This window comes from Loxodonta africana, chromosome X (assembly GCF_030014295.1).
Source record: "Loxodonta africana isolate mLoxAfr1 chromosome X, mLoxAfr1.hap2, whole genome shotgun sequence".
In the NCBI taxonomy this organism is placed as follows: domain Eukaryota; kingdom Metazoa; phylum Chordata; class Mammalia; order Proboscidea; family Elephantidae; genus Loxodonta; species Loxodonta africana.
Window position 1 is genome coordinate 115,948,515 of NC_087369.1, and position 1,153,433 is coordinate 117,101,947.

A 1,153,433-nucleotide genomic window follows, 5' to 3' on the forward strand; every position below is an offset into this window, starting at 1 on the left:
TTCTAATAACAGCTATATATTTATTATCATAGGGCCACATACAGGACTTATGCCTGCAATGGAAAAGCTTTACTCTGTGGATTTGCGCTCAAGCTCAGCCTTGGTGCCTCTGAATTTGGCCACTATTCAAGCCAAGGCTTTGAGGCTTTTTGGTGTGAAACAACAACATGATGAGCGAATAACGGATGAAAATTTTGATATAAATCAGGGTTGGTTCATAGGGTTTAGAGGCAGGTCTGCCCTTGCATAAAATCAGGGTGTGAGTTGAAGCGGCTAGTGCTGGTCAGATGGCATCTCAAATTAGCCTTTCTGTTTTGAAGACAGCAGAAGGACATGTTACCAATTTGCGAAGATAATAAATAAAATAAAAACAGCAGCAAAATAGACATCCTTGCATTCGCTTCTCAGGAAATCATCCTGTGATCAAGTCTCTCCCCCAATTTTCTTAAAAATTCCTGTGTAGATCTCTTCAAAGAAAGCTATCTGAATGAATCCGATGCCAATGTAGATGTACTTTTTAGCATCTAATTTTCTGGAATAAAAGACTTAAAAATAAGCAAGCTAAGACCTACGAATTCTCTGCTACTGAATTAGGTTAAATACAATTTAATGTAATTAGTTTTGGGGTTGCCCTGTTGAAACAATTTATATAAACTCCTAAGAACTGTACTGGCACATGATGTGTAGTTGATTAAATATGGTATTTGTGGTCATTTCTATAAAACATCAGACATCAGGCACTGGGTCAGAAAGAAGTTCTTCTATTATATCATTGTTTCCATAGGAAAACCGAACCCAACATTTTCTGCCTTTCCCAGGAGAGGAGATGTGAGACTGGTGTTTATATGAGACTATTATTCTTGTGGAATTGTAAGTAGGTATGTTTGTCAGTGTGCATGTGTGCATGGCAGCAGAGGTGGCTTAAACACTCGACTTGTACTTGTGTGCAAGAAACAAATGGGTAACAATGAACAAATAAAAATTGGTGTGCAGTAGATGAACCTTAAAAAATTATACTAAGTGAAGGAAGCCAGTCACAAAAGATGGCATATTTTATGATTCCATTTATATGAAATATAAAGGCAGAAAGTAGGTTAGTGGTTACCTAGGGTGAGAAGGGTGAGGGAGGTAGGAATTGGGAATGACTTCTAATAGATACGGGGTTTCTTTTTGGGGTAATGAAAACATTCTGGAATTAGTGGCGATGGTTGTACAACTCTGTGAATATAGTAAAAACCACTGAGTTGTACACTTTTAAGGGGTGAGTTATCTCCATGTGAAATACATCTCAATAAAGCTGTTAAAAATTGATGTGGAAGAATATTTAAAACAAAAATAAACCTATTTTGAATACTTGCCAGATTATTGATGCCCTGGTATGAAAACATGATTTTTTTACAGATGTCAAGCATGTGTTCCTTTATTTTCACATAATTAATTAGATTTTTAAAGGTCAGAAAATAAATACAAATCACCAAATAAAATAAATAGGAGATTTTAATTGCATAATTTTTGTCCTGCTTTGGAACTATATGCTTCATCAAGACAGTGTTCATACTGATTTTTTGAAAAGTCTAAGCTTCATAAAATAAATAGCATTCCTATGAATACTATTGTATATCTCTCCGATCCATATAATTTAGCAAGCAAGCTGTTTAAGTTTTTCTTTCTCTGTTTATTACTACACCTATGTCTTAGTAATTTACAGATCAGAAAATTACAAATCACTATCTGTTAAGCTACTCTCAAAATCAATTTGGAGCTTTGGTTAATGTAGAACAGGGAGATCCGTTCATCGTTGGATGTGTATTTTCAAGATAAAATTCAAAAGGTTGGTTTTCAGTGTACTATATAAAACCATGGAGGCATGAATCTAGGGTATCTCAGTCTATTAGCCTGAACACTTTCTTCAGAAGGAGAAATTGGCACTGTGCTATTGTCTCTTTTTATTTTTTATTGTACTTTAGGTGAAGGTTTACAGAACTAGTTTCTTATCAAAGGGTTAGTATACACATTGTTGTATAACATTGGTTAACAACCCCAAGACGTGTCAACACTCTCCCTTCTCAACCCTGAGTTCCCCAACACCAGTTTTCCTGTTCCCTCCTTCCTTCCAGTCCCTGCCCCAGAGCTGATGCACCCCTTTAGTCTTGTTTTCTTCCATGGGCCTGTTCAATCTTTGGCTGAAGGGTGAACCTCAGGAGGTACCTCATTACTGAGCTGAAAGGGTGTCCGAGAGGCATATTCTCAGAGTTTTTCCAGTCTCTGTAGGTCAGCAGGTCTGGTATTTCTTTTTGAGTTAGAATTTTGTTCTATATTTTTCTCCATCTCTGTCCAGGACCCTCTATTGTGATCCCTGTCAGAGCAGTCAGTGGTGGTAGCTGGGCATCATCTAGTTGTTCTGGACTCAGTCTGGTGGAGGCCGTGGTAGATGTGGTCCATTAGTCCCTTGGACTAATCTTTCCCTTGTACCTTTAGTTTTCTTCATTGCTCCTGAAGGGGTGAGACCAATGGAGTATCCTAGATGGCTGCTCACAGGCTTTTAAGACCTGAGATGTTACTCACCAAAGTAGAACATATTCTTTTTTTTTTTTTTTAGTTTTTATTGTTCTTTAAGTGAAAGTTTACAAATCCAGTCAGTCTCTCACATAAAAACTTATATACACCTTGGTACACACTCCCAATTGTTCTCCCCCTAATGAGACAACCCACTCCCTCCCTCCACTCTCTCTTTTCGTGTCCATTTCTCCAGCTTCTAACCCCCTCCACCCTCTCATCTACCCTCCAGGCAGGAGATGCCAACATAGTGTCAAGTGTCCACCTGATCCAAGAAGCTCACTCCTCACCAGCATCCCTCTCCAACCCATTGTCCAGTCCAATCCCTGTCTGAAGAGTTGGCTTTGGGAATGGTTCCTGTCCTGGGCCAATAGAAGGTCTGGGGGCCATGACCATCGGGGTCCTTCTAGTCTCAATCAGACCATTAAGTCTGGTCTTTTTATGAGAATTTGGGGTCTGCATCCCACTGCTCTCCTGCTCCCTCAGGGGTTCTCTGTTGCGTTCCCTGTCAGGGAGGTCATGGTTTGTAGCCGGGCACCATCCAGCTCTTCTGGTCTCAGGCTCATGTAGTCTCTGGTTTATGTGGCCCTTTCCGTCTCTTGGGCTCATAATTACCTTGTGTCCTTGGTGTTCTTCATTCTCCTTTGATCCAGGTGGGTTGAGACCAGTTGATGCATCTTAGATGGCTGCTTGCTAGCGTTTAAGACCCCAGACGCCTCTCTCCAAGGTGGGATGCAGAATGTTTTCTTAATAGATTTTATTAAGAACGCATTCTTTATAAATTATGTCAGTGGAGCTAGATATTCCCCGAGATCATGGTTCCCACAGCCCTCAGCCCATGTGCTACCGTCTCTTGGTCTAATTTTTGTGGGGCTGTATTTTAGCTGCCTTGCTCCCTGATCCTCAAACTCTGTAATCATCAAACCTGAAGTCATTAGCCTTTAACTCCAGGCTCAGCCTTGCAACATTATTTGTCATATTGTTTCCAGGCCATTTCTTAGGCTGTCCTTTTTTTTCCTCACCTGGGACCAATCCAGTTCCTAGTCAGAGATGATGTAAGGAGCAGTATTTCAGTAGCTAAAGGAGCCCTGGTGGCACGCAGTGGTTAAAGCTCTTGGCTGCTAACCAAAAGGACTGCGGTTGGAACCCACTAGTTGCTCTGTAGGAGAAAGATGTGGCAGTCTGCTTCCGTAAAGATTTACAGCCTTGGAAACCCTATACGGCTGTTCTACTCTGTCCGATAGGGTCACTATGAGTCGGAATCCACTTGATAGCAATGGGTTTTGGGTTTATTTCAACAGCTAGAGGAGCCCTGGTGGTGCAGTTTACTTCAATAGCTTGGTGGCTTAGCATCAAGTAGACATACTGCTGCTGGTCCAAATCTAAGCTCACTGATCAGTTGAAGTATCTGGGTGTTGGGTACCAGTTTTATTCTCCTGTGTCTGCCTCTCTTTCACGGGCTTCATCTCATATGCTGGTGCCCTGCCTGCTCAGAACTGTCTTGCCAGGACTTCTTAAAAGATTTATCACTTGTTTCTTAATCCTAATCCTCATGGCTGAATTCCTGCTACATACTGCTTGCTTCAACCTCTGTCTATTGCCTGCCACCAGATTTTCTGGATTCTGTTCTCTGTCTGCCTGCCAGGACATATACTGCTGAACTTCCAGAGTCTGTGTTCTTGCTTGCTTATTCCCACTGTTACACTCTCCTCTGGTTTACCAGCCTGTCCACACTCTTCTTATTACTGGCTACAGGAACCTTCTTAGTTTTCCTGTTCTACCCCACTTAGTCTCTTAAATTTCTGGGTACCAGGGCCCTTGGTTTGACTGATCCTACGTAGGCATCTATTGAGACAATATCTCCTAGTTAATCATCAGTCTTTTACTTCCTTGGGTCAACATCTTGGTAATCTTTTTTACTCTTATTTTATTCCCTGTATGTAATCTGCAGGAAGGGACAGTTTGTTCCCTTGAATCATCTCTTAGGTTCATTATTTTCTCTTCATTTCCTCTGGGGCCACTCTAGTTGGGGTTGGAGTAGACTCCAAGGCCACGGGTTTGGTTTTGGTTATGTAGCAGGAAGTTCAGCAGAGGTGCCTCAAAGGGTTGCCTCAGGGTATGAGATAAACCAAGAGAGCAGAAGGAGAGCTACAGCCTCCATTCCTACACCAGCTTCAAACAGGTTAGCTAGATTTAGATCTGGTTTATATATTGGGTTTCTGTGAAGGATTTTGTTTGGGGGGAAATACTCTGTATGAAAGGGAAAAAAAAGTTTGAAAATCAGGGTTCAAGTTATCCTGCATACCACTGCCAGAACCAGTTCCTTAAAATGCTTCTTTCATTAAAACTTCCTTGCTACAGATCCTTATCAGTTACTACTCCCATGTCTTGCATTCAAACCTGTTTACATACTGGGAAAACATTATGCAGGCAACAACGTTTCCTACTATTATTCGACATCTTTGTTCTCACCGTTTTAGTCAGGCCTCACCAGCCCTTTAAACATTATTAGTCATTATTATTTCCAGGCTAAGCTTTATGTCATCCTCTTTTGCTTGATTGCCTTTCTTTGCTTTTCCTATTCAAGTCTGATCTCTGCTTCACAGCTCATCAGCTAAAGTCTTACCTTCTCCTTAAAAAACTTCATTCATTCTAGGCCCAACTGATCACCATACTATGTTGAATTTAGAATCAATACCTCTGAATTAGGCAGCTAATTTTATGTCAGTTTTCTTGAGTAGATTTTACGTGCATTGATGGCAGAGGTTTTACCTTTTATAGTTCGTTCCTTTACAAGAGTTTGTGCACCACAAATAGCTTAATAATAATAAAAAAATTTTTTTTTCAATTGGTAAATAGGAATATGATGTCAGAATAATGTGGAAGTCTGTAATGGTCTGACAGAGACTGGAGGAACCCCCGAAACTATGGCCCCAGGATGCTCTGTTAACCCAGAACTGAAACCTTCCTGAAGCCCACTCTTCAGCCAAAGATTAGACAGGTGTAGAGAACAAAGAATAATACCTGTGAGGAGTGTGCTTCTTAGTTCAATCAGATACAGGAGACCAAATGGGCAGCTCCTGTCCAGGCAGGATGAGAAGGCAGTAAGGGACAGGAACTAGTTGGTCAAATGGACACAGGGAACCCAAGGTGGAAAGAGGGAGTGTGCTGTCACATTGTGGGGATTGCAACTAATGTCACAAAATAATCTGTGTATAAATTTTTTTATGAGAAATTAACTTGAGCTGTAAACTTTCACCTAAAGCACAATTAAAAAAAAAAAAGAATAATGTGAAATTCTAGTTAGTTCACATGTGATTTTTCTTAGCAGTTTAAGTTTTAAAGTAAACGGGAGCAAGCTTTTTCACAATTAAAGAGAAGCCTTAGCAGTATATGAAGACTTCAAGCAAAAGTGAAGAATCCTGCACAAGACTGCCTTTACTGTAATTTTTTAGTGGCTGGTTTAGTTGCTTCAACAACTTCTAAGTTTTCTGAACATTAAACTATCTGGTGAAGCTGAGAGTATTGATAATGAAGTTGTGAAGACATTTCATCAGGTGTATTAAAAAAATGATTAAGAAGACTACTCCCTAGATTAGATTTTTAAATATGATAAAAATGGCATCTATTAAAAGTGAATTCCCTTGAGGACCCACATGGTGAAGTGGGAAGCAAAAAGGCTACTAAGAACTGATGGCTGTGATTCTGGGTGCAAATGCCAGTGGAGACTTAACTGTGTGAGTATTTTCTATTAGGATGGTTATTGTTTTAGTTAGTGCTCTGATTACAAAGTTGTATCAGATTTGAATTTCCTTTCCTAACCATGTTTTTTTCCATAAGCCTTGTTATCTTCAGTGTGCAATTTTGCAGGACAGAGAATTCTACATATATGGCTTTCTTGAAGAAATGTCTGGTAGTTTTTTATCAGCACAAAATCTAGATAGATGTTAGCTGCATAATATATGCTTAATAAATACTTGTTTATATGCAAAACCAACAGTCAACATCATTCTCAATGGAGAGAGACTGAGAGCCTTCCCCTTGAGAATGGGAACGAGACAAGGATGCCCATTATCACCGATCTTATTCAGTGTTTGCACGGGAAGTCCTAGCCAGAGCAATAAGGCAGGAAAGGGCAAATCCAAATCAGATAAACAGAAGTAAAACTATGCATCTCTATTCACAGATGACATGATCTTACACATAGAAAATGCCAGAGAGTCCACAAGAAAGCTACTGGATCTAACAGAAGAATTCAGCAAAGTTGCAGAGTACAAGACCAACACACAAAAATCAGTGGGGTTTCTCTACACCAAGGAGAACTCTGAAAAGGAAATCATGAAAACAGTATCATTTATAATAGCCCCTGAAATGATAAAATACCTAGGACTAAATGGAATCAACTCAACGGCAATGGGTTTAAACCTTACCAGGGATGTAAAAGACCTATACAACGGAAACTAAAACACTACAAGAGACTAAAAGAGACCTACATAAATGGAAGAACATTCCGTGCTCATGGACTGGTGGACTTAACACTGTGAAAATGTCAATACTTCCCAAAGTGATCTACGGATATAATTCTATCCTGATCCAAATTCCAACAGCCTTCTTTATTGAAATGGAAAAACCAATCACCAACTTTAAACAAAAAGGTAAGAGGCCTTCAATAGCCAAAGCAATATTGGAGAAGAAGAAGAATGTAGGAGGCCTCTCATTCCCTGACCTCAAGACGTATGATACAGCCACAGCAATCGAAATGACCTGGTACTGGTTCATTGATAGACACACAGACCAGTGGAATAGAACTGAGAACCCAGAAATAAATTCATTGATCTATGGACAACTGATTTTAGACAAGGGATCAAAGTCCATTTAATGGGGAATAAACAGTCTGTTTAACAAATGGCACTGTCAAAACTGGATACCATTTGCATAAAAATGAAACAGGATTCATACCTCATACCATACACAAAAACTAACTCAAAATAGATCAAGAACCTAAATGTTAAACCTAAAACTATACAGTTCCTGGAAGATAACATAAGGACAAAACTATGGGACCTAAAAATAGATTATGAAACACAAGTACAAATGCACAAACAACAGAAGACAAATTAGAAACTGGGGCCTCTTAAAAATTAAATACTTACGCTCATCAAAAGACTTACTAAAAGAGTAAAAAGACAACGTACAGACTGGGAAAAAATCTTTGGGAATGACATAGCTGATTAGGGTCTAATCTCTAAAACACATAGAAAACTTTAACAACTCAATAACAAAAAGACAAACAACCCAATTAAAAAAATGGGCAAAAGACGCGAACAGACACTTCACTAAAGAGCACAGTCGAGCAGCCAACAAACACATGAAAGAAATGCTTGTGATCATTAACCATTAAAAAAAAAGAGAGAGATGCAAATTAAAACTACAGTGAGATACCACTTCACTCCTGCTAAAACAGCACTATTAAAAAAACAGAGAACAACACATACTGGTAAGGATGTGGGGAGACTGGAACCCTAATCTACTGCTGGTAGGATTGTAAAATGGTAAAACTATGATGGAAAATGGTATGGTTCTTCCTCTAAAAACTATAAATAGAAATACCTTAGGATCCAGTAATCCCTCTCTTAGGTATATACCACAGAGGTTTAATAAAAGAGACATGAGCAGACAAATGCACTCCTATGTTCACTGCAGCACTATTCACAATAGCAGAAAGATGGAAACAACCTTAGTGCCCATCGATGGATGAATGGATAAACAAAATGTGGTACATATATACAATGAAATATTACACAGCCAAAAAGAATAATGATGAGTTCCCAAAACATATTATAACATGGATGAATCTGGAGGATGTTATGCTGAGTACAAAAAGGCAAATGTACGATTGCACTTACATAAAAATACAAGAATAGGTATACATACAGAGATCAACGTTCACCGATGGTTACCAGGGATGGGGTGGGGGAGAGGGGGAATTACTACTAGGTATTTTTTTTTTTATTAGACACTTAGTTTGAGTGATGGGAAAAGTAGCGCCGAATGTGGATGAAGTGTGCACAGCTTGACCAAGATAAATGATGCCACTAAGAAATACACAGGAGAAAACGACATTTTTGGTAAAAGTTAAGACATATGTAATTTTGCAACATCAACAACAACCAAAAAAAAATGTTTGTGGCTACATATGTATATATAAACCAAACCAAACCTGTTGCCATCGAGTTGATTTCGACTCATAGCGACACTACAGGACAGAGTACAACTGCCCCATGGGGTTTCCGAGGAGTGGCTGGTGGATTTGAATTGCTGACCTTTTGGTTAGCGGGCAAGGTCTTAACCACTATGCCACTGGGGCTCCATATATATGTATGTACATATGTATACACATACAGATATATCTGTATTTATATGCAGGTATGTGCATATATGTATATATTCATATATATAATAAACTACATGGGGGCACAGTTATGAATGCTTCTTAGACATAACCAAATATCTTGCAAATTTGGTTTTCTGAGTTTGAAGGCTTAGGACCACAGTCTCATGGGATAACTCAGTCAACTGGCATAATATAATTCATAAAGTTTATGTTCTACATCCTGGTTTGGTGAGTGGTGTCTGGAATCTTAAAAGCTTGCGAGTGGTCATTTAAGATATCACTACTGGTCTGGTAAGAAGCAAAAGAGAAAGAAGGAAACCAAAGACTCAGAGAAGAAACTAGTCTATAGACTAATAGTTTATATGAACCATGGCCTCATTTCCCCTGAGACTAGAAGAATTAGATGGTGCTTGGCTACCACCATCAACCATTCTGATTAGAGCCAAAATAGATGGATCTGGACAGAATGGGATAAAAACGTAGAACAGAACTCAAATTCTTTTTTTTTTTTCTTATTGTACTTTAGATGAAGGTTTATAGAATAAATTAGTTTCTCAATAAACAACACACATATTGTTTTATGCCATTGGTTGCTAACCCCACAACATGTCAACACTCTCCGCTTCTTGATCTGGGGTTCCCCATTACCAGCTTGCCTGTCACCTCCTGCCTTTTCATCCTTGCCCCTTTAGTCTCGTTTTGTTTTAATGGGCCTGCGTAATCTTTGGCTGAAAGGTAAACCTCAGGAGAGACCTCAGAACTGAGTCAAAAGGGTGTCTGGGGGCCATATTCTCAGGGTTTCTTCAGTCTATGTCAGACCAGTAAGCCTGTTTTTTTGTTTTGTTTTGTTTTGTTTTTGAGTTAGAATTTTGTTCTACATTTTTCTCCAGCTCTGTCCAGGACCCTCTATTCAAATCCACCAGCCACTCCTTGGAAACCCCATGGGGCAGTTGTACTCTGTCCTATAGTCAGAGCTGTCAATGGTGGTACCCGGGCATCATCTAGTTGTACTGGACTCAGTCTGGTAGAGGCTGTGGTAGTCGTGGTCCATTAGTCCTTTGTGCTAATCTTTCCCTTCTGTTTTTGGTTTTCTTCGTTCTCCCTTGCTCCAGACGGGGTGAGACCAATAGAGATGGCTGCTCACAAGCTTTTAAGATCCCAGATGCTACTCAACCAAAGTCGGATGTACAACATCTTCTTTTTCATTTTTTTTATTGTGCTTTAAGTGAAAGTTTACAGTTCAAGTTAGTTTCTCATACAAAAATTTATACACACTTTGTTATGTGACCCTAGTTGCTCTTCCTATAGTGTGACAGCACACTCCTCCTTTCCACCCTGTATTTCTCATGTCCATTCAGTCAGCTCCTATTTCTTTCTGCCTTCTCACCTCGCATCCGGACAGGAGCTGCCCATTTAGTCTCACGTTATCTACTTGAGCTAAGATGCACACTCTTTACAAGTATCATTTTATGTCTTATAAGAATTCAAATTCTTAAGAAGTCCGGACTTACTGGACCAGTTGAGATTAGAGGACTCCTGAGACTATCACCCTGAGATACCCTTTAAACCTTGAGTGGAAACTATCCCCTGAGGTTACTTTTTAGCTAAACAACAGAGTGGCTCATAAAATGAAGAATATAACCCATGAGTAATGTGTTCCGTTTAAAAATCACCTATATGGGACTAATGATCGACAATCACTCTAAAGCAGATGAGAAAGAAGGTAAGGGGGCAGGGAAACTAGACCACTGGAAATAGAACAATCAGAATGGAACTAATGAGAATGTTGACACATCGTGACAAATGTAGTCAACTGAATAATGTGTGTGAAAAAAAAATGTGTGTAGAAATTGTTAAATGGGAACCTAATTTGCTGTGTAAACTCCCCCAAAACACAATAAAACATTATTAAAATAAATAAATATTTATTCTTAGGCAAACTTTAATTCATAAATATTTGTCTGTAACCCTGGAGCTGATTATTTCTCATTTTTGTCTAATCCATGTTTCCTTTATTAATGACCCAGATTATTTAGATGAGAACACACAGTAAAAAGGGAGACACAGAAAACCAGAGGGAGTGTAAGTGGATAATACAAGGATCATCAGAAACCTCTAGGGTAACAGATTGTTCTAAGATCAGTCTGAAGAAAGATAGAGCCTAGCAACCTTTTATCCTTCTTCTCTCCCAGGGCTGGCTTTTTAATGCTGACTGGATGCTAAACTCATGAAAGGCTGGGAGGAGAGATTGCAAGGGCAATGGTTCTAACATACAACTTTCTTATACAACCTGATCATGGTAGGCTTCTTTCTTCAGCTTCAGGGAAAAGATGTGCCTCCATTCCCCAACCTATTTGTGTGTCCCAGGAAGGTAAAAATAAAGGAATGAGGGTGCAGTCAGATCAGCCTAGGGCTGCAGTTGGCAAGGTGCCTGGTTTGTAATCAGTGGACAGTGTCCTTGTGGCTCCTGTGGCATGTTCACTTCCAAGAGAGGCCAATGACCCTAATGCCTGAAGGCAAGCTTTTTTTTTTCTTTTAATTTTAATTACTGTGTACATGAACTGGAGCAAAACATTGAAAAACCAACACCAAGAATTAAGGCAGGGGCAGAGATAACCACAATAAAGCCAATGTAAGCCTTATCAGGGACAGACTTTTTCACTTTTGGCACTACGGATTATGGCTCTTTTACAAATACCTCTAATTTCAAATGTAGTTAAAAAACCCAGTGCCATCGAGTCAATTCTGACTCATAACGGCTTAGCCGTGACTAACTTTCAAAATAACGCCAATCCATTTTCAGGTCTATATATACATACTTGAAACAGAAGTCAATAATATCACAGCACCCCCCCTTCCCCCCGCTTTAAAACAACTCTAATGAAATCTACAAGTAGGGGTTTTCATGATATGGAACTTTCTTATCTGTTCTGCTTCTTCTCTTGCCAACAGTCCCTCTCCCACCACCAATTTCTCAACCACTGGGTCTTTGCATATGCAATTGTCATTTCCTTTACCTGGAATGCTCTTCACTCTCCTTCTCTGCCTTGTAATTGCTCAATACATTTTTGTTCAATATCTTTCCTAATAGCCTGAAAGCTCCATAAGAGTGGATGTCTGTCTTGTTCACCACTGTACCCACAATGCCTAGCACAATACCTAACGCTTAGTAGGTTCTCAACAAATGTTTACTGACTTTAATTAAACCCTTAAGACTCAGCTCTAACATCATTTCCTTTGGGAATGTTTCCCTGAGCCTCTGACACTCCATTAGTTACCTCTCTCATGTGCTCCATGGGTTCCTTCTCTGTCAGACAACGGTGCTGTTCTTTAATCATCTGACTATGAGGTTCTAAAGGGCAGAAACTGTGTAATCTTCATCCTTCTATTCCACAGTGCTCCGTATAGCACCTGGTATACTCTAGAAGCTCAATGTCTGCTGAGTAGATTATTGAGCAATGTTTGAGCTTGGAGGACCCTCAGCTATGGCTCGCAACCACATTTCTCAAACAGGAATTACCTGAAAGCACAAGGTAAACAGGTTACATCTTTCTGCAGTATCCATTTATAATATACATGAAATTTTAAATCAAACAGGAACTTTAACAGAGCAAAATTTACCTTAAAGTTTCTTGTGCACCCTGTCTGGGAGCACGCATTTCCTCTCCTCTGCTGTCCTCCAGTAGTTTACCACCATCAGAGTAGAGAAGCTACATCTGCATCGTTACAAAGAAAGTTAATGACAATGATAAAGCTGGGATTAAAACTGGTTTCAGATATCTAATGTTCTTTTCACTCTACTGTTGAATTTAATTGCCTCATCACACCTATATCATGGTCAAATTCATCCTAATGCACTCTCAATAAATATGTTTAGATATAAATTAGATTCAGCATAGCATTTTTTATCCAATCGAGGACATATAGGTTGAAGGGGAGAAGGGCAAAAGGAGTCATAGCCTGAAGATATCTGAGTAACTGGCATAGGCATATAGACATGTTTATAAATTTACCTAAATTTACATTCCAAATGTTTTTACTAGGAAATGTACTCTTATTCTGAGGTGGTGGTGAATTCAAATCCCACCCTGCCCCTCTGATGTTCTCAGCATGTGCCTTTATTTTTAAAGGACCCTGTTTAAAGGGGATGGAAAAAATATAGCGCGGGCCTTGAGGTATGACTTCGGGACTAAAGACTAACAATACACCCACTGCCCTGTCGCTGCTGAACAAAAACACCTAGTGTTTGTCTAGGGATTTTTATTTTTAAGCTAAACTTGAACACACATGATCTTAATCAGTTCTCACAACCCTAAACTTAGTTCGGAAAGCTGCAATTCAATTGTTAGTTCTATATAGGTACTTTGGTTAAAGAGCCTAACACTCCTTGGGGATTAAGTGTTGAGTGTCTGCTGCTTAAACAATCTGTCAGCATAGGAATAAAGGAACGCCTGTATTTCTTTAGCCTCAACACAATCATGGCAACAGAAAACACCCACTCTTTCCACTTTGACCTATACAGTCTGTCTAGGCAATTAATCAGCGCTCCCCGTGGTTTATCTTATAGAATGCCAGTTGCCTTGCCAATCAAACTCTCCCACAGAGCATAGCAAGACCACACCCTCAGCAAGGCCTCTGGGAGGGAAGGTGCTTTGGCTTGCCCTGGCGGAAGCTGATACTATGGGAGAGCCGCCAGGGAAGCTCACACGTGAATCCTCCAAGGTCTCAGTTTCCCCATCTCTAAAATGGGCTACACCTCCTTACTCTTAACTAGTTCCCTCCCATTTCACGCCAGGCCACTGGGAAGTGAAATCAGTGCTTAATCACAGCTTAAAGTCCTCTCACTAAGCTCCAGTTGCTGCGCCGGGCATGCTCAGTAGCTGGGGCCGGCTCGGCACCGGGAGTAGGAAGCAGCTTTCGGCGCCCGGGCGGTTGACTGCGGGCACTTTGATGAATCACGTGTGTTGAGGCCCTCTTAAAGAGATAGGCACCTACTTTCCCTCCACCCTAAACACCGCCCTGAGGGCGGTGGCGACCGTGGTAATTGCAGCTGCTCAGGGGCAGGGCTTGCCCCAGCACTGAATAGTGGCAACGGCGTGTTACGTCCGGGGTTCCTTGGAGCTAGGAGCCCCGGGGGCCTGATATCAGCAGCTCCGGAGGCAAACACTCCCTCACACAGGAAGAAGTGCTGCCGAATCAGCGCGGGGCAGCGTGAACGCTCCGAGGGGCTTCCTCAGTTGAGGAGAGGTGGGGTTACAGGGCACAGGTGATAGGGCCGGAGAAAGATGGAGCAACCCGGGGCGGCGGCGTCGGGAGCGGGAGGCGGCAGCGAGGAACCCGGTGGGGGCCGGAGCAACAAGCGGAGCACGGGGAATCGGGCCGCCAACGAAGAGGAAACGAAAAACAAACCCAAATTGGTGAGTGCTCCCGCAGCCCTCGCCGGCCTTGGGGACAGGGAGAGCCCCGGGATTCTCCTGCCGTTTAACACGGGGGGACCCGGGGCCCTCTCCCAAGAGTGACCGCGACCTCGCTGTGCAACTCCGGGAGCCGCTAAAGGAGCGGCCACGCCGAGGCGCGGAGACGGCGTGGGGGCGGAAGAGCACCCCCTTCTTCACTTAACCCCTTTCTCACTATTGTCAGTCGGAGAGGTAGTACGGGAAGGAGGAAGGCCCCGCCTCAACTTTAGGGGGACCCCGAGTACTGGGTAGAGTCTGTTGTTTGTCTAACTTGTGGACACGAACCTTCTTTGCGCGATTCCATTCCTTTCCCACCCCTTGTCAGTTGCTGTTTTGCCTATTAATGCTTAGGGTCCAGAGCAGGAGATCCTCTAGCCTTTTCTGTCCAAATACTTGGGAGCCCACCCACAGCCTTGCAAATCAAGAACGACACAACGTAGGCCCCCAGTCTTTCTACTTTACCAGAAATCTAAGGAAGAGGCGCCTACGTGCGTTTTGTCGCTTGCCTCTCCATGTGCTCTCTCAAGAAACATTTCTTTGCAAGGGAGGGGGAGCGTGGGAGTTGGAGGCTTGGTGAGGTACCACCAACTGTCGAGTGTGTAACAGGCATAGTCATACAGTACTGTTACTCAGTTGATTAAGAACGCTCAAAAGCAGTAGACAGGCTGTGCAAGTCTCAACGTTCTGATAGTGTGAACCAGTGGTAGCAGTCCATTTCCTGCCACCGACTTAATGTGCAGAGGAATGAAATCTATGGGGCCTGGTATTAGATTGGGAAATATTGGAGTTTCCGCAACTCATCAGTAAAAAAGTTCCTCTTTTTGTAAACTTTCTAATTCGGGTGGCATGAAAGGAAAGGGCTCTCCTGCACAAATTCAGCAAATACTCCTTATATCTGAGGATTCCTAGTCAAGATCTGAAGCACAAGCCACATGTTGCACGACTAGTTTTCAGTTTTAGCCAGCAATTCGATTATAGTAGAGAAGGGTATGGTGACATATAACTTAAAATGCGTTTTTCGGCATTTGACCATTTGGTGTGTACCTGTTGTACTTCTCTCTCTCTTGCCTCCCGTTTGCCTTTCAGTTATGAACTGTCCATATTGGAAAACAGTGGTCAAAGAGTTATCATTTCCGGAAAGAATTCAGTCTTCCATTATGTGGGAAGGGACATGGTGGGGTAGATTAAAATGACAAAAAATTTTAAGTCTCATTAATTCTGTCCTAACTTGAGGCAAATAGGGAATTTGTTTAAGTGATGAGTACTGTTATGCAGTAATTTACAAGTGAAGAAATCAAGTCACAGGGTTTTTGTTACTTGTCTTTGCTGGCAGAGGTTTAATGAGTGCTTCATTACTACTTCTAAACTCTGCATCCCACGATCATGAAACTTAGAAAAGTTTCGATAGTGTTTCACCAAAGTTAATGTATTTAAAAATTTTGATGTGATTTTGAAATGTGTCAGCTTGCCATAAGAGAGTGAGCATCTTTCCTTTTTTTTTTTTGGTGTGGGGGAGGTCCAGTACAAAACTGTGGTTTCATCAGCAATTACAAGTTTTAAAAAGAAAAAGTCAACTGATAGTTTCCACAAATAGTTTGGTACATCCAGCAGGAACTTAAGAAGCATGCTCTCAAGAAAAAGCACTTATCCGTGTCTGTTAGTAATAACACCTAGATTATATTATTCTCTTCCCTTTAGCCATTTGTCCTGTTTTATCTTTTATGTTTGACTTGCTTGGACAAGGTAACTAGATAGGAAATGGTATCACTTTCAATTCCTAACTAGCTTCACTGTTCGGTGTTGAACATGGCTTGATATATTAGAACAGGTATTTGAATCCAAGAGTTTATTGATTTCAATGTTAGCTTTCTTTTGCTCAAACTAAATTTTGAGCTTTACATGAATTTACAAGCAAATGGGTCAGAGATAATAAAAACAAATTTAGGACGACATTACAGCACATTGTAAGGCAAGCAAATTGACCAAACAACAAGACTTGGTAAATGTTTTTATAAGTGTCCTATTCCTTTTTTTTTTTTTTTGAGTTGTTTGGGTCCCAGTCTTTAGTGTTAGCACTAAAGTTCTCAACATGTTCTTCTGAGGTCTTTTAGGGAAGAGTTCATCTGGAATTCTTAACTTAAAATATTGCTGGTAAGATAAAGGTTTTTTTGTTTGTTGTCTGTCCTCAAGTTGATTCCGACTCATAGGACCCTATAGGACAAAGTAGAACTGCCCGCTACGGTTTCCAGTCCTTCTGGAAGATGATTGCCACATCTTTCTCCCTCAGAGTGGCTGGTGAGTTTGAACCATCCACTTTTCGGTTAGCAGTCGAGCACTTAACCAGTGCACCACCAGGGCTCCCATAAAGATTACAGCATTGGAAACCCTATGAGGTAGTTCTACCCCGTCCTATAGCGTTGCTATGAGTCTGAATCCACTCAGCGGCAACAGGAGAATCTTTATGGAAACAAATTGCTGTATCTTTTCTTCTGCAGAGCCACTGGTGAGTTTGAAGCACTGACCTTTTGGTTAGCAGCTGAAAGCTTTACCTAAATTTTATTTTTTTGAGTACTACTATGTTAACCCTATTGGCTGCTGACAAAAAGATTGAGTCTACTCAGAGGTGTTTCAGAAGAAAGGCCTAGTGATTTGCTTCTGAAAAATCAGCCTTTGAAATCCCTATTAAGCACAGGTCTACTCTGATGCACATGGGATTGCCATGAGTCTGTGTTGATTCAGTGACAACTGGTGGTAATAGTCTTTAACTGTGTGTGTGTGTGTAAAGGAGTTGTGGTGTTGGGTTACAAAAAACCATATGGTAACATAAGTTATTTGTGTATGAGGATAGGGGTTCTTAAGCTCCTGAAATTGTATGAAAAAAAATTGAGTATATGTAGATACATTCATTGTTCTGGACTTCATAACTTCCCTCAGTTTCTCCAAAGCATCCGTCATGCATAGAAGAATAAGAACTGTTGGGTTACAAAGGAGTGAGAGTAAAGGAAATGACTCAGTTTATTCCACTCCACGTTACTGAGGAGGGTGTGGGTGCAGGGGCGGCGGGGGGTGGTAGTGAAGTTGGGAAAAGGGAAATTAGCACTGACCACATGGGTGATAGATATTGATGAAAATTTGTCTGGAGGTAAAAAGGGGTTGACTACATAATGACTACATAGTATTAGCTAAGGTTAAGTTTCCACTACATAGAGTAATTAACTCAGTAACTTATATATAGTGAATTCATAAAGCGTAAGGCTTGTGATTGAGTGGTTTTCATTTAGTTCCTTGTGGTTCTGGAAAACTGGAGGAGGGCATGTTTTCTGTAGAGAGGAACTACTTTCATTTATACTCTCAACTTTTTGATAGGTTTCTGTGACAGTTTTTTCAGGGTAGCATTTCAGGACTTTAACGACTTCTGTTTAGGATTAATGAAACCAAAGTGTAAAGAAATTCACTTCAGTTTTCTTCATATATGCATCATCATAATGACCCTTTTATTTTTATTCTTTTTAAAGTTGGCACCACTGTCTTGCACTCATCACGTTTTGAAAAATGCGTTAGTAGTAGAGCTTTGGATTTCATGTAACTAGTTAGTTAGGCCCAGATTGTAGCACGTCATTAAACATCATGAGTCTTAGAATAATTAGTAATTTGATGTCAACTTTGATATGTATTTTCTCAAGTTGAGTAGGGGAGTGAGCTCTAGAAATGATATGAAGAAGCTGCATCTTGAATCCCACATATTTAAGGTATAACTTTAGTAGTGAGAGAGGCTAGTGTTGATGAAGAACACCCTTCTCCTCCCCTACACAATGGAGTAAGTGGCTTAACACTATTTGATGTTGTTCTTTATTTTGATTTTGTGTTTCTGTATAATTTTGGAAGCCTTTGGTTCTTTAGATTTTAGAGTCAAAATGGTAACTTAAAGTAAGAGAAATTAATTTTCTGGTTATTGTATAACTTCCTGAGTAGTTATTTGTTTTCAATTATATAAATCATGTTTTGATTTTTTTAATGATAAGTTCTGAGTAGAATGATTTCATGTATGCTCCACAGGTTTTCTGAGCACCGACTATGTACTAGGTGCTATTCTAGGAGTTGGTGATATAAAGATGCTCATAGTCAAGTAACGGAGATAGACAAGTTTATTAATGATTAAAAAGCAGTGTTATAAAGCTATAACAGGAATATACACGGGAGGGTGCTATAAAAACGTCATGGAAAAGCATCTAAATCTGATCGAATGCTCAAGTGTGGTAAGCAAAGGTTTGCCAGAATAGGTGACAGTTTTACCAAGGCTTGAAGAATATAAGGGATTAATTGAAGAAAAGGAAAGAAAGACATTACAGAATGAAAGAACAACATACACAAAGGTACAGAGATATGAGAGCATGCCCATTGAGGGAAGTGTGGGTCAATATGTATGGCTGAAACAAAGTATATATGGTGGGTCTGCCAGAAAAAGGCAGGATCCAGATCATGATGAATCCTTGTATGCCATGTTAGTTTCAGCTTCTTTTTGAAAGGCAGAGTGAGCCATTGAAGGAATTTAAACAGGAGAGTGACAGGATCAGATTTATGTTTCAGAAAGAAACAATACTATGGAGCATTACTTGGAGGAGCACAGTGGTATAAAAGAGCTTGGTGTTTAGAGTTAGAGACCTGGATTCCAATGCCCGCTCATCAACTTATCCATGTACTAGCTGATCCACTTACTAGATATATCTCTCTGCACCTCAGTTTCTTTGGGCCTTCTCTGTTGGTTCTTCCTGTCACTCACCATGAATATCCTCACCAAATCTGAAATGTCCACACTGTTTCTCCTTTATAAATCTCACCTACCTTTCATAACCCAGCTCATGCCTCACAGTTCTCCCATTCTTTCGTTAATACTTCACTGATTATTTCAGCTTACTGAGGGCTCTTCCTTATTCTGAACTCTTATAACAACGTTGTTGTTAGGTGCCGTCAAGTTGCTTCTGACTCATAGTGACTCTGTGCACAACAGAACGAAACACTGCCTGGTCCTGTGCCATCCTCACAGTTGTTGCTATGCTTGAACCCATTGTTACAGCCACTGTGTCAGTCCATCTCATTGAGGGTCTTCCTCTTTTTCACTGACCCTCCACCAAGGATGATGTCATTCTTCAGGGACTCATCCCTCCTAACAACATGTCCAAAGTATGTGAGATGTAGTCTCACCATCTTTGCTTCTAAGGAACATTCTGGTTGTACTTCTTTCTTCCAAGACAGATTCGTCCATTCTTTTGGCAGTCCATGGTGTATTCAATATTCTTCGCCAACACAGCTGTTCAAAAGCAGCAATTCTTCTTTGGTGTTTCTTATTCCTTGTCCAAAGGTAGGTGAGATTTATAAAGGAGAAACAGTGTGGACATTTCAGATTTGGTGAGGATATTCATGGTGAGTGACAGGAAGAACCAACAGAGAAGGCCCAAAGAAACTGAGGTGCAGAGAGATATATCTAGTAAGTGGATCAGCTAGTACATGGATAAGTTGATGAGCGGGCATTGGAATCCATATGAGGTGATTGAAAACACCATTGCTTGAATCAGGCACACATTAGTCCTCAAGGTGACATCATTGCTTTTCAGCACTTTTAAGGAGACCTTTTGCAGCTGATTTGCCCAATGTAGTACGTCTTTTGATTTCTTGACTGCTGCTTCCATGGCTGTTGATTGTGGATCCAAGTAAAATGAAGTCCTCAACAACTTCATTCTACTGTGTTTATCATGATGTTACTTATTGGTCCAGTTGTGAGGATTTTTGTTTTCTTTATGTTGAGGTCTAATCTGTACTGAAGGCTGTGGTCCCTAATCTTTTATCAGTAAGTGCTTCAAGTCTTCTTTGCTTTCAGCAAGCAAGGTTGTGTCATCTGCATAACGCAGGTTGTTAATGAGTCTTCCTCCAACCTTGATGCCCCATTTTTCTTCATATAGTCCAGCTTCTCGGATTATTTGCTCAGCATAGAGATTGAATAGGTGTGGTGAAAGGATACAGTGAATCTAAATGTTATAAGCCAATCTTTTTTCTATAAAGAGAATACCTTGCTTTTGGACAAGGGTTCCATTTTATGCCTATTCTTGAATACCTCACATGCCAGACATTTTGGGAGTATTAATTTGTTGAAAAGAGGCTTTTTAAAAAACAAATGTTTTCTTTTAGGTGCCATTTTTTTCGTACTATATATATTCCATCAAATGAACATATCCGTGCATTCTTCTGTGTCCTTTCTCTTATTTTGAAATTAAGGTAACTGGTTTCTTTCTGCAGGGCTAAGAGAACTTATTGTTTGTTTGGATTCTTGTTACATAATCTGAATTTCTATGTGGAGGAACAGTATCAAAACCACTAAGCCAAGTAACATATTGCTGTTACTAGAGGAAGTTTCAGGGTATTGGTACAAGAGCCCGGAATAGAGAGCCAAAAGACCTGGGTTCCGTGTTGATTTTGTTGTTTGCTAGTGATCTATGATGATCCATTTAACACAAGAATTTGGGGCTTTTTGATTAACATCTGCCAGTAGGCGATAACTCTGCCTGCCTGATTGGTTTCTGAAGGTGGCTTATATAAAATTCTATGTTGCTGTACAAATATAAAGTATTATTATTAACCCGTTATACTACCTGAGGAAACCCTGGTGGTATAGTGGTTAAGAGCTATGGCTGCTAACCAAGAGGTGGGCAGTTTGAATCCACCAGGCACTCCTTGGAAACCCTATGGGGCAGTTCTGCTCTGTCCTATAGGGTTGCTATGAGTCGGAATCGACTTGACGGCAACGGGCTTATATTACCTGAAGGAGCCCTGGAAGTGCAGTGATTAAGCACTTGGCTATTAACCAGAAGGTCAGGGTTTGAATCCACCAGCTGCTCCCTGGGAGATAGATGTGGCAGTCTGCTTCCGTAAAGATTTACAGCCTTGGAAACCTTATGGGGCAGTTCTACTCTGACCTATAAGGTCATACTATGAGTCAGAATCTGTTCGCTGGCAATGGGTTTGGGTTTTTTGTAGTTGTGGTTGGATAGTTAATTGGCTTCTTGCTGTTTGATAGCTCTAACATTATTATTGTATACCCATTGCCGTGGAGTTGATTCCAACTCATGGTGAGCCCATGTGTTACAGAGTAGAACTACTGCACAGGGTTTTCTTGGCTGTAATCTTTTTTTTTTTTTTAATAATTTTTATTGTGCTTTAAGTGAGAGTTTACGAATCAAGTCAGTCTCTCACACAAAAACCCATATACACCTTGCTACACACTCCCAATTACTCTCCCTGTAATGATACAGCCCACCCGCTCCCTCCACTCTCTCTTTTCGTGCCCATTTCACCAGCTTCTAACCCCCTCCACCCTCTCATCTACCCTCCAGGCAGGAGATGCCAACACAGTGTCAAGTGTCCACCTGATCCAAGAAGCTCACTCCTCACCAGCATCCCTCTCCAACCCATTGTCCAGTCCAATCCCTGTCTGAAGAGTTGGCTTCGGGAATAGTTCCTGTCCTGGGCCAACAGAAGGTCTGGGGGCCATGACCACCAGGGTCCTTCTAGTCTCAGTCAGACCATTAAGTCTGGTCTTTTTATGAGAATTTGGGGTCTGCATCCCACTGCTCTCCTGCTCCCTCAGGGGTTCTCTGTTGTGTTCCCTGTCAGGGAGGTCATCGGTTGTAGCCAGGCACCATCTAGTTCTTCTGGTCTCAGGATGATGTAGTCTCTGGTTCATGAGGCCCTTTCTGTCTCTTGGGCTCGTAATCGCCTTGTGTCCTTGGTGTTCTTCATTCTCCTTTGATCCAGGTGGGTTGAGGCCAATTGATGCATCTTAGATGGCTGCTTGCTAGCATTTAAGACCCCAGATGCCACGCTTCAAAGTGGGATGCAGAATGTTTTCTTAATAGATTTTATTGTTTGGCTGTAATCTTTATGGAAGCAGATTTCCAGGCCTTTCTTCTGTTGCACCGCTGAGTGGATTCAAACTGCCAACTTTTGAGTTGGTAGCCAAGTGCAAACCATTCATACCACCTAGGAACCATGTGCTATAATATGATTTTAAGTTGATTGATTCCTATTCTATTTTCCCAATTCCATTTGTCCATTTGGTGGATTATACATTCTGTCCTTTTACTAATAATTGTTCTCTTCAAAGAACATAAAATGCAGGTTTAACTTTTCTTTCCACTGTAATTTTGTAAGAATCAAAAAGAATATCTTTTTCTTTGAATTTATCAATTGGAGGCATTTAAATTTTTGTTATAAAACTTTAATTAGATTCCCCTGGTATTCTACTTTGTCAGGCAGCCTATTGCTGATATACAGATAAGAAAACTGAGTCATTGAAGTGTTAATGGACTGACTTAGAAATTTAAAGCTACCACCTCTGTTGTAAAAGTTAGCTATGTCACTGAGTCATTATGCTTCAAGGACTCTGAAAATGAAAAACTATTCAATCTTTTATTTCTTTTATGAACAATTATAATTGATCCACCTAAATTTTACTCCCAAGTATCAAGAGCTCTGGCAGGAGTGACACTTTTGAAATGAAATCATATCCTTTTCTAACTTGGTTTCAACGAACAGGATGCTCTGAAAACAGTACACAAACAGTATGTGCTAATTTCCATGAATTGGCACATCTGGGTATCACAAGCACCACGGGGATTATTATTGAAGACCTGTCTTTCCCCTATGCCTATATTCAATTGGCCATGTGGAAAAGACAAATTTCTTCCACCAGATTTGGGGCGTATGATGCTTCATTTTTTTTTAAAAACTGAAGAAAGCAAGATGGTGACTATGTGAATTGTAATATGGCTAATACTTGATATCTAAATGGACTTTTTGGAAAACAGCTGTTGTGGAAGATGAGACAACTTAACAGGAGTGGATTAACCAGTAAGCAAGGTATGCACAGGCTTAATTGTGTTTATTTACTAATCTGTAGTGCATAATTTCAGATGGGTTTCAAAAATGTGCTGAAAAACAGGAGAAATAGTGTATTACAGATTAGTAAGTAAGCACAAGTAAGCCCGTGCGTACCTTGCTTATTGGGTAATCCACTCTTGCAGCTTAAAATTGATGTATGTAAAGGAAGATTGAAATACTGTTTCAAATATATATTTATTATGAATATTAGTAATAGAAAAATTAACTCATAGTATATTTAAAACTTATTTAACTGATCAGGCTAAATCTGTTTCAGTCCAAATGATGTACCCTGGCTGTAGCTTAAACAAACACTTAACTAAATCCTGACATGCTTTGTGTGAGGGGAGCTCGGGAAAAGAGTCTTGGTGCCTTTCTTATGAAAGAATGTAGAAAATAAAATTCTTACTAATCACCATTTATAGGGGGGTTGGTTTAATGAGGGTGTTACCGTATTGATTTAGGGAGAGTAAGCTACATTACTGGGGACATTAGTGGCTGACTGGTAGAATTCTCGCCTTCCATGGGGGAGACCTGGGTTCAATTCCCAGCCAATGCACTTCATGTACAGCCATCCCTCTTCTATCAGTGGTGGTTTGTGTGTTGCTATGATGCTGAACACGTTTCAGTAGAGCTTCCAGATTAAGATGGACTAGGAAGAAAGACCTGGTGATCTACTTCTGAACAATCTGCTAGTGAAAACCCTGTGGACCACAATGGTCTGACCCACAATCAATGATGGGGATGGCACAGGACTAGGCAGCATTCTGCCCTGTTGTGCATGGGTAGCTATCAGTCAGGGCCAACTCAAGGACAGCTAACGGCAACAAAAAGCTATGTTGCTACTGAATACAGACTAGCAAATTGGCCACCAGTTTCTCCTTGTGTCTACTTTAAGAGAGAAGTTTCTAGGAGGTTCTTCAGGCATGCCTAGGTAGGAATACAAGACTTCATTAGGAATGAATTATTCCCAAATGGCAATTGACTCAATCACTGCCAATTCTGATATTTACCTAAGAGAAAAGATTTCGGATAAAAACCTTTTTAAAATTCGATTTGTTGTTCTGTGGTAGATATCCACATGTGTTAGTAAAGATCCAGTCAAAACTATAAGGAGTTTTTATCTACCTTTAACTTGCTGTTTTGTCATCAAGCTAAAAATCAAAGACATCAAGTTTTTACTTTATTTATAATATGGGATAGTTAATAAGACCCTCATAAAACTTAATGAAAACTTGGAAACATACTAAAAAGTAGAATAGTAAAATGAGCCTCCATATATCCATTACTCAGATACAACAGTTACCTAGATTTTGCTATAGTTGCGTCATCTATCCTTGAGTTTTCCTTGCTGAAGTATTTTAAAGCAAATCCCAGATAGTGTGACATTTTACTCCTACATCCGTGTGTATCTCTAAAAATCTTTTATTTAACATGTCCACTATGCCATTGGAGCCCTGGTGATGCAGTGGTTAAGAGCTATGGCTGCTAATGAAAAGGCTGGCAGTTCGAATCCACTAGCCACTCCTTGGAAACCCTATGGGGCAGTTCTACTCTATCCTATATGGTTGCTATGGGTTGAATCGATTAGACGGCAACGGGTTTGGTTTGGACATTGTTGCATCTTTAAAAAAAAAAACAACATAATATGTCTCCAATTGCCTCAAAAATAATTAGATTTTTAATCTAATGTGTGCCTAATTAATTTATATGTCACTGAACTCCTTAAACAAATACAGCTTTAAACTAATGGTAAAATGTTGTTAAAATTTACTCTGCGTAAAGTGCTATCATAAAGCATTGGCCCAAATTATGTTCACTTTTCTCTTTAATTTTGTGGAAGTGTCTGGGAAGGTTGAGTATACAAGTGTGGGTAGACTCCTTGGAATAGGTGTTATGAACTGTAGAAAATAGACCAAATTAAGACTTGTGGCTCTATTGCCTGGGTGGGTGATGAGTCATTCTTCATTTTGCAATTTATGAAGTGGGGTTGGATTTATTTGTAAGGATTTTCCTTCCAGGGAAATGTTGTAGATAGCTGGGCAAAGGAAAAGTGTTCTTGAATTCTCTAGATAAAGGGTTCATATAACTCTTTGATACAGAACACACACACACAAGCATACATGCACACGCACACACAAAAATACCTAGGTTTGTATTACTAGCTTTAGTGGTTTTTTTAAATCAAAATCAGTATCAATATGGTGCTTGAAGTGTCTATTTGTGTTTTGAAACCACTTTAATACAGTCTAGGTTGCTGAATCTAGATAATTGTTAAGCAAACATTTGCAAAGAACTCTGAACTATTATGTTGCCTTATTTAGATGTTTGTGGGGTTAAAATTGAAAACCAGGCTACACTAATGAGGTGACGGAATTGGGGATGGGTGGAGTGGGTAAGTATGAGAAATCTACTTGGGCAAATGGCCTAGACTCCACACAGATTTACTGAAGAAATTGTGTAACCGCTACTTTCCAGACAGCAATTTAGTGCTGTGACTGTGCTGGGAGGCAGTAGGCATATAATTTCTCTTAATTTTGTTAACTCAAGAGATTTAGACTAGTAATCCATCTCTACTCTACAATTGGCTGGCTAGGCTGGCCATTTTCTTACCCAATCAGGTGGATAATTTTCCTCAAAACAGGTAGATGAGTGATAATTGTTGTGGCTGGACAGGTGTTTTCTTCTTTGTTTTGCCCAGGGAAGGGAAAGCTGTAGAGGTATTGTTTTATGTGCTTTGAAATCAATCTCTGATAAAATCTTAAATGCTTAATAGCATATTATGGTGGCTAGAGCTGTTTAGGAAGTGTCTACATGTAGATAACAAGACCTTGTACAGGCTATACACTTACATTTTGAACTTTAATAAAATGTATATGTAATAGACACCAGGGCCACCATGTATAGTTAAGGGTGTGAGGCCATGGAGGTTGCACTGTTCACCAAATCGTGTGTCCAGACACAGGCTGTGTCTTCGGAGGGCTACTTTGTCTGATTCACACAAAGATGCCATATGGGATAGCTGCAGCATTTTAAACCGGATGAATTTTATTCTCATACCTCATAGAAAATTCAGCAAGGCACTAGACATAGTTTAATGTCTCATTTAGGATGAAGATTTTTCATTTCTCACTCACTCTGAAATAAGAATATAAGGTGTCTATCTATGTAATATATTGCCCTAAACCTGGCTACATTTGCTTTTGGATTTTTGAAATCCTTAAATGTACATAGATGGCTGTACATAGATGTGTCCTTGAAAGCTTGAACATGGCTATAGGTCAGTATGTTCACTACCATCTCTAACTTAAGGGGCCTCCTTTTCTTCACCCCTCCTGGTAATTTCCTTGATACGTTGTTCTACAGTGTTTTACATGTTTACAGATTTTACTGATAAGACTGCATTCTTTTTGAAGTTTGTCATGATTTCATATACATTGCCCGTGATATAAGACGAGAACCTACAGAAAGTTAAACCCCCAAACCCAGTTAAGATAGGTAAAAATAAATCTGGCAGAAGCATTTGCTCTAATAATATGCTCATGCTCTCTAGTCTAGTACCTCAAATTACAAAATCAATGCGTTCCCGAAGAGCCAGTGTGTGCATAAAATATTTGTGAGTGGAAATAATCTTTTCTTAGGCTGATCTCATAGCTTGTTTTTCATTGGCAGTGAATTAGCTTGCATCCTCCCCCTTCGGTTAAGTAGCTAATGGTCTTTATACAGCCTACAAAAGGGAAGAATAATTTTATCAATGCAAAACAAATAAAAATGCTCTGGATTTTATCCATGTTGGTGGCTTGGATTTTCCTGCACTTGTTTTACTAAAGCAGGGCTTACCCATGTTCTCTAATTTCTAGGTTCTTAGACTTCTTTGGTAGAGCCTGTACTTGCTTGATCAAACTGTGATGATTTTTCTTGTGAATTCTCAGAGATAGAATTCTCCATTTTTATATGAGTAAGCCTAACTCCAAATACTAAAATTTATTGTGCTTTAGGTGAAAGTTTACCGAGCAAATTAGTTTCTCATTCAACAATTCATACACATATTGTTTTGTGACACTGGGGGCCAACCCTGTGGCATGTCAACACTTTCCCCTTTTTGACCTCAGGTTCCCCATTTCCATTTCCCCAGCTTTCCTGTCTGCCCCTGCCTTCTTGTCCTTGCCCCTGAGCTGGTGTGCCCATTTAGTCTTGAATGCATGGCTCAACTACGTATGTTATTGCTTGTTTTATAGGCCTGTCTAGTCTTTGGCTGAAGGGTGAACCTCAGGAATGACTTCAGTACTGAGTTAAAGAAGTATCTGGGGGCCATACACTTGGGGTTTCTCCAGTCTCTGTCAGACCAGTACGTCTGGTCTTTTTTTGTGAGTTAGAATTTTGTTCTACATTTTTCTCCAGCTCTGTCCGGGACCCTCTGTTGTGATCCCTGTCAGAACAATTGGTGGTGGTAACCAGGCACCATCTAGTTGTGCTGGACTCAGTCTGGTGGAGGTGGTGGTTGTTGTGGTCCACTAGTCCTTTGGGCTAATCTTTCCCTTATCTTTGGTTTTCTTCATTCTCCCTTGCTTTAGATGGGGTGGGACAAATACAAAATTTTATGTGACTATATCTCTCTATAACATGAAATTGAGGTAATAGTTATACTTTAAAATAGAGATTGTACAGGACTCTGGGCTCAATTTTCCACACTTCCGCCACCAGTTCTTTTGTAGCTAATTGTGGAACAAGATATGTTACTGTTAAAAGTCCCTGTTTTCCAAGCTCCCTCACCCCCTTTTTAATCATCTATTATCAATGCATGTTTCTAAGTGAAGGTCATCATATTCCTTGTTGTTTTTACTGGTTTCTCTGAATATTATAGTGGGGTATCCTATTGCCTGAACATGGAAATAACATGCAGAAGGAGGGCCACTGGATGTTAAATCAATTACTGAATGTGACAAAGATTTATTTAAAAGCATTTCCTACCCACCCCCGTCACCAACCATTTTACCATGAACTTGTAGAAACAGCACTTTGATCTTAGCAGCACCACTTCATGTTTTTCAAGGTCCCACATTTTCTTTTATAGAATCCAAAATTGGTTTTTATATGCTTATAAGAGTTGATCCTATTATTATTGTTTTGAAGAGTTTCTGGCAATTTAAAGAGGTTATACAGAAAATAAATTGACTTTTTAAATTTTTTATTGTGCTAAAGATGTATACAGCCGATCCTCCATATCCGCAGGTTCTGCATTTGCAGATGCACTCAACTGTGGATCAAAAATATTCAAAGGAAAAAAAAAAGTTCCTAAAAAGAAAAATTTGAATTTATCATGAGCGGAGCACTATGCTGAATCCAAGCGAATGAAGTGATGTGAGGTCATAGCCTCCCACTATTTTATAGTCTCAGTTTCTCAAAGCACTCATTGCATTGTTTGGACCTTGTCCTCCTCGCGTCTCGTTCATTTGCTACTTGTGTTGTGTGCACCCTTTGTTTCTGTGAAAAAATTACTCCTAAAAAGCAATGAAGTGGTCAAAGCAATCCCTCAAAGGCTAAGTGTGAGGGGGTTGAGGAGAGCGAGAGGAAGGAGTTTCAGGCTAATAAAGGATGGCTGGTATCTTAGTCATCTAGTTCTGCTATAACAGAAATACCACAAGTGGATAGCTTCAACAAAGAGGAATTTATTCTGTCACAATTGAGTAGGCTAGAAGTCCAAATTCAGGGCGTCAGCTCCAGGGGAAGGCTTTCTCTCTCTGTCAGCTCTTTAGAAAGGTCCTTGTCATCAGTCTTCCCCTGGATTATTGAAACTTCTCTGCGCAGGAACCCTGGGTCTAAAGGACATGCTCTGCTCCCCCAGCGCTGCTTTCTTGGAGGTGTGGTATAAGGTTCCCACTGCGTTTGCTTCCCTTTCCTTTTATCTCTTGTAAGAGGTGGTACCGGCCACACTCCAGGGAAGCTCCCTTTACAATGGGTCAGGGAAGTGACCTTAGTAAGAGTGTTACATTCCCAGCCTAATCCTCTTTAACATAAAATTACAATCACAAAATGAAGGACAACCGCACAATCCTGGGAACTATGGCCTAACCAATTGACACGTGTTTTGGGGGCATGCAGCAATTCAACCCATGACAGCCGGCCAGCGCTGGAAAGCACTATAGCCTCGAGAACTTCAAGATCACAGGCAAATCAGCATTGGCTGATGGCCAGGCAGCATCAGCGTTCTCAGAAGAGCCTAAGAAACTCATAGAAGAGAAAAGCCACCTTTCAGAGCAAGTGTTCAATATTGAGGAAACAACTATTTACACAGCATTGACATTGTGTTAGTTATTATAAGTCATCTAAACCTGATTTACAGTATACTGAGGATGTGCATCGGTTTTACGCAAATACTATGCCATTTTATATAAGGGACTTGAGTGTCTGCAGATTGGGGTATCTGTGAGAGTCCTGGAACCAATCCCCTGCAGATGCTGAGGGACGACTGTATATAACAAAAAATGTGACATTTTGACCATTTTTAAGTGAGCAATTCAGTGACATTAATTATATTTACCATGTTGTGCAACCATCACCTCTATTTCTATAGGTTTTCATCACCCCAAATAGAAACTCAGTACCCCTTAAGCAATAATTCCCTATTGTCCTCACCCACCACCCCCTAATAAACTTTGGTATCTATGCATTTGCTCATTCTAGATATTTCATATAAGTGAGATTATACAATTATAATTATACAATTATACAATATTTGTTCTTTTGTGACTGACTTATTTCATTCAGCATAATGTTTTCTGGAGCCCTGGTGGTCCAGTGGTTAGAGCTCGGCTGCTACCCAAAAGGTCGGCAGTTTAAATCCACCAGCAGCTCCGTGGAAATCCTGTGGGGCAGCTCTGCTCTGTCCTATGGGGTCCTTATGAGTTGGAATTGACTCCAAAGCAACAGGTTGTTGGTGGTTTGTTTTTAAGGTTCAACCATGTTATAGAACTTCATTTCTCTTTATGGCTTTATATACCATGTTTTGTTTAACCGTTAATTTGTTGACGGGCACTTGGGTTGTTTCCACCTTTTTGCTACAGTGAACATTGGTGTACAAGTATCTGTTTGTGGCCCTGCTTTCAGATCTCTGGGGTATATATCTAGGAGTGGAATTGCTGGTTCACATGGGAATTTTATGTTTGGTTTTTTGAGGAGTTGCCCAACTGTTTTCCACAGTGGCTGTACCATTTTACACTCAAGCTGACTATTTTCTAAAATGTAACTCTGGGCAAATCATTTATTTATCTTCTTTCTAAGTGTCAGTTTATTCTGTAAAATAAAGGAGTTGAGATAGATGGTCTACAAGGTTCCATTTAGCTCTGATATATTGGGAGTCAAAGGTTATTGAAAACTGTAATGAATCTGCCCTAACATAAATACATGGCATTTGGGATTTAGTTAGACAAAAAGTTGATAGCCATGAAAGATGACTGTTAAGGTCGAATGCCAAAGAATGAATGTCTCAGTTATTTTCCTATTTTTGGAGTCTGTGTTAACTGAGTCCAGTGCAGGCGACATCAACATTTTTGTAACCATGGATTGTATGTAGGGCAATGTACTGAGCCCTAAGGAGAGCCAGCCTAGCTTTAGTCACCCTAATCATTGGGTGGTTGCCTTGGTTCAGTGAACAAATATAGCACTCAAGCCTGCCCAGACTTGATTCTCAATAATAAACAATATTGATGGCTTCTGTGTTTTGAGCACTTAGAGCACATCAGTTGCTACTTGAAGTGATTTACATGTTTTTGCTAAGAACTGTGCAGGGTCTTGGATTTTTCCTACCTTTACAAGCTAAACCTGTTACTCTTTCGTGAATGACTGCAGAAGACTCAAGACCTCCTGGGTCAGAGACAAAAGATAGTTTATTACTCATTGCAAAAGCAGTAGCCAGAATGTCAGCATGACTCGCCAGCTTGCCATGGGCCCTGAAGATCTGACTCTTTGAAACCTAGGAGGATATGGCCCCACCCTTTGAAGCCCCAGAGGCCATGGCTCCACCCTTTGAGATTCCAGCGGTCAGGGCCCTACTCTATGAGACTGAGGGAGCTCTGTTTCCTGTGTTCCTTGTCTCTTCAGCTTCCGCTTCTTTGTTCCTTGGCGTCTTGGCCCCTCTGGCCTCACTCACTGCATCTGCCCTGCTGGGGTCCCAAAGGGTGGAGCCATGGACTCTGGGGTTTCAAGGGGTGGGGCTGCAGCCACCTTGGTTTCAAAGAGTCAGATCTTGGTTCCAGAGTGTGGAGCTGCCTTTCACGAGTACTGGTGGGATGGGGCCAGATCTGCTGCCCAAAGCTGAGGGGCAAGGCTGCCATGCCCAAGGGGCAGAAGAACAGGGTCTGTTGGGGCCGAGGGGGTGGAGTTGGCACTCAGGTGGACTAGAAGGATGGGACTGCTCAAATATGAGGGAGCAGAGTTGCCATTCCAATGGGCCTGGAAAGCAGAGCTGAAGCCCAGGGCCGATGGGCCTCTGCCCATAATGCAGAGTGTGTGGCCAGCACCCAAAGTCTAGAGGTCAGGGCCATTGCCTAAATGGTCTCAGAGAACAGAGGATTATTTTCAAGCCTTGTGAGCTAATGTAATATATTCTGCTGTCTTGTTTGGTGCTTGTTATCCCTTCTTTCCCTTCAGTTTCTCCCGTTTGTAATGGAAATGCCTACCTTGTGCCTTTTCCACCATTGTACTTTGGAAGCAGATAGCTCGTTATCCTAGATCTCACAGATGAAGAGGAATTTTGCCCCGGATGTAATTTGAACTTGGAGTTGATTTAAAACTTTTGCTGTGATATGATGGGGTGAATGTGTTTTACGTGTGGCAAGGACGTACATTTTGGGGGCCAAAGGGTGGGATGTTATGGATTAAATAGTGTCCCCCCCAAAATGTGTCTCAACTTGACTAGGCCATGATTCCCTGTATTGAGTGGTTGTCTACCATATTGTGATCTGATATGATTATCCTGTTGTTGTTGTTAGGTGCCACTGAGTTGGTTCTGACTCATAGCGACCCTATGCACAACAGAACGAAACACTGCGTGGTCCTGCGCCATCCTTACAGTTGTTGTTATGCTTGAGCTCATTGTTGCAGCCACTGTGTCAGTCCACCTTGTTGAGGGTCTTACTCTTTTCTGCAGACCCTGTACTTTGCCAAGCATGATGTCCTTCTCCAGGGAGTGATCCCTCCTGACAACATATCTAAAGTATGTGAGACGCAGTCTCGCCATTCTTGCTTCTAAGGAGCATTCTGGCTGTACTTCTTCCAAGACAGATTTGTTCGTTCCTTTGTCAACACCACAGTTCAAAGGCGTCAGTTCTTCTTTGGTCTTCCTTATACATTGTCCAGCTTTCACATATATATGATGCAATTGAAAATACCTTGGCTTGGGTCAGGCGCATCTTAGTCTTCAAGGTGACATCTTTGCTTTTTAACACTTTAAAGAGGTCCTTTGCAGCAGATTTACCCACTGCAATGTGTCATTTGATTTCTTGACTGCTGGTTCCATGGCTGTTGATTGTGGATCCAAGTAAAATGAAATCCTTGACAGTTTCAATCTTATCTCCGTTTATCATGAGGCTGCTCATTGGTCCAGTTGTGAGGATTTTTGTTTTCGTTATGTTGAGGTTCAATCCATATTGAAGGCTGTGGTCTTTGATCTCCATTAGTAAGTGCTTCAAGTCCCCTTTCATTTCAGCAAGGAAGGTTGTGTCATCTGCATAACGCAGGTTTTTAATTAGTCTTTCTCCAATCCTCATGTCCTATTCTTCATATAGTCCAGCTTCTCGGATTATTTGCTCGGCATACAGATTGAATAGGTATGGTGAAAGGATACAACCCTCATGCACACCTTTCCTGACCCTAAACCAATCAGTATCCCCTTGTTCTGTCCAAACAACTGCCTCCTGATCCATGTAAAGGTTCCTCAGGAGCACAATTAAGTGTTCTGGAATTCCCATTTTTCTCAATGTTATCCATAATTTGTTATGATCCACACAGTCGAATGCCTTTGCATGGTCAGTAAAACACAGTTAAACATCTTATGATTATCCTATGTGTTCTAAATCTTCTATGATATTAATGAGGCAGTTATGCTAATGACACAGGAATCAATCTACAGGATTAGGTTGTGTCTTAAGTCAGTCTCTTTTAAGATATAAAAGAAGTGAGCAGGGAGGAGAGGGACTTCATGCCACCAAGAATGAAGGAACTAGGAAGATAGCATGTCCTTTGGACCTGGGGTCCTTGTACTGAGAAATTCCTAGACCCAAGGGAAGATTGATGACAAGGACTTTCCCCCAGAGTAAACAGAGAGAGAAAGCCTTCCCCTGGAGCTTGCACCCTGAATTTGGACTTCTAAGCTCCTAGGATGTAAGAGAATAAATTTCTCTTTGTTAAAGCCACCCACCTGGGTATTTTTGTTACAGCAGCACTAGATAACTAAGACAGAAGTAAGTCCTACAGAGTGGACTGGGATGAATGCCTGTACAGGTGATGCGTTGAGTTACAGGAGAGGAATACTGAGCTTGGGGGATTTACCACTGTTATAGTAAGATAAAACAAGCTTGCTGTTTATATGGGAGGCAGATTTTACCTCATCTTCACAGTTGTCTCCTGCGAACACAACTGTGAGAAATGGCCTGGATAAAATGCTGTCAGGTCATTTCAGTCTTGGCATAAATGTGCAGCATAAATGTGCAGGGATGCTCAGGGCCCATGGCGGATTGACTCTTCAATCAGCATTAACTTATGTGATCCTCGTAACAATCATTTTGTAAGTGAGGAAAAAGGCTCAGAGCAGATAAATAACTTGCGCAAGGGTATGCAGTGGTCAGTTGGGAATTCAAGACCAGTCTGACTATAACATCTATGTTTTTAACGATGATTTTCTGTGTAAGACCTAGTTGTCCTCCAGACTGGTGATAGTTGGACCTGGCCTAGATTTGCACTATACTTACATATAATTTTAGAAGATAGAGTTCAGGGGCTATTCATTTTAGTGACACTGATAATCATATGTTAAAATTCTTTGAATCACTGCCATGAAGTAATGGATCAGATATCTGACCACTTGCTAGAAAAGAGCCATGAGGGTGAAAGAGATATGGCTCGGAATTTTAAGGATACATGAACATAGTTCTAAAAAATACTACTCTGGCGCTCTGGCCTTTAATTAAATAATTTTTTGGTCAGCACAAGCCTGCTGTGCTTTACTACCATTGCATATTGCGTGTGATTCTCTTTTTTTGTCTTCGCTATGTAGAGAGTAACTCTTGAACAGGTTATATTATAAATTATACTGCCTGTTTCATCTTTTCGTTTCTTTCTATCTCGTCCTCCTCCACATTCTCCTTCTGTTTGTTTGTGAACTTTTGCGTGAAGTAAAACTGCTTTGGAAAAACACATGCTATCTCCCATTACATGAGTACACGATATGCATTGTTTTTTGTTTAGGGGAGTGCCAAGAACCACCTACCTTCTCCTGCTGCTTCCTGTGTTTGCTTTGCCCGAAGATTGGCTGCTGTAAAAGTGTGGCATGTTCATCCAAGTGCTATCTTTTTTAATTAGTCTGCAGAAGTGTTGTGACAAACTATTTTTGTATTGACGTGTGATAATAGAGCCCTAAACTCTGAGCTTAAGTGCCAAATAATACGGAAGTGTACATAATGTAGATTGAGTTTTAGTTCTCTCAGACTTAAACATCATCCTTCCCAAAATGATTTTCAGTTATAAAAAATGTGATGGATAAAATAGATCATGAATAAATACATCAGTATGTGCCTAGAATCAGGCTATTTCACAGTTATGATCCCCCTTTTTTAGTGAGTTCAAATTTCTATGTTGCTTATGTTCGTAGGGAAACCCTGGTGGTGTAGTGGTTAAGTGCTACGGCTGCTAACCAAAAGGTCAGCAGTTTGAATCTGCAAGGCGATCCTTGGACACTCTGTGGGATGGCTCTCCTCTGCCCTGTAGGGTCGCTATGAGTTGTAATTGACTCGAAGGCAGTTGGTTTGGTTTTGATTGGTATGTTCGTAGAACTAAGAGGTAAAGGACATCTTTGTTTTTATTGAAGTAAGATTCACTTAACATAAAATTAGCCATTAACTATTTAAAAGTATACAATTTAGTGGCATTTAGTATATGCAGTGTTTGGCAACTACCACCTCTATCTAGTTCCAAGACATTTATTTCATCACCCCAAAAGTAAACCATGGTCCATTAAGCAGTTACTACTCACCTCCCCTCCCCTTAGCCTCTGGCAACCACTAATCTACTTTATGTCTCTGAATTTGTTTTTTCTGGACGTTACATGTACATGGACTCATACAATATGTAGTCTTTTCTGTCTGGCTCCTTTCACTTAGCATAATGTTTCTAGAGTTTCATCCATGTTGTAGTATGTATCAGTACTTCATTCCCTTTTATTAATGAATAATTTCCATTGTATGGACATACCATAATTTCTTTATCCATTCATCAGTTGATGGACATTTGGCTCATTTCCACATTTTTCTATTATAAATAATGATGCTATGAATATTCATGTACAAATATTTGAGTAGATTATATGTTTTCAGTTCTCTCGAGTATATGGTTAGGTATGGATTTGCTGCGTCATATGGTAACTCTAAGTTCATGAGAAACGGCCAAACTGTTTTTCAAGATGCCTGCAAGATTTTTCAGTCCTCAGAAATGCATGAGGGTTCCAATTTCTCCACATCCTCACCAACACTTGTTCTTTTTTTTTTTAAAATGGCCATCCAAGTGGGTGTGAAGTAGATTCTCATTGTGGTTTTGATTTGCATTTCCATAATGACTCATGACATTGAGAATTTTTTCATATGCTCGGCCATTTGTATATCTTCTTTGGAGAAATGCCTATTCATGTCCTTTGCCCATTTTTTAATGGGGTTGTTTGTATCTTGTTTGAGTTGTAAGAGTTGGTAAAGGATACTTTAAGCTCTCATAATGATGTAGACGTAACACGGAAAGCTGATAATTATATAGCCCAAGCCAAGCCCAGTGCCATCGAGTTGATTCCGACTCATAGCGACCCTATAGGACAGAGTAGAACTTCCCCATAGAGTTTCCAAGGAGCACCTGGTAGATTCGAACTGCCAACCCTTTGGTTGGCAGCTGTAGCACTTAACCACTACGCCACCAGGGTTTCCAACTATATAGACTTAAGTTTTTTTTTTTTTTTAATTTCTATTTTTCAAGAGTTCCTCTTACAAATTCATTCTCCTTCCAAAAGTTATTCAGGTTGTTGATGTTCTTTTGTTTTTTACCTCATCTAATCCAAACTATGGGCAAACATATGAGGAAGGGCGTAGCATTCTTCTCACCCCAAAAGTGTATTGTTCTTTTTCTTCAAACCAGTGGTTCTCCGTAGTGGGAGATTTTGTTTGCCAGGGGTCATTTGGTAATGTCCGGAGGCATTTTTGATCATCGCAAATGGGGGAGGGTGCTAGTGGTATCTAGTAAGTAGAGATTGGGGAGGCTATTAAACATTCTACAATGCATAGGATGGCCAACTGCCCTCCACCCCGCCAAAGAATTATTCAATCCAAAATGTCAATAGTGCCAAGATTGGGAAACCCTGCTTGAGACCTTATGGTTTTTTTTTAGTATGAAAAATTCTTGTGACCCCTTAACCATTCTCCACTCTCCATTCTGTCTGTTCCTCTGTATTGAGACAGGGCCAGATAGATCAACCTTGTCTTCAGGGCAGCATTGTTTATTTTATTGACTCCCACCAGTCATATTTTTATTTTCTTTCTATCAGTGAAAATCTGCTGGACTGGACCGTTTACAACTTAGTAGTTGTAAACTATAACTCTTGTCACTTATCTCATGCCTGACCTTTAAGGAAAATATTCGTTATCATCTTACGAGTTTAAAAGGCTCTTTTTCCATCTGCCGATTCTTTGATATCTCACCAATTTTTGATGCTATCAGAATCGACTCCACAGCAACGGGTTTTTTTGGTTTAGTCACTTTTAACTTATCATCTGTAAGGATTTTAGATTCTATGGTAATTTTCTCTGGCAGCTTTTGCTTCTTGATTTATTGACTGCCAAAGTACAAGCTTTCCTTGCCTCCCATCTAAAAATATTCTCACTGTTTATCTGCTCTTGTTTACATACGGTTGTGGGCAATCATATGCCTCTTCACATACTACCTGAATACAAAGGATGCCAAACCTTTCTGTCTATTCTAATTAGCTAGTTTGATCCTTTATCTTTGATTGCTGAAAGGCATCTCCCAATTGTGGTGCATTTCTAGTAAAAACAGTAAAATGTCCTTAATTTCTGTCTCTATAAAAGAATCTTCTCAAACCTGAAATCTTTTACGGTGGCGGTGGTTTTAATATTTCCAAGCTTGTCAGGGCAAGTGAAAATCAATTTGATTCTCCCACAAATACACACAAACACACACATGTGGTATTTGTCCTGTTTACTTTTTCAAGCTAAGGTTTACCCTTGCCATGCTTATCATCAGACTGTATTAATATAATATTAGTCACTGACCTTTATGATTTCTGGTTCAGTAGAGTCAAGGTTAGCTTCTCTGTCTGACCAGTGAAAGTCAGTGACTACTTCTCTCCCAGCTCATCAGGACCAAGTTAATTGTTATATTTAGAGTTATTATTAAACTGCCTCATCCTACCTTCTTATGGTCCATTTTTTATTTGCTGCTTAATTTATTTATGTGAGCCTATTTTCTGCATTCCCCTGTCTGCCTCAAATACTCTTTTATCCCTTTTTCTCTTAGTGAATTCTAAGTACTTTCCATTTCCTCATAGAACTCTTAAAACCTTTATTGCTTGATTGAAAATGACACTATCAATTCATTCTCCTTCAGCCTTCAATGTCCTGTAGAGAGCCAGCTTATTCTGCAGCATGCGTGGCCATATTAACAGTTGTCTTATTAAATATGTGCTCTAGTGTAGAGTCATTCCATCAAATCCCCATTATGTATGAGGCATCTTGCTAGAGGTATGAACACAAGTATGCCTAGGTTTTACTCTTAAGGAGCTCATAGTCTATTGAGAAAACTCTTGAGAATGCCACATACTGTGCTTAATAAGGAGAGAAGAGAATTCACAAAGGTTAACATTTGATCTGGGTTTTGAGAATGAAGAATAGTTTGTGGTTAAAAGGGCAGACATTCTCATTAGAGAGAGCCTCATGTACACAAATTCAGAGTTCAGTAAAGGCAGGTTTTTTTTTTTTTAGTACCATTGATTTAAAATGTTAAGATCTTAGAGGGCAGACAGTGATTGAACTTGCTTTGTAACTGTATATACGTGACCATATGAAGCATTTTTCTCCAACTCAGAAGTGGGATGGAAGGAGGGAATGTGCTCCGTAGGGTTTTCCATGGCTGATATTTCGGAAGTAGACCAGCGAGGTCTTTCTTCTGAGGCATTCTGGGTGGACGTGAACCTCCAACCTTTCGGTTAGGAGCCAAGCGTATTAACTATTTGCATCACCCAGGGACTCCTCACCAGCATCTAATTTGAATATGTGGTTAGTTTTACTACTGAGAGGATCTGGTCAAGCTATTCAGTTTGAAAAGTTCTAGCTCTGAAATTCTTCTTGTTTAACAATCTAATAAAAATTTTGGAGAAACCCACCCCAGCATTATGAGGATGTTCAAGTAAACAGCCCCAGCCTTCTTGGTACATAGAGTTGGAAAATCTGATGTGTACAAATATACAGAACAAGGTTGTTGTTATTAGGTGCCGTTGAGTTGATTCTGACTCATTGCAACCCTATGTGCTAAGTGTTACTATAGAGGTAAAAGGTACTATGGGAGTACCAATGGCATTAATCTCAAGTGGGAGTATTAGGGATAACATTGTGGAATGATTAACAATAGAGGAGAGTCTTAAAGAACAGGGATTTTTTTTTTCTTAACAGCTACTGATAGTGGAGAAAGGACATTCTCTGTAGTGAGGGCAGTGTGCACAACTGTAAGGAGGAAAGGAGTTAGAGCAAGTTGGAGGAACTATGAATAGCCCACTGAAATCAAATATATGTATGGAAGTGATGGCAAATCAGTCTGGACAGGGGGATTAGAGTGCCATCACAGTGGGCATTGAATGCTTAGCTAAAAAGTTTGGAGTTCGTTCTGTAATCCGTGTGAAGTATTTGAGCCAGGGTAGTGATGTGATCAGACCTTACGGTCCTAACTTTTTAAAACTTTTTTTATAATTAGAAATATCATGAAGTCTAAAATCTTTTGTCAAAACTTCACAGTAATTAGACTGCTTGTAGTGTAAATACAGTAGGCATTATTCATCCTGATACCTTTTGGCATGTTTTAATTTGACAGGTTTGAACCTGTGAAATTAAACGTCTACTGTAAATTGTGTGCACTTTGGTAACTTACAGTTTTGTAGCTACTTAATTGGCCCTTGCTCCCAACATACCATTCTGTAGATCTGTGCCTCTAACTCATAAAGTCCTCTTACAAATAGATATTACTCAAAAGGTCAGGTAGCTTAGCATAGAAGGCAGCTGCTGCCAAACCGAATGTGTTGTGTCCAGGCTGAATTACAGTCCCTGGGATATTCTAAGTAATGGTGCAAGATTTATGACATATAAAATGAGATAAAATTACCCTCACTAAAGTATTGTCATGATTTGGTATTTTTGTTTCATTTTGTGGTTTTTCCATTTTTGTGTATGAATTTCCTATTTTAAAAGAGGAAGAGGTACTTTGCTCTCAACCATGACCAAGTAATCTTAGGGCTATGCCTTGAATTCAAATGCCATTTGTATTACGAGAAACTGTCAAATCAGTTTTATTACTATAACTTAAAAGATGGGGTAGTTAAGAACAGGAGTTCAAATGAATTCACGATAAGAGCCAGAGAAATGAAAATTTTATATACTTTGGATATCAAAGTATGTGATATCTGTGTTCATATCTAATTCTTTCACCAAGGCTCATCTCTAGTATGCGAATGAAATAACATCTATTAAATTATTATTAATGATTATGTTGATTTCAACATTAAACTTTTCAAATACATGTAGGCTTTTAGGATTTAGCTTCTCCCTTAAAAGTAAAGGTAACCTCCCTTTCTGTATAGTACCTAATTGTTATGCATAGTTTTAGTTTAGTTGAGTGCAGAGATTCTTGGGCCAAAGTGGTATATTTTGTCTACTCATGTTTAGTGATATCACCTATCATGTCTTTACTGCAACTGAATGATGACTTTTTTTGTGTAGTGGTTTGTAGCTATAGAAATGGGACGTTATTTTACGGGGTATAAAAAATCCATTGCTGTCAAGTCAATTCTGACTCATAGCGATCTTATAGGACGAAGTAGAAATGCCCCATAGGGTTTCTAAGGCTGTGATCTTTATGGGAGCAGACTGCCACATCTTTCTCCCATGGAGTGGCTGGTGGGTTAGAACCTCTGACCTTTCAGTTAGCAGCCGAGCACTTAACCACTGCACCTGCAGGGTATATATAGGTTGGGAAAAATTTCAAGCCCCTTGTTGGATTACCAAATTATTCTAACAAGACATAAATCTTTAGGACACAAATCATCCCTTGCTAGACACCTTTCTCATGAGAGATTTTTGGTTTTTTGCAAAAACCCTTTTGAGCCCTCGAAACACAAAGATTATTACTACGAAAGCAGAGGATAGCAACTTCCTGAGTTATAAATGTATGCCCTTACAAAAGGCCCTTGTGCAGGGACTCTCCTTGGTAATTGCTGGAGCCAAAAATATTGCCTGACCTTTTTTTTTTATCCCCCTTTCCGCTGATCTTGCCTTAGGACTTGGCGACCCAATCATGTGTAGCAATAGTCTGTTTTGCTTCTTTTCTCAGTGACCTCCATAAGTGTGGTGGTACCAGAAAATCTAGTTCACAAGCATCTCTCTCACCTGCCCTATCATATGACTATTGCCAAAATGCTGGGGCTTTTGATAAGCATGAGCTTTCCTCTGCTACCAGCCCCTGTCCCCCTTTTTTTGCATAGTAGTATGGGACACATTTTCACATAGACATTATTCCTTTATTCCATGTATATTGCAGTGCAGTTCAGTTTCCTAACATTTTATTTAGTTCTGAAGGATATATAGTTATGAGATATAAAACCTGGTGCCATTGAGTCGATTCCTACTCATAGCGACCCTATAAGGACAAAGTAGAACTGCCCCATAGGGTTTCCAAGGAGCACCTGGTGGATTCGAACTGCTGACCTTTTGGTTAGCAGCTGTAGCTCTTAACCACTGTGCCACGAGGGCTGCTTATTATCAAAGAGTTTATAATTTTATAAGGAGAATAGAATTTGTATACATATCAGTATTTTTTTTTTATGAGACAGGAGAGATTAATAATTTAGATTAAAATAAGCTAGGAATCGAGTCACTAGATACCCCCCCATATACCCCATGGGGAAAATATATTCGGAATTCTAAACAGAAGACTTAAATATAATTAATGGATTACATACAGCACAGTCAGTTTCAGGATTTTAATATAAGAAAAAAAAAGTTTTTTTTTTTTTTTTTAAAGTTTAAGACATGGTGGGTCTACTTTGGTTAAGAAAATATACCAGCAGGAGATTTGAATTTACAAAGGAGACAAATTAGGGGGCAATGATTGCTTTTATAGGAAAGTCAGTGCAGACTTATTGTAACCAATTCCTTTTCTTCTTCTAAAAATTTGCCAAAATAAACAAGTAGTACTTGTTTAAGCACTATGTTTTAGTATACAAAATGTTGCCAACTATTTAGATGACACCTTGTATTTTTAATGCTTAGAACAATTGCCACACTATTGATGTGAAATGTCCAGTACATTCACATTGAAGAAAAAGTAATTTCTTCATAAATCTCACAGAACTTATGTTATAAAAATACATTTATGAACGAGCTCTATTGTTAAAAATTGAAACAAATATGAAATTAAGTTGTACTTTACTGGGAGAGAGTTGAAATAAGATCATTTAAAATATTTTAAATGACATTAGAAACATAGTTCCTGTTTTTTCCACTCTTTTAATTTCTGATAATGCACTAGATGCCCTTTCTCACATATGCTAGTACAGATTTGTTAAAAAGTGGATTTAGGACCATTTGCATAAAAAACCTGAGTCCCTGGGTGGTGCAAACAGTTAAGCACTCAAATATTAACTGAAAGGTTGGTGGGAGCCCACCTAGAGGCACATGAGAAGAAGGGCCTGGTGTTCTACTTTTGAAAGGTCGCATTCTTTTTTTTTTAATTTTTATTGAGCTTCAAGTGAACGTTTACAAATCAAGTCAGTCTGTCAACATATAAGTTTATATACACCTTACTCCATACTCCCACTTACTCTCCCCCTAATGAGTCAGCCCTTCCAGTCTCTCCTTTCGTGACAATTTTGCCAGTTTCTAACCCTCTCTACCCTCCCATCCCCCCTCCAGACAGGAGATGCCAACACAGTCTCAAGTGTCCACCTGATACAAATAGCTCACTCTTCATCAGCATCTCTCTCCTACCCACTGTCCAGTCCCTTCTATGTCTGATGAGTTGTCTTCGGGAATGGTTCCTGTCCTGTGCCAACAGAAGGTTTGGGGACCATGACCGCCGGGATTCCTCTAGTCTGAGTCAGACCATTAAGTCTGGTCTTTTTATGAGAATTTGGGGTCTGCATCCCACTGATCTCCTGCTCCCTCAGGGGTTCTCTGTTGTGCTCCCTGTGAGGGCAGTCATCGATTGTGGCCGGACACCAACTAGTTCTTCTGGTCTCAGGATGATGTAGGTCTCTGGTTCATGTGGCCCTTTCTGTCTCTTGGGCTCTTAGTTATCGTGTGACCTTGGTGTTCTTCATTCTCCTTTGCTCCAGGTGGGTTGAGACCAATTGATGCATCTTAGATGGCTGCTTGTTAGCATTTAAGACCCCAGACGCCACATTTCAAAGTGGGATGCAGAATGTTTTCATAATAGAATGATGTTGCCAATTGACTTAGAAGTCTCCTTAAACCATGGTCCCCAAACCCCCGCCCTTGCTCCCCTGACCTTTGAAGCATTCAGTTTATCCCGGAAACTTCTTTGCTTTTGGTCCAGTCCAGTTGAGCTGACCTTCCATATTTTGAGTATTGTCCTTCCCTTCACCTAAAGTAGTTCTTATCTACTAACTAATCAGTAAAAAACCCTCTCCCACCCTGCCTCCCTCCCCTCCTCGTAACCACAAAAGTATGTGTTCTTCTCGGTTTGAAAGGTCGCATTCTTGAAAACCATAAAACCCCATGGAACACAGTTCTACTCTGAAACACGTGGGGTTACCATGAGTTGGAATACACTCAAAGTCAACTGTTTTTTTTTTTTTTTTGGCATCAAAACCATGAGGAAAACTTGCTAAAAATGTACATTCTGGAGCCCCACCATGGACTTAATCAGAATCCTTCAGGTTGGGGGCTCTGGAAGCTGCATCTTTAATAAGGTACCTAGATGATCCTGTACTCTAAATTTGGAGAAATCTTAATCTTGTGCTTAGTTTGCAAAATGGCAGCCCTCAAGTCATATCCAGCCCACAGATGTGTTTTGTTGGCTTGCAGTGTTGGCAGTATGGTTTTTAAAAATTGACTTGGTTGCCTGCTCTTAAAAATTGGGAGTTTACACACAGAAGTCAAAACTTTTGGCTTCTCTTGAAACATCACAGTAATTTTGCAGTACCGGGCCCATGTTCCCACATGGCTAGTAGCTGTGATGGTTAATGTTATGTGTCAACTTGGCTTCACTGTGATTCTCAGTGGTTTGACAGACATTGGACTGATTGTTCTTCCATAATGTAATATAATGATATCGCCTCCATAATGTGATTTGATGTGATCAGCCAATCAGTCAAAACTGGAGTTTCCCTGGGGGTGTGGCCTGCATCCAATATATATGGACGTTCTGGAAAAGGTCTCTCTCTCTCTCAGTAGTACATCCAACTCGTCATCGCCTGACCTCTGATTCTTGGGACGTGAGCCAGCAGCCTGCTGTCTGACCTGCCAGTTTTAGGTTTGTCAGCCACTGCAACAACGTGAGTCAGGAGAAGTCTCCAGCCTCACGCCTGACCCATGGATTTGGGACTTGTCAGTCTCCACAACTATGTGAGCCATGTCCTTGATATACATCTCTCCGTATATATATATTTATATATATACACTTCTCTGGTTTTGCTCCTATAGAGAACCCAGCCTAAGATGGCAGCAATCCACTGTACCTGAATAAGGTCTGCCTCATTTAAATGGACTGTGTGCTCCTGGATTTGCTACAGTCTATCTCGGTTGTATTTCACCCCAGGTCAAGTGTTAGCTGGCATGTATTATCCTACCGCAGGCCTGTATCACTCAATTATATCGCCTGCCTGGAATCCATGTGTATTTGAGTTTTGACTGATTCAGAGGTTAAAACCAGTGAGGAGAAACGGTTGGAAAGAGGTGAGCTTGGAGGCTAGGAGACCAAAGAAGTTACTTCAATAGTATAGGTAAGAAATGAACTGCTGGACTAGGTCAGTGGTACTAGGGATAGAGAAGAGGAGAAAGATTAGTATTTAGAGGCTACCAACTACAGGGTTGCAATGGGTAACCTTGGTGATTGACTGAATTCATGGGTAGGGTCTGGATGGGAGAAGAAAGAACAGGCATGGTAGAGTGGGGAGAAAGATGGAAGTAGGTGGAAAGATGGGTTTGTTTTTTGGACACATTGACTTGAGGTGATTGCGGGACATTGTTGCTTGGTATTGAGGTATAGCTTGCTATGGAGTGGAAACTCCCTACTTTGTTGGAGGAGAGGTTAAGTCTTAGGGGAGCTTATATCATTCTCCTGGGTATGTATGTTTATTTTGAAAAAATTGTTTTTCCTAATGCAAGCTAAAAAAGAAAGTGCTACAAAACCATGGCTAGCAGGAATAGGTAGAAAATAGCATATCGTCAACCTTAATCTAACTGGAGCAGAAGGGCACACACAATCCCTGAGTGAGAGCGAATCAGAATCACTGAAGTCAAAGGACCAAAGGAGTCAAAGGTTAGCAAAGGTTGAGACGTTTCTGTAAGATATGATGACACAGCGATTTAATGACAGCCACTTCTTTCTTGCAAATTGTCACATTGGATTCTTTCTCCCTTCGTGTCTTCTGCATTTTGAATTTTGTTCTGTGAGTATTCTTAAATTATGTGGATACTAGAAACATGCTGTATCTCAAAAAGTGTGCAAGGCATTTTATTTTTCTTTCTTTTTTAGATCTCCAAGAATACTACTTTGGAAAATGTTATGAATGGAGATTAGGTTCCCAGGGTTGCTCTCTCTTTTCAAATCCTACTTAATCCACATTGCAGATGAGCTGTTTTATTAATATCATGGATGTGAGCTCTGGGAGCAGACATGTATCATATGGTATAGGAACAATGAAGATGCAGGGCTGACCCTAGGCAATATTTTGAAATTGGTAAATTTTGGGGATTCCCTAAATCCCTTTCTGTACTCCTTTTCCATATAATGGTGCCTCTCCCTTCAGATGACACTACTCCTGTGATCTCTCTCCTGGGCCTTCCTTGTTCCTCAGTATTCCAAAATTACCTCCCCCTTTTTCTTCCAAAACTCCTCATTTCTGTCATGCAACTTAATCTCTGCTAAGTATCAGAATGAACTAAGTCATGTTAAAATCATTCATGGAGGTGCCATTATTATTATTTAAGGTGATTATTAACATAAGTGAATTGTTTGGTAAAATGTTCAATAGGATAGCACAGCGAAGTGAATAAATTCAGGCAGTGAAGGAGAATGTTTGGGGGAAGAGCATTTATGTAAGCAGCCCTTATTAAGGTTCTCTGTTGCAGGTAATTGTCTCTAAGTTTCTAGTTTTCAATTCTTGCCTTTTCCTTTTTTTTTCCCCACTTATGAGTTCATTTCTCTCAGAGCTTCTGCTTTTTTATGATTGCTTTCATGAGAGCAGCAGAGATACCTTGGGAGTGAGGGTAGGCCAATAGAGCAAGAAAAGTGGTTCTTTTAAGTCTGGCACTGCCTGTATAACCTTTTGAGTGAAAGTATATTCCACAATGGCTTAATTTAATCAGTAATCAATGAATAAAATCATTTCATGTGCCTTACAACAAATAGTGACATAGCAGTTTCTTAGAAAATTTCATTATTGAGGCAAATGACAAATATTATTAAAAGCATACATCTCATTGGCTTCTAATAACTTATTAACTACACTCTGTTCCAAGCTGTGAATTGTATGCTTACCAAAGAAGAGTCAGTTACATTTGCTTCCAAAACTGTATATCCCTATGCGCTGGATGTTTAATTAATAGTTGTAATTGCTATTGTAATTATGTGATCTAATTAAACATGTAAATTGATGAAATGTGAGTGTGAGAAGAGCTGTTTCTTTGAAAATTAAATAGAAGTCTTTTGCATGAGTTGATAAAGTAGCTAAAAAGGTTTCTATTAAAAGTCAAGGCGGCTGAAAGTCAAGGAAAAATAAAAGTCTAGAAGGATTCATATGGCTTCACAGGTTATCTTTAAATTCTCTATTTTAAGAAAACGAAACTGTAAATAATAAAGATATACTAAAGGTGTGGTTTATGCAAGGAAGAGTGCTCTGAACTCAGGCTAACAAACCTATATTGAAAGTAAAGGCCTTAGCTCTACTTGAAAAGATTGATAAATGGATGTATATTTCTATGGTGTAGGTTACAGTAAAAATGTTGATGATAATTTTTACTTTTAATAATTCCTCACCTTAATCAACTTAAAAAAAATTAACCATTGCTGGACTTACCATGTGTTAAAGTACTGTAGAGTAAAAGCTTATTTTCCATGCTATGAAATGGAATTCTAGTTAGCACTTCCCTCCTTTCCATTTCTAGGCATAGTGAGGAACCAGCATGTCTTTGAATCAAAGTTTATTGATTGATCACGGTAGCCAAGCTAAATTTTTTATAATGCCTTGAAATTTACTAATCACAAATTGTTGCTTTGTTATGACATCCTTGCAATGATAGGAGAAGGCCTTTACTGAACATGGAAATTAAAATTTGGGGAAACGATAAAGCAAGGAATGATTTCATTATGTAGTGACTGCAACCTTATAATTACAGATTGTTTTTCAAGTACTTATTCAGAGATGTACTTTCTGGGACATTTGTTGTTCCTCTTAAGTAATCTTGAGGGTTTCTATATATTTGTACCTTGCACATTTCAGTCTTACTTAGTGTTCCTTATTTTTAGTTAGATTTTTGTTTGGAAGGTTAAAGAGTATCATTTACAAGTGAAGTCTGATGGGGGGTTCTAGAACCATTGACATATCACAATAGTTTTTTTCTAATGCAGATAAACTGTCATTTAACTAAACTTATTTTGTTTTGGCCCAGCCTTCAAGGTACAATGAAGGCAATATATTCCCAAGGAATTTGCTGGATTCAGTTTTTGTCCATGCTGTATTGGGGGAAAAAAAATAACATACTTCTTAGCCACTGACTATGTCTTTTTAATGACTGTATATATAGTAGTCAAATGGTTAGAATTTAGATGCAGAGGGGTATAGTGTATCGCAGTTTCCGTTGTTAATTGCTGCTTCACTCTCCTGTCTGCCACATTCTCTCTGGTGATTTTAAGTTTGAGTTGATTACTTTTGATGGGCAATAAAGGTATTTGTTTTTCTCTTGTTCCCTTGCAAGGATTAGCCTTCTAAATTTGAAGAGCTAATGCTAATCTATCTTTGAATCACATATGAGACCCTTCACCCCACCCCAGCCATAGGATGTTGGGGAAAAATAAGCAAACGGTTAGGGTAATAAGTTTGGAACTTGTGTGTTTTGTAAATATTTTGGTGATACACAATGATTGGATGTCTACATGCTGGATATTTCATCAAATGGATGAACAGAGAAAGTATATGAGGTAGAAGAAAATGTATCTCATGTTTTTAAAATTCTCATTTTTTTTCACTTTCAGAAATGACTTTTTCTTTGCATTCTACTAATGCTGTGTCTACCTATATTAGTTTTAGATGCAAAAGTCTATTCAAATGTCATCGTAATATTTGCTAGCTTTTTCTGTTCTTGCACATAATCAAGATGGACATTCTATAGAAAACAGGTCTAGCAAAAACCAAACAAAACAAAATAAATCACCCAAAACTTCCAGTGGGTGACATCTTTGACAAACTAAAGTAGTTATCTGGCTAGATATTGAATTCTTAAAATGTTGAACTCAGCAAAATAAGCAGGCTTATAAAGAGGTTGTAAAGGGGCAGAGTCGGGTTCTAATCTTGATGCTGTGACTTTAGCCACTTTTCACTACTTTGGCTTTCCTTTGTTTTCTGTTTCTGTCATCTTCTTCATAATCATTATATGTTTTTCTTTGCCATTTTGTTTCATTTGGCTTCCTCAAGTCTACCCACTATTTCTCTGTTTTTCAGATGTTTTAGTCTCTTTGTTGCTGTTGCTTCTTTTGTTGATTTTATTTATAATTTCTCATCCTTTCTTTCCAGATCTCTGCCAGGTTTGTTTTTACTTCCTTCTTTTCTTTTTTTATGTTCTTTCAAAGAGCCTTATTGTTATCAAAGTACTCTATAAAACCGACTCATGGAGAGCCTATGTGTGCACGTAATTAAAGTGGTATAGAAAGACTTATAATAAAAAAGCAACAATCTTATGCCCCACCCTTTCCTTTCCCTGGTTTTGCTCACTAGCTAAAAGGCAACCCTTTTTTAACTCTTTCGTCTGATAAAAAAAGAAAGTCTGATAGTTTTCTCTAAATAATATGCTTAAGCTGCTATGTTTTACCTTATCTGTCTTAGACATTATCTATTGACTTCCTACTATGATAGAAGAGGACTAAGCTTATTCCACCTCTCACCACCCCATCCTTAAATCATAGAACAGTTATCACTGTTTTTAGTTTCTCTGGTCTAAGGGGATACCTTCTTTGATCTCTTTTTACAAAATCACATGTAATGTATTTGCAATGGTTAAGCGCTACAGAAAGGTTGGAGAAAAACCTGGTGATCTGTTCCCGTAAAGATTATAGCCTAGAAAACCTATGGGGCAATTCTGCTCTGTTGCATGGGGTTGCTATGAGTCAAAATCGACTCAGCAACATCTAACAACAGCAACAACATGAAGAACAACATCTAAAGTCTATCTAGAGTTTTTGCAATTTTTATGTATAGGTTTTCGACCCCTTTCTGATCATTTATCCTTGAATTGGTCTGGCTGCCTGCTGTGAAGAGTGGATACATGCACAAATGCAGGATGCATTCAAGTGCATATGTCCAAACTCATGTATGTGAGAGAACATGATAGAGGGGAGCTAGAGTTAATTGACAACCTGAACTTGAGTTTGTTTTCTTGAACACCTTCTCTCCTATTTTGCTTCTATTTCCTTTACCCTGAGAATATGCCATCCTCAGCTTTTTTGTAATCAGTGTTCTTCGCAGCAGTGTCAAGCTTGCTCCTGCCTCAAGGATTTTGCTTAGGCCATTCCTGTGGTCCCCAGCTTTTTTCTAATTAACCTCTACTCTTCGTTAAGACCTCAACTCAGTTCTCTCACATTTCTCATTGATTCAGTCATTTCGTTGCATTACGCGCTTTCATAGTGCGTATACCTCTCCTTCAGTGGTTAAGAGCTCGGCTGCTAACCAAAAGGTTGGCATCTCAAATCCACCAGCCGCTCCTTGGAAACCCTATGGGCCAGTTCGTCCCTATCCTATAGGGTCGCTGTGAGTCAGAATTGACTTGATGGCAACGGGTATGGTTTTTGGTTTTCAGAGCACTTATTATAATTATAAGTTTGTGTGCATGATATTTTAATGCCTGTCTCCCCCGCTAATTCATAAGCTCTATGAAAGCGGGAACCATTTTTCTTTTTTGCTCACTACTTTGTCTTTTTTTTTGTCTCTAGTACCTAACAGTGCCTGGCATTCTAGCAAGTGTTTATCAAATATATATTGAATGAATGACACCAATTCTTTCTTTTTCCTTGATGATTGATAATTATGTTTTGATTTGGCAAGTTTACTTTGCTTAAAGAATTTTACCTAGAAGACTGAAGAAAAAATTTTACCTAGAAGACTGAAGAAAAGCTGGGCAAAGCCATTTGAAAGTTCATATCAGAAGGGACTGACTTAGCAACAAAAGTTCTCTAAACCCAAACTCTCTGTATGCCTGTTTGTATACATGTGCTTGTGTATGTTATGTTTAAGTTTTAAAATAGAGTGTTTTCAAGTGAATTACTCAATTTGTGAAGTATTAGGTAACTTTTTGAGAAGTGTGGTCTGTTAAACAAGAGACATGCCTGCCTTTTCTAAAGTGGTATGAGTTGCTAAATAGTGAAGTGGAAAGTTCTTTTTTTTTTCAAATTTTTTAACTCACCCAACTAAAATTTTGCTTGCATTCTTTTATGATAAATACATGTTGAACAATAAAAATACTTATTTATAACTTAGGTCTAGATGAAGACTTCTATGCAGTTTTTAATCACTTGATAACTGTTCATCCTGAAGGAAAAAAATCTAGGGAGGAAGGCATTCATTCAGGTCATTCATTTTTGTGTAACACAGTGGCCTTGCAGATGAAGATGAGTTTCAGAACAAAAAATCTCAACTCAGGGCAACAATTATTGACTAATGATGCAAGCTGTTAATGGAGTCAAATCTCATTGAAAGTAATTGATGACACTGCAGTAATTCCCTTGTTATGACTGGATTATATATGCTTTTACATGGAAATATTGATTAAACAGTGAAGATTTATTTTCTGTCATCATCCTAGTTGAATAAGAGTTTCAGAACAAAGATACCTGGCATATTTAGGGTGGCTGGACTAGAAGCAGGCCCAACTCCCGTTTTGTTATAAGCTCTTGTTTCTGCGTTCCAGAGAATATAACCTTGACTTCTTCCCATTCACATACATATGGACTCGGGGGTCTCTTTCTGGGTAGAACCAACAGACCCTAGCAATTATCTTGTTTAACCTGCCTGGCCTTTGTCCCAAAGCCACTTTTAGCAAATAAGGATGGGGGTCAGGAATGTGATTCTAGAACAACTTTACCCCAGAGATTATGTTCAGGAGCCCTAAACTCAAGGCACTTGACCAAAGTAGAGTGCTGGTTTAAAGTCAGGGGGAGACTCCATTTTGTCCCAGGCTCTGCTTCTGTTCTTGAAAAGGTACCCCTGTTGGTGGGTGAATGAGGGGCATCTCACCCTCAAGAAGAATGTGGTTAAAAGTAGATTAACAAGTATACAGAAAGTGTTTACTTAGGGAACTTGCCTGGGCATGTCCTTAATGATTTACCGAAAATAACCAATCAGAAGAACTTATATTAGCTAGCTAATTAGAATAGTTTTTAATGGTAGTGCCTCAGTCTGGCCTATATCTCCTCAGGAAACAGCCGCCCCTTGGATTCCTGGGTTTCACTGGCTGAGATCTCACGTCTTCCCATTTGAATGTTTTTGAGCTTTCAATAAATCCTTTTGTTTTATTCTAGCAGAGTCTGAGAGTTATACTCTAGGACAGAGTTAAGCAGTCATATAGTTAAGTTAAAGGGGGGCACAAACAGGATGTAATGTGATGCTTTTCCTCATGGTTATTTCTTTTTTAAACTTTGATGACCTAAACTAGAATATTTTGCAAGAAATTTTACACATAATTTAGAATGAGACTCTTCACATCTAATTATTACTGAGAAAGGGCTGGAGTTTGAGTGACTACTCTCCAGTGGAATTTCTTGGTGCAGCTATAACAGGGATACCACAAGTGGGTGGCTTTAATGAACAAAAACTTATTTTCTCACAGTTTGGGAGGCTAGGAGTCTAAATTCAAGGCACCGACTTTAGGGGAAGGTTCTCTCACTGTTGGCTCTGGGGGAAGTTCCTTGACTCCTTTCAACTTCTGTTTCCTTGGTTCCTTGGCAATCTTCATGTGGCCTGGCATCTGTCTTCCTCTATTTTGCTTGCTTGTTTCTGTGCCTAATCTGCTTCTTTTGTATCTCAAAAGTGATTGTCTTAAAACACACCCTACTTGGATATATAGCCTCATTGACATAACAAAGGAAACCCTATTACCAGATGAGATTATATCCACATGTATAGGGGTTAAGATTTACAACAGGTATTTTGGGGGGACAAAATTTAATCCGTGACAGTCCAATTTATCTATTTTGTTGGTTGTGCTTTTGGTGTTCTACAAAAGCAAGGTACTGAAATTTTACCCCTATGTTTTCTTCTAAGAATTTTATGGTTTTAATTTTTATATTTAGGTCATTGATCCATTTTGAGATGATTTTTATATATGTGAGTTACGGGTCCAACTTCATTTTTTTTTTCATGTGGAGATACATTTTTCCCAGCATCATTTGTTGAAGAGTCAGCTTTTTTTTTTTTTAAAAAAAATGTCTGCCATATCACTACTTTTTAAACATAATGGAGTTGAGTTAAAATCACTGTTTTAATGTTCCTGCCTGCTAATTTTAACATCTATATCAGTTCTGGGTAAGTTTTGATTGATTGAATTTCTTTTTGTCTTCATTATGGGTCATATATTCCTGCTTTTTTGCGTGCCTGGTAATCTTGGATTGAATGCTGGATTTTGTGAATTCTACCTTGTTGGGTGCTAAAAGCCCTGGTGACACAATGGTTAAGTGATTGGCTACTAACTGAACCCACCAGCAGCTCTGCAGGAGAAAGACCTGGCGATCTGCTCCCATAAAGATTATACCAAAAAAACTGGACTAATGGAATCAGGGAAACCCTGGTGGCGTAGTGGTTAAGTGCTACAGCTGCTAACCAAAGGGTTGGCAGTTCAAATCCGCCAGGTGCTCCTTGGAAACTCTATGGGGCAGTTCTACTTTGTCCCGTAGGGTCCCTAAGAGTCGGGATCGACTCGAGGGCACTGGGTTTGCTTTTTGGTTTTTTAATGGACACAGATAACCCAGGGTGGAAAGGGAAATGGGGAGAGTGCTGATACATTGCGGGGATTGCAACTAAAGTCACAAAACAATTTGTGTATAAATTTTTGAATGAAAAACTAATTTGGTGTGTAAACTTTCACCTAAAACATAATAAAAATAAAAAAAATTACAGCTAAAAAAACCCTATGGGGGCAGTTCTACTCTGTTACATGAGGTGGCTGTGAATCAAAATAGACTCAACAGCACATAATAACAACAATGAGTTATTTTGTAACTTTGTCCTGGGATGCGTGAAGCTACTTGGATTGATCCTATTGGGTCTTGCTTTTAAGCTGTGTTTTGGCAAGGCCAGAGCAATGTTTAGACTAGGACTACTTATTCCATGCTGCTTAGGCAATACAATAGCCTTCTGAGCGCTCTACCCAATGCCTCATTAATTATGAGGTTTTCTAGTCTGGTTGGTAGGAACAGGTTCTGTTCTTGTGTGAGCGCCAGGCAGTGTTCTCTCTCTCATTCTCTTGGATGGTTCTTTCCTATCCTTCATTAGTTTCCTTGCATGCAGGTGCCAGTCAATAGCAGTCAGTACTCAAGGGGAATTCTTCACAGGTTTCCTGAGTTCTTCTTCTGTGCAGCTCTCTCCTTTCTGGCACTCTGTCTTGTGAACTCCAGCACTCTTGTCTCTCTGAACTCTCAGCTCCTCAGCTCAGGGGGTTTTCCAGGCTCTGCCTGGGTTTTCCTTTTCTTAACCATGGCCGGGAAGCGCTCTCAGGACAGTAAACTGGAGCAGTCTCTCTCTTAGGGACCAGTGTCCTTTATTGCTTGAAATCCAGTGTCCTGAAAGTGCTGTTTCAAATACTTTTTTTTTTTTTTCTTTTGGTCGCTTCAGATAGGACGGTGAATTAGATCAGAAGTGGAAGTCCTAGATTCCTTAAAAAAATACAAAACAAGCAAGCAAAAAACTACAGTGTGACATAGCTAATTAAATTGATGGGGAATTTTATGATTCTCTTTCACTACCCTTCCCCTCCCCCCAAGCACTTGGTCAATCTTGGGTGAATGTTAACCAACCCCTTCCAACCTTCTTGCTTAGTCTTTAGATCAAAATTGCCTATTCAACAGTTATTTTAAAGCCTGGCAGTCTCGCTTTGTTCTGTTCAATAGTTACTTGGCAATTATTTCCTTTATTGAACTTGTTTAAACCAAAAACCAACCAAGCCCGTTGCCACTGAGTCAATTCCGACTCATAGTGAGGCTATAGGGCAGACTAGAACTGCCCTGTAGTGTTTCTAAGGAGTGTCTGGTGGATTTGAACTGACATTTTGTTAAGAAAAATTCTGTACATGTAGCTATCCCAGTTTCTAAGGATTTTTCCTTCTACCTGTTCTCCCCTGGTCATTTGGTGTATCTATTCCTTTCTAGTTTATTAGAACACCTTCTCCAGCCTTGGTTAAAATTCCATCTTTCTGGGTTCACATATCAAAGTCTCCAGCTCAAACACATATTGTGTTTTTACTAGAAATATAGCAGAGAAATATAATTTTAGAGTTAAAGAGAACCTTACAGTTTATTACTTGCACATGAAGAAATCGAGAGCAGCATACATTTCAGTCTTTCTCTAGTAAGCAACCGTCTAGATTTTGCCTTGTCACACAATTAATGTTCAAGATGTTTTCATTTTTGATTATTATAAAAATTCAGACAAAATCTTGTTAGAATAAACACATAATATAGTTTGAGGATTATTATTGTAACCTCATATATTCTTTAAGCTGAAACATTCGCATAGGTCATGCTGGCAGGAAGAGAAGGTATGAGAAAATCGAAGTTACTTTCAGTAAGAACAGATGTTACCTTGGTGTACAGTATAGTCACATTGACGTGGATTTTGTCAGAAAAGTTCCCATCAATTTGACAGATTTTGGTCGTGCTAAATGTACTAGAGGATTTAACAGCAAACCAGTCAGTTATAAATGGTTATTTCTGAAATAATCCTTTTTGATTGGCTTTCAGTTTCAGGGTTCCCCCCCCCGAAACTACACCTAAAAATCATGTCATGTAAGCAAATTGAATATACAAAAAAACCCCAAACCTGTTGCCATCGAGTTGAGTCTGACTCATAGCGACCCTATAGGACAAAGTAGAACTGCCCCATAGAGTTTCCAAGGAGCACCTGGTAGATTTGAACTGCCGACCTTTTGGTTAGCAGCCATAGCACTTAACCACTATGACACCAAGTTTTCCAAATTGAATATAGAGACTAGGAAACTTTTTTTTAGTAGCATATCATATACAAGGCTACATTTTATGCTGGTTTTCTCCCTCCTGATTCCATTTAATAAAAGGTTGTTAAGTTATCTGAGTTTTCCTTCTTGCTGAAATTCAAAGAAAGCTTATGTTTGACAAAGCTAAGTCAAAGAGATAAATTCTTCATTGTTGGCTGTCTCTAAAGCTTTTGTTGAAATAGTCAAGTTTTTGAGGGATTAGGTTAATATACTCAATTTTGTATGTTACTAGAACTAAACTTAGGTATGTAAAAGCAGAAACTGGGAAGGTTTTTGTTTTTCTTTTTTAGGATTTATTTAAGATGGGAATACCTAGTTTTTTGTCATGTAATTAAAAAAAATGGAATAGCCATTTTTAATCCAAACCCAAACTTAGAATTCATTTTACAGAGATCATTAGCATTTATGGCATTTTTCTTGTATATTTTTAATGCTGATTCCATGAGAAGGTCTCTAGTAAATGCTCACGGGAGTGCATTTGTTGCTGACTATTTTATATTTTAAAGTTGGCTGGTCAAGTGCTAACTAATGAATGCCTGAAAAGGTCTGTGTGTTTTTGGTGTCAGAAAATAAATCCAGTAGGTTTTATATACAAGCTAACTTCCTGTGATCTTGGAGGCACGTGAGCTTTTGCTCTGTAGCTCTCACTGGCATTCTGAAAGTAAACTATGTACATGATCTAAGACTTCAGGCCAAAAACTTTCATTGGTTTTCAACCAAGGGAGCTATTGAATGAGCTGAGGTGCTTCAGTCTGTACTATTGGTATGGTATGTATGGTGAGTCACACTGTACCATAGTACTAGATTCGCTCTTTAGTTTTTGAAGGTATATTATTGATTAACACAGTCTTCCTGCATGTAAGTTAGAGAACATTTTAAATGGTTTTGTTTAACCTTTGTGTGCCTCAGTTTCTTAACCATTAAAATGGGGCTAATAATAGTACCTACAATACAGGTTTCTTGGGGGGTTGAATCATTTCAGTCAAAGCACATAGAACAATGTTTGGCACGTAATAGGCACTCAGTGAATCTTAGTAGTCCTAATAGTAGTGATGTTCTTCCATAAAGTTGTTAGAAATCATAGAGCTAGGGAATATTAAAGAAATAAACTTTAGTTCTAGTTTTTCTTCATTTTGTTTGTTTTACGTACAAATTGTAAATTAGGACCAGACTACAAATTATAAATTGAAGCCATTTTGTGGCTGGTACCCAACTCTACAATTTGGCAATTAAAGAGATTTATGCTTGCTCATGCACCTTTTCTCTCTCTTTCTCTTCACTCTTGCCCTTGACTTACTCTCCTGCTGGAGCAGTGGTAGGCTCGACATGTAAATGTTCCTCTGTGAACCCTTTTAGTGTCACTAAGAGGGAGGATTTGGAGCCATATATCCCAGAAGAAAAGAGACCCAGATATCTCTTCTTTATGGTTACTGATTTTTTTAAATTAAAATTAGAGTTTCTAGTTTAAATGTATTAAAAAACTGATTTTAAAAATAAACGTATTTTATCACGCTGCCTAACAAACAGTCATCACCTGGAGGGAGAGTTACCGTCCATAAAAACCACCATGACCTCTGAATATTTAGACTCCAGAAGTGTGTATGTGTAATAATTCTTTTTTGAAAGACTTCACCCCCCCCCCGCCATGCACCCACACTTTTTGTGGGCCCGGTAGGTAGTAGACCTAATCAGTTAGCTGCATTGTCAGTGGAAACCATAAACCAAAAAACAAGCAAAAAAAAACCCAAAAAACCATTGCCATTGAGTCCATTCTGACTCATAGCAACCCTATAGGATAGAGTAGAGCTGCCACATAATGTTTCCAAGGAGCGGTTGGTGCATTCAAACTGCCAGTCTTTTGGTTAGCAGCTGAGCTCGTAACCACTGTGCCACCAGGGCTCTCCACCAGGGCTACAGTGGGAACCATAGAGATTACAAATATGTCTGAAGGTTAACGGTTTTGAAGGTTAAATGTTATCCCACTTTCTTAGGGTGCTGTTAAATTGTTTGCTAATCTTGATTCTTCTCTGTAGATTTATTTTCTTGGTTTTAAAATTCTTCTCTATTTTTTTCTTTTATTACTAACCCCCCTCCCCTGTCACATTGCCTTTCAGCTGAATTGACTCTGGTCTCCCTAAATAAATGCCTAGTATACGTTCTCTGTCCTAAGGTCAGTCTCCTTTTTCTTTGGCTACTAATATTTCCTGAGCTTTGACTGAGTTTGTAGTTACTCTTTGGGCATTGACTTTGGAGACCAACAAACCTGAGTTTCAACCTTGGTTCCATATTTTACTAGTTATGTGCCTTGATTAAGTAACATTATCTCTATGAACCTCACGTTCCACATCTGTAAAATGGGGATAAATAATGGAATCTACATTATAGAGTTTTTATGCAAATTAGGTCTCATAATAAATGTAAAACGTTTAGTATGGTGCCTGGAATAGAGTGCCTGGGTGGTATAAATGATAAGCACTCGACTACTAACTGAAACCAAACCCAAACTTGGGTTTTTACTAACTGAAAGGTTGGCTGTTCAGACTCACCCAGAGATACCTCAGAAGACAGGCCCAGCACTCTGCTTTTGAAAGGTCACAGCCTTGAAAACCGGATGTCCTTGTTGTTAGGTGCCGTCTAGTCAGTTCTGACTCATAGCGACCTTACGAAGAACAGAACAAAATGCTGCCTGGCCCAGCGCCATCCTCTGGTATGTTTGAACCCATTGCTGCAGCCATTGTGTCAATCTGTGCCATCAGGTGTCTTCCTCTTTTTCACTGACCTTCTACTTTAGCAAGCATGATGTCCTTCTTCCAGGGACTGGTCCCTCCTGATAGCATGTCCAAAGTACATGAGACTAAGATTCGCCAACCTCGCTTCTAAGGAGCATTCTGGCTGTACTTCTTCCAAGACAGATTTTGTTCTTCTGGCTCTCCATGGTATAATCAATATTCTTCACCAACACTGTACTTCAAAGGCATCAATTCTTCTTCCGGTCTTCCTTATTCATTGTCCAGCTTTTTCATGCATATGAGGCAGTTGAAAATACCATGGCTTGGGTCAGGTACACCTTAGTCCTCAAGGTGACATCTTTGCTTTTTAACTCTTTAAAGAGGTCTTTATTCCACTATTATAAAAACTCATGAAAAGATTTACACAAAGATAGAAACAGTCTTTGATGGTTACAAGGGAGGGGAGGAATGGGGAGGGAAAACACTAAATAGACAATAGATAAGTAGTAACTTTAATGAGGAGCCCTGGTGGCATAGTGGTTAAGAACTGGGCTGCTAAGCAAAAGGTCGGCAGTTCAAATCCACCAGGCACTCCTTGGAAACCCTATGGGGCAGTTCTCCTCTGTCCTATAGGGTCACTATGAGTCGGAATCAACTTGAGGGGAGTGGGTTTGGTTTAGTTCAACCTTGGTGAAGGGTAAGACAGTACACAATAGTGGGGAAGTCCGCACAACTTGACCAAGGTAAGGTCATGGAAGCTCCACGGTTAACGTCTAAACTCCTGAGGGACTGAATTACTGGGCTGAGGGCTGGGGAGCATGGTCTTAGGGATCATTTAGCTCAACTGGAATAACATAGTTTATAAAGAAAATGTTTTACATTTTTTTTGTTTTTTTTCTACATCCTACTTTGGTGAGTTGCATCTGGGGTTTTAAAAGCTTGAGAATGGCCATCTAAGATACTCCACTGGTCTCACTCTATCTGGAGCCAGAGAGAATGAAGAAAACCAAAGACACAAGGAAAAGATTGGTCCAAAGGACTAATGGACCACAACTACCACAGTCTCCACCAGACTGAGTCCAGCAACAAGGTGATGCCTGGCTACCACCACCGACTGCTCTGATAGGGATCATAATAGAGAATCCCGGACAGAGCTGGAGAAAAATGTAGGACAAAATTCTAACACACACACACACACACACACCCAGACTTACTGGTTTGACAAAGACTGGAGAAGCCCTGAGAGTATGGCACCCGGATTCCCTTTTAACTCAACACCGAAGTCACTCCTGAGGTTCACTCTTCAGCTAAAGATGAGACAGCCCCGTAAAACAAAATGATACTAAATGGGCACAGCAGCCCAGGGGCAGAGACAAGAAGGCAGTGGGGACAGGAAAGCTGGTAAAGGGGAAACCAAGGTCAAGAAGGGGAGAATGTTGACATGTTGTGGGGTTGGCAGCCAATGTCACAAAACAGGATGTGTATTGTTTACTGACAAACTAATTTGCTCTGTAAACCTTCATCTAAAATACAATAAAAAAAGGAAGAAAAGAAATAAAGAGGTCTTTATTGAAACCTTTTGGAACAGTTCTACTCAGGACGCATGAGGTCGCCATGAGTCGGAATCAACATGATAGCGCCTAACAGCAGCATGGTGCCTGAAACATAGTTAACAAAACAAAAACCAAACTAGTTGCCATCGAATCTATTCTGACTCATGGCAACATGATGTGTACAGAGTAGAGCTGTGTCCCATAGAGTTTTCATGGCTGGTACTTTTCAGGAGCAGATTGCCAGGCCTGTCTTCCGAGGCATCTCTGGGTGGCTTCAGGCCATTAATCTTTCAGTTAGCCACACATTTAAACATTTGTGCCACCCAGGGACTCTGGAACATAGATAACACTCAATAAGTGATAATTATAATTATGCTTTTGTTGTTGACATCCATATTATGGCTACCTAGCTCTTCTCTTTCACCATTTTAACTTTATGTCTGCCAGTGTTCTGACTCTGAGATTCCTTATATGGTGGACTCCAGTGGTAGGAAGCACTCCTTGCCAACCTGAGAGACACTCTGTTTAAGTTACGAGATTTCCAACTTCCAGTAATTTATTCAATGAATGTGTGCCAGCCCCAAGGGCCATATATGCTAGGCATCTAGAAATACATGAGACCCAGTCCCTGCCTCAAGAAGCTCACACTATCTTGTGGGAAATCAAATACCCTGGTAAGTGCTAAAAAATCAAAGTTTGAACTAAGACCTCAAGAAAGATACTCTCCAGGATTTAAAAAAGAAGAAAACAAACAAACAAAACAAAACACCAGTTTTGTGGTGTTTCCAGGTTCATTAAAACATTCTCTAGCTCAGGAAAACTCTTTATGTTGTAGCCAACTGGTCACTGAAACCATATTTCATAACTTTTAGAGTTTTCATTTTTTTTTTCCAATAACTGGATTTAGGTAACCATCTCTAATGTTGATGTACACATAGTCTCATTTCTGTATTTCATGTGAAAGAAAATGCCTCTCTTAGCCTATTATGAAAGGGAAGCCTATTATTACAGAAAGGGAAGAAGTCATTCTAGTACTTTCCTAAAATAAATGCTGTTGTGATTAGCTGCCATCGAGCCAGCACCCGACTCACGGTGACCTCATTTACAACAGAATGAAATGCTGCTTAGTTCTGTGCCATCTCCATGGTTGGTTGCTAACTGGATCATTGTGATCCATAGGATTTTCATAGGTTAATTTTTTTTTAACATTTTATTGTGCTTTAGATGAAAAGTTCAGAGCATATTAGTTTCCCATTCAAAAATTTATACACAAATTGTTTCATGACATTGGTTGCAGTCCCTGTAATGTGTCAGCACTCTCCCCATCCACTCCCCCTTCTCTGTTTCCAATTGTCTGGTTTCCTGTCTCTCCGTGGCTTCCTTTGCCTTAGTCAAGTTGTGCAGACTTCCCCTATATTGTGTATTGCCTTTCCCTTCACCAAAGTTAAAATGTGTCTACTATCTAGTTAGTGGTTTCCCTTCCCCAACCCTCCCCTCTCTGGTGACCTTCAGAGATTGTTTCTTTCTACATGTAAACCTTTACTTGAGTTTTTATAGTAGTGGTCTCATACAATATTTGTCCTTTGTGATTGACTTATTTCACTCAGCATAATGCCCTCCGGCTGCATCCGTGTTGTGAGATGTTTTGGAGATTCGGTATTATTCTTTATCCTTGCACAGTATTCCGTTGTGTGTGTGTACCATAATTTGTTTATCCATTCATCTGTTGATGGGTACTTAGGTTGTTTCCATCTTTTTGCTATTGTGAATAATGCTGCAGTGAACATGAATGTGCATATGTCTATTTGTTTGATGGCTCTTATTTTTCTGGGATATATTCCTAGGAGTGGGGTTGCATGGTGACCCCATGTGTAACAGAATCAAATGCTGCCCAGTCCTGTGCCATCTCCATGATTGCTTGCGGATTGGGCCATTGCGATCCATAGGGTTTTCGTTGGCTGATTTTTGGAAGTAGATTGTCAGACCTTTCTTCCTAGCCTATCTTAGTCTGGAAGCTCTGCTGAAACCTGTTTGGCATCAGTACAACATGGAAGCCCCTACTGACAGAGGGGTGGTGGCCGCACATGTTGTAATGGCCAGGAATTGAACTTGGGTCTCCGACATGGAGTGCAGGAATTCTACAACTGAACCATCAATGACCACATATTAAAAACTCAGCTAGGAGGATGTGTATGTATATTTTATGATTTTGAGGTATTCAGACAGAGCTCAATGGATATCGGAAAATGGACAGACCTTTCAATTTGATTGATCAAGTTTGTACTTAAGCTCTTATCACTTTAAGTACTTTAGAGGCAGTTTTCATAAAGGGATTTAGATCCCAGGACACTTTTTCTATGGAAGGGGGAAATTGCTCTCTGTTTCCTAGTTAAGACACCTAAGGATCTTGATCTAGCGTGTTGTCTCCTCCTGTATTAACTCTCAGCACCCTTATACTGAAGTAAGTGGCCAGTTCTCTCTCTCGTCTCCGTATGTAGCATTGCTATTGTAGCGAGTTCCACCTACCCAAAAAAAACCCACTGCCATCTAGTCGACTCCGACTCATAGCGACCCTACAGGACAGAGTAGAACTGCCCCGTAGAGTTTCCAAGGAGCGCCTGGTGGATTTGAACTGCCGACCTGTTGGTTAGCAGCCGTAGCACTTAACCACTACACCACCAGGGTTTCCAGAAAGGGAAAATCAGGTTTTTGACATTTTGAGTTACAATAGGTATTTTCTACAAAAAGTGTTGCAAGAGGCTGGATTTGGGATACTACTAGCGTTAATCTGAAGGTGTACTATAGATTAAATAAGATTTTGTAAACTGGCTTGGAATTTCAACCATCATTGAGAACTTTGTTTCTGTAGAAATCAGAGTGGCAGAACTAAGTCTGTGTATGGTGTCAGGGCTATAAAGGTCCCATGTGAATTGTAAACTTCAGTAGTATTGATTATGGCCATTAAATATGTAATTTCATTTATGATAAATATAACATGATTAGCAAATGAAATGGTACTTGAAAAGAATTCAAGATTTTCATTAAAAAAATCTGGCCATGATTCTGTGCTAGCACACATTAATTTGGAGCTAGTTTTTTTTTTTTTTTAGAGCTGGTGACAACACAGTAAGAGAAATTCTACGTATGTTTACCTGTTGCCATGGAGCAGATTCCGACTCATGGCAACCTCAGGTATTACAGAATAGAACTCTGCTCCATAGGGTTTTCTTGGCTGTGCTCTAAGGGAGCAAATTGTCAGACCTTTCTTCTGCAGCACTGCTAGGTAGGTTCAAACCTCTAGCTTTTTGGCTAGTAGTCAAGTGTAAACTGTTTGTGCCACTCAGGGACCTTCTGTATTTGTTTTTCGGTGATCTCCTGATATGAAATCATTCTGTCAGTCACATAGTAACATTGAAGTTCAAGCTTCCTCATCCCTAATTGGCTAAGATGTTACAAAACCAAATTACTGGAAGTGAGGAAACTAGAAACAAGAACACACATTATTAAATTAAGTTCAGAACATCTCATATCTAGCCATCATAATTCAGACTTGCTCTGTTTTATCAAAGATCACCCTCTCATATTCTGAAGGTTATGGGCAAGTTTAACATGCCTGGAGTATTATGTACAGAGATATCTCTCATTGGTTTTTTTGAAACCCCTGTGAAAAGGCTTGATTTTGTGCTGGTTAGAATCCTTTTTTGTATTAGCAAAGTCAAAGATATATAGAAGACGTTAATAGCTCTTTCATATTTTCTGACTTTTTGGATACTATGCTCCATTGTTCATGCATAAGGTACACTGTTGCTGTCTTAAGATCTAGGCAAAAAAGAAACAAAAAGTATATTTTCTATATCAAAAATCTTTTGACTGAAAAATTTCTGTGATACCAAAAAAAAAAAGAAAAAAGTTTTGAATCATATGCCTTGGCCTGTATGTGTATGAGTGCCATTGTGTTAGTTCTTGGGTTACCTGTAATTTTTCAGGCAAAGGGACATACAGTTCATTGTTTTTCATGTTGTAACTGATATAGTGATTACATACTACGTATGAGGCTTGAAAGAATAAGTATAGTTGCTGATTTATTTGCATTTCCCACTCCAACTCAGATAATTCAAATACATGAAAAACCCATTGTGAATACATAGTGGTGTATAAATTGGCATAGAAGAAATTTGAGACCTATCAGAATTAACACTAATATGACTGCTGTTAGGCTAAAATCATTTAAAAGTTAAAAACTTAAAACTACCTCTGAATTGGTTATGATAAAAAATAGTATTTGTGAAACATGGTGGCATTAAGTGAAATTTTTTCTGCAGTGTGTTCTTTATATTGTTTTGACACGATTTCTGTCACTATCTTCAGAAAAAATCCTTTATCCAAATTAAAACTAAGTTAAAAACTATTTAAGGAACACTGGGGGACAAAGAACCCTGGTGGCCCAGTGGCTAAGTGCTTTCGAATCCACCAGCCACTCCTTGTAAACCCTATGGGACAGTTCTACTCTGTCCTATAGGGTCACTAGGAGTTGGAATTGACTTGACAGCAATGGGTTTAGTTTTTGGTTTATGGGACAAAAGCTATTAATGGAGTTATTACTATAGAATTTGAAGCCCCTGGGGAAAAAAAGGAGTTTAAGAAATTTAATGATTTTTTTTTTTTTTGGTTAATACTGAATCATTTCAAAGACCCTTTTAAAGTTTTCTGACAACTTAAAAACATTTTTTGCCTAGGATACAATCATGTTTTGGTTAAGTTTTTAATATCTGTTTTAAGAAAGAATGATATTTAGTTACTTTAAAACTTCTACCTTGCAAGTTCAAATAAGCTGGTTTTGTATTCCCTGGATGAGAGTTGTCAACTTTCACTTTGCAAACCATTTTTACTGGTTGCACCTTTGGAAACAAATGTTGTACGAGCTAAACAGGTGTCATACAAATGAACATTTAGATCACATCCCACTTCTGAATTGAGGATTGTTTGCAAATTCAGAATACCAAACTGAACCAAACCCATTGTGGTTGAGTCAGTTCCACCTTATAAGTGACTCTATTAAAAACAGAGTAAAACCTACCACGTAGGGTTTCCAAGGAGTGGCTGGTAGATTCAAACTGCTGACCTTTTTTGTTAGCAGCCGAACTCTTAACCACTGTGGCACCATGGCTCCACATTCAGAATAGCAGTTAAAATTAGTAATATTAATATTAACTTTAATCATTAGTTGACTTTTATGTATTTTTTCTCTATAAAAAGTATATTATAATAATACCTTATTCATAACTCAGGTTTAATTTTAATTTTTAGGAGATTTATACTCTTAACTTTTTAAAGGAATGAGTCATTTTGTTTTGTCAGATTAGCTTTGCAGCTACATCAGAGAACTAAATGATGTGGTTATTTATAAAAGCTATTTGAAGTAGATACATGACAAATCATGGTGAGGTGAAGTATCTCCAGAGTGATAATCATAGCCATTTAGAGGTTATTTGTGTGTTATAAAGATGGTAATCACAACAACAGATATTTAAATTACCTTATTTAATACAAACAACAATCACATGTCTGGGTACATTGCGTCAATAACAAGCATAATTTTAAACAGAATTATATATAGTAACCGCCTTCTCCATTCCTATTGCTACCATCCTAGCCTAGGCCCTTGTCACCTCACAACTGGATCTGTATCCGTTTTAATTCTGTCATCAAAGTTCGAGTGCTTTCTGTGTGCTAGAAACAGTGCAAAAACCTGAGGACACAGTGGGAACCAAAAGAGACCTAGTCTGTACTACATTGAGTTTACAGTCTTGCAGGGAAGACCAATACTGATAGGTAATTGCATTTTGATAATTGGGATGTGTTACAAAAGGGAAAGGTCAGCAACCAAGGGGGACCTATCCTTAGCTGAGGCAAGAAAGGATGAGCTAATTGAAGAAGTAGGGGAGAGAGTGCTCTAAGCAAGCGAAGAAAACCTGGGAGGGCCAAGACTGAAACAGCTTTTGCCCTTAACCAGGATTGTTATACTGATGGAGACTCTCATAGATTTCAGAAGGTAGATAGAGGTTTTAAAGGGTTGGTTGTAGTTAGATCTAAATATTAATCCCAACTATGTGATTTACTATCTTTGTGACTTTAACACAAATGCCTTCATGACTATAAACCTTGATTTCCTAATTTATAAAATAGAATAGTAAATCTTTATCTCATGAGATTAGTGTGAGGATTCAAGTGAGGCAATGCATGTATGGTTTATAGCATGGTGCCTGGCACATAATAAATGCTCAATAAATGGTAGCTATTTTTTTATTATTTAGATAGACTAGACCAAACTTGCTGATTCCTGCAAGCCTTCTTTTTAGTTGTTCTTCCTGCCTCTGATGCTTCTCCAGTCTGTCCTGAATGTTACAGGTCTACAATCATTCTCTGAAATTCTAAAATTCCAAAGCCCAGAAAACAGAATTTTATCATTTGGCTACAAAACCTGACCTGACTTGAGGCTGTATGTAGTCTTCATTTTGTGCAGTATTCATGTTTCACTGCTAAACCTGAATGCATTTGGGCACAGGATGCTATCCCAGATCCTGCTGGGGGTATTTTTTAATATCTGTTACATATACTCTATTCCTTTCTAAAACACGAAACAGTATGAATTCCAAAACACATCTGGCTTTAAGTGTTTTAGATAAGAGATTGTGGTCCTGTACCACAGGAGGTCATCTTTCTAAAATATCACATTCTCCATGTCTCTCTCTGAAACAGGAAATTGTAATGGTTCCCAACGGCTGTCAAACCTAATTTAGGCTACTCCTCCTGGTTTTCAAGACTGTCTCTAATCTGACCTCACCCTACACATCCAAAATTTAATACCCTTCAACTTGAGCCCTTTGTTTTATAAGGCTGCTCTTCTCACCTCTCCTAAAGGAATATATTAACTCTGCTTCTTCTGTCTGGGTTTTTCTCTTCCCTTCTTTCTGGCTATGCAAATCCTACCCAACCATTAGGACACAGTTCTTTATTGTTTCTTAATGAAGCTATATTTATCTATTTCTTCTCTGAAATCCAAGTGTACTTACATTTATTTATTCATCAAATATTTGAGCAGTTCTTATGTGCCAGCTACTGTTCTAAGTGTCAGAGATCCAGAGTGAATAAGACAGTTAAGATCCCTACTCTTAAAGAATTTATATTCTAGAAACCAAAACACAAATGAATAAATAAATCAGTGAACAAGATAATTTCTGATAGTAGTTAATGCTGTGAAGATAATAAGACAGGGTGATGTGATAGTGTTTAGGGAGGAAGACAAATTACATATCTCAAAATCTTAGAGTTTAGCATTTAATTTTCTATTTGTTCTATGTGTTTAGTTTTCACGCTTAAGGGCAGAATCATCCCTTAAACTTCTGTGTGCCATAAATTGATGGGCATAGAGTAGGTACTTGATTGATGTTTGATTGAGACATTTGTCTTTTATAAAAACCAAAACCTGTTGCTGTTGAGTCGGTTCAGTCCCATAGCGACCCCGAGGTAAAAATTCATCTATTAAATATTGAGCCCTGCTTGGCTAAGGTACTGGGCTAGGTTCTGAATCATCTTTTTATGTAAAGGTAGTGGAACGTTCATATCCAAATAATTTTTCCATTTAAAAATTGTTTACTACAAAGCAAACAAACATTCTTCTTCTACCTGCAGAAGAAGCTGCTACTGTTAAGAAGTAAGCTTATTCCTGCAATTGTTGCTGATTAATTCAGGTACCTAAGTGACTTCCTCCAATTCATTAGTGTGAACTTTTTTAAAGACCTAAGCTGCAAGCATACATTTCCTGAATGTTTCACCCTCAGTCCTGAAAGTGATCATACTTGCTGTATGGAAGCAACTACAGGATTCTATTTCGTAGTCACCCCGCTTGGTAGTTAAAGATTACCTTTTGTGGCAAGACAGTTGTCTTAGTGATCTAGTGCTGCTGTAACAGAAATACAGCAAATGGATGGCTTCAACAAAGAGAAATTTATTCTCTCACAGTCTAGTGGGCTACAAGTCCAAATTCAGGGCATCACCTCCAGGGGAAGGCTTTCTCTCTCTGTCGACTCTGGTAGGAAGGTCCTTGTCATCGGTATGCCCTTGGTCAGATGTATAAAATTTAAAAAATTTAACCAGTGAAGGAACATGGCCTTTTGCTTCATGAAGAAAACCAAAACCCTGTGTTATGATGGCATGTTTGAGTTTCACTAGAACTTGAATTAAATAATTTTGTCTTGTAAATAAACTTTTTGTTCTTTATCAATTGAAAGAACATCTTGAGAAGAAAATTTCAAAAGGAATTTTCTCTTGTCATAACAATGATGGGAAGAATATTTGTAATAGCGACGAACTGTGGTGGGTTAAAATGTGAGGGCTTTGATTTGACAGTACTTCTGAGATGGTGTCCTTATTGTTACAAAAATGTAAAAGTATTTCTCCTTTAAAATGATGCCATGGACAGTTTGAGATGGTACAATAGCAAAGTAAGATGGAGAATTGGAGCTTAATATCTAAATTCTTTTCAACCCTAGTTTTGCCGATCCAGGCCAGGGGCGTGTCTCTTCAAATCTCTAAAAAAACCCCTAGTGCCTGGCAATTGATCTGTCATCTCTTCATAAGTGCTAATGGTGACAGAGGACTACAGTGCCTAAGATTCTGACATGTGAGTGTCTAAAAATGATCCATACTGTTAGAAAGGAGATGAAAGAACGTTTGAGTAATTTAAACTCAGGCAGTGAGCCGTTTGATTTTGAAAGCCAAAATGTAGTTTCCCCCTCTCGTCTTAGAATCAAACCCCTACATTGATATAGTTTCTGAAACTCAGATTAGGTTTAGCTTTCTTGATGAAATAAATACAACTGAGAGGCACTCAACTAAGAAACAAATATGTTTATAATAAAATACTGGAACTTCTGAACAGAATGTTCAGCTTGATTACCAGATAAGTAAATGGCCTTGAATTGTCTTGTTTGGTTTTAAGTTTGGAGTGAGGACAAAATCTGAGAAGTTGGAAGACAGACCTTTTAATAGTAACTACTTCCTTCTGTGACTGCTGCTGATCTGAATAGGTATTGGGCAGGAATGGAGTCCAGGGAATTCAAACCCTGGGTGGGTGGTTGACGGATGGCCTTACTCAAGGCTCCTTCTAACCTGGAGAGTATATGGAGGTTACCACAGAGCTCTACTCAGAGCTCTCAGAATTCCTCTATCATGATCGTTCCTTTATTCTCTGATCTCAACTAGACTGTAATCTTCATAAAGGAAAAGAGCATGCTTACTTTGTCCAGCACTGAACAGGTGCATAGTAGATGCTCAAATATTTATCCAGTTGAATTGAACAGACTTTTCTGTGTCATATTGTCCCCGCCCTTCTTGGAGAGCAAGAAACATAAAGCTGGATAAATTACAGACCCTTCCTTTTAATTGTTATTGCCAACGTATTTTTTTATGAGAGTAGTCAGATGGTGTGTCTAAGATTTTGAGTTGGTGGTGAGACTTTTGAATTACATACAATTTAGTTGGCCAATTTCTGTACTAGAGTGATTGCAGTGATGTTTATAAAACATTGTATTCCCATGGAACATTAGCCATAAGAGAGTTGAATCTTTGCATCTTGCTGTTTTTGTTAATTTTGGCCTGATTGAGAAAATTAAAACTTAATTTTCTTGTAATAAAGACTCTTACAGTGCCATCAGAACTTCAACATTAGAGTTTATAAGTAAATCAGCTATTTCTCTTATTCTTAAGGCGTTGAGACTCTGGAGTGATACTTTTATAATTATATAATATTCATATATACTGTACTAAGTTATATTTACTATAGAAGTTTAATAAACTCTGCTTGACTAATGTACAGTCTTATTGCTTTTCCAGAGTTGACTTTAATGAAAATATGTGGTCACTATACTTATTGGTACAATATGCCCTTACTGTAATTACCATTATCATTAGAAAAAAACTCACTAAAATGACTTAATCAGTGCTTTTAATTCAGGAGTGTGACTTTAATAAAAGTTTTTTGTGTCATTTTTTAAAATTACATTGTAGCTCTATAGTTTATATTCAGGGGTACAATCCGTGTCTGCTTGTATGTGATGTGAGAGACATACACAGCTATATAAATTGCATTCAGATATAATTTGAGAGCTTGTCCTTGTAGAATGTCATTATAAATGAGATTGTATTTTAATACAACTATTTACAAATATTTTTTAAAGGTCAGTTCACATAAAAGTGACGACTGTATTTTTATGTATGGGAACCCTGGTGGCATAATAAGTAGTTAAGTGGTATGGCTGCTACCCAAAGGGTCGGCAGTCCGAATCCACCAGGTGCTCCTTGGAAACTCTATGGGGCAGTTCTACTCTGTCCTGTAGGGTCGCTATGAGTCGAATCGACTCAACGGCTCTGGGTTTGGTTGGTTTTTTGGTTCTGCTTTTCTTTGGCTGCTGTGCCCTGTACAGCCAGAGACCCCCTTATAAGCACCGCCATGCCAATCCTCTTCCACATTTTGCTGTAAAAAAAAAAATACCATAGCGCCCTTAAGGAAGAATACCTGGAGGGAGGGCGTGGTCAGCAAACAAATGCAGAAGGCTTCCATTATTTGTGTAAAAACATGGTAGTGTAATTTACTCTTGTCAAAACAAATCAACTACAACAACAACGCCCCAGCTTTTTGAAGCTCTCTAAACTTTTTGGCCTGGGTTTTGTTTTTGTTATTATTCTCAACTTCTTTTGCACCTTTAATTTTTAGCTAATGTACAAAGGTAATTGCGTGGTAGAAAGGATTTATTTTCTTCTACAGCAGATCATTTAATTGTAATTTATACAATAATCTCAATGCATTTGAATGTACAGTGGCCAAAAATAACCTCTTATGAAACTCAGCCTCTTTATATCTGTTTAAATAATTTCCTTTTCAGTAGACTAAATTTGTTTCTTTCTTCCGAACAGTTGTAAAGTAAGGTTTTTGAGAAGGTATTTGTAAAAGCAGATTTTTATATCACAGAAACCTTTGAGAAAATACATTAGATCAGATGTGCAGTTTACGCAGGATATGTACCGTAGTTGAATAAAACTTATAAATTAAGAAATCAGAATGTTTTTCTTTATGGTTTTCCATCACAAGTAATTGGGATAATTTTTTACGTGATTATAATTTCCTATGTGCCTTGGGGTACTCAATCATTCTTGAAGATAGCTGTTCGGAAAAAAAAAATTTCTTTCAGAAAAAATAAACAAAACGCAGTTCTTTTCCAGTATTATTTTTGACTAAGGACCCACATTTGGTTTATCAATAACTAAACTTTAAACTCAAGGGAAGCTCTAGAAATAGAAATGCATGTGGTTAGATGGGCATTCCAGGTAGAGGGAGCCGTGGGTGCACAAATGGGATATAATGGGGGCATACATTGGGAAAAGTATTTCAATTTTTGTATTTTACAGCACATTGGTCATAAGGAAGGAAGTAGAAGGTGGCGTAGGGATGAATCATGTTGGACCTTGAATGCCATGTTAAGGATATTAACCTTTATTCTGTAGATCATAAGGAGGCATTGAATATTTATGAACAAGTGTGTGACATTCATTGATCACTTTATTGAGCTTCTACTACGTACCAAGCCATACTCTAGGCCTTAGGGGTCCATCTGAACCAAACAGACAACAGTCCCTGCCTTCATGAAATTCCATGTTCAGTGGAGTAAACAGATAAAAACATTATAATAAAATAAATTATAGACTATGTTAGAAAGTGGTATGTTCTACTGAAAAAAAAAGGACAAGTAGAGCAGGGTAAAGCAGGAGTGCATGGAGGAAGTTGATGTTTTAGTTTTAGGTAGGATGGGCAGAATAGGCCTCACTCACATGATTATTCATTCCAAAGCTTTGAAAAAATCTTGAAAGCATTTATGACTTTGCTGTGTACCTTTTTTTTTTTTTTTTTTTGCTTTACAATACTATGATAGTGATATCTGATCTAGATCTGGCTTTGGGACATTGGAAGTCAGATTTAAAACCAACTTGAGGGAGTGAATCATAAGGGTATTTAAAGAGTATTCCAGGCAAAAGAGCCAATGCATGTGGTTTATTGCCTTATTGAGGAGCAGTGAGGTGGTCACTGTGACTGGAACAGTGTGAATGAAGGTGGAGTGTAGTACGAGATGAGGTCAGAGGAATATGGTGAATGAGCAGAATAATAAGGCCTTGTAGGCCATTGTAAGGACTTTGACTTGTGCTAGGAAAGTTTTGAGCAGAGGAGTGACAGAATCTAACTTTTGCTTGCTATGTTAAAAATTAGCTGTAGCAGAGAAAAGGTGGAAGCAGGGAGACAGGCTAGGAAGTTATTAAAGGAATCTAAGCAAGAGGCGATGATGGCTAGAACCAGAGCTTTGCTTTAAGAAAATGACTTTGGCAATAGGGAGAGAATGGAAGCCATGATATTCATTAGAAGGCTGATGACAGTGATTAGAACCTAAACTGGCATGGTTTTTGAGGGAAGTGCAGAAAGATTATCATGGAAGTTGACCACTGCTTGTCAAGAAGCAGGAGAAGACTAAGGTGACATGGAAGTCTTGAGCCTAGACAAATGGAATGTGGCTGGTACCATTAACATACATGTTACTCTCTTTTTTCAAGTCTTTCCTGACCCTCTGAGCCAACGGTTTGCCCCCTTTGTGCTCATGTAGTGTTTCCATTGAGTTATTAATTGTGTACCCATTTTTCCCCTCCTACCACTTTTTTTTTTTTTTTTTAACCACTATAGGGTCATTATGAGTCGGAATTGACTCCACGGCACTGGGTTTTTGGTTTTTGGACCACACACGGAGAGCTGAGAGAAGGGGCTCTAACTCTTAGAATTCTGGCATTATTAAGACAGAATTAGGAAGACTGAATAATCTCATTATGAAAGACTGAATAATCTAAATTTGTATGTAGTTTGTTTTTGGTAAATACCTAATTAATTAGCCACTCAAAGAGCATAAGTATTTTAGTCTAAGTGAATTCCGTACATGGGTAAGATGCATTGGGGAAGGACTATGGGTACCAGAGGAATGGTGTTTTGGATGATACGGTCTTGACCCCCTGTGCAGTGGGACAAAAGATAGTTACCCAAGGGGAAATGCAATTTATGGGAGTGGGGAGTTATTTGTGATTTTGAGATTATCATGGACTGTTTCATTTTATTAAGTCATTTTAATGTCCTATGGCTTGACCGTACCAACTGTAAAAGCCATGTTTTGACTAAGAGTTAGTCTATTGATAACCAGATCTAGGTTCTTTGGGCAAGTCCCTTAGCCTCTTTAGGCTCCAGTTTCTTATTTGTAACGTGAGAGGTTTTGACCAGAGAATTTCAAATTCTATCCTGCTCTAATAGTATATAACTCCATACTGTGTGATTTAATTTGGACCAAAAGTATATTAATTCTCAAAAAAGAGGCGTGGGGAGAGAAAGAGAAGAGGACTCAATCTCTTCCCATAAAACAAGTTGGAAATATTGGTAACAATATTTTTTTTCTTGTGCCTATCTCCAGTGATTAAACTGTCAGGGTATATTCAATTGCAATACAGATTTGAAGCATTCCAGGCACATGTGCATCTGAAGTTAAAAAATTTCACTAAAGCAAATCATATTTTCTCCTAATCTGCATTCTTGCTTTAGAGATAAAGTTGTGTTTCCAATCTTGAGTTTTAACCCCAAAGGGTGGGAAGAAGGGGAAGGAGTTACTTGAAAAACTGCATGATCTTGCTCAAATCATAACACAGGCGAGGCAGGTATATTTCTGGATGATAGCAGGGTTAGTTGAGGCATTTTGGTATTTTGCCATTGTTTATTCTGATTTTACATTACAGGAAATCATGAAGCTTGTCACTGTGCATATGACAGTCTTCTGTAACCCACTGGGAAAATTAAAGAGAATATACCTGGCAGAAAGGGTCCTAGGGTGAATTGATCTCTCTTAAAATGGCTTCAGTTCTGATATAAATAATCCCCCCTCCTGTTTCTTTTTTTTGGGCAGTAAAGATCGATTGGGCTTTGTGTTAGCAGGGTGTAATGAAGACATAGTACAAAGATAAAGAAGTTTAGATCACTGAGGGAATCAATGGATTAAAAGTAGAAAAAGAGCTGTATATATAATTGTATGTTTGCCCCAGGTGACCCAGGTGGCAATGATCTTGAACAGCAATTGGTCGGTAGTATTCAAAAACAATTTCCTGAGATTCTGGGACCAAGTAATTCTCATTTCCTTAAAATTCATAATGGCGCTCTCCACACCAGTGAGATGACCATATTTTTCTTAGTATTTTTTAGCATGCATGAAAATACAAAGCATTATTAAGCTTCTGTTATAAGAAATAAATGTATGGAATGTGGCAGAAGGGTTAAATTCAATTCCTAGTAACCAGTATTTTAAAATCTGATTCTTTCCTAATTATATCTCTTAATTGACACTTCAACATATTTGTAATATAAATAATAACTGCTCTTCATGCTGCTATTATGTTATTGTAGGATCTTAAAATAACTTCTGAATCATGGAAGATTACTAAATTGTGAGGTATTTAGCTTTGTTGTGTTCTAATTCATTAAATAAGGATCACTATATATGGTATGTATTAGTTTTTATTAGCCACTGTATTTCATTAACTAGAACATACCATTTCCAGTGATTCTTGGTAGTAGAAGTAGAAAACTGTATGCAAAAATTGTGTTGGAGTTTTTGAGAAATGGGCATATATTAACAGAATTAGAAAGTTGATTTTATTTAGAATACTGGAAAAGGTGTCATTTAAATACCCATCAGGTGTAACACTGACTTCTTAGACCTAGTTGTTTCATTATACTGTTAAATGTGAGTTTTCTTGTTGTTCATGTCTTTTTTTTTTAATTTAGGTGTCTTAAAAACATTATTTATTACAATGCTTTGAAAAAAAATTGAGTTTATGACTTTGCTATATCTTTTTTCACTTTTTGACCTTTCAAGTTTTTTTTCTTTTATAAAGAATGTGTATGTTTCTATATTCAAACTTTTTAATTCTCCTATTTATAGTTGATAATATAAAAAAATGAGGATCAATTATTATTTTCTTGTTTGAGCTATGAATTATTTTTCTTATCTGACAGGTGTTTCTTTTTTTTGTTTCCTTTTGGTTTTAATAGAACATTCAAATAAAAACTTTGGCAGATGATGTGGTAAGGTGGTCTTAGCAGCATGTTATTGCATTACTCATGCATGTTGTCTTTTTATTAAAGTAGGTGGACATTAAAGCATTGATATATGTAAGATATAAGATGTCTGAATGTTTACAAAGTATAGTGAAATGGAAGATTGTCTTTAGAGTGAATTCTCTTCTTGAATATCAGTATAAACAATTATATGGAATCTCAGCAAAATTTTGATACCATCCTGATATGTATGCTAAACAATTAAAAAAAAAACCTCTACCTAAATCTAACTCTGGGAAACACAGACCTGTCCTTTATTGATAGTCAATTGACTGAATATGTTAAGCATAATATTGGAGGAAATTAATTGCAAATAGAAAGGGAATTACGTTTCCTTCCTATCAGATATGTGCTATTACATTTAAAAACCTTAAATATTTTCAAGCTGAGTCTCTCGTAGTAAAACTTATTAAAAGTTGTGGACTCAAAATTTAAGTGCACCATTTTATTGCTAGAAAAATTTAAATGGTGTTTTAAGCTATGTCAGTTTTTTCTTTGTGAAGTTACCTATCCACAAATAATGTTAATATTGCCTGTGCTTTAAGGAGGTCAAGGTATGTGGCTTAACTTCATTTTCTTATCAAGATATAGCTGAAGGCAAAAGCCAATTTTCTAGACAGAAATGAAGGACACAGCAAAAGATCAAATATATATGTAAATAATCCTACTCAGTAAAATGGCCAGAACTGCGAAAGGAAACAGTAAATGATATGAAGGGAAAGGAAAGAGATATGTTGATTTTTATGGTTGATTGCATATTTAAATGCTTTTATGTCCACCATATCTTTCAGTGAAATTTAACTGTTTGATATCTGCTCAGCTTATTTGGGATTACTTAATTTTTTTCTTGAGTTGTTTAAAGATAGTCTGCATCTCTAAAGCACCTTAATTTCCCTCAAAAAGTTAAAAGAAAATTTGAAAAAAAAAATAGTTCAAGATGATTTGAAGTACTGAATCTTAATGTGAACACTGGACTAGAAACTGGGGGCTCGTGACTTTAGGTGTCACTTTTTCTTTGAATTAAGAGAGTTGCTCTAGATGATTTCTCAAGTTTGTTCCCAGGTCTAAAATGTTATGGTTTATATAATCTCTTTGTGAGCAACCGTGTACTCAAATCATTTTTGTCATCCTAAATAAGCTGCTTACGACTGCTTGTATTTCTTTCAAAGTATACCTTTCAATTAAAAAAAAGTGTTTTTTGAATCAATAAAGTATAAGGTATATTCTTTTAATGAGAGTCAACGTAATTTTATATAAGCTGTGGTAATCATTTCTGTGATGCTTTGTGTAACATTAAGGTAATTTGTGAAATTTCTGGTACCCGCGGCAGTGAAGATGCGTTGTCTTCATATTTAACACGTCTGCTTGTTTAATGTGAGCTGAAGGTGTGCATGTGCTTCTTAACAGAAACCAGAATAAAACTGAGTTGTGTTCAGTTTTATGTACGTTACTAATTTTTTACGTCTATTATTTTGTGGTTTAAAAAAGAATGCCTTGTTTACGTGCAGACGAAATCATTAACGTACTTTATGTGCAATAGCACGCTAATCATTAAGAGATTGTACATGCAATCAATGGCTCCAAGTCAATATCCATAAAATAACTAGTTCTTCATAATAATATTTGTAGGAATTATATCTATTTATTTTTCCAGTTAATGGAAAGGTGATGTTTTATTTTTGTTTTTCTTCCTTGTTGGTCTCTTTTTTTAGGGGAGAAAAACTTGGGGGCAAAGGAAAATAATAATAACAGTAGTAACAATAAATAGCAGCTAGGCACACTAAGCATATTAATTTATTTAAACCTTTCAATAACCCTATGGTGTAAGTAGTACCATTTTCCGCATTTTAAAGATGAGGATACAGGTATGGTGAGACTAACTTGCAGAGGGTTACTCTGTTCCTAAATGGCAAAAAAACAAACAAAAACGTTACTGTGGAGTCCGACTCATAGTGACCCTATAGGGCAGAGTAGAACTGTCCCATAGGATTTCCAAGGTTGTAATCTTTACGGAAGCAGACTGCCATGTCTTACTCCCGCATAGTGGCTGGTGGGTTCAAACTGCCAACCTTTTGGTTAGCAGCCGAGTGGTTTAACCACTGCGCCACCAAGGATTCTTGTAAATGGAAAAGCCTAGATTCAAATCCAGGTAGTCTGGCTTCAGAGTTCACACTCTTAACCACCATACTGTACTGCTACACTGAGAAATTATTCCTACATATTTGTCCCAGTGTTTGCCACTTTGGAGAAGAGAAACATTCACATAATTTCCCCTTAGAATTGGGTATCAGAAGCTCCACTCATTTCATTTCTCTGTTTCTCATATTTCTGAAGTTGCCATCAAAGATACATTTACCTTAAACAACCACGGGACTTTGATCTAAGACTTTTTTCACCTACCTATTATGGAAAATAAGAATGACAAGGGACTAAGTTTTACTTTTGAAGAATACTTTTCTCCCCCTCCACTTCTGAGGCTGAAGAATTACTTCAAGGTTTCAAAATAGTACAATCTCTAACTGGAGCTTGCTGCTTAAAATCACATTTTGTCAAAAGACAGTAATCATATATTGTACTAAGTGCCATTTTGTTGTTTCGATTCTTCATGTTCGTGGTTCTTGATCTCTTTCTTAGGGCTTATTTTTTTCTGTTTGCAGCGTGACCGAATTACAAGTTTTAGAAAATCTACTGTCAGAAAAGAAAAACCTCTTATTCAACATCCTATTGATTCTCAAGTTGCGATGAGTGAGTTTCCAGCAGCTCAGCCATTATATGATGAGCGATCTTTGAATTTGTCAGAAAAGGAAGTACTGGATCTCTTTGAAAAAATGATGGTAAGTTACACCGCTAATTTTGTTGTAATTTAAAAATGTGCGTGCCCTGAATAGCAATAGGTTTTTAGCAGGTGCATTAGTATGGACTGTGTTTATATCACCTAAAGGAGAGACCAGAAACTTGTTGATCCAACGGAACTATTTTCTTAAGTATCTGTTTTTAGAGCTAAAGCATCTTACCTGTCTTTCTCTTCTACTGTGTGCTCCTAGAAGCAGGGGCTGACTTATTTATCTTTGCTCTCCAGCATTTATTAGTCTCTGGCACATTAAATCAGTTGTTCAATTAACTAATTTGTGTGTCTGTTTGTATATAGCAAACCAGACCTAATTCCACTTTGCTGAAAACAGCACAAGGTGTCTTGTTGGGTGTGTGAAATAGAGCTGGGAGGGCATATGTAAGAAGTAGTAGAAAGGACAAAGAAATGAATTCATCCAAGTTTGTTCTATTGGCAGCAGTCATACAACTTACATTTTCTAGCATGTTTCCTATATTTTATAGCTTGTGGTCTGGGTTATTTCTTAGATTAGATAATAAATATGATATTTTGAGCATTCTGCAGTTTGTGTTAGGAGAGAGTTGACATGAGGCATTGGATCATATTACATTGGCACGCTTGACTAGAGAATAACTGGGGAACCTGATTCAGGATTCATTTGTTTAAAACTCTATCCCGCTTATCATTGTAAAATTTTTTATGGCTGTCTTTTTATCTGGAGGAAACCCTGGTGGCATAGTGGGTAAGAGCTGTGGCTACTAACCAAAAGGTCGGCAGTTCTAATCCACCAGGCTCTCCTTGGAAACTCTACGAGGCAGTTCTACTCTGTCCTGTAGGGTTGCTGAGTCAGAATCAACTCGAAGGCACTGGGTTTGGTTTTTGATTTTTTATTTATCTGGACTTAGAGTCCCCAGGGGCTTCAATGACCCTTCACTCATGCCAAAAGAGTAAGTTAAGAATTACTGAAATCTTAGGCCTTCTTACGCTGCCCACTATGGAACCATCTTATCACTACACCTACCACCACCCCCACTGTCTCCCTCCGGTGCCAAGAAGAGTTACTAGGCCTTCAGTGAATATTCCTGGCAAGTTTTTGAATGAATACTAACAAATTCCTTTTGTCTTTCAACTTGTCTACCAGTCCTTCTATCTAGCTACAACCCTTCCTTCCCGGTCCTGTGGTATACTCTTTTTCCCACTGCTCTTTCCATGGCATTTTCTTTGAACCATCATTTAGCCAACTTTTCTCCTGTTATCTGCTGACCTTTCTTGATGATAATAGCACCTGCTTAAATTTTTCTTTTCACCTTTTCTCTTGTTACTCATTTTGGTGATTTAAACTGTTGGTAACCTCTTCAATGCTTTTTTGCTCTTAGTTTCTGAATTTGCTAAACTCTGACCTGTGTATCTATTTTAAGATAGGCACAGAGATAGTTTTTTTTATATAGACACAGAGGCTGATATAATAAAGTATCACAAAATGGGTGACTTAAAACGACAGAAGTGTATTGTTTCACAGGTCTGTAGGCCAGAAGCTCAAATTCAGGGTTTAAGCAGAGCTATGTTCTCTCCGAAGGCTCTAGAGGAAGATCTTTTCTTGTCTCTCCCAGCTTGTGGTAGTCGAAGGTGTTCCTTGGCTTGCAGCTGCAGCATTACTCCATCTTCACATAGCTGCCTTCCCCTTTTGTGTGTGTGTCTGTGTCTTCTTTTATAAGGTTGCCACTCATATTGGATTAGGACCCACCCTGCTCCAGTATGACCTGATGTTAACTGATAACATCTTCCAAGACCCCATTTCCAAACAAGGTAACACTGACACAAGTACTAAGGGCTAGGACTTTAACATATCTTTTTGGAGGACACAATTCCATCCATAATAATTACTTACAGGTGTGACTGCACGTTGGCCTGTGTCATCAACGGAAATGATTCACCCTCTAAGACGCTTAAATCTGAAATTCTCCTTGGAAGCTAAACCACCTATTTTACCTCTCTCAGACTCTTAATTCTACTGAACATATATTATGTATTGGTGGGCGGGTTTGACTTCTGGCTCTGCCATTAATCACATCACTTTGAGGAGGTTATATAACCTCTCTAAACTTTATTTTCCTTAACGTGGCAAAGGTATTAGTGTATCTACCTCATATGGTTATTTTTAGGATTAAGGGAGTTAAATATTCCTAGAACAGTATCTGGCATATAAGCTTTCTGTATAAACATTTTTATAAATGTTTGTTCCATTTCTTTCACTTTATCAAAGAAATCCCTGTTCTTTCTTTCATTGCCAGTATTTCCTGATCACCCCTTACCTGGCAGCAGCTCTGTTGTCCTCTCTTAGCTTAACCCCGCAAAACAGTGCCAACAACAATAGAAGCATTCTTTGACATTATTAACACTTTTTATCACCATATTTTTTCTTCGCTGAAAAATTATACTGACAGTTTTAATCTGATGACCAATTCAGTTGCTACTTCTCATAGCATAAGTAGTTTCTCTGAGCTCATCAGTGGCATTGCCACACTCCAGTTTGCTTGAGCTCAACCCTTCAGGGCTGTCTTCCACTCCATTCATTTTCTCCCTCACTTCTTTATCTAATTGCTTGCCAAATCCCATTTGTTCTGCTTTTGCAATGACTCTTGCATCTGTGTCCTCAGTTGTCCTCCAACTGCTCTTGCCCTAATTTAGACAATATCCCTCTCTAGTTGTTTCTCGTAGACTATTAAAACAGTCTGCAAACTAGTCTTCCTCCCATCCTCCTGGTCTTGCTCCAACCTCTAAATTTTGGAGTAGCCCAGCGATCAGTCCTTGGACATCTGTTTTCTGTCTACACTACTTTTTTTGGTAATTGCATCCAGTCCTATGGCTTTAAAATCCATTTATATGCTCACAGTTCTCACATTTATCTCCAGTTTCATCCTCACACCTGAACTCCAGGCTTATAATATCCAGCTCTCTAATCGACCTCTTTCCTTGAATGTCTAATTAAAAAACCAAAACCGTTGCCACTGAGTTGATTGTAACTCATGGTGATCCCATGTGTTACAGAGTAGGACTGAGCACCATAGGATTTTCTTGGCTGTAATCTTTACAGAAGCAGATTGCCAGGCCTTTCTTTTGCGGTGCTGCTGGGTGGGATCAAGCTGCCAACCTTTTGGCTAGTAGACAAGTGCAAACTGTTTGCTTCACCCAGGGATCTTTAGACGTTTAATATACCGCTTAAAAGTAGCATATGCAAAACTAATTATAGTCCCCTACAAGTCCACCCAAAGTCTTCCCCTTCTAAGTTGTTGGCATCTTCATCTTACCAGTTACTCAGACCAAACACCTTAGAATTGCTCTTGACTAGTCTCTCTCACTTCCCCACATTTGATCCATTATTAAATTCCACTAACACTACCTGCATTGGTGCCACATTGGTTGAAATCTCACCCACTACCACAGTAGCCTCCTAAGTGGTCTCACTATATCCACCCTTGACCTTCTACAGTATATTCTCAACACAGAAGAAAACTTGAGCAATATCATGTCACTGATCTTCTCAGATTCCTACAATGGCTTCCCAGTTCACTCAGTGAAAAAGTTGATATACCCCTGTCTTCTACCTTTTCCCCTTGCTCCTTCTGCTTCAACTTCACGAGTGTGTTTTATGTAAATGTAGCCCTAAGCAAAAATTATTCTTAGTAATTTTTTCTTTTCAATTTGTGTACAATGTTTTCAATTTTTGTACATTTCTATTTTGTGGTTTGAATATTATTTTAATGTTTCATCAGAAAATTACTATTTTCCTCTCTAAATTTGTTACAGTTTTAAAAGATTTGCTTGTTGGACTAATAAATATGATTTTAATATATATATATATACACACACACACAACTTGATGCCACGTTTTCCTTAATGGGAATCTTTCCTTCTATGGGAATTTTGGAATAGGAAATCGGAGAGAAATATGAGTTCATTAAAAGTAACAAACAAAAGATTAAAAAAAGAAATGTTTTGAAAAAGGGACAATGCCTTCTTTGAGAGAAGTCTACTTTTACCTTGAACATTATGTATTTTCTGTATCATTATCTTTGGTTTGACTGTAATCAGCTTACGGCGAACAGTTTATTTTTGTTAATAAGCATAGCTTTTCGCTTACCGTGCACTTATTAGCCATGCATACCACTAAACAAGCTATGTGTATTATTTCAGCCGATTCTTATGACAATGCCACAAAGTAGGCAACATATTATGACCCATTTTACAGATAAGGAAATTGAGGCTTAGAAGGAGGTTAAGTAACTTAGCTCAGTAATTTGGCATTTTGGTAGCATGTATAATAATGTTTCCTTTAAGGTAAATGCAAAATTAATAAGCTTTCCTTGCACTTACACTGACTGGAAGTAAAAGGCAACTTGGGGGGGTATGTGCTGTAGCAGGTAAAGCCAGCCAAGGATTGATTATTTCCCGCTGATGATGGAAAATTGTCCGTAATAGCTTTTTCTAGATCGTAAATTGAAAAGAAAGAGGCTAACAGTTTAGTAATGGCAAACTGTTAAAATGTCATTATTACAGTTGATTGGGAGAAGGCACTTAAGTCATTCTGTTTCTAAAACACAGAAGTAGATTTTCAGGTATGAATCCCTTTTTTATTTCACTCCTGTGAGCATCCTTCCTTGTACAAATAATGTAAAATATGTTCTTGTCCTACTGGATGGTTGTTATGACAATCTTGTTTCCCTTGATGTTACCCTTTATTGTGGTGTTCCTGTTGATTGGCTTTTTTCGATTTTAAATAACTGCTAAATGTTTAGACCGTTCCGCCTAAATACTATGTATGTGTTTTAGGATAACACCCTGAGGAATAGAATGTTTTAAATAATTGCATAAAATAGTACATCATTATTCACAGTGGCTGCAACAGTGGGCTCCAGCATAGCAACGATTGTGAGCATGGCGCAGGAGCAGGCAGTGTTTTGTTCTGCTGTGCGTAGGGGTCGCTATGAGTCGGAACCGACTTGATGGCACCTAACGACAGAACGATACATAGTAATAGCAAGTAAGATATTTGACAAGAAGCAAATTACCTTGAGATTGCTAATACAGTTTCTTTTTTGGAATTTCTGGGTAATGATATATTTTGGTGAAATTTTGGTGAAAAACTTAAAGACAGTGTTCAACATAATCCTTACTCTCTTAGTCCGATAATCGAAACTCTTGTTACACCTGAGGATCACATCTTTCAACAGCAGTTATTTTATAGGGTTGTAGATGTAGATAATAGGGTACACTGGGCTAAATCTAAAATTATCCCAGGATATGTTTTTTAAGTATTAGCTGTTTTATTTAATTGCTAATAACTCATTCTAAAAATCACTTGACTCTTTATGAAAAAAACCCAAAACCCATTGCAGCTGAGTCGATTCCAACTCATAGCAACTCCATCCAACTCATGGCGACCCCATAGGTCAGAATAGAACTGCCCCATAGAGTTTCCAAGGAGTGCCTGGTGGATTTGAACTGCTGACATTTGGCACCAGGATTTCCTGACTCTTTATGGGTAAGTAAAATCCTGAAACAAGTCCAGTTAATTGAAAGATTTGAGTGGTTAAGTTTTGCTTACTAGTGTATTAAAAAAAAAAAATAGCAGGTTACTAATGTTCCATTGACTGACATCTGTTCTATGCATTGGTACATCACTTTTCATATTGTAGATAATCAGTGAAATTATTATAGATGGATCTTCTGGGTAATGGTATCAGTGGTTATTGCTGATAGATTTAAAGCTCCAGATTTGAAGTTTTTAGATGATTGTTTATTTTATAGAGCACAAGCTCTTTATTATCAGTGTGTCTTCCATAGTTTGTAAAACTGAATTCTGTATAGTCACAAACCAGTAATTGAAAATTGGAAAGTGATTCTTTCATTAAAACTTTGAAGATCTAAAAATACCTTGTTTTTTTCTATAATTTTTATAATTAACTGCATGGGGTAAATTATCATTGCTCTTCAAGACTCCTGCTCCTCCCCTCTGCCCAGAGTCATGTTTTCAAATCTTCCACTAGTAGGGAAAGGTAGTAGGACCACAACAGTACGGCTTCCTTTTTTTTTTTTTTGGCAACTTTAGAATTGACTGAATTATAGTGGTATTAACCATCATCTTTAACGCCTAATTCAAATTTAAAGGTTTATATCCATAACCTTTCTCTAATCGTATGTGTTAACCAGAGACATTTTGTATTGTCTCTCTTTAGCATTGGATGAAATGTCTCCTTTTTTCTACTTTAAACATAGGGAAATCAGTAATGCTTCAGTTGAATAACGTTTCAGTTGAATTCAACATTGTAAATTAGCATCGCCTTTGAGCTAACTGAAAATAACTGAACTGCTGTTTGTACACTGAATATACTGCTTAAAAAAATTTAGGGACTATTAAATGTTTAACAGTGATAACTTCTTTTTTACCCAAACAGAGTTAATGTAATTGGAGCAAGGAGTGAAATGCATATGGACTATTGCATTTCCTTTTGAACCTTATTGCTCTTTAGTATGCAATTGTTCTCTCTCTCTTTTTGAAAGGGAATAAGGGAGTTTCCATTTTAAGCTTAAAAGAATAAACACGGAAACTTCTTGGAAGTTCAAGTTGGATTTTGATTTATATTAGCTTTGAGTCAGAATCGACTCAATGGCAATGGGTTTGGGTTTTTTTTTTTTTCCTGTTAGCACAAGTATCTATTGAATCCAGGTCCAGTTTACCAATTGGTGACATTGGATTCATATAGATATGTCAATAAGGAATGTGTTCTAATACAGATATTTAAATAGTTTTGTCTTATGCAAAGGATGAGTCTAGTGATTTATAATGAATTTCTAGGCACACTTCATTTCAATCTCATTTATTAAAGGCAACTTCTGATACATGATTATATGTGCAAATGTGATGTTTTACACTTTGCTTTTATTCAGCAAATTTATATATTTCACATTTTTGACATAATTTAATCATAGTATAGATATATGTGGAGAAAGATGTGGTGGTCTCCTTCTGTAAAGATTACAGCCTTGGGGAACCCTCTTTGTCAGTTCTACCCTGTCCCATATGGTTTCTATGAGTCGGAATAGACTCGATGGCAATGGGTTTGGTTTTCTTGGGTTTATGGTTATATGCAATAAATACTAAATTATCTATCCCATATTCCCTCTGTTAGAAGTCTCATAAATAATCTCAAAGCTTTTAATTTTTATTCTCTCACTTTTGCCTTTCACCAATTTAGTAGAATGTTAGACCTTACACATCAGGTGTTGTACACTAACCCAAGCATACTTGTTCTCCTCAGACTGCTATTATGAGTTTTCTGTCTCATCCAACCCCAGCCTTTCAGAAGCAGGTTAGCTTGGATGAGAACTGTTTAGTGCTCTTAGCATAAATAATTTTAATTAATTGTTGTTACCATAAAATAAATTTTCAGTAGAAGAGGTCTTAAAATCTATAATAAGCCATGAAATAATTTTCAGAAATGATTAGATTTTCAGATATTGTCTGTTGTTGTTAGGTACCATCAATTTTGACTCACAACAAAATTAGTTAGCAACTGAGCACTTAACTGTTGCATAATAAAAGATACCAGGGCTCCTAGAATTGTCTAGAGAGCATAATTTCTATTGGTTACATTTACATTTTCAATATCCCTATTCTGTATCATTAGACTAGCATCATTCCTATACAATATATTTTGTTTTCTTACACAAACTTCTAAAAGTTTATATAAGATGAGCAAATATTACCCAATAACTTCTAAAAGTTTATAAAAGATGAGCAAATATTACCCAATAAATAGGTCTAAATGGTACTAAGTCTGGGTCAGTTTTTGATTTCCTTAACCAAAAAACCAAACCTATTGCCGTCGAGTCGATTCCAGCTCATAGCGACCCTATAGGACAGAGTAGAAGTGCCCCATAGAGTTTCCAAGGAGTGCCTGGTGGGTTTGAACTGCCGACCCTTTGGTTAGCGGCTGTAGCACTTAACCACTACGCCACCAGGGTTTCCCTTTAATTTCCTTACCGTCTATAATTCTCACCTAAGGCTGACAATTGAAGGGGCAGGACAGGAGTTCCAGGAAAGGAATGAAGGGAACTAGGTTCTCAAATTTACTCAAATTGTAGCTGGTAAACTTAATAATTCACTGTCTCTATTCTTGGATTAGAGGAGTCCTGGTAGTGCAATGGTTAAAATGCTCAGCTGCTAATTGAAAAGTCAGCTGTTTGAACCCACCAGCCACTCCATGGGACAAAGATGTGGCAGTCTCCTTCAATAGAGATTTACAGCCTTGGAAACCCTATGGGGTTGCTGTCGTATAGGGTCGCTATGAGTCAGAATTGACTTGACAGCAGTGGGGTTTGGGTATTCTTGGATTATACCTAGAAATATTTTCAAAAATGTATTTTTTCCGATATAAAATATTCTAGTATTTATAGCCATGAATGCATTTCAGCAACCATTTATTGACTGCATACAATGTGCTGGGTAGTATGCTGGGTGCTAAGGGTGCAAAGATGAATTCAACACATCTCCTGCCCTCATAGAGCCCAGAGTTTAATCAGGGAGACAAGCAAGTAAATGAATTATTTGCATAGTACTAGGATAGCTGTAGGAGCTCTGGTGGCACTACAGTTAAGCATTCAGCTGTTAACCAAAAGGTCTGCAGTTCAAACCCACCCAGTGGCTCCGTGAAAGAAAAGACTTGGCAAGCTGCCCCCATAAAGATTACAGCCTAGAAAACCTCATGGCGCAGTTCTGCTCTGTCACATGAGATCACTATGATTCAAAATTGACTCGATGGCCCCTAATAACAATAATAGGATAGCTGTAAGGAACCCTGGTGGTGCAACAGTTAGATGCTCGGCTGCTAACCAAAAGGTTGGGAGTTTAAACTCACACAGCAGCTCCACAGGTGAAAGACCTAGCAATTTGCTCCCATAGTGATTGCTTCTTAGAAAATCCTATGGGGCAGTTTTACTCTGTCACATGGGGTCTCTGAGTCGAAATCGACTTGACAGCACCCAGTAAATACAACAGCAGGATAGCCGTAAAAGGCTACTGTGGGTACTTAGCCCAACCTAGGGGCTCAGGGAGGAAGCAGGGAAGATCTAAATATGCTATAAAACCTACTGTCCCTTCTGGAATTTCAGTATTTATTGTTTGGCATTTAAAATGTTCTGAAAGTCTGAACAATTCAGCTCATCAAGGTTCAGTGCCTTCTATGTGCCAGTTACTGTTCTAAGCTCTGAGGAGAGAACAGTGAACAACTCAGAGAAAATCCCTACCATCAAGGAGCTTATGTTCTCATGGGGGTGCTACATTAGAGCATAAAGTGTAATTGTAGAAACATAAAAGAAAAGACAATTGCTGTGCCAAGGGGAACTTTATTTGACAACTCTCTGCTGAATACTAGCTGCTTTGTATGGTGCAGGGGACGTAAAGATGCCAGAGACACTATCCTTGCCTCAGGGGATTTATAGTCCAAACTAGAGGTTTGCAAACTACGGTAGCCTGTTTTTGCACAGCCTACAAAAGCAGACTGTTTCCTAGCACGTGAAAATCGTATGAATTTTAGTGTTCATAAATAAAATTTTATTGGACACGACCCCACTCATTTGTTTATGGATTGTCTATTACTGTGTTTGTGCTACAACTGCGGAGTGGAATAGTTCAGACAGAGACTGTGTGACCAGCAAAGCCTAAAGTATTTACTGTCTGGCTGGTTTTTGAACCTTTACAGAAAAAAGTTTGCTAACCCCTGGCCCACTTGCAGTAGCCTCTATAAACTTTTTGATTTTCCACCCCATTGGAGAAAAAAAAAAGATTAGCGCAAGTAATGCCAATATATTTTATTGAAAAATTATATACATGTTTATATGTACTAATATTATATAATTATAAAATACAACATAGTAAGTAAAAGATGAGAAAAACATTGAGATGAACAATATTTTAAATGATTTAAAATAATTTTGTTTATTAATGGTACAGAAGTCTTTACTGTCATAATTAGTAACTCTTCAGTGAGAGCAGTGTCAATGTTTAAATGCTTAATTTTAAATTTAAATGTTTAAATGTATCTTGTTTAAAAACAGACAGTAATTAGAAGGTTTACTTCCAAGTTCATTTTATTTTGATATTTGGGTTAATGTCTGTCATAGTTGAAACATAAATTGGACAAAGATAACCAAACAAAAAAACCAAACCCACTGCCCTCGAGTCGATTCCGACTCATAGCGACCCTAGAGGACCGAGTAGAACTGCCCCATAGAGTTTCCAAGGAGCGCCTGGCGGATTGGAACTGCCGACTTCTTGGTTAGCAGCCGTAGCATTTAACCACTACGCCACCAGGGTGATAAAAAAAAAAATTTTTTTTACACATAGGTCCAAATGGAACATTCTTAGCATCACTTATTAAATCATAGTATCAATACTTTTCTCAGTTCAATCCATGAATCAAGCAGAGGTTTCTTGCTCAGCCATGGCTAGTAAATTTCCGTCTTCCTCGATGACAGTAAGTTGTTCTTGCAACTAATCTGGAATGTTGCTTTTTTTAAAAAAAAAAAAAAATTAAATACATGGGTTCAAAATGGGCTTTAATAAATGAGTCTTCATGATATCAGGGACACAGGCTCTCCCTATTTTTACTTTCACATCCTTAGCGTGTTGACCGTCATCATCCTGTTTGTTTATTTACATCCACTCCAGCCATTGCTATCCAATACTAGAAAAGAGGAGGAAGAGGTAATTCAAACAAGGGTGAAGGGGCTTGACTGGGAAGTTGGGTCTGCCAGTGTATGTCTTTTTCAATAAAGTTCATTGGAAAAGCAGTTATTTTCTTACTAACTGTTAAAATGTCAAGAGGTTACTTGCCTTTTTTGTAAATGAAAAAGTCATGCTATATTTGAACAGTTTTTAAATTGTCTTGAGATAACCAGAGCTAACTCTTAAGTTATGTTTCCAGTCACTTCCTCTCTCACTTAAAAATATTGTAAATATTTGACTGTATTTAAAATATCTTGCTTTTATTTAAAAATAGTACATTTTTAACTTTCTATAATACTGTGTATTTCAGTTTAAACTTCCTTTTTGCAATGGCTGGATTTCACATGTGGGGTTACCTTATTCAAGAATCCTTCGCACTTAGAGTTTATGCATAACATTTTTTTTTTTGGAAGTACACATCATTTATTTTTGGTATCTTCTCTGTTAGATCTTTTCTTTAGTGATTCAAAGAAAAGTAGTTTATATATTTCATTGTTGAAACAATCTTGCACATACTATAAGCTTAGATGTTTTTAAAGGCTGTATTTTCATCCAACTCTAGTAAACCTCCCACACTGCGTAATTTTTCTAATATCTGTTCAGCAAATTTTCACCAATGATTTCTATGTGTCTTCTGACAGTATTTGCTGACAAGGGAATGTGTTTCAGTTACTGCCATGTTTTACATGTATTATTTCAGCTGCTTTTACCAAGGGTTTCCCCAGCGTCATGGAACCTTTTGTCTTTTGCTATTAAAGAAAGAAAATAATTAAAAAAAAGGTTTCTAAGCAGTTGTCATTAAGTTTACAAAACTTCACTAACGTACTAGATTGAGTATCACATGATTGTAATTATTGCTGAGAAAACTGGAGAAGCCTTTCTTCATGATCTGGATACTTGGCTTTTAAATAGCTAATTTGAGGTAGCCTTTAAAGCGCTTGGCCGCTAACCAGAAGGTCAGCAATTCGAACCCATCAGACACTCTGCAGGAGAAAGATGTGGCAGTCAGCTTCCAGAAAAATTTACAGCCCTGGAAACCCTGTGGGCTTGCTATGGGTCGAAATTGGTTCTACGACAGTGGGTAGGTTATACTATCCTTATCTAGTATTTCAAGGTACATTATACACTTAGATTGAGGGTCATAATTGATGATGGATATACATCCATATTTAAAATAAGGAATTATTTTGGTAATTTCAATCTTGTGGGGTCAGTTTCTTATTAGTGCTAGATTTTAATTATTTCTACCATTTAACGTGACTGATGAGGCTCGTAAGTATGAATTGGAGGTATAACAGCTTAGAATCTTCTTATTCTCTTGTTCTTGCACTGTTAGTATTATCTTATTATCCCAATCTGTTGTATTTGCAGGAATCTTTTTAAAACCACCTTTCCATATTATGAGCGTTGATTTAATTAAAACTGGATAAAATAATCTGTAAATCCGCTTAACGTATATAGTATGTTGCAATACTCAGAAAGTGAACAAACATGCATTATGAATGCCCCACTCTTCCTCTAAGATACCTCTTGTATCATATGAGTCTGTGGATCCAATGAAGGCTGCATTGTTTATTTACATGTTAAATATTAGTAAAGATTATTATTTTTATTTTTTCATTAAAAATAAATATTTCCTTTCTAAGCCCTAATGGATCCTTTGTGTAATCTCTGGATTTATGTAATCTGTGGAAACCCCCGGTCCAGTGTTGAGCTCAAGATTAAAGATTATAGGAAAATAAAAATATCTGTTTTCTAATATCTAAATATGTGTTCTGTATTTCCACTCTTGATGACAGAGAGGTATATGTAGGTTTTCAAAGTAGAATCCCTCCAACAGGACCTGAAAGTAGAAGTAGATAAAGTTTTGTGCCATACTCAGTAACATTCACTTTTTTTTCTGCTTTGCCTCTATACTATTTTTAGAGATAACGTACTTAGACATTTTTTTCCTTCAATTTGGTTTTCCATCTAAGCTTCTCTATGTTATGTGGTTAGAATCTATAGGTAGGTAAAGCTAACTGTACCTTTTGAAAACACAAGGTGGTTAATTAATTCTAGATAGAATTGGCCAGTTATTTAATTATGTAAAAAAATCTCTGGTACTTTCATTGGAATTTTAAAAAGTAGAGAACATATCTTCAGAAAAAAATTAACAAATACGGAAAAATTTATGATCTTAAAGTAATTAAACATAACTATAATCACTGTTCATGCTAGGGTATATTTTTGGTACAGCGTATCATTGGTTCATTCTCTTCAGGGTTACAGGTCCTCTCAGCACAGGAGTTGGAGGATATTTGAATAATTACTATTGAGAAGGAGAGGGAAGAGGGCAAACAATTGATGGTGAAGTCAAGTTAAGATTTAAAACTAGCAAGTAGAAAATCTAGCTTTAAACTGGGCTCAAGATGTGGTAGAAAGAAATAACACTTAATAAAAGAGCACATTTATAAAAAGAAGGAGTAAGTGTTATCTCTGTCTTATAGTGAAAGAAGAGATGTAAAAATGTAAACGTTTGACTATTCCTTCTCAAAAAGCAAATAATAATTAAAATAAAAAAATAAACACAGTAGAAGAGATAGGAAAATAGAAAATGATGTTAGAAGACCAGGGGAGAGTTTTAAAAATTGTACTGTCATCTGTTAAAAAATTTATGGAGAGAGAATGAGAGTGAAAATATGAATTATAATACAAATGAATAAATAGGTAGCTAATTCAACTTTTAACCATCTCATTTCACTCTAAGGTTACTCCTGAGTAATAATTTTAAGAATATAGTATTTATTTTCTGAAGAAGTAAAGGAATTTGTGTATAATGAAAAAATTGCATCATGGTATATGTAGAAGGAGAAAAATGGCTATTTACAAAAGTGACTTTAAAAATATTACAAGTGGCCAATTAATTATTTTTTAAAAACTACAAAATGCTACATTCCTCTCATGCATTGTGGAAATTATTAAGTAAATGTTAAACATAGTAAAAGCTTGCTTTTGTATTTTGAGTACTATAAAAATTCATTGTATTTAAAAGTAGTTTCATACTCAATTTCATTATTTAGAATTATAATTGAATTACGAATATTGCTCTATTTGCTTTCATTATTGTATCATAAAGCTAGAGTTACATGATTTGGAAGTATTAGCTGCCTAATTAGTGGGAAGTATTAGCTGCCTAATATCTTATTTCTATAAGAATAAAATGAGTCATTGTGGTTGCTTCTCTTTATGTGAATTGTACGCATTCCCGATCAACTTACGCAGCAGATTTATAGGTATAAAAAATGCTGGTGAATGTAAAGCAAATAAAAATATTTAGAGGAAAAAAGTCCTGAATATCACTTTGGTTCAACGAATATTTATTAAATGCTTACTACATTCCAGGCACTATGTGCTAGGAGTACAAAGATAAGTAAGACCTTGTTCCTGCCCTCAGCTTATATAGTTCAGGGGACAAAGATTTATCAGATAGTTTCAATATAACTGCTACAATATAGGAATTTATGTGGAAGAATGGGATGTAGATAGTCATTTCCAAGTGAGGTGTTTTGGAGAAACTCTTCCTGAAAAAATTAGTGGCTTACTGAAGTTCTTAATTAAGAGTTAGCCAGATACGGGTTTGGCAAGGTAAGGTAGCAGGAGAGGTTGGTGAAGACAATGTTCCAGGCAGATAGAACAGCATCAGGAGCAAAGTAATGGAAGTGTGTAACCGCATAGTGTATGTAGGAAAACTACAAACAACCTGTTGCTCTTAGTTGCTGTCAAGTCGATTCCATCTGATGGTGACCCCATGTGTGCAGAGTAGAACTACTCCATAGGGTTTTCAAGGCTGCGACCTTTCAGAAGCAGATTGCTAGGACTTTCTTCTGAGGCGCCTCTGGGTGGGTTCGAACCACCAACCTTTCAGTTAGTGATTGAGCGCCTAATTGTTTGTGCTACCCAGGGACTCCTACAAACAACCTAGGACTATTAAAATATAAAAGGTAAGATGAAAAATGATAAAAATAATGAGGCTGGGAGGTGATAATATCAATAACTAGTATCCTTGAAGGCTAGTTAATATACACCAGGGCTTCATATGTGTGGTCACATCTAATCTTGACAGCATCTCTCTGATCTGTCTGAGGTATATACTCTTACATTCTCCTCACTGTCCTGGCTACCTCCCTACAAAGTAATTCTACTTTGATGTCGTGATCTCAGCAGTGTCTGCCATTAACAATCGAATGGAGGTACATAGTAATAGAGAAGTGTCACTGGAAGGAGAGGGAGTAAGCTCTCTACCTAGAAACTGCAAAAAGTGGCTCTATTACACTCTTAGTTCTGGCTGTGAACTATACAAATACAGAAACTCAACCTTAGGGTGTTTCAGAGTTGATTCCATTTGGGGGAGCAGAGTCATGCTAACTACATTTGCAGGAGACTGAAATTTAACCAGAATGTTTGGAGGCAGTAGATAAATAGCTTAGCATGTCTGTGAGCAGATTTTAGGAGTTTTAATGGAAATGAACAATATGAGTCAGTAGAATGGTGTGATTGCCAATAAGGTTATAAAGTCAGGGGCTGAAGTAATAGAGATACAGTATTTCAAGATGAAGGAGGTGGAAGCCCTTTCCTTCCTTGCATTTTTCAAACCACAGTTTTTGAGAGAGATAAACATGGATGTTAAGCCATCTCACATGAGAATAATTTGAAGGTCATAGGTCTACTTTAGCTTGAGAATGGTACCTTTAAATAACTTCTACATGGTTCTTCATTTTATTCCCTTTTCTCCAATCTGATTACCATCTCTCTTAGTTCAGGCTCTTATCACTTGTCCCCTGAATTACTTTAATAGCTCAAATTATTGCATATAAGAGAATCCACTCTGGCTAGTTTAAATTAAAAAAAAATGTATATATATTATTAAAGGATATTAAGTAGCTCTTGAATCAGGAGGGATTGCAGAAATAAGCTCTAGTTAACCTTACAGGAATAATTTTCAGAACAGCTTGGTGAAACTGTCTTGATGAAAAAGATGTGTCTGCTGCCATCAATTTCAGAACCCTGTCACCTCCGTTGTTACCCCGACCAGCCAAATGATGGTCTAATCCTGGTCTGCTTCCTTACATAGTTGATTTCCGAATCGACACCTCTCCTAAATGTAATGCTTTGGCGGAAACTAAGACACATGCCTGTACTTCAGCTATAAGGGAGATTGAGAAATGTAATTTTTATGGATTCTGCCTTGATTTGGTGGTACTGACAATGTGAGGATGTATTAAAATGTAGAGGGGTTGTACAAATGATGTTAGGCAGTCAGAAATGACAGATGACCACTCTAGTCTCCTGGCTAGTCACTTTGCCTTCAGTGAGACTTTTATTATCCTTCAAGACCCAAAGCCTGGTGAAGACTTCTCTGACCTTTCCATCTGCCCGCTGTGTTTCCAAATCATCCTATATATGCCTCTATTATAATTATTTGTTTGCATATTGGTCTTTCCTACTAGACTGTGGATTATTTGTTTATATTTATTTAACAAAAAGATGAAGACTATAAAGTATTGGGCATTGTTCCAAATGCTTTATAAATAGTAACTCACTTAATTTGAGGATAGAAGCAGTATCCCTAATTTGTATTCCCCTAGCCAGCCTAGCGTTGTCTCTGGTGTATAGTACATAACCACTAAATAAGTGATTCAAAATATAGAAAATGGGGAAGGAAAAAAAAAGATATCACCCTACCACCTTAACACACTATTAGTATTTTGTATATGTTTTATGTCCAACTCTTCAAGGATAAACGTGGCAAAAATTAAAGAGCCCTAAGATGGGATGGGTTACCACCAGAGATAGTGTGTTCCCCATGAGTTGAAATAGACACAGAACATAGCTGAGCATCTGCGGACTGCATTAACAGTGTTTTCCAGCCTCTTTTCTGTGATTTTGCTGTGATTCAGTGCTTGAGAGAGAGAGGAAAAAGAAGTCTACTTCCTAATAATAGTCATTAACAAGTAATACATACAAATGAAAAATAAGATGGATGAGGTAAAGGTAGAGAGAGCGATAGAGGTGATTAGGAAGAGGGTTCACGTGCGCATGAGTGGAATCCCTTTGTAAGTCAGGGACTACATGTACTCACTACAAATATAGATCATGAGACTCTTGCTTTCAATGTAGCTGCTATTCAATAGATAGACACAGGTTGATTACTTTTAGTAGATTTCCACCCATTCTCACATGAATCAGTTAATTTCAGATTTGTTCCTTGTTTGCCCATTAGTTTACTTAATAAAACCAAAACAATATAAAACAAAACAAAAATACCAGGAGTGGCTAGAATTATTGAAAAAGTAAAGGGATAAAAATATTGATTTTTTAAAAATTAAGATATAATTCACATACCATACAGTTACACCATTTTAAAGTATATAATTCTGTGATTTTTAGTGTAGTCACAAAGTTGTACAACCATCACCTCTTTCTAAAGCTAGGACATTTTCATCACCCATAAAAGAAACCTCGTATCCATTAGTAGTCACTCCTCACCCCCCAACACCCCCATGCCCAGACAACCGCCAATCTAATTTCTATCTCTATAGAGTTGCCTATTCTGAATATTTTATAGAAACGAAATCATACAATATATGGTCTTTTGTGACTGGCTTCTTCATTTAGCATAATATTTTGAGGTTCATCCACGTTGTGGTATGTGTCAGTACACGTGAAGAATTCTTTCTTACGGCTGAAAAATATTACATTGTATAGATACACCACATTTTGTTTATCCATTCATCTGTCAACGAACATTAAGGTTGTTTGCATCTTTTGGCTATTGTGAATAGTGGTGCGGTGAACATTGGTGTACAGGTATCTGTTTGACTTCCTGCTTTCAATTCTTTTGGGTATATACCTAGGAATGGAATTGCTGGCTCATATAGTAACTCTATGTGTAACTTTTTGAGGAACTGCCAGACTGTTTTCCAAAGTGGCTGTACCATTTTACATTCCCACCAGCAATGGATGAGCTTCCAATTTCTCCACATTCTTGCCAACACCCCGTTATTTGATTTCTAGCCATCCTAGTGGGCGTTAAGTGGTATCTCATTGGGCCCTGGTGGCAAAATGGTTAAGCGCTTGGCTGCTAACCAAAAGGTCGAAGGCTCAAACCGACCAGCTTGCTCCATAGGAGAAAAGACCTGGCAATCTGTTTCCATAAGGATTACAGACTTGGAAACCATATGAGGCAGTTCTACCCTGTCCTTTGGGTCATTGTGAGTCAGAATCAACTTGATGGTAATGGGTGTGGTTTGGGTTTTTAATGACCAATGATGTTGAGCATCTTTTCAAGTGCTTGTTGGCTATATGTATATCTTTGGAGAAATTTCTGTTTAAATCCTTTGCCCATTTTTAGAATTGGGCTCTTTGTCTTTTTACTTGTTGAATTGTTAAGAGTTCTTTATGTATTGTGTATACACTTCCGTTACCAGACATGATTTGTAAACATTTTCACCCATTCTATGGATTGTCTTCACTTGATGTTGTTCTTTGAAGCAAGGTCATTTCTAACTTGGTTTTGTGACCCCTTAAGGGTGTCTTCACATTTTGCAAGGGTTAGTATGAGTTTTAAAAGGTAGAAAAATAATTTGTCTAATGAAAATATTATATGTGTGTATATGACAAAATAAAGGAAAATTCCCGACAAAATTAGAGCTTATCGTAGCTCAAAAAATGTATACTTTTAACTAAATATTTTTCTCTCATAAATGATTTTTGTTATCCCAACTCAGATAACTATATTTCTGATTTCCTTTTTTTTCCTTTCCAAATCCAGCAACTGCTGGTGAATTTTTTTTCAGTCACACGTTATAGTTGTATGTTGTTGTTAGGTGCCCTCGAGTCGGTTCCAACTCATAGCGACCCTATGCACAACAAAACGAAATACTGCCCAGTCCTGAGCTATCCTTACAATCGTTGTTATGCTTGAGCTCATTGTTGCAGCCACTGTGTCAATCCACCTCTTTGAGGGTCTTCCTCTTTTCCACTGACCCTGTACTCTGCCAAGCTTGATGTCCTTTCTCCGGGGACTGATCTCTCCTTACAACATGTCCAAAGTTTGGAAGACGTAGTCTCTCTATCCTTGTTTCTGAGGAGCATTCTGGTTGTACTTCTTCCAAGACAGATTTGTTCGTTCCTTTGGCATTCAATATTCTTTGCCAAAACCACAATTCAAAGGCAATATTTTTTTTTCAGAATAGATAAATAGCTTAAGTAAGACTGTATGATGTATACGTATGTTGTAAACTGCCAGTTCCTTGGTGGAATAGTTAAACAATTTTTCTTTTTCTTTCTGCTCATTAGTTGACTAGGTAGAGGTATGAACTGTGGATATATGGTGAAATTTACGTACGATTATGATGTAAAAAGTTAAAATAATAGTAAAGTGTCCATTAAAATGACTATTGTTATTAGTCATAGCGTGACTTATTATTTTAAGATATTACCACCCTCAGGAACCCTGGTGACACAGTGGTTAAGCTCTTGGCTGCTAACCAGAAGTCAGCAGTTCAAACCCACCAGCCCGCTCCTTGGGACAAAGCGGTGGCAGTTTGCTTCTATAAAGATCTATATATAGCCTTCGAAACACTGTGGGGCAGCTCTACTCAGTCCTACAGGGTCACTTTGAGTTGAAATTCCACTCGATGGCAATGGGTTTTTTACCATCACCAGGAGCACTGGTGGCACAGTGGTTAAGAGCTCAGCTACCAACGAAAAGGTCAGCAGTCTGAATCCACCAGTTGCTCCTTGGAAACACTGTGGGGCAGTTCTACTTTATCCTATAGGGTCGTTATGAGTCAGAATTAACTCAACAGCAACAAGTTTACTTGCCTCGGAGTCACCTCTGACTCATGGCAACCCCATGTGAACCAGAGTAGAACTGTACTCCATAGGGTCCTCAACGGCTAACTTTTAAGAAGTAGATCACCAGGCGTTTCTTCTGAGGCACCTTGGTGGACTTAAACCTCCATTCTTTGGATTAGCAGCTGAGCACGCTCCATTTTAAGATATAGAGAATATTCATATTAAACACTTTTGAAACTCTGAAGCAGAAATTTTTCATTGCTCACAGTATGTGTTCTTTCTAACAGGAGGATATGAACCTTAATGAAGAACGAAAAGCTCCTTTGCGAAATAAAGATTTTACCACCAAACGTGAGATGGTTGTCCAGTATATTTCTGCCACTGCCAAATCTGTAAGTAGTGAGACTTTCCCAGCACCAACATAATGAGCTTAGCATTATATGCTTAAAAAAAAGGGCTTTAAATCTTCACATTCTTGCCTCAATGTACTCATCTAGACTATTCAGAAAACAGTTTATACATGTATTTTTATACTTTTACTATGTATTTCAAAACTGTTCATAATTAGAAAGAAGACAACTCCATTATTATGAATAAGAAAGACTAAGGAGTGAAGGCTCTGAGTTAATCAAGTGAGCTTCGGAGCACAGGTTCGTGCACTTACTAAAAATTGATAGCAATTTGCAGGAATTCCGCTTAATATACGGTTTGTTTGATGGAAATTGTAGATTTTGAGGTAGGAGACAAACATAGCCTAGCCACAAGCTTTAACTAAATTTGCATTAAACCTACATGTCTGGTGTCTGCTTGTATGCTATTCTGGCAATTTTTAAAAATATGCAGCTTTGTTCATTTTTTAATCATTTTATGTGATGCCAGTTATGTAAACTGCCTCATAACTGTTGTCGTTTAGCTGTATTAATCCAGTCTGTTTTTGTGAGTTTCAAAAGATTTGATAGTAGGGTTTGTTGAAAGGAGTTGTTATCAACAGGAAAAAACTTAGTGCTTTAATGGAATGTTTTCCTTCATTCACTTCCTAACATGATTCCAAAAATAGTCTTCATATTTGATTTTGTTTTGTAATAAAATGTAATTTTGAAATGGTGAAATGTATTTTTTACATTTCTGTAAAGAAACCTGTTCATATCTATAACCAAAAAAACCAAACCCAATGCCGCCAAGTCTATACCGTGTAGGACAGAGTAGAACTGTCTGTCCCATAGGGTTTCTAAGGCTGTAATCTTTATGGAAGCCAATTGCCAGGTCTTTTCTCCTACAGAGCCACCTGGTGGGTTTGAACTGCCAACCTTTCATTTAGCAGCTGAGCACTTAACCATTCTGCCACCGGGGCTCCTTCCTTCCATAAAAATCACTTTGTGTATGTGTGTGTGTATATACATACACAATGGGTTTTGTCTGTGTGTGTGTGTGTGTATGTATGTATGTATGTGTATACATAGAAACTCTGGTGGCGTAGTGGTTAAGTGCTACGGCTGCTAACCAAAGGGCTGGCAGTTCGAATCTGCCCAGGCGTTCCTTGGAAACTATGGGGCAGTTCTACTCTATCCTATAGGGTCGCTATGAGTCGGAATTGACTCGAGGGCACTGGGTTTTTTGGGTTATATATATGGTTTTGGGGGGTATATATACACACACAGACAAAACCCGTTGCCATGGAGCTGATTCCGACTCATAATAATTCTATAGGACAGAGAAGAACTGCCCCATAGGGTTTCCAAGGAGCGGCTGATGGATTCGAGCTGCCGAGCTTTTGGTTAGCAGCCGAGCTCTTAGCCACTGCACAACCAGGGCTCCACAGAGATATGTATCATACGTATTTTAAATTTAAAAGTTGATCAGTGAAGAAAATGTTCTTCATTGCCAAAAAACTATTTTAAAATTATTTGGATACCCTATTCTATTTCAGTACAGTAATTCCGGTGGCAATTGCTAATGCATTTTGTCCTGAATTCTGCGACTATATTGATTCTATATTGTACTTTCAGCCAAGCTAAATCTGAATGCTGAAGTATTTAAACATAATGCATTGCAGCTCTGCCAGAGCAGAGCAACAGCATGTTTTTTAATTTGCTTCTGGTATCCAAGGGCAGAAATATGTTTCAAGTGATAAGTGAAATTTGCCGTGAGCGTCGTTTTCAATAGAATTAGGTGATGCATAGGGTTTTACTTTGAAATTCTGATGAATCTCTTCTCATTTTTGCACTCAAGTTATTGTTCACAGAAAAGTGCTTTAGGAAATGCAGGGTGTACATTCAGTGTTATTTTTCAAATACCTAAAGGCAAATGTGCTAGTAAATCAATATAGCTAAATCTGAGTGCAAAGTACAGATAACAATATATGAATAATCATGTGGTGTTTTTAATGATAAGATTTTTAGTGCCATTGGCTCATTTGTTGTTGTATGTATGGAAGTGGGACTGAATATAATGAAGATTATATGAAGCTCTTATTTCTTACCCTTTTGATTTTTACTCTCCATCTCTCTACAAAGAACTAGTTTTCATTTTTTCCTATATTGTTTCCTTTTCAACTGACCAAAATAAATGCACATTTTAGGTTATATAGTCATTTATCAGATTAAAATGCTACAATTTTGGTAAATATTTGATGAGCTCTCTTGAATTGCCTTATTCAGAAGTTAGAAACTGAATATTTCTCAAAAGACATGAAAATTCCATGCTTAAAGTATTAGCCTCGTAATCAGTACTGTAGCTATTATGACTCTTATTTGTTCATTCAGCATGTATCTGAACACTTAATACATGCATGGTACTTTTGATAGAGTTCAAGCATTATACATTTTATTTGCTAATATTTTTTATGGAATGAATATTAGGAGAGTCCACTGACAAGATATTTTAAAACTTTCTCACTTTGGGTAGATATTGCTGTGTTCTCTGTCATTAAAACAAAGAAAATTGCTTACGTAATTTCCTTCTGAAGGTGAGAGGGATACTATTCAGTGACAAACAACACTCACTCTTTTCTTCTCTTCATGATCATGACACTGATTAAGTTTAAATAAGTTTACCTATGGGCTTATGTGTAGTTAAGGTTTCTGTCCTGCTGTCTTTCTGTGTGCTTTTGATATGTCTAGCATGTTTCGTACTTTTTTTTACACTTACTTTTTCATCTTATTGATAACACTGATTAAGAATATTTCCTTGTTTAAAGTAAATGATTGTAACCACTTGTTTATGGAAATGCTTTATAAGTAGTCAAAACTTCCATCATGAAGGAAAAACAAAGTTAAGGGCTAGAGTCTCTGCTGGAAAAATGTTTTGTAGTCACATGTTAAACATGTAAGTGAGGAATACGGTTAAATTTATACATGAATTGTACACTTCCCCCTTTAAGTTTTGCATTAGTCATTTTGTATGGAATCTAAAAACAAAACAAAACATGAGCTCAATAAGAAATGCCCATCATTCTCCTGCATTCTAAGTAACTACATTAAAGTAAGGTGAAACTATGCACAGATATATGGTCAAATTCAGTTTCTAAAGCATACAAGTCTTTTGCTGTGTAATTACTTTGCTAAAATTAGTGTGGAATAAGAATACATAAAGGAAATTACAATGATAATGATGAAAATATTGCTTAGGTTTTTTCCCCTCTTAATTGAAAGTCACGTGGTAGAGAATGTTAAGTTGTGTGAATGTTTACGGGCAAAAAAATGGCTTGGCTAACTGTATCAGTGATGAATGAACTTTTAATAGGGGGATGGGGTGGGTGGAGAAGAGCCTCTTCTCTGCATGTTATTTCCCATCAACTGAACTCACTGTAGGAAGTGTGGTTATGGACCTGACCTAGGGTGATTTGTACATGTGATAATTTGGCCACAAATAATCTGGAAGAGCCTGTATTTCAGAAGAGCAGCATATGTTTTCAGATATGGAAAATTGAGCTTTGTTGATAATGAAAAAGTTGTCATGCCTATCCATAATACTAAAACAGGCACAATATGTCAGGGATTTAGAGGAACTACACTTACCAGTATGTACATGTAGACATTTATGAGAAAAGTTTATTGACTGAAATCCTAACAGTCATTTGCCAGATGTCAATATCCTTATTAGAACATTAAGAATCTAATTTATTTCTAACTTAAATCACAATCTTTGAAGTTGAGATTTAAAAATATGTAAAATTATATATCTTTGAGGACGCTTGAGCCGTTCAGAATTATCATGTTTTTAATCTCAGTAGGCAATAATTTACAACGGTAATACAAAATACATCTACAGACATGATATCTTAATAACAAGCTGTTAAAATGTTGTAGTATCTCTCTCTGTGTGTGTGTATGCACGTATTAGTTTTGCTTTGCTATTGTCAGATAATTTCTTTCTCAGGTCTTCTTTTCTGGGTATGGTGCAACAGTTGTACTTAAATATAACCAAACTCCACTTTCTTTTTAGTTTCTTTTAGCTTCCCTTGGCTAGTCCAATCTACTAGTAGTGTGTGCTTGAGCTAAATGCAACAGTTTTGCAACCCGAGTGAATTATTAAATTGGCCGTATCCTGGTTGTTTCACAGAGTATATAGACCTGCTTTCATTGTTAGGACAGACTCACATTCTTTTTTTTTTTTTTTAGTTTCAGGCCTGCCTGTGTTAAATAAAGGGAAAACATAAGACTTTGGTGAGAGGAAATACTTTAGGCCTAGATATATCTTCTAATACAGAAGTCTGTTAATGGCAGCAAAGCGGCTTTTATTCACCTAAATAATCACTGTCTGTAAATAGTCTGTTGAATGAATATTTAAGAAAGCTGCTTTTCTTGTTGGAGATTCATGGGTCCCTCTGAAATAATTTACTAGAAGCTATCGTCTTTTTGTGTCTTATGGTATCTTGTTCAACTTATGATTCTTACTGGGGTTTCAGTTAAATTTTATTTTTAAAGCACTAGCTGAAAAATATAACACATTATTGGTAGTAATGGCTGTCAGATTAATGGGTTTAAATTGTGATTAGCTCTTTTTGGAAATTTCTTGATATTCAAGTGTGGGAGTCTGATGACAACGATTTGACCTGTATTTGGATTTTGGCATATAATTCTGTTTGGGACCATGGTGTTACTTCTTGCTTTCTTAAACACTATTCTGCCTCTTGGAAATTCTCTTATCTCTTATCTGTTAGGAAAGCTCAATCAGAGTTGCAATTTTTGAACTGTTTCCTCTTTATGAATATGTGCAAGTTTGGATATAATACGCTTCTTTGCCTTCATATTATATAGAGAACTCTTGTAAAAGAAATGCTAGAATAACCTAGAAAACAAGAATAAAAGGCAATCTATCATCTTTGTAATTTTCAGTTTCCAAACATAAAACAATATTATAGACCTTAAATTTAGGGAAATATAAAAGATTCCAGTTTGTAACCTAAAGTTCACTTCCTAACTTGATGCATGAATTTAAATGCAGCATTTATATTCTGATATACCTTATTTCAACCTTAACAGTATTTCTGTCATAACACGGAAAGAGAAAAAAATAAATTTTCTATCCATACTTAGTTTTGAGGGGCTGTGAGCTGGTCAGATACCTAATACCTGATTACATTTAATCATGCATTACTTGATGTTTAGATTGCACTATATGAGAAGCCAATTATAGTACATAAAAAAAAACCCTCGAATACTAATTATCTTTTATTTGGGAATCCTTCTTTCACAGACTTCATATATTTTTGAAATACGGTAGAAAATAGTACTGATATATTTGTTTTAGCCTCTAGATCTAAAGTTTTAACAGCGTAGGGTTAGCTATTTACTAATTTACTAAACACTAAACTCCTGTGAGAAGCTTCTGATTACTAATATTGTTGCTGTTTGTTCTTTTTTTTTCACACCATAACCACTCTCCGTTGACCACTGCATGCAGATAGTTGGAAGTAAAGTTACGGTGAGTACAAAAGATGTGTTTTACCCTTAGATATACATTTATGCTTTGGGGAATTGAGTGATTTTCACTTAAAATATTTTATGTGTTTGGTTCTTCTTTTGGTGTATATTTTGATCAAAGTTGTGTGAGACGAATATTAAGTTCAGGTGATTAGGATTTAGCTGTGGTAAGTATTTTTTTCTTCTGTGGTTTTGGGAAGTGCTTTTAGAACTACAATATGCTTGTATATTTTGTGTTGGAAATGTTTTGTTTGTTTTTGGAATTATGCCTGTGTTAGACTTTGATTCTGATGAAATTGTGTGTTTTCAAATAGTACTTTGCCTTTGTTTCTCACGATGGCAGGGACAGACCTATAACGTGTTGGTTTAGGCTAACAGAAGTTATTAAAATACCTCACTTTGATTTTAGTTTCATTGACCGTGTACTGTAAGAAAACAACCCTTGATGTGCAGTGAGGAGGCCTAGGTGCTTGCCTTTATTGGGTGCTACTAATTGGCTCAGTAACTTTGGGCAAGTCATATAATTTCTCTGAATTTCAGTTATTAAATGGGTAAATTGAGGTGCTTGGCTTGAATTATCTCTTAAGGTTCTTTTCCTTGCTGTCATTTAAAGGTTTTATACTCAAGGCATTGTATTTCGTTGCTATATTTACATGATACATTATTACATAAGACACCGAAAGTGGCCCGTATTGTGATTGAAAACTATTTGTGATTACCATGCTTTCATGACTAAGAATTCTATATTTAGAGGACAAGGCATAGAACATTATTGTTGATATCATCAAATACAGCAGTGTCTATAATAGTGAATGTCTTTTAATGCTTGTTTTGCTTGTAAAAGTTGATTTCTTCTTGGTTTTCTTTTTATTCATGTGTTATCTAGGGGTAAAAACATCTCCCTTTCATGATAATTTGAAAAATCAACTAATATTTATGTATTGTTTAATATATGCCAAGAACTGTGATAGGCTCACTGATGACTGGAAAATAAGAATGAGATAAGACCTTATGGTTTTAATGATATATGTTGAAATAATTAAATCTTAAATTGTGTGTGCTGATTATAAGCGTAATGGGAATTCACATGTAGGAGAGAGAAGTGAGATTGGAGTAATTGCAAGTTTCTGGATTTAAGCTGGGATTTCAAGAATAGTTGTTATGGCTGGAATTGACTAGGGAAAGGAAGCTATGGTGAGGCTCCCAGGTTCTGTCAGTAATGTCAAACACAAAGATTTGGAGAGACAACCAAGCTGTGTGTGTGTGGAAGCCTGGAAGGGGGAAGTAAGAGATGAGGTTGGTTGACCTTGTTGGACTAAAAAATGTATATTGAAAAGATTAGAAAATCAAGTTGAAAGGGGACCTTGAAGTCCAGGCAGAAGATTAGAAACTAGTTTGAGCAAGGAAGTGACATGATAAATCCAGGGTTTTAAAAAAAAAATTTGATAGCAGTAGGTAGCCTAGATTAGGCTAATGGTTCTCAAACTGGAAAGTGCATCAAAATGCACATTTTATTCTCCTCTCCCAGGATTGTGATTCATGAGGTTTGTGGTAAGGCCAAGAAATTTGCCTTTTTTTTCTCCAAGTTCACAAGTGATTCTGAAGGAGGTAGTTTGAGGAGGCCCTTTGAAAAACTCTGGATCAATACAGGGAGAGACTTCTGTGGGAAGTTACCCCAGAGGCTTTCTTGTGGTAGTTGAGGACCTGTATTAAACTGGAGACCAGGTGTAGGAAGGGTGGAATTAAATAACGAAGTTTTGGGAAGTAAAGGCATCTTGAGTTTGTTTCTATATGGGATGGAGCCAGCCTTTGTTTCTGGACTTGGCACCATAAGCAGCTTTGTTTCTGGACTTGGCACCATAAGCAATCCAATGACTTATGCTAAAAGCCGGAGAAATATTACTGATTCCTCCACATCCAATCAATAACCAAGTTCTGCTAATTATTTCTCCTAAATAACTCTCAACCCTCTCCTGTAATTACCCACAGTTACTTCCTTAGTTTAGACTCTCATTATTTAACATGCCTGTGATTGCTGTGGAAACCCTGGTGGCGTAGTGGTTAACTGCTACGGCTGTTAACTAAGAGGACGGCAGTTCGAATCCGCCAGGTGCTCCTTGGAAACTATTGGGCAGTTCTACTCTGTCCTATAGGGTCGGTAGGAGTCGGAATCGACTCCACGGCAGTGGGTGTGGTTTGGGTTCGGTGATTGCTGTAGCCTCCTAAGCAGTCTCCTTGTCTTCAATCTCTTATCCTGCCCATGCATGCTCTACACTGTTACCAGAGATCATGCTGTATTTCCTTTCTTAAAACCTTCAAATGACTCCCTATTGTCCTTTGTGATCTTATCCCTGCCTTCTTTTCTCATTTCATTTCCAGGGCATTCTGACATGTGCCTCTCCCTAAAGAAACACTTGGCAATTCCTTAACACCCTATTTTTTAATACCTCTAAAACAAGCACATTCTGTTTCTTGGAACTGGACTGCCCTTTTCTTCTTTAGTGTGCCCAGCAAGCTCCTAAACATCCATCAAGATTAAGTTTCATGTTACCTTTGAGAAGATGATGTCCCAGATAACTCCTTCCTTCCCACAGTACTGTGTATATAGCTCTGTTGTCATATTTAACCTATTATAATTAATCATTTACGTGTCTCTCTTCCCCAATCAATACAACTCCTACCCTCAAGAAGTTCAGTCTAATGGGGATGAGAGACAGATAAACAAGACTGAAGATAGAACCTGAAATGCAATAAAGTAGAGGCTGCAAAATGGCAGGCCAGCAGGCTGTATGTGGTTCATGGAAAAGTTTTGTTTTGTTCTGCTTTGTCCAGTGTTTTAAAGACATACATGTTGTCATTGATCAGTAGTATAAACCATTTCATACCTATTGTTTTATCTATAACCTGCCCCTCATATTTGAGTTTGCAAAGCTGCTCTAAAGGAAGGAAACTATAGGAACCAGATTTTAGAGGAACTGATGAGAGATGAATTCTAGAGTTTAGGTGATAGAGTTTCCTTAAGGAGGAAGATTTTTTGTTGTTCACCTGAGACTGGAGGAGGAACGAGACAACAATATATAAAATCACTGTGTGAAAATAAAGTACAGAAGGGCTCACACTGCATGGGCTCATCAGTCTTCAAAAGATGGGCAGTGTTTGTTCATTGATAAAATAGGCAGGTGAGACTTGCATAGAGGTTCTCGAATAACCACCTTAAATTTTATTACATAAGTTGGCCAAAAAAATGAGTGATGCAGAAGCCAGATGGAAATTGGAAAGATGAAATAAGCTAGGTTTACATGGCCCTGTTTTTCTTTTGTCTATCTGATGCTGATTAGAAGCAGAAATAGAGTTTGAAACCCTCTTGATCTAGAACTACCATCAGCCTTACTTTTTATTATTCTCTCATAGATTTTACTTTAAAATCAAGCTGGAAAACTGCCTGTTTCTGAACACAACCACCCTGCCAGCCTCATGCAGCCCTGCTTCTGACTTTGCTTGTGGTATTCCTTTTGCATAGAATGTTTTCCTTCATTTGTCAGCATTCTGCCCTTCCTCCACAGCTCTTCTAATAAAGCCTCTCCTCACTCACAGCCTCCTGATTCCTACCTAGTCATTTCTCTGAACTCTTACAGCACTTTATTTTTAATTCTCTTATGGTATCACTCTTCTACTTTATCATATAGTTTCTATTACAGTATATGTTTCTTAAAGGCTTTTCTTATAATACGTCTACTTTACTTTCATTTATAGTAATTTATATCATTGAATAATACTGTTACCTTTTGAGTCTGTCTTTTTAATTTCGAAGGATAGACTTTATAAAGGAATGCAATTTTTAATAGAAGTCACGGGTTTAGAGACAAATAGATCCGGTATCAGATTCTGACTCTGCTGTATACTAGCTATGTGACTTAATCTCTCTGAGCCTTCTTGCAGAGCAACCCCACGTATTACAGAGTAGAAGTGCTCCATAGGGTTTTCTTGGCTCTAATTTTTTTTTAATCTTATTCGGGAGGGGCCCTGGTGGCAAAGTGGTTAAAGTGCTCAGCTGCTTAACCGAAAGGCTGGCAGTTCGAACCCACCAGCTGATCTGTGGGAGAAAGATGTGGCAGTCTGCTTCTGTAAAGATTACAGCCTTGGAAACTCTATGGGGCAGTTCTACTCTGTCCTATAGGGACGCTATGATTTGGAATTGACTCCACGGCAGTGGGTTTGGGTTTTGGTTTGGAATCTTAATCAAAGCAGCTGGCCAGGCCTTTTCTTCTGTGGTACTGCTGGGTGAGTTTGAAATGCCAGCCTTTAGATAAGCAGTGGAGTGCAAATCATTTGTACCACCTAGGGACCTCTCTGAACCTTAGTCTCCCATAATTCAGATTGGGATAACAATATTAAATTCATGGTAGTTTTTTTTTTTAATCAAGCAAAGCTGAGTTTATCGTTTATCATAATAAGGTGCTTTTTTTTTTTTTAGTTTTCTAAGGCTGCCGTAACAACAGAGTGAGTTGTTTTAAAGAACAGAAATTTATTTCATCATAGTTTTGGAGCCTAGAAGTTCATGTCAGGGTCTTTCTTAGCCAGGTCGATGCCTTCTGAAAGTTGCCTCTCTCCTCATTTCTGGTAGCTGCCAGCAATCCTTAGCATTCCTTTGCCTTTCCTGTGTGTGTGACTATTTCCATGTCTGTTCTTCCCTTTTGTAAGATACCACTGTGGAGGGATTAGGACTTTGACCCACCCTATATCCTACCAGTGTGATTTAACTGATAATATCTTCAAAGAAAGATCCTAAATTCATAATAGTTTTGAAGCTTATTGTTCATATTTAATATATTTAACATACGAGTCTTGTTAATAGTAGGCCCAAATTATTTCTTAAATGTATCGAATTCTATTAAAATCTTTAGTATCAAAAGATATAAAACATGAAGAGCACATGGGGAAATAGGATTTAATCTGGGTCAAGAATGGTGGGAAGGATTCAGCTGAATGGAAACAGGCAAATGCTCCACCTATTTATTGGAAGCTGTGTGTTATGTGGTATGGGTTATTGCTGGGCTTTGAGAAAAAAACCAACGATCCCTGTGTGGCCCCAAGGTAATATTGACTAAGTTATTTTAAAGATTTAGTAAAATAGTTTAGGATTTGGTATACTGTAGATACTGTTTATGAAGGGAAAGGTAAAATACCTTCCTGTGGATATTTAAAGTAGCAGAGAGAATTTTGAGTAGGGTAGAGATAGCCACTTTTCGGTGACCTCTAGCTCTAAGTTATTGTTACATAACTTTTCAAACCAAAATAAGTTGCTTTTGTTGCTAACAGATTACGTAAAGCAAATTTTGAAAACGACTATAGTGATTTATTTGATTTGATTGTAACCCAGGGATAATGGATCTGCAGGTGGAAAAAAAAAAGCATACTTCTGTGGAAAAAGAGTAAGAGTTGACATGATTACATCTGATTATTGGAAAATAGCATGAAAGGCAACCAGACACTGAACTGCTAAATATAAGGTAGTTTAATGGCGTAAATAGTTGAGTGCCTAGAGCAGCAACAGATTTTTGAAAAAGTGTTCTGAGATCAAATAGACCTGTGTTTGAATCCCTGATTCACCACTCATTTATTCCTTGGGACTTTGTTAATCTCTTTAGCCACAGTTTCATTCATTCCCTGAACAAAGAATTACTGGGCATCCATTATGTGCCAGGCATTCTTCTAGGTGCTAGAATGATGAAGAATACAGGTAAATCCTCATGGAGCTTACATTCTATTCAGGGAGACAGATGATAAGACACATCAAATATAATGGCAGGTAGTGGTAAAAGTGCTATGGAGGAAGACAAAATAGGCAAAATGAGAAGGCAGAGTGATGGCGACGTGCTTTCAGATAGGTAGGCTGTCTGAGGAAATGGCATTTCACCAGAGACCTGAGTGAAATTAGGGAGAGCCATGCAGAGAGAACAGCAAGGGCAAAAGTCTTGAGGCAGGATTGTGCCTGGAATATTTGAAGAATAGCAAGGAGGCCACTATTGCCAGAATAGTATTAACAAAGGAAAGTATGGGGGTATTTAATAAACAGGGCTTCGAACCGGCTCTTCCCAGTTCAGTCATGGCTGAGGAAGCAACACTGGAACAGACCCAAATTTTTTAAAATACTGGGTGAACTGGAACCATAACGGGAAAAATTATGGGTTGAAGCCCTGATAGAAACTTAATCTCCCTCATAGAAAAGAAGAGCAGCTACGTGTCGCATAGCAACCAAGCGTCTTGCCCATTGGATTTTGTACAGAGTTGGAAACAGCAGTTTCCCACTCAAAAATGGTGGCTGACCACACCGCTTTGAATGTGTGTCGCTCTCCTAAGCCCTGGCAATAATTCAGTCTCACACATCAGGTTCCTGAAAGGGCTCGCCATGCCCTTTCTGAGCCTCCCGTTCCAGGGCTTCGACTCATAATTTTTCCCATTCCAGTTATGGTTCTGAATCACTCAAATTTAAAAAATTCCAAGTCTGTTCTGACTTGACTTCATTGGCTATGACTGAACTGGTTTGAACGGTTTTGAAGCCCTGTTAATAACCAATCCCAAGAGCTAGTTAAGGGGGTTAGAAACATATTAAACAGTTGTTCTGTGCTGTGGAGTAGATTCTGACTCTTAGAGGTTCCATATGACAGAGTAGAACTGCCCCATGGTGTTCCCTAGGCTATAATCTTTATGGAGCAGATTGCCAGGTCTTTCTCCCACTGAACCACTGGTGGGTTCCAACCACCAACCTTTTGGCTAGCAGCCAAGCACTTAACCATTGCGTTACCAGTGCTCCTGTAGTGTGTGGTAAATTTGGCAAGTTAGGTTGAGGTCATTTTAGGAGGGATAGGTAGAGCACTTAGTACTTTAATAGTGAGAAACCCTGGAAGGTTTTGAGCAATGAAGTGACAAAATCTGAGCTGTGTTTGGAAAAGATTAATGTGGCAGTGGAGATTGGAGAGGTTAGAGACCAAGGCAGGGAGATCAAGCTGGAGCTGTTGTAATACTGTAAGTAATGAGACGCTGAACTGGAGTGTGGTTAGTAAACTAAATGGAGGGTGTAGATGAGAGAGATTGTGGAAGTAGACTATATCAGCCTTAGCAAATGATTAAAAAGGGCAGAGGGGATGTGTGAATCAGTAATGACTGAAATTTCAAGCATGAGTGACTAGAATGATGGTGACTTGAGCATTCTTAGAGAAGTCAGGAGCAAGACCAACTTTGGAGCAGAAGATGATGCGTTCATTTAGACATGTTAATCAAGGAGAAATTACTAAAATCACAAAAAGCAGAGATAAAATTATCACCACGCAAGAACGTTTCTTTAGCTCTTGTAGTATTAGCAGTATAATCTTATAATTTTGGTTCCTCTGTTTCAAACTTTTCAACTCATAGCAACCCTATAGGACTGAGTAGAACTGCCCCATAGGGTTTCCAAGGAGCGGCTGGTAGATTCGAACTGCTGACCTTTTGGTTAGCTCCCTTCACCACCGGGGCTCCGTTTAAAATATACTCTGTGTAAATTGGTGCTGAGATTATATTGATTATTCTTATAACTTCACCTGTTTATAAACTGAAGCCTAAATATCTTTAATAGGCAGTAAAGGACAGGTGTGCTTTTAAGTGATTCAGTGGACCGGGATAGAGAAGAGCTAATCATTTTGGTTGCCTGTAGTATTGCTTGCCAGCTATATAGCATCTTACATAATTCAGATGTCAAATATTTCCAAAGACTGTCGTATTTGCAGTGTTTCTAAATAATCTCAGTCAAAAGGACATCCCCATCGTAGGTGAAGGTTAGATACAAAGGTATGTTTCTTTGCCCTAATTGGGGCACAGGAATCATGGACCTTGATTAAATATTGCAGGAGTTTTTTTTCTCAAAATAGAGCCAAATGAATTTGTTCCTCCAGGTTGTCAAAGAAGGTCATAGCGAGAGTAAGTTCCTGTTGAAAGCGTGAACTTACAGCCAGGCTCAAACTAATAAATTGAAAGTGTTATTGATGTGTTACTTATTATAAGACCAAAACCAAACCCAGTGCCGTCAGGTCGATTCCGACTCACAGCGACCCTATAGAACAGAGTAGAACTGCCCCATAGAGTTTCCAGGGAGCGCCTGGTGGATTCAAACTGCTGACCCTTTGGTTAGCAGCTGTAGCACTTAACCACTATGCCACCAGGGTTTCCTTACTTACTATTAAAAAAAAATTTTTTTTAGTAGTAATATCTATAAAATACCTCTAAGCGTGGCAGTATGTTTTTGTAGGCTGTTATACTACTATTGCATTATTAAATTGAAGTTTTATTAGTTTACTTGACAGAATAGTATCTTAATGCTTACTTCATGTAAAGTTACATTGTGTCAGGCCAATTATTTGAATCTGTCTTGTGAAAAAAGCTGCAAAGAAGATGAAATCTTACTTGGCTATTTTTTTTCTTTTAGTAATTGTGTAGTCCAGAAGGGGGAGACAAAACATTGATTATTGGAGTTTGAGGTAGCTGGTTCATGACAATAAAACTTTGCTTTCTTGTACTCCAATTTGGTTTTTTTTTCTTATGGATTTAGAAATTGTAGGATAGTTGTTATTGTAAAATATTTAGCTTTATGGTAGTGATAATTTTGCTAAAAATCTAAATTCAATCAGAATAAAAATAATCAATGTCATTATTCTTAACTAGGAAATATAAAGTGGAAAAACTCATTTGGTAATCAGATGAAAATAAGACCCGAAACTGTTTAATGATGGTACCTTATAAGTGATCTTTTAAAAGTAGCACAAACACTATTAAAGTACCAATTTTGGTCTTCTCTAATTTCACATTCATTATGTGCAATGACTAGCTACTTTCCCGTTTCCTAATGTTTTAATACTGCAAGCCAGTTTGTGTATTATACCTGTTTTGGATAGGGGTATCTGAGGCTTTGTTATTTAAATATTCATTTTTAGAACAATTTCTTATCCGTCCCTTCTCTTCTAGTGCAGTGTCATAAGTTGCATTGATTTATTACGCCAGATTATATTCATTGTTTAAGGAATAATAAGATAATGTAGATTATGAAATATTAACAAATCATCTTACGCTGGGCATTTGCAAGTGACTAAATGACAGTATGAATATTGGCATTAAGTTTAGACTTAAATTCTGTAAATTGATTACATTAATATTTATGAGTAAAGGGGTAGTTATATTTTATATCTCCTGATATTGGAAACAAAAGATGTATTTTTCATGCAGGATTCTGTATTGCAAGTTTATTAGTTGCGCATTTCCATTGTGTTGTGTTAGAGGTTTCTGTTGAGGCTATTTCTCTGTGTACGTAAATAGGCCAAAGAGTAGATTTAAAATCTTATGCATGAGATAAGGTACTCAAAGCTAGTATTACTATTTCATGTTGGGTTGATTTTTTTTTATTTTCCAAGTATGGCAAAAATTTTGATTGGCTATATAGATGAGATAATTATGATATGCCATATAATAATTGATTCTTTGTTTTTGCTTTATTAAATATATCCTCTATAACAGTAATCCCTTAAAAACTCTGTGTAAAATTTGCTATTGCCATTTTAAAACTTAAAGTGTTGTGACACAGGGATATTTTTCACGAAGCAATGCTTTTTTTGATCCAAGTTGCTAGCCTTGTCAGCAGGGGAAAATAATCATATGTGATCAATATTAAAAAATTTTGGGTCTTTTCTCACATACTTGATTTAATTTCCTATTTTTGTTAATTTTCTTTTATCTGTTTATGTATCAGGAAAGGACTATTTAGTTGAACCAATATTAGCTTATTTGAGTGGAAGAAGGGCAAAATGCTGTTCTGTGCCGTCAAGTTGATTCTGACTCACAGCGACCCTATAGGACAGAAAAGAATTGCCCCACAGGGTTTCTTAGGCTGTAATCTCCACGGGAGCAGATCACCAGGTTTTTTTCTACTGTGGAGTGGCCGGTGGGTTTGAATCGCTGACCGTTCAGTTAGCAGCTGAGCACTTAAGCATTGTGCCACTAGGGCTGAAGGGCAAAATAGGATGATCTTAATAATGCTACTTGAAAATTAGAAACTGCTTTAGCATTTTCAAAGCCCTTTCACATAATTTCTCATTTGAAGTTCATGTATATGTATTTCTGTAGGTTTGTGATCAATTTTTCAGGAAGACAATGCCTCTGCTCCCAAATTCCTGAAGGCTACTTAGAGTGTGGCCTAGTCTCATGATTTTTTTTTGGTAGACAGCTATGGATGCATGCAGTCTTTTGGGTAGTATATAGTGGCCAAGTTATTTCCTGTCAGTGGTCAACCTATATTCATAACTTGAATTAGTACCTAGTTTATATGCTTGTATAAAATGCTTTGTGGCTCTGCATTTCTGAATAATGGTTACGTGACTGTTGACATTTAAGGTATTTTTTTTTCTTACTGTGGTCACCATAATTCAGATACCATGATTACTGCATTAATTGCATGTGCTATTATATTTGTAACCACAATTACCTATCAAAACAGCATAGAAAATAAAAATGAATTTTAAGAGCATCAATCAAAGATATAAAAAGCTCTCTGGGTTCAGTTTTTTGCTGATCTCTTTGTAAATGTTTACTAACCTCTCATGGTTCCATTCTTCAAAGAACTTGTGATCTAAGGAGAAAATAACTGCTTGTGTAATGTAATTCCTGTGCTTTGAGAATAGTGACTACCTTGTATACTTTAGGGAAATCATTTGTATTGATAATGATGCTTTTTAGGGGTGGGGAGAGAGTCTTTGATTTGGAGGGCAGTTCTACAAAAGGTCATTGACAACAGTATTCCAGAGAGAGTGTGTGTCTGTCTGTCTGTCTCTATCTATTCATCTATCTCTTTATACCCCCCAAAGGTAAGTAAGCTTAAATAGATTCACCCCATATTAGAAAGAAGTATGATAAGAGATGTGAAGCTTTTCCTAAAAATTATTTCAGATTTTCTTATTTATGTGGAATTTTTTTTTAAATAAGAGAAGGTGTATAAAATTCATTTTGTTATGTTTAATACTTAATAACACTAGAGAGTCCCTGGGTAGTGTAAACGGTTAATGTGCTCGGCTACTAACCAAAAGGTTGGAGGTTTGAGTCCACCCAGAGGCACCTCAAAGGAAAAGCCTGAGATCTACTTCCAAAAAATTAGGCATCGAAAACCTTAGGGGGCACAGTTTTACTCTGATACACAAGGGGTCGCCATGAGTCAGAATTGACTGGATGGCAACTGGCTTCATTGCCAGGAACTGTGCTAAGCATGTCCGTGTAAAAACTAATCTTCACAATTACCACCCCCCTTTTAAAAAGGAATGTGAGGCTTAGAAAAGCAAGTATATTATCTAAGGTTATACAGTAAGTAATTGGAAGAGCCAGAACTTGAACATAGAATGATTTCAGAGCTTGACCTCTTAACCAAAGTAAGAATTTGGTGGATGTCACGCAGTTGTGGATAATGATCAACACCATGGGTGTGTACCCTCTGCAACACTGTTAACATTTAATCCTCTTTATGCTAATAGACAATTTGTATCTTCTGCCAGCTGGAGTACATTATAGTACATTATGGTCATACCTACCACACACAGAGAGCCCTGCCCCGTGGAAAGGTAACCGTATCCCAGAGAATTAAATACATCTCTTAGAAGAGGTATATGCAAATGTTGCTCTATGGGCCCAAAATGACTGTGCCAACATGGTCTCTTTGCTTTCATAGCAGATGTTCGGAAACATCAATGCAGAGAAAAAGAGAACATACTAAGCAACTTTAATGTGAGGAAAGAGATGCTGCTACTTTAGGAATTAAACAAATATTAGAAATAATCCCATTTTTAGCAATGGCCTTTAATGTTTTAAAGCCATTTTCCCCTTGTGTCTAAAGTAGATTAAACACTGTGTCTCTTCTATTTTTATATCATCAGTATTCACCTTTCTTATGTACTCCTGCCTTTTATAATTAATTTCAATTAAACATTAGCTTTGTTTAATTAATACTGTGTAATTAAGTTGCTTATAAGCTCTCAGAGGGCAAGGACCATGTCGTTATGCACCTTAGACATTTTAAGTACACTACATTATAACAGTGATAAAATAATTCAATATCCTTTTCTTCAGTCTCTGTATATTCACAACTCTTCAGACACTGAACTGTATATAAACTGAAATGAGATACTTGCTAGTTATTTTACAATGCTTCTCGAAAGTGGAAGTTTTCCTCCATTGCAAATGCAGCCCAACATCTTAAAATCTTATTTTTTTGCCTAGAGTAAAACTAAATTTATCCTGTTGCAATTTAGATCCCTTCCCCTTTGATAAGTTTTCTGCTTCAACTGAGGACAATTGTTCATCATCGCTCATGCAGTCTGTCTTAAGGTACTTGTAGGTATAAGTGGCCCCTTGGCTTCCTCTTTTCCCACTTCCTTTATCTTTCCATATAGTGCCACTTTCTTTTTAGTTTCATTTGAACTGTCTGTAGTTTGGGGCCTCAGAACTATAAGTGCTGCTTGATAACACAACCAATCTAAACGCTCTCATTCTCATTTTATTAAGCGCGTGCGCTTGTAGTTCCTCAGTTTTAGCAGTGACACTTCTTTTGAAGGTGACTGTGATTTTTGTATACAAATTCAACTAAAAAATATTAACAGCCTCCACCTCCCATTATTGAAGAAATTCCAAAAATAACTCTTCATTGTCTTAACTAGAAACATCCTGTATGTTCACCTGGATTTTTTGCCCAATTGTTTTTGCTCACAGGTTGATATACAAAGTGACTGATACCCATAGGAAAACCACTACACAGAGTAGATGCTTAGAGAATAAATTATAACATAGTGAAAATTATAATGTTTAGACTCAGAAGACCTTGGTTTGGGTCCTGGCTCTCTTAGTTATTTGGGGTGAAACACTCAACTTTTCTTATGCCTGAGTCTCTTTGTACCTGCCCTGCCATCCTAATAGAGTTATGAGACACTTTGTAAACTGTAAAACACGCTACAAATTGAAGTCATTGTTAGAGTAATAATCAAAGTAATGATTCTTGTGGTTGTGCCTAATATGCATTTTTGGAAGACTGTGCTAAACTAGGAAACCCTGGTGGCACAGTGGTTAAGTGCTACAGCTGCTAACCAAAGGGTGGGCAGTTTGAATCCGCCAGGCGCTCCTTGGGAACTCTGGGGGGCAGTTCTACTCTGTCCTATAGGGTCGCTATGAGTCGGAATCTACTCGACGGCACTGGATTGGGTTTGGGTGCTAAGCTACAACTAATGCCAGCTTAAAAAGATACAGGCATTTATGCATTCATTCCTGCGTTACTCTGTGTCAGTTTAGAAACCAGTGATTGCCATCCAACCTGCTGCCCTCGAGTTGATCCCGACTCACAGCGACCCTATAGGACAGAGTAGAACTGCCCCATAGAGTTTCTAAGGAGTGCCTAGTAGATTTGAACTGTTAACCTTTTGGTGAGCAGCCATAGCTCTAACCGCTATGCAACCAGGGTTTCCCTTATAGCTATAACCTTTGTAAAAGCTCAGGTCTTCTAAGAAGGCCTTTAGGCCACGGACTGCGTTTAAATTCACCCTGTTGTGAAAAGGCTTAGGTAGTCGGAAAGATTCTCTCTAATCTTTCATCTAAATCTTAAAATATCTGCATTTTTAAGTTGCTCAGCCATGGTAGCTGTCATAGATTGAATTGTGTCCCCCCCCCCAACAAATATCTGTCAACTTGGCTATGCCGTGATTCCCAGTATTGTGTGATTGTCCACCATTTTGTCATCTGATATGATTTTCCTATGCGTTGTAAATCCTATTACTATGAAGTTAATGAGATGGGTTAGCTGCAGTTATATTGGTGAGATCTACAAGATTAGTTTGTGTTGTAAGCCAATCTCTTTTGAGATATGGAAGAGAGAAGTGAGCAGAGAGACAGGGGGACCTCATACCACCAAGAAACAAGAGCCAGGAGAATAGCGTATTATTTGGGTCCAGAGTCCCTATGCTGAGAAGCTCCTCAATCAGGGGAAGACTGATGACAAGGACCTTCTTTCAGAGCCCTTTCCCTGGAGCTGATGCCCTGAATTTGGACTTTTAGCCTCCTAGTCTGAGAAAATGAATCTCTCTTTGTTAAAGCTACCTACTTGTATTTCTGTTATAGCAGCACTAGATAACCAAGACAGTAGCCTTTTGCCATTTCTTTAAAGTTCTTTTCTCCCCAGAATATTGTATACAAACCCAAAAAAACCCACTCATAGTGACCCCATAGAATTTCCAAGGCTATGAATCTCCGGGGAAGCAGACTGCCACATCTTTCTCCAGAGGAGCCGCTAATGGTTTTGAACTGCTCACCTTTCCATTAGCAGTTGATAGCTTTACCACTGCAAGGTCACAGGAACCCAGTCAGAAGTGTGAGAGTTTCTAGGGTAGTATTTTGAGATTCATGATAGTAAGTAAGCATTTGTTTTTGTCTTAGTAGTTCTAAATGTTTAAATAGAATATGCTGTGTTTGCTTTAAATATATGATTTAAATCATTGGTTTTTTAAAACAAATCTTTTTCCAGTTTATTCTTTTTATTTTAAAAGTCATATACTTTTCAAAGTTGGATAGCGTAAAGAGAGGGAATTAAGAAAAAGTCACCCACACTCCCATAATTATAACATAATCATTGTTTAGTACTTTTGGTACATTTATATCCAGTCGTTTCTCCACTTCATAGGTGCTTTTTTTTAAAATATGGTTTCTACCAGTTTTTGTAGCTATACTTTCCCTTCAGAAATACGTCCCTGTTTTTTTTTTTATGATGAGGTAAACTGATACTGATAATTTTTGATAGATGATAGCTCCTGATAGTAAAGTACTATTTTTTTAAATTGTGCATTTAAAAAAAAAAATTACTGCGTTTTAGGTGAAATTTTACAGCAGAAATTTGTTTTTCATTTATAAATTTTATATACAAGTTGTTTTGTGACATTAGTTGTAATATTCACGATGTGTCTGCACTCTCCCCCTTTCCCTTTCTGCCCTGGGTTCTCCGAGTTCGTTAGTCCGGTTTTCCTGTCCCTTCCTATATTATTGTCTTTGCGTTTGGGCAGGTGTTGCTCATTTGGTCCAGTATACTTGATTGAACTAAGAAGCATGTTCCTCACTCATGTGTGTTATTGTTTGTTTTCTAGGCCTGTCTAATTCTTGGGTGAGAGGTGACTTTGAGAGTGGCTTCACTTCTGAGTTAGCAGGGTATCCAGGGTACATAGTCTCAGGGGGTTCATCCAGTCACTGTGAGGCCAGTAAGTCTGGTCTTGTGAATTTGAATTTTGTTCTACATTTTTCTCCTGCTCTGCCCGGAACCCCCTTTTGTGATCCCTGTCAGAGCAGTTGGTGGTGGTAGCCCAGCACCATCTAGTTCTTCTCGGCTCAGGATGTGGTTCATGTTGTCCATTAGCCTCTTGGACTAGTGTTTTCTTTGCACCCTTGGTTTTCTTCATCGTCCTTTGCTCCGGACATGCTTGTACCAATAGATGTATCTTCGATGGCTGCTCTCAAGCTTTTTGGACCCCAGATGCTACTCACCAAAGTAGGATGTAGAACATTTTCTTTATAAACTATGTTATGCCAATTGACTTAGATGTCCCTTGAGACCACGGTCCCCAGCCCTTAGCTCCAGTAACTCAGTCCCTCAAGGTGTTTGGATGTGTCTAGGAAGCTTCTATGACTTTTCCTTGGTCAAATTGTGCTGACTTCCCCTATATTGAGTCTTGTCTTTACCTTCACCAAAGTTAACACTTGTCTACTATCTAGTTAGTGATTTCCTCTCATCACCCCGCCCTTCCCTTGTAACTATCAAAGATTGTTTTTTTTTCTGTTTGTAAACCTTTGAGTTTTTATAGTAGTGGCCTCATGATATTTGTCCTTTTGTGATTGACTTATTTCACTCAGCATAATGCCTTCCACGTTCACCCATGTTGTGAGATGTTTCAAAGATTCATCATGGTTCTTTATCGTTGCATGGTATACCATTGTGTGTATGTGCCATAATTTGTTTATCCATTCATTTGTTGATGGGCACTTAGGTTGTTTACATCTTTTTGCTATTGTGAATAATGCTGCAGTGAACAGAGGTGTGCATATGTCTGTTCTTGTGATAGCTCTTATATTCCTAGGAATGGGATTACTGGATCATATGGTATTTCTATTTCTAGCTTTTTAAGGAGGCGCCATATCATTTTCCACAGTGGTTGTACCATTTTTCATTCCTACCAGCAGTGCATAAGAGGTCCAATTCCCTGCAACTTTCTAACATTTTTTATTTTCTGTATTTTGATTAGTGCCAGTAATGTGGGGGTGAGGTGATATTTCATTGTAGTTTTGATTTCATTTCTCTGATTGCTAGTCACCTTGAGCATTTCCTCATGTGTCTGTTAGCTGTCTGAATGTCTTCTTTGGTGGAGTATCTGTTCATATCCTTTGCCCATTTTTTAATTGGATTATTTGTCTTTTTGTTGTTGAACCGTTGAGGTATTCTATAGATTTTAGCGATTAGACCCTTGTCAGATATCTTGTAGCCCCAGGTTTTTTCCTGGTCTGTAGGTTATCCTTTTATGGTGAAGTCTTTTGATGAGTGTGTTTGATTTTTAGGAGCTCCCAGTTATCTAGTTTATCTTCTGATGTTTGTGCATTGTTAGTTATGGTTTGTATTCTATTTATGCCATGTATTCGGGCCCCTAGTGTTGTCCCTACTTTTTATATAAAGTACTATTTTAATAAACATTGGCACTCTCATTTCATTTAGTTACAGTCTGGTTACCATATTCTCAGTATCTAGAAGCATTTGATGCCTTGCAGTGTTGTAGCATGATTTTATCTTTAGCATTGTTTGAGTATATATTTACATTTATGTATATTTGAGTATATTATAGCTTTAAAAATCTAAAGAAAAATGCCCATGATCTATTCCATTATTGGATAAAAATAATACACAAATTGTTACCAACATATGAAATAACACTAAATCTTGATTATCTCGGATTGATAACCATGTATTATGATATATTTTCCTTATTTATGAGATAGGAATAATTTAGAGAAAAATCTAGGGATGTTGAATGCATAAATACTGGCTGAAAAAATGCATCAATAAGGTTCATGAAATTTTGTAAACCTCTATTTTCATTACTTTGGATGGTGCTGTTGAATTAGCCTTACAAATGAAGCTAGATCTTCATTTGGAAAAATTACTTGTATTAAACAGATGACTAGGCTGAAATAGCTGCTAATTTATCTACTTTGAGTAAATAGGATAAAACATTTCTGAAGTTTCATTCTATAAGCATTAGTTGATGCCTCTAAGGACAAAGATATTTTTTCAGTCACATTTTTTCAGTCTTACTCTGATACATGTGTGCTAAACAGCAACTGGTGGCTAGTAACTGACTTGAAAAGCCTAGTATTGTTGGACAGAAGCTAAAAGGGAAACTAGGAGACTGAGAAGAGAGAGGAGAGTTGATGTGATCAGTAACAGCATGAGTATCAATGGCTTGCAGATATTAACACCATCAGTGGCAGGTGAAAAGAGGAGATGGTGGAAACAATTTTCCAGTGGACTTTAGAAGTAGTGATTGAGGTGTTTGAATTGAGAGAAATGTACTAAAGACATAGATAGAAGAGCTCTGTGCATCAGCAGGTCAAGTAGCAAAGTCACAAGACATCTCCTTTGTGGTGGTTCTGAACTTCAGGTGAGGAATATCAACAATTTGAGAAGCCCACCCCCTCTTCCCATTCTTGATTTAATTCTTCGGCAAATATTTGTAACTGGAGTCACCCCCCCCACCCCAACCTCTTCCCCCTGTGGGAACCATCCCTCTAACTCTGTATGTTTTATGCCAGTAGGAAAAAAAAATCTGGTGGTACCTTAAGAGATTCTAAGGATATTGTGTGAATACAGAATCTGTAGCACACACTGGTCAGTCGTTTGACCCTATGTGCCTTCCATCTGCACCTGAATACCCCATTAAATCTATAGCATATTGTAACGTGTTCAGAGTACTGGGAAGCATAATAGGACATTGTACACAAACAGAGACATGTTTCAACCAAAAAACATAAAATAGACTGGGTGGAACGGAAATTTTAATTTCCTTGAAAATTTTTTCCCTAGAATGTCTCATTCCCTAGTGATTCTAGGTAAGGAAATATTTCGCTTTATTGATCAGCTTTCAGGCTGTTTGGGGTTTCAGTATTCCACATAGGTAAAAGTTATCTTTGTGAAAAACTGCACAGCCAAATTATGTAATCATAGATATAAAATTTTCACATGTTGCTAAAAATAATATCACAGTAGGATGAGTGTGTGTATTATCTTTAAGAATAAGCCATTATTTTTATTAAGTTGTTAACATCCATATTAAAACCTTATTTAAATTTATTAAGACCTCACTGGTTTGTCTCAAGAAACATATTGTGGATTTTGATTTCTTGTAGTTATAAAAACCCAAAACCCACTGCCGTTGAGTCGATTCCGACTCACAGTGATCCTGTAGGAGTGAGCAGAACTGCCCCATAGGGTTTCTAAGGAGTGGCTGGTGGATTCGAACTGCCAACCTTTTGGTCAGCAGCCGAGCTCTTAACCACTGCATCACCAGGACTCTTGTAGTTATAAACCAAATAGAGGTATGGAATTGGCAGAAAATGTTTATTAACATATAAATCCAATCCTTTAGAATTTTGGCATATTCAGAGGAGATTCCTCTATATGCGCAGCCATTTTTCAAATCCGTGTTTTGTGTAAATCTAAGCAGCAACAGTTAGTGAGATGGAAGTCATTTGTTTGACTTAGGATTTTAAAAAGATGTGCAGGATGAAAAAATTAATGTGGAGCTGGTCATGCAGCCAGAAGCCTAAAAGAAGCATGTCTCTCCTGATTTCCCTGCGTTATATATAATCACTACACAGTGGCTGCAAGAAGGAGCTCAAGGATAGCAACGATTGTAAGGATGGTGCAGGACCAGGCAGTGTTTCGTTCTGTTGTGCATAGGGTCGCTATGAGTCGGAACTGACTTGTCGGCACCTAACAACAACCACAACATATATAATCACTACACAGCCAGATGTTGTCAAGTCAGCTCTGATTCATGGAGACAGCATGTGTGTCAGAGTGGAATTATGCTCCATAAGGTTTTCAATGGCTGATTTCTTGGAAGTAGGTCACCAGGCTTTTCTTCTGACATACCTTTGAATGGACTCCAGCCTTTCAGTTAGCAGTCAAGCACCTTAACCATTGTACCACCCAGGGAATCCTGCACTATATATGAAACCAAAGCAAACCCATTGCCATCGAGTAGATTCTGACTTATGGTGACCCCATGTGTTAGAGTAGAACTGCTCCATAGGGTTTTCTTGCCCGTAACTGGAACTGACTCGATGGCACATAGCAACAACACAGTAGTCTTTACAGAGAAGATTGCTGGGCCTTTCTCCTGCGGTGCAACTGGCTGGGTTCGAGCTACCAATCTTTAGGTTAGTAGTTGAACACAAACTGTTTGCATCACCCAGGGACCACGCTATATATTGTTGTTAGGTGCCGTCGAGTCCATTCCGACTCATAGCAACCCTGTGTACAACAGAACAAAACACTGCCTGGTCTTGAGCCGTCCCCACAATCGTTGCTATGTTTGAGCCCATTGTTGCAGCAACTGTCAGTCCGTCTCATTGAGGGCCTTCCTCTTTTTCGCTGACCCTCTACTTTACCAAGCATGATGCCCTTCTCCAAGGACTGGTCCCTCCTGGTAACATGTCCAAAGTACATGAGAGGAAGTCTCACCATCCTGTCTTCTAAGGAGCGTTCTGGCTGTACTTCTTCTAAGGCAGATTTGTTCGTTCTTTTGGCAAGTTCATGGTATAGTCCATATTCTTCATCAACCCTATAATCCAAAGGCGTCAGTTCTTCTTCATTCTTCCTTATTCATCATCTAGCTTTTGCATGCATATGAGGCAATTGAAAACACCATGGCTTGGGTCAGGTACATCTTAGTCCTTACCTTGACAATTTCAATCTTTTCTCTTTTTATCACAACGTTGCTTATTGGTCCAGTTGTTGAGGATTTTTGTTTTCTGTTGACGTGTAATCCACATTGAAGCCTGTAGCCTTTGATCTTCATCAGTAAGTGCTCTTCATTTTCAGCAAGCAAGGTTGTGCCATCTGAATAACGCAGGTTGTTAATGGGTCTTCCTCCAATCCTGATGTCCTGTTCTTCTTCATATAGTCCAGCTTCTCAGATTGCTCAGCATACAGACTGAATAAGTATGGTGAAAGGATATAACCCTGACACACACCATTCCTGACTTTAAACCACGCAGTAGCCCCTTGTTCTAGTCGAACGACTGCCTTCTTGGTCTATGTACAGGTTCCTCATGAGCACAATTAAGTGTTCTGGAATTATGGATCTTCACAATGTTATCCATAATTTGTTATGATCCAGACAGTCGAATGCCTTTGCATAGTCAATAAAACACAGGTATACATCTTTCTGGTATTCTCTGCTTTCAGCCAAGATCCATTGGCAATGATATCCCTTGTTCCATGTCCTCTTCTGAATCCGGCTTGAATTTCTGGCAGCGGTGTACTGCTGCAACAGTTTTTAAATGATCTTCAGCAAAATTTCACTTGCATGTGATATTAATGTTATTGTTCAATAATTTCTGCATTCTTTTGGATCACCTGTCTTTGAAATAGGCAGAAATACGGGTCTCTTCCAGTCAGGTTTCCAAATTTTTTGTCATTTACGAGTGAGCCCTTCCAGCGTTGCATTTGTTTATTGAAACATCTCGATTGCTATTCCGTCAATTCCTGGAACTTTATTTTTTGCCAGTGCCTTCAGTGCAGCTTGGAATTCTTCCTACAGTACCATTGGTTCTTGTCATATGCTACATCCTGAAATAGTTGAATGTCGACCAGTTCTTTTTGGTACAGTGACTCTGTGTATTCCTTCCATCTTTTTTTTGATGTGTCTTTTATCTTTCAATATTTTGCCTGTAGAATCCTTCAGTATTGCAACTTGAGGCTTAAATTTTTTTTTTCTTCAGTTCTTTTACCTTGAGAAATGCTGGAGCATGTTTTTCCCTTTTGTTTTTTCATCTCCAGGTCTTTCCACATTTTATTTTGATACTTTGTCTTCTTGAGCCATCCTTTGAAATGTTCTGTTCGGCTCTTTCACTCCATCATTTCTTCTGTTTATTTTTAGCCACTCTATGTTCAAGAGCAAGTGTCAGAGTCTCTCCTGACATCTACTTTTGTTTTTTCTGTCTTTTCAATGACCTCTTGGTTTCTTCACGTATGGTGTCCTTGATGTCATCCCACAACTCGTTTGGTCTTCCATCATTAGTGTTCAGTGTGTCAGATCTATTCTTCAGATGGTCTCTAAATTCAGGTGGGATATACTTAAGGTTGTACTTTGGCTCTCGTGGATTTATTTTAATTTTCTTTAGTTTCAACTTGAGCTTGCGTATGAGGAGTTGATGGTCTGTTCTGCGTTCGGCCCTTGACTTTTTCCTGACAGATGATATTGAGTCTCTGCATCACCTATCTTCACTGATGTAGTTGATTTGATTCCTGTGTGTTCCATTTGGCGGGGTCCATGTGTATAGTTGTCATTTATGTTGTTGAAACAGGTATTTGCAGTGGATAAGTTGTTGGCCTTGCAAAATTCTATCATGCGATCTCCGGCATAGTTTCTAACCAAGGTCATGTTTTTCAACTTCTGATCCTTCTTCTTTGTTTCCAACTTCACATTCCAAAAACCTGTAATTACCAATGCATCTTGATTGCATGTTTGATCAATTTCAGACTACAGAAGTTGGTAAAAAATTTTCAATTTTCTTTATCTTTGGCCTTAGTGGTTGGTGCATAAATTAGAATAATAGTGGTATTAACTGGTCTTCCTTTTAGGCCTACAGATATCATCCTGTCACTGACAGCGTTGTACTTCAGGATAGATTTTGACCATGAATGCAACACCATTCTCCTTCAGCTTGTCATTCCCGGCATAGTAGGCAGTATGCTTGCCTGGTTCAAAATGGCTAATACCCATCTGTTTCCACTCAGTAATGCATAGGATATCGATGTTTATGTGTTCCATTTCATTTTTAACGATGTCCAGTTTTCCTAGATTCATACTTTGTACATTGCACGTTCCTATTATTAATGGATATGTGCAGCTGTTTCTTCTCATTTTGAGTCATGCCACATCAGCAAATGAAGGTCCCAAAAAAGCTTGACTCCATCCGCATCGTTAAGGTCAACTCTATTTTCAGGAGGCAGCTCTTCGCCAGATATTTTGTGTGCCTTCCAACCTGAGGATCTCATCTTCTGGCAGTATATCAGACAGTGTTTTGCTGCTACCCGTAAGGTTATCACTGGCTAATACATTTTTCAGAAGTAGACTGCCAGGTCCTTCTTCCTAGTCTCCCTTAGTGTGGAAGCTCTGCTTGGTCTAGGTGACCCTGCTGGTATTTGAATACCAGTGACATAGCTTCCAGCATCACAGCAACATGTTCTGATTATTAAATGGATGTTTTTAGCCACATCAGCAAATGAAGGTCCACTATATATATATGACTTGCTTAATTAGAAAGAGGATGATGTGACAGATTGGTCTTTGATTTTGTATAACAGTGAGGGACATCAGCACTAGATGATAAAGCTGCACATAAAGTGGATTCTATCTTAACTGTCTTAGTATTGAATTATTGTAGAGGAAATCATCAGTGCAGAATGGAGACCTCGGTATTGCTGGCTGGTCGTTGATTGCAATGGGAGAGTAGCCCTTTATTTAAGCCTGGCTAAATTATGAGATAATTTCAAGTATGATGAGCTGCAGTGGTTAAGAGGGCAACGTCGGAGTCAGACTAGTTGAGTTGCCAATCCCGGCAAGCCGTGTAATCATGTTTTCCTCATCTGTAAAATGGGATGACAAAAACAGTACCTACTTCAGAGGAATGTTGTGAGGATTAAGTGTCAGCCACTACTGTTGTTATTAGGGGAGTGAAATGGATTTGGTTTTGGACGCAAAAATGGATTTCATTTGTTCAAGTAGTTAAGTATAAGTAAAAATATCTGATAAGCCGTTGGAGAAGCTGAATAAGATTACATAAAAGGGGAGAGCTAGAGATGTTATTCTGGGAGTCGTCACATAGGAACCAGAGTCCAAATCTTAGAAAAAATTAGGATCCCTCAGGGGAGAGAGTCTAGACAGAAAAGAGTAGAGGGACAAAGTTCCTTATAGAGGAGGGCTCATATTTAGAGGGCAGTTGGATGACCTGGAGCTAATGGAGCAAATACAGGAGCAGAGGAAAATGTCCTTGGGGAATGAATGACAGAACGGGGAGGTGAGCCGAGTCAAGTGAAGGCTTTCACAAGGTTAAGGAAACCTGCTTACGTTTGAAGATGGAGCTGAAACTAAGGGATTTAATCCAAAATATGATTGTACCTGCAGGCCCTTTTCCACAGAAAAGGGCTAAAAGTCCCCTGTTGCCATCAGTGAAACTTTATACTATTACATAGTATAAAAGTTATTTAGTGCAATAGTAATCAAGAATTTGGCAGCTGAAATGAACTCAGTGGCCCCTTGATAACCTCTGAAGAAGTTAGTATCCTACTGTAAGTGTTCACCTGATTATTAGGGAGCAATTAAAGTACTGTGGTGAATGGGGCTTCCGGTAATTAGAACTTAGAATGAGTCATGTCTGTTGTGAATAGCTGTGATTGTAAGCAGATTTTGTTAGATTATTAAAACTGGTAACAAATATAATTTAATTATTCTAAATGTCATTCTTACTCCTGAAAAGATAACAGATGTATTTAGATCAGCTTATGTTCGTGTTAAAAAAAGAAAAAAACAGTTAAACTATTGATTCCAATTTGATGAGCACTAGCAATGGTATTTGCATAGTTATTTAACAGAGGAAATAAATACTTACAGAAGATAAATGAGAGAGTCCCAAATGGAAATACCTCATTGTGCTTTTCTAAAAGTGATGACAACACTAATCCTTTTACTTTACTTCAGAACTAATTTAATGTTTTGTTTTGAGGACTAGACTCCTTACAGTATTGGTAAACATGAAAAAGGTAAAGGAGAACTCTGGTCGATACTGCATATGTTATTGCTAGGAAATTTCCTTTTCATATAGCCTGTGCCAGATTTTAGAAAGTGTAATAATTGAAGCTAGTATGAAAGCCGTAGCTTCTGGAATAAAATAATTTTTTATTATGTACCATGATGTAAACCTTATTGCTTGCTTTGATTTATATGCAAATATCTTTTTCTTTTAGTTTACCCTGCTTTCAGCTGCTATCTTAGTTTTTGTGCTCTAGACTATCTCTATTTTTTCTATGATTTACTGTAATAAAATAAGCAAGCAGGAAAAATTATGGCTACTTCCTGTCTCGTTTTGTATATTTGTTTTAGTAGCAGTCCCAATCTTTTAGGCAACCAGTGTTGTCGGTGTCATGAATTTACAGTAAACCTGTGGAATTTACATATATAAAACATAGATGTCATGCTGGTGAATTCAACTTACAAGCCATGGAATAGAACTCATGCAGTGAGGCTGTTAGTTTCAGGTAATTTAAATCTCAGTGGGAACCAAGAAATGGATTTTGAACTAATATATTTTTGAAGTCTTCAAAGATAGGAGATTGTAATATTCTGTGTAAAGAAAAAAGAGTTGGTAATTTTTTTAAGGTAAAGAGGTTTAAATTTAATGAAGTGATTAAAAGTAATTTCAAGATTTATTTCCTCCTTATAAAAATGTTTTTGTTGGTTTAAAGAGAGCTGGTTAAAAAAATTAGGCTCCTTTTCAACATACTGCCAAATAGAACTAAACATATCTTCCAATGATGGGAACTTTTTGTAATGGAAGGAATGCAGAATTGTATTTTTTGAGGGCCTATACTGGTTCTGGAAACCCTGGTGGTGTAGTAGTTAAGAGACTGGCTACTAACCAAAAGATCAGCAGTTCAAATCCACTAGGCGCTCCTTGGAAACCCTATGGGGCAGTTGTGCTCTGTCTTATAGGGTCACTATGAGTCGGAATCGACTCGACAGCAGTGGATTTGGTTTGGTTTTGGTATACTGGGTCTAATGCATTTTACTCACCAATATCATTATTGATTAGAATGCTAGGCATCACTCTTAAGTGATATTTTAGACTATTGAAAAGCATTTTAAAAAAAAGTTACTGTTGAGTAGATTCCAATTCATAGCGACCCTATAGGACAGAGTACAGCTGCCCCATAGGGTTTCCGAGGAGTAGCTGGTAGATTTGAACTGCCAACCTTTTGGTTAGAAACCACTGCGTTACCAGGGCTATGTTGCAAAGTATAAGTAGTGGTAATAATCTTACAGTTAACTTTAAGAATCTGTCACCCAGGTGTTGTAATTGTTAGCACCTTCTTACACATTAGTTTTCTAACAATAGTGGTGTCTAATGGTAGAGCTTGTCAGTTACATGTTCCTTATCTGCATTCTCTTGTCACTTCCTACATACTTCTCACACCTGTAGCCTGGAATGATAACGATTTATTTACTTCTCTGACTCTTTTAGGAGAGTGTGAGATCTTTGTAGGTTGGAATATGGTTTCTGTTTCTAGTCCAAGCAATTCTTTCACAGTGCTTGATACTTAGTTGATAACCGACAAATTCTTGGACTGCTCATTCAACAAACATCTACAAGGTCTGGCAAGGATCTGTCACCCTCCCCCTTTAAAATATTTTGAGAAAATTTAACACCCCTATTATTACCCAAGGAAGCATGTAAACTGTACAAGTCAAATTATAGGTCAGAGAAAATTAGAATGTCCATGATGGAATAGCTAACATATTTTTGTTTCTAGTATTTCAGGCAATGCCATTTCCAAAGGAGCTATTAATTATAGCATATAAGTTCTATTAGTGCTGTAAACTCCTTTATACAAAGGCCGAATTTACTTTTCACATTCCCATTATGTCTATTACCTAATGTTGCCAGGAATACAATAGATGCTCAGTAAAACTTTTGAATAAATGATGAGTGTTTACTGGTTTGTTGCCAGAACACTCTTCCCAATACTCCCACTACATAACCAATTTGAGGGTAGTTGTTGTGTGCCGTCGAGTCAATTTTTGATTCATAGTGACCCCATGTGACAGAGTAGAACTGCCCCATAGAGTTTCCTATGTTGTAATCTTTGGGAAGCAGATTGCCATGTCTTTCTCCTACGGAGCTACTGGGTGGGTTCTAACAGCAGACCTTTAGGTTAGCAGCCGAGAGGTTAACCATTGTACCATTAAAAAAAAATTATGGCATTGTACCATTAGGGCTTCTTAATTTGAGGGTAGGACCCAAGTATCAATTATTTTAAAATTCTTCTGTCTTCCACATTCAGTACAGTGCCACAAGTATAGTAGGCATGTATGTTGGGGGTTTCCAAGACTACCCCCACATTCGGAGATTTGTTAGAAGGACTCATGAGACTCAGAATGCAGTTTTACTCACAGCTAAGATTTATTACAGCAACATTGTAAGGATACACAGCTAGATCATAAGGGGAAAAGACACAAGTAGAGTCTGGAGGAATTCTTGGGCAGGCTTCCTTATGCTCTCTCCCTTCCATGAAGGGTCACATAGAGCACTGTCATACCCCACCAATGAAAATGCAGCAATATTTTATGGGATGTTTCTGTCCAGGGAAGTCCGTTAGAGACTCATTGCCCAAGGATTTTATTGGAGGCTGGTCATGTAGGTACCCTCTACCTAACATGTAACAAAATTTCATATTCCTAGAAGGAAAACAGGTATTCCATATAAGCCACATTGTTTGTGTAGTCGAGACACAATAAACCATCCTTATCAGTTAGGAAGCGGTGAGAACACCCCCAAAATCCAAGTTCCCATATACTCAGCCAAGGGCCAGCCTTGTAAGGCAGCCTTTCTAAGGAGAGCAGTCTTAGGCCTACTGTATTAAATCTTTTCTACACGGTATGGCTTAGTATGAATACTACAAAAGAAACTGGGATTTCTTTTAGTATTTCAAACAGGCCTTATACTTACTTAATTCATTTGACAGGTAGATTAGAGCTTCTGTTCTTTATTATGGTTGCTTCCAACACCTTGGTGATTTAAGTGCCTCTTCCTCAACTTGCGTTGTTGCTAAATTCCCTTCTTGAGTTTTCTGTATGTATCAAACATACCTGTCCCTCACCCCCACAACAGAGATGGAAAGCATGCTAAACGTACAGTTTCTTGAACTCCATGTTCTCCTGGAAAAAAAGGTGAACTAGGCATAAAGTGGTACTCTGTGTTAATTCCTGGTTACAGATAGTTGTGGATAACTATAATACCTTATTGGTTTTTATTCATAGTGGGTTTCTTTTTTTTCTTTCTTTTTGCTTAATGGTTTGGGCAATTGTTCATAGGGTAGTACTTAAGAAAACAATAAAGCAAAGAAAAAAGTGAAGATTCCAGAAAATCTGGGCATGTCATTGTAGTATCACATGTCCTAAAATGTTCAAAGTTTAATTTCTGAGCTATTTAGACAAATCCCTGATAGATGGCATCTTCATGGGGATTGATAGAAAATCACCTTTGATTACTGCTTTATGTAGTTTTCTGTGATAACACATCTGATTATAAAGGTTTCTATAAATTGGGATTTACCTTCTGCTTTTTGGAATAAAATTATGGCAGTTTTGTATTCAGCAACAGCCCCACTTATCAGTAACTCAGTATTCTGACTGATCTCAACTATTTGAAGTATTGCCCGCATTTTTGCAAATTAAGGGGAAAAAAGACTCTTTCCTGTCTTAGAGAGTCGTAAGTGTCAACTCAGGCTCTCACCTAGTTAATCTTGTGTTTCAAAAAGAAAAAAAATAAAGGTGCTGTTGACAGTGAGATGTGACAGCTAACAGCAGAAGGAGGAACTATAAAAATATAGTAGTTTTCCGTGGTTTCACAGAGAGAAAAACAGCCCTGTGTTCTTCAGTGGTTTCGGAGGGCATCTCTGTATTATTGCACAGAATAGAAATTGATCTTGATGAGGAGTCATCAAAGGTAGATTCACTGAACTCTTCATTAGTGCAGCCTAAGTGCAATATATTTTCAAAAAGTTTCCATTAGGAATGGTTAACTTTTTAATTTTCCTTATGTTACTTAAAGACATAGCTTTCAAGTACACAGGACATATTCATGGATCACTGATTATGCAGGAGGAAAAAATCATTGTATTTAGCTCTCCTTATGAAAGCTCATGGGAAAGAAATATATATGTATGATTTATTCAACATTGAATACAACCGAAAATGTTGTGGGCACAACTACAGAAGAACTGCAAGAAATGAAAAGGAAGTTTCCAGAAAGACGTGGTCAAATTTGGAATGTGTGTTGTGTTTTCTCCCGTTATTACTGTTGTTAGCTGACTGTGAGTTGATTCTGACTCCTGGCGACTCCATATGTGCAGAGTATAACTGCTCCATAGGGTTTTCAAGGCTGCGACCTTGGAAGCAGATCCCCAGGCCTGTCTACCGAGGAGTCTCTGGGTTGGTTGATACCACCAACCTTTTGGTTAGTAATTGAGTGCTTAACTGTATGTGCCACCCGGGCACTCCTTTTCCCCCATTGCCTCATGTTAATATTTGAGATTAATTTCCAAAGAAAATATTTGGTCATAAATAAAATATGTTGTTTATTTAAAATGCCTCTTTTGGACGAGGCAAAAAAGTCTTAATATTTTGTGGCCAGAGAAAAAGTAATTTAGCATAGAAATAGGATAAAAGATTCTTGAACCCTCGTGCCATCCCCTAGGGAAGAAAAAAACAAAACAATTTTTTAGATTTCAGGAATGTAGCTCTTTGACAAACTGGCAGTTTTACTTATCAAGTGGGAGAAGAATTATGCCAATTTTGGGTATATAAAAGGCCCACTCCTGTTCCAGCGTCTCTGCTGGGTAACTATCCAATAACAACACTACTCACTGTGTGTGCCAGGTAATCTGATAAATGTTTTTTTGTGGATGACCTCATTTGGTTCTCAATATAACCCAATGAGGTGACCATTATTATTTTCTCCAGTTCAAGAGGAGGCTGAGGTTTGGAGAAGTTGACTTATTTGCCCAGTGTTAGTTGTGCCTGATGCTAAATCCTGATTTCTTAATTGCCATGTTGTGCTGCTTCCTATCCAAATGCACACACTGGGTGCCACAATATGATCTCCAATTGGTTTTTCTCAGTCACTGTTGAGAAACAGGGATAATTATAGAGATAAAAAATGAAACAAATGCAAAAAGCCTCCTTATTACTCTAGGATTTTTATAGGGTAGTTTTTTTAAATCTACCTAGAGTGAATGAAATGCAGACTTATCATGCCTTACTTTTAAATTCATAACTGTGAAGCAACACTTTGCTTCATGGTATTTACTCATCTCAGTGTGGTTTTGTCAGTCAACTCCATGGCAATTGGTTATTGGTTGTGTGGTTTTATACAGTTATTCTTCCTGTGTTGCTTTGATGCTTTATTGCAGGTAGTCCTTGATTGCTCATTTTACAGACAATTTATTTGTTTTGCTGAATATGGTTGCTGGTACCACATAATGCTAGAACTTTCCTTAGTTGCTGTTGGTCTTCTACTGCTACCATAGTTGAGGCAGTGCTGCCTCCTTCTCTAACAAGCAACTCAGTTATTTAGGCTTCCTCTTGATTCCATCCCTCCCTGTCTCCAGTTGCAAGGATCATCAGGGCTTAGGACTTCTTTTGTTATCATAATATTCTCTATTACGGGTTAAGTATGCTTTTGCAGGATAGCCTTGGCACTTAAGCATCTTATTTAAACTTCTTTTTCTATGTCCCAGAGTTTTCTTCCCAAGTGATTTACAAAACGACTGTAGAATAAAACCCACTTGTAAATTGGAAGTTGCTTATATAACATATAGGTTTTGGGGATACTTTTTCCATCAGATTAGATGGAATATTCTTATTAATTTGAATCTTGTGATGTATATGAAATTGTGTATGCTGCAGTTAGTTTAACACTTCAGTTGCTATAAAAGCATAATTTCAGTAGTATGTAAATTTAATGTAACTTTGGAGACTTAGAGTTGGTTTGTTCATTTCAATGTTAATTTATTTGAATTTTAGATATTTTGAATAAGTTTGTGTAGGACTGGTAATGTTTTTTTATTTCAGTATCATTACATTTTGAAATAAAAGTTACTTTAAAATAGGCTCAAAGGAGGTGTTAGTTAAATTATTAGTAATGAGTTCTGATGCTTTGAAAAAAATGTACTTGTCAATGAATAGACATACTGGAACAGCAGTAGAATTTCTTTATAATGCTGTGGTTACAAGGCAAACTACCTGTTATAAGGACTAATTTGCCATATTAATGATTTTATTATGTAGAATGATAGTTTCAGGAGCAGTAGGACTTACCTAGGATATTCAAATCTGTTTGTTGAGTTATTGCATGTTAGGGTTCTACCATATTAGAAAGGAGCTCTCACCGCACAGTGGTTAAGCACTCGGCTGCAAACCCAAAGGTTGGCTGTTTGAACCCACTAGCCACTTCACAGGAGGGTGTGGCAGTCTGCTTCCATGAAGATTAAAGTCTTGGAAACCCTATGGGGCAGTTCTACTCTGTCCTATAGGGCCGCTATGAGTTGGAATCAACTCAATGGCAGTAGAATGTTTTTTTGTTGTTGGTTTTTTTTTTTTTTTAAACGTATTAGAATTTGTGTTTGAGGAAAGCATATTTGGAAACCTAGTCTATAATCTTTTAGGACCATTGGGGATTGTTGGAAGAGGTCACTTTAGTTTATAATCCATTTTGCTTTTGTTCCCAGATGTACACTTTATTACTGATCGTGCTTGTATCATTCTTTCCTTTGTATTCTGGTCCACCAGTTAAAAAACAAAACCGTACAGAAGTAGGTCAACCTTACTGTAAAAAAAATTAGGAAAACAAACACCGCAGCCCCCCCCAAAAAACCCTTAAATCTCACTATGCTGAGAAAACCAGTGTTAACATATTGTTGACTATCTTCCAGACGTACATGGATGTATTTTGTATTTTTAGTCAACAATGTAGTATGATTGTTCTTCCAAGTGAAAAAATATAAAGCTTTGTAATGGCTGCTTATTATTCCCTTATGTGGGGATTTGGTGATTTCCTCCTCTTCTATACTTCCCCTCTTTTTTTAATTGTAGCCAAACAAGAACAGAAATAGACAAATGGTGATCAAAATGTTATATTTATTATTATTATTTGGTAAAAGTATACATAGCAAAACATATGCCAGTTCAACAATTCCTACATATACAATTTGGTGACATTGATTATATTATTAAAATTATACAGCCATTCTCACTATTCTTTTCCAAATTATTCTATTACTGTTAACATAAATTCACTGCTCTCTAAGCATCTCATCTAACCTTCAATTTGATCACATACAAATAGTTACTTAAAAGAGTATAATCCTCAAGGAAACATTCTTTACTAATTAAGCTAAACTATTTATTTTTTTATAGTTTAAAGATGACTTTAGTGGGATAGTTTTGGTTTAAGGCTTAAGGTTTAAAGATTACCTCAGGGCAATAGTTTCGGGGGCCGTCCAGGCTCAGTGGCTCTAGAAATTCTACATTGCAGGAAAATTTGAAATTCTGTTCCAGAGTTTCCCCCCCTTTTGACCAGGATTCTTGCATATAATCTTTGATCAAAATGTTCAGTAATGGTAGTCAGGCACCATCCATTTCTTCTGGTCTCGTAGCAAAGTATGCATTTTTTCATGGAGGCAGTTAGACACACATTCCAGTTCTTCCTTCAATTCCTGACTCTTCTTCTTTCTCTGCTGCTCCAGGATAATAGAGACCCATTGTTGTACCTTGGATGGCCTCTTGGAAACTTTTAAGATCCTAGGTACTACACAGTGAACTAGGAGATAGAACAGATGCAGTAAAAACAATATGAGGCTATTTGATTGGACTGTCCCACAAAACCATGACACTAAACCTCTGGACTAAGAAAACAAATCCCATGAGGTGTTTGCTTGTACTTAACCAGCATCAGCAGCTGCTCTCTCTGTCTCTCTTTTTTGTAAAAATATATAACACAACATTTGCCAACTCAGCCTTTTTCAGGTGTACAACTTAGTGATAGCAATTACATTAATCATGTTTTAGAACCATTACACTTAGCTGATGCCAAATTTTCTATCACCATAAAGAGAAACTCACTACTTTCCAAACAGTGACTCCTCACCCTCTCTCCTGCCCCGTAACCACTAATAAATCTTGGTCTGTATATATTTGCCTGTTCTTGGAAACCCTGGTCACATAGTGGTTAAGCGCTATGGCTGTTAAACAAGAGGCCAGCAGTTTGAATCCGCCAGGTGCTCCTTGGAAACTCTATGGGGCAGTTCTACTCTGTCCTATAGGGTCGCTATGAGTCAGAATCGACTTGACGGCAGCGGGTTTTTTTTTTGTGGGTCATTTCATATAAGTGAGATTATTCAATGCATGTCCTTTTGTGATTAACTTAGTTCACTCGGCATAATGTTTTCAAGCTTCATCCACGTCATAGCATGTGTCAGAATTTAGTTTTTCTTTATCGCTGAGTAGTATTCCATTGTATATATGCACGACATTTTCTTTATTTATCCTTTGATGAATATTCAGGTTGTTTCCATATTTTGGCTGTTGTGAATAGTGCTGCAGTGGACATTGGTGTACATATGTCTGTTTGTGTCACTGCTTTTAAGTCCTTTGGGTATATACCTAGGAGTAAGATTCCTGGGTCATATGGTTGTTAACTATTTTTAATTTTTTGAGGAACTACCACACTGTTTTCTGCAATGGCTGTACCATTTGGCATTCCAACCAGCGATGGATAAGGTTCCAATTTCCTCACATCTTCACTGACATTTCTCATTTCTTTTTATCTTAGCTATTCTATTGGGAATGAAGTAGTATCTCATTGTGGTGTTGATTTGCATCTCTCTGATGACAAAAGACATTGGGTATATTTTTGTGTATTTGTTGGCCAGCTTGCAAGCCCTTTGTCTTTTTTTTTTATGTTTTTGTTAAGTTTTATGTATAGTTTTGTTTGTTTTTTATATAATTTTATTTTATTGTTGTTGAGAATATACACAGCAAAACATACACCAGCTCAACAGTTTCTACATGTATTATTCAGTGGCATTGATTTTATTCTTCAAGTTGTGCAGTCAATCTGACTTTCCTTTATTGAGTTGATACTACCTCATTGCCACAAACTCACTGCCTCCTAAGGTTCTTATCTAATCTTTCAAGTTGCTGTTGTCAATTTGATCTCACATACATAGTTCTTAAAAGAGCATAATGCTCAAGGCAGATCATTTTTATTAGTTGAGCTAAACAATTGTTTGGTTTTAAGATGACTTCACGGGATATTTTTTGTTCACTGTTTAAAGATTATCTCAGGGCAATAGTTTCAGGGGTTCATCCACCCTCCATGTCTCCAGAAAGTCTAGAGTCAATGAAAATTTTAAATTATGTTCTGCATTTTCTCCCTTTTTCTCAGGGTTACTCTATGGGATCTTTGATCAAAATGTTCAGTAATGGTGGCGGGGCACCATCCAGTTCTTCTGGTCTCATGGCAAAGAAGGCAGTTGTTCATGGAAGCAGTTAGCCACACATTCCATATCTTCCTCATATCCCTTACTGTTTTTCTTTCTTTGTTGCTCCAGGTGAATAGAGACCAATTGTTGTGCCTTGGATGACTGCTTGTAAGCTTTTAAGACCCCAGGCACTACATAGTGAACTAGGAGGTAGGATAGAAGCATTAAACTTGTTATTAGGCCAATTAACTGGGATGTCGCATGAAACCATGACCCTAAAACTCAAAACAAAGGAACCAAACCCCATGAGGTGTTTGGTTGTGAATAAGCAGCCTCAGCAGCTACTCTTTTTTTTTTATAGTCATTGTTACAAATATATCTATCGCACAGCTTTTGCCAATTCAACTTTTTACAGGTGTATCACTTATTGACAGCAATTACAGTAATAGAGTGTGCAACACTATCTTAATCAATGCAATTTTTCAGTCACTGTTTACTCCCTTTTCCCCCCTCCTTCCTGCTCCTGGTAACCACTAATAAACTTTGGTCTCTGTACATTTGCCCTTTCTTGTCTTTTTATATGAATGAGGTCATAGAATATTTGTCCTTTTGTGATTGGCTTATTCCACTCATCATAATGTCCTGAAGCTCCATCCACAGTGTAGCATGTATGAAGACTTCATTTATCTTACTTGCTGAGTAGTAGTCCATTGTATGTATGTACTACATTTTGTATATCCATTCATCTGTTGAGGGGCATTTAGGTTGTTTCCAAAGTTTGGCTATTGTGAATAGTACTGCAGTGAACATTGTTATATAAGCCTTAGAATCTCTCCTTTCAGGTCTTTTGGGCGTATGCCTAGGAGTGAAATTTCTAGGTTACACGGTAGATCTGTTTTTAGTTTTTTAAGGAACCGCCACACTGTTTTCTACAAAGGCTGTACCATTTTGCATTCCCACCAGCAATAAATAAGGGCTCTGATTTCTCCATTTCCTTACCAATATTTGTTATTTTCCGTGGGTTTTTTTTTTTTTTTAATCTTAGCCATTCTAATGGGAGTGAAATGATATATCTCATTGTGGATTTGATTTGCATTTTTCTGATGGTTAAAAGGCTCTGAGCATCTTTTCTTGTGTTTGGTAGCCATTTGAATGTCCTCTTTGGTAAAATGTGTACTCAAGTCCTTTGTCCATTATATGATTAGGTTATTTGTCTTTTTGTTATTAAGTTGTCAAAGTTTTGTATATATTTTGGTTATTAAGTTCTCATCAGATATATGGTTTCCAAAAATATTCTCCCAGTTGGTAGCTTGTATTTCACTTTCTTGGTGAAGACTTTTTATCAGCAAATTTTTAATTTTTATGAGGGTCTATTTATTTATGTTGTCCTTTGTTGTTTGTGTTCCTGTTATTATGTTGCATAATCCAGTGGCTAGGCCTGACAGCATTGCCTCTGCTTGTTCTTCTAAGAATTTTATGATTTTAGTTTACTTATTTAGGTCCTTAATCCATTTTTAATTTGTTTTTGTGTATGGTGTGAAGCATGGATTCTGTTTTCATTTTGCTGCATATGGAAATCCAATTTTCCTGGCACCAGTTATTGAAGAGACTCAACTTTCCCTGTGGAATAGACCTAGGACCTTGTCAAAAATCAGTTGACTCAAAAAAAAAAAATTAGTTGACCGTAGATATGGGGTTTATTTCTGGACTCTTAATTCTATTCCAGTGGTCTGTGTGACTGTTGTTATACCAGTAACAGGCTGTTTTGATTACTATAGCTACAGAGAGCTGTGGCTGCTAAACAAAAGGTCGGCAATTCGAATCCACCAGCTGTTCCTTGGAAACCCTGTGGCGTAGTTCTACTCTGTCCTGTAGGGTTGCTATGAATTGAAATCAGCTTGACAGCAGTGGGTTTCAGTTCCAGGTTTATGTTCTAATTTGCTGATTCTTTCTTCTGCCTGATTAAATTTGTTGGTAGCTCCTTCTATTATGCTTTTTCATTTCAGTTATTGTCCTTTTCTGTTGCACTGTCTCCTTTTTTAGTTTCTCATTTTGTTCTTGCATTGTTTTCCTTATTTCTTTTATCTTTTTGACTATGTTTTCCCTTAGTTATTTATGTTTGGTGTTGCATTCTATTTTTTCATTATTTTGTCATTCCTAGATACAGTTTCACTCCCTTTGTCATGTTCATTTGTATAGGCCGTTATTTCTCTGTTCTTTGTGTGTCTTGTGATTTTTTTTTTTTTGGTTGGGACATTGGAATTTTCAAGAGTGTTAACTTTCTCAGTTCTCCCCAGTATTTGGTGGTTTTGCCTACACTATTTTCTGCCCAAAACTCTTAGGTAGGCAGTATCTTCAGCCTTCACTTACCATTTCCTGTGGAGGCTGTTTCTATCTGACCTGACTTTTAGGAGAAGCACATGTATGTAGCTTATCTCTGTTTTAGGAGGAAGAAGGGCTGACATCCCCCAGAGGATCCTCCAAGAGATCTGTCTTGTTGGTTTTAGCACCCCAGCAGCCCTGTGCTGGTTGTGGGGAGGGGGGCAGTCTTCCCATAGGTGACTGTCATGGATTGAATTGTGCCCCCCAAAAATATGTCTCAACTTGGTTAGGGTATGATTCCCAGTATTGTGTGATCTTCCATCATTTTGTCATTTGATGATATTTTCCTGTGTGTTGTAGATCGTATCACTATGATGTTAATCAAATGGATTAGTGGCAGTTAGATTGATGAGATTTACAAGATCAGTGTTTAAGCCAATCTCTTTTGAGATATAAAGAGAAAAGCGAGCAGAGAGACATGGGGGACCTCATACCACCAAGAAAGCAGTGCTGGGAGTAGAGCACATCCTTTGGACCTGAGGTTCCTGTGCTAAGATGCTCCTAGACCAAGGGAAGATTGATGACAAGGACCTTCCTCCAGAGCCGACAGAGAAAGCCTTCCCCAGGAGATGATGCCCTGAATTTGGACATGTAGTGTACTGAACTGTGAGAGAATACATTTCTCTTTGTTGAAGCCATCCACTTATGGCATTTCTGTTACAGCAGCACTAGATGACTAAGACAGTGATCCTCCTCCTGGCTCCACTGTAGGGGACCTTCTGTAGGAGTTTGTATCAGTCTGGAAGCTGACAGGTACTGGGTGGGAGAGGGATTGTCATGCTTCAGATGGGCCCCCAAGGAGGTCTGCCTTGTTGCTATCAGAGTCTGCCCTGTAGTATATTGACTGTGGGCATAGCCTCCACTCAAGATGCCTGCTTCCTAGCACACAGCAGCCTTAGTCAGCAGTCCTCAGTGCCGACCAGAAGGGGGAAGCAGACAGAACCAAGTTAATTCCCAGGGAGGTCTATCCTGTTAGTTTCAGAGGCCTAAACTAGGGGGTGCACAGGGATGCAGGTAGAGTGCTGGCTATGGGAACACACTCCACTGAAGCAGCCTTCTGTAGTTCCAACATCCTGGCAATAAACAATTACCAGGTGGGGGAGGTGGTGTCATGCTCCAGTTGGATACACACGGAGATCTGCCCTTTGCTATCAGTATCCCCCTCCACCCCATAGATTATTCGCTGTGAATGCAGCCTGCACTTAAGATGCCTACTTCCTAGCACACAGCAGCTTCAGACAGCAGTCCTCAGAGCCAGTCGGAAGTGGGGGTAGACTAACCCAAAATGACACCGAAGGAGGTTAATCCTGTTGGTTTTTAGAGGCCTGAATTATGGAGTGCCCAAAGAGGCAGGTAGAATGCTGACTATGACAGCAGACTCCACTGTAGGGGGCCTTCTGTAGCTGTTCACTGCAGACTTGTAGATGACAGCGTCTGGATGGGGGAGGGGTTGCCGTGCTTCTAATGGATGCCCAGGGAAGTTTGTCTTGTTGCTATCAGGTCTCCCTCATAGTATGCTGGTTGTGGGTATAGCCCCCACTCAAGGTGCCTGCTTCCTAGTACACAGCAGCCTCAGTCAGCATTCCTCAGTGCAGACCAGGAGGGGCAGCAGATAAACCCAAACTGGCTCCCCAGGAGGGGCAGCAGATAAACCCAAACTGGCTCCCCAGGAGGTCTGTCTGGTTGGTTTCAAAGGCCTGAGCTATGGCATGGGCAGGGAGGCAGGTAGAGTGTTGAATATGAGAGCAGTCTCCACTGCAGGGGACCTTCTGTAGCTTGCTGCTGACAGTGTCCAGATGGGGATGGTGCTGGCACACTCCAAATGAACCCCTGAGAAGGTCTGCCTTGTTGATTTTAGAGTGAAAGCTTGGTATCCTGTCTCTTTGTACAGGCAGAGGGTTTGGTGATTATGGAAACATGTGCCTTTCTGTTGCTACTTCCCCGGTTCACAGCAGCCAGCAGCCCTTGTGGCTGGATGGAGGGACAGGGACAGTGGGAGAAGCGGTTTTCCTACCACATACAACTTGCTGATTCATTGATTCTTACCTGTCTTCAGTTTCCCGCTGCTTTCCTCTGCTCCCCAATTCAGAGTCCCTCAAGTTGAATGATGTTTCCTTGTTATATTTCTTGTGTTTGTGTGGGAGGGTCAGAACAATGGTCTTTTTACACCGTCATCTTCCCAGAATGCCACTTCAACTTTTTTTTTTTTTTACAGGTATACAGCTTAATGATAGCAATTACAACGATCAGCTGTTCAATAGGACCCTTAATCTAAATGATATTCCCATCACTTTTGACCCCTCCTTCCCCCCTCCATTCCACCCCTGGTAACCACTAATGAACTTTGTTCTCTATACATTTGTCTTCGCTTGCCTTTTTATTTAAGTGAAGCTATATAATATTTGTCCTTTTGTGATTGATTTATTTTGCTCGGCATAATGACTTACAGTTCCATCCATATTTTAGCATGTATCAAGACTTTAGTTCTGCTACCAGCTGAGTAGTAGTCCATTGTATGTATGTACCACATTTCGTATATCTACTTATCTGTTGATGGACATTTAGGTTGTTTCTACCTTTTGGTTATTGTGAATAGTGCTGCAGTGAACACTGGTGTTCAAGTCTCTGTTTGAGGCTCTGCTTTCAAGTCTTTTGGGTACGTATCTAGAAGTGGTATTGTTGGGTCTTATGGTAGTTCTCTCTTTAGTTTTTTTGAGGAACTAGCGTAGCGGTTAAGTGCTACAGCTGCTAACCAAACAGCTGGCAGTTCAAATCCACCAGGCACTCCTTGGAAACTCTATGGGGCAGTTCTACTCTGTCCTATAGGGTCACTATGAGTCGGAAGCGACTCGACGGCACTGGGTTTGGTTTTTTTGGTTTGGAGGAACTGCCACACTGTTTTCCACAACAGCTATACCGGTTTGCATTCCCATCAGCAATGGATAAGGGTTCCAATTTCTCTACATCCTTGCAAACATTTCTTATTTTTTGTTATTTATTTATTTTTTATCTAGCCATTCTAGTGGGAGTAAAGTGGTATCTTATTGTGGTTTTGATATTCATCTCTCTGATGGCTAAAGATGTTGAGTATCTTTTCATGTGTTTCTTGGCCATTTGAATATCCTATTTGGTAAAATGTCTATTCAAGCCCTTTGTGCATTTTTTGATTGGGTTATTTGACTTTTTACTATTACGTTTGTAAAAGTTTTATATGTATTTTGGATATTATTAAACTCTTGTCGGATAAATGGTTCCTCAAAATTTTCTCCCGATCTGTAGGTTGTCTTTTCGCTTTTTTATAAGGCCCTTTGATGAACAGAATTATTTGATTTTTCTGAGATCCCATTTATCTATTTTGTCTTTTGCTGTTCTTTCTTTTGTTATTATATCAGATAATTCATCGTTAAAAACTGAGCCTGACAGCCAGTGCTCCCCTATATTTTTTTCTAAGAATTTTATGGTTTTAGTTTTCACATTTAGGTTCTTAATCCATTTTGAATTGGTGTGAGCCATGGATCCTGATTCATTCTTCTGCATGTGGAAATTCAATTTTCCAAGCACCATTCATTGAAGGGACTCTTCCTTTTCCATTAAATGGTCTCAGCGCCCGTGTCAAAAATCAGTTGGCCACAGATGTATGTGTTTATTTCTGTACTCTCAATTCTATTCCATTGATCTATGTTTATATTATTATACCAAGTACCACATTTATTATTGGTAAAGTTTAATTGGAGAATATGATGGGACCTTCTCCTACCCAGTGACAAATACAGAAGTTGAAGAACAGCAGACCATGTTTAGAGTGGAGTGGAATTACCTTAGGGACATAAAGCAGGTATGGAGGGTATAAACATTATTCTGGGGCATGTAGGTCCAAGTGAAAAGGAGAAATAAATAAGATATGGGTCAGTGCATAAGCAGTGATCTTTAATAAAATAAGCCTCTTCAGTATAGAATGGGGCCTTAATGAGTAACTGAGTTCCATCAGTTGCATTAATCAGATAAATCTCTCCTTCCATGGGAAGAAGAAAGTGAAGGGGTGGGGAGAAGGACTAAAGTCTTCTTACCAGTATTGTTCCCTACTTGAAAACAGTGAATGTCTCCTTCCTTCTAATGGGAATGTAGTGCATTTCTCTAGTATATTTTATGAATATGTGATAATTTATTTAATCATTTTACCAGTGAAAGACATTTGGATTATTTTCAGTTTTTTTGCTATAGTAATTCTAAAATGAACACCATTATTTAGACAACTTCGAGTGCTTGTCTAATTTTTACCTTTAAATAGGAGAAATAGAATTTCTGGGTCAAAGAGTATACTTATTTGAAGACTTTTGATAGCTATTACCAAATTGGCAACCCACACTCATATTTTATGTTCTGTTTTTATTAGGGAAGGAGAAAATAATTATTTGTTGAGCCCTTACTGTTCACCAGGGATTTATCTGTGTTTTCTCATTTAATATTTACAGCAATTCTGTGAGGTAGATGGTATTCTTGCTCTCTTATAGATGAAGAAATTAAAGCTCAAAGAGATAAAGTAACTTGCCTAAAGTCACACAATTCCTGAACTGGAATTAGGAGTTGAATCCATATGTGATACCAAAGTCCCTGGTCTTTTCATTGCAGCAGGTTGTGTCTCTCTTATTCTTCTTCTCATCACCAAGCTGTGCTTTGCCAAAAGAGGAGTTATTGGAAATGAGAGCATATAGCAATTTAAATCAATATCCCAGGATTTTATTTTTCTCTACCTCCATCCCATCGCCAACATAAACCAGTTAATAACTTACTTGGATCATCTCTTTTCTTTGACCAGAAACTGCAGTCTTCTCCTTCACCAGCCATGCCATTAGTTATCTTCTGTATCAGAAAGGGAAATAATGCAAGAAAGTAGATAATTCAGAGAACTCCCCAAGAAGGGGAGTATAGCTTTATGCCAACAAAAATCTGTTGGATGGGTGATTTTGTGCATTTGACTAATTTCAGAAGATTTATTGAACTTTCACATGAAAAACACTAGGCTAAAAAAAAATCGTATGATAGAAATGGAATCCCATTCGTACAAAATTTACAGTCCAGTTCAGAGAAAAAATATACATGCATAGATATACATATGTGTGTGTGCATGTGTGTATATGGTATTTTCATAAGAATTTAAATAAATAATGTAAAACAATACATCAAAAATAGTATAGTGTACCAGACATATTTAAGTATCATGGGAATATAGAGTAGAGGAAAACTGACAAGCTGGCAAGATAAATTAGAAAGACAGAAGGGCAATATGTTATTTATATATGTATCCTTAATGCTGATCATAGTGCCTAACACAAGGTAGACGCTCAGTAAAGATGTGTTGAATAGATGAATGAAAAGTCATAGAAATAATAGAGTTGGAGGGAGCTTTTAGAAGTTAGGTAGTTCAGCTCATTATTTTATAGATAACGGTTGCCCAGACCAGTTCAAAACCCCTTAGAACACTAAAGTAACAGAATCCCATTTCACATGCATTAAATTGGCCAAAAAACAAAAAGTCTGGCAATATCAGGCACTGTAAGTTCTCATTTTCTGTTCATGGGAGTGTAAATATGTACAATCACTTTGGAAAAGCAAGTTGGCAGCATCGATTCAAGCTGAAGATATGTAAATCCTATGATATAAGAAATCTTTTAATATAGAAAAATTCTTGCATATGTGTTTGTATAGTTTCCTAGGGCCTCAGTAACAAATTACCACAAACTCGGTGGTTTAAAACAACAGGACTTTATTCTCTCACTGTTTTGGAGGCCAGAAGTCCAAAATCAAAGTGTTGGCAAGGCTGTGCTCCTTTCTCTGAAAGGTCTAGAGGAGAATACTTTCTTGCTTCTTTCAGCTTCTGGTGGTTCCAGGCATTCTTTGGCTTTTGGCAGGATAGCTTCCATCTCTGCTTCTGTCAAATTGCCTTTTCCTCTTCTGTCTCTGTGTAATCTCAGTCTGCTTCTCTATTTTAAGGACCCTTGCCATTGGATTTAGGGTTTATGTGGATCATCTAGGATGATCTCATCTTGAAATCCTCAATTTAATTACATCCCCAAACACCCTTTATCTAAATAAGGTCATATTCACAGGTTCTGGGAGTCAGGATGTGGACATATCTTTTCTGGGGGTACCATTCAACCCATTACAATGTTCAACAAGTGTTCATTGCAGCAGTTCTTATGCTAAAACTAACCCTGACCTCCATGGTGTTTGCTCTGGTCTTTTAAAACTTTCTGGTAAGTAGCAGGTTATTTATTCCCCACCTCAACATTGAAGATTTGAAAGAAGATTGATTATAGCTTTATTTCATTACTTTTAATTCTATTGAAGCTAGTTTTATGGTCTAGTGTATAATCAGTTTTGTTGATCGTTCCTTGTGTACTTGGAAAATGAAGTATATGATATTCTGTAACTGTTCTATTAAATCAATTAGATCTATTATCTATCAGATCAAGTTGGTGGATAGTATTGTTCAAGTATTCTGTCTTCTTAATGATTTTCTGCCTACTTAATTGATCAATTATTGAGAGATGCATGTTTAAATCACTAAAATTATGGATTTGTCTATTGCTCCTTTAGTTCTGTCAGTTTTTGTTTCATGTGTCTTAAAAACAGCTTTATGAGTTATATATACATTTAGGATAGTGTCCTCTTGATTCATTGACCTTTTTTTAATTATGACATGTCCCTCTTTATATTTGGTAATATTCCTTGTCCAAAAGTCTGCTTTGTGTGATATTTATTTATCCACTCCAACTTTCTTATGACTAGTATTTGTATGACGTATGTTTTTCCATCTTTCTTGTATTTTACAACCTGTACCTTTATATTTAAAGTTAGTTTCTAGTAGACTGTATATATTTGGGTCTTTTTTAAAAAATCCATTTGAGTAATCTCTGCCTTTTAATTGGTATGTTTAATCCATTCATATGTAATGTAATTATTAATATGGCTGTGTTTATACCTACCAACTTGTTATTTGTTGTCTATCTGCTCCATCTGTCCTTTGTTCCTTTTCTCTTTTTCTGCTTTCTTTTGGATTAAGTATATATATTTTTTCCTATTCCATTTTATCTCATCTATTAAAAAAAATTTTTTTTATTGGCTTATTGGAAACCCTGGTGGTGTAGTGGTTAAGTTCTACGGCTGCTAACCAAAAGGTCGGCGGTTCGAATCCACCAGGCAGTCCTTGAAAACTTTATGGGGCAGATCTACCCTGTCCTATGAGGTTGCTATGAGTTGGAATTGATTTGTCGGCAGTGGGTTTGGTTTTTGGTTTACTGGCATATTAAATATACCTCTTTATTTTGGTTTTCAGTACCTTCAAATAATATTATTCCAGTTTTTATAAAATGTAAGAACCTTATGATAGTACACTTAAAATCCTCCCTCCCATCCTTTAAGATATTATTGGTATACATTTTGCTTCTATATATGTCAACAGATCTGGCAATACATTGTATTTTTCTTCGATGAATCAATTATATTTTAAGAAAAATAAATTGAAAAAATGTCCTATGTATTTTCTCACTTATTTGGCATTTCTGGCACTCTTCATTCCTTTATGGTATCATTTTCCTGCAGCCTATAAATGTTTTTTATTTCATCTTCCTTTTGAAGCGTATTTGCACAGGATGCAGAATTCTAAGATGGCAGTTTTTTCTTCTGGCTTGTATTGTTTATGGTGAGAAGTCAGCCATCATTGTAAACCCTGCTGTTTTATATTTAACATGTCTTTTTCTCCTGACTGATATTAAGATATTTTTGTTATCATTGATTTTCAAGAATATAATGATGGTGTTATCTCAGAGGGATTATCTTTATGTTTACCGTGCTTGGGTTTCATTGAGATTCTAATATTTGAGGGTTGTTTTTCAATAAAGCTGGAAAATTGTAGACCACTGTTTCTTCAAATATTTCTTCTAGACTCTCTCCTCCCCCTTTTTGAAACCTTTTGTTCTATGTTAGATCACTTTATATTGTCCCATAGGTCAATGAGGCTCTGATAGGTTTTTTTTGAACTCTTTTTGTTTGTTTTTTCTCTTAGTACTTCCAGATTGGTATTTTCTATTGCCTTATTTCAAGTTCAGTAATCTTTTCTATTGCTATGTCTAATGTTCGATTTAGCTGATACAATGAATTTTTCATTTCAGATATAGTATTTTTCAGCTCTAGGAGTTCCATTTGGTTCTTTATTATAGCCCTATTTCTCTTCTTATTGTTTATGTTTTTGTTTAAGTCTTGAATATATTAATAATAGCTTTGAGAAAATATTTGCCTGCTGTTCTCAACATCTCTGTCATTTCTGGACTTGTTTCTATTAACTGATTTTTTTCCTGGCTGTGAGACATAATTTTCTGCTTCTTTTATTATCTAGTGATTTTTGGCTGGATGCTAGATGTTGTGACCATGACATTGTTGAATGTTGGATTTGGTTCTCTTAGAGGGTGTTAGATTTTGTTCTGGCAGGAATTTATATGTAGATCAACTTGATCATTTCAAACTTGTTTTTAAGCTTGGCTTAGGTCAACCTAAAGTGGCATTTACTCTAGGGCTAGTTTAGTCCCACTTTTAACATGTGTCTTTTCCCTGGTCTCTGAATGCTCAATGATGTCTCTCCACTCTAGAGGTTAGAACTCAAATGTCTCCCAGTCCTGTAGGTTCTCCAGTAGATACTCAGTTTATTCTTCTCTAGTAGTCATTCCTTCTCTGATAGCTTCTTTGCCTATCCTTGTGGAGTCTTCCCTACACATACATAGATTGATATGAAGCCAGAGACTCAAGGAGACTGCTCTGCGAATGGATAGAGCTATTTTTCTGTGTGACTCCCTCTTCTCTGATACCACACCCCAGAAATTCAAACTGCCTCAGCCTCCCTGAGCCCCAGTTTCTCTCCTCAGCCCTGTAAGATCGCAGTGCTTTAATTTGTTTACTCCTCCCTGCACCATGATATGTAAAGTGCCTCCCAACACCAAGCTGGGGTGACCAAAATACTCACTTCATTTGTTTTCTTTCTCTCAGGGATTACAGTCCTGCGCTGCCTGTTGTTCAGTGTCTGAAAACAGTTGTTCCATATGTATTTTTCTTTTTTTTTTTTCTGTTTGTTAACAGATGGAGGGTTAGTCTAATACCAGTTACTCCCTTATGGCCAGAAGCAGAAATCCCTAATGTAGCTTTTATAGATGGATGACATTGTGTTTGGTTGCTTTTCTTAAGTTAATAGATTCTTGAGAGTATGTTCATTTTTTTCTTAGGTATTGCATTTTAAAAGTAACCTTTCTTAATGTAAGGACAAAAACAACCATGAGTTAATCCTATGACTTTAATCAGACAGACTTCCTTGAGTTTTTTTTTTGTCTTTTTTTTTATTCGCATATGTATGAGAAATATTTACATGCTGAATTTATATGTAGTATGTTTCAACTAAAAAAAAATCATTAAAATTGTGACCTACTTTTTTTTATTGGATTTTATTCACTAATAGCCAAGTGTTTTCATAGAGTGTAAAGCAACATTTTATTAGTTTCTTAAATCCGTTGCTATGCTTTTTCGCAGAATGAAATTTTTCACTACTTATGTCACAGTGCAGGATATAGAATATGAAAATATAATGTCCACTTCTCTTAACTGCAATAATAATTTGAATAGTCTCAAAAGATACATTTCTTTTCCCCCAGACATAAGTGAAGCTTCTTTTGAGTTCAGAGCCAAAATTAAGGACCATTTTAGATTGAGTCCCCAGGACACTCAGTTTTTCATCCTAGGTAGCACTATCTCATTTTTACATTTCCTGTGTTGTCTCTGTAGATGGTTAGAAAAGCAATACTTCATCAGAACGATGGATTACTGCCAGCACCCCTCTGTGAGATAGTTATTAAAAGCATGTCCTTTCCTCTCCAATTCAGAGTACAAGGTTTTCACTGATGTTATATACTTGAGCTCTTCTGACACAAGGGAGAAGAGGGCTAAAGCAGCTTTCAAAACTGGGTTTACAGCCTTTGGTATCGTTCGTTGTTTCAGTGAACTAGGTGAGGTGGTTCTTAATCTTTTTCTACCTCTTTGTTGTTAAGGTGGTTGATTGTCAGTGAGAGCTGCAGTCAAACAAAAATGGAAACTTTGTAATTTATGTATAGCTTTAAAAAGGCAAAGAAACGAAGGATTATTGCAGTTGGTCCAGTCTCCGGTACAATTAATATCAAATGCATATAAATCCTATTAGAGTTCTGTCATGGGTGAAAAAGGAATATGAAAAATGCGTGACCTATCTTTATTAGATTCAGTTAGAGAGAGACCATTCAGAGCTAAGGAGCTTTATGAACTGCATATTAATCATAACCAGTCTTCTGAGATAAACCTATTTCTTGTAACTTATCAAAGCTGTACAGAAGATTAGTCATTCCCTTTGGTAAAGGAATGTTTTACATATTGTTCTGAGTTTTGAACATTGCAGCTTAAAAAAACTGATTAACAGATATTTTAATACTAAAATATATCTCATTGAATTATATAGCTTAGGCAGCTATTATCCTGTAATGCCACCTCAATAGGGAGATGGGCTCTTTGTCAAAACCTCTACATCACTGTTTTGTTGCATATTGAACAAGACACTCTCAGGAGTTGTATTAGAGACCAGACAAAAGAACTTTGCTACAGCAAGCAATCATTAAATCATGCAGAAATATTTCTTTCTTAAATCTTTACTTTTAGCAACAATTGGAAGATGCCAGCACCATTTTTTTAAAGTGTCACTTTCAATTCCTGAAGTCTTTTATCTCTTTGAGAAGGAGGAGAATTAGCTTAAGGGGACTGTTAAGACCATTATGTTAACACACAGTATTACTAAAGATAGGGGATGAGTAACAGCTAAAATCTGACAAAGATAATTAAGATCCTATTTTAAAAACATGTGAGAAGGTTTCATAAGATTATGAAACTTGTAGGTAAAACATAAAGAACCCAAAACAACATAAAGAAGTAGGTATAAAATATGTTTTGCATTGTTGGTTCACAAAACTCAGAGACGTTGAGTGATTTAATTGTTTAGTTTCTGACCGTCTATTGTCACTTGAGTACCCACAGTGTATTAGGTCCTGTTGATTAAAATATAGGATGATTTCATTATGAAGATTTCTGTAGTTAATAACATACTGTTTATAGCTTTGTTTTCATACTTCTAAAATAATAGGCTTGTCTATAAAGCTCAAAAATATAGAAGTATATATATTAGAAATAAAATCTTCCCTCATTCTCCTTAGCCTACTCTCTAGGGGTAACCACTGTTAGTAATTTGATGTATGGTCCTCCTAAATATTATTAAAAACTCATTTACTGAAGGAATGTACATGCAGAAAAGTGCACAAATCATAAACAGACAGCTCATTGAATTATCACAAAGTGAATGTGCCCATGTAATCAACACCCAAGTCAAGAAATAGAACATCGCCAGCTTTTCCCAATTCCTACAGCTTTCCTCTTCCCCAGAGACAACCTCTGACTTGAGTTGGAACGCTATAGTTAGTATTGCCTATTTTTGAACTTTATATATGTTGAATCAAGGAGCATGTTTTTTTTTCTGTGTGTGGCTTCTTCCACACAACCCTATGTTTGTGAGAATCATCCACATTTGAGTATAACTGTAGTTTGTCCTTTTATTGTTCTACAGTGGAGGTCAGTGAACTTTTACTGTAACCGGCCAGACAGTAAATATTTTATGCTTTGTGGGTCATATGGGCTCTGCCAGAACTGTTGAACTTGGCTGCTGTAATGCAAAAGTAGCCATAGGTAATATGTAAATGAATGAGTGTGGCTGTATTCCAATAAAACTTTATTTACAAAAATAGGCTGTGGGCCACATTTGGCTATAGTTTGCCAAGCCTTGCTCTATAGTATTTGGTTGTATGAATGTATCAGAGAATTTACTTGCCTTCTTGAGTGTTAACAGACATTTGAATTTTTCCTCTGAACATTCTTGTTACATGTGTTTTTGTATACATATGCACACATTTCTGTTCAGCATACCTAGGAATAGAATTGCTACATTAGAAGGTACATGTATGTTCGTCTTAAGTAGTAATGCCAAATAACAATTGTGATGGCTGGGTGGCACAGATGGTTAAGTGCTCGACTACTAGCCAAAAGGTTGGTGGTTTGAACCTGCCCTGAGGTTCCTTGGAGGACAGGACTGGAAGTCTGCTTCCAAAACGTCACAGCCTTGAAATTCCTCTGGAGCAATTCTACTGTGCACACATGGGGTCAACATAAGTCAGGATCAACTTGATGGTGACTAAAAACAACAAACCAGCGATTATATTCATCATCACTTGTAATTGTCAGTCTTTTTAAAAGATTTCTTTATTAATTTAAGCTACACATAATACATGATATTCTTATTTTTTAAAATTGAAATCTCAGTATTTACCTAATCATAAAACTCCTTATAGAAAAGCTGATATAATATGTTAAAAAAAAAAAAACCCACTGCCATCGAGTTGATTCCAACTCATAGTGACCCTGTAGGAGAGAGTAGAACTGCCCCATAGGGTTTCCAGGGAGCGGCTGGTGGATTTGAACTGCCGGCCTTTTGGTTAGGAGCCGAACTCTTAACCACTAATATGTTAGCTTCTAATTTAACCAATTAAGTATTTTCCTTAATCCTAATATACTAAAGGTTCTCACAGTACATGTTATATATTTTATATATTCAACAGAACTTTATTCTCAACAAATGTCTAATAGTAGCATTAGTGTAGCCATGTAAGAAAAAGGAGAATACGTAAATTCTAGGTAACATAGTTTCTGCACAAGTACTCCAATAATAGCCTTTTCCAAGATTTTCTATGACCTTTATTTTAGAATCGAAATTCAAAGTCCTTTTCTAAAATGTCACCTTTTTCAAACTGTTTTTGTATCTTTTTCAAACCCCACTACCCATTCTTTCTTGAAACCCCTGTGCTTTCTACTTATCTGTACCATCTTATTTCCTAACTTTTCATCTTCTTGCACAAGTAAGTGTACCTAACTCCTGATTTTTTGTTCAAGACTCTCAGTTCTTCTCCGGCTATAATTTGCCTGCCGTGATGGGTTCATATTATCAGTCTTACGTGGATGCTCCCAAGTTGTTTACATCTCTGATCCAGATTTTTCACCTGTCTTCTGGTCTTATATTTCTGATAACTGAGAAGGTATCATCATTTCATCTCATCTCAAATTTAAATATCAAAAGTAAAACTTAAAATTCATTCTTTTTCTTTCACTCTCTTACTCTCTCACTTTCCTCCATCCCTCAAAAGTACCAACGTCCACTTTAGCTCATTTAGCAAATACTGATAGTAGAAATATATGTTTTATTAAGCTTTGATAAATAGCTAGGTATAGAATAATTTCTCTTTTCAGTTAAGTGATAGGGGAGAGGAAGGAAGGAATGACACATTTTATAAAACTCATACTAAGAAAGAAATTTGTAGCCATGTTCTAAATACTGTAAAATGTTATTTTTAAGATTTGTTCATTAATTGTAAATCATTTTGCAGCTATATTTTGAAATAGGCAAGTTAACTTTGGAAAATATTGCAAAAGAAATGCTAGATCATTCTAATTGAACAGTGAATGATTGTAGTTCAGTACTTTTTAGTGTTCTAAAAATAAACAGCTATAAATATACACTAAATTTTAAAAATAATTTATTCAGTATAAATAAGTGAAAATTATCATCTTGAAAAAATAATTGCTTCTGGGTAGTAAGAAAAAGCATGTCTTTCCATTGAGCCACTAATATCCTCTGAATCTAAATGGAGTTAGTTTAAAACTTTTGAGAAAAGCATATAATTTATCAGAGTGTCATTTCCAAATGTAGAAGCCCTTAATCTCGTAACAAATGAAGAGTTGCTGAAATTTTTTAATATTCCCTGACATACTGTCAAGAAGCAGGGTAGCACTGAGGTGAATTCCCCGAATGATAACCATAGTAACCTATTAGGGCTTATTATAAGTGAAATGACAACGAATAAATATTTGTGTGCCTACTGTGTTCCAGGCATTGTGCTATCAGCTTAGGAAGTACATTCAGGTGGGGGCAGGGAGAATATATCTCTGTGTTTGTGTGTGTGCGTGTGCATACGCACACGTACACACTACATACACATATACATAAACGTGTTGTTATTGATAGTTGTTGTCAAGTTGGCCCCTGACTCATGGTAACCCCATGCACAGTGGAACCAAATGCTGACTGGTCATGCACCATTCCCATGTTTGGTAGCAGATCAGACCGTTGTGATCCATACGGTTTTCAGTGACTGATTTTCTGAAGCAGATCGCCAGGCCTTACTTCCGAGTCCATCTTAGCCTGGAAGCTCTGCTGAAACCTGTTCAGTGTCAAAGCAACACACAAGCCTTCACTGACAGATGGGTGGCGGCTGTGTGGGGGCAAAAATTGAATGTGGGTCTCCTGCATGGAAGGCAAGAATTCTACCACTGAACCACCAATGCCACACGCACACACGTACATACGTATATACCCATGTGTATATGTGTGCACGCACACACACACAATCACAGTAGGAGTGTCTTATGAAGAAGAGAAATAGAGGAGGGTAAAGACTATCAGGAGTGGAGGTTGCTACCTTAAATAGAATGGTTGGGGTAGACCTCATAGAGAAAGTGATATTTGAACAAACAGATGAACAAGGTAAGAGAATAAACCAAGGGGATATCTGGTATGGTATTTATTTAGTAGGTTTTTATTTATTTCTCACGTCATTCCTGAGGAAACCCTGGTGGCGTACTGGTTAAGTGCTACGGCTGCTATCCAAAGGGTCGGCAGTTCGAATCCACCAGGCGCTCCTTGGAAACTCTATGGGGCAGTTCTACTCTGTCCTATAGGGTCGCTATGAGTTGGAATTGACTCGATGGCACTGGATTTGGTTTGGTTTTGGTTTTCATTCCTGGAAGGATTTGGTACCTAAATTAAAGAAATTTTGAAGAATTTAGGCCATAACTAAAGAAAAAATGGAAATATTAACATTTTCTGTTTTTCGTAATATGATGGGATCATACTAGGGAGAACTTAGTCCACCCTGGGGAAATGTTTTGCCTTGACTTTTGTTTTACCGTCACTGTCTTCCCTGGGGTAACGTGCTGCCCACAATCACTCAGGGTAGAGCATTTTACTGTAATGTTTCCACACCTTATAAAAATTGACTTAGATTGAAAATATTCCATCACATCAAACCCTGAATCTAGTTTTTCTAATCTAAATATCAAATGAGAGGGAACTTGAGAAGGTTTACTGGAGAATATAACATACAACCATCGTAACAGTGGTTCTTTGGAAATCTCTTTTGATATCATTATGTATTCAATGGAATAATGGTGGTTTTTTTTTTTTATTTTGGGCCAGGTAAAGAGGAAAGTAAATAAGACCTTAGGGTACCCCTTAAATCACACCATATAGGAAATTACCTATTCCAATTATGCATAATCTGCCCTTATTGCTGACTTTCCCCATTATTCACCATTACTATAGTTGGAGAGCCTGAAAAGCTTTTAGGAAAATAAGAATAATGAGTTATTAGTTTTTTTTATGTGCTGTTAAGGTGTGGTATTGCAGGATGTTTAGTGATTATTCTACACAGAAACGTAATGCTTGTGTCATGAATTTCTACCTGGATATTCAGAATTCTATAATTGAATATGACAATTTTCCTTTCACTTTTTTTGAATTTTACAGATAAATCCTCAGTTTGCAAATATGGCAGTGTATCACTTATATTCAAGTGAAAACACCCAGGTTTTGTAATTTGAGAAAACAATGGGAATTGCATTTTATTTTACACGTTATATAAGATCTAGCACACTTTTACTTAGTTGTCTGACTTCTGGTTTCTCTCAGACTGTTCAAACTGGACATGCCACTTTAATATGAAACTCGTACATATTTTCTGGTTAGCTAACTGTGTTTTTTACTCTTGCAACAGGAAAGATAAGTGTAGACATCCTAGACTCATTGGTGAAGGAGGAGCCAAAAAAACAAAACAAAACAAATAAAAAAACAAACCTGTTGTCGGCAAGTTGATTCTGGCTCATAGTGACCCTATAGAACAGAGTAGAACTGCCCCATAGGTTTCCAGGCAGCGCCTGGAGTATTGGAACTGCCAACCTTTTGGTTAGTAGCTCTTAACCACTACGCCATGAGGGTTTCCAAAGGAGGAGCCAGGTCAATAATAATCTAGCTGGACCAGTGAACAACTTTAAGTAAGGCAGAGCATGTAGGTAGATATCATAGACCCACATACCAGGTTTCAGTGTTGAAAAAGAATAATTAATAGTCTGAGAATTTGGAAGACAGAGTCTGCGACCTCTGGGCTAAGAAAAGGTTCTAAACAGAAGTCATAGATGCTAGGCAGAGGAAAATGTATGTGTATGTATATGGAATTCACAAAAAATTGATAGGAAACCAAAGGTTTTATGAACCAGGGGGTTTCCTGCTGAGGATCATATTAGCACTGGAAGGACAATTTGAGGGCATGTGATCTATGAGGAAATGGAGGCTCAGATTGGGGAACGGAGTCTTTCCACATTTACTGTCCACCACAAATTTAGATTTAGAGTTGTAGAAATGCCAAAAGTAAACCTCATGGACCAAAAAAATATTGGAGCCCTTCTTGGGGTCAATTTTTTAAAATAAATTTAAAAAACAATAATTCTGTCTCAAAGGACAATGGATGTAAAAACTGTTTATCATTTGGCCTATTCTTAAATGGGAGGATATAGTTTCATGATCATTTTATTACATATCATTCTAGTTTCTAGATGCTGTAATAAATATGCTATCCTTCCCATTCCTTTACATCTCCATAATGGTGCTGACTTGACAAATACTAAAGAAATATTAAAAAAAAAGAGAAAACCTTGCATTAACTGTAAATTCAAATGAGGCATACATGTGGAATAAATAAGATGTTGACTAATAGATTGTAATTGTAAAATTTTACAAAATACCATCAATACGACCAGTACCTATATCACTCAAAGACTAATCATTACTCTAAAGTTATAGTGGTGAAAAGTTTTCTGCTATGCAGAAGTAAAATTTTTGTGGATTCTTTCCCCATTCTACCTTCTATTTTGAGTATATCTGCAAAGCTGGGTTAAATCTTGCTTAAAATTTTACATTAAAAATGTATGCAGTACACATAGGTGTGGTAATGCTTAATTGTCCATTGAGAACACATTTCACATTTTCAACATGATTGGTTTCCTACTCTAAACATTTTTATTAAGGCATTTATTCAACAAAGGAAGGCCTGCACAGAAAGCAACAGTGTAGATGTTTTTCAACTACTCCCCTGTCAGGAATTTAGGTAAAAATACATTTGAAATACCATATTGAAGAAAAGAGAATCTTTAATGGAAATCAAGTTAAACATCAAAAATGATCATTGCCTTTGGACTGTAAGATTAGTCTAGAGTTTGATTTTATGACTATTTAAGGATATCACCTATAGGTTCATATTGCCATTTCTACCATTTTCCCTATTTTGATGGTTGATTGTGTGTATGTATATTTTTCTTACTAAAAAAAAAAAAAAAAACCAAACTCACTGCTGTTGAGTCGATTCCGACTCATAGCAACCCTGTAGGACAGGGTAGGACTGCCTGATAGAGTTTCCAAGGAGCGCCTGGCAGATTTGAACTGCCGACCTCTTGGTTAGCAGCTGTAGCACCTAACCACCATGACACCAGGGTTTCCATTTTTCTTATTATGGCAAGTATATATATATAATAAAACAATCGCCATTTCAACATTTTTTACATGTACAGTTTAGTGACATTATGTTCATCATGTTGTGTAACCATCACCACTACCCGTTTCCAGATTTTTCCATCACCTGTAACAGAAGCTCAGTGTCCCCTAAGCAATGGTTCCTTCTTTCCCCTACCTCCCATCCCTGGTAACCACCAATAAACTTTGGTCTCTATACATTTGCCTATTCTAAATGTTTCATATCAGTAGGGATCTTATTTTTATCCTCTTCTTCTACTCAAAAATGGCTTCTTAGATTGCTTTAAATAATATATATTTTAAAAGTGTTTAAAGACCTTATGATAATGATGTTTGTTATACATTGAATTGTGTCCCCCAAAAATATATGTTGTAAATCCTACTACCCTCTATGCCTATGGTATGGGTTATGCCTATGGTTGTAATCCCATTTGGGAATGGATTGTCTTTTTTGTGTTAATGAGACGAGATTAATGTAGGGTGTTTTCTGAGTCAGTCACTTTTGAGATATAAAAGAGATTAAACAAGCAAGTGGAAAAAAAAGCAGAAATGGGGGAAGAGAGATGTCAAGCCATATGGAGATTTCCCAGGAGCAGAAGTTCAGGAGAGACAAGGACCTTCCTCCAGAGCTTACAGAGAGAAAGCCTTTCCCTCGAGCCAGCACCCTGAATTTGGACTACTACCCTCCTAAGCTGTGAGAAAATAAATTTCTGCTTGTTAAAGCCACTCACTTGTGGTATTTCTGTTATAGTACCTCGAGAGACCTAAGACAACATTATGTTTTCTGTATATTTTATTTATTAGCATATAAAATAAAATAATAAATTTTTAAAATTTTGGGCACCCAGCCACAAATTTTGTTTCCAGATGTCCAACTTTGCCACCGCTTCAGTAAGTATTTGATTGAAACAAAATACAAGATAAGTCTCTCTTTCTCACTCTCCGTTGCTGTCCATTCTGTCTCTTCATTCTATCTTTTTTAAAGACTTAAATATGATTTCTATTTTCCTCTCTAGTCCAATACTGGCTGGAAGGGTATTATTATTTCCCTATTCCAAAGTAGGAATAAGTTAGCATGTTTGTAGAACTGGGCTCTGGTCTTTATGGCTATCTTTTACATCAGTGTGTACAGCGAGAGCAAATTAATTGAAGAAGGAGAAAGACGGTCGTATCAGGACCCGTGGTTGTAAACCTCCCAATAACCCAGTGGGTGCGCTATATTTAAATGCAAGGGCCTTTGCATCAACTTTTGATATATCGGGTCTATGTTTGTAACAAAACGAAGTCACATACTGTGTTGCCCTCTTCGGAAATCAGGGAAGTGTGCTAACCTGCTAAAAGCTTAAGAAGTCCTTGGTTTAATTTTCTTTAAACCAGAGTTTCCCAAAGTTATGTGGTCAAGGGACCCCTTTTTGGGTGACGGGAATGATACTCACTAACCTCTTGAGACACCAGTTTTCTATAGCCCACAGTTAGGTAAATGCTCAGTGGTGTACGTGTAAAATAGTCATGTGGTACCTGTGGCTGTTGAAAAAATGTGAATGACTTAAAATTAAATAAAATTAAATATTCAGCTCCTCAGGTGCACTAGCCACACTTTAAGTGCTTAATAGCCACCAGGGGCTAATGACTCCTATTATTGGACAGCACAGATTATGGAATAGAGCATTCCCATCATCACAGAAATGTTTATTGGACAGTACTGATACAAATCAAGCTTATTAAAGCTTAATACTTAATACTAATTTAAAAGGATGTCAGCCCTGCTATTTGCTTACTTACCCTTTAAGATATGGACTTGTTCTTAATCAATAGCCAAGAAAATATGAACCACAGGCCCTGGAAAGAGGGTGTAAACTCAATCTGCCTAGTATTCAAATTTCATCAAAAGCCTCATCAAGAGAAATTACATTTATGGGGAACGATTTGAAGGAATAGTAGTCCAGACATCATTCTAGATCAGAAATTGGCAAACTACAGCCTATGGGCCAAATCTGACATGCTACCTGTTTTTTTTTTTATTTAATATTTTGTTTTATTTTTGGTGAAATTATACATATCAGAACCTGCTCCCATTCCACAGTTTCTAAACATAGTGATCAATAACACTGGTTACATTCAGCACCTGTGTCAACATTTTAGGTATTTATGTCCTAATTGTTTCACTCCCATTTAACTTAAAATTACCACCCTCCTTCTCTATAATTTAAAATAGCTGTTGACTCTTTGGTCTTATATAGAATCTTTTTTTTAATGCAATACTCAATCTTTACTTTTTGAGCTAAACTATTACGTAGATTAAAGATGACATCAGGGGATATGTAGTTCCAACTCAAGCTTTGAAGAGTAACTCAAGGCCATAGTTTTGGATACTCCTCCAAACTCAATAGGTTCAGTAAGTTTGGGTTCTTTAAGAATTTCAGCTTCTGTTCCACATTTTTATCCCTTTCTGTTAGGATCCATCTATTTTGTTGCTGATTAGAGTGTTCAGTGGCGGTGGTCAGGCACCATCTAGTTCTTCTGGTCTCAAGATAGAGGAGGTCGTGGTTCATGGAGACAATTACCCCTATAGTCGGAACCTTCTCTGATTCTTGGGTTTCCTTCTTTCTCTTTTGTTCCAGATAGAGACCAATTGTTGTATCTTAGATGGCCGGCCACTCATAAGCATTTTTTAAAAAATTTAATTTTTTATTGTTCTTTAAATGAAAGTTTACAATTCACGTCAGTTACTCATGCAAAAACATAGACACACATTGTTGTGACCCTAGTTGCACTCCCTATAATGTGACAGCACATTCCTCCTCTCGACCCCGTATTTCCCATGTCCATTCAAGAGGCTCCTGTCCCCCTCAGCCTTCTCATCTCACCTCTGGATAGGAGCTGCCCACTTAGTCTCATGTGACTACATGAGCTAAGAAACACACTCCTCACCAGTATAATTTTATGTTTTTTTTTTTTTTTATTAACTTTTATTGAGCTTCAAGTGAACGTTTACAAATCAAGTCAGACTGTCACATATAAGTTTATATACACCTTACTCCGTACTCCCACTTGCTCTCCCCCTAATGAGTCAGCCCTTCCAGTCTCTCCTTTCGTGACAATTTTGCCAGCTTCCAACTCTCTCTATCCTCCCATCCCCCCTCCAGACAGGAGATGCCAACACAGTCTCAAGTGACCACTTGATATAATTAGCTCACTCTTCATCAGCATCTCTCACCTACCCACTGTCCAGTCCCTTTCATGTCTGATGAGTTGTCTTTGGGGATAGTTCCTGTCCTGGGCCAACAGAAGGTTTGGGGACCATGACCGCCAGGATTCCTCTAGTCTCAGTCAGACCATTAAGTATGGTCTTTTTATGTGAATTTGGGGCCTGCATCCCACTGCTCTCCTGCTCCCTCAGGGGTTCTCTGTTGTGCTCCCTGTCAGGGCAGTCGTCGATTGTGGCCGGGCACCAACTAGTTCTTCTGGTCTCAGGATGATGTAGGTCTCTGGTTCATGTGGCCCTTTCTGTCTCTTGGGCTCTTAGTTGTCATGTGACCTTGGTGTTCTTCATTCTCCTTTGCTCCAGGTGGGTTGAGACCAATTGATGCATCTTAAGATGGCCGCTTGTTAGCATTTAAGACCCCAGACGCCACATTTCAAAGTGGGATGCAGAATGTTTTCATAATACAATTATGTTGCCAATTGACTTAGAAGTCCCCTTAAACCATGGTCCCCAAACCCCGGCCCTTGCTCCGCTGACCTTTGAAGCGTTCATTTTATCCCGGAAACTTCTTTGCTTTTGGTCCAGTCCAGTTGAGCTGACCTTCCATGTATTGAGTGTTGTCCTTCCCTTCATCTAAAGCAGTTCTTATCTACTAATTAATCAGTAAAAAAACCCTCTCCCACCCTCCCTCCCTCCCCCTCTCGTAACCACAAAAGTATGTGTTCTTCTCAGTTTATACTATTTCTCAAGATCTTATAATAGTGGTCTTATACAATATTTGTCCTTTTGCCTCTGACTAATTTCACTCAGCATAATGTCTTCCAGGTTCCTCCATGTTATGAAATGTTTCATAGATTCGTCACTGTTCTTTATCGTTGCGTAGTATTCCATTGTGTGAATATACCACAATTTATTTACCCATTCATCCGTTGATGGACACCTTGGTTGCTTCCAGCTTTTTGCTATTGTAAACAGAGCTGCAATAAACATGGGTGTGCATAAAGGCTCTTATTTCTCTAGGGTATATTCCGAGGAGTGGGATTTCTGGGTTGTATGGTAGTTCTATTTCTAACTGTTTAAGATATCGCCAGATAGAATTCCAAAGTGGTTGTACCATTTTACATTCCCACCATCAGTGTATAAGAGTTCCAATCTCTCCGCAGCCTCTCCAACATTTATTATTTTGTGTTTTTTGGATTAATGCCAGCCTTGTTGGAATGAGATGGAATCTCATTGTAGTTTTAATTTGCATTTCTCGATTGGCTAATGATCGAGAGCATTTTCTCATGTATCTGTTAGCTGCCTGAATATCTTCTTTAGTGAAGTGCGTGTTCATATCCTTTGCCCACTTCTTGATTGGGTTGTTTGTCTTTTTGTGGTTGAGTTTTGACAGAATCATATAGATTTTAGAGATCAGGCGCTGGTTGGAGCTGTCATAGCTGAAAAGTCTGTAGGTGGTCTTTTTACTCTTTTGGTGAAGTCTTTAGATGAGCATAGGTGTTTGATTTTTAGGAGCTCCCAGTTATCTGGTTTCTCTTCGTCATTTTTGGTAATGTTTTGTATTCTGTTTATGCCTTGTATTCGGGCTCCTAACGCTGTCCCTATTTTTTCTTCCATGATCTTTATCGTTTTAGTCTTTATGTTTAGGTCTTTGATCCACTTGGAGTTAGTTTTTGTGCATGGTGTGCGGTATGGGTCCTGTTTCATTTTTTTGCAAATGGATATCCAGTTATGCCAGCACCATTTGTTAAAAAGACTATCTTTTCCCCAATTAACTAACTCTGAGCCTTTGTCAAATATCAGCTGCACGTGTGTGGGTGGATTTATATCTGGGTTCTCAATTCTGTTCCACTGGTCTACGTGCCTGTTGTTGTACCAATAGCAGGCTGTTTTGACTGCTGTGGCTGTATAATAGGTTCTGAAATCAGGTAGAGTGAGGCCTCGCACTTTCTTCTTCTTTTTCAGTAATGCTTTGCTTATCTGAGGCTTCTTTCCCTTCCATATGAAGTTGGTGATTTGTTTCTCTATCACCTTAAAAAATGACATTGGAATTTGGATCGGAAGTGCATTGTATGTATAGATGGCTTTTGGTAGAATAGACATTTTTACTATGTTAAGTCTTCCTATCCATGAGCAAGGTATGTTTTTCCACTTAAGTATGTCCTTTTGAATTTCTTGTAGTAGAGCTTTGTAGTTTTCTTTGTATAGGTCTTTTACATCCTTGGTAAGATTTATTCCTAAGTATTTTATCTTCTTGGGGGCTACTGTGAATGGTATTGATTTGGTGATTTCCTCTTTGATGTTCTTTTTGTTGATGTAGAGGAATCAAAGTGATTTTTGTATGTTTATTTTATAACCTGAGACTCTGTCAAACTCTTCTATTAGTTTCAGTAGTTTTCTGGTGGATTCGTTGGGGTTTTCTGTGTACAAGATCATGTCATCTGCAAATAGAGATAATTTTATTTCCTCCTTGCCAGTCCGGATGCCCTTTATTTCTTTGTCTAGCCTAATTGCTCTGGCTAGGACTTCTAGCACAATGTTGAGTAAGAGCGGTGATAAAGGGCATCCTTGTCTGGTTCCTGTTCTCAAGGAAATGCTTTCAGGTTCTCTCCATTTAGAGTGATGTTGGCAGTTGGCTTTGCATAGATGCCCTTTATTATGTTGAGGAATTTCCCTTCAATTCCTATTTTGGTGACAGTTTTTATCATAAATGGGTGTTGGACTTTGTCAAATGCCTTTTCTGCATCAATTGATAAGATCATGTGGTTCTTGTCTTTTGTTTTATTTATGTGATGGATTTCATTGATTTTCTAATTTTGAACCAACTTTGCATACCTGGTATGAATCCCATTTGGTTATGGCAATTTTTTTTTAATATTTTGTTGAATTCTATTGGCTAAAATTTTGTTGAGGATTTTTGTATCTATGTTTATGAGGGATATAGGTGTGTAATTTCTTTTTTTGTGGTGTCTTTTTTTTTTTTTTTTTTTACCTGGTTTTGGTGGCAGGGTTATGCTCGCTTCATAGAATGAGTTTGGGAGTATACTATCCTTTTCTACGTTCTGAAATACCTTTAGTAGTAGTGGTGTTATCTGCTCTCTGAAAGTTTGGTAGAATTCTCCAGAGGAGGCGTCAGGGCCATGGCTTTTTTTTTTTTTTTTTTGCTGGGAGTTTTTAAATTACCTTTTCAATCTCTTCTTTTGTTATGGTTTATTTAGTTGTTCTACCTCTGTTTGTATTAGTTTAGGTAGGTAGTGTATTTGTCGAAATGTGTCCATTTCCTCTAGGGTTTCAAATTTGTTAGAGTACAATTTTTCATAGTATTCTGTTGTGATTCTTTTAATTTCAGTTGAGTCCATTGTGATATTGCCCATCTAATTTTTTATTCAGGTAATTTTCTTCCTCTGCTATTTTTATTTTGTCAGTTTCGGCAGTGGTTTACCGATTTTGTTGATTTTCTCAAAGAACCAGTTTTTAGTCTTGTTAACAGTTTCAATTGTTTTTCTCTTCTCTATTTCATTTAACCCTGCTCAAATTTTTATCATTTGCTGTCTTCTGGTGCCTGAGGACTTCTTTTGCTGTTCTTTTTCTATTTGTTTGGGTTGTATGGTTAATTCTTTGATTTTGGCCCATTCTTCCTTTTGGGTGGGTGCCTTTATTGCTATAAATTGATCTGTGAGCACTGCTTTTGCTGTGTCCCAAAGGTTCTGGTAGGATGTGTTTTCATTCTCATTATATAAATTTCTTTATTCTATCCTTAATATCTTCTATAACCCAGTAGTTTTTGAGCAAGGTGTTGTTCAGTTTCCATGTGTTTAATTTTTTTTCCTTTTCTTTTTCTGTTATTGATTTCTACTTTTATGACTTTATGGTCAGAAAAGATGCTTTGTAACATTTTGATGTTTTCAATTTTGTTAAGGCTTGCTTTATGGCCTAATATGTGGTCTATTTTAGAGAATATTCCATGTGCATTAGAACAGAAAGTATACTTGGCTACTCTTGGGTAGAGTGTTCTGTATATGTCTATGAGGTCAAGTGTTTGATTGTGGCATTTAGGTCTTCCATGTCTTTGTTGAGCTTCTTTCTGGATGGTCTGTCCTTCACCGAAAGTGGTCTTTTGAAGTCTTCTACTATTATTGTGGAGACTTTTCAGTGCTGTTAGAGTTTGTTTTATGTATTTTGGAGCCCTGTCTTTTGGGTGCGTGAATATTTTATTATGGTTATGTCCTACTGGTGTATGGACTGATTAATCATTATATAGTGTCTTTCCTTATCCTTTGTGGTGGATTTTACTTTAAAGTGTATTTTGTCAGAAATTAACATTGCCACTTCTGCTCCTTTTTGATTGTTGTTCGCTTGATGTATTTTTTCTATCCTTTGAGTTTTAGTTTGTGTCTTTAAGTCTAAGGTGTGTCTTTTGTAGGTGGCATATAGATGGATTGTGTTTTTTTAATCTACTGTGCCATTCTTTGTCTCTTTTTAATTGTATTTTGTCCATTTACATTTAGCATTATTATTGATAGGTATGAGTTTAGTGCTGTCATTTTGATGTCTTTTTTTTTGGTCTGTGTGTTGTTGACAGTTTGTTCCGCGTAATTTTCTGTGCTGAGTTCTTTTTCTTTATCTATTTTCTTTTCCTCTTTTTATTGTTGTTGATTTTGTACCTGCTGAGTCTTTGTTTGTTTTTTTGATGCATAGGATTGTTAGTTTCTTTTGTGGTTACCTTAATATTTACCCCTAGTTTTCTAAGTTTAAACCAATCTTTTATTTGTTTATATCACCTTGACTTCCGGTTCATATGAAAGATCTGTGACAACCTTTTTTTTTATTTCCGTTTGTTTTATTGTGCTTTAAGTGAAAGTTTAAAGATCAAGTCAGTCTCTCATACAAATTTTTTTTTGTTTTGTTTTAATGTAGTCAGCTTTTACATAATAACATCTCCGTTTCCCTGTTGGAAACCCTGGTGGCATAGTGGTTCAGTGCTACGGCTGCTAACCAGAGGATTGGCAGTTCGAATTTGCCAGGCGCTCCTTGGAAACTCTATGGGGCAGTTCTACTCTGACCTATAGGGTTGCTATGAGTTGGAATCGACTCGACGGCACTCGGTTGGGTTGTTTGTTTCCCTGTTTTGAGCATTTTAGCCTTGATTTATTTTTGTGATTTTCTTATCTGGGTTGATATCTGGTTGCTCTTTCCTGTGTTCTAGTCTTGGTTTGTTATCGGATGTCATCGATTTTCTAACCGGAGGACTCCCTTTAATATTTCCTGTAAGTTTGATTTGGTTTTTGCAAATTCCCTAACCTTCTATTTATCTGGTAATGTCCTGATTTCACCTTCATATTTGAGAAACAGTTTTCCTGGATATATAATTCTTGATTGGTAATTTTTTTTTTCCTTCAAGGCTTTATATGTTTCACCCCACCGCCTTCTTGCCTGCACGGTTTCTACTGAGTAGTCCAAGCTTAGTCTTACTGACTGTCCTTTGTAGGTGACTTTTCATTTATCCCTAGCTGCTCTTAAAATTCTCTCTTTATCTTTGGTTTTGGCAAGTTTGATTATAATATATCTTGGTGACTTTCTTTTGGGATCTACCTTGTGTGAGGTTCGATGAACATTTTGGATAGATATCTTGTCACCTCTTATGGTATCAGGGAAATTTTCTGCCAACAAATCATCAGCAATTCTCTCTGTATTTTCCCTTGTCTCCTCCGTTCTGGTACTCTAGTCACTCGTAGGTAATTCCTCTTGATAGAATCCCACATAGTTCTTAGGGTATCTTCATTTTTTAAAATTCCTGGTTTTTCATTCTTGGTAATATGAAGGCTTCCTCCTCTCTACTTGATTCTCCCTCTTATATCTCAGAAGAGATTGACTAAAGATGCAAAACGTAATCCTGTAGATTGGTACAGAATTCCTGAGAAATAGGAATATAAAATCTAACTGTAGTCTGTGTTTCTCTATATGGTTTCAGATTGAAGCTTTAGCTTCAATGTCACTAATTCTGACTTCTGTTTCTTCACTTCTGCTCTTATAACTCTATTGAGTTGTCTGATTCTGAGATTTTATTGTTCATCTTCTGGATTTCTATTTGCTGTCTCTATGGATTTTTGCAGTGTATTTAATTTGTCATTATGCTCTTCTCTAATCTTAAGTTCCTCTTTTGCTTTGTGTGTTGCTTGGCTTGTTTTGCGTTTCGCCTGATTTCTTGGAGTTCTGTATATTAATCTTTTGTATTCTACCTCTAGGGATTCCGGGAAGTTCTCTTCATCCTGATAATTTCTTGAATCTTTGTTTTGGGAACTTGCTGAAGCCATAATGTTCTGCTTCTTTACGTGATTTGCTATTAACTGTTATTTCCCATGGAAGCCCTGGCTCACAGTGGTTAAGAGCTACAGCTGCTAACCAAAAGGTTGGCAGTTCAGACCCACCAGATGTTGTTTGGAAACTTTATGGGGGCAGCTGTAGTCTGTTCTATAAGGTTGCTATGAGTCAGAATCGACTGGACGGCAACAGGTTTTTTTTTTTGGGGGGGGGTCTCCCAGCCATGAATAAGTTATTGTATTTATTTAATGTTTGGTTACTATGTCTTAGCTTCTTGTTTGGTTTTGTTCTGATATGCCTAAATAGGCTGCTTGTGTGATGTGGTTTGATTATTGGTGCTTTTGAAGCTCTAACGTCCTGTCACCAGGTGGTTAGTCATGCTACTAAGTACATGAGCCCAGGAATCCGCTCACTTTTCTCGTATGGATTCATCTCAGGTGTCCAGGTAGTCGGTCACCGAGAGTCTGGTGCCTCCTCTCACCTACGGCCCTAGATGAGCAGGGGTGCTTGGTGTAGGCATAGGTATCTGGCTGCAGTAGGGAGTCACACGCTGACCAAGGCAGGGGTTTGATAGCTGTCCCTGAGTGTTTGTGAGAAAAGTGTGTCCTTGTTCCCTAGCGTGTGCAGGTGGGTGAGTTTTGCATCCAGACTATGGTCACCTAATGTTGTTGGATGTAAGAACTGGGAGGTATCACTTATTCTTGGAGCCCTGTGGCAGGTGGCTAGGAGTCATGGGTGGATCCACCTTCCACAAGCCCCTGATGTGGGTATGTGGGGTTCTTCTCCACCATGTAGCTAAAACAGTTGAAGTTAGACTTCAGGTATATACCCTGTTGTAATGTGCTAATGAGGGCCCACACTGATGTAATGGCTCCACACAGGTCTATGGAGGGGTGAAAGGCATTCAAATTCAAAGTCCATTGGCCCCCTTATGCCTGTGCTTAGGGAAAGGAGCTGTTTATACCCTGATTTCCTGGCTTAGGGCAGCAGGCAGATTATTTTTTCCCTGTTTGTTAGTTTGCTCCCGCCCCATGCCTGGGAAGGTGGCTCCAGTCATGCGATGGGTCCTGCTTCAGGTCCAGGGAATGCAGCCATTTGGGACCCAGTGCAAAGCAGGAGGGGAGCATGTAAATAGGAGAGATGTTTTTCCAAAAGAGATGTTTTTTGGTTTGTTTGGTAGGTTAGACGTGAGTATTTTTCTTTTGCCCATTTAGCACCGCTTTTTGCTAATTCTGAAGGTGTGAGTAGACTCTCTGCCACTCCTGATGTGGAGAGTACGTCTGGAATGCCACTGCTTGTCTCACTGCGCTCACGCCAGCTGATCCGGCCTGTGAGGTGCCGGTTCCCACTGGGTCAGGCCTGGCAACTCCTTGCTGCTTCTGAACCATCTCTCCCTCCCACTGCTGCTGAAGCTGATTCCTCAACGTTGCCTTTGATTTTCAGGACCCTTAGATTGTCATATATAACCGACTCACTTGTTTTATCAGGTCTTTGTTGTAAGAGGGACCACAGGAAGCGTCTGAGTACTCTGCCATCTTTCCCTGCTTCCGCCATCTGTTTTTTTTTTAAATGAAACTTTATCGAAACGTAGCCATGCCCATTTGTTTATGTATTGTCTATGGCTGCTTTCACACAGAATGACGGAGTTGAATAGTTCCTACAGAGACTGTATGGCCTATAAATCTCAAAATTACTATTATTATTATCCTTTATAACAGAACACTACATGCAATTTACCATGACTGACATTCATTATAAATCAATCTGATGCAAGACAAAACCAATTAGCTGTGTACTGTATATACTCCTGTATCAAAGCAAACTCAAATGGGTGTTATATATTCGGGTCTATTTTCTTACCTATCCCTTATATCCCAGAAGAGTTGTTTTTACTGATTTGTCGCTTGTTATTGTGGTTTTAGGTTACACCAGGGAATGTTACAAGAACCAGCCTTAAAAAAATCTGTTACTACTTTTAATATAGAAATGTTGTAAAGGACATTGTCCACTATATCACTCTGTTCTTTGTATGAAATCTCACATGAGCTATTTTTTTTTCCAGCTATAAAAGTGGAAAAACTTTTGCTTCCTTGAAAAATGGATTTTATTCCTATGTACAATTTTAAATATGTCACTGATTGTATTTTTGTATCTTTTTGTTTAGGTCACCAGAAAATCCAGTTAAATCTTTTTCTAACATTCTTCTTGATCTAGACCTATTCTGATTTACGTTTTCACTCTTCCTGTTTTCTATTTATATTGGTTTTCATTGTCTTGCAAGTCACTTCACATTATAAAGAACATGGCAAGGTATAAGTAAGCATTAGTGATTAACAGCCTTTCCATTTTTTCACATGATTCATGTAAGTGATTGTCTTAGTTATCTAGTGCAGTTTTAACAGAAATATCACAAGTAGAGCAGCCATCTAAGATACTTCACTGCTCCCACTCTGTCTGGAACAAGGGAGAATGAAGAAAACCAAAGACACAAGGGAAAGATTTGTCCACAGGACTAATGGACCACAAGTACCATAGCTTCCATCAGACTGAGTCCAGCACAACTAGATGGTGCCTGGCTACTACCACTGACTGCTCTGACAGGGATCGCAATAGAGGGTCCTGGACAGAGCTGGAGAAATATGTAGAATAAAATTCTAACTCAAAAAAAAAAAAAAAGACCAGACTTATTGGCCTGACAGAGACTGGAGAAACCCTGAGAGTATGGCTCCTGGAAACCTTTTTAACTCAGTACTGAAGTTACTCTGGAGATTTAACCTTCAGCCAAAGAGTAGTCAGGTTCATAAAAAAAAGTAACGAGAGTAAATGGACACACCACTTCACATGCAAGGATGAGAAGGCAGGCGGGGACAGGAAAGCTATAATGGGGAACTCAAGGTCGAGAAGGGGAGAGTGTTGACACATTGTGGCATTGGCAACCAGTATCACAAACAATACGTGTATTAATTGTTTAATGAGATACTAATTTGCTCTGTGAACCTTCATCTAAAAAAAGGAAATACCACAAGTGATACTTATTCTTTCACGGTCTAGTAGGTTAGAAGTTCGAATTCAGGATGCCAGCTCCAGCGGAAGGTTTCCTCATTCTGTCAGCTCTGGAGGAAAGGCCTTGTCATCAATAGGTGCTTCTCAGTGCAGAAACCCCAGATCCAAAGGACATGATTCCCTCCTGGTTTTTCATTCTTGGTGACATGAAGTCCTCCTCCTCTCTACTTGATTCTCCCTCTTATATCTCAAAAGAGATTGACTAAAGATGCAAAACATAATCCTGTAGATTGAGTCCTGCCTCAATAACATAACTGCCTCTAATCCTAGGTCTTTAACATCATAGAGGTTAGTGTTTAAAACACATAAGAAAATCACATCAGATCACAGAATGGTGGAGAACCAGCCAATACTGGGAATTATGGTCTAGCCAAGTTGATGTACGTTTTGGGGGGACACAATTCAATCCACAACAGTGATCAATATCCTTGGATGTCCATTTTTATAGGACATTTGATGTTTGAGTCATTTTACCATTAAGAACATTTCTAGTTTTAGTAATAAGCCTTCTAAACTGTCTATAAGTTTTTTCTTGGTCAGGTACCTTATGATTAATAGTACATTGTATAGAATTCCTGAGGAGTAGGAATATAATTGCAGTCTGTGTTTCTCTATATGGGTTCAGAAGTAGATCAAATCTGTCTTCTGTGCAAATAAAGATGTTTGTTTCTAACTTAGTATTTGCAATTTAGTGTATATTCATTCTTTTACTCTTCCATTCATTGATTTATTTAACAAATGTTTATTGAATATCTGCTGTGCACTGAGTACTATACTAGGTGCTGGAGATACAGCAGTAATCAAAACAGACAAAAACATCTCTCCCTTTAAGGAACTTACATTTCAATGAGATTAAACTTCAGTGCCTGCTCATTGAACTCTTAATTATTGAGATGATTAAAAGGAAAGATTGGCTACTATTGCCACCTCTTCCCTACATACCCACCCCTGAAATTGCTTCATTTCTTGGTTGAGAATCATGGCCTTGTTTGCTGTGACAGTATGAGAGGCAGATAGACTTGATCCAAGTGGGAATCAAGAGCACGAACTCTTGTTCAGCTTTCACTGTATACAAGAGTATGTGTAAGAGAAAGCTGACTAGAAATATAGTTACGTTATCCTAAAATGTTCTTGGAGCAGATGTATGTTCCAAATGAGACATAGTTGCAGATATACTGAGACCTAATCTGATCTTAACAGTAATCAGAATCATTCATATGTGATTGTTTTTAAAACAAAAAATGAAGACCATTACATGCATTCATTTGAAAAAAAAAATGTTTATATTGCACACATCCAAAAAAAAAAAAAAAAAAAAAAGAAAGAAAAGAAACCCAAACATGTTGCTGTTGAGTCGATTCTGACTTATAGTAACCCTACAGGACAGAGTAGAACTGCCCCATAGGGTTTCCATGGAGGGGCTGGTAGATTTGAACTGCTGACCTTTTGGTTCACTGCCAAGCTCTTAACCACTGCATCACCAGGGCTCCTCTGAACACATACCAAAAAAAAAAAAAAAAAAACAAACCCAGTGCCGTCGAGTCTGTTCCAACTCATAGCAACCCTATAGGACAGAGTAGAACTTCTGCACAGAGTTTCCAAGGAGCACCTGGTGGATTCGAACTGCCGACCCTTTGGTTAGCAGCCGTAGCACTTAACCACTACATCACCAGGGTTTCCATTTAGTGTATTCCAAATGTTCTAGGTGCTGGAACTTGTAGTGAAGTGTAGAAAATGAGTGAACAAGTAATTTACCATGAAAAGAAGGCAGTGGTAAGTGCTATGGAGAGAATTAAAATGGATAGATATGGTAGTGACTGGGTGACTCCTTTTTAAATTGATAGTCTGAGAAGGCTTTTTGGAAATGGTGATTTTTAACCTGAAACCTGAATAATATGAAGAAGCCAGTCATGAAAAGATCAGGAGGAAGACCCCTGCAGCAGAGGGAACAGCTAACACAAAAGTCTTAGTGTTAGAAAGAACTTAGAATGGAAAAACAGGAAGGAAACAAGTTTGGATGCTAAGTAGTGTAAGGGGCCACGGAAAAGCAGTTTAAATTAGAGAGCAAGGCAGGGTCCAGATCTGTTTGTGTATATCAATGGCACTAAAACGGCTATCCTTATTTAAAATGGAACACTTTGTGAGTAGCCCTGAGTATTTTCCAGCTGCACATAAACCAGTAGAAAATCTTAATAGTTTAGGTTGACTTCCGTAGTGAACATAGGCAATCTCATGTTCTAGTGTTTCATTTTAAGTTATTTGCTTTTATAGTCTCCCTCACTCTTTCTTTTCCAGTCCAACAGTAGAACCCACTGACATTTTGCTTTATTCTGTATTTCAGTCTCTTACTTCCTTGCACATGTGCACACATATAGATCTGTGATAGTTCTTGAGCCCAGAGAGGTAGGGGAAGCAGGAGTCTAGAGGTTTCTAATTTGCTGGATGAATATGTAATCAGTGCTGGCCACATCCTCGTCCCACAGATGATTGAATCAATCATTTAACCTTTTTGAAGTTATAAAAAGCAATTGTAATTAAATTCTTCAAAGACTATTCTAGTAGCTTTTAAAATATTTTTTTTTTGTTCTTTTAAGTTACCTTTTGTCTAAAATGTAGTTTTTCAGTCTTAAATCTAGCATCACTCACCCTCCCATAATTTAAGACTGGAGTATTTCTTTGTTTTTATATAGCTTTTATCACCTTCGAAATTGAGAGACTGAACGAACTTGGATAGTTTGCTGTCACTAACACTGGTATTGGGTCTGACTTTTAGCTCTTAAGTTATTCTCACTTTGGAAACACTTTACAGATGGATTGAATTTTTTCTCTAAAACTACAATCCATTTATATACATAAGACATAGTGTCATAAGTCTCCCACATACAAGGCTCACAACAGGCAAAATTCTATATGCCTGCTTTAGATTTTCCTGTAGGAGACACTGTGTTGGTTATTTCTAAAACATCAAAGACATAGCTGCTAAGTTGTGATTTTTTTTTTGTCTTTTGGAAAGTTTCTATACTACTCATTCTTAGATTACATATAAATTATAAAGTGCAGTTAAATCCTGTGAAGGACATAGCTCCTGTAGACTTTCTGAATATATGAAATTGTCAAATTTGCCTCAAACTCTACTTCCCTATGTTGTCTATTTATCTTACTAATATCAAAGTAATCGTTAGGTAATGATATAAATTAGAACAAAGGAATATTGGAATACTGTGTTCTCCTTTTCCCTACCTTCCCAATACCCACTGCCTTGCAAGTTTGCGTTTCCATGAAATTAAAGGAGCTTGAGTACAGAAACGGTGTTCTGGTATTGATTGAATAAAAACGAGTGTGCTAACTCAAGGGTGGCTTTGATGGCCTCAAGCATATATTGGAAAGTTTTTAAACAAATAGATGGCTAGTACTCACAACTGCTGCCACTGGTGTATTTGTGACAATGAAATATACCAGAAATAGAGGAAAAGTTATGGCAAAAGAGTTTTTCTAATATTAGAAATTGTGTTAGAGACATTTCAAATCAATATAGAAAAGTATTGGTGGAACAACTGGCAGATTATTTGGGGGAATATATAATTCAATTCCGTACCTCACAGTCTACATCTGAATAAATTTCAGAATAATTAAAGAGTTAAGTGTAAAGAAAAACAAACTATAGGTGAATATATTTAATATTTACTTGATCTTGAAGTATCTATAGCTTTAGTAATTATTAAAGGAAAAAATAGAAGACGTAAAGGAAAATAAAAAGACTTTAGATAAATTAGGAGCTTTTGTTAATTGAAAACCATATACATTATTAAAATAGAAATGAATTTGGAACAGTTTTGGAAATTCTATTAATAGATTAATACCTTTATATATGTTAGCAGTCTTATACAGCAATAAGAAAAATAGCTGTCCTCAGAAATATGAAAAATAATGAACATAATATTCACAAAGTAATGATCATCATACTCAGTGTTATGAACATAATATAAATATAATAATATAATTAATAAATTTTTAGTTTTGGTGTAGTATGTATATTATGTACAGGTGGGCTTGTATGGGTGTATATGAGCATGCCCGTGTGTGTATTGGTGTGTTTGGGCATGTATGGGTGTGTGCAGGCACACGTGAGTATGCATCTGTTCAACCTCATTAGTAAAAAAGGAAATGCATGTTAAAAGAATGGTGCAATTAATAGAAATAAAGAGCTAAAATAATTATATGGGTGGTGAGAGTGCAGAGAAGTATGCACGCTCTCTTTTTTTTAAATTGTGCTTTAGTGAAGATTTACAGAACAAATTAGTTTCCCATCCAATAGTTGACAAACAAATTGTTGTGTGACATTGATTGCAATCCCCAAAATGGGTCAGGACATCTCCCCATTACCACCCTGAGTTCCCCGTTTACATTTGTCAGATTTTCCTGCCCCTTCCTACCTTCTCATCTTTGCTTTTAGGCAAATGTTGCTCTTTGGGTCTCATATAGATGATTTTTCTAAGGAGCACTTTCTTCATGGGTATTATTGTTTATTTTATAGGCCTGTTTATAATATGGCTGAAAAGTGGTCTCTGGGAATGGCGTTAATTCCAAGTTAGAAGGGTGTCTAAGGGCCATATAGTCTTGGGAGTTCCTCCAGTCTCTCTCAGACCAGCAAATCTGTTCTTTGTTATGAATTTGAATTTTGTTCTACATTTTTTTCCCACTCTACATGGGACCTTCTGTTGTGGCCATGGTCAGAGTACTCGGTAGTGGTAGCTGGGCACCATCTAATTCTTCTGGTCTCAGGGTAGTGGAGGCTGTTTCGTGTGGTCCATTAGTCCTTTGGCCTAATTGTTTCCTTGAGTCTTTGGTTTTCTTCACTCTCCTTTGGTTTGGATGGAAGGAGACCTATAGTTGTACCTTAGATGACCTCTCACAAGCTTTTAAGAGTCCAGACACTACTCATCAAAGTAGGATATAGAACGTTGTCTTTATGGTCTATGCTGTACCAATTGACCTAGATGTCCCCCGAGACTATGGTCCTTAGCCTTCAAGCCCAGTAACTCAGTCTTGCAAGGTGTTTGGTTATGTCTAAGATGTTTCCATGACTATGTTCCCTGTGTGTACTATTATATATATGACTATACATGTTGTATATATACTTATGTATGTAGAAATATCCACAGCTAAACCTTTATATGCTCTGGGTGTACTCCCATGCGCCCTCCCTCACCTATTCAGTGTACATATCTACCTATGTATCCACTCATAAATTATTATTACTGTTGTTTACCATCGTTGCCTTTTGTTCTTGCATACCTCTCAGTGTCCTCCCTTGCCTTGGTTACACTGTGCCGACTTCTCCCATATTGTGTACTGCGTTTCCGTTCACCAAAGTTGACACACGTCTAATCTAGTTAGTGATTTTCCCTCCCTCCCACTGGTAAACATCAAAAAATGTTTCTTTCTTTGTGTAAAGCTTTTCTTGACTATTTATACTAGTGGTGTCATACAATATTTGTCCTTTTGACACTGACTTATTTCACTAAGCATAATGTCCTCCAGGGAAACCCTGGTTGCGTAGTGGTTAAGTGCTATGGCTGCTGACCAAAAGGTCAGCAGTTCGAATCCGCCAGGCGCTCCTAGGAAACTGTATGGGGCAGTTCTACTCTGTCCTTTAGGGCCACTATGAGTCAAAATTGACTCGACAGCAGCGGGTTTGGGTTTTAATGTCCTCCAGATTTATGCATGTTGTGAGATATTTCGTGGATTCATCATTGTGCCTTATTGTTGCATAGTATTCCATTGCGTGTATGTACCACAGTTTGTTTACCCATTTATCTGTTGATGGGGGCTTAGATTGTTTCCATCTTTTTTTGTTGTGAATAATGCTGCAGTGAACATGGGTGTGCACATACCTAGTCTTGTCAGAAATCTTATTTCTCTAGAATATATACCTAGGAGTGGGATTGCTGGGTCATATGGTATTTCTGACTTTTTAAGGAAGCACCATACCATTTTCCACAGTGGTTGCACCATTTTGCATTCCCACCAGCAGTGTGTAAGAGTTCCACTCTCCCCATAACCTCACCAGCATTTTTTGTTTTTGTTTTTTTGATCATTGCCATTATTGCTGGGGTGAGATGGTATCTCATTGTAGTTTTGATTTACATCTCTTAATGGCTAATGATCTCGAGCATCTCTTCCTTTGTTTTTTACCTGCCTGAATGTCTTCTGTGGTAAAGTGTCTGTTCATGTCCTTTGCCCATTTTTTGTTGTTGAGGTGTTGAAGTTTTCTACAAATTTTAGTGATTAGACTCTTGTTGGGTATGTCATAGCCCCAAATGTTTTCCCAGTCTATAGGTTCTCTTTTTACTCTTGGTGAAGTCTTTTGATGAGCATAAGTGTTTAATTTTTAGGAATATTCTCATTTCTTTAAGTTTGATTTGTAAAATGGTAAAATCTTTCTGGAAGGCCTTTTAGCAGAATGGAATAAAAGCAATCCAAATTTTATACTGACACCTAGGAATTCCATTTCTGGAAAAATTTTCTACTGAAATAGATGTATAAAAAGATATGTGTATAAGGAAGTTCAATGCAGTATTAATTCTAATAGTGAAATATCAGAAGGATCACAGATGCCCAATAATAAGAGATTTGTTAAATAATTACTGCATGGTAATTAAAGATAATATTCTATGGATTTAATATATGGAAGATGTCTACGATATGTTAAGTGATAAAAGGAGGTTATAAAGTATATATACAACATGTAGTATACCCTCAGTTTTTCAAAGAATGTATATGTGCTTACACTTACGAAAAAGGACTGTAAGCAGAAATATTAACACAAGTTTGCCCTACATGGAGACATTTTGGTAATTTTAATTTTCTTCTTTTGTGTTAACTGTATTTTCCAAATTCACAATGATGAACTTTTATTAGTTTTGTAATGAGACAAAAGCAAATAATGATAAAGATGAGTGGGGTTAGGTTACGTTATCTTTATTCCTTCTTCGTGCTCAAAGTCTTGGATTCATTGATAGAATTAATAAACTATTTCTGCTTTGTTTACCAACTTTGAGTTTGTAAGATAAGTCACTTAAATTCAATTTTGTTTATAATTAATGGAAATACGATCTTTCTTGCGGGGTATAGGAGCAGGTGGTGAAGGAAGTCATAGCATTTCCTTTACTTATTATTTCTTTTAGATATTAAAAAAGAGACATGTATATCCTGCTGATTTGACTAAGGGAAAACAAGAAAATGGATATAGAAATACTACCAACTTTTCCCTACACCCTGATCCTTCTGACTACATCATGTTTTCAACTTCCGTCAGGCATATTATTAGCAGTTTATTTTGACCACGTTTGGGGAGGTTCTTATATATGGGGAGACTATAATGCTACTGAATTAACTTGCGTTAACATTTATAAATAAATTTATAGCCAGGTTTTGCATTTTGTTAATAGAATGGGAAGCTAAAAATAACGCCTTGTAAGGGAAAAAATTCTGAACAGATGAAATTTAACTGAGTACCAGACATTTAAAGTTGAAGAACACATATGGGGAAAATTGTGTGTCCTTAAACTTTCAACTTATTTGAACTGAAATGCTTTGGTACAGATGTGCAGTATAAAACATAAACAAGTCTGATAGTTGGTAACATCTTCCCATCTGCTCTTTGTATTACAAGTAGGAGACCCATTGTCCAAGCACATGGCAATAAACTCTTTAAAAATAAACAAATACATGGTTCACAATTTCAGTTTTAGATTATGTACTCAGAAAGAGATGATGACATCTTGCATAGTTGTAAGGGACAGATACACTAGTTTAATTTACCTACAGGTGTTCATCAGGATGCTTTTCTCTCACAGTGTTTTGATTTCCTCAAAAGATTAATTTTATGAGCTATTTAAGAAAATGTCAATTGATTTGCATATGTAAACAAATGTGATTTTAATCCCCTAATTATTTATATAAGGGTATAAATTGAACATACGCCACACATCACAAACCTATATGCTACGTATCAGCAAATGCATATTAGCAAAGACAACTGCTTTGCTTAGGTATATCTCTTAAAGTAAGACATTGAATGCTGTGGTAAGTAGTTGTTTATATGTAACTAAAATAAACTTTTCTCTCTCTCACCAGTATTTATGTTTTTGTAAAATTAAGATGGATGTTTTGTCCATAGGGGCGATTTATATTCATATATTTCAATTTCTAAGTGCAAATTGTTTAGTTATTTCCTAATCCTAAAAACCTATTGAATGTGGCAGAGTATTTTTTCAATAAATATATAGGGTAATAATATCTTTTTTCCCCACTTAAAATGGTTTCTGCACTTAAGCCATGGCTCCCTTATTGCACGTGGCCCATTCTAAATGCTAGCCTATGAAATCTACCTTGCCACAAACATTGTGATATACAAATGAATTGTTTTTGATGAAAATACCTTGTTCCAGATGTTGGAGTTTGACTTTGTGTTTGGTAGAGTGTTCATTGAGAATGCAAGATTCTGACATCCCCTGTTTTAAGAACAAAGTAATGTATGGTATGTCCTCAGTAATTGTGAATTAGTAAAATGAGTACTCAGGAGAAGGAGTTCCAATATCCTCTGTTATTGTCACCTACAGAGGCAGATGGATGCCCACCCAAAATTTGGGTCTGAGGTTGAGACTGATGATGCCCCCCCCCCCACACTAAGAGAGTATGAGAAGTGTTATGCCTTACATAGTTGAGACTTCTGGGGAGAGCAGGGCAAGCTTGTCAAGCAAATCCACAGTGGCTTTAGAGAATTAGGAAAGGAGATGTGCCTGAAATTTTATTGTGATTAGGCGGTGAGGCCAGAGTGAGACTTCTGCATGTGGGCAGGGGTTTATATGATTTGAATCCCTTCCACTTCATGCCAAAGAAGGGAATACTCAGGTTGATCAGCTTACCCAGATGAGACACAAGGGAAAGAAAGAGGGTGATGCTTGAAAGCTGTCAGCAATCAGTTATCAAAAATGGAGTCAGACTCTTTATTAAGCACCCTTCTTTTACAGATGGGAAGGGAAGTGACTTGCTGGGGATTATGTTGTTGTGGTTGTTAGTTGCCATGGAGTGGATTCTGACTCATGATGACAATGTGTGTGTCAGAGTAAAACTGCTCCATAGAGTTTTCAAGGTGACCTTTTGGACTTGTAGAGCTACATAGCTAGTAATAAAAAATAGAGTAGTTCAATTTATTATGTGAAAGAGTTAATGTCTGGATTGTTTGGGGAAATAATCATTAGCTAAACATTTGAAATAGAATTATTTAATGAAGTAACAAACGTACATTATATTATGAAGTTGAAAATATTTTGTCAAAGATATTCTTTTATTTGAACATAGTTTTTGGTTACATATTAGTAAAAACATAGAATAACCATTAAAATGGAACATTTTTAGAAGATAAATTTAACCAGGTAACAGTTAATCTATATCAATAATTGAAGCCTGGATTAGATCATAAATTTAGTTAATTTCTTTAATAGTCCAAGCTCCACGTATCTTATTGTAAGTAAAAAAAAAAAAAAAAAAAAGCAAGGGGAAATTATTAGCTAAGGACTTAAACGGAAGAAGCAAACCAAGGGCTTGAAAAGGATTTCTTGAATGGCAAATTGGCAGTCAGGAGGGTATTGCAAGAAAATAATTATTGTGTCTGTTATATCCCTGTTAAATCATAGTCTAGTAGAAGAGAGTATGTTAGGTTAAAAACAGAATTAAAACCCCAAAAGATTTTGGAGAGGTACCTTTTAAGGGCTAGAATAAAAAAAATTGTGTTAGAGGAATAAAACCCACTTAGGCCAAGAATTTTAACCCCTTTTAAGCTTATTGGTCTCAGAGCCCCTTTATACTCTTGGAATTATTGAGTACCTCAAATAACTTTTTAAATGTGGGTTATATGTGTTGGTGGAACCCTGGTGGCACAGTGGTTAAGAGCTCAAATGCTAACCAAAAGGTCAGTGGTTCAAATCCACCAGCTTCTCCTTGGAAACCCTATGGTACAGTTCTTCTGTGTCCTGTAGGGTTGCTGTGAGTTGGAATTGACTAAATGGCAATGGGTATTTTGGGTTATATATACTGATATTTTCTTATTTGAACTTAAAAACAAATTTTTAAAATGCAAGGGTAAGAATATACAGGCACGTATTCCATTTGCCACGAGAGCGTGGTTTCATTCCAGGTCATGTAGCCTCTGGAAAATTCCACTGTACACTTGTTAGAGAATGGGAGTGAGAAAGCAAATAACATCTTAGAATTATTACGAGAATAATTTTGACTCTGCATACCAGCCTGAAAGGGTAGCAGGGACACACAGAAATCCTTTGATTACACTTTGAAAACTGCTGCTCTTCCTAACGTTAGTCTGTTTATGTGGAAACAGCAAGGACAGAAGCGAAGCTTAAGACAACTAGGGACGAGAATGTCACTAGGATTTTGTCCTTTTCTCATCTCTGCTTCTCCCAGTGGATCAACCTCATCCTCTCCTGCTGCAGAGAGGCTTCTTGATCTGGCAGAGGTCTTGGTGGTCAGCAGCAGTAAGAGCGATAACAGCTGTAAATTGGCTGGAGAGCTTTCCCAGTTTTGGTGTATTTCAGTTGATTGTCAGTGCCCAGTGTGATAGTACTTGTTTGTATATGGATGTGGGATGTATCTTTGCCAAATAAATTTGAGAAATTGTGCATGTTGTACAGTTTCACTCCCTTTGAAAAGTCACAGTGCACATTAACATACTAAGTACTCTGAAATGTCCTATATAGTACAGAAACTAACTTAGCTCACCATTTCCAAATCTTGGGTGAATCCAGGGCATTTATTATCATCTCATGGTAAACTAGTGTCCCATAAAAGAGTTTGGGAAATCTTGTTTTTAGATGATATAAAATTTTGATTCCATTTTTATGTTATAGAATTTTCTACTCCCATTTTCCATACCAGGGAAGTGAGTGTGGATTATGTTAATAAGGAAGCAAATCACAGAAATTTATACAATTGTTCATCATTTGGTAGAAAGACAGGACTTTTTTTGCGAGGGTAAATTGTGCCTAAATATAATGTTTAAATTCTTTTTGACTATAAATAGGCAGATAAATGGAATCCAGTAGATGTATTCTACTTAGACTTTTAAAATACCACAAAGAGAAGAAACAAAAGGCATTATCTCAATATGTACAGAAAGGTCTTTGATAAAATCCAGCATGCTTCCTGATTTAAAAAAAAAAAAAACTTAATAGAGTTATTTATTTCCTTTACATGATAAAAGTATATATCTCAAACCAAATGTCACTGTTATGTTTAGTGGTAAAACACTTCAAGAATTCTCGTTAAAGTCAGGAACAAGACAAGGATGTTCAAAATCACATGTATTTTTAAACTTTTTTTCCCTCCATTTTTGGGGGGCAGTGTGTCTTAGGCTTTGCAATGAAACCAAACCAAACCCACTGCCATTGAGTCGATTCTGAATCATAGCAACCCTATGGGACAGAGTAGAATTGCCCTGTAGGGTTTCCAAGGCTGTAAGTCTTCACCTAAGCAGACTGCCACATCTTTCTCCCATAGAGCAGCTGGTAGGTTCAAACCACTGACCTTTTGGTTAGCAGCTGAGCACTAACCATTGTACCACCAGGGCTCCAAATGCTACATTACAGACTGAAAAAAATATTTACAACACATGTGAGAAAGTGTTTATGCTTTTAATGTACAAAATTTTTTTACAAAATAAGTTTAAGAAAACTAAAATCACAATTTAAAAACTGTCAAAGACTCTGAAAAGGCAATTCACAGCTAAAGAAATACAAAAAAGCAATAAACATATTCAAAGGTACTTAACTTCAGAGTTAAATAAATGTAGATTAAATGAGAATGGTATGGAAAAAAAAAAAACCAAACCCGTTGCCATCCTATGGATTCGGACTCATTGCGACCCTATAGGACAGAGTAGAACTGCCCCATAGAGTTTCCAAGGAGCGCCTGGTGGATTTGAGCCGCCAACCTTTTGGTTAGCAGACACAGCACTTAACCACTATGCCACCAGGGTTTCCGAATGGTATAATGATAATTTTTAATTAAAAAAAAACTTCAGCAGTTTGGCAAAGGTTAAAATATTTCATAATAGAGTAAGAGAAAGTATGGGCAATAAGCACTCTCTTTTACTATTGGATAGTTCCCTGTGTGGTGCAAATGGTTAAGTGCTCAACTTCTAACTGAAAGGTTGGTAGTTCGAATGTACTCAGAGGCACTTAGGAAAAAAGACCTGATGGTCTGCCTCCAAAACCCTATGGAGCACAGTTACACTCTGCACGCATGGGGTCACCATGAATCACAGTCTACTCAATGTCAACTGTTTTTTTTTTTTTTTGGTCTCATTTTCTACCGTTGGTACCAGTTTTATCTCCTACTATCTTTTTGGAGGGAAACTTCATGACATCTACCAAAATTTGGCCCAGTTCTTAGGATTTATTCTACACTTAATTCCAAAGATTTTTCATGTCAACCATATTTGTTACAGAATAGAACTGAGCTGCATATGGTTTTCTTGGATGTAATCTTTACAGAAGCATATCACCAGACCTTTCTTCTGCAGTGCCACTGGGTGCATTCAAACCACCAACCTGTAAGTTAGTAGTCTGACCCAATGGCAGTGGGTTTGGTTTGGTTTGATTTGAATTCTAAAGAAGGAGGAAAAGATGTAAAATAAATCTACCGTCAGTAACCCTGGCTCAGTGTGCTTCAGCCACATTAGCCTTCTTTCTGTTTCTTGAATATTCCATGTCATTCCCACCTTACAGCCTTAGGTTGGAATGCTTTTTACCACATTTTTTACAGGACTGCCTCTTTCTTGTCATTTTGTTTTCAAGAAGTCTTTCTTAACTACCTACCATAAAGTAGCTGTCACTCGCCATCAATTTACTCTGTTTTATTTTCATCATACTAATTATTATTTTTTAAAATATTTTCTTGCATGTTATTGTCTGTTTCCTCATAATATGGAAAAGCAGCGTAACTTAGTCGTTAAAAGCATTGACTCTGGAGCAAGAGCTGGCTTCATATCCCAGTTCTGTCATTTACTATCTGTGAGAACTTGGGGACAATTTTGACTTAATCTCTTTGCATATCACTTTCTTTATATGCAAAGCTGTGCATGAGAGTGGAAACTAGCTTTTGGGCTAATTGTGAGAATTGCATGACCTCGAACATCTAAAGGACATAAAGCAGCACTTAGGATATGGTAAAACCAGTTTCTGTGGAGTCGATTCCAACTCATGGTGACCCCTTGTGTGTCAGAGTAGAACTGTGCTCCCTAAGATTTTCAATCACTGATTTTTTGGAAGTAGATAAGCAGGCCATTCTTCTAACGCATCTCTGGGTAAGCTCAAACCTCCAACCTTTGTGTTAGCAGATGAGTGTGTTAACGGTTAGCACCACCCAGGGACTTGGACATGGTAGGCACTCACAAAATACTTATTGAACAAGTGAATTAAATTATTATTCAGTCATGCAATAGACTATCATGAAGCCATTTCAGTAAATGAAGTATATCTATATGTGTTGATATGAATCTATTTCCAGATGTGTAATATTATTAGTCAGAGTAGGCCAGGAAATACTGCTGGTGGTATAGTGGTTAAGAGCCACAGCTACTAACAAAAAAGCTGGCAGTTCAAATCCACCACGCTCTCCTTGGGAACCCTATGGGGCAGTTCTGCTCTGTCCTATACGGTTGCTATGAGTCGGAATCGACTCAGTGGTAGCGGGGTTGGATTGGTTTGGTTTTATACTGCAATGGTAACCCAAGAATCTCAGTATCTTTAAAAAACAAAGGCTTATTTCATGCTCATACTACTTGTCCATCACATGTTAGTCAGGGTCTGTGCTCCATGTTATCCTCACTGAGAGTCCTGGGCTTCACCATGTGGCAAAAGTGAGTGGAAATGGAGAACGGCACACTGGCTCTTAGATGCTTCCATCTTGAAGTGCTATCCTTCATTCTTCATTCTACTCACATTGCATTGGCCAAAATAAATCCCATAACCACACCTAAATTTTATGTTTGAGAAAGTGCAATTCTACCATTTGTCCCAAAGGAAGAGAACCAGATATATTAAAAAAAAAAAAAAAAACAAACTTTTTTTTTATTAGTTAGCAGTAATTATTATTTGAGAATATAGTAATTGAAAACAAAACAAAAAAGTACAAATGCATAGATATGGTAATAGCTTATTTTTTAAAGATGAAATTAAAAGTATTTGGATTTATGTTATAAAAGTGTATGGAATGGGCTACAAAAAAACTCTTAATAGTAGTCAGTTCTGGGAAGTAGTATGTTTACCTTTCACAGTATGTCTTCATGTACTGTTTGATTTATTTTTCATTGTGCACATGCATTACTTTCATAATTAAAAAAAAATTCTACCAACTGCTCTTCACATATACTTTGACAAAGTGCCATGGTAAATACTATTAAACTTGAGTCAATATGGGATGGCTTATATTGTACATAACATGGAGAAGAAAATTGATTTAGAGATGAGAAAAACAGGGTGGGAATAAATAGGTTATTTCTGGATAGAAAGATATAGAGTGAAGTTCCTCAAGGACCAGTGGCAATACTTAAGTATTTTAAAATGTAAGGTTTGGTTTTTTGGTTTTGAAAGATTAGGGCCATAGCCTCGTGGAACATTGAGACTACAGCATAATACAGTTTAAAAAGTTACGTTCTACATCCTAGTTTGGTGAGTAGCGTCTGGGGTCTTAAAAGTCCACGAGCAGCCATGTAAGGTAGAACTGTTTGTCTCTACTGATTCGGAGCAATAGAGAAAGAAGGAAATCAAAGACTCAAAGGAGAAACTAGCCTACAGGACAAATAGTCACATGAACCACAACCACATCTACCCTGAGACCAGAAGAACTAGATGGTGCATGGCTGCCATTACCGATGGTTCTAATCAGGGCAGTAGTAGTTGGACCCTGATAACAAAACCAAACCCACTACTGTCGAGTCAGTTCCGACTCATTGTGACCATATAGGACAGAGTAGAACTGCCCCATAGGATTTCCAAGGCTGTAGATCTTCACAGAAGCAGAATGTCACATCTTTCTCCCGCAGAATGGCTGGTGAGTTCAAATTGCCATCCTTTTGGTTAGCAGTGAAACGCTTCAACCACTGTGCCACCAGGGCTCCTTGGATCCTGATAGAATGGGAGAAAAATGTGGAACAGAACCTTAAATTCCTCAATAAAATTTTTTTTACTAGACTGGTTGAGAGTAGAGGACTCCCGAGATTATTGCTCTGAGAACTCTTCAAACACTGAACTGAAACTAACCCCTGAATTTACCTTGTAGCTAAGTAACATATTGGCCCACAAAATAATGAATATACCTGTAAGTACTGTGCTCCTTTAAAAAATTACCAATATGAGACCAAATGGTCAACAATTATTTTAAAACAAAGATGAGAATATAAGGAAGCAGGGAAACTAGACTAAAGGAAACAGAACAACCAGAACAAAAATAATGAGAATGTTTATGTATTGTGAAGAATGTAACCAACGTTGCTGAACAACTTGTGTAGAAATTGTTGAATGGGAACCTAAACTGCTGTGTAAACCTTCACTGAAAACAATAAAATACTATTAAAAAAAATCTTTATAACTATCTGGTGGGGGAGCACATGGCAAAATATCCAAGCTTACTAGTAACAAGTAAGTCCCAAACCAATAGGGGCAGACCAGTAAAAAAATTTTTATATCATTTTGCATCTGGATAGAAATGTGACATATGTAATATATTTCTAAGTAAATATTAGGGAAAAGTTGGAAGACTCCGAACTATGGCTTAAGAACCAGGAAAAACCCCTGAAGCTAACAGGATTTGGTTAAGATCACTGAATACTTAGTATGTGAAGGAATGTTTAATGTGAATATCGTTTATGAAAATCAGCTGCAGTTAGCCGTGTCATTCACCGTATACTTCTTAGCTGGTGATCTGCATCAGCTAATGAGAGAGTAATCCCGCTGAACAAATTGAGATGCTCTTGGAGAATATTTTGAAGCAGGTGCTATCAGTTCTCTTTCCAAAAATTTTTAGTAGTTCTAAGATTTGCCACTGAGTAGTCACTTTCACACAATTAATGAGTAAGAAAATTACCAGTTACGGTACTCTTTGTCTATCAAAATATGGTGAAAAATAAGAATGTAACAATAAACAAGCTTGCTGATTCTTTCCATATTTAATAAAAATAAAAGCCTTTATTTAAACTTCAGTAGTATGCTAAATTAGGAAAGAGGATATATTTGGTAAACTTTGCTTTTACTTTTTCATCGTATTTGCAAAAAAAAAAAGACTTTTTTAATAGAAACTAAAATTGAAAATGTTAGATCATGATCAGTTAACATTGATAGGATACTCTATTAGAGCATGCTTGGAAGAAACAAAGAAGAGAAGCCTACTAGTCAATCAACAGTTATTTATTAAGTTCCAGTTATTTATTCAACACTACAGTAAGGTGTAGTGAATACAGAAAAAGTATGAGACATCTTAATTGCAAGGAAGTTAAAATTTTATTGTTTCATTTGCTGAGAGATGTTAATTTGTCTAAGAGCATATAAATAGTGATAGAGCTGAGAGAGATCTCAGAGGCACATTTTTTTAAATGTAAATACTTTTTTGTGTGTGAAAATATATATACAGCAAAAGATAAATTATTTCAACAATTTCTACATGTACAATTTATTGACATTGATTACATTTAAGTTGTGCAACTTTCTCACTGTGGTTTTCCAAATTATTGCACTGTCGTAAACATAAACTTATTGTCCCTTAAGCATCTCATGTAACCTTTCTGGTTGCTGTTGTTAATTCAACCTCACATGGATAATTCTTTTAAAGGGCACAATGCTCAAGGCAGACATGATTACTAGTTAAGCTAAACTATCTTTCTGTTCAAAGAAGAATTCAGGGGAAAGTTTGGGTTTAAGGTTTAAAGATTATCTCAGGGTAATAGTTTTGGGGGCTCCCTCAGCCTCAGTGGCTCCAGAAAGTTCCAAAGATACTTTTTTTTTTTGGTTCTAACAAACAGAAATTTATTTTCTCACAGTTTAGGAGGCTAGAAGTCTGAATTCAGAGTGCTAGCTGGAAGGGAAGGCTTTCTCTGTAGCTCTAGAGGGAGGTCCTTCCTTGTCTCTTCAGCTTCTGCTTCCTGGTTCCTTGGAGATCTCCATGTGTCTTGGCATCTATCTTACCCCATCTCTGCTTGCTTGTTTAACCTCTTTTATATCTCAGAAGAGATTGACTCAAGGCACACCCTACAATAATCTTGCCTCATTAACATAACAAAGACACCCCATTCCCAAATGGGATTATAACCACAGGTATAGAGGTTAAGATTTTTTTTTTTAACTTTTATTGAGCTTCAAGTGAACGTTTACAAATCAAGTCAGACTGTCACCAAAGATACTTTTAATGACTATGTTATACTTCTCCTCAACAGCAGGAAATAACTTCGTGGAATAGATGAGAGTTGAGTTGGATTTTAAAGGACGTTATGGGGAGAGGAACAACAAAAATAGATTCAGAGAAGTGGGGTTTTCAAAGGGAAATTAGGAAATGGGTCCAAGCCAAACAGAAGGTGTATGCTAGTAAGTAATGGCATAACAATAACAATAATAATAGCAGATAACATGAATTGAACCCTTATTATCAGTGGGGCACTGCTCTAAATGTTTTCAATATGTGAACTGATCTCATCCTCACATCAACCCCACGAGGTAGGCGATAATATTATTCCCATTTTACAAATGGGGAAAACGACATTCAGAAATGTCAAGTAACTTGATAAGGATTCCACATTCCATAAGTGGTGGAGCTGCGGCTTGACCTAGGTAGCCTAGCTTTGGAGATTATGGTCTTAACCTTTATGCTGTGTTGCCTCTGTATAGATTGGTAAGGAGTAGTAAAACCAAGCCAGTGTAGCCAGATAAATCCATTGGCTGTTAAGTGCTTATGAGTTGATGCTTTTAATAGTATTGATTGCAGTCTCTATGGTTCTTGTGCTTATTGAGTAAGTTTGCCACAAATGATTGCCAGAATTGTGCCAGTCGTACTGCTTATGTGGTGTGTATGAGGCCGGCATGAATGGTGATCTCTCCCTGGCATCCTGGTAGAAGCAAGAGCTGGGGCAGGCTCTAGCTAGATCCCTAAGTTTCTACTATTATAATATAGTCAAAGCATCAGCCCTACTTTCTGTATCCTACCCACCTTGTCTCAAGTAGAGAGGAAAGGGATCTTTCAACCCCCCTCCCCCACAACCATGGGCACCTTGATCCCAGGAAGTCATTAAAAGTGACTAAAGATTCTTGCTATTCATAAGGACTTCACAGCTTATACACAGAATCATTATACCAAAAAGAATTAGCCAGTGATCAGCCATTTCAAGAGGTGGCATATGATCAGGAACCGATGGTACCGAAGGAAGAAGTCCAAGCTGCACTGAAGGCATTGGCGAAAAACAAGGCTCCAGGAATTGATGGAATATCAATTGAGATGTTTCAACAAATGAATGCAGTGCTGGAGGTGCTCACTCATCTATGCCAGGAAATATGGAAGACAGATTCCTGGCCAACTAACTAGAAGAGATCCATATTTATGCCTATTCCCAAGGAAGGTAATCCAAAGGAATGCGGAAATTATAGAACGAAATCATTAATATCACATGCAAGCAAAATTTTGCTGAAGAGCATTCAAAAGTGGCTGCAGCAGTATATTGACAGGGAACTTCCAGAAATTCAGGCTGCTTTCAGAAGAGGAGGTGGAACTAGGGATATCATTGCTGATGCCAGATGGATGCTGGCTGAAAGCAGAGAATACCAGAAGGATGTTTACCTGTGTTTTATTAACTATGCAAAGGCATTCGACTGTGTGGATCATAACAAATTATGGATAGCATTGAGAAAAATGGGACTTCCAGAATACTTAATTGTGCTCATGAGGAACCTGTATGAAGATCAAGAGGCGGTTATTCAGACAGAACAAGGGCATACTGATTGGTTAAAGTCAGGAGAGGTGTGCATCAGGGTTGTATTCTTTCACCATACCTATTCAATCTGTATGCTGAGCAAATAATCTGAGAAGCTGGACTATATGAAGATGAACAGAGCATCAGGATTGGAGGAAGACTCATTAACAACCTGCATTATGCAGATGACACAACCTTGCTTGCTGAAAGTGAAGAGGACTTGAAGCACTTCCTAATGAAGATGAAAGACCACAGCCTTCAGTATGGATTACACCTCAACATAAAGAAAACAAAAATCCTCACAACTGGACCAATGAGCAACATCATAATCAACAGAGAAAAGATTGAAATTGTCAAGGATTTCATTTTACTTGGATCCACAATAAACGCTCATGGAAGCAGCAGTCAAGAAATCAAATGATGCGTTGCATTGGGTAAATCTGCTGCAAAGGACCTCTTTAAAGTGTTGAAAAGCAAAGATGTCACCTTGAAGACTAAGGTGCCCCTGACCCAAGCCATGGTATTTTCAATCACATCACATGCATGTGAAAGGTGGACAGTGAATAAGGATGACTGAAGAAGAATTGATGGCTTTGCATTGTGGTGTTGGCGAAGAATACTGAATATACTGTGGACTGCTAAAAGAACGATCAGATCTGTCTTGGGAGAAGTACAGCGAGAATGCTCCTTAGATGCAGGGATGGTGAGACTGCGTCTTACATACTTTGGACATGTTGTCAGGAGGGATCAGTCCCTGGCGAAGGACATCATGCTTGTCAAAGCACAGAGTCAGTGGAAAAGAGGAAGACCCTCAACAAAATGGATTGACAAAGTGGCTGCAACAATCAGCTCAAGCGTAATAATGATCTAAGGATGATGGCACTGGGGTTTCTGGTTAAGGATGGTGCAGTGCTTCGTCCTGTCGTGCATAGGGTTGCAATAAGTCAGAGGCGACTTGACGGCACCAAACAACAGCAACAACAAAACAAAGATTCTTGGTTTAGATGAAGAAGCAACATTTGGTGATTTTTAAAGACTTTTCCAGAGTAGATGCAGTCAGGCGCATCTTCTAATGACTGTTCACCTTTCCTGTACTTCATGAGGCCTAATATTAAATCAGAAGGAAGAACTTTATATTTCATAAATTTTAAATATTTGTTACCTTGAAGAGTGTATTGTCTTATTAGGATTTGTTTTAGATTTTATGTTTAAACGTGTTTTAAGAACATAGTAGATGCTTGTTTTTATAAAAAAAAAAAAAAAGATATTATTAATAGAGTTATGTACTTGTTATTCGGAGTTGATTCTGACTCATGGCGACCCCATGTCAGCAGTGTAGAACTGCTCCATAGGGTTTTCGAGGCCGTGACCTTTCAAAAGCAGATTACCAGGCCTGTCTTCCAAGGCGTTTTTGGGTGGGTTCGAACTGCCAACGTTTTGGCTCGTAGTCGAGTGCTTAAACCTATGATAAAATAGCTTCTTTGTGTTGTACAAGGGGTGAGGGGAATGGTGATGTCCGATTATCAGAGTTGACATCAGCCTGATTTTTACAGTTTTACACTGTTGTTAAAGATGGAATCTAACAACAATGGTGTTAAGGATCTTGAAAGCTAGGCAGAAATTTATGCCCAAAGTCCTTGTTTTATAGAATTATTTAATAAAAGAAAAATGATATAGAGAACTTTTATTATCTAGAGTTTAAGGTACTCATAAAATGCCATTTGGTTATGGAATGAATTCTCTCTTGATAAATGAGTGTTCTCAAAGGCATATTGATTTCCATATAATTATATAGCTAGTTATACTCTAGTTTATTAGCAAAACAGCCTTGGATTTTACATAATTCATTGAGTATAATTAATGAGTAACTATTCTCCTTTCCTCTGATAGGCTAAAGTAAGCAGGCTGACCTAGACCAATTATTTATAATCATTACAGAGCAGAAAAAAAGGGTACAAAATATTATTTTGCATGATGGCTCTATTTTTCTCAGCCTCCAGTCTGAGGCACTTGATTAATTTTATTTTAAAACAATACAGGTATATTTAGTACAAGGAATAGAGACATTGTAGCCAAAAGAGTGGTAAATAAAATTTACATGTAAAGTATCCCTTTCCTCATATACTTCAAAGTAAAATGATGTCACTAGGAAGATAGGTACTGACATTTTAGCTATTATTTATTTTATCATTTAATTATGAAATAAAGTTATTTTGTTTAATGAAATATAGATATGAAGATTCTGAACTATAAGTCATATTAGCTAATGACCAGTTTCCAAAGGAGTTTTATAAATAACTTACAGATGGACATATTTACATTTTTTCAGTGTTTTATTGTATAAGAGAGAGAGTGTTTGCGTCTGTGTGTGCGCACGCAAGTGTGTGTGTGTGTAGCTGAGGGAGCAGCCAAGGAGCTTCAAGGTGAGGTGGCGCAAAGCCTTCTGGTTGATCAACTCAAAGTAAAGCAACTATTCAGTCAGCTCAACTTGACCTCAAAGGCAGAAAATTTTTTAAAATTTCTCCTTCAGTGCCTAGTATGGTTCCTTAATATACTAGGTGCTCAAAAATGTTGATTGTATGATTGTAAGTCTAAACGCGACTTCAATTTCATTTATGAAAAAATAATGCGTACGTAACTTTTCAGGAGAGTATATATTGAATCAAATGCGATAATACTGTAATTAAAATGGAGCGAGACTTAGTTTTGTATCTATAGTGGGTTGATACAAAAAAAAAAAATCATGTCTACCCAGAAACTCAGAATGTGACCTTATGTGGAAATAAGGTCATTGTAGACATAATTAAGGTAAAGATGGAGGTAAGATCATACTGGATTAGGATGGGTCCTAAATCCAGGGAGAGTGTCCTCATGAGAGACAGAAAAGGATACACAGACACACAGAGGAGAAGGCCACGGGAAAACAGAGGCAGAGATCACAGTTATGCTACCACAAACTGGGGGAACATCTAGTGCCACCAGCAGCTGGAGGAGGCAGGAAAGGGTTTCTCCCCTAGAAATTTTGCAAAGAGCATGGCCCTGTTGACAACTTGATTTCAGCCCAGTGACACTGCTATCAGACTTCTGGCTTCCAGAACTGTGAAATAATCAATTTCTGTTGTTTTAAGCCACAAGTTTTGTGCTAATAGTTTGTGATAACTCTAGGAAATGAATACCGTATCGTTGTCAGCACATCAGGACTATTTTACTGTACTTAGATTTTTCATGTGTAGCTTCTAGAATGTATTTACCAAAGTGTCAATATGGTGTCTTTGTCTATTGATCCCTTACTTCCCATACCATGCTAGATACTCTTACAGATGTCATCTCATTTACCACATGTTCTCATTATTAATCTCCATTTTTTAAGTTGGGAGAAATGAAGATTATAATATCTCAGGATTTAAGTAAACTGCTCAATTAGTTGCTTGGTATATGTGCTGGGGCTTCGATTTGCACTCATATGGGGCTGCTTTTGAATATCCTTAATGGTAGTAAGTTTTCATCCTCTGAGAGGAGAAATAATCTTTGGAATTACCCAAAATTTTCTGCCTTAAACATGATGAATAAGATGGGGTGACTAAGTTGACCAAGTCCTGGCCCTAAAATATAAAGCAATGAGACATGTTTTATCATCTAGATGGTAAACTATCCCTGAAGGTATTCCAAAAAAGGATGTTCAGAAATGTTTTCAGTAGTGCCAGCATAATTATAGTAAGTATATAGCCCCAGAGATAACTCTGATAGACAATGCACGTTTGAAAGATTAAGTTCTGTTTGTTTAAAAAAAAAAAAAAAAGATAGTTATTTTACAGTCACGTTTTGTGATGCCAAAGAACGTAAATCACTTTGATGTCATTATCTAATTGTATACATTGTTTTAAGAGATGTAAAGAAATATTATATTAGAGTATAAAATCACACCATTTATGTTAGTGTGGAACATTTCATTATTTCTAAAGGAAAATTACAAAACTATTTAGCTCACCTCAGTTTCTATAGTGCAGGCTCTAAAGTCTCATTTCTTTAACAAGGCCTTGTGGGTGTTCTAAAGGAATGATTGAAACGAAAAGAAATGAGAGAGTCAAACAGTGTACTGTAATAGATGAAATGGAAAGTAATTATCTTAATGTTGACTCGTTATGAAGCTCTAACCATTTTTACCTGCTCATTTCTGTGTGGAAACTTGTGCAGCTGAGATGCTGAATAAGAAATTCTTGTACAAATGAGCCTAGAGGCATGTTTCTAATATTGGAGCTAAGCCTATGCAGAATTGTAATGAATTTCCCTAAGTCAGTATTTAAATGTGCTATCAGGGAAGATGGTTTTCCTGCCAGAAAATTTGGATCCTAATGTTTATCAAATTTTCAGCTATATATTTGAATCTTCATAGCTGCATATAATTCTTGTTAATCAGGGGGAAAATGTCTAAATTCCGTATTACACCTACTTTTATAACTCTAGTGTCAGATTTTACAAGATAATAGGTGCAACATTTTAGATAAATTGTAAGGAAGAGATTTATAAAGAAAGCAAAATGTAAACAGAGCAAAATGATCTAGATGAATAAATATATCATGGCAAATATGTGCTCCGGAATACTTGGTAAGGAAGGAGTGGTAAGTTACTCATTCAAGAAATTTGGCTAAAGGGTGAAGATTGTGTGTATGTGTGTGTTTATATATAAATACATAATCATATATGTGTATGGGAATAGATGAACATGCTTCAGAACATGGCATTTAGAGCCAGGCAGATTAGATTTAAACCAAATTTGTCTGACTCCAAAACGGAAGCTTTTGTTCATGGTCAGATAATTTGAAAAGTGTCATTTACCTTTTTTTTTTTTACCCCCCCCCCCCGCCCTTAAATGTCTCTCTTTGGCTATATCCTGTTTTCTAAATCACTCATCTTTCAGTCAGTGTGTAATAAAGTTAAATGCTAATACCTCTTATAACTAAAATGTCCTGCCTATATTCTGGAAATTAAATATTGTAGAATAGATCTCTGACTATGTTAAATTGCCAACTATGGTTTAATTACTTCTTAGAGAAATGGTACATTGTCATTTTTAATTTAAAGAGACTTAATATTTTCTATGCAAATGAGTGGTTTCTAAAACAATTAAGCATCTAATTTTTGTCAAATTATGTTAAACATTAAGAGTTTAATTGAAGCTAAAGAATATTTTACATTGGGCATGAACTTTTCTTTTCCACTGTCAGAGTGAATTCTTCTAAGGGCTGTTTTCATTAGGTGCTGTTGGAAAGAAATATTACCTCATCCTGCACCATCCTCACAATCGTTGATAGGTTTGAACTCATTGTTACAGCCACTGTGTCCATTCATATCGTTGAGGATTTTCCTCTTTTTCGCAGACCTACTACTTCACCAAGCATGATGTCCTTCCTCAGGGACTGGTCCCTCCTGATAATATGTCCAAAGTTTGTGAAAAAAAGTCTTACCCTTCTTGCTTCTGAGGAACATTCTGCCTGTATTTCTTCCAAGACAAATTTGTCCGTTTCTCTGGCAGTTCATGGTATATTTAATATTCTTCACCAACATCGTAATTCAAAGGCATTGGTTCTTCTTTAGTCTTCCTTATGCGTTGTCCAGCTTTTGCATGCATATGAGGTGATTGAAAATACCATAGCTTGGATCAGGAGCGCCTTAGTCCTCAAAGTGACATCTTTGCTTTTTAACACTTTAAAAGAGCTCTTTTGCAGCAGATTTGCCCAATAGAATGCATCATTTAGTTTTTTTTTAACTGTTGCTTCCGTGAGCATTGATTGTGGATCCAAGGAAAATGAAATCCTTGATAACTTTAATCTTTTCTCCATTTGTCATGCTGTTGCTCATTGGTCCAGTTGTAGGGATTTTTGTTTTCTTTTTGTTGAGGTGTAATCCATACTGAAAGCTATAGTCTTTGATCTTCATCAGTAAGTGCTTCAAGTCCTCTTCACTTTCAGCAAGCAAGGTTGTGTCATCTGCATAACGCAGGTTGTTAACTAGTCTTCTTCCAATCCTGATGCCCCGTTCTTCATATAGTCCAGCTTCTCATATTATTTGTTCAGCATACATATTAAATAGGTATGGTGAAAGGATACAACCCTGACATGCCTTTCCTGATTTTAAACCACACAGTATCCCCTTGTTCTGCTTGAACGGCTGTCTCTTGGTCTATGTACAGGTTCCTCATGAGCACATTTATGTGTTCTGGAATTCCCATTCTTTGCATTGTTAGCCATAATTTTTATGATCCACACAGTTGATGCCTTTGTATAGTCAGTAAAACACAGGTAAACATCCTGCTGGTATTTTTGGATTTCTGCCACGATCCATCTGATATGAGCAATGGTATCCCTCATTCCACGTCGTCTTCAGAATCCGGCTTCACTTTCTGGCAATTCCATGTTGATGTAGTTGTGCAATCGCTTTTGAATGATCTTCAGCAAAATTCTACTTGGTGTGATATTGATGATATTGTTCAATAATTTCCCCATTCTGTTGGATCACCTTTCTTTGGAATGGGCAGAAACATGAATCTCTTTCAGTTGTTTGGTCAGAGAGCTGTCTTCCAAATTTCTTGGCATAGATGAGCGAGCATTTCCAATGTTGCGTCCACTTGTTGACACATCTCAATTGGTATTTTGTCAATTTCTGGAGCCTCGTTTTTCGCCAATGCCTTCAGTTCAGCTTAGACTTCTTCCTTCAGTACTGTTGGTTCTTGATCGCATGCTACCTCCTGAAATGGCTGAACATTGACCAGTTCTTGGGGTACAATGACTCTGTGTATTCCTTCCATTTTCTTTTGATGCTTCCCGTGTCTTTCAATATTTTGCCCATAGAATCTTTCAGTATTGCAGCTCAAGGCTTGAATTTTTTCTTCAGTTCTTTCAGCTTGAGAAATGCCAAGCGTATTCTTCCCTTTTGGTTTTCTAACTCTGTGTCTTTGTACATTTCCTTATAACGCTTTACCTTGTCTTCTTGAGCTGCCCTTTGAAATCATCTGTTCAGCTCTTTTAGTCCATCATTTTGTCCATTTAGCTTTAGCTGCTCTACATTCAAAAGCAAGTTTTAGAGTCGCTACTGACATTCATTTTTGGTCTTTTCTTTCTTTCCTGTCTTTTTAACGACCTTTTGCTTTCTTTATGTTGTCCTTGATGTTATCCTACAACTCATCTGGTCTTCAGTCCTTAGTGTTCAGCCCTTCAAATCTATTCCTCAGAGGGTCTCTAAATTTAGGTTCAATATACTTGAGGTTGTATTTTGGCTATTGTGGACTTGTTTTAATTTTCTTTAGCTTCAGCTTGAATTTACACATGGAGAATTGATGACCTATTCTTCAGTTGGCCCCTGGCCTTGTTCTGAATGGTGATATTGAGCTTCTCCATCATCTCTTTCCACAGATGTAGTCATTTGATTCCTGTATATCATCTGACAAAGTCAACGTGTATAATTGCCATTTATGTTGTTGAAAAAGTTATTTCCAATGAATAGGTTGTTGGTCTTGCAAAATTCTATCATGTAATCTCCGTTGTCATTTCTAGCACCAAAAATCACTATTGATTTTTCTTGTTGCCAATTTTTGCATTTAAACCACCCGTAATTATCAATGCACCTTGATTGTATGTTTTATCAATTTCAGACTGCAGAAGGTGGTAAGAATATTCAATTTCCTCATCTTTGGTGGTAGTGGTTGGTGTGTAAATTTTAATAATAGTCCTATTAACTAGTCTTCCTTGTAGGTGTGTGAACATTATCCTATCACCGACGGTGTTGTACTTCAGGATAGATCTTGAAATGTTCTTTTTGACAATGAATGTGATGCCGTTTCTCTTCAATTTGTCAATCTCGGCATTGTAGACCATATGCTTGTCTGATTTAAAATGGCCAATACCAGTCCATTGTACTTTTTCTTTTTAAAATTAGGGTCATGATAGACTAAAATTATTGAACATTAACACCAGAAGGAATGTAAAAAATTCATCTAGAGCAGAATTATACAGAAGAAATATATTCTGAGCCACGTAGGTAATTTTAAATTTTCTGTTAGTCATAATAAATAGTAAAAGGAAACAGGGAAAATTGATTTTTAATGATAAATTTTATGCAATCCAGTATATTCAGAATGTTATTTTATTATATAATCAGTATAAAATTATTATTGAGATATAGTACATCCTTTTTTGGTACTAAATCTTACAAATCTGGTGTATATTTTATACTTAAACCGTATTTCAGTTCTGACTAGCTGCATTTCAAGTGGTCATTAGCCAAATGTGACTGGTGTATTGAACAGCACGCATTTAGAATCTTGATTCATTTTCTGTCCCAATCTTCCTGATGACGTGGCTGAAAATCATTGCTAGTGGATCACCAAGTGAGGTGTACATCCCAGATGAAAGAAGCTTTTTTTCATAGATTTTTTTTTTTTTTGGTGGGGTGAGTGCAGGGGAATACATTCTCCATGATTCTGGTAGATTAGATAGGCTTATCTTCTTCACTGAGAATCACTGCATTTACTTGACCCACTTATTTTACCTAGGAGGGATCTGAGGCCCAGATGCATTCCAGAGCCTGTGTTCTAGAGTAAATTGTTTGGGTCAGATTTCTTTGTATCCTAACTTGCCTTTTCTCCCTATGCTATTTGTTCATTTTTTGGTATAAGTCAGTTTTTCTTCTCCGGTGTGAATATCTATGAGGAGCCCTGGTAGTACAGTGGTTAAATACTTGGCTGCTAAGTAGAAATTTGGCCGTTAGAACCCACCAGCTGCTCTGTGGGAGAAAAATGCTGGCAGTTTGTCTCTGTACAGATTATAGCCTTGGAAACCCTATGGGCAGTTCTACTTTGTCGTATAGGGTCACTATGTGTCGAAATCGACTCAGTACAACAATAACAACACGGGTATTTATTGGAATGGGGACATCACAAATTATTAATGATGGTTCTGTTGATGCTGTTTCTTACTTAAACATCCATTGCCTCTATTCTCTTTGAATCTCACTCCTCCCAGTCATTTAAACCATATTCTGTTGTAGCTTTGCATTTTGAAATGAATTGCCAGTGTAGTCTCTGGTTGCAAAACATGTTTTTCCCTTCTTATTAATTAGCACGAAGTCCCTGGATGGTACAGATGGTAAAGCACTTGACTAATAACTAAAAGGTTGGTGGTTTGAACCTACCCAGAGGCACTTTAGAAGAAAGGCCTGGCAATCTGTTTCCCAAAGGTCACAGCCTTGAAAACTCTAGGGAGTGCAGTTCTACTTTGAAACACATGGGGTCTCCATGAGTTGGAATCAGCTCAGAAGCAACTAGTTTGGTTTTGGTTATTAATTAGTAATGTCCTTATTTTTCCCTTTGAACATGTATTTCTACTATACTACTACCACTAAAAAAAAAAAGATAATAGTTATTCAGCTCTGACTGTGTGGTGGGTGCTCTTCTAAGCCCTTTGCCTGAATTATCTCACATAATCTTTTATAGCTGCCCAGTGAGATGGGTTCTGTTGTCTTCTCTGTTTTCAAAATAAGAAACTGAAGCTCAGAGAGTTTAAATGACTTGCACAAATTCACGCAGCCACTGAGTGGTTAACTAAGACTTCAGGCCCAGGGAATCAGACTCCAGAGCCACACTTCACCATCATTCTTTGTTCTTCATTCTTTCCCCTGCTTTGCTTGATCTCTGGTAGGGTTAGACCTATATATATATGTGGACTTGTATTGAGTACCCTACTTAATACTCTCCATGCTTTTCTTCTATATCAGAGGGAAGTGAATTAACTATTTGCCTGGTTCTTTGGTCTCTTTTAAACATTTGTAGAGTCTTCCTCTGTTCACCTTCATGGTTATCATATTATTAAATAAGGTATTATAAATCCCCTCCTGTGAGTGCTTATTGGGAATTGAGATATTTAGAATTGAGAAAAGGAGAACAAACATAGGAAAAACTCAGGAGGTGAATTAAACTGGCTCACTGTTCAATTCATCCATATTTCAAACTCTTACCAGTGAAATACCTCTCAAAATAATTGCCTACTCCTCTCATTCCCTTCCTACTTCTATATTCTAGGCCAGGACTTTTAGAAGAGCCTTCTATATTGTACCTTCCATCCCTTGAAAGTGCCTCCAGAGTTATCATTCTAAAAATAAATCTAATCATGTTGTTCCTTGTCTAGCAGTAGTCCATCACAGTGTAATACACAGGTTCCTTAGCAACCTGGAGTCAAAACCTACCTGTCATTCCTTTCCCCTCTGGCCCCCATTCTCTGCAAAACTGAATATTTGGTACTCTAGCCTAACTCTGGAAACCCTGGTGGTGTAGTGGTTAAGTGCTACGGCTGCTAACCAAGAGGTTGGCAGTTCAAATCCGCCAGGTACTTCTTGGAAACCCTGTGGGGCAGTTTTACTTTGTCCTGTAGGGTCGCTATGAGTTGGAATCGACTCGATGGCAGTGGGTTTGGTTTCTTTTTTTTTGTTGTTTTAGCCTAAATCTGTTATCCATAATTTCCCCATGCCTCTGTCCATGATGTTCCTCCTTCCTGGAATGCCCGTCTTCCTCAAGCCACCCTAAAGGTCCTACTAGGTGTTTTATATACATTATTTCATTTAGTATTGGCAATAATCCCATCTAGTAGATGGAGTATCATCATTTTAATGAGGAGGAAATTAGAACTAAGTGAAGTCAACTAATTTACCCAAATCACCCAACTAATAAATGGCAGGGTTGGGATTTGAATCCAGTTGTGTCTGAAGAATGCCTCCTTAGATTTAAAAGTACAGGCTTAGAGTAAAAAAAACAAAAACCCTTTGGTTGGAGGACTGAGGTGACAGTCTTAACTAGATCAACTGATTCAAGTGTGTCAATGTATATTATGATGCAGGTATTTTGACCTGATAACTCTTACTTCCCCCAAGGAAACTGGCTTAATCCCGTCGCTTATATTTTCTTGTTCCTGTTTTGGTGTATACTAAACATTGGAAAAGATGTTACGGGTAGCATATTTGTGTGAAATTTAAGTTAACAAAATATGACTGTTAAAGGGAAGACTCTTCTAAGTTAGCAAAATTCTAAATTACAGGATTTTTCCTCAAATGAAATGCAATTTTTGGGAGTAGGCAAACAGCATTGGCTAGTAGAGGACCATAAGAAACCTGTTTCATTGTTGTTATTGTTGCTAGGTGCCATCAAGTCGGATCCGACTCATAGTGACCCTATGTACTACAGAATGAAACTGCATGGTCCTGCACCATCCCCACAGTCGTTGATATGCTTGACCCCATTTTTGTAGCCATCTCCTTGAAGGTCTTCTTCCTTTTTGATGACCCTCTACCAAGCATGATGTCCTTCTCCAGGGACTGGTCCCTCCTGATAATATGTCCAAAGTATGTGAGACGTAGCCTTGCCATCTGAGCTTCTAAGGAGCATTCTGGCTGTACTTCTTCCAAGACAGATTTGTTTATTCTTTTGGCAGCCGGTGGTATATTCAATATTCTTCACTAACACCATAATTCAAAGGCATCGATTCTTCTTCGGCATTCCTTATTCATTGCCCAGCTTTTGCATGCATATGAGGCTATTGAAAATACCATGGCTTGGGTCAGGTGACCTTAGTCTTCAATGTAACATCTCTTTTGAAGCAGATTTGCCCAATGCAGTTCATTGTTTGATTTTTTTTTCACTGCTGCTTCCACAGGCATTGATAGTGGATCTAAGTAAGGTGAAATTATTGACAACTTCAATATTTTCTCTGTTTATCATGATGTTACTTATTGGTCCAGTTGTGAGGATCTTTGTTTTCTTTATGTTGAAGTGTAATCCATACCGAAGGCTGTAGTCTTTGATCTACACCAGTAAGTGCTGCAAGTCCTCTTCACTTTAAGCAAGCAAGTTGTGTCTTCTGCATATTACAAGTTGTAGCTGAGTCTTCCTCCAGTCCTGATACCAAGTGCTTCTTCATATAGTTCTTGATATTCTTCTTATAGGTTCTTGAATTAGTTGCTCAGCATACAGAATGAATAAGTACGGTGGAAAGATACAACCCTGATGCACACTTTTCCTGATTTTAAACCACTCAGTATTCCCTCATTCTGTTTGAACGTCTGCCCCTTGGTCTATGTACAAGTTCTGCCTGAGCATAATGAGGGATCTGGAATTCCCATTCTTGGCCATTTTATCCACAATTAGTTATGATCCACACAGTGGAATGCCTGTTTCATTAGCTTACAGTTATTAGTGTATCAATTATAAGTAAATAAGAAAGGGCTTTGAAGGTATTCAAATATTTGAAAAGGAGTAGAAAACTAGTATGAATTGAACAACATAATGTGTGCAATCCTCATATAACCCTATGAGGTAAGTTACCAGAGATTTGTAAAATGAGGCTTGAAGAGGGTAAATCATTTGCTTAATTATAAATAAGTAATTGATGAAATAGTATTCAAATACATGTTTCTCTGACTGCCCCAAGCAAATTTGCTTTCAGATATACAGATAGGTAATTGCAATATTCTTTCTGTAATATTTGTCACTCCATTAATTTTGTTAGCAAACACATTTCATAAGTAGTACAAAGATGAATTTCAAAATTGCTCCATCAATAGTCACCCAAAATCTACATTCATAATTCTTGACTGTATATGCTAAATGAAAACATATTGTAACCATTTAAACTGTCATCAATTAATTCCTTTTTTTTCCAGTTATGGTAAGGTTTAAGTAGGTGAAGTGGCTAATTTTCCCTAAACAAACTTGCTTAAACGCACAACTTAAAGGTAATAGTCATTCTGTCACAGCTTTTAAATGATTTTATTACTCTCCACTAAGGCGGTTCGCTTTTCCTTTAGTTTTAAGAAAGTCAAATTTTTTATTCAGTTTGAGCCAAAGGGAGATAAATAAAAAGAAATCTCTTTTTTTAAATATAAATAGTAAAATCTCATTGATTTATATATAAACTCTGAAGATCTAAATGTTTATATATTTTTGGTTAGATTTCCTAACCTACTGTAGTAGATGGTGATAGCTTGGTTTCATGTGATTCTGTGGGTAGCAGTAAACCTGAATGATTCTAGAAAATGTATGTTGACACACAGATTTTTTTAAGGGATATTTAGCATGTTGAGAGGAAATACTATTTCACATCAATATACTAAGCCTCTCTGAAGTCCCTATTCATTGAAAGCACCCAGTATACCATTTCTTACACAAGCTAGAGCTCTTAAAAGCTAGCAAGTGTTAACATTCTCTTTATAATTCAGTTATGGTTATGCAATATGAAAAATAATAGTTTAAAATTTATTTAAAAACACTTTGGTAAGGAAAACACATTTCTTCTTAACTCATCATTAATTTGGGTTTACAAATTATATATGGGCTGGTCCCACTTATGCTGGAGGCAGTTAATCATTTAACATTTTTAGTGGTTAAAACCTCTCCTTATGAAAAGGTGGTTTTTGTCTTCCTGTCATAAATTCCTCATTTTTCTTCCTGGATTTTTTAAAAATAGAAAGTGCAGTAATTATCTTAAGGTAGCATTCCAGTTTTTCTGCCAGATTTAGATGATAGCTATTAACTGTTGTTTGTCCTTGTTTACCGGTTGATGACTTGTCTTTTCAGAGATATTTTGGCACAATTCTATGCAAATATACACCAACTACTTTTCACACTAGGTTTACTACCTGATTAAAATACCATTAATCCTACTAGCCAAAACCAGTGCTAACTGTTGCTAGTGGAAAGAATAAGCTATCAATAAATTCAAGAATATTAACATCTGGTGGGCTTTTCCTTTAAGTATATAGAGAGTCAACTTACTGATGAGACACCATTTCCATGTTCAAAAGTGTGTTACTCTTTTATTTAATGAGATGATTAATAATTTTATCCTGTTTCTTTTGAGCCTGACTAACAAATAGCTATTCCATGTAGAGAAGCAAGGAAAATGTGTATTTGCAGTAATTATTTGGGGTGAATTTGATTCAGTGGAGTTCTTGACACAGATCTGAATATGGCAAGAATATTTTTCTATTTCAACTTTAATCTTTCTTATTTCATTTTATGTGCAGTATAAATTCAAGTGGAGCCCTGGTTGCGTAGTGGTTAAGCATTCGGCTGCTAACCAAAATTTGGGCAGTTTGAACCCACCAGCCGCTCCTTGGAAACTATATGGGGCAGTTCTGCTCTGTCATGGAGAGTTGCTATGAGTTGTAATCGACTCAAAAGGTGATTTACTTCAAGCGGTGTATTTCCTTGGATCTCTACAATAGTGCTGTGCTTTATATATATTTATTAGAGAAGCTTCAATTTTGAAACCTAGAATATCAACCAGAGTTAACCTTTGAACTAAAGCATATGTATAAGTTTATTCAATTATATTCATATTCACTTATTCCAATTTCTTGTTTCACACATTGAACAAAGCAGGCAGAGATAAAATTTATGCATATCTTGAGTATTATAATTTGCATTTGAAACTGCAGAATCTTTGGGCTGAATGAATCAATAGTGTATTTGCTCTAATTATAATGGTTAGTGTTCTTCAGTAGTATTTTGTATGTTTTAAAGTGTTAATGTAAAAGGTAATTTTTTTTAAGGAACCTTGCAGAGATTTTGGTCTTCTTAAGTTTCAAAGTATAGTACATTATGTGTTCTGGTTGTGCAGTGATTCAGAGCTCAGCTGCTAACCAAAAGGTCGGCAGTTCGAATCCACCAGCTGCTCCTTGGAAACCCTGTGGGGCAGTTCTCCTCTGTCCTATAGGATCACTATGAGTCAGAATCAACTCGACAGCAATGGGTTATTTTATTATTGTGGTTAAGCTATATGACAGTTTAAGTAGTTTTCTTGAGTCCACTATGAACTTGAGTCTATTATTTAATGTCCTGATTCTAATGAAAAAAAAAAAAAAGCTATCGATAAATTCAAGAACATTAACATCTTGGTGGGCTTTCCCTTTAATTTCAATATGATTTGCAAATGTACTTTTGACTCATGGCTCACTCATGAGATGGCAATTGTATGCAATAAGAATAACCGTTTGGGTGTTTATAATGTTGTAAAAAACACAAATTTGGTCTTCGAGATTTTTAAGTTATTTTTTGTTTTTATGAAAGTAAAACATTCTCATTGTAAGATATTCAGGCAATACACAAAAGCTTGAAGAAGAAAGCAGAAAGTACTCATAATTAATACCCAGAGATAATAGTTATTAGCATTTTGATGGATATTGGTCTTATCTAGACTTTAATATTCCAAAACCTAATCTATTAAGAATATCCCTGATAATTGGATAATAATACAAAATAATGATCTTTGAGCAGCCAAAAATGCATATCTCAAAGGCCATAGAGATGCCTCTCAGGGCATATTTCATTGTTTTGTCAAGACATGCTAGGTTGTGCTGCAGTATCAAACAGCCCCCCAAATGGTAGTGACGTAACACACAACAAAAGTACTTCTTGTTCAAACTATGTGTTCATTACAAGTCTCTCAAGTGCTTTTTCGGTTTTTCTGTTTTACTGATTGAGCAGTTTCTTCTTCTACCTACAGTTCTTTGAATGTCTGAACTGTATCCCCTTTCATTCTTGCCTGCAAACTGGCCAATTATTTTCTGAGTTCATTTCTTTTTTGTAGTAGCTTGCTGATTGCAGACAGCAGCAACCAATATATACAACTAACATTTTGTTTTCCAGTCTCTTCCTCTAGGGCTGTAAGTTCATTAAGTACATACTCATCTGCCTTCCAAGTTCTGGCAAACTACACATTTATCAAATGTTCTAACACTGTGTAATATGGATCACCAGCCTTCCAAGCTCTGATAACAATTTTCTTACCATCTACTACCTTGTCTCTGAGCTAATATCATGTATCTTAATTTATAATAACAGCACCCCACTTCTAAGTATCAATTTTTATCATTTGGGATAGTCTCGATTTTGGCGGGGTAACCATCAACCCCCATATCTCAGTGGTTTGAACAATGAAAAGTTCATTTCTCATTCATGGTATAGTCCAGTGTGGATCAGCAGGGAGGCTTTACTCATCACAGTCATCAGAGAACTAGAATGAGGGAGACTGCATCTTGATGATACTACCATGATCACTATGGCAAGAGCAAAGGTTTGAGATAAGCTCTTAAACTTTCCACCCAGAAAAGATATACCTCACTTCTGTTTACATTTGTTTGTCCAAAGCAAGCCACACGGTCAAGCCTAACTTCAAATGGAATAGGGAAGGGTAATCCTACCCCATGTCTGGAAGCAGTGAACAGCTAGAGTATTTGTGACCCGCTCTGATGTCCCATTCTTGATATGAAGAAAATGAGGCTTAGTGTGACATTTTCTTGCCAAGTTTGGTACATAGCTGGAATTCCAACTCAAGTGGTTTGAGTATCATTGTACAACTTCCCGCCTTCTCTCCCTTAGAAAACTGGAATATGTAAAATGACTCATTTTTTTAATGTTTGGGGATACCTGAAGTATATGCCTAAAAAATGTAACATAGAATACAATTAAGAACACAGGTACTGGAGCCTACCTAATCGCTTTTGGAAAGTTACTTAACTTCTCAATCCCTACTTTCCCATGTATAATGGGGATTATAAGTACCTACTCATTAGGTTACTTTTGTTTTAAATGAGATAATTCATGTAAAGCACTTAACACAGTATCTGGCACACAGTATAATCAATCTATAAATGTCAGCATCTTTATTATTTGTCAACATCATCTTTATCCACTTCAAAGTAGTCACCTGGAGTAACTTTCTAAACGTTCTATGCTTTTGTTACTGCTATCAGGGTTTGAGTTTCTTCTTCAATAATGGCCTTTCACCAAGCATAGCACATTCTCCTGGATAATTTTAAATAATTCCAAATTTTTCTCAGATGAGGGTTTATTTACTGTTTCGAACCACCCCAGAGTCATTCAGAGCCATGTGTAGCTAACTAAGGAGCTGATCCAAAGTAAGTGTTTTAGTGGAAGATTAGGTCAGCAGCCAAAGTAAAGGAATTGATCTTTTCATAGGGCTTGATGATTAATTCTAAGTATGGTTTTATAAACGAAATTCTGGCAACACTGTTGGGATGAGTTTATAGTAGTCTTTAGTGACTGCTTTTGTGGACAGCAGCCATTTAGGAGTGCATATTCTGTTTTTTTTCTTTTTCTTCATTGTGAAGTCCCATTATTTGGTAATCGTACCTTGTAAATGGTTTAGATGAATGTGAAATAGTAATTAACAATGATCTTTCAATTTGACCAACTAATTGCATGCAGCAGACTGTATGGAAGCATGCAGAAGACCATGGCCAAGATGGAAAGCTTCTTGAAATGAACATCAGCATTATTGAATATGGGCTTTTGCTACAGACTGAGACTCAACTTTTTTCCCCCTCTATCAGGAATTGTGTTTAAAGCCAATTGAGAAAATTCTAAGCATGAATATTTTCTTTTCACACAACGAGTTTCAGGATTCAGGTAATGTGCAAAGTAAGTTCAGGCCATTCTTCTGTTCTGAGTTTATACTGTGAATGCTATGAATATGAATGTTTCAGTTTACTATTTTGGTATTTAAAATATAGAAATGTATCTAAATGTACTCAGTTTATGGAAGAGAATTACCAAAAAAAAAAAATATATATATATGTAATTTGAGGATCCCCAGTTGCTTTTGCTTTTCAAGTGTAGTGCCTAGAAAGACAAGATATAAGGACAACCTAGTAGAGGGGGCATTATAGCTAATTTGAAAAATCTCAAGGAAAGTGGTATAGAGGAAGAATTAGACTTGTTCTACGTAGGCCCAAAAGAAATAAGTAGAGCAGAGGAATAAGTCACTGTGAGGCATATTTTACATCAATCAAAAAAGAATAACTCAAGGTGCCTAGAATTTTAACAGCTGCCTTTAAAGGTACCGAGTGGAACGGTGAGGAGGCAATGGATATTACGGAAAGAATGTGTGAGCTTTGGAACTAGGCAGCTCTGTATTCCAAATTTGACTTTACCTCTTAATATCTGTGATCCATGAGCAAGTCACTAAGAGTGACAGAACTTCAGTTTCTTTATCTCTAAAGTAGGAGGGAGACAATGCCTACCTTGTGAGTTGGAGTAAGGGTTAAGAGCTGATGTACTTAAAGCACCTTAGCACAGTGCCCGGCATGTCATAGTCACTCAATGCATGGTAATTGCTACAGTCATTGTTTTATTCATTTTATGAGTGATCAAAGGCCACCCTTTAGAATAATGCTGAAGGACTGCACAAGGTAGTGAACTAAATTAGGTAATATTTATTGGCCTTTCTGTCTTGCTGATATAATCCTATATTGCTCTTAAATATATATGGTTGACTGGTAATGAGGATTATCCCCTTCTCTCTTCATGGTAGGTGAGCTAGGTCAGTAATTCATGTAGAGAAAACAGGATTGATGCCTTGCTTTCCAGACACTCATAGGCATTTTAAAGGAATATGCGATTTGTCATGTAGGAATTTTTAAAAATTATTTTATTATTTTTTTGGCTGTGTCAACCACTTCTCTCTTGTTTCTTCCTCCAATAATCTAAGGTATTAGACCTGAAGCTATATAATAGCTCATGTAGCATTTTGAGGACATATTCCAAATCTTTATTTTCACAATGTGTAGCAATGTGCATGTTCCACAGAAAGCAATGGTGAATGTTTTTGTTGAATAATGGATGCAGAGGTTGAGTTATTTGGCAATTTGGTGCATTTTCAGCTTATTGTAAGTGAATTGACCATTTGCTCAAAATCAGTTAACATTAAACTATTAAAGTAATTTTCGTGTCTGTGTTGCTGACAATTTTTTTTGGAAAAAGCATAAAATTGGGGGAGTCAGGATAAAATACATATACCTTTATTCTGCTTTTTCAAAGAGAATCTTAAAGGGCACAAGCCTCTTGGCTGAGAAATTCATAAGTGATAAATGATAGTGAGTGACGGGAGTGGCAACTTTTTTTCCCATCAGTTTTGGGGATCAAGGTATGTCAGAGAGTAGGATATCCTAAATCTTAGCTTTATTAAATGCCAACAAAACTGTCCTTTTTTCTGTTCTTTGACTACCAGAAGTATTATCTTGAACATTATCCATAATGACTATAACTTTGAGATAATGGGTTTCTGGTTTTATGTAATGTATTTCTCCAGCCTTTTTTTTATAGCTTTGATTCTTTGAAGCTAGTATGTGAAGTATGAACATTATTTTCAATGTTTGCTCGCCGTGAGGTGCTTCTTTTTTTCCCAAGGGTTCCCACTATTTGTATATGTCCAAGGCTTAATGATATCAAATTTTTTTTTCATGATTGCTATAAAAGATACTCTTACTATTTCTCACCTACCCTAATGACACCCCGGCAGCTCAATAGTTAAAACTGCTTGGCTGCTAACAGAAAGGTCGGCAGTTCGAACCCACCAGCTACTACACAGGAGAAAGATGTGACAGTTTGTTTCCATAAAGATTACAGCCTTGGAAACCCGTGGGTCAGTTCTACTCGGTCCTATAGGGTTGCTATGCATCAGGACCAATTCGATGGCAATGGAATTGGGTTTTTTTGGTTCCTTTTACTCACCTACCATTTGTCATTAGGAGAAGATACCTAATAAAATTAAAATCTCTCCTCATGAATGATGAAGTTGTCAGAGATTTGGAACACTTTTGAATTAGAAACAATAGCATGGTAAAATATTGTAAATATTATCTGTGAATAATAATAATAATGTACCACTAATATTTATATTTACTGGAAACATACATAATAAAAGTTGTGCAAAGAGTGCAGTAACCTTTATATTGCTTAACAGCTCAGTAACCTTTTATTTCCTCTACAAATACAGAGTACTTCCAGAGGAAATGTGGCAGAATAATCAAAAAAAAGCTCTATTATGTTTTTAATGTAGCACCAAAATGAGTCATATATGGCATTTTCCCCATTTTTTAATTTAATTCCCCTCTCTCAGTACAAAACCTAGAAAAAATTATTCCTAGTGACACTTTACTTCTTTAGGGTTAATGCTGCAGTTATATCAATAAGGTCCTCCTGGTATAGGCAGTGGTATACCTGCATTGGATCAGATCTTTATAGCACTGATTCTCAATAAAATACGATATATTTCCATAAAATTAATCTCATATCTAAAAAGGTATTTATCTTCATATTTAGTGTAGATGCAATCCAGAGACAGATTACTTGATTAAATAGCAATAATAACAATGCTTGATTTTTATTGAGCACTTACTATGTGCCAAACAATGTTCTAGGTGTCTTACATGTCTTAACTCACTTGTCACAACTCCTAATGAAGTAAGTAATGTTTTCTTTCCCATTTTTTAGAGGCATAAACTGAAACAAAGAGGTTAAATAACTTTCCCAAGATTATGTAGCTAGCTGATTAAATTCAAACTCAGGTAATTTGGCTGGAGAGTCCATTCTCTTAACCATTATGTTATACTTTTTCTAGATAATTTTAGGTTCTACGATGGCAGTGGGTTACTATGCTTCCTGCTTTTGTACCACTTGAATATTTCACTTTCCATTGCCCCTCATTCACAAAAAAAGCATAGAAAGGGAAAAAGTAGAAGCTCTTTCATTTCATCTGCTTATTCCAGATTTTCATTCCATAGTTTTTTACTCTGTATGAACCATCTAAAGCTAAGAATTATTATTATGTCTTTAATGTTTCTAATCATAGTAATTGCTTCATGTTCTGAGGCATACAACAGTTGAAAACCTATTGATTTTCTATATTTACAAATGCTATTTTTTAATTTTAAATAGCAATTGAAATATAAACTTTAATAAAGCAAATAATATTTAGTTTGCATGGTATCTCAATTCCAAGATTAGGTAATAGGAAAAGTAAAGATTTTGCCCAGATCTTGTCTTTTTTTTTTTTATTTTTTATTCTGCAGTTAGGTACAGTGATAATTTCTATTTGTAATGATGACCCTGAGAAGGCATCAAGATCTTCTGATCCCTAGAAAGTGCATATTTTTTACACAAATAATACGTGCCTTCTACTTTTGTTTGCCAACCATGCCCTCCCCCTTGAGATATTTTCGTAAGTGCCAGTTATGCCAATTTTTTTTACATGTTGCTTTAAAAAAAATAGTATAGTGTGCTTATGAAAATACTTGGCCGCGGGGGCAGTTGGCAAACAAACAGATGGCGCGCATTATTTGTGTAAAATAAGGTACTTATAAACAGGAATGTGAATGTTTTCGAAGTATTTTTCCTAATACGGGTTTAAACAAAAACTAACCAAAGAAAGATAGTGTAGCCATGAAAAACTTAAAGTGAAACTTAAATTTACTAGAACATAGCATAACTCACACCAAACAGTCATTCCTGTTAATCATTGTTTGAATATTTTAAGTGAAGTAATTGTACGTATGCACTAAGAATTCTACTGTAGATGAGTCACGGAACAGATCGATGATCATATTTTTTGTCATAGTAGTTAAAACTGGTATTTAGATTTTTATTTAGTAGTAAATGAGTTAAAAATGTGTATTACCTATCTGTAAAAACCCTTCTTATTTTAGCATGTGACCTATTTAGTCCATTCCATATTTTAAATCTGAAATGTTCATTTATTTTAATTGAAATTTAACGCATTAAGTAAAATAGACAGTAAGTTTCTCTTTAATTCATTTTAATTTAGCCGAACATCTTTTGAATTCTTACAGTGTGCTAGACACTGAATGTTTCAAAAACCTTTAAGAAATGGTTCCTATGCTTATAAGCTATTTCAAGTGGCCAGTTGGTAAAATTGATCGTATTTACCAACTTATCAAAACTTTGTTTTAGGAAACATCTACCTTGAAATTATTAAATACTGTATTCTTTGGAATCCATTCATGTCAAGTTTATAGCAGTTTTATTGAATGCAGTGCTTTGTAGGTGCTCATGGTTTCCGTGAGGTTTTAGGTGGCTGGTCTTCATGTTTTCTTTATACTAGTATTTAAAAAAATATTTGTTTTTTACCCAGCTCCCTGGTATTATAGCTGGAGTGAGCTAGGGTACAAATGGGACTCTGTGTTGGGGGAAGGATGGAGAAGAGAGTTAATATGGGCTTGGGTTATTGATCCCAAAGAAGGGGAAATATGAGGGCCAGAGTGAGATAGGAAGGATAGAGCCTGAAGTGTCCAAAAGCCTAGAGTCCTGGCTTTCTGCAGTTCTCTTTGGCTCTGCCAATTCATCCAATATGACTCACTTGAAATTTTAAAAATAATTAAGAAAAGCAATTTTATATAACTTGTAAATTCTTGTAATTGATTTTTTAGTGAATTTACCATTTGGCAGCAGGCTTTTCTGTGACTTGATCTAGAGCCCCAGCTATTGAAGGGATTCCAGTGCAAACGAAAGATGCTAAATTACCTATAGCAAGTTTCAGGTCAGAAATCACCTTAATTAAGTCGGAATCTCAAAATAACCTATTGAGGAGTGCAGGGATTATTATCCCTATTTAGTATCCCTACTTAACACCTCAAAGTTCAGAGAGGTTAAGTGACTTGCCCTACGTCAAAAGATGATGAAAAGGAGGGAATCAAGACTGGACTCAAGTGCTTTGGCTATAAGGCCAGACAGTGTTTTCCTATTAAACCATTCTGAAGACGCACACTGTACAAATAATTTTATTTTTCAAATTTTTGAGGGCTGAGGCATAGGAGATGAACAAATACTAGAGTTTGCTTAATTTATGACCTATCTATTTATAAATTTCTCATGCTTATTAGTAATTTTATAAGAAATTGTTGCAAGAGTTTTAAACACTTATAGACACAAATTAACCTGTATAGTATTAGTTTGGAAACCCTGGTGGCATAGTGGTTAAGTGCTACGGCTGCTAACCAAGAGGTCGGCAATTCGAATCTGCCAGGCGCACCTTGGAAACTCTATGGGGCAGTTCTCCTCTGTCCTGTAGGGTCACCATGAGTCGGAATCGACTCGACTGCAGTGGGTTTTAGTATTAGTTTATAAAAATACCCCTAACACATTATTAGGATATTTGTTACTTTTGTAAATGGTAGTAATAGAGGTAATATTAAGTTCTAAATAATCCTTTGATTATTCTGGCTCATATCCCTGTTCTAGATGTCCTTTTCAAGTTTTCAAACTTAGGAGGACCACAGAGCATTTTCCTTTTTAGGCTTCTAGAATAGTTATCTTAGGAGAAAAAGATCAACCTAGATTCTGTTGGTTCTCACATTAAAGGGAAATTCCCATTTCCTGTTAATGTATTGAAATACATTCACTTTGAAGATATCGATACTGCTAAGTAGATTCACTTCTGTGTGTTTTTATTCCCTATTTTAGGACTTTACTTTTCAGAAATAACTAAAATTTCTTCAGCATTATGAATATAATATTTCTGAGCCCATCTTCATTTACCATTTACTATTTGTGTTGTTAGGTATAGCTTCTAAAATTGTTTAATTGCAATTTGAGATTATAGCATTTTATTGATGCTCTTTTTTGAAAGCTGCTTTGTATTTTGTACTGTTTAATGGAAGATAAGTTACCAGTTAGATATGATAGTGTGCATATACTAGATTTAAACGTTTATTGCCTACTTTTAACAACTAAATAAAGAAGAAATAAAGAAGATCTATACACTCACTCTAGATTTATTTTCAAAATTGAAAAATTATGGTTTTAAAATTATTATAGGTAGCTTCAATTACACGAGCACTAATACATTAACTAGTGTCACCTTACATAATGTATGAAACTATTAGGTACTGCAGTATTGGCAAAACTCTTGTTTCCCCTTCTGTTCTTATTCTTTTTAGTCCAAAGCTAAGTCTTTCTACTGGTACTGGATATTTTCTTTGTATCACAATGGGAGAGTCTAAGAATATTGCATTGAAGTTTGTATTGAAAATAAGAAAAATACAAATGGCCTCATTCATCTTTTCAGCAGTTAAAGAAAACAAACTAAAATGTACATAGTAATGACATGCAGGATTAAAACATCAAAACCTTATTTTCCTTCCCTAGCCTAGCTTGTTCTATTATTGGTTTTATATGAGTATCCTTTGAAATGAAATGCTATTAATTGAAAAACAAAACCCCCAATTTCTTAAACAACAAAGTGGCAGGCTTAAAACACAATCTTTGGTTTTTTTAGGTAAACCTTACATGCATCTGAATTAAAAATTGAGCTGCTGAGTCAATGTGTTATAGCAGCTATCTTTTCTTTGGAAACACTGGTGGCGTAAATCTAGGCTTTCTTATTACACTAAAAATGTGATTCTAATTTGGACTGTCTTACATTTTTAATTTCTTAATTTTTATTTTATATTTTATTATTGGTTCATCTTTCTCTTGTTTAGACTCTCATTCTCAGGTAATTAGGAATTTATATCTTCCTAGATTTTCTCTGAAAGGTTGGTGCAGTGTTACAGTCCTTCTTCATTTATTCAGTTAGTCTATGTTGTTGTTAGGTGCCATTGAGTCGATTTTGACTCATAGTGACCCTATGTACAGCAGAAAAAAAACACTGCCTGGTCCTGTGCCATCACAGTCATTGCTATGTTTGACCCCATTGTTGCAGCCACTGTGTCAGTCCATCTCATTGAAGGTCGTCTTCTTTTTTGCTGACCCTCTACTTTACCAAGCATGATGTCCTTCTCCAGGGACTGGTCCCTCCTGATAACACGTCCAAAGCATGTGAGACAAAGTCTCGTGATCCTTTTTTCTAAGGAGTGTTCTGGCTGTACTTCTTCCAAGACAGATTTGTTCGTTCTTCTGGTAGTCCAGAATATATCCAATATTTTTTCATCAACACCATAATTCAGAGGCTTCAATTCTTCTTTGACCTTCCTTATTCATTGTCCAGCTTTCGCATGGATATAAGGTGATTAAAAATACCATGGCTTGGGTCAGGCACATCTTAGTACTCAAGATGACATCTTTGCTTTTTTTTTTTTTTTTTTTGGTTAAAGAGCAAAAGAAACTTTGAAATCAAACCCACTGCCGTTGATTCGATGCCTACTCATAGCGACCCTATAGGACAGAGTAAAACTACCCCATAGGGGTTCCAAGGCGTAATCTTTACGGAAGCAGATAGCCACATCTTTCTCCTGCAGGGTGGCTGGTGGGTTTGAACTGTGGACCTCTTTATTGGTTAGCAGCTTAGCGCTGTAACCACTGCTCCAAGAGGGCTCCTGAAAAGAAAAACTGTAGTATAATTAAGTTAAGGATTGAACAGATTTTATCCAAATTAGAACTGAGAGCTTAGGTTCTAGCTTTGGCATTAAAACCTCTAACATTTCTAACCCTTCTTATTGTAATACCCTTCAAGTTAGAATTGGGTTTGTTACATAGTTTACGAGAATAAGAGCTATGTGGTCTTCTTGTTTGTAAACAAATATGAAAAATATTAAAAACATAATATGCTTCATTGTATATTCATTTATTAAATATACATTTCTCTGTTGAATATTTGGCATGCATAAAACCCGAACCTTTTGCTGTCAAGTCAATTCCGACTCATAGTGATCCTGTAAGACAGAGTAGAACTGTCCCCACAGATAGACTTTCCAAGGAGTGGCTGGTAGATTCGAATTGTTGGTGTATGCAACAATAAATAAGTATGGCATTGTCTCTGTTCTCATGAAGACAGGGAGACATATAAAAGCAGTATTGCATTTAATTATCCCAAATGCCTCAAGGAGACATCCAGGAGATCAGTGGTACTTAGTTTGGGAGGACAGGGAAGGCTTCCCTGAGGAAGCGATGTTGAAGCTGAATTTTGTGCCATGAATAAGGAGTAGATAGACAAAGAGAATAAGTAGAACACTTTTCAATGTGGGTAAGTTAGAGTCTAATACTTTAAAAAAGTACATGAATAGAATCTGAGATGTAGGATAATCAAAGTTAACTCAAGTTGTTTAAATACCGTGAGCACAAGAACAGCACGGGAATAACAAAAAGCTGCATTAGAACCTTAAAAACAAAAACCAAACCGGTTGCCATTGAGTCGGTTCTGACTCACAGCAACCTTTTGGTCAGAGTAGAACTGCCTCATAGTGTTTCCAAAGAGCGGCTGGTGGATTCGAACTGCCGACCTTTTGATTAGCAGCCTGAACTCTTAAGCACTGTGCCACCACCCAGGGCTTCTTACTGAAATTTAATTTTAATGAATATAAGTTTTATTTTCGATGAGGCTTTGGAACACACATTGGTTCAATTGGCTGTAAACGGAGTATTGGAAGGAAAGATGGCAGCCAGCCAAATGTCAGTGGCCTATTTGATTAAGAACAGAATGTGGAAAAACAAATACTTAACAAGTAATCCAGGAAGTTATTTGTGTAGGGGGAAAGGGGAACAGACCAAAACATGAAAGATGTTAATAAGGAGCCTCTGTGATATCTAACTCTCCATATCATTTAATAAGCAGACTAACCATGGTTGGGTATCTCACCTGTGGATTCTGGTAACTCATAGTAAAAGTTTATGAGAGATAATTTTCATCCAACAACAAATTTCAGTGTCTTTTCTTTCTAGGTAACTCTATGCCTGGGCCCTCTAGGTGATAAAAGGTATCTTATTAGCTGCTTTCAGATGCCCTAGTTCTTACAAGGTATAAAAAAGTTATATGACCGCTAAATGAGATAGCATAAGATTTAAAAATATTATTCAATTTCTTGTTTTCTTTCTCTAGTACTCTTACTGAGGTAACACTGTTTTTAAAGCTTATGCTGTTTTACTAGTGCCACAGGTCTTCATTAGTTGGATTCATATACTTCAGAAGAGTTGAGTATTTATTTGTACTAATATATTTAAAAAAAAAGTTTTTCAGAAACAGAGAAGGAGGAGAGGGAAATACAACAATGTTTCTGATAATTTAAAGCTGCCTGGATATACTCATTTGCTTTTTCAGAAAATATTTATTGAGTACCTCTGGTTTGTGGTGTTGAAAGAAGATCCTTAAGAAGTATAAAACTCAGTCTCTAAACTCAAGAAAGGAATCCTGGTGGCTCAATTTTCCAGTGTGTATTATTTTTATTTTTATAGGAAAAAGTGAATAAATTCACTCAAAAATAATAGTTACTTATTTACAAAAATATTCAGAAATTGCAAGTTATTATTTTACCAAAAATTTAGACTAGGTTTTCCATGGTGGTGAAAATTCCAGAATGCTATTTCTAGAGATGTTATCTATTTTCAAAAAAGAAACACATAAAAATCTACTAAAATATAAATATATATTAATATATATTTTCAAAATACTTCCTACAATGTATGTCAAATATACATAGAAAAATGCAGTATCTTTCAAGGGTATTGAATGAAGTAATCTTAAGAGTGTTTCAATTATGGAAAGTCATGCAGGTTTTATTATGTAGTTGGAAATTTTTTCTTGTTGGAATAACCAGGTTCTTCTCAAAAGGTCTGTGCCATGATATAGAAAACAACACAGCCAAGAGCAGCCAAGACACCTGGGTTCTATTGCATCCCGCATGAGATTTGCTAGTGCACTCAACTTACATGGACCTTATTTCCTTTGCACTGTTTTATCTGCCCTGTATATCACACATGATTATTATGTGACTGAAAGGACATAAAATATGTGAAGAAGTTTGTAAATTATAGTTTACTATATAATTTAAGGTACACCTATTATTAAAGAAGCTTAGCTATCAGTATTTTATGCAGCAGAGGGAGTCAACTATATACATATTATAAAAATCGAATATAAATTCCTCCTACTGTTAAAATAATTTATTATAATCTTAAATATTTGAGGCAAAGAGTATGCATGTAATAATTTTTTTTGTTGATGTAACAATTTTTAACAATGATAAAATCTTTGATGAATGCAAAGGCATTTAAGTATATATTAAGTAAAATGGCAAAAATCATTTGATTCCCTTAAAGCACATATCTAAATAGTTTTAATTTTATATTCTAGAGCACTATAGAAAGTGATTCATAGTGGTCACTGGTGTTTTTCTCCTATATATTGATCTGTTTCAGCCTTAAAGCTTACTGTGACCACTAATGTAATGGCCAGTGGGGAAAAGAGAGTAAATTGACAACCAGCGAGTCAGGAGTTTGGAACTAGGTTGATTCCTCCATGTGGGGTGACCATAGGTGAAATCAGGGTTTGAAGGGGTACGGCAAAATGACACTTCATCTGGCCTATTGACAATACCCAGGGCATTGATCTTATAATTAGGATGCCCCTATGTGATCTTCTAGGTAGGCCTTAGCAAGCATTGTGGTTCCAAGTGAGAAGTCAGGTTTGGTTTGGAACAAAACCCTCGCTAGGCTTTGAGAATCATTGAGCAGGAAGCTGTATTCAATCATTAGGGGAAAAGGCTAGCAGGATACCAAGTTAGCTAGGGTTTAGGGTATATTCCTGTCCTGGAGAGGAAGTTTATCTTAAGCGTACTGGACCCTAGACTTAGAACAGCAAAGCTAAATGTAGACACTCTTTACAGTCATGATGCGGATCCTAAATATTTTGAGTTCCCTAGTCATAACTGAACCTGCAGATTGCAGGCATCAGTTCTTGGAAGCAGCCATTTGTAAACCTAATAGAACACACTAAAAACATGAAACTTGCATCTGAAATGTGACAGATATTCCACTTCTGTCTCTTTTTGTTGACTCATCTGAGGACTGATACAACCAAGAAACTCTTGAAAAATGCTTCTAAAGGCAGCAAAACTCTGGACTAGAAATCAAAGAACCTAGGGTCACATATGTTATTTTTGTCTTATCTTCCAGTTGAGGGTTAGAATTTTGAAAGAGACAGGGATAAAAAAAAGTCAGTGGCTGAATGTGTACCTAAGTTTAAATGTTCAATTTTAATTGACTGTTAAGTGATCTGGTATCAATAGCATTTCTTCATAACAATAACAACCAGCTAGAAACATAATGAAAGTGACCACGTTCATAATAGCAGCAAAGTATGAGATAATTTGAGTAAATTTAATAGGAGCTGCATAACAAAACAAAACAAACCAAACCCACTGCTGTCGAGTCGATTCTGACTCATAGGAGCTGTATATAACCTATAAAAAGAAATCTAATAGGTTCACTGTGAGTTGGAATTGACTCAATGGCAAGGTTTTTTTTTTGTTGCTTTTATAGCACTTAGAGAGCAAAAATAAAAAAAGATTAGAATAAATGCAAACAAAGTATAATTCTAGAAGGGATGAATAAAGATAACAAAAATAGAAAATTTCTCTTTGCCAATGTATATACATTTAACATAATTATAATAAAAAGAGGCATTTTAATTGAATTTTTGAATTTAACAAGTATTATTAAATATATGGAAAGGAAACCAAAAGAATATAAAAGACTATTTTGAGAGAACCAGGGTAACATTTTGGTGGTAAAAAACTAACCTCATAATAAGTTAAAGTGTTAAAAAATTTTTAAAAAGAGAAATATTCTATTTACACCAACATTCATGTAGATGAGTGGGAATAAAAAGAAAGTTAAACAATAGATCACATTTTTGAATATATATATAGTATAAGTATTTTGAAAGGATAATGCTGGAGGAGATGGTCACCCGAACACCATTTATTAAATTACCTGAGTAGTAATCTGGGGGAAAAAATAGGTTCATAACTCATATTGTATACCAAAATCATAAAGTAAATATCAAAGTGAAAACTTTGTAAGCTGTGAAATAAAGTCAAAAAAAGAAAGATTTACTTGTTTGAAGAAATAAAAGGTAAACTGCACAAATATCAAATTAAAATTGCAGAAAAAAATAATTACAAGTTTGTCATATAAGGACTTAGTATTGTTAGCATATAAACACTGCATACAGCAGGATGGAAACATTTATGTTTAAAGTGAACAAAAACAGACAATACACAGAAGAGAAAATAAAATCAATAAAATGGAAAATTTAATATACCGATTGAGAAATACAAAACTTGAGAATCAGCTTATCATTTTACATCTCTTCAATTTGAATTTATAAAAGTGACATTTCCTAATACCATGAAATTTGTACTTTAACATGCTGGTAATACCAAATGCATTATACAAGCAATTCGACAGAATTTAGAAATATCGATACCCTTTTACCTCTGTGTGTACTTCAGAGAGTTTATCCTCAGGAAATTATCCAAAAGAGGGAAAAAGCGATTCCTTTGTGGATTGTTTATTCCAATAAAAATTGGGGTGGGCAGAAACCTTAATTTCAAGAACAGAATGCTTAAGTTATGGACCATGCACTCAGTAGAATATCAGGTAGACACTAAAATGACTTATGTAGGCTGTGTAGAAAAATGAAAAATATGTTCTCATAAAAAAAAAAGTGGCTAAAAGAAATTACCCATGTGGTATTTTATATGCTTTCAATTATGTGAATTGTAAGAAAAATTAGATGATGATATACAAAGCTAGTTTCTGGGATAGTGAGACTTTTAGTGACTTTAAAAAAATATATATATTCTGCAAACTATTTTTTTTAAGCGGTATAGGGAATGTGAGAAAGGCACAGACTTCTAATAATAGTGTCAAGGATGCTGAAGCTTAGTATGCTGAGGATGTTTGAAACCTGCTAATTTATATTGATAACAGGTTTCATTGAATCCCGTTCTATGATCAAGGTCAGTTTAAGGGTTTTGTATGTATTCTCTCATGCTGAAATATTTGAAAGCTGGAAAAGGAGGTTTAGGCAGGATATACATATATCCAAATATTTGAAGGCTGTGATATGAAAGTATAATTAGAATAGTCCTTTTTGATTACTTGGGTGTGTGTATTGGGGGGACTAGAATCAACAAGGTAAAAAATTTTAAAGTAACAGATCTTGACTTACTGCTAACAACATTCCTGATCCCCTGTAGACATTACCCATCCAGGCCCACCATCCATTTTGATGCCTAAACCAGGCTTTCATTCTTGATTCCTTTCATTTCTTCATTCCCTTCTTCCAATCAGTTAACTTAATTCTATTGATTTGCTAAAATATTTCTGAAATTCACCCTCTCCTCCCCATTCCGACTGTCACTTTCCCGGTTTAGGCCACTATCCTCTTTACCTATACCACAATGACAGCCTCCTAATTGGTTTCCTTTTTTCTAACTCTGCCCCTCCTTTCTTCCAGTTTCCACACAAATCTAAACATGCTACTCTCTTGTTTAAAACTCCTCAGTGATTTCATCTTGCTGGATAAAGTCGGAATCCCTTAATGGCGTTTTCAAGGTTCTTCTTGCCTTAGTCTTTGTTTACTTGACCAGTCTTTGTTTCTCAGCAAATAAATTCACACACCACACCTACTCACACACCTATAGCCATACTGAGTGGTTTCCATTTCCATGACTCTATTTTATTCTTCCCCACCATTAAGATTTCGCAGGTGCTAGGCCCCACTTACCTGACAAACTTTTACCTGGCTTTTTCCTACTTTCTCTAGCTCCTGCTTATCATTCAGGTTTCATCTTAGACATTTCTTCTTCTAGGAAGACTTTTGCGACATCTGGGTTGTATCCTTTTATGTGTTGCCATACCAACATATGCCATCCTTTTTCTACTTATATTAGAAAATAAGGACCACCTGAGTAAAGACCATTGTCTACTTGGTTGGCAAATATATCCTCAGTGCTGGCAGAGTGTCTTGCACATAGTAGATGGCTCAATATGTATTTGTTAAGGGAAATGGTATGGTTTTGGCTTATAGTGAACATTGTAAACTCCTTAAAATGTATGTTTTCAATGCCTAAAAACTGAGCATTATCTTCTTAATCATCATATCATTAACAAAAAGCATGATGCTACACACAATACAAGTTCAGTAATGGATAGAAGTGAATGAATAACTCAATAAGTGTTTGAATGAATTAGTCCTTGTAATGGTGACACCTCACTGAGGTTGATGGGCAGTCCGCCTAGAGACTATCTCACCTGTCTCCGTTTTACCAACAACAGTACCTAACAGAGTGACTTAATATGTAGTAGACACTCAATGAATAATTGAATTCCTAAGACTGAACACTAGCTAGGGAGTTGCAGCTAATGCTAATTTTGACTCAGTGATCTTGACCATATTTGGAGTTTGGGCTTTAGCTGGTATTTCTCTGTATACTTATGTGTGCATGCACGCATATGCATGTCAACACACGTTATTTAAAAGAAGTAGACTGCTTTATTACTCATTCATACTAATGAGTGACCATTATTACTCATTCATACTAATGAGTGACCATTATTACTCATTCATACTAATGAGTGACCATTAAAAAGATGCATCACCCGACAACTATTCGAAGTTCTAATCTCATTTTTAGGTTTTTGACTTGTTTTAAACCTTTTTTTTTTTAAATGTTGATCTTCCAAATAATCCTTAGTTGTTCTGTAAACCTGTGAGGCAAATGTCTAAGGCTTGTCGTAATCATTCACTGTGTGATCAATGAAGAGGGTATTAAGAGTTGAGGGGAAAAAAAAATTACTACAGGAAATATTTGTGAGACTCTCTCTATGGGAAAGATTATTTTTCTTTTTATCTTTTCTGCTTAAGTATAGAAGTTCAGGTGATGTTTTAATCTATATTCTTTCTACTCCTCCTCCCTTAATCAATATGTTTTACTTATAAGTGTATGCCTATAAAGATGTGTCTTGAAGCCTATTTTAACACATAGAAAGAAGGTGGTACATACTTTAATAAACAATTTCCCTCTGGGATTAAGAGTGAAAGTCTTTTTTGGTTGAAACAGGTGCGATTTTATCTGCTTTGTTGTGGGGAAAATGCTTTCTTTTGTTGCTTTCATTAATCTTTCATTTCTACACTTTTTTGGGGGTACCTTTTTGTGGCTCTCCTTTTATTATTATTTATAGTATCCCTTCATCCCATAAATCTTTCATTCTCACCTTTTGTTTTCCTTGTCCAAGCCTTATTCTTACATGTACGAGTAAATTTGACCAAAGCAGATGGTAGAGCTATCTTTTTAAAATAATACTTAATGTATTTTAATTAAAAAAAATAATATTTCATTTAGAAAATCTGGAAACATAGCAAGTTTGAAAGAGGAAAATAAATATCTCAAATCCTGTTGCTAAGGATAATTATCATTAACATTGTCATAGAGTTCCCTTTAGGTGATAAAAACATTTTTGCATAGATGAAATCATACTGTACATACAGTTTTGTATCTCATTTCACATACCATTGACTCAAAGATGTATTTCCATATTATTAAAAATTTTTAATGACTGCATAATATTCCATTTTAAATAGTTACCGTAGTTTACCTCTATTTCCCTACACTTTTTTATTTTCCCTACACTGGGATTTCTGAAAGTGTTTACCAATTTCCCTATTATAAAAATGATGTCACAGACAAAGCATAAAAGATATGTCTGTTATTGAAATTGCTTTTTATGATAGATTCCTAGAAGTAGCATTATTAAGTCAAAGAGAATGCATGCTTTTTGAGGCTCTTGGTTCCTTTTATCAGATGCCTTTCCTGAAAGGTAACGTTAACTGCGTGTTGCTACCAGTATTGTAAAAGAATACCAATATCACCACATGGACAGAGCTTTTTAGTTTTTTTAAACTTTCTTCTGCATCAGTAAGTGGATAATTTCTGGATTATGTGTACTGCATTATCAAATTTTAAATCCTTAAAATATTTTATATACATATTTGAATCTTGTGCTTACATTCTCTCAAGGCAGTTGGTATATGGTCTGTTTTTCTACATTTGTATTGATTGTGCTGGGTTATTACTCTGTGATATTGCATTACTCTGTTAAACTCCCAAACTAATTAATTTTTTTCTAAATTCTATAACTTTGTGGCCTTGACAACTGAGCGAGCCCTGTATTGCATGCTAAGACAATGAAAAGTGCCAAAGGTATGAGAGAGAAGACTAATGGGTAGGAAACTGGACTAGAAGTCAGATGCCCTAGGATCTGTTCCCAGCTCCATTTGTCACTGTGTGTCATGGCCAAATTTGATGAAGGAACTTGCCCAATCTGTAAAATGGGGGTAATATGTCTCACCTTTCAGGGATCCTAGAGGGATCAATGAAATACTTTTTTCTAATAATTTTATGTTCTTCCAAAATAGTTCCAATATTAGAGACCAAATACTAAAGTCAATCTAAAATTTGAATGGTAGAAATTAATTTTTATACTCTCAAACTTCTTACTCCCAGTTTAGCTTATTACTTAAAATATTTATTGGCTACTCACACAAAGTATAGACTGACCACTGGTGTTCTCCAAATGTAGCAAAAACTTGATACTGGATTTATGGGAAGTTATTTTCTGCTTTGTAACATAATTTACATATATTCTTTCATATTTACCATATATAAAAATTAAAAAAGGAAATCAATTATTTTAAAGGAAACACCATGAGTTATCACGGTGAGTCTAAAAATAACGTAAAATTGTTTTGCTTTCCTAATTTGTGATATTTTAAGAAACGATCAATGAAGTAGTAGAATGAAAAATAATTTAACCTCATTACTGGAATCAGTTTTTTTTCCTGAATTTGGCAAAGTTTTGTCTATAGATCTACTTTTTCTAATCTAGAAAGAGTGTTATGGTTAAAAAAAATGGATATCTTTCGGATGAGCGTAAGAGTTAGGTAACGAATTTAGTAATAACTGAGCCTCATTTAGAAATTTTCATTAAATGATCCCCTGGTAAAGAAACTGTTATTCTCATCCTCTTCAACCAGACTTTGAGGCTCCTTGAGGGAAGGGCCTATTTGAGGCTCCTTGAAGGCAGGGCCTGTGTCTTAGACATCTTTGTATATCCAGTGTCTAGCACATAGTAGATGCTTAGTAAATGTTTACTGAATGAATTAAATCTGCTGGTTCAGACAAAAAATAAAAGGAATAAATGAAAGTCATCTGCTTCCAAGATAACTAATACACTGTAGGAGCTACAAGGTTCTTTGAAAGAATTAATGCCTTAGGTAAAATAATGGTACTTTGCGTGGACACTGTATTTTTGTAAGAACTCAAAGCATATCACCACTCTTCTTATCCTCAAATTTCACATTTCTGGTGTAGAGGCTATACTGTGTGCGGATATTTTAGATTGATACTATTTTGATCACCAAGAGTTTATGCTTCATGTAAAGTCATACCATTAATTATTTTCTGATACAGGATTTTGGCCTTTAGTTTTTGGTTTATTTTTGCTTTCAGGGACTAAGCCACTTTGATAATAGCTTTGTAAGAATTTTTTATCATTTCAAGAAAACCGCTTTTTTGGGAATGCTTTGGAATGTCAGTAATGTTGCAAATTACTTTTAAAGTGTTTTTTTTTTTGCCATATTTAGTGCTAATGACACCTTCTGTTTTGTTTGAATTGTTATAAATTAGGTGTGAGCTCTACATTTATAAATTTACTAATGTATGTGATATTTTTGATGAAAGTGCTTTCTGGTACTTCATGCAGATTTTTGTGCTTCAATAGGAATAATATGTGGAAGAAAGGAGCTCCGCTCCCAACCCTAGGATTTTCTAAAACTCTAGTTATACAAGTGTATTTGACATTGTGTGTGTGGTCTAATCGAATAAAGCAACCTGGTGACTGAGCAAGGCTTAAAACCTAAGTGCCATAATTTCTACTCCAGCGATTTTCCCCATTCAGCATACTACTTCCTTAGTATTACTGGTATTGTTTTAGTTTGCAACCTACTCTAGTAAAATCTGTTCATTTAAAATGATGGATATGGGACGTTGACTGGTCCAAGGACCAGAGAGAGATCGTATGGAATGATTTATGGGTCCAAAGTGATTAAGAAGGGAGGGTTCATCGACAGGTTTGTGTAAGGTCAGGACTCTAGAGATGTATTTCCACGATGGACAGAGAGTATCAATTTACCTAAAAATAAGGGGATCTGACTCAAGGTGAGAAGTTTGTTCCTATTGTAGGCCAAAGAGTATATTTGGTGTACTATTCAGTGTGTTTCAGGGTAACATATCACAAATTCTTTCTACCAAGATTATTTGCGTCTCTTAAAAATCACCTGTAACTCATCTGCTTTCAGTATGTTTTGTGTGTGTGTATTTTAATAACTGAGTTAAAAACTCAGGTTGTGTATATATCCACCTGCTCGCTCGCTCACTCACTCGCTCATTCATTCATCTAACGAACAAATATTATAGGAGTATCTCTTGTGTTCCATGCACTATGCCACGGGCTGGCAATGCAGCTCTTAAGAAAATGGATAAAACCCCTGCTGTCATGGAACTTATATCTTAGTGAAGCAGGTAAACAAAGAAAATACCTAATAGTAATAAGATCCCCCCCCAAACTAAAACAGAGTGATACTTTTTTTGTTGCTGTTGTTTTTAATATGGTGCCTTAATGGTGGGCTACATAGATAGAAAGATCAAGGAGGAGGTGGTATTTGAATGATGGGAAGGAGACAGCATGCACAAAATCAGGAACAGAGCCTTCCAAGCCGTGGGAAGAACACATGCAAAGGCCCTATTATGGAATAGACTTGGGGTGTTTGGGTGCCAGATAATAGACCACTGTGCCTGGGGGGTAGTGAATGGGAGTTGGAGATGGAATCAGATGAGGCTGTAGAGGTAGTGGGGGCAAGATTACACAGGGCCTTGCAGGCAGCAGAAAGGAGTTCACATAGTCCTGAGTTTGGATCTCTACTACTTATTACCTGTGTAACTTCAGATAAGTTGCTTAACTTTTGTGAGCTTCAGTTTTCTTATTTGTAAAACGCGGATAATTATTACTTCGCTAGGTTGTGTTTATAAGGACTGGGATAATAAATATAAAGTGAGTAGTACTGTGACAGGTATATAGTATACTCAATAAGTGGATTCCAAATCAAATTTCCCTGACTCTAGAGGCAGTTTCCTCCCACTATATCAAGGGAATAAAGCAATTATAATGTGTTGGTTGATTTTGTGTATAATTTAAAGTAGCGACTATACAAACTTTAGAGATGCAATAAATCTTTGGTATTGCATGAACAACAGCTCTTGCCAGGCAAGGAACTTTAATGCATGTTCCCGTTCTTCTCAGTGCCTCCTAGAAATTCTTATTATATTCATTGACTAAGTGGATCTGCATATCAACGTTACTACTTGCCAGCAACATGCCAAAGGTTTTGAAGTAACCTCAGGAATAGTCAGGTTTTTCCCAAAGGTGCACATCATTATAGCAGCCTCTTCTTTTGCAAATGTTTTCGCTTAATTGTACAAGTTGGAAATGTCAGAATAGTACGTTCATCGACTGAGCTCCAGATGGTAGGTTTTGTTTTTGTTTTGTTAAAAGGAGTGTGGAATGGCAGCAGAGTCCTCTGACTGAAGTCGGATTTGGGTCGTGTAAATTGTTGTGTTTAACATTGAGTAAACACGCACTGAAAAAAGTCACGAGTTATATATTTTTTTCTTTGGTGTACAAAACCCTTGCTGAATGTATTTGATAAGTCGAAAGCCTCATTCATTTTGGGAAGATGTTTATAGAGACATTACCTGTTATCGTAACTATTGATGGTATTTAACATCTGCAGTCTGCTTTAGGTGGTAGAAGAAAGAAATGAAGACTTTTAGAGATGTGTGCATGTATTTTGAATTGCTAGCTTATATTAATTTTCTCTGTGAGCTGTAATGACATGCTAAAATAATAACTCATAGAACATGGACCGTAAAGAAATGTTTCTAAAATTATTTTGTGGAACCAGAAATGTGTATTCTCTTATGTTCAAAATTCACAACTTAGGTCTTTAGAGGTAAGAATGCTACCAGCAGAAACAGATGGTTAGTAATCTATAAAAGTAATGCCATCATGCTGGCTAATATTACACTGCTGTTTCTATAGGTATAACCTCTAACTATAACATGATATACAGCACTTACGGGCCAGAACACTGTTTGCATTTTTTAAAATGCCACGTAAAGGCTACATATTCAAGTACTAGCTTAGTATTCTTGTCAAGTCGTCCTTTCAGGTTAGACTAGGGCTTTGGGTAAGCTGTATTTTGTGATATTCATTGTATAGTATTTGGGAACTAAAATTGGTTCTCATGCAGCATAGATGAATTATTTAACACAGAGAAGCTTGAATAACTGTAAATCCATCACTCTTGTAGAAAATAAAAGCAAATGTTTGGGTTCATTAGGTAAAATCAGTTTATTGAAGTGAAACAAATAAATAAATAAAATTCAACTTACATGCATTCTTAGAGTTTACATATACTAACCTAAATAAATCATTTCTATTTTAAACACTAACCAGAAGAATATCATACTAAAATACTATTTTATTACAAAGATGTCAGTTTCTGTAATTAAACTGAAAATTTATAGACCAGCTGATTTTTTATTGTGAATTAGTGGTCACTGAAAATGTTGCAATTATTTCTTAGAGGCCATATCACATAAAGTGAAAATTGAGCATTCATTTGCATATATACAAATTAAAACGCCCTCTCCCTCTTGTTCATTCTCACCTATCTGTAAGATATTCTATCTTGTATTTCTTCCTGTTTGCTTCTAAATGTAAGCACTGCTTAGAGTTTCTTACTTGGCCTTCTATTCTCACTTTCCGTATTCTCCTTGGAAATCTTGAACACAGATTTATTAGTACTAACACGTTGGCAGTGTTGCCAAGTGGTTCAGCATACAGTCCCTTGAGTCAGACAGACCTGGGATCAAATTCAGGCTCTACCACTTACCAGCACTGTGACCTCACTCAAGCTTTCTAAGTAAGTCTCAGTTTCTTGGTCTGTAAAAACACTGTTGTTAGCTGTGTCACGGATACCATGCACAGTGGAGCAAAACAGTGTCTGGTCCTCATTGACTGCAGATTGGACCTTTGTGATCCATAGGGTTTTCACTGCCTGATTTTTAGAAGTATATCGCCAGACCTTTCTTCTAAGTCCACCTTAGTTGGCAAGATCCACCGAAACCTGTTTAGCATCATAACAACGAGCAAGTCTCCACTGACAGATGGTTGGTAGCTGTGTATGAGAGGTGCACTGGCTGGGAATCCAAGCTGGGTCTTCTGCATGAAAGGCAAAAATTCTACTACTGTACCAATACCTCAGCTGTAAAAACCAAAATACTACTTATCACTTACCTTAGAGGGGCTGCTAAAACCTGGGAAGCATCTTAGTTCCTCTATCCTAACTGCCACACCATCCTCATTCCAATTTACTTACCAAGTGTATGTCCTAAAACACTTTCTGATCCAGTCTTTTATTTCTGACAGCGATGTTAATGTTAGTTCCTCATCAAATTCGCCCTTGGGGTGGTTTTAATAGACTTCAAGCATGTTTATTACTTCCATTCTCTCCCCAGTAGCTTCTACATACTTCTTTGCCCAAGCCATCATTTAAAACCCTGTGGAGCACAGTTCTCTACTCTGACACACATGGGATCACCATGAGTGAGTCCATTCCATGGCAACTGATTAGATTGCATTTGGAAATGGCACTGTTCAAGAGCCTTCCAGGCTTTTGTTATCCTACTCCTTCCTCCTTTGTTAACCTTATCTTCATTTAAAATTTATTTTACCAGTTTCCATTCTTCAAGAACCAGATGTTCTGCCTGACCTCTGATAGTTCCACTCACCAATAGATAACTGTCTTAGTTATCTAGTGCTGCTAAAACAGAAATACCACAAGTATATGGCTTTAACAAACAGAAATTTATTCTTTCACAGTTTAGATGGCTAGACGTCTGAATTCAGAGTGCCAGCTCTAGGGGAAGGCTTTCTTTCTCTGTCAGCTCTGGAAGAAGGTCCTTGTGTCCTTTCAATATCTGTGGGTCCAGGCATTCCTTGTCTCCTCCTTTGAACATCTGTGGGCCTGGCGTTCCTTGTAGATCTCCATGTGTCTTGCCATCAGTCTTCCCCTGGGTCTAAGAGGTTCTCAGCACAGGGAACCTGGGCCAAAGGATATGCTCCACTCCCTGCTCTTCTTTTTTGGTGGTAGGACGTCCATTTCTCTCTGCTTGCTTGCTTCTCTCTCCTTCTCTCTTGTCATGCTCTAAGGAAACCTACTGCAGAGACAGGTTATTTTAGAAATCAACGCGTCATTAAAAAAAAACTAGAAATGATCTAATAAAGTGATAAATATTTAAAATGGGACTTTATTAAAGTGGCAGTGTGCCCGCAATCAATAGTTCTACAAAAGAGAGAAACAAAAAAACACAGATATGTTTTTTATTTATTCCATAACCTGAACCCATTCAGCACCTTCCTAGTAACTACAGCAGTTTCTCAAATTTGAGCAAAATGTAGCCCCCTTTTAAAGGAGAAGCCTTCTCAAAGATCCTAGGTGTTGACATAATTTTTTTTATTATACTGTTTAATTATGTGCCAACACAAAATAAAACATAAAGCATGCCAATAGCTCTTATATAACTTATAAAACAAAAAACAAACATACATATTAAACAAAAATGAAAAACCAATAAAATTTAAATCAACAACATTATTTTAAGCGATGAAGGATGTTTTGCTGAACTCAAATTGCGTCTCATAATGTGAATACACTACAGTGCAGGCACTTTTGAGTTCTCTGTGCCTAGAATGCTCTAACCAAACCAGTTGCCAAGGAGTCAATTCTGACTCATGCCAACAATATGTGTAGGCTGACCTGATTCTACCACAAGTTTTCTTTATTGGATCTATGGTGAAATTTCTATTAGTACAGCATACTACATTGTCATTTGGTCTTTATTTAGTATCAATGTATTGTTTTCATACTAACATTATCTGTATCCTCAATAGCTTGAGAAAGTAGTGCTTGCTGCTAACATTGCTAAATGCAAATGTGGATGCTGAGTTTAGGTGGCAGTACTTGTTATAAGGTTATAAGGTGGTTATCCAGGTGATCCAGCTTATGATTAATTTTATAACACCTATTTTAGAAATGAAACTGCGGAGTTTAAAATTATCTTGTAGAGCTCAGGGACAATTAAGAATATTTTTGAGGTTCCCAGTGCTAAAAACATTAGCCCAGATTAAAATTTAAGTTCCTACACGGACTGGTCTTAATCTTATTTCCTAAAACCACCCTACACGCGCACACGCGCGTGCACACGCACACACACACACCCCACCCTGTACACACACACACACACACACATACACACACATACATTTTGAGCTCCAGGCTTGTTGACCTACTAGCAAATCCCAAACATGGCATGTTCTGTTATTCCCCAATATACACTGTATCTATTGATTAAAATTACCTCTCTCTGTCCTGGGAGAATACCTACTCATCTTTTGCCAGAACTTCTTCTCCTAAATAGAATTTGGTCGTGTATCCTTCACATTCCCATAGCACCCCATATTTACTTCTATTATGGCACCTACCACATTGTTTCGTACAGGTCTGCTTATTTTTCCTCACTCAACTCCAAAAAATATAACCTCTTCGATGGCAGGGGTTATGTCCTGGTTTATCTCTGTTCTCCCAGCTCCAGGAACCTCATGGGAACTCAATATATGTTGAATGAATATATTCTATTATGAAAAGGACACCATAGATGCCTGACTCTCTGTAGTGTTTTTCTATTCTTTTTTTTTTTTTTAAGGAAATGTAAACCTGGATAATCAACATGTGTTCAGAGAATATGGCGGCCAATTAAAATTTTATACTTTACAAAAGAAAAGCTTCCGCTTTAGAATGTACATGGTGCCATACTCTGAATCATAGATTCAAAAGGACAAGCCCTTAGAGATCATCTAGCTTACTGGGTTTAAAACATTATTTAACATCGTATGCAAAGGAAATCATTTGTGGAAGGAATATGAATATATAAAACAAATAAGCGTGTAAATAACCTCATTATAGGGGTAGGAGAGGACTTGGCACCCCCGCACCATGAGCCTTCGCTTGTACACATCCCCTCCTCAGCCCCCAAGGCAACTGCTAAAGGAACCCCGTGGCCCCTCAGGACACAGCTGGAAAACAATGGCATCATCTCCTACTTAAAATAGGAATTCTTTCTGAAAGTCTCTGACAGATGAACATCCCACTTCTGCCTGAATAATTTAGCTAATGAGAAACTGATAATTTCATAACACCAGTAATTCTTTCACTAGGCAATTTTTTTAAAGGAAAAAAACCCCACCAAATCCATTGCTGTCAAGTCGATTCCGACTTGTAGCGACCCTATAGGACAGAGTAGAACTGCCCCTTAGAGTTTCCAAGGAGCTCTTTGTGGATTCAAACTGCCAACCTTTTGGTTAGCACCTGCAGCACTTAACCCCTGAGCCACCAGGGTTTCCTTTTTAACGAAAGTGCTTATTAAATTAACAATAAAATAAGATGTAATAATAGGAAATGTTAACTGAGTGCTTATTGTATGCCAAGCACTGTGCTAAGTATTTTACCTGGATTCTTATTTCTTCCTTAAAACTACCCTGAAGGTAGATACTATATTATTCCCATTTTGTAGATAAGGAATTTGGAGTCCAGGAAGTAAAAAAAAATAGTGACTAAGCCCCTACATTGACACAGCTATTAAGGGTCAGAAATCAAACAACTTATTGCATTGGGCAAATCTGCTGTGAAAGATCTCTTCGAAGTGTTGAAAGGCAAAGATATCACCTTGAGGACTAAGGTGCCCATGACCCAAGCCATGGTATTTTCGATCATCTCATATGCATCTGAAAAGTGGACAATGAATAAGGAAGACTGACGGAGAACTGATACCTTTGAATTATGGTGTTGGTGAAGCATATTGAATATACTGTGGACTGCCAGAAGAATGAACAAATCTGTGTTGGAAGAAGTATAGCCAGAATACTCCTTAGAAGCGAGGATGGTGAGACTTTGTCTCACGTACTTTGGACGTGCTATAAGGAGGGACCAGTCCCTGGAGAAAGACACCATGCTTGGTAAAATAGGTCAGAAAAAAAGAGGAAGACCCTCCCCGAGATAGGTTAACACAGTGGCTGCAACATTGGGCTCAAACACAGCTACAGTTGTGAGGATGGTGCAGGACTGGGCAGTGTTTCATTCTGTTATGCATAGGAACGCTATGAGTCAGAACTGACTCAGTGGCACCTAATAACAACATTACAAGCAAGGAATATTCTTGAAACATATGTCCACTTTTTCTTTTTGTTATAACCATCCACTGAGAGCAAATTGTGCTCCCCTGAGTATGGTTTCATACTATGTAAAGAATTTAGACGAAATGGAACTCTAGAGTTTGAGTTGTTCTAGCCTTACTTCTGCCAGTTGTTTGCTTTTTATACAATTTCACAAAGTCATGATTTCTCTGTGGCTCAACTTTCAAAATTGCAACAATAACAACAAAAAAAGTTTTTAGTAAATCTTGCCCTATTGTTGGACTCAGATGAAATTGTATAACATGGAAAGTATTGATAAATGTTCATGGTATAGAAATGTAAGGTATTGTTTATATCTAAATTTATGAATCCCATTCAGTGTCAAAGATGCACATTCATTTATTAACATGCCAGTTATTCTCAGATTTTTTACTTTGTTTTCCCATTCCATTTTGGATATTTTAGTATTGATGCACCTCCCATCAGCAGGTAGGCAAGGGATTGAATAAAATCAGATTGTTCATCTTGGATGATAGGACTTATAAAATATTTGGCAGGTTAGGAGGTTGAAAATAATGGAGTGATTTTTTGTTTTGTTTTGTGGAAAGAATTTTTATTTCATTTACAATTTATAGCTTGATTATCTACTTAAAATGTAGTTTCTATCTAGGTTGTAGGAAATACTATATAACCTGCAAAAGTATTAAACTGGCTTTCTTACAGTGTCTTAAAGTTACTTTTGGAATTGGATCTATAAAGTAGTAAAGCAGGGAGAGAAAATGTTGTCATTAAGTATCTTCATAGTCTTTGCCCCAACATAACAAATCCTGATAAAATTTTCACTATTGATCTCTTCCTTCAGTGGTATGTTAAAGAAGCTGGCTGTACCAAATACAGTTAGTATCCCATAATCCTTGATCAAATCCTACCTAATATTTTAAGATGTTACTTAAACTTTATTTATAATGATTGCATGCTTTCTCTCCCTTCCTGAGGCAGAGTATAAATATAGTGTAATTACAAAATAGAGGAAACATGTTACCATGGGGGTTATTAACTTAATTTGTGCCATGGAGCCTTTTTGCAGTCTGGTGAGCCTATTGTATACCTTCTCAGAATCATATTTTTTAAATGTAAAGCATAAATTATATAGGATTATAAAGAAAAGCAATTATTTTAGAATATACTTATTAATGTTTTAAAATTGTGATACATTACAGAGAAATGGAAACTTAATGCTTACAAAAAAACCTGTACATGAATGTTCATAGCAGTTTTATAATAGCCAGGACCTGGAAACAACCCAAATGTCCTTCAAGGTGTGAATGGTGAAACAAACTGTGGTATATCCTATATCCATGGCATGGAGTACTACTCAGCAATAAATAGAAACCAACTCAAATGAATCCTCCGGCATTATACTGAGTGGAAAAAGCCCATGCCAACAGACTAAATACTGTATGATTTCATTTATATGACATTCTTGAAAACATGAAATTATAGAAATGGTGAACAGATTAGTGGTTGCCAGTGGTGGTTAAGAAAGGGCAAAAAGAGAGGTATTTGTATTGACGGAACTGTTCTGTTTCTTGATTGTTTTGGTAGATACATGAATCTGCACATGTGATAAGATTACTTAGAGCTAAATACACACAAGTACAAGTAAGTGTGAGGAAGTATGAATAACATAGGTAAATTTTTTCAACATCAGTATCCCAGTTGTGATATTGTTATATTGTTTTGCAAGATGATACCATTGAGGGAGACCAGGGATCTCTCTGCATTATTTCTTACAACTGCATGCATATTTATAATTATCTCAAAATAGAAAGTTTAATTTAAAAAATTGAGGCACAGCAATATTTACAATATGTGTTAAATAAGGGGTAAAGTAGTCTGTTATATAACTGGTAATTTCGAAGAAGTGATGGGCATAAACAATATTCAGAGTTATAGGCCCACAAGTGTAGTGTCTGGTGGGATATGGAAATAATTGTGATTTGTATTGGAGAGCAAGTCACAGGTGCTGCTAATACCACTGTGGTCTATTGCCTTCATTCATAATTGAACAAAATCCTAAATTTCCCTTAGAGGTTACTAAAAATAAAGATGTATTTTTTTCTTCTTCCATGGTCAATACCCCACTGAATTGGTATGCCAGATTAAGAACCCTTGGGTTTCTACCTAAATATCTATTTACATTTCTTTATCTGATACATCTAAGGGGCCTTTGTCAAATAAAAGATAAACATAATGCTCATACTATCCTTACCAAGTACTGTGGATTAGGCATTGCAGATTTACTCGGTGTCATTCACTCACATGCACATTATCTACCATAATTGCTTAATGCTAGTTTTGAAAGGCAAATATGGGTAGATTCTTAGTATAGAGTTGTTGTTATTAGGTGTCATTGAGTTGGTTCTAACTCATAGTGATCCTGTGTACAACAGAATGCAGCACAGCCCAGTCCTGGGCCATCCTCACAATCGTTGCCATGTTTGAGCATATTGTTGCAGCCACTGTATCTATCAGTCCATCTCATTGAGAGTCTGCCTCTTTTTTGCTGACCCTTTACTAAGCATGAGTAGACCACACGTATTAAGTCTGATATGAAAGAGAAACCTGTCAGACTGATTGCTTATTATACACATTACCTAATTTGAAATACCAATTGTTGTTGTTGTTAGGTGCTGTTGAGTCGGTTATGGCAAATAGTGACCCTGTGTATAACAGAATGAAACACCACCTGGTCCTAAATGTCAATAAATGTTTTAATTTGCTTTCACTAGCAAATCATTTAGTGGTGGTTTAGCCTGTCATTAGGGAGCCCTGGTTGTGCAATGGTTAAGTACACAGCTGCTAAACAAGAAGTCATTGGCGGTTCGAACCTACCAGCTGCTCTGTGGGAGACAGATGTGACAGTTGGCTTCAGTAAATGTTATAGTCTTGGAAACCCTATGAGGCAGTTCTGCTCTGTCCTATAGGGTTGCTAGGAGTCGAAATAGACTTGATGGCAGTGGGGTTTTGGGTTAGCCTTTCAGACCAAATGAAGTTGTGTTTTACAATAATGAAGTTCAGTGTTTTGGGATAAACATTCTGCTTTAAAATATCACCCTTTTGCTTCAGTTATTTTTAAAACTTCTTGTGTATTTAACTGAGAAATTATTTCAAGTATTCTCTCTAAACTCTCTAAATACGTGTTTTACAACAAAAGAAATAACAATCGAGTCATAGAATTTAAATGTGTATTTAGAGTTTCTTTGTGTTCTTGGCATTTCTAAGAATACATATGCTGAAGGAATGATTTAAGCATTTGTTTTGTGATGGTCTTATTTTTCTAATTTGGGAGTGAGATGCTTAATCTGATATTTAATATATTAGAAGCTTCAATAAGTACACAATAAACAATTTCGATATAGGAAACCTTATACTTCAATTAAACATTTTGGCTAATCATACTTAAGTTCAGTTAATCAAAGCCTTTTGGGATAAATGGCATGTATAATCAGAATTACGACGGTTCTAAATTACTGTTTAAAAGCATTTTTTTCTCTCCTAGAGTTTGGAATATGTTCTCTTATTTTGAGTATTACTTTCAGCTTCTGAACATGCCTTAATTCATCACAGTGTGTCCTGCAAAGGGAAATGACAGTATATGAAGTTATCTCATGACAGTGATTTTCTGCATAGGTCTTTTCTTTAAGTCCTTGAATTGATAACATGTTAATTTTTAGTATCTTTTACCCTACATTTCTTTTATGCAATTATATGAATTCTCACTGCAAACTGCATATGAAATAATTTGAAATGTTTTAATGTAATAAATTCATTTTAAAATACCTTTTGCGTGTTTTGGTAAATGAGCTACTTAACTCTAATAGTCTCCCTTTAAGAGATGTTTTTCTTATGTAAATGGAGAGAAGCCATCTAAAGATTCAGCAACATTTTTGGAATTACATAGCCCACTAATATGCTACTGTCAGAATAAATAGGTAGATTGACATGGATCGGGCACTTATTTTGTGTTTCCTTTCCCTACTCGAAGTCAAGGAACTGATGATGAGGAAAATTACTTTTCGATTTCTTATGCTTTTAAAGTGATAGAAGCTTCTCAAAGAACAGCACTCTGAACTTTTGTAGATATAATTCCAAATTTTTTAATCTATAACATCGCATCTTCAGAGACCTGCAGTGGTAGATAAGAAGCTGTCTTGATTGAAGTAGCCGAAGAAACATGACTGTCTTAGGGTTTATAAATCATGGTCGATAATAGTGACGATATTACTGTTTTCATGACAATTATATTGTCCTTCCTGTTTGAAAATAGACCACTGATTGTAATTGCTATCTGTGTGCACTCTGTTGCTGAAAAGAACTGTGTACAATCCGTAGTTCCCATCTGCAGCAAGATACCTTTACAGCTTAGAACTGTCACGTCTTTCCTCAAATTATAAGTAAATCTGTATTTACATTAAATAATGACAGATCATGTTCAGAATGTCAGTCTGAAATCTGAAGTGGTATGTCCATTGCAAACTTAAAGTTTATACTGCTCACCTGGTTTTGATATTAACCAGAATATCAGAGTAGAGGAAACATGTGATAATTAAACTGACCCAAAGTACCTTTTGGTTCTTTGTGTACTGTCTTAGAATAATGCAGGCATAGTCAACACTGACAAGTATCTCCATCCCAATGATTTTCAAATTAAAGAATGACTTCAAATTAGGAAAGCTTTTTGTTCACCTAGCTTTGCAATAGCATGATGTACTCTTAATTGCTAACTTTGTCTGCATTATTTTTTAAAGATCAAATGGGCACAGTGGTAATTTTCATTAATCTCCTACAGAGCAGCTAATTAAAATTTCCATTATTATCCATCCATTATCTAGTTGTTTCCTTTGTTCAGTATCAGGACAGGATGTTAATAATAAGCCATTCTTGTATTACAACCCTATTAAATATAGTGAGAATTAGTTTAATCTATTGCACTGTTTTGTTTTTAGATGATTGATATTATGTTGCACCATATTGATTATGCTGAAGATACTTTGACATTTTATAATGGAGATTTCACAATTAAATACTTGTTGAGTTTTTTTGCTCCACATTGGAAAAAGTGAAGTATAGTGGAAAAAGGAGGACCAGAATATTTATGTTTTAGTCCCGCAACCTCAGTAATTATATGAACTTGGGCGGTCACCTTGATTCTCTATCTCTGTAATGAGGATATTGGACAGACTGATTTTCGAGGGCCAGTCAAGCCTTAACGTTCTATTTACGTTTTCATAATGTTCACGTATGAGCTTATGTTGAAACCCCAAAGTCATTCTAAGCTTGGTAAAAGGTATTTGTTTTATAAGATGATGTGTTTTGACTTGTTCCATTAGATTGTTTGCTTCCATTCTCCTTACTCACAGATTATCCCAAATTACATAATTTAAACTCGTTTCTAAGACTTGGAGGCATGATCCCCAAGACTATAGACAGGGAAACTGTTTCGTAGGCCTGATTAGACTAACCCTGTAGAAGACGAGTTGGAAGAAGAGAATTAAATTTGCTGAGCAGTTTATCTGTGTCTACAACACAACATATAATAAATGCCTGTTTTAGACGCTTTAAGTGTAATGTCTTATTTAATTGTCAAAACAAACATGAAAGGTAGGAGGAGTTTATTGCCCCCTGTATCATGGATGAGCAAACACGTTTATAGAAATTAGTTAAAGAGCCTACCCACAGATTACCTACCAGGTAAGTAATGGGGCCATGATTCAAGCCCAGGTGGCAAAGTCTGAGCAGTTCTCAATATCCCATACACTTGCTCTATTTTCCTGCTCTGTACTCAGCATCCCAGAATATATTGTAACTGGAAGACTCAGATCTATAATATCGTGAAGTAAAGCTTAAGCTGAGCTTAGAAGTTTTAGCATGTTGAAACTCACTAGTTGTTCACCTCCTTGTTTCTTCATTCATCCATCCAAGAAATAAGTACTGAGTGCTTATTGTGTGTCAGGCGTTGTGTTAAGATATGGGAATATGAGAATGAACAAGGCAGGCAAGATTCTTGTCTCATGTTGTAGTGAGGAAGACACAGGAAACAAGTAAATTACTAAAGATAAATTTAGATAGGGCTAGTACTATGAACGAAATTTTAAACGGTGTTGTGATAATATCTGGAGTGTGCCAGGGAGTGAGATGAGACTTGAGTGATGCGGAGCCAGCAATGGAGAGGTCTGGGTAAGAGTCTTCCAGGCAGAGAAAAAGGCAAATAACAAAGGTCATTGGACAGGAATAAACTCTATTTACAAGCCTACAGGGGAGAATCAGTAGGGGCTTTTTATCCTTTAATTAAGAAAATCAGTTAAGGATTGTAAGAAAGTGATATGTGATTATAGCTAAATTTTAATTTTTTGTAATGGTCTTTTTTAGCATAATTTTATTTTGTTATTAATATACATAGCAAAACATACACTAATTCAACAGTTTCTTCTTGTACCATTTAGTAACATTGATTACACTCTTCGAGTTGTATAAACATTCTCACCCTTCTTTTCTGAATTGTTCCTCCCCTATTAACATAAACTCACTGCCCCCTAAGGTTTCTACCTAATCTCTTGAGTTGTCATTTTGATCCCATATAGATAGTTCTTGAGAGAGCATAATTCTTAAGGCAGAGATTTTTTACTAGTTAAGCTAGAGTGTTTTTTACTTTTAATAAGACTTCAGGAGATATTTTGGTTTAAAGTTTAAAGATTACCTCAGGGCAACAGTTTTGGGGTTCATCCAACCTTCCTAGTTCCAGGAAGTCTGGGGTCCATGAGAATTTGAAATTCTATTCTGCATTTTGATCAGGATACTTCTATGAAATATTTGATCAAAATGTTCAGTAACAGTAACCAGGCACCGTACAGTTCTTCTGGTCTCATGGCCAAATTGTTCATGGAGGCAATTAGCCACACATTCCATATCCTCTTCCTATTCCTGACTTTCTTTCTTTGTCGGTCTAGTTGAATAAAAAAAAAAAAAAAAATTTTTTTTTAATAGAGACCTATTATTGTGCTTTGGATGGCTGCATGCAAGCTTTTAAGACCCTAGGCACCACTCACTGAACTAGGAGGTAGAACAGGGGCACTAAACATATTATTAGGCCAATTAACTGGGATGGCCCATGAAACCATGACCCTAAACCTCCAAACCAAGAAACCAAATCCCATGAGGTTTTTGATTGTGCCTAATCAGCCTCAGCAATTACTCTTTCTTTTTTGTTGCTGTTGTAAATATATTTATCACACAACTTTTGCCACTTGAGCTTTTTACAACTTATTGACAGCAATTATAACAGTAGACTGTGCAGCCCTACCCTTAATCAACGCGATACTTCCGTGACTGCTAACCCCACTTTTCCTCCTCCCTCCCGCCCTTGGTAACTACTAATAAACTTTGTTAACTATACATTTGTCTTTTCTTGTCTTTTTATATAAGCAAAGTCATACAACACTTGTCCTTATGTGACTGACTTAGTTCCCTCAGCATAATGTCTTCCAGCTCCATCCATATTGTAGCATGTTTCAAGACTTCATTTCTCCTACTGGCTGAATAGTATTCCATTGTGTGTACATACCACGTTTTGTTTATCCATTCATCTGTTGATGGGCTTTTAGATTGTTTCAACCTTTTGGCTATTGTGAATATGCTACAGTGAACACTGGTGTACAAGTCTCTGACTTTCTGCTTTCAAGTCTTTTGGGTGTATACCTACGAGTGGAAGTGCTGGATCATATGGTAGTTCTATTTTTTGTTTTTTGAGGCAGTGCCACACCGTTTTCCACAAAAGCTGTGCCATTTTGCATTCCCAACAGCAGTGCATAAGGGTTCTAATTTCCCCACATACTCATCAACATTTGTTGTTTTCTGATTTTTTTTTTTTTTAATCTTAGTGGGAGTGAAATTGTACTAGTAGTTTTTGGGGATATTTGGTGCATGTGGTAAATAGATCCATTCATTGTGACTGATAGACTTTCTATTGATGTAGAAAGTGAGTTGATTCAGCAAAAATAAAAGTATAATTTTAAAATTTCAAAATTTATGCTATAAATGTTTTCCTTGCTGTTATTTCTTGTGTATCTGTAGCCTGAAGAGATGGGTAATTAAGTTATGTTGTGTGCTGCCGAGTCGATTCCAACTCATAGCGACCTTGTTGGACAGAGCAGAACTGCCCCATAGGGTTCCCTAGGCTTTAATCTGTCTGGGAGCAGATTGCCAGGTCTTTTCTCCTGTGGAGCAGCTAGTGGGTTTGAACTACAAACCTTTCAGTTAGAAGCTAAGAGCTTAACTGTTGCGTCGCCCACCCATTGTCCATTGCCGTTGAGTTGATTCTGCCTCATACATTTGATTCTGACTCATACAGACCTTATAGGACAGAGTAGAACTGCCCCACAGGGTTTCCAAGGATGGAAATCTTTACCGAAGCAGATGGCCACATCTTTCTCCTGTGGAGTGGCCGATGGGTTCAAAAAGTTGCTTTCACTACTGTCACTACCCAACTTACACTGTGTCACTAAAAACACAGTCACTAAAAAAAAAAACACAGTCACTAGGGCTCCTTAAATAAGTTATAGGAATGTGGAAATGATTTCATGGAAATGTTTTTACTTACTGTGCCATGTATGGAGCGCTGGTGGCGCAGTGGTTAAGAGCTCGGCTGCCAACCAAAAGGTCAGGAGTTTGAATCCACCAGCCATTCCTTGAAAACCCTATGAGGCAGTTCTACTCTGTCCTATAGAATCACTATAGGATTGCTATGAGTCAGAATTAACTGGACAGCAATGGGTTTGTTTGGTATTGTTCCATCTATATGGTGACTCATGAAGTATAGTTCATGAACTTGTACTATTTATCCTAACGAAGTATGAAAACGATTTTCAAGTCAGTGGCCAATACACAAAATACGCATTGCCATCGAGTTGATTCCGACTCATAGGGACCCTACAGAACAGGGTAGAATTACCCCATAGAGTTTCCAAGGAGCAACTGGTGGATTCAAACTGGTGACCTTTTGGTTAGCAGTGGAGCTCTTAACCGCTTCGCCACCAGGGCTCCATAGATGAAATATGGGAACTAAAAGGACGAAATTGTATTCTTTGTTCTGTACTTGTTAGGGACAAATTCAGCAATAGCACACATTTATTGAAGGCTCACTAAATTCAGGCGCTGTGTTAGGCACTTGGCATACATGGAGTTCGCATCTAGGAGAGACTCTACCACAGTGTTTTAAGTGCTATCATAGTTATATTGCTATAGCGCTGTATGATAATAGAGTTCCCTACATGTTATAAGGATTTATCAGGCTTTAAGCATTTATTATTTAATGGATTTTTTAATTCAGAAAATTAAGTATGATCAACAATTTCTATATTGAGAAATCATTCCCAATAAAAAGTCAAATAGTATGAAACCCTAGGGAATCCATTTCTCATTATCAGCACATTTTTTTTTCTTTTTTAAAAATTTGCTATTCTTTAATGGTATGATTTCTACCAAATGGAAAAAAATGCCTTCCTTAATATAACAGAATATAACAGAAAGTGAGTGTAATTTTTATGAACTTGGAAAATGGGACTCGAGCGAGAGTCAGGGGAATACATTTATAATCCAGGAAAGGGGCAGTTATGGTGATATATGTCTAGAATATGAAACTGTGAGTTATTAGTACAATGAATGTGTTGATATTTTCCTCTCAGCCTTTTCCCCAAACTATTCATATAGTTATATCAAGGTGATGACGCTTAAGGAGCTGTGATGAGATAATGAGTTCTAGAAGTAATCCCAGGTATATTGGCAATAAAAACTAGTTGCTGCCCTGGTTTCATAGTGGTTAAGTGCTTGGCTGCCAACCTGAAGACTGGTGGTTTGTACCCACCATCACCTCTGTGGGAGAAAGATGTGGCAGGCTGCTTCCAGAAAGATTACAGCTTTGGAAACCGTATGGGGCAATTTTGCTGTGCCCTATAGGGTCACTATGAGTCGGATTCAACTCGATGGCAACGAGTGGGTTATCAAATAAATGCCTTTAATGACTTTTTAAGATTAATCTATAACATAGAAGTAACAGGAAGGGATAGTTGGGAATTGGTGAATGCCTTAGACTGATTTGATTAACTAACATGCTAACTGGAGAGTGTATTGTTTGGTATTTTAATTACCCTTTTCACTTTTTTTTTTTGAGATAGAGTGATACTATATTTCAGTAGAGTTGGGTTTTACATAATGTTTTATACTCATCTTCTTTATACTTTCCAATTCTCTCTACTGTCTTTTGTAGAATGTAGACATCTTAACTAGGAACATGAATTAGATGATTCTTAAATGTGCATCCTGTGGGCTAAAGTTAATCCTGATGCCTGGATTATAAATTTAAGCACCCCTGTCATTGAGACTTTATACAATTAAAGTCCATATTCTGTGAGTCCCAGGACATAAGCACCAGCAGTGTATTTTTCTTTTAAACGAGGGTGAGGAGCGTGTTGTGATATATGCAATTTAACACGGTTATTTCTCTGATCAAGAATTGTTAAGTGCCTAGCACTTTGTACACTTTCTCAGATAGTAAATATTCAATGTGTTCTTATTCTTCAATCTTTTTACAAAACTGTTGTCTTTAATGGTATCATTTATTCTTTTATAGGGAGGGCTGAAAAACAGCAAACATGAATGTACCCTGTCTTCACAAGAGTATGTTCATGAATTACGATCTGGTATTTCAGATGAGAAACTTCTTAATTGCCTAGAATCCTTGAGAGTTTCTTTAACCAGCAATCCTGTCAGGTAAGTAGTTCTTATCATTTTGGTATGATTAATATAATTTGTACTGTATGTAATTATTTGGAAATATAATCAGTTTCGTCATTTTAATCCCCAAATTTTGAGACTAGAAGCCTGATATTATTTAATAAGATTGTAAACATTTAAAAAATATAGTCACTATGACCTCCAATAATGTGCAACTTTAAGAATATAAACATTACTTGGATATTTAATTCCTCCTCAGTTATATAAAGTATAGCATCAGAAGTTAAATATCTATGTATTACAAGGAAACCTATTTCTGTACTCAGATGACTGTTACATGTTTACTTGTAAAACAAGTTAAGTATATTGGCTTTATGATTTTATTCCTTTTAAACCTGAGAAGTACATATAATTCTATATTTTTCTACCAGTTTTAGATACACTGTTCATGCATTTCTGTAATTTTGGGATAGCAAAAACTAAATTTTTTAACCAATAAAAAGAAATAAGAAAGAAAACACAACTAAACTTCTAAGATCTCTACACATGTAGACTATTGACTAACTACAAATGATTATTAAGGAAGAAGTCACTTGCCAATGGTGGATTCCGATAACTATTGTTCCTTTTTTAAGCGTAAAAAAAAAAACTTTCCATTAATAACACAAAATAAAATGATGTTTTATAAGGAAAAACAGTTTTTCAATGTAATAAATATTCTGGGGTCTGGTTACAAAAAATTGTTACAATCATAAGTTTAGAAATTAGTGGATGAGATGTATATAGGAACCTTATTGTGTTAATATTTTTCCTAATTTATAAAAATAGGACCATGTGTTGTACTTCTGAAATGTCTACAGAGCTCTGAAAATTAATTTAGGTATCAGCCATTCAGTTTAGATTTATATATAAATTGAAAAATATTATACTACAGTAAAACCTGCAAAAGCTGGAATCTGTAAAGCAGAAACCTGTTAGAGAAGGAGAACACAAATATTTTCCACTAACGGAGTGATAGAAAAGTGGTAAGACCGCACCCTATCAAACACGGAAAATTTGCGAGACTGAGGTCAACAAGGCAGTCCTGTCCAGTTCTGGCTTTCACAGTCTTTCATTTGTTTACAGTGACTACACACTTGGCAGAATAACTGGAAGATTATTACTCTTCAGTAAAAAAAAAAAAAAAAAAAAGCAGTGGTGAGATGTGACTTACCTTTGAACATTATAGTTATTCAGAGGTAATTTCTCTCTCCATTTATTCCAGAACACTTCTGATTTTAATGATTTGAACAAGGAATGTGAGTTCTTTGAGAACAGTAACTGTGCTGGTGGTGATTTTTCTTTTTTCCGTCCTGCGTATAGCCCACAGCACCCTACCTAGTGCCTAGCTTCAAAAATCTCAGTTCAGTGGTTGGCTGATTGAATGAGTGAATAAGTCTTATCTTTTAAACAGTGACTATAGAAGAAGTTGTGGCATTCAAGAATTAAGAGAAAAAAAAAAAGATGCACTTTTTTTAAAGATGGCAGGAAAGGGTTGAAGTTGCACGTGGAACTTTTCAAAAGTAGCTGTGCAACTGCACACTCAAAGGAGTCATGAGAGCGGGTGAGAACCTGCCAGGTCCCAATTGGCCGAAGGCAGCTGCATTCTTGCAGCTGATTGGCTCTGGGGAAAGCGTGAGCCAATTGTGCTGCCAAGATCCAGGCAATCTGTTGTAGCCCTCAGTAGAGCTTGGAGCTGGCTTGGGGAACTCACTGTGGAGATCAGAGCCAAACCTCCTCACCTGCCAGAACTGTCGTTAAAGTGAGTAAGGGTGGATATGGGAGTTATAGAAGCTTGTCTGCTGTGGGTGGAGCCAGTGGGGGTAATGGCCAACCCTCTAGGGGAGGTGCAACTCCTCCTGCTAAGCCCGGAAGATCCAAATCTGGAATCCAGACCGTTATACATTGTTGTGTAAACCAGCTGCTCACCTCTACTCTCGTTGATAATGATTAGGGGAATTGAGATTTCCCAAGTCTCTATTGTGGGGTTAATCAGGCAGGCTGAGAGGGCACCACAGTATATATATTCTTTACAAAATTGATGATATGACCTCGAAGCCTATCAAGGCGGGACAGTGGTTTGACAGAGATGATTCCGCTTCCAGTCAGAATATATGCCAAAGTGTTTGGCATCCTCAAATGTGCTGCTGAAGCAAAAAGCCTTGAGGTACTGAAAATTCATGTCGTGGAAGACATGAACAAGTTCACCACACGTGTTCTAGAAACTGTCAATGCGCACGTGATGCTGGATAAAGCCCACCAAGCCACCCCTGGGGAAAGTGTGCCTGTTGCCCCATCAGAAATGTATGACACCATCTATTACAGTGAGCACCACCTCAACTGCATCCGGTAGGAGGCGCTACGTTTTATTCACCAGTGTCCTCGACTTGAGGGAAAGAGCGCTCGGGCGCTCCAGATCGAGCTTCCCAGCGCGAGCATCAGAGCCATCAAGGAAGTGATTCCCTGACCATGGAGGGCCATGTCTGTTCTACTGTGGATAGGGAGCATTTTAAATCTGCTGACTGAGGCATCTAAAACACTCTTAATTTTTGGAAGACCCTTGTCTCCAGCTGTGAGTAATTTTGACCTGTTGACTTTTAGGAAGTAGGGTTTTTCAAGAAAAATATTAGCTGGCACCCTTTTGAAACTTTCTGCTTTTCCAACTGCTTTGAACTTTTCTGTTTTTCTAACTGTGTTTGAAGCTCAGAAGGAGATAGTGATGGATAAATTGACTGAACGTTTTGAGGAATTACCAGCAAGCTAGTGAAAATGTTACAATGTAGATAAATTTGGTAGAGAAAAGGTACAGAAAGAGCTGAAAATTATTATTTAATTGTGTGGGAGCTTCTTTTTCTGAAATATCTATATATTAGAAGAAGTATACATAGAAAGAGAACCAGCTAAGAGACCAAAAAAAAAAAAAAAAGTTTTCACACTAGACTTATTGTACACGTTTGGATTTAGCCTATTATGTTTTATCTCTTGATAAATATAATAACTGATTAGTTCCAATGTGTGCTAAAGATAGTGATTAATTCAAATGTTGAAGCGTTTATTGAGTGATTTTCTCTTATTACCATGGGTTTTTGTTTTTTAATATAAGACTATATGTCTAAATAATTACTTCACTTTTTGTAGGGTCATCTTTTAATATTTTTTCCCTTAAGGTGTGATGAAGTTTAACGATTATTTCAAATTCAATGTGATTATGTTTGGATGAAATTACTCTATTGTAGTTGCATGGTACATGGTTGCCAGACTTTTTTGAAATTTTGATGTTCTGGTATATTATCTATGGTGCTAAATGCTCTGTTTTATGTACAACAGAGTCTTATTCTTATAGTTCAGGCAAACAAATAAAAACCATTATTTTAGGAATATTAAGGTTACTAAGTTTAACAGAAATTTGTATTAAAATAGTTTTGCAAAATCTTGTTTGATTTTTTTGTAAATACATTAAAAAAGCTTTTCTTGTATGTTCTTGAGTTTTAATAGTTTTACTTGTCCAGAAGAAATTTTTCTTTTCTATGTATGTTTTAATGATATATTTTAATGTAGCTTATATTAACTTTGTGAGATTTTAAAATAACTGACCTTTAAGTAAGCTCTCAGTTATATATTCACTAAAGATGGTGTTTTTCAATGTATTTGGTTTGTTTTTTTTTTTTTTTAAAAGTTACCATTGAGTCAGTCTGACTTATAGTGACCCAATAGGATAGAGTAGAACTGACCCATAGGGTTTCCAAGGAGCATCTGGCAAATTTCAACTGCCTACCTGGTTAGCGGCTGAACTCTTAACCACTGTGCCACCATAATATATATGTGTGTGTGTGTATATATATATATATGTACACATACATACACACACACATAAATACATATAGTTGGCCCCCCATATCTGCGGGTCATCCACAGGTTCTGCACCTGCAGATTCTACCAACTACAGATTGAAAATATTTTGAAAAAAAAAAAAAGGAAAGTTCCGAAAAGCAAAACTTGAATTTGCCACAAGCTGAGCACTTCGCTGGATCCATGTGAATGAAATGATGCATAGGCATATTCTGCCTCCCACAATTTCACAGATGGCTCAGTCTCTCTCCAGCTCTCGTTGTTTGAGCGTTCTTCTCCTTGTGTCTTGTCATTGTTCCCTAAACAACACAGTGTAGTATAATAACTATTTATATAGTATTTATATTGTGTTAGGTGTTAGAAGTAATCTAGAGATGATTTAAAGCATACAGGAGGGTGTGTATAGGTTATATGAAAATACCACACCATTTTATATAAGGGACTCGAACAACCTCGGATTTTGGTATCTGCAGGGGGTTCTGGAACCAACCCCCTGTGGATATCGAGGGATTGTGTGTGTCTGTGTATATATGTATGTATATGTATGTGTGTGTGTGTTTACATATATATATATCAGATAGATAAAACAGAAAAACTTAACTAGTTTTAATTGGATCATTAAAAGGGGGATGCAAAAACAGAAAATTCCTTAAATACACCATTGTCAGTATTCCATACTGTCAGGAAAACTATAAGTGCTTGCCATACCATGGGTCAGGTGGCTGTCCCAAATCCAGTCAGCTTTGTCTTTGGGGAAGGACAGTGAGGCAAGATTGTATGGTCCAGAATTTGTGCACATAGGGCTAATCCTTCACAAGGTGACTGTGTGGAGAACTCTCCCTAAGAAGGGGTTATGAACTTGTCAGGCACTAGCCAGTATAGTAACTTCAATAAAACGAGAAGAAAAGTTATTGCATAGAGAACCCCTTGAAGTCAAGGATTATGTTTTATTCATTGTATATATTCCGATTTAGCATTATTCCTTGTGGCATTCAAAGTTTAGTAAATGAGAAAAAGTAACACACTGCTACCATGAAGTGCCTCAAGTGTGTCTGTGTGTGTACATGTACATTTTGTAGAGAGGAGTAAAAAAACAAGCAACACAAGTGTCCTTACTTTTCCTTTGAGTGTCCTGAGAATTCTTACCATAGCCTGGTAAACTACCTCCAAGCAGTGGTCTCTCCTCGACCTTTTATATATCATTTGTCTCACTCTCTGTAAACTTTTTTTCTTCCTCCTCTCTGATAAGGGGATACACTCTCCAATCCACCCCTGCAAAAAAAAAAAATAAAGAAGAAGTGGTGGTAGTGGTGGGATGTGTGCCTGTATCACGTATTTAAGTAAGTTCTGGAAGTCTTGTGTAATATTTTTTCCTCTTGGGTACTCACAGTGAATATTAGCATAGTTAAAAAAAACTTTTAGAAGTTCTGCAGGAAAGAACTTGTTTAACTTTGTCAACCCAGAGTTTCCATTTTTTTTTGAATATATAAATAAAATCTCTTTTTATTCCTTGGAAATACCTGTGACCATTACCTAATATGGACTGTCATTCTATTTTCACCAGATTTAAACCCAACTAACAGCCATAAGATTTTGCTGTCTATCCACCCTCTTCTTTGAAAGTCCCAATCTGCCTCACGGAAAACAACAAATAAACAACTAAACCAATATAGCAAACAACAGTGAACACTTGGCTACTAACCGAAAGGTTACCAATTAGAACCTACCACCCAGCAGCTCCACATGAGAAAGACCTGGCGATCTGCTCCTGTAAAGATAACAGCCCAGAAAACTCCATGAGGCAGTTCTACTCTGTCACATAGGGTTGCTATGAGTCAGAATGACTTGATGGCACCTAACAAGAACAACAGTAAACTTGGACCCAAACAAATAAAAGGAATTAAACAAGAGCTACCAAAAAAAAAAAATCAGAAAAGGAGCTAACCAGTTTAAGAATAAACCCCCAAATGAGAGTAATTTATATAACAAGAAGGAAATTACACAGAAAATAAAAGCAAAATAGTCTGTAGAAGGATAAATCACCTTAAATGCACAGGGTCTTATATAAAGATAAAAAATTCCTGAAATTAAACAGGAATCGTCAGTTATTATACAAAGAAATATTTTCCTTAAGATCATTCAAATTAGAAAACTAAGGTAAATTTCATCTGGATAAAAAACATTAACTAGGATATATGAGGAAACCTTGGTGGTGTGATGGTTAAGAGCTATGGCTACTAACCAGAAGGTCTGCAGCTCAAATCGACCAGGCGCTTCTTGGAAACCCTATGGGACGGTTCTACTCTGTCCTGCAGGGTTGCAATGAGTTAGAATTGGATATGAGAAAAAGTAGAATTCTAGGTTTGAAGGAGCCCTGGTGGCGGAGTGACTAAGCGCTTGATTGCTAACCCAAAGTTCTGTGGTTCAAACCCACCAGGCACTCTGTAGGAGAAAGATGTGTAGTCTGCTTCCTTAAAGATTACAGACTTGGAAACCCTATGGGGCAGTTGTACTCTGTCCTGTAGGGTTGTTATGAGTAGGAATTGACTCAGCGGCAATGGGATTTTTTTTTTAATGTAGGTTTATCATCCCTTAAATTTTGTTGGCCTTGCTCCCATTATAGAGGAAAAATATTCCCTAACACTAAATTCTGAAAGACAATATGTTGTATGATAGAGTCACACTGGACGGCGGGCCATGAGATCTGAGTTCTAGTACTTGATAGCTCACCCTGTTACCTCAGTCCTTCAGTGGACGTTTTTGGGGCTCGGTTTCTTCATATGTAAATAAGATTGGAGTTTTCAAGCTCTAAAATTCCATGGTTTTATGTTTCCATTTGCTTAGTTCCAATCCAGTTACCTTTGCTATTGGAACCAGATTAGTGTTTAGAAATATTTTAAAAAGTTAGAAAAATGATGATCCATAAAACTTAAAGATTTCCCAGCATTCTGTTATTTTCTTGCATTTAAAAATATTTAACTGATTCCAGACAGATATTTATAATTTCCTTTAAGATGTTAGAGACCTGGTGTCTGAATGGTTAAGCACTGGGCTGCTAACCCAAAGGTTGGTGGTTTAAACTCGCCAGCTGTTCCAAGGGAGAAAGACCTGGCAATCTGCTCCCATAAAGACTTAAAAAAGATTACAGCCTAGGAAACCCTATGGGGCAGTTATACTCTGTCTCAGTTGGAATCAACTGGATGGCAATGAATTTTTGGGGAGGGGGGGAGGGCAGTTTAAGATCAAGAAGAAAGCAATTTCTAAGTCTCTGTTACATACTGTTTTTAGAACCTGATGTTCATTAGAACATGGGCATTAGCCCCTCATGGCTGATTTTCTTCCTTACCACATTTTAACTAGTTTCTTTTCGTTCAGCCCCAGTAAAAAAAGGAAGTCAGCCCATAAATAAATAAATGTGTGTGTTTATATATGTGTGGGTGTGTATGTGTGTATAAAATATAGCTTTGTTAAACATACTCAAAGCACAGTCATTTCAGAATATGATATGAAGTCATGAGTTCCAGATTCTTAGGGCATTTAATCAGATGGTACAAGGCTCTGAGAAAGTCATTCATTATAGTACTTTCTGCTAAAGGCAAATATTTTTTTTTAATTCCTGCTAACAGCGGTTGTTAACTGGTGACATCCCAAATCACTCCCTTAGTATACGTCTCCTCAGTATTTTTACTGTGTGTGTGTGTATATATATATATATATATATAAATAACTGTATATATTCACCTGCACCTTCTTAAGCTCTATAATAGTTTCATGCATGCAGTCTGTTTTTCTCATTTAAATTTTAGACTCCTCTGCTAAGGGACCCTTTCCCCCTCTTGTTTGTTTCATTATGACTGGTACTGTGTGATACAATAATGTGTGATTTGATGTGGCTGTTGACCCACCATCAGTAACAACCTGTGCTTCCAACCTCTCCAGTACAGAAGATGAATTTGCATTAATCTGGCACTACCTTGTGGCCATGCATTTTTAGATGTCATCAGAAAAACAGAATGACGCTAACTTCCTCCTCACAGGAATGAAACCTATTGGTTAGATTCAAACCGTATTCATAAGCTACAGACAACTTAGCATGCTTTACACAACAGTCTTTTTATGGTTACATGGTGAATTAATGAAATTGAATGTTTACAAGTCTATTTAACACTCTAAAAATCCATGTGGTTTGACTGTAAAATAAATCCCAATCTGCCATCACAAATTGCATTAGACTTTGCACATACCATGATCTGTGTGTGATTTAGAATGTGGACTATGTTGTTTACAGATTTTTGCTCATATGCCTTTATTAAGGAAAGGAAGCAATGCCTCCTGAGAAATGACCACTGAGTTTGGACAATTTTAATCCCAGCCAACCCATTATAGGATATGTAGGTAGTTGGTAATATGTTTTATGAAGATTCAAAGAAATAGGTAGCAAGAAATCTTTGTCACTAAGGTTTCTCACATATGACAGAAAAACAGCAAATGCTGGTTTGAAGAATAGTATCACAGAGTTGTGATCGTGTTGGATTCTCTTCAGCGTTGTTGCTGAAATTGCCTCACAGTTTGAGGGGTATTTTACCCCACTAGGAAACTGTTTTTTTCTGTTTTGTTTGGAATGTAGTTATCTGCTAAATTCATGGTAGAGTGTCTCTGTTCACTTTCTGTGATGATAGCTTCCTCAGCCGATGTTGCCAAGCAGGTGAAAACATATCCTTTAGAGTTTATAAATGTGCAGATATTTCCATTACTTCTGGAATACTTGTTTTTACTTGATATTTTCATTCCCTTTGGATTTAAACATATTCTAGCATATTAACAAATACACATTTTATTATAATCATTGTAATGAAAATAGCTGACTCTTGACAGAAATACAAATTAGGAATGGAAAGCACTTTCTGAATTATGGGTGTTAGTAAGCATTTAAGCAGCCTATATTAAACTTATTAAAAGCTTCGCAAAGCAGCCACTACTTTCACTGCTTAGAGAGTTAATTTAAAGGTAGGTGCAGATTCATAATCTTAGAACGTTTTGCAGGGGACTACCTATAAAAAACTGAATAATGAAAATAATTTTTTACGATACAGAAGTGTGAACAGAGCTTAAAATTGTGAGCACATCTCATAAGAGCATTATCAGCAGTACTACTAAAGCAGGGCTGTCTGTTGTTGGTATTTTAAATTTGTTTGCTTTAGCTTTCAAGTGCATAAATCATTTTAGTAGACCACTAGTACATTTATCCCTAGAATAGAAAAATAGTGAATTCATTGCAGCTATGTCAATTTATATGCTTCTTTTTAAATCTTGGGCAACAATTTGAATTAACATCGGCCATATCCAACCTCATTTGAGTAAGTTGGCACTATAAATATTAAGTAACTTCAAATTTTTCATGATACATTATTAACTTCAAAATACAATTTTGACTTCAGGAAGATGCAGTTTATACCTCGGAATAAAAGCAAACTATATCTGTGTGTCCTATATTAGCCTTAAAGAATTAGAAACAGCAGATACTCATCCCAATTTCTGAAGTATTGTTTTAGTAGGAGAAAATATTAAGACGTTTAATGTAAGTGGTAGCAGAGGTGAGGCAAAGATGGCAGAGTAGTCAGATGCTTCCTGTCGTCCCTCTTATAACAAAGACCTGAAAAAACGAGTGAATCGATTATATATGACAATCCAGGAGTACTAGACATCAAAGAGAAAGTTAAGGAGTCGGACTGAGCGGCAGAGGGAGGGAAGGATAGTTTAGAAGCAGCGAGAATTTGCCAGACCTGATCTGGCCGACACGCTGCAGGCTGGATTGGCTGGTGTGCACAAGCTGAGACAAGCAGTAACGCTTGGGTCAAATTTTCCACACTGGGAGAAACCGAGTGGCAAAGAGTCTGCACAATCCTACGGAATCAGGGGAAAGCTGTGCTAGATCTGAAAAAATTAAGTGTAACTGTATAACCTATGGCACAGGATCAAAAAAAACCCTTGCCGCTCTGGGAAGTACCTCTCTCCCATTCACCTGCCCCCACCCTGCTCTGCTCTGGCTTCAGTGATAGCTGAATGGTGCTGGCATAACTGGATACCCATCTGCAAAAAAGTGAAACAAGGCCCATACCTCACAGCATATAAAAAAGTAACTCAAAATGGATCAATGACCTAAGTAGGAATCTAAAACGATGAAGATTATGGAAGAAAAATAGGGACAATGTTAGGAGCCCTAATATAAGGCATAAACAGAATATAAAATATAGCTAACAATGCACAAATACCAGAAGAGAAACTAGGTAACTGGGAGCTCCTAAAAATCAAACACTTAAGCTCATCAAAAGACTTAACCAAAATGGTAAAAAGACAACCTACAGACTGGGAAAAATTTTTGGCTACTACATATCAGATCAAGGTCTAATCTCTAAAATCTATAAGACACTGGAAAACCTCAACAACAAAATGACAAATAACCCAATTAAAAAATGAGGAAACGATATGAACAAGCAGTTCACCAAAGAAGACATTCAGGTGGCTAATAGATAATATGAGGAAATGCTCATGATCATTAGCCATTAGAGAAATGCAAATCAAAACAATGAGATACCATCTCACCCCAACAAGGCTAGCATCAATCAAAAAACACAAAATAATAAATGTTGGAGAGGTTGTGGAGATACTGGAATGCATATTCACTGCTGATGGGAATGTAAAATGGTACAACCACTTTGGAAGTTGAATTGGTGCTTTCTTAAAAAGCTAGAAATAGAACTACCATACAATCCAACAATCCCACTCCTTGGAATATATCCTAGAGAAATCAGAGCTGTCACACCAGTAGATATATGCACACCCATGTTCATTGCAGCACCGTTCACAATAGCAAAAAGATGGCAGCAACCTAGGTGTCCATCAACCAACGAACGAATAAGCAAATTATGGTATATACACACAATGGAATACTCTGCAGCAATAAGGAACAGTGAGGAATCTGGGAAACATCTCACAGCATGGATGAATCTGGAAGGCATGCTGAGTGAAATTAGTCACAAAAGGGCAAATATTGTATGAAACCACTATTATAAGAACTCAAGAAAAGGTTTAAACACAGAAGAAAACATTCTTTGATGGCTCTGAGGGTGAGGAGGGAGGGAGAAGGGAATTCACTTACTAGACAGTAGGTAAGAATTATTTTAGATGAAGGAAGGACAACACACAATACAAGAGAAGTCAGCACAACTGAATTAAGCCAACAGCTAAGAAGTTTCCTGAACGCAACAAAACACTTTGAGGGACAGAGTAGCAGGGGCAGGGATCTGAGGACCATGGTTTCAGGGGACATCTAGGTCAATGGGCATAACAAAGTTTATTAAGAAAATATTCTGCATCCCACTCTCGTGAGTGGCGTCTAGGGTCTTCACAGCTTGCAAGCGGCCACCTAAGATGCATCAATTGGTCTCAACCTATCTGGAGCAAAGGAGAATGAATAACACAAGACACAAGGAAAATATTAGCCCAGGAGACAAAGGGTCAAATAAACCGGAGACTCCTTCAGACTGAGGCAAGAAGAATTTGATGGTGCCTGGCTATCACCAGTGATGGCCCTGACAGAGAACACAACAGAGAATCCCTGATGGAGCAGGAGAAAAGTGTGATGCAGAACTCAAATTCTAGTAAAAAGACCAGACTTAATGGTTTGACTGAGACTAGAGTAACTCCAGAAAACATGGCCCCTGCACTCTTCTGTTAACCCAGAACTAAACCATTCCCCAAGCCAACTCTTCAGACAAAGATTAGAATGGAGTATAAAACATAAAATCATACTTGTGAAGAGTGTGTTTCTTAGTTTAAGTAGATACAGCAGACTAAATGGGCAGCTCCTGTCCAGAGGCGAGATGAGAAGGCAGAAAAGGATAGGAGCTGGTCGAATGGACACAGGAAACCTGGAGTGGAAAGGGGGAGTTTTCCTATCACATTATAGGGATTGCAACTAGGGTCAGATAATAATACGTGTATAAATTTTTGTATGAGAAATTAACTTGAGCTATAAACTTTCACCTAAGGCACAATAAATTAAAATAAATAAATAAATGGTGGCTCAGCTTTTGTGATGGCATTTTATTTTATTATTATATGACATTTATAAGCTCTACCAAGGCAATACATTTTCTCATGTAAATGATATGTTTTATGTTAGAAAGCCAATTTATATATTCAAAATCAGCTAAAATAATTAGAAACTTTTAACTGGACATGTGGTTATAAAGGTATATAAAATGTAGCAGCAGAGTCTAGGCGTACTATTTAAATGGATTTCTTAATGGAAGACTAACTTTCCTCTGTTTAAAAACATTTTACATGTGTTCTATTTTATATTCTATAATTAGTCAAAGTCAATCTTTGGAAGGACATGCTTATAAGTAATTGTCACTTCAAATATTTACATTTCCTGAACTATATAAATTAATTTTAATAAAGTCTTGGACAAAAGGACTAATGGACCACAAGTACCATAGCCTCCACCAGGCTGAGTCCAGCACAACTAGATGGTGCCCGGCTACCACCACCTACTGCTCTGACAGGGACCACGCTAGAGAGTCCGGGACAGAGCTGGAGGAAAATGTAGAACAAAATTCTAACTCACAAAAGAGACCAGACTTACTGGCCTTTGAGAGACTGGAGAAACTCTGAGAGTATGGCCCCTGGACAGACTTTTAGCTCAGTAATGAAGTCACTCCTAAGGTTTACCCTTCAGCCAAAGATTAGACAGGACCATAAAACAAAATGAAAGTAAACGGACACATTAGCCGAGGTGCAAGGATGAGAAGTCAGGAGGGGACAGGAAAGGTGGTAATGGGGAACCAAGGGTCGAGAAGGGAAGAGTGTTGACATGTCATGGGGGTTGGCAACCAGTGTCACAAAGCAGTATTTATATTAATTGTTTAACAAGAAGCCAGTTTGCTCTGAAAACCTTCATCTAAAGTATATGTATTAAAAAAAGGTCTTTGACACACAGAGTTTGTATATTTCTCCTTTCCTTTTGGGGTTCTCACCATCAAGTGATCACTTGATATGCACTGCTACTAACTTATAATAGGAAATGTAGATCTCTGTCTTAGTCATCTAGTGCTGCTCTAACAGAAATACCACAAGTGGATGGCTTTAACAAAGAAAAATGTATTTTCTCTTGGTCTAGTAGGCTAGAAGTCTAAATTCAGGGCACTGGCACCAGAGGAAGGCTTTTTTTCTTTGTCAGCTCTGGAGGAAGGTACTTGTCATCAGTCTTCCCTTGGTATGGGAGGATCTCAGTGCAGAAACCTCAGGTCCAAAGGATGTGCTCTGCTCCTGGTGCTACTTTCTTGGTGCTATAGGATCCCTGTTCTCTGCTAGCTTCCCTTTCATCTCTTGAGAGATAAAAGGTTGTGCAGGCCACACCCCAGGGTAACTCCCTTTACATTGGATCAGGGATATGACCTTGTAAGGGTGTTAAAATCCCACCCTGATCTTCTTTAAGATAAAATTACAATCGCAAAATGGAGGACAGCCCCAGAATACTGGGATTCATGGCCTAACCAAGTTGATACACACATTTTTGGGGGACATAATTCAGTGCATGACGATATCCTACTACCATTAAGGCAGGGGTACAATTAAAAACTCCAAGTAAGCAAGAAGAGAGGGTGGTATTAAAACACAAACAAAAGAAAACCATAGGTCAGTGCCCAGTAATGATCTCAGTATAAAATAGTTGGAAGTTTCTTTGCAGCCAAAGGTAGGTTGGGGAAGGCAGAATAATGAGAGACATCGCCGTTGTCTGATGCATGACCGTGCATCAGTCTGTTTCAGGAGACACAGTCTTCCTAATGCTGAACTCAGAGAATTTTATTTTGTGGTTCTTTAAATGAGGGATGTTGAACAACACAGTAGAGTGAGTTCTTCACAGTTTTGAATAGTGTACAGAGATTTTCTATGAGTGTCCATTTCCTCTATGGGGCTTTGATTTAAAAAAAAAAAAAGGTCATGGTGTTTTGACAAAGACCCAGAGTAACAGTACTGTTCTGCAGCTTTCTAGTAATGTATCCTGCCACCAAGGTGTGCTTGAGAAATATCCCTTTGGCTCTCTCCCTGGAACATCTGTCATCTTAGCTGGACTTTTGATAGGAGCTAGATAGCTGACAATTCACAATTAAGATGCCAGAAAGCACCTGGAGTGCAGGTATTCTTGTGAGGTAGATTGAAAGGAGATCCATGTGTATTAGATAACAGTGTTCGCTCTGTGACCCCAGCAGTTCGATTGGTGTTAGATAATGGACAGCTAATTTTGGGAGATTTCCCACCTGGTCAGCAAAGCTATATAGGTGCATCGCGTCTCACATTAGGCAGTTTAAACCTGAAAATCTTTTGTTGAAATTGAATGCATGATGTCAGAATAGAGAAGGCGGCATAACATTATAGTGTACTTTTTAAAAGTAAATCAGTGTTAAGTGATGTAGCTTACTGGCCTGACATATGAATATGAATCTAAACCTTGAAACACTCAGAATCATGTCACTCCTATTTGTTAGCTCTGTTAAACAACATTCAGTGTTACTGAAAATATGCAGATTGGTTCTACTTCTGTCTATTTTGGGGAATACTACGTGAGTACCGAGTACTGTTCTCGGTAAGGCTATGTGCCTAACCATACCTCCTTTAATACTTGATCCCAAGAGAGTTTCCTGGAGAGAATTTCTTAAAATGACATGTTCAACATTTATTTATCCAGAAGTATTTAAGACTAGAATGCTATAGTTAAACAGAATTAAAAAAAAATTTATCATAAATTTCTGTTTGTAAATTAGCAATTGTCAAAGAATAATAATACCCTGATATGGATCCAGCATTAAAACTATATTAAACATTAATGAATTTTTCTTCAATGTAGAAAATGCTTATGAATTTTATAGTGACTTTAAGGTCTGTATTCTCAATGTTAATTAAAATGGCATAATACTTTAAATGTAAGTGGTATGGGACAGTGAACTGGGAGTATTCTGTAACCTTATGGCGTACTTTGTGCCTTAAAAATCTGTCAGTTTATTTTTTCATCATTACTTCTGGGAATAGAATGCAGAATGTGTTGTGGTGAGTTGTTATTTCGTGGGCTTTCCATTAATTTTATTTTCTGTTTTTTTATATTATTCGCATATGATAGTTATGATTTTAAATGTTGAAATCATGTCTTAATATTGCTGATGACAGTAGTTTGACTCCAGTGTTCCACCTTAATACATTTCCCAATCCTTTCTAAGTATCTTGAAAAGTTGGAGTACTAGAAGTTAATAATAGACTGCTTTAGAATGATTAATTTTGATGAGCAAGAGAAAATTCAGTATATAGATTGATTTTTCTAACATGTGACTGAAAATTTCTGAAGCATCTCAACATGAGAAATACTAGATAGCACAGTGGAGAAATAAGCACCATACTGGACACCTACTCTGAAGCTATATATAAGCATGTTGCTGGACTTTTTTTAGTTTGTGGGCTCACAACAGGACATCATGCTTGGTAAAGTAGAGGGTCAGCAAAAAAAGAAGACGACCCTCAATGAGATGGATTAAAGCAGTGGCTGTAACAATGGGCTCAAACATAACAATGATTGTGAGGATGGCACAGGATGGGGCTGTTTTGTTCTGTCATACATAGGGTCGCTGTGGGTTGGAACCAACCTGACAGCACCTAACAACAGTAAGAACAATAGTATTAAGGAATGTTTTTTTTTTTTTTTTAAATAATCTCCTCTTTTATGTTCTTTGTCTTAGAGAGCTCATCCATCCATTCAGGGTTTGGCTCTGATCTCTGTGTATATGATTTGGAGTCTCCACTGACATTTGCTGTTCATCATATTTGCCCATCTTTTCATTTGCAGTATCTCTTGCGTTGTTTTTACATTTCTATTGCCAGTAGTCTAATTCAGGCCTCACTCCGTTCAGAGACTTGAATTGATAAAAGACTCTTATTTTTCCAGCTAAAAGAGGCCATTAAACAAACAAACAAAAAACCCAAACCTGTTGACGTTGAGTCGATCCTGACTCATAGCAACCCCAGTGGACAGAGTAAATCCGCCCCATATGATTTCCAAGGAGCACCTGGTGTATTCAAACTGCCGACCTTTATGGTTAGCAGCCTTAGCTCTTAATCACTATGCCACTAGGGTTTCCAAAAGAGGTCATTGGGTTTATTAGTCAAAGTGAGTAAGGGAAAGCACAAGGCAATCAGAGAAGTCTAGAAAGTCAGGAGGAAGGAACCTTAAAATGGCTGACTGTGTTGTTCCTGCTGGTAATGATGCAAATAAGGCTAAGCAAGGATTTTTATTCCCAAATTAATAATAAGTGGCTCTATTTTTTCCAGGTGATTCCTAATTCTTGTATTTCGTGTCAGGGAAAATATCAATTAACAGTTAAGTAGAAGTTTACAGATATGTTTTTCAATGGCATGGCTAGATCTCATAAGAACAAATTGCAGCATGATAAGGCTCTGCTGTCAATGCTGAACAATTAAATATTTTATCACTACATGGGAAACAAGAAGTATTTTTGGCCATTCTTAATGTTTCTATTATCTTACTAAAGTTTCCCTTGTCTTGATGACGAAACCCAGAATAAATCATTAAAAAACAAACAAACAAAAAAACTCACTGGTATTGCTTTCATTTCACAATATACCCACTGATGATATTTTTATGAATTCTAGGTTTTTTCCCATGTACAATCACAAATGGAAAATAACCAAAATACTTGAAACCATTAATTGACAATTTTTACATTAGTTGTTGATAATATAGTTGAATGAAAGGCCTGTAAAAGTTGAGGAGTGCTGGATTCTAATTATGCCATTGCCATTAACAAGCCCTGTGACCTAAGACAAGTCACTAAACTTTTTTAGTTTCCTCATATGTAAAATGAAGGACTCAATATGGGATAATTTAGTTTGATTTCACACCAATAAGTCTACTCTTATCAGTGTGTGTTCTTTCATGGAGGTTTGTTCATTCATTAATGGTAAATGAGGATAAAACCATGTTGTTAATTTAAATTGTTTGTGTTCATTTTGGCTTTCAACTGTTCCAGTTGAAAAAAAAGAGTGTCCTTGTCATTTTGAAGAAGGTCAAAGTTATTTCAGCAATCAAAACATTCTTTCTTCAAAAAGCATTTATTTGTTCTGAAAGATTTATCAAGTATGAATGGATACCTTTTATACATAGCTGTGTCTCTAGATTTTTTCTGAAAATAAGTGCAAGCCTGGTTGAAAATTATAGAAGGCTAATATTTCTTTCTTAGGTATTTTATACTGCAGCTAGTCCTATAAAGATTTTGTCTATATCTTATGAACATGTTTGTTATTATTGTTGTTATTCCTTTAAACCAAAACCAAGCCAGTTGCCATGGAGTTGATTTTAACTCATGGCTATCCCATGTGTATCAGAGTAGAACTGTGCTCCATAGATTTTCAGTGGCTGATTTTTCAGGAGTAGATTGCCAGGCCTTTCTTCTGAGGCACCTCTTGGTGGACTCATACCACCAACTTTTTGGTTAGCTGGCTACCACTTTAACTATTTGCAGCACCCAGGGATTCCCCGATGGTATATATCACTGTGGTAGAGAAAAATAATTAGTACATTTGGTTTAATTTGTCTTAGATAAGCTTTAACAATTCACAACTTGTCTAATGATGGACTATTAAATATTTTGAATGTTCATTGTTCAATAAGTATATTTTGAAAAAAATTTATTAATGTTGGCTGCATTAAGGCATTTAACCGTGGCTAAAAGTGCCTGTGAATGTCTCTGGGTGGTGCAAACTGTTTGCACTTGACTACTAATTGAAAAGGTGGCATTCCCTCCCACTGAGCAACACTGGCGATCTGCTTCCCTAAAGATTAAAAAAAAAATTACAGCCCAGAAAAATCCTGTGGAGCTCAGTTCTACTTTGTAACACTTGTGGTCGCCATGAATTGGAATTGACTTCTTGGCAACGGGGTTTTTTTTTTTTTTTAAGAGTGCACGTACGTGTGCATAAAAGACACATACAAAATATCCATGCTTTCTTTCCCAGGTCTGGGTGGAAGAGGTTTTAAAATATTACATAAAAATAAAGCAGAAAAGACTAAAACAATTACCATTACAGATCGTTTCAGCAAGAAGAAAACATTTAGATTTGTTAAGATATATCCACAATGAGGAATTATAGAAATGGTTCTTTTTAGATTTGGTTGCAGTTATCCTGAATAAAAATATTCATGAGTGTTAACTTTCTTTGATCTTTGTCCATGTAGCTATCACACTCTATAATGAGTCTTTAATTACATGTTTTTGAAACTGCACCTGGCAAGTAAAAAGGCCTGTTGCATTTCTCTTGTTCAGTCATCAAATAGCAATTACCCATCAACTCTCCTTACCCCTGTCACAGTGAAAGAAAATTCATTTAACTTCTCTGCTGCCCACCAGAATCAGACGGTATAACGTACAAATTAGTTTAGGGAAAAAAAAGGGAAACGTGCGGGTGGTATATGCTGATGCCTCTGTTTTCCGCCTTGCATTCAAAGAACGTTTTACTTACCTTATTCACAAAAGATAAACTGGGTGTCAGCTCTATTTAGTAATTTCCAGGGTTTATAGATTAGAATGTGATTTATTGGAGTAACTTCATTTTAACAAAATTTCACTAAAGTAAAAGAAATTAGATGTCCTGTGGAGTGCGTGGTGGAGTTTTCACTGTATTGCTTAAGGTAGGGAAGTAAAGCAGTACATTTTCCTTGTGTAGTTAAAATTTTAAGTTTGCCTAGTTGTATGAAGACACCTTTAGTAAGTGCCCTAACATAATTATGTTTATATTTCAAACATATGAAGGAAGTTTAAAATATGCCTTTAGCTTTTGCTTGAATATTTGGGATGCTCTTTTCCCACTTGTTTTCCCTCTATTAACTGCAGATTGAAGACTATTTTCATTTTCATTCACATTTTTTATAGATATTTTTGCATTATGAGGGAAGACAGTCTCTTATACTGTTCTAACAATAATTTTGAAGGGTGGTGGGGAGGAAAATAGTCTTTATTGCGTGACTTGTTAGACATTTTAACAGATTTGATCTTAAACCATTTCTTTGACTATATCCAAAGTAATTTAGACAGCTTAAGAAACTAATTTTAATGCTTAAGGAAATTTTATCCTTTCAGAGGGAATATTTTTTTATTAACTTTTATTGAGCTTCAAGTGAATGTTTACAAATCAAGTCAGACTGTCACATATAAGTTTATATACATCTTACTCCGTACTCCCACTTGTTCTCCCCCTAATGAGTCAGCCCTTCCAGTCTCTCCTTTCGTGACAATTTTGCCAGCTTCCAACTCTCTCTATCCTCCCATCCCCCCTCCAGACAGGAGATGCCAACATAGTCTCAAGTGTCCACCTGATATAATTAGCTCACTCTTCATCAGCATCTCTCTCCTACCCACTGTCCAGTCCCTTCCATGTCTGATGAGTTGTCTTCGGGAATGGTTCCTGTCCTGGGCCAACAGAAGGTTTGGGGACCATGACCGCCGGGATTCCTCTACTCTCAGTCAGACCATTAAGTCTGGTCTTTTTATGAGAATTTGGGGTCTGCATCCCACTGATCTCCTGCTCCCTCAGGGGTTCTCTGTTGTGCTCCCTGTGAGGGCAGTCATCGATTGTGGCCGAGCACCAACTAGTTCTTCTGGTCTCAGGATGATGTAGGTCTCTGGTTCATGTGGCCCTTTCTGTTCAGAGGGAATATTTTACTTAAAATATTGCCCTCAAGAGATTTTTGCATGTACCTTAGGCATTTATAATTTGTTGGGAATGTGTAAGAGGAAGTTGCTTTTGTATAATATACGCAACTAGAAAGAGCATACATCCTCCGTTGGAAGGAAGTCTTAAAAATGTGTGAGTAGCATGAAACAGAGCAGAATGTTTCCAATGAGACCTGATGGGGAAAATAAATGCAGCAAGGTGAAACCCTTTTAAGTGAGTAACAAAGATTAAAGAGAAAGATGCAATGTCTTTTTTGGTGTTTTTTGAGGAGAGTGAGATCTATCTCAGAATTAAGTCAAAACCATGAGAGAAGTAGCTGGACAATTGATGTATCCAACACTTCCATGAATCAGGTGAAAGAAAAGGGTCAGTGCACATCATGTTTCAAAGGTATATCTGCACATATATCTAGAAATGGCAATTTTGCATCTAATAATTGATCAGAGATAGTTCATGCACTAGTCTACCATAGCGAATAGTTTCCAAGGTCATTGAAGTACCCAAAATTATTGTACTTACTTTCATGTAGACGAACCTGAATGGAAATACATGGTTTTGTTGAACTAAGATCAAGTCAGTTGAAAATAAAACTGAAAAAATAGCATATGCAAATTCATGTTGCTGTTTTATTTTTTAATGGATGCATATATTGACAGTTGAATTATCTGTGAAGCTCATTCATTTGAACTGAAAGAAGCTGAAAAACTAAGTTTTCCTTAGCTATTTTTGGGGCTATTAACCTTGAGCTGAATGCATAATAGTGCCTGCATTGAGTTATGCATTGGTTTTAATCACCCAGGTCTCATCTTCTTCCTGTAAGTGCATATAACTAGGCTAAGTTTTAAGTACATTCAAAAACATTGCATTTGCAACATTGGTATTAAAATTAGATGTTTTCTTGTAAAAACAGAAAATACACCCACCATTTACCGTAATTTGTACAGCCTCCTCAACCCTTTGAATTAGTTTCATGTGTTACAATTTTACCAACTTTCTGAATTCCCCCAAGAAATTCTGAACTATCATTTATTTTATTTGATGTTCCAGTGGTTTGGGTTGTAGTATGAGATTACACATGGGAATAGAACACCATTAGAGAGAAATACAGTCCTTTGTACAGAACACATAACCCTCTTTACTAGCCTTTAACACTGCACAAACAGTGATAAAGGGATGACATGACTAATATTGGGCTCCTTCACATGAGACCAATTGCCTTTACAGCTTAGGGGACTCAGTATAGAACTTTCTAATTTTAGCTTTAATCCTTTTGAAAGATATAAGTCAATGGAACAGTTTAATCATAAATGGGTATGCAAACAGTATTTGCTTTTATGGTTGTATTGTGTATAGTGTAATGAACTCATTTGTCCACTAAATCTTTGAATTTAAACTATATTTATATGAACAGTAACTAAGTAATTCAGTGTCTGAATCTCCAAATTATGGATGAAAGGTTGAGGTTTTGGAAAACCGTGAAGGGTTTTCTTTTACGTGTATCTGTGAAGGAGCAGAACCTCATTCTCTCCTCCAGTAGGTACATTTATAGAATTTCCCCCACTTCGTTTTGCCCTGGAGAGCTAGAAAGGGAGAGAACCTTGCTTTCTTTTGGATTTCTAGCTAAATGAATCCTCTGATATACTTTTATTAAATAAGATTTTCTTTCCTGATCAGTGTAAGTGAGCCTTTTAAAGATAGTGGCCTCAGAAGTTCTGAAGTCTTGGGATAGATTTGTTTTAAAACCTTAATGTTCATATATTTTGATAGGATACTTTCTCTCGGCATTAGTCTTGAACTATAAATTCATTCTTTTTTCCTTTCTCTCTCTACCATTGTAATTTCCATGACTATCGTAATGTGAGTTGACCAGCACCAAATAGTTAGAATTAAATATACACAAAATTGAATAAACAAAAACCCATTGCCGCCAAGTCAATTCTGAGCCATAGCAACCCTATAGGACAGAGTAGAACTGCCCCATAGGGTTTCCAAGGAGCAGCTGGTGGATTTGAACTGCTGACCTTTTGGTTAGTAGTTGTAGCACTTAACCACTACACCACCAGGGCTTCCCCAAAATTGAATAGTAACAGCGAATTAAAGAAAACACATGAGCTAATATGAGTACTGCATATTTAAAATATTTGTAGTCTTATTTTTAAAATAAATCAGTAGGGATCTACTATATGTTTAGATTCTTTTGTATATTTCATATTAATTAAATTAATTAAAGTACATTTTACTAAATGAATGGTGAAAAGCGTTTGTGTTAATATTATTGAAAATAATTCTTTAACGTAGGTCTAAAATTCAGGATGTATTTTAGACTAGAAAATTCAAAGAGCATTCAAATTTTTGGTTTTTAACATTCTTAAAAATATCTTAATACTGGCTTCACTGTGCTGTTTCATATGCCTTGTTTTATTTAGTCCTCACAGAGACCTGCCGAGGTGTAGATACTATCCTTATCATCCCTACTTTGAAGATAAGAAAGTAAGCTTAGAGAAGTTAAGTAACTGATCAAAAGTCATACAGCTAGAAGATTGTAAAGATAGGATCAAAATATAAAATCATCTTTCTCTACAGTTTATGCGTTTAATCATGCCAGTGTATGGTTTCCTAGCATATTCCATTGTTGGATGGTGGCATGCTTCCCTAATCTTTGAGTAAACTTGGGTGAGGGTCTTTAATTTTGAACTTCTTGAGCAGTGTACCAGATGTTGTGCTCCCTGATATATATATAGCCAAGCCTTTTATATGTATGTTTGGAAAATTCTGTCTCATTATGTGTCATTCCTCTTGCCTGCTATATAATCTCTCTGGCTTCTTTTTCAGTCTACAAACCTAAGCCTGATCTCTTGTCCACTCATATATTAATCCTCCTGATTGATTTTTCCATTGTTTTTGCTTGGGTGGTTCATTTTTTCTGAAACTTACATGTGAATGTTTATGACAGCTTTATTACTAATTGTCAAAACCTTGAAACAACCGAAGTGTTCACCAGCTGTTGAATGGATAAACAAATTGTGGTACATCCGTAGAAGAAAAAGGAATGGACTACTGAAATGTACAACAATGTGTTTGGCTCTCAAGAATTATACTAAGTGAAAGAAATCAGACACAAAAACCTGTATATTGTATGATTCCATTTACTCAGGAAACAGGGATAGGAATCAGAGAAGTGATTGTCAGGGACCAAGAGGCAGGGAAAAGGGATTGACTTCAAAGGGGAATGAGGGAATGTTTTGGGGTGATGGAAATGTTCTATATCTTGTTTGTTTTGGTGGTTACATCACTATATATGTTTATCAGAATGACAGATTTTATGATATGTAAATCATACCTTATAAGAGGAAAGTAAAAAAAAGTTTTTCGGGTGGTTATAGAAATTATGAAAGATCATTCTCCTCCACTTATTTCTTGTTTAGTTCTTCTTAATTCTCTTCTATTTGTCTCATATATTTGAAGTCCATGTAGAACTGTGATTTCTTATTTCAGGGCTGATATGCTACTTTTTTTATGCTACAGGAAATTTACCTATCTTTGCCTGAAATCCTTGAGTGCAGATTTTAAGTTGAGTCATTAGCTGTGCTTTTATAGTTCTAGATGTTCCAATTAGTACTGAATAACTGAGGTGAAATTTGCATTCTCTGTAAAATTATACCAAATATTCCTGCCTCAACTGGGTACCTGATCTGTATTCTGTGACAGTGGGCGTACACAGTATGGCTGGGACAGTTTATAAAGCAGTCTTGAGTTCTGAGCCTGAGTCCTGCCTCAGAAAGACTTCAGCCACTTCTCAGCCAACCATTGTTCTATACTACTGGCTCTCAGATTGGATTGAACATCAGACTCTCCTGGAAGAACAGTTAATAATATACAGATTTCTGAGCCCTACCCCCAGAATTATTGATTCTGTAGGTATGGGGTACCAAACCAAATCCGTTGCCGTCAAGTCTATTCCAACTCATAGCGACACTGTAGGGCAGAGTAGAACTGCCCCTAGGGTTTCCAAGGAACAGCTGATGGATTTGAACTGCTGGCCTTTTGGTTAAGAGCCAAGTTCTTAACCGTTGTGCCACCAGGGCTCTGAAGCGTAAATCAGTGGCTTTGGAAGTAAGCTCATCACCCGGGTAATTTTTAGAAATTTAGGTCTTGAGTGGGGGCCTAAGAATTTGTATTTTTAACAACAATTAACCCAGGTGATGCTGATGGTTTTGTTTTGGGGAGCTTACTTTCAAAACCAGTGATTTATGCTTGCTTCTGCTGTTGCAATATCAACTCCTGCCCTCATATAGGTGCCAGCATTTTGCTTTTAAACTGTTTCATCATTTCATGGCTACTCTTGTATAATATTCATTTGTTCATTCACAAATATTTGATTCCTGAAAAACACAGTGTTGCTGGCAAGAGAAAAAGGGGGGAAAAAAACGAATGTCTGCTGTTCGTTACCCTCCCCCCTACCTTTCTTCTAACATCTAGTGGCATCATGCTTACACCATAATTATTTTGTCTCTCTAACAACAGGCTCCTTTTGGGGTCCCTTTTCTCTGTGTTAAAATTTTAATGACTCCTACTAGGTCTCCTCTGCCCATTGGCCAAAAATATTCTTCAGTTAAGACTTTTCATTCCTTCGTTTGTAATAAATAAGCCCTGCCTCTTCACACTTAAGTTTCATGATTGTATCCTATTTTTTTTCAAAGCAATAGTAATTTTTACTGAATGAAGCCAAAGTACCACAAACTGTACAATTTAAAGCAGTTTGGGATGTGTGAGTGACTGATTTCAAGAGAACACATATAAATCATGCTCTTGTGTCAAATGCTTCCCTAAACCACAGAAGAAATAACCGTAGTAATTTTAATAGTGTTAGTTATAAAAAGAACTTGAGTCCAATTTTGAATTAAAAAAACTATTTGCGAGTGCTAAATTCAAAGAAATCATAGATTATCTTTCCAAATGCCATAGCAGATATCGAGGCCCATATATATAAATTTGTTCAGGATTCCTATTATTTTAAGGTTGCTATAAAGTATTTTTATAAAAATATATTTTTATAAAAAAAACATATCGCGCTGTAACGGCATCTGCTGATTTTTCCCCGGGATAGATTAAATACAGTATATTATTCTTAGAGCTGATGTCTTCTTATCCTTTTACTGCCACCCCGCTGATTATCAAGAGTCTTTAGAGAGAATAGCTCATTGCACTGGATTATTACATGCCTCAATTGAATAGTAACTTGCTGCCAATTATCGTTACAATGCCATATTGATTTTTGCTTATTTCCACAATGGAAATTAAAGGAGAATTTGTTTAAAATGAGTTTTTATATATCTTGTAGATGTGATTGGTTCTGAATATTTGAGGTATTTTTTGAATCTGTTTTCCTCAGTGGTCTGTTGTCTTTTACTGATATTCTCTTAGAAATTTAAGTCTTTGCTTTGTTGATAAGCTTTACTTTGTCAGATATGAAGTCATTGGTTTGAAAACTGTGGAATGAAATGAAGTTCTGGCTTAAATATTTAGAGTATAGAGTTTAACTACTGCTTCACAGGAGTCTTGGGTTGGTTTGGGTTCACAGGAGTCTGCTGTATATTAATGAAGCTCTTGGACAGTATGAGACTCACTGACTAAATGCACATTATTATTACCAGTGTTAGTCCAAATTTTCTTAGCCACACAAACCAACGAATGTAATTAAGTTTAATTTACCTATTTTTGACTATATGTACACCACTCTGCTAAGCACTGTGAGAGGTAGAAAGATGAATAAGATATAACTGTCTTCAGAGAATTTATAATCCAGAAAGGTTGATAAGACATGTGTTGCAAAAATCATAATATTAAGTGTAAGGAGATAAATAAAGATACATGGGAGTTCAAAAGAGAGAAAAAACAAGTACATTTGGTTGGAGGACCTATGGGGGAAAAACATTATTGGAGGAGTTGACAGTGAAATTCCACCTTGAAGGGTTTGGAGAGGTGTAATTGGGGTTACCTTCTGGAAAGAATAAATGAGCCAAAGCAGGGAAGTGGAAGGGGGACTTCAGGAAAGAAAATGTGTCTCATTTTATTGGGATATGTGGTATAAGGCCCGAGGCTGGAATCGTAGGTTGAAGCTAGTTCAGAATGTCAGGCCAAAGAATTTGAAATGTATTAGGTAGTCCAGTGGAAATTTTTGGACAGCTGACTGTAATTAAGTGCAACTTAATCTGGCATTTTGTAAAATGAATAAAAGAAGAGATAGAAGATGTAGAGACACTAGTTGGGAGTCTCCTGGCATATTAAAGGAGAGGTAACTAGGATAAACTAGGATTTTTAGCAGAAGCAATGAAAAGGAGGGAGGAGGCATGTATGGGAGTTATTCTAGAAAGTCAAACCAAACTCTACATGATCGGTCATCCAGCCTTCTGCCACACTCAGAACATCATCCCCTGCCACTCTCCCAAGCCTGCTTATTCAGCTCACTCCACACTGGTCTTCTGGAAATTCCTGAAACGTGCCAAACACTAGCTACCTCCTCAGGAACCAATATTCTGTTACTTTAACTACCGTTAAAGCCCTCACTTCCTTCAGGGCTCTGTTCAAATACCACCTTATCAAAGAATCATTCCCTGGCAACACATTAAAAATTAGCATCCTGGTACTCCTTATTCCATCTACCAAGTTTTATTTTTAAGCCTAGCACCATTGCACTGATAACTGTATGTTTTTTTTTTTAATCGTATGTCTCCTTCTTGTATCCTTGGCATCTGAAACATACCTGATACTTAGTAGGTACTCAATAAATAATTTGTTGAATGAATGAACAGAATAAATGCAAAGAGGAAAGAGATAGGGGACCAAAAAATATGCCAATAGTTCAAGTAAAAACAATTCAGAGGGTAGTGATGTTATTTATACCACTGGAGGAGTTCATTTGGGGGGTGAAGGCAGGGTGAGAAATTTTTGATTTATAAATATATGATGCTGGCAACACAACCAAGACAGTACTGTCTAATGGGCGATCTGAAATGTGACAAGAGATCCGGGATTGAGGTAATGAACTCCAAGTCATCCTCATAGAGTTAATTCTTGATGCCATGAGAGTAGAAGAAAGAATGCAGGCAATACTGTCAGGATTATGAGATTTGTAATTCAAAATTTCATTTGGATATTTGGCGATTTAAATGTACAAACTTATACATATGTTTTTTGTTTATTTTTTAGCTGGGTTAACAACTTTGGCCATGAAGGTCTTGGACTCTTATTGGATGTGCTTGAAAAGCTTCTCGAGAAGAAACAGTAAGAATAAACACTTGATAAAATAGTCACCAAAGGGGAAACTTTTAAGCACAACATCATCTTTTTTTTTCGCTTCTATTTAGGCAAGAACATATTGACAAGAAGAATCAGTATAAACTTATTCAGTGCCTCAAAGCATTTATGAATAATAAGGTAAGTATGTAATGTTTATTTCTGCCTCTACCACAAAAGGTGAGAATTTGCCTGACAGTATGAAAGTATAAAACAGACAAACTAAAAAAAAACTAGTGGGTGCTTATTTGGTTCACAAAAGGGTGTTTCTCTTTATGATGCAAATCATCTTTAGTTTCATTTAAATATTATTTAAAATATACTTTGCTTCACAAAATATCTATTGGTAGGTTTTTGCAATCATGCAAACATATCATTCTTGTTCCCAAATTAGATAGCACTTTTTATTTCTTTTATCTTAGTAGGAAAATTTAAAGGTTGTATTTTGAGTACTGTTTCCTGATACAGAGTTTTATTTTAGTGTAAAGGAATATCCAAAGTTCTGATTTGACTTATTTGCTAAGAACATTGTAAGGGTAAGACTTCTCTTTTTATGTTCAGTTAATGACAGTGAGTTAACAGACATAAAAGACATGTCTAGAAAATAGTTTTTTTTTTTCTTTTATATATGTTAAACAACAGTTACACTTGACGGGGTCTATGAATTTTAAATAAATGTTTTTCTTCTAAAAATAGTCTGTTCAGGCTGTGAAGTCATTTTTTCTGTAAACTTATTTTGTTACTATCTTGAAAATGATTTGCTCTGTATGCCTGCAGGTAGCATACTGTTGACTATTTCATTTAATTACTTGAGTTCCCTTCAGATGGTGTTTTAAAATACTTAATAATTATAACAATAACCAGGAACTTGTCAGTTGTGAAATATAGCTATTAAATAACCAATGCAAATAAGATTGTCTTTTTAACTAATCTGTAAATAGTCTTAAGCATATGGGATTATATGTAAGTATGTATTTATTACACACATGTATATTTTTTATATTAATAGAGAATGTTATTGGGAGGTAGAATGGGTGCTTGCTAGTTGGCGTGACACTCTATCGTAGGATACACCAACTGTGTTGTCCTTGTAAGTTTCTTCCAGAAAGGTTCATGTCATAGACTTTCTCTAGTTCTGTGCTTTTAGCCTTTGGCTACAAAGTTATGCAGAATGTGATGCTTAACAAGAAAAGACTTAATGAATATTGCTCCTTCCAAGATCAGGATGGATCTGTTTCTTCAGCTGAGGGAAACAATGAAATAATGGAAAGAGAACACAATACTATAGATCAGGAAATAAGAGTTGTAGTTGAAGTTTTGCCACTAATGAGCTGAGTGACCTTTGGAAAATCACTTGACCTCTCTGGCTATTAGTCCCTTCATCTACGAAATTAGCTATGCAACCCTTTGTCTTAAATTCTTGCTGACTTGTGTTATTAACTGTCATAGTTTTCCATGATACCAAGTGGCTGAAATCAGAATAGTCACTATAGAAAGTCATATTAATGGGATTTCCTGTGGGAGCTTTTCCTTATAGGACGTAAGTTGATATGTCAACACGTACTTTCTTATCTCTTGTAAGTTTGGCAGTTTTGAAGAAACATGATGATTTGACTTAGATTATTTTAAACTAAAGCTAAGTTTTAGTTAGAACGTGTTAACATCTTGCACGTAAGTTTCTTAGAACATGAATAAATGGATCTTTTAAATTGTAGACATGAAACAATGGGCATAAAGCGTGCATTCAAAATTAAAAGCACAACAATGAGATATCCATTTCATCTTGGAATAAATTGTCCAGCTCAAATAATAAAACTTTCATCTGAAATGACATAAACATTAATTTGTAGGCCCCGTGGAGTTTAGATTACCTATTTCAAAAATTATTTTCCCCTATCCAATGCATGTAAAAATAGAATCATAAAATCAACCCATTGTTGCTTAACATATATTGCTATGATAATTGCTCTGATGTTTGGACTGATGGTTTTTCAGATATATTTCTCATCTCTTCATTTTACTCTTCAGTGTTATTTTTATCTTCGTATTAGAAAATGCTTATTAAAAGGGCACGATAAATGGAAAATGCAAATGATTTCTCTCTCAGTCCAAATGATTTTTAAAGCTGTTGTTTTAAGTTTGGTAATTGCATAGTAATCATCCATCTTTTAGTTTCACACAGATTTATCACTTCTATTCCTTAGTGTTATCTACTGGCCAACTTTACACATATTTACTGTATTTTTACACAAATAACACACGCCTTCTGTTTGTTTGCCAACTGTGTCCCACCTCCCCCGTAAGCTTCCTATGCTCATTTTTTTTTTACAGCAACAAGTAAAAAAAAATGGCGTAGCAGCATTTAGGGTCAGAGGGCAAACAAACATAGAAGACTCGCGTTGCTTGCGTAAAATAGGTTATCCCTTTTGTTTTCTTTGTTCCATTTTACTCTAGTGTCTTCCATTTCCTTTTTCATCCTTTATTTATTTATTTTATCTCCATAAATTTCCTTATTTTTTATGATCTCTGATAAGGTCGTGTTTTAGAGCTTTAGCTATGTTTTCCTGAGTTCTTTTAGAAGTTAAAAGCCATGAAAATATTCATGTTTTTGGTTATTAACTAAAGCTTAGACTGAAATGGTAATTGTGTTCCAATGAAATGGTGTAAGATTTCACCATTAGACTTTAGAAAGAAGCGAACATATTTCATAATAAATCTGAGAAATATTTTGTGGGACATATATCAAAGAAAATATTATATCCTTTATGTAGTGAAAACCCAAGGTTTGGGCTTTTTTTTTTAACCTAGTATAATGCACACACAGACACACATGCATGCAAACACACGTGTATTAATGAATGAAATGAGAATAAATGACAAGGGTATCTCTTATGCCATAGTTGACCGTGACAGGCACCATTTCTTTGGGTTCATAGCTTTTGTAGTGCATCCAAGTGGCGTGAAAAGAGTGTAGGATAAGAAAGTTGTGGAAAAATCCAGACAGAGGTTTATTGCATCTTTGGCTGGCATATAGTATACAAAAGAATTTCTCAATGTTTTACTTTTTTTGTTGAACATAATTTTACACACTAGGATGTTGGAGAATTTATCCGTGAACTCCAGACATCTCCATGGAGATCCAATGACATAAGTAGATTTACTTTAAAAAATCATATCAGTATGTGCTTTACATGCTCTTCTTTGTTGCAGAACTACTGATTATTCCCATATTTCTCCCAAATCGTTATGGAATTCTTAGAGCAGACTAATGGAGAGCATATCTGATCAAGGGGCGAAAACTCAAAGATGCAGTCATTTCAAAACAAAAACGAAGAACTTTCATACAATTAGGTAGAAAGTCATTGTGGGGGTATAGGTTTTCAGAAAATCATTGTAAGTTGCTTTCTTTAATTAAAGATAAATTCCATAGACATTTTGAGTGAAGGTTTTTTTTTTCTAGTTTGGACTACAAAGGATTCTAGGAGATGAAAGAAGTCTCTTACTATTGGCAAGAGCAATTGACCCCAAACAACCCAACATGATGACTGAAATAGTAAAAATACTTTCTGCTATTTGCATTGTTGCAGAAGAGAACATGTAAGTATTCCTATATTATTATATTAACTGCATGAAAAAATGAGACTTGAGAAATTAATGTCTTATTTTTCTTCTGTTACTTTTTATAACCTGCATGAAAGTGTGACATTTTTACTTTGTTTTAGCATTTTTGTTTATTTAAAAAAAAAGACTTAAGCAGATAGAATCCTAATGGGGAATTCTTCAAAGTTGGTTTTAAAGGGTATGAATAGTGATTTTGTGTACCTGAAGGTAAAGCAATCAGTATAAAATTTGAAAAATTTTAGAGTGTTATTTTGGCCAAATGCACACATACACACCCCACATGTACTCACACAACTTGACTTCTTTAAATAACTGAATTGCCTAGATACTTTTATTTTAGAACAGTAGTTTACTTATGTGCCTAGGGTAACTGAAAATATGAAGCAATTATTCATACTGTGAAATAAACTAAGCCTTTTAAAAAAAGGTTGTTGATAATTATTCAAATTGTATGCATGTGCCAAATTCAACAAGTTGTTGCTGAATATGCGTTAGATAATATCTTCTTATGGAAATAATATTGAATCAGAAGGAAATTTTCAGATTTGATGTCATTGATAGGCCCAGTTTGAAAGAAAGTATTGTGATAAAAAATGAAATATCAGTTGAGAACCTAAACTGAAATATGTTTTTCTGAACACTTTGTGTATCAGTAAGAATTTTGTACCTGTTAGAATAAAGTGAGATGTTGTTTAGTGCTTTCTAATGTCCTTAGAAAGTAAATGAGAAACACTACAGAAAAATATTATTGTATAGCATCAAGTCTTATCTCAATGAGATCAAACTGAAAATGAAATAACATATGCATAAGTAAGGTTTCCTTAGGTTTTTTAGAAAAAAAGTAGTTCATATATGAGTAAGAAAGATTTTTCTTGTCAATTAGATTTTCAATACTTAATTCATAAAATATGACCTACCTGGTGAAATTGTTAAGGAGCCCCAGTAGCACAGTGGTTAAGCACTCAGCTGCCAACCTAGAGGTCGATGATTCAAACCCACCAGCTACTCCATGGGAGAAAGATGTGGCAGTCTGCTTCCATAAAGATTGTAGCTTTGGAAACCCTATGGGGCAGTTGTACTCTGTCCTTTAGGGTTGGTATGAGTCAGAATTGACTCGACCCTAATGGATTTTTTGTTTTTTGGTGTAATTGTTATGATACAATTTTAATTTCAGATATCTCATGGTAAGAGGTATATACTAAAAAAAAAAAATTATTTATTTATTTATTTTTATTTTAGTACATAAGGTTAATTTGATTCAGACACTTTATGGTGATGGTTACCAATATTTTTCTTCAGGTAAATAATTTCTTATGCTAGGTAATTATAGACATGTCTTTATTTACTTGGGTTTTCTCTGATTATGGATATTGTATTATGAGGAAGTGGTATTAATATTTATTTTAATATACAAAATACCAAATCTAAAAACATTTCAGCATTTATCAGCCAAGCATACTTTAAAAAGTATCGCTCAGAAAATTCATTTTCTTCAAATGTTTTTAATTGTATTTTTATGTGCTAAAATAATTTTAAACAATAGTTGACTCATAGAAATAAGTGGACAGGAACACAGTTCTTAAATTGTAATGGTCTATGAAAGATTACAGCCTAGGAAACCCTATGGGGTAATTCTATTCTGTCACATGGGATCGATATGAGTCAGAATTGACTTGACAGCATTCAACAACAACAATATATAAACACCAAGCACCAGAAATTAAACGGGGAAGACTGAAAGAGATAACTCATACTTATATTGTGCATGTAAGATATATTTCTTATTTATGTTCCTTTTTTTTTCTCTACAGTCTAGAAAAACTGTTAGGGGCTATAACTACAGCAGCAGAAAGAAATAACAGGGAACGATTTTCACCAATTGTGGAAGGATTAAAAAATCATGAAGCCTTGCAATTACAGGTGAGTTAGTTTTGTCTAAAATTGGTTTCTAGGGTTTTATTTAAAGTACTCATTTTGTATGGCATCAACACCATTTTATCTGATATTTAGATAGAATGGAATTCAAAAATAAAATTCTTGCTGTTGCTTTGAGGATTTATAGAAGCTAGAAGTTTGTGAGAATAATAATTTGTTTAAAATTAGGAAAAAATACTTCTGGGATATTATAACTGGCATTTATGCTTATCATTAATATTTGGATAGAAATTCAGTAATGAATGTAATACACCAGGGGAAACTGAAGCCCTAGCAATAATCAGAACAAGAGATCAAGCAGCTTATGGAATGCCATTATCTTAACAAGTGTCAATGAAGTCAGAGGGTTTGTTGATGAAATTTAAGGTAACTAAACACATTTCTTTTGTTACATTCACACAACTTTCAAAGGTCCAATTCACCAAGATTGAGTGAGTTGCATAAACACATTTCTTTTGTTACATTCACACAACTTTCAAAGGTCCAATTCACCAAGATTGAGTGAGTTGAATCGCAACTGTTAGGTCAGGGTGTATATGATAGCCTTTTGTAGACCCAGCTTAAATGCCTTCTTTATAAGACAAAATCATCTTTTCTTAAATGGTTTCAGGAAATTAACCATTTTTATGAACAATAACTTTGTTTTTCAAAGGTGGGAGCTCATATTTATCGACCACATTTATGATGTGCGTTCCTGGGCTAAACATTTTAATTTACATATATATTCTGATTTAATCCTCACAACAATCCAACTATAGACGCTCTTATTTCCAGTTTACCTCTGAGGTAATAAAGTTTGTTGTTGTTAGTTGCCACTGAGTTGATTCTGACGCATGTCACCCCATATGTGCAGAGTAGAACTGCTCTGTGGGGTTTCCAAGGCTGTGACCTTTTAGAAGCAGATTGCCAGGTATATGTCTTCCAAGCCACCTCTGGAACCTCCTACCTTTCAGCTGGTAGTCAGGCAGGTAAACAAATGCATAACCCAGGGACCCTTGAGGTAATTAGCCTAAGTGATATTAAATAACGTGTCTAAAGTAACACAGCTTATAAGTAGCAGAGGCTGAAGTTGACCCTAGGTTTTTTAGTCTCTGATGCACATCTCTTTATTTTAGACAGTTTTCCATTTAATATACCACAGAAAACCGTCTCTGGAATATTTTTATGTCATAATGTGTATGCAATATTATATTAAATATTTATATTTTATCTTTTAAACCTCTTGTAGTGTTGTTCAACAAAGAAAAGATGGTTCATTTAATTTTATGAAATTATTTAGTAGTGAGTGTTTAAATATTAAAATTCCTTAACTGGTGTAAAAGAAATACTATTGGTTTTCTTCTATTTTATCATATTAATAAGTATTGGTATCTCACCCCCTCCCCCGAATTTCAAACTACACCAGAGAGATGAATTGGCTTTTCGAAAGATAATTTGTAATGTTATAAAAATATAATCCCTTTCCAAATATTTAAAGATCTTTGTTAATCATACTTCTCCTATTCCAAGTATGATGAGCATTTTTGAAAAACTTTTATGATGTGCATTTTATGTCAGTTTATTACATTTTTTTTAAAAAGTTGAGGTATGTCTTTCCATTGCTTTGATTTTTATAATATACTTGTTATAAAATTTTCTCAATGAAATATAATGTCTGTGCTTAAAGGTTTTAGAACTGTCTTTTTAGATGCTTCTTGAATGTTTTGTTCTTGTTCCTGCGATTGAGCTTACCTAGCTTAATTTCGTTGACATTCGGACATAGGCACAAGTTTGTGACGTTTGTTTAGGAAGAATTAAAAATTTTGATTGTAGTAAGAGGATTCATCATATTTTATACATGGTTTGCCATACTTGGACCAAGCACTTTTACATATTTTAAAATTCTTATTTAAATTGATTTTTAAGCACAGCTCTGTGAGTTCGATATTACTATCTCCAGTTTACAGATCAGGGAATTGAGGAGCTGGGAGGCTGAATAACTCAGTATCCCACCAGTATTAAGCAATAGAGGTGTGATTTGAACTCAGATCTTTGTGATGCCGTCATTTGTGTACTACACTGCCAGATTTTTAAATGTGAAACCACCTTCAAAGAGCAGTTCACCCCCAATTAGATGGGATTGACAATGTGCTAGCCTTCAAGAAGCTAGACTAAATGGAATGATTATGTGGCAAGTTGTTAACAAGTAACATATGGAGTATTCATAGACATCTTGCTAGGTATTCAAGAAATTGTTGGATACTGATTATAGATGCATGCATATGCAAACCACAATATGAAATTTCTTATTTTAATGAGTACAAAAATTACTAATTTGTTATATACGGCGCCTATTACTCTCACAAGAATTGTGGAGTGGGCCTGTTTATTTGGACTACCTAATGTGAATGAAAAAATATCATCTAAAACATATTCAGAATACAGAAATGAAAAACAAAAGTTTAAATCTGTTGTTTAAAAAATATAATTAGTGCCGTATTTTAACAGAATTACTTTTCCTATTTCTGTAGTACCTTGAGACTTCTCAAAATGTTTTTAGAGTCTCAGAAAGTAATTCTGTTAAAATACAGCACTAATTATATTTTTAAATAACAACTATATACCTATTCTTTCTTTTTTCTTTGGATCTCAAAGCAGATCATTAACTTCTTACAGATTTTTTTTCTAGTTCATCTTTAAAGTGAAATTTTGTTTCTGTGATAAGATTTTCATTATCTTTAGTAGTTCAAGAAATAGGTAGAAACTAAATCATATGTCTTCATATGATCTCTCTTCATTGACTTCCTTTCAGCTTAGTATCATCCTCAAGTCTGCTTTATACTATAGTATCTTCTGATCCTGTTTATACCTCAAACTAGCCTCTCATCTCCCTCTTTTACTTAATAGTCCAAGTCTCTAAAAGAATCAACTGTACTTACTTTCTCTGCTTTCTAAATTGCCTTTCACAACTCCACTTTTTTACAGTTCTCAAAAAGGTCGACAGTGATCCTTTAAATTCAAAATCATACTGCTTCTATCCAGTCCTGATCATTTGGCCCTGTTGATCACCTCCCACCTTGAAAATTTTATATACCTTAGATTTCTAGGCACTCTTCTCTACATGCTCTCCGACTACCTCTGTTTCTTTTCTGTCTTTTTAATGTGTTTCTCTTCTTCTTACTCCTTGGGTATTTTGTTCCTTAGGTTCTATCCTTGGTCCTCTTTTATTGCCGTTTTTACATATATACATGCATATGTATATATGCATACACATATATGTATTCATATGTATATATATATAATCATGTGTATGTACATACGAATATATATATTTTCCCTCATGAATATACTTAATTGCTTCTCTGGCTTCAACATCCAAGTATGTTCTAGTGATTCCCCAGATTTATAAGTCCAGATTATACAGCTCTCTCTATTCACACGTGCATTTCCAAATGCCTGACTAGATGTCTAAGGAGCCCTGGTTGCAAAGTGGTTAAGTGCTCGGCTGCCAGCCGCAAGGGTTTTGAACCCACCACTTGCTCTGCAGGAGAAAGATGTGGCAGTCTACTTTCATAAAGATCACAGCCTTGGAAATCCTATGGGGCAGCAGCTCTATAGGTTTGCTATGAGTCGGAATCAACTTGACGGCAATGGGTTTGGTATTTTGGTTTTAACTGCATGTCTTATAGGCATTTTAAAAAATAAGAAATTAAAAATAGCATTTATAAGCCATGCACTGAGCAATGTTCTAAATACTTTACATATGTTATCTTATTTACACCCCATAGCAATTGTATGAGGGATAGAGTAGTAATATTCCCATTTTATAGATGAGTAAACTGAAGCTCAGAAAGTTTTAAATGAGTTTCTTAGACTCACAAAGCAAATGGGAGGCCAAGCCTAGATTTAATAACAGGCAATCTGGCTCCAAAGCACATGCTCTTAACCACTATACTGTACCTCTTCTTATATTAAAACTGAGCTTGTTATCTCTTCCCCTTAACCTGATTCCCCCAAAATAAATGTACTTTCTTTCTGTGTTTCCCATTTTAGATCATCTTATTAATGGTATCATGTTTTACCCAATCTCCAATTTTCCTTATGACTTCATTCTTTGTCCCCTGAATCCAATCAATCATCAAGTCTTATTGATTAGTTTTAATCTGTCTTATTTTCTCTAGTGCCACTGCGTTTATCTTCTCCCACCGATATTATTACAAGTTTTTTTTATTAGTACTCCATACTAACACATTCTCCCTCTTCAGACAAATGTTCTATCCTATTGTCAGTTATCCTTAAGAAATAAATATGATTCTAACATATTGACATTAGTAAAATCCTCTGCTCATGACCCATTACTAGTGTGATAAAGGTGAAAAGCCTGATCATGGAAGATGACCTTTTTCAGTGTGGCCCCATTCTTACATGCTGACCTTTGGACATATCACTCTTACGAATGTACCATAGGTTTCAGCCATACCAAATCTTGTGTTTCCCAAATATGCTGTAGATTTTTATACATTTGATAGTGCAGATTCCTTTGCCTGAAATTCCTGTCTTTCCCCACCCATATCCCTTTTCTCCTGGTAAGGTTTAAAAAGAGCAAAAAGGAATGACTTAGCCAAGTCTTGCGTAAGTCCGGGAAAGCTTGAGTGATGAAGTGACACTTAAACTGGGCCTCGAAGGATAGGTAGTAATTTTCCAGGAAATAGCCTTTTCTTGGAGAGAAGCAGTATTATGGTAGAGTGGGAGTCAAGGAGAAAGGCTTCCAGTGGGTAAAAATAGAGGCCAGAGTAGTCTGCAAGTTACTTCAGAAAAGAGAACAGAGTGAGATTACCTATACGTAGTTGTTGAAACTGATTTCTTCATAGCTCAGCAGGAAAAGATATTGAATACTGAGCATTAATAATAATTGTTTATGGAATGAGAAAGTAGTGACTTTATCAGAAAATGATGTATTATAAAAATTTATAATTTTTAAATTGCCATGTCTTAAAGTACATCAGGAGCACAAGTGTGTTTAGCATGATTTAATGCATTTTAAAAATGTTTTCTAACATGCTAAAAATAAATAAAAAAAATTAGTGCAGGTCGTGATTAGATATGGTACGTGAAAATGACAATATACTCTTTACTGATAATGTAATCGGCTCATTTATCCAGAGCTCTCACTTAGTTAATAGATTTATCATTTTGGAATAGAACTGAGAACCAAAAAAGAAATAAAATAAAACACCCTGAGCAGCCTACAACAATGTCCCCAAGTCCATCAAATAAGGCTCACGTCGAGAAAAAACCTTTTGGCCTTTCAATCAGGGCTTTTTACTCTTTTTTCTTATGCTGTTTAATGAGCCTGATTGTCTCTTTTCCAGACACATGAGACTAGAAGCCCAAGTTGGAAGGCTGGGAGAGGGTTTATTCCAGACTGGTGCACGGAGATCATCAAGAAGTGATAACTAGCACACTAAAAGTAAGGGAGGAGGTAGAAACACAATGAAAGGCTGAAACTAGAATGCAAAAAATTCTAACATTTTATTTCATTTCGTGTCAGGGCAAATAGTCCTACATACCTCAATAGCTCCTAAGAGCATCTCTGTAGTACAGCATAGCTCATTAACTCACATATTTAATGATGCCCAGAGTCAGCAAGAAAATGTTAAATCCTACCTAGTATATTTTGTTTAAGGAGATGGAGCAAAAAACAAAACAAAACAAATCTGACCCTATAGGACAGAGTAGAACTGCCCAATAGGGTTTCCACGGAGCAGCTGGTGGATTCGAAGTGCCAGCCTTTTGATTAGCAGCTCTTAACCACTGCACCACCAGGGCTCCTCAGGAGGTGAGAATTATGTAATTCATTTCAAATAGAGTTCTGTGCAAAAATCAGTGTCTCTAATGCATGGACTCTTTCTCTGTAGTGGTTCACAGAGAGTAGAGATTTTACTCTCAGTATATTTGTTAAATTAGGTGTTAGTATACTCTTATCACCAGTGAAGTAGTGGCTTGGGATATATCATTTGTCAGTAGAGGTGGGTTAACAAGAAAATTACTCATTGAAGCTTATGAGTTAGGTGAAAAGTTGTGGAAAAGTAAAGGACATATTAAATATTAAGTGTTGCATGGATGTCTGGTAATTCTTAGGAAACGTGTTCTATTTATTGATGGTTTTTATGTTACTACCATTTTTAATGTAGAAATACTACAGTGGAGGGTTTTATAGAGATATTTGTACAGTGTTATCATTGGTGCAGTAGCCAAGTGCTTGGCTGCTAACTCAAAGGTTGGCAGTTCCAACCCACCAGTCACTCCTCAGAAGAAAGATGTGATCGTCTGCTTCCCTAAAGATTTCAGCCTTGAAAACCCTATGGGGCAGTTCTACTCTGTCCTATACGGTCACTGTGAGCCATAATCCACTCAACAGAAGTTTTTTTTAAGTCATTTTTCAGTGTTTAAAAAGAATAGTTTCTAACTTAAAGAAAAGATGCCTTTTAACTATTCCAAGTTAATTATCAAATCAAAATATCAGCTTTAGTAATAGAGAGCTACCGGTGACTTCCATAATATAAAAAGCAGTTGACATTTTTGAAGTCATCATATTGGTTTCTTCAGGAGCATTTGACACTGTTGATCACTCCTTTATAAAAGCTTTCCCCCTGCCCCAGCTTTCTGATTTCCCTGATACTAAGCTCTCCTGGTTTTCTCTTACCAGTTTGTTTTCACCATATCCTATCAATTCTATTTCTTTAGTGTTATACTTCCAAGCTTCCTTAGTATAGTATCCCTTCCTCCCTACCACTGCCTCTTCTTTATTTCAGGGTGGGCTCACTTCTTACCATTTAATCATTTCACTGGACTGTTAAATGTCTTCTACCCTCCATTCCATTCTAGCTCCCTTTAAATTATCCTCCATTAAGTTATCTTTCTGAGATGTAATTCTTGTCATATCACTACTTAAATCATACAATGGCTTCCCATAGCCTGTAGGACTGAAGTCTGTTCCTAGCCCACACAAAATACTTCCTAATTTGGCTCCTGCTTTTGTCTCTAGCCTCATGTTCCACCTCTCTATGTACTTTTTGGTTTAGTCATACTGCATTTTTGTTTCCTGAACATGTTATGCTGTTTCATTCCTCCACCTCCATACTTTTGCACAGGTCTTCCTTTTGCCTGGAATCCTTCTCCATTTCTTGACTTAATTAACTTGTTCTGTACATTTATCTTTCTTGGTTGGTACTTTTTTGACTTAAACCATCTTTTTTTCTAAATCCTGCTGGGCTAGAATAAAGACAGACCTTGTTAATGTCAACAAAGTACTTAATAAGGTCAAGTATGTGACAGTGTCAATAAAATTTTAAAAGTACATTTTGTCACAGTTAATGGCAATATGGATAATCTATATGGTAATGCCCTAGAGTTGGAATTATTATACTCCATAGCTCTATGAATTGTGATCAAACAGATAGATGTTTGTTTAGTTTTCAAAGCTGTTAAGTTAAAATAAATAAAAGGTTCTGGCATTTTTCCAGTAATTTTGTGAACATGTATCCTGTTTAAACATTTCACCCTCTCTACCACTTAGCAAGTAATGGAGCATATTTTTTTTTTGATGATGACATATCTCATGCCAATAAATTGTGAAATATTTAAATGCTCTTCACTCAACTGTATTTTAACCATTTTAATGGGGGCTATTCTTGAGAAGAAAATCTTAAATACAGATAAGACTTGGAAAGTTTACAATCTAATCAACACCCCCCCCACACACAAATGGAGACAGTAACATCCTGTAAATAAGGAATGCAGATGAGTATTGAGAAACAGAATATATTATTTTAGTAAAGGAAGGCTCATAATGTGAAAAAGCAGTAGTAATTCAGTTTAATATATGGCACAGATTATTGGATGTATTATCACATGGGCAAAATTGGTGTATTTTTAATCTATATATGTTTATGCATTTTCTCAATACTTTATTTAGATATCGTTAGAAATGTCCTGATTACATAAGGAGAACATTGAATAAAAATGCAAATAAAGAAACTGGTTATTTTTAATAGTTAAAAATCAGAATTGTGGGCCTACCTAGCATGCCTAGTTATTTATAATGGTGAAAATTCACTGATGTCTAGTGATTTTTAAATTTGAATTTGCATGGAAGCAATATTTAAAAACTGAAATAGATAGGACAGACCATTTTGAAATTTAAAGCTATTATAGAGAAAGTAAGCCACAGTGTAAGGAGAAATGCTATTCAGTAGTCGCAGCTTCTGCATTATAGTGTGATAGAATCCAATGCTAAAAGTTGTGAGGCCTGAGTTCTAGAACCATCTTTGTGGTTCGCAAGCTGTGTGATCTTGGGCAAATCATCTAATCTTTCTAGGTTTTCAGTTTCTTTACCTTTAAATGGGTAGGTATGACCAGAGTATTCATGTTCTCTCAAGCTTTTAAATCCCATGATTCTTTATTTTCTATCTCTGGAGTTTTTTTTTTTTTTTCTTTCTGGAAAGGAGATTGGTTTTACCTTTTAAGGGGGCAACACAGTTCAATCATGCTCTTGAGGATTTATATTCTTGGAAGTTTAGCATACCAATTTTGAAACTTTCATTATTCAGAAATGAATTTTGTACTTTTTGGAGTTTAGGATTAGACCAGAAGCCTTTTTTTTTTTTTTTTTAAAGTCTTCAGTGTAATGCTGTCAAGTAGAACTTTCTGAGATGATGGAAATGTAATATGCTATATCCATGCTGTCCAATATGGTAGCTCCTAGCCACACCTGTGGCTTTCGAGCACTTGACTGTGACTAGTGTGACTATTAGTAGGGGTCGTTAGGGAACTGGGGAACTGAATTTTAAATTTTATTGAATTATAATTAAAGCTTAAATTGTGACTAGTAACTCTTGCATTAAACAGTGCAGCTGTAGTGTGTGTGCAAGTGTGAGTGCACACCCATGCTGAGTTGGGAATGGGTAACAGAAAGTAGAGAAAGAGGGAAGAGATCGTTATTTTGGATGATGGGATACTGCCATGTTTCACTATTCAGGATGTGTTTAAAGTGGAATGTAATCCATTCCTGAAACTATTTTCTACTTTTCCTTTAGTTCGTCTGTTTTTTTTTTTTTCCATTGTGTATTATAGCAACCAAAACCCACTGCTGTTGAGTCGATTCTGACTCATAGTGACCCTATAGGACAGAGTAGAACTGCCCCATAGTTTTTCAAGGCTGTAATCTTTATGGAAGTAGACTTCTACATCTTTCTCTTACACAGCGGTTTGTGGGCTCAAACTTCCAACCTTTCAGCTAGCAGCCGAGCACTAAACTGCTGTGCCAGAAGGGCTCCTTATGTAATATGATAATCATTATTATTATTTTTTATAGTTTTTATAGTTAAAATAACCTATGTTTTTCTAATTAATCTAGAGTTTCAAAGCTAGATATTTGGAGTGTATTAAGCATGATGCACAAGTTAAATTTTATTATCTAACACGTCCTTAAACCTTCTGTTGTATGAATCCATAAATGGAGCTTATGAGACAGCTGGAATGTGCTGGTAATTAATCAGTATTTGGAGTAACAATATACAGTATAGAGTCCTGAGTTTCCTCCTTGCTGTGTGGCCTTTTGTAAGTTATTTAGCTGCTTTTAACCTCAGTTTCATCGCCTGTGAAATAAGGATAACACCTTATGTGGTTTTTATGTGGGTGAGATTAAGGGTGAGTTACGTAAAGCACCTAATATATTATCAGACAACTAAGTAATTAAAAAAAATAATTACGATAACATTTTGGGGTCCTGTATTCAGCTATGAATTCACAATCTACCCAATAGGTGTTTCATTTTTATAATTAAATAATAATATTTTCTACCCTTTAAGCTAATTATATTTTTTATAATTTTGTAATAATAAATAGTAACACTTATTTCAATTTTTGATTGATTTTGTTTCTGTTCTCTGAAAAGGGCAGTAATAGTGTAGTAGCACAGAGAAATAGAAATAATTGAAATGACTTTTTTGCTCCCCACATTCATACTATATAAATATTTCTATAAAAGAATATTGCTTAGAAGATTATGGTGGAAATGACATGGTGGCATGACTGTTCATCTAATGTTATTTGTTATTAATTAAATATCTATTAGTGTTTGATAAACCAGTGCCACTACCTCTTGAAAATACTGACTTCAATGTGTTTGCTAATCATTTTACATTCTAGTCAAAAAATGAAACCTCATTGTTCTGATATTCAGTTATATGTACATTTACTGTATGTAAAATTAGTACTTAATAGCACTGAAACATTTATCTGATTAAATGTAAAGTTATTTTGATGTTGATACAGACATTCATTTTATGGACTTTTACTATTTTTATTATCTTCTGATCCAAATACTTTCATTAATGTAAAGGTACATTTGCAAGATTCATTAACTTCTTAACAGAAATGTTCTCTTTACTTGTAGGGTATTAATACAAGTCATTAAGCTAGAATTTCTTCTGGCAAAAACAATCCCAGCAGATGGCAACTTTTCTCTCTATTAATTTTGGATTAAGCATGTATTTTGACTTGTTTGGTCATGTTACAGTTGTATTGGTGTCAAGCAATACAGTGATAATATAGTAAAGCATGCAGACTTACGTCCCAGCCTATCAACAATATAAAGACTTAACACAGTTTTCTTACTGTAAATATGAAGTTTAAGTTATCCATTAAGGCTTCAGTTTCATAGTAACTTACTTGGCGTGTCTTTTAAGATAATGCCAAGTGTACGGGAAATAGTCAATTGTTTAAGTGTTTTTATCTTAATAATTGGGCATTTGTATAAGTTGGACTACTTTGTTAAAATATCATTTAGATATCTAGTATTGTTGGAAACAACCTGAATCATCCCCTTTAAAATAATCATCAACTTTTGATTTTTGAACCTGGATGTGAGGTAGATGGGCTAATCTACCAAAAAGCAGCTTGAATGTACATGGTAAAGATATAAAATTTAAAAAAAAAAATGGAGTAGAACCTACAAAAGCTGGAACTTGTGTAAGGCAGAAACTTGGCAGAGAAGGAAAACCCACTATGTGTTTATGAGGTAGGATTCAGCACCCTGTCAAAGGCGGAAAACTTGCGAGACCCAGAAAAACAAGGCAGTGCCTTTGGATTTTGGCTCTTATAGGTTTCACTGTATGTTTTTATGTTATATCTGTACCTTGAAAGAATAACTATCATATTAATAGGCCTGGGTATATCTAGTCAAAATAACGTTTGAAATATTTCACGTTTGGCGATACGTTTTTTCCTTAGTAACTACTGATTTAATTTGTGTCCTCTTCTATGTATACTTAACATCTTCACTAAATCTGGTATTTTCCAGGCGTTGTCTTACAGTCTACTCTTTGAGCACTCTAGTACTACTTGCCTACATGAGCAGCTCTTCAATTAAGTTACTAGTTGCCTTAGACTTGAGCAGCATTTTCCAAAAAATGCTACTCAGTAATAACGGATGGAACACTGGGCAATTAGAATTTTGTTGATTCCCTTCTAGCTTGCAATTTCCAGAAAGTAAGTTCTGGTAATAGGGAACTTCAAAATAAAAAGGTAAGAAAAGCCAAACTCATTTTCCAGTATTAATACAATTAATGAAACGCTTTCACTTGAAAATAAGCCCTTATATTTTTTATTGTGAAATGCACATTAGTATTGGTGTCACAGTGGCTTCTAGTTGATCTTAATTTACTTGCATTCATTTTTTTCATACATAGTAAGTTAATTCATCTTAATTATATATTTAACGCTCTCTACGTATCTTGTGCAAATCCATCTGAAGAAGATGGAGAGAGTGTAAATCAGTTTAATTTCTGCAAGTTATCACTATTCCCTGTTTAAGATCATGATATTTTTTCTTTTTGATAACTATATTTGATTTATTTTAGAAAAAATTTTTATCATCATGTAGAATTGAGGCCAAGTGTACTCTGAGGACAGCTGCATATAAAAGATACATCATGATCTTTTTAAAGGGCTCTATATGCACCCTTTTGGAACGTTAGGTTTCTCAGAGGGAGGTTAATTTCCTTTATATTGTTTAGCAAAACATAATAGTACTTGACCAGCCATCAAATCTTCCTTGGAATTATTTCAGACATTAGAAAAGTTTGTTAATTTTGCTGTTTATACTCTAAAGTCATAATCATCATTATACTTGTGGAAATATTTGCAATTCTTCTTACATTATGTATGTTTATAGGCCTTTACTGTGGGAAAATGAATACTTTTCTGAATGCATAATGTAAATATTTCCTAAATTATTTAAATGTCTCTTTTTTAAAATAAAATTTCCTTTCTAATTGCAGGTGGCCTGCATGCAGTTTATAAATGCCCTTGTAACTTCTCCTTATGAGCTTGATTTTCGAATACATTTAAGGAATGAATTTCTTCGTTCTGGACTAAAAACAATGTTACCAGTAAGTTGCATGTGTACATTTACTATATTGATGACCCTTACTACTTTTTCTCTTTAGACAGAGTACTTGAAGAAGAGTTAATAAATTGTTCCTTGTTATTTTCTTTTGTAAAGCATTAGGCATTTCATAAGCTTTTTGTGTTAGAGTAATACCAGTCACTATAGAGAACTGATGATTCAGAATTCAACAAATGACGTGTCCAGAAGTGATGCGGTTTTTAATTTGTTTTGTCACCTTGAAGTCAAAAGGGCCCCTCTTTTCTTTAAATATTGAATTTTGAGACCATAAAAGATTAAGATTTTTTATAGTTTCAATTTCCATTTGAAAATTTTTTGCTTTCCTGTTTGATAAGTTAGATTAATTTATGCTTAACATAACTGCATAGAATTTTGACTAGTGTATTCTATCTATACACATCGCTTAAGAATGGTACCTTTGTTACAGTGGTTTAGAAACTTTTTTAAAGAAAAATAATTTTATTTCTTAAGTTGAATGTGAACATTTTCTTCAACTATGCTAATGTTAAAAAATCTTTGAAGTAACTTTATAGGCTTGATCTGAGATAAATGAGCACACTAATTTTAAAAATATATGTACAAGTCTTTTGGCTTTATATTTTGCTAAGTAAGTAGACTTAGTAAAGCAACATTGTTCAAGATCATGGCTTTGTTAATAGAAATCAGTAGAATCTCACTAGTCCATTTAGCTATTCAAGACACATCTGAGAAACAAGAAGTAAAAGTGAGGGAGAAAAAAAATGACTGAGGAAAGGAAAAAGATGTCAGTAAGCATGTATATAAGACTTAGGTTGCTAGAAATACCAAAATCAGAGACATTTCTAGGTGAGGAACTAGTATGATGCTTCTGTAACTCATGATTTGTTAGTTATAGCTGGAAGTTGTTGAAACCCATTGTAATAAGATTTATGATTAAGTGTATTGAAATCCATTTATTTTAATAAGATATATGATTGGGTATGTCTGATTTCAGAAATTTCTGACCCACCTTGAGTGGCTTTTTAATTCTTGACTTTAATTACCAAAGAATTGGTTACAGGGAATCAAAGGAACATGTTAGGTGACTCATATAGAGGTTCAGTATGCAGTTAACTTAGGCTCATTTGACAGTTATAGTGTGTGCGATACGTACGTATTGATAAAATTTCTTTTTACAAAAAGATTGGTAAAGACTAAGGCTGTAAAGAACTAGAAATAATGTTGTAGTCTTGATTCTAGTTTGCTCTGAGTTGCTTTCTTGTTGGTTTCTATGTTTGGCCTCAGGAGGCTGGTAAAGTAATGTCTTTAAAGCTTCCTGACTGCCAGAGATCCTTGTATCCTCTGTTCATTTACTAATACAAAGTTTTCTGCCTAGTTGTTGCTATTATTATTCCATCTTTCATTTCTCTGTGTATTTGTAGTTGAACATTTTCTGCTTTGTACTATTGAAATGTGACTCTTGTATTAATTTATTTTACTCATCAACTTTTCAGAAAAAAATATGGGGTAGTAGCTCTCGTTCTTACCTTCTACACTTTGATGAGTGTATTAATCTCTTCTGGACTTAGTGGTCTCATGGTACATTATTCATTTGGCTACAACCATAGCTGAGATTTTTGCATCAATATTTCCAAGCTATACTTTTCCATTGGCCATCTGGCTCTATGTAGAACTTTTTGTGGCACCATGTACTTCTTAATTTATTTGTTATTAATATATGCTTCAATCAAATTTTTCTTAACTGTCACGTATCTTCAATATGCCCTACTTCTCAGATATTACTGATGTCTCAGCAAAAGTGGGAAGTGCCTGTTTCTGCACCTAAAAATTTTTAATAGAAGAAGACCCTAAAGGGATTCTCAAAGAATTTTTTGTCCATAAGACAGTGGACCTATGGCTTCCCCTTTCATCAATAATAATAGCTTAATTATGGCTTTGATTCTGAATAAAGAGGTGGGACATGTCTCCCTAAAGAGAGACTGGCAAAATCTTTATGAGTATCGCCAGAGATGTTTGGTTTGGAAAAAAAATACCCTCCCCAGGTAAATCTGACAGAAAGATGAGAATCAGAGTCTAGGCAGATAGTCCCTGAGAAGATTGGAGATCATCCCTTTAATACCATAGATTCCACTACTGGTGTTTTTGTTGTCGTAGTTTTATTATCATGGTTTTGAGCAAAGGACAGAATGATCATGCGTTAAAATATGCTAGTTGTACCTAACATGCCTCCTATGCCTGCCATCCATAATTAACTAACTAACCAACTAGATATTTAAATTAAATATTTAGAATTTATTGCAACATTAAGTGTCTTTTACACATACACTAAAGCTTAATAATACATTCATAGATGAGCCCTTAAAAGACTTTTTTCAATTTAGTCTTACTTTACATACAATTCTAACAGGAGGTACTCCCAAATTTTCTAGAATATAACATATTCAAAGTAGCAGATTTGAAGTGGTTAGGGCTAATATTAACATTAAACAAAATGGATGTAAGACCTAAATATTAAATCTAAAATGATAAAGATCATGGAAGGAAAAATAGGGACAATGCTAGGAGCCCTAATATATTGCAGACAAACACTGGAAGAAAACTAGATAACTGGGAGCTCCTAAAAATCAAGCACTTATGCTTATCAAAAGAATAAGACAACAACCTACAGGCTAGCTATGACATATCTGATCAGGGTCTAATCTCTAAAATATACAAGATACTTCAACACCTCAACAACAAAAAGACAAATAACCCAATTAAAAATGGGCAAAGGATATGAACAGGCACTTTACCAGAGAAGACATTCAGGCTGCTAACAGATACATGAGGAAATGCTCACGATCATTAGCCATTAGAGAAATGCAAATCCAAACTACGATGGGATACCATCTCACCCCAACAAAGCTTGCATTAATCCAAAACACACACCAAAAAATAAATGTTGGAGAGGTTGTAGAGAGACTGGAACGCTTATGCACTGCTGGTGGGAATGTAAAATGGTACAGCCACTTTGGAATTTGATTTGGTTCTTCCTTAACAAGCTAGAAATAGAAATACCATACAATCCAGCAGTCTCACTTCTTGGAATATATTCTAGAGAAATAAGAGTCGTCACACTAATAGGTATATGCACACCCATGTTCTTTGCAGTACAGTTCACAGTAGCAAAAAGATGGCAACAACCTAGGTGCCCATCAACAGAAGAATGGATAAAAAAAATGATATATACACACAATGGAATACTATGCAGCGATAAAGGACAATGAGGAATCCACGAAACATCTTACACCATGGATGAATCTGGAAGGCATTATGCTGAGTGAAATTAGTCACAAAAGGACAAATATTGTATGAAACCACTATTATAAGAACTCAAGGAAAGGTTTAAACATAGAAGAAAACATTATTTGATGCTTATGAGGGTGGGGAGGGAGGAAGAGGGGAATTCACTAACTAGATAGTAGATAAGAATTATCTTTGGTGAAAGGAAGTGCAATACACAATACAAGGGAAGTCAGCACAACTGAACTAAACCAAAAGCTAAGAAGTTTCCTGAACACAAACACTTCGAGGGATAGAGTAGCAGGGGCAGGGGTCTGAGGACCCTGGTTTTGGGGGACATGTAGGTCAATGGGCACAACAAGGTTTATTAAGAAAATGTTTTGCATCCCACTTTGGTGAGTGGTGTCTAGAGTCTTAAAAGCTCACTAGTGGCTGCCTAAGATGCATCAGTTGGTCTCAACCCATCTGGAGCAAAGGAGAATGAAAAACACAAGACACAAGGAAAATATTAGCCCAGGAGACAAAAGGACCACATAAACCAGAGACTCCATTAGCCTGAGACAAGAACTAGATGGTGCCAGGCTACCACCAATGACAGTTCTGACAGGGAACACAAGAGTCCCTGATGGAGCAGGATAAAAGTGTGGTGCAGAACTCAAATTCTAGTAAAAACACCAGACTTAATGGTCTCACTGAGACTAGAGGAACCCCAGATAACGTGGCCCCCAGACTCTTTGTAACCCAGAACTAAAAAAATTCCCGAAGCCAACTCTTCAAAGATTAGGCTGAACTGTAAAACATAAAATAATACTCGTGAAGAGTGTGTTTCTTAGTTCAAGTAGATACAGCAGACTAAATGGGCAGCTCCTGTCTGGAGGCAGGATGAAAACCACTGCCGTCGAGTCGATTCCAACTCATAGTGACCCTATAGGACAGAGTAGAACTGCTTCATAGAGTTTCCAAGGAGCGCCTGGTGGATTTGAGGCAGGATGAGAAGGTAGAAAAGGCTAGGAGCTGGTTGAATGGACATGAAAAACCCAGGGTGGAAAGGGGTAGTGTGCTGTCATATTATAGGGATTACAGCTAGAAAAAAAGGGTCACATAATAATATGAGAATAAATTTTCATATGAGGAATTAACGTGAGCTGTAAACTTTCACCTAAAGTACAATAAAAAAAATAATAATATTAAGGTGTCCTGATGGCACAATATTAAGTGCTTTTCTGCTAACCAAAAAGTCGGCAGTTGGAACCCACAAGCCACTCAGCTGGACAAAAGACCTACTTTTGTAAAGATTACAGACCAAGAAGCTTTATGGGACGGTTCTACTCTACCCTGTAGGGTTACTATGAGTCAGAAACAACTCAGGGACACACAACAACAGGGCTAGTATTAGTACTTGGTACATGGATCAAAAATTATACCTCTCTGGAACTGTTAATGTTACAGAAGACTAGTTCTTAGTATTTCTTTAGCCCGAGACCATCATAATATAATTAAAAACAAACTGTTGCCTTTGAGTCGATTCCAACTCATAACGACCCCATAGGATAGTGTAGAACTGCTCCATAGGTTTTCCAAGGACCGACTGGTGGATTCAAACTGCCGACCTTTTTGATTAGCAGCCAAACTCTTAACCATTATGCCACCAGGGTTCCACATCATAATGTAATAAACTAAACCAAACCCATTGCCATGGAGTCGATTCCGACTTACAGCGACCATATAGGACAGAGTAGAACTGCCCCATAGAGTTTCTAAGGAGCTCTTAACCACTACGCCACCAGGGTTTCCATTGTATAGCAGAGTGGGTGTTCTTTCTAAGCAGTTTTGTCCAGTGGATGGCTTTCTCTGTTGGCTCTGGAGGAAGTCCTTGTCGTCAGTCTTTGATCTTAATAGTAGAAATTACTGTATAACTAATTAAAAAACCAAATCCACTGCCATTGAGTTGATTCCGACTCACAGTGACCCTATTGGACAGAGTACAACTGCCCCATAGAATTTCTAAGGAGTGACTGGTGCATTTGAACTGCTTACCTTTTGGTTAGCTGCCGTAGATCTTAACCACTACGTCACCAGAGTTAGAGTGAAACGTTTTTCCTAGTAATTATCTGGATCCTGGAGACAAGGACAATTGTTTTAAATATATTCTGTAACATAATTATTTTCAAGGTCTTTCCCTTGTCCCCCATGGTTAAATTTGGTGTTTAAATGGAGTTTATACTTCATCTGGAAAATTCACTGTTGATAATTTTGCTTTAATCATTTTAAATAAAAGAGTTGTTACGTAGATTTGTAAACTAAATATTTGCTCTGTACTTAACTTACATGGACTTCTTGTGAAGTTTTTAACTTTTACCTCTTATTTAGTTAAAGAAATTACGTAAATATTATGTTAGTGAGATATGTGAAGGAACAAGATAGTAAGAGGCTGTGTCTGTGGCAATTTAAGAGACTGACAGTGCCTGCTGATCAGTAGTGTGCTGGTAATAGACTTTGATATCCTTTGAAGTACAGTACACTATAGAAACTTAATTATATTTGCAGGGAATTAGCAAAAATAGTTCAGTATCTATGTATACAGCACCAAAACCAAACCAAATCCATTGCCTTTGAGTAGATCCCGACTCACAGTGACCCTATTCGACAGGGTAGAACTATGCCATAGGGTTTCCAAGGAGCAGCTGGTGGCTTTGAACTGCTGACCTTTTGGTTAGCAGCTGAGCTCTTAACCACTGTACTATCAGGGCTCCATCTATACAACAGATCTCTTTAAAGAATTCCTGAAATATATTTACAGTATTTCACATAAAATAGTGTAATTCAATCATTTTGATATTCTACCTTCTAAAATATAAAACTTTACTCATACATTTCCATTTTCTTTTGTTGACTCATATTGTTTTTGCTATACATAAATATTAGTAATTTATTAAAATGTTATTTTTAATAAAGAATTTATAGATGTATCTTTAAAGGTTTGACATTTGACCAAAAGGAAGTATATATATGTATGCATACATATATATTTATTTTAATAAGCTGGGAGCATTGTTAATCAACAGTATTTATAATATATTACTTTTGAACATGCCTGTGCTTTATTTTGTGTTATATGTGTTCACATGTTATATATGTTGCATAAATGTCAGATCCTAATTGAAAGCCAAATTAAACATTTGACCAGTTATTTTTACAGAAAGTATTTTAATCTCGCAGACTGATTTCCACCTTTTATAAAGTTCTGATGCCAATTAAGTGAAAATATTTAACTTAGATTTTCCTGTTTTTCAAAAAATTGAATGTATTCAAGTTTTATGATGAGTGTGTAAGAGAACATATTGTGACATAAAAATAAGAAAAATCCATTCTCAAAGATACTTGAAAGGTTCTTTCTTCAGTGATCAGTGTATTGATTGCATCTGGTTTCAGTTATTTTCTAAGTAAAGTTAAGAAATCACCTGATAATATGACCCACCAATTATGGAATTCTGCATTCCAGTAACTTCCTTCATTCACTTTCACAGTGGATAAGTAGACCTAAAAGCAGGTTATTACTAAACAGAGAACAGTGTAAATATAATTATTTGTTATATGTTTTATGTAAAATTATGTAGAAACCTATTATTATTTGCATATGCTTTGGAGGCAAATCTGTAGTAAATTATTGTGTATGTGAATATTAGGAAAGAACATCTAGAATTTGCTTAAATTTGTTTGGCTTTAGTAATAGCGATTTATAATTGTCCTGTTGAATGAAAATAGAAACAAGCAATGCATCCCATTTTGTTTATCTACCTAATTTGAAGTACGCCATGCTTGCATTTCCTTTTAGAGTTCAAGCTCAGCTCTGAACATCCTAGTCCCACTTTTCGGTATCACCCTTGAGCATCCACAGTTGTGATTATCGATTTGGGTTTTGAAAGCTGCAACTTAATGGACACATATTAAAAGATCTTCCAGGTGATATATATTAAGCCCAACAATCTCTAGTGTGGCATGCTTCCAAAGTTTTTTTTTTTTTTGAATTATTATTTTGAAAATTAACAGGGGTTTGTAATGCATGTGCTTCTAATGTATTACAAAAACAAATCTTCGATGCCCAAGTTGGTATTTTGTGATTAGACTAAGCAAAAATGAAAGCTGGGGGAGAAGACTAGACATGTAGCTTGATAATAAGTTCTAATGTCTTTTTGCTTTAAAATCACAAAATATCATTTAAAAATAAATTTGTTTATACAACTTTTTACGCCATACTTGGGACTGTTGTGCTTGAATATATCCTTGCATTTGTTCTTCATTAATACAATTGATCTATATTTGCATATTTTGCCAGAGGCTTATGTGAATGTTCTAACTGCATGAGTTCTTTTGAGATCTTTGATTAGTGTGTTTAGTCAAAATGACAGCATTTAATTTGAGTTGTTAGCAATTAGTTTTTTTTTCCCATTTTAAAAGTGATAGTTAATTTTTTTTTATGTGAATAATCAAAATCTGGGGCATGGACAGAAAATGCAATGAATGCAAGGAGATCCTTTAATTTGAAAGAGAAACAAATTTAGCTACATTTATTTTCTTTCAGGAAACCAAGTGCCTAGGTCAATATTTGAAATTGCTTCTCTGCGTGCAAATGAATAATAATATTCTGGCCTTTATTATCAAAGTATGCTGTTGTCAAACTGTTATTTGTCTGTTAAGTTTTGTGTTTATGTATTAGGATCTAAAAGAAAAAGAGAACGATGAGCTTGATATTCAGTTGAAAGTATTTGATGAGAACAAAGAGGATGACCTAACTGAATTATCACACCGCCTCAATGACATTCGAGCAGAAATGGAATATCCTTTGACAAACAACAAAATAATTTTGCATGTCTTGTGAAAGAGGGATATGTGGGAAATTTTGTGAACATTATTAGAGTTTTTGTTGCCAAGCCAATTTATATCCATTCTTTTACATTAGAACCTCACTATGATACTGTTCTTGAGATTCATGCTGAGGACTTGTCAGACTGTCCTGATGATTTACTACACAGACTGTACTGAAATCTTGCACAATGGCTTGCTCTATTAGAGATATACTCTGCTCAATGGTCTTGAATAGACAAGAGCCTAAGGCAGTTTACCTTATGTATTAGGATTTTTTTGGGAAAAGTTCACTGAGTTCATGTGAATCTATAGGCAATATACTTTTTCAGCTTATTAAATGTGTATCAATGCTTTAGAGATAGAATTCAATTCAAATAAATGACTTATTCCTTATCCAAATATTTTATATTCTTTAACAACAACAACAAAATGTTCAAGTAAAGTGGTATCTGACTATAACATGGTTGTATGGTAAAAGCATCCAAGTCACATACAGCTGGCATACAATCTTCCTATGGCAATGATTTTATATGAAATAATTTTAGATCTAAGAGATGGTCGTCATAGCATTGCTGGTCATTTGTTTTACACCCATTAAATTTCTTGTCTGTAAATTCTGGGAAAGTTGAGAAATACCTCAAAACCAAAGTGACATTTGAGCAGAACTTTTCTGTATGAAGTCGTCTTTTCATCCCCACTCCACAATCTAGAAGTAATCACTCCCTCCTTGAAACATCCGCAGTACTTTCTTTGTATCTTATTTATGTACACTTCTCTGCCCTTGTGAGAGTGAGAATAGAATTATTGTGGTTCATCTTTTTCCTCCAGTGCTCCTATCAAAGTGTCTTACACATAGGTATTGTGTATACAATGAATAACTGAATGTTGTTATTATGTGGAATAATTTCTAGTAATTTCTTATCCATCATTGATGATACCAGTCTAATGTTAAATGTATTTCTATTAATTAATATATGTCTTGCCTTTTTGCTTTGTGTAGACTTCTTTTATAGTTGAACTTCACCATAAAATTACTTTTGGATTCATAATTGAACTTCACTGTAAAGTTACTTTTGGATCCATTCTGTAGCTAGTTAAAAGACTTTATGAGACTTTTACCTCAACATTCTTACACGGGGCCTAAGAAGTAATCCATCATATAATTAATTCTACTTTGGAGAAAATGTTGATATTTCAACTTATTTTTATGATGTTGGATTACATTTCAGATTTAATAAGTATTTCATCTGGACAAAATAAAACTGCTTTTGTGATTTTGTAGTATTCCACAAAGTTCGAGAAGGTTCGCTTGCCCTCTATCTTATGTGACAGCGAAGATAGAGGAGTATTGGCTTGCATGAATAACATAGTCCTCTAGCATAACCACATCAGTTGTTGGGTGGCACGAACTCTTAAGTGCTGAACTACTAGCTGAAAGGTTGGCAGTTCTGACCTACCCAGAGTTTGCCTGGGAAGACAGGCCTGGTGATGGGCTTCTGAAAGATCGCAGCAGGTCTACTCTGCACACAAGGGGTCTGGGACCGCCATGAGTCAGAATTGGCTCAACGGCAACCAACAACAACAACATAACACTCACAGAGAGATTAAGAAGAAATCATTTTCATTGATGGCATTGCTGTTCCAATGGTACCAGGTATAATCTGTATTTTAAACTGCAAAGAATAGCTTATCATTTAAGGCTATGAAAAATAGTCTCGGAAATATGTTTAGGTCTATTTTTCTACTTAAAGGATTAAAATGATCCTATAGATTAAATTTGTTTATGTAAATGCTTAAATATTGGATCTTGGAGTTAAAGGTTTAGAAGCAGCATTGGAAAGAAAATGATAAATCTGTATTTTTAAGAAAAATTAAGCAACTTTTCATCAAGAATCTTTGGGTTTTTTTTCCTTTACTTACTTTCCACTGACATGAATGAGGTGTACCATCTTCTGTATAATATGTTGAAGGACACTGATGCAGAAAATTACTTATTATCCATTCTACAGCATTTTTTGCTCATCAGAAATGATTATTATGTCAGGTAAGAGGCAGTTCTGAAAGTCATATATTTGTAATTTGAATTGGATATTAAAGGGTAATGAACAATGTACTGGGGCCTAGGTAGTATATGAATAGATACATAAGGAAAGTATAAGAGTTTGACTGTTTTAGGTCTATATTTTTAAAGGTATTAATTTATTTTTAATTGGACCAGAAGAGAGAACCTACTTATAAAATTGGGGTATCCCAATGATAGAACTTTTAGTAGCAATGAATCCAACAGATTTTGTTGTCCCCATGATGAATTTTCTTTGGTAAATAATGGTAGCACAGAAGAAGTACTGAAGATTTTATGGCAGAATTTTTAAATTCTTATCTTGTATATTTTAGTAAGTAAAGGTTTACTATTACTTTTCTTGTATTTATCTCATAATAGATGTGATCTTAGCTTCTAAGAAAATAATAAGTCTAGTATTTCAGTTTTATGTCCAGTAATGTAATTTTTTAAAAATGAGTATGGTAATGACCTGTAAAGTTAGAAGTTTTAGAGTCTAGTAAGTAGGAATATATCTGAAAAATAAAGCATTAGAAAAAAGGTCTCTGAGTAACTGAAATTACCCATAAATTGGTGACCACAATCTTATATTTAACTGTTCAAGCGACTTTTTGTTGTGCTTCATTGATTCTTAATTTGCATGAAATTCTGACAACCTGAGTTCTCTGATCTCTCAAATTCTGTTTGGTTACTGTATTTTTATGCAGCTAACACACACCTTACATGTTTATTTGCCAACCATGCCCACCTCCCTGTGAGTATTTTCATAAGCACTGCTATGCCAATTTTTTTACATGTTAATGTAAAACAATTAGCATAGTGAGCTTATGAAAATACCTCCAGGGGGAGAGCATGGTGAGCAAACAGTCATAAAAAGCACATGTTATTTGCGTAAAAATACAATAACGGGAAAAGGAAGGGCACCATGAAATCAGGTATGGTCTAAACAAGAAGGACAGCTAAAAGGAAGATAAAGAATTATAGCTCAGAACAGTACAGTAACTGATGGGCATGGTAATGTTATAGATTCATAGAAAAATGTTAAAAATATCAAATTATATGTTATTTAATGCAGGAAAGATGGTATGCATTTAAAATGATGTTTTCTAATTTAAATTCTGGCAATTAAAGGGGTACTAAGGAGCCCTGGTGACAGTGATTAAGTGCTTGGCTGCTAACTGAAAGGTCGGCGGTTTGAACTCACCAGTTGCTCCATGGGAAAAAGATGTGGCAGTCTGCTTCTGTAAAGTTTACAGCCTAGGAAACCCTGTGGGACAGTTCTGCTCTGTTCTATAGGTTTGCTATGAGGTGAATTCTATTTGACAGCAACAGGTTTATGCCCATGAGTACTTAGTTACCTGCGGAAATCATTTGTGTGACACTGTACATTTCTCAGTAACTTTGAAGAAATGAAAAAGTTATTCTGTTATCATATTCTTTTCATCCTGAGAACATCCATGGAGGTAGAGGTATGACAAGCACTTTTATTCCATCAGTGGTTAAGAAAACATTTCTGTTTTCCTTATATACCCAAAGAGTTGAAGAGACTGAGATTATAATCCAGTATTATCTACTCTAGACCTGATGATGACTTGAAATTGATCCAAAGGTGTAATATATATTACGATCTCTTTTTGGTTTGGGGATCGACTCCATGACTAAAGATATTGCTGCTAACTAACCAACCTACTAAAAGTTTGAAAATGAAGCCTAAAGGATTCTAATTGCTCTTTTATATCTTTAGTCATGGAGCAATTAGAATCCTTTAGGCTTCATTTTCAAACTTTTAGTAGGTTGGTTAGTTATCAGCACAGTGTTATATAGGGATGTTTATGCCATAATTTGTCTACAGTAGTGGTTCTTATTGATTTTTTCCCTCTTTTGAATTTATTAGCCACTGACAAAATACTAAAATTTCCCCAAATTTTAATTTAAGAAATACTTTTAATTTTTTTATTTTGTAGTATGTGAGTGGTCATGTTTTAAGGCCAGAATTGCCTTGATAGATGACAGAATTAGGATATGTTTTAAAACCTTTGACACTTTTTAAACAAATTGAGCCTGTAGCCATGCATATTAAGTGTGTATACTTCTATAAAATGGACCTTTTAAAATATGCACATAAATAGATCTTTGGAATCATCTCTAACATAAGTGGATCGATCGGTCCAGTTTTGTAAGCTGTTATAGCTATATTGAGTAAAAATGCTGCAGTAAATTCAGTATGTCATTTTCCACCTCATCCCTTACTGAAACTGGGAACTTGGGGAAGCCTAGAACCATTTTTGTACCCACAGACATAGGGCTAACAGGTCATTTTCATTAACTTTGGGAAAAATACCTTAAGTAAGTAAATAATGTAGGTAAGTATCTTTGAATACAGGCATGAATGTCAGCAAACTCGATTATTAAGTCACTAAGTGTTCACTGTCGATTACATCACAATGGGTTTTACACTATAAAGTTCAGACCAGTTTTAGGCTTAGGCATTTTTTTTTTTAAGACCTAGAAAAAATACTCAGTTCTTTTACTGTGCTGACTCTGTTCTTAAGAAAATTGATTTGTGTATGTAGAAAAGGCATTCAAGAATACTCTCATCCTGTTTTTAGGCCACAATATTACAAAATAATTGAGGAGTGTGTTTCACAGATAGTGCTACACTGCAGTGGTATGGACCCGGACTTCAAGTACAGGCAAAGATTAGACATTGATCTCACACATCTGATAGGTATGTAATATAATCCTCAGTGTTCCTTTAATTGTGTTTTCTCCCTTTTCTGTATAATAGATATTTTTTAAAGGTAATTCTCCCACTGAACCTCCTCTATTAGTATCTGGTAAGTCATTGTGTCCATGGGTGGGTGCCCAATAGCTGTAATTGTTAATTATGATGATCATGAGAGTTTTGCTTGTGTGATTGGAAATATTAGTCTATTTGATAAGTTTCGATACCCCTGAATCCGTTAAAACTCAATGCTCCATAAAAGATCATTATGTTATTATAGCTGAATGTGAAGCATGGTTTTCTGAAATCTTTTAATTCAGTTTCTGCTGGCACCTTGGTGCTTTTGTAGAAATTTAGCCAAAGAAATACAGGCTTATTTCAGTAACTTGAGAACTTTTAAGGCTAAGAAAGTAGATCAGTTTATATTTTCATGAACTTTAGAGCTAGGAAAGAATTGGAGGTGATAAAGTTCATCTCTCTGTATTGCTGAGGAAATGATTTTATATCATCCCAGGCTAGCAGTTGGCTGTACTTTCTAAAACAATTTCTGAAGGATGATGTGAAACTTGCCTTGTGAAATGTACTATGTTATATGGCCTAATACTTAAGCAGTTTTATTTCTATCAAATTGAAATCACTATTATTAAAGTTCAAACATGAACTCATTTGTCTTGTCTTTAAAGAAACAAGACAACAGCTGTTGAATGCCAATTATGTATTATTCTTTTATTCCGTAGTTTTTTACAGGGAAGACTCACAGTAGTAGTCAAAGATGAAGACCTTTTTTTATTATTTATCTTTTATTTTCTGATTTATTAAGTAATACATACTTATTGTAGGTGATTTAGAAACCTATATAAGGGATAAAATAAACGACCAAGCACATCACCCAAGAATTACATGCTTTTAAGCTTGGTACATTCATCTGTCTGTCTGTCTGTCTGTCTGTCTCTGTCTATGTCTTTCTGTCTATCTGCTGATTTTTCATGGAGTATTATGAGACTTTTCTCATGTTAACCATCAAAATGTGAATATTATAATCGGCTTAAGTAGTCCTTTCTTGTTATATATCTAAATTGTTTTCAGGTTTTTCTTATAAATAAATCTGCAGTGCACATCCTTATGTTAAATTTTTGGGTTTTTGTTGTTATTTAATTAAAATTGAAGTGAGGGTGTGAACTTTCAAAGGCCAAATGCTTTTTCAGAAAGGTTGTGTTAACTTACTTTGCCCCGGCAATGAATGTGAATGGTAGTCTCATTGTATATTTTTTACGCAGCGTGATAACCTCAGTTGTTTATTTCAAATTTTATTGAAGGGAGTCCCTTATTTCCAAATATTTTCATTGGCCTATCATCTATTATTGATCATAGTTGGCACATATACTCCACTGTTGATTTTGGCTAGCTTGTTCGGTGTTCAACATTTCTTTTTATGATGTGTGCCAAGTACTTATGATTGTGTACTTTTAATCAAAAGCATTGGGGTGAGGAGAGATGAAGGGACCAGGTGAGAGAGGATAGCCACCATCATGAACCCATTATGACCTCATCTACGTGTCATCTCTGTGATTGTGAACAAATCATTTAACTTCTCTAGGTTTCAATTTCCTCTGCTTTCAAATCGGATAAGTAAAATGTATGAGTGCCTCTTAATATTTAATGGTCAGAGGCTTTTTTGAGAATCTGATGAATGCTGTGGAACTTTCATTAAAGCCACACACATAAATATGAACACACACGCAAAAATTCGCAGGTGCTTTTGGAACTTCTAGGACATATGTGGGTCTCAGTTTTACAATCACCTGGACTCAAGGAACTCAGTCACTCCTGATTTTATAATACTATGATTGTATTATCTTTCATAAATCAGATCATATCAGACCCCTGTATAAAATACTCAACTACTTCCCAGTGAAATTTAAATCAAAATCTCATTTCCTGCCATGGCCAGCAAAGCACAAGATCTGGCCTCTTTCTCTCTCTCTCTTTTTTTTTTTTTAACTGTGCTTTATGTGATCGTTTACAGCTCAAGTTAGTTTCTCATACAAAAACTTACACACGCATTGTTATATGACCCTGTTCGCTATCTGTATAATGTGACAGGACATTCCTCCTTTCTACTCTGGATTTCCTGTGTCCGTTTAACCAGTACGTATCCCTTTCTGCCTTCTCATCTTGCCTCCGGACAGGAGCTGCCCATTTAGTCTCGTGTATCTTCACAAGTATCATTTTATTTCTTAGAGTCCAGTCTATTCTTTGTCTGAAGAGTTGGCTTTGGGAATGGTTCCGGTTCTGGTTTAACAAAGAGTCCAGGGGCCATGTCCTCCGGGCTCCTCCAGTCTCACTGAGACCGTTAAGACTGGTCTTTTTACTAGAATTGAGTTCTGCACCCCACTTTTGTGTTGTTCCATCAGGGTTTCTCTGTTGTGTTCCCTGTCACGGCAGTCACTGGTGGTAGCCGGGCACCATTCTGGCCTCTCTTTAACCTCATCACTTACTGCTTTCCTCCTTAGTTGATTCGCTCTAGTCACACAGGTCTTTTTTATAGCTATATTGAGATATACTTGATGTAAGGTAAACTACCCACATTTAAACTATACAATTCGATGAACTTTGATATTTGTGTATATCTCTAATACCATTATCACAATCAAGTTTATGAACATATCTATCACCCCCTGAAGTTTTTGCCTTCTCTTTGTAGTCCATTTCACCTTCCCACCTCTCCTCATCCCCAATCACTGATTTGTTTTTTCTTAGTATAGATTCGTTTTCATTGTCATATATATATCTATATCTATATCTATATATAGATATATATGTATATAAAGAAACAGCATATACTCTTTTTGGTCTGGATTCTTTCATGCAGTATAATTATTTTGAAATCCATTTATGTTGTTGTGTTGCATGTATCAATATTCCATTCCTTTTTATTGCTGTAGTAGTATTCCATTATATAGATTTACTACAATTTGTCCATTCACTTCTTGATGGATATTTGGGTTATTTCCAGTTTTTGCCTGTTTAAATAAAGCTGCTATAAATATTCATGTATAAGTCCTGGTATAGACATATACTTTCATTTCTGTACGGTAAATAGGAGCCCTGGTGGCGTAGCAGTTAAGCGCTCGGTTGCTAGCCACAAGGTCAGAGGTTTGAATCCACCAGCTGCTCTGCAGGAGAAGGATGTGGCGGTTTGCTTCTGTAAAGATTTATGGCCTTGGAAACTCTATTGGGCCATTCTACTCTGTCATATAGGGTCACTATGAGTCAGGATTAGCTCAGTGGCAATGGTTTTATGGTAAATAGGAGTAAAATGGGTAGATACAGAATAGACTGTATATGTAGTAATGAGAAATGTAATATTGCTCAAAAGATGTTCTTTAGTTATTTGTTTTATGAATCAATAGAAATAATTTATTAGGAAAATATACATACATGCATGTATACATTCTTCTAGAATGCTTGTATCTGAAATTTTGAAGTTCGTTTTCTTACGTACATGATATGATTTGCCCCGGATTAAAAATTAGTAAAATAAAATATTTCACTTGAAAACCTAAATTAATGAGTGATTTTTTTATCTTCTCCTTTAGGTTTTTTTAAGGGGCATTTTGAGATTTGATAATTTTAAACATGGAGTTCTTTTATACCTCTCTACCCACAATAAAGTATGAAAAACATTTAAAAGAAGTCTATAATTGTCAAAGTTGAAAACTAATTGAATTCTTCTAAAATATTAATGATTTGATCAAATAGATTCAGGGATGTTTGGTTTTGTGCCTGAACAAGCTTGAGATGGAGTTCAGTGAATATGCTAAAGAAAGAAAATGTGGTAGTTTGTTTTATGTGTAATATAGGTCAATTTCTCTTTAATATCAATTGACATAAAAATGATAGTATACGTAGGAGAATTATTGGCTGGCAGCAGTCCTTTGCCTAGAGATCCAATGTGATAATGTCTAATCATTTTTGGTCAATAGATTCGTGTGTGAACAAAGCAAAAGTTGAAGAAAGTGAACAAAAAGCAGTGGAGTTTTCAAAGAAGGTAAGGCTTACGAAATACGAGTCATAATCGTTAATTTTCTCACAACACATATTCTATCTTTTTTTCTCTATGTGAGGCCTTATAAATGTTGCTCCATTTACATGCCTAGTACTTGATATTTCTGGAACTAAAACATAACCACAGAATATGATTTGTTTCCTAATAAGGTTCTCTCCTCATCACGTTTAATCCTTAATGGAAGAAAAACACTAGCCATGTTATGCTAAAGTGATAAATGAACAAAAATTAGGTTGCCGAAAGAAAATACTTAGATGCAGTCAACCAAAATTATTTCCCCCCATTGCTTCCCATAGCTTTCACTTAAAATAGGTAGCTCTTGGGAGAACTGTGAGATGTTTAGCTAGTCATATCTGTTCTGGTTTTTAAAGTCAGTCCTATTGGCAGCAACAGAATGATGCAATGATCTCTCTCTGTGTGTCTCTGTGTCTAAAATTAGCATCTTTGAATTTTCTAATTAGCATTTTAAAAATGATGCTGCTAGTTCATGTACCCTTCGTGGAATTTTTGTTAACTTTCCATGTTAATGCCTTATGTAAAGGCCTTTGAGCAAATGCCAGTGCTACGAATCTCTTAATTTTATTTAGATCCAAGATTGTCTTTTCTTTGCGTCATGAAAGCATAGCTGCAGTTATATTAGCTTCTCCCAAAAGTTTCACTTCTTTTTGTTCTAGATCCTAAGAAGCTTTAGTGTAGTATTTCTCTCCTGTTGGTGGCAGGGAAAAGGATTGAAGCACAAGTCTAAAAGCTCTCTAGTTTTCAGCCTTCTGACAGCAAGATAAAGTGCTTACATATTGCTGTCTCTTCAAAGTTATGACTTATCTTGAGATTAGATAATCACTTTTGCTCTCACTGTAGAAATTATAGAGTATTACTGATGTTACTTCAGGGCATCTGAAGAAATGTGTTTGCTCTTTCAGTTGCTAGAATAGATTCTAAGAGCTGGAGCATAAAATGTTTGTGTGAAACTGTCATTTTTATTGGTGAAAGAAAATGCATGCTTTTTGATTAATAAAAAATAGACCTTTATATTTCTAATGTTCCTGTTTTAAGTAGCATATTTAAAATTCCCTTTGAAAATCTTAGAATCTCCTTAATGCTTGACTGGCACTGTGATTATATACCGCAAGACTAGAGCAAATTGTGATTATCTATCTGGTAAAAGTTTTCCTTAAGCATATATTATGGGAAATGGAATACTGAAAATAGTAATAACAAAGAAAATTTTCAGTGTTTGATGCTTTATCGTCATCACCACATTTAGAATGAAAACATGTATGATCTCCTATGTTTTATCTGCCTTTCTTCTTTTGTTTTGGGCCATTTTATAAGGCAGTATAAATCAGTGTAAAAAAAATAAAGAAAGAAAGATCTAGAATGACAGATAGCTGAAAGATCAGCTTTGCCACTGATTAGCTGTGACTTTAAGTAAGTCAGATATTCTCCTTGGATCTTAGTTTATTCATCATTAAAGGAGAGGATAAGATTAGCAGACTTCTAAGAAGGCCTCTTCCAGCTCACATATTTCAGGCTTCTGTGATTCTGCTTTTATGTGTTTACAAATTGTTAAGATAATTTTAAATTATGGGCAGAAAGATTGTGTTCCTCTCTTCAAATGTACCAATAATCCATTTATAGAAGGAAATTGTGGACAGTGTGCTTGCATGTGTATTATGCTCGAATAGCACATATGGAGCAGCTGGCTTTGGGAAGAGGGGTGGCAATGGATTCAGGTAAACATTACCATGGAGAGTAAGTGAAGTCAGATAAGCTCACATTGGAGGGCCTCCATCTTCTCAGTCAACTATGAAACAAGGTCATTTACTGACCATTGAGGATCTGGGTTTGTTCTGAAATTTCAAGAGCTAGAAAAGATTTAGATTAGCCTCTCTGGGACATTTTCCAGGGGCTCAGGTAGGATGAATAAAATAATTACTAAGTAGTGTTTTAGGTTTGATCTTTGGTCAGAGTTATATCTGAATAACGGTATATTAGAATTTGCAAAGGTCAAATCCACTCTGAGAGAGAATATTTTATTAACAATGAATGCACTTTTTATTGTTCCACAAACTCTAAAGACAATTCTAGACAACAAGATAGATAATTTTTCAAAACAGAAATAGAATCGTTGGAATAATATACAGATTTCTACAATGACTTGAGGCAGCATTGGCAAAAATGAGCCAATAAAATGGAAATAATATCTTTGTATAGCTGGACATACACATTGTTCACTTTTAAGAATTCAATTTTGTTTGAACCTGTTAAGAGGCTTGACTGAGGTGAGGGCTGAGACTGGGACTCAGTAGATGAGTTCAGAGACCATTCAGATGGTCTCTGACTTAGTATACTGTACTTTAATATCTCACGTTATACAAGTGTTTTGGTTAGCCATCTGAAGGAGAATGCCTTGACAGCATATATTATTATTCCACCATGAGATTTCATGAAACATTTATTTTGGGATGGTAGACAATTAAGATTGTAATAGAAATACTCTAATTTGTATAAATGTACATCTATTTGAGCATTCTAAAAGTGCAATCTCTTGTTAAGGTTAAATATATTTAAGTTGAACTTCTCGACAACTCGTTTTTAGTTTTCATTTTCTAATTCATTAAACTTAAATACATGGTATGAAACGTTAATAATCAGTATTCTGAGATCTAATTTTCAACCAATAATTGCCCATTATATGTGAAGAGAAACTTCTCAGTTCACCCATCTTTTAGTTTGTGTCTTCTTTTCAGAATTGAAAATGGGTTTGTCTTCCTTGGATCAGGGCGTATTTCTTCATTACTACCACTACTAGCATTCACCCCACCCTGACATGGGTACTTAGTTGTCATGAAAATAATCAAGAACTTTTGATTTTCCTTGTAGTCTAGGCAATCAAAAAGCAAACAAACAAAAAAACCAGGGTATTATATAAATTTATTTAAAACTTGTTTTGAAATTATGTTATTAAGTGTACATTTATGGTGGTGATCATTGCAGTTTGATGAAGAATTCACAGCTCGGCAGCAAGCTCAAGCTGAGCTTCAAAAAAAAGAAGAAAAAATCAAAGAGCTCGAAGCAGAAATCCAGCAACTTCGAACCCAGGTAATGAAACAAGATATAGACTTTGTGTCATGTCACAGTGAGTTCTACAGTAGAAAATTATCTTTTTAGATGGAAGGTAAAAATGTGACCAGAAGCAGACTTTTTTGGCAGTTTCACATTTTAGTTTAAATAACTCTACAAATTTGATTTCCCAGGACAATAAATCATTTTAATGCTTGGGAAAATAAGGCATTAGTTATTTAAACTGCCCAGAATATTTTCTAACAGAATATATTACACAAGCAAAAACTGTTTTTGAGATGAAATTTTCATGATGATTTAAAAAATCGAGTACACAGTATTTTCTTTCAAAAAGAATATAGAAGTGCTCATTAATTTTAATTGTCCCGAAAGCTTTTTGAGACCTCTTTAAATGTCGACTATCATAATTTCAAAACCTATAAGCTTTGCATTTCTACTTACATTCCCTATGATGAAAAGTTCCTATATACATGTAAAATCTAAAATAGGGTGTCTCACTTTAGAGCTCATTAAGTACTATCTTCAGCACAGTTTAAGTCTTGAATGAATATTAAGAAATTACAGTTTAAGTCTTGAATGAATATTAAGAAATTGAAGTTTACCTCTTAACATAGTGGATTCTCAGTAGGTGTTTGTTGATTGAATTGGTCTGTTACCATCAGTCTATTGAAAAAGTTATTTAATAGTTGCTTGTCAGCTTCAAATTGCACGTTAACAGTGGCCTTTTCCTATCCTTAGCCTATTTCACTTATATTTAATCATTTCTTTTTGCTATATAACTCTCTTTCTCTCTTTCACTCTCTATTTGGCATTATCTTCCATTTTTACAGCAGTTTATCTACTCAGTTTCTCTGTTTTTTCACCCCCCAATTGGAAAAATTTCCCATTGTACTGTCCTCTGCTCTTTCCTTTTCTCTGTGTGTCTTTGTTCTGATATCCCATTATCATGAAGTCAAATGTCACCTTTTAGAAAGTTTCCAGTCTTTTGAGCTTATCTTATGTTTTCAACTCTTACTTAGCTATCCCATGGGAAGGTCCTGCTGCATGTTGAAATTAAATCCATTATTTGTGATTTCTTATCTTTCCTCAGGTCTCTGGTTCAAAACCGGGTGAAAACAACAACTTGGTCTTTAGGAGCCCTGGTGGCGCAGTGCTTAAGCATTTAGTTGCTGACCAAAAGGTCAGCAGTTTGAGTCCACTAGCCACTTCTTGGAACTTACAGAGCAGTTCTATTCTGTCTTACTGGGTTGCTATGAGTCGCAATGGATTTGACGGCAATGCATTTTTTTTTTTTTTTTTGCTTATTTTTCCTCAAACCAGCTTGGTCTCCATTCATATTTGTTTAAATTTTACCACCATTCTTTTAAATGAATGAGACTGAAATTTTCTATTTCTTTTCTCTGTCTCACCCCCTGACAAATTCAGCTAGTCACTGTTTTATGTCAATTCTTTCTCTTTCTGACTTATTTTTCCCTGTTACATCAAAACCCACTACCAACCACCCAGGTCCACTCTGTCGTTACATCTTGCCTGGAATATTACAATTGTTTACTAACTTTTTGTTCTTGCCTATAATCTCTTTCTCCTCAAACCCATCCTTTGTGTCAGTGGCAAATTAATCTTGCGAAAACACTGCCCTGATTATTGTCACTCCAGGCTCTAATATGTTCAGTGTTGTCTGTTAAATAAAAATGATTAAATAAAAATCTCCTTACTAGGACTTCTAAGGCCTTCCATCATAGCCTCCCTTATCTTCCCTTTCCAGTTTAGCCTGTGACTGCTTCCCTAACTTCAGCTGGTGTTGGAGCTAAGTTACCATTCCTCCCTTCACATTTGAACTTTGCTGCCTACACACTTTTCCTTCTGCCCGCATTTCCTAGACATTAGTTACGGAGATGCTAATAGGTCTTCTGTGAGGAACTCATTCATAGTCTAAGAAATGTGGTAAACGCAGAATTCTCCCCTTGGAGATTTTGCTGTACTCATTAGCATATCCAAGAGTCCTAGATGTCCTACGTGGAAAAACCTGTCTAACCTTCTCTCCTGCAACTTTCCTAAACTCACTTCACAGAACAGAACGCTTTATCTCAGAACAGCTGTTAACATCTACTGGAAACAGTGTTTCTTGGAACTTAGTTTGAGAAACGCTGGCTTATATTGTTCTCCGTTACAAGTGTCCTTCATTGCTCATCTGTGCACGGGAAACATATCCTTTAAGGTTAAGCTCAATATAGGATATCCTTTGGAAATCTTCACCAAAGGCCTCATTAGGCAATTTCTGTACTACTTTTTCAGACCACTTGTATTTATTTCTGGGCCTGCTTTATTTCTTCCACTTGAATGTAAAGAGTTCTGAGGGTAGTGTCTTTATTTCTGCTTCCTACTTGTATTTGTATTCTTACTTTTGTTCTTATCAAGACCCTTCTGCACTAAGGTAGGCCTTGCAATTTCTTCAGTAGTTGCTTATTTATTATTAAATTAACTGGTCTCTAAAGGTGCAGAATCATACAGCACATTCTAGTGCACTAAGATTGTCAAATACAGAATTATTCATTTGTCATATTCAATTCGCAATACTATGTTGTGGCCTAATTTAGTCACGCCATTCTTATTTTTTCATGGGAGGGAAGAAAAAAGATGCAGTGACTTGATTTCTGAAGGTCTGTGACATTTAATATAAGCATTGGAGATTCTGTATTAAATCTGTAAAATATGTGTTTAGCTTGAGTAAAATTCTGTTTTAAAGTAATAACATTTTTGTGGTGGTACCAGTTTAATAACATAAAAAATATCTAATAGAGACAAAAGTTGACCGATGTTTACAAAGTTTATGACTTTAATTTTGCTATCCATTGATTAAAAAAAGGGGACACACATTTTGTCTTTCAAATTATTCAAAAAATCTATTTATACAAAAACTTGTAGGATGAATTACTAGTTTCCTGAAATGTTTCAGAAAAAAATATTGCAATTTTTCCCAAAATTTCCTTGATTCCCAGTCAAATTTTTTTTGTGTGTAATTTTGCTACATTACAAGTAAAATGAAAACAGCTTCACATATTTTAATCCTACCATTAATTTCTTCCTAACCTCAGGAGAGGACTGTCATTGGTTAAGTATACAAGCACTTTAGTTGTGTATATGCATATTTACACATTAACATTCACGTATATGAATAAAACATTTGGTCAGTGCTCTGCAACTATTATGGAAATATTTCCATGATAACTTCCAATGATTGTTAACTTTTAATATTTTTGGGCATAGGTAAACCCTTTAAATTGATTGTTCCAAAAATGTGCTTCAAAAAAATGTACTTCAATTTATTTATTTTGTAATTGTTAGTACAATTAAATAATCCAAGTAGAAAATTCACATTAATAAAAATAAGGGTATTTTCTTTCCCCCCAAAATAACACTATGTCAAGAAATTTTCATTAGTTTTCAACCTTTCTTTCAATCAATACAATGTCTTTTCTTATTTACAAAAAATGCCTATTCATTCATAGGGGTTTCTTAGGAATATTCGTAATGAATTATTCCACTTTTACATTCGTTTATTTTGGAAAGCGAACCATTGTTAATAGAAACACGTATGGATTAATCATCACAATAGATGACTATATACAATGCAATGCTCTCCATCTGCCATCCATTATCATTAGAGAATGAACTTGAAGTTGCTTTCTGGTAGTAGAAGTACATTGTTGTTTTTAGGTGCTGTTGAGTATATTCTGATGCAGAGCTACCCCGTGTACAACAGAATGAAACACTGCCTGGTCCTGCGCCATTCTCACAATTGTTGCTATGCTTGAGCCCATTGTTGCAGCCACTGTGTCACTCCATCTCATTAAGGGTCTTCCTCTCTTTCACTGACCCTCTACCAGCATGATGTCCTTCTCTAGGGACTTGTCCCTCCAGATAACGTGTCCAGAGTACATGAGACAAGGTCTCGCCATCCTCGTTTTTAAGGAGCATTCTGGGTGTACTTCTTCCAAGACATATTTTTTCGTTCTTCTGGCAGTCCATAGTATAGTCAATATTCTTCACCAACGCCATAATTCAAAGGCATCGATTCTTCTTCGGTCTTCCTTGTGCATTATGCAGCTTTCACATATGTATGTATATGAGACGATTAAAAATACCATGGCTTGGGTCAGGTGCATCTGAGTCCTCTAGATGACATCTTTGCTTTTTAACAATTGAAAGAGGTCTTTTGCAGCAGATTTGCCCAATGCAATATGTTGTTTTATTTCTTGACTGTTGCTTCCCTGGGCATTGATTGTGGAACCAAGAAATACATTGTACTCTATAATTCAGTCTGTGTGAGTTAATTATCTTCATGGCAAATGATATGCATTCATAAGGAGGTAGTCTGCTGTAGATGGAGTCCTTGGGAGGCACTAATGGTTAAATGTTAGACTAGTAGCTGAAAGGTTGATGGTTCTAACATACCCAGAGGCACCTCTGAAGGCAGGCCTGGTGATACGTTTCTGAAAGGTCACACACAGCCATGGAAAACAGTTCTACTCTGCACACACGGGGTCACCATGAGTCAGAATCAACTTGATGGCAAATAACAACAACAAGAAGTCTGCTTTAGAGGAAAGAGTACTGCCTTAAGCGTGAGAATTGCATTCAAGTCCTCATCACGTTTCAAACCGTGACCTTTGGTTAGTCTCTTAACCTTTTGCAGTTTATGTTTCTTCCTTTATAAGCAGTGAAATAAAACTACTTTCACTAAGTACATTAAAAAAAAACGAAAATAAAACCCATTGCTATGTTTGTTAATCCAACTCATGGTGACCCCATGTGTGGCAGAGTAGAACTGTGCTCCATAGGATTTTCAGTGAATGTAATCTTTCAGAAGTAGATCGCTAGGCCTCTCTTCTGAGGCACCTCTGGCTTAATGTAAACTGTGAGGTTTTTTTTTTGTACTGGAGCACTTAACCATTTGTGCCACTGAGGGCCTCCTCTACCATATAATATGCATCAAGAGAAATAATAGATATAAAAATGTTGATAAGCTTACATTATAATACAAATGAATGTTACTTAGTATTAATTATTGGTATTAGAAAACAGCTAAGTCACTGGAAATGAGAGACAGACTCTTTGTGTAAAGCTAATTGGCTGCCAAGGGGATCAAATCTATGACCTTGTATTAATTATTCTGTATTCTACCCAACTAGTCTAATAGGCCCAAGCCATATAGAGTACTTCTTCTTTGTGTGTGTTTATAATAAAAGATGATTTTTTAAAATGATTTTTGGAAGAATATTTCACAAAATCTTTGAGAATGCCAACTTTGCTGGCATTAGTATGTTGGGAAAAGTCATTGTCCAGAGTTTATAATTCTTATCAAAGGTCTACACAAATTTATTTCATGTGAGTTCCTGTTTAGTACTTAGATGTTGCTAAATTAAATAAAGAACATACTGTCTTAAAAAAAAAACACAAAAAAACTATAAATGTCCGTTATACGTATTCTTGGTTGCTAAATTATATTACAAGCATTTAAATATTGAATTATTTATATTTCAGGGGCATGCACTCTCCGGTTCTACAGGAGTTGTGGTCCCTCCTCCACCACCTCCATTGCCAAGTACTGGGCCACCCCCACCACCACCTCCACCACCACCACCTCTACCAGGAGGAAATCCTCCTCTGCCTCCACCTCCACCTCTTTCAACGGGAATGAGTGGCATACCACCACCACCTCCTTTGTGTGCAGGACCTCCTCTGCCACCACCCCTTGGAGGAATTCCTCCTCCTCCTGGGGCACCACTTGATCTACCTTTTGGAATGAAGCAGAAAAAACTATATAAACCTGAAGTGTCCATGAAAAGAATCAACTGGTCAAAGGTAATGCTATAACTAGAGAGTTTGTTTTTTTGTTTTTGTTTTATGGCTTTTTTTAGCCATTGGGGATCTTTAATCTGTGGATAACTGTATTGTTATGTACAAGTTTTGTATAATGTTTGAGAATGTAACTGTTGACTCTTTTGCTTTCCTTTGTGAGTTCACTATCTCATGCTTATCTTTCAGTATAGTATCTAGATAACTGAAAACTTCACAGAGAATTTAAAACTAATGTGGAATACAAAATAAATCAATAAAATGGTATAATGAATAATATTACAAAATATATCCCCAAATAAAAAGCAATGTTGATTCTTTTACCATCATTAACTTTTAAGTAGTATAAAACCAGAAAAACCAAACCCAGTGCCGTCGAGTTGATTCCGACTCATAGCGACCCTACTGGACAGAGTAGAACTGCCCCATAGAGTTTCTAAGGAGCGCCTGGTGGATTCAAACTGCCAACCCTTTGGTTAGCAGCCGTAACACTTAACCACTATGCCACCTGGGTTTCCCTTAAGTAGTATATCATTCTTAAATATAATCTTTTTTTTAAATTGAGCCTTCTTATTTTAGTTGTTCTTGCTCTTAGAGAGTGCTTTCTCTATTGAGTTTTAAACTTTGAGATAATATGGAATAGGTGACAATATCCAGTGGGGACATAACCTTATTGGTTTTTGATAATGTATGGAGAATGTGTTTTTCTCTTGAATCTTCTTTTTGCTTTGTCATTAAAATGTGTTTTAAAAATATGTTTATTAAAAAGCTTATAAAAGTTGATAAAGTTCCCATTAACTAGGAATGAACTGATCTTCTAATGAAAACTTAATTCCCAGACCACCATTTGGGAGAAGTAACTCATCTAAGGGCAAACTTCTAATAATATCTGACAGTGTGTATGTGGTAAATTGATTGTACTAGAATGATAGCAAAATCAGTTTTAAAAGCTAAGTATCCGTGTATGCTTTGTTCATGAAAGTAAATGAGGAATTAATTGTTCTGGAATGTGTTTTTTTATAAGGCAAAATTCACCAAAATATAGGTTCTAGAAGCTGTTGGTGTGATTATGTGTGTGTGTGTCAATGTAATGATATGTTTGTTAATTTAGCAGTTTAGCATGCAGCCATATTACGGACCATCATGATATACTGTAAGGAGTACCATTCAAATTTTGGGTTTCAGTGTAGTGGTTAAGAGCACAATTCTCAGGAGCTAGACTGCCTTAGTGTATATCCCAGCTCCACCTCTTACAAGCTATGTGACCTTGGGCAGGAACTTAAACTTTCTGACCCTCAGTTTCAACATCTTCACTTCGGAGAGAATAATAGGACCTGTTTCAGAGGATTATTGTAAAGTCTAGATAAATTAATATATGTAAATTGTTTAATATATTACCTGGCACATGCAAGAATTATGTATCAGGTATTATTATGGTTATTGCCTTCAACCTAGTCCATGAATTCTCAGTTCTGAGTCTCAGCTTTGCCTTTTTTTTTTTTTAATCTGGGAACAAGAAGAATGTATGTGATTTGGAGGAGGGATTTACTAAATTATTTTCAGACTTCTTCCAATAGAAGATTTTTTAAAATATAACTTGCTATATGGCCTATTGCTATATGACTATTATAAGATTGATTTAGTGGATAGCTGAATAAAGGAGCTGTCATTCAACCTTGGTGAAAGTGAAAGTTAAAAAAATTAAATATGAAATAATAATTTAGAAACATACTTTAATATTGTTGTTTCAGATTGAGCCCAGAGAATTATCTGAGAACTGTGTTTGGTTAAAAGTTAAAGAAGACAAGTTTGAAAATCCAGATCTCTTTGCAAAATTGGCGCTGAACTTTGCTACCCAGATGAAAGGTACTTTTTATTTTTTAAATGTAAATTCCTGATTCTGATATATTGAGATTCAGTGCTTTGCTAAAAGTTCCCAGTAATGTGTGTAGGTGTAATTTTTTCCCACTGGACAGAGTCAAACATACATAGATTAGCATATTAGCATTATCTATATTTTACCTGGAAACTAAAGAAGAATAGCTGTTTCCTGTGAAAATTTATTTTGCGTAAATGTTATTGTTCATTTGAAAATATGTCATTTCTGTTGTTGAATGTGTGTGTTACTTCTTTATAATGAAATTTCCATTTTTACTGATAAGCAGAGGAGGGGAAGTTGATTCACCATAGAAGAGAGAATAATGTAACTGAATACTTAGTAATGGGTCAGAAGTTTGAATGAAATTGGAATTAGATCAATGTCATGGTGCTAAAATAGTCCTTCTTCTTACATGTGTACTACTTACCAGTTTGGTTTCCTAGGAAATTTTCCATTTTCCTTTGTAAACAAATAATGTCAATATCTAGTATCCGTCTAATAATTATAGTTTAGTGATTTGATAGTAGAGTGCCTTGTTTATAAGTAGATCCTTAACATCTTGTCAATTTCACCCATATTTTTGGTACTATATAGGTAATTCTCAATCTCAGAATTAATCGTGATGGATCATGAGTTTTTTGTTTTTTATTTTAGCATTGCAATTTTACTCAGTGATAGTCCAGGCAAGCATAGAATTTTTTTTTTCTGTATGAATGAGTCAATACGACTAATAAATTGATACGCTCCACACTGTCATGCACTTAGAATTAGCACCTATGCCATTTATTTTGTCTGATTTGTCACAACATGGCCTAGAATGTGAGAATATGAATTTTGGAAGACTCAAGAGAGCAAAGGAAGGATGAAAATTATTCCCTTTCAACCCTTCTTGAAACCTAGGGGTGATTGTGCTCTGTTTGTTATCCCTCATAGACTGAAGTTCCCCCCTCCACAGACATCTGAGGTGATTAGAATACGCTGAAGAATTTTGACTTTTTCTTTTTTCATTCCTGCCATTAGGTCTATTTTTTTCTTATTTGATATGTATCTCACTTTTAAAGAGATCTTCAGTGACTCCAAAAAAAAAAAAAGCATCGCCGTCAAGTGTATTCCGTCTCATTGTTACCCTATAGGACAGAGTAGAACTGCTGCACAGGGTTTCCAAGGAGCACCTGGTGGATTCAAACGGCCGGCCTTTTGGTGACCAGCCGTAGCACTTAACCGCTTCACCAGCAGGGTTTCCTCAGTGACCTCAGAGATTACTATTTATTATAATCCCTTTTTAAATTTGAAAATGTAATACTGACGGCACTGGGTTTACTGGGAATACATGCTTTTAGAATAGTACTTATGTATTGAAAAAAATAAAAAGATACGTAGGTAAAAAAGTAAATTGTTCAATCCCAAACATGAAGTTTCTTCCCTAGAGAATACTATGATTACTAATTTCTTGAGTTACCTCCTAGAAATTGTCTATGCTTCTTGAAGCTTATGTGTATTATTCATTCATTCATCTATCCCTCCGTTTATTTTTCTGTAGTAGCATGTATTTATCTACTGTGTTCTCTTTACATGCTGCATACAATTCTGTTTTATATGCACGTCTTAATTTATTCAAGCAGTCCCCTAGTAATGGACATTTTGGATATTTCCAGTCTTTTTTTTTTTTCCAAACAAACAGCTGTGAATATGTTTCTATATATGCCCTTAGGAGTCTATGTGTAGGATAAATTCTAAAAGTGATGTTGCTGGATTAACTACTGCGTGCATTTAAAATTTTGTTAGATATTGCAAAATTGCCTTCCAAAGAGTTTGCGTCAGTTTGTAGTCCTACAAAGAATGTATATGAGTATCTTTCCTGACAATTTTTGCCAATCTAAGAGGGGAAAATGTAAATCATTGGTGCTTGAAATTGTACTTCTAAAATTATAGGTGAGGTTGAGCAGCTTTTCATCCATTCATAATCCATTTGTATTTTTATTTTCTGTGGACTTGCTTCTCATGTTCTTTGCACATATCTTATTGAGCAGTTACTGTCATACTTATTGATTTGTTGTGATTACCGAAAGAATCAGATTCATAAAATTTTAGAGTTAATCTGGAACTTAGAAGTAGCTAAACCCAGCCTCTGTATTTTAGAAATGAAGAAACTGAAATCTGAGACATAAAGGTCATAAAATCCATTAGTATGTTTCTAAAGGTAGTGTGATATAGTTAGTGGGAAAAGTCAGACAAAATGAAGTCACACGTATTTGCATTCCAACTATGATACTTCTAACCTCTGAGACTGTATTTTCTTATCCATAAAATGAATATACCAATGTTAACCTAGTAGTATTGTGAGAATTAAATGAGATTGTATTTTTAAAGCACTCAACACAGTGCTTGATGTCTAGCAGGCACTTGATAAATATCCCCTCTCCTTTTCCTTTAACTTGATACTTTTTTTTAAAGGATAATTATCATTTTATTAACTTTTTTTCTAAATTTTGTTACGTTATTGTTATTGAGAATAAACAGAAGAACATATGCCAATTCTAGTTTCTACATGTACCATTTAGTGATATTGATTCCATTCTTTGACTTGTGCGAATATTCTTACCCATCTTTTCTGAATTGTTATTCCCTCATTAACATAAGCTCACTGCCCTCTGTGCTTCATATCTAATCTTTCACACTGCTATTGTCAACTTGATCCCATATAGATAGTTCTTAAAAGAGCATAATGCTCAAGGCAGATCTTTTTTACTAGTTAAGCTAAACTATTGTTGGGTGCATATTATATTTACGATTGTTAAATCTTCTTGATTAATTGACCCTTTTATCGCTATATAATGTCCACTTTTATCTTTTCTAACAGATTTTGTCTTAAGGTCTACATTGTCTGATATTAATATTGCCACTTCATCTCTCCTTTGGTTATTATTTGCATGGAATACTTATTTCCATCCTTTCACTTTCAACTTATTTGTACCTTTGGGTCTAAGGTGCATCTCTTGTAAACTGCTTAAAGTTGGAGCATGCTTTTCTTTCCATTTTGCCACTCTGTGCCTTTTTGATTGAAGTGTTTAATCCATTTACATTCACTGTAATTACTGGCAAGAATTGACTTACTTCTGCTGTTTTTTTTTCTTTGTATCTTACGCCTTCTTTTGTCTTTGTACTTTACTGCTGCTTGCTTTTGTTTTGTTGGTTTATTGTAGCGAGCCATTTTGGTTCCCGTCTCCTTTCCTTTTGTGCATTTTTTTTTTATATATTTTCTTAGTGGTTACCATGAATATTATATTTAACAAGCTTATTTTTTTTAACATTCTAGGATAAGTTGGTGCCAACTTAATTAACTTCAATGACATAAAGGAAGTTTTATATATATACCATTTTGTTATTATTATCACTAATTACATGTGTATTTCATATGGCCTGCAAGATAATGTTATCCTTGTTTTTTTATATACTTGTTATTAAGAAATATGAAGTACAATACAATTAGTATTATCAAGCATGGATACCTAATTACTACCCATTATACTTGTCCATGCATTTTCCTTTATTCAGGATCTATCTTTTTATGTATTGCTTTGCATTTCTTTCTAGTGTGTTAATTCCCCTCCATCTACAGGACTCCGATTAGTATTTTTTGTAGGGCCAGGGTGGTAGAGATGAACTCTTGTAGCTTCTGTTTACCTGGGAATATGTTAATTTCACCCTCATTTTTTCGAAGGATAGTTTTGCTGGGTATGTTACTCTTCATTGGAAGTTTTATTCTTTCAGTATTTTAAATATATCATTCCATTGCCTTCTTTCCTCCAATGTTTTGGATGATAAATCGGTGCTTAATTTTGTTGGGGATCCTTTGGGAATGTTTGCTTCCCTCTCACTGGTTTCTCACCCTGATTCTCTTTTTATCTTTAATTTTTAAGAGCTTTGATTTGCCTTGATTTAGATCTCTTTGGGTTTATCCTGCTTGGGGGTCTTTGCGCTTCTTGGATTTGCAGATTCATGTCCTTCATTAGATTGGGGGAAATTTCTATCATTATGTCAACAAATATATTTTTTCCTGTTACCTTCTCTCTCTCATCTCCTGGAATTCCACAATGCACATGTTAAGTCCCTTACTGTTGTCTGGAAGCTATGGTGGTGCAGTAGTTAAGAGCTACAGCTGCTAACCAAAAGGTCGGCAGTTTGAATCCACCATCCGCTCCTTGGAAACTCTATGGGGCAGTTCTCCTCTGTCCTATAAGGCCTCCATGAGTCAGAATCAACTCGACAGCAATGGGTTTGGTTGTTGTCCCATAATTCCATTAAACTGTGCTCAGCCTTCTTGGTCCTCCGTTCTCATTGCTGTTTAGCCTATGTAATTTTAGCTATTTTATCTTCTAATTCAGAAACCCTGGTGGCATAGTGGTTAAGTACTACGGCTGCTAACCAAAGAGTCCACCAGGTGCTCTTTAGAAACTGTATGGGGCAGTTCTACTCTGTCCTATAGTGTCCATATGAGTCAGAATCGACTTGATTGCACTGGGTTTGGTTTTTGGTTTGGATCTTCTAATTCACTGATTCTTCTGCCTGACAATCTGTTGGGAAGTCCTTCTAGTGTGTGTCTAATTTCAGTTAATGTCCTTTTCAGTTGTAGTATCTCTTTTTTTAGATCCTCGTTTTGTTCTTGCATTGTTTTCCTTATTTCTTTTAGCTGTTTGTCTGTTTTCCCTTAGGTTTTTAGTTATGTTTAACATTGTTGTATTTTATTCTTCTATTTTTTTCATTTTTTGATCATCCCTAGGTGCACTTTCATTCCCTTTGTCATGTTCATTTGGATGGGTCATTGTTTCTCTGTTCTTTGTGTGTCTTGTGATTTTCTGTTGGGGCAGTGGAATTTTTCTCAGTTCTCCCCAGTGTTTAGTGATTTAGCCCACACTACTCCCTGCAAAAAACTCTTACGTAGGTAGAGCCTTCAGCCTTTATTTATAGTTTCCTCTCCTTTTTTGTGATAGCTCCTTTTTACTCCTTGGTTTAATTAGGATCCAAAAATTTCAGATCTCAGTTTTCAACTTTCAGCCTCTCTCGGTCACACCAGAAAACATGCTGTGATCAATTCATTCACCAGCTGACATTTCCACTCAGGCTAAATATTGTATAGTAATCAATTTGACCTCCAGAGGGCTCAGTCCTCTCTCTTCGGTTGTTGCACCCTTCCCTTCTCTGTTTCTGCAACCACATTTTTCAGTCAGAGAACCCACACCCAGCGAGCCCCTTTTGGGGCTGGTTATTCCCTCTGGTTTTGTCTGAGGCTTCCTTCCCTGTGCTTTCGGGGATGCTGGCTTTCCGGGGAAACACAGGTAGACTTTCCTCTATTTTAGGAGAAGGAAGGGCTTGCACTCCCTAGTAGAACTTCCAAGAGATATATCATGTTGGTATCAGAGCCGCAGTGGCCCAGTGGTTGTTGGAGTGGCGGGGGTAGTCGTCTTAGGTGACTCTCCTCCTGGCTCCACTGTATTGGACCTTCTGTAGGAGTTGTTATCAGTCCAGCAGTCAACAGTTACCGGGTTGGGGAGGGATTGTCACTCTCTGAATGGACCACCAGGGAGTTCTACCTTGTTGGTATCAGAGCCTGCTCTGTAGTGTGTTGACTGCGGGTATAGCCTCCACTGAAGATGCCTGCTTCCTAGCATATGGCAGCCTTTTTCAGCTGTCCTTAGTGCCGACTAGAAGAGGAAGCAGACAGATCAAAGTTGATCTCCAGGGATGTCTGTCTCATTAGTTTCAGAGGCCTGAGCTATGGGGTGCATAGGGAGGCAGGTAGAGTGCTGACTATGGGAATAGATGCTACTGAAGTAGCTTTCTGTAGCAGTTTGCAACACCCTAATAATGAACAGTTACTAGGTGGAGGAGAGGGCCTCACGTTTCGGTTAGATCCCCTTGGAGATCTGCCCTGTTGCTATCAGTACCCCGACCCCTGGAAGATTATTGGCTGTGAATGCAGCCTCCACTTAAGGTGCCTGCTTCCTAGCACAAAACATCCTCAGACAGCAGTCCTTAGTGCCAACTGGAAATAAGTTCAAACTAACCCAATCTGACCCCTAGGGAGGTTTGCCCTATTGGTTGCAAAGTACTGAGCTATTGCATGGGCAGGGAGGCAGGTAGAGTGTTGAATATGAGAACAGACTCCACTGTAGGGGGCCTCTTGTAGCAATTTGCAGTAGGCTTGCAGCTGATAATGTCTAGGTGGGGGGTGGTGCTGGCACACTCCAAATGGACCCCCCAGGAAGGTCTACCTTCATGATTTTAGAGCAGAAGTATGGGATCCTGTTTCTTTGTACAGGCAGTGGGTGTGGTGGTTAGGGAGAGAGGTTCTTTTTCAGGTACCACTTCTCTAGTTTACAGCAGCCAGTGGCCCATGTGGCTGTGGGGAGGGGTCGGGACAGTGGAAAAAGCGATTTTACTACCATATGTCATTCGTTGATTCTTGCCTGTTTTCAGTTCCCTGCTGCATTCCTCTGCTCCCCAATTCAGAGTCCCTCAAAGCTGAACACTGTTTCCTAGTTGTATTTGTGGGGGAGAGTCAGAACAATGGTCCGTTTACACTACCATCTTTCCAGAATCCCCTCGATGCTGTTTTGGTGTATTAATTTCCTAGGGATATTATAACAAAGTACCACAAACTGGGTAGCTTAAACCAACAGAAATTTTTGTCTCACAGTTCTGGATACTGGAAGTTCAAATTCAGGGCATCAGCAGGATCAGATTCTAGGGGAAATCCTTCTTTGTCTCTTACAGCTTCTGGTGGTTTCAGCGGCTCCTGGGCTTATAGCACTATCACTTTAATCTCTACCTCCATTATCATATGACATTCACCCCATCTGTTTGTATATATGTCTCTTTCCCTCTTTTGATAAAAAAACATAACTCATAATGGATTAAGGCCCACCCTTGTCCAGTATGGCTTCATGTAAACTTAACTAATCACATTCACAAAGAGGATATGTCCAAATAAAGTCATACTCACAGGCACTGTTGGTTAAGTCTTAAGCATACCTTTTTGGGGGACATGAACCAACCCATCACAGTGTGTTGATTTTTTTTCTCCTTCCTTAGGTTTTTGTTGTTGTTTTGCTGCTGCTGTTGTTTTATTTTAGGTATTGACACTTAATATAACTGTTAGTTCAGCAAAAGAGTTTCCTGCTCTTCAGTGCAGCAGCTAGTAGAGCCAATCATTTACAGTGGAAGCAATTCTCACTGCTGCTGCCTACATCAATGAATTCAAAGTAAAACCCAACAAAAATAATGTAAAGATTCTTAGGTACTCACTGCTTACAATGCTGGATTTCCTTTACTCTTAACTCTGATTCTGTCAATTTTCTGTGTTACTACTTCTACCTTCCTAACGAATCAGGACCTAAGCATCTTTTCATATTAAGCATTGTAGCATACTACAGGCATGTACAGTGTAGCCAAACCAAATTTTAGTGATAAACAGCTGCCATTTTTTAAACATAACACTCAATACATGGCAGGATTAGTAAGAAATCAGTGTGAGGTTCTGTCACCGTGAGCGTAAACCACACTGCCCTAACCTTCCTAGCCTCAGGGTAACACTTTTATCCCCAGTCTGCTGCTCATCTCTACACACTCAGCTGCATTCTGGAAAGAGCAAACACATCCACTGTTTCTAAAACCCATTTCTAGAGCCCTTAGACCCTGTTTTCTAAAACCTCTGAGGACTTCCCTTACTGCAAGGGAGTTTGGTAAAGCTCACGTCTTTGTTCTCACTAAATGCATTGCCAAAACTTCATTAGTCTGTTTTCCAGAAAGCATTCAGCTTAAGAGTCTAAAGTGGCTTAGGAGTACTAAATAGAAATAATCTTTTAGAATACAATAATTTCAATACCTATAATATTTCAACAGGTAAATTATTTAAAATGTAAAAAGTACCATGATATTATGCTTTTGGGTTGGTGGTGGATTGGAATTACTCTTTGAGTTTTAGAGAAATTTACTTTTTTGTGGGATAAATATATATGTAACAAAACATTTGGCATTTGAACATTTTTTACATGTACAATTCAGTGACATTAATTACGTTTATCATGTTGTTTAACCGTCACCATTATCTGTTTCCAGTTTTTTTTTTCCATAACCCTTAACAGAAGCTCAGTGTCTCCTAAGCAATAAGTTCCGCTTTCCCCGTGTCTCCTGCTCACCCCTGGCAAGCACTAACAAACTTTGGCTTCTATACGTTTGCCTATTCTAAATATTTCATATCTGTGAGATCATACAGGAAACCCTGGTGGCTTAGTGGTTAAGTGCTACAGCTGCTAACCAAAAGGATTAATGAGAAGATGTATAGATGTTAGAGGCAGTTGGAGAAAATCCTATTAGTACTTTTGAATATGCATTGTATGTGCAACTGTCGAGATTTGTATGTGTTTTAGTTTCTTTTATTATTCAATTTGAAGATATTTGGGTAAGTATAATCATCAAGGCTATAAATACAGTGTCACTTCCTTAAAAAAAAAACAAAAAACTACAGTAATTATAGATAATAAAACCCAGAACCCATATTGTAGATAACAGTGATATTATATAAGAATTAAAGTAATGATGGTTAATAGTAACTAAACATGAAATAATAATAAAACATGTAAGTTATAACTGCTAATTCTAATGAGAATTTCTAGGGTTCTCTAGAGGGTTCGGGAAAAACATAGATAGTGTGTGTGATTCTTGTAAGCAGTTTCTTTTGTTTTAATGTTGCTTGGAGGAAATGTAAGAAATAAGCATGAGAGGTTAATAAAATTTAGCTTCTTCAATAACATATTTCTGTAGTGTAATTTAGTTTTAATAATAACAAAATTCAGGTGTTATAAATATTTCACATGCATATAAATGTCATTCTGCAATTGCTTGAAATATTGGGCATAGCTTCAAATTATGGTAGAACTGAGTTTGAAGATGTATTTATGTAAAAGCACTTTTCTTCTAGCATTATAAGTTGTGTTGTTTAGTCTTTGAATCAGCTGGCTTCTTTTGAAAATACCCATCTTTGCTTGATTGCTGAATACAGTCTTCTATATTTTGTGAAGCAATGAAAAGACAAGAGTAGTAAAATCTAATTCATCTCTGTCTTGATAATATAGAAATTCTTGGAATTGGCTCAAAAATAATGAGATGTCAATCTCAGAGTGCACACCTCCTATAAAATGGTGCTAAAGTGTCCTGAAAGACCTGGTGTCTTAACAAATAATTTGTCATTTTAGTGATTCAGCAGGCATGATTCTTTAGTGTAAACCTTTATACATAAGGGAACAAAGCAAGAATGCTGAATTTTTCAGGTAGTGAACTAGAAACCAATGTACTGGTTCTACCTATATATAATTTCATCATTTGTATTATATCTGAAGTTCTTTGGGTTTCTGTATATTAACTGATTATCTTTATGCCTATCACTTTACCATTTTTCATTTATGATTATTTTAAATGTTTCACATAAGGACGGATATAGTTTCCAATTGGTATTTTCTAGCATCCAAAAATCATTTCCTTTATGTATGAGAGGGAGCCAGGAATTTGTGATTGCCATTTTTTTTTCATTATAGGAATCACCAATTAGAGAGAGATGTTGAGGACAGGGTTTCTTCAACTTTCTAAGTGAGTAGGGTTCAAAATACCTCGATATAGATAAGGGGATACAACCATTTCCGCTACCACCGTCACTACTATCACTACTAGTAATAGTAATAACAGCAATCATCATAATAAAAAAAGCACATTTATTAAGCACTTTATGTGTCCCAAGAGCTATGACAAGCATTTTAAACCCATATCTCATTTAGTCCTAACACAACCCTGGGTAATATTATTATTTTTTAAGTGAGGAAACTGAGGCTAAGGGAGATTAAGCAACATGTCTTGGCTACATAACTAGTAAGTGACAGAGCTGGGATTTGAACCCAGATTTGTTATTAGTCACTCCCCTATAATGTTACAATGACTTTTGATGGCTTTTATGGCCCTAGGAATTTTTACGTTCAGCTGCATAACTAACATCCATTTTTTTCATACAGTTATAATATAGTTACACATGTATTATCTTGCAAAATGTATAATATAATTATCATGGCACTGAAGACAGTTCTTCAGAGCTCAAAATAAAGCTAAGAAGTTGTATGTTCTCCACTTAAGGAGGTAAGGTTATTCTTTTTATGACTATTTATGTACACCCTGTGTTCTTTTAAGATGATACTTTTAGCTATGAGTTAGTGAGTCTGACTGTCCTCATTTCAGTGATTTCCGCTGATAAACATTGTATATATTAAGCACCGTAATGAGGTATTTTGTTGATAGCATTTACAGATCACACATATTCTCATTTATATTTGTTATAACTATTCTTGCTAGTTTTATATTGGAAAATACAAATTATTTACATTGAAACCCAAAGGGAATTTTTAACACCAAAAATCCATTGCTGTTGAGTCGATTGCAACTCATAGTAACCCTACAGGACAGAGTAGACTGCCCCATAGTGTTTTCAAGACTGTAATCTTTATGGAAGCAGACTGCCACATCTTTCTCCCATGGAGTGGCTGGTGAGTTCAAACCGACTACCTTTCAGGTAGCAGACAAGCTCATTAACCACTGCCCTACCAGGGTTCCATTTTTAGCACAGCTATATAAAATGACCAAGGGGTGTCTTTTGTTCCCATTGGATATTAATGGCAGGTAAAAGCAGCCCCCGGCTATATCATGTATGGCCTAAGAATTCAGCACAAGAGATTTCTCTGACTCCATAAAAATGCATTTAATTTAGAGAAGTTCAAGTCTGCTGGCTTTTCTGAGGAATTATATATAAGTAATCCCTTTAGTCAATTAGTCATCTTATTGATTGAGAATACATTTAACTGTCTTTTTATAGTTTATTTAGTAATATATGCCTTCACTTAGTTTTTCCTCATTTTAAACTATGCTTATTTATATTATTATCATTATGTTGAAACAATATTTAAAGTCTTGTAAGATGGGTGTATAGATTGTGTGAACAAAATTTTGTTATTAGGTGCCCTTCAGATTCTGTATGTGAGATGACCCAACAAATCCAGAATTATAGTTCAGAAATATTGCTTCCATATTAATGGCTGCTTCTTGGAATATAATTGTACATCGGAACCTGTTTCCAGTCAGAAACCCTATGGGGCAGTTCTTCTCTGTCCTGTAGAGTCACCATGATTCTGAATCGAATCAACGGCAACAGGATTATGTTGAAAGAATTTTAACTTTTTTAATTTTATTATTTAAAAAGAGCCCTGGTGGTGCAGTGGGTTAAGCACTCAGCTGCTAACTGATCGGTTCGAACCTACCAGCCTCTCTGTGGGAGAAAGATGTGGCAGTCTATTTCTGTAAACATTTACAGCCTTGGAAACCCTATGGGGCAGTTCTACTCTGTCCTATAGGGTCTTTATGAGTCAGAATAGAATAAATGGCAATGGGTTTATTTTATTGTGGGTATTATTATTATTATTTTTTTATTATTTAGCTATCTATAAAAAAATGTATAGCTAGGTAGCAAATTACCCCTAAACTTAGGAATTTAAAAGAACACCCATTTATTATCTTACGGTTTCAGGACCCTGGCTACAATTCAGTTAAGTCCTCAGTTTCAGTGTTCTTCACAAGGATATATGGAAGGTAGCAAATTACCCCTAAACTTAGGAATTTAAAAGAACACCCATTTATTATCTTATGGTTTCAGGACCCTGGCTACAATTCAGTTAAGTCCTCAGTTTCAGTGTTCTTCACGAGGATATATGGAAGGTAGCAAATTACCCCTAAACTTAGGAATTTAAAAGAACACCCATTTATTATCTTATGGTTTCAGGACCCTGGCTACAATTCAGTTAAGTCCTCAGTTTCAGTGTTCTTCACGAGGATATATGGAAGGTATTAGCCCAGATGTGGTCTCAACTGAAGGTGCAACTGGGGAGTCATTTGTTCCTAAGTTCACACATGTGTTGGTTGACAGGATTCAGATACTTGGACTGAGAGTCTGTATCATGTGCTGATTGTTGTCCAGAGGCTGCTGTCAGTTCCTTGCCACTGGGGTGTCTCCATAGGGCATTTCACACCATGGCAACTTGTTGGCCTCATCAAAGAGAACAAGCCAAGAAGAAGAGTGAATGAAAACAGTTGAAAGTCAGAGTCTTTTATAGACTAATCACAAAAGTGATATTCCATCACTTTTGCTGATTGTATTCATCAGAAGAACATAAATAGGTCCAGCCCCTCACACACAGAAGGGAAGGGGATTACTCATGATCATGAATACCAGGAGACAAGGATTATCGGAAGCCATTTCAGAAGCTGCCTACCACATCTTGGTAATTACAATTGCTATGACATCTCTCTCCTTGTTGCCTTCAAAAGCATCCTAATTGGTCTCTCTGCCTTCTTTCCTATTTCCCTCTGATCTGTTTTCTACAACCTAGGCAGAATTATCTTTCTAAAATGTAAATTATCATGGCACTTCTATGCTTAGTACATTTTACTGACTATCCATTATCTGCAGGAAGATATCTAAAGTCTTCATGCCTTACAAGGCCACATCTTTAAAACAAACAAACAAACAAACAAAAACAAACCTGTTGCTGTTGAGTTAGTTACAACTCATAGCGACCCTATAGGACAGAGAAGAACTGCCCCCATAGGATTTCCAAGGAGCAACTGGTGGATTTGAACTGCCGACCTTTTGGCTTGCAACCGTAGCTCTTAACCACTATGCCGCTTAACTCTTTACTCACCCTGAACTGTACTTAGACTGAACTATTTTATCCCCGGAAGAGAGTTGCTTTCAAGCCTTTGCAGTTTCTCTCTGAGCATACTTTCACTGATTCTTCATTTGGTCACCATTTAGATGCAGAATGCGATATTCACAATATATTATAATTTTGTTTACTCATTTGTGCCCCCCATTAGACCCTGAACTTCTTGCAAGCAGGAAGAAATATTTCCATTTTGTTTACTATTGTTTTCTTAGGATCTACCACAGCTTCTGACAAGCTTAAGTTTGTTCAGTGAACTACAGTTATGTATATTTAGTTGTGTAGTACCAAGGCAAATCAAATAAAATAGTCTTACAAATAACTAGCCCAGTATTTAGGCACATATTAAGAATTCAAACCAAACCCATCAAGTTGATTCCAACACATAGCGACCCTATAGTGCAGAGTAGAACTGTCCCGTAGGGTTTCGAAGGAGCAGCTGGTGGATTCGAACTGCTGACCTTTTGGTTACAGCCCTAGGTCTTAACCACTGCAACACTTGGGCCCCTAGTGGAAACTCAGTGTGTGTTTAGTCATTCACTCAGTGAGGTACATAACTAACCCTAGCTCTTGAAAACTCTTATTACTGATTAGTACCAGAAACTACATCTTTAAATCTGGCTGTAGTAGCGTAGTAGTCTGCTAATGTTAATTTGCACATTTAAGTTCACATGGCTTAGTAATTCGCTTCATTTCTTTTTCTTTAATATTTTATTCTTCCAGATATTTTCTTTAAAAATTTCAAATGTGAAAGCTAGATTTTTTCAAAAGTGGCCTATAGTTGATTTAGTCAATAACATTTTTAAAAAGTTGATTCACTTAGGTAGTACTTTATACTTATTGCCATTGAGTTGATTCCGAATCATAGCGACCCTATAGGACAGAGCAGAACTGCCCCATAGGGTTTCCAAGGAACGGCCGGTGGATTCGAACTGCCAACTTTTTGGTTTGCAGCTGAGCTGTTAACCATTGTGCCAGCAGGGCTCCAGAGAGTAGTACGCTAAAATAAATGTCTATTTCTTGATTTGTTGTTTGTCCATGAAGAAACCATTTGATTTCTTATTGTCTCTATTTAGCCAACTGTAAAATAGAATAATGATCAGGAAAAAACAATAACTAACAATGAGATTTTGTAAAAATGAACATATATCACAGACTAATAAGACTGACAATTTCAGCAACTGTAATTGTTAATATTTGTTGTACACTTACTTTGTTAAGGCACTTCGTTAAGTGCTTTACTTGGATTATGTCATTTAATTTTGTCATCTAGCCCATGTCGTAGGTACTGTTACTCTCACCATTTTGCATATGAGCAATGTGAAAAAAAAAAAAAAAGCTGGATGTAAAGCCCAAGCATGCTTTCTCCAAAGACAACGCACTTCACCTCTTTGCTGTACTTCCTAACATGAGCAAAGACATGGTAGCGGGGTTCGGTAGAACAAGCTTGAATCCATTGTCCTTGCTTTTAAACATTATACTGTACTCTCTCTTCCTGCAGTGTCATTGTGCGTGTTAAAGCTCTGTTATCAAAAATCTTAATTCAACCCCCCCCATCTCATAGGACGAGTATAGGCCTTTTATATGTGAATTCTTGCCCTTTAAAGTTCCTTATTTTTGCCTACCCCATCTTGCCTAGCTTATAAAAAAAAATGTAGAGTATTAATGTGTTTCTATTAAACGGACCCGATAAAAATGTATCATAAACAAATGAATTAATCAATTTGCCTAGTAAAATAATAGTTGTTTGCAGTGTTTTGAGCACATCTCTCACTATAAAACCAGTCTAAAAAGTGAAAGTATGGTTAAGTTTTCCACTTGTATGTGGTCTGCCTTTGGTTTATCCATGGCCATACTAGAAATCAAACGTACTAGTCTGCTTTCTCCCTGCCTCCCAGCATTACATATTTCCTGTTGTTGATACTGGCTTAAGGATCGTAATTTTTAATTTAAATTAATTTTATAGGTGCCTAAGCAAAATATGTGATGAATTCAAGTGGCAAATAAAACTATTGTGACTTAACAATATCCCATCCATTAGAATGGCTTACTAAGAGTTGACTATGTCTTGCTTAATGTGATAAGAATAGATAACATGCTTCTGGCAATGTGTGAGGAATGTGTTGTTTCCTTGCATGTAATTGCTTTTAATAGAAGGCAATAAAAGTAACTACTTTGTGACATGTGATGCTATTAGGATATTTGTAATTTTCTTTGAAAAGAGAGGCTGGTGTGATTAGGTACCTTTTGTTCCTTTAACAGCAATAATAAAGATGCTATCACTCCTTTCCTAGGTTTTACTTACTATTTGCTCTTGCAGTATCAGATCACATCCCTGTTAACTATTGGCATTTTGATTCTGTTTTCGCATGCTTTTGTTTTCTTAGTGCTGACAACTTAGGTGTTTTAATAATTGATTGTATTATAAAATGTAAGTAGCTAAATGATGGCTCAGAATATGGTTCTAAAATCCTTGTGTCATTGTTCATAGACATGCATTTTATCAATCATATTATGACTTGGCATTATACAGTTTCTTAATCCATGTTAGGGCATAAAGTAAATGTATGCAAAGATAAAATCATAGGAAATCAATTTCTTAAGATTTGAGACAGGATTTGGGGACATGAGTCCACTTTTTTGAATATTTTAGACTAAGACATAATTTAGCTAAAGGATTCCTTTAGAATTCTCTGCCCTTTCCTGAGAAGACATCCAATCAGACTTTTTTTTTTCCATGTTCACTCATGTCTAACCTATGAAAGCACTAGAATTTTTTTGTTGTGTTTTTGCTTGAATGTTACTTGGTCTGCTAATGTTATCATTGTTATATAAAGATATTGCTACCCATTGTAATTAGTAGGGCATGATGTTATTTTGATTTCCAGTAGTGGCATTTTTTTGAACTGATTGATATATTTTTGCCTAATGTTTCTTGTGATCAGTGACACTCATTTGTGATGACAGTGGACTAAGGATATCGTTTGTACCCTTGGTGCAGAACAAACTTAACTGACTCAGTAAGCATTGAACCCATGACCTTGGTGTTATTAGTGTGATGTTTTAACTGATTGGCTGGCTACAGGTAGGTATCCTGAGTAGCAGCCAGCTCATGCGAGAGTTATAGATCTACTCTCTCTTTTTGGCGATCTTGATTGTAGTGCTGGGGGTTTGTTCTCTTGCTGGGTCTGTAGTGCTCTAGATCTTGACATGGAGGGAGAGACTTCAGGTTGTGGAAGAGTCTGTCACGTCGTGTATCTGTAAAGTGAGTCAAGTACCCCTGCCACAGAATACAAATATTGTTTAATAGAGAATTAGCTTTGTGCATGTCTCTAGCCTCCAAGGCATCCTCAGGACCCAGAGTAATGAGGCCCTCCCACATGTTATGGAGGAGGGGACGCCTATACATAAGCTCAAAAAGGCTTACCTTAAGTTTGGTTTGAGGTACAACCCTAGTCTTGAACAGAGCCAAGGGAAGGGTCTTAGCCTATGCTAATTAGGTTTTTTGGGGTAAGGCTTGGCCTGGTAGGCTTCAATAGTTCAGTTTACCTTTTTCTTACAATCTTTTTCCGGAATATATTCCTGGTGCTTAGTCTTTTATTACGCTGCCAAGATCTTTTTGTCTCTCTTTTTTTTACGTAGTGGTCTTTAATATTGAGAGGGACCATACAGAATGACAAGTGGTGCAGAGCTAGCTGTTCACAAGACTCTAAAACCTGATTTAGTAGCAGAATAAATCAATATATTTACATTTAGGTTTTTCTGGGAAACCCAGGACAGTCCAGTTGGGAACCATCCCTCCTTTTCTTCTCTACCTTTCTTTTCCTTTCTCACATTTTGGTTTTCTCTTCACTCTTCTTACTCTCTACCCTTTTATTCTTTTAAGCCTCATCAGTTTTTTTCTTTGTTGTCCGGCCCCTATTTTTATAACTATAAAGGTCTTTTGTAGCTTATGGAAATCTAGAATCAGTCACTATTATTGGGGTCACCGTTCTCACTGCTCCTTTGGCCTATAAGTCGGCCCTTTAGTGGACTTGGGCCACTACTGTATCTTCCTGTTGATGTCCTTTGCAGTATACCACAGCCAGATGGGCAGGGAGTGACACTGCCTCGAGGAGTTGTAAAATCTGTTGGCTGTGTTTGATTTCTTTACTGACTCAATTTAAAAGGTCTCTTTGCTTCTACAAAGTCTCATATACGTGTAAAACTGACAACACGTACTCTGAATCTATATAAAGGGTCACTCACTTGGACTTGGCCAGCCACAAGGCCTGGATCACCGTGAGCAGCTCCGCTTATTGGGCTGAGGTTCTATTTGGGAGAGCGTTTGTCTTGAGGACCTCAGTGTGGCTGACAATTGTATAACCCACTTTCCTTTGGCCACCCTCAATGAAGCTATTTCCACCTCTGAAGATCTCTAAACTGGCATCTCTTAGAGGTTGATTTTGTGGGTCTGGACAGCTGGTATGGACCAGGCCCACTGTCCAGACATAGTCTTGGTGGACAGAGTTTCCCAGGGACAGAGTGGGGAGAGGGGTGGCTGAATCTGGAGCGGTAACAGATTGGACCGATGTGCTGGGATTACTGACTAGAGAGGTCTGGCATTGAGTTACTTGGTACTCACTCTCTCGGGACACTCTCTTTTTCAGTGGCCATCATGCTTACATTATGCACACTGGTTCTCTCCCAGCGGGGGTCAGGGCCGGGCCTCCCTAGAGCCTGTGGGTCTTTCCCTCTTAGGCGGCCTGTACCGTTTCTGTACTGTTGTTGCTGTTGCCAGTAGGGTAACCTGGCACTTCCTGTCTTTTTTCTTCTTCTCTGTTGATATAGGCCTTGAATGTCAACTCAACTAAATGTTCGACATTCATAATTACTCCTCTCTCTATTTTGTGAACTTGGTTCCCAATATCCAGGGCACACTGTATTATAAAAATATTATTGACCATGTGAGCATTTGTTAGGTCTTTTGGATCTTGATCAGTACATTATCTAAAGGCTCTATAACTCTTTTGAGGAAGGTTGCAGTGTCCTCATTTTTACACTGGTTAATTTCATATACTTTGTTCTAACCTAAGAGCTTAGGCACTGCACATCTAAGGCCCACCAAAAGGCAGTCCTGATATCGGGTGAGCCTACCTTATTCCACTGTGCAATTGTGGTCCCAGTGGGGTCTTGAAGGGGGAGGATGCCATTGACTGCATCTCTGGTCCATCGAGAATAATGTCTCCTCTGGGATTCCTCTCTGGCCCTGTCTAGGACCATCTTTTTCTCTTCCAGTGGGGAGGAAGGTGATTAAGAGAGATTGACAGCCTGCCTAGGTGGAATCAAAAGAGTTAAAGATGGCAGTAAACAGTTCATACAATTTCTTTGGTGTCTCTCGACATCTTGAGGTGTTATTCTTCCTGTTAATCAGGTCTGCTGTACTAAAGGGAACCGGCCCCTCCCTATTTGCCACAGAAGTTGTTTGGTGGAGGGGATATTGGCCAGGGGTTAGCCCTCCCTGTTGGTTCTGTACTGGTTTGAGGCACCCAGGGCCACATTTGTCCCTCTATAGGGCATCCCCCTGCCTTGTATGGGGCGATGGTAAGTGAAAATTCCCAGAATATTTAAACTGCCTTCCCTGGTTAATTCTTCACCCTTTCTCCATGCCTGGCACAGGTCCAGGAGGGAGCTGTGCACACTGCTGGAGTTGTAAGGGCTGTTCATCACTAACCATGGCGGCGGCAAGGTGGACTTTTTTTTTTTACAATTACAACTGAATTTATCTCAGTTCTCTGAAGTACACCTTAAGGGTGAATGCTTTGGAATGTTTTTTAGGATTATCCCTGTTCCTACACCTACATACCCACATGAAGACACACAGACAGACAAAGAACACCAGTTTTAAATGCATTCAGACAGACGGATGCCCCCCCCCCCCCACAATCTAGAGGAGAGCCCATCAGACAGACAAAGAATAACAATGCAAAAAGGATGTCCCCTAAACCAAAAACCAAAACCAGGACTTAACCAGAAATCAGTGACCATAAACTAAATTACCTGTTTTCTGCTGTAGGAGAGCAGAGAGAGAGAGAAAGAAAGGGAAAGAGGAAAAGAGTGTTCCGAAAGAAAGATTGTCACAATGTCAGGGTGACTGCCGAGGGACTTTTTTTTATCAACTACCGATTAACCTTGAGTGATCACAGATGGACAAAGATTGTCACCGATGGCAGAGTGACCTGATACCCTTGGTTTCAGATGGGGCGAGGGACCCCAGCTAGGCAGAGGATGGGTCCCAGGGGCCACAACACCCACTTCCCTCATTTTACATCCCTTGGTGTCGGGTCTTAGGACTGTGCTGTTGCCACCCTCTTCTTTGCCTAGCTCTCCGGGGGGACTGTAACCCCCCTCAGGTGGATCAGTGGAACAACCTGGTCCCACGCGTGCTTACCTTAATTCAGAGGCTTTTCCCATCCAGTTTCCAGTTTCTGTTTCGGAGCTGAGGTGGGGACCCGGTGGACCTCGTCCCAGGGCAGGGATCACGGTGGCCTCGCAAAACTCCTTACTGACCAAACAGGGTTGGGGTGCGCCTTAAGGGGTTGCGGGGGTGCGCCTTAAGGGGTTGCGGGGGTCCGGAGGCTCACCGCCCTGGTTTCGGAGTCCACAGCTCCCGCCAGAGTCACCAAAATCTGTAACCGAATGAGGGTTCTTGTCCTGTCCTATTTAAAAAAAAAAAAAAAAAAAAAAAATTTTTTTTTTTGTCCTATTACCCGATCGAAATAAGATGGACGCCAAACCACCAGTTGCAAGGGAAATAAAGTGGAAATTTATTGTCTCTGCAGACAAGGAGCAGCGTAGGGACTAGTGACCATAAGGCCACGTGTTCACGGTCTAAGGGGGCTGGGGAGCTGGAACCCGGAACTCTCCACGCTTAGCCCTCCCATGCCCATACTTGGAGGTCCGGATATTAAATCATCTTCTGTCGGATGTACGTGTAGTGGGACCCGTTGCCTATAAAATGGAATCGGGTGAAATCGTGGGCTGGGAAATATCGTTCTGTCCAGTGACAGTCGTGTCCGGGATGGGTTGAAGGACGGGATCTCTTCAATCTGCGCATGTTGAGCAAGCTTCAAGGTGTAGCTTGGGGCTGGTTCAGTAGATGGAGCCACTGCCTGCTGCAACTTCCTGAAAAATGTTGCTCAAAACAAGCTTGTGTTTAGCAAGACAAAGAAAGGGTGGCGGGGGAGGGGTATTGATTGAGGTTTTCATGATCGCAAAAATAACTGTTTTAAGCAGCCATTTTTTGTAGTAGACATGAACTTGGTGTTATTTGCTTTCACCAATAGCAACGTCTGAGAAAAACTTCATAGTATAAGAAGCCCTTTGAACATGTTTTCTAATTAATACCTTACTGGATCAGGATATAACAGTATGTAATTGATCTTATGGTGTAGTGGTTAAGAGCTTGGCTGCTAACCAAAATGTCAGCAGTTCAAATTCACCAGCCACTCACTGGAAACCCTGTGGGGCAGTTGTACGTTGTCCTGTAGGGTCACTGTGAGTCAGAATTGATTCGATGGCAATGGCTTTAGTTTTAGTTTAATTGATCTTATAAAACAAAACGAAAAAATGCAAGTCAACAAATTCTTAATTATTTTTTTCAGGGGCGTAGCTGAATACATTTTACTTAAGTTATATTGAAACGATTGTCTGTACAAAGCTTTTTTGGCATTATCCTAATATTGTATAATTTTTGCTTTATTTCAGTAATAGTCTATGTTTCCTCTTATTCTCAGACATATTGAGACAATTATTTATCATTTTCGGCTCTCAGATTTAATAATGTTTTTGAAAATATCGTTATCAGTTTCCTTGGCATGGCGATTACATTTATGCCTCAACGTTTATATATTACATAATATTATTTAATATTTGAGAATGAGTGCCAATAAATATGTTTAATTAATTACCGTTGCACCCCAATTAGAACCTAATAAAGTAGCAGTCTTAAGAATTTTCTGTGATTTTTATGAATACCGATGCAGGAGTTTTAATCTCCCTAAAATCCACATTTCTGGCTTCCATGGAAGTTGGGGTAACCCACACAGGTCATTGTCCTTCTGTGTCCTTTGGAACCTTAAGCCTTGAAAAAACTGTTTCCTAAAAGCCAATTTTGAGTCAAACAATGGTCCAGATAAACTTGAAAGACCATTTGGTTTTGGGCTTTGGGCTCTTTTGAAGAATTCAGTCTGTTTAGGGAAAACAGACTACGAGGATCAGACCGAGAGCTATGTTTAGGGTAAATGGCTAATTATTTTAACTGTTCTTCAAGACGGTGCTGTGTGAAAATCCGTTCTGTTCCCACCCTTTTTTCATGGCGATACCAGTAAGATTTGGTATAAGAATTTTGGAAGTTCTTTTCATCTTGGGAACATTTCTGACACTGTAGTCGAAATGTTACCCCAGTTTGCAAATCGTATTTAAATAAACTTCAGTCAATTTCTGTTATTGACTTAATATGATTTTTGTTTTAATAATATTAAAAGTGATTATAAATGGGTTATTTTTTATAATTTAGTATTTATGTGATATATGTAGCTGCTCTCAATTATCTTAGAGGTGAATAAATACATGGAACTTTGGAGGTACACATAGATGAGAAAGGCAGTTAAATATTTTGATAGTAGTCTTTTTCTTGAGTCTCAGTATTTTTAGCCTAGGCTTGTTTGTGTCATCCTAGACTAGGAGTGGAAACCCTGGTGGCGTAGTGGTTAGGTGCTATAGCTACTAACTAAAATGTCGGCAGTTCAAATCCACCAGGCACTCTTTGGAAACTCCATGGGCAGTTCTACTCTGTCCTATAGGGTCGCTATGAACCGGAATCCACCCGATGGCAATGGGTTTGCTTTTTTGTTTTAGACTAGGAGTAAGAAGTAAAAGAGGTGGGAGAAATCATTATATGTTCAGATCTTCCAATAGGGATTATTTAAAGATTGTTCAAAGATAATCTGAAACCTTCGTTATCAGAGAGAAAAGGTACTCTTGGCCTTTAGGAAACATGCTTTATGAGCCTTCTCCTAGGGCATAAGTTTTTCTTGGGCCATGTATTGCATAAAATTACTGTTGAATTCTTCCATGGTTGTAAGAGTTACAATGGATCTACATGTTTTAGATTTTAAGTTGTAAAAAAACTCTGTTTTTGGAGATTATCTTAATTCCCCCACCTTGATTATTTCTTTTTTGCAGCAACAATGATATTGTTGTTCAGAATCCAGAACCTGAGGATTAATATAATTAATTAGAGTTGTAATGTATGTAAAATGAATTAATTTGTGAACTGTGCTAGGTTGAGTTTATGAGTTTTCTATTGACTGGATGTTGAGGGTACTCTACATCCTTAGCCACGGGGCAATTGCAAACCCGGAATGTGCATATGAACTAGAAATTCAGCTATTAATTTAATAGGAGAAAGATAAATAATTAGTCCATCAAGCATTTGTTATATACCACACATTTTTCTAAAAAACTTTACATATATAATTTAATTAATCCTCACCAAAGAACATCTGTGAGATAATGTTAGTATGTTTAGTTCTATTGAAAAAGTAATTGGGTAACAGGAAGATTAAGTTACTTGCCTGAAGGTCCCAAAGATAGCAAAGCTGGGTTTGAACCCAGTGCCCTTAAAACTATGCAAACTGCAGCCTCCAGTTTATTCACAGAATGTCAATTATATAACTTGCAATCTAGGTTCCTTTTATGTAAAAGGAGCCCTGGTGGTGCAACAGTTAAGCACTCAGCTGCTAACTGACAGGTTGGTGGTTCAAACCCACCCAGAGGCTCCACAGGAGAACGAGCTGGCGATCTGCTTCCATAAAGATTATAGCCTAGAAAACCCTATTGTGGGGCAGTTTTTCTCTGTCACAAGGGGTTGCTATGAGTTGAAAATCTACTCAAGGGCATCTACCAACAACAACCTGAAGTACATAGTATATAAAGTGCAGTCCTATTCCACCTGCCAGATATGTGCGCAAGCAGGTTTGGGGTTTATCCTGAAGCAGGAATGGGCGTGACATCAAGGAAGAGGGCCTAGAGAGGGGATAGAAACTAGCTGTGGGCTGTGGGAGAAATTCTGTACTATCTGCGTTTCTGTATCTGAGTTGTTTCTATGTCTAACCAGTATCATTCATTCTTTGCATCTAAGTGTGTTAATTCTATCATCAAAGCTTGGAGATGACATTTGCTATTTGGGAGGGACTGAGCACTTTAACAGAAGTTGCTATTGATTTAGTTCCTCTAACTGTATATTAATTCTTATCAAAAATAGTCTTTCTTATTGAAATTACTCTATAGGAATTAGGAAGTCAAAAACATTTTAGAATTCCTTCATAAGGAATTCCTGTGTTTTGCAAATTTATTTCCCTGTTATGTTAATAGAGTGAGAATTCTAAGCCATAATCGATATGTCTTACTTTTGAAATAGATATTGATCATTATTCCTTTACCATCCATCCTTACTAAAAGAAGGGGTCCTATGGTGTTAGATATGCTTAACCTTACTGTAAGCCTCCTGCTCATGTGACTCCTAGAAATGCTAATCTAAGTACCTAAATTATATTATCATGCCTGCAATATAACTATTCATACTTTACTAATAGGCTTTTGAAGGGTGTGGAATTTTGAGTTCCAAGGTCATATCCAAATGTCAACTAAGCGGTGACTGTGTATAGCAGTTGTAGGCATGACAGCATGCCTTTTTGACTGGTTGAAAGGAATCGATATGTCAAGTTATTAAAATATGTTTTTTATACTGTTTTGAATAGATTGCTTTAAAAAAAGTCATTGAAAAAGTATAAATCATGTTATAGGCTTTGGAAAGTATAATTCTATAATTCTTTTATCAAATTTATTATTTCAATTGAAATTGTGCTATGTCACTTTTTGTGTGTTTATGAAATGCAGTGATCATTTATAAGAATCATTGTATGTAATGCTCATCAGTACTGTCTCACTAAAATGCTTGGTGAACATAAGCATCCGTTTCCAATTTTCTATACTTTTCAATTTTGAATTAGAAACAGATTAAAGGGCTTGTAAGAAATACTTTAAATTTGAATTATCAAAATATAAAGGGGTTATATAAATGGGCATTGATGCCTGGTGACATTAATAACATGTGCATTTACATATATATTAATAGTTGTGCATTATGAATAATTAAAAGTATCAATAATTACCTAGAATCAGGTTGCTTTGAATACTTTGGAACAAACTTCTGCCCTAACACTGCCATTAATGAAATTCACCTTGGAACCAAGCAACTTTGTATGTAGAGAATAACAGAGTTGCTAAGACATGGGAGCCTGTGGAATGGTTGCTTATAGAGCATCAGTATGTTACTTATATTGAAATCCATCATTGCGCTCTTTGAAGGGGGAATGAAAATATGGTCTGCTTTATTTGCATAATTAAGTACAAAACTTAAAGAATGGATGTTTTAAATGCTTTACTCTTAAAAAAAAAAACTGCTGTGGAGTTGATTCTGACTCACAGCTACATAGTATAACTCAGAAGACACAGTAGAACTGCCGCATAGAGTTACCAAGGCTATAAATATTTACGGAAATAGACTGCCACTTCTTTCTCCAGAGGAGTGGCTGGTGGGTTCAAACCCACTATCTTTTGCTTAGCAGCCAAGTGCTTTAACCACTGTGCCACCTAAAAAAAATCCTTAATTCATTCTTAAGGACATGTAATTTATAGAATTAAAGCAACCTATTTCCCGTACCATATAGAGGTGGGCAACTGTTGAACATGTAATATTAGACAGATCTTTGCCAGTCATAGTAGACAATATTTTGATGTACTAATAAATTTTAATTAAGGCACTAGCTATGAGTTAGATAAACCGTCCAGTAGACTTAATATATCAATATGCTAACCACGGTGCAGAATTTGCTTGTTTTGGGCAGTAGATATTTCCCAAGGGACACTCTGTGCTAATCTTTGTTGCCAAGCAGCAACTGCAATTTTTTTAGACTAAATTTTCACAAAAGATAACTTTTATAAGCCTTGCAGATAATATCATAAGCCTACATTCAGTGTAACTAAACTTCGTAAAATAGTTTTCCTTCCATCTATTTTCCTCAGACATCTCCCTTCTCTCACTGTACTCAGATACCTGTATATCGGCACAGTTAAAAATTTACTTCGTTTCATGTGTATTGGATCAACTGATGTTCAAGTGTTGGTAGCTACATTTTGTGCATGGATATTAATAGCTAATAATGTCCTACATAGAGACTAATTCAGTGTAGAAATGGGGTAACGGCGTTATTCTAGCGAGTCTTCTAAGCTGCCATTGAGGCTGTCCTCCTTGTTTTATTTTCTCATTCAACAAATAATGCATTGAATTTCTGTCATATATCATACACTGCTAGTTTTCACAAAATGCTTATTGCACCATTAGGCCTGTGACCCACAGAGTGAGTTACTCTGAATTCTCAGTGGCGGAAATGGATTTTTCTTACCTTGTGTTGTTATGCCACCATCTCTGTATTTCTGCATTTTAGGTCCTGCCTGATTAACTAAACTCAAGATAACTATTTCTTCCTAGTATCTTTACAAATGTCCTGAAATCCAAATTATTATTATTATTGTTGTTTTTACGTGCTTAAACTTTTGGGTGTTAACTGACCCATTATGAGTTATGATGGACAGTATTTTCCAGAGACCTTCTGCTTAGTTATTCTCTTATTCCTGGCCTATTTTGAACTGAGTCTTCTTGTTGTCTCCTGAAATGCAATATGATAAAAATGCAAACATGGTCAAACACTGGACTTTGGGGTGGAGCTGTATTTTGAGGAGTCCTGGTGACCCAGTGGTTAAGAACTTGGCTGTTAAATCAAAAGGTTGGCAGTTCGAATCTACCAGCCGCTCATTGGAAACTCTGTTGGGCAGTTCTGCTCTGTCCTCTAGGGTTGCTATGAGTCAGAATTGACTCGATGGCAACAGGTTTCTGTATTTTAAAGTTTAGAAATAGGAGTGGAGAGGCAGCAGGTAGCCCGTTCAGTAAAAGGAAAACTAAGATTGTGGTAAAGATTGTTAGGGGTGGAATAAATAAAATGCTTTCTGCCTCCGTAGGCATTTGGCTTATAGAATTAGTAACTGAATTTTTGTTTGAGAGAACTGCTCATGTTTTCTCAGAATTTTTTTTTATTTTAATGTTCAAGATGTAGTGAACAATCTTTTGTAGAAATGATGGGTCTCTTAATAGTAATCAGTAAATTTACTCACCTGTGCATTCTTATATTCACTCCTACTAAAAAGGTGTGAATACACACACACACACACACACACATTCAGAAAACCAAAACCAAACCAAACCCATTGCCATCAAGTCAATTCCAACTCATAGCAACCCTATAAGACAGAGTAGAACTGCCCCATAGTATTTTCAAGGAGTGGCTGGTGCCCTTTTGGTTAGTAGCCGAGCTCTTAAACCAGTGTGTCACCAGGGCTCTCTCTCTGTATGTATATATATATGTATATACATACATATAAAACACTGTGCCAGATGCTAATGTAGGCCTTGATTAAGGCAGATGTAATTTTGACTCTTCGAATTTACAGTCTAAAATATATATATATAATAATAAATACATAAATTAATAAGCATTTCAAATAGCGTTAAGTATTCTAAAGGAGATAAAATACAATAATAAGATAATTACTTAGGTGGGGCCTTAAATAGGATAGTTAAGGAAAGTAGTTGTAAAAGTATATGAATCAAGAATATCTTTAGAAGCAGACGCCAACAGGAGTTGTCGATAGATTGAATGCAGGGCATAAGAATAAAGCAAAGACTCAAGGATCACTCCTAGGTTTAGGTCTCAAGTCAAAAAGAAAAAAAAAAAAGTACCATTTGGTAAATATAGTATTCGAGCCACTACATCAGAAAAGTCTGGGGAGGATACTGTTGATAGGAAAAGTGATCAGAGGCTTAAAACGATGTGCTAATTAAAATAAAACTCCCTTTGGATGTGGTATACTAATAGTTTCAAAGTTAGGAAATACAGTACAGCTTGAGCTAGTCCAGTGTTGATACAGAGAAGTAAAATGTATTGCTTTAGCATTAACCTTGGCCTCAGCTCTGCGGGTTTGTGCTTCTTTTGATTTGACTGTAAAGAGAACCCTTCCTTTTATTCTCTGTGCTTAACTGTTTGGTCAAATGAACATTGCACCTCTAAGTCTTCCTTTTGATTTATTCTAGGCTGAGGTCATACTGTGTACTAGGCATGAATTAATTACAAATTGAGCAGTTTTGCTCTAGAGAATTTTATCCTCATTCCAACTAAATCTGTGATCTAAGAAAGATCTTTACATTCTTTGTGTGCCTGAGGGGCACTGAAAGTGTACTGATAAAAACCCTGTGGAATTCAGAAGGAAATGTAGGTCATTTCTTTTGGTTCTTCCACTGAATGCCTTGAAGCATCATATTCCAAAGTCCTCTTTCCAAATTAAAGTAAAACTCCTTATTGAGGAATTTTTAAAATGTTTTGCATTACCTTGTTGTAGGAGTTGAGAACAAATTTAATATTTATTAATTAATTATTGGAGAAATTACCAAAATGGAGTATAGATATATGACAAATAATGTTTCATGTAAATTTTGAAGTATTCTAACTGTAGCTGTATTATTATTTACAGTACATAAGAAAGGACCCTCTCATTCATTTCTTAATGTTCCATGCTTAGTCCTACAGAATGCGTAGAATTATATAAAGCAACTGTGATCTTCAATTCCAAAAACCAAACTAAACCTTTTGCCCTCAAGTTGATTCCAACTCATAGTAATGCTATAGGACAGACTAGAACTGCCCCACAGGGTTTCCAAGAGTATAATTTTCACAGAAGTAGACTGCCACATCTTTTTCTTGCTGACTGGCTGATCTTTTAGTTAATAGCTGAGCTCTTAACCACTGCACCATCTGGAAAGCCCTACAACCATATCTGAAGCCTCAAGAGGGATTTAAGGTGGTTTTGCTGAGCTTTCCAACTTTATCCAGGACATTGATGTGTCTTCAACTGTAATTCACTTCATTTCAGTTTGGCAAGGATATATTTTAGCACCATTATTCAGTAAAAGGAGCCCGGGTAGTGCAGTGATTAAGAGCTTGGCTACTAATCAGAAGTTCAGCAGTTCAGATCTGCCAGGCACTCCTTCGAAACCGTATGGAGCAGTTCTGCTCTGTCCTATAGGTTCACTATGAGTAGGAATCAACTCGATGGCAACGGGTTTAGTTTCTGGTTTTATACAGTAAAACCTGTGAAAGCTAGAACCTGTTCAGGCAGAAACCTGTCAGAGAAGAGAAACTGAAATACTTTTCACTGAAGTGAGCAATAGAAAAGTGGTAAGACTGTACCCTGTCAAAGGTGGAAAACGTGCAAGGTCCGGAAAAACAAGGCAGTCCATCAAGTTCTAGCTCTCACAGGTTTCACTGTAATACCTTCATTTATGAAAGAAAGTATTGGAGAATTGCATTCAAGGAGATAATGCAAGTTCTTTGTGTGATAATCTTTTCAATCAGCATTCTAGTACATATTGATAGTATATTGCAACTCAGATTTGCTAGCCTGCATCTGAGATGGCTTAGTTTATTTGATTTGTGAACGCCAAAGAAATCATTTTGGAAGACTTCTGTGAAGTACATAAGGAAGTTTAAAACCAATTATTTTAGGCATATGACGTGATTGAAAATACCATGGCTTGGGTCAGGCACACCTTAGTCTTCAAGGTGTCATCTTTGCTCTTCAACACTTTAAAGAGGTCCTTTGCAGCAGATTTACCCAACACAACGCATCTTTTGATTTCTTGACTGCTGCTTCCATGGGTGCTGATTGTGGATCAAGTAAAATGAAATCCTTGACAACTTCAGTCTTTTCTCCCTTTATCATGATGTTGCTTATTGGTCCAGTTGTGAGGGTTTTTGTTTTCTTTATGTTGACGTGTAATCCATACTGAAGGCTGTGGTCTTTGATCTTCATTAGTAAGTGCTTCAAGTCCTCTTCACTTTCAGCAAGCAAGGTTGTGTCATCTGCATAATGCAGGTTGTTAATGAGTCTTCCTCCAATCCTGATGCCCCGTTCTTCTTCACATAGTCCAGCTTCTCGTATTATTTGCTCAGCATACAGATTGAATAGGTATGGTGAAAGAATACAACCCTGACGCACACCTTTCCTGACTTTAAACGAATCAGTATCCCCTTTTTCTGTCTGAACAACTGCTTCTTGATCTTTGTAAAGGTTCCTCATGAGCACAGTTAAGTGTTCTGGAGTTCCCATTCTTCGCAATGTTATCCATAATTTGTTATCCACGCAGTCAAATTCCTTTGCATAGTCAGTAAAACACAGGTAAACATTTTTCTGATATTCTCTGCTTCTAGCCAAGATTCATCTGACATCAGTAATGATATCCCTGGTTCCACATACTCTTTGGAATCTAGCTTGAAATTCTGACAGCTCCCTGTCAGTGTACTGCTGCAACCATTTTTGAATGATCTTCAGCAAAATTTTGCTGGCATATGATATTAATGATATTGTTCAATTATTTCCACATTCTATTACCTTTGTTTGGGCTAATCTTCCATGTCTGTATTCTCAGCAGGCTTCTTCTAGGGGCATGCTACTAAAGGTCCAGAGATGCTTTTTATGTTTGCTCACTGTACAAGGGTGACCAGATGAGACTCTGGCTAGAGGCTGAAATTTGGCAAGAGCTCTACTTGCAGAGCTGTGTACGCATAGGCGTACATCCACCCAGAGGAACTGCCCATTTGTAAATTGCACAATAGTGCCGTACAGCTTGGAGACAGCCCATGCAGGCTGTAAGCCAGGCAGCTGCTGAACATGATTCTCCGGGCCTTCAATCCCTGTACTCCCCTCAAAGAGCTTTCTCTTCTGTGCTTTGTTTTTTCCTCTTCTTTGTTTTTCCCTTACCAGCAGGAAGCCAATTCCACTAAAGGTGATTAATTATTTCTCTTTGTTGGGAATAAGGCAAGTGTTTCCCTGAAGAGTTATATTTGCTGTAATTACTATGCCAATATCATTAGAGTCTGGAATATATCTCAGCATTTTGTCTCTTTTCTCAGCTCCTTCTTCCTTTACAATGCAGAATCTTTAACTACAATTTGTTTACCCTCTGACCTTGGGGTGAGTGATTATTGTCTTCTACATTTAAAAAAATCCAATTTAAATAAATAAACTTAATAAATTGAAGCTTAGAAAGAAATGATAGTATTAATAGTTCACACAACTCTTTTATCTTCTCAATAACCCTGGAGGTTATTATTATTAGTCCCATTTAATAGATGAGGAAAATGAGGTGCAGAAAATTTTTGTAATTTGCCCAAGATATCATACAGAATAAATTGTGGAATCGCAGTTCTAACCGAGGCATTCTGTTTCATAGCCTTTTTTTTTTTTTTACTGTGTTATAATTTATGGATTTGCTAATTGCCTCTCTTTAACTTTTCATCAAGCTCTGCAATAAATCAGCAGTTATTTTTTTTCCTCGTATTCAGAGGGGATAAAATAGCAGCATATCAGTAGCTATAAAAGTGTGTCCTTTTAGTCAATGCAGTGCCTTTAAAAGTTACTAACGTTATAAAAGCTCCATTTCCTTAATGGATGACTAGAAACACCATCTATATATACATATATGTTGGTTATATACCCATTACTGTCGAGTCGATTCCGACTCAAAGCGACACTCTAGGAACAGAGTAGAACCGCCCCATAGGGTTTCCACGGAGTGGCTGGTGGATTTGAACTGATGACCTCTTGGTTAGCAGCCATAGCACTTAACAGACTTATATAACCAATAGAGACCTGATGGCATCCTGGTTAAGAGCCCAGGTTGCTAGCCAAGAGGTCGGCAGCTCAAACCCACCAGCCACTCCTTGGAAACCCTATGGGGCCGTTCTACTCTGTCATGTAGGGTCATTGTGAGTTAGAATCAACTTAGCTGCTCACAACAACAGACCACTTTGTAGCCTGAAATGTTATTAACTGATGAGTATAGGGAGGTTTCATCCATTTGGACCCTTTAAAGAGGGAAGACGATTGACAATGGTATTTGGAATTATTGTTTGACTTTAAACCTCAATAGAACTTTCCAAGGGACATTGGATACAGGGAAGTGATAAGCAAGATAACAGAAGGGTACAGCAAACAAGGATCTACACTTTGTCTTTTTAATGCAAGCCCTGTTACCTCCCATATTTCTTTTGATACTTTACCACTTTCTCCTAGTTGAAAGGATGCTGGAAAGGAGATCTAGAGCAGATCTTTTCTTTACAAAATGCAGATAATAAATTATGTTCACATCATGACTGCTTTCATTGTCGTAGACAAGGTGTTATGCATTTGTCCCTGTGCTGGCAGTAACTCTATCATTTTTGTCTCTCAAAAGACATTTTAGAGTGCAGGCAAGTTAGAATATCTTTCTTATAGGGAAAACATGAAATCTACTTTGTTGCTTTGTTAAAAAGTGAATGATTAACAAATTCCATTAAAATATGCACAAAAATGTAAAAAATTTTTCTGTCTTACCTCAGAACTGATGATTTCACAACAGTGAGGCAAGACATTCTGGTTTTGGTCCACTAGGGGGCGTTCAGTGCTAATGAAGAGAGAGAACTTTCTACCGTGTATTTATTGGTGAAGAGGCCAATAAGGCAACTACTTTGACTCGTTAGGAGAGAATATATTACCTCATATCACTATGTTTTCAGCAGTTAGGGATATCAAGATGAATAATATACAGTTTGTGTCCTCAGTGAGCATTAATTATTAAAAGTGAGGCAGATACATAAAATAATTGCTATAATACAATGTGGTTACTGCTGTAAAGAGGCATGAAAGAATTAATATTCATATCATTGAAGAATAAAGATGGATTCAGAAGTTTTCAGACAAAAAGTAACATTTGAATTGGGACTTAAGGTCTATGTAGATTTTTTTCCCCCTCCAAAAAGAAAAGGGCATTCAGGACAAAGGAAAATACGTGAACAAGTGTAGGTATGATAAAGCATGACATATTTGGGGAGTAATGCATAAAGTATGTGGTTGGAACATTGGTGATGTGACGGTCAGGAGGACGATCACTTGAAAGGCAGGTTGGAGTCTATTGACAAAGGACTTTTTTACTGTGGCCTTTAGGTAGCCTTTACTGGATTTTTAATTAGGGTTGTGAAGGTGTGATCATATTGCGTTTTAGAAAGATCATATTAGGTAGGAAAGTGAACGATTGATGGGAGACCATTTAGGAGGCTTTTTATTGTATTCTAAGTGAGAGAACAAGGCAATGGCAGTGGAGATGTAAAGGAGGGAACTATATATTTAGAAAGTGAAATTAGCCATTATTAGTGGCATATTGAACTTGGGAAGGTGAGAGACAGGAAGGAAAGGGGAAAGAGAAGTCTACGATGATTCCCATGTATCTGGCTTATACAGCCAGGTAGATTATGGTGCTACTTACTGTGATAGGGAAAAACAGAAAGAACAAAACATAAGTTTCAGATATTCTAAGTTTGAGATATAAGACAGTTTAGTGGTTATGTTCTGTAGGCAGATGGATGTCGAAAATTGGAGCTCAGAAGAATATCTGGGTTTGAGAGAGAGAAATTGGGAGTTCATCCACAAAGCCATGAGAAGGGATGAGATCATCTAAAGAGGAATTGTAGAGGAAGAAAAAAGAGTCCAGGATTAATCCCTGAGGAATGTCAACATTTCAAGGACAGTGGAGTAGACAGTGAAAAGAAATGCCAACAAAGAATGAGCAAAACCAAGAAAATGTGTCACAGAAGCCAAAAAAGGGAATATTTCAGGAAGAAGGAAGCTGCTGGTTCAACCATATTCAACATTGCTAAGAAGTCAAGTCAGGTGAGGACAGAGGAAAAAAAAAAAACATCTTTTAGGTTTCGATTTGGCAATAAGGCGAATGGTAGTGATCTTAACGTAAGTATCTTTTAAGGGTTGGTATGAATGGAAACGAGACTGGAGTTCTTTGTAGTCAGGGCCATTGTAGGTATTGATGGTGGAGTTGTTGGGATAATATCGAAGGAGTAAAGGTTTTATTGGGTTAAGAAAGAATGGACGATGAGTCCTGTTGTGTGTTATACTCAGCTGGGGGTGTTCAGCAAGGATGAAGACATGATCAGAAGCTCATGAGAGCACTCTGGCCTGAACGTAGGGTTTTGGGAGGTTATTCAGCAGTTAAAGCTTCATGGATATCCTCAGAAACATTTTGACATAAAATTGCATCCAATAAATTATGGAAGATTGGCTAGTTTTAATAATGTATAATATATTATACAAATACATACATCACAGTTTACAAAGGAGACAGTTGTCAAATTAATGAAGTGTGTTAGCTTAGCCTTCTCCGAAGACTAATTATCTGAATTATTTAAATATCGGTTATAGCACCCAACACCTGAAGAGTGTTTTCTGAGTCTAGGATCGTAGTTAATTAGAAAAAAAAAAAAAAGTGAAAATCAGGCATCCATATAAAATCCAAGCGTAATCAGACAGTTCCATTTAAATGGCTAGGCTTGGACCTCCCCCCCCCCCAAAAAAAAAAACACAACTAATGGCTTAAAAAGCACAAATCATTAATTGTTTCAGTTGCACCTACACCCTAGATTTCCATGAAGTGTCACATTAAGTTATATACTTATTTTCTCTAATATTCACGTAGAAGGAGCCCTGGTGGTACAATGATTAAGTGCTCGGCTCCTAAGCAAAAGGTTTGCAGTTGGAAACCCAGTGGCTCTGTGTGAGAAAGACATGACGATCTGCTCCCTGGAAGAAAATGCTGGGGCAGTTCTACTCTGTCATGTGGGATGGTTATGAGTAGGAATCTACCCCAAGGCACCCATCGACAACAACATTTTAACCCAGAAGTAAAGTACCATCAGACAAATTGCTGAAATCCTCTGAAATTCAGAAAAGTTCTTTTAGAAGTTATTCACTAGTAATAAGTAGAGAACCATTTTTTATTTAAATTATTTTTATCACATAGTTTTTGATACTAGTAAAGAAAACATTGAATATGATTGACCTTATTAATTTTAATTTTATACAATTTAATGAGTTGTGTTAGTGATTTTACAGAATGAAACCTTTATCCATTTATGCTTTTGAAAAATGACCTTGTAAAATGTCAAAATTGCTATTGTATGCTTTTATTTAATGATTTGCGCTTGATGCTTTTAAACTCTTTATTGAAGGTCAAGGATTCTATTAAGGCATTTTTGTCAGTAAAATGTTGACAGAAATTAACTTGGTGGTTGAACTCTCACTGACAATACTGTCACATTTTTAAAGAAATTGTCTACTGATAAGGCCAGAGTTTGCTCATTATTTTTCTTAGTAACAACTACTAGTTCATTAAATATTGCCTTAATTAGTGTGTGTGTTAAGTGTCAAAACTTAGTGGTCACAGTTAAATTCTTACTTAATAGATATTTAGTTTAATTTCTAAAGTTACGTTATCCTTAGTGACTATGTATATAGGCCAGATATTTGTATGAGATGAAGCTGGGTGGATTAATTTCAAAAGCATTTATAATTATGTTTACCTTAATGTATTTTTGATATTTGATATTGATTTTAGACATTCATAATATGTTCTATAAAGTCACACTCTAAACCTGTAGAGCCACACAACAAAAGCAGTAAAGAAAAGCTGAAACATTGTCTTATTTTCTTACTCAGAACTTTTTCCTGTTCCCTGTTCAGTGCAGTATGTTTCAGGGTCAATCAGATTTGTTACTTACCACCTAAACAAGATTTGGTTATGATATGTGGTGATCACTTTTTCTGCCAGGCCGCCTTTAAGGACATGGCTATAGTTAACACAGTGTTTCAAAAGGCCGAATGTTGAAACATAATGAGTATATGGAAATGTGAGCGTAGTGTTAACATATCACAGGATTACCACTTTTGCTGTTGTCAATAAATACTTGAATGGAAAACTCTTAAATTAATCTGTACAAAGGTTATTTTCTCTCCCTCTGTGGATGTTTGTCTACCCATACTTGAAGAATGCACACACATATATGTCATGTTGGTATAATATATGGAGAATTATCTCACACTTATGGTTTCTTGAAGATGTCATATTTATGGTGTCTAGGAGTTATGGAAACCCTGGTGGCGTGGTGGTTAAGTGCTATGGCTGCTATCCAAAGGGTTGGCAGTTCGAATCCACCAGGCGCTCCTTGGAAACTCTATGGGGCAGCTCTACTCTGTTCTGTAGGGTTGCTGTGAGTCGGAATCGACTCGACGGCACTGGGTTTGGTTTTTGGTCTTTTTTTAGGAGTTATGTAAATTGTGAAATTATCCTTCAGAATTCTTTTGCCTTAGTGTGTGAGAGAGGCTTGGGTGGTATATGCACCATCATATTCACCATAAGTGCTGTCCCATGATGTAAGTGACCTTTTAATTCACATTTAGCAAATTGAAACGTAGGGTATGGCTCTCCAAGACCTTGGAATTTTAAAAAATATCTTCATTGAAATATTCAATCCTATTAAATTTTGCGTGGCATACAGGAATCGTGACCTTTCGGTCACTGATGATTGCAGATGTACAATTCAGAGTCTCAAAGCTCTGAATACAACTGATCTTCGTTTCCTCAGAGTTTGTGAGATTTCTTCTACATCAAAATCTCATAGGTGTTGAAAAGACCTTGAGTCATCCTTGCCCTTTCTCTAGGCAGGGCTGTATTCACGCTCCCACTTTGATAGTCATCTCCATTTTGTTAACAATCTTCAGTGTCTTATGTACTTTGTTGCATTTTCTCACTTCATCTGATGATTGTGATCATTTTGATTATATTAAATGTCATACTTTTTATATTTTTGCTTTGAAAAGCTATCTCAATGGACAGTATAAACTTTAAAGGTAAGATGGTGAATTTACCGCTAAAACGACTAAGGTAGGCAACCAGCTCATCATTTGCGCAGTTCATGCCTTTATATGTTAAAAATGTCAGTGTCCAGTAAAGCTGGCTTAGTTTTTATGAGATTATATTGTAGGACGCTGTACTCATCATTAAATGATAGTTGTTTTAGGAAAAGCAAATGCTTTTTTTTCTTAAAGGGCAACCTTAACTTCTAGTTCCTATGATTGGAGTTGTACGTTTTGTCAGTAAAGAAAGATGGTTGTACTCTGATGAAATTTTTGTACTGTGCCTCAATAAAAATAGTAAATAATATATATTAGCCTTTAACCTTTGTGATATTTCTGTTTAGAATATGTGTATAGGCTCATGTGACTTATCACAAAATAAGAAGAAAAGGAAAACCCTAAAATCTATTTCACCCACAGGTTTTCTGGCATGATTTGTTGAGTATATTTTTTTACTTTGGGGAAAAAATGTTAGCTGTATTAAATTAGAGAGAACCAACTCATTTTAATGATTTTCCTCCATAAGGAGAAAAAAATGATTATTCTCTGTTTTTGGAGGACACAGTAATTATTTTAAGTGTGAAACTGTATTCCTTCAAAATTAGATAATAATTTTGTTGTTATTGTTGAGTGAAGCCAAATTCATATATTTTCTGATTGCCTTTGATAGTAGACATGAAAGATTGTTTAATATGCATTTCTCCACTAAAGAGATCTTTATGATAGAGTAAAAACAGTGAATTTTCACTTGCTTTATTTGGACCTTATGCCCATCAGCAGGGATTCATGGTAAAAAGTAAAACAAAGATCTACTATGAAATAAACAAACCAAACCCATTGCTGTCAAGTTGATTCCAACTCATGGTTACCCCATTTATTACAGAGTAGAACTGTTCCATAGGGTTTTCTTGACTGTAACCTTTTCGGAAACAGATTTCCAGGCCTTTCTTCTGTGGCTCTGCTGGGTGCATTTGAACCCCCAGCCTTTAGGTTAGTGGTTGATTGCAAACCATTTGTGCCACCAGGGACCTTTCCTATCAAATAAAAAAAAAAAAAAAAAAAAAAAAAATCAAATAGCGCTGGATTATTTAGAGAAGCAGGCCTCTGGATAGCAGAAGTGGTTTGTGATTGGCTACTAACCAAAAGGCTGGCAGTTTTAATCCACTCAGCGCAGCCACCGGGAAGAAAGGCCTGGTGATCATGGAAAACACTATGGAGTGCAGTTTTACTCTGAAACACGTGGGGTCGTAGTGAGTCAGAATCAACTGAATGGCATCGGGTTTGGTTTAGTCAGAGAAACAGATGTAGAAATGTAGGCTCTAGAGTCAGACTGCTTAGGTTCAAAATCTACTTCTACCACTTCCTAACTAGTATGATCTAGGGGGCCAAACCAAAAACCAAACCCATTGCCTTAGAGTAGAGTCCAACTCATAGCACCCTGTAGGACAGAGTAGAACTGCCCCTTGGATTTCTAAGGCTGTAAATCTTTATGAAGGCAGGCTGCCACATCTTTCTCCCATGGAAATGCTGGTGGGTTTGAACCTCCCACCTTTTGGTTAGCAGCTGAGCTCTTAACCATGTCGCCATCAGGGCTCCTTGATGGTGGGGAAGATACTTACTATCTAAGTCTCCTCATCTGTAAAATGGGAGTAATAGTAGCTACTTCTTAAGTTTATTTTGAAAATTGAGTTAATAAACATAATGCATTTGAAATAGTACCTATGCACGGTAGATATAGGAGTTATTGTGATCATTTTGTCACTATCAATAATGATCACTTATTATAGCAGCAGGCATTTTTTTAGCTCAGGGGTATAGTCAATTCTTTGTCATCTGTTTACAGTAAATATGGTCAACACCTTTGACAATGTTATTACCTGTTCAATGTTCCTGTAGAGTCCTGTGAAGATGAAAAAACTGCAGGCCAGAAATGCATTTGCTTGAGGTTATAGAGCTGGTAATTACGAGTGTGATTTTGAATACAGCTCTTCTGACAGCCTGTTGGATACCACTTGTTTTTCATGCTTGTTTATCTATGGGGTTTTCTTCTATTTTTGAATAATGAACTCCTTTGGGTAAAGGTCCATGTAGTAAATGTTTAAAACAATAGGTATTGGTTTTTTGTTTTCCCAGAAAAAATGTGAACTCTGAAATACCATTTTTGGAATTATCTTTCAGTTGATGACCATTATGAAACTGTATATATGTGCACCTAAGATTTGATAAAAGACACACTTAAGAGTACAGGGGGATAAAGTTAATGCAAAATAGAAAAAAAAAGAAACAGGGATTGCCTTTAGTCAGTATGAGTAGAAGATGTAGGCCGAAAAAAGAAATCAATGATAGGAATGCAGTACAGTATTTGGCCACTTCCAAAGTAAAGAACTGAGAACTGTTGGTGGAATATTTCTATATCTTTGTTGAACAGAGAAGGCTGAAAGTTTCAAGATGCATTTTATTCCTACAGCTTTTAGCTGGAAAGTGTTGATATTTTCTCTCTCAATTCTTAATGTAGAGATTCATGTTTTCATAAACATGAGTTTCTGTAAAACATTTAACATATATGCCTACTTCATGAGTTCTGTAGAATTGTTGTTGTTGTTGTTAGGTGCTATCAAGTTGGTTTTGACTCACAGCGACCCTTATGTATGATAGAACAAAACACTGCCCAGTCCCGCACCATCTTCATGATCATTGTTATGCTTGAGCCCATTTTTGCAGTCACTGTGTCAATCCATCTTGTCTCAAATGAAAAATACGTATAGCACTATTGACTATAACAATAACAATAATTCCTTATATGTTCCTGCCATTGTTACATACCAGTTCACCATTTAACCTCATGGTTATCAAACTCAGTGTTCAGTACGTTTGAACCATACTCTTGCTTCAGCCCGGCCAATCTGGTTGTCATCACTTGTGCATATGAGTTACATAGATGTGCCTGTCACATACCACTTCCCCAAATGACATGTACCTCTGACTCCACTAACCAGGGCACCTACTTTCTTTACAATCTTGTTCACTTCTAATTATTCTTGATACCAGCTTTGAGAATACTGCGGAGAGCTAACTATGCCCAGCTGGAGCCTTTCATTTTCTTAATATGCATTCTATTAACAAGTGTAGTTTGCTTTCTAAACACCTTTGAGTTCCTTTTAAATGTTCTCTTTGGTGTACTCCACCTGTTTCTAGCATCCTGAGGGCAGGAAGCAGGGCATCTATTTGTTTTGTTCCCTTTAGGAAACCAGCGGGTGTTTAGTTCAAGCTATTTCCTAACTAACTTCCTCAGTGGGGAAATGCTCAGAGTAAGCAAATTTATTTAAAATTACCTTAATTAACACAAAACTAGGTAAATGCAGGGGTTGTGGAGATTTATGATCTCTTTAAAAACTCCAAGCCAAAGGTATTTATTAGTGGTATGGAGTGTATTAATGTTGATCTCTCCCTTTGTGTATTCCTTATTTTTCACCCTTAATAACGGTGGCAGATTCTAAACTTTAGGCATTGAAGGTTGTACCTGTAGCTTTGAATTTTTTCACCTTGCTTGGCAAAGGTGATCCTATTTGGTGACGTGTTTAAGTGGGTCTCTATTTGGAAGAACGGTTATTTACCAAATTTGGTTTAGTTCAGTATTTTATGTAGGCTTAGTTTTTTTTCTTACAATGAAAGCAAACTTTCTAAGATCATACAGAGACATATATCATAGATATGTAATTAGCTTTTCTGGGAAAAAAAATACTCATGAACAGATACTGTCTTGATAATTCAAGTCTTTAATCCATGAATGTGTATTAGTCTCACTGGCTGAGAGTCTGTTTTCACTCAGTAGGTCAAACCTAATCCATGTATCTATAGTCTTAACTACTCATTTGCACATTGGCTTAACTGTGTGTATTTAAGCATTACATGTTTTTATATATCTAAGCTTGAGTACGTTATTAAAAGTTTTATCCATTATCTTTACTGTCCAATGAAATCTGACAACTTATAATGAGTATATATACTTTTGTATCAGTGCCATGTGGCCCACCCCGTTACAGAGTGTAGCAAATACGATGAGTGTATCTGAGTACAAAAGCCTCAGTTTCATTCACACTTGTTGAAACACCTAATCCTAATAAAGCAAACAGATAAAATTGACATTTTCTTAAAAGCAATGGTGGATTGACTCCATAGAAGATTTTAATTGTTAATTGTTAGTTTGAAATTTAAATACACTCCTTTTTTTTCTTATTTTTTTTTTTCACTCATCATATCAGTGTGAGCACTTCCCAATACATAATTATCAAATGGGACAAATAAATTATGTTCTCATTCCCATTTTATTTGCTCCAAAATCACCAAGAACTGGAAGAGGGAAATGACAGATAATGATTTTCTCAAAGAAAAAATGTTATGTGGAGTTTTAGGGAATTATTTTCATTGTCACGAAGTAAATTTAGTACTTTTGAAAATTGTCACATGGATCAGTTCTTAGATCTAAGCTGGGTGGGTAACTTTATGGTGCAATTTAAGATGACAAATAGATCTTTCCTATTCTAGTTTTCTAATACAAACCACACCTCTTTCCTGTATTTACCTGCGTCTCTGTATTTTTCTTCTCCCTCCCTTCCCGTTTTCAACTTTCTGCCTATCTTCCCAGTCATTGCTTTGCTCTTCTCTATGCAAATAAATGTATATACTAAGAGGAAAACTTTAACCTGCACTCAAGGAGGAAGGAATTTAAGTCTTTATCTCTCTTTTCATAACCTACTCCCATATAATATTATTTACAATTATGCTGAAATTTTCAAATGGTTCTGCTTTATAAACAAGACAAGAAGAAAAATCTTATTTGCCCTAACTCCAAATATCTACCCACTTACGTATGGTTCCTGTTATCCTTCAAACTTAAATAGCCCATGAATATGTGAATTCTTCTCTAAATATCCTTCTTTAATAATTATAATAGTCAAAACAATTCATAAATTGTGACTTGAAGTCTAGTTACTTCATAATACTTTAAACGCCACTTACGATGTCCATTATACATTGTTTAGCCCTTGCTTGCCTTATTTATTCATCAGTCATTCATCCAAACAAATAGTTCTTGAGTATCTTTTATATGTTATATTCTGCTTTCGCTAGAGCTTAAACAATAAATAAAACAGGATTTCTCACATGGAAGAGTTCATAGTCCAGATAGAGAGATAGGCATGCAGATGGACAGATAAATTATGCTAAAGTATTATAAGCACTATAGTTGAGGTGTGAACAAATTGTTCTGGGAATCTTCACTTTGCCCAAGACAATTGAGAAGGCCTCACGTTGGAAGGGAAAATTTTGTTTATGAAGAAAGAATAGGAGTTTGTAGGCAGAGAAGACAGTAAAGGGTATTCCAGGCAGATGAATTGATTCATGCGTGTAGGTACTCTTAGATGATGATGTTACAAAATCGAGTAAGATGGTCTGTATTGAATGAATACTCCATACAGTGTGGGAGATGGATGCTAAAGCAGATTACCCCCCCCCCCCCATTTGATAAGTGCTGCAATAGTGAAGCTTAAGATGGAATAAGAGAACAGGGGGAGGTATTTCTAACTGCCTCTTATGGTAACGCTTTGCAGGGCAGATAACCATAGCACTGAAAGAAGTAGTTGCTGAGATGAGTAACCTCAAAAAATCACAATAGAAATATTCACTAACATTTATTGAAAGGTTATTCTGTCTTAGAAAGTCTGGTAAAAACTTTACATGCATTCTCTCATCTGATGCTCACAATGAAGTAGGTACTATTATTAAACTCTAATTAAGAAAAGAAAAAGGTGAAGTTCTAGGAGATTACCTAACACCCCCACGCTCTCATGGATGTAGCAGAACCAGGGTTCCAGCCCAGACAGTCTGACTCTAGATGTTGCATTCAGTGTTGAAAATCTTCTGTCCACATGCAAATTCCATGCAATGAGCCATCTCATACATTATAGTGGCGAAGTACAACTATTAAATAAGACACAACTTCCGTTCTTGAAGATTTCACAATCTAAGACATAGGTAAGACAGCTCTTATAAATAAGTGTAGAGTAAAATGAGATGTGGTATTCTAGGGATATGCGTCCCTGGATTGTGGAAATGGTTAAGTATTCAGTTGCTAACCGAAAGATTGGCAGTTTGAATCTACCCAGAGGCACCTTGGAAGAAAGGTCTGGCAATTTGCTTCTGATATATCAGTGATTGAAAACCCTATGAATCACAGTTCTATTCTGACACAAATGGGGTCGCCTTGAGTCAGAGTTCACTCAGTAGCAAATGGTTTTGATGCTAGGGATATTTTAGAGTGATGGGGACAGCTGTGGAAGAGAAAGGAACCACTGGATTTAGTGCAAAAGATATGGGCTTAAACCCTGTTTTTGCTATTTATTGCCTGTATAACTTCAACAAGTTAGCTAGCTTCTTTGATGCTCAGTTTCCTACTTTGTGTATTGAGTTTAATAATACCTGCCCTACTAGGCTGTAATAAATAGCAAATGAGATAAACTACCTGGCCTGAAGCATCTCACAACCTGAATGAATCTGAAGGGCATTATGCTGAGTGAAATAAGTCGATCACAAAAGGACAAATATTGTAAGAGACTGCTACTATAGAAACTTGTGAAAAGGATTACACACAAGAAGAAACAATCTTTGAGGGTTAGGAGGGAGGGGATAGGTGGATGGAAAAACACTAAATAGACAATAGATAAGTGGTAACTCTGGTGAAGAGTAATACAGTACACAATAGTGGGGAAGCCAGCACAGCTTGTCCAGGGCAAGGTCATGGAAGCTCCATAGACACATTCAAACTCCCTGAGGGACTGAACTGCTGGGCTGAAGGCGTGGAGACCATGGTCTCGGGGAACACCTAGCTCAGTTGGCATAACATAGTTTATAAAGAAAATGTTCTACATTCTACTTTGGTGAGTAGTGTCTGGGGTCTTAAAAGCTTGTGTGCAGTCATCTAAGATACTCCATTGGTCTCACCCCTTTGGGAGCAAGGGAGAATGAAGAAAACTAAAGATACAAGAGAAAGATTAGTCCAAAGGACTAATGGACCAAACTACCTCAGCCTCCACCAGATTGAGTCCAGTACAAATGGATGGTGCCTGGCTACCGCCACCTACTGCTCTGACAGGGATCACAATAGAGGGTCCCAGACAGAGCTACAGAAAAATGTAAAACAAAATTCCAACTCAGAAAAAAAGACAAGACTTACTGGCCTGACAGAGCCTGGAGAAACTCCGAGAGTATAGCCCCTGGACATTCTTTTAGCTCAGTAATGAAGTCACTCCTGAGGTTCACCCTTCAGCTAAAGATTAGACAGATTCATAAAACAAAATGAGACTAAAGGAGCACAGTAGCCCAGGGGCAAGGACTAGAAAGCAGGAGGGACTGGGAAAGCTGGTAGTAGGGAACTCAAGGTTCAGAAGGGAGAGTGTTGACATGTTGGGTTGGTAACCAATGTCACAAAACAATATGTGTACTAATTGTTTAATGGGAAGCTAGTTTGTTTTGCAAGCCTTCATCTAAAGTTCAATAAAAAAAAAGATTGAAGATTTCTTGACCATCCATTAACTGGGATATCCCATGAAACCATGATCCTAATCCTCCAAACCAAGAAACCAAATTCCATGAGGTTTTGGTTGTACATAAACCACCTCTGAAGTAAAAAATAAATAAATAAACAAACTGCATGTCCTGTAGGAAACACTCAGTGACTGTTGGATCTGAATGTCTACACATAATAACAGAAGTTCTTGAGAAAGCATAGTATTGTTGGAAAAAACAAGGCCTTTTAAGTAAAACAAAACTTAGTAGATCCATGACCTTGGTAACCTGGAATTAGAGTTCCCTCAGGTATGAAAAACAGGGATAATACCAGTAACCTCAAGTGGCAGTTGTGCATTTTCTTATACATGTGTCCCAGATGTTTAGGGAAAAAATCAGAAAGGAATAGATGTGGACCTTGGAGAATAAGTTTATTGCAGAAAAAAGTAGTTTAAAGGAACAAGGTGATGCTTTAAGTATTCTCCGTAGGCAACCATTTGTAATTGGTCAGCAAAGTTGCAGAGATTTGCCTTGGTCTGTTATATGGACATCTTTAGAGGGAAAGAGAGTCATGGACTAGACAGAGAAAACTGAAGAGACTGGAGAAATAACCCCTCCTCTGTGCTTCCTTCATGTGTTCATTGAGCAGAAAATAGTCATGGAGAAAAGGGGTGGACAGCTTCTCTGTTCTTGCTTGTCAGTTTTCAGTTGGAGAGGAATGCATAGAGAGAATACCAGGAGAGGCTTGTGGTCCCTGTCTGCTGTCATTTAATAGTTTTTTGTGTCTGCTTTTTATAGGTATTTTGTCTTCTCTCGCTGTCAGCTGTCATTTCATACAGTTATCAGTGTGTCTGCCATACATCAGTAGTGGGGGCCCAACTGCTAGGATTAAAGAAGTTAAAGGCCGTAACACCTTTGTTTCTAAGTTATGGAATTAGCTTGGTTGCCTGAAGTTTCCAGCACCAATAGGCAAGCAGCAGCAGAAGCAGCAGCAAGAAGAGACTATCTGAGTACAGAGGGGGAGTAAGGGGAGTAAGATTACCTGTGGCTTCCAATTTTCTTGAGAGAGGGAGCAAGCAAAGAAAAGGGATAGAAGTAATGCAACGTAAACTTTGGACTTAGGTTCTACCGTATGACCTTGGACAAATAGTTTAACCTCACCACTTTTCCTTAACTATAAAATTGTTTAAAAATTTCTGCTTTGCAGTATTGTGATACTCACCCAGCACAATTCCTTTTCCAGGTTATCCATAAAATAAATGTTAATTTTTCATGACCACATATGCCAATAAAGAAGTAGATGCAGTTAACTATTCAAAATACCCAGAGTCTTGATATTTTAAATTGTTTACTTTTAAAGGCATAGAGAGAACATATGAGATGAAGTGCACGTGGGATGGGAGTATACAATTGAGTCAGTGTCACTGGGTTAGGAAACGCATATTTAGGAATGGTGAGAAATGCATTTAATAAGGAAGTGGCAAGGGGAAAGGAGGGTAGGGGAATTTGTCAAATGGTTCTTTGAAAACAAATTCTGGACGTTAGGTTGAAGTTGAATGTGATTGGCATTAGGAAGGCATGATTTTTCTTCCCCAGGGATGTTGAAGATGAACTGATCTGGCAGCTGGACATGGAGTGTGAAGAAACTTTGGTCAGGGACATGAGCTATGTGACTCTTTTAGCAACTGAGATGTAAGGTAATGAAAGCTTAGAAGAGATGCTGTGTTAATAGCAGTGGAGATAGAAAGGAAGAGACACATCTTAAAAGAAGTAGGATTAGTTAGCATTGACTATGGCACCAAAGAATCACTGGCTGAGAAGGTAGGGAAGTACAGAATGATTCTGATAATGGAGAAATAGAAAAGAGCCTTTTAACGATTGGAAACCCTGGTGGCGTAGTGGTTAAGTGCTACGGCTGCTAACCAAACAGTTGGCAGTTCGAATCTGCCAGGCACTCCTTGGAAACTCTGTGGGGCTGTTCTACAAATGATACAGTGTATTATTTCCACTTTTACCATGTTTACTTTTATAACACTCAACTACTCCTGTCAAGTCGATTCCAACTCAGCGACCCATAGGGTTTCCAAAGTTGTAAATCTGTACGGAAGCGGACTGCCACATTTTTTTCCTGCTGAGCTGTTGGTGGTTTCAAGCTGCCAGTCTCTCGGTTTGCAGTCGATCTCTTTAATCACTGTGCCACCGTGGGATATATACAGTAAAACTTGTGAAAGTCAGAACCTGTGTTAGGTGGAAACCTGTTGGAGAAGGAAAACTCAAATATTTTCCACTAAAATAGATGATAAAAAGTGGTAATACTGCACCCTGAGAAAGGCAGAAAACTTGTAAGCATTGGAAAAACAGGACAGTTTCTGCTGAGTTCTGACTCCCACCGGTTTCACTGTAATTAGAGATGAGTTTTCGGAAACTAAAAATATACCCATAGAAAGGCGAGCTTTCTAAGATGGTCAGTGAGGAGAGAGGAACCAGAGACAGTATTGAACCATGGGGAGTAGCCATGGTTAATGGCAAAAGGAAGAAAAGTGGGAATCATGATCAGTGTTTATGGTTAGATAATTGTTCAGGGAGAATGAAAATGAAAAAGAATTCAGGGGGAATTTATGGGCAAAACTAGTAGTTTCAGTCACATGGTGAATCGGAGAACCACATTGTTGGAACTTAGAGATGGAGTGGCATTTGTTTCTTGGCCTTGCTACTTAGAGTCATTTTTTCTTTTTATAAAATTTACTTTTTGTTTCAGATTTCTTGAGTTATTACTTTTGTCGTGTACTTTGCCTCTATTTTTCCCCACACTTATTTCCTACTGTTCCTCATGAAACATCCTATTTTTTCTAATCCTGTCATAAATCCTAAGCATCCACCTTTTCAACAGCTTGAACCAGATCAATTCCACAGTCCCTACTCCTCTGAGAGGTGGTTACAGACATTTGTCAGTTAAGAAACAACTGTGAGATACCATCAGCTTTTTTCACAGTGGGTAGGTGATTCTGAAACTCCAGTGTAGTGCTTAAAAGGAATGAACATTGGAGGTGAGGATGCTTGGTTTGGAACCTGGCACTGGCACTTAACTGCCTGTAAATGACCTGAGGTAAGTTACCTAAACTCTTGTGCCTCAATAGGAGAGGCAGTAGCATTACCTCATAGGGTTTGCGAGAGGATTAAAATGGTTAGAATACTGACTGGCCCATAGTAAATGTTATAGAAGTGGTGGCTGTTATTGTTGTTTCGATTTACTGTTACATAGACTTGAAGTATGGCCATGAGTTCAGATCATCCAACATTAAGACCTGATTTAAATTTTTTTTTTTTGTATATTGGAGACATTTAGCTTCAAAATATTTTTTTTTTATTTTTCAAATAAGATACTTAATTCAGTCTCTTAAAGATTAGAGTGATCACATTAAGAATATTTTTGAAAGGATGGGGTAACTAGCACTTTTATTTATTTGAAGAGTACATAAGTAATATGAAAGTTGTACCAAAAAGAAATAGGTTATGTGTAATGTCATTGGCCATCAAAAGGTACCATATTTTGTTTAAAATATTCTCTAATCGTAACTCTTATGTGAGAATCAATAAGTATTTTTAATGAACATTGTATTTTAAAAAAGGCATTCTTTGATTATATGCCATTTCTTATTATGTAAATGAACTGCCCTCAGTAAATACTCTGGTGTTTCATGTTGGAGAAGGTCTCATTTTTATTTCCATGAATGCACAATAAAAAGTGACTCAGTTTAATAATTTCCATTCAGTTTTTCCTATCTGCATTCACTCTTCATTTTTTCAATATTTGACTTCTGACAAGCCTTCCAAGCTGCACATTAGTAACAAATGTTGTCCAATATGTTGGTCTTATGCGAAACTCACTTTTTTTCTTTCTGTTTTTTTTTTTTTTTTAATTTATTATCTATGCTTAAGGACACATACAAATGTGAGTCTGCGCAATGCTAACATGGCATTTTTTATATGAGGTCACTTTGTAACACATCTTCAATTAAAACAACTCCTGTCAGAAAATCTCTCTTAAAAAAGAAAAAAAGCCTTTTCATCTAGCAGCTCACAGCAGATGATCTGTGTAAGAGAAAAATTAATAGTTGTGCCTGGAGTTTTCTACCTTCAGATTTATATACTGAAACTATGAAAAAACAAACAAACAAACAAAAAACAAAAGCAGTGCCCGACTCATAGCGACCCCTACAGAACATAGTGGAACTACCCCCCATAGAGTTTTCAAGGAGCGCCTGGAGGATTTGAACTGCCAACCCTTTGGTTAGCAGCGGTAGCACTTAACCATTATGCCACCAGGGTTTCCACTGAAACTATAGGATGGTTAATTCGTGTGTGCTTTCTTTAGTTCTGAGCAAATTATATTTACACAGTCCTTTTTGTAGCTAGGAAGGAAACCCTGGTGGCGTACTGGTTAAGTGCTATGGCTGCTAACCAAAAGGTCAGCAATTTGAATCCACCAGGTGCTCCTTGGAAACTCTACAGGCAGTTCTACTCTGCCCTATAGAGTTGCTATGAGTCGGAATTGACTTGATGGCAATGGGTTTGTTTTTGTTTTTGTCGGGAGTAGTTGGGAATGTCTTAAAAGACACTCAGTCAGCCCTTTTGTTCGAAGTAAGTAAAACAATAATGTCAGGACCTAGTATTAACTTTATGTATACTAATATATTATCTTCAAACTAGAATACTGGTAAAGAAATAAAAGGTGTGTCTTGAAACAAATCACAAGCTGCCAATAAATTGGTGATGGATTTTGTCTGTTTTCATTTGGATCAGTAGGTGGGGCAGCTCACCAAGTGCGAAATTGATATTTAATCTTTCTTTCTATGAAATGCAAACCCACCAGTGGCTAATTCAAGAAAAATTGATGCTGGTCTTTTCTTAAGGCTAAGTTGTTCTCATTTGTCTTGGTGAACATCTCACTTAGCCCGTAAGTTTATACAATTTGGCAGACAGTGAGAACATATTTGGCAGTATTAAGATGAACTCATTCTTGACCTTTTGTTTTGGAAAACTGAGTTTTTATTTTCCTTGTATACTGTTAATGATGTATCATCAGAGAGTCTTTATGAAAAAAAAAATCAAAATTAGGAAAAACAGATAATCAGCTTTCGCTATCTATTTTAGGATACACATCTTCACTATTTCAGGAATTGATCTTGTTTGTGGAGTTTATTCTTTATTTAGGTATAGTCTTAAATATGGCATATGGCAGTCATTTGTTTTTCTGACTAATTTGAAGCTCTCACCACTGTTTATAGGATGTGAAGCTAGTGATACCTCTGATAAGCTGGTTCAGTCTCTTCTCAAAGAAAATTGTTCAAAAGGAGCCTCTCGATTCTTAATTGCTGTGTATTTAACTGTGGTTACCGCTTCTATTGTTTCCAAGCTGTCCACCACAATGCACTTAGCTTTATTCTCTTAAAGTATATTTTAAAATCATTGTTTCCATCTGCTGTGTTTGTAATTGCATAAGGTCAGGATAGGGCTCTTCAAGGTCTTGTGGTGAGCAGGAGAAAATAGATCAGTTTATAACAAACTTGGTGATCTCATCTTGCTTTGGTAATGTTAAATGTGACATTTTTATGCTTGGCACAACTGGGAATCTGTGGAGTCTGTCACAGGTTCCCATTGTGAGGCTATATATGAAGGTGTGCAGCACTTCTGTTTTTAAGACCTTTCTTGGAGCTGCTTGAAGTAAATTTCAGGAACTTTTTGGGTATATCAATTGGAACATGCTTATTTAAAACACACACACACACACACACACACATACACACATATATATATAATAATTTCCTAGAAAATCTTAACATTGAGATATGTCTGTGAATACAAAGTTGAGAATCACTAAGTCTTTTTAATATAGTTCATTAAAGAAAGGATTATGGTTACCATTAATCATTTTCCTGTTTGAATTTTACTGTGTATCAGTAGCTCTTTAAAAACAGAATTTGTTCTTTTATTGTTTGCTTGGTTTTATTGATGGAGGTGAGGGTAGGACACTTAATTGTCAGATATTATAAATAGTACATTAACTCTAAGGTCATAAATACAGGAAAGCCTTGGTGTAAAGCACTGTATAATGACATGAATTCAGATACAATCTGAATGAGGAGGAAAGGGTTAGGAAGTGACTCACTCAGGATCATTTGGGACCTTCTTAGTTCCTTTTACAGCCATTTGTGTTTAGTATTAGCTTCCCTGTCTATGTTTTAATGCCTTTTTGTGACAGTGTAGATGAATTGGATGATGTTCTTTCTAATTAAACTCATGATGACATGACCTTCCATTTTATGCAGTTGATTTTTTTTTTAACCCACACAAAGATGCCTTAGAAGAAAAGCCTGGTGATCTGCTTGCAAAAGGTCACAGCTATAAAAAGCCTATGGAGAAGTTCTACTCTGTAACACATGGGGTCGCTATGAGTCAGGATCATCTCGACAGCAAAGGTTTTTTTTTTTTATAGTCTTGTGGTGCAGCTTGATGGTAATTGGAAGTTAAGTTGTTGTGTGCCATTGACTTGATTCGGACTCATAGGGACTCTATATGACAGGGTAGACTTGCCCCATAGGGTTTCCTAGGCTTTACTGGTGATGCTGAACGCTATGCCACCAGAATTTCTCAAATACCGGCAGGGTCTCATGTGCTGGTCAGGTTTCAGGGGAGCTTCCAGACTAAGATAGCCTAGGAAGAAGGATCTGGTGATCTACTTCTGAAAAAACTGGCCAGTGAAAACCTTATGAATAGCGGGAAACATTGCAATGATTTTAAGGATGGTGCAGGACTGGGCAGGGTTTCATTCTGTTGTATATAGGGTCACTATGAGTCAGAACGAACTCGATGGCACCTAACAACAACAGTCTTTACAGGAGCAGATTGCCAGGTCCTTTCTCCCATGGAGCTGCTGGTGGGTTAGAATTGCTGACCTTTCCGTTAGCAGCCCACCGCTTAACTATTGCACCACTAGGGCTATTTGGAGGTGCAAGTATTTTCTATTAATGAGTTCCTTTAGCACTTTTTAAATGTATCAATGATGATGAGATAAAACAAACAAATAGAAAGTTACAGTGTGTGACAAAAAAAAAAAAAAAGGGGGACTTGGCTGCCTCTTCCCTAGATTACAGCAGTCTTCCCTTATCTGTGGGAGATATGTTCCAAGACCCCGTGGATGCCTAAAACTGCAGATATACTGAGCCCTTATATATACTACATTTTCTCCTATACTTATGATAAAGTTTAATTTATCAATTAGGTACGGTAAGAGATTAACAATAATAATAATAGAACAATTATAACAATATATTGTAACAAAAGGTTATGTGAATATGATCCCCAGTCAGGATCCAGTGGGAGGGTGCGAGATTTCATCACACTACACGTTTTACATTTTGGGACCGTGTTTGACCTTAGGTAACTGAAAGTGCAGAAAGCGAAACCGCAGATAAGGGGTGACTATGGTACTGGAAAAATCTTCATGAAACCCTAAAAAAACTTTAATAGAAGGAGGAAAATTCATGTAAGTGGAGCTGACCTGTTGCAAATTAATTGTACTTAGTACTTTGTGCCATGATGACAGGGTGGAGAGCCAGGATCTACCAGAAGCACATAAATATAGCAGAAGCTTGGTTTCCTAGGTGAGCAAGGAAATCGATGCATGTCAAACCTGTTGGAAGTTATTACTTAGCAGAAGACATTGTACCATTTGCATTTATAAATCTGACTTTTTCATTTATAATATATTACTGTGTTTTAAACATCAGACCAGATCTAGAGGAAGCTAAATTCCCCCCAAGTTTCCCTTAACACCAGCATCATATTGTCATCTATCTTCAGTTGACTGATTAATCATTTTAAATAAATTGCTGCTGTCTTGTCATATGAACAAACATGTAATTGTATTTGCCTGTTCATATGTGAGACAGGAAAGGCTAGCATCTCAGAAAACTAAGTATAAAAGTTTGTATATACATGTTTATTTTATAAATTTGTGAGGTGACTTTTTTTAAGTATCCTTCATCAATTGAAAAGTGGTAGAACAAAATTTAATTAGTTATTAGTTTTTATTTTTATGACAAGTATTGTATTTACTTTGGTATGATTGTGACATTACCAATATACCAACATATTCCATCTACACTTACTCTTCTCTTACTGACATGGTTAGGTTCCAAAGACCAGGTTGTTATGCGAAAATCAGCATTATGCAAGTGTTGGCGTCACGCCCTGTCTTCAGCGCCAGTGCCCCCGCCCTATCGCTCACCACACATGGGACACCCCTGGTGCGTTTGGGGATGTACATGGCACGATGGGCCCCCCGTCCGCACCACCACAGAGCCCGCTGGAGGTTAGGGGTGGTGGCTGGGGTTGTTTCCCGCCTCCTCTGGAGCAGGAGGGGCCCCGCATTACCTGGCCATGGTCCTCCACACTGACCCCCACACCTCGTCTCTCCACCTTTCCACTCTGCCAGTCCCAGAAACGATGGAGGCTGGGGAGGTAGCAAAGAGGCCTTTTTGGAAGAAAAGATTTCTGAGCCTCCCCACCTGATTCCTGTTGCCCAGGCTCCCAATGCCTACTGCTTGCCACCTGGCTCACAGTCACCAGGGCCAGCCTAATTTCTCCGCCTGAGCCAGGTAATAGGAGCAGCTAACCTTGCTCCTTCTCCTAGGCCTCGCCCTTCTCGCCCCGCAACCTCAGCTCCTCCTTAATGTACAAAACAGTCACGTAGTAGATGTTTTATTATTGTCGTAAATGTGAACTGTCAGGTAATTAGGTAGTTGATAAGTGAGGAGTAGATGTCTTATACTTTTGTTTTTAAATCATGCTTTGTGCATTGACTTTAATAGAGAGAAATTAGTCATATATTATAAAGCCACGTTGTTAACTAAAGAAAACCAAAACAAACCCGTTGCCATGGAGTCCCCGACCCTATGGGACAGAGTAGAATTACCCCGTAGGGTTTCCAAGTAGTGGCTGGTGGAATTGAACTGCTGACCTTTCAGTTAAACTGAGCTAAGTAGGCATTGATAAATGGCTTGTTGTTGTGTTGTTAGGTGCTGTTGACTGGGTTCTGACTCACAGCGACCCTATGTACGACAGAGGCAAACACTGCCTCCCTCTTGTGCAATCCTGGTTGGTGCTATTTTGTCTGTTCTCTTCCTTTTTTTTTTATTTTTGGACCTCAGTTGCACGGATTTGGACTAATCACATCTTCTTAGTTCATAATCCATTTTTATCATTGGTTCACTTTTTATTATTTATCATTCAATAAGTTATTTAACTAGTTATTTTTGATAATGTTGTAAGTACCTCTGACCTCACCACCCAAAACAAATGCTAGGGCCTTGATGCTAATTTATAGCTTAAACATGTAGAACCTTTTATGAGCCATTCCTTTATTTCCCCCAACTTGGGACCAGTGCTATTTCAATTCTAGGTTTAATAATGGTTCCAGATGTATGTTTATGGTTTAAAAGTTAATTATTTAGGACATGCTTCCCAGAAATAGTCATCCAGATAATTTCAAACAATGTTATCCTTCCAAATGTGTAATAGGCATTAATAAATTTTACTTGAACTGTCTAATGTTAGTTTTATCCATTTTGAGCTGTTCCAAATATTAATTTTATGTTTTCCATTGGCAAAATAAAAAGAAAGAGTCTTCTGCTAAAAAACTGAGACTGTTAGTGAAGGTATAAAAATCAGAAAAGATTGGGATTGTCACATGATTATGTGAAACAAATCCTTGGGGAAATACGTCAAATTGTTAATGCCAATATGCCTGTATTTTAAATCTACCTGTACCCTAAAGCTAATGGAATAATGCCAGCTCACCTCAAACATCAACTGGGTTAAAAGAAATCCTGAAGAAGAAGGAAAGTTTAAGCTCTTGGCTATGTGGTGCTGTGGTTGGCTCATTCTCTTCTCAGTTCAGGTAATCTAGTTACTACCAGCTTCTGTATCAATAAATTTTAATAAAGGATAGTTAATGTTATCGTATGAAACATTCTCTAGTGAGAATGAACCTGAAGCATACTATAAGTAAACCCCTGAGGTCTCAGGAACACAATTTCTGACTTACTCAGTACTCTCTGAATAATTCTTTGTGTGTGTATGCCCAAACCCAGTGCCGTCGAGTCGTGTATAGCTATGTATATTCCGGGTCTTCTTTCTAATTAACAATAATTAACATTTAGACTTTTGTTTGTAATAGCAAGGTGATTTTGTAGTTACACCTGTTATCGCTCACTGAAAAATGTTATTGTACATAAGGAAGATTATTTGAGCTGTCACAAAGGAAGTTGCAGTCAAGATGAGTACAACTGTTTTTCCCCCTAGAAAGTGAGATCTTGATGAGTAGTGATCATTGTCTATTTCTCTTAGTGTCCTTAGGGACTTCTGCAGAGAAAGTTTAAAAATTAGTTTTTTGCAAGGCTATTGAGAGACTTGAGTAATGTATTTATAGTAAATATTACAAAGGAATCTTACAAAGACCAAAGAATATAATGTGAACAGTGGTAAGGTCTAGAAATGAAATTAATGGTCAGTAATATTGAAATGTAAGAAGTGATTATTAAGTAGAATGTGAATTGGTTAGGGAAAATAGTTAATAGTTAATTAGTTGTTAATATGTCAATATGTTTGATTAAAAAAAAAAGCAGGCTGAAACTGGATAAGTAGAATATACTGTATGCATTTAAATTGCAGTTTATTTGTTCAGAAAACATTGAATAAGCACTTCTTTTTTGCACAGTACTTTCTCTTTTGTTTGATATGATTAATGTCATCAGGGAGATTATAATGTAGAGGGGAGAGGTTTATGAAGAAAGAATTATGTTATACAGTTAGATTGTTGTTGTAATGGAAGTAGGCACTGCATTTAAGACTAGTGGAAAAAATAGGTAAAGAAAATTTAAGTCTGTCTGACTGGATTTAAGAGGTTGCAAGTACATTTTAGAAGGCAGTGGACTATAGGGACATGAACAGAGTAGTATCACTTATAGACTGAGAATTAGAAGATCTAGGTTCTAATCCCAGTTCTGTAATTTTCTCGTCCTGACATCAAGCAAGTCACTTTACCTGTTTGAGCCTTTTTTCTCAATTGTAAAGTAAGGATAACAATACTAGATCTGCCTAGTTGTAGGTTTATTTTAAGGGTAAGGATAAAGTGTGAAAATTATTAACCTAAAAATGCTATATACATTTTCACATACATTGTTCCCACTGTTGATAATATCCAGTGTTGTCTGTCCTGAACACCTTTGTTTGAAGTGCTGTAAAATACTGTTTTTCTTCTGTTAGGTGAAATAGGAAAAGTTCAGCAAGGTGCTTGTTATGATGAACTTTGGTGGAAGAAGACCTGTATGTAATCTCTAGGTAGATGTCTTCACGGAAATATGAATTTTCTATACAATATAATATTGCTTACACTGTTAGTTTTTTCTCAGATAAGGGTTTAATATCCAGTATATATGAAGAACTCTTACAATTTAACAAGAAAAGGACGAATAACCCAATCAAAAAATGGGCAAGGGGCTTAAATAGACATTTCACCAAAGAAGAAATTCAAATGGCCAACAAGCATATAGAAAGATATTCAACCTTGTTAGTCATTAAGGAAATGCTAATCAAAACCACAATGAGATACCACATGACACTCACTAGGATGGCTCTTACTGAACAAAAAGAAAAGGGAAAACAACAGGAATTGGCAAGAATGTGGAGATATTTGTACCCTCATCCATTCTGTGTGGGAATGTAAAACCGTGCAGCTGCTGTGGAGAACAGTTTGGTGGTTCCTCAAAAACTGAAACATAAAATTACCATCTGATCCAGCAATTCCATTCTTAGGAATATAGTCAAAAGAATTAAAAGCAGGAATGCAAATAGATACTTGTCCATCAATGTTCTTTGCAGCCCAATTCACAGTAGCTCAAAGGTAGAAACAGCCTAAATGTATATCAACAGATGAATGGATAAAGAAAATTGGGTATGTACATTCAGTGGAATATTATGCAAACATAAAGGGAAATGAAGTTTGGATACATTCTACAGCATGGATGAACTCTGAAAACTTTACGCAGAGCGAAATAAGTCAGTCAAAAAAGGACAAATATTGTATGATCACAATCATATGAAATATCTGGAAGAGACAAGCGTATAGAGATCAAAACTTCATTAGCTGTTACCAGGGGTGGACAGAGGGAGGGGGAAAGGAAGACACAATGCTTAGGGAACACTGAGCTCCTATTAAGGCTGATTGGAAAATTCAGGAATGACTAATGGTAACGATTGAACATGATGAATGTTATTAATGTCACTGAACTATGCAAGTGAAAATTGTAAAAATGCCATGTGTTCTGTTACCTATACACTTTGTAAATTTAAAAAAGATATTGAAGAACAATTCTTTTTTAGTAATATTTTTATAAAATTAGTACTTGGGCGGTGTTTCGTTCTGTGGTACATAGGGTTGCTATGAGTCGAAACCGACTTGATGGCACCTAACAACAACATATAAAATCTAGAAAAATCATTTTGAAACTTGGAAAAAATATTGCATAAAGATATAAAAATAGTTTCTTTTGGAATGTAGCCATCATAAGATAGTGATTTTTAACTTTTAAAAACATTCTTAAAAACCAACTTTGCAGACAGATGTATGTGAAAGACTTAGTATGTTCCTTAAAATGTTACATATATGTATTGATACATAGGGATGCATTAGGTATTTGGCAATTACAAACATTCATATTCATAGTTTTTATTATTTGCTCTTCTTGGCTTGTGATTCACACTTACTAGTAGTTTTAAATAACTGATGAGAACTGTTAACATGTCTTTCACTAATGCCATTGGGAATGATGCAGATTTTATTTTTACATTTTCATTGCTTTATGTTGGTTATTAGACCTACTTTTTTTGCTTCTTTCATTCTTTCTAACATTTTCTTTTCTCTTTCACTTTATTGAAAATTCCCTAGTTTTAGAGTCTTTCTGTAATGTCTATTAATTAGATTATTTGAAAGGTTATAGTAAAAATAACAATAACAATAGCCAATACGTATCTAGTACATAGTATGTGCTAGATTTCATTTTGTTTTGCACGTATTGACACATTTAATTCTCACAATAATCTTATGACAACTGATACTATCCACATTTACATGAGAAAAGTGCAGCACAACGAAGCTAAGTATGTTGCCCAAGGTCACACAGCTAGTAAGGGACTGAGCTAGAGTTTGAATCCAAGCAGCCTGGCCCTGTAGCTTATACTCTAACCTCCGTCATTATACTGCTCCTCTTGACTTACTGAATATTTGATCAAGTGAAAAGAATTATCAATGCAGGAATTTCTCATTTTATGTTTTCTATAGTAAGTACCGGAAACCCTGGTGGCGTAGTGGTTAAGTGCTATGGCTGCTAACCAAAGGGTCGGCAGTTCGAATCCGCCAGGCACTCCTTGGAAACTCTGTGGGGCAATTCTACTCTGTCCTATAGGGTCGCTGTGAGTCGGAATCGACTCGACGGCACTGGGTTTGGGTTTGGTTTGGATAGTAATTACCCACCATGTGTCTGTTAGTTTGTTGTACTCTTGTGGTTTGTGTGTTACTGTGATACTGAAGCTTTGCCAGCGGTATTTAAAATACCAGCAGGGCCACCCTTAATGGACAAGTTTCAGCAGAGCTTCCAGACTAAGACAGACTAGGAAGAAGTTCCTGGCAGTCTGCTTCTGAAATATTGGCCAGTGAAAACCATATGAATATCACTAGAACACTGTCTGATATAGTGCTGGAAGATGAGCCCCATCACGTTGGAAGGCATTCAAAATACTACTGTTGAAGAGCAGCCTTCTCAATGCCTAGATTCAACCATAATGATGTGGGTAGAGTCAAGCTTTCAGGACCTTCACTTGCTGATGTGGCACGACTCAAAATGAGAAGAAACTGCTGCAAACATCCATTAATAATAGAAATGTGGAATGTATGAAACATGAATCTAGGAAAATTGGAAGTCGTCAAAAAGGAAATGAAATGCATAAACATCGATATCCTAGGTGTTAATGAGCTGAAATGGACTGGTATAGGCCATTTTGAATTAGACTTTTTTTTATATGCTGGGAATGCAAAATTGAAAAGGAATCAATGAAAATTGAAGCAGAAGCATTCATCATCGAAAAGTACATTTCAGGATCTATCCTGAAGTACAGTGCTGTTAGGGATAGGGTAATATCCATATGCCTACAAGGAAAACCAGTTAATACGGCTATTACCGAAATTTATGTACTAAACATTAAGGCCAAAAATGAAGAAATTGAAGATTGTTACCAACTTCTACCTTCTGAAATTGATCAAACTTGCAACGAAGATGCATTGATAATTACTGGTGATTGGAATGCACAAGTTGGAAATGGAGAAGGATCTGAAGTTGGAAAATATGGCCTTGGTAATAGAAACTATGCTGGAGATCGCATGATAGAATTTTGCAGGACCAATGACTTCTTCATTGCAAATACCTTTTTTCAACAACATAAATGGTGATTATACACATGGACCTCACTGGATGGAAAACACAGGAATGAAATCGACTATACGTGTGGAAAGAAATGATGGAAAGGCTCAATATCAGTAAGAATAAGGCCAGGGGCTGACTGTGTAACAGACTGTCAGTTGTTCCTATGAAAGTTCAAGTTGAAGCAGAAGAAAATTAAATCACATCCATGAGGACTAAAATATGACTTTGAGTATGTCTCAACTGAATTTGGAGACCATCTCAAGAATTAATTTGTAACAGTGTCAGAGGATTTCATTTTACTTGAATCCACAGTCAATGCACATGGAATCAGAAATCTTGAAATCAAACAATGTGTTGCATAGGGCATATCTGCTGCAAAAGACCTCTTTAAAGTATTAAAAAGCAAAGATGTCACCTTGAGGACTAAGGTACACCTGAACCCAAGTGATGATATTTTCCATTGCCTCCTATGCGTATGAAAGCTGGACAGTGAATCAGGAAGAGCAAAGAAGAATTGACGCCTTTGAATTGTGGTGTTGATGAAGAACATTGAATATACCATGGACTGCCAGAAGAACAAACAAATCTGTCTTGGAAGAAGTACAACCAGAATGCTCCTTAGAAGCAGGGATGGCGAGACTGGTCTAACATTCTTTGGACATGTTATCAAGAGGGATTACTCCCTGGAGAAGGACATCATGCTTGGTAAAGGAGAAGGTCAGTGAAAAAAAGGAAGACCCTCAATGAGGTGGATTGACACAGTGGCTGCAGCAATGGGCTGAAGCATAACAACGATTGTTAGGATGGCACAGGACCGGGCAGTGTTTTGTTCTGTTGTGCATAGGGTCGCTATGAGTTGGAATCTTAACAACAAGAGCAACATGATGTAGTAATAACAGACTTGAATAGTTTTACTTATACTTTTATTTAATTCTCCTGAGTATGATCTGACAAGAAGAGGTAAAGAAATGTAGCAATTGGCAATATGAAAGGATAAGTATTGGTTTTTGAATAAAATCTGATTTTTTTTTAATTTGCATCTGAAAATAGCTGCTCTCTCAAGTTCAGGATGATCCGAGCTGTTAGACAGGTCAGCTCATCAGCTGTTACCCTTCATTCTGTAAAAAGTCATTAGGCTCATAATTGATTTGCCAATCCTCCCCATATTTCATTTTTCTAACATTTTGTGTAGGGGAGATATTGTTACTCCTGGGAAAGTTGGCATATGACTGTATGCAGAACGTTTGCTTGTGGTGGTAGCAGTCTTGGTGTTCTGTCTTGTTAGGTTTTAACAGCTACTGATAGATTCAAGGAAACCCTGGTGGTGTAGTGGTTAAATGCTATAGTTGCTAACTAAAAGGCCGGTTTTTCAAATCTACCAGGCGCTCCTTGGAAACTCTGCTCTCTCCTATTCGTTATGAGTTGGAATTGACTTGATGGAAATGGGTTTGGCTTTTGGTTGATAGATTCAACTCTGGACTTTGTTACCTATGCAGAGGTCAACTGAGAATGCAATAATCTGTAAAACAAAACTTTGATTTGCAACAGTCTTCTATAGGTTTTTTAAAATATTTCTTATAAGCAGTAATACAGACTTTTAAGTCATTGATGTTAGTTTTCTACTAAATCTCAGGTGAAAGATTTTTCCCCATTGTGAAAGCTGAGGATGGGAAATATTGTAGAATCATTGTCATGCAAACCTGAAAACAGAAACTTCACAAAATATAGTATAATTCTATACTTTGATAGTACTCAAAACAGTTGAAAATTGCTCTTAGCAAGATATTATATAATATGGTTACATAGATGTTTGAAAGAAAATATAATTTATAATACAAATCCAGCTGCCATTTGGTTAGGGAAAAAATAACCAATGTATTAGGTGTTCAACAAATTTGTTTTGATTAATTGTTGAGTGCATTAATGTACAATTATTTAAAAAAAAAAACCTCAGATTGAAAGGATCATAGAATTCAAAAGGCAAATAATTACTTTTATAATACGTCTGAGTTATATCATGATGTGTTTTCCTAACCAAATCTGACTTAATCCGGGCCTCTAGGAAACTCATCCTTAGAAGCAATGCTTTTAAATAAAGGGTCAGGGGAATTTTCATATTTCTGGATTTCAGACTGCAGGTGGCTCTCTCAATCTTTCAGTTCTAGCTTTAGGTTTAAAACTATTGCACTACCTTCTTATCCACTAACTGCTTGAGAAAATATTTTCTTTCAGATTACCAGACCTCCTCTTGGAACATCTGATAAGTGTATTATTTGTTTGTAAGCAACATAACTTGGTTTTCTCACATATAGAAGATATTTTTTTTAAAAAACATATTGCTTAGCCTTCCTTTAAAATGTCTCTGTTTTTCCTTTGGCTATGAGGATTTCTTAAATACCAACTATAGTGTTGGTAATGTTTCTGTAAGTCCATACCAATATTCTAGCATCATTTAAAATGTATGTTTCAGTTAATTCTCCTTCCTCTCATTGTCAGAGTAGCTTTGCCTTTTTAGTCCATAATTTATTTTGGACACAGTTGGCACTACAGGAATTTCAGTAGTACCAAAATAAATTAAGATGAAAACCTGTTGATAAAATTTCAGATGGAGACCTAAATCTCATCTGTATCTTTTATTCATTCCAGTGGTTATTTTAAAGAAACTACCGGAGACCATGATAGTGTAGAGATAGAAACACTTAAGCAAATTATTTGCAGAAGTAAATTAGAGATACATAGCCCTTAGTGTGGATTCTGGAATTGTCATCAACAGTAATATTACTTTACATTTTTATAAGCTGCAAATCTAATTCTTCCTTTTCCAAAGTAAGTAAAATATATGCACTGCTACTTTTCAAAATAATAGATTAGCCTAAAATATGATGGATGATAGAGAAAGTGCTATAAAGATATTTCTTGCCAATATTTAATTGTGTTAAAGTTGTAAGCACCGACAGCCAAAAGGATGTTTGCAATAAAGGTCTTATACTAAGACATTTATCAAGTAATGAAATATAACACCAAATGTTGAATTCTATGTGATGTGTGTCTTATAAATACACTTGTAGTAGTGCCATAAAAAAGGCACCGATACCAGACTGACCTTAAGGATGACACATGTGGCATTACTGCAGCTGGGCTATTGTCTAGGAAATTCACAGAGGAGGCCTCCCAGGAACTATTTATATGTTCCTTTTATGTAAAGTTTTTGTCTGCAAAGTCGGTGTGCAAACAGTAGCTGTTTGATAGCACCTGCTTCTGTTGAGGGAGAGTGAGTCTTTTATTTAGAGAGCATCAGCAGCCATTTCATTCATCACTGCACAATGGACCTACATAGAGCAGCATTCCAATGACGCTAAAAGAAACCAGAGCTTCCAACTATCAGGGGCACTTGTAAACACTGAGTCTGCCTATGTTCCTTTGTTTACTATTCATGCAATTACATCTAGGTCTTCATTTTGAGGGAAAAATAGTTGATTCAGAACAATAATGGGAAAAGTTTTAAACTGCGATTTTTAATTTAAAAAGCTATATTACGTAAACTAAGTGACAGTGTGATATATAAGCTTGGTCATTTGAATAAATGTTACTTTAATCTTCTTAAGGTATTAGGAAATTAATTGCATTATGGAAGTAATGATGCCAAAATATCCCATAGAATGCCTTTTTAAAATGTTCATGGAATTGCCTTCCACCTGCCTATAGTCCTTACATCTAAATGGTTTTGATTTTATATTCCCATTATGGTGGCTAGATCCATTGCCTCTACTTCTTCCTACGTCTTTCATTGACTCCTGGCCCTGTGATGCCCATGCTTGTCACTCTGTCAAAACTACCCTGGCAGCCCCTGATCTACTTTCATCACTATGGATGTGCGTATTCTACACATTTCATAGCAATGGAATCATCCAATATATGATCTTTTGTGCCTGGCTCTTTTCACTTAGCATAATATTTTAAAGGTTTATCCATGTTGTAACACACATCAACATTTCATTCCTTTTTATGGCCTAATCCTATTCCACTGTATTCATATGCCACAATTTGTTTATCCCTTCATCACTTGATGGGCATATGGGTTGTTTCCACCTTTTGGCTATTGTAAATAGTGCTGCTATAAACATCTCCGTTACATGCTTTTGTTTGAACACCTCCTTTCCTTTTTTGGGGGGGGGGTAGATGCTTAGGAGTATAATTCCTGGGTCATATGGTAATTGTTTCTTTATTAGGAACTGCCGACTATTTTCCACAGCAGTTGCACTATTTTAAATTCCTACTAGCATCCTGGACAACACTCATTATTTTCCATTTCTTTGATAATAGCCATCCTAGTGGTATCTCACTGTGGTTTTGATTTGCATTTCCCTAGTGCCTAATGATGTTGAGCATCTTTGCATTTGCTTATTGACAATTTATATATCATCTTTGGATAATTGTTCAGATCTTTTGCCTGTTTTTTAAATCGGGCTATTTGTCTTTTTATTCTAGAGTTGTTGCAAACATCATTTCACATTCTGTGGGCTGTCTCAACACTTGCCTGATTATGTCTGTTAAAGTGCAAAAGTTGTTAATTTTGATGAAGTCCAATTGATCAAGTTTTTTTTTAATTGGTTGTACTTTAGGTGTCATATGTAAGAAACCATTGTCTAATTCAAGGTCATAAAGATTTGCTTCTGTGTTTTCTTCTAAGAGTTTTATAGATTTAGCTCTTTATGTCTTTGATTTACTTTGAATTAATTTTATATATGCTGTGAGGAAGGGATCCAATGTAATTCATTTATATGTGGATATCCAGTTTTCCCAACATCATTGGTTGATAAGCCTATTATTTCCATGGTTGTCTTGGTACCCTATACTACAATGTCTTGATTACTAAAACTATGTTGTAAGTTTAAAAATTGAGAAATATGAATCCTTTTTTTTTCTTTCTTTGATATACTCTCTCTTAACTTTGCTCTTTGCTCCTTTTTCCACCTGTTTATGACTACTCATTTTTCAGGCTACTTGTCAACACTCTTTTCTGTTCTGCCATCCCACCAAACTCCCACTATCTTTACTTTTTCTCTCGGTTTAATATAATCTCATTTTTTTCTCTGAGAAAGAAAATTACAGATTTAACAATCCTGCTTATTTTCTGTGAGCTGAGGAGTAGCAGATGAAGGAGAAAGACAAATAGTGTTTTGCCACCTCTGTATTGCCCAGTTAGTAGTAACTGAAATGTGAAGTGAGATCATAGAGGAGGAGGCAAAGATTGTGGGGATGGAGAGAATAATTTGCAAGATCCTTAAAAGGTAGAATGAACAAGACTATTCTTAAAAAATAAATAAGTGAGTACTTGAGAGAAAACTGAAAAAATTTTAAGTTTTGCTATATTTTGGCAAAAATCATAACTACCACCAGTTTCTCTCCAATCAGTTATGTTTAAGAGCAGTATGACAAAATATTATTTCAGTTCACAGTGCTAATACATGATGCAAATATTTTTGATGGTTTTGTTATACTTACTAGTAATTTAATATGATAAGGTTGTACCTGTGTATACCATGATGCTCATAGGATATAAACTATATCTGGCAACAAAGGTAAATATACAAATCACAAGAATAAAAAGCTCATGTTTTTACAGCTTCATTTTCAAAATGGCTTAGTGTTTCCCCTCATGTTTTCCAGATGTGTTGGATTTGCCATACTGGGATGTAATGTAGTATGTACATAATTTGTCATCAATTTCATTTCAAAGTAGAAAATCACATTAACCCTTTTGGATTCTTAGTGAAATGTTTTTCACGGTAGCATGAAAATATAACGGTGCCAATTGTACCGTGATGATATAATTAATTATTTTGAATTTACACATGACTTTAATGCTTTTTTAATGCTAATTAGTAGAGACATATGCTTAAAATAATTTTAATACAAGAGAAGAAGGTGCTCCATATTTTTATGCAAATAACGTGGCCCTTTGTCGTTCATTGGCCAACCTTGCCCTCCCCCATGAGATATTTTCATAAGCACACTATGGTAATTTTTTTTTTTACAGTAACGTAAAAAAAAAAAATGGCACAGCGGCACTTATGAAAATACCTCCTAGCCAGGAGGGCACAGTTGGCAAACTAAGGTAGAAGGTGCACATTACTTGTGTAAAAATATGATAGTCACAGTTATTCTTAAAAATACAATAAAGTACACTTTACAGATCTCTTGTCTTTATTTTCCGTATTTTTGAGCATTGAGTTTATTTCCTGCTTAGTTTAGCCAAGCCCTTTATTCAGTACTTTTAAAATACCTGTCTAGCTCAATAGTTGGTACTTCTTTCACATTCTCTTTAAATATCCATCTTGACTTGCTTTGGCTTCCCAAGGTCCACTGATGAACCATTCTTTGCAGCATTTTTAAGCCCTACAGTGTGATTTCAAGGAACACTACTTAGGGGGAGATTAGTTATTTGCTGTCATCAGTGTCCTTAGGTCACCTCAAGGGAACCATTAGCTTCCAGAGTACCCCACAAGAGGTCTCTGTAACTAGCTTTCATCAGAATGTGAAATGATGAAATTTTTAGGACTGACCTTATGATGTTTCTTTCATTACTTCCTAAAGAGGTGGGGTGAGGGAAACTCTGATAATAGTATTACCGAAAGTAGGGGAGATAATGAAAAAATCCCTAATTCCATTAAACTTGCTCCCATACCCTAAAGGGATTTATTTTTTTTTATAAGCATAAATATCTCCATCTTTTTGTTCATGGATTTGTAAATGGGTGTATAACAAAAACTGCCTTTCAAGCATCATTCTGTGTGAGGGTCCCTACCTGGTCTGTCCAATCTTGTTAATGTAGTCTTAGCCGTAAATGTTAGTTGTGCTTTTCTGATTTCTTAATCAATACACATTTATTGAGTGCCTTCCTTATTCTTCGCATTGTGCTGAGCGTTGAGGTTACAGAAATAAGATTCTGTATCCTTTGGGAGTTCATGTGTAGTGGGGGAGATAGGCAAGTAAATAGATTATTATGATAATCTGTGATAAATGCCTGAATAGAGATAAGAGTACCTAAGAGTAGGGTATAAGCAGGTCACAGAGGAAGGAGAGCCACTGAATTCAGAGGAAGCGGAGTAAATAAAAATTCCCTGTGAAATGTTGATGCCAGGTCTGAGTTTCAAAGTCTTAATAGGGATTAAAAAAATTAGCCAAGTGAAAAAAGGAGGTTGCAGTAACCCTGGTTACACAATGATTAAACTCTTGGCTACTAATCAGAAGGTGGGTGACCTGGACTCACCAGCCACTCTACAAGAGAAAGACTTGGCAATCTCCTCCCATAGAGATTGCAGCCTAGAAAACCTTATGAGGTTTTGTAACATGGCATCACTGTGAGTCAAAAATTGAGTGGATGGCACCTAACAACAGCAACAAGGAATTCTAGGTAGAGTAGAAGTATATTTTGAGGCATATGTTAAGGTATGAGAAATCATGGTGTATTTAGGTATACTTTTGGGGAAAGTATTAAGAAATGAGTATGTAGGGGCAAGAAGGGGCCAGCTCATTAATGGCCTAGCATGCAGTATTGAGAAGTTTGGATTGTTAATCTAAATGCAACATGGAATATGAATTTTAAGCAGAGAAGTGACATTTTCAGATTAAAATATTAAAAGGATCATTCTGATTATTGTATGACAGGTGATTGAGAACTAGTTGGGGGTGTAGAGGAGGTATTTAGAATTGAGGCAGAGAGATCTGTCTGGAGCTTATTGCAGTGTAAATCTAGGCAAGACATTGCAGGGGTCCAAACTAAAGTAGTGAGAATAAGAGGCTGATACATATGTATAGATGTAAAAAATATAAAATTTAGTTCCTGGAATGTGGTAAGTGTTGTTATAGTATTCAATGTACTAAATTATAGTTCTGTTTCCTGAGGTTATCCCTGCAAGCATGGTTGGAATTATTGAGTGTTGACAAACAATTCAGTGCCCAAGTCTTTGAACTAACGTCTAGTTTTGTGTCACTATGTAACTAATAATCATCATTATGCGTAGGCTTTTACTAGCCTTACTTCTTTAATTTTTAAACTTTTGGAGGCTAGTGTAGCACCTTACTCTTGTCCTCTTTTTTTATCTCCTACTACTGGCATGTTCCACATAAAAAAGCACTATAAATCTTAACGTAAAAGAGATAATTTTCAAGAGATTATCCCAGTTACAAAAGGACTTGCATAAATTTCCTAAAATAGCTTTAAAAGAGTATATTATGATAATGGTTTTGTTTGCACCATTTCAGTTTTGCCTGAAGGATGGATCTCCTTTATTTAGGAGAGTTTGACTTAACATGACTAACTACTTTGGGTTTTTTAATGTTTTTTCTCAAGTGGTCTTTCAATATAATTCAGTACACCTATTTTTGGTCAAAAAGATTTGATTTTCTTTGCTAGCATCTCTATTGAAATCATTAATTGTTCATTTCAAACAACCATTTACCAAAAAAAGGGATACAATGCTAACTAGACACCTTGATGCCCTTAAGGAATACGTGTAAAACTGACATGTGGTATCCTTTCCAAAAGTTCTAGATTCTGTATTTTGAGAGTTTCAAACCTACTATCACCCAGGCACATAGACTTTTCTTCTTTTATCTGCCACAAAACAATTCCTAATATGGTATTAAAAATTTTTGAGAATGTTTGAACTTCGATATAGTTGTTTCCATAGATACATCTAGATTATATATCCATTCTATGTCAAGAAATGAAAATGTGAGAATTTTATGAGCAAGATTAGAAAACAATTACAACCAGGTAGCAACTTTAAATATTTGGGATCTTCATTTTTTAAAATGTATTTATTTTTTAAAGTAAGATAATAGTATTGGAGACCAGAAAGACTGCAGATGTAATACAGAGGAGAACTGCCCCTGTCGGATTTCCAAGTCTGTAATCTTTATGGAAGCAGACTGCCACATCTTTTTCTTGCAGAGTGGCTGCTGGGTTCATACTCCTGCCCTTTGGGTCAGCAGCCGAGCACTGAACCACAGCACCGCGAGGCCTCCTTAATAAACTGAGTCGGTTGCACTAGAGTGCTAATAAATGTCTTTTTCAAAGTTCATCTGCATTGGTTCCTCTGTTGCTATCCTTGTGGAGCTCAGTCGGTTTCTCTTTCCTTCTGTCTCTCTTTTAAAATGATCACTATTGTACCATAAATTACTTTCAACCAAATACAGAACTTTATGAATTATTTAAAACCCCTTTAGTTAAGCAAGATAAACCCATAGGTTATGTCCAAGTAGTGTGACAATATGAGTAAATGTATACTTTCTTTAAAGATGATTGCCAGAAAAGAGCTGAAAACTATTTCCTGTCACACAAATTAGTAAATTCCCTCAGGGTCAGTTACTTTATAATACATCTGAGCCTTTTTTCTTTTTTTTTTTTGAGAGTGGATGGGTCAAGGGGACTTTTTTCAAACTCAAAAAAAAAAAATAAAAGAAAACCTATAAATGTTGTATAAGTCCATACCTTGATGATCATAAAGTTATGAGTAGATAAAAAAAAAATACACATAGGTTTGAAGGGCCAAAGTTGTTTAAACTTGCCTTTTTGGTGACAACTCCTTATATTGTATGCCTAGGTTGTTCTAGTAATTAGCATGAAGTGACCTGCCCTATCAGCTGGAAATATCTCATACCTGGGAATGTCTTAAAGTGAGCCTCTTACTACCTTATTCTATTAGAGGTTATTGATAATTGAATGTTGTTGTAGTTGCCATCCAGTGGATTCCGACTCATGGTGACCCCATGTGTGCAGAGCAGAACTGTTCCATAGCATCTTCAAGGCTGTAACCTTTTGGAAGCAGGTTGCCAGGTTTAGGTTTGTCTTCTAAGATGCCTCCCAATATTTCTGTTAGTAAACAAACAAACAAAAAGACAAACCTCTTGCCTTCGAGTCGATTTAGACTCATAATGACCTTATAGGACAGAGTAGAACTGCCCCATAGGGTTTCTAAGGATCACCTGGTGGATTCGAACTGCCGACCTTTTGATTAGCAGCCGAACTCTTAACCACTACACCACCAGAGTTTCCTTCCATTAATAGTTTAGCACTTACACATTTCTGCCACCCAGGGACTGCATTGATAACTTTATAAGAATTTTAAATTTAAATGATGCAAATTCTTTTGATTGTTTTGTTAATTTTTATAGTCATTCTTAGTCTATGCTTTTCCTTGAATGGGATACTGTTTTATGAATTAAACTTAATAATGGCAAATATATTTATTATAGAAATGTAAAATAAAAGGTCACAGATAATATCAAATAGCATTTGTTCACAAATCATTGTACATAGAAATTAGGATTAAAAATGTCAATGAGAAGTATAATGTAGTTATCGCAATAAGCATTGCAGTCTATTTTTATTTTTGTTATGTAGATAATGAACAGTTTCAAACATTCTGAGTAGAAACACATGCATGATATAGATTGGTCTTTAAAACTGTCTATAGGGTATATATGAGAGAGGATTTTTTTTAATGTTGTTAGCCTAAGGTTCCAGAAATAGGAAAGTGAAAATCAATGTGGAGTTGTCAAGTCTACAGAATATCTTACCTTGGGATTGTACAGAACTGGTTCTGAAAGGAAAGTAAAAAACTTCATCCTCCAGTAATGCTCTTTCATAACATAGGACTAGAAACAGGGTAGAAATCAAACTACTGCCATGTAACAATTTGAAAATTAATCCATACTTGAGAGCCCTGTACCACTGTGTTATTTTAACATAACCTCCTCCACTTATAAAGAACTGGATTGAGAACATTATAGTTCAGGCAGGAATACATTACCATTGTAACTACTGAACTCTCTCTGCTACTTAATTTTAAAAGAAAAAAAAAGTGTACCTGTCTGTGTGTGTGTATGTGTGTTTGAGAGAAAGAGAAAGAGGCCTGAGTATACAGTAATCTAGGAAAAGTCTCTGTGTAACAGTGAGCATGGTATTTTTCTCGACATTGTTGGTCTCAGAGGCCCCCATTAAAAAGAATAAGGATTGCAACGTCTCAAACCTTGTCAGATACTGGGCATATTACCTGCATGCACAATGGAGGCATTGATGGTACTGGTCTACCTTTGTGGTAACCTTGTTTATACATTTACAGAACACATCGACTGCTGTATGCATTATTTCTCCAACACTACCAGAGCTTTGCTTGTAAAGATTTTGTAAGAAATACACAAGAGGAAGGAATCATAGGCTTTGGATTCTGAAATGTCTGATTCAGTCACTGTGGTGCAGTGTTCAAATGAACTATAGCAGAGTTAATGAGCAATCTAGGACAGAGACACATGTACTGGACACACTAGGGAAAGAGATTATGTGTACAGGGACTAATTAGCATGAAATATGAATACATTCATATAAGTAGTCTTGATCTATGGGACTCCTCCATTATTGGGAATGATTTTTACATGAAGTTAATGAAGAGAAATTCAGAAGTTATGCTGTATAAAGAATTTTTAAAAAGTATTTTTAACTTTTTGATTCTGCAAAATCTCAATTTCTGGAGCAAAAAAGAAATTGCATACTATAAAATGGTACGATCAACTGAATACGGACTTATTTTCTACGAAGTCTCAGATAAACAAGGTGGAAAATAGTAGCCATCTTTCATATAACCAGTTAACAGAATTAGAGTAGTTTTCCTTCAGTCTCTTGGATTAGAGGTATACTAGATATTGAGTATCACTTTGCTGTTTTAAAGAAGGTCATGTGGGGCACATTGTATTCCAGAATTATGTACTTCTAGGTGGAGAGGTGAGAAGCTTGGCTTCAGTTCTGTGGGGATTCTAAGAAGCCTTTACTAAGGAATTGAATCTGGAAAGGATTTACAGACAGAGTGGAATTAGCTTGTAATTTGTTCAAGATTCATGGGAAGAGGAAGAAGTGTTAGGAACAGTATTTAAGAATAGATTTAATTCCAATTGAAGAAAAATCCAGGAATGTAATATCAATTTTAATATTAGACATTTTATTCAATTTAAATCGTATTTTATTTTTAATTCAATGTATGAAATTTAAAATATGAACACCAGGAATTTAAAACTACTTCTGATAAATAAACCGAAAAAACTAAGCATGTTGCCGATGAGTCGATTCTGACTAAAAGATTTAAACTTATTTCACCATTTCCACTCCACTTAAAAAAAAATTCAACAGTAGATTGATTGCTTAAATAATGTAACTAGATTTTATGTAGAATACACAATTAATGTTAATATTTTCTTTTGTATCTGACTCAACATTTTTCATGTGTTCATTTCCAAACATCTCAAAAAGTGCTACAGAAACCAGCATTCTTGAAGAATAAAGTATTTTGAGATGTGAGATCTTAACAAAAACAACTAAAATATTCTATAAATTTATTTCATAGAACAATTCTAAAAAAATTAATTCTATTTCGTAGAATTATAAGGGTATGGAACATCTAGCAAAATAATAGGCTGTACAGTGCTTATCAGTGTTCAGTGCGCCCATGGTTGCCTAAATATCAGACTCATACCTTTATATTCGTAAAGCAGGGGGTTAGCAGGATTGCCGGTAAAAATAGAACACGACTAGGCTATGAATGGCTATCATTCTGTCTCCTACCTTTGAACCAGTAAAAAAGGTTTTTGTTTTTGTAACTTTCACTGGTAGGGCATCTTTTGAGGAAAGTGTTGACTGACCAAAAGTAAAGCATGAGTCAGACTAATTCTTTGTTTTACTGTTTTTGTATTTTATGGGAACATAGTTACCTTTAGGGAGGTTAACTTTAGGGAACTGCAGTAGGGACATGATGATCACTCAGATGGAGGTGCCCTGGTGGGGAAATAGTTAAAACGTTCGGTTGCTAACCGAAAGGTCTACAGTATCCCACCAGCTGCTCCATGGAAGATGTGGCAGCCTGCTTCCAGAAGCATTTAAAGCCTTGGAAACCTTATGGAGCAGCTCTACTCTGTCCTTACACAGTCACTGAATCAGAGTTGACTTGATGGCAGTGGGTTTGGTTTTTTGGTGACACACTGCTACATGAGTTTACCTAAGTCTTTTCATTTAATGCTAGCAGATTCCTTGTGAGGTATAAACGAAAAAAACCAAACCCATTGCTGTCAAGTCGATTCCGATTCATAGCGACCCCATAGGGTTTCCGAGGCCGTAAATCTCTATGGAAGCAGACTGCCACATTTTTCTCTCGTGGAGCCGCTGGTGGTTTTGAACAACCAATCTTATGACTAGCAGTCAATCATTTTAACCACTGAACCACGAGGGATCTCAAGTTTGTTGTTCAAGACAGAGAAGTTTGAAGTGCTAAGTATTTTGTTTCAAATCACACAACTTCAAGTGGAAGATCGAGAATTAAAACCTAAGCCGTTCATACAATTTAATGTATACCTCATTTTTATTTGTAATATAATCTAGTATAATTAAACATTGAGATGAACAAAAGTTTCTCTTGAACCAACTGGCTCTGATATGTATACCCTGCTGCCTCTCCATGTACCTTTTGCTTTCACAAATGCTTGGGATTTGGGCAGTTTGTCCTTTTACACTATAGTTGCTACAACCTAGGTCCTCTTTTCACCAAGGGTTGCCTTGAAGAATGTTTTCATGTTCCTCTTCACATCCACTTCTGGTACATATTTCATTTTATACCATTTAAGAAGACTAACCAGTAAAAAACAAAACCAAAACTAAAACCATTTGCATTCCTACTGATTGCAACTCCATGTGTATCAGAGTAGAACTGTTTCCATAGTGTTTTCAGTGGTCGATTTTTCAGAAGTAGGTCTCCAGGCCTTTACTCCAAAGCACTTTTGGGTAGACGCGAATCGCCATCTTTTCAGTTAGGAGCCGAGTGAATTAACAGTTGGCACTACTCAGGGACTCCTTAGAAAGAGCAGAAGAGGCTTAAAAAAAAAATCTTTTGAATTTGTATCCCCCAGTGTGATGGCCAGCGTTGTCATTTTGTTACATATTCTTTCAGTGGTGGTAGTTTCTCTGTGTTTTTTCTTGCTATATGTGTGTGTATCCTTATTTAAGTGTTTTTATAAAACAGTATCCTATTGTGTATATCGTATATACTATACCCTGTTTATGGACCTAATAATATTATTTTGGGACACAAACACTATTGCTCTGTAAATACATGATCTTAATCTTAGATGATAAAACTCCCTTGTAAGGGTATACCATGATTAATTTATTAACTATTCCTCTATTATTCAATATTTAGATCGTTTCCAATTATTCGATCTTATGATGCCACCTGGAATAGTCTTATATATAAACCTTTGTGTAAATTTCTGAAATTACTGATGAAAGAGTATGAGTTATTTTAAACTTTTTAAAATTTTTTTTAATGTATTGCCAAACTGTTTCTAGAAAAGTCGTTCAGATATGTATTCCCATCAGGGGCAATGCTGTAGAACCATTACCAGTATAATTTTAAAAACCTGCCAAATAAATGGATAAAGGTGATATTTCATTGTTTTTATTTGTATTAATTTGATTACTATTTTAAACAGTTGTCCTTTATTCATAGTTTCTTACTCATTTTTATATTACAAGCTTAGTATTTTCTTATTTTTTTGAAGATCTTGTTAAAAATGTTTATATTAACCAGCTGTCACCTTTGTTGCAGTATTTCCCAAGGTTTTCATTTGCCTTTTAGTTTTGTTTTGAGATAAGTTAAGATGAACTGAAGTTTTCAATTTCAGCGAAAAGTTGGTAGAAACAATTTAAATGAGAATGTCCCTTTTAAATAGAAAAAGTTTTACTTTAGTTACTGCAGGGAAACAGAGAAGAGTATAATAATTGTATTATGGACTGAAGAGAAATTACACAAGTAATGCTATTTATTATCCCTGGATTCCATTCAAATGGAACTAGATTTGTTATTTTCATATTCTCCTTTCTGAGGCTCCATCTGTGACAATCTCTTGGCAGAATTTCAATCCACTTCTATCTTTTATACTTTGGGTTGGAACTGAGCCAGCTTTTCTCGCTTTCTGGGAGGAGTTCCCTATCATTGTGTATCTAGTGGCTTGGAGATCTTGTGATGGTGGAGCAATAGATGCAAACTTGTAGGGTAGTCAAATCTCCTAAGATTCAAGTGGATCTTATCTGTGTCATAAAATCAAAGCATATTAAATCTGAAAGGGACCTCAAAGCTCGTGGTCCAAAAATCTCACTGTGTAGATAAATCAAATTCAGAGAAACTGCCTTTGCTTTCTCTCTCAGGTACACAGACACTTCTACAGGAAAGTGAACTTGGTTGATTCCTTGACAGCCAGGTTGTATTGTTGAGACTTTGTTATTATTGATCACCTTTGCATATTTAATTTCTACTGATCTAGTAAAACTGTATTGCATGATTCTTCATTGTCATGAACTTTCTAGGATGAGGCATGGCAAATAACCTAGTCATTTGAGCTTTTTCAGAATGTGGTGTCTGCAGTGGTATTCTGTCTATGGCATTATTACAAAAAGCATTTATTAAATATATTTGCATGCTTGTTAACATAGTGAGATAAAAGAAACTGTTTTTCACAGTTTACGTAACTTAAAAAAAAATCCCAGCCAATTTGAGTGCTATTTAACATACAGGTCTCACAACAATTTTGACTAGCCATCATTTCCCAGCTTGGGATATTGTAAGCTAGAAATATGTTGGGCCCTCAGATGAAATATATTATTCCTTTCTGACCTGACAGAAGTGTAGCTCACATCATCAGATGTTAGAGCTTTGAACAAGCCTGGTTTTTGGGTGTTTTATCTTTTCTAGTGATTTGAGATTTTCTTTACATTGAGCATACTTTGATATTTCATGTCTATCTCAGCTTTATTTGTCTGTATTTGGGTTGTTTGGGAGCATTTTCATTTTAATATGTAGATTGACATGTTTTTAGACACGCTGATGGAGGTCTTTTGTACTGCTGTTTTTTAGAAATCACAATAATAATACATATGGTGTTCCTTGTTTTTCTCTTCACTTTTGACGACTGTTCCCTTCCATTGGAAGTGTTAGGAAGATTTCCTCTTCCACCTTTTTTTTTCTTTTTACTGTTTTTAAAATAATAGTAATTTAAAAAAAAAGATTAGATTTTCAGTCAGGCCTGGCATTTCTTAATTTGAAAATATACTGTTCATTTTAACCAATGTACTTTACTAACTTAGAAAGTGACACTAAATGACACATATTTAAGATTATGTCCTCTTGGAATCAAAAAGGAAGGAGTCATTTATAGAAAGGCTTATGTGCCTGTGTACACAGATGTGTGTATATGCACCCATTCATACGTACATGAATGTAACCAATTAGAGGTTAGCATTGTATTAGTCATTTGATGTTGTAGTGTATAATTTTTGTATGTTGCAAAAAGTTTTTTTTGTTTGTTTTTTTTGGGAGGGGAGGAGACTTCAAACATTCCTTTATAGAAAGTCTAATTGTTGTGATTAGATTGACAGGCCTTAGTTTTAATGCAACTTATATATTCTGAAAAACTAAAAAAAAAAAAAAAAAAGGCATCTATAATAATACCTTAACATTTTCCTTTTTTTTTTTTTTTTATTATTATGGAGCAGCTAAATAATTTGTTACATGGATTAGGTTGGTAAAAAGTATATGTCTATAGAAGGCTATAATTATGCCCTTTTTTTTTTTTTAGCATTTGCACTTTGTCCTTTAACTATTCTCATGCAAACATAGAACTGGGAAAGAAATAAGATAATTGGTCTAGTTTCATAATATAAATAAGGAAATTAAAAAAATGATTTATTTTTACTTACGTTTCACTCTTTGGACCAGTGTTCTGTAATGCTCTGAATGAATTTGTGTCGGTATGTATAGGTCAGAGAAGTGCTAAACATCAATCCTTTAGCCGTTTGAGAAATTCAGAACATACACACTAGGTAAAAGGTATTTTATTGAGCTGTAAGAAGTGTTACAGGGAAAGGTCAGAGTTGCTCAGGCAAGATTCAAGCTTGTTGACCTGGCCTCCTGTTAAAAACTGGCCGTATTCATTTCCTGGACCCAGTATCAAGTACTGTTATGTTCAGTTGTATATACCAGGAAATCTAAGATGACAGAGTTTTTTTTTTTTTTTTTACAATAAAAATTTCATACAATAAATATATGGCAGGATAGACAATCCAGATTCAGTTTGGTAGCTCCACAAAGTTAAAGGACTCAGGCTTTTGTAACTTCCTTTCATCCTTGGTATATGCCTTCCATTCTCAAGGTTACTTCATTGTCCAGGATCACCAGTAGAGCGGCAGTCATCCTGTCTGTCTTCAAGGCAGTAGGAAGAAAGAAGGGAAGAGGGACACTAAGGATACTTTTATCCTCCCTCCCTCTTTTAAGTACACTTTCTGGAAGTCATTTCCAACTCCTTTTGCTTACATCTCATTGATCAGAACTTAGGCATGTAGCCACATCTGGGTATAAGGAAGGCTGAGGAATGTAGTATTTTTGTTAGGCACACTGCCACCCCCCAAAATGTTGAGGTTATATTAAAAAAAATTTATTTATTTATATTTAGTAAGGAAAAAATGGAGAATGGATTTTTGTAGTCAACTAGCAGTCCGCACCATTCTCATGCCATTTACACACACACGTATTTGTTGTTCTTAGGTGCCGTTGAGTCAGTTCTGACTCATAGCGACCCTATGCACAAAAGAATGAAACACTGCCAAGTCCTTCATCATCCTTACAATCATTATGCTTGAGCTCATTGTTGCAACCACTGTGTCAATCTGCCTCATTGAGGGTCTTCTTCTTTTCCGCTGACGCTGTACTTTGCCAAGCAAGATGTCCTTCTCCAGGGACTGATCCCTCCTAACAGCATATCCAAAGCATGTAAGACACAGTTTCGCCATCCTTGCTTCTAAGGAACATTGTGGTTGCACTTCTTCCAAGACAGATTTTTTCGTTCTTTTGGCAGTCCATGGTATATTCAATATTCTTCGCCAACACCACAATTCAAAGGCATCAACTCTTCTTCGGTCTTCCTTATTCATTGTCCAGCTTTCACATGCATATGATGCGATTGAAAATACCATGGCTTCAGTCAGGTGTACCTTAGTCTTCAAGGTGACATCTTTGCTTTTCAACACTTTGAAGAGGTCCTTTGCAGCAGATTTGCCCAATGCAATGCGTCTTTTGATTTCTCGACGGCTATTTCCATGGGCCTTGATTGTGGATTCAAGTAAAATGAAATCCTTGACAACTTCAATCTTTTCTCTGTTTATCTTGATGTTTCACATTGGTCCAGTTGTGAAGATTTTTGTTTTCTTTATGTTGAGGTGCAATCCATACTGAAGGCTGTGGTCTTTGATCTTCATTAGCAAGTGCTTCAAGTCCTCCTCAACTTTCAGCAAGCAAGGTTGTGTCACCTGCATAACGCAGGTTGTTTATGAGTCTTGCTCCAATTCTGATGCCCCGTTCTTTTCATATAGTCCAGCAAATTATTTTCGTTACTGAAACAATAATGCCACATAAATAAATAAATATCCACATAAATAAGGAATATAAATATAGACTTTATATAGTTCATTCATCTTCTTTTCTGATTGTATCATTCCCTTTCTCCTTACTTGTAATATTATACATTGACTAGCTCATAGTGATGCCTCTAAGGTAGACACTTGCACAATTTCTTGGTAGGTTCTAATAGAATTTGCTAGATATTTCTTTTGCAGAAGCTGGTTATTATTGTTCTTACAAAGTTTGAGGAAATATGATTTGAAGTCAGAATATCTGAGTTTAAATCTTCACTGCTATGCAAGCAGGATCAAGTATCTTAGCCTCTCTGAATCTCACTTTCTTCTGAGAGTCATGATAGTAATACTTTTCTCATATTGATGTTACTATGATTAAATAGAATAACATATGTGAAAAAGGAGCCCTGGTGGTGCAGTGGTTAAGTGCTTGGCTGCTAACTAAAAGGTCGACAAACCCACCAGATGTGTCAGTCTGCGTCCTTAAAGATTACAGCCTTGGAAAACTATGGGGAAGTCCTCCTCTGTCCTGTAGGGTTGCTGTGACTCACAGTCCACTTAATGGCAATGGGTTTGATCTTGGTACAAGAAAAACTTTGCCATTTAGCATTTGTTGTGATGATAATTGTTATTATATTGCAGTTGACCAAGGTAGAGTTCTTGATCCATGAGTACATTTCTTATGTTTCTTAGAAGTATTTATTTATTCTTGGAGAACTTTCTTTTCATGACTAACGACTGCTTTTGAGAAATTTCGTGTTAAATATAGAGCTACAGACCTCTTTTTGTGTGAAATGGGAAGTTGGTACTTTATTTTCTCTCTCTCAGGCTTCTGATCTTTAAGACATCCTAATATGTATGTTTCATTGAGTGAATATCGGACCATTGGTAATATCATAAGAAAATAAATTCCAGAGGAAGTTGAGTCAGTCATCGAAAATAAAGCCTGGTCAAAATTTCTTCAACCGTATTTTATTTTAATATAAGGAATGCTTGGTCTTTGAGTTTTACTATTTTAATACCAACTTTTTCATGTGGGCATGTTAACCTAAACAGTTGAAATACCATGTCTGCTCATTTCTGTTTTGTGAGGGCAATTTAACTTTGATAGTCCTTTAAGAGTAAAAGAAATGAAACAATTATTATCACTAAACTGGAGAAGCTATTGCTCTTTTTCATCTTGTTTGTTGTGTTTGGTATTTAAATTGGTGTTAAGGAAAAAAGAATGTGTATGCTGAAAAACATTGCTGAAATTTAGAATTCATCATAACTAGTTAAAACATATCCAGAGAAATCCGTCTTCCAAGCAGCTGCTTCTAAGTAGGTAAAACACAAAATCTATTAAAGATGCTTTTTAAAAAAAAAAAAAAAAAAAAAAACAACTGTATAGTTTGATTTTTTTGAGCCTTCTTGTCTGCCAGTATTTATACTTTAAAATATAAAATACCTGGACATTAACTCTGGTAGTTTAAATTTACTTCTTTAAACCAATAAAATAGTAAAGTGGACATTGTTTTTTGGCAATAAAGTTCCTCAATTTATGGTTGCAAGTGTTACTGGGTTTAGAATTGTTTTCCATACTTGTAGCTTCTCAAATGAGTGAAGTGCCTTTTGGTGAATGTGAGTGAACTTCACCAGCTTTGGCATTTCAATTTTTGAGAACCTATAGCTTGAGGTGTTTTAAATTTCATGATGTATTTTATATTTACATACTGGGAAGAGGTTTAGATTCTGATATTATTCATTTTTGTATGTTGGGGAAGTCAGTTGATAAGAATATCAGTTTGCTTCTTTATACGAAAATAGTAACATTTTGATTCTGGAAGATAATTTTAATGGTACGTCTCAGAGATTTAGTAGAGATGATTGCAGGCATGCTTTAATATTTATAAAGTATTTTGAGGAGCATGCATGAAGGCTGTATGTAAATATACAACCAATAAAATAACACCACTAATACAATTGAGATATTAAAAAAGGGAAAAAAAATCTTACCATCTAGTGAACAGACTTCCTTTCTAATTTGCATTTAGAAAGCTCTAAATTAAAATGCTAAAAGGGCAAACAATTTCAGCCACTGCTGCTGGTGTTGTAAATACAACTTGCTTACTTGATATAATTTTAAATAAATACTCTTGATTTTAAGACATCAGGCTTTCTGATCATGTAACGGTAAACCACAGAATAATAGAAACGTGTTTGAAATGGGCATAGTTTTTACCACAGTGCAACATTAATTCTGTGTTTCTACATCTCCAAATTAATTTATGACATCTCTATTCAGAAATATACTTGTACAAAGAAAAATGAATAACTTGTTATGAGTTACAAGAGTACAGAAGTGTCATTTCATTTGTAAATTATTACAACAGAGTTTTATGTTTGAGCATATGACAAACAAAATATGTAATGTTTTATCTTTCAACACTATTTTATTGTATAATAAGAAGAAGTAGTGATTTTGCACCAAAAGAAAATAAAAATCCGGTAAACCAGTAGATAAGTGAGTTTTTTGGGTCAAACCCTACAAATGACCAAATAAGTTCTGAATACTTTATTGAAACTTTCCTGGTTTCTTTTTTTTTTTTTTTTTTCCTGCTCTTTAACAAAGCTATTTCATACATTTTCTCTTCTTCAACTTTCCATTCCCTATTCCTAAGTCTCCAAAACCCACACCATGCAAACACAGAGAGCCATAAACGTATATACATAATCCTGGTTACCTGCCTCCTAACTCATTAAGAAATCTAAATACAATTAAGAGCCCCCTTCATCTTCTTGCACTAAATCTACCAAACTGTCCTGCATCTATATCCATACTATTTACTATTACTATAGATACAAAGAGTCTCTGTGCCTATGAAAGCGCAATCCGTCCACTCGTGTACTGGTTCCCAGTCCCCAGTAATTTAGCTCCTTTCCCCGTGCCTTATTTATTTTTTCTACTCAACTAGATCATGTCCAGCAGCATACTAATATGCTCTAATATCTCCTCTCTTGAAAAAAAAAAAAAAGAACCACTCATGACCCCATATTCCTATCCAGCTTCCTTGATACATTTCACTTAGCCTATCAGTCACTGTCTTTGCGTTCTCATCTTATACTTTCTTCAGTCCTCTTGAATTAGGTTTCTGTCCTCATCACTCTACAGAGTCTATTGTTCTGAAGATCTCCAGTGGCCTCCAGTGTTTGCTTGTCAATTCTTATTTTATCCTCTCAGCAGCTTTTGATAGAGTTGAGCACTCCCAGTTTCTTAGAGCAAATTTTTATATTGTCTCTTGACTCCACACTTCCTTGGGTTTCTTTCTTCTTCACCAGCTCACTCTTTCTCGGTTTGCTCTGTTTATTGCTTTGGTTGCTTTTGAGATATATTTTGGGGATAGAGACAACAAGACTTGGTGATGAATTGGAAGTGTGAAATAAAAGACAAAAAGGAATAAAAAAAGGCTCCCAGCTGTTTGGTCTGAGCAACTGGATGATGATGCCATTTATCGAAAAGGGGAAGACTTGAGGAATAGGACGCTCAGGGATCAGGCGTAAAGATTTCTGCTTTGACTGTGGTAAGTTTGAGATACCTTTTAAACAAAAATCAAAGTGGAGGTATCAGATAAACAAATGGATTTGAGCCTGGAATTCCAGGGATTACTCATGATCACAGATAACAATTCGAGATCATTAGCACATGTTGTTGTTAGGTGCTATTGAGTTGGTTCGAACTCATAGCGACCCTGTGTACAACAGAACGAAACACTACTCGGTCCTGTCCCATCCTCACAACCGTTGTTATGCTTAATAGCATTGTTGCAGCCACTTTGTCAATCTGTATCATTGTAGGTCTTCCTATTTTTTGCTTACACTCTCCTTTTCCACGTTGGCGAAAAACGATGTTAACCTAATGTGTCTGGATGAAATCACTCTGTGGAGAAGAGAAGAAAGCACAGCATCAAGCCCTGGTATATTCTATCAATTAGAGATTGAAGAAAAGAAGATCTGTCAAAGCATATTAACGAAAGAATAGCCAGAAAAAGTAAAAACAGAATGGCATAGTGGAACCCAGATAAGAGAATTTCTCAAGAATGGAAGTAAAATCAAATGAGTCAAAAGCTACTGAGAGATTAGGTTAGAGAAGGACTGGTGTCCATTAAATAGACAACAGCGGGGTTCGTAGTGGCCTTAGGATAGTTTTTGCAGAGAGTTTGACCTACATACCGTGTTAGAGTGAGTTAAAAGTGAAATAGAAAGTGTGGGAGTGAAAACAGTGGCTAGACAAGCCTCAAGAAGTTTGGCTCGGGAGGAGAGCAGATAAACTGGTATCTGAAGGGGGGTATGGTATTAAGGGATTTTATTTTTATTGTTAAGATGGGAAATACTAAAGTACCTTTGTATGCTGATGGGAATAATATAGTTAGGAAGGAAGGACTGAAGATGTAGGGGAGAGATAAGAAAACAAACAAACAAAAAAGAAAATGAGTTGAAAAAGGAGGAGTTCTAGATTCTCATGTGTAAGGAGTGGCTTTTGATAGGAGGATCCTTTTCTGCTTTGTAATAAGAGAGAAGGACATGTTGGAAATGCAGGCCTATTTTGTCGATTATATAATTAGGGTGTTACCATTTGATGTTTTCTCTTTTCTCATGAGTCGTGCAGCAGGGTCATCACCTAACAGTTTAGTAAAAATTTGACTTAAGTTGCTGAGGAGTGGACTATTTGGATAAATATGAAATAACTATCAGTATAATGTTGGCATCATTACTGGGCAATATTGAGTTCTCATTTGAATTTAATGATTATTAAGTTAGAGTGACAACACTCTTCCCAGTTATGTTATTTTCTCAGGAATACTCAGCTGTATAAATCTAGTCCTAGAAAGGGCGATAGAAACATAAGAGGGAAAGATCACTGAGTGTGGTTGTTAGACAGTGATTTCTAATATCAAGAAATGATTATTGGGGCATAGAATTTAAACTAGTTGGAGAGGGAAGTGGGGACAAGAGAGGAAAAATGCATGGTGGCTCAAAGGGCTGCTGGTTTCAGTGATACCCAAGAATTCTTTTAGCATTATTACTTGATAAATTAAACTGGAACTATATAAGAAGAGGCCATCAGATATTTTGATTAAATTAAGGTTTGAGAAATTGTGTTATTCATGATGACAAGGGTGGGACCATGGGACTGAATGGTGGAGGCTGAATTCAGGAAAAGATAGATATAAAGATCAAGAAGCTAAGAGGCTAGATAGGCCCAGAATGTGGATGATGAAATCACAGCGAACAATGGAAGTTAGAGTGGACAAAAAGACTGAGTCAGTTTCTGCAGTCTTTAATAAATGAAGGGGAGTGACTAAGAAATGTGAAAATGAGATTGAAAAGGTGGTATAGCTGGATTATGCTAGCTAGTACCTATTTCTTTCACAAGAATAGTATGAAAATTAAATATTAGGAAACCAATTACCTTATAAACCGATGACTGAATGAAAATGACTTCATGCATTGTTAGAAGTAGCCCAGTGAAAATGGATTCCATTGTGTTTATCTAGTTCAGATGGTGCATTTAATGAGAGTGGTTTAAGTGGAACGATAGTAATGATGGCTAGCAATGATTATACTGAATTTTTAAAGCTTAGATTAAACAATTATGTTTACATAGTACTCTATATAAAAAAGCATGTTGTAAAGAAAAAAAAGTATAAACTATTTGAAAATATAAATACATCATATATGTAACAGTTTATGGGATAAAATATGATTTCTGCTCTGTTTCAAAGGAACAGTATATAAAAAATTTATTTGAATCATTTCAGATGGTCCAAGTTAGTCAAGCAGATACTTTGAAAAGTAGACTCAAGACGAGGTTTGGTGTTTTAGCCTTGGTTCTCTGTGACTTTGTGACCTCAGTTCTTTAATATGAAAAACAGGGGAGTTGTTTTAGATATTTTCAGGGAATCCTCTGACTCTGATTCTAGAATCCTCTGTTCTATGATTCAAAGAAAACAAATTTGAAACACTGCTATGGAAATTATATCTGGGCTTTTATTGTAGACAAATAAAAACAGTATATGCTAGATATATTTGTATTCCCTTGATATAGGATGCCAAGCTGTTAGTGATGTTGTGATTTAATGTTTCTGGTTTTCCTTTTATCTTGTAGTATTATTCAAATAGGTTTCTTTAAAGCAACACCAGTAAAATAGCATAATATAGTAAACTAAGAGTCAATAAGAAACACAAGGTGTATATTAACTTCTCATTTGAAAATCATTTCAAACTTACAGAAAGTTGCACAGATAAGAATAATATAAGGAACAGTTGTATCTATCGTTTACTCAGATTTTCCCACCATTAACATCTTTCTCCCTTCCCCTTCTCATTCACTCTCTTCTTCTTCTCCCTTCCTCTCCCCCTCATTCTCTTTCTCTTCCTCCCCTCCGTGTGCGTTTTTTCTTCCAGCTTCCTTTAATCTGGAACATTTCCACAGCCATTCTTTGTCTTTTGTGACATTGACATTTTTGAACAATATAGTTCTCATTTTTTAAAAGAATATTCCTCATTTTGGGTGTGTCTAATGTTTCCACATAATTTAATTTAGGATGTGAATTCTTAGCCAGAATACTGCAGAGGTGATGCTGTACTGGGTATCACATCAGGAGCCCACAATATCTGTCCCTTTTTGGTGATGACAATCTTGATCACTTGGTTAAGTTATTACACAGTTTCTCCAGTGTGTATTTACTGTTTTTCCCTTTTATCCTAATAAGCAGTCTGTGAGGAGACACTTCAAGACTATGCAGATATCCTGTTCCTTATCAAAATTTTGCCCCAGGTTATCCAATATTTACCATAATGGTTGCAAAATTATGATTTTCCAACTCGGGCACTGTTTCCACACGTTCCAGTTGGTGTTCTAACTGAAAACAAGGCCTTTCCTTTCTCGTTTGTCCGTCTATCTCTCTCTACTTACTGATTGATTTGTTACCAGTATAAGCTTAATGAATTCATATTTTTCAATGGTTTATAATTTGTTACTATGCTGAATTGTTTTGGTGTTCAAATTTTCCCAATTTGCCCAGCGAGAGCTCCTTCAATCTAGCTCCTGTGTCCTCATGACATCCCCCATTTTTTTTTTTTTTTTTAGCATTGCGTTACTTTCTGACGTAAAAATATATTCTCATTTCATCTTGTGCCTACCCTTCCGCAGCCATAGAACCAGCAGTTTCTCCGGGGAACCTGGCTCTTTTTAGTGGAGAGTGGTACGAGACCAGTATCTAGCTGTATGCTTATTGCTACTGCAATGCAAGAAAAGACAAGTTAGTTTTAAAATAATTATTTTAAGTATTTTAAAATAAAATAAAATAAAATATAAAGGATTAAAAATGTAATTAGGACACTATTTTTTAGCCAAATCATGGACTTTTACTTTTATATATATTCCATTGATATGATCCAGTTGTGAGATGATTTCAAACGCATCTGTGGTATACTAATTTTAGTTAATAAGTTTAATTAAAAAAAAAATCTGTATGGTGAAGAAGTAACAGATATCTGTTTTCCCTACAGTAAACAAAGTACTGCCACCTTAACTTAAAAAAAAAAAGTTGCAAATTGATTCCAATTCATGATGACCCCATGTGTGTCAGTGTAGAACAGTGCTCCATAGGGTTTTCAATGGCTGATTTTTCAGAAATAGATCACCAGGCCTTTCTTCTAGATGCCTCTGGGTGAACTCAAACTGCCAATTTTTTGGTTAGCAGCTGAGCATGTTAACCATCTACACTACTTAGGTACTGTACTGTATTACCTAATGTCCATATATTCATACTCTAGTTATATTCTGTCAGTGACTCAATAAAATCTTAAACAGAATTAGACAAGGATTTTTAGTGAAAAATACTCTATTTTTAACTGAAAAAATGTTACAGATAAATAATAGCTTTAACGATACATTCTGGAGTGCTGTCTTGTTTTTCTATGTCATAAAGTCAATTGCAACTCATAGCAACCCTATATGACGGAATACAACTTCCCCATACGGTTTTCTAGGTTCTGATCTTTATGGACGTATAACAACCCGGTAGGTCAGTGAGTAGAACTGCCTCATGGGGTTTCCACGGAGCAGCTGATGGATTTATACTGCCGACCTTTTGATTAGCAGCCGTAGCTCTTAACCCCTTCTCTACCTGTTCTCCTACATAGGGTCACTATGCGTCAGACTTGACTCGACGGCAGTGAGTTTGGTTTTTGTTTTTTAATCTGTATGGAAGCAGATCTCCAGGTCTTTTCTGTCACGGAGCAGCTGATGGGTTCAATCCACCAACCTTTCAGTTAGCAGCTGACCATTTAACTTTGTGCCACCAGGGCTCTTTATGGAATCCTATAGATGGACACAATTCTTGAATTTATTTGTATTTTCGGTTTTAAAAATTATAGGGTTCCGTAGAGTTTACTGCTATGAGTTGGAATCGACTCGAAGACACTGGGTTTGGTTTTTTTTGGTTATAGAGTTTACCCTATGTGTAAGCAGTACTTTCACTGAAAAAAAAATTGTATTTGGGAAATTATATTTGATGACACAGGCCCTACATAGTCAATATTTTTTTTGTTGCTCTATTTTCTAAAATCATTCATGTGTAATACCTTTCCTCCTCCTAAGCATGTGAATTTCTTCTCTTCCCTCTTGAATTGCCTGATAATTGACCTTTATAGAAATAGCATACTCTGAGCCACAGGAACAGAAACTTAGTTCACACTCTTAGATATTTTTTGTTATGCTGAGGATATTAATTGAGCACTTAATATATGCAAGGCACTGTGCAGGGAGGCCTGTTTCTTTAAAAGTTGTTTGAATTGCTGATGTTTCCAATGCAGCTGATAGTAGAGTCCTCTTCCTCCCCACCGGCCTGTGGTAGACCACCTTGTCAGCTGCATTACTCGTTTGGTCTCTGAGGCATGAAGTCAGAACTTGAAGTTCATAGCAAAGTGACATTTGACTTTTTTCTTCTATGCATCATCAGTGCCATACGTGATAATGAAAATAGATATACTTTTTATCTATCTCTTTCAAAATACATTATTCTAAAATCTCATATTTTTAATTCTCAAGTTTTCTCTAAAACAGATCTTCAAATTGATGGCATATATTTTACCCCTTTATTATGACAGTGATGATCAAATGCTTACTTTTTGAAACATTTTCTTGACATGTCCAAGTGGGTTTTTTTTTTGTTGTTGTTGTTAACGAGCACATCCTTTTGATTCAGCTTTTCCTTTTATTGCTTCTTCCTGTGTAAATAATTGTGTATTCTCACTTGGTTCATTAAGTAGCAGTAACATAATTCTGAGAGCATATTAAAAGAGTTTCTTTTAGATTGACCCTATCTATAGGAGACATCAACAATTTACATATAATTGAACCCTGTTGTTTTATTTTTTGTTTTTTCCTCTGAAAAGGAAATGCTCTTATTACTAACATTGAAACTGAAGTCATCTTTGGACTTTATTCAAGTGTGTCAGTTTTGTGAAACCATGGAAAGATGTTTGCTTAGCTTAAGGGTACAGAAGAGCTTTGTTATGCTCTTTGAGTGTTACATTAAACTAGATCATTGCCTAAGGATCCTATTTAATATGTCCATCTAATTTAGATTTTTCGTAGTCCCTTTTCTTTTGATTTGTTTCCTTAGGAAACTTGGCATTTATTTCTATTTTATTTTTTATACTGTCTCAATGATTATCTGTATATAAATTATTTTCCATAATATTACTTGGTGAATTTAGAACAAATTATGTGGAATATTATGTTTTGAGTTTTCAATCATGTGGAGTAGAGAGAGCATGATTTGTAGGTTTACAGAATGAATTATATTCTTTTTAAGTATGGAAGTTCCATAAATTCCTGAGACACTTGAGCAGTACGGATGAGCATGAATCTAATCCTCAGGGTATCCTCACATTTTTCCACTTCTCCATCCTCATCACCAGCTGCCTCTGCAACACTCTCTCTGGCCCTATCCACCTGGAGCTAGGTCAGAGCTCACAAGTTAAAAGGACACTGTCCTTCAGACTTCCAAATAGGCACACGCCAGGTGCAAATTTGGGGAGCCCACACAACACCCCAAGCTAGCGACCTGCTGGCCACCAATTTGGTGCTGTTTTCTCGCTACTCTTTCAGGAGGCCAGCTGCAAGTTTAAGAGTCCACACAACACCCTTGTTGGTTTCTACTACCCATTTGTGTTTGATAATTTGTTGGAATGACTCTCGACTCACAGAGAGCATAATACTTAGGACTACAGATTTAATAAAATGAAAAAGATAACAAATGAAGAAATGCATAGGGTGAGGTCAGGGAAGGTTCCCAACATGGAACTTTAATGTCCCAAGGCATGTGCTGCCCTCCCAGAGCAGGTGTTCTTGTCAACCGGGAAGCTCTGAGCCTCTGCTGATTTATTTATTTTTTTTTATATAAATCAGACCTCCTGAGGCTACTTGATATTGACCGCCCAGGTGAGTCTTTTCTGGTCTGGCCAGGCCCCCTCACTAGCACAAATTCTCAGGTGTGGCCTGGAAGTCCTAGACCAAGTTACCCCAATTACTCTCAGGGTTATTTCTCTGGAACTAAGGACAAGGTCCACCTTACTTAGGATAAAACTAGGTCCTTTACCCCACACACTGTATTTCATTTTGGTCTTATATAATACCTAGAACAGTATCAATGTTAAATATAATTTTATGTATATTTTTATTATTGATTTAAAGAGACTTTAAATTTCAAAAGCAAAGCATATATCTCCCTTCCTGGCCATTTATCATATAATTAAAGTGATACCAAAAACGGATTAGAATATTTAAGTCATTAAAATTTTAATTCTTAATTGTTCAATCTTCCTTGCCAGGTCTGTTAACTTTTATAGTACAGAGAGGGTAGAAATTCAGCAGAGACTTTTTTATAAGAACAGGGCTGTACAATTTCTTTACATTTTTTTTTCCTAGGTGGTAGTGGAAATGTGTGGATAGATCACACAGCTTCTGGCTTGGTGGGAATGGGATCGTGGTGTAAGTTTAGCAGGTGTTTATGGAATCTGGAATTTGAAGTATTCTCAGATATATCTAGGGAAACATATTTATTCCGTGGTTTTTATGATATTTCAGATGTTGTCTATTTCTTTGGCGTTTTGGTGGCAAATAACTGTCTTGTTTTGTTTTCTGTTTTTCCCCCAGCAGACATTTTAATAGTTTAGAGGACATGTGTACACACACACACACACCATAACCTTTGAATTAGGTGGGCATTTCTGTTAAGTAACGGAATATATTTTTAAGGATTATTTGGGATTTCAAGAATTAACTAGAGAGTTTAAGTACCTACAAGAAGGAAAATGAAAATTTCAACCAGCCTCAGTTTCATGGCTCATTTCAGCAGTAGAATCACATAACTGAGCTAAAGAAATTTTTGCAATTGATCTAAGACAACCTGTTAAGAACTTGGGTCAACCTGATTGTTTTTAGCAATAGTTCTTTTGGTTAAAAATAAAAGCTGACGGATGAAAGATGTGCGATGTTCATTACTCAGTTTATAGGGCCTTCAGTATGGTAGTTACTGAATACAGGTGCTTGTTAGTTCCAATTTATGTGTTAAGTCAGGGATATTTTGAGCACCTATTACATGAAAGTTACTTTGCAAAATATTGTGAGGTCTACAGACATGATGAAATTAGACTCACATTTTTACATCTAGGAACTTAATGTTTAAGAATAAGACATGTATGTAACTAATAAGAATATAGTAACACATAAAAGTCCTATAAGTGAGATAGAGATGAAGTGCTGCTGGTTTTGAGGGGATGAAGGAAAGAGAGACAAAGTGAAGGCATCATGGGGGAGAAAGTAGTTTAATAGAGCCTTTTAAGAATGTGTGTGATTTAGGCATTTAATAATGTGGCCAAGGGAAGAAAGATGTTTTCAGTAGAATATATTGTATGTTGAAAAACAATGGAGCTTATAATGCCATTTCTCCCCAGTTAACAGAAGGTATATAATATATGGTTGGACTATAGGGTTCATGTTGGAGATGGAGAGGTGGTAACTTCCGGGAAAATGGAAGAAAATGGTGTTAGAATGGTATATTTGGGCTGGAATATGAGGACCCTTAAATCCTAGACTAAGAAACATAGAATTTAGTTGATAAGAGATTTGGGATCATTAAGAGAGTTTAGAAGACTGACATGAACAGATCTATATTTAGGAAGTTTAATTGAGTTTTGTAAGGTAAGAGGGAGTGAGTGCCTAGATCAGGATGGTGCCACTGGGGATGAAGAGAAGAAGAAGAAGAACACAATTGCTGAATTAGCATCCTCAGGGCTAGGGGATTGGCTGTTGTGCAACAGAGTATTGGAAGGAGTTAAACATAACTCTGGAATTTCAAGATTATATGACTAGGAAAAAGTGATACTTTTAATACAACTAGAGAAGGAAAAGTAAGAGGAAAAACAAGTTCAAAGGAACACGATGAATGGCTTTAGAAACCATGATCCAAAAGAAAATTTCCGGTAGACTTGAAAGTGCCAATCTGGTCTTGTGTAAGAATTCTTTTAAAGTATACACCTGAGAGTGAATTGCTGGGTTATAGGGTATGCATGTCATCAACATAACTTGTGTTGTTATTGTTGTAATTGTTTTGTGAAGTCAGATTTGCCCACGTATTTGCTGATTTCTTTGCTGAACATGCCTTCATATATTTTATAACTTTCTTTTGAGACCATTTTCCTTCATTGAAATGGATCCTTTAAATTTCCTTTAGTGAGGATCTATTGATGCGTACTTTCAGGTTTTGTTTTTCTAGAGATTCCCTTTTTTTTTTTTTTTTAATCTCTTTGAAAAATATTTTCCCTGGATATTCAGTTCTAGGTCACTGTATTATATTCTCTCAGCACATTCCTCACTTTGTTGCTTTCATTGTTGCTGTTAAGTTAGCTCTCAATCTATATTTTTATACTTTTAAAGTATTTTTTTTCTTTGTATTTGCTTTTAAGATCATCTTTTTACCTTTGGTGTTAAACACTTTTGCTTCACAGTATTTAGGTGTGAATTTCTTATTTTTCCTACTTGGAATTCTTTTAGCTTTGTGGGTGGTTGTGTTTTTCTTCAATATTGGAAAATTCTCGGCCATTATCTCCTCAAATATTGCCTCTGTCCTATTCTTCCTTTTCTGATCTTATGGAATTCTGATTATATGGAAATTGCACCTTCTTATTCTGTGCTCTATATGTCTTAATCTCTGTTTCATATTTTTCACCCATTTATCTCTTAGTGATACAATTTAGAAAATTTCTTTAGCTATGTCTTTTATTTCATGAACGTCCCTTAAGCTCTGTCTAATTTGTTGGTAAACTTAGTTTTTTTTTTTTTAATTATTACCTTTTTAAAATTTCTATAAATTCTGTTCGGTTCTTTTCAGATCTGCTTATTCATTTTAATAGTATCTGGTACTTTAGTCATATTTTCAGTACTTTCTATTTCTTTGAACATGTTAAACAGTCGTACTGTTTGTTATACATTTATCTACAGGAATATTTTAAGGCCCGTTGTGATGGGTGATATCCTTTAGAGGATATACACTTTCTTTTTTTCTTTTTATAAAGACTATTAAGGTATCATGGGTTCAGGTGTATCAGGAGAACTTTTGGGTAGTAATTTTCAGAAAAAATTTTTACCTTCTCCATTGAGTACCAAGGTTTGATACGGGCAGTTTTCTTCTCAGGCCTTCTGTGAGGTGAACAGGCTCATTATTATTATTATTGTGCTTTAAGTGAAAGTTTACAAATCACGTCAGTCTCTCACACAAAAACCCATATACACCTTGATACACACTCCCAGTTACTCCCCCCTCTAATGAGACAGCCCACTGTTTCCCTCCACTCTCTCTTTTCGTGTCCATTTCACCAGCTTCTAACCCCCTCTGCCCTCTCATCTCCCCTCCAGGCAGGAGATGTCAACATAGTCTCAAATGTCCACCTGATCCAAGAAGCTCACTCCTCACTCCAACCCATTGTCCAGTCCAATCCATGTCTGAAGAGTCAGCTTCAGGAATGGTTCCTGTCCTGGGCCAACAGAAGGTCTGGGGGCCATGACCACCAGGGTCCTTCTAGTCTCAGTCAGACAACAGGCTTATTTTTAATTTACTCTTAAACTGGGATGTGGTCCTCTGGGGTTTATAGGTCCGTTTCATATTACTCTTTCCACTTTGTTCAGGCCCTGGGCTTGTTTTGCATCCGTTCATATCTGAGGACTTGAAAACTGAAACTCAGGTTTATCTGGGTTTAGTAAATTCACTCAAGCTCAAAGCTGGCTCTAATGATGTTTACCTCTCTGAGTTCCTCTTTCACTTAGTTTTTGGCCTCCAGGTATTCCTCACTTTCTTACTAGATTATCTTATACATTTTGAACAAGTTTTTTTAAGTATTCATCATTTTTAGTTTTTTCCAGTTGTAGGGTATATATTCTACCATACTTTCACATATGAAAGTTCAGATGACCCACTTTTATGTGGACGTGTGTCATTCTTAAAATGACTGTATTCCTATGTTACGGTTTCTAAAATGTGAGATATTGATTGGTACTTGAACACAGAGATAATGGTTCTCAGTGTTTTTTGATCCAGTTTTGCTACTTACTGCTAATCATTTTTTTTTTTCTTTTAGAATTGAGAAAGACATTCTTAAACACACCTGTTGAGGAATGAGAGTGATTCAGGTGATTTTGTAGACAAGAGCTATGTTCTGCAATTTGTTGTAGTTTCTATTCCCTTTCTCTCACACTTTTCTGCCTTCCAATTCACAAAATAAGTTTGAAAAAGGAAAAGGCGAAGAAAAAATCAATACACTATACACCGGGCATTATCTTATAAATGGATCCTTAATAATGAATGCATGTGTGCTTCTGTGTGTTTGTGTGTGGTTTATGACTTTTCAGTTCAGAACTGGAGGGCACAGAGCGAGAGCTTTCTGCACGCAATTGCTTCAGGCTTTAGGAGTGCTCACAGAGATTCTGCTTATCATGTAGAGTGACTTGACATTGAAGAATTTTGCCATCAGAAAATTTGTCCTAGTTGTTATCTGCTTGCAATAATGGGTTTTACCAGGGAAACACTTGTGCCAGCTGTGAAGTTTCATGCCAGTGATGGGAACAGAAAACATAAATAAATCATGGGATAATCATTATCAAATTTAGAATGCTACAATAAATGCAATTTAATTACACATATAAGGGTTGATATTCAATAACCATAGAAACACTATCTTTGAATATGTTATATTAGAATGCATTCTAACTTCTAAATTATAAAATTTAAGAATCTTTACAGCGTGGCAATGTCGTACTTTCATTTAATTCAACACTCATTTTTTTCAATGGCTGTTATTTGCCAAATCGCTAGTCGTGTCTGGAGATGCAAAGATGGTTGATGGCTTTAAGGAGCTCACACTTAGAGAAGCCGGATAGTATAAACTAATAATAAGGCAGTATATTAAGCGCTACATTCATGATAGGAGCAAAAGGCAGTAGAGACTCAGAGGGTGGAATAATTAATTGTGTTTAGAAGAATCCAGGAAGACATCTCAGAGAGAATCATATTTTAGCCTGGCCAGATTTTTCCAGCTTGAGAAGGAGTGGGATGTAAAGAACTTTCAGCAGAGGCTTAGAGATCGGGGATTTCCTGAACATGTCCCGGACTGGTGAGTATTGTGGTGTGGCTGAAGCACTGGGGTACCTGGGGGCTATTATGTGAATTTGGAGCCAGATTATGAAAGGTCCTGGGTGCCCTGCTTATTGCTTAAGCTTCATTCTTTAGATATTGAGGGAAAAAAATAAGGATAAGTACTAACATCATAACATTTCTAAAAGTTAACCCCATTAACAAACGTGTAGAAGAAATTGGAGTAGTTAGGGCGAAGGGGAGAAAAAAAATGCGAAACAAAAAAATCCAGGAGACTGCTCTGAGTTCCTGGCCCTTCTGTCTACCTTAATACATCGTCGCAGCTGTTCTTTTGCTTCTTGAGACCGAGATTGTGCTTTAATCATTCTTGCGTTCGCATTGCCTCCCATAGTGCACGTTACGTTTGTGGAATCAATGAACTAATGAGTGAATGAAGGAATGGTCTAAGCAAGAAATGTTGAGGGCTTTAAACAAGGCAGTGGGAATGGAGGCAGAATTTGTGTGGGGCAAGAGTTAAGCGTATGGGTGGCTTAGGGAGAACAGGAGTCAAAGATTCCTTAGAGGTCTCTTATTTGTATGATGTATATTATATATTATATGCCTTTAGGGAACAGACAAAATAATTTTCAGGTATTGGAGGTTGCGTTTGCGTTGGATCGTCTTTGTCGGAAGGGCCTCTGGAAGCGGTAAACCATTGGGTTCATGGGTCTGCGGCTCAGGAAAAAGGCGTGGGCTGGAAATACAGATTTAAGAATCATAAACCCCCAGATTAACGATCTAAGTCATGAGAGTGGACCACGCAGGGCAAGAATATAAAGCAAAAAGACTAGTGTGTTGGAACTTAGAGGTCACAAAGATTTATCAGGTAGGTAAAAGAAGAGAATGTAATTAAAATACTAAAAGACCAATCGAAAACATAGGACTGAGTATCAGGGAAGTAAGTGCCCAGTCTTTGAAGTCATTGAGGAGAAAGTTTCAAGAAAAAGCTGTGTTGATAATGTAACATATTCTGTACTTTCCAGTATGGATGTGTATGTATATATATATAGGTATATATTTAACACATACGTTACTGTAGATTTGAAAGATACCAAGATCACCCCTATCTGGTATAAAATAATTTCAGACCTCAAACCAAAAGGACAGTTTCTAGGAAGGAGTGATAAGAACAAAGAGTAAACAGTTCTTGATTTGTTTCTCATCTAATAGAACTGCACTCTCATTTTTCAAGTGATCCACTTGAAGTGTTTTTTTTTTTCTTCTTCTTCTTCATTCTGTGTGTTTATGCATTTCAGTTTCATGGATTAAATGCTTTAAAAGGTTTTAACGTGGCCAAGTATTGAGAATGCAGCTGTAAGAGCCTTTATGTGATGGTAAACTCTAGCATTTAATAACTGCTGAAAATGCAGTGACTTCTCCCTTATTGTATTTGACAGGTTTTTTGTTATTATTTTGATACTCTTTATTTTTGCCAAGAGGAAACTCATTCCCAAAGGTACTTTATGACAGGGAAATTTCATTCCTCTTTGTGTAGAAGACTAGGTTTTATATTATCTTTGGAGTGTGCATTTTTACTGTGGATTATTCATTAGTGGAATCACTTAAACAAAATTCATACAGAGATTCTTTACTTTAAAACTGGTAATGACCATATGCATTAAAAGTCTAGCCCAGAAAACTGCCAGTGAATAATTATCCTTGCCTTTGGGAAACAGTAAAGTCATCACATCATGCTTGAATTACCATCAAACTTATCAGTGGATATACTCATTGATTTCTGCTCTCTTTGTTAAACCAAATTTTTTTTCATTATTTAGTAATGAAATTTGATATGTCTGGTATGCTTATCTGTATATTTACAGAACTCAATTTCTTTGTATAGCCCCCTATGGTAGACTGCACATAGTACAGTATTTGGATAATAACTATTAGGGGGCATTGAGTGGGATTTGCTATTGACGGAGGTGCCTATTAAGTACCAGTCACTCTGATCTGTGTTTTGTACATGTTAGTTCATTTAATGAAATGATATGTAAACACGCTAAGAGAGGCAGCTTGCTGTGGTGGAACGAATATGAATTTGAAGGCTATATTGATCTGGATTTGAATCCCTCATTTATTACTCATTAGGTGGACAGAGTTACTTCACTGCTCTCATCTGACGTTTTTGTACAATGAAAAAGGGGTACTAACCTTAAAGAGATAATTGGGGGATGATGATATATAATAAAGGGTACTCATTAAATAGGAGGCAATATAATAACATAATGTTGGTACGAAAAAGGGAATTGTTTACTTTTTTTTTTTTTGGGTGCTATTACTAAATAGTTCATGCATGGCATACAGAGACATGGGAAGGTATAGACATTCCCCTTTTAGATAAAACTTAAAAATTTAATTGAAATGTTTATTTGGCAATCATGTTGGATATTGTAGCCTTCTTAAGGTCGGTGACTGTTTCTTGGAACTCTTTCACTTCCTAGGGTAACACCTTGACCCTGCTAGGGACTTAACTATTTCTTTAATTTTATAGCATTAAAATGGTTTGAACCAGCATGCGTCTGTTACTAACTTGACCCAGAAAGTTTTATTCTTTCATTAGAATATTTTCTCTTAATAAGACTACAAATGCTGTAAGTAAGTTTAGAAAGCCACCTATTGGCTAGTTGGCAGACCAGCTAGCTGCCCTGTCTGTACTTGGTGTGGAGGGAAACTTTATTAACTGCCATTAGGTCTCCATACTGTCAGATTTCACATATTTGTGACGCCATAGGTAATTGGGTAGCAGCTAGTTTATTTCCTTCAGCTAATATTGTAGATAAATACTTCATATTTTATCTTAGTCCTGTTTGGACATACTTAAAAAGTGTTCTAATTTTCATCAGTAGTTTGTTATCCATTAACTTTTTGTATTCCAATCAAAATGGTCTAGGCTTTTGCTCTGTGATATTCACCAATGAATATACCAGTTTTGTTCATTTGTTGACTCATAGATCGAGTTGTCACGTTTCTTTGTCAGAGGTGTTTACAGGGTTTTTTCGCCTGTGCTTGTTGTATAAAAACGTTTGGTTCTCTAAACAATAATTTCCAGCCTAGTTCTGTTGGTACTGCTACATGCTACTTTTCTTTTGCTATGACATTGGAAAATTCTACATTGTCATCAGTAAAGAGAAGGTGTTGTATTTATTTATTGTCAATATGGACTCTATTTTCCTGGTTGATTTTGTTAAAGAGGAATTCTAGGGAGCTTTGGGCCCTTGTATCACCTTGTCTCATTCCACTGTAGATATCGATGCAACATGGATCGCTGAACAGTATAATCTCCTTTGCACAGTTTCTATTGATCTTTTCCAGTAAATCATTGTATGCTGGGTTTGGTCTGAAATCAGTTTGGGCATAAAATCTCTTCTTGAATTTGACAATCAGGTTTCTTGTAACAGGCAATCTTATACAAAACTGGGATTCAGTCATGTTGTTAATGTCTTCTTTGCTCTATAAATATAGTTATTTTTCCTACTAAACTCGAATAATCTCACTGTTTCCATTCACTTCTACCTCACTTCCTGTAACATGGCTTTTGTCATCATTGCTCTCTTGCAATTGCTTTCTAAGGTCTGAAATGGCCTGTTCTTTTGGTCTTTTTTTTTCAGGACTATGCTTGATTTTCCTGCTACAGTTGACACTGTTGATCACATTCCCTTATTAAAACATTTTCTTTCCTCACTTTTGGGACCGTGTACTCGATCCTGTTTTTCACACCTTTCTGATTATTCTTTTTGTCCTTGTAATTGGCTGTTTTTTCATCTGTAGTCCCAAGACTTGGAGCATCCTCCAGGATCTAACCTTCTGTCTTTGTTGCTTTCTCACTAGCCATGCTTAGAATTTAGTGAAATCTTTTTTTTTTAATAATATTTTATTGTGTTTAAAGTGAAAATTTACACAGCAGATTACATCCCCATTTAACAATTTCTACTCTAATTATTCAGTGATACCGGTTATTTGTTTCACAATGTGTCATCATTCTCATTTATTCCATTCTGAGTGTATCATCTCCAGTACTCTTGTTTCCCTGACCTCTTACCTTCTCATCTTTGCTTTTGAGTAATTATTGACTGTTTGGTCTCGTATTCATAATTTTTTAAAGGAGCTCATAACTCACAGGTGATATTGAATGTATGAGCCAATCTGTTACTTAGCTAAAAGTTGACCTCAAGGGATAATTTCCATTTAAGGTTTGGAGAATATGTCGGGGCAATTGTCAGTTGTCTCAGGGAATCTTCTTGTCTCAACTGGTCCAGTAAGTCTGGACTTTTTTTTTTTTTTTAAGGATTTGAGTTCTTTTCTACCTTTTTCTCCCGTTCTATAAGGATCCATCTATTGTGGCCCTGATTAGAACATTGCCCAGTGGTGCAATGGTTAAGAGTTTTGGCTGGAAACCAAAAGGTCAGTAGTTCAAACCCACCAGGGGCTCCTCGGGAGAAAGATGTGGTAGTCTGCTTCTGTAAACATTTACAGCCTTGGAAACCTTATGGGGCAGTTCTGTAGGGTGGCCTAGAATCGTAACTGACTCAGTGGCAGTGGATATATATTATGGAGGCAGGACTAATGTATATGTATTGTATTTCATATGCTTTGTATTTTTTTTATATTATTGTTTTTCTTAGGTGCCTTCGAGTTGGTTTTTTAATAGTGCGCCAAATATCATATGCCATCCCCACCCTTTTAAATGTCTTATCAGACTTAGTTCCATGAGATCTAAGTGAAAAATTCAATACATTAGTGCTTCTTTAGTTCTTCATGGATTGTCACACCAAACTTCAGAGTTTATATTTTCTAACTGATATTTTAGTACAGTTTTCCAGGATGGAGTATGAATCCATCATTTCTTATTAGCCAGTATGAAGCTTTTAATTTGTTTGTATTTCTTTATTACACCTCTGTTCCAAGTTTTACATATTGATTTCAGGCTTTGTGTAGTAATAACCTGTACTTGAGTTCAGATTCAAAGCCTTCTAGGAGAAAAGCAGAGCCACGCTTCTGGAGGCAGCCATGATGGGAGTCACAATGAGTCCCTACAGTGATGGGACTGAAGTGGCTGGGGTGAAGTAAAGGCTAGCCTATTGTTGAGCATAGCAGGTTTGAAATAGATTGCTAGGAAAAAGAATCAGTAGGTTGCTGTCCCGATCCAATCAAATTTATTTACTGTCTTTTTTTTAGTATTAGCAACTGCTTCTTAGTTGGGCTATTACTTTCTCTTTAATCATCGGTAAATTTCAGCTAAAACTTTCAATTACGGGGATTTCCGATTTTTTTTTTAAACAGGATTCAAGTTTCATTCGTATCTTTCTGAAAATGTTTTACTGTTTACAGTAATAGTTCCATCTGCCTTATGCCTATTTCAGAAAATTAAGAAGAATTTTGGGGCAGTACAATGGGGATACAGGATATATTTGAATTTTACTTTGCCCCGAGATTATTGTTTAATCTTAAACAATACATGCATCTTATATATGACTTTTTAGTCAATGTAGGAAGGCTCTATCTTCTAGTGCTCGGCCTCAAAAATTAATAAAAGGTAAATATTAGGCAATTACCAATTGTTCTATAATAAATTTTGAGCTTATGTTCGTGTATTATATCTTTTGCAGTTATGCTAAAAATGCTCTGTAGCACTGTATAGAATATATTAAAAGGTGGCTCTCACAGGAGACAGAATCCCTCAAAGCTGGGCCCTCATGCAATACATTTTTTTAAGTTCTTAAAAGCTTACAAACAAAACTGTTTCACAGAAGTCGATTCCATTTACTTTAGTAAATAGTTTACATGTTGAACTCACGTTATCATTATTCTCATTGTTTACAAGTCGTATCAATAAGCTGCTAGGTAGCAATATAACAGAAAGTGACTTTCACAGAAAATAGACTGTAGGCATAAGTTGAAGATATCGTGGGTTTGGTTCCAGACCACCAAATAAAACGAATATTGGATAGAGCAAGTCACATGAATTTTTTTGTTTCCCAGTATACATAAAAGTAATGTTTAAACTATCCTGTAGTCTATTAAGTGCACATTAGAATTATGTCTAAAAAACAAGGTATATACCTTAAATAAAAATACTTTATTTAAAAAAAAATTTTAACCATCATATGAGCCTTCAGTGAGCCGTAATCTTTTTGCTGGTGGAGGGTCCTGCCTCGATGTCGATGGCTGCTGACTGATTAGGGTGGTGGTTGCTGAAGTTTGGGGTGGCTGTGGCAATTTCTTAAAATAAGACGACAGTGAAATTTGCCGCATCGATTAACTCTTCTTTCACGAAATATTTCTCTGTAGCATGTAATGCTTTGATAGCATTTTACCCACAGTAGAACTTCCTTCAGAATTGGAGTCAATCCTCCCTTACCCTGCTGCTGCTTTATCAACTAAGTTTATGTAATAAAATAAATCTTTTGCTGTCATCTCAATAATGTTCACAGCATCTTCACCAGGAGTAGATTCCATCTCACAAAATCACTTTCTTTGCTCATACATATGAAGCAACTCCTCATCTGTTTAAGTTTTATAATGAGATTGCAGCAATTCAGTCAGATCGTCAGGCTTCGCTTCTTGTTCTCTTGCTATTTCCACCACATCTGCATTTACTTCCTCCAATGAAATCTTGAACCCTTCAAAGTCATCCGTGAGAGTTGGAATCAACTTTTTCCAAACTCTTGGCAATGCCGATATTTTGACCTCCTCCCATGAATCACAGATGTTCTTCATGACATCTAGAGTGGTGAATCCCTTCCAGAAGGTTTTCAGTTTACTTTGCTCGGATGCATTAGAGGAATCACTATCTATGGCAGCTTTAGCCATACAAAATGTTATTTCTTAAATAATGACTTGAAAGTCAAAATTACTCCTTGATCCATGGGTTGCAAAATGGATGTTGTGTCTGCAGTCTTGAAAAGAACATTAATCTCCTTATATATCTCCATCAGAGCTCTTGGCTTAACAGGTGCATTGTCAGTGAGCAGTAATATGTTGAAAGGAATCTTTTTTTTTTCTGAGCAGTTGGTCTCAACAGTGGGCTTAATATATTCAGTAAACCATGTCGTTAATATATGTGCTGTCATCCTGGCTTTATTGCTCCATTTATAGAGAGCAGGCAGAGCATATTTAGCATAATTCTTAAGGGCCCTAGGATTTTGGGAATGGTAAATGAGCACTGGCTGCAAGTTAAAGTCACCAGGTACATTAGTCCCTAACAAGAGAGTCAACCTGCCCTCTGAAGCTTTGAAGTTTTGATGCCAGGCTTTGACTCCTCTCTGCCTATGAAAGTCCTAAATGGCATCTTCTTCCAATATAAGGCCGTTCCATCTACATTGAAAATCTGTTGTTTAGTGTAGTCATTTTCATCAATTAGCTCAATCTTCTTGGATTTAGTTGGCAGCAGCTTCTACATCAGCACTTACTGCTTCACCTTGCACTTTTATGTTACGGGGATGGCTTCTTTCTTTAAACCTCATGAGCCAACCTCTGCTGGCTTCAAACTTTTCTTCTGCAGCTTCTGCACCTCTCTCAGCCTTCATAGAACTGAAGAGAGTCAGTGCCTTGCTCTGCATTACACTTTCTTTGGCTTAAGGGAATGTTGCGGCTGGGTTGATCTTCTATCCGGGCCACTGAAACTTTTTGCCTGTCTACAGTAAGGCTGTTTCATTTTCTTATCATTCATGTATTCACTGAAGCAGCCCTTTTAATTTCCTTCATGAACTTTTCCTTTGCATTCACAACTAGGCTAACTCTTTGACTCAAGAGGCCTTGTTTTAGCCTATCTCGGCTTTCTACATGCCTTTCTTATTAAGCTTTAGTAATTATTAAGCTTTACTCATTTCTAGCCTTTGATTTAAAGTGAGAAACGTGCAACTCTTCCTTTCACTTGAACACCTAGCGGCCGTTGTAGGGGTATTAATGGGCCTAATTTCAATATTGTGGTGAGTCAGGGAATAGGGAGGCCCAAGAAAAGGGAGAGAGATGGGGGAATGGTCTATCGGTGGAGCAGTCAGAATTCACACATTTATTGATTAAATTTGCTGTCTTAAAAGGATGTGGTTTGTGGTGATCTAAAACAATTACAATAATAACATCAAAGATCACTGATCATAGATCACCATAACTGACATAACATTAACGAGAAAATTTGAGATATTGCGAGAATTACAAAAATGTGACACAGAGACCGGAAGTGAGCGCATGCTATTGGAAAAATGGTGCTGATAGACTTGCTTGACACGTGGTTGCCAGAAACCTTCAATTTGTTAAAAAAAAAAAAATTGTGAAGTGCAATGAAATAAAACATAATAAAATTAGGTATGCTTGTATTCTATTTAAATTTAGGAATGTGTATATTCACTAGAATTTGGTTCTTGATTGAGATCTATTGGTCTAAAGATCAAAACCTTTAAAATGGTTACATGGTGTGCAAAAGCAACGAAACCAAGCTATGGTGTGTTTGCTTGGCATTTGTCTAGCTGAACTGTGGGTTTTCATTAGGCTGAATTATCCTTTTTTTTTTTTTTTGGAAGACTCTAGTTCCCACAAAATAAAAGATTTTGTCTCATCCTATTTTGCATGGTCTATGTGCTTACTATCCCTGGTTGTTTTTAGTGACCTGGCCAAATAGGAGTATATTTATTTCATGAAAAAGTAAATCTGTTCTTCAACTATATTTCTCTTCTTTTTCTGATAACAAATCATTGGCTTGTCTTTTCCTTGTCTTCAAGCTTTGTGATAGCTGCACCTATAAAAAGGGGGAAAGATGATGATATGTAATATTTGTTTTAACATTTATAATGTGCATATATAGTTTTAATTAATGTATGAATTACATTCTTCTTTATTCCCCAAATGTCTATGTACTTCGCAGAGTGACAGATTGTAGGACTATATGACAATATCCTTGCCCTCAAGATGTTTGTAATTGATTTAAAAATAAACAGTGTTCCTTGAGGGTCCTTTGATTTCTCTTAAAATATCATTACTTGTCACTATTATGAGACCTGTGGTTCACCAAATATTGCCTTCAGTGTTAGATTCTGAAATTTTGAAGAAATCACAGAGAGGATTTTGATGAGTTATTGTTGCTAGTGTTTGAGCTTTCCAAATTGACAACTATTTATTGATCTATTAAAGAGTATATAGAAGAGTTGTTTTAAAACTTGTATCCAGAACTACCTGGGGACTTTTAAGATATAATGGTCGAGGCCCTGGTTGTAGAGATTTTGGTGTTCTGATTCAGTGGGTATGGGTATGTTAGAATCCATGTAACAAGTATATGAGAGAATAGAAGGAAAAGAGAAGGCATTGGTGTCAAGTATTCTTCTAAGAAGTATTCATATAAGAGATGATGGTAGATTGAGAAAGGAAGAGAGGGTAACTAACAAATTTCTTTGTCCTAAGAACAAGAAAACATTGAGTATGTACGACTGATGGTCTTATCATGTTTTTTCACATTTCCGAAGTAGGCTCGAATATTGGTTTTCTGTTTTGAAATAGAAAGTCACTAGCAGACTAAACTTGACGTTAAAACAAAGAAAGAAATGAAAAATTCAGGTACACCCTATCCTACCTTCTCAAATTGTTTCTAATGCTTCCATTGCCTTCAACAAGATAAGCTGATGTGGTTTCTGAACTAAAGAAAATTACTGCTGAAAGACAAAACTGAAACCAGTTGGAATCCGAATGGGGAAAACAGAGACAATGTAACTTTGGTTGTCCCCCCATTGAGCTCAGCCAGCAACAAACTAAATTGAGATAGTCAGTATTATTTTTACGTGCATAAAGAGAACTGTCTTAGATGAAATTCAGAGGCCTAATTTATGTATGTGTTTTATAAAACTCAGTTTTTCATTTTATCATAAGCCAGAGTATCCCAAGTGAAGCGTTACCAAACATTGTAGCTCCTTACGAGCTCTCATTCTACCCAGATATTGATGGGATGGTAGAAACTACTTTTATAATTTTATTAACGCTGATTTTCCTTTATGGCCATTTTACATGCAGACATATGATAAAGTCATTTGAGAATAATATGTGGAGAATAAAAGAAGGGACAGTTACACATTGGGAAAAGTGACATGTTACCTCATTTAAAAAGGAGGATAAATATGTTTCATTATGTGAACAGTATTTGAAAAACAAAATTATCCATCAACAGTGATAGCAACACACATCTAAATGCTCTTTAGCAAAATATCTTTTGAACATCCACTCACATTTCCAAAGGTTAAAGAAAGAGTAAATTGACCTCACTTATAAGGGAAGGTGTAAGGGATTAGACAATTCAGCGCTTACTTTGTGAGGGGTTGGAAAACTATGGCAGGTCACCTATTTTGTCACTAAAGTACACAGCCATGCCCGTTCATTTACTTATTATTTATGGCTGATTTCATACTGTGATGGTAGAGTTGAGTAGTTGCAACAGAGACTATATGAGCCACAAAGCCTAAAACTTTTAATCTCTAGCCATATGCAGCAAAAGCTTGCCCACTTCTGTATTGCGTTACTAGAATGTTACATGTGTGCTCCATTTATTTCTCACAGCAACCCTATGAAACAGATGTTTTTGCCCTTGTGGTCCCAAGTAATTTACATTTCCTATGTCTCAAAGCTTTTAAATGCTGTCCTGTTAATACATTTCCACAGTCCTGAACCCCCACTTACACAATTCTTAGCATTTGTTTCAACTGACTTTCAAAGGCTCTCCTAGTTTACTCTGGGAGTTCATGAGGGTGGAAGTGATGAGTAACTAGTCAGCTAATGTTCTTTGGCTTGGACTTCCTCGTCAAGCCTATGCTTTCTATGAGCATACTGCTCCACTCTGGATGACCATGTCATCTGGTAACTTCTCTGAACCCTCGGGTCTTTGAATAAATGTCCAAGCCACTCACTGTAGCCCTTCCTTCATTGGATACACAAAAATTAGTTTACCAGCATGAACTAGATAGTTATAGAGCATGGACTCCAAGCCATTGTTCCATCTGTAGTTATCTTCTTCATATTCCCATGTCAACTATTTAAAAAATCAGTCACGCCCAGTAGCTCCTGCAAGAATCACTGACCACCAAATTCAGAATTCCAGTTTGGGAATGTAAGGACACCCTGACATTTATTGAAAAAGAAATCATGGCTTTGGTCTTCTACTCAAGAAGGAACAGCAGTACACATTTTAGTTAGACCACAAGAAAGAACTCTACGCGAGATATTAAAACCATGGGTTATTTTTAACATTTCTAACGAATCCTCTTATCTCGAGTTATTTAGTAATAAATATGCGGGAGACAATGTAAGGCTCCTTCTGTATCTATATGGAGAATGGTGGAGCCTGTTGTCAAGAGCATTGGTTTTGGAGCCAGATAGCCTGGGATTGAATCCTAGGTCTTCAGTTTAATTTTTTTCTGAGATCTTCTGCAACTGTTTGGGAACACCGGTTTCCTAATTTTTAAAACAGAAATAAATATACCAGCCTTACACAGTGCACTGCCTGGTGGTGGTTTGTATGTATATACTTTTAATTATGATATAAGTCCAATATATCCCCGGTTATATGAGTCTGGGATAGAATTAAAAGCAAAGAAACTGTTACACAAATAATATATCTGAATGGGTCTCTGCCTTCAATTGCAGGAACTATAATCTTCAATTCTCCCTAACTAGTTTTGGAATTCTCTAGTGGAGGCTCACTTGTTTATATAATATATATGTAGACCTTGACTTTTGTATGTTTAACTTCCAGAGTACTCTTTTCAGACATTGTAAGTCTTGGAAACTCTCAAACTGCCTTTTATACAAGGAATTCAAGCATTTTTATAGACATAATTATGCTTTCCACCAACCAACAGCTCTGTTTTTGTAGCATTGCTATTTTTTTGTTGGTACAGCAAATGTTTTTGCATTTATTTTAATATTTTTATTGAAATTTGACTTTTCTTTTTTTTCTAAATTGTAAGTCAGGAATAGGAAAATGAATTTGATACTATTGATAAGAAATATGCGTATGACACATTATATAATTGTGAAGATGGTGGAATTCATTAGGCCTGGTGAAAGTAGGAAATCTTTAGCCTCCACCACATATAATACGCAAGTGTGTTGTTCAAATTTTGCATATATGAATTTCGCTTACGTATATCAACATGCCTTCAAGGCTAGGCCACCATTTGTTCTGTGTAATTTAGTTCTTCCTCTGCTCTGACTGTTGATGGTGCTATTCAAAAACCTCAAGTGGGCAAAGGACTTTCTCTCTGACTTGTACTACAAAGCATTTCTGTTCTCATGCACTTTATGTTAGAGACATTTTAGTGGTGTCACTTTCGTTTATTAACTTTTAAAATTCATTTGTGTGGAAATAAATTTGTTTCTAAATTCAAGAGGCACAAAATAGTGTATAGTAAAACATCTCCCTCTCACCTCTGCCCCCAGCTACTCAGTTCTTTTGCTAGAAGTAACCAATCAATTTCTTGTATATCATGCTGGAAATGTTTTATGCATGTCTCAGCCAAAATATATAAATATCCTTCCCTTTTTTTTCCATAAGTGGTAGCATATACTGCATACTTTTGTATACCTTTTTTTCCCCATTTAACAATATTTATTGAAGAGCATTCCATATCCTTACACAAAGAGCTTTCTTGGTCATTGATACAACATCAGAGTAGTCCATTGAGTGGATGTTTAATGTTTAACTTGATGAGCTTTTACTTCATTTCAAATCTTTTGCTGTTATAAACACTCAATGTGCAAGGATTTATTAAATCTGTCTCCAATTGATGAACGTTTATAATTTTGCTATTAACAGTACTGGAATGCATAACCTTATACATAAATCATTTTGTACAAGTAAGATTATATATGTAGGATAGATTCCAAAATTATTGGAGTACCTCTTCCATCCTGGACACTTTCCTAGCTGCTAATACGTAACAATAAATGAAACAGTTATACATCTCTGTTCTTATGGAGCTTACGTTATTATGGAAGGTATAGATAATAAAAACACAAATGAAGAATATATTATGTCACATGGTAATAGGTTTTATGAAGAAAAGTGAAACAGGGGATGAAGGAAAGGAGTTCTAAGAGGGAGGGACTGTGATTTTGAACCTCCCAGTCAGAGAAGGTCTCTGTGAGAAAGTGACATTGGAAGATCTGAAAGAAGTGAAGGAAGATGTGGAGAAAACAGACCGGGAAGTGCAAAGGCTCTTCTGTGGGAGTTGGTCTGGTATGTTTGAAGAAAAGCAAAGGAGCTAGTGTAGCTGGAGCAGAGGGAATGAAAGGAAAGCAGTAGGACATGAGGTCAGAGTAACTAAGGAGAGATCATGAAATAAAGTAGGGTGGCCTAGACCATTGTGAAGACTTTGACTCCTACTGTGAATAAAGTGGAAAGCCTTTGGAGGGTTTTGAACATAGGGATAGAATGAATTGTTTGACATAATATAAAGAAGAGGGGCAAAGGGAGAAGGGAGACTGGTTTTGAAGCTACAACAATGACTGAGGGTAGAAATGATGGTGGCTGCGGAAGTGGAGGTGGTAAGAAGTGGTCATATACTGGATATGCTGAAGAACTGGGTGTGGCCTCTGAGTAGAGGAGTCAAGGATGACTTCACAGGTTTTTTTTTTTTTGAATGAACTAGTGCTTTATGCATCAGCGCAGAAAGATTGCACAAAAACACAAAAATGACTGAAAATAACAAGTTGAGAACATTACATTTGGTATGGTATTTGTGTAAAAATAGGCTGTGACATGTCCAGTAAACACACAGAAATACGTAGGTATATAGACATCACACCAAATTCATGTCAGTCATGAGAAAGAGGAGAATGGAACTGGGGAGGCGTACAACGAGACTTCAGTTGTGCTGGAGAAGAAAACTGAAAGAAACTATGGCAAGAGTAGGCTTGGGAGGAAAATCAGGAGTTCGATTTGACATATGCTAAATTTGAGAAGCTTATTAGACAATCAAGAGGAAATATCCAGGAAATGAGAAGGAGGTAGCAAAGTAGTTTCTTTTAGGATAAACAGTTTCCCAGTGGTCCTTCATTTGCACAGACTCAAGGCAGGATCCCCAACACTGACCTTCTAGACATGCTGAGATTATTATCTGAAACCTAAACTGAAATGTTCTACATTGGCAAGTTGAGACCCCAGTTACAGATATTTTCGGGTTTTATTTTGGTTAGTCTTGGTCAACAAGTTTTAACTACATTCTGAATTAAACTAAATTGTGTGTAAAATTTGCACCAGTCTGAGAAGGACCACACTGAAATAGGAAATCTGGATATGATGAATATTCAAACTGGAGTCTCACCAAAAAATGCTGTATTAGCTTAGTCACAATGGTTTTTAGCATTATAAGTCCCACTGCTATGCTTTTCTTAGAACACCTGCTTTTCTGAAAACTCTTCATGGTTATGGTTTATTACTGCACTCATTGGTTTGTGCCGTGAAATATGAAATTTAACGTAACATGCATTTCTCTGTGAGTGTCTGGAAATGGCTGGAAAAATTTCAGTTTTTCCATACGGACAAAGCCAGAGAAAACTTGTCGGTAAAAGGATTAACTATAGTTTGAACCATATAGGTTACAAGTTAATAGGAAGTGCTTTAACTACCCCTTGTGTCAAATGCTAGGTCGAGGTAAGAACCAAACTTCAGTTTTGATGTTTAAATTATCATTTCAAACAAAGGAAATTTTTCCCTAGAACCTTTAAGACAAACTTTTTTTGTCTTTCATAAAATATGCATTACCTGGTGAACTATCGAGGCCCATTTGAAAATATACAGCGTTCGCTGTGCACATTGTTAAACCTAGTGTTCTGGTGCCATTTAGCAGAGTTCGGTAATTGGCTTAATGAACAGGTGTGCAAGTGTATTAGTTATGCAGACGTTAATTTGGAGTAACGTGTGCTTCCTGATTTGGGGGGTTCTTGTGTAAACTTCGACCAGTAACATGTTTTTTCCCTTAATTAGGAAATCATTACAGAGTATGTGTGTGTGATTCCCACCATTAGAACCATTATTCTTGTGTAATATGCTCTAAAGTTTAGGAACACTCCTGGCAATGTTATTCCTATCACTTCAGATATTATGCAGGTGTCAGAATGAAATCTACCGTTATGTGGAATGCCTTAGTGTGCAGCTGTGGACAACAGGGAAAGGGGAAGCTTCACAGCTGTGCTATGTAGCATGTAAGAGGAAACAGAAATGCAATCTCTTATTGCATATTGCAGTGGCTTTCTCTCAAGGTTTGGTAAACTAATGTGTTATTCCTCACAAAATCGGCTCACAAACAAAGGAAAACGAAATTGTGGTTTCTCACCAAACTGAGCAGTATTTCCCTGTATTTTTTATTATTCTCTTCAATATTGTCTCTGATGATTATCTGTGCCTCGTCCTTGGAATTTCCAAGGCTAACAGTTTATAAAAGGGATAGATATGTTTATGTAGTTTAGTCATATGAGTTTTATGATGAACAAATGGAAAATCACCAAGGCCAATATAACAAAAGCCCATTTATCAGTCACCTAGAATGAACAAATGCTAACATTTAGTTGTATTTGCTACAAATTTTTGCTTTTAGGGAAATAAAACATTATAGGTAATTTTGACATTTTCAAGATTCGGCTTGCCAGTATCACTTTCCTTCCCCAAGGCAACCACTGTCATTGATTCACTATCTATTTGAGATTTTTATAATTTTTCTACATTTATTTGAGCCATAAATGATATGTTTTTATTTTTAATTTAGGTAAATGATTAATGTACTATTTGTACATTTTCCACCACTTATTTTTTAATTTTTGCATTGTATTTGGGTTTTATTCCTTGTTGAAATATTTAGCTGCAGTACAATCATTGTAGCTGCAGTGTGGAATTCCATTTTATTTATCCTAGACATGTGGGTTGTTTTCAGTTTTTGTGCTGCTATAAATGCTACTACAGCAAGCTTCCTTGTTTTCTTGACCGTTTGACCTAGAAGTGGAAATGTGGAATTATATTCATGGTAAACACACCTTCGCTTTATTTTTTATTTTGATAAAAATATATATAGCAAAACATGCATAATTCAGTGGCATTGATTACATTAATCATGTTTTGCAACCATCACCCCTGTCCTTTGACAAATTTCCCATCACCATGAACAGATACCCAATGCTTTGTAAAGAAAGATTTCTCCTTTCATTTTTTCCCTCATGCCCCTGGTAACCACTAATAAACTTTGGTTTCTGTGTATTTGACTATTCTGGATATTTCATATAAGAGGGTTCATAGAGTATTTGTCCTCTTTTCACTGACTTTTTTACTCAGCATGTTTTCAAAGTTCCTGGGTGTCCTAGCATGTGTCAGAACTTCATTTTTCTTATTGGTGGAGCAATGTTCCAATTGTGTGTATGTATGTGAGTATGTATGTATATATATGTATGTGTGTGTATATATATATATATATATATATATCACATTTCATTTGTCCATTTATCTGTTGATGGACATTTGGGTTGTTTCCACTTTTGGGCTATTGTAGGTCACGACTAAGCTTTTGTTGGCATGTTATTGTGTGTCATTCATCATGTCTGCCTGGGGGATGCTTGAAGAAGTGAGGAGGTGTTCGTTCAAATTTATTTGATGTTAATACTTTTTTTTTTAAGTTATCTTAAGTTTTATGCCACTCTTGGAATAATCAAATTCTTATTTCTCCACATCCTCATCAACACTTGGTATTATGGTATAGTGAGACTTTTTTCGTTATTTTCAATATGATGGCTGTGCAATAGAATTTCATTGTGTTTTCATTTGAATTTCCCTGACTACCAGTGAGATTTAGCATGTTTTCATGACTAGTTGTTTAATCTTGGGCAAATCACTCAATTTTTCTGTTCCTTATTTTCCTCATTTGTAAAATTACAATGGCAATACCTATCATATAAGATGATATAAAGGTTAGTAAGTGGTAGATACAGAGCAGATAGTATAAGTTGATTTTCATGGTGGTTGTGATCATTGTGGTGGTGATTACTACTACTGATATTATTACACTTTCCATTGTTGTGTGTTGCTCATGCACACATACACTTTGCTCATTTTCCACTTAGATTGTGTATTTCTAGAAATACAAGTATGAAAATTATAGTAGAAAATAATAATTCAATGAAAAATCATTGCAGATATCACACACTGGAATCACAGATTTTTCCCGTCTGCCATTGTTATATCTGCACTCATTTTAACATCATCAAATTGTTAATTGAAACTACATTAACACCTTTTTCAAATAATACATGAAAAATTATTTCTATATAGTTAGAATATCTTCTGTAGTTGTTTATACATGGCCAAAATATGTATATAAATATGTAGAGATTATAAATTCTTATATTTGTATGATCCAAAAGAATAGTTGGGTGTTTACTTGTTGAATATAAGTATGTATATTCATGAAGTTACATACATTTTGCAGTGTGTTTTTTCACACTGCTATAATTAGCTTTATTTGTCTTAGCTTTGTATAAAGTGCACTTAATAAGAATACTTTTACTCCTCCAAATATCTCTTATAATATGATGGTAGTACATTACTTGCTGCTGACTCAAAGATAGAGAATTCTCTAATACTGAAATACAGCTTCCATTAACAAAAAGATAGTTCACTAAGTGATATATACATATTCATCCAGACTATATCGGATAAATAAAATTTAAAATGTTATCTAACTTTTGGGGATACTTCCATAATTAGTAATTTACATATAAACACATTTAAAAGATACAGATACACACTTACGTAATGCGCTCTAGTGTGTGTTTATGCTAGGCTAACACATAGTAGGTTTTCAGTGAATATTTGTTGGATGAATGAATGAGTCCCTGCCACTGGAATTGCAAAATAAATTGGGTACACAAATTTTATTATGTTTTATGCTTAGCTATAGGGTCTTTTTTTTTTTTTAATAGGGTCACTATGAGTTGGAATTGACTCAGTGGCAATGGGTTTGGTGTTTTCGGTTTAGTACTATGTAAGTCGTTCAACATTACCCAGTTAAAATATCTTAATATATGCTGCAGATTGCAGCCATATTGTCATATGTTCTGTGTGTCCACTGGGATAGTGGAAATTAAAAGGAGATTCTTGAACATCACCTAAATTAGATTGGGAAAATAATATAACCGTGTTTACTTTATGTATGCTGATGAGCACCCCTTGGTTGTAAAGGAATAAATTTATAGCACGATTTCATGTAAAAACTCTGTGTGTTAATGGAAATATTAGAATGCCTGTTGGATGTTTTAGATAATGAATATCTTGATTTTAACATATCTTTCATAATTATTAGCATCATTGTCTTTCTACAGACAGTATTTTATAATGTTCCCTTATTATTCTGTAGAATTATCAGTGCCAATTTAATTGCTCAAATTGATTTAATCCAATTGGTGGATGATTTTTCGTTTGTTCAGGGAGAGATGACATGTGACTGGAGAACTCTTTCTGAGTCTGAGGACTATAGGGCCATTAATTAAAAAAAAAACTTGAAATTTTTATATAAAGACTATTAGAAAAAAAACTCTTCAGTCCCATCCAAGTTATATTAATAAATGTAGAACTGGTATAGTTCATTTAGGTTATGGAAACATTAGAAATGTGTGGGAGAAAGGCAAGCCAGGACAAACGGCATTTTGTACGGTGTAAAACCAGGTGGTTTTTAACATATGAAAACTTCGATGCTATAGGATTAAGTTTCAAGTCTCACGTTACTCTTTAAATTCTCTATCTAAGCCTGTAGCTGTGATTCTTAAGGAATGCGTGGCCGCCTGAAGCAATAATAGCCACTGGTCAGTATCTAAGGATCAGGGCAGAAACATGATTGTTTTTGAAAGCTTGTCTGTTTAAAGGGCTGTTTTAAATTTACTTTGCTCTAGTGATTCTTAAAACAGCAGTGCCCACTCATAGCATCCTCATCTTTCTTTCTTGAACCCAAGAATTGAAGCCACGTTGCATAACACTAGAAATATTAGGATTAAAAAAAAATTTAGATATATGAGACATCCTATTTTTTTTTAATCCTAATTTTAAACTAGTTTGTGAATTTGACTAGGGGAAGAGTAGAATACAGTTTAATGAAAAAATTGGAAAAGCATGAAAAAATGCGGAAGAATGAATGTTATCTATCTATGCTTGGGTTGGTCAAGAGCCTGTGTCAATTTGTACCCGTGGCTGCAGAGTCGATTCCAACGCACAGTGACCCTATAGTCAATTTATAGAATAATGTTAATATATTCTTCAAGCTATAGCATTTTCATCTTGTATATACTTGGTTACCTGGTTTGCCTAGTGGAATTTAGTGCACACCGAGAAATTATGATAATTTTCTTATTCTTGTCTGGGTAAAATTTTTGAATGACTCTAAAAGTAATTTCAGCATGGTTCAGTTTATTATTTTGTTTATAGACAGAAGGCATCAACTATTGGACTGTCATTTCTTTATATAGAGTTGTCTTAAACTAGGAGTGACTGAAAAATTAAGGTTAATTAAAATGCTAATGGCTCCATAGGAAAGACATTGTGCTCTTAGAAATAACCTGTAAGGAACATTTGTGATGATTTTAAAAGAAGTGTACTACAAGTCATGTTTCTTCTAATCGTAGAATGATGCTATTGTATTGAGTAAACATGACAAACTATTTGGCATCTCTCCTAAGACCTTGATTGTCAAGTGTAATTATAATCTAGCCTCCTTAGACAGTACATCACTTTAGATTGATCATATGCGTAATGCTTTAAACTCCCTGTCAGACATTAGCTATTTAGGTAATTTATTTTATCTTTTATTTCTCTAGTGTTCTTATTTAATTTTCCTATATTTTGTGCCATTAACAAAAAGACAGTCTCAGTGTATGTGCAATATTTTGATATATTCTATGTTGGTGAAGCTTCCCAGATGCTAACATCTCTGAACATGTAGCCCTTGAAAAAATGTGCTAAGTTCGTGTATTCTTTTTCCTGTAGAAAAGAAAATTTATACCTTGTTTGTGATCTCATTAACAAAGATTAGATGAATGAAAATAGTAAAAATAATTAGTATGTCAAAATGAAGTTGTGTTTTTAGTAGTAATAAAGTATCAGCATGGTTATGACCATATGATTCAGTGATGATATTTAGCAGCCTGAGTTTGGAGGGAAGAGTATTATCACTCTACTTCATTGAAAAAATGTTGGCTTTACTTTTTTCATATTCTTTGATAGCCCCATTATGTGTAACAGAATTTTTTTTGTTAGAAGGGGTAAACTGCCAACACTTGACTACTATGGCAGCTGTAGAATTTCTATATAGGAGGGGTTTAGAGATTTGTCTTGACATTTCGTTTTCATAGTAGAGAGGTACATTGTTTTTATTTTGGGAATGGCTTATTTGGTGGGAGGGCTGATGGAGGTCATGTAGGGTTAAAGCCACTTCTTGGCACTGCCACTTCTCAGGTTTCCAGGTAGTTCTAACTGTTTTGCACTAGAGGGTTACCTTCTGATTAAAGCAAAAGTAATATTTTGTTTCAAGAAAACGAATTGTATTAAAAAAAAAATTGTGAGGGCCACAAAGCCAAGTTACTCAAAACTAACTTGAAGTTTTTAAATTATGTGTATGCAAATAGATGCTATTATTATGTAACTTGCAAATAATTCATACTTATTCTTCAAAGCAGTCTTAGTAGCAATTCTTATCTGACAGCTTGTTTAGCAGTTAATTAACTTAATGTACTTAAAAGAAGTCTCGGTGGGTTAAAGATCTGTCTGAATTTTAGCATGTTTCAGGAAAAATTCATGTCCACCTTCTTCTCAATTAGTCCAAATTAGTGAGATTTTACTATATGATTAATTCCAGTGCTTCTATAGGTACCTGGTAAAGGAGTAATTAATGTTGCACATTAGGGAAAAAGCAGCAATTGATTTTTGGTTCTATTTGGCTTATCTGTTTGGCTTAAGTGCTGATATTTAATTTGTAGGGAAACCTCTAAACAGGTCTATATTTTTATGTTTATCCTTTTCCTTGAACTAATGAAATAAACACATTTATTGATTTCAGAATGAGATGTATTAATGTAGTTAATATGTCTTACTAATGTTATTCTGTGTACTTGGATTTGTACCATTATTGTTCATGTATCAACATTTTTCTTTCAGTTCAAAAGAATGTAGAAGCTTCAGAAGAAAAGAAGATCACGCCTGTAAAGAAGAGAGTGAAAGAATTGAGAGTTTTAGATCCCAAAACAGCACAAAATCTGTGTATGTAATATTTTTTGCATAGGGAGTGGTGGTAGTGAGAGGTTATTGAACGTATTTAAGTAAAGTTGTGACTTCTTTGATCACATGAAAGTCTTTGTAATAATCTGGGACAGTCTCAGTTCTGGTTTAGCTTTTTCTCAGTCAGCCAGTATGGAGAAAATCGTAATTTAGGCTTCATCAGGCCAGATGAAGCTTATGAGTTATAAAATGTTGGAAAGTACCGAAGAAAGAATTGTTAGAGAGCATAGTGAAACAGAAGGTAGAATTGAAAGAAAAAACATAATTTTTTTTTTATTTTGCCTAGTCCTAGAATTGATATTTTTAGAGTATTCACTAGTCACATTGGGCAAATCCTTTTACTGGGTAGTCCTTTATAATCAGCTGCATGATTAAATTCGTCTTCATTTAAGGAGGCCTGAAGTTTTACTTTGATATACTTCCCTCTATGTTGAAATCAGAAGAATTTTCTTTTTTTTTTTTAATCACCATGGTAGACTATGTTTAAATTCCGAGAATACTGAACACTACACATGAGAAATTTCAACATACCAAGCATTTCTAATTGCACAAAGAAATACCATGGGATGTATATTTTGTTAAGGAATGCACTATAGGGAAAAAGATTAGAACAGGCAATGCATCGTTCTTGTATAAGTAGGAATGTTACTGTCGGGAAAAGTAGTTTACTAATAGCTATTGTGAATGTGTACATTACTTACTGGATAATACGTTTTGTTTCTAAAGCTGATGTTTACTACTTTTTTTCAAAACACAGTATGATTTTCATTCCTAATTGATGTCTGTCAGCATTATTTTTTAGAGTATGGAAATCGAATTTGGTCTTTTCATCTAGGAAAAAAAAATTTTTTTTAAGCATTATGCTAGATCGTGAGGATTTTTTTTCTTTTGGTAGCAGTTAAGTAATATAGACCTTTTCATGGGTCAATAAAAGCCATACAAATATATTCATATTCAGGTGATAAGAAGGAATCCCTGGTGGCGTAGTGGTTAAGTGCTACAGCTGCTGATCAAAAGGTCAGCAGCTCAAATCCTCCAGGTGCACCTTGTAAACTGTACGGGGCAGTTCTACTCTGTCCTATAGGGTCGCTATGAGTCGGAATCGACTCGATGGCACTGGGTACTGGGGATGATAAGAACACATGTATGTGTTCTTTAAAGGGTATGTTTAATTGATATTATTCTGAAATATGTTGTTGGAAAATACCTTCTGAATAATTATGAGCTCTGCCAGGTATAATTTGTTGAATTATTCTAACATGATATAATACATATCCAATTAAGAAAAACTTGACAGGGGAAATCATGATTCAACATACAAAACAACTAATGGTATATACCACATGAATGTTAACGGAGAAACAGAGAGCACTCATGATGCTGACACCTGGACTTTTCCTTATGTGGGAAAATGGCAAAGTTGACTGATAAGATATTTTTATTTGGTGATTTTATCGTTATTCCTGAGAATGATTGCGTTGGATACACCTGATAATCTCCCCATTAAATTCTGCCTTGAATTAAAAGGCCAACTTGAAATAAAATCTCAAAGTTTTCATAGGTCATGTTGTATCAGCTCAGTCTAAAATGCATGAACATATATTCATGAGTGCTATTAGTAGAAATTATATTTTGTGTATTAATATGCATGAACTGTAAACATTAGAGCCAGAGATAATAGGACATTTTCCCTAGGTGAGTAGAGTAGTCCATCAAATGGAAATTACTTTTGTTTGTTCGTAACTCTGAAACTTAGTATTAGTGACATAAATTTTATATTTTGAGTCTACAAAAATGGGAATCAGGTATATATTGACACTTAAATAGTGATGCTCTTCTCTTTTTAAATTTTAGCTATATTCCTGGGATCGTATCGAATGCCGTATGAAGATATAAAAAACATTATTCTGGAGGTTGATGAAGGCATGTTGAGTGAGGCCTTAATCCAGGTAAACTGGATATTTTCCTTTTTAAATTCATGTTCAGCTAGCTTATGGTTTACTATGACAGGAATGACAAATTGAAGAATGGTGTCACATTTATTGTCCAAAAAACATTTCAAGATCTATCCTGAAGTACAGCACTGTCAGTGAAAGGATAATATCCATACGCCTACAAGGAAGACCAGTTAATACGACTATTATTCAAATTTCTGCACTACCCACTAATGCCAAAGTTGAAGAAATTGAAGATTGTTTTCCAAATTCTACAGTCTGAAATTAATGAAACATGCAATCAAGATGCATTGATAATTACTGGCTATTGGAATGCAAAAGTTGGAAATGAAGAAGAAGGATCCGTAGCTGGAAAATATGGCTTCGGTGATAGAAATGATGCTGGAGATCCCGTGACAGAATTTTGCAAGACCAACGTCTTCTTCACTGCAAAAACATTTTTTTCAACAACAAACAAGTACTATACACGTTCACCTCACTAGATGGAATACATAGGAATCAAATCGACTACATCTGTGGAAAGAGACAATGGAAAAGCTCAATATCATCAGTCGGAATAAGGCCAAGAGCCAACTGTGGAACAGAACATGAATTGCTCATATTCAAGTTCAAGTGGAAACTGGAGAAAATTAAAACTAGTCCACCAGAGCCATTTTATGATCTTGAGTATATCCCACCTGTATTTAGAGATCATCTCAAGAAAAGATTTGATGCGTTAAGCACTAATGACCGAAGACCAGACCAGTCATAGAATGACATCAAGGACATCATCCATGAAGAAGGCAAGAGGTCGTTGAAAAGACAGGAAAGAAAGAAAAGACCAAGATGGATGTCAGAGGAGACTCTGAAAGTTGCTCTCAAACGTCGAGCAGCTAAAGCGAAAGGAAGAATTGATGAAGTAAAAGAACTGAACAGAAGATTTCAAATGGCGGTTCGAGAAGGCAAAGTATTATAATGACACGTGCAAAGAGCTGGAGATGGAAGACCAAAAGGGAAGAACACACTCACCATTTCTCAAGCTGAGAGAACTGAAAAAAAAAAAAAAAAATTCTAGCCTTGAGGTGCAATAGTGAAAGATTCTATGGGGAAAATATTGAACGATACAGGAGGCATCCAAAGAAGATGGAAGGGATACACAGAGCCACTTTTCCAAAAAGAATTGGCCAACGTTCAACCATTTTTAGAGATAGAATATGATCAGGAACTGATGGTACTGAAGGAAGAAGTCAAAACTGCACTGCAGGCATTGGCAAAAAAAAAAAAAAAAACTTTCCAGGAGTTGATAGAATCTCAATTGAGATGTTTCAACAAACGGATGTAGTTCTCACCTACCCCACGAAATTTGGAAGAGAGCTACCTGGTCAGCTGACTAGAAGAGATCCATATTTATGTCTGTTCCCAAGAAAGGTGATCCAACTGAATGTGAAAATTATCAAACAATATCATTAATATCATACGCAAGCCAAATTTTGCCGAAGATCGCTCAAAAGCAGCTGTAGCAGTATATTGACAGGGAACTGCCAGAAATTCATGCCAGATTCAGAAGAGGATGTGCAACCAGGGATATCATTGCTGATGTCAGGTGGATCTTGGCTGAAAGCCGAGAATACCAGAAAGATGTTTACCTGTGTTTTATTGACTACGCAAAGGCATTTGACTGTGTGGATCATAACAAATTATGGATAACATTGCGAAGGATGGGAATTCCAGAACACTTAATTGTGCTCATGGAGATACTGTTATTAGACCAAGAGGTAGTCATTCGAACGGAACGAGGGGACACCGCGTGGTTTCAAGTCAGGAAAGGTGTGAGTCAGGGTTATATCCTTTCACCATAGTTATTCAATTTGTATACTGAGCAAATAATCTAAGATGCTGAAATATATGAAGAAAGCAGCATCAGGATTGGAGGAAGTCTCATTAAGACCCTGCGATATGCAAATGACACAACATTGCTTCCTGAAAGTGAAGAGGACTTGAAACACTTATTGATGAAGGTCAAAGACCACAGCCTTCTGTATGGATTACACCTCAACATAAAAAAAACAAAAATCCTCACAACTGGACCAATAGACGGTATCATGATAAATGGAAAAAAGAGTGAAGTTGTCAAGAACTTTATTTTACTTGAATCCACAATCAACACCCATGGAAGCAGCAGTCAAGAAATCAAACCACACATTGCATTGGGCAAATCTGCTGCAAAAGACCTCTTTAAAGTGTTGAAAACAAAGATGTCACCTTGAAGACTAAGGTGCACCTGACCCAAGCCTTAGTCTTTTCAGTCGCCTCATATGCATGTGAAAGCTGGGCAATAAAGAAGGATGACCTAAGAAGAATTTACGCTTTTGAATTGTGGTGTTGGTGAAGAATATTGAATATAGCATGGACTGCCAAAAGAATGAACCAATCTGTCTTGGAAGAAGTACACCCAGAATGCTCCTTAGAAGCGAGGATGGCGAGACTTTATCTCATGTACTTTGGACATGTTATTAGGAGGTACCAGTCCCTGGAGAAGGACATCATGCTTGGTAAAGTAGAGGATCTTGGAAGAAGAGGAAGGCCCCGAACAAGATGAAGTGACACAGTGGCTACAACAATGGGCTCAAGCATAACAATGATTATGTGGATGGCAGAGGATTGGGATGTGTTTCGTTTTGTTGTATGTAGGACCGTTGGGTTGGAACTGGTTGAATGGCCCCTGACAACAGCAACGGCTTTATTATCAGGACATACCTATGTTAATCTCAGTACGAATTATGATTTGATAACATAACCCTTTATGCAAAAATTTTAGGCAAAAAAAAAATTGTGCTACATGCAGGTCCTTAGTTCTCTGACTTGAAATGGGAGCTGATCATGTTTTCCTATCCCTCTTAATTATAGAGTTATTTGCACACTATGTAAAATGAGCTAGGTACGAAGCCTGAACATGATTTAGTTTGCTGTTTGTTTTTTCAATCGGAGGGTTTGGTTTTAAAATATAGGAAGGCAAATTATCTTTTGACTCCTATTCAAGTATTGAAGGTTTCTAATCTTTTGTTTATAATCAAATTAGAGTAAAAAAAAGAAGGAGATTTTGAAGAGTTAATCCATATAGCCAGTATTTTACTCATTGAAACAGTAGCTTTTCCCTCACTTGCTTTGGTAAAGAAAAGAGACTGTAAATATGTAGAATATATTGTGGTATTTGTCAGTAATAAAAATATTTATTTTTTTTAGTCATGTCTTTAACTCTTTAGGGAATGTAAGACAGAAACAGGGAGATTATCACTTTTAAATGTTCCTCAATATCTAGCAAGCTTTTAAAGAGTGTTTATAGAAATGCATTACCGGGGAATTTTTTTTTTCTTTTCTGATTCACTTTATTTTTGTAGCGTAAACAGTATATATTTGTTTCTGTCTTTAAACTGAATACACCTGGTCCAGTTGGGAGGAATGAATTGCTTACAATTTGGAGATTGCAGTAAATTAAGCTTTTGAATTCCTTGGTTTAATTGTATTCAATAGGCAGTCATAACAACTGCTTTTATTGTCACATTGTTAGGCTAAATTCTTTTGGATTGTACTCTAGGATGTGTTGTGAAGGAGAATGGCAAAGTGTAGATTCTGGTAGGCTACTTTTGTGCATGTTACTCGCAGTCCACCACCATACTTTTCCAGATTTCTGTTTATGCGTTGACCTGGACCTGTCTCATCTCTACCTGTTTCTAGACCTCTATTTCTTTTCTTAGACATTTACTAAGTGCTTTTTTCAAGGTACTTGCTTTCTTTCTCAATGCGAGATACTCTGAGATTTCATCTTGTTCCTTACCCTGCTCCAGCAAAACTTATTTTCTTAGTTCTACTTGAGGTAGAAAACAATTTAACATGTAATTTATTAGTTTGCATAATTGGAGTTGTGCTGCTTGGATAAAATGCATAAATGGTAAGTAACTCACCTAAGTGATTAGGGTTAATATTGCTTTTATCAAGACAAATTAAACTTCTGGGAATCTTTTGGAAAGGAGGATGGCCCTGGGTTGAAACAATTATTTTGTTTTCCAGCCCTTGATGAGCCCTGCTTGCTCAGTGGTTAAGTGCTTAGCTACTATCGGAAAGGTTGGCAGTTCAAACCCACCAGCTGTTGCACGGGAGAAAGATATGGCAGTCTGCTTCCATACATTTTACAATCTTGGAAAGACTGTGGGACAGTTCTACTCTGTCCTTTAGGGTCACTGTCAGTCTAAATTGAATCCGCTCAACTATAAAGGGATTTTTTGTGTGTGTGTTCATTTGTTTTTTCAAAGGGCACTGCTGCCTTCAGGAAGAAGAGAACACTAAAATCACCAGTGTCTCTTCCCTCCCCTCCAGAGACATTTGTTTCAGTGATGCAAAAGGAACATCGCTTTTCCATTCATATGAGCTGTTTACTGTTTGTCTAATTACCGTGTTGCACATCGATAATGCATAGCATTAAATATGTATCATCAGATTAAATTTCTTGTGAGTTCTATTTGATTACAGTGCTAAACTCTATCCGTGCATAATCATAGTTTATTGCTGGTATACCATGGTTGTCTTCTCCTAACAACAAAAACAACCAAACAAAAACAAAAACAATTAGGGAAACATCATTTCCCAGAGACTTGGTTTAATGCCAGTATTATCTCTCTTAATACGGATGAATAAGCTCTTCCCTGCTAGATAACTAAGACATTCTCATTATTTGGCAGGATAAATGTGTACGTAAAATAATAATAATAATAAATGTATATTTATTTTATCAATAAGATTAAGCCCAAATTTTGAGGTTGTTAATAAAAATACTTCAAAATATCTAAACTAGAAACTGAGTTGGCTATGTGGAAGAAGTTAAAATGTGTTAAAATGCTTAGAGTTGCACATAGAATCGTTTAAAAAGCTCACCATATCTTAAGGTTGTTGAGTTTTAATTATACGCAATTACAAAAAAAATTACAAGTTAGTTTCAAATAATGTGTAGTAAGTTTCGGTGAATTTTGGAATCATTTTTTCAGCTTTGGAAATCTGCTTCAATTTAATTTAATTTGATCTATTGAGAGAAATAAAGGAAATCTAAGACCAGTCTGTTTATCGGTTATCAGTGGTAAATACATACTTTCAGGCATATTTACATGTAGAGCATTGACCAAGAAATGAAAGTAGCAGTTTAAAAAATTGGTGTTCTAATGGAAAAAATAAAAGTTTGTTCCGTTTTACATCATTAGTGCATGGACATGATTTTTAAAATGCCGAGAAAATTCATTTTGGTAAGGAGCTTAAGCTCACATACACAAGGCATATTGTAAAGAGTGGTGATTAACATAGAAGGTAGTGTAGTATTTCTGCAAAGTAATTTGCAAAACTGTGTATAAACAGGGGCTAATAACCAGGGGTCCAAAGCCCTCTATGGGAATCCACTGATAGAATTCAAGAGGCCTTGAACATGCATATGAAAACATATTTAATCTTTATTTTCATTAACCTGTAACTAATTTCCTTTAAAAATGTAGGCAACAAACCAAAGTAGTATTAGCACTACCTCTAACTTTGTCACTAATGAAAATAATGTTTTCATATCACATTGTAGTTGTGACATGTATCTAGAAATATTATTTATGCTCATTACTACTTCAAAATTAGAGTAGTTATTAGAGCTGCCACTACATCGTAGTTTTTTTAATGCTTGATCAGGAACCACATCTGTTATATCACAATTTATCTTTGTAAACATTTTGATAAATATTTCTATATAAGTGCTTTCTTTTGCAATAGTACAGAATTTATTGTATTCTGTAAGGGATTCATAAGCTTGTGTCAAAGAGGTCTATGGCACAAACAAAAAAGACTAAAAATTCCTGCTTCAGGGTCCCACTGAAGTGGAATTGTTGCTGGGGTAGGCTGTGGTTAAGGTAGTTTTCCAGAAGAAGTGTAATTTGAATGGGACTTTGAAGTACTGGTATGATGCAGGGCTAGGAAAAGGGAATTGTGGGAAAGGGCTTGAGACATATAAAAAGTAATGTTCTTATTATTGTCGCATAGTTCAACGCTATCATAGGGTGGCAATAAGAAAGAACATATAAAAGGTTGGTTAGGGTCACACTGGAGAGATTATAGAGGTAGCAAACTGGTGACCCATAGCCGAGATAGATAGACAGATAGATAGGTACGATGTGTTTTCTTTGGTCTTTATAGTCTCAAAAAGTGATATTTTAACATCACACATTTCCTAGTTTGCCACAGAGCCTCCCTTCTCCATTGCAGTCTATCCACTTTGATTGAGTCCTACATGATGTAGACATCAGAGTTTTTGATCCACTGTCGTGGAGTCGATTGCGACTCATATCTTCCCTAGTAGTTACTTTTATTCCCAAGCTGTTGAGCTTGGATGTGGTCAAGCTGTGTGTTTACGAAGGTTATCTGTAGTATATCAAATGGCTTGGCATAAAAAAACTAGTAATGGGGGGATAATTGTAATTTTAAGTGTAAGGCATGATGAAGCCCTGAAATAGGTTAGGGGTAGAGAAAAAAAAAAGGAAATATTGGTAAAAAAAGGTAAAAACGATTCATTGAAAATTAGAGAGAGTGGTGTGCCACTGACAGAAAGAGGCACATCAGCTGGAAGTGAACATACTTCTAGGGCAGGGAAAACTTGTTCAGATACGTTACATTAGTATACGTATTGAAAGGTTAGAAGTCAGGACTGAAAATAAGGTACTTCTGGAGCCATAAGCAAAGAAGTGATTGTCGGACATATGAGAGCCTGGGATATTCTCTTGAGGTTGATGGTGAAAAAAAGTGAAAAATGGAAGGCTAAGGACTGCATTTCTGAAGATTGCACAGGTTGAGGGGATGGGTAGTGCTAGAGAATCAGAGGAAAAGGAGTCAGCGTATCAGGGAGAGGGCCAGGATACCATAGTGAGTCCCAGAAGCCAACACAGGAGAGAGTTTTAAGGGGTGATGAATAAGAGAATGAGGTTAGGGAGAGATAGACCTCTTTTGATATTCCAAATTGCAGTGACTATTTAGTTTAAGTGTTTTTTATTTTCTTGTAGCTTTTTAAAATGAATCCACACTAAACTAGACACCTGCATTCCTTAAGCAAATGTTCTATTTATTCTTGGTCTTTTGGTCTCTCTCTCCCGTATGTTTAAGGGACGGATGAATTCCTGCTGGGCATGCATCTCGTCTAATATTCTAGCTCCCCACCCTCACCCCAGCTTTATTCTTTTCCTCTCTTCCATTTTAAACTAAGTCTTCCTTTGATAAAAGGCCAGAATCATCCCTTTTAATACCCCAGGTGAAATATATCTCTAGGGTACCTTCTTTATACGTGGAAACTATGGAAATATCTCTATAGATGTCTCTCTGTACTTCATGTTTGCGTGTATTCCAGCTTGCTTTTTTTCCCCAAATAATTTCCGCTTATGTAATTATATATTAGTTTTCTGAAACCCATTTGGCTATCCAGCAATGTACCCCATGTGCAGGGTTGACAGATTGACACATGATTATGTTTTTCCAAATGTGATTTTGCATTTCTAAATAGATTATGTGATCTATGTAGCTTTTTACTGGGTAAAAAAAAAAAAATACTGGCGAAATAATTAGAATGAAGCAAAGGTCACCCCATCTGTTCTCTTGATTCCAGGCAGTGCTACACCTAAGTCATCAAAGATAGATGGGTATCTATTGATTCTGCAGGAAAAAAAGATTCTTCAACTTCCCTCAATTAACCAGTTCTAGAGTATAATTATTCTTATAGTCAGGAAGTTCATGCATGTGTAATAGTAGAGCTCGTTTTTGTCTCCTCAATCCATCTTTGTAATCATTGATCTATTTACGCGGCTATCGACCATCTGTATTTTATGCAGGCTTGTGAGTCTGCATGTGTTCGTGCACTTTACAAGGGTTGATGACTTTAGAAGACTACAAGTATATCAATTAAGGCTATAATGGCATCAGTTTCGCAGAATCTGAAAATGTTTTCCTTTTAAATAATAACTTGTATTCACTACGTTCATTTTCATAATTCTTTAGGGAAAATGAAACATTAACAATGGCAGTAAAAATAGTGAAACATCTCTTTCCAGTGTCTCATCATGGTGGAATAAATAATTATATTATGGCATGCTGTTGCAATCTGAACATAATTTTATCTGTGTGCTACTATTCTTTTTCATCTTTTGCTTGTAGCTGCTTGAATGATCTTTTTTTATTTTTTTTTTAAATATTTTCCGTTGCCTTTTTTGACTGGTTTTCTTTGATCCTGGTTTGCTATTTTGTGTCTGTTGTAAAAATCATACCTAACTCCTGAGCAAATACAGGGACTGCTTCTCCTCCTCCTCCTCTCTCTGTCTATTGTTAATTAATTCCCGTATTTTTATTTGTTACCACCTCCCTTGGTTGTGTTATTGTCTACAAATATTACCAGACTGTTTCACACAAAAAAAATTAATTTTTCTTTTTCTAATTAGGTCATAAAAGTTATTTTAATAATGCAAAATATTGAGCCTGTTATACTTCAAACAAAATGTTATTGCTGTTGAGCTGATTTTCGAATCATAGAGATCCCATGCGACAGAGTAAAACTGCCCTGTAGGATTTTCTTGGCTGTAATCTTTATGGAGCAAATCACCAGGTCTTTCTTCCGCAGAGCTGCTGGGTGGGTTCCAACTGCCAACCTTTCAGTTAGCAGCTGAGTGCTTAAGCGTTGTGCCACTGGGGCTCCTTGAACAAAACATAGGTCTTATTAATAGTTGAGTAAGATGTGGGCTCAGAGATCTTTACTGCTGCTTAGTTGATTTTATTCCAGGATGGCACTTCATTAAAATTTTGGTGTTTTCTTACAATAGACCCATCAGACTCATTGACGTGCACTGATGTTTGAGGTAGACCAGGAATTCTCTTACAATTATCGAACTTGAAAAGTACCCTCTTTCCTCACTTAGCGTTTTACAACCCTGAACTTTGAAATGAGGAGCAAGGTTATACCATTCATCCTACTCTAACTTTCAGCTGTGGGGCAGATGTCTGTACCTCTAGACAGAAAGCAGTAATACCTTAGCCAAGCCATAGGGAGGCCAGGAAGTCCAGGCCTCAGTGTCCTCAATGAAACTAAGAGTGAGAGAGAGAAGGAGAATAATCACACTTTTTCTTTTTGTCTACTAGTTTCCTACTCATTTTCTTTAAAGTACAAATTTGCTTTGAATCTAAAAATTCTTGGTTAGTCGTATCTTTAACCGATTGTAACACCTTTGTAAGTAATTGCACCTATAAAACCTCTTCTTCTGTTACGTATTCAAGAGGTAATGTAATCAAAACAACATTCCTTTCTTTATACAAGGGATTCTATATATACAAGGGAAATTTACTTGCTCTGTGATTTTCTTCATTTACTCTGATTTTTTTTCAGTGCTCTATTATAATTGTAGATCTCCTATGTAAAGTAGGAGTGTACCTAGTCTCAGTTCTATTAAGTTATATCATAGTTATAGTACAACTTAGTGGAATACAGTGTAATTCACATGACACACATTTTTAACATGATATAAATATAATAGTATTTTAACCAATGTCTTTAGAAATAGCTGAGAGAAGCAGTCCAGAAGGAATACACAAGGAAAATGGAGCTGTGTTGTTTTTATTTTTTAAGCTCTGTGATGGTCACATAGACTTGTCTTATGTATACATTTTTGTATGTCTTAAATATCACACAATAAGTAAATGTAAAAGTATTTTGGTGAATGCTGAAGACACGCTTAAATCAGGGTTTCTCAATCTTGATGCTATTGACATTTTAAGCTGGATTAATTCTTTATTGTGGGGGGCTGTCCTGTATGTTGTAGAATTTGAATGACATCCCTGACCTCTACTCACTAGATGCCGGTAGCACTCCCACACATACCAGTGTGAGAATCAAAAGTATCTGCAGACATTATAAATGGTCTCCATTAAGAACCATTGCTTTAAGAATAACTTTTATTTCTGAAATTTAAGTAGTAAAGTTTCAAAATTTAATAAGCTTTCATTTTGTATGTTCATTATACATACAAAGAACAATACACAGAGGCTTTGCACATTTGGTTAGCGTAGCAGAAAGCAAACATGATGCCATGTGTTTTCTCTGTTTCCTAGGAATGTAAAGTATTCATAAACCCATTGCCATTGAGTTGATTCTGACTCGTGGTAAGCTTTAAATCTGACAGAATGCATTGGCTGTTAATTTGCAAATATTCACAGTCAAGCAGTGTTTAAAATACAGGCCATAATCATTTTTCATTTGTGAATGTAGTCCATCGTATTAGCATGATTTGGCTTTTTTCCTTTATCACGTAGCAGATTTTTGTTGTTGTTTATTTTACATTAACAGCTGAATAGTGTTGAACAATTCATTTTATGCCACCATCTTTAGAACCTTATGTTTGTTTTTTTTGTACGTCATTTAGGTAACTCAAATGATACTATGATAACAACTTCTACTTTGGAGTCAGAAGGGTGGGTCTGAATCCCAGCTCTGCCATTTGCCGGCCATGTTAGCTGAAGAAAGTTACCTAACCTCTCTGAGTCCATTTTCTGTATCTTTAAATAGATGGTAGGGTAGCTGTGAGGATTAAATTGAATGACATAAGTAAAAGTCCCCTAGTACAGTGCTGGTGGTCATAGGGTAGGCACTCAACAGATGTCTTTTAGTCTGAGTGGGAACAGTTCAGTGAGGTTTGGTATTTTGAAACATTTTTCTGCAAAACTTGCAGTTAAAACAGTCAGCTCTCAGTTTTCTCCATTAATGGAAAGGATTAGCAGCAGGGTGATAATTCTCCTCAGGCTTCTTTCCTTCTATGCACTGTCTGAGTCTCAGAAATAAAGATGTCAAATGGCACAAAGGAAGTCTCTAGGAATAGTCTACTATTTTTTGAGGCGATAATTCTGAAGCCTCACTCCAACCTCTTTGATTTTTTGTTTTGCATCCCTTATTTGTATTTATGTTCATTTGCATGTTGGAAAGTCAAATGCAGTCTTCAGAGTAGGTAGATAAAATTAAATTACAATAGAAGTAGTAAGTTGCCTTTTGATAAAGTAAAAGAATTCTATAGCAAGAGCCGCTTTGGGGCACTGTGTTGAAGGGAAGGAGAACTCCATAAGGTTATCAAAACCTTTTAATACTTATAAATATTTTATAGATTTTTAATATTCCATTTGAAAAAATCAAACGGAACTTTATCCATCAATTGTTAACCATAAGTTTGAATGTATTGTTAAATTTATATTATTATGTTGCTTATTGTCTTTGGTGTTGTGAAATTTAGCTTTTAATAGTTTTACTATTATTAAACACTGAGATAAGGTATTGTCTTGGTTATCTAGTGCTGCTATAACAGAAATACCAGAATTGGATGGCTTAAACAAAGAGAAATTTATTTTCTCACAGCCTTGTAGGTTACAAGTCTAAATTCAGGGTGTCGGCTCTAGGGAAAGGCTTTCTCTCTCTGTCAGCTATTGAGGAAGGTCCTTGTCCTCAATCTTCCCCTGGTCCAGGAGTTTCTCAGGCGCAGGGATCCTGGGCTCAAAGGTCGTGCTCTGCTGCTGTTGCTGCTTTCTTGGTGGTATGAGGTCCCCAGCTCTCTGCTTGCTTCCCTTTCCACTTATCTCTTGAGGGATAAAAGGTGGCGCAGACCACACTCCTGGGGAACTCCTTTTACCTTGGATCAGGGAGGTGACCTGAGTAGGGGTGGTGTTATAATCCCATCCTAACCCTCTCAATTAAAAGTTATAATCACAAAATGGAGGACAGCCACACGTGGCCTAACCAAGTTGATACGTACATTTTTGGGAGGACATAATTCAATCCATGACACTTATCATATCATAATGTGAGTTCCTGAGACCAAATGATCTGAAAACGTTTTAGGTAGGTGCCTGGCATTTAATTACATATTGTTTATTCAAGATTGTTTTGTTTTAGTATACTGGGCAATACTAGAATTATATACTCTATGTTTAGAATAATGTAGAATATGTGAAAACATGAAATCATTGATTTTTAAAATTATCCACCTTTATTATGGATGAAATTGTAGTTTTTAGTGTGATCATCAGTAGACAATATTATGTAGAAATCAAAGTACCTGAAATTGAGACAAGACCTTTTTTTAACGATTTTATGGTAGAGGAATTTGTCATAGTAAAGAGGTAATTAGAAATAGTATAATGCATTCAGGATAATTAGTAATAGTTTAATATCTACTTTAGGAATTTGTTCTAATAAAGAATTACAAAAAGATATTTAAAGGCTAACAAGCTTTGGTGACAGTGCTACAATGTAGCTTCATAGGTGTTTTCCTCTGGCCAGAAAGAGGAGGAAGGGATGCTACATGACAGCAGGGAAAGGAGAAATTACATTTCAGATGGGTATAACCTGGACATGTATGGCTTTACAGGAAAGATTGCAAGCAGGATTGCCTCCTTAGAATAGCGAGCGCATATATGGATAAGGGTAGATATTATAAGGAAAATTCTACCTGGTGGAATGCTTAGAAGCTCTTGTTTTTTCTGCTCTTCAAATTGTGGAACCTGTCTTCTATGACAGAATGCTAAGGGTGTTAGCATTCTCTTCCAATTTATACACATTGTACTCCAATTTAATTTTCTCTTTGTATTTCTATCATGGACTTAGAGGGCATCAAAAGTTAGGGCTAAAATAAACTTTATTAATTATCTTGTTCTTTTCCTTTCATGGAAAGAGAAATTGAGACTCAGGAGGTTTAAGTCACAAAGTCAGTCTGGTATAACAACTCAGTTCATATGATACACAGTCTGTTGATTTTTTTTTTTTTTTTAGCCCTACTGTCTGACCTGTTTTTGTTGTTGTTTGTTTTCTTGCTGTTGTGGCTATGTAGGTGGGTGGGTTACAGGTTTAGTGTTGGACAGTAATAAAAAAACAGCCACAAAAATTTTAAACCAACTAAAGAATTTGTGGAATGCCTATCATTGGACGTCAAAGTAGAAATTAAATTATCCTCTAAAATTTCTTCTCCGTGTACTCAAAATAAATGTCTTCATTGACATTCATTATTGTTTGTGTTGTGAAATATAAAATTAGGTGCCAAGGAATAAAATCTTAATCTTACTTGATGCAATACAAGGAGCATTGGATTTTATTTCTTTTTTAAAAAATAGTATTTTACAAAAGCAAAAGTGTAGTTTAATTACTGAAAAGACCATTTATTTTATCCTGTATGAATTTAGAGTGATGGAACCATTTAATGAAATAAAGTCTTTTATCTTTGTGAGAAAAATAAGATTAGATATTTTGGTCTTCACTTAATTTTTTTTTGAATATGTATAGCTGAATAGAGTAGAAAAAATTGGGTACTTCTCAGGAAAAGCAAATATGATATCTGCTTTTTTTCCTTAAGTGCTATGGCTCATTTCCAAATTGTCTTCTTGGAGTTTCTACTCTTTAGTGGTTTATTCTTTAAATACCATCCTCAGTGCAGTGGAAAAAGCATTGTGTTTTGGATTTCAGTTACTTTCTGTGTGACCTGGACAGGTCGCTTACCTTCTTTGAGCCTTAAATTTCTTGTGTATAAAATAAGAAAATATATATTCTTCCAAATCTGGGTTATTATAAAAATTCAATGTGAGCATATATAAAAACACTTGCAAAGTGTAAAAGGCTAAACAAATAGAAAACAAGTGCAGGTGAGTTTCTTGGATATCTATTTAGCCCTACCCTTTTATGTTTTCCTGGCCCATTATCTAAAGCTGAATAACTCTCCACTTGAACATTCAAATGTCACTTGAAAGACCATCCCAAATAGAACTCATTTTCTTTTTTCCTCCTCCAAGTAAAGACTTTTTTCCTATCTTCCTTATCTCCTGGAGTCATTTTCATCTCTTCTCTCTTCTTGCAACTTGCCTGCAACTCATCCCAGCTCATCATGAATTCTTACAGATTCTTTCATGGAAGTTTTCTTAGGCCCACTCTTACCTCCCATTCCCAGAGAACTAGACTAATTCTTCATCACTTTAATAATTTTATAGCTCTTTTCTCCTAGTGGGTCTTTTTGTCTCTAGACCACCTCCAATCTAATGCATCTTACTTTGTTCAACCATTTTCTTGTTTTCCTCCCTCAGTTCATTTTCTTAAGAAGCAGTAGCAGTGATTGCCTTTTTTTTTTTTTAAATACTAGAGAACATCTCTAGTTAGTCTCAAAGATTTGTTAAATTTCTCAAAAAGTCTTGGTTTTGAATACTATTTTATGGGGTAAAGGACCTATTTTTGCCGTAAATAAGGTGGGCTTTGTCCTCTGCTCTGGGTCAGTAACCTTTGGAGCAATTCAAGTGCCTTAGTCTGGGACTTTCAGGCCACACTTAAGGATTTGTGCTGCTTCATGGGGTCTGGCAAGACCTGAAAAGACTCACTCAGGAGGCATGATTTAGCTTTTAATACAGGACTGTTTGATAAAGACTGGAACATTCAGACTCAGAGAGTTCCCTGGACAGTGAAAGGAGGGTAACGCACCTTCTGTGAGACATGGCAGCTGCACGTTGGGAACCGTCCCAGACCTTGCCTGTGCATCCCTTCCTTACCGATGATCCTGGTTTATATCCTTTTACTATAATAAAACCGGTAGTCATAAGTATAATATCATCTGTGAGTTCTGTGAGTTGTTCCAGCAAATTAATGAACCCAAGGATGGTGTCTTCTTCCTTAGGAAATCTGCCCTAGCTCTCAGTGGCTAGGATTAGGCGGAGTATGTGCTAAATAAGTTGGTGTTAGAAATGATGGAGAAGTGGGAAAGCGAGGATATGATTGATCTGCTCCTCCTGGAAATAGGCTTTATGCTGATTCTGATCCATGAAGCTGTTGTCATATATGTTCATGATTTGCCTTTGCATTTCTCCATGACTCTGCATGTGATACTCCATATTTTAGGTGTCTTTCATATCTTTTAAAACATGTCTTAAAGCTCACCTAAATTCTCTCCATTCTTCATCTGCTCATTTGTACTATGATATCCATAACTTTTGGAATGGATTTTGAAAATAATCTTTACATATGATTTTGACATTCTGAGTGACACGGTAATCATTCTCTATGTTAGACATTCTTTTAAGTTCTTTTAGATAGTGTTCTGTTCATATGTAATTTGGTGGTAATTTATATTAGCGACTGTGTAACTGTTAGGTTGGCCTTCGCGATAGGGGCACATTGAATGGATGAGCAGTCTTTGCTAAGCTTAGTGTCAGTTTCATGGATATCCCATTCTTAAATATTTCAGCCTGTTTCATCTCTCAAGAATCTCTGAGAATTAGAAGAGCTACCCCAGCCACCTTTTGGGTGGGTTACCCCAGCTACCTTTACTGAACAAAAGAGCTTTATGAAAACAACCACAAGGATTGCTTTTGCAATGAATATCTGAGAACAGAAGATTGAATTATGTTTTGCAAAAGGATCAATATGAAAATAATACTTATATAGAGGCATAATTTGTACTTGGTATTTTTGCCAGTCCAGTTCTGTCACGGATGGCTGTTCTCTGAATGTTCTTTTGCACTGATTGGTGAGAATATTTTCAGTCCACATAGTTGCCCTGAGACTCATGTGCCTATTTTGGGAGATGTGATAAAGCCAAGGGAGTACTATTGGTCTCCATTAGCCAAAAATGCAAATAGACAGTAGATTTGGTACAAGAAATCCCAAGGGACTGCATCTGAAGTAAAGCCAAGATTTCTGAAAATGATGAGCTCTGCTTAACCAACTTAAAACCAGTCATGGGACAACAGAAGTATTCGATTTGAGTAATCACTTTGTTTTTGTGTAGTTTGGCATTTGCAGATCTTGCTGACCCTGTGTACGTGTAATCTATCCCATTGCTTGTATTTGATGGTAAAGTGTTGGTAGCATTTGCTTAGTGAATGTTTATAAGTGAACATGAACTCATATCTCTAGTTAGGAAAACAATAAAATTTTGCTCAATGCAGTGAAGATTGGTGTTGTCTTTATACCTGTTAGAATCTCAGTGCCCCAGGCCAAATACACTTTTGTGGGTTATTTTCATAAGAGAATTTGAATACAAATTTGTGGGGAGAATATCCCAAATAAAACTGGTTTTGTGTTTTATTGTAGGATTTTTTCAATTTTTGTTTGACTGGCTCCCCTCACTTCATGTTGCAAATGAATGTCGAAGCTTAAGAGTTGTTCAGGATCATCTGATTGTCTCTTATCTCATGTTCATTAAACTCAATCAGTGATTCTTCATGTGTAAATATAAGGAGCATATGGAAAGGGTCCAGAAAAAGCAATAATTATTCTTCTTTAAAACAAACTTTGAAACAGAGGAGTTTACCCTTGGGGATTATTACTTTGTTTGTTTGTTTGTTTTTTATAGTGTAGAAGCGAACTGAGGAGTGTGACTGCACATTGTAAATGTAAAGTGTCACTATTTAGATGATGGTGCCTAACTGAAAAATGCCTCTGGCTGACTTAACAAAATAAATCAATATTTAATTGGAGCAGATGAATGGAAGACTAAGTCCTAAACTATACAATTTTAAGCCAACAATGTGAACTCTTCAAGAGTGATGAAGAGTGCCTGAGAACAGAAGGTTGAATTGTATTGCAAATTGATCATCTTGGACACTTCTCTAATATTGAGTTGTAAAGTGTATAGTTCAAAGTATAGCATTAATAAAATATAACCGTATGTGCCCACATTACTAATACCTTTGAAGCCCATTGTGTACTTCTTTGTGCCCTGAAGAAACCACTGTTCTAATTCTTGGGCTGATTATCTCCATGCTTTTTTTTTTTTTTGGTAATTTTACCACTATAGATGTATCCTTAAAATGTATGTTGTTCAGTTTTTGTGTTTTTTAAACTTCTTATAAGTGGAATCTTACCATGTACACGTTCTTCTACTTCTGTATTTTTCACTTTTTTTTTAGATTCATCCATTTTATTTATTTATTTATTTTTGCTGTAGTATAGCATTTCACAGTATGAACAATCCATGGTTCATTTACCCATTTTCCTGTCAGTGTTGTTCTTACATTTTTGTTTTATTATCATTAGAATTCTGATTATTATTGTTATCAATATCATCGATGCTGCTAGTATAAACAGTGTTGCCACTGGCATTCTCAATGTATGATGCCTGAACCAGCAGGCTGAGTATCACTGGGCATGTGTTAGAAACAGAAAATATTTTCCCCCCACTCCCAACCAACTGTATCAAACTTGGAGTGTGGGGCCCAGCAGCCTGTGCTTAACTAGCTTTCCATGTGATCCTGAAGTACACTACAGTTTGAGACTGGTTCTCGGGTCTCAGATCTAGGTTTCTAGACCTTGAAATAGAATTGTTGGATTACTGAGGGTGAGCATCTTCAGCTTTATGAAGTAATGTTAAATTATTTTCCAGAGCAGTTGTACCAATTTATATACCTACAAACACTGTATGAAGATTTCCATTCCTCTGAAGTTCTGATTCTCAACGCCAGCTATGTATCAGAATCATTTGGGGAATGATAGAAAAGTACTGTTGTGTTGACCTCTCCCAAACAAGTTAAATAATAGTTTAAGACCATTCTTATTAAAAGCTTCCCAGGTTATTTTTATGTGAAGATTAGGTTGAAAACTACTTTTCTATATCCTGAACATCACTTAATATTACATGCCTTTTGTATTTTTGCTAGCCTGGTAGGTGTGAATAAAGCATCTTGTTTGTGTGTTCAGTTGGCATTTTCTTGATGACTAATTAGGTTGAGCACCTTTGGGGCCATTTTTTGGCCATTTATAGGCCATTTGTGTAAAACACTTGCTGGAATCTTTTTCTATTTTTCCTCCTATTTTGTTGCTTATCTTTTTCATGTTTACTTGTATGAGCTGTTATGTATTTGGAATAGCAAAATTTTTTGCTAGTTATGTATTGCAAATATTTTCTTATCTTTTTTCATTCTTTTCCTAGTATCTTTTTACTAATAATTGTTGCTAACTTTGAAGCCCATTAAAACCAAAAGTTGAATCCATTAGCCTTTTCTTTTCAGCTTTGTGTTTTTGTGTCTGATATAGGAAAATTCTTTGTTATGTAAGATCATAAAGGTATTTTCCTTACATTTTCTTCTAAAATTTTCATGGTTTTACCATTTACGTTTCAGTCCTTAATCCACCAGGAATTTATTTCTGTGTATACTGTGAAGAAAAGGTTCAATTTCATTGTTTTCCAATACGGATAACTGTTGTTTCAGTGTTGTTTGTTATGTAATTGACTTTTTTCTCAATTTTTGAAATGTTGACTTTGTCACATACTGAGTTTCCAAGTATGCATTGCTCTGTGTCTAAAGTTTCTCTTCTGGTCTATTGGCCTATTTGTGTATGCTTGTACCAATTTAGGCTGGCTATGAGTTGGAATCAACTTGGCAATGGGTTTTAGTGCCAACATCACACACTTTTTAATTATTACAGAATTATAATAAGTCTTAATATGTGGTAGAGGACCTCAGCCCACATTCTTTTTGTTCAGGAGGGTCTTAACTACTCTTCATTCTTTGTTTATCTACATCATTTTTAAAATCAGTTTGTCAAGTTGTAAGAAAAACAAAAAAGTTATTTTAGGGTATTTGATTGGAATTACATACTTGTATGGGCAAATTTGGGTATATTGTCGTCCATATATTTAATTCTTACTATCTTTTAATGTAGAATGTTTGTCTATGTATTTAAATCTTCTTTAACATCTTTTTAAAACCTTTATATTTTCCTTAATAAATAAAACACTCCTAACTTATATATCGTTGTTCCATATTTCAGTTATTTTTTAACCCAACAAGTTAGACATTGATGTTGCAGTTTTGAGGCAGAATTCCATTTTCTTTCTGAAACCTCAGTTTTTTTTCTCTTAATACCTTCAAGTGATTGTATGAGGCTGAACCAGGATAATTTCCTTAAAGTCGACTGGTTGTAGATGTAAACATCTACAAAATACCTTCACAGCAACACCTAGATTAATGTTTAATTAAATAACTGGGCACTAAACCCTGGTGGCGTAGTGGTTAAGAGCTACGGCTGCTAACCAAAAGATTGGCAGTTCAGATCCACCAGGTGCTCCTTGGAAACTCTATGGGGCAGTTCTACTCTGTTCTGTAGGGTCGCTATGAGTCAGAATGCACTCGACAGCATTGGTTTTCGTTTTGGTTTTTTATAGCTGTTTTGGAGCCCTGCTGGCGAAGTGCTTAAGAGCTCAGGCTGCTAACTAAAAGGTCAGCAGTTCAATCCACCAGCCGCTCCTTTAGAAACCCTGTGGGGCAGTAGTTCCCCTCTGTCCTATAGAGGCACTATGAATCAGCATCGACTGGAAGGCACAGAATCACCACAACCATAGATGTTTTGGAAACCCTGGTGGCGTAGTGGCTAAGTGCTACGGTTGCTAACCAAAGAGTTGGCAGTTCAAATTCACCAGGCAGTCTTTGGAAACTTTTGGGGGCAGCTCTACTCTGTCCTATAGGGTCGCTATGAGTCAGAATCAACTCGACGTCAAGGGTTTTGTTTTTTTGTTTGTTAGCTGTTTTTAAGGAGCCCTGGTTGTGCAGCGGTCACAGCACTCAACTGCTAACCGTCAGCCACCCCATGGGTGAAAAATGTGACGGTCTGCTTTCGTAAAGACTACAGCCTTGAAAACCCTATGGGACAGTTCTACTCTGTCCTATAGTGTCACTATGAGTAGGAAGCGACTCGAGGGCAGTGTTTTTTGATGGTTATAGCTGTTTAAGTGTTCTCTACAGAAAAAGAATCAGTCAGACTGATATAGATGTATGAGAGAGAAAGAGAGTCTGATTTACTTCAAGGAATGGGCTCATGTGATTGTCAGGGCCTGGCACGTCTAAAATCCATAGATCAGCTTATAGTCTGGAGACTCCTGTAGGCTTGCATCTCAGCATCAGTAGACCAGGCGATGGGAAGAGTGAAGAGAGAGGAGTTCTGGCAAAATGTCTATTTATAGCTTGGAGGTAGAATACATCCTAGAGGAACTTCCTTTTTGCTTTTTTTAAAACAAAAAATTTATTGTGCTTTAGGCAAAACTTTACAGTGGAAATTTGTTTCTTATTCAAAAATTTATTAACAGATCATTCTGTGACATTGGTTGCAATCCCTGCAGTGTGACAGCACTCTCCACTTTTCCACCCTGGATTCCCCATGTCCATTCTTCCGGTTTTCCTGTCCTTCTTGCTGCCTTGAGTCATTTTCAACTGATTAGTTTTGGCTCACCCAGTAGGTAATCTGTTTTACCTAAAGCCAACTGATTTAGTCACATTTGATTACTTCGGAACAGAATATAGACTAGTGTTTTACCAAACAACTGGGTAACATTTCCTGGTCAAATTGACACATAAAATTATCCATCACAGTAGCTTAGCGAAGTGGACACATAAGTCATATCACACATGGTTTACAATTTTACTTTAGAGTACAAAGTGGGACATAAACAAAAGATAATGGCATCTAAGGAATATTTTTCATAATTATCTTTTAGATTAACTGTAAATCACATCAATTATTTTAGAAAGCAGAAAGTTTCATCTGCAAATAGGATCATGACATTAGTAGGAGTTGAATTTGTTATGTACAAAGTAGTCACATTCTTTCCTTTTATAATTACAGAGATTGTAAATGTATTCGTGGTCTTCATTAATCAATTACCGAACTAGAATATGTTGAAGAATTTAATTGAACTTAACGTAGGAAATATTTTAATACCATGTGACTCTCCTGGCCAAGATTTTTGGCTGTGGAATGTAAAGGAAAGTTTGAACCTCCAAAAAATATTTTGCCGGGATGAATTGTTAGAACTTGTCACTGAAAGATAATTGCCTGTTTGAAAGCTTAGAAGATGGAGAGGTTGCCAGTCCTGTTGGCAAAATGAGGCCATTAGGAGGAGCTGATAAGTGGTAGAGATGAAGGGTCAGAGGAGGATGAGTTCTGCTTGGATTTATTAAATTTGAGTTAAGGATGGGATATTTGAGTGGGAATGCCAACTGGAAGCATGGAACTTGAAGATGGGCTAGTGTGGTCATGGCTAGAGATGATCATTTGGCATAATCAGCACTGAGGTGGTATTGATCCTAGGAGAGCTGATGAACCTTCTAGGGGGCTGAGTATAATACGAATGTTAATGCTCAGGATTTAGAATAATTTCTTTAGGAAAAGCTTTCCTGCTTGGGCCAAGTTGAAGATTAAATAGGTAGTAAACCTATAAAAGGCTGCTTGTTTTTAAGACATAATTGTTGTACTTCCAAGGTCAGGAATTTTCTCATCAGGTTTTCAATTCTTGTGTGTCATTTTATCAACTAACAGTATTTGAAAGTGGCGGCTCCATGTAGAGGGCTATCGAAGATACTCCTGAATGCTTTAGGCCTATTAGTCAGCATTTTACCATGCTTTTGTAGATTCTTGGAGTCCAATTTAAGAGCTACAAAAATGTTAGTTATTTCAGGCCAAAAGGAAAAAATTATACCATGACCACCTAATAGGAAGTATATTTTGGGTCAAATGTTACACAAATTAGTGTCAGTCACATGTTGATTATTGTTCCACTGTATTCATGGCCCTGTTGCTCCTGTCATCTTTCTGAGGTCGAAATCTCCAGTGGTTAACATGCTGGCCATCACATAGTAGACAGCCAATATATATTGACTGAGTGGATGGGTGAAACACAAAATAAGTAGAGAAAATGTTTATCATTTAACTGAAAATAGAAGAATAAGAACACATGAATGTGATTTAAGAACACTTAAATACACACGTAGTAATTTAATAACTATATCATAAGAAAGTATTGAGAAATACAGCATAATAAATTATAATAGTTAAAGGATAAAGATTTCTAACTAGCTCACCTTGTCTGGAGTAAGGGAGAATGAAGAAAAGCAAAGATACAAGGGAAAGATTAGTCCAAAGGATTAATGGACCTCAATTACCGAGCCTCCACCAGACTTGAGTTCAGCACAACTAGATGGTGCCCAGCTACCACCACCGACTGCTCTGACAGGAATCACAATAGAGCGTCTCAGACAGAGTGGGAGAAAAATAACATAATAAAATTCAAACTCACAAAAAAAGACAGAGACTGGTCAGACAGAGACTGGGAAACCCTGAGAGTATAGCCCCCCAGACACCCTTTTAACTCAGTACTGAGTTACTCTTGAGGTTCACCCTTCAGACAAAAGTTAGACAGGCCCATAAAACAAAATGAGACTAAACAGGCATACCAGCCCTGGAGCAAGGAAGAGAAGACAGGAGGGGAGAGGAAAGCTGGTAATCAGGAGCCTAGGGTCGAGAAGGGGAGAATGTTGACATGTCATGGGGTTGGCAACCAATGCCATAAAACAATATGTATATTAATTGTTTAATGAGAAACTAATTTGCTCTGTAAACCTTCATCTAAAGTACAATTAAAAAAAAATATTTCTAACCAGGCAAAACGGGGAGGGTTGATGTTAAGATCATGAAGATTTAGCCAAGACTTTGGGGGAAAATGTTTCTTATCTGGATTAAAGAATTAAAATCTTTGTCAATATCAGTTAAAATAATACCGTATATATTTTTTAAAAGAAATATTATTCCCAATCCATTCATGTGTGGAATGATAGATTTGCTGTATTTTTTCCTGAAATAATGCTCACATTCTACATTTTTTGGCCAACTGTGCCCTCCCCCTGTGAGGTATTTTCATAAACCCCGCTATGCCAACTTTTTTATATGTTCTGGTAAAAAATTAGCATAATGTGCTTACAAAAATGCCTCATGGGAGGAGGGCACATAGAAGGTATGCATTATTTGAGTAAAAATACGGTAATTATAGTGACCCTACCTCGCCTCTCTAGTACTGAAATGACTTAATGAGATAAAGGACAAAAAAGAAAGGTTATGTTTTGGCAAGAAGGAAAGGGCATTATGGTTCAATACCTTTACTTATCTAACCTTTAAGTGTACAATTAACATTTAAAGGAGCTAAAGTTTTTGAAGTATTATAGAATAATTGTAGAAATTTAAACAGTAGTTAAAAGCCTACGGTCTGTTAAGAGAAGTTCCTTCAGATAACACCGATAGTCATCAGAAGGTGAATTTGTGATGAATAAAAGTTAAGGAAAAATCTGCTCATTTGGTGACATACTTGTTTCTTTTTCCTTTGTTGTTTTGTTCCTGAATTTCAGCTCATTGACATTTTCTAGGATGAAGCTTTCATACTGACCCAGGATTGATCTTTTAAATACAAATCCTAAAATATTTGAAATAAGAGGCTCAGTAGTAAGCAACAGCAGGGGGACAGAGAAATGGAAGGCCTTGTGCCTTCCAACTTTATGGAATATTTAACAATTTATAGTTTGTCAGAGTCTAAATTGTACTTAAAAATGTATAATGGATAGCCTCTTCTATTATGAAAAGCCTTTCACATATGGCTTAGAGGTTGTCTGAACTATCAACACATCTTTGCAATATATTTAGAGAACATAAGCATTTGTAATATAAACACGGTACCTAAGGTCAAAAGCTCCTTAAACTTTTCTAAGTGCAGAGTCCTTGAGCAATAAGAATTTAGTAAAAATATGGGCCTGATGCACATCAGTTCACCTGTATTTTTCTTTCTCTTGTTTTTAGCTGCTGTTGCAGGACTCTCTCTTCTAAAATCACTACATTAAATGTCTCTAGAGGTCTCAGAATATCTTAAACACTCCATGAACTAATTTGGTCAGTTTCCATGTAGTAGCTGTGAGTTTTTTGCTTGTGCACTATTTTGAACCCCTCCACTAGGGGCCACTGTGTGTGGGATAGGCAGTGGGGTGGCAGTTTCCTATGGAGCATAGCTGGCGATATACTGAAGTTCTCCAGGTGCCAAGGGTGTAGAGTGTTCTGTGTCAAAATAGAGACAAATGTCTGTCTTCTCCTCTCCCCTTTTTTTTGTTATATATTTGATAAGAGGGGTACGAAAGCAGTGTTCTTCAAACAGCCACCTTTCCCAACTACTCTGACATCTGCCCGTGTTGGGGTTAGGTAGGCTAGATGTAGAGACACATGTAAGGAGCAGATATGCTGCACTCTGAATCACCCCGACTGTTCCCAAATTGTAAACTTTCTTACTGGACCAAGCCTATTTGCTTGATATTTGCTCCTCTTTTTTTATACAGGACTGTTCCCTTCTAGGTGGCCCCTTAGTCTACCATACTTCAAGCCAATTCCTAGGACTGTACACATTAGTTTCAGGCTGTGCCTTGAACCTCTAGATATATATTTTTCCATTTTTTTCTTGATATGTTTTTGGTTAGTAGGTAAAGAAAGGTGGAAGCAAATTAACTATATGTCTCTCAAGCCCTTTGTGTCTTCTTATCTTCCCTCTTCTATTCAGGAATTTATGGCTATGAAAACATATTTGTCTGCAATATTATACTACATCTTTATCTAAAAAGTTTAGTCTGTACGTAAAAGAAAAAATCATATTTTTATGCAATGACTACCATAACCACTTGCATCATGGGACTCTAGGGGAAACTGACTCGTTAAGGCAATGAGTACTGTAATAGTGGTCTGCATCTGTCACGCATTTGAAAGAGTGCATTTTATTCCAAATCTTCCTTGCAAATAGAACCTACTAAGCATTGTTATATACGCTCATCAGTGACTCAAAATGGAACCCAGAATCAGAATACATCCAAGCCCACCGACTGTGTTAAATATTTCATGTAGCTGAACAGAGAAAGAAAAGATATGTCACCTACCACTGTGGCGCCTACATTCTGAAGATGAGTTAACAGGTTACCTATAGCTAGAAGTGAAACAAAATAACAACAGAAAGTTTCACATTCTGAGCTAAAATTCTACTTTAGACTTGATTCATTCCATACTATTTATTTCACAGAGTTAAATCTTATAATTGAGATTGAGAATTTGACATATACAGAATTGATTTTTTAAAAATAATTTTAATAATGTTTTTAATTTTCCTAATTTAGTTTTACTGTAGTGATTATTCAGGTTATCAAACTGAGTCTTTCTTTTTCTTAATAATATACTTTAGAAAAAATCCCATTAACAGAGAAAATTTTTAAAAAATTGAATAATTTATGTGTATGAAATATGTTCTGGGAAAATGGAAATAATACTTCAGTCTGTACTTAGCTTTTCATCCTATAAGTGGAAATGATATTAATGAAAAAAAAAATGGATGGTCTTTTTTTTAACCAGTTATATGTGATTATGTCCAAATCTATACTTCTTTGGAGTCAATGGGCATGATATTTCAAAACATTTAGGCTATGGGTATCACTGCTTGCCTAAAGCTTAATGAAAAAGGCAAAAATGAGTGGGAGGAAAGAGAAAATAAATAGGGGAAAGCAAAAAGGGCACCCACAGTGGGGTATGATACAGTTGTCCTCCATGGAAAGTCTGTTATAAGTTGCCTCCCTCACGTCTTAAATCTTTTGTTTCCTGCTTACATCCCTTTTACATGTCTAGAGAATAGGAGTCCTCAATATGTTGGTTGTAGGCTGATGTAATGATAATTCTATCTACCAAAGTCTGGGATAAACTAGACAGAGGTAAAGTAATGAATTTTGATTCTATTAGGTATTAGACTTGAACATGCAAGAGACCTCATCATTTTTGCTTATTTCTTCTTAAAAGTAGGGATGCATTGCATACTTAAATATAGAAATTGTAAATAATGGGAGACTTATATACAGGCCAGGTGTGATTCCAAGTTTTGCAAAACTGAATAGTTTTAGCATTATTATATATGAGCTAATTCTACACAATATTTTTCTGTTTGCAGTTTAGAACGATTAACTATCATGACAGGGAATAAAGTTTAAAATATTATGCTACATGTTTTAGGCCAGAAGGTTAGTCAATTTTGGAATGCCTTTTATTTCTGCATGATCTTTTTATTTAACATTTGCTTACTGTAATGCATAGAAATGGAATAATTTTATACATTTTATTCACCTTTAATTGTAATTCATTCTAGGTTTATTTCATGATGATTGGAAGGATACATTCGTATTATAACAGAACCACAATCAGATATTTACCTACTATCCTGGTTAATCACCTTTAGAGTTGTTAATAAATGAGTCCTGGTGGTGCAATGGTTAAGTGCTCGACTGCTAACTAAAAGGTCAGCCATTGGAACTCACCAGCTGCTCCAAGGGAAAAAGATGTTGCGCTTTATTTCTGTAAAGATTTACAGCCTTGGAGACCCTATCGGGGCAGTTCTACTCCACCTTATAGGGTCACTATGAGTCAGAATCGACTTGATAGCAATGGGTTTGTTTTATTTGGTAAAGCTGATAACGCATGTTTAATTCATTATCTTAATAATAAAATGCTATACTCTAATTTCTTTTTAGAACCTTGTAAAACATCTTCCTGAACAGAAGGTACTGAATGAATTAGCACAGCTTAAAAATGAATATGATGACCTCTGTGAGCCTGAACAATTTGGAGTTGTGGTATGTATCTAGCATAAGGGCCCAAAAACTCATATAGGAGTTAACTCTTGTCTGAAACAATAAGAAGAAAGATATTTCAATTGTTAATTCATTTCTTTATTGTATAATAACTGCATAATTTAGTATAGCATTAGCTGTCAGAAAAAATAATTCATGTTTATCTATTTTTATCATGGTATTGAAAAATTAAGAGGTTAAGATTTACGTCCTACTAAATGCCTCAAGATACTTCATGAAGTCTTCTCTCTAGAACAGTGCTGACATTTAATTCTGTTAATATATACAAATTGGTACACACGTTTTCATTGGCTATTTCTTCTATTTAGATTTTGATATTAGAATTTACTTCCCAAAAACGTAGGGTAAAAGAAAATGGTAATAAGTAGATAAATAAGAAATTATTAGAGAGTCTTTTCTGTGGTATATATCGTATCAGAAAAAGCACAAGATTTTTCAGATTTCCTTTATAACATCATTAATTGATTTTGAAAGCTTTAAATACAATGTTTTACCTAGGAAAAAAATCTCATAAATACACATCATGCTTTAGTATGGTTAGATCATTATTGGAGTGAATTATGTTTTCTTATTCCCCCTTCATGCTAAGGGGTATAAAAGAAAACTAGTTATAAATTCTGAATTTATAGTTACATATTTTTTTTTTTATTTTAAGTAGTCTCCATACCTACTTTTCAAATAATCGGTAGGAAAAAAAATGTGGGAAAGAGGACATGATTTATTCACTTTCTTGGAGAAAAAAGCTACTTAGGGCTTAGGTGTTCAATACAAGTTTGTTCATTCTATGAATGAATAGTTCCATTATGGTTACCAGCTCTACCTTGGTTCCCTGACCATTTTCAATCTACACACTAAGACTTTTTAAATCACAATCAAACCTAATATTCAAACAGTATGTCTGCTTCTTTCAAAAAAAATTTATGTCCTTTTTAAGAGTAATATATTTGAACGGATCTGATTTGGTACTTTGTAATTTAAAAGTTTTGTTTAAAGTTAAATTATGATAGATGGGATAGAGCCTGTTCCTTTTAAACATGGGCAGTAACTGCTTACCAATATTTAGAGTTTATAGAGTCTACGAAATGGTTTGCTTATACTAGCGTAAGAAAAAAAAGCGTAAGAGGATTCTGTCAAATCCTTGCTATCAGAGCACATAAAGGTACTTTGGAAAAAATATTTCTCTAATTTTTGAATTAAGCAAAATTGATCAACTAAGTTGGCTAGATATTATTTATTAACTAGCAGCACTTTCAGATGGTATTAAATAATCTAATTTTCCAGACCAAGGTCCATACTTAAAATCCAAGCTGTTTGAATTCATATTATAATTGAACCAAGGCTATATACCGTCTGAGAATTCAGCTGTGTCATGATGGTTATGAGTTTTACAGTAGGTACACTACACAGTTTCTCTGAAGCCAGTTTTTTTTTTTCCTGAATGCAGTTTATCTTAGAAGATGTATTAGTTTGCCAAGCAAGTCCTTCAGGAGGAATATCCTTGGTACAACACTGAGGAAATGAAGTTTGGGGATATAAAAAGCAATAGACCTTCTGAACTGAAAGCAAAATAGAAAATGGAAGAGATTTCTTGTTTATGCACATAACCATAAATAACTCTGGGGCTGTGAGTACATGAATAGCCACCTGGCCTTCTTTTTTGCTCTCACCATCCTTAGCTACACACTTGTGGGGGGAAAAAAGTTAAGGAGATTACAAGGTGGTTTACACTATGTAAATAACCTGAGACAGCATCAATCAAGACTTTCCAAATGAAGCCTAAATAATCTCATATCTAGGAATGAACTTTCTATAATAATGATATGCCTTAGTCTTTTAAACATCTGTGCTTTGCAGTGCTTAGAGCAATATCTTGTATAGACAGTAGATAAACATTTATTGAATTGAATTATAGAGTAATGATTAAATCCACATGTGAGCTTGAGATTAAAAATAGCATGTTTTAGATCTATAAACGTATCAAATATGCTAAAACATATTTCTTCAAAGTTGTGCTGAATATAAATTCACTTATGTGTGAATACACCCAAATACTTTTTAAACTTCCAACATGTACCAACAGCCTAAAGTTCGAACAGCTTTGGAATTGGGTAGAGGCATGTGCACTAATGAGAGAGGCTCCAAGCTAGTTTCCTTGCCCTGCTTTCCTTTTTCATCAAATCTTTTAGTGTGTTCTTCTCAAAATCTATATTCATCTTATGATTTCCATTTCAGAATCAGTTGGTGGCTCCCAGAAATTACAGAGTAATACCCAAGCTCCTTAGCATTCTCATTCTGTCTCTAACTCACTGGTTTTATTTTTCCCTATTCCTTTTTGTGAACTGAGTGAATTGACATCTTTATGACATTTTGGCTTTTAACCTCAGTGGGACTCTCATTGCCATTTCAGCAGTCATTTAACTTGTTATGAGTCAGTGGTATTTCAGTTTTCCATAGTGGCTGTTCTATATCTTATCTACTCTCCTCAAATCTTCTCTCCATCTCCCTTTCCCCATATCTTTTTGACTCACCACAAACAGCCTAACCTACTTGCCAGAGTAAAAGGAAGGTTCTCAGGCTTCAGAACCCCCACTGTCTCTTCAACCTACATTTTATCTCTAGCCATATCTTTTATTAACCTACTGTCTGTCAAACTTCAGAAAAAGATATGCCTTATTACTTATAGGAAATCCTGGCGGCATAGTGGTTAAGAGCTACTACTGCTAACCAAAAGGTCGGTGGATCGAATCCATCAGGCAATCCTTGGAAACTCTATGGGGCAGTTCTACTCTGTCCTGTAGGGTTGCTATGAGTCAGATTCGACTCAATGGCAACGGGTTTACTACTTACATTATTATCATCACTATTGTTGTTGTTAGTTGCCGTTGAGTTGATTCCAACTCATGGCGACACCATGTGTGCAAAGAAAACTTCTGTATAAGGTTTTCAAGGCTGTAACTTTTCAGAAGCGTATTGTCAGTTCTTACTTCCAAGGCATCTCTGTGTGGATTTGAACCACCAACCTTTTTGTTAATAATCCAACACTGAACCATGGTGCCGCCCAAGAAGCCCTGGCACTATTATTAGTCCCATAACCATATGGGGCAGTTATACTCTGTCCTATAGGGTCACTGTGAGTCGGAGTCGACTCAACGGCAGCGGGTTATTGTAGATGGGAAAACAGGCCGCGGTAGACTAGATAATTGCCTGAGATCACATTGTAAGTGGGAGATGCAGAATTGAAACCTAGAAAGCTTGGCCTCGTAGACTATGCTTTTAACCCTGTACTATTCTGGGGGTTTTATGTGTATACTGTCCTAAAAAAAAAAAAAAAAATTCTGGGGGTTTTATGTGTGTACCGTCCTACTACAGGCTAATTTACTTACCTGTTTTCGACACCAGTATCTCCTGCCTACTTTACGACTTATTTTTGGTAATCATTCTGTTCCCTTTTCAGCTTGTCAACCTCCACTCTGTCTTTCTCTCTTCGGAACATATTCTTAAGGTACTTCCTGCCTAGAAATGAATTAATGGATAGATAAAAAAAATTCTTCATTACCCCTGAGATCCCCACGTGTTACTGCCTTCTCTCCATTTTCCAGCATTAGTTTTGAAAGATTAGACCATTTTGCTGTCTACTTCCTTACCTCTCACTGGCTGCTCAACTCACAGCAATCATGAGTTTGCTTCCAACAACAGCACATTGCTTCAGCCACGTTGTATTTTATCATTCAGTACTTTGCATTTCCTATGCTCTTTTCCACCTCAGCACCCTTACGCATGGTATTTCCTCTTACCCCTACTGGCTGCCTCCTCTCTCCTGCTTAGTTTTAGGAATATTAGCTTAAATTTCACTTTCCAAGTAATGCCTTCACTTACCTATCAATCAAAATTTGATCTCCCTATTAAACTCTCAGAGAACCTGTTTTCTTTACCTTTCTAGAAATTATCATGGTTTATAATTAAATGTTTATTCGTGAGATTACTTATTAAATGCCTATAACCCCCTCTATATTGCAAGTTCCAAAAGGTCAGGCATCATATTTATTTACATTAAAAAAAAAAAAAGTTTTCGTTGAGTCAGTGCTGACTCATAGCAATCCTGTAGTGACCCTCTAGGACAGAATACAACAGCCCCATAGGGTTTCCTAGGAGCTGCTGGTGCATTTGAACTTCCAACCTTTTGGTTAGCAGCCTGAGCTCTTAACCACTGCACCACTATGGTTCCATTTTTTTACGTAGCAGGCACTTAACTAGTCTTTTTTGAATTTATCATGAATAGGGTTCCTAGTTGGTGCAAGAAGTTAGCTGTCAGTTACTAACCTTAAGGTTGTTGATTTGAACCCACCCAGTAGCACTGTGGAGGAAAGACCTGGTGATCTGCTTCCATAAAGTTTGCAGCCAAGAAAATGCTATGGAACACTTCTATTCTGTAATACATGAGGTTGCCATGAGTCAGAATCAACTTCATAGCGATGGGTTTGGTTATGGTTTATTAGCATGAATACAAAATCAAGTGGACTTTTTTTAGTCCAGTCATATTCTATATTTATATGGCACTTGATGCCATGGAAAAATTTAGCCTTATTGAAACTTTTCTTTCCTTCTGTAACAATAAATACAATTGTGGGCATTGTCTCACAGAGTTTGCATTATTTTATAACTTATTTTCTGGAAGATAAAAACAATTTTCATCAGTTAGGGGTAGACATATGCCAGAAGTGGGATTACTCCTGCAAGATTCATTTAAAAAAAAATCAAACCCACGAAAAATTAAACTGGCAAAATTTTGTTCTTGTGGAAGGAATAAACTTATCTCAGACAGTGACTGGGACTGATAAGCTTTTTCTAACCTTTTTTTGTTGCTGTTGTTAGCAGCCACATCACCAGTTTGCTTATATTCACATGTAATCGGTTAAAAAGAAAGAAAGAAAGAAGAAACAAACAAACAAAAAAATAAACCATGGGACTTTTCCTCTGTCCAGAGGCAGACTTCCTGCTAAGAGGGATATGCTAGTTCCCACACCTTGTATGATCAATAATCCTCTTCTTTAGCGGGGTAGATTGGCTGCATAGCTCCCCACTGACTTGTCGTCCAACCTGCCTCCCACAGAATTGAATTTGGTACATCGTTGTAATTATACGCTGTACCTTTACAGGGAAAAAAAGCACAGATCTTTGAAAGCTCTGGCAGTTAGAACCCACAGCAGGAGCTTTTAGACTCTTCGGAGTGTGTTTGCAGCTCAGCTGTTCTAAAACCTCAGAGCTATAGAAATTCCCACTTGTCTTGCACTGGGGATGGAGACCCATACTGTGTGTACCTATTAAACTAACACATCTTCTGAGAGAAAGAAGGCAATAATTAGTTCTCTTAGTAATCGGTACTTTGTTTTTCTGACTTCAAAATTACCCATATTTTTCAATTAAAAACCGTGTAAAGCTATAATCTAACAAAAAGACATTGAGATAGCCTCGTGCATAAAAATCTTTATAATGAAAAGCACAGATTATGTGATGTTGCTGACAGCACATTTAATTTTTTCTTTTTTTTACATAAATATATGAAGGTGGGAGGAGTGGATTTATAACTATAGTTGGAAATACAAGTATAAAGTCGGTATGCTTTTTATTTTTTTTACAGCTCCATAAGAGCTTATGAGCTCTCTTCAAGATAGCTTAACCAGGTGAAAAAGAAATTTTTAAAAGCTTTTTTTTTCTTTTTCCTCATACATATCATCAAAGGCAATTAGTTTGGATAGAAAATTATAGCTCCTATGTTCCATTAATATTAAATCATTTTTGAGGTTTGCATATTCATTGGGAAAATCACATTTTTCTTTATTTTATCTGCTTGCATCCTGCGTGTTCAGTGTTTCGATAGGTAATGCACTGATTGTTTCTATTTTTCTTTCTGTAAATATGAATGTTGGTTTTACTCCCTAGATGTGAATTCATTTTTATCTTAGCAAAAGTTGGTCTAATAATTTGAGAATAGGTAAAAGAAAACTCTCCACGACTCATTCTTAAATCCATGCATTCATATTCTTGTTCATTTCATTAACTTCACATAATAATCCATTTTGTGACAGGATTGCTTATTTCCATCAGTTTTTGCAGTCAAATAAGGCAAGATAAAACCACCTGAATGAATATTCAGATTAGGTCTATGGATGTCAGTTGGTTTTGCTATTGGTGGCTTTTTCATTAAATTCAAAGAAACCAAAAATTAACCTTTTACTTTTTTCATGTATCATTAATCTCACATAAAATAATACAGTAATATGATAGTAGTTTTGGTGAATCTTTTAAATATGGCCATTCTTGGCCTCAAACATTTGTTTTCAGAAAGACGTTTTGAAATCTTGCTCACTTTCTTAGTGTGAATCTTGCAAGCTCACGGTGGCTTTTCCAGTGAACCATTACTGTGCTCTGTTCCAGACTACAGGCAAGTACTTGTTTAGTCAAGCACAATCTCCACATATCACTATCTTTGGGGAAAATATTCTCTAGTAGCATATCATTATTTTTGTTATAGAGTCAGTTTTCAACAGTCTATTTTTCCAAAGCCTCATTTCACACATTAACCCAGTCTCTTATTTGTCATAGCATCTGATGCACACACGCTCACTGTTTACCTCATGTAGCGGGTGCGCTTTGATTGATTGTCTTGTCCAGGACAGGTATTGTAAGTGCTGTAGAAAGTATAGGTGTGAACAGGAGAGATCCTGCCCTTGAGAAAGTTACTGTTTAAAAGAGGATAAGAGATAATTTACCATAGAATAAAAAACATGCCTCTTTTATTTCCATACTTCCAGTCAGGATTCAACTTTAGCCATCCACTCTGAATCTCTTTCCCTGTAGACAGTTCTGCCAGATGTCTAACTTAAATCCACCCTTCCTTAATGTGATTTTCTTATCATTCCCTCTATCATAGTCACTGAACCAAAATCATTTCTGTGTAATTAATATGAAATAAGTCATAATAATAAATCCAACCAGCGGGGCAAACGCTTTGTGATAAAGGTATATTTCTTAAAAAAAAATACATTAATTCAAATAAACTCGTAGCCTTTTAGTTTGAAGAGTCTAGAGGCTTAATTATGCTCACATGGTGATGGTAGTTAAAGGTGTATTTCTTTGCAATATAAAAAATATAAAAGCAGTATGATAGAAATAACCTTGATGTGACCTGTGGCTACGTGATTGCTGCACGCGGCCCTCTTTCTGCCTTCACCTGTGGTTTTTACACTCGCGCCTTTTTCTCTTTCTCTGTGGGTTCATATGGTAGTTTGGTAGTAGATCAGTATTCCCCAGCTGCCTAGGTAGTGAAGCGTGGAAAATTCAAATTATATCAACAAAACTGTATCTAACTCTTTGGGGAAATGACCCACTTGTAGCTGCTCTCACTAAAGCTGTCAAAGTACTTTTTCTTTTTTTTAATAGGGTGCAGATCAGCTGAAGAAATGAGAGCTACTTGATGCGATTTTGATAGACGGGTACCTCGTAACACAAATAAATCCCCTACATAATATAACCCCATGGTCAGCGTCCCACAGCACTTCAAGGAATGAATTATAAAACAAAGGTTGCCAGTCAACCAAAATGCTGTCAGGTACCACAAGGAGAAACAAGCATACATTTCAGCATAGTTTTGGGTTTTTTTTGCTCACATCACTTAAATAAATGTACTGAAGTGCCCTTATGAGACATGAGCCCTTTTAGTAATTGTATCTGTGGCTGGGGAATGTTGCTCAGTGCTTCATGTTATTTTTAAACGTAGGTATCCAAGACATTCCCTTACATATTCAAGTCCTCTGATGGAGACTGAAGTGTTGTCTCACAGTGTCCCTGTTCTGATTAGAAAAATCCACGCGTATTATGACTGCAGCATTTTTTCAGTATGAACAATCCGTAGTGATTTGTGACTTTTATTAAGAGGCGTGTTCATTTAGGTGCACCACCTCCATAGCTTCTTGACTTTGCAGTAACACATTTTCAATGATAACATTTCTACTAGTAGATGCACATTATGCATTAAAACTGGCTACTTGGGAGCACAGCACGGCGTTTACAGTATGTTCAATGGATAATGAGCTCTGTTCTTCATGAGCCCTGGAAACACACATTCTCTAATTATGGATGAGAGAACTTTTCCTCAGGTCGGGGAGAACAATTAGGGACCATCATTCCTTCTTTTTGAGTGTTTCTGAGGATGAGCAGAGAGGGTAATAACAATAATGGCTATTGTTTTTAGAGTGTGTGTTGACTATGACAGGAGCAGTACATATATCTCATTCAAGTCTTAGTGCAGTATGCATGGATGATATAAGGAATGCATTCTAGTGCTGAGAAAATTAAAGTCTTAAAAACATTACATAACTTGCAGTAGGTCATACAACTTGTATGTGACAGAACTGTAGTTCAAGCCCAGGTCTGTGTGACTCAAAAGCCCTGATTTCTTCCACTACAACGGGCATTATGGTTCTGGAGAACGCAGAAAATTGTTTCTCTCCCTCTCCTGCGGTTAGGATAAAAATCTCTCTTTAACCCTACCCATCAAAACAGTCAAATGGTACTCTGAATTTGGACTGAAATTGAGCCTGGGCAGGACTGATGGAATGGCCTGCCTGGTAGAACATCACCTTGCATAGGCACCCCATCTTTCCTGTCGTCAGCCTACTATTATCCTTCTGCAAGCTGTGCATTCTCTTCCCAACTGAGCTCTTTGCTAAGTAATATTCTGTTTCCTATATGCTCTTGCAAATATATTCATTCATTCATTCACTCATTTATAATTACCTCTTTATCGCCTACTATATTTATCACCTGCCATGTGCCAGACCCTGTTCTAGCTGCTAAATGGATGAAAAAATTTTGTCAGATCAAAGATCAAAATTTCTTCCCCAAATCAGGCTGACTTCTGATAGATTAATCTCTGGTAATAGCAGTTCAACAAAGTTAATTCACTGGCATGTCTGCTTTGACACCTTAACTTGAAGACATCATTTTGGGGAGAGTAAAATATTACCATAACTTGTTAATTTTATTCAATAGACAATCTCTTTGTCCTACTTGGAGATGATCTTGGAAAGAGTCAGCTAAGGAGTGCTTTTAAAATCAATCAGCAAATATTTGAATGCCTAATATATGCATGACCTTGTGCTTGGTGCTGTACCTATTCAGATATCTCCCAAATCAGCCAGCTCTAATTATGTTTTCCTAACTCCAGGACTATATTTCCAAATGCTGCCAGCTCAACAACTCCATCCATCCAGATATCAGAATAACAACTAAAACTCAATACGTCAGTATCTTTTCCCTATCATGGAACTATCATTCTACTATTTAAGAGCATATTTGGAAGTGGAAAGACTATTTTAGTAATCCGTTCTTAATGTATATAAAATTTGAGGTTGAATGGTGAGCATGGAAAATAAGGGACAATTCCAAGGAATTTTTCAGGTTAAAATAGTGTCAGGGATTGGTTATAAATTACGTTGTGGTTACCAAGAGTTAAATATCACAGCAGGGTTTGTAGCCTTAATAATGGGAGGGTAACAGTGCCTTTGTTGGTAGTCGGGCACAACTTTTGGTGTCTGAGATGATGGTGAACCAAGTTCATTTAGATGCTAATCAGAATTTTTTGGTAATGGCCAAGTAATATTTATGTGTGGATTTATTATTGTTTGTCCCACCTTTCCACAAATCTAAGGAGCCCTGGTGGTGCAATGGTTAGGAGCTACAGCTGCGAACCAAAAGTTCGAATCCACCAGTCGCTCCTTGGAAACCCTATGGGGCAGTTCTGCTCTGCCCTGTAGGGTCACTATGAGTCGGAATCAACCCGATGGCAATGGGTTCTGTTTTGTTTTGTTTTTTGAGGGGTCCACAGTTCTAAAGGCAGAGACTGAAAAAAAAAGGAAGTAATGTGTATGGTTGGAGTCTCTGGGTGGTACACACAGTTAATACACTCGGCTGCTAATCAAAAGGTTGAAAGTTCTAGTCTACCCAGAGGTGCCTCAGAAGAAAGGCCTGGTGATCTACTTCTGAAAAACCAGCCATTGAAAACCCTATTGAACATAAATCTACTCTGGCACACATGGCATCGCCAAGAGTTGGATCAACTCAACAGCAAATGGAAGTGGAATGTTTATGGATCACTTACTTTGCTTCTATGTAATCATTCAAACAAGGCTACTGGACAGAAATTTTCCCTATTTATCTATTTATATAAATGGGGACACTGAAGACCAGAGATATTAGATAGAATAGTCTCACATAGTCAGAATATATGAAAGATTCTGTGAGTAAAAGTTCTGGATTCAGTCATATTTGATTGAATTTGTTATTGAGTTTCACCCTACCTCCCCCTACCCCCTTAGGTCCTGATTGGCTTACTGAAGTGTAGGTAGCAGTAGAGCAGGGGAAACAAATTTATTGTTTCCTGGAACAAAACAAGCAACAAGTCAATAAACACAACAAATGAGTACCTCCATTTGCCTTCACTAATGTTAACATCATTCTACCTCATAACAGACTTAAAACCTTAGATCCATGTATAACTTTTTCTTCTCATAACTCATCAGTTGCTACGTCCTGCTGTTCCCTTCCACTGAATGTGTGACAAACACTTCACATGGACTAACCAATTTAATCCTCAAAAAATCGCACCACTTGGCTGCTCTCGTTTGTCTATTTTATAGATAAGTAAACTGAAGTTTGGAAGGGTTAATTCGCCACAGCATGACAGTGGTAGAGCCAGAATTTGAACTAAGGCCAACTCTAGAGCCTTGTCTCTAACCACTGTGCATTCTGCTTCTTGCCACACTGCAGAATTGAGGGCCCTCCTGCAGTGTGCAACCAAGGAGAAAGGTCTTGAGGGGAGAGAAAGGCGAATATTTGTTGTTCTGGGTTCGGAACTAGGCATATATTGTTCCTTCCTTAATACTGTCTCTTGCATCCATCTCTTCCTGTCTTTTCCTGATGTTGACATTGTAGCTCATTACCTATTTTTGATAACTTACTGATGGTCTCCTTACCATTATTACTCCTTTTTCAAGTAATCATACTTCTCCCAAGAAGTCTCGAGAGGTACTGTGGTTTACTGCTACGGAGTGTGGGATCTGTAGCCTAAAAGCCTAAGTTCAAATTCGCAAGTCTTCAACATACAGTGTGGCAAGTTCCTTTGTATTTCTGTGCCTCACTTTCCACATCTTTAGAATGAGAATAACAATAATATCTGTCTCTTAGGATCGTTTTCAGAATCAAATGGTTAATACATATATATAGCTTTTAGAAAAATGCTTGGCACAAAGTACACAATAAGTGGAAACGCTATTATTATTGTTGTTACTAATACTGTTAAAGTACACTTTGGTCACAGTATTTCTGTGGAAGCTGGCATCAAAAAAAAAAAAAAAAACCCATGCCCTCTGGGTTTGTAGGCCAAGGATTGAAATACAAAGTCCAGAAAGGAACAAAATAAGAAAGATGCACGTGGTCTTAGAAGTGAAGCAAGAGTAAAGTCCCTTGGAAGCCTAAGGTTTAAATTTCTTGTCGATCTAGATCAAGGTCCCTCAGGTGACTTGGTCCACTTCATGACCTATAAAGCATTGTCACAAGGTACGTAGTGACCAGCAGCTGGTAAATGTGATTCTGTGGCTTTCCATCCACCATGGAGACTGTAAAACTACTCCCTAAACGTATAAAATGGTAGAAAATGCTCTTCTGTTGTTAATGATGGCTGGCTGTGAGGGGATGGGATGAAAAAATAAAGTGGGGAAGGATTTGGAGACAGAGATGGAGGCAGATATGAAGGCAGAAAAGTGCATATAGAAATTCAGATTCTCATGCAAACACATACAAAGGAGACCTGTACCTTCATCACTTCGCTGTGACATAACACTTCAGTATGATTATCTTCCAATTGTGTGGTCTTTACATGAATTCTTCAGATAATTTGGTCTAAATTATGTCCCTAAAAATATATCTTGGATATTCTTAACCTGTAAACCTTTTCTTACGCCATTTTCTCTCTCTGCACCTTCGTTTTGGCCTTGGTTCTGTCAGTGTGTGTGTTCATATATATTGTTAAATAAGTTGGTATGGTAAACTCACATGAAATACATATATTCCATTATATCTCCTTTGCTCTGAAACTTTCATTAAACGTGATAGTCATAAGAGTTTAAAGCTTTCTTTTCTTCCGGAGAACATCTGTAGCACCTAATTTCTGTTTACTTATCTAGAATCATGTCCTGGTTGTATTATTAGCTATAGTTTTCAAGCATCTGTGCTGAGTTTTAGGCTACATTTAAGCTTTTCTTTTTTTTTTTTTTTACAAATCACATAAATTAACACTTCATTAAGCTATATCTGTTTTCAAGTGTCTGAATTACAGTTTAGGTTAAATATTTTCTTCTAAGATGAGACTTAAATTTGTTTTTGTAAAATTGATTAACAAATAATATTTCTACATATCACGTGTCTGGGATTAAGTATATTTTCAGTGAAAAAACACCCAGACTGATGGAGGTTGATGGGTGCCAGTGCCATCATGAACTTGAAGACACAGCATTATCGGAATTTGTAATTTTTACTCTGAATATATATATATATATATATATATATATATATATATATATATATATATGTTTTCATTTTCAATCCTTGTCCTGTAGTTATGCAGACTTCCATTTTTGCGATGGATGTGCATATGTACAAGAGTCTGTGGTATTGAAGTGAAGTACTCTGTGCTGCAAATGGCCCCAATCTAGGCTTCGGGAAGACTTGAGTAACCTGGTGCACTCCTTGGAATCTGTAGTTATGTGGCTCAGAGCCTTAGCTTATGGGAGTTCCAATGGCAAACTCCACGAATTTCATCCCCTCTGGTGAAGACTCTTGATCGATAAGGGTTGTGCCTGTTTCAGCTTAATGTGTGGGAACACCCCTGGAAGAGGCTTGTGGCTAGATAGAACCTGTAGGCACAGGAGCAAAGAGTGGGGAACAGTCACAACTTCAGTAGTGACAGCACATTCTCTCTGGGCCTGGCCATAATGGTCCTCACTCGTGGATGCTGAGCCCTGGGTGCTGAGCCCTGGCCCGTAGCACCTATGCCACCCAGAAGCCTTGTCTGAAGGGCTAGATTGTAAGCTTTTTGTGATTAGGGGTGGTGTGTCTTTTCCTTGTCATGTGAATTTTGAAGAAAGAATAGATTGATTTATATAATAACAAATACAGGGAATATATATAATGTGCACCAATATTATAAAACAAGTAATTAAAACCACGTTGAACTTTTTTTGAACAACACCAATATATAATTTTTGAATAATGTACTTGAAAGTGAGTTACTGTGATTTCACCATGACCTAATTATTTAATATCAACATTCTGTCAAGTTGGGGAAATTCTTTAGATCATATATAAATATTTATTACATTTTTTATGAATAGAATTCATAGGTTTAAAAATTATTAAATGCTGAATCAAAGCTAGCCCACTGATTTCAAACAGCATAGTAATAGGTACTTTCTTAGGAAATGTGGTTCCACTTATATTTTCTGTCATCACGTACAGCTTTTATCTGTGGCCCTAATATTCGTTCAGTTTCAAATATATACACTTTCCTGGTTAACCTCAGGGAAAGATCTTGGCAATTTGAATGCTACGGATGGCCCATGATCGTACACTTAATATATAGCAACGATTTAGCTTCAATAATATTTTCTTAATGCTATAAGGATGCCTTATGTGTTTAAAACTGAACAGCTATTTTTTAAACTTCGATGAACTATTCCATTTGAATGTCTAAAATAAGGAAAAATAGCATTTTATAAAACCCAGAGAGAATTAATTTTATGCAGAAATTTTACAATGTTGTATATGAAATTATCTCCAATAAAGGGATAAAGAGGTTTTGAATGTGTATTCTTATGGAGCATTCTTTGTTTTACAGATAAGCTCAGTGAAAATGTTACGACCTCGTCTCAACAGCATTCTTTTCAAGCTAACGTTTGAAGAGCACGTAAACAACATCAAACCAAGCATCATAGCAGTGACTCTTGCCTGTGAAGAACTGAAGAAAAGTGAAAGCTTTAAGAAACTTTTAGAGTTAGTTCTTTTGGTTGGAAACTATATGAACTCAGGCTCAAGAAATGCCCAGTCAGTGGGGTTTAAGATCAACTTCCTTTGTAAGGTAAGATGTTTTATAATGCTAATTTACAACGATAATCTTCCTTTTGTCTAAGAGAGAGGATACTCTGAATAGAAATAGTACTTAAAGCACGGAATTGCACACCCTGAAGGGTGAATTTTATGATATGTGGATTATATCAGTTCAAACAAACAAATAAGTTCTTTTTTTTTTTTAATCTTATTAAAATCCAAGAGATTATGCAAATTCTTTGGTTAGTATACTACTGTCAAAGTAAAAGTGTACTGGACAATGTTAAAACAGGCAAAGATGACTTTATTAAACGGATTATTGGAAAAAGGGAAAGAACTGGAAAGGGGGTACATTGCAGTGGGAGGGAGTAAAGAACTAAGTCTCTTCAGAAGTAGAGGTTGGGATGGAAAAATACTGGAGTACTGAAGGACATTTGAGGGAAGCTAATCAATGAGGCATATAGATCACTTGGAGTTATCTTCTGAGATCACTGTTAAGAGTAGATGAAACATATTCCATCTGGATTCTGTATGGGCCAGGGAGAGAAGGAAGTCAGGGACCTAGAGTCAGGAAGAAGCCTGAGGGGCATGTTAATGTCGTCTTGGTCAGCCATTTTCCAGAACGCAAAAGAGTAAGGTTTCCAGGATGGTAGGGCTTTGGTAACAGTCCGCATTGTCAGTACTAAGCTTTTGTTGATTAAATCTTATTGGAGTGTGTAGATGGAAAAAAATACTCTTATAAAATGGATGCAGTTTTTTGTTTCAGTCCTTTATATTTGTGTTATATCTACAGAAAGTATGAGGAACTATATTCAATGAAGTAAATGGGCAGAAATTTCTTTGTTTAATATGTTTTCCTTATTCTACTTTAAGCAAATATTAGTCTTTATTTTTGAATATTGTTGTCTACTAAGCTTATACTAGGTATGTAGTGCATTTACTAAAAGGTTAAAAAAAAGACTAACACTAAGTAAATATCTTCTTATTGTTTTGATTGGGACATTTCATAGTATTATTTTTGAGACTTAAATTCTTAAGGAATGCAACAAAACAGAGGAGACCAAAAATGATCAGATATGTCCATTTCTAAGCTAGAGCAAACTACCTTATTTAAGGAAAAGATCTGTCTGTTACAGAAAGAAAACTGAACAGACTCTGAGGTGAGGGACTGTAAGACAAGCTAGATAAGAAAATAAATCTGAAAACAAGCAATCTATCTTTGACATCTCACCATTCTTTTTTTTCTCTCTCTCGTATCTGAAAACATCATAGAACTTTGGTTAGTTCTTGAAGTATATTAAAACAAGAATTCCAAATCTAAGAATGGATATGATATTCTTTTCTATTCATGCATTAAATAAATGTTCATTGCATATACATGAGCTAGCATTTTCATATGTATCAGAAATGATTTGCTCCTGGTAATTCTAATCCACATAGACATAGAAAATACCCTTTACAGATAATAGAATGTATAATGGAATTGTGAGTATATGTTTACTCCTGATTTGCTTTTGAGGAGTACAAGGCAAGAGAACAAAGGAGGCTAGGGATGCTAGATTTGGTCAAAAAAACATTTTTACTCCTTCTATTATATCAGGGGCATGTGGAATTATTTGCTAAGGCCTGGGAGAATAAAGCAATATTTGTAAGAAATTGGAATAAATCATAGCGAGATTTGTAGGATAAAACTTAGTATTTTAGGACTTTTTCATTGTATCACATACTACATAAAATATCCGATACAGATAAAGTCATCTCTTACCAAGATGCTATCTGTTTAGAGCGCATGATATACACACAGTGAGTGTCCTTGGTTGAAGATTATTAAAGTATTATTAATGAAAAAAATACAATTAGAAATTTATATTGTATGGCTATTTCACATTTAATTCATTTTTAAAAAGACATTTTATGCAAACTATACTAATTTGAACAAATTTATATCCTTATTTTTGTGTCTTAATTTCATGCTATTCAATTAATTACATGAACTGACTCTTTTGAAGCAAAAATGAGTGAGTGATTTATACACAGGAACAAAAGATTACATTAATCTTACGGAAGGGTTTTGCAGTCATATCTTATATTTTGAGAAAGCCTTCTCCCTGTCGTCTACCTGTCAAATAAAAGTTCTACACAACGCTGTTCTGACATCTATCACTAGAGGTATGCTCAAAGCATTTAGCACAAAGACTTTTGCCAACTTCAAATAAAATAAAAAATAATCTTGTGGGAAATAGTATCATTTAGTAATAGGTGTTTTATAAGAGAAAGAAGCGAAGGTTTTAAAATCTCTCCCCTTTCTTCCCCTCGCGCCCCCCCCCCCCAATTTTTCAGTAGGATTTTTTATCTTCTGGGAAAGATTTCTAGGGAACTGCTTGTCATTAGGAAAGAGAAATACCCTGTACATGCATGAGAGTGCCATAATGTTTAGAATTAAAAGGCCGTTCCTGGAATATAAAGGATTCTGAGTAGATGTAAATGTCTAAAATGACAGAAATTTACTGAAGTACATAGAAATAGTTAGCTTAGGTCTGTAATTTGTTGAAAACTGAATTAACTAACTACTGATGTATGATTAAGTAGAGTGGCTGTCAGATTTCAGTTATATTATCAAAGATTACTTTTTTCTTTTTTTAGTGATTTCTTAAAAAAAGTGGTGCCAACTTCCTTTGTAAAGTTCTTATTATGCTTTTTTTAAATTTTATTGTGCTTTAAGTGTAAGTTTATAAATCGAGTCAGTCTCTCATACAAAAATTTATATACATCTTGCTATATACTCCTAATTGCTCTCCCCCTAATGAGACAACACACTGCTTCCCTCCATTCTCTATTTTCGTGTCTATTCCGCCGGCATCTGACCCCCTCTGCCTTCTCATCTCCACTGCAGACAGGAGATGCTAGCATAGTCTCATATGTCTACTTGATCCAAGAAGCTCACTCTTCACCAGTATCATTTTCTATCCCATAGTCCAGTTCTGATTATGCTTTGAAATATTTTTTACCTGTCTAAATTATTCTAATAATAATTTCCTTTCTCAGTGAATTGAAGCTGTATTCATGGCTTTTCAGAAGAAGCTATAGTGTATGTTAAAATATTCATTTAGTTAAAAGGGAGACATGGCATAAGCAGTCAAAGTTATCAGATATATCTTGTAATCAGGTATTACAGCAGTCCCCGGGTTACTTGAAGAAGATCCCATCCTGAGTGTATCTTCAAGTCGAATTTGTAGGTAAGTTAGAATAGGTACATATGGTTCTTATTTAGTCTTACTTTAAAAAAAACAAAAATTAGCACAAGGAAAAGCTCAGGGTTGGTTCAATCGTTTCAAAGTGAGGGCAAATTTAAATAACATTGAAGGGCAGATAGGAGTTATCTGTAAGTCAGACTTTCCTAACCCAGGGACTTAGTGTGTAAAAAATTCAGATGCTCACGATTGGCTGCTGTGATATTTGGGAAGAAAAGGAAAACAGATGGGCTAACCAAAACGTCAAGTAACACTGAAGGGTGTCATTACTATAAGTACTACCCTCACCACAGAATGCTTTGTTAATTTGCAGTAGTGAATTATCACTTTGTGAGTCACCAAACCAGTGTGCTGAACTGTAATGAAAATAATTTCAATGAAGATGAGTTCCCAGTGTTAGCCTGGCCCTTGCCTGCCTGTAGGTTATTAAAATTCCAGCCAATAGTACTGCCACTTATTTATCATTTTTATTTTTGCAATGTAATAACGTATATAATACAGATAATTTGCATAACAGCAAAACATTTAAAATACTGAGCACTTTCTATGTACTAAGCTTTGTGGGTATATCAGATAAGGATCTTTGTTTGCAAGCAACAGAAACTGACTTTGCTTGACTTCAACGAAAAGGGAATTTATTGTAAGGATTTGAGGTAACTGAGCCAGAAACTGAGGAAAAGCTGAATAACTTGGCCTGTAAAAGGACTTCAACTATGGCAATGCTAAGAAACCAGGTAGCAGGAACTAATGGAAAGTCTTTATAGAATATTGCCTTTGGGATAAATCCGCTCCAACCACTGTCTTCCTCCTTTTCTCTGTGTTTGATTCAAATTCTGATTGGCCTAGTGTGGATTACTAGAATATCCCTTGTCCAAGGGAAGTCAGGAGCCTTGATTGATAGTGCTACCAAAACTACATATGATGAGCAATTGGTCTTGCCCTTAAGGATGCTGTTACCAAAGATAGAGATACCAAAGGTTAGGGGTAGGTGGAGGGATACTAGACAGGAGCAAAGAAAAACAGAATATTAGAGATGGTTAGTATGGGAGATACATAGATACCTAAAAGCACACACAAAGACCTCAAGAAGTTTGTGATAGAGTTGAATTGCCAGGAAGTATACATACGGAATATTTAAATAACTTCGCAAGATACATTGTCAGTGAATCCCAGAATTAATGGCTACTGAAACTGTGGGGCAGCTCTACTCTGTCCTATAGGGTCGCTATGAATCAGAATTGAGTCCATAGCAAAGGGTTTTTTTTTTTTTAAGGGAGATAAGCAAGGGTTCAGAGGAGTGAGGACTCTTTGGTGGGTGGAGGGGAGTGGTGCTGGTAAATTGAAACAGAAAGACCTTATAGGATTGGATATATGAAGTGAAGAAGTCATAATCTTACAAGAAAGGAGAACACTTGGGTTCATTCAGAACCTACATTTTAGCTCCCACTTTTCCAATTACTAGCCAAGTTTTTATGGCTAAGTCACCCTCTCTGAACCTGTTTCTTTATCTGTAAATGGGGATCTATACTGACTCCTGTTTATTGTCAAAGAGTTGTTTTCAGGGTCAAATTAAATAATCTGTGTCAGAGTAGATATATAAATGTACTTACCAGAAATGTTTTTTTTTTTCCTGAGAATAAAGGTGTTTTATTTATTTGTAAAAATCTTATCAAGAATAGTTTGAAGTGCTTGCCTCCTTTTCATGGTATACATTTTATGCCTTGGTGAATTGTCACATCCTTATTTTTTTTTTCTAAGTTTGGATTAGCTTCCAATCTTTAATCCCTTATGCTTTCAATGTCATGAAATATTTCTAAGAGTTCCTTTAATGTGACTCTTTTTGCTGGTATCACTTTATCCTTTTTGTCATAATCACTTTTCTCATTTATGTAAAAAAGTTCACATTCACCTTCACTAAGTTTCTCTAGGTGTATATCAACAGTTATAAAAAAAATTATCAGAAAATTTGATTTATAAGAAAAAAATAACAGTTGTCCTATGGCAGAATAAATGGGAAATATGTAATCCAGGAGAAATTCTACAAAAGACCTAAGGAAAAATCCTACATAATTATTCCAAAAAACTGCAGTGTTTAATTATTTGTATCTGAAATGATGTGGATTATATTTATATAAACTTGGAATCTTAGCCTAAGAAAGTGTCTGGTGAAGCCTCCTCAGTCTGTAGATGAGAAAACTAATGCTCAGAGAAGTAAAATGCTTTTCGGTTAGATTCATAAAGTTGGATAGTATGGTCTACCTGATATGTTTGCCTGTGACTAAGGGCTTTCCTGGGATTCAGGAAGCTAAAATCGTGACAGTCCGAGGCAAACTGAGAAAGTTAGTTACCCTAGTTATGGAACTAGAAGAAGGACCCTGGCCTCCTAATTACACTCCATTAACAAAACCCAAAACCAAACCTGTTGCCGTCAAGTTCATTCCGACTAATTGTGACCCTAGAGGAGAGAGTAGAACTGTCCCATGGGGCTTCAAAGGAGAAGCTGGTGGCTTTGAACTGCTGACTTTTTGGTTAGCAGCCCAGCTCTATACTCCATTATTATTATTTAATATGTAGCTGGAGGAACTTGCCTTTTCCTTTTCTTTAAATGTACCTTTCTACTCTTCTTCATCTAGTTTTTTGTCCTTCAGCTCACCTAGTTTTACCTGTCAGCTACCCTTCTCTGGTCCACACTGCACTTTGTGAGGGTAATTATTATAGTACTTTTCACACTTTGCCAGAGCCCTGGTGGCACCGTGGTTAAGAACTAAGCTGCTAACCAGAAGGTCATCAGTTGAAATCCACAAGCAGCTCCTTGGAAACCCTATGGGGCAGATCTGTTCTGCCCTATAGGGTCACTATGAGTTGGAATTGACTCAGTGGCAATGGGTTTGGTGTTTTGGTTTGATATTCACACAATACTATTACTATTTTGTTTTGCTTTATCCTTCAGAGGACTCAGAACTCCTTGAACCCTGGGTGTATATCTTATCCTACATTATATCCCCAGCATCTATTATATAAAAGCCAGGGAATTTTGACTAAATAAAGGATTTGTTTCGACTTTTTTTTTTTTTTATTCAGCATAGGTGTTAACTTTTTTTTTAAATTGAGAGAATTTTGTTCCTTACAGATACGAGGGATATATGTATATGGAAACCCTGGTGGCGTAGTGGTTAAGTGCTATGGCTGCTAACTAAAGGGTCGACAGTTTGAATCTGCCAGGTGCTCCTTGGAAACTCTATGGGGCAGTTCTACTTTATCCTACATGGTCGCTATGAGTTTGAATCGACTTGATGGCACTGGGTTTTTTTTTTTTTTTGGTTATATATATATTTTTTTTTCCCAGCAAAACCATTGAATATTTAATTATAAGACTTTGTTATGGTTTATATTTAAAAACATAAAAGTAATATTGTTTCCTACAATTATAAGCCAGCTATTCACTCTCAAATATGGGTTAATAAATGGATTAATATATGAGACTACAAATTTAAAACCAAAGATATTTTTTCAAATAACCACTATCCCATAACAAAAAAAAAAAAAGGATATACTAAAAGACACTCTAGCAAAGATCAATAAATCAGTAGTCCACATGTTTGGTTGCTTGTGTTTTTACAGTTTACAAAGTGCTTTCCTTGTGATTCAGGGAGGTTAAGTATTATTAACCCAAGATTTAACCCCATTTTGCAAATTAGGATCCAAAGCCCAGCGACAGTATGCAATGTTTCCCAAGATTAAAAAGCTAGTAAATGTCCAAGCTGGAACTTGAATCTAGGTTTTCTGTGTCCAAAACCTGTTTTGTTTTCAGTGCAGCACGCTGCCTCTCATTGCATTGTTTAACCGAAGGTTGGTGGTATGTGCCTCATTTCAAAGAAGCATTATTGGGGAAAATCCACATGTGGATTTTCTTGCTTGTTGGCAGCCTATGAAACTTAGAATCTATCATTTTTAATTTAAATTCAGTTAGACATACTTCTAGGCATATTAATAGAAGGTTCCTCTTCTCCTAATAGATTGTAATGTATCCAGGCAGCAGAGCTTATGCATCTGTAATAAACTAGCACCTAATAATCTGAATAATTATAGACGTATTGCTGGCTTTGTACAGGATCTCAGAGCATATGAAGTTTGCCTGTGTAAAGTTGACTGCTGTTCTCAATATTTTGCAAATGAGGATCAGCTGTCCAGAGAGATGACTTACCCAGGATCACTTGGTGACAGAGACAGAATTATGATCCAGCCTTTCCTGGGACTCTAATTATTGCAGCAAGTCATGCTCATTTTGGAATTTGCATTGGCTTTCGCTTCACTGACATATGCTTTCTGCTATGAGACAATGTTTAGCATTAAATGAATTTGGGGATGATGAGGAGCCTTGGCTAAGCACTAGGCTGCTAACCAAAAGATCAGCAGTTCGAACCCCCAGCCACTCCTCAGGAAATAGATGTGGCAGTCTGCTTCCCTAAAGATTACAGCCATGGAAACCCTATCTCACAGTTCTACCCGGTCCTAAAGGGTCACTATAAGTTGGAATCGACTCGACAGTAACAGGTTTTTTTTTTTTTTTTGGTTTGTTTTGGTGGTTGATAATTAGCTGGAAAAAAATGACTTTGTGGGATGTAATTGGTCTTGGAAACATTGTATGTGAGGGAAGATTAGACTACCATCAAGTATGGGATCAGATGGGATGTTATATCCTCTTGCCAAACTCTCCTTTTTCTCTCTATAGGCCCTTTAAACTTTCCTTCCTGTCAAGCCATTTATAGCAAAAAGTTTTCAGTTGGTGATGTCTCCAAATAACTGGTTGGTACTCAGTAATATAAGATCCAGTGCTACTGCAAAATGCAGAGGAGCTCATTTGTTACTTTTCATTTAAAAATGGCATCTTATGATACAGTGACACACTATACCCTTTCTACATAATTCATGACCAGTGGACACAAGCATTCCAATTTAAGGGTTTGCCTATGCCTCATTATATTACATCGAAGCAAGAACATTTGCCATTTCTGACCTCTGATATAACTAAGCAGCATGAATGACACAAGGACAGTATATCATTCTTAATTTTAAATAGTTTTCTTTGTTCAGCTTATTTGATGGTTGACCTTTATTTAAGTCCATTGTATTTTATTGTATCATGCTTAATGGTCTCTCATCATTGACAACCACTGAATGGTTGCTTGAGCTTTTGTGATATTGTGTCAGTGGTGGTATTTTAAATTCAGTTTTTATAATCGGGCCACAGGTTTTTGTTTCCAGCAGTTCTTCATGTAAATCAACACACCAAAATTTGTAATTTTGAAATAGCAAGCTCTAATATTACTTAAGTCAGGAAATCCAGAAGTGTTTAAATTTATAGAACTAAATTGACTTTTTTAAAAGAAATAATTCTCAGTAAAGTCTTTTAGTTCCCATATGTTACTTGTTATATACCCTAAAGCACATACCATTAATCAGTACATGCGGACTTCAGCAAGTAGGCCAGTGTTAATACTGAAAGATTGTTTCAGTCATTTAGTTCCTCCAGTAATAAAGATACTTGGATACCAGCTTAGGTATTTAATCTGGAGTCCTCACATTAAATGCTCTTCATCCCATTTAAAATAAGAACAAAACACAGACCACTTCCTCTGGGTTTATCTTTTTTAAAAATGCAGCCCTCAAAAAATTGGAAACTTAAAATCACAGCTCCCTGATTTTGTAATCCCATGAATACAGTACCATGTATTTTGAAGATTATTCTTCAGTTCAAAAATCAGCTTTTTTCCTATTTATAAGATGTAGGATACCTAGTCTACTCATCTATCTTTATATTATAGCAGTCTACACATATGGATTAACTGAGTGGAAAGAAATTTGGTGAAGGTAGTGTTTATTTCTGTCTTCCAAAACAGTAAATCTCAATTTTCCCAAACGGTCACATTTTCTACATTTATGTTAATGCGGAGATGCATTATATCTTTCTCATCCTCCATAGTCTACATTAAATAATTGAGGTGGGAAAGAAGGTTAACCAGTAAGTCAATCACAGCAAGGGTGAACTTGTTGGGCATAGGAATTAAAGTGTGTGGATGTACTTCTTCAAGTTGGTATCGTTATAAAAGTATGTGCCTAGCAGAATCTTTTTGGAAACTTGAGCCCTGGTTAAAAGAAAGAGACAAATAAACTCATACCTTTATTCTTCTACATGCTTCTAAAAATACAGAGGTCCCATGAACTTATTTAAAGATTTTTCTCTAAGGTGAAATATTCATTAATTTACATTCATTGGTGCAAATTAGTCAGCTAATACTTTAAATGTAACACTGGTTTGTTTTCTCAGAATTTGATTATATCTGTTTACATATTATCACATTTACAACATTATAGGTTGTGTGAAAACTTCACCCCCCCCCCCAATTTTCAGTTTATTAAAATCTGTGGAGAACTGTAGTCTATAAATGTCATTTGTCTGATGCAGACTTCATTAGTATTCCCTGTCAATACTGACTGCTTTGGAGACTCATCTTTTTTTGTCTGTTTCTTCAACATTTATTTCTGCCTATATAGTAAAACATTCTGCTCTATAAACTTGTGCACACATGTGGACACACACACCCACATACCCCCCACACACACCCAAGCCCTTAACTGTGATTTTTAGTATTATGAAGCCCTAGTGGTGTAGTGGTTAAGAGCTATGGCTGCAAACCAAAAGGTCAGCAGGTCAAATCCACCAGCTGCTCCTTGGAAACCCTATGGAGCAGTTCTCTGTCCTGTAGGGTTGCTATGAGTTAGAATCGAGTTGATGGCAATAGTTTTTTTTTTTTTTTTTTAATACCACTATCTCTGATTTTACCTTATATGATACAGTTATCTCTGCCTCCTGCATGTTTAGTTAATTTGCTGTGGGTGGGTGGCATATATGAATATATTTAGTACACCCTTGCCATGTGTATTGGCTATGCCTAGTTATTGTATTCTCTTACAAAACCACATGACCTTGTTAACTGGAAAAGCTTCCAATTTTTAGAAACTTTTGTATTGGAGGAAGTCCCAGGGAAAGGAATTCAGAGAGAATGAGAAGTGAGAGCCAGTGGTGATTTTCAGAATTGCATAATCAGAGAGAAACAGGATCAAATTAAATATCTCTTTCTTTTTATGGATAAATTGACAGACTTGTAAAGGGCATTTAAAAATGAAAGGAGTTATTAAATTATATATCTCATCTTCTACCAATAGTAATCATTCAAAAGTCAACAATATATATTTGTGTATAAAACTACAGTGAGGGAAATAATTTGTTTCCTTGGAGGACCCATGTCTGCTTGGTTTATGACTTGTTTAATACAGATAACTTTCAAGGAAACAAAACGAATGAATATATATTTTCTTTGATTTTGTCATTTTATCCTCATAAGGTGATATAAGAAAACCCAATCAAATCAATCCTGTGCCATAACTATACTTGTTCAAGTTATTGTGACCAAATAATAAAAAGATATAGTTAACTGCATTGTTGGGTAGTATAGCTGGAAGAGATTAATAATGCTCTCGTTTACAAAAAAACTTTTTTTGTTTCTTGATGAGTCCCCATATATCAGCGGTGGCAATAAACAATTTCAACAATGTTTTGAAAATGATGAAAAAAAAATGATGATATATGGGAATAGCTGTAGGTCTTACTTGGTTCACCACAAAGGCTGTTTCCCTAGAGGATTTAAATGAACCCAGCTGGCTTATATTCTGTGAATTGCTGTAGTCATATTCTGGCTTTAATCTTATGACTGATTTTGTAATTCTCACAGTGGGAGAAAGTTGACAACAGGAACAGCATTTAGTGAATATAATTAGTAAGTTTGAAAACAAATGCGTTTTTATTGTATAAAAGCCCTATTTGGAGGAAATATCAACCCTGTATGAGACTGTCATTCAAAAAACATGGCTACTGTGACTGATTGTATTCCATCATCCTACAAACTGAGTTTACTGTCAAAGTAATCCTAATGAAGGCATTGTATAACTTTAAGCCTCAGATCTGACAACCATGGAAACCTTGGAAAGAGGGTTAAAAAGTGGCAATTAATGCAAAAAAAAATTCTGACACCCAGTTATCCCCATGATGGTTTTAGAGAATATAAGAACTATTTATATACACACACACACACACACACACACACACATATGTGTGTGTATATATGTATGTGAATACACTATATATACGCATGTACTTTTTAGTGAGTAATCAGGCAGCAAGTTGGCCACCATTATTGAACCCTTACTGCCTGTGTAAACCTGTGCTAGATAGATACTTTGCAAGGATAAAGAGAGATAAAACATACATCTCTAGTCCTTGAGGAGCTTACATGCTACTTGCAAGATGTAGAGGGAGATAGGGAGAAGAAGAGTGGGAGGAGGGACGGGAACAGCTTCTATATAATAGGATACACACACAATAAGTTATGTTGCCCATAAACACTGGGTAACTAAGTAAAGAATGACAGAGTACTTTGGTAGATGAAATCCCATCCTCTAAAGAGTCCCCACTTCTCTGGAGAGGAAAAGAACAATACCAGCCCCATTTACAACATGGACTTTGCCTTTCTTCCGCAGACAAGCTCTTAGACTTTGCTTTTCCTTGCTTCTGTCATGGGAACAAGCACAAAGCCTTGCCATTCTTTTTTTTTTTTTTCCTTTTCCTTTTCCTTTCTCTATCTGTACTTGGAATACTCTTTTCCTTTTATGGTACCGTAAAGGCGTCTTTATGGAGCTATGGTGGCAAAATGGTTAAGCACTCCACTGCTAACCAAAATGTTGGTAGTTTGAAACCACACAGCCGTAGCTCTGGGGGAGAAAGACCTAGCAACCTGCTTCCATAGTGATTATAACCAAGAAAACCCTATGGGGCAGTTCTCTTTAACATGGGGTCACTAAGAGTCGGAATACACTTGATGGCACACCGACAACAAAGATGTCTTTAAAATTGCTTTTCACAATGTTACGGCTACTTTTTAAAATTTTTGCTAAAGTTTATCGGTACTTGTTCAGAAAAAATAATATAATGGAACTACTGTATGACCCTCCCTGATTCATTAGTTGGGCCAAAAAAGAATCAAATAATATTTTCTTTTCACTACAGGATGTCATGAGATTTTTAAGATAAATAAAAATTTAAGAAAGTCAGTATTCAATGCTCAATATGAGAAATCACTCTAGGACTCAAGCAATCTAATATGAGAAAATATAAGCTATACTAGTCTGACTGGTTTTAGAGAAAAGGGCTGAGTCTTAAAATACAAGCAAGTAGCTAGGTAATTAGAAGAGAATATTTTACATGAAAACTTGTGCTGCAGGAAGTGAGCAGGTCCTGTAAGGTATATTTGAAGCTTTTGGGAGAGATATGGATACATGATTCTAAGGATTTTTTATTAATCATAATATGGTCTTTCAGATCCCTGTATGTTTCTAAATTTTAGCTTTTCTGAAGTATAGGAGAAAGGCCAGGGTACTCAATGACTTTTTAAAGCGTGTTCTTAGGATTTTTGTCTGTTTGTTGAGTTATCATTTTAGAAGTAAAGCACATCAATGATTAAAAGGGACTTGAACTTACCCTATAATATTTTAAAGTATCTTTATTGAGGTATAATTTACATATTATAAACTTTACTCTTTTACATTTTATGGATTTTGTTAGGATTTCAGGTGGTGCAGTGGTTAAGAGCTTGGCTGCTAACCAAAGGGGTGGCAATTTGATCCCAACAGCCACTCCTTGGCAACCCTATGGGGCAGTTCTGCAGGGTCACTGTGAGTTGGAATCGATTTGACAATAACAGTTTTTTTTTAAAGATACAGTATGTAGCTTCTATCACAATTGATATAGAACAATTTTAACAACCTACATCATTTCCTCCTGTCATTTTCCAGTTGATTCCCTCTCCCAGCTTCAGACAACTACTGATCTACTTTGTATCACTATACTTTTTCCTTTATCTAGAATTTCCTATGAATGAAAACATATAGAAATATATTCTTTTGTGTTTGACTTTTTTCACTTAGTGTAGTATTGTAGCATGTATCACAGATTCATTCATTTTTATTGTTGAGTAGTATTCCACTATAGGGATAGACATTCCTTTTATCCAGCCACAAATTGATGCATAAATGGGGTTATTTTTACTTTTTGGCTATTAAAAACAGTGCTGCTGTCAACATTCATGTACAGGTTTTCAGTTACTTAGACAAATACTTAGGCGTGTAGATGCTGAGAATGGAAAGTATATATCATAATTTTATATGATACTGTTTTCCAAAGTGGCTGTACTATTTTGCATTCACTTCTGTGATGTGTGCAAGTTCTCGTTGCTCAACATTCTTGCTAACACTTGGTATTGTCAGACTTTTACCTTTAGCCATTTCAGTGGGGTTTTAGTGAATATGTTTTATCTTTTAAAAGATAATTATATTTTCCTACTACTAGGGATGAAAAATGTAATTTTTAAATTACATTTTAAATGTGGGAGAAGATACTTGTAACAATACATTTAACAAAGATTTACTGTGTGAATGTATTTGTATATGTGAATGTCCTTTGTTTTTCATAAAAGAAAAATTGAAGGCACAAAAAAACCCCAAGGGCAGAATACATGAAGAAACCTATCACAGAATTGGAAATACAGATGGCCAATAAACATATGGAAATATGTTCAGCCTTAATCAATTGAATTAAATTAAATAAACTGTAATATCATTTCATGCCCACCAGATTGGCAAAAATCAAAAACTCTGATATCAAGTGTGGGCAAGAATATGGAACAAAGAAAATTGCTGGTGGTAGTATAACTCCTATCAATTTTGGAAAACAATTCAGCACTATTTAGAAAAGCTGAAGATATAAAAAAAAAAAAATTTTTTTTTTGAAGATATAGTTCCCAGAAATTCCACTTCTAGTATGTACTCTAGATGATCTCTTACATAAGTACTCTAGCAACACAGGTCAGAGTGTTCACCCCAACATTATCTGCAATAACATCTGTGATAACCATCCCCACATCATCCTCGGTGGAGACCAGGAAGATTGAAATGTTCAGTAGAGGAATGGATAAAATAGGTAAACCTAGTTATATTCATATGGTGGAATACTATACAACAGTGAAAAGGAGTGGATATAGCTACAAACATCACCATAGTTAAGTAACGCACCCATAAACAGCTGTTCCTTAATGTTTGATTCTTGCTGTCCATTAGCAACATTACCTGTCTTGGACTTTCAAAGTTATTTTTAAATAGGTAAAGGCCACTGATCTTAAACCATCAAAAGCCATTTATTTACAGTGTACAAGGTAGCAAGATTAGTTCTATGCACCCTTTCGGTGGTGGTGATAATGTTTAAAAGTATGTATATTTTAAAAGAAAAAAACCTAGCCCGCTCCCTCTCAAACCTCATATATATAAAGCAGTTTTCTTAATTGCTCATGAGAATAAAAGGTAAAAGTGTTAGTTAAATGCTTAAGCCATTTCTGAGAAAAGACCATTTAACACTTTAGAGAGAGTCATGCCAATTTAAAATAATTTGATTTTTGTTAGTACTGTTCTCAGAAGAATTTCTCTTTGGTAAGCTTACTATAGACATGTTGATTAATTAAAAACACTTAAAAGTATCAGATCAGCTTTTCTGTTAAAAATTTAAACATATTTCATCAGCTAATTCTGTCCTTACCTAAAATACTTACCAGTGATTGTTGATTGACTACTGATCCTGGTTACCTCAGGTCTATGCAGATGCAGGGCATTCTCCTTGGATAAGTGGGCCTGGATAGGAAAATGCTGAGAGGGAGGACAGGGAGGGGAGAAAAGCAGAATTTGTCTTCTCTCAGGAAACCAACATCACTAATGCCTTGCGGGGCCTGAAGGTGGCAATTGAGATGAATACTTACTCCTTTTAATGTTGTCATGGTTTCATGCTTAAGCTCTCCTTCCACAGATTGCTAACATAAATTAAGCTACTAACTGTAAAACTCTCAAATTGCTTGACTTTTATACAGTTGATCTCATCTGTTCCCTTTTTGTTGGAAATACCATTTTAATATCAAAATCAAGAGTGTAAAAATGAGACGATCAAGCTTACACAGAGGATTAAGACAACTTTCCACTCCAAATTACATTTGGCTGAATTAATGTCAGCCCTGGTCATGTAAAAAAAGAAAAGCATTTTTGGTGACAGATTTAGAAATAAAGCCAGGAAATCGTGTATTAAACCTGTCTGGTACTAGCTATAGAGCTAATGTCTTTATGGTAATTGCAATCCTTAAAAATACATTATCTTTCTCAATGTTATTGCAGTGTGTGGTGGTGTTGAAGAAAGCAATAATTTGTAAACAACCCTTGGCAGAAAGCACAGAACTTAATTTTGTTTAAAGAAAGGAGACTAACATTAGAATTCATGTGCTGTATCAAGACTGGCAAGCAATAGTAGCTGTTTTGATATATGCACTGGAGCATTCATGATTGCTTAAATATTAACTGTTCCATGAATATATAAATATAATAGAGAAATAAGAAGTCATGATTAGGGAAAATTTTTACTAAAAGAAATAAAGTAGAATTATCTGATCATATTAGTAGTTTAGATGATTTTATTCCAGTGACTCAACCACATTCCTTCACTGCATTTCAATATCTCATTTCTTTTTAAGGACAATCCAATAGAAATGTGAATTGTGTATTGTTGCTGTGTGTTAGAACTGTTTCCTTGACACAGAGGAATTAGGTAATTCTGTTTTTTCTGAGTATAGGACTTGTTGATAAGTTTGCTGAGGTTCATGTGGGCATTTGTGCAAAGACCAAAGGGGGCATCTGAAAAAGCTTCTTCAGATGTAGCCTATAAACATGGTCTTTTATCTCACATATACACTATAAGGATTGACCTGCTTAAATGTTTCTTGAATGTTTTTCTTAAGCAATAAATAACTCCCGCTGCTTTACCACTTTGTTTTCTGTTTTTAGAATATTCTTTACATGGCAAATGATAATCATTTTCTGTCTCTGATAAACATACATTGTACAGCAGTTAGTGCAAGAAAACCTGGTGCTTCTTTGCATATTTTTGTTTCATCTGTAGGAGAGAACTGTTCTCCTGCAGCTGGCTGGATATTTGTTCATTTACTCATTGTAATACTTCTCTGTGCTGCTCTTCAAGTGACGTGTGAGATTGCTTTAGGCAAGGGCATAAGGTCCTTTGCTTTGTTCCTGTAAAATGTATGGTAATGCATGAACCTAGCCATATTCTCACTTTTGGCCTTCCACCCCAGCTAAGTATGCTGATACAGGAAATACAATATCAGAATATGTCTGTGTCACGGAAAGGGTTGATGTGTCCCTCTTTTGCCCTCTTTTTCTTTTCCTGTACCGACTGTGATATGACCTCTTCAAGCTTATATGAATAAACTCTTTTTGGCATATGGTACAAGGCATTAGTCTCCTTAGAGCTGATACAAATCAGGACATCAAAGCGGTTTGTTCTGGTTCGATCCCATGCCAAGAATTTGTATTTCCATCCCAGAGATAACTGAATCAGAATCTACATCTTAACAAGTGGTTCTAAGGATTGGTCCCTAACCAGCCACCTTAGCATTCCCTGGGAACTTGTTGGAAATGCAAATTCTCAGCAGGGGTTCGAATCTGAAGGAACAGGTTTGAAGCCCTGATACAAATTAGTCTTGAAATTAAGACCTGTGAAATACATTAGAAATGCAAGACTTTTATTGACAGCACTGAAACCTGATGTCGGCAACTTAAAACTTGGTATCCTAATACATAATTTCTAAATAAGTATCTATCAAACTAATCAGGTTTACTGACAAGAAGTAAATTTTCACCTTGAGTTAGAGTTGGAAGGCATGACTGATGTGCGAGTTTATCTAATCCATCACTCTGATAATATATAGTAGACAAGACACACTACAGTATCATTTAAGTGTATTTTCAATACAGTTTTAGGTGAAAGATGAGGGACAATTTAGAAGACTTATAAACAATGTATCTGGAATCGGCACAGCATGGAACATGCTGTTTGGCTCATCTCATCTTGGATAAGTAGATGTTAAATTATATAAATCAGTCTCATTTCTTAACAAATTGACCAAGAACATTCAGAGCTGCTCTGTCCTTCAGATGCTACAAATAGCTAGACAATTCCACTCTAGTTTTAAATTGACACTAAGTTTTGAAAACATGGTGACATTTTCTCTTGTTATATGTTAAAAGTAATTGTGACAAGCCCCAGGCAACAGGCAAACTGTGAACAATTGCCAAGCTCCATCTCACCTGGAAATATTCTTCAAAGTATTCCTTGGATTCTCAGATTTTAGCATGCATCAGAATCAGCTGGAGATAACTGATTTTTTTTCCCCCAATCTGTTCAAACACAGATTTCCAGACTCTAGCCTCAGTTACTGATTTAGTAGATTTGGGCTGAGGTCTGAAAATTTGCATTTCAAGTAAGTTCCTAGGTGATAGTAATATTGTTGATCCAGTCATGAGTTTTCATTCTTACCACCTATTCCCTGATGCCTAAGTATGTTGAACTTATAGGAAGAAATAATTATTTAATATTTAATATCACCAACTATGAAGCACTTACTAATGAAGATCAAAGACCACAGCCTTCGGCATGGATCCCACCTCAACATAAAGAAAACAAAATTCCTCAGAACTGGACCAATAAGCAACATTATAATAAATGGGGAAAAGATTGAAGTTGTCAAGGATTTCATTTCACTTGGATTCACAATCAATACCCACGGAAACAGCAATCAAGAAATCAAAGCATGCATTGTATTGGGCAAATCTACTGCAAAAGACCTCTTTAAACTGTTGAAAAGCAAAGATGTCACCTTGATGACTAAGGTGCTCCTGACCCAAGCCATGATATTTTCAATCGCCTCGTATTCATATGAAAACTGGACAATGAATAAGGAAGACCAAAGAAGAATTGACACCTTTGAGTTGTGGTGTTGGTGAAGAATATTGAATATACCATGGATGGCCAAAGGAACGAATAAATCTGTTTTGGATGAAGTACACCCAGAATGTTCCTTAGAAGCAAGAATGGCAAGAATAAGACTAAGATACTTTGGATATGTTTTCAGCAGGGATCAGTCCCTGGAGAAGGGCTTCGTGCTTGATAGAGGGTGAGTGAAAAAGAGGGTAACCCTTAACAAGTTGAATTGATACAATGGCTGCAACAATGGGCTAAAAGATAACAATAATTGTGAGGATGGCACAGAGCCAGGTAGTGTTTCGTTCTGTTGTATGTAGGGCCGCTATGATTCGGAATCTACTGAACCGCACTTAAGAGCAACAGTCTGGTATAGGAGGAAGGGCGTTCTAACGCGAAGTGAAACAGAAGATGCAAATGGATAGAAATGTTCAATGCATTAATTTTTGCATTCAACAAATATTTATTGACTTCCTTTTATGTGACAACCATTGTTATAGTTCCTGTGGATATGAGAGTGAACAAAGGAGACAAACACATACAAAAAAATCCCTGTACTCACAGAGCTGTCCTTTTAACAGAGACAGATGATAAATACATAGAATATATATATATATATATATATATATATATATATATATATATATATATATATATATATATAGTATATTTGAGACGATTGCTATGGGAAAAAGTAAGAAGTACTGGGTGAGTTGATTGTATTTTACATAAAGTGGCTAGGGAGGAGCATAATGAGAAGGTGACATTTGAGTATAGGTCTGAAAGAAGTGAAAGAGCTAGCCATGCAGGTTTAAGTAGGAGTGAAATGTTCCAGGCTGAGAGACAGCACATGCAAAGGTTCTGAGCCAGGTGCATGCCCGGTGAATCCACGGAGCAGCATGGTTGCCAACATGGCTGAAGCAGAGTGTGGGTAATTGCTAGAAATAAGATCCTAGTGGTAACAGGGAGACAGGCCATAGAGGGACCTTTAGGATATGATTTAATCTGGGTGAGATGGAAAGCTAAGGTAGGCCTTCTTCACTTCTAATCTGGGTGATGATCATGGTAATGAAAATCCATTATTATATTTAATATTCCAAACAAGCCTATGAGGTAATAAGTACTTTTCTAATGCTTATTTTATAAATAAAACGAAAACCGAGTGTACTTAAATAACTTGCCCAGCAGTATGTACTTAGTGTGCTTTGTATACAACCTGTGCTCAATAACTGTGTTCTTATTATGAATTTGAACTTTAGTGTATGAGTTATAGAGAACCATTGATTTTGTTCTTAAAGGAAAGAATTGATATAATCATATCTATATGTAAGAATCAGAGGTAATATCATTTAGGATCAAATGGAGCACAGAGAGTGGAATGACCATGACCACCTTCTCGTAGGGTATTTCCACCGTAGCTAACACTTAATGTTTGAAACATGAAGTCATCTCTCATTTTAGAGATATTGCTTCCCTTGTTCCAGAAAAATGGAAGCAATAGCTAGAATGAGCTGTCTTTAGGAAAGAGATGACAACATGATACAACCCTTCTTTTAATCATCAGAACTTAAAACTTCTGGAGTCTTTGTTTTTTTCCTGTTCCCTTATGTATTCAGTAACAGTCCTAAACCTAACAGTGCCTCTGCTGGTTTTTTTTTAGACATTATACAAGAAGTCCCTAGATTCAGAATGAGTTCCGTTCCTAAGTCTGTCTTTAAGTTGAACAGTTCTGTATGGTTCATGTCTAATGTTAGTCACATATTTGTCTTAGAATATAATATGTAGTGTACTGTCTTTGCATAAAAACTTAAACACTTCCAGACATACTAAAACATCTTTAACATATTACTACAGTAATAACAATAGTAAGAATATTTTGATGTGCATTGCAATGTAGCACCTGTTTGTTTTTACCAACCATTTTCTGCACCTCGTATTTTTAATATAATAGGTTTTACGGGGGTTGGTTTATAACTGTGGGTTGCACTCAAGTCTAGGGACTGCTTGCGTTGTGCCCTCACAAATGGTCTCCTCCTGTACTGGGATGGTGTGGGAGTTCCCTCTCCTGTTTCTGACCTAGCCCAGTTCACCTCATTAAGCTGCCAGCAGCTTGCCTGTTCCAAGAGATCAACAAATGTTGCTTAATGTTGAGAGGAATTTCCAGTGACAGAGCACAAGGCAGCCCAGGATTATTGCTTGAACTGTATACAAGTTAGGCAAACAGCTCCTAGAATTTGAGGAATAAAATGTACCTTTAGTCCGTTTCTTGCCCCGAAAAGCACCCCCGTCCAAGGGAAAAAAGTACAGTGCCTACTAATGTTGTTTCTGCCTGTCATTACTTGCCAAAGCTTTGTTCTAGAAACATGGCCTTTTTCCTGATCAAAATGTTTTGAGTCTACTTATTTGTCTCTTTCTCCTATTATTTGCATTATTTTCTTTTCCTGAGAGAAACTATGCAAGCTGATGCCTGAGTGATAAACCTGCCTTTTGGAGGTATAAAAATCTTTTAATAACCAAACCTCCGAAGAGCAATGAAAAGAAATTAAGTGAGCATTAGAAAAATTGGATATATCAGCATTAAGTTAAAAAAGAAATGAGAAATGAGCTCTTTAACAATTTAGCTTGTCTTTTTTTTTTTTCCTTTCACTAATTTCAATAATGTCCCTGAATCAACTGCCACTTTTACCAAAGGAGTGAGAACATCTTATATGTATTTAGTAACATTCAATTTGCTTCTAACATTTGGCTTGAGGTAGTTCTTGGCAAACGGAAATACAAAATGATATAACACAGTTACATTCTTGTTTGTTATTTCAGGGGTTTGAAAGAGACTATGATCTGGAGCAGACTATGAGTTGTACTGGAGTTACATTTAACTCTTTAAATCAGTGGTTCCTAAACTTTGCTACACATTGGAATTACCTGGGGTTCTTGCAAAAATACCAATGTCTGCCTTCAATTGCTAGAGATTGTGATTAAATTGGTAGGGGTTGTGACCTGGGCATTGCAAATCAGAATTTTAAAAGGTTATCAGGTGATTCTTCTATGTAGCTAAGTTTGGGAACCACCACCACTTGTCATATGTATGTGTGTACCTATGTGGAGTACCTGGGTGGTGCAAATAGTTAATGTGCTCAGCTGCTATCCTAGAGGTCAGAGGTTCAAATCCATTCAGAGGTGTCTTGGAAGAAAAACCTGGCGATCTACTTCCAAAAAATTAGCCACTGAAAACTCTATGGCACACAGTTCTACTCTGAAACATGGGATTGCCATAAGTCAGAATCAACTCAACAGCAACTAGTTTAGTTTCTGGTTATATATCTGAAAACTAAAACCCATTGACATCGAATCTATTCCAGCTTATAGCAACCCTATAGAACAGAGTAGAATGGCCCCATAAGGTTTCCAAAGTTGTAATCTTTATGGAAGCAGACTACCATGTCTTTCTCGTGCAGAGTTGATGGTGGTGGATTCAAACTTCCAACCTTTCGGTTAACAGCCAAGAGCTAAACCACTGTGCCACCAGAATTCCTTTTTGTTATATATCTATAGTTCCAAATATCTATTGTTGTTAGGTGCCATCGAGTTGGTTCTGACTCATAGCGAGCTCATGCACAACAGAAAGAAACACTGCCCCGTCGTGCTGCGTCCTCACAGTTGTTCTTATGCTAAGCCCATTGTTGCAGCTGCTGTGTCAATCCATCTTGTTGAGGATCTTCCTCTTTTTTGCTTGCTGACCCTCTAATTTACCAAACAAGATGTCGTTCTCTTGGGAATGATCCTTCCTGATAACATGTTCACAGTGTGTGAGTAGTCTCGCCATTCTTCCTTCTAAGGAACATTCTGGTTTTACTTCTTCTATGAAAGATTTGTTCGTTCTTCTGGCGGTCCATGGTGCATTCAATATTCTTTGCCAACACCACAGTTCAAAGGCATGAACTCTCATTTGGTTTTCCTTATTCATAGTCCAGCTTGGGTTAGGTGCACCTTAGTCCTCAACGTCCATATATCTATATATCGTTATATATCTATCTACACAATGATATATACATATCTACATACACTTGCATATTTCAAGAGTAGATTTTAATTTAGAAGCATTTCTCTATAACCCACATAAGTGGGAGTTTATATGGAGAACACTCTTCATTCAGAAACATTTATTGACAACCTGGTATATTCCAGAATTTTTCTAGGTAATGCATATGGAGCCCTGTTGGCTCAGTGGTTAAGTGTTTGGCTGCTAACCAAAAGGTCAGCAGTTTGAATCCACCAGTCACTCCTTGGGACCCTAAGGGACAGTTCTATTCTGTCCTCTAGGGTTGCTATAAGTCAGAGTCGACTCGACCAATGAGTTTGTTTTTTTGTGTGTGTGTGGATTTTATATGTATATATATATAATATACATATGTTCCACCAAAAAACCCAAACACATTGCCCTTGAGTCAATTTTGACTCATAGTGGCCCTATAGGACAAAGTAGAACTACCCCATAGGGTTTCCAAGGCTGTAACTTTCAACAGAGGCAGGCTGCCACATCTTTCTCCTGTGGAGCTGCTGATGGTTTCAAACTGCTGATCTTTTGGTTAGCAGCTGAGCTCTTTAACCACTGCTCTTCAACCCACCAGGCCTCCATATGTGTGTATGTATATGTATGTGTGTGTGTGTGTGTGCACGTGCACATGTATACATACATGTATGTATATACACATTTATGTCTATATAATCTAAAACAGGGTCTATACTATTGAAAGACTTCATAGTGAGTGGAAGAAACTATCGCATTGAAATATTTATGGTGAAGAGACATTGAAAGAGGAGCCATTGATTGCTCCTAATGATAAAGAACTCTTAGAAATGAGGTGGTAGTTGAATATTCTTGAAATATAAGTAGGTTTTCACTTGGCAGATAGAAAAAAATGAAGGGAGAAGGTGAGGGAGTCTTAGACAGAGAAACATGAGTAAAAGCACAGTTGTATGACATTGCATAATATACACAAGCAATTGTAATGAGACTGACAAAAAGGGTATGCGTCAGAGATCAGCGGGAGGCAGGTTAGAAAGGTCAGCAAGGACCAGCTCACAGAGGGCCTCCTATATGAAACCTGGAAGTTTTGTTTGCTTTTTTCAGTAGATGGGGAAGCCACTGCAATGGAAACTTTGAATAAATTCTAAGGATGATGAAGAAAATGAAATGTTTGGAAAATAAACTGTGTGGAGAAGTTAAAGTTACTGAAATTGTTTAGGTTAGAGAACAGGACAGAAGAGAAAGGAATTTTCACTCTGTGAGAGGTTGTTACACAGAGCATAGTGACCAGTTATTTTTAGTTGCCACGGAGGACAGAGCAAGAAGAAATGTGCTTAAATCTCAGCAGAAGGGAAAATTACCTACAGAAGGGGTTCTTCGCAGAAAGATTGAGTGTGACTGACGCTGGTAATTTAAATGTTGTCTCTTTTGCTCTGGCTATGTGTGTTGAGCTCTGTGCACTCAAACAGCCTGATTTCAAAGACACACCTAAGACTGCAAATTTTCAGGCTTGAATGAAAATGTTTGGAATTAAAACCATCTTATCTGTCATTTGGATACCCTGGTGGTGTAGTGGTTAAGTGCTACGGCTGCTAACCAAAAGGTCAACAGTTTGAATCCACCAGGTGCTCTTGGAGGGAAACTCTATGGGACAGTTCTACCCTGCCCTACCAGGTTGCTATAAGTTGGAATCCATGAGCTTCTTTGTTTTATGTGTCAATTAGTTATTCAGCTATTTTGCTATTTACCTGACTGAAGTTTTAGAAATGTATTTAAAATGTCAAATATAAGGGTAGAACTGCCCCATAGGGTTGCCAAGGAGCAGCTGGTGGATTTAAACTGCCCACCTTTTGGCTATCAGCCGAGCTCTCAACCATTGCACCATTAGGGTTCCTTCATAATATAGCATATATAATTATTAGAATAAAAGTGAAGTCATCAGAGTTAGCTATAGAAGTAAATGTTTTTCTATTAAAGGTATTTTATATTCATGTACCATTTCAGAAAGTTATTAAAGAATCCAAAAACAAAAGAACCAAACCCATTGCCGTTGAGTTGATTCTAACTCATAGCGACCCTGTAGGACAGAGTAGAACTGCCCCATAGAGTTTCCAAGGAGCGCCTGGTGGATTCGAGCTGCCAGCCTTTTGGTTAGCAGCCAAAGCACTTAACCACTATGCCACCAGGGTTTCCTATTAAAGATTAGGTAGATACAATAATAAATTCAGTTATTAATCTTTTTATGTAACATTAATTGGTCAGAAGATGGTTACGATTTAATTTTCTGTGTGCTTTATTAACTGATGGCATTTTATCAGTTAATAAAGTAAATTACTCTATCATTTTTATTGTTATCATTCATTGATAACTTATTAAAATAGCATACGAGTTTTTTTTCTTCTTTCAATTTCTGGAACTGATGTCTGTGTCTACTTTGAATATGTATACAAGGCAAAAGATTGTAGGGTAACCATTTTGTTCATCCTTTTACATCTTGTAAAAAGAAGTCATATTTCTCTGTCATGCCCTGGCCTAACTGTTGCTGGTGGTTAATGGAGAGAACACAGTACAGGCAGGGATTCCAAAAGGTACTTGGCTTCTTGCTTGATCCCATGCTTGTAACATAGCCACTACTGAGATACAGGCAATCTTGGCAAATATTTAAATATTGATGTTAGTGTAAAATCAGCATGATTTCAAGTTAACCAGGTATCAAATATAAATCAAGTTTATTTCTTCATAAATGAACCCAAATACTTTGGAAGTGATTTTGTATATACTCAAATTAGATTACTTTTGTTCTTCTCCAAGGAATGTAGATATTCAAGTAGTCTACTTGGAAGAGCAAAATAAGGCCTGAAAAAGAGAAAATTGCTGTTGTATGAATTGTGTATTGTTGTTGTTGTTAGGTGCCGTCGAGTCAGTTCCGACTCATAGCAACCTTATGCACAACAGAACGAAACACTGCCCGGTCCTGCGCCATCCTCACAATCGTTGTTATGCTTCACTGCATTGTTGCTGCCACTGTGTCAATCCACCTTGTTAAGGGTCTTCCTCTTTTCTGCTGACCCTGTACTCTGCCAAGCATGATGTCCTTCTCCGGGTCCTCATCGCTCCTGACAACATGTCCAAAATATGTAAGATGCAGTCTCGCCATCCTTGCCTCTAAGGAGCATTCTGGTTGTACTTCTTCCAAGACAGATTTGTTCGTTCTTTTGGCAGTCCGTGGTATATTCAATATTCTTCACGAACACCACAATTCAAAGGCATCAACTCTTCTTTGGTCTTCTTTATTCATTGTCCAGCTTTCACATGCATATGATGCAGTTGAAAATACCATGGCTTGGGTCAGGCGCACCTTAGTCTCCAGGGTGACATCTTTGCTTTTCAACACTTTGAAGAGGTCCTTTGCAGCAGATTCAGCCAGTGCAGTGCGTCTTTTGATTTCTTGACTGCTGCTTCCATGGCTGTTGATTGTGGATCCAAGTAAAATGAAATCCTTGACAACTTCAGTCTTTTCCCTGTTTATCATGATGTTGCTCATTGGTCCAGTTGTGAGGATTTTTGTTTTTTTTATGTTGAGGTGCAATCCATACTGAAGGCTGTGGTCTCTGATCTTCATTAGTAAGCGCTTCAAGTCCTCTTCACTTTCAACAAGCAAAGTTGTGTCATCTGCATAACGCAGGTTGTTAGTGACTCTTCCTCCAATCCTGATGCCCCGTACTTCTTCATATAGTCCAGCTTCTCGTATTATTTGCTCAGCGTACAAATGAAATAGGTATGGTAAAAGAATATAACCCTGGTGCACACCTTTCCTGACTTTAAACCAATCAGTATCCCCTTGTTCTGTCCGAACAACTGCCTCTTGATCCACGTAAAGGTTCCTCATGAGCATTACAATTAAGTGTTCTGGAATTCCCATTCTTCGCAGTGTTATTCATAGTTTGTTATAAACCGCAGAGTCGAATGCCTTTGCATTGTGTAGATGTGGTAAAAGAAACTGAAGACATGTAATGACAAAGTAAATAAATTTTAATAAATGAAAATTAATTCCTCTTATAATGTAATATCATAAATTTATTTAAAAATAATTGGTCTAAGAGTGATACCAAAAAACCATACCAAGCAATTTGCCATTGGGTCGATTCTGACACATGGCAACCCCTCGTGTGTCAGAGTAGAACTGTGCTGCATAGGGTTTACAATGGATGATTTCTCAGAAGTAGATTGCCAGGCCTTTCTTTCAGGCACCTCTGGGTAGACTGAAACCTGCAAAGTTTTAGTTAACAGCTGAGTACTTAACCATTCTGCCACCCAGGGATGCTGTAAGGGCCATATACATACAGAAACATAAAAACAACTATGTATTTTCTCATGATTTTCTAACAGTTTGACATATTAAAATAACTCTGTTTGTGATGTTTTTGAAAAGTAAGTATTGCAATACAGATTTAGCAGTTTGTCCCAGACCAACTAAGATATTTCTCAGCTTTAGAAGACAAGCGCTTAGCCATGTTTGCCCAAGCTTAAAAGGGAATATTCAGATTCTAAGAAGCACATGCATATTCTATGTACAGCCCTTTTGATTTCAACAGACACTTATTTATCTGAAATGTTACATTTTCTTTATCCTTTTTCAATATAACCGTTAATGATACTAAATTTCTGTGGAGAAATTACATTGTCAATGGACATGATTCTAGATGGATATAAATAAATAGAAACAACTATTTTTGTAAATTAAACACTCATAATTATGCATGCTAAAGCTGAATAGCTTTTTTTTTAATGTAAAACAATATTAATACCTTAGTTAAGAAAAAAAAGCATAAAATGACATATGAGCACAATGTTATTTTCCTTTCCAGCGTTGGCTATGTGTGTACAATTTTTATTTTAAAAAATCCTAATATTCTTGTACAATTCGGTATTCTGAAAAAGTATGTAAATTTTTGCTGTTGTATTGTGTTCTTTGTTTTGTATTTGTCTCTACAGATTTCATAAAATACAGATCATTTTCCTTTCTTTTAAGAAGATGTACCTTTGATTTTCCCTAAGTACCGAATATTTTTAGGATTTAGGATTTTAGTACGTTTGTAAGGAAAATGAAAATGTTAATTGCCTTACCATTTGGAATGTCCAGCGTAATCTGGAGATAATGTACTTTCTCAACATATAGCCCAGTAAACCCAAGTAAAGACTTCACTTTAGGAATGTCAACCCCCCATTGACTTCTCCACAGCTACACACCTTACTTAAGACTAATTGCCCTTGAGATTTTTTACTGCTTTTTGTTCTTATAGTTTGTCCTTGAATGGTGTCATTTCATCCTTGTACTTCAAAGTGTTTGCAGGATCAGCATGATAATGTAAAATTTTAAATATTTTATTATGAAGGATAGGACAATCTGAGAAATTCTTAAAGAAACAATTACAGCCACATAAACCAGAGACTCTGTCAGCCTGAGACTGGAAGAACTAGATGGTGCCAAGGTACCACCAATAACTGCACTGACAGGGAATACAACAGAGGATCCCTGAAGGAGCGGTAGAAAAGTGGGACACGGACCTCAAATTCTAGTACGAAAAAGAAAAAAATTTTTTTTTTTTTAGTACGAAGACCAGACTTAATGGTCTGACTGAGACTAGAAGGATGCCGGAGGTCATGGCCCTGGGACTCTCTGTTAGCCCAAAACTACAACTACTCCCAAAGCCAACTCTTCAGACAAAATTTAGACTGGACTATAAGACACAAAATGATACTGGCGAGGAATGTGCTGCTTAGCTCAAGTAGACACAGGAGACTACATGGGCAGCTCCTGTCTGGAGGCTAGATGAGAAAGCACAGGGGGACAGGAGCTGGTTGAATGGACTCAGGGAAATACAGGGTGGAGAGAAAGAGTGTGCTGTCATATTGTAGGGAGAGCAACTAGGGTCACATAACAATGTGTGTATAAGTTTTTGTCTGAGAAACTGACTTGAATTGTAAACTTTCGTTTAAAGCACAATAAAAAAAGAAAGAAAGAAAGAATTGTAACCACTTGAACTGTCAAAGGAGCCCTGGTGGGACAGTGGTTAAGAGCTCCACTGTTAACCAAAAGGTTGGCGGTTTGAACCCACCAGCTGGGAGAAAGATGTGGTAGTCTGTTCCATAAATATGACAGCCTTGGAAACACTGTGATGCATTTGTGCTCTGTCCTGTAGGGTCACTATGGGTCAGAATTGACTCCACAGCAATGGTTTGCTTTGGGTTTTTGAACTGTCAGCATCACGCCTTCAGTGGCTATTACTTTTCAACCTTTAAAACTATTCTTTTAAGTTCATATCATTGGAACTGAAATACCTGTTAAAAAGTTCTAATACAGAACATTCAGTATGGGCCTGATTTATTAAATGCTGTTTTGTTTTTTCTTATTCACTAAGACAATGAGGATTAAATTACTGTGCAATTATCTAAATATTCTCTGCAGCCCTTTCGTAAGCCTGTTTGTGAAAAATACTCTTTTGTTCTAAACAGACTAATCCTTAAAGCTAAAAGCTCCAAATCAGTTTGAACATCAGTGGACAAACCCATCATCTAAGGATTACAGAATTAAAACATTTAATAGATTGAGAAAACCTGATACTTTATGCCATGCTTATGCTTTGTTTCTAAGTAAATCTTTGATTTCATTTTTAGCCTGTCTAGTATGTGAGTTACAGGAAGGAAAACACTAGAGTCTTAGTGCCGGTGTTTTTTTTTTTCTTTTCTTTTTTTGTCCTCTAAAGGTTTTTATCATTCTAACTGTGGCATCTCTTTTCTAGAGTATCTGAAAAAAAGATGCAATATGTAAGAAGACAACCAAAGTTTTTATTACCATCATGAGTGTGTGGTCAGATTCTTCTTATAAATAATAATTTAAAAAATCTTATTCTTTTCTGATGGCCATGAGAATAGAAATTAGGGTAAAATGTGCTTATTGTTTTATATTAATTTGCATTAGTGTTGGAAGGTGTAAATATAGCTTCACAAATGAATGCAGAGTTCAAGAACACATTTTTTGTAATAAAGCAAAGAGCACAGAGTACTGGTTATATAACATAAGGGCACATTAACTTGGACTGTTCTATTAATACTTAAATGAATGTTCTTGTAAAAAGAAAAGTTAATTTTGTCATACTGTTTCAGATTTTTTTAATATAAAATTTAATTTGTCTTGTTTATTGGTGATTATTCTCTCATTTTAAAATCCAATCATTGCTATTAGATCGCATCAGAAACCTACTCCAAAGTTTTAAAAGAAAATTTTCAATCAATTATAATGTATTGAATTTGTTCATTCATTTATTAGTTTCACCTGCTTAAAGGAAAAAAAAAACCTGAGTTTTAGTTACTAAGAAACACTGGGCTTTTTGTTTCCTTCCAGATTAGAGATACTAAATCAGCAGATCAAAAAACAACCCTTTTGCATTTTATTGCTGAAATTTGTGAGGAAAAATACCGAGATATGCTGAAATTTCCCGAAGAACTGGAGCATGTAGAAAGTGCAAGCAAAGGTAATTGATTTGTAATTGTTTTGAGACTCTTTCTTGCCTTAGTATTTTATTTTAAATGGTTGAATTAAGGAACCTATAAGCGTTATTAATTGTTGTAAAAGTATTTCTGTGGTTATAACTGCTACAAGAAAAGCAGTAGAATAGTTTCTATTAACTTATATTTGACAGTATAGTGCATTTTAATTACCTACTTGACTCACTTTATATGTGTCATTGTTATTTTTTAACACTGCTAGCTTATTGAAGGTTTCATCTCTCTGATCAGGTAATGCATTGATTCATTCATTTGGTGAATGCTTTAGTATTTATTGCTTGCATAGGAACCATACTAAGGGACTTTTGGTGATATCAAAATGATTGTGAGACAGTTCTTGCCTGAATGTGTTTAAAATCTAAAAGGTGAGGAAAGACATATATACACATACTTGATAAAACAAGGATGAATGCGAAACATGCTACAAGAAATGATAATGTACTGTAGTTCAGATGAAGGAGAAATTAGTTTTTGCTGTATAGGTAAGAAAAGGCTTTCTGGAAAAGGCCAAAAGGGTGAAACTTGAGGATCTGATTTTTACAGACAGGGAAAAAGAGGCAGGCTTTCCAGAGGAAGAACAGCATGAGCAAAGCCTAGAGGAAGAGCACTTTAGGACAGGTGATGGGACTAATTGACTGTAAGGCTGGCGCAATAAGGTGGACTCTCAGAGAGACTTCAGTGTCATGCTGAGGAGTCTTGTCTTGATGGAGTAGTCAGACAGACATCACTGAAGGAAGAGAATGGGTGGGACTTGGCACCATGAGGGAGAGGAGAGGGAGTATAAACAGGTCTCCAAGGCTTTAAATTGGAGAAATGAGCTTCGTCAGGAAATTAGCAAGTATTGCCTACTCCTATAAGATTGCAATGAGTTTGGGTATAGGAGGCTGGAAAATGAAAGGATAGGAGAATCAAGGAAATATTTTCTGAAGCTGAGATTATATATGTGGAGAACTACCTTTTTCCTTTTACATAATAAAAGCTTGCCATAAATCTTATATATGAAATTGCATTGTAATAATACCATTTCCCTATAACTCTGAGGACTTTTAGTAAGGACTCAAAAGCATATATGTTTCCCAAGTTTATTACAAACTATCTAAACCTGTTAGTGTCCTTTGAAGGAAAAAAAAAGTGTGTCTATAAAACCCAGAATATTGATTTTGTTACATCGTGCAATGGTTATCTCTGCTGTTCTCATATTTTCAACCTAACCCTTAAAAATATTTCAGTTTCATTCAGTTTGTCTTGTTTTATATTTCAAGGAACAGAAAAAGACTAGGAGACAAAGTATGACTCTACAATACAATTTATTTTCTTTTTTAAGAAAACTTTTAGAATATGAACGGAGGTTATGCTCACTATTACTGTAATAGCATTCTGGCAGTTGCTTTCCTGAAGATCTATACCTTGTCCCTTGTATTTTAAAATACACCTTTGTGACATGAGGCATAATTATTGACATGTAACTGATAATCAACATTTAGAAACTTAGTGCTGTAATTTGAAACATGTGAAATGTCATAGAACCAATTCTGAAATTAGATCATTTCAATACTGTTATTACCTTTTTTTAATTGACCTCTATCAGAATTTTTTTCTAAATTTTACGATTGTTCATTATGTTCATCCAACTTGAAAAGATTTTGGAATGAAGTGTATCAAGAATATGTTCAAATAAACTGTCAATTTTATGGTAACAGTTTTTAAGTCTTATATGGAGGATAGTTTACCTGACCATATCTGTTAAATATATATATATATAAATATATATATATATATATTTAGTCAAAATAGCCTGGAATGACTGAAATGAAGTCTGGAATGAAACTTATATCGGCTTTGATTTTCTAAGTCAAAATACTTGTATATACTCATAGAGGTAATAGACATTAAAACACATCATACGCTTTTAGTCACCACAGCTACTGGTGAAGGTCGACTCTGCAACACAGCCTTTTGGGTTAGATGTTTTGAAGTTCTGATTTCAGCTTTACTACTTACAAGTTGCGTAATATTGACTCAGTAACTTAAATGTCCAAGTTTTTGTTTTCTCATCTGTATGTTTTAAAATAGGAAGGAAAGTAACCATAAAATTAAATGAGTTAGTATATGTAAAGCATCGAGTAAAATGCTTGGCACATAGTAAGTAAGCAGCTGCTACTGTCACGACTAACACCATTCCTTGTTGTCGAGTCAACTCACCATGGGTGGTGCAATCAGTTAACATACTCAGCTGCTAACTGAATGGTTGGCTGTTAAAGTCCACCCAGAGGCACCTCGGAAAAAAGGCCTGGCAGTCTACTTCCAAAAAATCAGCCATTGAAAACCCTGTGGAGCACAGGTCTACTCTGACACACATGAGATTGCAGCTACTATACAACTATCTTTACCATAATTATTAATAGTAATAATTTATATACTACACAATTTTTTTTTTTTTACTAATATTTTAGTTTTGCTTATCTTATTAGAAGGGAATTGTCACAGGGACACCATATAGTTCCTCCATTCTCATCTATGTATGTATTATCTTCAATTACATTTGTTTGTTTTGTATATCTGGGCTTTTGGTCAATCCATTTATATTTTTCTTTTACAATATCTCCAACTTCTTTCTCTCTATCCATTTCAAAAGCAAAATCTCTTTGTTATATTTTGCGCATCTCTGCTTTCGAGTAGTCTTTCTGCCAGTGAGTTTAAAAGACTGTTGCCAAAATTTCCCTTCCTATATCACTGGGCCACAGCAATCCCTATTCTCGAGTTATTTTGACTACTGCACCCTCCCCTCCCCAAGGTATTTTTCAGCAACTTGTAAAAAAACTTGGCAGAGAGTTGCTTATGAAACATGGAAGGTACTTGTTATTTGCATAAAAATATGGTAGGTCTTTTCTTTCCCTATAAAATTCAGACTTAGAGTTCTCAGCTCAAATATGTTCTTAAGCACATTCCACCCGCTTGCAATCCCTCTTTAATTTCCTCCTAGTTGTCATTGCACTGTGCCCAGACATATTTTCTCTTGAGCCCTTTTTATTCCTTTATAACACTGCTGTCTGTGTACGATTTAACACTGCATCTCATGTCTGAAGTCTCACCTGTCCTGTCCTCTAAGATAACTGCCTATCATACGTCAAATCACTGCTCAAAATCCATTTTTTAAATGTTTTGTTACTAAAGCCTTAGGAGAAATGCTTTTGAATTTAGTTTGAAGGGAGAAATAAAACATTGCAAAAGGTCAAGCCAATTACCTCTTATTTATAGTTAAAAACCTCCTCTTGGTATTTGAATCTAACTTGTCTTGTTTCCTTAATATACACGTTTCAGTCCTGTTTGAATTCCATTCTGTCCCCACCATTACTGTGTTTAGCATATATATTCACAGTCTACCAGTGAAAATAAAAAATAGGTCAACACTATATAATTCATTTTATTGGATGATGTACAGCCTCTTGTGAAATGATTGCCTTTTGTTCAAAAATAAAAAGTACCTTCCTTTTTTAAACTGTAGGGCTATAGGTAAGATGAAACAATTTGGTTTATAAATAGGTTATAGAACTTAAATTTAAAGAACAATTACATGACTACCAATACCTTTTTCCATGTTTTTGTATTAGACTCTAAGTACCCATTTCTATAGAGTAAGGGTCTTTTCTGCCTGGTATAGCACATAAATTTATTTGAGCTCATTACTAAAGTTACAGGCATCAAAATTACTGACAAACATAAAGGCAAAAAAGAAAAAAAAAAAACCTTAACATGAAAGGAAAACTGAAGGAAGGAAATACATGGGATACTGAGAAAAATTTATTTCATAATTACTTTTATTTCTTGTAAAGCTAAACTCCTAAAATTATGTGTCTTGGCAGATGTGAAGGTATGGTATAAATTTGGCATGTACTCCTAGAGCTTTGTATCTCAATGATATTGGGGGAAAACACATCATTTTTACATTAAAATATATTGTGGAGTAGAATGTAAAATTTACATGAATTTTTAAAATAAAACAGATGTCTTCAAAGAAATTTCATACTTGCAGCAAATCCCTAGGGGTGTGCATTCAATCTTCTCTTCCATTAGGGGTGCTTTGGTGGGAAAAGATGAAGCATTGCCTAAAGAATTATAGAGTATGTTTCTATTTTTGGAGGATGTGATTGGTTTAGTATTTTAGTTTCGTAGGTAGTTATTGCAGGGAGAAGTGGAAGCAAGCAGACAGGGTGAGGGAGGAGATTGCATAACTTTCTTCTGAACAGATATATGCTCATAGTCCTTATGAAGTTCAGAATTAAATGGTACTATGTAATTTTATTGCCAATAAAATTAATAAAATAATATACTTTGGTAGTTTTATTCTGTGTGAAATTATAAATCTGCAGGTCTTCTCATTCATGTCTGACATGCCAGTGAGTCTCAAGAGAGAATAATGGTTTCTATAGAGACTCTGAATGCCCTTAAAACATTGAAAACACACTTGATAACCCCCAACTACTCCCCGCCATGATTAATTTTAAAATCAAGCACACATACATTGTATAAAGCATTGCTGCTTTACTAGACATGTTTGATAGATCCTTTATTCCACCCCCTTCCCATAGGTAGCACTTTAACATTCAGCTTTGAGGATTTTTACAGTTTGATTTAAAACCTCTAGTGTTTTATAGGTCGGCTGCAGGGGTTAAATGAAAAGGATTAGTAAACTTTAATTAAAACCATTTCATCGAATAGGGGAAAAATCATGTTAATGTATTTGAAGGTACTATTAATCGTAAGATTTTTCATAAATCTGAAATGGTTTTCACTTCAGGTAAATTAATGCCATCGTACAAGATAAAAGCTGGTTAAATTTCCTGTAAACAGTGTTAATTTCTTATGAATTAAATTATTATAAATTTTAATGATTAAATTATACCTTTGATATCTGCCATTCTCCCGTGTCATATTAGTAACTGATTGGCTATTTATTTAGCCACCTTAACTTTTTAACAGGATTAATTAAGGTGAAAGTTCAGATTAGAGAAAAGAATGTAGGAAAAAAAAATCTATTAAATAAAGAAAAAATATCAGAGTGAAAAAGTGGGGAGGGGAAACAAAACAGGATTTTCAGAAACTTCAGAACTAGAAGCTTTGGAGATTGTCCAGGCCCTGTCAAAAGGACCCAAGATGGCTTTAAGTCGGAACTCATCATTTTACAGATACTGAGGCCCAAAATGATGAAGGAATTGCCTAAGATCACACAACTGGGTGGTAGAGGTAGTGTAGGTTTGCAGATGCTGCCCAGAGTTATTTTATTACATATATTTCAGCTACATTTTTACTTCCTTTGTGGTCTAAACTGTACAACAGAGATTCATGCTCACATATTGAAAAGCATACAGAAAGTAAACGCTGAGCAAGTAAAAGATTTACTGGAAGTGTAAATGCTACTTCCTCTCCGTAGTTGTCCACAATCTCTCTAGCTCTGTTTTGGCAGAATTAACCTCTCCTTTCTCTGTGCCACAGTAGCACTTAAGCCTTATTAGGAATATAGCACATACCAGGTTGCATTTTTTCGTATTTGTTTGCTTCTATCCATACATCTAGACTGAGTTCCTTTGTGGCAAGAAGTATGTCCTATTTATTGTATGGCCTCAATGCTAGCACAGCATCTCAGACAGAACTAAATGCTCAATAAATGGTACAGGCAGTTCCTGGATTACCAATGAGTTCTGTTCCTAAGTCTGTCTTTAAGTCTAATTTGTATGTAAATCGGAACAGTTGGGTAAGGTGTGTATCTAACGTCATTTAATCACGTTTGTCTTAGTGCGTAGTATGCCTTTCTATACATAAAAAACATTAAAGAAACAATTCCAGATACACTAAAACATCTTAACATAATATAGCAATACTACTACTACTAATAATAATAATGTTTTGATGCATGTAGCAAAGTAGTGCCCATTTGTTATTATGAACCATTGTATGTACCTCAAATTTTTAATGTAATAGGCTTTACAGGGGTTGATTCATAACTGTGGGTTGTACATAGGTCGGACATTTGTAACCTGGGGGCTGCCTGTGATTGCATGTCATTTTAGTACAGCGGTATATTTCAGAATAAGACATTATAGGAAATTAACAAATAGAGAATACCAAAGATCAAAAACCCGTTGCTGGTCAAGTAAATTCCCACTCATAGTGACCCTGTAGGACAGAGTAGAACTGCCCCATAGGGTTTCCAAGGAGTGGTTGGGCGACCTTTTGGTTAGTAGCTGAGGTCTTAACCACTGTACCACCAGACAACTTGAAAATTAGTTGTAAATAGAAATGTGTTGTAAATACAAAAGGAAAAACAAGATAACCTAGAATAAGGAGAACACTGGGGCTTAACATTAATTTTGGGGCCCTATTTTATTTCTTTCAAGGAGAAAGTTAAAATTGGAAACAATGGAATTAATAATGGGGAGGGCCTAAATTATGGAGGCCACAAACCATAAAAGTTTATGGTGAATAGTAAGGACTAACTCGCTTAGGAAGTAATGGGAGTCAGCTGTCTAAATGTAATATATACCTAACTGTTGAAATTTCTTCTATTTTTTATTCTAATGCCTGAAAAAAAATGCTTTTATATTGTCTACTGTTAGTTTTATTGAAAAAATTCTTTGAGTTATGGAACAAAATCCTACTGTTTTTAGAGCATTTAACACAAGATGTGAGAAAATGTTAAACTGTAGGATCTCCTAACAGATTTAAACTTTGTGCTCTAACCTAACTTTTTGGAAGCACAGAATTATTATTAGCCCGTGTAACAAAATGTCAGTAAAATTGAATTTACATAAATATTTGCAGTCTGAATAAAATAGAGTACACATGTACCACTACATCATTTTAATAAAAAAATTAAATTGTTTGGCTCCGTTTGGACTTTTTTATATATACTGTTTGAAATAACTTAAAAAATAATTCTTACTATATGAATTGTATTGCTGTCATATCAACACCATAAACATCTTATAAAATTTAAGGGAATATCATTAAATTTTAGAGAATCCAACACATATTTATCCAAGTAAAATTTTTCCTTTTTGTTATGCTTCTTTCATCTTTACTCATGCCATTTTTTAAAAGAAATTAAATTTCTTTAAAATAATAGAAACAATAAGAACTCCAAAGTATGTATAGAAAATGTATTTTTAATTTGAAATGTCAGAAGGACTTAGGAAATACTGTCTCACTTTCTTTGTGCTAGCTAGTAATCTAGTCATTACCAACCTGTCTCAAACTTATAACATATAAACACTAATTCATTTTTATTTCTAGAGGAATCTTTTTGGTTAAAACTTTAATATCTTCAGGTAGCTGTGAAAAGAAGCAGGGGCCACAGCCATTTGGATTTCAGTGAAATGTTTCAGCATATTTCAGCAATTATTTATAGATTTATATAGGCATCTGTCAGGATACCTAAGCTTTTGCATTCCAGAATCTTTTTTTTTTTTTGCTAGAGAATTGTATTCCTTGCTTATCTGACTCACACCTTGGCCCTGTCTGTCCCAGAGCCTTGGCTTCTGTGCTTGTTCCAAACTGAAATACTACCCTGTTCTATCTGACCTTTTGAACCAAATGTATCTCTGAAGGCCGAGCTTAAGTCCCACACCTCTATGAAGTCTTCCTCAGCTAGTCCAGCTCTCTGTGATTTTTCATTTCCCAATCTACCATAATGCTTATCTCAACCTTTTCTTTTGGTATTTGATCCTATACTATCTTGTATTACAATATACTGGTTTCAGTGTTCCTGACTGCATCCCGACAAGAGAGTCTGCTTTTGCAGGTCAAAATTTATCACAATATTGACATAGTAAATTCAGCTCAGTGAATGTTTGTTAAATATCACCCTGATTCTACCTGCTGTCTTTAATCCCAGATTAAAATTTTCTGGGTACTTGAATCAACTAAAATATATTTGCAGATATTTAATTTCAACTTCTTCCCCATTAACTAGCCCGTAGAAAACCATGTCTTCAAAAAGTTTTCTTTAAAGTGGTTGTTTAAGGCAAAACTAATCAGTGGTATTAGAATCATTATAATGGTTACCCATGGAGTGGGTAAATTACTGAAGGGATCATCGGAAGGTTTTTGGGGATTGGCCATGTTCAGTTTCTTGATCTGGGTGCTGGTTACAAGGGTATGTTCAGTTTGTGAAAGCTCATTCAGCTGGTCACTTATGTGTAGTTTTGTGAAAGTATGTTATGCTTTACCAAAGCATTTTTTAAAAGTCAGTCATTCAAATTTTAAAGATGTCTAATGACTTATAAAAAGTGAGGATTGCACTGCATTTTAATTTAAAAGGTCCATATGTTTTTACCCTTGCCGAGCTATAATGATCACAAGCAGTTCAAAAATATAAATAGGCAATGCTGTCAGGATTGATCTGACATTATTGTAAATCATTATTGTTTTTAGCAAGTTGTTTGTCACTTAAGGAATGTATCAAAGCATGTGTTAGTCTAATAGAGGATGGATGCACTCAGCATTAAATAGAGAAGAAAATAAACACCAACGACGTTCTCTACCACGTAAATATTTAGAGCGATCTTCACTATATGTGTTATCAATATTATGCTGTCGTATCACTGAGAAACCCTGGTGGCATAGTGGTTAAGTGCTACGGCTGCTAACCAAAGGGTCTGCAGTTTGATTCTGCCAGGCACTCCTTGGAAACTCTATGGGGCAGTTCTACTCTGTCCTATAGGGTCATTATGAGTCAGAATCGACTCGATAGCACTGGGTTTGATTTTTTGGTTTTGGTATATATCATTGAATCCTAACATGTCCTTAGCACATACAGAGTTAAAAATTTCACCAAGAGACTGTCACTGCTGTCATTTTTATTATTGTGTCATTGGCTTCAATGTCAGGAAATAGAATGTGTAGGAATAATGCTCAGCTGTATGTTATTGTTGATTCAAGCTAGTTAGTGAAAAAGTGGATATTCTTACATCAAATGTACTGTGATTGATTCTTGAACTACAACACAGAGATATGCTCAGTACAAGAGGTTAAAGGACTAATGTTGAGTAGTAATGTCAAGGTAGAGAGGGGAGGATGAAGGGAGAGGAAAAAATGACAGAAATGAAGTTGGAACTAGCTTTGTGCTCCCATAGCAGAGAAATAAGAAGAGGTTGAGCACACCTTGATTCCCTAGCAGTACTATGGAAAATAAGTAGAATCAGGCAATCAACTTAGTTACCATTACTGCAGTTTTCTCCTCTACTAATGCTTGTGATGTATTCAATAAGGATGAGCTTGGTTTAAGTGTGTAGGGGTTAGGGATTTCAGGAGTGGACCAGAACAGCATGAGGGCTACCTTAGCATTCCCCTGTATTCTACACTTTTTACACATTTCAATCATGGCTTGAACACAGAGCCAAGTCACAGAAGTCTGCACTGCTGGCATGATTTCTCGAAATTGTGGTGGGGTCTGTTCCTGGAATTTAGATTTTATAGTGTTATGAAGTAAATTTAGTAAAAAGCAGCTGTAATGCTTACTTGTGTCAGTTTTATATGCCCCAAACTCCTTAACTGTATTTCCATATATAACAGTGAGAAGGGAGCTGACATTTTTCTTTGCAGAGTCATTGAAGGAGTAAGAACAAAACTCTGATGCTTATTGGAAGATAATAGTTCTGTGGCAGATTTCTGGTGTGATCACATCTGAAAGAAGCTTGCTAGAAATAATGTGTTCAGAAATGAGAATCATTACATACGCATTATAGTTTCAGCTTTGCCACTAGCTACTTTGATCATGGTTTGACCATTCAACTTCTCAGTGTGTATTCCTCATTAGTAAAATAACATTTCTTAATTTAAAATTAGAGATGGTGCTATTTAGCCTACTAACTGCTCAAAGTGATTGTAATAATAAAATTAGTTACAGGCATACCTCAGAGATATTGTGGGTTCGGTTCCAGACCACAACAAAGCGAATATTGCAATAAAGCAAGTCACATGAATTTTCTGGTTTCCCAGTGTATATCAAAGTTATCTTTATACTGTACTGTATTCTCTTAAGTGTGCAAGAACATTATGTCTAAAAAAAATACATATCTTAATTTAAAAAATTGCTAAAAATGCTAACCATCGTCTGAGCCTTCAGTGAGTTGTAATATTTTTGATGTTGGAAGGCATTGCCTCATTGTTGATGGCTGCTGACTAATCAGGGTGGTGGTTACTGAAGGTTGGGCTGGCTGTGGCAATTTCTTAAAATAAGACAGCAATGAAGTTTGCCACATTGATTGACTCTTGATTTCACAAAAGATGTCTCTGTGCATGCGATGCTGTTTGATAGCATTTTACCCAAAGTAGAACTTCTTTCAAAATTGGAGTCAGTCCTCTCAAACTCTGCCACCTTTATCAACTAAGTTAATGTGGTATTCTAAATACTTTATTATCATTTCAACAATCTTCACAGCATGTTCACCAGGAATAGAGTCTATCTCAAGAAACCACTTTCTTTGCTCATCTGTACAAAGCAACTCCTCTTCCGTTAAAGTTTTATCATGAGATTGCTGCAATTCAGTCACGTCTTCAGGCTCCACTTGTGATTTTAGTTCTCTTGCTATTTCTGCTACATCAGCGGTTATTTCTTCCATTGAAGTCTTGAACCTCTCAATGTGATACATCAGGATTGGAATCAACTTATTCCCAATTCCTGTTAATGTTGGTATTTTGACCTCCTCCAGTGAATTATGACTATTCTTAATGTCATCCAGAATGGTGAATTCTTTCCAGAAGGTTTTCAATTTACTTTGCCCAGATCCATCAGAGGAATCACTATGTGTGGCAGCTGCAGCCTTACACAAGATGTTTCTTAAATAATTAGACCTGAAAAGTGAAATTACTCCTTGATCTATGGGCTGCAGAATGGATGTTGTGTTAGCAGACATGGTAAGAACATTAATCTCCTTGTACATCTTCATCCAAGCTCTTGGATAACCAGGTGCATTGTCAATTAGCAGTAATATTTTGAAAGAAATCTTTTTTTTTCTGAGCTGTAGGTCTCAACAGTAAATATTCAGTAATCCATGTTGCAAACAGATATGCTGTTTTCCAGGATTTATTGTCCATTTATAGAACACAGGCAGAGAAGATTGAGCATAATTCATTAGGGCCCTAGCATTCTCAAAATGGTAAATGATCATTGGCTTCAACTCAAAGGCACCAGCTGCAGTAGCCCCTACCAAGACAGTCAGCCTGTCCTTTGAAGCTTTGAAGCCGGGCACTGACTTCTCCTCTCCAGCTATGAAAGTCCTAGGTCGCATCTTCTTCCAGTATAAGGCTGTTTTGTCCGCATGGAAAATCTGTTGTTTAGTGCGGCCGCCTTCGGTGACCGTAGTGACATCTCCTGGATAAGCTGCTGCGCCTCTACGTCAGCACTTGCTGCTTCATCTTGCACTTTTAGGTTATGGAGACGGCTTCTTTCCTTAAACGTTAGGAGAAAGGTGATAAACATAAATAATGATCAGGTTGTCAGCAGAATGTTAATTCCAGTTAATTTTGATCAGATTTTTTATAGAGCTGTACTCAGTCCTATTTTATAAGTGGTCAGAATCCAACATGCTAAATTATAATGCTTTCTGTAATAAAGTATAATATTATTTTTATTTTCTTTACGTGTAGTCTTTTAAAAATAAGACTCTCAGTACAGCGTCACAAAGGCTGATCTTATTTTGAATGACATCTCTAAACTTTGATGGAGGAATTGTTGCCCCACATCCAAGGGATGATTGTAAGAGTTCCAATGCCGTATTTTGTTAAGATATCCCTTTTTCGTTAGTATGTATAAAGGTGGTAGAAAGAAATAGCACATAGTGTATAATTTGAATATTCTAAAGCAAGTGATAGTACAAGTTTAGGAGAAAATAAAAAAGACATGAATTTAAAATATTATTATCATGACTAAGAAAATAATAGTATTTTCTTTTATGTGCATTTTAAAGAAATTGATTCCACTTGCTTTTGTAGCAGAAAACCCAAGGCTAATATTTATGCTAGCTACTGCTTCTACACTTAATTAGGCATTTTCTGATCGCTAATAGTGATAATAGTAATAGCTACCAAGTATAGAGAGCTTACTAAGTTCCAGGTACTGTATTAAGAATGATTTTATGGAAAAGCAAACTGAGGCTCAAAAATATTAAGCACTTTAGGTTACATAAAGAGTAGAGCTAAGATTTTGTCTGTTCTGTATCCCTTGTCTTTTCCACTATACCAAGAGTAATGTCAAAAACATAGGTAAAAAAGACCTAAAATATGACAATTTGTTAATAAATTTAAGATAAAGAAATATAAAGCTTGGTAAATTCTGTATTTTAATGAGAACATTATTATTATTTGAAACTTCCAATAGACTCGAAGAGATAAAAATGGTTACTATGCACTCTAAAACTACAGGAAAATATTAAATATATATAAATTGTGCTTTTAGAATTTAGGGATTCACTCAGTTGAATGACCCCCTCCCTGCGCCACGTGTCCACAGAGAACATTTATGCACCCTATCATGGTGAACAAAGATAATACATATTTCCATTGCCCATCCTTCTTGAGGGACATGATGTTCAACTGAACACTTGTTCATTTAACTCTACTAATATAATGAGCTGAGATACCTCAGTTGCACATTTATACCCATTGGGTTAAGTGCATCAATTCCCTTCAGTTATCTATTCTATGGATGTTGATGTATTGTTGTATTAACTTGTACATTTATTCATGAAGCTTTTACTATTAGAAACTATACTGAATAGGTGTTCTTCAGAGGAAAATGAGCTGCCTGAAACATTTCTGTTAATTACCTCAGTTGATAGCTTACATACAGATTCATCAGATGCTTAACTCCTAAATAAGCAAATGGTACACAGAGAGAGTATTCTCAGGAGAAAAACATACCAAAAATGTTCAGCCTCATCAGTAATTAAAAAAAAAAATGCACTTAAAAGAATAAGATACAAGTTTTCAGCTATTGAATTTACAACGGTTAAAAACAAATGAACAAACTATATCACGGACTTAATATGGGCCCAAGTTCAAGCTGTCATCAACTTTTAGGAAATCAATATATATCAAGAGCCTTACATTAATTTCAACACTTTAATTTCTCCTAAGAAGGTGATCAGAAATTGGCACCAAGATTTACGCACAAATGGTCTTTGCATCATTACAGCAGTGGAAAATTGGAAATATCCCAAATGGCTAAGAATTAGAAAAGTAATAAAATGAATCATAGAATGTACATATACTACAATATGTTGTAAATAAAATAAAATCTTGAATGAACTTTAATGACATGGGGAATGCAAGTAATATAATAAATGTAAATAAAATGATATAATTATTTCCTGAAGAAATAATTATTGAGCACCTATCACATGCCTAACACTATTCTTGACACCAGGGTACAATAGTGAGTAAAATAAAGTTCTCATTTTCATGGGAGAAGCAGACAAAAAGTATTATAAAGAAAAATAATGGAGGGCAAGGGAGTAAAGACAGAGGGTGCTGTATTACCCAAAGTGTTCAAGGAAACCTCTTTGAGGAAACAGCAGTTGACCAGAAACCTGATTAAAATGAAATAACAAACCATGTTGATATCTCTGTGAAGGGCATTCCAGTCAATTGAAACAGCAAGTTTAAAAAGACCCTGAGTCTTGTATGTGCTTAATGTATTTGAGGGAGAGTAAGGGAGCCAGTGTGGCTAGATTACTGTTTGCCAGGGAGGAAATGACTGGAAAAGAAGTTGGAGATGTTGTAGGTCCTGGAATGGACTTTGGATTTTATTGAAAGGTTGCTGGGAAACCATTAGTATGTTGAGATCTACGAGTGATAAGATCCCTTTACTTTTAAAGGAATCATTTTAGCTGCTATGTGGAGAAATGGATTGCAGTAGGGTTAAGAGTAGAGGGATAACAAAAGGTTATTGAAATAGACGTTTCCATGGATTAAGGTGTGCATGGATTGGTGGTGGAGGTTATGAAAAGTAGACTTTTTTTTTTTTTAAAGATGAATCCAACTGCTTTTGTTGATAAATATGATGTGGAGTATGAGAGAAGGACTTCCTCAACAATGATTCCATAGGTTTTGGTCAAAGCAACTGAGAAAGGATGGAAATGAAATGGAGAAGACCATAGAAGGATCCCATTTTGGGGATGGGAATATGAGGAGTTTTGTTTTGGTCATATTAAGTTTGAGATGTCTCTTGATGTCAAAATGGAGATATCAAGCAGGCAGTTGGATATGAAATTCTGGAAATCAGAGGAGACACTGGGGCTGGAGATAGAAATTTGACAGCCATGGATACATTAATTGTATTTAAATCTGTGTAAGTAGATGAGATCACCATGAGAGCCAGTGTAGAAAGGAAAGAGAAGAGGCTGAAACATGGAAGCCTGGGCCTACGTGTGCAGGTATAGGTAACCTATATGGTAGTTTTATGTAAATTTGAAGAGGAGTATCCTTCTGAGACAGCACAGAAGGTCTTGCCTTTGGCATTGCCAGCATGTATAGGGATTTCATTTGATTCAAAATGGCAAGAATGATAGGTACAACTTTTAAGTTATGCCTTATTAAACCAGCATACCAGATGTTGTTTTGTCATGCATATTGTTTGCATTACCTGTGGAGGAGGTTTTGTTTTAAAGAAAAAAAAAATCAGTCATGCATATATGCATTCAAAAACAAACACATATTTAATAATCCTGAAAATTACCTACTTCTCTTGATATTCATAAGCTCTTTTGATCATCATAAACTTAATATACAGTGTTTTTGAGATTAGCACATGGAAAATCGGATGCATTGTTTTGGGATTTAGAGGATCTGCAAGTGTGCAGAGATTTACCCTCTGGAAATTCTTGTGGTTTTGTGTATGTCTGTTTTTTTGGGGGGGGTGTCATACAATTTTAGTTTTATTCTTTATTTTTTTAATCTTTGGTACTGATACTTCCAATGAGAAGTCTGAGCATGTTGGAATTCTTAAGAAAAATACATAGAGAACAAGAGACTGTTTTTGCAACTTTAAAACTCTACCTCTATGGGCTCTTCAACATATTTTTAACAGTAAAAGTCCCCTCAATACACAATGAAAATATCTTCTTGTAACCAACAGCTTTTTTTTATTTGTTTAATTTTTATTGTGCTTTAAGTGAAAGTTTACAATTCAAGTCAGTTCCTCACACAAAAACTTATATACACCTTGCTACATACTCCCAATTGCCCTCCCCCAAATGAGACAGCCCGCTCCCTCTGTCCACTTTCTCTTTTTGTGTCCATTTCACCAGCTTCTAACCCCCTCTACGCTCTCATCTCCGCTCCATGCAGGAGATGCCAACATAGTCTCAAGTGTCCACCTGATCCTAGAAGCTCACTCCTCACCAGCATCCCTCTCCAACCCGTTGTCCAGTCCAATCCCTGTCTGAAGAGTTGGCTTTGGGAATAGTTCCTGTCCTGGGGCAACAGAAGGTCTGGGGGCCGTGACTACCGGGGTCCTTCCAGTCTCAGTCAGACCATTAAGTCTGGTCTTTTTAGGAGAATTTGGGGTCTGCATCCCACTGCTGTCCTGCTCTGTCAGGGGTTCTCTGTTCTGTTGCAGGGCATTCATCGGTTGTAGCCAGGCAACATCTAGGTCTTCTGTTCTCAGGATGATGTAGTCTCTGGTTTACATGGCCCTTTCTGTCTCTTGAGCTCACAGTTGCCTTGTGTCCTTGGTGTTCTTCGTTCTCCTTTGATCTAGGTGGGTTGAGACCAATTGATGCATCTTAGATGGCCGCTTGCTAGCGTTTAAGACCCGAGACACCACTCTTCAAAGTGGGATGCAGAATGTTTTCTTAATAGATTTTATTATGCCAATTGACTTAGATGTCCCCTGAAATCATGGTCCCCAAACCCCCGCCTCTGCTACGCTGGCGTTCAAAGCATTCAGTTTATTCAAGAAACTTCTTTGCTTTTGGTTTAGCCCAGTTGTGCTGACCTTTCCTGTATTGTGTGTTGTCTTTCCCATCACCTAAAGTAGTTCTTATCTACTATCTAATTAATGAATGCCCCTCTTCCACCCTCCTTCCCTTCCTCCCCCCTCTCATAATGATCAAAGAATATTTTCTTCTCTGTTTAAACTATTTCTGGAGTTCTTTTAATAGTGGTCTTATACAATATTTGTCCTTTTGCAACTGAGTAATTTCACTCAGCATAATGCCTTCCAGATTCCTCCAAGTTATGAAATGTTTCACAGATCCATCACTGTTCTTTATCGGTGCATAGTATTCTGTTGTGTGACCACACCATAATTTCTTTATCCATTCATCTGTTGATGGGCACCTTGGCTGCTTCCATCTTTTTGGTATTGTAAACAATGCTGCAGTGAACATGGGTGTGCATATGTATGCGTTCGTGGAAAGGCTCTTATTTCTCTAGGATATATTCCAAGGAGTGGGATTGCTGGATCGTATGGTAGTTCTATTTCTAGCTTTTTAAGGAAGCGCCAAATCAATTTCCAAAGTGGTTGTACCATTTTACATTCCCACCAACAGTGTATAAGTGTTCCAGTCTCTCCACAGCCTCTCCAACATTTATTGTTTTGTGTTTTTTGGATTAATGCCAGCCTTGTTGGAATGACAGGAAATCTCATTGTAGTTTTAATTTGCATTTCTATAATGGCTAATGATCGTGAGCATTTCCTCATATATCTGTTAGCTACCTGAATGTCTTCTTTAGTGAAGTGTCTGTTCATATCTTTTGCCAATTTTTTAATTGGGTTTTTTGTCTTTTTGTAGTTGAGTTTTTGCAGTATCATGTAGATTTTAGAGATCAGGTGCTGATTGGAAAAGTCACAGTAAAAACTTTTTCCCAGTCTGCAGGTAGTCTTTTTACTCTTTTGGTGAAGTCTTTGGATGAGCATAGGTGTTTGATTTTTAGGAGCTCCCAGTTATCTACTTTTTCTTCTACATTCTTTATGTCTTGTATACTGTTTATGCCACATGTTAGGGTTCCTAGCATTGTCCCTATTTTTTCTTCCATGATCTTTGTCATTTTAGATTTTATATTTAGGTCTTTGATCGATTTTGAGTTAGTTTTTGCGCATGGAGTGAGGTATGGGTCTTGTTTCATTTTTTTGCAGATGGATATCCAGTTATGCCAGCACCATTTGTTAAAAATACTGTCTTTTCCCCATTTAACTGTTTTGGGGCCTTTGTCAAATATAAACCGCTCATATGTGGATGGATTTATGTCTAGATTCTCAATTCTGTTCCTTTTTTTTTTAAGAAGACTGATGCATCTGTCTGTATTTTGATTGTATTTGCATGTACCAAAAATAATCATTTTGAAGGAAATTAAAGGAGGCAGGTAATTTCAGGAAGTGGATGCAGTTTAAACGTGCGTACAGATCAAGTAGATAGTAAACAAGACGTTTTTGTGCTAATGATTGGTGTGACATTTTCCAAGACCTGACACCACCACCATGCGGCTTTGAGCTGCACATGCCCAATGTTTTTCCATTGCTAACAATGAAGTTAGACAGCTGTGCTTCCAAAAGTAAGTGAGCCAATCACCAGACCTGCTAATTGCTTTGCTTGAGAAATGCTACTTACAAAATAAAGCCCAGAAACATGATATTCAAATATGAACCTAATAGGTAGATAACCAGCTAATCTTGAATTATATTTGGTCCAGGAGCAGAAATATGATCTGGTTTGTGAAAAAAAGTGATCACTGATTTGACTGTTTTACAAAAGCAGCAACGTAGGTTACAGAATTCTCCAAATTGTCAGACTTTTAATAAATAGATAAACTCATACAAGGGGAATTAGAATTAACCTCCAAAAGGAAAAATGTTTCTTAGTCTTGAGAGGTTTTTTGATTGTTTGTTTTAGGGTTTACAAAGACAGCTATACAAATGGGACCAAAAAGGAGAGGCAAGATCTAGAAAACTGTAAAATTTAAATATGTACTGGATTTTAGGTATAACATGAGTGGTAGGTGAGGACGCCACCCATGAAGGGGAGAGGCGACAAAAACAAGAGGAATAACATTTGTATGCAGATATTGCTTCTAAACACTATATGTACTAAGTTTAAATTAACTATTTTTCAAAGCACCCATGATTCCCTGAATCAGTTTGTCTTCCAGTGTCATTAGTGCCATTCCGCTAGCCCTTTAAAGTTCCAAAATTCTCCGTTATTTCAGATTCACTATCATCAAGTTTTGGAGTAAGCATAAAGATATTACAGTGCTCATTCTAACTCATAAAATTTCAAAACAAAGTGTATAGCAGGGCCAAAAAATGGGCATACTTATATTTGGCCTTCTATTTATATTTGTATCCTCAAAACTAATTATTTCTTTAAGATCCCCTGTCATTTAGAGTGGTTAGCACCTGAAAGTGTATGTTGAATGTTAAAGACTTGTGAAGTTCAAAAATTTTGCAAAACATAATTTTCTATGGAGATTAATCAAGGTAGTATCGCCATTCTTTAAACATACTCTTCTGAAAAGTTATATCACGGTCACAATTTATTATATATGAAAAAAAGTGTATGTGTAAACAGTTTTTTGTTTGCTTTTCTAAGATTCAGAATCAGTTAATTATTTTCATCGTATTGCCTTGTCGTTAGCCTTCCATGGTCTTAAAGAAATGGGAAATGATTGTGATTAGTGAAGCTGTTTGTAAGATGATTTTGAGGATTGTGTTGACGTTAAATATTGTAATGTTCAAATTATAAGCAAATATCTGAGATTTGGAGGAAATAAAAAGAGCTGTATCTTCAATAAGTCATTTCCAAATTAAGGTAGAAACAGTTAATATAAGTTAAATCAATCCCTATTTCATTCTTCAGATTCTTGTCTAGGAGCAAACTAGACTTGAGGAAAGTATCTCTAGACAAAAGCAGCACCCCGTCACTTGTCAGCATTGTTCTCTTCAGCAGTGTTTATTGCCAGCATTCCAAATGTGTTGTGTGTGTGTGGTTGGGAGCACTTGAGTACTGTTAACACCTTAATTAAAAAATAAATAGCAACTGTCAGTGTTGCTTTTGCTAGAGCTTTTTGACTCAAGTGCTTGGTTTCCTCTGCTTTTTATTATTTGCATGAAGGAAAAAAGAAATCACTCGTTTGACATTTCTCGTTAAAAAAAATGAAGTGCTAATTAAACTGTTGTGGGACAATATTATCCTCTTTTGTTTTACACTGACAATTCTTATGCAGAGTCACCTTAAGCAGCTTCGCAAATCAGAATTTGCTGGGCCTCTTATTCTTTCTCAAATTCACTGAACAGGTCCGTTCCAAGGGACATTGAAAATGCAAGGCAATGCAAGGCCAGGCAAAAATAACATTTATTTCATGAAAGTTTCATTAGCACTTTCACTAGCTGAAGATAAAGCGAAAAAAATGTTTCACAGGGAGCCATATGAGATATTAATATATACAGATTTTTAAAACAAAACACAGAAGTCTGTAAAGCCATGAGGTATTGCTGTGAAAGAATACAAAATTATATGGATTTTGAATATGTTGAAAAATGGCTTAAATGTACTGAGCTGATCTCAGCCCTTGGCTTTTACTTTTTATGTGAGTGATATCTGAACAAGGGTTTTATTATAGTCATTTTTGTTCATGCTGCTATAGTTAAGATTGTCAGCATTTCCATTACAACCCCACTATTTCATTTGGGGTTCATAACTCAGCTATACATGTCACCCTGGGCTAAAGGCTTGCATATGCATTTTCAAGTTGTGGTGGTAGTGATGGGTATGAGTGTGATTAAGTATGTATGTAGTAAATAGGGTTGGTATGAGTGAGAATCGATTTGACAACAATGGGTGTGGTTTCGGTTTTTTGGAAATATTCAAATTAACATATACTGTGTTTTATGGTATGAAAGATTTTAATGGAATCGTACAGTGTGTTTCCTTAGTTACACAAACCATCTGAGAAATGTTCACTCTGTCAGTATAACTGATTAACCGAGTTAAAGAAAACTCTTTTCAATCTAATTAGTTCTTGTAGCCAAGAAGCTCTGAGCTTGTCTTGGAGCCATGAGCCAAAGCACCTTCTGCTACCAGTAGAGTAAGGACTTCTAAAAGGCACTCTGTGATGTATCACCATTATAACAAAACAACTGGGGATTGAAAAATTTATACCAACAGTTTGACATTTGTATATGTAGCAATAGCCACAGTGTTCAGGTACCTAACAGATTTTTTAAAAATTGAAATCTGCTTTCTTTTGAATGAATCCTATTTTCTGGGTATAAAGTTAATGACTGTTTTTCCTGATTATAAAAAGTAAACTATTGAAAAAAAACTATTACAACTTAGTAAATTGGGATGACGTAGTTCACAAAGATAACATTCTACATCCTAGTTTGGTGAGTAGCGCCTGGGGTCTTAAAAGATTGCGAGTGACCATCTAAAATATAACTGTTGTGTCTACCCATATGGCAGAAAATAGAGTGGGGGAAATCAAAGGCTCAAAGAAGAAACTAGTCCATGGGACTAAAAGCCCTCAGGAAGCACAGCCTGTTCTAACTAACCTGTGACCCGAAGAACTAGATGGTGCTTGGCTACCACTACCAACTATTCTGACCATGGATACTATAGGATGTCCTGGATAGAATGAAAGACAAATGTAGAATAAAACTCAAATTCCTCAAAAAGATCAAACCTACTAGACCGATTATGATTATAGGAACCCCCAAGACAATCTCCCTAGGATAACCTTTGAACATGGAATTGAAGTTATTTCTGCAGGTCAACTTTCAGCCAAATAATAGGTTGGTTTATAAAATAGTCAGTAGTACCTGTAAGTAATGTGTTGCCTTAAACAATGAACTATATGAGACTAAATGGTCAACATTTACCCATAAGCAAAGGTGAGAAGGCAAGGAGGGGAAGGGGAGCTAGATCAGTGGAAACAGAACAAATAGAATGGAAATATTGAGAATGCTGACACATTGTAAAAATTGCAACCAATGACACGGATTAAAGGGGAATCTAATTTGCTGTGTAAACTGTCACCAGAAACACAATAAGTATAATTAAGAAAAAAAAAAGTTAAGCTATTATAGAATTTAAAAAATACAATAATTTAAAGAAAAATGAAAATAATAAAGAAGAAAATAAGTTACCTATAATCCCTCAAACCAGGAATAGCTACTGTAAAGATTTTATTGTATATTCTTCTAATCTTTATCTCGTGTATACACAGAGATACATATATTACAAAACTGGGATCATAAGCCCAATCACAATCTGCCTTTTTTTTTTTTTTGTGAGAGAGCACAAGCATGTGATTAAATATTTTTCTGAAGCATAATTTCCCAGACTTCACAGTATTCTCCTCTAAGGGTGCACCAAAGTTTAACTTATTACCTACCATCAAGGATTTTGAAATCTATTAATGGTTTAATCTTCCTTTAGAGTGAAGATCCGATGCAACCGTTTTGCAGCTATTTTCACGGTAACCTAGTTTCTCCATTTTGTACATGTTATGAATTCAAAATTTTTGATTGAAAAAAATGTATTAGAAATAGAGCATTTGTTATACATTGATCCCATAGAGATATGAAGTACCAATGAAATCATCATATCCTTTCAATTCTTGCTATCTTAACTTGAGGAACAGGCAAGGAAGACGTTTTGTTGCAAATAACGTTTCTCCCTTTATTTTGGGAGGATTCTGCATAGGCATAGGATATTATTTATTATAAAGAGTTCTGTAATCAGAAGATCCAGGTTTGAATTTCAAATCTCAACTGTGTTTTCTAACTTCGTATGTGATTTTTCGACAAGGTATATAATCGATGTGAGCCTTACTTTTTTTTTTCTTTAAGATGTAGGTAATACCTACCTCCCAATGTTCTCTTAAATATTAAATGGATTATTATACAAAACATTAGTCACTTATTCAGGTCCTTGGGTGGCACAAACGGTTTGTGCTCCATTGTTAACCTAAAGGTTGGCAGTTCGTACTCACCTAGTGTCACCACAGAAGCAGCGCCTTGTGATCTGCTTCCATAAAGATTTCAGCCCTTGTTGAGTTTATATTCTGATGGGAGACAATGAGGACAATAATTATAAATTGTGATAAGTGCTATGAAAGGAAATGACAAATGCTCCTATTTTAAGTTGGGTGAGTCAATGAATGTTCCCTGAGGATGTGACATTTAGGATTTCCAGGTAGGAGGAATCACAAGGACAATGGCCCCAAGGCAGAAAGAGTTTAACATACATTTTTGTTAGCTGCCTTTGAGCTGACCCCTGACTCATGGGGACCTCATGCACAAGGAGATGGCATCACTGTGATCCATAGAGTTTTCATTGGCTGATTTTATAGATTGTCAGGCTTTTTTTTCCTAGTCCATCTTTGTCTGGAAGCTCCCCTGAATAGTATCATAGCAACACAAAAGTTTGCACTGAGAGACAGTTGTTGGCTGCTCATGAGGTGCATTGGCTGGGTATCCAAAGAGGCCTCCCACATAGTCTATGAGGATTCTACCACTGAGCTACCAGTGCCCTCTTTAATATATTCTAGGACTTGAAAAGCAAGTGTGGCTAGAAAGTAGTAACCAAATGGGAGAGTGGCATAAGATGAGATTGGAATGCTAAACTAGGGCTAGGTCATGATGGAACTGAGTGTATAGCAAACTATGTGACAGAGAGGAGGCCCCCAATAAATACACTTCCTTCCTTCTGGATTTTAGAAATAATTTTGGCCAAGATCTTTTTTGTTCAAAGTACGTTGTCTAGGTTGTGTAAATGTTTCCTGTCTTATCTGGATGATCCTAAATGATATCTGTCTCACTTAGTTTTGACTTTTGTGTAGGCACCTCTTTTCCTTTTCTCTAGTGCCTCTTCCCCTTACCTTTTCCTCCCGTGCTACCCCATTTGCCCAAAACCATACGGCCATTTTGCCTCTCTATGCTGTTCTACTTCTTTGGCTTTCTTATTTTGCCGTATTTCCCGCTTACTAGCCCAATGTTGGTATCTTCTTTTACCTGGATTCATCTCCTCTCCTTTTTCTGATTCTTTTGTAGCATTTGATTAGAGTGTGTAGTACGAATACTGCAAATCAGTGAGAGGTCAATAAAACAGCAAGATGCACAGGTAAAAAGTTCTCATAGCTATGAATCTTTAAAGCTAAGTCTTTCTATCAGAAAGGTTACCCCCATCTCCATGGAACTAATAAATAAACCTTATACAGACTTATGCCAGTAAAAATAGTCGACTAAAGTAACCAATGGAATTCATGCCTTAGATATCTTTGTATAAATCGAAAGAGAGAAAGGGGCAAACATTTAACAAGATTATCACAAAAATAGCATTGGCATTAGGAAAGTGTTGAGTTACTGTAGCTTCTTCTCTGTGTGTCTTTAGGTATATTAACAAAAGACTTAATGAAAGAAAACAATGTACAGCGTAGGCAGTTCTTGTGCCTGTAGCGCAAGGGTACATAATTTGGGCATGTGTGTAGATGTGGATGTTTTTATTACTGGCAGTAGTGAATCCTAAAGGACCAATTTTGGTTGAGTTTTCTTGTCTTAAACAGTTGTCTCTCAAGCACTATTAATTATTCTTATTGTTATTATCATTAAATTATACTTAAAAATGCCAGACTGTTTTCCATAGCAGCATTGTTTGATATAAAAAATAAGAAGTGCTGTCTATTTTTTTAGTGATCGTTAATGTTTTTCTTTATTATTTTGGATTTATCGTTTCTAGTATAAAATATCTTTACAAGTTAATTAATTACATTTGGCATTAAATGTATCTGCCATGTATAGCACAATGTTATGGAAGTGGGTAAGAAAGAGTTCGTATATATAAGGTGCTTGCAGATTTCATCAGTGTTTTATTTTTACTAAATCTTCTGTATCTTTAGCATCATTGATCATGTTTTTAATATAGATATGATTATCTGGAACTTAAAGACTGCCATCAAGAATAGTTTCTGATACAACATTTCTTTCTTAGTATTGGTGGCATTGGCATTGGGATATAGATATAGAATACAATTCCGTTAAATGAATAATGCCCATAGTATGTAGTACTACTCTCTGCTAGGTACTGAGTGAAATTGGATCCCTAACTTCCAGAGTCTCAATCTAGCTATAAATACCAAAAATAAAATAAAAATTAGGAGGAAGAATATTAACCTTTATTGAGATCCCACTTTATAATAGGCTGTCATGATAAATACTTTTTACATATGTTGGCTCTTTTGAAATTTGAAACATTCCTGTAAGATATTGTTTCCCCTATTTTGGAGGAAAGTAACGAAATTTAGAAGAATGAAGAAACTCACCTAAAAGTTACATAGCCAGGATGTGAATGACTTTCATACCGATGTTCTAGAACTATAAGGAACACATAGGGCCCTAGAATCAGAGATTCTTAAGACCATAAATTCTGGGAACACATCCTAAAGCCAAAGTTTACCAGAACTATAGCACTAAACATCAAGCCATATTGTCCTGAAATCTTTATTACTCTATGTTATACTGATTATGAAATTTCAAATAAGGTAACAATTAATGTGGGCTAGAGATGGAGTTAGAATACCAATAGAGATGTTTCAACAAATGGATGCAATGGTAGAAGCGCTCACTCATCTATGTCAAATTTGGAAGACAGCTACATGGCCAACGGATTGGAAGAGATCCATAATTATACCCATTCCAAAGAAAGGAGGTCCAAGAGAATGCAGAAATTATCGACAAATATCTGAACATCACACACAGGTAAAATTTTGCTGAAGATTATTCAAAAGCACTTAGAAGAGTACATCGACAAGGAACTGCCAGAAATTCAAGCCAGATTCAGAAGAGGACATGGAACAAGGGATATCACTGCTGATGTCAGATGGATTATGGGTGAAAGCAGAGAGCAACAAAAAGATGTTTACCTGTGTTTTATTGACTATGCAAAGGCATTTGACTGTGTGGATCATAACCAATTATGGATAACATTGCAAAAAATGAGAATTCCAGAACACTTAAATGTGCTTATGAGGAACCTGTAATTAGATCAAGAGGCAGTTGTTGGAACAGAACAAGGGGATTCTCTGTGGTTTAAAGTCAGGAAAGGTGTGCGTCAAGGTTGTATCCTTTCACCATACTTATTCAGTCTATATGCTAAGCCACTCATCCGAGAAGCTGTAGTGTATGAAGATAAATGGGGCATCAGGATTGTAGGAAGACTCATTAACAAGCTGCAATATGCAGATGACACAACTGTGCTTATTCATTGCGAAGAGGACTTGAAACACTTACTGATGAAGATCAAAGACCACAGCCTTCAGTGTAGATTACACCTCAAAATAAGGAAAACAAAAATCCTCATAACTGGATTAAAAAGAAACATCATGATAAACCAAAAAAAAACTTGCCATCGAGTCAATTCCACCTGATAGCAACCCTGTAGGACAGAGTGGAACTGCTCCATAGAGTTTCCAAAGAGCACCTGGTGGATGTGAACTGCTGATCTTTTCATTAGCAGCCGTTGTACTTAACCGCTACACCACCAAGGTTTCCAGCATCATACAGAGAAAATAAATTGAAGTTGTCAAGGATTTCGTTTTACTTGGATCCATAGTCAATGCCCATGGAAGCGGCAGTCAAGAAATCGAATGACACATTGCATTGAGTAAATCTACTGCAAGCGAAAATGTCACTTTAAGGACTAAGGTGCTCCTGACCAAAGACATGGTGTTTTCAGTAGCTCCATATGCATGTGAAAGCTAGTCAATGAACAAGGAAGACTGAAAAAGAATTGATGCCTTTGAAATATGTTGTTGGCAAAGAATATTTAATATAACATGGACTGCCAGAAGAATGAACAGTGTGGAAGATCTACAGCTAGAATGCTCATTAGAAGCAAGGATGGTGAAACTTCATCTCACATACTTTGTGCATGTTATCAGGAGGAACCAGTCCCTGGAGAAGGACATCATGCTTGGTAAAACAAAAGTTCAGCACAAAAGAGGAAGACCCTCAACCCTCAATGAGATGGATTGACACAGTGGCTGCGACAATGGGCTCAAACAGCACCGATTGTGAGGATGGCGCGGGACCAGGCAGTGTTTCTTTCTGTTGTACATAAGGTCAGTATGAGTTGGAACCGACTCAACAGCATCTAACAAGAAGAACAAGAGTTGGAGAAGGAGGTGACATTTGAACTGCTCTGTGGATTTAAGCATTGGGCAGCAGAGACTGAAAAGAAAGAAAACTGTTGTTAAATATACATTATCAAGAAAGTAAAGAGACAACCTAGAGAACAGGAGAAAATTTTGAAGTACCATATGTCTGATTAGGGCTTAATAACCAGAATATATTTAAAAAAAAAAAAAAAAACTACAACTCAACAAAAAAGAAAAACAACCAAATTTAAAAAAGCAAGCAAAGGCATTGAATAGACATTTTTCCAAAAAAGATATGCAAGTAGATAATAAACACATGAAATGATTGTTAACATCATTCATTTGTCACTGAAAACCAAAACGAAACCCATTGCCACTGAAGTCGATTCTGACTCATAGGGACCCTATTGGACAAAGTAGAACTGCCCCTAGGGTTTCTAAGCAGGGGCTGGTAGATCAGAACTGCTGACCTTTCGGTTAGTAGCTGAATGCTTAACCACTGCACCATCAGGACTCCTCATGAGTCACTTGGGAAATATAAATCAAAACCACAATGAAATACCACTTCATGTTCACTAGGGTGGCTATTATGTAAAAATGGAAAACAACAGGTATTGACAAGATGTGGAGAAATTGGAACCCTCTTGCATTGCTTTTGGGAATGTAAAGTGGTGTAGCTGCTGTGGAAAACAGTGTGACATTTCCTCAAAATGTTAAATATAGGATAACCATATGACCCCGCAACTCCGCTCACATTGATACTTTTTCACCGATGTTCATTTCAGCATTATCCACTATAGCCAAGAGGTGGAAACAATCCAAATACCCATAAACAGATTAATGGATAAATGAGATGTAGATTATCTATACAATGGAATGTTATTCAGCCAAAAAGAGAAACAAATTTTTGATACATGGTCTGACATGGATGAACCTTGGAAACATTTTGCTGAGTGAAATAAGTGAGACACAAAAGGACAAATATTGTATGATCCCACTTATATGAAATACCTAGAATAGGCATTTGCATAGAGGTAAAAGCTTATTAATGGTCCCTAGCAGCTGGGAAAGGAGGAATGAGAAGAATTGCTTTAAAAGTACTGAGTTCCTATTTGAAGTGATGAAAAACTTTTGGAAATGTGGAGTGGTGATATTGACAACATGCTGAATGTAATTTATGTCACCAATTTGTACATTAAAAAAATTTTTTTTAATAGCAGACTTTTTGTTATATATGTTTTACCACAGTAAAAAAAATTTTAAAACATCAACAACAGCAGAAACATTTTTAAGGGCATTACTGTGTTAGTTCCATGAAGGATTCAAAAATATTGTTAGCTTTAAGATACTTACAGTCTAGTTGGAGAGAAGGAATAAATGAATGAAGCATATAAAAGGTACTATTGTGACAATGCAAAACAGCCGTTCGATAAGAGTGTAGACCATAGAGTCACCGGAGCTGGAGTACCTTATACTGGTAAGTCACACAACTATACTTATACATATAAATGCCTAAGGCACACCTATCTTTCCTACTTTCTACAAAGAAATTATATAAAATGCACCCCTCCAAACAAATGTTTTTGTCTGTCAGCAAAAGTGAAACAGACTTAAGTTTCTGAGAGAGCACTACTTTTTTATTTTTTAAATCAAAAAAGAGACTGAGTTGCCTTAGGTAAACTGTAATTGTCAATTCCTAGTCAAAGCAATGCATCAAATTTAGAAAGGTATATCCCCTTACCCATTTGCTTTACTATTTAACGTGTATGTCTGCTTTCAGCTTTCTCATGCTAAGGAAATCTTTGCATTCTTGGACATTAATTCCTAACAAGTCTTTGTTGTTACTTTTTTTTTTGTTTTTAAGAATGCATTAAAATTTTCTTCTTTATCCTTTCACCTAGTAGTGTTTTATAAGTTCTCTGAATATGAGTAATGGGTCAGCATTTTATATGGTCATTGGTATAAAAGATTACTGGATTTTTTGTTGCATGGTTCTCTGTCAGTTGCCTATTTTCACTGTAGTCTAAGGTATTATATAAAGACAAAATGGGAACTATGACAGAGGACCAAGAGAGAAATATTTTAATGTAAATAGTAATGCAGGAGGAAGACACATTACATGCATTGTATTTGATTATTTCAACAAATATTTATTGAGTTCTTACCAGGTGTTTCACTAGGCAGTGTTGATACAATGGTGATAGAGAAGTAGACACTGCCCTCCTGGAGCTTACAACGTCATAGGAGAGACAGAAAATTAATAGCAGTTATATAACTGTACATTTTGATATACATAGTAGGAAAGAAACAGAAGTCGCTGGGTGGTGCAAATGTTTAAGCACTTGACTACTAGCCAAAAGTTGAGCAGTTTGAACCCATCCAGACGCACCTCAGAAGACAGACCTAGTCATCTGCTTCCAAGAGGTCACAGCCTTGCAAACCCTATGGAGTACAGCTCTAGTCTGCACACATGGGGTTGCCATGAGTTGGAACTGACTGGATGACAACTAAAAACAACAGGGAAGAAACATATTGTATGCAACAATGAATAATAATTCTATGGGATAGGAGCAGCTGGAGGGTTACTTATGATAATATGCTCAGAGATGGCTCCTCTTGACGAGGTGCCCTTTAGATGGAGGCCTAAAGACTGAGAAGGTGATTGGTGTATTTTCTGTTTGCAGGGTAAGTGTTCCTTGGAGACATATAAAATAAGTTCAAAGAAATATTACCAAAATAGCATTACCTGGGTGGCACTAACAGTTAAGCAATCAACTACTAGCTGAAAGGTTGGTGGTTCGATCCCACCCAGAGGCACCTCAAAAGAAAGGCCTGGCAATATACGTTCAAAACATCCGTTATTGAAAAGCCTAGGGTACATGTTCTACTCTGCACATGTGGGGTCACCATGAGTCGGAATTGACAGCAACTAACCAAAATACGTTTCTTTGAATTGTAACCCTTGAATTGTGCTGTTTGTTTGTTTTTGAACATTTCATTTTGCATCCATTCTTCATACACTGATGTGATTTGAGAATAAACAAGTATAGGCAGTGATCACAAGGTATTCTGCATGACTAAAACTGCAGCTCCTTATAAAACCCTTCTCTTTTTATCTGTCTATTACCTCTCCCATCCTTTTCCTCCTTCCCGCCCTCCTCCCTTCCTGCCTTTGCCTTCAGCAATATTAAATCTTTCTGCATATTGCTTGACTGTCCCTACATTTGAAGAGAGTTTTTAGTTCTGTGAGCTATTTGAGAATAACCATAAATGTTAACATTATTCTTCATTGAAATCTGAATATTTTATTTTTTCTTATAAAAATATATTTATCAAAAATTCCTCTTTAGATGAATATTTGTTAATTGTCTCTTGTCTTATGTGTTTTATCCTTAATACTTATATAATATCAAAAAAGGCAAAATAACAATGCTAAATCTTGTTTTATGGAAAAGAGCCTTTGACATTACTATAATGCATACAACTGCTTATTAAGGCCTTGAATATACAATAATGTCTTATAAAATGGTGAATGTTGACAGCATTACACATGATGCATTACACATTGTTAAATAATTTATTAAATGCTTAGGTAGGAGAGAGTGAGAGATGTGTCTATTTTTGAAAGCAGGTTAGAATGTAATATAGAAATAGACAAGTGAATATAAAAGTGTAACCTTGAATATCTTTCTGTGATATACAATAATATCTTACAAAACGGTGAAGGTTGACAGCATTACACGTGATGCATTGCACATTGTTAAATAATTTATTAAATCCTTAGAAATATCTATTTTTGAAAGCAGATTAGATCGTAATGTAGCAGGAGACAAATGAGTATAAAAACCAATATAGGAGTACAGAATCATTGAATATCATCTGACCCAGCTTCATTCCCCCCAGGAAAGAGTAGATACAAAGCTTCTAGGCAGACAATTGTCTTTCATAGTTTCGAATGTTGTTTAGACATCTTAAAAATATCATTACAAAATATTTCATGTTTATAGAAGAATGCACACAGTATATCAGGTATAAAGAAGAATAATAGTAATTTATAATCCCATGAACCCACCACCCAGCTAAAGAAATAAAGCGTTATCAATGTCCTTGTAGTGCCTCTTGTATGCTCCTCTTAAATCTCATCCTCTTTCCCTTGCTCCAGAGGCAACCACTGTCCTGAACTATGTGTCTGGCATCCCTTTGATTATCTTTATAGTCACTAGTGGCACAATCGGTTAGTGCTCAGCTGCTAATTGAAGGGTCGGGAGTTGAAACTCACCAGTGGCTCTGTAGGAGAAAAGACCTGGTGATCTGGTTCTCTGAAGATTACAGCCTAAGAAACCCTATGGGGCAGTTCTACTCTGTCACAGGGGGTCACTATGAGTTGGAACTGAGTCAGCGCACATAATAACAACAATATTTGTCCCTAAAGAATATATCATCTACTTTTGGTCAGTTTTGAACCTTCATGTACATGTAATCATAATACATGCGTTTGTCTGCAACTGTTTTTTTTCTATAAACGCTTTGTTTTTGAGATTTAACAGTGTTGGTGTATGTACCTGCATTTCATTTCCCCTGCCACATAGCGTTCTATTGAATGAATATACCATAACCAACTTACCCATTCTCTTGTCAGTGTACACATGGTTCCCCGCACTCCAGTCTTTTGTTAATACAAATAAAGCTGATGTGGATAATGTTTTATTTGCCTTTTTATGTACATATGCCAGGATTTTCTCTACAGCACCTATTCTCAAACTTTTTGATTTTGAGACCCTTTTAGATGCTGAGAGGCCCTGGTGGCAGAGTGGTGAAGACCTCAGTTGCTAACCAAAAGGTTGCCAGTTCAAATCCACCAGCGTCTCCTTGGAAACCCTATGGGGCAGCTCTACTCTGTCCTGTAGAGTCCCTATGAGTCGGAATCCATTTGACTGCAATGGATTTTTTTTATGTGAGCCATCCTCACTTCCAAGGAGCACTCTGGTCTGTGTCTTCCAAGATAGACTTGTTCTTCTGGCAGTCCATGGTATATTCAATATTCTTCACCAACAACATACCTCCAAGGCATCAATATTTTTTTGGTCTTCCTTATTCATTATCCAGCTTTCACATGCATATGAGGTGATTGAAAATATCATGGCTTGGGTCAGGTGCACTGTCTTTGTCATCTAGTGCTGCTATAACAGAAACACCACAAGTGGATGGCTTTAACAAAGAGAAATTTATTCTTATAGTCTGGTGGGCTATAAGTCCAAATTCAGTGCATCAGCTCCAGGGGAAGGCTTTCTCTTCACTCTCAGATCTGGAGGAAGGTCCTTTTCATCAGTCTTCCCCTGGACTAGGAGCTTCTCTGCACAAGAACCTTGGGTCCAAAGGACGCACTCTGCTCCCAGTGCTGCTTTCTTGGTGGTATGAGGTCCCCAAGTCTCTGCTTGCTTCCCTTTTATATCTTGTAAGATAAAAGGTTGTGCAGGCCACACCCCAGGGAAACTCCCTTTACATTGGATCAGGGATGTGACCTTAGTAAGAGTGTTACATTCCACACTAATTCTCTGTAAATACAGGAAGCGATTATGATTTATAACACATAGGAAAATCACAAAATGGAGGACAACTACACAGTATTGGGAACCATGACCTAACCAAGCTGACACATATTTTGGGGGAACACAATTCATTCCTTGACATGCACCTTAACCTTCAAGGTGACATCTTTACTTTTCAACACTTTAAAGCGGTCTTTTGCAGCAGATTTTCCCAATGCAATACATCGTTTGATTTCCTGACTGCTGCTTCCATGAGCTTTGATTGTGGATCCAAGTTAAATGAAATCCTTGACAATATCAGTGTTTTCTCCATGTATCGTGATGTTGCTTATTGGCCCAGTAGTGAGGATTTTTGTTTTGTTTATGTTGAAGTGTAATCTATACTGAAGGCTGTAGCCCTTGGTCTTGATAAATAAGCGCTTCAAATCCTCTTCACTTTCAGCAAGGTTGTTTCACCTGCATATCACCAATCTTGATGCCACATTCTTCATATATTCCAGCTTTTCAGATTATTTGCTCAGCATACCGATTGCAACAACTACTTTAGGGTAAATTAAGGATTAGAATTTTGAATCATGGGTCTCTTCAAATTAAATAATGCCTGATTTTTTTTTTTCAACTTGGTTGAACCAATTTATACTTTCAGTAGCAGGATATAAGTATTTTCTTTGCTACATCTGATTAGTATTGTTTTATTTTAAACAGATCACTGTAGTTGTTGTTTGGAATGTACTCTGTTAGGCAAGCAAGGGTACAGGTGGAACAAACTTAGGTACAGGTGTAAGGAGTTCTTTTTGGACATGTTAATTTCTTATGCCTATCGTTTTCCAAATACGGAAATCAAGAAGGTAATTGGACATACAATTCTGGACTTAAATGGAGAGGTCCAGCCTGGATATGCAAATTCGTGTGGTATTAGTGCATATAGACAGTCTTTGAAGTCACGAGATTAGATGAGATTACCAAGAGGGTGATTATAGATCCAAAAGAGAAGATGCTAGTGGTCTGATCTGTGGGATACTACAATGTTTTGAGGTCCGCTAGAAGACAAAGAAAAGCCAGCAAGGTAGACTAAGCAGTGACCAATAAAATGAAAAGATACTTAACTGGTGTCCTGAAAGCTGCCTGAAGAAAGTCTTTTTGTGCAGATAGTGATCAATGTTGTCAAATAAAATGAGGGCATGTAAAATCAAGACTCAGAATTAAATATGGGCTCTAATAACATGACTTTGACAGGTGTTATATGGGCAGAAAAAAAACAAACCCTGGTGTTGTAGTTGTTAAGAGCTATGGCTGGTAACCAAAAGGTCGCAGTTCAAATCCACCAGGTGCTCCTTGGAATCTCTGTGGGAGCAGTTCTACTCTGTCTTATAGGGTTGCTATGAGTCGGATTCGACTGGACAGCAGTGGGTTTTTGGTTTATTTGGGCAGAGTGATGGGGTTAAGAGCCAGATTGGCGTTAGTTGAGGAATGAAAAGAGAGGGAATGGTAATAACATGTTACTTTAAAGCATTTACATTTTTACCACAGCCTTTAAATACATTGTGATGGCACATTTAAGCACTGAGCTACTAATGGAAAAGTGGGTGGTTTGAATCCACCCAGAGACACCTTGAAGGAAAGGCCTGGTGATCCACTTCTGAAAAATCAGCCACTGAAAAACCCTATGGAGCACAGTTCTGCTCTGACATACATGCAGTTACCATGAGTCAGAATCAATTCACAGCAGCTGGTTTAAAGTATACTTAAAAAAAAAAAGAGGGAGAGAAAGACTGAAGATAAAAGGAGAGGGAGAAGAAGGAAAGACTGAGAAAAAAAAAAGATAAAAAACAGTTACTTGACAGCCATTCTTAAGAACAATGTATTCAGAGTAAGAAAGAACTCCTTTCCTGATGTTGAATGGTAATTGTGACCAGAGAAAGAATGTGTGACTTTTACTATCAAATAGAGAGGTTTGCAATTTTACCCTGTATCTTCAGGAGTCTTAGGGTGCAGGTAATTCATAGAGCAGCAGACTAACATACACAAACTTGTAATCACCTCATTTGGTGACATCTTCTGAACATACTCTGAAGGGTAAACCCATCAATTGTTCGACAGAGTAGAGAAATGATTCAAAAATACCAGAGAGGATATGTTGTTAGCTAATTTACATAGTCATCATATACCTGAAAAGCAACTGACTTTTCCCACCGAAAATATTTTTAGTTCAGCTGGCACTAATCGTTGCAGTCTTGTCAAATGTTTAGAATGAATTTACCAGAGCAAGTAGCATCTGGCTAAACTAATCACAGGCAGTTGTCAGCTAGTTTATTGTAAATTGTCAGTAGAAATGACCAAGGGGGAGGTGGATACAAAAAAAAGGCGGCAATTCCAAAACAACCTGTACTTTAATACAAATACAGTAATTAATCTCCACATGGGCTGACATCAAGGTTACAAATAATGTCATTTGCCATTCATGCCCCAGCATAGTGACTGCCATTATGGCTGTCAGCAGAATCAAAAAGACAGTAGAGGCATTTTACTAACAGAGAATGGAGGAATGTAGCACTTTGAAAAGGGTTTCGTTGTTCATGAATTTCCTAAAAGAAGGTTCAGAAGCCTTTTTATATTTTTTGTCTTGCCATTTTATTTCACTGGTCAATAACTCTTTATATTTTCCTGTAACATCAGGCAGTATAGAGGTATGGCACCACCTGTTGTGACATTACTTAAATGCTGATATCAAATGACAGACTATTAACTATTGGGGAATATAACAGGAAATGTAAATGATTATTTATTCTTAAATAGTTCCTTCAGAGACCAAAACGATATAAAGAGCAGTTGCAAAAATGAAGGCTCAAACCTGTTATAACTTCTGTTTCTTAATCTGTTGGAAATAGTTCGTAATCTTAGTGTGTGTACATTAGGTAGCTGACAGACAATGAGCACATAGCAACATTCTTTCATCTGAGTGGCCAAAAGCTGTGTCATTGGTAACTATAATCTTTTGGGTAGACAATCTCCTTCAGGGTATTCAAAATAAATTCCTCTCGCCCTCCCTCTTCCCTGCCTTCCTTCCTCCCTATCTTCCTGCCTTCTTTTCCTTTCCTTTCCTCCCCTGTCCTTCCCCTCCCTGCCCTTTCTCTTTTATTTCCTTCCCCCCTTCCAGAAACACAGAATAATATAATGGGTAGCATATCCTAACTGATACAGTCCTTGCTAAGCCACTATTCCCTAAAGGGTGGCTGCTTGTCTGTTTAACCAATGGGAGCCCTTCGATGGTTATCTGCAAATGTCAGGTTAAACTGTCTTAGATACTTCTCCTTAATACAATTTTTAAAGAGGTTATTCTTATTTGGAACTTAGAAAGCAGGCTTGGTAAAAAATAATTAAAACAACAGCATGAATGAAGTGTTTCAGTTTTACTAATAGTTCTTTGAAACAGGCAAACACTCTTAGAAATCTAACTCCAGGACTTAGGTTTCTAAAGAACCCCACTGTAGGTAGATGTGCATATGGCGTTTGGATTTAAAAGAGTGGTGGAATTAGTAATGACCTTTTTTTTGCAAGTTTCTACAAAAAGATAATAATTAAAATTATGAGATTAGGATAAATCACTAGGGGAGAGAGTGTAAGAAAGAAAGGAGGAGAAGTAAAGTACTATGCTGAATATCACATTTGGATACAGAGAGAAGAGTTGAGTTGCTAGAGAAGGATAAGTCAGAGAAGCTGAGTAAGAGAAATTGTACTAAGGCAGCGTTTAGGAAACAAACCTATGTTGTTTCTGTTTTTGAGTGTCATCAAGTGGATTCTAACTCATAGCAGCTCTGTATGACTGAGTAGAACTGCCCCGTAGAGTTTTCTAGGCGGAAATCTTTACAGGAGCAGATGTGCCTGGTCTTTTCTCCAGTGGAGCAGCTAGTGTGTTCCAAAGGCCATCCCTTCTGTTAGCAGCCCAGCACTTAGCCATTGCACCCCCAGGACTACTTAGAAAATCTACTGAAGAGAAGACTTCAGGTAGAAGAAGTTAATCAGCAATTGAAAATTCTAAACAGAGAGCAAGTGTGTTGAGGATTAAAAAGAAAACCATTGAATTTATTGGCCTTGGTCAGATTGCTGATGCTAGAAGAACAATTTCAGTAGTGTGAAAAGGACAGGGATCAGATTGTAAGGTGTTAAGTAGGGGCTAGGTAATAATGAAGTGAAATATAATGTGTGTAGTTTGCAGTCTTTTCAATAGGTGAACATTGCTTATTTTTGTTTTCATAATGTTATACCGAGTCTAGCCTAAATTTTAATATCACATTTTGTAACAGATTTTTAAAAGCTATAATTTCACATTTTGAACTGATCAGCATGAGACAGATTCTCTTTAGCACCATTTTTGTCCTGGACAAAATTCGAGCTGGGTATTACTGATTACTCTGAAATGCAAATAGTGCCATTTTGTTTTACAACTATCATTTAAAAAGCCATGTACTCATTAAGAGAAATATGTGCTGCATGAACAACAAAAAATGAGAAAGAAAAGGGACAGTATTTGTATTTTGTAGGCTCTCTGATATGGAACTGAATGCACTAATATTCAAATACTAATGAGTAGCAAAATGTAATTTGCCAGTGCACAATTAACTTCTGACTGGCTTCTGTTGATTTGTAGTGTTATAACCCCATACCAGGTGAAACTTTCCCTTTTAGAGATTTATTTGACCAGTATTTCTAGTTGTGGGCAAATAATGAGATGATTATAATGGAAAAATGTTATGTCGGAGGAAATCATACTTCCATGGAGCTTCAATCATAGTTTCTCTATTAAATTTTCTGCCACCCAGGCAATGAGCTTTGATTTTCCTCTTTCCCCTTCTGTTTCTTCTTTCCTTTTTTCCCATCATAGACAGGCTAGCACTTTAATCCTCTAAGATTTCAATTTAGAAAACTGCTAGTAGCTTATCCAAGTTGTAAACAATGTGTTATAGGGCTATATCATCACCTTTCTCTCCTCTTCATTCACCTTTATTCTATTTCTATGTCATATACATAACAGACGTACGTATGTGCATATATGTATGTATGTATTTACACTATTTACACACACATACATTTTTTTTTTTTACATACCTTAGAGTATTGTGGGAATGATTGTAAAGCTTAAAGTTTATTTAGTTCATGGCCTATTGAGACAGGTGTTGTCCCTTACTTAGCTTCATGTGAGGATATTTCTATTCCACAATCATAAACTGAAATCCTAAATTCAGCTAGTGATTTTGCAAATATGCCTCTGTTACCTGGGAGACTGGGTAAAAGCATGTATTCATCACTGAGACCAATCATTATGATTGGCAAATGAACCCAAAACATGATTGTAGTAATATAAGGGCAGCTAGGAATTTTGTTTGCATAACATCCAAAACGTAATACCCTGAATGCGTAGTAGATTGACAAATTGTAGTAAACTTTGAATTTGTCACTCTCATATGATTTTGGTTAATACCTGTTTTGAAGAATAATGAAATCTTGTTTGTTGGAAGGGACCTGAGAGGATCATCTAATTTAATCTATTTTCCCATTGCAGCAATACTTTCTGTCACACCCGGATAGATAAACGTCCAATGACATGGAATTGCCTACTTTCTGTGGGCTCCTTTTCCATTTAAAATATATTCTTCACACTGAATTGAGATCTGTATTCCTATAAACTCTCACTCAGTTCTGCCCTAGGGAACAGTTACAGAAGAGGACTCTTAACACTTCCTCATAATAGTTATTCAAATATTTAAAGCTCTTTCCCTTTTGCTCACTTTTCCAAAGTACTTATCCAAGGTGCATATGCCTATTTTCATCAACCACGCCTTGTTTCTTGACCCCTCTAGAAAGTTGCTTGCTCCTTTTCTCATTTATTGTAATTTGTCATATGTTCTTTAACCTGATATTCCAAATAGAGTCTAATCTTTGCAGAATACAGTTGAACAGTGCCTTGTACATTACAGGTTTAAACGTCATCCTTTAGATTACAGGTTCCCATCCTAGATTATTGATGACAGACTAAGATTTTTAGCTTTTATACTAATTATATATTGCTGTGGACACACATTTACTCTGTGGTCAACTAAAATCCTGACTCTTTTTTTTAAAACATACTGCAGTCAAGTTAAATTATCCCATATCCTGCATCTATGCAATTATTTAAAAAAAAAAAATAAGTGGAAGATTTGTGTTTATCCGTGTTAAATTTAATTTTGTTTTGTTTCAGTTCATCACTGCTACTTGTTAGAATAATTTTGAATCCTGATTCTGTCATCTATTAGCAATCCCTTTGGGTGTTGTGTCATTTGTGAATTTAACAAGTATGCCTTCTTCAAACATCTTCTAAGTCATTGATATGCTGAAAAAGACAAGATCAAGAAGAAATGCCTGTGACTAACTACCAGAAACCTCCTACCAGGCTGACAACAATCTAATTAATTAATAGCCTCTGAATTTAATTTTTCTACTAAATTAATATCTACCCAACTGCACTGTTATCCAATCCATATGACTTTTTCTTTCCCACAATGATATCAATAGCGAATTTTCCCAAAGTCATCATGAAATATAAAAATATTCTACATATTTTCTTACGATTGATTTCCTCTAAGAAAGAGTTGCCAGTAATTTGGCATTGGTTATTTTGCATAACCCATGCTACTTCTTTGTTTTAAGCATGACATTTACTAAGTACATGGAAACCTTTTGTCTAGTATGTCCAAACACTGGTGGGGTAGGGGGAGTACTTCATTTTCTTTAGCACAGTTGAGATAGACTTTTTGGTAAGGGAGAAACAAGGAGGGGATAAGAAATAAAAAAAAAAAAACTGACTTATAAAATATAGGGTTCTAATGTCACTCCCTCTAGCTAATGTGGCTTATTGGGTCTGACCCATTCCACATGGAGATCTACACAAAGTCAAAGGCTTTGCCTTAACTTCTCATTTCTAGTATTTTGGCCCCCTTTATGTTTTTTTTTATGTTTTTAGTGTCATTTGATAGTCATCATCCAGGGTATTCCTCCTGGATTTTATGACCCTTGAATATAGACCAGGACAACCAAAGTTCTTTGCCTGTCTACCAAGGCCCCTTCTCTTAATTCCTGTTTCTATAATGAAAGCCTTGTCTTTTCTCAAAACAGTCTCCTGATTGTCACCAGGAATGACCTCATCCTGTCTATGAGATCCTACTCCAGCCACATGTTTGTAGTCTTTTCACATATACATTCAGTAGAATAGTAACTTAATACAACATGATGACCAGAGCATTCATGTGGTAGGAATTACCAATCTGCAATAATAGGGAATATGATTATAAACTGCCACTTAATGTGGCAGCAGCCTGCACATGTATCAGAGGAAGTGGTAGGAATTGAACACCAGTTAAGTAGCCATTATTGCCTTCCATGCGAGATGTGATGAGTACCTTAACTGATTGGTAGCAATGTGAATAAAGTGGAGGGGATGAGTGTTAGAGATAGTCCAGTAGTATAATGAGAAATTGACAAAATATGAGAAACAGAGTGTAAAGAATCAAATACAAATAAGAGATTTGAGCCAGGATGAGTGGAAGTTGATATTCTTTTTGGAATCAAGGAAGTTAGGAATGATAACTAATGTGGTGGTGGGGGGGGCAGGGTGAAAATCATGATCTGTTAGAATAGTGGTGACATACTCTGGATGGAGATTGTCAGTATGCAATTAGAAGTTCCTACCTAGAGAGTGAGTTTTGGGAGTAATTACCAAAAAGTCAATAGGTGAATTCAAAGAAGTGTCTTCAGAGCAGAAGAGGAAGTTCTTGCAGATAAAATCTTAGAGACTAATGACTACATTTAGGATGGAGGTTGAAAAGGACTTGTGAAGAGAGTGTTAAGAGAGGAGAGAATAAACAAAACTGATGTTATGTCCGAGGAGCCAGGGGAGGACATTTTCAGAACAGGAGGGAGAAAACAACACCGTCAACTTTCATAAAGGATTTGAAAAGTATAAACTGAGATCAGGCCTTCAATTTTGGTGATGACACCATTGTTGGAGACCTTCCACAGAACAGGCTCAGGACAGTATAAAAGTCAGATTGGAAGTATTTACATAGTAAGAGCAGGAGTGGAGGAATCAGAAGCAGTAGACTACTCTGTCCAATATAAGTAGCTGTTAAGGTGAGAAAATAGCTTTAGTGTTTCTTCTTGTTGTATAAAATATAGTTTTGTGGATGAAAGGGAAAAAAGGAGTTAGATAAACTTATTCGTTGAAAAATTTGTTATGTTGTTTTAATTGATTTTAACTTCAGACTATTCAATAATAAATATATAGTTACACCATCACAAGAATGACATTAATTGAGTTTTTGGCTTTGCATAACTTTAATAACAGACAGATGTTACTTTTCCAGTAAAAGCAACAAAGGCTGTTCTCTAAATTACTTTGGATTTACAATGCTACAGAGCATTTTAATTACATTGATATGTGCATATTTTTAAAAAATTATTTCAAAACATTTTATTATGGTAATTGAAGCACATTTATGCTACATCATGCAACATAGAAAGCATTCTATCCATAGAGTGGTGTAAAATATAACTTTTGCATTTTTGTGTCCCTTGCTTTGAAACTGCTGCCGTCATTTACATGCTCTAGTAATCCAATTTTGAATTCCACGGGTATATATGAGCATATGCTGGACAGGGTGCCAGCGGAAAGCTTAGAAATGAAAAAGGTAGATAACAGGCAGAGAAGTTGGCAAGATTACTTTTTTTGCCCTGTGCTAAGGCAGCTATTTTAGCCGAAAATAAGGGGAAGGGGTTCACAGGGATTTAAAATTAGCTAGCTATGGAAACAGAAAAGTTTGGTAAATAATTCTATATATAAGCAAGTCAAAGATATGAATGAAGACATTATCCTGGTTGTTGAGAAGAGGAAGTCAAGGGAAGGGCTGACTAACAAAAAAGCCGTATGTGAATCCAGGGTAATCAATAACTGGGACTAAATAGAGATCTTGTAGCAGCAGTATATGGAAGACCAGAAGAAAGATATGGCCTCACAGGTCGTGTTAACCAGAGAGAAGGCTCTGAGAAACAAGCCCAAAAAGAGATGAGTCTCTGAAAATCTGTTTTACTTTTGTCCAGGGCTTCAAACCGATTCTTCTGGTTCAAATCCCACCTGAGAATCTGGATTTCTAACAAGTTTCCAGGTGATGCTTATGCTGCTGGTTAGGGACCAATTCTGAGAACCACCAGTAGATCCCAAAAAACCAAACCCATTGCCATCAAGTCAATTCCAACTCATAGCGACCCTGTAGTACAGTGTAGAACTCCTCCATAGAGTTTCCAAGGTGCGCCTGGTGGATTTGAACTGCTGACCTATTGGTTAGCAGCCGTAGCACTTAACCATTCCACCACCAGGGTTTCCGGTAGTAGAGCAGTGGTCGTCAAGATTTATTATACATAAGAATCACTTGGGGATCTTGTTAAACTGTAGATTCTGATTCTGTATCTGGGGGTGGAAATTCAATTTCTCAGCGGGGGATCAATCCGGACCCAACGATTGGAAGCCCTGACTTTGCCAGGTTCCTTCCTTCCTCCCTTCAATGCTCAGTAATGGCTGGACACTATAAAACTAGTGTATATCCCCAGGTTTATCTCAAGAATATGGACATTGAGTTATAAATGGCATCTAAAACTACCTGTTGCCATTAACTGTGTAAGTAAATCTGTTATGTTCATTAAAAATTGCCAACCCGAAATGGCCAATAGTACCAAATAAAAGAATCAACTAAATGGAATAAAAAAAAAAGCAACTGTAGAAAGAAAAAAAAATCCTGCCCTTTGCATAGCCAAGAAAGAAAAAATAAAAGAAGTAAGGGAATTTACTGTTAGAAAATGTAACCTTTAAAGCTAACATGCAGTGTGTGTTACCTGCCTCTGTAGGGCAAGGCCCTTGAGAGATGCTTAACCAGGCAGGTGTGATGAGCGCCTAGTTCTTAGGGCAAAGCAGAGGTGAAGACTGTCAACACGTGGGCAGTAAATACTGCCTACTCAAATTCTGAGCACTTTGATTCGGCTTGTTTAGTTGTGTAGCTAGGTGCATGGGTGTTTTGACTCAGGAGAAAAACTCCAGTGCTGTTAGTAAATGCCTGTTTCACATAGACAGTACTGAAATGACTTTACAAGTCGTAAATAACAAAGAAGTAGCAGAACAGAATTTAATCCCTTGGTTTCTAGTCACTTGCTTAGCCTCTGATGATGAGCTCTGTTTTGCAACCAAATTCCCTATGCATTCATAGCATTTGTAGCCCATTCTTTGTGTTTATGTAATGCACTGGTCTCCAGAGCTTCCCTGCCTTGAGTAATACCAGTTTTTAGTTATAGTGGCACGTGTCATCATCTGGGTAGATGGAGAAATTTGTGATTTTAAGATGTGCTATCCCTGATTGGGGATAAAAAAAAAAAATTTTTTTTTTTTTTTTATCCCTGATTGGGAAAAGCTTCTCAAGGTTTGAATGTTTTTCTGTGGGCCTTCTTTTGTTTCAGTAGAGTGGTGAGAATTCAAAAACAAGCACCATGATAGTATAAGTTGAATTTAAACTGAATATTGTGTAACTTGTGGAAACTTTTCAAAGTACTCACGCATGTAAGCAGCTTCAAAAGAATGGCACGGGGTTCAGCCTTACAGGCAAGGGCATGAAAGTCGAAGGCACAGGCCTCCGAGTGAGCTGGAATCTAAAAGATGAATCACTTCCAGTCCTCATCCCATTCAATTATGTGAAATCAAAAGGCAAAGTTCTTTGTCCCAATCCTATAAAACCGCCCCCCCCCCAATTCTCTGTGTGGTAGCCCCTTCTTCCCCCTGCTAAGAGGACCTGGATCTCATACATAGAAAGTTACATACTGGTTGGATTTTTTTTCCTGTAGGCAATTTGAGTAAAGTTCTTCCTTTCAGAATCTCTAGCTGGATAGGTACTGAGAAAGCACTTAATATCTTCACTGAGGAGTAGAGTTAAGGAGTGTGGACTAGGGCCTTACCCAGCTCTCAGCTCTGCAGAGTAATATTTAGGCTGCAAACTACTCAAAATGTAACTACATTTCCATTTGTATTGGCACAGTAATTCAATTACCTTATTAAGTAAACCTACTGTTGGTTCATTAGTATTCTCTGCTAATATGACCCCTGATCCCACGTCTAATATAAACAGGTTATATTTTAGACTTTAGGCCTCCGGACTTTCTGTTTGCATAATTTTGGCAGTTTGTAATTAATTATTAGGAGCCCAGGTGGCACAATGGTTAAGTACTCGGCTGCTAACTGATAGGTTGGTGGTTTGAACCCCTCAGCTTCTGCATGGGAGAAAAGACCTGGCGATCATTCTAGGAAACCCTGTGGGGCAATTTTACTATGTCACATGGGGTCACTATGAGACAGAGTCGACTTAATAACACACAACAACAGCAATTAGTTATTGGGGAAATTAAGGAGGAAGAAAGTAAATGAGTAGATAGTAGCATAGGCTTTGTTTCCCTCTAAATTAGGTTTGACAGGGTAGATACGAGTCTGCTAGAGGCATCTCACAAGGGCACAATGAACAACTAAAGATTAGTATATCCAATTAACCTTATATTAAAATGGACACACATACACACACACACACACACACACATTTTTCCCATATAAGACTTTTTGCCTTGACGCAATGGAAAATAAGTTCTTTTGTAAAAAGTAGAAATCCATGAGCCCAAGAGACAGAAAGGACCACATGAACCAGCGACTACATCATGCTGAGACCACAAGAACTAGATGGTGCCCGGCTACAACCAATGACTGCCCTGACAGGGAACACAACAGAGAACCCCTGAGGGAGCAGGAGAGAAATGGGATGCAGACCCCAAAATCTCGTAAGATCAGACTTAATGGTCTGACTGAGACTGGAAGGACCCCGGTGGTTATGGCCCCCCAGACCTTTTGTTAGCCCAGGACAGGAACCATTCCCAAAGCCATCTCTTTAGATGTGGATTGGACTGGACAATGGGTTGGAGAGGGATGTTGGTGAGGAGTGAGCTTCTTGGAGCAGGTGGACACTTGAGACTATGTTGCCAACTCCTGCCTGGAGGGGAGATGAGAGGGTGGAGGGGGTTAGAAGGTGGCGAAAAGGACATGAAAAAAGAGAGTGGAGGGAGAGAGCAGACTGTCTCATTAGGGGGAGAGTAATTGGGAGTGTGTAGCAAGGTGTATATGGGTTTTTGTGTGAGAGACTGACTTGATTTGTAAACTTTCACTTAAACCACAATAAAAATTAAAAAAAAAAGTAGAAATGCTCTCCATCCCCGCCCCTAATACCGAACATTAATAGATGTTTTTATACATGCATGTGCCAATTATGTTGAGTGGGCAAAAAAGAGAGTTGAATCATAGAAGTGACAGCTTTAGTCTGTATTGATTCTAAAACTCTGGTCCATGAACAAGTGTCAGTCTGTATTGAAGTTTTCACCAGTCTCTAGTTAAATATTAAAAAAAAAAATTACAGACTAAATGTATTTAATGTAAACATCTGTTCCTTTATTCTGCGATTATTCCCCTTCTATCTTTTTTCACCAGAAAATAGCCTACGCTTATGAGATGGTGGCGATCATAAATGGTAGGGGTTTCCTCCTTAAACTAATATCCTAATTTGGCTGTATACAAAGTCAATCCCCATTTTTAAAATTTCACTGCCTTCTGAAATCCTAACCCCTGGGAACAACTGGTCTAGTTTAATCTCCTTATTTCATAGTTGAGAAAAGTTAAGACCTAGAGAAGTCAAGAGAGTTACCCAAGATTTATTTCGGTAAACTTACAGAATTAAAACTAGAACATAAGCATCCATATTCCTAGTTCAGAGCTCTAAATAAAGCAACAAATACCTGTTCTTTTTCCCTAAATGACACATTTATATTTTTAAATTTACCTTAACTTGTCAATTTAATTTTTTCTTTTATTAGATTCATACTTTCTATGTTGTGTTGGTGTGGTGGTGCTGCATTTGGGTTCCTTCATTATTCACTTATGTAGTTAGACAAGTACCTTTTAGTTATTGATCTGTCTCATTTTATTATAATCAATTTAAGGTGCATTTGTCTTGTCAAAAATTTAAGGCCTTTTATTGTCCTTGTACTAATTGCATTCTACTTGGTTGCTTCTTGGTGCTGGAAAAGATATTTCATTTTCTGGTGATGTTATGCTGAGGAGTTGAGTGGAATGGATACTGGTATAATGCATTTAATTACATGTTGCATTCATTTATTTTATTTTGCTGTTTATCAAGCAGAATTTTAGTACCCTCACAAATTATGTTCTGACCCAAGGAACTGCTTAATTTCTCTGCTGGAGTTAAGATATCAAGTCAAGTAGAAAATTTAAATCCATGTATGATGGGTTCTAATTCCTGATGTATAAATAAGTTGGTATGATTATAATATTTTTTGTATAATATTTTATATAATAAATACGTGTTTATTTCTTTTTGGCTTTCAAAGCATCTTTTACACACATTGTCAAATTTTGTGTTTCTCAGTAACCATGTGAGGACATATTTGCTGTTATTCCCATTTGTGGATAATGTAACTGAAACTCAGATATCTTAAAGCTACACAACTAGCTAGCAAGTAGCAGAGTCAGGACTAGAACCCCAGGTCAGTCTGACTCCAAGTGTTGCATTTGTTCCATATCTCTGCTCCATACTAGTGCCTCTCTTTGTATATTATTATTAAAACATGGCTTCCCCCTTCTCTCCCTGATACTGATACCATTCTTGGTGAAGTATCCCTTTCCCATTTTAATATCTAAGAAATGTGTTTAAATAGTTGAATTTGTTTTAGTGCATCCACTTTCTAGAGTAACTTCCCTCAAACACAATAACAAGAGGGGAGGGGAGAGAATAAATAGTATTGTTCGAGTGTTTAAGCTTGAATTAAGTACAAACTCATAAACTTAATTAAATGTGATTAATGAGCCATTGTACAGTTTCCCACCTTATAAAAAAAGAGCATATTAATTATGTCAGCAAGAGAGAAAGTCCACATTCAGGTTAGAAAAGCCTATTTTTTATTTTAGATCCATCTAAATTGTTTCCCAAAGTCTATAACCACCTTCGCCAAGGATCATTTACTTAATCAATAGTTCTGTGATGATCACTTAAACCTTTTGAGGAGGTAGGAGAGTTAGGTCCCAACCTCGTACCATATCCTTAAATAAATCTCATATAGACTAAAAAAGCAAAAGTTAATAAAACGAAGCAATGAAAGATAGAAAAGAAAACAGAGGTGGCTATTGTCTTTTCTTAGGGTAGGACCAGGCTTGCTAAGTGTGAAAGCTTAGGGAAAAAAAATACAGGTAAAGTGTGCTAAATATGTATAAATTAGTATATTGTGATACTGAAAAAAAAAGGATTGGACAAAATTGAAAGACAAGTGATAAACATGGGGAAATAGTTTATATATATGTGACATTCAAATAAAGAACAGCTCAGAAATAATGGGTATCATAATAATTTTATACTTAAAGTATGACTTAAGTGTGGCGTGGTCCTTTGAGGTGCATGTCAGAAAGTACCACTTTGCTGCCTACTCTTGTCAGGAATCTTGAATTGTTGGGGAAATGGGAAATAACTGAAACTAGATGGTCTACTGGCAAATGGAAAGTAATATACACCCTAAAGTAGCCCACACCAGTCTACCATGTTGCAAATTCTTGGAATTGAAATATTTAATTTAGTGGCTATGATCTGCATACTAATGAAATAGAAGGGTGATAAATATTATTGTTAGGTTCTGTCAAGTCGGTTCCAACTCATAGCAATACAGGTAAACATCTTTTTGGTATTACCTGCTTTCAGCCCATGATCCATCGGACAGGAACAATGTTATCCCTTGTTCCACACCTTCTTCTGAATCTGGCTTGAATTTCTGGTACTTCACTGTCGATATATTGGTGCAACCGTTTTTGAATGGTCTTCAGCAAAATTTTATTTGAGTGTCATATTAATATTGTTCAATAATTTCCTTATTCTGCTGGATCACTTTTCTTTGGAATGGGCATGTATATGGATCTCTTCCAGTCATTTGGCCAGGTAGCTGTCTTCTAAATTTCTTGGTATAGGTGAGTGAGCGCTTCCGGTGTTCCATCCATTTGTTGAAACATTTCAACTGGTATTCTGTCAATTCCTGAAGGCGTGTTTTTCCCCAATGCCCTCGGTGCAACTTAGACTTCTTCCTTCAGTACTGTCAGTTTTTGATCATATGGTACCTCCTGAACTGGTTGAATGTCAACCAGTTCTTTTTGGTACAGTGACTCTGTGTATTCCTTCCATCTTCTTTTGATGCTCCCTGCGTCAATAATTTTTTTTGCCCATAGAATCCTTTAATAATGCAACTTGAGCCTTGAATTTTTTCTTCAGTTCTTTCAACTTGAAAAATGCTGAGCATGTTCTCTCTTTGGTTTTCCAACTCCAGGTCTTTGTATGTTTCATTATAATATTTTGCTTTGTCTTCTTGAGCCGCTCTTTGAAATCTTCTATTTAGCTCTTTTATTTCATCATTTCTTCCTTTTGCTTTAGATACTCTAAGTTCAAGAGAAAGTTTTAGAGTTTCTTCTGACATCTATTTTTGTTTATTTCTTTTTGGTCTTTTTAAAAACCTTTTGCTTTCTTATGCATAATGTCCTTGATATTATTCCCACAACTCGTCTGGTTTTAGGTCATTAGTGTTCAATGCGTCAAAACTGTTCTTGAGGTGGGATCTAAATTCAGATGGGACATAACCAAGGTAATACTTTGGGTCTTGCGGACTTGTTGGAATTTTCTTCAGGTTAAACTTGAACTTGCATATGAGTAATAGAAGGTCTGTTCCGCAGTTAGCCCATGGCATTGTTCTCACTGATGATGTCGAGCTTCTCTGTTGTCTCTTTCCACAGGTGTAGTCGAATTGATTCCTGTGTAGTACATCTTTGGAGGTCTACATGTATAGTTGGCATTAATGTTGTTCCAAAAATGTATTTCCAATGAATAGGTCGTTGGTCTTGTAAAATTCTATCGTGCAATCTCTGGCATCTGTTTCATCACCAAGGCTATCTTTCCCAATTACCAATCCTCCTTCTTCACTTCCAGCTTTCCTATTCCAATCACCAATAATTATCAATTCATCTTGATTGCATGTTTGATCAATTTCAGACTGCAGAAATTCGGTAAAAAACTCTTCAGTGTCTTCATCTTTGGCATTAGTGGTTGCTGCATAAATTTGAATAATTGGTCTCAGTTGTGGGCGTGTGGATATTATCCTATCACTGATAGCGTTGTACTTCTAGTTGTATCTTGAAATGTTATTTTTGACAATGAATGTGACACTGCTCTTCAATTTGTCATTCCCAGCATGATAGACCATACGATTGTCTGATTCAAAATGGCTTATATCACTCCATTTCAGCTTACCAATGCCAAGGATATCGATATTCAAGTGTTCCATCTCATTTTTGACAACTTCGAAGGCAAATATGCTATATTATAAAAAGGCATAGACGTCCATGATTAACTTAAATGGAGCAATGGTGAACATGATTATGCATACAGCAGAAAAGCCTATATTAGCTCTTGTTAGCTACTGCATAGTCAGCTCCAACTCAGGGCGACCTCATATACTACAGAACAAAGCGTTGCCAAGTCCTACACCATCTTCACAATGGTTTGTGTGTTTGAGTCCATTACTGCAGTCACTGTATATTTTGACTACCTTCCAATGTAGAAGGCTCATCTTCCAGCACTTTTCAGACAATATTCTATTTGATCCATAGTGTTTCCAATGACAAATTTTTAGAGGTAGATTGCCAAGCCTTTCTTCCTTGCCTTTCTGTGGAAGCTCTGTTGAAAGCTGTCCACCATGGGTGACCCTGCTGGTATTTGAAGTACCAGTTGCATAGCTTCCAGCATCATAACAACAGGCAAGCCACCACAGTACAGCAAACTGACAGATGGGTCGGTGACCTATTTCAGTTGTGGATAATTAATTTATAGGCAATTTTTTAAAAGGCATATGTGAAGAAAACAAGTATAGTTATTCGATATGATACCATTTATTTTCAAAATAAAATTTCAAAATAAAATAGAGTGATCCTGTCAGGCTTTGATTACAATAAAAAAAAAAAAACTGACTAAAATCTTAAGTACAATTAGTTTTAAAATGTGGGGAAAAGCATATGAAACAAATGACAATAATGTGTTAAGAAACTATTAGTCATCTGAAACATGGTGATAATCGTACAGGGTAGCAAAGCTTGGTAGGCAATCACTGGAACCAGAATGCAGAATAGAAGTTATAATCATAAACATTGAAAAATCAGCAAATAATGTATATATGTACTTTTGTTATATTGCAGTGTGTGAAGAAAAACAATAAGGGGAGGGGATAATTTTGGTAGTATATTTTACCTGCTTTCATTCAGTTCCTCATTATAGCCTTCTTACCTGTTTTGAAGCTAAGCGGGATATAACAGAAGATTGTAGGCATTAGGATATCATCAGATGCTAACACAAATTTGTTGAAGGAAAATATGGTGCTAGTGGTGTCAGATCCACAAAACTGATAACTAGGGATTTGTCATCAAATGTTAGTAAACAGAAGTGGCAGAGATACCAAGAAAGAAATAACATGAAATGCTTCAGTTATGAGCTAGTAATGGAAGTTTGTTACTGAAAAAGAGGGAAAATGTTCCCCACTACTACCTTTACAGCCAACTTCTTTCAAAATTAAAATATGGAAATGGATAGCTATTTATAAGGCAATTCCTACATTGAAAATATATATTAGAAGGTGGTACACATATGTTGATTCATTTTGCTCGTTACCAAAAATAAAAACTAACCCGTTGCTGTCAATTCCGACTCATAGCGACCCTATAGGACAGAGTAGAACTGCCCCATAGAGTTTCCAAGGAGCACCTGGTGGGTTCGAACTTCCAACCTTTTGATTAGCAGCTGTAGCACTTAACCGCTACGCCACCAGGGTTTCCATTAGTGACTAGTATAGATTGAATTGTGTCCCCCCAAAAGATATGTTAAAAATCTTGATCCTTATTCTGCTGAATTTGGCTTTATTTGGAAATAGGGTCTTTGAGATATTATTAGATAGGTTAACATAAAGTCATACAGTTGTAGGATGGGCCCTAATTCCTTTTGCGTGGTATCTTATAATAAAAGAGAACAGACATGAAGACATAGACAGAGAGGGAGGATGCCATGTGACCATTCATCTGTAGGCTGAGGAATGCTGAGGATTGCCAGGAGCCACCAAAAGCTAGGAGACATGTAACAGTTCTCTCTTAGACCCCTCTGAAACACACAGGCAATTATTTATTTCATGTAAAGATAGAGTGTAAATTATTCTTATAAACTTCCTTCAGGTATCTAACAATTGATTTGATATAGAAGAAATTTGATCAGCCTACTTTCTTGGAAAAATATTGTATAGTAGAAAATAAGCTAAATCTGAATTTTAAGCATACACTTAAGGTACCTCGCTTACGTTGATAGCATTTGTTTCAGTTCCTTTTGTTTACCATGCTGGGTAGGATGGTATTTATATATACAACCTACAGAACGTGTAGCTTCAGGTTAATGAATGCTACTCTTCAGCCTCTTCCCTAGATTAAGTTTGAAGCTTGCACGCCATTTGACTTCCTTGACCACAGCCAAGTTGAGTGTCATGGGCTAGGATATTTGCTAATGCTGTTTGGTCAGCTTGTACTTTAAACACCAGTTGTTTTATTTTTTTTTTCCTATTTCCCAAGCCATGTGTATTTCTAATTGAGTAAAAATAAATAAGAAAGAAAAGTCTACTCAGTGTTTAGAAGTAAGCCAGTTATGTTTACATCATTTAGACAGCTTTATAGGGCTCAGACAGAGAGGCCTTTATCAGAATCAGGAGAGTCAGCTGAAAGCCATTTGTTTCTTTTAAAAGACAATGAGAATGAATGATTCTGGTGCATGTATCATGAGTGTCGAGACGCTCATCTTAGGGTAAAAATACTTATTTGTTGACTCTAGAGAGAGATATAAGAACCTAAGAATGTTATGTTTTACCTGAATCATACGGGGATACTTGGTCAAATTAGTGAGGGGAAAGAAAAGAAAAAATTTCTTACAAGTATATATTTCGTATACATATGGGAAAGAAGAGATAAAATATGTATATATTGTAAAAGGTATTTCATATTTTAATATTCAGTTTAAACTGAAATTGTCCAATATTGTCACTAGTCATCAAATTCTTTCCCATAAAAACTAAAGGGTATGAAACTAGAACTTACTTAGTTTTAATATGTTTACTATGAATATATATATAATATACATTTGAATTTATACTAATGTATTTGGATTTATAGTCTATAAGTATTTATCCTTATGTGAAAAGTCTTTATGAGTTTGCGGAATCACCAACAGTGCCCTAAGTGCATTGTTTATTCTGATCTTTCATTCTGTGAAAATTATAAGCGCTTCAGGAAAATGCTCCCATATTAGGTAACATATTTTTATCTGTTAGTGCAGTGCTGAGCAGAGCGAAGTATACTTGATGGGTTTAATCAAATATATTGAACTGCACCTACATCCTTTAAGCAGTGTGACCCTCTTTACCACAAAGTTAGTGATTTCCCAACACATTCATTTGATATTTCCATCCCAGACAGCACACAAATTCCCTCATAGTTTGACAGCATTATACTCTGTGAAGACAGGAAAGCAGGGGATATTCTTTATATAGCAAATATATTAGGCTGGCATGTGAGCTGTGGTCAACTTTATTAACGGCAAGAAGTGAATATAGAAAGAAGAATTAACAAGTAAAGAATAAGGTGGCTTGGGAGGGTTGGGTCAAGGCAGATAGAAGATGGGAGAAAGAAAGCCTGCCCTCAAAATAAGGCATGTTTCAGAGGTAAGGGAGTGCTCAATGGGTTTTTCCCTTATGTTGTTTTTACAGTCCTCCTTTTTTTATGATAGTCAGCCAGCCTTGATCTAAAAAGAAGTGTCCAAAATTCTAACTGCTTAACAACATCTTCTTAGAGGGTTGTTATTGTTGTATTTTTGAAGATTAAATTAAATAGTATATAAAACAGCCCAGGAAGTACTAATACACGGCCCATGAAAATAGTTGTTGCTTTACCATGATATATAATTTAAATGGCTTTTTTTTCATATACACATATATGGAATATATGTATATGTGCATGCATATATGTATATACATATGTATATATTTATGTATGTGTGCATATATGGCTGAAAGCAGAGAAGAGCAGAAAAAATGTTTGTATTTTATCGACTAGGCAAAGGCATTCGACTGTGTGGATCATAACAAATTATGAATATCATTGCAAAGAATGGGAATCCCAGAATGCTTTATTGTACTCATGTGGAACCTGTACATAGACAAAGAGCCAGTCATACTTACAGAACAAGGTGATACAGCGTGATTTAAAATCAGGAACAGTGTGCCCCAGGGTTGTATCCTTTCACCATACTTAATCAATCTGTATGCTGAGCCAATAATACGAGAAGCCTGGACTATGTGACGAAGAATATGACGTCAGGATTGGAGGAAGACTCTGACAATCTGTAATATGTAGATGACACAGCCTTGCTTGCTAAAAGTAAAGAGGGCTTGAAGCACTTACTGATGAATATTAAAGACTACAGTGTTCAGTGTGGATTACACCTCAACATAAAGAAAACACAGATCTTCACAACTAGATCAACAAGCCACATCATGATAAATGAAGAAAGATTGAAGTTGTCAGGGATTTCATTTTACTTGGATCCACAATCAAGAGCCGTGGAAGCTGCAGTCAAGAAATCAAAAGACGCATTGCATTGGGTAAATCTGCTGCAAATGACCTCTTTAAAGTGCTGAAGAGCAAAGGTGTCACCTTGAAGACTAAGGTTCGCCTGGCCCAATCCATGGTATTTTCAATCATATGCATGTGAAAGCTGGACAATGAATAAGGAAGCCTGAAGAAGAATTGATGCCTTCAAATTATAGTGTTGGTGAAGACTATTGAATATACCATGGAGAGCCAGGAGAATGAACAAATCTGTCATGGAAGAAGTATAGCCAGAATTCTCATAAGAAGCGAGGATGGGAAGACTTCGTCTCAAGTACTTTGGACATGTTATCATTAGGGACAGTTCCCTGCAGGGTTACACTTTCTTAGGCTGGGCTCTGTAGAGAAATACACACAGATACACACGTGTGCGCACACACACACACAGACACACACAAAACCCTTGTGGCGTAGTGGTTAAGAGTTTGGCTGCTAACCGAAAAGTCAGCAGTTCAAATCCACCAGGTGCTCCTCGGAAACCCTGTGGGGCAATTCTAGTCTGTCCTCTACGGTTGCTATGAGTTGGAATCGACTCAGAGGCAGTGGGTAGACAGGAATATAAATATATATAGAGAGAGAGATTTATATCAAGGAAATGGAGGCCACTGGCTCACAGGCTGCAGAGGCTGACAAATCCTAAGACTGACAGGTAAGCTGCTAGCTCAAGTTCCAAGAACCAGAGGTCAGATGAAATACCAGCTGCAGGATTCAGAGTGGGCAAAACCCTGTGAGCTTTGCCAGAAAGTCCAAATATATTGGATGCAGTTCACACCTCCAAGTAAACTCCCTTTCAACTGATTGGCTGCTTGTAGCAGATCTCATCATGGAGGTGACTACATTATGTCAGATCTCATTATGAAGATGATTACATCATTACATAGCTGCCAAACTACATCATAACGGCCAAACCACTGTGAATCATGGCCCAGCCAAGTTGACACACAACTGCAACCAGTACAGACTTTATGCTTGGTAGAGGGTCAGTGAAAAAGAGGAATACTCTCATCGAGATGGATTGACACAGTGGCCACAACAATGGGCTCAAACAGCAACGATTGTGAGGATGGTGCAGGACCAAGCAATGTTTTGTAATGTTGTACATAGGGTACATATGAGTTGGAGTGCACTCGGCAGCACCCAGTAACAACAATAACATATATGTGCATTTATGAATATTAATTCTAAAATCCAGCCTCCCATGCAAGCATTTATGGAAAGCTTTCTTTGGGTTCTTTGGGGGCATTTCTTCCCTTAGTATTGTACTCCCTACCCATTATTGAATCAGTGCCTATTTTTATTCTTTATTTCACAGACTTCTAGTTCTAGTGACTTATTAGTCTTCTCAGCACTCAGGCTGAGACCTTTGCATGTAACTACTGCTGTTTTCAGTTTTGATTTGAAACCAGTGTCTAGTGGAGGGTTAGAGAAAGGGGATTTCCTCAACAGTTTTGATATTAATAGCAACTTAGTGCTTTGGGTTTTCTCTGATTTCTATGGACTATAGGTTCATCTCCTTATCCTTGAATTATCTTAAATTTTTCAACCATGAAAAAAGTCTGAATATATAGTCTCTTATATCTACTTTCTTGCCCTAAGTACTTTTTAAAGGTTACCTACTTTTAAAAGACCTAGACTCAGTGTAATAAATATATACTCCTTTTTTATCAGCATTCTCCAACTCTGCCTCTTTTAGGCTACTTGTGAAAATGACACATTTTTACAAGACCAACCTATTTAATTATACTTGGCATGGATTTCTAAAATGCTGCTTCATAGTCAGTGTGGAGTTTAATACGGATAATGTAAAATCCTTTCTAATCAAATGCATGGAAAGATTTGGATCTTGTATGGAAAAAAATGTAGAGAGGTATACATAATTAATATATTTAAATGGTAATTTATAATACCCATAAATGTTTGTCATATCTACTGTGATCCTAAGCAAGAGTTAAATATATTCATTTAGCATGTGACCCATATTAAGCTCTGCTGAGATTATGCTAAAACTAATCAAAACAAATGTAGTGACTTTAAGTCACCAAAAAATATGTTCAACCAAAAAATCAAGATGATTGCACCTGTCTAAGGTGAGTCCGTCAGTCATTTTAATATGAGGAACCCTCGGGTATGTATACTAGTAACATATTAACAGCAGTCTTAGGAGGAATGAGGTCATTTGACAGTTATTTTAATGGCATTTGAGTCTGTTTACCTATCTCTATTGTCATTTACCTTGGGTATATTTTAAAAATATATAATATACTCTGGGTTTTTGGCTCTTGTCATCTTCATTCTAATCTGTTCATTTTATAACGACCTCCTCGTATTATCTCCTCCTTGCCTCCAGTGTCTTGGACCATAAATTGAACCTACTGCAATCACCTTACTGAATTTTGAGATTGATCATAACCAATTCTTATCATTCTAACAATATGTTTATTGGCGTTTTTGGTCAAAATTAATAGTTGAACTTGATATTTGCATGTTTAGTCTAATTACTTATAAAGTACTTTAGCAACATGGTAAAAAATAATCTGTTATCAGTCACGTAGGTACCATCTAAGAATGTCTACAGAGTTCAGTTGAAATTCTTTAACATTTTAAACATAGTTAGACCAAGTTAAAGCAAGTTCAGACTGAAAGCTACTCATTTAATAAGTGTTAATGGATAGCTTCTAAGATTGTCTGTGGGAGGTTTGTAACACTAATAATAATGACAGTAACAGCGATAGTGATGATGATAACAGCTGACAGTTATTGAGCTCTTTGTATATGTCAGACTCTCTTCTAAGCAGTGTATATGAACCAGTTTATTTAACTCTTAAAACAACACTATGAAATAAGAACCATTGTCATCTCGTCTCAGATTAAAAATCTGAGGTACCAAGAAGTTTAGTAATATGCCCAACTTGGCAAAGCTGTGCAGTGTCAGAGCCAGCATTTGGCCCCAGTTTTTTACATGCATCATATTGGCACAGTAAGATTTGTCCTACCTTTTGCCCAGTATTAGATTAATAAACTTTAAAAAGCTATGCAAAGATAACACTTTCATTAAGTGTTGCTTACCAATCATTACCCATATATACAGAGGATTAAGTGGCACAATTGTGATTTTCCTTCTGAAATTCTTGTTTCAGTTTGTAAAAGAAAGAAGTCTGCCATCAGGGCGAATTGTCATAGAAGTGCCAAACTTGTGATACTTACTCTCAGAATATTTTTAACATCTATCTATGCATCCATCCAGAATTTATTGTGTGACCAATAGTATAATAGATAATAAGAACACAATATTAAACAAGAAAAGACTTACTCTAATTTAAGAGAATAAAAAAAAAATTATCCTTGTTAGTTGTATATTCACCTACCTGTAGGCAGATTAACTCTCGAGGACTTAACCAGCTCTGTGATTCAGACTGTAGGAATAAATTTTACTTCAAAATAGAATTTAATTTGCTCGATTGATTTGTCTATTTTCAGATTTGTTTGGCTCTAATTAATGTATTAGATACTATTAGATAAGGATTACTTTCCTCTGTTCCCTACTATTGCCAGAAGGGCCTGTTTGACAAAATTATATATAAATTTAATGTGCAGATTAGTCTGTTTTCCATGGCAATATATATTTAGAGAGGAATGTGTAGAATTTCTGGGCATTTCAAGATAATGAAATATTCTAACAAATGTTCTTACCAAAAATATCTTTTGAGTAGGATGCTCATTCTCTTGGCCCTGACTTAAGTGGACTATTATGTAAGCTTTTGCAATATTGAAATTTTATCATATTTATTTTCCTAAACAACATCAGGCAACAAGAAGGATCATTTCAATATCCCCTCTCCCAACAATCTAAGACAATGATCAGTTCTTTTTTGTCTCCGTTTGTAAGTCCCCCCCCGCCCGCCACAGTCTTTGTCCGTAGGGTCGCTATGAGTCGAAATTGACTCGATGGCAGTGTGTTTGGTTGGCATTTGTCCATAGGCAGTGCTTACAGAATTATATGTTCCTCATTTTGCATTTAGTGTACTTAGATTTTTTAGAAGCATGATATACTTCCTGTGGTGCTATATTTTCTTAAGAATTATTTTAATTATTGTGTAACCTTGACTCAGGCTGATGTGCCAAAATTTATCAAATCAGCTCCTATTATAGGGCACAAAGATCTCTAACTTTTCACTGTTCAAATAACTTTATAATTTTCATCTTTAACTATATATCCCTTTCCCTCACTTAATTGTTTCCTTTTGTTGTGTCAAAATCCGTAAACATTTTTCAGCTCCTAAATTTTCTATAAAAAGCATTTTCCAGGAAGATTGTACACCATCACCAGGAATAAATAAGTATATGAGTTTCACCACGATGTCAAAAACAGAAATTTTTATCTATTTTGTTTATGTTTCCTCTACTTCCAAAGATTTAGACAGCTGTTAGTAAAAACAAAACAAACAACAGTAACAAAATAACCCAGTTGTCATCGAGTTGACTCTGACTCGTAAAGAGCCCACGTGTGTCACAATAGGACTGTGCTCCATCGGAATTTTCCTGGCTGATGGTCTGGAGATAGATCACCAGGCCTTTCTTCTGAGGGACCTCTGATGGAACCCAACTGCTGTCCTTTCGGTTAGCAACCGAGCATGTTAACAGTTTGCAGCACACCCGTCAAAACAAATGAACACACAAATCAATAAAAGTTTAAAAATGAAAATAAGGATTTTTTAAATTTTGCCAATAAATCCATGTTGGGAATCTCTTGTTAAAATTTAAATTCCTATGACTATGAATTTTTTCCCCTTTTTAAGATTAACTTTATCACTTGTTTTGTGAATGACTACTTATAGCCTTTGTCCATTTATATTTGTGAATAATAGTAATGCATTTAAAAATTATTCTCACTTAATTTTTAAGTGAAATAACTTATTGGTTTGGAATCACATCAGTGCTGAGTTTATAGGTTTATCATAGTTGTCCTCTCCCTACCAGTGTCTGTATACCTCAGGCATTACAAGCCAAAGTATAGGCCGACTGCGTTCTATTGTTGGGATCATTTATTATCCTCCTTTGCATATGATTCCAGCAGAAGTCTTTTCTTAACTAATATAGCTCTTAGTATTTCTTTAAGACATGCCACACTTACCTTACTTTCATTGTTCTTGTAGGAAAATTTTACTGTTTTCTACTTCTGTTTTTCAACATTGTATTTTCCCTGACTTTATTAATTCTGAAGTTTCATACACTGTCTGTTTTTATGTGGTTACAACAATGATGAGACTCTGAGTTATGGAATTAACAGAGACATGTGGAAACTATTTTATAGAACCAAAACCAGTTCTGGGCCATGATTGAGACCAGGAGCTACTGAGGTTCAACAGCTTCTATTCCATAGAGTGCCATTTTGTCCCAAAAGATTGATGACATTCTCCTGCCCTATCCTCCACAGATTATAAGAACACTATTGCAATCTGGAGCTTCTGTAGGTACCCGCTTCATTAAGCATGATCCCAAAATGTCATTTAATTTATTTCTTAGATTGAATGTCTCATTAAACTCTGATGAGGCCAGGAGCTACTTTGGGCTGGACTTATTATGAAGCAGTCTTATCTTAAAGTTTTGTTCTGTTCCTGTTGGCAAAGGAAATGGACAAGACAGTGAAATCAATGCACAGTGCACTTTATCTTTGACTAACTGAAATATTGTTTTTGTAATATAGGTCCATGGGGTAGAGATTAAAATCACACATAGACTAGATCGGCAAAAAGAGAAAATCTATAAATTTATGCTTTATTTGGTGTTTTAATCCCACTTGCCTTATCTGAAGAAACAGAACATATCTACTTAATTAAACAAGATCCTGATCTCCCTCTTCTTGCTGTTAGTTGCCATCCAGTCAGCTGGAACACATGGCAAACTTATGTATAACAGAAAGAAACAGTGCCCAGTTCTGTGCCATCTTCATGATTGTTGGTATGTGGAAGCCCACCCTTAACCCTATTTAAAAAGTAATGTTTTCATTTTGTAAGTTATACAAGATGAGTGGAGGGTATAGGAAATGTGTCCATTTTCAGCAAAAAGGATATCTCAATAGTTTATCTTCTTACCTTATGGAACAGATGTATTTGAAAAATCAATGAAAAGAAACAACAAAACCTTGTAATAATTGCTGTAGTGTTGTGTGCCATTGAACCTATTCCATCTCATTATGACTCTATATGACAGAATAGAAATGCCCCATGGAGTATCCTAGGGTGTATTCTTTATGGGAGCAGATTGCCAGGTCTCTTCTCCCAAGAAGCCACTTGTGGGTTGGAACCACAGACCTTTGGTTAGCAATCACATGTTTAATCATTGCACCACCCGGGCTGTTTTGCCTTTATTTTCCATTGTAAAATCAGGAGCATAGTCATAGATTGGTATGAGTGGTAGGTAAATCCTTCAGTATACTAAATTGAGAATACTTTTTGAGTAGGAATTAATATGTTGGCCAGCCCTGGGTCATACTGGCTATTGAAGTACGACTGTTGGATACTTCTTTGTGATTGAGAAGTACCATCTAGCAACTGATTTTTCTTTTTGGACTCCTTCATCCCTCTACTTTGCCACTTCTATATTGCCCACATGGAACATATGAATTTCACCCCTGTGTATGGTTCCCCTGACTCAACACCAGAATTTGTAGAACTCTGCTCTTTTTTTTGTCTTTACATAGCATATTAGACAGCTGTTCTGCAGTCTAACCCTTTGTAAACAAGTGTTGTCATTTTATGTACTGTTGCCCAAAATGTCTTGGATTTGAAGCTTTTTGCCTTGTAAACTGTGTTACTTCCTGTCTTAGTTATCTATTGCTGCTATCATAGAAATACCACAAGTGGATGGCTTTAACGAGCGAATTTATTTTTTCATAGTTTAGGATGCTAGAAGTTTGGCTTCAGGGTGCTTGCTCTAGGGGAAGGCTTTTGTCTCTAGGGGAAGGTCCTAATCTCTTCAGCTTCTGTTTCCTGGTTCCTTGGTGATCTCCAGGTGACTTGGCATCTATCTTCCCCAATCTGTGCTCGCTTGCTTGCTTGCTTAATCTCTTTTATATCTCAAAAGAGATTGATGCAGGACAACCCTACACTAATCCTGTCTCATGAACATAATAGAGAAAGACAGCCCATTCCCAAATCAGATCATAACTACAGGCATAGAGATTAGGATTTAGAACTCATATTTTTGGGGAACACAATTCGATCCGTAACAGTTCCGTACTTAATCAAAGTTGAAACTTTAAGAAGTCACCCTTGTGTACAGGAATAACTGCAGTCTTTTAGTATGAAAATAACACGTAAGTTAAAAAGATCACAAAAGTGAGACTCAAATACATGGAGCAATTGGACTAAAATTTATCAATCAGCCTCCATGTTTTATAACAGGGGAAGGAAAAAAAAATCTGACAGCATTTTAATACGTATTTTAGTTGTATCTTGGGATTTTACCTTTTTGTGGAATGATAAATGTTCTAAAATCCTTAAGCATTGTTAATGTGATTTGAAATCATATGGTATACCCTTCTTTATTCTGTCAGCTGCTGAATAGAAAATATCCCTATTCAGTGTCTAAAATACCATGTGAAAGAAAAATAAGTAAAAATAAAGGTGTTATTAAGTGGTTTCTGTTTTTTTTTTTTTACAATTTGGGTTATTAAAGATGAAACAGTGTTAGGGAGAGGGCACTCCGCAGGCTTTAGAGACATAGGACTTGACTTTGAGAGCTTGCTTTGCAGTTGACTAGTTATGTGATGCCTGAGGAAAACCATAATGACCCAGTAAAACTTTCTCTCCGGGGAGCTGAGTGATCATGTGTGATTTATGCCGCAAGTGGTAGGGTGGAATTGCTTTGGCATGTTTAAAAGAAGGGATGTTGGCAGGAACAATCCTCTTTGGCTGGCTGTGCCCGCCCTAGCTCATCAGCCTGGACCACAGCTTTGGTTCCTACTCTGGTCTGGGCCTACCCAGGGCTCTACACAAATGTCTGGTGCAGATGGAGTGCTGACGACTGCTGGGAAGAAGGGTTTGATATGGTTCGGCTTCTTTTCCTCAAATAGATGTATCTATTTATGGGTTCATAAAGGAGCCCTGGTGGGTCACGTGTTAATTGCTTGGCTACTATCTGAAAGGTTGGTGGTTTGAACTCACCAATGGCTCCGTGGAAGAAAAGACCTGGTGATCTGCTCCTGTAAAGATTACAGCCTAGGAAACCCTATGGGGCAGATCGACTCTGTTCCGTAGGGTCGCTATGAGTCAGAATTGACTTGACAGCACACGACAACAACAGTTATGTTATATTAGGCAAGTTTATAATTTTTCACCACAGCAGTCTCCTTATCTGTGAATAACTATGATGGTCAAATTGGTTTCACTGAGGGTATTGCTAAGATTAAATGAGATGGTCTACATAAAAAGTGTTTGTTTTTTTCCTGCATACAGAAGAACATCTGTGACTCATCACAGTATGTGACTTCTGTAAGGTTTTTGTTGGTTGGTTGGTTTTTAATTAAAGTAAGAATTCAACCCATCTTTTTGCAAGTACTTTGCTTAGGACCTTGGTCTTCGTAGCCATTTGTACTTATTTATAGAATTGGGGAGCCTTCATCACATGAATTAAGCATTTGTTTATGTATTGCTTGTGTTTTCCTGCAGTAGATTTCTCCATATAAGTTTCGTTTCACCAACTAGATGACTGTCTTCTTGACGGAAAGTCTGTGGAGTGAGGAAACATTAGGTTCAAATCCCAACTTTGACACATACTGTGTAAAAAAAAAAAAACAAGTAAATTACTTAATCTCTATGAGTCTTAGTTTCCTCATCTGCAAAATAGTAGATAGAATGTATTTTTACTGGGTCGTGATGGGGAAGTCAAAGGATAATATAGTACAGAGTTTGGTACTTAATAAGTGTTTAATAACTTTCTTTCTCCTGCTTTTATATCACTTTTAACATATCTCATTATGTTAGGAATGCAGTAATATTGGTGACCTGACTTACCAAAATAGAGAAGTTGTGGAATCCCTTTAGGAGAGAAACTGAAATGTGTTTATAAAATAGCTCCCTTTCCCAGGCATCTAGAACATTGGGTGCACTAATTAAAATTAAAATGCGTACACACGCACAGAGCATTATTATGGTTCGTGTGTAGGCTTTAAAAGAATGGTTAAAATGTGCATCAGATGTGATTTGATGGTGGTGGTTAGAATTTAAAACATAAAGCAAGATACGTGGAATTCACATGAATCTTTGATAATAGATCAGTGTTCTGTTTTCTGTAGAAATTACCTTCACTAAAAAAAAAAAAAAGGAATTGCCCGTTTTTCTTGTTGGAGCATGCAAACTTTAACAAGGCAACCTGAGACTAATTACTAAGATATGAGATGAAAATATGCTAAAATAATAGACATATTTCAGGGTCTATCTTCAGTTGAAAATGTGGATCACATTTTGATTTCTCCAAATCAAAGGAGGAAAGATTGTTTCTTTTTTCTTATGCTTTGTTTCCTTTTTGTGTAGTTCCTTGTATTTGCTCAAAAACACTTCTGTTTTCACTTATTCTCAAAATAAGAAATACATTTTCATTAAAGAGTTAAAATATGTACACTGAGTGACATGGTGTTAATATCATCAAGAGTAACAACTAAGCCAGTTTGTTCATTTCCTTTATTAAATTATCAAAGCCATCTATCTAAATACTATTATATTTCCTGTTTTAGAGTTTTGCTTTCCATTATTAGAAGTTTAGATGCAGGAAATGTTGGTTTGCATCTTTTAAAAATGTTTCCAATAACTCTTAGCTATTTTAAGTATTAATAAAGGACTGACCTATTTTTACTCAATGTGCCCCTTCTATGGTTTCTTGCCAACCTGACCCTCCCCCCATGAGGAATTTTCATAAGCATACTATGCTAATTTTTTTAGCAACATGTGAAAAAAAAATTGACGTAGTGTTGCTTACCAAAATACCTTGCAAGGAAGGTGGCAGTTGGCAAACAAATGTAGAAGGTGCCTGTTATTTATGTAAAAATACAGTAGTCAATATGTAAATATACTCTTGACTTAGCCTTGAATTAGAGAATCATTTTGTTAAAGTGGTTCTATTTTCATTTTCAAGAATGTGTTCAATAAACATTTATTAAACCCCAACCATATATCAAACATTTCATGATACAAAGATAAATACTGCATAATACCTGTCATCCAGAACAATCTAGTAAGGGAAACATATCTATACAAGTAAATTATAGTACACCCTGTTAACTCATAGTATATCAATATCAACTTCAGTGCTAGGGAACTTCAGTGGACGTAACAACCAACTCCCTGCTTAACTTTTGATCTTGATCTTGAAGGATGAGTAGGAAATTTCCCAATAAAATGGAAGGAATAGGGCACAGAATTACATGTGCAGAGAAATTAAATCATGAGAGGCCTAACATTTATAGAATATAAAGTAGTTGCTGTTGAGTTGACTCCAACTCATGGCGACCCCATATGTGACAGAGTAGAACTGTGCTCCATAGACTGTTCCGTAGCTGGCTTTTTGGAGGTAGATTGCCAGGCCTTTCTTCTGAGGCACCTCTGGACAGACTCGAGCCTTTTAAATGAGCAGCCGAGTGCACTAATCGTTGCACCAACCAGGGACTCCATCCATAAAGTAACCCAAAAAATAAATAAATAAACCAAACCCATTGCCATCGAGTTGATTCTAGCTCATAGGGACCCTACGGAACAAAGCAGAATTGCCCTATAGGGTTTCTTAGGTCCGCATGGTGGATTCAAAGTGCTGACCTTTTGGTTTGCAGCCAAAGTCTTAATCACTGTGCCATCGGGGTTTCCATCATAAAATAGGGAAAGGGCATAGTTATTTGTAGGAGCGTAGACTGAAATCTATAATGCTTGATAACTTAAAATCCATTCTTCTATTGTGATTCCACAGGTCAACTACATTAATTGTAGAATTTGAATATAACATTGTTCTCACTAAAAAGTGAGAATAAAAATATTTGTTTTGTTTGTGGTGTTAAAAATCACAATCTGACTTTGTGATTTTGCTAGAAACTTCTTTCTAAAAAAAATTGATCCTAAATTTATAATTCTTATTGTAAACTTGGGTATTGACTTGCTGTTTTTCTTGAGTTATTCAGGTTCCTCTCTACAATAATAAGCACAGTTTAGATAAGAGCTGCTTAACTTGGTCAAATTTTAGAGGTTCCAGTAATGAAAATGATGGAGTTGGTTTAGTTTTCTGTAATCTTGCTGAAGAGCAAATCCCCTGATATTCAATTTATATGTAGCATGCAATCTAGATGAATAGGTTTAGTTTTTGTTTTGTTTTTAATATCAACCTGCATAAAGGAAATTTAATGATCTCAACAAATCTGTCTCCTTTAGAAAGACAGTGGCCTCTTGGTCTTCCTCTCAGGATCATTCTAATATAGTTTTCTTGGATATTAGATGGTTTTGTTTCATTGAATCTCAGCAGTTTATTGCTTTAGAAGCCTTTTACTGAGCTTGGTCAACATTCCACATTGAGGAGATTTTTCTTCCCTAGTCATGCAAGAATTCAACTGTTATTAACTGTGATATGAATCATTCATGTACACTAGGAGGGAAATAGGTTCCAGTTGTTTCAAAAACTGTTAATCCCTAGTTCTAACCATGGGTATCTCCGTGCAGTAAATCTCATATCTGTCTGTGGAAAAGAGAGATGGGAATTAAGTTCTTTGCTCACCACCAACCGTGTCATCACGTGTCATGACGACGAAGGCTAAAGAGAGAAACCCTCCCCTGAGTCTTCTGCCATTTATCCAGTAGGCCTTCATAATGCTCTTTTATCCATGAGATTGTATAGTATGGGACAGAACCTTTATATTTTATATGGAAGTGAATTGTTAAAATCTGTTAGATAAAGAATAGGGGTTTATATGACTGCTTGTTTTATGCTTTTAAATAGAAGTTACCCTCTGCTGGCTAAATTAATTGCATTCCTGAAGTGGGGAAGAAGTATGTACCTATACAGACACACATATATACATATGATTCATACACTTATATAGAACACATATATATTGGTAGTGAGGAAAATTTGTAGTTTATGTTCATTTATAGTTCATATACTTTAAAAGGTTTTCTTTCTGAATATTGTTGTGTGCCATTGATTCGATTCCAACTTATAGCAACCCTATAGGACAGAGTAGCACTGCCCAGAAGAGTTTCCTAGGCTGTAGTCTTTACAGAAGCAGATCACCAGGTCTTTTCTTCCATGGAGCGGCTAGTGGATTTGAACTGCCAATCTTTGGGTTAGCAGCCGAGTGCTTAACCATTATACCACCAGGGCTTGTTTTTCTGAAGATACACATATGAAATTGATACAGTAGGTTCAATCATCAAATCTTAAGACAAAAATTAAACTACTTTCATTTATTTGTGTAACAAGTAACCCCTTCTGATGGTGTGAGAGACTTATTCACTGGACTCACCTGTCAAAAAATTTTTTACTTAACAACTGCGTCAATCTGCAGGCAGGTGAATTTACTTCACAGATACTATGTATAGTGGAGCCCTAGTGGCGTAGTGGTTAAGAGCTCAGCTGCTAACCATAAGGTAGGCAGTTGCAATCCACCAGACGCTTCTTGGAAACCTTATGGGACAGTTCTGCTCTGTCCTATAGGGTCGCTATAAGACGAAACCGAGTTTTTTTTTTTTTTAACAACAAGAACGACAGTATGTATAGAGTTTATTGGCAAGGAATGCTATCACATAAGTACAGATACTGTGATTGATCTCAATCAATGAATCTTCCACGTGAAGCCTTTTATTTTATTATTATTTTTTAATTTATTTTGTTATTGAGAATGTACATGGCAAAACCTACACCAATTCAACATGTACATCCTACTGTACAATCCAGTGGCATTGATTATGTTCTTCAGGCTGCACAGCCACTCTCACCCTCCGTGTCTGAGTTGTTCCCCATCTACTAAGACCCACTGCCCTCTAAGGTGCCTATCCAATCTTTCTAGCTGCTATTGTCAGTTTGATCCTGTATAGATAGTTCTTAAAAGAATATAATGCATAAGGCAGACATTTTTTACTAGTTAAGTTAAACTATTGTTTGGTTTTAAGAAGACTTCAGTGCATAATTTTGGTTTAAGGTTTAAAGATTATCTCAGGGCTATAGTTTCATAGGTTCATCTAGCCTCCCTGACTCTAGAAAGTCTGTAGTTCATGGGAATTTGATATTCTGTTCTGCATATTCCCCCTTTTGATCAGTATTCTTCTATAGAATCTTTGATCAAAATGTTCAGTATTGGTAGCTGGGCACCATCCAGTTCTTCTGGTCTCATGGCAAAGGAGGCAGTTTTTCATGGAGGCAATTACCACACATTCCAAATCCTCCTTCTATTCCTAACTCTCCTTCCTCTGTTGCTCCATGTGAATAGAGACCAGCTGTTGTGCTTTGGAAGGCCACTTGTAAGCTTTTAAGACCCCAGGCAGTAGGCAAGAAACTAGGAGGTAGAATAGGAACACTAAACACGTTATTAGTCTAATTAACTGGGATGTCCATAAAACCTTGACCCTGAACCTCCAAACCAGAAATCCAAATCCCATGAGGTTTTTGGTTGTATATAAGCAGCTGGAAACCTCTTTACAATGATGTTTACTGTGTTAAAAATAGTTCTTTATCATGTATAGAAGTTTCATATGGGTCATTATATAGGCTATAAATTTTCTTTAAAAACCAATAAATGTTTGTTATGAAAGAAGGGGGTGGTCAGGAAAAAAGAATCTGGCTGCAACATTTGTATGATCCTGACAAAGGAATTACATGTTACAGATAAAATTTACCCATCCTTTGAACCCCATCTCAAATGGTATTTCTTGAGTGGCAGTACCCCTACTGGACGAGATAGGGTCTTCCTTCGAACATTTGAATACTTTTCTTCCAATTCTCATGTGATACTCATGATTCTTTACCTTGAATTACATGCTCGTTTTCCTTATCTCTATTCATATCTATGCTGGGGGGGTGTAGGGTGGGGCACGAGGGGGCAGAGACTTCTGCCATACCTAAAATAATACCTCTCTCACAATAAGTGTTGAATTAAGTTTAATAATATTAATCAGTTAAAAAAAAACTGTTATACTGGAGTATACATTAAAGTCCAAGAAGCTGAGAAGGGCAGAAATCAAGTAGAATGGGAAATATATTCGATTTCCGTCTTCTGAAGTGAAGTAAAAAGAAACAGCTATAACTGTCACCTCCCCTGTGCTGTTGTTCGGCTCACCAATACAGAGGGTTAAGACTTACACATTAAAAACTATAATGATACTTTTTCATTGCATATCAAATTCATCTTGTTTCCTGATACCACACCATCCTAAAGAATAATTTAAGTTCCTGTCATACAGACTCTACTACTTATTTCCTTTGGCCTCCTGGTTTGTTATTATGAACCATCTCATGTACCTTTTCCACAGTTGAAGAGATACCTACAGGGCAAATGTTACCCAGAATACTCAGAAGATTCTATTCCGTAAAATCTTTGAGACCAATTAGATACTTTGTTGTAGACTCTGAACTAAAAAAATCTATCTAGTACCACCAGGACAGGAACAGGTTACCCTATAAGCAAGGTATGCACAGGTTTACTTGTAGTGTACAATTTCACATCGGTTTCACTACGATTAAGCCCATGCATTCCTTGCTTACTATATGCCCATGTGGACCTTCTTTACTGGTTAATTTTCTCCTTCACCAGGTGGCATTTCCACTTGGTTTTGAACCCTCCTCAGCAGAAGCAGCGAGGGTTTCGGGCATGGGTAGGATGGTGCTGGGGTCAGAGGGATCATTCCCCCACCACCTCCTCGCTAGACCTCTCAGCCCCACACACCAAATATAAGATCCCTGCCTCAGGTTGCAAGGGAGGAAGCGCCACTTAAGATGTGCTAAGAGCGAGCTGAGGATGTGCTAAAGCTAGCTGGGGACCAAGGGTTGGGAAGAGGATGTTTAGGGAAACCCATGTCTGAAGTTCTCCATGGACTCCCGGAAACCATGTGGACATACAGATGTCGGGAATGTAAGATTTCCCTCACTTCCAGCCACCAAAAGGTCAAGAACTGCCGCAGTAGTGAAATCCTATAGTATAAGGTAGAGGGAATAGAACCCTAGAGACATGTTGCAATGGCCCTGGGCTGCACAGCACAGAGGGCCCAGCAGGATGGGCTGGGGCAGAGCTGGGTAAGGGGTGCTGCGGAAACCTGGCCGTGTCCTTAGTGCAAGGCACCGACTAGTTGTACTCAGAGAACTCGCAGAGTGCGGCACCCACGCCCTGCCGCTTGCTGCCACCACCTGCAGGCCTGCCATGTGAAGTGGAGTGGCAGTGCTTGGGGCACGCAGATGGTCGGGGGGCCCTCTCCAAGTGCCAAGGGAAGCAGGTGCATGTGTGTTCTCTGCTGGCTGGTTCTGTGGCCATTTGCTGGGCCCACCATGTCACAGGTGCCCACCCGCCTCCACCATCCACCTGAGGACCTGCTGAGGCACTTGCACTTGTGGGAGAAGCACAGCCCATTCTAGGAGCCAGGGAGCCTGAACACTGAGTTAGTTTTTTCCTGATAGCCCTTATGGTGGTTGGTTCTTAAATATGGATTATATGTAGATTATACACAAATCAGACGTTGATAATTCAGGGACTCCCTATATTCAAATATTTGCAAATAATTTTACATACCTGTTAATTCATACCTTTTTTTAATGCAACAACAGTGCACATTTATTTTTGAGAAAAAAAGTGAGGATTTGTCAAAAATTAAAGCCGAGATGTGCTCTAGCAGTTCAAAGGACAGAGCGCCTTACTTCTGTCTTGAGAAGATATGACAAGCTTTTCATATGAGATGATATTGGAGCTGGTTCTTGAAGGTAACAACGTAAAAGAATAAAAATGTGCATGTAATAAATTATATTCAGTTATTGAAATACCTCATATATATCTATGCATTTCATTCCACCAGTTTTATCAGTCTTCATAAAGACAGCATCTTGAACAAGCCAGAATAATCGAATATTGCCTGCTAATACAAGAAAAATCAAACTAAGTATATATTCTAGCAATAGACTTACTTATATCAGATGCTTGCATTTATCTTTAAAACAATAAGTTATTAAAGTCAGAATGGGATATCTTACATCCCTTCCAAATCAGACTGCTGGTAAGAGAGACTTTGGAAGAATTACTGAAACTTCATGTAATTTTCTGAGTATACAATGCATATGTTCTATATGCATGGAATTAGCAGACTAGCGTAGGCTAAACTGTGTGTAGAAACAATGTTGTTTCTTCTGTTTAGCAGGTTCTCCTGAGAGCAAGCCATGGGGAAAGGAATATAATTACTTCAATAGTTAAATTACTATGCTGTATTTTAATATTTTAGTGACTTCTGTTTAAGGCACTAAGCATACATAGGTACATTTCTCTATTTGACTGTTTTTGTGGGAAAATTAAATGTAGTTTGCGTGTTGGCTCTTTAAAGTGAATGACAGGAATATTTCTTTTTTTTTCCCCTGGGAAAAATAAAAATAAAAGAAGGGGAACAGATTTTCTTCCAGGAGACTTTAGAAAGTTTAAAAAGTAAAGATAAAGAAAAATGTATGCATAATCTGATAGTGCTTATAAGCGTTGTCATCATCATTGCTCTTAATCATATCCTAGAGCCACATTTTTATTCTTAGGAATCCCCAGCTTGAATTATAATGAAAAGTCATTGAAGAAATATTGGTAAATGTGCATATAAACCAAGAAACTAAACCCATTGCCGTCCAGTGGATTCTGACTTACAGAGACTGCCCCACAGAGTTTCTAAAGCTGTAAATCTTTATGGAAGCAGAATGCCACATCTTTTTCTCTCGGAATGGCTGGTAGGGTTTGAACCACCAGCCTTTCAGTTAGCAGCCAAGTGCTTAATCACTGCACAACCAGGGTTTCTTATATATATTTTTCAGGAATATCAATAATACATATGTGGAGGGTAGTGCACTGAAGAAAAACTACCCTGGTGAAAGTAGATGCCTGCCTATAGTTGTAGCCTTATTGTTATCCCAAGGTAGTCTTTTTCTGTTTCTGTACCATCATTTTTCATCTTACTCACCAACTGAATATCTCTTATAGATGTCAGAATGATTAGATTTACCGTCTGCAAAATACTGATCGTTGAGAATTATAGACCACTTAGAAGATTGGCAAGGACAAGTTAAAACTGAAAATAGGCCTCTAACAGGCATGTGAAATCATAGCAGTGATTCAGTAAATTCTCAGGGATGTTTTCCTTTCATGATATGGGCAGGGAGTAGTTTATATTTTGGGCGCGTTCACAGAATAAACACTGGGAGCAGAAAATAACACCGGAATTCTATGTCAAACTACATTTGTTATGTAATGCATTTTCCTCCTTCCCAGTTGAACCTCACCTTTTGTCAAATCATTATTTCCTTTGGTATCCTTTGTTGAAAGTATTTCCTTCAGTTCAGGCCTTGCTCTTAGGAGTCGGCCAATTTTGTACTTCCCTGCTAGAGAAGTGTAAGTTTTGTTTTTAAAAATCCTAAATGCACACAAGTTTCATTCTGACAAGCCATTTTTTTCAGTATGACCTTATCAGTGCTTACAAATTTTAGAAGGAAAAAAAAAAAGGTAAGAAATCTGAGATGACCTTTAATGTCATTATTTAACCTGGGTATTGAAGAGAGTAAATAGAGCAACAACTTGAAGATGTGGGTTTACCGGCAAACACTTCTGTTCCACCATCTGCTCCCCCACTACACAGATAGCAGGGTTGCAGTGGAATGAGATAACAAGGAGGGGCGGGAGGGGGCATGGTACAGTGAGGGTGAGGTGAAAGCAGGCAAGGTGGTGTGGGAGCAGATGGTAGCTGTGAAGAAAGGAGCTCCATGGCACTGTTGGCATGGTTACATAGAGGTAGATGTGCTAACAATCTGTGCCAATTTCTGAATGTTTCAAAACTCCACTTTGTGGCTTATGGCCTCAAACCTTACTCGTTTGCTGTCACCATGTAGCTTTCCCTGTTGCAAACTGTTTCTATAAAAACATTCTTTTCGTTACATTGACTAATTGCTATTTAAATTATAATGTTGTAATTAATATTTTGAAATGTAGGAAAAAAAAGTGTTCACTGTCCCTGGTCTCCAGGTGAATAATAATACATGTACCAACACTGATAATAATGTATGTAGTAGTCATTAGCAATGGCTTTGCCATACCTGAGAAATCTATTTATGTAACAGGAGCGAATACTGCTAAAAACAGTTCTGGAGATTCTTTTTCTTTTCTTTTTTTAACATTCGTGTTGTAGGACTATTAGGACCATTTGCTTATCTCATCTTTAGTTGAAATTCTAGTTTCTATTAAAAAATAATAATAAAATGGCCTAATTTAAGTTGAAATAGGTCCGTGACTAAAATGCATCCATTGCAAATGTTACTGCTATTTCCAGTTTTTTAAGTGCCCTTAGAGGCTACGCGGAGTCAGTCGGGTTGCGGTTTTCAGCCATATGGCGTGGGTGAAGCAAAAGCATATTGTATTAGGTCAAACCATATGTAATTGCCAGTACTCAACCATTTTTGAAGTATAAAATAGCAATTTCATATGTAGTTCCATCTGATATATAATTTTTGGATTGCTCTGTTTAGTTTGGGTAAAAAAAATAATAACTCATGTACATGTTTGTTTGGTCTTACAGGTAAATAAAGATAAAATACAATTCTCCAGACGTTCCGAGAGTCTAGCTCAATTAAAAATATTGTTTGTACAGGTGTTGAGATTTGTCTCTGTAGACATGCTCCAAGAGAGTTGGTTGATATGCAGTTTATTAACCAAAGAAAGCTTCTTTTGCTAATACATCTACTCAGAGGTAACTCTGCTCTACACACAAAAATATTTGATGGAACAGACAGGCAACTAAAGAATGTCTTTTTTGTTTAAAAAAGAAAAAGATTAAATCTTTTGCAGATCACTAGGCTTTCTCACTCAAAACTTTGCCCAAAGGACAGTAAGTCCCTGGGTTAAGAACATCTGGACCTCTCAGACTTGCCCTTTAATGTTATGTAAATTTGCCCTCACTTTGAAATGACTGAACCAACACCTACTTGCGCAACAAATTCTTCATCACAATCACTTTCTCTTGCTGCATGTGTAGCTTCTAAATCATTGAAGAAGCTTAGAGCCTTCTCTTGCACGAAATTAAAGCTAAATATTCCGACTTGCCTACAATTTCAACTTAAAGACAGACTTAGGAACAGATCTCGTTGGTAACCCAGGAACTACCTGTAATAGTATTAAACTTTCCCCACAATTTAACAGAATGATTCCCCCTTTTTTTTCTTTCTAGACTGTTTTTAGATTGGAATGAACTGAGCCTATAAAGTGCACAAATGATTGATGTTAAATGTCTGTCCATTTAAACTAAAAATGCTTACTTTGTGAATAAATATGGAAATTGAATTGAGTTTTGTAGCAAAAAATTATATTTAAATGAAGTTATTCCCACAGTATGGAAGTGTTAACTGCATTTCTGTAGCAAACCTCATCGTATTACACTGAAGCAAGCATCATGTTTGAGAAGCATGTCAACCACATCTAGGCTTTTTCTGCCTTCCTTCCTTCCTCTCTTCTCTTCTTCCTTCCCTCTTTCTTTCTTTCCTTCCTTATCTCCCTCCCTCCCTCTTAACTTTCTTATCCCCTTACTTCCCTCCCTCCCTTCCTCCTTTCTTCTTCTTTTGGTTTACTTCAGTATTTAAAGGATAAAAAGAAAGAGTAGCCTCGATTATTGAATATAAAGGCATGTGTTCAGAATCCCAAAATGTTTCAGACCAAAGTAGATTAACCCATATATGAAATTAAAATACATTTTTAATGAGAAGAACCAATTAAATATGAATCATCTCTTGGATTTCTCCTAAATGTATTTAAACATATGATAATATGTTATAATTTTTAAAAAGAAGATCTCTAGGTCATATAATCAATGTCTTCATTCTTTTACTTTCTTAAAACATAGCACAGTGCTAGTGTAAATTGACCCCTGAATTCTTAGAGAATTGTCTAGAGACTATAGTTTTGTTTTTGTCTTAAAAGTACAGAAGGATGTTTTGTTCTTGTCCTTGAGCTTTCTTTGGTTCTGAGTTTGAAGTGAATTTTTAATCTTTTTATATTGTTTCATATTTTAAATAAACAGATGTCATTATTGTGTATATGATTCATTTTCTCCTCTAATTTCTACATAGTTTATATGTCCTCTTGCCACTCAGATTAATTTCCAACCCCCTCCCTAAATTTAGCTCACTATTATTGTTTTTCTTATTTTTTCAAATAGATGTGATTCATACTAACTTATATGAGCTTATATTTTTTTCAGTGTTTTACTCCCCCCCCCACACTTTTATTGGTATAAAATGGTAGATTATCCCATATCATTATAGTCACCATGGTTTGATTATTTTAAGTTAAAAAAGTCTTACTGTTTTATTTATTTTCTGATGTTTTCACTTATTTGATTATGCATTTCTACAAATATTGTTGAATATTAGAAAGATCATGTTTGATACCATTCATAATGACCATCTCCATTTTTCACCTTATATTTTCTACTTACTAAAACATGTAGGACAACTGATATTTTAATAAACATTCCCTGTGGTATAGTATCCACCATCCGTCTCTCAGTTTGTCATACTGTGGTAAGTTGCCTGTTACTGTGATGCTGGGAGTTATTCCTCCAGTATTTCAAATACTAGCAGGTTCACCCATAGTTTATGGGTTTCAGCAGAGCTTCCAGACTAAGACAGTCTAGAAAGATGGGCCTGTTAATATATTTCTGAAAATTAGCCAACGAAAACATAATGGAGAGCAACAAAACATTTTCTGATATAGTGCTGGAAAATGAGATCATAAAAATGGTACAGGACTGGTCAACCTGTCATTCTGTTATACCTAAGATCACTGTAAACCTGTGCGGACTCAGTGGTGACTAACAACAACATGATGTACTAATACCCATATTTCTGCTGAACTCAATTAGTAGTCTCCTGTTATGAGCCATAATCTTAAGCCAACTCTCAATTCGTTGTAGTTTAGTAGTTTGAACAGTTCATAGGGCCAAATATATACGGATGGAAGGGTTTAGTATTAGCAATTCAATAAATAGCAGTGACAAATATCTGGGTTTTTTGTTTGTTTTTGTCTTGAAAAACAGATCATGTGTCTTTTTCTAAGTAGAGAAAATTATTGGTCACTGTAAGTGTTATCTTTTTTATTTAAAATGAAATAAAAATCTCAAGAGTAGATTAGCCTTGAATATCAAATGGAAGAGCATGTACTCATGAAAAGCAAATATTTCCTGACTCTTAGCAACTATAAAAACATGATGGTATTTAATTTGCTTGGGTTCTTTTTACCCTAATATCCATCAATTTCTCAGAATAATCAGCTTTCAGCATTCCAAGGTTTTCAATTATACTATAGTGACAAATGCCAGTCTTGCTAATTATCACTGAGTTTAGTCTAAAATTAAGAAATGGTCTTTTTAAACTATCGTCAGTACACTTAGTATCTGCTTAATCTTTTTACGCTTTAATAAACTAAGGGAAAGATTGAGACCATTAGATAGCCAACTGTAATTTACCACTGTCAAGATTAAGGAGGGGATTATGGTCATTAAGAGCAAAATGGTTTCATTTATGGACTGAGAACAATGAGGCCCATCAATAAACCAGTTTCTGCCTCTAATGATCCTACTTCTCTCTAATTGTGTGCGTATCCAACAACAAACTCATTTTCTTCTTTCATTCTTGATAGGAAGATCGTTTAAAGGGAAATGTTTTACAGTTCATCTTCCTTTTATTTCTTTGAATTTCGTTATGTGCTTATATGAATGTAATAAATTATACATAGGTGAATTGATAGGTCTTTTTAAACAGTTTTCTTGAGATATAATTTACAGACTATAAAAGTGTACAATTCGATGGTTTTTAATATATTCACAGAATTGTAAAACCACCACCACAATCTAATTTTAGAGTATTTTCTTCATCCACAAAAGAAACCCCTGTACATATTAGCAGTCATTCTTAAGTCCTCCCAGCCTCTCAGCCCTAGGAAATCACTAATCTACTTTCTATTTGCGTAGATTTTCCTGTTTTGTACATTTCATGTATAAGGAGGCATACAATAGCTGGTCTTTTGTGCCTGGCTTCTTTCACTTAACATAATTTTCTTAGGGTCAATCCATGTTGCAGCATGTATCAGTACTTCATTCCTTTTTATGGCTAAATAATATTCCATTGTATGGATATACTAGATGTGTTTTTATAAGTTAAAGAGTACTTTACACTTACCTATATTCCTGTGTTTGGGATGGAAGAATACATTTAGCTCTGTTCTTGGTGGATAGGAGAATTCTACACTGTTCTCACGGATTATAATTGTAGCCTGAATCATCTGCCAGGAGATATAGTTACTGTGTACATGCACCTAACATTACCCAATTGTGACCTAGGGTGAGAAGCACAGAAGAAGTAAAGGGAAAGGGAATGAAGGCATGGGAAAAAAGAAAAACAGGAGGTAAAGGGAATAGCTCAGCAGCAGAGACCAGATGACTGAGTGTTAGGGATGCTATATAGGAAATTTTTGCAATGGGCAAGAGGTTGACCCTGGCTCCTTAACAACTCAAAAGAATTGGAAAATCTATTGAATCACACCTTAATTTATTTCCTAATGATTTTTATTTTATTTCACCATCAGCACAGGTTTTGTTATTAATCTAATAAATATAGAATGAATAAAAAATAAAAATCTCAGAATTTAATAATTCTGTATTGTTTTTAAGTGTCATCGAGTCAGTTCTGACTCATAGTGACATTACATATAACAGAATGAAATGTTGTCTGGTCCTACGCCATACTCACAATTGTTGCTATGCATTAGCCCATTTTTGAAGGCATTGTGTCAATCGATCTTGTTGAAGTCCTTCTTCTTTTTTGCTGACTCTCTACTTTACCAAATGTGATGCCTTTCTGCAGGGGCTGGTTCCTACTGATAACATGTCCAAAATATATAAGACAAAGTCTTGCCATCCTTGCTTCTAAGGAGCATTCTGGCCATACTTTTTCCAAGACTGATTTGTTTGTTCTTTTGGCAATGCATGGTTCATTCAATATTGTTCGCCAACCTATAATTCAAATGTTTGAATTCTTCTTAGGGCTTCGCTATTCATTGTGCAACTTTCACATGCATATGAGGCAATTGAAAAGACCATGGCCTGGGTCAGCTGAACCTTAGTCCTCAAAGTGACATTTTTTACTCTTTAGCGCTTTAAAGAGGACTTTTACAGCAGATTTACCCAATGCAATACATCATTTGATTTCTCGACTGCTACTTCCAAAGACATTGATTGTTGATCCAAGTAGAATGGAATTATTGACAACTTCAATTTCTTCTTCCTTTATCAAGGTGTTGTTTATTAGTGTAGTTGTAAGGATTTCCACTTTCTTTATGTTCACATGTAATCCATAGTGAAGGCTGTAGTCTTTGATTTTCATCAGTAATTGCTTCAAGCCCTCTTCACTTTCTGCAAGCAAGGTTATGTCATTTACATAACGCAGGTTGTTAGTGAGTCTTCCTCCAATCCTGATGCCCTGTTTTTCATATAGTCCAGCTTTTCAGATTTTTTGCTCCTATCCCCCAAACCTGTGTATGCCAGTAGTATTAGTCATTGCGATTATGTACTTCAATTGAATATTACGTGAACCAAGAAATACTGTAAAAAAAAAAAAAAGTGTCATTTTTATAAAAGCTATGTTGAATGCTTTGGAAATACTTAATAAAGTTATTTTAAATTTACTGTCTAATCAGGTATGGCTAAGCAAACTTAAAAGATAGTAACCTATTTCAAAAGTCTTCTGTACCCAGATTGTTTCATGAATGTATTTAATTCTGGCTTCTTTCAAGAAGCCCAATCTAAAAACTAGTTTAAAAGGTGCATTTTGTGTATGAATTACATGCAAACAAGGCTCTGTAGAGCACCAGTCAGAGGATCCAAACACAAATAGAATAGCTTAGATCTACATCAAAAAGTTTGGCAAATAAATATTATTTGTAAGTTTTTGGTGAAAATATTTAAGATGTGTATCCAATTTTATGAATGCCTGCTATAACTGTACATAATTGTATTCATGTGGAACCTGTATGTAGATCAAGAAGCAGTCATTCGAACAGAACAAGGTTATACTGTGTGATTCAGAATTGTAAAAGATGTGTGACAAAGTAGTATCCTTTCACTTAATTATTCAATTTGTAAACTGAACAAATAATATGAGAAGCTGGACATAAAGAAAAAAAAATCTTCACAACTGGACCAATAAAAAACATCAGGATAAAAGAAGAAATTTTAAGTAATTCCGTTCTACTTGGATCAACAGTCAATGTCCATGGAAGCTGCAGTCAAGAAATCAAACAACATTTTGCATTGCATGAGTTTGCTGCAAAAGTCCTCTTTAAAATTTTCAAAATGCAAAGATGTCACTTTGATGACTAAGGTGCATCTGACCGCAGCTAAGGTATTTCAGCAGACTCTTAGGCATGAGAAAGCTGCAGAATGAAAAAGGAACACCAAAGAAAAATTGATGCATTTGAATTACGGTGTTGGTGAAGAGTATTGAAGATACAGTGGACTGCCAGAAGAATGAACAGATGAGTCTTAGAATAAAAACAATTAGAATGCTTCTTAGAAGTGAGACTTCTGTTTACTTACTTCGGAGACGTCATCAAGAAAGATCAGTCTCCAGAAAAGGACATCATGGTTGTTAATGTAGAGGATTGGTGAAGGTGAGATAAATTGACAGAGTAGACGAAACAACAGATCAGATATAGCAAATATCATAAAGATGGCTTAGCACCAGACAGTGTTTCCTTCCGTTATGCGCAATGTTGCTGTGAGTTGGAGCCCGATCGATGGCAGCTAACAACAGCAATAGCACTTGAACTGACCTCTTTGATTAATTGACCTTTGCCGATTTTCTAGGGTCCCTGGGTGGCACAGGAGCCCTCGTTTTGCAGTGATTAAAATTCTTGGGTGGTAAAACAAAAGGTCAGTGGTTTGAACCCACCAGCTGCCCCGCAAAAGAAAGATGTGGCAGTCTGCTTCCATAAAGATTACAGCTTTGGAAGCCATGTGGGGCAATTCTACTCTGTCCTATAGGGTCGCTATGAGTCGGTATCAACTCAATGGCAGTGGGAGGCTGGCTGGTGCAAACGGTGTGACTACTAGCCTAAAGGCAGTTCAAACCTACCCAGAGCCATGGAGGAAAGGCCTGCTTACCTGCTTCTGAAAAGACTACATTGAAGAAAACCCTATGGAGCTCAGTTCTACTCTGTAACACATGGGGTCGCCATGAGTCAGAATCGATTTGAAGGCAGCGTTTTGGGGGGTTTTCCAGATTTTCTAATGGTCTTTTCTAGTCATGTCATGGAGCCGCCCTGCTGGCACAGTGATTAAGATCTTGGCTACTAACCAAAAGGTGTTGGCTGTTCAAATCCACCAGCCGTTCCTTGGAAACCCTGTGGGGCCGTTCTACTCTGTTATATAGAGTCATTTTGAGTAGAAATTGACTCAACATCAATGGATTTGTTTTTTTTTTTTTAAATTTGTTTTTTCGGTCACGTCATATATAAGAGTTTTAGTGTATTAAAAACTTTTGCTGTTCACTCATCTTTACTAGAAATATTACCTGTATAGACTAAGCCCATCATTTTCTCTCCTTTCTACAGTAGAAAAATGGGCCATTGAGTGTTTATACATTGAAGATTCTGTGTTTTTTTCCCCCCATGATTTAACTACATCAATCTTTGGATCTTTAGATCACATAAGCAAAGGCAAGTTAAGGTATTAAAACACTGAAGACATCTGTCCTGTTTCTCTCTATCACAATAGAGAGTATTATGTTACCTGTAGCATACGGACTGTCTGGAAATGAGAATCTAATGGTGACCTGAGCATAATTTTGCTGGCAATCTTAATTCTAATATCAGAGATAGAGAGGGCTTCCAGTTGTGCCTAAGCATAATAGATGATATATTAAAATTGGGATTCCATTTGCTGTAGAGGAACTTGTATTCCTATTGAAGAGATAGAATTTACAGATAATAAACACTTAGCAAGTAATATACTAGACTCAAATACTTAGCTGGTGCAGGAAAGCTTATAAGTTTTCTAGGAACAAAGAGAATGAAGAGCTGAAAAGCGTAATTATGGTAGCAAACGTAGAATGTTTGTGTATGTTTGATGAGGGAAAGAAAGAACGGCTCAGGAAGACCTGGAATTTTATAGGTGTTATAAGTGAAATGTCCTTTTCACTGTGCATTAGAGAATAACTGATGAAGTGTAGGAATATAAAAAGAAATACTATTTTAGGAATTACATGATCTAACTAAAATCATACTAGGGCTTGTTTCTGAAGGGTGAGGAATGCGTTTATGTTTAAATGCATGTAATTTTTTTTTAATGTATTCAGGTGGACAATACTGTCAGAATTCTGCTTAGTACAATAGAAGTGGAACTTGTTTCATCATCTATACCTTGTATGGATATATTGACTATAGAAATGGCAATTTTATAAAGTTCAACCTGCATTTACTTTTATACTCAAAACCTTCCAGGAGTTTTATCAGTAGAAATGCATATATATTCTAATATTCATGCTTAATGTATATATGTACCATAACAGTATAGAAAATATGTTAATATTAAAATTCATAGAACATTTATTCATTCACCAAATACACTGAGCATACCTTATACCTTAACTGTACATGGCACTGAAGTGTTCTAAGCAGAGTATTAAATAAAAGAACGTGTTGCCATCAAGTCGATTCTGACTCATAGCTACCCTAAAGGACAGAGGAGGACTGTCCCATAGGGTTTCCAAGGAGCACCTGGTGAATTCAAACTGCCGACCTTTTGGTTAGTAGCCGTACTTAAATAATTAAAGGAACGGGTGAGTTAACATGATACGTGAACATCATAAGAATACTTCCCCATTCTGTCGATTTATTATTTAGGACTCTAAATAGTTTATTCTTAGCTGGCTGACAATAGGACTATTGAACAGAAACATGTCCGTTTTACCCAATGCTTATTTATTCTTACCATTTGTAAGGCACTTTGCTAGATCCAGTGAGAAGTGTAAAAATTAGCCCCTACCTGTTTTAAGGAGGTGACAGGAATATGAGTATCCTGATAAAATGATTGCTAAGGATTTATTCAGGCTGATTCTAAACAAAGTTTTTGAAGACTGATCTCCATCACGTCCTAGTTTATTCTAACTCCTGCAAAGTCAAAGTGGCATATGATGGTTAATACTAAGGCAAAAGAAACCGATTCTTTATGTCATATAAGCAAAGGCAATGAACACAGTCAAATCCATTTGTTACATTCAGGTTAGTGAATCTAAGGCATAATTACATAAAAAATAATTACATAAAAAACTTGAGATCCAGTTTATCAAAGTCCAGGTTATTCCTAAGCAAGCAAATCTTTAGGTCATTAAACTACTTATGTTATTAAATTCTGCCCCTGATTTGAAATTAGAAAATGTATCTGATGTCTGTAACACTTCTAGGGGGAAGATACTAGGTTTCCTGCCTCATGCTGAAACTTCTGACTACAAATAATGTGAGGTTATAAGCCCTAAAATGATTGGGATCAGATGATGGATTCTGTGTGTGTGGTGGAAAATTTGAAAATACGGTTTTCGTGAGGAGAGAATTCATGTAGAAAATGAAGTCTGTTGATGTATAATGAGTAAGACAAGCCAAAAAAAAAGTGTTTGCCAATTTTGCCTGTTGTTCTGGCACTACTCATTAGTGTATGCTTACTTTTTTCTTCCTGAGATCATACCCTTTATTAGGCAGCAATATTCTGCTGATGGAGAAAAGAAAATGAGCAGTTCACAATTATGTAAATAAGACGTAGTTTTTCTATTTCTGAAAAGTAATAGAGAGAACTTTCCCTCTCCTAAATGAACAAAACCTCAAATAAAATTAGAATCCTTGTACTTCGCTACCCATTAAAGGGTGACAATAGTAAAAATTTGTAAAAAGAAAACTGTAGAAACATAATAAAACAGGATTATCTTGGCAACATTGAGATATCTGTATATGTGTCATGCTAAAAATCTAGCTAAGAACTGATCTTTGCAAGATCAATGGTGGATCTATGCATGAAATGTGATTTGTATACTTAAATAATTGATTTAACTTGTCGTTTATAACCCACACAGCAGAAAGAAGTAATGTAATACTGATGCACCCTTGTCCTTCCATGTATAGCAGAAAGCACCTGTTTACCAAAAAGTCACAGGTGCATTTTCCCTTTCCGTCCCCAAAGACAGACTGTCGTGTGTAGTTTACAAAAGCTGTTTGCTTCTGTGTCCGCCATGGAGATTGTGACTACTTTTTATATGTGGGGTATTCCTGCAGTTTCTCATTCATTCGTATTACTTTAATGTGTTCTATTGTTTTTTTTTTTTTTATTATCGTAAAAAGCCACTTCATTTTTGTTAAGGGTATTAGTCATATTCCGTAGTTTCTAATTTCATTTTGTAACCTGTGTTAACTTTTGGAATTTCAAATATAATTGAAGGTTTTAATTTTAACTCATAAAATCAAGAAATGATATGGTGGTGTCAGTGTTCTAAGAATTTTTTTTTCTTCCCCCGTAAGGCATTATGTGAGGCAGATTGAAAGCATGGAGACAATGGTGAGAGCTTTAAAAAAGTGGCAGTTGCAACATAAAGGCAAAGATGGATGCTAAAGGCATTTTGAAAAGTAACAACTGATGAGACTTTGTGAATGGCAGGAGAAGCATAATTAATAATAAAAAAAAAAAGGAAAATCTAACTCTGTGGTGTTAAGCAATGATAGCTGAAAGAATAGTGGTGCCATTGGGGAAAACAGGATAATCAGAAATAGACTTTAGTTTCTGGGGGGAAGGTGGTCAGCTCAAATATGAATATGTTACTTATGAGGAAATGGGTTACCCAATTGAACATATTTAGTTGGTATTAGAGAATATCAGACTGTTTTTCAAATAAGAGGATGGGGCTTAGGTACAGAGATTTGGGGATCCTCAGCTTATATATAAAAATAAAAACCTTGATGTAAAGGCAATGTATCAAGATAAAGAGTTTATAGACAAAAGAGCAGAGGGTCTTGGGGAATGCTCCCATCTGGATGATGAGAAGAAGCAACAGAGAAAGAACGGCCATGTTCCTTTATAGAAGTATTCAGAAAAAAAGAAATTTGTATTTGGAGTTGAAGCAGCATTATACAATTGGCCTCAAATAATCTTTCCAAGTGTCAGGTGGTGTTTTTCTTTTCAAATAAAGAAAATTCTCACAAATACCACAATAAAGGTACACAGAATTATTCATATCATATAATGTGGGTCTCAAGTCAACCATATTGACAAAATTTTAATAAGTACAAATGTCTCTTGCTATAGAATATTGGCATTCCTGAAAAGCTTCCTATGAAAAATATATTCCATATATTGTGTCTTGTTTCTAAATATTAACTTTATAATTAGAGACTTAAAGGAAACATTGAGCTGTTTTCGCCCCATCTTGATGCCAAACACACAATATCACTGTAGCAACATTTATAACACCATCACCTAATTTTTTTCTACTACAAACACTAGTTACAGAGTTTTCACAACTCATTTGTATCTTTATAACCATCCATGAGGTAGACAGGCAGGTAGTATTATTCCTGTTATACAGGTAAGAAGATTGAGGCTCAAAGCGGTTAGGTTTTTTGCCCAAAGTCACATAGAAAGTGAGTGAGACTTGGGTCTTCTGATTCCAAGACTAGCATTTCCTATGTTTTTGCGCTGTCTCCCCTTTGTTACTCTTTCCTTTGAGGCTCTTATAAGAGAAACTTTAGAATTTCATCAGAGCAGATTCTAAAGTCTCATGATGAATTTTCTCTCTGTTTTACTCAGTAAAAATTCATTTAGGCAAAATTCCATACATCTGGTCAGAGATCTGCGTATACTGTTGACCTAAATTTACTGTCTATGAGACTCTGTTGAGTGTATTTTGAGGCATATTAATTCTTTCAGGCATTTTTGAGTAAACTATCTTGAAAGGGATCTTAATTGGTACCCTCCGGAGACCCAAAAGAGTTAATTGACTTACAAAACATATGTGGATTGCACTTAGGGAATAGTTCATTCATCTGTTAGCATCTGGATGTATGTTTCTTTGTTTTTTTACCATTATACTGTATTTTTACTCAAATAACACACATCTTCTACAGTTGTTTGCCAATCGCTCCCTCCCCCCATGAGGTATTTTCATAAGCGCCACTGTGCCAATTTTTTTTTTTTACATGTTGTGAAAAAAAAAAAAAGGCATCGCATACTTAGGAAAATACCTCATGGGGGAGGGAGCAGTTGGCAAACAAACATAGAAGGTGTGCATTATTTGTATAAAAATATGGTATATGCATGCCTGAAAACTATGGCTGTTTAAAAATATAGTATGTAAACAATATGCTTATAATTAAGAATAATTCACTGTAGCTCTGATACTTTATAAAAATGTAAAAAAAAACCCTTCAAATTCACAATGCCATGTTAAAAATATCCCCTGATATCTATGTAACTTATGCATTTAATGTAATTTGAATAACTAAAAAAACTTTTTTACAGTAAAGCACTATTCACATTTTGAAAATATTACCAATTATTTTTATATCATCTATTTGGAAATATGGGAAACAAAATTGTTCAAGGTGTTTGTGTATATGTCATTCCAAAGAAGCAAAACACTTTTTTTGTCAGTCTGCATTCCTCCAGAGAGACAATAAAATATTGTTTTGCTGAAATCTGATTTTCACCTTATGTTAATCCTACTCCTTTCAACAGTTGGCTTCTTCTCCTGCTCCCTTCTAAACATAATCCTCCATCAAAGCAAGAAACAAAACAAAAAATATTCCTCAAGAAAGATAATTACAAATACATAAAAGCAATACAAACACTATAAGTAAATATAATGAAAGTGGCAATAGGATATAGGAGATGTATGTTGATGACTTCACCATTCAAAATGATATGACCCATCCTACAACGCCATCTCAGCATTCCTTACCCTCTTTTCCATCAACATTGCTCTATTTTTCTCTCCATTTCACCTCCATAAGCATGTAAATATTAGATTTCATAGTCACTTAGAATATGGCTACCACCAAGACCCCAAGCTTTGAAACATGCCTTTCTGCCCACAACCATCCTCACGCAGCCCTCTGGAGGCCATTTGTTGCCCTTACCCCATGACCTTATCTTTATACTTCCTAACCCCTTCCTTTTCTCCAAACGTATTAGATCCCTTCTAGTTGTGTTTGCCACATAACCTGTACATTTTAAGCACACAAGCTCTAGCACTGTAGAATCGCCACACTTTTCCTGAAGCCCCCCTCCTCTGGCTTTCTGCAGTATGTACCCTACCAATTCCATTCTCCTCCAATTCCAAGTTCTGTAGTCTTAGTCATCTAGTGCGCCTTCAATAGAAATACCACAAGTGGATGGCTTTAACAAAGAGAAGTTTATTCTCTCACAGTCCAGTAGGCTAGAAGGCCGAATTCAGGGCGCCCGCTCCCAGGGAAGACTTTCTCTGTCGGCTCTGTAGGAAGAGCCTTGTCATCAGTCTTCTCTTGGTCTGCGAGCATCTCTGCAAACGAACCTAAGGGCCAAAAGCCTCACTCTGCTCCTGGCACTGCTTTCTTGGTTGTATGAGGTTCCCATGTCTCTCTGCTTGCTTCTCTCTTTTATATCACAAAAGAGATTGGCTTAAAACCCTATCTAATCTTGTAGAACTATCAATTTAACTACTGCTAATCCATCTCATTAACATCACAGTGATAGGATTTACAACACACAGGGAAATCACATCAGATGACAAAATGGTAGACAATCATAAAATACTGGGACTCATGACCTAGCCAAGTTGACAGATATTTTGGGGGGACACAATTCAATCCATGATATCCATAAATTAAAGAAGTCATACAATCCATCTGACAGGATCCACTATTCAAGATTTCTAAATTTAGGCCCATAACGGAGTCCACACAGCCTTTCATTTAACTCTAATTATCCTTTTTTCCCCACGACAATAATTCTAAACTGTGTTTGTGCTCCTCAGTTCCCCGCGTGTATACTCTATACTCCCAGAAGATCATCTTTTCTCATTCTTGACTAAGAAGATAGAAATCATCCCTTTCATTCACTGTCCCATGTCTCAAGGAGTACGTTATTCGCCCCCCTTTTCAATTACTGTTTGCTCACTCTTTAATGCCTTATAATCTTTTTACAGTCCCATCAATTTATATAACATCTTTGTATGTTCTTATTTTAATCTCCCTACGAAATTACAAGCTGTGTAAGGGCAGGCACGGTGCTTTCATATCCTCTTCTGCCCTTTGCTATTGCAATGTTTTGCCATTTGTTGTCGTTAGTTGCTGTCAGGTTGGCTCAGATCGTGGTGATGTTACGTATAACAGAACAAAACATTGCCTGGTCCTGTGCCATCTTCATGGTATTTTCTGTGTTTGAGTCTATTGTTTTGTCCACTGGATCAATCTGTTTTACCAAGGACCTCCCTCGATGTTCTAGTTTACCAACCATGATGTCCTTTTCTATCATTTGTTCTGTCCTGGTGATGTGTCTAAAGTTAGTGGGCTAAAATCTCACCATCTTACTTGTAAGAAGCATTCCGATTGTATTTCTTCTATGACTGATTTGTTCACTCTTCTGGAAGTCCATGATATATTCTTTGCCAACCACACAATTCGAATGCATCAAGTCTTCTATCTTCCTTTTTCATTGTCTAACTTTTGCGTGCGTATGAGTCGATTAAAAAGACCATGGCCTGGTTGAGGCACACCTAAGTCCTCAAAGTGATATCTTTGCTTTTTAAAATATTAAAGAGATCTTTTGCAGCAGATTCACCCAGTGAAATATGTTATTTGATTTCTTGACTGCTGCCTCCATAGACATTGATTGTTGATCCAAGTAAAATGGAATTATTGACAATTTCAGTTTCTTCTTCATTTATCATCATGTTGTTTACTGGTCCAGTTGTGAGGATTTTCATTTTCTTCACGTTCAAGCATAATCCATACCGAAGGCTGTAGTCTTTGACTTTCATCAGTAAGTGCTTAAAGTGGTCTTTTCAATAAGTAAATATGTTTTAAATTAAAGGCATAAAAGAATTTCGGGTACCAATTTCGGCTTTTCCTGCCCATACTTGGAAATGCTGCTTAACTAAAATTTGCCTTACTTATTCCTGAGAGTCAGTAGAGCATTTTTGTTTAAGAGCCTAGACCGAGACTGCCTAGGTTCAAATACAGGCTCTGCCACTTACTGGTTATATGATTTTGAGAAAATTATTTAACCTCTCTTTGCCTCATGTTTCTCATCTGTAAAATTTAGATAATAACAGGATATATGTCATAGAATTTTTATGAGGATGAAATGAGTGTGTGTGTACTCCTACTTATATACTTATAATTTTAGTATTTATATTAGTGGCTATTTTCATTATCCTTTCCGTTATTTCATAAATGATCACAAGGCATTTGAAAAATTCAAAGAACCTTTGCCTAGACTGTATGTATCTCTGTGCTTTTATGTGTTCTTGCGAAAATACTTGAAAGTCTCTGACATTTTGATTCAGCTTTCATTTGGATAGTATTTTCTCACCTGTGTAGACAAATGAAAACTTCCTACAGCCTTTCTTTGCATGGCATTCAAGAGTAGTTGCTACTTAAATTGCACAAAAGTGTCAGCCCTTTCTCATTTATCTGATTATTCTTTTTTTGCAGGAGTGGAGAGACTTTTCAGGAAAAAGTTTGGATAGATATCAGAATTCTGCAAAACATAGTCTAGATATTTATTTCAGTCTTACAGAAGACATATCTAAAGCAACCTTTCTGACTCTGAGGCAGGTTATTTTATTTAGAACTGAAGGCATATCCAGTGATTTTTCTGGATAGATGTAGCTTCAAAGAATCTCCCTATACATTTAAAAAGGTTCATTTCCTTCCTCATTAGCTATTAGCTTGCTATCAACTTTATTCTCTTATTCTAGCCCCTAAAATACTGAAATGAGCATGTGAGTGGTATGGGGGTACCAATCAAAGTTAGGGAATTTCTTTTCATTTGCAAATGTATTACACAGTTAATATTCATACTGTTTATAAATATTCATGGGATAATATTTTTTACTTGAAATCAATAACAGTCATTTTTTTATGGTATTAAAAAGTTTTTATAAGCTTCACATTAATCCAGTTGCCATCAAATCAATTTTGACTCATGGTGACCCATGTATGTGAGTAGAACTGTGCTCCACAGGATTTTCATGGCTGTGAACTTTGGGAAGTATATCACGAGGGCTTTCTTCTGAGGTGCCTCTGGGTGGACTCCAACTGCCAATCTTTTAGTTAGTAGCCCAGTGCTTAACCATTTGTGCCACACAGGTAAACCTAAGCGTCACATTAGAAACTATGTAATAATCGTATGTATTATAATACTAAGGTTTGCTGAATTATCCCCTTATTGCTGGTCATCTAGGTTTATATATACATATATATACATATATACATATATATATATATATAAACCACTGTAAATAAGACTGTATCAATTTATTTGGCCAAAAATCCTGGTATCTTTTTCAGACTTTTTCTTGGAAAAAAGTTTACCAAAACTAGTATTAATGTGTAAAACATTATAAATATTTGTAAGCCTCTTGGTATTTTTTTCCAGAAAAGTGTGCCGTTTTTTTCCTGTTAGCACGTTACATAAGAGTTCCTGTAACTGTACCCTCAAAGGTACAAGGTAGTCTACTCTTTAAAAATGCATTTGCTAGTTAGACAAATGAGAAGTGGTATCTCAGGTCAAACAACATTTATTAAGCACTTATTATATTGCCAAGGAGCCTTGGTGGTGCAGTGTTAAAGTACTCAGCTGGTAACCAAAAGGTCAGTGATTCAAACGCACCAACAGCTTCTCGGGAGAAAGATGTGACAGTCTGCATTTGTCAAGATTTACAGCCTTGGAAACCCTAAGGGGGATAGTTCTACTCTGTACTACAGAGTTGCTATGAGTCGGAATTGACTTGATGGCAATTTTTGTGTTGGTTTTTATTGTTTGGCAGTTGGAGTGAAAGATTTTTTAAAGCCTTACTCTGCTTTTGAGAACTAAAATTCTCTTGGGAAAAGTAGCCATAGAAAGTATTAGAATGCAGTGAAAAGTCCTAGAAAAATCAGACGTACTGTTGGAGCACTGAGAATGGAGTTAACTATGTCTAGAAGAGTCGTGAAAAACTTCATAGAGAGTTGATTGGGCAGAGGTACCAGAAAGATATTTCAGGCATGGGAGATGTGACCCAAGGCAGGGAGACATTAATGAGTGTGTTCAGTATGGCAATTCATGAGTATTAAGTTTAGAGGAATGGCATGAGATAACAATCAAAGATAGATAGATGATAGTCTTTTCTTGAATGGCCTTGCACATTTTGTTCCTGTGCATCCTGGAGCTTGGAAAAAGCTAACGTGTATCTTTTTTATAATGTTCTAATTTATATAATTCATGTTTTGTATATATTATTTCATTCATCATCATAACAACCTTGTGAAGTTAGAACTGCTTTCCGTGTTTCACAGCTCAGGAAACTAAGGTTACAAAAGCTAAGTAACTTGCTCAGGTTCACATAATAAGTGGTGGAGAAATAATTCAAAATAAGTATGTCTAACACCAAACACTGTGCTTCTTCTACTGTACCCTAGCAAACTACTGGAATTACTGAAAGATCTTAAGCCTTGTATTGGCAAAATCAGATTTTTGTTTTTTAAAAGATAACTCTGGCATGCTGTGGAACCAGATTTTGTGATCCTATTACTAATTTTGCTGTGTATTTCTGAGAGGACTATTTAGGAGAATATATTGTTCGTTCAGATTCTGATTTGGGTTCAACTGACATTTAGTCAGCAGTATCTATGTGCTGGGCACTCCGCTAGGTGTGTTTCACTATATTATCTAAAAAACATCTAAAGTAACATTAATTGTGATTGAATACATTTTTGAAAAAATGTCAAAATATGTTTGATATTGTTTGGCAAGTTTAAGCTACTAGTAAAACTGTTTTGGAAGAACGTATGTGATATCAAGTGCTAAATTTTTTTTGTCAGTATTACCAGCATGATGTCTGGTTGAGTGTCATTCATAGAATTTCCTGTGGTCGGTCACATCTTAAAAAAATCTATTTCTTCAACTTTTAAGCAGCCAACCATATGTGATACTGATATAGTAAGTGCTTTAGAATTTGGTGAGAGATTGATAATCTTATATAAGGAAGGTTAAATTCTAATTATCCCAGTTTGAAAGTAATGACCATTTGAACGGATTTCTTATTTGAGTTTTCCTACCCATTAAAAAAGGGCCCCATAAAAGATACCTGAATCCTTTACAAGTTAGCAAAATAATTTGAATAAAAGCACCATGTTAAACCTTTGTTTTAGAGACTAAAGGCTAGAGGTTACAGTGGCAAATATAACTTTTTAACTGGAGAGGTGATGATAGACCGTTTGAAGTTGATGGAAAGATATAGTCTTAAAAAAGGAAAAGAGGAGAGCTTCTAGAAGGACTTTATCATATTCAGGACAGCAACAGAATTAATGACTGGGGAACAAAAGCAGATGTGTGCAGCGTACACGTCAACTCTGTGTACTCAGTAGTGGTAATTATGTTGTTCCTTTTTGATTAAATACACATATGTATTGCTGTTGGCCGTAAAAAGAAGAGTTAATTGCAATGACTGTTCAAAGGAAAACAACTAACATTGAAAGCTAGAAATGTATATACCCTGTAAAAAGATTGTAGAGCTACAACCAGGAAGAAGATAAACTTACTGTTAAATGCCTCAACTGGGAGCCAGTAGGAGAGAGGGACCATAGAATGACAAAACATGCATTGTTTTGGCTAAATCACCCTTAAGCCCTTCCCCTCTGTAGTAGTGTAATGTGATAATTATGTGCACTGTGAAATGAAAAAAAAAAAAATTGGGTCTTTCAAGTTTCACCTTCTTTTTAGGGGAAATTCTGGCAGATCTTTTCAGGACTTCGTGCTTTACAAGGCCTGCAGATTTTTAGTTTGCGTACTCATCCCACCTCCAAATGCAGTTAGCTGTGTGTTCATTATTGGCAACATTTGTCTCAAGAGAAGTATGTAAGGGAATTCTAAAACTTGAGGTACCTGAGACAATCTGAAACTTGAGGTTTGAGTGCAACTCTTCTGTGGCTAGTTCCATTTCTATCCGAGCAACAGCCATTTGCCATGCTGTTTCTAGGGAAGGAATGTCCAGTAATCATGATATAACTATACTGTAACTCTTCCCCCCTTGCCACATACCCTTGTAATTACCACACGGTTTTTTTAACCAATCTAAGAAACCTGTATATATTCTTTTAAGCCAGTCACCTTAGGAGTGCGCATTACAAGAAGTCCCACCCTAAAATGATCTACCACCAGTCAAGTAATGTTTTTCAATGATCTAAGCCTGTAATTACCCATCAAGTGATGCCTTTTACTGGTCTAAGTTTGTAAATACCAATCAAGTACTATACTTCAGGTCCTTTGTTTCCCCCTTATAAAATGTCACTGCTTCGTTGCCATATTGTATTACTGGATTCCACCACATGGAATTAATTCTGTTCCCAGTTTGAGCTGTCTCTTTTCTTTCAATAAATCTCTCAATTTTACATTAATCAGAGTATGAATAGTTACTCTAGGACAGAAGTGAAATAGCAAAACTTTTGAAAAGGAAGTTTTAATAGAAATATTCATGGTACCTGTAAAAGTTTAGAGTAATTCACAGAAAAACCAGGTAAAGAGGAACAATAGGAATGAATTAGACAAGAAAATCCCTACTTAACCAACATCTAGAAATGCGGATGCTTATAATAAGTCAGGAATGCGGGAAATATTACCTACATTTATACAGCCAAAAAACTTAACTGTAGATGATATTTTATCATAACAGTGTAATGAAAGAATTTAACTATTCTGAAGTAGGATCTATATGCTAAAAACTTCCTATTTTATGTGGCCAGCTCAGACTTTTCTTCAGTGGTCTGGATCTGTATTCCAACTGCCTACATGAAATCTCCACTTGTATAGTTCATAGATTTGAAACTTGTTAGGTCCAAAGCTGACCATTGATGTTTTCCTACAGATCTCTCTTCCAAGCTTCTCCATTTCTGTTGTTCATGCCAGAATGCCAGGAATCATTCCTAACAATGCCCTCTTCTTCCCTTTCATGTTTTATCCACCCCAAGCCCATTCAGCTCTACGTCTAACATAGACGGCGAAAACATCTGCTTGGCACCATCTCTTTAGTGACCCTAATCCAAGCCACTGTCTCCTGTTTGGGCTACAATAATTGCTTCCTAAAGGGTCTCCCCATTTACTTTCTTGACCCTCCCCATCCATTGTCAACATAGCCAGAGTTATCTTTTTTAAAGTGCAAATTTTCACAACCCCTCCTCCTCCACTACACTTAGAGTGCAACCTAAACTCCTTATCATGGCTTAGAAGCCTCTACCTACCTCTCAAATCTCATCTGCTTTCATTAATTTATTTTTTGGTTATTAGGGAAAATTAGGTATAATAGATTTATGAGATGATAATATCCAGGTAATTAATCAAGCCCTGCTTTATATATGTACTGATTTCAGTGGTAAGGAACTTAGAAAATTATTAGAATTATATTCCTATAGTTGTATTAGTTTGTATTGCCAGTCCCTTATTCATGAGCATATAGTAATTCTGTTAGTATCCATATTCAGTTGGGAAATAAGCACAGTGCAAACATACGCTTAATATACCTTTACAAGCATCTTTTATTTGACCTATAACCCTGTTACCAAGCAGCATAATTGCTAATGCAGGCAAAACTATAATAACTTCAACATTATATGACCCCAGCACTAACACTTATGACAACTTGCATTCAGTTCATGTGAAAATATATTGCTTTGAGTATGTACATACTTGTAGACTTCATTATTAAACTTTTCTTGGCAAAACTCTGTCAAATGCAAAAATATATACTCGTTGCCGTCGAGTCGATTCCGACTCATAGTGACCCTATAGGACAAGTGTAGGTTTCCAAGGAGCACCTGGCAGATTTGAACTGCTGACCAAAATTTTAGTTAACAGCCATAGCTCTTAACTACTACGCCACCATGGTGTCCAAATGCAAGAATAAGTATGCCAAATTATATAGTTCTATTAATTTCCTTGATGAGCTCAGGAATACAGTTTTTAGAAAATTTTGCCACAACCACAAAAATTAAACTCAAGAAGGCTAATGTTCTTTCAGTGTAACATTAGAGCTTTGTGAAGATGCTGTCTACATGCATTTAATTCTTGCCAAATAGCATATGTGAAAGTAGATTTCTATTCAAATGGTTTATCAATCCATATGGTCTTTTCACATCTTATTAAGACTATAATATTACAGAAGTAAGGGCATGTTAGTAAAATAATCATTAAGTGATTGTATAGATTAAAGCATTTGTAAATGCCGATTCAAAAAATGCATAGTTGTTTGGTGTGAAACAGTGTTCATCTATCACATCTAGTTTATAGAACTTTGTTTGGTAGTACAGAATATAAGTTGTCTACATGCTTTACCAAGGAGTTGTTATTGTGCAGTGGTTAAACACTCAGCTGCTAACCAGAAGGTTGGCAGTTGAGACCCACCAGACACTCTGTGGGAGAAAGATGTGGCAGTCCACTTCTGTAAGAACTTACACCCATGGAAACCCTACGGGGCAGTTTTTCTCTCTCCCGTAGGGTCACTATGAGTCAGACTCCAGTTGATGGCGATGGGTTTGGTTTTACATATTTTATCTTTGGAATTTTTCAATAATATTTACTCAATTATTATTTAAAACTAATCACACACTCGTACAAACATATGCTCAAGCTTGTAATTTCAGGTTTCTTCAACTAGAATTTTTTTTCGTTCTAGCCTTAGTTAACAAGTTTGCATTTTCCATAGCCCTTAAAATTTTTCCATAATTTATGTATTTTATTTTAAGCCCTTCTATTGTAATATTCGGAAACCCTGGTAGCATAGTGGTTCAGAGCTACGGCTGCTAACCAAAAGGTCAGCAGTTTGAATCCTCCAGGCACTCCTTGGAAACTCTATGGGGCAGTTCTGCTCTGTCCTATAGGGTTGCTGTGAGCCAAAACAGTAATGGAAGGCAAGGAGTTTGGTTTGTGGTTTGGTATTGTAATGTTCAGTAGCCTCCTTTGACAAGGTTCCCTTTTACCACTATGATTCTAATTCCAAGGAGAAAGAAGAATGCATTATATATATTTGACAAGTGAAGGCGTTAGTATAGAATTGTTATAAAGGATTTATCAGCATCTGATAAGCTTTTTTTATTGAGAAGAATGCCATTCCAGAATTTACAAAAAATCCCCAGAGTAGGACAATTCAATATAGCATGACCTCAACTCAGTAAAGACATGACCTATTAAAATTATTCCAGTTTGAGAAATGGAAGTGTGTTGAATCTTTTATTTATTGCAAGGAAAACAAATGAGCTTTAAAAAATTATTCTTCATGATGAGAACAAAGTATTGCAACAATGCTGTATCCTGCATTGCTTTATAGAAGCTTCAACTTGCATATGTACTTTCCAATCCTGGCCTTAAGCTAAGACTGTGAACAAGAGTAGGAGATTGCAGTTTGTTTTTTAGCCTTCCATTTTAAAATTCACACATACTCTTTGCTACAGGCAGAATAACAGTTGGAGAGGAGACAGCAGACGAAAGGACTGAAGTTCTTTATGGGAAGCTTGACTGTCCACTGCTCTTGGTTCCCTGGTCAGGCTACAGAATTTTTGTTATTGGAAATCATTATTTAGAGGGTTTGAAACTCTCACTTCTTCCTCCTCTACCCCAGCTATCTGTTAACCGTATCTTCCAATAGTTGTTAGTAAGTTTTCTTTCTTCCCCCCGCCCCCCCGAGGCTTTATTTTAAACAAATGCATTTGGACTGAGGTTTTCAGGCTTAGAGCTTGTACAAATGTGTGAACCCATACGTTGAAATATGCTTAGTGAAGTTTTTGCAGTTAAACTATATAATGTAGTTTTCATATTGAAGTTGCTCTGATTCAGTATCAGTTCAGGCTGTGTTATATATGAATCCAATGTAGAAAAACCACACTTTATTGCTAAGGACACATGTTAGAGGAACAAAAGATGATGCTTTTGAACTCATATTGGGGACTCATAGTCTTAACATTTTATTTAATAAGAGTTCTAGTTAAATTGTGCTTTCATTTACGGTGACTTTTTAACATGTTTTTCTCCTAAGAATGGGTCATTTTCTAATAGATTTTTTTTTTCCACTATAGAGATTTCTTACTTGGCCGCCATTTACTATTTCTTTTTTTTTTTTAAGGCCAAAGAAGCCCAAGGTGATGAGCTTTTGCTGTTGTTATTGTATAAACACATTTGCTTCATTTCCATGTACAACATTCATATAAAATGAGACTATTCATGTATCAATGCAGTTGAGAACGAATACAACTGTGTTCAGGCTGCTTCTAATGTTCCTTCTCTTTTTTCTGTCTCCTTTCTGGATGAGTCACTTTAATGCTCTGCCACTTGGCTGATAGTAATTCTTCAACTAAATATATTCAGTTAAGAAAAATTACAGTGTGCTTATAATCGTGTTGGGGCCTATCCACATATAGCCTTACAACAGTAAATTTTTGCTTGGGCTTTGTTAGTGCAAAGAGGTAAGAAGTGCTTTGTTACTTGGTCAATGGTTAAAATTAATAAAAATTAATAGAAATACTTAATTCAGAGAAAAAAACCTTAAGTTCCTGGAAAAGCTTTTATATTTACATAAAATTACATATCCTGAACATGGCCTTGAGAATGTCCCCAGAATAATGCAATTTATTTTTCTTAAATACTTATCGGTTCTCGTATGTACTGTGTCAGTGAAGAGTCTTCCCATTCAAAATGCCACTTAAAATGTTTCTTTTATTATTTAATTTTTAAAACTATGAATTAGAGCCAGTCTGTCATTTAAAATGTTTCAATGAAGATCACACTACTATTGTGTATTTGCGTGAACCCAGGAAAAAAGTATATGAATATTTTTCAACTGAAGCAAGTAGATAAATAGGATTTGTGGGGAAAGTTTCTCCTACATATAACTCAAGAGAGTATACTGAGCTTAAAAGGTTGGTGGAGTATAAGGAGAAAGCTATAATAAAGAACCTGATAGCTATAATTTCATTTTTTAGGATTATAATTCAGATTTAGTAATTCTGTAGCAGATATAAAAAATGAAATGAGAGAAAAAAAATTAAAGTGCCACCAGACTGACTAATTAATCAGTCATTGAAAATGCCTGTAGTGGGAATTTGCTCAGATAGAAAATGTTTGCACTGTCATTAAAGACTCTCTAATTTATATTAGTAAACTAATATAAAGACAGGCACAAAAACATACTCCGAAGCTGAGGTTATACAGGAGACAAGCATTTCTAACCCATTCTTGTATTTGAAATGTTCTTGGAGCTTCAGGTACTCTATCTTCACACAAACTGTGCTATAAAAATCTGTATAGACTCCCTTGCCCTCCTCTATCTCCCCTCTCCCTCTCCTTCTCCTCTTCCTCTCCTTCCTCTCTCCCTCTCCATCAACCTGCCCCCACTCATACACCTCTATTGAAAGTAAGATGGACTGGGACCTATTTAGTTAAATAATCATAATATTGACTTCCAACTCTTAATGATTGAAGCAAGAGTATCCAAGGCAAGTATTCAGGCAGGCATACACATGCTAATTCTTTTCCAACACTTTTTTTTTTAATTTTAGTCTCTTGGATCTCTGGTGGCACAGCCATTAGGAGCTATGGCTGCTAACCCACAGGTTGGCAGTTCGAATCCACCAACTACTCCTTGGAAACCCTGTAGGGCAGTCCTACTCTGCCCTATAGAGTCACTGTGAGTTGGAATTGACTCCAAGACAACAGGGTTTCTTTTGGTGGGGGAAGGGTAGGGGTCTTTTAGATAAGTCTAGAAAGCCAGAAAATCACTAACTTTTAACTATGTTCAAAGAAATATGGCACAAGTTTTAATTTTCAGAAATATTCTTTAAAGTTGGGACCTGATAATGTTGCTTAGAAATTGTCTGTTCATTAGCGTAATTGTAACTAGTTGGCACACCTAAATCTCCATGTACCCTATAAAATCTACAAAGAGAAAACACTAAGTTTAGTTCCCTTGGTTAGAAAGAAGACCAAGACTATATTAAATCAGTCCTTAGTGGAGGTCGGGGATAGGGAATATCTGATTTTTATTGCTCAAATTGCATCTGAAGTGTTGCTTAATTCTTAGTAGCACGTATACAGTAGGGATTTGTGTGTTGGAAGGTAGAGTGTAGGGAGAGAATAATGAAATTTGAAGCTAATGTTTATAGATTATCTATTATGTACCAGGAAACCCTGATGGCATAGTGGTTAAGAGCCACAGCTGCTATCCAAAAAGCCTGCAGTTTGAATCCACCAGGCATTCCTTGGAAACTCTATGGGGCAGTTCTACTCTGTCCTGTAGGGTCGCTGTGAGTCAGAGTCAACTTGATGGCAACCGTTTCGGTTTTTTATTTGTTTCTTTTTAATTATGTACCAGGTATGATTATAACCAAAAAACCAAACCCAGTGCCGTTAAGTCGATTCCGACTCATAGCGACCTTACAGGACAGAGTAGAACTGCTGCATAGAGTTTCCAAGGAGCAGGAGTGCCTGGCAGATTTGAACTGCCGACCTCTTGGTTAGCAGTTGTAGCACTTAACCACTATGCCGCCAGGGTTTCCAAGGTATGATTATAGGTATTTTGTATTTATTGACTCATTTAATTGGAATGAATATCTTTTGAAGAAAGTATTATTATCTTCATTTTGTAAAGCAGGAAGTGGAGGCCCAGAAAGGCTATGTAACTGGCCTGTAATAATTGGTATGGATGGCTGACATTAGAACCTAGGTTGATCTGATGCCTAAATCCATTCTTACTCTCCTCTGCACCCCTACAGGAGAAGGAGCCCTGGTGGTACAATGGTTAAGTGCTCAGTTGCTAACCAACCCAAAGGTTGGTGGTTCAGACCCATCAGCCACTCCATGTGAAAAAGCTGTGGCAGTCTGCTACCGTAAAGATTACAGCCCTGGAAACCCTATGGGACAGTTCTGCTCTGTCCTATATGGGTGCTATGAGTCAGAATTGACACCAACAGGTTTTTTTTTAATCTTTAAGGGAGCAGATTGCCAAGTCTTTTCTCCTTCAGAGCGACTGGTGGATTCAACCTACAGTCCTTTTGGTTAGCAGCTGAGCGTTATAGCTATATATAAGAGTAATATGCCCTTGTGTCAAAGAGTGATAAAGAATACAGATTTTATTTCAAGATGCTAGCCTTCCAGGTATTAGGGATACTGCTTTACATTTACAATTTCCGGAGAAGTAATCAGTTTGCTCATATCATACCCGTGCGTCAGAGTAGGGCATACCTCGTACCGTTTTTGTGACGGTTAAATTGTGTTAATACATAAAACTCCTCAGGATACTAAAAAAACCCTGTTGGCATCGATTTGATTCCAGCTCGTAGTGAACCTGTGAGGTTTCCAAGAATGTAAATCTCCATGCAAGCAGACTGCCCGATCTTTCTCCCATGGAGTTGCTTGTGGTTTTGAACCGCCAACCTTTGGGTTAGCAGTTGATAGCTTTAACCACTGTGCCACCAGAGCTCCTTATTAAGTATCAGTTATTACTTAAGAGCTCAAGTAATGACTAACCCTTGTATCACAGGAGGACTAGTTGATGCAATTGGGTGTTTGTATCCTGGCAGATTAAGACGATATGATTGATACCTTTCCTATAAAATAGGTTGACTTGATCAGGATTGCTACAAGGCAAAATAAAGACTGAAGGGTAAGAATTCAAGTAAGCTGATTGTGACTGTAAATAAACAAAAAAAATGGATTATGTAAACTGTCAAAATTAAATAAGTCCCTTAGGATGCAGTGAATATTTTGATCTAGTTTATCCACCACCCCAAATTCATTGGGCACCCCTTCTGTGCCACACTTCACCTCCAGGCCCAGTCCACTTAGTTGTCTTGCTTTCCAGCCAGAGTGAGAATTTAAGACCCTATTATGCATTGAATTGTGTCCCCAAAAAATGTGTATAAATTCAGCTAGGCCATGATTCCCAATATTGTTTGGTTGTCCACTATTTTGTCATCTGATGTGATTTTCCTATGTGTTGTAAATCCTACCTCTATGATGTCAATGAGGCAGGATTAGAGGCAGTTATGTTAATAAGGAAGGAGTCCTGTTAGGCTCAGTGGTTAAAGTGATCAAAACCACCCAGAGGCTCCTCGAGACAAGATGTGGCAGTCTGGTTGCATTGAGATTATAGCCTCGGAAACCCTACGGGGTCACTATAAGTCAGAATCGACTCAAAGGCTGTGGGTTTTTCGTGGGTATGTTAATAAGGCAGGACTCAATCTACAGGATTAGGTTTTATGTTGATTCAATCTCTTTTGAGATATAAAGAGAGAAGTGAGCGGAGAGGAGGGGTACCTAATACCACCAAGAATGATGAACCAGGGGGAAGCACATCATTTGGACCCGTGATACCTGTGCTGTGAAGCTCCTAGGCCAGAGGAAGATTGATAGCGAGAACCTTTTCCCAGAGCCAGCAGAGACAGAAGAAGCCTTTCCCTGGAGCTGGCACCCTGAATTTGGACTTCTAGACCCTAGACTGTGAGAGAATAAATTTCTCCTAGTCAAAGTCATCCACCTGTGGTATTTCTGTTATAGTAGCACTAGATAACTAAGACATAGCCCTTGAAGTAGAATTTCACCAATGAGAGAACAGAAAATGGAAAGGGCCAGTAGGTGAATTGCTCACCACCTCCAATCACGTGTTCCAAGTTACAGTTGTTTCATTTGGTTTCTTTGGAAACCAGGACCAGCTAGATAATTTGCAAGGCCCAGTGCAAAATGAAATTGTGGGCCTCCTTGTTCAAGAATTAGTAAGAGTTTGAATAATGCATTAAACAAAGCACAAGACCCTTTTAAGCATTGGGCCCCGTGTAACCGCACATATGGCATGCTTATGAAGTTAGCAGTGATGGAGACAACCTGAGAGACTAAGCAACGAGCTGTATTTTTTGTAAAGCTGTGGCAGTTCAGTAACTTAACTCTCTTGTATTTGCTTGCTTTTTTTCTCTCTTCCCCATTCCTTCATGCTTGTTTCCTTGGAATTAGGCCTCACCCTCAACGCCAATAGGGCCTTACCATGTAATCTTTGTCTTAGGCTCTGTTTTCTGGGAACCTAGACTATGATAGGAAACCCAGGTGGCGTAGTAGTTCAGTGCTGTGGTTGCTCACCAATAGGTCGGCAGTTCAAATCCACCAGGCGCTCCTTGGAAGCTCTATGGGGCAGTTCTACTCTGTTCTATAGGGTCGCTACGATTTGGAATCGACTTGATGGAAACGGGTTTGTTTTTTTGTTTAGACTATGATACTGTGCAACCTGAGTTTTTCAGATTTCAGAGGCTGATGCTAATCGCCTGTTATGTCCCTTGTAAGGTAACATAGATAGCTCTTCCAATTTAATGTTATTCATTTTATATAATGATATTGTTTGCTTAATACAGCCATAAATTTGCATGTAAACTAGAATCCTTGGAAACAGCTCATATTTTATTCTCTTTTATTCAGGCATAATATTATTAATTCATTAGATGGGAAGAGTAGAGGAGCTTAATAAGGAAAAGTATCCTTTTTCTTATGCAATTTCTTCAGTTTCCTTTTTGTCTAGGAATCTCCTACAACCCTCCTTCCCATATATATTACTAGGTATATTGCACATAATAATTGAGATGGTACGTTTCAACCATAATGATTATATTTAAACCGCTACATGCATATGCATTTGCAGGAATTGACATTAATTTAAATGTGAACCAAAACTTCTTGAAGCATTCATATTCATTCAAAAAACATTGAGTACCATGTGAAAATCCATTGCTGTTGTGTTGATTCCAACTCATAGGACAGAGTAGAACTGCCGTATATGGTTTCCAAGGCTGTAAATGTTTATGGAAGCAAACTACCGCATCTTTCTGCCATGGAGCAGCTCGCGGGTTCGAACTGCTGACCTTTCAGTTAGCAGCCAGGCACTTAACCACTGCACCACCATGGTTCAGCCATGAGTAAAGCTCTGTGACAAGTACTGAGAGAAATGCAAAGAATTAGGTAAGGATCTTACCATTAAGTAGCTTGACGTTTTATAGAGGAAACTCTGTGTATTTATGTACATGAGACAAAAATAATTCTCATTCAGAGCAGAAGGTGATATATGGAAGATTGCTTAAACAAACAAAAGGTTTCTATAAAATCGTAGTGAATTTAGCAATGCGGTGGGATTCTTAAAGGCAAAGGATTTACTGTGTGAAATTGGGGAGAATGGCAGATGTCTGTGAAACATTGTTTTATTCAGAATTCACTTTTAGAGAAAAAAGAAAATTCACCGAGTTAAAAAATAGTACATCTTGTTATTTGAGGTATCTAGGCTTTTGTGTGCAATACATTTCTGTATTGAATAATCAGAAGATGAAGTCATCATTATCACCATAGCTTTTTATTATTAGTATTATTACGGTGGTCAATACATATGTAACAAATTGTTTACCGTTTCAGCATTCTTCACATGTGGAATTCAGTGACGTTAGGTTTACTTATTATATTGTTCAGTCATTACCATTATCAGTTTCTACATTTTTGTATCAGTCTTACCAGAAGTTCAGTGTTCCCTAGGCATTTGGGTTCCTCTTTTTCCCTGCCTGCTGCTCCACCCCTGGTAACCACTAATAAGCTTTGGTCTCTGTACACTTATATATTCTAGTTCTTTCATATAAGTGGAATCATACAGTAGTTGTCCTTTTGTGATCGACTTTCTTTACTGAGTGTAATGTTCTCAAGGATCATGCATGTTGTGGCATGTGTCAGGACTTCATTTCTTTATGGCTGTGTAATATTCCATTATATGAATATACCACATTTTGTTTATTGATTCATATGTTGATAGACATTTTCACTGTTTCCACCATTTGGCTACTATGAATAGTGCTGCAACGAACGTTGGTGTGATGAATTACTATTGCTTTTACTAGAATACTTACTGTTGTGATCTAAACCTGCTCTTGGGACATATTTTTTTTTATTGCAGAATATTATTGTGAGTTTATTTCTTCCTGTAACCTAAATTACTTAATGATCTATTTCATGTCTTCAGTTTTTCCATCAAGGAAATGGGAATGTAGAAATCTTTGGACTAATTAGGTAGACTATACAGGAAAAACCCAAGTGAAAGAAATTCAGTTTAAAATCAAAGAAAATGGTTTCCTCCACAGCAAACTCATCCTTTAAATAAACCAAGCATGATTGCCAAGGCATTAGGACATTTTTGGCAAGACAAAGCTGTCTTAGATTTCTCCAGTAAAGAATGATTTCCAAGCTTGTCCGATCTAAATAAATGGAACTAAATTAGACAGAGCTATTTGAACTGACAGATGCATAGGAAAAAAATTGTCTTTAGTGTTGCTGTTTGATTTTTAGTCTCTTGAGCTTCCATGTATATTTAAGGTGGTTTCTTCTCACCAGATTATGAAGGTGTGCGTGTCAGTGTGAGGAATTTGTATTAGAATATTTTGGCTGAATTTTTGCTGGGGGGTTGATTTTGTCAGTCTCTTGAATTTTTCACTGTAATACTTATATGTCTCTGAATGAGACAGAATTTCCTTTTAAAAAAGAGTTGTTTTAGTCTATTTCTGTTACAGAGTCCTTTAAGGAAAAGTCCTGTTATATTCGAGAGGCCTGGATTTAAAAAACAATGTCATGGACTACCTATCAAATTGTAACACTTACTTTGTCCCGTTTTGTCCTTTTTCAGCAAGAAGCCCCTTCCCTGAATTCTGTTAATATTGATAGAACTGACTTTATAGATGATTGGCAGACATGCATTAATAGAGTATCCATAAAATAGTTATAAGTTAAAAAGTACATATCTCTAGTAAAAAGGCATCAGGAGAGATCTGGAATGTGGACATGTATTTAGGAGCATTTTGAATACAACACTTAAATTATTGGTTGTCAATGCGAAGGGAAGAGAAAGTCAGGGGTAATTAAAGCAAGTAATAATAGTGCTTAAGGGCATGTTGAAACTTTTTGGTGTATATATATGCGTATGTGTTTGCTGGGGTTTACTCTAAATTCTCTTTATGTATCAACAGTTATTTTTCACACCTCTATGTATATGAAAAGAACTAAAGAGAGGAACTTTTACCATAGATGTTGGTTTATAAACATCAGGATATTTCAATAAAAGAAAAATATTTGATCAGTTTTTATATAATTTAACCTTAAGTCATTTATATAACCGAGAACATGCATTAATAAGATCCCTTTGAACCTTAGTTTCTCTTTAATCTTCAAATTAGATTTTAAAGAATGAAATATTAGGATTTCCATCAATAAATTTAGATAGAAATGGATTCATTTGAACTAATGGCTGAGGAAAATGGTGACATTCCCATATTAAACGTGATGATTTGGTATATTATATTACACATTTTCACTTATTTCGGGGAGAGTAGAAATTTTATGAGCAGTAATTTAGAAAAACGTGATTTGACTTCATGAAACTCTTCTGCACATTAAAAAAAAAGAAAGATAAAAATAACTGTAGCTGATATTGTTTTCTTTTGGTTGTTTGTGGAACACTTGTTAAATATTGTTAATGTTTTACACATTTTTTCTTTAGTTTCAGCTCAAATTCTGAAGAGCAACCTCGCAGGAATGGAACAACAAATCATTCACCTGGAACGTGACATCAAGAATTTCCCCGAAGCAGAAAATCAACATGATAAGTTTGTGGAAAAGATGACAATATCCTTTACTTATTTAAGCGTTTAGCATTTTTGATAGTGTCTATTAATTAATTAATTTGCTAAGTCTGTGGTTAGTTCTAGACTTACCAGTCTAGCCACACCACCTGGACATACTTGCACATGTGCCATTTTATATTAGCAGCGTATATTTTATTTCATGATATTTTCAACTAGGTAGAGTAGGCAAAGGGCAATTATATAAGGAAAAATACCATTTCTCAAATAATAATTTCATTTGCAGATCAACAAGACATGCAAGGTAAGCCGTATGAGGCTTGATTTGAAGTAAAACATAACGAAGAACCTTCTTATGTAACCAAATGCTTAAAGCCAATGATCAACAGAAAATGTTCCTGATCTGATTTGTTTTCTCCTTTTATATGCATGCAGTTCTCCAGGGCATACATGTATCTGCAAGGGTAATCGGGGCATGACTAATATCAATAGACTGATCGGACTGTGAAGGATCAATGGATGCATGAATGGATGGGTAAAGGAATTGATCAGTAGAAGATATATTTAAATAAATGAAGTGGATATCTATATAACGTTAAGCATTTCTTGCTATATAATTGCTTTTTTTATATGTAGTATGTTCATATAAATTTCAAAAATAACTGAAAAGAGAACTTGAGAAATACTATTTAGCTTGAATTGTTTAATGTTAAATCTGTTGTCTAAAGATAAACTACATTAGAGCTGATTTTATTTTGTTTTGGTTTTCAAAAGTTAAGACCATATCATCCTGTGCTAGGTTTAAGTAAATATCTTGAAGTGCAGATTGATTCATCATTTTTATATCTCTACAGGGAATAAATACTGTAAATTCTTTATCTGATAATAAGGAAATTCCTTCAACAACTATATGGCAGTCGCCTTGTTTCAAGGTTAAACTTGTAGCCTTTTTCTTCTTTGATGCTTTCTTTCCTGGCCAAACTTGGAAGACTTGCAACTGAACTGCAATTACTTGAGAATGGCAGTTTTTACAATTATGTAAAATTGAAATTATGTAAAATTGAATTTTTTCACTCAGTGTTTTGGTTCATGAATTAGCACTGTTTCGTGTATTCCTTTAGCAATGCTGAGTACTTTCATAAATATAAATATTAGAAACACAAATTTGAGGGTGATTGGAGTTAGGGAATCCTAAAAAACAGCCTTGGCTTGCATGACTGCCCACGCTGGGATACTTAATGTGAAAGTTTCACTTTATTGTTTGTTAGATTTTTTCTTTAAAATGTGTTGTATTGCCTTGTGGTAGGAAACACCACCTACATCTTTCACCTTTAGATTTTGGTTCTTGCCTCATATACTTGAATTAAATCCCTGATGCTCTTCTTCTTTTTAACATTTTCTTCTTCCATTGGCACATAGCCACATAGCAGCTTGTAACATTGAGGAATCTTTGTTGCTCATTTAGAAAAAGAAAAGTAATTTCAAACTCTCATGAACTTGGCCTGGACTCCTTATTTTATTTCTCTCTTTATGCTTGTAATTAAGGCACTTTAAAATGAAAATCCAGAGCCTTCTGTATCTGTATTTTACAGATGAATGGTTATTCTTCATTTAAGTGGCACTAACGTGTGACTGTTTGTCCACAAGGGGACTGAAAAGTATATTAAAATGTATGGGGCTCTTACTTTGCATATCATAATTTAAAAGAAAACAAAATATACAGTTTATTTCATGGGAAAAAAGTTAGAATATTTAGTTGAATTGGCTACAAACTACAAATTAATGAATTATAGTGATAAAACATTTCCCAAAATTATCTTGCTTTGGAAGAGATCATGGGCAGCTATTGAAAATTTCATTATTTTGGGAAAAGACAAAATGCATCATCATCATATGTATATACGTTACGTGAATTCAGGTGCCTACTTAATAGTTTTCTACTTGTCTGGTAATTCCAAGAGTGAAGAATATTTAATTGTGGAATAATTGAAATAAAATAATCCTGTTTTAAAATTAGAACCACCATTCTATTTCTAGTATAGAATTCTTTGTACTGGATGATCTTTCCAATGTTTCTGTCCCCTGCCAATGAATTGTTTTGCTTTAGGTTACTGGCCCTTTAAATTCAATAACTAAAGACATAAATACAGAAGTAGCCTCCTTTTAAACTATGGTAACCTCACCTACTTAAACAATAATCTCTCTATAAGGACTGTGAGTTGAAAAACTAAATAGTACTGCCACGTGCCTGGACATTGAGAACAGCAGTGGTGCTATACCTGTTGCCGTCGAGTGAATTCCGACTCATAGCAACCCTGTGGGACAGAGTAGAACTGCCCCATAAGGTTTCCAAGGAGCACCTCGTTGGTTCAAACTGCCAACCTTTTGGCTAACAGCCATAGCTCTTAACCACAACGCCACCAGGGTTTAGCACCAATGCCATGATGGCCAAAGAAATAAACGTGCAGATTGAATCTCCACCAAATCGCCAGAATGGGCTAACTCACATAGCATCCTATATTCGTCCTTACACTTTAATGATATAGGTTAAACACTTAAAATGTGCTAGGCATTGTCACGGCTTAGAAATACAACAGTGCACATGATAGAAAACTTGACCTCAAAATTCTTACAGTCTTAACATCTACACACTCTTTCTTTCTTTCCCAATAGTGGAAGCCATGTCTGGTTTGTTCATTACTTATGCCTATTGCAGTGGTAACAAGCAAACCCTGATTGCCTGATTGTGAGGATTGCACAGGACAAGGCAGTGTTTCATTCTGTTGTACATAGGGTTGCTATGAGTCAGAACTGACTCAATGGCACCTAACAACAGCAACAACATGCCCATTACAGTGCCCACCACCTAGCACAGTGTGGGCACTCAGTAAATGTGTTTATTCACAGGATATTACAGCTAGTCCAAGCCCATATTTCTACTTAGCAGTTTGAAAAGGATATTATCAAATAATGGTAATCTTTGTTTAGAGTTATAAAATTTTTCTTTGTATAAGTCTTCTCAGGGATCTGAGTAACAACGAATCATATTTTAGAGCATGCTTGTAAAATATAATCATTTTTAGAAGAGATGATCCACACCTTTTAATGTAAATGTCAAAATATTGACCAAAAAAAAAAAAAGAGCAAAATCTCTCATGAAAGGAGTTGCCCCCTGGTTCTTTCCTGCTTCCTGAAGTACTAGTCAGTGGCTCTAGATGGAAGCTCATCACCCCTGTCTGCCTCTCTACCCAAAATTGGCTGCTTGTTCCAGACTAAGAAAAAATAGATGAAAAGAGTGAAGCAAGAAAAACTAATTTTAACAGACTATGATTTTTTTATGAGAGAGAGAAATGGGGGATATTCTCTCATGAATCAGGAGGGAGGCTGTAGGATCAAAGACGATGGTGTATAATGTGCATAACAGCACTACATATTTTGAAAAGCACATCATTCAGAAATCTAAATAACCTTGTGGGGAAATTATTGCAGTTATCTAGATTTTTTTTTTAAAGAGAGCTCTTAGTATTTTTCATGCTGATATGTTCACCATAATAGTATTGGATGTTTTAGTTCAATTAGTTGTACAATTAATTGAAATTAGTTTATAGTAAATAATAATATGGTAATATTTTCTCTCATTTATTGAATGTTCACTATGTCAAGCATTGCCTAATTTTATATACCTGAGCTTATTAAAAAATTTTCCCATTTGTTAAATGAGGAGTATTTTCCATATCTGATGATAGAATTGACCACAGTTTTTCCTGTGTCATTGTAGTGAACTAGAGTTGTATCAGGGTAAGTTCAACAACCCATACATTCACTTGTTATAGTCCCATTCTTCATTCCTTCATTTGAGGCCACCTCTTTTTTATCTTTCAAGATTACTGGGAATTATGTAGTCTGTTTCTGTGTTTGACGTGTATTTGAATAGGTGGGATGAAATTCAGAATCACCTCCAGTTTCCCAGTTTTGAAAAAATAGCCCATTCTTAAGAGAGCTAAAAGGAAGCATTGTGAACGGACTGCTTGCCAATCGTTAGACTTATTCTCTTTGACTTGGGCACTCCTGGCTCTGCAGTTTTCTGTCTTGATCAGTAGTGTGGCAGCAAAAGTGTTTTTCTTTTTTTTCATCAAAACATCACTGTGAGTTTCTGCTCCTTGCTTTTTGCAACAGGAAAAAAGACTATTCTTAAAAGAGGGCTTCTCAGATTTTTAAATTGTGTTGTGGCCCATTCTTAACATCTTAAACTGTCTAAAAAGCGCATTAACCACAATGTTGACCTTACTGCTTCCATCCTGTTTACAAATTTCTTTCCACATTTACTCACATAGATTTTGTCAATGGAAGGGCTGTTTGATGCCAGGAATCAGCTTAGCTCGTTGATTGACTGCTGGCTAAATCATTTTAGCAACTGGAGGACAGGGAGTGACTGAGCAGCAGGGGCACCATTAACACATTGACAAGAAGTGCTGACAGAATGTTAATGACATTAACACCCTGTCAACTATCAACACATGGGATTTCCTCCTAGTATGAGGGAAAGTCATTTGAAGTGGTTAGAAATCAAGTTACTGAGAAAGCACATTTTCCTTTCCAGACGATTCAAAACAGATTTGGGATCTCCACTACACTGAAATTATGTTAATGTTTTATTCCACTATTCTTTATTGATAGAATGATTTTTAAATAGATTAAAAAAGAATTATTCAACCACAGGTAACATTAAATCACCTTTAAGAACTTGCCAGTAACAGGTTTTAGAGGGATAAAGTCCACATTTTTTAAAGTAAATGTCAAATAAAATTGAGGAAAAAAAATCGAGTAAAACTTTTTTTTTTTTTCATGAACGAAGTAATCCAGGATATTTTCTGGCTCCTGAAGAAAAATCGAGGACTTTATGTAGACTGGTGGCACGTTCACCACATCTGACTCTCTTTTCATCCTCAATTGCCTACTGGTCTCAAACTTTGAAAATTAAGAAGTTCAAAGCAAAAAAAAAATTATGTAATTACTCAAGGATGGAGGGTACAAGATCCAAAAAGGATGGCCAATAATGGAGATAATGCGTTCGTTGAAAAGCAAACTGTTTTTGAAAAACGGTTGTTGTTGTTGTTAGGTGCTGTCAATTCGATTCTGACCTGTAGCCACCTAATATGACAGAGTAGAACTGCCTCATAGGGTTTCCTAGGCTGTAATCTTTATGGCAGCAGATCACCAAATCTGTTCTCCAATGGAGCCACTGCTGATTTACTTCTGATAAATCAGCCATGGAAATCCCTGTGGAGCACAGGTCTACCCTGACACACATGGGTTTGTCATGAGTGAGAATCGACTCAATGGTAAGTGGTGTGTGTGTATTCTCTTAAGATCTTTCAAGTGATCCCCAAAGCAATCCTATCAGGTAGTGCTATTATTACTCCATTTTAAATATAAGAAAACTGAAATTGGAGACAAAACCCTGGTGACATAGTGGTTAAGTCCGCCAGGTGCTTCTTGGAAACTCTATGGGGTAGTTCTAGTCTGTCCTGTAGGGTCGCTATGAGTTGGAATCGACTCGATGGCATCGGGTTTGGTTTGGTTTTTGAGGTTGCAGAGGTTTATCCATATGTATGAGATCATGCGTGTAGTAAGTACAGTAGTTTTAAGGGCCATAATTCATGTTCCCAACCATTGAATTGTGCTGCTTCTAAGATCATAAAGCTTGATAAATCTGAGATGAATTTCACATTTTTTCATTATGAAATGATTTTATTGCTTCCTTTCCAGTCTCCCTCAAATGGAGAAAATATTTCTTTTTGAAAGAATTATAAACTAATTTTAAAATTAGATGCTCATTCCATTTCCCCCAGAAAGCCTTCCCTAATAATAGCAGTCAAAATTAATTTCCCTGTCCCCTGTGTTCTCATAACACTTTAATACTTTGATGATTGTACTTGCTGGTTTGACTATACTTTGCTTATGTACATGTCTGTTTTGCACACTGTGTTATAAACTCTTTTGAGATACAGATTCTTAATCCTCTTTGAGTAGTATACAGCAGTCCTAGCACAATGCTTTGAAAAAGTAAATGCTTAATATGTATTTATTTAATTAGGTTAGAATTCCCTGTGTAATGATTAATATTAAATTTAACATTCTGGCAAGTAAATAGAAAACACTGGCTTTGTTATTCTGGCATAACCTCATTTTGACAAAAGTGAGGGCTCTAACATATTTCCAATGTAATTCCTTTATTATGGTTTGATTCAAAATGCAGATATTGAGAATTACCTCTTGACCAACTCTGCTTAGATAGAAAGTATATTCTAAGAAACTGAATGGAGCTTTTTTTTTTAATATCTATTAGTATAAAAATTTTCTATTCGAAGACTCTTACTTGTTTGAAATTCAGCCTAAAATCTTCTGGGCTATGAGCTATGTTTTTCAAACTTTGTTTAGGGAACTGATCAGCGTTTGGTGGCTGATGCTAATGGTGAAAAGAATATATTGGTCGGTGGCAGTGGGCTTCGTTTTTGGATATAGGATGATATCCGATTCTTTTGTCCCAGCTCATTAGTGAAGTTAGAACTGGAGGGAAGTATATAGCTAACATTACTGAAAATTATCCAAATGACTTTTTATTGTGGCAGTGTATATATGTATGTAGGAATGTCTAGCACATAAAGTATGTCTAGAATTATAACCGACTGGAGAAGATTATATATTAGCTACTCATTTAAGGCTAAGGGACTCACCAATGGTGAGAATGGAAAATCAATGAGGGGGGGAAAAAAAAGAACTATTGCAAAGGTTTCTGTGGACCATCAGTGAGAAGGAGAATAGGACCTAGCAACCAATTGATGTTTTCTGGGCAGAGAAAAAAAAAACATAGTAACTGAGTTAAAACTGGTTTCGAGGAGTAAGGTTATCAATTCCTCTTAACCTCACCAAAAATAAATATTTAGTCAACTTTTCTTCATATCTGCTAAGACATGATAAAATTTATGCACAAGAACCCCGTACAGTTACTGATCCCCAGATTCCTTTATCATGGGCCTGACTCAGAACCTAGAATTCCTATTTCATTTTGAACACTACTGAGAAACACTCTTCCCCTTTATTTGCCCCACGCATTTAAAAGTACATTTTGAATGTTAATGATCTACACAAATGCAAAACATTTTTATTAATCCACTTGAATGGAAAAATATTTGGACTGAGGATTAATAGACCTACGTTCTAGCTTTAGTCTTTGTGACCTTGGGAATGTTGCCCAGTTTCCCCATTTGTAAATCTAAAACATTAACACTTGGCTTGCCTGCCTCACATATGTTCTTGTTAAGATTAGGTGTAGTAAAATGGAACGTGCTATCCATGTATAAGGTGTTATTTATCATTCTTCCCTAAACCTCATAAATGGGAAATAAATTATTTCCCCCCAAGGAAAATGTTGCTTTTTTATAAATAATCCTGGTCTACTTTTGTCCATCTCCATTTTATCTTTTTTTTTTTTTAAATTTAAGATCTGTCTATCTAAGTTGGGTTTGGTTTAGGCTGATAGAGAAAAATATATATTATTTAAAAAGCAGTGAATGCCTGTAGGGGAAACAAAATACTTACACCTCATTATTGAAAGTGTATCTAGATTTTCACTTGGGTAGAAACGAGGAAGATATAAAAAATAGAATTCAAAGATATTTGTATACTCCATGCAAGATGATATTCTAAATGCTATGACACCTATAAAATAAATTTAAGCTATGTTTTCTGCTTTCAAAGAGGAATATAGTCAGGGAGATAAAATTGATAGAGGACAACAAAAACTACCAGATGATTTAATTATGAAATGGCTGTAGCACAGAATAAAAATGCAATAGGCATTACTAATATTCCATCTCATCTTTTTGGTGGGTGAGATAGCTTCCTGGCTTTGGCCAGAGTTGGGAATTAACATTGCAACTTTATTATTTTGTTGAAAATGTAGTTTCAAGCCAATCAGGAGACCCAAATTCAAAGTTTGGTATGGAAATGCATTTCAAACAGAAATGAGAATGACTTGCAGATTATCCTTTGTTTTCACTATCTCCTTAGCAGAGATAATTAAGAAGTGGCTATATGGACAGTTTCTCTAGGTTCAAAAATAATTTTTTTCTCATGTTTTTATCAGTCAGTCGGCATATATTTATTAAGCAACCACTGCAGTCTTTAGCAGTATACTAGGTGTTACGGGACTGAAGCATAAAAATAAAGTACAAAATAGTCTGTCTGTTCTAAAGGGTTTAACGCTTAGTTAGGAGCACACCTATGTGAAGTAAGTCACTGAAAGGGTGTCATTTAATAAGGTTTAATTGTGTGGCTTTGGCTATAAATATACTAAGTGTTAACAATGTAGGGAGCATTGTGGTTTAGAGCATTTGAGGGAAGCTTCATGGAGTTGATGAGATTCAACTCTTGCTAAAATATAAGTTTTCTGTGTGCAGGAGTTTTACTGTGTTGGCTTTGTGGGTGTTGTCCTTCAAATGCTTTGCACATAGTAGGGCTCTATACATGTGTGGTGAATGAATGAATACATGACTTGCTCTCTGCTGACATTTCATTTCAAGGCTGTAAGATTGTGAAGTGTGTTATAGAGGCAATGGGTAAAAATATTTTGCTATATCCTTTTCAAAAAGCAGTTCTATTTGACTTCAAAATTAATTTAATGTCTTTGTTTAAACCACAATAACAAAAAACCCTTCACTAATTATATCTTTATTCAATTAATATTAAAAATGATTTTTATATTCCATGAACCCACCCAGACTGGACTATATGAAGATTTTCTAAAAACATGCTGGGTTGAAGAATTCCTGTTTTAAGACTTGAGGTGAACAGTCAACATAGAGATTATTACACACTACAACATTTGTATAAACCCATTGCTATAGGGTCAATTGCAACTCACAGCAAACCTATAGGACAGAGTAGAACTGCCCCATAGGGTTTCCAAGGAGCAACTGGTGCATTCAAACTGCTGGCCTTTTGGTTATCAGCCAAATTCTTAAACACTATGCCACCAGGGCTCCAAAATTTATACAGAATTTTCTTTTTTCTTACTAACAGGATTTTTTATTATTAAACCTTGTACAGTGATTCCCATATTATGGAATTAAATAGCTTGGATTCACAGAACAGGTAAAAAATAATCGATTGATTATAGGCATTGAGATCCCATATGATAAGGAATATGTGTTAGGTCTGCCTAAATATTCAGATATCAATAAATACTTGACACAATTAAACTTGCACTCTTGGGCATATCTGCGTTTTGCTAACTAGTATAGTTAATCCTCAATATTCATGGGTTCCATATTTGCAAATTCACCTCCTACACATTGCTGTCCAGTTGATTCCAACTCATAGAGACCCCATAGGGTTTCCAAGGCTGTAATCTCTAGGGAAGCTGACTTCCACACCTTTCTCCCACAGAGCCCTTGGTGGTTTCAAACCACCAACCTTTCAGTTAGTAGCCGATCACTTTAACCACTGCACCACCAGGGCTCCTTGCAAATGCAACTACTTGTTAAAATTTATTTATAACCTCAAAATCAGTACTGGCAGCATTTCATGGTTTTTCATAGACATGCGCAGAGAGGCGACAAATTTGAGTTGCCCAATATACTCGTTTCCAGCTGCCGTCAGCAAGGTGATCCTTTGCCTTCTTGTTTCAGCTCTCAAAGTGTACACAAGGTCCTTTTCTCAGTATGTTTAGTTCCACATTTTTATGCTTTTTTTGTTAGTGATTTTACTTTTTTTAAATGCCCCCCAAGCATAGCGCTAAAGTGCTTTCTAGTGTTCGTAAGCAGAAGAAGGCTGTGATGTGCCTTACTGAGAAAATACGTTTGTTAGATAAGCATCATTCGGGCATGAGTTATAGTGCTGTTGGCGATGAATTCAGTGTTAACAAATCAACAATATATAATTAAATAAGTGTATTTAAACAGAAACAGACATAAAACAAGGTTTTGTATTGATTAGTTAATGAAAATGTTGTGACCAGAGGCTCTCAAAAACCTGACCCTGTATTTCCCCAAGGAGCAATGATCCGGTATTTGCTAATTCAATGTTACTGAACATAATAACTACTAGGACTAATGAGAACTGATTATATTCAGTCATTCTTTTAATGCCTGAATTTAATTTGTGTACAAAGCATTGGGACTCTGAGGTATATAAAAATGAACAAGACATGGACCTTTAGGTTTAGAAACTTAGCATGTAATAAAAGAAATCAACAATACACCTGAATGACTATAAGACATTATGTATGTGAGAAATGCAAAATGATAGAAAATTTATTCCATAAAATAATATAACCTAGTATTTCCATAATGGTTTTCAATGTACACAATGGGTTCATATTCATTGTCTTACTTATAGTTCATGAGCAGTGGAAGACCATTTCTGACCTAATACTTTGGGCAAGGTTTTATGGAGAGTTGCAGTTCAGACATAAGCAAAGACCCAGAGTGAGTGAAGATGAAAAATGTTTTGAGAGAACATCAACCTGTCTGGCTGTGAGTAGTGAGAGTTATTACTAGGAAAGAGAGTAAAAATCAGATCTCAAAAGATGAGGAATACCTGTCTAAAGAATTTAAACAATGGTTCAAGGGGTGGTAAAGAGTCAAGAAGTAAGGAACTCTTCTTCCTCTCTAGCTTTCACCCAGTGCATGGTATTTGCTTGAATGGGGTAACATTTGCCTCCTGTCAACTACTGATCCAAGTAAGGACTAAAGTCAGAATTGTTTCCATCATTATAAAGGTGTGTGTGTGTGCGTGCCTATGTGCATACATGCATCTGATAGGACAGATTTTTTAACCTTCAGTAATGCATTTAACTGCTCTCTAGTTTAGATTTATAACAGAATATTAATAATACATATTTGTATAGTGTTTTACTATTTACAAAACTGTCTGCTCATATCTACTCTGAAAAGTGTTGTAATGACAGCTATTATATTATGTCTTGCATGTAGTTGATGCTTTCAAGGATTCATGTAACAACTTTTTTATGTTTTGAGCACTTGCTATGTGGCAGACACTGGGCTAGGAACTTGGGATACAGTAGTGAGAAAAAAGACATAATATTACCTTCAAGGAAAGTTCATTCTAGTAGAAGAGAGGGACATTAAACAAGTACACAGGCATAACAATGAGAGGTGATATGGAAAAGATTTATAATGCCATGCCAGTTGATAACCTGAAGGAGGGCTGGATAAAAGTTCATTCAGGGAAGAGGTGAAGATGAATCTTTACTACTTCTGTCTGTATATCTACAGGTGTTTAAAATGTTTGACAGCAAGGCACCTCAGCAATGGTTAGTTCCATTTCTAATGCATATAGTTTCTTGTCCATAGTCTTAGTGGATTTACACTCATAGAGAAGTTTTAGAGTTGGAGAGTTAGGTATAGTCAGACTGAGCCAAATACTGAGGACATTTTCTATTTCAAAAACTCTGTTAACTTTACTATTGGCTAGGGATTGAATGTGGGTATTTTTGAAAAGCTATGTCAGATTCAGTGGAAAACCTAAAGCTCTGCTAACCTTGTGGGAGCTGGAATTTTTCAGTTAAAGAGGTTCGAATAGATTTAGGTATTTATCCAAATCGAACTTTCAAACCACCAGAGATTTGCCCATTACTCGTTTACGAAGAGCTTAACTACAGTGGTTTCCTCTTTCAACATTTACTTTTTGTATTTAAACAGCTTAATCGAGAGCTATAAAAACACTGGATCAGTCTTTTCAAATAAAAATGAAATGCAGCTGCCATGGGTTAGTCTTACAGAAGAAACCCTGCTGCCTGTAGGCAGTTTAGGTGTTAAAATGATGGTTTTTTTTATACCAAAGGTCTAGTTTTTGATTGTAAGGTCATATCTTTGAATTGCAAGTTTATAAAAACCTGGCAATTCTTTTGATTTGTGTCCTGTGTGACATACCAAAAGAGTAAGGAGATTAACATTATTGGTGTGTTAATTAACGGAAGATGTCGGTCATTTTATTAACTCAGTCACACATTACCCCACTGTTTGTTATTCTGCACATATTTTATGTTTTTAGTACTTCATATTTTGTTATTTATATTATAAAATGCCCAATATATGCTGCTGCTTATTGTTGGGTGCTGTCAAGTCGATTCTAACCCGGTGTGACAGAGTAGAACAGCCCCTTAGGGTGTTCTTGGGTATAATTTTTACGAAAACAAATTACCAGATCTTTCTCCTTTGGAGCCACTGGGTGGGTTAGAACTGCCAGCCTTTCAGTTAGCAACTAACCACTTAACCATTGTGCTACCAGGGCTCCTTAAGATGTGCTTTGGCAAATATTAATATTAATCTAAAAATCTTTAGACTTAAGAAATGATCTTTTTTTTTCTATGAGTCTTTGCATTTAAATATTGATGTTATCAGAACAAAATGTTTTAGTACTGATTTCTTTTAAAGAAAATAGAAGTGTCAACTTTCAGTAAATTAGCCTGAAGACAGACGATCAGGGAACTGAAATCATAATTCCAAGTTATGGAAATAAATAAGAACTAAGTGATTATATTAGATGATTTTGAAGGTCCCTGTCATCTCTAAAAAGTTCTCATATTCCTAACCTTATATGGTGTTTCCATCCTTGTTCCATTCATACATTAAATTCTTAAACTTTGAATTAATATCCTCTCTGATTCAATTCGCTAGTATTGATGTAACAGTGCAATGGTAGTCTCACTGGTAACAAATCTATTTGTTCAGCAAATATTTATCAAATCTTTTCACTGAGGATTTAAGGATGAGCAACTAAAAAAGCATGTCCCTCTTGGAGCATATATTATAGTGTGGTATACAGTCAAAAAACGAAATATATAGTATATCAGACAATGTTAAGTGATTAGAAAAATAAAGTATGGTAAAAACAGAGTGATTTTTTTCTTTCAGTTGCTGTCTAGTTGACTGGAACTAATTGTGACCCTATGTGTGTTCAGAGTAGAACTGTGCTCCATAGAGTTTTAAATGGCTGATTTTTTGGAAGTAGATTGCCAGGCCTTTTCGTCTTTGGGTGGACTCAAATTTTTTTTTTTTTTTTTAAGAAAAGTTGGTCATTGTCGTACTCCAGGTTCTCTAGAGGAGCAAAACCAGTGAAGCATATATATATATATGCTTATATATATAGTATAAGCATATATATATGTATTTGTGTGTGTGTGTATACGGCTGCTAATCAAAGGGTCGGCAGTTCAAATCCACTAGGCGCTCCTTGGAAACTCTTTGGGGCAGTTCTACTCCGTCCTATAGGGTTGCTATGAGTCAGGATGAACTCGATGGCACTTGGTTGGTTTTGTGTTGGGTGTGTATATATATATATGTGTGTGTGTGTGTGTGTGTATACACACACTCACACATACACAGATACTTACTTCAAGGAAATGTTGCAGAATATTGTCAGCGCTGGCAAGTCCCAAATCCGTGGTTCAGACAATAGGCTGAAGCCCTCTGTGGGCTCAGGTAGTTGTAGGGGCTGAGGAGCCCAAAATTTGCAGGTCAGATTGTAGGCTGGAGGCTTGTGATGGCTCACAGGATTGTGGGGGCTGGCAAATCCAAAATCTCCAGGGGAGGTGGCAGACTGAAGACTTCTGCAAACTTATGTCCAAGAACCAGAGGTCAGGCCACAAGAAGAGTTTAGGATCAAGAGAGAGAGCTCGAGTTTTGCTGGAACATCCGTTTATATACCGGAGGCAGACAACACACCCCCAAGGAAACTCCCCTTTCAACTGATTGGCTGATCACATCAGAGTACTTTATGGAAGTGATTATATTACATTATGGAAGAGCAGTCAAACCAGTGTCTGCCAAACCACTAAGCCTGCCACATAGCCTGCCAAGTTGACTCATAACATTAACCATCACAAAAACTTAACAATGTTAAGATGTCAATAATACCCAAAGTGATCTACAGATTCAACGCATTCGCAATCAAAATTCCAACAGCCTTCTTTATGAAAATGAAAAAAGCATTCCTCAACTGTACCTGGAATGGCAAGAGGCCCCACATAGCTAAAGCAAAGTTGAAAGGGAAGAACAAAGTAGGAGTACTCATACTTCTTGATTTTAAAGCATATTATACAGCTACAGTAACCAAAATAGCCTGACTCTGGTATAACAGTGGACACAAAGACCAATGGAATAGAATTGAGAGTCCAGAAAAAAAAAAAAAAACACACATCTCTGGTCAGCTGATTTTTGACAAAGGTACTAAGTCCATTTGATGGAGAAAGAAGAATGTCTTCAAGAAATGGTGCTGGGAAAATTAGATCTCCACTTGCAGAAAAATGAAATAGGATCCAGGCCTGATACCATACACAAAAACAATTTCAAAATGGATTAAGGGCCTAAATGTGAAATGTAAAACCATAGAAATCTTAGGGGAAAACACAGTGGCAAGACTGTCACATCGTGCTATTAACAATGAATTATCTAATACAATAAACAAATGCACAAACTGCAACAGACAAAATAAATAAATGGGACTTCATAAAAATTTAAAACTTACGTTCCTCAAAAGACTTTACCAAAAAAAGGTACCAAATGGCAGAATATTTTTGGAGACCACACATCCGATAAGAATCTAATAGCTGATGTATATATAAAACTTTGACAACTTAACAACAAAAAGAGAACCCAATCATAAAATGGGCAAAGGCTTTCAATAGACAGTTCACCAAAGAGGACATTCAGATGGCCACTAAACAGCTGAAAAGATGCTCAATGCCATTAGCCATCAGAGATTCAAATCAAAACCACATTGAGACACCATTTCACTCCCAGTAGAATAGCTAAGTTAAATAAATAAAATTAAGCCAGAAAATGACAAATATTGGTGAGGATTTGGGGAAGTTGGATCCCTTATCCATTGTTGGTGGGAATACAAAATGGTATGGCTATTATTGGAAACAGTGTGGTGGTTCCTTAAAAAACTAAAAATAGAACTACCATAATTACTCGCTAATTCCACTCCTTGGCATGTACCCAAAAGACTTGAAAGCAGAGACTATAACAGAGGCTTGTATACCAGTGTTCATTGCAGCACTATTAACAATAGCCAAAAAGTGGAAATAAACTAAATGCCCATCAAAGATGAATGGATAAACAAAATGTGGTACCTATACACACTGGAATACTACACAGCCAGTAAGAGACATGAAGTCTTGATATATGCTGCATTATGGATGGAGCTTGAAGACATTATGCTGACTGAAATAAGTTTATCAGAAAAGGACAAATATTGTATGACCTCACTTTTATAAAAGGACAAGAATGAGCAAATGTATAGAGACTAAAGTTTATTAGTGGCTACCACGGATAGTGTTGGCGAAGAATATTGAATATAGGATGGACTGCCAAAAGAACGAACAAATCTGTCTTAGAAGAAGTACAACCAGGTTGCTCCTTAGAAGCAAGGATGGCGAGACTGCGTCTTACATACTTTGGACATGTTGTCAGGAGGGATCAGTTCCTGGAGAAGGACATCATGCTTGGCAGAGTACAGGGTCAGCAGAAGAGAGGAAGACCCTCAAGGAGGTGGATTGACATAATGGCTGCAGCAGTGAGCTCAAGCATAACAACGATTGTAAGGATGGCTCAGGACCGTGCAGCATTTCATTCTGTTGTGCATAGAGTCAGAACCGACTCGACAGCACCTAACAACAACAACAGGGGTGGGAAGGAGAGAGGGTTACTGATTATAGAGTACTGACTTTCAGTTTGTGGTGATGGAAAAATCGTATTGTTTCACAGCCCATTAATGCAATTGCTGTCAATAAGTTGTACACCTATAAAAAGTTCAATTGGCAAAAGTTGTGTGATAGATATGTTTACAATAATTACCAAAAAAAGAAAAAGAGTAGCTGCTGAGGCTGCTTATGTACATCCAAACACCTCATGTGATTGGATTCCTTGCTTTGGTGGGTTAGGGTCATGGTTTCATGGGACATCCCGCTTAATTGGCCTAATAACATGTTTAGTGCTTCTGTTCTATCTCCGAGTTCCTTGTGTAGTACCCGGGGTCTTAAAAGCTTGCAAGAGGCCAATAAGGATACCACAGTTAGTCTCCATTTGCCTGGAGCGGCAGAGGAAAGAGAATCAGCAACAGGAGGAGGATATGGGGTATGTGGCTAATTGCCTCTGTGAACAACTGCCTCCCTTGCCATGAGACCAGAAGAACTAGGTGGTGCTCGGCTACCATTACTGACCATTTTGAGCAAAGATTGTATAGAAGAATCCTGATCAAAGGGAGGAAAATTCAAAATAGAATCTCAGATGTTCATGGACTCCTTTGAGGCTGGATGAACTCCCGAAACTATTGACCTGAGATAATCTTTAAACCTTAAACAAAAAATATTCCCTGAAGTCTTCTTAATCAAGACCGAATTCTTTTCTGCTTTTAATTTGTTGTTGTTGTTGTTGTTGATACCATGTGTTTTCATTAATGGAATGCGTATTGAATCATTGAGCATGTTTGAATTTTTGGTAGGTACTATTTTTTTTTTTTTGTAGCCTCATCCCACTTATCCTACCCTCAGAGTCCGGAGGGACAGTATGTCCCACTAACTCTACTCCCCATGCCGCAGTCCAGTGGGGCATATGTGTTTCAGAAAACTTTTTATCAAACTCCATATTTTTCATACCACAAATAATGATCCAGTCCCACCTCATACCAAACTTCTTGTCATCGAGTTGATTCCAACTCATAGCGACCCTATAAGATAGAGTATAAATGCCCCATAAGGTTACCACAGACCAGCTGGTGGAGTCTAACTGCCAACCTTTTGGTTAATAGCCATAGCTTTTAAACACTGTGCCGTCAGGGCTCAATAGCCTGTAAAAACAGTAATTGGCAGCACGTGCCCATTTTTTCTGTTTCAAACTGTCATACAGGTCTCGCCTGGAAGCAGCATACACTGTCAATGAGAAAGCAAATTCCTAAGAAACCCTAGAGGCAGAAAATATACACAGGCCATATATGCCCCTCGGGTCATGAAAGGATTAAAACTAAACGACAGTTTAGCTTAAGTGGTAAAAAATGACTGCCTTGAACATTGTGCTCTTTTAAAATCTGTCTATATGGGATCAACTGGGAACCCCGGTGGCATAGTGGTTTTAAGAGCTATGGCTGATAACCAAGAGGTCGGCAGTTCAAATCCGCCAGGCGCTCCTTGGAAACCCTATGGTGCAGTTCTACTCTGCCCTATAGGGTCACTATGAGTTGGAATCGGCTTGACGGCAGTGGGTTTGGTTTTGGTATATGGGATCAGCTGTAGAACAGCAAGTGGAAAGATTAGATAGGAAATTTAGTAGACAATGAGTTTATGTTAATGGGGGATGAACAGTTCAGAAAAGAGGGTGAGAATGGTTGTATGACTCCAAAAATGTAATCAGTGTCACTGGCTTGTAGATACAGTTGAATTGGTGGATGTTTTGCTGTGTATATTCTTAATTTCAACAACAAAAATATATTATATATGCATATTAAAGAATGTTAACCAACAAGTCAAGGAAGGACTTCTCTGAAGGGATGACATTTGAGCAGTTGTTTGAATGGAGTGAGGAGATGATTTGCGTGAATATCTGAAGGAAGGGCTTTTCTCAGAGAGGGAGCAACTATAGAAAGACTCTAAGGTATAAGCATGCTTGAACTATTCAAGGAATAACAAGAAGACAAGGGTAATGGTGAGTGAGGGAGAGAGTAGAAGGAGAGATGACTTGGGATTAAACCATGTAACGCCTTGTATGATGGAAAGCTATATGAGAGTTAAAAAGAGGAGAGAGACAATTACAGAGATGAGGAACACTGGAGGAAGAAGACTGGTAGTTGTAAGGGTGGAGAATCAAGAATTTGGTTTCAGGCATGTTAGGTTTAAGATGCCTATTAGGCATCCAAGTAAAAAGACAAAACAGGCATTGGATATTTGAGTATAGGGGAAAGGTCCAGACTAGAGATATAAATTTAAGAGTTAACAGCATATAGATGATATTTAAAGCTATTAGACAGGATGAGGTTACCTAGCAAGTGAGTACCGTGATGAGAAGAGGTCCAAGAACTAAGGTCTGGGACGCTCCAATATTTAGAGGGTAGGAAGATGAGAAGAATTTTAACAAAGAGCTGGGGAAATTTAAAAGGTACAACCAGTGTAGAAGGAGTAAAACCAGAAAACTTCACTGGCTCAGAAGCCAAGTGAAAAATACGACTGAAAAAGGATGCTTTTTTTAGTACACTCATTTAATCTAAAAGGTTAAAAGGTATTATGTGTAAGACAGCAAAGATAAACTAGTGACTTCAGAACCCTCTAAGCATTTTATTGACAAAATGTAGACTCATGTCATGCATGTCTTCTTTTACTTTCCTATTTGTTCAGATAGCACACTGGGAAAGTTACTTCAGAGTTTTTTTTCCTTCTATCATAGCTGACTCTCTATATCCAGATCAATCAAAATGTCCCCATTAAGTTGTCAGTTAAGTCACAAATAATTGCCATGAGCCATTCACTTCATGTTTTTAGAATCTTGTGCATTAAAGGCTATGAAATGTTTTGAACAAGTATTCAGTGAAATCTCAATTATCTAGAATTCCATTAGCATGCCTCTTTGTAAATAATCAAGCATTCCTATGTTTAAGCATTAATCATTTGAATGCTGAAAACATACAAGTTTTTTTTTTTCATTTTTTTTAAAGAAAATCTTTCTAAAGTTCAGTACTATATTGTCTACCACCCAAATCCAAGGTATTTTATTAGGCATGTAATTATACTCTCATCTGCCTTCTTAAACAGAATGTTCCAACCATGATTTAACCATATCCTAATGATCTTGGATTATCATCATTTCTTGTATACTGACAATGCTTCTTTTCTTCATCCCAGCTTAGGTTTGAAACTTCATTTTGTTGTTTGCTCTCTACAATATCACATTGGTCCTTAACAAGCAAGAATGATTGTTAATCCCCTTGGTGTGAATGCTTGTACACACTCATGTCTCCATCTTTCTCATACTTTGTCTTTTTTAGTGTCTCTACATACATATGTGTCTGATGGAAATATTCAGGTGCAGACCGACTGACCTCTCTACACACACATGCACACCCTCCACACACAATATGCCCTACACTGAAGGGTGGTGTATTGAAGCAAGGATCGCTGTTCATTTCTGTAGATGTGTGTGTACATGCCTCTCACACCATTAAGGGCACCTGGGCAAATCATTAATTTGCCCTTGCACACATACATTTTAGAAAAGTTCTATGGTTATAAAGTTCTATGACTGTGTTACTGTTTGCCCTCAGTAGTTCTGAACCTTTAAGAATTCAGGAATGATTGATCTTCTGTCTTTTTCAAAGAGACTTTAGTTTCTCTTTTTAGTGCATGCCACCCTTAGTATTGCTCTTAATTTCTCCTAGTGTTTCTATCATCATTTTTGTTCTATTTCCTCATTAGTCCAAATCAGTACAGAGTAAGAATATCAAAGCTGGAGGCAGCTGACAGTAGTGGAGATGAGAGACCCACTCAAAACCTATTCTTGTTTCTTGCTAGGAAGATGGAGCTTTGCATGCCGGAAGAGTGGTACTTTGATAAGATTTATCTGCCAATGGCATGCAACTGATTAAAAAAAGGGAAACTGAAAGCAGGAATGTCAGTTAAGAGAGTCGAATATTATATGCCAGGCATTATTCTAAGCCCTTAGGGGTTGTGAGGTTAATGAAACAGATGAAATCCCTGCTCTCATGGAGGTTAAACTTTAGGTGGGGAGTGAGGGAAGTTCGGTGCTATATAGTGCTAAGGCACATCACAGGGGGGTGCTACTTTCGATTTAGAAGTCAGAAAATGCCTTTTTGTCAAGATGACTTTTGAGCTGGGGCTTAAACTTTAGAAAAGTTCTAGCTATGTGAAGATCTGGGAAAATATTTTGGGTAGTGATAATAGCTTGTTCAAAATTCTGAAAATGGGAAGCAAGCTTCATATGTTTGAGGAACAGAAAGAAGGGCCATATGGCTGCTGTGTAATTAACGAAGGGACAATTAATATAAGATGAAAATGAGAAACAGGTAGAGAACAGATTATGTAGGGTCTTGTTGACAAGAATAAGGAGTTTGCACATAACTGCACCAATTTAGGTATTAAGCGATATTATTATTCCCATTGTGTTGAGTTGTAACTAGCCAGCTCTAAAAGGTACTCAGTCAGCATTTAGGACTAACTTTGAAGGTTACCATGGTCACAGCCGCATCGCTAAACATACACCACAAAACCAAAAACGAAACCCACTTCTGTGGAGATGATTCCAACTTCTAACGATCTCACAGGGTTTCCAAGGCTGTAAAGTCCATGGAAGCAGACTGCCACATCTTTCTCCCAGGGATCTCCTGGTGGTTTTGAACCGCTGACCTTTTGGTTAGCAGTCAAACGCTTTAACCATTGCACCACAGGGCCCCCATAATTATAACACGTATAGGCATAGTTGAGATTCTTGAAAGAGTATTTCTTTTTCTGGTACTACAGTATAGGACATTTGTGTGTATGTGTGTATGCATGCTGTATCTGAAAAGTTGTTTGATTTATTTTTATTGACCCTCTATTCATTTCTCAAACAGTATCTTTTAACCACCTTTGTGCTGCTAAACACTGTACTAGGTGTTAGCGATCCAGTAGTGAACAAGTCATAGTACTTGCCTTGAAGGAATTTACTGAATAAATAACAGCTATTTTTAATTAAAAAAAAAAAAAGTATTTTTGTCCACACTTTAAGAACAAATATTAAGTATTTTTCTTTTTGTTTTATGCATATTATTTTGTCTCCTAAGAATGTGTTGCTAGCATTTAATTTATCATGGACTTTCAAAGTATGAGTTTCATTCGTCCTCAGTTTGGACAGTATTACCTTTATGTGTCATTCCTGAAAATTAGTGCAGTGACTGTCATCATCCTTGTAGGATTACTGGTAGGACATCTGGCAAGATATCTAATATAAAGCAAATAGGTCGTCTTCTCATAAACAGATTTTTGGTGATTGGGTATCCTCTAACTTGTACACTTATGTAATTATTGACCATAATGTAATCTGTAATCTGGAGTGGAAGAAAAAGAAAATTTAGAAACAGCACACAAACCTCGTATCCTGGTAAAGCATTTTACATTTCAATTTGTATTGTTTCCGTAAAGTATAAAATAAAAATAGGAGTATAAAATAAAAATAGGAGTATAAATACAGTTTTTGTTTTTTACTCTTGGTAGGAATTTTTTGACCACCACATGCACTTGATTGCCAAATATATTGTGGTTTTACCTTTAAAGTAAAATTACTGCACTTTGCTGCATTTGTCAAAAATGACAGGCTCATTCTTTGAGCCAAAACATTGTACATGAAATGTGATTTTTGTTGATTTTTTGAAGTGTTGCAGAATTCGTGTTTTGACACATCCTTTACTGTGGTTAAGATTCCCGTTGCAAAAAACAGACAGCGTATTTGAAGGTTGCAAAGTATAACTAATCTACAAGAATGAGATTTCTAATATCTGCTATCAAACCAGGAGATGATGTCGATCACTGGAAATGTGCACATACAAAAAACTGATTTTGTTACACAGGATGTTGTGACTTGGACTATTTGTAGAGTTGATTTGTGATATGAATTAACTTGCCAATTATCAATCGTCCCATCTGACTTTATACATATTAAAAATCTGCAAAGAGTTTCCGAGTTATCAATAATAAGAATACTGTATATGAAATGTAGTAGGGTGTGTCATCTGGACCCGTGTGAGATATTGCAGTAAATGTTGCTCAGCTTTGCCATCTGTCACATATTCTTTTTGTATAATTTTTTAATCCATTAAAACATATCTTTTTTTTTTCTTTTAAAGAAATTAGTTTATTTTGGTTACAGTGAAAAACCTTTAAGAACTAGTGCCTGACCGCTGGCCTTTCCAGTGTCCTAAGTTTTTTTTTTTTTTTAGCATTTTTTTGTCTTTGTGCCCTCATTAAGATGAAGAATGACAATCCCTAGAAATAGAACATGCCAAGCTCTCAGTTGCATGGGTAACAAGTAGTTAGTCCCATTAACTTCTTAACCTCTCAGACAGAAGCTAAATTTGCCCATGAGATATTGTTTCTGAAACTACTTCTTGTCCTCAGGAGCAGTGATTGAATGAACTTAGGACTTGCTTTCACTAAGTGGAATGGAAAATTCATGTCACGGTGTGTCAATCCCTGCTTTGTGAATAAGATATTCCTTGGGGTATAAATTAGGGACTTTACATGCATGAATCTTTTAGGGTACCCAGACCCCATTGATTTCGTTGTGACCTCAGTGTGCAGAATTGTACCCATGTGACTTAAAAGAATTATTGTACAACCAGACTGCCCAACTTTGACCCTAAGAATAGTTTACTCACCTGAGAGAATCTGGTTCAAAATGGCTTCTTCCCCCTAATGCAAAAGTGAGGTCTTTGCTCCCCACTGGCTCATTGTTCTCAGGCCACTAAATAAAAGGCACTTGGGTGTCATTTAGAACCATTTACCAGTTGAACCACTGTGGCCTGAAAAAAGTGAAGCACTACCAGCTCTGACAATTCATCACAATGAGAGTTACAGCAGAAAATATGCAAGTTCTGATTTCAGGCCAATTCGTGTTTTTGCAGTGTTCTTGCAGCTGTGACTAGCCCACTCTTCTACTCCTCGCCTTGTTATTAATTTGTATAATGAAACGAATCACTGACCCTTGAGTTGTGCTATTACACATGCTTGAGTACTTTCATTTCATTTACAAACAACTTCATTTCACTTATTTATTATTTACACCCTACCTATTTCCAAAACAATTTGTGCCGGTTTATTTTTAAGTCATTCTAATTCAAATCAACTGAGTATTTCTTCCAAGTCCCATCCCAAAGAGGACCTATGTCATCATACATAATTTCACATTTACTGTGCTATGTCGATTATTATAGCATATTTCTGGCCACCTAAAAATGACTGTCTTTATTAATAAAACATTGTGCCCGGGGTCTAATATAACTTCTTGTTAGGTGGTATAATCTATTGGAAACGAATGTGCGGTTTATCTTAGATTAGTTACGTGCCTAGTTCTACCAATTATGTTACCTTGGAAAAGTCACTTGCCATTTCTGTGCTCAAGTTTACTCATTTTTTAAATGTAGGAGGTAATGTTTAGCTCCTCAAATCCTACAGCTGTAATTACTAGAGAGTTCTGGATTTGAGCCAAAATCTGTCTTTCCTGTGACTTCCAACCGTTGATTCCATGTCTGTTTTCTGACATCACACAAAACAATTGTAAGCCTTCTTTCACGTGATTACTGTTAAAGTACGTGAAAATATCTCCTATGCCTCCTGCTTGAATTCTGCATTGTAATTTTCATTTGTTGGGCATCAAAATTAAAAAAGGAGGTGGTATTTGAGAGTAATTAGTAGATACCATTTTTTCATTGAGCGCTTATTCGTGAAATGCCTGCTGTGTGCAAAATGCTGTACCAGGTGCTATCAATTGGGGAGAGACTCAGTAGAACCAGACTCATAAATGTTAAATATGTATTCTGCCACTGAGTTATTCCATTGCTACCCAAAATGTTGTAATTATCTCTTAAGATACAACATGATGAATAGAACTATTGTCTGTACTTACTTAAGTAAGACTTAAAATTGCAAACAGTGGCTTGTTGCGTGTACATATATATATATATCCAAAAAAAAAAAAAACCTCATTGCCATCAAGTTGATTCCAACTCATAGTGACCCTATAAGACAGAGTAGATCTGCTCCATAGGGTTTCCAAGGAGCAGCTGGTGGATTTGAACTGCTGACCTTTTGGTTAGCAGCTGAGATCTAACCACAAAATATAAATATGTATATGTCTTAATTACCCTACAACATTACAAACCCGTGGGCAGAGACTGGTAATTCAGCCATGTATTCCAGAGCACCTAGCATCAGGCCTTGTACAGAGTAAATGAGTATTAATATTTATGAATGAATAAATGAGTGGGTGAATGGGAGAAATGCTGTATTCATTAATGCAGTGCTTCAAATAATTACTCATATGATATTCACATGCAGTCATAAAAATAAGATGGTTCTACTTTGGCTTTTGAATTTTTTTTCAATTTTGCTTGGCAAGTTAAATAATAGCACTGGAGTAGCAAATGTTTCTGGAAGAAACGCTTGAGTAAAATGTGGCAAAGACAGCAAGGTGATTCAGCAGTAAGAAGTATAGGATTTTATAGTATTGATCAGTCCTCAACTCTGAAGATCCACTGACTATTAAATCATCTGAGAAACTATCTCCATGTGAGCCAGCAGAGCCATTTCCTAGGTTACTCTCATGGGATGCTCCTTTGGTACCAATTCTTCAGGCTAATATTACCATAGTGGAGAATGCAGCAAAAACATTGAATCTGTGTCCTGACCATTCAGTTGCCATTTGTATAGAGCATCGCACTGTCAGGTTTAGATTAGGTTTTACCCCAGTACTTTGCCATTGGCTATGCTTTTTGAGGAGGATGCAATGGGTATATATAGTAGATATGTATATATATATAAATATACACATATATATGGAAATATATATATTTCCATTCTGTACTCTGAAATTTATATGAGTGACAGTGTACCATAAGTAATAAAATGATGCATGGCCACATTAAAAATTTCAATTGCTTATTTTTGTACAAATCGTTATCCTTTCTGCTGTCTCATTTGGCATAACCTTAGCATCATTCATTTGTTTGTGTTTCTTTTCTGATAATTAGCTATGAAAGAAAACTTCAACTTAGCATAATGTTTAAAAAAATCATTTTAAGACTGCTTTTTGTTGTTAGTTGCGACCCCTTTGTACAATGGAATGAAACACTGCCTGTTTTAAGATTTAGTTTGTGTTTTATAGGACAAGACCTTTGTGAGATGACTCTAGGATGAGAACTAAAATATAATGGGATGGGAGAGGTTCTTTCATTATGTTAGAGATGTTGATAGTGCTAGACCTGCAATTAATTAACATTTTCATTAATGATCTGTAAGGTGTACCAGTAAACAATGCTTTAATTAAGTTCATGGATTATAAATTAATAGGTGTGGAAAATACCAATGAAGACAGGAAAATAATTCAAACAGACCTAGAGTATTTATAAGGTATAGAAATGTTAACAGGAATCCCATTGGCCACATATAATCTGCAGAGAAAAGGCAGTTTTTATTGCATCCACGGGGTATAGAAAATCAGTACACAGACAAAAAAATAAATAAATATTGTGGTCAACAATGTAATGGCTACAAGGTGCAACAGCTTTTTGTGATGAGGTTCTGTATGTATTTCTACATATAAATGTTTCAGCTTGTGCATCTTAGAAACAAAACAATTAGATCATCTGAATGGCAGCAATTATAAAGAAACTACCATTTATTTAATGCGACTTACCAGCCAAACAACCAAAAAAAAAAACCCTGTTGCCATCGAGTTGATTCCGACTCATCGCGACCATATAAGACAGGGTAGAACTGCTACATAGAGTTTCCCAGGAGCTCCTGGTGGATTCGAACTGCGACCCTTTGGTTAGCAGCCGTAGCACTTAACCACTATGCCACCAGGGTTTCCAAATTACTAGCCAGTTACTGTATTTAGGCACTTTAAATACATTATTTTAATCAATGCTGTCTTGTCTTATAGTCTCCAGAGACATTATAAAAATTGCCACAATCTCATACTGGTAGACCCAAAAAAAACCCAGTGCCGTCGAGTCAATTCTGACTCATAGCGACCCTATAGGACAGAGCAGAACTGCTGCATAGAGTTTCCAAGGAGCGCCTGGCGGATTCGAACTGCCGAATAATGGTAGAACTGGGTTTAAATCAAGATCCTCCTGGCTGTTCTACACTGTGCTGCTACCAATAACAGTATGTAAGATTTTGTATCTGTGTTATTGTGTCTATGTGTGTGTGTAAAATAGGTTTGGAAAAATTTACCATCAGCTAAATGATATACTACTCAGAGATACTCAGGTGTTTTCCTGTAAGCTTTTGTTTAAGGGGGAATTTTTCCATTTAAGATGGCTCCAGAAATTCTGTTTGACTAATTAGGCCACTGGGCGCTAGGAGAATAGGTAGTTTAGGTTTCCATAAGTTTCATGTGTGATTTGACATTGGCCATGTTAATGAATACTTGAACCTTAGGAGACTTTATCCACTATGCCAGTAATTCCACATATTTATTTTTGGCCTTGACATCATTGTTATCCAGAAGGAGAAGTGGTCACTGTCAGGAAACTTTGAAACTTTCATAGCAAAAAAAACTGGTGATCAGAGAGAGGTGTGTGTGTGTGTAAGTTTATAGAGCTTTGAAACAATTTTGTTTTTCTTTGTGCCTAGACATCGTGAACTAAAAACAGATACTGAAAACACATCTTGGAGTTCATTAACACTGTACTACTGGAACACACTTTTAAGATCCCGGAAGAGTGAGGATAATTGTGACAATCTATTTAGACTACTAGAAACATAACTAAAAGTCATGTATACTATTGCCTGTAGGTCAGTAGAGACATGTCTGCTTATAAAGGGCACTATCTTTTCTTCCATTATCTTTTCAGCCCATCTTTTTAAAATATTTTAATTTTTTTTCTTTTCTTGGTTTTAAGTCCTAAAACTATATGTGGTGGGAAAGTTGGAGACAAATTTAGAATTTACCTTGATAATCTACTGTTCCTTTCATAACTCAACCAGGCACCTGTTGATTAGCCACAAAGTTCCAATCCTGTCCAGTTCCTTATGAGATGGAGCACCCCAAATGAGGTTTCTTTGCTGTAGAACCAGAAGAATCTGGATTTCTAGAAGTTGCCAGTCAGCTTTCTCTCCACTATCAGCAATGACCTCAGAATCCTTCTCAATACAACACTCCAGGCAGTCTTTTCCATTTGGTTTAAGTTGTCATGCAAACTGAAACATACTTGTTCTCACCCCAAGAGCTTGCCATTTAAATTTCTCCTCATTAATGAAAAAGGCCTGTAGCTATAACTCAGTGTCACACTAAGTAGTTTGAACTAAATATATATTTTAGATATGGCAAATAGAATTTAACAGTTTGTACCTGACGTATATAAATTGTGTTGTGTCCGTTCCATAGTAGAAGAATGATTTAAGTGGCTAGATGTTTAACGTATCGAAGTTATAAAAACGGATTGAAATGAAACTGTTAAGAAAAGTCTACACTGCTCAACATATGATAATATATGATCCCTGTCAGAGCAGCTGGTGGTGGTAGCCAGGTACTATCTAGTTGTGCTGGACTCGGCCTGGTAGAGGCTGTAGTATTTGTGATCAGTCAGTCATTTGGACTAATCCTTTTCTGGTGTCTTTGCTTTTCTTCATTTTCCCTTGCTCCAGATGGCGTGAGACCAGTGGAGTATCTTAGATAGCTGCTCACAGGTTTTTAAGACTCCCCGATGCTGCTCACCAAAGTAGATTGTAGAATATTTTCTTTATAAATTATATTATTATGCCAGCTGAGCTAGATGTTCCCCGAGACCATGGTCCCCACAACCCTCTGCCCAGAAATTTGGTACCTCAGGGAGCTTGGATGTGTCTATGGAGCTTCCACGACCTTTTCTTGTACAAGCTGTGCTGGCTTCCACAGTATTGGGTACTGTCTTACCCTTCACCAAAGTTACCACTTATCTATTGTCTATTAAGTGTTCTTCCATCCCCACCACTCCCCTCCATCGTAACCATCAAAGATGGTTTCTTTTTGTGTGTAAACGTTCTCATGAGTTTTACAGTAATGGTATCTATTTGCCCTTTTGTGATTTGACTTATTTCGCTTGGTATAATACCCTCCAGGTTCATCCATGTTGTGAGATGCTTAACAGGTTCATTATTGTTCTTTATTGTTGCATTGTACTCCATTGTGTATAGGTGCCATAGTTTGTTTATCCATTAATCTGTTGATGGGCACTTAGGCTGTTTCTGTGTCCTTGCTATTATGAACAATGCTGCAGTGAACGTGGGTGTGCATATGGATATATCGAGCTTTTTTCAACTAGCTGTTTTATCATGCCTGAAATATAACTCTGATTTGTGAAAATGTTCCCAAGGCATGTTCTTATTTGACTTTCCCCCTGGCACAAGTTGCACATCCGTGTGGTATAATATACTTTTACAACCATAGAATCCAAGCCACTGAGATGAGGAAGGGATCTGCAGCATTGGTTTGCTGGACATAAGGATGTTAGTAGGAGAAGATGCAAGGCAGGCTCTCAGGTATCGTAAGTCTATGCCTGTGCTCTGAAACCTACTGAGTGTCTTAAACGAAGCAGTTCATATCTCTAGACTTTGGTTTCTTCACCTGTAAAATAAGAGGAGGTTGTAGATAACTTGTAAAGTTCCTCTCAAGTCTGAAATTTGAGCATCTGGTCTAGTCCCCTGGTCTTAAAGGTAAGAAAAGAAACCACAGGGAAATTACAAATTCAAATGGGATAATGTAACAAAATATTGGCATTATTCAGACTAGAATTCTAGTCCCTAGATTTGATCTAGCATTTTCCCCCCTCATTTCACCCTGTGCTTCCTGATTTCCTTCTTGTAAGAACTTAAAACAATCTTAGTGTTAGAAAGATTGGTTACAAAAAGTGAATTGGTTCAGAGAATGGAAATAGGTAAAGAGAAAGGAAGTGAATCCTTTATTTGCACTTTGACTGCATAGGAAATTTCCATCCAGCCTTCTGTTCCTAAAATATGTGATTCTACATCATCCTGGAGGTCAACTTTTTTTTACTGTACTTTTAGTGAAACTTCACAAATCAAGTCAGTGTCTCACACAAAAACTTACATACACCTTGCTACATACTCCCAATTGCTCTCCCTGTAATGAGATAGCCTGCTCTCTCCCTCCACTCTCTCTTTTCATGTCCATTTTGCCAGCTTCTAACCCCCTCCACCCTCTCATCTCCCCTCCAGGCAGGAGATGCCAACATAGTCTCAAGTGTCCACCTGATCCAAGAAGCACACTCCTCACCAGCATCCCTCTCCAACCCATTGTCCAGTCCAATCCCTGTCTGAAGAGTTAGGTTTGGGAATGGTTCCTGCCCTGGGCCAGCAGAAGGTTTGGGGGCCATGACCACCAGGGTCCTTCCAGTGTCAGTCAGACCATTAAGTCTGGTCTTTTTAGGAGAATTTGGGGTCTGCATCCCACTGCTCTCCTGCTCTGTCAGGGGTTCTCTGTTGTGTTCCCTGTCAGGGCAGTCATAGGTTGTGGCCGGGCACTATCTAGTTCTTCTGGTCTCAGGCTGATGTAGCCTCTGGATTATGTGGCCCTTTCTGTCTCTTGGGTGCATAATTAACTGGAGGTGAATTATTTTTATAAAGTTTTTCACCACTGGTGTGGTTGTTTCCCCTTACCATGACAGATTTAAAAGGATAGTAAATATGTATTTGTATCCACAATACTGCATGCAGAACAAGCTAGTGAATAAAAATGGAGGAATACGCTTAATGGGGGATCTCTTCGCTATTCCCACTCAGGCTACAAGAAGTCTTCACTAGTGAGAGGAAAGGTGAACAAATTAGCCTTTCAGTTGACTTGGCTGCAGTTTAAGTGGTTCTCCAAAATCTCCCACTTTCCATTCATAAATATATAAAGATTTCGTTCTCTTAGCAAGTACAAAATCCTTGAGTTTTCTTTGTCTTTAAACATCACCAGCTCTATTAGTCTTTTTTCGTGTTTAGCCTCTTAGATATGAGAGGTCAATAGATGTACACCAAATTATGATTACATTACAGTAGGTATAATGAAATCTGAGAATAGTAGCATTTGTTATAATATATTTGCTACATTGAAATTTTAAGTGACTATTTCTAGTAATCAGTTAGGGTTACAATGTTTGTTTAATATGATAGTCAATGAAAATTTTGTTCAAATGAGAGTCTGGTTACTAGAATTGTTATGTCTTCAGGTTGCCTAAAAAAAGTGCTAAAACTTGCGAAGTGAAATAATTTCTCATCCTTGCAATCATATAGTTTAGATTTAATTAACAGAGAAACTCTGTATACACAAGAGGTGGTAGTGTGGATTTTATTTCTTTAATAGTTTGACTAGCCTATTACAACAAACAAGGCATTTGGAAGCCCGTTACAGTCCCAGAGACCTTATAAATATGCAGTTCACTTCTCTGTATTTCCCCAGGTCCCTGAGGTACAAAGTGATGAATAATATTAAAACCACAAGATCCTTTTGTATAGCTTTCAGCTATCTCTAATTTAACTGAGTAATGACCATTTTACAGGTGTACCTTTAGTAGTTTAAAAAGTGAAATGTAACAGTGTGTTTTGACTTTGTACTAAGTTTCTCTTAAAATGAAACATTTTTACTTTCTGTGTCATGATACATTGGCTTTAAAGCCAATTCCATGAACAAAACTCTTTATGCCCCGTTAGGATTGTTTTATACTTAATAATGTTATTGATACTCACATAGGACATAACATGTAGGTAAATTATTTCTTACAAAGTGATATATATTTATGTATGAACACATCATTGGAATAACATAATCCATCTGGAACAAGTTCTTCAGAATGTTTTTTTCATAGGTGAACATCCTTACTACTACTATATTTGTCGCTATTCATGATTGAACAGATCTGTCTAGTCCCTTTTCAAGGATTTCTTCAAACTTACTGAGATTCATGGATAGATCATTTAAAGCTCCTGATCTTTTAATATATTATCTAAAAATGGTGGGATATACTAGAACTAAGAGAAAGACAAAAGTAAAACACAGTTCATTGTATATCCATTTGTAACAAAGTCCAAGGAAGTCTATGGAAAAAAATTCCTTAGCAAAGCTCTTTAGCCTGATATATAAGACCATAAAACAAGCATATAGCATTAATATTAAATATACTGAGCAATACAGTGGGTTTTTAGTCGGTTATACTGAGCAATATTGGGACTGGGTGTTCATTAATTGAAAAGGCTAAGAGAAGGAGTTGTCTCTTGATTGAAAGTCCACATTGGTATGTTGCTTATAACAAACTAACACCCTTGAGTTTTATTTATAGTTTTAGAATTCAGTTGTGAAGTCTGAGGAGTGGGGGAAATTTATTAATCAAATTTTACTCTCACAGTTCAATAATAAACTCGATGAAGTCCCTCAGGCTTATATATAGAATAACGCATTTGTATTTTGTCTTAATATGCCTATGTCTTCACAACTACAATTGAATCACACCCGATAAAGTGTTAAATTGCAATTCCCAGTAGCCACTTTTTAAAAAGAATGTATCCAAATAACAGGCCATGTGAATTAAGGAAAACACATTCTTTTACTGAATCCATCCTTAATCTTTTCTTTTATTTGCCACTTGATAGGTGTATGTAAATCCTGGTGGGGTAGTACTTAAGTGCTACGGCTGCTAACGAAAGGGTCGGCAGTTCGAATCCGCCAGGCACTCCTTGGAAACTCTATGGGGCAGTTCTACTCTGTCCTGTAGGGTCACTGTTGTTGTTGTTGTTAGGTGCTGTCGAGTTGGTTCTCATAGCGACCCTATGCACAACAGAAGGAAACACTGCCCGGTCCTGGGCCATCCTTAGAATCGTTGTTATGCTTGAGCCCGTTGTTGCAGAATGGTTTTAGGTAGGATTTGTTATGGAGAATGAGACTGTGAGCTAGGTGACAGAGAGCTCAATAATGAAGTACGGCTGAATTTTCTGCAGATTTGCATCAATGGAGTGAAAGTGGGTTGGTGTTATAGCTGAATAGCATGCCTGTAAGAAACAAGAATGAGTGTGGAGAGGTGAGAAAATGGAAGCTATATTAGGGAGAGAAGACTAACGTAGTGTCTTCAATGACTGAACTCTTCACGTTTATTTCTGATTTTTATCTTAACCCATCTAGGTACATGTTTTAACTCGTCTTTATGGAAATGTTAAGCGTATACAAAAGTAAAGAAAACAGCATAATGAATCACTGAATCCCTGAGTGGCTCAAGGAGTTGAGCACTCAGCTACTAACCAAAAGTTTGGTGGTTTGAACCCACTCTGAAGCACCTTGGAAGAAAGGCCTGGTGATCTGTTTCTGAAAAGTCACAGCCTTGAAAACCCTGTGGAAGTGCAGTTACCTCTGTACACATGGGGTCGCCATGAAATAGAATCAACTTATTGGCAACTGGTGGTTATGCCTGTATCTCAAATTCAACAATTATTTTTTTGCCAAGAATAGTTATTGTTAAAACCTTTTTTAGAGGAAGAAACATATTCCTAGAGTTTATACAATTTGCCCAAGCCTGTAAGTGACTGAGCTAGAACTCAAACCCACATGTACCTGACCTCCAAGCCTATGTTCTTTCACTGCACCATCTTCTTTCCCTATAAGCCATCATTTCTCTCTCTCTCTATATATATGTATTTAATTCTAGGAAACAGTTTCCTGCAGCATTGGAAAGCCAACCATTTATAAGGGGTTAATCTCCTCCTTCATCCTTCTTGATTATTTAGCACCCTCATGTACTTCACATGTCATTTGCTCCAGGTCTTCCATTTCTAATTTTATTGTGAGCAGCATTCCTTCTCTTGCAACAATTTTATTATTTAATTCATTTTGATAAGTAATGTTTTCATATTGAGGAATTCTTCTAGAAATTTTTTGAGCTCGCCATTTTTTTGTTGTTGTTATGCAGGGTGCTACTGCTCCCATAGTTATTTTGCAGGGGAACATAGTACTTTTTGCTCAGATGAATTGTGAACGCTTTCAGCCAAATGCAGGATTGTTGACAGAGAAATTTGGGTATTCAGCAACGATGTAGAAATCTTAGTTTCTGAGTTAATGTTAAAATATATCTATAATTACATAACATTTGTGTATAATCTTGTCAGGTGTTGAAATGGTAGTTTCACAGTGCTTACTTTTCAGCTTATATGGGTATTGCTTAACCCTTTCAGAAACTAAAAATATCCATGAAAAATCACAAATATATTTATTTACATACTGTAATGGCTCTATTTTTTTTCTTTTGATTTGCTTTAATTAGTAGTCTTTTTATGTCTTTGTTTACGTTGTCCATTTAATAGGCTTCCCAAGCAGCCCTGTTCTGATAATTAGTTGGCTTATTTATATCTCAACACCTTGAGCTGCTACCTCTCATTTAACTTACTGATCTTTAAAGTTTCTGTAACTTCAGTGGTTCTCAGCCCTGGATACACATTAGAATCATCTGGGGAACTTTTAAAGCTTACGGATGCCTGGGCACCATCCCAGACCAATTAAGCCAACCTCTGAGAGCTGTAGCTCTGAGAACCATGGTGGTGGCTCCTACCCTTTGACCAGTGCTACTCGGAAAACTGTGCTCAATGTGAGATTCCAGCAATAAAAGTAACAACAGCCTATTTCTTTACCTCTTCCCTTCCACTTTTATTTTTGTTTGCTTTGCAATAGTTTTTAAAATATGATTAGATACCATCACATGTGTGGGCTATCAAATCTTAGTGTTTGTCCACTGGTCTCAAATGCCATTTGAAAATGCAACAGGATTCTGGAAGTAAGATTGTATTTGAAGACTTAAACTAGATCCATTTCCTCTTAACTCATTTCATTGTAATGCTAAGGGATAAGGGCATTACAGTGTGCAAACACAAAGGAGCTTGAAAGAGCATGGAACATTTGGGAAGCTGAAAGTAGTTTGGTATGATTGAGCTTTAGAATAGGGTCAGAGGGAACAGGGGAGGTGAAGCTGGAGAGACAAGCATGAGCCACATTTTGAAGGACTTTGGAGCTCATTCCAAAGGGTATGATGAAGACCAGCTACATAATTTGTGGGACCCATTGCAAAATGAAACCTCCTGTTCATATATGAATAATTTCAAGATGGCAACAGCAGAGCATTAAACCATGTGCAAAAACCAAACCTGTTGCCTTTGAGTCTATCCCGACTCATAGTGACCCTATAAGACAGGGTAAAACTGCCCCTTAGGGTTTCCAAAGAGTGGGTGGTGGATTCAAACTGCCAACCATTTGGTTAGTTCTGTAGCTCTTATCTACTGTGTCACCAGGGCTCCAAACCTGCAGGGCCCTTCTGATTGAAGGAAGCCTGTGTGACTGCACTGATTGAACCACTGTGAAACTAGCCCTGGGTTTGATTATATCCTGAAGCTGATGAAGGACTTGAAAGATTTAGGCAAGGGAATGACGTGAGATTAACTGAAAAGATTGTTCTGACCACTGGTTGGAAAAATGGGTTGTTGAATTCGGAGACAAGGTGCTACCAATGGCTTTTATATGGCTTTTATGAAACCTGGTGTATCTGTAGATTTTCTCTGTGATGGTGATAGTACTGATTGTAATAGTAATAGCTTTCTTTATTATAGCACTTAAACATTTTCATATACAATATCATCATTTCATCCTTCAGCCATGTGGTTGTCAATCAAGGTATATATTGTTATCCTTGGTTTACAGATAAGGAAATAGTTACTTGCCAGAACATGAGTAGTGATTGTACATGACTAAGTTTCACATACACAAGATTTATATTAGACTTTTTGACATATGGAGCCTTGGTGGTGCAGTGGTTAAGAGCTCAGCTGCCTACCAAAATGTTGGCAGTTCAAATCCACCAGCTGCTCCTTGGAAACCCTATGGGGCAGTTCTACTCTGTACTCTAGTATCATTATGGGTAGAATTGACTGGACGGCAAAGGGTATGGTTTGACACACTTCTGTTATTTCTACTCTACTAATACTGCTAATTTTATTCTTGGTAGCTGTCTTAGTCATCTACCTCTGCTTTAACAGAAATACCACAAGTGGATGGATTTAATGAAGAGAAATTTATTCTCTCACAGTCCAGTAGGCTACAAGTCCCAATTCAGGATGCCGGCTCCAGGGGAAGGCTTTCTATCTCTGCTGGCTCTGGTTGATAGTCCTTGACATCAGCCTTCTCTTGGTCTGGGAGCATCTCAGTGCAGGAACCTCAGGTCCAAAGGATGAGCTTTGCTCTTGGTACTGCTTTCTTAGTGGTATGAGTTTCCATCTCTCTGCTCCCTTCCCTTTCCTTTTTATCTCTTGAGAGATAAAAGGTAGTGCAGGCCACACCCCAGGGAAACTCCCTTTACATTAGATCAGGGGTGTGACCTGGGTAAGTGTGTCACAACCCCATTCTAATCTTCTTTAACATAAAATTACATTTCCAAAATGGAGGACAACCACACAATACTGGGAATCATGGCCTATCGAAGTTGACACATGTTTTTGGGGGACACAGTTCAATCCACGACAGTAGCCATTTACAGAAGGAAATTTTAAGGCATCAATTTGTACGGTATTTCAGTGCATTTTACTAAATTGTAGTTGAAGTCATTGTCTACTGTGCTTTCAAAGCCCTTCATCCTAAGGCCCACGTAATGAATTTTTCAGTTTAATGCCGGGAAGTTTTTTGTGTAGAAACATGTATGTTTTCTTTTAGTCAGAATTTAAAAATTATGTTACTTCTATCACTCTTTAGCCTAGCTTCCAGGGAATTTATATTCAAACTCAGTAGTCAATTAAAAAAATTATCTCACCCATCCCCTAGTGTGTACTGTTTTTATCCTCAGTAATGCCGTTTTCACATTATAATTCATTTTCTTATGTTAAATTTTATGAGTTACTTGAATTTTACTTAATTAACTGAATAATAACCATTTGGAAGTGTATGCAAAAGAAAGAAAAAAACACAAAGAAGTGTTTAAGGAGCTGAACAGAAGCGATTCAGGCTTATTAAAGCAGGAAGTAGCTGACAGGTTAGATAAGCATTTCCTAATGAAAGAGAAGATTGAGTTATCAACAGGAGAGTTAAAAAGGATGTGTGAACCTGCAAAAGACTTAGGCCAATAAACCTACTCTTAGCAATTATATAATGTCACTGTAAATTCCACTACCTCTGTGTCGTAGCCAACATTTTTCTTTATGATGTTTATTTTTGCTCTCGCTTTGGTGACATTTCTTTATTTTTATTATATTGTGTATACCATGACCAAAGCTTTAGATATTTAAAGATCTTGTCTTTCATAGGAGAGTTATAAAAACTAAATTTAGGAAATGCAAGTTTTATAAATATTTGATTATTTTCGTGGGATCACTATGTTTAGATTGTTTTAGGTGTTCGTTCCTTTGTTGTAATTTAAGTAGTTAGACTTCATTACAGCCCAGGGAAAAGCAACATTCTTTTAATAGTCTTGGTTTCACATTTTCTGAAGTCTCTTCTCTTGTAGTTTGTTCCTAATTCGTACATGAATAGTGATTACAGTTTAGTGTGTCTATTATAAGAGATAATAATTGAATTTCAACCCTACCTTATTACTTTTGTAATAATAAGCAATTTCATTTGAGTCAATTCTGACTCATGGTGACCCCATGTGTGTCACAGTAGAACTATGCCCCTTAGGGTTTTCAGTGGCTAATTTTTCAGAAGTAGACTGCCAGGGCTTTCTTCCAAGGTGCCTATGGGTGGACTTGAACCTCCAGCCTTTCAGTTAGTAGCCAAGCTTGTTAACTCTGTGCACCACCCCGAAAATAGTATGTTAAAAGTATCTGAGGTAAAAATCTATCATCTAAGACCAAGGGAAATATAAGCTTCTGTGTACACAGGAGATTTTAGAAAAACAGCTTGAAGGGAGATATTTAGCAGAATTTATTGGCTGGACCCAATCTCTCATTTGCTATTGTTGATGTTATTGGGTGCTGCTGAGTTGATTCTAACTCAGAGTGACCCCATGTGACATAGTAGAACTGCCCCATAGGGTTTTCTTGGCTGTAATCTTTATGGAAGCAGATTACCAGGTCTTTCTTCCACAGAGCCACTGAGAGTGTTTGATCTGCTAACCTTTCAGTTAGCAGCCGAGCATTTAACAGTTGTGCCAGCAGGGCTCCTTTCTAGTCCATTAGTTATCCCTCTACCTGACCAGATTCCCTGGCTTCTTTTCCTGGGTAGGCTCACAGTTTATCTTGTTACAAGCCCTCTCTTGCCTTCTCCTCTGGACTTCACCTTTTACTTCACAGACAGCCCCTGACTTTCACCCATGGATTATCTGATGGTGACCTGTCCTGCCCTCTGGTTTGTTTTACTTCCTGGTGCTACACTATACAAGCTCAATTTTTATAAAGTTTATGCCATTATTTATTCAGAATGAAAATAAATTTAGAAATATTCTAGTCCATTGGTCTTAATTTGTGGATCAGGGTACCGAGTACCAGAAAGAGGAAGTGACTTGTAGACTATCATATGACTAATACTTATAAGAATAGGTAGTACAGGACTCTCTCAGTATCTGCATCGAATAGCATTTTGTAAACCTTTGATTGAAATTTGAAGATACAGATTGTTTCTATAGAACCTTGTAAACTTTTGAAAGAAATTTTATTTTCCTTTGAGTTATTCAAATTTTATTTACACATATTAGTTAAAGGAGGCAGGCTGTTTTTTCTTATTTTATTTCATGTAGATAATTATAGGAATGTAGAGCAACCACAAGGAAAAAGTCTATAGTACTTAATATAATTTAGGTATTATAGTCTATTGACTCTTGAAACTTTTTGTTCTATACAATCATTATTATATTAATTTTGTAGAAAATATGTAAGTTATATAATTGAATTAGAAAATTGAGAATACTTCTTATAATTCAGCACATTTTCAACTAAGTCTTATATAGTATAAAAAAAAGTCTTATATAGTATAGTTACATTTTATTTACTCTATTCTGAACAGCCCTGGTACGCAGCAGTTAAGCGCTTGGCTGTTAACCAAAAGGTCAGTGATTCAGACCCACCAGCCACCTCTCATAGTTGACTTTGCTTTTAAATAGGAAACACTTTATCTACTTTTATAATTTCCCTCCATTCTTCATTTCTATTGGCAGTCTAACCACTCATTCAACATACATGACTATTAGGTTTATATCTCAATTTTTGTTCTCTCTTCCAAATAGCAGACCTAGTCTTATAAGCATTAGCTGCACATTCCTACCTTCGTATATATCAGCAGTCACCAAACTCAGTGTATTTCATACAAAACTCATTCACCTCCTTCTGGAACCTCTTTCGTCTAATGTCGTCACCACCCTCCTTGGTTACATAGGTTCAATTACTGGTGATGTTTTTGACTCTTCTGTCTCCCTTACCTCTCATATATATTCAGTACATACATGAAGTTGTCAACATTATGTTTTTTATTTATGTATAAGATTTTATAATTATCCATATTATATGTTGTTCTATGTGCATATATCTCTGGACAGTATAATAGCCATCTGTCTTGGTTGTCTAGTGCTGCTATAACAGCAATACTACAAGTGGATGGCTTCAACAAATAGAAGTTTATTATCTTACAGTCTATTAGTCCAAAAGTCAAAATTCAGGGCATCAGCTCCAGGGGAAGGCTTGTTTTCTCTGTCAGCTCTGGAGGAAGATCTTTGTAATCAGTCTTCCCCTGGACTAGGAGCTTCTCAGTACAGGCACCCCGGGTCACACTTCTCTGGGCACTGCTCTCTGCTTGCTTCTCTCTTTTATACCTCAAAAAAGATTGACTGAAGACACAACCTAATCTTGTAGGTTTAGTCCTACCTCATTAACATAACTGCTGCTAATCCCATCTCGTCAACACAACAGGGATAGGATTTACAACACATAGGAAAATGACATCAAATGGCAAATGGTGGAGAATCGCAGTATACCGGGAATCATGGCCCAGCCCAGTTGACAGATATTTTTGGGGGACACAGTTCAATCCATGACACCATCATATGTGTATATTACTTGTTTTCCCTCCGAGACCTTTTAAAAGCTCTCACATGTAAGCACGTGTTGTTGATTTATTCTAAAAATGTTTGTAATGTGTAATGGTGATTGCAGTCTATAAATAATTTTGCAGTGTTTATTTGAGCATTGTGGAAAGTCTACTCTCTATTTGAACATGAAAAAACTATTTAGTCACTGTCATTAGGACATGTGCTTTAGGGTGTCTTTTCAGCCCATCTATACTTTCTCTGGTTCTTCTTTTTACCAAGGACATGAATTTGTTCCCTGGCTGACTGGAGTTATAGGTACTGACTATAGAACCCCCCCCCAATTTTTTTCTCCTTTTCACAAAGCTAACTGGCTCATACAAAGATTAGGCTCATGACCTTTTCCTCATTAACACCATGAGCTAACCAACTCCGACATATAGAAATTACACAAACAGCAAATTATAAAAGAAAATAGAACTATAAGATTGCCTGCTGGGAAATAATTTTCTTAAAGAGCATACCCAAACTGAGACCTGCGTTTAGTAGCTCATATGAAATTCTTGATCCTTCAGTGTTGTTTTAAGAGTGCAGCACAGTGTAACAATAGCAGTAGAGACTGAAAGCAGGGAAGTTGTCCTGACATACTATTTTCTTTCTTCTATACTGTAGATTTATATAGAAACACAGACTCTAACCACCTGTCAGTAATATGTTTTTGTCAATTTTCCTGTAGATTTTTATTCATGAAAATAGCACTAGTCGCAAACCTGAGTTAGTGACTGCAAGTGTCCTACACAATTCCCCATACAAATCTGCTGGTTTATTTCAATGTTGATTTGTAGTGCACTGGTTTTTGTTTCATTTTGTTTCCTGTGTTGTTGGACTAAAGCAAAGAATAAGTGAAAAATTGCTATGGCTGTAGTGGTTTGAACAAATGGACAAGTGCCAAAGATTATCATTGGAGTGATTTTTTTTTCCCCCAAGATAAGCATTCCTGTTACTATTTTGTTTCTACCTTAGAAAATGTATGGTGGAATTTGATAGAGTTTTTATTGCTAAACCAAAACCATACCCGTTGTCATCAAGTTTTCTAACTCATAGCAACCTAGCTAAGGCCTGCCTATTCCTGATTCTCTTCTGATTTACATAACTTCTAAAAAATCCTTTAGTTTCTTAATTGCAGTTACTAGGAAAAAAAAAAAAAAAAAACCAAGCCCACTGCTGTCAAGTCGATTCCGACTCATAGTGACCCTACAGGATAGAGTAGAATTGCCCTATAGGGTTTCCAATGCTATAAATCTTTACGGAAGCAGATTGCTGCATCTCTCTCCCTTGGAGTGGCTGGTGGGTTCGAACTGCCGACCTTCTGGATAGTAGCTGAGTGCTTTAACCACTGCATCACTGGGATTCCTTCTACCACGGTTGCCTCCTCCATAATACAAGGATACAAAGATGTTGAGGTTAATTGTGAGTTTAACGAGCCTATATGTCAACCATCTGGCCAAACACAAACAGAAGACGTTGGCACAGCCATCGTTGTTTCGGAGCACGAGAACACTGTTAAATCCTGGATATACTTCTGCTCATGATTTTAAGGGCTTAAGGCTTTTTCCTTTAATTATGATTAATGTCATATTTTTTGACTGTGGTTGTTACCTTAATTAAATTAATTTTATCCTCATACCTGATGCTAAGCATTTAGGATTTAGTAAGTAGTTAAAATTTTAATAAATAGTGAATATGATACAGCTGAAGATTTTGTGCAGTGGCTAAAACAAATAGATTGAACACGGTAGCTCACATTTTTGATACTATACTCAGTAATAACAAAGAATAGCCAGTGAATTCTTATTATGGTTTCCTTTTTTTCAGTAAGGAAGTAAATCTATTATATGATATGTACAACATAGCTTATCTAACTCTAAACCAGAAAAACAAACCTGTTGCTATTAAGTTGGTTCACACTCGTAGTGACCCTACAAGACAGAGTAGAACTGCCCCATAGGGTTTCTAAGGAGCAGCTGGTGAATTCGAACCTGTAACCTTTTGGTTAGCTGCTGAGCCCTTAACCAGTGTGCCATCAGGGCTCCTATCTTACTCTAGTTAAATTTAAAAGAAAATTAAAATTAAATGGTAAGATTTAGGAAGTCATGCTAAAAACAGAAGTACAGAAATTTATCTTTGGCAGCCCAGCATATAGAATTTGTTATTAGTCTGTGTAATTACAGGCCTGATGAATGTTTTTTAATATTCATGATCAACGAAGACTTTATTCTTTTCTCAGCTTTTTCTGCGCTTGTGCCTGCAACACAAACCAGGAAGAATGTTTATTTGCTGTCCTACCTCCCTCGAGCTGTTCTCCACATTTTTGAAATAGTATAGATGTAATAAACTTAAAAATATTTCCTGGCCATTTGAGCTTTCATCTCACTACTTTTCAGACAAGCAAGGAATGATCTGTAAACATGGAAAATAAAAAAAACTACCTTAAGGAGTTGTTGTGAGTACTAAATGAAACATATTATTTGTCTTTTGCCAAGATTATTACGGTAGGAGTTTTAACCAGATGTAAAAGGTCCAGCATAGTATGTGGCACATAGCAAGTGTTATATTAGCAATAATAATAATGAATATCTTTGAATGAAAGTCTTCATTCAAAGACCTTGAATAAAATTAGGCTGGAGACCTTGAATTATCATTGATATTATTAATAGGAATATTAATAATTAGTATTAATACTCTTATATTTTAGGGTGACAAGGTATACACATGAAAACATAAACAACAATTCAGGCTTAAATTTGATGAAATGCCCAGTGAAGGTTAAGACCAACTCTTCTGGATAAGATGCTTCATTTTTGAGATTGCTGGTAGAAAATGCTAGAAGGATAAAATCAGGGGATCCTGCGTTACAGGCTGTATAGCTTAAACTTTATCTTGTAAATGCATTGCTGCAAAAATATTTAAGGAAGAGCTAAGTCATATATCTGAGTTTTCAGGTACTTTAGACATCACTGAGCCCTTTTCGCACAGTGGTTAACTGCTTGGCTGCGACCCAAAAGGTCGGCAGTTGGAACCCATTAGCCGTTCTGCGGGAGAAAGATGTGGCAGTCTGCTTTTGTAAAGATTTACAGCTTTGTAAACTCTTTGTGGCACTCTTCTCTATCCTGTAGGGTCGCTATGAGTTGGAATCAACTCCAGCACAGGGGTTGATTTTGATTGGAGTATAACTCCCACCTCATTTTTGAGTTGCTGAGAGTTTTAAGTGATTCGCCCAATGCCACACCATTTGACAGTGGCAAAGCAAGGTCTTTCCATGAAAGTAGTCTAGTGCTCTTTTCATTTTAACAACCTGACAGCAGTATTCAAGATGACTATCATAAAAGGAGTGCCAAATGTCACTCTAAAGCAAAAAAAAAAAAAAAATTTTTTTTTCTGTATTTCAATTAAAGAATGTAGAGTTAGGCATATACATTAAAGATGATGTAACTGTAGCAACAATAGTAAGCAGAAATTTAAATTAAGAGTGTTTCATCAGAGCTGTATAACAAACGTCATTTATTAATTTATTCCGTATGTCATACATTTAAAAAGGCAATCAAAACTAAACATTAAGTCTACATTGTACTCCCATTGAAAAAGCCGTGACAGTTTTCTTTTTGTTTAAATACCAGTTGATGTTTTTTTATTGCACCTGTTTCTTTTAAACAATAGCAACCTGAGATCTATGCTTGGTAATATAAATAGAAAATATTATTATAGATATAAGTGATGTAATGAGAATTTTGTCCCCAATTATGTGTTATAAGAATAACATACATTGGATTAATGTTGAATAGGTAATTTGAAATAATATGCTTTTAGCAAATATATCTTTTTTTGCTATTCTTAGGAACTTGCATGAGTTGTTTTTGGAGGTTTTCTGATACCCTAAAGACCTAATAAAGGACAATCTACATGTAGTAATTCATGGAGGAAATTGTATATTTTTCTTCCTAGAACATGTAACTCTCTGTTTAAAATATATGGGGATATAGTTTCTTAGGGTGGTTAATGACACATAAGATATAGAATAATAGATGTATACTGATTTGAATGTACGAATGTATGAATAGATGTACACATTGGAATTTGGTCATACAGTGTGATTAATAATGACCAAAAGCTAAAAGATTTGGATCGGCTGCTTGATTTGTTTTCTTGGTGGGAAAATTATCACACTCCAGAACATAGTATAAGATTTATGTTAGTCAGACCTCTTGTCATTTAGATTTCTGAACAAAAAAAGCTGTCAAGTGAGTAATGTAGATTGATACTTAGGGCATGAATAAGACACCTTATCCTACAAGTCTTAGGAAATTAGTCTGTCCCTGAACCTATTCTGAGGATAAGTTAAAGATGTGAAGCCTTAAGCCTCACATCTTTGGTCATTACTGCAAAAAAAAAAACCACAAAAAACCTTTTTCATACTTTGACATAGAATGTATACCATTGATAGGGAAATGCATACCTATGATAACTATATAAATAGCTATATAGAGAGGGAGAACAATTCAGTGAGGCTTCCCAACTTCACTAGGACCCAACTTCTACATCCTACTAAGTCTAAAGCCAAAAAAGAAAAAAACAAACTCATTGCCATCAAGTCGATTCCATTCATAGCGACCCTATAGGACAGAGAACTGCCCCATTGGGTTTCCAAGAAGTGACTGGTGGATTGAAATTGCCAACCTTTTGGTTAGCAGCTGTAACTCTTAACCACTGCGCCTGAAGGGCTCTACTAAGTCTACATTTTAAAGTGACTTACTATACTTTTAACTGGTAATAAATTAGCATATTTTTTAAAGAAGTAAGAAGAATGGCTCTATATTTATTGATAACATAATTGTGAAAATTTAATTGTATAAGTAGCTTTTGTATAAATTTAATATGTATTTGATGTCTTCATGGTGTTCAGAGGGCCAAGATATACATACAATTAGACATGGTTCATACACTATATTAAGAGCTTAAAAATCCAAATGAAATGCTTGTTACACATTATACCTTAAATGCATTATATTCTAAGTGTTATGAAAAGAAATAGTTGTTATAACAACAGAAAAAAGCAAAATAGTCAAAATTCTTTGGAGCAGGGTGCTGAGGCCCATGAAGGACTAGCAGATTGTTCTTTATACATCTCTGATTCAGTCTTAAATGGGTAACTTTCAGGGAATAAGTACAAACTATATTAATGATGCTTACTTTTTTTATTTTTTTGCTGAGATGTTTTTCTTAAGCCCAGAGATAAGTAGGAACAAAATGATGAAATAAAAGAGAAAGGTACACTTCATTTACTAAAAAATTTTTCATTACCTAAAGTTGACTAGACCAGTGCCAGCAATGAAATGTTGGATACTTATCCCCACGTCGTGACAGGTGATTTACATTCTTGGTGCCAGGTCTCACAATGGATCAGGCTTTTGAGTATGAGTATATTAGCTGATCTTAGTTGTTACGTGCTCAGAGAAGAACCATAGAACCATATGCCCTAGTAATTATGGTAGACACTTATTAAACCCTTTATAAAAGTATTCGACATTCATTTTACTCATTCTATGCGGAGTCAGGAAACACTGGTGGCGTAGTGGTTAAGTCCTACAGCTGCTAACCAAAAAGTCAACAGTTCGAATCCACCAGGCGCTCCTTGGAAACTCTATGGGGCAGTTCTACTCTGTCCTACAGGGTCACTGTGGGTCAGAATCAACTCGATGGCAACGGGGATGTGGAGTCAGTGAATCTTTGTGAGAAAAAAATATCTTCTTTCTTATCTATACCTTAGGTGCAGCTCTGATTTCTGATGCATATGCTTGCTTGCTATAAGACCAGGTATTAAAAAAATTATTCTGGGGAGATGTATGTTAACTCATTCAATCACCTATCCCCTATACCTTGCATACCCAAATGATGAGAGAAATATTGTTTTAATAAGATCTCATGTTGTTTTGTTTTGGTGCTCTTGACGTTCTTAGTACTTGACATAACTTATGTTTTCAGCTTTGTATGTCATTTTTTTTAATTAATTTCTATTGTGCTTTAAGTGAAAGTTTACAAATCGTCAGTCTCTCATACAAAAATTTATATACACCTTGCTATAGACTCCTAATTGATCTCCCCCTAATGACACAGCACACTCCTTCCCTCCACTCTCCATTTTAGAGTCCATTCGGTCAGCTACTGGCCCCCTCTGCCCTCTCATCTCCCCTCCAGACAGGAGATAGCAACATCATCTCATGTGTCTACTTGATCTAAGAAGCTTATTCTTCACTAGTATCATTTTCTATCCCATAGTACAGTCCAATCCCTGTCTGAAGAGTTGGCTATGGGAATGGTTCCTGTCTTGTGCTAACAGAAGGTCTGTTAACCGTGACCTCCGGAGTCCTTCTAGTCTCAGTCAGAACAGTAAATCTGGTCTTTTTATGAGAATTTGGGGTCTACATCCCACTGCTTCCTTGCTCCCTCAAGGATTCTCTGTTGTTTTCCCTGTCAGAGCAGTCTATCAGTTGTAGCCAGACACCATCCAATTCTTCTAGTCTCAGCCTTTTGGAGTCTCTGGTGTATGTGGTTCTTTCTCTCTCTTGGGCTCATAATTACCTAGTGTCTTTGGTGTTCTTTCTTCTTTCTCCAGTTGGGTTGAGACCAACTGATGCATCTTAGATGGCTGCTTGGTAGCGTTTAAGACCCCAGACGCCACTCTCCAGAGTGGAATGCAGAATGTTTCCTTAATAGATTTTATTATGCCAGTGGACTTACATGTCCTCTGAAACCATGGTCCCCAAACCCCTGCCCCTGTTACACTGACCTTTGGAGCGTTCATTTTATTCAGGAAACTTCTTAGCTTTTGGTTCAGTCCAGTTGTGCTGACCTCTCCTGTATTTTGTGCTGTCTTTCCCTTCACCTAAAATAATTCTTACCTGCTGTATAATTACTGAAAACTCCTCTCCCTTCCTCCCCCCACTCATAACCATCAAAGAATATTTTCTTCTCTGTTTAAACTATTTCTCCAGTTCTTACAATAGTGGCCTTATAGAATATTTGTCCTTTTGCAACTGACTGATATCACTCAGCATAATACCTTCCAGATTCCTCCGTGTTATGTTTCATGGATTCATCATTGTTCTCTATCGATGCATAGTATTCCATTGTGTGTATATACCATAATTTCTTTATCCATTCATCCATTGATGGGCGCCTTGGTTGCCTCCATCTTTTTGCTATTGTAAACAGTGTTGCAATGAAAATGGGTGTGTATATACCTGTTCATGTAAAGGCTCTTATTTCTCTTGGATATATTCCAAGGAGTGGGATTGCTGGATCGTATGGTAGTTTTATTTCTCATTTTTCAAGGAAATGCCAAATCGATTTCCAAAGTGGTTATACCATTTTACCTTCCCACCAGCAGTGTATAAGTGTTCCAGTCTCTCCACTACCTCTCCAACATTTATTATTTTGTGTTTTTTGGATTAATTCCAGCCTTGTCGAAGTGAGATGGAATCTCATTGTAGTTTTGATTTGCATTTCTCTAATGGCTAATGATTGTGAACATTTTCTCATGTCTATTAGCTACCTGATTGTCTTCTTTAGTGAAGTGCCTGTCGGTATCTTTTGCCCATTTTTTAATTGGGTTATTTGTCTTTTTGTGGTTGAATTTTTGCAGTCTTATGTAGATTATTGTGATCAGACTCTGATGGGAAATGTCATAGCTGAAAACTTTCTCCCAGTCTGTAGGTAGTCTTTTTACTTTTTTGGTGAAGTCTTTGGATGAGCATAGGTGTTTGATTTTTTAGCATCTCCTAGTTATCTAGTTTTTCTTATGCATTGTTAGTAATGATTTGTATACTGTTTATGCCATGTATTAGGGCTCCTAGCCTTTTTCCTAACTTTTCTTCCATGATCTTTATTGTTCTAGATTTTATTTTTAGGTCTTTGATCCATTTTCAGTTCGCTTTTGTACATGGTGTGAGGTATGGGTATTGTTTCATTTTTTTGCAGGTGGATATCCAGTTATCTCAGCACCAATTTTTTTTTTTAAGAGACTGTCTTTTCCCCATTTAACTGACTTTGGGCCTTTGTCAAATATTAGCTGCTCATATGTGGATGGATTTATGTCTGGATTCTCAATTCTGTTCCATTGGTCTATGTATTTGTTGTTGTACCAGTACCAGCCTGTTTTGACTACTGTGGTGGTATAATAGGTTTTAAATTCAAGTAGAGTTAGGCCTCCCACTTTTTTCTTTTTCACTAATGCTTTACTTATCCAGGGCCTCTTTGTCTTCCATATGAAGTTGGTGATTTGTTTCTCCATCTGATCAAAAAATGTCGTTGGAATTTGGTTCGGAATTGCATTGTATCTACAAATGGCTTTTGGTAGAACAGACATTTTTACAATGTTAAGTCTTCCTATCCATAAGCATGGTATATTTTTCCACTTACGTATGCCTCTTTTAGTTTCTTTCAGTAGTGTCTTGTCGTTTTCTTTGTATAGGCCTTTTACATCTCTTGTAAGATTCATTCCTAAGTATTTTATCTTCTTGTGGGCTACTGTAAATGGCATTGATTTGGTGATTTCCTCTTTGATGTTCCTTTTGTTGCTGTAGAGGAATCCAACTGATTTTTGTATGTTTATCTTGTATCCCGATACTCTGCTGAACTCTTCTATTAGTTTCAGTAGCTTCCTTGAGGATTCTTTAGGGTTTTCTGTGTATAAGACCCAAAACCCTGGTTACGTAGTGGTTAAGTGCTACGGTTGCTAATCAAAGGGTCGGCAGTTTAAATCCGCCAGGCGCTTCTTGGAAACTCTGTGGGGCAGTTCTACTCTGTCCTATAGGGTCGATATGAGTCGGAATCGACTCGACGACACTGGGTTTGGGTTTTTGGTTTTGGTGTATAAGATCCTGTCATCTGTATATAGAGATACTTCTTCCTTACCTATCTAAAAAAAAATATGGATGCCCTTAATTTCTTTATCTAGCCTGATCGCTTTGCGTAGGACCTCCAGCACAGTGTTGAATAAGAGTGGCGATAAAGGGTATCCTTGTCTGGTTCATGTTCTCAAGGGTAATGCCTTCAGAGTCTCTCCATTTAGGATTATGTTGGCTCTTGGCTTTGTATAAATGCCATTTATTATGCTTAGGAATTTTCATTCTGTTCCTATTTTGCTGAGAGTTTTTATCATGAACGAGTGTTGGAGTTTGTCAAATGCCTTTTCTGCATCAATTGATAAAACTATTTTGTTCTTGTCTTTTGTTTTATTTATATGATGGATTACATTAATTCTTTTTCTAATGTTGAACCATGCCTGCATACCTGGTATGAATCCCACTTGGTCATGGTGAAGTATCGTTTTGATATGTTGTTGAATTTTATTGGCTAGAATTTTGTTGAGGATTTTTGCATCTAAGTTTATAAGGGATATAGATCTGTAATTTTCTTTTTTTGTAGTGTCTTTACCTGGTTTTGGTATCAGGCTTATGCTGGCTTCATAGAATGAGTTTGGGTGTATTCCGTACTTTTCTATGCTTTGAAATGCCTTTAGGAATAGTGGTGGTAACTCTTCTCTGAATGTTTGGTAGAGCTCTGTAGTGAAGCCGTCAGGGCTAGGGCTTTTTGGTGGGAAGATTTTTGATTACCTTTTCAATCTCTTCTTTTGTTATGGGTCTATTAAGTTGTTGTACCTCTGTTTGTGTTAGTTTAGGTAGGTAGTGTTTCTAGGAATTTATCCATTTCTTCTAGGTTTTCAAATGTGTTTGAGTACGATTTTTCATAGTCGTCTGATATAATTCTTTTAATTTCAGTTGGGTCTGTTGTGATATCGCCCATGTCATTTCTTATTGGAGTTATTTGCTTCCTCTCCTGTTTTTCTTTTCTTAGTGTGGCCAGTGGTTTATCAATTTTTTCATAGAACTAGCTTTTGGTCTTGTTAACTCTTTAAATTGTTTTTCTGTTGTCTATTTCATTTAATTCTGCTCTAATTTTTAGTATTTGCTTTCTTCTGGTGCCTGAGGGTTTCTTTTGTTGCTCTCTTTCTATTTGTTTAATTCGTAGGGATAGTTCTTTGTTTTTGGTCCTTTCTTCTTTTTGTATGTGTGCGTTTATTGATATAAATTGACCTCTGAGTACGGCTGTGTCCCAAACGTTCTGATAGGAAGTGTTGTATTCTCATTGAATTCTATGAATTTCTTGATTCCATCCTTAATGTCTTTTTTGAGGAGGTTACTGTTCAGTTTCCAAGTATTTGATTTCTTTTCCCTGCGTTTTCTGTTATTGATTTCTACTTTTATGGCCTTACGGGCAGAGACGACGCTTTGTAATATTTCAGTGTTTTGGATTCTGCTAAGGCTTGCTTTATGACCTAATATGTGGTCTATTCTAGAGAATGTTTCATGTGCACCTAAAGAGAAAGTATACTTGGTTGCTGTTCGGTGGAGTGTTCTCTATATGTCTACAAGGTCAAGTTGGTTGATTGTGGCATTTAGATCTTTCATGTCTTTATTGAACTTCTTTCTGGATGTCCTGTACTTCACCGAAAGCGGTATGTTGAAGTCTCCTACTATTATTGTGGAGCTGTCTATCTCACTTTTCAATGCTATTGGAGTTTGTTTTCTGTATCTTGCAGCCCTATCATTGGGTGCATAAATATTCAATATGGTTATACCCTCCTGATATATAGTCCCTTTAATCCTTATATAGTGTCCTTCCCTATCCTTTGTTGTGGAGTTAACTTTAAAGTCTATTTTGTTAGAAATCAATATTGCCATTCCTGTTCTTTGATTGTTGTTTGCTTGATATATTTTTTTCTATGCTTTGAATTTTTGTTTGTTCATGTCTCTAAGTCTAAGGTATGTCTCTTGTAGGCAGCATATACCTGATTATGTTTTTTTTTTATCCATTCTGCAACTCTCTTTCTTTATTGGTGCATTTAGTGCATTTATATTCAGCATTATTATAGATAGGTATTAGTTTAGTGCTCTCATTTTGATGCCTTTTGTGTGTTGTTGACATTTTCTTTTTTCCACTTTTTTGTGCTGAGGTGTTTTTCTTTGTTAATTGTGTATTCCTCTTTTTCATTGTAGTTGAATTTGTTTTTGCTGATTCTTTATGTTTGTCTTGTTTTTTTTATTTTGAAGTGAGGGATTGTTAGTCTTCTTTCTGGTTGTCTCAATATTTGCCAGTATTTTTCTAAGTTTAAACCTATCTTGTATGTCCCTATATTGCCCTGATTTCCTCTTCATATGAAAGATCTATGCCTACTTTAAAAAAAAAAAAAACTTTATTTAGACCCTCTTTATTGATTATTGTCTTGTTTTACATAATGACATCACTGATTCCCTGGTTTTTTTTAATCTTATTTTGTTTTTTTTTTTATTTCCCTATCTGAATTGATACCTGGTTTCTCTGTTTTGTGTCCTATAGTATTGTGTTGATATCTGATATTATTGATTTTCTAACCAGAGAATTCCCTTTAGTGTTTCTTGTAGTTTTGGTTTTGTTTTTACAAATTCCCTAAGCTTTTCTTTATCTGTAAATGTCTTAATTTCGCCTTCATATTTGATAGATGGTTTTGCTGCATATGTGATTCTTCAATGCTCTATATATGTCATCCCATTGCATTCTCGTCTGCATGGTTTCTGCTAAGTAGTCTGAACTTATTCTTATTGATTCTCTTTTCTAGGTCACTGTTCGCTTATCCGTGGCTGCTCTCAAATTTTTATTTTGGCTTTGGCAATTTTTATAAAAATATTCCTTGGTGACTTTCTTTTGGGATCTACGTGGTATGGGGTTTGATGATCATCTTGGATAGATATACTTTCATCTTTCATGATTTCAGGGATATTTTCTGCCAAGAAAACTTCAACAATTCTCTGTATTTTCTGTTACCCCTCCCTTTTCTGGTATTCCAACCACTCGCAGGTTATTTTTTTTGATAGAGTCTCACATGATTCTTAGGTTTTCTTCATGTTTTTAAATTCTTTTATCTGATTTTTCTAGAAATATATTGGTGCCAAGTGCCTTATTCACCATTTCCTTAATTCTGCATTCCAGTTCCTCGATTCTGCTCCTCTGACTTTCTGTTGAGTTGTCTAATTCTATCATTTCATTGTTAATCTTCCAAATTTCTGAATGCTGTCTCTATGGATTCTTGCAGCTTATTAAATTTTTCATTATGTTCTTGAGTAATCTTTTTAATTTCTTCAACTGCTTTATCTGTATGTTTCTTGGCTTTTTTTGTGTATTGCCTGATCTCATTTCTGATGTCTTGAAGAGTTCTGTATATTTGTTTTTTGTATTCTCTATCTGGCCATTCCAGGAATACATCTTCATCCGGGAGAATCCTTGATTCTCTGTTTTGGGAGTTTGTTGAAGCAATTATAGTCTGCTTCCTTATGTGATTTCATAATGACTGCTGTTTCTGAGCCATCTATATGTTATCATAATAATTTATTTTATATTTGCTCACCGAGTGCTGTCTTTTTGTTTTGTTTCAGTATACCCATATGGGGTACTACAGTGAGCTAACTTGATTATTGGAGACTTTTAAGCACTAATGTCCTGTTACGAGATGGCTAGAGTTGTTACCAGATATATGATCCTAGGAGTCCATTCACTATTCTTGTATACATTCAGCTCAGGTGTCCTGAGAGTCAGTTACCTAATGTGTGGTATAGGCTCTTAGAGGAGCAGTGGTGATGGTTGTATGCAGTGGTTTCTGGTAGTGGCTGGTGGTCACACTCTGAGGAAGGCAGGGTGCTGATAGCCCTCCCCCAAGTGTCAGTGAGGAAGGAGTGTCTCTGTTCTCTAGAGTGCTCTGGTAGATGGGCTCTGCAGCTGTACCTTAGGCGCCTAGTGCTCATACTTGTAAAACTTGGTAGGCACCACTATCCTCGGACCCCTGCTGTGGATGGTGAAGTGGCGTGGATGGAGCCTTGAGCCTTCCGGTTCCTCCTGTGGGTAGGTGAAGGCCCTGTTTAACAGGTAGCGTACTATCAGACCTCCAAAACCTGCCTCTCCACCACACAGCTGAAACAGTTACAGTCAGACCTCTAACATTTTTGCCCTTGAGAAATAATAGCCACCTGGATCCATGTAGGAGTGTAAACCCAAGTCTGTAAATCGGTTATACCTGGACTGGAGCCAGTTCTTCTCTGGGCTTCCAGATTTAGGGGAGTTGGGAAAGTATTTTTCCCCCGCTTGTTAATTCGTTCCGTCTCCCAGGCAGGAGAATGGCTCAGTGAGAGCGCAGCAGGTTCTATCTCATGCCCAGGGAAAACAACTGTTAATGAAGCTAGCTGGGGCAGACGGGGGAGGGATCAGATAGATAGGAGAGAGTAGTTTCAAAAGAAGGAGCTATTAGATCCCTGAGGTAAATTTAAATTAGACAATCACTTATTTTGTGTCAAGTTCGCTGGGTCCCCTCCAACATTGCCTCAGGGAGTTAGTCCTGCGTCTTGCACTTGCCTTCTTTCACTGCAGCAGCTGCGTCCTAACCTCTACATCACATCCCGGGGTTGTCATCCCAAGTGGTTGGGGTGCCAGCAGTTCGTTTGCCTTCTTTCTCTGAAGGAGGTGATTCCTAAAGCCATGGCAACCCCTGATGTAGACACGCAACAGGGTTAGCTTGCCTTCTTTCACTGAAGCTGCCATGTCTCTGGAAACTACATTCAGCCCCACTACCGTCGCGCCAAATAGTGGCACTAAGGAATTGGAGCTGAGGCGCTGTGCAGGCTTAGCAACTCATCACTGCTTCTACACTGTGTCACTCTCCCCCTTCATTCAGACCAATTCCTTAATTCTGCATTTTATGCTTCGTGTTCATAGACTGTCGTATATGTAATCAATCCACTTGGTTTTTCGGGTCTTTGTTGGAAGAGGCTTCAGGAGTAGCTTGTGACTTGCTCACCATCTTGGCCCCACCTCCATGTCATTTTTTTAAACTTTATATGGATAAAAGATTTATCCCCTATTGGCTTGAATTGTAGTGGTCAATAATGAGAAATAATTTGGCTAACACCCAGTGGATTATAGTCTATTTTTTAATTGCTTTAGCTTTTAAGCTCCATCTACATACTGGAAAAATAGATCATTTTGTTTTCGTTATTATCAAGTGATACCCAGCCATAGCCTGCACATGTTGTAAGACATACAGAGAAGGTTGCAAATTACCAATGCTGTCCTCTATTTCTTAGTTCCATACTATTCAGAAAATGTTTCAAACCATTCTTAATCAACTAGTGTTCCCAAGAAAGAAGGTTGTGATATGTTGCTTTTTTGAGATTTTGAAATTATCTTAAATTATACACGGGAGATATTATTCATTTATTGAGTTTAGCGCTCCAAAACTGTGTTATACAGAATATTGTTCCATGGGATGCTAAAATAACTTAAAAAAGAAAAGAGAAAGTGTGAGAGGGTAGTGAGGAGGGGTTGTTTGTGGTAAATAAGTGTTGGGAATGCTGGGTTAAACAGATAAATAGGTTTATTTTTAGCAGAGCATCTCATGCCTTTTAATATGCTACTGTTTGTTATAAATCTCTAACAGTGAGTATGGTATGAAGTAACTCCCTAACTTGTATAGCCATTGTAGTGTGTGTGTTGGGGAGGGGTGGTGTTTGATATTTATTAGAATTTCAAACATGGTACACAGTTTTATATGTGTAAGCCATAGGTGAAGTGGACATAGGAAAAATTGTTGAAAATTTGTTATACAGCATGCCTTAAGGTGTCTGCAGGACATATTAGCAAAGCTCCCTGGTTACAGGAATTCCAAAAACAAAGAGGATTATTCCAAAATGGCCTTGGAAGTATATTCAGTGTTGAATATAGGAAAGAATAGAATACGTATAGCTGCTATATAAATAAACGATATGTATTATATTATACTCAGGACATCAGAAATTTATAAAGCTAAGTATGAACATGAGCCTGATTATTGTCAATTAGTAAAGAGGATGTTGCTTTCTGAGCATGTGACGCAGTTACATCCACGTGCCATTAACACTGTCCGAGGGTTTTCAGATTGTAAGCATATTATTTCCTTGTATGAGTTACTTAAAACATTCAAAAAGTGTTTAACAATATAATAAGATGACCTGAAAATACATCGCAGTAGCTGAGCTTGAATATCAAAGATGGAGGACCACGATGAAGCTGTGATCATGCAAGATCCTCATGTTATAGCATAGAGCCCTCTGTGAACCATTACTGAATGAGGAATAACGCTGAAAAAGTCCGAGATAGCTATATTGCTGAAATAGTTGCTCTAGTTCTTTAGTTTTAAAATGAAGTAGCAGAGAATCCCATATGGGAAAAGCACTTGTACATATCTCTATGATGGTGTTCAACTCATGATATTTGATTCCATTTTGATGGGTTTGTTCATAGCACAATTCCTGCTGTCAGTATGATTTGTGTTTATTATAGCTGTTTCCTTTTTAATAAAGGATGTTGTTGCATATAAACATTGACATGAAGCTGTCTTTTCAGAAATTGTGTTCTGTATACGGCTATAGTCATTGCAGCATGGTAAAGTGGTTATTCTGCTGCCAACAGAGCAGGATTATATTGCTTAATATATCGATTTGTGTGTTTTGTTGTTTCATTATAAAAAGGATCTATAGTTATTTTTATTTTGCACTTGTTTTTAGGTAGTGTGCTTTCAAGGAGAAATAGCCATGTAGGCAATACAATGCGGCTGAAACATACCTTGATAGAAGAACAAATAGAGGACTGGGCAGAGTTGAAAATGAGTGGGTCGGAAATAGAAAGTAGGAGGGCATCAGATTCAGTGTTGTCCAAGAGTCATGGGAGGAGAGCATCCAAAGCCAATAGGCATCATTTATCTTAAGCTGAACTGAGGTGATGTCTGAAGTCATAGTTAAGAGTAGGAGCTCAGAGATCCTGGGCAGAGAAAATAGCTGAAGAGTGGGAGGCAAGAAGGCAGGGAGTTGTCACTAAAGTAGTTCAGCCAGCTTGGCGAAATAGTGTTTTTCTCACCTGGAGCTGCTTTTAACAACCTCTTAGCCAGTGGCATTTTAAAGGTGCTGTCTGGCCTTAGAAAGGTTTGCCTGTAAAACAAATAGAACAAGTTGGAATAGAAAATATGAGAAAAACAATTTCAAGAAACCTGGTGTAATTAATTTACAGTGTTCTAGCAAAGTGTTATTGCACACATTTCTGATCAGGTACAGATTGACAGTAAACCCAAGCCTACTCGTCTCTCCCTCTCATTCTTCCCTCCCTCTCTCTCTCTTTCTCAGGTTAGAAAATGTTCCCAATTTAATTAGCCAAGAATACACCATGTTGTAAGACATAGGCAGAAGTACATGCAGCACAATTCAGCATAGCTCTTCTTGTGTCCCGGAGTTGCCCTAGGAGGTGAGAGAGATAGTGGAGGATGAGATATTGGTAGGTAAGGATAGGCTTGCTGTCACCACATCTGGAAAATTCAAATTTTTTTGCATCATTGCTCATACAGACCTACCATTATACACAATCTATACATACATTATACATTCTCTTTTAAGTACAAACACTGTCTTTCCTCATTCCTGAACCAAATTCAGCAACACCAAGACTATGTGCTCAATCTGTAGGGAGACAACAGAGTAAATGCCAGGTATTCTGAAACAATCTTTCTCTGTTTCCCTGCAGTCAAAACCAAAACCAAACCCATTGCGGTTGAGTCAGTTCTGACTCATAGCGACCCTATGGTCAGTTGCCCTCAAACCCCACCTCATAACTCTAATTGCCTTTTATCTGTGGTGTTATGACACTTCCTTGTTTTATGAGGACCACAATCACAAAGCCATTTCTCCATGGCTATTTTTCTGTTTATCCAACATAGCTTTGCAGAAGCACATGTGATTAACACTTGCCTTGGAACTTAATCTTCTACCTCAGTGAAAGGGGCTTTCAGCTATGTGTCTGAAATGGAGCTAGGAGAGAGAGGTGTTCCATGCCAAACGGACACTGAACAAAAGCTGAGAGGTGGGAAAATCTGAAAATCAAGGATCAGTGAATTATTACATTTAATTGGATTATTGGGTAGGGAATTATGAACGGGACAGTGATAGATAAGAATGGAAAGGTAGATTGGTATCAGACCCCTCTGGCCTTGAGTGTCTAAGGGAGAAGCTCTTATTATGTGAGTAAATCAGGTTTTTGAATAGGGCTGGACTGGGAGGGGCAGACATGAACAAAAAGCCACTATTGAATCATCAAGACGATCTTACCAGTTACAGTACCCTAGCCATGTGAAACCCAAAGTTTATTTCTGTAAGGTACAAAAACAAAAAAAAAAATTCTTTTTTTTTTTTGAAGAGTATTTGTGCAAAAGGTAGAAGTGTTCACCTGCCTTTCAGGTTTAATCCTTCTGTCTCGTTTGGCAAACCAGTTTTGCCTTTCCTCTGAAACATTTTTACCCCTTGTCAGGAAGGGAAACCCTTTCCTGAAAGAGTGATAGTAATCTTTTATTAGATTGAATGATGAGTTGATTAGAGGAAGACTATCCTTCAATGGGATTTATAAGCAGTAGTTTTTTTCCTGAAGAAAGTTCGGAGCCATATAAAGGTTTTCTGTTTTATTTATTCTAAATTCATTCTGAAAAGGAAATAGAATAAGCATTAGTTGTACAAGTGTCATTAGCACATACTGACTGTTAGGCATAGGAAAGCATTATCATACATTGGATTCACATAACCACGTTTAGGTTTTTGTCTAGGGTCGCTATGAGTCGGAATTGACTCGATGGCACTGGGTTTGGTTTGGCTTTTTTAGTATTTAATGCTTGCCATTTGAAGACCTGACACCAGTACAGTATTTGTGTCTAGGGTGGCTTGAAAGGCAGATCATCATGTAAATTCTCCAAAAGTAGCCAAATGAGTCCCAGAGATAACATGGTAGTCTACCCTTCAATAGGCTTTTTTTTAAATATAAAAAGGAGTTATTTTCAAACAGTATCACTAGTGTCTAAACACTAATTAGTTATACATGCATGTTAGCAAAGATTTTAAAAAGTACAGTTTGATTCAGGGTTGACAAGAAATAGAATGACCTAGGCATAAGTCATATACCTACCTAATGAAACAAAACAGTATTTCATCACTGCTTAACCTTTTTTTTTTTTTAACCTAGTCTTGTCTTACAGACTGACCTGGACTCACTCCCAGGTCAAAAGTCTGCCCACACTGTGGTTTTTAAGGTCCCTGGTGTTTGAAGTGGCAGAGGTGCTCTAATCCTCAAATCCTACCATTTAGATTCGCTTGCTAGACTCCTTTTTCCTTCACCTCTGTACCACCTACAGTCCCTATGTGATAAAAAGCTTCTGCTTGCAAATTTCTGTTCAACGTTTTCTTTTCTCAGTGACTTACTCAGTTGTACCTTTTTTAGGCCCAATTTTTCATTGATGTGTTCTCAAGGCTTAAATAATAATGAAGGACCTGCCATATGTAATATTTCCTCATGCTGCATAAGTAGCTGTGCCATAGAAGTACCTACAGGAACTGTAGTTACACTTTTCAGATAGTTTGTTTTGCTACTATTGCTATAGAAAATGCTTTATAAATAACATTTAAAGAGCAGTATTTCTCTGAATCTCCTTATATCTGCCTGAATGTTTCCCAGTAACTTTTCTGAAGTCTACTGAGAAAGTGCTGTGTTTACATACTGGTCAGTTCTCAACTGTTTTCATAGCTGACAGCATTAAGTATCAAGTATAGAAATAGTAGAAAATCTAAGATTGTATATCCTCTTGTGAAGGATGCGTTTGAGTCCTTGAAATATAGACCCATTGGAGTGAGGAAACCCAGGAACCAGTTTAAGGCCCAGGGTATCATGAATTCACAAACCTGTTTCTTTGCTGCCATTTCTAATCTTGAAGTAACAAGAAAGTTGCCGGTCAAGCAATCATGACTGTTCCGGAGGGGAATAGAAAAAGAAAATGTTAGGCTGGTTTTCTCTTCCTAAAAAATGTCATAGATATATTTAGAGAAATCCTTACTGTACTGCTTTACCTGGTCCCCTTGTGGGTTAACACTTACTGACACATGAGGCAAACAAGATCCACTCTCTCTGAATTGGAAGTCCACCTAGTTGCAGAAGGGCAAGATTGCCACCAAAGCATCAGGATGAATGGGATTTGAAGAATAGAATAAAATAGTGAATTAACTTACTGATGAGCTTGACTTCTTTTTTTAAGACGAAACAAGTCCTTTTTTAATTGCTCATGAAAAATAGCTAGGCCCTCTAGATGGTGCATTGCCATGAGATTAGATAAAATGTATATCAAATTAGTGTATGGTCCAATTCTGCACTGTATTTGTAACCTAATTATAACTGTGAAGTAATTCAGTGTGAAAGTATATGTTAAAATATGGTTATTGCTATAGTATGGTTTTTGAAGAATAAGTTATATTTCCCTATTTCTTTTTGGGTCATTGTTGGTGATTTCCTGCCTTTGGTCTGTGAGTCAAGAGGCCATAAGGTTCCTTCTTAGCAAAGAATATAAGAACTCTATGAATCCCTTTCCATTTGTTTGCAGGTTATTTTTTTTTTTAACAAGACATTTTGTCATCCAAAAAGCTGACAGGGCTCTACACAAGTATTTGGTTCCCAAATCCTGTGTTCATCTGAGTCCTGCTTTTTGGGGTGGTGGATTTGCAGTTTGGGTTTTTAGTTACAGGATGTGCCTCGATTTCCAAGGTGCTTTTTTTTGTGTGTTAAGGGACAGGGACTGGCATCCTCTGGCAGGCACATCTGTCTATAGGGGTGGACATTGCAAGCTTGGTGCTCTGTGGTAGACCCACATCTGGTGTAAAAAAGGGAACCAGTGAGAGAGGAGAAGGAAACTATAGAGACGCCTTCTGTATACCTCAGCCCACAGCACACCCTTCCCCCAACTCAGCCCAACCCCATGACTGACTTTCAGGGCCTCAGGATACATGCAGTTGAGGGATGTCCAACTGAGCGGAAAGTCTCAGCTCTCTCTCTCTCTCTCTCTCTGTTCACTTGTACCATCCCACCAGAGTTTGACCCAGTTTTTCTTTTTAATAATATTTTATTGTGTTTTAGGTGAAAGTTTATACAGCACATAAGGTTGGCAGTTTGAATCCACCAGCCACTCCTTGGAAACCCTATGGGGCAGTTCTGCTCTGTCCTATAGGGTCGTTATGAGTTGGAACCGACTCATCGGCAATGGGTTTGTTTTTTGGTTAACAACTTTATACAGATTTTTCCATGTCATGGTTATAATTTTCCCAATGTGTCAGCATTCTCATTATTTCCATTCTGTTTATTCTGTTTCCATTGATCTAGCTTTCCTTCCCCTCCTTGCCTTCTCATCTTTGCTTTTGGGTAACTGTTGACCCTTTGGTCTCATATAGTTCATTGTTTAAGGGAGCACATTATTCTTAGGAGATATTGTTTATTTTATAAGCCAGTCTGTTATTTGGCTGAAAGGTGACCTGCAGAAATAGCTTCAGTTCCAAATTCAAGGGTATCTTAGGGTTGTAGTCTCAGCAGTTCCTTTAGTCTCTGTTGGTCCAGTAGGTCCAGCCTCTTTTAGGAATTTGAGTTTTGTTCTCCATTTTTCTCAGTCCATTCGGGACCTTCTATTGGGTCCCCGGTCAGAACTGTCCGTAGTGGTAGCTGGGCACCATCTGTTTCTTCTGGTCTCAAGTTAGAAGGGGTTGTGGTTCGTGTGGACTATTAGTACCATGGACTAGTTTCTTCTTTGAACCATTGATTTCCTTCATTCTCTTTTGCTTCAGATGAGTAGAGACCAATATTTATATCTTAGATGGCTGCTCACAAACTTTTATGAGCCCAGACGCTACTCACCAAACTAGAATGTAGAACATTATCCTTGTGAACTATGTTATGCCAGTCGACTAACTTGTCTCCCAAGGTTTTTGGCTTAAGCAACTGGCAAAAATAGAGTTGCTATAGGTGAGATAATAGTGACCTCAAGGCTATTAGTTTGACACTTGTGTGAGCTATTTGGCTTTGCTCTCTTCCCAATCACTGAATTTTTTAATTTTGACCAACCATTGTGGTTACAGTGTATACTAGATAATATCATATGCATGATTCATTATAACTGTGTCCTCATTGCTAGTAAAAATAATCAAACTTTCCTGTTACACTAATTGACAGAGGATCAGTATGGCCATCTTCATGTAAGAAGGAAAGCGTGTTACTTGTATGTCTTATATAATGTGGTTTGAAATATATTATTTCAATATTTTTTTACATCATCATGCTGTTTCTTTCAACTTTTATGGTCTATGTTCATTTTCTTTCTGTTTTATTATCTTCTTTCATGACTTCCTGTCACTCTAAATCAGTTAAGATTCAGCTAGAATAAGTATATGTTGGTACATACAATTTAGAAAGATTGTCTTTATGTTCTATGTTCAAGTCTGGAAAATAGGATCATGGTGTCAGGGTAGAGGTAGGCTGTACCATTCTGTAAGGCTATGTTCAGGAAGGAATGAAGGTGGATACATAGAAGCCCACACTGAAAAAACATTACATCTCGCTTACTTGACTGCCCTTGTTAGTAATAGTGTATATATCCATAAAACCCAAAAGTAAAATATTTTGCAGTATATTTTCTTTAGGTGCATTAGGATATGAGGCAAGTTCATCATGGGAAAATATAATAATATGGAAAATCTGTACTGTTTACTTGCATTTAAGTCAGAAATTAACAAACATCTGTAGCTATTTGTAAAAAGTGGTGATAATATAGTTTTTAAAGGGATCACAGTATTTGCTCAGGGTGAATAATACATAAGGGTGTATCAGTTTGCTGTGACTTTATCTTTTTGTCTGAGTAGCAGTCTCTGTGATACATATCTCTTGTCTCCTCTGGGGGCTGATTTCTTCTTCTGTATTTGGATTTATAAAAGGAAAAAATAGAATTGGTTTGAAAAGGTGTTAGATAATTTATAGAAATATATAAATGAATCATTCATTTGGTCCAAATTTAGAAACCAGAAAAGCTGTTTGTTCAGGCTACTATTTGCAAGATAACATGTGTATGAACATAAGTAGTACCCCATGTTGCTGGAAGAGCCAGGCTTGTTTTGTTGCTGAGAAATATTTCAGTTGAGGTGCCATTTTAAGCAGAATTGGTCCACATTCTTCACATTTGCCTGCCCTAGTCACACTTGTGGGGAGACAGGCAGGGATGATGAGAAACAATACTCTGCCCTTATTGTAGAAATAGGGCTTTAATGTATGACTACCGACTGCATACTCAATTTTATTTATTATTCTCTTTTTTATTAGCCTTTTACCTTTCTTCTCACTGCCCTTAAAAACCCAGTAAAAGAGGGAAAACAATACACAAACAAAGCAGTTACTGTAAGGCATGATGTGGTGTAACAGAGACGTGTATGCTTGTGTTTTAAATATTATTTTTACTGGAAATTAACATTTGAGTGGATGTGCATTTTAAGATATCATGATGCAATGCAATAATTTCTCAAAATGTGTGCCAAGGTGCCCAAGGGAGTCCCATTAAAATGCATGAGAAGTTGATGGAATGAGAAACTTACCCCTCCACACCCACAATTCAACTAGAGTAGCTCAATGTTCATCTGTTTTCTAAATTGGGTTTCCTTGTAAGACTTTGAAAAGAAGGCATTCTTTTGATTTTTTTTTTAAGCATAGCTTTAGTAGAAAGAGCATGATCTGTGGAGTAAAAGAAACCTAGGTTCAAATTTTAATTCTGCCCTTAGATAGGAGGATTATATGCTTACATCATCCATCACTGTAAGCTCTCTCTGTCTATCTTTCAATTGTGAAGATCAAATGAGAAACATGAACACTATTGCAGTGCCTGACCAAAGAGTCCTACTGAATCCGAATTATGTGGATTCTGTTCAGCTATCTTCTATATCATGGATATTCTTTCAACCTTGGAAAGAGCAACTTCACATTTTTATTAAACTGGTGATTATTGTTTTCTAGCATGTCTATCCCAAGCTTCTTCATATGATTTTGCCTAAATGACCATGTCCGACATCCATTAAACTAACTAGCTAGCTAGCTAGATATCTTTGTATTTGTTTCTGGTCCCCACAAAACAGATAAGTATTTCAATTACATTTGATTCTATGGTGTTTATCATTTGCCTTTCTAAGTTATGTAGAATTTGTAGGTCTAGAGCAGAGGTTCCCAAAGTTTTAGCCTCACTGTGCTGAGATATAAATCCCCTTATCCTTTGGGGTATCCAAGGCCCTCTAGGTGGTTGCCTTAGTATATGAGCAACCTTGTCCATTTACCCTAGTGTACCTTACGAATATTATCATTTCCTATTACCTTACAAATATTATCATTTTTCTATGTATATACTACGGAGACACTGACTTAAAGAAGCATAGATGGTCCTTCTCCCCCTTTCTTTTCCTTTTTTTTTCCCTTCCCCTCTATTCCCCTTCTTCTCACTTTCTTCTCTTCAAAACCCCTGATTTGTAAAGCCAAAGAAATAAGTAGACTAGAAGCAGGGAGCATAGGCCATTTGGTGAAAGGAGACAATCGAGTTCTTTTTTCTGCACCTCGAGTCCTATTTAGAGGAACTTTATTTATACATTAAGGAAAAAAATGTATTTTGACAAGGTGACTAGTTTCCCTCTGAGTTTCCATTTGCCTTGAGCAAAATCTACAACTGGCTTGTGTAGATGGGAGAAACGAGTTTATGTGTTAGGGCCCATGCCAAATGAAAAAGTTAGATGCACACTAAAAAAAAAAACAAAAAAAACCCAGTGCCATCGCTAGCTTCCGTAATAGGAACAGCACGAATTGAAACAGAAAGGTAATAGAAACCAGTGCAGGGTGCCTGGGCAAGATGAGAAAGCAAATTGCTCGGAATATGAATTGCATGATGACTATTTTAGTGCTCCCATTATTTTCTGAAAACCTGGGATGACTTTATGTTGAGCTTCAACTAGAAGGATTACTGTGTCCGTTCTAGGTGCAATCTTTAAGAAATGAACTAAAGCAGGTGAGCACTGAAACTGTTAAAATATCATCATTTGCCTTACAGCCCAACCACCACTTTTCTGATTGCAAAGTAAGTTCTTCAGTCATTGTTTGTCAATAGTTCTTCTGATTAACTTTTTTAACCTCAAATAACCTTGAAATAATGCTTTAAAATAAGCATTGTTCTAGAAGTTCAAGGGCTTTTTTAAACGCCTTGGCTTTTCTTGCCTAGGAAATGAAAGCAAAATTTAGACTTGAAATATCATTTACCTTTCCTATGAGTGATTGTTCATGTGTTTTAGTTTTTTATAAATACATATTGTTCGTGTACTCATTGTTACCTGACAATAATTCAGGTAAAATCAGCCACATGTTAAAAATCGTACTCTGATTTGATGGGAGAATTATCATTTTTAATACCAAGCCATGTTGAACTTGGTCTTAAAAATATGAGATCTTTTGTGTAATATATTTTTCATCGATAATATCAGAGGTTAATTAATAGAGATGGTGAATGTTTTAATTTGTATTTACAGAGAAAATGTGATGATGGTACTACTGTCTGTATACAAGAATGTGACTGAAAGGACCAGTAATTATCTGCAACCCTTTCCACTTTAGGAAACAGTATATCCTGACCTTGCAAGTGATTATAATCATTCTTGATTACTGTTTTTAAAGATGTTAAATCATTATCAATGACTTAACTATCACCCAGAAGTGGACAAACAATAGTGATAAAACTATAGAAACAATAAACTTAGATAAAACTTGTCAATTTTATTATTAATATCCCATATCTCTGAATATGGGGTTCTATCACATAAGGACTCAAACACAAAAGAATCTTCTAGAAACACCAGTACCTGTATTTTTTCCCTTTTGAGGAAAAGGTAAAGTTAGGAATATTATATTTTGATAAACTCCTTAAGACAGCGTTTTCTCTTAGTTCTTTAAATCTAGAATTTTGAGCATGAATATTTTTCATTCATAATCTCAAGAATTTTCTAAAATTGATTAATAAAGAGGTCACACAGTTAGAAAAACCATGTATAGAAATTGAAAAGGGATTTACTTGTATCTCTAGCTATCCCTGATGCTTTCTATACTGCTTTTTCCACAAACAGTAAGTTTCAAACCTATCTTTTGAAATCGAAGGAACTTAACCATTCTATAGACCATTTTATAGACCATTAGGGAAACCCTGGGGGTGTAACGTTTAAGTGGTATGACTGCTAACCAAAGAGTTAGCAGTTCAAATCCGCCAGGAGCTCCTTGGAAACTCTATGGAGCACTTCTACTCTGTCCTATAGGGTCACTATGAGTCGGAATTGACTCGACAGCACCGGGATTGTTTTTTTTTCTTTTTGGTTACAGACCATTAGATGAGGCCTGGTGGTGCAATGGTTAAGCGCTTTGCTGCTAACCAAAAGGTTAGCCAATTGAACCCACCAGCCACTCTGTGGGAGAAAAGTTCTGGAGATCTAGGAAACCCTACAAGGCAGTTCTGCTTTGTCCTACAGGGTCACTATGAGTCAGAATCGACTTGATGGCACACAATAGAAACATAGAAGTGCCTCTAGTGTTGTTGTTGTTAGGTGCTGTCAAGTCGGTTCTGACTCATAGTGTCTTTAATGTATAACAGCCCAGAACATTGTCCAGTCCTGCTCCATCCTCCCAGTTGTTGCTATGTTTGAGCACATTGTTGTAGCCAGTGTGTCAATCCATCTAGTTGAGGGTCTTCCTCTTTTTCATTGATCCTCTACTTTATCAAGCCTGTTCTTCAGGGACTGGTCCTTCCTGATAACATGTCCAAAGTAGGTGAGATGAAGTCTCACCATCCTTACTTCTAAGGAACATCCTGGCTGTATTTCTTCCAAGACAGACTTGTTCCTTCTTCTGGCAGTCCATGGTATAGTCAACATCCTTCACTTACACCATAATTCAAAGGCATCCAATCTTCTTCGTTCTCCCTTATTCATCGTCCAGCTTTCACATGTACGTAAGGCGATTGTTATTCCCACCGCTTGTGTCAGGTGCACCGTAGTCATCAAAGCCTCTAATATAAAACTACCGTAATATTGTTTCAAAAAAGGATTGGTCCCTAGCATAGTACCTTGTTACTGAGTAGGGAATCAGTTAATATTTGCTATAAGAAGGAATTGATTGAGGGCATTATAAATCTAATTGATAATAAATAGGTTGATATATTTTAGAAAGTTATTTTTTTCTGATTATTAACATAATATTGCTTCCTGCCCCCCCCCAAAAAAAAACCTGCTTATTCATTTTTTGGAAACATTCAGACAGAAATGGTTAAACAGCCCAAGGACCATATGTCTGAGTATTACCTCTAAGGTAAACAACCCTGCAGGTTTTGCCAGGGACTGAAATGTTTCCTGGGACACAGGGCTTTCAGTGCTAAAACCTGAAAAGTCCTGAGAAAATGGAACAATTTGGCCACTTTCAAACTTGTCCTTTAAGTTGAGGTTGCATTTTATGTAACTAAACCTGAGCTTTTGGATAATTTTTTACATTAAAACCTAAGAGTCAAACAAAGGATTTTCCCTTTTACTTGAAATATTCAGCACTATATTTAGTATAGAAAACATTTTTTTAAAAGTATAAAAAATTATTTTCATTAAAGACTATATCTTTAATTTCAAATGGTATTAGCAGAGATTTTATTATTAATTCATTTAGTATTTATGAATCCGCTGTGGTTTCCAGTTATCCTTTATGACATCATTTTTTGATGACTGAACAGCAGCACATTTTCTAAGCTGAAGCATTTAGAAGAGCATTATGCAGTTCTTTAATAGCTGAAGACTGGAAGAGAGTGCCATTTGGAGAATTAAAATCTGAATCATTTTCTGTATTCTGCAAACACATTTTAGAATATGTTGTTGCTGCTGTTGTTAGGTGCTATCGAGTCGGTTCCGACTCATAGCTACCCTATGCACAACAGAACGAACACTGCCCGGTCCTGAGCCATCCTTACAATCGTTGTTATCCTTGAGCTCATTGTTGCAGCCACTGTGTCAATCCACCTTATTAAGGGACTTCCTCTTTTCTGCTGACCCTGTACTCTGCCAAGCATGATGTCCTTCTCCAGGGACTGATGCCTCCTGACAACATGTCCAAAGTATGTAAGACGCAGTCTCGCCATCCTTGCTTCTAAGGAGCATTCTGGTTGTACTTCTTCCAAGACAGATTTGTTACTTCTTTTGGAAGTCCATGGCATATTCAATATTCTTCGCCAACACCACAATTCAAAGGCATCAGTTGTCTTCCTTATTCATTGTCCAGCTTTCATATGCATATGATGTGATTGAAAATACCATGCCTTGTGTCAGGCGCACATTAGTCTTCAGGGTGACATCTTTGCTTGCTCTTCAACACTTTGAAGAGGTCCTTTGCAGCAGATTTGCCCAATGCAATGCGTCTTTTGATTTCTTGACTGCTGCTTCCATGGCTGTTGTTTGTGGATCCAAGTAAAATGAAATCCTTGACAACTTCAATCTTTTTTCCATTTATCATGATGTTGCTCGTTGGTCCAGTTGTGAGGATTTTTGTTTTCTTTTTATGTTGAGGTGTAATCCATACTGAAGGCTGTGGTCTTTGATCTTAATTAGTAAGCGCTTCAAGTCCTCTTCACTTTCAGCAAACAAGGTTGTGTCATCTGCATAACGCAGGTTGTTAATGAGTCTTCCTCAATCCTGATGCCCCGTTCTTCTTCATATAGTCCAGCTTCTTGGATTATCTGCTCAGCATACAGATTGAATAGGTATGGTGAAACAATACAACGCCGACGCACACCTTTCCTAACTTTAAACCACTCAGTATCCCCTTGTTCTGTCCGAACAACTGCCTCTTGATCTATGTAAAGGTTCCTCATGAGCACAATTAAATGTTCTGAAATTCCCATTCTTCGCAATGTTATCCATAGTTTGTTATGATCCACACAGTCGAATGCCTTTGCATAGTCAGTAAAACACAGGTAAACATCCTTCTGGTAGTCTCTGCTTTCAGCCAGGATCCATCTGACATCAGCAATGATATCCCTGGTTCCATGTCCTCTTCTGAAACTAGCCTGAATTTCTGGCAGTTCCCTGTCGATATGCTGCTGCAGCCGTTTTTGAATGATCTTCAGCAAAATTTTGCTTGCGTGCGATATTAATGATATTGTTCTATAATTTCCGCATTCGGTCCGATCACCTTTCTTGGGAATAGGCATAAATATGGATCTCTTCCAGTCGGTCAGTTGGCCAGCACTCATTTTGTATACATCAGAGAACAAAGTATGTCATGTGAATTTTCAGGAAAAATCTTAAGTAATGGAAGTAGCACATGATACAGGCATTATCATAGCCCTTAAAAAAACCAAACCCAGTGTCGTCGAATCCATTCCGACTCATAGCAACCCTATAGGACAGGATAGAACTGCCCCACAGAGTTTCCAAGGAGCTCCTGGTGGATTCGAACTGCCGACCCTTTTGTTAGCAGCCTTAGCACTTAACCCCCATGCCACTAGGGTTTCCATCATAGCCCTTAGCACATAACAAAAAGGGTTTTACTATCATTAGCATAATGTTTTCCTCCTAATTTTTCTTTGCTTTTAGAATATCATTGCAGAGTAAGAAGTAATATGTTAAATGCACTTATATATGATTTGATTTAAATTCACATACATAATACTCATATGTATATTCACATATTTTATATATGTATATTTTTTAAATGGCCATTTGCCAGATGTTTAAAGTGGCTCTCCAATCTTAGTTTAAAATCCTATTGGAAGTTCTTTAGATTTTATGCTTATTCAAACAAATGACATGTTAACTTATACCTTTGAAAATATATTTGCATGTGACATAATTTGGAAATGAGACAATTTCATTAAAGTGTTTGGATTAACAAATATTAGTGTCAAGTACAAAAGCCCACAGCAATAGAGTTAAAAATTTAATTGTAACTAAATTTTAATATATTCCTTAAATATATTCCCCATTGTATTTAATGAAAATATATTGTTTATATTCCTCACTTTGGAGGTCCCTTTGAAGACAATAAAAGCATACTTTTAGGACAGAAAATAGTCTACAAAGGCTATGAATTGGAGACAATGTTCTCCTGAGTTTATTCTCATTAATTTTTATGCAATTTAAAAAATGTACTCAGAAGCCTAATATTAGCATTTATGGCAAATTTCTGTGAGTTTAAGCATCTGATTCTTTGTAGGAGAGTACCAAATAAATAAAATGCATTTTGTGAGTTCGAGGGAAACCGAACATATGATATAGAAGGGGCAGTGCCAAAAGGAAAGGAAATGAGTCCTGGAAAATACCATATTTTTAATTATGTCCAAAGGGCACTGGTATATGTTTTATAACTGTTCATCTCTGTTTTTATGAAGTACTAACGCCTTGGAGCACAAAATTATGTGTACATGCCTATAGGCATATGGAAAGAAAACACACAAGAAACAGTTGCTGACTCTTAGCCTCTGGTTTAATATGTACAGTCTTGGAGAGGTTTGGGAGTTTAGATGAGTCTACAGACTTTGATTAGTTTTTCAAGACAGAAAAAATCAAAAAACAAAAAAAGAACCTTTTAAATGAAAACCCACCGCTCACATTTTAAGTTAGATTAGAGATGGTGCATTGAGATTTTCTTCCCAATTAAAAAGTAGGTTGTTTGCAACTCTAGCATCTGCTTTAAATTATGACATATCCTTACAAATAGAAATCTTACTAACATCATTCTTAGATTTTTTTCCCCCGTGCTTATAAAGCAAGCTCCAAAAGGAGAGGATCTTTACAGGCCAAACCAAATAACTTTTTGAACTAGTTTCTAAAAGTTGGCCCTCAGTTCTGTGAATACTGAATAGCATTTAAATCTTAAAATTTCACTCTTCTAGTAACCATCCTTAAGTTAAGCAGTTACCCTTTGCTGCCCAAATATGACCCACATTTAGTGAAGCATATTTGCAGGGGTAAGTGTTTTACTGGTAATTCAAAGCCTCCAGTGATATTCCCATTTGGGAAGCTTCTGTCTCTAATGATTCTGGCAAGTCTTCAGCAGGGGGTGATGGACTGAGGAGAAAGACTGCATTGTTTACTTCTGTATAGAAAGCCATAATATAAGGAGCAAACAAATACTTCATGTAGCTAAAAGTCAGATGTGAGACAGTATTGTCAGGTGGCATCTGCACTGTCATTTCATATAAAATTTCTTTCATTAACTATTTAAAAAACCATGACTGCCTGCCAGGCTTTGAATGTCCTTCTTTTAACTATAAAAGTAAACAGTAATCACACACTTCTAGTGGCTATTTAGGATAGATTTACAAAAAATACTGCAGAGAGCCATTTATAGTTTACTAGCATTAAATAACATTTTACTTATTTGGAAAGAACGCCATGGTGTTTAGAAAGCACCGAAAGACTAGTAAAATGACAAAACAGCCAGCCTCTCATTCGCAGTAGAATGAACTATTCAAATAATAAATTTTTAAAATCTGTCTTTTACAAAAAGAATTTTGCTTTTCATCTTTTACATCTTTTAATGATGGTATCTCAGTTTTTGTTCTTGTTGTTTTTCTGTCTAATCTAAGAGACATATTCCGTTCCTCTGTACTCAGACACAAAGGTTTGAAAGATCTAGAAGAACCTAAGTATAGTGAAATACAAAAGGCCTTGCAGCTTAAGACTGGAAGGTACAGATGCCCAATGGAAAATGCTACTGATCAGCTCTGTCTATATTCTCTACTCAAGCTGTCACACCGTAACCCATCTATATGAGACTGCTGGAGAACTGTGAAAGTACACTGTTTTTCCTAAATATATGTCAGTCATCTTAGAGTTTAAAGACAGTGACCCTAATGATAATCATTGTTTATCACATGACCATGGACAATGTGATAAAAACCTACATTGCCCGCTTTATGCGTACAAACAGGCTCTTCTGTGATTGAAGTTGTGCCTGCTTAATGCAAATTCTGTGCCTGCAACTCTTCCTCTTGAATCATAATGCAGTTGATAGCTTTGCTCAGGAAGAGCAAATTCATAAGCACATCTTCAGGAATATACTGTAGGGCCTTCAAGAGTTAGACCATCTAGTTGGAATGCCTTTTAATGGTGACATGGAATATTAGTTGTTGATTACTAATACAGAGAGGGAAGGAAGGACATTGTAATAACACTGTAGTCCACCCTGGATTGTTACTCAAATGTCTCAGGCAAGAGAAAATTTGACAGTGCTTAATTCTTCTTTGTAATGTTATCTTAGGCATTTTCGATGTGGTGACTGGTTTTCAATTTGCGCTAAATATTTCTAAATGCATAGTTCTAGGAGGCATCATTTTAACATGGCCTACTTTATTTGATCTAAGTCATTTGCAGTATTGTTTCTGTTCTCTGATTTCATCAAGAGAAAGTTAATTATTGTACTCTGGAGAAGTAGGGCTTTGCGGAATTTAAATATTCGTTGTGTATAATTCTGGCAAACAAAATATTCTTTTTCAAATATGGTCAAATACCAATTGAAAGCAGCTACCATCTGTAGAAAATTTTCCTTAAAAATCATTGACTGAAGGAACAAAAGCATGTCATTGTATATACCAACATTTTCTTTATGCATTATCCAATAAAATGACATTTCAAAAGATTCACAGTGGGTAGCATATGGAATACTCCGTAAACACGGATTAGATTTAATAATGTTTGTATCACTGTTTGGGAACATGTACGAGGAATGCGACAGCCATATATTATTAACATCAAAATAACACAGAAGAAAAGCTCCTAATTAAAGCAGGACTGATTTAGAAACTTAGCAAAATTGCAGCCAGAAATAACCATCTACCCACCTGCCCAGGACTTGAGACCTTCTTTTATGCATGCAAAACAGACTTGATTCCTTGGGCTGCGAGATGGCTGCTATGAAAATTATAATGGGCTGTGACAATACCATTTTCAGCTTGTCCAGAACTGCACAAAACCTAGTCTCAGAAGGACAACATTGCCGCCTGATTTGAGGTTTCAGCCAAATGGCATCAAAGGAAAGCAAGATGTGGCCTGCAGTTGTGCTGAGCTGCACTCAATGGCTTTCTGTGATTGATTAATATCCTCTTGCTCTGCAAATGTGCATCTATTAAGTGTAGCATCACAATAGCTACGATTCGCTCATGGCCTGCCATTGTGTTCGATGTACACCTGTCCTGGGGAGCAGTGTATGTTGTTCTTTTATGTTTTCATAGAAGGGGTCTCTGTGGTATTTTCAATCGGTCATTTCTAGAACAGTGAAACAGCAGCAGATTAAAATTAAACAGGAGAAGGAGGCTGCTTTATTGGACAGTTTGAAACTCTGAGAAAGCTCCCCACTGCTTCTAAACTGAGTAGTTATTCTGTAAGTAGTTTCTGTCCCTGCATTCGAAAATATAAGAATGCTCAATGGGTTTTATTTTTATAGGCAAGTATCTGTGGGCTTAGGAAATTTCTGTGTTACGTGTTGAACCCTTTTTCTAAGGTGAGATTCCCTGATACTTGCATGGCCTTTGTAAATAGCATTTTTCATACCCTTCCCTACAATCCATTTAATTAATTCCTCGTCCAGTCACATCAATATACCAAAGGCCAAGATGCTCCCCCAGAGGCAGCCACTTTCCTTCTCTACTGTTGTTAGCTTGAGGCATGTGTTTTCTTGTTTAGTAATAACATCAAGACATATAGGTAAATAGTATTTTGGGGTCTAGTTCAATCATATCACTATTTTGCCCTAGAAACATACTGTTAGTACCTTAAGTATTAGGTTATCTTATTTTCTCTACATTTGGTATCTGTCATTGCTCATGTGTAGTTTATGCATTTCAGTATCAGTCCAATTTAGATAAAATGTCATTTTTATTAACTTAAAGTCCTAATTCAGTAGCAACTGTACAAATATTTTAACAGTTATTTTCCAGATGTTCTTTTAAATACTTATCCCTATTTTTCTACTTTTATTTTGATAAAAAGAAACAAAAATAGTTTATAAACTGAATAATGTTAAAATATATAAATATTTTGTTAATTTGATTCATAAAATGAGGACATGATTAATGCACAGCCATATTCATCATTTTTTTTTAGTTAATACATTTGTATTTTTATCTAAATTAGTTATAATCTCCTAATGAGTATTAGGAAGTACTGTACATCATTAGAAGTCTTTACTCCTTCATTAAGTATTTCCTAAAATATATTACTGTATAAACATATTCCTTCCAACACCCCCCTTTCCCATTAAAAAAAAATTTAGCTTTAAAGCATCGTCATAAAAATGATTATTTATAGAGCCATGATAAATCAAAAGCAGTAACGATGAAATAGTCAGATTAGACAATCCATTTGCTTACTCAATATGGTGTCTCTTGTGCCCAGGTTTCCATCTTTACAGCACTTATTGGGTATGTTTCACCCACACTGCAATCTGACTAACTTTCTTTTCTCTGCCATCTGCTTCTCCGCTGATATGTTTGGATGTGTATTTTATGCAAAATAACTAGCAGCCTAACATTTTGGCACACTTTGTTCTTATGTCTTGACAATGTCTGGGCATTTGTATATAAAAAAGTTATATTTTTGTTTGTACATGTAAGTGTGTGAAAACTGCCCCCAACCACATAAAATGAGAATACATCGGGAGGCTTGAAGGAAAGAGCTCATATTTTTAAAAGTAAAAAACGCTACATCCTTATTCAGAGTGATTAAATTATTGATACTCAATAGAAGCATGCATTAATAGCTACAGTGTTTTGCCTTTTTTTGTCTGTTTTACTAAACTGGGCCATGGTATATTTAACCTGTTCTATCTTTTTTTTTTATCAGTTGTTTGGAGCTCTGATGGCTCAGAGGTTAAGTGCTTGGCTGCTAACCAAAAGGTCAAAAGGTCAGCAATTCAAATCCACCAGCCACTCTTGGAAACCCTATGGGACAGTTCTACTCTGTCCTATGGGGTCGGTATGAGTGGGAATCCACGCATGGCAACTTGTTCGTCTGTTTTATCAGTTGTTTGGAGCTTATCTTTACATCTGAATTTCTTTAGACCAGCCAATAGCTATTTATCCTCCAGGACATATTCTCCAGGACACCAGAGTGTAATAAAGGGAGAGGAGAGGGGAGGGAGCCAGCCAGGTTATGTACTTCAGGTCAGCTTAATCACAGTATTCCTCTGTTGTAGCTAATAGTTATGACTCCGTTGCTGTTCCCTGGGTAACGCTGCGTAACACTTAGGAGCCATGTTTTGGCATTGTCATAAAGTGCCTCTTAAATGTAGATCTCAGAGTCTATCTGGGCACATGTACTGGCCATTTCTCCTCCCTCTCTCCATCTCTAGACACACAGAAACACACACATACACACACACCTGTGTATACTGACATTGCCCAGGGGAGAAGGAGAAAGTCACTGACCCCTCTATCTTGATCTTGCACAGAACCATCAGACTACTCAGATATACAAGTACAAATTTGGAGATATACGTACATATACACACACAGACACACATATATATGCATACATAGATAGATATATACATGCACACATATGTACACACATATATACATATATATATCTCCTGAATAGAAGAAGATCTAAATAGAAAAAGCTTGGCTTTCTTTTTCCCTTTTAGTCCAAGTGCTAGCTTTGAATAACGCTTTGGCATTGAAACATATATGGCTCCTAAGATCACATAATTTTTTGAGATATCAGAAACACCTAGAGACAGCAAACACATTAAAGATAGATTTGCAGTCCTAGTTTATATCCTTGTCACAAACTGAACACTATTGAAGCTGTTTTTTTATTGTTTTCCTCAAGCAGAAAAATTTCACAGGGCACATTTTTTATCTCTCCAACAAAGGAAAGAAAAGAAAGGGAATGTGTTCTTTAGAAGTAGTGCCATTGTTCTCCCACATAAAAGATCTAAAATGTCTTTCAGAATTAAATACTGTAATTTCTTTAGACATACAATAAATTGATACTAGAAAAAAAGACAGACTTTAGTAGCGACTCAGTAAAATTAATAAATTCGTATGTATGTATGTATATACACACATATACATACATACATATATACATAAACACACACACCTGCATATATAATATATAATAGGGATATTAAAAAATTCAGAGCTGATGTAGAGTAGAGTATAGGAAAAAAAAAGTCCAGTGGAAATAACAGATTTGTCTGAGAAAATTCTTCTTTAGCAAAAATAAATTTTCATTATAGGGCAGAGTTGACTTATATTGGATAAATCCAGGGAAACATCTTGAAATGTCTAGTTGCCGTAACTGGGGTATTAGATTAAATATCTTTATATTCTGAAATGTACTTGTTTTCGACTATGCAAGAACTTTCAGTTAGTAAGGAGGAGATGAGGTTTAGTATTAAATGATCGTCTGAAGAAAATTTATACAAGCTGGTGGCATTCATGGATTCTGATAATTGAACATAGCTCTTCAAAACTTAGAAAACTAGGAGTTGAAAGTTAAATGTCAGCCGTGACAAGAGCCCAGACTAGAAAGACATATGAGGCTTCAATAAGGAATTGGGTTAGAAAATATAAAGTTTTGTTTCAGTGACATTATTTTATTTTACAGTAACATATCTGTCTTTTAGGTATTTTATTGTAGGTTAAATTCAGAATGAGATTGCCATGTATGTACTAGGTCCTTAACCCTGTTTTAGAAATCATACGACATACAGAAGATGAGCAAAATAATCTTTGCCACAAAATGCCTTCAGTCTAGCATAGGAAGACTTACACAAGTTAAGCAACTAGATTAAACAATATATTCAGATATTTCTGTTAAAGAAATCAAAGTGTTCTCTTTTTCTGAAGATTTTTGATTCTTCCTTTTTACCTGTGAATACTTATAGGATCTATTTTTTTACTATTGGAAGGAACGTCACAGAATTTCTTCCCTAATTGGTTTATTTTGCAACTGAGGAAAGTAAATCTCACCGAACACCCTGTCCACGCCAAAAAGGGACTCAATCTCTGACCTTAGTTCCAAAATCTTAGAAGTAAACTTGATTTAGAAGACTTTTGCCTTTTGGCTACCACTTCTTTACCCATTGATGATTTTAGTCAAGTAAGGAAGGCTAAACAAGAAATGTTAAAGCAATACCAGCTGAATTTGAAACTACTCCTTGGATTGGAAAAGCATGATTGGAAACTTTCTACAACTCAGTGCAATAATTCACAAACCTGATATGAGGCATTTGAAAACAAATATAAGAAAAATGCTTAGAAAGAGGGTAGAATAGAAAAATATAGTATCCACATAATTCAGAGAATTCTTTTAAAAGGGCCAGTCAAACCCATATACCTCAATATTCATTCCAAAGCAGCAGACATATCAAAAGTACTTGCAGACATATCAAAATTTCCTGGTGCAGTAAAAATAAAAGGAAGCACCAAAATGGCACAGTAATGAGAAACAGTGGTCCTTAGGTCCCTGTGTGGCGAACAGATGTGTGCTAAACTACTAACTGAAAGATTGGCAGTTTGAACCTATGTAGCAGCTCCACGGAGGAAAGGCCTGGCCATCTGCTTACATAAAGATGACAGCCAAGAAAAGTCTATGGAGCAGTTTTACTGTATAATATATGGGGTCTCCATGAGTTGAAATCTACTTGAAGAAAACAGGTTGTTTTTTTTTTAAGTGATCTTCAGATACTTGATATCACCATTTCTAACTAATTTCACAACTGTATGCATTTATTCTTGAGTCTGTAATAACATTTTTTAAGCCACTTTATACCTTAACTCTATCACTATTCAAAAAATAAAAAATAAGACTCACTTTTCCAGGAACCTACCCTGTGGCAAAATTCACATTGATTATACCTTTGCCTAGGACAAAATAAGCCCTTCTTAACATCTGTAGTAGAATGGTCTTTCATGATCATTGGAAACTCTCAGCACATACTGTGGAGGCTGATATTTTGCTGTCTTAGTTAGACCTGGAAACCCTGGTGGCGTAGTGGTTAAGTGCTATGGCTGTCTACCAAAGGGTCGGCAGTTCGAATCTGCTAGGTGCTCCTTGGAAACTCTATGGGGCAGTTCTTCTCTGTCTTTAGGGTCGCTATGAGTCGGAATCCGACTCGACGGCACTGGGTTTGGTTTGGTTTTGATTAGCTATACTTACAATTCCGGAATATTCTGTATTTGGGGGGAGCATATCAAGGTCAAGCATATATAGATTAAAGGGATATTCACTGACCCACCAAGAGTGTTAATGGAACATCGTCAAAGTATTGTTCTAACCTAGATCTGATTGAATAAGATGAAGTATTCCTGCCTTTGCTTCATTTGCCTTGGCTTTGCACTCGTCACTACTGCCATAGAAGTTGACCTCTAGTTTACAAAGGGATTCACATGTTTCTAACTGTCTATTAGATTTTATCATCCCAGTGTTCCACTGATATCTCAGACTTGTTCTTACTCGCCATAATGTCAGCTTCCACTCATGGTGACCCCATGTACAACAGAACAAAACTTTGTCTGGTCCTGCCCCATTTTCTCGATTATTGGTGTGCTCGAGACCATTGTTGTGGCCACTCTGTGTTTTGAGTGCCTTTCAACCTAGGGAGCTCACCTTCTAGCAGTAAATCAGTGTTCTATTGTGATCCATGGGGTTTTCATTGGGTAAATTTTGGAAGTAGATCACCAGGCTTTTCTCCCTAATCCGTCTTGTCTAGAAGCTCCGCTGAAATGTGTCCACCATGGGTGACCCTGCTGGTATTTGAAATACCAGAGGCATAGCTTCCAGCATCACAGCAACATGCAAGCCACCACAATTCGACAAAACTGACAGACTGGTGGCAGATCTCAAACTTAGTATGTGTAAAACCAGTCATTATATTCCTCCCCACCCCCCACCACCAAAAGTGTTCCTCTTCTTGTCTCTCAAGTTTATTTAAAAATACAAGCATACACAAAACACACTCTAAGTTACCCAGGCTAGAAAACTCAAATGGCCTCCTCAATACTTCCTTCACTCTAACCGCTAATACCTAGTCAGTCGCCATGTCCCATGCATTCTGCCCCTTGATGTTTCTTATATCCATCCCTTTCTTTCCATTTTCACTGCTCTTCTGTTAACTTCTTAAGGGCTCCCCGTGTCCGATCTCTCATCTCGCCACATTATCCTTCCCACTGTTGCCAGCGTAGATTATTAAAAAACTGGTCAGATCATATTACTCCATCTACATAGAATCCACTGATTACTCCTAACCTACAGAGAAAACTTGAAAACCTTAGCATGCATTTAATACTTTCCCAGGCTTGTCCCCCTGGATGCATACTTCTGTGTGCGCAAACTGTGTTATTCCAAAATAATCAAAATGCCCCGATAGCTCCAGATGCATTTACACCTTTTCTTAGGCTGTACTCATTGCCCAGACTGTCTTCTTTCTGGATAGAAAAATATTCAAGATCAAACGTTAAAGTAACTTCTTATTGAAACCTCTTCCAATACTCTTCATTCAGAACCAGTCCTTTCTCTGTGTTTCCTAATCTTTCTTGAATTCCTTAGTGGGGCTTATTTTATTTTATCACACAGTTACAAAAAAAGGAAACCTTATGACATACTGGTTAAGAGCATAGTGCTGGGGGAAAGGGAAGAGGGTATCCCATGGAAACCCTGTGGGGTAGTTCTACTCTGTCCTATAGGGTCACTGTGAGTAGGAATTGACTCCATGGCAATGGGTTTGGTTTGGTTTTTTCTCATCAGTAGACAGGAACTAGCAAGAAGACTTATTATTATTTGGACAGTATTCTATTTTCCTTTAGTCCTAGGTTCGTTGTTTTTTTGTTGGTGGTGGTGGTGGTGATACGTATGTGCATTTTAATTTAGCTGACATTTTTTATGCCTTTGATCAAAGGAAATGTTATCCTATCACTTCTCTGTTTAAAATTCTTCAATGACTTACATTTTTCTGAGGAAGAATTTCAAAATTCTTAATAGACCTATAATCTAGCCTATATCTTCCAAAAAAAAATTTTTTTTTATATCTACCTTCAGGGACTATCTCCCTCTCTCTGCCACTTACTCCTTAGGCTCTAGCCTTATGGGCCTTTTCCCTCTCCTTTGTGTTCATAGAATATCTTTCAGAGCCTTTATTCCCATTCCCCAAACCCCCTTTTCCTGGCTCTTACCTTTCAGGTCCCAGTTCAAATGTCTCATTCTTCAAAAGGCATTCCCAGACTCCTGACTGCCTGGCGCAAGAGAAAGAGAGATAGACAGAGAGATTTTAAAAATGTTATTTGTTTAATGTACATATTTCCCAACTAATTTGCATTCATTCTTTTTTTGCCCCCATTAAACTGTGCCTGGCACTAGTTTTTTTTTTTTTTTTTTTAAACTGTAATCCACATGAAAACAGGGACCAGTGACCTTGTCTGAATATTCATTAATATATCCACAGCACCTTGTTTGAATATTCACTGCTGCATATCCTGAGCACCTAGAAGATATCTGGCACATAGTAAGTTCCATAAATATATTTGAATCAATGAATGAAAATAATCACTCTTGGGTGTCCAAGAATGCCGAGATAGATTCTGTCTCTAAAGAAGGGCAAAAAGAAATATCTACAAAGGGGGCAGAGACAAGAGTGTTGAATGCTGGCTGAGTATACTTCTTACCTGTATAACAACCATTACATTTGTGGAACGTTAATTTAAAAGCATTTTCTTTATACCCAGCTGTCTTAGTTATTTAGTGCTGCTGTAGCAGAAATACTACAAGTGGATGGCTTTAACAAACAAATTTATTTTCTCACAGTTTAGGACACTAGAAGTCCAAATTCATAGTGCTGGCTCTAGGGGAAGTCTTGTCTCTCGGCGGGCTCTGGAGGAATGTCCTTGTCTCTTCAGCTCCCATTTCCTGGTTCCTTGGAGATCTCCAGATATCTTGGCATCTATGTAACCCCATCTCTGCCTCCTAGCTTGCTTGCCTAATCTTTTATATCTGGAGAGATGGACAAAAGATATATCCTATACTAATCCTGCCTCATTAACATAAAAAAGAGAACCCATTCCCAAATGGCAGTATAACCATAAGCATAGAGGTTAGGATTTACAATAAATATTTTGGGGGACACAATTCAATCCATAACACCAGCTGACTCAGCCCATCTATGGAAAAGTGAGGTCATTAAAAAATATTTTCATCTTTCCCATAGCATAATTGTCTCCTATGTGTTAAAAACTGGGAACTTTGGTTCAAAATCTTTCCCATTGGCTATTATCTTTGTTATATTATTTAAATATCCTAAGAGCTACGGTTGCTAATATACTGAAAATAATTTAATTCTGCTCTAAATGGGTGGATTGTATGGGAAACCCTGGTGGCGTAGTGGTTAAGTGCTATGGCTGCTAACCAAAAGGTAGGCAGTTCAAATTCACCAGGCCCTCCTTGGAAACTCTATGGGGCAGTTCTACTCTGTCTTATAGGGTTGCTATGAGTCGGACGGAATCGACTCGACAGCAGTGTGGGTTTGAGGTTTTGGTTTTATGCCTCAATATTTTAGTTTGATTTTTAAAAGAAATTTGTAAGTCTTTATCATGAATTGGAAACCCTTGTACTATAGGGTCGCTTTGAGTCGGAATCGACTTGACAGCAACAGGATCATGAATTATTGTAAAGTATGTGTGTTGAACTCATATGAGGATCATGAAGTATGTGTGTTGAACTCAGATGAAAAATATTTGCATTCCATATTGTCCTTGTTAATGTTTCACGGTTTAAAACACTTGTCAACCCGTATTCATCATACAATATGTGGTTCGTAAGTATCAGCTACTTTGTTTATGCCTTAACATTATTTTTAAATGCTATTTCGTTGAAATATTAATAATTACTGACTAAAAATGATTTATTCAGCTTAAATGGAAAAATTCATATTTTTGTTTTTAACATTTAGAGGAGTCTTTCCTGACAGGTTATGGAAAGAAAAAATTATATGTATATTCTTCAATAGATTATATATTTGTGACTTCCTTTTATTTAAATGGATAATTATGCCATGTTGCTAAGTAAAGCTTGTGTGAAGGTTAAGTGGATCTCAAGTTGATTTTTCCATGTTCTTCAACAATTCACCAGTAATGGTATTTTATATTTGATGCTTTTAATTAAAGTTGTAAGTAACTAATACATTGCCTATAAAGATGAGAAATTATGGGAACTGATTTGACTCAATTAGCTGTGGGATACATAAAGTCCTTCATTTCCAGTTCTAATGGAACAGATTTTCTGTGTTAGCAGTTGCTTTTGATATTAAAATTAAGGAAAATAATAAACAGTTTTCTCTGTCTAGTTTTTTTTTTAGTGCTTAACGAAGCAATGCTATTTTACCATGTAGAGGGCAAGGGTTATAACACCTACCTTCACCCACCTTACAGATAGGTAGGTAGAGGTACCTAAAATAGTTTAGAAAACAATATAAAATGTATATAAAAATGTGAAGAAAATACTTGTTCTTTGGATACATGCCTTTGGGTGAATTATAGTTATCTGAGGTTGAAATTTAAGTCCATACTGTTCTGTTACTGTAGTCTAAGTAATATAATCTTATCAATTTCTGTATGGTCACACAAAAACATAGATGATGAAAGTTTTAGACAATTTATAATAGTACATAAATACCCAAGTAATTGTGAAAACTGCTTCCCTAGTTCAGATTTTCACATGAATTAGTATAAAAATGCTTTGTGGAACTTATGTGATAGGTTTTATAAACTAAGTTTCTAGATTTACGATTGAGACCAAATGGCTTAAAATTAATGATATTTTCAAAAGGGTTAGCATTTTAGTAGATAGTGTTTTAAAATGATGCAGATATTTTAGTTTATCAACCTTGCAATGAACACTTGTCCTAAAAGGGATTTTAGTTTCTTAAGTGCCCATGACCCATTCTCCAATACATTGTTACAATGAGGCTTTTCCTTTTCAACAAATGTTTAACAAGAAGCTATACTGCATAGCAGTTAAGTTCCTGGGCTCCAGAACCACACTTCAGTTTGCTTCTATTGCTGTGACTTACCAACTATGTCACCATGGTCAAATTCTTATCCCAGAAAGCTGTTGAGAGGATTAAATGAGTTAATACATGGAAAGCATTCCACAATGCCTGGCACAGAGTAAATTAAAAATAAAAGATATTGTCTTTATTATCATTGCTGATTTTAGTTCTACTAAGGTCCCTGGGTAACACAAACGTTTTGTACCCAACTCTTAACCTAAAGGTTGGCATTCGAACCCACCCAGCAGAGCCACAAAAGAAAGGCCTGGTGATCTACTTCCCTAAAGATTACAGTCAAGAAAACCCTGTGGAGCAATTCCACTCTGTAACACTACTGTTTCTGGTATGTGCCAGGCACAGTGCTAGGTGCTGATGAGTCAATGGTCAAAAAGACAGGCAAGGTCTACCTTCATGCACTACATTTCTAAGTGGGGAAACGTGGGCAATAAACAAGTAAATACAGTAAAATCTGTAAAAGCTGTGACCTGTCAGAGAAGGAAAGCTCAAATATTTTCCACTAAATAAAGAACAATAGAAATGGGGTAACTGCACCCTGTTAAAGGCAAAAAACTTGCACGACCTGGAAAAACAAGGCAGTCCTTCCGAGTTCCGGCTGTCACAGGTTTCATTGGATATATAAAAGAGATATCAGAAAGTACTAAGTGCTCAGAATGAAATAAAGTAGGCCAGAAAAATAGTGATGGGGGCGGGCATTTTAGATTGGATATATGGGGAAAGCCACTTTAAGGAAGTGACATTTTGCATTGAGATCAAATTACTTGTTGGGAAAGAAACATTCTAGGCAGAAAGAACAGCATATGCAAAGGCTTAGTATGCTCAAGGAACAGAAAGAAGATTCATGTGGCTACACATAGTGCTTAAGAGGGAAAATAGCATAAGATTAGGTTGCACAGGTGAATAGTAGCCAGATTGTATACTAAAATACCAAACCAAACCCCTTGCCTTTGAGTCAATTCTGACTCATAGTGCCCCACAGGACAGAGTAGAATTGTCCATAGGGTTTCCAAGGAGTGGCTGGGGGATTCGAACTGCCAACCTTTTAGTTTACAGCTGAGCCCTTAACCACTGTGCCACCAGGGCTCCAGAAGAGATTGAGGCTAGATACATAAATTTGATAGTCATCAACATATGACCCATTCCATCAAGTCAATTCCAATTCATAGCAACCCTATAGGACAGAGTAGAGCTACCCCAAAGGGTTTTGGTTAAGAGCTGTGGCTACGAACAAAAGGTCACCAGTTCAAATCCACCAGCTTCTCCTTGGAAACCCTCTGGGGTAGTTCTGCTCTGTTCTATAGGGTCTCTATGAGTTGGACTCAACTCAGTGGTTTGGGTTTTTATAATAATCTTTAAGGAAGTAGACCGCCATATCTTTTTTCAGTGAAGTGGCTGATGGGTTCGAATTGCCGACCTTTCGGTAAGCAGCCACTGGCCACCAGGGTTCCTCATCAACATATAGGTAATGTGTTTAATGGCATGAGAATGGCTGAGACCAGCTAACCAGAGAATGTAGGTGTATCAAGATCAAGCCTTCAGGAGGTAAGAGATAAAAAAAACTTTTTAAGCCTGTGTGTGTGTGTCACAGAAACTAAGAGAAGTGGCTAAATGTGGAGGCTGTTGCCGAGATATTCAAAGGAAGATAGAGGAGTGAACACTGGATTTGGCAACATAAAGGCCATTTTTATTGTAAATAATATCCATGCTACGTAATGGAGGGAAAGGCATACTGTAAATTGGAAAGCCCTATACAAATGCAAGTTAATAATTGTAAAATTATTAGTAACATTAGATCATAAACTTGTTGTACGTGGGGATTAGGTTTTAAAGATCATTGTGTCAGTCACAGTGCCTACCAGCCAGTACCTTTTATTTAGTGGTTGCACACACAAAAAATAGAAAAATAGAATAAAACGTAACAAAATTTCCTAAATGAAACAGAGGGTTGTAAAGGACAAATGTTGTCCAGTTCATTTTCACCTGTAGTCTCAAGTAGGATTCGGTGCTGTATTTGTAATTGTGAAAGATGACGGTACTGATTCATGCCACCTATACCTTTTTTAACCTTGAAGATAAGTGAAGGACTTGGAGATTAGGTTGCTTTCCATTTGTTATTTCTAAGATTAACCGTTCCCAAAATTTTTCAGATTTTCTCACTTTGGTACACAGACAGAATTTCTGAAATCAATTTTGGTTCTCTGAGAACAAATTTTTGAAATTGTGTATCACTTAAACGACATTTTTTAGCTGGTGAAAAATTGTGTTATGATAAACGGGCAACCCATAGTTTTGCCTTTTTTGTTAGCATTGGCTTTCTCTCTGTGTTGTGCAGATGTCAAGCTTTCTGAAATACACAGTTTAGTACTTTTAAGTGACCTTTGAAAAATGTTTCTGCCTAGCACGTCCCTGGCTTGGGTCTATTTTATTTAGGGAAAAGAGACTAGAAAAACAAAATCTTACTTTTATTCTGTTTTAAGAAATGAGGAGTATGGTCTTGTTTCTGCAGTACTTAAACAGGATGTTTAACATTTCCTTAAAAACAGAAAATTATATAGTGATGGTCTTAATGGTAAAATCAGAATGCGTATGAAGTATTGTGCATCCTTTTTTTTTTTTGTAAAGAGAATGTAGAACATGTAAAAAATGCATGAATTCTTTTAGGTCTGTTGACATCCAAATGGACTTGAGGATTGAAAGATTTAGTGTCACTTGTTAGCAGGGAAGGAGTTATATTGCTAATGTGAATGCTAATACTTGAGTAGCATAAATAGAATATAGGGAGGGCGGCATCTCACTTTTAAAATCCAGGTGGGTTCCATAAGTGTCAGCTGCAAAGTAATTTTCCAGAAATGGTCTTATTTCCCCCACTGACCTCCATTGTAAAACTGGAGCTGTGTTCCCATGGAAAATAAATTTGGTCCTAGGCTAAAATAAAACACCTTGAGGAATTCAGAAAACTTTATAAATAATCAAGTATTTCAAGGCACAGTTATCAGTGGCTGATAGAATAATACCACCACAAAGCAGTAACACTGTATTGGATCTTAAAATAGTATGCCCCAAACTGTGCTATTATTCTTATTTTAAAATTCCAAGTCTATTGCTTTTCCAACTAAAGAAATATTTCTTCTGTGTTCATTATTGAGTGTTTAATGGATTTACCTCTAATTTTAAAATGTTGATTTGGTTTATTTTATTAGTTATTCAGGGTTAACCAGCTTAATATTCTCTGAAGCACTCTTGTCATTTAACATGCAAAAGTTATTAGCTGCATAAGAAAGACCAGAAAGAAATGCTCCAAAATGTTCGTAATACTTATTTCTGAGTTGTCGGAAATTGTAGTTGATTTATTTATGTTTCTAAGTTGTCTATAAGGATCATTATCCATATCTATATCTTCTGGAATCAGGAAAAAAGGATAACTTATTTCAGTAAGTATAAATTTTTATATAGTGAGATATCGTTAGTAGGAATATATATACCTACTCCTCACTTATCGACTGTCTTGTTATCCAACATTTTGTATTTACGACAATGGTAAATAATCTATTCTCCGACTATTTTGCCCATTAAGGACGTATGTCTTACAGTAATGAATACCAAGGTGTATGCGGCAAGTGTAAAGCTGGCTGTTATTGTTATGTGTCAACTTGGCTGGGCCATGATTCTCAGTGGTTTGGCAGTTAAGTAATGATGTAATTTGGGAATATTGTAATGATGTAATTTGGCCATATTGTAATGATTTAGTCACTCTCCATTTTGTGATATGATATGGTCATCTCCATTTTTGCATAATGCCAATTTTCGCATAGTGACCTGGTCTTTGGAACCTGACCATGTCAGTAAATGAGAAGTGGGTGTATTAGGTTTATTTTATACGTTGGTAATGGAACGTGATAGTTAGTTTTATGTATCAACTTGGTTAGGCTATAATAACCAGTTATTTGATCAAACACTATTGTAGGTGTTGCTTTGAAGGTATTTTATAAATGTATTAACATCCACAATTGTTGCCAGGTGCCATCGAGTCCATTCCGACTCACAGCAACCCCACGTACAACAGACGAAACACTACCTAGTCCTGCGCCATCCTAACCACCTTTGCTATGTTAGAGACCATTGTTTGAGCCCACTGTTGCAGCTACTGTGTCAGTCCATCTCGTTGAGGGTCTTTCTCTTTTTTGCTGGCCATCTACTTTACGAAGCATGATGTCCTTCTGCAGGTACTGGTCGCTCCTAATAACGTGTCCAAGGTATATGAGACGAAGTCTCTTGCTATCCTCGCTTCTCAGGAGCATTCTGGCTGTACTTCTTCCAAGACAATTTTGTTCATTCTTCTGGCTGTCCATGGTATATTCAGTATTCTTTGCCAACACCATAATTTAAAGGCATCAGTTCTTCTTTGGTCTTCCTTATTCATTGTCCAGCTTTCGTATATGCATATGAGGTGATTCAAAATACCATGGCTTGGGTCAGGTGCACTTTAATCCCCAAGGTGACATCTTTGCTTTTTAACACATAATAACTACAATTAGTTGACTTTAAGTGAAGGATATTACACTTTATAATGTGGGTGGGCTCCATCCTGTCATTAGAAGGCCTTAAGAGCAAAAACTAAGGTTTTCAGGAGAGGAAGAAATTACGCCTTGAGACTGCAGTATAAAATTCTGCTTCATTTTCAGCCTGCTGGTCTGCCCTACAAACTTCAACTTGCCAGCCCCCACAATCTTGTTAGCCAGTTCCTTAAGATAAATCTCTCTTGGTTCTGTTCCTCTGGACAACCCTGATTGATGCATGGTGGTTATTATTAATATTATCATCATTACTTATTTGTCGAAATTTTCAAGACAATTGCGTATTTATTTTACTTAGTTATTTAGTTTTCTAAAGCAGCACTACTCCAAATGTGGTCCTTAGACCAGCAGCATTGTTAGACATGATAATTCTCAGGTTCCTGGGCTGTGGCCCAGCAATCAGCAATGTGTGTTTTAACAAGCCTACTGGATGATTAAAATTCTAGGGCTGGGCTACTAATCAAAAAGTTAGCAGTTTGAGTCCACCCACAGATGCCTCAGAAGAAAGGCCTGGCAATCTACTGCCAAAACATGACAGCCATTGAAAACACTATGAGGCGTAGTTCTCCTCTGACACACATGGGGTCACCATGATTCGGAACCTACTCTACAGCAACTGGTTGGCTATATCTATATCTATGTAGAATATGTGTATTCAAAAAAGATATATAGATACACATACATGCTAAGTTTTTTTCTGTTGTTTCTACTCTGCCTCATTCATAGAATACAAGGCCGTTTTCTGGTACTTATACGTTTTTTCATTTAACAGACATGTTCTAGGTATTTCCTGTCTGCACGGCTCTACATTAAAGAGTTCTGCTGAATATATAGATACTCAAAAACTTACTAACCAATATGACTATAACAAATATTTACAGAAATGATAGTTTAATTCAGTGTTAATATCTATTGATTGCCTTTGAGATATAATTGGATCATTTTCCTTAACACAAAGCTACAGCTTTACAAAGAATGCCAGAGACCAATATGACAAACTATTCACCATGCACAACAACATGCTGAAGCTCTATGAGAATCTTGGCGAATACTTCGTTTTTGACTCGAAGGCAGTGAGCATAGAAGAGTTTTTTGGTGATCTCAGCAACTTCCGAACTCTGTTTTTGGTGAGTGATACATCTCAAAGCATTACAAAGCCTGTTGCTTTTATTTTTAAATAACTTCTTTTGTTGGCATTTTGTGGACCTATTGACTTTTTTTTTTTATTGACTGTATCGATTTCATGTTATAGTCCTATAACGGGAAATGACAGATATTACATACCTATGACATGTATGTATAATGGGGCCTAAAGAAATTATCTTTAACTTTATGTGCATGTGGGAAATATACTACTGAAACTTTATCGACAATGAATGATTTGGTTCTTAAATAACAGTGATATTTGCACAACATAATATTTGAATTTCACCTAACTTAAAAAATATTCAAATCGTCTTTCATTTAATACTTAAAAATGTTGTGATTTATGAACAAGTTTCTTTCATAGCCTAAATGAGAAACTGATTATGAATTGGACTATGTAAATGAACTTGAATACCTAAAGTTTCTTTTAGTATATGGGCTCTTGTTTTAAACTGTAACTCTTGGGGATAACAGTAAATACCAGCATTAATTGGAGGCAGGAAATTAGGGTATAAGTTATGATCCTAGAGGGAAGCAAAGGCTTTGCTGTAAAAATCCTGTGGAAGTACATCTCCTCTGCATCCACAGAAGGAGCTGAAGGAAAAGCACAGGCTCTGATTATGGTGGTAACAGAAGGACATGTAAAGAGGTGCTATCAAACAGGCAAAAGTCCATATACTTCAAGGAAGGAACTCAAACAGCTAAAGGTCCAAGTAATTTCAAAGAAGGAACTCAAGCAATTACCCTTAGCAGAGAAGATCAATTAACAAACCAATTAGTTGCAGTTCGAGGCATATTTCTATTCCCAAAGCAGTTATTGTTTAAGAAGGCTCCCTCAATGGTGTTGCCCCATGAAAAAATTTTATTTCGGTTTGAATTGCACAATTTCTGAAATGCAATTATGTTTATGGAAAGCAAATTGTTTTCATCTGCTAACCTAGGAGCTATAACCTACAACACATTCCCACAGTTAGAGAAACAGCTTTAGTAATAGAAGCTACACCAAAAATTTTAATAAATTCATTTTCCCCTTTTTGCTGTGATATTATCTGATTTTCATCTTTGGTTTTTACTCTTTAATATTTTAATTTTTAGCTGTCCAGTAACTAGCGGAATATGTTCTACTAGAAATGGGAAGAAAGCTAAGTGAAAATGGTCAAAACATCTTTAAAATTTAAAAGCTATAAATACAACAGGAACACTTCCAGTAATTTAAAAAAAATATTGACACATCGAAGGAATAAATCCAACAAATTGTTTTTGTAACATCACTGTGGGTGTATAGAAATTTAAAAAGAATTATATATAATTAATATTGCCAATCTTCATTAAAAAGTACCTTGTTCTAACATGGATTGAGCCCTAAAACACTACCTGTCACATCATGTGTCCCCTCACCTCTGTTGTACTTCTCCCATGTTACAGCATATATGCAAGGATAATTCCTATGTTACAGCCTACGTGTATTCATAGAATTCAGCTGCTAAGACTTGCTAAGGACCATTCTTGTATGAATTCTTAGTGCTGCTGCAACAGAAATACCACAGGTGGATGGTTTTAAAGAACAGAAATTTATTTTCTCACAGTTCAGGAGGCTAGAAGTCCTAATTTAGGGCACCGGCTCTAAGGGAAGGCTCTCTCTCTGTCATCTCTGGGGGAAGATCCTTGTCTCCTTCAGCCTCTGCAGCCTCAGGATTCCTAAATCATCTTCATGTGGCATCTGTCTTCCTTAGTTTGTCCTTTTTTTTTTTTTATTATTTCTGTGCCTAATCTACTCTTTCTATATCTCAAAAGCGATTGGGTTAAAACTCACCCTACAGTGATATGGCCTCATTAACATAACAAATATACCCCTATTTCCAAATGGGATTACATCCACCAGTGTAGAGGTTAGGATTCCAACACATGGTTTTGGGGGACACAATTTAATCCATAAAATCTTCTAAATCTTAACTTGTTAAAAATGTAAAGATATCCGTGTTAAGAAGACCTAATGTTGTGCCCTGGTGCTTCCCTAACAAGCTATGTGGCTTTAGGTAAGTCATTTATCCTTTCTATCTAAGTATCCATTTTGTTTTGTTTTGTATTTTAATGAAGAGGTGAGAGTAATTGCACTCTAAGAACTTAGTCCTCTTTAATAGTCTGAGTCTTGATCAGAATTTCAGAGATGGCAGAATTATGCATATTACAAACATATAGAAGGCTATATTTTGTTGTCTTTTTCTCTCGACTGACTTCACTGCCCATGTAGCTTGAATACAGGGAAAGAATTTGTCTCAAATCTTTCTCATTGTAAATAATTTGGCATTCTGATGTCTAGTTTTATGGGCATTTAAGTTAACTTCTTGAGAACCTGTTAAGATTGAGTTTCCGGGCTTTGAAAACAAGTAACCAACCACATTCTAAAATGTGTCAGCCATCTGAAGTACTTACCTGGTACAGTCCTTGGCAGCCATGAACATCCTTGCCTTAAACATGTAACTACTACTATTACTCTTACCTACAAATTTTTATCAACTTACTAACATGAGAACAAGGTGTACAACGTATTAGCTGTTTTGATCTTGGTCATGTAACCTCCCTGGCATTGGTTTTCTCATCTCTAAAATGTGGATGATAATTCCTGCCATAACTTCCTCATTGGTCTGTTGTAAGAATGAAATAAGAAATTCAATGTGAAATTACCTTATAGCATATGCTGTGCAGATGTAGAGTATTATTAGCTATTCTCCATCTATCCATTCAATTGTTATTGTTATTATTTGAGAACCTACTTGATTTCAGTAATGTTCTAGGCCAGAGATAAAACGAGGACCGTAGTCCCTCTCTAGCCACCAGTGGAGAGAGACAGACAAATAAATGCAATATTATTTGCTAAGTGCTGCCATAAGCCCGCTGTCATCAAGTTGATTCCAACTCATAGTGACTGTATAGGACAGAGTAGAACTACCCCACAGGGTTTCCAAGGAGCAGCTGGTGAATTTGAACTGCTGACCTTTTGAGTAGAAGCCAAGCTCTTTAACCACTGTGCCATGGGTATATGTTAAGGTGATATAGTAATGCAAAGGAAAAACTGCTTAACTGCCTGAGGTGGCTGGAGAAGCCTCTGGAGAGAAAGTGACATTTGGAAAAATCCATAGGAATTTGACAAACGACTTTGACGAACAAGTTTAAGGGTTTTACATCTGACCTAGAAGCCTAAAACTCCTAAATCAACATCACCAACTTCAGTCAATCGTTTCTGTTCACCATGTTCTTGTTTCATAAAGTGATTTCACTCTCCCAGGGAAGGAAAGAACCCTGAAAGAGAGACAAAAATTGTAATTGCCAGAAGTTCCTATTTTCTTAGTGCTTTGTGTGTTTGGCCTCAGGGTTCTTAGTGCTAAAAGCATATTGGACTATAGATGGAAACAATAAAATACCAGTAGTGCTGAGAAGAAAATAAGAGTTCTGATTCATGTGCTACCAAAAATTACTTCCAAATGAACTCAGAGTTTCATCTTGGGAGATCTATTTGGCATGTCTAGCATAAACAAAATGCACATACCAAAAAATCTTCCTCAGAGAGATCGCCTCTAAAAGATGGCAAAAATGGAAATAAACAAAAGGAGTTGACATTATGGATTAAGACCTTTGACAAAATAATCTCATTTAATGAAAGAAAAATCAGGTAATCTTTATGAGATGCTGTTAATATTAATTATTAATGTCATTTATATTATATATTACTCAACTGGAAAGGATATTAAAGATATTCAATATGAATGTTGGTATAAAATTTGGTATAATTGGGAACATGTCTAAATTCTGAATTAGGACTTTCTGGTTAGTTTCTCTGAGATTTCATCTGAGTTCTTAAAGCTACATATAAATAAAAAAAAAGGCATGATTAATTAATAACCCCTAATTTTAAATTGGAGTCCTGGTCTCACAGTGGTTGAGACTTGGCTGGTAACCAAAAGGTCAGCAGTTCGAATCTACGAGCCGCTCCTTGGAAACCTTACGGGGCAGTTCTGCTCTGCCCTATAGGGTCTGTTTGAGTCGGAATCAACTCGATGACAATGGGTTAATTTTAAATTGAATATTTTGTGGAATAAAACAAAATTTCATATTTATGTATTGTGTAAACATCTTTTTTGCTTATCCTCCTTTACGCTTCATTCTCCTAGCTCAAATAGTTGACTGCACAAATAGTCTTTTTCTTTTGAGATACTTCAAATAGAATATTCAAAATCAGTGAACCTCATATGTTTCACCACCATGTGGTATCTTGCTTAAGCATAAAAATTAATTTCAGCTTTTGGGAAAGTGTTTGAGGCAAGTATTATACTTCAGTAACTTTCAGATCTCCAAATAAATGACAGAAAATACTTTTTTCTCTCTTTTGAATCTGTCAGTGTCCTGCTGCTTCTGTGTGTCTTTGTTTTGTTCTTTAAAGAACAATATGTTACCCAGGTGCCCAATAAATATTTGTTGTGTATGTGTCCTCAATCTATGTCTCATATACTAGAAATACAGGAACAAGGCCTGAGAGAATTACTACATCCATTATATGACTTAAAAATAAAATGTTACCATTACTATTAGTCACACTAGCAGATATCCTTTCAACAAAATATTTACTACTGTTCATTTGATAAATGAATTTTAACATTTAATTCTTATTTTTTAACAGTAAAAAAAAAATTTTTTTTTATTGAACAGCTCTTAGATGAGCATTAAAATGGCCAAGTGTTAGGAGGCTAAGTGATATCTATAAGTCATGGGATTTATGCCATTCTTTTGTCTTATTGATTCTACCTCTTGAATATCTTTTGAATCCATTCATTTCTCTCCAGACCCACTGATACTATTTCAGTTCCTGGGCTCCACCATGACTCAGCACAACTCTTACATTGATCTCCTGACTGGTACCTGTGTCTACTTCTCTTATCTTTTTCTAACTTCTAATCCAGTTACCACATTGTAGTCAGACTGAAATTAACAACAAAACAAGATAATTTTTCTGTCCTTGTTTAAGATTTTTTAATGACTTCCCCTTGGCTTCAAGATAAAACCTAAAGTGTTTAAAATTGAAATGGTTTACAAACTCAAAAGAGCTATGGCTACTTAAAGGTCAACCATCTGAACAGGCCATAATCATTTAGAGTGAACTGTTCTCCCAGATTGGGAAAAGTCAAATGTGGACAGTAGAAACAGCAGAACAAGATATAGTAAGTACCCAAGAGGACATGGGTATCTTAGAACAGAGAGGAATTTTAGAACCACAGTATCAAAACCAGACGAAGGCTCAGAGGCAAGTGTCTGATTGTTACTAAGCCTCAATTTTCGCTTAGCCAGCATGACATGGGGAGTTAAGACAACCACTTATGTTAATTCTCAATTAGTAATGTTCTTCCTTCTGTCTTATGTCCTTTTGAAATCTAAACTTGCCTGAGAGTTCCCTGTGTAGCCATGTTGGCTTATGGAGATACTTAATTTTGAGAAACTCTCTTCTCTCTTAAGCCATCTTCCCCTGTACAAGGCCTCAGTCATGTCTAAATTTAACAGGATAATTGGAACGCCAGTGTGAGCATCTGCATTTAGTTAGACTCAAAAGACTAAATTGATAATACACAGAAAATTCTATTCATTCATTAAGGGCAATTTGCCTTTAAAGAAATGAGGATTAATTTTTGCATAAAAAGATCATATATATAATTCCTGACCCAAGAAGACAAGTTATTTTGACACATTTTTACACCGTCAACTCACAAAGCACTTAACATTTAAAGGAAATTTTAGTGCAAGTGTAAAAATGGTGGACTTCTCTAAGAAAGCAAATATGTTGTTTAACAAATTAGACTTAATCAGTACTGTAAACTCTGTTATGTAGAACTCCATCATCAAAAAATCTGTTAGATGCCTTGTGAGTTTATGCCTTTGCTTGTTTGCCAATAAAATGGTCGTTAATATTATGAAGAAGATCTTGAGAAACTGTAAGACCTTGATGTGTCTTTTGAATAATATAATTTTATTTGTAAGCTAAATGTCTCCAGGTCTCATCACCTGTGAATTCAGATGGGGGTCACCTTAGTGACAACCCAAATATCCCAAGTTATCTCTTCTTTACTCCCACTTGCTGAAATAGGACTCAAGCTCTGTGCAAAATCTCAACAAGTATATCTGGAGTCACCTCCTACATGCTTAAAAACGTGCCATCAATATTCAGCATTTGACATTTGCCCAAAACTACTGGGTAAGGAGCCCTGGTGGCGCGATGATTATAAACACTCAGTTGCTAACTGAAAGTTTAGCTGTTTGAAACCACCCAATGGCTACGAAGGAGAAAGACCTGGTGATCTGCTCCTATAAAGAATACAGTTTAGGAAACCCTACGGAGCAGCTCTACTCTGTCACATGGGTTCGCTATTTTAACCAGATAGTTCCAGGTCTGCTTGGTGTGGCCATAGAGACATGGAATGGGTGAAAGTGAATGAAGAAGCTTTATTTGTTTGGCCAAGCTAAGGAGCACACTGGGACTTGTGTCACCAAGATGGTTCCCAGAACAATAGCTCAAGGGGTTTATATGGATGAAGTAAATCGGGTCTGGGGTCTTCAGGAGTGCCTCAAGTTAGGGCCAGCTTGCTGATTAGTCTGGCCTGAAAAGGTGCTCCGGGGGTAGTCTAGCCTTTCTGTGCTTGCTCAGTCTAAAAAGAGTGTTCTCTCAGACTGGATCTTAGGTTCAGACCCTTCACTTCTGAAAGCCTTCCACCAATCTCGCACCACTAAAGTTTGGCTCCGTCTGGTAGGAGAAGGGTTCCAGGGTCACCCAGAGGATGGGATTGATGGTTCTGTGCATGTCAGGCAGGCCAGATCTACTTCTTGCCAGTTTCAGTGGGTCCTTCAGCCCCAGTCTCTTGTTTTCCTTACCTTGGCCGGAAACAGGAAGAATACCTAAATAAGGAAATAGCTTAAAGACAGGGAGTTATTTCCTATATCACAGAAGATGGCAGGCACAGCCCTTTGCCTATTCAAGATGGCAGGCAGACTGCTGGTCTCATTCCTTCCTTTTTTTTTTAGGATTTGGCTATTCATACCAAATCTTGACTCTCATTGGAAGTAGGGACGAAGATCATTCTTTTGTAACTGCTTCAGGCTGGACAGGGGTGATGGTAAGAACTGAAGTCTGGCTTGTACAGGTTCAGGAGGGATAGGTCTGTAACACTAAATAATATACAGGACTGAGGCCCCTAACGCTTTTCTATAAATTGAATAAGTACTTGTAAGAGGCAGGGTCCAAAAAAGCTAATGACAAAAATAATTAATCCAAGAGTTATTATTGGCCAAACCCATTTGAGCAAAGTGGATACCCAACTACTTGCCATTTCAGGGTTGAAAGGAGGAGACAAGAGGTTTTGCTTGAGTTGATGTAGCCAAGCAGCTTTCACATGGGTTAAAACGAGGAACAAACTAATAAGATCCACATTTTCTTACTTAGAACAAGGAGCTCCAGCAGCAGCAGTTTAGTCCATTGGAAAGTAGCTAAAGGTTTCAAGAGTTTATCAAGAGCAGGAAAAGTGATTAAATTCCCACTGTGTAGGCACAGTAAGGAGAAAAGGTGAAAGATTAGAACAAACAGCATGCAGGCTAATACTTATGCACCACGGATCAACCATTGAGCAAAGTGGAAACCGAACTACTTGCCGTTGTATGAGTGTCACTTATCTGGACTGTCTTCTTTGAAAAGCCACTGCAACCCTTTTATTAGTTCAGCCTCTCAGTTGCTGTTGTTTTGCGAGGTCTTTTGTTCAAGGTCAGGTGTAGGAGCCCACTGGATTCTCGTGTGGTGAATGTAGACGCTGTTCTAGTTGACCTTCACAACTGTGGGTGTCGACATCAGCACTTCATAGGGACTATTCTGTTTCTCAGACAAGGTCTTAGTGTCCCAGGCTTTAACGAATGTCCAGCTTCCGGGCTTGGTAATGGAATAGTCTGCCAGGTGGGACTGGCATACCTATGGAGAGACACAAGTGTTTCCCCCGCAAGACACAGGTACTGTTTTATAAACAGTTTACCTTGATTATGAATATTGTCAGGAAACTGTGGCCGCATAGTGGTTAAGTGCTACGGCTGCTAACCGAAAGATCAGCAGTTTGAATTCGCCAGGTGCTCCTTGGAAACTCTATGGGGCAGTTCTACTCTGTTCTGTAGGGTCCTAATATTGTTGACCCCTGAGTCTCTAGTAGTCATTATAGGGCCGTCCATAAACAAGCTCACATGGTCTTACCTTGAACTTAATTCTAGGAGCAACTCTTAGCCTCAACAGAGCTAAGAGCTATATATAAAAAAAAAAGAGCTATAGGGAGGACTTTATTCTAGGTCTCTTGACACAACTTAGCTACATATGTTTCAATGGTCTGGTTTATTCTTTCAACTTTTCCACTGGATTGAGGCCTCCAAGCACTGTGGAAGCCCCACTCAATCCCAAGGTGTGTAGTGACTGAGTCATCTGGGCTGTGAAATGGGGCCCCTGCTTTCTTTGAATAACTGGGACAAGCCGTCTTTGAGTTGGTATATGCGTTCACCTGTTTGCCTTTGTCAGTCTCAGAGCCTGTATCATGACGATCAGCTCAGCTGTCTGAGCTGAGGTACCACTAGGGAGAGCATTTGCCTCTAGAATTGCGGTTAGGTTGGTGATTATGTAGCCCACCTTGTGTTGTCCTCTTTCCATGAAGTTGCTCCCTTTGGTGAAGAGCTTGAGATTGGCAGTAGTCAAAGGCTGGTTCCTTGAGTTGATGAATGGCCACCTGGGCTTCTTGGTTCAGTCTGTACTGTCTGACCGGTGGTGGTGTGATGTTGGGTAGCAGTTGGACCTTGACCAGTACCAAGGTCACGTTGTGGGTGTGTCCTGGCCAAAACAATAGGATTAATTTTCTTTTCTAGACACTGGTTTAGGAAGAACACTTTCCCCTGACAGTGAGGCTCCATATCTCAGCAGAACAGGAGACGGGCCTTCAACCATGTTCAGCGGGAACATCAACATGTATCTGTCCTTGCTCAAAATAGATTTCAGCCTGTAGTTTACTAGGTCCCTCCCCAACAACAGGACAGGGCATTCAGGCATATACAAGAAGGAGTGGGGTCAGGGTCTTTGCCTTTCCTGGGAGAAAGCAGGTTAAAGACTGGAGAAAAGGTCGGGTGTCGTCTTTCTCTGATACTCCCACCACAGAAATCTTTTTCTTAGAGGTTGGACGCACTAGGTGGGTTAAAACTGAGTGGGTGGTGCCAGTATCTACCAAAAACTTAGTTGGTTTTCCCTGCACATTCATTATAACCAGAGGTTTGGGTGGAGAGCCTGCCTGTGGTTCTCTCTAATCAGAGTCTTCCTCTAAACTTAGGGCTGGCAGCTAAGTGGTTTCCATGTTAGACCTCAACAGCTTTGGGTGCTCTTCCAGTGGTCTTCTTCTTTACAGTAGACACACTGGTCTTTGCCCAAGTAGGCTTTATTGTGGGCCCCACCCACTGGGGCCCTCCTTTTCTTTGCCTCTGAGGACCTCCCTGTAAGGCTGCGGCCACCAAGGTCACCTGTCTTTTGGCATCTTGTGCCTTTTCTTTCTCCTTTTCTCTATTGTTATAAACTTGAAAGGGCAATTCAGCTAAGCACCTAATATTCACAGTAATGCTTCCTTCTGTTTTCTGAAGTTTCTTAATGTCTGGGGCATTTTGTCCAATAAAGATAACATTAACTGTCCTGATATTTTCACACTGTTCTGGGTCTAAGTCCGTATACTGTCTGAAGGTGGAGGAAATTTTAAGAAGGCAGAGGGGTCCTTATCTGATTTCTGTCTGTCTTCATAAACTACACTTAAACTCTTTTGCTTTGGGACCCCGTTCTTAAGCCCCACACGTAAACAATATGGATACTGAGTGAGCCTACCATACTCATCACCGTTGTTTGGCTTCCAGTGAGGGTCCCAGAGAGGGACAGAGGCGTCAGGTTACCTGGCTGATGGTTCTGTCAGCGCTAGGCCTCCTCTTGGGCTTTCTCAATCACCATTTGTCTCTCCTCCGAGGTTAAAGGAGACTGACAGTCTGCCCATGAGGGGTCAAAGAAGTTGAAAACGGAGGTGAACAACTCATACATTTTGACTGGGTCCTCACAGTAACCTGGGGTATGATTTTTCCAGTTGTACAAGTCAGGGGTGGTGAAGGGGATATAGATCCTCACCATGGCCGCTGGCTGGTCTGGATTGGCCATTTGGGGTCTGCCGGAGAGGGTATTGCCCTGTTGCTCCCTGATCGTGGCTCTGTCCACATATGGGCTCTTGTTGGGTCAAATCAGGAACCTGATAGGGCGTCCCCTGCCTAGAATGGGATGGAGAGAGGGGTTCCTCCCTGCCTCTGGGGTCCCAGCAGCCACTGCCTCTCCGGGACCCTGATATGGCGCTGGAGGGTGTGGAGGGAGCAGCTGTGGTGGTACCAGTGGATCATAAGAATCCTCTCCTGTTGATACAGGGCTGAAGGCTTTTTCCTAGCATCTTTTTGAATAAGGATTTTACAAGATTGTTGAGTTTCTTCATCATGGGGTCATAACCAAACTTATCCCAATGTTTTAAAATGCACCCTAAGGGAGAACATTTAGGGATGCTCCCAGTGTTTCCCATTTTCTTCTACCTAAAACAAGTTCTTCTATCTAAAACAAAATGACTAGTCAAACTAAAATACCAAGATTTCAAAACTAGCTAGTGACTGACAAGTTAAACAACTTAATGGTTAAACAACTTAGTGCTTATTGCTTCCCTTTTCCTGCTCAAATACCAGACCCCAAAGGAGCCCTCAGGGCCAGTCTAAATAGCATCAGGTTGAGTTACAAACCAAGTCCCAAGCAAATTAACCAAGTCCCAAATAAATTACCCGTGTTTCTGACGTTCTTCTCTCGCTTTCTGAGGGCCGCCATTGGGTTCAGGACAGGTCCATCTCTGGGATTGGGGGTGAAGTCCCTCTGGAGAAATCTCTGGTGCACGCTGCGTCTTCTCCTCCGCTCCCAGGCAGGCCACTCTATACACTGAGCAATGCCCTCCTGGCTGGCTCACCCAAAACGTAACCAGACCTTTCCAGGTCCACTCGGCACAGCCATAGAGACACTAAATGGGTGAAAGCGAAAGGAGCTTTATTTGACTGACCAAGCAAAGTAGCACAGCAGAACTTGCGTTGACAAGATGGTCCGAGAACAATAGCCCAAGGGGTTTACATGGGTGAAGTAAATCAGGTCTGGGGTCTTCAGGAATGCTTCGAGGTGGGGCCAGCTTGCTGATTGGTCTGGCCTGAAAAGGCATGGGTCAGTTCAGCCTTTCTGCGCTGGCACAGTCTAAAAAGGAGGGTCTCTCAAACCAGATCTTAGGTTCAGATCCTTCCCTTCTGAAAGCCTTCCCCTATCTTGGGCCACTGAAGTTTGGTTCTGTCCTGTGGGAGAAGAGTTCCAGGGTCACCCAGAGGATAGAGTCAATGGTTCTGCATATGTTAGGTATGATAGCTCTAGTTCTTGTGAGTTTCAGCTGGTTCTACAATCCCAGTCTCTTGTTTTCCTCAACTTGGCCAGAAACAGGAAGCTTACCTAAATAAGGAGGTAGCTTAAAGACAGGAAGTTATTTCCTATATCATGAAAGATGGCAGGCACAGCCCTTTGCATATTGAAGACGGCGGACAGACTATTGGTCTCACTATGAATTGAAAATTGACTGAACAGCACAGAACATTTAATGAGTGCCTACTATTCAATGTGATGGTAATACAAAACAAACAAAACAAAACAAAAAAACAGTTGCCATCCAGTGGACTCCCACTCATGGCAACCCCATGTGTGTTAGTGTAGAACTGTGCTCCATAGATATTTCAGTGGTTGATTTTTCTGCAGTAGGTCACTAGGCCTTTTGAAGTCAATGGACATGAACCTCCAACCTTTTGGTTAATAACTAAGCATATTAACTATATGCACCACCCAAGGACTATGGCTTTGAACAAAACAAAGCCCCAGTCTTCCTCTCCTGCTGAAGTTTCACTTCCCCTCTACTAATGCTTTTTACCCACAAAAGTTCTTAGGGTTGCCCTCAGTGAATATGCCTATGTCTGGACCAGGGGTGCAGTCTCCTACTGCTCCAGTTTTACTAACAATCCTTGAAGTACTGTAGTGGTATTATGCTCTACGCAGAAGTTGCCTATTCTGTTTCACAGAACCCTTCATGAAAGGTTCCCTTAGCTTCTCTTCTGATCCCTTTTTCTTTGGAGGTTGTAAAATATTTTAAAAGTTCTAGAGACCAGAAGAAGATGCTAATACTGTAAACCCCTCAGTTGCCCTCTTTCCTCCCTTTTGTCTAGGCACTTAGGCATGTATCTTCTTTTTCCTAGAAGCCCAGAATAAATAAAGTACCAGCATAAATACTTTCCTGCAAATAGAGCCCTAAGGGCCCACCAACTCCCTCTATTTAATCACATACACCCAGATAAATTCTCTTTGAGCTCAGCTGGGACACATAGCCTTAGGTTTATTTTGATCTGTTCAAACTCTTTGAAAATAGGTTATCCATGTAAAATATATGGTAACTCTATTAAGCAGAACATTTGACCAGAATACCTCATTCCCCAGCTGTCCCAGAGAGCAGACTTTACGGTGTTATACAGACATCATTGAATTCTTCTTTAGAAAAAGATGGCACCTATCAAATGTTGTATTCTGTTTGACTGTTTTCTTTGGGCCAGAAGTGAATGTCCTGTTTTTCTGATATGATTGTTCCTTGTATAAAAAAGCTAAATTTTATATCATAAGGAACTAAAGGAGTATGTAATAATGGCATACGTAGTTTAAAGAAAACCCAAATTTGCCAACATGATAAAAATGTCTACTAGTATAAATGGTTTTAAAATATATATACATTTTAGATTACTATTACAAAACTTAAAAATATCAGGAGTGTTTCTAAAAACATTTCTAGAAGTTCTCAAAATTGATTATGGCACGCTGAATGTTGCCCTTTAGAAGTCTAAGACAGTGTAATAGTTAACAATGAAAATAATAAAATCAACTCAATGTCTGCTTTTCTTATTAAAGTCTACTAAGAACCAGGAAATAAAATGCACCATCTTTGCTTCTAGTAATAACTCCTCACATAGAATTTTTCAGGGAAGTGTTCTCCATAAATAAGTTATTATTGAGTTATGCCCAAACACCAGGAAGTAGGAAAGCTATAAGATAAGCAATATGGGATACAAGCTGACCTTTTCCAGTGGCCTTGAGATTGGCCAAAGCTATTGATTGCTATGAAAGCATGCATGTTACAGCCTGAGCTTGAAGCTCCCTAAAGGGCAACTCTACCACTCTCTCAGCTTGCTCACTTTGGCTTCATTCTGCTGCTTCCTCATTTTTCCATTTGCTAATCAAGGTTTCATTAGAAATGATCCCCTAGCCACTGTGCAAGGAGTAGGAGGCAGGACAGTCCCTGGAATGGTACCCATGGAACTCCTTATGTCTAGTATGCCCACTCCTTTTTCCCCCAGCACCTTTGCTGTATCACCCTGTTAAGTCACTTCGTCTAGGACTAACACACCTATTTTGGCCTAAATACCTCTTTGATGTGCTTCCATACCTCCATCTTAGCACATTCTAGCCTTTAATGTGTTCATCTCCGTATCTTCGGGAATTAGCACAAGTCGATTCTGACTCATAGTGACTCTGCAGGACAGAGTACAACTGCCACATAGGGTTTTCAAGGCTGTAATCTTTATGGAAGCAGACTGCCACATCTTCCTCCCTCGGAGTGGCTGGTGGGTTCAAACTGGTTAGCACCGAGCACTTAACCAGAGTGCCACCAGGGCTCCTTCTAAGTCAAACACATTGCTAACTACTAACAATATGTATGAGTTATTTGGTGAACTAACAAAGGAATGAATGAACCAAGCAACCAAAGATGAAAAAAATCAAAATGCTTGCTATCCAAAGCTCACATTCTAGTGGAAAATGCAGTCAAAAGAACAAATAGTAGAAATGAAATACGATACATATATACAAAGTGTTTATGAACACAGAGGACAGAGGCATTAATTCTCTCTGATTTAGGAAAGGCTTGAAGAAGGATGTGCCAAGTGAAAAAAAAATTTTTTTCCTGCCAATGGATGGTCTTTCACATTTAAAGGAGTCTTTTCCTTTGTGTTTTCCCCACCTTCTTTGGTGTTTAAGTTTAGTGGGAAACATACATTGTTTCCAAGTTTTCCATGCTGAGTTCAGAAGAGGAAAAACAGCTATTTCATTGTGAGCCAGCAACTATCAGCTAACTATTATGATTCAAAGGTTATCTGCCATAAGCTTGAACAAGCAGTAAAGAAGCTTCAGTTAGTTCTTGGTGACAGAGTAGTAGGACAATTGGTGCAGGTTATCTAGGACGAAAACAACTGCTTAAAGACTGATTTGTCTGCTGTTACTTTAAGACAATGATTCTCAATCATGAACAATTTTACCCCCCAGAGGACATTTGAAAATGTCTAGCGACATTTTTAGGAGCCCTGGTGACACAATAGTTGAAGCAGTTGGCAGCTAACTAAAAGGTCAGCAGTTCAAACCCACCAGCCATTCCGCTCCGTGTATGAAAAGACCTGATGATCTGCTCTTGTAAAGATTACAGCCTAGGAAACCCCATGGGGCTGTTCTACTCTATCCTATAGGTTCGGAATGAACTTGATAGCACACAACAACAACAACAACAACAGAGACATTTTTGGTTACCACAACTGAGGAGGAGGTGTTACTGGCATCTAGTGGGTGAAGCCAGGGAAGGGGAGCTGCTAAACAACTTACACAGAACAGCTGCCTACAACAAATAATTATTCAGCCCAAAATATCAGTTGTGCCAAAGTTGAGAAACCCTGCCAAGCATTATCTGCTAAGGATTTTTTTTAAATTAACCATTTGAAAAACAATGAGAAATGAGCCAAATTAGTAATTAAAAATCTGTACTACACAATTTAACAGTGCATCTATTTGTCACATCAGTTTAATATTTTAATAATGATTAATTACTGATTTGCTCACTGAAGTATTGTTTTCATCTGTTGCCATCGAGTCGATTCCAACTCATAGTGACCCTATAGGACAGAGGAGAACCGCCCCATAGGGTTTTCAAGGAGCACCTAGTGGATTCGAACTGCCGACCTTTTTTGGTTAGCAGCCTTAGCTCTTAACCACTATGCCACCAGGGCTCCAAGTATTGTTTTAGCTAATAATGTTTTCTGTATCATTGAAAAATGTCCAGATTCATGTGGCTTGCAAATTTTATTAAAAGTCATGCATGCAAAGTGTAGGAATATTGGAAAATATAGACACACACGTAAAACATCAACTGAAATTTCACTACCCAGTAGTAATTAATATTAATATTTTAGCATATGTCCTTTCAGGCATGCACATATGTATATTTGGATTGTGAATATGTGTTTACTAAAGGTTTATAATAATAAAACCTCTTGTGAAAATTTAAGTTCTAAAATTTATCTTTCTGTATTAAAATGTTAGCAGTTTATATCTCTATAGATATGATCCTCATTCAGTGCATAGTGCCATGGATTATGTCTTTAGTTGTGATTAAAAAATGTTAACTGGCTCATTTGATGATGTTTTTTAAAAAACATATGGGTGTTTGGTGTCATGCTAACAATCATGGCTATTGTAAGTTACCTGCAAATGGGCCGAGGGAATCTTGCCTTCTCTTTTTGTTTTCTGCATAATAAACTCATCAAACTTCCCTGTGGTAAGGGGCCTTAAATTGGTAATTGATGACTCGTGAGTTGGGCCCATTTAGACTAGTGTTTCATAAGCATTCTTCTACCTGTCCCTGCAGTGCATTTTGATTTAAGAACTATTATTTACTTCAACCTGGGTGTCTTTCAGTTTACAAATACAAACTGTTTGTTAATTATGTAAAGATTTGTGGTTTAATCCCAAAAAGCCATATTATGATTTACAATCAAAGCAAGTGTCCTTCTGAGTATATATCTACATATATGTATGTATGTATATATGTATACACACACATACACTTGCATCAATGCCATAAAATATAGTCTCTTAAACCATTATTTTTTTCAGACCTGAAATGTGTTTTAACCCTGATGATGAAACAGCTGCTGTTTTTGCTCATCTCTTTCTGTTGATTTCAGTTTCTGCAAGCATTTGGTCTCATGATGTTCAGAATTTCCTGTCTTTTTTTTTTTTGTAGATTTTATTTTGTTGTTGTTGTTGGAAATATGCACAGCAAAACATGTACCAACTCAGCGGTTTCTACCTGTACAATTTAGTGACATCGATTATATTCTTCACTTTCTGCAACCATTCTCACCCTCTTTTTCTGAGTTGTTTCTCATAATTCCCTGTCATATTTGATGAGGCTCATTGGCAAATCAGAGAATGTGTGGTATTCCTGACAAGACCAGTCATCCATCCAAATCTTGGCACTTTGAAATGGAAGATACTCAGAGTCAGTTATTTGTTCAGGGGTCTTATAAATTCTGTGTTCAAATTAATGGATTATCCAATATGATGGTTTAGTTGAAGAAGTTTCTTTTTCTTTAAATTTCATTAATAGTATATAAGACAGCTAAACTTAACTTATATTGTAGATGGTATAGTTTGGAATAGTGTGTAATTTATTTTTCCTCAATTGTCTTTGGTCTAGAAATGAAAAAGATTGAAATATTTATATACATTAAAAAAACATATTAAAAAACTGATTAGGAAGTGAATGAATAATTTATAAAGATCAGCACAAAGCTGGTCCTTATGAGGCAGAAGTTAAAGATATCCCAAATGTCCAACCTTTCCAAAGTGCTGTACCCCTCCGTCATCTCTAACATCAACTACTTCTCCCCTCAGTACTCCTTCCATCCCTGGGTTCTGTAATTTACTGTACCGTCTCACAGAACTCATAAACCATGCCAAGGAAATGACTCACATGTTTGAGAATCAGGCAAGTCCCAAAGCTGTGAGTCAGGCATAGACTTCTCCTGACTCATGTGGCCACAGGGGCCAACGAACCCAAATCAGCAGGCCAGCTGACAAGGCTGCTGCCCCATGGGGCTGCAGAAGCTGGCAAATCCTAGAGTTGGCAGGTCAGACAGCAAGCCGCTGGCTCAAGTCCCAGGAACTGGAGATCATATAGTGGCTAGCCAGATGCAGGATGCGATGCAGAGAGAGAGAGAGAACCCCGCCAGAGGACCCACACATATACACTGCATGTACGCCACACCCAAGGAAGGGATTTGACTTGAGTAAAGGTGGTACCCAAGCCATGCCCTCCTGCAAGGCTGTGACTCAAGATACACCCTGCACTAAACCTGCCTTATTAACATATAGAGGTTATGATTCACAACAAATAAAATGGAGAATAATTAGATCACATAATTGAGGACAGTCACACAATACTGGGAATCATGGCCCAACCAAGCCAACCACAGCACCAACCATCACGGTTCCATATAACTTATTTGCATAGTCTCATTCAGTCATTGTGTGTGAATCACAAAGCCTATGGCTCACAGGGCCATATTAAGTAATTTATTGCACTGCAAGAAGCAAAACAGATGATTACCGAAAATGTGAATGAAATCATAAATATAACTAGAATGACCAGCAAAATCTCCAGATGTGAGATGTCCCTCCAAAATTTAAAACTTTATTTCGAAGCGTAATTAGTTTTAGTGTTAAAAGCCATTTGTCTTCATCACAGGCTGTATACCAAAATTATTTACCCAAGTATTTGCTCCTTAGTTTAAAATACATAACTTATAAATACCTCCGCACTTCTTATTATATGAGAGAGTAAACCCATATTCTTAAGTCAGTTTTAGTTTTCATATATTTGGCAGCCAAAAGTATCCTGATATACTATGAAAAAGAACAAATAGCAAAACATGAATAAGCCTTATAATATAGTTGTTAAGTTGGTCTTTCATGCTATATTAAATGTCTAAAGCATATACTATTTTCAAAGACATATACTTTTATTACATTCAGGAATTATTATTAGGCAAAATGTGTTTTTAGGTAACCCTTTATATTCTTATAATTATTGCTACAGCTGTTTGTTTATGTAGATATTATTACTCAGGTATTTTTAGTAAGTGCCTGAAAATAATTGGTTTAAGTTTGCTTTTAAACACAGTAGCGTATTTTGCTATTTGCTCTTTTTCATAGTGTATCAGGATGCTTTTGGGTGCCAAAGAAATGAAAGCATAAGTAAAGCTGGCTTAATAATGTGGGTTTACTCTCTCATATAATAAGAAATACAGAGGTAAGGCAGTTAAATAGAGTTGATTAATTCAATGGCTTAGTGATATCACCTCGCACTCAGGACTTTCCAAATATGTCTTTTCTGCCATCCTTGGTATGTTGACTCTTGGATGCAAGATGGCTGCAATTGTTCCAGACATCACATGTGAATTTGTTGACATCTCTTGCAGTTCTTTTTATTGTGGTAGAAAAAATTTTCTAGAACCCTCTAGTAGATTTTTACCTCCGATTCCATTGTCCAGGATTGGGACACTTTTCATCCCTACACCAATTACTGGCAAGGAGAATCTTAGACTAATCCTAGTTCACTCCCTCCGGTTGGGGCAGGGCCCTTTCCTGAGCATGTGGCTGTGCAGAGTGTGCAGCAGAACCAAACCAGGGCTCTGTCAGCAGTTAAGAAGGCTGGTGTTGGGTAGATCGGGGTAGGTAACCAACAGTATCTGCTAAAATAATCTAGAAGTAAACTGCTGTTCAGCATTGTTTGAATTGTCAAAAGTTCCAAATTGGTAAAATAGAAATTAATGAAATGTATTTTTTTTCTATTATATTTGTGGAATGTACACTGCTACTCATTTAAATAGATTTTTTTTAAACATTGGGGCATAGAAATGTAAATAGAAAATATTGTTATCCCTCCCTATTTGTATCCTGTCTTCAACTGGAGCATACTTAGCAGTTCTGCTTTCACAGCTTGCTTGCCTACTTGCTTATTTTTTCTTATTCATTCAATAAGTATTTATTGAGTGCCTACTAAATGACAGACACTTCTCCTAGCCACTGCTTTATTTAATTCAGCAAACTAAAACAGATAAACATTCCTGCCCTCATGGAGCTTAATTTGTAGTAGAGAGTGATAGACAATAAACCATAAGCATAATTATTAGGAAAATTATATCATGTGCTAAAATAATAAAGCCTATGGAAAAAAATTGTGCCAAATGGAATGGCCACATGACAGTACTAGAAATGTTTTGGCATTAGTTATAATGTTCCATTGTACAATCAATGTTTTAAATTAAGATTTAGATTTTAGCATTACAAATTTTTCCTTAAATAGCAGGGTAGGATTTTACAGAAAATCATTAAGTTTTTCTGTTTAGGAAACTTCACTGGTACTTCACTGGTTATGATTACAAACCTTACATACAAACCCTGTTTCATAGCTCGTGTATCCTAACGTGGTATAGGAGAAATAAAAATGAATTGTACCCCACCTGAGGGAAAGAGTATTGCCAAAAGTTTTATCATCTCAGTTAAATAATGATAATATTATCTTTGGGAGTAGGAAGGATATAGAAATAAAGCACTTTACCTAGAAGAAGGGTGGCCATTGCCTACTTTAAGACGTAGGTCAAATTCAAAACCTAAAAGATGTCTGTTCTTTTCCTGATATCATTTCCAAATCTCTGGCTCTTGCCCTTGTTAATTAAGCAAGTTAATACCTTTCCTTTTTTCAAAACAAAACGAAAGAGCACTGCAGAGAAATGCTAATTCAACTTCAGGGACTACTTCCCCAAGGCAGGAAGGTCACCTTAGTTAGGAAGACTGGCAGGAAGCTCTCACAAAAGAAGGGATGTATAGCAGAGCATGTAGTGGAGGAAAAACATATTTTTAGTGCCAAAATATGAAAAATTATAAGGAACTTACAAAGACATTTAGTTCATCTTGGATTCTATTTCCCCTGGTCCTTGTTTGCTGCCAGCTGTCAGCTAGTTGATCTGATAAGGTAATGCAATACTAATGTGTCATTCATTCTGTACTATATATGTGCCCTTTTAAATTCAGGACAATGCTGTAATCCAGTGGAGCAATTCTACTGTCAAGAACTTCTTGTAGCATGGCTTGCTGATAGAGGAAATATTTGGGAGAAAGACACCCTTTCTTGTATCTCTGAGAAAAAAAAAAAAGCAAACGAATGTGGTTGCCTAGTTCGATGGCATTGGGGGGTGGGGAATCTTCCTGGGTCTAGGATATTTTTTTCCCTAAAGAACATTCCATAACTTAACTGCCTGTTGTGATCTCATAATCTTTGTTTTTCAACTGGCACCCTTCTGGACGTGGCCTCCCCCTTGGTATAGATCAGGGGTTGGGAATGTATGACACATAGGCCAAATCCAGCCCACTCTCCAGTTTCGTATTTGTGTATTGTCTATGGCTGCTTTCACACTACAGTGGCAGAGCTGAGTAGTTGAAACTAAGTCTGTATGACCCAAAAAGCTGAAAACATTCACTTTACTAACTTTACAGGGAAAAGTTCACTGGCCTTTCATGTAGAGCATGCAAACAAGGGTGCTAAGGTAAGATTCTGATAGGGCAGTCTTAGAAACAGATATAGTCTCTTGAGTTTTTGCCTTTCAAATGCAATCCCTTTTAGAGGAGACAGTTTTTGAGAGGATAGGAACTTGGACTTTCATTGGAAGAGATATGACATCAAACTGGCTTTTGATTTCCCTTTTCCTTTCCAGGTAGCATATACTTTATTACAGATTGACGCTTACACAGCAGTACTGCGCTTGCCTTGCATGCTAAGCAGGATGACTATAGGGGGTAACTCTAGGCTTAATGTAACCAAAACTTGTAATCAGCTGTTTTTGTGTCATTTCCAACTAATGGAGACTCCATGTGTGTCAGAGTAGAAATGTGTTCCTTAGGGTTTTCAGTGGCTGATTTTTCAGAACTAGACCACCAGGCCTTTTTTCTGAGGCACCTCTGGGTGGACTCGAACTTCTAACATTTCAATTAGCAGCCATTTACACCACCCAGGGACTCCAAGCTTAATGTATAAGACCCAAAACATGCTCCGCCTATAGCCCTGATCTCACTTAGGCATACATGGAGATAAAAGACATTTAGTGCCTATAATATTGTAGGTATACAATGTATGTTTTATACCCCAGTTTTCCCCCCTACTCTGCCTTATAGTCTGTTGCACATACAGCCTGATGGCTAGAACAATCTTTTGTCATAATGAGGGCACGTTTTCTTTGTTTTGATTTTCAGTGAAAATGTCTTCTCAAGTCTATTTCTTTAGGTCCTCATCCTTTGATCTTAAAAATAAACATTACCTAGGGTCTACCCTTGGTCCTGCATAATTTTTCCTGGGTAGTCATATATCTGTTCTCGTGGTTTCTAGTGTATCCTGAGTTGTAATATTATTTTTCAGCTCTGGACTCAAATCTGCTATCTGTTGGATGCCTTCAACTAGACTTCCCACAACTACCTCAAACTCAGCATATTCAAAGTGGGACTTAGTGCATCTCTTTCCAAGTTCATCTCATATTCTCTGTTTTGGTTAACAGTATAACTTGATATCCTCCTGTCCCTCACCATTCACATCTATTCAATCTCCAATCCATGTTGATTCTGCCTGAAAAATATTTCTTAAATCCATCCTATCTTCATCTTCTCTTTAATTGGTGTAGTTTTGGTATCTGTCATCTCTCCCTAGAGTACTGTAGTAATCTTGTCAGTTATCATATCTTATCTTGACACTCTCCAAACTGTCTTCATGCATTACCATATATTTCTTTCTAAAACGTAGGTCTCATTGAGATACTTACCTTCACAGAATCCTTCAGTGGTCTCTGATGGGTGACAGTAAAGTCTAAACTAGCATTTGGAATCCTTGGCTATCGATCACTGCCCACCACCACTACTATCACAAGATTATGTGCCCTAACATATTCCTTTTTCTCTGCTTGGAATGCAGCCATACTTGCATTTTCCCATTCATATGATAAAATTATTTTCATCCCTCAAGATTCTATTTAATGACTATTTTCTCTGTTAAGTCTTTCATAATACCTCTTGCCAAGCTCCATGGAGAAATAATTGCTCCCTACTCTGTATGCTCATATCACATTGTTAATGTGGTTGTTGTAACACCTCACTCATTATAATAAGTGGTGTGCAGACCTGCTTTCTTCTTTATGCTGTGAGTTTCCCTGGAGTAAGTGTATCTCACTTATCTTTGTGTGGCACATAGAATTAGCCAGCAAATATTTATCGATTGGTAACCATTTTCAGGGGCCCATTTTCAGGGGCCCTGGTGGCACAGTGGTTAAGAGCTATGGCTACTGACCAAAAGGTCAGCAGTTCGAATCCACCAACTGCTCCTTGGTAAACCCTGTGGGGCAGTTCTACTCTGTCCTATACGGTCACCGTGAGTTGGAATCGACTCAAGTACAATGAGTTTGGTTTTTGGTTTAACCATATGCAGAACTGGTAATCATGCTCCTCCTATACCAGAAAACTATATAATAAATGATATTTTGGATTAAGTGTTTTGAAGTCCTCTTGCGTGTGTACCCTCTCTCTCTGTGTCTCTTTCTCTTTCTCCGTCTCTGTCTCTCTTTTAGAGGCAACTTTTCAAAACCGTTCATTATTTTAATGACTCCTTTGACTCCTCGTCAACATTGACTTGGCAAATATTTAACTGAAGTACTTGAACTTGTCTACAATCACCCCATAAAGTAAAACCACAAAGTAAACTTAGAATAGCCACAGTAAGTACCTCATGGTTGTTGTTGTTGTTAGTGCCTTTGAGCCGGTTCCAACTCATAAAGACCCACTGTATAAAAGAATGAAATGTGGCTTGGTCCTGTACCAGTCTCACAAGTGTTGCTGTGTTTGAACCAATTGTTGTAGCCACTGTGTCAATCCATCTCAGTAAGAGTCTTCCTCTTTTTCATTGACTCTACCAAGCATGATGATGTCCTTCCCCAGGGATTGGTCTCCGTGATAACATGTCCAAGGTAAGGGAGACATAAGTCTCGACATCCTCGCTTCTAAGGAGCATTCTGGCTGTCCTTCTTACAGGACAGATTTCTTTCATTCTTCTGGCAGTCCATGGTATATTCAGTATTCTTCGCCAACACCATAATTCCAATGTGTCAATTCTTCTTCGGTCTTCCTTTTCCCATTTTATTTGTGTATTCTAGTTGTAAACCTTTCATTTGTCAACATCACTTTGTGATTTACTGTTCACTTATGACTGACGATCACCCCTTAAATCTTCATTATTTATCCATAGCCCACCTACTCCCCGGCTTATTTCTCTAGGATTTTTTTTTTCTTCTTATGATAAAATTCCTTAGAAAATGTATACTCTTCAAACATATACCTGATCTTTCTACCTTCACTAAGCCTTGCCATCTTCAAAGACCCTTTGAAGAAAATTAAAAAAAAATCTCAACTTCTCTCGTTTGGGGTCTTGCTATACTTTAAAAAAGTCACATAGTCATAAGGTTTACCTTTGCAGAAACTTTAAAAATAAATCAAATCCTATTACATTTCTTAAGTATTCATAGAGTGTCATGTTTTACCTGCATTCATGTGCTTAACTATAAATATATGCACAATATACAGAAAGTAACATTGAGATTTAATTGTACTGGAATATCCATGAGTTAGAATGGCATTATACAGAATTTCACATTGAAAGAAGTCAAGTCTAAAACATAACCCTTACTATTGCAAAGTTTTGTACAGGAAATAAAATCTAGTGTATCTGTAAATTCCCTAAATCCCCTTGTAAGTTATTTTTTCAACATGTAAAGCCTAATGGCAAAATCCCTCTATACCAATAAATAAGGCAACTTAAGCAGAAGATTCATGATGAAGCCAGAAAACTCCTCTATAAATAATGGTTAGTACCCAGGGGAAAAGAAGATAAAGGAGAGGGCAGTAGATCATTAGCATGGTAAGAAAAGAATATTCCCATCAGTAAGTAAGCAGTGATAGTTGGCCAAATCTAGGTCATGATCAAATATATAATCACAAATGAAATGCATTTTACATTCTGGAATGTAGCTGGAGTACTCATATACAGATGGAATGGATTGCTTCCCAGAATGCAATCGCAGCTGTATAACAACACCCTTATTATTTCTAGATTGGAAAAGAGGATCTTAAAACAGAGTATCTCTGGTTTCTACCTCTAGCCCCTCCAAACCCAATTTTTAGATGATCCACACTATAATATTATTTTCAGATGTTTTCACAGATCAACTCTCTGCTGTAGCATACCCAAGATTAAAGATGTCAAAGAGACACATGAAATTGTGTATTTATATTATTTTTCGCCTTTTATAAATTAATAACCTATTTAGAGTGAAAACTTCCCAGAATAGAAACTGAAGAATTCTCTATGGTTTTATCTCATATCTCAGGCGTCTGGCATATTTTCCCTAACTGTTTAGCAGCTAACTAGCTAATCTTTTAAATCATTTTCTAGAGAAAGCAGTTTTATAATTTCACTTGGTTCCTTTACCTTGTCATTGTCTTAGTTATCTAGTGCTGCTATAAAAAAATACCACAAGTGGATGGCCTTAAGAAAGAAATTTATTTTCTCAGTTTAGGAGGCTAGAAGTCCAAATTCTGAGCATTGGCTCTAGGGGAAGGCTTTCTCTCTCTGTCGGCTCTGAAGGAAAGTCCTTGTCCCTTCAGCTTCTGCTTCTTGGTTGCTTGAAGATGTCCATGTGTATTGACATCTGCCTTACACCATCTCTCTCTCTTGTTTAATCTCTGCTGCAAAAGACCTCTTTAAAGTGTTTAAAAAACAAAGAAGTCACTTTGAGGACTAAGGTGCGCATGACCCAAGCCATGATATTTTCATTTGCCTTGTAAGCATGCGAAAGTTTGACAATGAACAAGAAAGGCTGAAGAAGAATTGAAGCCTTTGAATTATGGTGTTGGTGAACAATATTGAATATACCACGGACTGTCAGAAGAATGAACAAATCTGTCCTGGAAGAAGTACAGGTAGAATGTTCCTTAGAAGCAAGGATGGTGAGACTTTGTCTCATGTACTTTGGCATGTTATCAGGAGGGACCAGTCCCTGGGAGAAGGATATCATGCTTGGTAAAGTAGAGGGTCAGCAAAAAAGAGGAAAATGGGCTCAAACATAGTAACAATTGTGAGGATGCCACAGGACTGTGCAGTGTTTAATTCTTGTGTATATATGTGGTTGCTTTTTTTATGAGTCATAAGAGATTGGAGAACACCTAACAACAACATATCTCAAGAGATTGACCCAAGATGCACTCTACACTAATCCTGCCTCATTAACATATCAAAATGGGAATATAACCACAGGAATAGAGGTTCAGATTTACAGCATATATTTCTGGGAACGTAATTCAATCCGTAATAGCCATCCTGACTATAAAGTTCTTTTTAATTTTCAGTTTCTCTTCTTAAAAGTTAAATGCAGGGCCTATTATTCTGACTTGTGGAAATCTGGATTATATCTGATAAGCCTTGCCCTTTAAATAAATATCCACTTCATGTCCATACCAAACCAAACCCATTGCCATCCAGTTGATTCTGGCTCATCATGATCCTAGAGTACAAAGTAGAGCTGCCCCATAGAGTTTTCAAGTAGTGCCTGGTGGATTCGAAGTGCTGACCTTTTGGTTAGCAGCCATAGCACTTAACCACTACACCACCAGGGTTTCCATGGATACGGTTATATCCCTTAGTCCAGTCTTCCCTGAGTTTAATTATCCATCATTTTGTTCATGGTTCAGCATTCTCAAAACTTTTAGCACTTCTTTTTTTCTTCATCAAACTCCTTATCAGGTTTTTACATATCCCTTAAACAGGGGCAGGTCCAGATTTGTGAGGCCTTAGTTTGTACAATTCATGCACACCCATTTAAGAAAAAGAATATCTTTCTTTTGTAAATTTTACAATAACACATGGCCAGGTGAACACATTGCCAGGGCCCCTTCCATGCAAGAGAGGGGTCCTAATGCTTTTGCTTCTTTGGCTTCATGGTAAATCTGCCTTTGCCCTTCAAGTTGTTCCACTTGTAAATTAGACACAGCTCTTTAAAAAAGGCCAACTGTCAAAAAGGATAAACCAAAGTGAGAATGTTGTTATCACATGTGCTAAGTTCCTGTTTATACTAAATTAATCATCGCTATCTTCATTAATTAAGAAATAGCTATTGCTCGCCTCCTTTGTGTAAGATGCTGTGTTAGCGCGTATGGGAGGGTGTGCATCTGAATATACTATCACACCGGAAGCAAACTAAACCAACATAGCACCTTAACACCTGCCCTTTCAGAGCATGATAAACTAAACCAAGACTGAACCAAACATGCATAAAGGAAATATAGGGATATCTGAATGCATGTGAACTGTGTAACAGATGTATTAATTTTATGTATAAGAAAGGATGAGTACATCTTGTGGTGAAGTAGCCCTTACAAAAAAAAAAAAAAGCAAACTCGTTGCTCTCAAATCAACTCTGACTCATAGCAACCCTATAGGACAGAGTAGAACTGCTCCACAGGGTTTCCAAGGAGTGGCTGGTGGATTCAAACTGGCATCCTTTTTGGTTAGCAGCCATAGGTCTTAACCACCATGCTACCAAGGCTCCTGAAGTAGCCTTTAGAGTCCCTAATTTAATCCGAGGGAAGAGTGGTTGAAAGGTATGCTTTCTGTCTTCTAACTAATGAAAATTACATTTCCCTCACCGGTAATATAATGTGGCCGTGTCAAGATACTTTAAAGACCACTCTGTGTTGCCATACTTCTCCATGCCTTGCCAATGCTCCATTTTGTATTTGAGTTACTTCATTTCCACTTGTTTTTCAGTGTTATATATGTTTTTTCTATATAAGAAAACTATTCTGATTGTTCAGACAACATCAGTAAGGGGAAAGGTGCTACCCCACAATTACTGGAAGGACAGCTTGCTGTCAATATCTTGGAAAAGAGGAAAACAAATCATCAAACAATCACTTTGCTACTTAGAAGAGCATAGAGTTCTGACTGGCAATCAAGATGGCTTTGTGAAAAGAAAATTGAGCAAAACCATTTTAATTTAATCCTATGCAAGAATCGATATCCTGTAGTCCAAGAGGAAGAAATATCTATTCATTAAGATTTTGATTCCCTCCCATGTGATATTCATTCTCAAGGATGACTGGGCAAAAAAAAAAAAAAAAAAAAAGACCTAGACTCTAAATTCTAGAATATCACTTCAAATGAAAGTAGAATAGTGCTCCTGGCAAGGCTAGAAGAGAGACTAGAAGAGGACTAATGCTCTCATGCTTCTTTGGATGGCTTGTAAATGCCATGCGGGCAAGGGCCTTGTCTATAGTGCTTATTATTGATTCCCCAGGGCCTAGAACAGTATGTAACAATACATGGTTGATAATAAATGAATGAATGTTTCCTGCTTCTTACTGAAGGTACAATTTGCTGGATACTATTCAGCCTTTATTCAGCCTACTTATCTTTTTCTTAGCTTTTCTGCTCCCTTGTCCTCTTCTTCCCTTTCCCTGCCTCTCCCATCACCCAAAAGGGCAGGTGAATTGCTTAATGTCATTATATCCAGAGATGTTTCTAACACCTCATTAAAAAAGAGAGATCAAGTTTCATTAGATGTGTATGCTCCCTCAGAAATAGAATCAAGTTCAGTTCAGAAATAGCAAAATATAAAATAGCTAAGGGCATCAAGCAGGTAGCATATAGACAAGACCATATATAAATTTAGTACAAAAAGATTCTTGATTCTTAGTGGAACAAAACTAACTGTGAATCAGAGTATGTAAAGTGTGACTATTTTTTAAAGAAGACAAAAAAAAAATCAGAAATGTGTAGAGTCAAAGGAATGTTGCCCCTCCAGTTTTCTTAATCGAAAAATAATGACATTGCCCTAAATAATTTGGAAAGTCCTAGTTTGGATTTTCCCTAAGAGTTACGTAGCCTGTGTTTTCAATTTTTTCAGGGGCACTAAATCGTTACAATTCGAGAGCAGATTTGTTTTCTTCAAACACCCAAAAGTGATATTGAGCCAGGTTTTGTGAATAAGATGTATGATAAAACAGTGTAATGAAATCTCTGGTCAAAAATATTGTCACTCTAAAATAATGAGACTGATTTCCTTTGATTCAGAGATCAATTCTGGAAGAGGAGTTTCAATCACAGATGAATGGCCCTCACCAAAATAAATTTATGGCTTCCCAAGGTGTCTATCTGAAGGCCAGGTTAACGTTTTCAACAGATATATCAGAACTATTCTTATGACTTTACAGTTGCACCTTAAAATATTACTAAGGAAATGCTATAACATGTAAAGAGAATTAGAGCATGGGAAACTGGTAGTATCCTTACACTAGGTATTGGCTAACACATCTCTTGTAGTAGCATTTCCAGCTTATGACTTCCCAGTGTGGCTTTGTCCTCTTTTTTTGCAGGGGAGAAGGCATGTGAGGATGAGAAGCTCATAATTTTTTAAAATATAACGTCTGAAGGGGGAGTCACTGCTTAGGGGGAACTGAGTTTCTCTTAATGATGTGGAATAATTTGGAAAAGGATAGTGGTAATGATTGTACAACGTGATGGACATAATCAATGGCACTGAATTATACATGTAAAAATTGTTCAGTTGGTGTCATGGGTTGAATTGTGTCCCCCAAAATACGTGTTGAAATCTTAACCCCTTACCCTGTGAATATAATCCAGTTTGGGAATAGGGTTTTCTTTGTTATGTTAATGAGGCTGTGTCAGTGCAGGTATGTCCTAATACAAATCTTTTCTGAATTATATGGAGCAGCATAAACACAGAGTCAAGGAGCACAAGCTGGGGGAGGTAAGTGTCCCATGAACATCGCCCAGGAACCAAGGAACACCAGCTGAAAGAGACAAGGATCTCCCCCAGAACCAATAGGGAGAGGGAGCCTTCTGCTATATCTGATGCCCTGATTGCAGTCTTTTAGCTTCCTCAAAATAAAATAAAATAAAATAAACCCTTGCCTTCAAGTAGATTCCAACTCATAGCAACCTTATAGGACAAAGTAGAACCGCCCCATAGGTTTTCCAAGGAGCAGCTGGTGGATTCGAACTGCCGACCTTTTGGTTAGCAGCGACAGCTCTTAACCACTGTGCCAACAGGCCTCCTTTAGCCTCCTAAACTGTTAAAAAATAAATTTCTGTTCTTTAATGCCACCCCGCTTGTGGTATTTCCATTACAGCAACACTAGGTAACCAAGACAATTGGCAAATGTTTTGTTATATGCATTTTTACTACAATAGATAAAAAACTCTTTAAAAAATAATAATGTCTCCTAAAAATCAAACACCTATGCTCATCTAAAGACTTCACCAAAAGAGTAAAAAGACCACCTACAGACTGGGAAAGAATTTTCAGCTATGAAATCTGCGACCAGCGCCTGATCTCTAAAATCTACATGATTCTGTCAAAACTCAACCACAAAAAGACAAACAACCCAATCAAGAAGTGGGCAAAGGATATGAACACACACTTCACTAAAGAAGATATTCAGGCATCTAACAGATACATGAGAAAATGCTCTCGATCATTAGCCATTAGAGAAATGCAGATTAAAACTACGATGAGATTCCATCTCACTCCAACAAGGCTGGCATTCATCCATAAAACACAAAATAATAAATGTTGGAGAGGCTGCGGAGAGATTGGAACTCTTATACACTGCTGGTGGGAATGTCAAATGGTACAACCACTTTGGAAATCTATCTGGCATTATCTTAAACAATTAGAAATAGAACTACCATACAACCCAGAAATCCCACTCCTCGGAATATACCCTAGAGAAACAAGAGCCTTCACACAAACAGATATATGCACACCCATGTTTATTGCAGCTCTGTTTACAGTTGCAAAAAGCTGAAAGCAACCAAGGTGTCCATCTACAGATGAATGGGTAAATAAATTGTGGTATATTCACACAATGGAATACTACGCATCGATAAAGAACAGTGACGAATCTGTGAAACATTTCATAACATGGAGGAACGTGGAAGGCATTATGCTGAGCGAAATGAGTCAGAGGCAAAAGGACAAATATTGTATAAGACCACTATTATAAGATCTTGAGAAATAGTATAAACTGAGAAGAGCACATACTTTTGTGGTTACAAGGGGGGGAGGGAGAGGGTTTTTTTTACTGATTAATTAGCTGAAAAGAACTGCTTTAGGTGAAGGGAAGGACAACACTCAAGACATGGAAGGTCAGCTCAACTGGACTGGACTGGACCAAAAGCAAAGAAGCTTCTGGGATAAACTGAATACTTCAAAGGTCAGCGGAACAAGGGTGGGGGTTTGGGAACCACGGTTTAAGGGGACTTCTAAGTCATTTGGCAAAATAATTCTGTTATGAAAACGTTCTGCATCCCACTTTGAGATGTGGCGTCTGGGGTCTTAAAAGCTAACAAGCGGCCATCTAAAGTGCATCAACTGGTCTCAACCCACCTGGAGCAGAGGAGAATGAAGAACACCAAGGTCACACGACAACTAAGAGCCCAAGAGACAGAGAGGGCCACATGAACCAGAGACCTACATTATCCTGAGAACAGAAGAACTAGTTGGTGCCTGGCCACAATCGATGACTGCCCTGACAGGGAGCACAATAGAGAACCCCTGAGGGAGCAGGAGATCAGTGGGAGGCAGACCCCAAATTCTCATAAAAAGACCATACTTAATGGTCTGGATGTGACTAGAGGAATCCCGGCGGTCATGGTCCCCAAACCTTCTGTTGGAACAGGACGGGAACCATCCCCGAAGACAATTCATCAGACATGAAAGGGACTGGTCAGTGGGTGGGAGAGAGATGCTGATGAAGAGCGAGCTAATAATATTAGGTGGACCCTTGAGACTGTGTTGGCATCTCCTGTGTGGAGGCGGGATGGGAGGATAGAGAGAGTTGGAGGCTGGCAAAGTTTTCACGAAAGGAGAGACTGGAAGGGCCGACTCATTAGGGGGAGAGCAAGTGGGAGTAAGGAGTAAGATGTATATTAACTTATATGTGACAGACTGACTTTATTTGTAAACGTTCACTTGAAGCTGAATAAAAGTTAATAATAATAATAATAATAATGTCCAATAAGCTGAGAAGACCCAAAGGAAAGCCCAACCATTATTACATTTATGGAAAGAAGACTCTATAAGAGAGTTAACTAGTCTAGAAAATAGTATTTAGTGACTTAGACTCCAAGCAAATTTTCCTAAGGTCCTATCCAACCCCATCTCTTCCCCCCAACCTTTACACTACAAAAGGAAGAAATTTCCCTTTCACTGTGCCACCAAGGCTCCACACCTCCATGAAGAAAAATTTTTTTAAGATGTTGACCAGGTTTGTATTTCCACAAAGGCCAGTAGACAAAATATGGGTGTAAAAAACAAAAACAAAAAAACCTGCCAGCTTTTGGTTAGGCATAAGGAAGTATTTCTATTTAGAAGTGATTAAGTATTAGAACCGGTTGTTGATGGAGGTCATGGAACCCTATCCACAGGCAAAAAACTAAAGCAAGCATTTCTTGAAGCCTCTTCCTATTTCTGTGGGTCTGTAATTCTACTTGTCGAGGTAGTTTGATATTCTTATCCTAGTCTCCAAATTGCTTTTCACCCCACCCAAATTGTTCTCGTCACTAACCTTATCGATTGAACTGCCTCTTCCATCTTCTAAGATGGTGACAGGATTAAGGCGGTAAACTCAGGCCACAGATCGGTAACGTACCACTCGTTTTGCCCTCTTTCACCCATACCTCCTGAAGATGTTTTCCCGTTAAACTATTGCATCAGTCACTTTAGAATTTCATTTTGTTTCTTTGATTCAAAATAAAATTTAAAACCCCCAAAACTTATAGATTAACTTCCTATAGGCACTCAAAGCACTTTGTAGATTTTAATCAAGTCAAGGTCCATGGAGGCAATTGTTTTCCTTTCCCAGATGGAAAGAGGGATAATTAGATACCTACTAAGAAAAATACAACTGCAGAAATCCATAGCATTCTAAAAGCTTTTCCATGCTACAGTTTGCAGATTAACTTCTAGCTAATCAGGGTTCAGCATTCTAATGGGCTGTGACAGGAGAGGCAGTTTTTCCTCCAACTTCAGATCACGTGTTTTTGCAGTTGTAAGGCAAATTTTAAAAGAAGGCCTTGGGGATCACAGCCAGCCTTCATTATCGGTGCATGACCGCGTTGTAACCAACTGCAAGTTTAATATCCGAGGAGATTTGCACATAGCAGTCTTTTTTTTTTCTTTCTTCTCACTTTTAATAATTTACCTTTGAGATTCTCTTCACGATCACACTAGTGTGCAAAGATCTGTTTGTCAAACCTCCAGATATGTACAGCATGTGAAAGATACATTAATCTTTTATTTGTTTCCTAAGGAGGTTGAGCTGGTTGTACTGAGTACAGGAGGGCTACTTCAGTGAACATGTACTTGAATTCACTTCAGCTAACTCCCTTATAAGCAGCAGATCAGTTTTTTTCTGTGTGTCTCCCATCTACCAAAAGGAAGTCATTTATGCAAATAAACTTAATAAACTTTTCATATAAACTTTCCAGCCAAACCTGAGAAGGTTTTGTCTTAAACCAAAAGATTTCATGAAAAGCTAAAAAGTACTAATATCTGTGGCTTCTGCAAATATCTCACTAAAAATAAAGATCTTATTTTCAAAATTAGAATGCAACTTTTGTTTTAGCATTGGAAGTTCCCTGTACACAGTAATCTCTACAAGAGTGAATTTTCTCAGCAGAATGTTGAGCTATGTCAGCGTGACAAATATCACAGATATTAGACCTCAGAAACACTAAGCACTGGTATTTTTTAAGAAAATAAATGTAGATATCAGTGCACAATAACCTATGGGCGATTAGGAAGAAACCCACTTTTCCAAGGTGGATGATGTTTTTTCAAGGCCCCAAAGCGGGACTGGTATTTCCACAATAAAGAAATAGGGAGTATGTAGGGAACAGTGTAGAAATGTTCTTGGGAATTTAATATTTTGAGAACTCCCAGGCTGAAAACTGTTGTTATGTAAATCAGCTAGCTTCAGTAATTTATGTTACTAATTTTTAGAAAATGTGAAGATTATCTAAAGTTTAACTGGGTTTTGACCATTTATGATATAAGAATACAGTAGGGAAGAAGGAGATAGAAATTTTGTCAGGGGGTAATTTTATATAAGGTGGTCAGGAGAGGCCACCCTGATAAGGAGAAATTGAAGCAGAGACTTGATGGGAGTGAGAAAGAAGCCATGAAGATAATCTGAGAGCAGAGGGGACAGAAAGTGTAAAGGCCCTGATGGAAAAGTGCCAAGTGTTTTTTAGGAAGAGGAAGGAGACCAGTGTTACTGAAACAGAAGCGGCCAGAGATGTAGTGGGAAACCAGATCACGTATGGCTTTGTAGGCCATTGTAATAGCTTTTTATTTCTACTCTGAGTAGGAATTGATGGATTCTGTGACAGAGGGAAAGTTTGCAAGAGTGAGAGGAAGAGAGAAGAAAAGAAAGGAAGAGGAAGAAAGAGGGAAAAGGGGAAGGAAAAGGAAGAGAGGAAAGAGATGAGGATGTTAGGGGAAGACAAAAACTAAAGGGTGGGAGAGGAAAGTGTAGACTAGAAAGGAGACGTGGAAAGAACAATACTGCCTGTAGGAAAGAAGCCAGAAACATAGTATCTCAGAAATCTAAGAGAGGAGAAAATTCCTATTTTGTTTGATTTGGTTGAGCAGGTTACCTATGGCTCATTATACATCTATGATTCATACCACATTTACATGTGTTAATAAGCATACTTCAACCCCCATCTAACTTCAGTATCAATACATTTGTTCAGTGTCTGTTACTGAGGAGCCTGTGCACTTGAGCAAGCTATTCAAGTTTTCGGTTACCCCGGTGAGGAAGAGTTATGCCTCTCTGTTGCAATTGTAGTTGATTGGTTGATGAAGTATTTGTAAGATTTTTCATAAGAAGAACTTTACAGATCACTTGTACCATAACAGGAACCTTGGTGGCAGAGTGGTTAAGCCCTGGGCTGCTGATCAAAAGGTTGGTAGTTGGAAGTCACCAGCTGCTTCTTGGAAACCCTATGGGGGCAGTTCTGCTCTGTCCTATAGAGTCGCTATAAGTCGGAATCAAGTCGATGGCGTTGGTTTTTTTGGTACCATGACAAGTGGAAATCTCTGGGAAAGAAAAGTTCAGTAGCACTGTAGTGCTGATAAGGTCTTCAGAGGTACCTTACAACTCTCAGAGTTTAGTTTCTACAGCTGAAATTTTTTGTCACGAGCATTTATCATGACTACTTCAATCCAATATGCCTTTTAAACACATTAAAATATGAAAAAGGAATGTTTTCTAATGTTATTTAAGAAACCCTGGTGGCATAGTGGTTAAGTGCTATGGCTGCTGACCAAAAGGTTGGCAGTTCAAACCCACCAGGCACTCCTTGGAAACTCTGTGGGGTAGCTTTAATCTTTCCTATAGGGTCACTATGAATTGGAATGGACTCGATGGCAGTGTTTTTTTTTTTTTGTAATGTTGTTTAATATTAATTTAAGAGTAGATTTACTCCCTTTCTTTAATGGAAAGCCTTAATTTGTCACCAGTTGCATTTGAAAATTCTAGTGAATCACTGCCACTATCTTGGTAGGTTTTTTTTTCTTTTTTCTAATCATCAGGCTGTTTAATTCTTTGTTCAAATGTTGAAAAACTCATCTTGTATCAAGTGTAACTCGATACGATCACTCTCAAATGGGAGTGAGAAAGGTCTGGAAGAGCAGATGAGTCCTGAGTTATCAATACCTTCACTATTCTTTAGGTTTTTCTCCTACTTTTACTAACAGATAAGATCCTCAGACCAAGTTACATATTACTTAGTGTGGTAACCTGCTTTTAGGTCTGTGTTTCCTAACAACTTTTCATCTTTGGTTTTAGGCAAGTGCAGCGAATTTCAAGTGTCACTAGAAGCTAAAACAATTCAAACAAAGAATGCTTTAGGTACCTATGAAGCACAATGGAAGGGAAGGAAGGAGAATTTTTAAAAAAAAAAAAGCCTTTTTGCAGAATGATGGAAAGATGTTACATATAAATAAATATATATAATATAAAATAAATATAATAATAGTCTTTTCTTGTCATTGTCATGCTCAGGACTTTATCTTTGAGACAGGGAAAAGACATTGCTGCTATAACACTAGTTTCCAGGTCTGGAAAACCTTTTCCCCTCAAACATGCACAAAGGACCTATGAGAAAAAAAAGGAAAAATTTAGCAAGATAACTTAGCAAGGCCTGTGTAGGCTATTTCTCCTGACCCCTCCCTAAACCTTTAGGCTGACCAAATGAATCCCCCATTCTGAGAAAAATGCTCGCTAAACATATAAAAATGAACTCTTGATTTTCAAATGAAATGACCTTATGCTCTTCATTTTCTCAGAGAGACTATAGAGCTAACTCCAGATGTTAAAAAGCAAACAATAACACATATGCACACACTTCACTGCCTTTCCCAAGGAAACTTCATCCCTCAGTTTATGCTACAGTCCAATAAGGTGTTGTGTTGAGGTCATATGATGTATGAATTACATTATAGTTCAAGTAGCAAATTATTCTATGATCTTTGTGTTTCTTGGATTTGACAGATATAGTAACTTAGTATCACGATGTTTTCCCCCGTAAAACTTCCTGTTGTTTTTTTCTACCTATATATATTTTCTCTTGGCTCAGGAAGACAAGTCCTACTGTCTGTTCAAAGTTTGTGGGTATGAGAGAGCATGTGTTTTCATTTTCTTCGTATTTTTACATGATATTGCAATTGTATTCTGAACCTTGCGCTGAAGGAGATTGCCATATAAAAAGGATTTTTCTCTGCAGTGTGCGTGCACATAAGAAGGTACACTCCTGGATTGTTGGAAATGGAGTATAGACCCTGAAATGCATGAGACCTTAGTATTGCCGAAATGTGGAATAATATAACAGTAATCACCACCACCATTCATTGAACTCTTTCTATATGCCAGGCATTGTGCTTGATGGCTTTATATGCAATATTCCATTTAAATCAGAAGCCAGCACTATCAAGTACAGGTATTTCACAAATCAGGAAATGAGGCTTAGCACGGTTAATGGCCCAAGGGGATAAAGCAGGATAGTTGATAGAGGAGCTAGGATATAAACCAGATCTCTTAGCCCCTAAAGGCTATCCTCAGTTTATTAGGGTATGTTGTTCTACTTCCAAACTTTGGATTATAGGTCCTGGCTTCAAATGAACAAAATAAGCAAGCCTCTTTCCCATTATTTTTACTCTGGGCATAAAATTACAGATCAGAAAATTTTTTTAAATCTTATCTAGAAGATGCATTAAAAAGAAAAAAAAAACAATCTTAGAATCATTATATTTCTCTGTGAAAGTAGAACTCGACAGTATCCAGGTCAGGGGTTCTTTAATTTAAATGTTCAGTGTTGTATGTTATTTAAAAAGAGGTTATTAAAAGAAACAATTTTAAATGCTGATGTGGCTAGCATAAAATATAAAAAAGTTAAAAAAAAAAAAACCACACAACTCTAAAAGCAATTTGAATTAAAGTTGAGAGAGAATCAGGTGCTTAGAGAGTTCCAGAAAAAAAATGTGAAGAAAATTTCACCTGTTTCACTGAGTTTGTATTAAAAACCCTATCCTGGTGACTGATGTTTAGTGTATAGAAAGATTTTCAGTAGAATACACACCAAGTTCCTTTATATTGTTGCCAAATCATGTGACTCAGTGTCACTTATGAATCCTTCTAACATCCCTGATGAATACGCAGCAGCGTGATCACAGTACGCCTCTGGCATCAGTTACCAATTTATTCACCAGGACATTTCCAACTTACATTATTTTAAGGTTATGTGACTCTACTATCATAGAGCTTCCAATACTGTAATGAACTGAAAGTTTTCCCGAAAATATTCACTCGGGTAAATAGAATGATCCAAAACCCAAGACAGAAACCACATAGATTTCTAGGGTTGGTTGGTTGGTTGGTTGGTTTTCATGAATGTCGAGAGATAACGATATATATATATATATATAGACTGTTAAAATCATCGTACAGTTAAAAATCATGTTCCATAGGCTTATGAGGATAGATGCTACATTTCTAATCATAGACCATGTCCTTGTGAATTGGAAAAGAAAAAATGTGGGGGTGGGGGGAGCAGGCAAAATAAACCATTGAAAACAAATGTGGTCATTTGTGCCTTAATGACCAAATTCTTACTGACCAAAATTTCAGGCATTTCTGTTAGACGTAATAATTACAGCTACCAGGTACTGAGCATTTATTCTGTACCAGGCATTGTCCTAAGTGGCTTATATAAGCATTATTTCGTTCAATTTCTTTAACAACTCTGTGATTTAAAGTAGTAATATCTCCGATCTGCAGATGTGGAAACTAAAGCCTGAAGAGATGAAGTAACTAATTTGTTCAGGGTCACACAGTTTTTAGTGTTAGTGATGGAACTTGGATTTGAAAACAAGTTTGTCTGATTCTAAGATCCAGACTCCTACTTGCTCCACTGCTCTGTCCCTCAAATAACACCTTCAGCTTGCAGTGAGGTCAATCAGTGCTTACAAAATGTTTCTGTAGTCAGCAGTGGCATAGGAAGCCATTGAAGGCAATGGAAGTTAGGGATGTTTTGTTATTGTTGTTGTGTTGGTGGTTGTTTGTTTTCAAATAACACAAGGTGAGAAGGTGCTTGCTTGATGTAGGCCTGACATAAATGAAGCTGGCATCTGAGCCCCTTGAAATTTTCTGAGCCAGTTTCATCCATTTCTTAAAGCTTAATTGGAATAAATGACAGGTCTTCACATTTACATGAACTTTTTTTCCTTTGCATGTGACATTTTTAGTCCGTAGGTCTCATTTGTTAATTATTCACAGCAAGGGAAATAAGATTTTTATTGTATTTATGTTTTTCAGCAAGGCAAGAGAGATTTCAAATGAGGTTGGTGAATATATTTGCAGTAAATCCTGGAGACATTTTCTTTTGTAGCTTGCTTCTTTTGTACTTTTTACTGACTCTTGAAAAATAGATATGCCAGTGAAACTGAATTTTTTTTCCTGTAAACATATTTCTTGTCTTGTATGAGGTTACTATCAAAACACTTTCCCGATTAGCATCCTTTAACAGAACACAGTCCTGGGCAATGACAAAATTTAGACAATTGGCATTCCCAACTCTAAGAAATTAATGATTGATGCTTACTTTCAAATGAGTTAGTGTTTTAAAATGTTTAGTGAGGCTTGACAAGTATAGAGTGTTGTTAATCACAATCAATTGTTTAAGAGTTTTTCTGTTTTGTTTTCACTGACCTTAAATGTGCTCTCGTTGCTTATATTATTTTCAATATTTGGGTGTGTTTTATATGAATTAGAAAAAGAAAACAGGCCATCCCTCAAAAGAGTTCTCGCCGCATCAGCTTTGACACTTTCAGCAGAGTTAAACAAAATCTTGAAATTTCTTATCTTTCTCTCTAGTAAAACTGAAGACTGTTAATATGAAACCATAGTTAAGGTTTTCCATTCTTCTTTTTTCCCCCCAAGGCAAGAGAATAAAATAGGCATGTGTTTCTCATCCTTAATTTCCTAAAGCCAGAGACTATTAGTACAATCACCTAGAGGGCTATTGTCTTCTTTTCAACATGAAACCTTTTCATGAAGACAGACCTAGTGATGTCAGGACCAGAATCTTACTCCACAGTGTGTGTTGCTTCACAAATTTATGCCTTTGTAGATGCTTTCATTAATGCCAAACCACAGAAATTATTTTCCCCTTTTGTTTTGGTCTCTTTAGGATTACACATATCATTTCAAATTGTGTGATTGTAGTTAAATCTATTTCTGAAACATTTCATATATAAACTGATGAGCCGATTACTTGGTCTGATTCATTCTTTACTAGACCTATGTTCATGCTGTGTGTATAGTGTAAGTTGCAAGCCTCCCTCTCATACGTACTGTACATACGTACCCGTTGCGGTCAAGTAGTTTCCGACTCATAGCGACCCTGCAGAATAGAGTAGAACTGCCCCATAGAGTTTTCAAGGGGTGCCTGGTGGATTCGAACTGCCGATCTTTTCTTAGCAGCCATAGCACTTAACCACTATGCCACCAGGGTTTCCATATAGAAATTTAATCTATTCAAATATACTAAATTTGTCCGTTAGTGGTCCTTTGATATTAACCATTGCCTTATTTTCTTCTACCCCAAATTATATCAGTTTAAGTTTTCTTTATAAAACATATTTTTTTTACTATATTCTGAAGAGATAATAAAGAAAGAAATATGCGAAGAATTCCACAGACATAGCCACATAATACCCATCAGTTATCCATATCAACATTTCTGCTTCCAAATATGGTTTAGATTTGGATTTTTTAAAAAATCATTTCTGCTATTTTCATTAGGTGATCTTAGTCTTTCAACGGTTCTTATAAAATGTCAACACAGCCTTGGGAATAAGGTTGCCAGATTTATCAAATAAAAATACAAAATGCCTAGTTAAATTTGAATTTCAAATATTCAATGAATGATTTTTTAGTATAAATATGTCTCAAATATTACATTTGTTTAGTATGCATGTGTCCCAAATGTTGTATTGGGAAACACGTATCCTAAAAAGTGTTCATTTCTCACCCGTATTTTACCTGTCATCCCTACTTGGGAAGCATCATAGTAGTGTAAATGAACATAGGTATGGATGCCAAACAGCCGTAGGTCATTCTGGTACAGGCAGTCCCCGGTTATGAGCAAGATCGTTCCTAAGTGTGTTTTTAAGTCGAATTTGTAGGCAAGTCGGAACAGGTGCATATGGTTCGTATTTAACCTTACTTTATTTATTTATTTATTTTTTTAGTGCAGGAAGAAACCCTGGTGGTGTAGTGGTTAAGTGCTACGGCTGCTAACCAAAGGGTCGGCAGTTCGAATCCACCAGGCACTCCTTGAAAGCTCTATGGGGCAGTTCTACTCTGTCCTATAGGGTCCCTATAGGGTCGCTATGGGTCGGAATCGACTCGACGGCAACGGGTTTGGTTTTTGGATTTTAGTGCAAGAGAAGGCTCCAAGCCTTTTTCATTGATTAAAAAGCTGCAGGTGCAGCAAGTGAAGGTGATTGTGATGAAGAATTTGTTGCGAGTAGGGGTTGGTTCAGTCCTTTCAAAGTGAGGGCAAATTTCCATCACATTAAAGGGCAAGTACCAGTTGTTCATAAGTTGGACACTGCTAACCTGGGGACTTACTGTATTTAAGTAGCTCTGTCTCCTTGGGCTTGTCACTTAACCTACCTGAACTTCAGTTTCATTGTCTGTAAAGTGAGGGCAAATAATACTTAGTTCGTAGGTTTTTTATGAGGGTTTAAAACACCTAGCATATAATGGATTTCCGATAAAGAGTAGCTGTTAGGCTAAAGCATTAGATTCAAAATAGAAGAGTACAGCCAGATATTGGTGACAGTTTACCAGATCGTAGGGTTGACCAGTAATAAAATATATACAAGCATTAACCTCCTTTTCTACTCTGCTGCTTGCTTCCTCTCTCATGTTACTTTACAAAGAGCACGCAGCTTGTTTTTTAGTGTCAGGGCCTGGATGCATGTTGCTTTTCCACATTGCCTTTTTTTCTTTTCTAAATTGCCATTTTATTTCAGTTCTGCCTTCCTCAATTTTTTAAGTTATTATTTTTTAGCGTTTTAAAATATATATAACATTTGTCAGTTCACCTTATTTCAGATGTACAGTTTACTGATCTCAGTGACATTAATCATGTTGTTCAATCATCACTCTTAATTGTTGCCAAATTTCCTATTTCAATAAGGAAAATCTCACTGTTCCCTAAACAAAAGTTCCCCCTTTTTCCCTTCCTCCCACCCCTGGTAACCACTTATAAACTTTTTTATATGGAAACCCTAATGGCCTAGTATTTAAGAGCTCAGCTGCTAACCAAAAGACTGGCATTTCAAATCCACCAGGCACTCGTTGGAAACCCTATGAGGCAGTTCTATTCTGTCCTATAGGGTCGCTATGAGTCAGCATCGACTCAGTGGCAACGGGTTTTGAGTTTGGTTTTATTATTTCATGTAAGTGATATCATACAATATTTGTCCTTTTTTGATTGACCTATTTCACTCAGCATAATGTTTTCAACTTTCATTCATGTTGTGGCATGTTATTAGGATTTTATTTCTCTTTGTGGTTGAGTAATATTCCATTGTATATATATACCACATTTTGTTTATCCACTTTTCCACCGATGGTCATTTAGGCTGTTTCCACCTTTTGACTAACGTGAATAGTGCCACAGTAAACATTGGTGTATATGTTGTATTTTTACGCAAAGAACACACACTTTCTACATTTCTTTGCCAACCTGTGAGATATTTTCACAAGCACTACTGCACCAGGTTTTTTTTTGACGTGTTGCTGTAAAAAAATTAGCGCAGCCAGTTTTTTGACGTGTTGCTGTAAAAAAATTAGCACAGCACGCTTAGGAAAATACCTCAAAGGAGGAGGGCGCGACTAGCAAACAAATGTAGAAGGCATATGTTATTCGCATAAAAATACTATATGTTGGTCTGCGTTCCTGCTTTCTCTTGGGTATATATGCCTCAGAGTGGAATTGCTGGGTCATGTGGTAGTTCTGTTTAACTTTTTGAGGAACCTAAAATTATTATTTTGTTGTGATATAATTTATATACCATAAAATTTTCCATCTTAAAGTGTAAAAACTTGGTGGTTTATAGTATATTCACAAGATTGTGCAACCATCACCACTAATTCTAGAACATTTTCATCAGCCCAGAAAGAAACCCCATACCCATTATCAGTATCTTCCTATTCTCGCCTCCCCCATCCCGTAGCAACCGCTAAACTGTTTTTTGTCTATGTAGATTTGCCTATTCTAGACATTTCATATAATTGGAATCATACAATATGTGACCCTTTGTATCTGGCTTATTTCACTTAGCATAATGTTCTCAAGGTTCATCCAGGGTGTAGCCTGTATCAGCTCTTCATACTTTTTATTACTGAATAGTATTCCATTGTACATATATACCACATTTTGTTTATTCATCAGTTGATGGCTAGTTGGTTTATTTCCACATGTTGGCTATTGTAAATAATGGTGGTGTGAACATTTGTATTCAAGTTATTATGTGGACATATATTTGAAATTATCTTGGCTATATACTTAGAAGTAGAAATGTTATGTCATATTGTAACTGCATGTTTAACACCTGGAAAACTGTTAAGCTATTATTCACAGTGGCTGTACCATTTTACATTCCCGCTAGCAATGTTTGAGTGTTCCAGTTTTTCCACATTCTTGTCAACCCTTGTTATTATCTTTTTGGTTATAGTTATCTTAAATGGTATCTCAATGTGGATTAGATTTGCATTTACTAATGCAAAAATTTCTTTATAATTTTCAATGAATAGATTATCTGTATAAAATACTCTAGGTTGTCAGCTTAGAGGTGATTTTGTCCCCCAGGTGACATTTGGTAATCTCTGGAGACATTTTTCATTGTTTCAACTGGAGAAGGGTGTTACTGGCATCTAGTGGATAGGGGCCAGGGATACTACTAAACATCCTACATTCTATAGGACAGTGACCACGACTAAGAATTATTCAGCCCCAAATGGCAATAGTGCCAATGTTGAGAAGCCCTGCTCTAAAATTATGATTCTATTATTGCAGTTCATTTAAAGTGACAGTTTTCGAGTTTGCCTGCAGGAGCCAGGTCATTTTGTAGTCTTAGCCTAATGCTAGAGGCATTAGCCTAACAAAGGCAATAAAACAGGAAGGTACCAGTACCAGTAAAGGTAGAGACATTTGGATTTTGTAGAATGGAATCAGTTCTTGCAAGTAAGAAGATTTTCAGAAGTGTTTTCAGGGCTATTTTAAACTACTGTATCTTTTAACATGAGGAAAAAATATATTTACAGATAGACTCTTCTAGCAAAACCTTATATATATATTCTCGTTACTGAGTCCTTCAGAGTTTCGGGGACAAAATAGTTTTTTATGAAACAGTTTGTGTATGCTCTGAAGTATATCTGATCAATCATAGTGGGTAGAAAAAAAAAGAGCAACCTGATGGAAGGAACTTGCATACGATATGTCTCTATATTAGTAACTCGCCCGAACTCAGAGGAAGTTAATATTGTTATTCTAGCTAATCACTTTACATCAGATTTCTCCCGAAGCATCTGTTAGAATGTACTAATTCGCTTGAGTTCCACAAATAATCTATCCAAAATAAAACAGACAATAGCTTAAAATATGTTTCAGGACTTACAAAGTTTCTGGCATGTAAAAAGCTATTAAACTTGTAGGTGTTTCTTCTCTGTGATAACGCTGCCCATGTTTCGTGCCCCGAATCATTTAGATGTAATCATTACCACAACCACCAACATCATCATAAACTATAGCTAAAATTTCTTAACCGTAAAACCTCAGGCTGTGTCCTAAATACTTCATGTGTGTATCTCAGTGTTATGGATTGAATTGTATCCCCCCTCCCAAATACGTGTCAGCTTGGCTAGACTATGATTCCCAGTATTGTGTGATTGTCTGCCATTTTGTCATCTGATGTGATTTTCCTATGTGTTATAAATCCTATCTCTTATGATGTTAATGAGGTGGTATTGGTGGCAGTTGTGTTAATGAGACAGGACTCAATCTACGAGAGTAGGTTCTGTATTAAGTCAATCTCTTTTGAGATATAAAAGAGAACAGGAAGCAGAGAGACATGAGAACTTCATACCACCAAGAAAACAGTGCTGGTAGCAGAGCACATCCTTTGGACTCAAGGTTCCTGAGCTGAGAAGCTCCTAGACCAGGGGAAGATTGATGACAAGGACCTTCCTCCAGAGCTGACACAGAGAGAAAGTCTTCCCTTGGAGCTGGCGCCCTGAATTCAGACTTCTAGCCTACTAGACTGTGGGAGAATAAATTTCTGTTTGTTAAAGCCATCCACTTGTAGTATTTCTGTTATAGCAGCACTAGATAACTAAGACACTCATTTTTCCTCATGACGATCCTATGAGATGTTTTTTTAAGCCCCATTTTACAGATGAGGGGAAAATGTACAACAAAGTGGTAAAATACCTGATGAGTCGTATGTCCATATTAAACCTTTTCTCATGTACCAAAACTATTTAATATTTCAACAATAGATGAAGTATGTTTATGTTAAATCTGTAACATCGATGTCTAATTTTCTGGGAAGCCAGGTAATGACAATTGAATCCTAAGTCATTTCTAGTTTTTGTTTTACATGAAGAAATGTTTTTAGATTATTTATTTCTCTCAAAATTATATGTGTACACTTTGAGACTGCTATAACACCTTACCATCTCTCTGCATTTATATAATTTTTCAATTGTGCAACTCCTCAATTTTTAAGTAATGAAAAGAGTTTTGTTTAATTTTGTTTATATGTACAGGAAGCAGTGAAAGAAAACAGTAAGAGAAAGGAAATGGAAGAGAAGACTAGGAGGGCCAAGCTCGCCAAAGAGAAGGCTGAGCAAGAAAAGTTGGAACGCCAGAAGAAAAAGAAACAACTCATTGATATAAACAAAGGTATGAAACGATTTCCAATTTTGTACAATATGTATAAAGTGCAAAATAACTATATTTAATATTGAAGTGGTTATAAAGTGAATAAGTGCCATGTTCCTGGTAGTAAATCTACAACATAATTAGTTTTTTGTATCACATTTTTTTTCATAATACTATCTTTTTTTTATTGTACTTTCGATGAAGGTTTACAGAGCAAATTATACAATTAATACACATATTGTTTTGTGACATTGGTTGCCAACCCCATGACATGTCAACACTCTCCTCTTCTCAACCTTGGGTCCCCATTATCAGCTTTCCTATTCCCTCCTTCCTTCTCATCCTTGCCCCTGGGCTGGTATGCCCATTTTGTCCCATTTTGCTTTATGGGCCTGTCTAATCTTTGGCGGAAGGGTGAACCTCAGGCATAACTTAGTACTGAGCTATCTGTATTTCTTATCACCTGATACTGAGCACTCAGGATTTTTGATAACCAATGCCAGGTAGTATATTGTTGAAGTAGTCTTTCCTCTTCTTTATTTTATCAAATTATATTATGGAGTGCTGAGGGTAGAAGAGGGTGAGATGAGAAGGGAAAAAGTCTTATGGGGAGACGAGTTTTGTGGCTTTTAATTTCATTTTGTTGACACATGTCTGTTAAGGGTGCAGTAACAGTTACTAAATAGTTTTTGGGAGGTTGAAAATTTCAAGGCATCGTGGATATTGACAGCACTATTACAGGTTGAGACAAATAGAGAGGAGCATCTTGTTCAGTTGTGAGCCTGCAAAATGCTGGTATGTCCTCATAGTACAAAGTAAGTTGTTCCCTTCGTTAGCCAGAATGACTGTATATTAACGGTGGGGTTTGTTTGTCTGTTTGTTTGTTTTTTAAAGAGAAGGGGAAAAGAAGAAACCTTTTGGCACTGAGTATCTGTGCTCTTATAATTTATGAGTCGAAATTAACTTGACAGCACCTAACAACAACAATAACAGTATCAATATTTGAATCCAAGTAGTCTGGCTGTAGAATCTTTGCACATATCCATGCCTCTGTCAAGTGACGATGAGAATGATGATGATGATGATAACAAGAATAAGAAAAACTAACAATTACATTGTACTTACTATGTGCCAGGAACTATTCTAGGAGCTTTACGTATTTGAACCCATTTAATCTTCACAACAACAACCACCCTATTAACCAAAAAAAAAAAAAAAAAAACTCATTGCCACCAAGGCAATTTGAGTAATAGCGACCCTATAGCACTTTCCTAATAGGATTGTTTCCTTATGCATCAAACAACCCTGTATGGAAAGTGTTATTATTTCGTTTTAAGATGACGAAACTGAAGCTCAGAGAAGCTAAGTAACTCGCCCAAGGTCACTGTCTTAGTCATCTAGTGGTGCTATAACAGAAATACCACAAGTGGATGGCTTTAACAAAGAGAAATTTATTTTTAGACTAGAAGTCCAAATTCAGGGCATCAGCTGCAGGGAAAGGCTTTCTCTGTCGGCCCTGGGTAAAGGTCCTTGTCATCAGTCTTCCCCTGGACTAGGGGTTTCTCTGTGCAAGAACTCCAGGTCCAAAGGATGTGCTCTGCTCGCTGCACTGCTTTCTTGGTGGTATAAGGTCCCTAGTCTCTGCTTGCTTCCCTTTCCTTTTATCTCTTGTAAGATAAAATGTGGTGCAGGCCACACCCCAGGGAAACTCCTTTTACATTGGATCAGGGATGTGAACTGAGCAAGGGTGTTATAATTCGATCTGTGACATTCCACCTTTTGGCCCCCAAAAATTCATGTCCTTGCCACATGTAAAACACATTTGCGCCATCATATCATAGCAAAAATCTTAAATCAACTCCAAGTCCAAAATCCAAAAATTCCTCTCCATCTGTGAAATCTAGAATACAAGTTATCTGTTTCCAAAGTATGATGGCAGAACAGGCACAAGCTAGACATTTCCATTACAAATAGGAGAAACTGGAGGGAAAGAAGACAACATGCGCCCAGCAAGTAAGCAGAAAACATTACATTAGCCCTCAAGGCTTTGAAAATAATCTTCTATTTTCTGGAACCATTTACACAATACCCTGCCCTCCAGATTCTATGTATTGGCCACATTCTCTGGATTCTGAGTGGAGTCCCTGGGCCCTGGGCTTCAGCTCCACCTTCTAGGCCTGCTGGGTCAGCAGCTATGCACCCTTGGCTTTAGATGCACCATTCTCGTTGTCCATCTTAGTGGTGACTCCACCCTTAGAAATACCAGAGGCTGTGGCTCCACCGTTTGAAACCTCAGAGGCCGTGGCCATACCTTTTGAGACCGAGGCAGCTCTGCTTCCTATGTTCTTTGGCCTCTCGGCCCTTTGGCCTCATACCCACATCTGCCCTGCTGGAGCAAGTTTTTCAAAGTTCAGTAGCTCCACTGATACATGTCCGGATGTACCCCACTCTGCCAGGAAGCCTCCTGCACACAGGCACTCAGCTTACTCACTCTGTGGGTTTGCTCCAGCACTGTGTGGCACTGGTCTCCTGGTTCTGCTGCTTCCGGTCCTCTGCTGCTGTTTCCCACCATCTGCACCTTCTCAGGTGTCAACAGTTACTCCTCATTTCCATCTGAGTTCTTCTATCCATTCACAGTTTCAAAACCATTTCCACATTTTAGGTATCAGAGCAGCACCCCACTCTCTGGGTACCAAATTCTGTCTTAGTAGTCTAGTGCCGTTATAACAGAAATACCACAAGTGGATGGATGTAGCAAACAGAATTTTATTTTCTCACAGTCTAGTAGGCTAGAAGTCCAAATTCAGGGTGTCAGGTCCAGGGGAAGGCTTTCTCTCTCTGTTGGCTCTGGAGGAAGGTCCTTCTTGTCAATCTTCCCCTGAACTAGGAGCTTCTCCACGCAGGCACCCTTGGTCAGAGGATGTGCTCTGCTCCCATACTTCTTTCTTGGTGGTATGAAGTCACCTGACTCTCTGCTTGATTCCCTTTCCTTTTACCTCTTGGGAGATAAAAGGAAGTGCAGGCCATACCCCAAGGAAACTGCCTTTACATTGGTTCAGGGATGTCATCTGAGCAAGGGTGTTACATCCCACTCTAATCTTCTTTTAACCGCAGGCAGAGATTATGATTTATAACATATAGGAAAATCACAAAATGGAGGACAACCACACAATACTGGAAATCATGGCCTAACCAAGTTGACATATATTTTGGGGGGGCACAATTCAATTCATGACAGTCATAAAGACAGTAAGAGGTAGGACCAAGATTTAATACCAAGCAGTCCATGACCATAGTTAATGATGCCCTGGTGGCAAAGCAGTTAAGCGTTCGGCTGCTAATCAAAAGGTCAGCGGTTTGAATCCGCCAGCTGTTCCTTGGAAACCCTACGGGGCAGTTCTCTGTCTTATAGGGTCACTATGAGTCAGAACTGACTCGACGACAACAGGTTTCAGTTTGTTATTATGCATTTTAATTATAATAATTAATTTTAATTATTAATCATTATTAACTGTTCTGCAGTGGTGCCTACTTAATAGCTCATCTGAATTGATATCTATGCCATTACATTTATTCTTCATATCTTTAAAATATGTAAAACATTTCAGGAATTGACTATAGCTTATCTTTTCTACCCAGTCAAGTATAATTTTAAAGGAAAGAAAAGAAGTAACATATAGATAGCCAAGGTAAAATATAGCACCAACATAATTTAGCAAACAGATCTCACAAAATTAGGGTCAAGAGAACTGGTCCTGACTAAAGGTCACTCAGTTAGGAGGTAGACACTAGAGCGCAGCCTGGCAATGTATGTTGGTAGGCAGTTAGCACTTAAAAGGTGATGGAGTCAATAGAAAAGTGCTGAGAGGTAGCTCCCTTGTGTACATTTAGGAGTGCTGGGAGAAGAGGCTGGAGAGATAGGAGGGGTCGGATTGTAAGCATTCCTTTGTGTTTGCTCAGGGCCTACCCTGAAAGCTATGGGAAGCCTGTAAATGTTTATAAACTGAAAAGTGATGTGCTCAGATAGGATTCTTTGGAAAATCATTTTGACAGATGCATAGAGAATGGATTGGAAAGGGAAAGGCCCGCAACAACAGACATTATGAGGATTTTTTCCTAATTCTGAGAGGAGATGATGGTGGCCTGCATGCCCTAATATTGTAGTGGTCAGATGAGGGGTGTTAAAAAGATGGCACTGAGAAACTCTGATGGCTGATTAGATGTGAAAATTGAGGAAAGGAGGCATTGAGAAGGTGGTACCCTTCACAGACAAAGAAAATTCAGGAATAGAACAGAATTGGTGGGGAAGGTTATAATAATTAGTGTCATTTTGAACATGTTTAGTTTTCAGTTGCTTTGTAAAGACTGGAAATGTCTAAGAAGCCATTGTTTAAGCAGGTACGAAAATCAGGAAAGAGATCTGTACTAGGCACACGAACTTGAAAATCACTGGTTTTTATTTAATGTTTAAAGCTATGGGTTTGGATGAGGTAGCCAGGATAAAGTATAAAGCTATTTGATCTCAGGAACTATTTACACTCTTAAAAATTATTGAGAACCATAAAGATCTTTTATTTATGTGGATTATATCTGTTGACATTTACTATATTAGAAATTAAAACAGAGTTTTAAATTATTTGTTAATTCAATCGAAAATAGCAATAATAAACCTATTACATGTTAGCATGAGTAAGTTTTTTAATGAAAAGTAACTACTTTAAAAAAGTAGTGAGAAGAGAAAAAATTCGTGTTGTAAATCTCTTCAAAGCCTGGCTTAGTAAAAGAGCTCGATTCTCATACCTGCCTCTGCATTCAGCCTAAAGCAGTATTACTCATCATGCAGACTCTGTCTGATGAGTGATACTGTAACTCCACTACACAGTCATGAAAAAATGAGAGAGAAAAAGACAAAAAGGTGTCAGTATTTTTATGAAAATAGTTTTGACTTTACATACAGATCCTCTGAAAGGGGCTCGGGGACACGCAGGAGTACTTAAGACCACGTTTTCAGTATCTCTGGGGTTAACGGTGAAAAGAGCAAGCAGTCAAAACAAGGTCTATCCAGTTTTTTGCCAAGAACATAATATCTCTCCCACACCACAGTCCACGCTGCACCCCCGAAATATTTATCAGCCTTTCATTATTTCCCTAAAAATATATTTTTAACTAAAAATAAATTATATAGTCTATATGTTATCTATTATATATTTTTTTTTATTATAGTCTGTAGCTTCATTTGCCAAGATTCGGTTAATTTCCTTTTGAAATATGTTGAAGCCATAGGATAAGCTTTTGTGTTAATGCTCAGCTGAGTGATCTGAACACGAAAGACACATTTTTAAATAGCATTTACGTCTTGTGTGTTTTTACCTTATCTCCATTAGTAGATCAAATAGTAAGCTGCACCATTTGATTCTTGATTTGTGGCCCATGCATTGTAAAATTATTTATTGTAGCATTATTTTACACTTGGAGTGTATGTATATTAGTACTTATAAATATTTCAAAGAGAGGTCCTTCCTTTGGAAACTTGCACTCTTAATTAAGAAAATGAAATGATGCAAAAAAGAAAGAATATGAACAGAGTTGAGTGTCAAGAAAGAGTTCAGTGTCAGTGAGTTTTTCAAACAGTACCTTATAAAAGGTGCTGTTGTTAATTAGGTGGAAGACAATTGCAAACACCCTGAGAGCAGGAAAGGAAGCGTGGTCAAGCCATATAAATGTGAATTCATGAGTTGTGAAAGCCTATAGAAGACATGAGAATGAGCTGTAGTCAGAAAGTGATTTAAAGACATTTGAATATGTCCAATTAGACTGTTGTAATCACCCTTTCCATTGAAAGACAGATGATATAAAACATTTGATTGCCATTATGAGATACATATTATATAAAGAACGTAGATATATTTCATGCACAGATGACTGGCGATACATACCATTAGAACTGGGAATCTTGTCTGTAACAAAAGTATTAAAGAGTCCCTAGAGTAAAGAAAGTCACTTTGAAAATTATGAACAACTTTAAAAGCACATGTACTCTTTCAGGAAAGTTTCTATTTCATATCAATTTAACAAAATTGCATACTCCTTTAAAAAAAAAAGTGCCCAATTGGCATAACAAAGTTTATTAAAAGAAAATGTTCTGCATCCCATTTTCATGAGTGGCATCTGGGGTCTTAAAAGCTACCAAGTGGCCATCTAAGATGTATCAATTGGTCCCTACCCACCTGGAGCAAAGGACAATGAAGAACACCAAGGACACAAGGAAAATATTAGCACAAGAGACAGAAAGGGCCACATAAAGCAGAGACTCCTGCAGCCTGAGACCAGAAGAACTAGATGGTGCCCGGCTACCACCAAAGACCGCCCTAACAGAGAACACAGCATGAAGTCCCTGACGGAGGCAGAGGAAAGTGGGGTGTAGAGCTCCAATTCTAGAAAAAGACTAGACTTAATGGTCTGACTGAGATGGGAGCGATCCTGGAAGACGTGGCCCCCAGACTCTGTTAACCCAGAACTGAAACCATTCCCGAAGCCAACTCTTCAGACAAAGACTAGATTGGACTATAAGACATAAAATGATATTTGTGAAGAGAGTGCTTCTTAGCTCAAGAAGGTATATGAAACTAAATGGACAGCTCCTGTTCGGAGGCGAGACGAGAAGGCAAAAAGGGACAGGAGCTGGTTGAATGGGTTCAGGATTCCTGGGGTAAAAAGGAGGAGTGTACTATTACATTATAGGGAGGGCAACTAGGGTCACATAACAATCTGTGTATGAATTCTCGTTTGAGAAACTAACTTGAACTGTAAACTTTCACTTAATGCACAATTTTTTTTAAGTGCCCAATAAGTAACAACAAAACCCAAAAGACCAAATCCATTGTCGCCGTGTCGATTCTGACTCATAACGACCCTATAAGACAGAGTAAGCTGCCCCATAGGGTTTCCAAGGAGTGACTGGTGGATTTGAACTGCCAACCTTTTGGTTAGCAGCTGAGCTCTTAACCACTGTGTCACCAGGGCTCCAGTAACAACAGTAAGATATTTTTATCTAGCATGCAAAATTATATACATTCACCAAGGAGAAACATTTCAGAATGTAATTATTCAGAGGAATAATAGGATAAAGCGAACACAAAATATTATTTCTGTAATCTAGATGTCATCAGTTGAGCTCAGAATTAAGTAAAGATATCATGAAAACCAAGCAGCCAGAGAATTATATCTTTAAAGTTAAATCCATAAAAATACCGTGTTCTGAGGCTCCATTCTGAGAGAATTGGAGATCGGAAAGCAAAGGCTATGATAAGAAATAGTGTTTTCTTAATTGTAAAGGAGGAAGGAGACATGATTATATGTTAACGAGACAGTCATTTTGTAAACTTTAAGTGCCATGACTAAAAAGTTATTATAGCCTGTACTTTAAGAAGTGGAGATCAGTCATAGCTCTGTCACTTACTAGCTTTACGACCTTATCCTTTTCCTTTATTTCATTATGCCTCAGTTAGCTCATCTGTAATATAGGATAATGACATTTACATCCTACAGTTTAGTGAAGATTAAATGAGACAATTAAGTACAGTACATAACATGGGACCTAGAATATATTTGCCACTGCTGCTGATGAAAGAGTTGTTTTGTGCTCACTGAAGAATCTAGAAAAAGTTCAAAGCATAGTCCCCACTCTTAAGGGACTTACAGTTTTGCCAGAGAGATGAAACAAAGTCGAACTAGCCAACAGTAAAGTGTGTAATCAAGTCCTGATACATAATAGAGATTACTTGTTCTGTAGAACTATCTAGAAGGGGAGATCAATAAGGTCTGGTGAAATGAGGTAAAGCACCATGGAGAAGGCTCTGGACATATCAGTCAAGCTAGACTGTAAAAGATGGTAATATTTGGATGAGCAAAGGAGAAACTATTTAAGTCAAAAGGAATAACATTAGCAGTAGTGCATATTAGCGCGTACGGCAGCAGAAATTACGTAGGATATACTTCATGGCCTACAGGAAAATATATCAAAATGACTAAGAGCATGGGTCCTAAATTCAAGTCCTAGCTCAACAAATTTTTTTACTGTTAGCTGCCGTAGAGTCAGCCCCTGATTCATGGAGACCCCCATGCACAATGGAACTAAAAGCTGCCCAGTCCTGCACCTCCCCATGATTGGTTGTGGATTAGGCCATTGTGATCCAGAGTTTTTGTTGGCTGATTTTTCAGCAGCAGATCTCCAGGTCTTTCTTCCTAGTCTGGGAGTTCTGCTGAAACCTGTTCAGCATCATAGCAACACTCAAGATTCCTCTGATATACTGGTGGTGACTGGGTATGAGATGCACTGGCCAGAATCAAACCCAGGTCTCTCTCATGGAAGGCAAAAATTCTACCACTGAACGACAAGTGCCTCACTGCTTCACAACTTACTAGCCATATAGCCTTGGACAAAATATTTCATCTCTCTGTACCTCAATTTTCTCATCTATAAAATGGGATAATATTAATACCTGCCTCATGTTATTGTGAGGGCTAAATTGAGGTAATTCATGTAAAACACCGGAGACGGGTGTTATTTATGGTCTAGTCTGTTTACCAACCATATATTAATGTTTTGGGTGCCTATTACCAGTCTCTGTTAGTTAAATGTTCAATAAATATTTTCTGTTGTTGTCATTGTTAGAGGAAAGTTTGAACTGGAAAACTATTGGAAAGGTGTGATAGAGCCAGACTGTGAAGAGCCTTCAAAGTCAGATAAGGGAGTGTGATGAGGTAGGAGAGCTAAGGCTATTATGGGAATTTGTTCGGGGATTACCAAGGTAGTGAGCCAGAAGCACAAGAAAGGAGAAGTGAATACATGGTAGATACAGCTGGAAAAGAACAGTGAAGGGTGAAGAAAAAGGAGTTAGGTCCTACCCGATTCTCTCTTCAAAGAAGGAATTTAAACCCATGGCAGTTTAAGAAGGTGGTAACAGGAAGGAAGACTTTCATAAAAGAGGTGAAAAAAAGGTAGTAGGAGTTGCAAGCAACAGAATCACTGATGGGCAATAGAATTCTTTTTTAAGAAAAGCACGTCTTACCAATAGTTAATTATATATTTATGTCTTTTGGCATATTTGGCTATTTCATTCATCCAGTCCACATTTATTGCACCATTTCCCAAATAGTTATAATTAGAGCATGCACAGTAATATACCATTTATTTAAACGTACAATTAAGAAAACGAATTTGAATGCTAAGGAACCCTAGTGGTATAGTGGTTGAAGTGCTTGATTGTTAACTGAAAGTTCGGCTCCTTGGGAGAAGGATGTGGCAGTCTGCTTCTGTAAAGACTAGCAGTCATGGAAACCCCTGGGGTCACTATGAATCAGAATCAACTCAATAGCAATGGGTGGGTAATATAAATTCAGCAAAAACATTCACTAAATCAGTAAATATACTCTAGAATGTTTGCAGTACTATATAAACTATGCAAAGTACTCGATATAATCTTTGTTCTCCAACCTTTGGTTATATTGGTATACATAATAATTAGCTTAAAACCCACTGCCTTTGAGTTGAATTCCAACTCATACCAACCCTACAGGACGGCATAGAAGAGTAGAGTTGCCCCATAGGGTTTCAAAAGCTATAATCTTTTTTTTAAATTGCATTTTAGATGAAGGTTTACAAAACAAACTTGTTTCTCGTTAAACAATTGGTACACATATTGTTTGTGACATTTGTTACCAACCCCATGACGTGTCAACACTCTGCCCTTCTTAAACCTTGGGTTCCCTATTACCAGCTTTTCTGTCCCCTCCTGCCTTCTTGTCCTTGCCCCTTGGATGATGAGCCCATTTAGTCTAGTTTTGTTTTATGGGCCTGTCTAATCTTTGGCTGGAGGGTGAACCTCAGGAGTGACTTCAGTACTGAGCTGAAAGAGTGTTTGGGGGCCATACTCTTGGGGTTCTCCAGTCGCTTTCAGACCAGTAAGTCTGGTCTTTTTTGTGTGAGTTAGAATTTCGTTCTACATTTTTCTCCAGCTCTGTCCGGGACCCTCTATTGGGATATCCCTGTCAGAGCAGTCACTGGTGGTAGCCGGCCACCATCTGGTTGTGTTGGCTCAGTCTGGTGGAGGCTGTGGTAGTTGTAGTCCATTAATGCCTTGGACTAATCTTTCCCTTCTGTCTTTGTTTTTCTTCATTCTCTTTTGCTTCCAGGGGGGGTGAGACCAATGAGGTGTCTTAGATGTCTGCTCACAAGCTTTTAAGACCCCAGATGCTACTCACCATAGTAGAATTTAGAACATTTTCTTCATACACTGTTATGCCGATTGAGCTAGATGCTCCCCAAGACCATGGCCCCCACAGCCCTCAGCCCAGTAATTCAGTCCCTCAGGAAGTTGGATGTGTCTGTGGAGATTCCATGACCTTGCCTTGGACAAGTTGTGTTGGCATCCCCAGTATTGTATACTGTCGTACCCTTCACCAAAGTTACCACTTACCTCTTGTCTATTTAGTGTTTTTCCATCCCCAGCCCTCCCCTCCCTCATAACCATCAAAGATAGTTTCTTTTTGTGTGTAAACCTTTTCATGAGTTTTTATAGTAGTGTTCTCATACAATATTTGTCCTTTTGTGATTGACTTATTTCACTTAGCATAATGCCCTCCACATTCATCCATGTTGTGAGATGCTTCGCAGATTCATCATTGTTCTTTATCTTTGCGTAGTATTCCATTGTATGTACCATATTTGTTTATCCATTTATTTGTTGGTGGACATCAAAGCTGTTTCCATCTTTTTGCTATTGTGAACAATGCTGCAATGAACATGGGTGTGCATATGTCTATTTGTGTGACAACTCTTATTTCTCTAGGATATATTCCTAGGAGTGGGATTGCTGAATCATATGGTATTTCTATTTCTAGCTTTTTAAGGAAGCACCATATCTTTTTCTAAAATGGTTGTACCATTTTGCATTCCCACCAGCAGTACATAAGAGTTCCATTGTTCCTGCAGCCTCTCCAACATTTATTATTTTCTGTTTTTTTTTTTTTCTCCTTGTCAAGGCCCTAATCTTTATGAAGGTAAACGCCACATCTTCCCCCTGTGGAGCAGCTGATGGGTTCAAACCGGTGACCTTTCGGGTAGCACCTGAGCATTTAAGCACTGCACCACTAAGGCTCCTAAAATTAACTTAGAGACCACTAAGAAAAAATAATAATTCTGTAAGTAGAAAGAAACAAACAAAAAATATTTGCAATATTTGCAAATAAATCTTTCATGTTTATGGAAGTTAACAAATTAACTGCAAGGACTTGAGGGAAGTAATACAAAAGAAATACATTTTTTAAAAACTGGTGTTTTAAAATTAGAAACTACAGGTATGAGGCTTATGCAAATGTTGTTTAATAAGGAACAGTTTTACTTCTCCCTATATATGACTATATGGAAATTAGAATTGCCTATTTGCTTCCAGTATGGTGATAAAGAATGAGATCCCTTAGTCAGATTTAATGATAAATCAGTCTTCTGAGAGAGATTTAGCAAATTTTACCAATAAACCTAACCTTTTAAATTCTGTTGGTAACAGTTGATAGCAATTTTCTTTTTCTCAGTTTTTCAAGGTTTAAAATAATTAAATCTTATAAGTGAACAATGCATTTCACATTACATTGTTTTGATCTGAACATGTCAAAAACTATTTTGTTTCCTAGTATCATACCCCAGATATTAAGTTATGGTAACCAGAATTACAGATTAGAAATAGAATTGTCCCAATTAGTATTAAAACAATAAGCCATGGTGTACAATGGTCAAGCACTTGGCTACTAACCAGAAGGTTGGCGGTTTGAAACCACCCAATGGGTCTGTAGGAGAAAGACCTGGTATTCTGTTTCCCTAAAGATTACAGCCAAGAAAACCCTATGGTGCAGTTCTGCTTTGTCACATGGAGTTGCTATGAGTCAGAATAAACTTGACAGCACTCAGCAACAACAGTATTAAAATGCCCTACATGAATATAAATTGCTTTGATAATATAGATGGCATCGTGTGTGTGTGTGTGTGTGTGTGTGTGTGTGTGTGTGTGTGTAGAAAGAGAAATTCAAGGAAATGGCTTATGCAGTTGTAGAGGCTGGGAAGTCCCAAATCCATGGATCAGGTATCAGGCTGGAGGCTTCTCCTGACTCACATGTTGTAGGGGCTGACAAACCCAAAATTGGCAGGTCAGACTACAGGCTGCTTGTGCATGGAGCTGCAGGAGCTGGCAAATTCCAAAATCTGCAAGTCACATGGCAGACTGCTGGCTCATGTCCCAAGAACCAGAGGCCAGAAGATACCAAATCAGATGCAGAAATCAGAAAGGGCAAGCTTTGCCAGAACATCTATATATATTAGGTACAGGCCACACCCCCAAGGAAATTCCCCTTTTAATAGATTGTCTGCTCAGATCAGTTCAGAAAATGGAGGATGATTATATAATATATGCCAAACCACTTAGAACCGTGGCCTAGCCAAGTTGGAACATAACGTTAACCATCATAGTCCACCCCTTGTCAACTTGGCACCTGTACACATCTCCTTAAACCATACATAATCTCTACGTAAAGACAATTATAAAGCCATACTTGCACCTAGCATGATGCAGCTAACGTGTGCAAACGAAAATGCACTAGCACTGTTTACATTTAATATTTTATAATAAGTAATAGGTTAAGGGAGGGGAGAAAACAAAGATATTTGCACTATAGATAATGCACCCATACATGTATGACAAAACAAGGAAGAAATACTAAAAACAATTACAGTCCTCATTCTGTAACTGGTCACATGGTTGTAGCTGGTATTTAGAACTACCTTCTTGCACCACCCATTCCATAATCCCTTTGCCCTCAGCAAGCACCTCAGCTGGTCTTGGCTCTTTGCCTGGTGGGGTGACCCAAACCTTCATTCCTGAAGGCTCTTGGTCATTAGTAGTCGTGTCGGAATGGGGTTGCTGTAGTTTTCCATTGACTTTAATCTCAGGGCATGGTAGTACTAAGAATTGCCCTAAGGAATCTCCTGCATTCCAGGCATACTCTTCTTTACTCCCATTCTGTAATATTAATCTGATTTCCTCTTGGCAATCAGGATCAGTCACACCAGCCAGTGTAGTAACTCCCTTCTTTGCCTGTTGATCCAGAGGCATGAGAAGCCCAAAGTGGCCAGATGGCATTCTTAACATCCAATTCAATGGTATCAGTGTTGTGTCTCCTTGTGGAAGCATTCCTCACTTTGGAATAAGACCTCTAGACCCACAGAGCATAGGGTTGCGGGGACAGGAAGCAAAAAGTTTGCGAATGGCTCACTAGAGGTAATAGTGGCACCACTTGCATTTCTACCCCTTTATTCCTGGATCCTTGAATCCTGCTACGGGAGAAATGCAACACCGTGTATTGGATGCTGGTTTAGAGCATATACAGCCTCCTAGAGAACATTTCCCCAACTCTGCAAGATATTGCCTCCTAGCTGGTGCCATAATTGTGTCTTTAGAAGGCCATTCTATGGTTCTTTCAAGCCAGCTGCTTCAGGGTAATGGGGAATGTGGTAAGATGAGTGAATTACATGAGCATAGGCCCGTTGCCGGACGTCGTTTGCTGTGAAGTGAGTTTCTTGATACTAAGGTAATGCTGTCTGTGATACCATGACAGTGTATAAGATATTCTGTAAATCCACAGATGGTAGTGTTGGCAGAAGCATTGCATGCAGGGAAGGCAAATCCATATCCAGAGGAAGTGTCTATCCCAGTAAGAACAAAAGTTGCCCTTTCCATGATGGAAGTGGTCCAATGTAATCAACTTGCCAGCAGATGCTGGCTGATCAGCCCTAGGAATAGTGCCGTATTAGGACTTAGTGTTCACCTCTGCCGCTGACAAATTGGGTGGGTACTTACCAGTGGCTATAGCCAAGGTGGACTTCGTGAGTGAAAGTCCGTGTTGCTGAGTCCATACATAGTGTCCATCCCTGCCACCATGGGTGACTTTGTTCATGACCCCATTGGGCAATGCCAGGAATGGCTAAGGAAAGAGGCTGACTGGTTTCCACAGAATGCATCATCTTACCCACTTGATAAAATCCTCCTCTGCCAGTTTTATGCTTCGGTGAGTATCCACATGAGATACAAATATCTTCACTTCTTTGGCCCATTCAGAGAAGTCTATCCACATGTCTCTTCCCCATACGTCCTTGTCACCACTTTTCAAATCATGTTCCTTCCAAGTCCCTAACCATCCAACCAAACTGTTGGCCACAGCACATCTATCAGTGTACAGCTGAACACCCGGCCATCTCTCCTTTCAAGCAGAGTGAACAAGCAGATGCACTACTTGAAGTTCTGCCCGCTAGGGGGATTTCCCTTTACCACCATCCTTCAGGGAGGTCCCAGAAAGGGGCTGCAGTGCTTCCACTGTCTACTTCCTAGTGGTGCCTGCATATCACACAGAACCATCTGTAAACCAGGCACTAGTTTTCTCTTCCTCAGTCAACTGATCATAAGGAACTCTTCATGAGGCCATAGGCGCAGACCGGGAGGGGAAAGGTAATGTGACAGGAATGTGGACCATGGGCATTTGGGCTACTTCCTCATAAAACTTTCTAGCTCAATGTCATATATACCACTTGTGCCTTCAGGTCCTGCCCTAGTCCGATGTCATACATACCATTCCCATTTAATAATGGAGTACTGCTTCGCATGTCTGACTTTATAACTCTGTGGATCGGACAACACCCAGTTCATGATGGGCAGCTCAGGCAAACAGTGAATTGGTGGCCCACAGTTAAGCGTTCAGTCTCTACTGAGGCCCAGTAACAAGCTAAAAGCTGTTTCTCAAAAGGAGAGTTGTCATCTGCAGAGAATGGCAAAGCTTTAGTCCAAAATCCTAAGGGTGTGCACTGTGATTCACCAATAGGGGCCTGCCAAAGACTCCAAATAGTGTCTTTGTCTGCCACTGACAATTCAAGCACCACTGGATCAGCCGGATCATATGGTCCAAGTGGCAGAGTGGCTTTCACTGCAGCCTGAACCTGTTGTAGAGTCTTGGTCTTGTTCTGGGTCCCACTCAAAACCAGCAGCTTTTTGAGTCACTTGATAAATAGTTTGGATTAGCACACCCAAATGAGGGGTATGTTGCTTCCAAAATCCAAAGAGGCCCACCAGACATTGTACCTCCTTCTCAGTTGTAGGAGGTGCCAGATGTAACAACTTATCCTTCACTTTAAAAGGAATATCTCAACATACCACACACCCCTGGACCCCTAGAAATTTCAGTGAGGTGGAAGGCACTTGAGGTTTTGTCAGATTAATTTCCTACCCTCTTGCATGCAAATGGGAGACCTGGTGGTGATGTGGTTAAGAGCTCAGGGTGCTAACCAAAAGGTCAGTAGTTCAAATCCACCAGCCGCTCCTTGGAAACCCTATAGGGCAGTTGTACTCTGTCCTGCAGAGTCACTATGAGTCGAAATCAACTTGTCGGCATACAACAACAGCATGCAAATGTCTTACCAATAAGTCCAAAGTTATCGATGCTTCTTCCTTACTATATCCAATTAGCATAATCTCATTAATGTATTGGAACAGTGTGATGGCTTGTGGAATGGAAAAGCAATCAAGTTTCCTGCAGACTAAATTATGACATAGGGCTGTAGAGCTGATATACCTCTGAGGTAGGATAGTGAAGTTGTATTTCTGGCCTTGCCATCTGAAGGCAAACTGCTTTTGGTGTTCCTAAGAAATCAGAATGGAGATAAAGGCATGTGGACAGATCAATAGGTGCATACCAGGTACCAGGAGATATAATAATTGGCTCAGGCAGTGAAACCACATCTGGAACAGCAGCTGCAATTACAGTCACCACCTGCTTAATGTTACGATAACCCACTGTCGTTCTGCAAGATCCATCTGTTTTTTGCACAGGCCAAATTGGCAAATTGAATAGTAATGTGATGGGAATCACCACCCCTGCATCCTTCAAGTCTTTGATGGTGGCAGTAGTCTTTGGAGTCCCTCCAGAAATGTTGTATTGCTTTTGGTTTACTGTTTTCCCAGGTAGGGGCAGTTCTAATGGCTTCCACTTGACTTTTCCTACCATAATAGCCCTTATTCTACATGTCAAAGATCCAGTGTAGGGGTTGTGCCGATTTCTGAGTATGTCTATTCCAAAAATGCTTTCTGGAAGTGAGGGAATCACTGCAGGATGGCTTTGGGGACCCACTGGACCCACTGTGAGATGGACCTGAACTAAGACTTCATTAATAACCTGACCTCCATATGCCCCTACTCTGACTGGTGGGCCACAGTGACATTTTGTGTCGCTTGGAATTAGTGTCAGTTCAGAGCCAGTGTCAATAATCCCCCAAATTCTGATTATTTCCTTTTCTCTATTAAAGGGTCACTCTCGTAAAAGGCCGTAGATCCTTTTGGGGAAGGCTGGGAGAAAGATTAACAGTATAAATTTTTGGCAGTGCAGTAGGGTCCTTACTCAAGGAGACCCAGCCTCCCCTTCATTTAAGGTGCTGTGGGTCTGTAAGCTGGCTCAAGTCTGGGAAATGATTGAGGGGTCATGACTCTCTATTCCAGAAATTCAAGTTAGACTGCCTTTCTCTTGGCCTAGAATTATTCTACTTGTACAGATCAAGTAAATATTTAGTAGATTTCCCATCTATTTCACTCCTAGCACTGCCATCATGGCTAAGTAACCAATGCCATATTCCATAAGACTATTCTGATTACTGCTTTGACTCTCCTGTCAATTATGGTAACCATGCCCACCTTGACTTTGCCAATTAAGTGCCACCAGTTGGCCCCTACCACCATGGAGTCCAATCGAACCCATTATAGTTAGGTGTTTTAATTCAGTTAGGGCAGTTCCCACTGTCAAGTCTGACTTACATAAAATAGGAATCACAGCAGTCCTCAAGGATGCTAGGGCTCCCTTCACAAATTTGTTCCTCACCATTGTGGTGAGAAGTGTGTCCTCTGGATACTGCATGTGTGGGTCTGCGGGTCCCACCTGATAAATCAGCTCTAACGTGTAATTTCCCTAAGTCTTTGGATACCTTCTCCTACAGGATACCAAGGCAGGCCTGGGATTTCACCTTGATTTAGTGTAAGCCACTGCTTAATCCATGCTTTAGTGAACAAACCAAATAAACTATTAGATCCTTTTCTAAACCCTTGAGTTGAAACATTGAATGAAGAATCTGAGCTTAGTGGATCCGTATCAGTAAACTCAGACTGATCCAACTTGATGTTCCTTACACCATTATTCCACACCCTTAATGGCCATTCCCACACATATTCCCCAGTTTCTGTTTGTATATATTAGAAAAATCAAGCAGTTCTTTTGGAGCGTAGCGTACCTCCTCCTGGGTCACAGTTTGTACTTCACCTCTTGGGTCTCACTGGGACTTAAGCCTAGTTATAGGTCTAGAACTAAAAATGTGTGGTTGGTCTGGGTCCTGTGGACATTTAGCAATGTCTTGTAAGGCATCGGCCTCAGGTAATGCACCAAATAACGTCCCTGGAGATATCTCACACAAAGACACTTCAGGCACAGCTGAGTTAATCTCATCGTATGGGCCCAATCCCATTGCCATCGAGTCGATTCTAACTGATAGTGCGTCATGTGGGAATGGATGGTTTTACTGGGGAGGGTGGCTTAGCAGACGAAGATGAATTAATCTCTTCAGACGGGAGTAAGAGGGATGGTTATGTTGGAAGGAGTGACGCAACGGAATTTAGCGGCCCATATGTCCCCATTGCAAGTTTCTGGATCCCATTTCTTCCCAATTAATACCCTCACTTTAACTTCAGACACCATGTGAGGTTGGCAATTCAGTTGGCAATGTAATTTTTACGATAAGACTCTGAGTTTGGTTTTCGCCAATCTCTGCTCTGTGACTACAAGAAATAAGGCTTTCTTTCAGGGCACAAGTGGCAACTTTCAGTTCTTTTATTCGGTGTTTGAGCTGTGACTCTGAAGCCCTGAGCTCACCTCTTTCTTTCACCCCTTTGTCTAGCGAAAGCAGGACCAACCAACCAGCACCCCTATATTTCTCATTCTGACAAAATTGTGCAAAAGTATCAAATATGCAATCACCTAGAGCCTTGTTTCTCACAAATATTTGATCCATTGTTGATGATATTTTGCATATTCCTATTTCCACTTTAGCTGTGTCCTCTTTACTACCAGTGGCAGAGTCATCAGCACCTTTACGACTACCCAGACTTGAGAACCAATTCAGAAAACTCATCCTTCTGATTTTGTTCCTCTAGAGCCAATCTCAGTACCAGATGTCTCAGGTTGGGTTCTCTAGAGAAGCAAAACCAGTGAAGTATATACATGTGTATGTTTGTGTGTGTGTGTGTGTGTGTGTATATATATATATAGTTTAGTTTTGGGGGTTTTATATATATATAGAGAGAGAGAGAGAGATTTATTTCAAGGAAATGGCTTGCACAGTTGGGAAGCTGGCAAGTCCCAAATCCATGGGCCACATGTCAGGCTGTACGTTTTTCCTGACTCATGTAGTTGCAAGGGCTGATAAACCCAAAATTGGCAGATCAGATGGCAGGCTGGTGGCTTATGAGGCTTTGGGAGCTGGAAAATCCCAAAATCTGTAGATCAGACGGCAGCTGCTGGCTCACTTCCCAAGAACCGGAGGTCAGAGGATGACGAATCAGATGTGGATTCCAGAGAGGGTGAGCTTTGCCAAAACACCTATATGTATTGGATGTAAGCCACACCCCCAAGAAACTCCCCTTATCAAGTGATTGACTGCTCATATCAGATCATAAAATGGAGGATGATTATATAATATTTGCGAAACCACTGAGAATCATGGCCTAGCCAAGTTGACATATAGCCTTAACCATCACGGATACTAATGAAAAGCTATAAATATATTTGTATAGTAGATGGACTTAGAAGAGAATCATTGAGCTAGTAAGGCCTTATCTATGAACATTGGCTGATAATCTGTTTATTTAAATTGCCTCGCTACCCACATTAGCAAGCATTGCAATAAAGATATATTTATTTAAAATCAGAAATTTTTCTCTGTTTTCTGGGTTTGATTTTTTTCAGTGGAAATTTGAAGTTTGTTTTCCCAAATAAAATGATTCAGTAAAGATTTGCCAAAGCCTTTGGAGGTTTTAGAAAACTAATGTATTTAGTATAAATTTGGGGCTTTGTTTTAAAGAGACATCTTTAGACACCTTTTAAAGAAACACCATGTGCTGCTGCTGCCACTCATTCAGTAAAGGCTTCTTGAATTTTTAAGTCTCAAGCAATGGGTTTAAGTCATTAAGATGCATTGTAGCAATAATCAAATGATAAATATTACACCGTCCTTGTTACACCTGCTGACCCCCAATGACATGTCATTTCAGGCAGACCTCTTCATCCTTCATTCATCTGCAATTAAAATGAGTTCAACCCTCTTTCTTTTGGGACCAGACAAACCTGAGTTCAAATTCTTACTCTGCCACCTAATCAGTGTGACCTCGGGTAATTCACCTGACCACTCTGATCTTCAGTTTCCTCACATATAAAACAGGGAAGGAAATGGCATATACCTCATAGGGCCTTCATAAGGATTAAATGAGAGAATACACATAAATCTCTTAGCACTTGCTTAGCACATAGTTAGTACTTCTTAAGTGTTAAAGGTTGTTGTCCTGTTAATAATAATAGATGATATTTCAGTGAAGTTATCAAGGTAAACTATTTGTGGCAATAATCATTACAGTAAAATCATAGTTGACTAGAATGCCTAGGAGAAGAGGTGTTTTGATTAATATGATTTTATGATTGTATAGAAAGCTGTTTGTGCCTCAGTCTATTATTCATTATCTTTCTGAGCACTATTAGTCTTCAATTTTCCTTTCACCCTCCCAACCACCTCTACCCTCCCCAACAATATTTTTGATTTTACATATTACATAGGTGAAAATGTGTAGCATATAGTGCTTAAGTATAATTTTGGATATATAGTTAAGATACAATATATTTACTGGTAAATCATTAGGCCTTTTAAAATTGTTTTTGGGCTATTCAGAGCATCGGGGACCATTGTACACTACTGTTGGAGACTGGGTTTAATCTGTATTAATTTCAGAATATACTACCATGTTTTTACACAAATAACGTGCACCTTCTAGATTTGTTTTCCAGCCGTGCCCTCCCCCTGCGAGGTGTTTTCATAAGTGCTGCTATGCCGACTTTCTTTTACTTAGTGTTGTAAAAAATGATTAGCATAGCACACTTAAGAAAATGCCTCATAGAGAAGGTCGTGGTTGGTAAGCAAATGTAGAAGGCCGGTGTTACTTGTGCAAAAATATGGTAGTTATTTTTTCCTGTAACCTATTTGAGCCACTTATAACTAGTAATTTTTTTTCTGACCTTATACTAAAATAATTACATTTCTGGCATCAATTCACTGGGAATAAATGCTAAACTTTTATTCTGTCTGCCTTAGCTGGGAAACAAATTTCTACATCTACTAAAAATATTCTTTTAAATAGAAGACAAAAATAAATATGTGAAACAGGATAGGTAATATGTTTTAGATCTTGTTAAAAGTTCTTATATTCTAAATGTAGAAACTCAGATTTCCAAAAAGTATAAGAGCTGTCTTCAGTGTGTTGAACATTTAACAAGATATTACCATTTCTTATGTAGAAGATGAGTAACGCTGGCAGTTACAAATCTGGCTTTTCTCTACAGTGTATGCTAGTTGCCATGTACGCCTTATCCAACTTTACTAGGCAGAAAACCCCAAAAGTGTTGGAGCAGGTGGATGAAAAATAGTAAAATTGACTATATAAGAAATGACCAAAATACAGTGTAGGTGGCCTAATCAGTTATTAGAAGCATGCTTTGGTTCCATACTTTAATATTCTAATTCTTATTACAGAAAAGTGTCAAATGAATAACAGCTGTTAGATACCAACATTGCAATTAATTTGGCTCTGTTCTCAGTCAAATGCATTTAGATTCATGTCAGTAATTACACCTAGCAGACTCACAGTACCAACAAACTCTACTGAACCCTAGTCTCTAATAAGACTTTTTTTTTTAATTATATTTATTCCACCCACATCAAATCTCTGAGCCCCTGGGCTGCTTCAGAATCAGAACAAAAATCTATTGTTACACTAAATGTGCAAAAAGATTATTAAAGAAGAAAACCTTTCAGTGATTTTTAATTTCATTCTACAAGTATTTATTGAGTGCCCACAGTGTGCTGAGCAGGGGTGACACGCCCTAATCATAGTATTGTTGTCTGATAACTCAGCACCATTAACCTACTTGATAAGGGGTTATTTAACAATCAGCTTTTTTCCCTTTCTGAGTGTGCCTCTTCTGTAAGAAATAATGGCTCTTGCTGCATGTGGTCCACACGCATATGTGTGCGTGTGTGTGTGTGTGTGTGTGTACACTCACATAGGCCCATATGCAGCATATAACATGCATAGTTCATGTATATTTTCACATATTTCATATACATGAAAAACTTTTATCTTTCTTATGTATAGTCAACCCTCATCCTTAATCACACTGTTCACAGCTGAAGAACTTATCTATAAATTGTATGATACGTTGACTTGTTAGTGGAAAAAATGGAAAGGAAAATATGTCTTGTTTTAAGAAAGCAGTTATGCCTTTGTTGTAATGGTATTAAAAAAATGATCACCTAAACTTAGAATATCTGATTGTCCTGGAAATCAACAATGAATTTTACTTGCTGTATCATAATAGCTCAGAAGATGATGGTATGATTCATTCAGGAATCCAAAAACAATTATCTTTTTAAATGTGCAGTTAACTATGGGTGCCATAAGATGTTATTTGTTTAACCAGTATTGGAATCCACTTTATTATTTTTTTTGTTTCTAATCTACTTTAAATGTACATTGTTTAAAAAAAAAGTCTGTTTATTAGAACAGATATTTCAGAGCTCCTGAATTTAATTTTATCCTTTTCTACTTGCAACGTCCTGGATGGGGTTGTCTAGGAATTATTTGGGGGCATCATTAAGCAGGATGGTTGCTTATAGGTTTAGGAAGACTCGGGCATAGCCCTTTTGAGGGTTGGACAGGGTCCCAGGAGGTTCTTTTCAGGCTGTGTGATTGATTCCGTGGTATAAAACAACTGCATTCTCAGAGTATGCTGGCTGAGGTTGTGTGGTAATCTGAAAATCATGTTATTTTGTTTGGGTATTTAATCCCTCATTTTTATAATGTAATCCCCATTCCAATTGTTAAGCTAGTTATTTTATGCAGTTGTGTGTTTAAAGTTGAAGGAATGTTCCACATTCTATGTTTATCTCACCAATACCTATGCATTCCTGGTTTGAGTTGCTAACTTGTGTGATTTTCTAGAACAATTTTTCTGTGAAAGGGAAACTGTGTTCCCTCTGGTCCTCTTTTGTCAAAACCCCTTTGCACTTGCTTTCTTTTGCCAATTGAACCATTTTTGAAATGCATCAGTAGGGAGAGCTTGCCAAGCCTTTGCTAGACAGGAGTAGCTTAGGTGCATTTAAACAATCCAGCTTGAAAAGGGGATTTCTCTTTTTTTATTTGAAAACAATTGAAAATGAAAGGTGTATGTCTCAGGACAGAGTGCTTAACTGACCTCGTTCTACTGAACTTCAGTACGGTATATGAAACTGCCTCCCCTGTGTCTTCTCCAGTGCTTTAAAAAGATGTTTTTGTTGTTTGAGGCAACTGAGTCAGAGCTCTAGCTGGCATAACCGAAATCCATTATATTGTTAGTTTTTGTTATACTGTTCTTTGCATCTCTTTTTCTTCACTCACAAAGTCAATGCAGCTTTGTTGTAAGGGCTATCTGATCATGTTTTGAGGAAAAAATCAAGATCTAGCTATAAAGATGGGCTATAGCTACATTAAGCTCTAAAAATAAGCATGCTTCATCCCCCACAGTACATATAGCCTGTGAGCGGTAATCCTGTAAGCTCCTGTGTGGCTAAAGCATGTTGAAAATATCTGGTTTCACTTGAGTAACCATGACAGTAAATGAAACCCCCAAAAGGCACCTGTCCCTTCATGGACTGAAATGGGTGGGTGTACAAGGGTGAGGGCCTGGTAGTGCAATGCCAGCCTATCATCCCTTATCCCGTCTCTCATTTTAAGACCCCAGAGGAACAAACTAAACATTTTATAAGGAAATGCATGGATTCTTCCTTTTAAGATCATAGCAAATTATAACCTTAGGATAGGAAATCACTGTGCCCTGGGCTTGAGTAGTTAATACTTCTTCTGAAGGATGTGGGCCTTTAAAGACAAAGTAACTAAGGACTAATTGGTGCTTACATAACAATGTAAATCAGAAGTCTGTAGTTTTGAGGAACCTCCTCAGAAATTTACTGAGAGTACACTATGTCTTAATGGAAAAAAAAATATATATATATATTATTTAAATGGAAAGGGGGCCGTTAAAAATAGAATTTCCACAAGATTAAATTTGTATATAAACTCATAAGCTTTAATTGTAATTTATGAATGCGGGGACGGGGGCACCTGGTCTAGAAGTCAGATGAGCTCCAAAGGACAAGTGGAAGAGACCAAAGTTATGTGGGCAAAGTGGCGTAAGAAAAATGAGTGGGCAAGGAAAATGAAGTAACTCTAGGTAAAAAGTGATTAGAAATTATAAGTTTACTTTCCTTACATGGCATATTGTGGAGACTTAGTGGCACAGTGGTTAAGAGCTACGGCTGCAAACCAGAAGGTTGGCAGTTCAACTCCATCAGCTGCTTCTTGGAAACCCTGTGGGGCAGTGCTACTCTGTCCTATAGGCTCGTTATGAGTTGGAATCAACCGGACAGCAGCAGGTTTGGTTTTTATGGCATATTGGGTACCTTAGTAACCAGGTCGTATACTATAGCTGAGGCAGCAAATGTGGATTGGTTGACTTAGGTTTTGTCTCCCGGGAAAGTCAGGCATTTACAGGAAATAGAAACTAATTAGGTCTCAGTTTACTGACGTGGGGCTTAGCGTAAGTGACTCCATTTTAGGCTTAGCATAGTCAGATTAGCAGGGCTTTATGCCAGTTTTGTTTTGTTTGTTTGAGGGGGAAAATAAAGCACCAGTTGCCTGTCTCACAAATATGTTAGGAAAAGGAAACATTTCTGTAGAGGTCCACCTGCTCTAAAAATCTCTGATATTTAAGAAAGATCAAAGTTCAGTTCAAAAAATTAAAGTCCTTTCTCATCAGCATCTTTTTGTTTGTTTGTTTGTAGACAGTTTCTGAAACAAGGTTCAGATTTCCATGTGGTGTGCTTTTACATGATATCCATAAAATCATATAGACTTTTTGAATTGCTGGTGCCTTGCTATCATTCTGCTGCACCTCCCTCCTCTTCTTTAGGATTGTTGCATTGTTGTACTCTTCCTGATACATTGCTTCCTGGTGGGTGACACCATGATTAGTGAGCAATCTGATATATAAATAAGATGGTGAGAACTGCCTCAGCAGTTCGGTTTCTATTTGAAAGGAATTAAGCTGTCTCTTTGTGTTTTCTCACATTTTCCTCTACTTAGTGTTTTCACAATTATACACTATAGGAGGGCCCCTTTTCTCTCTCACTCCATGTCTGAAAAGAAACATTTGGTTGATTCAGAATTCTCCTGGCAATGTGATTTCCCATATGTTATACTTCTTATACTGTATATATTTTATCATGCCAGAATATGGGCTTCACCAGTAGTTAATAACTACTAATTTCCTGGGAGGATCCTAGGAATGTGGATGCTTTGAGAAGTTTTTTTTTTTTTCTTATTTTCACTGATATTAAAGGAATGTTTCTATAGGAATAGCAATAAGAAAGAATGCATCAAATTTTGAACTTAATTCTTGACTATATAGACATTGTGTATTCGTAGGTGTTTTATGTGCTTTGGTAGGTGTCTTAGTTATCTAGTGCTGCTGTAACAGAAGTAACACAAGTGGGTGACTTTAACAAACAGAAATTTATTTTCTCACAGTTTAGGAGACTAGAAGTCTGAATTTAGGGCACTGGCTCTAGGGGAAGGTTCTGTCACTGTCATCTCTGGGGGAAAATCCCTATCTCAGCTTCTGTAGCCCAAACATGTCTTGGTTCCTTGGGGATCTCCACGTGGCATCTATCTTTCCCCCATCTATGCTTGCCTGTCTCTGTGTTTAATCTGCTCTTTTTATATCTCAAAAGCCTCTAGGTTTAAGATGCATCCTACACTGATATGGCCTTATTAACATAACAAAGAAAACCCTACTTCCAAATGCGATTTAATCCACAAGTATAGGAGTTAGGATTCCAACACATATTTTGGAGGGACGCAATTCAATCCATAACAATAGGCATGGAAATATGTTAGGTCATTACAACTTTAGCATGTTCAAAATTGAGTATGATTTTACTAGCTTAACTCATTAGCAAAGATGCCTTTTAAGTATAGCAAAAGTTACAATATGTATATATATATAATGTGTACACTATATATATATATATATATATATATATATATATATATATATATATATATATATATATATAATGTGTACACTATATATAAGCCCGTTGCCATCAAGACAATTCCAACTCATAGCGACCCTGTAAGACAGAGCAGAACTGCCCCTTAGGGTTTCCAAGGAGCAACTGGTGGATTCGAACTGCTGACCTTTTTGTTAGCAGCCAAGCTCTTAACCACTATACCACCAGGGCTCCACACTATATGTATTTGTATATGTATATTTGTTGTCATTAGTTGTTGTTGAGTCAGCTCTGACTCATAGCCACCCCTTGTACAACAGAAGGAAACATTGCCCAGTCTTGCACCATCTTCACAATCACTGGTATATTCAAGTACATTATTGCAGCCACTACGTGCCTTCTAACCTAGGGGCTCATCTTGCAGCACTGTATTGGGCAATATTCTGTTGTGATCCATAAGGTTCTCATCAGCTAATTTTCAGAAGTAGATCACCAGGCCTTTCTTCCTAGTCTGTCTTAGTTTGGAAGCTCTGCTGAAATCTACCATGAGTGACCCTGCTGGTATTTGAAACTCTGGTTGCATAGCTTCCAGCACCATAGAAACATGCAAGCCACCACAGTATGACAAACTGATAGATGGGTAGTAGGTGTGTGTGTGTGTAGTGTGTACATATGATTTCATAGACTCCCACAAATAGGTATTTGTGTGTATGTATGTTATTAAATATTTAACTATCATGACTCCTGTTTTGTAACTCCACTGAAGTGTAAAGCTAGTTAGAAAGACATACAGTATTGATGTCAGGGTCTCACGTTACCCAACCTTAGAACAAGATAGTATGATAACTATTTTTATATAGTCAGTGTTCCTTTAAACTTACCCACACATTTGCTTTTCATTCCTTTTTGCATTTCAGACCATTCATCTGGAATAACTCTGAAATACCCTCTTTAGAATTTCTTTCAGGGGAGGAAGGCAAACTATTTGACCTCTTTAGGACCTTTTTGGGTCAAGACAAACACAAGCCTTATGCTACCCCAACCCCAAGGCATGGGACCTTTGCCCTTGTTAACCACATAGGAGCTCTCATTCCTATTGTCCCATCTCACCAAACCTACCCCTCACATTTCCTGGCTCATTGCTTTGACCAGTTCTTTCCCATTTTAGTTTACAAGCCAGAATGTTTCATTTAGCTTTGTGCTTTACCTGGTTTTGTTTTCTGATCTAGGGCTTTGCATAGTCTTATCAGCTTCAGGTCCCAGCCTTCTGGTTTCCTGGTGACTCACTTCCCACTGCCCCCATTCCGGCCTACCTCCTCACCCTCGCTCCTTAACCCAATGCCCCATGCTTTCCCTACCGCTAATTGGCAAGCTAATGTACTTCCATCATCCAGAAACACTGCTGAGCTGTGTTGGTGCCGTGTGGCGCTTTGGCAATTGCCTCAGGAACCGTACCACCATTTAACACTTCAGATTCTAGTTTTGGAATTCTTCTAGGACAGCGGTTCCCAAAGCATGGTTCCCTAGACCAGTAGCTTCTGCATAACGTGGGAATTTGTCAAAAATGCATATTTTCTGGCCACATCCCAAACCTACTGAATCAGAAACTGGTAGGGCGAGGGAGAAAGCAATCAGTTTTATAGCAAGCTCTCTAGGTGATTCTGATGCAACTGAAGTTTAAGAACACCGGAATCCAGTGGCTTGACTTACCCTCTTATGTTACAGGTACGGCACGAAGAGCGCTTGGCTAGTTTAGTGCTAAATAGTAAGCTGGGAGCTGAACCTCCTTCAGCCCAGTGGTCTTTCTACACACACTACTCCACATTGTTTGTACTTAAAATTGTTTTTAGTTAAGTATTTAAATTGAGCCATGTGCATTTAAAAATGAGAGGCTTATCTCTTGTATTCCTACATTTTTTTTGAGCCCACTGCAAGTGGCGGGATCAATCAGAATCAAGTAACTCTTAGTGACAAGGTGGGAGGATCCCATTGGCATTGGACACTTTACTCAGCAGAATCTTCATGTGTTGTCCAGTATGGCTTCGACTGATTGATATTGCCATATTTTCTAAGCAGCTACATATCCAAATGAACTCAAACAACTGATGTATTAAGAATGATTTTTTATTTCATATATATGTGTTTGTGTGTATGTGTGGTTGAGGGGTGTTTAGCTTGTAAAGGAATAACCAGAGAATTTCTGAGTACCAGCGTCCCTAGTATAGTAAAATAGAATTCCTTGGTAGTGGGGAGGGGGTAGATAATAAATTACATAACTATTCAGGAATACATTTATTGAAGAACAAATTAATCTTTTATAAGTTATTAGTACACTATTACTATACTCATTCTGTAATTATCTCCTTATTCGCATATACCTTTTGTCCTCTCTTGATGGATGCTCTCGCATATTTTTCTGATAGCAAACAAACATGTGTGAGTTCCCATTTGTTCCAGTTTGGCATCTTTGCCCCGTACACCCTCATGGATCCGAACTTAGAAGGAAGGAATCCAAAGCTACAATTTCAATCTTTCCTCCTTTCAATTTTAACAATCCAAACACTTTTTTCACTGATAAGCAATTGGAACATCAAGAGCATTTTCTTACTAAATTATGCTCTAGTTGAATGAAAGTTAGTGCTGCCTCTTAAGGAACTCACTTAGCCTCTGGGAGATTCTTCCTTGATAAGATTTTATAAACATTAAAGAAAACAGTATTAAGAGATTATCAGGAAAAGTATTACATCATCTTGAAGACCCTGTAATCTTTTTCAAATGTTAATAAGAAATTTGTGAAAAATGGACAATCAGGATACTTTATTATACTGCAAATGGCTTTTGTCTTACCAAGACCAGCAAGATAATTTGTACGGCTCACTGTACAATGAAAATACGGGTTCTCTTGTTTAAAAAATTGTTAAGATTTTCAAGACAGCAACAACAAAGCGTTAAGCCAAGTGTGGGGCCCTTCTGAGCGTTGGGCCCTGTGTGACTGTGTTTTACCTAAGTGTTGCAATTAATAGAAGCAGCAGAATTCTCAACACTTTGTACATGGAATGTAAATAATGTTTTGCCTTGAATAAAAGTGAAAACCTTTTAACAAGAATCCACTTCTAAAAAAAGTCTCTCCCTGGAAGTGACCTCTTTTATTTATTTCAAAATGTCTGTCTTTTCCTATCAATTTCAGCATTATCTCTGCAGCAAATAAAAAGGGGAGCTTTTCCCATGAGAACTTCTGTCAAGAAACAATCTTCTTCAGCCCTCTTCTGATATATTAAATAGTTCTCATTTCACCTAAGTAGCTTAGAACATTTTTCTGTGTCGAATACTTTACATACTCTGAACAAACTATCAAATTTCTCATATATGTTGCTGAAGAGATTTCCACTTCTCTTTTTTAATCCCTAGTGGCTTAAGGTATCGTATCTACAGATAGTTTAAACTGCATTCTCTGTAAGTGATGTAACGCTGCTTGGAGTATTGCATTTTGTAGCATATCTTTCGGTGTGTTTGCATTTGATGTTGAGTTCGCTTTGAGTAATATCAATCCTTTGGATTTGTTCTCTGTGATTTGGTTTTCATAAAACATTAGGGTGCTCTATAGAGTATTCAGTCCAGTCTCTGCCTCTAGGTATGCCTGCATGTAAGTCTCAAAGACAAATGGTGAGGCAGCATGTTCCTCAGTGTCCCAGGAGAAGAACAGTGTAATAGCACAGATAATCCTTATATAGTGAGGTACGTTCAGGGAGACACCAACTGCGTTTATATTCCTCGCAAGTTCCCTCGTTCTTGAAAATAATCAGTATTCATTTTTTAATTGAAATTATGTGCTATGTCTTATTCCTTTACCTTTAGTCAAAGATTTTTTCTTCCTAAATCTATCCTCAATTATATTCTTGTTGAGAAAATAGAAAGCAGACTTCTCTGACAGGTTTATTCTACCATGCAAACTCTGTCATCGAATTTGTCAGCTCTCTCTGGTACGTAGACAAACCTTGGTTAATCATTATTATTGTGGACTTTTTTTAAATGAAAAACTATTGAATTATTCAGTTTTTCTTAAAAGTTCAGTGATTTTTATATTAAGATGCTCTTTAGTACTCAATATATTCACAGCATGCTCAGAGTTTGCCTTACCTGGTCCACTGGCTCTAATATTTATTAGAATAATTTTATTTACAGTATGTTTGTGTCATACTGGAAATGTTAGAAGAAAAAATTGAATTTTGACTGTGAAAGGTCCTTTCTTCTCTTATAAAAAGGAAAAAATGCATTGTCTGACATTAATAAAAGTCATGCTGACGTTCTCGTACAACAAACTCACTAAAATGACAAAGAACATGAAAAATGTAATTAGATGTTTGGTTGAACTGAGTAAGTGGATTTGTTTTCCTATCTGATAAATTCTAATATACAAAAATAAAATTGTAATTAATAAAAAAGGGCAAACATGGCAAATAATATTGATTTTCTAGGTAATATTGAAGCAATTGCCATTAATTCATGTGCTCACAATAGAAACTATAGACTTTTTTGCAAATATTGCTGAATTTTCCTCTGAAATGTATTATAACGAGTGGATTTATTTATTCAGTTCTCAGTAAGGTACTGGCTATATCAAGGTTTTAGGAAAATAAACATGTATTCTCTATCTCTAAGTATATTAACTAATCTATAAAGGCTTGACATTCATTAATGCTTGCTGATGGAAAAAATAAGTTCTACAGATTGTGTTTTGCTCAGCACTGCATAACTTACTTTCACAATCCCTACTTAAGCTTTGATTTCTAAATCTCTCCCCAGTGAAATCATACCTCAAAGATGTTTCATTGGAATGACAAGAGAAGCTGTCTTGCATCCCTTTGTTGGGGTGGAGGCAAGGGACAGAGTTCGGGGAGATCTTGCAAATCCACTCCTCAGCTTTAGGAAAAGAAGTGCAGATTATCAACCTCTGAAAAACCAGCAACATCTCCGACATGAAGATAATGGCCTAAAGAACAAGACTACTATGAGCCAGGCATCAGCTTGTCTTGATCTTGCTCTCAAGGTTGTATTGGTGACTCAAACAGAGTTAGAACATGGAGGTTGAAGTTATGTTACATATGAATTTTTAGAAAGACTGTGCTTTTAAAGTGAGGCATTTTAAAACATATTTAAAATTTTTCATTGTCATAACCTTCTGCAGTATGTACTCTACCACTTTTCTTGATCTACCCTACTTCCATTTGGAAATATTTTCTCAGAATGTTGGTAGTAGGTCAAATGTGGTTTAATTATATTCTCTGAATATTAATTTGAACCATATAAAATTGTTAGTACTTACCTCTTTTCGACTAACAAAAATATTAATCTTATATGGTTCAATCTAACAAAAAATACATTATTCCCAACAGAAAGGTAATAGCCTACCATTACTTAACCAATGTTTGTTGTGGATGAAGCTCTAACTGTAACCTTAGCTGATCATTCACTTGCCAAGGCTGACATTGAAGATATTTTTGCTGGCAGGTTTTTGGCATATAAAAAGAGATTTCAAATAGGAAAAAAAAAAAAGCTCTTATTCATGCAGGGCCACCCTGGGAAACAGGCCTTAATAAAGTCACCTATCAGTAGCCTGGTCCCCTGTGAATCATGGTTCTTCCATTTTCATGGTATTTTTTAGAGAAAATACAATGTAGTTTCTTAATTTATCATTTTCTTTATTTTTGTTCCAAATGAATATGCCCCGGTCATTCTAATTAGATCAAGAGACACTGTATTCTCTTGGATATAGCTGAATGTAGACAAGATTTCCTCAGAAATCTATTTCCAAATCTCCTCTTAATATGGACGATTAATCTGTTCAGTATGCGTTGATTCCTCTAAGCTTGATTCTGATGTGGGAGTGAACTCTTCTTCATTTTATTCCCCAGTTCAGGATGCACCTTAAAATAATTTCCTTTAGGCTGACTATAAAGAAGTTTGCAGAAATAAATAGGTTCTCTAAATATACTTTTCCTCCTTTACCGAAGAAAGTGCTAATGCTAGTGCTTCGTTACTAAAACAAATATGACATTTTTAAAGCCTCACGATGTGAGTAATTGCTTTAAAGAAATCATGGTAAATTTTTTCTACCTTTTCCTGAAATAGAAAATCATAGTCCTGTTGTAGATCCAGGACTGCATACATCATAAAAGTATAAGTAGTGTATTTCTTCTAAAGGATAGGGGATAAATTTCCCCTATACTGAAAATTACCAGCTGCCACAGAAGAGCTAAGTGAAAAATTATACTTATCATTTCTTTGTGAACCACAATTTCTTCCTGTTGATATAGGAAATAAACAGCCTTGAATGAAATCAGATAGTTTGCAAAAAATTCACTGATGAGTTTTGATGTGCAAATAATTAATACAAATTTTATATATATGTATGGCACTGGGTTTATATATATATATATATATATATATCGCTCATCTATGCCAAAAAAAATTTGGAAGCTGGCTACCTGGTCAGCGAACTAGAAGAGATCCATATTCATGCCATTCCAAAGAAAGATGATCCGACAGAATGTGGAAATCATTGAACAATATCATATGCAAGCAAAATTTTGCTGCAAATAGTTCAAAAATGTCTGCAGCTAAACATCGACGGGGAACTGCCAGAAATTCAAGCCAGATTCAGAAGAAGACATGGAACAAGGGATACAATTGCTGATGTCAAATGGATCTTGGCTGAAAGCAGAAAATGTCAGAAAGATGTCTACCTGTGTTTTACGGAGTATGCAAAGGCATTTGACTGTGCGGATCATAATAAATTATGGATAACATACAAAGAATAGGAATTCCAGGTGATTTAATTACGCTCATGGTGGAACCTGACATAGACCAAGAGGCAGTCGTTCGAACAGAACAAGGGGATACTGCGTGGTTTAAAATCAGGGAAAATGTGTGTTGGGGTTGTAGCCTTTCACCATACTTATTCAGTCTGTATTCTGAGCATATAATCAGAGAAGCTGGACTATACGAAGAAGAACGTGGCATCAGGATTGGAGGAAGACTCATTAACAACCTGCCATGTGCAGACGACACAACCTTGCTTGCTGAAAGCAAGAAGACTTAAAGCACTTATAGATGAAGATCAAAGACCACAGCCTTCAGTGTGGATTACACCTCAACATAGAGAAAACAAAAATCCTCACAACTGGACCAACACACAACATCATGATAAATGGAGAAAATAAATATTGCCTGGGCCTAAATTTTTGCCAAGGAGCATTTAGTAACCTCCTCGCTCTCCACCCCTTTGGAAAATTCCGTACTTCGTAACCTCATTTTTATGACAGGTAATTAAAAAAAAAATCAAAGCTCAAGGAGACACATCAACTTAAAATAAAGCACTTAGGAAGTTAAACTCCAAGGAAAGACAATCTTTACATGCCAGTATTTGCTCTGGTTTTACCAGCTTTTAGCAGGTTATTAAGCATAATTGTCATCCATGACTTTATTTTAAAAGTACTACATAATGTTCCGAAATTGACATAATTATGTCTCTGAGGTATTGGTGCCTGATTTTGTAATTCTATACCATTTCCTCCAAACTGATCGACTTCCATGTAATTCAATGGCATCCATATTATTTACTCAGTAATCTGTAATTACATACTTTCTGTAATGAAGCACCTTATGTTTTATTGCCCTGTGCTCTCAGGAGCTCTGTAGGTCTCGATTTTAGAAAATTTGAAGTTGGAAGAGCTATTTTTTTTTCCCAAATGAGCATAATAAAGTAATGAAGAGGTTAATCAGTGTTTCCTTGATTATTTGAGGCAACCAAAAGGCAATACCACCTAATATACAATTACCATATTACTTTTAATATGCCTGCTTTTTTAATTTAAAGATTGAATTCAATTAATGGTGGTAGCAGTATGTTAAATTTACTGTGAACATCTGCCTTAGGGAGTTTTTTTTTTATTTATTTTGAAATTAATTTTTTTCTATTGGAGACCAGCTTCTTTTTTATTTAATAAAGTGTATAATTAAGGTTATCTAATAAAATAATAAGTTTTAATTATTTAATAGATCACAATATTATTAATATATATGCACATAAATTATTCCAGATTACCTGAATTTAGATCATTTAAGTTTCCAAAGCATTCACTCTAGGAATTTGATTCCTTGAATAGATTTGGTGAGCTAAAGTATATCCATATAATCATTCTAGAAGCGTTATCCATTTAAAGTTATAAATGTAAAGTATCGTATTTGTCTTTTTTTTCTTTCTGCTTTTTTTTTCAGAATTTTCATTAATCTTTGTTTCCTTAATTAAGCACATGAGGGAGTATGTATAGGTATGAACACCGAGGGCACATGCGAAAATGATAAAGAGAAGTAGCTTGGCTGGTGTAGTTAGAGGAGCCAAAGTAAAAATTAGAAGCAGTTGATGAGACTATTGGAGTTTGGATTGAATCTGGTGAGCCCTGACTTCAAAAGGGATAATGTGATTAAAGTTATAGTTTAGTAATGGGTGAGACAGTAGCAGAAAATTCAACTTGTTGATTCATATAGCAGTAAGCCAGGAATGAGTAGTAGACTTGGGGAGGAAACTCTGATTCTGAGAGAGATTTCCTGTGAAGAAGTAGTACACTTAGTTACTGTTTGAATTTGGAGATGAAGAAAAAATATCAAAGACCCAGAGGTTCCAAGCCTGGCAGATAATCAGAGATGAGAAAATTGTGATGCAGTCATTGGGTGTGTTTTTGCGTAGGGAATCTACATATGATTAAATCAGTTTTAGACAAGTTGGCTCTAAGATGATGGGATATCTTGTAAATAACATTATTCAAGAGTAGCTAATGATTTGGGCCTGAAATGGGAATAAGAGTTAATAGTGGGGATGTGACTTAAGGCGTCTCCATCATAGAAAGGACCTAGAAGTCTTAAAACTGAGATAACTTCATGGAGTGCAAGGAAACAAAAGCCACAGATTGTCCAGTGCCACTTTGGTCTTATTTCTCTCTCAGCAGCTTGTTTCAATTTCATCAGAAGGCAGCAATGGGATTGCTAGGTGGACAAATATATTCTCATCAATTGAGAAAGAACCCATCCATGCTCAGTCATACGAGCTCTCTTTTGGAGCATATAATTGAACTACTCTTAAGAAATTATTGAGGGATTGACACCTAGGCTTAAAGGTAAATCCTTCCCTCTTCCATATTGAAACATCAGTGTAAATTACAGTATTGAGTTACGATAATGCATATCAGCATTACATACCTTTAGTTTCTTAAGTCAAGCAAGTGGCGATTGATAGCCTCTTATGCATTGCTGACCATGGCCATGGCTCGTACCTTGTAATCCTCTACTGCTTTCAAATTGGACAAGAGATTGATTCTTGACCCAGAGACAAATATTTATAGATCGGTCTATTGCATAAGAGCTAGGTAGTCTTCAGTGCATCTCCCCCCTAAAAAAGTTGTTTTATATCAATCAAATTAATTTGATTCTCTTTCTTGGGGAATTTGACTCAAAGACACAAAGAGGGAGAATTAGTTGGCAAATGGCAGAGAAGAAATAAAAACAAACACTAAGAGTAGGCACACATTTGTATACTTGGTGATGGTCTACCATTACTGTTGTGGTGTGTGACTGCATTCTCCTGAGGGCAGTTCTCAAAAATCCACTTCTATCCCACACTTAACCTCAAACTTGTTCTACTATGCACTGAGGAAGATACAAAGATGCATTTGACCTCATAGTGGTGCCCTGGAAACTAAAACTATTTCTTTCCCTGTCCTCTCTCCCCCACTAGGATTGTGTCTTATGAAGATGTTTAGGTTTATTATATGATTTTATATTCTGATATGGCAGTCCAGTTGAAGCCCAGAAGTAAGGAGCGAGGTCTTCTGTAAAAGAGTTGAATTTGCCCAGTCAGTGTTAGTGAGAGGCAGATTCTCAGATAAGAAGTTAAAACTTATCAGGAGGTTTCCCACTGGTCTTTGAAAAAACTCTCTTATATTTTTCTGACCATTCTTTTGGAACTGGACTTCAAGGACTCTTAATGTAAATCCACATAGAAGTGTGTGTGCAATTGTTGCTTCATTATTCTCTTTTTTTTTTATTGAAATGATTGTTACCAAGATCTTTCAGCACCTTAGAGGCAGATTGTGAGCTCTAATGGTGTCTGTACCAGCATGGCATTGACATTGAGAGGGTGTACTCTAGAGCAGGAGTTGTTGTTGTATGCCATCAGGTCGATTTTCTAACCATGGCGACCTCATGTGACAGTAGAACTGCCCTATAGGGTTTTCGTGGATGTAATCTTTACGGGAACAGATTGCCAGGTCTTTGTCCTGTGGAACTGCTGGGTGGGTTTGAACCACCAACTTTTCGTTAAGCCGCCGAGCATTTAACAGTTGTACCACCAGGGACCCAGAGAACAGGGGTAGGCAAACTTTTTTCTGTATAAAACCAGGTAGTAAATATTTTAGGCTTTAGGGGCCATATAGTCTCTGTCACAACTACTCAACCGCCCTTATAACACAAAAGCACCCACAGACAATATGTAATGAATGGGTGTGGCTTAGTTCCCACAGAAGTTTATTTATGGATTTTGGAATTTATGGAATTTGAATTGTATGAATTTCTCATGTGTCACAAAATATTATTCTTCTTTTGATTAATTTAAACCATTTAAAAATTTGAAAACCGTTCTTAGCTCTTGGGCCATGCAAAAATTAGCAACAGACTGGGTTTGGCCCCAAGGGCCATAGTTTTCCAGTCCTGGAGCCCTGGTGTGCAGTGATTAAGAGTTCGGCTGCTAACCAGAAGATCGGCAGTTCAAATCCACCAGCCACTCCTTGGAAACCCTAGGGTGCGGTTCTATAGGGTCACTATGAGTTGGAGTCGACTCGATGGCAACAGGGTTTCTTTTTTAGGTTCTAGAGACATGTCCTTTGGGTTCTAATGCTGGTCTGTCACATACCAGCGATATGACCTTGAATTAGTTACTTCACCTAAATATTCCTCGGTTTGTTTACCGATAAAATGTTTGGATGTGGGTAGTAAATGTAAATCCCTAGAACAGTGCCTGACATATAGTAAGTTATCAATAAATGTTAGTTATCGTTGCTCTTCCTACCTCCAAAACATCTTTCTTTTGAGAAGCTTAGATTTACTTTTTTTAATGATTTTGAATTGAGTTAAATTTGTTCTTCTTCCAAGTTTGTTTTTTCTTAGTTTTCCCTTCACAAACGTTCCATTCCCTTAGTAAATGATTCATTCTGATAAGACACACAGAGTATTTCAAAGATCTTTTTGAAATATTAATTATTTAAAATACTGAATGTGAGATATTTTACCAGAGGCATCAACAGTGGTTTTTCTGGTAAGCGTTAACATTCGGGTTTATTGGGTGTTTGTTTATTTATAGAATGTGTAATTTTCTTCTCCCAATCTTCTAGCATATAGGTAACTGGAAAAAAATTGAATAAGAATAAACAGTATTTTTAACTAAAGTTTACTATCAAACAGTTTTACCTGAGGCAAACTGCCAAAAACGTACCTCCAGCCAAAAAATTTCTTTTCTGAATTCTACTATTAGAAATCCATTCATCCCAGTGTTAACAAACTCCCCTTTAAGATGCAAATACATCAGGGAAGGTTAACTAACTAATTTAGTTCCCCTGACAAAATTTTAGGAAGCACAAACCACATAAATATTTGGAGAGAAATCACCATGCCTTTCCTCATTCATCACTTTGGTGTGGAATATCCATTTACCTGTGACCCCCTAATATAGTATTTATCACAGGATAAAATGTGCCTGAAATTTAACCTTAAATAACAAGAAAAATTTAAGGAAGAGTAACATTCACTATGAAGCTTACCTGCAATCTGATTATTTACTCACTAAAAAAAAAAAAAAAAAGGAAACTTAATTTCCTCTTCCGGCAAGGAGATGAGAAACACAACAGGATGAATGAACTCCCTAACCAACATTTTCCCCTGTAGTTTTATTTTTAATTGCTCTGAGATTGATTTGGCTTTCTGGTGCATACCACTGCACAAGACCTCACCTGGGAACATAATGGTTCTCTGTTGTGTTCTACAAATTTTCAACTACTGCATAACGTAATTACCACACTGCCCCTAGCTCATAGTGGGTTTCTGGTAATTTCTGCTAAACTCCTGTGTCCTCTTTTTCCTCTTGTAAGTTTTCTTTTGAGCAGGAGCATCTGCCTTCATTATTTCACTTAGAATTTTATACATTCTATTTAAGCCCTCTTTTAATCTCTTTGGAATAATATCTTGATTTTCTTAAGCTCTTCTCAATGGCCATAAATAGCTTCATAGTCTATTATCTTAGTTACCATCTGTTGGTTTTCCAAGTCACTGTTATCCCCATTATTCACCTACTTCCAATTAAACCCCCGAATAAACACAACTTTCCCGTCAGGTAGAGACTTGTGGCCTGCTGTACAAGTTGCTCAGGCCTTTTTTTTTTTTAATGTCTGTTGATACAGTGCTTTGCCAACTGGTCTGATTTCTCTCCGACTCATTTAATGATATTACTAGTACTCTTACCAACAGATAGTAAGGCCCTGCAGTGTAATGTGTTATTTTCACCATATTGTGATAGCCTTTTACTTAGTCTTCATTACCTCTTGTTGCTCCATGCTAAATTTTAAGAGCTATTTGTCAGCCCTGTGCCTTCATGTTTTTAGATCCGAGAGAAGGGATTTTGTTTCTCTCTTTTGTGATAAGTGAGCAGTCATCTAATTTTGTGTCGTCTACAAATCCATACATCGTGCAGCATGTTCTTAATCTGGACCATGATAGATAATGTGAAAAAGATTGAAGCTAATACTGACTTTTTTTTTTTGCTCTCCACTTGTCACCACCTTCTTATGCTGTCACCTTCCATTTACTACTGCTGATGACCTTGCTCACAGAACCAATCTTTCATCAATAATGCCAAAATTGACCATCCTACTTTGCCCAGGGTTATATGAAGAATAATATTTGTCACTGCAGATTAAACTCTATTCTTTGTATAATTCATCTCTCTCCCACTCTGGTCTGTTTTGCATACTACTATAAAGCTGATCTTAAATTCCACCTTCATTACATTACCGTCCTGTTGAAAATTCACCAATGGCTTTTTAGAGCCCATTGACGCAACTACAAGTTTTTTACCTTGGCATCTAAGGCCCTTGAGAACTCTGGCCTTACCTATATAACTGTAACTCCTGTCTTTCAAGTCTGTTGCTGTCTTCCTGGTTTATCGTTTACACCATGCTTATTTTATTTCAGGGAGCTACACTGATTCAAAATGACCTTGCCTTTTTTTTCTCACTTAAAAGTATATGATATAAATAGACAAAACTAATATTTGAAGATAGAAATCAGAACAGAGGTTGTCTCTGAGTGCTAGGGGCATGAGAGAATTTTCTGGGGTGATGGAAATGTTCAACATCTTGATTGTTTTAGCGGTTACGTGGATGTATGTATTTGTCAAAACTCATCAGACTGCATACTTAAACTGCATTTCACCGTTTGTAAATTTTAACACACGCAGAGAGAGAGGGAAAGAGAATACTAGGAGTTAAGTAATCTAGATTTTAGTGTCTTTTATCCAGTCATTTTGGAGCTCTGGTGGCATAGTGGTTAAGAGCTACGGCTGCTAACCAAAACGTTGGCAGTTTGAATCCACCATCTGCTCCTTGAAAACCCTATAAGGCAGGTCTACTCTGTCCTAAAGGGTCTCTGTGAGTCGATATCAACTCGAAGGCAACAAGTTAGGTTTTTGGTTTTTTATCCAGTCATTATTCAACCTTTTTTTAAAATCTGATTCTGTGCCATTTACATGGAATAATAATACCTAAAAGCCAATAAACCAAACCCATTGTCATAGAGTAAATTCCGACTATAACAACCCTATAGGACAGAGTAGAACTGCCCCATAGGGGTTCCAGGGAGCAACTAGTGGATTTGAACTGCCTACCTTTTGATTAGCAGCTGAGCTCTTAAGCACTGCGCCACCAGGGACCCACAGTAATACCTAAAGTGCCATAGAAATGTAATGTTTTCAGAGGCTTAACTCCTATTTCCTCCATGAAATCTTCCCTAACCCCTCGAGCACATAGACAGCATAGTTTTATTTTTTAAAATGATTTCATATGCATAAGTGTTATCTCATGCGGGAAGTGTCCCACCCTTACAAGAAACATTCAGGTTTTTGGGGGTCACTTAATACCGGTTGATAGCAACTTTCTCCAACTTTACGCAGCTCAACTTTTCAGAAAGTCGTAATTATGCAACTGAGAATTCAAGGACGCCATAGTAGTGAATTAAAGCCATTATGTCCTGGCTGTTAGAATTTTAGGAAATTATTTTTATAGTACTGGCTTTAGTTCAGTAATTTTCAAGACAGAATGAAGTAGAGTCTTAGGTAATAAGAGTGTCCAAGATATTAAGTGCTTAGTTTCCTAGAGGAATAAGGTTATCCTAATTAATAATTTTTTATAAAAAGGAAAGGGAACTCAGAGTATTTTCAAGAACTGTGACAGGTTTGAGATTTAACACCATTTGCATGCTAACAAATTAGCCAGTCATGGTTTCAAGGATTCTGACAGAAGACATGAGACTACTGGGTCAGAGACAAAAGACTTTATTCCTCGTGGTATAGCAAGCAGTATGAGCTACATACTCACCTCGACTTCCCTTGTCCCATAACTCCTATGGGATAATGCAAAGGTGGGCCCAGTTGGATGCTACATGCACAGTGGGTTGTCATCATTTCTGAGGGACCCCAGGCTTAGGAAACTTCAAACTTTATAATGTGCTGAGAGCAAACCAGCCTGATTCCCTGGAAGAGACATGGTCTGTCTTTGAAGCAAACAAACATACCCTCTGCTTTAGAGGGAGACTCTATCACTGTCTTCCAAGGCTGTTCATTGTACAAACATCCTTGAAAAGATAGCCCAGAACACAGGCCATTAGTACCTTTATTCCTCAGATGTGCAGAAATGTTAGAGACCCGTAGAAGGTTATGTTTAAATAAGTACGTGCTAGCCATTGGGTATTAGCCTTGCACCAAAGATGCAGCAGATGTAATTAATTTACTTAGTGTCAATTTTAATTTTTAGCGTCTCCAAACACTTTTTTTAATGGTTGTTTAATTAATTTTTTTTATTGTACCTTAGATGAAGGTTTATAGAACAAACTAGTTTCTCATTAAACACGTATTGTTTTGTGACGTTGGTTACCAACCCCACGACGTGTCAACACTCCCTTCTTGATCTTGGGTCCCCTATCACCAGGTTTTTCTGTTCCCTCCTGCCTTCTAGTCCTTGCCTCTGGGCTGGTGTGTCCCTTTAGTCTCGTTTTGTTTTATGGCCCTGTCTAATCTTTGGCTAAAGGGTAAACCGCAGGAGTGACTTCATTACTGAGCCAAAGGGTGTCCGGGGGCTATACTCAGTCTCTCTCAGGTCAGTAAGTTTGGTCTTTTTTGTGAGTTAGAGTTTTGTTCTCCATTTTTCTCCAGCTCTGCCTGGGACCCTCTATTGTGACCACTGTCAGAGTAGTTGGTGATGGTAGCTCGGTACCATCTAGTTATGCTGGACTCACTCTGGTAGAGGCCATGGTAGTTGTGGTCCATTAGTCCTTTGGACTAATCTTTCCCTTGTGTCTTTAGTTTTCTTCATTCTCCCTTGCTCCCCAAGGGGTGAAACCAGTGGAGTATCTCACCAATGTTGAATGTAGAACATTTTCTTTATAAACTATGTTAAGCCAATTGAGCTAGATGTTCTGTGAGACCATGGTCCCCACAACCCTCAGCCCAGTAATTCAGTCCCTCAGGGAGTTGAGAACTATCTGTGGAGCTTCCATGACCTTGCCTTGTACAAGTTGTGTTGGATTCCCCACTATTGTGTATTGTCTTACTCTTCACCAAAGTTACCGCTTATCTATTGTCTATGTGGAAACCCCAGTGGCATAGTGGTTAAGAGATATAGCTGCTAACCTAAAGGTCGGCAGTTTGAATCTACCAGGCACTCCTTGGAAACTGTATGGGGCAGTTCTACGCTGTCCTGTGGGGCCGTTGTGAGTTGGAATTGAATCGACAGCAATGAGTTTTATTGTCTATTTAGTGTTTTTCCATCTCCACTCCTCCCCTCCCTCATAACCATCAAAGATTCTTTTTGTGTGTAAACCTTTTCATGAGTTCTTATAGTAGTCATCTCATACGATATTTGTCCTTGTGTGATTGACTTATTTCCCTCAGCATAATGCTCTCTAGATTTATCCATGTTGTGAGATATTTAGCAGATTCATCATTGTTTTTTATTGTTGCATAGTACTCCATTGTGTGTATGTACTATAGGCAGTTTATCCAATAATCTGTTGATGGGCATCTAGGTTTTTTCCATCTTTTTGCTATTTTGAACAATGCTGCAGTGAACGTGAGTATGCATATGTCTATTCGTGTAACAGCTCTTACTTCTCTAGGATATATTCCTAGGAGTGGGATTGCTGGATCACATGGTATTTCTATTTCTAGCTTTCTAAGGAAGTACCATATTGTTTTCCAAAGTGGTTGTACCATTTTGTATTCCCACCAGCAGTACATAAGCATCTCCAAACACTTTGGGGAAATTAAGTCAATACAACATAGGTAAATGTTGATGCTAAAAATTTAGCTCAGCAGGCATTTAGCGTCTACTGAATGACTAACACTGTAGAAATATGAAAAAGAAGGTATAAAAATGGCATAGCAGAGGCACCTGACCTCCTCATCTAACTTTACAAGGGGGGAGGGAATCATCAGTATCAACAGTCTAAGGCTTATTGCCGTGAGATAGAGGTCAGACATACCTCCACCCTCCAACCTTTTTACTAATTCTGACACCAGCTGTTAACCCTCCCAAGGTACTCTCTACTTCTCTGCTGGGTTCAATGATTTGTTGCAATGGCCACACAGAACTCACAGACCACACTCTCAGTTTTAGGGTTTATTAGAGAAGTAACAGGTTACAATTCAGGATCAGAAACGACTCAGTTTACAGTTATTCAGTCAGGACAGCCTTTTCTCGCCATGCCCACAGGCAGGCCTCTATCTGGCCCTCAGCCCCTCGGCCCAGCCTCTGCCCTGCTCAGGCAAGTGTTATAACGCTCTTTAGCTCCACCAGTAAGTACCTGGAGGCACCCCACTCCACCAGTAAGCCTTGGCCTAAAAGCGCTCAGCTCTCTTGCTCTGAGGGTTGGCAAGCGGGACTTAGCCAACAAATGCCTGGAGGCACCCCACTCTGCCAGAAAGTCTCCTGCCCAAAGGCACTCAACTCTTCTTGCTCAGTGGGTTAGCACACTTTCTGTAACCGCCTGGCTGTGTGGACCGGGAAGCCTACTGTGGTGTCTCACGCCAGTCTCCTGGTTCTGCTGCTGCTGTTTCTCTGCCGCTGCTGTTTCTCTGCCACTGCTTCTTGCCATGTGGCACCATCTCTGGTGTTACAGCTCTCTTTCTCTGTCTCCTGGGTCTAGGAGATTCTCAGCTCAGAGACCCCAGATCCAAAGGACGCATTCCACTCGCATCTCTTCTTCTTAGTGGTAGTGAGGTCCCTCCTTTCCGTCTCTCGGATGGCTTATTTTAAGCCTAGCTGGATGACAAAACTAACCAGTTCCCTCATTAGGGCTCCATACACCTTATTTGTATGGTCCTTTTTGTTCACAATGGTGCCATGCACTTGATTTGCATTGTTAGCAAGCTGTCTAATGCCCTTGGTGTGTCACAAGCATCTTATCTGCATGGTCCCACCTAGTCATTTGGTGGAAGTTACAAGACCATGCAAGAAAGGCCATATAAAAACAATTCATCACACTGCAGAAGGTACAACCCGAGCCTTTCATTTTACCCTATGATAAGCAGCTCACGTAGAGCCCACAGGCTGCTTGTGGCCCACCTAACTCTTTAATATTATCTGTAATTAATTTTAGAATGAAAGATTAAAAAGTTGCCTCTGAATTGTTACTTCTCAGATATGTCCATATGTTATCATTTTAGTGGCTAAAAAGCATTACCGCATTTCTCCTAGATATTCTTTTACTGAGTAAAGAGGTATGATAAGTTGTAAGAAAATACATTTCTATGCAATTCAATAAAGTTATTTTCTTTTTCAATGAAAAAAAGAAACATAAAAAATATTTTTCATGGGTTTGTCTTCATAGATCCCCCCCATAAAAAAAAAAAAAAAACTCACTGCTTATCACATCTAAGTAGGAATTAATGGTTCTATAAACTTGGAAATTCTAAGTGAACTGTCAACGGTCAACATACCAAATTTCACTGAAACTCATTTAAAATGTAGGATAACTTCTTTCAAATGATCATGTTGGTTTCTGTTTTGTTTTAGGAAGACAAATTGCAATATAAATTGATCCTGCAATATATTCCTAAAACCTTGATTTAGTAGGGTTCAACATTTCATGCAAATCACTCAGCTCCTTTGAAAGTTATCATGGAACAAATAAAAAATTAATGGTGGACTGAAAACCTGGATCTCTTTTCTTTAATCCATCAGTGATATTTACAAAGATCTGGCTTTTCTAACAGAACCATCTAGTACATGCATTCTCAATAGGAATGATACCAACTCCAGGGATTATTGGGGAAGGGACAGAGAAAAACCTTAGATATTATAGTGGTTTGTGAGTGAGAGTATATAAACAGATATACATTATATATGAGGTATTAAATTTTAATGGAGGGGGAGGGGTTGGGAAAAAGATACCTAATAGGGCCCCTTGGTGGAGAAAGTTGTGATAATGGGGAAAAAATGTTTGAGAAACACTGATCTAGCATAATAAAATTCTGATAAGTGTTATCAAGTGGCAACCATTAAATTAAGCAAAGGAATTTATTTTTAACCCCTCTGTACTTTTACATATTTTTTCCCATCTTTTTAGTCTATACACAATATAATGATATTAAAGATTTTTAATGAAGCAACATCTATGATGTCATTATGCTATATAATTTTTTCATGTTTACATACTATTTATGTAAAACCACAAATACATACTGTTTTTATTCTGTTCTTTGCACTTATATCATATTTTCATCTTTCTACATAGTTTTCATAATTACTATTTTAATGACGATACATGAAATTCAGTTGTGCTAGTGTTCTTTCCCAGTCTACACTTCTGTAGCTACGAATTACTTCCTTGTTTTCTCTGCAGTTCTGGCTCTCCTGACTACCTCTTAAAAGTTGAGGTGCTCCTCACAAAATGGTGCTCTTCACAAAATGTCCCAGTGCAATCTCAGCCATCCCCTTATCACACTGAAATCTTTAGCTCCAGCCAAGACTTCAAATCTGAATTCCAGACATTTCCAACTTCTTACTGGATATCTCTACTTAGATATTCCTTAGACCTCTCAAACAGATCATCACCTTTTCTCAAATCTGTTCTTCTGTTTATTCTTGGTCATCTAGACTACTTCCTTCCTCTTAATCTCACCGTTCCAGCTAAGTCCTATTGATTGTATTGTTTTTATTGTATTACTGTCTTCAAAATATCCATCTTCCCCATTTACTCTGCTATCACCTTAATTCAGGCCCTTAGCTCATACTTAGACAATTGCAGTACATTCCTAAAAATCTCTCTGCCTTAATTCTTGCCATCTTCCATAATGTTCTCTGACTATTCTTTCTAAAGCATAAATCCGATCAAGTCACTTTCTGTTGCTTATAGCTGTGCTGCCCAGTGTAGTAGCCACGAGCTACACGTGGCTATTGAGCACTTGAAGTGTGGCTAATCTGAATAAGAATTTTTGAACTGTAAAATACACACTAGATTTTGAAGACTTAGTCTGAAAAAAATGTAAAATACCTGCTTAATAATTTTATATATTGTGTTAAATAAAATATTTAATATATTAAAATTAACTTTACCCTTTTCTTTTACTTATATAACATGGCTACTAGAAAATTTAAATTTCTTATGTGACTCACATTCGTGGCCTGCATTATGTATCTATTGGACAATACTGGCTTATAGGATAGAGTTTAAACCCCATGTCATAGATTACGATCTTTTATCTGACTGAATGTTCCTAGGTGGCACCAGCGATTTGTAATGGGCTGCTAGCCTAAAGGTTGATGGTTTGAACCCACTCAGCAGCCCTGCAGGAGAAAGACTTGGCAGTCTGCTTCTGTAGAGATTACAATGGAGAAAACCTATGGAGCAGTTCTGCTTTGTAACACATGAGGTTGCCATGAGTCAGAATCAACTCAACAGCAGCAGATTTGGTTTGGTTTTGGATCACCTGCCAGCTGCCATGCAAAGAGGGCTAGTCTTTTTTTTTTTTTTTTAAGAGGGCCAGTCTCAGTGTCAGATTGATCTGAGTTCATACCAGGGCCCCATCACATACCAGCTGTGTGATATGGAACCAGATGCTTAAACTCTCTAAATTTCAGTATCTGCAGCTGATAGAGAGAGATGTCGTACCTAATGCATAAAGTTTAATTCCCCCAGATACATCCTAGCCATGCCAAACTACTTTCAGTCCCTCTTTTCTTTGTATTGAAAAGAGCAGGTGATGAGTAACATGTATCTGTGACCTTATAATATTCCTAAAAGTGTACAATCCCCTTCCTTATCACTTTCCATTTGTTTTTCCTACTTTCACCACATATTAGACCTGAGAACCTCTGTTTCCTTTTATTGTTTCATTTAATATCCTGTCCTAGAGAGTTCATTTTAAGAGTATGTTATTGTAACATTGAAGAAGTTTCAAGTCAAATGAAGAGCGAAATCAAAAAGATTTTATCTTGTTCTTGCCCCATAAGAGAATATAATTTTATTCTGTGATCTGATATCCCATAGTCAATTCTTTAAACAAAGTAGAATTTAAATTTAACCTTGGAATACCATCTGAAAGAATGTCTTCTCCCTCATTTTCCTTTTTTCTTCTCTGAACCCTCCTGCCTACAAATATCCTCTACCTCAGAGTCACACGTTTAGCTACCGCTCAAATAAGTCACCTAGTTAAGGACGTTTATTTCAGTTAGGCCAATGGGGAAAAGGGAGCTCAGCTCACAGTGGGTTATCCACAGCGCAGTAGAGACTTTATGGCAATTGATACCTCAAGACAAACGTTCTGATAAATCTTAAAAGTGTTTTTGATGGCCTGATTTGTCAAAGATAAGAGTATGGTGAAATGTTTTAAATGCGTTTCTGTTAGGAACATCTTTTGAGTACTCCGCTCACGGATTCTTAACAGTTCTTTCCCATAGGCAACGTTTAGAAACACAACAGCATTTTAAAAGGGATGATGAGACTCAGAAACCTCTGGCTGATGTCTCTCAAATGCAAAATGTGGCCTTTCAGATAATGTGGTCACCTTTTCCTTACACAATATCAGCATTTTGAAATGAGGAACGGATATCGATTAGGTAGGAACTGAATGCAAATGTATTTTGCAAATAGTGTCTTTTGAGATAATCGCAGATGATGGCTGAATGCTGAAGGTATTAATACAATCAGTATTTAACCTTGTGTAACTCTGCTTCATCAAATCACACCCTGCGCATTGATTGCATTAAAGCTGGGTCAGTGGTTTCTTGCTTAGGAATATCTTATAAGAATCTTAACAGGAAGGCAGCAGTCGCTGATCAGCTACTGTTTATTTGCATACTGAGCATGTCATCAATAAGACAAAAGACAAGGTCTTTAAGTTGTAAGAACAGTGGGATTGGCATGAATTTTGCTTAATGGTGCGTAATAAGCAAAGTAGTCTGTGGTGCCAGAAACTGACAGGATCCATTATGTTAAAACAGATATATGTCTTTAATTTAGGGGTATTATGTAAATCTGACAGGAGTTTTTCCCTTTATTTTCCTGTAGTTTAACTTTAATTGCTCCAAGATTAATTCCAATGTCTCCCTTCCTGCAGAGGGTGATGAGACCGGTGTGATGGATAATCTTCTAGAAGCCCTACAATCAGGTGCAGCATTCCGAGACCGCAGAAAGCGAATCCCAAGGAATCCAGGTAAAAGCCATTCCAGTTCACATAGTGTTATATATATCAGTGTTCCTGTAGTATATGAATGTTCAAAGCCAAGAATGAAACAAAAAAAAGAAATTTCCCCATGAAGATTTTCTTTTATAAACTGATCTCAGTTCATGTGTGAAGTCTCAGCAGGCTTCAACATCTATGTGATCACAAGTTTCAACTTGGTAAGTGTATCTTCAAATAACGGTAGACTTTGTAAAAACAAAAAAAAAACTCAGAAACAAGGATTTCCATTATGTTTAATATTAAATATTTTTTATTGTTATTTTACAAACATGTGGTAGAAGGTGGTTTACAACTGTAAGTGTAATTAAATCACCAAAAGTAATTGGCCCTAAGGATGTCACCTTCTCTGTTTACGGGTAAGGAAGCTAAAGACTTGCTTTCAGAGGCTATTTTGTTTTTGCAGTACAGATCGTTCTTGATTATTCATGTTAACAGTGAGAGGGGAGGCACAGATAATCCAAGATCCTAAAAATTCCCAAAACATTGGAATAAAATTTTATGTGTATATTTGAATAGTAACAGATAAAGTCACATTATGAACATTGGCCTCACGGGAGGAAAAACCATTTTAAAAAAAAAGCCTCCCTCAGTCAAGAGAATCTAGAAAGTTGTCCACCTTTTCTGGTCATACCCTATGGTTGAAGTAAATAAATAGCTCCTGTCCCAATAATCCAAGTAGGTTGAGCTGTCTACCTCCTCTAAGTAAGTTTTTATATTTTTAGTTTATACCATAACTTGAAGTAGAGGAATAAAGTAGGTATATTGATTTTAAAAAGCCTCTTCATGGGCTGTAAAGCTATATGGAGAAATGAATTTTATGAAAAAGGGAAAATGAATAGTAAATATGTAAGCCGTATAATTTAGATTAATAGGATTTGCCTTGAATAGCCTACAGTTCAAAAAATGCGCTATATTAGAATGGAAATTGGTAGCATTCAAAGCCATCATACTCCAACAAACCATTGAAAGAAATGGAGCCCAGTACAGAGTTATGAAAGCTGATGGCAGGAGGCAATATGCATTATATTCATATTTTTCATGTTTTGGCGACACTTGATTGGTATTTATAAACATTCCACCTCTGCTATTCATGGGCAGTCCCTGGGAGATTAGCCTGGAGGTAAGATTTGGTAGAAAGGAGAGAAGTGTTTTGGTTGAAGTATAAGACTGTTTTATGTATATAAAGACATTGAAGATGGTCTAAAATAAGAATGGAAGAATGGAGAAAAGAAAACTGAAATCTGTGTTTACATGCTCGTATTCGTTTTTTAAGGTAATGCTGCATGGCACAACATCAGGAGTGCTGCTAAATCTGTAACCATGAGGCAGCCATTCCACCTATCCTATCCTCTGTCTTTATCTTAAAATGAGAATGTTCTACCATGTTATCAGAGGTACCTCCCACTTCTTAAAGAAAATAAGAACCTTCACTGCTCTTTCTTGAACTATCAGAGCAAAATAGTCAGTGAAAGGCAGACTGAAATAATTTTTATATCTATTCAGTTCTCCGTTAAGCAACTGATAAGTAAAAGCATGTTATTCTGGGCCTTTAAAGAACTGCTATAATCTCACTAGGCTGTTTATTTTAAAATACATTTGCTGGCCTCTGTCTGATTAGTCTCACACCTCACATTGACTCTACAAAGACTGTACTGAGAAAAAGATCATTCCATGGGGTTTCTGTGAGTTTGGCACTCAAGGGAATATAGTGTTGTCAACTGTGAAACACCAAGGATATATTCACAAACTGCATAATTTTACATTACTGATTTTGAGTAATCCAAATTGAGGTGTACTTTAGCTGGAGTGTCTCCATGAACACATAGGGTCAAAAATATCAGCCTCTTTAGCTCTGGCAGTCATTCCAGGTGGCAGCAGCCAAAGCAAATGTCCAGAGGTGAAAAGAAGCTAGAAGTCAGCTGGTGACCGTAGTTGGTAAAGCATGTTGGATACCAGTAGAGGAAGAGGGAAAACAGTTTAGAAGTCTGCCAAAAATCTTTTCTGTCTCTTGCTTCTTTATAGAAGCAGTAGAAATGAGGACTTGTTCAAATTTCTTCATTGTCTTTGCCTTTCATAGCTAGATCATCATTTCCCTTTGGTCCCCTTTTGTTGTCATTTCCTTAGGCACCTTATTTCATTGTTTCCAAGATCCCATTGTCTGTGTATTTTGTTACACTTCGCCTGTTCAACATTGGCATCCTTACTCCTTTCCAGTAACCTTCAAAGTGATGAAATCAAAGCAGAAAAACCAAATTATAAAGAAGGCTAATTTCCCCCAAGTAAAATAAGGCAAACAGCCAGAAATTCTGAAATCAGAGTAGACCACAAACAGCAAAGATGTACTGCTCTGCTTGCCATTACCACTGTCATTCCTTACAGATGGAAATTACTGTATGTACAATACAGAGCTCTACAATTGTGTTTCTGATTGCAGTGTTCGGTTCCAATATTTAAACAAAATTAGGTGATAGGCTATATTTTTCATTAGAAAATCTAAATGTTAATAAATGGTATGATTAGTCACATAAATTATAAACCTTTCATACCGAGCCTATGCCCCATCCCCAACAGATACCACATTAGGTTACTTAGAAGGAGCCCCCAAATATTGCCTCTGGCCCATTCAGCTGAGTGTCCTGTCTCAGTTAAGGGTACTGAAAAGCATCTCATGGGAGGCTGTTATATCAGGAGTGATACTCAAAATATTAATAACGAATAAATAGCCAGTATGATGTATTCATGCATACTGTCTGAGTATCAACCAACATTATAGGCTTTGCTGATGTCAAATGCATAGACTGGGAAATGAGCCCTTACATATGCATTAATTTATTGTATATCTGCTCTGTGATACGGACTATGCTAAACATCATTGAAAGTACAGAAATAATTGAAATAAGATTTTCTTACTTATAAGGCCTTTATGTCTAGTAGGAAAGATTTTTATTAAAGTAAGGAAAGAACTACAGAATAAGGCAGAAAATAATAGGTATCATACAAGAGGTATCAATAACATACTGTGCGAATACAGAGGAGGGACATATACCTGATAGGAAATATCAGAAAAAGAATCATGGAGAAAAAGACTTTGAAAGATGCATAAGGATTTATGCAGAGGGAGGAGGGTTTGGAGGTGGGTAGAGTGGGCATTTTAGTGAAATAAAATGTCATTAAGTGTAAAGCATTTTGGGGGAATAGCAAATAGTACGATAAGTAAGAAAATGGGATATATAAAGTAGAAAAGTATGGCGATAATGCTGAAAAAGTTGTTTGATTCCACAGCATGTAATGCTTGAATAAAAAAACTAAGGAGTTAGCTTATAATCCTTTAGGCAATAGGGATCTATTGAGGGTTTTTAAGTAGTGAAGTGGCATAATCAAAGTAACATAGGGGCAGAGGAGCAGCCAGGAATCAAAGATAATCCTAGAGTCTTTAGTTTGGCTAGGAGGAGACTTGGTTTACAAGAGAAAATTCATAAAATCAGGAAAAGGAGCAGTAATAGTAAAAAAATTCTCTTTTGGGCAAGTTAACCTGAAGGTGGTAGCAGAGCATTGAGGTCAAGATGTCCAGAAGATGCTTAGAAATATGGATATAAATTTGACAGAATGATTGGGTTGATGCAAGTTTTGGTTATAGCGTAGAAATGGAAATGATTTTGTTAGAGGCATTATGAAGAGAAAAGAGCCACAGAAAGAACCTTAAAAATGCCTCCACTTAGGGGCTAAAAGTAGAGCTAGCAAAAAGATAGACAAGAAGCAGTTAGGTAGGAGGAGAATCAAGACATCGTTGTCCTAGAAGCAAAGGAAGAGGGAAGAATTAAGAAGGCAAGAAAGGTGGGCATTTAAAAAATGACGTGCTGCAGTGGAATCAAAAAGGATAAGGACCAATGAATTTGTCAATTGGAAGCTTTCTATTAACTTTTTGAGAGCACTCTTTCAATATTGTGTTGGAAGTGGGACCCAGAGTATAGGAGCTAAGCTATGAGTAGGTGGTGAAGCTATAGGGACAGATAGTATTCATTTAACAATTGAGCAATTGTATTGAAGGTCTCCTAGGTGCCATATTCTGGGTTAGGTATTGAGATGCAAAAACAAACAGAACATTTGCCTCAAGAAGCTTTCACAGACTATTTGGAAAAACATGTATGTAAACCATGTGAAAAAATCACAATGCAGTGTTATATGTGCTGTCGTAGAGATAGGAATATTGTGGTTGTGCAGCACAGGAGTTAGATTAACTTCCCTCACCCACTTACTTCTCCTTTGTGTTTCCAGAATATGGACTATTCTTTCCACACATTTGGTGGGTGAAAGGAACATCTCAGTTTCCCTTAACAACCTATTATGGGTCTATCATTTATGAATTTTGCTAAATCTTTCTTGGCCTTCTTTATATATATTCCCAGCCTTTACTATCACTTAAGGTAATAAGTTCCATATGTTTACAGTCCACTTTGTAAAGAATTGCCTGTCCAGTATTCCTGACATTGTCATCGTAAGATCAAAGGTAAGCCTTGGAGGAAAAAGACACATAGAGAAAAAACTCACAGGAGTGAAAACTTCATTTAAAATATAAATAAACAACTCCATATCTGTTTAATTAATTACTGCAGAGCTATATAGACTTAGAACTTGCTTCTCTTCGTTCAACCAATCTGACATTTTATTCTTTGCTCACTGTAAGTAAATATAAAAGGACTTCTCAGCAGTAGATCTCACTAAACTCAGTATCTAATTTAGCTACTTTGACTATGACTAGATTTTGATATATCATTCTAGACATTTAAAAAAATACACAAGAGAAGCATTATGAAGAAATAAAACCAGGAAATACATGTATTTTGGCTTTAGATCCACACAGGGCAACCAAGAAAACTAAAGTTGAAAAACAGTAAACTCAGGAGACACATGATCCTCCTGTTTTATGTATCAGCAAGAAAACGGTATAAATGAGAAGGTGTAATTTCCTATTTGAGAACAGATAGGGGACAAGAAACAATAATACACAACAAAGAGAAAAAATAAACTCTATGTATTAGGGGAAATACCTTGGCAGCAAAACATAACCTACATTTTCCCTAGGCCTCTCTGTCTCACATAAATGACAAAACCCAAATTTCCCTGGCTCTTGTCTCTAAATACACATGCAGGACCCCAGCTGCCTGTAAGGGATCTCTGAAGCATTTCTGAAAGTTCTCAGGGGGTGTTTCACAACCATAAACACGTTGCCACTTTTCTTCTCCCTCCACCTATGATACTGTGCATTTCCATGCCTGCTGTTTCCTCTAGCAGGCCTTCATAATGCCCGAGCTTGACAGTGGTCAATGGCAAAGTGGGGTAAAATGCCTCTCCTCTTTCAGTGACACTCCACCAGAGTACCAAGCAGTACTGCTTATGCCTCAGAGCCTTACCTGCATTCCTTTGAGTAACGGCTTCCAGCTTTAAGTTACAGCGCTCTAATCTCCATGACTCGTCGGCACTGGGTTTAATCTCCATGGGGGCTTTGGCCCCATGAGCAAGGGCTAAAGACAAGGCTGTGACAGATAACATTTAGTACTCAGTATCATTCTCCGTGTTTGATGACCAAGGTCTGTTGGGGTTTTTTCTTCATTTTATTATTCTAGTTTTTTTTTTTAGGTCAAGCTGGTCATTCATTCAAAGCCGTTTCTTTCTTTCTTCCTTAGAATGAGTTCTTTCCCATGAGGTTCCGCAGTCTATCATATAGACAGACTTCTAGTAGGTTTACAGTCTAGGTTTTGCTTTGACCCTTACACTAATAACTAAAATTTGTTGGACACATAAAGTGAGTACAGTATTTATAATTGAAAATGGTATGTAAAAAACTGAGTGATGTGGAGAAAATTGATGTCATATTTTTCTATACAATGTAATTATGAAACAAAATCTGTATATTTTGCTCATTCAAGAGTTAAAGCCGGAAGGAAAAAAAAATTAAATTTTAGAATGTTGTTGTTTTTGTTGTTGTTAGGTACCATCAGTAAACTTACATGCTTCGTCTCACTGCTCTAAGTAAGGGGCACGGTGGGCAAATCCTACCATCATTGCTAACTTTCTGGTAAGGATCAGTGTGAATACAATTCCCACCTGGAAATGGATCCAGTCCTCATCTTCCCATTTCTCCATTCTCCTCACCAGCTGCCCAAGAGGCACTCTCTCTCTCCTACCTCAGCCACCCAGAGCTGAGTCACAAGTTATATGGACACTGTCCATCTGACCAGGTGCCCATGTAGCATTTCTCAGACCTAGCCACTCCAAGCTAAGTCAGAGCACACAAGTTAAAAGGACATTGTCCTTCAGATTGCGAAATAGGCAGACACCAGCCCCTGCTGCCTCTCGCTGCCCCTGTGGGTTCCTTAATTCCTTAGAATGACTCACAGAATTCATGGAGAGTATCTATACTTATTGCTACCTGTTTATTGTAACCAGAAAGGATATAAACAAAGAGACACACAGGGCAAGGTCTGGAAGGGATCCTGGCACGAAGCTTCCATTGCCCTCAGGGATGTTCCACCTTCCTGAAAGCAGGTGCTCTTGCCAATCCAGGAAGCTGTGTTCAGGACCTTTTATTGGCTTCATTACATAGTCATGATTGGGGCCTCATTGCACAGTCATGATTGATTGAATTGTTGGATATGCATGATTGAAATCATGCCTGCTTCCAGTTACTGAGGTTAGCTGACCAGGTGTGGTCTCTGTAGCCTCCATATATTTGCAAAAGTTTTCAAGTGTTGCCTATTTGCCATTTTGGATAACAAAGATACTTCTATTCCTGGGGAAATTCTAAGGGCTATTTTTCAGGAACCAAAGATAGAAGTCAAATCCAGTTCTTTGTCTCACACTCACTTTTCCCCCACTCACTCAGACTGGTCATGTAATAAGTTTTTGTCTCTTGTTTTTTTGTTTGTTAATGACCTCCAAATCACTTATAACAGCTCCCGTTTCCTTTTCATCTTCAGAGTAGATCCTTTGTAAGATGATTTCAATAATTATTTGGTGAATACTGTGTAGTGTCATTCAGATATAGTGCATTAAACTAGAGACTTAGTTCATTTATAGATAAATGCCCACCTTTTTGATGATAAATAGATTATATTGTCACTGTAGTGATGGTTGCTTTGCTTTCAGTTTGCTATAACGGATTCTTACTGGTATTTGGGTTATTTAAACCTGCAGTTTTGATCACCTATGATTTAATAGATTTAATATTAGAAAATTGACAGGATGAAGTAAGAGGACAACGTAATGGACTGTAATCCCAGGTCCGTACATGCAAAGTGGCTACTTCTTGCATAATCAAATCAATTATTCAGGCCCTTTCTCTACTACTTCATTCCTGCATAACGGTTAACAGTGATTGGGTGGGCCAGGTGCAGTATGGTAACCTTATTTTGCAAGCAGCCCAGGAGAGTGGATGCTTGAAAGTGAGCAGTTATATAAAAGAAAGTCACAATTTACAAATGAGTTTGTTTTTAAGCCTATGGAATATATTTTTGTTAGAGAACATTATTTTGTAAGTGTTAGGATCTCAGACTAGCCAATTAAACCTCATTTAGTCTATAGTATCGTTGCTGTAATGTGCAATTAAAATCTAGTAAAAACCAATGTAATGTAAGCAAATAAACAAAACAAACAAAAGCTTGACATCGATCCAAGTAGTATTTATTTATCAAATACTGGGAACCAGACAACATGACCAGCGCCTGGGAGTGGAAAGATGGATAAAGCATGAGCCTTGCCCTTAAGAACTCAGAGTCTCATGGGAAAGACAGATATGTGTGTGTGTGTGTGTATAAATGATGTGATGTTGTGCACGTAGTACTGAAAGAACAACTAATTGCCTAGAGAATTCCAGAAAGGTTTCACAATGAGAATGTCATTTGAGCTGTGTTTTGAAAGATGAATGGTAGTTTGGGGGAGAGAAGGAGGACTAGGCATTTCAGTTAGGGGGAATGGCAAATACATGTGATAGAGTACAGTGGCCATGATGAAAAATTCATTTCAACAAAGCGCCAGTAAGGATTTTTAAGTAGAGGATCACATGATTACACACACACACACACACACACACACACACACACACACACATAAGCTAGAGGAATTGAGATTAGAGATAACAGTTTTAGAACATCTGCATGTATATGGTATTGAAGCCTTGGGATCACCAGGAAGCGTGTGTCAAAGGAAAGAGAAAGGAAGGCCAAGGATAGCACATTTGAGTATCACAGTTTTTTTAAGGGGCAGACAGAGGAATCCACAAAGACTGAGGGAAAAAAATGGTCAAAAAGGGAGGAGGAGAACCACTAAAAAATGCTATCTGAAATACCGAAGATAGAATTTCAGCATGAAGGGGATAGTGATCAGGGCTTCATCCTGCAGGAAGTCAAGTAGAATGATGACTGAAAGTAGACTAATGGGCTTTTCAATTAGAAGGTCATAATTGACCTTTGCCGGAGCAGTTTTGGAAACTGGTGACGTAGTGGTTAAGAGCTGCGGCTGGTAACAAAAGGTCCACAGTTCAAATCTATCAGGTGCTCCTTAGAAACTCTACGGGGCAGTTCTACTCTGTCTTATAGGGTCACTATGAGTCGGAATCGACTCGTTGGCAACAGGTTTGTTTGTTTCTTGGTTTAGAGAGGTTTCAGTGGAATGGCGAGGACCAGAAACTAGGTTATAATGGCTTAAAGAATGAGGAATGCTTTTTGTACCGTGAATGCTGGAGGCTTGAAGCAAAGAAAGGTAGTTAGAAGAGAATGAAAAGATAAATTCTCTCTCTTCTAGAAATTCTAGCAGGAAACTCTAGACTTTAGACACTTTTAAGGGTCTCGAGTAGAGTTGTCAATCATTCATTTTTATTCCTAATTTTACTTCCAAATATGAGCCCTTCCTTAATCACATTTATTTTTTTTTGTACTATGTGATGTGGTTAAAATATCTTAGCATGCCTAGTGCTTTTTACAGTTATCAAAGGACTTTCTCAGCCATTGTGTAATATGAAATTCATAACCACCCAATGAGGAGTTTTAATGAAAAACATTTGTGGCTCATGCAGAGAAAGACTGGATTGGGGGTGAAGGAGAGAGATATTCCTGAGCAGAAGTAGGGGAAAAGAATACAAAAGGAATGGGACCACCTTCAGAAAATCTTTGTCAACTTTAGAATTTACTGGTTTTTAAGTGGTGAACGTCAGGAATAGGTAGGCCATAGTATATATATGATTCTTTTGAGAAGAAAGCAGATGGTGATGAAGAGAGCCAAATCAATTAATCAGGTCCACCACTTAGTGGTCTCAGTAGCGTAAGTTAGTTTGGTTACCTCTTGGCAGTAACCAGAGGGGGAGTACCAAGAATCTTAGAGAAGTGATCCACATTCAGGTGGTAGTTCAAAATATGAGAATGAGTAATATTATCTGGGAAGAATGAGTAGAAAAGTGGCCAAAGACAGAACGTTGGAGAAAACCAACATTTGTGGCACTAGTTCTCAGCCCTGGCTACACACTGGAATCACTTGAGGAACTGCTTCCTCTCTGAGCCAAATTAAATCAGAATCTTTGGGGTTGGAGCCTGGGCAGTAGTATATTTTAGAAGTTATTCAGGCGATTTTAATGTGCCGCAAAGGTTGAGAACCACCAATTTATTGAGCAGGTTTGGAAACTGGAGTCCATGAAAGAAAGCATGAAGGGGCTGGTAATGGAGCTGTGGGAAAAAAAAAGAAAGTGTGGTATCACAGAAGCCTAGGAAACAGGTCTTTTCCAAAGGGAAAGTGCTCATTAACATCAGATATAGCCGAGAGCATCAATAAAAGAAGAATTGAAAAGGATCCATTAGATTCACCTATTAGGAATTCATTGGAGGACCTTAGCAAGAAGTTTTAGGAGGGTGTGTTCAGAGGAGGGTGAGAGTAGGGTACACTCCAGATTGCACTGAGTTGTAAATGTTATTAAGTTTTAACACCATATAATTTAGCGTCTTTTATCACTTCATGTGAATCTGTATTGGTTACACAGTTTTTGGTTTTCTTTTTATTTCTTAATGGAAATTAAATTTTACCTTTGGGACAGACATATTCTTGTATTGATCAATAAGATCTAGGTTTGCATTATGGAAGCTAGAAGCAAAAGATTGCTATGGAGTCCATCCTGGATCACATTCTTTGACAACTAGAGAACAAATTGAACACAGACCATTTATGCCCTATTTATATGCACAATTGTTCTAAGCAAGCACTGATGATGTTCTCTATAGAAATTTCAATCACTTTTGCTTGTCTCTTCCCCTGCACAGCGTAATCAGCTCTGCTGCACATTTCTTCATTGGTGATCTTTGCAGGACAATAGAAGATAAGGTCAATTTCAGTTGGTGTTTATGAGAATGTGAATTTAGCAGCCTTCCTTTCAGTATTGGAATCTGGGATAAATTAGGACAAGCAATTTTTATGCAGCAACAAATTTCTCTAGGTAGTTTTAATTCCATGTCAAAAATTCACAGACATGCTAATGTTGGTAGCTAAACTCACACAACCACCTGCTTATTTACAAACCCTCAATTCAGGGATAAATGGCTGGGACCCTATATGTCAGATGCGTGATACAAATCTAATGTGAGCATACTCTCTGTGCATTTGTAACTATAAAACACAACAAGGTATTCATCAGACTGTCATAAGTGCCTTAAATTTTCTAGAAAATTAAATGCTTTCATGACTATAGAGAAATAATTGTTTATTTTAATTGGTGGTCGTGATTATGGGCTCAGTTCTCTGATACAGGCTCAGTAGTATATTATTAAGGATTTTTCTAAACAGGGATAAGAAATTATAAGCTGTGCTTTCTCCTCAGCAGAATTCTGTATGCTGCCCCAGTGGTAACAAGCAACCAGATTTTCCTGGAAGTGAAGATACTCCCCACCCCCTAGTTTTTGTTAAACCTTGAGGCATACCTCCCCTGAATATTGAAATTTAAACCTTACGCCTAATAGTTCCTTTCATTATGTCCATAACAATGAGAGGAGTGGAAGGTAAAGGAAGCAAAGAAGTCAGGGAGGAAGAGAGCTGTGGGTCTCATAAACTGCATGGTAAGTTTTGAGATTCATTGCTATCTTTTGCATTTGCAAAAATGTGACCCCAGATACCTTGAACCTAATATAATGCTTCATCTACTCCAGGAAGCCTCTGCGGTACACTCAATTTCAACTCTAGTAAAGATACAGATGATACAAAGTGTTAAAATACTAAAAAATAAAATACTACAAGGGTTATATTTCCCTATTAAATGACTGATTTATTTTTAACATCTTACACGAAACTCAGTATAATATATGCTCTTGATAACTGCTTGTTGAATACTTCCCAATTACCCCCCCAGGAAAACACACACACACACACACACACACACACACACATACACATACACAATTGAATCTACATGAAAGCCATTTCAGTATATTGTACCTAAAGCTATCTCTGAAAAGAATGAAGGAAATAGAAATTTCATTCTACATTTCTGTAAATGGAATTTCATTAGAGCTGAGTTTATTTTATGGGCAAACTCAAATGTCCTGTGCATGTTACCTTCACATGACCCTTTTACTCAGTAATGCTCAGGCTTGACAAGGAAAGAAATCTGCTGAGTTTATATATATATATACATACACACATACACACCATTACTCTTACTCTTATGTCCATTGTGCTCGCATTTTATTGCCGCCTCTTTGTCACTCTCAAAATTTCTTACGCTCCCACGTAACTACTTAGTAAAATTCCTAAATGCTTACTAGAAAGCATAAAGGGAAAATAGAGTGACAATAGCAGCCTTTTGTTTAAGATTTATAAATATTCTCATCAGTCTTTGCAAATATGCCCTGTTAGACAGGGAAGTAAACGGGATTTAGTGAATCTCTTTAGAATAACATTAAGTAATTAGTTGTTTTTCCAACTTTCTCATGAATTTACTCAGGGGAATAGATCTTTTTGAAGTTTACAGGATTCTTATCCAATACACAGGAGTATTCGAAGGATTTGAACTGTTTCTTTGAGGGACTTTTGGAATCCAGGATGGTATTTTCTCTTTTCACTGGAAAGGTTTTAGCTTGAGATTTCTGGGTTTACTGGTCTTTTTTATTGTTTGTCTAGCATATAGTATACAGCAAGCAATATAGTACTCTCTGGGAAATGAACAGGGATTTTTTTTTTTATTTCATACATTATTCACAACTCTGCAGTGGTTTCAGAAAGTCAGTGTATATCCTGGACACAAAGAAACAAAAACAAAGATATGATTTTCATATGCTGCTTGGAAAGTTAATACTATTGTGCTGGAATTTCTTTTTATTGCAAGTTATGATGCCTGTTAGATCTTTAGCAGCCTTATATCAATCAAAGTTGTTCACGTTTATCTTGTTTCTTAATAACCTGATAGGTTATTTTCAAATATTTGGATCTAACCTATGAAAAAAAAAAAAAAACCTATGAAGGGAAGCTTATATCAGGAAGGATAAGCAATGTGATTTTGCCTGGATCATTCAGTGTTTACTTTGTTTGTGACATCTCAGTTGTCTACATCTACCCTAAATGGCAGAGATCACAAGAGATGACTACCTTTTGTACATAATATTGGTGGATTTCATTGAGTTGTACTGTCAACAGATAACTGAAATCAAATGTGAGCACTTTTTAATCAAAAAGACAAAAAAGTTAGAAAAAACTTTTCTTTTTTATTATGTAGATATCATTTTATGGCCCAAATTTAAATGAACTCTCATTCGCCTATTGTTAGCTGCTATCCAGTCAGCCCTCATCTCATGGGGACCCTATGCACGATGGAACAAAATGCTGCCTGGTCCTCTGCCATCCCCGTGATGGTCTGCACATCAGATTATTGTAATCCGTAGAGTTTTTCATTGGCTGATTTTCAGAAATAGATCTCCAGGCCTTTCTCCTAGTACATTTTAGACTAGAAGCTCCATTGAAGCCTGTTCAGCATAATAACAACACAAAAAGCCTCTACTGGCAGATGGATGGTAGCTGCACATGAGGTGCATTGGTTGAGAATCGAACCCAGGTCTTTCACATGGAAGGCAAGGATGGACCATTGAACTACTAACATCTTAAAACAAGCTTGGCTTGCCTTAAAATCCCACATGAAAGCACCAAGAGGATGACCACCCTTAGTAGCTGTGTATAACGAACAAGTAGTGGGCCAAGATAGGAAATAAATTTAGAAATGAAGTTCCATCATAATGAGTTTCTCAGAAATTATTGGAGGATGTTTTTAAGGTTGAATGAGGTCAGTCGTATGTTGGGAAGGAGAAATGGGAAGAAAAATACCATATCTAGCAACTTGAACTTTTTAAGTTGCCACATATAGTATTGATCAGTTTGCATGGCTTATTTAGAACTAAAACTTCCTGGAAGAGGAAAGTGTAAACACTGAAAAAGTATTATGGTCAAGTTGAATGCTGTCCACACGGATTCTGTGTGTTACGGATTATCCTTATGCTTCAATTAACCTGACTTTTCACTTTTTTCCTTCTTAACATGCTTTGTGGTCCTGGGGCCCTTTGCACATCACTTTCCTCACTTCCCTTCTGCTGCTTCAGTAATCCTGTTTTATCTGTTTATTTCCCTCACATCATTGTTTCTTACCTCCATTGTCTCAATCTGCTACTCTACACCGTAATTGTTGATAAGAAAGTCTGGGGAAAATGGGGGAATGTTCAGCATTGTTTGAAGTCTGTTTTATTTCTCTTAAGTCTCAGCATTCTGTTTCTTAGAAAAAAAAGCAAGACTGATAATACTAATAAAGCCTCTCTCATTTTATACAGAATTGTTCAGGTCTTAGTGGGAGGAAGGGGGGCAGTGAAGGACGTTTCAAAGGGATAAGAGGAAAGTGCTTGGATAGACTCTTGGTTCACAGCCTTTTGAGAATTATGACCTCATCACCACTGGAATTTACAAGTACTTGTGATTTTTTTTGTGATAAGGCATCAAGTAGATAATAAACCTTTTGTACTGCTATGTAAATTATTTCATCAATTAGTATAGCCAATTGTGAAAAGACTACATCATTATTTTCTCTAAAAAATTATACACTCTGAAAAGACCTTAAAGGGGAAAATATCTTTTCACAAAAGTCTCTCAAACCACAGTGCACACAGCTTGACAGGTATGAATGTATACAATGAAAAGGGGGAAAAAAAAATTCTGGATTTCAACAAGTAGAGCAGTTTGGTAGGTTTAGTTCCCCCCTCCCCCTGCCCAATTCATTCAAGTAAAAGATTAGTTCTTACTGGAACAGGTCGTAATTAAGTTTTGCTCTAAAGACAGTTCTTTATTATTAACATGTGAAACAAATTTTTTTTAAACCCATCATTTTCCTTTTAAGCTAATTGGTAGGTTATTTTTTTCTCTAATATTTTGAAAATATATGCCTATGTTCCTTTTTTTTCTTTTTCTTACACGTGGAGGCTAACTCCAATAAAAGTGGAACTCTGCAGCACACGCACTTACCTGTTTACCCCTACCAAAGCATGGCCCTTGGAAGTTAGCATCTTTAACATAGTTATTTTTAAAATCAAATCGTACAAAAACATTTTTATTATACATTATGTATAACTTGAAGCTACTACTTAACTTTCATTCTTTACCATCAAATAGGTGTTGTTCTCCTAGTATATTGGGATATAAAAGTTAAATGTAGTAAAAAAAAAAAAAAAGAAAGAAAAGGAGCTCAATTTTGAAGTATGGCTTCTTTTCTGGGCTCTATCACATGTGGTACATGTCCTGGCATAATTGAAGATAAAAAGGGTACTGGTTGGGTGGAATTCATCACAGAGTATCACTTCCTAACTTTGTGTCCAACTTGCTTTTTTACCAATTAGCAATGACCTTTTCTCCTAGCCTTGGGATATGAGATTATTAGAGGCAACTGTTGCAGAAATATTTTCTTTCTAATATTAGTTTAAGCAAAATTTCCTTGCAGAGCCAACTGTTCTTTTATAGTTGTTTTTTCTTCCCCCTATGCTGCTTCTTTCCACTAAGCTGCTAAATCTTTCTTTGCAAAGGAATTAAATGTAATGTTTCCAGAAACACTAATAGCTTGTGCCCTTTTCTGAGTGTCCTCCTTCAGAAATACTGCAGCTGCAGTGGTATTACGTGCCATCATTTCTTCCTGTTTCTCTCTCCAGGGCAGCCCCAGCTTTAAGGTAGATACAAGTTCTTTTATTCCTGGGCTAAATTTCCAATATTTTCCTCTTGTAAATGATGTGAATGCTTCCGTCAAGTTTTTAAAGCACATTGCTTCTTTGTCAACTTATTTCACATCAGTTAACAAATCAGCTCGTAGATACAATGAGACTGGGCACGACAATCTCTCCCTGTTAGAAAAACAACTCAAAGCAAAGGCTCCATGAATAGTATTATAGTGACATCATCTTTGGAGATGAAGCTCGGTATGTTAGCTATGCGTGTAATACAAAGAAAATTCCCACAGATCATAAAGTGTCAAAAGAAAAATGCAGCTAAATTGAAAACAGTCTACTCTTACATTTTCCATGGTGGCTTTACTCATAGGCCTGCATCGTTGACAAATGGAAAAGATTTTATTTGCCTAGCATTTGGGGCAGGGAATGACAGGTCTTTGCTGTGGCTTAACTTGTTTCTCCCTCCCCCTCCGAAGTCTTTTATTTTAATAATTCTTCTACTTTGCTTTCCCACCCCACTTGTCATTTTATTTGTTTTCACTTTGAATATCACGTTATGTATGAACTGGCCACTATTTTTAAAGTTCGTTTTACGGAGCTGTTTTATTGAGAAGAAAATAATATTAAAAAATAGGTAATAAAAAAATTAGTCGAGTTCCATTAACATTTTTATTTCGTTCAAATAATGTGAGAAGGACAACTTAACTTACTAAACTTTGACTTCTAATATGAATCTTTTGTGTGTACTGTCTTGAAAGCTGCAACCACTTGTTAAATTTGAGTAAGAGAGAACCAAACATAGTAGAATATTACTTCTTTTTTACTAGGTTAAAATTAATTTTAGATTACACAGAACCACATCTTCATTACTGAAGTGAGAAATCCAATAATGTATCCCAAAGTGTTCTACCCCTCTTACTCCTTTAATAATGTTGAGATTCTGCATCAGAATGAGGGAAGTAATATTTTGTTGTCGTATAAATGTTTTTCTTTCTAAACTAACGGGAAGTTAACAATTCTTCTTTATTCACATTTATGATTCTTTTCAGACTGATCGAAACAGAATTCTCATCAGTAATTTATGTTACTGACTACCTGCTCCGTAAACATTCATGAAAGGAGAAATCGTTTTCAAATAAAAAGAAACAAGCCTGTTTTGAAAAGGCTGCATATCATTAACAATTGCTGTAGTTTATATTTTCCGAAACAAGCTTGTTTTGGAACATTTAAATACATTAAGTTGGAAATCAATCTTACTTATACTGCCACTGTTTACAATTCATCGTGAGCACTGGTACAAGCTTTAATCTGAAAATTTCTCTTATTTTTATGGCTATTTGTACCCATCTATGTCAGTGTTACAAATGATAAAATAATAATCAAAGGACTGATGGCTTAATATAATAACTATTGTACCCCAAATATCTTTTATGCTTTGACATTAAATATCTCTCTTGCCTTGGTATCTACTTTAAAAAATCTACTCCCCATTTCTGATGCTATTTAACATATTAGTCCTTTGACAGTACTGTATGCTGTTGACAGTATCTTTTAATTTGTTTAATATCCTGACATTTGCTATGTTAATTTTTACTTTGGGATTTTTTTTAATGCTAGATTTGTGCTTAAAATAGAAAAGCCATCTACTATATCACCTAAGTAGTATAGAGTTGTCCCAGATGTAATAGGGAGAGATAAAGAAGGGATCACAGATAATAAATTTGCCCTGCTTTCTCCACAAAGTTATTACTGCAAGCTTTAAGTCTCAGCTTTTATTGATAAATATAAATATGGGTTATGTAAGGAAAGCCTATGCCTATTTATAATAGCATTCAAATCTGGTTTTAGTAATTGCTTTAGGCCAAACAGCTCCGTAAACAGTCTCAAGGCAATTTGAAAACAGGTACTTGTTGCATAATCCGTTTTTATTGCATATGCATTTTATTTTATGATTTTTGTAATTAAATTAATAAAACCAAATAACATTTCCTAATTAACTAGAAACAGCTTTGCACAACATCATCTTACTTTGTAAAAGAACTGATGGTCATTCAAAAGGAAGATTATTGGGGAGGGGTGGGGGAAGGATGAGGGGAGGGTGGTATTTTCAATTGGTTACCAGGCTTTTAACAGAACAATTCCCATTATAATCCTAGGGAATTTCATCTGACTAAATCCCCACTCAAATGACAAGCAAGGAGTGAGAGCTGCAGCCAAAGGAACAAAGGGGAGGTGGAGAGGAGGGGGTGAGGCAGTATCTGAATGAATCCCACCATGGTGCCCTCTGGAGGGGTTCCATTGTGCCTTGGGTTAGCACCTCTCACCATTGCTTATGAAAATACTCAGCATTGGATGATGCCGCGTGTCTTACTTCTACGTACTACAGTTGCTTATGCAATTTCAATTGGCTATGGTATTTATCACGTACCATTCTCAGCATTATGGAGCTGCGTGGTTAAGCCTATGAAGCAGCTGCCCTTTTTTTTTTTTTCAGTGAATCAAGTGATTGTTATGTATTGTGTGAATATCAGTTCAAGTTTCTTGAGTGCTGTGGCATCTAGATGAAGGGTGGTAAATAAACAGTTTTTTGCTGGGGGAAAGACTTTTCTGCTATTCTTCAAATGCTAAGTTGCCTGGAAATAAATAAAAAACCCAGTGCTATAAAAAACTCAGTGCCGTCTAGGACCCTTTTATTTCAGTAAAATTGAGGTGTATACAGCCATTGGTGGGCATATAAAAATCTGCACTTTAATGTTGATGGAAGTTATCCATGGGTATCAAAAGGTAAGAATTCTTGAGGATATTATAAAATGTTAGATAGCTCGGTTTTTACAGTGGTTCAGACCTAAGGGGCTCTTTGCAGGTACAATGAATTAGTATGTATACAATCTTTAACCTACAGCACCCTTGAAAAAGGTTCTACACCCCAGTAATCAACAAGAAAATGGCTTTAGAATCATAAGCCTGTTCAGTTTCTTTTAAAGTGTGGGGGATGAATTTTAATTATGAAAGTCTCTTTGAAAATCAGACTTGATAAAACAAGCTATGTATACATATATGTACCATACCTTTTAGTATCTAGTAAGAACACTAGGTGCCATTGTGGTATTTCATACTCCCCCCTTAAGCTACTTTCCGTTTAAGACTTTCTCACTCTGCAGCCCCCAGGTCCCCACAACTTCTGCCCTGATCCCTTCAATTGCATTGTCTGCATCCTTTCACTTTGCATTCACCAGGAGAATCTGGGAACTCTTATGTCCCATAATTTATTGAAGTGCTGCAATTATAGTGTGTATTTTTTATTAACATACCTACATGCTATGTTTTATTGTGGGAGTACAGAATATTAATGAGATTAGCACCATTCATTAAGATGTACTGCCCATTTTGAGTGACAGCCTTAAGTCACAGGATAAGCCTTTTACACAATGGTCTACATTTTTAAAGGGAAAATTTGTAATTAAAAAAAAGTAAAAAACCGCAGAAAATCTACCCAACCCACCAAAAAGGAGAGAGTTTTGGCATTGAGGCTTGGAGAATTTTCATATTAATAGACTCTTTTTCATACATGGTTAATCACAAAGGAGGATACCCTGCTTATTTCCTATAGTAGCTGTGAAGTGAGATGATAGATGTGAAAATTTTTTGAAACTTTTAACATATACTTATTTGAAACTTGAAAAAAAAAGGTTTTAAAATGTTATAGGTTATTATCACTGCTATATTAAATCAGGAAACCCTGGTGGCGTAGTGGTTAAGTGCTATGGCTGCTAACCAAAGGGTCGGCAGTTCAAATCCTCCAGGCGCTCCTTGGAAACTATGGGGGAGTTCTACTCTGTCCTACTATAGGGTCGCTATGAGCCGGAATCGACTCGACAGCAATGGGTTTGGGTTTTTTTTGGGTATATTAAATCAATGCCACTTAAACCCCATTACACCTAGGAAAAAGCTGAATTTTTTATAGTGGCTGGAAAGGCCTTCTGTGACCCAACCTGTACGTATGTTACCAGACTCATCTTGAACAGTTCAAGGCTGTGAGGAAACCTGGCCCCCCCCCAGCTACAAAACTGTTGCTATTAGAAAGGGAAGCATTATTTTGAATGAAAAGATCTTCCAGTATTCATCCCAGAAACTGTGGCATTAGCGTAAAATTTGAGTAATATTTTGAGATTGAGAAGAAGTGAAGCCAGATAAGTTTTATTATGATTGTTTTGCCATTATTATGAAAATAGGTAAAATGTTATTGGTTTCATTTATATCTACAATTGATTAAGGTGATGAACAATTAAAACGTAAGCCAGACTTTATGGGGTGTTTAATTAATAGCAATAAATTTAGTATATTGAGCTTCCAGTTGCATTGCCTATCAGAATCTTTCAATATATAATAACTCATATTTTCTAAATGGAACAATTGGGACAAATCTTATTTAAATTAGCTCTCTCCTCCATACTTCAGGTTTTAGATAATTATAATGAAACCTACTGCTTCTGCTATTTTAAGTTTACAAGGCTGTGGGAATATTGCCTCTGTACCCTTGCGTTCATAGTTCAACCTTTGACTTTTTTTGTATGTGGGGCTATGCCTATAATATGGAATGCATTATGTTTTTCTGGCTAAACTTTGCTATTATAATACATTTTTTTTAAAGAAAAATTATTTGGAATCAAGGATAAGCAACTCCAGGAGTTTAGTCATTTTTTTTCTCTTTTATTAAAAGTCTCAGCAAATTTTTAAAATATATAGCACCAATATTTTTCTTTGATAGATTGAAGCTTCAAACATTTTAGTTATTAGTGGACTGCAAAAGTGGTGTCTCTTTCTTTAGAAAAAAAAAACCTAAATAGTCAAGTATTAAGAAATACAGCATGCTCAAACTTCTAATAGTATCTCCATAAAGATTTTCATGTTGTTATTCTCACTTAAGTGTCCATTACTGGAGACATAGTATTTTTAAGTCTCATGATCAGATAGGCCATAGCTCTGTAGTAAGCAGAAACAGAATATTAATATTTTAACTTTCCTTTTCCTTTTATGAAACCTATGAACACAAACCCTCAGTGTCTAGGAGCAGTCTTCAGATGACAAATTCAACATGCTATAAAAAGTGTTACTAGGGTTTCCTGCTGAGGTTATCCAGAGTTTGGCCATCCTGAGAAACACTAGGTGGATTCTCATTTTCAAGTGCTAGAGTTTCTTGTTCTCTTTTTATATTTGATTTTGATGGTGATGAATGTGAGTGTGAAAAGGAATTATACCACATGAAGAAGGACATTACTTACAGAATGACAAATTGGTCAGTGCTCCTTTGCTAGTATTCCAGAATTACCTGACTAAGAGAATATGTTTTTGTTCCATTTTCTAAAAGATAAAACACAAAACAAAGGGAATGAATTTTTGAACTATTCTGAGTTGCCTATATGAAAAATACTGGCTAAGATTGCTTATCCTTTTCATGGCTGGTGGGATATACGGTTGCCCACCAGCGTTTTCTGCCTCTCATGTTCATTGGGAAGTGCTTTCCCACTGACAGTACATGAAACCGAAAAAATGGGTGTGTGCTGCAAATTAGTGTTTCTACAGAGTACTGTATGAGATATGTGCATTTTTAGCAGGAAAAATAGAAATTTTGAAAAAAAAAATTTTTTGGAACACATATGTCCCAGTAAACTTGGAGGTAGAATTAGTAGGACAATGTATGTCCCTCTGGTCTCAAAGGTAGGCTTGTGGGAAGGGACAAGAAAAAAAATTCCGTCCTACCTACCAAAAAGTCAGCAACACTTAATGATACAGCACGCTCCCATTAGTAAAAACACACAGTATCAGCAAAAAATTCAAAGCAAAAAATAAGTGGGTCTTGAACGAGTTAGCACCTGGCACAAAGTATGTCCTCAGAAAAGATTTGTTGAGTGAACAAATAAATTATCTGCATAAAAGTATATTCGTTTTAATTTATCTATTACATGCCCCTTTTGCCTACCCTCTTTCCTTGACCAAATAAATACAAATATCTTACCATTAATACTTTTTTCTCTTTGAAGTGATTTATATTATAAAAGATAATACATACTTATTGTAGAAAATTTGGAAATATAGACAATCTAAAGACAAATACCATCTACAGTGTCAATATCCGGAAGCAACCACCATTAACAATTTAGTTTATTTCATTCTATCTTGTATTTCTATGCACAGTTTACATTGTTCTTATATAGTTATGTATCCTATGTATATAGTTATGTATCCTACTTTGTAAGCATCTTTATATATTAATGAATCTCTTTATAAGTCTCCTTTTTAACAGTTGCTTATTGTTAGAGTATGTGGATGTATGCTAATTCACTCTGTCAATCCCTTGAATTGTACATTTAGTTCATTTCTAATTTTCGCTACTATAAATAATCCTGTAGTAAATATTTTTCTACGTGTTGAACATATACTTAAAAAGAAAAAAAATATTTTTTTATAATAAATCAGCCCAATTCAATCCTAGAAGGAATTCAGAAAAGTAAATGAAGTGAAATGGGAATTCTTTACTGCTTACCAGGTACAAAGCATCATGTACCTAGGTCAAATCAGAGCATAATAATACATCTCTTAATTTACCTTCTTTAAACAAATATTTTAATACATTATAGCTAGATCCTGAGGGCATAAAAGATGGACCTTACTCCAAAGGAATCTATTGTCTAGTGTGGAAAAGAGAGACACATGAAGTTAACTGTTTGGTTGAGCCATACGAAGTTGTCGATTTTTTGACCTACAAAAATGGCAATTTCAGATGAGTCAACCTTGTTTAATACAGTTTGATAAAGATTCATATCGAAGCAAGTACATGATAGTGTGGGAACCCAGATGCGGACACAGTTCTTCTAAAGAGAGATAATACATAAAATTATTGCTGCTTATTCAGAAAAAATAACTTTAAGTGGGGTCCTTTTTTTAAATTTTATTTTATTTTTGGTGAAAATATACACATCTAATCATACTCCCATTTAACAATTTCTGCACATATTGTTCAGTGACATTCTTTACATTGTGTCAACATTCTCATTATTTCCACTCTAGTTTTTTCGCCCCGATTAATTTAGACTCACTGCCCCCTAAACTCATCATCTGTTTTTTAGAGCTACTGTTGTCCTTTTTGTTTCATATAGATAAATTTAAAAAATTATCAATACTTAAGGATGACATTCTTTACTTTTTGAGTGAAACTGTTTTTTGTTTGGTTGGTTAAAGATGACTTCAGGGGATAGCTTCCGTTCAAGGTTTGAAGAGTATCCCTGGCCAGTAGTCTCAGGGGCTGCTCCAGCCTCAACGGGCCTAGTAAATCTGAATTCTTTGGGAATTTAAAATTCTGTTCCACATTTTTTGACTTTCTATCAGGATCCATCTTTTGTGTTCCTGATCGAAATGGTCCGTAATGGTCGCCAGGAACCATCTAGTTCTTCTAGTCTCATGTTAGAGGAAGCAGTGTTTCATGGAAGCTACTTGTCCTGTAGTCCTGTTGCTTCTCTGATTCTTGGGCTTCCTTCTTCCTCTGTTGTTCCAGGTGCATAGAAACCAATTTTTGTATCTTGGATGGCCTTTCTTGCAAGCTTTTAAGACAAATGACGTCCTTTTTTTTTGTCTAAGTGAATGCTAAAAAGATGCTAGGTCAGGCTCATGCATCAGATTTATAGTATTTGGTAGCATTGCAGCACAGCAACACTTCACCTCTCAAATTCAGCTATTCCAGCAACTGTTGCCATCGAGTACACTTCTGACTCATGGTGACCCCACATGCATTAGAGTAGAACTGTGCTCTACAAGGTTTTCGATGGCTGAGTTTTTCAGAAGTAGATCGCAGGCCTTTCTTTTGAGGCACCTCTGGATGGACCCAAACTTCCAACCTTTTGGTTAGCAGCCGAGCATGTTACCCATTTGCACTACCCGACAACTATAAACCCGTTGCCATCAAGTCAATTCCGACTCATAGCGACCCAATAGGACAGAGTAGAACTGCCCCATAGAGTTTCCAAGGAGCGCCTGACGGACTCAAACTGCCGACCTCTTGGTTAGCACCCGTAGCACTTAACCACTACACCACCAGGGTTTCCCCCGATAACTATACCTATCTGGAAATGCTATCCATCTTTTCACCAAAATACGGCCATAAACCTGGAAATAAGCAAAAACAAAAGAAATATTTTCCTGAATAGGCAAGAGGAATGTGATCAAGTCCCTAAACTATAGCATGTGTACTTTCATCTGAAGGAGCCTCCCAAGTCCCTCTTATGTTAGATATCACCAAAAAAAAACACACCCACTGCCTTCAAGTCAATTTCAACTCGTAGCAACTCTATAGGCGAGACTGCCTCATAGGGTTTCCAAGGCTATAAATCTTTATGGAAGCCGACTGCCACATCTTTCTCCTGCAGGTTAGACACAGTTCTATAAAATTTGGCTTTCTACTTTTCCACCCCCCAGAAAATGGGCAACTCTATGTTAGTAGTTGGGGAGGGAGGAGGAGGTTTATTTTAAGGCCCACTGGCAGCAATAAAGCGATAGGTAATGTCGTGACCACAATGAAGGAGATGAACTAATTATCAAAGCAGATAACATACTAAGAAGCAAAAATGTGGGATACAAGCTGTGTTATGATTGATCTCAACTAAGTGAAATATATGTATATGACCAGCCAAACCCATTGCCATTGAGTCGATTCCAATTCATAGTGACCCCACAGGACAGAGTAGAACTGCCCCATAGAGTTTCCAAGGAGCGCCTGGTGGATTCGAACTGCCAGCCTTTTGATTAGCATCAGTAGCACTTAACCACTACACCACCAGGGTTTCCATATGTATATAGTTTATATAAAAAATTGGGATAAAATACACCAAAATATTAAGACTTTTTGGCTACAGTGTGATATTATAAGTGATTTTTATTATCTTCATACTTTTCAGAATATTTTGCTATGACCATTTGCTGATTACAACATTAGAAAAAATGATCATTTAAAAATAAGTTCTGTAAATGAGGAACTTTTAAGAGTAGAGCGGTTTTGGTCTATTTGGAGGAGAAACAACTAGGTACACCTCAAGTATGCCCTAAAGAGCTTGTTGTATTTAGAGTACAGTGCAATATTTGATGTTCATGGTAATTATTTAAATCAGCAAAAATGTATGTTCAATAGATTCTCTTTATGAAGGTAGCAAAGTGTATATCTTCGAAGCATTTCTATGTGAAATGACTAAGATAAAAAAAGTGTGGCTATTTAAAATGTGTAAACCCTCAGCTATCCAGATCAACTCATTCTCTGAGGTTTCTGGATAGCTGAGATCTTATTTTAGGTTTTTCTATTTTCAAATCAAATTACCCTGAAGCTATTTGTCCTATTAAATTATGCAATAGTATTATATCTAAGCTTCCTCTCTTAAGTGTCCATAGCTATTTATTGAGGCATTATTCTCAGACGGTCAAGGAAACAAATGTTTAAGTGATTGTCTTTATTCTTTTGTAAGTGGCCCAGTTATGTGCTAATATATGTCTTCTTTTCTCAAATGTGAGGCTTGTACTATTTGATGTTACCTTTGTTGATTGACCCTTGCTTTTTTCAGACTTTTACAAAGTAGAGAAGAAATATTTACATATTTCCAAACTATTGCAAGGTATCAAAATCAAGTCACAAATTATTCAACCTGTTTGGGAAGTTTTCTGAGACAGTTTGTACAACATAAAGAATATAGTATTAAGAATCATATTTCCCTGCTGTAGTGTTAACAACTGAAACACAATTGCTACTCTTTTCCTCTTAAAAAAAAATCAAGCAAATAAAAACAATGGAACAAAATAAATACTAAGTAGAGATTCATTGGCCCTCTGGAAGAATCTCCTATATCATCATTTTCACCTTTTATGTATGAAGTATGTTTGTAGCATTAGTTAGGCCTTCATTACTGCTTCACAGTTTTCTTACTTGTTATTCACTGAGTCGCATGAGTTCGTAGTTGTTCCAGATTTTCTCTACTCTCCTCAAACTCTCAAACCCAAATTCACACCCATAAATCTCAACAAATTAACTGATCTTCCAAGTTCCCTCAGTTTTCCTCAGTTTCTCTTCCTGAGATAAGCCCTTTTTGCTCCTAATCTCACTCCTTTCACCTCCTCCATTACCATGCTTCTTTAGTTATCCCCTGCTTCTTTTCTTTTTAATGCCTTGCTTTAAATTTAAATTTTCCCCCTCTACAGAAATGCTTGTCTTCCTTATACTTAAGTAACAAACAAAGAAACAAAAAATCTCAGTGATAAATAAACCAAACAATAAACAAAAAAATCCCCAAGCTATTATCCTGTGTCTATTTGGGGAGAAAAGGCATGGACACACCCAAGAAATAAATGACAAGATGTGTATTATCTATATGTAAAATGTACAATATATGAGTTTACATGCACTGGCACCCATAGGTAAGGAGCCCTGGTGGCACAGTCGTTAAAAGCTCTAGGCTGCTAACCGAAAGGTCAACAGTTTGAACCCAACAGCTGCTTCTCACTAGAGAGATGCGGCAGTCTGCTTCAGTAAAGATTTACAGCCTTGGAAGCCTTATGGGCAGCTCTCCTTTGTCCTACAGGGTCACTATAAATCAGAATCAACTCGATGGCAGTGGGTTTTGTTATGTTTTTGGCATCCATAGGTGAACTTTATATGGCTGTTGGGAACTTGCCTCTCCTGATTGAATAGGTTAGTTGGAATTGCTTCATCTGAAGTGGGGCCTCTGTGGCTGGTCAGTGCTTTTTTGTTTTTGTTTTTCTTTTGAAAATTGCAAGTGTATATACAATAGAATAATATAACAGCCCCCATGAACCTACCACCCAGCTTCAACAATTACCAATTCATGCTCAATCTTGTTTTACCTATATCCCCACTCTTGGATATTTTGAAACAAATCTCAGACATTACATTATTTTATCTGCAAATATTTCAGTTTATATCTACTAAAAATTTTTTTAGTATATCCAAGTACTATTATTATACCTTACCAAAAAAAAAAAATTCCATAATAACAAATACCCACTTTGTCTTTTTTTTTCTTGTAATTTTCTGTTGTTGAAGCAACCAGGCCATATATCTGATAAAGTTTATATTTTGCTTTCTATGTCCCGGTGGTGTCATTTAACATGTTTATTTGCCCCTCTCCCTCATATTTCATGTTTTTGACAAGAAATTGTTGGAGTCGTGTCCTTTTATAAGGTAGCGCATGGTTAGTTGACTCTTGTTATATTGGCAGCTAGTGATGATCATTGCCTAGATCCATTAATTTAAAAGAGTGATGTTCTAATTCTGTCATTCCTTCTTTATTTGTCGATATACTTCAATAAAGGGAAATGCCCCCTCATTAGCTATTTGGTTACTCTGAAGTATATTTCATATAGGGAAAGCAGCGTAAATGCTTGCTTCTTTCCCTTTACTTGCCAGTTTTCAAAATAATTCGTTGGTTCCCTATCCTCCCCTGAAGGTGACAAGTGAGGTCTGGAACCATTATAGACATGCTGAAGTAGAATCTCCAGAGATGGGTCCTGGGCATGAGAATTTTGAAAAAAGCTTTCTAAGTGATTCTGATTTGCTGCTGTTTTATCGTCTACCAGTCCCCATTCCCAGAGTCTATTTTGGTAGGTATGGGATGGGGCCCAGGATTCTGTTTTTGTTTTGTTTTGTGTTTTTTTAATTCTCTAGGTAGTTCTCTCGAATTACAAGTTTAGCAACACTGCACTAGATGACACCTTTTAGTATGTACTGTAAACACATGCATCTATGTTATACTCTCATGACATGGGTTTCTCAAGTTTGCCCTCCTACAACAGACTGTTACATTGAGAGACTGCCAGGCACTGCAGTTAGAGCATAGACTCTGAGGTTAGATTGCTTGAGTTCAAATCTTGGCTCTGCCACTTATTAACTTTGTGGCTTTGGGGAATTTAATTATCTCTCTGCCTCAGTTTTCTCATATATAAAGTAGAAATGATAGTAGAACTCACCTCATGGTTGTTTTGAGGACTAAATGAGTTAACATTAGTAAAGTACGTAGAGGAATGCTTGCTAAGAGTTTCTTTAAAGCATCATAAAGCTTATCTCCCTTTGGGAGAGTGATTCCTGAATATATTGTTGATAAAAGCTAGGTTTGGTAGTTATTATTTTCATAATAATTGTATTAACTGTCACTTATTGGATGTTTTATATATGTTAGGTGTGGTAAATTACATAGATTCTCTAGTTTTCTTAATCCTCATAGCAACCCTACAAGATTAGCAATATTATTCTCATTTTGCATATCAGGAAACTTAGTCTCTGAGAAGTTAAGTAAATTCCTCCAACGTAATAGAGTTAATATGTGATGGTATAGGTACAACATATTTTAGTGACAGCATGATGGTTAAGAGCACAGAATTTGCAGTTGAACTGTCTGAGTTCAAGTCCTGGCTCTACCACTTGTTAGTTGTGTATCTTGGGCAAGTTATTTAACCCCTCTGTGTTTCAATTTTCTCATCTGTAGAATGAGGGTGATAGTAATACATAACTTAGAAGGTTGTTATGAGAATTGTTAATACTTGAGATGCACATAAGAGTATCTGGCACATAATAAGTACTTTGTGTGTACTAGCTAGTTGTTGTTACTGCTATTATTAAAACTATTATCAATTATTGTTATTAGTTTGAGTTTAAAGACAAAGCAGCATTGAAGAGAGAGAAATTGAAGGTGCTAATAAGAAGGGGAATGTAGGAGCATTAACCTTCAGGTGGGGAGAAAAGGAAAGCTATCTCTACCACAGAGATGAACGGGATAAAAGATGATTGTTGTCTAGCCGAAGGCAGATGGTGAAACTCATTCTTTTTTTCTTCTTTAATTTTTATTATGGTGAACTATCTATAACAAAATATTTGCCAGTTCAGCCATTTTTTATGTATACAGTTCAGTGGCATTAATCACGTTCACCATATTGTACAGCCATCACTACTATCCAGTTCCAATTTTTTTTTTATCACCCTTAACAGAAATTCAGGACCCCTTAAGCAGTACCCTCCATCAGCCCCTTCCACCTGCCCCTGGAAACCACTAATAAACTTTGACCTCCATGCATTTGCCTATTCTAGATGTTTTATGTAAGTAGGATCATATAGTATTTGTCCTTTTCTGACTGACTTATTTCACTCAGCATAATGTTTCAGGGTTCATTCATGTCACAACATGTATCTGAACTTCATTTTTCTTTATGGCTGAATAATATTCTTTTGTATGGATATATCACGTTTTGTTTATCCATTTATCTGTTGATGGATATATGGGTTATTTCCACCTTTTGGCTATTGTGAATAGCTCTACAATGAACAGTGGTGTACAAGTATCTGTTCGAGCCGCTGCTTCCAAGTATTTGGGGTATATACCTAGGAGTGGAAGGAGCCCTGGTGGCATGGTGGTTAAAGTGCTTAGCTGCTTACTGAAAGGTGGGTGATTCAAACCCACCAGCCACCTCACAGGAGAAAGATGTGACAGTCTACTTCCGTAAAGATTCACAGCCTTGGAAACACTATGGGGCAGTTCTGCTCTGCCTTATAGGGTTGCTGCGAGTTGGAATCGATTTGACAGCAGAGGGTTTGTTTTTTGTTTTGTTTTATTTTAAGCCTCAGAGTGGAATTGCTGAGTCATATGGTAATTCTACGTTTAGCTTTTCGAGGAATTGCCACACTGTTTTCCATAGTGGCTGTACCATTTTACAATCCCATCAGTATTAGAGGAGGGTTCCAATTTCTCCATATGCTCACCAACACATGTTTTTTTCTATTTTTAGACAGACTCATTCTTACAATAAAGTAGAAATCATGGTCATCCTTTAGGAATAAGGAGAGGAAGGTAGGATTGGAAGTCTGTGGAGGCAGGAAAAATTTCACCACACTTTGGGGAGTAAGCCGAGGAGCGCAAAACAGACACAGGCAAGATAACTATTATTAGTGTGCGATCATAGCTTAATGTCACATGACTAAGAAAATTAATGCCTGGGGGAGAGAGATCCTAGATTATTGAAGGGGTTAGTTAGCTCAACAGCCTAAGGAGGCCAACCAGTTTGGACATGGTTGAGTGGGATTGTTATGATGGTAGGTAGAAGTGAAAGAGCACTCAACAGGTGATCAGGAGATTTGGAGCCACTCTCCAACTCTGCTATCAAGTAGCTTATACGACCTTGCACAGATCACTTAGCCTTTGGATCTCAGTTACTTTACTTGTGCATTGAGAGAGCTGCCTCAGTTTACCTCCAACATCCCTTCTAACTCTCAGAATTTATGACCCTAAGGGACTGATCTTAGGCTCTAACTGCAGAAGGACGGAGTCGATTGAAATGCCAAAAGTAGGAAAGTAATGAGAAGGCCCAAGGAAGTTGGGATGCAGGTTCAACAAAAGTCAAGGTAGATGAGTTTACTTAAGCTAGTCAGGCTCAATCTTTTTAGGCTTTACATTTTTTTTCCTGTGTTCAAAAAAATTTTTTTAAGACTAGTTTGTCATTTTTGTAGCAAATATTATAGATATTGTGAATTTACTAGGCTATGATTGACACACACAAAAAAAGAGTAAATGTTATTTAGTTTTGCGGATTGAAAACGTTCATTAACACATCAAAAATAAACAGTTTACTTGTAGGGAGTTATTTTTCTGCTTTTAAGCAGAAGATAACAAAAGAATATTTTATGCTTTCCTGTGCCCGTAATACCATTACAATTTGGAGTAACTAACTCGGTTGCTTGAAGATGCTGTTACAGAACTGGTTAATCCATAATTCAGCAGGCTCTCGGCTTCCAAGGTGCTTTATTGACAAGCCTGAAGAAAGTGGATGGAACTAATTAGCACTCAGCATTATAAAATAGGAAGAATTAAATCAAGCAGCTTCAATATTAAACTCAGACCCCTATGAAGATGCTCTCTTTAGTTATGGGGATTTTGAAATGATGGACAGGCTAAACCAAAACTCATAATCCTATTACAGTCTCCTACACCTGCCTAATAAGCTTCAAGAGCTGTTTCCTTAGAATCTGGGATATTTCCATCTTCCTCCAGGCTTTTCCATATATAGCTTATAAATTCTTTACTGTTCCCACTAAATACTTTGTTATTTAAAATAGCATAAAAGAGAGTATATAAGTATATATACATACTGATGCATTTTGACTGTAATAATACCCTTGGCCTGTAGGGAACTTCAAATTATTAATAATTTCAGAGGAAAGCTTTTTAAGAAAAAAGCTCCAGGCTTAGCTGTAATGAGGCATTTGAAAAGGCGGAGGGAGTATGTTTGTGTGCATAATGAAAATATTGAACCCTTTGGGATGTTATGAACCGTGGTGTACTAATAAATGGTCCTTCCATTTCAGTGTTCCAGTATACATCCTTGTACCCCTAATGTACCCTTGCAAAATGCCTTTAGCTCACATTTCCTTTTAAATATTTCCATCTCCTGACATTTGCTACTGGGAGTTGGGGGGTGCAGCAGGGTGAACCTGATGGAGAGAAGAGGACAATACTAAGAAGCAAAGTTGGAGGCTTAGAATAATGAGCTCATTTTCAGCTGAGCTGTGTGGTTCATATGAATTAATTAACCCCTTACAAACATTTGTCTGACAATCCTAATTCTCATTCAGTTCAATGAGTTTTATAATTATCATTTAACTAAATAGCTCTAAAAACTGTTTATATCCTGACATTAAGGACGCTTTGTAGAATTCTTTTCCTATAAATCATCTGAAGTTGTTTACAATTTGCAGTAGTCTAATTTTCTTCTGGTTCATGCTCAGGTTGCTGTTTTGCTGTTTTAAAAAATATTTTCAGGGTACTAATTATAGAATATCCTCTAGAGTTTGGTTAGCTTTGTAAGGGTAAAAGACTTCAGTAAAGAACACTTTCACATTATAATTGGTAGAATTTAGGCTTAAGCTATTATCTATCGTGTTAAACAAAATGAATCCAATGATGCTAAGTGGATACAGAATGATTAATTACTCACTCCTAAGACCTGTGCCATTTAGTTCCTGATGATAAGATGGTGATAAAGCACTTTTACCCAGAAAGAGAGAAATGACAGTAATGTATTGAAGATGCTAGAAAACACCAACATAAAACCAGGCAAGTACAGACAGATTTGGTAAGTCTATTTTGCTAAGCTTCAGCTACCCTCTCTGGGGCTTTTTCCTGGACTTGTAGCACAAATTCTGTATTACTATGGTTAAAAAAAAAAAAAGAACAAAACAAATAAACAAAAGGTTAATTAAGTTGGCTGATTCAGGAGGTAATCTGTATAAGGGTGTTCTTCCCATTCTTCTAAAAGCTCTAAATTCATCTACTTAGTTTTAAGTGTTCCCAAAGCACTTTAATCCATATTTTTTCTATGTGGGCAGAAAAGAAATACACTGATCAAAGGTTAGAATAGTTGAAGTACATGGGAGATAGAATTCTTCTGCTTAACACTTCAGTAAAGAGTCCAACCAAAATTTTTTTTTTAAGTCTCATAACTGGCTAACTATAGATTTAACTGGGCATTTGTATTTTACATATTTTCTTATAATTTTTTTTTAGCCTTGTGCTTAGAAGGAGACTTTACTTACCCTGGTTTATCTGCCCCTTCTACCTCCTGAAAGACACTCGTGGGTAATAATTCCTCGTTCCTGTGAGATGAATATTATTTGACTATCATATTTTTTGTACCAGGCCCCGTCTCTCTCCAGCCATTAGGTCAGGTTCCTCCCTTGGTTCAATCATGTACTACTATTTGTATCATATGGCAACTAATTTAATTCTAACAAAAATTCTATGAGGTTGGTTAGATACTATTATTATACCCTCTTTTATAGAGGGGACAATGGAGGCAAGGAGAGGTTAAGTAAGATTTTCAAGGTCATATAACTAGTCATTGTGACTCCAGGGTCTGTGTTCTATCTGAATAAGAGCACCCTTCTGATATGTGCTATATGCTGAATTTAGGAGACCTGGGTTCTGGTCCTTGACTTGCCACTATGTGAGTGTATTGGAGTGAATCACGTCATCTCCCTGGGCATCCGGCCATTTCAAATGAACAGTTGAAAAGTTATGTTTTCTGTTATTATTATTTTTTTCCTTTTTAAAAAGCAAAACAAAAGGAAGCCCATTAACACATTGTCTTAAGGCACGCTTGGTTGCATGGAATAGAAGTCTACTTAAGCTAGTTTGAATGAAGGATGGTGTACAATCCTTTGGACATCCAAGGACAGAGAGCCAAAACTTCAAAAATAGAAGTTGCTTTTTCTGTCCTTCCAGGGAGGCATAGCCTTGTTCATCTCCACCTTTTCTTTCTCACTCTTGGTTTCCCTTGCTTGTGCATGGCTGCCACACCTGGGGTACAGTATGACCCTTACTTCAAGTGCCTATTTTTGTGTGACATTGTTCTTTTCCAGCACAAATTATTGTGACAGAATCTAAATGGTCCAGCCTAGCCTATGAATTTGCTCCCCTTGTGTCAGGTATCCAATCTGTTTCCAGTCAATCAGCCAGGGCAGGAGCAAAATCACACGGTGTATAGGGGGACTGCCTCTTCCAAGGATGGTATGAAAGAGTAGATTCTTTGAGAAAGAGTTATGGGAAGGGTAGACAAATGGACTGACAAATTTGCTACACCTGTAATCCCAGCACTCTAACAATGTTTTTAAATAGATTGTATGTTTCCCCATAGATCATCTTTTTGGCTACATAGATAATACTTTACCTCTAAATAAACACTTGCTGTATACCAGATACCATATTAGGACTGTATTAGGTGCTGCGCCTCCATTTCCTCATCTGTAAAATGGACAATCTTGTCCAGCTTTAGAATTCTGTGATATATATATAACCCAGTACCGTATATATATGTATATGTATGTAACTGTGCACACATGCACATGCATGCGATAACATTGATGTATTTATTTATATTTTACTGAGTACACTCTATTGCTTTTATTGCCAAATCAGCCAAAATTTATTTATCTAAATATATGTTCTTCAAAATTCCTTGAATTTGAGCTAGAGATGACATTCAGTACCTATTCTTTGTAGTTACACCTAGTTTTTAACTGGACATCAGTGCGGCACAGTTTAATTACCCAGCACGTTTACTTATCTGATTTGACTCTGAAAAACTTGTCTGTTTTCCAAAACTCAAAACTACTATCAAGGGTCAAAGATTTGCTGTCATCAAGACTATTCAAAAGACTGTGAGGCTGACTCTAAAGATGTTCCATAGAAGCACTTCACAAATGTTTCATGCAATGATAGAATCACTGTTTGATTCTCTAGCTCCCAAAGCAACTACATTGAAGATGACAGATATTATTTACCAACATATATAGGTTGTTTAAAAAATCATTCACAGGAGTTGGGTAAAAATTATAGGAAAATATGTAAAATACAAATGTCCAGTTAAATCTATAGTTAGCCAGTTATGAGACTTTAAAAAAAAATTTGGCTGGACTCTTTACTGAAGTGTTAAGCAGAAGAATTCTATCTCCCATGTACTTCAACTATTCTAACCTTTGATCAGTGTATTTCTTTTCTGCCCACATAGAAAAAATATGGATTAAAGTGCTTTGGGAACACTTAAAACTAAGTAGATGAATTTAGAGCTTTTAGAAGAATGGGAAGAGCACCCATATACAGATTACCTCCTGAATCAGCCAACTTAATTAACCTTTTGTTTATTTGTTTTGTTCTTTTTTTTTTTTAACCATAGTAATACAGAATTTATGCTACAAGTCCAGGAAAAAGCCCCAGAGAGGGTAGCTGAAGTTTAGCAAAATAGATTTACCAAATCTGTCTGTACTTGCCTGGTTTTATGTTGGTGTTTAGTTGCTGTTTTATTGTGATAGCTGTATAGCTTGAATATGTATATATATGTTTGTGTGTGTCTGTATGTAGGTAAGTATTTCTGCTGACAATTTCAGAATCATTGGATTAAATATGCTTTCTTTAAGAAGTGATTTGTGAAAAGTTTCTTAAGTGTTTTTTCTCTTTTCCTGTGGATGAAAATATCTTTATTTCTGTGGTTGCTTTATTATTATTATTATTATGTCTGGATTAGTCATTCTAGTTTCTAAGAGGAAGGGAAGATAATTTTAAGGCTAAAAGTAGAATTCTGTTTAAGCAGTATAATCTCATGAACACACACTTTATCTCCAATTTAGAGCAATAAATGTTTCCCTTAATTTGAGAATAACTGATATGAAAAGTCCATCATAAAAGGATTTCAGAGCTTTGAAATGTCAGTCCCAACTTCCAAGTGCTAAATAAAATTCCATGATCCTCATTTAATTCTTTTGTGTTCTTGTTGCACAAATATTTGAAACAAATGCTCGAAGTCTTTCCTCTTTCTAATAGACTAGTGTTTTTTTTTTTAGTGTACTAGTTTCTACACCTTTCCTGCAGCATTATGCTTTAAGATCCAAGACATACAGTGTTGAAGAATCCTTCTCAAAGTGACCCAGAGATTCCCTTTGTACAGGACATATTTTTTGGTGGTAATCACAATCCTGACTCATTCCTGCCCTGTTGTACATTTGTAAGCTGGCTCTGAGGACTGAGGAAGACACAGAACAATAAAATAACCAAAAGATTTGAACAGTAGATTTTTTTTTAAACTTTAATATATCACATTCTACAGAGGATTAAAGAGGCAATATTGTATATATACTTGGGTCTATATGGTGCTTTCTTATACCATAGCTTCCCCCTTTGGGAAATCACAGCAGAGGCCATGTAGTATTTTCTATGGGGATGCACAACCAGATATTTAATCTAAAACTGGAACAGTGTGTGATTTGAGCTGATTTGCAGAGGGACTGTAAAAGCTGAAAAATCAGTTTGACAACATTCCCACTGGGATTGGCCTTCAACAAATCTTTGCAGTGGTATTTGGAGGCCATGCCACTTTAGTCAGATAGCCGGGGTTTAGGAGATGATGCCTAGAGTAAAACTTGAGTTCACTGCTTATCAGGGACTGTGTGAAGGCTCTCAGGCTGAAGGTTCATTAGGTCAGTCTGTAAGAGCTGTCAATCACACCAAGCTGGCAGGGGAATTTTTTATTTTTTAAGTAGAGAAGTAAAATTTTCTCACTTAGAATTTTTCCACTTTATATCTGACTGTCATCACATTGTCCACACGAGAGGCAGTTAATCCAAGGCAGTTCTTGCCAGGGAGTGAAATACAAGGCCATTACAGTGTTCTGCAGGTTAGCCTCTGGCCACCATGTGGCTGCTGCTGACCTCTTCATAATCACTGTGGTCACCAGGGGTGAATAGGATAGAATGGCTTTTAAAGTACAAAAGACAGTAGGAAGGTAGAGACTTATGTCATTTTCATCAGCCTCAGTCTGACCAGAGTGATGAAAACATAGAAGGTGCTCAGATGTTTGCTATTCTTAACTGATCACCAAAAGCAGAAACTGCAGTGCAAATCTACAGTATGTATAGGCTTTACCATCCCATCGCCAATGCTTCTTGGTCAAACAGAATATGGCAGAATTACTTCTTGTATCTCTTCCATATTGTCAAGTATGCATTATTTTAAATTTAGCAAGCCTATGTTATTTAAGTTTGATTTTGATGTATCTTTTGGTTGAGCATGAATGGAATATCTCAAAGACCTTTTTTTTTAATGGATTATAACTTGTCAAGGACACTAAGAATGTTTGAATATGTACACTTTATTAGGTTTTATGTAAACATTTATTTAACACAGACACGTTAGTTAATATTTACTAACCATTTGGATGATCATGATACTGAGATTACACCTGTGTGACTAATCACTAGATCAAAACACAGGAGATCTGTTGTTTATACCTGTTGTAACTTGAACAGACTGGCTGCACAGTTGACCTCATCAAATATGCAAGAAACCCCCGCAGAATGGCTAAAACCAACTGCTCAGCTAAGAAAATGTCAAGTTGCTGATGATGTGCAGACCCTAATTATTAGTATCATTGATATAATAAAGTGGATGTATAGATAATTACAAGGAGATTGTATAGTTTTTGTCCAAACTTTCTTTTTAATCAGCACCCAATTAAACTACAGTTGACTTATGAATCTATGTTCAATTCTAATATTTAGAATTAACTACTTCTTGAAGCAGTACCTTTCCCAGAATGGAGCTTTAGGAAATCTATTCCATTAAACATAAGTTGATTTTATTTCCAGGTGGCATCCATTAGGACAAACATCATGAAAAGCCCACTGACCAAAATGTTGATTTCTTGGCTGACACCTAGAAGAAAAATAAACTTATGTTTAATGGAGTAGACTGTCTAAATCCCTGTCTTGAGAAGAGTGCACATTCATGAACATGTATTCATTGCTGAATTCAACAGATTCTAATAGTGAAGGACATCCGTACCATAGAAAGTTGCATCCATTCATTAACTTACAGCTTCCCAAAGAAAGAAGCAAGAATGCCCCTTGAGATGGAGCGTTGGCAATAACCAGTCCATTCCTTTATTATGTGACACGTTCATCATGACCAGCATGATAAACCAGTGAGCTAAAAATGATTTGTGTATTAACCGTAGTCTACTTTGCTGAAATTCCCACTTTAACTCAAAGCAGCACAATCCTGTGCAAATAGTGTAAATGAACTGTTTTGTGGTTTTGTCTTAGTGTTCTAGGCACAGTATAATGTCTATTTATTTATTTATGTATACATCTCAAAAGTCTTTATTTTTTCTTTTCTACAATGACCAATCATCCCTGCATGACAAGGGCTAATCTTAGTTATATAAATGGTCTGAGTGCTGTTTCAATCAGGATTGGGTGTTTGTACAACATGACTTCTTAAGGTAATAAAATCACAAAAGTTTCCAATAGAAGCAAGATACTGCATTTCCCCAGCCCCCTTTCATTTCTACTTAAGGCTTTCTGGTAAAATATATGCTATATGCCCCTTAATACTACTTCATGACAGTTAGCCAAATACAGACTTGGGAAGGAAACAGTAAAACCTGCAAAAGCTGGAACCTATGTAAGGCAGAAACCTGTCAGAAGGAAAACTCAAATATTTTTCATTAATAGAAAGCTATAGAAAAGTGTGAGACTGTACCCTGTTAAAGGCAGAAAACTCGCAAAACCCAGAAAAACAAGGCAGTCCCATTGTGTTCCAGCTCTCACAGGTTTCACTGTATCTGTTTATATATTACATGTTTATGTATATAATGCATATATATAAACATATATATGACAATTATATGTCCAGCTTCCACTCATTTGACACTATATGCCTACTATATGCAGAACACTCCACCAGGCATTGAGCAGGATATAGAAGATGTCTAAAAGATGATCTCTGTCCTCTGATAGCTGTGTTTTAAAAGATGTACACTAGTCCTTATTGAAGTGTGAGTCAGAATCGACTCGATTTCAGCAGGTTTGGTTTTTGTTATTATGTAAACTAAAGACAAAAGCCACTAGGGTAGCTACGTTTTTTTGCCTGTTACTAGTGGAGGTTATCTCTTTCTACTCCGTTCTGGAGAGTCATCAATATTTTCTTAACTCTGATCTCATTCTTTTTAATTTTACTTTCTCATCTTGGTACACTAAACTGGAGCAGAATTGACTTCTTTTTTCATGGTGATTTTGAAAGTTTTGCACTTCTGTTATTTTTTAATTTCTCTACCTGTCACTGCTATGTGTGTGTGTAATACATAATTTCAGTATATTTTAATTAATCCACATTTTCCAGAACTTCATTAATTTGAACAACTAGAAATATCCTGGGTGTTTTTGTTGTTTTTTAATATAGTGGTTCAGAATAACTGGTTACAGTATTCACGTTTTTTCTGTCTTTGCATGTCTGAGGTTTGTGCCCTCAGACTCGTGCACATGCGTTTCTGTTGCGTACCTAAACCCTTGATTATTTAAGCTTTCCTGTGCATGGTCTCAGCCCCTCAGAGATGATTAACAGCATTTCGATTTCTTTACCTATTGGCGTTCTACCATGCGGATGTTTTGGAAATCCTGTGAATTGTATGAGTGGAGATAGAAACTTGATTTTATTCTTAATCCTTTCAAAAATCATTTATTGAACAGTAGCACTGCTGCATGCATAGTTAATAGCAAACAAGGATAGAATATTTGAAGGTAATGCAATAGAATGAAGATTTCAAGACTATGCAAAAAAAATGCAACAAACTCAGTTCCAAAGTATGTGAAGCATCCAGGTTAAGAACAGAACCGCAGGAAGCACTCCTAGGCCATGGGAGCTGCTATTCACAAAAGGAGTATGTATGGTCTAGCTCAGAGAGGCTTCTAAATATACTATGCACTTAGGAATCCTAATGCAGAATAACCAAAACCAAAAAGCAAACCCACTGCCCTCGAGGAGATTCCGACTCATAATGACCCTACAGGACAGAGTAGAACTGCCCCATAGGGTTTCCAAGAACGCCTGGTAGATTCGAACTGCTGACTTTTTGATTAGCAGCCGTAGCTCTTAACCACTACGCCACCAGGGTTTCCTACTGCAGAATAGAAAAGCATAAATGACATCCCCTTCACAAGCAGTAGTATTGATGTTAGAGCATTTCTAGGGGGTGGGAATGAGTTTGGAAAGGAACTGAGAAAAAGCAAAGAATATTGTTTAACTATTGTAGAAAATGGAGGGATTGCTAGGTAAATTATATTTTCCTCTGGATTTTTTCACCATTTATTTGTCCCTTCACCGAGGAATGGTCCAGAGCTGAGATAGCATTACAGCGAGAGAGGAAAGGTGGATAATGTGGATGCATGTTTAGATTCAGGAGGAAGGGGAGGTTCAAGAAGAGCCTCCTGTTGTTGTTAGGTGTCCTAGAATCAATTCTGACTCATAGCGACCCTGTAGGACAGAGTAGAACTGCCCCATAGTATTTCCAAGGAGCACCTGGTGGATTTGGACTGCAGACCTTTTGGTTAGCGGCCATAGCTCTCAACCTCTGTGCCACCAGGCCTCCTGTGGTAGAGATGGTTGTTCACTAGCACTGTGGATGTACTACCCACAACAACCACGTAAGAAAAGTTACCTATAGACAGGCCTCCTTCCCACTTTTATGCTCAGTTACCTCTCCTGACTCCTTTACTCTACAAATGACATCTTTTTGCCTGCTTCTCAGTGTCATTGCCCTAAAAACAGTTGACTTGGGGCTCTCAAGAAAGAACTGAGGAAGTTAACATTTATAGAATACCTGCGGTTTGCTAGACACTGTGCTGGGTGCCAAATGTACACAGTCTCACTCACATCTTCACAACATCCCTGAGCATTACGTTTTCTTTTCACAAGTTTACAGGTAAAGAAATGGAGGATTAGAGAAGTTAAGTAGCTTGGCCAAGGTCACAGCTAGCGAAATGGTTGAATCAGAATCTGGACACCGGTTTGTCTGATTCCAGACCACATGCGGTTTCCTTACAATGTTGTCTTTCATTTAGGGGCTCATGCAAAAGATTTATGAGATTGCCCATTTTTTCTTTGGTTTTACTCCTAAGAACACTTGCAGCTGAATATTTAGTTCTTCCCTCATATGAGAGTAGTAACATCACCACATTTTTTAAAAATGAGTGATTAATTTGTGGAAATACTCATTGGAATACTTTTAAGAATTTTCAAATCATAGGGTTGAAATTCATGCTGTTCTCTAGGCTCTATTGATTCTGAACATCTCAAGCAAGTAGCTATAAATCCTTTTCATAAAGATCTTTGGTGAAAAAGACTCCAGGTTCTTCCATAGTAATTTACCTCACTGCTGAAAAGGTTTACAGATAGGTGTGTGTACTTTGTTACGGCTGAAGACATAATGCCCGGTTCCAGTGAATCAAGCCAATAAAATAATAATTCTTTTAAAATTATAATCTTCAAAGGGACCCTGTAATTAGTTATAGGAAATTTATGTAATTTTACCATTTCTCTAGGAGAGGCAGTTAAGTCTGAACATTTAGGGTATGTCACAAAGAGATTTTTATTTTACATTTGGATTCCCTGTGTGGTTTATATCACCGATATGGACCTTAAATGTAAATGAGGGGAATGTTCAGAATCGACATTATTTTTAAAATTGTCACAGTAGTTTTCAGATAGATAGGTTTACTCTTCAGTATAAATATCCTATCCCCTGTATTATAAATATCCTGTCCTCTGTATTGTAATTGGAAACCCTGATGGTGTAGTGGTTACGTGCTACAGCTGCTAACCAAAAGGTCCACAATTCAAATCTACCAGGCACTCCTTGGAAGCTCTACGGGGCAGTTCTACTCTGTCCTGTAGGGTCGCTATGAGTCGGAATCGACTCAACGGCAATGGGTTTGGTTTGATTTTGAGTATTGTAATTGCTTATTGGTGCTTTTAACAAGACTGAGGAATTGGAGGAGAGGAATTGTGTCTTACTTATCACAGTACCTCTAGTCTTTAACGTAATGCTTGACACTCAGAAGTGATCAATACATTTCTGTCAAATGAATTAATTAATTTCTCCAATTGACACTGCTTAGATAGGCCTTTCTCCTTGTTTCCTACAAAGGCAACCTGCTAATTCACGTTTTCCTATCTCAGTTCGTTATTCCTCTCACTTACAGTGCTCTGTCCTCTTCTCCACCTTTGTAAGTCCAACTAGTGTTTCTTTGTACAATTGGTCACTTCATGTGTCCTGTTCCAGCTATTCTAGCTATCATAGAACCATACCGGCCCCCCAACCCTTTAGTCCCTTTGGTCTTTCCACACACCTTAGCCCTATATTATGTGCTGTTTTATACTATTTGTCAGTCTCCTAATGTTTTTGTCCGTGTTTCCTCAACTATTATGAAAAGTAGCTGTGTTTCATACACTCTTCTATTTTCTTCGTAATGACTTAGGTATTAGAATAGACCAGGAGACAACAAACTATGGCCCACAGGCCAAATCCAGCCTGCTACCTGCTTTATATGGTCTGTGATCTAAGAATGTTTTTTTTTCTCTTTTACAATTTTAAGTGCTTGAAAAACAACCCCAAGAACAGTATTTTGTGACATGTGAAAATTATAGGAAATTCAACTTTTTAGTGCCATAAATAAAAATGTTTTGGAATACAGTCACCCCCATTCATTTATATATTATGGATGGCGGGTTTGGGGCTGCAACAGCACGGTTGAGTAGTTGCACCAGACACCATATGACCATGAAGCTTCAAATATTTACTATCTGTCCCTTTACAGAAAAAGTTTGTCAGCCACTGGAATAGATAATCACTATTGGTTAAATAATTGACTGTCTTATAACTATTTCATTATGAAACAAGATACTCTGAAAGGACTGGTAATTATGTTGTCTTATCTTAAATAAAGAAAAATACTAATAAAAGGAACTCCTAGAGCACAGATTGTTCTTGCCTTTTTAGGTGGTGAAGTACAAAATGTTTATTTTCTCCATCTCTGGTAAGCTGACTTACAGCACTCCTAGAGGATTGAAACCTTTTCAACATATGCAAAACCTCTTCCTGTAGAGACTTTTAAGAACAGGGTAGATGATTATCATTCTAGAAATGGACCAGATAACCTATAGAATTGTGCAGCCCAATGATTCCTTGAATTTCTTGTTGTACACCTTGCTTCATTAGAAACCAGAAATCTGATTTGTGAAAATAAAGTTCCCACATCTCCAACAACTCCCTGATTCTCCTTTGCTGGGACTACCCTCCTTTCCATTTTTGGTTTCATCTGGTTCTTTTAATTAAACATGAGATATTTAAAGTTCATAGAGTCTAAGCCCCGCAGGTTTGATTTAGTGATAAAAATCTATGGTTTGTCAGCTTTTCAAGGCATAATCCTGGCTTCAGCTTTATCTGACAGGTAGTCAGCCTAGCAGGTTTGATGATGAAAACCACAGCATTTCATCTTTTCAGGCATGAGTTGCTGTTTATCTTCTGAGGCATAATTTACAGTTGCCCTGTAGGAAATGGGTAGGGCTAAATAAGTGGAAAAGGCTCCTTTTTACTTTGGCACAATTAATTCATTTAATATGCAGTTGTCAGTAACTATACCCATAATGTGCGTAGGTATATTTCAAGGGAAGGGGGGAGGAAAATCTCCCAAACGTAGCTTTTTTGGTTAATGTAAATTATTGCCTTATTCATTGAATATGCAATGTATGTAAATTCAATCCTGCTGTCAAAGGTAGCTCTGTGCCATTAGTTTCTGCAGCAGACAAGGCTTGCTGCATCCTGTACTGTGTCTTCAGAGAGGTAACGCTAATGACAGCTTGAGAAATGCCTTAATGAGCCAGAAAGGTGTTCTTTTTTATTTGTGTTTAGCTACTTACCAAAAACCAAAACCAAACCCACTGCCGTCAAGTCAATTCCAACTCGTAGCGACCCTATAGGACAGAGTAGAACTGCCCCATAGAGTTTCCAAGGAGTGCCTGGTGGATTCGAACTGCTGGCCTTTTGGTTAGCACTACAGCACTTAACCACTACGCTACCAGGGTTTCCTAGCTACTTACAGTCATCTGAAATAGAGATCATCTTTAGGTATCACAGAGTGAAAAAAAGGCATGGGTTATCTTATTAATGTGTTTCTCCAAACATGTTAAGAATTGAACCATCAATCAGTTATTTGCCAAGAAAATGGCTTGTTGTCAGTGCTATAGAGGTGATATGCCATCTTGAAATGCAAGTTTTAGATTTTAATTATCACGCTAGCTAAGTAAATACAGTTGTCAGACTGCATCTCTATATCATTCTGCAAAAAATTTGCAGAGCTTCCCAAATTGATCACAAAATAGCATTAATGTTGGAAACCTAAAGTGAACAGCATGACCCTTTTTAAAAAAAAAATAAATAAAGCCTCGTACATAAATCATCAGGAAGACTTTAGAAATCCACCTAAGTGCATCATATTATGTGTAAAATTTGGCACAATTGCAGCTTTATTTTGTGTTGTTTTACCTAACATTAATATTTAAGACAAATTTCCTGTGATCTAATTCTTCCATTCTAAGGGAAATTCCATATTTTCTCATTAATTTGAGTCTGTTTAGAGATAAGCCACATCACATTAACATAAAGATTGCAAAAGTCATGTTCAAATTTTGGTTACAGTCAGGAAGCATCTACCTGTAATTTACTGTGGTGTTTTGATTTGGTCGTAAAATGTAGCTATACTTTTCACACAGAGTTAAGAGGAATGGGCTTTAACACATGAGTGATATAAAAGCCTAAGTTTACACTGAAACCACTACCACAGCCAAGACTTGCATAACAAACTGGCAAAGCTCAGCTTGGGCTTATGTTAGAAATGAAACGGGAAAGGGATAAGCACTCTAAGCTAAAGTTCCTTTCTGTCACCGTTGTGTATGATCCATGCCTGCATCTTGCCCAATCTTAAGTCAGTCGTATGTCTCCTGGGTCTGGGAACCCAAATTCTGAAATTCATTCAATATTTAAGAGCTTAAAAAAGTGCTTTTGTACAGAATTCGTAGTGTGAGATATGACTTCAAAAAACATGGGCTGTAGAATTATCATTTTTTTTAATTGAATGAGTAAGTGCTACTATATCCATATATAGCTTTTTCGGATTAAATAATCCATTGTGACAGAAAGAAAAGGTTATGCAAGTGAATCATCTCTACAGTTTGCAGAATGTGAATCAACTAAATTACTAAAATGAAGCGCATTTGGTCTTCCACTATCATGTGGAATTACATTTCTGTATAAATTTCTTATTGAAATCTTGCATTGATTTGTGTGTGTGTTTGACCAATAAAGTAAACTGTGGAGACTGTTATAAAATTTAGGTTTAATGATGAAGTATCGGGTACCTTTCCAATTACAGATCTCCATGAAGTTTCTAATGAAAAAACACTAAAGAGCTCTTCTCAGCTATATCAGCAGTGACAAAAACTTAGCTCTGTAGACATCAGTCAGTGATAAATGCACGAGTGATTCTTCTGGTTAGGTACTCATTTGTGGAGCTTTCCAAAGTTAGCTTGTATTGTAACTTTCTTATGATGAGAATCATTTCATGAGCATTAATCTTTTGGTATTGTCACAATTGTATAATGATTCCCAAAGAAGCATGACACGCATACACTTAAAGCGTTCAATTCGTATTGCTTAGTGCTAGTAAAGCCAGAAATTCTATTCCACAGTTATATACTCTTGGAGATGATACTTATAATGCATTATTTGTCAAATTTTATTATTTTTCAAAACCTGAAATAAAATGTGACGTTCTACAATGTCTTTGAATCTCTGACTATGTAAATTTGTTTATGTTAATCTATAACATGTTACTTGGTTTTTCTGCAGCTCTGTTTTCAAGCTGATGATGCTAAAATTTGTGTTAATTCATATCTAGGCATATAGGTGTACTTGAAATCACCTAATTTGAAATTGCAGTTCTTAGAGTTAGCTCTAAGAAATGTGATTATGTAAAGAATATTTTGAATGAAATACTGAATAAATTAGTAGGAACATATTTCATTTTCCAATGCGACTGAAAATAGTAGGCTTAGAAAGTGGTGCTTTTCTACCTTAATTTTTAATTTTGTACATTTTATGGACAAAAAGTAAGCTTATCCCTATATATATTAGCCAAGTCAGGTTAAACACGGGTTCCATTAATTCAGAGAAACTAGGCTCCATTGATGATGATTTAATGCTTGATGAGAAATAAAAAGATAGGTGAAGTTTTAGTTCATTCTTGTAGTTCCCTATCTTTTTTTTCAGTTTTTTGTTGGTGGGTTTTGTTTTGTTAAATCTTTAGTTAGATTATGATAGAATGTCATGGCATGTCATGGTGCTCTTAAGTCCAGTCGTTGGTTGTAATGCCATTACTTGCAGTCTTTTTTAAGCTATTAAGATTTTCTGTAAAAGGAGAAAGGAAAGAAGGGCTTTGATTTACAAACTGACTTGCAAGCTTTTCCAGCGATTTGGTTGTATTTTAAGTAAGCAAGTCACCCTTTCTTCAAAATCAGTTAGTAGTAGTGCACATTTCCTTTTTGAAACAGGAAAGAGTGAACTATGTATTACAATTCTCTTATCTATGGCGCACCTAAAATTCCTAAGTTCTTTCTCTCTGCCCCTACCCCCTTATGGCCTACCTCTTCCCTATTAGTTTGTGGTCATCAGAAAATTACAGCAGGCAGAACAGCACAGCCAAGAGAACTTGTCAACCTTTCTACTGTCAAGGTTCTGCTTCCCCAGAGACCTGAGATTTGAGCTAAACCCATGCCCCAGGAAAAAGTAAGCTCAGGGAGTCATTTTGCTTTCTGGGAGACTTCAGAGATCAGTGTAGAGGAGAAGAGGGGGTGCCTTGTTCTTTGTTCCAGAATTGTTCTTGACTGCTAGACTTCAAACTAATCTCTCTGTGGCATATCATCAACATTAGTGTGTGCCTCATGCATGAATGCAAAACACTAGCCATTGCTCTGTTTCTTTAAAATTTTGCACCCTTCATTTGTTTCCCTTTCACGTTCTATTTCCCCAATTAACTTTGTGAGCCCTGGGCCAGTTAGTTAACCTCTCTGGGCCTCAAAGGTCTCATCTATAAAATGAGGGGTTTAGAATAGATGATCTTTATGATGGCTTCCATTGTGAACATTCTATGCTGTGAAACCTCAAAGGTGTAAACTATATGAGAGAAGGAGCTGATTTTTTTTTATCATTTTTTATCTCCCCACAGGGTCTAATGTAACTTTGAGTGCACCACCTTGCTCCAGCTATGTGAAGCAGAGAATAGATTTTGAAGACAGCTCTCATAATGTACTAAACTAGATTAGAAATTAGATATTCCATCTTAGTTAAAAGTTGGGCTATTTATTAGGTATAGATGTTATATGGACTTGCTTATTTCAAGAGAAAAAAAGTTGCTGGAAATGAATCATTGGGTTGGGATTATGTAATATCATTTAGGGAAATGATACTGTAGTAATTGACTGTGAGGGGGTAGACACTGGCATAGAAAGAGTCCCCAAGGGATACAGCTCTGGACTGGAACAGTCATAGATTGCAACCACTGTAGGACATCTACTCTCAGCCCAGACCATTTTCATAAATCTGGATAGAACTTGACCGTTAAGATCTCCTTTGGAGCAACTCAAAATTCCTTAAGAGATCAGGGACTATCTTGTAAAAACTCTAGTCAACCTGAACTAGAATCACATTTGTTATACCTCTTATGGCCCCTTGACAGCCACCTTTGACCCAGCACATCATACCGACAAGCCTAACAGTAAGCTGCAGAGAGACTGTTCCTTAGAGTTATTGTCATGTAACTGAGTGTCATTGTGTAGAATATCCATTTATTGATATAACTTTTTCTACCTCATGCAGGTTTATTTTGTTCCTTTTTAGGTAATCATACATAAAGTTAGATACTAGTTTGAGCTCAAACATAATTATTCAAAGAATGAAAAATGACTAAATTTATATAAGCTGTTTACCTCCCCATTGTGAATGACCCTTCTACCTGTTCTTACGTCACCCATGCTGGTGGCATCATTGACCACCCCATTTTGAAGTAATCTGCTTCCTGCAATTACATCATTTATATTTTCTATGTAACTCTGTAGACACTTAGAAAATACTACACGTTATCATTTGGTTTTATACGTATGTGACTTATCCCCTCAACTAGATTGTTCCTAGAGGATAGAAATTACAATTCGTACTCTTTTGTATCTCTACCCCTCACCGCCCCCCTCCACACACAAAGAGCATTGCAGGCCTGTCATAAAATAGGTTGTGATGAGTATTTTTCAATTATGGTAGACTCATTCTGACAGAATTACCAATTTAATTTACCAATTAAACTGGTTCTAGGCATAGCCTTATGTAACTAACTCATCATTATTTGACTAAATAAAGGCCATCTATATTCTGAGACTCTGGCCCAGAATTTCTGGCTAATGGTGGCTGGCATAATTTATTCTCTTGTCTGTTATTTTCAAGTTATGTTATCACTTTAAACTCATTTTTAAAAGCAATATTTATCAATATAATTGGTAAAATCAGAGCATCATTGGCCAATGAAAAGAATTGCTGGCAGTATGAGAAAAGAAACGTAAAGCACTGTAGGATGCTAAAAAGTGCAGACCTCCTCACAAAAGTGGTGGATTAATAATGATCACACATAGCATTATGAAAGCTAGTTATAGTTTGCTTAAACCAGTCTTTCTCTTTATGGCATTCTCAATCTTTTTAAACAGCTAGGCTATAATAACATTTTAAAAATTAAAGTATTTCACATGGCCAAGAACTTGATATGAAATGAGCAACATTAAGCACAAAACAATTGAAGCTTCAAATACTGGAGCAGGCAAGAATTTTAAACAGTCCAAATGAATAAAGATGCTGTACTGTTGTGCTTCTTCGGCTGCAGTAATAATCAGGCTCAGAGGTTAGCAGGAAGAGTTTTTATAGCAATAATGGCTTCCAGTACCATTTTTCTCTAGTAACTTTGACTCACAAAGGTGAAGCTTTTATTCGAAGATTTGATACAGTGCAGTCGCAGACAGCAGGGGGAAAATTTGGTCAAACAGCTGGCCCCTCACAAACATCTATGAGGGAGGGAGATTGATTGAGAGAGACCGGGAGAAATTGAGAGAGATAGAAAGGGAGAAAGGGAGGGGACAAAAATAAAAAAGATTTACATTACCAATGACAAATCAAAGCTGAAAGTTTGCCTGGCCTGTTGTCATTCATTGCCATTCATATTTAGAAAGCAGACTGCTGTGATAATTGATTTGATGGTCCAGCTTGAGTGGAAGCACTTCTGGGCATAGCAGGCCTCAGAGATGCCAAAAAAGAAGAAAAGGTGGGAATGAAATAATGCACTACTTTCTCCTCAGAGGCATGTGGCCCAGTTTTTAAGAACAGAAAAACATGCTCTGGGGTGGGGGTGTAGAACGGGGAGGAAGCCTAAAGAACTTGGTAATAAATACAAAAATGACCATATAGCTCCAGTCAGATAAAAATAGGCATTCAAACTGAGACAATGAGAGGACATATTTTACTGACAGGTGAATAATAGGGGAGCGTGGTGGAAATAATCTGATTTTTAACGGACTCTGTCCTTGGGAGTACCTTTTTTTGCTGTTCTTTTGTATAGGGACAAAAGTGATTTCTTTTTGAAAAAGGCTTTTAATTTTTTAAGCTTTTTCATACTAGATTAATAGTTCAGAAAGAGAAAAAGGAAACAATAATTGAGACTGAAAAGCTCTATATGTGCCTGGATTATCTAAACGTCATTGAATTTATTTCCTTGAAGCAAAAGGTAATAATGAAGCTTGTTCTTAGATTTGTGAGTAGTGGGTGGTGTTAGGCTGTTGCTTCCTGCTGATTAGTTAGGAGACAAAAGTGCCAGTTGAAGGGGGGATGGAGAGTTTTTTGTTTTTTTTTTAACATACTGAATTCACTGCCTGACCTATTAATCACAACTGCCAATTGAACTCTGTGCCATGTCTTCAATGTAGGGACCAAACAAAACCAGATAAAAGACATGGGCGGTCAAAACATAAATTCTAATCAGAATTTGTTTGTCTTTTGAGAGAAAGGTACTTATCTTGGATCAAAAATAGCTTAGTCCTTTAATTTTGCTCCCCTTTTCTCCCTTCTACCTTAATTTCCCATTTCTCTCTTCTTCCGCTGCTTGTCTATTTACCTGCCTTTCCTTACTGCTACAGAGAAAGCCTGTTGCCTGGCCTCACTGAATCATAAATATGTAGCCATTATGCAAATATCAATAACCCGTACATCACATCACAGTTTTTGCTCTTTTGGCACATTTCTTAACCATAGTGTGACACTGAGCATTTTGAGATTAAAAATAAAAAGCCTCAAGTATGACTTAAAAAAAACTCATAAAATTAATACTGAGAAAACAGTGTTAACTATGGCAGTATATAATACATGACAGAATTTCTCAAAGCTTGTAAAAAAAAAAACAGCATCAGAAATACCTGAGGGGCTTATTAAAATTTAGATTCCCAGGCCCCCTTCCGAATCTACCAAATCACAATATATGGTGCCCGGGAATCTACATTTTAATAAGTACCCCAGATCGTTCTACATACTACTGAAGTTTGAACACAAGGGCATAATTGTGAAAGAGCAGTGTTTAGTTAGATAAACTGGATTGAGATCCGATAGCCACCTGTTACTAGTTGTGTTAACTTAGACAAATTACATAGCCTCTCTAGAACTTAATTTCCTCATCTATAAAATGGCTGTAACAATGCTTACCTGGTAGGGTGGTTCTGAGAATTAAATAAGATAATTAATATAAAACCCTAAGCATAGTAGCTGCTGATTATAATATCAATACATAGTCAATATTGTTTTTTTTATCCTTTATGATTTAGAAATAGATTCTTTTCTATGGGTGGTTAATATTGCTTCAATTTAAGGTAAATATTAGGTTCTACTTCAATATTATATTAATCCTCAATATTATCTTAACCTATGCAGTACTTTTTCATGCCTCCAAGAGTTTATAAGATTAGAAGTTATACCCTTAACTTCATTTTACTCAGTGGGGAAACAGCTATCTTAGACTAAAATATGTCATGTGTTTGCTAACATAGAATAAAATATCATTATTAATATTAACTATATGTGGGCAACTAGATATACACAGTATTCATATGTGAATGTGTAATTAAAGAGCATCAAAGTACTGAACTTGATGAGTGGGGGGAACCTAGGATGCACATGCAATACTGTAAATACCAAAGGCAATTCACACTGTGACTAGCAGAACCACCTGTCTCACACCTAAAGATAGTTAATAAATGTTACCATGTGTGAACGGGGAAATTATTTGTCTTTGTAAACTGGTAGAGATAAAAATGACTAGGTTTTTTTTTTAATCCAATCCCAATGCTTGCTAACTCTGTTACCTTAGATAAGTCTCTTGTCCTCAGTGGCCCCGTCTATAAAATGAGGATAATCATATTTGCCCTACTTCAAAGCCTTAAGGTGAGAAGGAAATGTGGTAATATATGTAGAAATCATTTGTAAACTCTAAAGTGCTATGAAAATGTATGGTAGTATTTCACACCTCTTTTTTTCAGAAATAGGACTGAAAATCAGTTTTGAAACCGTAGTTATCAACTTTGGACCATGATTGCATCCTGATTTTCCAGGGAAGCTCAAAGAATAGATGACATTAGAATTCATTTATCAAACACTTATTTTGCCTTTCTGATTTTTGTTTGAGGTGATCAAATTGCACTGATGCATTTTACACAGCTTTTGTTGAATATTCCTTGGTCCAAAAGCTTTCAGCTTTGTGGCTTTGAAGCTCCAATTCCCTGATCAATGTCTGAACTTGTGAAGCTTGAAATTTGTCATTTGGCATTGACTTATGTGTAAATTTGAGTCAAAATGCAAAGTCCTTTAAACATCTCGGGGCAGATTTTCAGCATGGCCTCATTTTTACTGATACGGTTATGTATTTGTAAGTACAAATTGCCACTCTTGTCCTCAAAGAGCACAAAGTGGTCATTGCACCTGCCATGAGGTAATTGAAGGTGCAAAAAACACTTCTACAAAAAGGTCTTTGTAGCACTTCCCTGCCCCCACACCCCTTCCCTCCTTTTCTCTGTGTGTAGGGAAAGACATGGAGAAATAGGCTATTTGCAGGCTCTGAATAGAGCTCAGCAATTCTTTTCAAGAAAAATAAACTGCATCTGATTTGTTTCATTTTTCTTAAAAAAAAAAAAGGAAATACGCAAGAAGAGACCCCAAGTAATTTAAAACGAGAATGTTCATAGAAATGGTGATGTCTTTCAGAATTCCTATGTAACTGCAATATTATATATGTTTTAACTTGAGTAACTGAATAGTTTTGGCTTTTGAGAAATAGTTTTTGAGAGTCAATTATGGAAATTACAGCTCACATATAGTTTTAGTTGCCTAACACTTTATCCTCTGAGGTTACTCTGGATCAAGAGAGAGAAATTTGGTTTTAATATGCTGTTCGTTCTTGGCTCTAGTGTTCTCTGGATCCTTTTTGAATTCTAGAGCTGGAGAAAATGAAAGAACTATAAGAAATGAAAGTCACAAACAACCTAGAGCTTATCTGTTCCCTAAATAGGATATGTTACAACTGGCTTGTAAAATCATACAGGCAGTGGGAACACTTCCTAGCCATTTGCTGGTATATTACTTGTGGCCATTCTAAGCATTGCCTGGGAATTTTTACAGAGTTTTATATTACACTTTTAGTGATTTCATATATATATATATATATATATATATATATGCATGTGTGTGTGTATGTGTGGGTATGTATTTAGCCCAGCACTGGTTGACAGTCCCTTTTTTCTCTCAGCAACACCAAACTGTTTTTAAATGGGCAGTCTCTTTATTTAAGTGAACAGCATAGTTTAATGCAGGTTGATCTATGCCTTTCCCCTTGAATGACTGAATTACAAAAGGCCATCTGGAATTCTCTCTCTACCCTCCACTGTTCAAGCCAAAAAGTATTTAAGTGGCACCCAGGTACCTGGAAGGATCCCTGCAGGTAGTTTGAGACCTAATATAAAAGCAAATACTCCTTATAGGCCACTGGTCTAAAGGGAATCCCCAAGACTATTAAGCATTATTAATGAATGTGAAGGAAAATAAGATCTTGGAACTTGACCGAAAATGTATTCAAGGTAATGAGAGGGTAAGAAAGAGAAGTGACAAAATCTTTGAAAGCATTCTTTCCGAGGAATGCTGTCACATTAAATATACAGTTTGAACCCTTTCTCTTCCTGGTGACAAATGCCTGAGCCATGATTACTGTTTTGTTTCATATTATTCCTTCCCCTCCACAGTAATATCTATAGTGATCACCAGTCTTAGAGAGTGTAATTCTGATATGTTAGGAAATTATTGCCTATTTAAAAACAAAACATTGCCATCAAGTCGATTCTCACTCATAGCAACCCTATAGGACAGAGTAGAACTGCCCCATAGGGTTTCCAAGGAGCAGCTGGTGGATTCGAACTGCAGACCTTCTGGTTAGCAGCTGTCAATCTCTTAACCGCTGTGCTACCAAGGCCCCCATTGTCTATTAGCTAGCCAAAATGTAAGTGAATAATAGCTCGCTCCATATTTCGAACTATAGGAATAGCAACAAAGCAGGGCTTCAAACCTGTTCTAACTGATTCAATCGTAGCTGATGATGCAAAACCAGAACAGACCCGAATATTTACAATTTGGGTGATCCGGAAGGTCGAAGCCCTGGAATGGGAGACTTGGAAGAGGCATAGTGAGTACCTTCAGGGGCCTGATGCATGAGATTGGATTACTGGCAGGACCGTGGAGAGTGACAAACATTCTGAGTGGTGTGGTCAGCTTCCATCTTTGAGTGGTGCACCGTTGTTTCCAACTCTGCTCAAAATTCAACAGGCAAGAGATTTGGTTGCTATGCAATGCATATGCTGCCCTTGTTTCCTAAGAGGGAGATTAGATTTCTAGCAGGACTTCGCCTCCTAATTTTCCTGTTCCGGTTATCCTTCTGATTCGCCCAAATTTTAAAAATTCGGGCCTGTTCCGGTTTTGCTTCCTCAGCCATGACTGAACCAGGAAGAACTGGTTCAAGGCCCTGCAACAAAGATACCTAAATCAAACAAGCTCCGGCCTTTACAAAATCAAAGAAGTGCAAGAAAAGCATTGAATTTAAGGAACAGAAACTATCCTAGGAGGTTACTGCTAGAATTCATATACTCAAGAGAGTAATAGAATTACACATGTACAAAGATTAAGAATAACAAATTGGATTTGAATTGCTACCATTTTGAGTCTTAAATTCATCCGAACTTTTAAAAAAAATTGTATAACCATGTTTTAGTTCCCCATCTTCACAGTAGGTGATACAGCCAGAACCTGTGTAAGGTGGAAACCTATCAGAGAAGGAAAACTCAAATATTTTCCACTAAAACAAGAGATAGAAAAGTGCTTAAGACTGCAGCCTGTCAAAGGTGGAAAACTCGCGAGACCCAGAAAAACAAGGCAGTCCCGTCGACTTCTGGCTCTCACAGGTTTCACTGTACAATGAATGAAAGTACAGTAGTTCTCCTCCTCTAACTCCCTCACACAAATTGGTACATTCCATGGGCAAGTAGTCCCTTTTAACCCTGAAATAGGAGAAGCTTTTGACTGATAGTTTTCTCTTTGAAAGAAGAAAAATAATTCTGTTTTATATTTCACAAGTGAAATTTTAAAATTGACTTTCACCTCAATCAGAATAAAAAAAAATCTACTAGGAGAAAAAAAGAAAAAGAAATATCACTACCACTTGGATTTACCACTGGGGGAAAAAAGAAATTTCAAAATGGGTACTTCTTATATTAAAAAATTTCGAAATACAGAGAACACACAACTTTTTCAATGCTCAATCTGAAGAGCTTGGGCCCGTTTAAGGTACATTGAACAGGGAAAACAGCACCCTAAAAAATGTTGGCTGAGCAGAATTCCTTCAAATAAGTGGGAATACTGTTAGATCTGTTGTCTGAGAGGAAGGCTGAGTTTGATTAGTCCAAGGACAGTTTGAGGAAAGGAGGTGAGTCTACCATGGCCTCTCCCGGATTTATTGCTAGGGAAGGAGATTAAGAGCCAGATCTTAGGAAGCAGCGTTATTTGCTGGCCAGGGCCCAATAACATACCAGCCCTGGAAAGAGACTGTGACATATAGTAATGACCCCCAAAAGATAAAAAGTAGAAATAGAGTGGAGTTGACACTCAAGTTTTTGAGCTTATCCGCACTAAGCACTGCCTTCTCTCCCTGGCTCAGCCACTTTGTAACTCTTATTACATTTCTTACCACATTCTCTTTGTACCCTATCTTTTGCTTTCTTGCAGTTCATTAATACTCTGTAAAGGGCTTTTTCTAGATGCAAGGAACAGAGACATTCTGAGGTTTTCTTAGGTGGTAGAGGGTTAAGCAAACATGGGGAAGAAATATCACAGTGGTTGCCAATCCTTGCCTCATCAAAACTAGAATGTTCCAATTACAACATTCTGGCTCTGGAAATCATTACACAATGACCATCCTGCTGGTAGTCATCCTTTAGGAGCAGGTTTCTGTTATGACTGACTCTAACTGTGCCTTACTATGCAATCTCTTTACTCTAGTGCTTTGCCACTATGGTGACTCATCTACTCCATTTTTTGCTTTTCTGTCAATTGAATTTTTTCTTTATACACCCTTATAATGAATGAATTCACTGTTGTCTTTCTTTCTACATCAAGGCGTCTGCTTATTCACGGCTTCTACTGCCACATGGCTTTTGATTAACATCTTCTCTCTCTTAACTTCTGCTGCGTTCTACCAAGTATATCCTTTTCTGCATATGTCTCCTTAAATTCCCCAAGAAAGATTTGGTTGGTTTTGTTTAGAACAGAGGGTTCCTGCTGCAAAGAGCTCTCGTGACAGTCTATAGAAGTTGTCTTTGGCACCCACTCATGATCTAATCTACTGTGATTGGGGTCATATGATACTAAGCATTGTGACCTAATTTAAGATACTCTTAGAAGGGTGAAGCCCTGGTGGTTACGGGCTATGGCTGCTAACCAAAAGGTTAGCAGTTCAAATCCACCAGGCACTCCTTGGAAACCCTATGGGGCAGTTCTACCCAGTCCTGTAGGGCTGCTATGAGTCAGAATTGACTCAATGGTAACGGGTTTGGTTTTTTTTTTTTTATGTTTTCTTAGGGGCACTCTGAGAGATCTCAGAAGAGGGTAGTGCAACCGACAGGCACCTTTTCCAGAATATTCTGTATATTGGGCCAGTACATCAGGGAACTTGAGATACTAGATGTTTAGATCTGTCATATATCATTGAATCTAAGAAGTTATCAGTTGTAAGATAGATCATTAGAAAGAAATACCAAAGAAAGCAATAAATGCTGCTAAATAAACTGCAGCACACCATTAATTATTATATCGATCCCAGTTTCAGAGATGTCAAAATGTGAAAAATTATATTTTAGAAAAGATAAAACATGGCATATGTCATGTATCTGAGATTGTTAGTAGATCAAGCGGGTCAAGGGAGCCACGAAGAGATCGTCAGTAAGGACTGACCCATACGTAGAGTGAGGTAAATGCTAGAAACATGGCATATGTCATGTATCTGAGATTGTTAGTAGATCAAGCGGGTCAAGGGAGCCACGAAGAGATCGTCAGTAAGGACTGACCCATACGTAGAGTGAGGTAAATGCTAAAGGCTAGGGACTGGGTCACTGATCTGGGAGGCCAGAGGGTAGTATCTAGAGACTATCTGCAAGTGGGGTGAGGCCAGTCACTTATCCAGAGTGTGTTTTAGGTCAGCAATCTGACAGAGATCAGAAGGCAGATCCAAGGGAGGGAGGAGTATATTCCCATTTTTGGTTTAAGTGATGTGGACATGTTGTTGTTAAGTGCTGTTGAGTCAGTTCTGACGCATAGTGACCCTATAGGACAGAGTAGAACTGCCCCCATGGGGTTTCCAAGGAGCAGCTGGTGGATTTGAGCTGCTGACCTTTTGGTTAGCAGCTGAACTCAAGCTTTACACCACTAGGGCTCCATGGATATATTAGGGAGTTCCATATCTGTTAAATCCTCACTTATAGTCTGGGTGTTCCTTTTGTCTTCTAAAACACCTCATTTATTATTACTTGTACATTGGCTATATCTCTGAAAGTAGGGTCATATTATAAAACAAATGCTGTGTTTTGCTTTTGAAGCACCTAAAATAGCATGGCCAGGGAGAGTTAAGCACACAATTGTGATACATTAATGAATAATCTCTAGGTGTTGACCCCTTTTTTATTATTGGGAGGGTAATGTAGCTTTATAAGTCAACATACCTATCTTTTAGTCTCTACTATGTTAATAGAGCACAAGTCCCATATTTATGTGATTAGCATGGAAGAAAGTCCTTATCAAATTCCCTTTGCCTTGCCACCAACTGGTCAGCGGTGGTTGTCTAAGGAAAGTCCTCCCAGGTGATCTCCACAGCATTCAGAGATATATTTACTCCAGGTTTGTAGATGTGAGATGTAGGAAAGTTGTTGACTGGGACTGAATTTTTCAGTTTGTTTCCACTGAACATTTTTTTTTATTGGATGTTGCCGCATGTCTTGTGTGAAAAGGGTAAATAAAATAAAGCTGGGTAAAATAAAGGACTCTGAGAACTATGTATATAATGTATTTAGATTTCTTGCTGAACATCTGAGTTCTGTTCATAGATTCTAAAACTGTTATAGCCTGACAAAGCTAGTATGATACTAAGGTTGGTCTCGTGGGGGACCTTTCACCTTCTGAGACCCCAAGGCCTAAGATAACTAATCTGTCCCTCTGTCTTTCAAGACTCCTGTGGTCCCAGCTCAGCTCCAAGGGAACTCTTGGAACTGTGAACAAGTCTGGCTCAGGATGATAGCAAAGTGCCTAGTTACATGTGTCAATGCACTAGACACTTCATAAGGGTAATTTCATAAGGCGACCAGTTTGGTTTCTGAGACTAAAACTATACTCTCAGTTATACTCCGGGGGAAAGAATTCAAGTCTCAAACATTGCTCTTCTTAGGGTGCACTTGTTGAGCCAGACCTATTATTCTGGGCTTTACATATCTTAAGGATGAACTTAGTCTTAACAATAAAAGGCTCTTTCTCTTTTCTTTTGCACAGTACTTTTCTATCCATTATAGCATCACTGACCATACATTTTCTACACTAGTTTAACAATGTCTATAAATACAATCTGACTTCACAGCAGACATTCTATGATTTTTTTGGTGGAGTTGTGATGAAATACTGAACACTTTCTAATCTGACTTATATGGTCAATATTGGTCCTTTGTGACATATATAAGTCTTAATCCTTGCAGGTTCATTGTAAGAATACTGGCATGTAAGTTCTTCCACTTCTGCACATCTACCAGATAATTTTGAAATGCCCTCCTTATATTGTCTTCTTGAATTCACCCTTCTATTCCTTTCGTTCCTTTTTATGCCAGCCTTCTATTTCCTACCTCTTTATAAACAGCTAACCTGTAGGAGACATTGCAGACTGTTATTATCTAAAATTAATTTAGCAGGCGCTCCCCCACAATGTCTCCTGCTCAAGTCCGGCATCAGGAATAAAAGACTCATCAATCCTCTTGGTAGCATTTAAGTGGACATGCCCCATGGCTTCATGCTTGCTAGTCTGGGTTCTCCTTTTATAGAGCTAGTCACATTTACAGGCCACTGTACCAAGATATATACTATTATTTGGGATCACGGATTTTCTAAGTAAACTAAGGATAGTAGCTGAAAAGCAGATTACCTAGAAGTCTAGAAGGAAACTGCATTGAATGAACTGATCCAGCCTCTTTCAAAACCACTATGTATTTTTCAAGTTTTAGAGTTTCTAGAGATAATTAGCATGTAGGAGTTTCAAGAAAAAAAAGAGCTTTTGTGAGATGTATAAGCTGTATGACTTGCATTTACTCATACCTCAAAGTTTAGCAAATACACACTGACATTGTTTTTAAAAGACAAATATGTGTTAAGCAGTTTGTCTTCTACATATTGACATGTTTCAAAGTGAAGAATATAGCCTCAGGTTTGTTTCTTTGTTTTTTTAAGTATATACTAAAATATTGCTATATATTGTAGGATGGTAATTTATTTCCCTGCAACAAACTTTGTACTATGGAAACCTGACTTCTATTTATATCTATATTGCAGTGTGATTGAATTTTTTTTTGAAGGGGTGAGTTAGAAATATTTTCTGCCTTTTAATAAATGTGGGCTTTTAAAAATAATTATTTTTGTTCAGCTTTTCACCTCTTACAACATAAAAATTTTAAACTTGGATCTTTTTTCCCCCTTATTTTAAACATAGCTCCTGAAATATGTCAGTTTCGTATTGAAATAAATGAATTCATGAAGTTGCTTTCTTCGCAGCATGAGGGGCTAACAGCTAGAATGAAAATAATCAACCTAATATTTCTTGTTACTGGAAAATAATTATGAGAATATTACACAGAGGAAGCCATGCTTAAAATAAAGGCTTCATATTGCATTTAAAACTCAAGTGGGACTCTCAAGTATTCTGTTTAGTAGAATAATATATTGATGAACCCTTGGAGAACTAATTATGTTGTTTCATATGAATTACAAATGCATCATTTCGCTGCATTATAGTCTTACATGTGTCCTTTACAATTAATCATCGTTAAATGTTAGAAATGAAAAATTTAAGATGCAAAAAAGCATGCTTTTTAAACAAATTGGTCCAAACAAATACCGGTATTTTAATTTGAGATTTGTACTTTGTCTACAGATTTTCTTTTGCCTTTTTGTAAGATCAATGTATAAATCTGAGAACTTTGTTTAATGGAGTTCCATCACTAAAATTCTGTTGTTTATGGCAAAAGTAACTTGTGACAGTAATTTTTATATTAATGGGAAAAGTAACTTGTGATAGTAATTTTTATATCACTTTAGGCTTACTTCTGGAATTTAAGCAACAGAAATATGTTATTTGAACTTTTTATTTCTGTAGCTGCCTTTTTAAGTGTGTTTGCAAAAGTTATGGCTTTTAAGCCTTTGACTCGAAAGTTACAATTTCATGCAGGAAGTGAAATTCTGGCAACACAAGTAATGCAACAGTACATAGAGTCCTAGCAGTAAATTGTAGTGAATTATTTGGGAAGTGAACATTGATTCCCTTATGAGTCAGTCCAGTCTTTTTCTGAAAATAGTTTTTGTACCCATTAGCTTTAAAATATTATATTCCAAATAACTTATTTTTGGTAACTAAGTTGGCAGAAACCATAGACATCGAATAGTTTGTTATAAATGTGATATAAACTTCTACATACAAACATTTATGGACAGAAAATGCTGTGAGATGAGAAAACGCAAAGTAGAAGGAACATTTACGAACTGCCACAAAGTGTCAGGCACTATACTAAGTGCTAGGGATACCAAGATGAATAAGAAATGGCCTCTTTCCTCAAGAAATTATACATTGAGTAGAAACACTGCAAAAGAACAATGGTGAAGGAGTTCACAATGAGTTGTGACATTATAGACTTAACAGGTCTGCTCACAGACTAAGATCTACAGGCAAAGTCAGTACATATTTGAACTGTGCTGCATAACTGTTATCCTATATGACTGCTGACAAAATTACAGATGAGGAATGGTAGAACTGGAAGGGCTTTTAGAGATCATTTAGTCCAAATCCCTCATGTTCCAGAAGAGGAAACCTAGGCACAGAGTAGAGAGGGTGAAGTAATTTATTCCAGGTCACACAGCGAATTAATGACAGTGAGGTTTAGAAGGGTAGAAACACAAACCTTTTCCCTTAAACTCCCTCCCCACTCTCCCCTTTAGTGGTAAAAACAAGAGCACAAGAAGTCTGTGGGAAAATGAAATTCCATAAATGAAGAAAAGAAGCCCAGGGTAGAATGCTCGTGAGAGCAGTAAAGAAATGAGAGGATGGATTGGGGCGAAAAAAAAGTTAAATGAAGTAGAAAGCAGATATAGATCAGAAAGAAAATGAAGAAAAACCCAACCGCAAGAATGAGAGAATGACAAAGAAAGAGGACTGAAATAATTATCCAGCAACAATTATTTTTATAGAAGAACAGGCTAAAATGCCATAAGTCTAACTTTATGCAATCAGCTTCAATTTTTTTTTATGGTTTTTCAAAAGAGAGTCATCTATGTGAGGTTAAAAAAAACAAAAAACAAACCCATTGCTGTTGAGTCATTTCTGCCTTATAGCGACCCTATAGGACAGAGTAGAACTCTGCCCCATAGGGTTTCCAAGGAGCAACTGATGGATTCGAACTGCCCACCTTTTGGTTAGCAGCTGAGCTCTTAACCACTATGCCCGAGGGTTTCCTATGTGATATTAGGCTCATATTAAACTGAAGAACTCTTTAATATCCAGCACATTTGTACAACTACAGTGTAGTGATGACTGACGTGTGTAATGATGGCACTGAGCCAGTCATGCCCCGAAGTACCTTTTGAACCATCAAAAAATATTTTCTATTCCGCCTTGTTTCACTGTCAACAATATTTTATATTTGAATTTTTGGAAAATGGGGGATATGTTTATGATCATATCTCCAGTAATTATCTACAAATAAGTTGAAGTTCATCACAGCACTTCCTTTCTTAGCTAGGCCACATGGAGATTGTCTTGTAATGAGAAAAATCCTGTGTTGTTTTCCTGTCTTCCCAGATGTTTTTCTTTTTAGATTCTTTTGGCTTTTTTGTTTTTCTTGCTCCTTTTCTGATGCTATGTGGAATCTGTAGCCTGTCACAGTTCCAGGTTGCCCTGCCCAGTTATTGACCATCTCAATCCAACAATGCTTTTAAAAATATACGTTGTGTAAACAGATTATTTTACCTTTTGCTGCCCTACAAGTCTTTTTCGTATGGTAGCAAAGGAGGAGAATAATGTTGTCATTAACTCTCACATGTCTTTTTCATGTAAGTCAGCTCCCAGGCAAGCATCCTAGATCTGCATCCCTGTGAATTTCTATGATAAATAAGTTACTGCTCCCTGGAGCTGCCTTTATGAAGCAGATCCTGTACTTACTGTTTTTTTTTTTTTTTTTTACATGCGCAATGACAGCAATCAACCTAATTGACTATACTTGGTCAGTTTCTGTGTCAGAAGTGACACCAGGTATAATAGGGAAGAGAAATCCAAATTCAAAGCATTTCTTCTTTAAGCCTGGAAAGATTTAGTAATAGAAAGAGCTACACTAACTTGAGGCTTTGGGGGAATCAGTGTTCCCAAAGGATAAACTTGCAAACACCATATCCTTTCTCACAACCTTAACTGGATTCCTATGTGGGCTCTGAAGGGTGAATCGCTAATAGACACGTTGGCACTATAAACCATGTCACATGGTAGTAATAAACATATGCCAGTAAAGACCACGTGGCTGTAATAAACATAGGTCAGAATTGTGGTTCAATTAGTCAGATACCAGGAAACTCTTTATATACTGTCTTTCCTAATTGGAAATCTAGAGGATCAAGTATAAATAATTATCCCTATCAGTTCAAACATCCATAAACAATTATGTCTTTCAAAGTCCTGCAATTATACGTTATAATTAAAGAGTTTGTGATCCGTACATAACAGAGCCAGGCCTCTTCCTCTATGACTGATGCTGCCCTTTCTTTCCTGTGTCATGTCTGCTTTGGAATCATCATCATCATGGGCCATGACACTAGTCATGTTAGGCCTTGCTGCTGACAATGGTGACTTTCAACAGGGAGCAATAACCAGGGAAAGGGCATCCATCATCATGTAATCTAGGGGAGAAATCCCAAGACCCAGAAGCCACGTTAGCAAAGGCAACTGGATGAAAGGCAACATCATAGAATGTGCAGATTCACCCTTGATTGAAGGAAAACAAGAAATGAAAAAACTACTTTGTGTAAATGAGCATCCTGGAGTTTGCAGTAATGGAGCCAGTAGCTTCATCGCATTTTGAATTCATTTGGATGTCATGTAAAGAATGAGCATATGTGGTACTTAATAAAGAAAGGTCACTTCTGCCATAGTGATCGCTGAAGCATAATGCAGCAAATGAGGTAGGCCTTTTTTTTTTTTAAAACTTATCAATTCTAGAACATTCAAACTTATGTTTTCAGGAAGTTGTGGGATTTTTTAAAAATCTGTATCTGTTCTAACCTAAGTGAACAGCAGTTTAAAGCCAATTCCACACCTGCACTGACATATTGAAAATGTCAAATAATTTGTATAAAAATGCTGATATGTGGTTTCACTAACAGGGTTTCTGTTTTGTCACTGTCCTTCCTATTTATCAGACTCTGAATGGATTGTTTAGTTGATGTGGTTCTGTAGATCTGCCAATTCACTCTTATTTTAGGGAATGTGCTGCTTTGATTATAGTTAACAACCAGCCTTGCAAGATTATCTTGGCTACAGAGCTTTGTTCACCTCATAGCATTAACAGTGGCATTTGTATGTTACCAAAACCAGACCACTGAATTCAGCATCTTCATCCAAAGAAAAATAGCTTTCTTGATTTTCAGCATAATTTTTATGCATATCCAATGGCATTTTTGCAGATGGTGAACTAGAAGGAAATAAAATTATAACCTCAGCATGTGCCATAACTCACTCTTGGTTTATAGTTTCTAAGAGGTGTAGAAATTACTACATGCGTATCTATGAGTTCCAAAAATTGCCTTTCCAATTCAAGTCATTAGAACTGATTTCCACGTAGAACTCATTCCAACCCTTTTTTGTTTGAAATTCCTGTCCATGACTCAGTTCAAATGCCACATTCTTTGGTCACTCTAACTTTCCACCTTTGAGTCCTTCTAACCTGTCATTATTTCTGTGTGTAGATATGTCTACTTGTCTCTTTTCCTTATCCATTAGTTCTTGGAGGGCATAACCATGCTATCTTTTTTATCTCCACATTACTTACAGATTGTAGCAATTGAATGCATTCATCCTTTTTTTTTTAACAAATATTTAATGTGCTCTTACTAGTGCTCAGTAATAATCTAGATCAAGAGTTGGCAAATTATGGTCAGTGGGACAAATTCAGCCTATAGACTAGAGCTAAGAATGTTGTTTTTTTTTTTTTGTACATTTTTAAAGGGTTGTAAAAACAAAGAAAAATAAATGACAGAGACTGTATGTGGCCTGCAAGGTCTAAAATATTTGCTATCTGGCCCTTTGCAACTGAGGTCCTTGGGTGGTGCAAATTGTTTGCACTCGACTGCTGACCTAAAGGAACCCTTGTTGCACAGTGGTTAAGAGCTTGGCTGCTAACCAAGAAGTCAGCAGTTCTAATCCACCAGCTGCTCCTTGGAAGCTCTGTGGGGCAGTTCTACTCTATAGGAGCCCTGGTGGTACAGTGGTTTAGAGCTTGGCTGCTAACTAAAAGGTTGGCAGTCCAAATTCTCCAGCCACTCCTTGGAAACTATGAGGCAATTCTATCTTGTCCTATAGGGTCGCTATGAGTCAGAATCAACTTGAAGGCAATGTTGGTTTTTTGTTTTTTTGTTTTTTTTTTTGGCCCTTTACAAGGAAAAGTTTGCTGGTCCCTCTTCTACATGCTGAAAATACATCAATGAACAAAACAGACAAAAATCCCCACTTCAGGTAAAAAAAAAAAAAAAAAACCTGCCTAAATTTTCTTTATATGTCTATTTTACACAGAATAGAAATCCATCTTTTTAATCTCCATAGTACTTACATATAGTATGTGCTCAATGAATATTGTGAAAGGAATGAATGAAGCATAAATGGAATCTATCCTTTGTCCTCTAATATCACATAATATAGATAAACATTTCTATATAATATAGCAAAAATGTCCTTATTTTTAAACCCTTATAATTTAAAATTTTCAAATGTAATTTTAAGTTTTTAAATCCTAAGAATCTTTGCCTAAATAGTTTTGGAAGAAAAGACTAAAACAATACTTGCTTATCAAAGACATTTTGTTCAGGTACTCACTCAATAATGGTTTCCCTTCTTAATGTAAATTTTATTAGTGATAAGGTCCTAATTTTCTAGTCGTAATTATATTACATTCTGAAAAAAACCTTTTAAATAGTGGTTGTTCCATAAAAGATCATTTTGTTTCATAAAAGATCATTTTGTTTGTGTGGCAGTTAAAACAATGAGTTAATCTTCAGGGACTTTGCATCCTTGAGCTCTCCAAGTTTGTGATGCTAAGAGCTGGAATTCAGATGAAACTATTTTATCCATTAGAAAAGACAATCTTTTGCTTTGGACCCAGTTGACTACTATCATGGCAACTTTTCATAAAGTCAGGCTACAAAAAAAAAACAGATACAACTAATTCTCTAACAAAACACATAACTCTTTGAAGCTGATGATAGAACACTGGGAGTAGTTTGTGGCAAGCTGGCAGGAGAGTGTAAGGGACCATTTGAGTTGACTCTGACTCATGGTGACCACCATGTGTCAGAGTAGGACTGTGCACCATACGGTTTTCAACGACTGATGTCTCAGAAGTAGATGGCCAGCCATTTCTTCCGAGGCACCTCTGGGTGAACTTGAACTGCCAACCTATAGATTCCAAAACCAAAAAACCAAACCCGTTGCCATTCAGTCTATTCTGACTCATAGTGACCCTATAGATTAGCAGCCGAGAAAGTTAACCATTTGCACCACTCAGGGACTCCAAATGGAATGGAAGAAGAGGGCAAAGTGAAAGGAACCCTAGAAGTGGAAAGAGTTTGATTTGTAGAGCCAGTCAATTCCTGAGTGGCAAAATTCGACACTCAGTGCCTTTTCTCCATCCCAGCTCCACCCATCCAAATCAGTTATCTGTTGTGACACCCATCTATACCCACTCCAACCCATCACTAAAACCAAACCTGGTGCTGTCAAGTCAGTTCCAACTCATGGCGACTTCATGTGTTACATATTAGAACTGTTCCATTGGGTTTTTTTGTTGTTTTTTTTGGCTGTAATATTTATGGTAGCAGATCACCAGGGCTTCCTTCCATGATACCACTGGGTGGGTTCAAACTGCCAACCCTTAGGTTAGTAGTCGAGTACAAACTCTGCCACCCAGGGACATAATCCATCACTGAAAACAAAACCTGTTGTCATCAAGTCAATTCCAACTCAAAGCAACCCTATAGGATAGAGCAGAACTGCCCCATAGGGTTTCCAAGGCTGTAATCTTTATGGAAACAGACTGATACATCTTTATACTGCAGAGGCTAGTGGGTTTGAACTGCCAACTTTTCAGTTAGCAGCTGAGCGCTTAACCGCTTTGCTACCAGGGCTTCTTAAACCATCACTACCCAAAACCCAGTAAACCATCACTACTACCAAGTAATTCCCTATCTTCTGTCTTTTAAATATTTTAAATGTTTCAACATTAGAAGTAGATGAGATACCAGATCTAAAAAGAAAAACCAAAACAAAAAAAATCATCTTTTGTTTAAATTTTATTTGGAACTGCCCGTACTCCTAGTATCCTGTACACTTCTTAGACACCACACTACTGTTAATATAAACGCTTTGTTAAGGAACTGCTCACTCCCCACTCCTTGCAAAGACTTAGGATTGACAAAATGAGAGTTTAAAATGCAATAATGGAGAGTCTTAATTATACATGAAGGAAAGTGAAACATAATACTGTACATACTGATTTACTTTCAGTTTCTTGACCTCTGTCAAGACTAATAAGATTACGTATCTAATATAGAGAATGGATAAAAATTGTAGTAGACCTGCCTAATTTACTTTAGAAATGCTGTAAAATGGAGAGTTAAGGGAGCAAACCTGCATGTGCTGTCTCTTTAATGGCATTTACTGCTATCCACCCTTATCCTCCCATAAATACGAGTAATAAATATGAAGTCATTATATTATAAAGGAACAAATATAGGAAGCCCTAGTTTTGTTCTCTGAATGCAGATAGCTCATACCCAGCAAAGTTTATAATTTACAGAGCTTAAACTTTCCTCTGGAAAGGGCTGGAGTGTTGGGTAAAAGAAGCTGTCGTGGCACAATGGTTAAGCACTTGGCTCCTGACAGAAAGGTCAGAGGTTCAAACCCATGAGCCACTCCATGAGAGAAAAGACCTGGTCATCTGCTTCTGTAAAGGTTACATTCTTTGTGGTGCAGTGAATTACTTAAAATGACCCTTCTAGCCATAGTCTTTATGACTCCCACACAATGATTGGGTGAGACTATGCAATGAAGGGGTTTGTGGCCCACTAAGGTAATTGGACAGCCTACTAATAATGCAAATAAGGTGCATAAAACCCTTGTAGGGGATTGGTCAGTTTTGCCGTCCCACTAGGCTGGAAAAGAGAGCCAATCCCAGAGCAGAAAGGGGACCTCACTACCACCAAGAAGAAGAAGAGCCAGGCGTGGAGTGCATCCTTTGGACCTGGGGTCCCTGTGCTGACAGAAGACCTAGAAGGCAGCGAGAGCTGTTACACCGGAAACATCAAGAAGCAGCAGCAAGCACAGTAGAATCCAGCAGCAGAGAAAAAGCAGCAGCAGAACCAGAAGACTTGATGTGAGACAGTCGCGGTGGGTTTTCCAGCCTACCAAATGAGGCAGCTACAGTGGGCATGCTAACCCACGGAGCAAGAAGGCTGAGCGCCTTCAGGCAGGATGCTTGCTGATGGAGTGGAGTGCTCCAAGCACTTATCACTGGAACTAAAAGATTTTTAACACTTGCCCAAGCAGGACAGAGGCCAGGCTGAGGGTCTAGGGCCAAAGGCTGAGAGGAACCTGCCCTGAGGGGACTGAAAGGAGCCTGTCCTCAGGGGGCTGAGAGAAGCCTGTCCTCAGGGGGCCAAGAGAAGCTCTGCATGGCTGAGAGAGCTGTCCTGCACTGAAAAAAAAACCCGTTGTCGTCGAGTCGATTTCGACTCATAGCAACCCTATAAGACAGAATAGAGTTTCCAAGGAGCGCCTGCTGGATTTGAACTGCTGACCTTTTGGTTAGCAGCTATGGCTCTTAACCACTACACCACCAGGGTTTCCTCCTGCACTGAAGAAGAGGGAATTTGCCTACATGCTTTTCCTGATCCTGATTCCGAGTCGTAGCCTGTTGATCCTGATCCTGGGTTGTAACCTGTTACTTCCCTAATAAACTCAATAACTGTGATTATGATCTGTGAGTTCTGTGTGGTCATTGCAAGGAATATCAAACCCAGCAAAGAAGTAGAGAGGGCCATGGGAGGGACGGCTGGTGTCAGAGTTGGTAAAAAGGTTGGAGAGAGGAGGTATGTCTGACCTCCACCTCTTAAGAATCAGCCCTGGGCTGATGATGATGGTGATTCTCTCTCCTTCCCCTTGTGAAGTTAGGCGATGAGGTCAGAAGCCCCCATGCCATTTCTTAGAGCCCAGGAAGCCCTATGGGGTAGTTCTGTTCTGTCTTACAGGATCATGATGTATCTGAATTGACTCGAAGGCACACAACAACAACAGTGGAGTGGTGGGTAATGATTAAAAAGCAATATTTGTTAAATCTAACTTTAGTGCAGGACTTGTTTCTGTGCAAAGCAGTCTTTCATAATACTGGTTTGCATCTGTTTCCCTCGTGTAACAAAAAGAGAAGGGATTTCTCACTCCAGAAAGGTTCTAGGTCACTGAACTGTACTTCTGAAGGATCACACTCATGCATGTAAAATAACCCATAAGAGCATGAATGTACTCAATCAATAGGTATTTATTAAGTACCATATTGTTATGCAAATAACATGTGCCCTCTGCGTTTGTCAGCCCTGCCTTCCTCCCATGAGGCACCCTCACAAGCGTTTCTATGCCAATCCGCTTCCACAGGTTGCTGTAAAAAAAATAATTAGCATAGCACACTTAGAAAAACACCTCACAGGGAGAGGGTGAGGCTGGCAAACAAATGCAGAAGGTGCACATTATTTGTGTAAAAATACAATAAGTATCATGAGTTTAGTACTGTGGGAAATATAAAAATATAAGGCATGCTGCCTTTCCTTGGGAAGTCAAGACTTACGAAAATAAAACAATTATATAGAGCAATAAATACACACTAAAATGTGGTTCTATAAAAACCAGTTGCTGTTGAGTTGACTCTGGCTCATGGTGACCCCATACTTGTCAGAGTAGAACTGTGCTCCACAGGGTTTTCAATGGCTGATTTTTTGGGAAGTAGATTGCTAGGCCTTCTTCCAAGGGGCCTCTTGGTAGGCTTGACCCTCCAACCTTTCTTTTAGCAGCTGAGCGTGTTAACCATTTGCCCCCCCTCCCGGGGGCTCTTGTTGTTCAGTAGGTTCTTATATATCCTAGATTTTCCAACATAATCTCATTATGAGATCACTTGTCAACATTTTTCATGCAAAAAACTAGTCTCTGCTAATAGGACCACAAAGAAGTACAAGATCACTGTGTTGTTTTTATTGTTGTGTGCCATTGAGTCGATTCTGACTCATAGTAACCCCACGTGCCCGAGTAGAACTGCCCCATAGGGTTTTCTTGGCTGTGAACTGGAATTGCCTCAATGGCAATGGGTTAATCTCTATGGGAGGACATCACCAGGTTTTTCTCCCATGGAGCCACTGGATGGATTTGAACTGCTAACGTTTAATTTAACAGCCAAGTAGTTTGTAATATTCTGGGAAGGCTTCACAGAGGAGGCAGGGCAGTTTGTTTATTCTACAAATATTGTGTCATCTCTTTTCAGATAACTTTTAATTAAATTTTTGGGTTTTTTTCTCCTTGAATTTAGTCTTGATTTTTTAAAATTTCTCTTCCTTTTCACCTATTTATAATAACCTAAAATTGGAAGCAGTTCCACATCTTTTGGATTAATTTTTGTGCTATTCAACATCTTTTATCGGAGTCCTCACTCAAGCACATTTCACTGTGGTAGTTCACAGTAACATGGAATAAATTATTGCAGAGCATTTGAACTCTGGAAGTTTACCCATTCATTGTGATCTGACAGCAAGTCTAATTCTGTAGTCATTTTATAAACATTTGTTCCATGGCTTGAATAAAATTATTACTTAAAGACCTCAACAACCTATTTGATTCTTGTTTGTTTTTCTTATGAACAAAATAATAAAAATGAGCAATTCAAACCATCTCTCTCACAACTTTCACAAAGCACAGCAATGATGTATAATTTATGTATCTTTCACCTGTAAGGCTGAGAATCACTGACAGGACCAAAACGAGGGGAAAAAAAAAAAAAAGATAAAGTGACGATAGTTTTTCCTAGCTTAAAATATATATATATATATATGCCAGGATTTATTTTTTTAAAAAACCATAGCATTTTTGTATATTGTCATTAAAATGCATTGCTAATAAAAACTTAAGCCCATTGACCTCATGTGAGACGCTTAAAACATTGAGCAGCTAAAGCTTTAGTCAGATATATTCCTGTAACTTCTTAGAAACCAATGGCTTTTATGATTTTTTAAAATCTATTTACAAACATCATTTCTATATTCCTCTAGTCCTGTTTGTATTAAAGGAAACCCTACAGGCAAAAATGTAATTTTTCCAAGGTTGAACATATGGCTGATGTCAGAACTAGCAAAATAACGTAATATACAGCCAAATGCTGAGTTAAAACTCCCAATGCTGACGTTCATCAGACCCCAGAATAGGTGTCCGTCACAGGGTAAGCAAGATGTTAGCCACAGAGGTGGGACTCTGTGGTGATATAACTACTCACCTGAAAAATCAGGTAACTCTGAAAATGAATGGCACTGCAGTATTGGGCCAATTCTTGCTGACCCTGGCACTGGGAATGCAACTTTATGTAGCAAATCGAATGAGTAAGTCTGGGGGCCAAAATCCTGCCAAGCTCTTCTCTAACTTTAAATGGATGAGAATTCCTGCTCACTGTCATGAGACTTGGCACGTATTCTAAGTGCCTAGTAAGCCATTCTATTCTATTCTACCCTTTTTAAAATATATATATATATATATATATATATGTATTTTTTTAATTGTGTTTTTAGTGAAGGTTTACACAGCAATATAGGTTCCCATTCAATAATTTCTACACAAAGTGTTCAGTGTCATTGGTTACATTCTTCACAGTGTGTGCACGTTCTCATTATTTCCATTCTGGGTGTTTTGTTTGCATTAATCTAGTTTCCCTTCCCCCTTACCTTGTCATCTTTTTTTTTTAAATTTTTTTTCTTTTAAAGTAATTGTTGACCTTTAGGTTTCATATAGATAATTTTTTAAAGGAGCGTAGTACGCATAGTGATATTCTTTATTTTGTGAGCCAATCTGTTATATAGCTAAAAGGTGACCTCGGTATACTTTTAGTTCAAGGTTTAAAGAGTATCTCCAGGCATAGTCTCTATGAGTCCTCCGGCTTCAACCAGTCCAGTAATTCTGGATTTTTTTTTTTTTTTGAGAATTTGAGATTCTGTTGCACATTTTTCTCGCATTCTCTCAGGATCCATCTATTCTGGCCCTAATCAGAACGACTGGTAGTGGTATTATTCTGTTCTATTTTATCTTAGTTTTGGTAAGCGAAACTGGCAGTGGGAGGTAAACTTTTCTCATATAGATCTAAAGTCAGTAGCTTCATTTACACGCAGTTCTAAAACTGCAGGAGATAAAGGCATAGCATAAGAATATGTTGAAAAAATCAGGATGGGGAAGAATCACCGGAACAGTTTAATATTGTATTAATCCCTACTGGAAAACATATTGCCAAAAAAAATTCCTTCTGATTGCTTATATATATATGTTTTTTTTTTTCTTTCTTTCCCTCAGTAGTATGCATTTAATCTGGCTGGTTTCTCAAGCCATGGATTAGATTTTGCGTATTAGAACACAAGTGAAAGTAGCTCCAGTTCTTAAATGAGCTAGGAAACTCTGTAATGAGAGAATATGGAATTTTCCAAGAAACTTTTCTACTACCATCCTCCCCCTTCCCTCTCTTCCTGTTCTTAAGCTTTTCTCTCTAGCCGAGGATAATAGCTGCACACCTTCTAGCTCCCCCAGTTCTAGCAGCAGGAATAATAAAGCCTTGAGAATCCATAAAGCAAGATTATTTAGCCCTCAGAATTCCTGATGCCAGCTCAGTTTGTAATCTTCCTGAATAGTGACTCATACCTCAAAGATAATTTTGGATTTAAAATGGCTCTCCAAATCTACAAAAATAATTTCTGGATTATTTGCCATTTTAAATTAGCCATGCCACTCTTCCCCCCCATTAATCACCCCAGATAATTGAGAGTTGGCTATATATTACCTGATAACTATAAAAAGAAGTGAACATTCTCAACAGTACATTTTTATGGCAGCAATTTCAGGTGCCAAAGCCAGGCCAGGCCACTTCATTTTTGCTTACAATTATATACAGATGGACCCCTACTTAAACATACCCAATATATAAAAATATTATTTTACAAAGTTAATAAAATAAGATGATTTTTTTTCCCTCAAAGATCCCTTACTTTAAAAAAAGATTCACTGTAGGGTTACTTTAGTCAGTCACCTCTTGATTGCATTTAAGACATCTCTGTTTCAATAATAATAATATCAAATTTATGGATAATTTTCTCAGAGCAAATATATTGAAAGTCACCCGGATATGCAAGAATAGACTAGAAGATAGTTAATATTGTTTACCACTTAGCTGGTCTGTCTTTTAAAATGCTTAACCAAAAAAGAAAAAACCAAACCCATTGCCATCAAGTTGATTCTGACTCATAGTGACCCTATAAGACAGTAGAACTGCCCTATAGGGTTTCCAAGGAGCACCTGGTGAATTTGAACTGCCAACGTTTTGGTTAGCAGCCATAGTCCTTAACCATTGTGCCACCAGGTCTCCAGTTAAAATGCTTAGATTCTTTTAAAACGGGTTAAAAATTTTTTTTTTTTTTTAATGCTTAAAGAAATAGTGGTAATCAATGCATAGCCTGCCGTACACCTCAGAAGCTGAAGTATACTTGTGACTGTGATTGATAAGGATGCTGGGAATTTTCAACAGAGGTTACTGTTTAAAGGGTGACCCAGACATCCATCTGTCAGTCTTTGTCAAATAGCTTATTTGTTATTCATTTTTCTACAGCCCCTTAGACTGTTTATGTTCTTTCCACACATTCAACCTCCTTCTTTCCCCAATGTTCCATTCTAAAAGTGAATCAAGAAATTCACCTACCAAATCTGGATAACAAGAATGTTATTTAGTTTAAAACTTTAATCTTAGCTATCCTTAGACCTTCTTTTCTTCTTCGTCTTTTCCAATTAAACTAAGAAGGATTTTTGATGTAGGTAGAGAGTGTTTTCTTTTCTTTTCTTTTTTTTAAGGAAACTCAAAATTGTACAACTTCAAAAGAGTTTCCAAATGTTACATTTTCAAAAATGTTTCATCTTGTTTCTCTTTAAACTTCCTGTTGCTCTGTGTAGTTCCAGGGATGGCTGAAGGCAGTGAATTTTACATTCTGTATTAGTCTCTGTGGTCCACATGTAGTTAGCAGTTACAGCTTTTCCCGCACAAAAACTGGGCTTGTATGAAAATAATTACTTAAAGCTGAATCATTCTAATGAATTTTTCAGACCATGATTTTAAAGCATCTTCTCATTTCCACGTATAGAAGTGTTTCCCCACTCTGTTTAGATAGGACATGAATACATGTTGATTGCATCGTAACTGGATACCTACCCTTGGTCATTTTGTCAGGTTATTATTCCTGATTTAAATTGAAGGGCTATTTAGTTAACCTCTCTCCTCCCATCTAAACTGAGCTTCTTTTCTTCTTTTTTTTTCCCTCTATATGCGTTAATGGAAACCCTGGCAGCACAGTGGTTAAGAGCTACGGCTGCTAACCAAAAGATTTGCAGTTTGAATCCACCAGGTGCTCCTTAGAAACCCTATGGGGCAGTTCTTCTCTGTCCTCTAGGGTCGCTATGAGTTGGAATCAATTGGACGGAAACGGGTTTGGTTTTTTTGTATGATGCATGAATGTATTTATCCCCCATCTACTTCCCGGAAAAAATTCAGGTAGTTTGCAACAAAAAGCCATTAAAGTAAGATTAAAACTTATAGGAAACTTTTAGACAGTTATTCCAGATGCCTAAATTAAGGATAGATACTGTTAGTGAGTAATAAATGTAGCTTTGTAGAAGCCAAGACAGAAAGGAAAACATATTTTATAGTTGTCATTATGAAACAAAACCAAAGAAAGTTTACAGTAGAAGGCAATGAACAACACTGCCTCCAATAGCAGTTTTAGAGATGATCTAAAAATGTTCTTCATGATCACTTATTTAATCAACAAACCAAAACCAAGCTTGTTGCCAGAGTCAAGCTGATTCTGACTCCTAGCCACCCTATAGCACAGGGTAGAACTGCCCCACAGGGTTTCCAAAGAGCAGCTGGTGGATTCGAATTTGGTTAGCAGCTAAGCTCTTAACCACTGTGTGCCCTTAGAGCTCCTTTAATCAACAAGCCACTTTCATATTACCTTTGACTGTGTTCATTTGTGAAGCTCAATTAAATATGGTTGCATTTGTGGAATACATTTGCAAATGTTATACAAAATATTATTATGGAATAAGTCCTCTTCCCACTTATTCCCCTCCCTCCATACACAGATTCCTTGCTTTCCTCACTCCCAAAGTTAAGTGGCTGATGATTGTTCTGGGACAGGAAAAAAATACATTTATTTCTAAAAATTATTAAATCTCAATTCTGCTTGCGAGCACTTTGTACATCTGTCTTTTCAAATTATAAATGATTTTAAATATACAGCAAATGTTAACACTAGAGCTGTTTGACCAAACAGCCTTTCTTGAAGGATGACTACTTACATGTCTGCCAACAGAAGTCATTTGCATATAGATCCTAGAGTTGTAGAAATTAAAAGGTGAACGTGATCTTAGAATCTGTTTAATGACTCCTTCCTTGTATCTAAGTTAAGGACTTATACAGGTTCACATACCGAGTTATAGAAGAGTTGAGGCTAGAACTCACATCCTCTGATAACAATTCTAGTATTTTTTCCTGCTACACCATAACTTCCCTTTATAGGGTTGCAGGATTATCTATGCACTCAAACTGCTGCTGCATCCCCATATGTGTTCAACCTGAGCCTCACACAATCTTGTCCTTCTATACAGAACTTGTATTCTTTGTTATTATATCAACTCACCGTTTTAGATCTCATAATGAAATTAGTAGAACTGCCTCATAGGGTTTCCAAGGAGCGGTTGGTGGATTCGAATTGCTGACCTTTTGGTTAGCAGCCAAGCTCTTAACCACTGCCATCACCAGGGCTCCTATGTGGTAGATGAATGACTCTTTGGTGCATTCAGTCAACAAATACTTCTGAACTATATAATTCATAATTTGAGGTCCATTTGGTTAAAAATCATGACTGCTTGAAATTAGCACTTAGCCTAATTTCCCTCTGTATATTTTCACAGAGGGAAAACGAGGAAGTAGGTTTACTAATAATTGAGTTGCAATATGCTGCAGGTGGTTATGTGCTGCACTACAAGCTGAAAGATTGGTGGTTCGAACTCACCCAGAGGAGCCTTGAAAGTCAGGCCTGGTGATCTGCTTCCAAAAGGTCACAGCCTTGAAAACCCTATGGAGCAGTTTTACCCTGCACACAAGGGGTTGCCATGAGTGGGAATCATCTCAAAGACAACTAACTAATGACAACAGCAATGGGCCTTTTAGGCAAGTGGAACCCTATTTTTTCTTAGAGTAATTATTAATGTTCTGTTCTTGCTTTTACTAGGAGAAGGCGCACCATTACTACATTACCACAAACAGTAAATGTTTACCCCCTTCCCAGGAACACATTACCACAAACAGTAGATATATTCGCCTCTTTCCCATCAGCACCTCCTTCCCTATTACCTGTTGCAGTTGAGTTGATTCTGACTCATAGTGACCCTATAGGACAGAGTAGAACTGCCCCATAGAGTTTCCAAGGAGTGCCTGGTGGATTCAAGCTGCCAGCCTTTTGGTTAGCAGCTGTAGCACTTAACCACTACGCCACCAGGGTTTCCCCCTTTCCTTCCCTATGGAAGGAATAAATGAAGCTTATGTTTGTTCACCCCTGAACAGACTCCCTAGTGGTCTGTCTGTGCAACAGCAGCAGTCCTGAACTGAGGGCCCAAGAAAGTGAAGCCGGTGACCACAACCAAAGAATGGAAGGATTTTTTTTTTCACACTTTACACAACAAATTCAGGCAGGGCTTATCTACTTTATTATGTACCCACCAAAAAAACCCACTGCCCTCCAGTTATTATGTAAGGCATTACTATTTCCTTTCAGGGCTTTGGAGGTCCCAAAAAGGGAAGCCAGTTGAGTAACACTTCTTTCTCACAGTTCTTTCACAAACAATGGAAATTCATTTCAGCCTGGAGGTAGAGAGGGTGCCTATTCTTAAAAGATTTTTGGTCTAATTGCCTGATGAACTTTGAAATTGCATTAGAAGAAAATCTCAGTGTTTTTCTCTCTCTGTCCTTTTGCAGTTCATTACTCCCCCATCCACTTCCTCAGTATTTTTGAGACCAAATAGAGGCAAATAGACTGATGGAGGGTCCCTTTGTCTCTAACACTGATCATATTGTGTTTCATAAAATTTCTGATCGTTTTTTAAAATAATTTTTATTGGGCTCTAAGAGAAAGTTTACAAATCAAGTCAGTCTCTCTCACAAAAACCCATGCACACCTTGCTACACACTCCCAATTACTCTCCCCCTAATGAGACAGCCCGCTCTCTCCCTCCACTCTCTCTTATTCATGTCCATTTCGCCAGCTTCTAACCCCCTCCACCCTCTCATCTCCCCTCGAGGCAGGAGATGCCAACCTAGTCTCAAGCGTCCACCTGATCCAAGAAGTTCACTCCTCACCAGCATCCCTCTCCAACCCATTGTGCAGTCCAATCCCTGCCTGAAGAGTTGGCTTTGGGAATGGTTCCTGTTCTGGGCCAACAGAAGGTCTGGGGGCCATGACCACCAGGGTCCTTCTAGTCTCAGTCAGACCATTAAGTCTGGTCTTATGAGAATTTGGGGTCTGCATCCCACTGTTCTCCTGCTCCCTCAGGGGTTCTCTGTTGTGTTCCCCGTCAGGGCAGTCATCGGTTATAGCCGGGCACCATCTAGTTCTTCTGGTCTCAGGATGAGTTAGTCTCTAGTTCATGTAACCCTTTCTGTCTCTTGGGCTCATAATTACCTTGTGAGCTTGGTATTCTTCATTCTCCTTTAATCCGGGGGTTGAGACTCATTGATGAGTCTTCAGTGGCCGCTTGCTAGCATTTAAGACCCCAGATGCCACTCTTCAAAGTGGGATGCAGAATGGTTTCTTAATAGATTTTATTTTGCCAATTGACTTAGATGTCCCCTGAAGCCATAGTCCCCAAACCCCTGCCCCTGCTTTGCTGACCTTTGACGCATTCAGTTTATTTGGGAAACTTCTTTGCTTTTGGATTAGTCCAGTTGTGCTCACCTCCCCTGTATTGTTATCTTTCCCTTCACTTAAAGTAGTTCTTATCTACTATCTAATCAGTAAATGGAAACCCAGGTGGTATAGTGGTTAAGTGCTATGGCTGCTAACCAAAGGGTCAGCGGATCAAATCCACCAGGCGCTCCGTGGAAACTCTGTGGGGCAGTTCTACTCTGTCCTATAGGGTTGCTATGAGTCGGAATTGACTCGACGGCACTGGGTTTGGTTTTTAATCAGTAAATAACCCTCTCCCACCCTCCCTCCCTCCCCCCTCTCGTAACCACAAAAGAATGTGTTCTTCTCAGTTTAAACTGTTTCTCAAGATCTCATAATAGTGGTCTTGCACAATTTTTGTCCTTTTGCAACTGACTAATTTCACTCAGCATAATGTCTTCCAGATTCCTCCATGTTATGAAATATTTCACAGATTCCTCACTGTTCTTTATTGATGCATAGCATTCCATTGTGTGAATATACCATAATTTATTTATCCATTCATCCATTGATGGACACCTTGGTTGCTTCCATCTTTTTGCTATTGTAAACAGTACTGCAGTAAACACGGGTGTGCAGATATCTGTTCGTGTAAAGGCTCTTATTTCTCTAGGATATATTTTGAGGAGTGGGATTGCTGGATCATATGGTAGTTTTATTTCTAGCTTTTTAAGGAAGTGCCAAATGGATTTCCAAAGCGCTTATACCATTTGACATTCCCACCCAGCAGTGTGAAAGTGTTCCAATCTTTCCACAACCTCTCCAACATTTATTATTGTGTGTTTTTTGGATTAATGCCAGCCTTATTGGAGTGAGATGGAATCTCATTGTAGCTTTAATTTGCATTTCTCTAATGGCTACTGATCGAGAGCATTTCCTCATGTATCTGTTAGCTGCCTGAGTGTCTTCTTTAGTGAAGTGCCTGTTCATATACTTTGCCGAGTTTTTAATTGGGTTGTTTGTCTTTTTGTGGTTGAGTTTTAGCAGAATGTTGTAGATTTTAGAGATCAGGCGCTGGTCAGACATGTCATAGCTGAAAATTTTTTCCAGTCTGTAGGTGGTCTTTTTACTCTTTTGGTGAAGTCTTTAGATTAGCATAGGTGTTTGATTTTTAGGAGCTCCCAGTTATCTGGTTTCTCTTCATCATTTTTAGTAATGTTTTGTATTCTGTTTATGCCTTGTATTAGGGTTCCTGACGTCGTCCCTATTTTTTCTTCCATGATCTTTATTGTTTTAGACTTTATGTTTAGGTCTTTGATCCATTTGGAGTTAGTTTTTATGCATGGTGTGAGGTGTGGGTCCTGTTTCATTTTTTTTGCAGATGGATATCCAGTTATGCTAGCACCATTTGTTAAAAAGACTATCTTTTCCCCACTTAACTGACACTGGGCCTTTGAAAATCTCTGACCATTTTTATATTAGAAATATGAACCAAGTTGATTTAAATAGAAAATGTAAAAGTGTTCCTACCCCTATAGTCTTTACCCCTTTCCTACTTTATTTTTCTTCCCAGCCTGATCCTCACCACCTGACGTATGTTTGTTTGTTCATTATCCGTCTCCTCCTACTCCCCCACTGAAATGTAAGCTCCATGAGGGAAGAGAATCCCCCCTGCCTAAACCAGTGCCTGACAAATAGAGTAGATATTCAACATTTGTTGAATTGATGATTAGTGTTCATGAGCTATACAACTTGCCCATTTCAAGTGCCAATGATGAATATTCTCCTACACCTGAGAAATCTTCCCCCAACTGAATAGTTACTGTTATCTTCGGTTGCCATTTGAGTACCTACAAGATAGTATCCCAGGTGCCATAATAAAAATGGTTTAAATGTTTTCCATATCCATATGCCTTTATATTTTACTTAATAATATACAGTCTTCATATTAACATGCATTCATTCATTCAATAAATATTCATTGAAAACTTACAATGGTCTGGACACTTGTCCAGAAAAAGACACACAGATAATTAAGATATTGCTCCTTTGTTGTAACTCTGTTAGAATACAACCCTACCCCCTCAAAAAATTCAGAATCTCTACTATCTTGATAGTTGTTTGTGTATTTCTCCAGAAAATTTTACTTTCATGTATTTTTGGTTAGTTGGTTTTTTGTGACATCACATTTTTCCTGATTTTTCTGATACTTTTCGATTTCTCCTCTATCATCAGTTTCCTTTTTCTGCCTCTAATACTGTTGTTTCCCAAGGTTCCATCCTTAGCTCCTCCTCTTCTCATTCTACGTGAGACTCTCTCTGTGTCGTCTTAGCCACTTTCATTTCTTGGATGTATCACTCCTGTGCCATTCATTGCCATCCCTTGCTGAGACTACTGCAACAATCTTCTAAATAGTCTTCCAGCTTCCAGTCTTGTTCCCTTTTTAATCCACTCATCCTTTCATGACTTTTCTCACTGTGTTCTTCTGTCTGACTGCCCTCCACCTGAATAATTCCTGCTTATCTTTAAAACTCAGTTTCATCAGGAAGAAGAAAAGGATGCCCACTTTCACCACTGCTATTCAACATTGTACTGGAAGTTCTAGTAGAGCAATTAGGCAAGAAAAAGTAATAAAAGGGCTCCAAATCAGAAAGCATGATCTTATATATAGAAAATCTCAAAGAGTCCACATGAAAGCTACTGGACCCAATAAATGAATTCAACAAAACGGAAGGGTACGAGATCAACACACAAAAATCAGTTGTGTTTTTATATACCAGCAATGAGCAATCTGAAAAGGAGATCAAGAAAACAGTTTGATTTACAATAATATCTAAAGGAATAAAATACATAGAACAGGGAAGTGAAAGCATTGTGTACTGAAAACTATAAAACTTTGCTGAAAGAAATTAAAGACCTAAATAAATGGAAAGGCATTCCACTCCTAGGTATATACTTCAAAAACTTAAAAGCGGGGACTCAAACAGATGCTTGTACACTAATGTTCTTTGCAGTATTCACAATAGCTAAGAAGTGAAAACAACTTGTGTCCATTAACAGATGAATGGATAAACAAAATGTGGTATATGCATACAATGGAATATTATTCAGCTATAAAGAGAAATTAAGTCCTGATAAGATGCTGCAACATGGATGAGCTTTGAAAACTTTATGCTGAGTGAAATGAGTCAGTCACAAAAGGGCAAACATTATATGATCCCACTTACATGAAATATCTAGAAAAGGCAATGCATAGAGCCCAAAGGCATTGCATAGGAGCCTTGGTAATACAATGGTTAAACATTCAGCTACTAACCAAAATGTTGGTGGTTCGAACGCACCCAGCAGTTCCATGGGAGAAAGACTTGGTGATCTGCTTCCGTAAAGATTACAGCCTAGAAAACCCTATGGGGCAGTTTTACTCAGTCACATGGGGATGCTCTGAGTCAAAATCAACTTGACAGCACCCAACAACAACAGAGACCAAGGTTTATTAGTGGTTACCAGGAGTTGGGGAGAAAGGGGAAAGAGGGGCTATTGTTGAATGGTAATAAGTGTCTATTTGAGGTGATAAAAAAAACTTTTAGAAATGAATAGTGATGTTGGTAGCACAACATGGTGATTGTAAATCCACTGAATTGCATACTTAAAGATGGTTAAAATGGCCTTGTTTGTTTGTTATATACATTTTATCACAGTAAAATTATAAAAACAAAAAACCTCAGTTTGGCCCCACCACCAGGAGGTTTTTCCACACTGGGCTGAATTCACTTCCTTAGTTCTCCCATAATACTTTCAGCATATTGCTGTCACTGAATTCCCATACTGCTTTATATTTGTTTCTTTATCTTTCTGTCTCCTATGAGACTGTGAGCGTGTTGGGGCACCATGTCTTATTTATCTTTGTATATTCAACCTCAAGCACAGGCCCTCAAAAAAGTTTGAATGAATGAGTAGATGAATGAACAAAAGAACAACAGGCAAAGAGTGGCTTTGAGGTGTGGTAATAGAATATCAAAGAATATAATATATTCTTTCTATTTTATATTTTAACCATATATGTTGATTAGGAAAAAACACAACATCAAAGAGCTGTAACCTACCAGCCCACCCATAGTCTTATGTTCCAGTATCTTTTCATCTGACTTTGCCTTTTTGACACTGATGATGCAGAGAGTATCTAGGCCTGGATAAACAGCTAGTGCTCCAGAATATATTTTGAACATTTTGACAGAAACTCTTCTTTGCCCGTGGCTTGGATCCTTGTATGCCCCTGACTGTGGAACTAATTTGCATGACTGCTGTAAATGAAAAATGCTTCTTAGCTCCTACTTCGTATACACACATCTGACCTTGATCAATGTCAGCAAACCAGGCCTCTGGCAATCACTTCACAGTTTTAACTGTCCAGAGAAGTTCATCGTCATCTTTCCACAACTATAACCCAGAATGGCAGGTTGAGTTAGTATCAGTGGAGCCTTGTCAAACCTGTTTCCCAACAAAAATGACCTCGAGCAGGAGTGTGTACTTTTCTCTAAGAAAGCTTTTCTTCCCCTGAGCCGATTGTAGCCTCCACGAATGTCTTTGAAACAGTCATGCAGAGGTTGCTCTATACAAATGATTGTGACACTGAACATGAGGCTAATTCTGATGGTTATCCTAAAGTAACCCATCAAGTGGAAGGGTAAAATGCTACTTGTTCTTGAGGTCTTAAAATAGAATGTCTTGCTGAATTCTATGAGAAACGAAAGTTTCTGGATCAGGTCATTTGAGAGGAATGGCAAATAAAAGACAGTGTCCCCATATCCGTTAGTCACTTGTTAATAAAAACGCTAGGAATAGGCATTAAATCTTACATGGTATCCTCCCTACCAAACTGAGTACAGGGTTGATTATGTCTTCAAGCTATAGCATGTTACTCCTTCTATCTTTCCATGTCTAACGATGATAAGCCCAGTCACCTCAGTTCAAACCCTTGGGGTCAGCTTTAACTCAAGCTTCTCATAGATTCCCTAGGACCAATTGATTACCAATTTAAATTTTATCACTTGAAACTGTCATACTTCTAGGTTCTCTAAAATTATCTTATTTGAACACTGTCACTTCTTCCACCTTGCTAATCCACCACTCCCACTGTACTTGTGCTTTTCCATGTGGTGTTCTACAAGCCTTTGTCACATTCAAGTTTTCCCTCTTGACCCAATACCCAACTATGACTCTGCTGTCATCCATTTCAGCACTGTACTCAAGAACACTCCTGATTCATTCACTACTAAATTTTTCAATTGCTTCTGGCTTTAAAATCCTAACCCTGGAAATAGACATTGTCCATTTTCTCCTGTACTGCTCCCAAGCTAATTAATACTGCTAGGCAATAATATACAATAATAATATGCTGACTGGGCCCACTGCTAGTGTAAGAAAATGTAAAATTCATTAGAATTTTGAAAACTAAACATCTGTCCCAAAACATCTACTTGGTTCTGAAAAACTGTGATTACTGTAATTATTGAGAGGTTTCTGTAACCTGAATACTTAACTGGTTTCTTGCATGTTGAACATCATTTTAAAAGATTAAAAATGGAGCATCTGTTGTACTGACAGAATTTTCTTTAGGATTTACATGAGTCTAATCTGGTAGAATGGAGGAATGTAATTGAAAACTAGGAAGAAGAATCTAGGCTGTAACCTCATCATCCTAACATTTTTTTCCCCTGATTAAGAGCAACATACCAGCATGTGTTTTTTCAAATGCAGGCAGTCTCCATCTTACAAATGGCTTGTAGACAGATGTAGGGCATATTATTGTTTGAATCCTGATTACTCAAGTGGGAAAACTTTGTTTGGATGTCAGTTGTTTGGAATCCAGAGAGCATTTGCCCTCGAAAGCAATGTTATAAATGGTGGTTGGCTCCCCCAGGATAGCCGGTAATGTCAGTGAAATACTACGCATTTGCAGTGAAATAATAGCAAATACTTTTGTGATACTAATAATTAAACAAAAGCAATAACATCAAATAAAAGAATTTTACATTTTTGGCATGTATGGTGGTACTTGAGGAAAAGCAGGTTTAATTATAAGAGGATGAAGAAGTAGATGAAGAATGTGTGAAGTCTCCAAATAGGACTCATGAATATTTTTAAAGACTTTAAATCACACGTGTTCTTTATCAAGTCTAACTGAATTTTAAAAGTTGTGAACTTTTACTTCCTTTTTTGTTATAGAGATTTTTAGTGGGCTTACTATATTATGATTGAAGTCAGTTTTTCACAAGTGATCAAAATAAAACAAGGTCGAAAGATGGAGATACTTCAACGTAGTGACAGAGGAAAATGTTGAGAGGCAAGGACTTATATACAAATGTGATATATAAAATAACTAAACTGTGTGCTTTAGCAATTCACAAGCACCGCCTTTACAGAAGAAGAGTTCTTACCTGCTTGGCCAGTTTACAGGGCCTTAGTCTGACCTTTATATACAAATGGATGAACAGAAAAGCTGAAAGAAGCTAGAATTGTTAAGCTGAGCAACACTATAAAGAGATGTTACAGGGAAGGGAGAGTAAACTACAAAGCTTTAGGTAGACAGAGTGATTTATAGATCTTGGAATGAGGAAATAAATGTTAGAAGTGTGCTGCCTTGAATGTGAAAGGTTGAGTAAGACAGAGATGTAGAAAAAATTTTTTTCAGTTTTGTTGCACCTTATAGATGGGTCGTGTTGTGTTCGTGTATTGGAGAGAATTCAGTGTTTACATTGTGCTTTTTCAATCATGTTTTACTCAGAGATTGAGTTTTGCTTGAATGCAGCTCCATGCCAGTAGGAAACAGTGGGGTAGCTTGGCTTTATTCAAGTATACAGGTGTGATAGATTTCCTACAATAGCATTAACTGAGCTGTGAGTGATGAAAGGAGATGAGGAGCTCCTCTTAGCATGATTACTCTGGAGAGGAAGAAAAGTGGTGATAGAGGAAAGACAATAGTCTGCATAGTTCCTTTGCTGCTCACAAGCCAATGTCCATACATTTATTCAGCAAATATTTATTGAGTACCTCCTGTGTGACCAACGCTGTCCTAAGTGCTGGAAATACAGTGGAAAGAGTGCTGGAAACACAGTGTCAAACATGATATCGTATCTGCCCTCACATGGCTTACAGTCTGAGGGGGTATTGATAAGTAAATAGGAAAGTATAATGAATTGTGATGAGTGCTGATGTGGAGGTACTATAGAGTATTAAGAGCATACATAGAAAAATCACCTATGCAGCTTTTTGGAATTAGGAAAGGCTTCCCATAGACCACTATGCTGATACCCAAAAGATGGTTTGGACTGAAATAGGAAAAAAGAAGTGAGGTGAGAGGCAAATATCCCTAGCAAAAGAAATAATATTTAAGACTCAGTCATTTGACAAGGAGACTGGAAAAAATTAGCCAAAGAGGAATTTCCACTCTGACAATGATGTAGTCACTTATGACAGAACAGTGTCCTACCAAGAATGTCTGCATAAGCGAAATAAAAAACAAAGGTTCATTTAAAGAGTTCGGGAGGCTTCCGAGGCATCCAGGGCTTGAGAAGTCAACATCAGGAATAAGGAGAACTACAGAGAAATTAGTCATATTGTCCTTTGGGGCATTTGCCAATTCTTGTTGTATGATGAGAGGCTCAAAATCCCAGCAGAAGGCCTACCACTAAGACACAGAAAAGCCAGCAGAGGTCTCAGATGTCTCACAGGACTGGGGAGAGGAAAAAATTTTGAATTTGGGCCTATTAATTCAGCCAGTCCTTGAGGGGCCAAAATCCTGAGGAGAAGGGATAAGTAGAAGAGTGAACTTGGCATTTAGTAGTTGTTTTTTTCTTTTTTCTCTCAAGACGTTTGTCAAATTTTTAAACTGTGCAAAGCATGAAAAAGCCTAACTAGTCATACAGAAAGTGGATGGAAATCAAAGTGGAGTTTTCCCGAGTCTCATCATAATGAAGAAAAAAAAAATAGTAAATTTCAGGACCTTCCAAGGAATGGAGAACCCAGGAAGCATTCCAGCATTTCAGTTGGGACCTTCGAAGAAATACATTCTAGAGATAGGGGTGAACCAGAGATTAAAAAAAAAAAACCTCTGCCGTCGAGTCGATTCCGACTCATAGCGACCCTATCCAGAGATAGAGCCCTTTAAAGACAGCAACACAACCTCTAGACGTTCTACTCTTTTTTTTTTAATTTTTATTGTGCTTTAAGTGAAAGTTTACAAATCAAGTCCGACTCTCATACAAAAATTTATATACACCTTGCTATATACTCCTAGTTGCTCTCCCCCTAATGAGACAGCACACTCCTTCTCTCCACTCTCTATTTTTGTGTCCATTTGGCCAGCCTCTGACCCCCTCTGCCCTCTCATCTCCCCTCTGGACAGTAGACATTCTACTGTTTGATTAAATTAAGGTGATATACCTCTGCTCTACTTGCCTACAAATTACAGGTGAAATCCTCTCTTGAGAAAAACGTCATCCAGAGCTTCTACAGTTTTTTCATAAAAATTCTATATTCAATCAACCATTAATAGGCATATGTAGAAAATAGACTGAGCAAAAACAGACAATGGAAATAGCCCTACAAATGATCCGTATGTTGGCATTCTCAAACATAGAATTCAAAATTGCTATGACTAAAAATATTAGTATGATTAATATGTTCAAGAAAATAGTTGACAAGATGAGAATTTCACCAGGGAACTGGAATCTATTTAACAAAAAAATAAATAAATAAAAGACTAGTCAGAGAGGGAGGAAGAGAGTATCATAAAAATCAGTGAAGAATGTTTCAAAAAGGGGGTAGTTGATAATGACTGATGCTTCAGGAGGCCAAGAAGAGTGAGAAGTCCTTCGGATTTAGTAACAAGGAAGGTCAATATTGAGAAGTTCTTGGGATTTTATAACAAGAAGATTGTCAGTGACTTTGGATGCAAGCAGTTTCAGTGTAGTGGATATAGAAGCTGTGATGGTGATAAAGTCATAGATTTGAAGTGAGTAGGAAAGATGACTGTTAAAACATAGAAGGCTTGATGGGCTTAGTTAAAGTTGTGGTTCGTGAATTTATAAGTGCTATTTTTTTTTTTTATTAAACAGTTCTTTGATTTTCTCTGGTAACACTCATCAATTTGGGTAGAAATATAGGGATCAGTTAGACTATTATTAGGTTGAGTCAGGGTTGGAGCTTTGCCAGAAAAGTTAAACAGAAGTACAGTGGGGCAAGGGAAATGAATTATTAGCAAAAGAGAGGTTAAGAATGCTTTTGGTTGCAAGTAACAGATAACCCAACTTAGAGTAGCTTAAATGTTTACTCTTCTTACATAACAAAAAAGAAGTGTGGAAATAGGTGGCTCCTCCCTGTGGTTCAGTGCCTCAAATGTTTTAGGGCTGGAATCTCTTTCGTTCGTTTGACCTTTCCTTCACTGTCACAAGAGAGCCTACCATAGCCTCAGGCATCATATCTGCATTCAAGAAAAGAAAAAGGAAGAAAGGGGAAATGCCAACTCCATCTATTGCCTTTATCCGGAAAACTTTCACTTGTATCTCACTGGCAGCAACCGTGTTACATGTCCACCCCTTGCTGCAAGGGTTGCTGGCAAAGTGAGTGTTTCATTGATTTACCTCTGAAGGAAAGAGAGAAAGTGATTTGGAATTTGGGGCGGTTAGCCAACCACAAGGATCTGTAACAAAATATATAGACCATGAATTCTAGGCTGGAGAGGGGAAGATGTTAGGATAGGAAGAGGCTGATACCTAAGAAAAAAGTGGAGGGGTCCAGAAACAGGAAATACCTATTAAACTGAAGAACAGGTATAGTGAGAGTTACGAGTGAAAGAGCTGGAAGCATAAGAGGCTGTGGTCAAAGAAAAGGATTCATGAAGTTGTTATTTATTTTTTCTGATGTAGAATTAGTTGAAACCCACTCCCACTGCCGTCGAGTCAATTCTGACTCATAGCGACCCTATTAAACAGGATAAAACTGCCCCATATAGTTTCCAAGGAGAGCCTGGCGGATTCAAACTGCTGACCTCTTGGTTAGCAGCTGTAGCACTTAACCACTACACCACCAGGGTTTCCAGAATTAGTTGAATTAATTTTAATTACTATCTTGACTGAGATGTCTGGAGCCTCTAACTGGTACAGGTGTGTGTTTGTGAAGGGGGAGAGTAAGGAGTGTCCCGTGAAAGATATGTAGGGTTATTGACCATATCAGTAGAAAAAATAATCTCCAAATATATGAAATAAACTTTTGTTAAGATTCCTTTAGAAATCATATAACAAATTCATAATCATGTTCTCATCATCATCTATTTTTTTGTAACACAGAGCTACCTATTTGCTTTTGATCTTTTTCTTACTTACCTAACCCAAACCAAACCCAAACCCATTGCCTCCAAGATGTTTCTGACACATAGTGACCCTAAAGGACAGAGTAGAACTACCCCGTAGGGTTTCCAAGGAGCGCCAGGAGGATTCGAGCTGCCAACCTTTTGGTTAGCAGCCATAGCTGTTAACCACTATGCCACTAGGGTTTCCAATTTGCATTTGATCTTTGTCTTACTTACCTAGTGCTGCTGTAACACAAATACTACAATCGTCTTATGAAAGGCTTCATCGTTCATCTCTGTTATGACACTATTGCTTTAGATTAGAGTAAGTTCATTTTAAAATTACATGTCAAATATAATTTGCCCTCATTAAGCTTACATTGAACCACACCTCCGTAGACATAACCTTAAATTGTTAAGAGAATTAAGAATATGCCATGGCTTTATTATTATAGCTTTAAGTGTCTAAAGCTAACAGGCTGCTTCTTTGGAGGAGCAAAAAATTGTTTAATATAGATATGATTATTTTATTATTCTTGAAGATGATATTCAGGTGTTCATCTCATTGTCATTTGGAAGATACCTTTTACTATTAGAACGGGTTATGATAAATGTGTATAGTTGGGAGTTATATAAAAGTTTCTTAGATATTTGAATATTAAATCTGTGATTCATATTATCAGAAATAACAGGTTAAGTGTTCATTATTCAAGAATGAAACTCTTTGCAAAATATTGTTACCTACTGCCCTGTGAATACAGAGATAAATAAAAAGAGACCACAGTCCATAAGTAGTTTATAATCTAGAAAGTGGTATAGGACAGAGACACACTATATCCCTAACATCAAGAATAGTGCTTATCACATAGTAGGTTATCAGTAAATATATAGTTTAATGGATGAAAAAAATGCTATTGAAAATTTTGGTTATGGCACTTAGTCCCAGACAGAATTGTCATATTCTTGAAGGTTGTGAAAACTCACTTATACCAGTACATTGACCATAGAAAGAATTATAGCCATTAGGAAAATACATGGTAAGTACCAGAATGCTCCTTAGAAGCAAGGATGGTGAGACTTTGTTTCATGTACTTTGGACATGTTATCCAGAAGGACCAGTCCCTGGAGAAGGACATCATACTTGGTAAAGTGGTTGCTGCTGTTAGGTGCCGTCGCGTCAGTTCCAACTCGTAGAGACCCTGTGTACAACAGAATGAAACACTGTCTGGTCCTGCACCATCCTCATAATCATGGTTATGCTTGAGCCCATTGTTATAGCCACTGTGTCAGTCCATCTTATCAAGAGCCTTCCTCTTTTTCTCTGACCCTCTACTTTACCAAGCATGATATTGTTCTCCAGGCTCTGGTCCCTCCTGATAACATGTCTAAAATATGTGAAACAAAGTCTGGGCATCCTTGCTTCTAAGGAGAATTCTGGCGGTACTTCTTCCAAGACAAGATTTGTTCGTTCTTCTGGCAGTCCATGGTGTATTCGATATTCTTTGCCAACACCACAATTCAAATGTGTCAATTCTTCTTCTTCGGTCTTCTATATTCATTGTCCAGCTTTCTCATGCATATGATGTAATTTAAAATACTATGGCTTGGGTTAGGCACACCTTAGTCCTCAAAGTGGTATCTTTGCTTTTTAACACTTCAAAGAGGTCTTTTGCAGCACATTTGCCCAACGCAATACGCCCTTTGATTTCTTGACTGCTGCTTCCATGGACATAAAGTGGAGGGTCAGCAAAAAAGAGGAAGACCTTCAACAGGATGGATTGACATAGTTACTGCAACAATGGGTTCAAGTGTAGCAAAGATTGTGAGGATGGCACAGGACCGGGCTGTGTTTTGTTCTGTTGTACAAAGGGTTGCTGTGAATTGGAACTGACTCGATGATACGTAACGACAGCAACAACCATGTAACAGGAATAAACAAAGTGCTACGGGTGGGAAGAGATAATAAAGAATTAGAGACAGCATAGATAGATGGCTTTTTAAAGAACTTTTATAATGAATGGAATGAGAAAGATGATTGTGGTTTGAAGAGGACAGACAGAACGAAAGGTTTCCTTTCCTTTCTTTTCTTTTTTCTTATCCTTTCCTTTCTTTTCTTTTTTCCTATCCTTTTCCACTTCTGCTTCCATTTTGCATCCTTTTTTCCTTTCATTCCCTTCCTGTCCTGTGTTTTCCTTCTTTGACTCTAATAGTGAAAATGGGGGTAACGATTATAGATTGAGAAGGAGGGAGCCTGTATGCAAAGAGAACTGCTTAGCCCCAAATCATGCCGTCATAAATCTGAGATGATTTTTAGAAGTAATGTGTATTCCAGTAAAATCTTACACTGTAACTCTATTACCTGAATTTTTACATTACAGTTAAAATGCCTTTTAGAGTCCCATTCTGTTTTACAAGTCCATAAGTAAATATAAGTGTATATATATATATACTGTTTATTTGTTATATGCATGTATTTATCTGCATCTGCGTGTATACCCACACAGTATTTGACCAAAGTAAATTTCCTGGGTTAAAAAAAAATAGCCTTCTCTACTCATATAGAAAAAAAAGCTTATTAAAACATTGTAATCCAATTTTTAGAGAGGTGGTTATTACAATTTATTAGTGCATCACCCTTTGAAACAATAGTTGTTCTAATGTAATTAACCATCGAAAGAAATACACTAAAAGTGTTCTAAATTGCATTTCTAATTACTTGTAGCTAAAACTCTCTAGAATTTTAAAATCCATTTTGTCTTATGAAAGGCTTCATTGCTTATCCCTGTTGTTGCAGTATTGCTTTAGATTAGAGTGACTTCATTTTAAAATTACATGTCAAATATAGTTTGCTGGTAGTAACATGAAATGTATTGCTTCACTTTGAGGAAGAAAGCCCATTCAGCATTTTTTAATATTATCATATACCTAAACAGAACTTCCAGGATGATTAGATCACATCTGGCACAATGTAGATCTATTTGTACTTGCATAATGCGTGTACATGTACACACTGTTATATTTTATGACTATTTGGGTACATTGATTTTTCTATAAAGAGAACTATTATCCACGTTTTTTCACACAGAATTACACTTAAATACTGGCACAGGCAAACAACTTAGTAACATAAAACCTATGCTTGGCACAACTATTACTGGTGTCACAGATTTTACAACTATAATATTTTTGAAAAGCTAACTTGAATGTTTTGGAACACTTTTTTTCTGTGTGAATGCAGAGGCAGTTTGTTGAGCTGCAAAACTTATACATTTCATTTTGAATTCTAGTCTAGTCCAAATCTTAAGTATCACTAAATCGGATTTCATCTTGAATTGTGGTCTAGTTTCATCCCCAGAAAGAAGCTTCTCCCCCACACTGGATAAGTGGGCTGTTTGACACAAAGGAAGTGGCTCTGTCATCAGGCAAATATTAAGAATGGGTAAGAGTTAGAAATAATTTATTTTAACACTCCAGAAATCCAAAATCTACATGTAACAGGCAGCTGTAACTCTGCATTATTTTTCCCTTGTGATCTAGTTTGAAGAAATGTATCAATTTATTATAACTAAGATAAAAATCACCAGCATACCAAAGAAACAATCTTTTGCTGGTAAATATTCCCTCCACTCATTAGGCATAAAAAAAAAAAAAACTGGCTTTAAGACATTAGTTCCTCCTTGTCGGGAGGAGGAGCCTCTATATAGACTGCTTAAATATCCTTAGGATGTGGTAGTTAACTTCCCCCAGAGTCAATATCTTAAAAGACTTGAGACTGACGTTGAAAAGTTTGTTTTTGCTTGCCGTGTTACTATGTAGAGTAATTAGTCAATTTTGATCTCAGCGGACAAGCCCTCTGGTTTGGGTTCCCAAAACGCTTTTTTTTTCCCCCTAATTTTTTGCTTCAAAAGTAAAGTGTGTCCTTCTTAGGGTTTCACGTCTGGAGATACGCTATTTCTGTCTGCCACTCATTAAAAAAACACTTTCTGTCTGCCACTCATTAGAGATATAAATTTTGACCACTTGTTCCATGTGTTGTCTGGTGTCTCCATTCTATATTTTACCCCTGTCCCCCCTCCCCCCAACTAAATGAGTCAGAATCAACTCAATGGCAGTGGGTTTGGTTTGGTTTGGTTTTTCCAACGAATAAAGCAGTCTGTGGGGAGATATTTTAGGACCATGTAAATATTTTACTTTACGTCAACCCCCACCCCAACTAGATTTAACAACTATTGATGGTTTTTGCCTGAACCAGTCTTTACCATGATGGTTGCAAGTCACCTTGTGTTAATTTCTTTTGGAACAGGGAAAAATAAATAATTTATTCTGGTAATTTTCTGAAGAATACAGTTGATTTCCTTTGCCCATGTTCTAGTAGAGGAAATCGGTCTCTATGGAATCACAGAGATCTGCATCCACTGAGTAATCTTGTTCAATCTAAGTCACTTGAGGTGAGCAGGAACTGAAATCAAATGATTTTTTGCTCCAGGATCATTATAAATGTATACGAACTCCCCAACAAGTTTTAGAATGCAGGTAGTCCTTGACTTACGATGGGGTTCTGTTCTGACGACTCTGTCATAAGTCAATTTTGACATAAGTCGAATACTTCTTCTTTTTTTTTTTTTTTGGTTTTCATTATCATTACCTTTTATTATCAGGCAAGAGCCATCAACAGTTGTTAAATCTAGTTGGGGGGAGTTGATGTAGAGCAATACATTTACAAGCTCTTAAAATGTCTCCCCACAGATTGCTTTATAAATCCAATCATTTTTTCTCTTTGGGGGTTGGAAAGATTACATATAAACTTACGGATATATTTTAATAAATATATAAAAAATACACAGATCATAAAAATTTCCTCCAACGATGAAGAAGAGTTGGACAATGTTGCCATTTTGTCAGATGTGGTAATAACTCCGCTTGTGGGAGGTACTGGATCATCTGAATTATCCCTGGGAATGGGGACAGTGTTTCTAGTCAGAAAATTCATGAGAGTTGCTTGTGTGGTCCTTTTTTTTTTTTCTTCATGTTTCACAGTAGCATCTCACTGTTTCCTGAAACTGCCTGTTGACTTTAGGAAAGTGATCAGCATTTAGGTCCATGTTTTCAAGCAACTGAAGCCCCTGATTTAGTTTAGAAAACGAAATCTATACAGCAGTGGTTTGGACAGTAAATCGTAAAATTGAACACCTGTGAGTGAGCATCTGAGAATGATGACATCAGCAAATTACGCACTGCAACATTGTATGTAGTACATGTAACAATAAGATGTAAAAAAAAAAAAAAAAAACAGAAGGTCGTAAGTGCAGTTACTTGTAACTGAGATATGTCATAAGTCAGGGACCACCTGTAGTTAAACTCTCCTAAAGTTGCACGCCAGGTATATATGAACACAATTTCAATGCTTCTGGAAACAAAGTATTTTCAACCTGGTTTTCATTCATACCTATTTTTATAAATTATGTGTATCATTCATTTAATAAATATCTTGGCCATATTCTAGAATTGAAGATGACAGTTTTCAGGCACCGCAATGTGAGAGATTAAGGCCATATTATATTATAAAATATTTGTATAATAGTTGTCAATTGGTATTTTATATATTTAATGAACTGTCCAAAAGGCAACTTCTGTTCAGGGCAACAATACCTATATCCTTTCTATTTAGTATTCTCTTTTTTTTTTTTTTTTTTTTTTATAAATAGCCAATGATTTTAGTATTTCCATGAAAAACATATTTTTAACTCCTCATGAACCCTGACTACTTAGTATATATATATGTAAGGTAAAATAGGTGAGATAAATGGTTTATATGACAACTTTCTGGTTACTTCATTAAGTTTCTGGTACATTTTGGATTAAAAAAAATGATGAAAATTAGGTGTACCGGCTATATCTGCCAGGTGATCAAGGTGATAAGACATGTAGGTAGTATGTACCCTTGATGTGATAAGAATGGCACTTTGCATCTGTGGTCTTCCTCCCAAAACCACATAACCCCAGTCTAATCATGAGAAAGATATCAGACAAACCCAAATTTAGGGACATTCTACAAAATACTTGGCCAGTCCTCCTCAAAACTGTCCAGGTGTTCAATAAACAAGGAAAGTCTAAGAAACTCTTACAGCCAAGGGGAGCCTAAGGAATCCTGACAACCCATGTGGTATCCTGGATGGGGTCCTTGGGGAGTGCAAAGGTCAAGCACTGGACTACTTGCCAAAATGTTGGAGGTTCAAACCCACCCAGAGGTGCCTCAGAAGACAGGCCTGGCAATCTGCTTCCAGAAGGCCACAGCCTTGAGAACCCTCCAGAGCACAGTAACACTCTGCACACATGGGGTGACCATGAGTTGGAATTGGCTTAACAGCAACTAACAAAAACAACAACAAACCTGGATGGGATCCTGGGATGAAAAAAAAGGACGTTAGGTGAAAGCTAAGGAAATCTGAAAAAAGTATGGACAGTAGTTAATAATAAAGTATCAGTCTTGGCTCATAAGTTACGACAAATATACCACAGAAATGTAAGATATTAAGAAAAAGGGAAACCAGGCATGAGGTATATGAGAACTGTCTGTACACTCTTTGTAAATTTTATATAAATCTAAAACAATTCCAAAATAAAATTTCATTTCAAAAAATAGCATTGGGAAAATTATTATATTTGATATGAGATGTGAAGTTGGAATTATTAAAATCAACCGAAAGTTCTTGAAAATATGAAATATAATAAAAATTTTCTTTTACACTTGCTATATAATAGATTGGGGGCCCTGGTTGTGCAGTGGTTAAGCGTTTCACTGCTTGTCAAAAGGTCAGCAGCTCAAATCCACCAGATGATGCCCAGTTGCTAGCATCTAGCTTTATATTTTAAAAATAACAAAGTATGCAAGTATAATTTGATATTTGCTAATATACTGATTACATTAGTTAGTATTTTAAGTAATGTATGTTATAGAAAAGATGAAAATATTAGAAAATGATTGAAAGTCTAACATAGTCCCAGTACATGGTAACATGGGTGAAGTCAATTTATACAAACAACAGAGAATAGAGGGCTCACTCCAATCTTTTAAACATCCTTAGAGTAAAAAAAAAAACCAAAACCAAACCCAGTGCCATTGAGTCGATTCCGACTCATAGCGACCCTATAGGACAGAGTACAACTGCCCCATAGAGTTTCTAAGGAGCGCCTGGCGGATTTGAACTGCCGACCCTTTGGTTAGCAGCCGTAGCACTTAACCACTGTGCAACCAGGGTTTCCTTAGAGTAAGTGCTATGTAAATGAAATAACTGCTTTATAATTCATGGAGATGCCATACAAATAAAATACTTTTAATAACAAGGAATTCTAAGAATTTCAAGGAGTTTACTAAATGAGGAAAATGCAACTAAAGAGAGTTTAAAAATGGAAACTCAGCCTTAGCTAGTACAGTATGTTGGATTTTATGGACAAAGACAAAATAAATCTCTGAGGATTGACTAAGAACTTAATACCATTTTTTACCTTGAATACTCAATGCGATATTTTTCATGAGTGAGAACCCCAGTTATCATCAACGGGCTCAGATGTATTTTTGACCACATGAAGACACTTTAGCATTTCTGGCTCTTTAGACCGAAACTTTTATGTGACTCAGATTTTTAAAACAAATTTCCATAAGTCTGATCTTAACACATTGTAAGTACCTGAGTGTTATCCTCAACCTTTGATCAGCTACATTTAAATGTAATATTGTGAAAGATAACAAATGTCCTAAATGACAAATAGTTATTTCATACTTTTATCAGAGTATGCTAAATTACCAAAGCCTTCCACGTTAGAGGAGTCCTGGCGGCACAGTGGTTAAGAGCTTGACCGCTAACCAAAATGTGGGTAGTTCGAATTCACCAGCAGCTCTTTGGAAACCCTATGGGGCAGTTCTACTCTGTACTATAGTGTTGCTATGAGTCGGAATCAACTCAATGGGAATGGTTTTGGTTTTTGGTTTTTCCACATTAGAAATACCTTTTTGTAGAATCCCTGCGCTGGATCATTTACCTTCTCTTTCTCTGGCATTTTGCCTTCACCCCCTACTCCGATAAATCCAACAGCCCACTTACACTTTTTTCAAGTATGCGTTTAAATAATGGATTGAGAATCATGTACCCTGCAACCTCATAAAATAAACCAAAAAAAAAAAAAAAAACCCGTTGCCATCGAGTCAATTCTGACTCATAGCGACCCTATAGGACAGAGTAGAACTGCCCCATAGAGTTTCCAAGGAGCGCCTGGTGGATTCAAACTGCCGACCTTTTGATTAGCAGCTGTAGTTCTTAACCACTACACCACCAGGGTTTCCACCTTATAAAATACTGGTGCCAAAAACTATGTCATCAGATTGAATGGGATCCAATATAGAACTGCATTATACAAAATTGTATACAAGTGAATAAGTCTAAAAAGCATTTATTTATATTGTATTATAAGCAAGGCACTGTGCTTAGGTACTGTAAAATTGGAATAATAAAGCTAAATAAGCCATGATTTCTATCTTCAAGGAGCATACAGTTCATTGGAGACCAACACATATGTAAACAGTTTCAATATTGCATATATTCATAATTCTATAACAGAATCCAGTAAAAAAAAATTGGAAATATGAAGGAGAGAAGGTTTGAGTTTCTCTAGGGGCACCTCAGAAGGGTTCAGGCAGAAAAGTATTTGAACTAGGTCCTAATTAAAAAAAAACAAAAACAATTGTTGTCGAGTTGAGTCCGATTCATAGCAACCCTGCAGGACAGAGTAGAACTGCGCCATAGGGTTTCCAAGGAGCAGCTGGTAGATTCAAACTGCCCACCTTTTGGTTAGTAGTCATAGCTCTTAACCACTGCGTCACCAGAGCTCCAGGTCCTAATAAGTAGATTAAAACTACAACATGTAGAAATACAATAGAAGAGGGAAGTAAGTGTGACGGGGGAGGCATTTCATACAGAGGGAGCCTGAAGATAGAAAGTACAGTGTTTACAAGTAGTCCAGTGCAGCTAAAGTGAGAAATCAGATCATGGAAGACCAAATGTATGCAGCAGGGAATCATTAAAGATTTTTGAGCAGAATTTCTAAATTGCACTTGATATTTGTATGGTTTATTGGGCAACTATACAATGATGAATTAAAAGGAAGAGAGACCACGGTGGTGTTATAATAAGGCTCAAGTTTATTTAAGTAGATTTATTGGCTTAATTTTAATGGAGTAGTAGGTGTGGTAAATAGCCTCTAAAATGGTCCCTGAAGATTCTAGCCTCCTAGTATTCACACCCTTGTGTAACCCCCCTCCCTTTGAGTGTGGTTTGGGCCTAGTGGCTTGTTTCTCAGAATAGAAATAGAAAAACTGATGGAATGTCACTTAGGTTACCAAAAGACTATGGCTTCCGTCTTGCGCATGCTCTGTGTGTCTAACTCTCTCCTTCCCTCTCTCTTTTTTTTTTTTCCTTCTTCTTTCATGGATCACCAGTTATCATGTTGTAAGGATACTTAGGCAGTCTGTGTAGAAGTTCACAAGGCCAGTAACCAAGGAATGCCAGCAACCACATGAGTGAGTTTGGAAGCAGATTATGTCCCAAATGCCCACCCCACCCCGGCATCAGTTGAGCCTTCAGATGAGACAGAAGCCCCGGCCAGTAGCTTGATTCCAACCTTATAAGAAATCTTGAACCAGAGACACTATCTAATCCATGCCCAGATTCTTGACACACAGAAACTGTGAGATAATCAATGTTTGTTGTTTTAAGCCATTAAGTTTTGTGGTGATTTGTTTGGCAGCAATAGATAAGTAATAGAGTAGGTCGAATTCAATATCTAGACTGGCTTATCTTTATGGGAAACCATCAAATATTTCATCTCTGTCATCTCTACATATAATATGGCTTAAAGATCATTAGATTATTAGTAGAATGCAGTATTTTCTGCCTTTTGTTTTCTATACTGTTGACTATTCTGTTGTAAAAGCCTTTGTTTGTTTACTGGTAATAATTCTGATTGTTTGGACTTCGTGTAAAGTGTTCATTACGGATACCGTTGTGATCTCTTAACATTTACAGCTTTTAGAAAAAGATACAGGATTTATATATAAGGGAGGTCTTAAGAACCTATTTTGAAATTAGACATTTCTCATATTTTCTGTTCATCTTCTTTAGGAAAACAAATTGGTTTTTGAAGTTTTTGGAGTGCCACAGTTAGAGTACAACAACTTTGAGGATTCACAGCAGCTTTGATAAAGAACTACTGGAAAATAATCAAAGAAGTTGCTAATCAGTTCGTTAATTAAGTGTATCTGTTGCACATTACACTGAAACAAATTGAAAAGGATGCTGTGCTAGCTAGAAACACCTTCTCAAATAAAGTCAAAAGTGAAGATAAACTAAATTGACTTTTCCTTTGTGGTTGATTTCTATTTAAGTAGATCCATCTCTAAAACACTGAGTAAAGAAAGTTACGCCTCTGCTGAGATTCAAGCCTCTGCTGAGATTCTACGCTTGCAGTCTCTGGATACTCTACAGATTAATTGGAAGAATATTTAACCAGTCTGTCTTTAGTTCTTGTTTTGTTTTTTGTTTTATTTTTGCATTTATAACCCACAAACCACTTTCATTTTTACAACGCTAAGTATACTTAGAAGAAAGACAAAAAAAAAAAGGAGAACCCACCTTGCTCACTGAATTAAGACAGCTGGTTTTGTGACTCAATGAAATGGATTAAATACCTTTATATATACCAAAAACCACCAAACCCGTTGCTGTCGAGTCGATTCTGACTCATAGCAACCCTATAGGACAAAGTAGAACTGCCCCATGGGGTTTCCGAGGAGCGCCTGGTAGATTCAAACTGGTTTGGTTAGCAGCTGTAGCCCTTAACCACTATGTCACCAGGGGTTTCCCTTTATATATAGGCTACCACACACACAAAAAAAAAATCTATCAGTGAACGAAAATATATGTCAGAGGCCAGAATGATTCCTGTTCTTCCCACTTTTTGTGGAACCTTAGCTATATAATAATGGCAGTGAAGCATTGTAGCCCGTAAAAATATGTAGTTAGTTTTCAATTATGATTAGAGTAGCTCTCCCCAAAAGGTTTCTGAAGAATGCCTAAGGTTCTCTTAAAGGGTAAAAGGACTGACTAAATTCTGACTTAAAACAATACATAGGCAGTCCCTGAATTATGAACAAGCTCTGTTCCTAAATCTGTCTTTAAGTCAAATTTGTTAGGTTTGGTTCATATCTAATGTCAGTCAAATGTTTGTCTTAGTATATAGTATGTAGTGTACACTTATATGCATAAAAATATTAAAGAAACACTTGCAGATCAACTAAAACATCTTTAACATAATAAAACCAAACCCATTGTCATTGAGTGGATTCCAAATCAGCAACCCTATAGGACAGAGTAGAACAGCCCCATAAGGTTTCCAAGGAGCTGCCGGTGGACTTGAACTGCAGACCTTTTGGTTAGCAGGCTTAGCTCTTAACCACTACACCAAAAGGGCTCCATAAACATAATAATACGGTAATAATAATAACAATGTTTTGAAATGCATTGCAAAGTAGTACCCATTTGTTATTAAAAACTACTGCATGTCCCTCATATTTTTAATATAATAAGATTTACAGGGGTTGGTTTGTAACTGCAGGTTGTACGCAAGTCAAACATTTGTAACCCAGGGACTTGCCTGTAGTCCTTCCACTAATTTCTGTTTACTGACCTTCAAATGTATTAGGCTTTTTAAAGCTTACTCCTAGGAGAGTTTGCAGGTTGAAAATTGGAATTCACTTGAGTTTCGTTAGGTTTGAGCCAGACACCAGCTTGTGGCATTGACTGAAACCAAAATAGTTTAGATTTAAAGTAATAAAAAAAAGACAAAGAAACAGGTGCCCTGGCAATTGTATTAAGACTCCTGTGGTGTGGAAAGATGTATATGATAGCGCCTTTTGACAGATTCTTTTATTTACTTATTCAGTTCATTGTGGCACTCAATTTTAAAAGTGCCAAATGTTAGACTTTTGATATACGTAATGGGTATGAATCCAAAATCCACAAACTCAAGTACATAAGAAATGTAATTTTCTTTATTTTTTTGTAACTGAACTTAATTCTATCTTGAGACCCTCCTACTGGCTGGTACCATGGAAGATGAGAAAAAAAAAATAGAGAAAAATGCATGATTTTATGCTAAGTGAAATAAGTCAGTCACAAAAGGACAAATGTTATATGATTGCACTTATATGGAATAGGCAAATGTATAGACACCAAAGGTTATTAGTGGTTACCAGAGATGAAAGCGAGGGGGAAAGAGGGAGTTATTGCGTGGGGGGCACTGAGTTCCTCTTAATGGTGGCAGAATCATTTGGAAACAGCAGTGATGGTTACACAGCATGAAGAACATAATCAGTGTCATTGTAAAAACTGCTGAATTGGCCAACGTCTTGTTATACATATTTTACCACAGTAAAAAAAGAATACAAAAAAGAAGAAAAATACGTGAATTTATACATTATATACTATCCCAGTGATTACATGTTTATTCCACTATAAGTTATTTAGCATTATACCGAATTTACAGATGAAGACAATGAGGGAAGAAATGCTGCTGGATACAAAGTATTTTGCCTTCCAGAAGCATTAATTCGAAGTGATTGGCCCATGATTATCCATCTGCTCTAGCACTGAAAGATCCCTAAAGACAACGCTTAGTCTTCTATCCTTTTCGTGTTCGGTACACTGTTGGCATTAGCAAATATTTGCCAAAAGGGGCTCAATTCAAGTTCCAGAACAGAAATATATGAACCACAATGAGTCACTGAGAGGATTTGAGTGAAAAATCTTTACATTTTTTTTTTAAGGCTTAGATGAAAGGACACATTTTCCTTTTGTTTGTTTATCATTGTTCTGAATTACCACTTCCACGCACAGGTGCGTATGTGTGTTTAATTAAACAAAGAACAATTCTAAGAAGTTGGAGATGTCAACTATAAATGGAGACCTTCACAGCAGTTAAGATGTTCTGTCCTTTACCCTCGTGCACAAATGCAAACCTGATTTGAATGGTTTTTAGTTAATTTACCAAATCTGCAGTAGAATTTTCCAGTAATAAACATCTTGCGAGATTAAGTGAGGTACTAGTTAACTTCAGAATGGTTTAGTAGACTTTTTTTAAATCATATTTAATTGTTTCGTGTGTTTTTAAAAAAAAGCAGGTTACAAATTAAAAATGCAAAGGAAACCTTAATATCACCAAATTGTTAATAATTAGAGAATTGATCATTATGCAACTGATTAGAAGATATATTCAAATCAATCCATGTGTAAAATAGTAGGTGCTACAGAATGTTAAGTCTGTGAAGGCAAGTGCTTAACAAATAATAATTAGCTATAAAGATGGTTTAGAAGCATGCCGTGTATATTCTCAACAACAACAAAATTAATTATTAATAAAAATAGATAGTTTAGAAGCAAAACAGTGGCTTAATAGCTTTGTTGGAAACTATCTCTAGACGTGAAGATGTATGCCATTCAGCACCTTTGTCAATCATCAGTCATGTTGTTGTTGTGTGCCACTGAGTTGATTTTGACTCATGGCAACCCCATGTGACAGAGTAGAACTTCCCCGTAGAGTTTTCTTTGGCTGTAATCTTTATGGAAGCAGATTGCCAGGTCTTTCTCCTTCAGAGCCACTGGGTGGGTTTGAATAAACAGCCTTTAGGTTAGTAGCCGAGTACTTAACCATTTCGCCACCAGGGTACTTAAAATTTTATATTTGCAATAATTCTGTAACTTTCTACCAGATAATCATAAAAATAAACTTATTACAGGGGATATGTTCATGTATCTGTCTTAAGCTATGGGGGAGGGGGAGGATAGAAGAGAGAGAGAGGGAGGGAGGGAGGACAGGGAAATATGAAAAATAAACTACCTTCTGTGTATAGGCATGGAAACCCTGGTGGCGTAGTGGTTAAGTGCTACGGCTGCTAACCAAAGGGTCAGCAGTTCGATTCCACCAGGTGCTCCTTGGAAACTCTATGGGGCAGTTGTACTCTGTCCTATAGGGTCGCTATGAGTCGGAATCGACTTGACAGCACTGGGTTTGGTTTTTTTGATTATGTGTAGGCATAGAAGAAATTGCTCATTCCGCGTGGGTAAACTAGCTCCCCAATTGACCATGACATTTCATCCCAAATATTAAATGTCAAACTAGAATTCTGTATCTGAAGCAAAGGAGATTAAAAATGGAGTCACGAAGATAAGGAGAATAGAATAGAGTTAATTACATTTAGCAAGGGTCCCAATTGACTTAGATACATACTAGGGTACTCAGCACTTTTTCACTGTGTCATTTGCATTTAGCACTTCTAAAATTATGATGAAATGAGTGTTATACTTGCTAGTGGACTCATTATGAGATCACAAGGTAATATGTAGTGTAATATCATAACTGAAGCTGGGGGAAGGAAAGACAAATTTATATCACAAAGGAAAGTAAACTTCCATCCTCTCAAGTCATCTTTCCAGTCAACATTGCCTACGTATCACATGCAGTGTGTGAGCTAGATTATCGAACTACTCAACATGAGGATATCATGGTCCAACATAATTCTTTTGCAACTCTATCCAATTCCACCATATTCTGAGGGAATGCATATATTTCTAGATTGCCATGCCATTATACACTTGAGCTGGAAGTGAGAGAACAAACCCAGATTGATGGTTCTTTTTTCTGGTGTGCATACATGCTGTTGTGTGTGGGTATGTGTGCATACCCCAAGGCAATCTGGCATCGCTGATGACTTTCTAGAATATTCTTTCCTTTATATACCTTGGGCAACAGGGCTGAAGGGGTCCTAATAGCAAAAACAAAGATAAATGTGGTTCTACATGTCCCTGGGTGGCACAGAAGGTTAAGTGCCGGACTACTAGCCAAAAGGTTGGCAGTTCAAACCCACCCAGAGGCACATAGGAAGACAGGCCTGGTGATCTGCTTCCAAAAGGTCAGTCTTGAAAACCTTATGGAGCAGTTCTGCTCTGCACACATGGGGTCACCATGAGTCAAAATCAACTCTACAGCAACTAACGACAACAACAAAGAATTTTAAAGAGAGAATGTTCTATTGCATCTTAGGAGAAATAAAATGTATCTGTTTTAAATGACCAATTGGGATCATGTTGGGCTTTAAACATGCTTTGTAAGGATTGTGGAAGAGGGTTGCAAAGGGAGATAGGGAAATTTCCTTCCAAAATGTGTTGAGAAGATAATTGATGGTAAGCTTTTTGGTATTTTCTGCAGATAGGCCTACTTGGAAGCCTGGTGTGGACCTATATGGCTACAGTGCATCAGCAGAGAGCTGATTTGAAATGTGTTCTTTTATCTAAGAGAAGTAAAATGAAACAGATTGCTGGGCATCTGGGAGCTGCTGGCAGAGCATGATTAATTTTTAACATAGTCATGTGGGAACCAGTTATGCCAACCTCCCAGTCAGAAGACCCTCAGTAAATTTTTCTGACTCCAGGTAGAGGTATGGTTAAGGGTATGAATGACCCCAGCTGAGGTTAATATGAAAATTTAAATAGTAAATGGTCTAGAGGCTGAGAATAGCAAGTGATTGCTTGGAGAACTCAAATATATAATGGATACCTTATATGTATTATGTGTAAGTAAATAGAGAGATGGTTTTGATCGTTTAATCATATTCTGATTTGGCTCTAAGCAAAGGCAATCCTTTCGATTATCTGCTCAAAAAAGGTATTATACTATTACATACACGGTAAGTGTGAAGAAGCAGTGTTGTCTTTCATGGTAGTGTTTTAGATTCAAAGCTGACAGTTTAACTTGTTGCACTTTCAAACTAGATACATTCTTACATATCTGTGACATCATAGCCAAGACAGACATAATCCCCTTACCTGACAGACGTTTAGGTATTGAACTTAAACATATATGTTATATTATGGCAAAAATGCAACCAGTATATGGTGGAGAAAATGACAAGGAGGAGGAATTTTTAAAAGATAAGAAATATTGAATAAATAGGCTAAGACCAAGATGACAGGTGAGAAGAACCAGCAAGATAGAGTAGAAAGAACAAGGAGCTCAGGGACTTAGGCCATGTCTAAAAATGATACGATTATTATTAGAAGGTAAAAAAAAAAAAAAAATAATTATATCCTTTATCAGCTGCTGTGTATCTAACCACCTAAAATGTAGTGGCTTAAAACAGTTGTTCACAGTTCTGCAATTTGGACTGGTTTCAGCTGGAAGGATTCACTCCTAGTCTCACCTGAGTCACTCACGCACCTGCAGTTATCTCAGGCTGGGCTGGAGCTGAATGGTCCAATTTAGCCTCACTCAGATGTCTGGTGGTTAGTTGAGGCTGTCAGCTCAGCTCTTTACATCTTATGGCCTCTTCAGAAGGAAGTTTAGGCCTCTTAGGTGGCAAATAGAGTGTTCCAAGAGGTCGAGGGTGGAAGCTACAAGGTCTCTTGAAGCCCGGGTCAGAAGTCGTACCATGTTACTTCTACTGCATTCTATTGGTCAAAGCAAGTCACAAGGCCAGCCCAGATTAAAGGGATGAGGAATTAGATTTCATTTCCAGAAGGGAGAAACTGCACATAATATGTGGCCGTATTTAGTCTATCACAGAATTTAAAGGACTATGAAAAAAAAAGAAACCATGGCAAGTTTGGCAAATGTCCACCAACTTAAAATATTCCCACTGATGCCCCTGCTAAATACATGTTTACGTGTTTTTACATATTTTATTCTTGAATCTTTTGTTAACTAATAGAAATGAAAAATATTTATAGTTTATTCATTTTGTAAACATTGAGCACCTATTGGTGTTAGGCATTATGATTTATGTATCAGTCGCAGATCTACCAGTAACCTTAGATGTAAATTGAGTCTTTGCACCTCATTGTAATAATAATTGAATTTTCTTTGTAAATGCATTATTAACCTTTGCTAGAAAAAAAAATCACTTCTATGATTCTTGTTCATTAGAAGCTCAAGAAGTGTCCTTCCCCATTAAACTCCTTCAATGGCCACCCCTCTACTGCCCCAGAGGTACAAACTGTAAGTAACACATGAAGTCATGGCTGGAAGGGAAGGGGAAAAACTGGTAAGGCTTATTTAAATTTCATTCCAAGCATATAAAACATACTGTCTTAAGAAACAGAAAGCTAGTAGAACAATAAATCAATAATATATAATACTCAAATGCGTATTATTTGATGTAATATGTTAACCATTGCATAGAGTATCTAAAATCAAAGTGATGCAATTCTCTTTACAGTCCGCAAAATGAGACTGACAAATGGATTGTCACTAGCTTCTTTTTAGTTTGTTGTAGCATGTTTCTCTAAGGAGAGAGGCGGCCAGAAATAAAATCAATGCACAAGACGCAGAGTTTTTGCATCTCCATTTTTCCACACCAATTTTAGTTTTGATGCTATTTCCCTATGGAGGCTATCTGAAAGCTAAAAACCTATATAAAAATCACTTAGGCCAGGTCATTTTTACTGACTAGAAGTCAGTTTTCCTATAAAATGTACCACAGGATATGACTTTAACAGTTTTGGTTCAAGGGGCACCAGGCTGTACAGACCACCTGAACTACAGCAGTGGCTTTCTTTTAGGCTGGATTCTAATAGTTGTCTAAATCATTGGGTTAACATTCTATTCATGTTTTCACCTTCAAAAGGCAATTTAAAGTCTATTTATTTGTAAACAAGGTTTAAGAAGAAAGCTTAAGAAAAAGTAAAAAAAAAATCCACTGAAAATAATTTTACAAGCCGTTCAATTCCCTCAATGTTTATTGGCAAACCTACTGTATACCCAAGTATGATGTACCCAGCTGCTATGGAAATAGGAAGGACATATTTAAACAGTCCCTGCACCTGAGGTACTTAGAATCTAGTTGATGAGACAAACACAAAACACTTATCTATAGACTCATCAGCCTGGTATTCAAGACTCTCTGGATATGGTCATGAACAGACCTTTTCTGTCTATATTTCCTACTCTTTCCTTCAGCTACCCTAAACTCAGCCCAACTGAATGATTCCCTTTTCTCTCACCATACACTTAACCTTTCTTACCTCTATGGAGTTATTCATCTTTTTCATCTTATCAAGTCTTCAAGCCTCATTCTGAATACAACTTCGTTCGTGAAGACTTTTCTCCTAAACCCACACACTGCTACCATCCACCACCCCTGAATCGAATGCTATTTCTCCTTGTTCTTCTCTTACTGCATTCCATTGTTGTTTGTGTCACAGTTTTCTTTGTATCTTATCTCCACCATCCACTAGATTTTAAATCTCTGAAAGTAGAAATGCTGTTTTGCTGTATCTCTTCACAGTACTCTGTAAGAGGTATAATAAATGTTTAGTTGAATTACAAATAAATGCAAGAAAATGTGTGGTCATCTGTCAAAATGTATAATATAGGTACCAATGTTGGAAAAGAGGTGGCATTTTATTTCTGTAAAGTTTGATAAAAAATATATTCCATAAAATTCACCACGTGTCCAAAATTTAACACCTAAACTAACATTTACTGTATGTTCGTTACTCTGCATGATGTATTTCTCATATATTATTTAGTCAAATCTATTGTATTAAATTTCCTCTGTAATTCCTAAGGGCTGTCAGCTGCTCATTAAATCTTGATTTTCTGTCAGGAGGAATTAATAATCTTGCCTTTGAGTGAATTTAGAAGCAATGAGGGATTGAGCAGAAATATTTGAATACCCTCTCGGTGGTAAATTGGATATCCAATTTTCAGCTTAGACTTAATGGGGAAAAAAGAATAAATTGAATTCAGAAGCTGTTCTTTCCTTTTTAATATTTCCTCCCCTTTTAAACTGAGTTAAAATGGAAGACTGTAGTTGTTTCTCAGCTGTGGTGGGGGAATCTATTTTCATTCACTTAGGTTTCTCACAAATTCGAATGAGACTTAATACGTGAACGATCCATATGGCTAAGTCTATAAAGTGATCCTCTGGAAATCAAAAGAAAATTCAGTACAATAACAAAGAAATTTATTTGAATGAGGTTTCAGTAGTCCCTTTCCTCCCTCCTCCAAATGAATGTTTTTGTCAAATACTGGTACTAACCATTACTAATGTAGCAACTCAGTCTCTAAAAGCACACTGTCCCATTATTGCCACAAAGATGTTAACTTAAACTAATAAAATATAGCTCTTAATATTTATCTTCCACCGCACATGTCTGTATCTTGACCTTAGATTGAAAGTTTTAAAAAGTGTAGAGACATCAGTAAGCAGGCATAAAGCCTTGTGGGTTTTTCCCCCCTCCAGTCACTCTCCCTTTTTCACCAGAGTTACCTCAGGTACCACCCAGCAGTATGTTTAGCTCTCATAAGGCTGCTGATAGAAGATGTCCATCCACTTGGCAGTACAGAATTAAATCACGTTCTTAGCGAGGCAATAATGTGGAGAGTGTTTTCTATCTGTGTTGTATAACTGTATGACCTTGTGTGTGTCACTCAGTTCTACTTTTTTTAAAACACCAGATAGCAGTTTTTTTGAACTTAACTGTTTTTTTTGTTTTTCATGTGAGTAGTCTAAACAACCGCAAATTATTTCTTTTCACAACAGTGTTCTATAGGGAACATTTCAATATGGATGTGCCTCATGTTCATGACATTCATTATAGTTCATAGAAAAGAATGAGGTCAAACTTGAGAACCCTGATCAAAAAGAGCTGCAGACCCATGGATACCTCATTCTGTCTCCCTGCTTCTCCCACTCTTGGTAGGAATCAATGATATCACCTCTCCTTTACAAAACCTTTACAAGGAGTTACCTTCTGTCCATCTCAGACACATTACCTTTCTAGCTCAAACTCTGTTTTGGGTATGAAAGGTTTTATCTGGTTAAGTTGAATAGACCTTCTCTTGTTGCTTTTGCTGAAGTAGAGCAAAAAAGAGTATAAACATCAACAAGCAGAACAAGTGATGAGTATTACAAAAAGTAGAAAGAAGGAGTAAAACCCAAAATCTGTGGAAAATTAAAAGTTGCCAGTAACTCCCTAAACAATGCTGATGGAAGTGTTCAAGTGGTGCTTAAACCTAACTGAGGTTTGAACTCAAACCTGTGCTGTAACACCTGCCACCAGAAACCACTCCCCTCTAGAAAAAAGCACAGACCTGAGGATGCAGGAATGCTTTGTGTAACCCAAAGCCGAACTTTCTAGTGATTCTTCATTCCCACAGTCTCTCTCATTGCTCACTGCCATGCATGTGTGTGCGCGCACACACACACACACACACACAAAATTTTTGGTGAAAACATAAGGTCTTTTTTTTTTAATCTGGAGAATTCTTTCATGATTACATGGCCATGCACCCTGCCCACAAAAGTATGGCTCACTGTCTGTGACTCTCCTGAGGTCCTCTGTTGTGCCTCCTTTTTGAATATGTTTTAAAGAGCAGGAATGGCCTTTGGCTAAAAAGAATGGCATCTCAGGAGGGTTGCGTGAGCCTTTTTTTTTTTTTTATCATGCGGAGTCACCACTACTCAACGACGTGGCCCAGTTTTTTAATCGAATTTAGTTGAATGTACAATGATGTGGGATTTGGGGATAAAATACAACCCCACTTCAATCCAAAATTCACAATGCTTATAAAGCAAAGTGCAATATTTTGCTAATTTCTTGTGCATGGTCTTAAGTATATGCCATATGTAATTTTCCTTGTATTCTCTGTGCAAGTTGATACTTTAAAAAAATTACCTGGAAAAGACTAATATAACTTCTGGAATATGGCTTGATTTGATAAATTGAAGATTTATGTTGCTTTTGAAAGTTTTTCTTTGTCACAATAAGAATTTAAGGTATATCAAAACACAGTACAAAGTTACTTGAACCTGAAATAAAATGAATCTGTATGTTTTATTTTATTTTTAAAGAGAAGCTCACTCAGAATTTTGCTGAGTTACGTATATATTAAAGCCCGTATTGAGAAACCTACCATTTTCCAAAATGATAGGTAGAGATTTTCCCAGGTACCAATCTAAATTTTTTAAAAAAGTAAAGACACTAATTTTGAAACACTTATACGTTATTATATTTTGTGGCTTAATGTGTGTTTGGTTTTATTTACCTTACTATGATCCAATTTGTAGATAGGCTGGCTTTGCTTAATGGCCTCAGCTTAATTTGGTTTAATTTACTATAAAGTGGGTCTTAGGAATTAAAGTTTCTAATTGAAATCCGACATTCAGGTCTCCCTGCTTAAGCATATGTGTCATTGTCAAAACAACTTGACATGTGCATAAACACATTTAAAACATTGTATAGTTTGTTTCTATATTTATTTTTTACTTTGAAATAATTTTAGATTTACAGAGAAGTTGCAAAAATATTCCAAAGATTTTGAATTACCCTTTACCTAGATTCCACAAATACTAATGTTTTACCACATTTCCTTTATTATTCTTTCTCTTTCTACACACACACACGTATTATTTTTTCTGAATGTTTGAGAGTGAGTTGCAACATGATGCCTCTTTATCCCTAAATACTTGAATGTGTATTTCTCCAAAAAGGGCACTCTCATATAACCACAGTAAATTTATCAACATCAGAAAATTGACACTGATACGATACTATCTAATCTACACATTTTATTCAAATTTTACCAATTGTTCCACTCTTATCATTTATAATAAGAGAAAAAACACATGTTGCATTTAGTAATTAGGTGTCTTGAGTTTCCTTTGATCTGGAACAGCTTTCCTGCTAAAAATGCGTAACCCGAATCTAAAGATGATGAAACATCAAACAGACCCAGATTGAGGGACATTCTGCAAAACATTTTTTTTAACTTATTTATTGTGGTAAAATATATGCAACATAAAATTTGCCATTTTAAACATTTTTAAGGATACAATTCATTTATTGCACAATGTTGTGCAACCATCACCACTATTTATTTAAAAAACTTTTTCATCACCCCAAACGGAAATGTATTCTTTAATAAGCAGCAACTCCCCATTTCACCCATGTCCCCATTCCTCGGTAACTACCAGTCTACTTTCTGTCTCTCTGTATTTGCCTATCCTAGATATTTCATATAAGGGGAACCATACAACATTTGTCCGTTTGTGTTTGACCTATTTCATCTAGCATAATGTTTGCAAGGTTCATCCATATCATAGCATGTTTCAGAACTTCCTGTCTCTTTATGACTGAGTAATATTTCATTGTATGGATGTAACACATTTTGTTTATCCATTCAGCTATTGATGGACACTTGGGTTGTTTCCACCTTTTTGCTTTTGTGAATAATGCTGCAGTGAACATTTGTGTACCAGTATCTGAGTCCCTGCTTTCAAGTCTTTTGGATACATACCTAGAAGAATTGCTATCATATGATATTCTATGTTTAACTTTTTGAGGAACCACCACGCTGTGTTCCATAGTGGCTGTACCATTTTACAATCCTACCAGCAATGGATGAGGTTTCTAATTTTTCCACATCCTCACCAGCACCCGTTGGTTTCTGTTTATTTTTACCATAGTCATCCTAAAGGGTGTGAAGTGATATCTCATTGTTGGTTTGATTTTCATTTCCCTAATGATGAGCCCTGGTGGCACAGTGGTTAAAAACCATAGCTGCTAATCAAAAGGTCTGCAGTTTGAATCCACCAGCCACTCTTTGGCAACCCTATGGGGCAGTTCTGCTCGATCCTATAGGGTTACTATGAGTCGGAATGAACTTGACAACAAAGGGTTTTTTTTTTTTAATGACTAATGAGCCCTGGTGGCACAGTGGTTAAGAGATCAGCTGCTAACCAAAAGGTCGGCAGTTCAAATCCACCACCCACTCCTTGGAAGCCCTATGGGGCAGTTCTACTCTGTCCTATAGGGCCACTATGAGTCGGAATCAACTCAATGGCAACAGGTTTGGGTTTTTTGGTTAATGAAATTGAGAATCTTTTCATGTGCTTGTTTGCCATTTGAATTCCTCTTTGGTGAATGTCTATTCAAGTCCTTTGCCAGTTTTTTAATTGGGTTGTTTGTCTTTTTGCTGTTGAATTATAGGAGTTCTTTATATTCTGGTAATGAACCCTGATTAGATATATGGTTCCCAAATATTTTCTCCCAATACATAGGTTGTCTCCACTTTCTTGATAAAGTCCTTCGATACACAAAAGTTTTTAATTTTTATGAAGTCCAATTTATCTATTCTTTTCCTTTTATGCTTGTGCTTTTGGTGTTATATCTAAGAATCCATTTTAAAAAAAACACGGTCTTGGAGCTTTCCCCCTATGTTTTGTTATAAGAGTTTTATGGTTTTAGTTCTTACATTTAGGTCATTGATCATTTGAGTTAATTTTCATATATGATGTAAGGTACTGGTCCAACTTCATTGTTTTGCATGTGGAGATCCAATTGTCCCAGCACCATTTATTGAAGAGACTATTCTTTCCCCGTTGAATGGACTTGGCATCTTTGTCAAAAAACAATTGGCCACAGATGCATGGGTTTATTTCTGGACTCTCAGTTCTATTCCATTGGTCTGTATGTCTATCCTTACACCCGTACAACACTGTTTTGATTACTGTAGCTTTTTAGTATCTTTTGAAATTGGGAAGTAAGAGTCCTCCTACTTAGTTTTTTTCCCAAGATAGTTTTGGCTATTTGGGACCCCTTACAAGTCCATTTGAATTTTAGGATTCCCCCTTGCTGTTGTGAGTGTACATAGTTTATTTTCTGTAAGATAAACCAAAAAGAAAATCTCAGCATGGCTAGAGTTTTTCATTTGTTTTTATAACACAATTTCATGTGGAGAAGCAATATATTTCTTCTATCTGAACAACCCAAAAGGAAAAGAACTTCTAGGTCATATAACTTTGAAGGACTTGAAATAGTTGTTGGCTTTTTAATCATTGCTAACTGTATTTCTATATAAGGGATATGTTGTTGTTGTTGTTAAAAAAAAACAGTGCCATCGAGTGCCATCAAATTGGTTTTGACTCATAATGACCCTATGTACAACAGAATGAAACACTGCCCAGTCCTGTGCCATCCTAGCAATCATTGTTATGCTTGAGACCATTATTACAGCCACTATGTCAATTCATCTCATTCAGGGTCTTCCTCTTTTTTGCTGGCCCTCCTATACTTTACCAAATGTGGCGTCCTTCTCCAGGGACTGATCCCTCCTGATAACATGTCCAAAGTATGTGAGACAAAGTCTCCCCATCCTTCTAAGGAGCATTCTTTTTTTTTTAATACTTTTTATTGTGCTTTAAGTAAAAGTTTACAAATCAAGTCAGTCTCTCACATAAAAACTTATATATACACCTTGCTACATACTCCCAATTATTCTCCCCCTGAAGAGACAGCCTGATCTCTCCGTCCACTCTCTCTTTTCATGTCCATTTCTCCAGCTTCTAACTCCCTCTACCCTCTCATCTACGCTCCAGGCAGGAGATGCCAACACAGTCTCAAGTGTCCACCTGATCCAAGAAGCTCACTCCTCACCAGCATCCTTCTCCAACCCATTGTCCAGTCCAATCCATGTCTGAAGAGTTGGCTTCAGGAATGGTTCCTGTGCTGGGCCAATAGAGGGACTGGGGACCATGACCACCAGGGTCCCTCTAGTCTCAGTCAGACCATTAAGTCTGGTCTTATGAGAATTTGGGGTCTGCATCCCACTGCTCTCCTGCTCCCTCAGGGGTGCTCTGTTGTGTTCCCTGTCAAGGCAGTCATCAGTTGTAGCCGAGCACCATCTAGTTCTTCTGGTCTCAGGATGATGTAGTCTCTGGTTCATGTGGCCCTTTGTGTCTCTTGGGCTCGTAATCACCTTGTGTCCTTGGTGTTCTTCATTCTCCTTTGATCCAGGTGGGTTGAGACCAATTGATGCATCTTAGATGGCTGCTTGCTAGCATTTAAGACCCCAGACGCCACTCTTCAAAGTGGGATGCAGAATGTTTTCTTAATAGATTTTATTATGCCAGTTGACTTAGATGTCCCCTGAAATCATGGTCCCCAAACCCCTGCCCCTGCTACACAGGCCTTCGAACCATTCAGTTTATTCAGGAAACTTCTTTGCTTTTGGTTTAGTCCAGTTGTGCTGACCTCCCCTGTATTGTGTGTTGTCTTTCCCTTCACCTAAAGTAGTTCTTATCTACTGTTTAATTAGTGAATACCCTCTCCCACCCCCTCCCTCCCTCCTCTCTTAACCACAAAAGAATGTTTTCTTCTCAGGTTAAACTATTTCTCTCAAGTTCTTATAATAGTGGCCTTATACAATATTTGTCCTTTTGCAACTGACTAATTTCACTCAGCATAATGCCTTCTAGGTTCCTCCACGTTATGAAATGTTTCACAGATTCCTCACTGTTCTTTATCGATGCGTAGTATTCCATTGTGTGAATATACCACAATTTATTTAACCATTCATCCGTCGATGGACACCTTGGTTGCTTCCATCTTTTTGCTATTGTAAACAGAGCTGCAATAAACATGGGTGTGCATATATCTTTTCATGTAAAGGCTCTTATTTCTCTAGGGTATATTCTGAGGAGTGGGATTTCTGGGTTGTATGGTAGTTCTATTTCTAACTTTTTAAGAAAACGCCAGATAGATTTCCAAAGTGGTTGTACCATTTTACATTCCCACCAGCAGTGTATAAGAGTTCCAATCTCTTCTTTTATGTAATATAATAACATTGGTGTTACCCTGTTTTGAGCTTTTTTTATATATATATATAATCTTGTGTTTTTTTGGATTTCCCTGTCTGGGCTGACTTCTGGTTGCTCTGCCTAGTGTTCTAGTCTTGGGTTGATACCTAATATTATTGATTTTCTAACCAAAGAACTCCCTTTAGTATTTCTTGTAGTTTTGGTTTGTTTTTGTTTTTGTTTTTTTTTTTAATTTCCTAAACTTGTGTTTATCTGGAAATGTCTTAATTTCACCTTAATATTTAAGAGACAGTTTTAATGAATATATGATTCTTGGCAGGCAATTGTTTTCCTTCGATTTTTTTCAATATGTCATCCCATTGTCTTCTTGCCTGCATGGTTCCTGCCGAGTAGTCGGAGCTTATTCTTATTGGCTCTCCTTTGTAGGTGACTTTTCGTTTATCCCTCGCTGCTCTTATAATTCTCTCTTTATCTTTGGTTTTGTCAAGTTTGATTATAATAAGTCTTGGTGACTTTCTTTTAACACTTACCTTATGTGGAGTTCGATGAGCATCTTGGATAGATATCGTCTCATCTTTCACGATATCAGGGAAGTTTTCTGCCAACAAATCTTTAACAATTCTTTCTGTATTTTCTGTTATCCGGTAATTCCAGGAATGCACTTATATCTAGAAGATCCCTGGATTTTTTGTTTTGAGAGCCTCTTGAGGTGATCATGGTCTGTTTCTTTATGTGACTTGATATTGACTGTTGTCTCCAAGCCATCTATAAGTTATTGTATTAGTTTATGCTTGCTTACTGTGTTGTAGCTCCTTGCTTTGTTTTGTTTCGGTATACTCTTATGGGTTGCTTGAGTGAGCTAGCTTGATTATTTTCACCTTTGAAGCTCTGGTGTCCTGTCCCCAGCTGGCTAGAGCTGTTATCAGGTATATCAGTCTAGGAGTCCATTCACTTTTCGTGTATGGATTCAGCTCAGGTTTCTAGGTAGCTGATCATCAAGTGTGTGGTACAGGCTCTGTCCTACAGTCTTAGAGAGGCATGGATGATTGGCATATATACCGGTATCTGATTGCAGCAGGGGGTCACGCTCTGAAAAAGGCAGGGGGCTGAGAACCGACCCGCAAGTGTTTCTGAGGAAAGCGCGTCCCTGTTCCCTAGAGCATGCAGGTGGGTGGGTTCTGCAGACAGACCATGGGCACCCAAAGTTTTTTGTTGTAAGGACTGGGAGGTACCAGTTATCTTTGGACCCCTGTCGCTGGTGGCTGAGTGCCCTGAGTGGAGCTACCAGTCCTTAGGTCCCTGATGTGGGTAGATGAGGACCTTGTTTAATAGGCAAAGCAATGCCAAACATTAAACACCCACCTCTCCACTGCACAGCTGAAATGGTTGGACTTTGCCAACAAGGGCCTATTCTCCCGAAATAGGCCCACACAAGTCCATGCAGAAGGAAAAGGTGCTCAAGGTCCACGGACGGTTTATGCCTGGACAGGAGCCGCTTCTGTCCTGAGCTCCCCCAGTTAATGGAGCTAGCAAATTATCTTTTCCCCCCATTTGCAAATTTTTTCCTTCCCCAAGGCCCGGAGGATGGCTCTAGGGGCTCGACAGGGCCTATCTCAGGCCCAGGGATTCAGCCGCTGAAGCCGGCTTGGGGATGCGGGGGTGTGGTAATATATAAGCAAGTAGTTAGCTTTTGCCGAGAGCGCTGTTCTCCTCAGGCTCCGGAGGTGTGAGTAGGCTGTGTGGCTGGCTGTTTCTCCCTGAGGAAACTGCAGTCAAAGCCTGCCGCAGCTGCCGCTCCAGGAATGGTGCCTGAGGGTTCCCCGCGATTCAGGTCTGGTAACTTCTCTCCCCTTCTGAACAGTCTCTTCCTCCCCCTCCCCCTCAGTTCCTTTTCTAAGTTTGCCTTTGAAGCTCAGGGCTCCCGGCTTGTCACAAATACACTCATTTCACTTGTCTTTTTGGGTCTTTGTTGTAAAGAGGGCTCGCCGGAAGCGTCCATCTATTCCGCCATCTTGGCTCCTCCTGTCTAAGGAGCATTCTTGCTGTACTTCTTCCAAGACAGATCTGTTCATTCTTTTGGTAGTCCATGGTATATTCAATATTCTTTGCCAGTACCATGATTCAAAGACATCAATTCTTCCTCGATCTTCCTTATTCATTATCCAGCTTTCGCGTGCATAGGAGGCGACTGAAAACACCATGACTTCGTTCAGGTGCACCTTAGCCTTCAAGGTGAAATCTTTGCTTTTTAACGCTTTAAAGAGGTCTTTTGCAGTAGATTTTCACAACACAGTGTGCCCTTTGGTTTCTTGACTGCTGCTTCCACTGGTGTTGTGAATCCAAGTAAAATGAAATCCTTTACAGCTTCAATCTTTTCTCTCTTTATCATGATGTTGTTTATTGGTCCAGTTGTGAGGATTTTTGTTTCCTTTTTGTTGAGATGTAATCCATATTGAAGGCTGTAGTTTTTTTGTATTGTACTTTAGATGAAGTTTTACAGAGCAAACTAGTTTCTCATTAAACAGTACATGTATTGTTTTATGATATTGGTTAACAGTCCCATGACATGTCAGCACTCTCCTTCTCGACCTTTGGTTCCCTATTACCAGCTGGCATTTCCATGTCAGTGCATTGTTACAAACCTTTTTGAATGATCTTCAGCAAAATTTTACTTGCATGTGATATTAGTATTATTCAATTATTTCCGCATTCGGTTACATCACGTTTCTTTGGAATAGGCACAAATATGGATATCTTCCAGTCAGTTGGCCAGGTGGCTGTCTTCCAAATTTCTTGGCATAGACTAGTGAGCACTTCCAGTGCTGCATCTGTTTGTTGAAACATCTCAATTGGCATTCCATCAATTCCTGGAGCCTTATTTTTTGTCAATGCCTTCAGTGCAGGTTGGACCTCTTCCTTCAGTACCATCCGTTCCTGATCGTATGCTACCTCCTGAAATGGCTGAACGTTGACCAATTGTTTTTGTTATAGTGATTCTATATATTCCTTCTATCTTCTTTTGAAGCTTCCTGCGTTGTTTAATATTTTCCCCATAGAATCCTTCAATACCGCAACTCGTGGCTTGAATTTTTTCTTCAGTTTTTTTCAGTTTGAGAAATGCTGAGCGTGTTCTTCCCTTTTGGTTTTCTAACTCTAGGTCTTTCCACATGTCATTATAATACTTTACTTTGTCTTCTCGAACTGCCCTTTGAAATCTTCTGTTCAGTTCTTTTACTTCTTCATTTCTTCATTTTGCTCCAGCTACTCAGCTTTCAAGATCAAGTTTCAGAGTCTCTTGTGAGATCCATTTTGGTCTTTTCTTTCTTTCCTGTCTTTTTAATGACCTTGTGCTTTCTTCGTGTATGATGTCCTTGATGTCATTCCACAACTCGTCTGGTCTTCCGTCATTAGTGTTTAACACATCAAATCTGTTCTTGAGATAGTCTCTAAATTCAGGTGGGATATGTTCAAGGTCCTACTTTGGTTCTCATGGACTTGCTCTAATTTTTTTCATTTTCAGCTTAAACTTACATGTGAGCAATTGATGGTCTGTTCTGCAGTTGGTCCCTGGTTTTGTTCTGACTGATGATATTAAGCTTTTCCATCGTCTCTTCCTACAGAGGTAGCAGATTCGATTCCTGTGTATTCCATCTGGCGATGTCCATGTGTATAAAAAAATGTGTATAGTCGCCGTCAATGTTCTTGAAAAAAGTTATTTTCAATGAAGAAGTTGTTGGTCTTGCAAAATTCTATCATGCGATCTCCGGCATCATTTCTGTAACCATGGCCACATTTTCCAACTACTGATCCTTCTTTGTTTCCAACTTTAGCATTCCAATCACCAGTAATTATCAGTGCATCCTGATTGCATGGGACATAGATTTATGTTATTCTACTAGTGTTTTTGCACTGAAATATATTTTAACTTTGATTGTATGATTGCCTTACACATACATGAGCTTTTCACAATATGCCAAAGATGTGAAATGTATTGCTTCAAAATACATCTCAATTAGGGTAATTAAATATTGACAACATTTTCATAGTATTTGATTTTTTCCCTGATTAAACATCACAGAGCACTGGATGTCATTCACATATTATAGATCAGCCAATAAACCAGTAATTTTTAGCTTATTAACGAGTAGGCCAAAAAAAATTGGGAAAATGTAAATGTAAAAGAGTTTTAAGAAACTATAAAGATGCATAAGGCCTAACTCAAATTATGCATAATAGATCATATGGGTACAATGGCAGACAACCGGAGTTTGTGTCTTAACTCTTCCTACTTACTTACAATGCTTCTGTGCACCTCAGTTTTCTCATCTGTAATATAGACTTAATAATACCTCTATTACAGACAGACATGTGATAATTAAAATAATTCACGTAAAGCATATGGCACAGTGCCTGGCATATGGTAAACAATTTCCTGCTATGTATTAGTGTGAGTATGCTTATGTATGTATATGTACCTGTGTATGTGTATTTGTATGTATGTGTATGTATCTATTCATAATATGTATACATATTCACATTGATTTTCATATTCTTCAGCCCTCCTTTGGTATACTACTACAGTGTATGTATTTCAGCTAACAGCTATTTGTGCTGTCATAGTGGATAACATAGCAGAGACCGAGTCAGCTGGAGAAATTTGCCTCAAATGGTGCATCTTCTATTAACAGACCTGTAACATCTGTAGCAGCATGTCTAATGATTGCCTCACAGATACTACTTCTAACCTGCATAGGGAATTGTTGCAAAGAATTCAGATCCCCTCCTACCTCTTCTCTCAGTACTTGAGCAATCTCTTGATATCATATACAGCTTTGTAAATGCCCCTTAAGTGTTTCTTTGTCTCCATAAGGTTGTTATGCATAACTAATTTTTAAGCTCTCAGAGAACAAAGACTATATATGTCACACATACAATTTCAGTAGCACCTACTATAAGCCTTCCCACACCTTAGACACTGAATAAATCATGAGGTCTGATGGGATCCTGAAACTAACCCATAATTCAAGAAAGTGAGAAAGGCTAAAGATCATCCCGGCTCTGGACCCACATTAGTCTAGAAGGTTCAAGAAATCAATGAACAGCAGGATAGAATCGTGGTTAGTAAGTAGAGAAACTACAAAGCCAGACTACCCAGGTTTGAATCCTAGTGGGAGATACTCTCAGGTTGTCCCAGATTTCTAAATAGCCAGAGGGCCGTTAGATAAAGGGTACCAATCACTAAGTGTGATTATTCCATGAATATCACATCCTTCTGATCAGATCCTGAACATATTAGCACATGGAAAGTAGTTTTTATTACTTACAAATTGAGGCAGACAGCATAAAACAGACAAGCAGTCCCCCTTGGCTCAAAGCCGTCCATGTGGAGATGGAAAACTTCTACGTACTCCCTGCTATGCACCATAGACAAGGGACTCTAAGGGACAAGTTACATGACACGCCAGTCCCCCCTGGCTTCTGGAAGCTGTCCCAGGGGAGAAAGAGAACTCTTTCGTGCATGCCTGCTCCTGGCATCTTGGGTGAGGGTTTAGGTGGGCTGAGAATCTCTGCTATGCTGCCTGCCACTAACACCATCGCTGAGGGATACCCTGAGGTCCCCTGCCCAGTCATTTTTATACCCCAAAGCTCACATGACATACTACATGGCCAAACATCAGACCTCGGAAAGTGGAGGGGCTGTTGGTTTGTTCTGAGGCCTCATCGTGCCCTCCTCCCTTCCTGGGGTCTGTTGCCAAGGTGGTAAGTTGGGAACTCCCAATTCATTTGCACATATGTATGTGTTGCCTGGCTGTTTTAGAAAACCAGGGGCACCTTAATTCCTCAGGCTATTTTCAAAAACCAAAGACAAAAGGCCCAACCTAGTTCTTTGTCCCAAACCTAACACTGCAACTTACGTCATGAAAGAACATACCAAAACTAAACCAAACCCATTGCTGTTGAGCATCCCTCAAAAAAGACAAGGAGTGTGGTGTAACTGAACCGTAGGGTTAGTTGCAGGGATTGGCAGAATAAACTGGTAGTAGGTGGTGGAAAGCCATCTGTCTCATGCCAACGAATTTGAGCATTATGATATGTAATAGAAAATCTCTCCTAATACCCTTGTGAATTTTTTTAATCCTTAAAATAGTGATGAATGGATTTAAGTAGTGTCATAAAATGAAGTAAAGCAGTAGCTAATAAAGCATCTTGTAAATTGTAAAGTCCATTTTGATTTAGAGAAAACTATTTGAATTATAGAATAATTTTAAGGACCCATGTTTTTATTTATCTCTAGTATATATAGGAGCCCTGGTGGTAAGGCGAGGAGCCCTGGTGGTAAGGCGAGGAGCCCTGGTGGTGCAGTGGTTAAATGCTCGTCTGCTAAGGTCAGCAGTTAGAACCTACCAGCTGCTCTGTGGGAGGAAGATGTGGCAGGCTGCTTCTGTACAGATTTACAGCCTTGGAAACCCTATGGGGCAGTTCCACACTGTCCTATAGGGTTACTAGGAATCGGAATTGACTTGACAGCAAGGGGTTTGGTTTTGGTTAGTATATATAGGAGCTCAAACTAAGTTAACAGGAGTCATTCTTTCAAACCATTGCCTAGTAAAAAGGTCCTTAATGACCAAATATGGCTAAATTGTAATTAGCATATCAATTGTTTATATGTAAATTGATACTTATAAAGTACTTGAAGGGATTTGGAAATTTTGTTCTCTTAAGCATTTTAAATATTCTCCTCTTAATCTTATCATGTTATTAGTTTTATATCAATGGCACCTAACAACAATATGGGGAAGAGGGTTGCTAAAAAAAGGTAAACATCAATCCTAGTCCCTAGGCAACTATGATGAATTCAGAATTAGTCAGTTTTTAATTTATCAGCAAGTATATATTACTTAACATCTGCGAGTCAGATTCTATCCTAAGTAGCAGGGGTTCAGAGACATGACAGAGCACATCCCTGTCCCCACATAATTCACAGTCTAGATGGGGAGACCAAGATGAAAACAAATAATCACATTAAAGCTTCTTGAGTTGGATAATGGTGGTGTATACAGGGTGCTGGGGGAACACAGTGGAAGGAAGAAGGCTATCAGGGAAACTTTTATTTTTAGGTTGTGCTTTGAAGGATAAATAGTACTTTTCCTGGTGGACAAGGAGCCTAGGCTGTGTAGTTCATATCCTAGGTATTGGGCAGCAGTTTCTCCATCAAGCTAACTCTGGGTCATGGAGACTCACGTGCATCAGGGTGGAACGATACTTCATAACATTTTCAGTGGCTGATTTTTCAGACTTTTCTTCCAAGGTGCCTCCTGGTGGCCTTGAACCTACAAACTTTCAGTTAGCAGCTGAGCAGATTAACCATTTGCACCACCCAGGGACTCCAGCTCTTTAAAAAGCTGAAAGAAATGAAGGATATGCCAAAGTCTCAGAACTGCAAGAAATTACAACTGTACGGCCCTAGGTTAGGATGTGAAGGGACAAGGTGGGATATGAGGCTGGGGAGTTGCACAGCTGCCAGATGAGGAAAGGTCCTGAGAGAGAAGAGTTGGACCTTTTATATGGTATAGAAGTCATTGACAGGCTCTGAGCAGAAGAGGCCCATGATTAGACTTCGGCTTTAGAAAGAGACTTCTGGGAGCAATCTGGAGGAAGAGGCTAAAGCAGTGATTTTTGTTTCTTTTTCTATGCAGAGAAAAGTTTTCCAAATCTTGTAGATAACTAAGATAGATAAAAGATAAACCAGTTGCTTTTGAGTCCATTCCAACTCCTGAAAACGCCGTGTGTGTCAGAGTTGAACTGTGTTCCGTAGGGTTTTCAACGTTTGTAATCTTCTGAAAGTAGGTCATCAGGCCTTCTTCTGAGGCACCTCTGGGTGGACTCAAACCTCCAGCTTTTCAGTTAGCAGCTGACCACATTAACTGCACCACCCAGGGACTCCAAATAGAAAAAACCAGATAAGAGTAATAGATTTATTAGGATAAATGTCTAAGCTCAAATCTATAACATTTATTTACTATGAAGTCAATGAAAAATAGGCAACTTTGAATTCAGAAGTGTGAAATTGGAGCCTATAGATTAAAGCTGTATGTTACATCAGCCTCAGCATCAAAATTATATCTGTATTTATTACTGTGCCACATTGAGACAATTCTGATTTGCGGTGATGAGTTGTTGTAAATAATAGCAGCTTTGAACAGGACACCTTGCCATGTCAGGGCACTCCTCAGTTGAACTGTTGTAGGGAAAAAGAAAAAAAAAAAGGACTGAGTGGGAAAACAAATTCTTAATAGTCACACGGTTTATATTCTTTACTATAAATATAGGCATTCAAAACTTAAAAGAAATGCTGAAATAATACTACGTTATTACATCTCTATGTAGTCACATTTTGTTTCTGTGCATGTGGCAGACAGTAAATATCTGTTGAATTAAACTGATTAAGAACAAAGTAAAGATTTGACCAACAAAGATGAAATCACAAGGATTTAAAGTCAAAAGTAACCCTACCCGACAGCAAGACATGCCTTCATTGGCATTTGTCCGCTGGTCCAACTTTCAACCCTGATTTATAATTTTGACCTATTGGAGAATTTAGAGAGATACCATGTCTCGGGAAAAGGGGTCATGCTTTAAGAAAAAAAAAGACTCCTATAAATTTGTATGGGGTTAGAAGGTGTTCCTCTCTAGTCCCATTATAAACTGCTGCTAAGAAGGGTTCAGAACAAACCTATTCAAATCTTAACTGCTTTTCAAAGCCTAGATCAAATTTCACCTTCTTTGTGAAACAGACTGATACCTCACGATTTCCTGAGGGCCTCACATATGCCAGAACAGCACTAGATGCCAGAGATACAAACTTGTAAAAGAGAGTCCTCGTCAGCTCTCATCTAAATTCCTAGCATCTACTGTTACCCATTTACTATTTAATCGTGTATTTCCATGTATATATGAAACTCTAAGTCCCATGATAGTGAAGTTCCTGTGACTTTAACTCAACATACTTTTATTGGCAACGAACTTTGTGGCAGGTCCCATGCTACCTTTAACAAAGATGTAGGAAAAAGCCTTCAAGTAGCTTACAGTCTAACCTGTATAAACCCCAGAAGACTACTATAGTGTACCCATGAGTAGCCAATTAGCTGTGTAGGCACATTATTTAATGCTCTGTCCAGATTTAAAAAATGATATTAAAAAGTATATTCTCTTTTCCTAATGTGAATGTGTCATGTTAGGTTTCACTTTCTTCTTGAGACCATGCTGATGCCACATGAGAAACATTTAGGTCCAACTCCAGTCATACTTTATATCCTAGAATGGACTATTACGCTAACCAGAATTTTATTACGCTAATCATTACAAGTCATTCATGTTATGGATGTATAGGACTGAACCGCCGACCTTTTGGTTACCAGCCAAACTCTTAACCAGTCTGCCACCAGGGTTTCCTTTCACACATTTTTTTTTTATATATATTAAACGGAGCCCTGGTGGCACAGTGGTTAAGAGCTCACACCACTAACCAAAAGGTCAGCAGTTCAAATCCACCAGCCAACTCCTTGGAAACCGTATGAGGCAGCTCTACGCTAGGGTCACTATGAGTCAGAATTGACTTGAGGCCAGTGGGTTTGGTTTTTCAGTTTATATATTAAACATTCTCATTGTTACTTGGAACATGTGAGAGGGAAAAATCTTTAATTTTCTATTCATGGGAATGTTTTGTTATTGTTCTTATTGTGTTTTTTCTCTCTTCCTTTTAGTGCTTACCATTATGCAACTGCCATATTTGATGATGTGTCATTTGATTTAGTATCACTGACTGGGATCAGTTCTTGTTCCAGATGTCTATATTTTCTTTTTTGTTGTTGTTACTGTGTGTGTGTGTGTGTGTGTGTGTGTGTGTGTAGTGCTTTAGGTGAAGCTTTACAGAGCAAATTAGTTTCGCGTTAAACAATTAATACACATACTGTTTTGTAACATTGGTTGCCAACCCCACAACTTGTCAGCCCTCTCCCCTTCTCGACCTTGGGTTCCCCATTTCCATTCATACAACCTTACTGTCCTCTCCTGACTTCTCATCCTTGCCCCTGGGCTGGTGTCCTCATTTAGTGTCATACGCATGGTCGAGCTGCTTGTATTATTGTTGTTTTATGGGCCTGTCTAATCTTTGGCTGAAGGGTGAACCTGAGAAGTGACTTCAGTACTGAGTTAAAAGGGTGTCCAGGGGCCATACTCTTGGGGTTTCCCAAGTCTCCATCAGACCAGTAAATCTCGTCCTTTTTTTGTGAGTTTGAATTTTGTTCTACGTATTTTCCAGCTCTGTTCAGGACCCTCTATTATGATCGCTGTCAGAACACCCAGCGGTGGTAGCCAGGCACCATCTAGTTATGCTGGACTCAGTCTGGTGGAGGCTGTGGTAGTTATGGTCCATTAGTCCTTTGGGCTAATCTTTCCCTTGTGTGTTTAGCTTTCTTCATTCTTCCTTGCTCCCAAAGGCGTGAGACCAGTGGAGTATCTTAGATGATCGATCACAAGCTTTTAAGATCCCAGACACTACTCACCAAAGTAGAATGTAGACCATTTTCCTTATAAACTATGTTATGCCAATTAAGCTAGCTGTCCTCCAAGACCATGATCCCCAGGCTTCAGCCCAGTAACTCAATTCCTATGGGAGTTTGGATGTGTCTATGAAGCTTCTGTGATTTTGCCTTGGTCAAATTATGCTGGCTTCCCAGTATTGTGTACAGTCTTACCCTTTACCAAAATTACCACTTATCTATTGTCTAGTTAGTGTTTTTCCCTCCCCACCCCTCCCCTCCCTCGTAACCATCAACGATAGTTTCTTTCTATATGTAAACCTTTTCATGAGTTGTATAATATAGTCTCATACAGTATTTGTCATTTTGTGATTGACTTATTTCACTCAGCATAATGCCCTTCAGATTCATCCATGTTATGAGGTGTTTTGTAGATTCATCATTGTTCTTTGTCACTGCATAAGTATACCATTGTTTGTATGTACCATTATCCATTCATCTGTTGATAGGCACTTAGGTTGTTTCTGTCTTTTTGCTTTTGTGAATAATGTTGCAGTGAACATGGGTGTGCATGTGTCTATTCATGTGATGGCTTTTATTTCTTTAGGATATATTCCTAAGAGTGGGATTGTATGGTATTCCTAGTTTTTTAAGGAAGCGCCTTATCATTTTCCAAAATGGTTGTACCATTTTGCATTCCCACCAGCAATGCAGGAGTTCCAGTCTCCACGCAGCCTCTGCAACAATTATTTTGATTCATGCCAGTAATGTCAGGGTGAGATGGTATCTCATTGTAGTTTTGATTTGCATTTCTCTAATGACTAGTGATTGCAAACATTTCCTCTCGTGTCTGTTAGCTGCCTGAATGTCTTCTTTGAAGTGTCTGTTCATATCCTTTGCCCATTTTCTAATTGTGTTATCTGTCTTTTTATTGTAGAGTCGTTGGATTTCCCTATAGATTTTAGAGATTAGACCTTTGTTGGGTATGTCACAGACAAAAATTTATCCCCAGTCTGTAGGTTCTCTTTTTAATCTTTTAGTGAAGTCTTTTGATGAGCGTAACTACTAACTTTTAGAAGATCAGATGTCTATATTTTCTTGATGCATGCATTTGTTTTTCTTTAAAAGAAAAATCAGCAATTAAATTGCCAGTGACATACCAGTAGAACCAGTCTTAATGGACATGTAGAGATAACTTTTCTTCCCTCAAATTCTGTAAATTATCCTCCACTATGGTACCTTTTGAGGTCCCTGTGTGGTGCAATTGGTTAATGATCTCAGCTGCAATCCAGAAGGTTGGAGTTTCAGGTCCACCCAGAGACACCTCAGAAGAAATGCCTGGCAATCTACTTCCAAAAAACCAGCCAGTGCAAACCCTATGGAGCACAGTTCTACTCTGACACACATAGGGTCACCACGAGTCGGAATTGACTCAAGGGTAACTAGTTATAGTGCCTTTTAAATGCTCCTCAACAACAGTAGGCTACTGACTGCTGAAGACTTGGCTACTGCCTAAGATATGTTTTCAGCTGTTGTCTTTTCTAAGTAATTATTTGTCAGAAAGGAAGAAGAATGGAAGAAAGTATCCATTTTAACACCTCTTGAAATGGGAGTGTTAGTTGACTATGTATACTGTATCACTTTGTACCCATTCAGCTTCACTAATCACAATGCTAAGTGACCTTTTACTTAGTCGGCATTAAACTTGTGCTGCTTGACCTTTGAGCTTCAAGCAGGCCCTTCCCCAGCACTGTGCTGTATCTTTAGTACTGAACTCTTGAATCATTATCTATCTTGAGGATCTGCCTTGCGTTAGAGGTACTCTGACATTTGCTAAGACTTCCCTTTGGACTTTGCAGACATTTCCAAATCATGACAGTGTCATTTGATATCTTGGTTTTAAACATCATCAGTAGCTTGTGCTGAAGAACCTGAACTAAAAAGAAAAGGGTAAAAGAAAAACAGGACTGTTTCCACTGTGTTTATTTTTTAAATGGCATGGAAACATACTTAGAAAGTTTTTTCACTATGAATAAAGCCATCAAACCATGAATATTTTTCAAGGAAGCATAGTATAAATTAGAAAACCAACAGCAGAAAAGATAAAAGGTAGCTCATTTGAAAAAGGGCCTATCTTTATTTATTTTTTTAAACTGTACTTTAGATGAAGGTTTACTGAACAAACTAGCTTCTCATTAAACAATCAGTACACATATTGTTTTGTGACATTGGTTGCCAACCCCACAACATGTCAACACTCTCCCCTTCTCATCCTTGCCCTTGGGCTGGTGTGTCCCTTTAGTCTCGTTTTGTTTTATGAGCCTATCTAATATTTGGATGAAGGGTGAACCTCAGGAGTGGCCTCATTACTGAGCTGAAAGGGTGTCCGGGGGCCATACTCTGAGGGTTTCTCCAGTCTCTGTCAGGCCAGCAAGTCTGGTCTTTCTGAGTTAGAATTTTGTTCTACATTTTTCTCCAGCTCTGTCCAGGACCCTCTATTGTGATCCCTGCCTGTCAAAGTAGTCAGTGGGGGTAGCCGGGCACCATCTAGTTGTATTGGACTCAGTCTGATGGAGGCCGTGGTAGATGTGGTCCATTAGTCCTTCGGACAAGTCTTTCTCTCATATCTTTGGTTTTCTTCATTCTTCCTTGTTCCTGATGGGGTGAGACTAGTGGAGTATCTTAGATGGCCTCTCATAAGCTTTTAAGACTCTACTCACCAAAGTAGAATGTAGAACATTTTCTTAATAGACTATGTTATGCCAATTGAACTAGATGTTCTCTGAGACCATGGTCTCCACGCCCTCCGATCAGCAATTTGGTCCCTCAGGGAGTTTGGTTGTGTCTATGGAGCTTCCATGATCTTACCTTGGACAAGTTGTGCTGAAAGAGGGTCTACCTTTCGATAGACCTTGCATTTAATAAAGCCAATCTAATAAAACCTTACAGCTCCTTAGAAGCAAAGGTGGCAAAACTATATCTCACATACTTTGGACATGTTATCAGGAGGGACCAGTACTTGGAGGAGGACATCATGCTTGGTAAAGTGGAGGGTCAGCGAAAAAGAGGAAGACCCTCAACAAGATGAATTGACACAGTGGCTGCAACAGTGGGCTCAAGCATAACAACAATGGTGAGGATGGCGCAGGGCCAGGCAGTGTTTCATTCTGTTGTACGTATGGTTGCTATGAGTCAGAACCGACTCGAGGGCACCTAACAACAACAATGTAAGCTATTGTTTAAACTTTAATTTTACGTTTGATACTCATAAGAAACATGTAAACATAGTAAGAGAGGCTTGCTCTCCTCATTTTGCAAGTGAGGAGACTGAGGATTAGAAAGGTTAAGTGACTTGTTCTAAGTGTCCTGGCTGAATGAAGCTAAATCAAAATTTGAACCTAGGGCTCCTAAGTCTAAATTTAATGCACTTTTCCACTACATCATGTTGCTTCTACATGCTCGTTTAGGCTATAGATGAGGAAGCCTGGTTGTGCAGTGCTTAAGTACTCGATTGCTAATTGAAAGGTTGGTTGTTCAAACCCACCAGCGGCTCCACAGAAGGAAGATGTGACAATCTGCTTCCATAAAGATTATAGCCTTGGAAACCCCACGGGGCAGTTCTACTCTGTCCTGTACGGTCCCTATGAGTCTGAATTGACTTGACGGCAAGGATTTTTTTTTTTTTTTTTTGGTTTTGGCTGTAGATGACAGGAACACCTAGGTAGCATTATTACTACCTACTCCAACACCACCACTTCGTGGTACAAATTCACACAGACTCCCTCCTCCCGCAAAGTAAGCACAGTTAGATTATGCAAATTAACTTTGTACTGGGCCTAAATAAAATCCTTAGAATTATATTTCCTCTGTGTTACCAAAGGAGACCTCACAGCACAGTGGTTAAGCCCTCCACTGCTAACTGTGTCAGGTCAGTGGCTCCAATGCATCAGCCACTCCACAGGAGAAAAATGTGGCAGTCTACTTTTGTAAAGATTACAGCCTTAGAAACCCCGTAGGGCAGTTCTCTTCGGCCCTACACAGTCACTGTGATTTGGAATCGACTCAACAGCCATGAGTTCTGTGTAATAAAGCAACTACAACTAACAGAATTTTTTTAAAATCTTTCCTTCATTACTTTCTGTTGACATAGCTATAGGAAAATTAGAATTCTGCTAATTGATTTTTTTTTAATTCATTATAACCCCTCATACAAGTGAGACATATCTGAGAAGACTAGAAATCTGTTTTATTTTACAATCTGAAAAGGGAATATTATAAAAATTAATAACACCTCCAGAGTAGGAAATAAAAGTTTAAAAAATTAAGTAATGATAAACATTAGACTCTTTAAATATGTTAGAGGCATACAGAATTACAAAGTAATCTGGAGGGGGGGACCAATTGGAAGGATTGTTGACAATGAAAGGTGCATTTTAAGGTATTTGGCAGATTAATTATTCGGTTTTATGGCGTCAGAGATAGGAAGGGCCAACAAACAAACACAGCCCCCCCCTCCAAAAAAGAAAATTGCCATCTAGTAGATTCCTACTCATAGCTACCCTATAGGTCAGAGTAGAGCTGTTCCCATAGGGTTTCCAAGGAGTGGCTGGTGGATTCAAACTGCCAACCTTTTGGTTAGTAGCTGAGCTCTTAACCCCTGCACCACCAGGGCTCCAAAGGGCCAACCGCATGTCTAAATCCAGCCTCATATTGCAATCTACTTTTCACCACTGTGAAGAAGAGTAAAATTTGTGGGGGAGGGGAGGGGAAACACATACTATCACTGCATGGAGCGTATTTTTTTTTTAATTAATTGGAGGATAATTTTACACTTAGTATTTCTCCTTCGGTTTTAAACATTATCACTTTAATTACTTTGAGGAAGTAGTTTATCCTATCAAAAAGTTAAGCAAACTGAAGTGCATGAATTTTCAGTTGAACACTAGCTGTTCCAAGTTCATTGAAAGTGAAATGCCAGGCTGCTGGGGATAAACTGCAGGATGCTCTCTTGAGGCTCATGAGTGGGCTGCAACGTGGCAGATGAGCTTCACTGTGGGGAAGGTATGCATTTAGGAAAAAAATGAAGGTAAAATAAGTCAGTCTGCATTCACAGACTGGCTGGCTCTGACTTACCAGTTGCAATCTTGAAAAGGGAGCTAGAAGTCACTGGTAACTGTTCCGTGAAAAGAATTTGCTCACAAAGGTGCTGTAGCCACAAAGGTCAAAATTCTGCTGGTCAGCATCAGCAAAGAGATTCGCATGCAAACAGAAAACATTCTACTACCTTACTACGAGATCAAGGTTCTTCAGACTTGATGAAATACTGTGAGTAATTCCGGTCGCTGCTGCTTTCAAAAAAAAGATGCTGCTGCTACATCCGGCTGTTGTTGTGGTTAGCTGCCATCATGTCAGCCCCCAACTCATGGTGACTCCATGCAGCACAGGAACAGATCGTCGCCACCTATAGGGTTTTCACTGGCTGATTTTTTCAGAAGTAGATCACTGGGCCTTTCTTCCTAGTCTGTCTGGGTCTGGACGCTCTGCTGAAAGTTGTTTAGCATCATAGCAGCATGCAAGCCCCCACTGACAGACACATGGTGGCTGTGCTTCAGGTGCATTGGCCAGAAATCAAACCTGGGTCTCCCACATGGAAGGCAAGAATTCTGCCACAGAACCACCAATGCCTCCACATCAGGCTAGAGAAGGCCATTTGTGATGAGCCTGGAAGTGGAGGAGATTCCCTCTCAGGAAAGGCTAAAACAGTTAGGGTTCTTATGTTGGAAAATATAAAGGCTGACTGAGGCTATACTCAGAGCCCATGAAATCATAAATGGTTTAGATAGGATATCGCAAACCTGTTTACCAAACCCAAGAGTACTGGAACTAAGGGGTACCCTTGAAATGTTACAGTGGTGAAGGATGGGGAAGAGAAAGTAATGGACTCACTTAACCCAGACGTTGTAAAGAAATAGCATGCTTAAAAAAACAAAATGATTCAGGTCAACTCATGTACTGTAGACACACAGTTGCTTCAGAAGAAAAGCAAAGGAAGACAAACCATTCCTTTCTACAAAGCATCCCTTGGTGATTCATACCAGAATCTTGAGGCTATATGAAAGCATGAGTGTGGTATTCTTCATGTTCTTATTTTAAAATGTATTAAAAATTAAAAAAAAATGCATTGAAAAGGTTAGTATTAAAGCTAGTAATGCATTTATGGATTACAAATCTTTTTATTTTTGTCCTACTTTTGACTTTAAAAAAAAAACAAACTTTTTTTTTTTTGACTTTACCTTTGTTTATATACAAAGTGCCATCCTATCAAAGTCAGGGACCTAGTAATGCAGTCTCAGTGCTTGTGGAGACTATCTGGTATGGTGGTTTAGGTTATGGATTTTGAAGCTGGACAGATGTCCACCACTTATTACCTGCCTGATCTTGAGCAAGCTGTTTAATTTATGGGAGGTTCACTCTCCTAATTTGTAAAATGGTTGCATAAAAGCTATCCTATAGGGTTGTCTGCATAATCAGTGATGTATAATACATTCAGGTCACTTAGCACCGCACATGACACCAGTAAATGCTAGTTAAATGGCAGCTGTTACTATTGTGGGCTAACTGAGCCATGTGTACAACCCTGGATTCAATAGGATGTGCCAAATGTGATTGACATAGGGTGAGCCTCCTTTTCCTAATAATATTTTTGAAATGTTTTTTAATCATCTTAAATATAGACTAACTTTTAGAAATGTAGATGAAACAATAAAATGTCTACTTATGATATTTATTTATACAGATGTATCCAAAATTGCATAAGGTATAGAATAATATTTTAGTGTAGAAATAATGCTTTTTCTTCCCACTGTCTCATTTTATCAAACATGTTTCTTCAAACTCTTTATATGCATTTCTGACATCCATGTTTCTATAACCACCAGTGCCAATTTTTTGAGACATCTAACACTTTTCTGGAGCACATTTTATCTAGTACATTATGTCCATCTAACTACTTAGAAATACAACACTTTAATCTGTGTGTCATACCGTCACTGTCATTTTTATCCCAAGCCACAAATATCTATTTGCATAGCACTAGGTCAGTTAGTTTTTTAAATTCATCCTATATGTGTATATTTGTCATCTTCTTTAGGCATTTGCTTCTTTAGGCATTGCAATTTTAAGTAATCATTTCAAAGGCTTGTTTACAATGATATCCAACACTCTGAGGTCATACCCTGTACGTAATTGTTAAATCTGTGTTAAATTTCATTGTCTTCACCCCTCCCCCATTCTGTAAATCTACCTTCATAAGCATCTCAAAGTCATGTAACTGTCATAGATTTATTTGTGTTCTCCAAAGAGTACATTAATGTTAAAAATAATTTAGAAAATACCCCTTAACATTAAAGACTTTGTAAGGACTTGAATGTAAGACATCTTTGTCTTTTCTGAGGGATATTTGGGAAGGAAGGCTGCCTTATACTTAAAGAAAAGAAATATAGATTTTCTTGAAACATTTATGCAATTAGATGTCTCTAAAATCATTCAATTTTTTAAAAATTACTCATTCCGTACATATGTATGAACCAAAGTTCTCATTGTTATAGGAGCTTTCAGACCTTGGAGACAATTCCATTCAAGGAAAAGTATATTGAACACCTACTATGTGCAAGGCATTTACAGAGAGAAAGATGTGAGTTGCAGCTCCTGTCCTCAACAGCTTGTAAGCTGTTCCAGGGGTATAAAATATACAGATATTTCTTCTACTTTGGTATGTTCCAAAAGAAAGCTACAAAGTGCTTTGGGGTTCACAGACAGGAGAAGCCATATCCAGTTGAAAGCTATCAGGAAGACTTTAGGAATTCAGTCACATTTGAGATAGAACTTAAAGGATGTGTAAGGTGTTCCCGGGCATTTGAAGTATAGCAATGAGAAAGAGGACTCAAGTCTACTAGGAGGGTGAAACTGTATGAGCAAAGTCATGGAAGAAGAAAAGCAAGAAGGATGTTCAGGAACAAAGAGTAGTCCATTTTAAATGTGACATAAATTTACGGGAACAATGGGGAAATGAGACTGGGTGGCAAGTGAGTTTAGGCTGTGTTGCAAAAAAAGGACTTGCTCTTGATTTTCTTATCTTTCTTCGAGTCAGCCCCAATTCATGGCAGCCCCATGCACATTGAACAAAACACTGTCCAATCCTGCACCATCCCTCTGATTGGTTGCAGATCAGACGATTGCAATCCATAGGAAAGGACTTCTAGGCTGGGTTAAAAAAAAAAAGGTTTATCCTGTAAGCAATTGACTATTGAGAACGATTATTAACTGGAGACTGAGTTACAGAATCAGATTTGTATTTTAGTCATCTTTCTAAATTGATTTCTGGAAGTAGCTGTGGAGCGACTGAAGGAGTCTCGAAGAGATATGAATAGATTGGAATGATTTTAGAGATAGATCACAGAAACTGGAGACCATTTGGATATTGGATTTAAATATCCAAGCCCATAGGATGGCATAGGAGGATCGAGAATGATTAGGCATATCACTATCCCATTTAGGAACAGATTTGTTGGAATAATCGACAAATGTGGTCATGTTTCTATTGGACATAATGTGTTTGAGGGGACTGCATACATTGTTCACAAGGCAGTTCACGTAGGGAAAAAAGGAGTTAAGAAAGTTTACATGTTTATATAGGTATATATATGTGTGTGTATACATATGTAAAATCATTACATGGGAAAATACACTTTTCACAAGCAAGTAAGGAAATGAAAATTAAAGTAACAGTAAGGAAACCCTGGTGGCGTAGTGGTTAAATGCCACAGTTGCTAACCAAAAGGTGGGCAGTTCGAATCCACCAGGCGCTCCTTGAAAACCCTGTGGGGCAGTTCTACTCTGTCCTGTAGGGTCGCTGTGAGTTGGAATTGACTTGACGGCAAGGGGTTTGGTTTTTGTTTGTTTTGTTTTTTGGTTAAGATAGCAACATGTGTTTATTATAATGTCTAAGCACAAAGTGAGATGTTGGAGGAGCTGTGGGGAAACAGGTACAGTTTGATGGTGATGTTATTGTATGACAATTCATGGAAATGTATACACAATGTTAAATGAAAGAATTAGATTGCAAGTGAGTATATGAACACTGATTATATCTGTAATAATGTGTGCTCGTTGACATATATTGGAAGAGGATTTGAAGGAATGTAAGTAGTTTAATGTTCATTTGCATTTTCTTTCTGGAACAGTTATTTAAGTGCGTACTAATTTGAAAAGAATGCAGTGAAAAATGATTCCCCATCACACCCCTAACACACACACACGGATGCATCTTTGCAAACTGGGGTGGAATCTGATGTTCATTGTCGGTGATATTGCACCGTTATGTATGAATCAGGAACGTAACTGAAGCTGTAGTTCCCTTCTTTCTCTCCCATAAGTCTGGTGAGGCATTTTTTGATCATTGTTTATTATAGTAATGAGAGAAGAAGAAATCTTTTTCTCATTTATTATAGTAATGAGAGAAGAGGAAATCTTTTTCTCATAAATTCTGGTAATCTGCATTTTAAATCTTTCTATAATATAAATTCCTCCCACCACACACACACACACACACACACACACTAAATATGTAAATACAGAAAGTGTAAGCTTTTTATTGCCTTACGCCCCCTCCTTTCCTCTCAATATGCAGTAGCTCTTCCTTGACCTTTACCTGTCAGTTTATAATTTTTTTCACCAAGGTCGATACAGTGAGATGTGTTTATTAAGCATCCACAGCTAAGGTTCAGATTTATACGCAGATAACACAGTGAATGAACTGCATGTCTGCTATGTGTCAAACATCATTGCCTGGCACTCGACACATGGAGTATCCTTTGATCTTGATAATAACCATTTGAGGTCTGAAACTTAACTATACAAAAGTTTTCCGATTCATCATATAACATTATTAAGACTGCGTTAGGATGATTGCAATACTAGCTTCTATGTGACTGCTGGAATGTTATGGAGATTGAAAATGTCTACCAGATGATAACCAATACTTCTTTTTAAAATTTTATTCATTTTGTTGTTGCTGTTGAGAATGTTGCAGTAAAACGTACACCAGTTCAGCAGTTTCTGCAGGTGCCAGTTAGTGACACTGATTGCATTCTTTGAGTTGGGCAACCATTCTCACCTCCTTTTTTGAGTTGTTGCTCCCCCATTAACATGAATTCACTGCCCCCTGAGGGATAACCAATATTTTAAGGTGGAGGCATTAGGGACTAGTGGTATGAATCATGTAGAAATGTTAATTGGAAAACCATCTTGTTTAAGAGAAGAAAAGAGGGAGTCTGGGAGAAAGGGGAATGATTTAGAAATAGGAATTGTGGCTTTATATAATGTAATGAGATTTTTTTACATAAAGCACGTAAGTACAAACATCCATCTCCTTTTGCTCTAGTCACACTATGTTTGGAGCTCGCAGGAATAAGAAAGCTGGATGAGGAAGAGAATTGTTCAGAGAAAATAATTAGAGTGGAAATCAATGAAAGGAACAGCATCTTATAATGTTTTAAAACAGATACCCAAAAGTAAGTGGCATAAAGAATGCAAGCAAAAAAGGTATTGCTTTCCAGTCAATTTCTAAATACATCTATTGACTATGTACAGCTCATTCAGATTCCAGAGAATAATTGAAAACACAGACTTTATGAAACAGCTCCCATTTAACTTGTTCACCTGACAGTTGGCTTTGAATTATGTTTTATTACCAATCAACCTAAATTAAAACACCCAGCTCACAGCAAATCTCTCAGATAGTGTCTCAAATACTAAAACACCTACTTGTGTAAATAACATTAAAGTTAGGACAAAGATTGACAAAAGCAGCAGTGGTGAACATTAACTTGATAGCAGCAGCTTTGAGCGCCTTCTATCCACAATGTGGGGCAAAATGAAATTACCGGAGAAGGCAGTACGGTTGACTTTTCTAACTTGCATTTAGAAATAGAGAGCTTTTAACTTTTCAATCTGAATTATGTAAAAGTCTAATGCCCTTAATAAACACACGATCTCAAATAGCAAGTATATAAATATATACGTATGTCCATATATGTATGCATATGTATGTATGTATATGTGTGTAGGTATGTATTCATGTCCATCCACCCACCCCAAAGTGCATCTAGCCCAGAAAACTCTGTTCTTTTCTTATCAAGTCTTTGTATAAATGTGTACTTAACCCTTTCAAGAGCTAATTATTTTCTGGTATCAAAAATCTTTTCTGCTTGAATCGATGAGAGATGGAGGGATTTGCAAATGTTTAGTCTAAGCAAAGGGAATATATAGGGATAAGCAGGCTTCAGGTTTATGATTGCATAGTGACTAGCTTTCACTGTCTTGGTAAAGGACAGACTAAGAGGGAACAAGCTGTACCAAATCCCAAGGTTGATGATGTGGTGAATCACCAAAAATTGCTGTGGAAGTGTAGGGAAGGTAACCATTCGATGAAAAATATCAACTTTTTGAGCCCAGAAGTCTAAACATGAGGGGATACATAGCAAGACTAGAGGGCTGTTTCCTATAATTTAACAGGAGGGCACTTTATTATTTAGTTAGTTATTAATTAATTGATTGATTGATTTTTCTGAACTTCTTCTCATAAGAGAAACCTCTCAGACCTAGCCTGTAGAAAATTTATCCTTGGCATTAAAACATGTATCCATCGCCATTGCTACCTGAGTTAGCATGCGTTTATATGTAGTTGGTTTATATATATATATGTATGTATGTATGTATACCAAGATGTGAAGACAGATTAGGTTCCTTCCCTTTTCCTCTACACTAATTAATTTACAATCTGAATGGGTGAGAATCTTTTGAATTATGTTGTATCTTATTAAACATAAGAGCAGCACATTTTATAAAAACGAACAGACTTTCATTCCAAATAATCATGAAATACAAGTTTAAAATTGAATAAGTCACAGTTGGTGGGCCTGGAAACAGGGATAATAGGTAATAATGGGATCATCCTGCTGACAATCTGAGTTTTTTCTTTAATGTTATACAGTGGTGGTAATGGGCAGGCGGTAAGGATGACTACCCAATCAAGAAAACACCAGTCTTAAAGTTCGCTCTTTTTTTTTTTTTTAAGTTTTCTTATAAGATATTCAATTCCATTTAAATATTGCAAACAGCTGAATTGCAAATGTTAACCTAAACATGAATAAAAAATGTTGATATTTTATTTAACCTAAAAATAATAATTATGAATAGGCTGCTTTTATGAATATTATATTTAAAATGTATCATTTTGCATTGAGAGTACAGAGGATAAGATATTCAATTCCATTTAAATATTGCAAACAGCTGAATTGCAAATGTTAACCTAAACATGAATAAAAAATGTTGATATTTTATTTAACCTAAAAATAATAATTATGAATAGGCTGCTTTTGTGAATGTTATATTTAAAATGTATCATTTTGCATTGAGAATACAGAGGATTGTCCCTGTTATTTTGTAATAAGAAAATTTGTTTTTGGTGCATTAAAAATACAATAGATGATTATTACAGTATAAGAGAAAAAGTTGTTTGCTTTTGACAGTCTGTCAGTAGATGAAGCCTAGGAAGAAAAGTATGGTAGCCGCTTTATATATTTAACAGTAGGAGAAGGACACAAACTCAGAGAAATTTTTCCAAGCTACAGTTATTAAAGAAATTCTTTTATAAAAGAGAGGCTGCTTTTTTTCCCCCTTCCATCTTTGCTTCCCTCTCAGAATCCATTGCTTTCATGTGGCATTCAAAGGGGAAAAAGCATTTGTGCATGGCAGCCTGGAACTTCTGTTAAACTGCCAACTGCTAAAATGGAGGAGGAGAATAGCCCCACTGAGGCAAATGCATTTTTATGCCCCTCTTTAATAAAATATTGTAAGGAATGCTAGAAAGTTTCCCCTCAGACTTTCATCTAAAGTTGTTAGATTGTAGCTGTGTGAAAGAATCATTATTGACTCCTGTCAGGCAGCTTTGGAGAGGAGGTGAAGAGACTTGTCTCCTGACTTTCTGTGCGCTTTGTCAAATCAGGCACTTTGAGCAGCAGTACGAAGTGAAGGCTGATGTCAGGGAATGCCTTGAAGCAGGAACTTGTGTTAGTCTCTGGTGATTTCCTTTTTTCTGTCTTTATTTCTTTATTATTATTTTTAAGGAATCAGATTGAATTGTAATATGATGGGAATATGACTAGACATAAACAAGTTTATTGCAGCCTCAGCAGCCATTACATATCATTACTGAAAGGAGGCAAGGGGCAAGGGGGACCATTTCATGTCAGTTTCATTCTTTTTAAGGACAAATGCATTCACTGATGAGAAATAAAACAGCATTTGTAAAACTTTAGAGACCAGTAATACTTTTATGCCTCCTTCTTTTCCTGTATGAAAACATGAGACTCTTTAATAGTCATCAGTGTAGACTGAAATAATAAATAATGTTGCAGTTGCTTTTAAGGACAGCAATTATGAAGAAACTGTGACTGATCAGAATCACTGTGTTTCTGTTTCAAAATGGTGTATCTTTTTCTTACCTAGATACATACCATTGCTAATGTACCACTTCTGCTAAAGTTAATGCCAAAATCCAATATTTCAAGGTGGTATGCATTTTATTCAGAAATATAAATTGAAGCAAACAGTAACCAAAAGAGAGCAAGAGTGACAATAATAATCTCTGATAAAATAGACTTTAAGTCAAAGTCCATTATAAAAGACAAAGAAGGGCATTATATAATGATTAAAGGGTCAATCTACCAAGAGGGCATAACCATAATAAATATTTATGTGCCCAAGGACCAACCAAACACCAAGCACACTGCCATCGAGTTGATTCCAACTCATAGTGACCGCATAGGGTTTCCAAGGTTATAAATCTGTATGGCAGCAGACTGCCACATGTTTCTCCCGTGGAGCCACTGATGGTTTTAAACCATTGACCTTTCAGTTAGCAGTCCATCACTTTAACCACTACACCATGAGGGCTCCTTAACCCAATGACAGTGATCCAAAATACATTAAAAAAAAAAAAAAAACTCTGACAGAATCGAAAAGAGAAATAGACAGTTCTCCAAAAATAGAAGCAAACCAAAAACCCAAATCTACTGCCGTCAAGTCAATTCCAACTCATAGCCATACAAAAATAGAAGCAGACATACCACTTTCGATGATGGACAGAACAACTAGAAAGAAACTCAACAAAGTTACAGAAGATCTAAATACAGTCAGCCAACTCGACCTCCTAGACATATACAGAACACACCACCCAACAGCAGCACAGTACACATTCTTTTACAATGCACATGGATCATTCTCAAGAATAGACCATATTTTAGGCCACAAATCAAGCCTCAATAAATTAAAAAATATCAAAGTTAATATGAAACATCTTCTCTGATAATGCTATAAAACTAGAAATCAATAACAGAAAAAACAAGTTAAAATACGTAGAAATTGAATAACACCTTACTTAAAAAACAGGGATAATAGAAGAAATTAAAAATGAAATTAAACAATTCTTAGAATCAAACACAGCACATCAAAACCTTTGGGACACAGCAAAAGCAGTGCTCGGGGGGGAATTTATAGCAATAAATGCACACATTAAAAAAGAAAGGGCCCAAATCAATAGCTTAAACCTACAACTCAAACAAATAGAAAAGGAGCAGCAAAAGAAGTCCACAGTCACCAGAAAAAAAAGAAATAATAAAGATCAGAGCAGAAATAAATAGAAAAGAGGAAAACAATAGAAACAACAAGACCAGAAGTTGGTTCTTTGAAAGGATCGTTAAAATTAACAAATCACTGGCCAAACTGACAAAGGGAAAAAATGAGAAGACGCAAATAACCAAAATAAGAAATGAGATGTATGACATTACAACAGAACCAACTGAGACAAAAAGGATCATAACAGAATATTATGAAAAATTATACACCAGCAAATTTGAAAACCTAGAAGAGGACAAATTTCTAGAAACACACTACCTACCTAAACTAACACAAATAAATAGAGGTAAAAATTTGAAAAAAGTATAATAAAAGAAGAAATTGAAGATGTCATTAAAAAAATAAAAAACTCCCAAGAAAAAAAGCCTAGCCCAGATGGCTTCACTGGAAAATTCTATCAAACATTCAGAGAAGAGCTGATACCAATTCTACTCAAACTATTCCAGAATATAGAAAAGGAAGAAATACTCCCTAATTCATTCTATGAAGCCAGCACAATCCTGATACTAAAGCCAGGCAAAGACACCACTAAAAAAGAAAATTATAGACCAATATCCCTTGTGAAGATAGGTGCAAAAATTTTCAACAAATTCTAGCCAACTGAATTCAACAGCATATCAAAAAAATAATAATACATCATGATCAAGAGGGGTTCATACCAGGGATGCAAGATGGGTCAACGTTAGAAAATCAATGTAACCCACCACATAAATAAAACAAAGGAAAAGAATCACATGATCATCTCAATTGACATAGAAAAGGCATTTGATAAAATCCAAAAACTCTAATCAAAATAAGAATAGAAGGGAAATTCCTCGACATAATTAAAGGCATATATGCAAAACCAACAGCCAACATTGTTCTCAACAGAGAAAGATTGAGAACATTCCCCTTGAGAATAGAAATGAGACAAGGATGCCCTTTATCAACACTCTGTTTTAATATTGTACTGGAATTCCTAAGTAGAGCAATAAAGCAAGGGAGGGAAAAAAAGGGTATCCAAATTGGAAAAGACGTAAAAATATCTTTATTCACGGATGACATGACTCTATACAAAGAAAAATCCAAGAGACTCCACAAGGTAGTTACTGGAACTAATAGAAGGATTCAGCAAAGTGGTAGGGTACATGATGAACAGACAAAAATCGGTTGGGTTCCTCTACACTAACAAGGAGGACTCTGAAAAGGAAATCAAGAAATCAATGCCATTTACAATAGCAAACAACAGAAAATAAACTAGATAACTGGGACCTCCTAAAAATTAAATACTTATGCTCATCAAAAGACTTTACTAAAAGGGTAAAAAGAGAATCTACAGACTGGGAAAAAAATTGGCAATGACATATCTGACAAAGGTCTGATCTCTAAAATATATAAAAAATGTGAATACTTCAACAATGAAAAGACAAACAATCCAAGAAAAAAATGGGCAAAGGACATGAACAAACACTTCACCAAAGAAGACATTCAGGTGGCTAACAAACACATGAGGAGATAATCGTGATCACTAACAATTAGATGCAAATCAAACTACAATGAGACACCATCTCACCCCTGCAAAAACAGCACTAATCAAAAAAAAAAAAACAGAAAACAACAAATACTAGTGAGATATGGGGGTGGTTATTGGAGCTCTTACACACTGCTGGTGGGATTGTAAGATGATACATCCGCTATGGAAAATGGCATGGCACTTCCTCAAGAAGCTAGAAATAGAAATACCATATGATCCTGCAATCCCACTGGAGGTATATAACCTAGAGAAATAAGAGCAGTGACACAAATAGACATATGCACACCCATGTTCGTTGCAGCATTATTCACAATAGCAAAAAAAATGGAAACAACCTAAGTGCCCATCAACAGATGAATGGATAAACAAAATGTATATATATACAATGGAATACTATGCAAAAAAAAAAATGCAAGGATAAGGAATAATGGTGAGTCCACGAAACATAACATGGATGAAACTGGAAGGCACAATACTGAGTTAAATAAGTCAATTACAAAAGAACAAGTATGTAAAATACCACTTTTATAAAAAAAGTCAAGAATAGGTTTACAAACAGAAAGCAGTGTTCTTTGATGGCTACTAGGGATGGGGGGCAGAGAGGAAGGGAGAATCACTCACTAGATAGTAAAATTCTGGCGAAGGGAAAGGCAACGCAGAATATGGGGGAAGTCAGCACAACGTGACCAAGGTAAGTGAAGACACTGAGAGCTACACAAGAGTAAAGGACAACTGTGGTTAATGCTATAACATATACAATTCTGCAACAACAGTAATAACAACCAAAAATTTGTGATTGGTTACGTAGGGAAATACAGGTGTGGAAGGGCATATGGGAGTATATGTGTATGCATATATAGGTATAGTCGTGAGCATTTGTATATACATTTTTGTATGTGATACATATATATTCATATATATATGCACATATATATGAATATATAATAGAGCACATAGACACAGTTATGGAAGCATATTAGACATATCCAGACACCTTGTGGGACTGAGTTACTGGGCTTGAAGGCTAAGGACCATAATCTGGGGGGATGTCTAGGTCAATTGGCATAACATAGTTCATAAAGATAATGCTCTACATCCTAGTTTGGTGAGTAGTATCTGGGGTCTTAAAAGCTTGCGAGTGGCCATCTAAGATACAACTATTGGTCTTTTCCCATCTGGAGCTAAGGACAGTGAAGGAAACCAAAGACTCAAGGAAGCAACAGTCCACAAAACTAATGGCCCACATGAACCACAGCCTCCTCTAGCCTGAGATCAGAAGAACTAGATGGTACCCAGCTACGGCTACCTACCATTCTGACCAGGGACACAATAGAAAAGCCAGTTAGAATGGGAGAAAAATGTAAAACAAACAAATTCATAAAAGAAAGACCAGACTTGACTGATAGAGACTGTAGGAACCCCCGAGCCTATCGCCCAAAGACATCCTTTTAATCTGGAACTGAAGCCACCCCTGGAGGTCACCTGTCAGCCAAATAATAGATTGGCCCGTAAAATAATAACACCTGTGATGAATGTGCTCCTTGGAACAATCAACTATATGAGACCAAATGGGCAACATTTGCCTAATAGCAAAGATGAGAAGGGAATCAAATAAATGGAAACGGGGAAGGCAAGGTAGAAATGGGGAGAGTTGCTGACACAATGTGAGGATAGAAACCAAAATCACGGAACAATCTGTGTATGAATAGTTGAATGGGAAACTTATTTGCTGTGTGAACTTTCACTTAAAATACAATAAAATGTGAGAAAGAAAAATGATAAAAACAACAACAAAAACAGAGTCCTTGATGGAGCAAGAAAAAAGTGGGATAAGGAACTCAAATTCTAGTAAAAAGAACAGACTTAGTGGCCTGGCTGAGACTGGAGGGACCCCAGAAAAAAGGGTCCCCAGACTCTGTTAGCCCAGAACTAAAACCATTTCCAAAGCCAATTCTTCAAACAGGGATTGGACCGGATTGTAAGACAAAATGATACTGGTGAGGAGTGTGCTTCTTAACTCAAGTAGACACATGAGACTAAGTGGGCAGTTCCTGTCCAAAGGCGAGATGAGAAGGCGGGAAGGGACGGGAGCTAGTTGAGTGGACACAGGAAATCGGGATGAACAGGAGTGTGCTGTCACATTATAGGGATAGGGTGACATAACAATGTGTTCATAAGTGTTTGTATGAGAAACTAACTTGAGCTGTAAACTTTCACTTAAAAACATAATGATAATAAATAAAATAGCTACTACTTCCACCAAAAAGAGCCATATTTCTTACACATCACCTCTAAATTTCGTCCCATTTTCTGACTTTTATTTTGCTTTATCGTCCTTGCCAAAGAATCTCTGTAATTGGCTTTCTCCTCAAAATGTTTTATTTGCCTTTCTGAACATTAACTATTTTAAGGATCTGAACGAATTATGGCAGGGAACACAAAATTTAACTTCAACTTTCCCCCTCCCCCATGCCAAATTAATGCTGTTTCAAGTGTTACAAGGAAGAATGAAATTGCTAATGTTTAACTGGTCCCAAGGAATAATCTAAGCAGAAGAGCCATTCCAGGGTAGCACAGTATCTCTGTCGATCTTGACCCTGCCCTACTTCCAAGCTTCTAATATATCCTCATAGTCATTTCTTTTGTATTGTGATTTTTTTTTAAGTGAAGCACTTTTAGGTGTCCCATATGGTTTAAAACAAATCAGAAATTCATGTCCTAAATGTTTCGTTAGTCAGAATAATTAAGTTGATCAGTTCTGGGAGCAGTGGAAGCAAAATAATGGGGTCATTGAAGCAGTCAGGCTCCAATGGGAACCTGAGCTCATTCAGATATCAAATCTAATAATTGTTCTACACCTGTATGCACAGTCCCATTGAGCAAATTCACATTAAAGGTTTAGTGGAACAGTTTCAATGCTGTGGTCCAAAGGGACTTGCTACTGTTTTCACAAGAAAGCACTGAATATTTTTTGGCAATATACTTTTAGTGATGTGTTAACTAAGCTCTGTGTGTTCAATGTTGGTGCCCTAGCCCCACCTAGGGAAGAAGAAAAGGGCGCTATGTATTTCCAGGAGTGACTTTCTTACCTTTTAAAGATAATCAAGATGCTCTCGAGCATTAATCATCTGGAGGGAAGAATATGGGATGAATGAACTCAACTGGATTGTGTGTATGTGGAGAGGGAAAGTTTTGTTGAACCCACGCACCTTACTAGAAATGAGGGTCACTTAACCCTTTGCCTTCATAAAATAAAAAGGTATCAAGCATGATTTCGATTATTGAAGTAGAAAGTAGCAGTTAGGCATTCTATATTAATGGAATGTTTTGTTTCTCTTATGTCACTATATGACTGTAGCAGTAAGTTGATGGCTTTTAGTCTTCTACAAGATATCTGAAGAGAGTTGACAGACCTAAAAACAAAAACAAGATCCAAAGATGGATTTAATTCTGCCCTGTAGTGACCACTGAACTAACAGAACTCTAATAGAACTCTTTCATTGGAGGTTTTAAAGCACACAGGAAAATGATAAGATTTGCAGTATATCCTGAAAAATTATGAAAGACAGATATGTCCAGCCCTTTATACCAAAAGAGACAATCAAAGCTGATTTAACTTACCTAATTTTTTTTTAAAGACTGCTTTTTAGTACGCACACACAAACTTATTCATCCAGTGAATTAAAAAACAAAAAAAAAAACTCGTTGCCTTCGAGCCGATTCATACTCATAGTGACCATATATGGCATAGAGTAGCAATTGCCCCATAGGATTTCCACGGAACGCCTAGGTGGATTTGAACTGCTGGCCTTTTGGTTAGCAGCCATAGCTCTTAGCCACTGTGCCACCAGGGCCTCATGCAGTGAACAGTACACTCTAATATTTTTGCTTTCTTTGGAAATAATTCAAAGAACACGTTCATTTGAAAATCATTTATTGGGTACTTATTATATTCCAGGCACCAAGGAAACAGAGATGAAAATGACAGTGCCTGCATTTATGAAGCTCACAGTGAAGTGAAGGGTGACAGACTGCACAGGGACAATCACAGTATAAAGCTGAAGCTGAATTTTAACAGACGAGTTGGAGTTTCTTGAGTAGGAAAAGAAAATGGAGGAGAAGCATGTCCCAAGAAAGGGAACAGCATTTATGGAGACCATAGGAGAGCTTTGTATATATTCAAGGAATAAGAAGCAATTCAACTTTGCTGAAGTATGGATGACAGGCTGGAAAGATGAACAGGCATGATAGGCCCTATGTACTAAGGAGTTTGACTTTTTTTTCTTGCATGGGTGATTAGGAGCCATTTCAGAGTTTAGCTAGCAGTGGCATGGTCAGACATACATTGTAGAATGACTGTCTCCTAGCAACATGGAAGGCCGATTAGGTTCAGGGTAAGGCTAAAGGCAGAAGACATTCATTAGGGGTCTGTTGTAAGAGTCTGGACAATAGAGGAGGAAAGCCTGCACTAAAGCAGTGGTAGTGGAGATGATAATGAAGAAGAAAGAGATTCAAGGATGATTCAGGAGTTAAAATTGAATGAACTTAAGCACAAAATCTGGAATATGTATAAGTGTGTTCATTGAACAGTTATGAAACCAACCCAACTAAATTCTCATTCACATGAGAATGAATACAGGGAAGGGGTCTAGAATGATTCTATTTTTTAACTGGAATTTTGGTGTATGATGGTCCCATTCATCGAACTAAGGAAGCATGAAAAAAGAGGGAGCAGGATCAAAGGGAAAGAAATCGGTTTAGTTTGGATCTTGAGTCTGAGGCAGCTCTGGAACAATCAGGAGAAATATTCAGAAGGCAACTGCAGCAGTAGTAGCCTGAAGCCTAGAAAATGTACATTTGCAATCTGTTAGCATACAAGAGGTAGAGTAGTTAAGTTTCATTTAACTACCCACTGGAGAGTATCTCATGGAAAGTATATGAAGTAATAGGGGAAAGGGCCAAGAATAAAACCCTGGAAGTGACTAACATATAAAAAAAATTTATATATATAAGGGACAAGGAAAAGAGTAGCAGCTTATAAAAGAAACTGACGGATCAGCCAAAGAGGTAGTTTGAGAAGGAAGAAAGAGTAGTGGCTTAGTCAAGTTTCTCTAGAGAAACAGAGGCAGTTATACAGATATGCCCGTTGCTGCTGAGTTGATTCCAACTCATAGCAACCCTATAGAACAGAGTAGAACTGTCCCATAGGGTTTCCGAGGAGCGCCTGGTGGATTCGAGCTGCCGACCTTTTGGTTAGCAGCCAAGCTCTTAACCACTGTGCCATATAGGTATCGGTATATATTTCAAGGAATTAGCTCATGAGATTGTGGGGAGGTGGCTGGCAATTCCAAAATCACTGAATCACTGTTGGGAAGCTGCCTTTTGTTCTTTGGGCCTTCTAACTGATTGATTTAGGCCTGCCCATACTATGAAGATAATCTCCTTTACTTGAGGCCAGCTGATTTAGTTACATGTTTAACTACTACTACATAGAAGGAGCCCTGGTGGTGCAATGATTAAGTGCTCAGCTGTTAACTGGAAGGTTGGCAGTTCGATCCCACCAGGCACTCTGTGGGGGAAAGATGTGGCAGTCTGCTTCTGTGAAGATTTACAGCCTTGAAAACCTTATGAGGCATTTCTGCTCTGTCCTGTAGGATCGCTTTGAGTTGGAATCAACTCTACGGCAACGTGTTTGGTTTTTAGTTTGGCCCCCAAGATCATACCAGTTAGGAAGTGGTAGAAGTGGATTTTGAACCCAAGCAGTCTGGCTCTAGGGCCTACATTTCTAATCCTATTTCTCTAACTAAACCAGTAAAGATGACAGCCTTGGAAACCCTGTGGGGCAGTTCTACTCTGTCCTATAGGGTCGTTATGAGTCAGAATTGACTAGACAGCAAGCAGTATTAACTACCCCATAACAGCAACTAAATTAGTGTTTGACCAAGCAACTGAGCACCATAGGCTATCCAACTTGACACACAAGTTCAACCATCACAAGTAATAATATGCAAACCAAGAGAGGAAAGAGTTTCATGGGCGAATTGTCAACAGTGACATAAGCTACACTGCAGAGAGGTCATGGAAAATAAAGACTGAAAGAAAAATCCTAATTATTAGGAAAGGAATGTGGCATAGAGTCAGATTAGGCCTATTCATAAATGCAGCCATCATGGAACATATCCTGTATTTTCAGTAGAGTTTCACTGTATTTGTATTACTAGAGAAAAGAATGAATTTATTTATACAGTATAAAATTCCATACTTATCGAAATTACATTTTTTTAGATCATCTAGTTTTTCTGATCCATAAGAAAGTATGCACTGTTGGAGTATCTTTCAAAAAGTAGTTAAATAATCTTGACACAGAATCTTTTAGAAGCAATATGTACAAATTCTGCTCTAGTCTTAAAAATTTGATGTTTATGGTTATTGTATTTTGTGACTAGTTCTCAGAATAGGATAAAACAGCCTCTCAGGATAAGATTGTAATGTGGTTAGTCAGAAGAGAGTCTTCTAAGGAAGTACCTTTCACTTCAAGTTATCGTGTGTTTATATGTGGTCAATGCTGGAGCTGGCAACGTGGCTAAATGTCATTTTATGTACTAGGGCAGAGCCAAACCATGCATATTACCTTTTTCCCTCAGTTCCCCTAAAAAAAAAAAAAAGCTATTCCTGGAAACAGTTTCACAGATAGATCCATAGTAAAAGCAAGTATTGAAAAGATAAGGTAGAGTGTATAAACTATCTATCGTTCCATATTAATGTGTCTATATGGGAACAAATGACATATTTATATGTCAGTAAATCTTCATAAAGGTTTTATTCAGAGAAAGAATCAATATATACTTATTGAATGACTGTTTAGTTTTGAGAAGGATAGTGAAGAGGTAGAAGAGACACATTCTCTGCTACCAAGGGACTATCATCTGAGAAAGGTGTGAAACTGGCTATAATTAAATGCTGAATTGTATGGTGCAAATAAGTTGGTGCTATTGGAGTCCAGAGAAAGAAAGATATATGAAGGCTAGAGTGATCCGGGAGGTGGGATTTGAGTGGGCTTTGAAGGATGAGTGGTCTTTAATAGAGGGGAGACAGAGGCAGAAGTGGCAACATAAGCACAAAATCTGCAATATATTTAAGTGTGTTCATTGAACAGTTATGAAACCAACCCAGCTAAATTCAAGGGTGAGTAGTACAGAACAGGAGGAAATCTGGTTGGATAGAGTGGGGACCTTGTGTGTGTGTGTGGGGGAAGAAACCAGAAAGTGTGTAATCCATAAATTTCTCTTTACTTTTTTAGCTGTCACAAATTTTAGAGCCAAGCTTATTACTAATACGTTTTAATCTCCCTGAGCTGCTTCCTTTAGACTGAGCCTGTTTACTTTTATCTTCATATGTCTTATCTTGCAGTGAATTTTAATTTATGAACCCTCTGAAATCCTTTTGAAAGTTAAAATGCTCCAATTTTTATTGTTGTTTTGTCTTTTTTTCACCACTTGAAATTAGGATTGATCCAGGTTACTCTTGTTTTACATCCACTGCAGCATTTTGCGCTAGGGAATAAGAGGCCACTCTTAGTCAATATTCAGTTGAATTCAATAAGAGACCACTCTTATTTAATAAGGGTGACTGGAAGAGAGGAAAGGCTAGGCATAGTGAAAAGTCTGACAATGCATTATTTCCCAATTTTTAGTAGTGCACAGACCCCTTTTAGTGGAAGCTAACTCTTTTGGATTCCCACTGCCATGGATTGAATTGTTTCCCAAAAAAATATGTGTCAATTTGGTTAGGCTATGATTTCCAGTATTGTGTGGTTGTCCTCCATTTTGTGATTGGAATTTTCCTATGTGTTGTAAATTCTAATCTCTGCCTGTGGTTAAAGAGGCAAGATAAGGTTACGTTAAAGAGGATTAGGGTGAGATTGTTACACCCTTGCTAAGGTCACATCCCTGATCCAATGTAAAGGGAGTTTCCCTGAGATGTGGTCTGCACCCCCTTTTATCTTACAAGAGATGAAAGGGAAGCGAGCAGAGTCAGGGGGGACCTCAAACCACCAAGAAAGCAGTGCCGGGAGCAGAGCGTGTCCTTTGGATCCTGGGTTCCTGCACTGGGAAGCTCCTAGTCCAGGGAAAGGTTGATGAGAAGGCGGACAGAGAGAGAACGCCTTCTCCTGGAGCTGACACCCTGAATTTGAACTTCTAACCTACTAGACCCTGAGAGAATAAATTTTTCTTTTTTAAAGCCATTCACTGGCGGTATTTTTTTGATAGTAGCTCTAGATGGCTAAGATACTCAGTAACTGACTAAAAAATATTTTTATTTAAGTATGTGCAAATATAAAAATAGGCCTAAACTCCTTATGCGTTAACATTTTTAACAAAGCTATAAAACACATAAAATTAATATTAATTTACTTTTTTTTTTTTTTACTGGTGCTAGATTTAAGAGTAGAATGATTTGACTTTAGATCTAGTTATATATTTTAACCTCATTGATGCTAATGCAGAGAATCCCTGTTGTATCAGTAGGCTGGACAAAATAGTATTAATAACTTCAATGCTGTGTAATCTAATTCAGGATAATCAGACTTCATGTGAAATGAAAACTATGGTAGTGAGCAACTCTCAAATGCCATTTTTAATGGGATGTTAACGCGATAACTTTGTAAAGTTGTCTTGCTCACACGAAGATAAGGTTAGGATTGAAATCTGTGTAACATGGGTATCTAATCCACTTATTGCTGGAATCAGAAACAGAAAAACTCTTCAGTGCATATCTACCACTCTATTTACAGCTAATTAACAGTTGCAAGTTGGTCCACAAGGAGTGTGTTCTTATAGTGCATCTGTTCACACCATGAAGATGGTACTAACTGCTACGTCACAGGTTCTTGTATGTCCAGGTTGCCTGTAATATTGCGTGTGCTGTGATGACTCAACTCTCTGAAAGATTTTCTCTATTTAAATTATTGTGGAACCTTCATTGGTACAGTGCACCATGATGTGGCTAGGCTTTCATGTAATACAAAAACAAACATATGCATAAAATGCATAGGCGCTGATATATAACAATGAGCAGTACTGGTTACTTGTAAATGATAAGAATATGCTTGTATCAGCATTTTTTACCATACAATAAAAAAGAGAACACAAAATTTTAAGAAATAATGGCCTAGTAAACTTCATTGACTAATTTTTTAAAGGAAATTGGCCCCAACATTGTAGGTTACATTATGTAATCTTTGTTATATTGTATGTATTTTTGTTATATTGTTATAATCTTTGTTATATTGTTATAATCTTTGTTATATTGCACTCTTTTAAAATAGAAACTTACTCAGGACACCTTAAGAAACAAATTTTTTTTTCTTCCTTCTGTGCATCTGTTTTATTCTCTTTTCTTTCAACTGACTTATCACCCTATTTAGCAGTACCTTTCATCACAAGTCAATTCATGCCAGCCTGTGGATTGACTGCCCTTGAGGGGACCAGATATTCATCATGGTCCGTTCAGTGGTCACTGTTGCAAGAAAAAACAAACAAACCAACAAAAAATAACTATTTCATTCTATTTCCCTAAGTAAAAACTCTGGGCCAGGCAGTTTGACCTATAAGTGGTAATGGCATGTCAGGCACAATAACCTGGAGTGACTGTTTTCACTCTATGAAAATATCACCTTTCTCAGGGTCATGGGAAATGTAAGTATAAGTTATATCCATTGTCTCCACTTGCTCCACAACCTTCTGCAATCCTACTTCTGCTCACTTTATTTCACTGAAATTGCTCTCACTAAGGTCTCTAATCCACCACTCATCTGTCAGTTTGTCATACTGTGGTAGCTTGCATGTTGCTGTGATGCTGGAAGTTATGCCACAGGTATTTCAAATGCCAGCAGGGTTACCCATGGTGGACAGGTTTCAGTGGAGCTTCCAGACTAAGACAGACTGGGAAGAAGGATCTGGCAATCTACTTCTGAAAAAATTGGCCAGTGAAAACTTTATGAATACCGGTGCCAGAAGATAAGCCCCTTGAGTTGGAAGGCACTCAAAATACAACTAGGGAAGAGCTGTCTCCTCAAAGTAAAATTGACCTTAATGACATGGAAAGAGTAAAACTTTCAGGACGTTCATTTGCTGATGTGGCACTACTCAAAATGAGAAGAAACAGCTGCAAACATCCATTAATAATTAGAACATAGAACATACAAAGTATGAATCTAGGAAAATTGGAAGTTGTCAAAAACAAAATGAAATGCTTGAAGATCAATATCCTAGGCATTAGTGAGGGAAAAAGGAGTAGTATTGGCCATTTTGAATCAGACAATAATATGTTCAACTATGCCAGGAATGACAAATTAAAGAGGAATGGTGTCACATTCATTGTCCAAAAGAACATTTCAATATTTTTATTGAAGTACAACACTGTCAGGGATAGGATTATATCCATACATTTACAAGGAAGACCAGTTAATATGACTAATATTCAAATTTATGCACTAACCACTAATGCCAAAGATGAAGAATTTACAGATTTTTACCAACTTCTGCAGTCTGAAATTGATCAAACATGCACTCAAGATGCATTGCTAATCACTGGTGAATGAAATGAAAAAATTGGAAACAGAAGGATCAGTAGTTGGAAAATATGGACTTGGTGATAAAAATGATGCTGAAGATCGCATGATAAAATTTTGCAAGACCAACGATTTATTCATGGCAAATGCCTTTTTTTTCCAGCAACTTAAATGGCAACTGCACACGTACACCTCACCAGATGGAATGCACAGGAATCGTGTGGACTACATGTGTGGAAAGAGATGATGGAGAAGCTCAATATCATAAGTCAGAACAAGGGGCTGGGGTCAACTGCAAAACAGGCCTTCAATTACTTATATGCAAGTTCAAGTTAAAGCTGAAAATTTTTAAACAAGTCCACAAGAGCCAAAGTATGACCTTGGTTGTATCCCACCTGAATTTAGATCCCATCTCAGGAATAGATTTGATGCATTGAACACTAATGATCTAAGACCAGACGAGTTGTGGGATAACATAAAGGGCATCATACATGAAGAAAGCAAGAGGTCATTAAAAAGACAGGAAAGGAAGAAAAGACCAAAATGGATGTCAGAAGAGACTCTGAAACCTGCACTTGAACTCAGAGTAGCTAAAGCAAATGGAAGAAATGATGAAGTAAAACAGAAGATTTCAAAGGGCAGCTCTAGAAGACAAACACATGCCGTTGAGTCGATTCTGACTCATGGCGACCCTATAGGACAGAGTAGAGCTGCCCCATGCAGTTTCCAAGGAGCACCTGGTGGATTCAAACTGCAGACTTTTTTTTGGTTAGCGGTGGTAGCACTTAAACGCTACACCACCAGGGTTTCCTGAGAAGACAAAGTAAAGTATTTTAATGAAATGTCCAAAGACCTGGAGTTAGAAGACCAAAAGGGAAGAACACACTTGGCATTTCTCAAACTGGAAGAAAAAAATTCAAGACTTGAGTTAAAAATATTGAAGGATTCTATGGGTAAAATATTGAATGATGCAGGAAGCATCAAAAGAAGATGGAAGGAATACACAGAGTTACTATACCAAAAAGAATTGGTTGACATTCAACCATTTCCAGAGGTAGCATAGGATCAAGAAACAACGATACTGAAGAAGTCCAAGCTGCACTGAAGGCACTGGCAAAATACAAAGCTCCTAGAATTGACGGAATACCAATTGAGATGTTTCAGCAAATGGATGCAGCACTGGTGCACTTACTCATCTATGCCAAGAAATTTGGAAGACAACTATTTGGCCAACCTAGTGGAAGAGATCCATATTTGTGCCCATTCAAAACAAAGGTGATCCAAAAGAATGTGCATATTATTGAACAATATCATTAGTATCATACGCAAGTAAAATTTTGCTGAATATCATTCAAAAATGTTTACAACAGTACATCAACACAGGACTGCCAGAAATTCAAGCTGGATACAGAAGAGGATGTGGAATGAGGGATATCATTGCTGGTGTCACATGGATCTTGGCTGAAAGCACAGAATATCAGAAAGAAGTTTACCTGCGTTTTATTGACCATGCAAAGGCATTTGACTGTGTGGATCATAACAAATTATGGATAACATTGTGAAAAATGGGAATTCCAGAATACTTAATTGTGCTCATAAGGAACATGTACACAGACCAAGAGGCAGTTTTTCCGAACAGGACAAGGGAATACTAAAAAAAAATCCTTTGCCATCTAGTTGATTCCAACTCATAGCAGCCCTATTGGTCAGAGTAGAACTGCACCATAGGATTTCCAAGGAGCAGCTGGTGGATTTGAGCTGCATGGTTTAAAATTAGAAAAACTGTATGTCAGGGTTGTATTCTTTCATCATACTTTTTCAATATGTATGCTGAGAAAATAATCGAAGAAGCTGGACTATATGAACAGTGTGGCATCAGGATTGCAGGAAGACTCATTAATAACCTGTGATATACAGATGACACAACCTTGCTTGCTGAAAGTAAAGAGGACTTGAAGCACTTATTAATGAAGATTAAAGACTACACCCTTAAGTGTAGAGTACAGCTCAACATAAAACAAAAATCCTCACAACTGGACCAATAAGCAACATTATGATAAACAGAGAAAAGATTGAAGTTGTTAAGGATTTCATTTTACTTGGATGCCCAGTCAAGGCCCATGGAAGCAGTAGTCAAGAAATCAAGCATTGTATTATTGCATTGGGCAAATCTGCTGCAAACAACCTCTTTAAAGTGTTAAAAAGCAAAGATATCACCTTGAAGTATAAGGTGCACATGTCCAAAGCCATGGTATATTGTCACCTCATATGAATGCAAAAGCTGGACAATGAATAAGGAAGACTGAAGAATTGATGCGTTCGAATTATGGTGTTGGCAAAGAATATTGAATATACCGTGGACTGACAGAAGAACAAACAAATTTCTCTTGGAAGAAGTATAGCAAGAATGCTCCTCAGACACAAGGATGGTGAGACTTTGTCTCACATACTTTGGACATATTATCAGGAGGGACCAGTCTCTGGAGAAGGACACCATGCTTTGTAAAGTAGAGGATCAGTGAAAAAGAAGACACCCCTCGAAGAGATGGATTGACACAGTGGCTAGAACAATGGGCTCAAACATAGCAAGGATTGTGAGGATGGCACAGGACCAGGCAGTGTTTCATTGTGTTGTACATAGAGTCCCTATCAGTCAGAATCAACTTGACGGCACCTAACAGTAACAACAAACAATGATTAACAACAGATATGAATTAAGTGCAGTCATTTTGTTATACTTTTTTTGTGTGGAGTTTATGGTTTCTTTTTTCCTGTTAATTTTCTGTGCTCAATTCTTTTGTGTATGGGTTTCCTTTTCCTATCAATCATTGTTGTTTTTGTTTTTACCAGCCTTTTTTATTTTCTTCTTTTCTGTTTTGGTGAGTAGATTTATTAATTTTCTTTGTGGTTACGCCTAAATTTAGTTTTGGCCTCATAAATTTAAAACAGCCTGTTGTATCTCGAAATCACCATGACTTCCTCTCCATGTGGAAGTTCTATAGCTGCACCTTTTATTTCCCCCTTTTTTGTTTTGAAGTTGTCATCGCTTATAGCTTAACACTTGTGGTTTGCTGTAGTCAGTTTTGTAGCTTTATTTTACTTTTTTGAAATCTTTATCTGGGTTGGTATCTGAGTGATGCTTTTGTGTGTCTTTATCTCAGGCTGTTGTCCGATGTTGTTGGTTCTCTCTCCAAAGGGCACCCTTTAACATTTCTTGTTAGGCTTGTCTGGTTTTTATAAATTCCCATAATTTCAGCTTATCTGGTAATGTCTTAGTTTTGCCATTGTTTTTGAAAGACAGTTTTGCTGGATATATGATTCTTGGTTGACCATTCCTCTAGGATTTTAAGTTATCACATTGCATTCTTGCTTGTGTGGTTTCTGATAAGAAATCAGTGCTTAGTCTTATTGGTGCCCCTTTGTATGTGATATTTCATTTTTTACAAGCTGCTTTCAGAATTCTTTGTCTTTGGTTTTAGAAGTTTTGATTATGAAATGTCTTGGTGAATTTCTTTTGGGGTCTTCCCTGTATGGGGTTTGTTTGGGCTTCTTGGATGGAAATCTTCTCATCTTTCGTGATACTTGGGAAGTTTTCTCCCAATATGTCTTCAAAAATTCTCTGTACTTTTTTTCTCCTCTTCTTCTGAAATTCTTATTACACATAAATTATGTATTTTCATTTTTTTTTCTGATTGTTCCTCAAACAAATTAGCATCAAGGGATTTGTCCCCTATTTCACTGCTGCTGTCTTCATTTGATTCTATTCTACTTCTATGTCCTTCCATTGTGTTATCTATTTCTGATATTTTACTGTTAATTGTTAATCTTCTAAATTTCTAATTGCCTTTTGAGTCTGTCATTTTCTTCTTGTATTGTTTTCCTGAATTCTTCCAGGGTTTTGTCTATGTTTTCTTTGATCTCTTTGAGGATCCTGAATGTAAGTGTTTTGAATTCCTTCTCAGGTAGTTCTATTATCATTTCTTCCTCAGGAAGGCTTTCTTCCCTTTATTTTGCTCAGTTGTTTGATCCATCTTATACTGTTTCTTCATATGATTTGTTATTGTTTGCTGTCTCTGAGGCATTAAGGTGCTATTTTATTTATTTATCTATTTATCTATTGACTGTATGTTTGTTTTGTCTTAATTTTTTTGTTTTGATATACCTGAGCAGGCAGGGCTGGTGTGCTTCACTGATAAACAGTCTGACAACACAGGAGTGCTTGCTACCTATTGTCAGGTTGTCAGGGTGATGGTGGGGGTGGGGTGTTAGTGGGGGAAGTAGGGGCTCATATCACAGTCCCTGGGCAGATGAGGCAGTGGGGATGCTGGGGGCTCACACTGCTCATCACTGGGAAGGTGGGGGGAGGGTCACCAGGCATGGGTGCTAGGGCACTCCGCATAGGCTATAGCCAGCAATCAGCGCCTGGCCCCGACCAAATGTGTGTGGGGGGGCGGTGCAGCCCAGAGTCTGGTTGGGTGGAGACCTCCTGCAGACAGTGTATGTATCTACTACTTTGTGTTCGTCACCCACCCTCATGGTCAGGGACTGCCACTGGTGAGTGACCCTGTCTCTGGTTCCTGACCCTCTCCCTCCTCTATGGTTGCCAGGATCCCTGGAACTCTCAATCACCTTCTCGTACTTTACCTTCTTAGATGTGGTTCATGTCCTGCTCCCCTTGATTTACTCCAGGTTTGTCTATACAGTTTCTCTGTCTCCTATTAGAATCCATGTAGTTGCTTTCCTGTGCTCCTCCCCCATGATTGCTGCTCGCTTTGTCTCCAGATGGTCATGCTGCCCTAAGCTGGCCAGCAGGGCACCTCTCCTATCCATAACTCTCCTCGTTCCCTGTTTTCATTCAGTTTCTCCTTCCAGTCAGTGTTCGATCTAATTATTCATCCTTCCTTTTGATGCTCAGGCTTCCAGGATTGTCATCCGTATCTGTGTTATTTGGTTTCTTGGGTCTTTGCTGTAGGGAGACAGCATGGTATGTCTGACTAAGTCACCATCTTGGGCCATCTCCTCATCAAACTGATTTCTAAGCTAAAAGGCCACAATCACTATATAATAAGTGGCTTGAGAAAAGACAGACTCATTCATGTATGTATCCCCCTAGCACTATGCCAGGCACATATTCAGTGTTCGAGTAAGGTTTGTTGAAATAAATTGCAGTCCAGTTTTTGGACAAAGGGAAATATGCTTCACATGGGAACAGACCCTGGTCATGAAGATAAGCCTCCTTCTTTCCAGTAAGTAGGTCTACTCAGGAAATCAAATTAAAGGTTATCATAACTCTAGGAAAAAAATGAGTGATTAGTTTTACTGGATATATCATTCAGGCCAGGGTGGAATCCCTAGAAATAATCTCTTTCTACCCTAGGGGGCAAATCTGTCCAGACAACTGGAATCCTAAAGCAGAAGAGTAATAGAAAGCAAGCTGGCAACATTTCTGTACCCACTAGAGGACAATGAGAAAATAAATAAATAAATTGCTAGAAAATATTTTTCATTGCTTCCCAAGAGCATTAAAAAATACCCTGCCCATGGTAATTTTTGAAATAAATAAAAAGTCAGAACCTTGATAAAATCTGATTTCCTGGCTGATGTTTATTAAGACTTTATTTTTATAGAGTAATATGAAGACTTTTATGAACATCTTTTTGCATCTTATCACACTGTCCTAAAACTGGCTAAGAAATTTCATAGTCACCATAATGAGACTGTCTAAACCTTTAAAAGTACATTAAGACCTTGATGCTAAAATCTTTGGGATTTGATTCTTATCAAATATAAAAAAAAATCAAGCTTTTACTTTGTATCAGGTACCATTCTGGTCCTTTTTTGTTTTTCTTTCATGTAGCCTTTTTAACTACCCTGTTAGGTAGGTCTTTAATATTATTTTCATGTTCACAGTTAGAAAAACTAAAGTTTAGGAAAGCAGTGCTATTATGTGGCAGAACAAAGATTTAAACCCATATGGTCATACTCTGTAAACTTTACTCTTTCTGTAACAGTGAATTGTGGATATCAATTGTAGGTAGAAGCAGCTTTTCTCTTGAGGCTTGTTGACTAGTGTGTGTGTGTTTGTGTGTGTATATGTGTGTGTTCGTGTGTTTCACATCTATCAGATGATTAACATGGACCAGGTACTGTAATAAGAGCTTTACATAGATTATCTCATTTAATCCTCATAACACCCTACAGTAATGTAAGCACTATTATTATCCCGATTTTGCAGACTAGGAGACTGATGTTTAAAAAGGTTCATTTTGCAAATGTATAAATTTGACCGTGGCCTGGTTTTTTAGACAAAAATGTGTCTAGTAATCTGCATTAACAGGTTCAAAGAGTACATATTCCTCATAGCTTTACATTACTTCATTGTCATATGTTTCACCAGTACAAATGGTGGTGAGAATTAGTATAATGCTTAGTGCCAAGACTCCCCTCGCCACCTCCATACACTACCACATGCATTATACTGGAAAAATAACTCAGAATGCATGCCCTGATGGAAATGGTTTGGTATCATTTGCTATCAAAGCACAGACTCTTTTTTTCAATTTTAATACGTCATTTTTAGGTAACACGTTACAAAGCAATTTTAAAGTCTCATTTAATTTTACCATTGAAGTAAAGCTATCACCAGATGATGTAATGACGTACCTCCTTGTCTTTCTGAGTTTTACCCATCTTTTTGGAGAGAGAAAATGTCTAGCTTCACTTCTTAAAACTATATCTTTTAGAACTTACAATTTAAGATATGTTAAATACCCTTATAAAAGATAGTAGTGTGTGAAGATAAATTTATTTATGCTCTAAAACCAACTTAGTTGTATGCCACTTTCCCATTTATTTAAGCAGGACAGAAAATGGCACCAGCTTGCTTGCTTGCTATCTTTCTTTCTTTTTTCTATTATAGTGTATTTGTTGTTATTATTGTCAACCACCATTAAGTCAGCTTCTGACTCATGGTGACCCCATGCACAATGGAACAAAACACCGCCCAGTACTGCACCATCCCCATAATCAGACCATTGTGATTCATAGGGTTTTCTTTGGCTAATTCTCAGAAGTAGATTGCCAGGCCTTCGTTCCTAGTTCATTTTAGCCTGGAATCTTTGCTGAAACTTGTTCAACATTATAATAACACACAAGCTTCCACTGATAGACGGGTGGTGTCTGCACTTGAGGTATATTGGCCAGGAACGAACCTGGGTCTCCTGCATGGAAGCCGAGAATTCTACCACTGACCTGTTACTGCCCCTATAGCATACTTAGTGATCGTATAAACAACGAGTTAATTCAGATTATTGAATCCTAAACTGCTGTTTCTTTGAATTGAAAACAGTACAACATTTTTAGCTAGAGACTGATTAATCTAACCTCTTATCTAGTTTTTCCACCTAATTTGCCAAGTTAATCATGTTTAATACCAAAAATTCAGATAATATGGGAAAAAAAAATAATGGCCCCACCATTCAGAGATACTACTCTAAAACTCCCATCATCAGCAAGAAATAGGTAGCTCAGATTCAAGAGATAGGTTGATGTATAGTCTTATAGAGTGATTCAGAAACAAAAGCAGATGACAGGTAAGGATATTCCAGGTCACCATATCAGCAACAATGCTCAGGCAGATCACAAACAACTGCCACTGAAAATGACAGAGGATTGTCCATCATATGATCCAAGAGAAATGGCTGATGCCTAGTATTTTTAGTCATAGGGATCTATGCCACACATGGAGTAGAAAGACACAGAGATGACAGGTGATAGTAACGAACTGACCTTGTATCCACAGTGCCATTTAACAGCTAGTTTTTTTTTTTATTCTGTAACAACCCATACGGTTGCCCAAGTTCTCACCCCCGCCAAGTCCTCTTGGCCTAGGTCATTGTGATCTACACCTTGATCAGCTCTTCTGTCACTGTCGATAGTGTGTTATCTAGGCTTCAACAACAGAACCTCACCAAACAATTTCAGATGACCCATTTCTGCTTCAAGGTGGTTAAAAAATTAAAAATAAAATCACATGTTTATGAAAACAGCTACCACTATATTTCAGTCCTTATAACTCCGAATCTGGCCAATGTGCTTTCCTTTCATTAGTTTTTTTTTCCCCCCTAGAAAAAAGAAACTTAATATGTCTAAGAATTCGGATTTTCCTTTTATACATTCATTGCTGCTCATGCCCACCAAATAGGAAAAGTTTGGTAATTCAGTGGTCACCAATATAAGGAACTAGAACTTTTTTTTCTAACTAATCAAAAATCAATAGCTATCTTTCCATTTCTTCTCTTTGAAATCCTACCTATCTTTTCAGACCTAATTGGGATGATGTTGTACTTAGAATGCGATACATGCCACAAGAGGCATAGAGTTTCATGTTATAGTTGTTCGTACATTTATCCTTTCCACCCTAACAACTTATAAGGGTGCCTACTGTGGTACCCTGCAGATCGTTTCCACCCAAAACCCACTGCTGTTGAGTCGATTCTGACTCATAGTGGCCCTATAGGGCAGAGGAGAACCACCCCATAGGGTTTCCAAGGCTGTAATCTTTTCGGAAATAGACTGTTATGTCTTTCTCCTGTGGAGGAGCTGGTGGGTTGGAACTGCCAACCTTTTTGGTCAGCAGCTGAGTGCTTTTAATCACTGCACCACTATGGCTCTTTGCAGATAGTTTATGAAGTAAAATTTTGTGGAAAGAAGGAAGGGAAAAGGAGGGAGGGGCGGAGAGAGAAAAGGGAGGGGGTGGGAGGAAGGAAGGCAGGCTGGCTTTCCTTTCCCTTCCTTTCCTTGTTTAAATGACAAATTATATTCCCTGCGTGTAAGCAGTATAGCTGAAGGTGAATTCAAGGATCAGTTCCTGATTCACTGATTGGATGATTGGATGATTACTTAATCAACAGACAGTTTTTGAGAAACTGCTATGTGTAAGCCACTGTGATAGACACCTTGAGCAGCTCTGTTATACTTTAAATTTGGTTTCTATTTGTTTGCTCTTTGACATAAATTTCATATATAATTTACTTGGAGCTTTTTTCAACTATTTTCTAGCATTCTTCCATGTTTTTATTTGCTGCCCTTTCTCATATTTTCCAGATACACAGGCATTTTCATCAAACTTTCAACCTCATAGAGAGCAAATTTGTCTTAGGGTTGAATTGCATTCTCTAGCAAAGAAACAAGCATAATGCATGGCTAATGGACAAAATGAAGGACATTAAAAAAAATTCTATTCACTAGCTTTGACATTGAGTGCAAAGATAATCAACAGCAAGGTTTGTGGCAATTGAAATACTGAACAACATACTGGTTTTGTTTTTTTCTGAGTCATACTTTTCTGAAACCCTTTGAAATATTCAGGCTATCAATTATGTAAATTCTAGTCAGCTAAAATCCCAAGAGGTTGGCTTTATGTATTATGAAAATATCATGTTTATTTTGGGTATGATAGATAAAAGTAAATATTATATATTTTCTACATTCATAGCTTAATATGGATTAAGTTTTTAATGCCTTGAAGCAATATTATTGTACTGTGTGGTTTTACTTTTATCATGTATTTCAATCTTCCTAAAGTTACTATAATTGAGTTTGTTTGATAATGTACCATTATATTACTACGAGACTTGATAGTTTGCAAAATATGAGGTTCATAATAGAGATAGAGAGTAGAGTTACTACCTGGCAGGGAGGATAAGAAGAAAGTGAAATATAGAAAAGTGATTTAATCTCACTACTGCAGTTTTATAAAATATAATTTGTTTTTCCTCTAGCACAGCCAAATTTCCTGCTGATAACAAGCTGCTGAATTAATAAATCCATTGCAAGTATTGAGACTTTTCCCTTAATAAGATAATGAATGCTGAACATTAAGAAGAGAAAAGGAAAGGCATTCTTTGTGCAGACATTACTGCTAGCAGATCTACATCCCTAAGCACAGAAAAAATACCAACATCATAACCCTGAACAATATCAATGTGAAAATAATTTGCACATCTCAATTAGAATACCGTATTTTCTACACAAAAACACGCTGTTTCCTGGAACACATTTGCTTATTTTCCAATTGGAAAGACATTTAGGGGTCTATTTTGTTATCATTACATGTACTTAACTCCAATTACAGTTAATGGGAGTTGTGTGTCTATAGTCACAGTAGCCTCTGAACTACTTTAACATTATTGCTTTCCATTATCATCCTCGTTAAAATAACTTTCATCTCTTCTGCCAACCTGAACTATTGTGGTAATCTAGGTTTCTATTTTCTTTGCGTGGATTTATTTGCATGTAATGAAGGATGTAGATTACACAACATGGCCTGTCTCTACTGTTAAAAACAGTATGATGTCACTGAGATTCAAATAGAGCTAGAACTATTTACTTGTTAAGTGGAGGTAATTGACTGGCTTCTAGACATGCATTTCTGCACAGCACCTTGGGTATACAACACTGTTGGAATAAAACAGTTCGATATAGTTTACTACCTGTGGTATCTAGTAGAAGCCAAATTTATAAAACATATTGTACAAAAATATGAGGGAATAAGGTGTACAAAGTAGAAGCATTAGATTTTATCATCAGAAAACGAAGCTATACATTTAATTGCAATTATTATTCAAATTTTAATGAGGTAGAAATGATGAGAACAGATGTATAGGGCCCTCTGTGGGTGGTTATAAAATATCTATATATAATTGGTAGTGCTCTTGTGGTTAAATGCTGGGCACTGCTGTGTTTCCAGAAGAAAAGGGATCAGCTGTCAGAAAAAGTGATCAGAAGACAGGAAAAGATGCCTTGTTAAGTCTTTAAGAAAATGAAGAACCTGAGGACAACTCTTAAAAATATCATTAGGGACCTTGTTGTCACTTGGCTCATTGGCACCCAACAGACAGCTGTCTTTGCTAGGACCAGCCTATACCCATTAGGTTTATCAACTGTGTTGTTTTCAAGTTGTTTGGTGATGAGAACATGATGTAGAGTTCCAAAGTGGGCCCTAAAAACACACATTTGAAATGAAAATATAAATTATAGGGGATTTGCTCTACCAGATATTAAAACATATTATAAGGCTGAAATAATGAAATCAGGAGGTATTGGCATCAAAATATGGGAACAATATGTGGATAAATGGAACAGAGATAGACCCTAGTATAGATCATTTGGAGCCCTGCTGGCACAGTGGTTAAGAGCTCAGCTGCTAACAAAAAGGTCAGCAGTTTGAATCCACCAACCACTCCGTGGAAACCCTACGGGGCAGTTCTACTCTGTCCTATTATAGGGTCGCTATGAGTTGGAATCAACTCAATGGCAAGGAGCTTTGGTTATAGATAATTTAATGTGATAATCTTAAAATTATGAATCAGTGTAGAAATTCATGATTATTCAACTAATGGTGCTGGGGCAATCCATTTCCTCTTTGCAAGGAAATAAAAAACAGAAAACAATGTAGAAACTTACCTGATATTGTACAACAAAATTAATTGCAGATAATTTAAATAGTTAAATGTAAAAAAAACAAACCTTAAAGATCAAGAAGAGATACAATTCAGTGTTTATCTCATCTCTCTTACTAGAGAAGGGCTCTCTAAGTTTAAAGGCAATGGGACAAATCACAATGCAAAAGATTGATAAACTACATAAAAATGGTAAAAATAAAGGCATATGTTTCTAAAAACTCACAACACAAACTGAATAAATATGCAATCAACCAACTAGGAAAAATATTTCTAATGAGTAGTTCAAGGTGGTTAATAGCTTTAATATGTAGAGTTCAAAATAAAACCAAAGGCAAAAACCTAAGACCCCAGTAGATAAGTGGGCAAAGAACACGACCATCATTAAAAAGAAGAGATATAAATGGATAATAGCATATGGAAAGTCCTACCTCACTATAACTTGAAGAAATGCAAAAAGACAGAATTGTTTTACTTTTCATATTAGTACATTTTTGGTGAAAAAGTAATACCTAAGAACGAGGTAAGGTAGACACATTCACATACTCTCAACTGGGATTTAAATTTAAATTAACATAATTATGGAAAATATTTGGGCTTAATTTTACATGCCCTTTCATATAGCAGTGCTGCTTGGTTACATGGCATATGTAAAGAGGTAAAACTATAAAGATGTTCATTGCTATGCTGTTTATATGAGCAAAATATTGGGAGCAACTGAAACAGTAAAATAAATTATAGTAGTAGAATAGTATGTGGCCATTAAACATCATCTTTTTGATATCATGTTTCCAGAAGTTTGTTGTTGTTGTTGTTAGGTGCCGTCAAGTCGGTTCCGACTCATAGTGACCCTGTGCACAACAGAACGAAACACTGCCTGGTCCTGCACCATCCTTACAATTGTTGCTATGCTTGAGCTCATTGTTGCAGCCACTGTGTCAGCCCACCTCATTGAGGGTCTTCCTCTTTTCCGCTGACCCTGTACTCTGCCAAGCATGATATCCTTCTCCAGAGACTGATCCCTCGTGACAACATGTCCAAAGTATGTAAGACTCAGTCTCACCATCCTTGCTTCTAAGGAGCATTCTGGTTGTACTTCTTCCAGGACAGATTTGTGCGTTCTTTTGGCAGTCCATGGTATATTCAATATTTTTCACCAACACCACAATTCAAAGGCGTCAGTTGTCTTCCTTATTCATTGCCCAGTTTTCACATGCATATGATACAATTAAAAATACCATGGCTTGGGTCAGGCGCACCTTAGTCTTCAAGGTGACATCCTTGCTTTTCAACACTTTAAAGAGGTCCTTTGCAAACAATGCAGTGCATCATTTGATTTCTTGACTGCTGCTTCCTTCCATAGGCGTTGATTGTGGATCCAAGTAAAATGAAATCCTTGACAACTTCGATCTTTTCTCTGTTTATCATGATGTTGTTTAATGGGCCAGTTGTGAGAATTTTTTTTTCTTTATATTGAGGTCCGATCCATACTGAAGGCTGTGGTCTTTGATCTTCATTAGGAAGTATTTCAAGTCCTTTTCACCTTCAGCAAAGAAGGTTGTGTCATCTGCTTAACGCAGGTTGTTAATGAGTATTTCTCCGATCCTGATGGCCCATTCTTCTTCATATAGTCCAGCCTCTCGGATTATCTGCTCAGCATACAGATTGAATAGGTATGGTGAAAGGATACAACCCTGACACACACCTTTCCTGACTTTAAACCAATCAGTATCCCCTTGTTCTGTCCAAACAACTGCCTCTTGATCTATGTAAAGGTTCCTCATGAGCACAATTAAGTGTTCTGGAATTCCCATTCTTCACAATGTTATCCATAATTTGTTATGTTCCACACAGTCAAATACCTTTGCATAGTCAATAAACCACAAGTAAACATCCTTCTGGTATTCTCTGCTTTCAGTCAGGATCCATCTGACATCAGCAGTGATGTCCCTGGTTCCATGTCCTCTTCTGAAACCAGCCTGAATTCCTGGCAGTTCCCTGTCGATACACTGCTGCAGCCGTTTTTGAATGATCTTCAGCAAAATTTTGCTTGCGTGTGATATTAATGATATTGTTCTATAATTTCTGCATTCGGTTGGATCACCTTTCTTGAGAATAGGTATAAATATGGATCTCTTCCAGTCAGTTGGCCAGGAAGCTGTCTTCCGTATTTCTTGGCATAGATGAGTGAGCATCTCCAGCACTGCATCCATTTGTTGAAACATCTCAGTTGACATTCTGTCAATTCCTGGAGCCTTGTTTTCCATCAATGCCTTCAGAGCAGCTTGGACATCTTCCTGATTATATGCCACCTCTTGAAATGGTTGAACATCAACTAATTATTTTTGATATAATGACTCTGTATTTCTTCCATCTTCTTTTGATGCTTCCTGCGTTGTTTAATATCTTCCCCATAGAATCCTTCACTATTGCAACTCGAGGCTTGAATTTTTTCTTCAGCTCTTTCAGCTTGAGAAACGCTGAGCGTGTTCTTCCCTTTTGGTTTTCTATCTCCAGCTCTTTGCACGTGTCATTATAATAATTTACTTTGTCTTCTCGAGTTGCCCTTTGAAATCTTCTGTTCAGTTCTTTTACTTCATCATTTCTTCTTTTGTTTTAGCTGCTTGACATTCGTGAGCAAGTTTCACAGTCTCCTCTGGCATCCGTCTTGGTCCCTTCTTTCTTTCCAGAAGTTTAATGACATGGAAAATTTCTACAATACAATGTTAAATGAAAGAGTAGAACATCAAATTGCATATAATTTTTCAGCTCAACATATATTTTTTCTAGAAAGTTGTCCATTTCCCCTAGACTTTCAAATTTGTTAGAGTACAATTATTCATACTATTCTCAACACATTTTTTTTTTAAGGCAGTATTCTGGTAACAGGGAGGAGAATGAACCTGGTCAACTAATAGAGGAATTGGCTGACCTCCACTAAGAGATTACTCCCAAACCTAATTAGGCTGCTACCTTCCAGTTATTTCTAGTGAGTGAGAAAGTGTATCCAACTCAGGCTCCCTAAAATGACAGAGAAAAAGATAAACAGTTTTGAAATTATGGAACACAAGGGGAAAAAATATGTGTTCATACAAGATAATTTCAGTATAACTGTCTAACCTAAATTATATTTCTTTATCAGTGTTCGGGCTATAAATAATACTCACTAGACATTTAGGGAAGCAACCTAAAGTTATCTTGGTTTCCTTAGCCTAGGCTGCATAGACCCAGACCTCCATTTGATCAGTTATAACCAATGCCTACCCATGGATGCTAAATCTGCCACAGGATCAGTTTTGAAGAGCTTTGTTTTCTCAAAAGCTCACAGTAAATTACGGAGAGTTTCTTTTACTTTGTTTGCTAGCCAAGTAATTTGCATTTAAATGGGATATTTTGTAACACAATGTGCAGTATATACTGGACATAGATTTATGTTATCCTGCTGTGAGGGAGTAGTGTAAGGTTGAATTCCTGTTTGTGATCCCCATTTTATATTATGTTAGGTCAACACTGATACATCTACATGTCTATGAAACACCAGGGAGGAAACAGTCCTTCCATAGATAACAGATGGACACCAACTTAGGGGGATATGAATAATGGACATGGCCTTTTTATCACAGTTTTCACAGTCTCACCTTGACCTACTGTATTTTTCACAAGTAACATGCCCACACGTATAATGTGCAGCGTAGCTCACTTAGGAAAATAGCGAGGAGGGGGTTGCATGGTTGGCAAAAAACACATGCTACATGAGTACCGTATTTTTACGTGCATTATTTGCGTAAAATACGGTGCTCATGCAGTATGCGGGATATGCCTTTGTACCTTTTGTAGTTAGTAGTCATTCTGCTAGAGGATTAATGACACAGTCTCAGGCTGCATACCACAGGCTTGAGTCTATCTCACGTCATTTTTTGTTTAAACTTTATGTAAGATATGCTTATTCCTCAGTTATTTCATTTGACAAAGTTTGCAGTAAGAAGGAAATTCATGAAGTAGATTTAGCTATAGATCTGAAACTTTGTGATATCCAGAGATTTCGTGGATGATGTGCTTTGTACATAGGTGCTGAATAAATGATTGAATGGATGAATTCTGGAGCAGTTCAATAATGGGTTTAATACATTCGCTACAGGATTCAGTTGGGAAGGTTTTGAAATGAATACTAAATCAATTTATGTTTAGATTAAGCATAAAACATCTTGCTGTTATGACTGTGTAGAAGGCCTTGACATAGATTTGAGCTGGTAGAGGTGATAGTCAGAATGTATGCAACCATATTAAAGCTGGGCTACGTATTTAAATTCTCTTTTGGTGACAGATTTAAATTTTATTTTAGTTTTGCCTACCCCTCTTCCATAAGATGCACATTTTCATATAACCATGTCCTGCTCATCAACTTCGTGCTTTGACCAGAATATCTTCTGTAATACCAGAATGTGTTCATCTTCACATGCAGCATATTTCACAGACAAGCCTTTGATGACCAAAGAGAATCTGTTAGAGTATGTGTACCCAACAACAGTGAATTTGAAAGGTACATCTTGGGACTGACATCTCAGGCTTTCCTGCTGCATTAATCCTTATGTCTGCAAATAACAGAAATCTTTCATGAAATCTTAGACCATGAAGATATATTACAGACCCTCTAGACTTTCTTTTAAGGAGCCCTGGTGGCACAATGGTTAAGTGCTCAGCTGCTAACCAAGAGGTCAGTGGTTTGAACCCACTAGCTACTCCATGAGAGAAAAGACCTGGTGATCTGTTGTCTTAAAGATTTCAGCCTAGGAAACCCTATGAGGCAGTTCTACTCTGTCTTATAGGGTTACTGTGAATCAGAATCAACTTGACAGCACACAGCAACAACAAGACTTTCTTGAGTCTCTGGGTAGTGCAAACGATTAACACACTAGGCTGCTAACCAAAAGATTGAAGGTTCAAGTCCACCCAGAGGTACCTTAGAAGAAAGCCCTGGTGATCAGCTTCTAAAAAATCAGCCATTGGATCTACTTCCAAAAATCAGTTCTATTATGACACAGATGACGTCACTAAGAGTCAAAATCAACACGATGGCAACCGGTTAGACTTCCTTATTCACTATAACATGTTACTCTATGCGTTAAAAAAAGCAGAGGAAAAATCATGTTCCCCCATCCTACAATGAAATTTATTTTCCTGTATCTCATTGCACAATGTCCCCAACAAATAAATACAAATAGACAACCCAGTCTTTGATTCCAATAAGACAACAGGCAAATTGGAAATGGATGCCACTGCGTTTAACAAATCCCTTCATATCCTCTCCGGGTATATTTTAATGTAAAATATTAACTTTTTGGAGGTTAGGTCCCAATTTTTGTCATCTAAAGTAGACAAGCATCACTAGTGTTGGGAGAATGAGACTAGTTAGAAAAGTGAATTTGGATCAGGCTAGGTCTTGTGGACCTCTCAAGTCACATCACGTGGGTGCCCACTTCCTCGACCTATGTCCCCAAATATGAAACTCAGTCATTCTCACAGTCACCCAAATTACTTACTATGTCACCTCTGACAGCAGTGACATCTGACATTTGCTCCTTTCTCATAAATATGATGCCAGCTATGTGTCTTGACCTTACTGGGTCAGGCCACTGATTTTTTTTCCCATTAATATTTAATACTACAAATATAAAAGCTGTCTTTCAAAGATTTCAGTGATTCTCAACCTCTGCTTCAAAGAAGACATGGATCCAAGGGTGAAAAGTTGTTATCATTTGATTGCTAACCATTAGGGTGTGAAGACAGATTAAATATATATATATATATACACACACACACACTAGGTATTATCCTTTAAATCCCCCTTCTGGCTTGATATATCATATATATATATATATATATATATATATATATATATATATATATAAATTAGGTTTAATCTACATACAAAGAATTGGAAATAAATCAAAAGGTCTGGATCAGCCATTTTGGCCATTGTTTTTAATGGCATGTTTTCATAAATAAGATTGCAGCTTGACATTTCAAAACTAAGTGGTAAGAAAAAAATTTTTTAAATGTAAGTGGTGATCTTTGCAGAATTGCCTCTTCTTAGAATTATTTATTTAGGAACCAATTTGGTACCAAAAAAAGGGAAGGAAGAAATACAGAATAATTCTCTTTTGTGCATGCCAGAAGCTAGATTTGGGTCCTGACCCAGTGCTCATCCTGCCTTCCAAAAGCTTTCGTATCCTTCTTTAGTTCATTTTGACCTGAAAGTCTCTTTATTTTCTTACACTAAATGTTGCCAGTAAAGTGCAGGTTGATATGAATGCTCATGCCACATCATTTAATGCTGCCAGGCTGGGTTTGGGGATGTGGTTCTTTTCTGGCATCCAGTGGGCAGAAAGTGATAATTTGGGGTAACAGTGGCATTCCTGGGCTGAAGTGCAGACGCCTGATGACCTTAGTGTGTAGGATCACCAAGACACAAGGCTTTGTCTGAGCTAGAACAGTCGTTTGGGAATGCTACCAACATTCTCATTTCTGATAGCTTTAATTCTGCATGCTTAAATGCGAGCAATGCAGTGATAACCATTATATTATAATCTCATTTTTTAATGTTTTCTGTAAAGTCCCAAACCATTCTGTATGCGAACCAGTGGCATCTAAGTTATAAGCCCTTTATCCAGGAATGTTATCTTCACATTTTTAGCTGAATTGTGATCCATATCACAAACTAAATAATGGATTTTTTTAAATGGTATCTTTAAAAGGATACCCAAATAATTCATCACTCAGCTGTATCTCTGAGTAGAGAAAATGCCTCTTTCTTTCTCACCTCTCAGTGATATCAGTGCATCATAAAGTGCTCTGTAGGCTTTAAGCATATGGCTGCTTGGCTCAATGCACTCATGCCATGGTGTTAATGAGGCCAAGGTTGTAAGGGCCAGTTAGTTTTGCCCTGCGTACTGACCATAGACTACTGGGAATTAGTTAAGAGATGGTACCACAGACAAGAAAGGCACCATGGCAAAACCTCAGCACCTCTTGGTCCATCCTCCCCATGTGACAGGCAGGATGTGTGTGTTCAGCATCTTCTCAGGGGAGGAAAGGAGTAGTAGCTTGGGAGGCCCCAATATCTACCTCTGAACAAAGGGGGCCTGACATTCACACATTAACTTTGCATTATAATCCCCCGTCATACCATTGATTTGCTGTGTAACCTTCCTCAGTAAAGCAGAGATAATAGGATAGAATGAAATGGGCTTACCTCCTGGGGATGTTGTGTGAATTAGCAAATTAACGAGTGTAAAGTGTTAGCATTTATGTAAGTGCTAGTGGTTGTCATTATTTCTAGGGACCTAGTCTCATTCTAAATAGAGATTCTAAGTATATTATGCTTTTTTCAGAGAGGGATTTTCACCCACATCAATTGCATTTAAGCTGAGCATAAAACAGAGGTGATAATAACGTAGTAGTGATCATCACAATGCAGAGCTGTAAACCTTTTTCCCATTAAAGCTAAAACTATTTTCAGCAACTTTCAATGCTTTTAAACTTTGCTTTCTAAAAAGCTTTGTGCCAACAGTTATCTGTACAGTGATTATTCTTCCTGTGACAGGTGGGGGGAATGGGACCTATTCATTATTCATTCCTGTAATGACTATATAATGTTTTGAATTTGTTTGCATCACACAATCAGGCAAAGACTTGGTAGCTGGTTTGATTGCCACATATTGCAATCATTATAAAAAAATAAAAACTCTTCTGCTCTGCCCACGCTGCTGTCCTCTAGAGGTAGCCAACATACAGACTGAAAACTCGTGGGGAATTGACGTGCTTTCCAACAAAAGGCACTGTACATAGATTCTTTCAATTTAACATCTTTACCAAGGAATTTTGTTGTCGCCTGCTATTTCCGAAGAGACTGTGTGTGAAAGAATTCTTCCATTTCTTTTATCACTCCAACTTCACTTACCAAGAAAGTCATTTATGGCTGATTGCAGAACTCTTGAACTCAGCCTGGCAGCTGCAGTGTGAACTCCTCAGATCTGGGATCCTTGTTACTTATTTGCATATTCATTTGAAGTGATTTTTCAGGGTTATTTGAAAACCTCTTGACCTGACATCCTGTAATAGCCGAGATCTAAAGCACTCTGTGTTTTTGGTTCTTTTTCTCTTTGTCTTACAGATAACAGACGGGTACCTTTGGAAAGGTCACGCTCTCGCCACAATGGAGCTAGCTCATCTAAGTGATTCCTGATGCCAAAGAGTATGAAAAATATTTAAGTAAACAAAATCATGCGTTTTGAGAAGAACAAAACATGCACTCAAGGGATGGAGAAGAAATAAGTGCATTTCGGCTAAGATCAAGCTAAGCTGGCTGAAATAGTGTGCATTTGTGAAACTTGGAAGATTCCTCCCGCAATTATACTAATATGAACACAATTATCAGGATTATAAAAAGTGTGTTCCTTTGCAGTGTAATGATGTGTGTTATTTGTTATTGTATGTGATCTGATGGTGATGATGAAAATATAAAACATCAAAGAGAGCTAAAGCTGTTCGGAAACATTCAGTTTGTCAAAAATTTACAAGCTTACTGAAATTTGCCAGTCATCAAATAAAAACAGCAGGAAAGAGAAGAAAGACTAGAAAGAAAGAATTATTCAGTGTCTGGTTCTGATCCCTATTATGTAAAAAAGAAAAGATCCAAAAAATGTGCATGTTTAAGATTCGGGATATGCACTACTATTGTGCACACTGTAAGAGAAGCCATTTTGGGAACTCAAAAAAAGCTCTGCTTAACCCCAGTCAAGTTATTTAGAATCTTATCTCAAGTGAAAGCTGATGAACTCATCTGCTTTGGCTGAAATTAAACTTATCATTAATCTCGAGTTATGGCATGATATTGCAGGCACTTATCATTGCTAAAAATAAACCAAAGTTTAACAGAATCAGTTACGGAGAGCAATTTCAACTTTATTTAAAGAGGTATTTTCTAATTATGCATATATATCTACTTTCTACAAATAAGGCAGATCTACTTTCTACAAATACTTTGTATGGCTATTTTTGAGAAAAAAATCCACATTTTAATGTTTATGCTAGGGAAGAATCTGAAAATTCTATTTCCTTTAGATTGTAAGCACAAATACTGATTCCTGTACTCCATGGTTTATTTCCTCTTCTATTGCTTCTTTCTCCCTAGACCCCCTCGAAGGCAGGGAATAGAATTCTAGGAGACCTGAGAGAAAAAGGTTTCTCTCTGCAGGAGGTAGCAGAAAACTGTCTGAAAGGTCAATTGTTTTATCAAACTTTCTACTCCCATTTCCAATTCTGCTTTGGTGGCCTGAAGAAGAAAAAAAAAGAAAGAAACTCTATGTATGTATGTATATATATATGTGTATATATTTATATCTCCTGCTACAGTAATTCCATATCCCATTAGCTAAGTGAACTTCTTAATCATCACCATTCTTACCACCTCATGTCAACAAATTAAAACGATACTGCCAAAACAACTCTAGGGGAAAAAATCAAGCTCTACATTTTTCTTAAATAGTCGAGGGAGTACAAGTTACGCTTAACTTGTCTGTTATTTTAAGGTATGCATTGAAATAATGTGGTACAACTTCTCTCAAGTGCAGTTTTAAGACTAATTCATGCCAATGATTGTGATTATTGTAATGGATTTCTTATATGTATATTTCTTATACAGAAAATCCTATTTCTACTTCTCTATAGCACATTATAACATTCAGAAAGATCAAACAACTCGCTTGACAAGTCACCATCTGAAAAAAATGTAAACAAGTGACCAACAGTTTACAGATTCCTTTATAGAGATGTATAATGATTCAAACTGCTGCCTTTTCCTCCAGTGCGTCCTTCCTTGGGTGTTATACTTCCAGAACTCTGAAGCTGCTACAATAGAGAAATCGAACAGAGTAACATTATCCCAGATTTTACAATTTTATCCTATCTTAAAAGACACACACGCACACACACAACCTTAAGGGATATATCGATTTCACACATTTTTTTAAACAAGAAAAGTTTAAATTCTGCTAACTTATGTACAGGCCTAATGTGTATATTTTTTGACTTTACAAAGTCTTTTTTGAAACCTTCACGCAGTGGCTTCTTTGAGTCTTTTGGTAGCTTTTCCGGCTGTAGGAAAGTGATATTTAAAAATGTTAACCCTGACTAAAATTTAAAATTTGGGGGCATTTACCATGCCATGTTATCAAGCTGGTAAGGGTAAAAATACTGACTTACCAGCATGTTTTACCTTTTCCAGATGTGTGAAGATGTCTTATTTTTCAGTTTGTGAAAACAAATGAAGAACTATTATTGATAAATTATATATTTGTATTTAGACCAATCCCACGTGCTTTTCACAAAGATTAAAAATCGTTCGGAGTCTTTCATGAACTTCCAATAATTGAATTAAAGGGCCTGCTTTCCAGATTTATATTGGTCCTGCTCTAGCCATTTGCAGTTTTGTTTTACACAGAAAAGTACCATTAAAAAAAAAAAAGCACACAGTGATATTATTAGTATATTGTTGTTAGATGCCATCAAGTCAGTTCTGACTCACAGTGACCCTACAGGACAGAGTAGAACTGCCCCATTTTTAGTATAGAATCAAATAATACCAAAGTCTTATGTTGGGTTTATTATTGCCATGTATGAGAAGCTCCATTTATGCAGATTTTTTCCAGAACAGTATTTAAAATAGGTGCAAAACCCTTAAAATGTTTACTAGTTATATTAGTTTCCTGTGGCTACTGTAACAAATTACCACAAACTTGTTGTCTTAACACAATAGAAATTTATTCTCTCATAATTCTGGAGGCCAGAAATTTGAAATCAACATGTCAGCAGGGTTGCGTTCCCTCTGGAAGCTGTAGGGGAAAATCCTTTCCTTGCCTCGTCCAGGCTCTGGTGACTGTTGACATTTCCTGGTTTGTGGCCAATTCATTTCAGTATCTGCCTTCATGGTCACAGCCTCCTCTGTTTGTTCCCCTCTGTGTGTCTGTCTCAAAGCCCCCTCGGTTTCTCTTTTATAAGGACACGTGTCATTTATTTACAGGATAAACTGCTCCTTTCAAGGTACTTAATTTTACTTACATCATTTGGCATATAAGGTAACATTCATAGGTTCCAGGATTAGGAAATGGACATATCTTTTGGGAGGCTACCATTTAACCTACTACAGTCTTCTCTCTGGTCCTCAAAGTTCCATGTCCATCCCATGTGAAAAACACATCTACCCCATCCCAATAGCCCCAGAAGTCTCAACTCCTTATAGCATCAGCTCTTAAGTCCAAAGTCCCTCCTAAGACTTATCAGCTCAAAAATCCCAAATCTCAATCAGGTATGGATGAGATTCTGGGTATGATCCAGCCTGGGGTGAAATTCTTCTCTATCTGTAGACCTGTGAAACTAGAAAACATATCATCTGCTTCTAAAATCCCAACAGTGGGACAAGCAGGGGGTAACTGGTAGAGACATTCCCTTCCAAAAGGAGGAAAATGGAAGGTAGAAAGGAGTCACTGGTCCCAAGCAATTACTAAACCCAGTACAGCAAATTCTGTTAGGTTTCAAGACCTGGGGATAATCCTCTGTGGCTTGAAGCTCTGCCTTCTGGGCCTGAAGCTCTGTCTTCTTGGCTGATAGCTTGGACCTTTGCCTCTGGGCCTGAGACCTGCACATCTGCTTCTGTTGCCTGTGACTTGTGCCTCTGCCATTGCACCCATGGCTCTTCCCTTAGGATGATCCGTCCTTTATTCTTGAAGGGTAGCACATGCTTGCAGATGAATAGTCTTATCAGACTATTTCCTGCCTGTAGAATTTTGGGAGTCTGACACCCTTATAACATTTTGTCTTGTCTCTGCCCCTTTCAGTTCAATCTGAAAGTGTTTCTGCTGGTATAGCATTCTTTAAAGCCTTGTGAAGGGGGGGGGAGCTGTGTGTCTCTCATGTGTGTCATGTTGATTCACACCATTAGATAAGAGGGTCCTCCACAAAACTTTCTTGTGTAACCTCGTCTCTATTCCTGTCATCTGCTGAGATGGTTGAGCGGCTCTATGAGTCACACACCTAATCTCTTCAGAACTAGGCAAAGGTTGTCAACCTACACCCTTTCCTTTCTCCCAGAGCACACTTTCCTAACAGTGAATCTCCTAATTTTAGCATTTTTTGCAATCTGGATAGGCTCAGAATTTCCCAAATCATTGGGTTCTGGTTCCTTTTCCCTTAACAATTCCTTCCTCAATTTATCTTTCCTCTTACATTTTACTCTAAGCAGCAAGAGGAAAGCAGGCCATACACTTCAACACTTTGCTTCGAAATCTCAGCTAAATATCCAAGTTTATCACTTACAAGTTCGTCTTTCTGTACAACTATAGAATAACTGAACTTTTTGCAACTATATAGCAAGGATTGCCTTTCTTCCAGTTTCCAATAGGATGTTCACTTCTCTCTGAGTCCTCACCAGAAGAGCCTTTGATGTTCATTTTTCTACCAACATGCTGCTCATGACAACATATACATATACTCTAAGACCATAGAGACCATAGGAGCTTTCTCTACTGTGCTCATCATTACTTTCTAAGCCCTCATCAGAATTGCCTTTAACGGCTATAATTCTAGCAGCAGTCTGTTTAAGGCAACCTAGGCTTTTCCTATTTGCCTCAAAATTCTTCCAGTCTTTACCCATTATTCAATTCTAAAACCACTTACGCATTTTTTAGGTATTTGTTACAGCAGCACCCCACTTCCCAATTCTGAAATCTGTATTAGATTCCTGTAGCTGTTGTAACAACTTACCACAAACTGGGTGGCTTAAAACAATTTATCCTGTCACTGCTCTGGAGGCCCGAAATCCAAAATCAAGGAGTTGCAGCGTTACAAATCCTTTGGAGGCTCTAGGAGAGAATCCATTCCTTGCCTCTTCAAGCTTCTCATGACTGCTTCCTTTCCTTGATTTGTGGTGACATCTCTCTCTGCTCTATCTTTACGTGACCTTCTCCTCCGTGTGTCAAAATTTCCCTCTGCCTCTTTCTTATAGGGACACTTGTGAAGGCATTTAGGGCCCACCGGAATTATCCATGATAATCTCCTCATCTCTAAATCCTTAATTACATTTACTAAGACCCTTTTTCCAGATAAAGTATAACATCATAGTTTCCAGGGATTAGGATATGGACATTTTTTTGAGGCGTATCAGGGGCACCATTCAACTCACTACACTACTCATTGTACATAAATGTACTTTTTACTTTTTAAAATGCATCCTTGGTGCTCAGGCCAAATTTAAGGCTGTCTCTAAAAGCTATTGTCTGAACAGGCTACTGCATGCTTTGATGTTAAGTAGATAAACAGGCTACTGTAATGTTTGGTTGATATTTTGCCACTATAGCCAATTATCTTGAAAACACAGTTGATCCTAACTCTGAGCTCTGGGTATCTCTTTTGCCTCTTTTATGGAATTTTTGACCAAATGTCTTTTATGCTTCATAATGCAGGCACAAAACTACCTCTGACACAGAGGGGCTCTTTATAAGCTTATTTGAGATATGGTGAATCCCTCAGCTAAAGGGAGAGGTGACAGCAAAGCCTGCTTTGAATGGGTATTGAGGGAGATCATGCCCATACCAAGCCACCCAGAAGAAATATTTTAGTAGCAGTAGAACCATGGATATGTGCCCTCATTTTGTCTTGGAACAAACAACCTGTCTCTAAGCAGGACCAAGAATGACTTTCAATCTATGTGTAATGCATACTTACTTATTCAATAAAGTTACAATGTACATTAAATGTTGTGCTGCTTATGATAATAAATATTAAGGATACATGGGAAGATACAAACTGTGAAATATCAAGACAGGATGTGAGAACATTCTAGAAAGAGAAGCTTCAACTGAACAGATGGGCAAGAGGTTTTTTCTGTTTTTTCATTTGTTTATTATGCACAGGGGTATGGGGCTCAGTCCTTCTTGGCAGCTGTCTTCCTCATGGTGCCAGGTTGCTGGTTGCTCAGCTCCTCTTGCTTCTTCTTGGTGCAGATGTGTGTCCTCACCATTTTCTTTTTTTATTGTACTTTAGATGAAGGTTTACAGAACAAACTAGTTTCTCATTAAATAGTACACATACTGTTTTATCACATTGGCTAACAACCCCAGGACATGTCGACACTCTCCCTTCCTGACCATTGGGTTCCCTATTACCAGCTTTCCTGTCCCCTCCTGCCTTCTAATCCTTGCCCCTGGGTTGTTGTGCCTCATTAGTCTCATTTTGTTTTATGGGCTTGTCTAATCTTTGGATGAAGGGTGAACCTCAGGAGTGACTTCATTACTGAGCTAAAAGAGTGCCCGGGGGCCATACTCTCAGGATTTCTCCAGTCTCTGTCAGGCCAGTAATTCTGGTCTTTTTTTTGTGAGTTAGAATTTTGTTCTACATTTTTCTCCAGCTCTGTCCGGGACCCTCTAATGTGATCCCTGTCAGAGCCGTCAGTGGCGGTAGCTGGGTACCATCTAGTTGGACTGGACTCAGCCGTAGTAGATGTGGTCCATTAGTCCTTTGGACTAATCTTTCCCTTGTATCTTTAGTTTTCTTCATTCTCCCTTACTCCCAATGGGGTGAGACCAGTGGAGTATCTTAGATGGCCATTCACAGGCTTTTAAGATGCCAGATGCTACTCATCAAAGTAGTCACCTTTGTCTTGATGAACCTTCCTGTCCTTGGAGACCTTGAGCAGCTCCATGGTGTGCCACTCATATGAGACAAATCCACACACTTCTCAGATCATGTCCCGCATAAACTTGGTGTGCTTGGTGAGGCATCTTGGTGGCAGCAGTGCCTCAGCTTGCTCATGATTTTGGTCACGTCGTTGCCCTTGTTGAGACCCACCACCATGAGGTAGCACAGAGCCAGGGTCTAACCCACAGCACAGCCCTAGGGCCCTGATGGCAGTGGATCCCACCCATCTGGGACCACACTTGGCAAGGTTTTTATAAGGACCAGGTCAGAATACATGGAATGTATTCAAAGACACACTTACCTGTGGGAATCATAAGGTTTTCTTCAAGTATTCTTTAACACTGCTTGCCAGAGTAGTGTAAAGATGTTCGTTCGCACAACTAAAATTCCAGAAAAAATTCAGAAGAGTGATTTATAACCTCCAGAGAAACAGTTTTTACAGAAAAGACTTTCTGACTTGAGTGTAGAACTAAAGCAAATGGGCTTCAAATGCCCAGAGGGATAAAAATCTGGAATGAAAAGCTAAGAATTGTAGATAATTATTCTCTGGGAGGCTTTCAAAAGAATCTGTCATCACGGGTGAGCTAACTTGAAGATGGAGGGGTGGACAAGGTAATAACCAAATCTATAAATGATACGATCCAAAGTACCTGACAAAACTTTGGAATGTTTTGCACCAGGAATCAAATACATTGGCTTTTTCTTCTCCCTAAGGCTAAAGTATCCACCACTAGGGGAATTTTTACGTAATACCAAAAGCTCAAAGGAAAGCGGAAATCTGAGAACTGATATGTAACATGCTGTATAATAAGAAAACAGTAGTCAAATATCCCATTTATAGACTGTATTTAGATGTCTAGAGTCCCAATAGCTTCAAATAAAATATTATTACGGTTAGTGTCCATAGCAGGGAAAAACAACTCACAAATTCATGAATTATGTGAATCATGACGTTGTTCATAGTTCTTGGAGATTGGCCAGACTTTAGTCTTTAGCCATGATGACCTTTTATCTTGGCTAATTGAGGTTCAGCCAATACTTTCACCTATATCTTGGCTAATTGAGATCTAGCCAATGTTTTCACCTTTTCGTGGTTCTGATTGAAACACAAGAGCTGTTATTATTAGACATAAAATAAGAGCAACAACAATAATAATATAAAACCCTCAACTTGTCTACCTTGCTAAAGTCTCCCCACAGTGTGTCTATTCTGGTCATGTGGTGCCCATTCAGTGGAAGCTGCTTTTCAAGACAATTATGAATTAAACATAGAGCCTGTCTTCAAGGATTTCGCATTGTAGTGGGAGAGGAGATATGTACAAACAGAATTATAATCTAAGGTAGCAAAAAGGTGACCAGTGTCATAAGGATGGTATAGATGAGGACTATGGGAGTTTAAAGTCCCTGGGTGGTGCAAATGGTAGAAGTGCTTCACTGCTAACTGAAGGGTTGGAAATTTGAGTTCATCTAGAGGCACCTCAGAAGGAAAGCTTGGTGATCTACTATTGAAAAATCAGCCATTGAAAATCTTATGGAGCACAGTTCTACTCTGATACATGAGGTCGCCAGGAGTCGGAATTGACTCAATGGCAACTGGATGGGAGTTCAGAAAATTCAAATTACTTTCAGTTTTGGAAAGCTGGGGTGGGAAGCAGATATCAGTGTAGATTTTTTGCAGGGAGTGACATTTGAGCTGAAATGTAAAAGGTAAGTAGACTTGAACGTGTAGCTTTTGTTCACTCAGTTGGTATTGAATGAACATCTACTTTGTGCCAGACGCAATGCTGGGCTCTGACAATGTAACAGTGGACCAGATAAATGTGGTCACTGTTATCATGGAGCTTAAACGTCTTTTTGAGAAGGGAAGGAAACCATGAACAGAGGTACAAACTTGGAACTTCTTAGTGCCTATGCAGAAAAACATTGAACAATTTGGCTAGGGTGTAGGGTCCATGAAAGGCAGTAGTGGTTGTATGGTTTCGGTTTGATTTTATAAAAGACAGGGAAACGCTGAAGGGTTTTGAGCAAAGAAATGACACAGAGCACTTAAGATTATTCTGGAAGCTCTGTGTAGGATAGAGAGGGACAAGGCCATAGATGGAAAAATTTGTTGGAGGTTGTCTTAGTTATCTAGTGCTGCTGTAATAGAAATACCACAAATAGATGGCTCTGACAAACAACAGAAATTTATTCTCTCACAATTTAGGAAGCTAAAACTCTGAATTTAGGGCACCAGCTCCAGGGGAAGGCTTGCTTTCTCTGTTGACTCTGGGAGAATGTCCTTGTCATCAAAGTTCCCCTGAGTCTAGGAGTTTTTCATCACAGGGACCCCAGGTCCAAAGAATGCAGTCCACTCCCAGCTCCTCTTTCTTAGTGGTGGGAAGCCCCTCTCTCTCTGCTTGGTTTTCTTATATCTCAAAAGAGATTGAGTCAAGATACAACCTAATCTTGTAGATTGTGTCCTGCCTCATTAATTAACATAACTGGCTCTAACCCTGCCTCATTAACATCATAGAAGTTAGGATTTACAACATGTAGGATAATTACATTGGATGACAAACTGGAGGAAAACTACACAATACTGGGAATCATGGCCTAGCCAAGTTGACACACATTTTTGGGGGACACAATTCAATCCATAACAGAGGTTATTGCAATCATAGTTTTGAGGAATAATGAGGGCCTAAACTGAGAAACATCAGGGGGCAGATCAAGGTAGCATCTAAAGAACTGCCAATCAATTGGGTATTGAAGGCATGAGGATGTGGAAGACCAAGATTTCAGACCAGAGTGATTGATGGGCTACCCTCAACAGGAAAATTGAACACAAGAGCTCATCTTTTCAGCAGTACCATGACTATGCACAGTTGCAGTTCTGACACTTGGTATGATCCTATTATCCGTATTGTTAAATGATGCATACAAGCCTTATATACAAGTAGCATCAAATCATAAAGACATAGAGCAGACAGGAGAGCATGATTTCTGAACAAGAACTTATTCAGTGATATTAGAGTGATGATGGTATAAGGACAAGGGTAAGTTTTCTGGGTTGCTTCTCTTTTCTGTCTTCTTTTTTCCTTTCCTTTTTAATAATATAAAAAGTCAAAACACTGAATGGCTATTCAAAGAAACAAACAGAAAACAGACTGAGTGGACATTAAAATGTACAGATTCAGTTTCATACTGACAGGGAAGAAAGGCATTAAGGAAAAAGTATAATTTTTGGAAAAGCTTTAATTAGTTCATAGCTAACCCAGTACCCCGTGCCGTCGAGTCAATTAAGTTCATAGCTAGAGTTTCTTAAATATCTGATTAATATTTTAAGGCATACAAATTAAGAGGTTCTTGATTTAGGTATTGGAACAATTATTACTCGAAAAGAACAGCAAATTCCCCCCTTTTACTGCTTTCCCAGGAATCTGTCAGACTTCCTAACGGACCGCAAATCTGTCCCCTTTGTGATAAATACATTTCTACTCAGAGAACCCTACCATACATTCAACTGCTGGGGTACATGTGACACTGAATGGCCTTATTGTATCCCATATTCTTTTATTTTGGAGAAGGACCTGGTTTCTGAATCTGCTCTATCCTGCCCCAATACTTTGTGTTACTGCTCCTCCATTTTTCTACAGAAACCTAAATATGACAGTGAAAATAAAATTGAAAGTACTCAAGTATTACAAATTTTCTCTTTGAACAGATTTTGGAAGCCTATGATATATATAATAGCACAGGGGCCTAGACTTTCTGACAAAAATCAAGCAATGAGGTGCTCTTCCTGGCTAAACAGTTCATAGCAATTATGATGGTGCTTGGGAGTGGGAGTAAGGTAGGGGAAAGGAAAGGGGTCATGCACTAAGCCCCTGTCTTAGTTGCCTAGTGCTGCTGTAACAGAAATACCACAAGCGGATGGCTTTAACAAAAAGAAGCTTTTTCTCTCACAGACTAGTAGGCTAGAAGTCCAAATTCAGGATGCCAGCTCCAGGGGAAGGTTTTCTCTGTCAGCTCTGGAGGAAGGTCGTTGTCATCAATCTTCGCCTTGTCTAAGAGCTTCTCAGTGCAAGGACCCCAGGTCCAAAGCATGCACGCTCCTGTCTCTTCTTGCTTGGTGGTAATGAGATCCCCCTATCTCTCTGAGGGCTTCTGCCTTTTGTATCTCAAGAGAGATTGACTCAAGATAGAACCTAATCTTGTAGATTGAGTCCTGCCTCATTAACATAACTGCCTCTAATCCTGCCTCATTAACATCATAGAGGCAGGATTTATAAAACATAAGAAAATCATATCAGATGACAAAATGATGGACAGTCACACAATACTGGGAATCATGGACTAGCCAAGTTGACACATATTTTGGGGCAACACAATTCAACCCATGACACCCCCTTAGCAGAATTCAGTATAATGATAAAAATGAAAGTTCCTCTTTCAGATGTCAATGGCATTTTGACTCCAGAGCATCGAGAGAGGGCTGGATACTGAGTTTCTGGCACTGTATAGTGCTTTGTACTTTTGAAATAACTTTCAATTTTCACATGCATTATTCCATCATCTCATTTCCCCTCAATCTACGAACATACTCAAGTTCCCCTCATCCTATTACAAACCAACCAACCTTCCCTTGAATCTCTCCCCCTCAAGTCCACCAGTGACCACCTAATTGCCAAATTCTTGTTGTGGATTTCAATTGTGTCCCCCAAAACTATATGCTGTAAGTCTTAACCCCTTTACCTGTGGAGCCAAGCTCTTACTAAAAAAAACGTTGGCATTTTGGATCCACCAGCCGCTCCCTGGAAACCCTATGGGGTAGTACTAGCCCCATAGGATTCGACTCAACAGCAACATTTTTTTTTTATACCTGTGGATGTAATCCCACTTGGGAATAGAGTTTTCTTTGTCATGTTAATAAAGCCATATCATTGTAGGGCGTGTCTAAAGCCAATCACGTCTGAGATATAAAAGGAGCAGATTAGCAGGAACAGAAGCAAGTAAGCATGAATGGGGGAAAGACAGAGAAGCTGAAAAAAGGATTTCCTTCCAGAGGGACAGAGAAAGCCTTCTCCTAGAGCCAGAGCACTGAATTTGGACTTGTAGCTTCCTAAACTGTGAGAAATTAAACTTCTGTTCATTAAAGCCACCCTCTTGTGGTATTTCTTTTATAGCAGCACTAAGAACTAGAGACACCTATGAACTCCCCTCAATCCTCATCCTACTCACTTTTTCCCATATCTTCCACGAAGCACACTTGGCCCTATCTTCTACTTCTTCGGAAACTCACACCCCTTAGTAATAGTTATGTTCATGTGGCCCCTAAATATAGACATTGTCTCTAGTCTTCTTAATTTGCATTCTACTCACCCCGAGGGTGATGTTAGCCATTTCCATGGTCCAATGATTTATTTCAAGCAGATGACTCTGAGATCATTTCTGAACCTCAGACCCACCTTCCCACTGTAAATAATGAAAAAAAAAAATAGCTCACACAGAAAACTCAGGTCTTAGTCTTCTAGTGCTGCTACAACAGAAATACTACAAGTGGATGGCTTTAACAAAGTGAAGTTTATTCTCTCACAGTCCAGTAGGCTAGAAGTCAGAATTCAGTGCACCAGCTCCAGGGGAAGGCTTTTTCTCTCTGTTGGCTCTGGAGGAAGGTCCTTGTGATGCATCAGTCTTCCCTCGGTCTGGGAGCATCTCAGGGCAGGAACCTCAGGTCCAAAGGACACGCTCTGCTCCTGGCACTGCTTTCTTGGTGGTTCCCATGTCTCTGTGCTCGCTTCTTTCTTTTACATCTCAAAAGAGATTGGCTTAAGACCCCATGTAATCTTGTAGATCTCATCAATATAACTGCCACTAATCCATTTCATTACATCATAGTGATAGGGTTTACAACATATAGGAAAATCACATAAAATGGTGGACAGTCATACAATACTGGGAATCAGGACCTAGCCAAGTTATTTTGATATTTTGAGGGGATGCAATTCAATCCATGACACTCAGTGTATTCTGAACCAAATCAGTTCTCCAGCAAACTTACTCTTCTACGTATGTTGCCTGTCTTATTACTGTACTACCCTTTTCCCCATCTCTAAGGCTAGAAACCCCAGAAGCATTTGTGTTATTCCCTCTCCCCTAGTATCCAGTCAGGTGCAGAAGTTGGTCTCAGCGTTTCAGCCTTTTAACTCTATAATCCGTGTTTCACACTGCCAGAGACAGCTTCCTAAAATGCCTTTCTTGTCCCACTTCAAAAATCTTTTGTTGTTCCCCTTAATTAACAAAACTAATGTGGCTTTCAAAGGCCCTAGGAGTAGACCCAAATATAACTTTCAAACCTCTTCTACTCCATCCCTCTAGCCATGCTGGAACATGCCAATGATAAATAAACATATGATTACATCTCCAAACGTACATATTCCTTCATGCCATTAGATGCACATACAGTTTACTCTGACTGGTATGGCCTCATGGCCCAACTTCATCCCTTTTCTCCTATTAATCTTTCAAGGACCAATGCTGACTTTGTGAAGCCTTTCTTAGTTCCCCCCCCCATTGAAATAAATTGTGTTATCTATGTCCCCACAGCAATTTGTTCATACCTCTATTATGGCCCTTATTTCATTCTGCCTTCTACTAAAGTTAGTTGTCTGTGTCCTTGACTAAAGTGTAAGTTCCTTGATGGCAATGACTGTCTCATTCATCTCTGGGCTTTTACACAAAGCAATTGCTCAATGAATTAATGTGTAATGTCAGCTCTCAGTTAATTAAATAAATGAAAAGGAATGTTTGGTACAGGTAATGGAAAATCATAGCTACTTTCCTCATCCAGGTGAGAACACAGCCTTGATTCCTGTTCTGGTAACTGAGGACCTGTGTAAGGTCAGCACTGAGGACAAGTCCCCCTAAACTGTGGATGCCTGGAAGTTGACTTTAAAGGAGTACTTTCAGGAGCTGATGACTGATTGACGACAAGCAGGAAGTTATTTCCTCCAAGGTCAAGCTTTTCACAAGTGTCTGCAATGTACACTGAGGGATTTGGCTGTACTCCAATTATGCTAATGTGTTTTATATATGGGCCTCCAGCATCCAGGAACTACCTCCCTAAACAATTTAATAAGTGTAAATATCAAGGCAGAGTTGTAAATGTGGAACTTATTTGTAATGTACCAACCTTGTTATTATCAAATGTCATGGGGTATAAGTCATGGCAATTATCCTGCCTGCTTTTCATTACATTTATTTTATTTTTTAAAAGTACAGTATATCCTCATAAGCTTCCGCTGTTCTGCCCTGAATGAGGAACGTAGCCTGGCTGTGTGCTCTGGAGTCATTGAAGGCAGGGACTTTGGAGTCACAGGATTAATGGGCAGCTCTTTTTCTAGTAGGAGACGGATCTCGCAGGCCGTTGACTCCAGCCCCCGACACTGTATCCTCTGCATTAGGTTCGCTGTGTGTTTCTGCTAACAGTTTAAGTTGTGCCACCTCATGGATTTCTCCCTGTACCAGATTCCATAACCTAAAACGCACAGTTGCTCCTTCCTCCACCGTCCTACCACCTCAACATGAGGATATGCGTGCGTGTACCTGTCATGGAGAATTTGGCAATTTTGCACAAAGCCTTCAAACACTTGATTGCCAGTTTGATGTGATACAGTCCAGAGCCACCTCTTAAGTGGTCTGTTGTTAGGTGAGAGTGAGGGGAACTAGGCCTGACTGTTTGGTTTTCGACCAGAAAGGCATTCACAACCCAGCCCATAACTTCTATTTCCCAGTAGTTCCTTTCCCCTTCTCAGGGAGCGTCTCTCACTAAGTTGCATCAACCACTCAGAAGGAGGAAGGGCAGGTGAATCTTTTACACCGTAAAACTTAGCAAAGACTATGGTAACCTCCCTCTTTTCTTTCAAAGAAAAAGTCCTTCTATTCTATGTGCAGGCTCTAGCTGGCTTCTCTGGTATCAGGCAGAAATCCTGCCAGGCCATAGAAGTCTGTTGGTAAATGAATCTGTTTTTAAGGATTTTGAAAAGTGCCACATCTTTGAAAATTGTGTTTGAAAAAGAAGGAACCAAAAAGAAAAAAGGTAGTTAATCCCTCTCCTTGCACCCAGGAGATACTTTAGGAGCCTTATTTCCCCAAATGGCACTACCCCACCTCCCGCCTCCCTTCCCCCCACAACAATGTTAACAACAAGCTATTACTTTGTCCATCACTGATCCCACAAATATCCACTGAGCATCTACTGTGTGACAGTAACTGTGCTAGACGTTATATAATAGTGAGCAAAGGCAGACATGATCCGGGCCCTCATGGAACTTGCAGTCAGTGGAGCGTGCCAAGGATAAACAAACATGATTACAATTGTGTTACATGGCTAAGAAGGAAAGACTACAGCTACTGTAGGAGAAAATAATGGTTTATGTGGGTGATGGGAATGGGGGCCTAATTTAGATTGGGTGATCAAGAGCAACTTCTCTGAAGAAGTGATACTTAATTGGAGCTGACCTACACTTGGTGTCAGGAGTCAGAGTTAACTCAAATAACTCAACAGCAACAGTTTTTTGTTTTGTTTTGTTTTACTGATAAAGTTAACCAGATGAAAAGTGAGCGTTTGTGTAGTCAATGTAAAGGAAATATAGCACACATAAAGGAGTAGCGTATTACTAAGCTTTTGCTAGGTTGTTTTTTGGTTACAAACAACCCCCAAATCTCAGTTACAACAGCACAGGTCCCTTGTGACAGTTACAGGTCATCTGTGGCTCTGCTCCATATCTTCTTCTTTTAATAATAATATTTTATCGTGTTTTCACTGAAGGTTTACACAGCAATTTAGGCTTCCATTCAACAATTTCTACACAAGATGTTCAGTGACATTGGTTACATTCTTCACGATGCATGAACATTCTCATTATTTCCCTTCTGGTTGTTTCATTTGCTCCATGTCTTCTTCATTCCAGGATCCAGAATCTTGGATGAAGGAGGAGTCCTTATTTGAGACAGGCCATTCTAATGGCAGAGGGAAAAAAAGCAAGGGCTGAACTATGCCACGGACCTTACTGCTTCAGATCGGGTGTCCAGAGGTCACTTTGGCTCACATTCTATTGACCAAAACAAGTCATATGAATGACCAGGTCCACATCAATGCCACAGGGCACGGCAGGAGGGAGTATGCCACTTACAAACAGACATTTTTGAATTTTACTTACCTTCCCAGGGCCTCAGTTTCCTCATCTATAAAAATGATGTTTAAAACAGCTGAATGGAACCTAATATAATTTCCTAGGGTTGAGCCCAGCCCTCAACATAGGCATTAGTTTGGAGGAACTGAAAATGTATAATCCGGAGTCTAAGATTTCTCTACATGCTACCTTGGCAATTTTTTTTTTCAATTACTGTGATAGAAAAACAGTTTTGTCAAGATTCTGCCTTGGCCACTAACTAGCTGTGTGACCTTCAGCAAGTTACTTAAACTCTCTGAGCCTTAGATTATTGTAAGGATTACATAGAATAATTTGTGTGAAAACATTTTGTACGGTATAAAGCCATACAAATACTAATCATAATTATCTGAATGCCATGATCATCTCCTCTAAGACCCCAAAATATGTATCTCTAGTACCCTCAATCCTATGTTTCTATCCTAAAAAATTCTATCCAGTCCCCTCAAACTCACTAGGTCAAAAATCAAAATCATCATCTCTCTGAAATTGTCATCATCCAGCTCCCCTCCAGACTTCATTATGTTTATCACTGACACAGACATGCTATCTTTGACATCTACTTCTATTCATTTAGTCACCAACTCCTATCAAGTCTCCCTTCATAGTATGAAAAACCAAAACCAAACCCGCTGCTGTGGGTCGCTATGATGCTGACTCATAGCAACCCTAAAAGACAGAGTAGAACTGCCCCATAGGGTTTCAAGGAGCGCCTGGTGGATTTGAACTGCTGACCTTTTGGTTAGCAGCTATAGCTCTTAACCACTACGCCACCAGGGCTTCCCTTCATAGTATAGTTCACATTAATCTCTTTCCTATTTTAAAGCCACCACCTAAGCCCAGAACCTAGGTACGTCACTCACTGATTACTGTAATAACTGCTGTTCCTGCTTGTGCTTCACCTCTATCCAAAAGAGCCATTTGATTATGCGATTCCCACACTCGAAACGCTGCAGTGGCTTGCCACTGAATAAAAAATTCAAGTCCAGAGTCTTCACATGAATAATCAATGTCCTCCACAATTTGGCCTGACCTCTTTTCTCAACCTTTACTCTGCTTTTACCTATACACGGAGCCCTGGTGGTGCAGTGTTAAGAGCTCAGCTGCTAACCAAAAGGTTGGCAGTTTGAATCCACCAACCACTCTTTGGAAACCCTATGGGGCTGTTCTGCTATGTTCTATAAGTTAGCAGCTTTTTTTTTTTTTTAAACCTATGCACCCTCTGCTGTGGCCAGATTGGCCTAACTCACCATTCTTTAGAAATGACCTCATTATCAAGATCAACACTGTCCATTACAGCTTTTATGCGAACCACATACGTAATTTTAATTTATCTAGCAGTTGCTTTTAGAAAAAGTAAAGAAAAACAAGTTAATTTTTTTAAAATAATTTTTATTGTGTTTTAAGTGGAAGTTTACAAATCAAGTCAGTCTTTCACACAAAAACTCGTATACACCTTGCTACACACTCCCAATTACTCTCCCCCTCTTCAATGAGACAGCCCGTTCTCTCCCTCCACTCTTTTCGTGTCCATTTCACCAGCTTCTAACCCCTTTCACCCTCTCATCTCCCCCCCGCCCCAGGCAGGAGATGCCAACATAGTCTCAATTGTCCACCTGATCCAAGAAGCTCACTCCTCACCAGCATCCCTTTCCAACCCATTGTTTAGTCCAATCCCTGTCTGAAGAGTTGGCTTCGGGAATGGTTCCTGTCCTGGGCCAACAGAAGGTCTGTGGGCCATGACCACAGGGGTCCTTCTAGTCTCAGTCAGACCATTAAGTCTGGTGTTATGAGAATTTGGGGTCTGCATCCCACTGCTCTCCTGCTCCCTCAGGGGTTCTCTGTTGTGTTCCCTGTCAGGGCAGCCATCAGTTGTAGCCGGGCACCATCTAGTTCTTCTGGTATCAGGATGATGTAGTCTCTGGTTCATGAGGCCCTTTCTGTCTCTTGGGCTCGTAATCGCCTTGTGTCCTTGGTATTCTTCATTCTCCTTTGATCCAGGTGGGTTGAGACCAATCGATGCATCTTAGATGGCTGCTTGCTAGCATTTAAGACCCCAGAAGCCACTCTTCAAAGTGGGATGCAGAATGTTTTCTTAATAGATTTTATTATGCCAATTGACTTAGATGTCCCCTGAAACCATGGTCCACAGACCCCTGCCCCTGCTACACTGGCATTAAAAGCATTCAATTTATTCAGGAAGCTTCTTTGCTTCTGGTTTAGTCCAATTGTGCTGATCTCCCCAGTACTGTGTGCTGTCTTTCTCTTCCAAGTGAAGTTAATTTTAATGTATTTATTCAACTAATAGGAGTTCCTTGGTGGTGCAAACAGTTAATTGCTTGGCTACTAACTGAAAGGCTGTGGTTGGAATCCACCCAGATGTGCCTCAGAAGAAAGGCATGGTGATCTACTTCCATGGGATCACAGCCACTGAAAATCCTATGAAGTGCAGTTCTACTCTGAAGCACATGGGGTTGCCATGAGTCAGAATCAACTGGTTTGGTTTGGTTTTTAGTATTCAACCTAATATATCCAAAATAATATCCTTTGAACATGTAATCAATATAACATTATTAATAAAACATTTTGCATTCTAGTTTTCATACTAAATCTTCAAAAACCCTTATGTATTTTATACTTCTACCACCTATCTGCCAGTTTGTATTACTTGCAGTGGCTTGTGTGTCGCTATGATGTTAGAAGTTATGCCACTGGTATTTCAAATACCAGCAGCATCACCCATGGTGGACAGGTTTCCGCAGAGCTTCCACACTAAGGCAGACTAGGAAGAAAAGACTGGTGATTTACTTCCAAAAATTAGCCAATGAAAACCTTGTGGGTCACAACAGAATATTGTCCAAATTGCTTACTTTGGACAGTCATCAGGAGAGATCAGTTGCTTGAGGAGGACATCCTGTTTGGTGAAGTAAAGAGCCAGCGAGAGCAAGGGAGACCCTCAGTGAGATGGATTGGCACATGCTGGTAATCGTGAGGATGATGCAGGACCAGGCAGCATTTTGTTTTGTTGGATAAAAGATCATCTTGACTGGTAGTCAACTTGATGGCAGCTATCATGTATCTATCTATCTGTCTGTCTGTCTGTCTATCATCTATCTATCATCTATCTGTCTGTCTGTCCATCATCCATCTATGTATCATCTATCTATGTATCATCTATCTATCTATCTGTCTGTCTATTATCTATCTGCCTGCCCGCCTGCCTGCCTGCTGATCTATGTTACACTTATAGCACATCTCAGTTCTCACTCAGTAGGCACATTTTCCAGTGCCAATACCCACATGTGGCTAGTGGCTACCATATCGGATGCACACACCTAGCCCTCACCCTTTGGCTCAAAGCAAGATTTGTCCTGTGCTTGAAATGTCTCCGGCTCAAATCATTACTGGACTCTTTCCCTTCAAGAACTCAGCTTTATATCCCACATGCTCTAAGAAGCCTTCCCAGATTCTCTCAACTGAAATTCATCTTTCCCCTTCCCATACTACCATAGTCTTTATTTTATTATATATTTTTAACTCTTTCGAGTAGGTAATACACTTATTTGGTTCAAAACTTGAAGGGTATCAACAAATATGCATAGAACGCCCTCCTCCATCAGCCATCCTGATTCCCTTCCCTGATGGCAACCAGTTTTATCAGTTTCTCTGTATCCATGCATATAAATCTTATATATATACAAATGCATATGTAAACACACATTCCTCTCCTCTTCCTGTTTAAACCAGTGGCAGCATACTAAACATACTCTTCTGTACCTTACGTTTTTGCACTTAATAGTCCGTCTTGGAGATCATTCCATATCAGTACGTAAGCGTTCCATAAACCTTTCTACCATGTATTAAAGATAATTATATTTGTGTCTGTCTCCCTGACAAGGCTTTTAATTCTTAAAGGGTATGGATTTTCTTTTCTTCTGTATCCTTGCACAGCCCTGCACCTTGGGCTCTGGTGCTGTGTGTAATACTCAGTAAATGTTTGTTAAACTGAATTGCTTAAACTGTTACCAGATTAATCTTTCTAACATGCTTTTTTGCATATGGCACCCCATCCCCATCAAAATGTCATTAACTTCTAATTGCCAACAGCATACATTTCACCTTCAAAGACCTTCACAAAGCAGGCCCAACCTCCCTTTGTAGCTTAATGTTCTTTATTCTCCAGAGACATACCCTTTGCTTTAACCAATTAGTCTCCTCATTGGAGCTTTGCCACAGGTTGATATGTATGGTTACCTATCTCTTTGTGTGTGTGTGTGTGTGTGTGTGTGTATGTGTGTGTTTCTAATGTCTTCCCTACTAGACTATAAGTGTCTGAAACAGGGGTTATGTCTAATGCCTTTACTTACCCTAGTACAGGCCTACAACATGGTAATATTCAATACATACTTGATGGACTTGAAAATTTCTTTGATCAGGCCTTCTTCCCTCCTTTCCCTTTCCTTAAGCCTCTTCTGGCCCAGGCTGGATGATAATTGCCCAGATTGTACATTTCCTTTTGGCAGAGACCAAAGACAGTTTGTTTCTCTAATCCTTTTTTATTTTTAAATCATTCTTTCCTCATTCAAGTGATTCTCAAGCCAGAGAAGTTGTAGGCAGAAGCGGTGGCAGAGGTCAAAGCACAAAAATCAACAGAGCTTCTGTGATGGAGTTTCTCTTCTTATTTTAACTCTTTTTGTCTAGGATTCCATCTATTTAAATCAGAAATCCTACGATTCTTCTGTCTCAAACAATTGAAGCTGCTTGAAGATTCACATCAAAAGCCAAGATGACACTGCCATGGCTGGCTAACATTTCAATAAAGTCCAGTACTATTTAAATAATATAACTCAGAGATGGGAAGCATTACAATAGTTATACATATTTGAGCCCTATGTGGCAGGCATTATCCTAAGGCTTTACACTTTTTATTCCATTTAATCCTCAGATAGGTTCTGCTATTCATATTTTATAGATATGTGAACTGAAGCTCAAAGAGGTAAGGTGGCATGAGGTGGAACTCTAACCCAGGCCATATGACTCCACAGCACATGCTCTTAACCACTAGGTGTCTTTCTCCCTTAGCTTGAGAAAAATAACTGTCTTTCTGGTATATATTGCTTGAAACCCATTATATTTAAAGCTCATGGGAGCGTGAGTGTCATTAGCCACTTTTGTTTCCTTTGCCTTTCACTTGGTCCAGAAAGAACTGCCCTAATTTTACCCTGAGCCTCTTGATAGTTTCAATGTCCCTAGCCAAAAAGGGCTTGGTATCTAGGCTCTGTATCTAGAGTGTTCCTTGCCACTCAGAATAGGCTCCACGGACCAGCAACAGCAGCATCACCAGGGAACTTGTTAGAAATGAAGAATCTCAGGCACCACCTCAGACCTGTGGAATCAGAATCTGCATTTTAACAAGACGCTCAGGTGATTCGTGTGCACATTAAAGGGTGAGAAGCACTGCTCTACATCTTCTGGAGTACTTCCTTAGTGATTCTTTGCTGGAGTGTTCTGAAAGCAGAAGTCTAGAATCTGACTTGAAAGGGAAGGATTCATTTAAGCTTCTCCTGGTTCTCTGGCCTTGAGGAACCCCAGGGTCAGTCAGAGGCCATGTTAAGAGTAGGTCTTGTAGTCTTTAGAATTTATATATATATATATATATGTATATGGGTGAAATTAAAAGACAGCCACATGTTAGCCATCATTTCATTTCCATATTTCTTTCATACTCTCCTGGTGCCTCACACTGACACAACACAGAGTCTTTCTTTTATATAGTGGGAAAATTTTTAATTAAAAGCAGTGGAAACTTTGAGCATAGATAATCCTTTAAAAATTAAGTTTTTCTGTATTTACAAGCTTCCACTTATTTGGTAGTGACAATAGGATTAAAAGAAAAACCCCACCTCCGAAGGCATATAGAGGAATGATTAAACTAATTTATAGTAATTGCTTTAATCTTGGTATATTGAATTGTAGTGTCTAACTCTTTAAGTTCTCTTGGTCTGAAGTAAAGGAAAACTGTATCACCATCTTCTACGTTGTATCTGTGAATCACAGTGGAAATTCTGCCCCCCTGTAGTGCCAGCCTACCATCCACATTATCCCTGTGATAGATTGGGAAAGATCCGGAAGCATCTCCTCACTCCACCCCGAACATTTAATTGCCATTCTACTCATTCCTTTGCTTTAAGACTGGAAAGCCCATGTTCAGAGCAAAGCCATTAGGAGCTATTAATTTCTTAGCTCTAATAAATTAATCAGACCAGCATTTCATTGGGGAAGGTGCTTAGGAACAGGACACAAGGCAAGGCAATATGAAGGAGAGGAGGAAATGGGTTGAAATCTGGGCAGCCAGGGAGACCAGGAAGGGCCCGGGATAGGGGGAGGGTAGCTGAGATATACAGATATCAGTTTTGCTTACTTTCAGATTATGGTTCAGGCCATCTCTGCTGCCTGTCATATCTAAAGATTGCTATGGTTTCTGTCTTAGTCATCTAGTGCTGCTGTAACAGAAATACCACAAGTGGATAGCTTCAACAAAGAGGAATTTATTCTCACAGTGTAATAGGCTTTTTTTTTTTTTATAGGCTAGAAGTCCAAATTCAGGGTGTCACCTCCAAGGGAAGGCTTTCTCTGTCGGCTCTGGAGGAAGGTCCTTGTCATCATCTTCCCCTGGACTAGGAGCTTCTGCATGCAGGAACCCCAGGTCCAAAGGACATGCTCTGCTACTGGCACTGCTTTCTTGGTGGTATGAGGTCCCCAACTCTGCTTGCTTCCTTTCCTTTTACCTCTTGTAATGTAAAAGGTACTGGAGGCCACACCCTGGAAAACTCCCTTTACATTGGATCTGGGATGTGACCTTAGTAAGGGTGTTACAATCCCGCCCTAATCCTCTTTAACACAAAATTACAATCACAAAACGGAGGACAACCACACAATACTGGGAATCATGGCCTAACTAAGTTGACACATTTTTGGAGGACACAATACAATCCATGACAGTTTCACTCCTATACCTTTTGAGGAAGCACCTAGAATAGGAAGAAGAGTGGTATTTGAGGTGAGGTGAAATATTTCTTCTTGCTCCTGGCACCTCTGCCCACTCCTGCCTGCCTTGAGGTTGGCCTTTTCTCTCTTCGATGAGACTGGCTGGGTCAGGCCTGGTTTTGCTTTCTGAGCCACTCAGATCAGAGTCACCGATTAAGAGGAGGGAACCCTAATCACAGGTACAGCCCTTTTAAGTCAGAAGAGTGGGATTACTTTGAAAGGGACCATGCATCTCCAAGACATTTGGCTGAAAGTTATTCCATTATTTTAATTTTAGAAAAACTACATTCCTTATCTTTTGCCCTTAGTGAGCTCTGCTCCACCAGGGATATCAATTTTGATGTTTCCTGAAGGGCTCTGGCCAGATGTAACTAATAGCTCATCATGATCTGATATCTGGAATATGGCCTCAAACAATAGGAAGATGATGATCATTGTATCCTTGCGACGTTTACGTAAGTGTCTGTCTCTAGATTTTGGCAAGAAGAGTTGAAGTTTTTTTAAAAAAAAGAGCCATTGCTCTTGAATTTGAAACAAAGTACTTGGCAGCTAAAAACAGGGCAAAGCAGCCAGTTTGCAATGGTTGGAGCACATTGTGTGTTGGGCTGGCTTAAGGCATCACCAGCGAGAAGCAGATGTGAATGATTATTATTAACATTTCTGTAAACTCACTTCCTTCTGAGGGGCTTAGTGCATTCTCTATCGATTATCTCACTTATCCTTAAGGGCTTTTGATTACCTTCGGGGGCTGGGAAAGAAGGGGGAGTCAACACACAAGCACATACCCCTTAAGAGTTTACTAAATGCTTTTACATCTCATGTCTTGTTTGAGCCTCACAAAAAGTCTGTGAGGTCTACAGAGGTTATCATGCCCTCTTTGTGAAAGAGCAGCGATTGAAAACTAGGGCTTCCAGCTCCATTAACTTCTCTGCACTACATCCCAAGTGCCCCAGAGCAGTAACTTTCGGCACCAGTTGTTGCTGTAGAGGGCATGCCCTGTCACCTTTAACTCCCAAGGAATAAAGGTAGCTGTCTGTTTGGTGGCGTAGTGGTTAAGTGCTACGGCTGCTAACCAAAGGGTCAGCAGTTCAAATCTGCCAGGCGCTCTTTGGAAACTCTATGGGGCAGTTCTACTCTGTCCTATAGGGTCGCTATGAGTTGGGATCGACTTGACGGCACTGGGTTTGGTTTGGGTTTGGTGTGTTTCAGAAGGGGGTGGGCGCATCACCAGGCTCCTTCTTCCCCTGCCTCATTTGCTCTTTATTTCTTACACCCTGGATCCTTACTTAATGTCACAAAACAAACAAACAGAAAAACAAACCCAATGCCCTCAAGTTCATTCTGACTCATAGCAACTCTATAAGACAGAGTAGAACTGTCCCATAGGGCTTTCAAGGCTGTAAATCTTCACTCTCTCTGAACACTTGGTGGGTTCAAACAACTGACCTTTCCGTTAGCAGCCAACTGCTTTAACCACTTTGCCACCATGGCTTCTCTTCTTAAACTTAGGCAACTCTAAATGATACATTGTTTCTATATCTGTGTCCTTCCCTCCAACCCCAGGTAGTACATGTGCCTTCATAGTTCCCACACGTCCTTCTTCATACCTACATTCAAAAGTGTTTCTTGACTTTTTAAAATCCCTTTGTGATAAACGTCTTTCATGTCCTGCCCTTGCCCCCACCCCCCTCAGCTTCCTACCCCAGGCAAAGATACTGGTGTGCACATGCATACCTAATTGATAGTCCCTCAGACTCCTGATTTGGATAACCATCATTTTATCCCTGTTGTTATTAGTTGCCATTAAGTCTATTCCAATTCATGGCGACCCCACGTGTGCAGAGTAGAACTGCTCCCTACGGTTTTCAAGGATGTGACATTTTGGACGCAGATTGTCCGGCCTGTCTTTTAAGATACCTGCCGGTGGGTTCAAACCGCCAACATTTTAGCTAGTAGTTGAGTGTTTAATCTTTTGTGCCATCCTGGGAAACTTATCTCTGAAAAACCTAACGCCAAACCCATTGCCATCGAGTTGATTCTGACCCATAGTGACTCTACAGAACAGAGTAGAACTGCCTCATAGAGTTTCCAAGGAGCAGCTGGTGGATTCAACCCGCGGATCTTACGGTTAGCAGCCATATCACTTAACCACCATGCAGTTTTTACTTATCTTTATTTTCTGCCTTACCAAATCAATATGCTTATTTTTTCCTTTGCTAAAGACAAGATGATTACAATACCGATATAATCTTTCAAACTATATCCTCTCCCATCTTAATTCTGAAACATAGCCCTTTGAGAATCACTGCTCTATTATTACCTATCAAACTTGATTATATTTACAACTGTTTCCATGTCTGTCCCACTACACCGTGATCTCCTCGAGGACAAGGATACAATCTGGTTAATCTTTGTATCCACATGTACCAAGCACCGTGCCAGGTGTGTACTGGATGCACAACAGGACTTATTCCATGCTAGTGCATCACTCTCCCCATGTCTCACTCCTTTTTCCACAAAAGTACAAATTGGAAGTGTTTAAGGTTCTTTTACACCCGACTCTGTGAACAGTGTCAAAGAAAACCACAAGGGCTCCCTTCTCCATTCTCCCCATTCTATCATCCCATCATATCTTTCCTGTTCAGGTTCCATATGCCTCGGCTTGATAAATTATACACTCCTTTCTTTCATCCTGAACGTTTAAACTGACAGTAATTGCCCAGAATTGAATGCATGACCTCTAAGGATCTAAATCTACGAAAAAAGGGCTGGTTTCACACTCTAATCTGCTGTCATAATAATCCTCAAGAGGGTTGATTCTGTAACTTAGGTGTGGCTGGCATGTCAAAATAAAGGTTCCCATCTGCTCCACTGGTCAGCCCACCACCTACAGCTGAACTTGAAAATACTTTTGTATTGCTTGCTGTTTACGTGCCTGTTACATTCACGAGAACCATTCACACAAAGCACCTGGAGTGAAGGACCACACTTTTTGTTTTGTTTTAATTTTATATCTATTGATATTTTTGTAAGCTATAATAAAATAAGTTCCTAGAAAAATATAACAAGAAATTTCATACAAAATATAAGCTCCATTTTTTTTATTAATGTCGACAGACATTAAGTTACTCTGTCAAATTGCTCTAAAGGTTTCTAAATGTTTACTTTCAGTAGCTACATTTACCTGATTACAGACCATCATCAGCCTGGATAGGAAGATTTGAGGAACACTGTATGAGACTATGAGCTTAGCCAGGTTTCGACCACGCATTATTGAGGCCCGAATTGTCCTTGAACCCCAGAACCTAGCATCCATCATGAATAATGATCATTACGTTTGAATGAACAAATGTGCTTTCCTTAAAGGACTACCGACCCATGTGGACATACATAAGATGTGAGTGGCCCAACACTGTAACTAAAGGGGAAGCCTCTAGAGGTAGGTGGACCTTGGTTAAAATCGCTATTTAACCACTTACCAGCTCTGGGACCCTGAACAAGTTATTTAACCTATATGTGCCTCAATGTCTTCATCTATAAAAGAGAAATAATTATAGTATCTATCTCATAGGGATACTGTGAGGGCTAAATGACAGGATGCGTTTAAAATACTTTGCCAAGTGCCTGGCACATAGTACAAACTCAGTAAGGTTGGGTATTATTACCATCTGACTAACAAATGGTGTTAAGTGACACACTTAATGCTCCATTCATTTCACGTGTGAGAGAAGTTCCCAGTTGACATTCCCACAAGCACCTCCTCCCCAGAGTGGGGATTTCTGAAATTCCTTCATCCAGTCTACCTTAGGTTTGGCAGGACTGCTCTCTTAGTGGAGTCATAACTAAGGTATGGCAGGTAGGGTGACACTTAACGAAGAGAGCTGATGAGTAGTTTCTATTGGCCATCACAGTTTCCATTGCCAGCTGTGAGAGATCACTCAGCATTTTAACACTAATTGCCATGGGCACTTTTTCCCTAGATAGGCCCCTGTCTCTTAGGCATGCTGTCCCTTCTCTTCCTCCTTCTACACGAGTTGATCTCTCATTGCTGTCAACAAGTTTCCGGTACCCTAGCCAATTCAGTCTGCTCACTACTCTTACCTCGCACTCAGCTGGCTAATTCTCACTTCTGGGCATTTTCTGGTGCCTGCCCTTAACTTGTAATTCCCTGATCTTTCTTCTCTGTCACAGGCGTTTTGCCTTCTTTGAAGCCAGTCTCTAAATTAGCCTCTGTAAGCAGTGGTTCTCCAACTTTGGTCATCAGAATCACCTGGGGAACCTATGAAGAATGCCATTTCCTGAACTCCACTCCCAAATTCTGATTTAGTAGGTTTGGCATAGGGCACAGGAATTTGATTTATTATAAGCCCTGCCCCCTTCCTACCGACTCCAACCCCCAGGGAACTCTGAGGCAGGAACTTCTTTGGACCACAGACTGAAAAATACTGTTGTATAAGAAAACAGTAGTTAATATCACTTGAATCAATTCTTTTTCCAGATTCCCTCAAATGTTAATATTTTAATAAAGTAACACCTTATTAACTCAGCTCCATTAAATTGGGATTCTTGATAATTGGACAGAAGCCACATTGCCAAAAAGAGAGGTGGGAGGCTGAAGATGAATCTCCCTTCAAAATGATGAGTAGAGCTAGCCATGCATATTTAGATTAAAAAAAAAATTAGATAGGTACCAAGTAATTCCTTGCTGATTTATTCATTGACTGAAAGTTCCTTGATTAGGCCATTCAAGACCTCATTTACCATTTTTTCTCACTTGAATTATTGCACTAACCTCTTATCAGGTCTCCCCACTTTCACTCTTGTTGCCCAATAGTCTGTTCTCCATACAGATATCCACCATCCGGTGATCTTTAAAACACACGCGCGCACACACACACACACACACACACACAAAATTCTGGTTGTATCATCTACTTAAATAAAACCTTCTAATGGTTTTCAGTGATCTTAGGATAGAGACAAGATGCTCTATCAAGGTCTACAAGTCTCTGCATTGTCTGTGCCTGCTTACCTTTCTAGCCTCACCTTATTGCACTCTCCCTCTTTTAGACATACTGACTTTCTTTCAATTCCATGCCCAGAACATACTTCTTCCTGCTACAGAACCTGTGCATATGCTCTTCGTTCCATTTGGAATGTTCTTCACAGCATTCCCTCCCCCCGCCCACACACCCACACATATGAACACTTAGTTAACTCTGACTCATTTTTTGGATTTTTGGCTCATATGTCTCTCAGGGAATCTTCCTGACTCTCTGCTCTAGGTCCATTTGCTTTGTTACATGCTTCAAAGAATCATATTTCTTTTCCTTAGAATACTTGTCCCGGATAGTGATTATTAACCATTATTATAAGTGTAATTAAGGAGTCCTGGTGGCACAACAGTTAAATGCTCAGCTGCTAACCAAAGTACGATGCTTCGAACCCACCCATTCACTCCACAGAGAAAGACCTGGTGATCAGCTCCCATATGGATTACAGCTTAGGAACCCTATGGGGCAGTTGTACTTTGTCATAGCGGTTCTGTATGAGGCAGAATTGACTTGAAGACACGGAAAAACATTAGTATAATTATTTGATTAAAACCCATCTCCTCTTCTAGACTGTAAGCTCCCTGAGGATCTAAAGCGTATCTATTTTTGTTCATCACTCTATCCTTAGTATCTAGCGTATGCTGTTGTTAGGTTCTGTTAAGTTGATTCTGACTCATAGCAACCCTATGTACAACAGAACAAAACACTGCCTAAGCCTGAGCCACCATCACAATTGTTATGCTTGAGCTCATTGTTGCAGCCACTATGTCCATCCATCTCGTTGAGCATCTTTCTCCTGTTCACTGACCCTCTACTTTACCACACAAGATGTCCTTCTCCAGGGACTGGTTCCTCCTGATAACATGTCCAAAGTATGTGAGATAAAAATCTTGCCGTCCTTACTTCTAAGCAGCATTCTGTCTGTACTTCTTCCAAGACAGATTTGTTCTTTCTTCTGGAAATCCATGGTGTATTCAATATTTTTTGCCAATGTCATAATTCAAAGGCATCAATTCTTCTTTAGCCTTCTTTATTCCTTGTTCAGCTCTCACATACGTATGAGGCGATTGAAAACACCATGGCTTGGGTCAGGCGCACCTAAGTCCTTAAAGTGACATCTTTGCTTTTTAAGACTTTAAAGAGGTCCTTTGCAGCAGATTTACCCAATGCAATGGGTCTTTTAATTTCTTGACTGCTGCTTCCATGGCTGTTGATTGTGGACCCAAGTAAACTGAAATCCTTGACAACTTTGATCTTTTTCTCCATTCATCATGATGTTGTTTATTGGTCCAGTTGTGAGGATTTTTGTTTTCTTTATGTTGATGTGTAATCCATACTGAAGGCTGTGGTCTTTGATCTTCATTAGGAAGTGCTTCGAGTCCTCTTCACTTTCAGCAAGCCAGGTTGTGTCATCTGCATAACGCAGGTTGTTAATGAGTCTTCCTCCAATCCTGATGCCCCCCTCTTCATCACAGAGGCCAGCTTCTTGGATTATTTGCTCAGCATACAGATTGAATAGGTATGGTGAAAGAATGCAAACCTGACGCACACCTTTCCTGACTTTAAACCAATCAGTATCCCCTTGTTCTGTCTGAACAACTGCCTCTTGATCTGTGTAAAGTTCCCTCATGAGCACAATTAAGTGTTCTGGAATTCCCATTCTCCACAATGTTATCCGTAATTTGTTATGATCCACACAGTTGAATGCCGTTGCATAGTCAAGAAAACACAGATAAACATCTTTATGTTTAAGAAGAAGGATTGGTAGTTGGAAAATATGGCCTTGGTGGTAGAAACGATGCCAGAGATCACATGGCAGATTTTGAAAGACCAACAACTTCTTCATTGGAAATACTTCTTTTCAACAACATAAATGGTGACTATACATGCGGACCTCACCAGATATAAAACACAGGAATCAAGTTGACTACATCTGTCTAAAGAGATGATGGAAAAGCTCAGAGTCTTCAATATCAGCCAGGGAACCAGGCAAACACGACACTGATTACCCCTGCCCATTGGCCTCTACACTGAATAATTAGCTTGTTCATAGGAGCTGCCCGGGTATCAGATGGGCATGATGGGATCCCTGTTGAAGTCATTAAGTTTCTGTTTAGCATTGTAAAATCTTGTAGGCTATTGCCTTAACCAGCTCTAAGTATTTCGCGGTTTTACTCTGGTTAAGCTATCTATCCTGGTCTTTCCGGTATGCATGTAATTACAGTTCTTGAAGTGAAATTAAGGAGAAGTGGTAGCAAGAAATTGCTGGTGATGGTGATGGTGATGGTATTGGGGGAATGAATGGTGATGGTACTGGGGGAATGAATGGCTAGTGTAGTATAATATGTGTTGCTTCTTAGTACCAGATGCCATTCAGAATTTGGCATAAGAGCCACCTTAGCAACCTGGAAAGCTTCAGCTCAGATCACATTTATGTCTAGGAGTAGAAATATATTAACTACCTATCCCTACGCTTATGGGCCCCCCAGTAAAATCATAGACATAAAAAGATTCGGGACATTTGGGCTAGGGGATGATTGAAGATGTGGATTTTTTAAAAACTCAGATTGACTAATTAGGCTGCCTTTGCTTTTTTTTTTTTTTTGCTCCCAGGATAGGTAAATGCCATGTCAAATCCTATGACTCCAGATGGGTAGAGGCATAACATGCTAATGCTTCTGTCAGTGACAACCTTAACTACAGAGCAAGAGGAAAATTTAGATGATTTTCCAATTGGTCATAATTCTCCAAACACTCTAATATCACATGTTGTCTCTGTAGTCCATCTGCAAAAAGGCATGTCACAGAAAGTGCATAAATTGACTGACCTCACAATTACTCTATCTGCTCAAATATTCTGCTATTTTGATTTTTTTTTTTTTGGCAATTGTGGCTATTTTAACTGTCCTATCAAATCAAATGATGCAATAAGTGATATTCCTCAGCATCTGAGATGCTGTTGGCAGGACCTGTGGATTCTGAGTAATTTGGGTAGATTTCTACAGGCTTTGCAAAGCCATTTTAACATGATGACTTTTCAAATGAGTGTGCCTGTGTGTGTGTGTGTGTGTGTGTGTGTGTTATGGCTTTTCCTTTTTTAGTTTTAACTGGCAAATGATATAAAAGCCAATCAAAAGTGGAGTTAATCTGAAAATTATAAAAAGGAAATATCCTGTCAAATTGCTATACTTTTCAGATAATCTTCGCTCATCCTCTATATCATAGTTATCTAGTGGTGCTAGAACAGAAATACCACAAGTGGATGCTTTAACAAAGAGAAATTTATTCTCTCACAGTCTAGGAGGCCAGAAGTCTGAATTCAGGGTGCCAACCCCAGGAGAAGGCTTTTTCTCCCTGTCATCTCTGTCATCAATCTTCCCCTGGTCTAGGAGCTTCTCAGGGTGGAACCTCGGGTCGAAAGGACATGCTCTGCTCCTGGAGTTGCTTTCTTGGTGGTATAAGGTTCCCCTGTCTCTCTGCTCAATTCTCTCTTATACACCTAAAAAGAGTTTGGCTTAAATTGTAGATTAATCCCATCTCATAACATCACAGAGATAGGATTTACAACGCATAGGAAAATCACATCACATGACAAAACGGTGGACAATCATACAATACTGGGAATCATGCCGTAGCCAAGTTGACAGATATTTTAGGGGTACACCATTCAATCGATGACACTCTGTAAACTTGTACGTATTTATAATTTACATTAGTCTTTATGATTAGGAAGCCTGTTGGAGAATTTCTTTCCTTGATAATACTCAAAGTTTTTGTTCACTATATAAATTTAAATTTCTTAATAAAAACCATCAGTTATATAAAATATCTCCCCATCTGTTAAAAATTCACTTGGAAAATGTTTGGAAAGTGTCCTCTAGATATAATTATTCTTTGCCTAATCTCCTTTCCCACTCACCCATTAAAAATATGCATAACGATTTTCTAAAACTGAGGTCGTAAACGAGATGAGACGGCCAAGGATTGCATGATTACTTTGCCATAGATAACTGGACTGTGCATCAACAGTGGACACAAAGGCAGTATTTATGGGGTGACCAGTGGCCTACGAAGTTGTCTGGCATAAGAAATCCTAGCCAATCAGATTCTTGCTCTTGGGGAGTTTCAATCTGAGCCTCAAAAAGAGCCAGTTCATTGGTCAGTAGTGGAAGAAGTAGAGGCAGAGACAGAATTGCTGAGCTAAGCTAATAGCAGAACAGTACAGTATGGAGTAATAACAACGGGCAAGTTCTTTGGATGGCTTATGTAGCTTGTTTATTTACAATAAACTTTCATTAGCTGAGATATCAGAGCATGCCACTATTCTTTGTAACTTGATTGTGTCTAACACATGGGTCAATTTTTTTAATTTTCTGTAGTTGTCAATGTAGAACAAATTGAGGCTGAACAAAGAGGGGAATCTGGGTCTACTCATTCCTTGACCTGTTGCCATTGAGTCAATTTCGACTCATAGTGATTCTATAGGACAGAGTAGAACTGCCCCACAGGGTTTCCACAAGGAGCGGCAGGTGAATTTGATCTGCTTACCTGTTCATTAGCAGCCGAGCTCTTAACCACTGTGCAACCAGGCCTCCGTACTCATTCCCAGTCTAATGGTATTTGCAAGGTCAACTTTATGTCCTATCAGAAAAGCTTTCATGCTCAAATAACTGAAAGTTATTTCAGAATTACCTGAAAAGTTAATTCACAGCCTAGATACTGTATTTCTTTATGCATGCTGCTATCAATTGCATCAATAGTATGATGCTGTCTTGTGTGTGGAAAAGACTGGTGATGATTCTGTGAGATGACAAGTACATTTCCAGATTGATATGTATAAGATGATTGATTGACAAAACGGAACTCCTAGGAATTAGTTTGAAGAAAATCTACCTGTGGTCATTCAAAGCCCTGGTGAGGGAAATCCACAACCGAGACCACACTTAATCCTTAAACCTTCAAACAGAAAACATGTTTCTCAAATGTTTCAGAAGAAGATTAAATATGCTTTGCATACTTGGCTTTTTTCTAAAACGTGCCTCTTCTGGATGAGTTTGCCTGACTGCCAGATCTGTGCAAGGTTCTGGGACAATGCCACCATTTACCTCACTTCTTGGGATAGAACACAAGACTCAACTTTTTAGCACTTGTTATCCAGAGACAAAAAAAAACTTCACTTAAATTAACCAAAGAAATCTAACGTCTAATGCCGATCTTCAAATTCCACACTGTCCTGCCTCCTTGCGAAATGTTTGTATACCATGAAGACTCTGGACTGGTGAAACCTTTCCTAAGACTTTCCACATACTGGTTAATTCAACTAATCTACAGAACCCAAACCAGTTGCTGTAGAGTTGGTTCTGACTCATAGAAATTCCATGTGTGCAGAACAGACCTGCACTCCACAGGGATTTCAAGGCTGTGATCCCTCATAAGCAGATTACCAGGCCTAGCTTCTGAGGCACTGCTGGGTAAGTTTGAACCACCAACCTTATGGTTAGTATGTAGTGGAGCACTTAACAGTGTATTTGCACCACCCAAGGACTCCTTCACAGAACCAAGCCAGCTTAAAAGAAAACTTGACTCAACTTTGAATCTCTGTGGTGCACCTGTAAAATGAGAATGATAAAACCTGCCATGCCAGCATGATGCCCCTGAATCCTAGAATATGAGAGGAGGAAATGCTTCCCCCACATCATCTCATTCAGCCTCTTTCCTTTACCTCATGAGTAATATATGAGCTTCAAATGGGACAACGTGGATACATTTAGAAGAATGCTACAAGGTATTAGCATCATCACTTTTCATATTCATTTGAATGATGCTGTTACTAACTGTTCCAAAGGAGCTTCTTGGTTTTTTAGTTACTGGTAACCTTGATTGGAAACACTTTCTATTTTTCAACCCCCCCAAAACTCTCTGCCTTTGATGGTTATATCTAAATTCATCTTCAGAAAAACTAACCAAACCACTAAAGCCCAAACCAAGAAGGCACTTTCTGAATTTGCCCTAGTTAAGGTGTCATCATCTTTCCAGAATAACAGTATGGCTTATTTGGAAAAACTTTGAAAGGTAATCTTGTCTGAAAACTCTCCAGTGTCAATCTGCAAACCAGCTGCACCTGAGTTACCTGGGAGCTTTTGACAAATACAGACTTTTTTTTTTTAGTTTTACTAACCTTTTTTTTACTATGAAAAATTAAACCATTAAAAAAAAATGAGAGAACTCTGAGATGTACATCATCAAGCTTCCACAATTAACCACCTATGGTTGATCTTCTGGAAACCCTGGTGGCGTAATGGTTAGGTGCTACAGCTGCTAACCAAGAAGTCGGCAGTTCAAATCCGCCAGGCACTCCTTGGAAACTCTATGGGGCAGTTATACTCTGTCCTACCGGGTCACTATGAGTCGGAATCAACTCAGCTGCAATGGGTGGGTTTGGTTGATCTTGTTTCATCCATATTTTATCCAACTAACCCTCCCAGTAGGTTATTTTGAAACAAACTTCATCCATAAATATTTCAAAATGCAAATATAGGTTCTTTTTCTTAAACAAATACAGATTCCTGAAATTCTGATTCTGTGGAACTGGAACGGGGCCCAGGAATCTGTATTTGTAGTAAGTGACCTTGATACACAAATTTGGGAACAGCTGCACTTGATATTCCTTTTGATATATAGAGAAATAGAAGTTAGGCAGAGGAAATTGCTCCATTGCTTTTTCATAGAGACAGGCTACTGTTTTGAGTAGAAAAATATTCTGAAGCCCATTTGGAAAAAATACCATTTGAGTAGCAAGTGCTTTGAAAATAATGGACCAGGTCCCAGAGGTGAGGAAATAACTTTCTGAGATGTGAACTAGTAAATGAAGACTTTCCAGTCCCCACTGAAGCCTCATGCCTTTGAGCCCAGCCTTCTATTGACTGGACTACTCGTTTGGAAGTTAATCACAGACAGCCTTGTGACAGCTCATTTATTATGGAATTGATTTCATTCTTAAACTGCCTTAACTCTTGAACTAAATTGTAAGCTTATGAAGGGTAGAGACCTTGCCTGATCTGGCTTTGTACCTGTATCCTCCCCACTCCCTAAGAGAACCCTGCATTGTGTCCTGTCAAATGTTGCATTTACTATAGTGCATTGCTTCTTACCTTACCCACACCACTAAGAGATTCATTCACCACATTTTTATGCTAATATATTAAATGTGGAGTTCTAGAGTGGTGCAAACAGTTAAGTGCTTGACTACCAGCTGAAAGGTTGGTAGTTTGAACCCACCCAGAGACGGCTCAGAAGACAGGCCTGGAGATCTGCTTTCGAAAGGTCACAGCCTTGAAAACCCTATGGAGCAGTTCTACTATGCACACATGGGGTTGCCATGAGTCAAAGTCAGCTCAACTGCAACTAACAACATGCTAAATGTAGTGAAAAAGTGAGTGTTCCTCATATATGCCTAAAGACAAGGAGACCCAGGTGTGGTGATTTGAAATGTCCTTTTGCAATGTCCTGCACCAAAACCATTTTTTAGTGGCTTGCCACATTGCTCCTATTCACCTCTTTAAATGACTATATTGAAACTCCAAGGTTCAAATAGCAGTGTTAATTTAGGAGCTCCTTAGCATTAGCTGACAGAAATGATTGCATTCAGAATGCAGATCCTTTTGATGGCATAAAGGGATCATAGGCATTGCTTCAGGTGGATAAGCCCAATTGAGATTTTCTATGGAGGCCATGGGGTTGTTGAGTACCAAAGGGTGGAAATGAGTATACTTAAAGAGGTCACAGTATAGCATCGTGGCTAAGAATGCAGGTTTTGGAGGGAGATAGATCTAAATTTCAGTCCTGGCTTTACTATTGTGTGATGCTGGAGTGGTCACTTAACTTCTCTGGGCCTCATTTCCTTAATCTGTAAAATAGAAGGTTAATAATAACACCTACTTTATTTATTCATTCGACTCAATGGCAATGGGTTTGGTTTTGGTTTTCTATGTGCTATGCACTGTCCTAGGCAATGAGGACACCACATAAAACAAGACCGGTAGGGTCTCTGTACTCCCGAACTTAAATTCTATATTTTAGGGTTGTGCTGTGGCTTAAATGACATCATGTACATGAAGAACTTAGCATGGTGGCTGGTATCTGGGAAACATTACAAACATTAGTTATTTTTATGGTTATTATTACTTATAAAGGAGGGTGGATGGCACCACAGAGAGGTATTTTACAATTTGCCCAAGGCTTATGCTGTATGTATAGTGATAACAAAAAACTATAGTTGGGATCCCCCAAGACTGTGGGAAGGCTAGGATCAACCCACAAAAGGGCATATGAGGAATGGAGAAAAATCTTCTTCAACCAAGAAGATATTCTTATTTCTGCTTAAAACCACAGCAGACCAAAAGAAGCCCTCTTACCACAGCAGCAGATGCCATGCCAGGGTCTATTCAAGTCATAAAATTTATATCACATGCATTTGTATAATAGCTAGAGCAGCAGAGATATGATGAGTGAGCTTGGTGTAGTTGAGGCAAGAGCCTCTGTCCTAAGGACTAACATTTTCACAACTGCAAGCAGAGAGGGCGAGAACTCTTTGCAATGAGCACCAGCAGTCCTGATAATAGGAAAAGATCACCTGGTGAGAAAGTAACGTGGAATTCAATACACAGAAAACAAAAGGTAAGAATAAGACGATGAAGAAATGAATGTTAATGGAAGAGAAGGCTACAAGTCTTCCCTCTGAAGACAAGAATTGAAAATTCATTGAAAACATCCAGGGAGGCATGATGACCTTTGGCTTGGTTCAGACAGGAATTGATAGCAGAGAGGTTCAATCCGAAAGGGGAGAGGTGGAACAGCAGCACTCAGGTGTCCGAGGATTGTGCCAGATAATGGGCCTAAGACAACAATACTAACTTTAGTCCTCATCTGTTACCACAGTGGTTTTCTGGGTGGTACAAATAGTTAAAGTGTTTGGCTATTAACTGAAAGTTTGCAGGTTTGAGTCTACCCAGATGCACCTCAGAAGAAAGGCCTGGCTGTCTGATTCTGAAAAATTAGCCATCGAAAACCCTATGGAGCACAGTTCTACTCTGACACACATGAAATCGTCATGCATTGGAATCAACTCAATGGTAACTTTTTTTCTTAGCTTGGTCCACCACCCATCTGTCAATTTGTTGTACTGTGGAGGTTTGCTTGTTGCTAAGATGCTGGAAGCTATACCACCGGTATTTTAAATACCACCAGCAGCAGGGTCATCCCTGGTGGACAATTTTCAGCAGAGCTTCCAGGCTAAGACTAGGAAGAAAGGCTTTGAGATCTACTTTTGAAAATCAGCCAGTGAAAACCCTATAGATTACCACAGAATATTTTCTGATAGAGTGCTGGAGGATGAGCCTCCCTAGGTTGGAAGGCACTCAAAATACACAGTGGCTGAAGTGCTGGGCTCCAGGATATCAACAATCATGAAGATTGCACAGGACTGGGCAACGTTTAGTTCTGTTGTACATGGGGTGGCCATGAGTCAGAGCTGACTTAATGGCAACAAACACCAACAGTAATATTATTATGGTTGAAGCTTCTAACATATTTTCTGCCCTGGTCAGAACTAGTTTAGTAACTTGGCAGGGCTGAGCCTGCAGATACCTTCCCTTGGTGACACCGGTTAAATAAGCTTGATATCAGGTGTCTTTGTTTTATTTGGTCCATAATATATGAGGAGAGATATAGCTCACAAGCTAAAGGGTCAAGCTTAGCAGGTGTGTATAGAACTATCTGAACACACACACCAGTATTCTCACTTAAAGATTCAGACATAGATCTAGAGACAGGTATTCAGATCCACGTTTGAGTCAATATCCAATCATTTTTCAAGTGGCTGCTTCCTCCTACCTTTCCTTAATTTATTTAGAATGCCAATACTTATGTATAGCATATTTTTATGGTTTAAAATAAAGGGCCATTGAATAAATCTAAAGATGAGTTTTGAACAGGTCTTTGACTATGTTCTCTTTCTCTCCCCGCAACTGACTAATGCTAGATTCCAAAGGTCACTTGTCTGTAGCAATTACTATGAAGCACTACATCCTATCTGCAGCCGTTTAAAACTCTAGCCTAAAGAGGATTCATTCTATTTTCTTGGAAATAAATGTGAACTGTCAATCGAATACCACTAATAAACGTTTCTAATTGATGCTTGAGGAGAGGAATTTTTTTCCCTTAGGCATGCTGCCTTTTATCTTGGTCAGTGGCCTTGTTGTTTATAATGTGTATATATATATATATATGTTTGTGCATTCATAAAGCACTGGATGAGAGTTAAAGGACAATACTTCACTTTTCCTTTTGTAAAACTGGATAAAGACACCATTAGTATTGAAGGGTTTTTCTCTTCCCATGACTATATTATAAATAGCCAAATCAAACACAGATTCAGATGTTGATTTCACTTTAATGGGATAAAAATCTCTACCCCTTTCAAATGCTTAAGGCCAAATAATGTGTTGGGAAGTTTCAGTTTTGCTCTTTCCACCCCCTACTTCAGTGCTCCATCACTTTTTAGCTGTAAAATGGGGATTACAACACCTACCTCACGGAGGTAGTGCAGAGATTGAAGTAAATTGGATAACCATTGTGGTTGTGGCAGGGAGGAAATAATTAACATCTGATTTCAAAGTCAATTGAGACATCAAACACATGTTTAGGGAAAATGAAGATAAAAAAAATTAGCTTTAGTACCAATAATTCTAAATTCAAGGATATGATTTTGATAGGTGGCAAAATGGTCTCACTATTTATCCCCTCTCCATTTCTAGACTTTGAGATGCCCCACCTGAAGGACAATTTGATTCTACAGAGAAGACAAACTTACCCAGGATACCTGCTTCCCACATGTCCAGGGCAGAGAGGAAAAAAAGGGAATGACCACTCAGTGCTTGCAGCTTTATGAGAAATTAGTTCAATCCAATAACAAAGTATGGGCCAATGGATCTATTCTGATAATTCATTCTTCCTCCCATGGGAAGGACTGACAAATTTAGCATACAAAAATACAGGGCACAGAATTAAATTTGAATTTCAGATAACCAATAAATAATTTGTAATGTAAGTATGTTCAATGCAGTGTTTAGAACATACTTAAACAACAAAAATTGCTCATTGATTATCTGACATTCATATTTAATGGGGCATCCTGTGTTTTATCTGGCAAGTCTACTCATGGGATGAAAGTGAGTACGGGTGGGAGGAGGTTTTAGGAGTGTTATTCATAAGGCGTGGGAATGAAGGGTTCTCCTAACAACCATATAGTATTGATCACAGTGCATAACACACAGTATGTGCTAAACACATGTTTATTGCTTTCCTTCATCCCCATAAGGGCCATCCTGGTAGACTCATTTATTCCAGGGCCTTAGTTTCTTACTGTGTTGTTCTTCTAGAAGTATTTTTACTTTAAAAAAGGTCCAGGAGGGGATCGATGCTTAACCCACAGAAATTATTCTCTAATGATTGATTTAATTCAGCACCAGAATGCCCTTGGGAGCTTGTTAAAAATACAAATACCCAGCATCCCCCTCCTCAAGTTTGATTCTGGTGTAGAATCTCGGCATTTGTACTTTTAATAAGCTTCTGCAGGGGGTTCTGATGCACATCAACGTTTAAGGTATATCATTCCAACATATAAATGTCATCTCAGGGAGCAGAGGAGGGTGCACCCAGGGAAAACTATATGCCTCCTCTCAACTAATTACCTGGGAACTACTGTGCTCTCACATGGGCTGATGGTTTAGAACCATTGTTCAAGACCACGGACAGAGGAAAACATGCCTTACCTCCCAAACATTTTAGTAGCAATAGGCCTAGACTCCACCAGTAAAATTATGAGTATTGAAGTATCTGAGTAGAGGTTCTTTTAATCAAAGGGTCTTTCTAGTACTCTTCAACTACATTAGACATTATGTGTGACTTATTCTGAGAGCCAACCATGTCAACCAACCTGTTCCTTCTCACTGCAGATTACAGTCCAATGTGAAAAGGCTACAAGATAGGCAAGTAAAGGAAGTAGGAAGTCAGGAAAGAGTGGGGAGGCAATGTCAAGGAAATCTTCAGAAAAGGTGACTTGTCCTTAGTTCTTGAAGGGTGAGTAGAAATTCATCATGGAGAAAGACAGAAAAAGACAGATGCATAGAGACTAGCAGGCAAGAGACTAAGAGCCAGGGAAAGACTGAGAAAAACAGTCACATACTCTAAAACTAAAAGGAAGGCTCAGAATAAGACAGAAATAGATAGATATAGGAGGAGACGGAAGAGAAAGAAAAAGGGAAAAAGATACACACACACATACACATACACACACAGTTGCATTGACAAAGAGAGATCCTGAGAAAAAGATTGTGGAAGCAGAGAAGTCACAGAGAGGGAGATGCAAATCCAGACTGTAAAAATAGTTACAATTACCCATACTGTAGGATTTTCACTGCTGTATAAACATGGCAGTGTGGTGAAACAAAACACCCAATTTACATATACTTTCTCAGAAGACTAGCTCATGGCTGTGGGGGATCTGAATGTATAGGAAATGAACACCATGTCTGATAATTTTTGATGACATTTGCTACTTACAAATGGTTGTTTTCAGGGGAAATATTGATTATAATTCTAAAAGTAGGCAGATACATCATTAATATATTTAATAATTACGAGTAGAATCATAATACAGTATTGAGAAATAAGGCAGCCTTTTTCCTGCGCCGGATCTAAAAGTAGAATCTCAAATAGCTGCCGTTGCAATTCTCCAGGACTAGAATGTGTTTTTATCCACATTCTTTGTCATAATTTGAATTCATTTTCTTGTTTGTATAAAACTTTTGGAAAGCCCTTTGCAGCTGATGAGCCCAGCCGTTAAGTTGTAGGTGATTTGGCTGCTGCTCTGGGCAATGTTGTTGAGCGTACCAGCTTCCTGGAAGAAACACAGTAGAGGGAGATCAATTTTGCTTCATGGTGCTTAATATCACCTCAAGGTCTTTTCCCTTCTGTTTCTTTTTCCTCTTCCTTTTGAATCATACATTCAAACAACCACATGTGTGAACATTCAAAAGAACACATCTCAGCATGTCTTTGTGAAGGTACAGAAGACAATATGGCATTACACATGCTCAATATGCTGTTTTGAGCTCTCTAGAACTTTGTTGCTCCAAAATCGAATATCTTCAGATAAAGGGAAAGTATGTTGCTCAGTCAGAAACATGTAGGTGCCAAGTTTGATTTCTCTTCTGTGTCTTTACTATTTTCAGCATCCATTTTGCAACCTGAGGGGTTTTTATTTTTTTCCCCCTTTTGGAGTTTAAAAAGTAAGCAGCAGGTGAGGAATTACTGTATCTGGGGAAGGGTGCTGGGTTATATCTCTTTGAAAAGCTTGCGTTTGCTATGGACATAAACCTAGCATGGGAACAGAGTGGGTGATAGCTGGCATATGCATGACAGCTCAATGGAAAAAATAAAATAGGCAAGCAAGAAGGGGTTTGTCATCTTCCTCCCTCTCTTGACTCAGAGGAAGTGGTCACTGTACTTGACTGTGGGAAATGGAATTAGAAATGTCCTAAGCAGGATCCTAACTACAAAGAGTCTCCTACTGTTTTCCTGTCACAAAAAAAAGTGTCATTCCACAGTAGTGCAAGCAGTTCCCAAAATTAACAGCCTTTTTCCAAAGGTTCCTGGTAGCTTACAATTTCTACTGCAGTGACATTTGCATCTGCAATTCTTATTTTTGAATGTTACAGAGTTTATCACTGCTTTCTCTGCCACCACCACAGATTGTGTCTTCATTCTATTACAGGGGCATACACCACTGCCCTTATTCCTCTACTTGTATTCTACATCTCCCACCTACGTCCTCGTTTTGCTGCCCTTGATTCTGGAAGAAAGTCTTTCTACCAAGTGGTTCTAGCACATTCACATGTCCTTAGGTAGCCTGAATTGTCAATTATTCTGTTAGTATCTCCAATCATTGTCAATTATTATGTTAGCATCTCCAACCCAAAGTAGACTCACTCCTTCACGTTGATAACTTTCTAAGGATTAGAACAATTTCCCCTAAAGAGAACCATGGAATATTTGAGTAACTCTTAGCATTTCTCATTGGTTTTTAACCAGTCTTCCAAGGCAAAGAATATGTAAGTAGTTCCCTCTTAATCCAAGGTGAATAATTTCCTTTTCCACAATACTTTCCTCACTTAACAAATCATTCATCCATCAAATGTCTATTGAACACTTGTGCTAGGTAAAGTGATGAACAAGACATACAAGGTTCCTACCCTCACAGAGGGTTACAGTTTAGCAGAAAAACAAACAAGTAATTACATACAAGTGTAATAAGCATTATGGAAGAAAAAACAGATTTTGCAGTAGAACCTAACCTAGCCTCTCTGAGGAAGTAACACTCGAGATAAAACATGAAGACGTTTGCTGGAAGGAAAAGAAGTGACGTAAAAGTAGAGACTGTTCCCAGAAGTTGACAGGTATGAAAGTGCAGGGGGAAGATAGAACCTGGTAATTCTGAAGAACCAAAAAAAAAAAAAAAAACTTAAGTATAGCTAAAACGTTGAGCACAAAGGGAAGTGTGGTGAGACACAGGATTGAGTAAGCAAGAAAACTCTAGATGATGGGGAGTCTTGTAACACATTCCCAAAACTGTGGACTTTATCATGAGGTGACAGGACGTAACGTAAATAATATAAACAAGGGAATGACATAATCATGTCTGCATTTGAGAAAGACCACTCCGACTGTAGTGTAGTAGAAATAATTGGAAAAGGGTAAGATGGGTGAGGGGCAAGGTAAAAACAGTTAAAGGGTTGTTGTCATAGTAGTCCAGGCTACAGGTTATGGTAGCCTAAGCTTGGCTAATGGCATGAAGATAGAGCAAACTGGGCAAATTTGAGAGGCAGAGTTTACAGGTGATTGCTCCATTAGAGTTTGGGATTTGAGGTATCTTTAAAACGTCCAAGTGGAGATGCTAATCAGACAGTCAGATATAGGGAATTCTATCACAAAAGAGAGGTCAAGGATGAAGCTATATTTTTGTGGTTATTAGCCTTTAGATAGCAATTGAAGGCATATAAGTACATGAGCTAGTTGAGAAACATTATGTAGAATTAAAAAGTAGAAGACCTAGGATATAGCTTTGAGGAAAACCTGCTTTTAAGGACTTGGCAGAGGAAGAGAAGCTTGCAAAAAGTCTGAGAAGGAGTGGCCAGAGAAGTGGAAGAACAATGAGTAGAGGACATTGTAACAGAAACCAAAAAAAGAGAGAATTTGAAGGAGGAAAGTCAAAAGTCAAATACTAAATGCTGATGAGAGATCAAAAAACACCAAGACTCAAAAAAGCTCTTTGGGTTTTATTACATGCAGGCCACTGGCTACTGCAATTAGGACACTTTCAGTGGAGTTGTGGTGGGGTAGGGGAAGCTGCTAGGACTTGGAAGGAAAACCAGAATGCAGTGAGCTGATGAATGACGTGGACACAAGCTAATGGAGAGAGCAAATCTAAACTAGACCACTCTTTTGAGGGATTTGGCTGAGAAGGAAGGAGAAAAATAGAATGATATCAAGAGGGGTAAGTAGACTACAGGGAAGAGTTTTGTTATTGTTGCTGACTGACTCTGTCAGAGAAGTGAACTATTTTGATTTATACTCATTGATTATGACATGGATTTATGTCCACTGTGGATTTCCTCTTTTGAGGGAATGAAACCTAGGGCAATACAGGAAGAAAATAGAGAGACTTGACCATGTTTTAAAATTCAAGGGTCTTGACTCTAATTTCCCAGAAGCCAGTCAATTGGAGACTCTTTCCTCATCTTTGCCATGGGACCAAGGGACCCATATGCAAACAGGGCTTCTAGTGGTATTCCTTACCATTTTTGTAGTGAGTAAATAGATGATACCCCCAAGAGTACTCTTGGTGCACTACTGTTTTAGAGATATTCCTAGCAACATTCACTCTTTTCTTCTACTGGGAGGATAAACCACTAAAAAACATTGTTCCTGTTGCTAGTTGTCTTAGTTATCCAGTGCTACTATAACAGAAATACCACAAGTGGATGGCTTTAACAAACAGAAATTTGTTCTCTCATGGTTTAGGAGGCTAGAAGTCCAAATTCAGGATGCCAGCTCTAGGGGAAGGCTTCCTTTCTTTGCTGGCTCTAGGAGAAGATTCTTGTTTCCTTTCAACATCTACGGGCCCAGCTTTCCTTGGAAATCTCCATGAGTCTTGGCATCAATCTTCTTCTGGGTCTAGGAGGTTCTCAGCGCAGGGACCCCAGGTCCAAAGGAAGTGCTCTGCTCCTGGCTTTTCTTTCTTGGTGGTAGTAGGTCCCTCTCTTTCTGCTCACTTCTCTCTCCTCTTACCTCTTGTAAGATAAAAGGTGATGTAGGCCACACCCCAAGGAAACTCCCCTTACATAGGATCAGGGCTTTGACCTGATTAAGGGTGTTGTATTCCACCCTAATCCTCATTAATATGGCCTAATCCTGCCTTATTAATATAACATACAGCTCACTCCCAAATGGGCCCATAATCACAGGCAGAGAGGGTAGGATTTACAGTACTTCACAAAATTGGAGGATAGTGAGATCATGGAACGGAGGCCAACCACACAATACTGGGGATCATGGCCTTGCCAAATTGACACACATTTTGGGGGTATACAATTCATTCCATGACAGTAGTCATTCAAGTTTTCCATGATGATGAAAACACATTTTTTGCTTTGATTCCTGCATTACCTTAGGCTTCAACTCTCCACGAGAAGGAATTCAGTGTCAACATACATTCCAGGCCATAGTCAATGATTACAAAGCATCTACCTACAGGCCAACATGGCACTATAGACATAAGCAACATGCCATCCCTCCACAGCAAAGACCCAAAATACTAAGTAAAACAGAGACAAACATCAATCCTGGAACCCTAAGTGTCAAATGAAGAGATTAAAAAAAAAAAAAAAAAACTCAGCCAAGCACCAAATGGAATAAGAAACTGACAGAACAGAGGACAAGGAGAGATACATGCAGAGGTCCCATGTCAGCACAGATTCGCCATCTTGGACTCCTGTCGTAGATTGGCGGGCAGGGAATATGGGAAAGCAGCTTAATGGAGCTCCCAGCAGCAGACAGAACAACTGGTAACTAGGGATATATGCTTTCCCATACCCCACACTTCTTCCCCCCACTAAACCTCTGCCATTCCCTGTTTGCTGCAGTCTCTTGGCTGGGAGGCACCGGCTCCGGCCCTGTGCTGCTTGGATTTCCTCCACATAGACTGGCTGGCTCTATCAGTGCCATTTGTTTATTGCTGGCGTTGCCTTTTCCTGATTCTTTTAGTTTCTTCCCTGCAACTCACCACTTCCCCCTCCTTTCTCTTGAACACTTGTCTTTGTGTGCCAGCTTTCGTTCTTCTTAAAAGCCTGTGAAGTTCTTCTCTGCTGGGGAACTGCTTCCCTGGATTGTGCTGCCATGCTCGTGGGATCCCCGGGGCCTTTTTTCCCTTTTTGTTTTGTTTTGTTTTGTCTTTTGTTTTCTTTTTCTTTTCACAGATTGGGAGCCCCTTCTAGCTGGGCTGTACTGCCCAGCTTGGGAGCCACTTCCCCGGTCTGTGCAACAGTGATGGTGGGATCCCTGGGGGCATTTTTTTTCACTTTTTTCCTTTTTGTCTTTCTTCATTTCTCAGTTTCTCATCCCTCTATATTTACCTTCTTTTCCTGTCTCCTGAATACCTAGCACTGTGTGACACCTTTTCCCCTTCTAGCTGAGCTGTACTTTGCAGCCTGGGAGCCACTTTCCTGGTCTTCACAGCTGCACTGATGGGATCCCTGGGGGCTTTTCTTTTCTTCTATTTATTTATTTTTTCTCCTTTTCCTTTTTTTTTTGGTTTTCTCCATTTTTTGGTCTCTCACCTCTCCAGTCCAATGGCAAGCTCCCTTAGAACTCTTTTTCTGTGTGTGTTTTGTTTTGTTTGTTTTAGGCTCCTGTTTTTCCCTCCTCTTCTTCTTTCCCATACCCATCTTCACTCCACACATCACAATCTCCCCTCTCCTTCCTGCCTACCTGCACCATGTGCTGAGCATCACACCCCCGAGAAGCACAGGCATGGCCTACCAGAACCTGCCCTGCACTGATTCCCAGTCCACCCTGTTGGAACTAGTACGTGCCCAAAGCAACCCATCCCAGCCCCTTCCCTTCAGCTGTACCTGCCCTGTTGCACCATAGCTGAGTGACGGGATCTGTCCATTGGACGATGAGGTGAAAAGCATCCTGCCCACAGATGAGCAAACAACAAAGAACACATGGCCTGTCTGCTCAGACATAACTAAATAAAACAAAAAGAATGAAATAAACAAATCTACAATCAAGAAATGAAGAAAATAACTACTGAATGTCCCAAAGACAGCAGACAATATCAAAACATTAAAAAAAAAAAAAGAACAGGATGGTTTCAGTAGGCATCCAAAAATAAAACACCAGATGACTTTTCAGTAGAAGAAAAGGCATTAGAAATATCTGATAGGGAATTCAAATCCTAATATTTACAGCTATCCAAGAGTTGAAGCAAAAAGCAGACAAAAAATGAGGAAAAAACAGACAAATTCATGGAAAAGACAGTCAAGTTCATGGAAAAGACAGGCAAAAAATGGAAGAATTCAGGAAAATAATACAGAAACAAAACACGAAAATAAATTCACAATTAGAAATCACACAAAAACAACAATTAGAAATCCAAAAGACAAAAAACAAGATTCCAGAAACAGTGTCTTAAAAGAGCTGAGGAGCAGGTTTAAAACAATGGAAGACATGATCAGCAAAATTGAACACAAACACTTGGATACAACTTTGAGGAAAAATCAGAAAAAAAGAATGAAGAAAAATGAAGAAACCCTGAGAATTATGTGGGATACAATCAAAAGCAAAAATTTATGAGTGATCAGAGTTTCAGAACAGGGGGAGAAAACAGAAAACACAGAGAGGATCATTGAAGAATTGCTGACAGAAAATTTCCTAAATATCATGAAAGATGAAAAGCTGACCATCCAAGAAGCTCAACAAATCCCATATAGGATAGGCCCCAAAAGTAAATCACCAAGGCATATTAAAATTACACCCACTAAAACCAAAGGCAAAGAAAAAATCCTGAGAGCAGCTTGAGAAAAATGAAAAGTCACATGCAGAGGGGAAACAATAAGACTAAGCTCTGATTATTTGGCAGAAACCATGCAGGCAAGAAAGCAATGGGATGATATATACTAAACCTTGAAAGAAAAAAAATTGCCAACCAAGAATAATATATCCTGCAAAACTCTTTTTGAATATGATGGTGAAATTAGGACATTTCCAGATAAACAGAAATTAAGGGAATATGTAAAAACCAAATCAAACTTACAAGAATTACTAGAGGGAGATCTTCGGTTTGAGAACAAACATGAGACCATAGCCTGAATCTAGGATGCAAGATCATACCAACCAGATACCAAACCAGGAAATGAACTCTTGAGGACTATCCAAAACCAAAAGAATTACAACAGGGAACCAGAGAGGTTAATCTGTAAATGGCAACAAAGTCAAAACAATAAAAGAGGGAATAAACAGTGTAGATATAGAACTATCTAATGAAAAGGAAGAGAAGGCAATACCAAGTAATAATACACTAGTTCAAACTTAAGAAGATAAGGGTAAATTTTAAGGTAAACACAAAGAAAGTTAACAAATACACTCATCAAAATAAAGAAGAAAAACATAAAGCCTCAGTAAAAACAAAATCTACAAAAACAGAAGAAATGAAAAAAATCATCAAACAAAAGGAATTCAGCACAGGAGAATAAGAGGAACAAAGAAAATGTTAGCACTACAAAAAAAAGCACTACAAAATGACAGCAATAAACTCACACCTATCGATAAACTCACTGAAAGCATATGGCTTAAATGCACTGATAAAGAGACAGAAAGTGACAGAATGGATAAAAAAAGAGGATCCATCAAAATGCTTTCTGCAAGAGACACACCTTAGAACCAAAGACATAAACTTATTAAAAATCAAATGATGGAAAAAATATATCAAGCAAACAGCTACCAAAAAAGAGCAGGAGTGACAATACTAATCTCAGATTAAATAGACTTTAAAACAGAATCCACCATAAAAGGACAAAGAAGGGCACTATATAATGATTAAAAGGACGATACATCATGAAGACATAACCACAATAAACATCTACGCACCCAAAGACAGGGCTCCAAAATACATAAAACAATCTCTAACTGCAATGGAAAGAGAAACTGACAGTTCCACAATAATAGTAGGAGACTTCAACACACCACTCTCAGTAAAGAACAGAAATTTGGAACTCAGCAAAGTTACAGAAGAGCCAAAGGGCACAATTAGCCGACTTCACCTCATAAAAAAAAAAATATATATATATATATAAAACAATCCACTCAACAGCTGCAAAGTACACATTCTTTTCCAATGCACATGGAACATTCTCCAGAATAGACCACATCTTAGGCCACAGAGCAACCCTCAACAAAATTCAAAACATTGAGATAATACAAAGTATCTTCTCTGCCCACAACACCATCAGGGTAGAAATCAACAACAGGAAGAGCAAGGAAAAAAAAATCAATTACATGGAAACTAAATAACACCCTGCTTAAAAACCACTGAGTAATAGAAGAAATCAGAGATGGAATAAAAAAATTCCTAGAATCAAATGAGAATGAAAACATATCATACCAAAACCTTTAGGACACAGCAAAGGCAGTCCTCGGAGGTCAATTTATAGCAATAGATGCACACATCAAAAAAGAAGAAAGGGACAAAATCAAAACATTAGCTACACAGCTGGAACAAGTAGAAAGAGAACAGCAAAAAAAAAGTCCACAGCCACCAGAGGAAAGGAAATAAGATCAGAGCAGAAATAAATGAAATAGAGAATAGAAAAACAATAGAAAGAATCAACAAAACAAAAGTTGGTTCTTTGAAAGGATCAACAAAATTTACAAACCACTGGCCAAATTTACAAAAGGAAAACGGGAGAGAACGCAAAGAACCCAATAAGGAATGAAATGGGGGACAGTACAACAGGGTTTTTTTTTTTTTTTTTGTATAACAGAGTACTATGAAAAACTATACTCCAACAAATTTGAAAACCTAGAGGAAATGGACAAATTTCTAGAAACACACTACCTACCCAAACTAACACAAAATGATGTTGAAAATCTGAACAGACTCATAACAAGAGAAGAGATTGAAAAGGTAGTTAAAAATACTCCCCCCACCCAAAAAAAAAAAATCCCTGGTCGAGATGGTTTCACTGGAGAATTCTACCCAACATTCAGAAAAGAGCTTACATCACTACTACTGAAACTGTTTCAGAACATAAAAAGGAAGCAATACTTCCAAATTCATTGTATGAAACCAGCATAAACCTGGTATCAAAACCAGGTAAAGACACCACAAGAAAAGAAAATTACAGACCAATATCTCTCATGAATATAGATGTAAAAATGCTCAACAAAATTCCAGCCAACAGAATTACAGCGTCATATCCAAAAAAAAAAAAACACACACACACACCAAGACCAAAGAGTATTCAAATCAAGTATGCTAGAATGGTTCAAGATTAGAAAATCAATCCACTGCATAAATAAAAGGAAACAAAGGAATCATATGATCATCTCAGTAGACTCAGAAAAGGCATTTGACGAAGTTCAACACCCATTCCTGATTTAAAAAAAAAATCTCAATAATAAAGGACATCTATGCAAAACCAACAGCCAACATCATTCTTAATGGAAAGAGGCTAAAAACATTCTCCTTGAGAACAGGAACAAGACAAGGATGCCCATTATCACCACTCCTATTTAACATTGTCCTGGAAGTCCTAGCTAGAGCAATAAAGCAAGAAAAAGAAATAAAGGGCATTCAAATCAGCAATGAAGAAGTTAAATGGTCACTATTTGTAGATAATATGCATCTTAGTTTTCTAGTGCTGCCATAACAGAAATACCACAAGAGGGTGGCTTTAACAAAGAGAAATGTATTTCCTAACGGTAAAGTAGGTTAAAAGTCCAAATTCAAGGCCTCAACTCCAGGGGAAGGCTTTCTCTGTTGGCTCTGGAAGAAGGTCCTTGTCCTCAATCTTCCCATGGTCAAGGAGCTTCTCAGGTGCAGGGACCCTGGGTCCAAAGGACACGCTCTGCTCCTGGTGTTGCTTTCTTGGTGGTATGAGGTCCCTAACTCTTTGCTTGCTTCCCTTTCCTTTTGTCTCTTGAGAGATACCGGGTGGTCCAGGCCACACCCCAGGGAAACTCCCTTTACCTTGGATGAGGAAGGTGACCTGAGTAAGGGTGGTGTTACAATCCCACCCTAATCCTCTCAATGTAAAATTGCAATCACAAAATGGAGGACAACCACACAATACTGGGAATCATGGCATAACCAAGTTGATACACACATTTTTGGGGGGACTTAATTCAATCCATGACAATATGATACTATATATAGAAAACCCAAAGACTCTGCAGGAAAACTACTGGAACTAATAGATTCAGCAGAGTAGCAGGATACAAGAGAAACATACAAAATCAGTTGGATTCTTATATACCAATAAAAAGAACCATGAAAAGGAATCAGAAAAACAATACTTAGGAATAAATCTAATCAGGGATGAAAAGACCTATGCAATGAAAATTACAAAACACTTCTGCAAGAAACCAAACGATATCTACATAAATGAAAAAAACATACCATGCTTTTAGACAGGTAGATTCAAGTTTGTGAAAATGACAATTCTACCCAAAGCAATTTACAAATACAATGCAATCCCGATCCAAATACCAACAACATTCTTTGAAGAGATGGAAAAACTAATCATTAACTTTATATGGAAAAGGAAGAGGCCCTGGATAAGTATAGCACTACTGAAGAAGCATAAAGTAGCAGTGCTCACACTACCTGACCTCAGAACCTACTATACAGCTACGGGAGTCAAAACAGCCTGCTACTGGTACAATGACAGATACGTCGACTAATGGGACAGAATTGAGAAACCAGATGTACATCCATCTACGTATGGTCACCTGATCTTCAACAAGGGTCCAAAGTCCATCAAATGGGGAAAAGACAGTCTTTTTAACAAATTGTGCTGGCAGAACTGGATGTCCACCTGCAAAAAAAAAAAGAAACAGGACCCATACCTCACACCATACACAAAAACTAATTCAAAATGGATCAAAGACCTAAATATAAAGCCAAAAACTATAAAGGTCATAGAAGAAAAAATAGGATTAATGCTAGAGGCCCTAATAAACAAAAAAACCAAACCCAGTGCTGTCAAGTCGATTCCGACTCAAAGCGACCCTATAGGACAGAATAGAACTGTCCCATAGAGCTTCCAAGGAGTGCCTGGCGGATTCGAATTGACGACCCTTTGGTTAGCAGCCATAGCACTTAACCACTACGCCACCAGGGTTTCCTAATAGACGACATTAACAGGATACAAACCATAACCAACAATACACAATGTCCAGAAAATAAGCTAGAAAACTGGGATTGTCTAAAAATTAAACACTTAAGCTCATGAAAATATTTCATCAATAGAGTAAAAAGAGAACTTAAAGACTGGGAAAAAAATTTTGGCTATTACAAATTAGTCAAAGGCCTAATCTCTAAAATCTACAGGAAAATCCAACACCTCTACAACAAAAAGACAAATAATCCAATTAAATAATGAGCAAAGGAAATGAACAGATACTTCACCAAAGAAGACATTCGAGCAGGCAACGGACACATGAGGAAATGCTCACGATCACTGGCCATCATAGAAATGCAAATCAAAACCACAGCGAGATACCCCGGCATTACTGGTACGAATCAAAAAAAAAAAAGGAAATAACAAATGTTGGGGAGGCTGCAGGGAGATTGGAACTCTTATGCACTGCTGGTGGGAATGCAAAATGGTACAAGCATTTTGGAAAATGATATGGTGCTTCCTTAGAAAGCTAGCAATAGAAATACCATATGATTCAGCAACCCCGCTGCCAGGAATGTATGCTAGAGAAATAAGAGTCGTCACATGAATAGACGTATGCACACCCATGTTCATTGCAGCATTATTCACAATAGCAAAAAGATGGAAACAACCTAGATGCCCATCAATAGATGAATGGATAAACAAACTGTGGTACATACACACAATGGAGTATTACTCAACAATAAAGAACAATGATTAATCTGTGAAGCATCTCATAACATGGATGAATCTGGAGGGCATTATGCTGACTGAAATAAGTCAATCACAAAAGGACAAATATTGTATGTGACCACTGCTGTAAAAACTCATGAAAAGGTTTACACACAAGAAGAAACAATCTTTGATGGTTATGAGGGAGAGGAGGAGCAGGGATGGAAAAACACTAAATAGACAATAGATAAGTGGTAACATTGGTAAGGGGTAAGATATGGCATAATATTGGGTCAGCCAGCACAACTTGTCCAAGCCAAGGCCATGAAAGCTCCATAGACACATCCAAACTCCCTGAGGGACCAAATTACTGGGCTGATGGCTGTGGGGACCATGGTCTTGGGGAACATTTAGCTCAACTGGCATAACATAGTTTATAAAGAAAATGTTCTACATTCTATTTTGGTGAGTAGCATATGGGGTCTTAAAATCCTGTGAACAGCCATCTAAGATACCCCACTGGTCTCACTCCTTTGGGAGCAAGGAAGAATGAAGAAAACTAAAGACAAAAGAGAAGATTACTCCAAAGGACTAACGGACCACATCTACCACAGCCTCCACCAGACTGAATCCAGCACAACTAGATGGTGCCCGGCTACCACCACTGACTGCTCTGACAGGGATCAAATAGAGGGTCCCGAAAAGAGCTGGAGAAAAATGTAGAACAAGATTCTAACTCATAAAAAAAAACCAAAAAAAAGACCAGACTTGCTGGCCTGACAGAGACTGGAGAAACCCCGAGAGTATGGCCCCCAGATATTCTTTTAATTCAGTAGTGAAGTCACTCCTGAGGATCAAAGATTAGACAGGCCCATAAAACAGAAGGAGAGACTAAAGGGACACGTAAGCCCAGGGGCAAGGGCTATAAGGCAGGAGGGGGCAGGAAAGCTGGTAATAAGGAACCCAAGATCGAGAACGGAGAGTGTTGACATGTCGTGGGGTTGTTAACCAATGTCAGAAAACAATACGTGTACTGTTTAATGAGAAACTAGTTTGTTCTGTAAACCTTCATCTGAAGTACAGGAGAAAAAAAAAAAAAAAAGAATCTACTTCCATTCCAGAGCCCTGCAGATAATGTCTTTCTTTTCTAGCTTTTCCAAAGGCTCTAAGCCCCTCACTGGAGAGGAGGCAGGAGGGAAATTTTCGCTATTCAAAGCATTCAGATTAACTTTCCCTGTCAAAACCCCAATCAGAAAACTATTTTTGAGTTAGGGTAATGCAAACGTTATTTCTCATCAGCATGTTATCTCCCCTCTGATCTGTCAATTTTAAGACATTTTTTCTTCCTCTATTCCCTAAGTAGGCATAGCAATTAGCCCTCAATAAGGATTTGAAATGTGCCAAATTTCAGGCTTTCAGAGGTTTAGAGTTTAATTCTCATAATCAATTGAAAAAATAAAAAAAACTACCTTCTTAATGTTTCTTAATGTTAAAGTTTTCTATATACTCAAATTGCTGATCTACTTTGTCGTAGGAGCTTTAATATTAAAAGTATGGAACAAAAAATTTCCCGTTTTACTCCAAGCATAAACACTTGACCCCTAAAGAATTTCTCACCTGGTAGTCCTGTGACACCGTATTTGTAAGGGAGATAATGTTTTTCTTCTTTGGCTTTTCCAAAGCTCTAAGTCCCTTACCGGAAATGAGGCAGGAGGGAAACTGATGGAACTCAAAAGATTGCAATTACTCTATTTGCCAATCTCTAAAGGAATTTTCCACCATCTCCAAGTGTTTCCTACCTACCAAATTTACCATGCACACTCCAACTCCACTCTCCCCAAACTCACAGGACTGGCTTGCAGCATAGGACAGAGATAAGCAGCGGCTACCACCCAGGCCACTGAATAGAGTCATAATTAGCTGCAAATGCCCCTGCCTACTTGCCTAGACAGTTTCATTGCTTCACCTGCTATACATTTGACATGCCCTGCAGGCTTGTGCCTGGGCACTGGCCATCTTCCTTGAAACAGCCTTGCCTCTCCAAAAGATATTCCCATTTGAGCTACCTTTCCATCATGTGATTAACATGACGCCACCATATAATCTGTAACAGATGCTGACACACCATATACGCCGCTTACAAGTAGGAGCGGAGCGTCCTGCCGTGCAGAACGCAACGCTGTGGTGAAGAGACCCCGTCTCCAGCTCGAAATGCATGGTTGATGTTGGCTCTGGTAGTAAAAACCGCTTTCCTGGATGGATACTAAATTGCCACCACAGGAGATGATAATATTTGTGAGCCTTACTAACAAGTTTGAATTCTAACATGAGGCAGTTCATTGTTATGCTGCAGAATGTGAAATCTTAATGCCTTTGCTATTCAAACTCATCTTATTTCACAACATGATTTACTGCAGCTCTAAGGAGCCAGCAGAAGGGGAAAAAAATAAGGGAGGTGGGAGGAAAAAGATAGTTGGGAGTGGAAATGCTGACGAGCCCAGCTTTGTGAGCAAATTTCATTGCCACTGATAGTTTAATATTTTGTTTTGGTTAAAGCTCTATTTTGTTGAATGTGTGAAGTGCTCTAAATACTGTCAGATGCCTTTTTTTTCTGGAATCCAGTTTCAAAACAGGATTGTGCTGTGTGCAAAGCTGGGAAGAAAGGAAGGAGAAAACCACCACAGGAGCAGTGTGCTTCTGCCCAAAGAAATACTTGAAAATGTTTGCCCTGACAGATTCATGTTCTCCTATCAGAAATTTCCAAGCAGATGGTGAATGAATTGGTGGTTGATCGCACAGTTGGACAATCAATAATAGAAACTGCTTGTCATAGAATTCTCTAATGGTACCTATGCTGACATTCGGTGGCAAAACGTAAGTTTTTTTCTACTGGTATTCAGTGCTCTCTTCAGCGAGACAGTTAAAAGAGCTAATTAGGTGAATATTTCTAGGAAATACTGACTCACTTCAGGAGGACACTGTTTCAAATACAGTCAGATGTGCTTAGAGACAGTCCACCCTGTTCCAGGTGGCTGGCATGGCTGTTGAAATTATCCACTTGGAATGAAAAGTGGCCTTAAAGTTATTCTGTGGCCATTAAACTGAGAACATTTCTAAAGTCCTGGGCTTCTGGGATGACCCTGAATAAAACAAACAAACAAAAAGTCCAAGGAGCTAAATATAAATTTTTCAAGTTGAATAATGTGCTGAAAACCCCTGTCTTCCTTAACAGAGGTTTTCAAAATTTTGGATTTAGACTGCAGTCAAGTTCGGTGGATGAGTCCCCCCACCTAAATTCCAAGTGCCAGTTTTCCTGTGGATGTACAACGAGTTCAGGGAAAAAAAAAAAAAAAAAGATCTGGTAGGGTAGGCAGCATTTCCAGAAGCTTTCATGATGTAGTCCTGAGGTGAATCTTGGTTAACTCTGAAGACAAAGAAAAAAACTTTATTTGAAACAATTGCTTTTCAGAATTTGGACAAAATAATAGGCAAAGTTGCTGGGTGTGCCCTTATAAGACTTTTTTTTTTTTAAGCTTGACTTGATTTGTAAAATAATATCCATTTACATATTCAGAGGGCATCAGAGACCTCTGTTTCCTGGGAGGTGCAAATACATATAAAACCACATATTTTCCAGCTGCCTCACTGTGAATAGAAGCAGCTTTGAAGGCATAAGCCTCTGCATCCGTGCTTTCCTGAGAGATTAACTAAAAATCGCCCTATCCAAGTTTGTGTCTCTGGATGTGACAAACGAAATTCACTTACACCTTATTTGTTACATCAGACTGTTGAGAGGCTCTTTGCCAATAGTTATGGATTGAATTTTGTCCCCCCAAAATATGTGCTGGAGTCCTGAACCCTATACCTGTGGATGTAATCCTATTTGAATATAGGATTTGCTTTGTTATGTTAATGAGGCCATATTCATGTAGGGTGTATCCTAAATCTAATCGCTTTTGAGGAATATAAATAGTAACATAGATACAGAGACAAGTAAGCACAAACAGGGTAGAAGATAGATGCCTTGGGAGATTGCCAAGGAACTGAGGAATGCTGGGCTAGAGAAGCTAGACAAGGAGCTTTCCCAGAGCCAACAGAGAGAGCCTTCCCCTAGAGCCAGCGCCCTGAATTCAGACTTCCAGCCTCATATACTATGAGAAACGGAGCCCTGGTGGTGCAGCAGTTAACAGCTTGTTCCTAACCAAAAGGTCTATTTTTCAAATCCACCAGCCACTCCTTGGAAACCCAATGGGGCAGTTCTACTCATTCCTATAGGGTCACTATGAGTCAGAATCGACTCGGCAGCAATAGGTCTGTTTTCTTTTTTTTTTAATACTGTGAGAAATGAATTTCTGTTCTTTAAAGCCACTCACTTGTACTATTTCTATTACATCAGCACTAGGAAAGTAAGACATCAATGTTAAATTATTTCACTATTTCTCTACTTGTACGACCTGGAGTAAGGAGGCATTTCAGAAGGAGGTAAAGGAGAGGCCTCTAATCTTTGCACAGGCCGTTCTATGGCTAAATGATTCACCCAACTTAACAACTGACATTGTTTGTATTTGTTTGTGACTGTACTCCTTACATTAAGATGTGATTGTTCAGCAGAATTTCAAATTCTCATGGACTCCAGACTTCCTGGAGCCATGAAGTTTGGTTGAATCCCTGAAACTATTGCACTTAGATAATCTTTAAACCTTAAACCAAAAATATTCCCTGTAAGACTTCTTAAAACCGTATAATAATTTAACTAGTAAAAAATGTCTGTCTTGAAAAACTACAAAACACTACTGCAAGACACCAAAAGAGACTTACATAAACAGAAAAATATACCATGCTCATGGATAGGAAGACTCGGCATTGTGAAAATATCAATCCTACCCAGAGTGATCTACAGATATAATGCAACCCTGATCCAAATGCCCACAACATTCTTTATCGAGATGGAAAAACTAATAATCAACATTATATGAAAAGGAAAGAGGCCCCAGATAAGTAAACCATTACTGAAGAAAAAGAACAAAGTAGCAGCCCTCACACTACTTGATCTCAGAACCCGTTATACAGCCATGGCAGTTAAAACAGCCTGGTACTGGTACAGCGACAGACATGCAGACCAATGAAACAGAATCAAGAACCCAGATGTAAATCCATCCACCTATGGTCAGCTGATCTTTGACAAGGGACTGAAGTCCATTAAGTGGGGAAAGGAAAGTCTTTTTTAACAGACGGTGCTGAAAAAAAAACTGGATGTCCATTTGTAAAAAAAAAAAAATGAAGCAGGACCCATATCTCATACCATAACACAAACTAATTCAAAATGGATCAAAGACCTAAATATAAAACCTAAAACGATAAAGATCATGGAAGAAAAAATAGAGTTAACAATAGGGGTCCTAATATACGGCATAAACAGGATGTTGTTGTTGTTAGGTGCCAACCAGTTGGCTCTGACTCATAACAACCCCATGTACAACAGAATGAAACGCTGCCCAGTCTTGTACCATCATCACAATCATTGTTAACTTGAGCCCATTGTTGCAGCCACTGTGTCAATCCATTTCATTAAGGGTCTTCCTCTTTTTCACTGACCCTCTACTTTACCAGGACTGATGCCCTTCTCCAGGGATTGGCCTCTCCTGATAATATGTCCAAAGTATGTGAAACGTAGTTTCACCTCCTCGCTTCTGAGGAGCATTCTGGTTATACTTCTAAAACAGGCTTGTTCATTCTTTTGGCAATCCATGGTATATTCAACATTCTTTGCCAACACCACAATTCGAAGGTGTCAATCCTTCTTTGGTCTTCCTTATCATCGTCCAGCTTTTGCATGCATATGAGGCAATTGAAAACACCATGGCTTGGATCAGACTCAGCTTAGTCTTCAAGGTGACATCTTGGCTTTTCAACACTTTAAAGAGGCCTTTTGCAGCAGATTTGCCCAATGCAATGGATCTTTTGGTTTCATGACTGTGGCTTCCTTGGGCATTGATTGTGGATCCAAGTAAAATGAAATCCTTGACAAGTCCAATCTTTTCTCCATTTACCATGACGTTGCTTATTGGTCCAGTGGTGAGGATTTTTTTTTTTATGTTGAGGTGTAATCCGTACTGAAGGCTGTGGTCTTTGATCTTCGTCAGTAAGTGCTTCAAGTCCTCTTTGTTTTCAGCAAGCAAGGTTGTGTCATCTGCATAATGCAGGTTGTTAATGAGTCTTCCTCCAATCCTGATGCCCTGTTCTTCTTCATATAGTCCAGCTCCTCAGAGTATTTGCTTGGCATACAGATTGAATAAGTGTGATGAAAGGATACAATCATGACGCACACCTTTCCTAACTTTAAACTAAGCAGTATCCCCTCGTTCTACCTCTACTGATTGCTCTGACAGGGATCACAATTGAGGGTCCCAGGTAGAGTGGGAGAAAAATGTAGAACAAAATTCAAATTCACAAAGACCAGACTTACTGGTCTGGGATAGAGACTTGAGGACCCCTGAAACTATGGCCCCTGGGCACCTTGCTAAGTCAGAACCAAAGCCACTTCTGAAATTCCCCTTTCAGCCAAAGATTAAACAGGTCTATAAAACAAACAATAACACATGTGAGGAATGTGCTGCTTAGTTCATCCAAGTGTATGAGAGCAAACGGATAACACCTGCCCAAAAGCAAAGACAAGAAGGTAGGAAGGGACAGGAAACCTGGGTGCAGGGATGCGGGGAACCCAGGGTGTAAAGGGAAAGGGGGAGAGTGCTGACAGATTGAGGATTGCAACCAATGTCATAAAACAATTTGTGTATAAATTTTTGAATGAGAAACTTATTTGTGCTGTAAACTTTCACCTAAAACACAATTTAAAAAAAGAAAAAAAAAGTCTGCCTTGAGCATTATGCTTTTTTGAGAACTATCTATATGGGATCAAATTGACAACAGCAGCTTGAAAGATGAGATAGGAACCTTAGGGGCAGTGAATTTATGTTAATGGAGGAACAACGTAGTAAAGGAGGGTGAGAATGGTTGAATAAAGTGAAGGATGTAATCAATGTCACCAAATGGTACATGTAGATGCTGTTGAATTGGTGTATGTTTTGCTGTGCATATTCTTAACGGCAGCAAGAAAATAAATAAAATTTTAAAAGAAAAAAGGATGTGATTGTTCAGGAAGCACTGTGCTATCATCTGATTTCCGTAGATAATCGGAAATGGGCCACTCTTTTCTATTGACTGGGAAGTGTTCATTACATACTTTCTCCGGCTTATAATACTATGCAACACAAATTAAAACAAAAAAATTTTTTTAGTAGTACAGTAAAACCTGGCTGTGTAAGGCAGAAACCTGCCAGAGAAGGAAACCTCAAATATTTTCCACTAAAATGAGCACTAGAAAATTGTTAACACTGCACCCTGTCAGAGGCAGAAAACTTGTGAGACCCTGAAAAACAAGGCAGTCTTATCTAGCTCTGGCTCTCAGAGGTTTCACTGTATATGCACAACGACACAGGAAATTTCAAAATTTATTTTAAGTATTTGGTGCAAACATTATATATGTGTTATTTTTTAAATACGGGCTTGCATTTAAAAATAAGAATATTAGCAAGTATTTCATTTCAACTATGGAGAATCTTAGAACAACATCATGGTGCACTGCATTCCAATAGGATTCTTATAATGGGCATCCTTTGTGCTACGTCACCTTATAGCTTCGTTTTGAATAGCAGGATCAAAGCTAGTGTTTTATTTGTCCCTGGTGAATGTAGCAGAAATAGAACCTGTGATACCAATGTTAATAACTCAACAGGAATCCCGTCTGTTACAAAACACATTTGTTTCTTGTTCACTTCTTAGAACTCTGCCACAGATCCATCAACTTCTGTGACTAGAGGAGCACTTTGCCTTGATTACAGTAGTTTAACAACGAGGAAGTAGAGGGTATCTTTTTTTGTAGTTATCCTCCTCCTTCTGGGCCTGAACAAAAGCTTCTGGTTGTACCAGTGGACAGAGAGCACTGCTTACAGAGCGGGAGGAGACTGCGGGAGTTATGGTGGCCAGGAAGACAACGGCATCAGGGGACCTCGGCAGCTGCCAGCAGATTCACCTGCGGTGCTGGCAATCTCAGGTCTGCTGGGGGGTTCACACCGAGTAACAGCATCGCAGTGAAACAGAGGAAGCGGCTGAAACTTCAGCCAGGATGTGCAAAATACTTATGATTTTGTCTCAGGTTCGTTATCACAACCATTTTCATCAGACTCACCAGTGAGATCAAACCTCTCTTTATGTGCAGTTAGTATAGGTCTCACCAGCCCTAATTCCCCCAGTAATCACAGGAGAGATGTCTGCAAGTACCTTATAGCAAGCTCCAGAAAACCCAGCAGAAAAGGCAGAAAACCTTTATCTGGCTCTTGGCCCACCACCTGTTTATTATGAGATGATGGCCAAGTGGCCGAGAGCATGAATTTTGGCATCAGGCCTCACTTCAAGTTCTAACTTGGCCACTTCTTGGGCAAGTTACTTAACTGCTATCAGACTCACTTTTCTTATTTGATTAATGTAAATCAATGTAATTCCTCATAGGATTGTTACAAGGATTAAGTGAAACAATTCTGAAAAACAGCACAGTGTTAGCACACATACTAACTGCTCAATAAATGGTAGTTGTTATTATGAGTAGATAATGCTGCACCCACTTTATCAACTGGGGCTAGTGGTACTACTCTAAATCAGTCTTATGCTCTCTCGAACAGTAAGTTCTTTCTTGAGAGAAGCATAAAGGGCAATATACTGACTTGTCTTTCCTTCTATAGTCAAATAATTTGCAGTGATTGCAAAACACTGGTCCACTGCTTCCAAAACACTTAGGAAGCCTTTGAAAATGCACGCTCCTGGGCCCTACCCTCAGAGAGTCTAAAACAAAATCATACCAAGGAATCTCCACTTGTAAGATATTGTACTAAGTGATTCTGACACACAGCCACAATTGAGAACCGTTGGTTGAGTGTGGTCTTCCAAGGATTTCCAATGACATAGCATAAAGCAATAGGCCATGGTAAGAGACTTGATGCTAACTAAGGAAATGGATAGTGGTAAAGATGGCAGCCACCACCCATCTGTCAGTTTGTCATACTGTGGTGGCTTGTGTGTTGCTATGATGCAGGGAGTTATGCCATTGGTTTTTCAAATACCAGCAGAGTCACCCATGGTGGACAAGTTTCAGCAGAGCTTCCAGACTAAGACAGACTAGGAAGAAAGACCTGGTAATCTTCTTTGGAAAACTGGCCAGTGAAAGCCTTATGGATCACAACAGAATGTTGTCCAACTTGCTTGCTTTGGGCATGCCACCAGGAGGTATTAATTGCCAAAGGAAGACATCATGTTTGGTGAAGTAGAGAGGGGCAAAGGGAAAATGGGAGACTCAGTGAGATGGATTGGCACAATAGCCATAACAATGACTCGAACATACAGGTGATCATGAGGATGAAGCAGGACTGGGCAACATTTTGTCCTATTGTATATAAGGTTGATGTCAGTAAGAGTTCACTCAACAGCAGCTAACAACAACAACAAAGATGACAGAGAGTGAATATTGGGCTGGCAAGATTAAGAAAAAGAGTGGAGATGGAAGACAGGCAGCTAGGTGGACACCTGAGAAGTAACCAAGAAGGCCGTTAGCTAGCCCATTCAAGGTGCCAGTGATTCTGGAGAGTTGGCCAAGGAGGATGAGCCAGGCTAATTATAGGGCTACTGTAAACTGAGGCTCGTGAGATAAATTGTGCACCTATCTCCCCCGGAAATTAAAGGCCCTAATAAAAAAAAAAAGTTGCCGTGGAGTTCAGTCTGACTCATAGCAACCCTGTAGGATGGAGTAGAACTGCCCCATAGGGTTTCCCACGATCGGCTGGTGGATTTGAACTGCCGACCTCTGGTGAGCAGCCATAGCTCTTAACGACTGCGTTGCCAGGGCTCCTAATAGGATGGCATTTTTTGATTCTCTTATTCAGCCATACTAGTTTTTTTTTAATTGAACTTTAGATGAAGGTTTACAGAATAAACTAGTTTCTCATCGAACAGTACACATATTGTTGTATGACATTGGTTAACAACCCCACATGTCGACACTCTTCCTTCTCAACCCTGGGTTCTCTGTTACCAGCTTTCCTATTCCCTCCTGCCTTCTAGTCCCTGCCCCAGGGCTGGTGAGCCCCCTTTAGTTTTATTTTGTGCCATGGGCCTGTTCAATTTTTGACTGAAGGGTGAACCTCAGGAGTGGCCTCATTACTGAGCTGAAAGGATATCCGGGGGCCATACTCTCAGGGTTTCTACAGTGTCTGTCAGGCCAACAAGTCTGGTTTTTCTTTTTGAGTTGGAATTTTGTTCTACATTTTTCTCCAGCTCTGTCCAGGACCGTCTATTGTGATCCCTGTCAAAGCAGTCAGTGGTGGTAGCCAGGCACCATCTAGTTGTACTGGACTCAGTCTGGTGGAGGTTGTGGTAGATGTGGTCCATTAGTCCTTTGGACTAATCTTTCCCTTGTATCTTTAGTTTTCTTCATTCCTCCTTGCTCCTGAATGGGTGAAACCAGTGGAGTATCCTAGATGGCCTCTCACAGGCTTTTAGGACCACAGACACTATTCACCAAAGTAGAATGTAGAACATTTTCTTTACAAACTCCATTATGCCAATTGAGCTTGATGTTCCCTGAGACCATGGTCCCCACAGCCCTCAGCCCAGTTATTCAGTTCCTCAGGGAGTCTGGATGTGTCTATGGAGCTACCATGACCTTGCTTTATACAGGTTGTGCCGGCTTCCCCAGTGTTGTGTACTGTCTTACCCTTCATTAAAATGAACACTTATCTATTGTCTATTAAGTGTTTTTCCATTCCCACTCCTCCCCTCCCTCATAACCATCAAAGATTGCTTCTTTTTCTATGTAAACCTCTTCCTGAGTGTTTACAGTAGTGGTCGCATACAATATTTGTCCTTTTGTGATTGACTTATTTCACTCAGCATAATGCCCTCCAGATTCATCCATGTTATGAGATGCTTTGCAGATTCTTCATTGTTCTTTGTCGTTGAGTAATACTCCATTGTGTGTATGTAGCATAGTTTTTTTTTATCCGTTCATCTGTTGGTGTGCATCTAGGTTGTTTCCATCTTTTTGCTATTGTGAACAATGCTGCAATGAACTTGTGTGTGCATATGTCTATTCATGTGACAACTCTTATTTCTCTAGGATATATTTCTAAGAGTGGGATTGCTGAATCTTATGGTATTTCTATTTCTACCTTTCTAAGGAAGCGCCATATCATTTTTCAAAATGGTCGTATGATTTTGGATTCCCAATAGCAGTGCTTAAGAGTTCTGATCTCCCTGCAGCCTCCCCGACATTTGTTATTTCCTGTTTTTTTGATTCATGCCAGTAATGCTGGGGTGAGATGATATCTCATTGTGGCTTTGATTTGCATTTTTCTGATGGCTAGAGATCGTGAGCATTTCCTCATGTGTCTGTTGGCTGCTCGAATGTCTGGTGAAGTATCTGTTCATTTCTTTTGCCCATTTTTTTATTGTATTATTTGTCTTTTTGTTGTAGAGGTGTTGGATTTTCTTGTAGATTTCAGAGATTAGACCTTTGTCTGATCTCTAATAGCCCAAATTTTATTCCCTGTCTGTAGGTTCTCTTCTTACCCTTTTGGTGAAGTCTTTTGATGAGCGTAAGTGTTTAATTTTTAGAAGATCCCGGTTATCTAGCTTATCCTCTGGAGCTTGTGTGTCTTTGGTTGTGGTTTGTATTCTGTTAATGCTGTGTATTAGAGCCTCTAGCATTGATCCTATTTTTTCTTCTATGAACTTCATAGTTTGGGGCTTTATATTTAGGTCTTTGATCCATTTTGTGTTAGTTTTTGTATATGGTGTGAGGCATGGATCCTGTATCACTTTTTTGCAGATGGACATCCATTTTTGCCAGGACCACAGCCAGCCTAGTTTTAAAGGGCTGTAGTTGTTGGTTGCTTGTGGAGTCTATTCCAACTCATGGCGACCGCATGTGTGCAAATTAGAACTGTTCCATAAAGTTTTCATGGCTGTGACCTTTTGGAAGCAGATTGCCACTGGAAGCAGATCGCCAGGTCTGTCTTACTAGGCACCTCTGGGTGGTTTCAAACCACCAAACTTTCAGTTTGTAGTTGAGCAGATAACATTTTGCACCACCCAAGGAACCTAGTGGTCTTATACAGATCCTAAAAGACAGACAGAGGAAAACAAAACAAAACAAAAACACCAGCACAGAAGAGTAATCGTGAAAGAAACCATCAGACTTTCTACTTCTTTTGGTTTAATAGAATCGTTAAGCTTTCTTTACCCACCTAAGACAATTGATTTTGCTCACATTTTCATCCCAATAGTTAGAAATCGCCCTATCAAACATATACTCCTCAGCATACCCACGCTGTAAATTGCCTGTGGCAATTTTGCAGAGCCAAGTGCTGGGTTCAATAGTATCTATTCAATATTTGGAATTTACTCATTGAGTGGATCGTACATATTGAGGTGGTGCTTATTTTTTTGTACGCTAGAGGCTATTTTTGTGGGATATTTCCGTTTTCTGCACAGTGCAGTCAATAATTTGTGCTGATTGACTGAGGCTAAGACTACATAGGGCCGCTTGATCAACTGTTTTCACAGAATTAATCAGTGGTTATTATCCTGTGTACACAGCTTGAGCATGTGTCTGTGCGCAGAGCCTGACTTGGCTACTTATGTGGCTTCTGGCATGTCCCAGAGCTTTAATCCCAGCTTGAACAGCTAAACTGCCAATAAACTCTTTCTTCCTTAACATATGAATGGCAAGACTTGAAGGTATGTGTGTAGTGAGGCTCAAATGTTCCATTACGATGGATTCCATCAAAATTGTTTAGTAGCCTAAGGTATTCCACATCATCCTCTAATTCACTACTATCCTGACATAAACTGTCATTTCTCATCTGAACATCTAACCAGTCCCTCTTCATGTACTTGTGCCCTCTCCCCAAATCTGATACCCACATTCAAGGCATAGTCATGTTTTCTAAGTGAAGATCTGATCCTGCAAACTTACTTTCCCTCCTTCCCGAACCTACGCTAAATATTTTTTAAAAAGCTTCCCCCACTCTTCAAAGACAAAGCTCCAGTGTTCCAAAGGGCCTGTCCTCTGCCTATCTGCTTCTGGAATTTCATCATGCACTGTGATTTTGCTCACTCTCTGAGCATCAGCCACATTTGAGATTTTCGTTCCTGTTAGTTTTGGCCATGATTTAAGATGCAGATATAGTTTCACGCATGTGCAAATAAATACCCAGTGTTGTGAATGAGCATGAAACTGTGTGATTATTTTTATGACCATTTAAATGGTATCTGTGCTCCCCACTAGAATGTCAGTTTCACCAAAGTAGAGACTGTTTCTATATCTCTGGGGCCTAGCATAATGCCTGGTACATAATAGTCAATAAATATTTGCTTAATGAATAAATGAAGACTCTGTATAATTAATACCTTGTTAGGCTTCCTCCTCCAACTTTCTGCAACTTCAACACATACCCAAGCATCCAGAACCAAGGCAGGCCCGTAGACCGCTTACAACCATCTAGACATATCCTCTGTGGGCATCATTCCATGTTCCAGACCACTCTACCTCCAAAGTGAGACTATACCTATTTGGTGTCCTATTTCCTTAATTCTTTAGTATTGAATAATCAGAATAACTCATCAAGAGTAGTGTTTAACTTGTACCTAACCTTTCAGACATCATTAAATAAGTTCTGTTGTTATAAAAGCAGAGGTTCTTTGGGGGTGGGGTGTAATGGGGCCTGTCATAGAACCTATCATAAGCTATAGATCCTCCTTCTAGAAAAAAAATTCAAATGCATTCAGACATACTCAATTTTATACATACTTTTAGGGGAGTTACAAAAGAAAGCTTATCTATGAACCTCCGGGATCCAGAGTTAAGCACCCTTGTTAAAAAACTGAGCTATTTGGAGAGTTTAGTTTTAGGCTGTATTGTTGCTTGAGTCCCTGAGAGGAACAAACAGTTAAGCATTTGACTACTAACAGAAAGGTTGGCACTTCAAACATACCCAGAGGCATCTTGGGAGAAAGTCCTGGTGGTTTACTTCCAAAAATTCAGCCTTTGAAAACCCTGTGAAGCACAGTTCACCTCTGACACACGTGGAGTCCCCTTGAGTTGGAATTGACTCCAGTGGCAACTGGTACCGGTTCTGGTTGTTAAATCAGAAACCTGACTTTGGATATTGATAATTGTTGAAGCTGGGTGATGGGTGGAAACCCTGGTGGTGTAGTGGTTAAGTGCTACGGCTGTTAACCAAGAGATCGGCAGTTCAAATCTGCCAGGCGGTCCTTGGAAACTCTATGGTGCAGTTCTACTCCGTCCTATAGGGTCGCTATGAGTCGGAATCGACTCGGCAGCAGTGGGGTATTTTTTTGGGGGGGGGGGTTTGGGTGATGGGTACATGGGGGTTCAATATATTATTATCTCTACTTTGTATATGTTTGAAATTTTCCATTATAAAGAGTTCAAAAAGTTAAAGTGTCAATCCACATTTTTTTTCTTTAAACAGAATTAAAAAGATGCACGGTTCTTTTAAAGAAATACTTGACATTTTAAGATATCTTTAAGTGGGAAATTGATCCTCCCATTCACCCAGGCTTAAAAGTTCAGCATCAGCTTCAAATCCTCCACATCTCTCTTGGCCCCTCAGTCAAACAGTTGCTAAATCCCACCAATTCTCTCTCTCCAGCTCTTGCATCCACCCACCCTCTCCATCCCCCCCGACACTGTCATGGTTCTATACTTCCTTACTTCTCACCAATTCCTTTGCAGAAAATCTTCCAACCTTGAATGCTACATATCCCTCCCTAAACTGTCACTGATTCCTTCTACTTAAAGTGACCTCTCTCCTCCTCTGGACACCATGGCACTGATCAAAATCTCCCTCAAATACATTAACTGTGTTCACAAACATGTGTGCACGTACCTTTATGGTACTTAAGCTGTTTTGAGTCGCAGAACTTTTGAGATTCCCATAAGCATTACTTCCATGCCCCACAGAAAACTGCATGTAACATCCCCATCTAAAGACACAATTCCAGAGGTTTTGTGCATCCCCTGGACAAAGAACCCCTGGTTTTCAAAGTGCAGAGTCCTACCTACCCCAACCCCAGGCAGTAAATGTCCGAAGCAGAGACATTTCAGTATCACACAATGCCTTACTCACAGGCCCAGACCATGAGTGGCTCCACACCAATTTCTCCTTTATATATCATCACTCTTACAAATGAAGTATTTATTTAATTTGGATTATCAGGCAATGAGGAAGAAAAGAAATTTCATGATGACCACAAAGAGAAGAAACAAATGAGTCACAAAAAGGCAGCAACTTTGTTCTCTTCTCCTCCTCCCCACCACTTTATGACCCAATCTGAAAGTAATCTTTCCTCTGGAGTGCAAAGGACAGATCATTTCCTAAAATTACATTACCAAAAGAGCAAACAAACAAAAAAACAATACCATTGCTTCGAGTGGATTCTGGCTCAGAGTGACCTTATGGGACAGAGTAGGACTGCCCCATAGGGTTTCTAAGGAGTGACTGGTGGATTCCAACTGCCAGCCTTTTAGTTAGCAGCTGAGCTCTTAACCACTATGCCATGAGGGTTCCATATTAAATTGTCATTTATCTAGTGTTTTTGACTTACAAAAATGATAGTATCATATGGTTCAACCTGATAACCATGGGTAATGACAGAGCGACCAAATCTGTTTTGGAAGAAGTACAGTGAGAATGCTCCTTAGAAGCAAGGGTGAAGAGACTTCACCTCACTTACATTGGACATAATACCAGGAGGGACCAGTTTCTGGAGAAGGACATCACGCTTGGTGAAGTAGAGGGTCAGTGAAAAAGAGGAAGACCCTTAACGAGATGCATTGACCCAGTGGCTGTAACCATGAGCTCAAGCATAGCAATGATTGTGAGGATGGCGCAGGACCTGACAGTGTTTGTTCTGTTGTACATGGAGTCTCTATGGGTTGGAACTGACTTGACAGCACCTAACAATAACAACAACAATGAAATCTCATTACTGGAGTTTGAACTTTATAAGGTCAGGCCTGGCAATCCTTCTCCCCAAGCTAGATCTTGCGGATGATTCCTCCTCAATGAATATACATGGAATGAATGAAGAATATTTCTTGAGACTTCTCAAGTTAAAATACACTATTGCTGTTGAATCGATTCTGATTCATAGCAACCCTATAGGACAGAGTAGAACTGCCCCATAGAGTTTCCAAGGAGCGGTTGGTGAATTAGAACTGCCAACATTATGGATAGCAGCCTGAGCTCTTAACAACTGTGCCACCAGGGTCCCCAAGTTAAAATAAGAAATTTCATTTAAAGAGATACTGGTGAATGGAATTTGAAAAAAAAAATGTTTGACAATACTTGACCCTTTTGGGAGCCCCTTCATTAAAAAAGATACTTTAAAATGGGTTTTATGAAAAACATTGACAAAACATACACCTACCACTTTCAGGTCATTTAATGGAGACTCTTCTGGGGTGATATTGCACTAGGCAGCAGTGACTAGTACACTTGCCTCTAAATAAATGTTTCCTACAAATCCACCCCCCCCGACCCCCAGCTAGCCTCCTCAGAGTGGGAGAGTTCAACGTTAGGAAAATAAAGGCAAGCCATTTGATCTTGTACCCCAGGAAGCCACCAAACCAAACCACACCTATAGCCACAGAGCCGATTTTGACTCATAGCGACCTTACAAAGACACAGTAGAAATGTCCCACAGGGTTTCCAAGGATTGGCTGGTGGATTCAAACTGCTGAACTTTTGGTTAGCAGCCAAGGTCTTAACCATTATGCCACCAGGAAACCACCAGACAGGTCAGAACAAACAGCCACAATACTGGAAATGTGGGCTATTATTTTCAGGGCTAGCGCTGAGCTTGGAAGCAGGGGACCAAAACAAAGACCAAATCCACTGCCTTCGAATCAATGCCAACTTATAGCAGGGGATAGGACTAGGGTAAATTAAAACCACACGTAGCTCTTTATTCTTATCATGAACGTGTGTGGATTTTATCAAATGATTTTTTTCCTATGTGTAATGAAATGATACGGTTTTTTTCCCCTTTTTTATGGTGTTAATGTAGTGAGTCATATTTTAACAAACTTTCCATTTTGTTCCTGGGATAAAACCTACTTAGTCATGGTGTATTGTCTTTCTTATATCTTTTTATATTAAATTTACTAACATTTTGTTAAGGATATGTGTGTCTGAGTTCATGAGGGATGGTCTGTAATTTTCTTGAAATGTCTTTGTCAGATTTTGGTATCAGGTTTATGCTGGCCTCATAAAATTAGCTGGGAAGTGTTTCTTCCTCTTCTCTTTTTTTGGAAAGAGTTCGTGTAAGACCAGTATTTTTTTTTTTTTTGTCTTCTAATATTTAGTAGAACTCATTAGGGAAACCATCTGGTCTTTGAGTTTTCTTTTTGAGAAGGTATCGTGTTACATATTAAATTTTGTTAACATCAATTGACTATTTTTCTTATATTAGTTTTGACTAGTTGTATTTTTAAAGAAATTTGTCCATTGCGTCTAAGTTAATGAATTTATTGGCATAAAGTTATTAATAACAAGTTTTTACTGCATTTTTTAATACTAGTGGGATCTGTAGTGATAGTCCCTCTTGCATTCTTGATATTGATAATTTGCACTTAATGTTAATTTTGGTAGGGCTTTATCAATTAGACTAATCTTTAAAAAAATTTTGTGCTGTTTATTTTCTAAGTGAAGAGGACTTGAAGCACTTACTGATAAAGATCATAGACCACAGCCTTCAGTATGGATTACACCTCAACATAAACAAAACAAAAATCCGAACAATTGGGCCAGTAAACAGTGTCACGATACACGGAGAAGAGACTGAACTTATCAAGGATTTCATTTTACTTGGATTCACAATCAACACCCATGGAAACAGCAGTCAAAAAATCAAACAACATATTACATCGGGAAAATCTGCTGCAAAAGACCTCTTTAAAGTGTTGAAAAGCAAAGATTTCACTTTGAGGCTTAAGTTGTGCCTGACCCAAGTTGTGGTGGTTTCAATCGCCTCATATGCATGTGAAGGCTGGGCAATGAATAAGGAAGACTGAAGAAGAATTGATGCCTTTGAATTATGGTGTTGGCAAACAATATTGAATATACAATGGATTGCCAAAAGAGTGAACAAATCTGTCTTGCAAAAAGCACAGCCAGAATGCTCCTTAGAAGCAAGAATGGCTAGACTTCATATCACGTACTTTGGACAGGTTATCAGGACGGACCAGTCCCTGGAGGACATCATGCTTGATAAAGTATAGGGTTGGCAAAAAAGAGGAAGACCCTCAAAGGGATGGATAGACACAGTTGCTGCAACAGTGGGCTGAAGCATAACAACGATTGTGAGGATGGCACAGGACCAGGCAGTGTTTCATTCTGTTGTACATAGGGTCGTTATGAGTCAAAACCAACTTGATGGCACCTAACAACAACAGCATTTTCTAATCCACTAATTTCCCCTCTTAGCTTTATTGTTTTCTTCCTTCTACTTACCTTGAGTTTATTTATCCCTTCTTTTTCTAGCTTCTTAAGGTGAAGTTTAGATTATTGATTTTAAACTTTTCTTTTTTTTTCTAATATAAGCCTATAAAGCTATAAGGTTCCCTCTAAGTTCTGTTTTAGCTTCATCCCATAAATGTTTATATGCTGTATTTTTATCATAGCTTAGTTTAAAATATTTCCTAATTTTCCTTGTGATTTCTTTTTTGACCCAAAGGCTAAGTGCTGTAGATTCAAGTGTGTCATTTAATTTCCAAATATTTGAGTATTTTTCTATATATCTTGTTATTGATTTCTAATTTGATTCTATTGTGGTTAAAGAATATGCTATGTAAGGTTTAAATTTTTGAAATTATTAGCTTATTTTATGACCTGGTATACAGTCTATCTTGGTGAGCATATTATATGTGTGCTTGAAAATAATATTTGTTCTTCATATGCTGGGCATAGGATAATATCCATATGCTTACAAGGAAGACCAGTTAATAAGACTATTATTCACATTTACACACCAACCACTAAGGCAAAAGATGAAGAAATTGAAGATTTTTATCAACTTCTGCAGTCTGAAATTGATCACCAATGCAATTAGGATGCATTGATAATTACTGGTGATTGAAATGTGAAAGTTGGAGACAAAGAATGAAGGAATGGTAGCTGGAAAATATGGCCTTGGTGATAGAAATGATGCCAGAGACTGCATGATAGAATTCTGCAAGATCAACGACTTCTTCATTGCAGATACCTTTTTTCACCAACATAAACAGCGAATATACACGTGAACCTCACGAGGCAGAATGCACAGGGATCAAATCAACTACATCTGTGGAAAGAGATAATGGAAAAGCTCAATATCATCAGTCAAAACAAGGCCAGGAGCTGATTGTGGAACAGACCATCAATTGCTCCTATGCAAGTTCAAGTTGAAACTGAAGAAAATTAGAACAAGTCCACGAGAGCCAAAGTACCACCTTGAGCATATCCCACCTGAATTTAGAGACCATCTCAAGAATAGATATGACGGGTTGAACACTAATGACTGAAGACGAGATGAGTTTGGAAGGACATCATACATGAAGAAAGCAAGAGGTCATTAAAAAGACAGGAAAGAAAGAAAAGACCAAAACGAATGTCAGGGGAGAATTTGAAACTTGATCTTGAATGTTGAGTAGATAAATCGAAAGGAAGGAATGATGACGTAAAATAGCTAAGCAGAAGATTTCAAAAGGCAGCTCCAGAAGACAAAGTAAAGTATTGTAATGACATGTGGAAAGAGCTGGAGATAGAAAACCAAAAGGGAAGAACACGCTCAGCATTTCTCAAGCTGAAAGAACTGAAGGAAAAATTCAAATCTCGAGTTGCAATACTGAAGGATTCTACAGGGAAAATATTAAATGACACAAGGAGCATCAAAAGAAGGTGGAAGGAATGCAGAGTCACTATATCAAAAAGAATTGGTCGACGTACAACCATTTCAGGAGGTAGCATATCATCAGGAACCGATGATACTGAAGGAAGAAGTCCAAGCTGCTCTGAAGGCACTGGCAAAAAACAAGGCTCCAGGAACTGATGGAATACCAATTGAGGTGCTTCAACAAACAGATGCAGCACTGGAAGTGCTCACTCGACTATGCCAAGAAATTTGGAAGACAGCTACCTGGCCAAATGACCAGGCCAAATGGCCAGATGGAAGAGATCCATATTTATGCCTATTCCAAAGAAAGGTGATCCAACCGAATGTGGAAATTATCGAACAATGTCATTAACATCACAGGCAAGTAAAATTTTGTTGAAGATCATTCAAAAGCGGCTGCAGCGGTATATCTGCAGGGAACTGCCAGAAATTAAAGCCAGATTCAGAAGAGGACGTGGAATGAGGGATATCATTGCTGATGTCAAATGGATCATGGCTGAACCCAGAGAATACCAGATAGGTGTTTACCTGTGTTTTACTGACTATGTAAATGCATTCGGCTGTATGGATCATAACAAATTATGGATAACACTGCGAAGAATGGGAATTCCAGAACACTTAATTGCGCTCATGAGGAACCTGTACATAGATCAAGAGGGAGTTGTTCAGACAGAGCAAGGGGATACTGTGTGGTTTAAAGTCAGGAAAGGTGTGCGTCAGGGTTGTATTCTTTCACCATACCTATTCAATCTGTATGCTGAGCAAATAATACGAGAAGCTGGGTTATATGAAGAAGAACAGGGCATCGGGATTGAAGGAAGACTCCTTAACAACCTCCATTATGCAGATGACACAACCTTGCTTGCTGAAAGTGAAGAGGACTTAGAGCACTTACTGATGAGGATCAAAGACCACAGCCTTCAGTATGGATTGCACCTCAACATAAAGAAAACAAAAATCCTCACAACTGGACCAATAAGCAACATCATGGTAAATGGAGAAAAGATTGGACTTGTCAAGGATTTCATTTTACTTGGATCCACAATCAACACCCAGCAGTCAAGAAATCAAAAGATGCATTGCATTGGGTAAATCTGGTGCAAAAGATCTCCTTAAAGTTTTGAAAAGGAAAGATGTCACTTTAAGGACTAAGGGGCGCCTGGCCCAAGCCATGGTATTTTCAATCGCATGATATGCATGGGAAATCTGGGCTATTAATAAGGAATACCCAAGAGGAATCAACGCCTTTGAATTGTGGTGTTGGCAAAGAATATTGAATATACCATGGACAGCCAAAAGAACAAACAAATCTGTCTTGGAAGAAATACAACCAGAGTACTCCTTAGAAGCAAGGATGGACGTATTATCCGGAGGGATCAATCCTTGGAGGAGGACATTATGCTTGCTAAATTAGAGGATCACCGAAAAAGAGGAAGACCCCAACATGCTGCGACAATAGGCTCAAGCATCACAACGATTGTGAGAACGGCACAGGACCTGGCCGTGTTTTGTTCTGTTGTACATAGGGTTGCTGTGAGTCAGAAAGGACTGGACGGCACCTAACAACAAAGACGTGTTGGGTGTAATGTTCTGAAATTAGCAATTAAGTTAAGTTAGTTGAATATGTTGTTCAAATCTTCTATAGCTTTACAAACTTTTCTCTAGTGTTTCTAACAGTTACTGAGAAGGGGTATTCAGATCTCCAAATATTATTGTGGATTTATCTTTTCTCCCTTTGGTTTTGTCAATATTTGCCTCATGTATTTGAAGCGATATTAGTAGCTATCATTAGTAGCTTTAAAAAAAAACTGATATATTATTCCTTTAATAATATGGAATGTCCTTTATCTCTGTCTTGAAGTCTACTTTGTTTGATAATAACATAGACAAACAAGCTTTCTTGTGATTACTGTTTTCACAAGTATAACTTTTTCTATGTGTGCAATCTATCAGCATTTTTGTATTAATGTATATTACTTATAATAGTGTAGGGTAAGGTCTTTTTTTTTTAGTCTTTTTTTAGCCAGTCCAAAAATCTCTGCCTTTTAATTTGAGAGTTTACTCTATTTGCGTGTAAAATAATTATTGCTATGGTTGCTTTTAGGCCTACCAGTTTGCTTTTCAATTTGTTTTCTATTTGTCTCATCTTTCCTTTTTTATTGCTGTTATTGTTCCTCTGTTCATTTCCTGTCTTTTTTTTTTTTTTGTCAATTAATTTTTTAAAGTATTCGGTTTCTCTAATGGCTCTTTAGCTTTGCCTTTTTGTATTTTTTTAGTCATTGCTTTAGGGAATGTGCTATGTAGCTTTAAATTTCAGTCTACTTAGCATTGATATTGTAAAAAGAGTTATTTTCAAGATTTTCTATTTATCTTTATCAGCAACTTTTAAATATGAGGTGCCTGGTTGTTTTGTTTTACTTTTTTATACTTCTTGTGGTTCGCTGAGGTTCTTGGATCTATAAGTTGATATATTTTTTACCAAATGAAGTCAATTTTTAGGCATTAAATCTTCAGATACTTTTCTGCTCTGTGCTCTCTCTCCTCTTCTTCTGCGAATGCAAATACATGTGTGTTAGTTGCTGCAGTCTATCTGCTTGAGGTGTTAGAGCAGGGGTAGGTGAACTAATGCATGCCAGCTAAAGCTGGCCTCTTTTTGTAGGACCATCAAGCTAAGAGTTAGTTGTTTTTACATGCTTACAAGATTGTAAAGAACAAAAACAAAGAAGACTATGCAACAGAGACTGTATGTGGCTCACAAAGGCTAGAATATTCACTACCTGGCTCTTTACAGAAAAAGCTTTGCGGTCCCCTGTGTTAGGGGATGGAATTTGGGGCTGCCAGAGTGGCTGAAATTGGAGGGGGATGTCTTCTAAAGGAGGGAGCGGTTAAGGGACCTTGCAGATTTTCTTATAAACTCCCCTCTGACCTCATGGTGCCGAGACTGGGGATTAGTCTCAGGGGAAAAGGTCTATGAAGAAGGTGGTCCTCAACCATTGTGATTTCCTCCTTTCCAAGGTCTAAGTGCCCTCCATTTTCTCCCTGTTTCTTCCCCCCTCCAGTTCCTTGAAATAGCAGTTATTTTTACATTCTGCCCAGAATTTATGACTGTTATCTGCAGAAGTTTTAGTCAGATGCAAGCCACTCTTCTATGACCAGAATTTGCTGGATTCATTTTTAATTAAGTACAATATGAATTAGTTCAAAGGGGATGATAAAATGGGGAAATTAATGGACATTTCCGTTCAGTCTGTTTTCCTAGGGGTTTTGTTATAGAGTCTGAACTACGGCTTGTCACCTTATCTCAGGGAGCATCTTTTAATTTGCGCATGGGTCTATGGAAGAACACTGTCAAAATCAGCAAGATAAGACTCTACCAAAATCATAGAATCATAGGCTGGAATAAACTTCAGAGGATACACCTGATAGAGAAATCTCCCTTACGGGTGGCCATTCAGCCTCTGATTATTTAATTATGACGAGCCCGGTTGTTTTGTTTTACATATTTATACTTGTGGTTCACTGAACTCATACATTTATACTTGTGGTTTGCTGAGCTTTTTGGATCTGTAAGTTGATGCTTTTCACCAAATTTGGCCAATTTTCAGCCATTATATCTTCAAATATTCTTTAGTTCCAAGAATTAAAAGTGTCACAGTTATTATGTTTTCTATAATATACCGATGCCCTTTGATTCCCAAAGCTTCTTCCTCCGCATGATAAGGCCGCTGATGTAATTAATGTCAAGCTTCAGTAGCTGCTGAGCTGTGATTCAAAGCAGTATTCTGCCCTCCTCTGCTTGGTTAGTTTTAGCCTTTGGACTATGAAGGCAGCTCTGGTTCAGAACAGAGCCTTCTCCTTAAAAAAAAAAAAAAACATGTGAATGAAACCCAGGAATTCATGGCCATGTTCGAGGGCTGTTCTAGGTTTTGAGCTAAATCCTTCCAGGTATACTTTGGATTGAAGAAGCAGCCCACACTGGATGCCCAGAGAAGGTAGTAGGAGGACTATTTTTCTGATTTATCTTTCTCCAGTTTAACAGTAGGCTGGAGCACTTGTGACATGTGGGAAACCAGAGATATCCACTTATAAAGAAACTCTATAGTAAACATACCAATTTAGAGGTGGCAAATGCATGCTTCAAAGAGATTTGCAAGATGGTTCTGTTCTTCCTTTTCCATCCACTGAATCTTTTAATCCATTAAAAAGGTTCAAATTAAAATAAATATTTCCAGCATGAATCAGTCCCTTCAATGCAAATCTTTTAACCACTTGACTAGTTGCATGGTTAGGAACTTTAGTTACCCTGCATTTCTATCTACGTATATCTACCAATGTAACTTAATGGGGAAAATGGCCGTCAAGTAATAACTTGTGGCCCTAATTTCAGGTACAGGTTTATGCTGCTGATCTGGCATTATCATCCTACAGCTAGATAAAAACTATATCTTAATGTTTGTTCTCTAATTTCATTGCAATATGCAGAGAAGTTGTTAGTAGTATGAAGATTTACAACTTGAAAATAAGTTCCTAGCTAAGGCAATTTATCACCCAGAAGAGTTCTAGGGAAGAATGCAAACTAATTTCATCTGTGTTAATTACTGTGCTATCTTGCTTTCATTTTCCATTTATGTGCCTGGAAGATTTGCTTGCTCACAATTCACTCCATTTTCTGTGTCTGAAAATAAGATATCTCAGAAATGCCCAGGCCCTGTATTCCTCAAATGAGAAACTCAAAGATAACAGGGAATCTGGATAAAAAGATTCAAAACACTTAACCCAAATGTTTAGGGTGGGGGAGATAGAATTCAATCATAAATCTTAGATTTAGAATACATTGATCTACGATTTCTGGATTATAAACCAGAGAACCTTTCAATGTCTTAAGTTTCTCTTCTTTTCAAAAGGAGAGAGTGAGAGGGAGTGGGAAGGAGAGAGAGGGAGAGAGATGGAGAGAGATCACAAGGGACAATTTTGTGTCATGGTAAATATAGTATTAAAATTTAAATGCTAAAACCATAAAAGTCTCTTGAAAATTATTTTTCTAAAATAGAATGTGGGAGGAAATGGTGTTTACTTGAACCTATTGCCAGTAGAAGGGTGTGTGTGTATGTGCACATAAGCATGTGCCAGGGCCAGACCAATTGGACATTTGAACCATTTCTCTCATGAGTGCTGTCTGCAAAACTCATGCAGTGCTTTACATATGAAAGAGAGAGAAGAAAAAAATGTTCCTTTTCTTTCAAGAGTCAAACCACTCCTCCTAGTGCTACTTTAATAACCCTTTGTGTGCACATCAAGGGGTTAGGGGTGGGGAAGACAGTTCTTGATCCCAATGGCCTAACCCAATACCAAAAGAAATAAAATTATTTTTAACAATTACCCAAACAGAATGACAGCACCTTTTTAATTTGTTCTGAAAGCTTGATTTCACACCAATTTGGCTCCATTGTTAGAACTTTATAAGATTCATTCTCACCATTTGTTTTGTGTATGAAGTTCAGGGAGCATCAGTGGAGAGAGTCTTCTTGGGGTCCTTAGCAAAACTGGTTCCCCAATTGTGACATAACTGGAGACGCTCTAGTAGTCACACACACTGACTCCCCTCCAACACACATACACACTCCAAGAATCAGAACAGAAAGCTTTGTTTGCAAGGGTGATGTAATTTACTGCTAAGTTTCTCTAACTTCATAGAAATAGTTATTTCCTAAGCAGCTCTTGTAAGTTTTGCGATACAGAGATCAACCTAGAGGGCTAGTCATTGATTGCTGTTATGGGTTGAATTGTATCCCCCCAAAAGATATATTGAAGCCTTAACCCCTGGTACTTGTGAATGGGACCTTGTTTGATGTTATCACTTGGGTTAACATGAGGTCATACTGGAGCGGAGTGGGTCCTAATCCTATATGACTGTGATCCTTATGAGAAAGGAGGCAATACATAGAGACTGGGAAATAGAGGAAAGATGCCATATGATGTGGCAGCTGCAAGCAAAAGAATGTCTGGAGTTATAGATGCTAGGAGAGAGTCATAGAGCAGATTCCCCTCAACCCCTCAGAAGGAATGAACACAGTCAATACCCTGATCTTGGACTCCTAGACTCCAGAACTATTTGACAATAAATTTCTGTTCTTTTGAGTTAGCCAGTTGGTGGTATTTTGTTACAGCAGCCCTAGGAAACCAATACAGTTGCCTACATACTAGTTCAAAGCTTTTTTAATCTTCAGAGGAATATTTACAGATCATTGGCAAGAGCTGTAAAAGCTCTATTAAATACATATTGCCCATTGCCATCAAGTTGATTCTGACTCATAGTGACTGTACAGGGCAGAGTAGAATTGCCCCATAGGGTTTCCAAGGAGCAACTGGTGGATTCTAACTGCCAACCTTTTGGTTAGCAGCCATAGCTCACTGTAGCTTACATATTGGTGGTAACTAAACTCTCCATGCTTATATGAGATGTCCATAAAATATCAATCACCCAAGAAGTCACTAGTTATCGGACATTATCAAAATGCCTTAGTCTATACTCATCATATTGGGCATAAGCTATTAATGCTCTGGTCTGCCTAAGGAAAAATTTCTTTTTCCCCACTCCAAGGGCACATATGACCTGGGTCAAATTTCCACTGCAGGGAGTAAGAGGGATGGAACATCTATTTCCTCCTTAGTGGAAAAGGCCAAGGGGTTCTTTTGCTTGAGGTACGAAATAATTAGCTGTGATGAAACCTGACTTAATAAAAAAGAGCATTGATTCATACCATTTTAATGACAGTCTTCAGCTGAATAGCCTTCTGATATGTACCACATTCATAGATTGGCTGACATTTAAAATAGATGGAGATGGACAATAAATAGATTTTAATATGATTTTCTTCAAGGGTGTGGATAAAAGTAAATATTTTAGGGGGATTTTATGCACAAGTAATTTAGTAGTTTTTATAGCATTGCTGGAAACCCTAGTTTCATAGTGATTAAGAGCTATGGTGGCTAACGAAAAGGTTGGCCGTTCAAATCCACCAGGTGCTTCTTGGAAACAGAATGGGGCAGTTCTACTCTGTCCTATAGGGTCACTATGAATCAGAACAAACTCAACGGCAATGGGTTTTTTGGTTTTTATAGCATTATTGGGAACACTGGTGGTGCAGTGGTTAAGAGTTTGGCAGCTAACCAAAAGGCTGGCAGTTTGAATCCACCAGGCGCTTCTTGGAAACCCTATGGGGCAGTTCTACTCTGTCCTATAGGGTCACTATGAGTCAGAATTGACTCAACAGCAATGAGTTTTTTTTTTTTTTTTTTTATAGCATTATTGGGAGCCCTGGTGGCGCAGTGGTTGAGAGGTTGGCTGGCAACCAAAAGCTCAGCCGTTGAAATCCACCAGTCGCTCCTTGGAAGCTCTATGGGGCAGTTTTATTCTGTCCTATAGGGTCGCTATGACTTGGAATCGACTGGACAGCAACAGGTTTGTTTTTTTTGTTTTGTTTTGTTTTTTTGTGGGGAGGAAGTTTGGTTTTTATAGCATTATTAACATATAAAGCTCTAAGTCCCTGATTTTCTTTCCCAAACGTGTGCTGCGTTTCACCACAGGTGCTGAAAACCTGCAAATTTGATAGATCAGGCAGGCATTAGAAAGAACAGCAGCAATAGATATTTCTTTCTATTTTAGTTGCCTTTGTGTGTCACTCATCTGTTGTAAAAATCTACCCATTAATATTAGTTTTATTGCCTGTAGATGTCTTTCTTGGTCTGATTACCCAAGGTGGTTAATCGAATGATTTTTACAGTTACACAATGCTGGATTAAAAACAAAAACACATTGCAACCTAGTGACCAGATATGAAAGGAAAATTCACCCCCCCACTGTAAAAATGATTCAGTTAATACTTGAAGACATCTTAGTAATTTATTTTATATAACATTGGCCCTAATATCTCATGTCTAGGAATTCATCCTAATTAAATAATTATAGCCATACATAAGATACAGTCACAAAGTACTCATCTGAATGCTGCTTTCAGTCACACAAAATTGAAAACCTAAATGCTCCGCAATAAAGCATTGGGATTAAAAAAATAATGGTGCAACTACATAGTGGGATACTATTTTGAAGACACTACAAGTGATGCCATCCCACTCCACTGCTGTCGAGGCGATTCCGACTCATAGTGACTCTATAGGACAGAATAGAACTGCCCCATAGAATTTCCAAGAAGCGCCTGGCGGATTTGAACAGAAATACATTTTATGACCAGGAAAGATGTTGAAAATTCAGTACATATACCTCAACATGAGTGTGTGTGTGTGATGTGTACAAGCACATGGTCATATGCACACATTTATACACACACACAACTTGCATAAATTCACAATTGGTCCCTCTGAGAGGAAGAATTTTGAGTGATTTTTGTTTTCCTTTTTCTGGCTTTTTATATAATTTAATTTTCTGCAATGAGCATTTGCTACATTTTTTTTATTATGCTAGGTATATATATAAAACACAACATTTGCCATTTCAACATTTTTTACAAGTACATTTCAGTGACATTAATTATATTCATCATGTTGTGCAGCCATCAGCGCTATTCGTTTCCAAATTTTGCCATCACCCTTCACAGAAACTCAGTGCCGCCTGAACGGTGAGTTTCCCTTTCCACCCTCTCCCTCCTGCCTGCTCCCGGTAACCACTAATAAACTTTGGTCTCTATACACTTTCTTATTCTAGATATTTTATATAAGTGGAATTATACAGTATTTGTCCTTTTCTGACTTATTTTACCAAACATAATGGTTTCAAGATTCATTCACGTCATAGCACACATAGAACTTCATTTCTCTTTATGAATGAGTAGTATTGCATTGTATGTATGTATGTACCACGTTTTATTTATCCATTCATCTGTTTATGGACACTTGGATTGTTTCCACCTTTGGCTATTGTGAATAGTGCAGCAATGAGCATTGTTGTACATGTATCTCTTTGTTCCTGTTCTAATTCTTTTGGGTCTATATCTAGAACTGGAAATGCTAGATCATGTGCTAATTTTACTTTTAACTGTTTTTTTAAATTGAACTTTAGATGAAGGTTTACAGAATATACTAGTTTCTTATCAAACAATTAGTACACACATTGTTGTATGACATTGGTTAACAGCCCCACGACATGTCAACACTCTTGCTTCTCGACCCTGGGTTCCCTATTACTGGCTTTCCTGTTCCCTCCTATCTTCCTGTTCCTGCCCCAGGGCTGGTGCATCCCTTTAGTCTTGTTTCATCCCATGGACCTGTTCAACCTTTGACTGAAGGGTGAACCTCAGGAGTGGCCTCATTACTGAGCTGAAAGAGTGTCCGGGGGCCATACTCTGAGGGTTTCTTCAGTGTCTGTCAGGCCAACAAGTCTGGTCTTTCTTTTTGAGTTAGAATTTTGTTCTACATTTTTCTCCAGCTCTGTCCAGGACCGTCTATTGTGATCCCTGCCAGAGCAGTCAGTGGTGGTAGCCAGGCATCATCTAGTTGTACTGGACTCAGTCTGGTGGAGGTTGTGGTAGATGTGGTCCATTAGTCCTTTGGACTAATCTTTCCCTTGTATCTTTAGTTTTCTTCATTCTTCCTTGCTCCTGAGTGGGTGAGACCAGTATCCTAGATGGCCTCTCACAAGCTTTTAAGACCACAGACACTATTCACCAAAGTAGAATGTAGAACATTTTCTTTACAAACTCCATTATGCCAATTGAGCTAGATGTTCCCTGAGACCATGGTCCCCACAGCCCTCAGCCCAGCAACTCGGTCCCTCAGGGAGTTTGGATGTGTCTATGGAGCTACCATGGCCCTGCCTTGTACAAGCTGTGCTTGCTTCCCCAGTATTGTGCACTGTCTTACCCTTCACCAAAGTTACGGCTTATCTATTGTCTATTAAGTGTTTTTCCATCCCCACTCCTCCCCTCCCTCATGACCATCAAAGATTGTTTCTTTTTGTATGTAAACCTTTTCATGAGTGTTTACAGTAGTGGTCTCATACAATATTTGTCCTTTTGTCATTGACTTATTTCACTTAGCATAATGTCTTCCAGATGCATCCATGTTATGTGATGCTTCACAGATTCGTCATTGTTCTTTGGTGTTGTGTAATGCTCCATTATACGTATGTACCATGGCTTGTTTATCCATTCATCTGTTGATGGGCATGTAGGTTGTTTCCATCTTTTTTCTATTGTGAACAATGCTGCAATGAACATGGGCATACACACATCTATTGGTGTGATGACTTATTTCTCTAGGATGTATTCCTAGACTGGGATTGCTGGATCATATGGTATTTCTACTTCTAGCTTTCTAAGGAAGCACCACATTGTTTTCCAAAATGGTTGTATCATTTTGCATTCCCACCAGCAGTGGATGAGAGTTCTGATCTCCCCGCAGCCTCTCCAACATTTGTTATTTCCTGCTTTATTGATTTGTGCCAGTAGTGCCGAGGAGAGATGGTATCTCATTGTGGTTTTGATTTGCATTTCTGTGATGGCTAGTGATTGCCAGCATTTCCTCATGTGTCTGTTGGATTATTTGTCTTTTTGTTATAGAGGTGTTGAATTTTCTTTTAGATTTTAGAGATTAGACCTTTGTCTGATTTATAATAGCCAAAATTTTTTTTCCCAGTCTATAAGTTCTCTTTTTACTCTTTTGGTGAAGTCTTTTGATGAGCGTAAGTGTTTAAGTTTCAGAAGATCCCAGTTATCTAGCTTATCCTCTGGAGCTTGTGTGTTGTTGGTTGTGGTTTGTATCCTGTTAATACCATGTATTAGGGCCTCTAGTGTTGATCCCATTTTTTCTTCTATGAACTTCATAGTTTTTGGCTTTATATTTAGGTCTTTGATCCATTTTGAGTTAGTTTTTGTACTTGGTGTGAGATATGGGTCCTATTTCATTTTTTTGTAGATGGACATCCAGTTTTGCCAGCACCATTTGTTAAAAAGACTGTCTTTTCCCCATTTGATGGACTTTGGGCCCTTGTTGAAGATCAGGTGACCATAGGTGAATGGATTTACATCTGGGTTCTCAATTCTGTTCCATTGGTCAATGTATTTGTCGTTGTACCATTACCAGGCTGTTTTGACTACTGTAGCGGTATAGTAGGTTCTGAGGTCAGTTAGTGCAAGTCTTCCTACTTTATTCTTCTTCTTCAGTAGTCTTTTACTTATCCAGGGCCTCTTCCCTTTCCATATAAAGTTAATGATAAGTTTTTCCATCTCTTTAAAGAATGTTGTTGGTATTTGGATTGGGATTGCATTGTATTTGTAAATCGCTTTGGGTAGAATTGTCATTTTCACAATGTTCAGTCTACCTATCCATGAGCATGGTATGTTTTTCCATTTCTGTAGATCTCTTTTGGTTTCTTGCAGTAGTGTTTTGTAGTTTTCTTTGTATAGGTCTTTTACAACCCTGGTTAGATTTATTCCCAAGTATTTTATTTTTTTAGGGGCTATTATAAATGGTATTGTTTTCATGATTTCCTTTTCATCGTTCTCTTTATTGGTGTGTAGGAATCCAACTGATTTTTGTATGTTTATCTTGTATCCTGCTATATCTGCTGAATATTTCTATTAGTTCCAGTAGTTTTCTCATGGAGTCTTTTGGACTTTCTTAGTATCATATCATCCACAAATAGGGATAGTTTAAATTCTTTATTACCAATTTGGATGCCGTTTATTTCTGTTTCTTATTGCTCTAAGACTTCCAACACAATGTTAAGTAGGAGTGGCGATAAAGGGCATCCTTGTCTTGTTCCTGTTCTCAGGGGGAATGTTTTCAGCCTCTCTCCATTGAGAATGATGTTGCCCATTGGTTTTGTATAGATGCCTTTTATTATGTTGAGAAATTTCCCTTCTATACCTATTTTATTGAGAGTTTTTATCAGGAATGCATGTTGGACTTTGTGGAATGCCTTTTCTGTGTCCATTGAGATGATCATGTGATTCTTTACTTTTATTTTTGTGGTGGATTGTGTTGGTTGATTTTCTAATGTTGAACCACCCTTGCATAAAAAAAAAAAAAAACTTTTTTTGCGTACCTGGTATAAATCCTACTTGGTCATGGTGTATAATTTTTTGATATGATGCCAAATTCTATTGGCTAGAATTTTATTGAGAATTTTTACATCTATATTCATGACAGATATAGGTGTGTAATTCTTTTTTTGTGGTGTCTTTTCCTGGTTTTGTCATCAGGGTTATGTGGGCTTCATAGAATGAGTTTGGGAGTATCACTTCCTTTTCTATGTTCTGAAATTAGTTTGAGTAGTACTGGTGTAAGCTCTTATCTGAATATTTGCTAGAATTCTCCAGTGAAGCCATCTGGGCCAGGGCTTTTTTTGTTGGGAGTTTTTTTTTTTTTATTACCTTTTCAATCTCTTGTTATGGGTCTGTTCAGATTTTCAACATCAGTTTGTATTAGTATGGGTAGGTAGCGTGTCTCTAGAAATTTGTCCATTTCCTCTAGGTTTTCAAATTTGTTGGAGTATAGTTTTTCATAATACTCTGTTATGATCCTTTGTATTTCAGTTGGATCTGTTGTAATGTCCCCCATTTCATTCTTTATTGGGTTATTTGTGGTCTTTCCTGTTTTTCTTTTGTCAGTTTGGCCAGTGGTTTGTCAGTTTTGTTGATCCTTTCAAAGAACCAACTTTTGGTTTTGTTGATTCTTTCTATTGTCTTTCTATTCTCTATTTCATTTATTTCTGCTCTGATCTTTATTATTTCCTTTCTTCTGGTGGCTGTGGGCTTCTTTTGCTGTTCTCTTTCTATTTGTTCAAGTTGTGTAACTAATGTTTTGATTTTGTCCCTTTCTTCTTTTTTGATGTGTGTACCTAGTGCTATAAATTGATCTCTGAGGACTGCCTTTGCTGTGTCCCAGAGGTTCTGGTATGATATGTTTTCATTCTTATTTGATTCTAGGAACTTTTTGATTCCATCTTAGATTTATTCTACTACCCAATGGTTTTTAAGCAGGATGTTATTCAGTGTCCATGTAATTGTTTTTTTTTTTTTCCTTGCTTTTCCTGTTGTTAATTTCTACTTTGATGGTGTTGTGGTCAGAGAAGATATTTCGTATTATCTCAGTGTTTTGGATTTCGTTGATGGTTGCTCTGTGGCCTAAGATGTGGTCTATTCTTGAGAATGTATGTTTAACTTTTTGAGGAACCACTATACTATTTTTCACAGTGGCTGTACCATTTTACAATACCACAAGCAATGGATAAGGTTTTCAATTTCTTCACATCTTTGCCAACACCCGTTGTTTTCCTTTTGGTTTTTTTTTATCATTATCATCTTACTTGGTGTGAAGTGATACCTCGTTGTAGTTTTCATATGCATTTCTCTGATGACTAATGATGTCGACCATCTTTTCATGTGCTTGTTAGCCATTTGTATTTCTTTGGTGAAAGGCCTATTCAAGCTGTTTGCCCATTTTTAAATTAGGTTGCTTAAAAATTGTAGAAGTTCTTTATATATTCCAGATATTAAACCCGTATTAGATATACGGTTCCCCAGATTTTTCTCCCAATCTATATGCTGTCTTTTCACTTTGTTGATAAATTTCTTTAATGAGCAAAAGTTTTAAATTTTCATGAAGTCCTATTTAATCTACCTTTTCTTTTGTTGCTTGTGCTTTTGGTGTCATATCTAAGAATTCATTGTTAATTACTAAATCCTGAAGCATTACCCTTATGTTTTCTTCTAAGTGTTTTATCGTTTTAGTTCTTACATTTAGGTCCTTGATCCATTTTGAGCTGATTTTTGTATATGGTGTGAGGTATGGATTCATCTTCATTTTTTTTTTGCGTGTGGAAGTCCAGTTGTCCCAGCACTGTTTATTAGACTATTCTTTTCCCCATTGAATGGGCTTAGCATGCTTGTCAAAAATCAGTTGACCATAGATATATGGGTTTATTTCTGGGCCAGTTCTGTTCCACTGTTCAGTATGTTTATCATTATACCAGTACCAGACTATTTGATTGCTGTAGCTTTATAGTATGTTTTGAGATTGGAATTGTGAGTCCTCCTACTTTGTTCTTTTTCATGATTGCTTTGCTTATTCAGAGACTCTTGAAGTTCTGTGGAGTTCCTGGGTGGAACAAATGCTTAAATGCTGGGCTGCTAATGAAAAGATTGGAAGTTTGAGGTCACCCAGAGGTGTCTTGGAAGAAAGACCTGGCAATCTACTTCTAAAAAATCAGCCATTGAAAACTCTATGGAGTACTGTTCTACTCTGACACACATGGGGTCACCATGAGTTGAAATTAACTCAATGGCAATTTTTTTTGTATTTTCTATAAATTTAAGAATGGCTTTTCCATTTCTGCAAAGAAGGCTGTCAAAATTTTGACAGGTATTGCACTGAATCTATAAAATTGCTTTGGTAATATTGATATCTTTGTGTCCCTTGTGATTTTTTTGTTGTTGAAGTCTGGATATTAGAATATTGGAAGGTGTTAGCTTTCTCAATTCTTCCAAATACATAATGCTTTCCACAGCCCAAATTTCTGCAAGCAACTTTTAGAAGTACATTGTCTTTAGACTTTGATTACCACTCCCTCACTCTCCCTGTGGTGTCTCCAGCTCAGGCCAGACCAAGGCTTCAGTTTTTTGGTGACTCCCAGACAAAGACAAAAAGACACAGTAATCAGTCTTCAGCAGGGGCAGCCTTCAGCCTTTGGATTACTGCTCTGTCCTCTGCTCTGTGACTCCCAGACCAAGCGAAAAGTGCGCATTGAATAGACTACCCTCAGGGAGTATAGCCATTGGCCTTTTGTTGCTATACCCTTCCCTGCTCCAGAGGGCTCCTACTCCGGCTAAACAGCAGTTTAAGTCTTTCAGGCCCTCTCCAGACCAGTCGGAACATACTTCCTGAACAGTCTACTAGAAAGATTTGTTCTGTTTCTTTTTTTTTTTCCCAGGGCCAGAGATCAGGGCCCTTCACCATGCACAGGAGAACTGTGGGACAACTAAGGCTGTGGCTGTTGCATTCTGTCTGCCACACCAGAAGCAGCAGGGGAAAGGGTCATCCTGAACAGTCTACCTGGGAAATCCATGCTATTATTTTCAGAGCCAGAGGTCAGGGCCCTTTCCAGGACTCAGGAGAGTCCTGTGTTGGTTGGTGGTGCAGGAGTGGCTGTGGGGCTACTGGCTCTGTCTGTCAGCAGTGCCAGAAGGGGGAGGGGCAGGGACATCCTGATTTCTGCTATTAGTTTCAGAGCCGGAATGGGGTTTTTCCCAGTGCACAGGAGATCCATGTGTTTGGCTGGTGGTACCTGAGCTGCTGGAGCAGGCTGTCTGCTGTGCCAGGAGAGGGAGGGGCAGAGATGGTGGAAGAAGTGCTTTTCCTACCATATGATTTGTCCTTGTCTTTATCCAGTTTGTAGTTCCTTGCTGCTGTTCTTTGTCCATCATTTCAGAGCTCTTACAAGGCTGAACATGGGGTTCTAGTTGATTCTACTTGTGTTCTTGTAGGGAGGGTAAAGATCATGCCGCCATCTTCCCAGAATCCCAGTACTTGTGACTTTTGTATTAAAGAAGTTACTGGGAATAATAATAACAACAAAAACCAAGTATCAAGCAAGTTATTGCAACAGGCAGAAGGACTAATCATGAGTGGCTCCATAACCTGTTGCTGTCAGTTGAGTCCAACTCATAGTGACTCTATAGGACGAAGTATAACTTTCCCACAGGGTTTCCAAGGCTGAAAATCTTTAAGGAAGCAGACTGCCACATCTTTTTCCCTTGGAACAGCTAGCGGTTTCCAACTACTGATTTTTTGATTAGCAACCGAGCTTAACCACTGTGCTAATGGGGCTCCTTCATGAGTGCCTAGTTGGGGTAATTTATGGGTTGGGGTAATTTATGAGTTGAGCCACCGCCCTTGTTTACGAACAAACACTTGAAGAACAATGAAGGCAGCACATACAGAAGCAACTTCATTCTAAACCAATTCACTTCTACCTCTTGTGGATCAATTGGCTAGGGCAACTTAAAGCAGGGCAGGCAGAGGATTATGGTAAGTAAGTGGAGCTGAGCTGGCACTGCAGCCTTGAAACAGTAACAGCTTGTGTCCTAAACCCTTGTGGGATACTTGGTGATCCTGCCCACAAAATCTTGGTCTGGATACTGCAAATGATTGTTCTCTTAGGGATTTTGATATTTGGAAGAAAACTTTATTATGTAATTAAGGTTTATGGCTTTTATCTGACCAATTCAGAAGAGGTAGCTGGCTAAAATCACCAATAATTTTGTAATCTAGTTTTCAAGAAATGCTCTGTAAGCATTTTAGGGTCCAATTTTGTGTAAAATAAAGATAAGCAAAGAAAAACTCACAACAAGATTTTAACTTAAAAAATCCAGTCAAAAATTTAAAGCCCCAGAGTAAAATGGTTGATGTCAGTGTAGTGGATTTCCCAAAGGTCTGGACTGGTGACAATACTAGCAAGCTTGCTAGATGGAATCACTGCCCTGAGAGGTAATAATGGGGAATGATGGCATTCAAACCTCTTAACTGGGAATGTTCTTTTCTCGGAGGACAGGCTAACATAACAGCGTGATCTGAGCAGGTGTACGTGTTCCTTCTACAGATGCAAATGCAAACTGTGGACATGTAATTAAGGGGAAAGAATACTGGGTTCAATGTGCCAACCATATGTATGAATAGTTCTATTTTTGCTTCTGAATTCTTTCTTTAGTGAAACCCTGGATAGCACGCATGTCAAAATCTCACATTTGGCCTTATTACACTAGAAAACTTTTCCCGTAATGTCCTGCCCCTCACCCTCACTGTCATCTCATTTTCAGTACTTTTTTCTTTGTGTTGCTGTTCCATTTCTCTCTTCCTCCTTCATATTCTAATACATTTACTGAAACTGCATTCTAGGCCATATTATGTTCTCTCCCCTCTCATGCATCTCACAGTTGGTTTTTTTTTTCCCTCGACCTGATAAGCAGCACTTTATGACTAGCTTATTATCTTACAGCTGTAAATTTTCAATCTCATTTTCAATCATTCCCTGCAGTTTTGACTATATCATGTCTCAGCTCCTTTGTTTTGGTTCAGCAACATTGGTTTGGTGTCCATCTACCTACAACATTAATATTACCCACCTCCTCTTCCTCCTGACTTATTTCCTCCGGGACAAATCCATCTAATTATCTAGTCTTGTCTTTTGCTTTCTGTACCACAATGCTCTCTGCCTCCTCAGATCAGTGTCTTATTTCCTTTCTTGAAAGATTAGCTTTTTTTTTTCTTTCCTTTCTAGCCACAGAGCCTTGCACCACATTATTATATGGTTCGCCCTCATCCTTATTCTGTCTCCCACCTCTAGTCACTGGTTATGGATCACAGTATTGTATTAGCGTCTGATTTTTTTTTTTAACTTTCTTCTCCCCCTCTTGTGGCTTATATAAAGTAATATACCCCTTAAGGATGTATTTTTTCTATTGTTCCAAAGTAAGAATGAACAAACATTAAGTAATCTATCATTCTATAGCCATTCTCCATTTCCCTCCTCCAACTTCAGGGCTCTCTCTTCTCTGGTGAATTCCCTCTGTCATATGTTTATTTAGTGAGTTTTCACATTCAAAGCATTTAAGAAGCTAATTAATCCTTGGACTACCCTTCTGGGACTCACCCAGGTTATAAAGGCTGTTGACAGTAAGGCTGAAAGCGAAGCGAAAGAATTTCTGCTTTCCAAGTCACTGTTCAGACCACGTTTTCTTTTATTCTGCCTCTCCACAATTGTAATAGATACCATCATGAATAAATTACTTGGATTTCGTTTACAAGGAAGCTGCCAGAAATTGTGTGACCTTCCTGATACTCCAGGTTGCTCTATCAAATCCGTGTTAGTCCTCTGTGAGATGCTCTGGAGCAGCTGTGAGTCCAACTAAGGAAAAAAGATTAGTGCATATCATATGTTTTTCTCTCTACTCGAGCAAGACAGAATTATTCATCCAGATCTATTATTACAACAAGTCATTTCCAAGAATACAGTGAGGAGATCATGTACGTGGGTGCATGTACAAGTGTCCAAGGGAGGAAGTAGAAGAGGAGGAGGAGGACTACATTTTGTGTGGTCTGGTAGGCTGCATTATTACACAGACAATGAGATAAGAGAAAGAGTTCCCTTATCCTTAACTCTTACTAGGATCCTTTTCTTTTTCTTAAAAAAGAAAGAAAGAAAATATACCGTGTTTAGCCCTATGGCTTATAAGCTATCTGAGGCCATTTGAATTTTATTGTTTGGCTTTTAGGTATGGAAACAAATTATTTGGTGTTAACTCACTGGTTTATCCGACTGTTAGTACATTATCAAGGACTAAAGAGGGGCTGGTCTATGAGTCAGAATTGACTCGACAGCAACGGATTTGTTTTTTTCGATTGGTCTATTATGAAAGTCCCTGGGTAGCACAAGTGGTTTGCAACTGGCTACTAGTCTAAATGTTGGCTATTCGAACCCACCCAGCAGCTCCATGGATGAAAGGCCTGGTGAACAGCTTCTCTAAAGATTACAGCCAAATAAACCCTGTGGAGCAATTCTATTATGTAACACATGGGGTCACCATGAGTCAGAATTTACTTGATGGCGATGAGTTTGTTTTTGTTTTTTATGAGAAAGGGAACCATGGTAGTGTAGTGGTTAAGTGCTGTGGTGCTAACCAAAAGTTCGGCAGTTGGAATCCACCAGGCGCTCCTTGGAAACTCTATGGGGCAGTTCTACTCTGTCTTATAGGATTGCTATGTGTTGGAATCGACTTGACGGCAATGGGTTTTTTTATTACAAGGTAACTCTGGTGGTGTAGTGTTTAAGAGCTATGCAGTTCAAATCCACCAGGCACTCCTTGGAAACTCTATGGGGCAGTTCTACTCTGTCCTATAGGGTCACTATGAGTTGAAATTGACTCAACAGCAACAGGTTTGCTTTTTGGTTTACTGGGAGGAAAAATTACTAGCAATTGATGATCATTATTATTTAAGAATTATGCAATTGCACACTGAAGAAGCCAGCTCACTCAACACTTTTTTGACTGAGGTACAAAATATGACAATCTTAAACATATTGAACTCTTTTTATTTCTATTACCTTGCACTGTTGTGGACGTTGTTTTTCAATCATAAAGTGGAATACTGTAATGGTTGGAAAAAAAGCCAGGTTTATTGAAACTTTCCTTGTTCACAAACACTATTTTATAGAAGAGTAGACCACCACTTTATTTTGAGAGGTAAAGAACTTACTGTGGTCCTTATAAAAAAACGCAGGAAATTTGCCACAGCCATCTTAAGTGTAAAAACCATTTTTTTTTTTACATTAAGTAATGCAATAACAAATAACCCTGACCTTATACCGTCATTTCTGGGGCTCAGTTAATGGTACTAATAATTACTATAAATAATTATTATAAGAGCAACTACAACTAAAATTTGTTATGTGCTTAAGCGCCAGGCGCCATGCTAAGCTTGTACTTTACATGCATTATCTAATTCAATATAAATTTATCTCCATTTCACAGATGAGGTGAATAAGGTTGAGGGATTAAGTGACTTGACAAATATTGCACATCTGGGAAGTGCTGGCGCAGGACAGCTTGTTCTTGACTACTGTACTATGTCACCCCATCCCAAACTCAGATATGGAAAAAGGCCCAGAGTTGTGTTTATAACCTATGCTTTTGGGGTACAGTCAGGAATACTTCCCACACATAACCAGACATCTTACTCAATTGGTTTACTGGGTTTGATAGTTAAGGTTGTGTGTCAACTTGTCTGGGCCATGATTCTCAGTGGTTTGGCAATAATGACATAGTTTAGCATCATAATGATGTAATCACCTCCGTGATGAGATTTAATATAATGTGATCACCTCCATGACGGAATCTGCTGTGAGCAGCCAATCAGTGGAAAGGGAGTGTCTTTGGGGTGTGGTCTGTATCCAATATAGGCGAACTTTCTGGCAAGTTTCATGGGCTTTTGCTCACACTAGATCCTGCAGCTGGCTCCTCTTCTTATGACCTCCAGTTCTTGGGACTTGAGCTAGCAGATTACCTATTGTCTTGCCTTCCGATCTTGGAATTTGTCAGTCTTTGCAGCCTGTGAGCCAGAGCCCTGCTGTCTGACTTGCCAATCATGGGTTCATGAGGCCCTTCAGCTACATGAATCAGGAGAAGCCTCTAGCCTGATCTACGGACTTGCGACTCTCTAGCCTGTACAACCTCATAAGTCATTTACTTAATATAAATCTCTCTATATATGTATTTGTACGGTTTACTGGTTTTGCTTTGCTAGAGGACTCAGCCTAAGACAAAGGCTAAGGACCATTGTATCATGCAAAAACCAGTCAATTGGCACACCATGGTCCATAAAGTTTATGTTCTACATCCTAGTTCGGTAAGTAGAGTCTGGGGTCTTAAAAGCCTGCAAACAATTGTCTAGGATACAACTATTGGCATCTACTTGTCTGCAGCAAAAGAGAAAGAAGAAAACCAAAGATACAAAGAAGAAACTAGTCTACAGAATTAATTGTTTACATGAACCACAACCTCACCTGTCTTGAGACCAGAAGAACTAGATGGTGCCTGGCTACCACTACTGACAGTTCTGACCAGGGACACAACAGAAGGTCCCAGATAGAATGGAAGAAAATTATAGAACAAAACTCAAATTCTTAAATAAAAGGCCAGACTTAACTGGAAGGTAGAGACTAGAGGAACTCCTGAGATTAGTGCCCTGAGATACCCTTTAAACTTGCAACTGAAACCATTCCTAGAGGTTACCTTTCAGCTAAATAACAGAATGGCTCATAAGATAAACAATATCACCCACGAGTACTGTGATCCTTTTAAAAAAAGATCATCTATATGAGACCAAGCAGTCAACGTTAACCTAAAGCAAAGATGAAAAGGTTGAGGTGGGGACAAGGAAGCTAGGTTAATGGAAGTGGAACAACCAGAATGGAAATAATGAGAAAGTTGACACAATGTGGAAAAGGTAACCAATGTAATTGAACAAAATGTATAGAAATTTTTAAATGCGAACCTAATTTGCTGTGTAAACTTTTACCCAGAACAATAAAATATATTTAAAAAACCCAAAAACCTAAGCCTTCTTTGAAACATGCGTTTAATATTTTTCTTCTCAGAATACATAAAAATGTCCCAGAGTAAATTAAAGAATATATATATAATACAAAACATCACTATTTCGAATTGCCACGTTTCCTCATCTATTCATCTCTTTGCTGAGATTCAAATCTTTGCATTTACTTGGCAAAGATAATTAAGAAAAAAAAGCAGTTTAAGAAATAAATAAAGAAAATCAAATTCATGGCCGTCAAGTCAGTTGTGACTCCTAGTGACCCTATAGGACAGAATAGAAATGCCCCACAGGGTTTCCAAGGCTGTAATCTTTACATAAACAGCCTGCCACATCTTTCCCCTGTGAAGTAGCTAGTGGGTTCAAACCACCAACCTTTTGGTTAGCAGCCGAGCACTTAACCACTGTGCTACCAGGGCTCCTCGGTTTAAAAAATGCTACCCTATTAAAGTAATATCCTGATAGAAAAATATTATTTGTAAACTCAACAAGATAGTAGTCAATATTCTCAGAAGATATTTGTAATTCACTATCTGCCTAGATGAGCTGAGTATGCTCTTTAGATCTGTGGTATAGAAATCTTAATTTCTCTAACAACAAAAATGCAAAAACTCAACAACAACCTATTGCGATGATCAAGGAAGCCATGGGAGTTTCCTCTGAATCCTACATTCTCGGAGCACAGATTTCTATGATTATTCTCTCATCTCCTTCCCTCTTTTTCATTTCCATAACACTGAACCCTGGTTGCACAGTGGTTAAAGCGCTCAACTACTAACCAAAAGGTCAGTGGTTCAAAACCACCAGCTGTTCCACTGGAGAAAGATGTGGCAGTCTGCTTCCGTAAAGATTTACAGCCTTGGAAAACCTATGGAGTCAATGTGAGTCAGAATCAACCCAACTAGCATTCATTAATTTTTGATTTGGCTCAACAATGTTATCTGTGTGTGTGTATATGTAGTACAGGTGAGTTATCAAGAAAGTTAGGATATGCAGATCAGGTCAGAGACAAAATGAAAGCAGGAACCTAGACAGGTGTCTTAGTTATCTAGTGCTCCTATAACAGAAATACCACAAGTGAATGAATTTAACAAGGACAAATTATTTCCTCACAGTAAAGTACGCTAAAAGTCCAAATTCGGGGTGTTGGCTCCAGGGGAAGGCTTTCCCTCTCTGTTGTCTCTGGAGCAAGGTCCTTCTCATCAACCTTCCCTTGAACTAGAAGCTTTTCCACACAGGAACCGCAGGTCCGAATGACACACTCTGCTTCTGGCACTGCTTTCTTGGTGGTATGAGGTCCCCCAACTCTCTGCTTGCTTCCTTTTCTTTTTATTTCTTGTAAGATAAAAGGTGGTACAGGCCACACTCCAGGGAAACTCCCTTTACATTGGATCAGGGATGTGACTTGAGTAAGGATGTTACATCCCACCCTACTCCTCTTTAACCACAGGCAGAGATTATGATTTATAACACATATGAAAACCACAAAATGGAGGACAACCACACAATACTGGGAATCATGGCCTAACCAAGTTGACACATATTTTTGGGGCACAAAATTCAATCCATGACAACAGGTAAGCTTGCTTTTGCCTTGAGGAGATTTGCCAAACTCCATGAAGTTGAGCTTTCAGGCTTATGATCTTGTAGAGTGTGGCAGACAGGAGGCAAAGACCAGAGCCACCAGGTAGGGAATCTATTATAAGATTCACACTCCCACATAAAACTAGGATCTCAAAAACCTATGCCCCCAGTATAAAGATTAACTAGAAATAAATACACTCTTCCTCACACACTAAGGTATTATAAAGAAAATTGCCTATTTCAATGCTTGATGTTGGATGGAGGACAGGAAATCTCCCCTGCAAATTAAGTTTAAAGTGGTCCTTTGTCAGGTTTTAGTGGGACAATTGAATATCCATATGCGCAAAAATAAATTTGGATTCTGTGGCAGATTAAAGATTAGTATTAGTATCCAAAATGAATATCTATATCCATAAAAACAAAACAAAAACAAACCCATTGTCTTCAAATTGATTCCAACTCATGGTAACCCCATATGTTACAGAGTAGAATGGCTCCATAGGGTTTATGTTGACTGTAATTTTTATAGAAGCAGTTCACCTGGCCTTTATTCCGTGGAGTGGCTTGGTGGGTCCAAACCAGCAACCTTTAGATTAGCAGCCAATCACAAACTTCTTGTGCCACCCAGGGGCCCCTTCTGTATCTATATATCTATATATCTATATATCTATATATCTATATATCTATATATCTATATATCTATATATCTATATATCTATATATCTATATATCTATATATCTATATATCTATATATCTATATATCTATATATCTATATATCTATATATCTATATATCTATATATCTATATATCTATATATCTATATATCTATATATCTATATATCTATATATCTATATATCTATATATCTATATATCTATATATCTATATATCTATATATCTATATATCTATATATCTATATATCTATATATCTGTACCTATGTCTATGTCTATATATCTATATCTACACCATGGTCACCCATGATGGACAGGTTTCAGGTGAGCATCCAGACTAAGGCAGACAATGAAGAAGGACCTAAATTCTTCTGAGAAGAATTAAGCAGTGAAAACCTCATGAATAGCAGCAGAACATTGTTTGATATAGTGCCGAAAGATAAGCCCCTCAGGTTGGAAGGGACTCAAAAGACGACTGGGGAAGAGCTGCCTCAGCAGAGTCGATCTTAGTGATGTGGGTGGAGTCAAGCTTTTGGGATCTTCATTTGCTGATGTGGCACAACTCAAAATGAGAAGAAACAGCTGCAAACACCCATTAATAATAAAACCTGGAATGTACAAAGTATGAATCTAGGGAAATTGGAAATCGTCAAAAATGAAATGCAACGCACAAACATTGATATCCTAGGCATTGGTGAGCTGAAACAGACTGGTATTGGCCATTTTGAATCAGACAATCATATAGTCTACTATACCGGGAATGACGACTTGAAGAGGAATGGCATTGCATTCATCATCAAAAAGAACATTTCAAGATATATTCTGAAGTGCAACCCAGTCAGTGACAGGATAATATCCATATATCTACAAGAAAGACCAGTTAATGCAACTATTATTCAAATTTATGCACCAACTACTAAGGCCAAGGATGAAGAAATTAAAGATTTTTGTCACTTCTACAGCCTGAAAGTGATTTAACAAAAATGCAATCAAGTTGCTTTGATAATTACTGCTGATTAGAATGTGAAAGTTCGAAATGAAGGACTGGTAGTTGGAAAATACAGCCTTAGGAATAGAAACGATGCTGGAGATTGCATGACAGAATTTTGCAAGACCAAAGGCTTCTTCACTGCAAACACCTTTTTTTTCACCAACATAAATGGTGACTGTACACGTGGACCTTGCCAGATGGAATACACAGGAATCAAATCGGACTACATCTGTGGAAAGAGATGATGGGAAAGCTCAATATCATCAGTCAGAACAAGGCCAGGGGCAGACTGTGGAACAGATCATCAATTGCTCATAGGCAAGTTCAAGATGAAGCTGAAGAAAATTAGAACAAGTCCACAAGAGCCAAACTATGACCTTGAGTATATCCCACTTAAATTTAAAGACCATCTGAAGAATAGATTTGACGCATTGAACACTAATGATGGAAGACCAGACGAGTTGTGGAATGACATCAAGGACATCATACATGGAGAAAGCAAGAGGTCATTAAAAAGACAAAAAGAAAGAAAAGACCAAAATAGATGTTGGAAGAGGCTCTGAAACTTGTTCTTGAATGGTGAGTAGCTAAAGCGAAAAGAAGAAATGATGAACTAAAAGAGCTAAACAGAAGATTTCAAAGGGCAGCTCAAGAAGACAAAGTAAAGTATTACATTGACATATGCAAAGACCTGGAGTTAGAAAACCAAAAGGGAAGAACACACTCGGCATTTCTCAAGCTGAAAGAACTGAAGAAAAAATTCAAGACTTATGTTGCCATACTGAAGGATTCTACGTGAAAAATATTAAACGACACAGGAAGCACACACACAAAAAAAGATGGAAAGGATACACAGAGTCAGTATATGAAAAAGAATTTGTCAATGTTCAAACATTTCAGGAGGTAGCAAATGATCAGGAACCAGTGGTATTGAAGGAGCAGGTCCAAGCTGCACTGAAGGCATTGGTGAAAAACAAGGCTCCAGGAATTGATGGAATACCAGTTGAGATGTTTCAACAAACAGACGCAGCTCTGGAAGTGCTCACTCATCTATGCGAAGAAATTTGGAAGACAGCTACCTGGCCAACTGACTGGAAGAGATCCATATTTATGCCTAATCCAAAGAAAGATGATCCAACTGAATGCAGAAATTATTATTAATCTCACATGCAAGTAAAAATTTACTAAAAATCACTCAAAAGTGGCTGCAACAATACATACACAGGGAACCGCCAGAAATTCAAGACGGATTCAGAAAGTGTGTGGAACCATGGGTATCATTTCTGATATCAAATGGATCATGGCTGAAAGCAGAGAATATCAGAAAGAAGTTTACCTGTGTTTTATTGGGTATGCTAAGGCATTCGACTGTGTGGATCATAACAAATTAGGGATAACATTGTGACAAATGAGAATTCCAGAACACTTAATTGTACTCATGAGGAATCTGTAAGTAGATCAAGAGGAAGTCATTCGAACAGAACAAGGGGATACTGCAAGGTTTAAAATCAGCAAAGGTGTGCATTGGAATTGTATCCTTTGACCATATTTATTTAATCTGTATGCTGAGCAAATAATCCATGAAGCTGGTCTATATGAAGAAGAACGGGGCATCAGGACTGGAAGAAAACTCACCAACAACCTGCTTTATACAGATGACATGATCATGCTTGCTGAAAGTGAAGAGGACTTGCAGCGCTTACTGATGAAGATCAAAGACCACAGCCTTCAGTATGGATTACACCTCAACATAAAGAAAATAAAAATCCTCACAACTGGACCAATAAGCAACATGGTGATAAAGTGAGAAAATATTGAAGTTGTCAAGGATTTAATTTTACTTGGATCCACAATTAATACCCATGAAACAATATCAAAAAATGAAACAACACATTCCATTGGACAAATTCGCTGCAAAAGACTTCTTTAAAGTAGTAAAAAGCAGAGATGCCACCTTGAAGACTAAGGTCTGCCTGACTCAAGCCATGGTGTTCTCAGTTGCCTCCTACGCATGCAAAAGCTGGACAGTGCATAAAGAAGACCAAAGAAGAATTGATGCCTTTGAATTTTGGTGTTGGGGAAGAATATTGAATATATCATGGACTTCAAAAAAAAAAAAAAAACCAACAAATCTGTTTTGGAGGAGGCACAGTCAGAATACTCCTTAGAAGCAAGGATTGTGAGAGTAAGTCTCACAGATTTTGGACATGTTAATCAAGAGGGATCAGTCCCTGGAGAAGGACATCATGCTTGGCAAAGTAGACGGTCAGCAAAATGAGGAAGACCTCAATGATATGGACTGACACAGTGGCTGCAACGGTGGGCTCAAGCATAACAACGATTGTGAGGCTGGCACAGGACTGGGCAGTGTTTTGTTCTGTTGCACACAGGATTGCTAGGAGTCAGAAATGACTGGACGGCACCTAACAACAACAACATATCTGTATCTCTCTCTCTCTCCTACATATATGTATATATAAAATCATTAACATATGTTTTATATGTATATGTATATATATATATGTTATGAGTTGAATTCTGTCTCCCCAAAATATATGCTGTAAATCTTAAACCCTACACCTTTGGAATGTATTTTATTTGTTATGTTAATGAGACAGTACCATAATTTTAAACAAACAACGTGTGGCTTCTATATTTGTTTGTCAACCATTTCCTTCCCCCTTGAAGGTATTTTCTTAAGTGTCACTACGTGAATTTTTTTTACAGCAACATATAAAAAATTGGCACAGTAGCACTTATGAAAATACCTCATGGGGAGAGGGGTTGGTTGGGAAAAAAACATAGAAGGTATGGGCTATTTGCATTTTGTTCTCTTGTACATAGGGTCCCTATGAATCGGAACCCACTTGACAACTCCAATCTACAACAACATATAGCAGTGAAAATTAGAGAAGTGGAGATTCACACAACCACATGGATGAATCTCAGAATACTGAATGAAAAAAAGCAAGCTGCAGAATACATACCTTCTCCTTTTTTTTAATCATGCAAAACTAAAGAAGATATTGTATAGGGATCTAAATATATGTGACAAAATTATAAAAAATGCAAAGGAATGATAAACACAAGGTTCAGGATAGTGATTCCCTGTGAGGGGCACGAAAGGGGATAGGGTCAGAGAAAGGCACTCAGGAACCTTTGAAGTTAATAGTAATGATTTATATTTTATGTTCATTGTATAGTTGTTCTTTATAACTTATTTTTAAAATACTATTTTGTACGTCATTATTGAATATATGGAAACCCTGGTGGCATAGTAGTTAAGAGCTATGGCTGCTAACCAAAAGGTCGGCAGTTTGAATCCACCAGGTGCTCCTTGGAAACTCTATGGGGCAGTTCTATTCTGTCCTATAAGTTTGCTATGAGTCAGAATCGACTCAACTGCAAGGGGCATGGTTTTTTGGGTATTGTGTATATATATATATATATATATTTTAAGGTGTAGGAATAACATTGATCAATACAGGCGAAACCAACTCAAATTCTGTGGGTCAAAAGGAATTTTCTATGCTGATCTAATACTTCATTTACAAGTGCTTCCTTATTCTGCAATGCAACCATTCAGCCATAATGTTCAAGCATGAGGAATACGAAACCTCTCTTGACCAGATGTTCGACCCAATGAGAAAGGCAGAAAGCTGAGTTTGTGATTAGTTCATAGGTACACGCTAATCTTGCATCTTGGACAGGTATACATAGATAGAAAACTAAGTGTATATTCTGAAAAGTAAAACAAATATTAAATTAAGGTTTACTCAGACCTAGGTGTTCCTGCTGTAAGTCAACTAATTGCATTTCCAGATGGAATTTGCAGCATCTCTTCCTTCACCCTTTCCACCCTAATCTCCTTTCTCAACCTCAGGCCCACACTGACACTTTCATCAGAGCACCCTCTTATTTACCATTAGTTGCCACCATATTGCTGGGGAACAGACAAAAAACCAACAAGGAGCAATGAATCTCAACAGTCAATGATAAATTTATCAGGAAGGCATAAAAAGACCCCCAAAATTATTTCTGAACAGCAAATTTGCCATGAACGCTAAAAAAAATGACTGGTTTCCTTTGATGCATTTACAGTGCCAGAAATGATAAATGAAGCAGCAAACCAAAAACCAAACCCAGTGCTGTCGAGTCGATTCCGAATCATAGTGACCCTACAGAACAGAGTAGAACTTACCCATAGAGTTTCCAAGGAGCGCCTGGCAGTTTTGAACTGCCAACCCTTTGATTAGCAGCTGTAGCACTTAACCACTACGCCACCAGGGTTTCCAAATGAAATAGAGATTCCATTATTCACTGTTCTAGGTGAATTATGATTACACTACTTCTTAGCATTTATTTAGCCCCTTTAAAAAGCTCTTACAACTCAGCGATAAAAGGGGAGGTCACTGTTATCTAGCCCATCTCATAATTGGAGAAACTTAGACTCTTCCATTATTATACACACAGTGAGTTGCCCAAACCAGGGCATGACCTTGGGGCATAGGTGGAAATACTATTCTCTGTGTCTGTGCTTGAGCTTTACCATTTACCCCAAATAAACTTCTATATTTTCTACCCAAACTTTCCATACCTCAACATAAGTTGTTGAGGAAATGTGAATTTATTTGTGCATCTCATTGTGGGGCCATGAGGATTCCAGAACCATGTAGCCTCACCCAGAAAAAAAGAATGGAAGAATTGATGGGTATTGCCATGCATTGAATTGTGTCCCGTGAAAATATGTATCAACTTGTCTAGGCCATGATTCCCAGTATTGTGGTTGTCCTCCATTTTCTGATTGATATAATTTTCCTATATGTTGTAAATCCTAACCTCTAAGATGTTAAAAGAAAGAAAAGACCAAAATGGATATCAGAAGAGACTCTGAAACTTGCTCTTGAACTCAGAGTAGCTAAAGCAAAAGGAAGGATTGATGAAGTAAAAGAGTTGAACAGAAGATTTCAAAGGGCATCTCGAGAAGACAAAGTAAAGTATTATAATGACGTGCAAAGAGCTGGAGATGGAAAACCAAAAGGGAAGAACGTGCTCTGCATTTCTCAAGCTGAATGAACTGAAGAAAAAATTCAAGCCTTGAGTTGCAATATTCAAGGATTCTATGGGGAAAATATTAAATGACTCAGGAGATGGAAGGAATAAACAGAATCACTATAACAAAAAGAGCTGGTCCATGTCCAACTATTTCAGGAGGTAACACATGAGCAGGAACCAATGGTAATGAAGGAAGAAGTCCAAGCTGCACTGAAGGCCTTGGTGAAAAACAAGGCTCCAGGAGTTGATGGAATACCAACTGAGATGTTTCAACAAATGGATGCAGCACTGCAAGTACTCACTTGTCTATGCCAAGAAATTTGGAAGACAGCTACCTGGCCAACAGACTGGAAGAGATCTATATTTATACCTATTCCCAAGAAAGGTGATCCCACTGAATGTGGAAATTATCAAAAAATATTAATATTACATGCAAGCAAAATTTTGCTGAAGATCATTCAAAAGTGGCTGCAGCAGTATCTTGACAGAGAACTGCCAGAAATTCAAGCAAGATTCAGAAGAGGATGCAGAACCAGGAATATCATTGCTGATGTCAGATGGATTGTGGCTGAAAGCACAGAATACCAGAAAGATGTTTACCTGTGTTTTATTGGGTATGCTAAGGCATTTGACTATGTGGATCATATCAAATTACGGATAACATTGGGAAGAATGGGAATTCTAAAACACTTAATTGTGATCAGGAGGAACCCATACATAGATCAAGAGGCAGTTGCTCGAACAGAACCAGGGGATACTACGTGTTTTAAAGTGAGGAAAGGTGTGTGTCAGGGTTGTATTCTTTCACCATACCTATTCAAATCTGTATGCTGAGCAAATAACCTGAGAAGCTGTACTATATGAAGAAGAATGGGGCATCAGATTTAGAGGAAGACCCATTAACAACCTGTGCTATGCAGATGACACAACCTTGCTTGTTGAAAGTGAAGAGGACTTGAAGCACTTACTAATGAAGATCAAAGACCATAGCCTTCAGTATGGATTACACCTCGACATAAAGAAAACAAAAGTCCTCACAAGTGGACCAATAAACAACATCATGATAAACGCGGAAAAGATTGAAGTTGTCAAGGATTTCATTTTATTTGATCCACAATCAACACCCATGGAAGCAGCAGTCAAGACATGAAAAGACACATTGCATTGGGCAAATCTGCTGCAAAAGACCTCTTTAAAGTGTTGAAAATCAAAGATGTCACCTTGAAGACTAAGGTGCGCCGGACCCAAACCATGGTGTTTTCAATCACCTCCTACGCATATGAAAGCTGGATGATGAATAAGGAAGACTGAAGAAGAATTGATGCTTTTTAATTGTGATGTTGGAGTAGAATATTGAATATACCATGGACTGCCAAAAGAAGGAACAAATCTGTCTTGGAAGAAGTATAACCAGAATGCTCCTTAGAAGCGAGAACGGGGAGAGTGTGTCTCATATACTTTGGACATGTTGTCAGGAGGGATGAGTCCCTGGAGAAGGACATGATGCTCAGTAAAGTAGAGCATCAGCGAAAAAGAGGAAGACCCTCAATGCGATGGATTGACACAGTGGCTGAAACAATGGGCTTAAGCAGAATAAGGATTGTGAGGATTGCACAGGACTGGGCAGTGTTTGGTTCTCTTGTACATGGCATCGCTATGAGTCAGAACTGACTTGATAGCACGTAATAACACCACAGCACGATGTTAATGAGACAGGACACAATCTACAAGATCAGGTTGTATCTTGAGTCAATCTCTTATGAGATACGAAAGAGAGAAGCGAGCAGAGAGGCACCTCATTACCACCAAGCAAGAAGAGCTGGGAGTGGAGCACATCTGCTGCACCCTGGGGTCCCTGCACCGAGAAGCTCCTAGGCCAGGGGAAGATTGATGACAAGTACCTTTCCCCAGAGCTGACAGAGAGAAAAATTCTTCCCCTGGAGCTGGTGTCCTCAATTCGGATTTCTAGCCTCCTAAACTGTGAGGGAATAAATTTCTATTTTTTAAAGCCATCCACATGTGGTATTTCTGTTATAGCAGCACTAGATAACTAAGACAAGTATGTTTTTACATTTTGGTAAAAATATAGATTCTAAGAATAAAGCCCAGATATAAGGTCTCGATTCGATGGCACTGGGTCAGTGGGTAGACTTGAAAGAGTCGGAGGTAGCAATGAGGAGGGTCAGAAAGGAGGATAAAATGAGAAGCTCCTAGCAAGACAAAGCCGGTGGCATCAGGTGACTTACAGTGTACTCTATCTAAGCCAGTAGCTAGCGATCTTTTTTTTCCCAGTTGCAACATACAAGACAGAAGATGTTGACATATAGTCATGTACCTTTGAACATGCCCAGAGTTATGTGCAATACCTTGTTTTCCGTGTGTTGCTCTGCCCCTTTCTCTACCACTCAAGAAAGCATTATTTGAATGCAAGTAAATGAAAGTGACATTATTAGAGGGGTAACTGCTTTCATCATATCTTTTAAAAAATTTTATCATATGCAAACATCAGTACTTTAACTATTCTTTTCATCTAATCACTCCTCACACACCTAACAACTCAGAGATGCACCCCAGTTGGGGTAGCTTCCAGTTCCATTCTCTCTCATGTGACAAATTTAACCTCTTAATTTGCATGGCTAGAGTTGGGGGAAGAACTGATCTCATTTTTTAAATTTGTTACGTACACCTGGAACTTGTCCCATAGGTAGTGCAGTGATAAATACTTCTGAAGACACAGAGATTGGCGAATGATTTTTACAATGTTCTTCGATTAAGATACTGAGGGAGAATAAAACACTGCTTTTTGAAAGGTTTCCCATTCAGCAAGAGACCACAAAGAATGTGCTTTTCCTGACTGTCTCTAGACAGACTTTCACCCGTTTTGTTCTGTTCAATTGATGCTGTATATGGCTTTTCTGTTGGACAATGGTGATCTATGAGCATGTCTTTAAAAATCATTGAAATGCCTCGTGGCATATGGAGAGTCTAGGTGGTGGGCAATTTGGATAGTAGCCACGCTCACTAATTAGAGGGCCGACTTCAGATGTGCTTAGTTTGGAATGTACTATTGATCCCACAGTGACCTTTTCAGTTACACTCACACCTAGTTCATAATGGGTTTTCTAGTAGTGTCAATGCGTAAAAGGTTAACTAAGGTTTAAACACTGTGCAACGACTAGTAGCTAAGCTTGCTGCATGTCACAACCAATGGGACTGTCTGTCTTCTTTAAAGATGTTTAGTTTGGTTACATTACTACATAAATCTGGCAAATATTATTGCTAATAATTGTGATAGCTAGGGTCGCTTTGAGTCAGAATTGACTCGACAGCACTGGGTATGGTATGGCATAAGAATTATTAATTTCCCAGGCGCTGTGTTAAGCCTTAACTTGGTGAGGTAGGGATTATATTCCTTATTTTACAAGTGAGGAGAATGAGTTTTGGAATGCTTAAGTTAAAAGTAGAAAAACGGGAGTTTGAACTATGTTGTCTTGTGTTCTTAACCAAAATAAAATACTGCTTCCCCAGGGAGCCTATTAGGTAAGCCAGGAGACTCTTGGGACTTTAATAGCAGAGCAGTTAGCTGGATTACAAGATCCACTTTGGCAAAAAGCCATTAATATTAAATGTATTATAAATGCTTTGTTGTTGTTGCTATTGTTCTAAACATAGTTACTTCCATTTGTGACTGGGCTGACCACGTCTAGGAAAAAAAAAACTTTCAATGTCACTTTAATATATTTAAGGTCATTGGCTGTGACTTGATATAATAGGACTAGATTCCAAGCCTGGATGTCTAACGAGTACCTTCATTGATTTCTTTAAGAGTTTGTAAATATCTCAGTTAGTTTTAAATTATCCTGAATGTTCTTTCTCAGGCAGGCAGAGCTAGTCGGCCCATTTGAAGAATAGTCAGTGGTCTATAAATAGGTTAGTTTCAGCCTGTGGATGCCTAAATATATCTGTACACACACAGATAAACCTCAGTGATACAGGCCAAGTAGGGGGAAGGTCAATTTCGCTTGTGAAGGGTCTGAATCACGTATTTAAAAAATTTGATACAGTTTTGTTATTTGTAATAGTAACACACTAACTGGTAACAAAATGAAGTACTGCTATAAGTGTTTCAATGACTAGCTAAGACTTATTTGAGATTAGCAGCACTCATTTGCATGCAAATAATTAATGTGTCAAAGCCCTCAAAAAGAGATCAATCCCTCCTAGGTTAAACATGCCCCTTTGTAATCTTGTTTACGCTATTACTTTGCTTAGCTAACCGTTCATTCATAGATAGTGCAATGGTAATTTGAACAGGAACTGGGAAGAAATTTAATCAAAAAATTTGAATTACAGGGGCCCAAAATAATGAGGCTTCACTGTATAGTCATTTCTTGATTATCCACATCAATGAATATGACACTGATAATTTTTAAATAATTTCTTTTTTGCCTTGCATATTATTTGGGGAAAAGTTACCTTCACAATTATATTTTGCTTATGCTCCTGTTAAACTTAAATTTGTATTCCCTCAGCACACACAAATGGGCAGTGGAAGAGACAGTCGGGAAGCATATAACAGAGAGTTGTGAGATGCTTCTCTGGGATGAACCATTAGATGCAGTTAATCCATAGGCTGAGAATCACCCTTATCAGGGATTCTTTCTTTTCTAAAGATGTCAACAGACCTTCTCAAACAAATGGAAATTCTTAGTTCCTAGTAAAGGATTCTCAAGGAAAAGACTTTCTTCAATCCCAGGGGAACTCAGTGAACCCAGAACGGGGTCCTGAACACTGGGCACATGGTTCAGGGCCACGTGTAGACTTGAAGTTTCCCTGAGAATCCTCCTTGGCACCTGGGTCATCTGGATAGTCAGGTAAATCTGATATCCTTTGGAGGATCCAAAATCATAGGTAAGTTACCTTTATAGAAAAACAGCTCAATTGGTTTGCTTAATGAGAGTTGCAAGTACATGGAAAAGAAGTAAAATCAAATCCTTAGCTTATCAAAGATGAGCTAGAGCTGATGCCCAGACTGTGCCATGTAATCAGGGGAGAAAAGCCGATGTTGCATATACCCTTTCCCCCTACCTAGTTTTTGCATGTGTCTGTGTGCATTTCCACTTTATTTAGATTGCTGGAAACATTTTAGTTGGGCTAAGATAAGGAAAATGGAGAGTTGTTGATACGTGATGGCAGGGGGAAAGTAAAAAAGCTTGACTCCGTTTTTCTATCTAATACACACAGCACTTGGGACAGAGATAGCTAGTTGACCCTCAATATCTATTTTCTCCATTTATAGTTGAACTTTGAGTTTTAGCAGAACACATGCTAAATACTGTGTTTCTCAGCCTCCCTGTAAGTAGTCAGTCCTGTCATGAAGCTAGGTTACGGCCCCTGGCATGTAAGTGAAAGTTTCACATGTGACTTCTGGAAAGTGTCCTTAAAGGACAATGGTGCACTCTCCTTTGCCCTCTTTTTCCCTCCTGGTGTCTGGAAGGGTAGCACGACAGTTGAAGTTTAAGTAGTTATCTTTCGTCTTAAGCATGAGAGACACACCCTAGAGATGATGGAGCAAAAAGCTGGAAAGAGCCTATGTTCTTGGTAACTTTCCGGAACCGCTAACCCAGCCCTGGATTGTCAACCTCTAGATTTCTTATGTGGGAGGATTAAACCTTGTGTGTTTAAGCCATTGTTAGTTTGGGGTTCCTGTCACTCACAGCTCTACCTAATTCTAACGGATTCAGCATTTAATCATGTCCTTTCCTTAAAGAGGGTACCTATTGCATGAGTAAAGGATAGAGAAGGCCCTTTGGAAAAGGATTTTTTGTTGGTGATTTTATTGCCACCAGGTCAAAGCAGTGCTATGTCCATGAAACATCTCCTGGGCCGTGGGGATTATTTTGGCACTCGGCCTCCATCTTTGTGTCAGTAGCTTCATAATGAAATTTTTCTTCTGTGTGTACCTCTTGCTGGTTTGCAACAACAGAAGCCACTATAAATCCTTCTCTACCTGTATACTAGCTGCCTGAATGCCAACAATACCAATCTGTCCATTTTTTAATGACTGCAGTCAAGATGGCATGGGGAAGAAAGAGTGGATTTTCAGCAGCCCAGCCTATAACCATGCCAAACACTCATAACTGCATATTTCAGCACCACACACAGGAAATGGCCTGTAAGAGAAAAGCAGACCTACTTTCCTTGCAAATTGGTAAACGCTCTTCCTCATGTCACCATTCTGGAAATGCTGAATTACATCCAAACTCAGACTGCACACTATGGGTTAACAGGGTTGACAATTGACTGTGCTTAAATGGTATTAAGATAATGCATTTAAACATCAAAAGTTTACAACCCAAAATTGATCACCTTGGCCAATTTACACAAGAAGGATCAATATAATCAGCTCCCCCTCTTTAAATGTTAACAAATGCTTTAACAAAACACACCCATCCATGGGATGCAGATTAAAATTAGATACGGAATTGAGTTCCTTCTACAGAGTAAAAGAGCCAATTTGAAAATCCTGATAATCAGCCAGAGCTGCCCACAAGGCTTGGTTTTATAGCATTTAACAAGAAAAGAAGCTTGCTCCCCACAAACCTAATGATATTTTTGTTCAGCAATGGGGACACATGCCTATATTTGCATCAACCAGGTTTCTGATTCTCTAGACCAATGATGCCATCTTGTCTTTATAGATTTCTTCTCTTTCTTCATAATCAATGAATTGCAATGGCCTAGTTGTTAAGATGTGGAACATCATTTTAAACAGAGAATTCAAGTGTTTTGCTTCAAGGACCAAGTTATCTTTATATGAGCTGCTTAAATGAGAGTTAGTGATTGTGCTACACATTGCTAGGGAGGTGTAGTAATACTAGCTTGAAGGGTCATTTACATAGAAATAATTTGTTACGCTCCTCCTTCCCCCCACCAGTGTCTCAAATGGGAAAGATTTTAGTGGGTGCTGTGTTTTCTCTCACTTCACAGGATACCTCTTTCCAAAGCCTCTTAATATAGCATGAGAAATAAGTGTCCAAAAAGGGATGGGAACTGGAACCAATGCATGTCACCATTGACCGCATGGGCTGTTTGTCAAGTAGAAAAGCAGAGAGTTTTAAATGCAGTTTTATTTTAAAGAGTCAGTGTTTGTAGATGCAGCCCATGTGGCTGGGGCTAAGCTTGTAATAACTTCGCAAGTGCTGTGAAGAAGCCCCAATTTCTCTCTGAAAGTGGTTTTGTCATACTGTAATATAGAAGGATAAGGGAGTAATCTTACCATGTGTTGCTGGGTGGATGCTGTTGCCTGCAGTTTATTATATTTAGGTAATGCTTAACTGCACACTTGATAGACATTACTTTTATGTTGTGGGTCCTGCACTGTTTTATGCTCCCTGGTCATTATGCTAAGAAATGAGGCTCTCTTACCTTTCAGAGTCGAAGTCCACTGCTCTTACCCCATGTCCTAATAAAAAATTCTGGCAGTGTAACCACAAAACTAAGCTCTCACTTTTTCAACTAAAAAGAGAATAAATCTACTTGGAACAGGCTTGGGACCCTTAAAATGGATAGATTTGCCAGCAAAATAGCAAGGTATCAGTTGAGTCAACATCATTAATTAAGTGCTGGTATACAGAGCAGTACTCAAAGTGTGGGGCAATTGCCCAGACACTAAGTGGGGGGTGCCTGGGGGAGGGTAAGAAGGCAGTAAATAGCCTTGATAAATCCCTAATCACATCTCTCTTCAAAGCCAAGTTTGGAGAGTTGTGCCTCCCGTCCACATGGCTCCTTCTTTATGCAACATTATGTGTTTTTCTGACTTCTCCCTTCACCCTCAATCACTTGGTAATGATCTATGCCATAAGTAACTTATCCCAACAAAAGAAAGACAATTACCATAAATGATAGAACTGATCTTTTCAAATCATAGCCCGGACGCTATAGTCTGATTCTCACAAGTCAGATGTTGCAGAATGACATTTCATACACTTGAAGAATAGCACCTTCAATAAATTGGCTTTGGCTTTCTTGCTCTTTTTATTATTTATTTTCTTAAATAGTCTCAAACTTACAAAAAAGTTGCAATTACAGTACAAATGATTGTTTTCTCTTGAGCCATTTAAGAGTAAGTTGATGCCCCATCACCTCCCTAATACTAGTTTAGTGTTTTTCCTACACACAAGGACATTATCCTACATAAACACTGTACAATCTTTAAAATCAGGAAATGAATGCTGATTCATTAAAAACAAAGCAAAACAAACAAACCAGATGCCTTCAGTTGATTCCAATTCATGGCGACTCCACGTATGACAGACTAGAACTGTGCTCCATATGTTTTACAATGACTGATTTTTTGGAATTAAATCATGAGGCCTTTCTTCCCAGGCACCTTTAGGTGGAACTGAACCCCTGACCTCCGTTAACCTTTTGCAACCCTCAGGGACTCCTGCTGATTCATTACTACCATCTAATCCTCAGACCCCCACACATCTGTCAGTTTGTCTTCCAGTGGGGGTTTGTGTGTTGCTGTGATGCTGGAAGCTATGCCACCAGTATTCAAACACCAGCAGGGTCACCCATGGTGGACAGGTTTCAGTTGAGCTTCCAGACTAAGACAGACTAGGAAGAAGGACCCGGCATTCTACTTCTGAAAAGAGTTAGCCAGTGAAAACCTTATGAATAGCAGTGGAATATTGTCTGATATAGTGCCAGAAGATGAACCTCTCAGATTGGAAGCCACACAAAAGATAGCTGGGGAAGAGCTGCTTCCTCAAAGTAGAGTTTACCTTAATGACGTGGATGGAGTCAAGTTTCAGGACCTTCATTTGCTGATGTGGCACAACTCAAAATGAGAAGAAACAGTTGCAAACATCCATTAATATTCAGAACCTGGAATGTAGGAAGTATGAATCTGGGAGAGTTGAAAATCACCAAAAATGAAATGGAACATGTAAACATCGATATCCTAGGCATTAGTGAGCTGAAATGACTGGTATTAGTCATTTCAAATTGGCCAATCATATGGTCTGCTATGCCAGGAATGACAATTTGAAGAGGAATGGTATTGCATTCATCATCAAAAAGACTATTTCAAGATCTATCCTGAAGTACAATGCTGTCAGTAATAGAATAATATCCATACACATACAAGGAAGACCAGTTAATGCTATTATTCAAATTTATGCTCCAACCACTAAGGTCAAAGATGAAGAAATCGAAGATTTTTACCAACTTCTGAAGAAATTGAAGATTTTTACCAACTTCTGCAGTCTGAAATTGACCAAACATGCAATCAGGATGCACTGATAATGACTGGTGATTGGAATGCCAAAGCTGGAAACAAAGAAGGATTGGTGGTTGGAAAATATGGCCTTGGTGATAGAAACGATGTCAAAGATCGTGTGATAGAATTTTGCAAGACCAAAGACTTCTTCATTGCAAATATCTTTTTTCACCAACATAAATGGCAACTGCACACATGGACCTCACCAGATGGAATACACAGGAATCAAATTGACTACATCTGTGGAAAGAGACAATGGAAAAGCTCAATATCATTGGTCAGAATAAGGCCAGGGGCTGACTGCGGATCAGACCATCAATTGCTCCTATGAAAGTTCAAGTTGAAACTGAAGAAAAGTAGAACAAGTTGACGAGAACCAAGGTATGACCTTGAGTATATCCTACTTGAATTTAGAGACCGTCTCAAAAATAGATCTGATGCGTGGAACACTAATGACTGAGGAACAGATGATTTGTGGAATGACATCAAGGACATCATACATCACAGAAAGCAGGAGGTCATTCAAAAGATAGGAGAGAAAGAAAAGACCAAAATGGATGTAAGAAGAAACTCTAAAAGTTGCTCTCGAATGTCGACTAGGTAAAGCAAAAGGAAAAAAATGTTGAAGTAAAAGAGCTGAACAGAAGATTTCAAATGGCGGCTCGAAAAGATAAAGTATTATGATGACATGTCCAAAGACCTAGAAATAGAAAACCAAAAGGGAAGAACATGCTCAGCATTTCTCAAGCTGAAAGAACTGAAGAAAAAAATCAAGGCTTGAGTTGCAATATTGAAGGATTTTACAGGGAAAATATTAAAAGACTCAGAAAGCATCAAAAGAAGATGGAAGGAATACACAAAGTCACTATAACAAAAAGAACTGGTTGATGTTCAACCATTTCAGAAGGTAACATATGATCAGGAACTGGTGGTACTGAAGGAAGAAGTCCAAGCCGAACTGAAGGCATTGGAGAAAAACAAGGCTCTGAGAATTGACGGAATACCAATTCAGATGTTTCAACAATTGGATGCAGCACTGGAAGTGCTCACTCACCTATGCCAAGAAATTTGAAAGAGAGCTACCTGACGAATTGACTGGAAGAGATCCATATTTATGCATATTCCCAAGAAAAGTGATCCAACCGAATGCAGAAATTATTGAACAATATCATTAATATCACATGCAAGCAAAATTTTGCTGAAGATCATTCAAAAGTGGCTGCAGCAGTATATCAACAGGGAACTGCCAGAAATTCAAGCTGGATTTAGAAGAGGATGTTGAACCAGAGATATCATTGCTGATGTCAGATGGATCCTGGCTGAAAGCAGAGAATACCAGAAGGATGTTTACCTGTGTTATTCACTATGCTAAGGCTTTCGACTGTATGGATCATAACAAATTATGGATTACATTGCAGAGAATGGGAATTCCAGAACACTTAATTGTGCTCATGAGGAATCTGTACATGGATCAAGAGGCAGCCGTTCGAACAGAACAAGGGGATACTGCATAGTTTAAAGTTAGGAAAGGTGTGTATCAGGGCTGTATCCTTTCACCATACATATTCAATTTGTATGCTGAGCAAATAATCCAAGAAGTTGGACTATATGAAGAAGAACGGCGCATCAGGTTTGGAGAAAAACTCATTAACAACCTGCATTATGCAGATGACACAACCTTGCTTGTTGAAAGTGAAGAGGACTTGAAGCACTTACTGATGAAGATCAAAGGCCACAGCCTTCAGTATGGATTACACCTCAACATTAAAAAAACAAAAATCCTCACAACTGGACTAATAAGCAACATCATGATGAACAGAGAAAAGATTGAGGTTGTCAAGGATTTCATTTTATTTGGGTCCACAATCAACACCTATGGAAACATAAGTCAAGAAATCAAAAGACGCATTGCATTGGACAAAACTGCTGCAAAAGATCTCTTTAAGTGTTGAAAAGTAAAGATGTCACCTTGAGGACTGAGGTACGCCTCCCCAAGCCAAGGTGTTTTCAATTGTCTCATATGCATGCGAAAGCGGGACAATAAATAAGGAAGACCCAAGAAGAGTTGATGCCTTTGAATTGTGATATTGGCAGAGAATATTGAATGTATCATGGTCTGTCAAAAGAACAAACAAATCGGTCTTGGAAGAAGTACAACCAAAATGTCCCTTAGAAGCAAGGATGGCGAGACTATGTCTCACATACTTTGCACACTTTATCAGAAGGGATCAGTCTCTGGAGAAGGACATCATGCTTAGTAGAGAGTCAGCGAAAAAGAGAGAGACCCTCAACAAGATGGATTGATACAGTGGTTGCAACAATGGGCACAAGCACAGCAACAGTTGTGAGAATGGCGCAGGACGGGGCAGTTTTTCGTTCTTTTGTACATAGGGTCGCTATGAGTTGGAATCGTCTCGATGGCACCTAACGACAACAACAACCCTCAGATCCCACTCACTTGTACCACTGGTTCCAATAATGTCTTCTATAGTAAAAGGATCCAGCTCAGAATCAAGTGTTGCATTTAGTTGTCATGACTCTTTAAAAAAAAAAATAGTCTCCTTTAAAACAACATCTTAAAATAATTTTATATTTACAAAAAATAAATATTCTAGAGTCCCATATATTCTTTGCCCAGTTTTCCCAAATGTTAACATCTTAAATGACCATTTTCATATTTTGTGGGCAGGTATTTTGAAACCATGTGGAGATCCTGCTCCTCATTAAACTTTTAATTCATTTTTTATATTTATATTACTGTAGGCTCATAGCTTCCTGTTTTATTCAATGGGTTGTAGTCTATTATTACAAAAATTTATTTTGATGCTTAAATTTTTCCATATTTAGCCAATGGGAGACTCATTCAAACAGGCTCCAGTGTTCTTTGAAATATCCTCTTCATCATTCTTTGAGCACACCCTTGCTTTCTGTTACAACAAAATATTCCACGATCATGTTGCACTTTCCCTACCTCAGTCTTGGAATTAGCCATTTCTTCAAAGAGTCATGATTCCTTTCGGTGGTGAAGGGTATTAAGAAACCAAGATTCCAGTGCTAGATTTCCTTATTACTGTTGTGATGTTGCTGTTCCCCAGCTTTCTCAGTGGGTAGGCCTAGGGAATGTAGGCATATATGTAAAATGTACACACACATTAACATCTATTTGTATTTATATTGATAACCATGAGTTCATACCAATAACTCTAATTCCAATCCAACACCATAGAGTTCATTCTAGTTTATTCCCTTTCCCTACTTTAACTTTTCTCAGACATGAGAAACCTGTCTCCCATTATCCTTAACGTATTTACTTATTTGATAAATATTCCTGTGTTTCCCAATCTTCCACTGTTGCTGTCATCCCTTTTCCCCAAGAAAATATTATTTTTGGCCCACTTGAGCTTTGAACTCTATGCCAAGCTACCGTTGCTGCTCCCCATATGGATTCTTTCTAACCCTGCTCATGCTCTGACAGATCTTTCCAGGTTGACCCCCTGTGTGGTCTCTGACACCCTCACTGGGCTACCTCTTGTCAGGCTGCCTCTCTGCAGAACACCCTCTTTACCCTGTGTGTGTCCTGATATCCCTTTCTGGGCCACCTATCTGTGTGGGTACCCTCCTCACCCTGTTGTGACTCTTGCATCCTACTCTGGGCCCCTCAAGTGCCCCCACCCCTCACCATACAGATGCCTACTTTGTTTGGCCCTTCCTAATGATTTTAGGACTAAATAGTTCAGGGCAAAAAGGGAAAGGAAGAGGAAGGCGAATGGTTTGCTGGTTTGTTTTGCTTAGGCAACACATTAAACAATCAAGATGCTCTGGCCTCTTGCTGGCACAACCGATATTGAAAGGAGTGATGGGAGTATCTAGCCTCATTTGCTATCAAATACTGTGTTGCTTGGATAAAATTTCCGAGCAGGGGTCACCTGGTTACAGCTTGGACCCTTCACAGCTGTTATAATAGAAAGGATTCACATTATATGCATATTTAATGTAAGCAAATTTAACCATCAGCACTTAGATCAGAAAGGAGTGGAAAAGAGGAAGAGAAAAAGGGGTAACAAGGAGGGAGATGAAGAGAGAGGGAGACAAAGACAGAAAGAGAGGAAATGGGAGAAAGTTGTTAGTTGCCTTAAAGTAGGCTCCGACTTATGGTGATCTTAGGTATATAACAGAAGAAAATGATGCCTGGTCCTGTGCCATCCTCATGATCTTTGGTATGTTTGAGTCCATGGTTGTTGCTATTGTGTCAGTCCTTCCCACAGAGGGTTTCCCTGGTTTTCGTTGGCCTTCCACTTTACAAAACATGCCATATTTTTCTAGTGATTGGTCTTTCCTAATGCCATTTCCAAAGTTATAACAAGCCAAAACCTCGTCATCCAGGCTTCTAAGGAACATTCTGGTTGTACTTCGTCTAAGACTGATTTGTTTGTTCTTTTGGCAGGCCACAGTATTTTCAATATTCTTCACCAACATCATGATTTAAATGCATCCGTTCTTCTTCTGTCTTGCTGTTTCATCATTCAACTTTTCGTATACATATGAGGCCACTGAAAAGACCATGGCTTGGTCATTTGATTTCTTGACTACTGCTTCCATGGACTTTGATGGCTGATCCAAGTAGAATGAAATCCTTGACAACTTCAAAAAATTTTTTTTCCATTTATCATGATTTGTTTATTGGTCCAGTTGTGAGGATTTTGCTTTTCTTCATATTCAGGTGTAATCCATACTAAAGGCTGTAGTCTTTGACCATCAGTAAATGCTTCAAGTTGTCTTCGTTTTCAGCAAGCAAGGTTGTGTCATCTGCATATCTTAGGTTGTTAATGAGTGTTCCTCCATTTCTGATGCCGTGTTCTTCTTCATATAGTCCAGCTTCGTGAATTACTTGGTCAGCATACAGATTGAATAAGTAAGGTGGAAGGATAGAACTGTGCTGTATGTCTTTTCCGATTTGGAACCACACAGTATCCCCTTGTTTTCCTGAGCCGCCCTTTGAAATCTTCTGTTCCACTCTTACTTCTTTATTTCTTCCATTTGTTTTAGCTACTCTGTGCTTAAAGCAAGTTTCAGAGTCTCTTTTGACATCCATTTTTGGTCTTTTCCTTTCTTTTAAATGATCTTTCACTTTTTTCACATACGATGTCCTTGATGTCTTCTCACAATTTTGCTTTTTTTTTTTTTTTAGTAATTAGTGTTCAGTGTGTCAATTCTATTCTTTAGATGATCTCTAAATTCAGGCAGATGTATTCAAGGTTGTACTTTGACCATATGGACTAGCTTTGATTTTCCTCAGCTTCAACTTGAACTTGTATATGAGTAATTGATGATCTGTTCTTCAGTTGGCCCATGGCTTTGTCTTGACTGATAATATTTCACTTCTCCATTGTCTCTTTTCACAGATATAGTTGATTCCTATGTAGTCCATCCAGCAAGGTCCATGTGTATAGTTGTTGATTATGTTATTGAAAAAAACATATTTCTGATGAATAAGTCATTAATCTTTCAGAATTCTATTATGCGATCTTGGAGAATTCTATTATGCAATCTTGGTGAATTCTGTTATGTGATCTCCGACATCATTTCTATCACCAAGGCCAGTGGTATAGCTTCCAGCATCATAGAAACATGCAAGTCACCATAGCACAATATACCGACAAACAAATGGTGGGAACATTCCCATTAGGTAACCACTATTACCTGTATTTTATGTATGAGCAAATTGGGAAATAAAGAGTTTAAGCGTTGCCCCAGGCCATACAGTTAGTGTACGGCAGAGCTGGGATTCTAACCTCTGGTTGACTCAAGAGCTATGCATCCTTGCATCTAGGGATGTGAAACCCACTTCCTACTGAGGCAGCCCATTCCAGCCTTGGATTGCCTTGACTGTTAGAATCTTTTACCCTTTTTATAGAATTGAAAATATATCTCCCTGAAGTTTTTCCACCCATTGATCTTGGTTTCACCCCTTGGGGATGTATAAAACAATTCTAATTGCTCTTCCACATGACAACCCTTAAAATATTTGTAGATAGCTATCATATGCCCCATGTTTTCTGTTCGCTAGGCTATATATTTCTAGTTCCTTCAACTACTCCTTTTATGAACGGGAAAATGTCTTTCCTCTAGTTTGTTACATTGTACTAGTCTTCTAAGGTAGGTAGAATTCAGTTCATGCACCAAATATATTCTATTATATCCAGGGCAGAAGGAGAGTTTGACACTTGTTTTTGAACTGAAACGGCAAATATGGAATTCAACCTATCTTCTATTGCAGATGTTTATTACTATCTGAGACATAAGTAGGGGTCTCTCTTTTTCACATAGGCCTTTTTGTATGTATAAGGCCAAGCCTATTGGTCTAGGCCTCATTCTTCTTTTGGAGAACGTCGGAAATTTCCGTGGAAGATTACTAATCAATTGTCTGTCACTGTTGTTGTTGTTAGTTGCTTTTAAATAGGTTCTGATTCATAGTGACCCCTGTGTACAAGAGAACGAAACACTGCCCGGTCCCGCACCATCCTCACAGTCTTTGCTGTGCTTGAGCCCACTTAAATGAATAATTTCTTTTATAAGGATCAGCATAAAGTTGGTTTCTATGAGGCAGAGGTTAAAGATGTCCCAAATGTCTCACTTTTCCAAGCTGCTGTACCACTCCATCATCTCCAATATCAACTACTCCCTCTCGCCTTAGTACTCTCCCTCCTGCCTTTGGGTTTCCTAATTTCTCACAAATTCTCACAGAACTTATGGACCATATAAAGTAAATGGCTCATGAGGTTTTGGAGGCTGGCAAGTCCCAAACTTGTGGGTCAGGCATAGATTTCTCCCTGGCCCTCAGTCTCTGCCCAACGGCACTCAACTTTCTCGCTCCAGGGCCAGGAAGCCCATCTCCTGTGGGTCTCTGCTGCCGGTTTCTGGTGCTGGTCGCTCCTTCTTTGGTGGTGGTGGGCTCCTTTTTGCTCCAGAATGGGCTTTATTTTAAGGCAAAACTGACCAATTGCCTTAAAACAAAAAAACTCAAACCCATTGCTGTTGAGTGGATTCTGACTCATAACAACAGTATAGGACAAAGTAGAACTGCTCCATAGAGTTTCCAAGGAGTGCCTGGTGGATTTGAACTGCCGACCTTTTGGTTGGCAGCCATAGCTCTTAACCATCCCCCCTTAGTAGGCCACAATTACCCTATCACACAATCAGCTGGGTGGGGGTTACAAGACCATGGTTATAAAGGCCACACACAAAAGTAAGTAACCCACCATACCATTGTTGCAGCCACTGTGTCAATCCCTCTTGTTGAGTGTCTTCCTCTCTTTCGCTGACCTTCTACTTTACCAAGCATGGTGTCCTTCTCCAGGGACTGCCTCCTCCTGACAACGTCCAAAATACGTGAGGTGAAGTCTTGCCATCCTCACTTCTAAGTGTGTCACTGGAAATGTCCAATAATGCAGCTAGTTCAGGGCATTTAAAAATTATGCAGAGCTTTGTGACTGGTGAGTGGAGGGTAGAGGAACAAACACAGTGTTTTTCCCCTACTTCTGTCATTCAAGGCTGTTACTTGTTTCAAAAGATGTTCTAAAGAAATAGATGAAGCTGTAGCTGAAATCGTGTTAGCTTAGGAATACGGTAGCTGTACATTATCTGAGCCAGAATATGTGTTTTCTAGCCAGATTGTTCTGAACACTATGCTAATTAAGTAAAATAATAATCAGAATAAAAGAGCCACCAACATCAGGCTTTATGCATGAGTACATTTATTATTTATGCATATAATTGTTCAGTCTGGGCATTTTCTCCGTTATATACCATTTTGGATGAAACTAATCCTTATTTTTCTAGAAGAAATCAATTTTAACTAGAACCATTGCATTTCAAATTTCCATGCAGTTCAGGACCAACTTAGTACTCATTAATATTTGCCATACATACTTTTACTCACAATGTGTTATTTTCCTGGATTCAATGGTTTATCAGAGAGCTGTGAAAAGGGACCATGAAAGAGACAAAACCTCAAACCGCACCTAAGACAGCCAAATTTTGCCTCTGTTCCACATTCATTGAGTGAACCTCACATATCTTTCATTGCTAATGAGTCAAATTTTCCAAAGGCTTACATTCCTCCCTGGGTGGGAAGTTAGATACTTGGAGAAGCTGCATCAACTTACAGACCATGAGGGTGCCATTTGGCAAATTATAGTTCTCATGTTCTGGGAGCTTAGAGGAAATTAATATAGTTCTGCAGACTGTCAAACTTCTCATGTAGAGATGGGAAAATCAGTTAAAGTATTCAGTAAAACTTACATGTACTATTTTAGATATTCTGAGTCAAACAGCTAAAACTAGATTGTTGTCTTGGAAATAAGTGGACTTTCTCTGAGTGCCATGGGTAAGGTAAGTAACTTTTTTAATTTCTAAAGGGCCAGGAAAAAATCCGATTTTTTTTTTCTTCCTGTAGTTGAAAGGTTGCATGGGAATTCTTTTAATTTTCAACATCATCTCCAGCAAAACCATCTTTTCAGTCATGAATTCCATCACGGACATTTCACCAGACTTTCACCTTTTGGTTACACAGAGCACATTACACTGGTATCCTAGAAGGAGAGGTGGCAATTACTGCATGGGCAATTTGCTATCTAAGTCAATCATTTTGTAAGGGGCATATGAGTATCAAAAGAACTTACAGTAACTATTGTCAGTTAGTAAATTAGGAGGCTAAGCCATTATATCTAAATTGATTTTCTCTTCTTCCTTTTCCTTCCCTTCAATTGTCTACAAGCATATTCTTGTGATTATACATCATTACAGACTGACAATCACTGAGTAACCAAAACAATTTCACCAACAAATCCATCATCTGGCTCATTACCACCATGATTCATACATGGCAGCAATGAATACAGAAAGCACTGAATAAAATGGTGTTGCTCTAAAGAAAGGCTAGATATATTTTTAAGGAAAAAAGTAAAAAGATTACAGTTACACATAATGTATTTTCTCATTGCATTTGCTTTGAGGCTTTGATTCTTAAATCTTTTTGTTCGTTTTTTGTTTTTTGTTTGTCAATAGCCCTTACATTAGTATAAAATGACACCAAGAAAACAGGAAATGATGAGACAGCTAGAAGTGGCTGAGACCAAAAGTGGTAAGTACCAATATCAGTTAGGATGGTGTCATGGATTGAATTGTGTCCCCCTCAAAAATGTATGTCAACTTGTCTAGGCCATGATTCCCAGGATTGTGTGATTGTCCACCATTTTGTCATCTGATGTGATTTTCATTTGTGTTGTAAATCCTACCTCTATGATATTAATGAGGTGGGGTTAGAGACAGCTATGTTAATGAGGCAGGACTCAATCTACAGGATTAGGTTGTGTCTTAAGTCACTTTCTCTTGTGATATAAAAGAGAGAAGCAAGCAGAGAGACATGGGGGCCTCACACCATCAAGAAACAAGAGCCAGGAGAATAGCGCATCCTTTGGGCCTGGGGTTCTTGCACAGAGAAGCTCCTAGACCAAGAGAAGATTGATGACAAGGACCTTCCTCCAGAGCTGACAGAGAGAGAAAGCTTCCCCCCCGAGCTGGCACCCTGAATTTGAACTTCTAGCCTCCTAGACTATGAGACAAAAAATTTCTCTTTGTTAAAGCCATCCACTTGTAGTATGTCTGTTATAGCAGCACTCACCCAGTGCTATCGAGTCGATTCAGACTCATAACGACCCTATAGGACAGAGTAGAACAGCCCCATAGAGTTTCCAGGGAGCGCCTGGCAGATTCGAACTGCCAGCCCTTTGGTTAGCAGCCATAGCACTTAACCACTCCTAGCAGCACTAGGTAACTAAAACAGATGGGTTTGCAAATTTGCTTCCCATCTACAATCTATTGCTTATGTTTGCCCATCTTGCTATCCTGTTGGTGAGCTGGATATACAGAATTCCTTTAGAGGTGTGCTCTTCTGGATTGCTTGTACAGTTCATATCGTAACTTCCTTACTGCAGATTTTGAGGTTACTTATTCCGTTCCATTTTCTATCACTACATAACAAATAACTCCAAAATTTAGTGGCTGAAAATGATGGCAATCATTTTATCATCTCTCATGGTTTCTGTGGATCAGGAGGTTAGGTAGGGTTTGTCTGGGAGGTTCTATCTCTTGGAGTTTCCCTTGCAGTTGCAAGAAGCTGGCGCTGTGCAGCAGTGGGTTGGAAGAGAGGGGGCTGACTGGGCATCTCTCTCTTGCTCTATGCAATTTCAGTTCTTCTCCATGTGGTCTCTTCATATAGGCTGGTTTGGGCTTTCTAGAAGTCTTGGGGCAGTTGGATTGCTTACAGGGTGGCTGAAGGCTTCAAGAATGATTATTCCAGCAAATGAGACATGAGCTGCACTGCCTTTTAAGACCTAATCTTGAGAATCCCACAGCACTATTTCTACGTTATCACTGGTTGCAAGCAAGTCAAAAGCCCAGCCAGATTCAAGGTGGGGGAAGGGGGGAGGATTAGAGTCTATGTCTTCTTGGGAGAGTAAGAACTTTCTAGAGAGCATATGTGATGGGATGACAGATACTGTTGAGGCCATCTTTGGAAAATACAGTCTGTCACATTTCCTTTGACCACAGCTCTTCCTCTATTCTATTCTTCTCTACAATCTCAGTCAATTGAGGTTTTCCCTTTCATAATCAAAAGCAACATCATGGTGAAGTATCTATTAGGCTCTGTCATGTATATGGTGCTGTGCCAAACACTTAAGGCTTGATACAAAAAAAAAAAATCATGATCCCTTCCCTCTAAGAGATTATCTTTAAATTAAGAGAATGTAAACAGATAAGTAATATACTTTCTTTTCCCCTCTTTTTTTGTAAAATAAAAGAAGATGAGAAAGACTAATAAATTAAACTTACTGCATTCTTAAGACCACACCTCCAAAATCCCTTTCCTCTAAGAAAGAGACTATAAATGTGTTTATTGAAATTTTATGTTATTAGGTATTTCACATAGGAATTCTCTGTTGAAAGTAGTGGCATACCAACTCAATCTATGCTAAGTGAAAAAAGAAGAAGGAGGTAGTTTATAATAAGGATAGAGGAGTGTTTCAGGGAACCCAAGGACAGAAATGTCACTAGGCCATAAGAACAAACTGGAAAAAGAGCTCAGGTGTCATCTGAGATTTCATATCTCTGTTCTTTTCTGCATATCAGCTTTCGCTGCCTTTTTTTTTATCAAGTCGTAGAATACATGGCTTCCTTAGCGCTCAGGATTCCATGTTATTATCCAGTCAACCAGAGGGAAACTGGTTTCTTTGTCATCTTCATATCTAAATTGGCGTCGCTCACTGTTGATTCAAGAAACCTGGTTACAGGCTTAGGTCACAATGTGCAGTTATAACAGCTTCAGTTGCAATTTTGTAGATTAAAGAGGGGCTAATTCCTAGAAAAGGTGTGCTGGGTAATCAATCCAAAAGGTACCTACTAAACCAAGATTGGGGGAGTGCAAAGGATTGATCCTGTGCATAGGAATAGTAAGAAATTCTCTGATATTATTTGAAAGCTAGTAAAAGGCTCTGTTAGGTTCAAACATATCTCCCAATAATCTATCATAGTGCTACTCTTTTCCTATACATGCTATCACAGTTATTTTGAAAGACAAAGGGAAGCCAGCTCAACATTTTTTAGCAAATGTTCAATCCTCAGAAAAACTGGTTGACATATTGACCAGAATAGTGTATTCAAGTGTTTCAATATATTGGTGTTTCACAGTCTTTTGTGAGATATCACAAGTCATACGGTGCATTAAAAAAATTCTAAAGTTTAAATGAGTTACTTCACAAATAAAATAAAATCAGAGCTGATTCAAAGATAGTCCTATGATATCACCACTTCTATGTCTTTGCGCTCGGATATGATTCCTAAAATGGAAAAGAGTTATAGATTTTGCACAAGGAATTGCACAAATCCTGGTTTGTTATGGTAGTTGTGTCATGTCTGTAAACACCATGAGATACAGGTGTTTCAGTGGAGAGAATGTTGAAAACCCTGAAATTTAGTACCCTGAGGAACTTAAAATAAGAAACAGGACAAATCTGTTTCAATTTGGTTGGGTGATCTAGGGAAATGTAGCGAGAGATGCCCTGGGCATGCTCTAGGGAAGGTGTGGGTGAGAAGCTGTATTATGGACCGAGAGGAGAGAATCAGAACAGGTCCCTGGAGAGAAGGCTGCTGAAGGAGAGATGAGGTACTAAAAAGAAGGAAGAAGGTAGGGCACTGAAGAGAAGCTTCAACTATCTTATAATTTTGCCCAGGACATGCCCTGATTGTGCAACCTCATTATCATATACTTAAGATTTTTCATTGGGACAAACTTTTATATAATGAGATTCCACTTGTCTCATCAACAAGTTAATCACAGTACTCACGAGCCATATGAACAATCCCACAAGCTCGCCCACACCACAGAAACACTGGGCAATCTGTAGAGCACTTGGAAAAAAAAAAAAAGATTCAATACACGTGTCAAGGCCAAATTATCTCAAATTAGCAGCCAAGAAAATAAATGTAAAGAGTAAATGGTAGAAAGGGATCACAATAGTCTATTTCTATAGAAAAATCAAACCCGATGCCATCTAGTCGATTCTGACTCATAGAGAGCCCATAGGACACAGTGGAACTGCTACATAGGGTTTCCAAGGAGCAGCTGGTGGATTTAAACTGCGGACCTTTTGATTAGCAGCGGAGCTCTTAACTACTGCGCCACCAGGTCTCTATAAGAAGGTGGACTAATACGTGACCACAAATGAACTCTAAGTGCCTGGATAAATATATTTTCTGTCTTTTGTATTTCTAGTTTTGCATTTTTGACCTTTAAAGGAATATTCACATTGTCAAAAAGAAAAAATAAGGTCTTGCAAATTCTCCAATTAGGTATGCTGCCACCAGGTGGTGGTAGTATGGCACAGCTAAGCAATAAAGTACAACTATCCCGGATGGGGGTTGTGGTTAAGTGCTGCGGCTGCTAACCAAAAGGTTGGCAGCTCAAATCCACTAGGCACTCTTTGGAAACTCTATGGGGCAGTTCTACTCTGCTCTATAGGGTCGCTATGAGTCACAATGGACTCGATGGCAATGGGTTTTCCCTGGTGGCATAGAGGTTAAAGGCTAGGACTGCTAACCAAAATGTCGCAGTTTGAATCCACCAGGTAGGTGCTCCTTGGAAATTCTACAGGGCAGTTCTACTTTGTCATATAGGGTCGTTATCAGTTGGAATTGACTGGATGGCAACGTTTTTTTTTTTGGTTTATCCTAGAGAGAAGGATCCTAGTCCAAACAATAAGGTACAAACTATAAGCATGTATTCTAGGGAAAAGATTACCACACTCTTCCCATCCTCTATTTTAAAAAAAGTTAATATGACAAAATAACTTTGCTAAAACCTATGAGCAGATAATTTATTTATAGATTTCAAGATTTTGTTTTGTTTTAGTTTTCACTTTTTAAAGAAATGTATGCCTATGTACAATGCGGTATCAGTTTTGCCAATATTTAATTTTATGATATCTTTCTGAATTATAGCTCGTAGTCAAAAAGCCATCCTACAGGTTTGGCCTCAACCTCCCAGTTGCACTGGAGGTCAAAATGACCAGGGTACTTATCTCTTAGCAAGGGCTAATCTTTGTCTTTTTGTAGGCAGCCAATTCAGCTTGCCTGGCTAGTCTAAGTTCCTTCTGACTCTTCAGTTTGTAGAATTTCTGCTTCTTTTCTCTAAATCTAACTAAAGAACAAGAAAAGCACCTTGATATTTAGAGTAATAGCTTGTCTTCTCCACAATATTATTTGCCATATTTCCTCAAAGACATTTATTGAAGGAAACATCATAGATTTATTAACACTTTTTTTTTTGGTGGGGAAAGGGGCGAAATGTACACATTCATTATATGGTACACATCTAATTTGAGACTGCTGAAAATGTATATATATATATATATATACACACACACACACACAGAGATGTGTATTAGTTCAAACCACCAAACCAAATGCGCTGCCGTCGAGTCAATTCCAACTCATAGCGACCCTATATGACAGAGTAGGACTGCCCTTTGGAGTTTCCAAGGAGCACCTGGCGGATTGAACTGCTGACCTTTTGGTTAGCAGCCATAGCTCTTAACCAGTATGCCACCAGGGTTTCCATATATTAGTTAGAATTTATAAAATCAGGTAATACTTCCGTCTAATTAATTGCTTTGAGTAAAGCTACAGGTCGTTTGATTTGCACAAAACGCTGGCTTACTTAGTATATTGCTTTTAGCTATTTAGTTGAGAGAGTGGCCAGAGTGATGTTTCTAAAACTGCATTTTTAAAAGGCTAATATTTTATACATAAAGCAGAAGATTCTGCATTAAAAATAAATTGGTAGAAAGATTTATATTGATTACATAATAATATGTCTAAGTTGGATTATATGAGAATAATATCATCATCATCACCATCCACCATTCTGTCAGTTATTTCTTGAGCAATAACTACTCACCAGGCTCTGCGCTAGGTGCTACCTAGTATTGTTATAACAGAACTTGACCAAAGATATCCTCTTGGTTATTCACAACGCCCTCACAGGCGCAGCCTTCTTCATGTTGCCAACCACATGCAGTGGATTTTCTTTACAGCTTTCCATGACAGAGAGCAGTTGTTGTAAGTTTCCCCAAAGGTGAATCTAAAGAGTTATAGTCTTTAATGTAATGCAAATTCAGGACTCTGGACTTGGCTATGGGAAATCCCATTTTGGTGGAATGAAATGTTTCTGGAGCGCTGGTTTATCTGCACGCTTATCTTGCCATTTTCTATGCACCATCTTGTACAGGCAATGTGTGTAAATAACCCACTTTCCTGAACTGGCATTTGTTACAAAGGCAATTTTTCATGGCGGCATAGTTAAGTGATTAGCATGCTGGTGTGATGTACATCTGGGTATTGATCTGAACACCATGGACCTCCCACAGACAGTTTATCCCAAAGCAGTGGCTTCTGCCACCCAGATATTTTTTTGTTTTTCGAGGGTAGTTCTCCAAGAGATGATACTGCAGAGATAAAGAACGTGTATCCATGATTTTCAGAGAGAGTCATTTAGCAGGATGACATGTGTTATCTGGGTTTGTAACTGGAGTTCTCTGTCTTTTGGGTTCTAATAGTCAGATAAGAATAGTGTGACTTGGTGTCTTAGTTTCTTAGTGCTGCTGTAACACAAATACCACAAGTGGGTGGCTTTAAAGAACAAATTTATTTTTTCACAGTTCAGGAGGCTAGAAGTCTGAATGCAGGGTGTGGCTCTAGAAGAGGTCCTTCATTGTCTATTTCAACCTCTACCAGTTGCCATCAAGTCTATTCTGACTCACAGCAACCCTACAGGATAGAGTAGTACTGCCCCATAATGTTTCCAAGGCTGTAACCTTTACGAAAGTAGACCACCACATCTTTCTCTCTCTGAGCAGCTGGTGGGTTCAAACCACTGACCTTTCAGTTAGCACCCAAGTGCTTTAACCACGATGCCAAGAGGGCTTCTTCTTTCAAATTCTAGTAGCTGGCAATCCTTGGAGTTTCTGGGCTCGTAGATTCATCTGCCACTGTTATTGACAGAAAGCGTCCATCTTCCCCCTGTGTTTGTGTGCAAGTCTCTGGTCTATGTCGCTCTTTATATAGCTCAGAAGTGATTAGGTTTAAGATCCACCCTACACTGGTATGACCTCAATGGATTAATTACATAACACTAGATTGCAATATAGGTGATTACATTACATTGCGTAATATCATATCCACAGGTATTGTGGTTAGGATCCCAACACATATTTTGCAGGGACACAATTCAATGGGTAACACTTGGGAAAACAATTGAGCAATTGCTGTGGAATTTCTTGATTGAACCATAATTTTTCAGTTATCAAGCTTTGGTATTAAGTGAAAATTTACACTAGGGACTGTACTGAAAACAGGGGTATTAGTTGAATATTGAGATCCTCAGCCCTCTCCCACCATTCATCTCTCAGAACACTGTCATCTAGGCAGGAAACCTGAAGTGTTTTCTCTGGTGAATTCATCATAATAGGAAAGAACTAAAAATACTAAAATCAGGGGTTCTCCAAAGAAATGACTCAACCAGAGTACTCCATACTGAAACTTTAAGACTCAGAGCTTATAATTGGCTTTTTAGTTTCTAATTTTTCATTTTGAACAGATAGCCAAAGACAGACACTTGAGGAAAGCCTCTAATATGAACGACAGAGACCAAAACTACGAAAAACACATATAAAAAATTTGAGCAAAAGCAGGTGAGAAAAGATCCCTGAAACAAGAACAAGTCATGTGTGTGTATACATACACACATATATATATGTATATACACAAACCAACCAAAACCAAACCCAGTGCTGTCAAGTCAATTCCGACTCATAGCGACCCTATAGGACAGAGTAGAGCTGCCCCATAGAGTTTCCAAGGAGCACCTGGCAGATTCGAACTGCCGACTCTTTGGTTAGCAGCCGTAGCACTTAACCACTACGCCACCAGGGTTTCCATATATATATATATATATATATATATATATATATATATATATATATATATATATATACATAAATACATACACACATCATTCAGAGAGTAATGAAATTCTAGAAATTGAAAACATAACAAAAAATCACTTAAAAGAATAGAATATTTTAAAGATAAATTTGTGGAAGTCTTTCAGAAAGTAGAGAAATGAAACAAAAACCAAGTAAGAAAACAGGAGGGGGAAGGTAATGAAATCAGAGGATCATCACAGGAAGTCCAACATCAGAATATTAAAGACTTTTAGAAAAAGGGGCCAGTGAAAATGTAGTGAAGAAAATCAAAGAAATAATTTAAGAAAAACCCAGGCCTAAAAGACATACATCTTCGGATTGAGAGGGTCCATTGTTAAAACACATCACTATGAAATTTCAGATACCTGGAACGAAGAGAAGATCCTACAAGCTTTCAGAGAGAATGAACTGGACTCTGAAGGGCAAAAAATTCTTATCTGCAATATTGGAAGCTAGAAGGCAATGGGACAAACCTTCAAAATGCTAAAAGAAAATTTTCAAACTAGAATACTATTCGTAGCCAAACTATTAATCAAGTGTGAGAGTACAATAAATACAATATCTTCAGACTTGCAAAATCTCAAAAAATGTGCCCCTCTATATGCAGCACTTATAATTAGGGCTTATCTTCCATCCAGAAAGAGAAAGGCTTGTCATAAAAGTCACACAGGGACTTAAAGTCCAACTTAGAAAACAGGCAAAAGGAATTCCCAGAGAGATGGTGAAAGACATTCTTGGCATACTCCAATTTAAAGGCTGTAGGAAAGATTTTTTTTTTTTGCCAAGAAGAGGAAATTAATGGAATACTTGATATAGTAAATGTATTTAGAGGAGATTTTCACACAGGGAAGAATAAGTGCATAGAAAGTGTGATGGTTAATTTTATGTGTCAACTCAGCAAGGCTATGATTCTTAGTGATTTGGTCAGATACTGGACAGGTTGGTGTTCCATAATGTAATGTAACGTAATGCAACACAATGGAACGCAACACAACGCAATGTAATTACTTCCTTGATGTGATCTGATGTGATCAATCAGTTGGAAGGGGCGTTTCCTTGGGGGTATGGTCTGCTTCCAGAATATAAATGGATATGCTGGCAGAGCTTGCTCTCTCAACCCTGCACCATTCTCATCGCCTGACCTTCTGTTCTTGGGACTTAAGCCTGCAGAAGTATCTGGCCTTCCACTTGATCTGAATATTATGAATTTGCCAGGCCCCACTATCCCATGAGCCAGCAGAGGTCTCCAGCCTTCTGCCTGACCCATGGATTTGGGACTCGCCAGCCCCCACAGTTGTGTTAGCCATTTCGTTGAGGTAAATCTCTCTGTATATATTCATATATATATGTCTCACTGGTTTTGCTCCTCTAGAGAATCCAAAAGCTAAGGTGGGGGGGGATACCTATTATCTATCAATGTTGATTTAACTAAAATTATATGATTATAAGGAAAACAGGAAGAGAGTATGTGTATATGTGTGTGGTTGCAGTTGATAAAAGAGAGTTAAGTTTTATTTTTAACAGTGGAAAGTTGATAGATTATATCTAAAAATGAAAAATAGCAATATAATAATATTATTTAGACCTGCATTGCCCCATACAGTAGACACTAGTCCCCTGTGGCTATTGAGCACTTAAACTGTAGCTAGTGCAATTGAGAGACTTAATTTTAAAATGTATTTAATTTTAGCCAACTCAAATTTAAAATCCTATACTCAGTTTCATTATTGGAAAGCATTTAAATGTGTTTAGAATAACATGGGTATGTGAATCTCCTTTTTCAAATTTTGGGAACACAGAGCAAATGTTTCTGATAAAAATGTAATGTCTGAATTGAGATGTGCTGTAACTGTCAACTACACATCGGATTTCAAAGACAGAGTATAAAAAAAGAATACAAAATATCTCATTTTTTAAATACAGGAGACATCTTGAAATGGTAATATTTTGGACACATTGGATTAAATAAAATCTGTTGTCAAAATTAATTTTACCTTTTTCTTTTGACTTTTTAAATGTTGTTATTGGAACATTTATAATTACATATGTGGCTCTCATTATACTTCTATTGGACAAGGCTGATTGAGACTTATGGCACTATGATGTTAAGTGTCAAAAACAATCACTAAACTAGATGAAAGCTGTTACCTCTAGGGAGCAAGATTTGAAGTATGGAGGAGGTCGAGGGACCGCTGTTTTTTCATATAAAATCATATTATATTATATAGTTAATATAAGTATAGAACTGTTATATTATTTGACACTTTAATCTTTGTGTGCATAAAAATACTTGATGAAAAAAAGAAAGAAACAACGAGTGGCAAAGAGATTTCAGAGTATTTTTTCAGCTTCACAGGACTACGACTATGCCTATTTTCGTTTTCACGTGATGTTATTCTTTGGAGCTAGAGAAACATTGGAAATAATGTTTTCAAAAGAACCAAAGTGCCAAGAAACTACCCAGTACTGATAGACTATGTGTCCACTCTGCCAGCTCAATGTGTGCAGTAACTAGCAAGCTGTGCTTTATGCAATATTTTTTCCCCGTAGGAATGACTGGAGGCTTAGGAACTAAAGGTACAAAAACATAATAAAAATACAATTTTCTGAAGCATTCAAGCTGTATAAATAAACAATACTCCATGACAGGTTACCATTAAGGTATGAAACTTCCTTTATAATTTCCTCCAACCTGCCCACAATCTACAATCCTGTTTAGGGAAACCCTAGAATATTGTTAAAAATCAACTATCCATGCAAATCAAGAGCAGTCAGCAGGTCTGAGGTTCTGCCACTCCAATGAGAAATCACAGTCAGATTTGTGATGTTTCTGGTCAGCTTCAGTGCTGCAGCAATGAGAAATTATCATCTTGATTTTTCTTCAGTCTTACGAGGTAATAGGACTCCCTAGAGAAAGAGAGAGGTGGCAATTTGCAGTTCAGCTAACAGGCACAACAATGCATTTGAAATAGCAGTCTCTTTAGAGAATTGTTAGGCATAGACTGCAAGAGGAACTGAAAAAAAATTCATGTGGGAAAACAGGAAAAAAAAACGACGACAACAACTCTGGTCTTCACTTGCTGCTCCATGCCAAATACCCTTATTTTTTTGTGTATTTGCATTTGAAATAGATTTTATTCTAAATTCCATTTACATTTTTGTAATCCTTTTAATATTCGACTTCTGTACAATCAAAGTGGTTTTAGTACTGAAGAGGGACAAGAAAAACTTTGGGGTTCCAAAGGAGAAACAAGAAGATGACTAAAAAGTCAAAATGGTAAAGATTATTCAGGCTAGAGAAAAAGACAACAGAGGAACAACTGAACATTGACCTTCGAAGACGCAATGAACTTGCGAGTAGTGCAAATGACCCTCCCTGAGGATCTAGCAAAGGAACGTTCCTGAGCAGTGAAGGTCATTAGTGTTTGGGATACCTAGCTACAAAGGTTGTGAATTTTCTTCTTTGAGAGCCTTCAAGGAGCCTTCAAGGACAGGGTAAATGTGCATTTTATACATGATTCAATATAGCTTTTAAAAAGTTGGGGAAATTAATCATAGGGCCTTTCTCAAGGTTTTTTTTTGTGCCATAGGAGTCCCTAATCATTTATGTGTTGGAAACTATTTATTGAACACCTGGAGTCCCTGGGTGCTGCAAACTGTTAAGGTGCTCGGTCTGAGTCTACCCAGAGGAGGCTCAGAAGAAAGGTCGGGTGATCTACTTCTGAAACCAGACACTGAAATCCCCATGGAGCACAGTTCCACCCTGACACATATGGGGTCGCCATAAATCCACATTGACTCGACAGCTACTGGTATTGAACACCTGTGACAGGCTAAACATTGTGCTGGCTCTGGACAAGAAAAACCATTTTCGTCCCCGTGGAGCTTATTAAACGATTACTCCATGCTTTATGAAGGAGCGGGGCTAAGTAATTTCTAATGTCCTTTCAGCTTGAAAATGCAAAAATAGTTTGGAAAGGTCATTTCTCATCAATGGCAGAGGGTGAAGCACAACCCAGAATAGCCAGTTCTAAGGTTACCCAGTAGGCTAGATTTTATTAATGGGAATTTCTCGACTTTGCCTAAAAAAGATCAATGTTGGAATTTTTGTCATTTAAAAATCTTTCCAGTGTGATATTTAGGAATATAGAAGTACTTCATCATTTCAAAGCACTTAATGATTATGACTATTTCCCACAATCCAGGAAGTATGTGGCCCTTGGAAGCCACTCACAAATATTTCTCAAAATTATATGGTCAGTGCTGCATAAAGCAGGCTTCTTACAGTTAATTAAAACAAACAAACAAACAAACAACAGACCTGTTGCCGTCAAGTCGATTTTTGTCTCAGGGCAACCCCATGTGCTACAGAGCAGAACTGATCCATAGGTTTCTCAAGGCTCTGACCTTTCGGAAGCAGATCACGAGGTGGAGATGCTGGGTGGGTTCAAACTGCCAGCCTTTAGGGTAGCAGCAGCTGAGAGCAAACCACTTGTGCTACCCGGGGACCTTTCTTAGAGTTAAGGTATATGCAAATTTCATCTTTGGAATTGTATTGCTCTTCAACCTTCTGCTTCTATTTGGGAAAAGAAAAGATTCTGTTTAAAACAATTCTTGATAAAGAATGAAGGCAGCCAAAGTTGATAACAATCAGTTCAAGTAAGCTTGGACGAGCAAGGCAGGATCAGGTGGCTTGTTCAGAAGTCAGACAGATCGCCATGATGCCAGGCTTTAGGGCAGAGTTTTTAGGGCTTCAGTCCACCCTTACTATCTACTCTGATAAGGCCATTTTCCTTCTTCTCTCTCACTGAGAACAGTAAGTGAGACCAGTGTAGAACATACCCAGCTACTGTGAAGTCTTCTAGAGACCTGACACTGGGGACCTGAGAGAGAGGGTAAGGTTCCCTGGTTCTATTCTTCATGGAATTTTTTGCATCCCAGTTGGAGGGCCTCATGTTACAAGAAAGATGCGGCTGTCCCTCAGAGATATCCCCTTCTGGGGAATGCTCATTCAGGATAAACTGTTCTTGCAGTAAACAAATGATATGCCACCCTCCCCACCTCCAATATTCAAATGGTAATAAAATCCAGTTAGTAATACCTGTCATATGTTTGCTTCTATCTCACTTTGAGTGAACCATGCAGAGAAGGAGAGGGACAGGGGATCCCTACCTTCTGGCATACCTTTCTGGTACTACAGTGAAATGGTTAAAAGTGTTTTAGCTCACATTCTGCATCCCACTTTGGTGAGTGGCGTCTGGGGTCTTAAATGCTAGCAAGCGGCCATCTAAGATGCATCATCAATTGCTCTTAATCTACCTGGAGCAAAGGAGAATGAAGAACACCAAAGACACAAGGCAATTATGAACCCAAGAGACAGAACGGGCCGCATAAACCAGAGACTACATCAGCCTGAGACCAGAAGAACTAGATGGTGCCCAGCTACAAGCGATGACTGCCCTGACAAGGAACATAACAGAGGACCCCTGAGGGAGCAGGAGAGTAGTGGGATTCAGGCCCCAAATTCTCATAAAAAGACCAGACTTAATGGTCTGACTGAGACTAGAAGGACTCCGGAGGTCATGGTCCCCAGACCTTTCATTAGCCCAAGACTGGAACCATTCCTAAAGCCAACTCTTCAGACAGGGATTGGACTGGGCTATAAGATAGAAAATGATACTGGTGAGGAGTGAGCTTCTTGGCTCAAGTAGACGCATGAGACTATGTGGGCAGCTCCTGTCCGGAGGGGAGATGAGAAGGCAAATGGGGACAGAAGCTGGCTGAATGGACACGGAAATACAGGGTAGAGGGAAGGAGTGTGCTGTCTCATTAGGGGGAGAGCAACTAGGAGTACATAGCAAGGTGTATATAAATTTTTGCATGAGAGACTGATTTGATTTGTAAAATTCCACTTAAAAAAAAGCACAGTAAAAATAAAAAAATAAAAAAAAAAAACAAAAGAAGTGTTTTAGCTCAGGAGTCAGATTGCTTGGGTTCAAATTTCAGCTCTGCCACTTACTAATAGCAGGCTACTAGTGTGTAACCTAATCTCCTGTTGCCTCAGTTTTCTTGTTTCTAAAGCCAAGACAATAGTAATACCTACCCTCATAAGACTGCTGTCAGAATTAAATTAGTCAATCCACATAAAATGCCCCAAATGAAGGCTGGCACACGGCTAATACTAAATGTTAGTTATTATTAAGTGGAACAACAAAAAGGGATATCTTTGCATGTATAGCATAATTTAAGGCAAGTAGCCCATTGGTCCCTGACTTTACTTGAGACCGGAATCAGGCCTTCTGTTCATTTGGCTAAAGATTTGGATGAAAGTAGGCCCCAGATTCTGCCCTGAAGGGGCTTCCGTAACCTAGGGGACCTGACGGGGATGTTGGGACTTGCTCTTTGGTGGGCATGGGAAAACATGTCTGCCTTCCCCTCTAGAGCAGATTATTCTACTAAGAAGTTACTCTTTTTGCCCTAGGTTGTGAATCGTTCCTGTGAGCATTGGTTTAACTTTATTATGCACCATCATAATCTATCAGTTTGTAATAACATAAGTTTTATAGATTCTATATATCAGACACTGTAGAATATAAAAATGTAATGATTTTAGCACATGTGAATTAATTTTTTTCTAACTCTATTAAATAAAAAATGCACTGGGCTAAGCAAAAAATGGGTTAGCATTTCACAGGAGAGTATTCTTTTTAATGAAGGAGTATTGCTTATTCTTCAGGAGCAAGTGATGTGCATGCTTTCAACTAAACTAATGAAGTTGCTTTATACCAACTGCATTTAGTATTACTGATGTCTTATAATGACGCTTTCCTTCTAGAGACCATTAAAATTATTGCTTCATACTCCTCCGGAAATCTGAGCATGGGATAGCATACCCTTTTCTTATTTGAGGATCACAAAATGGTTGCTTGTCCCCAAATCTTCCTGGCCCTTAGCCTCCCAAAGTGTCTCAAGGACATTACTAATGGAAACTTCTCTTAAAGTGCACATAGGTGATATGGGTGAGTTATCACATTGAGTGACCCGTTATCACTCAACCTCTCCAAACCTCTATTTTCTTAACAAAAAAATAGGTACGATAATCCCCACTTTGTAAAATTTAAGGGCTTGTTTACAAGGGCCAAGTAAAAACATGGATAACCACACACTGTTCTTTGCTCACTTACTATGCATTAAACTTCCTGAGAAAGTCTTTGCATGTATTATCTCATTTAAGTCCTCAAAATGACTCCATGAGGAAGATACCATTATTATCCAAAACCAACCACTGCTGTCGAGTCGATTCCGAATCCTAACAACCCTATAGGCAGACCATTATTATACTAAAATATATAACCTGCCACCACTTGTCTGTCAGTTTATTGTACTGTGGTGTCTTGTACGGTGATGCTGGAAATTATGCCACTGGTATTTCAAATACCAGCAGGGTCACCCATGGTGGACAGGTTTCAGTGTAGTTTCCAGGCTAAGACAGACAAGGGAGAAGGGCCTGGCAGTCTACTTCTGAAAAAATTGGCCAGTGAAAACCTTATGACTAGCAGCAGAACATTAATATAGTGCTGAAAGATGAACCCCTCATGTTGAAAGACACTCAGAGTATGACTGGGGAAGAGTTGCCTCCTCTAAGTATAGTGATCCTTAATGATGTGGTTGAAATAAAGCTTTTGGGACCCTAATTTGCTGATGTGACATGACTCAAAATGAGAAGAAACAGCTGCAAACATCCATTAATAATCAGAATGCGGTGTACTTCTAGGACAGATTTGTTTGTTCTTCTGGTATATATTCAATATTCTTTGCTAATACCATCATTCAAATGCTTCAATTCTGCTTTGGTATTCCTTATTCATTGCCCAGCTTTTGGATGCATGTAAGGTGATTGAAAATACCATGGCTTGAATCAGGCACAACTTAGTCCTCAAATGGACATCTTTGCTTTTTAACACTTTTAAGGTCTTTTGCAGCAGATTTGCCCAATGCAATATGTTGTTTGATTTCTTGACTGCTGCTTCCATGGGCACTGATTATAGATTCAAGTAAAATGAAATCCTTGACAACTTCTGGCACATAGAGGGATAGAATATTTGTTGAATGAAGTGATACGTGGCTGGATATGAGACTTTTTAGTTAATTTAAAAATTGTAGTTAATTTCAAGGTTTTGCCATAATTATCAGAGATTTTTTTTTTTGGCTGATCATAAGAGCTGATTCTGGGAAAACCAAGGGAGTGTTTTAATTGGGGAAAGTTTTTAGATGCACTACCTTGGTGGGAAACTCAAGTAGGATTTTGCAGTGAGGAGAAAGAGGGATCCTAGGAAAAGTGTTGAAAATAAATCTTTGACTGTACTTCAGTTTTACCTATGATGTGTGGAAAGCACCCTTAGAAGGCCTATTATTTTGGTGGGAAATATGATTGTGGGACAAATCATAACCTCTCTGAACCTAATAAATTGATTAAATAGCGGGAAATACCTGTTCTATAGAAGTTCACAGAATCAGTATGAAGATCAAATGAGATAATCTGTATGAAAGTGCTTTGTAAAATTTAAAATCCTATAGTACAAGTGCAAGGTAGTAGTATTATGTTAATTTTATCTACTTAAATTCCTATTTCAAAAGGCTACATATAAGTTATTTCCTGGAAAATCTTTCCATAGTGGTATGATTATGGAAACTCTCCAAATGGCGTTGGCTTGTATCAATCGCAGTGCTAGAAACAATGGTCTTTGCAAAGGAGTGAGTGTAAGAGACTTAACTGTGGTGGTCCCTGTGTAGGGAACCTGAGAAGACTGGGGGATGAATAACTTAGGGTAGAAAGGAGACTTACTTTTCATTGTACACTGCTTTGTACTGTCAGAGATTTAAAAAAAACCATTTATGTAATATTGTAAAGAAAACAAGTGAAACAAAGAAGCAATAAGATTATATAAGAGCATGAACATGATCAGAGCTAAACCAAGCCAAGAAGTTTTCTAATGACAGGAGACATCAACCCTTGCTCTCTGTTCTAGTCAGATTGGTCTGTTTAGTAACCCCTGCATGCCCCATGCTCATTCTTGTGTTGGTGCTTATAGTAGACAATTTTAGGGCAGATTCCCTGCTCAGAATTTTTCCTTCTTTGGGAATGACCCTAGATATAAAACAGTCTATCTTCTGTCCATAGCTGATTGGTTTAGGGATAAAAAAGAAACAAAAAACAAACCTGTTGCCATCGAGCTGAATTCCGACTCATAGAGACCCTATAGACCCTAGAGGAAAGAATAGAACTGCCCCGTAGGGTTTCTAAGGAGCGCCTGGTGGATTTGAACTGCTGACCTTTTGATTAGCAGCCAATCTCTTAACTACTATGCCACCAGAGTTTCCGGTTTAGGGATAGATGTGAAAATTGAGAAGCACAGTCTAGAAAGAGTGAAGCCCTGGTGGTGCAGTGGTTAAGAGTTTGGCTGCTAACCAAAAAGTTGGCTGTTCGAATCCACTAGATGCTTCTTGGAAACCCTATGAGGCAGTTCTACTCTGTCCTTAAGAGTTGCGATGAGTTGGGCTCAACCCAATAGCGATGGGTTGACCTCTAGAAAGAAGACTCATTAATGAGTTCTGTCTGTAGCTACCTTAATTCCTGGCCCTTTGAGTTGATTCCTCAATAATTCCAAGGAACATTCTAGTGATGCTTTAATAAGCACCGCCCCCCCCACCTCTTACTGCGTCCCACCATTTAAGCTACCTCTCGGTCAGTGTGAGTGAGATCCAGTATCTTTTAAAAAACTTCCTAGGTGCTCCCAATGTACATCCAAGGCTGAGAACAGGTGGTCTACTTTAATATTACTCAAACTTTAATGTGTATATGACTCACCTAAGATCTTGCTAAACTGCGGATTCTAATTCAGTAGGTCTGGGGACCAAGATACTTCATTTCTAACAATGTCCCAGATGTCATGGATTGAATTGTGTCCCCCCAAAATATGTGTATCAATTTGGCCAGGCCATGATTCCCAGTATTGTGTGATTGTCCACAATTTTTTGTCATCTGATATGATTTTCCTATGTATTGTAAATCCTCTCTCTATGATGTTAATGAGATGGGATTAGTGGAAGTTACGGTAATGAGGCAAGACTCAATCTACAAGATTAGGTTGTGTCTTGAGCCAATCTCTTTTGAGATATAAAAAAGAGAAGTGAGCAGAGAGTCAGGGGAACCCCATACCACCAAGAAAGCAGTGCCAGGAGCAGGGCATGTCCTTTGGACCTGGGGTTCCTGCACTGTGAAGCTCCTAGACCAGGGAAAGATTGATAACAAGGACCTTCTCCCAGAGCTGACAGAGAGAAAGCCTTCCTCTGGAGCTGGCATTCTGAATTCAGACTTCTAGCCTCCTTTACTGTGAGAGAATAAATTTCTCTTTTTTAAAGCCTTCCACTTGTGGCATTTCTGTTATAGAAGCACTAGATAACTAAGACACCAGATGATGTTGATGCCATTGGTTGAGGGGTCACATTTTGAATAGCAAGGCTCTGGGTGGTTTCTGTTGCTAACACTGGAAGAATCTTATTGAATATAGTATCTTTTTTCAGATTGCAACCCCGCCTGTAAGGCCCTACCCACTTTTTCATCTATTCAGATCCTACCCATCATTACAGGGCCAATTGTAGCCCTATCTTGTTTATGAAATCTTCCTTAAATCATTATAACCACCTCCCTTTTTGTTGATGGCCCATGGCACATATAGCCTCCTTCATATGACATTTAATTGTTTAGGATGTAGCCCACTTACAAATGTTGACACATGTACAATTATTTCTGTGTAAATCTCATCTCTCCCCAAAGAGTTGTATTTATATCTCAAGAAATTATATATATCTCTCCAACCTACCGTGACCTCCATTCCAGTAGTGAGAACATTGCAGGTATTTAATTAGTACTTGTTGAATTGAAGGCATATGAGAAAGCAAAGTGTAACTACCACCATTACCTAGGACATATAAAGGAAAAATAAGTTGGAGTGATCAAAAAGAATTTGGAAGAATGACTTAACATGGCTTACGGCTCTGGGCCCCAGAGAAAAAATACATTTGCGTATAGTTTTGGTGAGGATAGTGGTTCGCTGCCCAGAAAATAAAGATGGATCTGGGCATACATAAGCTCAGGTTATATGTGCAGAGCCCAGATGTCTTATGGCAGAGGCACTGAATCAGACATTCCCCTGGGCTCAGTGGATTGCTTCAAACCAGAGGAAGAAGAAGTGGAGGAGGAGGGAAACAGTACAGAATGCTAGGGCTGCAAGATACCACACATATCATCTTTTATCCCATCTTCTCATTTTAAGGATGAGGAAGTTGAAACTGGGAAGTCACCATGTGAGACAGTAACAAACCTCGGCTTAGAACTCAGGTCTCCAGTTTGCAGGACAAGCTTTTCCATTGCAGCAATCCTGAGAATTCTTAATCTAAATTGCTTGTTAAAACATCAAATTCCTCTAGGATGGTGTAATGGGATGGCATCAGACCTCCTCATCTAACTTCAGGGGTAGAGATAAAAATCACAATTAGCATCAGCCCAAAGCTGATTCCTATGAGGTGAAGGTTAGACATACGTACACTCTCCAACTTTTTTTACCAATTCTGACACCAGCCGTTCCTCCCACGACACTCTCTACTTCTTTGCTGGGTTCGATAATTCTTTGCAGTGGTCACACAGAACTCACAGACCATATTCATGATTATGGAGTTTATTAGGGAAGTGACACGTTACAATCCAGGATCAGGATCAACTTGGAAGTAACAGGAACAAGCTACGATACAGTTTTTCGATCAGGACAGCTTCTTGGCAATGCTCGCAGGCATGCCTCTGTTGCTAGGCCCTGCTCAGGCCTGACCTCTGCCCTGTTTGGGCAAGTGTTACAGCTCTTTAGTGGCACCAATAAGTGCCCACAGGCACCTCACTTCATTAGGTACCCTTCTGACCGAAGTTTTGTTGCTCCATTGGTTGGTGAGCCCAATGCATTCACCTCATGTCATGGGCCAGGAAGCCTACCACGGTTGTCTTGTGCTGGTCTCCTGAGTCTCGCTGCTCATGCCATCTCATGCTGTCTCACACCATCTCCAGTGTTATAACTCTCTCTGTCTCCTGAGTCTAGGAGTTTCTCAGCACAGGGACCCTGGGTCCAAAGGATGTTCTCCATTATGAGCTCTTCTTGATGGTAGTGAAGCCTCCCTCAACTTGTGGGATTGGCTCTTTTTAAGCCTAATGGGATGGCAGAATTGACCAATCCCCTTGGTGGGTCACAGGCACCTTATTTGCATAGTCCCAGCCAACCCTGGTGAGAGTTGTACACACCTTATTTGCATAGTCCCTCCCAGTCACTTTGTGGGAGTTACAAGGCCATGACCAGAAAGGTTATATAAAAAGAGAAACCCATCGCTCTGCAGATGGTGAAACTCTCCTTCCAGGGATCTCTGAAGTTTCTCCACATGCTCTTTCAAGGGTGGTGCTGAGTGGGTTGACTAAAATGGGGCACTGGAGCCTGTATACTATTTAGTGACTCAAAGCGGTCCCAGAACAACTGGAGCTAATTCTGAGAAGCAGGTATACAAAGCCCTTCCAGTAAGTCCATCCATTGTTAAGAGAAAACAGGGAAAGAAGTTTCTAGCTGTGGATTTATTTCTGCACATGGGGTAGGAATAATACCTGGAAACAAAGGGATGGCCATTTTGTTTAGAGAGAATGGGGAACTTCCATTTAAATTGTTGGGAATCTTCTCCTGGAAGTTGTAGTGCATTCTGCTTTAGCAAGAAAAAGTAAAAGAAAAATTGAGTAGAAGACTCAAGGAGAAATAAAATCTTGATTTTTTAAAGTCAAGTCCAACATGCTTTCTTTTCCTACACTTTAGTTTGTCTTGCTCTAATTTTAACACCTGTATTCCTGTGTTCTAGCTCAGCTCCACAATAAATAGCACCAGTGCTTACCAACACATCAATAATTTTTGTGAAGGAAAAAAAAGAGTCATTGGGGTAAGCTAGTGTGATGTTTAGCAGTATATGCCAACTTGGTTAGGCTATGATATGCAGCAACTTGGCAGACACTGGACTGATTGCTCTTCTGTAATGTAATATAATGTAATCACCTCCATGACGGGATCTGCTATGAGTAGCCAATCATTTGAAAGGGGGGTTTCCTTTGGGGGCGTGGCCTGCCTTCACTACACCCACTACTCACTTATAGACCTGGCTAGGTTCCAAAGACCAGGTCTTTATGTGAAAATTGGCATTACATGAAAACGCAAGATTTTTTTTCTGTTTTCAGACCGTCCATTTGTTCAATTTTTTAATTTAGAAAATATGATCATAGAAATAATAACAGCTAAGATTTACTGATAAAGAAAAGAAAATCCTCACAACTGGACTAATAACATCATGAAAAATGGAGAAAAGATTGAAGTTGTCAAGGATTTCATTTTACTTGGATACATAATCAACACCCATTGAAGCAACAGTCAAGAAATCAAACGACATATTGCATTGGGGAAATCTGTTGCAAAAGACCTCTTTAAAGTGTTAAAAAAACAAAGATGTCACTTTGAAACTAAGGTGCGCTTGACCCAAGCCATGGTATTTTTCAATTGCCTCATATGCATGTGAAAGCTGGACGACGAATAAGGAAGAACAAAGAACATTTGATGCATTTTAATTATGGCGTTGGTGAAAACTATTGAATATACCACGAACTGCCAGAACAATGAACAAATCTGTTTTCGAAGAAGTACAACCAGAATGCTCCTCAGAAGCAAGGATGGTGAGACTTTATCTCATGTGCTTTGGACATTTTATCAGGAGGGACCAATCCCTGGAAAAGGATATCATGCTGGGTAAATTAGATGGTCAGCAAAAATAGGAAGATCCTCAACAAGATGGATTGACACAATGACTACAACAATGGGCTATTGTGAGGATGGTGCAGGACTTGGCAGTGTTTTGTTCTGTTGTACATAGGGTTAGTATGAGTCAGAACTGACTTAAGGGCACTTAATAACAACAACAACAACAAGATTTACTGATGTGCTTATCACTGTGATGAGTCCAGTTATGGATTACTCCTCTTTGGAGAAGTAGGCTTAGGGGCCACAAAGCTGGATAAAGCTGGGCTGTGTGACTGGAGAGCCCATGGCTTAACCCCTTCGCCTTCCTCCTGTGCTGGGCTGGAGCTTTCCTCATGGAGCTGCTTCCAGGGCTCCACTCCCACCCTTACAAGCCCTGAGTTCACCATCCCGGAGCCTGCTCTGCCCTCCAGGCCTCGCCAATCACTGAGGCTCGAGGCTTCCTGGGAGGGTACTGGGAACCTGCCCGAGCACCCAGCTTCACTGAGGCAGAGGCTTCAGGCTCAGTTCGGCTTACGTTGGGATGTCACTAAACTCACATGCATTCCTTCCAAACACCTGCTCTGATGCCTCTTTCTTCCCTCCCTTATGACCTATTATGAATTGAATTGTGTCCCCCCCAAAATGTGTGTGAACTTGGCTAGGCCATGATTCCCAGTATTGTGTGATTGTCCACCATTTTGTGATCTGATGTGATTTTCCTATGTGTTGTAAATTCTACCTCTATGATGTTGATGAGGCAGGATTGGATGCAGTTATGTTAATGAGGCAGGACTCAATCTACAGGATTAGGTTGTATTTTGAGTCAATCTGTTTTGAGATAAAAAAGGGAGAATCAAGCAGAGAGGAAGGGGGACTTCATTACCATCAAGTAAGGAGAGCCAGAAGCATATACATCTTTTGGATCTGGGGTCCCTGCACTGAGAAGCTCCTAGACCACAGAAAATTGATGACAAGGACCTTCCCCCAGAGCCGACAGAGAGAAAGCCTTCCCCTGGAGCTGGCACCCTGAATTCAGACTTTCAGCCTCCTAAACTGTGAGAGAATAAACCTGTTTTTTAAAGCCATTCACTTTTGGTATTCTGTCAGCAGTGAAAAAATAAGATACCACCCCGCCGCATATTGAGCTGCACGGCCTCAGGCTGCATAGAAGCTGGGAATCCAGGACAGGTGCCCGCCTGTGTGTCCCTTCCCACCTGTTATACCTGTGTGTCCCACCAGAGGCCACGGCCACAGAGAAGGCAGGCCCCACGTGGCAGCTGGATGTAGCCCCTGCCAGCAGGAGGGAGTGGAAGGTGTGGAGTAGTGTGGTCCAGCTTCCCAGAGACCCTCCTCAAAGGAGGAAGTGCCCTGTCGCCATGCCCATCACCTCATTAATACGCAAAATAGTCAGATAATAGATTTTTTACTATTGTCATAAATTTGAAATGTCAGATAACGGAATAGTTCATAAGTGAGGAACGTTGTTGTTATTAGGTGCTATCACATCAGTTCCAACTCATAGAGACCCTATGTACAACAGAACAAAACACTGCCCGGTCCCACGCACAATCTTTGTTATACTTGAGCCCATTGTTGCAGCCACTGTGTCAATCCATCTTGTTGAGGGCCTTCTTTTTCAGTGATGATCTAATTTACCAAGCATGATGTCCTTCTCCAGGGACTGATCCCTCCTGATAACATGTACAAAGTATGTGAGACAAAGTCTCAGCATCCTTGCTTCTAAGGAGCATTCTGGCTATACTTCCTCCAAGACAGATTTATATGTTCTTCTGGCAGTTCAATACTCTTCATCAACACCACACTTCAAAGGCATCAATTCTTCTTCAGTCTTTCTTATTCATTGTCCAGCTTTCATATGCTTATGAGGTGATTGAAAACACTATGGCTTGGTTCAGGGACACCTTAATCCTTAAAGTGACATCTTTGCTTTTTAACACTTTAAAGAGGTCTTTTGCAGTAGATTTGCTGAATGCAATGCGTCTTTTGCTTTCTTGATTTCTGCTTCTATGGGCATTGATTGTGGATTCAAATAAAAAGAAATCCTTTACAACTTCGGTATTTTCTTCCTTTATCATCATGATTCTTATCAGTCCAGTTGTGAGGATTTTTGTTTTCTTTTTTAAAAAGTTTTATTGTGCTTTAAGTGAAAGTTTACAAATCAACTCAGTCTCCCATACAAATATATATATATATATACACCTCGCTATATACTCCTAATTGCTCTCACCCTAATGAACAGCCCGCTCCTTCCCTCCTCTCTCTTTTCATGTCCATTCCTCCAGCTTCTAACACCCTCTTCCCTCCCATCTACCCTCCAGATAGGAGATGCCAACGTAGTCTCAAGCGTCTACTTGATCCAAGAAGCTCATTCTTTTTTTTTTTTTATAATTTTTATTGTGCTTTCAGTGAAAGTTTACAAATCAAGTCAGTCTCTCACACAAAAACTTATATACACCTTGCTACACACTCCCAATTACTCTCCCCCTAATGAGACAGGCTGCTCCCTCCCTCCACTCTCTCTTTTCATGTCCATTTTGCCAGCTTCTATCCCCCTCTACCCCCTCATCTCCCCTCCAGTTGGGGGATGCCAACATAGTCTCAGGTGTCCACCTGATCCAAGAAGCTCACTCCTCACCAGCATCCCTCTCCAACCCATTGTCCAGTCCAATCCACGTCTGAAGAGTTGGCATCTGGAATGTTTCCTGTCCTGGGCGAACAGAAGATCTGGGGGCCATGTCCACCGCGGTCCTTCTAGCCTCAGTCGGACCATTAAGTCTGGTCTTTTTATGTGAATTTGGGGTCTGCATCCCACTGCTCTCCTGCTCCCTCAGGGGTTCTCTGTTGTGTTCCCTGTCAGGGCAGTCATGGGTTGTAGCTGGGCACCATCTACTTATTCTGGTCTCAGCATGATGTAGTCTCAGGTTCATGTGGCCCCTTCTTTCTCTTGGTCTCCTAATTACCTTGTGTCCTTGGTGTTCTTCATTCTCCTTTGATCCAGGTGGATTGAGACTCATTGATGCATCTTAGTGTTGAAGACCCCAGATGCTACTCTCCAAAGTGGGGTGCAGAATGTTTCCTTAATAGATTTTATTATGCCAATTGACTTAGATGTCCCCTGAAACCATGGTCCCCAAACCCCTGGCCCTGCTATGCTGGCCTTCGAAGCATTCAGTTTACTCAGGAAACTCTTTGCTTTTGGTTTAGTCCAGTTGCGCTGACCTCCCCTGTATTGGGTGTTGCCATTCCCTTCACCTAAAGTAGTCCTTATCTACTATCTAATTAGTGAATACCCCTCTCCCACCCCCCTCCCTCCTCCCTCTCATAACCACAAAAGAATGTTTTCTTCTCAGTTTAAACTATTTCTCAAGTTCTTATAATAGTGGTCTCATTCAGTATTTGTCCTTTTGCAACTGACTAATTTCACTTAGAGTAATGTCTTCCAGATTCCTCCATGTTATGAAATGTTTCATAGATTGCTCACTGTTCTTCATTGATGCGTAGCATTCCATTGTGTGAATATACCATAATTTATTTATCCATTCATCCTTTGATGGGCACCTTGGTTGCTTCCATCTTTTTGCTATTGTAAACAGTGCTGCAGTAAATAGGGGTGTGCATATATCTGTTCATGTAAAGACTCTTATTTCTCTAGGATATATTCCGAGGAGTAGGATTGCTGGATTGTATGGTAGTTCTATTCCTAGCTTTTTAAGGAAGTGCCAAACTGATTTCTAAAGTGGTTGTACCATTTGACATTCCCACCAGCAGTGTATGAGTTCCAATCTCTCCACAGCCCTTCCAACATTTATTATTTTGTGTTTTTTGGATTAATGCCAGCCTTGTTGGAATGAGATGAAATCTCATTGTAGTTTTGATCTGCGTTTCTATAATGGCTAATGATTGTGAGCATTTCCTCATGTATCTGTTAACTACCTGAATGTCTTCTTTAGTGAAGTGTCTGTTCATATCTTTTGCCCATTTTTTAAATTGGGTTATTTGTCTTTTTGTAGTTGAGTTTTTGCAGTATCACGTAGATTTTAGAGATCAGGTGCTGATCGGAAATGTCAAAACTTTTTCCCAGTCTGTAGGTAGTCTTTTTACTCTTTTGGTGAAGTCTCTTTTTTCTTTGGATGAGCATAGGTGTTTGATTTTTAGGAGCTCCAGTTATCTAGTTTTTCTTCTGCATTCTTAATAATGTTTTTTATACTGTTTATGTCACGTGTTAGGGCTCCTAATGTTGTCTCTATTTTTTCTTCCATGATCTTTATCATTTTAGATTTTACATTTAGGTCTTTGATCCATTTTGAGCTCATTTTTGTGCATGGAGTGAAGTATGCATCTTATTTCATTTTTTTTGTAGATGGATATCCAGTTATGCCAGCACCATTTGTTAAAAAGACTGTCTTTTCCCTATTTAACTGTTTTGGGGCCTTTGTCAATATCAACTGCTCATATGTGGATGGATTTATGCCTGGATTCTCAATTCTGTTCCACTGGTCTATGTATCTGTTGTTGAATCAGTACCAGCCTGTTTTGACTACTGTAGCGGTATAATAAGTTCTAAAATCAGGTAGAGTGAGGCCTCCCACTTTGTTCTCCTTTTTCAGTAATGCTTTATGTATCCGGGGGCTCTTTCCCTTCCATATGAAGTTGGTGATTTGTTTCTCCAACTCATTAAAGAATGTCATTGGAATTTGGATTGGAATTGCATTAAATCTGTAGATCGCTTTTGTTAGAATATACATTTTTACCATGTTAATTCTTCCTATCCATGAGCAAGGTATGTTTTTCCACTTGTGTGGTCTCTTTTGGTTTCATGCAGAAGTGTATTGTAGTTTTCTTTGTATAAGTCTTTTATGTCTCCGGTAAGATTTATTCCCAAGTATTTTATCTTCGTGGGGGCTACTATAAATGGTGTTGATTTGGTGATTTCCTCTTTGATGTTCTTTTTGTTGGTGTAGAGGAATCCAACTGATTTTTTTATGTTTATCTTGTATCCCGATACTCTGCTGAACTCTTCTATTAGTTTCAGTAGTTTTCTGGAGCATTCTTTAGGGTTTTCTGTGTATAAGATCTTGTCGTCTGCAAATAGAGATACTTTTACTTCTTCCTTGCCCATCCGGATGCCCTTTATTTCTTTGTCTAGCCTAACTGCTCTGGCTAGGACCTCCAGCACAATGTTGTGTAAGTGCGGTGATACAGGGGATCCTTGTCTGGTTCCCGTTCTCAGGGGAAATGCTTTTAGGCTCTCTCCATTTAGGATGATGTTGGCTGTTGGCTTTGTATAAATGCCCTTTATTATGCTGAGGAATTTTCCTTCTATTCCTATTTTGCTGAGAGTTTCTATCATGAATGTGTATTGAACTTTGTCAGATGCCTTTTCTGCATCAATTGATAAAACCATGTGATTCTCGTGTTTTGTTTTATTTATGTGGTGGATTACATTAATTGTTTTTCTAATGTTGAACCATCCCTGCGTACCTGGTATGAATCCCACTTGGTCAGGGTGAATTATTTTTTTGATATGTAGTTGAATTCTATTGGCTAGAATTTTGTTGAGGAATTTTGCTTCTAAGTTCATGAGGGATATAGGTTTGTAATTTTCTTTTTTTGTGGTGTCTTTACCTGGTTTTGGTATCAGGATATGCTGGCTTCATAGCATGAGTTTGAGAATATTCCGTCCATTTCTGTGCTCTGAAATACCTTTAGTAGTAGTGGTGTTAACTCTTCTCTGAAAGTTTGGTAGAACTCTGCAGTTAAGCTGTCCGGGCCAGGGCTTTTTTTGTTGGGAGTTTTTTTTTTTTTTTTATTACCTTTTCAATCTCAAGAAGCTCCTTCTTCACCAGCATCTTTTTCTATTCCATTGTCCAGTGTAATCCCTGTCTGAAGATTTGGCTTTGGAAATGGTTCCTGTCCTGGGGTAACAGAAGGTCTGGGGGCCATGACCACCGGGGTCCTTCTAGTCTCAAGTAACACCCTTAAGGCTGGTCTTTTATAAGAATTTGAGGTCTGCATCCCACTGCTCTCCTGCTCCCTCAGGGGTTCTCCATTGTGTTCCTTGTCAGGGCAGTCATCGGTTGTAGCCAGGCACCATCTAGTTCTGGTCTCAGGCTGTTGTAGTCTCTGGTTTATGTGGCCCTTTCTGTCTCTTGGGCTTGTAATTACCTTGTATCCTTGGTATTTTTCGTTATCATTTGCTCCAGGTGGGTTGAGACCAATTGATGCATCATAGATGGCTGCTTGCTAGCATTGAAGACCCCAGATGACACTCTCCAAAGTGGGATACAGAATGTTTTCTTAATAGATTTTATTATGCCAATTGACTTAGATGTCCCCTGAAACCATGGTCCCCATGCCCCCACCCCTGCTATGCTGGCCTTCGAAGCGTTTAATTTATTCAGGAAACTTCTTTGCTTTTGGTTAAGTCCAGTTGTGCTGACCTTGCCTGTATTGTATGTTGCCTTTTCTGTCACCTAAGACAGTTCTTATCTGCTATCTAATTAGTGAATACCCCTCTCCCTCCCTCCTCCCTCCCAGCCTCCTCTCATAACAATCAAAGAATATTTTCTTCTCTGTTTAAGCTATTTCTTGAGTTCTTATAATATACAATTATACAATATTCATCTTTTTTGCAACTGACTAATTTCACTCAGCATAATGCCTTCCAGATTTGTCCATGTTATGTAATGTTTCACAGATTCATCATTGTTCTTTATCGATGCATAGTATTCCATTGTGTGAATATACCATAATTTATTTATCCATTCATCCGTTGATGGGCACCTTGGTTGCTTCCATCTTTTTGCTATTGTAAACAGTGCTGCAGTAAATAGGGGTGTGCATATATCTGTTCGTGTAAAGGCTCTTATTTCTCTAGGATATATTCCAAGGAGTGGGATTGCTGGATCATATTATAGTTCTACTTCTACATTTTTAAGGAAGCACCATATCGATTTCCGAAGTGGTTGTACCATTTTGCATTCCCACCAGCAGTATATAAGTGTTCCAATCTCTCCACAGCCTCTCCAACATTTATTATTTTGTGTGTTTTGGATTAATGCCAGCCTTGTTGGAGTGAGATGAAAGATCATTGTAGTTTTGATCTGCATTTCTCTAACGGCTAATGATTGTGAGCATTTCCTCATGTATCTGTTAGCTACCTGAATGTCTTCTTTAGTGAATGCCTGTTCATATATTTTCCCATTTTTTAAATTGGGTTATTTGTCTTTTTGTAGTTGAGTTTTTGCAGTATCACGTAGATTTTAGAGATCAGGTGCTGATCGGAAATGTCAAAACTTTTTCCCAGTCTATAGGTAGTCTTTTTACTTTTTTGGTGGAGTCTTTGGATGAGCATAGGTGTTTGATTTTTAGGATCTCCCAGTTATCTAGTTTTTCTTCTGCATTGTTAGTAACGTTTTGTATATTGTTTATGCCATGTATTAGAGCTCCTAACATTGTCCGTAGCTTTTCTTCCATAATCTTTATTGTTTTAGATTTTATATTCAGGTCTTTGATCCATTTTGAGTTCGTTTTTGTGCATGGCGTGAGGTATGGATCTCGTTTCATTTTTTTGTAGATGGATATCCAGTTATGCCAGCACCATTTGTTAAAAAGACCGTCTTTTCCCCATTTAGCTGGTTTGGAGCCTTTGTCAAGTATCAACTGCTCATATGTGGATGGTTCTAGGTCTGGATTCTGAATTCTGTCCCATTAGTCTGTGTATCTGTTGTTGTACCGGTACCAGGCTCTTTTGACTAATGTGGCAGTATAATAAACCAAAACCAAATCCAGTGCCATCGAGTCGATTCCGACTCAAAGCCACCCTGTAGGACAGAGTAGAACTGCCCCATAGGGTTTCCAAGGAGTGACTGGCAGATTTGAACTGCCAACCCTTTGGTTAGTAGCTGTAGCACTTAACCACTATGCCACCAGGGTTTCCGGCAGTATAATAGGTTCTAAAATCGGGTAGAGTGAGGCCTCCTACTGTTTTTCTTCTTTTTCAGTAATGCTTTACTTACCTGGGCCTCTTCCTTTCCATATGAAGTTGGTGATTTGCTTCTCCACCTCATTCAAAAGTGTCGCTGGAATTTGGATTGGAATTACATTAAATCTACAGATCGTTTTTGGTAGAATATACATTTTTACCATATTAATTCTTCCTATCCATGAGCAAAGTATTTTTTTCCACTTATGTAGGTCTCTTTTGGTTTCTTGCAGAAGTGTATTGTAGTTTTCTTTGTATAAGTCTTTTACATCTCTGGTAAGATTTATTCCTAAGTATTTTATCTTCTTGGGGGCTACTGTAAATGGTATTGATTTGGAGGTTTCCTCTTTGATGTTCTTTTTGTTGGTGAAGTGGAATCCAGCTAATTTTTTTATGTTTATCTTGTATCCCGATACTCTGCTGAACTCTTCTATTAGTTTCAGTAGTTTTCTTGAGGATTCTTAGTGTTTTCTGCATATAAGATCATGTCATCTGCAAATAGAGATAATTTTACTTTTTCCTTGCCAATCTGGATGCCCTTTATTTCTTTATCCAGCCTAAGTGCTCTGGCTAGGACCTTCAGCACAATGTTGAATAAGAGTGGTGATAAAGGGTGTCCATGCCTGGTTCCCGATCTCAAGGCGAATGCTTTCAGACAATCCCCATTTAGGATGATGTTGGCTATTGGCTTTGCACAAATGCCCTTTATCATGTTGAGGAATTTTCCTTCTATTCCTATTTTTCTGAGAGTTTTTATCATGAATGGATGTTGAACTTTGTCAAATGCCTTTTCTACATCAATTGATAAAATCATGTGATTCTTTTGTTTTATTTATATGCGGAATTACATTAGGATTTTTGTTTTCTTTATGTTGAGGTGTAATCCATACTGAAGGCTGCAGTCTTTGATCCTCGCCGGGAAGTGTTTTGTTCCTCTTCACTCTCAGCAAGCAAGATTTTGTCACCTGCATATCACAGGTTGTTAATGAGTCTTCCACCAGTCTTGATGCTGCGTTCTTCTTCATATAGTCCAGCTTCTCAGATTATTTGTTCAGCATACACATTGAATAAGTGTAGTGAAGTGATACAACCCTGATGCACACCTTTCCTGACTTTAAATCATGCAGTATCCCCTTGTTCTGTTCGAACGGCTTCCTCTTGGTCTAAGTACAGGCTCCTCAGGAGCACAATTAGGTGTTCTAGAATTCCCATTCTTCATAATCTTATCCATAATTTGTTATGGTCCATACAGTTTGAATGCCTTTACATAGTCCATAAAACACAGGTAAACATCTCTCTGGTATTCTCTACTTTCAGTCAAGATCCATCTGGCATCTGCAATGATGTTTTCTGTTCCATATCCTCTTTTGAATCTGGCTTGAATTTTTGGCAGTTCCCTGTCCATGTACTGCTGCAACCCCTTTTGAATGATCTTCAGCAAAATTTTATTTGTGTGTGATATTAATGCTATTGTTCGATAATTTCCACATTCTGTTGGATCACCTTTCTTTACAATGGGTATAATATGGATCTGTTCCAGTCGGTTGGTCATGTAGCTATCTTCAAAATTTCTTGGCATAGAAGATTGAGTGCTTCTAATGCTGCATCCTTTTTTTTGTTGTTGTTTTTGGAAATATCTCAGTATTTCATCAATTCCTGGAGACTTGTTTTTCACTAATACCTTCAGTGCATCTTGGGCTTCTTCCTTCATTAACATCTGTTCTTGATCATAAGCTACCTCCTGAAATGACTGAACACCAACCAATTCTTTTTGGTACAGTGACTGTATTTTCCTCCTGTCTTCTTTTGATGCTTCCTGCATCGTTTAATATTTTCCCCATAGAATCCTCCACTATTGCAACTTGGGGCTTGAATTTTTGCTTCAGTTTTTTCAGCTGGAGAAATGCCGAGCTTGTTTTTCCCTTTTGAGTTTCCAACTCCAGATTTTTGCACATTTCATTATAATACTTTGTTTTCTAGAGCCACCCTTTGAAATGTTTTGTTCAGCTCTTTTTACTTCATCATTTCTTCCTTTCAATTTAGCTACTCTACAGTCAAGAGCAAGTTTTAGAGTCTCTTCTGACATCCAATTTTCATCTTTTCTTTATTTCCTGACTTTTCAATTACCTCTTGCTTTCTTCATGTACGATATCCTGATGTTATTCCACAACTCATCTGTTCTTTGGTCATTAGTGTTCAATGTGTCAAATCTATTCTTGAGATGGCCTCTAAATTCAAGTGGGATATACTCAAGGTTGAACTTTGGCTCTTGTGGACTTGTTCTAATTTTCTTCAGCTTCAACTTGAACTTGCATATGAGCAATTGATGGTCTGTACCACAGTCGGCCCCTGGTCTTTTCTGACTGATGATATTGAGCTTCTCCTTCGTCTCTTTCCACAGATGTAGTCAATTTGATTCCTATGTATTCCATCTGGTGAAGTCCACCTGTATAAAAAAAAAAATAGTCACCATTTATGTTGTTGAAAAAAAGTATTTGCAATGGAGAAGCCCTTCATCTGGTAAAATTCTGTCATGAGATCTCCGGCATCATTTCTACCACCAAGGCCATGTTTTCCAACTACTGTCCCCTCTTCTTCATTTCCAACTTTCACGTTCCAATCACCAGTGATTATCAATACATTTTGATTGCATTTTTGATCAATTTCAGACTGCAGAAGTTGATAAAAATCTTCAATTTCTTCATCTTTGGCCTTAGTGTTTGGTGCGTAAATTTGAATTATAGTTGTATTAACTAGTTTTCCTTGTCAGTGTATGTTATTATCCTACCACTGATAGCATTGTACTTCAGGAGAGATCTTGAAATGTTCTTTTTGACAATGAATGCAACGCCATTCCTCTTCAATTTTTCATTCCTGACATAGTAGACCATGTAATTGTTTGATTCAGAATGGCCAAAACCAGTCCATTTCTGTTCATGAATGTGTAGGATATCGAAGTTTATGTGTTCCATTTCATTTTTTGATGATTTCCCATTTTCCTAAATTTATACTTTGTACATTCTACATTCCTATTATTAATGGATATTTTCAAGTGTTTCTTCTCATTTCAAGTTGTGCTGCATCAGTAAATAGAAGTCCCAAAAGCTTGACTTCATCCATGTCATTAAGGTCGACTCTGCTTTGAGGAGGCAGCTCTTCCCCAGTCATACTTTGATTGCCTTCCAACCTGAGGGGCTCATCTTCCAGCACTATATCAGCCAATGTTCTACTATTCATAAGGTTTTCACTGGCTAATTCTTTTCAGAAGTAGACCACCAGATCCTCTTTCCTAGTCCATCTTAGTCTGAAAGCTCAGCTGAATCCTGTCCATCATGGGTTACCCTGCTATTTGAAATACTGGTGGCATAGCTTTCAGCATCACAGCAACAGGCAAGTCACTAAAGTACAACAAACTGACAGACGTGTGGGGAAGTGATGAAGAAGTGTATATAAATTGATGTTTCATCAATGCTCACTCTCAATCTGGATCCTGCATCTGACTCATAATCTTCTGACCTCTGGTCCTGGAATGTGAGCTAGCAACCTGCTGCTTGCCCTGCAGATTTTGGTTTCATCAGCACCTGCAACCATGTGAATCAGGTGTAGCCTCCAGTCTGATTTCTGATTCATGCATTTGGGACTTGCCTGCCTCCACATCTGCATGAGCCGTTTTCTTGAATTAAATCTCTGTCTATATGTATTTACGTATATACACTTCACTGGTTTTGCTCCTCTAGAGAACCCAGCCTAAGGAAGCTAGGTTGATGAGGGGCCAGCTGATTTAATTTCCCTAAAATGACTCAGCCCCTTTAAAAAAAAAGGAAGGAGAAAAAGAATCTGAGTTGGCATGAAAAATTTCACTATAGTGCACCACTACTCGAAAAAGATGGCAACTCGAGTTTTACAACCCAGATAAAACCTATACTCTGTCTTTATAAAACAAAACAAAATGAAAACAAAAACCCTTGGTTCCCTCTAGAATAGAAACCTTGGTGGCATAGTGGTTAAGTGCTATGGCTGCTAACCAAAAAGTCGGCAGTTCAAATCTGCCAGGCGCTCTTTGGAAACTATGGAGCAGTTCTACTCTGTCCTATAGGGTCGCTATGAGTCGGAATCGACTTGACGGCAGTGGGTTTGGGTTCCTCTAGAATGGTTATTTATGTAGTAAACACACCTTTGCCACATGAGGCACATTAGAGAATAATTAAACTCACTAGTTTATCTCCATTTTGAAGCCAACTTGATTTAATGCTGCATAGGGAAGTAATTAGATGAATTTGAAACCATAGTCTTAGGAGAGAAAAATAGGGGCAGAATGTATTCCAAGAAGGGATTTCAGGCATCCTCAGCTACCATATTATACAGAAAAGATTCTAAAAATAAAAATGGAGAACAGGCTGTAGAGTACTTTGTACTCAGGAGTTTATGACCTGGCTTTTCAACCTGGTGTCTCTGCTTGCAAATTCTGAGAATTCTCTGCCCTCAGTGTCAGCAAATGCTTTGTAAAGAGCCTAATTCTAAGTTTCCACAGCTGAGAGAGATTTGAAACTTGGCTCTATAGGGGCGTGGGATGTTAATCTTTTTTTATTTTAATTGTCTTCCCCTCCAGTTTCCCCTATACTCACAGTCCTAACTTGAATTTGGAACAGGTAAATAGAAGGGCAAAATAATTTTCACTGATAAGGTTGCACTTACATATAAGCAAACCGCAAAATGAGGGGAGATAGTAAGGGTATATAGTAGTTATGGTTTGGGTCCTGAAATCGAATAGACTTGGGTTCATGGCCCCGTTCCACTGTGTGCCCTTGAATTTAGCTCCCAGTTCAACCCCCCTTGTAGGCCACCTCTAAGTCCCATGGAGAGCAGGGGGTGGCTATAAGTCAAAGCTGAGAGAGCCTTTTTGCTTAAATTCAAGTACGTTGTTAGTTGCTGTTAAGTCAGTTCCGACTCATGGCAACCCCACGTGTGCAGAGTAGAACTGCTTCATAGGGTTTTCAAGGCTGTGACCTTTCAGAAGTAGATCTCCAGGCCTGTTTCCGAGGCATCTCTGGGTGGGCTCAAACCACCAGCCTTCTGGCTAGTAGTCAAGTGCTTACCCATCTGCGCCACCCAGGGCCTCAAAATTTGAATATATTGCAGAACTTGCAGTTCCTACATCACCAGGTGAGAGTAAGAAGCAGAGAAACTTAGGTCATTGTCATTAAGTGACCTCATCTGTTCTTGTAGTTTTCTGAGGCTTGGGAAAATTTGAATTTGGGAAACGTTTCTTTATAACAACACTCTCTCCTCTTTGAGGGCAGGAGCTGTGTCTAATTACCCTTTGTAGTTTTGGTAGTGCCTTTCTGCAGTGCCTGGCATGTAGTCGGCACTCAACGAATGAATACATGGAGAAAGCAGAGAGCCAGGATCTCCCATGAGAGAGAGTCATGCTATATTATCTATGTTCTCCAAGACATAAGAACTGAGGAGTGTGGGGACAGAGTGATGTTGGGGAAATACAGGAGTAGGCTCAACTGCTTGAATCTTGAGATAAAAATACAGTTGCATGATGCCACTGACTGCCAAATATATGTGCTCATGACTAAAGTAAACTGGATTTAATGTTCATGGGACATAGTTCAACATGTTACATTGAACATGAGAAAAAGGTATGGACCTTCTTGGGGAGCAACTATCATCTTGGGTTCTCTGGAGCATCCATTTCCCATCTGACCCATTTTCCCTCCTGGTGCATTTTATTCAAGACTCTGGAAGGTACTTTTGTTTGCACTGATTCCTTGGCCATGGGGAGAATAACTTGGTGACCTGCAGAACTCTTGCTGACCCAGAGCCTCTAGACTCCTCTGAGGAGGGTAATTGTGTTTCAAAGGGCAGGTACTGAAGCAATCTTGGCATGCTAGGATAGAATCAGCAAGAGCAGCCATCAAGGATGGAACTGTGCAGGAAAAGCAGGATTTCTTTTTACGATTTTGTGCACCTGCTAGCAGTCACTTATTCACCTGCTCATTGGTGTGTTGGCTGAATTTTTTTTTAAATGAGGCTTTTACTAGGTGCATTTGGCAAATGATGTGTAGAAGCTATTTATTCTCCGCCTCCAGTCAACCCTCAGGTTCTCCTCAAATCATCCAGGCCTATGCTGTTTCCTTCCTTATTTCTTGCCCCCTGGTGTCCTGTCAGGTCAATTTTTGACTGCAATGGTTTTTATCTGTTGAGTTCTGCCTGGCGGGACTACCTATCCCAGCACAGCTATGCTCAAGACAAAGTGGCATAGCCATTTAGGCAGTGGCCTGTAGGGCCACAGCCCTGGGGTGGAGTGTGATGTGCAGTCACTGAGCACATTCAGGTCATGTGCTGCAGAGCATTGCTAGGACAATCTCCAGCATTACCAATCTTGCAAAAGTGGCCCCCACAATTATTTCTCCCCCACACTCTGTGCAGACAGTGTAGTGTAGGTCTTGGGGTCATGGGCTCTGGTGTCAGACTGCTTGATTCCAAACTCTGGTTTGGCCCCTTGTTATTTCTGTGACCTTGAGCAAGTCACATAGCTCCCCTTAGCCTGAGTTTCCTTATTGATCAAATGGGGGGAAATAATAGTGTCTACCTCCTTTTTTTTTTTTTTTTTTACCTCCTAGGCTATTGTGGGGATTAAATTGGGTAATCCATGTAAAGCACTTGGCTCAGTGCCTGCCAAATAAGAAGTGCAGTACAAATGTTAACCATGTTTTAAAATTCATGGAACTGTCTTTAGACTTTTGGGATTTCATATCCGTTGCTTCTAGTTTGTGTTTCCCCCTTTGGTTTTCTTGTCATCAGTCTCCCGGGGATGGGGCATTTCAGGCAGAGGTTTGGGAGAAGTGAGGCAAAGCTACTGGAATGTACTTTGAGGGCCTGAAATACCCACTCCCCCGCCCCAAGCTGGAGGCAGAACATTGGGGGATTAGGCTGTTTACAAGCTAGGAAATGATGGTCTCTGGGCTCTGCCAGCATCTCCTGTAGGCTGAGTACTCTGTTCTGCCTAAGGCCTCCCCTGGCTTTAAAGCATCTGCTTAACTGTATTTGTCTAACTGCCAGATCCTGGGGCATTCAGATGCTTATGTTCGTCTTGAAGCTGTTTTAGTATTTACTAGCATAAAAAAAAATCCTTGGAATTTAAATATGAAAACCAACAGTAAAACAAGGGTAATGATCCAAAATTAAGCATGCAACATCAGAAGGCATCAAACTTTTAACTGTGTACCAAAACAAACACGTACAAGTTAAGGTAGCAATAGAAAATGTTACAGAAAGAGCCAATTCACATTGCCATGGGCAGCAAATTGCAATGTTTGACATGTCTCTAGCAGAGCTTTATCAGCAATATCAATACTATGTTTTTAACCTTGAGTTTCATGGGTCACGGGATAATGTATTCCTGCTTCCTTTCTTGGGGGTGAATCAGAAGCTCTCTTACTTTGGTCATTGTTTCAGAAAAACCATTACTAAAATGGTCATAACAGGTAAGACAAATAGATTAATTTGCCAGTATAAAGCTACACTTTAAATACTCAATGATCTAAAAGTTTTCCAGATTCAAAGATGTTTTCTTGATCTCTTTTAGATACTCTGAGGCCCTAAAGGATGTTTTGCAATTTTCCAAAGAAAATAAAAACAGAGCTCATCAGTCTGGCACCCGCTTCAAAGGCATATGCTGGTGAATCCCCAAGCCTTGTAGACCTTTGAGATTGAGGCTGGCACTAGGACAGAATGGCCTGGACGTGAGGAGTGAGTTGGTGTCCCTGTCTGTAGTCTCCTTAGGAAGTCTTACATAGCTCCATGTCACTTTCAGAACTTCTGGTTACACATTTACATATTGGAAAGAGACATCCAAGAATGTTAGACACCTAGAGATGATTGAAATTTATTGGAATGGGTTTAGAAATTAAATAGCATGAGCTTAGATGGTCTTTAGCAGAGAGAGTGGATCTAAGAGGCCCTGAGCTTAGTGTTTATCAATCTGCACTCAGGAAATAAACTAAGGCCAGAGAGTATCCACCTCTACCATCTGTCCGATAATGTCTATGCTGATCTCCAGTGGTTCCTACCTAGTCCTCAGCAAGACCTGTTAAGATTCCTGTCACTATGGTTCTGTTTATAAGAAGGTGATCTCCATTTTCATGATCATTTTATAACTCTGAATTCTAACCTTCAGGTCATCCAGAAATTGCAGAGAAGGAATGGGTTTTGAATATCACCCAGTCCAAACCTCTTTATTTTATAGATGGGGGAATGATGCAAAGAGAGAAGGAGCGATTTCCCAAAGGTCTCAGAACTAGTCCACAGAAGGGTCTGGGCTACGATGACTCTCCATGCAATATTCTTCGAAGCACCCCAAAAGGTGAGGCTTTGTAGCCTCACCAGCCTAGCCTCTTGCTTTGATTATATGCAAACAAAGCATGTTTCAACGGTTTTGAGGAGCTATTGAAAGCAATGAACACATTAAAGTGTGGAAATGAAGTCTAGAGTATTTTGATAAAGTTGCCATTTTTGTTTTTCCACTGAGGATTTGCCTCTGGAACTATCTCAAGGAGTTAAAATTCTCTACAGTTGTCAGTAATCATATATATGCATAATAGGCAATATAATTCAATAGAGGAGTTAAATATGTGGTTAAGAGATATCTTGAAATCAGTGGGAAATTGTCCTAGCTTAGCATAAAGAGTGTGTGTTTTGTGGAGAGAGGCTTGTTTTCCTTTAGTATTTTGGTGCTTTATTGATTGTGGTAAGGTTAGTTAAAAATAATATTTTCCTCACAGGGATGGCATAGTCTTAGAAAATTTCAGCTTGCTTAATATTCAGTAAGTTTAAGAATATTACACACAATATTGAGACCCATATACTTTTCCTCACAACCTTGATATGAACTGAGTCCAGTCATCTCTGTTTCACCATGATGTTACTAAAGTGTGACCCTAGAAAAAAATGTCAACAAGAATATGCCTTGTGAAAAAAAAGGAAAGCTAACAGAGAGTAGGCCCTCAGGAAATGAGATATTTATTAAGCATATGCCCTCATTTTTTTTTATGCATGTGATAGAGCAAAGATTTTCAAACTTTAGTCCAAAAAAAAGCCCGTTGCTGTAGAGTCAATTCTGACTCACAGTGGCCCTAGAGGACAGAGTAGAACTGCAACATAGGGTTTCTAAGGAGCAGCTGGTGGATTTGAATTGCCAACCTTTTGGTTAACAACCATAGCTCTCAACCACTGAGCCACCAGGGCTCCAAAATCAAACCCGCTGCCCTCGAGTTGATTCCAACTTATAGAAACTTGTCTAGCGCTTGTTAAAACAGAGTGATGGGCCCCTCCTTCAGAGTTTCTGATATGATAATTTTGGGACAGGGCAAGAGAATTTGCATTTCTAACAAGTTCTCAGGTAATGCTGATGCTGCTGGTCCAAGGGCCATACGCTGAAAATGCCTAATGGAGATCATTGGGGAAAAAAGAAAATAGTGTTTACCCTTTAGAGAGTACTTAGAGAGTCACACTACTGAGAGCGCTGGAGGAGGTACATGACCTGGGGTCAGAGCAAAGAGGCCATCATGTGCAGTGAACCCAGGGCTATAACATGGACAGTGGGTTACAAGCAGGGACCACACTTTGAGAACCTCACTGTAGATGATACAGAGGCAAGGAAATAGCCCCAGACCTTAAGGAGCTCCTAGCTTAGCAAAGGACATAGGTAAGGAAGCAGATGATTATAACCCAATGTGATGATAAGGTGATACATTGGGTGTAGTCTTTAGGTATGAATTCTATATTATACAGATAGCATGAAAAACATAATAGCTAATGTTTTGAGTGTTTCCTATATATCACAGTATATATCTGATATACTGTGATAAGTATTTTATTATGGATAAACCATTCAATCCTCCCAACAACCTTGGGGTAGGTACTATTATCCCCACTTTACAGATGAAGAGACTGAGTCCCAGAGAGGTTAAGTAACTTGTTCAAGGTCATATAGCTAGTAAGTAGTAGAGGTAGGCTTAGAATTCAGTCCTGTGCCCTTAGCCACTACACTGCATTATCAGAAGAAGGATGTGATTATTTTGGGGAGACAGAGAGAGGAAGGAAGGGAATGAGGGAAGAAGTGAAATAGAGAGAAAGAGGTGATTAGGGAAGAGTTTCTAAAGATAATATCTGTCTTAGTTATCTAGTGCTGCTATAACAAAAATACCACAAGTGGATGGCTTTAACAAAGAGAAATTTACTCTCTCACAGTTTAAGAAGCTAGAAGTCCAAATTCAGAGTGCTAGTTCTAGAAGAAGGCTTTCTCTCTCTGTCAGCTCTGGGGGAAGGTCCTTGTCATCAATCTTCCCCTGGTTTAAGAGCTTCTCAGTGCAGGGACCCTGGGTCCAAAGGACATGCTCTGCTCCGGGTGCTTCTTCTTGGTGGTATGAGGTCCCCATCTCTCGGCTTGCTTCTCTCTCCTTTTATCTCTTGTAAGATAAAAGGTGATGCAGGCCACATCCCAGGGAAACTTCTCTTACATGGGTTCAGGGCTGTGACCTGAGTAAGGGTGTTGCATCCCACCCTAATCCTCTTTTAACATAATCTAATATTTCCTCATTAACCACAGACAGAGATGATAGGATTTACAACACATAGGAAAATTAGATCACAAAATGGAGGAGAATCACACAATACTGGGAATGAAGGCCTAGCCAAGATGACACATAATTTTGGGGGAACACAATTCAATCCATGACAACTTCTGAGCCAGGTCTTAATGAAAAAATAGAAAAGATTAATTTTTTTGTGTTAGAGAGGAGAGAGAAGCATTCCAGATATAGGTGGAGATGATGGGAAAGAAAGAGCAAAGCACAAAATACGTAGTTTAGGGTCAAGGCACTACTGAGATGGAAGGCAGCAACAAATTTAAGTAGTCACCTACATAACCTCTGGAGTCAAAGAGATTGAAATAAATTTGCATCTCTGCCATTTACAGGCTATGGGGCCTTGGCCAATTTTCCCAACCCTTTTAGATGCTAATTTCTTTGCCTGTAAAATAGATACTGGTCACAGTATCTTCTTTAGAGCATCACTGTAATGTTTAAGTGTAAGGTAATGCACATAAAATAGTTCCTACAATGCCTGGTACACAACAGATGCTTAATAAATTGTAGTTGTTGTAATTTTATAAAATAATAATTGCTAACTTACGCTATGTTAAGCACCATTTTGAGCTAGTGGTTCACAAAGTGTGGTACCCAGACCAGTGACATCAGTATCACCTGGAACCTTGTTAGAAATGCACCGAATCAGACACTCTGGGGGTTGGAACCCGCACTCTGCTTTTAGCAAGTGCCTCCAAGTTATTCCGATACACACAAAAGTTTGAGACTATTGTTCTAAGGATTTTGCATAATTTAACTTTATTCATTCCTCATATCAAATCTATGAGGTAGGTACAATTATTATCTCTATTTTATAGATGAAGAAACTGAGGCACAGAGAGGTAAAGTAACTGTCCAAGGACACACAGCTAGTAAGTAGTGGGATCTGAACCTTGTCTTAGTCCTCTGCCTGTTGCCGTTGAGTCAATTCCAACTCATAGTTACCTAGTGTTAATGTAAAAAAATACCACGAGTGGATAGCTTGAAAGTATAGAATCTTTTCCTCATAGTTCTAGAGGTTAAAAGTCCAAATCCAGGTCTCGATTGTGTTGACTCTTTCCTTCTTGGTAGCCACGGATGTTCCTTGGTTCCTTGGCATTCCTTGGCTTGTGTCTGTGTCTATTCTGGTCATTTTGTAACTCAGAGGTAATTTGGTTTAAGATCCACTCTACATTTCATGACCTCATTAACATAACAAAAGAAAACACTATTTTCAAACTGGGTTATATATACAGGTACAGGAGCTAGGATTTTAACACATACTTTTTTTTTGGGGGGTGGTTTCACAATTCCACCCATAACAAATCCCATTTCAAAACCTTTCTCTCTTTTCACTTCCTTCCTTCCCTTTTCTCGATCATATCATATTCTGTTCCCTGGTTCTATCCTAATGCCTTTAGTTTCCTGCAGCAACAAGAATTTGTAGCTTTATCTACACCCTTTTGGACCCATTGCTTTAACATCCATAATGTTCTGCGTGGGGCTAGTAAGAGATGAAAGGGCAGGTATTGCACAGGTTGCCCCATTGAATGATTCCTTCTGTATTACTTAATAAGGTGAAGAAGTCCGACATAGAAAACACCATTGTCAGCAGTGTTAACTTAGATTACAAAGGACAGTGACTGTTTGGGGAACCATTAGACAAAATGATTTTGACCTGCTCTAACAATTTAAATAGCTTTCATTTTATTTTGCAAAAAAATTGAATTTCATAACTTGATCATACTACCAAACCACCTTTGGGCAGAAAGTGCTATCCTCAGTGACCTTAAGGGATCAGACTTTCAATAAGATGCTCTTAATCAGCAGGCATATTAAGAAGGTCTGAACAGCATACACTATCTGCAGCCTGAAACGGTGATGGCAGCTGCTCTTTTATTAGCAAGCATACCTAATCTTCTTTATTCCTTAGCTACTTTGATGGCTTCTTTTCAAGGCTGGCCAATACATCATTAAAAAACACAGAATAAGCACTCAGAGTCAGATTCCAGAGATTCTGATAATTTTGAGCCCTACTAAAAGCCAGTTCCTTCTGAAGAATTAGAACAATTACCCTCCAACTTCAGCTCTTAAATAGTCAGATAGTAAGTAACCATACCTGATCTCTATAAAGACACAGTGCTTCCATTGCCATGAGAAGACTAAGACTCTTTAAAAAAAAAAAAAAAGACTCTTTAGGGAGTACATATTTGGTAGAAGTGTCTTGTTGATTATGATTTTTGTGGAGAGAAATTGAAAAGCTATAAAATATGTAGTAAGATATGTGATGTTGTCATATGAGGCAAAAGAAAGGTGGGGAGAGGGGGCCAAGATGGCTGACTAGGTAGACGCTACCTTGGATCCCTCTTGCAACAAAGACTCGGAAAAACAAGTGAATCGATCACATACATGACAATCTATGAACCCTGACCAACAAACACAGATTTAAAGAGTTGACCTGAGAGACAGAGACGGAGAACGAACAACTACAGGGAAGAAGGGACTGTTTTCGGAGCCTGGAGCCAGCGTCCCAGTCAGGAAACCTTGGCGCCGGGCTTTGGACTGGGTGCAGGGGAGCTGAGCATGGCATCCTGTGATGGCGAAAACACGGGGCGCAGCCCTACCCCCCTGAACTGACCTTGGGAGGGGGCCCAGCCGGTCTATGCGGGCGGTGCGGCGAAGTGGCTGGTGGGAGAAGTTGCCGGGAGGCAGCACTGGTTGCGGAGCTGGGAGTGCAGAGTCCCAGCTGGGGAAACTTGGTGCGGAGCTTTGGACTGGGCACTGGGGAGCTGAGCACGACATCCTGTGATGGTGCAAACACAGGGCACAGCCCCAGCCCCCTGAACTGACCTTGGGGGGGCCCAGCCATCCACGTGGGGGGTGGCACTGCAACGCGGCTGGCAGGAGGAGAAGCCAACGGGAGGCAGCGACTGTTTTTGGAGCCGGGAGTGCAGCGTCCCAGCCGGGGAACCTTTACGCTGGGCTTTGGACTGGCAGCGGAGGAACTGACCGCAGCTTCTGAGACAGCGCAAGCACGGATGCAGGCGTGACCCTCAGGGGCAATCTCTACCCAGCCAGCGCACACAGGCGATGCGCCCCTCGGGAATCTCAGATAAAACAGTCATCCCAACCAAGATAAGTAACTTTGTCTATATTCCGGGGTGCTACTCTCTCCCGTTTTTCTGAACCCTCCCCTCCCCTTCCCAGGCGGCTTCATTAACACTGGAATTTCCTGAGCCAGAGGGGGAACTGCTCTGCGGTTTTTCTTTTCCTTTTTTTGTTTTTGGTCTTTTCCTAATCCATTCTTCTGGCCTGAGAGAAGCAACCACCAAAAACCGAGGGACCAAAAATCCTTCCCTAATTGGACTAAAAACACAGAACCAGCTCCAGCCAAGCATATGCGATCCACAGTCTCGGGCTTTCATCCCTACAGGGAACAAGGTGGCTATTATAATGCAAAGGCTTTTCTGATAGGGATCTGACCTCATTTGTTTTAGCAGATTTACTGGAAAGACAAGTTTCCCAGGTCTGATATCTCTGCGTATTCAACAGAGCCCTCACTGACCCACAACAGGGAACTGAGGGCTGAAGCTCCCACCAGACCACCTAACCTCCTGCCTTAGGGGTCTAAGGAGGGTGACACCTACCAATCTGTAGAGGTACTTGCATTGGGGGCCTAAGGTACAGCTGCAGAGTCCACCCACCAAGGTGCTTTAGGAATAGAGACACACCTACCTCACTGACACTTGGGGGAAACCTGTCAGCATCCTGCTCCCCTTGAAGTGTGAACCCCAGCTGCTACTAGAATCTGGTGCACACAACTATTACCACTACTTCTCAAGGTGCATAGGTGACAGTGTGCATCACACACTTAATGACCCAAAATCAGATTCTACTCAAGAATAGTGGATGGACTCAGGCATATATATCTGGTAACAGCCCAACCCAGCTGGTAATAGGTCATAAGTGAGTCAATGGCTACAACAATCAGGACAGCGTAATCTAGTAGCCCATCTACATATATTGAAAGAAAACAAAACAAGATAAGACTCAGTGAGCAAATATAGAATAAATCACTACAATATCTTAGTGATGGCTCGGAGACAGCAGTCGATATCAAACCATATAAAGAAGCAGACCATGACTGCTTCTACAACCCCCCAAACAAAAGAATCAAAATCTTTCCCAAATGAAGATACAATCCTGGAATTACCAGATACAGAATATAAAAAACTAATTTACAGAATGCTTCAAGACATCAGGGATGACCTCAGAAATGAAATAAGGCAATCTACAGAAAAAGCCAAGGAACACACTGATAAAGCAGCTGAAGAACTCAAAAAGATTATTCAAGAACATAGTGGAAAAATTAATAAGTTGCAAGAATCCATAGAGAGACAGCATTCAGAAATCCAAAAGATTAACAATAAAATTACAGAATTAGACAACTCAATAGGAAGTCAGAGGAGCAGACTCGAGCAATTAGAATGCAGAGTGGGAAATCTGGAGGACCAGGGAGTTAACATCAATATAGCTGAAAAAAATCAGACAAAAGAATTTAAATAAATGAAGAAACCCTAAGAATCATGTGGGACTCTATCAAGAAGGATAACTTGTGTGTGATTGGAGTCCCAGAACAGGGAGGGATAACAGAAAACACAGAGAGAATAGTGGAAGATCTCCTGGCAGAAAACTTCCCTGACATCATGAAAGATGACAGGCTATCTATCCAAGATGCTCATCGAACCCCATTTAAGATTGATCCAAAAAGAAAAACACCAAGACATATTATCATCAAACTTGCCAAAACCAAAGATAAAGAGAAAAATTTAAAAGCAGCCAGGGAGAAAAGAAAGGTCTCCTTCAAGGGAGAATCAATAAGAATAAGTTCAGACTACTCAGCAGAAACCACGCAGGCAAGAAGGCAATGGGATGACATATACAGAGCACTGAAGGAGAAAAACTGCCAGCCAAGGATCCTATATTCAGCAAAACTCTCTCTGAAATATGAAGGCAAAATTGAGATATTTACAGATAAACACAAGCTTAGAGAATTTGCAAAAACCAAACCAAAGCTACAAGAAATACTAAAGGAAATTGTTTGGTCAGAAAACCAATAATATCAGATAACAGCAAAACAAAAGGTCACAGAACAGAACATCCTGATATCAACTCAAATAGGAAAATCACAAAAACAAATTAAGATTAATTAAAAAAAACCACTCAAAACAGGGAATCATTGAAGTCAATATGTAAAATATCACAATAATCAAAAAGAGGGACTAAATACAGGTGGCATAGAACTGCCATATGGAGAGTGATACAAGCCGATAATGGACAATACAAGTTAGGTCTTTACTTAGAAGAATAGGGGTAAATATTAGGGTAACCACAAAGAGGTATAACAACTTCATAACTCCAAATAAAAACCAAGAAAAACATAACGACTCAGCAAACATAAAGTCAACTACTATGAAAATGAGGAACACACGGTTTACAAAGAAAAATGTCTCAGCACAAAAAAGTAAGTGGAAAAATGAAATTGTCAACGACACACATAAAAAGGCATCAAAATGACAACACTAAACACAGACTTATCTATAATTACGCTGAATGTAAATGGACTAAATGCACCAATAAAGAGACAGAGAGTCTCAGACCAGATAAAGAAACACGATCCGTCTATATGCTGCCTACAAGAGACACACCTTAGTCTTAGAGACACAAACAAACAAAAACCCAAAGGATGGAAAAAATATATCAAGCAAACAGTAAGCAAAAAAGAAGAGGAGTAGCAATATTAATTTCTGACAAAATAGACTTTAAAGTTAAATCCACCACAAAGGATAAAGAAGGACACTACATAATGATAAAAGGGACAACTGACCAGAAAGATATAACCATATTAAATATTTATGCACCCAATGACAGGGCTGCAAGATACATAAAACAAATTTTAACAGAACTGAAAAGTGAGATAGACACCTCCACAATTATAATAGGAGACTTCAACACACCACTTTCGGAGAAGGACAGGACATCCAGTAAGAACCTCAGTAGAGACATGGAAGACCTAATTACAACAATCAACCAACTTGACCTCATTGACTTATACAGAACTCTCCACCCAACTGCTGCAAAGTATACTTTTTTTCTAGTGCACATGGAACATTCTCTAGAATAGACCACATATTAGGTCATAAAACAAACCTTTGCAGAGTCCAAAACATCGAAATATTACAAAGCATCTTCTCAGACCACAAGGCCATAAAAGTGGAAATCAATAACAGAAAAATTAGGGAAAAGAAATCAAATACTTGGAAACTGAACAATACCCTCCTGAAAAAAGACTGGGTTATAGAAGACATTAAGGAGGGAATAAAGAAATTCATAGAATGCAACGAGAATGAAAATACTTCCTATCAAAACCTCTGGGACACAGCAAAAGCAGTGCTCAGAGGCCAATTTATATCGATAAATGCACACACAAAAAAAGAAGAAAGAGCCAAAAACAGAGAACTGTCCCTACAACTTGAACAAATAGAAAGTGAGCAACAAAAGAATCCATCAGGCACCAGAATAAAACAAATAATAAAAATTAGAGCTGAACTAAATGAATTAGAGAACAGAAACACAACTGAAAGAATTAACAAAGCCAAAAGCTGGTTCTTTGAAAAAATTAACAAACTTGATAAACCATTAGCCAGACTAACTAAAGAAATACAGGAAAGGAAACAAATAACCCGAATAAGAAACGAGATGGGCCACATCACAACAGACCCAACTGAAATTAAAAGAATCATATCAGATTATTACGAAAAATTGTACTCTAACAAATGTGCAAACCTAGAAGAAATGGATGAATTCCTGGAAACACACTACCTACCTAAACTAAAACAATCAGAAGTAGAACAACTAAATAGACCCATAACAAAAAAAGAGATTGAAACGGTAATCAAAAAACTCCCAACAAAAAAAAAGCCCTGGCCTGGATGGCTTCACTGCAGAGTTCTACCAAACTTTCAGAGAAGAGTTAACACCACTACTACTAAAGGTATTTCAAAGCATAGAAAATGACGGAATACTACCTAACTCATTCTATGAAGCCACCATTTCCCTGATACTAAAACCAGGTAAAGACATCACAAAAAAAGAATATTACAGACCTATATCCCTCATGAACATAGATGCAAAAATCCTCAACAAAATTCTAGCCAATAGAATTCAACAACATATCAAAAAAATAATTCACCATGACCAAGTGGGATTTATACCAGGTATCTTTTTTTTTTTTTTTTACGCAAGGCTGGTTTAATATTAGAAAAACCATTAATGTAATCCACCATATAAATAAAACAAAAGACAAAACCACCTGATCTTATCAATTGATGCAGAAAAGGCATTTGACAAAGTCCAACACCCATTCATGATAAAAACTCTCAGCAAAATAGGAATTGAAGGAAAATTCCTCAACATAATAAAGGGCATTTTATACAAAGCCAACAGCCAACATCACTCTAAATGGAGAGAGCCTGAAAGCATTTCCCTTGAGAACAGGAACCAGACAAGGACGCCCTTTATCACCACTCTTATTCAACATTGTGCTAGAGGTCCTAGCCAGAGCAATTAGGCTAGACAAAGAAATAAAGAGCATCCGGATTGGCAAGGAGGAAGTAAAATTATCTCTATTTGCAGATGACATGATCTTGTACACAGAAAACCCTAAGGAATCCTCCAGAAAACTACTGAAACTAATAGAAGAGTTTGACAGAGTCTCAGGTTATAAGATAAACATACAAAAATCACTTGGATTCCTCTACACCAACAAAAAGAACATCGAGGAGGAAATGACCAAATCAATACCATTCACAGTAGCCCCCAAGAAGATAAAATACTTAGGAATAAATCTTACCAAGGATGTAAAAGACCTATACAAAGAAAACTACAAAGTACTACTACAAGAAACTAAAAAGGACCTACTTAAGTGGAAAAACATACCTTGCTCATGGATAGGAAGAGTTAACATAGTAAAAATGTCTATTCTACCAAAAGCCATCTCTACATACAATGCACTTCCGATCTAAATTCCAAAGTCATTTTTTAATGTGATGGAGAAACAAATCACCAACTTCATATGGAAGGGAAAGAAGCCTCGGATAAGCAAAGCATTACTGAAAAAGAAGAAGAAAGTGGGAGGCCTCACTCTACCTGATTTCAGAACCTATTATACAGCCACAGTAGTCAAAACAGCCTGGTACTGGTACAACAACAGGCACATAGACCAACAGAACAGAATTGAGAACCCAGATATAAATCCATCCACATATGAGCAGCTGATATTTGACAAAGGCCCAGTGTCAGTTAATTGGGGAAAAGTTAGTCTTTTTAACAAATGGTGCTGGCATAACTGGATATTCATTTGCAAAAAAATGAAACAGGACCCATACCTCATACCATGCACAAAAACTAACTCCAACTGGATCAAAGACTTAAACATAAAGACTAAAACGATAAAGATCATGGAAGAAAAAATAGGGACAACGTTAGGAGCCCTAATACAAGGCATAAACAGAATACAAAACATTACCAAAAATGATGAAGAGAAACCCGATAACTGGGAGCTCCTAAAAATCAAACACCTATGTTCATCTAAAGACTTCACCAAAAGAATAAAAAGACCACCTACAGACTGGTAAAGAATTTTCAGCTATGACATCTCCGACCAGCGCCTGATCTCTAAAATCTACATGATTCTGTCAAAACTCAACCACAAAAAGACAAACAACCCAATCAAGAAGTGGGCAAAGGATATGAACACACACTTCACTAAAGAAGATATTCAGGCAGCTAACAGATACATGAGAAAATGCTCTCGATCATTAGCCATTAGAAAAATGCAAACTAAAACTACGATGAGATTCCATCTCACTCCAACAAGGCTGGCATTAATCCAAAAAACACAAAATAATAAATGTTGGAGAGGCTGCGGAGAGTTTGGAACTCTTATACACTGCTGGTGGGAATGTAAAATGGTACAACCACTTTGGAAATCTATCTGGCATTATCTTAAACAGTTAGAAGTAGAACCCATACAACCCAGAAATCCCACTCCTCGCAATATACCCTAGAGAAATAAGAGCCTTCACACAAACAGATATATGCACACCCATGTTTATTGCAGCTCTGTTTACAATAGCAAAAAGCTGGAAGCAACCAAGGTGTCCATCAACGGATGAATGGTTAAATAAATTGTGGTATATTCACACAATGGAATACTACGCATCGATAAAGAACAGTGACGAATCTGTGAAACATTTCATAACATGGAGGAACCTGGAAGGCATTATGCTGAGCGAAATTAGTCAGAGGCAAAAGGACAAATATTGTATAAGACCACTATTATAAGATCTTGAGAAATAGTATAAACTGAGAGGAACACATACTTTTGTGGTTACGAGGGGGGGGAGGGAGGTAGGGCGGGAGAGGGTTTTTTTTACTGATTAATTAGCTGAAAAGAACTGCTTTAGGTGAAGGGAAGGACAATACTCAATACATGGAAGGTCTACTCAACTGGACTGGACCAAAAGCAAAGAAGTTTCCGGGATAAACTGAGTGCTTCAAAGGTCAGGGGAGCAAGGGCGGGGGTTTGGGGACCATGGTTTAAGGGGACTTCTAAGTCAATTGGCAAAATAATTCTATTATGAAAACATTCTGCATCCCACTTAGAAATGTGGCGTCTGGGGTCTTAAATGCTAACAAGCGGCCATCTAAGATGCATCAATAGGTCTCAACCCACCTGGATCAAAGGAGAATGAACACCAAGGTCACACGATAACTATGAGCCCAAGAGACAGAAAGGGCCACATGAACCAGAGACTTACATCATCCTGAGACCAGAAGAACTAGATGGTGCCCGGCCACAACCGATGACTGCCCTGACAGGGAGCACAACGGAGAACCCCTGAGGGAGCAGGAGATCAGTGGGATACAGACTCCAAATTCCCATAAAAAGACCATACTTAATAGTCTGACTGAGACTAGAGGAATCCCGGCGGTCATGGTCCCCAAACCTTCTGTTGGCCCAGGACAGGAACCATTCCCGAAGACAACTCATCAGACTTGGAAGGGACTGGACAGTGGGTAGGAGAGAGATGCTGATGAAGAGTGAGCTATTTGTATCAGGTGGACACGAGACTGTGTTGGCATCTCCTGTCTGGAGGGGGGATGGGAGGGTAGAGAGGGTTGGAAGCTGGCAAAATTGTCACGAAAGGAGAGACTGGAAGGGCTGACTCATTAGGGGGAGAGAAAGTGGGAGTATGGAGTAAGGTGTATATATACTTATATGTGACAGTCTGACTTGATTTGTAAACGTTCACTTGAAGCTCAATAAAAATTAAAAAAAAAGAAGGAAATGTGAGAAATACGGTCATAAGAAAACAGTAGTAAAAAGGTCACCTTACATCATATAATTTATTTTTACCTCAGATAAATACCTCAGAATATCCTATAAGCTTCCTTATGACAGATTTTTTATTGAGGTGAAATTAATATAAAATTAACCATTTTTTAAGTGAACAATTCAGTGGCATTTAGTACATTCACTGTGCACGATCACCACATCTATCAAGTTCCAAAACATTTCATCACCCCAAAAGAGAACCCTGTACCCATGAAGCAGTTACTCCCCATTTCCTCCTCCTCCCAGCCCCTAGTAAACACTAATCTGTTTTTGTCTCTATGCATTTGCCGTTTCTAGATATTTTACATTAAGCGGAGCGCACAGTATTTGTCCTTTTGTATCTGATACTTCACGTAGCATAATGTTTTCAAGGCTCATTTGTGTTGTATCAGTACTTCATTCTTTTTATGGCTGAAAATTATTCCATTGTGTGGATTTACCACATTTTATTTATCCATTCATCAGCCAATGGACATTTGGGATGTTTCCACTTTTTGGCTGTTATGAGTAATGATGCTATGAATATTCATGTATATGTTTTTGTGTGAATATATGTTTTCTACCTAGCAGTGGAATTGCTGGGTCATAGAGTAACTCTGTGTTTCACTTTTTGAGGAACTTTCAAATTGTTTTCCATAGAGGCTGCACCATTTTACATTCCCACCAGCAGTGGATGAGGGTTCCAGTTTCTCCACATCTTCACGAACACTTGCTATTTTCTGTTTTTTTTTTTTTTTATAATAGCCATTCTTGTGGATTTGATTTGCATTTCCCTGACTACTAATGCTGAGCATCTTTTCATGAACTTGTTGGCCATTTTTATATTTTCTTTGGAGAAATGTGTGTTCAAGTTATTTGCCCATTTTTGAATTCAGTTGTTTGTCTTTTTGTTGTTGAGTTGTAAGCATTTCTTTATATATTTTGGACACTAGACCCTTAGCTGAAATATGCTTTGCAAATATTTTACCCTATTCTGTAGGTGGTCTTTTTGTCATAAGTAATTTGATTCTTTTCTTTTTAGTCATATGATAAGACTGTACTTGTCCATCCCCCCTCAACGGGAGCAGAAGTGATATTCATCCCTTTAGGTGGAAGCTCTAGGAGCTAGTGTGCTATTTGCCATGCCCTCTTTCCTTTTGCCACAGCAATGGGTTACGCTCTAGATCATGGCTGCTCTGTCAGCTTGGATTTTGGAGTGAGGATGACATGGAACAGAGAGTCTGCTTGACCTAACATGAACATGTAGTGTAAGCAAAAAAAAAAAAAAAACCTTTGTTGTTTTGAGCCACTAAGGTTTGGGGGTTGTTTGTTACTGCAGCATAACTTAGGCTTTCCTGACTAATACAAAGGGTCAAATAAAGCACTAACTTAATCATCATAGGTAGTAGTTACTACACTGCAAAATGCTCTCTGCAGATGAAAGCATAGGGTAGAAAAGCTGTGGCAACTTGCCTCCACTCTTGCGCTTCTCCCTGTTTTCTATATAATAACTGGTGATATTTTCTAGAAAACACTAAATCTGATCATGGTATCCTTCTCAAAATCCTTTAATGGCTTCTCATTGTTCTAAAATTATTAAAATGTTTCAAAATCTTTAGCACCATCAACAAATCCCTTTATGATATAACCTCTGCCTGCTCCTTAAGCCTCATCTAATATCAGTTATGCTCTCTGTTTCTTCAATTATTTTTGGTAAATATAGACTTTTTTTTCTAGAAAACCATTCATTCTATCCAATATTTCAATTGTTCCACCTCAGGGCCTTTGTACTTGTTCCCTTTCCTTGAAATGTTATTCACCACTACCCTCACCAACTCCCCACCTCCCTCCATGCTTGATCAATTTCAACCCATCATATGGGTATTAACATCATTTCTCAGGGAGATCTTTCTTGGTTCCCCACTCTGGGCTAAATATTCTATATCTGTGCTCTCATAGTACTGTACTTTACCTGGCCTATCACTTATCGTATAATAATTATATTGTAATGCGTATTATTACTCATCTATCTTGCCCCAATAGAATATAAATTCCATGAGGACAGGAACGTTGCTTATATTTTTCACCACAGTACCCCAAGTGCCTTGAACAGCGTCTGGCATGTGGTAGGAAGAGGGAATGATTGCATCCTTTATTTTAGTCCTCTGTCTTTTGCAAATGAGTCAGGAACCAAGGTAGAGCTAGGGCTCAATATCCAATCATATAACTGACATTATGCTAGCTTTCATGAACCAATCTTGTAGGTTGGAATCACAATTCACCTCTGGTTCTGAGTATTTTTGAATATATAAGAAGGCTGCATCTTTCTGAGTAATTGAACTTTGAGCTTTCTGATATTGACAGGCTCTGATTTTTTTTTAAAGTGCCATTTGTAAGAAATAGAGTTCAGAGTTGCCTTATTAGTCTAGGGCAGCTCAAGCATGCTTAAGTCCCTGAGCTTTTTATGAATATGGCTATGATTACAGATCAAGGGTATAGTCTACCTTAATAGTCCTTATGTGTGCTTTTAACAGCAAATGTACCATTCTAGTTTCCCGTATTTTGGGTTTATTAATATTCCATCTTATATCTTTTATGTAAGAGAACACATAAAATTACAGGAAGTAGGAAGTGCACTGAATTTTTTCCCTCCTTAAAAACAAAGAATTATCCAAAACATTCAATCTTGCTTTATTGCCTGGCTAGACTGTTACTTTTATTCCACATTCACAAGCATTTATTGAATAGTCTAGACTTAGCCCTATTCCAGGTGGGACATACAAAGTAGTATGTGACATGGTGGTCCCTTCGACAAGTTCACCCTTTTGAGAAAAAAAAGTCAGGTGTGACTTCCTAAGTGAACACTTTCATCTCTAACTTGGATCCTTATAAGAGCTTTAGTGATCAATATAGACTTACAGATCTGCTGTTGTTACACTACAGACCAGTAATGTGATTAATGGACACACACGTGTAGTTAAAGGATATTAAGTTTGTTAAGTGACAACAGATATAGAAACATACCTACTCAGGGACTATTACTTAAAGTAGGAGATAAGGCATCATAAACTTGGATGGAAGTATAGACTTCCGAGTTCTTCCTATGTTTTCCATAGGGTCTTATACTGCTGATGACAACATGGTATGAGGAATCTCTCAGGTGTGAGCAGCCCACCTTTGCCAATCTCATGGGTGTTTCTATCCACTTCTGTCTCACCTATTCACTCTTTTCCCAAGTGTTGTAGAGATTGATTATCCTGAATTATCTGAGTGGTACCAATCTAATCACATGGGTCCTTAAAAGTGGAGAACCTTTCCCAGCTATGGTCACAGAGAAATTTGACTATGGAAGTAAGGCACAGAGAGATGCAATGTTGCTGGTTTTGAAGAGGGAGGAAGGAGGCCATTGGCCAGGCAATGTGGACAGCCTCTTGAAGCTGGAAGAACAAGAAAATAAGTTCTCTCCTAGAGCCACCAGAAAGGAATGCAACCCTGCTGACACCTTGATTTTTGCTCAGTGAGACCCATGCTGGACTTGTGACCTACATAACTGTAAGGTGATAAGTTTGTGTTATTTTAAGCCACTAGCAAATAGAAAACTAACACAATTTGGAAGAAAATAACACCAGGAAGAGTGTTATTAAGAATGATTGTCTTTGGGTGATGGAATTATGGATGATTTTTACTATCACGATAATGTTTTTCTGTGTTTTCTAAATCATCTGTTAAAAAAGGAAGAGAGGAAGGAGATTGTTATTTTTTCTGATCTTATGTAAAAAATCTTATGCACATTTGATTATTTCCTTAAGATAAGTTTCTTGAAGTGTAATTACTGAGTCAAAGGGTACAAATAATTTTAAGGTCCTTGAGATTCATTGGCAAATTCCCTTCAGAAAGATTGTACCAATTAAACTCCTACCCAATATTTACCTTCACTGCAACTTTTGGTGAATTTGTTATGCTGGTTCTCCTTCATTCACTTTATAAAGCTCAAGCAAATAAATTAAACAACATTGATATACAGAGCCAAGAAAAAGGAAACAAAACTGAAATACAAGTTTAGTGCTATATTTTCATGTTATCTTGAAACATATACACTTGGGGCCACTTCACCTTACTGAACGTGTTCAAGGTTATTCACATGCCACTCAAAGTTCTCTTCTGACTCCAAAGTAACATTATCTACTTTCTCACTACTCTGTTGAAAATCAGAAGGGCCAGCAGCTTCTTCAGCATTTCAGAATAGCCAGGATTCTCTTTCTGGAACATCCTGAAGTGCCCCTCCTTGTAAAGAGTCATTTCTTTGGATTATAATGTCCCTTAAAGCCTTTTTTTCCCCCTTTCTGGCATCAAGCTTCTCTCCATGAGATTCTCTCTGCAATAGATTTCCAAAACAAGTCTCTAAGTACGTGTGCTTGAAACAAGTCTGTACTTCTCTCCAATTTGAGTCTTTTCTCTGCATGTGGGAAGGGCACCATCACTCAGCTGATTTCGTCAAGGTATTCAGGCTGGTAAATAACTTTAAAATGGGGCTTTGAACTAGTTCAAACCCCTGCTGGGAATTTGCATTTCTAACAAGTTCCCAGGAAGTTATACATAAGAATCACCAGGGGACCTCGTTAATCTGTGGATTCTGATTCAGTATATCTGGGGTGGAAATGCAAATTCTCAGCAGAAGACTTGTTAGGGATGCAAATTCCCAGCAGGGGTTTGAACTGGAAGGAACCGGTTGGAAGCCTTGCTTTAAAGTCTGTACTTAAGGGATAGATGCATTTTGAAATAGAAACAAAATATATGTGAGACTTATTATTTGCTGTGCGTTCGTGGAGGTTATTATAAAATGAATTAAATTTCCCATAGGAGTAATGATTATTGGGGTTCATAGCAAAAAAGTGATAGCTTTAAAAGTAATGATAAATAATAAATACGTCTTCTAAATGTTTTTTTTTTAAATAACTTCTCTGACCTCAGAACTATTTTCAAAGTAATAAGTACTCGACAAATGTTTGTTGTGTTGTTGAAGACGGTGGTATTTATCAGATCAAGAAAACCATTTTCAAATATTTAAGGGCTAACTCACCATCTCTCCCTTTCACCCTCTCTACATCCCTCGGTTTATTCAAAGCTACAAATAGAACTAGTCAACCTTGGAGTGAAGTAATGTCACTAGGAAGCCCTAAGTGCTGTTGTCATTTTTTTATTACCCTTTAATGCCACAGTGACAGAGCACCAGCTCTATTCCATGTGATCACAGTTATGCATAACATCCTTTCAGGCAGCGTCCAACTGCATATATGTCCGTGGTCCCTTAAGGTTATAATAGGGCTCAGAAGTCCTGACTGGAAAATGGGAGGTAGCAGACATAACCAGACATAGTGAATGCTACAGCTTCCTGCACACAACACTTGTTATCTCATGTCTCTTATATATAAAGCAAGTGTGCTACTAGGTGTATAATGGTACAGTACATATATAATCTGTAACATATATGTCTTCACAGTCATAATAAACACCTGTGTTACTGGCTTATGTATGTACTATATTGTAATTTCTACCATTATTTTAATATGAACTCCCCCTAAAACCAAAAAACCAAACCCATTGCTGTGGAGACGATTCCAACTCATAGCAATCCTATAGGACAGAGTGGAACTGCCCCACAGAGTTTCCAAGGAGCAGCTGGTGGATTCAAACTGCCCACCCTTTGGTTAGCAGCCAAAAGTTTGCCATATAACAGTGCATGCTTCCAATCGTAGGCAGCAGCATCCAATCTCATGTATCGCGCATCTCTTAAGTGTTGTAGCATTATCACTCTGTTTAAATTTCTTTCAAAAATATTGCCGTGATGTGCATCATGGTTCCCAGATGCAGCAAAACCGGTGCAAGTGATAGCAGCAGCAAGAGGCAAAGGACAAGTATAGATTTGGACAAGAAACAAAAAATATCCCGTATGGTTTTGCTAAGTATATAATATGGTGTTTGCACAACTTCCAAATCAAATACTGTCCTATTTCACAGAACGTATCATGGACATTAAGCAACATGTGACTGTATTTCAATTTGACTACCCTACCGTAGGAGATTTCAGCAGCCCACCCTCTGTTCTCTGTTCTTGATCAGCTCCCAATCTCAATCCAGAAGAAATCCGTTTTCCTAACAACAAACAAGCAACAACAAAACACTAGGTAGACTAGCTTTTAGCAAATAGAAAAAAAAAATATTTCCTACACAATCACCACGTTGATTGATTCAGTAAGATGCTCAATGATTTACCTACCCATTTATATTTATCAATCACCTGGTATAAAAAGGAAACCCTAGTGACGTAGTGGTTAAGAGCTATGGATGCCAACCAAAAGGTTGGCAGTTCGAATCCATGAGCTGCTCCTTGGGAACTCTATGGGGGCAGTTCTACTCTGTCCTGTAGGGTTGCTATGAGTCAGAATCGACTCAACGGTAATGGGGTTCTTTTTTTTTTACTATAAAAGATGCAAAAGCAACTTTAAATTATTTTTGAGATGCATCCCGAGCAATTCATACTTTGTTGAGAGTTGTAAAAAAACAAAAAAACCTAGCAGGTCATGAGCATTATCTTTTAAAAAAGGAAATTTCAGTGTTTTCTCACTTGCTAAGACAGGCATAAAACAGTATCCGATTGAACTAGAGGCTATGTGGAAACATTGAATGTCTTAAGGTAAAGAAAAAGTTGGAAGCATGAGGTGGGACATAGTACAACTTTGAATTCCACATCTTCATCTTCTCTACAGATGCCTTGATTCCTTCTATCTTATTAAATAATGATCAGCTCTTCCTCTTCTCTCTCTTAAATTTTTCCATGTTGCCCATTCCATTGTCTTTCTTACCTACTTCCATGCAAGAAAGAAGCCATTCTCATTCAACCCCATGCTTTCCAAGACTATGGTCCATCAGTAATTGACCACTTCCATTCCCCCGCCACCCCACCTTTCTTACATTTTCACTCTATTCACTTCAGTAGCTTATTCCCCTTACTTTTTAGGCATGATCAAGTATTCCCTTTCCTAAAAAACAACAGCAAAAAAAAAAAAAAACAAAAAAAACACAACCCAGACACCTGTTTTTTCAACGCTGTGACTTTTTAAAGGTATTCATCCTTAGGTACGTGTCTGTCAGTTTGTCCTACTGTAGGGGCTTGCGTGTTGGTATGATGCTGGACGTAATGCCACTGGTATTCAGACACCAGCAAGGTCATACATGGAGAATAGGTTTCAGCTGAGCTTCCAGACTAGGAAGAAGGACCTGGTAGTCTACTTCTGAAAAGAATTAGCTAGTAAAAACCTTATGAATAGCAGCGGAACATTGTCTGATATAGTGCCGGAAGATGGGGCTTCCCCGCCCCCCTCCCCCCCCCCGCCAGATTGGAAGGCACTTAAAAGACGACTGGGGAAGAGCTGCCTCCTCACAGTAGAGTCGACCTTAATGACGTGGCCGGAGTTAAGCTTTTGGGACCTTCATTTGCTGATGTGGCACTACTCAAAATGAGAAGAAACAGCTACAAATATCCATTAATAATCGGAACAGGGAGTATACCAGGTATGAAACTAGGAAAATTGGAAATTGTAAACAATGAAGTAGAACGCGTAGACATCGATATCCTAGGCATTAGTGAGATGAAATGGACTGGTACTGACCATTTTGAATTGGACAATCATGTGGTCTACTATACCAGGAATGACAACATGAAAAGGAATGGCATTGCATTCATCGTCAAAAAGAACGTTTCAAGATCTATCCTGAAGAGCAATGCTGTCAGTATAGGATAATGTCCATACGTCTACAATGAAGACCAGTTAATATGACTATTATTCAAATTTACGCACCAACCATTAAGGCCAAAGATGAAGAAATTTAAGGTTTTTACCAACTTATGCAGTCTGAAATTGATTGAACATGCAATCAGGATGCATCAATAAATACTGGTGATTGGAATCTGAAAGTTGGAAACAAAGAGGAAGGATTGGTAGTTGGAAAATACTGCCTGGGTGATAGAGAGGGTCCCAGAGATCACATGAGAGAATTTTGCAAGGCCAACGACTTTTTCACTGCAAATACCTTTTTTCACCAACATAAATGGTGACTGTACTTTTTTTTTTTTATACACATGGACCTCGCCAGATGGAATACACAGGAATCAAATCAACTACATCTGTGGGAAGAGACTATGGAAAAGTTCAATATCATCAGTCAGAACAAGGCTGGGGGCCGACTGTGGAACAGACCATCAATTGCTCATATGGAAGTTCAAGTTGGAACAGAAGAAAATTGGAACAAGTCCATGGGAGCCAAAGTATGACCTTGAATATATCCCATCTGGGTTTAGAGACCATTTCAAGGATAGATTTGATGCGTTGGACACTAATAACTGAAGACCAGACGAGTTGTGGGATGACATCAAGAATATCATACATGAAGAAATCAAGAGGTGATTAAAAAGACAGGAAAGAAAGAAAAGACCAAAATGGACGTCGGAAGAAACTGAAGCCTGCTCTTGAATGTTGAGCAGCTAAAGCAAAGGAAGAAATGTTGAAGTAAAAGATATGAACAGATTTCAAAGGGTGGCTCAAGAAGACAAAGTAAAGTATTATGATGACATGTGCAAAGACCTGGAGATAGAAAACCAAAAGGGAAGAACACGTTCGGCATTTCTCAAGCCGAAAGAACTGAAGAAAAGATTCAAGCCTTGAGATGCTATAGTGAAGTATTCTACGGGGAAAATATTAAACGATGCAGGAAGCATTAAAAGAAGATGGAAGGAACACACAGGGTCATTAAACCAAAAAGAATTGCTCGATGCTCAACCATTTCAGGAGGTAGCATATGATCAGGAACCTATGGTGCTGAAAGAAGAAGTCCAAGCTGCACTGGTGGTATTGGTAAAAAACAAGGCTCAGGGAATTGACTGAATATTAATTGAGATGTTTCAACAAATGGGTGTAGCGCTGGAAGTGCTCACTCATCTATGCCAGGAAATTTGGAAGACAGCTACCTGGCAAACTGACTGGAAGAGATCCATATCTATGCCTATTCCCAAGAAAGGTGATCCAACCAAAAGCAGAAATTATTGAACGATATCATTAATATCACACCCACCAAAAAAAAAATTAATATTACATGCAAGCAAAATTTTGCTGAAGATCATTCAAAAGGGGCTGCAGCAGTATATCAACAGGGAACTGCCAGAAATTCAGGCCGGATTCAGAAGAGGATGTGGAACCATGGATATCATTGCTAATGTCAGATGGATCCTGGTTGAAAGCAGAGAATACCAGAAGGATGTTTACCTGTGTTTTATTGACTATGCAAAGGCATTTGACTGTGTGGATCATAACAAATTATGGATAACATTGCAAAGAATGGGGATTCCAGAACACTTAATTGTGCTCATGAGGAACTTGTACATAGATCAAGAGGCAGTTGTTCGGACAGAATAAGGGGGTACTGAGTGGTTTAAGGTCAGGAAAGGGGTGTGTTAAGGTTGTATCCTTTCACCATAGCTATTCAATTGTATGCTGAGCAAATAATCTGAGAAGATGGACTATATGCAGAACGGGGCATCAGGACTGGAGGAAGACTCATTAACAACATGTGTTATGCAGATGACACAACCTTGCTTGCTGAAAGTGAAGAGGACTTGAAGCACTTACTGATGAAGACTAAAGACCACAGCCTCCAGTATGGATTGCACCTCAACATAAAGAAAACAAAAATCCTCACAACTGGACCGATAAGCAACATCACGATAAATAGAGAAAAGATTGAAGTTGTCAAGGATTTCATTTTACTTGGATCCACAATCAGCACCCGTGGAAGCAGCCGTCAAAACATCAAACCATTCATTGCACTGGGCAAATCTACTGCAAAGGAACTCTTTAAAGTGTTGAAAAGCAAAGATGTCACCTTGAAGACCATGGTGGGCCTGACCAAACCATAGTATTTTTAATCTCATCCTATGCATGCGAAAGCTGGACAATGAATGAGGAAGACCAAAGAAGAATTGACGCTTTTGAATTATGGTGTTGTCGAAGAATATCGAATATACTGTAGATTGCGAAAACAACGAACAAATCTGTCTTGGAAGACGATGCTCCTTAGAAGCAAGGATAGCAAGACTGAGTCTCACGTACTTTGGACATGTTATCAGGAGGGATCATTCCCTGGAGAAGGACATCATGCTTTGTAAAGTACAGGGTCAACGGAAAAGAGGAAGACCCTCAACAAGATGGATTGACACAGCAGCTGCAACAATGGGCTGAAGCATAACAAGGATTGTGAGCATGGTGCAGGACTGGGCAGTGTTTCCTTCTGTGGTACATAGTGTCACTATGAGTCAGAACCAACTCAGTGGCACCTAACAACATCAACAACAACATCCTTAAGCTAGCACTTACTGAGCTCTTAATATGTTCCAGAAAGTGTACCAAACTTTTTACATGCATCATTTCATTTAATCCTTACATCAACCTTATAAGGTAGGTAATATTATTAGCCCAATTAACAGAGAAAGCTGAGGCTCCAGAGTGAAGCAACTTACCCCAAATCCTGAAATTATTAGTGGTGGAGCTCTGACTTAAACCTGTAACAGTCTGACTCCAAAGCACATGCTTATTCATTTTACTGTGCTGATTTGTCTTCTCTCTCTGTCTTTCTATCCTCTTTATCAAAAAGATACAGCGTCTATGCTTCCTTACCTCACTATTACCTTCTGGCAGTGCTTTTTGGTTCCACAACTATATTACAACTCCTGTATCAAACAATCTGTTATGAATTGAATAGTGTTTCCCAAATATATGTATTGTAAATCCTAACCCCTATACCTGTGGTTTTGGAGCCCTCATGGCACAGTGGTGAAGAACTTGTCTGCTCACCAGAATATTGGCAGTTTAAATCCATCAGCCACTCCTTGGAAACCCTATGGGGCAGTTCTACTCTGTCTTACAGGGTCACCAGAGTCAGAATCGACTGCAGGGGTTTGGTTTGGTTTGTTTTGGTATACCTGTGGTTATAATCACATTTGGGAATGGATTTTCTTTGTTATGTTAATAAGGCAGGATTAGTGTAGGGTGTGTCTTAAATCAATCTCTTTTTATATATAAAAGGAGCAGATTAAGAAGCACAGTTAGGGGAAGAGAGATGCCAAGCCACATGGAGATCATCCAGGAGGAGAAGGTCAAAAGAGACAAGGACCTTCCTCCAGAGCCGATAGAGACAGCAAAACTTCCCCTAGAGCTGCCACTCTGAATTTGGACTTCTATTGTCCTAAACTATGAGAAAATAAATGTCTGTTTGTTAAAGCCACCAATTTGTGGTATTTCTGTTATAGTAGCACCAGATAACTAAGACATCTTCTAAACACCAACTTTGATGTTTCTTTCCTCTGTTCTTTTTAAATGTCTCATCTTCTCCCACTTTGCTACACTACTTGATAGAGAGATCTTATCCTTGTTTTTTGGTAATCTTTTTCCTCTTGACCATGGTTGTTGTAGTAGTCCTTAAAAATTCTAACTCATAGCCACCATATGTACAACAGAACAACACACTGCCCAGTCCTGCTCCATGCTCATAATCGTTGCTATGTTTGAGCCCATCGTTGCACCCACTGTGTCAATCCATCTCATTGAGGGTCTTCTTTTTCACAGACCTCCACTTTACCAAGCATGATGTTTTTCTGCAGGGACTGGCCCCACCTGATAACATGTTGAAAGTGCATGAGGCGAAGAAGTCTCGCCATACTAACTTCTCAGGAGCATTCTGGTTGTACTTCTTCCAAGACAGATTTGTTTGTTCTTTTGGCAGTCCGTGGTATATTCAATATTCTTCAACAACAGCACAGTTCAAAGGTGTCAATTCTTCGGTCTTCCTTATTCATTGCCCAGCTTTCACATGCATATGAGGCAACTGAAAATACCATGCATTGGGTCAGGCACACCTTAGTCCTCAAAGTGACATCTTTGCTTTTCAACCTTTAAAGAGGTCTTTTGCAGCAGATTTGCCCAATGCAGTGCATCTTTTGTGTTCTTGACTGCTGCTTCCATGGGTGTTGATTGTGGACCCAAGTAAAACGGAATCCTTGACAACTTCAATATTTTCTCCATTTATCATGATGTTGTTTATTGGTCCAGTTGTGAGAATTTTTCTTTATGTTGATGTGCAATCCATACTGAAAGCTGTGGGCTTTGATGTGCTTCAAGTCCTTTTCACTTTTAGCAAACAAGGTTGTGTAATCTGCATATTGCAGATTATTAATGAGTCTTCCTTCAGTTGTGATGCCTCATTCTTCTTCGTATAGTCCAGGTTCTCAGATTATTTGCTCAGCATACAGATTGCATAAGTATGGTGAAAGTATACAACCCTGACGCATACGTTTCCTCATTTCAAACCACCAAGCATCCCCTTTTTCTGTTCGAACTACTGCCTCTCTACCTATGTACAGATTCAGCACGAGCGTAAGTAAGTGTCCTGGAATTCCCATTCTTCACAATATTATTCATAATTTGTTAAGATCCACACAGTTGAATGCCTTTGCGTAATCAATAAATTGCAGGTAAACATCTCTCTGGTATTCTCTGCTTTCATCCAGGATCCAACTGACATTAGCAATGATATCCTTTGTTCCATGTTCTCTTCTGAATTCGGCTTGAATTTCTGGCAGTTCCCTGTGGATGTACTGCTGCAGCCACTTTCGAATGATCTTCAGGAAAATTTTACTTGCGCGTGATAGTAAGAATATCGTTTGATGATTTCCACATTTGGTTTGATCACCTTTCTTTGGCATGTGCACAAATATTGATCTCTTCCAGGCAGCTGGCCAAATAGTGCTTTCCAAGTTTCTTGGCGTAGATGGGTGAGAGCTTCTAGAATTTTCATCCCTTTGCATATCAGTTGGTATTCCATCAATTCCAGGAGTTTTGTTTTTTGCCAGTGCCTTCAATGTAGCTTAAACTTCCTTCAATATCATCGGTTCTTGATCATGTACTACCTCCTGAAATGGTTGAATGTCGACCAATTCTTTTTGGTATAGTTACTCTGTATTTTCCTTCCATCTTCTTTTGATGCTTCCTGCATCATTCAATATCTTGCCCATAGAATCCTTCAATGTTGCAACTGGAGGCTTGAATTTTTTCTTCAGTTCTTTCTCTTGAGAAATGCTGAGCGTGTTCTTCCTTTTTGGTTTCCTAACTCCAGATTTTGCACATGTCATTATAATACTTTGTCTTCTCGAGCCACCCTTTGAAATCTTCTGTTCAGCTCTTTTACTTTATCATTTCTTCCCTTCACTTTAGCTATTCTATATTCAACAGCAAGTTTCAGAGTCTCTTATGAAATCCATTTTGATCTTTTCTTTATTTCCTGTCTTTTTAATGATTTTTTCTTACTTCATGTGTCTTAATCATCTAATGCTGCTATAATAGAAGTACCACAAGTGGATGGCTTTAATAAAGAGAAATTAATTTTCTTACAGTCTAGTAGGCTAGAAGTCCAAATTCAGGGTGTGAGCTCCAGGAGAAGGCTTTCTCTCTCTGTCAGCCCTGGAGAAAGGTCCTGTCGTCAATCTTCCCCTGGACTAGGAGCTTCTCTGTACAGGAACCCTGGGTCCAAAGGATGCACTGTGCTCCCAGTGCTGCCCCCACTCTCCACTTGCTTCCCTTTCCTTTTTCTCTCTTGAGAGATAAAAGATGGTGCAGGCCACACCCTAGGGAAACTCCCTTTATTTTGGCTCAGGAATGTGACCTGGGTAAGGGTGTTACAATCCCACCGTAATCCTCTTTAATATAAAATCACAATCACAAAATGGAGGACAACCACGCTAAACTGGAAATCATGGCCCAGCCAAATTGATACACACATTATAAAAAAAAGGGGGGGACTTAATTCAATCCGTGACATCATGTTTGATGTCCTTGATGTCATTCCGCAACTCATCTGGTCTTTGATCATTAATGTTCAATGCATCAAATCTATTCTTGACATGGTCTCTAAATTCAAGTGGGATATACACCAGGTTGTATTTTGGCTCTCGTGGATTGCTTTAATTTTCTTCAGCTTTTTTTTTTTTTTTCAACTTGAAATTGCATATGAGCAATTGAGGTTCTGTTCCACAGGTGGCCCTGGCCTTGTCCTGACTGATGAAATGACCTTCTCCATAGTCTTTTTCTACAGATACAGTAGATTTGACTCCTGTGTATTTCATCTAGCGAGGTCCACGTGTATAGTTGCCGCTTATGTTGTTGAAAAAGGTATTTCCAATGAATAGGTCATTGGTCTTGCAAAACTCTATTATGTGATCTCCAGTATCATTTCTATTGCCAAGGCCATATTTGCCAACTACTGATCCTTCTTTGTTTCCAACTTTCACATTCCAATCACCAGTGATTATGAATGCATCTTGATGGCATGTTTGATCCGTCTCAGACTGCAGAAATTTGGAAAAATCTTCAATTTCTTCAACTTTGGCATTAGTGGTTGGTGCACAAATTTGAATATTAGTCATATTAACTGATGTTCCTTTTAGTCATATGGATATTATCCTATCACTAACAGCATCATATTTCAGAATAGATCTTGAAATGTTCTTTCTGACAATGAATGTGATGCCATTCTTCTTCAATTTTTCATTCCCAGTATAGTAGACCATATGATTGTCTGATTTGAAATGACCAATACCAGTCTGTTTCAACTCACTAATACCTAGAATATCTATCTTCAAGCATTCTGTTTCATTTTTTACCACTTCCAATTTTCCTAGATTCATACTTTTTACATTTTACGTTCCTATTGTTAATGGAATCGACTCGACGGCAGTGGGTATTGTTAATGGATGTTTGCAGTTGTTTCTTTTCATTCTGAGTCATGCCACACCAGCAAATGAAGGTCGCAAAAGCTTGACTCCATCCACCTCGTTAAGGTCCACTTTACTTTGAGGAGGAAGCTCTTCCCAGTCATATTTTGAGTGGCTTCCAACCCGAGGGGCTCATTTTCCAGCACCATATCAGACAATGTTCCGCTGCTATTGATTAGAATTTCACTGGTCGATTTTTTTTAGAAGTAGATAGTGAAGTCCTTCTTCCTAGTCTGTCTTAGTCTGGAAGCTCCACTGAAACCTGTCCACCAAGTGTGACCTTGCTGGTATTTGAAATACTGGTGGCATAGCTTCTAGCCTTACAGCAATACACAAGCCGCCATGGTACAAAAAACTGACAGACGAATGGTGGCTCAACCATGGTAACACTGCACTATGCTAGCTCTGATTTTACGTCTCCATAATTTCATTTGTTCACTCATTCATCCGTCCATTTTTTTTTCAATAAATGCCTACTGAATATCTATTATGTGATAAGTCTTGTTCTATATTCTGGAAATACCACTGTAACAAAACATAATTCCTGCTCTCAGAGAGCTTACTTTTAATGGAGGATAAGAGGCAAGAAACAAACAGATGAAAACAGAAGAGTAAAATATAATGTGTTATTAAAAAAAAAAAAAGAGTATTTGGAGAAAGAGCATTCAGGGAGAGGAACAGAATATATGAAGTTTTCCAGATAGGAACAGCATGGAATCCATTGTTGGAGCACAGTGAGCAGGATGACAGAGGTAAATATGAAAGAGATAACATGTGAAAGAGGTCATCAGGGGCCAGATTTCATAGAGACATATACCCATTACTGCCAAATTGATTCTGACTCATGGTGACCCCCTGTGTTACAGAGTAGAACTGTGTTCCATAGGGTTTTCTTGGCTATAATCTTTATGGAAGCTGACCACCAGGTCTTTCTTTCATGGTGGCACTGGGTGGGTTTGAACCACCAACCTTTAGGTTAGTAGATGAGCGCAAATTGTTTGCACCACCCAGGGACCAAGAGACATATAGGACATTGCAAAAACTTCAGCTTTTGTTTGAGGTGAGATGGGAAGTTATTGGAGGACTCAAGCCAAGTAGTACCATGATATGACTTTTGTTTTAAACAGTCACTTTGTCTGCTATGTCCAATAGACTGTAGGAGAACAAAGTAGAAGCAGGAAGACCAGTGATTATGATTTGAAGTAGGGTGGTAATGGTGGAGGTTGTGGCATGTGACTGAGTCTGTGATATGTTTTGAAGGTAGACCTAATGGCATGTACTGATAAACTAACTCTAGGGTGTGCGACAATGAGAGGAGTCAAGGGTTTTGGACTGAGTTGGTGGAGTTCCAGGAGTTGTGGAAAATGAACATTATACAAGTCATAAACACAAAATTAGAAATGAAAATAAGAAAAGCAAATATATATTTATCCTGAAAGTGTGATGGCCTGCCTCCAGGACGGTCCCCAGTGATGTTGACTGCATCCTGCAATATCTTGACTGAAATGTCATGAGAGACTCTGAGTCAGAACCACCTAGCTAAGTCATTTCTGTATTCCTGACCCACAGACACTGTGTCGATAATAAATGTTTCTTCTGTTAATAAGCCGGTTAGTTTGGGGATAATTTACTATATGCAGACAAGGAAATCTAATTCAGATTTTGGTGTCAGGAGTAGAGTAATACCATAACTAAAACCTAAAATATGGAGTAGTTTTTGAAATCTGGTAGTGAGCAGAAGCTGGAATGATTTTGAGGAGATGTTAATGAAAGCTTAAAGAACGTTGAAGAGACTGTTATTAGAGGCTTGATAACCTTCAAGGAGGTTGCAGGTAAGAGCTTAAAAAAAATGGGAAACTTAATGAAAACTGAAAGAAAGGGGATTCTCATTATACGGTGGTTGAAAGTTTATCAACACCATCACTTGTATAATGTGGAAAGTGGAAAATTTACCTAATCAACTGGGTGATCTAGCTAAGGAGATTTCAAGGCAGAGTGATGAAGGTGCCTCCTGATTTCTTCTTGAGGTTTATAATAAAATGTGAGAAGAGAGAGAAAAACTTAGGGAAGGACTCTTAAATAACAGAAACCTAGCTTGCTGGTTTTGAAAAGTCTCCACCTTTCCAGAAAGCAGACAGTGATAAAGTAAACTGCTCTGGGGCAAGGATTGATTCCAGGTCGCCATCAGAAAAACAGGGTATATAAAGATGAAGCTGAGGGTGTGGCTGTAAAATCCTTTGTTAAGACCTCACAAAAATGTAAAAGCGCCTCAGAGAACCATTCAGTTCAATAATAAAGTAAGCTTAAGATCAGTGTCCCTTGGCAATCTCAGCAGAAGCCCTTGGTATAGAAAGGGTTATCTCAAGATTTGTGTCTAATGGAGTGAATCCCCCCAAAATTTATAGACTATGCACAAAGTTTAAAAAAAATATTAGCAGTAATATTACTGTCTTGGACTGAAATGAACAGAAAATTACACAATGAAAAGGGAACTTTGGCTTCCCCAAATTCTGCAGGCAGAAAGCCGGCTGAGAAAACCATGCAACTTCAAAAATGGACTCAGAGGGAGGAACCAAAAGCACAGAAGGCAAAGCAAAGAACCATGGAGAATAATTCCTGGCAGAAGTAGGAGTAGGCCTAATCAAGGTACTTCCAACACTTGCCCAACCGAATTTCAAAATTTCTTTGGTTCAGTATACCTCTTGTTTCCTCCCTTTTGGAATGTGCGAGCCTATAGTGGTTGTCTTAGCAATGCTTCTCCCACTACACCCACTCCTCATTTACAGACATAGTTAGATTCTAAAGACCAGGTCATTATGAGAAAGTCGGCGTTATGTGAAAATGGAGGATGACTACTTCATTACATAACTGCCAAATTGCATCATTACCTAACTGCCAAACCACTGAGAATCCTGGCCCGGCCAAGTTGACGCATAACCTTCATAGCCAGCTTTACTCTTGCCTCACACCCTGGTGTTCGTTACTGCCAGATGTATGTCATTAATGTGCAAAATAGTCAGATAGTAGATTTTTTTACTGTCATAAATGTGAAATGTTGGGTAACAAGATAGTTGATAAGTGAAGAGTAGGTGTATTGTATATTGGGTATGTGGAAAGCAGACAACTTTTCTGTTTAGTTGACAGGTATTCAGATCAAGAGGAACCGTTCTTTTTTATTGTGGTAAAAATATTTGTAACAAAACATTTGCCAATTGAACAATTTTTACATGTAAAATTCAGTGACATTGATAATGTTCATCATGTTGTGCAACTATTACCACTACCATTTTCCAGATTATTCCACCACCATTAACAGAAACTCAGTGCCCCTTTTCTCCTCCCACTCACCATGGGTAACCATTAATGCTTCGGTCTCTATGCATTTGCTTTTTCTAGATATTTCATATAAGTGGGATCGTATAGTATTTGTCCTTTTGTGACTGACTTATTTCCCTCAGCATAATATTTTCAGGGTTTATCCATGTTGTGGCATGTATCAGAACTTCAATTTTCTTTATGGCTGAGTAATATTCCATTGTATGTATAGACTACATTTTGTTTACCCATTCTTCTGTTGATGGACATTTCGACTGTTTCCATTTTTTACTATTGTAAATAGTGCTGCAATGCGCATTTCTGTACAAGTTTCTCTTTGCCTTCCTGCTTTCAATTTCTTTGGATATATACCTAGGATTGGGATTGCTGGATCATATGATAGTTCTATGTTTAACTCTTTGAGGAACTGCCAAACTTAAGAACTGTTCTTGAGGAACTATACCTCAGGAACTATATCAGAGGAGCCTCATCCACACCAGAACAGGATTTAGATGAGGAGATTCTTGACTTTGAGTTAATGTTGGGACAAAATTCAACTTTTGGGGCCCTGGGATTGAGGTAGTACATTTTTGATATGGGAGGGGCATGAATCATTGAGGGCCACAATATGGTAACAAGCCTCCAAGGTAACCTTCAATGATTTTGTTTCTTGATATTTATGCTCTTGTGTAGTCTCCTCAGGAAACTCTGGTGGTGTAGTGGTTAAGAGCTACGGCTGCTAACCAAAAGACTGGCAGTTTTAATCCACCAGGTGCTCCGTGGAAACCATATGGGACAGTTCTACTCTGTCCTATAGGGTTGCTATGAGTTGGAATCGACTCAATGGCAGCGGGGTTTTATTTTTGTTGTTGTTTTGTAGTCCCCTCATACACCAAATAGGACTGATCTGTGTAACCAATAGGACAGTGCAGAGATGACATTGTATGACTTCTGAAGCTAGATTGTAAAAGACATTATGACATTTGCCTTGGCCTTTCTTGAATCACTCACTCTGGTGGAAGTCAGCTGTCATGTCGTGACGACACTTAATTAACACTATGGAGAGAGCCATATTGAGAGGATCTGAGGCTTCCCACCAACAGCCATAATAATTTTCCAGCCATGTGAGTGAGCAACCTTGGAAGTAGGTCCTCCAGCCCCAGTCAAGCCTTCAGATGAGTGCATCCTGAGCCAACATCTTGATTGCAACCTTATGAAAGACCCTGAGCCAGAACAACCAAATTGAGCTACTTCTGAATTCTTGACCTACAGAAACTGTAAAATAATAATTATGGTTTAAGCCACTAAGTTTCTTTTTAATTTTTACTTTATTATGGTGAAAAATATACCTAACATATAATTTTACATTTTATTCATTTTAAGTGTACAATTTAGTAAGCCACTAAGTTTTGGGGTAATTTGTTATGCAGCAATTGGTAACTGTTACAATGAGAAAAGAGATCACAATAAATTTTTTAAAAGCTGAAAAATACCACAAACATGACAAAAATCCAGGAAAATAGCAAAATATTTTTATTAATTACCTGCTTGTTATATTGCTATAATATCTTTTTTCCTATAGTTTTTGTCTGCATACTCTTTAAGAAAAGTCAATCTTTAGCATGGTTGATCAATTTTTAAAAATTATTGGTTGTTTTTACACAATTCTTTTCAGTTATACAACATGTTATTGGTAATGTCATGTACAATTTTAGAATTGTCAAATTTGGGAAAACTTCTATGGAGTTTCTTTCATTTATGAATTGTAAGATCTGAGAGCATTTCAAGTTTTCTTGTGCAGTGACTAACATTAAATACCATTTGTATAGACACTCATTAACCAGTTTTGCATCTATGTGTTCGTTATAGTGGCATTGTTATGACTTTTTTAAAAAATAATTTTTATTGTGCTTTAAGTGAAGTTTACAAATGAAGTCAGTCTGTCACATATAAGCTTATATACACCTTACTACATACTCCCATTTACTCTTCCCCTAATGAGTCAGCCCACTCCCTCCTTCCAGTCTCTCCTTTCATGACCATTTTGCCAGTTTCTAACCCTCTCTACCCTCCCATCTCCCCTCCAGACAGGAGATGCCAACACAGTCTCAAGTGTCCACCTGATACAAGTAGCTCACTCTTCATCAGCATCTCTCTCCAACCCATTGTCCAGTCCCTTCCATGTCTGATGAGTTGTCTTCAGGAATAGTTCCTGTCCTGGGCCAACAGAAGGTTTGGGGACCATGACCGCCGGGATTCCTCTAGTCTCAGTCAGACCATTAAGTATGGTCTTTTTATGGGAATTTGGGGTCTGCAACTCACTGTTCTCCTGCTCCCTCAGGGGTTCTCTGCTGTGCTCCCTGTCAGAGCAGTCATCAGTTGTGGCTGGGCACCATCTAGTTCTTCTGGTCTCAGGATGATGTAGTCTCTAGTTCATGTGGCCCTTTCTGTCTCGGGCTCATAGTTATCGTGTGACCTTGGTGTTCTTCATTCTCCTTTGATCCAGGTGGGTTGAGACCAATTGATGCATCTTAGATGGCCGCTTGTTAGCATTTAAGACCCCAGACGCCACACTTCAAAGTGGGATGCAGAATGTTTTCATAATGGGATTTATTTTGCCAATTGACTTAGAAGTCCCCTTAAGCCATAGTCCCCAAACCCCTGCCCTTGCTCTGCTGTCCTTCGAAGTGTTCAGTTTATCCCAGAAACTTCTTTGCTTTTGGTCCAGTCCAGTTGAGCTGACCTTCCGTGTATTGAGCATTGTCCTTCCCTTCACCTAAAGTAGTTCTTATCTACTAACTAATCAGTAAATAACCCTCTCCCACCCTCCCTCCCTCCCCCCTCTCGTAACCACAAAAGTATGTGTTCTTCTCAGTTTATACTATTTCTCAAGATCTTATAATAGTGGTCTTATATAATGTTTGTCCTTTTGCATCTGACTATTTTCACTCAGCATAATGCCTTCCAGGTTCCTCCATGTTATGAAATGTTTCACAGATTTGTCACTGTTCTTTATTGATGCGTAGTATTCCATTGTGTGAATATACCATAATTTATTTACCCATTCATCCATTGATGGACACCTTGGTTGCTTCCATCTTTTTGCTATTGTAAACAGTGCTGCAATAAACATGGGTGTGCATATATCTGTTCGTGTAAAGGCTCTTATTTCTCTAGGGTATATTCTGAGGAGTGGGATTTCTGGGTTGTATGGTAGTTCTATTTCTAACTTTTTAAGAAAACGCCAGATAGATTTCCAAAGTGGTTGTACCATTTTACATTCCCACCAGCAGTGTATAAGAGTTTCAATCTCTCCGCAGCCTCTCCAACATTTATTATTTTGTGTTTTTTGGATTAATGCCAGCCTTGTTGGAGTGAGATGGAATCTCATCGTAGTTTTAGTTTGCATTTTTCTAATGGCTAATGATCGAGAGCATTTTCTCATGTATCTGTTAGCTGCCTGAATATCTTCTTTAGTGAAGTGCATGTTCACATCCTTTGCCCAATTTTTAATTGGGTTGTCTGTCTTTTTGTAGTTGAGTTTTAACAGAATCATATAGATTTTAGAGATCAGGCACTGGTCAGAGATGTCATAGCTGAAAATTTTTTCCTAATCTGTAGGTGGTCTTTTTTTACTCTTTTGGTGAAGTCTTTAGATGAGCATAGGTGTTTGATTTTTAGGAGCTCCCAGTTATCTGGTTTCTCTTCATCATTTTTGGTAATGTTTTGTATTCTGTTTATGCCTTGTATTAGGGCTCCTAACATTGTCCCTATTTTTTCTTCCATGATCTTTATTGTTTTAGTCTTTATGTTTAGGTCTTTGATCCACGTGGAATTAGTTTTTGTGCACGGCGTGAGGTATGGGTCCTGTTTCATTTTTTTGCAAATGGATATCCAGTTATGCCAGCACCATTTGTTAAAAAGACTAACTTTTCCCCAATCAACTGACTCTGGTCCTTTGTCAAATATCAGCTGCTCATATGTGGATGGATTTATATCTGGGTCCTCAATTCTGTTCCATTGGTCTATGTGCCTGTTGTTGTACCAGTACCAGGCTGTTTTGACTACTGTGGCTGTATAATATGTTCTGAAATCAGGTAGAGTGAGGCCTCCCACTTTCTTCTTCTTTTTCAGTAATGCTTTACTTATCCGGGGCTTCTTTCCCTTCCATATGAAGTTGGTGATTTGTTTCTCCATCTCTTTAAAAAATGTCTATTATGACTTTTTTGTTTTCGTCATCAATGTCAGTATTTTTGTGTCAGTTCAGCAGGAAATTTAAATCCTTTTCCAATGTATTCACATGATTCACTTCTCTTCACTATTTGGATTCTTAAACAATCCAAGAGCCTATTCATTACTTCTATTCAAAATTTATCTCTTCCTCTTAATGGATTACTGCTTTTGGCATATCTAAAAAAAATGTTCCAACTGACTTCTCAATGTCAGAATAATTTCCATTGATTTAATCACTCATCTTTATCACTTTTGCTTCATATTTCATTGATTTTTTATTTGAATTCTCTCTGTGCTTTAATAAATAAATTTAAAGATGACAAAACGATATCTTTCATATATAGCCAAATCAGAAGTCTCTAAATTTCACTTCCTTTATTGAAATGTTCTTAAACATCTTTTCATTTTTTTCCCAATATCAGAAAAATTTGTATCTTAATAAATTTTATAATACCAAAGACTTTGTCAATACATTGCCAAGACCCATTCCTAGGACGTTAGAAAGCTCCATGAAAGCAAGGAGCCCTGAAGCCTTTATTAGTTTCATGATAAATTCACCTCTGATCCTGAGAAACTGTGTGAATGGTGACACCATTTACTGAGATGAAAAAAATTTTGAGAGGCATAGACTTGAGGTAGAGTACCAGGAGTTCACTCTTGGACATGTTCAATTTGAGATGTCTACTAATAGAAAAGATGGATTGACACAGTGGCTGCAACAATGGGCTCAAGCATAACAATGACTTGATGGTACCTAACAACAGCAACAACTAGTAGGGTGACCATATAATTTCTTATCCAGACTGTTACTGGCAAGGGTACAGAGGCCCTCCAGACTCAATGGGTCCTTGTCTTTCTCTTGTAAGAATACACAGAGGAGACAACTTTGGGTTCAGCTCTAACAGGTTTATTTTACTTGTGACAAGCAAAAGGAGTCAGTAAGGGCTTATGCCTCTCCAAAAGACTGACTCAAAAATGGAAGCAAGGCTAGGGCTTATAGGGTTCAGTGGAGACAATAGAGTAATGAATATTTAGTGAGTTTCTTTCAAGGGGTGGGTACTTCTCAGAATGGCAATGCATACTGATTAGATTGCACAGGCATCTGGAATCCAAGATAGTATCTGCTGATATTCAACGTGGAGTCCTCTCGGAAGCCCTTGGCATCACTTATTATGGGATATAGTGCAGGTATACGCACTGACCTTCAGCACTTACATCGCTGTCTTTTGTGGGCTAAGGAAGGTTAAACAGTGGTCATACTTTGTTCTTCTGCTCATGCGGAACCTGTAAAGGGGGAAGGGACTAGAAAAACATTAAGAAAAAAAAAGGTAGTAATTCAGGGGTTGTTTTAACCTTATTTTATGTTGACAGGGTGTGGTTCTTGTTTACCCAACTTCTAGATGGTAATCTTTTAACAGCTTTTTTGTTCTTCCAGCACAGTTAATCCTGTCTCAAAAGCATTACACTTATGAGTGTGAAAGAGAGCATTATTTATAAACAATAGACAGAAGTTGGGACTGTCTCAGGCAAACTGAGATGTATAATCACCCTACATATTCAACATCCATGTAGAGATATTTTGAACAATTGGCTATAGAAGGTTATAGTTCAGAGAAAAGTCTGGAATTATAAATTCATGTGGGGATGCATTAATATTTAGATGCTTTGTCTCACATACTTTGGACACGTTATCAGGAGGGATCAGTCCCTGCAGAAGGACATCATACTTGGTAAAGTCAAGGGTCAGTGAAAAAGAGGAAGACCCTCAAGGAGATGGATTGACGCAGTGGCTGCAACAATGGGCTCAAGCACAACAACGATTGTAAGGATGGCGCAGAACTGGGCATTGTTTCGTTCTGTTGTGCGTAGGGTCTCTATGAGTCAGAATCGACTTGACAACACCTAAGAGCAACAACAAACATTTAACATCATGGCATTAAGTGAAATCACTCAAGGAAGGACTATAGAGGGGAACACTGAGACCTGTACTCTGGAGTACTCATTTAAAGGTCAAGAAGATGAGGGCAAACCAGGTGAGAAGAGGCAGTGAGATAGTAGAACGAAGGCAGCATGGTGTTCATGAAGACGTGAAGAAAGAGTTTCAAGAAGTGTATGACTGATTGAGTAAAATGCTGTTGATAAGTCTAGAAAAATGATAACTTAAAATTGATCTTTAGATAGGACCAGCTACATAATTTGCTGGGTCCAAAATGAAAACCTGGGGCCCCTTGTTCAAAAGTTATTAATAACTTCAAGATGGCAATAGCAGAGTATTAAGCTAAGCATGGGCCCTGTGCAGTTGCAGAGGTTGCACACCTATGAAGCTGATCCTGACTTTGGGTGTTAAAATATGGAGGTCTTTGGTGATTGTGAGGTGTGGAACCCACTTGCAGTAAGCAATTTGACTTTTGGTCCTGATTCCTGGGAACTGGACCGCACCTGAGGACAGTTACTGAGGCCTGACCAGACCAAGAGGGACCATGTGGGGGTTTGATGCTGCCTAAGCCTCAGGGCTCATGATGTAATCTATAATGGCCATGTGATGAGGCCAATAAAGGCCTAGGAAGATGGAGACTCAGAGAGTTTTTGGAGTAGAGAGAGCAAACACCTGTTCTAGGGAGAGTAAGTGTGTCCCCTAGGGACACGGAAGGTTTGTGCTGAGCCTATCCCAGACCTCACCCTGTGTGTTTGTATTCTTTTTCTTGCTAGATTAAAGATAGCCCTCCCTTTCCCTGAAGTTCGTGAGTGGTTTCAATGGACTATCAGACATAAGAAACAGAGGAGGGGCCAGTATGCTCTGATCTAGCCTTGGGTAGTAGGGGATGAGAGAGAGAGGGGCTGCTTGGAGCAGCTGGAGTTTGACCTGACCAGAGAAGGGAAGCTAAGACCTCCACAAAATGTAATTGGCCTCTGGAGTGGGATTTACTATCTGCCCTTTGGCATCAGGGGTGGATGATCTCAACCTTCCTGGACTGGTTTGATACAAGCGGCGCAGTGAGCAGGGCTAGGTAGAGAGAACCCTGATAGCGTAGTGACAATTACAAGAGAAGTTCTGGTAGAGTTGTAGGGAGAAACAGCCTAACTGGATTGGTTTCTAGAGAGAATGAAAGGACAGAAAGTACAGACATCATGTGTAGATTGAGGAGCTCAACTCCAGGCCAAATCATATGTGTGATCCTTCATACCATAGGCAATTACTAAGGCTTTGCCTTGCAGGCTTGGTGAGGCGAAGCTGCCCTCTCCACACCAGACTTGTGGCACAGCCAGTGCATTGCAGTTTTCTGGAAGGAGTCACAGTCAAGGACTCAGCACCCCGCCCCGCAGCCATGACCATACAGATCTCTGCATTCCTAGCCCCAGGTACCTCCATTTGGAGGCCTTCTTATCCTGAGGCACTTCCCAAGCACTTCTGCTGAGATCTCCTTATTGGGGGCCTTGGCAGAGGCACTTTACTTTGATTCAGTCACTTCTAGTTCTTTTCCCTATCCCTCCTCCTGTCCCATGTATCCATAAAAAGTAAGGAACCTTTTGTTCAAGGCTCCTCTGTAGTGAGACAATTTCTCCCACCTGTGCTGACTCACCTGACCCTCACCTGGTGCCTTTTCGTAGGGAAAAATGGAACACTGAGAAGTTGACACCACTTTTTGCCTCTTGATTGCCCTGTTGCAATAAGTGAGTAAAGCCTTGATTGTTACTTTCAGTTGGTCTCGCTGTCCTAATTGACCACCTGGACACCTGATTGCTCAGCACAGATAACCCTATCAATGATTCTTTTTTTTTTTTTTAACTTTATCAGAGAAATGGGGTGTTAGCTGGAGAGAGTTTAGCTCAAGGGAATGATTGTTTAAGATGAGAGTATAATAGGATACTAGTATACAGATTGGAGCCCTGGTGGCGCAATGATTAAGAGCTCGGTGCTAACCAAAAGTTTGGTGGTTCGAATCCACCAGCTGCTCCTTGGGAACCGTATGGGGCAGTTCTACTCTGTCCTATCGGGTCGCTATAAGTCGGAATTGGTTTGTAAGAAATGTGTTTAGTGTTTTTTTTTTTTTTGTACACAGATTAGAAAGATCCATTAGAGGAAGAAAAGTTGATGATGCAGAGGAGGGGGGCAATTGTAATAGTGATGTCCTTAAGGAGGTGACAGGTGATTCAGGGCATGTGTGAAGCAGTGGATGCATCTCTCATTTTAACAGGAACAAAGAAGAATATATGGTAGAAGGTGCAGGGGGGTTAGCAGATTTGCAGTTGGAGTTGTGAGAAAGTCTCTTCTGATTGCTTCTGTTTTTCAGAGAAATAAGAAGATCATCACTGGAGAGTAAGGAAGGAGAGAGGTTGTGTTGGAGGTTTGAGGAAAAAAGGTAAGGTGTGTTTTATTTACTTTTGGACAAACTACACTAGCATAGTATCTAGTACATATTAGGTGTAACTATACATGAAGGGGGGCCCTGGTGGTGCAGTAGTTAAGAGCTTGGCTGCTAACCAAAAGGCCAGTAAGTAGTTCGAATCCACCAGCCGCTCTTTGGAAACCTTATGGAACAGTTCTACTCTGTTCTACAGGGTCGTTATGAGTAAGAATTGACTCTCTGGCAATGGGTTTGGTTTTCGGTATACATGAAGAATCATCCAGTTCTGTTCTTTATACTCTCAGGATATATCTTGACTCTGCTCCTTTATTCACATTCCCACGTTAACCACCCTAACGTAGGCCTGCATCTTTCCTTGCCTCTTTCTTGGAGTACTGTAAGAATTTCCTAACTGGTATTCCATCTTTAGTTTTTTTCTTTCTCCAAACTATGCCACACACTGAGGTATTACTATGCCTATGTCTTAGTTTCCTAAGGCTGCCATAATAAAATACCACCAAGTGGGTGACTTTAAAGAACAGGAATTTATTGTCTCCCATTTTTGGAGACCAGAAGTCTGAATTCAGGGCATGGGTTGTAGGGGAATTGTCCTTCTTTGTGTGTTTCAGCTTCTAGTAGTTGCCAGCAATCAGTGTTCCTGGGCTTATAGATTCATCTGTCCCTGTCTTCACATGGCGTATCCTCCTGTGTATGTGTGTGTAATCCCCTTTATAAGACACCACTCAGAATGGATTCGGTTTAGGACTCACCTTATTCTGATGTAACCTCATTAACATAACAAAAGAAAAATCCTGTTTCCAAACAGGGTCATATTTACAGGCACAGGGTTTAGGATTTAAACATATCATTTTGGTGGACACAATTCAAACCGTAACAACCTGATTTCCTCTAGAAGAGAATGTTGAGTGAGTAAATGAATGAACAAATAAATAGTTTTAGAAACATTATCATTTGACAGTACTAAATATAGTGAATCTCTTTACAGGGGAAAGCTAAACATGATGTGAAATGGGATATCTCACGCTTGGGTCTATAGAATTCTCAAGTATAATGGTTATATACCTTGACAGAGAGAGAGCAAGAGAAAGAGAGAGAATATGAAATGGAAAATTCTGTTACTCTTGGCCTTATGTCAAAGTAACTTTTGCTTTGTCTCTATAAACATTTTTTAAAAAGATTAAAATAAGTCATTATATACACTATTCTACTGAAAAGAAACACAAGCCTTTAATTTATCTTTTTAAAATGTTTATTATTCTTTTCTAATAGCAAAACAAATATATCTTCATCCTAGAACATTTGAGAAATATTATAAAAAGTAAAATAAAAACCACCACCCAGAGATACTGTTAACATTAACGTTTATCTTTTTTTCTTCTTATATCGCTTAAACTGAGCTCACACTCTCAGTTTAGTTTTGTACTCTTCTATTTTTATTCATTTATATTATGAGCATTATCTCTGTTGTTAAATATTACTCTAAAGCATTCATTATAATGGCTACAGTATATTCTATCATATAGATGTATCGTTATTTAAGTATTTCTTTATTGTTGGTCATTTATATTAGGACTTTTTTCAGTATAATCTAAAAACATCATGAAACAAAAGTACAGCCGTGATCATTATCTTTCCATCACATGATGATTTTTATGAGCTCAGGGGAGTGGAATCCAGCAGGCACTTATCAGCTTCTTTAATTTTCCCCCTGATCTTTGTTACATCATCCTATACCCTCTATCTAAAATAAATTTTATACCTTCCTTTGTAAGGAATAATTCTGGGGAAGCAGTCTACATTTTTAAAACATCTGAGCCCTGGAGAAGACACATTTTTACTACTCTCTCTGTCTCTTTTTTTAATCCTTTAAGATAACACAGCAGGGACAAAAACTTGAAAGAAAAATACTGGTATAAAAGCAACACAATCTTTTTTAGATAATGTTTCTAGACCTCTTTTGAAATTGGACTCTACTTCTAGTTTATAGTTTGTCATAGCTGACGTTGTTAAGATGCTATGAAGATGGAGGTAATGTGGGGAGCTAAGAGTAGACACCTCCTACTTTTCTTGTTTCTATTCCTATTTGCATGTGACTTGGAAATTCCCAAATTACAGAGAATAACTACTTTGTATTAGAGAATTTGCAATTCCCAGAATACCTGTTTTAAAGGCATGCTGCTCTGTTGATGAATCACCCAAGCTTTATAAAATGATTCAGCATTAATCATTACAAAAAATAGGCTTAACAATTCATAAGCTCAAAATAAGACTATTTTATTAGCTCCATATTTATTAAAACTATATTACTTTGACTAAGTTTGGAAACAGAAAATTCAAAAAATTTACCCCTGAAAATGACAGACCTTTCCATTTCTCCAATGCTCTATTTAGTCATATCCTTCAAAGTGACATTTAATAGCAGAGGAAAAATTTGATTAAAAAATTTTTTTTTTCTAAAGGGGAAGAGCATTTATAGGTCTTTTGGCTAAGCATGTACTTAACTCTCTACAGCACCATGTGTTGTTGTACACCAAGGAAGAGAGTGTAGTTTCTTGAAACTTCCTGTCACCTGGGATTATTTCGAAGGATTCCATGTCTTCATTTCTAAGTCACAGATGAGTAAACTGAGGCTAGCATGGTTCAGTAGAGAGATCAAGGTCAAACAAACCTGTGAGGAGAACTAACAGCCCCTGGGTTTCCAATCTGTTGCTGAGCCAGTGAATGAATCTGTCAGTGTTTTCCAGTTACTGTATATTTCAGCTCTGCCATTCCACACCTGCCTGGGGCTCTTCCTAATCAGTGTCAGACCAGGAGTTTTAGTGCTAATGCCCACAGGCTGGCATATGTCTTTACTTTTGTGCCTTAGAAGGGTGCTGTATACAGGGCAAGCTGTAGACTGGGAATGGATGAACACATGGGACTCTATAGTCCGTGGGCTTTGGGGCAATGTTGTAGTAGCTTCATCGCTTACTGGGTAAAATCATTTAATCTCTTTGAGCCTTAGTTGCCTCGAATTTTAAATGGGGATGTCTTAGTTTCTGTGTTTGAGCATTTTGTAAGTACTAAATGAGTTAACTTATATGTATAGTGTTGCTATGGCTTGGAATCGACTCGACGGCACTGGGTTTGGTTTGGTTTTTTGTGACACTTAGCACCATGCCTGGCACATACAAGCATTGCATATCCCTGGTGGTACAGTGGTTAAGAGCTCAGCTGCTAACCAAAAGGTCAGCAGTTGGAATCCACCAGGCACTCTTTGGAAACCCTATGGTGAAGTTCTACTCTGTCGTATAGGGTCACTATGAGTCAGAATTGACTCAATGGCAATTTTTTTTTTTTTTGCTATGAAGGAATATGCATACTATTGTGCAGGCAAGGCATTAGATTGCAGATCCATCCTTTTTTTTTTTTTTTTTGCTCTGTGAATGAAATTTTAAAGATTGATTTAGTGTTTTCTCTAGTATGAATGGATGAAACACTTAGTTCCAGGATTAACATGGTAAGTATATGACTCCTAAATGCAGTTATTTTTCCAGGAGCCTAATAACATTGCAATTTTCAAAAAAAACTTCAAATTTACCCCAGGGGGAAAAAAAAGCAGTAACAGGCAGAGCTTCAGAGCTTCTTTCTCATGCTTCTGTTTCATTAAACTTGAAACTAGAAATATAAGAAATGGTAAGAGAAATCACCCACTCATTTTATTGAAGCTTCCCCCTCCCATGGCATCTAAATGCTTCTTGAATAGTTCCAGTGAATTGCATTTAAAAATGTGACTTTATGTTTCTAAAAGCATTTTCCATATCTGTGACAGAGAAGGATATGAGGTTACATCAAATTTACACTTGCTCTTTGGATTAAAATGCATGCACTGCACACAACAGACTAATAATATTGAAACAAATAACAGGTCTCGGATCAGAGAGAACTCAACTACTTTATCACTGCACCTTGCTGTTAGCCACCTTGGACTCTGGGTAATTTCTCTTAAGGGAGAAAACGTCGGAGCTGCGAG

At 37.4% G+C, this 1,153,433-nt stretch overlaps 2 protein-coding genes and 1 long non-coding RNA gene across 12 annotated transcripts; 2 read left to right on the forward strand and 1 right to left on the reverse strand.

The window, feature by feature from the left end:
* The first annotated feature begins 13,871 nt into the window (after window positions 1–13,871).
* On the forward strand, window positions 13,872–954,606 carry DIAPH2 (diaphanous related formin 2). Of its 10 annotated transcripts, none has more exons than XM_064277941.1 (29): window positions 13,873–14,367; window positions 75,005–75,037; window positions 77,728–77,904; window positions 97,815–97,919; window positions 103,432–103,452; window positions 242,577–242,716; window positions 269,579–269,653; window positions 269,737–269,806; window positions 273,126–273,262; window positions 275,098–275,206; window positions 287,545–287,655; window positions 295,651–295,769; window positions 297,727–297,843; window positions 300,468–300,586; window positions 304,570–304,634; window positions 307,650–307,754; window positions 313,281–313,601; window positions 315,347–315,461; window positions 428,754–428,855; window positions 430,728–430,822; window positions 457,229–457,330; window positions 471,300–471,539; window positions 501,172–501,301; window positions 603,999–604,123; window positions 690,539–690,703; window positions 735,304–735,439; window positions 782,854–782,949; window positions 886,486–886,557; window positions 952,182–954,606. In XM_064277941.1, the coding sequence occupies exons 1-29, from the start codon at window positions 14,236–14,238 to the stop codon at window positions 952,244–952,246; spliced, it is 3,399 nt and encodes a 1,132-aa protein (XP_064134011.1). In that variant the 5' UTR covers window positions 13,873–14,235; the 3' UTR covers window positions 952,247–954,606. The 10 variants fall into 10 exon arrangements, with proteins under 10 accessions (XP_064134012.1, XP_064134011.1, XP_064134013.1 ...); XM_064277943.1 differs by lacking the exon at window positions 886,486–886,557 and adding an exon at window positions 916,145–916,274 and having other exon boundaries at window positions 13,874–14,367; XM_064277946.1 differs by lacking the exons at window positions 886,486–886,557; window positions 952,182–954,606 and adding exons at window positions 872,801–872,896; window positions 879,633–883,308 and having other exon boundaries at window positions 13,875–14,367.
* RPA4 (replication protein A4) lies at window positions 244,274–245,683 on the forward strand. Its single transcript, XM_064277965.1, is given in 6 exon segments — window positions 244,274–244,354; window positions 244,407–244,663; window positions 244,665–244,731; window positions 244,733–244,809; window positions 244,811–245,172; window positions 245,175–245,683. Coding segments are annotated over 6 exon segments (915 nt in total). The 3' UTR covers window positions 245,246–245,683.
* Window positions 323,875–334,998, reverse strand: LOC111747653 (uncharacterized). The gene is made up of 3 exons (XR_002783631.2): window positions 334,717–334,998; window positions 333,423–333,600; window positions 323,875–331,566 (listed from the first exon to the last, which is right to left on the reverse strand). It is a non-coding gene; the product is annotated as an uncharacterized LOC111747653 (long non-coding RNA).
* Window positions 954,607–1,153,433: the final 198,827 nt, after the last annotated feature.

Excerpts from the sequence above, each read along its gene's own strand:
- DIAPH2 (XM_064277941.1), top strand. The coding sequence starts at position 14,236 with ATGGAGCAACCCGGGGCGGCGGCGTCGGGAGCGGGAGGCGGCAGCGAG. Across the intron at positions 287,656-295,650 it reads GACTAAAAACAATGTTACCA|GATCTAAAAGAAAAAGAGAA; the intron begins GTAAGTTGCATG and ends TTTATGTATTAG. Across the intron at positions 430,823-457,228 it reads TGAGTGAGGCCTTAATCCAG|AACCTTGTAAAACATCTTCC; the intron begins GTAAACTGGATA and ends ATTTCTTTTTAG.